At 36.5% G+C, this 1,153,433-nt stretch overlaps 5 protein-coding genes, 1 long non-coding RNA gene and 3 pseudogenes across 32 annotated transcripts; 6 read left to right on the top strand and 3 right to left on the bottom strand.

Moving 5' to 3' along the window:
- Positions 1-179,195: 179,195 nt before the first annotated feature.
- Positions 179,196-749,475, top strand: LRRC7 (leucine rich repeat containing 7). Of its 11 annotated transcripts, none has more exons than XM_007978322.3 (27): positions 179,196-180,724; positions 293,476-293,573; positions 378,504-378,706; positions 411,437-411,554; positions 453,702-453,780; positions 463,492-463,581; positions 466,923-466,979; positions 542,629-542,692; positions 597,566-597,640; positions 603,443-603,587; positions 611,625-611,697; positions 626,247-626,376; positions 627,433-627,548; positions 631,218-631,287; positions 633,492-633,591; positions 635,799-635,923; positions 637,930-638,178; positions 642,984-643,184; positions 651,230-651,341; positions 651,553-651,733; positions 652,855-654,535; positions 658,702-658,842; positions 667,799-667,918; positions 693,865-694,086; positions 707,707-707,799; positions 723,706-723,780; positions 738,712-749,475. In XM_007978322.3, coding segments are annotated over exons 1-27 (4,728 nt in total). In that variant the 5' UTR covers positions 179,196-180,722; the 3' UTR covers positions 738,820-749,475. The 11 variants fall into 11 exon arrangements, with proteins under 11 accessions (XP_007976513.1, XP_037857485.1, XP_037857482.1 ...); XM_007978324.3 differs by lacking the exon at positions 179,196-180,724 and adding an exon at positions 181,381-181,602 and having other exon boundaries at positions 651,613-651,733; XM_007978321.3 differs by lacking the exon at positions 179,196-180,724 and adding an exon at positions 181,381-181,602.
- Positions 536,544-537,240, top strand: LOC103224632 (peptidyl-prolyl cis-trans isomerase NIMA-interacting 1 pseudogene; annotated as a pseudogene).
- LOC140709228 (uncharacterized) lies at positions 723,787-738,066 on the bottom strand. The gene is made up of 3 exons (XR_012089630.1): positions 737,671-738,066; positions 730,419-730,516; positions 723,787-725,787 (listed from the first exon to the last, which is right to left on the bottom strand). It is a non-coding gene; the product is annotated as an uncharacterized lncRNA (long non-coding RNA).
- Positions 749,476-761,080: 11,605 nt separating the features above from the next.
- On the bottom strand, positions 761,081-824,449 carry LRRC40 (leucine rich repeat containing 40). Of its 2 annotated transcripts, XM_007978313.3 has the most exons (15): positions 824,253-824,449; positions 806,148-806,329; positions 804,332-804,405; positions 801,854-801,983; positions 798,090-798,213; positions 795,856-795,998; positions 792,812-792,984; positions 790,739-790,826; positions 790,582-790,627; positions 776,073-776,181; positions 772,125-772,232; positions 768,718-768,828; positions 767,428-767,505; positions 764,767-764,952; positions 761,081-762,174 (listed from the first exon to the last, which is right to left on the bottom strand). In XM_007978313.3, the coding sequence occupies exons 1-15, from the start codon at positions 824,401-824,403 to the stop codon at positions 762,069-762,071; spliced, it is 1,809 nt and encodes a 602-aa protein (XP_007976504.1). In that variant the 5' UTR covers positions 824,404-824,449; the 3' UTR covers positions 761,081-762,068. The 2 variants fall into 2 exon arrangements, with proteins under 2 accessions (XP_007976504.1, XP_007976505.1); XM_007978314.3 differs by lacking the exons at positions 767,428-767,505; positions 768,718-768,828.
- Positions 824,450-824,540: 91 nt separating this feature from the next.
- SRSF11 (serine and arginine rich splicing factor 11) lies at positions 824,541-870,930 on the top strand. Of its 13 annotated transcripts, XM_073007211.1 has the most exons (14): positions 824,622-824,643; positions 835,158-835,219; positions 840,490-840,711; positions 847,345-847,478; positions 851,177-851,286; positions 853,618-853,710; positions 854,459-854,508; positions 856,385-856,512; positions 858,356-858,437; positions 863,561-863,692; positions 865,670-865,759; positions 868,840-868,956; positions 869,283-869,421; positions 869,526-870,930. In XM_073007211.1, exons 3-14 carry the CDS (start codon positions 840,512-840,514, stop codon positions 869,721-869,723), a joined length of 1,473 nt encoding a protein of 490 aa, XP_072863312.1. In that variant the 5' UTR covers positions 824,622-824,643; positions 835,158-835,219; positions 840,490-840,511; the 3' UTR covers positions 869,724-870,930. The 13 variants fall into 13 exon arrangements, with proteins under 13 accessions (XP_007976511.1, XP_007976509.1, XP_037857536.1 ...); XM_007978320.3 differs by lacking the exon at positions 835,158-835,219 and having other exon boundaries at positions 824,541-824,643; positions 868,861-868,956; positions 869,529-870,930; XM_007978318.3 differs by lacking the exon at positions 835,158-835,219 and having other exon boundaries at positions 824,541-824,643; positions 868,861-868,956.
- A 7,280-nt stretch (positions 870,931-878,210) lies between these two features.
- Positions 878,211-966,578, bottom strand: ANKRD13C (ankyrin repeat domain 13C). 2 transcript variants are annotated; one of them, XM_007978310.3, is made up of 13 exons: positions 965,807-966,578; positions 946,326-946,367; positions 934,710-934,814; positions 925,164-925,249; positions 923,324-923,369; positions 918,534-918,600; positions 913,840-913,984; positions 909,576-909,707; positions 905,881-906,042; positions 892,274-892,353; positions 890,235-890,333; positions 886,361-886,461; positions 878,211-880,461 (listed from the first exon to the last, which is right to left on the bottom strand). In XM_007978310.3, the coding sequence occupies exons 1-13, from the start codon at positions 966,234-966,236 to the stop codon at positions 880,331-880,333; spliced, it is 1,626 nt and encodes a 541-aa protein (XP_007976501.2). In that variant the 5' UTR covers positions 966,237-966,578; the 3' UTR covers positions 878,211-880,330. The 2 variants fall into 2 exon arrangements, with proteins under 2 accessions (XP_007976501.2, XP_007976502.2); XM_007978311.3 differs by lacking the exon at positions 886,361-886,461.
- An 18-nt stretch (positions 966,579-966,596) lies between these two features.
- Positions 966,597-967,485, top strand: LOC140709226 (putative uncharacterized protein ANKRD13C-DT; annotated as a pseudogene).
- Positions 967,486-996,186: 28,701 nt separating this feature from the next.
- Positions 996,187-1,001,663, top strand: LOC103224625 (sister chromatid cohesion protein PDS5 homolog A-like; annotated as a pseudogene).
- Positions 1,001,664-1,039,125: 37,462 nt separating this feature from the next.
- Positions 1,039,126-1,066,499, top strand: CTH (cystathionine gamma-lyase). 3 transcript variants are annotated; one of them, XM_007978305.3, is made up of 12 exons: positions 1,039,126-1,039,480; positions 1,043,856-1,043,937; positions 1,045,849-1,045,944; positions 1,048,668-1,048,777; positions 1,051,361-1,051,492; positions 1,056,609-1,056,666; positions 1,057,136-1,057,213; positions 1,058,889-1,059,041; positions 1,060,666-1,060,787; positions 1,061,962-1,062,014; positions 1,065,509-1,065,647; positions 1,065,923-1,066,499. In XM_007978305.3, the coding sequence occupies exons 1-12, from the start codon at positions 1,039,313-1,039,315 to the stop codon at positions 1,065,947-1,065,949; spliced, it is 1,218 nt and encodes a 405-aa protein (XP_007976496.1). In that variant the 5' UTR covers positions 1,039,126-1,039,312; the 3' UTR covers positions 1,065,950-1,066,499. The 3 variants fall into 3 exon arrangements, with proteins under 3 accessions (XP_007976496.1, XP_007976500.1, XP_007976498.1); XM_007978307.3 differs by having other exon boundaries at positions 1,039,465-1,039,553; XM_007978309.3 differs by lacking the exon at positions 1,043,856-1,043,937 and having other exon boundaries at positions 1,039,286-1,039,480.
- Positions 1,066,500-1,153,433: the final 86,934 nt, after the last annotated feature.

Raw genomic sequence — 1,153,433 nt, 5'->3', positions numbered from 1 at the left:
TATCAGAGTTGGCTGAATCCACACATGTGGAACTCATGGATACAAAAGGCCAGTAGAGACCAACTATATATACAATTGCTAATAGTGATTTCCAGGAACCCCAAAAAGAATGAACTAAAATTGCACAAGTAAGCATTTTCACAGATGAGCAGATAAGAGTGAAAGTCACAGTATTGGCCTTTGCTTTTTAACATAAATAAATGAGGCTTGTGTATTCATTCTTCCATGGATAATATATAACAGAAGCTGATTAATATCTCATGTCATCTTCAATGTAGGATGAAATAATAAAGATCATTAGACCTCTAGACTTTCTTTAAATGTCATTAAAGCATTCATATAAATAATGATGTGGAGAGTGCATTTTCTTTATTTTACCACAGAGTTTTATTGAGTGCGTAAGGAGTACCAGGCATTTGTTATACAAAATCAGTACAACAAAGATCATATCCTAGAATGCATTACAATGCTATAGAGGACATCAACCAAAAAAGAAATTATAAGACAGAATGATAAAGTGCTATAAAAGGGTATGAATAAAGCACAGCAGAGGTAGCCTTAAAATTCACCAAACAAAATTCTCAAATATCTTAGTAAAGAGATTGAAGGATATGATCTATTCTGAAAGTGAGAGTTTTAACAACTATTCGCATCTCTTTAGCTAACTGTAGCAAGTTTTATTGGTCGTCTCTTTCCCCCTTCCTCATATTTCATTGAGTGTCATATTTACTAAAGTGTTCTAGGGAGAAAGGGCAATTCACTAAATAGAATAGAATCAAATGGGAGAATGATTTGGGTCCTATTATTTATTACCATCATAAATATTTATGTTGCATATTCTTGTGCTTGATCATCTACAAGGTGCTAATTCTTATGAGCTTAAAAACCAAGGATAAATTAATGAATTACCTTCATACATATATGAGACATGTTTAATAATGATGCGTAGGTAGGAGTGACCTTATGAAAGATGAGGATGGGCAGCTCTTTATTTGATTTGAGAAATACAGGCTCTTACCTGCAAAAGGGGTTAAACATATTAAATTTTGATTTGGTAGTGAATTTGTTACTTGTGACTGAAAACATTCCTAAAAGTTTTTAACACCAAAGTGTATTTATTTGTTTTTTTTTTTTCAAATTTGCATTTTATCTTTTTCCTTTTAATTAAAAAAAAAGGGTTTTTTTTAAAAAAGGACAAGGTCTTCCTCTGTCACCAAGGCTACACTGCAGTGTATTTAACCCATGAATGGGTTAAGAATATTACCTTCCCACTGGGCTGGCTTTGAATACATTTCTTTTGATGAAACCCATATTTTTTGTTTAAGTTATTTCCTTTAGAAAGTCACTTATATTGTGCATACAAATTTACTGGAAAAGGAAGTCGCATTGGAATGCTGGCAATGACTAATGTGCTAATGTGTCAATTAGTGTCCTGTCCTAAGAATGATCTGAGGAGATAGGATACAAAATTGTTCAGTCTTGCAGGAACACAGGGAAACTAAAAACATCTTGAGGATGAGAAGACTTTTTAAAAAGACAGATCCAGAAAACAACAACAACAACTACTACTACTACTACAGTTGGACAAAAAAAGGAAATCAAGCTCAGAAAATACAGAGAAGCACAAACCATTCCAACATGGAGAAATCCCATCTCTACTAAAAATACAAAATTAGCTGGGCATGGTGGCGCATACTTGTAATCCCAGCTACTCAGGAGGCTGAGGCAGGAGAATCACTTGAACCTGGGAGGCGGAGGTTGCAGTGAGCCGAGATCACGCCATTGCACTCCAGTCTGGACAAAAAAAAGCAAAACTCTGTCTCAAAACAACAACAACAACAACAAAATATGCTGCTTCGCACTTTATATTGTATGTTATCCTTGTAACCAATTATGTATCTTTAGTACAATGTGTGTTTGTGTGTGCGTGTGTGTGTCCTATTTTAAGTAACCTACATGTTTATGTAAGGGATTGCTATTGAACACCTACATGTGCCAGAATATTGTGGGAATTGGAGATATGATAGTAAGTAAGAACCCAGATTTCTACATCTTAAAGAGCTTACAGTATACTGGAAGACATGGGCACATTTAGTGAAATATGCTCTATGATAGGAGATATACCAGAAACATCAGTGCATTGAGAGGAACTTATGTCTGATGTGAAAGGTTAAGGATGGCTTACAAAATTAGGGATTTCTGAGATGAGATATGCAGTATGGGCACAAACATGTCAGGAAAGCCAGGAGAGGTAAGAAGTGAGAAGGTAGAGAGGGCAGCATGTGCAAATATCCAGCAAGAGGAAACAGAATACCCAATTCAGCGATCTAGGAAACATTTATTCCTCTAAAGTTCAGAGGATAAAGAAGGAATGTTGAAAGATACAGCAGTTAAGTGTATTAGAATTCTTTTGGAGCAAGACATGAAAACAGATAATTCCCAGCTTAAGTAAAGGAAGAATATATTACAAGGCTAATGTGATAGATATCTTGTAAATCCAACTGTCAGGAATCTCTTTGGCTTCAATAAAGAAAGGAATTGAGCACTTAAATGGTATCGAGATTGCCTCAGCATCATTCCTCTCTGCTCCACTGTCTGGGTTGGCCCCATTCTCCATGCTCACTGCTGAAAGACTCTCTCTACTCAGTATAGAGAAACTTTCATCCTCCTTATTTCTTATGGTGGGTACCCAGGAAATTATTTGTTTAGTGCCTTGTCTTATACTGAAAGACCTCCTTATACAGCCATCCTTGTGGATTCCAGTGGCAATTTTGTACCTAATTGATTGATACAGAAATGGGCATTAGGCCCAAGAAGATGTAATAAGAATATTTCCCCTGGCTAGTCCCTTTAATGGAGACCCTTTAAGCTTGGTTTATACGGGACCAACATATCACCATGAGGCTCATATGAGGAGCTATTTAGAATTAGACAAGGGGCTAAACAAACACCTCTGCAGGTATTCACTACAATATAATAAATGGGGTTGAGAAATTTGGACTAGAATGTATTAAAAATGGGTTCATCAAACTGCTGAAATTTTTTGCTTTTTGAGACGGAGTCTTGCTCTCTCACCCAGGCTGTAGTGCAGTGGGGTGATCTTGGCTCACTGCAACCTCTGCCTCCCAGGTTCAAGCAATTCTTCCACCTCAGCCTCTCGAGTAGCTGGGATTACAGGTGCATGTCACCATACCTGGCTAATTTTTGTATTTTCTTTTTTTTTTTTTTAACTAGAGACAGGGTTTCACCATGTTGGCCAGGCTGGTCTCAAACTCCTGACCTTGCAATCCGCCTGCCTTGGCCTCCCAAAGTGCTGGGATTACAGGTGTGAGCCACTGCACCTGGCCTTTTTTGCTTTATTAAAATAAAAATTATTTGAACTAGTGTGCTTTTCTTCTACATTTAACATTTGCTAAATTTTCATTTGCTTGCAACTTATTAGGAGCAAATTCAGTGCTAAAACAAAGTGAATTTTTGTGTGGTTGAGTCCCATTGGTGCATATGAATTTCTGACATCAGGTCTGCAGATGTGAACCTTTCTCACCAAATACCACACTGGCCTCCACACAGCTCGTTATGATTATTTGATCCTTCAGACTCCATGTGAGCTAGAAGTGGTGGGTGGGAGCAGATGCTATCCAAGCATTTCCATCACTTTTGGCATTTTGGTTTCTGATCTGATAACATTTTCCTACATTTATTTTGGATGTAGTCCTGCAATTTTCTCCTGGGCACTATTATCTGCACTTGACAGACTGTGTTCAGCAGAAGTGCTGATCCTTGGTCATGGGGCAGATAATATGACATATGAATGGTGCAGTGTGCTACACACCAATAATCAAATCCCTTGAAAAAGCATGGAATAGAACAAACAGGCTGAGTGGACCTTTCTTATTCCTACTGACACCGTTTTGAAAAATAGTTTTAAAAAGCCCTGGATCCTGTCATACTGAGAAGAAAAGAACATTTTTGTTTCTTATGCTGTCACAAGTAAGAAGAATAACAATAATCTTTTATTAGGTACATGTCATATTCCAGGTACTTTGAGTAATAATAGTACACTCATATGGGAATCTTTCTTACTCGGCTTTGGTAGAGATTTAAAGCTGGGATGACAGGGGGCACAACAGGTACCTCTTCTGGTTATTACTGAGTGACAGATGAAACCAACATTTAGAAGCTGAAGACAGCCCTTTGATTGTGCTGACAAATTCTGTGGGTCGGGAATTTGAATACAGTATCTGAGGCCTCGGCCGATTCCAAGGAAGGGGATTATTCAAAACCTAGGGACCAAAATCAGCTGAAGGCTCATTCGTGCACACTCCTGGCACTTGGGCTGGAGGATTCAAGGACTGGAATTGACAGCTGGAGTTCCTGCCTGTGCCTTCTCCAGGTGTCTTGGCTTCCTCATAGTATGGCCACGTCAGGGTTCCTGGCCACTTACATGAAGCTCAGGGAATCCAGTGCAAGTGTTTCAGCAAACAAGGTAGAAGCCTCATCACTTTTCATGACCCAGCATCAAAAGTCACACAGTGTTACTTTTAATATATTGTATTGATCAAACCCCACCCATATTCAAAATAACATAGATCTTCCTATTAATGGACACCAAAATTTTGGTGCCATGTTTTCAAAAAGCCAAAGTATCAGACCACAAAGGCAAAGTGGCATTGTCAGTTTAGGCTGCTATAAGAGAATACCATAGACTGGGTAACTTAAACAACGAACATTTATTTCTCACAGTTCAAGAGCCTGAGAAGTTCGAGATCAAGATGCCCATAGATTCAGAGTCTAGTGAGGACACTTCCAAGTTATAGAATGCCAAGTTCTTGTTGTACTTTACATGGTAGAAAGCAGAAAGAGCTGTATGGGGTTTCTTTTATATGGACACTATTCCCACTATGAGATTGGTATTACCTCCCAATCGAATTACCTCCCAATCTAATTACTTCCCAAAGGCCTTGTCTCCTAATACCATCATATTGGAGGTAAGGATTTCACCATATCACTTTGGTGGGGAAAGGGTACAAAAATGTAGATCATAACACTTATAATGGTTTAAAAATTATAAAAAATGGTATTGCAGCCAGGAGCAGTGGCTCACACCTATAATCTCAACTACTTGGGAGGCTGAGGTGGAAGGATCACTGTAGTGAACTATGACTATGCCACTCTACTCCAGCCCAGGCAACAAAGAAAGACCCTGTCTAGAAAAAATATTGTAAAAATGGTACTGAAATTCTTAACTTGCCATCTACCTCAAAGATTAAAAAAAGATGTGAAGGATTAGAGAAAGCAGACATGAGAACCACTTTGGAGAAAGTGTCAGTATTTCCTGTATCCCACTGCTCCATGTCAACCGCTATGAAAAACATAATGAGAGGAGATAACTTTGCTCCGGCCTGAGAGGAAGAGACACTTTCAGAGTTTGGAGAGTCTGATTTGATATGCATCTCCTGAAATTTGAGGGATGTGGTGACTGGTATCTGACTCATGCCTAAAATGTCTAACATTAGCAGTTTTGACTAGCTGAAATAGTCTACAGCAGCAGAATAAAATAGTCTTCATTGAAGCAAGCCACCTTTTCAGAGTCTGTCTGGCTAAGGACACCTGTGTGATTTCCACGTGTCAGAAAAGAGATGACTGTGAATTGTCTTGAAAATGACTCAGCTGGGCACAGTGCCTCATGCCTGTAATCCCAGCACTTTGGGAAGCTGAGGTGAGTGAACTGCTTAAGCTTAGGCATTTGAGATCAGCCTGGGCAACAGGATGACACCCCGTCTCTCCAAAAATATGAAAATTAGCTGGGTATAGTGGTGCATGTTTGTAGTCCCAGATAGTCAGGAGGCTGAGGTGGAAGGATAGCTTGAGCCTAGGATATCAAAGCTGCAAGTAAACCATGATCAGGCCACTGCACTCCAGTCTAGGTGACAGAATGAGACCCTGTCTCAAAAAAAAAAAAAAAAAAAAAAAATAGAGAGAGAGAAGATAGATTACTCTACGCCAATCTCTTTACTTCAAAGATTAAGAAGACCTTGGCATAAAGAAGCTAGGATTGGAAGGAAGAGCTAAAGGGGGTTAGATGTTACCAGCTTGAAATTATCACCTGCACCAAGGAACTAATGTCAAAGATTCATAGAATTGATACAGGGAATATGTAAATTGTTTCAGAGATCCACCACACCTAGAAAGCATCACTGCAAGATTACAAGTAAGATCTCCTTTGTCTCATAACTTTCCTATCTCCCATTGTGTTAAAAAGCAACTATCTGGTAATGGAGGTATCATATGAAATCATAGTAGAATCCCATTCACACTAGAGGATAAGGGAATATAAAAGTCTTTGATTGAATGAGAAACCTGTGTTTCAATGTCTATAGACTGATCTGCTGTCATTAAAACCTGGGAAAAGAAAGTATTCTTGGAGTACCTGAGAATGACTAAATGTTCTCTGATACCTGCCAGAGATTTTATGCAGGATTAGAGATAAATGAGCCCTAAAAAGATGACAATTGGCAGGATCAGTTGGTAGGAGGGAATAAAAATTTCTTGCTTCCTAACTTTTTCAAGTATTTCAATAAAGTTGACTTATATACAGTCATGCACTGCATAATGAGATTTTGGTCAACAACAGATCATATATATGACAGTGGTCCCATAAGATTATAATACTGTATCTTTGCTGTGCTTTCTGAATGTTTAGATATGTTTAGGTACACAAATAGCTAAAATTGTGTTACATGCCTATAGTACAATAATATATTGTACAGGTTTGTAGCCTAGGAGCAATAATATATCTTACAGCTTAGGTTTTTAGTAAGCGATACCATTTAGGTTTGTATAAGTACACTATGTTGTTTATACAACAATAAAATTACCAGTTGTTCTATTTCTGAGAACATATCCCAGTCATTAAGCAATGCATGACTGTATATTGAATTTATTTAATTCTCATAACTCTAATGAGGTAGGAAATAATATTCTCTGAGGCAAATAAAGGATGACTATAAACTCTTTGCATTCTTCCCATCAAGAGCTGGAGTCTGTGTTCTCATCTTGAATATAGGTCATCTCTGTGATTGCTATCATAAAAAGAACATAGCAGAAGTGATACTGTACCAGGTTCCAGGCTGACACCTAAAAAGGCTGACAGCCTCCATTTCCTTTCTCTTGGAAAACTCTCTCCAGGGGTCTGGAAGACAATGAAGTCCAATTACTCTGACAGCACCCTGCTAGGGAGGCCATGTATAAAGCTGACTAGTGCCAGTAGAGCCCAAACATTCTCACCACACGGGTGCCAGTTGAGGGAGGGAGTGAAGTCATCTAGGATGCTCTAGACTAAACTATCTCCCAGATGAATACTGTTGAATGATTCTTAGTCAATACCTCATGAGAAAAGAAATTGTCCAGCTAAGCCCTGCCCAATGTAATGACTCATGAAATCATGAGCTATAATAAAATAGTTAATGATTATTGTTTTAAGATACTGAGTTTTACAGTAATTTGTTACACTGCAATAAATAGCCAAAATATCTCCATTTATAAGTAAGGAAGCAGACTAAGAAAGGTCAATATTTTCTCAAGAAAATCTGTTTAACAAATGGACAAGAATAATACCCTCATAAAGCTGACCTACTAAATAAGGGGAATAGAGATAATAAACAAGATAAACGATAAAGGGAAAAAAAAATAAAGCAAGGAGTGGATAGAGGTTGAAATATAAGAAGTGGTGGCCAAGAAAGGCTGAACTGAGAAGTTGACTATTGAGTAATGAGCTCAAGGAATTGTAAGAACAAAACATATGGATTCCAGGAGAGAATATTCTAGGCAGAGGGAAAAGAATATGCCAGAGGCACAGACAAAACCAATATTTTCAAGTAAACTTTGTATTATTTTGTTCACATGTATGAAAGATTATCATGTACATTATTAGCTATATCCAGTCAAGAATTAAAATGAAGGTGACTCAGACCAAGGTAGTAATAGAGCAGATGTTGTTGAGTAGTACAAATATTTTGAAGGGAGAGCCCATGGAATTTGCTGACATATTGGATATGGTATGTGAGAGGAGTCAACATTAATTTCAGTGTTTTGACCTATGTAACTAGAAAACTGGAGTAGCCATTAACAGAGATGGTGATGGCTTTGGTAGATCAGGTCTACTCTGTGGGAAGAATATAGCAACGACAACATGAGCGGATGAGTGGATAGCAAGTTAGCTATAGATGGAAGACAAATGAAAACACACAAATGTCACCAATGCTATACCTAAACCCAGCTATTCATATATATTTTAAATAACTAGTATTTATTGAGTTCCTATAAGGAATTAGTTGTTATACCATGCTTTACTTACTCCCTTAATCAGAGTCCTGTTGGGAAAACAAGTATGTCAAGTATTTAAACAGAGTCTATTTTATGTAGAGAATCAGTTACACAATTGTAATCACATTTATTGTCAGCTTTCCCCTAGATCTGTAAAGAAATGTTATAGAAATGTAAGATTAGGTAGATATCATGAGCCAGAGTCAGGAAGCCAGGCTAGAACTTGTAGGAAACAACACAGTGTTTTCAGGAAAAAAACAGTGGTGAGACATCAGGTGGATAAGACCTAAGACATTTCAAATTTGCTATGGTAAAGCAAATATTGAAAAGTGCTGTGCTGCTCTTTGGATGTGTCAACTTGGCTAGACCATAGTTACCTTATTCAATGGAACATCAATTTAGGTGTTGCTTTGAGGGTGTTTTGTAGATGTGATTAAAGTTCATAATCACATTATCAGTTGATCTGAAGTAAGGGAGATTATCCCAGATAATCTGGGTACCTGTGATTCAATCAATTATAAAGTCTTGCAAATAGAGCCGAAGTTTCCCTGAAGAAATTCCATCCATGGACGTCACCTCTACTTCATATCCCAGAGCTCTAGTCTGCCCTTCCTGATGGCCTGCCTTAGTGATTTTGGATTTGCTGAGCCAGCCCCCACAAACAACATGAGTCTTGCAATAAATCTTTTACCTTCAGGTGAGGAACTATGGGAATGGAGTGTACACAGCAGTAAGAAGGTGGAATTATAGTGAATGAAATAACTTTTGCCTCAGCCATGGGACTTTGGGTTATCTTTTCTGTTTGGATAGTAGTCAGTCCTTAGCATGGGAGCCAATCACAATCCCAAATGCCATAATCCTGAACACCATAATTTTGAATGTTGAAATCCAAAAAGGTCAAAATTCTGAAATATAATTCTGGAAAAATAATAAAATTATTTAAAAGATATTTACTTACATGTTTAAAAGAGGATTTATTTGAGAAACATAAAAATACAACAGAAAACTTCACAGACTACTTTACATAGTAGGCAATAATAACATAAATATTTTTGAAAGCATAAGCACTCAGGTATACTAACAAGAGTCACACGGGTATTTTAGTTATGAGCAGGCAAACTGGATTCATGAATAAATAGCTCATATAACTATGGTCATTTGAAATACCATGGTTGACAACCTATGTGTTTTGACAAGATCAATAAAAAACCATAATAGGTCTCCAGTACATGTACAGTCATCCAAAAAGCCAAGATCTGAGTAAATTTTATCTTTCACAAATGCAGATGTACAAAAAAGACATCTCTACATTTATTGAGGAAGTTTCAGTGTTTTTATGTACAAACACAATGCTTAAATACAAATTCAATATTGTGATAATGCATCTTTGTGGAGTCAAGTTTGCAAAAAATACATAAAACAAATTACAACTTCATAAACGTCTATGCAATTTATACCTCTGGCATTGTAAATAATGCAAAGATGAAATACACAGCATAGCAAATTTACCAAAATAATGCTGACAACTCAAAATAGTGAGAGCGAAATCCAAAAAACAACAAAGAAAACCTAAAAAGGAAATTTGGTGTATGAGAAAGCATCTTACAGGGGTAGATTAGGGGCAATTGCACAGACGTAGTCCATAAGGGCTGGCCAACTTACCATTAACTATATTTCAAAATCTTGCATTGCAGTGAATAGCTGCTTTTTCCTTGGAGAATTTCTTGCGTGGCTTTCCTTGAAGAACACACTCATATTAATTTTTTTTAATAAGAGGCAAGATCTCACTCTGTTGCTTAGGCTGATCTCAAAATCCTGGGCTCAAGCAGTCCTCACACTTCAGCCTCCCAAAGTGCTGAAATTACAGACATAAGCAATGGCGCCTGGCCTCGCATTCGTTTTCTAAGTGTTGTTGCTCTTTTTGAAATTCTTTTGTGATTCAATGTACATGGACATGAGCATGCACTATTAAATTTTTCCATCTTCTGTTCCATGCTTCTATGTAGTTTTCAGCACGCATTTCAGTCAATTTCACATACACTCATATACGGACCACAAATTTGGTGGAGTGGTGAGTGAACTGCAACACCATTGCAAATCATCTTATCCTACAGTGCATGTAATTATTTTCAAAGCAGTCAGTAATTTCATGGGCTTTTTTTTTTTTTTTTTAAATCTATTTTAGGTTCAAGGGTACATGTGCAGGTTTGTTATATAAGTAAACTGTGTGTCATTGAGTTTTGGTGTACAGATCATTTCATCACCCAGGTAATAAGCATAGTGCTCAATAGGTAGTTTTTTTGTTCTCTCCCTCTCCCCACACTTCACCCTCAAGTCAGTTCCCATACCTGCTGTTACCTTCTTTGTGTTCATGTGTTCTCATTGTTTAGCTCACACTTGTAAGTGATAACATACAGTGTTTGGTTTTCTGTTTCTGCATTAGTTTTCTTAGTATTATGGCCTCCAATTCCACCCATATTCCTGCAAAGGACATGATCTCTTTCTTTCTTATGGCTGCATAGTATTCCATGGTGTATATGAACCACATTTTCTTTATCCAGTCCTACTATTGATATGCATTTAGGTAGATTTAATGTCTTTGCTATTATGAATAGTGCTGCAATAAAGATATGTGCACATGTGTCTTTATGGTACACAATTTATATTCCTTTGGGTATATACCTAACAATGGGATTGCTGGGTCAAATGGTAATTCTGTTTTAAATTCTTTAAGGAATCACCACACTGCTGTCCACAATGACTGAACTAATTTACATTCCCACTAGCAGTGTGTAAGCATTCTCTTTTCTCCACAACTTCACCAGCATCTGTTATTTTTTGAGTTTTTAATAATAACCATTCTTACTGATGTAAGATAGTATCTCGTGGTTTTGACTGCATTTATCTAGTGACTAGGGATGACGGACATCTTTAAAATGTTTGTTGGCTATGTGTATGTCTTTTTTTGAAAAGTGTCTGTTCATGTTCTTTGCCCACTTTTTAACAGAATTGTTTGCTTTTGTTTTTTCGCATGTAAATTTGTTTAAGTTACTTACAGTTTCTGGACATTAGAACTTTGTTGGATGCATAGCTTGCTAATATCTTCTCCCATTCTGCAGATTGTTTACTGTGTTGATTGTTTCTTTTGCTGTGCACCAGCTCTTTAGTTTAATTAAGTCCCATTTGTCAATTTTTGTTTTTGCTGTGATTGTTTTTGGCATCTTTGTCATGAAATCTTTGCCAGGTTCTATGTCCAGAATGATATTTCATAGGTTATCTTGCTTTTTATAGTTTTTATAGTTTTAGGTTTTACATTAATGTCTTTAATCCATCCTGAGTTGACTTTTGTATATAGTGTAAGGAAAAAGTTCAGTTTCAGTCTTCCACATATGGCTAGCCAGTTATCCCAGCAATGTTTATTGTATAGGAAATCCATTCCCCATTACTTGTTTTTGTTGACTTTGTTGAATGTCAAATGGTTGTAAGTGTGAGGTGTTATTTCTGGGCTCTCTATTGTGTTCCATTGGTTTATATGTCTGTGTTTGTACCAGTACTATGCTGTTTTGGTTACTGCAGTTGTGTGGTATAATTTGAAGTCAGGTAACATGATGCCCCCAACTTTGTTCTTCTTGCTTAGGATTATTTGGCTATTCAGGCTCTTTTGTAGTTCCATATGAATTTTGAAATAGTTTTTTCTAGTTCTGTGAAGAACGTCATTGGTAGTTTGACAGGAATAGCAATGAATTTGTAAGTTGTTTTGGGCACTATGGCCATTTTAGCAATATTGATTCTTCCTATCCATGGGCATGAAATGTTTTTCAATTGTTTGTGTCATATCTGATTTATTTGGTCAGTGTTTCATGAGTCTTGTAGAGATCTTTCTCTTCCCTGGTTAGCTATATGCCTACGTGTTTTATTTTTGTCCGTGTGGCAATTGTGAATGAGATTCCATTCTTGATTTGGCTTTCAGCTTGGATGTTGTTGATGTATAAGAATGTTACTGATTTTTGGCTGGATGTGGTGGCTCACGCCTGTAATCCCAGCACTTTGGGAGGCCAAGGCAGGCAGATCATGAAATCAGCAGTTTGAGACCAGCCTGACCAGCGTGGTTAAACCCCATCTCCACAAAAAATACAAAAATTAGCCAGGCATAGTGACACAAGCCTGTAATCCCAGCTACTCAGGAGGCTGAGGCAGGAGAGTCGCTTGAACCTGGGAGGCGGAGGTTGCAGTGAGCCAAGATCACGCCACTGCACTCCAGCCTGTGTGACAGAGAGACTCCATCTCAAAAAATAAAATAAGAATGTTACTGATTTTTGTACATTAATTTTGTATCCTAAAACTTTTCTGAAGTTGTGTATCAGGTCAAGCAGCTTTTGGGCAGAGACTATGGGGTTTTCTAGGCATAGAATTATATCATCTACAAACAGAGATAGTTTGTCTTCCTGTCTGTCTATTTGGATGCTTTTTCTTTCTTTCTCTTCTCTGATTACTCTGGCCAGGATTTTCAGTACTATGTTGAATAGGAGTGGTGACAGAGGGCCTCCTTGTCTTGTTACAGTTTTGAAAGTGAATGCTTCAAGCTTTTTCTTATTCTGTATAATGTTGCCTGTGGGTTTGTCATAGATGGCTCTTTTTGTTTTGAAATACGTTCCTTCAATGCCTATTTTACTGAAGCCTTTTAATATGAAGTGATGTTGAATTTTATCAAAAGCCTTTTCTGCATCTATAAAGGAAATCATGTGGTTTTTGTTTTTAGTTCTGTTTATGTCATGAATCATGTATGTTGATTTGTGTACAATGAACCAGCCTTGCATCCCACATATAAAGCCTGCTTGATTAGCTCTTTGATTTGCTGCTGGATTCAGTTTGCTAGTATTTTCCTGAGGATTGTTGTCTCAATGTTCATTGAGGATATTGGCCTGAAGTCTTTTTGTGTGTGTTTTTCTCTACCAGGTTTTGGTATTAAAATGATGCTGGCCTCATAGAATGAGTAGGCAAGGAGTCCTTTCTCCTCAATTATTTTGGAATAATTTTAGTAGCAATGGTATAAGCTCTCCTTTATACTTCTGGTAGAATTCAGCTGTAAATCTGTCTGGTCCTGGGTTTTTTTTTTTTGATTGGTAGGCTCTTTATTACTGAATCAATTTTGGAAATCATTATTGGTTTGTTCAGGGATTCCATTTTTTCCAGTTCAGTCTTGGGAGTTTGTACATGTCTAGGAATTTATTCATTTCCTCTAGGTATTCTATTTTATGTACATGGAAGTGTTTGTAGCAGTCTTGGAGGGTTTTTTTGTGAGGTTAGTGGTAATGTCTGCTTTGTTATTTCTAATTGTGTTTATTTAGAGCTTCTGTCTTTTTTCTTTACTCATCTAGCTAGTAGTTTATCTATTACTTTTTAAAAAGAACTGTCTCCTGGATTTGTTGACCTTCTGTATAGTTTTTTTTGCATCTCAATTTCCTTTACTTCAGCTCTGATTTTGGTCATTCCTTGACTTCTGCTAGCTTTGGGTTTGGTTTGCTCTTGTTTCTCTAGTTCCTCTAGTTATGATGTTAGGTTGTTAATTTGAGATCTTTCTAACTTTTTAATTTTATTTTATTTTATTTCATTTTTTTGAGATGGAGTCTGGCTCTTGTCACCCAGGCTGGAGTGCAGTGGCATGATCTTGGCTCACTGCAACCTTTGCCTCCTGGGTTCAAGCAATTCTCCTGCCTCAGCCTCCCATGTAGCTGAGATTACAGACACCTGCCACCACACCTGGCTAATTTTTGTATTTTTTAGTAGAGACGGGATTTTGCCATATTGGTCAGGCTTATCTTGAAGTGTTGATCTTGTGATCCACCCACCTCAGTCTCCCGAAGTGCTGGGATTTCAGGCATGAGCCACCATGCTTGTTCCTTTCTAACTTTTTGATGTGAGCATTTAGTGCTATAAACTTCCCTCAACACTGCCTTTGGTGTGTCCCAGAGATTCTGGTACATTGTGTCTTTATTCTCATTCATTTCAAATAATTTCTTGATTTCTGACTTAATTTCATTATTTGCCCTAAAGTAATTCAGGAGCAGGTTGTTTAGGTTCCATGTAATTATGTGGTTTTAAGCAATCTTCTTACTATCGATTTCTATTTTTATTGCATTATGATCTGAGAGTATGGTTAATACTATTTCAGTTTTTTTGAATTTACTAAGAATTCTTTTATGTCTGATTGTGTGGTCAATTTTAGAGTATGTGTCATGATGTGATGGAAGGAAAGTATATCCTGTTGTTTTGGGGTGGAGAGTTCTGTAGATGTCTATCAGGTCCATTTTGTCAAGGGTTAAGTTCTGGTCCTGAATATCTTTGTTAAATTTCCGCTTCAATTATTAGTCTAACATTGTCAGTGAGGTGTTGAAGCCACTCACTATTATTGTGTGAAAAATCTAAGTCTCTTTATAGGACCCTATGAACTTGTTTATGAATCTGGGTGCTCCTGTGTTGGATGTACATACATTTAAGAAAGTTAGATCTTCTCATGAAACTTAACCCTTTACCATTATGTAATGCCATTCTTTGCCTTTAAAAAAAAAACTTTATTGGTTTAAAGTCTGTTTTGTCTGAAATTAGGATAGTAACCTCTGCTTTTTTCTGTTTTCCATTTGCTTGGTAGATAATTTTTTTCCCTCCTCTTATTTTGAGCCTATGTGTGTCATTGCATGTGAGATGGTCTCTTAAAGACAGCATACCATTGGGTGTTGCTCCTTTATCCAGCTTGCCACTCTGTGCCTTTTAATTGGGGCATTTAGCCTGTGTACATTCAAGGTTAGCATTGATATGTGTGGATTTGATCCTGTCATCATGTTATTAGGTGATTATTATGTAAACGTATTTTTGTGGTTGCTTAATGGTATCAATGGTCTGTTTACTTAAGTGTGTTTTTGTAGTAGCTGGTAGTGGTCTTTCCTTTCCATATTTAGTACTCCTTTCAGAACCTCTGGTAAGGTAGACCTGGTAGTACTGAATTCCCTTAGCATTTGCTTTTCTGAAAAAGGTCTTATTTCTCCTTCAGTTATGAAACTTAGTTTGGCTGGATTTAAAATTCCTGATTGAAAATTCTTTTCTTTAAAAATGCTGAATATAGGCCCCCAATCTCTTCTGGCTTGTAGGGTTTCTACTGAAAAGTATGCTGTTAGTGCGACAGGCTTCCCTTTTTAGGTGACTTGCCCCTTCTCTCCAGTTACCTTTAACATATATTCTTTCATTTTGACCTTGGAGAACCTAATGATTACGTATCTTGGGGATGGTCTTCTTGTGTAGTACCTGACAGGGGTTATCTACATTTCCTGAATTTTAATGTTAGTCTCTCTAGTGAGGATGGGAAGTTTTCATGGACAATATCCTGAAATGTGTTTTATATGTTGCGTGCTTTCTCTCTCTGTCTTTCAGTTATGTCAATGAGTCATAGACTTGGTCCCCTTACATTGTCCCATATTTCTCAGAGGTTTTGTTTGTTCTTATTCATTTTTATTTATTTTTGTCTGACTGAGTTAGTCTGGGGAACAGGTCTTCAGGCTCTGAGATTCTTTCCTTCTATTCTGCTGTTAATACTTGTAATTGCATAATGAAATTCTTGTAGTGTATATTTAGCTCTATCAGTCTGGTTCTTTCTTATAATGGTCATTTTGTCTATCAACTGCTGTATCATTTTATAGTAATACTTAGATGCCTTTGATTGGGTTTTGAGTCTCTGCTGAATTTTGCTGATCTCCATTCCTATTCCTATTTTGAATTCTCTTTCTGTCATTTCAGCCATTTTATTCTGGTTAAGAACCCTTGCTGGGGAACTAGTGTGATCCTTTGGAGGAAAAAAGATAGGCCCCTAATCTTAGAAAGTTTTTTAAGTTGCCAGAGTTCTTATACTGGTTCTTCCTTATCTGTGTGAACTGATATTCCTTTAACTGCAGTGTTATTCGAGTACAGTCAGTAGATTTTTTTTTTCTGGATGTTTTCAGAGGATCAGGGGTTTGTGCATGATCTTTATTTATAGCTGAATTATTGTCCTTGGTTTCACAGAGGGATATAGCAGCAAGTATTTTTGGTGTTGAAGTTTGGGCTATGATCCAGTAGACGGCGCTTAAGAGTAATGGCCAGTAGGTAGACTCTTGCTCAGCCATGTGGCTCCACTGTGTTTCTTCACTATTGCAGCTGTCCTCCCACTCAGTGTTCTGAAAGCAGGACCTTCCCATCCACTTAATTGTTTGCTGTAGATCTTGAATTGGCACTCCCGGGCTGTACGCCACAGCTCTGGGGTGAGCTCAGGCTTTATGTTCTCACCAGCTTGAAGACAGATGGGAAAGGGACCTTGGCAGTGGCTACAGCAAAGGGCCTTCAGCTGTCTCTTGGGGCTTCACCCCAGGGAGATGTAGAGCTGCTATCAATCAATGTGATCAATCCAGGGTTGGTGGCTGCACTGTGGACCAAAGCCAGGGAGTTCTGCCTGGTGACAACCAGGGGTTTGGGGTAGTCTCAGAGAGACGGGCTGGCTTCTTCTCCTTAGGGCAACTGCATCTTGCTGGAGGTGTGGAAAAACACGCAGGGTCTTTGCTCCTCCTCAGTCTGAGGGCAGCAAGAGCCATACCACCACAGCGGCAGTGGCACAGGGACTTGCAGTTGCCTTTGGGAGCTCCACCCCAGCAAAATGCAGAGCCACTGCTACTGGGAATGTTCAGCCAGGAGATGGGGTGGCTATACTGCTGGCCCAAGCTGAGGGCTCTGCTTGGTAAAGAACAGGGGCTTGAGGGCTCACAAGGAAGAGAGACTGGGCTCCTTTCTTTATGGTGATTGTGGCATGCTGGGAAGTGTGAGCGAAACCCTTAGGCATTTTGTTTCTTCTCCAGACTAAGGGCAGCAGAGGCAGAACCACTACCATGGCAGTGGCAGAGGGGCTGTTGGTTGCCTCTGGGAGCCCCTCCCCAGGGAAACACAGAGCCACCACTGATGGCAGCAGTGTCCTGTCCAGAGTGGCTGCTGCAAAGACACCAGCTACAGTGGGGGAGGCATGGCTAAGGCTGTGTGCCCCATTGAAATGGTGGGAACTAGGAATGGGGGAGAGCACTGCCCTTTTCCGAGTTGGCGGGGCAGGAGCTCTGCACTCCAGGTCGCAGCTTCAGCTGCCCTGACATGGCTGTGGACCTGGGCATCCCTGTGCTCTCATGGGCCTGGGAAGCCCCCCTGCCCCCTCAGGCTCAGAAGAGCCTGCTCCTGCTGCCTAGCCTCTCACTGCTCCCAGCTCCCACTTCAATTTCAGAGCAAAGTTGCAGCCAAGCCTGCGCACTGTCATGACCCAGCTGGGTGTGTGAGTGCTCAGGGCAGTACTGATATGTCAGCCACCTGCCACCCCAGCCCCCTCTGGATCTTGCGCACTGACAGCCACAAAAGGGAGGCCAAGAAGGGGCTGAGGGTGGCTCAGCATAGGCCTGCAGGTACCTCTCAGCATGAACAGCCTGCGTGCCATGAACAGTGGTAGGAGGCAACAGCCTGGGTGCCATGAACAGTGGCAGGAGCCTGGGCAGAAAGGGGAAGGTCTCCTGTGAAACTCCACCTTCAAGCCAGGGATGGCCCGAAGCCTGGGCCTGGGCTGCAAGTTCTGTGGACTGGAGTGAGCACCTATGGTGCTGTCTCTGGCCCTGCCCATGGCCGCTCTTGGACCAATCAGCACACATTCCCTCCCCTCTGAAGCCCATAAAAACCCTGAACTCAGCCAGACTCAGGAAGATAGTAAAATGACCTGCCTGTGGAAAGGAGCTACCCATTTTGGGTCTCTTGAGAGCTGCTCCCTCGCTCAGTGAATCTCCTCTCTTCCTTGCTCACTATCCAGTTGTCTGCATTCCTCATTGTTCCCAGACACAGGACAAGAACTCGAGAGCTGCTGAATGGTGGGACTGAAAGAGCTGTAACACAAACAGGGCTGAAACATGCCCCCACTTGCCATGTTTCAGGCAATAAGAAGCAGAGAACTGTGGCCCTTTGGGGATCCCAAACCTAGGGGCTCCCTGAACCAGGTCTGTGACACCCTCTTTGGGGTTCTATGGTTCCTGGTATCTCCAAGCTTCTAGGTACCAAAACATTCCCCAGTGCCTGCAGTGGAAGTCACTTGCAGTACACCTGATCCAGCCACAGCCTTGCATGGAGCCAGCACCTGTGCTGGAGTGTGCAGCTGCTCACCCCTCTGCAGCCAGCACACCTGACTGTGTGCAGTGTCTGGACCCCATGCTCACCCACCCCTCACTGCTCTGCACCTGGCCCACCCTTGGCAGCCATGGGATCCAGGCCTGCAGTGTGAGGTCTCTCCTGGCTCCATGCCATGCCTGGGTGGGTGGTCATCCTGTCTCACTCCTCTCCATTCTCCATGGTTTGAGTTGTTTCCTTGATGAATCCCAATGTGTCCACCTGGATGTTGCAGCTGAAGAGCTAGTATTTACTTGACACTTTTTCTTTTGTGAAAGCAACACACACTAGCTGCTTCTAGTCAACCATCTTAGGGCCCTCCCTATCACTGGCTTCTTAAGGCAAATGCAACTTTAATTTATTAAAACCTCCTTGAATGTTATCAGCTGGAAGGAATTCCACTGCAGGCAAATAAAGCATTTTTACCTTTATTTTTACTGATATATAATATGTCTGCATATTTATGGAGTACATGTGATATTTTGTTACATGCATAGAAAGTGTAATGATACAGTCAGTGTATTTAGGGTATCCACCACCTCCAGTATATATCATCCAGGAAATGGGAACATGTCCTATCTTACAACTATTTTGAAACATACAATACGTTGCATAAATAAAGGTTTTCATCTTTTGCAATTTCAACATTCAGGATTGTCAGTGGAGATGGTGTGTTTGGGGATCATGATCCAAATCTGTAAAGTAAGATAGTTGCGATAAGCTATAGGCTGAGTTTGTGGAATATAGAGAGCATTCAATATCAGTAGCTGTTACTAGTGGCCATGGTTGTTATTTTCATGTGTTTGCTGGAGGGAATACTTGAAATTCTTCCCAGCTAAGTAAATTAGAAGACCAGTCTTTATCAGTAACTTATTTGCTGGCCCACACAATGCTAAAGATCTCAGATAGGAAAAAATGTCACTTTTTCTCATTTGTTATAGAAGGTAATTCTGGATTGGATTTAATGAGTTTTACATCTGTGGACTTGAGGCTGAGTCATTCATCAAAGTCTGCTATAAGTCTTCTCTGCCTGCTCTAACAGTGGCAGTGTCTCTGCTCCTGGTGACCCTCATATTGTGCCATCACTCACAGGTGTTAAACCTGCTTTATCCATGGCATGGCTTTTATATACAGAACCTCCAAGCAAGCTCCAAAGGGCTTTATCAAAATCTGGCACTCTGAAAATGAAAAGCCCAGTGTGTGTGCTGAAAGTTGTCATAATACACGATCTCAATAATTGGTTCCACAGAGCAAAGGATAGGCATTTGGGCTATGCTGCTTAGAAAGCTATATGTGGACAAAATCTCTTTTCTAAGATAGAGATTCTTTGCAGAGAGTAAGGGTGATGTAATGAGATAAGCATTGAACCTGGCATCAGGAGAACTAGCATCCCAGATCAGTTTACATATGAATTTGTTCCAATGGTTTCCATCTCTGTGTCTCAGTTTCCTCACTGGGAAATTGGAGATAATTATACCTACTCCAGAAGGCTCTGTGAGGTAATATATGTGAGAGAACTTTCCACTGTGCATATTAAATAATGTGTATATGAATCATGTTTGCACAGGAAACATTTAAATGTCAATTCCTGGGCCCTCCACCAGAGATTCGGACTTAGATCTGGGGGAGACCGACAAATTTAAATATTGATCATGCATTCTGTAGATGATCATGCAGGTTATCTGCTGACCATACTTTCAGAAACTTTGGAATTTTTGTATATTGTGTACATAGGAGTTATTTAGTACTACTAATGGCTATAAAAGAAGCAAATGTACTAAGTTATTTTCTCTAATGTTTGAAAATATCAAATAGAAAACTCCCCAAGAGAAATATGTAGATTCAGAATATTCCTTTCTTCCCCACTGTTTTCAGCATAAGTATTCTTATCAAGAGTGAAGCAAGTGATGAAAACATTAGCATGCCAATAAGTAAAGACAGATTCTAATACCCTATTGTATCATGTGTCTAAACAAACTTAAGGCTTGAATATAAATAGAAAGACTGTGATAGAGAACAGAGAGTGACATAAACTAAACGTGTCTTTGTTTTGGCTTGAGTAAGATAGGCAATACCACTAACCTGTGTCTTCTCCTTAGCCACATAGCTATGGCCTCAAAATTAACTGGCAGTGTCTTTTTAATCAATACCAAAGTCCTGGGACAAAGTAATAAATGGGGAAAAATCAATACCTAAAGGAATATCACAGTATTTCTATCCTATCAAAACCAGGCTCTGAGCCACTATTGTCTTTGTGCAATTTATACTCTAGAAACAGGTGTTATGATTAGTTTCCAGACACCACTATCACAAGCACAGATGACCTCTACCACCCCTATTACCAGGAAAGCTATTTACAGAGACAGAGTCACAGTTTCCCTTTGGGTCATTATTTGAAAGGTGCATAATGGACTCCCTTCTCTGGCCAAAAATGTATTTCTTCCACTGACCTGTCACCAGCTGATTTCATATATCCTCCCTTAAAAGAGCTTTTAGGAATCAACCAAGTACTTTTGATGAGTTAAATTAAATAGATGTTTTATTATATGGTAGGAAGAGTCAGAAACACAGGAATATCCTGGATTCCTATCTCTTTTAAGAAGTTAAGTAGTCATTAGAGGTCTTAAATTACATTCTGTAAGTTTTGTTTCAGACAATGTAAACTAGTTTATTTTTAAAGAACTCTCCTGCTTAGAACAACTGGAAAATTGCAGACAAAATAATAAAGTAAGGTCTGTGTGTAAGCATTGTTTGCAAGCTATCAAGGAAATAAGGTTTATCAGCCCAAGATCCAAAAAATGAAAGAAACACAGAAATATGAACCTGATACTTGGGACAGCTCATTCCCTTAAAGCATTTGCTGATTTGAAAGTGGAAGTTGATAGGCTAAGAAAGGGAAACAAGAACTTTTGGCAGCTTCAGAGCCTAGGGGAATAAAATTGGAGATCAAAGACCATCAAGAGTGAGGGGTCCCAAATTGGGGCATCAAAAGTTTACGCCCTAGGAATAAAAGTCAACCTGAAATATACCAGTCCTTTCGAGATTAACATTTTCTCAATCCCTGTTTTTATGAAGGTAGCATGCTCTTCCCCTAGGTATCTGACAGGAGCAAATTCATGACCCCACTACTGTAACGTATCATTATCTAAAACTTCAAATTATCTCTGGAAATGTTTATCTAATCTTTTCAACCAGTGCTACTGGTTTAATTGGATTATCTTTACAGAAAAACAACGGCTTCATTTTTACTTTGTACTCTACACACAGAAAATTCCGGTTATTTAATAAAACTAAAAGTGAAAGGCAAAACAGCAAAGCTTATAGACCATGACACAGGGGTAATAACTATCCAGAAGAACATTTTTAGCTACATTAAAATTAAAGCTTCTTTTAAACAAAAGAAACTTTTAAACATGAGCAAAACAAAACATGAGCAAAACAACCTACAGACTAACACATGACATTTGCAAAATATGATGTATCCAGTAGGACGCGAGGCCAGGTTACATAAAGAATTTCCATAAATCAATAGGAAATTTTCAGACCCCAGTGGAAAAATGAGCAAAAGGCTTGAACAGGCACTTGAGTAGAGAGGACACCCAAATTGTCATCAATAGGGAAATGGAATGAAATGAAAAATAAAACTGCAATGAGCCATCATTACATAGCCACCATAATAGCTAAAAAAATGTAGAAGATTGACCATAATGTTGATAAACACATAGAACAATAAGAGCTATCACATACTGCTTATACAAGTAAAACTTAGTATAATCACCCTCAGAAAGCTATATGAAAGTAACTATTAAAATGAACATATACATGCTTTATGACTCAGCATCACCATTCTAGAAATGTGTACACACGTGCACCAAAAGACAGTTACAATTCAGGAACATTTACAGCAGCATCGTTTATAATTGCTCCAAACTGGGAAATAACCCAAATGTGCATCAACAGATAAATAATTGTAATGTATTTAAACAGTTGAGAAAATATAGAGAATAACAAGAAGCAAACCTTTGCTATATACAACAGCATGAATTAATCTGGCAAATACAATATTGAGTGAAATAATTTAGATTTTTAAAACTCTATTACTTCATCAGTATGAAATTCAAAATAGGTAAAACGATCTTTAGTGCTAACATTCAAGGAAATGGTTGCCCTTGAAAAGGCAGTGTTTAATGCTTTGAAAGGGTTATGGTTGGGGCGGGGTGTGGGGGGGCTCTGATTTTTGTTATTATTCTCTTTCTTGACATAAGTGTGTATTACATGGGTATGCTCCTTTCTGATTATACATCACTTGTGACTTTGTACTTTACCTATATTAAACCTCAATTTTTTAAAAAATATACTTTAAGTTCTGGGATACATGTGCAGAACATGCAGGTTTGTTACATAGGTATACACATGCCATGGTGGTTTGCTGCACCCATCAACCCATCGTCTACATTATGGATTTCTCCTAATGCTATTCCTTCCCTAGTCCCCACCCCCTGACAGACCCCAGCATGTGATGTTCCCCTTCCTGTGTCCATGTGTTCTCATTGTTCAGCTCCCACTTAAGTGAGAACATGCGGTGCTTGGTTTTCTGTTCCTCTTTCCTGTTTTAGTTTGCTAAGAATAATAGTTTCCAGCTTCATCCATATCCCTGCAAAGAACATGAACTCATCCTTTTTTATGGCTGCATAGTATTCCATGGTGTATATGTGCTACATTTTCTTAATCCAGTCTATCATTGATGGGCATTTGGATTGGTTCCAAGTCTTTGCTATTGTGAATAGTGTTGCAATAAACATACATATGCATGTGTCTTTATGGTAGAATGATTTATAATCCTTTGGGTATATACCCAATAATAGGATTGCTGGGTCATATGGTATTTCTGGTTCTAGATCCTTGAGGAATCACCACACTGTCTTCCAAATGGTTGAACTAATTTACACTCCCACCAACAGTGTAAAATCATTCCTATTTCTCCACATGTTCTCCAGCATCTGTTGCTTCCTGACTTTTTAATGATCACCATTCTAACTGGCATGAGATAGTATCTCATTCTGGTTTTGATTTGCATTTCTCTAATGACCGGTGATGAGCTTTTGTTCATATATTTGTTGGCCACATTAGAGTCTTCTTTTGAGAAGTGTCTGTTCATATCCTTCACCCCCTTTCTGACCCTTTCTGATGGGGTTGTTTGTTTTTTCTTGTAGATTTGTTTAAGTTGTAGATTCTGGATATTAGCCCTTTGTCAGATAGATATATTGCAAAAATTTTCTCCCATTCTGTTGGTTGCCTGTTTACTCTGATGACAGTTTCTTTTGCTGTGCAGAAGCTCTTTAGTTTAATTTTATCCCATTTGTCAATTATGGCTTTTGTTGCCATTGCATTTGGTGTTTTAGTCATGAAGCCTTTGCCCATGCCTATGTCCTGAACAGTATTGGCTAGGTTTTCTTTTAGAGTTTTTATGGTTTTAGGTCTTACATTTAAATCTTTAATCCATCTTGAGTAAATTTTTGTATAAGGCGTAAGATTTCTACATATGGCTAGCCAGTTTTCCCAGCACCATTTATTAAATAGGGAATCCTTTCCCCATTGCTGTTTTTGTCAGGTTTGTCAAAGATTAGATGGTTGTAGATGTGTGTGTTATTTCTGAGGCCTCTGTTCTGCTCCATTGGTCTATATGTCTGTTTTGGTACCAGTACCTTGCTGTTTTGGTTTCTGTAGCCTTGTAATACAGTTTGAAGTCAGGTAGCGTGATACCTCCAGGTTTGTTCTTTTTGCTTAGGATTATATTGGCTGTACAGGCTCTTTTTTGGTTCCGTATGAAATGTAAAGTAGTTTTTTCTTATTCTGTGAAGAAAGTCAATGGTAGCTTGATGAGGATAGCATTGAATCTATAAATTACTTTGGGCAGTGTGGCCATTTTCACGATATTAATTCTTTCTATCCATGAGCATGGAATGTTTTTTCATTTGTTTGTGCCCTCTCTTATTTCCTTGAGCAGTGGTATGTAGTTCTCTTTGAAAAGGTCCTTCACATCCCTTGTAAGTTGTATTCCTAGGTATTTTATTCTCTTTGTAGCAATTGTGAATGGGAGTTCACTCATGATTTGGCTATCTCTTTTGTCTATTATTGGTGTGTAGGAATGTTTGTGATTTTTGCACGTTGATTATGTATCCTGAGATTCTGCTGAAGTTGCTTATCAGCTTAAGGAGATTTGGGGTTGAGACGATGGGATTTTCTAAACATACAATCATGTCATCTGCAAATAGAGACAATTTGACTTCCTCTCTTCCTATTTGAATGCCCTTTATTTCTTTCTCTTGCCTGATTGCCCTGGCCAGAACTTCCAATACTACGTTGAATAGGAGTGGTGAGAAAGAGCATCCTTGTCTTGTGCCAGTTTTCAAAGGTAATGCTTCCAGCTCTGCCCATTCAGTATGATATTGACTGTAGGTTTGTCATGAATAGCTCTTATTATTTTAACATTCATTTCATCAGTACCTAGTTTGTTAAGAGTTTTTAGCATGAAGGGGTGTTGAATTTTATTGAATTGTAAAGACCATCGACATTATGAAGAAACTGCATCAACTAACAGGCAAAATAAACAGCTAGCATCATAATGACAGGATCAAATTCATACATAATAATATTAACCTTAAATGTAAATGGGCTAAATGCCCCAATTAAAAGCCACATGCTAGCAAATTTGATAGAGTCAAGACCTAACGGTGCCCTGTATTTAGAAGACCCATCTCATGTGCAAAACACACAAAAAATAAAGGGATGGAAGAATATTTACCAAGCAAATGGAAAGCAAAAAGGCAGGTGTTGCAATCCTAGTCTCTGATAAAACAGACTTTAAACCACCGAAGATGAAAAAAGACAAAGAAGGGCCTTACATAATGGTAAAGTGATCAATGCAACAAGAAGAGCTAACTATCCTAAATATATATACACCCAATACAGGAGCACCCAGATTCATAAAGCAAGTTGTTAGAGACCTAGAAAGAGACTTAGACTCCCACACGATAATAGTGGGATACTTTAACACCCCACTGCCAATATTAGACAGATCAATGAGACAGAGAATTAACAAGGATATTCAGGACTTGAATTCAGCTTTGGACCAAGCAGACCTAATATACATCTACAGGACTCTCCACCCTAAAGCAACAGAATATACATTCTTCTCAGCACCACATCACACTTATTCTAAAACTGACCACATAATAGGAAGTAAAACACTCATTAGCAAATGCAAAAAAAAAAAAAAAAAAAGAAGGAAATCATAACAGTCTCTCAGACCACAGTGCAATCAAATTAGAACTCAGGATTAAGAAACTCACTCAAATCACACAACTATGTGGAAACTGAACAACCTGATCCTGAGTGACCACTGGATAAATAATGAAATTAAGGTAGAAATAAATAAGTTCTTTGAAACCAATGAGAACAAAGACACAATATACCAGAATCTCTGGGACACAGCTAAAGCAGTGTTTAGAGGGAAACTTATAGCACTAAATGCTCACAGGAGAAAGTGGGAAGATCTAAAATCAACACTCTAACATCACAATTAAAAGAACTAGAGATGCAAGAGCAAACAAATTCAAAAGCTAGCAGAAGACAAGAAATAACTAAGATCAGACCAGAACTGAAAGAGATAGAGACATGAAAACCCCTTCAAAATATCAATGAATCCAGGAGCTGGTTTTTTTGGAAAGATTAACAAAAGAGATAGACCACTAGCCAGACTAATAAAGAAGAAAAGAGAGAAGAATCAAATAGACACAATAAAAAATGATAAAGTGAATATCACTACTGATCCCACAGAAATACAAACTACCGTCAGAGAATACTATAAACACCTTTATGCAAATAAACTAGAACTAGAAGAAATGGACAAATTCTTGGACACATACACCCTCACAAGACTAAACAAGGAAGAAGTTGAATCCTTGAATAGACCAATAAAAAGTTCTGAAATTGAGGCAGTAATCAATACCCTACCAACAAGAGAAAACCCAGCACCAGACAGATTCACAGCTGACTTCTACCAGAGGTGCAAACAGGAGCTGATACCATTCCTTTTGAAATGATTCCAAGCAATGGAAAAAGAGGGACTCCTCCCTAACTCATTTTATGAGGCCAGCATCATCCTGATACCAAAACCTGGCAGAGACACAACAAAAAAAGAAAATTTCAGGCCAATATCCCTGATGAACATCTATGTGAAAATCCTCTTTAAAATACTGACAAACCAAATCCAGTAGCACATCAAAAAGCTTACCCACCATGATCAAGTTGGCTTCATCCCCGGGATGCAAAGCTGGTTCGACATATACAAATCAATAAACATAATCCATCACATAAACAGAACCAATGACAAAAACCACATGATTATCTCAATAGATGCAGAAAAATCTCAATTTTTAAAGTTAACATTAAATCCTTGGTGCAAGGATACTTGGTGCAAGCTGATTTTTCAAGTATCTTTTTGCTTACTTTAGATTGTGAGCTTCCCAAGGACCTTGGCTAGTGCCATTTCCAAGATTATGGTCATGACCTGCAATTGAATTAGAATCTTTCAGAATGGGACCCAGGAATTTACTTGTTTGTGTTGTGTTTTATTGTATTTTTTTTATATATGCCTAAGTGCTTTTTGGCAGCCAAGATTAAGGACAACTGCACTAAGGCCTCCAAGTGTTCCTCAGTTGCACTTACATATTTTCCCCCTTTGGTACCCAACATTTATTAGTATGCAAATGTGTATAAAGTACAAATGTGTATAAATTACATTTATTAGTATGCAAATGTGTATAAAGTAAAACAAACATTTTATTATCTTTCCATAATTATTTCTCTAAGCCCAATTTTTGCAGTAAAAGATATTTGATCTTTGGGTGAAACTGAATTACTTGTATTTAAAAGACTTTTTCTTCATGAATGATTTATATAAAACATAGGTTTCTGTTATATTTAGTGTATTGAGTTTTATCTCAATATAGATTTCACTGAGATTCATCAAGCATTACTTAAAATAGTAAAGCTCAGAATACAAAAATTATGGGAACTTTGCAACTATTATTGCCTCCTTGTTATTATATCTGAATGCAAAAAAAAAGAATTAAACCTGATTTATATAGGCCTTTAGAGGCAGACATTGAGCTAGGTGATATCATTCAAGAAAATTTAACATATTATTATAATGGTAGGTAGAATCCTAAGATATCTCCCCAAGATATTCCATGCCTCTGATGAACATGCCCTGTATAATCCTAGGGATCATGAAGATAACAGATTTTACTCCTGTGATTAGGTTGTGTTACAGTTGACTTTAAGAAAGGGAGATCATCCAGGTGGGCTTGACATGATCACATGAACACTTTAAAGTAGAGTTCTCTCCAACTGGTAGCAGAAGAAGTTGTAAGAAAGATGCATTCTGACTGGCAGTAAGAAAGCAAGCACTATCTTGTAAACCGCCAATAGAGAGGGGTGACCATGAGGAGTTGGGGCCCCCAGCTGATAGCCACCAAGGAGAGAAGGACCTCAGACCTACTATCACTAGAAACTGACTTCTTCCAACATACGGTGAGCTTGGAAGGGTACTGCAAACCTCACATGAGAACTGCAGCCCCAGAAGACATCTTGATGTCAGCTTTATGCTACTTTGAGCAAAGAACCCAGTGGTACCATGTCCATACTTATGACCTAAATAACTGTGAGTTAACAAATGGGTGTTGTCTTAAGCTGTTAAATTATGCCAATTTATTACATTGCAATAGAAAACTAATACAGATTTTGGTACCCAAAAGCCGGGTCCTACTATAACAAATATCTGAAAATGTGGAAGGGCTTTGGAACTAAGCAGTGAGAAGAAGCTGGACGTTTGAGAATACTGTTGAGAAGCATGCCAGAGAAAGCCTCAATTGCCCCGAACACACTGCTAGAAATATGAATGTTGAAAATGCTACTGATGAGGGTTCAGGAGGAGAAAAATATATTATTGAACATGGGAGCAAGGGGGCTGGATCCTTGTTCTATAGGGTGGAAACTGTGTCCTACAGTTATGTAGAAAGCTGAATTTATATGTGATGAACCTGGATATAGAGCTAAGAAGATCTACAAGCAAGTAATTGAAGATTCGGCCTGATTTCTTCTTGTGGCTTGTAGTAAAATGAGAGAGGAAAGGGCAGAGATTGAGGGAAGAACTATTAAACTATGAAATTCACCCTCTGGAAGTATATTCTAGAGAAAAGGCTGACCCTTTTGCTGAAACTTCAAAAAGCCTTTTGCTGAAATTTCTAAAGATCAAAAGGTCAGAGTATTCATTCACAAGACATTAAGAACTAGCCCTACAGAGCATCTCAAACAAACCAGAAGGCCTCAAGGAAGCTCGAGAGTATTATCCTAAACCACCTCAACAGAAAGCCAGAACAGAAAAGTCATTATTTCAAAAATCTGTGGATGTTGCCTTTATCTAATAGAATAAATGCCCTATGAAACAACACAAGGTCCACAACATTCTTGAGAATATTATGTCAGCAGAAACATTTCCCGCTTAGAGGACAAGAAACAGAAAGAGTGTGAAATAAAAAGAGGCTCTTGAACGCTCAGAATTTTATAGGAAGGTTGATAAAAATACTCAGCCCCACTGTGGATAAACAAAGATGACTCAGAGAACAGAAACAAGAACCCAAAGGCATAACCAAGTTCCAGGAGGCAAAATCAAGAGCCATGGAGGATTGTTCCCAGGTCTAGAAACCTAATCAAGGAAGTTTGGCTGGATTATCCAGCAGGATTTCAAAATTACTTGAAGACTTCTTACTTTATTTTACTTTAATTTTAATATTTGTATTTATTTTTGGTTTTGCTTTGAGCAGGAATGCCTGTAATTGTTATCCTATACATGCCCCATGATGATTGTTTGTTGGGAGTGTTTGGGGCACATAATATGTTTCTTCAGTTTCAAAAGTTCAAAGATGTAGAGGAATTGTGCCCACACCCTTCACTTAATGGGTTACTCACTTCCACTTGATTTGAATGATTTAGATGAGGAAATTTGGAACTATGAACTGAGGCTGTAATGAGGTGAGATCCTTGGTCACCTTGGGAAGTGGAAGGGGAAGATACAGAGTGGACTAAAAGTGTGCAGCATCTTAAGGATAGAATAAGTGGTATATTCCTTAGGTAATAGGAAATCAGAAATAACTCCTTAATTTTAAAAAGTGATAAAGTTCAAGACATGCCTAAAGTAAAAGCCTCTGCCTCTGTAATGTAAGATTTTTTTAAAAAATTAGTGTGTGAAATGAGTCATTCTTCAGAAAATGAAAAAAAAAAATTACTGTAGAATAAACTTGATCTCAAAGAGATTTAGCTTCTTGTCAGGGTTGACCCTACAGATATAAAGGTTCTATAAAGTAGGATGTAAAGATTTTTCATCATTAATCATTTTAGAATTTGCATTTTGGTTGGAAATATTCATTGAGCTCTTTGATGTTTCAGAAATTATAAGCTTTCTTCCCTGTATGTCATGAATGGTTGTGTAAATACTCTGATGTTTGTATTTATTTATTCCTGACAGATTTAAGGCAAGTGCCTCATCAGTATTGCATATGTGATAGTATTTTAAAGTACAAATTATAAAAACCTTAATTTCCCCCAGTTACCTTTATTTTAACTGTAAAGAATGCCATTTCTCCCAGAGTATTATTGTAGCATGCATTCAACTATAATGAGGCCACTTTTTCTTTTAACAAATTCTAGAGTTGTATGCTTTACACTCCCAAAAACCTCGTCACAGTTTCTTTAGCAGATTATGGCCTCCTGTGCTGTAACTGATGACAGTATATCCTGGATTTACAATGTGAATAAATCTTCTAGACTCTCCGTTGACTATGGAGTTTTCTGAATTTTAGCAGAAGCATTGAACCACAGTCCCACCAATTAATGAGAAATCAGTTGCAATAATAGAGCATTTTCTCAGAAATTTTGGCATAGGCCTGAGTAATCTAGAAATCGTGTCATATGAGGAATGACTGGAGAAATTAGGGGCATTTAATCAGGTGGCAATGAGGCATACTCAGTGTTCACTAAAGGGGCTTGTAGCAGTGGGAGAACATTAAATACAAATCACTATGTGGGAGTCATACCTAAAACCTTGAATTTTTTTTTTTTTTTCAGCAAAATAGTTTCTCCTAAGTGATCTGTTAACCTTTTTCTAGGACAGCTAATTGATAGCCTATCAAGTATTCATTGGGCATCACAGACTTTACTGTTTGTGTAGCAGCGTCAGGTGTAATGGACTAAAATTCCTTTCAGCACTCTCTAGGATTCTCTCTTGCAGGATTTCTGATGTAAAGAAGGCCAGCTCAGCTGGTACAAAAAGAAAAAAGGAAAAAAAAAATACATGACTAAAGGTGACCTATATTATTTTTGAAATAGAAACTTTGCCTAACAGAATTATAAGCAAAAGTAAAAGCATACTATTCCAAAAAGATCTGACAGCAACTTTGGAATTCATCTGGTTCAAACTCTAATTTTTCTAATGAGGAAACTGAGACCCAGGGAGTTGAGGTGACCTGCCTAAGATCACACTAAGGTCACACTCCTAAAAGGTAAATAAGTCAACTCCAGATTCCTGGTACTTAGGCTGTAGCTCTTAGCACTGGCCTGGGCTGTGTTACAACTGCAGCTCTCTTGGTTATTTATTCCTTACTGAATACCTTAAATAATAGTGTGTCCTTCCTCAATTACCCTCTATCATCTCACACAGTTCATTGACAATGTTGATTTCTTCTTCTCTTCCCTATCCTTCCACATCCTCTCCAACCTCACACTACACACTCAAAGACCTAGCTACTTCAGTGAAATAACAATGGGCAGACAGCTGCCTGATCTCAAGTAATGTGGACTTGAGGTCTTAGGGACAAGGTAACAATACTAAAGGGGGAAAAACTATTACTGGCTATGGTCAGAGCAGATCAGAAACCCTGATCAGAAGCCAAAAGTCATGACAATGAAAATAAAAGGGAAGAGGAAATATAAAGAGGTGATTCTGTAGGAAACCTAGGACTAAAAGATTTCTAGACACAGACAAAGCACGAACATTTGGTGACAAACTCCCTTTCCCTTCCTTGGCCTTCTGAAGCTCTGATCCTACTCATTACGTAAGAGGCCCATATGCTTGCCCTAGAATATAGACACTGTCAACAAACTCTGACACCAAACTTACATAGAAAAACACATCTCCTACACGTTTCCAGACCTTTTTGGAATTGTTTATTTACACTAGGGACATCAACACAAATATTAAGATGCTGTTCTCTTTTATTTAGTGGGTTTCAAAGGTTTTTAAAGATTTTTCTGATGATAGCTTAAACATTTAATGTAAAACTAGTTCAAATTGCTTATCTCAGAATTTGATCTTAGGATTCAGAATGAAAAGAAAACTTGTTTTTAGCTGACAATGCATACTTCAGCTAACCCCACCAAGCACCCCCAGACCTATGTCAATGTATTTTTTGGTTTAAATATGTGTATCAAGTATTATGTAGGATGTTAGTCTGTTTATTCTCAGATCCTTTTATCTGAAGCATTTAAATGTGTAGGGTAGTTCAGTCTATTTTTCTAAGTCTGTTTTCACCTTGCAATTTTGTTTCCTTTCTACTATTATGCATTTTATATTCTAAATAGGAAAGTGCATTAAGTAACCATTGATTTTTTTTCTCCCACTCTCCTCTGCACACTGAATACTTTTAAGAAAACATTAGGCTTCCACATGGGAATCTAGGTTAAGTATCAAAATATATTTTTTACACAGTGAGGCTAGAGTAGGATTGACAGGGAGATGAAATATTAATGTCATTTTGTGATGATCAATTAACTCTGCTTGTTTTCAAAAAGGCACTTGATAAAAATTTAGGGGAAATTATATCCATCCATATACAATTGGAAGGTTGGGGTATTATAACATCTCTGTCAAACAAGTCCAAGGACTCCAGCGTGGATATACAGTAGTCAGTAAACCCAGAAAATAAAAAAGCCTTAATAAAATACATTTGGTAAGGTATATTGCTAACTTATTTTATCCATCCAGGGCTCTCCTGACATAAAAGTCAGAAGGAAGCTACTTTGGTGAAATACCTATCTGTAACAAGGCCTGAAGGTGTTCTTAATCTCAGGACATATGAAGACAAAATACCTTGTTAAAAATGACCAAACTCATGATGAGAAAATAGATGTCAACCTGTGTTACTGTATGTGATTGTATACTACTTATTCTAAATTGTATTTAGGTTGCAATAAAATATTCGAAATGTATCATTTTTAAAGACTGACAGAAATGAGATTCTGTGTCTTTAAGTCTAGGTCTCTTTTCTGATCCTCTTCTGTTCCTCATTCTTCTGCCTACCTGGCCTATGGTCTGAATCATGGGATGCTCTTGTTTATACTCACTTACAGTGAATGTTGATATTTTGTATTTGGGAAGACCACAGTGTTACTTGAGATCAGGCAGCTGTCTGCCCATGGGAGAGCAGTGCAGCCATGGCATACGGATTAGTGCCATAAATTTGGAATAAACAGCAGCCTGGGTGAATCTATGACCATAGGTCAGATGGGAACACGTATGTGTCAATAGGTGTTAGAATAGACAAATAATAACATAGACTTTGTTGTGTTATCTCACTCCTAACATGGGAAGACCACAGTGTTACATAAACCCACTCTTCCTCTGGAATTTGTACAGTCAATTTCTGAAAGCATATTTAAAATAAATTAAGGCCACTAAAATAAAATATAACACTTCGGGTTTTACACACTCCAATTTGTGACTTTCCCAATACCTGCAGCATACCATTGATAAGGACCTAGTGCTCAACCTGAACTTTGAAGAAAGATAACATATGTCCCATTTATGGCACTAATCCCTATGCCATGCTGCACTGCTCTGCATGCATGAAGGATATGTTTTATGAATTTGAAACCCATCAGACTCTAGGTACCTTTCACACCAGTACTTTGGAAGGCACCACCTTAGTTTTACTTTAGCTCTATGAGCATTCTTAATGTGTGGTCACACCAAGTGTATGCTGAATAATTTCCTATCTGCTTCCTCAAGAAATCTTCATGTGGTATGGCAGGGGCAGGGTGCAAATCTACTTCTTGAGGAAATGCCACATACTAAGCTGTTGACATTCTCTCTCATCCTTCTCTCATTTTCTCCCAGAGAAACTCCATCTAATCTGGGGAGGGAGATAAGGTGGGTAGTCTGTTTTCTCATCCTTTCTTTCAAAGTTATCACTTGTGCCATGTGATATCTGAGTTCTTAAGAGTTTAGGCTTTTGAATAACTGAGGACTGGATTTTGGTAATCCTATAGATTTTTATTTTTAAAAATGCTTGTGTGCTGTATTGTTTCTCCAAAGAGGGAAGTACAAAGGGTACAAGAAAATCTGAGGAAAACTCTTTGGTAAATATTTCAAATACCAGCCTTGGTATTTGCTTTCCTCTAAAATGGTTTGCACACATCCTGCTGTGCCTTCAGGCACTATGTGAATTTCTCCTCCAGTTGCCTCTGTCTTCTACACAAACTGCAACAACAGGAGGGAACGTTACTTTCCCTACAAAAGAGCTGATTTTTAATTTTCTGTTTATGACATTAGTGGCTCCCCTATTGAGAAGAAATATGGATGCCATGACACACACTGAGCTATGTCATTAAACATTTTCCATTCTGCCACACCTCCATCCTGCTGGCTTTGGTAGCCCAGCAGTATAATCATGTAATAAAACTATACTCAATATTTTATGAGCTTCAGAAGCATATAATAAACTCTTAAGTGCTATTGATATATGTAATGCCAAGCAATCAGCACAGATCAAAGAATCAGCTAGTTTAGCAGGATGAGATTCAATTTGAGCTGCTGTCATTGAGGAAGGGTCATGTTTAGTGGTTCAATATCAAGAGTATTACAGTAATTGCCTCTTCTATTGAGTACAGTGCAGATGTTAACACTACATTGCTGTAGAGTAACATATTTAATAAGTAAATGACACAACCTCAATCTTGGCTTAAAGGACAGTAGCTGAATGTGCTGCAAGGCCGACATATAACACGAACACTATGGACTCTATGAACACTATAGACTCTATGTCCATAATACATAAACCTTATGGCTGCTAGTAATTAATTAAACTGAAGAATTATTGTCTTCTAAAACAGATCCTTCCTGAACCTTAACTGAAATATGTTGTCTGATTAGAAAAAAAAGTTAAAATAAAATAACAAGTATATAATTAAATTTTAAAAAGCCGGACAAGCATCATATGAGAAATAATCTTTTAACATGTTATGAAAGGTAAGCTGAATGTTCACATTCAGCTGGAGAGATCCAAAAGTGTTCATGGAGAAGTTGTCACCTAAGACAATCTTAGAATATGACTAAGACTTTAAATAGCAGACATCATGCAAAAAAGTAAGAAAATATGAACGTGAGTAAGATGGAGAATAACATGACTAAATAAGAAAAATATGGGGGATATCCAATGAGTAGGTTTGACCTACGTGACTGGAGCATAGTATTATTCAGAGCAGAAGGCAAACTAAAAGTGGGTCTGGAATTGGTAGGTGCAGCAAACACCATGGCACATGTATACCTATGTAACAAACCTGCATGTTCTGCACAGGTATCCCAGAACTTAAAGTAAAATTTTAAAAAAGAACTAACCACCACCCCCCCAAAAAAAATTGGGTCTGAAGCCAGATACTGAAAGACCCGACATATCAAGTTAAGAGGATGTACCAAAGTTGTTAGGCAATCACAAGCTGCTGAGGGAATCAGACTATGTTGAGTGTGTTTTCTGCAATTTTTCTGGATTAAGAATAAGTTGTCACGTATAAAAACTAACTCTTACTCTTTTTTCTTGATCCCTTTTTCTATGTCTATTTTTAAATCTAGGTTCCCAATATTAATCCTTGTATTTCACTCACCTCTACCACATAAACACACAGACACACACATGAATGAATGATCATGTGTCCACAACCCTGGCAAGCTGCTTTCCAAGCTGACTTACTGTTTGTTGTCTTATTATTGCCTATGCGTATGTTTTTTCTACCATGAAAATATACCCGATAGCTTTAGATTAAAATTATGATGATTTCTGGTCAATTTTTTGAGAAGCCCAGCTTCCATTCCGTATATTTTTTTTCTTTTGCTGTTTATACCACAGAGGCTAAAAAAAAATAAAAAATAAAAAAATAAATACTCACTCTGTCCGATTTTCTTGCAATGGAGAGCTGTCATGTGATAGATATCTTGGTGCACAAACACAAATCTTTTTTGGTGGCTTCTGGGAAAGCTCTTGCCGAGGCAAAGGGGTTGAATTAGTATCATTAGCACCACTTCCTTCCTCTGTCTTCTTCCTGAAATATGAACATGATGCTTGTAACTGAGGACAGTGAGGAGACCGAGGGGATTTCAGAAATGTTGGTTTTGATATCTTTGAGCTATTGAACTAATACTAACAGACTATCTACATATATCTGATTATATGAGAAAAGTAAACCTCAAGTTGCTTAATCCACTGTTAGTATACTTGCTGCCAAAACAATGTTCCTATTATATGACATTTATACTTTACATAAATCTTGACTTTACATAAATCTATAGAGTGTGTTTAAGTCAATAACTTGTTTGCTGAAGTCCCCATATGCTGAGTCTCACTTTTTTCATTTATAGAATGAGGAAAATATCACCTGCTAAGAAGAATTATCAGAACTAAGCGCAATAAAACATCCAATACAGGATTTAAAAAGACATCTACCACAAGGCCTGGCCCAGAGCAGTCAATAAATAAATACATTAAAATAAATAAATAGATGAATGAATAAGACATTTATACCTCTGAGAAGCTCATTTGAATGGTATTAAATTTGTATTGGGTTGATTGCTTAGACGTATCTTTGAACAATCTTTTTGGTGATCTTTTCTTCCTATTAGAAGAAAGTGGAATATCAAAGAATATTTGCAACCAATCCAAATATAGATTTTCAGGTCAGTGTTATGTCTATAGTTAAGGTAAATAATTGAGACAGCATTTTGGGTTTTGTGTCTCTACCTTGAAGCAGAACTTGATACTAAATCAATCTTAGTGATCAATACGTGACAAATATCGTATTCAAATTTAATGCTGATGTGATTTCATAATGTTTGGAAGCTTGCTAATGAAACCTTTTGACTTCTGTGACCCAAGATTATATTCCTTCTTTATTTGTGAATGGCTTAAACCCTTACTATACAGATAGTTGGATATACTAAAAGCTCACAACATTGTATAGGAGCTACAGAATACTGTTTGTCAAGGACTCCTGCTATATTATGATTCCACTCAATACCATTGAGCTTTAGCGTGATGCTGACTGATACTAAAAAATATTTATTATTTTAGTGCTTAAACAGCAAAGAAGCAGCCATTGTATGAAGAGGAGTACTGACATTTAGTCACTGTCAAATCAATATCACCCTCAAGAATTTGATACATGAGCAGAAGATGATATCCAACTCCTAGACGAAGAGGGGGTGTAGCAAACAAAGTCAGATCAAAAGTGGTTGAAGAGTATGTAGGTTGAAGCTGGCAGCTTGGGGTCTGATCATATCAGTCTTCAGCATCTTCTTGTAAGATTAATCTATGACAATTGAATTTGTGTACAGATTCTTACAAAACTCTATTTAGAATTTTTGAAACTGATTTTGTTTTGAATCACAAAAGTTGGCTACAAGGTCTTGTATTTAATTACATCAAAATATGTTTTCCCTTTATAAATGATTCCTACCCAGAACTCCTGCAGAACATGTAGAAAGCCAGAAGAAATTTTACAGAGGGTTTTTTATTGTGGCTCACTCCCAGAATCTAGGTTGAACCTTTAAAACAATAAACATGACCTCATTGGCCACAATGTCACAAGTGAAAGAATCATGGACTTCAAAAAGCTCCAGTAAGAATTTTTGCTTTCGAAGTTGAATAAAGGAAAAGTAGAAATATGCTCAGAATTTAAACAGTTTCACATTCAAAGAAAAATTTTCCATTCAGAGCATTTTTCAGGGTCTTCCTATCAATGATGTGAATGTATTGTTTACTTCCTTTATTATTTCAGTGGATTGTAATGTGGACACTTTCTTCATATATCAACATAGGACACAGCAAGGGTGGGAACTTTTAAACAGAGAAATAATGGATGTGGTTTTAGATTTAAAAAATTTTCCTCCAGTTAAAGTAAAATTTTTCCTAAATTTCCCAAAAATAGTTTTTATTAAATGATAAACAAGTATTCCAAACCATACTGAAGATAATGGCTTTTCATGTCAAATTTTGCCAGATAAGATAGAGCTGGGCACAGTGGCTCACTCCTGTAATCCCAACAGTTTGGGAGGCCGAGATGGGTGGATCACTAGAGGTCAGGAGTTTGAGACCAGTCTGACTAATGTGGTGAAACTCCGTCTCTAGTACAAATACAAAAATCAGCCAGGAGTGGTGGTGCATGCCTGTAATCCTAGCCACTCGGGAGGCTAATGCATGAGAATCATTTGAACCCAGGAAGCAGAGGTTGTGGTGAGCTGAGATTGTGCCATTAAACTCCAGCCTGGGCAACAAGAGCAAAACTCCATCTCAAAAAGAAAATAAAAATAAATAAAAAACAAAAACAAAAATAAAACATAAGTTAAGATAGAATAAGCTAATCACAATGGCAATACCTTTGGTGTACGTCTTCACAGTGAAGGAGCACTTCACTGACACTAAGAAGAGAATGAAAAAAAAGGAAAAAAGCACATTTGTGTTTAGGGAAATTTAACATAAAGGTAATTAAGGTAAGGATTAAGATTATATCATCCTGAATAATATCATCCTGAATCCTCCTAAATTCAATGAGAGAAGCCATAGAAATGACAGAAAAAGTTACACAGAGACAAAAAATGGAGGTGATGTGAAGACAGTTTCAGAGACTGAAATTATGCCAGCCACAAGCCAACAAATGCCAGGAGCCACTGGAAGCAGAAAGAGGCATAAAACCACTTACTAGAATTTTTGGAAAGAGTGTCACCCTGCTAACATCTTGATTTTGGACTTCTGACCTTCAGAACTATAAAAGAATAAATTTCTGTTGTTTTAAGTCATCAAGTTTGTGGTCGATTGTTGCAGCAGCTCTAGGAAGTAAATATAAGTAGGTTCCATCCTCTGAGACTTCTTGTGCTTTGAAAGCTACAAATTTCAGATACTCATTTTTCCAACATTCCTCACAGATAGGGCTCAGGCCCAAGGTCTAAGTTCGTCACAGATTTAGTGATCTGCTGCTAAATACCAGTAGCCACACTCTTGGTGGCTTAAAAACCACACACTTTTAATTTCGTAATTTCTGAGGGTCAGCAGTCTGAGCAGCACTTAACCAGGTGGATGCTCTGTCTTGGGGTCTCATAACACCTCAAATTGTCATCCAGTGTTGCAATCTCATCTGAGCCTCAACTGAGGTTTCCATGTTTATGTGGTTACTGTCAGCATTCAATTCCCTAAGGATTCTGGACTGGGGGCTTCAGTTTTTGCTGGCTGTCATCTGGTGCTACCCTCAGTTTCTTGCCAGGTGGTCCTTTTCAGCATGGCTGCCTGTTTGCTCAAAGCCAGTAAGGAAAAGTGTCTCTTTGGAAAAGGTGTATTACAATCTTATGTAACATAATCACATACCTTCCAATCACTATTTTCTATTACTTACAAGCAAGTCTCAGGCTCTGCTCACACCCAAGGAGAGGGGATTACATAAAGGCCCTAGGAGGTAGGTATTGCAGGAGCCACCTTAGAGTCTGTCCACACAGTAAGTTGGACCCATCTGTACTTTAAAAGGAGAAATGGTGACATAGAGAATTAGGAAGAGTGAGGAATCCATTCTGGAGTCACTAGCAATGGTGGCAGCAGTATTCTGCTCCCAAGACAGCAGTCTCCAGGGTCCAATACCTGCATTTTACTGGCAAAATACCAGTACCAGCAGGGGGTGCTACTGAGACTTGAGTTCATGGGGAGGGGCTGTTGTCATCAAACTAGTTCAAAAGCATGATTCTGACTATGGTTTTGGCTACAAAACCTCTCTTGCTTCTACTCATTTTATTCATCTGTTTTTTAACCTTCCCGATGATTTTGTGACCTACTTGAAAACTTTCCAATAAATTCATTTTATGCTTTAATCAACTACACTTGATTTCTATTGTGTGTAATCAAGAACCCTCACTGATACACTTAGTAAACTAAAGATGGCTTTCTAGGATTCCAGTCTGCCTACACCTCTCCTGCCTTTCCTTACTATAAACAATAGAGTCTACGATCATTAAACTTGGATATAAACATAATCTTATTTCTCTCTAGAAGAGCCTCCCTGACTCCTCAATTAGGTTAAGTATTCCAGTTATATGTTTCTATAGCATTTCCCCTTTGTAACAGTTATTACGCTTGACTGTCACTATTTTTCAAATAAAGTCTTCCCAAGTAAACTCAAAGTTTCCTTTCTCCACAGCCTTCATTAACATCTAAATCAGTGCTGTTAGATAAATAGAATTTAAGTGCTAAAATAATAAAGGTATGAATGAAATTTTATTACTATGTTCTCTACAGACCCAGTCCCACCTAGTAATTAATTCTGTCTAACATTGGATAGCTCTATTTGTCAAAAGGGTAAAGTTAACCTTTGCTGTCATTATTTTGAATTTTTATTCTGAAAATACTGGTTGCAAAATGCGTTCATGCTAAGAATTCACATTTCCTCAATTCAGTGTCAGAAAGCAGAAGTATTATTTCATCTTTTGGTCTACCTAGATTCCTTATACCATGTTCCAAAATTTTATGATATTTATACAATAGCAGATGAAATTCTTAGTGGATGTTTGCAACCAAGTTTATCTGTTTTATTGCCATATGTTCACTACACTTTCAATATTCTTTTTTTCTTCCCTTCACATATTCTTTGTTGATCTCCTAGATCACCATGTTCTATCAGCATAGCTTTGTTTGTATGTTTCCTTTCCTTCCAATGCTCACTTCTTCCTTCTACAAATATTGACATGCTACTCATCCAACAAAAATATAATGCTTTCTGCTACCATTTCCCTGCCAAGCCCAAAGTGACATTTTCCTACTACAAACTCTCACACTTATTATTTTATAACTTCTGTAATAATTATGTATGTCTTATCTCTTTTAGCACAATATAAGTTCCTTGAGTATAATGTATGACTGATTCATCTTTTTATTGTCTGATGACTTTATATATACCAGGCATGCTGTAAATACCTGACTGATCTTACAGTGAGGAGAATACAGAATGGAATGGATATAAGAGCAATCTCATTAAAGACTACCTGTGGATATTAATCATCTTCCAAACAAAAGATGCTGAGTTCTCTAAATTGCTTCACGTGAGATGTAACACAAAACCACATGTGAGTATAACCTAAAAGAATTGTGTAATCCAAATAATACCATGCATAAAAAATCTTGTAGAATTAATCACCTCCCTCAGTTTCTGTAGTATTCCTTAATGGTACTGTGTGCCAAATATTTCTGGCTTTATTCCATCTATCTTCTAGGCACACACACAATTTGGGATTGTGTGGAGTTATGTGACTTGTTTGATGAGTGTAAGTGAGAGTGACATCTGCCAATTCAAAGCCATAGAATTTAATGGCCTAATGAGATTTTAAGAGACCTTCTTGTACTTGGGCGTGGTAACTTACTGCATTTGAGATGATGCCACCCCACATTCTGGGTCCCTGGCACACTATGATGAAGAGAGTTTTTGCTAACCTAAAATGGACATTTAGCATGAACAAGAAATAAAACCATGGATTGTAAGTCACTGAGAATCAAAGTTATTTGTTAAAATAGTGTAAGCCTACTTATTCTAACTGATAATACATTTATTTTCTTTACCATCCAGGAATCCTGGAGATGTTTAATAACACAGTATGCTTATGATTTTTAATTTCTCACTGTTCTTTGCTTCACATTTCCCATCACCAACTGCTTAGAACATCAGCCATAATTTATACATGTGCAAAAGGAAGTTAGAATTATTGATGGGAAAAATTAGCTGTTATGAATTGCATATGAAGAAAGATGTATTCAATAAAAATATAGGAGTATAATAGAATAAATTCCTTTAGAAAATAAGTAAAGGAATAAAATTTAAGTGTAGAATGTTATTAATATTATACTACGCTCAAATTCCTGTGAACTTTTGTTGTTTATTTTGAGAATTATCTATAAAAGAAACACAAGATGATGAATGCAACTGATAAAAAGTGTGGGTTTTAGGCTATGATTATAAAGGTAACTTTTTCTATGGTAAAAATCTGAATATTTATTAGATGAGCATGTTCATAGAGAAAATTTATATTAATATACAAATACATTATTATGCTTTTTAGAATGTTACATTTGTCATATGTTATCCAAAATTTTAATGAATTATTTTTCTTTTATAGAAGATCAAAATTTTAGAGATAAGTTACTTGCCGTAGGACACAATTGCAAGCAGTAAAAGTTTAAAAAATAGTATGGTCTGCCCACTTAGTCTTGGAGTAACTAATTTAACCATGTGATGGCCAAGAAGCAATTTTAGCATAACAAGCATTTTCTATAGAAGATTAGAGTAGGAATTCTATCCTAGAGGATTCTTAATTATGATGAATTAAAAATTCTTAAAGATGACATTATTTTAGCTCACTATGATGTTTGAGGTGTTAGGAAACTTCTTTATGTATCTAAGAAGGAGCATATATGACAATGGTAAAGCATGGAGAGGACAGTAAACAAGGGAGCCATCACAGTCTTATGGGAGCCAAGAGGAAGGATAGAGTGAGGTCTTATCTTGGAACATGCAAGGGCAAGAGTGGTTGAGGCAAAAGAGTGAAAGTTTTCATAACTATGGTTATTTTCTAGACATACAGGGCTCAAGATAAAGTTTATCATCATCAATCCCAAATCCAAGTTTCAGTTAGGACACAGAAATCACTCTAAGTATTTTTTAACAAAGAGAGATTTCACATAGGGGATTAATTGCTTACAAAATCTTTGAAAGAACTAAAGATGCAAAAGTCAGGGGTAACTTCTGCTAGCTTTCAGGTTCACCACTACAGGAATAGTGTGGAAAACCAGGTGATAACCAGGGCCTGCCTACCAGCACAAGGAACTCCAGAAAACTATTCTTGATGATCACAGCAAAACCTCTACAGAAATTTCACATCTGCTGAAGCACATGGCATTTGCCTAGCACTGCCAAAGGAAAAAATAATGTATTCGTGTCTCTCTTCCACCTTCAAAATCATGCTCCAGTGCACCTTGTTGTTAGAACATAAATTGTATTCTATTCCACAGAGTCAAGAGAATCTAGAGAATGTGATTTCTAAATTCCCAGCTCCTTCAAAACAGAAGAAACCTTAGAAGGGTTTTGCTGCTTGCAAAATGAAATTAAACCTGCACACCTATTTCTGTTCTCTTAATAAAGACTTTGAAGAGATTAATTCATTATACCTGCAATGTTTCTCACATTTTCTTGGACCATCTCAAATCATTCATACCTGTGTTTCTCCCTTGCTTTTCAGTTGCCCTGCTCCCAAATACCTTCACTCTCATCCGCTGTTTTTTTTTTTTTTTTTTTTTTTTTTTTTGAGGCGGAGTCTCGCTCTGTCGTCCAGGCTGGAGTGCAGTGGCCAGATCTCGGCTCACTGCAAGCTCCGCCTCCCGGGTTTACGCCATTCTCCTGCCTCAGCCTCCCGAGTAGCTGGGACTACAGGCGCCCGCCACCGCGCCCAGCTAGTTTTTTTGTATTTTTTAGTAGAGACGGGGTTTCACTGTGTTAGCCAGGATGGTCTCGATCTCCTGACCTCGTGATCCGCCCGTCTCGGCCTCCCAAAGTGCTGGGATTACAGGCTTGAGCCACCGCGCCCGGCCCGCTGTTTTTTTTTTTTTTTTTCCTCTTTGTACTACTCCCTTCCCTCCATTCCTTTATGTTACTCAACTTAAAAATGAAAAGCAAACAAATAAACAACAACAACAAAAAAGACGTTGAGCAAGCTTTGGATTTCCCACTGGATGTAAGATTCAGGCTTTTAAGCAATTGTATGTAAATTTCCTAAGCCCACTCAATGTGTTTGTCTTTTAAGTTCTTAGGTGTTTATGAGATCCTAGTCACTATGTATAGAGTAATATGTTCTCTAATCAAAATTGACCTTTTGTATAGGACCTAGTTCCTTTCTTTTGTTTACTCACAACAGCACTCTTGAAAGTCACTATCAGCGCAAAATGTTTGGCCTGACTGAGTAAGGGATACGTAACAGCATCATATGGCAAAGGTAGATTAGATATTCAACACTTCTTTTTATTTGGCCACCCATACCACTGAGCACTTCTTTCTCTTGTCCTTCTCTTCCCCTGTTTTTGCCTTCCTTTTTTTCCAACTCCTAATCACTCTTTGTTTCTTATGCAGAATGTAAGTTTCATGATCTCCTTTTATACAGTAGGTGCAGGGAGATAAGGAGCCTCTCACTTTCCCTTCCCAAGGAGACCTATGGAGTATTTTATTAAATGAAAAATCATCTACTTTAAAGAGCGGTTATGTCATTCCCATAGGGACAGAAGTAGTGGCCAATATTGTTCTTCTAAACAGAGCAATTTATTTCATACTATGCTATTCAAAGAAATACCAGTGCTTTCATTCTCAGTTCTTAACCTCATAAAAGGGTGAACTGTATAATTAGTACAGAAGCAAACTGAAAACCAGAATGCACAGAGAAACAGACTATTGTTATTACTAGTTTGATAATCTGACATAGAACCCAGAACAACACAGGCTTCCTCAGTGAAGGCTTCAGTGATGTTTGAATGAGTAGAGGAATTGCAATCCTCCCTTCCTGAGCCATGTTTGAATTATTTCTATGGAGAAATGGTGGGTGTAGTGGATAAGGGTGCGGAGCCTGGACTCAGCCTGCCTGAATTTGAATCTTGTCACTGTACTTAATTATGACGCAATCTAGAAAATCTGGATCTAGGACAACTTCGCTAACATTTCTAAGACTCTGTCTCATGGATAAGAGATGAAATACAGACAAAAACTTCCCTCATAGCCGTTGAAAGGATTAAATAAGGTGATATGTGTAAAGCATTCAACAACACACACACAGTTGTGTGCATTAATGCACACATACTCTTATAAAACCCAAGTTACCAAAACAAAAACCTCATTGTCATTCCAGGCTCCTTTCTCCACTCAGCCTCCATATCCAATTGTTCACAGCATTTAGCCAATTACACCTTTTAAATATCTTCCAAATCTTTTTCCTTCCTACTTTAGTTTAAACCCTCAAAAACATCTCCTGCCTATACTGTGGCAATCACATCTTAACTCATTGTTATTATTATGGTTGTGTCATAACCCTACCCACCCCACATTACCATTGATTACTCACACCACAGCCAGTGTTCTTACTGTACAGAAAATGTGACATCTAACTCCAATTTAAATGCCTTCATTGTTTCTGAAATTCCTACAGAGTAAACTTTAATCTTTATATTTTAGTAAATATGAACCTTATCATCCAAATTTGCCAACATCTACAACAGTGAGTATCAAACTCCAGAGTGTATCAGACTTTCCAGGAATATTGCAAAAAATGCTAATTTTAGATCCTTACTCCATGAACAGCCTCATACAGTAGGTCTCAGTTAAGACCGTCAGTCTGAATTTTATCAGTTAATCCAGGAAACTCTGAAGCAAGATTCCTGTGGTCATCCCATGAGACCTGTGGCTTCACTATGTAGTCACATAGCCACCCATTTCTTCACTACACCCACTCTCTGTCCACCCTACACAACCAGTGGATCTTAAATGCCTTCATGCCTCTACTACTTGGAAAGTACATACATACTTGGGAAGCACAACCCCATACTTCTACTTCTTGGAAAGTCCCCCCACCCTTTCTGTCTAGCTAATTCTCATTCATCTTTCAGCATTTCACTCAAGGTCACTTCTATGTGAGTATATCCCTAGTCCTCTCATGGAGCTGTTATATCTTCTCCTGCATTTCAGTAAGCTCTTGTACTAACCTCTGCTTGTACTTGTTGCATTGGGTTACAAGTGAATTTTAAATGTTATTCCTCCCTAGACTAGGAAATTATGGCATGCAGGGAAAACTTCCTACTTATTTTTGTGTTGCCATTATTCAGTACCTGGTACATACTAGATGCTCAACAAACAAATATTTGTTAGCTGAATGAATAAACTAATAAATATTAGGAAGTCACTTACTTGGGATTATTTAAAAATTGAGGTCACCTCCATATGACAAGATATTTCTTCCACAAGCTTTCTGTTCTTATTCGAACAGCCATCATTGGATACCACCTCAAATCTTTACAAGACTAAGAGCTAAATGTTATTAACTTTATACTTAAAATATTTGACAAAATTGAAGGCTGTTTTCTATTTATCTGATTAGTTGGTTTAACTGAATGAGAAATTACAAGACTTGATGAGATGGAAAGTGGAAAGGAGTATTACTTTTCCTTTATTTCCTTTTAAATGCGACGTCTGGAATAACCCAGGTGTCACCTGAAATGTTGATGACGTTGCCTGACAGTGGAATTCTCTAACCGTCTGCAGCTGGTGCAATTGACTGTGGGAGTGGATGAGCTATAGGTTCACCTGACACTTGTAGCCAAGCTCTGTCTGCACAACAGAGTGACCATTTAAACAAAGGCTAGCATTCTTTCCAACTTTTTACTATGTCACTGAAAGTAGATATTAAAGACTAACAGTGCTGAACTTTACCTGAGTTTTGTGCTCCTAGAAAACAGCAGTGATTAAGAAATCCTTCTACCCTTTTGTATTTTAGGAAATTGCTCATTACAAAGAACCATCCTTTCTCATGTGATTTAAGTAAGACTCCCAGATGACCTCCTTGTTTTTCTATGACAAAGCTAGATGCACATCCTCCAAATGTTCATTATTTGTCTTCTAAATGATTAGCTAAAATGTTTACCCCCACTCACCAATCTGGAAAAAAATGCCTACTAATTTGACTTGACATAATTGTCTACAGGCTTCTCTGCTTCCTTAGGCTCCTGAATTGGGCCCACCCTGGAGCTTAATAAGCAAGCACTGAGAGCTTATTTATGCATTAGAACATGGAAAAACTCCATTTAAAACCCCTTCTCAAGATTCAGCTGGTTCTTAGAATGACATGTCTGCTCAGCTATCCACTCATGCCCACCTGCTTATCCAGCTTCTCATACTCATGCACCAAGGCATCAGGGTAGATAAAGAGGTAAGTCATGATTTGCTTCTTGTCAAAAGGCACTGGTCTGCAATCATTTCTACTTTAGAATCATCATAGAATAGACTTTATGGCAATTTATTAAGTGCAGAGGGATGAGAAGAGTAAAAAAGCGCCGATCATACCCTGAGTAGGGTTGCTCCTAGGGGCTAAAGAATGTGCTAGGATTTTACTTCTCAATGAAATTGGAGGAAACCAGAATTAAAAGGTAACTAATAATGTATTACTTAAATAAGGTAACCATGGGTCAAGTTTGAGATTTAGTTATGAGAACCAGTAAACACACAAAAGTAGATTACCAATTATCAGACTTTTCTTAATTTTAATAGGTAGAAGCACAGGCATTAGGCACTTCAATTTCTGGGCATATTACCCTAGGAATTGCAGAAAGAAAAATGTAGAAAATTATAGAGGATAATTGTCTAATACAAATGTCACACTGGCTTTTAAAAAATTGATTTACTTACCTTCAGCTGGGCCCTGGCATACAGCTGGAGGCACTGAAAGATTTTTGTGTGCAGGGTAAAATCTCAGGCAGCTCTACTTAGCATGATTGATTGTTTTTTTTTTTCTCAATTGCATGATTCTCAATTAGAGTTCTTCATCCAGGGTATTTGTTAATTGAGATATCACTGTACAAGGCAGCATGGCATGCAATATATTTATTTTAAAAATGGCATTGTTCTTTGGCTGGAAATTCTACTGCATAATCCCAGAATGTTTAGGTTTTGTAAGTTTACAAATTGAATGTTTCATTATGTCCCAATTCTAAGCATGTTATAGAAATCATTATCTTTTGCCTGCATAGTCTAATCACATTGCTAAGAAATATAGATGTGATTAGAAACACTTTGATATTCAATGTAACATAATGACTTTGAAAAGTGATATTTATGGCTGATAATATGTATGCTTCATTATTCTCTATCTGAGCTATCATTGCCTTAAAGAATGGAGATAGCTATAGTTATAGTAATAGATAGAATATTCAATAAAAATTAACAATAAAATGAGAAAATAACATTTTCCAAATTCTACCATTACAACAGTGGATGACTTATAAAAATAAGAATATCAAGAGAAGGAAATAGAAAACTGTTAGCAATTAAAATTTAACTATAAAAACACTAGTAGTACTAGGGGTAGGGGTAGAAATACTGGAAAGCCATCATTTGGCATATATGATTTCTCATGCAGCATTTTACCAAGCGCTCATCACTTAACCAAAACAGGACAGTTACTTTTACACAACTATTAATATTAGAATAGCTCCAAATTCATATTAAGAGGGATTCACAACAGCTGGGTAGAATAGTACTCCTGTTCTGCATTATGCTAATTTTATTTGGAAAGTGTTTAGTCTTAATTACGTTGGCTATCCACCTATTTAAAAACTAGGAAGATTATTTTTGTTTTAAAGACAAGAGTTTCTGTGAAATTTTCTGAACTTAATGCACTGAAATCAAATTTGACTATTTCCAGTATAGACTACTCCTCCTCACAGAATCTTAGTCAACTTCAGTTCTTCTACCCACTTCCTCAACTCTCTTTTTAAAATTCTATTTATAAAATATGGCCATGGAAGAAACAACACCACGTTTCAAAACATATTCCTGATCTTATAGAACAACACCCCAACTTCACAAGGTGTTGCCTCCAACATGACACTATAGTCAATTAGTTAATGGGCCATTTCTACATCTGATAAGGCCAGCTGCAACATGGTAATTGAGAATCAATGAATCCTATAGTTTTAAGCCATTGCTATGCTTCTCTTTCTGTAAAATTCGTTATTTGGTCAGGAAAATTTTTTTAGCATATTATACTGTAAATCAGACATTTTATGAATCCACATATGGAAGCATTGCAAGTATGGAAGCCATATTCATATCAAGAAAAAGTGTCTAACCAGTTAGGATTAACCACTACTCATTTCATGAGAGAGGGGTTCTGATGTAATTATTCTGCTACCAGTGCCTTGGTGGTTGAGTACATACATAATCTTCAACCCCTGATGCCATATCCACTTGGCCGTTGAGCAAGTACCATGTGTTAGGTTGCCTAGGGCTGCCATAACAAATTATCCCAAACTGAATAGCTTAAATCAACATAAAATTTTCCTTTTATAGTTATGGAGGCCAGAAGTCTGAAATCATGGTGTTGGTATGGTTGGTTCCTACTGGAGGGCCTTAAGGAAAAATCTATTCCACCTCTCATCCCTGGATTTTGGAGACTGCCAAAAACCCTTGGCACTCCTTGGCATAACTTCAATCTCTACCTCCATCTTAAATGACCTTCTTCCCTGTGTGAATTCGTATCACAAATCTCCCTCTTCTCTCTCTTTAAAGGATACAAATTGTTGAAATTAGAGACCACCACTAAATGTAGGATGATATTATCTAGAGCTGCTTAAATTAATTGCATCTACAAAGACTCTATTTCTAATTAAAATTATATTTACAGGTGCCAGGTCCTAGGATTCAGTAATAACTTTTTGTAAGACATAATTCCATTCTACACAACAGTTGAAGAAAAGTGATTGACTAAACTTGACTGACTGTAACTAAAAGTTTTTTCTTTTCTCTGTGAATATTGAGATATTTTTCTGCTCTGAACACCCTTTGTTATTCACATGAGGCACAAATATCATTATAATCTGCCTGTATTAAGCTAACCACCCATATACCTCATCTGTATATCTTTTTGTTAACAATTCACCAACTTTTTCTCTCTAAGTTCTGACCATTTGGCCAAACCGTTAGCCATGCTCCATGAATCAATGTAAATACATTCAGCGTAGATCCATTCATTGTAGATTCATCATCTCTCAATTAAAGTGTCAGTAAGATGTACTGCTTTAATTTCTGATGTATTTTCTTTAATCCCTTTGAGAGAATTCCTTATTCTTTATCTTTCAGGAATTTCCTTAAGTAGAACTTTAATGTTGCAAAAGTTCTCTTCTGGCTAGTGCTAGCATATTGTGGAGAATGATTAGTAAGCCCAGACCCAATATTTTTCTCTTTCAGTCAATGAGATGTAAGAAACTTTCTGTGATAGGGGTTGGTACACTATGGCCCATGGACCAAATCTAGCCCTCTGCATGTTTTTATAAATAAAGTTTTAGGAAAACACAGTTATATTCATTTGTTTACATATTGTCTGTGACTGCTTACACACTATAATGGCAAAATTGAATAGGTATGATCAAAGCCATAAGTCCACAAGTCTAAAATATTTATTTATCTAGCCCTTTACAGAAAAAGTTTGCAAACTCGTTCTATGAGGTCTTAGAAGTTGGTTGAAAGAAAGTAAACGATACAGTTTTCATGGAGTCCAAGATCACAACATTTCATTATGCCGTCAAAACCTATTCATGGCCAATCTTGTATATCCACTTCCACTTACTGATGATGTACTGGTATACTCACTGAGCGGGTGGGTCAGATAAGTCCAATCGTGTCACTTGGTGTCTCATGGTCTGGAATCCAGACATTATTATGGACAATAGCAAACTACATATATTATTGTTCTAAAAGACAATTGTTATTTTTTAGAAAGAACATGCATTTTTTCCCAAAACTCTGTGATTCACCACATCTGGATTGTATCAATAGCATTCCTGTCTGTTACATATACTTTCAGCTTCAGCTAATCTCTTGGATCATTTGGACCAAGTGGAGAGAACCTTGCATTGCATAACAGATTGTTATGAAAAAGAATGAAATTATTTTTCCAATTTGTTCACGTCTCAGATTACTATATTAAAACAAACTTTACTAAATTCCCAGAATTGTCACAAATATGTCTTCCACACTGGGATTTTTGTGTTTTGCCAAGTCATTTAAGACATTCCTTGCAATGATGTCTAATTCGCAGAATGTTGTCAATGCAGGGGACCAGTGGGTGTTTTTGTAAAGGCAAAATGGTCAACATGCTTGTGATATAGATCATGACAAAGAGTCAAAGAGCTAACATATGTCTGAGACAACACTCTAAGGCATACAGTTGTCACTGTCAGATGAAATCAAACTCTTTCTTCTAGTCATCACTAAACAGTGTTAGAAGAGCATTTTTCAGCCCAATAACTCTGTACCAAATGCCAGTGGCTGTGTTGATTTGCTCCAATTAAGAGCTCAATCTGGAACAGGAACTGCAATTGTAGTAATCACCTGGTTAGGTTTATGATAATGCACAGTCATTCTCTAGGACCCATAGGACTTTTTAATAAGTCAAAAAGTAAATTAACTGAAGATGTTACAGGACTACCTTGCATCTTTCAAATCTCTGATAGTGGCACTACTTCCTGAAATGACCCCAGAGATGCAGTATTACATTTGATTTTCTACTTTGGTAGGTATTGACATTTCAGTAGCTTCTACTTGGTCTTTCATAATAATAAACCTCACTGAAGAGGTCAGGAAGCCAACGTGGGGATTTTACAAGTTGCCAAAAACGTCTATTTCAACTATACTTTCAGGAACTGATTATGTCTGCATAATCACTGGGGCTGTCTTTGAGAAGGTCTTAGGTCCAAATTCAATTTAACACCTGACCTCCATAAGCCTCTGTTTGGACTATTGAACCACTGTGTTATTTTAGGTCTCTGGGGATTAATGTCACATCAGAACCATTGTTTAGTAATCCTCCAAAGGTCTAGATGTTTCCCTCCATTTCTTCCATTTCTTTAGCAAAGATGAAGATTTACAGTATTACTTGTGACAGTATTGCAAAGCAATTTGATTTTCCCTTCAATAAAGTGGCTCTGGATCTGTGTTATTTTAGGTATTGAGACTAGATAAAAACCACTGTGACAACTCAAGTCAGAGTTCTGAGCACCAGATCTAGAGTTTTATTTTGATGTTATTTAGATCAAGTAATATTTCAGTTGGCTCTTGAGCCCTTTCCTTCCTAAGAACACCATGCTTACTTAGCCACTGCCAAAACTCCTTGCAGGTGAAACATTGTAATTGTTCTGTGGTTTTGCTGCCATTTTGTTAACTATACCCTGCTTTGTATATGTGTTTTAAGTACTATCAACAGTCCTCCTCTATTCCAGGATTCTATTATCCGAATATGGATACATTCTAAGGATCTGGGGTTGGGGCTTCAAGAAGTAAATTTGGGCAGAAAGGACAGAATTCAGACCATAAGTGTTAGGTAAGTGCAGCCATATCAATAAATTCATCTCAGTGTAAGATGATTTCATCCTTCTTGTTCTAGCACAATCCCATATAAATGTCTTAGTCTCTGCTGATACAAACTGTCAAAATCTTGCAAAACTTTCAGTGACTAGATTATCTCCTCGATGCTGAGACTTTATATTTGTTGTGCTGGGACTATCTGAGGTATCTGATGCTAGTTAAATGGAAATGAAGGCTAATGGGATGACAATTGAGGAAAATGGGCATCATTAGATAAGGTCACTGATGCTCTTCAAGCAAGAGATGTCTAATTTCCTCAAATAGAGAAGAAAGGGTTGCTCTTACAGTCAAGGGAGGCTCTGATTCTATGGGAGTTCAAAGTTCTCTAATCCATCAAATCCAGCTGAATATAATTCTCATTCTCACAGTCTCACACCTTTACAGTCATTGATTTAATATCAGAGACATGGAAAAGCTGAATTTAACGTACGTTGTAATTCTGTAACCTACATAAAAGTCTTTGTATCCCCAGTGTAGTAACTATTCAGCATCTCAGGAAGTCTTTCCTCATGGACCCTGCTGAAGAGAGTGGAATAAAAAACACCAACAGCCGGGCTACTCAAAGTCTAGATACCTTGGTCCCAGAGAGAGTATCAAATTACACAGAACCCACTCAAGGTTTTTAAAGGAGGCAGAAATTTAATCCAGGTTTTATTTTTAGGTTGTTTCTTTTTCTGTTTCTGAAATGAGAGAACTCCAGAATTTTAGATTAAAAAAAAAAAAAAAAAAGGGGGGGCTAAAGGAACAAGAGTTTTTGCTATTATCTTTGGATTTAAGAAACATGAGAAGTTATAATCATCACTCCATAGGAGTCCAAAGGTTTCCACAGAGCTGATATTCCTCAAACTCCCAACTCTATTCTTTCGCAGAAGCTGAGTGGCTCTCACTCAGCATTGTCACTTCTGGAGCCATTAGCTGCAACTGGCCTTGCTGGAGCTATTGCTGCTGTTACTTCCTAGGTGGAGTGGCTTCTACCTTCCCTCTGCCTGGTAACCTCAATTGAGTGACTCTCACAGTCTCTAGAAATACTCCTCACAGCATCTATTTTTGTTGATTTGTTTTCCCAACAAGGTTTTTCTAACCTAGAGATACACTTAAGGAGGTAAAAATGAAGAGAAGTTTCTAATACATCTGAACACAGACATCTGTGGTCTGTGATTTCATGGATCCTGCCTTTACTGGGATTCTGCCAACTTCAACAACCAATGAAGGCCTTTCCTCACTGCTTCTCTAGATTTACCTGACCACCCCTCTTCCGTCCATAATTTTTTTGGTAGATAGGTCAATGTTACGGATTAAACTACAGTCAAATCACTGATCCTAACAACCTAGTAGACCTTCTACATTCAAATATGAGTTATCTAGCTTTTTTATCTAACAAATAGTGCCTTAAAAATACTAACGCATTAATCTTAATATGAACTTTATGAAACAAATATAGTCATGCTCCACATAATAACATTTTAATGAATGATGGGCTGCATATATGGATAGTGGTCCCATATGATTGTAATGGAGCTATATGATGGAATAAACTATACCACCTAGTTTGTGTATGTACGATTCTATGATAGTCATATGACAAAATCACCTAATGATGCATTTCTCAAAATATATGTCATGAAGTGAGCATGCATGCAGTATCATTACCTCCACCTTACAGCTGAGATTGAGGTAAATAAAGGTTGAATAACTTGTTTAAGGGTATATAATTAATAAATGGTAGAGCTGGGATTATCAGCCAGGCAGTCTGACTCCAGAGGCCATGCTGTTAACCAAGATGCTATGCTGCTTATGAAGTTAAAATTTTGTGGCTGGGTGCGGTGGCTCATGCCTGTAATCCCAGCACTTTGGGAGGCTGAGGTGGGCGGATCACAAGGTCAGGAGATCGAGACCACGGTGAAACCCCGTCTCTACTAAAAATACAAAAAATTAGCGGGCGCGGTGGCGGGCTCCTGTAGTCCCAGCTACTCAGGAGGCTGAGGCAGGAGAATGGCGTGAACCTGGGAGCCGGAGCTTGCAGTGCAGCGAGATCGCGCTACTGCACTCCAGCCTGGGCAACAGAGTGAGACTCTGTCCCCCCCAAAAAAAAAAAAAAAAAATTTGTAATTTTATAATCCATTTTATGTTTCATGATTTGGTTTCATAGTATGAATTTTCTCTTGTTGTCTCTATCTCACCTTTGCTAAACCTCCCCAATGCACATGTGAGTACACATCACACCTGTGTACATATGTCCATGCACACATACACACATATACATCCATTCATACTTCGGGCTTCAGAAATATTGAACTGCTGGTTGTTCTCACAGCACAACCTGTTGCTTCCTACTTAAATTATTTTGCATTTGCCTCCTTCTCCCTAGTATGCCCTCCCTTACCTTATTAGCCTAAAGAGCACTTCTTTCATGTGTGAAATCTCCTCCCTGACCATGCACATACTCCAAATAGAGTTTGTAGCTTATTTTTAATCAGTGAAGTTTGTACAAACTTCTACTATTGCAGTTGTTATTTATATGTCTGCCTCTGTTATTACACTACATGCCCCAATGAAAAAAAAAAAATCAGGTCTCATTTATCTTTATAGCCCCAGCACCTAGCATAGTACCTGGTACATAGTATATATTCTGCAAATACTTTGTCATGTTTAACTGAAAGTCATTTTTCCATTCCTTTGCTTAAACAATCTTCAAAAAGTCTCTATTGACTATATTTTTTAAAAACCTAAAATCTCTTAGCACAATGGTAAACCCTCCTTAGTTTGCCCACAATTTACTTTTCCAACTTAAACTCTCACATAAACACAGGTAAAAACACATACCACTTTGGGCTCCAGCAAAACAAAACTGGGATCATGTGAAGGTTTCAGAACACAGTTTTTAGGGGGAGCAAAAATTCACCATTGTACAAACGTATCTTGTGCTTTTTCTCACATTGTCTTCTCCATTGAGAATGCATTCTCCAGTTTCCACTATTCTCTGAATTCTGCTGCGCTTTCAATGCTCCGCTTAATGGCATTCCCCATTAAACTGTCTTTTATTCTCTAAATCAGATAAAATTTACCTTTTATCTTCTGTTCGACCACTCATTATACTTCACTCTCCCTCTAATTTATAAACAGCCATGCTTTATTTCATGCAATGCACTGTTAGCTCCGTGGAGGCAGGTACCGGCACCTGTTTAACTTTCCATTTTCCTTACCGTCTCCTCAAAGCACTTTGCATTGAATCTTGCCCCCATACAATTTCCCGGTATTTGTTATTGCACTGACATAGTAGAGTGGCACTCCTGTCCACATTCTTACTCGCTGCTAAGTATAAACACATGTATTTTATGGCAGAGTAATAATTAAGATATGATAATAGCAGAATAAATATGGTTCACCAGTCACATTTCATTAAGAAGCATGTAGATTCATAAAACTTGAAAAAATAAAGTCAGAAAGTAATACAAGTGGCTACCATTTACTAAGTGCTTACAGTATGTCAGCACTATGTTACCCGTTGATCTAATAGTGTAAGTTTTAGCATCCGTATTTTTGAGATAAGAAAACCAAGGCTCAGAAAGTTTAAGAAACATGCCTAAGATCACACAGGTAGTAAGCTGGAGAGCTTTGAGTTAAATCCTGGTCAGTCTCCTGCACCTGTACTCTTAACACAACCCTAACTATATTTCCCACTTTTCATACACAAATACATTACCCTGAGCATTTTACATGTACCATCATATTTGATCCTTACAATAACCTCATAAGGTAGGTATTGTATTCTTCATTTTACAAATGAGAAAGCTGAGATTCTGGAAAATTAATTTATTTCCTCGAATTCATACAGTCAGTAAGTGGTAGAGTTGAAATTTGAACCAGGACCCACTCATGTCAATCTTAATCCTAAATTCTAAACTGTTTTCTGCATGGATTTTTCTGCTCTAGCATTTTTTTCCTTTTTGGCTGTGGACTATTTGGAGTGTGGAGAGGAAGCCATACTAGACTCACCAGGTTTTAAGATGTTTTCTTCTGGTAGATAAAGGACTTTGAATACCCCTAATTTACAAGCCATTATCCACTTTATATTGCTAAACAATTTCTTGTCTTCCCTAGCCTTGGAGTAGAAGGAAGACCCTAAATCTACATCTAATTGATTCATTGGGCACCTAGTTCTTATTCCATGAATCATTTTTGGAAGGATTGTTGATTCAAGTCTGAGCTGATTTTTAATTAGTTTATCTCTTTATTGCAATAAAATTTATAGTTAAATTGATCAGCGGGCAGGTAAATAACTCATGGCAAGTATACATGCACTTAAATTCTCAATCAGTGTCTGACATTTTGGCTTTGATAGAAACCCTATGTTCAGTGATTTGTTGAGACACACTAAGGTTTCCAAAGGGGAGAAGCCCATACTCTCAGGCAACAACTGATAAGGTAAACATGGGGGCTGGTGCTAATCCTCAGGAAGGGAAGAAGAACTGAATCCCAGACTGGCGTGGCCCTGAAGCAAGCAGCCAGGCCTCACCCCACTGTATCTACTCATTAGAGCAGATGCCCCAGAGAACAGGCAGCTGCATATTGGCATCCTAGCTAATTTCTTTATCAACCTAGTAGGCTTATGATAAAAATAATAGGAACAGTGATGCCTTTCACAGTTAATAGTTTTAAAGGCTTTTCCTTGTAACTGTGCTTCTCACGTTCCATAGGCATATACCTTGGAGACATGTAGGTACTCCAGAGGTTGCCACAGCTTCTTAGAATATCAATTCTATTCTGTTTTAAGTAATGTAAAACATTATTTCATATTAAGTCAAACATAGGTGTTTTATGAAGTAGACTGAAAAATAAGCATAAAATTTTAAGATAAAACTACAACTTCAAAGAAATGTGTCTAAGTTTTACCTATAAGTTGTTTCAGTTAACTTGAATTCTTAATTCAGAACCTTGGGGGGTTGCTTTCACTGTCTTTTACCTTTGGAGGTACTTATGAAGAAAGTTTGGAATGCACTGATACATTCTTTTATAATTTTACTAAGTGGATCAGAATGATTTTTATGGTTGTAGTCTAGGCATTCTAAGATTTGCAAGATATATCTATAATTCTTGCCTTTCCCACCATCCACTTTAAAACCACTCAAAGCTCTGGGTATTTCCTGGAGCATATGGGAAATAAGTGGGTGCTCTTAGAACATGAAAGATCCCACCATACTCTACATTTGTGCTTTCCGTGAATGTTCCATTAGCACCCGTTGACCATTTATTGTCTTTTTTATTAACCTCTTGGATTAGCTGTTTGTTGTGACTCAGTAAACTCTTTTGGATGGCATAAGTGATCCGTTGATATTTTAGATACTCAATGGCTCACTTTTTCAAACTTCAGTTCATAAGAATCTATAACTAGCGGTAATTCTGCCAACATTCCCTAGTTTCTCTCATAACTTCATCTCATAATTATATCTTATGTGGTACTTCGTCATTCTAGCCTAAATGTTTTATCGTATTTCTCATTTGCAACTTCTCTCCTAACACAGATCTTCAACTGACAGCTCTTTCTTTCAATGGGTGCAATAGTACCTAGCATTTGGGAATGGTATTATGGAATGATTTAATGCATGCCCTCTGATGCCTGTAGACCTGGGTTTTATTCCCAGCTCTACCACTGACAAGCAAATTGTTTAACTTTTCTAGGATCAAATTCTTAGTAGTCAAAATGAATACAATATCCTCATGAAACTGATGTGAGAATTAAATAAAACAATCACTTAAAAAGTATTCTGTTCTTAACTTAGAACATAAAAAAATGATAATCATATTTATTATTGTTGATATTATTGTTTTTAATGTTTAAGTGTAATACTAAAACTTCAAAAACCTTATTTTTACAACTCAATAAAGTTTTACAAAGTTGTTCCACTGTGGGCAGACCTGTGAAAACCTACTTTCAAAAGTCCAAGGAAGCCAGACTTTTTGTCTGAAGAGGACAAATAACGTGGCTGACATATACAGTTCCTCAGAAAGAAACATATAAACATATAATGGGCATTTACAATCAGAAGCCATATCTGTATCTTAGGGAGGAGCAAGACAAGATGGTGTGCCTGCATGCCATTGTGGCCCAGACCCAAGGAAAGAATATATGTGCTCCAGAAGGGGTGTATACAACAGTTGCTTAAAGGTAAGATTAATTTTAAGTATGATAACATCAAAGTTGTCTTTACCTAAGGGCAGGATTCACAGTAAGGACATGCTGTTACACAAGGAAGAGTAGATATAACAGAAATCTTAGAGGCCTTCCCCAAACCAGGGTTAATCAGAAGTCAACATAATGGATTAGTATCCAAGATGGAGTGGCTTTAGACTTCACAAAATTATCTACTTAGGTCAAGATATCAGCATACTTAAAACCTTGCTCATGCCTCCATTCAGTCATTAACCATCTTAAGGAAATGATATTTTTACTTCTATCATCATGCTATGGCTTGAATGTCCCCTCCAAAATTCATGCTGAAATTTAATTGCCATTGTAACAGTATTGAGAGATGGGACCTTTAAGAGATGATTAGATGATAAAGGCTCTGCCCTCATGAATGGATTAATGCTGTTATTGCAGGGGTAGATCAGTTTTCTTGAGAGTAATTTCATGATAAAAGGAAGAAGTTTGGCCTTCATCCTCTCTGACTCATGTACTTGCTTGTCCTTCTGCTTTCCACCATGGAATGATGCAGCATGAAGGCCTTTGCCAGAATTAGGTGCCATGCTCTTGAACTCCTCAGCCTCCATGACTGTGAGCCAAACAAACTTCTGTTGTTTATACATTAGCCAATCTGTGATATTCTGTAACAGCAGCTGAAAATGGACTGAAAACAGAAAATCAATACTGAGAATAAGATTGTTGCCATTGAGAAAACAAAACAAAAAGTAAACCTGAGAATGTGGAAGTGGCTTTGGAACTGGAAAGTGGATAGAGACTGGGAGAATTTGGAGAAGCAAGCTAGAAATAGCCTAGATTTCCGGTGAATGGAGCATTAAGGGCAATTCTAGTGAGGGCTTAGAAGAAAAGAACTGTAGGAAGAGTCTGAAACTTCTTAGAGGTTGCTTAAGTGGTCATGACCAGAATGTTGGTAGAAATATGGACAAAGAAACCATTCTGATGTGGTCTCAGATGGGAACAAGGAAGAAGGTACTGGAAATTGGAGTAAAGGTATTCTTGTCATACAGTTGCAAAGAACTTGGCAGAATTGTGTCCATGTCTTCAGACTCTGTGAAATGCAGAACTTAAGAGTAATGAACTAGGATATCTGGTGGAAGAAATATCTAAGGAGCAAAGCATTCTGGCTACTGTGTGGCTACTTGTGAACACATACAATGAAATGTGACAGAAAAGAAATGACTTAGTGATAATTTATAAATGAAAGAGAAGCAGAATAAAAAGATTTGGAAAATCTGCATTCTGGACATGTGAAAAGTAAAAAGGCATGTTTGAGAGAAAATACTAAGAGTATGGTCAAGTAATTGTTTGCTAAAGAGAATCATATGGCTAGAAGGGAGCTAGGTGCTGTTCATTAGCACCATGGAAGAAAGACTCCAAAGGCATTTAGATCTTGGAGGCCATCCCTCCCTTCACAGGTCCAGAGCTCTAGGAGGGCAGAATGTTTTGGGAAAATGGGCTTGGGGCAACCTCTGTGTACTCACTACCCAAAGCTGCCTCAGGACTCTTCTTCCTGCATTCCAGCACCATGCCCCTTAGGCATGGCTCAAGCAGGCCCAGGTATACTTCAACCCATCACTCTGGAGGTTACAAGCTATAAATGTTGATGGTGTCCATGTGGTGCTAATTCTGCAGGAATGCAGAATGCAAGACCTGTGCAGGCATGGCTACTTTCACCCTAGATTTCAAAGGATGTTCTGGACAGCTTAGGGGCCCAGGGAGTCTTCTTGCAGAGATGGAGCCACTGCAGAGACCTCCTACTCTACTAGGGCAATGCCAAGTGGAAATGTGAGGTAGGAGAGTTTCCACTAAGGCAATGCTTAATAGAGCTGTGAGAGTGGGGCCATTACTAAGACCTCAGAACTGTAGAGCAACGAGTGTGCAATGCCAACCTGAGAAAGCTGCAGGCATTAGACTCCAATGGAGAGAGCTGAAACATGGACTGAGCCCAGAAAAGCCATAGGGACATGGCTGCCTGAGGCCTTGAAGTCCCAACAGCAGTCACAGTGTGCCCAGGATGTAGGACATGAAGTCAAAGGAAATTATTCTGGAGTATTAAGATAGTGGTGTTCCCTGTGGAATTTTGGACTTTCTTGGGATCAATTACCCTTTCTTCTTGCCTATTTCTCCCTTTTGGAAGGGGGTTGTCTATCCTGCATTTGTTTCACCACTGGATTTAGAAGCACTTAAACTGTTACTTTTACAGTCTCACAACTGGAGAGCAGTTTGCCTCAGGATTAATTGATCCTTGAGTCTCACTCATGTCTGATTCAGATGAGACTCTGGATTTTGAACTTTTGAGTTGACGCTGGAACTAGTTGACACTAGGGCTACTGGTATAGAATAAGAGTATTTTGTATGTGAGAAGGTCATGGATTTTGGGGGGCCATGGAAGGAATGCTATCATTTGAATATCACTTCAAAAACTAATGTTGAAATTTAAGTGCCACTGAAACAGTAAAACAGATGTCAGACTTTTAAGAGGTGATTAGGTCATAAGCTCTGCACTCATGAATGGGTTAATGCTGTTATTGTGGGAATGGGTTAGTTATCATGAGACTAAATTCTTGATAAAAAGAATGATGTTTGAACTTCATCCTCTTCCTGTCTCATGCTCACTTCCCCTGCTGCCTTCCTCGATGGGATAACATAGCACAAAATACATTGCCAGATGTAGGCAGCATGCTCTTGGAATTCTTGGAATTCCCAGTCTCCAAAACCACGAGTCACATAAACTTCTATTGTTTATAAATTACCTAGTCTGTGGTATTCTGTTGTAGCAGCAGCAAACAGACTAAGACATATGATAAATTAATTTTTGTCTGTGTTTGTAATTTACATGCATACAGTGAGATTACATGTACTCTTCTGTGTCTGACTTCCTTCTCTCAATATTTTATGATTCCTTCATGTTGTTGCCTGCAGCAGCAATTTTTTCATTGTTATTTCTGGACTGCATCAATATAAAATATTTTCATTCTTTCTTTTGTTGATATTTACTCTACCATTAAATGTTGATAACATTTATTTCTAGTTTGGAACTAATGTGCTAATGCTGCTATGAGCATTCTTATACATCTTTTGTTCTCATTTTTGTTAGGTTCAAACTTTGTTTAGAATTGCAGGACTATGAAATGCATATCTTTGGCTTTGGTAGATACTACAAAACACTTTTCTAAAGTAGTTGATCTAATTTGCACTTGTACAAGTAATGGAAGAGACAGTTGCAGTTGCTCCACGTCTTCATCAACAGTTGGTACTGTCAATTTTTAAAAATTTTGCAGGTGAGTATGAAATGGCATCTGATTGAAGATATAATTTGTATTTTACTTATGATTAGTGAGGTTGAACACCTTTCAATATGCTTATAGTCGATAGGATATATTCGTTTTGTTGAAATCTTTCACTAATATTTCTATAGTATCTGCTTTCTGTTTTATGACAATACAAATTTTGTACATACCATGGGTTTTAGTTCTTTATAACCTGTCTGTATTTCAAATATTCCTATTTATTATGTGGCTGGATTGTTCATTCTGTCAATGGAGATTTTGATGAACAGATTTTTTAAAATATTAATGAAGTCCAATTTTCTACCTTTTCCTTTGCGATGAATTTTTTTTCATGTTTTTAAAATATTTGCTTATCTCAAGGTCACAACAATTTTTTTAGCAGTACCTTCTAGAAGATTTATTGTGTTAAATTTCACATTTGGTTGTACAAATCATATATTTATATATGTGAATTAGAGGTTAAATTTCTTTTTTCTCCTTTAATTTTACCAATCAATCTAGCATCAGGTATTTAAAACACCATCATATTTTCTTCACTGCATTGCAGTGTCAACTTATTGTGAAGTGACCGTATGTAAGTGGGTTTGTTTCTGAGCTTTCTGTTTCATCAGTCTTTTATCACTCCTTGCACAGTACTATACTGTTTTAAATGTACTAACTGTACTAAGATTGTGTACCTGATAGTATAAATCCTAGCTCAACTTTGTTCTTTTAAAATATTGTCTTTACTATTCTTGGCCTTTTAGGTTTCCATAAACATTTTGAAATTGGCTTGTCAGTTTTTAACACCCCACCTCAAAAAGTGTCTTGGGCTTTTGATTGGGATTGTATTGAATCTAAATTTTTGTAGCCTTGAAACATTTGATATTGGCAAATATTTTACAAATATAATTTTTTATAAATAAGCCTATTTCTTTTGGGGAAGAAATAACATCTTTACAATATTGAATTTACTAATCTATGGATATTCAATATTCCATCATTTATTTAGGTCTTTGATTCAAAGCGAGATTGTTCATTCTCTCTTTTGAATTGGTCAGTTTTGCTAAGAGTCAGCATTTTATTTATTTTTACAATCAACTTTTTGGGCCTCCTTTGTTGTACGTATGTTTTTATTTCATTGAAGTCTACTATATTGCATTATTTGCTTTATGCCACATTTTGTGATATTTTCTGTTCTTTTTGCTGCTTTGAGACAGGTGATTATGATCATTAATTTTCGGCTTTCTTATTTTCTACTTTATGGGTTTATATCTAAATGTATATCTCTAGCTGTTCTTCATGTTTTGATATGTCACATTCAAATAATTTATTCTGAATATATTCAAATTTGTATTTTTAAGTAACCTATAGGTTACTTACAAGTGTGTGGCTTAACTTCAAATCATTTGGGGATTTTCTAGCTATCTTTTTTGGTATTCCATACTAGGTTAAGTTCTTTGTAGTCAGCAAATTCTCAGAATTATCATGAGATTTGCTTTATGGCATAATAATCTATCACTTTTGGTAAATGTTCCATGAGTGATATGGTTTGGCTCTGTGTCCCCAACCAAATCTCATCTAGCATTGTAATCCATAGAGTTGAGAGAGGACCTGGTGGGGAGTGATTAGGGAGGCAGTTTTCCTCAGGCTGTTCTCCTGATGGTGAGTGAGCTTTCACGAGATTTGTTTGATAAGTACTTGGCATTTCCTCTGTGCTCTTTCTCCTGTCACCTGTGAAGAAGGTGCTTGCTTCCTTTCACCTTCCACCATGTTTGTAAGTTTCCTGAGGCCTCTCCAGACATGCAGAAATGTGAGTCAATTAAAATCTCTTTTGTTTATAAACTACCCAGTCTCAGGTTTTATCTTTATAGTAGTCTGATAATGGACTAATACAGTGCATATTTGAATACAATGCATTGTCTTCATTCATTGATGCTGTGTTTTAAACATGTAAATTAAAACATTTTATTAATTATGGTGTCTACCTCTTACTAAATTTTTGTCTGTTTTTTTCCTCTCAGTTACTGACAGAGGTATGATAAAATCTCTGGCTGTAATTATAGGTTTTCCTATTTCTCCTATAATTCTGCCAGTTTTTGCTATGGATATTTTGGATCCATGTAATTAATTGCATACAGATTGTGAATAGTATGTTTCTATTGAATTAATACTTTTATTATTGTGAAAAGTATCTTTTGTCCCTGGTAATATCTTCTTACATTGAAGTCTAAGTTGTTTTCTATTAGTATAGCTCTCTGGATTTCTCTTAATCATGGATTTTATAGTGTATCTTTTTTCATCACTTTACTTTCAATCTTAGTCTGTCTTTATGTTCTTGACTCTAGTGTTAAAATCTTTCTTTTTAACTGGATGTTTAGTTTATATGCATAATAAAAACTAGTTTGATTTTAATTTGTCATATTATTTTTTGTTCTTTGTTCCATCTCTTGTTTTTTTTTTTTTTTTTTTCCTATTAATGTCTTATCTTCTATTTGTTGGATCAAGCATGTTTCAGTGTTTGTTTCCCTATTAAGCTTGTTAGTTATATTCTTTTATACTGTCCTAATTTATACTATACCTAGAGGTAGCAATAAATATTGTATTAGTACAATAAATGTACTAATTTAAGGTAGACTGTACCTTAATTTTCCATTTTGTAAAGTGTTTAGAACAGAACTCTTTTTACTTCACACCCAACTTCTAATACCCTATTTTTACCATGCATTGCAGTCACACATACTATGAAACTACTCAAGATAGATAGTTAGTAAACCAATTATCAACTGATTGTTTCTCAGCCCCAAACCCAACCCTGTTTGCCTGCTTTTCTCAATTCAAGTGGCACCCTCTGAATGTTCCCCTTGCCATCTAGAGTAATGCTAGACTTTGTCAATAGAGGACACTGTGATGACAATAGAGGACAATAACAGCAAGGAGACACTCTTTCTGGCTGGGGTATTCTATGTTTTTATTTAGCATGAATACCCTGCAAACCTCACAGACCAGTTTCAACCAAACCTTCAAGACTTGCTCTCCTCACCCAATGGCCATTTCCAAGTGCACCATTTGCTCTGTTTTGGCAGCCATGGCTGAACCCATTTCTCCCCACCTCATGGCAGGTTCTGAGAAGGTCCAATTCACTGCTTGCCTGGCAGCTCTGGCCACACCCTCAGGCAACCACCTCCCTGCTTAGAGGGTTTTTTCCATTTGTCAACTCTAGTCTGCCCACAAGTCCCAGCACTGACAGGACATTTCTAAAGATCATTCCTGACCTGTTACCTCTGGCATCTTGCTTCACAGCTGTTAGGCAGCATTTGCTGTGGTAGCCATGCTCTCCTTAAAGAAGTCTGCATCTCAGCTTCGGGGTGGGGAAGCTGTCTCTTGAGTTCTCAGTTTGTCTATTTTCTATATTCTCTCAGTCTGGAAATACCAGCTGTTTTATGTTTGTTTTGTATGCACATACTACTTATGGACCCCTTTAAGTCTTCGTTTATCCTTTTAGGTAGTTAGTTATCTTTGAAATGTACAATTCTTCACATCACATTTTCTTTGTTCTAATAACTGGTTTGGTTTCTGTCTCCTGACTAATATACTCAAACTTTGTGTTTCTGTAATTTAGCATTTCTGATGCTTTTTTCCTTTCTGCATTTGTGTGATTCCATCTGAGAGCATTTTCTTTTTGTCTAAAGAGTACTCTTTAGTGTTTTTTATAGTGCACGTCTGCTGACAATAAATTATTTAAATCTTTGTCTAAAATGACTTAATTTTACATTACTTAATAATTAATAATTTTGCCTTGTGTAGAATCTGAGGTTGGCAGTTATTTCTCTTTAGCACTTTAATGATGCCATTTCTTGTTTTTGGTTTTACTGTTTCTGTTGATGAACTGTCGTTCCCATTGATGTTCCTTTGAAAATAATACATCTTTTCTGTTTGTTCTTACAGAAAAAGTTGTAGATTTCCTTTGTGTTTTTAAGCAGATTTTACCATTTCTAGGCAGAAATGGTTTTCTTCACACGTTTTCTTAGAATTCACAGAAATTATTGAATCACACTGACTTGACATGGATCATTAGTTTTGGCAAATTCTCAACCAATATTTTTTCAACTATTACTTTTTCCCCAGTTCCTTTTCATCTTCCTTCTGTGACTCTAACTATATTTAAATTAAACCTTTTCATGTCCTTTTCACTCATGTGATTTCATCTTTAAATTTTTGTCTGTGCATCAACTTGCAGACTTTTTATTGACCTGTCTTCTAATTTACTATTATTCTCTCCTGCAAGGTCTAATTAGTTGCTCAAATAAATATACAAAGTTTTTATTTTCCATTATTAATTGCTCACATACAGTATTTTCATATTTTTTTTTTAACATAGGCCGGTTGTCTCCACATTTTCCTCTGTTTCTATGAACACAGTAACATGCTGTAATGTCCTGTTTTACAACTTCAATATCTGGATCACACATAGATTTATTTCTATTGCAAACTTTCTTTATTATTTACTCTTTCTTCCTGTCAATTCTTGATTAAACAACAGAAGTTTTATAAAAATTACAAATATACATTTATAGTGCATGCCCTGTTTCAATTTTTTTTGTTTTTTTTTTTTTATAAATTTTGAAGTATTTTCAAAATAAAATATAGATTCTAGGCCAGGCGCAGTGGCTCACGCCTGCAATCCCAGCGTTTTGGGAGGCTGAGGCCGGTGAATCACAATGTCAAGAGTTTGAGACCAGCCTGGCCAACATGGTGAAACCCCGTCTCTACTAAAAATACAAAAAATTAGCTGAGTGTAGTGGCGGGTACCTGTAATCCCAGCTACTCGGGAGGCTGAGGCAGGAGAATGACTTGAACCTGGGAGGCGGAGGTTGCAGTGAGATGAGATTGGGCCACTGCACTCCAGCCCTGGTGACATTGTGAGACTCCATCTCAAATATATACATATATATATATTCTGTATCTGAAGAAAAGTGGTTTACTCTGACAGGAGTTTTTCTGCATTTCTATCTTTTTATAGGGCCTAATTCTAGAATTACAGTTTATAATTAAATTCATTATAAACCACTACATATTTCTTACTGGCCTTTTCACTTCATTCTGATATCTTCTAATATCTTTCTATGGAAAAGTATATGTAATACATTTTTGGAAAGATAATACAGAACTAGTGTGAAATAAATATCATCTTTATTAAGGGAGTAGGTCACATTAGGAAGAGATTTACTTTTGTCCTTAGGCATTCACAATATAAACCTACAACAAATAATTGTTTTTGAAATGTAACAATTGCTATTAAAACAAAGAAGATATCAAGCATTTAAAATTTTTGTAGACCTTGTAAAGTCACCCATAGTTCACAGCTAAACATTTAATTTCTGGGTATATGTCATCATTGCTTCATGTTTTAAAGCCAGAGAATTTCATATTGAAAAATATTTGTGGAAAAAAAAATCTTTAAGCAGTGGTGTGGGTACATGACTATTGGCAAAGACAGGGAAGAAAATTACGTATGATACAGAGGAGAAAATTACATATAACAAAAGGTAATATTTCCAAGGAATTTTATATTCCACCATTGTGGAAAAATTGTATTTGCATAAGTCATATCTAAATATAACATAACAAGTCAGTATGGTGAGAAAGGGTATTAAAATAGAATTGCTTGGGCCTGGGTGTTAACAGGCAACAGAGGCAGACTCCAAATTTCAGTCTGGAGGAAGGTATTTTCTTCCTGTATTTTACTCCTGTATCTGCACCTCCTGAGGGTATAAATAAGCAGCATTTTTCCTAAGCAACACTGTCTGCCTGGGTTAATTCACCCTGGGACCACTGCTACATAAAAATTTTTATACCCACTCTCTCCTGTGGCCCAATACTTTAACAGTCATATTTACATAATAACTTTTAGAGATGGAGCTACTCCAAATATCTCAGTTTTCAAATATTGGACGTTGATCCATATGGCTGCAGGGATAATGAACTCGGATCTCAAAGGATCTCCATATTTGTAGTAACAATACTGTTAATTATGCAATGAGATAAATATAAATAAAATCAATCTTCTTGTTTTTCTGTGTTCCACTAAAGACCGTTATGTGTATGATGGCCTGCATTAACCAGATTGGGTGTCAGAATATTGACTGTTAACTTTAAGACCTATGAAATGTTGAACTTTGAAAGGAAGGGTGGATAAGTACTCAGTAGGAACTCAATATGACTTGTTAAACAAATCTTTGATGTTGTTTGTCAAAATTCAATACAAAGCATTGAACACCATAGACTGAAGTTCCTGGATTGCAAGAGACATTTCAGTTGAAAAAGTTATCACAATACAATAGAGAATTGTTTGATTTTATTAAAAATCCCATTTAATAGAAATTATTTTGTATGTTTAGGAAAACACAGGAAAATGACAAACCCAAAACACTTCATTTTATATTTTAATTTTTATTTTAAATTCTGGGGTACATGTGAAGGTTTGTTACATAGGTAAACATGTGCCATGGTGGGTTTGTTGATAGGCTGCACCTATCAACCCATCACTTAGGTATTCAGTCCAGCATGCATTATCTATTTTTCCTAATGCTCTCTCTCCCGCAACCCTACCCACCAACAGGTCCCAGTGTGTGTTGTTCCCCTCCCTGTGTCCATGTGTTCTTACTGTTCAGTTCCCACTTATAAGTGAGAACATGCAGTGTTTGGTTTTCTGTTCCTGTGTTAGTTTGCTGAGGATAACAGCTTCTAGCTTCATCCAAGTCCCTGCAAAGGACATGATCTTGTTCCTTTTTATGGCTACATAGTATTCCATGGTAAATATGTACCACATTTTCTTTATCCAGTCATCATTGATGTACATTTGGGTTGATTCTATGTCTTTGCTACTGTGAATAGTGCTGCAATGAACATACAATGCTTTATATTCCTTTGAGTATATACCCAGTAATGGGATTACTGGGTCAAATGATAGTTCTGGTTCTAGATCTTTGAGGAATCACGACACCGTCTTCCACATGGTTGGAATTTACATTTGCATTCCCAATAGTGTACAATTGCATTCCCAGGAGTGTAAAAGCATTCCTATTTCTCCACAGCCTCACCAGCATCTCTTGTTTCTTGACTTTTTAATAATTGCCATTCTGACTGGCATAAGATGGTATCTCATTGTTGCTTTGATTTGCATTTCTCTAGTAATCAGTGATGTTGAGCTTTTTAAAATATTTGTTAGCCACATAAATGTCTTCTTTTAACAAGCATCTGTTCATGTCCTTTGCCCACTTTTTAATGGGGTTGTTTGTTTGTTTCTGGTAAATTTGTTTAAGTTCCTTATAGATTTTGTGTATTAAATCTTCATCAGATGAATAGATTGCAAAAAGTTTCTCCCATTCTGTAGGTTGCCTGTTTGCTCAGATGATAGTTTCTTTTGGCGTGCAGAAGTTTAATTATATCCCATTTGTCAGTTTTGGCTTTTGTTGCAATTGCTTTTGACGATTTAGTCATGAAGTCTTTGCCCATGCCTATGTCCTGAATGGTATTGCCGAGATTTTATTCTAGGGGTTTTATAGTTTTGGGTTTTCCATTAAGTCTTTAATTCATCTTGATTTAATTTTTTTATAAAATATAAGGAAGGTGGCCAGTTTCAATGTTCTGCATATGGCTAGCCAGTTCTCTCATCACCATTTATTAAATAGAGAATCCTTTCCCCATTGCTTGTGTTTGTCAGGTTTGTCGAAGATCAAATGGTTGTAGATGTGTGGTCTTATTTCTGAGTTTTCTATATTCTGTTCCATTGGCCTATGTGTCTGTCTTTGTACCAGTACTATACTGTTTTGGTTATTGTAGCCTTGTAGTATAGCTTGAAGTCTGATAGCATGATGCCTCCAGCTTTTTTCTTTTTGCATAGGATGATTTTGGCTATATAAGCTCTTTTTAGGTTCCATATGAATTTTAAAATAATTTTTTCTAATTCTGTGAAGAATGTCAATGGTGGTTTAATGGCTATAGCATTGAATCTATAAATGACTTTGGGCAGTATGGTCATTTGCATATTGTCTCTTCCTATCCATTAGCATGGAATATTTTTCCATTTGTTTGTGTCCTCTGTGATTTCTTTGAGCAGTGGTTTATAGTTTTTCTTGAAGAGGTCCTTCACTTCCCTTGTTAGCTGTATTCCTGGGTATTTTATTCTCTTTGTAGCAATTGTGAATGGGAGTTGATTCATGATTTGACTCTCTGCTTGCCTGTTGTTGGTGTACAGGAATGCTTGTGACTTGTCCACAGTGATTTTGGATCCCGATACTTTGCTGAAGTTGCTTATCAGTTTAAACAGTGTTTGGGATCAGAAGATGGGGTATTCTAAATATAGGATCATGTCATCTACAAAAAAAGACAATTTGACTTCCTCTCTTCCTATTTGGATGCCCTTTATTTCTTTCTCTTGCCTTATTTCCCAGGCCAGAAGTTTCAAAACTATGTTGATTAGGAATGGTGAGAGAAGTCATCCTTGTCTTGTGCTGGCAAAACATTTTATTTATTTATTTATTTATTTATTGAGATGGAGTTTCACTCTCTCACCCAGGCTGGAGTGCAGTCATGCGATCTTGGTTCACTGCAACCTCTGCCTCCCGGGGTCAAGCAATTCTCCTGCTTCCGCCTCCTGAGTAGCTGGGATTGCAGGCATGCACCACCACACCCAGCTAATTTTTGTATTTTTAGTAGAGACAGAGTTTCACCATGTTGGTCAGGCTGGTCTCGAACTCCTGACCTCAGGTGATCCACCTGCCTCGGCATCGCAAAGTGCTGGGATTACAGGCATGAGCCACCGCGCCCGGCCAAAACACTTTATTTTAAATACTTCTGTTTAGATCTTCAGAAGTCATTTTCTGCTTACCAATGAATTTTTTTTTTTTTCTGTATTTGGTCAACAATCAAGCTTTCATTAGTTTTAAGAAATGTATAGCGTATATTACAAAAGCATTGCAATGTTTCTGGAAAAAATATTGATGACACTCTCAGTGAACATTTCCACTTGAAAATTCTCTGAAAAAGCTTGCAATGTTAGTTTCATTTCATCCAGACCTATTCTATTCAAGGAACTCTGCTAGCCACAGGGAGTAAAAAGATAAGTAATAGAGATTTCCTGCCTTTAAGAGATAAGACACCAATTTGCAGGAAGATGTGCTATGCTAGTTTAAATATGGATTTCAGCACGGTTTTCTAACTGATCTTTCAGCTTCCTAATGGAAAAAAATTAGATATTTGATCATAGTATGGGTCAAAATACAGCAATGAATTAAAATGATTGTCAATACAAGCTATTTTATTTTTTGTCATAATTACAAAATTTTTATATAGGTGAAATCATATGAAATAACCTCTTCTTTATAAAATTAAAAAAATATGGCCCTGAGATAAAGTAAGTCACAAAGCATTTCCAAAATCTTTTTTTTTGTCAAAGTATTGGTTGTGTAAATTTTTTAATAAGAAGAATTATTATAAAAACAATTTTGTGGGGCTGGGAGCAGTGGCTCATGCCCGTCAGCCCAGCACTTTGGGAAGCCAAGGCAGGAGGATCAGTTGAGGTCAAGAGTTTGAGACCAGCCTGGGAAATATAGTGAGACCCTGTCTCTCAAAAATAATAATAAAAAAAAACTTTGAAAATTTTTGGGGGCTTGGTAGTGCATGGCTGTAGTCTCAGCTACTCAGGAAGCTAATGTAAGAGAGTTGCTTGAGTCCAGAAGTTTGAGGCTACAATGAGTTATGATTATACCACTGCACTCCACCCTAGGTGACACAGTGAGACCCTGTCTCAAAAATAATTATAATAATTTTGTGAAATAATGTTTGTTATATCCATCTGTGAAGAATCCCTATATATAGTACCTATATATAGTATTAAAATGTTTGCAAAATCATCTGATTTAAAAATTCTATTTCAGTTTGTTTAACCTAGCTTTTCCCAAATTTATTTAACCACAGAGCTTCCTTTGTGAAATACGCACAAAAAATAATGAATTGTGGACAATGCAAAAAGAACAATATCAAAATTTTTATTCTCAAGCCTAGATGCTTTTCTCTAAGTACACTTGCCTGGCCAAGTGATGATAAGAGAGAAAAGTTAATGTCCTCACATGGAGATTGTGTCTATGGCATGAGTCTTGTAAGGCAACTGACTAAAAAATGAAACATTGACCAGAATGCAGAAAGGAGCTATGTAGGAGAAAATATCAAAAGTTTCTGGAAAAAGCCTACGTCATGCTTAACAGCAAGGGCTCTGGATTCAGACTGCTTGTAATCAAATCAACTTCAGGCGTATTAGCAGTGGGACACTGAAATTTTCATTCAGTCCTTGCATGCCTTAATTTTCCTGTATGTAAAATGGAAACAGTAGAGATTAGCACCATCATGTATTATGATCACTAAATTATTTAATATGATTAAGGCACAATGTATGGCACCTAATAAACAGCATTTAAGTTTATAAATAAATAATCCTTGAAGTTCTTTTTCTTTTCAAGTCTCCTACTTGGTGAATTGTTTTCTTCTAATTGGGAAATTCCATTTTTCTTACAAAGTCAAATTAACTGGACTAACACCCATCAAAACCACCATATTTGGGAAATGTTTAAAAATGTATTTCTGGAGTGAATAAAGTGAATGGAAAAAAAGGAAATACTTCTTTATATTTGCTAGCCAAATCTTTAGTGCATGTTCATACCCAATACCTTGGGGCATATTCACTGGAGAAAACCAACTAACCTCATGTAATAAGAACAACAAATTATTTCCTGTATTGGTCCCTGCTGCCTCCAAATGCTTGCTTGTAGACCTTGGTTACACAATGTTAATAATAATAGTATGTTTACTCAGTGCTTACCATGAGCTGTGTGCTCTTCTTAGGGGTTCATATGTCATTTTTCAATAAATCTCTACAACAATCCTATGTATGGGATATTGTTATCCCCATTTTATAGATGAGAAAATAAGAGATGTCTTCTTAATATTAAATTTAAAGTTTCATAATTTTAAAAAATATTCCAAATGTTTTCAGTTTTTAACATAGAAAATAGCTATTAAATAAGAACCTTTTTAAAATATAGAATTGTTGGGCACAATAATCATAACTTTACAGGTGGATATTCACAATTTGTTCATTATGCACCAAGAAGAGCATAGACACTCACCCAAACTTATGAGGTTGCTATTATTACTCCATGTTACTGTAAAACAAACTGAAGTTCAGTGAAGCTAATTGACTTTGTCTATGTTTACAATAAAAATGATTTATCTCCTTTAAAATAGGCTAAAATTTTTGAACATAAACTACAGATGCTTTTAGCACCAAGGCTAGAGAAAGAACTGTTAGCAGCGGAGTAGTTATTTAAGAGATTATTAAACAAAGGAAGGTGTTCCAGTGCTGAGCTAGGAAAGTAAGACATAACTCAGATCAAGCTTTAGTGAGATTTTTTATTACTACTCATTTTTACTGCAAAGGCTGATTATGGACTCATATATCTTATCAAGAACAAAAGCATAAAGAAGTTACTTTAGTATGTGTTAAATAGGACACACAGAAGATGAACATTTAAATATTTCAGTATTTCCAATACAGGTACATGTCCACCTCTGAACTGAACATAGGTATTTGAACCACTGTTGCAATTATAAGAAGGGTCAAGAGAAAAACTCACAAAGATTTCTTATTATCTCCGATCTTAGCCTGTCTTGTGTTATTATAATAGAACACACGAGACACAGTAATTTATAAAGAAAAGAGGTTTATTTCACGCACAATGTTGCAGCCTGGGATGTTCAAGGGCATGGGCCTGACTTCTGGAAAGAGTTTTTGTGCTGCATCATCACATGGTGGAGAAGCTCAAAGGGGAAGCAGGTAGGTGTAAAGACATCACATGGCAAGACAGGATGCAAGAGAGTGAAACCGAAGAAGCCAGACACTTTTTAATAACCTACTTTCTCAAGAACTAATCCATTCCCATTAGTGAGCAAGAACTCCCTCACTCCAGCAGGAAGGTGTTTATGTACTTACTCATGAGGGATCCCCCCTACGACCTAAAAAACTCCCACTAGGTTCCACCTCCCAATACAACCACATTTGGGATGAAATTTCAACACGAGTTTCAGGGGAAACAAAGAAATCATATCCAAACCATAGCAGTATCCATTTATATCTGGTTTCCCTAATAAAATGACATGGAGCACCCTCCAAACAGCATAAATATGCATACCCTAGTTATGTGCATATTTTCAATTCACTGAAAAACCTTCAGTTTCAACAAAGAATGCATTGTTTATTTTTCTCTGTACAAAAAGCTTGCTGTGAGTCTGTCTCCCCCAGAAGAAAAATAAATAAATTTCATGACATTGTAATTGTCATCTTAAAAAATTTCTTGCCTTCATTTAGTTATTTAAGAAAAACATATCAAGTACTGTTTATGTCATTGTAAAGGCTGGAAAAACGTCAACTAATTGTCAGGGAAAAATTCAATTTATATTCAAAGTTTCCAACATTAAATATTGTGAAAATGCAAAGAAGCCCTTCTACTTTCACTTCTCACTTGTAGAATTTAGATCTACTGTCTAAAATATGATAAAATATTGGGTGACAAATTTCCTTTGAATACAAGGTGTGGAAACTAAAATAAAATGTGATTCAGTTCTCTTTTGTAACCTAGATATAAATAATTCCTGGATTAAAATTCTTATCACATTCTGAGAACTTCAAGTAGTTCATGGTGGCCGTAATGTGTAGGTTAGAATTCTGGGCTCCAACAGTAGGCTACCTTGTTTTTGAATCCCACCCAGCTATACCACTAACTGGTTTCAAGACTATAAGCCAGCAACTTTACTTTTCTTAATCTCAATGTTTTCTCATGTAAAATTGCAATAACAATAAATTAATTATAAAATATATATTAAAATTATTTATTATATAGATATTTATTAATTTCCAATTAAAAGAATGCTATGTAAAGCTTTGATGAGATAATGAATGTAGTCTACACATCGTGCATTGTAAATGGTAGCCACTGTTACTTCTTTGACTAGATGAAAAATTGTATTTGAACTGGGGGGGTCATACCCACAGCTTGAAAATCTGTTATTCCATGTAAGGATTTCAGATTTCATATTGTGGTAGACAATGGACAATCACTAAAGAATTTTGTCAGAAGAGTACTATGTTGCATTTTGTATTTTAAATGATCATTCTGCTTGCTATGTGGGGGATGAATTGGAGGGCACAATAAGGAAAACAGTTACAAGACTATTTAAATGGTCCATGAGAGAAATGATAATTGCTTGAACCAAGTCAACCACAGAAACAACAGAGAGCAAAATGTGTGAGATTATGAGAAGCCAGAAGTAATGGAACAAAGATACTAATATATGCTGCAATATAGAAAAGGAGGGAATGAAGAATGATACCCAACTTCCCAAGGGATGATTTTTATCAAATACAATAGTATTTTTACAAATACAATAGTAGACCCTGGTAGGGGAATGTTGGGAGTGTGGAGAGGATGTAAGAAAGGCTAAGTGAATGGGATAAGGTTAATTTTGAAGAAGTAGAGTTTGAGTTATCTCTGGAACATAAAATCACAGGTATTTATTATGCAATTTCTTACATTGGTTTTAAGTTGGAGTTCAGAACATTCATGAGTCATCTACATATAATAGGCAGATTAAGTTATGAGACTGTATGTGATTGCCTATATAGACTAGATAGATTAATGAGAAGAGATCTAGAATTGAACATAAAGAAATATCAAAATATAAAATATAGGTAGAAGAAATAGTACTTAAAATGGAGACTGGGAAGGCATAACTAGGTAGTACAAGGGAATTAAGGAGATACTAATGCCAATGAAACCAAAGTGGAAATGTATCAAGAAAAGCAAGTGGTAAACCATGGCAAATGTTGCAGGTATAAGTAAAATAACCCTAGGGCAAAATAAAGATCATATGATTTGGCAATTGAGTCACTTGTGATGTTTATAGACCAGTTTCATTGAAGTGGAAAGACTGTAAGCAGATTGCCAAAGGTTGAAGGAAAATGTAAAGTTCTGGTAGATTGTCTTTTTCCAAAAGTGAACACAGCAATATTGCTGATCCCAAATTTTTCAGAACCTTGCTACACACCATCATAGGTGGAGGCTGTTTCCTATTTCCTTGAACCTAGGCAGGGTTTTGTGACTGCCTTAATGAACAGAATGCAGCAGACACGACGCTGTATGACTTCCAAGTCTAGATCATAAAAGGAAATAAATGTTGTGTGCATCTCCCCCCATATTCCCTGACATCCCTCTCTCGTTCTTGAAACTCACCATCCACATTTTGAGAAAGTTCAGACCACATGGAGAGTACATGTATAGATATCCTGGCCAACAGACTTAGCTATCATTTCAGTTGTAATGCCAACACCAACTGCTTAAGTGAGCAAGCCTTTGAATGGTTTTCATCCATAACCTCTCAGCTCCTCTAGCTGATAACATTGAAAATAGACATAAGCTGTCCCTGTGGAGCCCTTCTCAAGTTGCAGATTAAATATTCTAGATGTTATAGGCCACTAAGTTTGGAATCATATTTTACATAGCCATGCTAGTACAGAAGCAAAGGAGAAGAAACTGTAAACATAAATTATCCTTGTAAAGGTCTTAGAACTGAAGAATTGCAGGATGAAAAGAAACTAATAACCAGATGAGCATAGAGTCAAGAATGTTTAGGAATTTTTAAATTTTGTTATTAAAATAAGGTCAATGTGAACAATAGAAGATGTAACATGAAAATGCATGTTAGAAAGAGGAAAGAATCATTGGTGTAAATTCTATACCCTGGTGGATACAAGGGATATCACATAGAGAGCATACGGAATGTGATAGTTTTGAATAAGGAAACTGACATTTGTACATAAATAGGTGCTTATAGATGGGACACAGGAAGTTAAAAAGGATCATTCCCAATATTCTAAGTTGTCTCTATGAAATCAGAGGCAAAATTATCTGCATTGAAAAAGAAGAGGTGATGTAGATGGTAGGCGGAAGGGGTATGGTGTGCAGAATAGTAGGTTTTTTAAATAAGGAAGCATGTAGAAGAAAAACAAAAGAAGGAGATAATCATAATTTAGAAAAATTGTCAGGCTCAATTGAAGCTGGAAACCATAGTTTTTAGTGGCAAAATCCTATCAGCTGTATCATTTCATTTTTAATAATGCTTAATACCTCAGGTGCCTGATGATATAAACATTACATAAATTTAGCAGCTCACTGATTTGTCCTTTTTTAAACTTTCTGCAGAGAGGCACTACACTTAGCTAAGAGTTCTTGGATATGGAGCTGAGTCCAGCCATGTCAAGGAACAACTCACAAGCTGTAGGGTTCAGAGCTACAGGACATAACTGAGGTGTCTCTCTAATACAACAGTCAGTTACTCTCTCCCTTTCCTGACAAATACCTCCTCAACAGCATCCCCCAATACAGGCAGCTTTTTACCTCCAGGAAATTTATTCTACTACCTACTCCTTATTCTAGGTACTTACTACTTAATTCTTTCAGAGCTGATTAGTGCAAAGTGAATACTTGACTCTACTGCACCAATCATATTGTCTCTGAGGGAATTTGGCATTGGGATAAAAACAGAGTCAGTTCATTTCTTCCTTCCCAAAACTTTAATGATTAAATTCAGAGGCTTTAAAATATCTAAATGTTACATAGTTAAAGCTATATATATATATATATAGTGATAAATAAAAGTAAATTACAGAGAGGAACAAAATCAAGAAATTGGTACAGAGTATTGTCTAGTTTTCTAAATATTTTTCTATTTCCATATCTTGATTTTTAACTGAGTTTTTGCCTACAGGATATAGATAGACTGATAATATAGATATGGAGATAAGTGTGAATACAGGCATAGATATAGAGATAGATGTAATCTAGTTTTTGTTATTTTTGAAACTAGCAATCAATCAGAGAGTCTAAACTTGGAACAAAGTTGATGTAAGAGATTGTCTTCCAAGTATGTAGCCAGAATCAAGAATATAAAAGAAATTATAGATAAGACTCCAAACTCAAATTCTTAGGCAGTGAGACAGAAATCAGAAAGATCCAAAAGAAGAGTAACTGGTGAAAAACAAAAAAAAGTGGGAGATTCCTCTTAGAATCCTTAGAATTCCACATATAGAAGTTTCATAGTATGCCCTCACTGCCCTGGAGAGAATTCTCAAGGGGTTGAAGCCAGATAGACAAACAATACAAAACTGTATTGTCAAAAAATAAAGGAAAACCTTTAGTTCACTAAATATACTCATGATTATTTTTGAGAACCAGAGTAAAGAAAAGCATTCGATACCTGTTAACCTATAAACTGTCCATATTGTAGAAAACACACATCTTTTTATTCCATATATTTAATTAGCAGGCCAGGCACGGTGGTTCACACCTGTAATCCCATCATTTTGGGAAGCTGAGGCAGGCAAATCACTTGAGGCCAGGAACTGGAGACCAGCCTGGCCAACATGGCGAAACCCCGTCTCTACTAAAAATACAAAAATTAGCCAGGCGTGATGGAGCACACCTGTAATCCCAGCTACTCGGGAGGCTGAGACAGGAGAATTGCTCAAATGGGGGAGGCAGAAGTTGTAGTGAACCAAGATCGCACTACTGCACTCCAGCCTGAGCAACAGAGCAAGACTCTTGTCTCACCACCGCCCCACCCCCCCAAAAAATTCAATTAATGAACACCATCAAATTCCCCTATGCCCAATCCTTGACTCTGAGGTTAACCATTATATAGTGACCTCTATCACTATTAACTAGTTTTGTCTATTTTTAAAATGTATGTAAATGAAATCACAGAGTAGATACCCTTGTGTCTGGCCTGTTTTGCTCAACATTATGCAAATTAGATTCAAACATGTTTTGCATGTAGGAGCAGTTTGTTTATTAACATTACCAAATAATATTACATGATATTAGCAAAAAAGTCATTTTCTCATTTAAATATCTGGACATTTGGATTATTTCAAGCTTGAGGCTATTAAAAGTAATGCTTTTATTGGATATTCTTGTGCATGGCTTAGCTGCAAATATGAATACATTTCTAAGTAGTTAGGAAGATACTTAGGGAAGGAATTTCTGGGTTAAGATACGCATATTTTCAGCTATAGTTCATTTTATGAAACAGTTTCACAAATGGTTATACCCATTGACATTTCCACCAGCAGTGTATGTGAGTTCCAGGCCTTCCACATCTTCACCAACACTTGGTCTCATGGATCATGTTAATTTTAGCTGTTTGGGTACATGTGTAATCCTTTTCATTTTTCTATTTGATTTATTGTCTTTTTTCTTAAATATTTGTAGAAGTATTTTTAATTTTTGATTTTGTTCTTATTTTTAATTTTGGGTTCAAATCTTTTTTCATTTTTTTACATCACAAACATTTTTTTCCTTCTGTGTGGTTTGCTTCCTCACTCTCTTAAGAGTGTCTTCTGAAGAAATAAAGGCCTTACTTTTAAGGTCGTCTACTTTATCAGTCTTTTGCTTTGTTGTTAGTGTTAAGTAAATTAAAATGGAGAGCAAGAGGTGGAGCAAGATTCAAATAAAACCCTCGAGCAACCATCTTCCTGCAGGAACACAAAACTGAACAGCTATCTACACAAGAAAACACCCTCATAAGAGCTAAAAATCAAGTGAGCAATTACAATACTGGGCTTTCACATCATATCAAGGAAAGAGGCACTGAAGAGGATAGGAAAGACAGTCTTGAATTGCCTACATCCACTCTTACCCCCAAACCCTTGGCAGAGAGAGAACAAAGTAATGGCAGACCTTTGCATTGGAATCCAGTGCTGCCCTGTCACAGTGGAAAGCGACTCAGGGCAGAATTCAGTCATGGACAGAACATTTAGACCTGCCCCAGACAGAGAAGAATTGTTCATTCCAGTAGTTGGAACTTGAGTTCCAGCTATCCCCACCATCACAGACTAAAGTGCTCTGGGGTACTAAATAAATTTGAAAGGCAGTCCAGTCCACAAGGACTACAATTCCGGGGCAAGTCCTGGTGCTGTGGACTTGCTGTGCATGTGACCCAGTGATACACTAGCTGGGGCAGCCAAGGGAATGCTTATGTCACTCCTTCCCCAAATCCAGGCAATGCAGCTCATAGCTCTTGCAGAGACTCCTTTTGCTTGGGCAAAGGAAAGGGAAGAGTAAAGAAGACTTTGTCTTGCAACTTGGATACCAACTCAGCCACAGTAAAGTAAAGCACCAAATGAACTCCTAAAGCACCCATTCTAGGCCCTAGCTCCAAGAGGTCATTTGGAGATCCACCCTGGGCCAGAGGGAGACTCCTACCCTGAAGGGAAGGACCCTGTTCTGGCAGGATTCATCATCTGCTGACTGAAGAACCACTGGACCTTGAATAAACATCAGCAGTAGCTAGAAAGTAGTTCAGATAGGCCTTGGGTAAGACTCAGTACTGTGTTGGTTTCAGGTGTGACCTAGCACATTCCTAGCTGTAGTAGCCATGGGTAAAGATTCTTGCTTGAGGAAAAGAGAAGAAAGAGTCAAAAGGACTTTGTTTTACGACTTGGGTACCAACTAAGCCAAAGTAAAATAAAGCATCAAGCAGACTCCTAAAGTCTCCAATTCTCGGCCATAGCTCCCACAGCACATTTCTAGATCCACCCTGAGCCAGAAAGGAACCTGCTGCCCTGAAGGGAAAGACACAGACCCTGCAGGATTCACCCCCTGTTGGCTAAAGAGCCCTTGGACCTTAAATGAACATCAACAATAGCCAGGCAGTAATTGCCACAGGCCTTTGGTGAGACCCAGTATCGTGCTGGCTTCGGATGTGACCCAGCACGATCCCAGCAGTGGTGGCAATGGGAGTGATTGCATCACCCTTCTGTCAACTCCAAGCAGCTCAGCATGCAGAAAAAGACTCCAGTTGTTTGGGGGAATGTAAGGAGAGAACAAGAAACACCGCCTGGTAATCCAGGAAATTCTGCTGGCTCTTACCTAAGACTACCAAGGAAGAACTTCTGTGACTCTTTGAAAGAGTCACAACTTCAGTAGGCTTAGGATGCCTGCTAATGCAGATATAGTTGCTGTGACCCAAGAGTTAGGTCACAACATTCAATTCCCTTCAAATATTTGGAAGGCTTTCTAAAGGACAGGTGAAACAAGCCCAGACTGCAAATATTAGAATAAGTACCTAATTCTTAATTGCCTCAACATTGACAAACATCCACAAGCACCAGGGCCATTCAGGAAAACATGACCTAACCAAACAAACTAAATAAGATACCAGAAACCAATTCCACAGTAAGAGATATGTAACCTTTCAGATGGATAATTCAAAATAACTGTTTTGAGGAAGCTCAAGAAAATCCAAGGTAACACAGAGAAGGAATTCATAATTCTATCAGGTAAATTTGACAAAGAAAAAGAAATAATTTAAAGGAACCAAGCAGAAATTCTGTAGTCAAAAAATTCAATTGACAAACTGAAGAAAGAATCAGTCTCTCAACAACAGAATGGATCAAGAAGAAATAATGAGTGAATCTGAAGAGAGGATATTAGAAAATACACAAGCAGAAGAGACAAAAGAAAAAAGAATAAAAAGAAAGAAGCGTGTCTACAAGATACAGGAAATAGCATCGAAGGGGCAAATCTAAGAGTTATTGGCCTTAAAGAGGAGATAGAGAGATCAGGGTAGAAAGTTTTTTCAGAGAGATAATATCAGAGAGCTTCCAAAACCTAGAGATAGATATCAACACTCATGTACAAGAAGGTGATAGAACAAGCAGGTTTAACCCAAATAAGACTACTTCAACACATTTAATTATCAAATCCCCAAAGGTCAAAGGTAAAGAAAGACTCCTAAACACAGTAAGGGACAAGAAGCAAATAACATATAAAGGAACTCCAATATGTTTTTACATTCTTTTTGCATTCTGTTTAAAAAGTCTTTGCTTATCTCAGAGTCATAAAGATATTTTCCCATGCTATCACCCAGAAACTTCAAGTTTATTCTTTGCATTTATATAAATAGTACATTGTGAGTTAATTTTTGTGTATGATTTGAGGTAGAATTCAAGCTGTGCTATTTGTTATGCAGATGACCCAGGACCTTTTCATTTAAAAAAACATTATTTCTCCATTGTACTAGTGTCATCTTATGAACATATGTGTCAGTCAGTTTTTTTGGACTCTATTTCATTTGTCTGTTAGTCCTTCCACCAACACGGCACTCTATTTATGACTGCAGCTCTTACATTAAATACATTAAACTTTGATTAGTGACAATGTTAGGCATAGAGGTTTGTCATCCTGAAGATAGTCTTGGCTGTTGTTTGCTCTTTGCATTTCCATGTATATATACTTCAGAATTGTCATTTTCATAAAAAATAAAATCTTACTGTAATTTTGATTGGGATTACAGTAAATATATAGAATAATTTGGAAACAATGGACGTTTTTATAATGTTGAAATTTTCAATCCATGGACATGATATATTATCAATAGATTCAACCATATTGTAGGAGAAGCAAAATTTTACCTCTACCCTCTCTGGGTTTTTCAGCCGAGCCTAATAAAAAGAAACTGACATAGGATAGATTAACAGGAAAAAGTATACAAATTTACTTAAGTTTTATGTGTCACCAGATCTTCATAAGGAAATGAAGACCCAAAGATGCAATTTGTATGTGTATATATACATATATAGATACATGACTTTTAGTTCATCCTCTTGTATTGACGTTTTTATCATTGTAAAATGTCCCTTTTTTCTCTCTTGTAACACTGCTTATTTTGAAGTCTATTTTATCTCATATTAATATAATGATTCTAGACTTCTTTTGCTTGCTGTTTGCATTGTGTATTTGTTCCATCTCTATTCAGCCGCCCTCTGTCTATATTTAAAATGCATCTCTTGTGACAACAAATAGTTGGATCTTGCTTTTTTTTAATCCATTCTAACAATCTCTGAATTTTAGAGTGTTTACTACATTAAAGTTTAAACAATTAATTACATGATCAAATTTACACATGATGATTGTTTGTTTACTGATTAACATTAACCTCACTCTGTGCTTTTGGTCTCTGTTTCTCCTGACCTGCCTTTTGCATTGCTTAAATATGTTTTCTAGAACTCTAGTTTAATTTTTCTATTGGTACTTTAGTTATGCCTTTTAGTATTGTTATTTTGGTGGTTTTTCAAGGTATTTCAAGAAACATTAATAATGTTTTACAGTCTAGTTAGGGCTAATATTATAGTATTTCATTTAAAAATGTGGAAATTCTGTAATCATGTAGATCACCCTTCCTTGTTTATGCTGTAATTATCTAATATGTCACATATATTATAAACTACAAAAGAAAACGTCATAATTTTGCTTCAAATAATGCATGTATTTTAAAGGAAATTGAAGAATACATTTACAATCACCCAGATACTTAACAAATTTTGAAGCTGTTTGCCATTTCCTCCTAAAGAGTCAAATTTCCATCTAATCATTTCCTGTCAATCTGAGGTACTTCTTTAGCATTTCTTGTAGTGTACATCTGCCAGCAATAAATTATCTTATTTTTTAACAATATCTTCATTTGCCTACTGTATTAAATAATATTTTCATTGCATGTAGAATTCTAGGTTGAATTATTTTTCTTTTAACACTCTGAAAATGTCATTTGGTTATCATCTTGGTTCTATAGTTTCTAATAAGAAATCAGTAATATTTATTTTTCATCAATGAGCATGGTTATAATAGCTACTAAAAGTCCTTGAAGGCTAATTTCAACATGTGGGTCTTCTTGGTATCCTCCATTTTGTTTTTTCTCTTGAAAATTGATTGCATTTTTCTGCTTTGAGTTTTTGTTTCCATTGTTGTTGTTTACACTGTGGACATTGTGAACATTGTTTGCAAGTCTGAATCCTATTATAATCCTCTGAAGAGTCTGGATTTGTTTTTACCATATATCATTTCTCTTGATCCTAATTCTTGATATGTCAAAATATATTTTTCAAAGGCTCGGGATAAAGTTATCCCTCTCTAGAGTGGATTTAACGTCTAGTCTGATGAGTAACAAAGAACAGATCACCTAGATCTAATCATGCCTGAATTGACTTGAAGCTGGCTTACAGTCTGGCTGAAACTCTTTTCTGCCATCTTCCTAGAGGAAAGCTCTCCAGAATTATCAATTGACAGCCTGGGTTGTATTTTAGAGCTCTCCTTCTTGGTGGCTCCTAAACTCCATTTCTTTTCTCAGCATCAGAAAACTGCCAAAAACTTGTCTCTATTTTATAGTCACTTTCGACATAATTCTTAGCTACTTGCCATTTACAACTGCAGTGGTAAATGTTTTGGTGGTTAAACATGTGTTCAGTGTCAAGGTGACTGATTTGCACCTTTCTACTCTCCAAGATCTTATTTTTTCAACCCCGGGTTGCTTTGGTAACTGCAAACCAAATTTTTATCTTTCCATACTGAAGAGGTTGTCTTGAAACTCAAGTGGCTTCTCTGTTAGCATCTACTCTGGCCATTTCCTTGGCGTCTTGGCCTCTTGGCCTCTTGACCTCTTGACCCTTACTGAAAATGGGCAAATGCATTAAGAGGAAAAAACAAGGCAGAAAGTTGGAAACACTTCAATGAATTTTCCTTCTTTGTTTGATTTGGCCCCTCATATCCTGGTAGCTTCGAAATTCTCTAACATCTTACAGATTTTCATGGGGTTTTTTTCTTGACTTTCATAAATCATAGTAAAAGTGTTAGTCTGCTACAAACTGTTCCACCATTGCCAGAAGAGGTCACTATAATAAATATCTCCAGAAATTTGTCAGATTATTTTTGTAAAAAAATATTTATGATTATGTTATATTCCACTGAACTGGTGTTCTATAACTTTCTTAATGTCTTCCTATTTATTGCATTTACAATAATCTTATTTTAAAATTTTTTTTGCATTGGGCATCATAATTTATGTGTTTTTTTCCCTGAGGAATTTATTTTTTTCCAAATCAATTCTTAGGAGCAAGAAATCCTTTACTGTTTAAAAAAATATGAACAATGTATTGTTCATTAAAGGCTTTTTTTGGATAACCTTTCAGAAGGATTGTACCAATCTGTAACACCACATAAAATGTATAATTGCTGCATTTTTATTACAAGCTCTCCAGCAGGGAACAATTTTATATTTAATTTTGGATGATTTAATAATTATAAATAATATATGTCATTTCAATTTAAATTCTCTTTGATCACTTACAAAGTAAAGAAGTGTGTTATATGGGCAGGCCAGGAGTAATTTCAAAGACTGCATATCAGTAGAGCTACGGGGGAGTTTTCATAATTTTAACAGCACGTGAGCTCATTTCCCAGTTGTTTCTGGTGTATTCTTCCTTGTATTCTCAGAATTTTGCATAGGCTATGTTCAATAAACATGTGTTAATTACTATCATTCTTCTTTCATTTTTCTTTTTTCAATGACTTTAGACAGAGTCTTTGAAAAATATTTCTGAGGCTTTAGTTGCACATGATACAAAATTGTGTCTTATCTGTTTAAATCACTTACCATATGTCCAATATCCTCCTTTCCTGGATGCCTCTTTCTGATCTATTTTACCATCATGAGAAATAATAGATTCATAAGTTATGTACCTGTTATCTAGACTTAGATTGGTAGCTTTTCCTTTTTATCTGTAGCAAACTGGCAAAGAGAACACAATTGTATTTCTGGATTTGAGCAGGCACGTAATAACAAAGTTTTGAAAAATGAGGACGTTATTCAAGGCTGCAAGATAAAGCATGACAGACAGAGTTTTTGATTGGGCAAACAGTCAGTTCTGCTTAACCATCATTCTGCAAATGCCCATCTTTCTGTAAGCAAAAATAATGCAGCTAATTTGTTATCAATAGTGTGGTTTTGAGTTGCTTTTCCAGGAGCAGTAATCAATTTGCAATGATTCTATCTTGTATTGTAAAATTTCCTGACAAATTAAAATTATGGCAAAGCAGAAAATATTAATTTTTTAGATAATAAATTGTCACTTTAATATACATAATATCCTTTATAAATTTTTATAGACTTTTCACTTAGAAACAAAATACATCCATCTTTATTTTCTCACAAACTATTATATTTACTGTGTTAAATTCAGATGTATAGTTTATTCAAGCAATAGCTGCAAATGTCCTAATTTAATTTGTTTGCAGTTCTTTTTTTAAATATGAAGTCATAAACTACTTCACATTAAAAATAGCATCTCTTGAGTTACACAGGCTAAAATTTGTAAAAAGGAGAAAATGCATTTGCTAAATAAAAATAAATATAAATACATACTTTAGATCTACTCTCTCCTAGAAAGATAAACAGGTAGAAAAAAATTTTCTTTTAAACAGAGACACTAAAGAGAAAAATTTTAAAGCTTAGAATAAAATTTTATTTATTTGGTTTTATTTCCAGGTTGGAAACAAACTTTAAATTTGTCCATTCCTTACTATTCAATGAATCAGTACCTTTTCAGTTAACTCTCATAGATATTTTTCTACATTTTAGTATTTCATGGCTGAAGAAAGACATGCATTTCAGGCAATGTCCAGAGAAACAAATGTTGTTTCGATAACTCATCCATTTTGGTAAGTTAATGACAATAGAAACAGCAACCAATAAAACCTAAAATCTACAAACATTATTTTACAATAAAAAGGGGATTTGAATAGCTAAATAGAGGCAAAAATTAGTCTCAGGGTAAAGACAGACTTTTCATCAAATCTATTAACCTTTTAGAAAAGTTTTATTGGTTTTACAGTTTCTTTTTCTCACTTTTACATCTTCATGCGCAATACTTATTTCTAGAACTACATGTCAATTACACGGATATGTTCACTTTGCTTCAGTAGAACAAAAATTGTTTAAAAATTGGAAAAATATAGAAAGCTTTCCCCACAGCCTGGAGCCAATACTCAGACAAATATACATCTAATCTAAACACTACCAACCACAGAAAATTTACTACTTTATAAAATTGGAAAGCTTTAAGTTTTAAAAATATTTTTATTATTTTAAAACAAAAGTTACTTCCCTGTAATTTCCTTTCACATACTCTAGGTCAGTCTTTTGGAACTATTTGGAACAAGTCCATTCCCCTTTTCTGTAAGTATTAAGACAATTAGTGAAGTAAAAGTGTTGGGATCGTATTAGTAGTTTCCAAATGTCTTCATGCCACATTTCATCATTTTCAGGGACTTCTGAAACCCAAAGCTTTGAGCATATTCAATACAACTTTCTACAATTTAATCGGCTAGTTTATTTCTTGATTTGGTCTGAGTTCAATCCGGATATGTGAGCTTCAGATAATGGTGGACATCTTTGAAGTAAGCGAGAAGCAATAATCAGAGACCTTACCCACAGAGTGCCAGAAGGCTTTTCTTCTTTGGCAGCTCCTGGGACTGTATTCCTGGATCAAACACTGGAAGGTGCATTCTGTTTTCCAACTGTCGAAAATGCCTTTCCACCACAAGTCTTCATGTGCAGCATGGTTTTCTATCGCATGAGTGCCATTATAGCACTGCCCTTATCTAGCGAGAAGTGTCCCTGGAGGCAGACATGAATCTCACTTGCTTTTGAGAGATGTATTATTTGTCCATGGTTACGGAGATAGTGATGATCTGTTCCTGTGTAATTTAACATCCTCCTCTTGCAACATTCATAGGAATCATCTAAGGGAATAAAAGCTGAGTAACAGTATTACAGCATTTAACCAAAGGGATATAATTCTAATATTATTCTTATCCTATTTGCCACGCTGCTACAACACTTTTCTGTAAATATGTTCATTGCTTTTATACTGGTATCATGTTATTTTCAAAACTTAGGGTCTTCTATGTGGCTTAGAAAATCTTTCTGACCTGAACCTGCCTGCTCTATCTGCATCATCTTTTGCTATTACTACCCTGACTCAAAACTCTGACATAGAACCACAAGTTCCTTGAAACCCCACACTCATTCTTGCCTCAGTGGCTTTGAGCTGGTTACTTCCTGTTCCTAAAATGCCTTGTGCCACCAATATTCTTCTGGATTATATAGCAACAGTTCTCATCTCATCAAATAAGCATCCCCTAACTCCTGCATGTCTCTATATTACTACAACATGCCACATGCAACTCCATTCTGCACAAGTCACACTTACATTAGAGCTTTTATTTCTATAGATTGTGAGCATCTTAAAAATAAAGAGCCTAACATATCTAACTCTATATCCTCAGCAGTTTGCACAGTGCCTGGCATAAGCTAATCTCCTTGGATAATTTATTTTTCCTGTTCTCCATTTTGATAATTGATAAATGCTCTTTCATATTATCTTTTTTACAGCCAGCTATAGACATATATAGGAAAGCTGGCTATAAGATAGAATGAAAATGGAAAGAAACACCCCTCCATGCCCCAATGCATATCAAAAGAGCATGTTTAACCTCATTGCCAAAGTTGTCCAACAGCATGGTGAATACATCATGAACCTTTTGATATATTTTGTCTTACCAGGTATAATTGTCATTTCCCTTTTTGGTAGTGCCATGATACTTGGTGGTTTTGTAACAATACATAGATTGTACTGTTAGTGACAATCAGAATGCCTGTGTGACCACTGTATGTAGGATGGCTGACAACTGTGAAGTTGGGATTACAATGAATTCGTCATGCATTCTTATAGTGACAAGCAGAAAACACTGCTTTTTATTTTCAGCTTCCCGGTTAAATATATTTTGTATCTTCTTTCAAATATTTCCCAGTCATCATGCCTGATGGATTGACAACCTCAAAATCATTTTCTTACAGGAAAAATTTAGCAAAGCATCACAACTTTGTTCAAGATAGAATAAAGTTCGGAAAATAAAAGAACATGGATTAAAGAAAATATTGGGTGTATCAGGACACACACTACTTAGATTAAAAAGAAAAGTCAGAAGACATTTCTCTGCATAAGATCATTCCACCTTTATACACACACCTGCACACACATGCATTTTTTGTGTGCGCAGTAAAATAATAAATGCTGCCAATCGAAACTTCTAAAAACAAAGCACTTTTTTTCTTAGTATTAGTCTATCAGTAATCATCAAGTAACCAGCCATTTTAATTAAAAGAAAATTAACCAATTTCTCTTTGGAACCTCAGCAAGTTTGTGGCTATGGATTTGATCAGTAGAATTGGCATATCTGTGTGGTGGGCTCCGCCATTCTCAGCATATTCAATCACTTGTTGTATTGCAAGTGTGGCATAGACAGAGATGGGATGTAATGCGTGAGAACTATTTACTCAGCGCCAACTCTTCACCCGATATTGAGTCAGTTTCATTACATCATTATTTAATTATTATGTGAACTCTATGGGTAGTTGTATCTCCTTTTTATGAAGGAGGAAGCTGGCTCAATTATACAGGCAACCCAGAATTCAAATCGATGTAAACATGACTTCATAGCCCCTACTCATGCTATTCAAACACTGCTACTGCTACTCCCAAAATTAGAGAGACAGACAGGCAGATACAGAGAATCACACTTCACTGGAGCAAAACCCACTGGCAGGAACCTCCACATGAACCACTGTAAAAGTAGGAAACCTAAACTATAATTGACAGCTCGCTGGAGGCTTGATATGGACAAGTATGAGAGTTAAAGAAATCAGGTAGACTTAATCATAGGACGGCTTGCATACTTTAGGGAGTTTTCCCTCCAGGAGACCTACCGGGTCCTCACAATGAATGTCAGGGAAAAAAAATCCCCTCTTGCTTCTGTCAGGGAGAGGAGAAAAGGAGTCATTTTAAAATACACCAGAACAGTCCATTCTTCACAAGGCCTGCTCTCAGGAGAAGCTATTTTACCGGAACCTAATCTGCTGGGGTTTTATCAGAGCCTGACCTACCTAGGGAAAAGAAAATGCCCAACTCCAGTTCCTACTAGCCTTCCAGGTGGGAGAAGAAAATAGCCAACTCTAGGCCCTCTAGCCTTCCTGTCCCACCTAAGACGGGAGAAACACTGAGAAGCACTTCGGAAGTTCATGGTTCATGAGCACAGGCTCACCAAAAGACTGAAACCTAATCATAGGACCACAGTATGCATCCCTTTCCCCTTCACACCTTAACACTATTATCAAAGGCTCATTCATCACAATTCCTTTTACCAGAACATCATGCACCTCTTCCAACAAAAAATTACAGGCATACTAAAAAGGGAAGAGACCGAACATGCATCAGAACCAGAGTCAGATACAGCAAAATGTTAGAATTATCAGATCAGAAATTTTAAAAAATCTGTGATGAATATGTTAAGGAATGTAATGGGAAAAGTAGACAACATGCAAGAACAAACTGGCAGTATAAACAGAGGTGAAAATTATAAGAAAAAATCTAAAAAAATGCTAGAGATCAAAAGCACTAACAGAAATGAAAAATGCCTTTGCTGGACTTATTAGTAAACTGGACACATCAGAGGAAAGAATCTTTGTGCTTGAGTGTATTACGATAGAAACTCCTGAAACTGAAAAGTGAAGAGAAAGAAAAAACTAGAAAAAAGAACAGAATATTCAAGAACTGTGGGACAACTACAAAAGGTAATACTAATGTGTAATGGGAATGCCAAAGGAGAAGAAAGACAGAAAGGAACAGAAGCACTATTTGAAGCAAGAATGATTGAGACTTTCTCCCCAGTTAATGTCAAACACCAAATCACAAATTCAGGAAGCTCAGAGAAGACCAAGCAGACGATAGGTTAAAAAAAAAAAAAAAACTGCACCAAAAAATACATATTATATTTAAACTTCAGAGAATCAAAGACAAAGACAAACTCTTGAAAACAGCCAGAGGAAAACCAAACCTTACCTATAGAGGAGCAAATACAAGAATTAAATACAAGCAAGAAAATAATAAAGTGAAATATTTGAAGTGTCGAGAGAATACAAAACAAAAAGTGTAGAATGCTGTTACTCTGCAAAATTATCTTTCAAAATGAAGGAGAAATAAAACTTTCTCAGACAAACAAAAGCCAAGGGTATTGTTACCTTCATTGCAAGAAATATTAAAAAAATTTCTTCAGAAAGAAGGAAAATGATAGAGGTCAGAAAATCAGATTTACATTTAAAAAGGAGCAACAAAGAAGGAATACATGAAAGTAAAATATTTTCTATTTTTTATTCTTAATTGACCTAACACATGACAGTGTTTAAAATAATAATAGTAGCAACGTATTTGATTATATATTTTATGTATATATAATGTATACATATGTATATGTTCATATATATCTTACATATATACATATACATATATACACTTATGTATGCACTTATATATAAGTGAAATGAATGACAGCAATAATATGAGAGATGGAAGAAGGAATTAGTAATATTTTGTGTTGATAAGGTACTTGCACTACCCATGAAGTGATACAGTGTTGTTTGAGAGTGGAGTTGGATTAGTTGTAAATGTATATTGTAAACTCTAGAGCAACCACTAAAAATATTAAAAAGAAACATGTAATTGATATGCTAAGAAAAGAAAGAAAATTGAATCAATGAAAACCCCAGAGGCAGAAAAAGAGTGGAAGACAAAATAGGAACCAAAAATAAGGGCAACAAGTAGAAAACAGTAACAAATATGGTAGATATCAATTCAACTATATTAACAACCACTTTAAGGGTCAAAGGTCTAAATACACCAATTAAAAGACAGAGATGGTCAAAGTAGATCAAGACAAGATCCAACTACATATTGTTTACAAGAAACTTACTTTATGTAATATATAAAAACGTATGAATTAAATTGATGGAGAAAGATATACCATGTTAACACTAATCAAAGAAAAGGCAAGAGTGGCAATTTCAATCAAAATCTGAGCAAATTATTTTGAGGATATCAGCAAACTGATTCTAAAATTTTATTTGGAGAGGTCAAATACCCAAAATAATCAAATAATACCGAAAGAGAAAAAGTCAGAGGATTGACACTACCTAACTTCAAGACTTTACTATAAAACAATACTAACCAAGACTGTATGGTATTGGTGAAAGAATAGACAAATAGATCTATGGAACAGAATAGAAAGCCCAGGAGTAGACTCACATAAATGTAGTCAACTGATCTTTGGCAAAGGAGCAAAGACAATGGCAATACCACAGAGCAAAGATACTTACTCAACAAAGAAACCCATTTCAACACATGGTATTAGAACAAAGAGACATCCACATGCACACACACAAAAAGTGTCTCAACACAGATCTTACATCCTTTGTAAACATTAACTTAACAATGTGTCATAGACCTAAAAGTAAAATGTAAAACTATAAAACTCTTAGAAGGATAACACAGAAATAAATCTAGATGACCTTAGGTATGGTGATATTTTAGGTATAACATAAAAGGCATTTTCAATGAAAGAAGCAATTGATAAGTTGGATTTTCTTTTTTTAAAAAAAAATTTTGTTATACTTTAAGTTCTAGGGTACATGTGTACAACGTGCAGGTTTGTTACATATGTATACATGTGCCATGTTGGTGTGCTGCACCCATTAACTCGTCATTTACATTAGGTATATCTCCTAATGCTATCCCTCCCCCATCCCCCCACCCCACAACAGGTCCTGGTGTATGATGTTCCCTTTCCTGTGTCCAAGTGTTGTCATTGTTCAATTCCCACCCATGAATGAGACTATGTGGTGTTTGGTTTTCTATTCTTGCAATAGTTTGCTAAGAATGATGGTTTCCAGCTTCATCCATGTCCCTACAAAGGACATGAACTCATCCCTTTTTTATGTCTGCATAGTATTCTATGGTGTATAAGTACCACATTTTCTTAATCCAGTCTGTCATTGATGGACATTCTTAAAGTTAAAACTTCTACACAGTAAAAGACAAGTTCAAAAGATTAGAAGACAAACCACAGAATGGGAGAAAATATTTCCAAAGACATATCTGATAAAAGACTGTTATCCAAAATACAGAAAAAGTGCTTAAGAACTCAACAGGCAAACCAACAACTTGTTTTAAAAAAATGAGCAAAAGACTTGAACAGACACTACATGAAAGTAGACATACAGATGGAAAGTATGCATATGAAAAAATGTTCAACATCATATATCATTTACAAAGTGCAAATTAAAATAAAATGAGATACCATTACTTCCCTATTAAAATGACCTAAATTTGGGAGGTGGATGCAGGTGGATCACGAAATCAAGAGATCGAGACCATCCTGGCCAACATGGTGAAACCCCATCTCTACTAAAAATACAAAAATTAGCTGGGTGTGGTGGCACATGCCTGTAGTCCCAGCTACTTGGGAGGCTGAGGCAAGAAAATCTCCTGAACCTGGGAGGTGGAGGTTTCAGTGAACTGAGATCATGCTACTGCACTCTAGCCTGGTGACACAGCGAGACTCCATCTCAAAAAATAAAAAATAAATAAAAAATAAAATAAAATGAACTAAATACAAAACACAGGGAATATCAAATGCTGGCAAGGAATTTGGCAAGGAACAACAGGAACTCTCATTTATTTCTTGTGGTAATGCAAAATGGTACAACCACTTTGGAAGAGAGTTTGACCATGTCTTAAAAAACTAAGAATGCTTTTGTCACACGGTCCAGCAATCATGCTCCCTGATACTTACCTAAATGAATTGAAAGTTTATGTCCATACAAACACCTGTACATGGATGCTTATAGCAGCTTTATTTATAATTGCCAAAATTTGGAAGCAAGCAAAATTTCATCCAGTGGGTTAATGGATAAACTATGTTATATCCAGATGATGCAATATTATTTAGCACTAAAAAGAAATGAACTACCAAACCATGAAAAGAAAGAGAGGAAACTTAATTGTATTGCTAAGTTAAAGAAGCCAATCTAAAGAAAATTACATACTTTATCTTTCAACTGTATGACATTCTGGAAAAGGCCAAACTATGGAGACAGTAAAAAAAAAAAAAAAGAAAAAGAGTGATTTCAAGAGGGTTAGGAGGGGGAGAGAGATAAATAAGTAGAGCACAGAAGATTTTTAGGGCAATGAAACTATTCTGTGAATGGCAGATACACATCACTATACATTTGTTAACATCTATTGAATGTACAACTCCAAAAGTGAAACTTAATGTAAACAATGGACCTTAGGTGATAATGATGTGTCAATATAGGTATATTGATTGTAGCTAATATACCACTGTAGTGTGGGTTGTCAGTGGTGGGAGAGATTATATCAGTGGCCAGGGAGTACATGGAAACTCTCTGTACTTTCTGCTAAATTTTGCTGAGAACCCAAAACTTCTTTAAAATTAAAGTTTATTAATTTAAAAAGAATCACAAACTATGTAATACTATGTCAAAGTCCCAAAGGTATTCTTTAGGACTGAAAATATGTGCAGTAAGTAAATACCCATGATTTTTTTAAAAATTGGGGGCATATTGATCTAGTGATACTGAATTTGTTTAGATCTCTGTCTTTACCTGGAGAAAATGAACCATTTGTTAATGGATTAGGAATCAACTCATTCCATGGTGTACTTATTTCACTTAAGGATAAGTACCTATTATAATTTGACTTCCAAAAAGGGACAAGCAACCAGAATGTGCTTTTATATATATATATACTTTAAGTTCTAGGGTACATGTGCACAACATGCAGGTTTGTTATATATGTATGTGTGTGCCATGTTGGTGTGCTGCACCCATTAACTCATTTACATTAGGTATATTTCCTAATGCTATCCCTCCCCGCTCCCTACTCCCCACAATAGGACCCAGTGTGTGATGTTCCCCTTCCTGTGTCCAAGTGATCTCATTGTTCAATTCCCACCTATGAGTGAGAACATGTGGTGTTTGGTTTTCTATTCTTGTGATAGTTTGCTGAGAGTGATGGTTTCCAGCTGCATCCATGTCCCTACAAAGGACACGAACTCATCCTTTTTATGGCTACATAGTATTCCATGGTGTATATGTGCCACATTTTCTTAATCCAGTCTATTACTGATGGACATTTGGGTTGATTCCAAGTCTTTGCTATTGTGAATAGTGCCGCAGTAAACATAGGTGTGCATGTGTCTTTACAGCAGCATGATTTATAATCTTTTGGGTATACACCCAGTAATGGGATGGCTGGGTCAAATGGTATTTCTAGTTCTAGATCTTGAGGAATCGCCACACTGTTTCCACAATGGTTGAACTCGTTTACAGTCCCACCAACAGTGTAAAAGTGTTCCTATTTCTCCATATCCTCTCCAGCACCTGTTGTTTCCTGACTTTTTAGCGATTGCCACAGAACGTGCTTTTTTAAACCATTAAACACTTTAAACCATTAAATGCACATTTAAACCAGAATGTGCATTTTTAAACCATAAACACTCTGTATTTTCTCATTAAAATAGCAGGCTACATTCTTAGTGAATGACCTACCACGTTCACCAAAATTGACAATTTTGAAGAATATTCTTTAGATTCCTTGGTTATAAATAATCACTTTATTGTCTGATTAGACATAATCTGTCAGTAGGCTCTAAATATCTTAACATTATCCATAGAAGTGAAGGAGCATATTGATGTTTCTGTGTGTGTACATACACACATAATGATATAAACCATGAAATTACTATACTCAGCCATAATGCTTTTTGCCATTGTGTGAACTCTCAACTCCTACCTTTCTGCTCCACATGTACACAGGACCTATGGGACCATGCATATAGCCAGCATGATAAAGGGCGGGGGGCGGGAGAACAATCTCCCATCTACTCCATGTGCTCAATATTGTTCATGGGCTAGTTACTAGCTTCTTTGTGCCTCAATTTACTGCTTGTTAAACATTACTTATGACAGCCAACCATATCAAAAGAGAAGAAAATATGAACTAACATGCAAGTATAGAGATGCTGCTATATAAGCAAAATCTTACCAAACCTTAACATTAATGTGGAGTGATAGGAAGCAAGGAATCGAGAGTTAACAAAATTTCCCTTAATGGAGAGAATGTTTTGAGAGTTTGAGAGGTCCTGTGAGACCTTGGTGGTTTGAACTTAACAAAGATCTTATACAACCCACACCTGTAGCTGGGTTAAGCGAGTGTAGGATACAGCTGCTTAAAAGGAATTTTTCATCTCTATAGGAATCTAGCAGTCCAAAGGGACATTGCAAATAGTAAAGATGTAGACTACAGTACAGCAGGCTTAAAACTCCCTATCAAAGCAGGAAATAAAAGGCCATTCTCAAAGTGGGTAAGTAGACATCTATCCAAAGGTCAGAGGAATTGAGCACTTGTGAGCACATCTTGAGAGTGTGTTGGCTTGGTGGCAAAGGACATTTATTGTTGGGACGCTGAGCAGTGTCACACAAATGTACTTTGTTTCAGCTTCATTGGACTTTCCCCCAGGTATCTAGGGTAAGTAACGCTAGAGGTATCTGGGGACCTAAAATCAGAGAGTCTGGTGGAAGATATGATGATGTACTTCAAAATATCAAAGTAGCAAAATCATCTTTCCAGGAGAGTAAACATAAAGGAACCACACCCGAGTTAGAATCTGGAGAAGAACCAGATTCACAGGAGACCTTGATTACCTCAGGTCATCATTCAAAGCTTGGGAAATAGCAGTGATACTTCCAGCTCATGTGGATGGAGTGAACAACAGTATGAGTGATAACTGGCAGAAACAGCGAATAGTGAAAATATTTACTAGAGACACCGCAAAATGATGAAAGGACTTCAGTGTCATTCCTCTCACTCAGTTGAACTGAGAGCTAAATGTGCTTTTTCAAACCATTCTATTAACCAAACACTCCATAAATGGTATGGCCCAAGGATACAAGAATGACACAAATAAATAAATCTAAAAATTAATGATGGATATGGGGGAAAGTATTTCTTAAAGAAATTAACAACAACCTAAAAGCAAAGAAAAAATGAAAATGTATAGATCTCTGCAGAGGAGTCATCAATCTATAAATATAATCTCATTTTACTTAATTCTCACAGCAAAAGATAAAGATCAGCCATATTGAGGTTCAAGTACTAGATCCAACATGTTGATCTGACTCTACCCCATATAAGTTCAGTTTCACAGGAATTTTGCCAAGACTGTCTCCTTTGAAAAGGGTACACAAAAGCATTTCAGAATTTTCTCTTAGGATAAATATGAGTCATCATTTGCTTTATACAAGTTTTTGTGTGATATTCAAAGGGCAAAACAAAATACCTGCTTTTAGAGATGGTGTTAGAAGCAAATTTCTTAGACAAACTGAAAACAATGTCTCAGAAATGAAGAAATAAAATTTCTTAGACAAACTGAAATCAATGTCTCAGAAACAATGCTTGGAAATGTGTGTTTCAAACTTAAAATGCCTGTGAATGAGGTAAAACTATTTGTAGGAAATGTGTTTGTATCTCTATGAGTCAAGATTCCCCAGAGAAACATAACCAATAGGATATGTATATATATATCCAGCGATATTTATTTTAAAGAATTGACTCACACAATTATAGAGGCCAGCAAGTCCAAAATCTGCAAAGCGGGCCGGCAGACTGGAAGACTTGCAGGGCAGAGGCAGGTTGGAAGATTGGTACCCAGGAAGCACTGCTATTCACTTTAGGTCCAAAAGTTGTCAGGCTAAGAAACCAGGAGCCAGTATTGCACCTCAAGTCTGAAGGGTGTCTAGCATGATTCTCTGTTTTCTTGACAGAAGTCAATCTTTTGTTCCCTTCAGGTCTTCCACTGCTCGGTCGAGGCCCCCCATTCACATCTGTGGAGGGCAATCTGCTTTATTCAAATGTCACCAACTTAAATGTTACTTTCATCCAAAAATACCCTCACAGAAACATCCAGAACAATGTTTGATCACATATCTTGGCTTCATGGCCCAACCATGTTGACACATAAAATTAACCAACACAATATCTATATAAGCCACTTTATTTTTTAAAAAATTTAGTCTTTTGTCCAAAAATCATAAACACGTTTTCAGAGAAGACCCCCTAAATGTAGAATATTACATTAATTGCCTATAATTATGAAATAAATGAACTCCTCATAGTTCCTGTTAATACTAGTACTTCAGGTACCTCAGTGGTTTGATAAATAACTCAAAATTTGCCAGAGAATTATGTCTCTGCTTAACAATTGCAGAAAGAGAGTACGAGAGACCACTATTCTCAGAAGAGCATCCTTTCCCTCTAGATAACTTTACATTCAAAGCACCTAGATCATTTACCAATATTTGACACACCTGTAAGACCAGTTTGCTGAAAAAACTGCTGACTGAGACTCAGCCCAACTTCAAGGCCAATGGCGTTTGACACATACTAGACATTCAATAAATATGTATGGAATATATGAATAGAAGTAGTCTATGAATAACCTGAATTTGTCCTTGCTTCTTGAGATAGTATTAACCACAACTATTGAAACTTTGATATGACTTATCATAAAAATTCCTTCCATAAACAATTTCATGAAAATCTTTCCATCTGGAATTTGTGTCTTTGATATCACTAAGTGGTGCTCAAGCTAATTTTTGAAAATGTTTGGAATTCATTTTTATATATGCCTGCATGCAGCTCTCAGCACAAATATATGCTTCTTTTATTACGTATTCCTTTCTTCTTTCTAACTCATTCATTTATTTTCTCTTCTTATTTTTCTCTTTTAATATGTTTTGTTTCTCTTTTCTTCTTTGCAATGGTTTAGGCTTAAAAGAGCCCTCTCCAGCCCCCTGTGATATTATTTAGTTCTTTTACAGGCACTTGAAACTATAGTCTTTCAGCTTTTCAGTGGTCTTAAATTCAATCATTTGTTATTTGCATTAATTTGCTTCAGTGTTTATCTCATAAAGTTCTTTCTACAAAGTGTAAAGTTAATGACAGATATTATAAGGATGAATCATGATTGATGAAGATGATGGTGACAATGATGCTGTTGTTGGCAAATGACTTGCAAAGTGGACTACTGACATTTTTTACCACCTGTCTTATCTCTCATTTTGATAGAATAACTGCCCTTTGACAAACATGCCTTTTAAACTTTGCTTTTTAATTTTTTTCTAAGTGAGACAAACAAACAAAATTGTACCTGGCAAATGCTGATTAAGTCAAGGGCAAATGTCTGACTCTAAAGAAAACTCGTATAGGTTGACTAGTGATTTGTGGAACTGTTAGAAAAGAGAAGCTGGTTTATTATTATTCCAACTCCAGGACTCTGATATATAAAAGACTCTGTTAAAACGTGCTACATCTGGGAGGTCACAATAAAAGTTTACATTGGTGGTCATTGCCCAAATATATGTATAAATCAATCAAGCCAGAGGGTGGGTGCAGTTAATAGTGGAGATAAATACAGCCAATTCAGGAGAATAAAAGTACAGAGAGACTATATAGCACCTGAGAGATGCAGAAGAGTCAAATTTTCCACTTGAAATTTCTAGTTCTACTTGTTTCTAAGATTCATGAGATCCCCAGGTGTTTTCTGTTTCTTGATAGCAGAAGAGTCATAAAAGATTTTCAGGAGTCTCTGTCTCAGAAGAAAGAACAATTATAATTTTTTATATCCTTTAACATATATTCTACTAGCTATATTTGTTCAGCATCTACTGCATACAAAATCCTCCCCAGAAATCACAGAAATAGTGTAGGATAAAGCAAATAAATAGGATATAGTAATCCTGTATTTTATCTTCACAGAATTGGATGAGTTTTAGTATGTCACATATTCCAGCAAAAGTGTGTTTCTCTTCGTTTCCCATGCAGCTAGGTGAGGTCACGTGAGTAGCTTCTAGCTGTGAATTGGAAGTGCTCTGTGCAATTTCTAGGTGAAGTCTTTAAAGATAGGGAGCATGCTTTCCACCCTGCCTTATTCCTTTCCTATTGAGTAGGATACAGTCATTATAGTGGCAATCATCTTAGACTACAATATGGTAGCCAGACCATGGCGACGGCAGTCTCTGATATTACAGACCTTTTATTTAAGATCTGGATTCTTTACCCTTGCATTCTTGCATGAAATCTCCATGTTATTTAACTCAATGTTAGTTTGTCTTTGCTACAGCTGCCAAAGAGATATACTAACAAACAACATTGATGAGAAGGAGATTCTGTTAATAGGAGGAAGGAAATGCATCAAAGGTAATTAAATGAAGTAAGATGATTTAGTTTTGGAATTTAGAAGGAAGTGCATACTTCACCAAGATGTTAAAAGAAACAGGCAAAAAAAAAAAAAAAAGAGGAAAACTGCATAAAGTTAATGTGTTCTCAACCACAAAAATAAAGTGAGTAAAGAACACAGCAGATGTTTCCCCAAATATAGTTGAGGTAGTGGTTAAGGATGAACTTCATATGCACCCTTCTGATTGCCCTAAAAAAAAAGTACACTTCTCTATGTTTAATGTAATCTATATGCAGATATAGAAAAAAAGATATAACCTGCTACATATTATCTAATTAGCACCTCATCCAGGATAGATCCAAGTATTTCTGCCATCAACAATAACTAAGGTCATGGTTAGAAAACTTTAATTATATAGAAAACGATGAATTTGAACTTGTGCTTGAAAATTCGTCTGTGAATGGCATGCTTGTTTTTTCCCTAGGACTTTGTTAAAAGTAATGTAGATAATAAGTATGTAGTCCATATCTACAGTCTCATCAGTTCCGGTTATTGGTCTTACTCTCTTGAAGAACTCTTTATCTGAGAAGTGGTTTAAGTTCTTTTTCTTGGTGACCTGTGTGAGCTGCTTTGGGATGAGAGTAATTGTAGAAGTTTGCTGTTAGATTGTTTTCCTTGCACTTACCATTGTTAACCAGGGAGAATGGAATGGCCCAGCGAGGGCTGTGGGAGAAAGGGAGGGAGACAAGAATCTGTAGAAACCTTAAGAGTTTAATAAGGGTTCCAAAAAGAAATATGCTGAATCTAGATCTGTAATCAACATGAAATGTTTTTGTTTTGGTGATAGGGAGATGGACTGTCCTCTCCACAGCTATAATGATGGTTAATCTAAGATAGAATGCAAATCTTAATTAGATATATTAAATGCATTTATTCCTATTAAATATTGGCTTTATTTTTTGTATGACAACAATAATGATTAATGTTACAGAATTGCATTCGTGTAAACATAGTTTTTAGTGCTTAACAATAATTATAAAAAGCTATGATTTCCAAGGACAGAGAGAAATAAAGAAGTAAATAATAGTAATTTATATGGACATGTTATATTCTAAATATCAGAATAATAGTTTCTTCCCTTGAAAGACTTAGATAGTTTTTGCTCGGGGAAGCCTTTCCTCAGAATTCCTACCTGTGTGTCTAGGTTAGGTGTTTCTTTTCTGTGCTTCAATAACACAACTTATCACTCCATTATGATACTTTCATAAATTTATTTTTCTGCCTCTATACAGTAAAGTCTCTGATAGTAGGAATATATATTACTTGATCACCATATTTTCCAGTTATCAATTTCTGGATAACAAATAACTCCAACACTTTGTGGCTTAAAGGAATAATCATTCTGTTCATAATTTTGTAAACACATGTAACAAATTATGTACAAATTCTGTTGTAAACAAATTCTGTAAAATTCTGTAACCAAAATAGTGTGTAGTGTCCTGCCATTTGGACAGGACTCAGTGAGAAAGTCTTGTCTTTGTTCCACACAGTGGCAGAGGAATGGATGAACTGGGGCTGGGAAATCCGCTTCCAAGATGGCTTCTTTGAATGGTTGGTGTATTCATTATCTACTACTGCATGACAATTTACCTCAAATGTAGCAGCTTAAAAATATTATCAGCATGTGGGTTTTGTTTTGTTTTGTTTTGTTTTTTTAAACACTTTCTGTGGATTGAGTACGTGAGGAAGAATTAGCTGGGTGGTTCTGCTCAAAACCTGTTCTCAGAAGAGTTTTATGGTTGAGAATAGCTGCGTGGTTCTGCTCAAAACCCGTCATGATACTGTAGCCTAGGGTTGCAGTCACCTGAAAGTATGACTGAAGCTAGAGAATCTTATTTATAAATGGCTCACTCGCACAGATAGGGAGCTGGTACTGGCTATTTGTAGAAGACCTGACTTCCTTACCACATGGACCGATCATCGGACTGCATGACACAGCAGTTGGCTTTCCTCAGAGTGGTCTAAGAGACAGCAAAACAAAAACTGCAATGGCTTTTAATACTTACCCTATGAGGTCACATGCTGTTATTTTTGTAACATCCTGTTGGTCGCACAGGTCAGTCCTATTCAATGTGGGAGGACCCTATGCAAGGCCATGAATACAAGAAGGTAGGAATTATTATAGCCACTGTAAAATCTGGCTACCTATCACAGCTATTATATCGGCATTAACTATCACCTATGCTTTCCCATAAGGCTCCTTGGACTTCCTCAGAGCATGGTGACTGGGTCACAAGGGAAAGAAGAAGCAAGGAAATTAAGAGGCAAGAAGTAACACAGTGACTAGACCAGTTTTTAAAGCCTATACCCAAAGATAGATACATCATCTCCACTTTATTCTACCAACGAAAGCAGTTATTTCCACACAGCGTAATCTATAGAAGGAACGACAAAATAATTTGTAATTTTTTTTTTTTTTTTTTTTTTTGAGATGGAGTCTCGCTCTGTCACCCAGGCTGGAGTGTAGTGGCACTATCTTGGGTTCCGGTGATTCTCCTGCCTCAGTCTCCCAAGTAGCTGGGACTGCAGGATCACACCACCATGCCCAGCTAATTTTTGTATTTTTAGTAGAGACAGGGTTTCACTATGTTGGCCAGGATGGTCTCCCTCTCTTAACCTCATGATCTGCCTGCCTCGGCCTCCCAAAGTGCTGGGGTTACAGATGTGAGCTACTGCACCCAGCCATTTGTGATCATCTTTACAATCATGTGTATGACATCTAAACTAAGCACAATGTTCTGAATTGCATAGGCAATCATTAAATATGGGTTCAAAACATGAGTATACTTTGAGTTTAATTTGTAAAGTATTGACTGGTATAGGAATATGCAATTTTTACACACACTAATAAATTAACAAATAGAAGAAATGAAAGATGTTTTTATGTTCCAGTTAAAATGCATATTATATTATTTAGTATTAACCATTATCATTTCTTCCATGGAAGCTGCTTTCTCAAAACATTTTTTTTCCTGTAAAAATGAGTTTTGAGTGGAACCTGAGACTATTAAAGGCTACGAAGACATAATACTGTTATTATTAGGTCGGGCACATGGCTCATGTCCATAATCCCAGCACTTTGGGAGGCTGAGGTGGGTGGATCACTTGAGGTCAGGAGTTCGAGACCAGCCTGGCCAATGTGGTGAAACCCCATCTCTAACAAAAATACAAAAATTAGCCAGTCATGCTAGTGGGCACCTGTAATCCCAGCTGCTCAGGAGGCTGAGGCAGGAGAATGGCTTGAACCCAGAAGGTGGAGGTTGCAGTGAGCTGAGATTGTGCCACTGCACTCTAGCCTGGGTGACAGAGCGAGACTCCAACTCAAAAATAAATAAATAAATAAATAAATAAATAAATACTGTTACTATTTAAGGTTGAGATAGTAGACAATATATAGTACAGCCATTAAAGAAAGTTCATAGAATTTATTTGAAGGGATGAAGACCTTTATAAGGTAGAAAAATCAGAAGTCAGCTAAGATAAAGTTTCACAAAATGTCTTATAATATATGGCTTACTCATAATGAACTATACTAAGAAGGTATAATTCCAAATATTTATTTTTTTTTTCACTGTTATAAAAAGATATACCCAAATTGGTTCAGGCAATACTCATCTAGTTTTAAAATAGCACTTAAAGCATAAATGTCTTTGTTGTTTCTACTTTTTAACAAAGAGCTAACTGTAATTTTTGAAAGGTAGTAAAATAAAATTGCAGTTCTGTTGGATCCAGTTTCATCTTTAGACAGTTCTTTTCAACCAAATTATAAAGGTTTTATAAAAGCAAGGCAGGCATTTAATTACTATCACAAGAGCAGTACCATTCCAATATAAGTCAGTAACAACACATACTATCAATCAAATTGAATTTTCAAGACTGCTTTGTGCAGAATACACACTCGATTATGTACTTTGTGTCACGGATAGTTTTCTAAGGACCTTAATCCATATTGGCTTTAACCCTGTCCCCTAAGGTTCTTTGCAGCATTCAATCTGGAGTGAGAATTTGTAATGAATAGATAAACAGTATGGTATCTAGTAGTTGTATGCAACCAAAGCATGGACTGGATTTTATTGCTATTTCACAGCTAAGCACGAGCTGCAGCAACTTGACCATGACCTGAACAATCAGAAAAAAAATGTGCATTAATTTTCACCTTGAATAGCTATACTGAAGTTTTATTTATATAATTTGTATATAATAAATATAATATTTATTTGTAAACGAAATTTATTATATAAATTGTCCATAAAGTTTTCTCTTTATTAACATTTATCCTAGTAAATTATTTTGAAAACAAGACAAAGTCTATAATACCTTTATATATTAAATACTATACACCATGAAGGTAACTTGGACAGACTGATATGCATTCACAGGAAAAAAAAGATTAATAAATAGAAAAAGTCAATAAATAGAAAAAATCCCTTCAGAGGTAATATTTAAACTAAAATCTGAAATATGAGAACACAGCAGATTTCAAGGATCCCCAGGAACATGATTTTAGTTGCAATGAAAGAGAAATGCAGAGCAGAGAAAAGAGACAAACTTAGCATATACAAGGGAATTTCAGAAGCAAGTGGCTGAAGGGTAGAGATGAAGCAAAGAGGAGGATGATACAGTATGAGTTTGGACACGTAGGCAAGCAACAGCTTAGGCAGACAGTGAGTGCCATGATAAAGAATTTAGACTTCTTCCCAAGGACAATGAAAGTAATGGAAGGGTTGTAAATAAGAAAGTGTTATGATGAGATAAAAATTTAGCAAATACATTGTAAAGGTGCAAAGGGAAATATGGAGACAAATTAGTACCTGATTCCAACAAGGCTGCAGATGGTGGTTACTGACACTGGAGTGGAAGCAGTGATGATGAAGTGGGACAGGCATATTTGAAATGCATTATATAGAACCAATGGAACTAGGAGTGGATCAGATGTGGGATCTATAAGAGATGAAAACATCAGGAACAATTACCACGTTCCTGAATTTAGCAACTGAATCTATTTTGGTGCCATTTAGTGAGATGAGGGTAGACTGGAGGGAAATATTTAGAAGGAAACTTATATATTATAATTTGGGGATATGTTAACTCTGAGATGCTTATGAACTATGTAAGTGGGTAACAGTTCTTGCTTTGGTAATAAGAAGTCAATATCAGGGGAAATGTCCATACTGTACATATAAATATGGGAGTTCACAGCATAAAGATGATTTTCAAAATCATAAGAATTGATGAGTTCACCCAGCAAGAAAATATAAAGACAAAGACCAATGACTGTGCTCAACAGAGAATTATAATAGTTTAGCATAGACAGAGAAGCTAAATTCTTTGGAAGAAAACCAGTGGAGCATAGTATTATTAAAATTGAGAAAGGATTTGTTCAAAAAGACAGTGGCCAACTAAGTTGAAAGATACTTCGAGGTCCAATAAGATAAGCATAGAAAATTCCCCATCAAGATTTAACAATATGGATGTGTTTTGTAAATTAGAGAACATCAATTGCAGTGGCCTAGTGGGGACAGAAAACTGATTAGAACGGTTAACAGAATGAATGGGATGTGAAGAAATGAAGACAGTTGATGACTCTTTCAAAATATTTTACTATAGGAGAAAAGCAAAGAAATGTATAGAAACCAAGGGGCATATGTGGGATGGAGGGCAGATATTTTTAAAATGGGAAATACTCTAGCACATTTATATACTTCTAGAAATCATGCGTAGTAGAAAAGGAGAAAATGATGATGCAGAAAAGAAAGGTTGTTGTCAGAGTGTCCTCTTGCCTGGCTGATGCAAAGGTTTAAAAAAAAAAAAAAAAGAGGAAGCATAGCGAGACTCTGTCTCTACAAAAAATAAAAATGAGCCAGGTGGCTGTAGTCCCTAGCTACTCAGGAGCCTAAGATGGGAAGATCACTTAAGCCCAGAAAGTCAAGGCTGCAGTGAGTAATGATTCTGCCACTGCACTTCAGCCTGAGCAAAAGAGGATTGAGGTTTTAAAAGAAAGAGTCATATTCTCAAGAAGACTAGAAGAGTGAAATGTAGAAAAAGAAAGAAAAGATGAGGGGTACTTTTTCTTCTACAACAGGAGAAATCAGGGACAGATGGGGCAAGGTGTGAAATAATTATTTCACAGAGTGAGAAATAAATGGTATAGGAAAACACAGCAGAACTAATGTGTAGAATCAGGGACCTGTTTGAGGTTTGTACTCATGAATTTAAAGTGAAACCAGTGCTGTGTGATTATCTCTGGCAATATTCATTTCCCTGGGTACAAACATAGAGAGGTAAATAATGTGTTTACTATATGATTGGGGATATATCAGGTGATAACAGAGGGAGAGAGGGGCAAGTGAACTAGAGATATTTCCTAAGGTATGAGTATAATTATAGACAAGGGAATTTAACCAGGACAAGGAATGCAGTAAAGGGGGAGGGAAAGAAGCAAAGAGATAGTGATGGTAGAGAGCCTGTTTTAGGACTCAGGGAAGTTGAATAATTAAAAGAAGGTGTGGTTCCAGAGCAAACATCTTAGAAGTATAGAAAGTTATGGTTAGATATTGGGATATTTGAAATCCACATCTAAGAGAAACCTCAGTTTCTGATGATGGCCATATCCAATGTGTATCCAGAGGAGCAAATGACTAGGGTGGAAGGAATTGTCATTGGAGGTGGAGAGGGAAAGAACTCAGATTCAAGTTCCCACAGAGATCATTGACCTGTAACCTACTACAGATGTGTGGGGAGAAAGACTGTGAGCCGAGAACAGAAGTCTTCAATGTGCATTAAACCAGATTCTGATTGCTACCCCTACGAGGAACGGAGCATATTTATTTTATTGAATTGGTCTTTTTAATGCAATCAGATTTATTGCTTTTCAGTTTATATAAACTCATGAAAAATGGAACATTTTCCAATTCAAGTTTTTCAGTTATATATTCTGAAAATTTATGCATTACAAACCAGATAACTTTGCCACTGCAGTTCTGGGAAATGTCAAATCTAGAAATGACTAGGGACAGCTGTTGAGGTTGCAAGACAAAACCAGGGAAGTCACAGAGGAGCAAAACACCTAGGAGCAGAAGAGAGAAAGATCCAGGAGCAAACTACATGGGAATGGAAAGGGAAAATTAATTTAAGAAAAAAAAATCATATAATATTAAAAAATGGGCTATCTATTCAAATCTTTTCTCCAGTATATATGAGCTGAAAGCCTTAATTGTTACATAGCCTAATGTCTTGAGCAGAAGAACAAAATGGAGATAACACCCAAGATATCTGGTGGTTTTAAAACTTAAATGAGGAAATACATCTGAAGTTCCTTTATTAGTTGGGGTACAGGCTGAGATACTGGTTTTTATGGGGTTTTTTCATTTTTCGTTTTTTTGACACTAACAGACCAGGGTAGGTAGGTGAACCCTGCTTTGCAAGGCCAGCCCAGGACTTCAGTTCTTTCCACCCTGTCATATCCGATGATGTGGTTTTCCTTCCTTACAGCTGAAACTAGCTGAACTCCATGTCTGCATGTCTGTCAGGGAGGAGGCAAGAAAGAGTGGAAGTCCAGGGCAGACAGCTTGTCTTCAAGAAGTTGACACATGCTGTACCTGTTATTTCAACTTGCATTCCACTGGCCCAAACTTAGTCACGTGACTAGTGTGGTCTCTAGCAGGCTAGTCTCATTCTCAGCCTTAATTTAGGGGTTTGGGAAACTATTACCAAAATTAGTAAGAGGAAAATGAATTCTGAGGGAGAATTTCAGTCCCTATCGTGGTACCTATTACAAAAATTAACCCGTATTTTTTCTAATTAATAGCTCCATTAACTACAGTTTCCATAAATTTCTTTATTCAGCCTTTATAGATTTTACAGACATTTAAGTGTAAGCACAATGGATTTTTATTTATAAATATAGATAAAACTGAATTTGTTAATGATTATAGACATAACCTATCAACAGTTCAAAAACACTTTACAAGTACAAGCATTTAACCTGGTCGTTGGCTGAGTCTATTCACATAATAAAATGGTAGCACAGTGCATAGTTTAGGTAGACAGAGAACTTTAAAATGGAGCATACACTCAGACACTTGTTATGTATGGAGATGGATGCATATGACTCTATTATTTAACTAAGTGCAACAGGTTTTCAGCCCAAAGAAAACTACTCATAAGTAGCAAGTTAATGCAACATCATAAATCACATCTTATTCACTTAATTCAGTAAATGGCTTCACCGTAATACATTATCTCTGCTAAAAACAAAACAAAACAAAAACTGTAACTATTTAGTTATCTCTATTTTACTTATTAAACAACTTTTTGCTTTTGAATACCTCTGATTGTTCATCATATGTCCAGTGAAGCAAGAGAACATTTGCCTCTAATTCCACCAAAGCATTTCCAATAATGGGCCTGTGCTAAATAAAGCAACTGTAGAGGCACCAGGGACATGTAAATCAGGATGTTAATGAAGAACTAAATGCTATCAGATTTAAAGAGTTTCCAGGAACATGATCCACAGAAATAAAACAGGTCATTACTATTCAAAGTCAATTTTATTGAGGAAATAAGGTATTTAACTTCCATTGACAAGTGAAGAACTTTGTAAGAAGGTGTCTGTAAAATAAATGAAAAAAATTATACAAGTGATTTTTATTTAAAACAGTAACTTTTTAATACATGTACCTATGTAAAGTGCCTCCTCACTTCTCTCCTTTGAAGTGATATGCATCATCTCCTTTAAGGTAATTTTATAGTTCTACTTCTCCAGAAGGTTTTTCTTGATTATTATACTTCTGTGTTCTCTTTTTAATTCTTTAAAAATATTTGAAACTTTTTTATACTTGTTGATATCTGGGTCTGGAACAGAAACAATATTATGATTTTATTGTTTAGCTACTAACATTATGAGTACAAACAGGGAGGGAGAGAAAGAAACCAGCATATACTTAGCACAGGATATGCATGTTTCATTCACATAAATATTTTTATTTATTTCAATACAGTATTGTATAGTGGTTGAAGCTCATGTTCCAGAAATAGACAGTACTAGGTTCTATTGCCAGCTTGCCAGTTTTTGCTTAAGTAACCTCAGGCAAAAATCAGCCTAAATTTCTTCATTTTGATAATTATAGAACCTACCCAATAATGTTGCTGAATGATGAAATGAAGTAATATGTATAAAGCTCTTAGCTTATCCTAATATGGAATAAACTGTAAATAAGTATTAGTTAGCTTTGTTGTTATTACCAATTCCTTCTGAAGCTATAGTTGTGATATCTATAGTATAGGTGACAAAACCAAATTCAAAGATTAGATTACAGGTAACTTGAAAATATATGTAGAATGGAAGATTTAGAATTCAAAACCTTGTCTAAATTCTAATGTGTTGTGCTTTCTTATCACTTATTTGTTTGTTTGTTTTTTGTATCTTCCTCTCCACTAACACCTAAGCAAATACTGTTGTTTTCAGAATGATTACTAGGAACAGCAGCCCATTTGGAGGAAGAGTCCTGATTGGTTATTCTGTATCTGGGGTGGCTTGAAATAGAAAGATAGTAATTGCTTTTTCATACACTTTGTCTCCTTTGCTTTTCACAAGATGTTGTTAGATAGGCAAATATTTTTACTTTGGCTCTGCAAATCCATCTTCCTTCTTTCTCTGTCTTCTCTTTAAGGGAAGGGAGAGGAGAGAGAAGGAACCAAAATGGATCAGACCAAAAGCAAAATGTATAAACAGTGAGTGGACAGTGAAGGAGCTCTGCATTGGGTCTGAAAAGTCTGGATTACTGGATTAAAGACTCCAGGGCTAACATTTTTACTATGTTACATGATGCTACTTACTTTGAGAGAAATAACATTTATTATCTTCTGAGAAGCAGTGTAAGGGCTTCTAAGCTGTAAGTTTTGTGCCAAGCAGAGTTTAAGATAAATCCAAGTTCAGATATCAAAGAGAGAACATAAGAATATCAAGTTTAAGTGTCAACATTCTGAGTCACCAAGCTACACTATATTGTCCATCCTGTTTTGGGGAGCAATTTGCAATCCAGCCATAGTCATAATATTCATATATATGTATATGTATATATGTGTATATAACCTATCAACAGTTCAAAAACACTTTACAAGTACAAGCATTTAACCTGATTTTATATATATATATATATATAAACTTAAATTGAGTACTCCTAAGGTTTAGTGCTGATTTTAATTAATAGGAAATTTCTTTCTTTTATCTCAATATATGTTGGTGTATTGGCAAGCATGTTCCACTTCTACATGTATCATTTTGTGAAGACAGGTGGTAAAATACTCTGCATGCTACTGGTGTATGGACCTACATTTTACCATTATTTTACTGTTATTAATTTTTAATACCAGTGTATGGACCCACTTTTAGGAGCAATGTTATGAAAGGATGGGGCAGGATGGGTGGCAGGGAAATAGTTTATAATTGCATTGTTGTGTGTGAGAGGTGATGAGAAACTGAATTAAGTGGAGATGTGGTGACAGAGAAAAGATGTGTTAAAATACCTGCAAGCATCAGGCTAGATTAATACTTGGAATTTAAGAGGACAAAAGAAGGAGACTTGGGATGAAGCTTGGATCTGGGTTTTGAAGACAGGTTAAAAGGTTTGTAAAAGAAAGGTAAAAGTAGGAACAAGTTGAGTTTTAAGGATTATAAAATCACAAAGGTCATTCAGATGAAATTCAACTACATACAGTAACATTTTTAAAATTTTTATCTAAAACCTTATTTAATCATTTAAAAATCTACATCAACCACTATGTGCTTCATAATAGCTCCTTTTAAGCATCATTTAGTGATATTATTCTTATTTTAAGACATAACCCAAAGCAAAATGTATTATTTTGAAGGCATTCATTAAAAATGTTTTATTTAGTATTTTGAATCTGTCTGAAACTTCCTCTTTGTTCAAGATTTGTTTTGGCTTAATGTAAGATTCTCTGACCCAATATAAATGTAGTTGACTCTGGTTATTGCTGGAACACTTACAGAAGAAAGTTTTACATATTATATAGTGGGTTATATTTGTTTTAGTTAAAATGATGTCCTGAAAAAAATTAAAAAAAAAACAAAAAAGCAAAAAAACAAAACCTTAGCTCATTGCTTTGGTATCATCATAACCAGGCAACATTCATTCCATCCAGAGGCCATGTCAGACATCCAGATTAACCTAAAATTTGATTTAATTTGAATGAGCCAAGGACATTGCAAGTACTACCACAAATCAAAAATTCCATTTTAGCATATTTTTTTATTAAAGAAAGTGAATTTTATCCAGATTTCTCATACATTGGAACATGAACAGTTCAGTTACTCTAGTTCATCCAGCTGTCTACCAAAATTCAGAATGGATATTTTAATTATGAATACAATAAAATGTGTATTTTACTTTTATTAGTGATTCTATTGACATAGCCTTAGACAAGGCAGTACAACATTAATCAACACTTCATTTCTTTATATCTGTCACAAGGACATTTTCAGTTTTAATTCTACTTGATTGGAAATAGAAAACAGTTTTGCAGCAGTGATTATAGCTTTCTATAATGGTAATTTTCTACAATTACCATTGTTCCCACTTTCCATATAGAAAACCTTAACTACAGTGTCTAAATAGCATTCTAATGACATAAATTTTCTAATAGATGTGACTCTTTTTATTTGTTTCTTCTTATTGAAAAACTTTATGTATTTATTTATGTATTTAATTTTTTTGAGACAGAGTCCTCCTCCATCACCCAGGCTGAAGTGCAGTGGCACAATCTCAGCTCACTGCAACCTCCACCACCAGGGCTCAAACAATTCTCCTGTCTCAGCCTCCTGAGTAGCTGGGATTACAGGTGTGCACCATCATGTCTGGCTACTTTTTAAAGTTAACAAATGTATTTATTTTTATTTTACTTTAAGTTCTGTGATACATACATAGAATATGCAGATTTATCATATAGGTATACATGTGCCATGGTGGTTTGCTGCACCTATCAACCCTAATTTTTATACTTTTAGTAGAGGTGGGTTTTCTCCATGTTGGCCAGGATGGTCTCAATTGCTGACCTCAAGTGATCCACCTGATCCCAAAGTGCTGAGATTACAGGTGGCAGCCACTGTGCCAGGCCCCCTTGTCTATAAAATTAGAGAGACAACCCAATTCTCAGAGTTAGTGCAGGAGTAAGATAATAATTGAGATATCAAGTGAGAGAGTAAGATAGCAAGCTATTGAGATAGTAAATACAAGGCATTTTGTAAAGCTGCTAAATGTAAATAGAAAACCCTATTAATTGCAAAAGGTAACTTGTGCATTCAACAAACATTAAACATTATAAAAACATTAGCTGGACATAAACTGTGCCAGCTATTAGGGATGTGAAGATAAACAAGGCAAAAGCCCTTTTTGTAAGAAAATCCCAGTCTAGGTGGAGATATGGTAGCATAAACAAACACAATCTGTTTGATACGATATGACAGTAAACACAATAAGGTGTGCACAGGACTTTGAGAATGCGTAGAGAAGTACATATCTACATTTGCCAAGAGGTTCACTTATGAGAATTCCTGACAGGTGAGTAGGAGTTGTTCATTAGGTTAACAAGGTGAGCAAGGCAGTCTTACCTTAGGGATAGGATGTCCAAAAGTAGAGAAGCTTAAAAGGAAATGTTGAGGCCAGGCAGGGTGACTCATGCCAGGTAATCCCAGCAGTTTGGGAGGCTGAGACAGGAGGATCGCTTGAGACCAGGAATTCAAGACCAGTCTGGTCAACATAGCAAGACCCTGTCTCTATATTTAAAAAAATGAAAAATAAATGTAAAAAAAGGGAATGTTGAGACTTCAGATTCCATGAAGATGGAGTCGCTCGATTCCTTCCAGGTTCTGTTCCTTACAATTAAAAAAGCTTGAACCTAACTAAGTAAGCATAGGGAATCTAAAAGGTGGGAAAATGTGGAAAACCTAGGGAACTCAGGATTTGAGGAATGACTCAGTGATGAGTTACCTGGTTTTTCTTATTGCCTCTCACACATCTCAAAAATGGTGCTACAGACACTTCCAATCCATACCACCAATAAGCACAGAAAAAAAAAATTGGGTTTTTAAATAGCCCTTGCTCCTGATAAAGGCCCAGAAAAGGGGTGACTAAACAACAGAGAACGTTTATGGCAACGCTGGTCCTACTTCAGCCAAATATCACTTGGGAAATCCACACCTTCCCCTATCCCAGCCCTCACTCCCTGTGGTTTGAGTGAGCTCTCTGCCCCTAAAATAAAGTGATGCTCTCATTCCCCTAACCAGTAGTGTCTCCAAGACAGAGTGAGAAGCAGAACCACATGGTGCTACAATTCCCTGACCAGGATGGTGACAGCAGGTTCCAGTGGCCAGCGGAACCATACTACCACCTAACAAGATTCCAGTGGTGTGAGGGAGAGCTAGACCAGTAGGTTGACAGCTCAGCTCTGTGGGGAGCAGTAAAGTGACCTGAATCAGCCCCCTACTTCCTTCCTCTCCAGCAGGGAATTGTTCTTACTATCTCATTTGGATATAATCAGGCAGTGCCCACTTTCACAGAGAAATATCATCAGGGTCAAGGGAGAAGCTGAACTTCCACCATACTAATCTGCAATAAGGCAGTGTGAGTCTCAAAGTCATAAAATAAATAATGTAAATTATTACTTCAGGTAATTAGAAAAAGAGGAGCAAAATAAAACCAAGGCAAATAGTAAAGATAAGAACAGAAATCAGTGAAATTGAAGACAAGTAAACAATATAAAAAATCAACGAAACAAGAACTGGTTCTTTCAAAATGTCAGTAATATCAATAAACCTATAGCAAGGTTAACAAAAATAAAAAGAGAGAAGAGACAAAGCACAATGAAACTGGAGATATCCCTACATATAGGGCAAGCATTAAAAGAATAATGAAATACTATAAACAACTACCTGCTCATAAACTTGACAACAGAAGAAATGGACGAATTCCTTAAAAACCACAAATCAGAAAAACTCAATCAAGTTAAAATAGATGACCTGGATAGTCCTACAACCATTAAATACATTAAATTTTATTTTAAAAACTCCTGAAGGAGATATATCCAGGCCTAGATGGCTTTGCTGGAAAATGCTATCAGGGTTTTGAGAAAGAATCAACACCAATATTATAAAATCTCTTCCAGCAAGTAGAAGAGGAGGGAAAATGTTCCAACTCATTTTATGAAATTGATATCATCCTGATACCCAAACCAGACAAAGACAATGCAACTAAGAAAACTACAGGCAAATATCTCTCTTGCAAATAGATGCAAAATTTCTCACAATGTTAGCAAAAGGAATCCAACACTGTGTAAAAAAAAAAAAAAAAAAAATCTACCATGACCAAGTGGCTTTATTCTGGGTAGACAAAGTTTGTTTAATATTTGAAAATCCATCAGCCAATGTATCTGACCACCTCAGTAAACTAAAAGAGAAACACCACATTGTGGCATCAATTGATACAGAAAAAGCACTTGACAAAATTTTACACTCATGCATAATCGAAAACACTCTCAACAAATTAAGAATAGAGGGAAACTTCCTCACTTGACAAAATCCGCAAAAATCCTATAGCAAACACTATACTTAATGATGAAAAACTCAATCCTTTCCCTTCATGATCAGGAACAAGGTAAGGATGTTCACTCTCATCATTTTTATTCAATATGGAGCTGAAAGTTCTAGCCCTTACAATAAGGCAAGGAAAAGAAGTAAAAATTGTACAGATTGGAAAGGAAAAAATAAAACTATACCTATATCACCATGACGCGATATTTTATGTAGGAAATTCCAAAGTATATACAAAAACAAAAACAACTTCTTAGAACTAATAAGTGAGTTTGGCAAGGCCAAAAGTTAATACAATATTAACACTCACAAATCAATAACATTTCTGTATACTGACAATGAATGTCTGCAATCCAAAATTAGAATACAATGCCATTTACTACAACTCCAAAGAAAGTGAAACACGAAGTATTTAGTTATAAACTTAACTAATCATGCACAAAATCTGTATTCTGAAAATTACAAAAGACAGATGAAAAAATCAAGGAATAGCCTACCTGCATATTTGAAGATTAATACTGTGTTCATGGGTTCGAATGGAAGGCTCAACTTAGTAACAATATCAACTCTCCACAGTTTATCTATAAATTTAAATTTAATAAAATTCCTTTCAAACTACCAGCAAGTCTTTTGTAGACATAGACAAGCTTATTCTAAAATATATATGGAAAGCCACACTCTCTAGAATACCTAAAATAATCATAACAAATAATAAAGTAGAAGAAAAAGAATCATTCTGTCTGATACTAAGACCTATTATATAGCTACATTGATCAAGAAAGCATGACATCAGTGAATAAGCAGACAACAAATACAACAGAAAATTCGGAAATAGGCCAATACTAGTTTATGCAGCAAAATGATTCTTGAAAAGCTTCAAAAGCAATTCAATGGAGGATGGAGGGGGAGTTTGAACTGCATCCAGTGATATCCATTTTTTCTTTATTATATATTTCTTTCCTTTTCTTTTTTTTTTCTTTTGGTTGTTTGTTTTCTGATTTTTTTTTTTCTTTTCTTTTCTTTTTTTTGACAGAGTCTTGCTCTGTCACCCTGGCTGGAGTGCAGTGGCACAATCTCAGCTCACTGCAACTTGTGCCTTCTAGGTTCAAGCTATTCTCCTGCTTCAACCTCCCGAGTAGTTGGGACTACAAGTGTGTGCCACCATGCCCGCTGACTTTTTTTGTAATTTTAGTAGACAGGGAGTTTTACCACATTGGCCAGGCTGGTCTCAAACTTCCGACCACCCACCTTGACCTCCTAAATGCTGTGATTACAGACATGAGCCACCACACCCAGCCTTCTTTATTATGTATGCTATTAACAAAAATATTTGAGTCCCAAGATATGGAGAACATATACAAACTACAAAAATTTTAAGTATAAAACTATAACTAGGGGTTCTAATAGTTTATTTATTTAATCCAATAGATCATCTTGTATACTTATGGGATATAATCACCTCTATTTGGTGATGGCCATTATAAACAAAGAAAACTTGGTGATGTTTTTTTGGTTGTTGTTTTAGTATCACATTTTATTCTATTTATTTTCCTGAAACCACTGCCCTGACATATTACAAAAGACTAAATAATATAGGTGTTATTCTCACAGTATTAGTCAGAGCATGCCACCATTCTCTATAAAATATTTTGTGTATTATTCACAGTGGGAAATTAACCATTTTCTGAAGGCATGAGAAATGTGAAGTAGCTTGAGTTTGCTCATTATATTTAAAATATGAGTGATAAGTTCGTAGTGCTAAGGGTGCAGAAAATAAAAATGTACTTTCGAAATTTTTCTTCTAACCAGTCTTCTCTTATACTTTACGCTTCCATGCAAAATATATGTTAATTGAAAACTATAGCTTTTCCAGTGTGCACACATGTGTGTATACTTTCATATTCCATTCTGCTAAAAACTGATGAGGACTTACTGTACTAAATATGTTACCATAAAATGTTTATGTTCTCTGTTTTTAAAAATTTTTTTTCCTGGAGCTTATGGAAACAGCTTATAACAAGTAATCTCTGAGGTTTTTATACACAGGACAAGCTTTTTGTGTTACATTTCTTCTTATGTGACCTATAGGTATACTTGGGTGAGTAGACGTTAGAAAGAATACTCTGTATATGAAGTACAAAATAATCAATAACAAATATTCCAAATGCATTATGGAAAACACTAAGGAGGACTTCCAACAAATATTGTGAAAATGTTGAAATAAACATATTTCCACATCACCATCTTTTAAAACCAAGATTTTAATAATAACAAAAAAAGCCCAAATAGAGAAAAAAGTATTGTTTACGCTGATTCCAGAACAGAGCTCAACCTTTTACCACAAATTCTAGTGAAAACTCATCTGATACAAAACAGTCTGGACCAACTTAAGGAAGGATGCTAATAACCAATATACAGCTCCATTGTAAATTTAATAAATATGTGTTCATTGATTGCACAGATAAACATAAGAGAGAGTCAAGGAGACTTCACCTGTAGCATTTCGTGACAAATGAACTTAAATAGAATTGATTCTACTTAAACATAAGTAAATAGAAAAATAAAAATAGGACCTTAACAAAAATGTGACCAAAAATGTATTTTGCAATCAAGGACAGCAAAGAAATCGTGGGTTTTAGGAAACAGAAGTTATGGTAATCAATTAAATGAAAGAGACTAAAACAGAACAAGGCAATAAACTATAGAGAACAGCAATGATAGTGCAGAACTTATGTATAAACATAATAAAAGAAAGAAGGCAGTCAATTTTTCAGAAGACCAAAACAATGACATTCGGTGGAGACTTCAGAAAATCACAAATAATACACTGAAAAACAATCAATGAAAAGGTAATAGATGAGGAAGACAACAGATATCCAACAAAAAGATTATTGATATGCCTGGAGAAGAGAACTGAGTTAGTAAACACCAAAAAAATCAAATTCAAAATATAAATGAAAAAAAATTTTCCTGATTTTTATGATTCTTTATTTTTATTGTTGACATTGTATTTATAAACATTTAAAATATTTAAAATGTTTACTTTTAAATATTTTTTAAACTAGGATATTTTAAAAAATATTTTAAAAGTAAACATTTTAAATATTTACTTTATCCAAGAAACATTTAGCTAGAAGTACTAGGTTTCCTATAAAGGAATAAAAAGTAGGCTGACCTCAGATTTCTCTGGCAACTATAGATGTGAGCAATGGAGCAGTGTCCAAAGCTGAACAATAAGGGTACAAATCAAGAACCTAACCCCATCAAGATTGTCATTTACTTGTATTGGTAATAGAGACATTTTCAAATACACCAGGACTCTGAAAGCATCACCTCTGTATCCTCCTTCAAAAATAAAAAAATGTTTAAAGTATTTTGGGAGAAATGAATAAAAATAAAGAATGTATAAATAGTAAAGCCATTGTCCCAATCTCGGAACTTACAGTCTCTATTTTGAAACTCAAAGCTGAGTAGTGACTTCTTTGTTCAGTTAGTATCTGTCTTCTCTCTGATACAGTGAATGGTTTGATGGGTAAATGGCCACAGAACAATAAGAAAAGAGACAGTAAGAAGAAAAGAAAATGTGATTCATAACCTCAAAATACCTCACCTCAACTGCATATAGGAGGAACTATTTTAGCTCAAAGTTTCTGGTTATAGTTCTTTAGTTTATCTCATTCTTCTACTAACCTATCTATTGATTTTTTTTCCCAGATAGTCAATATTTTTATTTCGAGTATTTCTAGTTTTTAAATTACACACAACATCCTCAGAAATAGTCTGTTATATCTTTATAAACACCATTTTTTTTTCTTTCTTTTTCTTTTTTTTTTTTTTTTTTAGACAGAGTCTCATTCTGTCACCCAGGCTGGAGTGCAGTGGTACAGTCTTGGCTCACTGCATCCGCTTCCTGGGTTCAAGGGATTCTCCTGCCTCAGCCTCCTGAGTAGCTGGGCTTACAGACACACACCACTACACCTGGCTAATTTTTGTATTTATAGTAGAGATAGGGTTTCACCATGTTGTCCAGGCTGGCCTCAAACTCCTGACCTCAGATAATCTGACCGCCTCAGACTTCCAAAGTGCTGAGATTACAGATGTGAACCACTGCACCCTGCCCTGTTTATTTTATCAATATTGATGTTTAGTTAGGTGTCTCTCTTTCATGGTATCTTTTTTAAAATTGTCAAAGATTATTGGCTATCTTCCCATATTTGTACTGAGATTCTCTCTTTGCCCTCATGCCTCTGGTTCTTGTGAAGGATTATGAGGAGAAGTGGGCTAGTAAGTTGTCTTTGGAGCTTGGGTGCCACCTACCCCTGCTAGAGTTATTAGCTAATGTGAGCACTATCTGATTTTCCAGGTTTCAATGTAGACTTTTACTCATGTAAAGCTGCAAGCAAATATACCAACTACTCACTATTCAGCAAACTGCTCCAAAAGCAGATCACCAAGCGACCACCCTATCATATTCTCTCCCTTCACTTCTATCCATGTGCTCTGAACTCAATTTCCACAAATCACTCCCATCACCTCAGGAAACTTGCTGATATTCTCTACTTTTTATCTCAGCAATTCCTTGACATTTCTGATGTAGTGTCCTTACTGACTTCATTTAAGCAGAGTAAAGAGTTAAAGTAGGGCCGGGCGCGGTGGCTTATGCCACTAATCCCAGCACTTTGGGAGGCCAAGGGAGGCCGATCATGAGGTCAGGAGATCGAGATCGAGACCATCCTGGCTAACACGGTGAAACCCTGTCTCTACTAAAAAATACAAAAAATTAGACGGGCATGGTGGCGGCGCCTGTAGTCCCAGCTACTCAGGAGGCTGAGGCAGGAGAATGGTGTGAACCCAGTAGGGGGAGCTTGCAGTGAGTCGAGATGGCAGGACTGCCCTCTGGCCTGGGTGACAGAGTGAGACTCTGTCTCAAAAAAAAAAAAAAAGAGAGAGAGAGATAAAATAAAGTAAGAGAAGACCTTTAGGGAGGTGGTGTTTGAACAGAGACCTGAATGATGTGAGCCATAATATCTTTAATATAAAATAATTTACTATTACATTATCATTATATATCTAGAAGACTAGTATTCCACATAGTGAGCACAGCAAATATAAAATCTGAGTAAAGAATATGCTTGGCTCATTCAAGAAATCCAGTAGGACTGGAATGCAGTGTGATAGTTGCTTCTTGGTAGAAATGAGGAGGGTAAAACCATGACTGTGTCACAATATAATGAGGGTGACAGAAACATACACATATAAAACAACCCAAAAGGCAATAAGATCAAAATATGAGAATAATTATACGCCAAGCGAGCATAGGAATGGGAGAGACTAATTCAGGCAAGGTAGACCGAGCAAGATTTTCTGAAAGACTTGGGAAATGATCTGATCTTTAAAAAAGGGGGATTAATTTTGTGTTTATGTAAAAGCATGAGTTTATTTGTTGACCTTGCAATGTGATTTAATCAAAGGTTTCATAATTTGTAAAGAGTTGCTTTTGTCTGAGTAATCTAAGATGTCTCATCACTGCGCAGGCATTGCAAATAGAAGACAGAGGCCAGAGAAAGTTGTGATCATTACCCCTTCCTAATAAGGGCAGACTTGAAAATCACACTCGTCACTTCTACTTACATTCCATTGGTCAAAAGTTTAATCACATGGCCAACTTTTCTGCAAATGTAGGGTTAGAAGTGTAACCTTTATAACAGGTTGCACACTACCTAGCTAATCGCTATTACACTGGAAGAGGAATGAGGAAATATGAGGGAAAATTGAATGTCTGTATCAAACTTTCTTTTAAAAAACCTTTATAATTCCAATAACCAAAATCTGTCAATTATAAACTGCTTAAAGCTCTACTGATACGTAAACTTCAGTTTTATTAACTATTTATGATGGTTAATATTGAGTATCAACTTGACTGGATTGAAATATACAAAGTATTGATCCTGGGTGTGTCTGTGTGGGTGTTGCCAAAAGAAATTAACATTTGAGTCAGTGGGCTGGGGAAGGCAGACCCACGCTTAATCTGGTGGGCACCATCTAATCAGCTGCTAGTGAATATAAAGCAGGCAGAAAAACGTGAAAAGGAGAGACTGGCCTAGCCACCCCGCCTACATCTTTCTGCCATGATGGATGCTTCCTGCCTTTGAACATCAGACTCCAAATTCTTCAGTTTTGGGACTCAGACTGGCTCTCCTTGCTCCTCAGCTTGCAGACAGCCTATTGTGGGACCTTGTGATCATGTAAGTTAATAATAAACTCCCCTTGATATATGTGTATGTATATATGTGTGTGTGTGTCTGTATGTATAGATATATATATATAGATCTGTTAGTTCTGTACCTCTAGGAGAACCCTGACTAATACACTATTTAAAGAATCACATTTTCCTTAGGGTGGAGATAAGTCCACCTTTCCTCATATTTAGCTATAGATATTATATGGAATATTATTTGACTTGTTGAAATACTGGGCTAGCAGATTATAGCATAAATTATTTGAATTAAGTAGACATTCTCCATCAAAATGACAAATACTTCATAGGTTACCTGTCAGATTCCAAATTGTATTGAATGGGATTTTTATTACTTTATTCCCATCACTTTCATGGATTTTGATATTACCATTTGTAAGGGTCTTTTCTACTTCAAATGCGATGGCTATGCATATAATATGAAGCAATCTATATTTATGTTCCCTGGAAAGGCTGGAAGTTGAGTAAACACATCTCGAAACTGCTCCTGTAAAAATGCAGTTGCACACATCATGAATACGTTATTGCTGCTGCAGCATCTGCAGTGCATTTGCCACAAACTGCTGCAGGCTTTCATTAGACTGCAGCAAAAGGCAAATACATGCTGCTCTTTGCTCCAAGAAGAAAATTCTGCATATTTTTTGTGAAAGTACAATCCCTAAATTTGCATCAACTGCAACAAAACACAAAAACCCTATATAATTTCAACAGCTGTGATTTTCTATAAATGTAAGTTTAAGTAATTCAACACATATGCTAATCTGCAAAAGAAATTTATTATTCTATGTTATCAATGACTTCAAAATTATGACTCTGAATGAACATTAATTTTCAATCTTGATTTGTTACACTAGTATTTTTGTGACCAGAATTCACCTACAAACACTATAAATAGAAATAGAAGAAATGATTTCTAATGTATTAAATGATGTAAAAATAACTATTCTCTGTTACTTTCATTGCCTATATAATAACAAATAGCCCATAGTTTAATAAAAAAGAATGAAGAAAGTAGACATTTTAATAACCAAGTATATTTTATTTTTTGGAGGAAAGAATCTCTAAAATTAAAGTGTAGTAAAGAAAATACAACAGTGGAAATCAACCCTAATTTGCAGAGCCCCATGACCAGTTTATTTTGGGAAAAAAAAAAATTAAAATCATCAGAATGATAAGAAATTGAGTTGATAAAATATAGTGTCATAAAAATGGAACGATCAGAGAAGAATGAGATTTTGAAAATTTTAAAGTGACAACCAAAATAAAAATATTCAGAAAAACAGTTGAAAATGTTGGAAAATAGCATCACTTTGAAGGAGAAGAAAAAGATATCAAAAATAGAAAGGAAGGCTAAAAACTTAAATGGCCAATATAAGGGATGATATATCTGAATAATAAAAATTTTTGAAAGATCAGAGAAAAAGAAGGGCGATATTATAAAAGAAGTACTGAAGGAATATTTTCTAAAACCAAAGACATGAGTCCCTGCATTGATAAGACCCAGCAAGTCTCCACCACATTAAATAAAAAGGATTCATACCAAGGCAGCATTGTAAATTTTCAGAATATTAAGAAGTCCAAAATGTGGATGCTGAGAAAATTCTAAAAACTCAGACAGGAAAAAAGTTAAGATTCAAAGGAATAAGAAGATGAAATGTCACTAGACTTCTCAAGAGCAGCTCTGGATGCTAAAAATCAATTAACAATGCCTTCAATATGTTGAGAAAAAAAGGAGTTTCAACTTAAAATGTCATATCTGGCCAAACTCTTAACCAATTGTGAAGGTCAAATTTTTATCATATAAAGAGTAAAAAAATACTGCCTGTCATGCACGTTACTACGTGACCAATGAATGATACGCTTCAGCAAGATAGGGGAATAAAGAAAGAAAGATCTCAGCAACAAAAAAGACAGGCAAAGGGCGTTTCCAAAATGGAGGCAAAAGAAGTCTCTAGGCGGCAGCTATTTACCAGGGTGAGAAAGAAATCTGTCCAAATTAGAGCAAAAAGCACAAAGAGTTTTATGAAGGAAGACTGGGGTGTGGAAAAAATAAAAGCATGGCAATGACAGATCATCTAATGTTTGGCAGTCTTTGAAAATATCACTGCAAGGTATTTGGCAGACTTGTTAGTACTTAGAAAAAAAAATGGCAACTGCTATATGTAACACTAAACAAATGGATAAAATGAGACAAGAATTAGCTCCAGGTAAAACTGACTGTTCTTTTAAAAAGGAAGTAGAGTCCTGAACAACACAGAGGTTAGAGGTACCATTCCTCACTCTGGCACAGTCAAAAATCTGTGTATAGATTTCAAATCCCCAAAAGCATAACTGCTAATAGCCAACTGTTTACTGGAATCCTTATGGATAACATAAATAGTTGATTGACACATTCTGTATGTTATATGTATTATATATACTACATTCTTAAATGAACATAAGGTAGAGAAAATAAAATGTTACTAAGAAAATCATAAGGAAGAGAAAATATATTTACTATTTATTAATTGGAAGTAGACCATCATAAAAGTCAGTCTTCATCATTTTCACATTAAGGATGCTGAGGAGGAGGGAGAAGAGAAGGGATTGGTCTTGCTGTCTCAGAGGTGGAATAAAGGGAAGAAAATCCACGTATAAGTGAGCCTACGCAGTTCAAAACCATGTTGTTTGAGTCACCTATATAGTCATGTTATACCACTTGGCTCTGTAATTTGCATAGTCCTAGCAATGTAAACTGACTATTGATTTCACCAAAAAATATAATGATATGGAAAGGAGAGGAGGGATGTTAGCTCATCCAAACTCTTAACTATTATAACATAAAATTAAATAGATTCTGTCAAAATTAATCAACCAAAACCAGGCATAGTGGCCTGTGCCTATAATCCCAGCTACTCAGAAGCCTGAGGAGCCTTGAACCCACGAGCTTAAGACCAGACTGGGCAACATAGCAATTACTTATCTCAAAAAAATAAATAAATAAAGAGCGGAATATCTGTCATATTTAGATTTATGGATGCAAACATCAGAAAACACCAGAAGCAGCAGCTAAAAATTGGAAAATGGCTGCCTCTAGAAACCATGACTAAAAGAGAGTAAGTGCTGGACACAGCTTCTTTTTTAATATAAGGGTGATATTTATATGGACAAAATTTAATAATATACAAGTAGAAAACAAATCGATGCTTCCTCTGCTGTTTCAAATATTAGCTGCGGTCTTTTTGTTATTGTTGTTCTTTTTTTTTTTTGCGTAAAATTTCTAATAGGTGCAATAACAATTTTAGGTTATCCTCAGACAATAAAGTACCCTCTCCTCATTTTTAGACCCAGCATAGTAACTACATTGTCCACACTCAGGTCATAATAGTCGAAATCTATATTCGTTCCCAATTTAAAGCTTTTCCTGGATCCTGCCTCAGTATTGTTGTAGGCGGGGTGTGCTGATGGGAGATAATGAAAACCTTCTTCTCTCTTTAGTGCGTTTCCTTTTCCCTAACCTCCTGATTCTTTTCTGTGATGAGGGCACTTTTGTGAGATTCTCCAGGATGCTTTGTCTTTCTTTCTTTCTTTCCTTTTCCTTTTTTTTTTTTTTTTTTTTGACGGAGTCTTGCTGTTGTCTGCCCGGCCTGGGCTGGAGTGCAATGGCAGGACCTCCACTGGCTCACTGCAAACTCCGCCTCCGGAGTTGCAGCAATTCTTCTGCCTCAGCCACCTGAGTAGCTGAGATTACAGGCGCCCACCACGACGCCTGACTAATTTTTGTTTTTTCTTTTCTTTTATTTCTCTCTTTTTTTTTTTTTTTTTTTTTTTTTTTTTTGAAACGGAGTTTCACTCTGGTTGCTCAAGCTGGAGCGCAGTGGCGCGATCTCGGCTCACCGCAACCTCCGCCTCCCAGGTTCAAGCGATTCTCCTGCCTCAGCCTCCGAGTAGCTGGGACTACAGGCATGAACTACCATGCTCGGCTAATTTTGTAGTTTTAGTAGAGACGGAGTTTCTCCATGTTGACCAGGCTGGTCTCGAACTGGCAACCTCAGGTGATCCGCCACCTCTGGGCCTCTCCAAGTGCTGGAATTACAGGCGTGAGCCACTGCGCCTGGTCCAGGATACTTTTTCTAAGGTTCCCATCACCGAAGCTTGTTTGCTGTGGAGGACAATAATGGCTCGCCATTGGTTACCTGTCCTCCTAGGATGGTAACCTCAGGCTCTGAATTCAATGATAACACTTTCAGCCTATAGAATACACTGTTTTAAGTTGTCTCCAGACCATGAACATCTTCTGGGTCAATGGGGCTCATGGGAGAAAGTCTCATATCCCTGCCAGGCAAGGTAGAAATGCAGCTTCCGTACAAGGCAGCCTCCCACTTTTGCTCTGCTCCATGCAGGCAACTCCACCCACTAATTTTCACCTTTAGCCTTTCCAGATGTGAGTTGCTTATTAGTTCTGATGTTCCTTTAAAATCTAAGAGATGTGTACAAGTTATCATAGTGATTCTCTAAGACCCCTCTCATGTATCTTGAGATGTGAGGGAGTCATTCCTTTCCCTCCACTTTAGAGAAGTGAAAACCACATAGCGCATAAAAATACTTTCCAGGAATCTTCTCTCCTACTGCCTCCCATCTTATTGCTGGATGTGGGTGATTATCAAGGCTGAAAAAATGTTTGACAATTGCTGAGTCTGTATAACGTAGGTCTATAAGACACCAGCTTCAGAATACGGATATTTGGCAGCTAATTTTTGCTCCTGGCCTTTAGGCATCAGCTAAAACTAAAAAAGAAATCTCTATTTATTATCCTATTGCATTAGATTGTTAGTAGTTTTTGAACCACATACTTTTTTATTTGGATAAAAAATAAGTTGTTTTTGTTTTGTTTTTTTGTTTTTTGTTTTTTTAAGTGAAAACATAATGAGACACCACAATGTAAACTAAATAATTTTAACTCTGACTTTTTTTTTGTTGGGTTTCTTGGTAAAGGAAAATTTGGAAATCTGTGTCATAATAAAGCAGCAGGCTTCAGGTAAGAATCATAGGTCTGATATGCAAAAGTTGCAAACCCAAATGCCCACAACAACCAGACATATAATGTACATGCATGACGTAGCGTAACTGTGCTATAATAAGACATGTATTTGGCCTTTGACCCCAGTTCTTAGCACAGATCTACTAAAAACCCTTAGAATTTCTTAAGTGATAGGAGTGTCTTTTGTTATTCATAACAAGGTACTGAGTTCAGATCACACCTGATTTTATGCCAAGAAAGTGACTTAAGGTAGGGCCCCAAAATAACTTCAGGCTGGGGCTGGTCACCAGAAAAACCAGGTGATTAGAGGGTTGAAACTTACAGTACCACATGAGCCCTGGGGAAGTGAGAGGGTCTAGAGATTGAGGCTTATAAAACCTCTTAAGGAGATTTGGACAGCTTCTAGGCTGGGGAACACATGGACACCGTGAGGATGGTGAGCTCAGAAAGGTCATGGAAACCCTACACACCATGCCCCATTCCTTGAACTATGCATTTATATTATCTGGCTATTCTTGAGTTGGATCCTTTATAATAAATTGGTAATGTTAGCCCCAGGGAATGTATCTGAGTCACGTAGCACTAAAGTATGTTAGTGGTAGTGAATCTGTATGGGTCTGCAGCAACCTCAGTGTTTGACTCCTCAGAAGAAAGAATTTGACTGAGGAGCAGAGTGAGAGACCACAGCAAGCTTTAGAGCAGGAATTAAAGTTTATTAAAATTCTTTGGAGCAGGAACAAAAAGAAGTAAAATACACTTGGAAGAGGTCCTAGCAGGTGACTTGAGGGATCAAATGGGTGGTTTGACCTTTGACTTGGGATTGGCATGCTTCTAAGGTTGAATTACTTCTCCCCTGATTCTTCCCTTGGGGTGGGCTGTCTGGATGCACAGTTGCCTGCCAGCACTTGGGAGGTGAACATGCGCGATGTGTTTACCAAAATCGGGTGAGCATGCGCAATGTGTTTACCAAAATCGTGCATATGATTGCTTGAGGTGTTCTTTCCTTACCGGTAGAATGTTCTTAGGGCAAGGTCATATACCAGTTAAAATCTGCTATTTTTGAGGGGTGCATGCTTGAAGCCACTTACCCAACCCTTGAGATTTTATCAGGAAGCTGCTGATCACCAATTTTAGGTGTTTCTATCTATTGGGAGACCCTATTTCCATTGTACCAGCTCCAACCAATTATTATTTTAGAGAGGCAGTTTAACAACTACCTGCCTGTTATCTGATGGTTTCCTGGCATTCCTGAGGGCTAGGGGCTCTCCTGCCCTGTTTATGTCTCACTAAATACCTACTGTAACAATAAATGGAAATAAAGTGTTTCCCTGAGTTCCATGAGCCATTCTAGCAAATTGTCAAATCTGAGGAGAGGGTCATGGAAACCTTCAATTTATAGCCAGTGGTTGAGAACTGTAGCTGGCCTGGGACTTGTGACTGGCATCTGAAATGAGGGCAGCCTTGTGGAACTGAACCTTCAAATCTATGGAATCTAATGCTAATTCCAGGTGGTTGGTGTCAAAATTGAATTGAATGCTTGGACACCTAGCTGGAGTAAGATAATTGGTGTCAGAAAACACCCCAGAGTAACCTTAACAAAAACTGCCGTGCAATTATACTGAGGGGAAGCAACCAGTGTCAGAAAGATGGGAGTGAGGAGTGGGGATTTTAAGAGTCCACATAATCTAAAGCAGGCAGCTACTACTCAGTTTCAGCTAACTATGCAATGATTTTAAATACTCCAGTTTCAAAGAGGAACTCTTAAAAATAAAAATGATAGCTGCTTGAAAAAAATCAAAAACATTTTTAAAATAAACTTGTCTGTCAGCCAGATCTAGCATGTGGGCAACCTCTGGACTGTGGATTTCCTTGCACAGTGTCTGTGGTGTATCAATGCTGTTAAATAGGTAAATTATTTTCCCCAATACTGTGCAACTTTCTCTGAGACTATTAGTTCTAGATTACAGAACCAACAAAACCAAGGTCAATAACTCAGTCCATTCAATCATTTAACAAATACTTATTGAGCACTTATTATGCATAAAGTACTATACAATACAAAGAAATAAGACAATGCAAAGATCTACGTCTAAAAAACCTTCTTTTGTGTAAACATTAGGGTCAGAATCTTCAATCAAGTAGTTAATGTGTCATAGATGAAGTGTATCAAAACTAAAGACTTTCAAGAAATGAAAAATCCTATAAGGAGAAATAACTGATGAAAATTAAAGTATAAGCTTAACCTAAGTATAGTATAGAAAGATAGTAGATTCTCACACAGAAAAGATTAACCATGCTGTTGGTGACAATATCTTTTATTACAATTATTTAATGTTATTGGAACTGGGTACACAGTGACAACTTCTCCTTTAATAAGCAGTGGCATCAAGAATTTCTTGGCTGGGCGCGGTGGCTCAAGCCTGTAATTCTAGCACTTTGGGAGGCCGAGACGGGTGGATCATGAGGTCAAGAGATCGAGACCATCCTGGCTAACACGGTGAAACCCCGTCTCTACTAAAAAAAATACAAAAAACTAGCCGGGCGAGGTGGTAGGCGCCTGTAGTCCCAGCTACTCGGGAGACTGAGGCAGGAGAATGGCGTAAACCTGGGAGGCGGAACTTGCAGTGAGCTGAGATCCCGCCACTGCGCTCCAGCCTGGGCAACAGAGCGAGACTCCGTCTCAAAAAAAAAAAAAAAAAAAAAAAAAAAAAAAAAAAAAAAAAAAAAAAAAAAATTTCTTGTGTATCTTTTAGAAACCTATCCGTCTCAGACTCTCAATTGCAAGAGGCAAGACAGTATCTTGAAATGAAACTGCCTCTGTAGCTGGGAACCAACAATATGTTTACTCGATCAAATCAGAGTACCAACTTTAAGTCCTTTGCTTTTCCTGTGTTTCTAGGGCTATGAAGAAAAATTAAATATGAACCCCTTCAATTCACATACACACACACACATTTAAAAGACAGTTGTATCTTTCATATTTTTTATTGTTGTGTCTTTCAATATTTTACTTTTTCATTTGTAACCATTTTTAAAAATATAACTAGTATAGGCTGGGCGCGGTGGCTCACACCTGTAATCCCAGCACTTTGGAAGGCTGACACGGGCAGATCACGAGGTCAGGAGATCGAGACTATCCTGGCTAACATGGTGAAACCCCATATCTACTAAAAAAAAAAAAAAAAATTAGCCGGTCGTGGTGGCGGGCACCTGTAGTCCCAGCTACTCAAGAGGCTGAGGTAAGAGAATGGCGTGAACCCGGGACGCAGATCTCACACCACTGCCTTCCAGCCCAGGCAACAGAGCAAGACTCTATCCAAAAATAAAAACAAAAATAAAAATTATACACACACACACACACACACACACACACACAAGTAGTATATAAGTAGTATAAATATTAGGAAGTTATTTGTAGATATTCAGCACACATCTTCAATTTATAATGGAGTCTTTTTTGAGTTTATTTTCTCAATAATGTGAATAAATATAACCATCAGAACCCCAGTAAACAGCAAAGTCATAGCTTATATATCTAGTTTACATTCTCCTTTTCTCCAGCTATTCAATTTCCCTAATTAGTGCCTAACCCATTGTGTCAGATGCTCTTAGTGCTCTACCCAAATATTCAGACACCTTTACTTATTTTCCATGTATCACCTGCTGGTGTGCTATTCCTCCCAAGAGCTGGAAGTTATCACCCATGTATCTTTGCTCTTGCTGCTGGCTACTTTATCTGCACACAACAAAGGCCAGAAGTACCCCCCTGTTCCCCACTCCCCAATCTCAGTAGGCAGCTCTTAACCAATGACAGATGTGTACAGGAGTTCAGAAGCTCCTGCACCCTTGCCCCTGTCAACCTTAATAACAGAGACTTGCTCTCTGATAGAAAATGATGCTTATTTAAGAATAGGGCACTGCAGTGGAAATATACATGCCATAATAAGCTATGTGCATATTCAGATAAGGTAGGGAAGACAAAGGTTTTCAAAGGAAAAGTTAGGAGGATTACTTGTTTTGAAATAATGATCCTTGGCTACAAGAATCAATAGCAAGGATGGCATCAGTTCAGTGTTGGACTGAAGTATTTTTTGTGTGTGTAAATGATATGATTTGGCTCTGTGTCCCCACCCAAATCTCATCTCGAATCATAATCCCACATGTTAAGGGAAGGACCTGTAATCTCCATATGTTAAAGGAAGGAGGTAATTGGATCATGGGGGCGGTTTCCCCCATGATGTTTTTGTGATAGTGAGTGAGTTCTCATGAAATCTAATGGTTTTATAAGCATTTGGCGTTTCCCCTGCTGGCACTTCTCTGTCCTGCTGCCATGTGAAGAAGGTCCTTGCTTCCTCTTTGCCTTCTGCTGTGATTGTAAGATTCCTGAGGATGAATGGTGAGTTAGTTAAACCTCTTTCCTTTATAAATTACCCAGTCTCAGGTAGTATCTTTATAGCAGTGTGAAAATTGATTAATACAGTAAGGTTATGATAGCCTTTGTGTGAGATTGTGGGTTTTGCAGATTCTTCTATGATAGTTCTTGTTATCAAGCAAATGTGCAGGAGAACCCTCCCCTGCTCTGGCTCTATTTGTCAGTGTTTTGTTATTGTTGTTATTTGTTTTAAATACAAGTGATTTCATTTTGATTTTGACAAGTTTCAAATTCCTCCTTTTTGATCAAGATCTTTTTCCAAAAGCATCGCTGATCAATCATCCTTTAGTTAGGTTTTGATGTCCCTCAATTCCAGGATGGACCTGTCCTGGGTTGCTGATCTGTTTCTATGTTGGAGGGAGTGACTGGTGATTAGGAATCGTAGCAAAACACTTTTAGCCACATTTGAGCAACAAGGGAGGGTTGAAGGGAGTGGCTCTCAGGCTAAGTCTACCTGAAGTCCATTGTTAAGTTCAATTGTGTCTGTTCCATAGGCTTTTGCTATCATCTCAAAGTGCAGGACCAGCATTATTCTGTTAGGAGTTGTATTTGTGCAGAACTTTAACAAGTAATAGATGCAAATTTGAAAAAGGGAAAATGCAAAGCAAAATTAATATTAATATGGTAACCCCAGTTTGTGTAATGGTTTTTAGTTATGAATCTAAACTTAATATCAACCAAGTGAATAAATAAAATGACCATGGGAAATTAGGTGAGACCTGTTGTAACCATGTGAGTTGTTTTGTTATTTTGTGTATATAAGTGTCTCAACTTCCTCAGAGGAATTTATTTAGGCACAGCAGGTAGTACTGGTGATAGCACAGACATTTCCTTATTTAACCATTAGATATTGAAGGATCTCTTCAGTCAGGTTGTGTCAAGTTATTAGCAGAAGCTACTGATTCACAAGCTTTAATTATACTGCTATTCTGCCAAGTGAAAAAGATAGCATTAAGAGGAGTAAGAGTCACATGTTATGGAGGTTTGTTCCAATACCTTGGGAAATGCTACCTACAGAGTAAAACTGTCAACTTCCTGTCCTGGTTTGTAGTTTGAATGTATCTTATTTGGGCACTGGGCAGCTTGGTGAACTTTCCTTGTGACTCATACCTCAGGCAGGGGGACTGGTTCCTTAAATTTCATCTAGTTTTAGCTTATAGGGCTTCAGGAAGAGAACAACTCCCATTTTTACTAGTTCTATAGAAGAAAGTTGGATTGGAGGGATCTAGAAAAATCCAAGATCTGGTCTAGTCTGTAGATAGATAATAGGAACGTGAAACAATGCAAAAAGCTGCAATCTAATAGCAGGTGTATCATAGCTATTCTTTAGAAACATACCTTTTTCTCTCTACATTGATCACATAGAAATCTTAGATTTAAAAGTCTCTTACAGCTAGAAAGTCAAACCAAGGCAGTCTTAAGTTTCCTGGGACTGCCAGGAAGTGACAGTTTCTATTCATTCACTGTAAGTCTGGGAACGCTTGAAGTCAGTTATCCTTTACACATTCTCGAATATGACATTCCAGCCAAACCTAGGTAATATAACCGATGTTTCTAATTGTATCCTGTTATAAAGAGAGAGAAGATTTTCATTGAACTTATGTAAACAATTATATTGTCATAAAAAATACTCAAGAATGGTGTTGTAAATACTACTCAAGAATAGTGTTCAAATTTTGGAGGGACCAAGCAGGGTAAAAAGGCAATACTTCCACCTTTGTTTGCAAAAATATACTTTACCAAATTGCTGTAAACTGTAGATAGCATAAGAGGGAATATTTTCTTAATTCTGAAAACATGTCTGTAAAGAACAAATAGTGTTTAAAATAAAAGTTATAGAAACATGATCTCTATAAGTTACTTAAGCTCATGTGATTGATTTTTACTTTGTCTTATCTTTATTAAGTTTTATATACTGATCAGTTATAGTGAGGATTTTTTTTAATCCTTGAAAATTTTCATTTTATGTATTGGCCTTAAAGTTATTAGAAACCTGCATTTAAAGTATTTGTTACAGTCTTTTCCATGAATCTGATTACAAACGCTTTTAGAGGAAAATCAACACAGTAATGATAGATGACAGAGGCTTTGAATAACCATGGTTAAAAGTATGAAGAAAGTTTATCATAATCAGAAATTGTAGTTACTTTAGTGGCATACAACATAATAATCAGAATTATGACTGATGACATATTACATTTCTAAGAGTTTACACAATTTTAGAACATTCATATCAATCACATACCCCTAAATGTAACTGATAGATCTTGTATCACTCATCATTTGGCAATGCCTCCCATACAATTTACCAAAAATGTATAATCATTTAATGTCTCTACAAGATGAAAACCACATTCTTTGAGACTCTCCAGAGGTCCAATTGGAAGATCCCAAAATTAATTTTAGACCAAAATCGTAATTTAGGATTTTGATCCTAAGGAAATCTGCCAAAGATGTAAAAACCTTCACATTCAAAATACTTGATCAAAACAAAATCACAAGTCATTGTTAAATAACAGTTTTTCGTTTAACCAGAGTGATATTCAAAGAAGTCAAAAGCAATAGAGAAAGTTACATGGGTATGAAAACCTTAACCATCTTAAAGCAGAGTATTCTCAAGTAACCTAAAACCTGATAAAGACAATGCTGAAATTATCTTGACAAAACATAAACTCTGATTTTTCAGGCCACTTACCAAAAAGATAAAAACTTCATGCAGCCTGTTTGCTTCTCCTTATTGGAAGCATACTTAGGTATCCTGGAAGTTGAACTTCATGAATTTAATCAGACACAGGAAGAGTGTTTACAAGGTTCTGAGTGTACACCATATCCTAGAAGAGGGCAAGCAAGAAAACCAGTACATTGATCAGGGGAATACGTGGCTGTTAGAGAAAGTAAAAGTGTGTGAAATACCTGATTACATAGAACAATTCAGGCATATCAAGAAAAGTCAAGAGTACAGAATCCAATTATACTGGAAGAAAATTCTGCTTTTCCTGGCCTTTAATATAACATCAGAGTTAGAATCAGAGAAAACAGTTACAAGAACTGATGCAAATTTTGAAGGACAGCATTATCATCCGAGACAAGCAAAAAGATACGCATCAAAACGAGATAGATGAGAGAGAGCTGAAGGCAATCATGCCAACAACAAAAACAGCAATACCTGACTCATTCACTATTAACTATGCATCCAACACTCTTGGAAGCTCTTTATATATTCAACTTATTTTATTCTCACAATAATAATATGGTTCCCATTTTACAGATGGAACTGAGGCACAGAAAGATTAAGTAACTGGACCAGAACTGAAGCCACACAGTCTCATGCCAGAGCACATAATTCTAACTGCTATGCCAGTGGAAAACTTTATTTATTTATTTATTTATTTATTGTTTTCTGTTAATTTCAGGAGAATCACTGTTAGAAGTTAATATTTGTCCTGTCTCTGATTCCAAATCTTGTGTAAAAGATCTAAGCAAGACTACTAAATCTAACAATTTTTAATATTTTAATGTGAGCTTTGTATCATTGACTCAATTGATTTCACCAGGTAAAGCATCCACGTTACAAAAACGGAATTTTCAAACAAATCAATATTGTCCGAATAGATACAAGTTGATCTACTCAAATACAGCATATTTAAATCTCAGTGGTAATGGATATTTTAAACACTTCAATTTTAAATAAACATTTTATTTTTCTAAATTTCATGATTTTAGCTTTTATATTTCCATGTGCTGAAAAGAATCATAGCATATTTGAAAAGGTGCTAAAACTGGCATTTTAGTTTTGGTTTTATGCTTTGAATTTTTTTCTTCATCTTTCAAACAAGGAAGAAGAACTAGATTGTTTCTAATTTTGCTTCTAGCTCTTACATTCATAAATAGAAAACTGATAAAATTTCTCAAAAACATATTTCCTACAGTTTAAATCTATATGTACTTAAACATAGTTACATTAAAAAGCCCCAAAACATCTGAATTTATACACTAAAATATTTTCATATATATATTTCATATATATTTCATGTATACACACACCTAAACACATACACACATACACCCACAAACACATACACACATACTATTTTAGAACATGTATTAAAATACTGCTTGAGCAAATAGCCTTCTCTCTCTCAGACAAATGACTACAGGCTAAATTTTCACAGGCAAATTTAGAGTACATCTGTTAAGTACATTGAGTTTCATTGGCATTCTAAAAACTAATATAAGACATTGGTATGGTTTTAAGTGTCAATTATAGTTTCTCTCTTTGAGTCAAATCAGTGTGAAATAGAAAGTAAGTTTAACTACTTGACATAGACCACAAAAACACCGACATTAATTTTTCTTTTTCTCTTATATAGTTCTAGTAAAAGCAGTTACTTATCATGTATTCACTTTGACCCAAGGGCCTTGGCCACGCGTCGGCTCTCAGCACACAAAACAGCTCTCAGCACAGCTAAAACAGACACAGCAGACAAAATACTGTCAGAAGTTCTAGCTTTTCTCTGATACGGATTTGATATTTTATAATACACATTGAGGGTAACGAGTCAAACTTTCAGTACATAGAATAACACTCAGGTTGTCTAGGAAGTCACACTAAAACTTGGAAGCCGCTTTATGAAATATAGAACCATATATTTGGAATTAATGTCTTGGTTGTATCTGTGACTTGTGGGTATTTTATCTAATATTTGGCTTCTTTATCTATAAAGAGAGGCTGAAGATGATGCTTACCAAACAGGGTTGTTACTATAAATTCTCTACTAAGCTAAAAATATATGGTTTTCTTAGTAAATGAGTACAGTAAATGAAATCAAATTTCTCTCCTAAGCACTAAATCTGTACGTCAGCTGTCCAACAATGAAACCAAAAAGACTGCTAATTGAGCACTTATGATGTGTCAAGATTTTAAATAATGAAGACTATCTACATTATTGGTAGACTAAGTTGTCATGGAAAAGTCTCCTGCTTAAATATATAGACTACTTGATGAAATATGGAAATGTAAAGATGCATAACTTAAAATAGAAAAGATGAAAAGCCCCAGATAACAGAAGTAATGAAATGTCATTTCAATAAGGGCATGGGTTGATTGCATGAGAATTTAGGGAAGCATTACACCACATATAATCCCTAAATGTTAGGGTTTGTGATTCTAACAAACAGCAGGAAGCAAGAGATGAGGCCTTGGCTCACAATAAGGTAAGGATCTAAAACTTAGATATTTATGCTAAGGTGACACCATGGAAGAGTTCATCCCAGCACTAAAATGAAAAAAATAAAAGTTCCTATCTCACCCTGGGTTTGACATGGTTTGGGAGTTTATACTGACACTATGTGGAATGGAAATTTCAAACTTTGAAGTATAAAAGTTGGCCCAAGACCAGTAAAATTCTGTTATTCTAACTATGGAATTCCAAGAAAAGGCAAAACTTTGCATTAAGGAAAGTTTTACAATCCAGGACACATGGGATGCCCCCAGATATGGAAAATACAAACAAACAAACAGAGCAAACAAATAAAAACCTCCTTAGAAAATGACCATAGGGGGAAAAAAAACCTGATAAGCCACTACCAAGTAAAGAAATAATTCAAGAGAGAAAGTTAAAGAAAACAGAAACAAAAGAATTAGCAACTCAAGAAATTGACATTAAGTCTGCAATCAACAAAACATTCCTGTTTAAAGTAACAACAAAACAACAGTAGCTAACATTAATTTTGTGCTTACTAGGAGTCATGCACTGTTCTACCTGCTTTATATGCATTGTTATTTTATTTTTACAATTGCATGTACAACATGAAGACAACTTAAAAGACAGGTCATCTATAAAGACAATATTTAAATGAATAGCAACAATAGTAAAAGTCTTACAGCCTGAAAAATATTGGAATACCTTCTTTAAAATGCTACAGAAAAATAACTTATCAATCTAAAATTCTATAACCAAATAAATAATAAACTAAGAGTGAAGAAACAAGGGTATTTTAGACAAAACCTAAAAGAGTTTTCCATATATAAACCCTGTTTCCAGTAGCCACTAAGGTCTATATTTTAATAAGGAGAAATTCAAATCCAGAAGAAAAGAATGTTATGTAAGGAATAATGATAAACCCAGTAATTGGTATTGGCAAATCTAATACGTGTTGAATATATAAAATCATAATGATGATGACTAATTTGAGGATATAAAGTCAAGTTGGGACTAAAATACTGAACATCAGCATGTAAGATGAGAGGGGAATGTAAAGTTCTAAAATCTTTATAGTTTTCTGGAAGAAGTTTTATGGATTAAGAATAAATTTTATTAGGTCAAGTATCTAACAAAGGAGTAAACATGAAAATGCATAAATCTCCAATCAGTAGAGGAGAGGAAAAGAAAATGCTTATGAACACATTAGAAAGTAAGAAGGGAGTAAAAAAAACTAAAAGTATTGTGAAAAGAAAACACGACTAAGATGTTAAATATAAGTCAAAATAATCAGGAATAGCAATAAAAATAAACATAATTTAGTCATTGCAAAACAGACCACTACAGAATCTATGCATGTAACAAAATTGTACTTGTAGCACATAAATTTATATACATAATTTTTAAGAAAGTTTCAGATTGTATTTAACTATTTAAATCCAGCTACTTAATAAGACATTCACCACTATTTCAGACACACATTGAACATATAAAGATAGACAAATTTTTTAAAAAGGGATAGAATATTGTATGCCAGCCAAAGACTAACTAAAAGATGCTGTGGTTCCATTAAAATCAGCTCAAACTGACCAAATAGCAAAAATATTATTTGGGATGACAAAAGTAAAAGTACAACAAATTTAGTTATAGATCTAATTGGTTTTTATTTGTGATTCATGAGTCGGGGGTAGCCTCCATTCTATAAAATAGAATAAGTGCTCCACTAAACAATGTCAGAACAATGAGTTTTGTAAAGTGGCAGCGAGGAAACAGAACAATAGGTAAAAAAACGGACTGGTTAATGTCAGGGTGCTTCAGGTTACTTTTCTGTAGGAGTTAAAGCCAGGGAGAATTTCTTATTATCCTGACTCAAATAGACTAGAATCTCCTATTTTCAGGAAAAAAAAACAAAACAAAAAAAAACAAAAAACTGGTCTGTTTGGTAATCTGTCTGCTTCCTTAAAACTTCAGTTGATTCTGTGGCATTAACATGAGTGACTCCATTGTTTGGTCTGGCCTGTTAGGGCTCGGCCAGGGCCTGTGTCCAAAGCAAGAACCTCCTTTAATATCACACAATAGGGCAAACAAGTATAACACTCACCGTGAAGATACTATAATTCTAAATACACACACACTGAGTAACAAATCCCTCAAATACATAAAGCAAAATTGACAAGATTACAAAAATAATCACAATTAACCACGATTATAGTAAATTTTAATATATTTATCTCAATAATTGATGGATTGTGCAAACAAACATTAGTGAGAAAATGGAATGTTTAAACTACATAATTATTAAATAAAACATTGAACTTATCAATTAGATAATCCATTTTTTTCTCAAGCACATGGCACGTATAAAACATGCTCAAAATGTGATCACTGTCGTAGTTCATTTTGCTTAGCTATAAAGGAATATATGAAACTCTGGATAACATAAAAAGAGGTTTGTTTGGCTCAAAGTTCTGCAGGCTGTACACAAGAAGCATGGCACCAGCATCTGCTTCTGATTCAGCTCATGGCAAAAGGCAAAGGGGAGCTGGCTTGTGCAGAGACCACATGGCGAGAGAGTAAGCAAGAGAGCATAAGGTGCCACATTCTTTTTAACAACCAGCTCTCTTAGAGTATAGAACCAGAACTCAACCCTCTCAAACCCCTCATCCCAATCCCCAACCCCCAGCCCCCCAGGCCATTAATCTATTCATGAGGGATCCACCTCCATGACCCAAATACCTCCAATTAGGCCCCACCTGCAGTGTTAAGGATCAAATTTCAATAGGTGATTTGAAGGAAATAAACATCCACACTGTAGCAATTACCTACTAAACTACAAAGAAAATCTCAACAAAGTAAAATACAAATTACAAATTCAATAATCTCTGTCCATGAAACATTCTTACACTCAATAACAAAACACTCCCTAATTACTATACGATTTAAAACAAAAACTATAATTCCAAATATATTGGAATATCTCGAAGAAATATGAATGCAAACGGCACAATGTTAAGAATATGACAATAAAGACACTAAAAACAAAAACTTTTGAGATGTCACAGAGAAATCAATGGCATTAAAATGTAAAAAGATTAAAAATTAATAAGCTAAAAGTTTTAAAATTATCTAAGAACAAAGTAAATCGAAAAATAGAAATAGTGAGAGAGACTGGGCACTGTAGATCACTCCTGTAATCCTAGAACTTTCAGAGGCTGAGGCAGGTGGATCGCTTGAGCCCAGGAGTTGGAGACCAGCCTGGGCAACATGGTGAAGCCCCATCTCTGAAAAAAACAAATACAAAAATTAGCCAGACGTGCTGGTGGCCACCTGTATTCCTAGCTTCTCAAAAGACTGAGGTAGGAAAATCACCTAAGCCCAGGAGATTGAGGCTGAGGTGAGCCATGATTGTACCACTGCACTCCAGCCTGGGTGATAGAGTGAAACCCTGTCTCGAAAAATAAATTAACAAATAATAAAATAAAGAAATAGTGAGAAGAAGGTAATAATGAAGATATACATTAAAAGTATTGAAATATAACACAAAATGATAGAATCAATAAAAGTAAAAGCTAAATCTAGAAATACCAATGAAATGTGGAAGTTTATTTAAAAGCTAGGTTTGGGGAAAGAGGGAAAAGTGAGAGACAATTATTAATATTTAAAATGAAATGAATCCAGAAACACAAATCTGATACACAGTATAAAATATTAATACTGTAAAAACAAATAACAGCAAAAAGCCTCCTTTCTAGAAAGTTCCTTCCCCAAATACCTACATTGCTTTTTCTTTGCCTCCCAACTGATTGGTATAGGTAGTTTGATGGAAAAAACAATAACATATTATTACTGAATGATATGACTGCATATAAAACCAGTCAAATCTACAAACCCTTAGAATTAATAACTAATTGAACTAATAGCTAATTACTAATCAGCAAGTTTCTGGATATAAGTTCAATATCTACAAATCAATAATAATAATTCCCATCTAATATCACTATCAGTTAGAAAATACAAGTTTTAAGGAAATGGTTATATTTACAATATGAAAATAATTTGTAACTAAATATAAATCTTGATTATCAGAAAGATCATGAGGAGCATGAAAGAATATTTTATTATATCTAGCAATCTAACATATTCATCAGTTGTAAACCCATGCTTGCTAGAAGATAAATTTTCCCCAGATTGAATCTGTACATTCCATGCTATTCCCATCAAAATTTCATCAGGGTTTTTCAGTAATTTTTGAAAAGCAAATCAAAGTCAAAAATTTGTGTTTAGGTTAATGCATGAACCAGAATAGCCAGGAATATTTTGAAGTATAATGAAGGGGAACTTGTCCCATTAGATACTAGAACTTACTGTATTTATTTTATTGTAGACTCATTTGACATAGTGTCACTTGTAGGAGTGAAACAGAAATGGTTCCACAAGTACAGGGGAAATTGATTTATAACAAATTTTGGAGATTAGTAGACAAAAGATCAAGATGAACTAGTTAATGTATGGCATTGGGAAAATCAGCTATCATATGACATAACAATGAATTATTGCTATTTTCTTCTCATTTCCAGGAAAACTCACCCAAACAAACTTCAATGTTTTTATCATCCAGTATTCCTTTAACTTGAAGTTTTTTTGTTTTTGTTTTTTGTTTGTTTTTTTGTTTTTGTTTTTGTTTTAATTTTTTGCCTGCCAATATACTTCTTTCTGTATTCAACCAGGCTCTTGATCTTTCCATTTTATTTGTTTCTTTCTGATCTCAAGTCCTTCCTTAGATTTCTTGGTTGATTACACGAACCCCTCTCTCATCAACACCCTCAGATTCTTCAAATTCATGTTTTTTGTTTGTTTGCTTTTTGTTTTTGTTTTTTTGTCTTCCATATGGAAAAATCCCAACCTTGGATCATTTTCACAGCTGGCTTTTTCTGATCAGAACACTGACTGCATGGTAAAAATTACACAGTCACGCACATTGGTGCCATTTAGATTCAAATTTATGGATTTTAGTCTCAGCACTCGATCACTTTTTACACTCAATCAGAACTTTGGTTATCTCCTCTATAGGACTTTTTGGACCTTAACTATTTTTTTTCAGTTTTCTTCAGATCTCCTGTTCTAATTACTCTCAGCAAATATCTTTCCTTCCTACTTTTTTTTGGGGGGGGGTGGGGGGGACAGAATCTCGCTCCATTGCCCAGGCTGGAGTGCAGTGGTGTGAGCTCGGCTCACTGCAAGCTCCGCCTCCTGGGTTCACGCCATTCTCCTGCCTCAGCCTCCCAAGTAGCTGGGACTACAAGCGCCCGCCACCACGCCCGGGCTAATTTTTTTGTATTTTTAGTAGAGACAGGGTTTCACTGTGTTAGCCAGGATGGTCTCAATCTCCTGACCTGGTGATCTGCCCGTCTCCGCCTCCCAAAGCGCTGGGATTGCAGGCGTGAGCCACCACGCCCAGCCTTTCCTTCCTACTTTAACAAACATTTAAGGCTGTTTGGCCTGAAATACCTCATCTCCTCTGCTGTCCACTAAGAAATATTTGACATTTATGCTCATGCACACTTCTTTCTTCCTACCTGCCTCAGGAGTAGAGGTGGCTCTCATCCTATTCTTGATGTAGCCCTCCTTTTGTACTCTTGATGTGACCCAACTTCATGGCCTTTGGGACTTTGCTCTATTCTCCTTTCTCTATATCTTCAATAGCTTACTCTGAGTAACTCGTTTCCCTCCATGTAAACATTTTCATGTCTCACCCATCAAAAGCAAATATTTCCCATTGATGGTCTCCCCTCTAGCCACTGCCCTATTTTACTCCTTCCTCAACCAAGCTCCTTGGAAACAAAATAGTGATACTCACTGCTTCCATTTTCTTACCTCCCACTCTTCAGTCTCCTAAAACAAGCAAACAACAAACAAAAATGTCTTAACATCCCCAAGAAGTTCATTGATCATTCAGCAGTGCATCCCAAGTCCTCATCTTGCTAAACTTTTCACTTGTATTTTACTTGTGGTTTATTTGTTCCTTTTTAAAACTCTACAGTCATTCTTAGCATTTCAAGAAAATTTGTATCTTGAAATATTCTTTTTGTTAAAAGGTCTCTGTGATCAAGTTTAAGAGAAAAAAAATAGATCACTTCCTTGTGGATCTTTATATACATTATTATATTTAAATGTAAACGCATACCTTTTTACTCCTCTGTCACAAAAATCATGCTTACTGCAATATTTCCATTAGTCTAACTTCAGGGAATGGAAAATGGAGTCAATATTTTATCTGGAAGGAGTATACTCTGAATGAAAGGAAATCTGGTCAAATCCTGGGGAAGTGGAAATTTTGCCTCTTTCGTTTCAGATAGATAGTTGGAAGGAGAAGAGATCCTGAAGAGGAGGAATTAAGCAATGGGATATGTGTGGCCTGTTCTTTCATTTCCAGCCTAAAGTAGGGCTGTTTGCTGTGTAGGTGAGGGGAAATTCAGGAGCAGAAAGGCCATTCTCTCATTGGTCTTAGTAGGGAGAACCTCCTGCAAAATTATTCTGCATAACCAGTGGCAACTACATTAATAGATTTAAACAAAGTCAAGTCAGTGGCATCATGTCTTTGGACAGAGGCTAACAAGAGTTATCCGTCCAGTGTCAATTCCACCTTGCCCTTTGGGTTTAGCAGGTGTCCATAAGTTCCAAGTAGCCTTCGAGAGGCACGCGAAGCTGCTGGCTAGCAAGCTTACCCTACAAGTTGCTGTCTCTGCAGTTGTAGATTAGGGTTCAATTAAGGTACATCCAGACCTCAAGTGATGGTAAGGACTAAGAAAGGGCCGAGTTATCAGCAGGGACAAGAGGCCCTGGCCAAGCTCAGAAAAAACATCGTATGCTCACCAGCTGCCAACTTGGGTAGTAAATTTTAGCTGAAAGAGCAGTGACCAAGTAGACAAAAGAGTAATTGCTGCAGAGTCCAAAAAGAACACCCATAGATACAGGGCTCTCTTTCTAGCACAAGAACACAGTAATCTCCTATAGAACTCCCAATGCCATTTGCAGGAAAAGCAGAAGTTTGCAGAACTATGAAAAACTGAGCATGTACCTATAAGAAACTAATTTAAACTAAAAATTATTACCACTAGGTAGTTTGTAAATTTAAAATGATTTTTAAAAATAAAAAGCAACTTCCTAACTAACCAGAAAAGTGAGGGTGAATTAGAAATATTAGATTTGAAAATATTTTAAAAGTTCATATTTTACACTTTACATGGGTTGTGCTATGAATGCATTTAAAATGGCACCAATAAATTCCCCAGATATAATTACAGCAAAACTCTTTCTTTCTTTTTTTGTTTTTAGCCCCCATTAGCATGCAATAGAAGAGATATTCTGAGGAACTTATTTGATTACTCTCGCCTCTACAAATTTATTTTCATGATAATTTGCTTTCACAGTTTCTGAATTACTCAGGTTTCTCCAGAGAAATAGAACCAATAGGACTGAGAGAGCCAAGGGATGTGTAGAGAATAGAGATATGCCTGGCAAGTTCACATCTGATCCGCAATGTGGGCCAGTAGGCTTGAGACTCAGGAAACCTGATGGCGCAGGTGAAATCTGAAAGCAGTTTGCTCAAGAACTTTCTCTTCCCTGGGTAGGCTGGTCTTTTTGTCCTATTGAGGCTTTCAGTTGATTGGATGAGACCCACCCACCTTACAGAGAGCAATCTGGTTACCCTAAATTCACTGATTTAAGTGTTAATATTCATCCAATAACAGTTTTGCACTCATCTTTCTCCCTTTTCATTTGCAATGTCGTCCATAGTTTCCTTTTCCCCTGCTAACTCTCATTTCCTGAGACATCCACTCATCCACTTTTGGTCCCCTGCTCTTTTCTCTGCACAGTCTTTTCACTATTTCATCTAGTCTCAAAATTTTTATTTTAATTGCCATTTAGACACTAACAGTGTAAATCCATCCCACCCATGATGTCACCTTTAAGCTTCAAGTGCATATATTTATATTCTAGCAGCACCAATTCACTTGGCATGTTATAGACACAGATTCAACAGCTTCCAAGTTAAACTCTCCAAATTTGCCTTTTCCCACTCCACTCCTTATTGCTACCTGCTAACATTCCTTCTATGCCTAAATCATCCCCTAGTCTTGCTGACATAATCTCAGCATTTTAAAGTTGTAACAACTTAGCTGGGCACACAAAGCTCTGAGTGGCCTAAAAGCCATTTTTTTCAAACTTCATTTTTTGAAGTATCGAAGTATATATAGATGTTGTGTCTCCATACCTTAATTCAGGGTTACTCTTTGGCCTAGAGCACTATCCTGTCTCCTGTTTATTCACCTGGGAAATCTCTTTTCAACTCTGGATGTCGTTTCCTGAATCTGCAGACGGAACTAGGTGTCCCCCTGTCTTCCTGTGTTCTACTCATTTCCCTCTGCTTGTCTATCAGAGCACTTACATTGTAAGGGTCAAAATTCTACTCTCAGGCCTAGAATGATTCTAGCATGTTCCTGCTCCTTGAGAGCAAAAGCATTCTACATCTTTCTAGCCTTAGCACCTATCACAATGCCAAGGAGAGAAGGTGGTTACAAATATTTTTTTTAAACCTTTGAATTGAATGTACAAGTTAAATTGGCTGACTTTACAAGGTTTCTGAAGAGCAGTAGTTCTCAGACTTTAGACTCTTGAATGTCCTTAAGGTCTTTATAAGTAATGTGAAAAGTCAAAACTATTTTCGTAATAATATCAAGACATTCTTTGCTTTACGCATTACATTGAAATTTTCACTAATAGTGCAAGAGCAATGATCAGAAAAATTGCTGGCTTTTAGGCAAGAATCAAGGTGGTAGCCCTGAGCTATACTGTTAATTTCTAATACGAGCTATACTGTTAGCCATTGCATTTTACCACACACTTTCATTTTAAAAATAAAATTACATAATAGTCATACTAATAAGAGAATGTCAATTTCACTTAAGAATGGTTTTGATGAAAAAAATGAAAATTATTAATTTTATTAAATGTCAACCTTAGAATATATTTCTTTTCAATGCATCCTGTGGAAGAAAAATGAGAAATATGCCAAAACACTTCACTACATAACCAAACATATTTATATCAAGAAAAGCACTTGTGTGATTGTGTAAATTGCAAGTTGAAATAATCACTTTTCATAGAACATAATTTTCATTTGAAAGAATGACAAATAGGCACACTATAGCTATTCATACTTGGATATTTGGCACACATTTTCTCAAAAAATGAACAAAGTGAGCCTGACATCTCAAGGACAACTGACAGTATTGTTGCCAGTAATAAAATTTGAACTTTCAAGTGGAAGAGTTGGAAAACTTACTTCTGCTTCTGTAAGCCTGACAGCTTCCCAATACTTACAGACTTTCCTGATAAGATCAGTGGCAATATTAATAAATATGATGTTTATTGCATAATGAAATATGTCAACTTTGGAAGATCTGTATAAATCAGTAAGCTAATATTTTTAAATGAACATGCATGACAGTACAAAAGTATACGTGAATAAAAGAGTCATTCAAAATTCAAGAGAAGCCAATGGATTTTGTTGTAACAGAATACAGAAAATTCAGTGATATGGTTTGACTGCATATTGCAACTACCTTTTATAAAGTATCACATGTCAAATTTTAGAGTGGTATCAAGGAAGAACATACAAAATTATCTTAAAATACTCATTATTTGCCCAGCATGGTGGCTCATGCTTGTATTCCCAGTACTTTGGGAGGCCGAGGTAGGCAGATCACTTGCGGTCAGGAGATTGATACCAGCCTGAGCAACATGGTAAAACCCCTTTTCTACTAAATATACAAAAATTAGTGGGGTGTGGTGGCACGTGCCTGTATGTCCAGCTACTCAGGAGGCTGAGGCAGGAGAATTGCTTAAACCCAGGAGGCAGAGGTTGCAGTGAGCCAAGATCACGCCATTGCACTCCAGCCTGGGCGACAAGAGCGAAACTCCATCTTAAAAGAAGAAAAAAAAAAGCTCATTCTTTTTCTGTTCACTTATTTATGTAATGACCTTGTTTATACACTTCAACCAAAAAATATATAGCATGGATATAACAGATAAAATAACCTAGCTGTCTTCTATTAAGTTAGACATTAAAGAGATTTACAATAATGTAAACCAATGCCCCTCTTTTTAATGAATTTTAAAATTTGAAATATATCATTATTTTTAACAAAAATATACTATGTATGTTAACATGTAATGGGCTTATTAATGTTATTTGAAATGAACTAATAATTTAAATTTGTTTCCATTTTTAATTTCTAATATGGTAAATAAAGATAGGTATAACACATATTTTTAAATCTCTTTATGATCCTGAATGGTTTTTAAGAGTGTAAAGGGACCTTGAGGCTGGGTGCAGTGACTCACTCCTATAATCCCAGCACTTAGGGAGGCCAAGAAGAAAGGACTGCTTGAGCCCAGAAATTCAAGATGAGCCTCGGCAACATATAGAGACACTACAGCTACAAAAAAAATAAAAGAGAAAAATTAGCTGAGCATAGTGACTCATGCCTGTAGTGCCAGCTACTCAGGAGGCTGAGGCGGGAGGATCACTTAAGCCCAGGAGATTGAGGCTGCCATGAGCTGTGATCATGCCACTGCACTCCAGTCTGGGTGACAGGGTGAGACCCTGTCTCAAAAAATAAAAATAAATAAATAAAGGTAATCCTGAGATCAAAATGTTTACAACCACTGCTATAATAGTATTTACCTTAAGCTGTGAACAACTGACCTAGATGTATTTTTAACAATACCACTGATTCCTAAATTGGCTACCTAACTTAAATATTTATTTAAAAATATATTTAAAGTAATTTATTCTGTATATTTTCATATTCAATTAGACCACCAGTTAGAGAGGTGCATGGAGTTATGCAGACCAATCTTCAAATCCTGGCTCTATGACTTAGATGCATTAGGAGCAAGGAAGGAGAGAAAAAATGGATGTCTGTTAGAGGTGATTGATAGAGTGTATCACTGTTCCAAATTATTGTGAGAAGATTTGATTTTGCTGATGGGATAAATTGACTTTCCTGCAGTCATGACATCATGAAATTAGCTTTACCCAATGAAATGTGAGTTGAAGTGATATATGCCAAGTCATCACAAGGTTCTGACGTTGTCTTTTTCTCTCTCCCACAGATGCCCCCAAGTCTCATACCAGGCTACTCCTTCAACCCGGGTCCCAGAAGGAAGAAGACATGGAGCAAAACTATATGGACAATGCAATATGAACAAGAAATAAAGCATCATTTTTGTAAGACAGCATAACCTGGCAAAATTTGATAAATGTGCTAGGTCACTAACAGTATCTATCACCATAGTCACTGTTTATATAGATAATATGATAATTACATATTTTATGAGTAGTAATCCTATTATAATATCTTAATATAGTAGGCTCTTGGTGAATAAAAAATGCAATTGACTTTTTTTTTAAACGTATCCTCACCCATTCACTTCTTTCTTCCCATGAGAACCTCATTTTACTTTCATATAGTAGCCTTTTCTATGCAGGAAAAGGCTCATGATTCAGGACAAATGTCCCCATTTCTTAGCTCTGAGATAGCCCTCATTATTCTAACAGTCCTATTCCTCCTTGTCAGAAATTGGTCAAAGAATATGCAAATGTGTTAGTCAGTTCAGGCTGCTATTGAATATAAAATGTATAGCAGACTGAGTAGCTTATAAACAACAGAAATTTATTTCCCACACTTCTGGAGGCTAGATGTCCAGGATCAGGGTGCTAGTATGGTCAAATTCTGATGAGATCCCTTGCTAAGGTTTAAATGTCACCTCCAAAACTCATGTTGAAATTTAATTGCCATTGTAGCAGTGTTGTAAGGTGAAAGCTTCAAAAGATGTTTAAGTCATAGAGTGCTCTGCCTTTCCTGCATGAATTAATGCTGTTATGATGGGAATAAGTTAGTTATCAAGGGAGGGGACTCCTGATAAAAGAATGAGTTTGAACTCCATTTTCTCTCTGTTTTACATGCTTATTTACCCTTCTACTTTTCTCCAAGGGATGACCCTAGCCAGGTGCCAGCTGCATGTTTTTGGACTTTCCAACCTCCAGAACTATGAACCAAATAAATCTCTTTTCTTTATGCATTACCCCAGCTGTGGTATTAGGTTACAGTAGCAGAAAACAGACTAAGATAACTATCTTCCAGGTTGTATACTGCAGTTTCCTAATTATATCTTTACATGATAAAAAGAGGGTGAGATAATTCTCTAGAGTTTATTTTATAATGGCACACTAATCCCATTCATGAGGGTTCTACACTCATGACCTAATTATCTCCCAAAGGCCCTCCTAATATTGTCACATTGGGAGTTAAAATTTTAACTTATGAATAATTTTTTTTGATGGTGGGTGGGTGAGACAAAAACATTCAGTCCATTGCAGCAAGTGACCCAATTCCAGATCCCTGAAACAAAACCCAGAAAAATATTTGGTGGAAGATTCTAGAAATTTTTTCTTTCTTTTCACTCCATATATTTGTATATGAATAAGACAGAATATGGATTCAATTACTACTAGCTATAATCTAATCATCTAGGTGTCTATAAGTAGGGATATAGAAAGAACCTGGAGTTTTAACAATACTGTTGAGATATTAGATCAACCAACCCTGAGACCTTTTCTCCATTTGGACTTCATATTATTTCAGCCATCAAATTTTGTTACTGTTAAACTAATTTGAGTCATATTTTGTGATCTCTGTAGCCAAAAGCATCCTAAGTGCTATAAGACATCTATTTTTTATTATCAAATTTCTCATAAAGTAGAATTTTATAGATTTTTGATCCTCATATGTTGCTTTTTGCCATAGGTAATAATTTGCAGGGAAACTGACGTTAATGTTATTCCACTAGTCTAAAACACCCTCCCCACTCATTTGGCTGATTTATTCAGGCCCCAGGTAAGGTCTTTTAAACTTTGGGTTTATATTTTTCATAGCAATGAGAATTTATGATACTGCACTAACAGATTTGCTGCTTACCTAGAATTGCTAGTGGTTTCATAAATGCATCCTTCTCACACTTTTGAGAACCGTATTGGAGAATTAAATTACACTAAATCAAGTAATGCATTGATGACTCTCCAAGGATGCTGTAATTTTACTCCAAAATGCACTGCTGATGTTTTGTATATCATATTTGGTGTGTGAGCGGATAAGATATCAATAGATTAAAATATAAACTAAACACATAGTTCGTGTCTTTTAAACTAGGCCCATGAAAACTACCCCATGAATCTGTAAAATGTAAGAAAGTGTGTAATTAAATGTGACTTAAAATTGTTGTTTTTGTTTTTGTTTTTTCAGTAATAAAAAAATGTCTGGCAGAAGATAGCCCAGGATTGATTCAACAGGTGAAAAATGTCAGCATGCTGAGTCAGGTTATCAGTGATTCTCTGGGCTTTTCTTCATAGTCTGAACATGACTGCCACAGTTCCACATTACTTTCTCAACTTATACAATTTGAACTCAGAAGCAACAGAAAGCACAAGTCTTTTTTGTATTACTCTTTCTTTTCTTTTCTTTTCTTTTCTTTCTTTTTTTTTTTTTTTTTTTTTTTTTTTTTTTTTTTTTTTTTTTGACTGTGGCTTCCCTCTGGACCTCTTTCTTTTTTATCAGGAAGGAACTTATTCCCCTAGAATATCAGGGAATACTACCCCTCCCATCTTATGGCAAATGCAAACCAAGCACTGACAAAGTGTTATGGGATTATTATGACTGGCTAGCCCTCTTTTCCTTATCATATTGATACTCAATAGCTGAACAAAAGTGGGACTTCTTTATTAAGTAAGAAGAGGATATAGCCTGAACATAGGCAACCAAAAATATCTGCCCCTTACCATCTCTAGATGAGATGTAATTTCATCCTGTTTCTCCTAAACAACTCTACTCCCTCCAAAATTGAATTGACCACTTATCACTTTGGAAAATTAAAGTTGTTTTCACCGACTTCAGAAAAAAGTAGGTTGACAGTGCAAACCAAGAAGGATGGGAAGGACCGGTCTGCAAATCAGTGTCATTCACCTATGCATAATAGAAAAGGTGACCCAGTCTGGTGTATTCAACACCTGGTGACTTAACAAATAGCACGTTTCCTAAAAGAATGACATTTCAGCATGAAAAATCGTGAATGACATAATCTCAAAATAAAAGGTAGTTCTCATGAAGAGAACAGCTGTAAACCTATGCTGATAATGCATAGACAGACATAGATAGGTAGATCAATTTTTTTTGTTACGTTTGAATTTCCCTCTGGACCAAGACTGGTCCTCAGATTAACAGTGTAAGTGAGCTAAGTACACATTAGAAGTAGTATCTAAACAAATTGAGGCATTGTATAGCAATATTTAGAAAAAATACAAATCCCTTTGTACAAGTCAATTGTCCATCATTTTTCCTCTAACTTTCATCATCAGACCCAAATTTAAATAATCCAACTTTGCTAGTCCCATCTTTCTAAGTAGCTTTAATTTATTCATTTATTTAGTCTATTAGCACAAATTGAGCATGTATTGCATGCAACCACAGTGATAGATGCTTTAGGAACATAGTGAAGTAACGCAGGGGTCCCCAAACTCTGGGCCAAGGACTGTTGGCAGAACCAGGTTGCACAGTAGGAGATGATCAGCAGGCAAGTGAGTGAAACTTCATCTGTATTTACAGCTGCTCCTCATCACTCTCATTACCACCTGAGCGCCCCCTCCTGTGAGATCAGAGGCAGCATTAGATTCTCATAGGAACACAAACCCTATTGTGAACTTCATATGTGAGGGATCTAGGTTACATACTCCTTATGAGAATTTAATGTGTGTGATCTGTCACTGTCTCCCTTTACCCCTACATGGGACCATCTAGTTGCAGGAAAATAAGCTCAGGGCTCCCACTGATTCTACATTATGGTGAGTTGTATAATTATTTCATCATATAATGCAAGATAATAATAACAATAGAAATAAAGTACATGATAAATATAATGTGCTTGACTCATCCTGACACCATCTCTCCCCACTGCCCTCTACCAGTTGTTGGAAAAATTGTCTTCCATGAAACTGGTCTCTGGTGTCAAAAAGGTTGGGGACCACTGATGTATAGAACCGGGTCCATTCTGTCAATTACTCTCCCCATTCCCCAGTTCTGTCCATCAGGTTCCCAAGGTATTAAAATGTCTTGCTTAAAACTTATCAAAGAAAATGAGAATATTTTCATCTTATTTTTCCTTTTTAAGTTCTTTGTGTTACTTACTCTATGCATTTCTCTCTGTTCTAACAATGACTATCTTCTTTGCCACATTTAGAAGAGGTTGCCTTTAATGTTTTTTTAACTTATAAGATTAGCTTTACATTCAGGCATATCGTCTTGTTATTTGCTTTCATAGTGCTTTCTCCTTCATATAATTTACCATGAGAATAGGCAAATTATGGCTTGATGTCTATTTTTCCTGCTAGCCTACAGTCTGTATTAAGGCATAGTCAGAACCAGCCAGTGCACCATCATATCCCCAGTACAAAGAGCAGTTTCTTAAACATTGTCAGAACCCAGTCGGGTTTTTTGAGGGAATAAATGAATGAATTCCTAACCCAATTCAGCATTATCGTCATTTTTCACTGGCAGTAGTCAGTGTATACCAAAGCAACGAATATCCATTGAGCAAAGGTTGAATGAGCACATGCTACGTGTCAGGTATAAAGGTTGAATGAGCATATGCTATGTGTCAGGTAATGCAGAGTTAAAGCTTAGGATCTCAAGGAGCTTACAGTACAGTGAAACTTACTTTACTACATTTGAAAAGTTGAATCTGATTTATAAAACCAGTAAAAATGGTACCTACCCATTCATCCATATCATTCTCCAGGCATTATTTTTCTTTCAGTATTTTAAACAAACTTGAACATAAGGAAATTGCTTTAAATACAAGCTATATAATACATTCCTGTTAAGAACTCAGACAGAAAATAGAGAAGCTAGAGGGGAATGTTTGAAAGCGAACAGAGGCGGCCGGGCGCGGTGGCTCAAGCCTGTAATCCCAGCACTTTGGGAGGCCGAGACGGGCGGATCACGAGGTCAGGAGATCGAGACCATCCTGGCTAACACGGTGAAACCCCGTCTCTACTAAAAATACAAAAAACTAGCCGGGCGAGGTGGCGGGCGCCTGTAGTCCCAGCTACTCCGGAGGCTGAGGCAGGAGAATGGCGTAAACCCGGGAGGCGGAGCTTGCAGTGAGCTGAGATCCGGCCACTGCAGTCCAGCCCGGGCTACGGAGCAAGACTCCGTCTCAAAAAAAAAAAAAAAAAAAGAAAGCGAACAGAGTCATGCAAAGGGTGATCAGGTACATTTACGATGTCCGGTGCTCATGGAGTGAAAGCCAGGGGATTGAAAGCACACATGCATGAAAAAACGTGTCTGAACTATATAAATAATGATCACAGTTACATGGGTTTCTTTCCACTCAAATAGTGGGATTCATAAGAATTGTTAAATAATATTTTTATTTTGGAAATGTGGTATTTTTTCATATTATTCTCCAGTTGTCTGACCCATGCTTCAAGTGCCATCTCTTCTAAGAAGTCTTCAGTGATTCCTCTAGCTAAATGTAATCCTACCTACTGCACAGAATTGTTAGGAAGAGTAAAGAACAAATTTAGGTAAGCACACTTTCTGAACTATGAATATTAAACAACCTTTGGTTTATTCATTCTTTATTTCAACAAATTTTGATTATCCACAATGTATCAGCATTCATTTTTCCAGACACTGGACAAATACTAATCAAGAAAAAGACAAAAAAAAAAAAAAAACCTCTCATGAAGTTTACACTATAGCGAAAGAAATCAACAATTAAAAACAAAAGTAAAATGTATTATGTGTAGAGCTAAATGCTTAGGAGAATAAACAGAAAAGAGTGATATAAAATAGGTGTATGTGGTTAAAATTTATATAGGATGACTGGGAAAGGTCTCATTGAGAAAGTGATTTTTGACTAACAATCAGTAAGTAAGAAGGTGAGCTCTATGGAGATCTGGCAAAGAAGAACTCCAGGCAAAGGAAAAAGAAAATATAAAATTCTCTAAAGAGGACTTGTGTTTGGAATATTGGAGGAACAGTGAGTAGGTGTGTGGCTAGAGTAAATGAGTGAGGGATAACAAGTAGAGAACGAGGTCAAGAGATCAGATATGGAGATTATATAAGGACTCAGTTATCAAATATGCCAATCGGTTATTAGCAGTTTTTATAATTAACAATAAATATTTCCCTACTTGAGCACTCAAAGTGCACTTTAATGGTACCTCCTTAATGGTCCTTGTCATTCTCTTTCTTGCATTCATGGTTATTCTTCTCTATCAGATCATAAGATTAAATCTTACTTTTCATTTTGTACCTTTCAACATTACACTGAACAAATTGCTGCCCATAAAGTTATGAGACTAAAACCTGAATCACTTAATTGACCTTTACTAGTTTTTTTATCATAGAAAAATGGCCATAAACATGGCTCACCCTCACATCAGCCAAAGAAGGATTCACTGAAATTTTACAAGTTTTATTTAGTCACAGTCCAAACGCCTGATGGTTGACCCTATGTAGATATGTACTTTTCCAAATTTTGTTTGAAACTATTAATGTTCTCTACTAGTTGCCTAGATGATACCTATTCATTCAGTAAGACAGCAAATGCAATTCAATGACTACCACATGCCAAGCATTATGAGGATACAGTAGTCAATATGATAGACATTATCTCTGTTCTCTAAAACTTATACTCCAGTAGGGAAAACATTCATTTTTTGTGGTTGTAATGCTTCTGATATGAAAGTGAATGTTTTTGCTTCTAGACTAAATTAACATTTAACTATGAAGGTTAATGGTAAATAACAACTACCATTTATAGAGCTTTTATGTGTGCCAAGTGTGTGTGAAACACTTTATAGGCATTACTCTATCTAATATTCATACAGTCTAGAGAAGTAGATATCATTCCTATTTTCTAAATGAAAACACTGAGGCACTGATAGTTTTAAAATTTTGCTTCCAAAATACAGACAGTGTTTTGCAGAACTGAGATATCAACCTAAATCTGCCTAACTTCAATGTCTTATTCTTAACCTCATAGACAGTGTGCTTCTGCTTTAGTGTGTTATATGAAGTAATATCTTTAGCGTATTATGTGAAGTTTTGTATATATTAATTACTTTTGTATGGCAAAATGGCAGGGAGAAGTATGGGTTAATTTTGGGCTTCCTGTAACATTTTTCTCATAATGTCTGAGCACTGTAAATGTCCTTACAATATCCAAATTATCAGATGTTACTTCATGTGATATTGAAAATTAGTGTGTGAGTGACCATAAGGAGAGCAGTAAGAGTATCAGTAGGATTCAGGACTACTCAAAGATAGCCCAAGCATATTAATTCTTAGTGAAGGTAATACCTAATTATTATAATTAGTTGTTATTTCAAGGATTTTTTGTATATTTCTTCACAAACACTTCATGGTTGCTTGAGCTAATTTTAAGAATGCAATTTAAGATACCATGTCATAATGAAGCAGCACTGTTGTCTGGGGTAAATACCCAAGGTTTATTGTCTTGCATCAAGAAGATTAAGGACACAAACACACATGAGGAGTGAATTTAGGAGCAGAGGTTTCATAGACAAATGAAAGAGAAAGGAGAGCAGCTCGCTCTCTCTCTTGTGAGAGAGGGGAATCCAAAAGGGAAAAAGCTGGCCTGCAGTGGACTGTAGCAGATTTTTTTTTTTTTTTTTTTTTTTTTTTTTTGAGATGGAGTCTTGCTCTGTCACCCAGGCTGGAGTGCAGTGGTGCATCTAGGCTCACTGCAAGCTCCGCCTCCCATGTTCGTGACATTCTCCTGCCTCAGCCTCCCAAGTAGCTGGGACTACAGGCGCCTTCCACCACGCCCGGCTAATTTTTTATATTTTTAGTAGAGATAGGGTTTCACCATGTTAGCCAGGATGGTCTCGATCTCCTGACCTCGTGATCCTCCCGCCTCGGCCTCCCAAAGTGCTGGGATTACAGGCGTGAGCCACAGCGCCCTGCCGACTGTAGCAGATTTTATAGGCAGGCTTAAGGAGGTGGTGTCTGATTTACATAGGGCCCACAGATTGGTTTGACAGATGTGACATTTACCTAGCATATGGGGAAGACTGGTTGCCCCACCCTAATCTTATTATGCAAATAGGCTTTCCACTTGGCCAGCGCCATCTTGTCTGATCCTTACTGTACATGGGGCTGGTCAAGAGAAGAGAAGATGGAGCGGCCATTTTGATCATGACTAGTCCCAGGTAACCTTTTCCTATTGGCGCAACTGTCAACGTTCACCTGTGCAAGCTTCCAACTTGCTCGTCTATTTCTGCAGCTCGATTTTACAGGCTGCTTTCTGTTAGAAAAGAAAATGATTTGGGGGCTGCTTTTTATTAAAAGGAAAGCCTTACTGAGGATTCCTTACCCTCACTATCTGCCTAGATAATTTCTTTTTAACTCCTATATCAATAATTTGACAACATACCTTTTTTGAGAACTCCAAAAGATGCAGTAAGCTCCTCTGTCCCATAAAGTAGGCAGAGAACTGACAAAAGCTTTAAAGGAATTGATTTTATGTCAGAGTTTTGTGAGAGAGTTAATAACAATTTCTCTGATGAATAATTTGTCCCATGTACTGTAAAACAATCATAATCTAGACTTTACTGCCCAGGCTAAGAACAGGACTAGAACCTATTGTCTTAATCTCTGAAACATATAGTCAGTTTCTGGTATGAGCATTATCCGCAGGTGCACGTGTGCATGCTCTTCTTAGGAGCTTTAAGATTCCCTGAACTTTGTGAGTTATATAGAAAACTGTTGCTTGGATTATTAGACAGGGGTGATTTTCAACACAAACTAGCAAGGACTTAGACATCTCCTCTCCTTTATGAAAAAATTCCTGATTATCCCACTGTTGAACTCATAAAATATTTCCAGTTGATGTGTTCATTCAGAACCAGTCATGCTCTGCCATAAATTCTTACTACATTTTTATATGTATAACCCACATATAAATTGATCATTCTCATAGGCAGATTTTTCTCACCCATTCAGAAGCTTGTAGGTAGTCTTTGTAGGCCTCGTTGTTGCAATAAGATTCTAAACACAATTAGCGTTTTCTTACTTTAGCCTTTTTTGCAAAGATTTGGTAAGTCACAAGGCAGAATCACATTTTGGCATTTGATTCATTCCTTGTGATTTCTTCTATAGTTCTGCACCAAATAGTGTCCAGTATCCTAGCCTGTACCCTTTTCTTTGATTTTTCTCTTCATGGCAATTGTCAGCACTACCACTGCCCACTTGATTTTGCAGAATAATATATCCAGTATCACATTCTACCCTCAATTATCGCACTCATGCCCATTTTAGTCCTCAGAAAATATGACAATAATAATAAGCGATTTCAGCTACAATGAATGATCACATCCTAGGAAACAGTGAGAGTTACAAACAATTCTAAAAGATTTTTGTATATTTTACCCCCCTTACTGGTTTGAACATCCTTCAAGGGATTGCTTTGTAATTGTCTGTGTCGTTTAAAGTTCTTTGCACTAGGCACTCTAACATATGTTGTTTGGTTTATTTCCCCAGAATATATCAGCTGTGAAAATAAATGAGTAAAAGAAAGATTTCCTTATCTCCAACATTTCTGGGAAAGGGTGTGTCAGTGGATTTTATGTTACTGGAAAGAGACAATCCAGTAGTCCACTTTGTTAGGAGTGTTTCAAACAACATCTGTGAACTCACTGGACTTCAAGCTCCTACAGGCTAGAGATTTGATCTCTTTCATCTGCATTGTGAAAGGTCATGGAGATCGAGAATCTGGAATTACTAGACTATAACGGATGAGATTTATAAAAAATAAGATGAAGGTAAGCAGCTGTGCACAACTGCTCTGCTATATTGTGAGGAATCTAGAACAAAGATAGGGAAACAAGAGTTGCAAGGGTATATGTACATGTTCTGCCTATGTTTAAGAGCTTATCTATGTTGCACTTTGAGTTATCTTGCCTGAAGATAAGTTTGCAAGTTTGAGGCAAAAAAATCTTTGGAATCTTGTGGTAAGATCATCAGGGAACAGCTCTCTGGAGGTGGTGCAGTGCATCAGAGAGAAACTGGCTAGTGGTGGAAATAATAGACTCCTTGGAAAAAGAAAAAGAAAATTTAAAATGGAGTCTATCTTCTGGATGCAAAGAAATTCTCAGCATCACATGGGAGCAAGGTACCATATATTTGCTTCAACTGTATGGATTATTGAATAAGTTGTATTATGTGGCTAGGATATTTTTACCTTCTTTCTATTCTCTAAGACACCCAAATATCTAAGCCAGTCACTGCCAAGTTAGGTAGTCTTGCTATTATAATTTATATTTTTCATTGCACTTAAAGTGTTTTGCCTATAGTATGTGCTCATTAAATGGGTCAAACGACATTTTATACAATTAATCATGTATTCAGTAGAAGTAAAACGTGAAAACAGAACTTTAAAAGGCTTAACTTTTATTATAATTTTATATAAATAGTTAATGGCCTGTAATTTAAAGAAAATAGGCATATTATTGAACACAGAAACTACATAATAGTAAAAGCATAAATAAAAAGGAATTTTTACTGAAATCATTTTGATGTAGATTACAGTTACAAAGATATTTGAACATGCATTGTGGGCAGTATAAGCAGGCAGTTCCATCGTAAATTAAGAAATTTTTAATGTAATAGCTCTTCTACCTTTATAAAGTTTCCATTTATTTCCAGGAAAGTAACCTAATCCATTTAAATTTAATGTTGGCATAGCTTGAAGATCTTAAATTAAACAGGTGTGTACTTCAGAGAAACAGGAATACATCTAGACATATTTAGATATACACAGTCCCTAAAGGTTACATACCATGGTAAGACCTTCCTGGTTCTCTTAGATATGCATTTAACATCATAAAATAACCTGTTAGATTTTAGAAGATAGTGTTAGCATTCTGATCCAGTATCTACTTATGTAATAAAAGTAAATCACTTCTACAGGTTTAATACTGCAAATAAATTGCATTCACAATGATTTGCATATTATTTATTCATTCTCAAAACTTTCTAGATTCTTACTTATTTTTAAGTGCTTTGTATTATACAGAGAAACTACTGTAGAGAAAGAGACACTTCATTTTTATTTGAAATCAAATATCAAGTTTAAAACAAAATGACTGACTGAAATATATTTAATTTTACTTTCTTATGCAGGAAAAAATACACTAAATAAATCAAGCTCAGATATAGTGGTCTATGGCATTTTCAAGCCATGAAACTGAAAAAAAAAAACTAAAACAATGTTATTGAGTTGAAAATTACACAGCGTGAACGATCAGTGTGTGATGACAAGAATAATGTTATCAAAAACCTTTTGGCTATACCTATGCAATGCCAAATTCCTGTATGAATCTTAAAACATTTCTTTAACTCAACTGGGGTAAGGTTAGTTTATTGATATGGTTTAAATCCTAGAGGATATCAGAGATTCTTAGCTCTGTGACCTTTTCTTGAAAGAAATGAGAAGGAGCTGGATGATGGGATAGTGGGGCTATATAATGAGTTGACAAAACTTCAACACGTTTTCCTTTTACTACTAGAAACTTACATGAAACTTAACTAAAACTGATTTTCTGTGGGAAAAAAATTATATCTATATTGATACCTAATTTTTACATATTTTTTGCCACAGATAGAAAATATGGTGACAACAAAATCTCATCCATTTATAAATAATAAGGTAAGTCCTCTGCATTTCAAGCTTATATAATTCTGTATTTCAAATTTTCATTGTTGTAGGTATAGAAATTAAATAAAAGAAATGTGTTTGTCTATCAGACAGGAAATATTTAAATGATGTTTGGTATGCAGTTAGGTAGTGTGAAAACAGGAATTCTGATACACAGTTATTAAGAACATGAACTAGTTTAACATTTTGGGAAGGGAAGGTACTATCAAATTTGTGTAAATGTATAGTTTTTATATTATCAATAATATTTCTAAAAATATATGCTATAAAAGTGTTACACCAGAATGCAAAAACATATGTACAAAAATGTTCATTGTAAAAATTGTTACAATAGTGAAAAATTTAGGATCCATCTAATCATTAATAGGAAAGAGGTAGTATGCATGATAGTACGTCATGCAATAAGATTCTATGAAGCCTATAAAAAGAAGGGATGTGGGGGGGCGGAGCAAGATGGCCGAATAGGAACAGCTCCAGTCTCCAACTCCCAGCGCAAGCGACACAGAAGACCGGCGATATCTGCATTTTCAACTGAGGTACTGGGTTCATCTCACTGGGGAGTGCCAGACGATCGGTGCGGTGCTGGTCAGCTGCTGCAGCCCGACCAGCGAGAGCTGAAGCAGGGCGAGGCATTGCCTCACCTGGAAAGCGCAAGGGGGAAGGGAATCCCTTTTCCTAGCCAGGGGAACTGAGACACACAACACCTGGAAAATCGGGTAACTCCCACCCCAATACTGCACTTTAAGCAGACAGGCACACCAGGAGATCATATCCCACACCTGGCCGGGAGTGTCCCACACCCACGGAGCCTCCCTCATTGCTAGCACAGCAGTCTGTGATCTACCGGCAAGGCAGCAGCGAGGCTGGGGGAGGGGCGCCCGCCATTGCTGAGGCTTAAGTAGGTAAACAAAGCTGCTGGGAAGCTCGAACTGGGTGGAGCTCACAGCAGCTCAAGGAAACCTGCCTGTCTCTGTAGACTCCACCTCTGGGGACAGGGCACAGTAAATAATAACAAACGCAGCAGCTCTGCAGACGCAAACGACTCTGTCTGACAGCTTTGAAGAGAGCAGTGGATCTCCCAACACGGAGGTTGAGATCTGAGAAGGGACAGACTCCCTGCTCAAGTGGGTCCCTGACCCCTGAGTAGCCTAACTGGGAGACATCCCCCACTAGGGGCAGTCTGACACACCACACCTCACAGGGTGGAGTACACCCCTGAGAGGAAGATTCCAAAGCAAGAATCAGACAGGTACACTCGCTGTTCAGAAATATTCTATCTTCTGCAGCCTCTGCTGCTGATACCCAGGCAAACAGGGTCTGGAGTGGACCTCAAGCAATCTCCTACAGCTACAACCTACAGCTGAGGATCCTGACTGTTAGAAGGAAAGCTATCAAACAGGAAGGACACCTACACCAAAACCCCATCAGTACATCACCATCATCAAAGACCAGAGGCAGATAAAACCACAAAGATGGGGAAAAAGCAGGGCAGAAAAGCTGGAAATTCAAAAAATAAGAGCGCATCTCCCCCGGCAAAGGAGCGCAGCTCATCGCCAGCAACGGATCAAAGCTGGACGGAGAATGACTTCGACGAGATGAGAGAAGAAGGCTTCAGTCCATCAAATTTCTCAGAGCTAAAGGAGGAATTACGTACCCAGCGCAAAGAAACTAAAAATCTTGAAAAAAAAGTGGAAGAATTGATGGCTAGAGTAATTAATGCAGAGAAGCTCACAAACGAAATGAAAGAGACGAAAACCATGGCACGAGAAATACGTGACAAATGCACAAGCTTCAGTAACCGTCTCGATCAACTGGAAGAAAGAATGTCAGCGATGGAGGATCAAATGAATGAAATGAAGCGAGAAGAGAAACCAAAAGAAAAAAGAAGAAAAAGAAATGAACAAAGCCTGCAAGAAGTATGGGATTATGTAAAAAGACCAAATCTACGTCTGATTGGGGTGCCTGAAAGTGAGGGGGAAAATGGAACCAAGTTGGAAAACACTCTTCAGGATATCATCCAGGAGAACTTCCCCAACCTAGTAGGGCAGGCCAACATTCAAATCCAGGAAATACAGAGAACGCCACAAAGATACTCCTCGAGAAGAGCAACTCCAAGACACATAATTGCCAGATTCACCAAAGTTGAAATGAAGGAAAAAATCTTAAGGGCAGCCAGAGAGAAAGGTCGGGTTACCCACAAAGGGAAGCCCATCAGACTAACAGCAGATCTCTTGGCAGAAACTCTTCAAGCCAGAAGAGAGTGGGGGCCAATATTCAACATTCTTAAAGAAAAGAATTTTAAACCCAGAATTTTATATCCAGCCAAACTAAGTTTCATAAGTGAAGGAGAAATAAAATCCTTTACAGATAAGCAAATACTTAGAGATTTTGTCACCACTAGGCCTGCCTTACAAGAGACCCTGAAGGAAGCACTAAACATGGAAAGGAAAAACCGGTACCAGCCATTGCAAAAACATGCCAAAATGTAAAGACCATCAAGGCTAGGAAGAAACTGCATCAACTAACGAGCAAAATAACCAGTTAATATCATCATGGCAGGATCAAGTTCACACATAACAATCTTAACCTTAAATGTAAATGGACTAAATGCCCCAATTAAAAGACACAGACTGGCAAACTGGATAAAGAGTCAAGATCCATCAGTCTGCTGTATTCAGGAGACCCATCTCACACGCAGAGACATACATAGGCTCAAAATAAAGGGATGGAGGAAGATTTACCAAGCAAATGGAGAACACAAAAAAGCGGGGGTTGCAATACTAGTCTCTGATAAAACAGACTTTAAACCATCAAAGATCAAAAGAGACAAAGAAGGCCATTACATAATGGTAAAGGGATCAATTCAACAGGAAGAGCTAACTATCCTAAATATATATGCACCCAATACAGGAGCACCCAGATTCATAAAGCAAGTCCTTAGAGACTTACAAAGAGACTTAGACTCCCATACAATAATAATGGGAGACTTCAACACTCCACTGTCAACATTAGACAGATCAACGAGACAGAAAGTTAACAAGGATATCCAGGAATTGAACTCATCTCTGCAGCAAGCAGACCTAATAGACATCTATAGAACTCTCCACCCCAAATCAACAGAATATACATTCTTCTCAGCACCACATCGTACTTACTCCAAAATTGACCACGTAATTGGAAGTAAAGCACTCCTCAGCAAATGTACAAGAACAGAAATTATAACAAACTGCCTCTCAGACCACAGTGCAATCAAATTAGAACTCAGGACTAAGAAACTCAATCAAAACCGCTCAACTACATGGAAACTGAACAACCTGCTCCTGAATGACTACTGGGTACATAACAAAATGAAGGCAGAAATAAAGATGTTCTTTGAAACCAATGAGAACAAAGATACAACATACCAGAATCTCTGGGACACATTTAAAGCAGTGTGTAGAGGGAAATTTATAGCACTAAATGCCTACAAGAGAAAGCAGGAAAGATCTAAAATTGACACTCTAACATCGCAATTAAAAGAACTAGAGAAGCAAGAGCAAACACATTCGAAAGCTAGCAGAAGGCAAGAAATAACTAAGATCAGAGCAGAACTGAAGGAGATAGAGACACAAAAAACCCTCCAAAAAATCAATGAATCCAGGAGTTGGTTTTTTTGGAAAGATCAACAAAATTGACAGACCACTAGCAAGACTAATAAAGAAGAAAAGAGAGAAGAATCAAATCGACGCAATTAAAAATGATAAAGGGGATATCACCACCGACCCCACAGAAATACAAACTACCATCAGAGAATACTATAAACACCTCTACGCAAATAAACTGGAAAATCTAGAAGAAATGGATAATTTCCTGGACACTTACACTCTTCCAAGACTAAACCAGGAAGAAGTTGAATCCCTGAATAGACCAATAGTAGGCTCTGAAATTGAGGCAATAATTAATAGCCTACCAACCAAAAAAAGTCCAGGACCAGATGGATTCACAGCTGAATTCTACCAGAGGTACAAGGAGGAGCTGGTACCATTCCTTCTGAAACTATTCCAATCAATAGAAAAAGAGGGAATCCTCCCTAACTCATTTTATGAGGCCAACATCATCCTGATACCAAAGCCTGGCAGAGACACAACAAAAAAAGAGAATTTTAGACCAATATCCCTGATGAACATCGATGCAAAAATCCTCAATAAAATACTGGCAAACCGGATTCAGCAGCACATCAAAAAGCTTATCCACCATGATCAAGTGGGCTTCATCCCTGGGATGCAAGGCTGGTTCAACATTCGCAAATCAATAAACATAATCCAGCATATAAACAGAACCAAAGACAAGAACCACATCATTATCTCAATAGATGCAGAAAAGGCTTTTGACAAAATTCAACAGCCCTTCATGCTAAAAACGCTCAATAAATTCGGTATTGATGGAACGTACCTCAAAATCATAAGAGCTATTTATGACAAACCCACAGCCAATATCATACTGAATGGGCAAAAACTGGAAAAATTCCCTTTGAAAACTGGCACAAGACAGGGATGCCCTCTCTCACCACTCCTATTCAACATAGTGTTGGAAGTTCTGGCTAGGGCAATCAGGCAAGAGAAAGAAATCAAGGGGATTCAGTTAGGAAAAGAAGAAGTCAAATTGTCCCTGTTTGCAGACGACATGATTGTATATTTAGAAAACCCCATTGTCTCAGCCCAAAATCTCCTTAAGCTGATCAGCAACTTCAGCAAAGTCTCAGGATACAAAATTAATGTGCAAAAATCACAAGCATTCTTATACACCAGTGACAGTCAAACAGAGAGCCAAATCAGGAATGAACTTCCATTCACAATTGCTTCAAAGAGAATAAAATACCTAGGAATCCAACTTACAAGGGATGTAAAGGACCTCTTCAAGGAGAACTACAAACCACTGCTCAGTGAAATCAAAGAGGACACAAACAAATGGAAGAACATACCATGCTCATGGATAGGAAGAATCAATATCGTGAAAATGGCCATACTGCCCAAGGTAATTTATAGATTCAATGCCATCCCCATCAAGCTACCAATGAGCTTCTTCACAGAATTGGAAAAAACTGCTTTAAAGTTCATATGGAACCAAAAAAGAGCCCGCATCTCCAAGACAATCCTAAGTCAAAAGAACAAAGCTGGAGGCATCACGCTACCTGACTTCAAACTATACTACAAGGCTACAGTAACCAAAACAGCATGGTACTGGTACCAAAACAGAGATATAGACCAATGGAACAGAACAGAGTCCTCAGAAATAATACCACACATCTACAGCCATCTGATCTTTGACAAACCTGAGAGAAACAAGAAATGGGGAAAGGATTCCCTATTTAATAAATGGTGCTGGGAAAACTGGCTAGCCATAAGTAGAAAGCTGAAACTGGATCCTTTCCTTACTCCTTATACGAAAATTAATTCAAGATGGATCAGAGACTTAAATGTTAGACCTAATACCATAAAAATCCTAGAGGAAAACCTAGGTAGTACCATTCAGGACATAGGCATGGGCAAAGACTTCATGTCTAAAACACCAAAAGCAACGGCAACAAAAGCCAAAATTGACAAATGGGATCTCATCAAACTAAAGAGCTTCTGCACAGCAAAAGAAACTACCATCAGAGTGAGCAGGCAACCTACAGAATGGGAGAAAATTTTTGCAATCTACTCATCTGACAAAGGGCTAATATCCAGAACCTACAAAGAACTCAAACAAATTTACAAGAAAAAAACAAACAACCCCATCAAAAAGTGGGCAAAGGATATGAACAGACATTTCTCAAAAGAAGCCATTCATACAGCCAACAGACACATGAAAAAATGCTCATCATCACTGGCCATCAGAGAAATGCAAATCAAAACCACAATGAGATACCATCTCACACCAGTTAGAATGGCGATCATTCAAAAGTCAGGAAACAACAGGTGCTGGAGAGGATGTGGAGAAATAGGAACACTTTTACACTGTTGGTGGGATTGTAAACTAGTTCAACCATTATGGAAAACAGTATGGCGATTCCTCAAGGATCTAGAACTAGATGTACCATATGACCCAGCCATCCCATTACTGGGTATATACCCAAAGGATTATAAATTATGCTGCTATAAGGACACATGCACACGTATGTTTATTGCAGCACTATTCACAATAGCAAAGACTTGGAATCAACCCAAATGTCCATCAGTGACAGATTGGATTAAGAAAATGTGGCACATATACACCATGGAATACTATGCAGCCATAAAAAAGGATGAGTTTGTGTCCTTTGTAGGGACATGGATGCAGCTGGAAACCATCATTCTTAGCAAACTATCACAAGAACAGAAAACCAAACACCGCATGTTCTCACTCGTAGGTGGGAACTGAACAATGAGATCACTTGGACTCGGGAAGGGGAACATCACACACCGGGGCCTATCATGGGGAGGGGGGAGGGGGGAGGGACTGCATTGGGAGTTATACCTGATGTAAATGACGAGTTGATGGGTGCAGCACACCAACATGGCACAAGTATACATATGTAGCAAACCTGCACATTGTGCACATGTACCCTACAACTTGAAGTTTAATAATAATAAATAAATTTAAAAAAAAAAAAAAAAAAAAAGAAGGGATGTAGTACATTGGTACTAAAATAGAAGGATATTTCACAATATATTCAATAAAAAGCAAGTTATAAGACAGTATATATAATAAGAATACATTTCTGGGAGATAAAACCAATAATATAACTATGTTTCTATACACTGAAAAAATTTAGAGAAGTATACCGTATTAATAACTGCAGTTATTTCAGGGATATGAATTATACAGAGCTTTTATATTTCACAACATAAAATGTCTATGTTGCTTTGGATCTTAAGAATATATTACTTCTATGTTCAGAAAATATAAAAATATAAAAACTGTCAGAGAAATAGGTAATTTTTGTTTTTTTCTTGAACGATGCTATAATGCTACTAGTTTTTTTATTACATAATTTCTAGTTTATTGAGTTATCTTGTATGTGTTTATCAGAAAGTTTAAAAGAGCTAAATTTGCTTGGCTTTCTGTTTTTTAGGTCTCAGTGTTAATTGCTAACTGAACATTCAGAACACCTTTCATGATTCAACTTGTTTATGCATTTTGCGTTTACAACATGAAGAGATTTCAGTCAAGTAATTACCATTAATGCTAACCATGAGTGTGCCCTACAATAAAAAAATAACGAATTTTGCATTCATCATCTAGCTGATGGAAATAACTACTATTTAAAAGAGATTTTTGCTTACACTGACCCTGAAAACATATTAGGGTCATTAAGAAAACAACCAAAAATATGTTTTTGTTTGTTTCACTTAGAAGCTATTGGTAAGTAAAGTTAACATTATGTCCTGTGTAATAGCATCATGGTAGCAAGGCTTATTTCCACTGCCATCTCTTAAAATACCATGCTTGACAGAAAGGCAATATACAAAATGCTACTTAACCTAGCTAACTTCAGCATTTCTACACCAAAAAAAACCAAAAACAAAAACAAACAAACAAACAAAAAAAACCTGAAAAATTGTTAGTAAACAGATGTTAGTCTACTTCCAAAATATGGCAAGCTAAATGCCATGAAAATACCTCTAGGACAAAACACCTAGAAATGCAGGGGAAAAAATAACAAACTACGTTTTTTATTGTTTTGTGAACAGTGAACTTCCCAAACAGAAGGGAAATGTTTGGAGACCAAAATTAAGACAAAACAAGAAACCACAATGGCAAGAAACATTAAGTTTACAACTACCCTAAAGGAATTTGTCCATTTTCGTAATCTAGAACTTGTCTACAAAGTGGTAGCTGAACAAGATCCTAGACCTCTAACCTAAGAAAGGTGGGAGGTAACTGAGATCTCTACTTAAATGTGAGATCCTTGAAGGATTACATCTTCACTAAATGGTTTGTTTAGAAAATATCTACCCTCTTGAAAATACAGATTATAAGACACTTGTCTGCTTCAATCTTGATTCTAGGTGGGGAAGGAAGTGGTGCTAAGGATTGATAATCACAGATGTGTCCTTTTTAGCACTCGGGGTTTATCTGTGTCATCTGGGAAATCCATAGCTTAAGTTGAAACAGTTTAGATAGTTAGCTCCCTGAGGCACCTAGAAGAAACAAATAAAAATCCTCATTGGAAAGAAACAACCAAGGGTTTATGTGATTTCCCCAGATAAAATCTAACCCAAAATCCAAGAAAACATACCAGCATGAGCAAAACTGAGGAGAAAATAAATCAGTACCTCAAATTAGATCCCATGGAATTCAGATAATAAAATTACCATATACAGCATGAAATATGCTATATAAAGCATAGGTAATTCACTCCTATATCTGAAGGAGTGAATCAAAAATATGGGGAAGAAACATGATGCTTTCAGAAAAGATTAGAAAAAATTGAATTGTAACTTCTTGAAATTATAAATGTAATTAATTGCATTAAAATTCAATGGTGGGTTAAATGTCACATTGGATAGTTTAGAGAGAATTAATTAGTCAACTGGAATATAAAGGTCAGAAATTTACACAAAACGTAGCGCAAAGAAGCAAAGCGAGAAAAGTATGAAAGAGAGGTTGAGAGATGAAAGATGAAATGTGGAGACAATACAGAAAACGAGGGGAAGACAACATGCAGAGAGTAAAAGGCTAACTTCTTATCTGAAATCAATTTTGAATCCCTAGTGGCATAAAATAAAATAATAGAAAATAAAAAGGAAGGAAATTCCATGCCTAAACATGCAGTATTCAAAGACAAAAAAAGAGAAAATATCTCAACAATAACCAGAATGAAGGAATGATTATTAGTTACACCAAAATGGTAATTAGACTGAGAGCAGATATATCAATAGCAACAATGAAGACCAAAACTCTTTGGGTAACATTTTTTAAATGCTGTCAACTCCTGACTTTGAATCCTATACTAGTTAACTTATTATTTGAGAATAGGTTATGAAAAGACATTTCCATCTAACTGAAAATTTTATAATTTGGGGTTTTTATACTTATAGATGACAGGATATCAGGTGAATACTGTTCAGGAGAAAACTTCATGAAATAAAATGTTTTCCTGAATCCTTGTGAATCCCTACTTGTTTCATATTAACAGAATGCTGCTTTTCCTGATGATAAAACTGAATGGTCTTAAAGAAACAAAATTGAATTATACCCAGTAGTATAACTTTATATCAGTTATTCTTATTAATCAATAGTATCAAGACTCCATCTTGAACTGTGATTAAATTTGATGATAAACATCACCATTTTAGAGCATATCAAAATATTCTGCTGGAATTTAGGTACTAAAAGGCATTTCTTCAGCTTTGAAGAGCAAAATAGTGTGACCTAACTAAAATGTCCTGGGCTCTTGACAACATATAATGTCCAAACTCCCCTGCTTTTACTAAAAATAAGTAATTTAATAAACTTATCAAATTGTTAAACTTGCTGCATTTAATACCACTATCTGACTATTTTCTGTCAGGCAAATAGATCAATAAGATTGTACAGACTGGAAAAGTTGGAAAAAACTTGTACAGCAAAATTGTCGAAGTTATCCCAGCTTAGTATATTATCCCATAGTCAAATTAGGATATAATTCTACTTCTATTATACTCTATCATTTTTATTTAGGTTTAAATGTGGTCTTACATAACAAAAATGTGGTTATAATATTGTTTTTGCTATGTTTATTCCCCCATGATTAAGTGGAAATACATTCTTTCCTAGGAATTTGCTTTCTGAACAAAAGAAAATTCCTGACATTGCAATTGAAGTACCAAGAATTGAGTTGTGAAAGAAGACAATTTTAGATGGACCAATGTGACACCATGATATTTTCCATTACAAAGCATCACTCCACCAGTGATTTGAAAAAGTAGAACCACTAGAAATATTTAATTATTGCTAATTTTCCAGTTATGCATCTGGAGGTAAGACAAACACAAAGCAGAAAAAAAAATAAGTATTATTTTTCCCCAACCTCTAAGAAAATATATCTGGTGTGTCTCTACTAACTGAGTTAGCACAAAAAACAATTTAATATTAACAGTATTCAGATTCTTGAATTAAAAGATTACCTAAGGGAAAGGGAGTATTGTGTATGCTCTGGATTATTGGCACATGTAATCTTCTGAACTCTGGTCATCAGTATAATTTGTATTCACATATATGCAGACCACTGGAAGTTCTTCAGTAATTTATAGCTGTCATTAAGAAAGATTTTGTGAGAAAAATACATCAATTCCCCACCAGATTTTTTTTAATGATTTCTAACTTCTCAAATTAACAATAATGTACTATATTAAATTTTGAGAGGGGCTGGAGGGGCCAAGATGGCTGAGTAGAAGCAGCTGTGATCTGCAGCTCTCACTGAGAAGAGCAAAATGGCGCATGAATTCACTACCTTCAACTGAGGTATCCAAGTTCTCTCTTTGGTACTGATAGGTGGTTGGCATGACCCACAGAGAGTGAGGAAAAGCAGGGTGGGGTGACAGCCCACCTGGGTGTGGCATGGGGCAAGGGCGGCTCCCCCCACAAAACCAAAGGAGGTGCTTCCACTAGTGATACCTCCAGGTGTACGACAGACCTAGGTGAATAGGGTCTGCAGTGGATCCCCAGCAAACCACAGCAGCCCTACAGAAGAAGGACCTGATTGTTAAAGGAAAAATAAACAGAACATAATAACAGCAACAACATCAACAAAAAAGCCCCACATAAAACCTCCAAGCAAAGATTAGCAGCCTCAAAGATTGAAGGTAAATAAGCCCCCAAAGAGGAGAAAAAAATCAATGCAAAAACACTGAAAATTCAAAAAGTCACAGTGCCTCTTCTCCAGATGATCACATCTCTCCAGCAACAGAACTCACCTGGGGCTGAGTTGGATAAATTGACAGAAATGGCTTAAGAAGGTGGGTAATAATGAACTTCACTAAGCTAAAGGAGCATGTTCTAACCCAATGCAGAGAAGCTAAGAACAATGATAGAACATTACAGGAGCTGGTAATCAGAATAACCAGCTTAGAGAGGAACATAAGTGTCCTGATGGAGCTGAAAAACATGAGAACTTCACAATGCATGCACAAGTCTCAATAGCTGAATAGACCAAGTGGAGAAATGAGTCTCAGAGCTTGAAGATAAACTTGCTGAAATAAGACAGGCAGACAAGATTAGAGAAAAATGAATAAAAAGGAACGAACAAAACCTCCAAGAAATGTGGGATTATGTAAAAGGAATGAACCTATAATTGATTGGGGTACCTGAGACAGAGAGAACAGAACCAAGTTGGAAAACATACTCCAGGATATCATCCAGGAGAAATTCCCCAACCTAGCAAGACAGGTCAACATTCAGATTCAGAAAATACAGGGAACCCTAGTAAGATACTCCATGACAAGATCAACCCCAAGATACACCATCATCAAATTCTCCAAGTTTGAAATGAAGGAAAGAAATGTTAAGGGCAGCCAAAGAGAAAGGCCAGGTTACCTACAAAAGAAGCCCATCAGACTAACAGCAGACCTCTAAGCACAAACCCTACAAGCCATAAGAGAGTGGAAGCCAATATTCAAAATTCTTAAAGAAAAGAATTTTCCACCCAGAATTTCATATCCAGCCAAACTAAGCTTCATAAGTGATGGAGTAATAAAATCCTTTTCAGACAAACAAATGCTGAGTGAATTCATTACTACCATGCCTGCCTTGCAAGGGCAGCTGAAGGAAACACATATATGGAAATGAAAAACCATTACCGGTCTCTACAAAAACACACTGAAGTTCACAGACCAGTGACACTATGAAGTAACTACATAAACAAGTCTGCAAAATAACCAGCTAGCATTCTGATGACGGGATCAAATTCACACATAACAATATTAACCTTAAATATTAATGGGCTAAATGCCCCAATTAAAAGATACAGAATGGCAGATTGGATAAAAAGTCAAGACCCATCAGTGTGTGGTATTTAAGAGACCCATCTCATGTGCCAAGGCACAGATAGGCTCAAAATAAAGGAATGGAGGAATATTTACCAACCAAATGTAAAACAGAAAAAACAGGGGTTCCAATCCTAGTATATGGCAATATAAACTTTAAACCAACAAAGATCAAAAAAGACAAAGAAGGGCATTACATAATGGTAAAGGGTCAATTCAACAAGTACCGCTAACTACCCTAAATATACATGTAGCCAATACAGGAGCACCCAGATTTATAAAACAAGTTCTTAGAGACCTACAAAGAGACTTAGACTCCCACACAATAATAGTGAAAGGCTTTAACATCCCACTGTCGATATTAGACAGATCATTGAGACAGAAAATTAACAAAGATATTCAGGACCTAAACTCAGCTCTGGATCACGTGGACCTGGTGGATATCTACAGAACTCTGTACCCAAAAAAAAAAGAGAATATACATTCTTTTCAGCGCCACATGGCACACTTACTCTAAAATTGATCACATACTTGGAAGTGAAACACTCTTCAGCAAATGCAAAAAAACTAAAATAATAACAAACAGTCTCTCAGACCACAGCACAATCAAATTAAAACTCAAGATTAAGACACAAACACCACAGAACTACACTGTAATGGAACAACCTGCTCCTGAATGACTCCTGGGTAAGTAATGAAATTAACGTAGAAATCAAGAAGTTCTTTGACACTAATGAAAACAAAGAGAACACCTACTTGAATCTCTGGGACACAGCTAAAGCAATGTTAAGAGGGAAATTTATAGCACTAAATGCCCGTATCAAAAAGCTAGAAGGCCTCAAATCGATATCCTAACATCACAACTAAAAGAACTAGAAAATCAAGAGAAAACAAACCCCAAGCTACCAGGATACAAGAAATAACGCAGATCAGAGCAAAACTGAAGGAGATAGAGACACACACACACACACAACCCTCAAGATATCAATGAATCAAGTAGATGTTTAAAAAAAAAAATAGTAAAATAGACCACTAGCTAGACTAATGAAGAAGAAAGGAGAGAAAAATCAAGTAGACACAATCAGAAATGATAAAAGGGATATTACCACTGACTCCACAAACAACCATAAAATAATACTATAAACACTTTGATGCAAATAAACTAGAAAATCTATAAGTAATTGATAAATTTCTGTACACCCTCCAAAAATCTGAACCAGGAAGAAGTTGAATCCATAAATAGACCCATAAGGAGTTCTAACATTAAGGCAATAATAAATAGCCTACCAGCCAAAAAAAAGCCCAGGACCAGACAGATTTACACTGAATTCTACCAGAGGTATGAAGAGGAGGTGGTACCATTTCTTCTGAAACTATTCCAAACAATTGAAAAGGAGGTACTCCTCCCTAACTCATTTTATGAGGCCAGCATCATCCTTATACCAAAACCTGGCAAAGATACAACAAAAAAAAGAGAAGTTCAGGTCAATATCCCTGATGAACAGTAATGCAAAAATCCTCATAAAATTTTTTGATTTTTGATGTGCTGCAAATAAAATCCAGCAGCACATCAAAAAGCTTGTTTACCACAGTCAAGTTGGCTTCATCCCCAGGATACAAGCTTGGTTCAGCATACACAAATCAATAAATATAATTTGTTACATAAACAGAACTAAAGACAAAAACCACATGCCTGTTTCAATAGATGCAGAAAAGACCTTCGATAAAATTCAACATCCTTTCTTATTAAGACAATAAGCTAGTTATTGAAAGAACGCACCTCAAAATAATAATAGCCATCTATGACAAAACCAAAACCAGTATTATACTGAATGGGCAAAAGCTGAAAGTATTCCTATTGAAAACCAACACAAGACAAGGATGCCCTCTCTCACCACTCTTTTCAACATAGTAGAAGTTCTGGCCAGCACAATCAAGCAAAAGAAAGAAATTAAAAATTTATTTAAATAGGAAGATACAAAGTCAAATTGTCTTTGTTTGCAGATGATATTATTCTATATTTAGAAAACCTCATCATCTCAGTCCGAAAGCTTCTTAAGTTGATAAGCAACTTAAAGTCTCAGGATGCAAAATCAGTGTGCAAAAATCACAAGCACTACTGTACACAAAAAACAGGAAAGCAAAGAATCAAATTACAAATGAACTCCTGTTCACAATTCCTAAAAAGAAAATGAAATACCTAGAAATACAGCTAACAAGGGAAGTGAAGGACCTCTTGAAGGAGAACTACAAACCACTGCTCTAAGAAATCAGAGTGGACACAAATGGAAAGACATATCATGCTCATGGATAGGAAAAAACAATATTGTAAAAATGGCCATGCTGCCCAGAGCAATTTATATATTCAATACTATTCTGATTAAACTACCATTGACATTCTTCATATAATTTAAAATAAAACTATTTTAAAATTCACATGAAACCAAACAAGAGCCCAAATAGCCAAGACAATCGTAAGTAAAAAGAACACAGCTGGAGACATCATGCTACCTGACTTCAAACTATACTACAAGGCTACAGTGACCAAAAGGGCATGGAACTGTTATGAAAACAGACACATAGATCAATGCAACAGAAGAGAGAAATCAGAAGCAAGACTACACGTATACAACCATCTGATCTTTGACCAACCTGACAAAAACAAGCAATGGGCAAAGAATTCCCTATTTAATAAATGGTGCTGGGAGAACTGGCTGGCCATATGCAGAAAATTGAAACTGGACCCCTTCCTTACACCTTGTAAAATATTAACTCAAGATGTATTAAAAACTTAAATGTAAAACCCACAACTATAAAAATCCTAGAGAAAAATCTTGGCAATGCCATTCAGGATATAAGCATAGGCAAAGATTTCATGATGAAAACACCAAAAGAAATAGCAATAAAAGCAAAATTTGATAAACGGGATCTAATTAAACAAAAGAGCTTCTGTACAGCCCAAGAAACTATTATCAGAGTGCATAGACAACCTGCAGAATGAGAGTTTTTTTTTTTTTGCAATCTATCTGACAAAGGGCCAATATCCAGAATCTACAAGGAACTTAAACAAATTACATGAAAAAAGCATACAAACCCATTAAAAAGTAGGCAAAGAACATGAACAGATACATCTCAAAAGAAGACATTCATGCAGCCAACAAACATGAAAAAAAGTTCAACATCACTTATCATTAGAGAAATGCAAATCAAAACCACGGTAAGATAACATCACAGTCAGAATGGCGATTACCAAAGTCAAGAAACAACAGATGCTATTGAGGTTGTAGAGAAATAGAAATGTTTTTACACTGTTGGTGAGAATGTAAATTCGTTCAACCATTATGGAAGACAGTGTAGTGAGTCCTCAAAGACTGAGAACCAGAAATACCATTTGACACAGTCATCCCATTACTGGGTGTATACCCAAGGGAATATAAATCATTCTATTATAAAGATACATGCAGGCCAGGCATGATGGCTCATGCGTGTTATCCTAGCACTTTGGGCAGCCAAGGCGGGTGGATCATGAGGTCAGGAGTTCAAGGCCACCCTGACCAATGTGATGAAACCCCGTCTCTACTGAAAATACAAAAATCAGCTGTGTGTGGTGGTGCATGCCTGTAGTCCCAGCTACTCTGGAGGCTGAGGCAGGAAAATAACTTGAACCCGGGAGGCAGAGGTTGCAGTGAGCCAAGATTGCACCACTGTACTCCAGCCTGGGCAACAGAGTGAGATTCCATTTCAAAAAAAAAAAAAAAAAACATGCACGCTTATGTTCATTACAGTACTATTCATAATAGTGAAGGCATGAAATCAGCCCAAATGCCCATCAATGATAGACTAGATAAAGAAAATGTGGTACATATACACATGGAAAACTATGCAGCCATAGAAAGGAACGTGGTCATGTCCTTTGCAGTGATATGGATGGAGCTGGAAGTCATTATTCAGCAAACTAACACAGGAACAGAAAATCAAACACCACATGTTCTCACTTTTAAGTGGGAGCTAAACAATGAGAACACATGGACACAAGAAGGTGAACAACACACACAGGGGGCCTGTGAGGGGCATCGGGGAGAGTATCAGGAAAAATGGCTGGTGCAAGCTGGGCTTAATACTTGGGTGCTGGGTTGACAGGTGCAGCAAACCACTGTGGCACACATTTACCTCTGTAACAAACCTGTATATCTTGAACATGTATCCTGGAAGTTAAAATTAAAAAAAAAAAAAAAAGAGCATGCATTTTTTAAAATATAATAACACAATTTTAGAATTAGGAAAACTTTTGCTTGCTTTAACTACATAATATCCATTTTAGAATGAAGAAAAGCATTTAAAATTTTTGTATACCTATAAAACCACCTAGAGATGGCAGATACTTTTTCAGGATATTTGTATACAGTAATGTGGTGGTGAAGTTATCTACATTGCTTTTAAAGATATATTTCATTCTTGACAAGTCTTTTTACTCAGTTTTTATCTAAGATAAACTTTCTGTTGCAGTACTGGCATGATAAATTTAGTCTGAATTTCTTGTGAGACAGAATTGCTAATTTGTTATAACACTACACAGAACAAGGTCTTGTGAAATAACAATCTGTTTTTAAAAGACCTGTGGTGTAAGAAAAATTTTAAATGCTATTATGAATTTGCACCATGTTTAAAAATTAATAGTACAAAAAGAAAGGATGAAGAATAGTCAAACATTTTGAAGAACAAGATGAGGCTTCTTGTTCTCCCTAGATATCAGTGCTGATTATAAAGCTTGAGTAAACAGGACAGTTTTTTCAGTTTTCAACTTGCATAGAATAGAAAGAACAAATTGCACATCCCCAAAAATAAACCAATGAACTGATATATGATATGCTATGCAGTAGTGCAAGCACTCATTTCATGAGGAAGAAAACAGAAAAATAAAATTAATCCCAACCTCACACCATAGAAAGAATCAACTTCAGATGATTTAAAGTCTGAAAGGTAAAACATTAAAATTATAAAGCTTTTAGAATACGACATAGAAAAATATATTCATAACTGGCGGAGGGTAATAAAGGTTTTCTTAAGCTAGATATAAAGCACATTCCATAAAGGAAAGTATAGATAACGTTATCAATTAAAGCTTCTTTTTACAAAAATACACCACTATATGAAGATTGAAAGCCAAAGAAGTGATACAACTGGCAGAGGGTTAAAATCTAGGCTACACACACAGACATAGATATACAAATCAAGAAAACCCAATGAAAATTAGTGAAATATATAAATAAGCAAATCATATTGAAAATCGGAGTGGTAAATAAACCTATTAAAAGGTGCTCAACCTCATAAGTAAGCAAGGAAATGTGAATGTAAACCTTAATAAAGGACCTTTTTACACCCCTTAGACTAGACAACATGAAAATATCTGATAATACCAAGTATTGCCAGGGTGTGGACAAAGAAAAACTCTTACAAATACTAATAAAACTGTAAACCATGTGAAAAACAATTTAATATTGACTGTAAATCTGTTCCTAGGTGATACATAAACTAGAAATAATTTTAAGGCACATTCATAAAGAGATATAAACAAACATGTTCCAAACAGTATTACTTACAATAGTAAAAACTGTCATCAGAATGTGAATATGATGAGTTTATACAATTAACTATTATGCAGCATTACAAATCAGTCAACCAGAGTGACACATAGGAAGATGAATCTTTCTCATTTACATAATGTTGATTTTTTTTAAATCAAAAGCAATTTGCAAAATAATACATACTGTATTATATCATTTATATGAGGGTTACTTATGCTAAGCAATACAAAAAAATACTGTTAGTAGTAAAAGTGCACAAAATGTGTGAATGTATAAATGTACAAATAAATACAAAATTTAGAAATGAGGTTACCTTTTGTGTGTGGGGGAATGGGGTGGACAGAGAGAGGAATGGGAGAAGAGACTTCAGTCATATCCATAATGCTTTCTTAATGGGCATCAATATCAGTGGTCATTGTATTTTTTCATCTTAAATAGGCAAATTAATGCTTACAAAATAATTATTCAAATGAATTAAAATCCAAAATAAAGAAGTATTTTCTTGAGCTAGAACAGATTGCTAATTTGAGGGCCAATTTCATAGTAAAAGCCCTCTAACAAATTCATTTGAAGAAAAATCTTAATGACCTACCCCCATTTTCTATTCAGAACCTCCGCCTGGTTTTTCAAAAACTAACCACAACAAAGCATCACTCTCTACCCTTATGGTATCCCACTCATACTGATCCTGTCTTACTAAGGTCTACTGTCTTTGAGGTTTTCAGACCTTCATCTTCACACATCAAAATTTAGTAACGTTTTCTATTTCCCCAATTACCAGTATCTAATTAAGCCAATCCTGTTAAGATATTAACAACTCAAAAACTAAAAGTGTTATCCTCTCTATATGTAGTTTTATATTAATGAGTAATTGCCAAAGGGGATATCTTTTAAGACAAGGGTAACATTTCAGGCATCCAAAGAGAAATATTAGAAGATATTTGGCATCTTATTGTTTAATATCACCACGAGTTTTATTTTCAAATAAGGTTAGTCTTGTTTATCCTAAGAAGCATTATCATTCCAAAGATTTTAGTAGTGTGAGTCAAATAAGTTGATTAACAACTTGCAAAATTTTATAGCCTTAATGTCTAATCATTTGTAGATGTAATATGAACATCAAATCTGTTAAAACTGCCTTGATCTAATTTTTAAAATGGTGATAGTTTTTAGTGTTGGGCCTCTGCTTGAGCAACATCCAAATGATATTTAGCATTCATCTTTCTCCAATTTTTAGACAGTCATCTGTATTTCCAGAGGGTTGATGACAGGGCAGCTTGAAGTTTAAAGACAGCACCTGCATTTGCATTTCAATGGTTCCATAATTCTATGAAACGGTTCCATAATTCTATGAAACCATTGAAATCTCTTCAGTGTCTCAATGTTTAAATAGTAAAGGTGGCCAGATTTTGTTCCAGATTCATAAATCTTCCAAAAATATGGAGCCATTGTATTCAAAGCTTATTCTAAAGAAAACACCTTCTCCTACTTTTTAATACCATAATCATGTTTGTTAAAACCCATAGCCATTAGGTGGACATCTGAACATATTTAAAATATTTTATCCATTGGATCTCTATGATCCAAAATCAAGATTCTAGGACAGGATAAATGGCAAAGGAGGACATGTAGTTTGAAATACGTTGTATCAGCACCATCCATTTTTAATTTGAGGTTCCAAAATTACCTTTTTCTCCATTGGAAAGGAATACGTTTGTTTTCACTTAGGAAACTACTTCCACTTAACACACAGAAGGTAACTTCATTGGTAGGTATGCTGCCTTTATGCAAGGATCTGCAGTTACTCATAACTGGCCATGAGTTTAAACAGAATAATTTTTGTCAAATATTTTGATACAAAGGAATGAAACTTGAAGTTAAAATAAATTCTGGGCTCAAGTCCAGGGCAACTGGATACCCCTTATGAGATGAGCCTTTGTGCGCTTCCTATAAGTGTGGATTAGATTATCCACCACCTAGATTTAGGAAAAGATTAAATGAAAGAATATGTGTGAAAGTACTGTGTTGATTGTATTCAAAAGAACTGGAAACCCACAAAGGACTGCTATAATTGTGTAATTGTTGTGCCAGGTTATTTTGTCAACACATTTTTAATCAGCACCTAAAATATTTAATGTCACTCCATCCAACTGAGACATTGAGATGTGGCAAGATGTTTAAAAGGACAATACTACAGGTGAAAAAAAAAAACAGAGCACAACAGTAGTCAATTCGAAAAATTTCTTCTAACAATTTTATTCCATTTCCTTGCCATTTTCAGAACCCTTTCTTTTGGTGTTTTGTAACAATATAAAAAATGATCTGGCTTTTCAAAATAGACTCCTTTTCCTTTCTATATGCAAATGATATGAAACACTGGCAAGTTGTCCTTAAAAGTCAGCCCACTTTCATGGCCCAGATAAAGTGGGCAATAATTCCTCTCTAGGTCCTCTGAACATTAGGTGCCAGTCTCTCGAGTCTCTTCTTACACAATTTCTAGCAGCCAGGAAGCATAATTGTTGACCTTGAAGACTTTAGCATTCCAAATTTAAGAATACAATCAGGTGTGTTTTCTTTTGGCAAACTGTGAGCTTACACACACTCCAGAGTGGCATTTGAATACTGTGCACAGTCTTGACTGTGTTTGAGGTTAGAGAACTAAAGCAAGATTCTTTCTCTCTTGTAATGAAGAAAAAAAAAAACCACATGGCCTATATTCCACAAAAGAATACCAGCATAATATATCCATTTTTAAAGATGTATTTCATTAGATGTGTGTAGAGATAAAAGTGTAAATATAGGCCGGGAACGGTGGCTCACGCCTGTAATCCCAGCACTTTGGGAGCCCAAGACAGGTGGATCACCCAAAGTCAGGAGTTCGAGAGCAGTCTGGGCAACACCGTGAAACCCCGTCTCTACTAAAAATACAAAAAAATTAGCCGGGCGTGGTGGCGCGTGCCTGTAATTCCAGCTAATTGGGAGGCTGAGGCAGGAGAATCGCTTGAATCTGGGAGGCAGAGGTTGCAGTGAGCCGAGATCGCGTCATTGCACTCCAGCCTGGGCAACAAGAGCGAAACTCCGTCTCAAAAAAAAAAAAAAAAAAAAAAAAAAAAAAAAAAAAAAAAAAGTGTAAATATAGTACTAGCTTCACCAATATGTCTTGCTGCTTATGAGACTTTAGAGAAGCGTATGAGAGGAAAAGATGAAAGTGTGTGTGCCTTTACGTAAGGGAGCATATGAGAGAGAGAGAGAGACTGTGTGTGTGTGTGTGAGAGAGAGAGAGAGAGAGAGAGAGAGACTGTGTGTGTGTGTGTGTGTGTGTGAGAGAGAGAGAGAGAGAGAGAGAGAGACTGTGTGTGTGTGTGTGTGTGTGTGTGAGAGAGAGAGAGAGAGAGAGAGAGAGAGAGAGAGAGAGAGAGAGAGAGAGAGAATGTTCATGGCAGGAGGTGGGGCGGTGAATATATGAAGGGAAGTTGGGAAACCCCTTCCCTTTTTGTGCACTCCCAGGGCAGCAGCCGCAACCCCAGAATGAGGAGAGGACTTGAGAGCGGGCACAAGGTTCGCTGCCATGACTGATGTGAAGCGACCTGACGCACAAGCAGAGACTTTTCTCCTTGGCAGCCAACAACCTGCAGCAGGCAAGGCGGGCGGGGGAGGAAACCCCGAGGAGGCGCTCCCGGCCGCCTCTTTGCTGAGATAGCAGGAGCAGCAGCCTGAGGAGCCACGAGCTCAGCGTCACTGGGCTGGTGCGGGTGCAGGGGTGCGCAGGCGGGCGCACAGGCCGGGAGCCGCTTCTGCCGCTCAGGCGGCGGCGCTGCAGGACGCCGCGCCGCGCTGCCCGAGCGCCCGGGGCTGGCCCGCGAGCGGGAGGAGCCGGCCGCCGCGCTCCACCCGGCGCTGAGATTCGTGCCACCTGCCTCGAACACCACGGAGACGAGAGGAACCCAGAGAGCTCGGCCTCTCGTCCCGTTCTCCAAAAGCAGCCTATGGTGACGGAGCCGGGAGAAGGCTAGCGTTTCAATTCTGTGCGGGACTGGGATTTTTCTTCTCAAAATTTGGGGTAGCCCGAGTAGAGGTCAGAGGGACAGGCGAGGATCTCAAAAAGGGACCGAGGGTTGTGAACATGGTTACCCCCTCCTATCATTGGAAAATCTCCTTGACATTTTTCACACTTTGAAGCAGCTGCAGCTGGTGTAGTCGGAAAAGGGGGTGGGAAAAAAGAGAGGGGGCGGGGAGAGCGGAGACACAGCCAAGAGCCATGAGCGGCGCCTCCTCGCCTGCCAATCCTGGCACCTGTGCGCCGAGCCACTGCACCGAGGAGGACCCTACTCCAGGTGAACACCGGGCTTGAAGCCACGGACACCCAGCCCCTGTGCAGCGGGTTCTCGCCGGCGGGACCTGCAGCCGCCCACTCGGGCCACCGCCACCGCCTCCTGCAGCCGCGGAGCGCTCAGCCCTTCCGAGACGCCCGCTGCGCCCTGGCCCCTGGGGATCCTCGTCCTGCACAGGCGCGGCAACGGGCAGGGGTTGTTACAGAGTTGGGTGCAGGATTCGCCTTTCCTGCTCGTCTCTTCTCCGCCCAGGATTTATTGTCTGTGGAGCCTTCTGGGGGCGGGGAAGGAGCTGCGACTCCACCACCACCGCCGCCGCTGCTGCTGCGGTTGCTAGCGCGGCGCGCTGGGCAGGCTGAGGCTGGGGAGTGGACGCGCTCCTGCCTCCCCCGCCGGCGCTTCGGGCTTCCCCTCGGCCCCTTCCCGCGGGAAGCTCTCCAGCCGTCTACCTGAAGGGCACCGGCATCATGGTCTAACGTGGCACCTTCCTGGATTCCCCTCTATCTCCTGTTCTTCCTACCTTCTACTCCTTCCCTCCTCTTCTCCTCCGAGGACCCTGGCGCCCACTCCACTGCGGACCCCTGAACACTTAAGGAATAACCCTTGGCAGCTGCACGACTACGCTCTCCGAAACCTCATGGGCAGTTTCTCCCGCCGGCGATGTGAGTAAGGCACGCTCGCTCCGTGGCGGAGGGTGCTGCGGGGGCCCAGCCGCCTGCGGCCGCGGCTACCGTAGGCGCGCTAGGTGTGGGACCCCAGAGGCCGGCCGGGGGCGGGGGTGGCAGGGCGGGAGGCTTTGGCGCTCGCGGGAAGCTGCTCGTGCGGTGGCCGGCGGAGGCGGCGCTGATGTGGTAGGTTGCAGAGCGTTTGGAAATGGGGTGCTAACTGGGCGGGTGCATGGGAGCACCGAGTAGCTTGAGCTGGCAAGAGACCTTAAAGGGTTACATACTGCGAAAAGGAAAGGTAAATTTTGGGCGCTGGTGCTGGGACCATTGGTTCCGCTGAAATTAGGTTTAGCTCCTCGTTATTATCTTGGGTATCTTCAGTCAGCTTTTTTCCCAGAGGTGTATGAGGGATGAAACGCGTGTTTGATCGTGACACACACACACTCACACTCACACTCACACACACTTGTGGCAGGACGCACTTGTCTCTATCTTGGAAGGTGTTGTATCAGTGTCTCAATGTCTGTTTGAAAAAAATACAGTTAGAAGATTTTTATGCCATTGGGATTGAAGGGAAAGGGTGGGGTTTGGGGGGATGGAGGGGACGAAGGAGCATGAAAGACTGGAGGACGGAAAGAAGTGGGGGAGCCCGTTCCCTAGGAGTCAGGGAGAACCTTGCCTCCCTCCCTGTCAGCTAGACAACTCCTACCCACACATCTCCTTTGTGTGGCACGAGAAGCTGGTGAACCTGCCTATTCCCGATCCAGCGCTGGGTCCCCTTGAGGATCTTGCGTCCTCCTCTCCGAGTTATTAAGGATGCAGGACGTGTTTCGGATTCGACGTGGAAAGAGGGAGGGAAGCACATTAGCATTAAGGTAATCATGGCACCCTGGCTCGTGGACTATTAGATTGGCTACCAGTAGTCTCTAATCTGACTGTTTGCAGAGTCAAGAATGGGGGCGGGGGTTTGGGGGACTGTACAGATTGCCTTTTAAAATAGTGTGACTTCATAATAACGGAGATGGCTGCAAGATTGCTTCCTTACACTACTTCTCGGCCATCAGGGCTGAATAAAGGACCCGCCTCCGCCCTCTACTCCCGCTCTTCCCTGGCTGTCTCTTCCCCATCAAGTCACAAAGCGAGCGGGTTGGGCGAGAGGGCACAGCTCCAGGCAGAGAAGAGATGGGGTCACTTTCACAACTCCCAGGAATTGGCTTCAGAAAGGAACCATCTACGACTCCCACGTTCCTTTCGAAGTTCTCCTTCAAAAGGAATTACAAAAAAAAAAAAAAAAAGCGATGCGGGTGGGTATCGGTAAGACGCAGGGGCCCTCCACCTGCTCTTCTTGATTACTTTTCTGATACTCTTTAAACACATCGAATTTACCTGCATGGTAACTGGGTCAGCAGGTAAATAGATTTGTATCTGTGTATGTAGAAATGTGGCTCTCCTGATGGATGAAAAGCAATTTTATGTGAGCATATTCTAACCTAGGCGAAATTTCTAAGCACAATAGAGATTTTTATAGCGTGGGCGAGAAGAGTGCATTCCAGCGAAAGCAGGACACGTGATCCCTCCAACGGGAGAGATACAGTATTAGGAACTCGATTTTCTTTGTTCCAGCCTGAGCCTATGAGATGCTCAGCATCCCGGTTGCTTAAGTCCTCCTATAGAAGGAAAATGATAATAATAATAATAACAACAATAAAGTTGATCGGAGGCGAAATAGAGGGAAAATAAGCACAGATAGATATGCGTGAACGGTTTGAAAGCTTCGCCTCTGCCTTTTTTCTTTTCTTTTCTTTTTTTTTTTTTAATCGCCCACCCTTCACCCCCACCCCTTGCTCCAGCCAGCCCCCTATTTTAAAATGAGACATTTCCTCTGGGAGACGGTGGAAAAGTTCTCCAGCCCCTGCACACGTGGGTTCTCCAGCACTTCAGAACCTGCTGTGATTCGCAACAGATTACACCACCTCCCCATTCCAAGTGTCACACCTCCGTCCAGGCTTCCTTGAGTTGGCTTCCAGGACTCTAAGGGAACTACCACGAGGTGTTTTTTATTTGTTTGTTTGTTTGTTTTTACAAAAGACAGTAAAGCAATGAAGTCTACTTTTTAGAAATCATTGATTGCACAGGGGGGGAAATGAGAAAGTAGGGATGTAGGAATTATTTTATTTTTCCTTAAGAGTCATAGGGCTAAAGTATATTGGGGGTGTGTTTAGCGATTGCGTTTGGACTTCTGAGGTGTCTCAGGCCTGTGAAAAATGTCCTGAGGACAGAATATTTATTAATTTAGTGGAGATATAACTTGTTTACGATCCAATATTTAGAGTTACCTGACTTGGAGATTTCTTGTTTCATTTTCACTTAATGCTTTATAATTCATCTTAGTAGGCTAAAGTTTTTAAAAGATGGTTTATTTCTGTATTATGCTGCATTGCATCATACTAATAAGTAATGATAAGAAAAACAGTGAATTTTCATGACTTATTATAAGGTGAGAGTTCCTTATACATTTTTAAGAAAAAATTGACTATCCAAGAAAAAATGTATACTTACCATGGCAACACTTACATTCTACATCACTTGTGTCTGCACATATGCAGCTTCAGAATTAGAAACAACTTCATAAAGAAACCTGGTCCAATTGCAGTAGCCATATTTTATTCAGAATTTTAGTGCAGCTTTAGGCTGGCATTAACATTTTCTCAATTAAATTCTTATTCCACTTTCTTGTATAAGCTTTTAATTTTTCTAATTCCTTTATAAAATACAGAACACAAGCTTACAGTGTTTTTGTGTGTCTGCATTTTTGTTTGCTTTGGATTTCAAAAAATCATTAAAATATAAATTAATATTATGAATGTTATTGCTTATGCAAGTGATAAACTGTATTATCTATATGATGTTCATTCCAAAGGTACTCGTAGATCTCTCTTATTTCAGTACATAGTACATGATTAAATATTTGATACAAAAACTTGATCTTGTTAATCACAACTTTAAAACATTCACTTCTTAGAACAGGTAAAATATTGATGTTAGGTTTTAATTGATGTATCAAAATTACATTTATAGATACTAAAATTTTATTTTCAGATTTATATATTTAATTTATAACTTCATTTCTTATCCAGATTAACAGACTACACGAAGAGTAACCAATTATTGATAAATTATCGTTTGAATTATTTATGGATTCTTCTTACATTTTCTTCACATAAATTATTTCATAGTTTTTTGAAAAAAATATTTCAAACATATATACTGTTGAACACAATAGTTATAATAGCCACACTATCATTGAAAGACATTATTTGGTGTATTTTATTGTCTCTAATAAAAATGACTGCTTTGCAGAGTATCATCCACATTCTTTTTTGAAGCCATGTAAATTTGCAAGATGACTTTAGGGGAATGTTAATTCAAATCTGTGACATATAACAGACTCTTAGTTTATGACAAGCTGACTTACTATTAACTAATTTTTATTGCCATGGAAAGATATCATTGGAGATGACTCTAGGCTCTTTGAAGAACCTTGAAGTTTTCACTCTGAATTTCATTAATTTAGTAGTCAATATCAGTCTTCAATAGAGAGTTCTCAACATTCCAATATTAAGAAATAAAATTTTAATATAAAATAGCAATTTAAACCTATAATGAAACAAATTGTATTCTATTCTGACAGAATAAAAAAAGCAAATTATATAAGCTGTTGTATTAAATCAAATACCTAAATCAAAAAAAAGGAGATTCATAGACAGGCTTCACATATGTTTTAAAAAATTGATTTGTGAATTGTCAATAAAAACTCAAAATGAAAAGTGACACTATAAATTAACAATGTTTGAATGATGGTTGCCACAAATCAACAGTATTTTTTTCTTGATGTGGCTTTTAACCATGTTATTTATGTGACTCAGGTTTGAATCATTATAAATAATTATATTTTTATAGAAACAACTGTAGAGTATTACCCTGAGATAGTGAAAGAGGAGTAAGAAAAACTTAGGTACGTCTAAAAGTAATATGCAGTCTTAGGTAATACGTCTCTTTTAACAAGATAAAATACAGGTGGCAATAATTACCATTTTATAACTGTAGGACGTACCAAATAAGACAAAGGGGTACAATGAAATGTGGTTTGGAAATTTTAGAAGAGTGAAGTATAAACATTGGTGTACTGATTAGTTTTTTTATAGTCATGTGTGTGTGGGGTATGTGTGTGTGTGTGGTTGTGTTTAGTGATAGCATAGTATAATTATGTGTATTATATAATGGTGTAATTAAAAGCATGCCATTTAAATAACCAAATGTGTCTATTTCCTATCTCAAAAAAGTGAATATGCTCAGAAATCCATGAGTATCACTTGTCACATTGCCTCCCCTACCGTAGTACCCGAACTGTAACCATAATTATAATAAGTTACCACTTGCTAAACTCCTACCATGAGTCATGTACTTTACTTCAAAATAATCCTATAGGAAGCATGATTCTCACTGTTGTGAAGATTAGAAAACTGAAACTCAAAGACAGCAAGTGGCAATTCCATGCCACATGGAAACTGATGGGCCAAGATTTAAGCCCAGATTTGTTCCTTGTTCATTTTTCCCCATTCTGTGCTCTCCCCTTCATGGCATAAATTGCAGTTCGGTAAAAACTGAAATCTGTAGATTACAGAAGTTTTTCCTGGTGTACAAAGAAAAATTAAGATTTTGAGTCAGTTTTTCAAAGCTGCATATTTGACAATAATACACCCTATCATTTTTTGACTATTATTTAGTATAGGTATAGAAAATACTATTGCTTGTTATCTTGGAATAATTCATTCATGACAGAAATTTGATAACCTAGTAGAATCTGTCATATAAAAGTACATTATGGAAATTTTCTATAAAGCAAATTTTGAGTCAATAGCTGTCATATCTATTTTGAAACTATGATGATGCACTTGATAATTAAGGCCCTGGGGAGGCATCATACATGCTAATTAAATTATTAATCATAATAGAATCATTATCATTTGTCATTCAAAGACATATGGGAAAAATATTAAATACATTAATAACCCAAAGGATTTCCTGTGTACACTCATTCTCATTTTATTGTTCACTGCCTAGTAAACTACTTAAAATCTCTATACAAAATATTATTTTACTTCAATACATGTGAAAGGAATAGTAGTTGTCAGGGATGAAGCATTGAAATGTCTATTAACATTGACATGATCTGTTTAAATATTTTAACAATGGAGCAGTTGTTTACATTGTTTAAAGAATTCATTTATAGACTTCTTAAAGATGCAGTTTCTTCAGTTGTACCAGGATATTTTGCTGTACATGAAGTTCAGTAAGGTTGAAAGCATACTTAACACCAGGGGATAGGTATACCCAAGGTAGCATCATAACAAATGGCTTAAGTTAAAAACAATGGAACTGTAGGATATATTTGTGTGTGTGGCGGGGTGAGTCAGATGAGGGAGATACTTAAATGTTGTGGTACTCAAGAGGTAAAGTAGTATGAGAACAAGTGAGAAACTATTGATTTCAATTGTAGGAAAGAGGTAGCTGACCTTAAAAACAAAATGATAGCATAAGTACTATCATTATCATCATGAAATTTTCATAGGTAAAAAGAAATGGTACTGTGAAAAGCAGAAAAACAGAGCTAACAGAGGAAAATGTGGGACAAACAATTGGAAAAGAGCTGGTAGACAAGTCACTGAGAAACTACAGGATTTTAAGTTATTACATTGAAAAAGATAAGAATACTCTGGTGTAGTGGCAAAATACTTTATAGATACTTGGCTGTATTGTCAATTTATTCAACAATGGAAGAAAAGGTAAGAAATGAACTTTATTAAGATAGTGCCTAAGTATTATGAAGACATTTGTTGGACTAAAAAGGTAAGTAATGGACACAAAGCTAAAATATGACAGCTGAAATTAAAGAATTAATGTGTCATAGATGGTGTAACTAAAACAATCAAAACTTGCAAGTAATAGACTTCTAAATACTAACGACTTAAGTGTTCTGCATCAAAAGTATTCATCACTGTAGTTTTTTTTTTTTGTTTTTTTTTTTTGTTGTTGTTGTTGTTGTTTTGTTTGTTTGTTTTGAGACGGAGTCTCGCTCTGTCGCCCAGCAGGAGTGCAGTGGCCGGATCTCTGCTCACTGCAAGCTCCGCCTCCCGGGTTCACGCCATTCTCCTGCCTCAGCCTCCCGAGTAGCTGGGACTACAGGCACCCGCCACCTCGCCCGGCTAGTTTCTTGTATTTTTTAGTAGAGACGGGGTAACACCTCGTGATCCGCCGGTCTCGGCCTCCCAAAGTGCTGGGATTACAGGCTTGAGCCACCGCGCCCGGCCTTCATCACTGTAGTTTTTACCATCAGTAGGTACCTTACAGAGCCATGTTGGATGGAGATATACCTTGGACGACGTATTTTGAGCACTCATAATATTAAATAGTTACTATCCAGTGCTATTCTGATCAGTGTAATTCAAGACATGAAAAAAATTTCTTCCCTATATCAAGTGTGATTAATTTTTTAAGACAATTATAAAAGCTATTGTAATTAAATAAAATACCTAGTTAAACTTAGAGTGAGTGTTAAATATTAGCGAAGTCCTTAGGGTAATATCGTATTGTTGAACACTGGGCACACCACACACATACACACACAGCTGTAATTGTTCTATTTCTCAACACACATGCACACACAGATATAGCTGTAATCTTACTATTTCAGGAGTTTATAACACTTCAGAGCTGGAAAGGAATGCAGAGTGTCTCATTTTATAAAAAGAGGAAACTGAGACCCCACTAAGTATACTTTCTTGCTGAGGATCACCAGCTGTTAATGAGAGACATAGCAATAAAACCAGGTCTTGTGGCTCCCACTGTCTGCCAGTAAAACCACACCCTTAGAACTATTGGGGTCTCTTATACCCTAGCAAAGTAGAAGAGAGAAAGGAACCTTAATTCAATAGATCTAATTAATATATCTAGCCAATTTGATGACACCATCCAAAAAACATTTCTTTTTCATTTAATTTTTGGCCTGAATTTCAATCTGAGTTTAATTTTTGGCCTTAATTATGCCCTGAGTTTTTATTTGGCTTAAACATTTTGGACAATTGCCTTATCCTCCACTTTGACTTGACTGTCTAGGCAAACTCCCATGCTATAAATTTAACATCTATTAAGTATTCTGTTTTTAAAAAGATATCTTTGTTTAAGAAATGTGGAATTAATTTTCACTAATATTGAAGCATTCTAAGTTTGGATACTATATCCTTTCTTAAAATATTAAAATTAAAATGTTCATTTTAAATCATTGATCTTTCTAGGATAATACCAGCTAAATGAATGTTGGATAATGAAGAAATGTTCAATTCATTTTAAGTATATGAATTCTCTTTTAAATTTGCTAATTTTATTAGGGATCAACCAATGAGTTTTCTCACCAAAAAACAAGAAGGATTTTAAGTGCTGTTAGGGCTTTCTATAAACTATTACTTTGAATATTAATTAGGAAACTATTCTAATCAGGAATATAAAATACAATACAGTTGGAATTTGTAAAACAGACTCATTTCTGAGTTTTTTGCATTATTCAGTTACATTTTGGGTTGGGTGACTGTAATCCAGCACTTTGGGAAGTTGAGATGGGAAGATTGCTTGAGTCCAGGAGTATGAGACCAACCTGAGCAATATAGTGAGAAGTCGTATCTACATTTTTTTTTTTTAATTAGCCAAGAGTGGTGGTGCTCACCTGTAGTCCCAGCTACTCAGGAGGCTTAGGTGGGAAGACTGCTTTAGCTTAGGAGGCAGAAGTTGCAGTGAATTGAGTTCATACTACTGTACTCCAGGCTGGGTGATAGAGTGAGACTCTGTTTGGAAAAAAAAAAAAAAAAAAGTTACTTTGGAAAGTCCTTTAAAATAGTAAGATCCTTCCTTTTTCTAAATATCTGGTTATATATCTGTTATGACATAGTTCTTCTGTTACAAGACAAATTTGAAATAAACGTTTCATTTTTATTTTTTCTAATGCTAAAATTCTTAGTCCACCATATCTAGAAGCATTGACTATAGGTAAACTTAAGGCAAGATGTTTTATAACCCACCAGCAAACCATATTAGCAATGATTGTAAAGCATTTTTGAAATTATGGTATAATTCTCTTAAAATATGTATTTGGGTTGTAAACAATGAAATGTAGAAATATTTACAAAGAAAAGTTTTGATTAAACAAGATACCTACACAGTCCCATCTAATAATCCTTTTTAAAAAATATAACTCCTTATTAAGGAAATAATGTTTTAAATTGAAGAAACGCCATGATGACTAAATTAATGCATCACATATCAGCACATTAGCTATGCTTTTCCTTTGTAGAATGGTTCTTATTCATGCCAGCTTTCAGTGTACTGTTCAGAGGCTCGTGGGTGTGATAGAACGGAACATATTTTTGCATCTATGAGTGTAATCCCACACACCATTTTACATGACAAAATCTCAATGTCCTAAGTCTAGGTGTTAACAGTAATACAAGATGTCAACCTCTCCCAGTCCAGGGTTTGAATTACTCCATAATAATACCTGTTTTATCTTTTGCACTATCTAATTTTATTTAATGAGCGGTTATTTACACATGTAATATAAGGAAGATGGACGTTTTTTGTTTGTTTACCTGCTTTTTCTGCCTCATTATAGCTAAGGTTTACTTCCTACAGACAAAAAGCAAGCCACTGAAACTCGAACACAGTAGACATCAATGTGGGATGTGAACACAGGGGGCTGGATGCAAAGATGATGTACTTTTGTACTTTGGTACAAGAAGAAACTACTAGAACTGTTATGCATGTTTAAGTTCCATATAAAAAGGGTAAACTTATCCATAATTTCTATAAAGGAATATTAATCTCCTTCCCCTCTTCCCTAGTAGAATTTCTTTGTATAATCATGTGCAAAAAATAGATAGAAATGTATGAAAAAAAGTTGTATTTTAGTTCTGGTAATATAGATGAATACTTCCTTGTTTTAAATGCCACTTAATGGTTTAATATTATTGCTTAACAATGGTAAAATAGCATATTTTAGTGTAGAAAATAGAAACTTTATTGGGTGTCAAGAGTTATAATTTAATGAATCAACATAATAAAATGTAATATGATAGCTTCTAGTATTTACATTAAAAAGGAAGGTAACAACAACAACAAAAAAACCTAAAGTGTTACTTGGGTTTTGTATTCTCTTTTTCTGGATGTGAGTTGACTGAGAAATTTACCCTCACATTGAGTAAAGATCACCGTTAAGTTGAATATGAACATAGTTTAATGAAACTTCAGAATCCCTTGGTTACATTCTCCACCTATCTTTTTTTAAAAAATAAAAAAGGTTAAACCTTTAAACTGTGTGATTTGTGTGATCACACAAAGGTCACTTTATATTGGTATTTTTAGGATACTTCAATATATGGACCATTCATTCATTCCCAGTATCATTGTTTAAATAATTATTAAAATGACTGTTTCCCAAACCAGCATATATGTAGAGACTCACTGGATATTTTCTCCCAAGCAAACTAGCTCACAGCCTGGTGCAGAAGAAGATGCATGTTGTGTGAATGAATGTTTCAATGAATGAATCGTTCCACTTACTCTTCTGAATGCCTCTAAATGACCTTGTAGCCATTATCCCTCAATTCCTTCTTCTCCTCCTTTCTGAGGATTCTGCTTTCCAGCCATAGCCATATGACTTGCTTTGGTTGAGGCAATCAGAACAAAAGGTAAGGAGTGTCTCTTTTGAATAGAAGCTTTTTTTTTTTTTTTTTTTTTTTTTTGGTAGAGCTAGCATCTTGCCATGTTGCCCATGCTAATATATCAAACTCCTGGGCTAAAGCAATCCTCCTGCCTTGGCCTCCCAAAGTGTGGGGCTTACAGGCATGAGCCACTGCACTTGGCCTGAATAGAAGTATTTATGACCCAGTGCACTGTTTGCTCTTTCCCTAATATAGTAATTGTGGAAGTACATGTCATGATAGAGCCTCCATCATCCTGGTCCATGAACAACTACACTAAATGCAGTCCTCTTGGCACATGTGTATTTGACATGTGGTGTGAGAAAGAAATAAAGCATTGATATGTTGGGATTTGGGGAGTTGTTTGTTTATAGAGAATAACCTACACTTCCCTCTTTCTCAAATTTATTGAGTTTGAGAGACAAAGTGTAAGTGGAATCCTATTCTATTAAAAGTAGAATCCTGATTTCCAGTTTACGGTGTCACAACTACAGAAATAAGTATGCCACTAATTTGAATTGTAATATTAAAATATATTACATTTTATGACCGATTAAAGATATAATTTTTAACAAAGCTATTAATACATAAAGATATTATTTAAAAGATAAAAAATCAATCTATTTGAGAAAATTTTATAAGTCTTAAGCAGTTTGACTTTCTCAGTTGGAAATTTTGTGCACAAGCATATTTTAATACACCAGAAGTCTAAGAACTAAGCTACTGTTCTTGTACAACTCAAGAACAGCTCCTCAGATTTGGAAACAAATCAAAGAAACTAGGGTGCAATATATTTTATCATTCTGTATATTGTTGGGAGAACTTTTATAATAAAAATCTACCATATCTACTGGAATCTGCAACTTTTTCTGTTTAATAAATTTTACTAAGTTCTTGCCTGCCTGCATTCATTCATTCTAAATATTTACTGTGTGCCAAGCCTCATGCTAGGCACGGCTGAGTACATACCTGGTCTCTGATTTCATGGAGTTTACAGTCTAATGGTATAGACAGACTTTAAATAAATAATAATTCTAGGGATATATAATTACAAATTAATTATGATAAAAGCTAAGAAGAAAAAGACCAAGGTACTCAGAGTGAATATTTTGAAGTTCTGAGAAGTAGCATCTTTGATGAACTTCTATTGAAATAAAACCTCTAAGATGATAGAAGTTAGCCAGACAAAGAAAGAGGACAGGAGAATTCTAGTTAGGGCAAATGGCAAATGCAAAACTTTAAATCAGAAGAGGATAGTACATTGGAAGGCAATGTGATTGGCAGGAGGCCAGTGTGACTGGATATGGGGAGCAGAGGGAAACTGGCATAATATGAGGCAGACATGAGCCAGACATCCAAGGACTTACCAGGTTTAGAAATTGAAGTTGTTTATCCTACATTCTGTGCAAAGTCATTAAGCATTTATAAACACAAAAGTGGTGTGAACTGATTGAGATTTTTAAATGATTACTCGGGCTACTATGTTTACATAGCTTCTATTTAGACGAAGGTCAGAGTGGAAATAGAGATTCATGAATTAGGAGAAGTTACAGTGAGTTGGACAGTAAATTATGTTGGGCTAGAATTTTGGTAGTGGAAATGGGAAGAGGTAGATGGAAGTGAAATAAGCTTTGTAGAAGGTATTGGATTCATTGCTGAATTGCTAGTAGTGAGGGCTAACGAAAGAAAATGTGGTATCAAGGATTGTTCCAAGATTTCTGACATGAGAAACTGGATACATATAAGTACAATTTGTTGACTGGAGAATCTGGAGAGGGAATTAATTTATTCATGTGTAACTAGAACATTGACAGAATGAAGGAAACTGAATAACGCTGACATATTGAAGAAGCATCAACTTACAAATGTAAACACTTATTACTAAATAAAATTACTGGAAATGAATACTTCTATAGGGAAAAATAACTAAAGCCTCATTTTAAGAAAAAAGTTTTTAAATACATGAAATTTGGGTATGCATTAGAGTGACTCACCTTATGTTGCTATCTTGGCTTTGTTTTAATTATTTTTTTGGCATGAAAAGAAAATACTAATTTCTTCCATCTTTACTCAGTATGTTTTATGGTTTGGAAGGGCAGTTTACTCCTGGTCCTTTTATACTTGGATTCCTAAGATGAGTAGAAGACTGTAAACCATTGATAGAGTTTGTTTTAAGCCACTTATCTCAAGCACTTCCTTAGCCTCTTGCAGCACTACCAAGGGATCCATGCTGTGGGATTCTCTGGGCAAGGTTACACCCATTTGCAATTTGTCCCATATGTGGTACCTTATCCTAGAGCTCTTCATCTTCAAAATTTTTCACAGCTGAGTTCTGTCATTTAAGACATGCTGTAAATTATTGCCCAGAGGGTGCACAAATAAGTAGAATGAAAGTCCTTTGCTCATGGATACATCATCTAGGAATGTATTTAGCTGGAAATAAAAGAAGTATTAATGATTAGTAGCTTAACTGAGATACTTATTTTACCCTTTCTTCCAGTTAGCTTTTGCAGTGGTAATTTTAATCTCAAAATATCTCAGTGGCTTACACCACAAACATTCATTTCTCCCCTACAGACCTGTGGGATAGCAACAACTCCACTCAGCTCTCTTTACCCAATCTTCTCACTCCAGGATCCAAGCTGAAGGAGCAGCCTTCATCTCAGATGTGCTGTTTTCCTGGTAGAGGACAGAAGCAAGAGGCCAAACTGGCCGACTGAAGTTCAATGAAAGCTTCTGCTCACACATAGCATATTTTAGGTCCATTTGCATTCCGTTGGCCAAAACAAGTCATATAACCATGCCTGGTATGGCAAGGGAACAAATGGTTAAGCTACCATCTGGTATAAGTGGCTCAGTGATGCCATCAGGAATTCCAGCTCATTCCAAATCTTTATCTATTTCTTTGGTAGTAGTTTAGCACATATACTTTGAAAGACAGCTTTTTCCTGCTTAACATAACTGCCTCTGAGTGGACTGGCACCAAAGGAATGGCAGTAATGGATGCCAATTGTTGAGTTCCCTGGGTCTCTTCCTTGGCTCTTGTATCCTGGCCAGCATGCAAATCTGTTTAATGCAGTTGTACTTATGAGTATGTTTTGATATTTTTTCTTCTTTGATTAGCTTGAAATGCATTTTACAAATTTCTCAAGTAAATTATTTTTGCCCTATTTTCCTAAGTTATAAGACATTTGGGGAAAAATACCATTCATATTAAAATTTAAATATTAATCTAAATATCTAATATCTAAACAAATTAATTTTAGCTTGGTTAAACAGTTTCAAGCATTGAAGTTTAGTTATAAAATAAAATTTTATTTTTTTATAATATCTGGAGGATTTATGGAGCATTTTATAATTTAGGAATGGACATACTTAAGCATTTTTGAGATAACTATCAATTCATAAAGCCTGAAATTCCCTTTCATATTCAAAACATTATATATTTTATTTTTGTTCAGATCTGTATCTAAAACTTTGGATTATAACTATTATTTATTAAATTAACTATACTTTTACAAATAAATTTTTTTGTTTTGTTAAATGGAATCACAAAAATATGAAATATATCTAATTAATTAAATTCTTCAGAAGTAAATAGATTAGATTATTTATGTTGCTACTTCCTTAGGTGTTTTGGGGAAACTAGTTGTACTCCTACTTTCAAAGGTAACACAGTCACTACTAGGCAGTGGTTTTGAAACATTTTTATAACTGTGGACTGCTTTTATCCAGTAAGATATTACAAAGAACTCCAGTATATAAAACAGAGACAAGTAAGACTGCTGTGTTTAAAATGACTATGTTTTATGTTCAAGAATTATTATGCCAATGCATAATTATTTTATAATTTCTCACTTCCTCTTTTAACAGAAAAACAACTTGCCCCCAGTTGGGGAAATGATATAAAAATATAGGCATTATTTGTTATTTTCAGCTACAGATTTGTCAACAAACTTGGGGTTTAGCAAAGTCATTTGAATTGTTTTATGGGTACAAATAGGGCTGCATTGCACTATCTCTCAATTTTTTTTCTTTGATTGACAAAGAGTGATATTATCCACACAAAGACTTTCTGAGGGGTTCATTTCATCACACCAATTATCAGTATGTATGCAAGGCCTCTCCAAGACAGAAAGGTATTTGGGACTGCCAGTTCTGCCTCTTAATGAATATCTTCTGTGCCCAGCTAAATAAGCAAAATGGCAGAGAAAAAAACACAACTCTAGGGTAATCTGCAGCAGATGAAAAGACTTACTCATTTTGATGAATATGGCTCATTAGGATGGCTGGTTTTGTACTTGTCAATGCTTGGAATCGCTTACTTCTCTCATCCTAAATATCCAGTTGACATCGGCTATAGTTTTGTGAAAGTGAACCCCAGGCTGATCAGCAAAATTGTTTCAGAGGCAAAGGTGGAAAGAATTATTATTTCCTTAAATTTTATTTCTCTGTTATCCCATTAGATAAAAACATTTGAGGTTATTTGGGGGGTCTTCTATTTTAGAAGACTTAGAAGTTTTACTACTCTTTGTTGCTTAACTTCTGTTACTCCCTTGCCATCTGCTACCCTGGCCTTCAAAATTTTATTTTATCAAATATCTCTCAAAATTGTGTTTTGCCAACAGCTGTGGTTTAGTGGCATGCATAGTTGAATTTCAGTAATACCAAAGATATGGATTTAAATTTGTTTTCTGTTACTTTTTAGCTAGGTGACCTCAGAAAAGTTATTTTAACTCTCTACATCATAACTTATCCCTAAAGTGAACATAATACCCATCTCACATAAATATTGTGAAGATTAAGTAATTTTAATTAAGAAAAGCAATCTAACACACTATTACCTTAATAATACTTTACAAATAATACTTTAGATATACAAATTGAACCATCTTACCCCTTCCCCAATTAAAACAATTTATTGCCTTGCAATTTCTTTTGAGATAAAGACCTGTGCCTCATAGGAAAACATATGGATTCCTGTAAGTCTAGCTATTATCTACACTCCAGCTTCACTTCCTCAGTGTCCACAAATGTGAGTGTTCTTTCAGCCTAGGAAAGGCCTTGTTTCCTGCCACCTCAGGCCCTTTGCATGTATTGTTCTCATTCACTTCTCTTTTTACCTGGTTAACTACTATTTTATCTTCAAATTTCAACTCAGTGATTACTTCCTAGAGGAAGCCACTACTATCATCTTCTCTTTTGGCACTGTACATATAGCAAAATATTAAAGAAAATGTTCCATCCGTGTTCATTGATTGTAAACTGCTAGACTGATACACAGTTATATGTTCCTGATATTTTTAAATGCTTTATCTCAAACCTTTACAAAACTACTTCAAAATGAATTTGTATTCTAATGGAATAAAAGGAGAAGAAAGGAGTTAATATTTATTGGGGACCTACTATTATTTGAGGAACTCATCTAGGCATAATATATGTTTTTTTCTTTATGTAATCCTCACCATATTTACTCTGTGAGCAAATATGATTTTTAACAAAAGAATGAAAATATATAATCATTAAATATCTTTGTGCCAATTCAAGGAGCAAAAGGGAAGCATATACAATTTATAGACTAAAAAAGTACCTTTTTCTTTTGTTGAAGAGTGAGAGGAATCCAGGAAAGTTTTATTACACCAGGAAAATTCTGTGTTGTAGAATATTCTAATCTTTCCAAAGATGCCTTTACCATTTGCGTAGATCAGGCTAGATGAAATTCAAAGCTTCTAAAAAGTTGATAAATGGTATATATCTTGCACATAGTGTAATATATTTGCATATTGTGTCATTATGAAAATAATTTCCATCATATGTGTAAGTGTGTATGATACCAATACTAATTTGCACCATAAACACAAAAATAGATACTTTGAAAGAGTCTGCCGATGTCAAGAATAAGTTGTGAGCTATCACAGTAAACATTTCTTGGAAGTACAACATGTGATAAAACACTTGCAGCCTGTTAAATGAGGGCCACGGACCCTGTCAGAATGACACAGCCAGCCACCGATGAGTTCAGAAAGAACTACATAAACTATTACCCAGAAATATATTCTTGTAAGACGTTTAATTAGCAAACTGTTCCGTTGTTTATCTTAAACATTGTACAAGATACTGCTTTTGCTTCTTTTATGTCACAGATGAAATCAGCTGCTAAAAATCTGGCTTACAAAAGTGATTATTAAAATGGAGAGACTACAAATTTTTGTAACTCTGTAAAGAATTGAGGTTTACTGTAGACTTAAATCTACTGTTGTTAAATGGTGAAATTACCAAGAGCTAGTCTGATAGTCAGCCAGCTTTACTACATCCGGATGTTAGAGGATAAGTCAAAATACTGAAATTAAATTAATTTAAATTTTTGACAATTTAAAATATTGACCTACTTAAAGGACTTTTCTTTCCTTGTCCTTCCTTCCCTATGTGTAAGAACTTAAATATTATTGTAATTGTTTTCTCTGACTTTAGTCTCTGTCACCGTTTGTCAAACTAATCTTTGTAAATGCCTTCTTTGTAGAATTAATTTTCCTTTTAGAAGATTCCCAATAATTTCCTCTCGACTTAAAAAAATGCTCATTTGGGGGCGGGGTGGAGACAGATGACTTTATTGATGGTACATGGCAAAATGGGGCTCCCTAAGCCTCTTTCAGTCTTCAGGGTGTCTGGCATGAAAACTGTGAGTTGGGGAGATTTTCAATGTGGTAGGGGACTGAGTGCAGTAGGGACTGGCCAGCAGCTGAGGGCCTCTCTCTTTTTCTGGGATCCTAAATAATCTATTAGATTATTTAGGGGGAGAATTCAGTGAGGTACTACATACCATCTACTTAAAATTATTCCAGTAACTCTTGATAACTGTTATTTATTATTATCATAACTGAAAAATGAAATAAATCTTTCAGCTGAATAGATATCAGTGTCAATTTTAAAAATTGAACTATTGATGTAAAAAAGGCATTTTACCAAAGTTTATTATAGGCATTTTGAGTATTATTTAAATTTGTGCCTTAATTCTTTAAAATACTACCCTTTGTTGATTATTTAGCAACAAAAGCTGAGATTCTAAGAAATTCCATTTATTGTTAAACTTTGGATTTTCTATTTTCCAAATTCTGAGGAACAATATAGAATTCAAGTGACTCTAGTAACTCCCAAAATGTTCTTGCTGTTTCACATCTACATCTAAATAATGACATTTGTAGAGGTATTTTCTTGCATTCAGTATACTTAACTGAAGAAATATATTGTACATGTTTGCATATCTAGGTATCTGTTGTGCCCCTGGGATATTTGTAAGTATGCAAGTAGCAAAATGTGGTACAATACAACAGAGTGTTTTCCTTATTGATAGGAAATGGCTTCCTTCTTCAATCCCTTCTCTTTGTCTTTATATTACTTACTCATCCAAACTTAAAATATTCTACTTCTTTCTTCCCTTATGAGCATACGCTTTTTCTTCTAATTTTATGGTCTCCAATTCCTAAATAGTTTTCATTTTCCTTTTCTGTCATTGTTCCCACAACAGTTCCCCAGTTCAGGACTCTTTAATGTCTCTTGTTGCCTGATTCCACTGGGCTCTGAATGGACCTCACTGATCCCTCACTTCCTCTGGACTTTTCTTCCTTCACTCTCACCTCTATGGGGTCCTCCCACCTTGAGATTTTGTGAAACACAAGTCTACGTAGGACAGTTCTCCTGATTAAACCATCACTGACTCCTTGTCCCCCAGCTCTTTGATATGGATAACGTATTCACACAGTGGTTCTGCTTCACCCTCTGATACAGTTTGGCTCTGTGTTTCCAACCACATCTCATCTCAAATTGTTATCTCCATGTGTTGAGGGAGGGATCTGGTGGAAGGTATTTGGATCATGGGGTTAGTTTCCCCCATGCTGTTCTTGTGATAGTGAGAGAGAGCCATGATAGTTCTTGTGATAGTTCTTGGAAGAGCTGATGGTTTTAAAAGTGTTTGGAAGTTTCTCTTTTATTATCTCTCTCTCCTGCTGTCATGTAAGACATGCCTTGCTTCTCCTTCACCTACCTCCATGATTGTAAGTTTCCTGAGGCCTCCCAGCTGTGTGGAACTGTGAGTCAATTAAACCCCTTTCTTTATAAATTACCCAGTCTCAGGTATCTTTATAGCAGTGTTAGAATGGACTAATAAACCCTTCTATGTGCATTCAATATTCTGGCCACACTGAGCTATTAGGAGCTCTAAAAATATACCCTGTCTTGCCCAAGCCTTATTATTGGCCAGAAATACTGAAAAATTCCTTCTACTCATTCCTTAGATTGTAGTTCCAAATATCATTTTCTCCATGAAGGCTTTCTATACCTTCTGCCTCCTTCTATCCCAGGGAAAGTTAGTGGTTTTCTTCCTCTGTGTTTTGAAAGTGATTTACATACATTTCTACTGTAAGACTGATCATGTTATATTTTAGTTGTTGATGTGTCTCTTTTTCAGTAAGATGACCATGATTTTATCAGTAATGGCATCTTATTTTTTTGCATACCTAGCTCTTAACATACATTATCTATTCATTAAATATTTATTTGAAGGGTAAATGAATAGCCAACAAAATGAATAAACCAGATGTGAAATTAATGACTAACCTATAGACACATTGTACTTTATCAGGCATAATGTGATCAGGCCTATATTCTAAATTATATGAAATAATAAGCATTTAGTTTTATAAATTGAATAGATAAATATAAAATAAAACAAATGCAAAATAGTGGATAAAGTTTGAGTTTTGACATTGTAAAACCTAAATATGGATTCTACCCATGCCAAGTAATAGTGAGGAAATTTGAAACAGGCCGTATAATTTTTGTAAGCCTTGTTTCTTTCATCTGTATGAAGAAAAATTACTAATGTCTATCTTACCATTTGCTCATAAGAATCAAATGAGATAAATAAATGGAAATATTTTATAAACTATTAAAGTCTGGAGGTTTTTAATTTATAGTTTAGTAGATTTAAATTTATGGTCATTGTCACAAACTCTGATGTGACAAAATATAACTTTAAAAAACCTATCACTGATATTAAGGTATTTCACAAGGCCTAATTTCTGTACTTGTTAAATGTATGTTTCCTTGACAAACTTATCAAGTTGCTTTGTGTCTGAGCCAGTGTGTTCTTCTTTCCTTCTTCCCTATGCAATTGGTGCTGCTGCTTCTGCTGGGTTCTGTGTGTGTGCATGTGTGTGTGTGTGTGCACGTGGGATGTAATATACATTTTTAGTTCAATTTGTTCATGTCAATATCTAAGGTTTCTGAGAGTTTTGTTGTGTTGCCACTTCAGAAAAAGGGTGGGCATGTGTATGTGCGTAGGTCTATATGTGTGAGAGAGAGACATGCTGTGGGAGTGGTACTTATTCCCTGTGCCATCCTCTGCCTCTGCTGTCTCTGGCCTCCACTGAGGTGTCCAACTACTGGATCAACTGCAGTCACTGAAACTGTCTTTAAAATTTCTGTACATCCCCCAGGACTACTAATCACTCAAGTACTTTATGTTCTTATCTGAATTTTCCGTCCTTTCAAATCCTTCCACCCTTTCAGCACTTCATGCTCACGTCAGAAACACTTAGCTCAGACGCGTTCATGTCTCACTAGGGTATGAAGAATCCACTGGGGAGTGGGTCCTCTGGCCCATGTCTGTAGAGATCTCCCTTAGTCTCTAAATTGACACTTTGTTGCCCAGACCAATTGTAGATCTGAGATGTTCTTAGAGGCTTGTAGACTTCCAGAGTTATATTTTGGGAAGAGCACAAACTTGAATAAGAGATGCTATTAAAGTTATTAATATTTGGATGTTTCTGCCATACCCACCCTGAACTTTTAATCCTAGTGATGGGCCCATTATTAGGCACCCACTAGGATTCTTACTATAGTTTGGCTTACTTTAAATCACTCTCTCTTTCTAGATGGTGAAACTCTTGTTTCCCTTGGGGTGGGAAATCAGATACTACATCAACCACTCTTTTGTATTCTGTGGCTAATAATCACAATCTATGCCTATTTCTCCTAGCTTGATACATAATGTACAGCTTTTGAAATTTCAAGAAAAATCTCTCAGCAAGTGTTTGGCTTTCTGACTATTGTGTCAGAGAATGACATTAAACACTCTATTTTGAAATTCAAGCCTGAGCAATAACTTCTTTGTCCTCAGCTATATTTACCCTCTCCTTCTGAAATGAAAGCCACTGCCTACATAGTTGTAAAGAAGAAAATGTAGGAAAAATATTATCCATGAAATATCTACAAATATTTTCTGTTCATAATATTATTAGTATAATCATCTGCAATTTGAAGATTCCATTGTTTCTTTAAGCTACTGATAAAATCCTAAATTTTCCCCAAAATATAGATAATAAATTTCATTGTTCTGTGTGGTGTATCTCCAACTAGACTATAAGCTAAAGTCAGGAGGCATGCTTAAGTTTCTTGATCTATAAACTGGGGCTAATAATGTCTACATCATCAAGTTATTCAGTATTAAATATGATATAGCACGTGGTAGGTGCTCAAAAAAGTTAACATCTTAATCTTACTTTCATGGTGTTATGTTGTATTCCTCCATAGTACTTGAAAGAATTAGTTGGCAACCAGGATCAGCAAAACCTAATAATATTAACAATAAATGCAACAACTCACAATTATATCCTGTGCTAAGTAAGCCCTACTGTACTCCAAAAATTGTCAGCAACAATGGGGATTGGAAAGCCTCTTCCACAAATCACTACCGTGACAAGTGAAACCCATATAAAAGAGACTGTAGTATCACATAAAAATAACTTTTCACGTCTTTGGGGCATTTAGAAAGTCGTAGGAACCATGTTCTAGGTTTCTAACTGGTGTGTCCAACTAATCACAATGCCAGCCATAGGCTAATTGCATCTGCCTATTTTGTATTGTTAGGCTCTTTTAGATAGTCTCTGGTTCCAGCCAGTTCTTTAGTCCAGGCTTGATATCAAATATGAGCTTTAGACATAACAAATACATACAGGAAGCAATCTTTGTAGACATTTAGCCTCTCTGAGTTCTTTAATCTCACAGGAAAGGACTGAGAAATAATTAATGTTGAAAAAAGTTTTAGAAATATAAAACATGCTATAAAATGTCAGAGACAAATATTATTATTACTATTCTTTTAAGAAGCAATTGTTGGGAACTATAACTGTTTTTTTTTAATATAGAATACCTTAGCTACCCATAAAGTTTAATTTTCGATAAAGGTGATGATGATGAATTGAAATTGGAAAAATTAATTCTAAAAAATCCTATTAAAACATTGATCATTGATTTTGGACTACATACCAGAGGAATACCCTGTGCCAAGTCAATTATAGGAGTTTGATTGCTGTATCTCTTGAAACTTTTCAAATATTTCCTGACAATAAACAGGCAGAAACAAAAACGTGACAATCAATGCCAAACAAACATGAGATGTTCAGTTACTATGGAAGAGCTTCCACGGAATATACATTTTTGTTCAATTTGTTCATATCAGTATCTAATGGTTCTGAGAATTTTTTTGTGATGTCACTTCATAAAAAGGGTGGGAATAAGAAGCCATTTGTCAGAACAGTGATTTCCTCATAGATGTCAAGAGGAAAAATCTCTCTGCCCTGCAAACATAAATCACACATACTTTGAAGGAGTATGATCCTCAAATAATCTCCCTATAGAAAATTGTAGTAAAAACGATAACTTCCATGATGGATTTACTCTAAGGGCATTTATGAATCTGGTCCTTAGTGTTTTCACAACTCTCTGGTTCCACAGTTTTACATAATCCAATATCACCAAGATAAATATTTTTATTTTTCTATATTATCTGGAAATTCACCAGAAATCTAATATGTGATTCAGGATTGATGATCAGGTGAGTACTTACCTATCCATTTCTTCATCCAATTAGGATAAACAAGAATCCAATGAAGCAAGGAGTGACCATTTTTTATTCTTATTCATAAGTCATTAGCAAGCTTATCACATCCATCTGTAGACATTCTCTTTAAGGCTGGTCTACTGTTTTACTCAGTAATACAAAAAGTCCCTCCCCCATTCTCATTTCTTCTTTTATTTCCTATTTAAAAATTTTTTTTGCCTTGTATATATGTATTCAAAAATACATTAATCTAATATGTTCCCTATGTGCAAGGCACTATGTTCAGTGTTGAGGAAGGAACTGATCTCTAGTCTCATTCACCTTATAGTCTACAGGAGAATAAAGGCAATTACATTACTTTGTGCCACTTGCTATAGGGTACTATAAGGAAACAGAACTCTGCCATAAATTTAGTCCTCCCTCTCTCATTTTATCTTTCCTCTCTCCCCTCCCTCACACACATATACACATACCACCCACAACACATGTACTGTATCTCTTTAGTGTGTAAAAATGTGCAGGCATTCCATTTAAATAACAATTTTAAATGAAATTAAATTATTACATAAAGTCTGCTGATTCAAAAGAACATAAGAACATTGCCTAAAATGGATCTCCCTCTCAAATTCAGGCAGATCGTATTGTAATTCAGACAAAATAATTTGGAAAAAAAAAAAAAGAGTGAGTACATGTATTTTTTTACTCAAAAAAAGCTGACTTTTTAGAAACACTTGAATATTTTCATAACTTTTAAGCTTTAAGTTGTTACATTAAAAGTACCAAATGCCAGCCAAACACCATTGTAAATGTTCCATCTAGCTGGCGAAGATCGCCTGATTTGAGTGCAGGATTAAATTTATGGCTGTTTTCTTTCCGTTAAGATTTTGGCTGAAGCATAGCTGAGCATTTAGGGGAAATTGTGGAAATTTAAGAACGTATCATAGGAGTAGAAATGTTAAGTCTTTTACTTTTAGATTTAGCGATAACAGCTAATATTTTCATTTACCAGATATAATTCAGTATATACCTAACACATACAAGTACTTAAGCTTCACAACATATCTGGGAAAAAGCAAAATTTATATTCCCAATTTTACAAATAAGGAATGTGTGAATGAGTGCTTGGGGAAGATGAGTAATTTTTTGCCAGGTCTTAAAAGGCAAAGCTAGGATCCAAACCTGGGAATCCTGACACTTGAAACATACCTTCTAATGTCTTGGAATTTTTAGCATTTTTTCTTTTTACGTAAATATTTTAAACACACCCACACAATGCAAGTTTAATTCTCATGTATTGTAAAAGTTCAAATATAGCTGATCCTGGCCATGTGTCTCACTTCTAAACAAGTGTTTCTAATGAATATTTGTTTAATTCTGTATATAGGTTTTTCAGAGAATCAGCTTCAGAGAATTAAATTTGTTTGAATTTGTAGTGTATAGCATGGAAGACAGGCTGAGTAATGAAACATAAAGAAGAGCATTTTTTAAATTTGAATTATTAAGAAATCTCATTATTAGAATTTAATTAAGAAATAAAAAGTCATATTCTATTATAAGCAAATTCATGAAAAATAAAGTAAGGTCATGAAAAACCTACAGTAGAATCCAAATGGATTTAGTAATAACAAAACAATATTAGGACATCTAACACATGCTTTGTATTTTTTTTAAATTGTTTTTATAGTTTTGCTTTTAGAACCAATTCACAAGTGGATGAAGGGATATTTCAGATTTATTCCTAAGCAAATAGGAGATATTCGATAACTATTCTGATTGAACTGTCAGCAAAAGATTTGAGTGTGTGAGATATACTATAAAATATGTAAGTATTCTCATACGATTTTCATTTTTTTCTTAATCTTAATATCCTCTTGTTTTTAAATGCTCTGTTTTTGTAACACCAAATTGCAACAATAAGGAAATGTTTAAAACTTGCAAAACATAGCAGTTTTCATTTCTCGTGTGTTCTTTTATCTGTCTTTTAAAGGTGTACATATTTACATTTGAAATTAGAGACTGGGCATGATTTTCAACTTTTGTCATTTAAACAATAATTTGTGAGCCGGCTGTTCAGAACACAGGTTTTGTAGTCAAGTAAACCCGATCTGAGTCTGAATCTATATTCTGTTATTTCCCATCTGTGGAAGCAGAGGCTGGGAACTTCGTACAACCATGAATACACACAATTGACCCTAACTCCCTTAATACAATCTATCCCTAGGCAGTATCTCCTGAGTCTTTGCCACTCATAAGCTGGGAGAGCTTGGGAAATTTTCTTAATTTTCTGCAGCTATTTTCTTTCCTTTTAAAATGGAGATGACAATTTGTGCTGTGGTGTATTGAGATGGATGGATAAAATAAAGTGTCTAATATATTGAACTCAATAATTGGTAGGAGTTATTAAAATATTAATTTTTACTGTCCATATCACATTCAATGAAGTTGACATACTACATACCCATCTAGTCTAAACGGATATCCAAACTACACAGACATTTTCCCTATTATTAGTAATTACCAAATTGCATCTTTGTGTACGCCGCTCTTTATACCCTCATTGTAAACTCATTGAGATAATGTATTAGAAGAAAAACTCTGATAAGTTAGATTATGGACAATTTTATGACTTTTTATATGTACCATTAATTTATTTTCCAAAAGGATTATAGTAAGTTTTAGTGTTTATTGAGACCAGTTTTATTTGGCAAGCATTCCAGATATGAACGATCACATGAGTATTCTCATGTTTTCTTCTTCAAAGTAGCCCCGAGGACGGCTCTGCTTTGATGCTAATTCTGTTACAGATCCTAATCATTCTGAAATGGCTTTGGAATTACTTTTATTGCCTGCCTCTTGGGGCTTGATATTGAATTTCCCTCTCCTTCCATTCCTATATTCTATACTAAGTCCTGTCCATACTGCATCCATACAGACTTTCACACTCATGCTATTATCTTATTATTAGTATACTAGTAATTTCTCATAACCAGATCCTCATAATCTCTAGGCTGAAATATTCCAGTTGCATCTTTACTGGTATTTTTCCCTTCCAAGTCATAGTCTCTGGTGCTAACGGGTATCTTTCTAAAACCTAGATGTGGTCAAATCATCATCTTGCATTGAATATCCACTCACGCTATTTCTCTCCTTGGTGACTTTGTTACCTGTTTGTTTGACTGACTCTTACTCAACCTGGAAGACATGCTACCTAAACTATATGAAAAAATGAAGTTTTTTCATCAGTCCCTTTATTATTAACATATATAGAATATGACATTACTATACCTACAGAGCATTTTGTAAAAATGATCATTGTTACCTTTTTTTTTTTTTTAGTGCTTACTGTATATCAGGCAACTTCTTTAAACATTGAATATAGACCAACTCATTTAAACCTCACAGCTGCGTTATGAGACAGGCACTATCAATGTGTCCACTTTTCAAATGAAGAAACTAGGAATCAAGAATGTTAAGCAATCCCAGCACTTTGAGAGGCTGAGGCAGGTAGACTCCGGGGTCAAGAGATTGAGATCATCCTGGTCAGCATGGTAAAACCCCATCTCTAGTAAAAATACAAAAATTAGCAGGGCATGGTAGTGGGCACCTGTAATCTCAGCTACTCAGGAGGCTGAGGCATGAGAATTGCTTGAACCCAGGAGGTGGAGTTTGCAGTGAGCCGAGATCGCGCCATTGCACTCCAGCCTGGCCACAGAGAGAGAATCCTTCTCAATAAACAAACGAACAAACAAATAATGTTAAGCAACTTGCTGAAGATCTACAGTTGATAACTGATGGGGCTGGGTTTTAAACCCTGGGAAGTCTGGCCTTCAGCCACTACTGAAACAACAGCTTCCTAGTAACTCATATTTTTTTCAATAGTGGTTACTCTGCTGCAAGTACTAACTTTACAACCTTATTTTCCCTGCCTTTGCTTTCCTAACTGTGCTAATGGACACTACCACATTTAGTAAAGTTTAACTTGTACTGACTTCACAGCATGTCAGATGTGGTGAAATGATGCGTGGCATTCCTCATTTCAGCAACAATTCAGTCTGCCAGATGGTACTTCAATAATATATTATGGTGTATTATGAAGACCGTACAGATATCCCAGCATTTACCTCTTGAAAGTACTTACCTACAATTATACCACATAAGTCTCCAGTCACTTTTCCTTAACTTCCTCAGCTTTTACAATAAAGCACATATTTTTATCTTAAAAAAATTTAATAACATACCCAGTGAGTGATTGCCTACTCGTAGACTGTTAAACTGTTGCATATAAAGTAGCTTGTGTGATTTGATGTGAGAATTTAATTACTTTTTACATGAATCTTTTATATAATTATCCTTAATTATTCACAGGATGATGATACCTGTGAGTCTACATCTGCAGAAGAAGGACTGCCCAGGTGCTTTAAAGCATAAGACTTCTTGTTTTCTGTTCACAGGCAAGTCCATTATAAGAAGAGCACCAGCATTATTCCAACTAGTTTAAGAAAATTATCTCCTTTGCTCTTTGCAGCAATACTAATGTCACTAACTTTTTTGGATAAAAAAGTTAAAAATCCAGAGAGGTTAGATAACTTGATCAAGGTCACACAGCATACTAAGGGATTAAACTGGAACGAAACCCTGGAAATTTGGCTCCAGAGCCTTTATTGTTAATTATTGTGCAACAGCTGTCTCACCATAATGGAATGTCCCTGTGCCTAGATTCCTATATATAAATGTGATAATACTTACTTCTTCCCAGAGGTCAATTGAGGCATAAGCAAACTGGTACATAACAACGTGCTCTAAATTCTGATGATAAACTACCTGATGTAAACAATAGTACCCACAGAAGTATCTCAGAGAGAGAACCTGTTTTATAACTAAATTGTGGTTACAAATACATGTTAAGCTTTAAGTGGGACAAACTATTTCTTTCATCTTAAGTGAACTGGAAGTCAATCATTGGAACATTGGAAAATCTGTCACAAGATTTAGCTAAAAGCTAGACGACTTATCTTCTCCTTTAGAATTAAAACTTACTTTAAAACATTTCCTTGTACCTATTTTGAGAGCAAAATGGATGGCAGATGATATCAAATGAATTCCCACAAGTTCACCCATGAATGGACTTCAGATTTATTGTGCAGTGTGTGGTTATAATGTGAGTCGTGTTCCTCTTTCCCCTCTTTCACTGGCATCAGTTGGTTGCATTTGATATAAGCAGAGCTAATTTCAGTGTATTGAGTGAGAACAATCTGGTGTCAGTCACTTACTGTGTTGGTGAGGCAGGCAGAGAATGATTAACTTCAGATATTAATTCAAATTTTCACTGATTATATAACTGAAAAATCAAAGTTAATAAATATTTACTTTCCAAGTTTCCATTTTCCAACATTTTCCCCTCTTATTGGAGCAGTAATCAAATGAATGATCAAATAAAAATAAGTCTATATGTGATAGTAAGTGTCTTATGACATTTACTTTTAGGTTTATCTTTCAATTTTAAACATAGTTTCAGTGTCTATATTAACAGAGGGGAGGACTAGGAGAAGGAGTAAAAGACAGGAGTCAGATAGGCCTGGGAATTAATCTTATTCCACCACATTCTAGTTAACCTTGGATGGGTTATTCAATTTTGCTGAGTCTCAGGTTCTTTATCTGTAGAACAAGGATATCTGTCTGAAGAATCATTACGTAAGTTAGAGATAATATATGTAAAGACCTTAATATGTTGCCTAAAACAAAATAAACACCAATAAATAGTATCTACTATTACTCACGGTTTTCCCACTCTTCTAGGTTTCTACCACATGCTATAAATAAAAAGTTTCCATTAAATGAGACTGATCTCACTAGCTATGATTTGAACAATACATCTTCCAGATTGAATTTGAATCCTGGCATCAAGCGTAATGTCTCTAGCACCTAAGAAAATGCCTAATCCATAATAAATCTCAATAAATTGCTGTGGACTCAAAAAATTTATTGATTTGAAACCCCAAAGTGGCAGGTTTCAGAATGGATGTGAAGATACAAAGTAGAGCTATCCGAGGGACATTCTTCTAGACTGACATCCATTTCACAGGATGGCCATTTACCTGTAACTTCAAAATAGAGTACTAGGGTATTAATTCAAAGAATTAGCATCATGCAATAACATGCAGCAATATGATCATTTTATTTGCAGCTTGCATCTTTACAAGTATTTGTAATCTCATTTAAATCATCGTAATAGAAGATAGGGAGAGTGGAAACAAGAAAGACTCAACTTACCTCTCAAAATAATCACTAGAGAATATTCTATGAGAGACTCCTTTCATCTACCAAACAGAATTTTTAAAGTGACATAAAATGATTTGTTGAGCAAAATCCTGCTAATATATACTTGAATAGATTTAAAGCTGAATGTGTTGTCCTGTCTGCTAATGCATATCTGGAAAGATGGGTTTAGTCACAGGTAACTAAATTCCAGCTTTCTAATGAGGTGTGGGCTTTTCCTACTTTGCTGCTATAGAGTGTCAGCTAATGAAGCTTCATTTACCTATGATCCCGAGACTAAACTTTCAGGAATATAGTCTATGGTAAAGTATCAGAAAGTATGTTTTGATCTGGTTTAAACAAACTAAAATAAGTAGTGATGGCAGAATCTTGGGCAAAATCAACAGGACAATTATGGCCTGAAATATGAATACATATATTTAGATATATCTATCGAGAGAGAGAGAGAGATTTATTTTAAGAAATTGGCTCACATGATTGTGGAGGTTTTGCTCACAGGATGGAGTGGGTTGTGGAGACTCAGGGAAGAGTGTGTGGGTCCAAAGGTAGTCTACTGGCAGAATTCTTTCTTGCTAGGAGAAGTCAATCATTTTCTATGAAGTCCTTCACCTAATCAGATGAGGCCCACCCACATTATGAAGTGTAATCTGCTTTATTCAAAGTCCATTGATTTAAATGTTCATTTCATCCAAAAAACAACTTCACAGAATGTTTGACCAAATATGTAGGCACCATGATCTAGCCAGTTGACCCATAAATTTAACCATCACACATTCCAGCATGTTTCCAGACAAAAATGTTTCTCAGTACAAAGGGATATTGGATGCAATCAGTTAAATCGAGGATCCCATCAGCAAAGTCAACAATCCAACATTCTGTAAATTTCATGTTCCAAATATTTCTACTGAACATTATTCACTTTGGTCCCATTTGAGGCTTCTCCTTTTTTTTAAAATATCCATATGTTTCAGACTATTTCAGGTCATCAAGGAATTCATCTATTTTGTTCGCACATTTCCTACCTTACCTAGCATGACAAATGAGGCATAATAATTGGCTCAAATGTAACTGAAGCTCTAGGAAGAATCCCTATAAAGTAGAAAAAAGAAAAACAGCATGTATGTGTACCACTAGCTGATGTATGCCACACAGGAATGAGGTAGACATTATCTCAGTTTTATAATTAAAATAAAGGGTCAGACAGGATAAGTAATAGGTCTAGGATCACACAAGTAGGATGGAATATAGTTGAGGTTTACACCCATTTCTTTGCGGTACATGTTCTTTTCCTTTTGTTCCATGTGCCAAAAATAATTGTGTATACCTGAATATGCAGACTGGCAACTTTCTTGCCACTTATCTTGATGCAATTTTCCTTTAGTCCGTGAGCATATGTGCAAGCTAAAATTTCACTGGAAACTTTACTGCATTCCTTGAGACCTTCTGTTCTCATGAGATAATTTGTAACAGGGGACTAGATAGAGCATAGAATGAACTCTAGTCTTTATGTCCTAAGCCATTTTGTAAGCTATTTGCCAGTATTTTTAAAACTCATTATAAATAAAATCTAAAATAAGATTTCTGATTATATAAGCTTTAGAAAATAATATGCATCAGGGAGTCACATGTGACAAATTAGAAGCAACGTACTGTAAGTGAAAACTGATAGAAGTTGAAGCTTGGGTTATATAGCCTTGGCTTCCATTTGCTTGGTTCTGGGATGGCAGCAGACATAGCTGGTTATCTGCGTGCCATCCAGTCCCTTTTTCTTCCTTGCTGGCAGAGCTCCGATTTTATTTGGATATCTTTCCTTCCCCACAAGTCCTGGGGAAGGATAAATCTATTTTGACCTCCAAGATAAATCATGGTTGTTCTGGCTCAAACGTTGCCATTCCAGTTTCTTTGCCAAAGATTGGTTTAAACCCAGTTCTGAGACTTGAAAGGAGGTCTGCAAAAACTGTTTACTCACTCCTGAGAAGACACAGAGAAAATAAACTGCCACTTTGGGCAGAATGGGCAGATGGAAGCTACCTAGTTCCTTGTGATAAAAATTTTGAGACATAGATTAGACTAAGTCTAGAGCCACTTCACCTCTAGGCTTTATCTTATATGTCAGGCAAAGCAATTCTTAGAAAAATTTATTAAACTTTTTATTTTAAAATACATTTCGATTTATAGAAAAATTGCAAAGATATTACAGGGTGTTCCCTTATAACCCTAAACCCAATTTCCCCTTTATTATCGTGTATTAGTATGATACATTTATCACAGTTAATGAACTATTATTGAGATATTATTAACTAAATTCCATATTTTGTTCAGACTTCCTTAGTTTTTACCGAGCGTCCTTTCTTCTGTACCAGGGAATCATCCAGGACACCACATTGCCCTTAGTCATCTTGTTGCCATAGGCTCCTCTTGGCTCTGACAGGTTTTCAATGTTGCATATTTGTAATGACTTTGACAGTTGTGATGTGTACTGTGCAGGTATTTTTTTAGAATAGTCCTTAACTGGGATTGTGTTATTTTTGTTCTCATAATTAGACTAGGGTTTTGAGAGGAAGACAAGAGAGATAAAGTACCATTTATATCAGTAGGGACTCATTGATGTTGACTTTATATTTTGAGTTATAATCTAATACTACTTTGTTTATTGTATAGCACACCTTGTTCCAGCTTTCACTATTCACTGCTCTTCCTTTGACTGCTATGCCCCTTTGACTTTCCCCATGCCTTTTTCTTATAATAACTTTCTTACTTCATGGGCAGTACAAGATACTCCAGGCTTATCTTGTATTTATTTACTACTCCAGTCTTAGAATTAGCCATTTCTCCAAGGATCTCTGGTTCTTTTTTTTTTTTTTTTTTTTTTTTGAGACGGGGTTTCACTCTTGTCACCCAGGCTGGAGTGCAATGGTGCACTCTCGGCTCACTCCAACCTCTGCCTCCTGGGTTCAAGCTATTCTCCTGCCTCAACCTCCTGAGTAGCTGGAATTACAGGCACCTGCCACCATGCCCAGCTAATTTTTATACTTTTAGTACAGAGGGGGTTTCACATGTTGGCCAGGCTGGTCGTGAACTTCTGACCTCAGGTGATCTGCCTGCCTTGGCCTCCCAAAGTGCTGGGATTACAGGCGTGAGCCACCGCGCCCGGCCTCTGGTTCTTTTTATTAAAGAATAGTATTAAAAACCAAGATCAGGACACTAGGTGTACTATTGCTATAAGAGTGTCATTGCTTCCAGGACCTCTCCACTGACAAAGCAAGGAAATATGTGTGTGTATAATAAAATGTATAGATACACATATTCAGAAATATTTCTGTTTGTCACCATCTGTGTCTGTATCAGCCAAACATGAGTTCATACTGTTTCCAACTCTAATCCGTTACTGAGTGGATCATTCTAGCCTCCCCCTTTTGCTTCTCTGTAACCTCCCTGTCCAACAGTAAGAAAACTGGTTTCCAACATCCACCATCCATCTTTTAATATTTAAATCTGAATATACATGTATAATGGTTTCAGAACTTTTCAGTCATATCTTTGTGGGAGCCTATTTTCTCAATTAGAGGATAATGCTTCTGTGTGGTTACTTATACATTTAGTATTATAGGCGCTTTTCATTTACAAAGTTACTTAGATCAGTATTTTCCCCAGTTAATAATGCCATTTTTAATTTAACAATTTAATATTTGATTTATTAATGATAAATACGTTTAAAACAAATATTAATATATAAAACTTTTTCCAGGTCAACATGGGAAAATAAAAATATTGGGTTAGGCTACTGAGCTCTTTTATAGTATCCTCTTTTTTGCTTATTAACAAGGATAAAGTGAATACACATGCTCTTTTGAGGTCTAGAGCATTTTCAAATTTAAAATGTGTTAGTCTAAAGTATTATTTTTGCACCCTGCTGCTTTAGGACAGCTGAATTCAGTTTTGTAAGGGTACATCCACTGGCTCACACATGTATTTTCTTTGTAGTTTTTTGATAAAAATGTTATTTAAATAAGAAAACTTTGAAGTATGTAACTCCAACAATGTATAAAACATTCTTATATGCCTGTCATTTGGTTCAAAGAGAATCTTAAGACGTTGGAGGGGCAAATTCTATCAGTTTTACTTTACAAGTAAATAAATTGAGACTCAGTTACTTTTATGTTCACATGACTTTAAAATGTCAGAACAAGAACAGAACCCAGATGCTCTGTCTTCTGTCATTCAATTTTAAATTTTCCAGAATCTTTCTGTTTTCTCCAAATGGATTCAATCTAATACATACATTTCATTTCTTTTACACTTTCATAATCAACCGATGGTATTGATGACAAAAATAACATTCCTAAACAACAGTGCAAGGTTGACTGTAGCTTTGCATTAAAATATTGTATACAAAGTAACTATAAGACAGTAAATGTCCTTTGGAATGAACTAATGAATCTTTCAAGTGGTAGACAGCTAATGCTATGATACATATTTTATTATTTTACAAAATCTTACAATGGAACATTTTAAATAAAATAAAATTTTGTAAAAATAAAGCTGATTTTAAAATTATTGGTGTTTATTACTAGGGTCAAAACTTTGCTCTGTGCTATCATAGTATTTAGTTTTCTAGGGCTATCATAGCAAGTTATCACAAACTGGGTGGCTAAAACCAACAAAAATGTATTCTTTCATAGTTCTGGTGACCAGAAGTTTGAAATTATGGTGTTAACAGGTTTAAGCTCCAAGAGAGAATCAGTCTGTTCCATGCCTCTCTCCTAGCTGTTGGTGGCTTGAGAATCATTGGGTTACACGGTCATGCACCATATAATGATGTTCAGGTTAGCAATTTGTGGCATACACAGCAGTGATCCCATAAGATTATAATACCTTATTCTTACTTTATCTTTTTATGTTAAGATAAATTTAGATACACAAATACCATTATGTTACAATTGCCTACAATATTCAGTCTAGTAACCTGCTGTACAGGTTTATAGCCTAGGTGTGTAGTAGCCTATGAGATCTAGGTTTGTGTGAGTACGCTTTATTCTGTGAGGTTCGCACAATAACAAAATTGCCTAAAACACATTTCTTCAAATGTATTCCCGGTGTTAAGTGAAGCATGACTATACATGCATTATTCCAATTGCTAACTCTGTCTTCACATGGCTTTTCCCCTTTATGTCTTTTCTCTTTTTCTCTCTTACATGGATACTTATGATTGGATTCAGCACTCACCATAAATCCAGCATGATCTCATCCCAAGATTTAAAAACCCTATTCCCAAATAAAGTTATATGCACAGATACCAGAAGTTAGGACTTGGTCATATTTTTTGAGGCAATTTTATCCAATCCACTGCAGATATATAGCTTAGAGAGAATTCATGAATACTTTTTGTTAATTACATTATCCTGGTGACATTTGGTAATGCTGATGATGGTTGTGATAAACAGAAGTACTCCCTTGCATCTTAGGAAAAGAGTTTAAGGATGAAGTGTTTTGCAAATAATTTAGTATGTTATAGTTGTTACATTTTATAAAGCTTTTGTTACACAAAGTGATAATTTCTACATATACTGTAATTCATATTAACTTTTATTACTGAAGTAGCATTCTGCTAGATCTTTTTTACAGATATTATACAAATAGATATCCTATTTGTCTAATATCTTAACCCAGAAAACTAATAGAAATGTAAGGTTATTAGAAAAAAATAAGTAGAAATTCTTACTTTAATTATTGCTTTTTAGATTCTAGAGGCTAGATGTTTTGTATGCTGTAGTTGAAAAATAATTGTATTCTTTTGTAATAACTCTTTGATAACCTTCCAATTTCTTATTTTCTTTTAAATTTATTTTATATTATTTGAAATACCAGAATGTAGATGACAAGTTAGGAAGCATAATAACCACTCCCATTGGCAGTTGCTTTGTTCGTGCCTTTTTCTTCCTTTATCCTTAGGAGTTTGACACATTTTTGATATTAAAATGTAGTTCTATTTTTCATTCCTAAAAATTTAATAAAAAATAAGTGAATAATTCTTCAAATATATGAATAGTGTAAAAAATTCAAATATCAGATTTATAAATTGCTTTTTTTTTACTTTATCAAACTCTTGAATATTTTAAGATTTTGTTTCCTTTTCTTCAGACCTGGGGAAATGAATTGTATGCTTGGGACTTTTTAAAAAGACAAGCTACGGCTTCTATGTTGTTTTCTCTGGGAATTTACATAGATGAATTTTTCAAATTCAAAATCTAAAACTCCAAACCTCTCAAAAATTGTATAGTCTGCTAATTTTACATTATTTGGCCAAGTCATTCCATATTCTATCCTAGCCCACAAAGTTAAATACTACCATTTTATTTTTGGTCTTCAAAACAAAATGATTCTTCATTTTAAATGTGTCAATAAAAAATAATATGAAGTTATGTATTGGCCCTTTAAAAGAATTTACAGCTTGTAAAATCCCCTAAAGAGTTCTCTTGATTGGTGAGAGGCAGATAAATTATAGAAGTCTGCTGTTAATATTCAAAACATGAAACTAGAAAAACATTAATTCATTAATGCCTTAACTTGATTTAGTGATTTGGTTTATTGGATTAGCTCTGGCAGAGAACAGAACCCCAAGAGAGTAACACACATGATAGATTGAGTTTTGGTGAAGGAATGTGATGTTTTTGGCATCACCTTTTATTGTTTTATGAGTTTTGCTGCAATTATTTTTAAGTAGTTCTAAATCTACCAATATTTTTTTCACATCCCCCTGGGTTTGCTTACATTAGATTTAAGCTGGTAGCACATATTAGGGTGGCTCTAAGGAATTTCTTGCCACTTTAAGATTTGTAAGATAAGAAAATAAAAATTAAAAAGTGTCCACTCTGTAAAAGAAAGTTAAGCTATTTACTACTAATGACATTACACAAATAAACTAGAAAAGATACTTCATGCACATATAACAAAATATTAAAAGTAGTCTTTCAGCAAACGTGTGAGAACTATCTGGTTTTAAGATGTGATACCCCATTGAATGTCAGAGTGATTTGCTAGGCTGGCTGGCTAGGCAGTTATCTTCTCACCTTAGTAAGGATGTGATATGGTGTGGCTGTGTCGCCACCCAAATCTCATCTTGAATTGTAGCTCCCATAATTCCCACATGTTGTGGGAGAAACCTCGTGGGAGGTAATTGAATCATGAGGTCTTTTCCATGCTGTTCTCGTGATAGTGAATAAGTCTCATGAGATCTGATGGTTTTATAAAGGGGAGTCCCCGTATACAAGCTCTCTTGACTGCTGCTATGTAAGATGTGCCTTTGTTCCTCCTTTGCCTTCCACCATGATTGTGAGGCCTCTTCAGCCATGTAAAACTGTGGGTCCATAAAACCTCTTTTTCTTTATAAATTACCTATTCTGGGGTATGTCTTTATTAGCAGCGTGAGAACAGACTAATACAGGATGATTGTCCTCATTGACCTGGATAATTCTATTAAATACATAAAATGCACTCAACAAAGCTATTGAGAACTTGCTTTGTGCAGGGCACTTACTGCATGTCATAGAGAATGCAAAAATTAACAAGGCATAATCTCATCTTTAAAAAGTAGTTAGTTCCGTTAAGGGACATGCAATGTATATATGGATAATGATGATTGATGCTACTGGGTAAGTGCTATGTGATGATAGTTTTGATTAGATGGAGAAAATACACAACTGGCTGAGGTACTGGCACAGTTCCTAGAAAAGGGGACATTTCATTTGGATCTTAAATATAGAAAGTATTTTAATAGACCAAGAAGAAATAAACATATGCTACAGAAAACACATATACATACACTGAAGTAAGAGGACTTGAGTTTTTATTTATTTATTTAGAATGAAAATCTACTTTGACTAGATTGTAGGGTTATTTTAGGACTCAATGAGAGTTACGACTGAAAAATAAAGTGTGCCAGAGGTAAGGAATGATTCTAATGCTAGGCCAGAAAGTTAGAGTAATATTATCTAAAAAACTTAAGTCAAACTAAAAGTCACTTTTTAATCTTTCAAATAATTGTATTGTTCTTTTTAAATGGATAAAATACAGTTTCTTTAAATGCATATGTATTTATACATGTCTCAAACTTTCTGTACTGAACTAATTCCCTTTCATGCAAGTACAAAATGCCCTTAGCATTCACACAATCAGCATTTGAGATTTTTTACTAAATAAGGAGCTCTTCAGAAATTCCATAGCACAATAATCTGGTTTTGCTGAGGCATCACACTGAACGGTGTATCTTTAGAGCTGGTTCAAAGCTAATCAGACCACCCCGAGCCTAAAAAAACATCAGTTCTCTAATTATGATGTCATACATTTTGTTTGAGAAATATAACAATGGTATAAAGGATTCACAAGCAACTTAGGATGAACCCTCCTCTAAATGTCAAGGATTTACTTTGCTCGAATATCATAATAAAGAGTTTTTTAAAAATCTTCTATCTTCAAAAATCATTCACTCTCCTTTATCCTACCAAAGGAAAAAAATAAGGTACCAAAAGCTGATAATTAAAATATCTTATTAATTTCCAATGATGTCACTATAATATGCATTTTTACTAAAACAAAGAGTTTTAAATTAGTATATGAAATCTCTATTATAGTACACAAGTCCAGCTATTTATATTTCAAAGGAAAAATAAGCCTAGATTTATTAAAGGCTTAAGGTAAAGTATAATTTTGACGAAGTGTTCATGAGCTATAGAGTCCATGGCAGTTTGACCTACTTGTGTAGTATCATAGATTCTTTCCTTGAGCAATATAGGGGAGGGGGTAGGTGTAGAATGATTTGCAACAACATCCAACAAAGGCATCATTGCATTTGGTTAATACTTTCCTTTTTGGAGTTTTCTTTTTATTATTGGGAAATAGAAGATTTCAAGAAACACAAATTTTAAAAGATACCATCTTGTCAGTGTCAAAGCGAGTTTGGGTTCCTTATAGTTCATGCTGGCTGTGCACCTACTTAGGTTGTCAATGCTGGGCTTCATTATGTTTTGAGAAAAGATTTGGGTTTATGATTTGGCTATAGGAGATAAATAGACAATGGTGATACTCTTCAGAATGAAATGAGGTGACTGAAGAGTTTCAGGTGGTCCAGGGATACGAATTTTTGTTGGTTTGGAGTATTCAGTCTAGTTTTCTATATTTTAAAACCCAAATTAAGTATGTTTTAGTGCTCTTCTGGATGGAAGCATAGTAATTAGGCTCCTGTCTGATTATTTGGCAAGATTTTGGATGTACTTGTGTATGTTTTTGTAGGTAAGTAAAAGTCATCGTAATAATCTCCTGGACTTGAACACTGGAGCTCATCTCAGACTCATTGCTACTTTCTTCTCTTTTGGAATAATTTCTCATTTTATTTTATTACAAAGGAGTGATATGATACAAAGTTAAAATTGTAAGCATTGCTAAAAATGACAGGCCCCTCCCAATATTTTTAGAAAGGTTTTTAATTTTCATTTTTGTTCCATTTATACCTTGATATACAGTTTGATTTGTTCCAGCTGCTATTTTTTCTGCCTTATGCATCTCTAAGCTTAGTTTTTGCTTGCTCATATTTAGTATCAAAAATGACTTCTTTTGATTTATAAGTCTTCCTAGGTGAATCAGCCTTGATGATGGGTTAATTTTGTCCTTATTTCATTGTAAAACATTTTGTTCTACATTTTCTAGTGTGCGTGTGTTTACTAGCAGCCCAGTAAATCTAATTTTTTCCCATTGAAAATATTTTCCTGCCAAATGACTAGATTAGATACAGGTCTATCAAAGACATTGTCAGTAGATTATGTTCAACTAGAATAGTCAATATCAATTTTTAGTTTGTCCTGAGTAATAGCAAGTATTGACTCTTTTATTTGGAATGATATTCCTTATCCTAGAAGGTCAGTTTCCTGAAGAGGAACTTGTGTTAACCCTTCCCAAATGAACCTTGGAGTTGTCATTACTGTTGGAGCCCATTTCAAAGGGACACATTTCCTGGTTTTGAGCATGATTTTCTATTTCTTCTGAAATATGTTTATCTTTTAAAGCAAACAGCTGATGTGGGGAGTAGTAACATTCTTTCCTCGTGTTGGATTATATCTTGGACTTACCTCACTTTGGGTTTTCCATTTCCCAAATCTCAAACTAACATTCTATTGTTGTCCAACTAATTTTCAATAATATACAAGTGTTGTGATTATTTAGCATAGCATATCTACAAAAAATTTGTCATTTACCAATTTCTGCCAAGTTTTTATTCATTTCTTTTAGTCTTCAAGGCTAATCTGAAAGGGCTTTTTTAAGGCAGCTTTTCTTGGTCATTTTCTCTTTTGGTCACCACTTCTGCCACAGCCCTCTTCCCCTTTAAATTCCAAGGCTCTGCAAGCCTGTTAGCATAGCCCTGGGCACCAAGACTATGGCATCATCTCCAGTCACCTAGGACTTCTGCAAGGGTATTTAGAATTGTCTGCAGCAGTTGCCCACTGGCTGGCTGAGAGGTAGTCACATGAGAAGATCATGCTGCCAGCCAGTGCAGGCGGAGCCTAACTCAGCCAGTAAGTGTCCCATAACACCTTAAAATCACTTAATAAAAAAGTACCACAGACCAGTCACCTTGCCATATTCAGTTCCTAACATAATTTCTTTACAGCTTCTTTAACAAATTCAGTTGTATTTGTTAAGTGCTTAAACAGGCTGGACATTTTGCTGAATGATTGACATACAGAAGTGGACAAGAGATGTAAGAACTCTGACATTAAAAATCCTTTATTTTACCAAATATTTTACCTAAGTAACTTTAAAGTAAGAACTAGCATCTCCTATAAGTTGCTATATGTATACATATATATACATATAGCATATATATACACACATATATACATATGTACACATATATGCACACACATATATATAAAATTATATATCTATAATTTTATACAGAAAAACATACATTTAACAGAAAATATGTTCCTATTACCTAATATGATATGATTTTATAAAATTGACATTTCTCCATGGAAAAAAAATGTCCAGATAATGGGATATTTGAAAGATGAGCAGAAGCAGCTTGAAAGCACCCAGCTTTGTAGTTTGGATGGGAGAAAAACTAGTCTGTAAAAGCAAAGAGAAAGAATGGAGGGAGACTATGGACTTCACAATTTGACCTTGGGCAAATCTGTTTATTAGAGTTCTTAGAATATTGCTTTTGATCTTTACATTCAGAAACTATGATATACTCCAGTTATTTAAATCTGACTCACGTCTATGTATTCATGAAGGTGATTAATTAGACACAACAATGGTAGAAAATGATTTAATATGTTAATCTATATATTATTCTAATCTCAGCTAATGAAAAGTTTCATTGTATGAAATTGAGATGAAATAAATTTATTAGCTTATCTTAATTTTTTTCATATATATATACACAGATAGAGGAAATAAAGTAAAACTGCAAGAAAGAAAGAAAAAAATAAAAATGACCCCACCACTGTTTATCAGAAATGAATACTGATGACACTGAACTCTAAATATATCTTGTTAATATGTGTACTATTATAATTACCATCTTATGGATTAAAAAGTTGATGCTTAAATGAGTTAAATAACATATGTGATGGGGTTCAACTGGTACATGGAACAGATGCTATTTGAACCTGTCTACTTAGTTTTAAAGCCCTATTTTAGTCAATGAGAGAGCTGCTCTTCTAAGTTACAATTTTTAATTAGTAATATATATCTATTTTATCTATATCTTCTGATATTTAGATTGTTTCTTTTAAATATACAATGCAACAATAAAACATTGAACATTCTTACCCATTGTTTACATAGAATAATGCCTAGAAATGAGATGACTCATACAACTGACATTTTATAAGCTGTATTCCAGAGTGTTTTTCACAGTTTTTACATTTATAACCAAAAAGTAGAAAGAATGTTAAAATGGACCCACTATGTCCAATCAGCTATCTTCAATAGTGATCACCATTTTATTACTCTTGTTTCACCTATGTTGGTATTTATTTTGCTTACTATAATATTTTAAAGAAAATCCTGATATAATACTTTATCATTTCACCAACAAGTGTTTCAGTGTGTATCTCTGACAGATAAGAACTGGACTCTATAATGGGCTCTTGTCTCTTTCTTTCTTGCAATTTATTTGTTGAAGAAAGAGGATCATTTTTTTTCTAAAGCATGTTCATTACCCTAGATTTGACTAATCCTTCATGGTAGTGTTCAACCTGTTCTTTTTTCCCTCCTTTTCTCCTGTGAACTGATGGTTAGATCTAAAAGCTCAATGAGATTCAAAATCAGTTTTTCTTTGGCAAGAATATTTTATCTATGGTGTTGTATACCGTGTTAGGAAGTAGCATAATTGCATAACCATTTTCAGTGAGACAAGATTGGTCATTGGGTTCAGGCACATGTCCTTTAGTCTGTGTCTCCCACTTCCTTTTTCTCCTCTTAGCCTGAAATTGATGACTTCTTGTTGTTTTCTATGTTTATGATTACTAGTAATTTTGATTTTTTTAAACATGCTTATTGGCCATTAAAGTGCCTTTGTAAATCGCTTCTTTGCCTTTTGTTCATCATAATATTTGCTGTTGTGGAGGAATAAATATTTTGTTGTATTTTAATGTAATTAAATTAGTGATATATTGAATTTTTTACACAGGACATTTTTAAGAGACAACACTTTTAAAAATGTGCTTAATGTAACAAGAAAACACATTTTTTATATGCTAGGCTAATTGATTATAACATGTAGTGGTCAACTGTTACAAGATTGGTAAGTATATTCATCTCCAGGGCAAAAATATTTCACAAACCTAAGAAAAAAACCATACTTTTCTATACCAAATATTTTAACAAATATAGTTTTCAATAATAAATATCTGCAGACTGAGAATTACATACCAACAGTCCTTGATTTTTTAATTAAATCTATCATAGGAAAGACCTTTGCTTTTCTTATTAAACACACTTAGGCAAAATGCAACTTTATGATGACAAGATATAGACTAGATATAAATTTAATTAAAGTATTTGTGTAAATGTACATGGATATTTGCTAAATTGAATTCAACAAAAGGCAAGTAAAAACATGGTGTTTTCATTCTCAAAACGCTTATGTCAACAGCTTTTTTAAACTTTAAGTTTCCCACTAATACTTTTGAAACTTTTGACCAATGATTTTGACTATGATTTATCAAAAGTTAAGTTAAAGTCACTCAGTTTTAATATACTTTATTTTCCCACCTTTTTTTTTTTTTTTTTGGTCATATATTGTCAGTATTAAACCTTTGCTTTCTTAAGTATTGTAAATATTTTTCTAGGTTGTCATTTACCTTTTACCTTATTTACCTTCTTTTGGATTTATATTAATTTTTTAAATAATGTGAGATAATATAGGTCAGTACAATTAATTCTAATCATTTTCTATCAAGTTGTGTTTCATAAAGTGGTAGTTATATTCTGAAATGTTGCTGTAGGAAATACTGAATGAGTGAGTTCTGAATCATTGCTCTTAGAGGAAATACAGGTTTAGTTTCCTGCAAGCCTTTAGCCACTATATGTTCATTAACTGATCAAAACCCAATCTTGTTTTATGTGTTCCTGTTTAAAGACACTTCATTTCATATATTTTGCTGATTAATTAATGTTGAACTCATGACCAACAATGCTACAACTCATGCCTGAATCAAGCTTACCTAACACACACATTGTCTCCTTAAGGTACATGGCACCCTTTTTGCTCTTAGCAACACTAGACAGTACTTCAGCACCATGTTTGATAGCTGTTTTCAACGGTGGAGTCTCCAACAAAAAAAGCACAGGAAGCAACAATGTGGCACTAAAAATCTCGAAAAGGATATTTGTTTATAACATGATGACACAAGAAAACAAAGCATCATCTTAGCCAACCTCAGCTGGAAATGTGCACATTGAATGATTCAAATATTCTACTGTTTTTTGCATGCACATGTCCACAAATGACCATGAAAGTGTCACAAGCATTGATTTTGAGGTACAAATTACTTCTTGCCAGTAGGAAGCTACATAAATTTGTAAGCTATGCATATTGAGGATCGACTGTATTTTCCTTTGTGATTTTCCCTTTGCTTTTCTATGTCACCCACATTTAATGATGTCTTAGAATAATTCCTATGCTACCCTAATATCATTGATTTATATTGCATTAAAAGTGAATAAATGTATTTCAGCAAAGCTGAAATTAAAATAATATACCAAACCAGTGTTTTCTGCAAAATAGTATACTATATATTTTTCAGACTTTAAGAATTAATGCTACTATATCAAAACTTGATCTGATATGAAATTTAAAAATCATCACTTATACTTTCTTGCAATCAGTAATAATTATATTTTATATAACTTTCTATTTTATTTTGCTAGACTCAGTATCCCAATAACTTGAAAATACTTGAATATTCATGAATTAAAGACAGTCAGGTTATTGGACATTCTGCTGTGTGCTTTAATATACTGAGTTTCATTAATAGAAAGTGGCTACAGCCTAGCATGAATATAAGGACAATATAATGTTCTTATATTCAATATAAGGAAGGTGGAATATTAGGTTTATTCTAAAACTCTTGTTGCTGTCATAGAAGCTTTCTTTTGACTTAAGGGAATGCCCATAATAGTGAAGGAACATGTAAGGAATTTCTGGATATTGGTGCAAAGAAGTGTCTTTTTTGAATTAATTTGTGTATTTTATACCATATACTGTAACTTACCTAAATAAGTTCTAATGTTTTGACTTTAATTTTGTAACCATAACTGAAACCTATGTATATACATATAAAGTCATTTTTACAATTCTGTATTCAATATATTATTATCTCTCCTATACAAATGAAGAGACTGAGGCTTCGGGGTTCAAATAACTTAACACGGTCAAGTAGCTTGCCCAAGATCACATAGCAAATAGTGCTAAAACCAAGGCTTATCCTTCTACTCCCCCTATTACAAGCTCTAGCCACACTAAACAAATTCAGGTTCTCTATGTGACGTATTTTTTCTCACTCCTTGACTTTTTTTTTACATGGTACTTCATCTCCTGAAATAATCTTACCTACCCCACCCATCTTCACTTAATGAACCTTCCATCACTGTCTTAGCCAGTTTGGCCTGCTATGACAAGTATGGCATACACTAGATGCTGTAGACAGCAAACATTTCTCACAGTTCCAGGACACTGGGAAGTCCAAAGTCAAGGTGCCAGCAGATCCTGTGTCTAGTGAGGGCTCTCCTTCCTGGCTTGCAGATGGCCATCTTCTCATTTTATCTTATTTAATCTGGCAGAGAAAGAACCGACAAGCTCTCTCAGGTCTCTTATAAGGACATAATTCCATTCATGAGGGCTTCATCCTATGACCTAATTACCTACTTCCCAAAGGCCTCACCTCTAGATATCAGTATCATTACATTGGAGGTGAGGATTTCAGCATATGAATTTATGGGGGCACATTAAGTCCATAGCACTTATCCTATGGTTTTCACCTCAAGTATCACCTTCCAGTCTGTATGAGGTGCCTCTCAGATGATACCGCTGAATGCTCACGCATCTCTGTTGTTATTTAGCACAGTGTGTTCAATGAAGTGGCCTTCTTTAACTGCATTCCCAGTTGTTGAGGTCAGAGAGAGAATGTGTCGTTCACTGTTATATTCTCAGCCCATAGCACAATGACTGGCATATAGTGGAAACATTTGATTTGAAATACTTGTTCATTAAGTGGATGTATATTTCAAATGTTAGGCAAAGCAACATGTTTCTAGATTTGGCAAACAGAAGCATTTTGATAACTACTGATGGATTGCCTCAAACCATTATAACTGGCTTATGGGAGGAAGTTAGAAAAGAATTATTCTGGAAATATGTCTTTGTGCCATTAGGTTACACTTGCAGAATAAATGGCAGAAAAAGTACATATCAAATAACAGAGAACAATGAAAGACAATTATGGATTTTATTAAAAGCCTGGAAAACAATAGGGAGTAATAAGACAATATAATAATATTTATCTAACCTACAATTGTGATAACATAATTATCATTCATAAAATTTCAGAAATTGAAAATATTCATCTAATCATACATCTAATAGCTATGTTCTTGACAAATCTGCACACTTTTTATTTCATGTTCATTAAATACACATGGGTACATTATATACAAACATAAACTCTTCATTGAAAAATTTTATTGGTTTATTTACATTGCCAGGAATATTTGGTAATCACCTTTGTGCTTGAAGTGGCACGTGTGGTAACAATGGAAAATGAATGGCACAGACACAGGTCCTCTCCTCAGATTTTATTGTAAAGACAAACACCAGGAACATAATAATAAACTTTTCATTAAGACAAACAATTTCCAAATGCAGTCCCATTTTCAATTTATTTCAAGCAATATCAAATACAATTAAAGTACACCCCTGGAGTACATGATAACTGTGTATCGCTATTTTCTTTGCCACTGAAACTGAATGCAAATCAGCTGGGGAATGTGTTCATTTTTACTTATTAGTACTGTAGACAGATAAAACTCTTATTTGCCCTGGCCTCTGAGGCACGTTGGTATCATTGACCAAACACCAATTTGGACTGTGCTCTTTTGTGCAAGAACAGGAGCAATTTAAAATCACCCTTAGGCAACTTTCATTGTCTTCATTCATGTTTCCTTTCTTGGCACTGATTTACTTATCTTGGCTCTCCTGTTAACTTCTGTGTGACTTAAGGGATACAGAAACTTAACAACATTTGTGATCTCTCTTATTTGTAAAATGCAACGTATCTACTTACTATGGCAATGTGTGAAATTCCTAACGACACCAGGCAACTCTAATTTCTTGACTGACTAGAAATAATTTGCCTCAAATTTACAAACTAGGCATGGGTTCTAGAAAAAGTCTCTCGGTGTGACATATAGATAATTTCACAACCTATCCCACCTAACAGGATAAAACTAGCTGAAGTATATTTTTATTCATGGTTTTGCAAGAGCCTGGGATAATTTTCTTCTACTTTTTCCATCTTTGAGCCAAATATTTGGCATTAAACAATCAGACTAAATATAAATATGCTGAACTACAAATCCATGTAATTATCTCTGCTTTAAAATTATTGTTAAATTTTATCACCAACAATCCCTTTTATGAAGAATTTATAAACACTTTTATAGCAAACACTCTTAGTCTCCCTATCCCTCACCACTTCCATTTAGGGAATGAAAATTAATTTCTTTTTAAGAATTTTTTATCTTATTTCCATCTCCCTTTCCTCATACAAAAATTAATTCCTCATTTCCTCAGCTTCCCTTGGAGCCAGGGTCAGGTTTGCAGCAACAGTTCTGATCAATGAAACTCCAGCAGAAGACTACTAGGAGTTTCTTAGAATGTTTTTGCCTTCCTTGTAATAGAAGTAGGGACTGTTGATAAGGTTCCTTCTCCCTTCTCATGTTGAAAGAAAGTTGCATTAGCCATCTTGAGGGAAAAAAAAACAGCATAATAACAGACAACATGGAGTTGACATTGTTGAGCTACTCAATCAATGCCAACAGCTTTCTACTTTCAGAATTCTAATCATGTGAGAAAAATAAGCCTTTTTAAAATTTAAGCCACTATAAGTGGATTTGTTTTAAGCTAAATACAGTCTTGAAATGAGATGAAAGAGTCTACATATACATGCAATTTTGTATACATGTATATACATATAATTGTCAATAAAGCAAGAAATTTGAGAAGAAAGGGTTCAAAAGATTCAATTGTACAAAATCCAGATTTGGGTTACTGTGAGGTTAATGAAAATCACTATTTTAGCATAATTAGTATAATTAAAGATTAAAAAATTTGTACAGTTCATAATGAACCACATACTGAATTGGAAAATCTCAAATGATCAGGAAGCAATCCCTTCCTACAGCTAAACTTCCCACTTACGCTCCACCATAAGGAAGACATGAATTTTCGCTCCTTCAGAGCTGGTCAGGGGATGGAGCTTAATCACCAATTATGTATTACCCAGATTTCTATTAATTTGCTGTAGTGAAAAAGACAGGGCAAATTTTAAATGTGTTTATCAAAGGAATTCAACAACTGTATCTCTACTACCATTTATAAAACCAACATTATGTTAATATTGTGAAGTATACAAGAAAGCACAATTCTTAATACCTGTCCTTAATAAGCTTACAGTAAATATCATATTTACTTAAAACAGTCTTCAATGTTGTAATCATAATGCAATAAATAAAAATTAATGTCAATTTTAGATGTCTGGGAAATTAATTTTTCATTGGTAAAACCTAGGTCTTTTAGGTTACTTTAAATAAATATGCCTAGCTTTTGCACTTACATTTGAAAATGATTAATAGCTCAATTATTCTCTATTAAAATTAAAATTGCTAGTACTATACTGTACATAAACCTATAATAGTACCTTCATAATAAAATTTTTAGTAAAAGTATTCTATAAGATAGCATAGTGAAGCCTTCAAGCTTTTTGTGAGTTTGCCTCCTCAATTAAGCAATCAAAGTTTCAGCAACCTTTCATTTAAAGTTATCATTATTATATTATAGAAAACTTAATGTAAAATGTTTCTTTCCAATGGCTTGATGACTTGAAACATTTATGGACCTTATGATGAGGAAAGATGATAACGTAAAGCTGAGACAGACTACTATTAGAAAATAAGTTTCACTTAAAATATTCCACATTGCTCATGAGTGACCAGCTTAGTTTAGGCTCTGCCTTAAAGATATGCTGTCAAAAATGTCAACCTTGCTAGGCCTCTAGAGAAATGAGTGGTATATTTCATAGGAGAAGGGCATTTTCAAAATGGCAAGGAATAGGCTACAGTAAGGGCAATGTGAGTAACTTAGGAATTGTCCTACAATGAATCATTTATTTACAACCAATCAAACTTCGATGTTTTGAATATACTGCTGGAAAGTGAGAGGAACATATGTTCATGAAGAAATTCTGTCAGAACTTGTGCCTAACTTTATATCACTAGATAAAATTCAAATGTTAGAAGTCAAGGTAATTCATTGTCCTTTGAGAAGAATTTAATTTCCATAACGTATTTGCATTTGTAATCCTGCATCTATATATCCCAAGCTGCATGTCAAAGAAATTCAATTTCTAATCTGTAACATGTCTGAGAATTGTAGTGGTCAGTTTCATTGTTAATGCCTCTCTTTTTCAAATATTTGACTCACAGCTGTGATAATTGAATGGATGTGCAAATTATATTGGAATATGAGTCGCAGCAGTTAGAATTTGGGGTTCAGTATTAAGCAGGACTAGTATGGCATATAATGCAAATCGAGTCAAATGCAAATATGTCAGCCAAAGCAATAATATTATTTATATGAGAGGAGGGACCACATCGGATTTGCTTACCATTGTATCACCAGCACTTGCTACAATGCCTGGCACTAGTAGTTTCTCGATCAACAGTTTTTGAACCTCCAATTTTAAAAAAGTTTAGAATCTTTTTGGAAGTCATTTGTAAGAAGAATGTATTAGTAAAAAGGATAGAGTGTGGTGCAAAAATCTTTGTGAGTTGAAGGTTGTTATACACTTAGAATAAAACAAAAATCAGAACTACTCAGACTTTATGGGAGCTGGAGTCTACAAGTGGAGGAAATGATTTTGTCTGCAGGACTCAGCATCTGGGCCTTTACGGTAGTCATTTAGTATAAGCACTAGCAGTACCTGTTGCAGTCTGCTCTTCCTGACTTCATGTATCTGTTTTACTCTTCTTCCCACTCATAGGGTGTACTCAAACTCCTCCTCAAGGAAGTTAATCCAAGATTGCATTTAGCCACTGGATCCAGGTCAACATATAGCTACTTGGATAACAGACAGTTCTCCTTATGGAGAACTGGCAGAATGTGGGCCTGCAGCCCACAAACTAAAAAGAGAATTAATCCACAGCCCCATGCATGATGACAATAAACAGTGTTGGGTCATAATCAGAGGGACATCATAGGAACTCTCTCTAAGATAGAGAAATAATGGAAGACACTGGCCCATAACAATTATGAAATCTGATTAGACAAAATGGGAAGATCCCTACTACGGTGGTGGTGATTTAAAGGAGTGGTGTCCCTTAATTAGAGTTCAATTCTGCTATGTAAGAACACACTTATCTCATTTTTTCCCCCACAGGAACTCTGGCTCCAAGCTCTGGGAAGTTCTTTTTCCATTACTCTCCATTACCAGATCTGATCGAAGCACTGGGACTGTTCCTTTCTTGAGGGCTGCCCAATATTTGCAGCCTGCATCTGGCTCATGCTGGTATTGAGGCCAGAGAGTTATCTGACTACCAAAGTTTCAGGTTCCTAGTTTCTTTGGCCACATAATTTCCTTGAGAACTTAGTAAGCTTTTGATCTATTTTATCTCAGTCAATTCTGTTTCAGCAACTATACCCAAAGTTCTTTTGTCTACATTCCAGTGTCTCTCTACTTAATCACTGCTACATGAGGCCGTCAGACATAGTTGGAGAGGCTATATCCTTTGTTCCATCTTTGCTATGAAAGCTGTCTTAGTCGACTTAGACTCAGCGACAATTGTTTTTGGTCTTATTTTTTATTGCAAGAAGCCTATAAGCAGTTGGTTTCAAAATTCCCTCAAGGCTTCAGATTTATGAACTTCTTCTTCCCTATTATTTCTGCTAATGAAACCTGCCAATTCTTGTTTTGAGCTCAACTCTTTCTAGTAATTTTCTACTTAAAACAGCAATACCATTCAACACACATGATCATGTTGATATTTTCTCATCCCTTTGCCTAAAGCTATATGATCTTGTAAGCTGGTGCCTGCTTTCCAAGTTATCACTAGTAATAGTTTTACCAAATATTGGAAAAGGTAGACTAAGGCTTTCTAGCCTCATAGTTTCTGTCTCCTTGCCACCTGTTTTCCAAACACTTAGTATTAGCTTAATGCCCAATATTTTAATCTTGTGTCATAGTTGCATCCAACTTCAAACTATCAAATTTAGAAGGGCTTACTGCTGCAATAAACAACCTTGACAGTGAGTGGCTTAGACAATAAATGCTTATTTCTGAATCATGTCTCAGTCCAGTGTAGATCTGTGTTTGGTGGAGGGGTCAGCATGTGTGTGAGCTTCGCTCCAATCCATCAAAATATATGTCCCATTCATCTGTGATTCCACTTTCTCCTGATCAGCAGTTCTCAAACTCTGGTCCGTGGACCTGAAATGGAGTGCTCTGCAAGATCAAAACTATTTTCTTAATAATATTTGAACATTATGTGTCTTTTTCAGTATGTTGACATTGGCACTGATAATAAAAAATCAATGGTGAATAAAACTACCATTATCTTAACACAAATAAAAGCAGTGGCATCAAACTGTAATACTAGTTCTTCTATTCTTCACTGCAGCTTACTTACAGTCAAAACACCACCGGTTTCTACTAAGAATGTCCTTGATAAGGAGGAATAATTACTAATTTTAATAGTTCTTAATTTTTGAGTTCAAATCTTTTTCATATTCTGCATAAAGAAATGGTATCTACATACAAAGAACTGCCGCACACAAAAGCACAATGGTTGTCTCATGGAAAAGCTCTTGAAAAGTTTGAATTTCAAGCTGAATTTGTCTTTTTTCCCTTCAGAAATACTATTTTTGCTTGAAAGAAAAGACAGCTCGGACTTGGGTATTTGGCATTAATTTCCCCAAAATATTAACAGAGTGAGCTAATTGTTTAAAGGACAACAAAGAGAAGGTATTTGTGGCAAATAAGTTCAAGTGAAAATTGGAATTTTGGAAAACTTTTGTCTGCCATCAGAAACTTGAAAACTTCTCAATATTTAAAAGCTTCTCTGGTAAGATTGGTGGTGAGATTGATATTGTATAATGAAATGTGTCAACATTTAGAGAATATGTATAACTCAGTGAACCAGTAGTTTCCAAACGACCAATGCATGAAATTGCAAACCTATGTATTGGTAAACAGTCTGTTAAAAATGAAAGATAGAGTCATGGATTTTAATATAACAGAATGTAAAAAGTTCACTACTTTGACTGCAGATTGTATCTTGCAAAGAGACTTCAAGAAGCAATGAAATTTTGTGTCATATCAAAGAAGAATATCCAAAATATTCTGAAGATACTCCTTCCTTTCCCAATGATTTATCTGTGTGAACCTGGATTCTTCATATGCAGAAGTAGATATGATAAACCAGCTATCTTATATGAAGCCAACATTAAAGAAATTGGCAACATTTTTTTTCACTATTTTTTTTTTCTTTTAGAAACCATAACCACTTTGATTAAACTATGTTTTTTTAAATTAACATGCAATGACTTTAAATGGATTAATAAATAACTATTTACATGTTTTTTATTTTTACACTCTAATACAGTAAATATATTAGATATAATCCACATTGTTTAAAACAAAAAAAGCTCCTTGGGCTCCTTGGATGATCAATAATTAATTTTTAAATGTATATAAAAATTCAAAGACCAAAAAGTTTGAAAACCGCTGTTCTAGAATCATGCCCTTTCAACTGGTAATGGGGAAGAAGAGTAAGTATTACAAGTGCAGGTTTTAATAGTTTGGCCCCAGATTGACACATATCACTCTCATTTATTTGCATTAACTAAACTTCAGTTAGACAGATACATCGTGCTGCAAGGGAGCTGGACAATGTCTAGCTGTGTGTCCAGAAATAAGAGAAGAATACTAGTGGGCACTGACCATCTCTGACATGGCACTGAAAGCTTATAATGACTATAGTTTTCATATGACTGTAATTGGAAAGTTCTTAACAATATTCCTCCTTTCATAGGATATTGTTCTCATCTTCTACTATTCATTTCTACTGGATATTTGCCTGTCTTGTAAAATGTGTCCTCCTTTTATGTAAATGCACTTTGTTGAACCCTAAACATGAGTTGGCCTGGACAAGATGCTTTATTTGTATTATTTAAAGTCATACTCACAAATCTCTTATGAGGTAGTTTTGTTATCCCTGTTTCACAGAAATCTAGGTAAAAGACTGAGGTAGCTTACCCCAAATCCCCTGGAATTAGAATTCAAGTCTAAGTTTATCTCATTGCCTTTTCTCCTCTGTTCTTTCTACTTTCTTATATTTCTTTTTTTCTTTTTAATTAATTAATTTTTTTTTTGAGATGGATTTTCATTCTTGTTGCCCAGGCTGGAGTGCAATGGTACAATCTCGTCTCACCACAACCTCCGCCCCCCGGGTTCAAGTGATTCTCTGTCTCAGGCTCCCAAGTAGCTGGGATTACAATCATGTGCCACCATGCCCAGTTAACTTTTTGTGTTTTTGGTAGAGACAGGGTTTCTTCATGTTGGTCGGGCTGGTCTCGAACTCCTGACCTCGGGTGATCCGCCCACCTTGACCTCTCAAAGTGCTGGGTAACAGGCATGAGCCATTGTGCCCGGCCTCTTATATTTCTTTATAGAAAAATTGACTGTTCCACATCAGAGTCTGACCATTTGATCTTCTGTCAGATTCTATTAGTTCTTATATATTCTCTAATTCAGATTGGATCTTAAAACATTAGCTAATCTTTAGAACTGAATTTACATCATGTTCTTGACTCAGATGCATACAGGAGATTTTCTCTCCCTAGAAAATTTCCTGGTTGAAATATCATAGTTGTTTAGTAATCACATGCAATCTCTTTACTAGAATAAGGTCTTTATTTTTCTACTCTCAGAGTGTTAGCTTGCAAATTGCCTTGTCAGGTTCTATTATGTTTATTTGTGAAAGTATGCCCATACCAGGCTTTCTAGCTAGTCTAGTAGCAACTGGAATTATATTCAAAAACTTCTTCCTATGCCTTGGCCTTTCTTTCCTTCTTGCCATGTACTTTCCCTAATCCCTTACTGGACTGGACCACTCCTTTTCTGACTTGTATTGCATTCTCTCAGCCCTTTCCTTTCATCAGTAATGTCTTCTTCATTCTATTCGTGCTTTTGATTCTTCAATGTCCCTCTGAACCATGACCTTTCCCAAAGCTTTACCAGATTATTATCTATAATATTTTCCTTCTCTGAACTTCAAGTGTTCTATTTGTATCTTTTTTAGAGACTCTTATATGTTATGTTTTATCTTATCTCTATTTGCATATTTGGCTTATCCTGAAATTAGACTGGTAACTTCCTTAAACAAAGAAATGCTAGCTACTAATCTTCTGTCTTAACAATGCTTTATACATAACAGCTGTTAATTCTGTGTGACTGTAGGTGAATATAATTTCTCCCCTTCTCAGTTTATAACCACTAATAGGTGAAAAATTCTGAGTTTTAATAAATAAAGTAAATGGATTTCCAAATTATAATTCTCTTGACACTAGTTTTGGAACAGAAATGTTCTTGTTCATGTGTGACTTACACTTTCATTCTAATTATTCTACAAATGACTTTGTCTACATATGGCTTTTAAATTATTAGTTCAGACCATTTCCTACGTGCTAATCTATTCAGAAAGTTCATGAATAGATGAAAATTGTCTCTTTTCTAAGAGCCTGAAGATAACTTATTATTTTGGCCCTACCATCTCTGATATGGACTTCAGGACAATCCAAGATTATTCTAAAACCGGAAGAAGACATCATAGACTTTATATATTGACATACAAAGATGTGGAACTCTTAGGAAGTACTGGCTCTTGCGAAAACACAAGACCTGAGGTAATGCTGAGTATTAAGAGATTCTGGAGAACTGTATAGAAACTCACTTTGAGGATGGTGGTGGTGGTTAGAAGAACAATAAGGAATTTTTACGAGGCTCAAGGTCTCAGGAGAAATAGCAGTGCTCTAATCATATGTGTTGCTTTTCCAGGGATAGGAGAGATCTTCTGAATAATTCTCTATAATGTATCAGAAACCATGCTATTATTCAATTTGGCAAGTGAAAACTCAAGTTGCTTGGCAAGTGAAAACTCCAGTTACTAAATATAGGCAAGGATAAGAAGCTTACCCATCTATTTGAGGTGGCTGCTCCTAAGAGATGATGGGCTCCCGTCCTTCTTAAGACTGTGTCTGAGTAGCTCCTACTTCATTGTCTGTTTCCTCTGGGACAAGAACCAAGTTGTCTACTGCTGGGAATGTTCAGAGTATCCCTGTAAATCAGAGTTCAGGTTTTCTGCCACTTGGATCTTTGAGAAGAGAGAGAAAAAGCTTTTTACCCATATCCTAAGTTCTGATCCTAGCTGAAAATAAAATTATTCCCTGTATAACTGACAGTGAAAATTGACATTCCTTCAGGGAAACTCCAACTTCAACCACAGCAACATGATCTTAGGAAACCTTGTGAAGAATAATTAAATTAAAATTGAATTGACTTAAATCAATACCTTTGGGGTTATAGAGTTTTAAATGGTACTTTAAGACACAAGATAACTTCTGTAGTCCTCCATGACTTGGAAATGGAGTGATTATCTATTAACTCAGAGAAATCTCAGTCAACTGAGAGAAAAATTACATTTTAATCTGAATTCCAAAGATACATAGCTCTGCTACAAGGGGAAAAAAAAAAAAAGAAAGAAAACAGGTCCCATAAACTTAAGGAAATTACCAACTTAACTTCTAAGAACATAGTTGATTTTGCCTACTTTTAGGCAACTTGGAGAAAGACATAGTTTTTTGTTTTTTGTTTTTTTGTTTTTCTTGAGACAGAGTTTAGCTCTTTTGCCCAGGATAGAGTGCAATGGCATGATCTCGGCTCACCACAACCTCTGGTTCCTGGGTTCAAGCGATTCTCCTGCCTCAGCCTCCTGAGTAGCTGGGATTATAGGCATGCATCAGCACACCCGGCTAATTTTGTATTTTTAGTAGAGACAGGGTTTCTCCACATTGGTCAGGCTAGTCTTAAACTCCCGACCTCAGGTGATCCACTCGCTTTGGCCTGCCAAAGTGCTGGGATTACAGGCGAGGCATGAGCCACCGCACCTTGCCAAGACATACTTTTCTATGTCTTCCTTCTTTCAGTCAATATTATATGTATGAAATTCAGTTTATCCATGTTCATTTATGTATAGTTTCCATTGTTTGGTGATATTCACCTCATTTGCTTGTTTCTCTGTTTTTGTAATGATTGATAAACATTGCATATTTCTCATTTGGGGCTACTATGAATAATGGTTCAGTGAACCTTTATTTCGTGTACATGTGCACACATTTCTCTTGGCTATATATACCTAGGGGTAGAATGGCTGAGTAATGAGAAATATATACTCAACTCCAGTAGATGATGCCAAATTGTTTCCCAAATTTATTGTACTGTTTCCAGTCCCTCCAGAAGCGTTTCTGCTATTATATATCAGCTCTAATGCGTAGTATGATTAGTCATCTTTAATTGTAGACATTCTGGTGGACATGTAGTAGAATCTCATTGTTGTTTCAAATTAACATCTTCCTGATAACTAATGATATTGAGCACCTTTTTATATGTTTATTATCCATTTGTATATGTGTACTTATGAAGTTCCTGTTAAATATGTAAATATATATATCACAATTCATTTTGTTCTTTTTTATTAATAGAAATCCTTTATTCCATAGAAGTATTCTATATTGATTATTTGTAAATATCTTCTCCCACTCTATAGTTTGATTTTTCCACTTATCATTCAACAAGCAGTAGGGTTAAATTTTTTAAATATCAAATTTATTAATATTTTGTGGGTGGGGTATGCTTTTTGTATCCTGCTTAAGAAATATTTAGATGCCCAAAGTCATGAAAATATTTTCCTGCATAAAATTCTAAAAGTTCTTTGATTTTTACATTTTAAACTACACTCATCTAGATTTTACTTTTGAATGTGGTGTGATATGGATGTCAAGTTTTATTTCATTTTGTCCAATATGACTACCCAATTCACCTAGCTGTGTTTACTGAAAAGCTCATTCTTTTCTGAATGTTTAGCAGTGTCATCTTTGTTACTCATCAAAGGTCCACATATGCTTAGTCACCTCCTGGACTCTTCTTTTTCATCTATCTGTTTCTCAATCCTTAAGCCATTGCCACATATGTTTATTACTGTAGCCTTATATTAATTTATACTATTTGTGAGAATATTCCCTTTCCTTGTTCTTCAATACTGTCATAAAACTGGGCTATACCATCCCCATTTTCATATACATTTTAGAAACAATTTGTCAAGGCCCTCAAAAAATTGTGATTTTTATTGAGAAAATTTGTGTAAGGCTGGAATTATTTTTTCTTTAAATGATTAGCAAAATTCATTTCTAAAGCCATCTGAGCAAGGAGTTTTCTTTGTGGGGAAATTTTAATTACAAATTAAATATCTTTAATAGTTAAGAGGAGTATCATCTTATGTCAATTTTATTAAGCTGTATTTTACTTGGAATTTGTCTTTTAACTTAATTTCAAATATGTGAGCATAAACTTGGTTATAATATTCTTTAACAATTTTTTATATTGTGGAACCTATAGTGATGGCCTCATTTTAATTCCTGATTTTTATACCTCCACTATTTTTTTTTTTTCTGAATCAGTCTAAGGAGCTTTATCAATTTTGTCAGTCTTTCCAAAGAACCATTTTTGGGCATTATTAATTATCTGCACTCTATGTTTTCTTGATTTTTATTAATTTATTCTATTAACTATACTATTTCCCACCTTCCCATATTTTTGGATGTTTAATTTACTATAATTCTTAACTCAAGAATTGTAAATAAATGCTTGATTACTTATATCCAGACTTTATTTTTAATTAATATATTCATTTATAGCTATAAACACCTCACAAGTTTGGCTATAGACAGATTTTAGCTATAAACAAATATAGCTACAAACTTCTCACAAATGTGGCATGTAGCATTTCCATTATTGTTGTTTCAAAAATATTTTTTAACTTGTATTTTGAGTTATTCTTTGATCCAAGGGCATTTAGAATACTTTTTTCTGAATTTCTAAACATCTGGAATTTTCTAGTTACCTTTATGCCAGTTATTTCTTGCTAAATTCCAAAGATTTGAAATTTGAAGAAACTCATGTGTTCCATGCGTATTTGAATACAATGTGCATTCTGCCATTGGTCTGGTGTTCTGTAGATGTAAATAAGATAATTTTTTAAAATAATATTGTTCAAATGTCCTGTATTCTTACTAATTTTATTATTGCTTGTTCAATGAAAATTTCTCACTATAATTGTAAATGATCTATTTTTGCTTTTAATTCTGTCAGCTTTTACTTAACTTATATGAGGCTCCATTATTAGTTATGTAACATCTGAGATTGTTCTGAGATGGATTTCAGTCCATCTTGGGACCCATTAATACCTGATTCATTCTTATTTCTAAGGTGTAACCCTCAGGAACATCTTGTTTGAGGACCTTGATCTTATTTTGGCCCCCAAAGACTGTCAGATTCTGTGGTATATTTTGAGAATTGGCGGATGCCCCTGAGGAAAAGGCTAGACTTATATTTTTGGGTATTTATTGTCTTGGATATTGACCCTGTATTTCTTTACTGCCTTGTTCTGTGATGCGTTTACTTAGAATCTAAAAAAAAAAAAAAAGTCCAGATTTTTAAATCTATTTTCAGTTGGAAGTGTTGGTCTGAATTACTTTCATTACCATTAATGAAAGCATATTTTTAAATATTACTTATGATTTTTTTCCTCTAGAAGTTACACTTTAGTGTAGACATTTCTTACAGTATTTTATTTTAAAATTTTATCATTAGAAAAGTCTTCCCACTCGGAGAATAGCTATTTGTGAGTATATTATTCTCTTAATTTTTGTTGTATATGTTTTGATTTCAATTTGTTTTTTATTTAAGTCTTCAATTGAATTGGAATATAATTTGGTATATAATGTAAGATAAAGATCTAACTCCTTTTGCTCTAAAAGCTTAACCAATTATTCCAACATAATTAGTTTATTTTTTTCTTTTCCTTCGTGATTTTAAATTTTGATTTTATATGTGCTTACTTATTTTCACGTTGTATTATGTTTCCAGCTTTATATTTTGGCCCATTTTCTATTTTTTTTTACAAATACCGCAGTTTACTTTTGTTAGCTTTACATTATAGTTAACATATTTGGTATATATCTCCCTTCACTAGGCATTGTCTTCCCAAAATTGTTTCCTTAATACTATACTTAATGGGGAGGAACTGAAGCTTTCCCAAAATGAGGCAAAAATGTCTCTCTCAATACTCATTTTCAGCATTGTACTGGAAGTCCTAGCTAATGCTATGAGAGAAAAGAAGGAAATAAAAGGTATATGTATTGGAAAGAAAGAAAGAAAATTGTCTGTTTGCAGATAACACACTCATTTCTATGAAAAATCAGAATGAGTAAAAAAATACTTTTGGAATAAGTGATTACACCAAAGTCGTAGGATAGAAAGTCAACACACAAAAGTCAGTTGCTTTTTTATATACAGCAATGAACAAGTGAAATACGAAATTAAAACACAATACCATCTACATTTGCATTCCCCCAATGGAATACTTAGGTATAAGTCTAGCAAAATATGTGCAAGATCAATATTAGGAAAACTACAAAACTGTGATAAAAGAAATCTAATAACTAAGTAAACTCAGAGCTATTTAACATTTATAGATAGGAAGATTCAATATTGTCAAGATCTCAGTTTTTCCCAACCTGATCTATAGATTCTGTGTAACCCCAATCAAACTACCATCACGTTGTTTTGTGGATATCAACAAAGTGATTTTTGAAGTTTATGTGAACAGGCAAACACACCGAATAGCTAATACAATATTGAAGGAAAAGGACAAAGTCCAGATGATCAAAGTACTGAACTCCAACTACTATAAAGCTATAGTAATCAAGACAATGTGGTATTGGCAAAGAATAGAGAGCTCAGAAATTAACTCAGAATATAGTCAATTGATATTTGACAATGAATCACGAACAGTACAATGGAGAAAAGACAGTCTCTTCAACAAATGGTGCTAGAACAACTAGATATCTATGGGCAAGAAAATGAATCTAGATACAGCTCTTACACCCTTCACAAAAAAAAAAAAAAAAAAAAAAAAAAAAAGCTCAAAATGGATTATAGACCTAAAGATAAAACTTAAAACCATAAGACTTCTAAAAGTTACATAGGAGAAAATCTAGATGACCTTGGGTTTGGAAATGCATTTTTTAGCTATAACACCAAAGGCATGATCAATGAGAGAAATAATTGATAAGCAAGATTTCATTAAAATTTGAAATTTCTGTTCTGTGAGAGAAACTGTCGAGAGAATTAGGCAACAAACTGGGAGAAAATATTGACAAAAAACATAACTGATAAAAGGCTCTTATCCAAAATATACAACTCCTAAAATTCAACAATAAGAAAATGAATTATCTGATTAAAAAATAAGGAAAAGATTTGAACAGATAGCACTTTGGCAACTTTTTTAGTTGAATAGAGATTTTGTTTGAAACTACAAATAAGAATACATAAATTAAGAAGTATTAAACTCTTTATAGTATTTAGACAGTATTTCCATCAAGGAGTATGTTGTGCCTACCTTGAACCATGTTATCAGCTGGAAATACCAAGTCTTTGTAACCTTACGCTTAAGCATCCCACTCTGCAACCTGCACGTCTCCAAGCTCAGTCACTTGGTCTATAACCTATTATTCAAACACACAGAGATTCTAGTACCAGGATGACTCTACACTTTCTCTCTCTAGATTCACCTTATTTCATCTCTATTTTGACATAGTTTGGCTCTTTAGTATGTCACTTTATCCAATGTATCTCCAATATATTCTCAATTACTTTCTCTTTGTTATTCTTAATTACTGTCATGTTCTTTCTGTCTCTCTCTGCCTATGTTAACTGTAGAGGAAAGTAAATAATGCATTGATTGATGCTATTAAATTTAATATTTCTATATTTTACTATTAATCTCTTGTTCCCATTTTATTCAGTAACTATTTCTTATCTTTGTCATTTCCCCCAAATCTAACTTCACTACAACTCTTTCAACTCTCAACAGCTGAACTAGTTTTCTTCTTAAATCACAGAGAATGTGGACATCATCACATGTGAAATTTATCAATTTCTTGTCACCAAATATGTAATCATCTTGGCATGTGTACCTATCCTCTTTTTTTCCCTCCAGTATCCTGCTTCCTATAATGGTGACTTCTCTGCCTATGCCTTAGATTACATTGTATTCTGCCTCCATCCATACATTTATCTGTATTTTCTGTATCTTCAGCATCTCTCTATTTACTTGTTCCTTCCTTCCTCATTTTAACTTCTACAAGAATTTTCTATTAATAGCAAACAACTTTGGATGTCTTCCGTATATATAATCTATTCCTGTCCTATCCACTGCAAACATTCTTAAAAGAGTTGCCCACTTCCCTACTGATGGACAGTTTTCAATATTGTGCTATTTCAAACAATAGTAAAATTAGCACATATTTCTATAGGGTAGATTTACAGAATTGCTATTAATAGGTTGAGAGTTAAGTGTTTAAAGGCATGATACTGCCAAATTGCCTTATAAAATGTCTGTAATGATTGCCAACCCATCTACAGTTCAATTTACCTGTACTTGCTACCTTTATTTTGTTATTAGTAACAAATATTATTTAATCTAAAGTCTAAATATTTTAATCTAAAATCTGAAATTTTCTGTCAATCATTTTTAATTTCACATACTTTTGATTAATAATTTTACTTCATAGTCTTAATTTTTTATTGATTAATAATATTGGGCACTTTTCCAAATATTCATTGGCTATTTCTTTTTCTATTAGTTGCCTATTTTCTGTCTTTTACCCTTTTATTTTTATATTTCTTGGGGCCATTTATGAGTAAATATTATGATTTTTTTCTTTTTTTAATTGCTTGATATACCAAATAAATTTGAAATTTCTGCTGTGTGAAAGAAACTATCAAGAATTAGACAAACAACAAACTGGGAGAAAATATTGGCAAAATGCATGATATATAAGCAATTTTGTAAAAATTTTGTAAAAATTGCTTATATAGCCAGATCTGTAACTTTTTCTTTCTGGTTTTTGGGTTACATGTTTTAAAAATCTCTCCTTTTGAGGAAATTGTATACATTGACTGCCTGCACTTCTTTTTTTCATTTTTTTTTATTGAATCCTAATAGAGGTACATATTTTCAGAGTACCTGTGATAATTTTATACATCTGTATAATGTGTACAGATCAAATTAGGGTAACTGGAATATCTATCACCTTAAATATCTTTTCTTCATGTCTGCACTTTTTGAAACTCTATTATACCTTCATTCATTGCAATATGGATTTCTGTCTTCATTGCTTGACTTAACTTGCCCTTACCAAGGCTGCAAGTGACCACAGTAAGCACATTTTCTATGAAATTATTTTTCTGCTGTTTACACGATACCATATCCTATTCATTTTGGTTCTTGCTTTCTGACTACTCCTCAGTCTTTACACACCTTGAACTCAAATCATCTCATTGTTGATATTCTTTAGAGTTTTGCCGTAGGACCGCATCACTCCTCATTTTTCAAAACTCTGACTTGTAGCTACAAGGTTTATCTCAAGATTTGATGTAATCTTGATGATTGTGGATGAGGGCGATGTTCCAGTTCTGTTTGATATCATTATGGCCAGGGCTCCAGGGAGGCCAAGGTCCTCCCCTGACAGTCTTTTCTTTCCCCTCTCCATAAAGCCCCGTGAGAGCTTTTCTGGCAAGAGTTGCCAAAAAATAAAGAGAAAATGCCATTTTGTTATCAAAGGTGCGCTAGTGTGAGATAACCCTCCACGCAGAGCTCTGTTCAATTAAATAATAGGGAAATGTTTAGGCTTCTTCCACCTCTTCCCCTAAAAGTCCAATCTCTACCTTAGGATCTTACTACACTCTAGCTGGCGTGATAAACTCAAACTCATAATCATCCTGCTCTGTGTGTTCACAGTCTGTTTTCAACTCTCTTGCCAGAGTATACATCGTAATCTCAAATCTGGTCATGTCTGTTTCCTATTCATATCACTCCAAAGCCTCCCTTGTTGACTTAAGGTTTAAATACAAAACCTTTATCATGTCTTACAAGACTTTCTGATTGAAAGTCTTTCCTCCTTTTCCAATACAGCCTCTTTTTAAATTTTTAAATATTGTTCTTCTCTCTGCATCAGCCAGTCTGAACCTTTAGGTTATCTAATAAAATGTATTCTCTGTAACCTTAGAGACTTTGTGCCAGCTGTTCCCTCTGGCTAGGACCCCATGCATTTCTTCCTGTGGCAAGTGGCCACTCGGGTGTGCCCATAGCACCCGTTGTTTCCCTCCGTCCCTCCAGCAATGATCACGTTATATCGTACTTCCCCAGATACTTTGTCTTGTAGCTTCCACACTAGGCTCTGAGCTATGTGAGGATAGGACACAGTTTTGTCCTCAGCACCTAGCACAATACCCACACTATGATATATGGTTTATAAATATTTATTAAATTTACAGTTAGCTGAGTGTCAAGTATTCCCTTATAGCATTTAAAATGGTCTCTATCATTCCTTCTAAATTGTATGTAATTTTGATTAATCATTTTATGTAATTGGAGAGATAAAGCCCACTTTACTGATTTTATTTTTCATGAAGCCATTTTACATTAATTTTTCCCTTTAACGTCTTTTAGTACTCCAAACCACTGTTCTGTTATCATCATATTTTGTTCTCTTCTCATAGTGTTTGCCCCACTGTGGTTATTTGATGACTTGGGTTTATTGAGTGAGTGAGAGGTTGAGTTAATGAGTAAATACCTCTCACTTTTCCCCAAGCAGACACTAAGTGCCATCCAAGCAAGTACAGAATTCATCTTGTTCGTTATTGGAGTTTCAGTGACTAGAATAATGACTATATATGGGATTAATGAATAAATATGTAATTTTATGACTACCATTTTGCTAAATCATTTCTAATTTTATAATTAAAATTAATTAAAAATTAAATAGTTTTAATTTTCTCTTTGGACCAAGAGTTAAGTAGAGCATTTCTATAATTTCCAAATAATCGAAAGTTTTTCCTTTCCTTTTTGCTTTGTATTAATACTTTGTAATTTTAATGCAATGAGATCACAGAAATAGATTATTTACAATTGTACTATTGAGAACTTGTTAAGTCTTTTTTTGTGGGATAATATCTGATTAATATTTTTAAATCTTCCATGATTACTTTATAAAGTTTCCATAAGGTAACAAGTTTGACCTGGAACTATTAAATCAACAATCATATAGTATCCAGATGCCATTCCTTATTTATTTTTTGTTTACAGTTCTGTAAAATGCTTTCTTAAAAAATGAGTTAAATCTACAATTACTGTCCTTTTTTTTTTAATTTGCTTGATTCCAACACTTATGCAGATTATATGTTAGTGTCCTGTTATTGTTAAAGATTAATGATTATGGAATAACTTTATCTTTTTATCAAAATTATATTACCATATCTGTCCAATTTAAGGTGATTTGCTTTAAAATGTGCTTTTTAAAATTATTTATTTATTTATTTATTTATTTAATTTTTGAGACAAAATCTCCCTCTGTCGCCCAGGCTGGAGTGCAGTGGTATGATCTCAACTCTCTGCAACCTCTGCTTCCCAGGTTCAATCAATTCTCCAGCCTCAGCCTCCCAAGTTGGTGGTATAACAGGCATGTGCCACCATATCCAGCTAATTTTTCTATTTTTAATAGAGATAGTATTTCACCATGTTGGCCAGGCTGATCATGAATTCCTGACCTCAAGTGATTTGCCTGCCTCCGCCTCCCAAAGTGCTTGGATTACAGGCGTGAGCCACCATGCCCGGCCAAACATACTTTTAAAATGTTATACTTTATAAAAACTCTTTTTACTGTTGTACTTATTTATTTTTTAAGCTAGGGCCCATCATGGGGCTGGGGACCCCTCACCCTGGCAAGGGGAGATAATTTTTAATAATATTACCTTAATGTTTGATTTCTTTTTTTGTTCTTGTTTGATGATATATTTTTGTCTAAACTTTACGTTTAATCTTTCCTGTCATTTTGTTTTGAGTGTGACCCTTATAAATAGCTTATAGTTGTACTTTGCTTTTTGATCCAGTCTGAGTCTTTCCAGTGTGTTAGGAGAATTTAACTCACTTATACTTAGTGACATTAAAGCTAATATTTAATAAAAATTAACATTTTGGAAGTACTTACAATCTGTCATGTACTACTCTAATTTTTATCTACTAATACATTTAATTTTTATAATAGTCCAACTAGATAGAGAGTATAAATATACTCATTTTACAGATATGGAAACTGAGACACAAAAAGATTATAAGTGATGTGTTAAGGTCACAAGCATAAAGAGTGAAAGAGCCAGGGCCGGGCGTGGTGGCTCACACCTGTAATCCCAGCACTTTGGGAGGCTGAGGCGAGTGGCTCACGAGGTCAGGAGATCAAGACCATCCTGGCTAACATGGTGAAACCCTGTCTCCACTAAAAATACAAAAAATTAGCCGGGCGTGTTGGCAGGTGCCTGTAGTCCCAGCTACTCGGGAGGCTGAGGCAGGAGGATTGCTTGAACCTGGGAGGCGGAGGTTGCAGTGAGACGAGATCACATCACTGCACTCCAGTCTGGGTGACAGAGCAAGACTCTGTCTCAAAAAAAAAAAAGAGTGAAAGAGCCATGAAGTGTTCCTAAGTAGTCTGGCTCTAGAGCTTGCTATAGCTACAAGCTATATTGTCATCTAATTTTATGTTAATTTTGAAAACTTTAGATAATACATTATATGTTCATGTGGTCTGCAAGATCTTTGAGATAATCATTTGAAAATGTTGCAAATAGATTTCTTAAAAAATCTGTTTTCCCATGTGGCCCAGCTGTTCTATGACAGTTTTCATCTATGCTTTGAGTCCTAAAAATACCTCTTGGTTCTGGAAGAATAATGCTGTTCATACCTGATTTATGGTTCTATTGAAACTTTGTATCTTTTATGTTTTCTGGATAAGCAGATGCTCACTCTATCAACCTAACTATGAATTCCATTAGATTCCTGTTCCTTTATGTCTATGAAATCCAAATTACCCTTGCTTTCTTAGCTTTGAGCTCTGGTTGTATGTGCACGATTCCTGTGACCACCTTTCTTACGGTACTTTGGACATGGTACAATGCAGCCACTGGCATCTCACTTCTGGGATGGTTTTTAAACTTAAAGATGATTACGGAAAGCCGGTGGTCCTGATGATAGAGTCAGACTGGGCCACAGACTGAAGCACACATAAAAGAAAATTTGAAGAGGAAAATTGAGAAGTGAGAAGCGAAAAATGTCTGATATACAAGTGTTTAAAATTGCTTGTTTAAACTTTATATTTTAAGTTCAAGGGTACATGTGTAGGTTTGTTACATAGACAAACTTGTGTTATGGGGGTTTGTAGTACAGATTATTTCATCAGTCTAATACCCATAACTTGTTTTCCTGATCTCTTCCCTCCTCCGCCCTCCAAAAGGCACCAGCGTGTGTTCCCCTCTATGTGTCCTTCTGCTCTCTTCATTTAGCTCCCATTTATAAATGAGAACATGCAGTGTTTGGTTTTCTGTTCCTGTATTCGTTTGCTAAGGATAATGTCCTCCAGCTCCATCCACGTCCCTGTAAAGGACATGATCTCATTCTTATTTATAGCTGCATAGTATTCCATAGTGTATTTCGTGTTTACTTTAAGCTTAGTCAATGTGATTAATCCATAACTACCAAAAGATTAAAAAGAGTTCTATTAAAGCTGCTTATGGCAGTAATAATTTTGGTGCATTGAATTTAAAAGGATAATGTAGTTATTTTGAGAATCTAAAATAGATAATAAATAAGGTCAAAAAGCAAAAATTAGAGGTAATAAATGGTATAGATAATCAAACAATGCAAACTTTATATTTTTGACAAAAAAATGATTTTTTCATTGTTTATCCATCTAAAACACTTTTGTAATCAAAATAATTGGAATTTTTCCTGTTGAAATTCATTTTACAGACTACATTTTCAATATAGTCTTTTTACAATGTCTGGATTTTAAAAATAATAACAATTTAGAACAAAGGATAATGTTTGCTCACAGAAAACAACCAAAAGTTGATGGTGTGCTTGAACAACCTAGCAATATACTCCAGTACCTATGAAACGAATGCAATTAAAGATATATCAAAATAAGTTACACATCACATTACTGATGTTTTTTTTAAAAAAAGTATGTCAATAGTAATGACATGAATCATATAAAATCATCTAATAGCAGGTATTAAATTAGTGAAAATGAGCAAAACACATATCAATTTTTACCTAAATCATGCAGATACTAGTAAATGAATTAAGTAAGTTCCCTTAATAAATGAGATGTGGTCATCTTTTTAAGTTGGTAGGTAAAATATTAAATTGAATAAGTTTGTTCAGGACATAGTCATTGAATGATTGAATAAATGAATGAATACCAAACCTACTTCCTGGTTTCAAAGAATCTACTATGCATCAATTCAATACTACCTAGGATAAGTGTAGAGTTATATATTTATTCAAAAAAGAATGGCCAGATTCGTGTTTTCAGGTCATGCAACCACATATGTGATTCTATTCAGTTCTGTTCAATTCTAAATCTATTGAGAACTTTTTATGTTACTTGTATATGACAGTTTCATCTGTTAGGCATTTTTCTTAGGCAAAATGAGAATTCAAAGTCCAGTTACATTTTAGAATATATTCTCCTCACCAATAAATTCAAAAAATGAGCTCTACTATCACTACAAATCCAGAGGATTTTACATCCAGACACAGACACAGACACACACACACACACACACACACACAGAGAGAGAGAGAGAGAGATAAATTTTGTGGTTAGGAAGTAGGAGGATTAAAGTCTATGGTTATCTAAACACCTTCTGTAATCTTGTAATCATTTTTTTTTATTATGGCTGTTCAGAAGTTCCAGCAAAATGTTAAATACAAATGTTGATAATGGATTTATTTATTTTGTTTTTGGCTATAAAGGGAATGTTTCTCATGTTCACCATTACATTAACCATATTTGCTTCTTTAACCTTTCTCAGGTTAAAGAAATTTTGATATTCCTCATTTACTGACAAATAAAGACCTCAGAGTTGAAATTCATCTAAAATATTTCTGCACATATTGAAGTGGTTGTATTATTTTTATCCTTTAATATATCCATTGGAGGAATTACAATGGACAATCTACTGGTAAACCAACCATGCAGTCTGGAATACTTGGAAACTTATATTGATCATAAAAGATATAAATATTTATATCTGACTGGATTTAGTTTGCTAATATTTTATTCATGATATTTCAACTTTGTTTATGAATGAAATTAGACTCTAATTTTATTCTCTCATATTGTCCTTGTCGTGTTCTTTGTATAAAAGTTACACTGACTTCTTATTAGTTGGAGAATAAATGAATGAATTTATTTATCCCTTCCTTCGCCTTCGTCCTTCTCTCTCTCTGTCTCTCTCACACACACACACACACACACACACACACACACACACACAGAGTTTATATAAGGTGGATTAGCTAACCATCTAGATTTAATGGGGGGATTTAGGGTAGCGTTTGTTTCATTTTGAGGAGGTATATCTTAAACTACTGAATAAATGAGTTTAATAGCTCTAAATAAATGTAGGTGGTTTTGTAATTCTTCTTTGAGTTTGTTTCACATCAATGTTTCACACTGTTTTTATATTTTCCATAAAAAGTATTATTGTCTTTACATGTTCATATTAAAAATAATTTTGTTCTAAGTCTTGGGGTTAATTCCAAGTAAATATTTGAGCATTGCAGAGTTGGACAGAAGAGTAGCAATACAAGACTGCTAGTTAGAAGACCTGATCTCTTATCACATCCCACATCCCACTTATCACAACTAAACATGGAGGCTTAGGCAAGATATTTAATCTTACCAGTTCTACTTCTACCTAAAATTTTGGAAAATTGAGAGGGTTTTTTGAGAATTAAATGTGATAATATATTTAAAAATCAAATAGTATTTCTTGGGGTTACCAAATACACATTAATTCTCTTTCCCTTTCTTACCTTTCATGACTATTTGTAAATATCTATTCTATTAAATAGCTTTACCTTATGTAATCCATCTCCCTGTAACTAACATATTTTACTTAATTACACAGAATCATTTTAATATGTCAACTGTTGATTTTCTAAAAGACAAAGAATGTTTTTTAAAGATAAGCAGAGACTTGAAGAAGCAAAGCTGAATTTCTTAAGCCTAGTACAGTAAAAGAAAATACCACCTTGAGATAATCTTAGTGTTAGTCCAGAATAGAAAGAGGACAAATTTTTAGGGTTTAAGAGACTCGCCTGAGATTTTAAGGCTGATTTTGCAAGGAGAGAGAAAGGTTGGGATTGGAGGGCACAATGAAGTGCGTCTTGATAAGCAATATATCAGTGTCAAGAAAAGAAATTTGGGGTTAGTTCACAGAATTATCTTTCAGAAGCAAATATTTCCTAGAGAATAGCCAAGTTTATTTCGTTTGTTTTAAATTTTAATATAAAGATGGGAAAATATGCACTGTCTCAATGTTGCTTAATTAAATACAGGAAAGTAATCCAGTTCTCAGTAGTGTTTAACACTATGTCAAAAATTGTATTCATTTTAGTTCTTAATATTAATCATTCATTTGATCATTTCCAATCCTATGCCTGAATACAGACTATTGTTGTCTGGGAATGACTAATTCAGATCTGTACCTCTGTTTGATACATCATGATTAAGTGTAGAATTTCTGATGGTAGTCATTCCAGTTTCTGAAAATGGCATATATTCTTGTTCTTTTCATTGGAAAATCATTTGTTGCATCATTTAATGAGACAGAACAGTGACTATGGAGCAGCACTTAACACTGGAGATCAAAATTTGATTTCTCTAATAGATGCAATACGGGATTATTCTCCTTAGAGTTTGTAATCTGCTTCCAGGTTAAGAACCAAGAATATAACAATTAAACCAAGAGCACTCAAACCTAATCTGAAGAATCTGTGGAACCAGATATGGGGACATTAAATAAATTATCTAATTTTACTATTTCTTTGTTTTATGAAATTATTTTTGTTTTTGGAACCATAGAGATCTGTTCAAATGAAGGTACAATGTCCTTCACCTAAGACAACACATATTCCACTTCAAAATTATTATTATATTTAAAGCAACTCTGTTTTGAATCACCACTTGTCCAATCTTATGAACCTCTTGGGTGTGTTCTATGGCATATTGTCTTGTTATCCTCCTACTCTTTGCACCGTACTGTGTTATATAGCAGGTAGTCATCTACCCAATTTTCACACCTCCAGTGTAAAGAGTGAAACAAAGTGTGAACAAAGAGGTTTGGGCTGAAAAAATTAATCTAATCTAAAACTCCTTTTAGTATCTAAGTTTTTAAACTCAAACTGAGGTGCAGTTTTCTCCTTCTACAATTAGTTTTTCTATTTTTTGTCAAAGGAGGAAAACTGATGGTCCAAACAGGATCCTGGATAATATCAAAGATTAACTTAATGACAAGCATTAGCTTATTGAGTAACAGGTCCTGTCTAAATTAAAGGTAGTAACCAATGGACTTTTGTGTCCCAAATTTGGTAAGAGTTATTAAAGCTTACCTAATTATCTGTTTCAGCCACAATAGCCAAATGGTGTTTTTGAATAGTATTTTAATGTCCTACCATGACTCATCAAGAATTATCATACATTAGATAATGAAACTTTTTGTACAAAGATCATCAGATACCCCTAAAGCAAAAAATGAAAGATGAGCCTAGGTGGTATGGTCTCCTAATCGCTTCTATAAAAGTGAAACATCAGCCTCACAATTATATACCAGTACTTCTTTAGCTTTTCTGAAAACTCTACTTTTGTGAAAATTTTACTACCCAAACAAGGTCCTTGAAAGGACTCTGATTCTGTGACGATAGGAGCCTTCCTGTATAGGTACACCTTTTTTTTTTTTTTTTTTTTTTTTTTTTAGTGTTTCTTTAAAATAATTTATTTTATTATTATTATTATTATTATACTTTAAGTTCTAGGGTACATGTGCATAACATGCAGGTTTGTTACATATGTATACTTGTGCCATGTTGGTGTGCTGCACCCATCAACTCATCAGCACTCATCAACTCGTCATTTATGTCTGGTATAACTCCCAATGCAATCCCTCCCCCGTCCCCCTCCCCATAATAAGCCCTGGTGTGTGATGCTCCACCTCCCAAGTCCAAGTGATCTCATTGCTCAGTTCTCACCTATGAATGAGAACATGTGGTGTTTGGTTTTCTGTTCTTGTGATAGTTTGCTGAGAATGATGGTTTCCAACTGCATCCATGTCCCTACAAAGGACACAGACTCATCCTTTGTTATGGCTGCATAGTATTCTATGGCATATATGTGCCACATTTTCTTAATCCAATCTGTCACTGATGGACATTTGGGTTAATTGCAAGTCTTTGTTATTGTGAATAGTGCCACAATGAACATACGTGTGCATGTGTCTTTATAGCAGCATGATTTATAATCCTTTGGGTATATACCCAATAATGGGATGGCTGGGTCATATGGCCATACTGCCCAAGGTAATTTATAGATTCAATGCCATCCCCATCAAGCTACCAATAACTTTCTTCACAGAATTGGAAAAAACTGCTTTAAAGTTCATATGGAACCAAAAAAGGGCCTGCATTGCCAAGACAATCCTAAGTCAAAAGAACATAGCTGGAGGCATCATGCTACCTGGCTTCAAACTATACTACAAGGCTACAGTAACCGAAACAGCATGGTACTGGTACCAAAACAGAGATATAGACCAATGGAACAGAATAGAGTCCTCAGAAATAATACCACACATCTACAACCATCTGATCTTTGACAAACCTGAGAAAAACAAGAAATGGGGAAAGGATTCCCTATTTAATAAATAGTACTGGGAAAATTGGCTAGCCATAAGTAGAAAGCTGAAACTAGATCCTTTCCTTACTCCTTATACGAAAATTAATTCAAGATGGATTAAAGACTTAAATGTTAGACCTAATACCATAAAAACCCTAGAAGAAAACCTAGGTAGTACCATTCAGGACATAGGCATAGGCAAGGACTTCATGTATAAAACACCAAAAGCAACGGCAGCAAAAGCCAAAATTGACAAATGGGATCTAATTAAACTAAAGAGCTTCTGCACAGCAGAAGAAACTACCATCAGAATGAACAGGCAACCTACAGAATGGGAGAAAAATTTTGCAATCTGCTCATCTGACAAAGGGCTAATATCCAGAACCTACAAAGAACTCAAACAAATTTACAAGAAAAAACAAACAACCCCATCAAAAAGTGGGCAAAGGATATGAACAGACATTTCTCAAAAGAAGACATGCATACAGCCAACAGACACATGAAAAAATGCTCGTCATCACTGGCCATCAGAGAAATGCAAATCAAAACCACAATGAGATACCATCTCACACCAGTTAGAATGGCAATCATTAAAAAGTCAGGAAACAACAGGTGTTGGAGAGGATGTGGAGAAATAGGAACACTTTTACACTGTTGGTGGGATTGTAAACTAGTTCAACCATTATGGAAAACAGTATGGCGATTCCTCTAGGTACATCTTTAAAAGGGTTTTAGATTTCTGGCTTTCTGGCCCATTGTGCTGTTTGCCCTCAATTAATGCTTTAGTAGTTAGTTCAAATATCCAGGAAACCAAGTCATCTATTTTTATAAACTAGTGTCAAAAGAAGCTGAATAGAACTGAAATATTTTAAAAATGAGTACCAACTCAATGGTTAGATTGCTTATATGTTTTAGCTAAATCATAAGAAATTAAATTGCTGCCAGTATTTGAATTATATCAAGGCCTACAAATGCCAAAACCAATATTAAGGATAGAAACTTTCAAGAATCATCATTACCAGCTAAAAAATATCTGTTAATAATCCAAAACTTTAAAACAAGAAAGAGGTCAGAAAATGGCTAGGAAAATAAACAAAAACGCCCAGTTTGAAGCATGACCATCTGTGACTCTAGATATCTCGTTCTTGTTCTGTTGGCATTAGGTGCAAGATATTTACTTCTTGCAATTGTCTACTTGATCTGAGGACCTTTGGCAAACAATTTATCATACTTTCAAAGTTTGTCCACTTCTGAGGATTCCTAAATGTCTTCATCTTGAAGTCTCCAGAAGGATACAGATCTGAGGAAAAAGACTCTAGCAAATTTTACTGTTGCTAGTTTTTAACAGTACCAGATAACATCCCTTTCACTGTCTTAAGGGAGATTTTTTTTCTGATGTCTTTTCCACAAGATGAAAAATCCCAGAACATTACAATGGTAGAAATTGAAATCCTCTATTTACATATAACACACAATAATTCTTCAGGATGTAATCCATGACTGTCCTGGGAGGAAGAACATGTTATAAACAGTGTAAACTTTTTGATTTGTATAATAGTGAGCACTGTGATTGTTCCTGATTAGTAAGAATAATGAATTAATAACTCAGAAACAACGTCACTTTTTAGACTCGTTATGCATTGTTCTTTGTAGAGAACACAAGGGTGTTTCTGAGAAATACACAATCATTAAACATAGATATTTTAATTTATGTTAACATAAATAAATATTTATTTTGTTATTTTTATTTAATTAATAGAAGGACTGAATTTCTCTTCTGTCATTCTTTAAAAATTCTATGTTTGGTAAATAAAGTACCTATAATTTTGTGTTAATTAAAATTTGAGGAATGAATCACAAATAGTTCCATTGTCTTTTCACTTGTAATATGGAGGAGCAAAGATAATTTAGGTTTAAACTAAATATTAAAAGTTTTATTATTTTGAGTTGCTACTTGAATTAGGAAAAGAAAAATTCAATAAAGGTTGTCAATTCAGTAAAATACTAACATAAGTCATAATATCTATGAAGTCGTTATTGGCAATATTTCATAAACACATAATTAAAATGTTTATTAGGAAATTACCTTTCTTTCAAAAATAATGAAATTTTGTGTCAAAATGATTCAGTAAACAAAAAAGTTCAGAGGGTCATATAAAATATTTTTGGTGATATAAGGAAATTATTTTGCCTGGATAGAAAACTTGGACATTTTATGACAAGACACCCCAGATTCTGAATTTATTCCTTTATTTTTTCCATGTAATAAGTTATAGTAATATTTTATAAGCTTTTTACATTAGGAATAAATTGGCTCACTCTGGGACAACAGTACTCAAAACAATTTTGAGCTTTATTTATTCCACTCATATATTTCTCATACAGTTCATATATTTATTCATTCTCTCCATCAGCACTAGAAACCTAGACAAGCCGAAATTACCTATCTCAGACCTTTTACATCGGCAATATTTTAACTTTGTCTTCTATATTCTTTTTATTATAAATCTTTCAATTAATCCTTAATATTCTTATGTTTATTTATTTAGACATATACAAATATATGTGAGTAGAGGGAAATAAAGGGTAAAATGAAAACTCTCAACATTAGCCTTAAGAAATAAATTCTTGTAAATTTGTTTGAGTTCTTTGTAAGTTCTGGATATTAGCCCTTTGTCAGATGAGTAGATTGCAAAAATTTTCTCCCATTCTGTAGGTTGCCTGTTCACTCTGATGGTAGTTTCTTTTGCTGTGCAGAAACAACCCCATCGAAAAGTGGGCAAAGGATATGAACAGACAGTTCTCAAAAGAAGACATTCATACAGCCAATAGACACATGAAAAAATGCTCATCATCACTGGCCATCAGAGAAATGCAAATCAAAACCACAATGAGATACCATCTCACACCAGTTAGAATGGCAATCATTAAAAAGTCAGGAAACAACAGGTGCTGGAGAGGATGTGGAGAAATAGGAACACTTTTACACTGTTGGTGGGATTGTAAACTAGTTCAACCATTATGGAAAACAGTATGGCGATTCCTCAAGGACCTAGAATTAGAAGTACCATATGACCCAGCCATCCCATTACTGGGTATATACCCAAAGGATTATAAATCATGCTGCTATAAAGACACATGCACATGTATGTTTATTGCAGCACTATTCACAATAGCAAAGACTTGGAATCAACCCAAATGTCCATCAGTGACAGACTGGATTAAGAAAATGGGGCACATGTACACCATGGAATACTATGCAGCCATAAAAAAGGATGAGTTTGTGTCCTTTGTAGGGACATGGATGCAGCTGGAAACTATCATTCTCAGCAAACTATCACAAGAACAGAAAACCAAACACCACATGTTCTCACTCATAGGTGGGAACTGAACAATGAGATCACTTGGACTCGGGAAGGGGAACATCACACACCAGAGCCTATGGGGAGGGGGGAGGGATTGCATTGGGAGTTATACCTGATGTAAATGACGAGTTGATGGGTGCTGACGAGTTGATGGGTGCAGCACACCAACATGGCACAAGTATACATATGTAACAAACCTGCACGTTATGCACATGTACCCTAGAACTTAAAGTATAATAAAAAAAAAGAAATAAATTAATCAGCACATTGGTGTATGTATTACTAAATTTATCATATTAATAAACTTTACAACTTATTAGAATTACAAACTATTTATAATTTGTATGCATATTTTTATTCCTATGGAAGCATTATAGCTAGCATTATCTCAATTTGTTATAGTAATTATCACCTTTAACTAAAATAATTAACTGACTTTTTGGGCAAAAGAGAACTAGAAGATGAAAAATTAATAATTTTGTAGCTATATTTTCTATAAGTACACATTTTTTTAGAACCTTAACAAATTTTAAGAAATATAATCATCAAGACATTTGTACATAGCGTTGCTTGATAGCCATTCTACATATAAAAGTTTTAAAAGTTAATTTAAAACTGTATGGTGACATATGCCTGTATCTTTTTCTTAAAATTATTCAAGTAGTCAAATATCATTTATTAGTTAACTCCTTTTAATAATAGTAAAAAAAATTTAAGTTGAGTAAAGATCTGGAAGTTATAATTTAAGTTAGTCATTAGAGTTTCATAGTTGATAGCATGGTGGCATTAAAATAATTCATCACACTAAACCGTTTAACTGATGCTTAATATTATTTCATGTGGTTGAGTGCAATTTTTTATTTTTGTAATCTGAAAGCCTTTGAGGAAGCAATAATAGCTTACAAGGCCTATTGCTATTATGATAATTGTATAAAGTTTAAATCATGAAATATTAAAACTGAATTTTCTTTTAATAAAAATATGCTAGTGTTATTTTTACATGGGTACCATATCAGAGAGAAAAATGTAGTCATTTTACATTTTAAATTAAATCACTCTAACTTATTCAAAATATAACAAATCTTGCTTGAAATTGTTCTAACACAAATAAACCACAAATAAACCATTGTATTCAAATATCAAAAAGCTGTGATCAATTAATGTGTAATATTTCCCAAGAAAAAAGGAAAAGATAAGGATAGGAAGGTTAAAAAGGAAATATGAGAAGGAATTACCTTCCAGCAAAATTTAGGAGATCTACTATAGTAAATATAATAACTTACTTTTTAGGCAGATGAGACAGAATCTGTTCATGAGGAGTTTCTCTTTCTTTCTCGTCTTTTCTTTTTCTTGTTGTTTGCTGTAAAGTGCCTCTCAAACACACTCAATAACGTCAAAGTTTTCTCAAAATAGCCAGTGCAACTTCAGATTTTCCCTGATAAAATTATGCCAGTTAAAAAGATATGCATATGGCTGACAACGTGAAAACATCATGTGTTTAAGTAGAGATTTTAAATAGACTGAAAACTTTATGAACATTGCAAAAGTCAGCTGGCATTCTGTAGAGAAACAGAACTAATGACAGATGATAGATAGATAGATAGATAGATAGATAGATAGATAGATAGATAGATAATAGATAGATAGATAGATAGATAGATAGATAGATAGATAGATATGATTGATTGGAGGGAATTTTATTGTGGAAAATGGCTTATGTGATTATGGAGGCTGAGAAGTCCCATGATATGACATCTTCAGGCTGGAGAGCCAGGAAAGCCAGAGGTGTAATCCATTCTGAGTGAGAACCAGGGGAGCTGAGGGTGTAACTCTCAGTTCAAGGCTTGAAGGTATGGGAATACTGGGGCAGCCAGTGGTTAACTCCTGACATCTGAAGCCCCAAGAAGCAGGGACTTCTGTATCCAAGGGCAGGAGACAATGGGCCTCAGCTCAAGAAGATGGAGGAAGAATTCAATCTTCATCTGTCTTTTGTTCTTGGTCCTAAATGGATGGGATGATGCCTGCTCACACTGTTGAACTTGGATCTTCTTTGCTTAGTCTACTGATTCAAATGCTAATCTTTTCAGGAAATACCCACACAGACACACAGAGAAATAATGTTTTACCAGCTATCTGGGCATCCCTTAGCCCAGTTAAGTTAACATATAAAATTAACTCTCAGAGTCAGTAAAAAAAAGAGTGCTTGTACAAATGTGTATCTGCAGAACCTGGCCAACCGCCAGCCAATATCACATGAGGGCCCAATAAAACAACTCTATTCTCCGAAAACAGAAATTCCTCTGCAGCACATTCTCCTCCAGCCTCCTTTAGCTGTTTTCCTAATGATGCATCCCACATTCTTTTGCAGTTCAAGTCCTCTTTCCCAATGATGAGCAATATGTCTTATTAACCATAGGAAAGTTTTGCTCCTTGCTAAGTCAGGTGATGGATGCACCTAAACTACCCTAATCCCTCTCTCTATTTAAAATTACTCTCAACTTCTTTGCTCTCTTTACTCATCAGGCTGAGGGATTAATGTCAGATTACTATAAGAAGTTGACAGAAATTCCAAAATTATGTGATTGTTTTGAGGTATCCTCCGCTCCCTTATTTGATTTGAAAAGAAGAACAAGTAACCCCTCTGCTGGCCTGTGAAGTGTATTCTCTGATAACAGCATAATTAGAAATTAAAAAAAAAAAAATAGAAGATCCCTAAATGTTCTAAATTAAACAACGTATTTTAAAATAACCCATGCATTGAAGAAGGAATCGCAAACAAATTAAAAATATTTCAAACTGAATAAAAATAAAAATGTAGCAAAATTTGTGGGATGCAGCTAATGCAATGTTTGGGAAAAATGTTTAGTTTTGAAGGATTTTATTGTTTCAATGTTCTATATATGGTCTATCTTGGAATATATTCTGTACATGTGAAAAGATTGTTCTGCATTTGTCGGATATAACGTTCTGTAAATATCAACAAGAACAAGGTGATTGAGAGTGATATTCAGATCTTCTGTATTCTTACTAATTTCCTCTAACCTTTTTCAATTTCCAAGAGAGATGTATTGTAAAATATGGCTGCGTATTTTTCTATTTCTCTCTTTTTTTCTGTGAGTTTTTGCTTCGTACATTTAGAATCTGTTACTTGGTGCATACACATTTAGGGTTGCTACATCTTCCTGATGAATTATCCTGCTTACCGTTATCAGAAATCTCTGTCTCTCTTTTTAAAGTCTTTGTCTTATATTTTACATTTTTCTGATAATACTGTAGCCTCACTAGCTTTCATATGCTTCCAGTTTGCATGATAGATTATTTTCCATCCTCTTATTTTCAGTGTACCTCTTGTGAACAGATAAAATTGGCTCTTGCTTTTTTAACCATATGGTTTCACTGGTAACTTCTATCAAGTATTAAAGGAAGAAATATTACCAATATTAAGCATACGCATTCAAAAAATACTGGAAGAGGTAACACTTCCCAACTAACCTTGATACCAAAACCTGGTATCAAGTTTTTTGCTAAGGAACAGACACAAAAATCTTTAACAAAATGTTAGCAAATTTAATCTACCAATATACTAAAAAACATGCATATTAACAAGTTAGGCTTATCTGAGGGTTAACACTGAAAAATCAAACAGTTTTATTCACCATATTAACAGGATGAAGGAGAAAAATCATATGACCATCACAATAAATGCAGACAAAAGAATTTGACAAAATTAAATAAACTTTAGTCATAAAAACCCTTACCAAGTCTAGAATAGAAAAAAAAATTCCTCCATTTAATAAGAGTACCTACAAAAATCTACAGCTAATGTTAGACTTAATTAATCAAATGCATTCTTCAAGGTAGGGAGCAGAGCAAGAATATTCATTGCTGTAACTTGTACTCAACATTGTATCAGAAGGTTCAGCCATGGTAGTACAGTAAGAAAAGCCACAAAATTTGGAAAAGAAGTAAAATCTTTTTTATTCACAGATGACATAATTGATTTTATACAAAACCCCAAGGAATCTATAAAACAACTACCTGAACTAATTAAGACAGACAAATTCTAAATATGCAAGTTCAATATAAAATAATCAGTTGTATTTCTGAAAAATTTAAAACTGCATTAACTATAGCATCAGTAACTATAAAATACTTATATGGTGGCTCCACCACACAGAGGCTCAGGCCTTCAGTTCTGGAAAACTACCTTGTCTTTCTGTAATGTTTCCTTCATTTTGTGTGTTCTTTATGGAATTGCAATTAGTTAAGATACTTGACCTCCTACATTAATAACATGAATTTTCTTTTCCCTTTTTGTTTGACTCTCAATATTTTCTTTATATTTTTCATCATTCTTCACTTTTAGAATGAGGCACAGAGAGCCTGGGTTAATTCTTCAGGATCACTCAGTTAACCTTTGTTTGAACTGATCTCTGGAAACAGAGCACATGACTTTAGCCACAACACAATACTGCTTCTTTTAGAAAATGCTTTTGTAATGAATAACCTGATGTTTAATTACTAAGTGTATCCTATAGGGCAGAGAAGCCACAAAAAGATATTACAATGCATTCATAATACTATGAGAAAATACAAAGGTGAGGTTTTATAAAAATGATACCATAAAAGGTTCCAACTGTTTTGGTTTGGAGCTATGATAAATCTTGGTATCGAATTGATTTTTCTAGTAAACATTTAAAATAAAATAGAACTGGAATTTTTTCTTGTTCCAGGTTGCAAATTCCTCAAGGTCAAAGGCCATGTTGTATTAAGTCTTACACCTCAGAATGGACTAATAACTTGTTATAGAATTTTGGAAGTCAAGTTATTTACATGAATGATTAAAAAGATGTACACAATGGCTAATTGGACAGCATACTTATAATTAGGCTCAGAGCTTACTCTCTTTTTGAAACTGAAACTATGGCTAATACATGCCATATGTTTTTAAACTCATTTTTGTAACTATAACTTAAAATTGCTATTAAAGTGCTAGAGCCTCATGTGTTTATTTTACTTTATTATTTTTTCTCATCTGCTAAGGGATATTTTAAATAGATATGAGAGTCTGATGCATAGAAATCTTTGCATAGATTTCTACTTAAGCCATTGTTTACATTTTTCTTCATCTTTTTGGAATAAGGCAATAAAACAGTGTAAATAAGTAAATTCGTATTTCAGTTATAATAGTATGTGGTACATATATAACATTTAGAATAGCACTAATATAAAAAGGGATATTAGGGACTTACCAATATTTGGCTTTGTAGTTTCATGTATAATCAAAGTTAAATGTTGACTTCTAATTTGAAAGTCAACACTTCCTAATCTAGCTGGAGTGCTTGATGCAAACTGCTTGGCTGCATGTGCTATGCTGTCACAAAGAGGGAAGCTGCTATCATTAAAGACAGGAATGTTGGTCTTCGAGCATTCCTACGCAATCTTCCCACAGATTCAGTACACATTCCCTGCTCCCTACGATATCTAGTCCTTGGTTCTGAAAAATCTGTATCAATTTAAAACCAGTGCAGCCGAACCTCTATAGTAGTGCTTATCAATTCTGGCTGCACTAATACATCTGTTAAAGATTTGACAACAACACAGTATTTTTTAACGTCTGAAATAGGGTTTAAGGATCTCTGTTCTTAAGAGGTTTCACTGGCTATTCAGATTGAGAACCCTGCATGATGGGAGTTGCTTTTAGAGGCAGCCAAAAGTTGGGTCCAACAACCACATATCAGAGCTGGCCTACATCATTCTAAAGATTACAACATCTAGAGGAAAATCTTGGGAAAAAAAAAAAAGTGTCATAGTAGGAAACAGAATCCTAGAATATATATCCCCACTAGAAATGTATTATAGGCACAAACCAAAAGATTCCTGCTATCAATGCCAAAAAATATGTAACACATTTTCAGGTCTTTTTGTCTTCAGTGGGAAATGAGTTTGTACTTAAATGGGCAGAAAGTTAGCCAAAAGTCATCCACACACTTTGCTAGCCAACACGAGATGTGTATAAGGCCCAGCGGGTGGGCATTTGAATTCTACTTTCCTACCAGATTTAACTTTCTTTTTATAATGCACCCTTTATAGATTCTGTGAAACAAAAGAATGTCTAATTTTCAAATTAAAGTGTCTTTATTTTGCTTTCAATCTTGAGTGCTAGAACTCAAGTGAATGTAAAATGCTAATTTTTGGCTCACTTTCCTCAACACAGAAGATATTTCAGTTCTGGCAGCCATCTTTGTGGATAAGCTGGCCATGATTCTGATTTTGATGCTCTGTAGGCTCCCTGGTAACTTTCAAGAATTTATCTTCGTATCTAATGTTTTGCATTCCTTCTACAATTTATTTAGTGTAGATTTATTTTTACTTATTTTTTTTTCTAAAGCCTATAGGTCCCTTCAATTTGAAGCTTATATTTTCATTTACTTCTGGGAAAATACCTGTCAGTTCTTCAAATACTACTTCTAACTCATTCTCTCCTTTTCAAAATCCCATTATATATATATTAAGTATGCACAAGCAATCATACATGTTTCTTAATATTTCTCTCGTATTTTCTATCTACTTTAGACTACATACTACATATGGGATGATTTTTTTCAATTGATACATTATTTTATTGAGTGTATACTTGCTATTTGCTTCTTTTCCAAATTTACCTGAGATAGCTAGCTAGCTAGATATATTCCAGATCGACACACATAAAATTCAGTGATTCTTTGAATAGATTTATCTAAATACAAAAGAAAATGCCTTTAGCTAGTATAAAATGTTTTCAAAAGTTTACCCAGTAATCCTTTTTTCAGATTTATTTCTAGGAATTTTAATGATTCAATAAGAAAGTATGGGTTTCCAGAATCCTAGGTTAATAATACAGAACAAGGTAAATAGACATGCACCCTGTCTTCATGGAACTTAAACTTTAAGAAAAAATACAGACTTGATTTTATGATTGTTGGGAGGTTTAAATGAGAATATGTATAACATTTAGTGTCTGTCTCTTGGTAATTGTTCATAAATTAACTATTATTAATTTGCAAGAAAATAATACCCGAGGTGTTATATCAAGTGAATTACATGGTTCTGTGGGAGTCTATAAGAGGAACAGGGAGATCTCCAGATGAAGGCCTAAGAACAACATATTCACTAGGTGACCAAGGATGGAGCCTATTAACCCTGAAAACCAATCCTTGCCCTTCTTCTGCCTTGCTCCAGGTCTAGGGAGAAGACCTATTAGCTGGTTTCTGGCTGTAACTAACCAATGGGAGACAGTGGTTGGAGAAGAAAGAGGAATGGGAAAAGCCAGAGTATTTCTCTCCCATCACAGGGGCCTTCACTAGCAGCAGCTACATCTCCTCCATCATGGTTTTGGCTCCTGCCCAATAAGCCTACTATGGTTTCAACCTCTGCTATATGAATCAAGGCCCTAGGCTTCAGAAACATGCCTGTTCCTGTTTACATACACAGTGGCTTCCAGCTCTTGCTACTCTCTGCTTTCTTTTGGGCCTCTCAGCTCCTCCACCTCCTGTGTAACCAATTTCCTTGCACTCAGTTCTCTCTGTGACAAATATTTGAAGCGCACTCAGTTCTCTGTGACAAATATTTGACTTTTAGTAACACTGTGAGACACTAGGTAAAAACATGTGATGAGATGTATTGTAGACAGCACAAAAGATATATTTACAGGTCTCACTATGAGAAAAGGCAAATGGGGTTGTATTTTTATGGATTCTGGAAAGCCACCAGAAAATACTGAGAAAATATTCTTCTTTTGAGAAAGTAATCGTGTGTTGACACAGAATTAAAGATTTTTTAAAGATTTATTAAACATTATATTGCAGTTTTTCAAGATTTCCCATTCTCTAAAATGTTATTACTGTTGGAATGTGAACATAGAGATATTATTAGATTCTGATTCACTCACTATACACTTCAGTACTTGGCTTCACCACTTACTGGTTACATGACGTACAAGTTACTTTACTTTTTGTTGCCTCAGTTTATTCATCTCTAAAGTGAAAATTATAATAGTAACTTATTTACTTCATAAAGTACCTACAATGGTACCTAGTTACAGTGAGTATTCTCAAATTGTTAGTTCTTGTTTTATTTATTTTTTCTCAATTTTGAAGGGAGAGAAAGCTATGGGAAGTGAGGATGATATATGTGCTTTGCCTAACCAAGATTTTAAGCAGACCTATAGTACTATGGAAGAAAGGAAGTGAAGTCTGGAAATGTTACTAGGCTTCAGATTTTGAAGATTTGTGTATGACATATAAAAGATAATTAAATATCTAGAGTATTCAAAAATATTCTGGGACTGCTTTAGATAATGAAATTGGAAGGAAGTAATGATAGACATTAGAAGTAATTTGCAAAGTTCTGGTAATCCTCCAGAAAAGATGTCAACAAAGACACCACTAGCCCTTATGGCACCTTTGCTAATTGAAAAATGACTCCCCTTCCTCCATGCAGATGCAATTCCATGCAAAAGTATATGGTTTGGTAGACAGGCTCCTAAGCCTGGTTCTCTTATGCAGTTCACAAACTGCCTCCAGTTTATTGTGCAAACAGCTTTAGACATTTCAAAAGGGCTTAAGAGTGGTAAAGATGGCTTAAAGAATCAAAGTGATTGAAAAAATAGCAACAACAGCACCCTCACAGGATAATTCTTGGCCTTCAATGACAGTCACATGAGGATTAGGCTCACTCCTCAAGGAGATTTAATAGATATGAATACTTTATGGATGATGACAGGCAAGCGTGCAATAAGAGATGGTAAGATGCAGTTAGAGAATCCATCAATGTTTTCCAAAACAAATATTAATTTCAAGTCAGTGTGACGCTTTCTGCTAATGAAACTCAAGACATAGCACAACAGTAATAATCTTACTTCATTATTAATTTTGTGGGTGTTTTTCTTCAAGGAAAATTCTTTCCCTGGCACATATTAATTTTATTTATTCCTTATAAAAGAGGAGCAAATTTGCTTTTTAATATTCTTTGGAATATTATTGAAAAACATTCTCATAAAAAGCCAAGCATCTTTGTCATTTTCTATACAAGAATACATTACTTCATACATGTAGCAAATATTCATTAAGCATGTATCGTAGGCTATCTGTGAAGTCTTTGTGTTTGATACACTCATATCTTTAAGCTTTGTATACAACTAGTGCTTTTAGCTGTAGCTTCCTAAACAAAATATATGTTGTGCAATTTGTTATAATCAGAAAATTTTAATCATTTCTTTTAAAATATACTCTGAGTGCTTCAAGTTTTCAGGTACTCCTTGGCAGAATTTGGGAACATATTGCGAGCATCATTGGTTTGGCACTGTCGATAACTTACCTAATTTACTGGGTATATTTCAGCACATTTTTCATTTGATTATAGCTGCCACTGATAGAAATGTTATCCTCACATGAAAGTTACAGCAGTAGTGACAAGTATAGATGTCAATTTCAAAATTATGGACTGAAGCTTCGAGCTAAATTATTCCCTGAGACAGTTTGGCATGTCTAGATTCATGAAAATAAGTGATGAATGTCAACTCTTTCTAATTAGATGACATACTGGAGGTACCATATGAATACAGCTAAGTTTTGGCATGAACTTAGAGACATAAAGATGTTAACTTTTCCATATTTTATTCATATACTGTATAAATAACTTCAAGTCTGCATATTTATTTAAAGAAAAATATTTTTAAAACCTTGTTTTCTGAGGCAAGTTTAACCTGGTTTACAAATCATTCTACAGTACTGATTAGAAAAAAAGAGTGGACTACATTTGAAGCAAGAGCAACTATAACTTTCTCTATAGTTGAGAGCAAAATTATGCATCCTTTGGGACATAATGGAACTTCGAAAATCCAATTATGTCTGCCAATTCAAAGAGTTTTCATTTTGTCTTGCTGTATCAACCAAAGTTATTTTTAAAAGCACTGGCAGATAAAATTAACATAATTTATTTAAAAGTTAAGAGAAAAGCACTGTGGGAGTACTGACGTCAGCAAAAATGACATAATAAGAAGTCCCAGCCCCTCCACAGAAATATTGATTAAGCAATAATAGATGGAGCAAAATACCTTTCTGAGAATTCCAGAATTCAATTAAAAAGTTGCAGTATCCCAGGTGAGCACAAAGCTGGGAACACTTGCATTAAAACAGATAAGAAGAGCAATTTCACTTTACCTGCATCAGCCGATTCTCAACACTAAGAGAGAATGTCCTGGCTCCCTACTTCTCTGTCAAGGGAAAAGAGAAGAGTGGAACATGCATGTAAAGTTCTAGCTCTTTGGAGGGCTGTCTGGTGGACTGGTTTCTGTGAGTGCCTCATTCAGAGCACTGACAGAACAGGCAGAGTTTGGATTCCTGGAGGGCCACTGAGAAAACAAAAAAAGAGGGGATGGCTTGGTCCAATCAGCATGACTTGGTGTGAGTAGAAAAGGTACACAACTTGAAGCTTCTCCTTCAGGAGGAAAGGAGAGGAGTGGAGAGTGTATCCTGCATTTCAGCTCCTGGGATGGCTACCCAAGCAACTGGTAATTGTCTTGCCTGACTTAGGGCCCTGATTAGAAGCCAGAATACTTTGGATTTGGAGTTCAACTCTCCTTACATATCAAGGAACTGGCCAGAACAATTAGGCAAGAAAAAGAAATAAAGGGCATACAAATAAGAAAGAGGTACAATTTCCTCTGTTCACAGATGACATGACGTTATACATAGAAAACCCTAAAGATTCCACAAACTGTTAGAACTAATATATCAGTTCAGCAAAGTTGCAGGATACAAATCAACACACAAAAAAATTGGTTACATTTCTGTACATTAACAATGAATAATTCAAAAAGGAAGTTAGGAAACTAATCTCATCTACAATAACACCAACAAAAATAATTAATTAGGGAAGCAAAAGACCTGTAAACTAAAAATTATTACATATTGATAAAATGAATTAAAGAGGGCCTAAATAAATGAAGAAGCTCTTGTGTATATGGATTTGAAGACTTAATATTGCTAAAATGCCCATGCTATGTATAGCAATCTACAAATTCATGCAATCTCTACCAAAATCCCAGTGGTATTTTTATAGTGAATTATATCATTGTTTTTTCAATTCTATAATTTGGAAAAACTCCCCTACCTCCCATGGAACCTCAAAGGACTCTGAATAGCCATAACAGTCTTTAAAAAAAAAATAACCAAAATAGAGGCTTCACATTCCTTGATTTCAAAACTACAATATGAAAACACTGTATTACTGTCATAAAGACATACAGACCAATGTAACAGAAGAGAGCCCAGAAATAAACTCACTCATATACGTTCAAATGATCTTTGACAATGGCATCAAGACTATACAATGGGGAAAGAAGAGTTTCTTCAAGAAATAGTGTGGGGAAAACCGAATACCCATACAAAAAAAATCAACTCAAAATGGATTTAAAAACTTAAACATAAGATTGGAAACCATAAAATTCCTAAAAGAAAACACAGAAAAAGCTTCTTACCAATTGGTCTTGACAATGATTTATTGGATTTGACACCAGAAACATGGTCAACAAAAATAAGAATAGACATGTGGGATAACATCAAACAAAATTTCTGCATAACAAGACAATCAATAGAATTAAAAGGCAACTACAGAATGGAAGAAAATATTTACACATGATATATCTGATAAGGGGTTAATATTCAAAATATACAAGAAAGTCTTACAATTCAAAAACAAAATAAATAGCCCAATTTAAAAGTGGGCAAATAATTTAAAAAAATTTTCCAAAGAAGAAAAACAAATGACCAACAGATCTGTGAAAAGATGCTCAGCATCACTAATAATCAGGGAAATGTAACTCCAAACCACAATGAGGCATCACCTCTCATCTGTCAAGATGGTCATAATTAATTTGTTTAAGTGTTAGCAAGTATGTGTGCTAATAAAAAAAAAAAGAAAACTGTTAGCAAGGATGTGGAGAAATTAGAACTTTTTTGCATTGTTGGTGAGAATGTAAAATGTGCAGGCACTTTAGAAGACAGTATGGAGGTTCCTCAAAAATTTATAAAAAGAACTAGCATATGATCCAGCAATCCCACTTCTAGGTATTTATCCAACACAATTGAAATCAGGATCTCAAAAATATATTTATACCCTTATGATTATTTCAGCATTTTTCACAATGGCCAGGAGGTGACAACACCTCGAGTGTCCACAGTGCAATAGTACTTGGCCATAAAAAAGTAAAGCCTGTCACATGCAAAAACATGGATGGACTTTGAGGGTGTTATGCTAAGTGACATAAGCTAATCACAGAAGGACAAATATTAAATGTTTATACTTATGTGAGGTATCTAAACAGTCAAACACATAGAAACAGAAAGTAGAATGGTGGTTTCCAGGGGTTGAGAGGAGGAGAAAATGGGGAATTGCTGTTCAATAACTATAGAGTTTCAGTCATGCAAGATGAAAAATTTCTAAAGATTTGTTGTACAACAATGTGTATATAGTTAATAATCCTGTACTGTACATGTGAAAATTTGTTAAGAAGTGAGATCTCATGTTATTTTTTTTTAACCACACAAACAAAAGCACTATAGGACTAGAGTAGACATGATACTGAGCACCTTACATTTATGTTAGAAACAAAATGAAAATATCAAAGTGTGAAAGCACAAGAAACTTTAGATAAAAATATCAAAAATGTGAACACTTAAAACTTATGTCATTCGTTTAATTATGTTGTTATACTTTCATCTTACCAATGGAAACTATATGTATAAAATGCAAATGAAATTTTGGGTGAATTATAATAATATAAACTGCGAATAGTTTACCTTTTATTTCAACAAATTCAGGTGAGCGAAAATAGATCATAATAGCTTTTTCTCCATTTTAATTCCTAATAGATCCTCACTTCTAAAATTAGAGTTGTGATAACAAGTCATGATAACCCTTACTGAAGTTGCCAGTCTTATCACACAGATCATGTGCCAAATAGACTTTAAGATGCCTCTGTATCAGTGCACTTATGTAGTTCTGCTAGGTGAAGAAGCAGTGTTATTACTCTAAATATAGGAAATCCAGTTTCTTAATTTTAAAAACCCATTTTTCAATCTTTTTTCTATAAGTTCATTTTTACAAAGATGATAACTGCTATTAGGCTTCCAAAGAAGTTATGCATATTATCTTTCTGCAAACAAGTGAGAGGAAAGTTGGGACAAGTTAATAGTGAATGTGGCAACTTGCCTGCTACTTATTCACCATTAATAAATGATAAATTGTTTTAATAACAAACTGGCTGTGCTTCTCAGAAATAAAATTAATGTTTAAAATATACATTTTGGGCCGGGTGCGGTGGCTCAAGCCTGTAATCCCAGCACTTTGGGAGGCCGAGATGGGCGGATCACGAGGTCAGGAGATCGAGACCATCCTGGCTAACACGGTGAAACCCCATCTCTACTAAAAATACAAAAAAATTGCCGGGCGAGGTGGCGGGCGCCTGTAGTCCCAGCTACTCGGGAGGCTGAGGCAGGAGAATGGCATAAATCTGGGAGGTGGAGCTTGCAGTGAGCTGAGATCCGGCCACTGCACTCCAGCCTGGGCGACAGAGCGAGACTCCGTCTCAAAAAAAAAAAAAAAAAAAATATATATATATATATATATATATATATACATACACACACACACACACACACACACACACATATTTTGATAAATTATCAAAATTACCCATTCCAAATATGCTGGCCAGTATTTCAAATAGTTTGGCTTCAACTTGGATGCCCTGTTGTCATTCATCATAATTGAGGTTTTCCCCTTAGCTGGTGCAATATTCTATATATCAAAGCTAACTGGTCTTATCCAACCAGTAGGCAAATTAATCCCTGAAGCAAGTTAGGCACTTTGAGAAAGCTATGAACTTGGTCAGGTTCTGTAATGAATTACTACTCCATAAATATTTAATGGAGTTAAATAAAAAACTCAGAAACCGTACACATATGGTTCAATATATTTACTGCTAAGACAGTTGATAAGTTATGGGTTACATTCAAGTGCTAATAATATAAACCACCGAAAACTGTCCCAAACCAACCTGTGTTTTTTTTTTTCTATAATTATCTCTACTACCACATAGGAGGCTGATGAGGTCGCTCAGCGACACCCCTGGAGAGTACAGCTTCTTGTTGTTTTCTGCCTAGCCATTTGGCTCTTGTCTTCCTGCTGTTGTGTGCATGTTGTATTTGCCACCGATATACCATCATATCCATATTACAAGCAGAAAGATGGGAAAAGCAAAGGGAGGAAGACATTGAGAAGCTGACAGAGCCTGTCTTCTTTTTCCTTTTAAAGGGCTTTTCCTAAGTCTCCTAGTAACTTTGGCTTATATCATTTTAGCTTGTATTGGATCACATTGCCACTCTCACAGTCTTTGAAAGTTGGGAAATGCAAGATTTTAACATTTATGTACAAAATTGGGGCTCTATTGGTAAAGAAGAGGAAAAAGGATAAAAGACAGCTAGCAATATCTTCCAAAACATGCCTGAATAAAAATCTTTGACTTTTACTTGTACATTAATTGATAAATGCAGGAAATTTTATGGTTTGTTTCTGGAGCTACAGATACTGGAATTGTATCACATTATATGTAAATGATTTAAAACATAGTTTGTACCTAATGTTAATGCTTCCTGAAAGTCAAACCATCAAATCTTCAGTGTGGTACAATACTGTAAATAAGAATGTCCCGACTTAATATTAGCTATTTGAAAAGCCTGTATATTAATTTGAATATTAGACTACATATTGAAATTAATGTTTTGTATTTACATTGTTTTCCAGATAAGGAGTCTTTTGAACTGCCTACATTCTCACTTTTAGTTATGGGTATTTCATACGTTGATAAGAATACCTTTTGCCAAAGAAACAATAAGTGGTTATTTAATTTAGACTTGATATACACAGAAATGGGATACAAAAGAGCCAGTTAGTATATTTTTTTCAAGTAGAAAAAAATAGTAACAATTTGAAGCATTCCCAGTACCATAATCACCAAGATGGAAACATACTTACTTTTTTTGTAAACTTTTAAAATTTCACCCACAAACATTACTCTAAGGAAATTGCTGAAAATTTGAGTTCTTAAATTTATGAGATGGTATATTGTCAGTTTGACATACTGGCTTCTGTAATAATAAGCTAAGTAATAACATGAACAAAACTACAACTGTATAATAATTGTTAGCAAGGCCTGATAAGTGATCTTGCAAATAGACTATATTATATCACATTTGTCATATGAGTTTATAGCACTAAGGTAGAAGACTGCTGTTTTGAAACAATGTAGTACTTGGTTCAATTCCCATATGTGGAATGGTAACTGTTTCTTTTTACTAACTCACATATTTCTAGGAACTTTCTCTGAAATACACATAAACTTAAGACTTCATAGTTAAAACTGCAGATCTTATATTATCAAAGTCTGTGGCAGCATATGTTTGTTTAACTTTTGTCAAATGGAGTACTGATTTGTTCAAACCACTTTAATTGACATTGAGACTATAGTGGTGAACATGACTTGATTTCTTCCCTCAAGGAGTTAATAGTCTGATTCAATGAATGCCGGTGGTAACTCACACTTGAAAGATGCTTCCTCCATGTTACTGTAATGAGAGGGGTCTGGGTTAACCACTTGGGTATAAGAGTAAGGATAGTAGGGATAAACAATTTTAGCAACAATGTAATGGGAAGTATCAAGAAATAACTACCATAATCCTTTATTACATTATAATTATTTAAAAGGAAAAGAAAGGGAATAGGAAAAAAAAAAAAAGGAAAGGAAAGGAAAAGGAAAATTAAGGAAAGGACAAGACATAAATATTTAATGAGAAGCAAAACATTATAATGTTTTATTTTATTGTAAACCTCCACAGTCTATTATAAACCCCAAATTAGATACTTATATTGTGTGTCTATGTATATGTGTGTGTGTGTTACTGGTTACTGACCTAAATTCACACTGACCTAATTTCTCACCAGCATTTCTATGTTACTAAAGTGATAAACATTCCTAACATATCATTATTCTATGATTAATCTGAAAGACTAAAAGAATATTTTAAAAGTATAGTGACTAGCTAGGAGCATTACAATTATTTAAGACAACAATTTATTGGAATTTTATAGCACTATCTTTTGCATAGATGATTTCATGCAAAGGATTAGCAGTGCTTCAAGATATTTCTTATAGGTAGAATTATTTCAGAATGACATATAAAATCATATATGGAGGATTCCCTCTTTTTCTATTGATTTGAAAGGTTTCAGAAGGAATGGTACCAGCTCCTCTTTGTACCTCTGGTAGAATTCAACTGTGAATTCTTCTGGTCCTGGACTTTTTTTGGTTGCTAGGCTATTAATTATTGCCTCAATTTCAGAGCCCGTTATTGGTCTATTCAGGGATTCAACTTCTTCCTGGTTTAGTCTTAGGAGAGCGTATATGTCCAGAAATGTATCCATTTCTTCTAGGTTTTCTAGTTTATTTACACAGAGGTGTTTATAGTATTCTCTGATGGTAGATTGTATTTCTGTGGGGTTGGTGATGATATCCCCTTTATCATTTTTTATTGTGTTTATTTGATTCTTCTCTCTTTTCTTCTTTATTAGTCTTGCTAGCGGTCTATCAATTTTGATGATCTTTCAAAAAACCAGCTCCTGGATTCATTGATTTTTTGAAGGGTTTTTTGTGTCTCTATCTCCTTCAGTTCTGCTCCGATCTTAGTTATTTCTTGCCTTCTGCTAGCTTTTGATTGTGTTTGCTCTTGCTTCTCTAGTTCTTTTAATTGTGATGTTAGGGTGTCAATTTCAGATCTTTCTTGCTTTCTCTTGTGGGCATTTAGTGCTATAAATTTCCCTCTACACACTGCTTTAAATGTGTCCCAGAGATTCTGGTATGTTGTATCTTTGTTCTCATTGGTTTCAAAGAACATCTTTATTTCTGCCTTCATTTCGTTATGTACCCAGTAGTCATTCAGGAGCAGGTTGTTCAGTTTCCATGTAGTTGAGCAGTTTTGAGTGAATTTCTTAATCCTAAGTTCTAGTTTGATTGCACTGTGGTCTGAGAAACTGTTTGTTATAATTTCTGTTCTACATTTGCTGAGGAGTGCTTTACTTCCAATTATGTGGTCAATTTTGGAATAAGTGTGATGTGGTGCTGAGTAGAATGTATATTCTGTTGATTTGGGGTGGAGAGTTCTGTAGATGTCTATTAGGTCTGCTTGCTGCAGAGATGAGTTCAATTCCTGGATATCCTTGTTAACTTTCTGTCTCGTTGATCTGTCTAATGTTGACAGTGGGGTGTTAAAGTCTCCCATTATTATTGTATGAGAGTCTAAGTCTCTTTGTAAGTCTCTAAGGACTTGCTTTATGAATCTGGGTGCTCCCGTATTGGATGCATAAATATTTAGGATAGTTCGCTCTTCTTGTTGAATTGATCCCTTTACCATTATGTAAAGGCCTTCTTTGTCTCTTTTGATATTTGTGGTTTAAAGTCTGTTTTATCAGAGACTAGGATTGCAACCCTTGCCTATTTTTGTTTTCCATTTGCTTGGTAAATCTTTCTCCATTACTTTATTTTGAGCCTATGTGTGTCTGTGCACGTGAGATGGGTCTCCTGAATACAGCACACTGATGGGTCTTGACTCTTTATCCAATTTGCCATTCTGTGTCTTTTAATTGGAGCATTTAGCCCATTTACATTTAAGGTTAATATTGTTATGTGTGAATTGATGCTGTCATTATGATATTAGCTGGTTATTTTGCTCGTTAGTAAATGCAGTTTCTTCCTAGCATTGATGGTCTTTGTATTTTGGCATGTTTTTGCAGTGGCTGGTACCAGTTATTCCTTTCCATGTTTAGTGCTTCCTTCAGGAGCTCTTGCAGGGCAGGCCTGGTGGTGACAAAATCTGTCAGCATTTGCTTGTCTGTAAAGGGTTTTATTTCTCCTTCACTTATGAAGCTTAGTTCGGCTGGATATGAAATTCTGGGTTGAAAATTCTTTTCTTTAAGAATGTTGAATATTGGCTCCCACTCTCTTCCCACTTGTAGAGTACAAAGAGAACTCAAACAAATTTAAAAGAAAAAAACAACCCCATCAAAAAGTGGGCAAAGGTTATGAACAGACACTTCTCAAAAGAAGGCATTTATACAACCAGCAGAAACATGAAAAAGTGTTCATCATCACTGGCTATCAGAGAAATGCAAATCAAAACCACAATGAGATACCATCTCATACCAGTTAGAATGGCAATCATTAAAAAGTCAGGAAACAACAGGTGCTGGAGAGGATGTGGTGAAATAGGAACACTTTTACACTGTTGGTGGGACTGTAAACTAGTTCAACCATTGTGGAAGACAGTGTGGTGATTCCTCAAGGATCTAGAACTAGAAATACTATTTGACCCAGCCACCCCCTTACTGGGTATATACCCAAAGGATTATGAATCATGCTGCTATAAAGACACATGCACATATATGTTTATTGCGGCACTATTCACAATTGCAAAGACTTGGAACCAACCCAAATGCCCATCAATGACAGGCTGCATTAAGAAAATGTGGCACATATACACCATGGAATACTGTGCAGCCATAAAAAAGAATGAGTTCATGTCCTTTGTAGGGACATAGATGCAGCTGGAAACCATCATTCTCAGCAAACTATCACAAGAACAGAAAACCAAACACTGCATGTTCTCACTCATAAGATGGGAATTGAACAATGAGAACACTTGGGCACAGGAAAGGGAACATCATATACCGGGGCCTGTCATGCGGTGGGGGGAGGGGGGAGGGGGAGGGATAGCATTAGGAGATATACCTAATGTAAATGATGAGTTAGTGGGTGCAGCACACCAACATGGCACATATATACATATATAACAAACCTGCAGGTTGTGCATATGTACCCTAGAACTTAAGGTATAATTTAAAAAAATCATTTATGGAAGTAGATTATAAGTTTATCCATATCATCCGATTTGAAAAGTATAAGATTCCCCAGGATCCTCTTCATTCAGGTGCTATGTATCTGAACTGCCACAGATAAAATTTATACTTGGTATTTTTCCACATGTGTCTTCTGTATGTAAAGTATTATAAGTTATAATATTGAATTAATTTACCCTATGATGTTATTGACTTACCTAGGTCTGCAGAGAATGTAGAAAGGATAAAGGCAGAGAAAGCATGGGAAGAAAGGAAAATTAACCAAAGGAGACTTGAGGGCTCATGCAGATGAATTTTCTTCCTATTTTAAAATTTTGTCTAGGAATAGTCCTGCTAAAATAACCAGTTTTTGTCATGTTATGTTTCAGGCTGTTCATTATTTCAGGTTCTTCACCACAGTCACAGACTTATTTATCCTCTGCGCTTTTTCATAGAACAGTTATGACCAGTGAAATAAATTCCTTTGATTTAATACTATTGAAAATGATGGAAGTCTTTTGGTTAAAATTCATATACTATTTTGTTGATTCTTTCCAGTGTATCTCATAGCAGCTGTTTTTCAGTTCATCATTTTTATACCCATAGAATCAGCATTTAATGGCACTAACTTGAGCCTAAAGTAATAATATGGGTTCTTAGTAATATTATTCTGATGTAATACAAAAAGACTAGGATTAACAGAAGTGTTAGAGAGAGATTTCGGAATGAATGAAATGTGAATCCTATCTTTGCTACTTCCTGTCTGTGTCATTTCTGGCAGCTTAGAGACAGCATTTGTAAGGCTCCATTACATCATGTTTTTAGTATAACATATTTTAAATAATTCATATTTGCTTGTTTTATCTCTTCTAAAATATATCATCATAACAACTGAATTTATTTTTTAAAATGGGATCTCCATTATCGTCAGCATGAAGCACTAAACACCCTGAAGTACCCTTCCATAAAAACAACTACAAAATCTAGATAAAATGCAAGTGATATATTTTTAAGTGATTTGCCACACTGGCTAAAAAGTTAGGACGTAGATAAAAGCAATCAAGGAGAATCTCCTAGAAGGTAGGTAAGAATTGAAGGAAGATTTAACTATAGACCTTGAGCTCCTGTTTTAGTGGCTGGAAATGGTCTTGGAGTCGGGAAATAAAGCTTAGATATTCTTTGGAGTAAAATACACTAATGAGGACCTAAAACAAATCCTTAAAGACAAATGTCCAGAAAAATAAGTTCATTATATAAAACATACAAAGAAACAAGAAACCATAAAAGGAACCACATCCTGTATCAAAGTCAGCAGGAACAAGAATCAGAAGAATCACATGGCAAGAACCTTCTAAAGTTTATGTGTTTCAAGAAATACACAATGGAAATGTGAGAAAAGAACAAGTCTATAACAATAACTAGGTGGATTTCTGAAAATAAGATAGGTATAATTAAATAAACCAACAAGGTATGATGACAAATCCTGAGGTTAACAACAGCAAAAAGTCGTTTTCACCTCTGTGTCTAAAGGAGCATAGAGAAGCAGAGGTTACAAGAAATTGGAGGGAGCTGTATTTGGAGCTATAGAATAGGGTTGTCCAAGAGGAACTGCAAACTTTGGTAGAATGCAGCTTCTACTCACCCACAGCCTACTAAGGAGGCAGGTTGGGAAGTAAATACTCCTGTCTCTCCCCCACACTCAAATGTCCTGCTGGTACTTTTCATTGGCCAAGCACACCTGGACACCAGAGACAAAACTTAGATGATGCATAATAGAGAGGTTACTGAGCCAGAAAATAGAGCAGAATGGAGAAGAGAGAATCTAGAGGGGTAAAAAGAGAATCCCCAATGCAGGAGAACAATGAGGATAGAGTGAAAAGGCTGAAGCTACAAACAGTGTTATAAAAGGAAAAAAAAAAAAACAAATATTCAAAGATAAAATAGATGACCGTATTTTAGAATTGCTGAGAGACAATATATTTCTGTCCCAAAATATAAAACCAATAAAAAAAGTATAAATAGACAATGTCATAGTAAAACTGAAGAACACCAAAAACAAAGAAGACCTTCAACAATCAGCCAAAAAAAAAAAAAAAAAAAAAAAAGATTACCTTTCAAGGAAGGACAGTTGAATTAATAATATCTCAACAGCTGCAATGGCGCCATAGAATACAACTGTATACATTTAATTCCTCATCTAGCAAAGACATTTTTCAACCACAGGGACAAATATGGATATTTTCAGATGAACAACAGCGAGGGCTTAAAAAATGTCCTGACACACTTTAAAGAAAATTCTAAAGGATAAAGTTCAGAAAGAAGGAAAATAATCAAAGGTGAAAGGCACCAGATGCAATAAAGAATAGTAAACAAATATTATAAATGTAGATATAGCTAAACATAGAAAAATCATGATTTCCAAAGTAGAAAACATAAAAAATAAAATGAAACAAGAAAAAAGGGTCCCAATTCAAAAGAAGAGAAGAAAAGCAAAATGGAAAATCTGTATAAATAAAAAGCACAAAATAAGATAGTAGACTTAAATGCAAGTTATCAGCAAATCAGATAAATGCAAATATAATCTGATTTAAAACTGAATTAAAAAATATTTTAAAATTCACAACCATATTTTCTTTCAACAAGCATATCTTAAGAACCCCAAAACAACTTATTGCCAAAGTATGGGAAATGATATTCCAGGCAGTTAATATTTATGAAGGGTTCTGCAACTATATTATCTGACAAGCAGACTTTAAGGCAAATACTATTTTTAGCTCCTACAATCACTACGTAATGATAAAAGGTTCAATCCATCAGAATATTATAACTTCTGTATACTCAATAATATAGTCTCAAATTACATAAAGCCAAAAAAAAAATGACAGAACTGTAGGAGAAATAGACAAATTAACTATCATACTGGGGACAGTGTTTATGCTTTTCTCACTAGTTAATAGACAAACAGAAACAAAATCAGCAACTTTCAAATTAACACACATTCTTTCCAAAGCACACCTCGACAAAGAATTCGGCAAAAAAAGTAGATAAAAGCCGATGTTAGGTGTTGATATGCAGTGAGGTAAAAGAAAAAATATAGCCTGGTAAGGAGGATCAAGAATGTTGATGTCGGCGTGGTATGCCGAGTGTAGGATTAACTGTGGTTCTCAGGAAAGGCACCTGAAAAAGTAACATTTGGATAAGGACTGAATAGAGGTGAAGGGATTCCAAAGAGAAGACACTGCTAGTGGAAAGGCCCAAGGCAGGAGAATATTGTATATGCTCAACTCCATTAGAAGGGGAAATAAAAGATTTGAGGGAAGGTTACAGCAGGCAAGCATAAAGCGACCTTTGTAAAGATGTCTTTTGCTCTGTGTGAAATAGGAAGTCCTTGGAGTGTTGCAGGCGGTGCAGTGACACAATTTGACTCATGCTTTAAAAGAACCCTCTGGCTGTTGAATTGAGAACAGATAATGAGGGAGATGGGTTGTAGCATAGAGGCTGTACATGTATGCTCTAACATTCCTTTAATGTGTTATGTATTTAATATATTTACATTAATATAAATAACTTATTTAGACACCCACAAAAGAAGCCAGTAAAGATAGCCAAAAAGAAAAAAGAAGGGAAAAGTCCTTGGCCACACTGGGGTAAGGAACTGAAAATGAAATGCCAGGTGCAGAGTTTAAAGGGAAAGTGTTATATCCCAGTGATGTAATACTTCCTCGTGACTCCACAAAGTTTTAGGAAAAAAAAAAAAAAGAGTTTTTAATGCTCCTGGAACTAACACAGAACTGTGATGTCTACTGACCACTTCAAGCTGCTAGTATATTCACTCAATCGCAAATAAAAATTTAATTTTTCCCAAGAACCTATCTTCCTAAATAAATGAGTCATCTTGCTGCTTCTTTCCCTAGTAAAAGATACCGCACATTCCATTTTCTCATCTCAGTAGAAAATACTAAGAGATTAAAAGTATTTTATGCCTTACCACATCCCAGAAATTACAACCATGAGTGTGATCATAATGTTTTATTTTTCTCATCAATGAGTCATAGCCATCAAACAGTACTCACTTGATTAATCATAACAGTTCATTTATTTTAAAAAATGCTGAATATCTTTTACTCTGAGTGGTCAGCACCATCTGCGACAATCCTAGAGAATTTACCAGGAGAACATTGTGTCAACACTCAAAAAGCCCCTGATCTAGTGACTAAAAACCACTGCCTTAAGATCATAACTACAGCTCAAAGATAATCACCATGGGTAGGACCCAGAAGAAGAGCAGGCTGAAGGCAGAAGTCCAGGGTAGCACTAGGTCTTTACTTCCCTGGTTTATAAAATGAATGTCATTTATATTCTGTGTATGGTATATATTTAGACATTTATGAAAATTTTGAAAAGAATGACATTTTTTTCCTATTTGCCAACTCTCCCCATTTCACTTTGAGGAAGGAATGCATGCTTTTCTTACCAAATCATTACATTCCCTCCACATACATTTTTATTCTGCATCTAACAGCTACCACATATGGTAGTAGTTCCTTCCCTGAGACATAAGAAGGCTCCAGGGGAAGGTGCAATAATCTGAACCTGAGCAGAACAGTTTTTTCATTTAGGCACTGTGCTCAGGTAGGAAGATTATAGGAATCAGAAAATCTGAGCTTGAATCTGGCTTTGCAGTGACCTTGGACAAGTGGGTCTTAATTTCTTCATCTCTAAAAGGCTAAACCCACAGGTCTTATCCTCACCTTTATGAGGATAAATAATATATGTAAAGATGTTCTGTAACCATAAACTCATCAGTACTGTGTAGGGCATAAATTTATTGCTAAAACCATTCATTCAATCATTTAAAAATAAATATTTAATGTTTGCTGTGTTCAGTGTTGTTTACAAAAGGTAAAATCTAGATTTTTCAAGACATTCGTAATGATACCAATCTATTCTGAATTCTATTTCTTTGAAAATAAAGTGAGAAAATGTACTATTGTGTTTGATACTTCCCTAAATGTGTGACATGGCGATGTACAAACAAGTTTCTCATTTCTCTTTTGGTAAATCATTGCTGCCCTTACAAATGAGGAATTTTGTTTAGTTTCCAACATACAGAACTTCACATCTTTTTGTTTTGTTAAGCATCACCCTTTTTAAGCAGTTTAGGTGTGGTTAATATATGGTTTCTTTTCACACTAATCTTGTCGTTAAACTTTATTTAGATTGTCCTTGTTAGCTATCAACTCAACATAGTTGGCTGAGATAATTGGGTATTGATTATTTTCGCACTGTCATTTGCAGTTCAAATTGGATCTTTATAAGCACTGGAGACTATTTATCAATGGCTATTGAAAGCTTGATATGCATATGCTTTCAGCATAGTCCTGGTCTGGGATTTGGTTCACTGTGCTTCAAACTCTACTTTCCTTGGAAAGAAACTTAGCACCTCACTGATAAGGTAAGGCATGTGTCACTGCTTCTTCAACAATTTTCTCATTTCTCTTGAATTCAGAGCCAAATAAGGAAATCTAGAACTCTGAAGAGGTTTCTTGGTTTTAGGGTTTCATGAAGTTAGATGGTCAAAGCGCTGCCCTGTTCTTCTCTTTCCCTGGGTAGGACAGAGAAGACTATTTATTATTATTTCTAACAATGAGATAGAAATCTTATTTCTTCTTTCTCCATAAGAATGGTTAGTCCTACTTTCAGTTTTAATTCCTAATCTTTTCATTTATTTTTGCTTCCCATGAATTATTTCTGTTGAGTTTTTAGACCTACAGAAGTGTGAGTCATATGTATGTTCAACAGTCCTGCTAAGTAGAGGCTTTTAGATGTGCTGTAGTATGTAATACAGCTGTCACGTGGTTATTTAGATTCCGTAAGTTAAAATTCAATACATTGTTTCATTTTAATTTTTAATTTTTAAGGACACATAGTAGGTGTATATATTTATGGGTTGCATGAGAGATTTTGATACCGGCATACAATGCGTACAATCATATTAGGATAAATAGGGTATTCGTGACCTCAAGCATTTACCCTTTGTGTTATGAGCAATCCAATCGTGCTCTTTTAGTTATTTTTAAATACACAATGAAATTATCTTGACTATAGTCACTCTATTTTACTAGTAAATATGTAATACTAGGTCTTATTTATTCTTTCTAATTTTTGATACCCATTAGCCCTCCCTATCTCCTCCCCTACATCCTCACTACCCATCCCAGTCTCTTGTAACCATCATCCTACTCTCTGTCTCCATTTGTTCAATTGTTTTAATTTTTAGCTCAAACAAATAAGAGCATGTAACGTTTGTCTTTCTGTAGCTGGCTTATTTCACTTAACGTAATGACTACCAGTTCCCTCCATGTTGTTGCAAATGACAGAATCTCATCCTTTTTCATGGCTGACTAGTACTTCATCATGTATCTGTACCACATTTACTTTATGCATTTATCTGATGAACACTTAGGTTATTTCCAAATCTTGGCTGTTGTGAATATGTCTGCAATAAACATGGACTGTAGATATCTTTTTGATATACTGATTTCCTTTCTTTTGGATATATACCCAATGCTGTTAAAGCTGGATAACAAAGTAGCTGTATTTTTAGTTTTTTGAGAACTTCCAAACTGTTCTCCATAGTGGTTGTACTGCTTTACATTCCTATCAGCAGTGTACGAGGGTTCCCATTTCTCCACATCTTGCCAGCATCTGTTATTGCCTGACTTTTGGATAAAAGCCATTTTAGCTGGGATCAGATGATATCTCATTGCAATTGTGATTTACATTTCTCTGATTTTCAATGATGTTGACCACATTTCATATACCTAGTTGCGATCTGTATCTCTTCTTTTGAAAAATGTCTATTCAGATATTTTGCCCATTTTTAATCAGATTATTAGATTTTATTCCTATCATGTTGCTTGAGTTCTATATTCTGGTTATTAATCCCTTGTCAGATGGTTAGTTTGCACATATCTTCTCCAATTCTGTGGGTTGTTGCTTCACTTTGTTGATTGTATCCTTTGCTGTGCAGAAGCTTTTTAACTTGATGTGATCCCGTTTGTCTATTTGGTCTTGGTTGCCTGTGTTTGTGGGGTCCTCTTCAAAAAATCTTTGCCCTGATCAATGTCCTGGAGAGTTTCTCTAATGTTTACTTTTAGCAGTTTCATAGTTTGAGGTCTTAGATTTAAGTCTTTAATCCATTTTGATTTGGTTTTTTTATATGGTGAGAGATAGGTGTCTAGTTTTTTTGCCAGTGGATATATAGTTTTTCTACCACCATTTTTTGAAGAAACTGTCCATTCCCCAATGTGTGTTCATGGCACCTTCATCAAAAATGAGTTAACTGTAGATATATGGATTTATCTCTGGGTTCTCCATTCTGTTACACTGATCTGTATGTCTGTTTTTATGCCAGTGCAATACCATTTTGTTTACTACAGCTCTGTAGTGTAATTTAAAGTCAGGAAATGTGATTCCTTCAGTTTCATTCTTTTGCTCAGGATAGCTTTCGCTATTCTGAGTCTCTTGTGGTTTCATATAAATTTTAAAATTGTTTTTTCTATTTCTGTGAATAATGTCATTAGTATTTTGATAAGGATTGCCTTAAATCTGTAGATTGCTTTGGGTGGTATGGACATTTTTACATTGATTGATTCTTTGTTCATTGTTCATTGTTGATTCTTCCAATCCATGAACATGGAATATACTTCATTTTTGTGTGTCCTATTCAAATCTTTCATGAATGTTTTATAGTTTTCATTGTAGAGATATTTCACTTCTTGAGTTAGGTTAATTTCTAGGTATTTTATTTTATTTGTAGCCGTTGTGAATGGGATTACTTTCCTTAATTCTTTCTCAGATTGTTCTCTATTGACATATAGAGGATACTACTGATGTATGTTGATTTTGTATCCTACAACTTTGTGAATTTGTTTATAAGTTCTAATAGTTTTCTTGGTGGAGACGTTACATTTTTCCAAATATAAGATCATGTCATCTGGAAACAAGGATAATTTGACTTCTTCCTTTCTAATTTGTGTGCCTTTCTTTCTTTCTCTTGGCTGATTGCCCTATCTAGAAATTCCAGGACTATGTTGAAAAGTGGGGAAAGTGGACATCCTTGTTGTGTTCCTGATCTTAGAAAAAGACTTTCAGGTTTCACCATTAAGTATGATACTAGCTGTGGATCTGTCACAGGTGGTTTTTGTTATGTTGAGGTATGTTTCCTCTATCCTCAGGTTTTTGAGGGTTTTTGATCATGAAGGGATGTTGAATGTTATCAAATGTTTCTTCAGCATCAATTGAAATGATCATATGGTTTTTGTCTTTTATTCTGTTGATATAATGTATTACACTAATTGATTTGCATATGTTGAACCATCCGTACATCCCTGGGATAAATCCCACTTGTTCGTGATGACTGATCTTTTTAATGTATTGTTGAATTTGGTTTGCTAGTATTTTGTTGTAAATTTTTGCATTAATATTCATCAGTGATAGTGGCTGATAGTTTTCTCTTTTGATGTATCTTTGGGTTTGGTATCAGGATAAAACTGGTCTTATGAACGAGTCTGAAAGCATTCCTTCCTCCTCTATTTTTCAGAATAGTTTGAGTATAATTGGTATTATTTCTTTACGTGTTTGGTAGAATTCAGCAGTGATACCATTGGGTCCCAGGCTTTTCTTTGCTGGGAGACTTATTACTATGGTTTCAATCTCATTACTAGTTATTGGTCTGTTTAGAGTTTGGATTTCTTCATGGTTCGATCTTGGTAGGTTGTACGTGTGTAGGAATTTATCAATTTCTTCTAGATTTTTCAATTTATCGTCATATACTTCCTCATAGTAGCCACTAAAGATCTTTTGAATTTCTGTAGTATCAATTGTAATGTCTCCTTTTTTATCTCTGATTATATTCATTTGAGTCTTCTCCCCCTTTTTAGTCTGGCTAAAGGTTTGTCAATTTTGTTTACTTTTTCAAAAAGACAATGCTTTGTTTCATTGATATTTTGTATTGTTTTCTTTCAAATTCTTTTATATTTGCTCCGATTTTTATTATTTCTTTCCTTCTACTAATTTTGAGTTTGGTTTGCTCTTGCTTTTCTAGTTCTTCAAGATGCATCATTAGGTTGTTTATTTGAAATTTTTCTTTTATGATGCAGGCACTAATAGCTATAAACTTCCTTCTTGATACTGCTTTTGCTTTATCCCATAGATTTTGGTATGTATTTCCATTATAATTTGTTTCAAGATATTTTTTTCATTTTCCTCCTTAACTACTTCATTGTCCCACTGGTTATTCAGGAGCATATCATTTAATTTTCATGTGTTTGTGTATTTTCCAAAATTCCCCTTTTTATTGATTTCTAGTTTTATTCCCTTGTGGTCAGAGAAGATGCTTAATATTATTTCACATTTTTTGAATGTTTTAAGACTTGTTTTGTGATTTAACATATGGTCTATCCTTGAGAATGATCCATGTGCTGAGGAAAATAATATGTATTTTTGTAGCTCTTGGATGAAATGTTCTGTAAATATCTATTAGGTCAATTTGGTCTGCACTGCAGATTAAGTCTGATGTTTCTTTGCTGATTTTCTGTCTGGAAGATCTGTCTAATGCTGACAGTGGGCTGTTGAATTCTCCAGCTTTTATCATGTTGAGGTCTATCTCTCTCTTTAGCACTAATAGTATGTGTTTTATATACCTATGTACTCCTGTATTGGATGCATATTTATTTAAAATTGTTATATTCTCTTGCTGAATTCACCCCTTTACCATTATATAGCGACTTTTGTCTATTCTTATAGTATTCATCCTGAAATATATTTTGTCTGATATAAGTATAGGTACTCCTGCTCTTTTTTGATTTCCATTGGCATGAAATATCTTTTTTCTGTCCTTTTATTTTCAGTTATGTGTGCCTTTATAGGCAAAGTGTGTTTCTTGAAAGCAACAGATCACTGGGTCTTGGTTTTTAATCTGTTCAGTCAGTCTACATCTTGTGATTGAAGCGTTTAGTCCATTTATATTCAATGTTATTATTGATGAGTAAGGACTTACTTTCGCCTTTTTATCATTTGTTTTCTGGTTGTTTTGTCATCTTCTCCTCATTCTTTTTTTCCTTCTTGTCTCCCTTTTAGTGAAGGTAATTTTCTCTGGTGATATCATTTAATTTATTGCTTTTTATTTTTTGTGTACCCATTGTATGTTTTTTGATTTGAGGTCACCATGAGGCTTGCAAATACTATCGTATAACACATTATTTTAAGCTGATAACAACAACACTCTTTGCAAAAACAAATGAGCACAAAGAAAATGAATAAAAACTCAGCACCTTAACTTTGCCTTCCCACTTTTTAACATTTTGTGTTTCTTTTCTTCTTATTATTATACTTTAATTTCTTGGATACATGTGCAAAACATGTAGGTTTATTACACAGGTATACACGTGCCATGGTGGTTTGCTGCACCCATCAACCCATCATCTATATTAGGTATTTCTCCTAATGCTACCCCTCCCCTAGCCCCCATCCCCTGACAGGCCCCGGTGCGTGATGTTCCCTTCCCTGTGTCCCCGTGTCTATGTGTTCTCGTTGTTTAACTCCCACTTACGAGTGAAAACATGTGGTGTTTGCTTTTCTGTCCCTGTGTTAGTTTGCTGAGAATGATGGTTTCCAGCTTCATCCATGTCCCTGCAAAGGACATGAACTCATCCCTTTTTATGGATGCATAGTATTCCATGGTGTATATGCGCCACATTTTCTTTATCAATCTATCACTGATGGGCATTTGGGTTGTTTCCAAGTCTTTGCTATTGTGAATAGTGCTGCAATAAACATATGTGTGCATATGTCTTTATAGTATAATGATGTATTATCCTTTGAGTATATACCCAGTAACGGGGTTGCTGGATCAAATGGTATTTCTGGTTCTAGATCCTTGAGGAATCACCACACTGTCTTCCACAATGTTTCAACTAATTTACATGCCCACCAACAGTGTAATAGCATTCCTATTTCTGCACATCCTCTCCAGCACCTGTTGTTTCCTGACTTTTTAATGATCACCATTCTAACTGGCATGAGATGGTATCTCATTGTGGTTTTGATTTGCGTTTCTCCAGTGACCAGTGATGATGAGCTTTTTTTTTGTATGTTTTTTGCCTGCATAAATGTCTTCTTTTGGGAAGTGTCTGTTCATATCCTTTGCCCACTTTTTGATAGGGTTGTTTGTTGTAGTTTTTATTTATATCTTATCATACTGTCTATGTCTTGAAAGGTTCTTATAGTATTATTTTGATTAGTCCATCCTTTAGTCTTTCTACTTAAGGTAAGAATAGTCTATATACCACAGTTACAGTGTTATAACACTCTGTGTTTTTCTGTGTCCTTACTGTTACCAGTGAGTTTTGTACTTTTAGATGGTGTCTTATTGCTCATTAATGTATTTTTCTTTCTGATTGAAGTACTTTCTTTAGCATTTTTGTCAGAACAGATCTGGTGTTAATGAAATCCCTCAGCCTTTGTCTGTCTGGGAAGGTCTTTATCTGCATGTTCAAAGGCTGTTTTCACTGGAGAAAGTATTCTAGGGTAAAATATTTTTCCTTCTGCACTTTAGATATGTCATGCCATTCTCTCATGGCCTATAAACTCTCTACTGAAAAGTCTGCTGCAACACATATTGGAACTCCATTGTGTGTTACTTGTTTTTTTGCTCATGATGCTTTTAGGACCTTTTCTTTTTCCTTGACCTTTGGGAGTTTGATTATTAAATGACTTGAGGTAGTCTTATTTGGATTGAATCTGCTTTATGTTTTCTAACCTTCTTGTACTTGGATATTGATATCTTTCTTAAGTGGGGAGTTATCTGTTATTATTCTTTAAAATAAACTTTCTACCCCTACCCCTACCCCTACCACATCTTTAAGGCCAATAAGTTTTAGATTTGCCCATTTGAGGCTATTTTCTAGATCTTGTAGTCATGCTTTATTTTTTTATTCTTCCTTCTTTTGTCTCCTCTGACTGCATATTTTCAAAAGCCTGTTTTCATGCTAATTGTTTCTTCTGCTTGATCAACTCTGCCATGAAAAGACTCTGATGCTTTTTTCAGTGTGCCAATTGGATTTTTCAACACCAGAATTTCTGCTTGATTCTTTTTAATTATTTCCATCTCTTAAAGTTATCTGATAAAATTCTGAATTCCTTTACTGTGTTATCTTGAATTTCTTTGAATTTCCTCAAAACAACTATTCTGAATTATCCTCTAAAGGTCACATATCTCTGTGTCTCCAGAATTGGTCTCTAGTGCCTTTTTTAGTTCATTTCACGAGGTCATGTTTTCCAGGATGGTCTTGATGCTTATAGATATTCATCTGTGTCTGGCCATTAAAGAGTTAGGTATTTATCATTGCTGTCAAAGTCTGGGCTTGATTGTGCCCATCCTTCCTGGGAAGGCTTTCAAGGTATTCAAAAGGACATGTATGTTTTAATCTAAGCTGTATCTGCATTAGGGAGAACCCCAAGTTCATTAATGCTGTGGTTCTTGCAAACTCATAGAGGTACCACCTTAGTTGTCTTGCATAAGATCCAGATATTTTCCCTTACTTTCTCCAAAACATTCTCTTTCTCTTTTCTGAGCTACTTGGAGCTGCGGGTGGAATGACACAAGCACCTCTGTGGCCACCTCCACTGGGACTGCACCGGATCAGACCTAAAGCCAGCACAGCACTGGGCCTCACTATAACCACTCTCTGGCTATCATCTATGTTCAGTCAAGGCCCTGAAGTTCTATAATCAGTAGGTGGTGAAGCCAATCAGGCCTGTGTCTCTCCCTTCATGGTGGCAAGTTCCCCCAGGCCCCAGGGAGGTCCAGAGGTCCTATCTGGGAGCCAGGGAGTAGAATCAAAAACTTTAGGAGTATACCTAGTATTCTAATTTACTGTGGCTGAGCTGGCAGTCAAACCATGAGACACAGTCCTTCCCACTCTTCCCTTGTCTTTCCATAGGGAGAAGAGTCTTAGACCATGGCCACCATCCCCACAGACCCATGGGGATTAGTGCTAGGCTACCACCAATATTCCCTTAAGGCTCTAGGATTCTTTATTCAGTTTGTGGTGAATATTTTCTGGCATTGGACACATCATTCAGGGCAGCAGGCTTCCCTTTGGCCCAGGACAGGTCCCGAAATATCATGTAGGAGTCAAGGTCTGGAACTGGGGACCCCAGGAGCCTGCTTTGTGCTCTTTCCCTCTTGGCAAAACTGGTACCTAAGGTGCAAGACAGTGTCCTCTTTACTTTTCCCTTCACTTTTCTCAAGCAGGAGGAGTCTCTTCCCATAGCCACCACAACTGGGAATATGTGAGTTTCACCTGAAGCCAGCAAGTCTGAGTCTCACCTGAGGCCCACAGCATAGTAACTGGGTATCACTGTTGGTTATTCAGGACCTGAGGGCACTTTAGTCAGCAGGTGATGGTCCTTCCCCTCAAGGTAGCATGTTCCCTTCTTGCCTAGGATGTGTCTAGTAATATCATCTAGGAGGTAGGGCCTGGAAAGGGTGCCTCATGACTTTGACTGGTGCCCTATCCTACTGTGGCTAAGCTGGTATCAATGATCCAAAACAAAGTCTTCTTACTCTTTTCTTTCCTCTCCTCAATCAGGAGGAAGGAGTGAGTCTCTTTTGGAACCATGAACTGTGCAGCCTGGGGTTAGAGGAGAGGTGGCAGATGAATTCCTTAGCCACCCAGTTGGTATCTCAGTAGGTCACATATGCTCCCAAATCCACTGGCGCTGAGTCCAGTTCAGTCTTAGGACTTACCTTAGAGTTGCAGTTCTAGTGGCCTAGACTACCTTTCAAGTTTACTTATGACCTCAGAGCATTTTAGCCGTGGTGGTGAGGCTTGCTGGAGCTCAATATCCTACTGCCGGGATGGGCAATACTCCTGTGGCTAGGGCTCATTTTAAAACTCCCTCTGTGGTTGGGCATCAGCTGAGTTCAGCCTAGTTATGCTTTCTGCTATGACAGGGGCAGCGTTGAGTTCAATGCAATGTCATAAAACTGCTGCATTCATCCTGTCTCAAGTGCTGAGACTCTCCATGCCATGTGGCCACTGCTGGGAGATAGGGGTGGAGTGATGTTTGCAATTCAGGACTTCCTGTCTTCTTCAATGCCTCTTTCAGTGATATGAAGTTAAAACGAAGCACTATGAGTGCTCACCTGATTTTTGGTTCTGATGAAGGCACTTTTTGTTGTGTGTGTAGATAGTTGTTAAATTGGTGTCCTTGCAGGGTGGGAGTGGTGACGATCGGTGGAGCCTATTTGGCCATCTTCCTCTGCCCTTCTACTTAATACCTTTTTTTAAAAAAGTTGTATTAAGTAAAGTTCAATTCCTCAGTCACACTAGCCACATTTGAAGTGCTCAATAGCTGTACGTGGCTAGCAGGTACTTTACTGGACAGCACAGATACTGAACATTTCCATCATTGCAGAAAGTTCTATTGCACAGCCCACTTCGTAGTTAATAGATCTGAGGTCAAACAGATCTGGATTTAAATCTTGATTTTTGTACTTATTCTGTGTATGATCCTAAGCAAGTCACGTATATTTCTTAGACTCAGGTGATCCATGGATAAAATACAGATGATGTAGATAATGTACCTATAAAGAACCTAACAAAGCACCTGGCATATAATAGGCATTTGAGAATATTTATACGTGAAACCCTTATTCTCTTATCCCAACTCCCTTTTCCTCCAGTGAGCCAATCATTTTCCTTCTTCCTCCTCCATCAAGTGTAAATCTATTTCAACTAGATTTTCACCCAGACTTCACATCCTTCATTCACCAGAAACACTGCCATCCCAGTCCATGATTCTAGATTAGTCCAAACATATTCCCTGATCCAGCTGAGTCAGCCAAACCTTATTAGGGGATATTATCTCACTATTGAGATTATTGACAGTGAGTTGATAATATAAATGAGCACCCTGTAGGTTCCTGTGAGTGACCTCCAGGCAACTTGGCAAGCCTTTGATTGTGCTTTTTTGGCTACTCTTCATTTTCGATAATGTCTGTTCTAACTGCAGTCTCTTCCTCAGGCCCTACACCTCTGTGTTAGTAGACAACTTTATCACCTGAATGAATTCAATGGACTTGTCTTCCCTACAATTCCAAGTATATATTTTTTATTTACAGAGGTTCCCAAAGGCCAGTATCTAAACAAGTGTACAGCTGGCTGGCTACTTTCGAAGCACCTGATTAATCTAAAAAACAAAACAAAACAAAAAAACCATCAACTAGGACTTGACCTCAACCTACTGCATGATAGTCTTTAGTACTGGGAAAATCACTCCTTGGGTGATTTTGATACCTAGCCAAATTTGGGAGACACCATCAAGAATGTCGTGGACACTTTTTGTTTATAATGGCTGATTGCTATTTCACACTGTTTGATATTAACCTGGCTGCCCTCATTTCTTCCTAGCAGTCGAAAATGTAGGCTGCACTTTTTCAGAGCTCTTCAATGAGTTGTTAGAGCATCTGTCTCACCTGTGGTCATTACATTTCATCTCTCCTTGCTAGAATTGTTAACACACTCCTACTGGTGGCTTGCCAAGCTTGAGAGTAGCTAGAACAGCTCCTTTGCCGTGACCTGGCTGTGCTCCAAGATTTCATTTTTGGTCATTTTGTCTGACTATTTAATGCAAACTGTAGATCATAGATAATGGTGGTGAAAGAGTTCAAGTAACCAGAAGTGTAATCTTAAGAAGATGCAAGTTTCAGTTATATAATAATTTAGATGTAAACATTGCTCTGTAAAAATTTTAACTTCATTTTAAGTATGTTTCCAGTGGGCACGACATATCGCATTCCAACGAACAAAATGACTTTTAGTATCTTCATCGATTAGTATATCATTCATGTAATTTGTAGTGAATTGTTTTGGCCCCAGTTATCTTTTTGGCAGTTCTCAAAAACTTAAAATGTCACTGATGGAAGCAAACATTTCAGTGACAATAGCAAAATGATAAGAAATCAACATGTAATCAACAGATTAACACTAAAAACATATTTGAAAATAAATATCATATATATATATTTTACATCTATAACATATAAATATGGAGGCAGATTTCACTCTGTTGCCCAGACTGGAGTACAGTGCATGATCATGGCTCACTGCAGCCTCCACCTTCCCGTGCTCAAGTGATTCTCCCACCTCAGCCTCCTGAGTATAGATATTAATATAAATATTAATATTATGTTAATGATAATTTTACCAGAATTAAAAACATGTTATATATTTGAATCTCAGGTATTCAGTCCCCTAGTGGAATTATAATCATGAACTCATGGAAATAAGGGACTAAGAAGCAACTAGAAAAGTCCAGAAAAGATTGGTTAAAGCTTAGTTGAGCCTTCTTCTACTTCTGATGTGGCCTTGAGCAAGTCACTGAGCATATCTGAGCTTAATTTCTTCATCTTTAAAATATTCTTTCATAAGGTTGTTCAAAGGATTAATGAAGTAAATGGTAAATGGTAAAGTAAATGAAGTAATTTAATTCATGAAGGGATAAAGTAAATGGTAAATATATTACAAAATATTTTAATTGTTTCTAAGGTCCAAGTTAGCTATAAAATTTTGAAATATTTTCTAAATTATCTACAAAACCTGTAATTTTGTAGAACTTTAGTTAATTCATGGTGACGACAACCCACTTTTATCCCTGTTAGTGTCCTTGGAAGATTGTCATTAGTAATCCCTTAAATCTTATTGATAAAAAATGAAGCATATTTAGTTAAGTTCTTCATCTATGAAAATTGGCCATTTATATACCTGGATATTTTGTGTTTCCCTAATAATCAGAAAATTTGTAAGCCAATTTTTTTTTTCCTCAACAGTACTATCTGTTTTCATTTTCTTTACTAAAGACCAGTTGTAATATTTTTCCAAATATATGGAACATTTAAAATATTAGTATATGATCACATTTCTATTTGTGATAATCATTATTATTAATAGCTTCATTTACTGAGCTCTCCATTGTGACAGGCACAATGCAAAGCATTTTACATGTGTTACCATATTTAATCCTCACAACAATCCTGTTGTTGTGTATGTAAGCATGTAAGTAAGGCACAAAGTATGTGAGTAACTTTACCTAAAATCATCCTTTAAGAAAGAAAAAGAGAGGTTAAACCCAGGCATTCTGAATCCAGAGTTGAGGAACATTACATTTAAGCCATATTACATTGCCAGCATTGTATAATCTCTTGCATATCTGCTCATGAGTATTCCCAAGATACAACCTCTGAACACCATGATTCCTGGGAGGCTAACCTGAGGGTCTTGGATACCAATAGTAACCATCTAAGTCCTCCTAAAGCCTTTGAAAGTACTTTCTAATATGTTTTTGAGTTTTTCTGACATACCCTCAACCATAATTACATGGAAATCCAGTAGACCACTTTTGTTTTCACATATTCGATAGTCAGAGATAAAAAGGAAAAGTAATAGCCTATTCAAGAGAGTAGTTTTCATGTATTCCCCAACCAACATAACTTGTCATTCCCCATCAGAGTGTAATCACAATGAGTAAAAGTGTTTTTAAAAATTACACTACAATTTTATGTAGACATTTGCATGTGCAGGTTCTGTTTGCTATAATTTACTATCTTAAGCTTGTAAATACTAGTGAATAATTATAAGCTCACTTAAATTGTTATCAGATCATCATGGAGATTTCTGCATTTGCCGAAACACATAATCAAAATTGTTCGTTGAATTAATTCAAGAGTCAGAAACTAGAAAATTTGATATAATTTAGTTCGCATAGCTAATCTTCATGGTGAAATTGCAGGGACAGACCTAGAAGCTTACTCTTCACCCCGCCCCCCACGCACACATATAATGTTGAAGCAGTTTATGTCTTCAATTCTACAAGTTTCCACTTGGTTTCCTGTCATTGTATTATCATTATCTTGAGAGAAATAACTTTTTCTCACTTGAAATGAATTTTGAATGAAACTAAGATTCAAGTTATCACTGCACATTAAAAAACAATTTCTTATACTTTACACACATAGGCATAGGCATATGAGTGCATGCACACACACACACACACACACATAAGCACATAAAGCAGCCTCTACATATGAATGGACTGATTTCAGTATATTTGGAAGACTATTTTTAAGCCCCAATGATAAGTTCCCATAGGAGTTGTATTATGTTACTATTCCACCCCAAAAGCCTTTTTATCTCATATTTTCCACCACTTAACACACTGCTTTTATGGAATCATCCTTTCTCAATTTCCCCTCCAGATACAAGGAACATAATCCTCTCTATATACTACTAATCCTAGAAAACCCTCTGCCAGTATACCCATAATAATCACACTGTTTTCAATGGTATGCGTTCTATCAACCAGGACAGCTATCAAAACCAGTGATATCCCTGGTTGAGGATAATCATATAGATGTTAAGAAATAACGTTTATATTTTCAAAATGATAAATACTATGGTTTACTTTTTCAAATCCTGAGCATTCAATTTTTTTAGTGTTATAGAAGTTAGTAGAGTGTACACTGATGTGCAAAACTGTGAACTTTACTGAAAACAGAAAATACCACAAAGTATATGCTGCTACAGATGCTCACCCAAGTTGTGTTTGATTAATTTATTATTTTCTGGTTGTCAGCATCGCCATGTAACTGGTAACAGAAAGGTACAATTTATATTAACCACTCTTTTCAAAAAATCACAATTATTAGAATTTAAATACGGTCTGATTCAGTCATTAGTATTGAATGAAATCAGCAGTTCCATTCCTGAAAACTGGTACTTTTTGAACATGTTTCTTATTTCAATAGTTTTAGGGGTACAAGTGAGTTTTTATTACACAGATGAATTGTATATTGGTGAAGTCTAGGAATCAGTGCACATGTCACCCGGATAGTGAACATTGTAATCGATAGGTCGTTTTTCATTGATCACCCTTCTCCCACCCTTTCCCTTCTGAGTCTCTAGTGTCCATTATACCACTCTGTGTGCTTTTGCATACTCATACCTTAGTTCTTACACTTATAAGTAAGACATATGGTATTTGCTTTTTGTTCCTGAGTTACTTCACTTAGAGTAATGGTCTCCACTTCCATCCAAGTTACTGAACATTATTTCATTCTTTTTGTGGCTGAGTAGTATATTCCAGTAGTATATATATCCTACACACATATATACATTTTGTGTGTAGATATATATGTGTGTGTATATATTGCACATATATAATCCCACATTTTTATATATAGTATATTTCATACATATCATATATATGTTATATATTATATATCAATATATCATATATATCCCACATTTTCTTTATCCACTTATAGGGTGATGGGCAGTTAGGTTGATTTCATATCGTTGCAATTGTGAATTGTGGTGTAATAAACATATGAGTGCAGGTGTTTTTATGAAATAGCGTCTTCTTTTCCTTTGGGTTAATCAGTAGTGGGATTACTGAATCAAATGGTAGATTTACTTTTAGTTCTTCGAGAAATCTCCATACCGTTTTTCGTGGAGACTGTACTAGTTTACATTCCCAGCAGCAGTGTATGTGTTCCTTTTTCACATCCATGCCAACATCTATTGTTTTTTGACTTTTTAATAATGACCTTTCTGGCTGGGGTAAGGTGGTATCTCATTGTGAAAAACTGATACTTGAAATGTTGGTAAAAGATATGATTTTTCTTTCCGAATGATGTCCTATTTTTAAATTTATTTACTTTACAAGTAATTACTCTTAGTCGATAGGTCTTTATTTTATTCAGCTTGGGCTGCTATAACAAAATACCGTAGACTCAGTGCCTTAAACAACAGACTATTGCTCTCAGTTCTAGAGGCTAGGAAGTTCGAGGTCAAGGTGCTGATAAATTTGGTTCCTTGTAGAGGCCTTCACCGTGGTTTGAAGACAGCTTCCTCCCTGTGTCCCCACATGGTGGAGAGAGAGAGAAGTCTACTCTTTTTCCCTTTTTCTCTCTCTCTCTTCCTGTAAAGACACTAATCCCATCATGGATGTTCCACTCATAACCTCCTCTAAACCTAATTACCTCCCACAAGCCCTACCTTCAAATCACGCTGGGGGCTGGTGCTTCAATATTTGAATTTTATGGGGACATATTCAGTCCACGGCAGTCTCTAATTAAAGAATGTGCATAAGTTTCATACACATGGTGTTTTAAATTTTTTAAATTGGAATGCTGGAAAAGTCAAGCACTCTCCAATTTACTGTGGTCCCCAGTGCTCCTTGCCAGCTCGCTCCTTGCCAGGTCATCTTCATGGTGTTGTTTCGCAAAGTTCTGTGGGTATTTGAATTTTAGACCATTTAACTTGTAAACATTTATCAAACTTTTGGTATTAAAATACTCTTTTGATTCTCTCTTATAGGATGGAGAACCTAATAAGGGGAAGGAACCCCCCACAGTACCAGAGAAGTCCTTGTAAAGAGGTTCGTGCAGCACTTCGGAAAAGGCCTGAAGAGGAGTGTAAGTATGTTTAATAGGATTAACTGTGTTCTAGATAGATTTTGGTGAGTAGCATAGTAAAATGAAATGAGTGACCTTTAAATGGTTAGTCAAGTAATAGAATATTTGCTGAGTTGAGTTGGTCTTTTAAAAATAACTTACCATATGTTACCTGAATGTAAGTGCTTACTTAGAACATTGCTTTCTTAAGGATATTTCTCTGGTACTTCAAGATGTTCTACTGATAATCAAGTTCCCTGTTCAAATAAGATGGGAAAAGGCTGTACGGTCTGACAAATCTTCCTTAGATATTTATACCATGCATGGTAATGGTTCTGAGACGTCCTAAAGTAAAGAAACTTTTGAAATATATCTAAAATCAACACTTTCCAGTTTCTCTTTAGCCACAGGGCTCTTTTAACATTTTTTTTTTTAACTGAGAACTTTTTAAAACCACTCCTTTAGACAAAATACTAGATATCTGCCGGTAAATGTAAACCTGTTTGCCAAATGGAAACATTTGATTTAATTGAATTTAGTAAAATGTTCTGAAAGATAGATACCATGAATCCCAGTATAAAGTCATGTTAGTTCATCCTCAAATTATCAAATATTAGAATATGCCATTGGCTGTAGGGATTTTATTTATTTATTTTCTATAGCATGTAGTAGATTGTTGGAGACTCTTGACATAATATTCACATCTTGAGTTTATAAAATGATTCATAATACTATGTTTCCTCATGGTATTTGCATATAATTATTTTCAGGGAACTAAATCACATTTCATTATGATAAAAATTTATCAGAATTTTGCCCTTTTACAGGAACTTACATTTTACAAGGATAAAGCTAATGTAGTGGGTTCACTGAAGTATATAGTTAAGTAGAATTTTAAGATTATAGTGGCATTTTCAAATTAGTTTGAAGTATACTGCTGTGGGTAAAGACCAACTACATTAAAGCAGGGCACACTCATGGCAAATTAAGTGTTCTTGTTTTGTTTATTATAAAGTTAATAGATAACCTTACTGAGCTGACATATATGTCATTCAGTAGTGTTTTGGCCCTCTTTAACCTGGTAGATTTATGGCTTATAACACCACGAACAATATTTCACTAAAACTAAAACTTGAAAATAAAGATAGAGTTCGTGGGCATTTATAACTATGCAGACTCTTGCATAAAAGTATTACATATTTCTGTTGGGTTTATAGAAAAACTTTGGGGTTTCTTCTCTATGCTTCAAGGAGACCATCAGTTTACTCTCTGGTACAGTTCTGTAGATACTTAAATAAAACTTAAAAGGGATATTTGGAGATATGTTTGCAAACGATTATCACAGAGTTGCCATTTAACATAAACAAAGTGATATTTCAGGGCTCTTGTACTGAGTTGGTCTAAGCCAGGGGTTGGCCAATATAGTTTGTCGATGAAACTCAGCCTGACACCTTTTTTGTAAGTACAATTTTATTGAAACACAGCCGTCATTTATTCATTGTGTATTATGCACAACTGATTTTGCACTACAAAGGAATAGTTGAGTAGTTGTGACAAGAGACCGTATGGCCCCCAAAACCAAAAAAAATATTCACCTGGGTCTTTATGGAAAATCTTTTTGAACCCTGGTCTGGGCCAGTGGTTCTCAAATTGTGATCTCCAGGCTATGAGCAGCAGCAGAAGCATCTGGGAACTTGTTAAAAATGTAAATTCTAGTGCTGCAAGTCACACCTACCGAATCAGAAACACTTAGAGCAGGGCCTGGTGACCTGTATTTTAAGAAGCTCTGCAGGAGATTCTGATGCAAGCTCAAGCTTGAAAACTACTAGCCTAGGTAAAATGATTGGCATCAGATGATACTAAATCGTTATCTATACAAAAGAGGAATAATCATTGGTATAGTTCATAATCAAGTTTTATTGTTCTCTCATGTAAAGTACATACGTTAAGCTACCTAATCTGTGCTTAGCAAGGTACATGATATAACCGACACTTGTGTTATAAGTTCTTACCAATTGGATCGTGACAGTCAGGGAAGTCTTTGAAGTGTCACCAAGGAAATTCAGCTGGAGTATGTTATTGAACATGGAAAGATGTACTGAAAAATGCAAAATCTATGCAATTGTTTTCTTTTCCATAGAGGTCTTTATTTTCCCTTGTTAGTGCAGTGAGCAGTTCTTCTTGCTATGTGACGGACTAGTGTGAATTCCATGAGAAAAATAAAAGCCATAATTTTTTTTGTAATGGAAGCAACATATGGTAGTGAAAACTATTAATGTTAGAGATACACAAAAGGATTTTTTCTCTAATATGACACTTAATTTGACCAGATGCAGGACCATGAGTAGATAGTTATTTTGAATATAAAATTCAGTTTATTTATCTAGAGAAAATGAGGATATGCTAAAGCCTACTTAATGTAATTATTTTAAGAATGAAGGGAGATATTTATATTAAGTAGTTGGTACAGAACCTGGGATGTAGTGAGTTTTCTTTCTTCTCTTCTCTTTTTCTGTCTCTTTCTTTAATTGTTATTATTGTTCTCTTATTTCAAACTAAACATTTGTTTGAGGATAATAAGGCAGTTTTTTGAGATCAGGAATGCAAATGCACAGATATTACCACCACTGTTTTTAGAAACAATCATGCATGAAGAAGAAAAGGTTCTAAGTAAATATCATAAAGCTGAAATTCTTACAGCAATGTTCGATGGTAATTCATGTTTGATATTAGTTTAACACAATGGCCTAGTTGTTTTTCTGTGATTCTACAGATTCAGTATAGATCTACACCAAGATTTGTTGGTCAAATCCCACACAAAGGTTCCACCTTTGAGAACTATCGTAGAAAGTCAAATCAAAGCTTTTCTGCACTAAGAATTGAAAGGAATAAGGAAACGTGGTTCAGACCATAGGATCCTCCAGAGTAAGGAAATCACTCTTTTGTTTGGAGATATCGTATACAGGAAGGTTTTGCTAAATAGCATACTTCGTATTGTTTTCTTTTATAATTCTCTATCCCACTTTACAATATTTGCAATGTTAAAATCAACATAAGGTCACCAGATATAGATCTTAGTTATTTAATGTGAATTATATCTACCTATGCTGCATCTGGCATAGTCAAGTAAACTTTCAGTAAAAATAGATTATTGTGGAAGACAGATTTTTAAACATGTTTAAGGTATTCCCCATTAAAACACAAAATAAAAACTTTGTCCTCAAAGCCACAGCCCCTTTCAGCTACAGCCCTACACTCTTGTTCTCTGTTCAGGAAAATCTCTTGATTTATCTAAGAGTTATCTATACTCGCTCCATTTACTTGCCTCCTACTCACTCCTCCAACCCAGTCCAGTCTGGTTCCAGTCCAGTCACTCTACTGAAACAGCTTTTGTTCACAGAGCATCAATAAATTTTTTATGTTGCTCTAATAGTTTTCTATTGCTATGTAACAAATTAGCACAGACCTGTGTCTTAAAACAACATCATTTATCATTTCACATTTTCTGAAGGTCAGGAGTCCAGAGTTCGCTGCTTCAGGTATCACCAGGTTGAAGTCTTAATCAAAAGCTCAGTTGGGGAAATAATTCACTTCTGAACTCATTTAGGCTGTTGGCAGAATTTGTTTCCTTGTGGTGGTATGACAGTCCCAGTTTTTTGTTGGCTGCCAGCTGAAGTCATTTTTAGGTTCTAGAGGCCTCCAGAAACTCTTTGCTGCATGGACATTCTAAATTAGCCCATTAACTCCCTATTCTTAGGGAGAATTACCTGTCTCTCTTTTAAGTACTTTCACCTGATTAAGTCAGGCACACCCAAGATAATTTCAATTTTGATTAATTCAGAATGTGGGATCATAATTACACCATTGCCTTTGCCATATTTTATTGTCCAGAAGAAAGTGATAGGTCCAGCTTATATCCAAGGAGAGGGGATTATACAGGGTTCAAGCATCAAGAAGTATGTTGATGATCATGGGGCCATCTTAGAAGTTAAGCTATCATTTGCTAATCCATCAAGCATTGTTTTCAATGCTCATCTTACTTGACTTTTTAGCAGGGATCAATACTGTTGACCATTTTGTCCTTTTGAAAAATGCAATGCTCTGAATATTACTATCCCTCCAAACAGTATATGTTAAAACCCAATTGATGTTATATCATGAGATAGACTTTTTGGAGGTAATCTGTGACAAGGCACCATCTATAAATCAGAAAGTGGGACTTACCAAGTACCAAATCTGCCAACATCTTGATCTTGGATTTCCCAGCTTCCAGAACTGTGAGAAATAAATTTTTGTTGTTAATAAGCTACCTAGTTCATGGAATTTCATTATGGCAGCATGAATAGGCTGAGACAGAGATCATCTAATGCTTTGGCTACCATAATAGAATACTTTCCTGATTTTTCTATAGTCCCTCTGGTTACTCTTTTGCATGCTAACTTTCTCTTTACAGCCATTATATATTAGAATTTTGGAAGATAGTTTGAAGTCTTCCTTTTTGTCCCAAATATACTTCCTCCACAAACAATGTCATTACATACAGTATTAGTTATTCCTATGATCAGATGACTCACAAATTGATGTATCCAGACCAAACCTCTCTCTGTTCATCCCAGTGTGCACTTGACACATTCTTGAATGTTTCAACAACGCAAAAAACCCAACAAATCCAAAACCAAATCTATGATCTTTCAAAGCCCGAGCTTCTCCCAGTGTTTTCTGTCTGAATGTGTGATGCTGTTAACCATCTAGGTTCAAAGTTAATAAACCTAGGAGTCGTCTTCCATACATTTCTTCCCCTTTTCTCTCCTATGTTCACTCTAATTTCAAGGCCTCTCAACTTGACCTCCTACGTATGTTTTGAATCTGTTCACAAATCACCTTTGCAAATATTCTATGTAAGATTCTACCAAATGCTCCCCTAAGTGACTTTCCTACATACTGTTAGAAAACCCTCTTCATCTTAAAATAACCCTATGGTTTTCCATTGCTCATTCAAGAAAGACAATAGCCATACTGTGGATTTGAAGATTTTGCAGAGTCTAGCCCCCACCCACCCAATCAGCCTCATCTCATACTCTATTCCTGTGCTCTCTGTGCTTCAACCAAACTGACTGTCTTATAATTATTGATCGTACTCAGTGATAAGAGAAAAAAATATGTATTTTGAAATAATATAGAACTAGAGGGAAGAAGTTAGCCTGTAAAGGAAGAGTTTGCCTTCAAAAAATAATAAATGAAGAAATTAAAAGAAAAATTAAAGAGATTAAATTTTCAATAGTCACAAGAAATACTCTAAGAAATACCTGCAAAATAAACAATGTGGGAAAAACTTTTTTTAGAGAAAAGGAAAAATGAACATTATTGAGCAGGGAATTAAAAAAAAAAAACTAAACATGAAGATCACAATTAAAATCTTTACTGGAGTCAATAGAAGAATTTACATGCAAAAATATCAGAAATTGGAACAATTGGAACTGGAAGCACTCCATGAATACAAAGGAAAGATGATGAAATAATAAATAATGATGGGAAACAATTACATGTAGAAAAATGAAGAACGAACATCCAACCTAAGAAGTGTAAATTGTCTTAAAGGAATCAGAACAATTCAAACAAAAATGATAAAAGATTTTATGTAATGTACTTTCTGAAGCTATTAAAATATCTGATTGCATATTAAAATGTTTTCTGATGTACTGTATAAAAATCAGTTATATAAGATCCATACCCAGATACATACAGATATTTTAGAATTATACTATCAACTTTCTGAGCAGCAAGAACTCCCTCTTATTCACTATATTAGTAACACATGACATATTGTCTGGCAGTTAGTAGGTGTTCAACAGATATTATAGAACGAATGAGAATGAGTGAAGGAATTAATTAATTAACTTCAAAAATGAAAATTCACAAGAATCTGCCAGAAATAAAGAAAGAGATGGGTAGGAGAGATAAAAAGAAAAGAAGGAGTAAAAGGAAGGAAAGAAAGGCATAAAGAAAGAAAAAGAGAAAGGTAGAAAAAGACAGTTGGAAGGAAGATGAAAGAAAGGGAGGGAAGGCCAAGCTTTTGATTCTGTAACAGATGGCATAGATTCACCTTTCCTGATCCTCAATTCTAAATGAAACTAAACACTCTGGAAAAATTCTTCAACAGACCATTTTAAAAGGACTCTGAAAGCTTCAAAGAAGAAGGCAAACTGACTGGGATATCAGGACTTAAAGAAAGACATCATGGTATGCTTCTTGCATTTTCTTTTTATCTCCTATATATCCCTGGACTGCATTCCAGAGAGGCTTGCAATCTGGTACTGTCAACAGGCATGAAGAAAAGAAGGAAAAAAACAAAAGCAAATCCTACTCTCTCAGTCCAGAGGACCAAGAGAGAGAAAAACAACAGAGGTTTGGAAGAGAGCCACCAATATCTTATTCTATAGTCCTGATCCACAGGCAGTTCAATTCACCTGCAGAAACAGAGCAGTAAGGCCGCAGGGCAACCCTGCTCTGCTCTCCCTGGTGGGCAGATCTATCTGGTAGTAATGGTGGCAGTAGTAAAGCCCTGTGTCTTCCTATCTTTCACCCAGTGTCATAAAGAGACCCAGGCCCAGTGGCTTCTGTGCCAGAGGCTTCTTCCCAGAGATTTACCTAGGAATATTAGAGAACCCAGAGCAGCACTTTTAACTCTAGCAGATGACACCAGCAGAGTTTTAGCAGAAGCCCCAACAGTGCCAGAAGAATGAAGCAGACCAGATCAGCATCAGCATTATGAAAAATCAGAACACTAACTGCCATTGGAACTAAGCCCACAAAATTAGTCCAAACCCTATAAGCTAAACCTAAACAGGATACATACCTGCTCAAATAAAGGATTTCAATAGGATTAAAAGTCTCCTAACATAATAGTCAAAATATTCAAAATGCAATTGAATGTAACTCATCATACCATGAACCAGAAAAACCACATTCTGAGAAAAGACATTCCACTGACCCCAATACTAAGACAAATTAGATAATGGAATTTCTGAGAAGGAAATTGAAGCATCCATCATAAGAATGCTTCAGGAGACAATTACATAATCTCTTGAAACAAGTCAAGAAAAACAGAAAATCTCAAGGAAAAAAAAAGGACTTATAAAAAAGAACCAAATGGAAATTATGTAACTGAAAATCAAAATTACCAAAATAAAAATATCACTTAATGGACTCAATAGTAGAGTGAAAATTACAGAAAATAGATTAAACGAATATGTAGATTAGTGGAATTCACTCACTCTGAACAACAAAGAGAATATATACTAAACAAAAATGGACAGAACCTCAGGGATTTGTGGAAAAATAACAAAATATATAATATTTGTATCATCAGAATCCCAGGAGAGGAAAGGAGTATTGGACAGATAAAAGTATTTAAGAAGTAATTGTTGCAAACTTCTACAAGTTGACAAAAGACATAAATCTAGATATTCAAGAAGCTGGGTCAACACCAAAGAAGATAAACCAAAAAAAAAAAAAAAAAAATTCCACAACAGGACATTTCATAATTAAATTTGTGAGAACCAAAGATAAAGAAAATCTTAAAAACAACCAGAGTGCAATAATACATTACATATAAAGGAGCAGAAATAACACATTACATACAAAGTAACATCAATTAAAATGACGGTATATTTTCATCTGAAACCACAGAGGCCAGAAGGAAATGACACACAAGATTTTCAAGTATTATAAGAATTGTCAACTCTGAATCCTATATCCAACTAAACCATCCTTCAGCAATCAAGGAAAAATAAAACCATTCTCAGAAGAAGGAAAACTGAGAGAATTTGTTGCTAACAAACCTTCCCCAAAACAATGGCTACACAGAACTCTCCAAACACAAAGAGAAAGTTTAACAAAAGAAGACTTATACCTTCAGGAAGTAAAGAACAGTAGAATGAATAAAAATAGAAGTATGAATAGTAGAATTTTCTTTCCCTTGTGTTTCATGGTTGAAGCAAAAACTATAATACCATCTGATGTGGTGCACATGTATGTAGATGAAATAATTAAGTCAATTAATATTTAAAAAGTGGAAAGGGTAAAGGGACCTAAATTGATATAAGGTTTCTCTACTTCACTTGAAATTATATAACACTGATACCAGTAGACTGTGATAAGTTACATATGTATATTGTAATACCTAGGGCAACCACTAAGAAGACCACAAAATAACAGACTCAAAAACATTTTAGGTAAATCAAAAGTGAACTAAATATATTCATGTAACCTAGAGGATGTGAAGGAAAAAGAAACATAGAAACAAGAAACCAAGAGAACAGAACAGAAAACAAATAATAAAATTAGATGTATTACACTTAAGTCCTAATATATCAATAATTACATTAAGTGTAAATGGTGTAAATACCGTGGTTAAAAGACAAAGCTTGTCTGATTGGATAAAAAAGAAAGACCAACTATATGTTGCTTATAAAAATGTTCTTTAGTTGCAAAAATACAAAAAGGTTAAATATAAAGGGATGGAAAAAGAAATACCATCCTAAATTATTTAAATGAAAGCTAGAGTGACTATATTAATATCTGGATAAAAGTAACTTCAGAGCAAAACATTACAAGGGATAAAGAAGGTCAGTTCATCAAGAGGACTTAACAATCATGAAATTGTATGTATTCAAATTAATTTTACAAAATTTGTATTTTCTTAAACTTTGTTTTATTAGCTTTGCTGCATCTTTTTATTTATTTATCTTTTACTTAGTCCCACTTAGTTGTCAATAGCAAATAAATTCTTGTTAGTAAGTTGTGGTTGCGGTCTGCTTAAAAAAAGAAACTTATTTTAGGCCAGGCCTGTTGGCTCCCACCTGTAATCCCAGCACTTTGGCAGGCTGAGGAGAGTGAATCATCAGAGGTCAGGAAATCGATACCAGTCTGGCCAAGATGGTGAAACCCAATATCTACAAAAATACAAAAAACTTAGCTGGGCATGGTGGCACACACCTGTAGTCTCAGCTACTCAGGAGGCTGAGGCAGGAGAATAGCTTGAGCCTGGAAGGCGGAGATTGCAGTGAGCTGAGATCACACCACTGCACTCCAACCTGGTCTACAAAGCAAGACTCCGTCTCAAAAAAAAAAAAAAAAAAGAAAAGAAAGAAAAGAAAAAAAGAGAAATTATTATTTTTATAGAGAAATATTTATGACAGTGTAATTTTTTTTCTGAAATCAACCTGAGTCAATATTATGTACACTAAAATACATGATGCCTGTCTATTGAGTTTTTAAATAATAACAGACATTCATTGAAGGGTTTTGGTCCTTTATTTTACCCTTCTAACAGGATTTCTTTAATATTAGCAAGAGATAACACTTCAAATCATTTTGCGTTTATATAACTGAATGTTACCCTTTCAAATGTGAAAATATTCTAATATTAACCAGCTTGGTAAAAATCATTATGATTCGTGACATTCCTACCTTCGCAGTAGAAGCCACTGAATATGATTTAGGCTTTTCCTAGTATCTCAAAGATGGTTTTATAATCTGCCATTATTATAAAGTGTAATAATGGAATTCTGTCTTTTTGCTTCCCTACATATCAAGTTGTCAGCTGTCACTTTTGCTGTAACTGTTCTTGCTTTTTAACTACCTCTTCTTTTGACATTCTGTTTTCCATTTTAGTTTCCTCCTTCAAGAACTGAGAAGTCTGACAAACCATTCTTGTTAAGAATTGTATATTAAACGTGTGTCAATGAATCAGGGATTGAGAATTAATCAAGCTTCAGATGCTTTATGGTAAATCAGGTAAAAGAAGTAAGGAACATTAGTGCAATGTAAGTAGAGTTTATTTGTTGAGTAGATCCTGGAGCCACCCCTTTTCCAGTTGACTTCACCTCAAGTCTGTGCTGGATCCCCAGATACTGGGGTTCTTTATCAGTTCCTTTTTTGTAAGCCATATCCCAGGGACCCAACTATGACGTTAATAACCTGGTGCTACTATGGTCAGGAGCTTATGCGACAGGGGGTAGGGGAAAATCTCATATCTACTAAAGAAATTTGATGGTTTGCATAACTGGAAGTTTAGAAATAAGACAGGCTTCAGAACATCACCGTTCTCTGGATGTCAGCTTTATTCTTGGGCTGGCAGCGATGTTCTACAGTTATAAACCTCATGCATGTGCATGAAAATTTGCAGAGGAAGAAATGCTGTCTCTTTCCTGGACTCTTTTTATGTTAAAAAAAAAAAAAAAAAAAAAAAAAAAAAAAACCTTGTAGAAGTCTTCGGAAAATACTCCCTATTTTATCATTTTATTGGCCTAAATGGGGTTACATCCCCATTCATGACCATTACTGTACACCAGGAGAATGCTATGTACTCATTGGCCTCACCCTATTGTACTAAACCAATCACTTTCAAGAGCTGGTTTAATATTAGAAGCAATCTCAGATTTTATATTGGCTATTTGGCTTAGCATAAGCAATGGAGCAGGTAAGATTACTCAACACTATATCCCTTATTTTGCATATACTACATATTTGTCTATACATACTCAACTATCCCAAAATATTTTATGGTTGCAAATGGGAACAAAGGATAGAGGAGGTGGTACTTGGTATATCAGGAATCAGGGCACTAATGTCACAGTGACTTCCAGGCACCTATATATCTTTCAGTTCCCTCTTTTTCTCTTTGAGCCCTTTAGTTTGTGAGCAGTTTACATTGTCATCATCTTCAGTTTCTCCTTTAAATTCCTTAATCCAATATCTTTCTGTTTTAAAATCAGACTCACTTCCCCTGTGTCTCTCACACTCTATGGCCAGCTCTTCTTCCTTTCAACTTTAAGCAAATGTTAGTCAGATTTTACAGAAAGGGCTGCAGGAGCTCAGAAAGGTTCAGTAATTTATGCAATGTCACATAGCTAGTAAGTGCTGAAGCTGAGATATAAACCTAAGTTTTACTCTAAAAACTGTCTTAGTCATACTGTTTTATGCTATCTGCCTATACCATGCTATATCCTCATTTTCCCTCTCTGGAATTCATCTTCTGCTTAACCCTTAAATTTTTAAAATGTAAAATATCATACCTACAAAGAAATGCATATAACATGTATGTATAGTTTCACAAATTATAAATTAATATTCATGCTGCAATATCAGAGACACCAAACTAAACATTCCTACCCAGCTCTGTTTATCTCTAGTCAGGTGCATGCATTCCAGTCTTCCCCACTCCTGATTGCTTAGGTTCATCATTAAGGCGACTATTACTAAGTTTTACAACAAAGCTGAAAGAATACCATATATGATTTTAGTACAAGGGGGCTTAAGAGAAACAAGTGGTTAGTGATTTCTCATTATCTCTAAGAGTAAGCTAGAAAATCCTATTACATATTATGCTTCTATTACTATCTTGGGTTGCAGTTAAACAGTGTCATAACAATAATTTTAAAAAGTGAAGTTGTACTCAGTTGAATTTTATCTGCACATCCAAAATTAATACAGTTGACTATTTATTTTAGCATAATATAAAAATAAGATTAAAGGATTATATCAAATTAGATTCACAGCCTGAATATTCTTAGACCTTCAGAAAACTGAAATCAAGTAAATGCAAATTTGATACCAAGTTGAAGTATTTTAGGTGTATTTAGATGGTTTTTTCATTCAAACTTCAGGCAAATAACTTACCAAAAGTGCATCATAAGCTCTTCTATGGAAGGTCCATAGCTTGGCTCCAGCCTCCATAGTTATTTTTGCAGCCAAACCCTTCCTGAGATGCTACATAGGATATAATTTTTTAAAAGATCCATTGCCACTTATTTTCCTAGCACCTATGGCTTAGCAAATCAGTCATTTGTGTTAGGACTTGAGCTCCCACTGGGCTTTTTAAAAAATGCAAATGTCTGTGAGGAGTAACTGTAGTCAAGTCATAAAACTCTTCAACGTGAAAGTGTTTTCAGATCAATGGCCTCAATAACTAGAAGGAATCAGACAGCAAGAGATCTTTGGATATTTGGAAAGAAGTAGGAAAAAGTCTGAAAAATATTTAAGTGAGGGATTTGAAAAGCAAATTTCAACTACTACATATTTTTGACAAAGGTTAGTTTTGTTATCTGATGAAGGATTTTTTTGAAAAAAATGTCAGCCCTTTTTACACCCTTCCTCTCATATTAGTAGTAACTGTCCTGTTATTCATTCCTTCCTTATGAAAGCTTCCCTGATGCCTCTCCTCCTCTTCTTGGCAGAGGTCAGGACTGTTAAAGGACCAACAGGTTCATATGCCTCCCATGCAATAACACACCGGTTACACTAAGGCAGCTGGATTTGCCCCAGAGAAAGAGTTAAACAAACGCAGAGCGGAGGACCAAGTGCGGAGATAAAGGAGACCCTCAAATCCATTTCCCTATCCTGAAGTTCTGGGCTGGGCTTTTTAAGGGAATCACAGAGGATAAGGGGCTGGAAAATTGGGGTTGTTGGTTGGTTGGGGTAAAGAGAATGAAATCATCAATACATGGAAGCCCATTCTTTGGTGAGTCAGCTTGTTGTGGGGTCTTTCAGACCAGCTTGTGTTAGCGGGGTCCTTCAGAGCAGCTGATACCAGCAGTTTTACTAGTATGCAGGACCTGAAAGAATATCTCAAAGGGAAAACCATGTTTCATAATGTTCAGGAAGTTATCTATAGAGCAGCTAAGGGAAAATAATCTTGTAACAGGGTCTGTGTGATTCTGAGGTAATAGGCCCCAAACAACCACCAGGAAGCAGGTCAAAGGGCAAGCTGGCCTCGTGTTTAACATTGAATGGGTTGAAAGTTTGGTTTATTTTTGTTTCTTGTTTCTGCCCTCCCTTCTTACCTGAATAATTTTATGAAGTTTGTAGAGATGGTTTCAGGACCTCCCTTCTATCTGTTCCTGAAGCATTACAAAAAGATTATTATTGTAGCACTCATCTAATTGTATTTTATCTCATTGTCTGCATGTCTATTTCTTCCCCAGTGAGTTGTAAATTGCTTAAGGGCAAATAGACACATCCTATCTATCACTAACATTAAGCACAGCATTTGGTATGCAGTCATCACTCTAATAAAGTTTGAAAACATAAAAAGGAATGAATTATAAAAGATACAACTTGGCCAGGCACAGTGGCTGACCCCTGTAATCCCAATGCTTTGGGAGGCTGAGCCAGGTGGACTGCTTAAGCTCAAGAGCTTGAGATCAGCCTGAGCAACATAGCGAAACTCTGTCTCTACAAAAAGAACAAAAATTAGCCAGGAGTGGTGGCACATACCTGTAGTCCCAACTACTCAGGAGGCTGAGGTGGGAGGATTGCTTGAGCCTGGGAGGTTGAGGCTGCAGTGAGCTGTGATTACCCTGCTGCATTCCAGCCTGGGCAACAGAGGGAGACTCTGCCTCAAAAAAAAAAAGAAAAAAAAAGAAAAGAAACAACTTGATTTAAGCCACCGTAGTTGTAGTTGAAAGTACAGTTGGAGTTTAAAGGCATCCCATAGATAATTTTCATACTGCAAAACAATTTTGAAACCAATTAAAATATTAACAAGATATCATGTATTATTTTTAAATGATAAACATCCTGATGATGGTTGATCTTTATTATTTATAAAAGCTAGATTGAAGAACATAGTTGGGATTTTTGGCAACCATGGGGATTTTTCATAATATACTCTAGAAATGGGCATATCTATCCACCTAAACACAGCAGTACAAAAAACTCCTCCTACAAAACTTACAGCAGTGAGGAGCAGATTCATGCAGTGTATCTTACCTGAAGCAGCTCCATCTCAAAGAAAGATGGAACAAGGCACTGGGCTACTTATGCCCAGTTCTCCTCCAAAATTTATTAACTGGGTAAATCACCTCACTTCCTAAAGACGTTAGAAATGATATAAGAAGTCAAGAGTATTGGGGAAATCCCTCCATACAGAAAATAGATGAGTGCATGATAAGCATCTCACTTCTAATGTTCCCTAAAATCTTTATCTCTTAAGCCATTAGGCTTAAATATTAAGCCTTTAGACAGCTAGAGGGGCATTTGTTAGGGCAGCCTTTACCCAAATATCAATCCATACTTTTTCATGGGTCCTTCTGAGATTACTGGGAGCAGAGAGGAGCAGCAATGTGGATTTAATTCCAAGACCATTCTAAACCAAGGCCTTGACACTTTATATTCTACTGTCATCTCAAATTGTGTCTTACATCGTTCTCAAAGCTTCCAAAATATGATGATCAAATTACACTAATTTATTCAACAAATATTGATTTAATGTCAGCTGTATGGTTCTCCCTCTTGTGTGCTTGTAATACACAGCATGTTGGATAATTTTATATGTAAACTTGACTTGGACACAGTATGCACAGATCTGGATAAACATTATTTCCAGGTGTGTCTATGAGAATGTTCTCAGAAAAAAAACATAGTATATAAGTTAGTGGCCCTCCCTAATGTGGGCTCTCCCTAAAGCAGGCAGCCCTCCCTAATGTTGGTGGGGACCATCCAATCCATGAGGACGTGAATAGAACAAAAATGTGGCTCTGCTCACTGCTGGAACTGGGACATCAATCTTCTCCTGCCTTTGGTGCTCCTGGTTTTCAGGCTCGTAGACGTGGACAGGAGTCTACACTGTTGGGTCTGTGTCTCACATGCCTTCAAACTACATCACTGGCTTTCCTGGGTCTCCAGCTTATGAACAGCAGATTATGGAACTACTCAACCTCCATAATTGCATGAACCAATTCCTTACAATAAATCTCATTGACCCCTCTCTATATAAATCAATAGATTAGATATAGATATAGATGATATAGATATAGACATCTGTATATCCTGTACAATATTTAGGCTCATTTCTACTAAAAAAATTCATTGCCTATCTGAAACTCAAATTTGACCGAGTGTCTGTGTTAGTCAGTCTTCTCAGGAGAAACAGAACAAATAGAATGTTTGTGTGTATGTATACAGAGAGATTTATTTTAAGAAATTGGCTCCTATGATTTTGGAGACAGGCAAGTCCAAAATCTGCAGGATAGGCTGATAGGCTGGAGACCTAGGGAAGAGTTGACATTGCCATTCAAGTCTAAAAGCTGTGTGCTAGCAGAAATACTTTCTATAGAAAGGTTGATCTTTTTCTGTTAATGCCTTCAACTGAGTGGATGAGGCCCAGTGACATTATGCACGACAATCTATTTTACTCTAAATCCACCAATTTAAATGTTAATCTCATCCAAAAGCACCCTCACAGAAACATCCAAAATAAGGTTTGACCAATTATATGGGCACCATAGCCCAGCCAAGCTGACACAAAAAATTAGCATCACAAGTGTCTTTTATTTTTATTTCCTAAATCTGACAACTCTATTTCAGGGGTCTGAACTGAGTTGCTGAGAGTTTAAATTGCTCCCATAGTCAATCTCTTTCTTTCTTTAACAATGTAAAACTGGCACTATTTACCAGTACTTTGTGTTTTAGTTGTCTATTGCTTTCAGAAGCAAACATATTTTTTTTGAAATTATTTTCTTAAATGTCTCATGAGGTTTCACATATGAGAGATACAAAATCAATAAGTTCTGAGTCTTCCAGAAGCCTCCACTGTTCAAGCAGATCATATCCATTCTCTCCTTTCTGGGTTCGATAATCCCATCCAGGAAAAAATTTCCCATGAAGTCACTATCAAACCCAAGCCTGGACTTTATCTCTTATTGCTTTGCCTGCCTTTTCCAAGGCCTCTTGTAACTTGACGCATCCTGCTGCATTCCCCCTAATTCCTGAGATTTCTAGAGTGTTCTCTTAGGGCAAGGCAATTACATGTACCCTCACCTATAATAATTTTACCACTTTGAAACTTATCTCATAATGCTTTAAATTTTTTTTTAATCTTTTGCCTTCTTATATCTGCTCAAATTTCCTGGACATTTGGTATAGTGTCATCATTCTTCAAGCTATAATTCTCTAATTGCTCTCACTCTGGACTTGTTATCCATAGCTTTAAAAGGCTGATTTTCCCTGATTTCTTTCTCCTCTTGGAGATTCATTCCAGACATTCCACACTGCTCTCTGAATTTCTGTCTCTCAGCTCCAGTTAGATATCTTTAGACTTCAGTCACAATTTTTTGACCTGGTGATATTGTTTGGATATTTTCTCCCCTCCAAATTTCATGTGGAAATCTGACCTCCAAAGTTACAAGTGGGCCTAGTGGGTGGTGTTAGATTCATGAGGGTAGCTCCCTCATGAATGGCTTGGTGGTGTCCTCATGATATCAAGTGAGTTCTTGCTCTGAGTTCACATGAGATCTGGTTGTTTAAAAGAGTCTGGTACCCCCACCCCCCACTTCCTCTTCCTCCTTCTCATCATGTGATACACCAGTTCACCCTTTGACTTCCACCATGATCATAAGCTTCTTCAGGCCCTCACTAGAAGCAGATGCTGGTGCCATGCTTCTTGTACAGTCTACAGAACCATAAGCCAAAATAAACTTTTTTTCTTTATAAATTACTCAGCCTCAGGTATTCCTTTATAGCAACGCAAATGGACTAAAACAGAAAGCTGGTACTGAGGAGTGGGGAATTGCTATAAATATACATTTGGAACTGGATAATAGGCAGAGGTTGGAAGATTTTGGATACCTTGAAAGAAGACAGTAAGATAAGGGAAAAATTGAAACTTTTAAGTGGCTTGTTAAGTATTTGTGACCAAAATGCTGATAGAAATATGGATAGTAACATCCAAGCTGATGAGGTCTCAGATGGACGTGAGGAAATTATTGGGAACTGGTGTAAAGGTCACCTATGTTATGTCATAGCAAAGCACTTGACTGCATTGTGTCCATGCCCTAGAAATCTGTGGAGGTTTGAACTTATGAGTGATGACCCAGAGTATCTGGCAGAAGAAATCTATAAGCAGAAAAACATTCAAAATGTGGCATGGCTTCTTCTAACAGCCTGTCATCAGATACAGGAGCAAAGAAATAACTTAAATTTGGAAATTATAATTAAAAGTGAAGCACAGCATTAAAGTTTAGAAAATTCACAGCCTGGCCATGTGATAGAGAAGGAAAGGCTATTTTTAGGAGACGAATTGAAATAAGATTCAAAGCCACCACCTGCTGGAGAGCTTTGCATGACTAAAATGGAGCCAAGCACTAATAGCCAAGAAAATGGGAAAAGGTCTGAAAGCCCTGTCAGAAATCTTTGAGGCAAACCCTCCCATCATAGGCCCAGAGGTTTAGTGGAAAAGAGTGGCTTCAGGGAAGAGGCCCAGGCCCTTGATGCCCTGTGCCATCTCAGGACACAGCCCCCCACATGCCAGTTGCTCTGGCTCCAGCCTTAGATTAAAGGGTCTCCAGTACAGCTTAGACTGTCACTTCAGAAGGCACCAACCATAAGCTTTGGTGGCTTCCATGTGGTGTAAAGTCTGCAGCTGCACAGAATCCAAGAATAAAGGAAGCTTGGCAGCTTCCGCCTAGATTTCAGAGGATGCGTGGGATATGCAGGGTGCCCAAGCAGAAACGTGCTGCAGAGGCAGAGGCCCTGCAGAGAGTCCCTACTAGGGCAGTCCCAAGGAAAACTATGGAGTCAGAGTCAGCACTGGAGCACTGCCTAGTGGAGCTGTGGGAATTGGGCCACTGTCCTCCAGAGCCCTGAATGTTAGAACAACTGGCAGCTTGTATCCTTGACCTGGACAAGCTACAGGCACTCAACTCCACAGGAGCTGCATCATACAAAGCCACAGAGGTGCAGTTGCCCAAGGAGTTGCCTTGAGAGCCTGCCCGGCACAACCTGGAGTGTTCCGGAGTCAATCATGGAGTCAAAGATTGTTTTGGAGCTTTAAAGTTTTAAGTCTGCCCTGCGGGATTTCAGACTTGTGTGGAACGTACTGCTTCTTTCTTTTGGCTGATTTCTCCCTTTTGGAATGGAAACGTTTACCCTATGCCTATACCACCATTGTATCTTGGAAGTAAATAACTTGGTTCTTTTTTAATTGACAGGCTCATAGGAGTCTCAGATGGGACTTCGAACTTTGGACTTGGGAATTTTGAATGATGCTGGAATTCGTTAAGACTTTTAAGGATGATCAGGAAGTGGTGACTGTATTTTGCAAAGTGAGAAGAATAAGAGATGTGGAGGGACAGGAGTGGAATGATGTGGCTTAGATGTTTTCTCCCCCTCCAAATCTCATGTTGAAATGTGACCTCCAGTGTTTAACATGAGCCTAGTGAGAGGTGTTTAGGTCATGGGGCAGATTCCTCACGAGGCTTGGTGCTGTCCTTGTGATAATGCGTGAGTTCCTGCTCTGAGTTCATGTGAGTCATGATTGTTTAAAATCACTTTCTCTTGCTTCCACTCATCATGTGATATGCTAGCTCCCCTGTTGCCTTCTGCCATGATCATAAGCTTCCTTAAGACCTCACCAGAAGCAGATGCTGGCACCACACTTCTTGTACAGCCCACAGAACCATGAGCCAAAATAAACATCTTTTCTTTATAAATTACCAACCTTCAAGTATTCTTTTATAAGAATGCAAATGGACTAACGCATCTGATAATAGCTGAAACATCTGTTTTTCTACCTTCCTTTTTAGATCAATCAGATCTGGATCTATCCTTCTGCTTTTGATATCTGTTTCTTTCAAGCATCAAGATACCATTCTCTACTTCATGGCTGTATAATTTGTCTCATAAAATCTCCATATTTCTTCTAAGGAAATCTCTCTTTTCCTCCGAAGTAATCAACCAGTTTTTCTATTTTTTTAATTTTCTTCTCCACTGCTTCTGTTCTAATAAAAAACCTAAAACATGTCTCTTTCACACAACTGCAATTCCTCCTGGAGATATTACACAAACTCAATTCTTAAAATCCAGGTGCTCCAAACACAGCCTTTATTCTTTCCTTCATAGCCTTTAAGTGTGCAATAATTTTAATAACTTATTTGTTAACTTTTTCAGTTCCACTGAAGAGAGAGTAGATTCTCTGTATAGTAAGCACTTGAATCTACTTTTCATGTTTATTAATCAGATTCACTACCCCACTGTGGGCAAAATCATAATAAGCTTTCTCTGAGTGATAAGGCCGTGGACAGTGCTTGTGTGATAATACAGTTCAAAGATCAAGATCAAACTGCAGTAGCTCAGCCAGCATCTACTCAGGCCACCAAGGCCAGTACATTAATGATAAAACTGTCCCATTTGCCCAAAAACCACTATTCGCTTAGGAATAAAACTGTTATGCCCTACAATAAACCCCAAAGTCAAAATCTTGCATAGCTAAAGCTGACAGCCCATAGCCCCATGCCCTAGTTTCATCAAAAATGTCTCCAGGTGTTATTTGAGTCACCAAAATCTACTTTGTGTCTATTTATGTTCATTAGTGATAAAACTGATACTGGAGGAGGTGGTTTAAGTGCATGGCTACAAGGATCTTCCTAAGACTTAGCACATGTAGCCTCATCCCACGGGGCTTACTGCTGTACAACTGAGGCCTTGGAGGCAAAACCAAATATCCTCAGGTAGACTCCACGAGAAAGACAGGGGAAGTGTCTGAGCTTTGCATCTGTGCTCACATCTTCTTCAGAACTTGCCAATCAGACAATTCCTTTAACATCTGTGAGAAAGAAAAAATGGGGCAAGTGTTCAGGAAGTTTAGGGAAAATGCCTCCTCTTGAAACTTGAGAAGTGAGCAACAAGTCTGTCCTCTCCAACAACACTCCAGTGGCATTTATAACTACCCACAAGCTCCGACAGAAGTTTCTGTGGACTCAGTCTGCCATGATGTGACTACACATCAATATCTAGGACACCCGCTCTGGATTAAAGTCCCATCGAGAGAGCCTCTCTTGATAAAACTTGCATATATTCAAGGCACTTAAGTTCATGAAGATTGCCCTATTTTAGCTTAATTTAGTTTTCAACCCCCAGCACTTTCTTTTACTGATGTCAGTCTATCTGATATTTGACAAAAATGATGGTTTGCCAAAGCATGTAATCCAGAATATCTTCCAAATCATGCCCCAGAAAGCAATGGTTCTTGCCAAAGCTACAATTAACTAAATGAACAAGAAACTTCCCATAATCTTATAGAGAAACCCATCTAGATCTCCTTTTATTATTTCTGCTTCCTAGGAATATCCAGAAAACTGAACAAAATTTCTAGTACCCTTCCTCACCCCTGCAACCAGGATCATGACATTCTCCTTCTATTCTAGACGTCCCAGTATGTATAATTGAGAGTTTGAACAACCACATTTCATGACACAATGAAGATGTAACTGTATTTTCATTACCTTCTGTGCATTGAAAGGGGATTCATCTTACCCTGCCTTGATATCATTAACCCATCGTTGGGTAATAAACAGCCTTGTGATTGCTTTAATTCACAAAACATGGTCTCAATGTTGTTATTAGACTATCTCAGTCCAAATTGTTGGTCCATGCTTTAGTCTTCATTCAAATTTTAGACTTTTCCTACCTCACTCACCATCCCATCTGTAACTCTCTGCTTGTCTGACTTTAGGCTAGAAGATATGGTCAAAGTTATTCCTATCCCTTTCGCCTTCTTTCTGACTTCTTTGCTACCGTTTCAGAGCCCCTTGAGATTTGAAAAAGGAGCTGGAGACACTTTGTGGAGAAATGGAAGCACTTACCTGGCTAAAGGACTTGCCCATCTCTGAGAGAGAGTTCAAAGTACTGTGAACTATGTTCATGGCTTTTCTTAAGAGAATCCCAGCCCAGAGTGGTGGCTCACCCCTGTAATCCCAGCACTTTGGGAGTCCAAGGCGGGTGGATTACGAGGTCAATAGATCAAGACCATCCTGGCCAACATGATGAAACCCCATCTCTACTAAAAGTACAAAAATTAGCTGGGCATGGTGGCACGCGCCTGTAATCCCAGCTTCTCAGGAGGCTGAGGCAGGAGAATCGCTTGAAACCGGGAGGCAGAGTTTGCAGTGAGCCAAGATCATGCCACTGCACTCCAGCCTGGTGACAGAGTAAGACCATCTCAAAAAAAAAAAAAAAAAAAAAGGGTCCCTTCAGTGACAAAACTTCTTTCCTGACCTCTGCAGATACAACTCTGTTTTGAATGTCTTTGCAACTCCTCCAGTAGCATCTAGAAATTCAATACATGTCTCCAAGTTTTTGCCTGTGGGGTTCATCTGTCTCTCCAAGCAGCTTTATCGAACAGGGCCAAAGATGGCCCCACATGAGTTGTGTCCTCTGTGTGGCCTACTTCTGATGGACAGGAAAACTGGCACATTTTTTGCTTTCAGCATGGAGATAAATCCTGATGCAGCCAGGTAGCCTCCCATAACCCGCTGACATCTGAATTACTTCTCTAAGTGTAAGCCAAGTACCAGTCTTCTATGTTTTCAACTGCAGGGAATTTATTTCCAGCTCACTGAGGGGTTCTATGGAAGTCTTTCTCACTAAACTGCAGTAGTAGAGGGTAGCGTCATTGACTTCACCCCTGGGTGGAAAAGGTACTCATGTTATGGTAATAGCTTTTGGGGAGATATTCCTTCACAAATTCACCTTCTTTTTCAACATTCTGATCCCTTTTAAATCACTGATCTAGGGATCCAAAAGGTGCACATCTAGGGATGCAAAAGGTGCGGAACCTGAACTTAGCTAGCACAAAACAGTCAGGAGTGGTTTAGGATGTAGATCCTGGAGCCAAACTGTCTTTGTATGATAGTTTTAGTACTTACTAGCTGTGTAACTCAGGCAAGTCACTTAATCTTCCTGCGCCTCAGTTTCCTCTTTGAAAACAACAGTAAGGATTGAGTTAATGTGTGTAAAGCATTTGGAACAATTCCTGGCGTATAGTAAGCACTATGTAACTATGTGCTATTATTACTCCTTTGTAAATTCTTCATATATTGATCAGGCTTTCTTGCTCCCTTTACTGAAATCTGTATTTTAACACTCTGTAATACTTTTGAGTATCCTGTTCTTCTACTGGCCTAGCAGAAACCCACGTTAACCTTCATGTCTCCTTCCTCACAGCATAGGACAGGAATGTGAAAGATTTCCATCCAAAGAAAATGACGTAGGAGCTTAGAAACACACCTAGCAAGCTCACTCAAGCCAAGGGGGAAGAGAGGACCAAGAGAGGAAGAAAGGAACAGGGATTTAGAAAATTACAGGGAACTTGGTTGTAGGAATTTGTGTTTATTCTCTCTCAGTTGCCACCGTTAATATGACTCAGTTCCAAAGTTTGAAATTACTATGTCCCCATTTTAAGTTTATTTCTCAGCAGAGAAATAATTTGATCAGCCCAAGACCAGGGTCATATTGTGCTGTATATCAAGGCCATTCCAGAAAGAAGAAATCCTTGCATGTCAGACAACCCTTCAGGAGTCCACTGTAGCTCTGAGCCCATGACTGTCCTGCCCTTCCTTGTGACTCCCTCGCTGTTGTTAAGCTTACACATCCTTAATTTCAAGCCTGCACCAGCCCTAGCTATAAAACCGCAAGTGATTGCATTAGATTCAATATATTTTTAAATTCTACTAAATGAAACTGTACTTGTGGCCTTAAAATTATGGATGAAAGGTACAGACCAAACCTCAATAAACTCCTCTCTAAATTGTCAAATCAGTTGTTGCATATAAGGTACCAAAAACTACCCTAGAAGAACGTATCAGTTAGAATACCAACACATTTCAGATGTTTCAGGCTCAATGAAGTAAATGAGTATAAACATTCCCACCCCACCCCAAGCAGAAATACTATTAATAGAATGTTGTGCTGTTCATTTTTCTTCACCAGACTCTTAGGTCAGTGGAAACGTACTGTGATCTGTTGCACCCATTTGTATCACACACACTGAGCCCAGTGTCTGGCACATGGAGATGCTTGAGACATACTTGTTCATTGCATGACTGAATTAATGAATAGGGCAGAAGACATCTGCATTTAAAAAAAACATCCACTTCCATTTTTGTTCTCATCCCCCATATTAAATGAAAATGAAAGTCATTATTATGATAGCATTTTAAAGTCAGATATATTTATGAATTCATGTTCCTTGACATTTACTGATGAACCCATTAATGACTAAAACTCTGTTTCACATGAGGCTGTTTTTATATGTGGAATATGTAAGTGTTCCTACAAAATAAAAGTCCTGATAACAAGGAATGCATTCCAGCCTCTTTGGAAGATTCTCTGGTTTCATTAAAGAAAACTTAATTATTTAATCAGAGCATGCTATTTTAGAAACAGTTGACTTAATTTACTTTCGAATTAGCGCACAGAGGATATTCATACTTAACAATTTAAAAATCGTATCACTAGTGTTATCCAAGCTAAAGGAAAGATTCCATTTTATGCATTTAAAATGCTTGAGTTGATGATGTGTCCATGCAGTATAAAGTTCAGAAAGTCTTTGCGTTAATAATTTTTAAATTCTGTTTTTATTTATAATTTTATAACAATATCCAAAAACAAGGCATTGTGTTTTATTTTCTGCAAGTTTGAACACCTTCTAGCCAAAAGCAAAATCAAATACTTCCTTTTTAATTTTAAAAGCAAAAATATATGTGACATTTGTGCCACTTGGCTGCATGCCCAGAGGATGAATGATGTGACCTATCTGCTCGTGGGCCATCACGCACCGTATTTAATCAAGAACATACTTTCATCTGTAGTATTTGACATGTCACATGTCTATCAGTTTACTGTCAAGTAAGATAGAACACATCATCAAGTGCATCAGTTCTTACTGCTCTCTTCTGGAGCGCAGCACTGCAGATGACAGTAAACATGACAGCTTTTGTGATCAGCAACATTTTTGCTGGCATCTTGTTATTAATAACACTTTGGCTAGACAGTATTTCCAGGGATAATCCATGGTGGGACAATCGGCCCTGCATCATTGACCACAAAATGATGTTTAAGCCTTTTCTAGGCTTTTTCTTTTCAGATTTTTTTTCTCTCTTTGCCCAAACTCTTAACTAACTTTGTTATAAAATTAATTGGGAAGGGGAAAAAAATGGGAAAGAGACGGTTAAGGACTAACTTTCTAATTCTTGACATGGAGGCTATTCATCAACTTTTAAGAGCCACAGTGTATGTGGAAGTATCCAATCAAGAATAAGTGTGGTAGAGAGGTGGACCTAAAAGACATAATAAATGATGGAAAAAATGATTTTTGATTGAATATACAATTCTAGCACTTGGGGAGTTTATTATTAAGATGAATATTTTTGTTGAGATGTGAAATATAGATAGTATCCTAGGCACAAAATAATATTACTTAGTAGTCGTAAGTACTTTTATGTGTTTTTTCTTTAATCAATAGCAGTCAGGAAAGGGTGAGCAGTTTTATGACAAACCATTATTCAGATGTGTTTTCCTCTCCTAGGATCAATTGCACTGTTTATTACATGGATGTAATTTCTGTTTCTGGTGTTATGTATTATCAACACCATTATTAAGCAAAGTTCAGAAGGTGACTTGTTCTCTGGCTCACTGATCTGTCTGCAGAGTCCAACCTTTAATTACTTAATGTTTTTAGTTCTTATGAGACCCTAGAACAGTCTGAAAAGAAAACAGTAAAATTTTATATGAATTTTACCTCAAATACATTTTACTTTTACATCAAAAAATGAAAACACATTTCACGTTTACTTTGTCCTGACTTATTTTATCTTGAAAAATCTCACAGGACTGAGTCTCTCCTGGGATCATTTTTCTTAAATTATAAATAGTAAAATTAAGCGATTATTTACTTTCTACAATTGTGCAGTATTTCAAGATAAAAATAAATAAATCTAGTTTTACTTCATTTCATAAAAGTAATACTATAGTTTTACATTTCAATGACAGATCTAAGTATTTTAAACAAATTTTTATATTTCCTAGAACTCATTTACTCTAAGACTTAGCAAAATTTTATTTCATTTCATATTTTTATTCAGAGTAATGGAACCATGAGAATTGAGAAAGAAAATTATGTTGCACTTGTACTGTACTTGCTGGCTAGTTTATCAAAGGACAGTATTACTTTAGAGCTATTTATAATTTGTATTAGTTACATATCAATATATCTATTCTAAGAACAAATTTTAATTTCTTATCTACAGATCAGAAATTAGGAAATCTTCAACAAATTACATAATTGTTGCTTCAAACTCATAAGTTATTGAACTATATTTGCCAGTATGTGTACTTATAGCATGTATATGATGTTTTTATTAATATATATTCACTTCATTTTGAGGTTTGCCTTTTAATTAACAATCCTTCCTAGTTAAAGAGTATCAATAAAAAAGCATGCAAAGATAGATAGTGCAGATAATAATGTAGTCAACTTTATCACTGTTCTTTATTTTATCTAAAGGTTTACCATTTCTTTTAGAAACCTGATAAAGGATTTGGTCAGAGTTTTTATTTATAGGTGTTCTAGGTTCCAAGATACATATATCAACAGACTAAATACCTTTCCGAATTTTATAACAAAATTAATATGCTTCTTTGTAACAGATAAAGAAAATGTATAACCTGTATTTTTCCTTCATTGCCTCTCTTCCAGGAACCACAAATACACACTGGGTGCTAAGTCACAATAGATGTATAAGTTTTATGATAAGGTATCTTTTTCTTTTCTTTTTTAACTTAAAACTAGTTTATAAAAGACATTTTTCTAACTTAAAACTAGTTTTTGGGTATCTTTTATTATGTCTCTTCAATTTTTTTGAAGGAGATAAAGAAAGAGAAATACAATTTTAACAAAATAAAATCTCTGTTTGTGTGTACACTTTATTCATTAGTTCAGGAGGCAGTTACTGACCCCATGATATTTGCACAGTTTTTAATAGGTGCTTTAGGTAGACTAAATCTCTTCCAATCTTTAGGAATAATCCATCCAACTTCCATTTCCTCATCAATAAAATGGGAAACATGTTACTACTTCCTAGTGACTTCTGTTGTAAGTTTTTAATGTTCTAGAATGGTTTTTGTGCATAGACTATTTATAGCTATTCACAATTTTTAATTTTTACTTCATGAAAGTTAACATTTTTTACTGAAATCTAGTATTTTAGTGTGTTTACAGGAAACATATTAAATTATTATTCTTTTTATAAATATGATCAGTTTTAATAATCACTTTATAACTTTATTTTTTCCAGACTTTGTTAAATTATTTTATTTTCTTCATAAATCTGATACATTGTATCTATTTATTAATCACTTCAAGCCCAGATACAACAAGCAAAATATCCCCAAGGACTAAAACCACTCTTGTAAATCTAATCAATTATGTGTATAAATGTAGTAAATTTCAAATTGTCTTAAGCATTACAATACTATTGTTAGCCAATGAAATAAAATTCTCCTACATGTTACGACTACAAATCAAAATTCAATAATTTATTTCTCATTTCATTTGTAATCATGTGTCCTTATACCCTAAGACCAAATTCCTTTAAATATTATGAACACTTTAAAACACCATTTATAGATTTTTTTCTACATTAAACCCAAAATTATTTCTGTAAAGTGTTTTCTTTATTATCTCACTTTCTAATTTGTAAACTTTCCCAAAATTAGAAAGACGCTGTTACCCACTTCTTCTTACAGAACCTTTACCATTGTAATAATAAGTAACCCCCAAACCTTAGTGTTTACAACAAAAAGGTTTATTTTTCACTACAATTACTTGGCTCCATATTGGCTAGGGCTCTGCTCTACCTTCTCTTTGTTTCACAACTAGAAAGAAAATGAAGCCCATAGCTGTGATTGGCCACAGAGGGAAGAGAACACTGGTAGAAGCACAGGAGCCCTCCTAAAGCTTCTCCTTGGCTTGTATTACGTTAGTCAAAGTGAGTTGCATTGCCTAGCTGACATCATTGGGACAGGAAGTGTAATCCTTCTGTTGAAGTCAAAATAAAACATAGAGATAGGCCTCTAAATTAAACATTTTCTTTGGGAGTTACAGACTTGCAATCCAGGGCATACACCCAGACTAGGGTTATCTTCAGTATGTCTGAAGAACAAAGAAAAGGTTTAGAGTTTTATTAGAAAGCGAAGTGTTTTGGAAGAAATTTTGACATTAGAGAAGACTGGTAAGTGAGGGTGGTAGGTAAAACTAGCTCTAGAGTCATGGCAGGTTGTTTCAGCAGCTACTACATAAAACTGGTATTTGGGTTACAGCAGGCCATTTCAGCAGCTGGGCTTGAGAAAAATTCAGTTCTTGAAGATGGTGCTATATGCCCCAAGTGTTTTATCCCCCAGGCCCCTAGACTCTGATTTTGGACATGACCAGAATGACCTAATTTGTATGGTTAATTTTTAACACTCCCAGAGGAAGGAACATCCATACAGATGAGCCTGATAGTACAAAGAAACGTTTCAAGTATTTTTGATCAATTAATGCATTCTACTACATCTTCCCTCCAAAAAAAAAAAAGTCATATCATTACCTGATTATCTCTTATATGAGTTTGTAACCTAGCACGCAGGGTGGAACTCTCTTCTTTTGGTAATTTGTTTGCCGCTTGACTGAATGCTGAATTATTTTCATGTATTTGTCTGGCTCTACATTCAACTAATCACCTTGTCTTGAGGCTTACATTAAATAATGTAAATGAAAGCATCTACACACCCTTAGCAAATATAAGTAGGTATGTACTATTTCTTGTTCGTCTGTTTCCAGCTTCAACCTTACTGATTCCATTTTGCTTGCATATTTCTGTGGTTCTTGTTCAGGTCCAACTATCTTGAGCAACATCACTCACCTGTGCATGGATAAAAGGAATTTTGCTGTCCTGTCCTCAGTTACTCTTGAGTGTTCCAGTCATTTCGACCTCAGAAACAGAGTCTAGCATTCACCATCACTTACACCCAACCTTCGACAGCTCTAGAAATTATATTCCCATTCATGCAACATTTTCACATTGGACTTTTTAAAGACTAGATCACACTGTTTTCTCATAGTACACTAATTGCTGACAATAAGCGACCTGCAAGTCATTTTCACACATGGCCTTAAGAAATATTTCATTCATCCTATAAGGTATTTGTATGCTGTTTTTATTAAAGCTACAAGACTAATCTAACTATCCTGATTGTAGAAGGATTTGAAAGTCAGGCAGAAAAGTTAAGATTTAATGATGTAGGAAATAGAAAATGATTGAGTTTCTGAGGCAGGAAGCAGGAACACAGTATGGTGTCATTATCACGATGTGGTAGGGTATGGAATTTATGTCAGACTTTCCTGTATTGGAATCCTGTCACCACCAATATGGCCATAGCTTCCCACCCATTAACGAAGAACACACTACCTATGTCATAGAGATGTTTTTATTCATTGGTTCAACAAATCTCAAGTGGTTCCTACTTTGTATTCGATGTTGATGAACAAAATAAACTCAATTCTGGGCCTTATTATGCTCACAGTCTAACAACAAATATAGAAAATACAATTGTGATAAGGGATCAGATAATATAGAAAATACAATTGTGATAAGAAACAAGTAATAGAGTGTGGTAGGGTGTGTCTTTAAGTTGAGCAATAAGGGAATTAAGGGTGTAAAATGATGATAATTAGTGAGGAATAAATAAGCAAAAGTTTCTGTAGCTGTTGAGGATCCTCCCATGTCCATTTGATCCTTGTTATTCCAGTCATGCCATGGCATCTAAGTGCAGGCACTGTCATATCTGCCTGAGAACAGTCTTTCAGCTTGTGTTCAATGCAGCCTATAAGTACAGAGGAGAGAATGCCCCCAGATGCAGCCTTCCATCATTGACAGATGGGAGTAGAAGAATAAATAGCCAACCCTCTTCATCCCTCTACTGAGTCACCCTGAGGCATATTCCACGCAGAATACAGCCTCAGTTACCCAGATTGGTAATCTGCTTTATTACGTGCCCATTTCTGGCTTCCTTTCCTTCCCTGTTTTATTTCTTTACTCTTTTATTGGTGTTTCCTGGTGTTCCCTCCCAAATTATTTATTATCAACTCTGTCTCAGGCAGAGTCTGAGGCAGGGGAAACCAACCTGAGAAAAATATAATCTCCAATCCCCTAGAATAATATCTAGAATAAAATATGCATTCAGTAAATGTTAATTTCCTTTTCCTCATTCTTGTTCCCTTGCCCCCAAGTCAAACATGCATAATGCAAATGTTTTAGAAAGTCATCCCTAGACTGGATTATGGTCTTGGCGGTAGGTAAAGTTAGAGTCATGGAGACTCGTGAGGAAGCAGACTCTTGCTTTAGAACTAATGAAGTGCAATAAAGACCCAGACAGACCAAGGTGAGATGCAGGTCTCATTTAGCTATAATGGCCATATTATGACTCCTCTGTATCCTTCACTGCACATTATATACTCTGCTGGACCACATGGTTCTAAGGGGTGGTATACTCGTTTTGCAAAGAAACCCTTGGGTATCCTTTATACACACTATTAGGCTAACAAAAGTAGACTGAGAGATCAGTCTCAGTAAAATTGGTCAGAGCTTCCTTAGTCCTCCTGCTCTTATCTGGCATTCTTAGAAGTACCAAGTGGAAATGTAGAAGGGCCTCTGATGTCCATCAGCACCCTTAAAGCTACAATATATACATATGATGCATAAAACCTAAGTGAAAACAATGTGTTTGCTATATATATAAGTGGATTTTCAAGTCAAGTATTTCTGTCTTCTCTTCCAATTTATTTCCCACCCTTAAGCTATCCTTCAACAGTCCCTATTGGCTGTTGTAAAATTTAAAAATTAATTTCCTTCCAGAGTCTACAAGGTCTGATCTCCCCTATCTATTACTGAACTCCCCTCCTTCATGCTCATTAGGCTTGGGCATACTGACCATCATTAAGTTTCTCAAAATATGCCACATACTTTAGTGCCTTCTTGAATGTTGTTTCTTCTCTCAGAATTTTCTCCCTTTCGGTGTTCACTGAAATATTACCACCTCATTGAGGTCTTTATCTGAGAAGATATGTTAGTTAGTTTTTACTGTAATAATGTGTATATCAATAACAAAATTTCTGTGGTATGCAATACTGAACATCTCTTTAAGCCAAATGTGTGAGCATTGGTTGGGGGCCTGATGGTCAGGATGGACTTCACTCAGTGGTTGTGCTGATCTCATATGGGCATGTTCATGTCTGGAGGTCAGCTGATCTAAGGAGTCTCTGTTGGTACAACTCTGCTCCATATGTCACTCATATTCCTCCTAGAACCAGTGGGCTAACCTGCACAGGTTTCTTTTATAGCTTTTATGTGTGGCAGAAATGGAACAATGTGAGCAGAAACACACAAGACCCTTTAGGGGATAGATTGAGAACTGGTCCACCATTACTTCCACCTATTTTATTGACTAAAGCAAGTCACAAAACCAAACCCAGCCAACATCACTGGTATATTCCTTCTATAGAAATAAGGGGGGGTGATTAAATATTTCTGAAATATTATCCGATCTACTACAGTAAGTCTCCCCTGTTACTTCAGTTCAGAGCCCTCAGATTGTTGCCTTCAAAGCAATTGTATTTTCTGTAACTATTTGGTTAGTGTCTGTCTTGCCCATGAAACTTTGCATTATATTAGACAGGAAAGAATAGACTATGCAGTGGTAACAAATTAAACTCCAAAATTAAACTCCAAAATAACATAGTAAAGTTTATTTCTCCTTCATGTCACAGTTCAATGCAGATTGAGAGGCTCTCATTTGTAGCTATGCCAACTGGGTATTTGCAGCTTACCAGGGAAAGAGAGGATAGAAAGATCACAAAATTATATTTTTCCAGGGCTAGGCCTAGAAATATTTTTTATTATGTTCACCCATCATTGACCAAACTTTCAGTCACATGGCCCCAGTCTAGCTATAGTGGGAGGTGCCGGCAGAAAAACCCAATCTTCTTATTTACTAGGGGAGAAAAATTGGTATGGTGAACACAGCTTTGTTTTTGTCAGGACTATGGGGGTTTTGATGACAAGAGTCTTCTCTAGCCCCACAGTGCCTAGCAAATGAAGCTCTTAATTTGTTCAATGAATGAATGAATGCTATCTGACTCCAAGGTCAGGTTTTACATCTGTGAAAAGAGAATAAAGATCCATGCCTAACAAACAGAATCCTTAACTAGATTAAAGAAATACTCTGTATGACAAGGAGTTGTGTTATAGGAAAGACGGACTCTCTGGGGCGTCTTTTAGTTTATGACTTCACTTCTGTTTCAAAAATGCATAAGAAATATTGAGTATGAGTTATAGTTTGTAATAATAATGAAAAATTATTGATTTATGCAACTATATGTGTGGATATATGAAGCAAGACTTTTAAAGTTTCATTGCTTATGATAATGGTAGGGGAGGAAAAGTTATTGATTTATGCAACTATGTGTATGGATATATGAAGCAAGACTTTTTAAGTTTCATTTCTTATGATAATGGATGATCTAGAAAAAAAGTCAGCCAGGCATGGTGTCTTATGCCTGTAATCCTAGCACTTTGGGAGGCGGAGACAGGTGGATCATGAGGTCAGGAGATCAAGACCATCCTGGCTCGCACGATGAAACCCCGTCTTTACTAAAAATACAAAAAAATTAGCTAGGTGTGGTGGTGGGAGCCTGTAGTCCCAGCTATTTGGGGGGCTGAGGCAGGAGAATCACTTGAAACCGGGAGGAGGAGGTTGCAGTGAGCCAAGATTGTGCCACTGCTCTCCAGCCTGGGTGACAGAGCGAGACTCTATCTCAAAAAGAAGGAAGGAAGGAAGGAAGGAAGGAAGGAAGGAAGGAAGGAAGGAAGGAAGGAAGGAAGGAAGGCAGGAAGGGACGGAGGGAGGGAGGGAGGGAGGGAGGGAGGGGAAAAGAAGGAGAAAAGGAAAGGAAAGGAAAGGAAAGGAAAGAAAAGAAAAGAAAAGAAAAGAAAAGAAAATATAAGATAAGATAAGATAAGATAAGATAAGATAAGATAAGATAAGATAAGATAAGATGTCAAGACAGGAGACCCAGAGCAGAGGAAGGCAGAGACAGTGGCCCAGTTTAGCTCAGAGTCTTCACTACAGCTTCAGGGCTTCCTTCTCTTGCCAGCAGCAACCAGCAAAGCAGTTTTGTACTGTCTATTCTTCCCTGTAGGGTTTATAGATTTGGAGATGGGTGCATGTTTAAAGGTAACAATGAAAGCTTTATAGATATCTACAGTCTCTGTTGTTTTTATTTTCTGTCTTTTTCTTACTGAACTAAAGGAAAAACCATGTGCATGAAAGAAACTTGAAGAATCTCGGTTTTATTTCCTGAAATTTAATTAAAATGTAGTAGAGTATATAAAATGCTTGGAATATCTAAGGCAGTGCCCCATCAGAAGCCCCTTATGAATCCCTAGATTGTACTGAGTGCCCCTCTTCCAGATTCCTATGATATAATGTATACACATCCAAAATAGCACTTCTCAGGTTATATCTAAATCTGTTTTAGATCCCTGCCCCTCAAAGATAAGCTCTTCTGCCGGGCTTATTCATATTGCATCCCAGAGCCCACACTGACTAGATAACCAGAACTTGGTCTCAATTTGGAATTCTTTTTTTCCCTTTTAGTTTCTGAAGATATTTATACATAGACTTTAAAGACCTGCTTTTAAATTCAAGTGACTCATAGCGCTTGCCTCAAAAATGTTCTTTGCTCCACCCAGATCTCACAAGTCCAGTATTGAGTGTAGGACCTCATGCTTTCCGAAAAGCCCTCCAACTCTAATTCTTACAGGTTGAGCACCTGTAAGATGTAGCAACAAATCATAATGAATCTTCGGAAGATATTGGTGACCTTCAAAATATAATAAATTCTCCCTTACTGAGGATGGCTGTGGTGCAATTTTTCCTAAAATGATAAACTGACTGTGGCTGTTTAAAATTTCTGTCAAACCTGTAATTCAATCTAACTATGTTCTCTATCATAATTCTTGCCTGAAGTAATGCTTATCACTTTTCTTTGCTATGCAGTGTCTGTACTTCAACAGCTCCTAGCACATTGTTGGCACTAAATAATCAATGACTATTAGTAATCATGTCACAAAACACTAGAGAACATTGACCATGAGACTGAGTTAAAGTTCTCAGCCAATTCAGTATCTGTTTCAAAGCATCCTTGACATTTCAAATCCCCTGAAATTTTCATTTATTCAGTAATTGAAAACCTAAATCTAAAACTGTGGTATTATCCCGAGTGCCCACTGCACCCGTTCGATTCAAAAGGTTAATTTTAATGAACTTTTAAACACTTGCATTAGGCAATTTCCTTTAAATATAATTGAAATGTGAAGCTGGGTAGTTGTAGTGCTTGACATTCAAATCTAGCCTATTTACCGTGTTGTCACGGCTCAAGTGCTACAGCAACACTTGATAAATATTACAGTGTCCAGAGTCATAAACACTGATTATAAGCATAACTGAACAAGGTCTTTGCCCCTGGGAAACCATGTTTTAAGTAGGAGCTTATACCCTAAGGACTTTTAGCACGTACTTTCCACTTTTGAGTAGCATGTTGAAGGCAAGTCAAACTGGAGTCAAATGCAGTTTGGATCACAGAAAGATGTAGAAAGTTCAGGAAGTATATGCTGGTGAGAATTAGCATGTACCTAATATGCACAATGAGTGGGGATCTTGTGTCATCATTTACATGTAATCAAAGCACTGCATGGGGAGATTGTATTTCCAAAATTTTGACTAAAAATCTAGAAATGAGAAATGCCACTAAAAAGAGTTATGGCCCAAAGCAAGGAGCCTTTCAAAAGGCTTTCAAACAATACTTTCATATATAAGTTATCTCATAAAGTCATTTAAAATAGACTTTAACCTGGAGGCTCAGTCACTTAGCCAAGTGTATCCCCAACCAATGAGGACAGTGGTAGCACTGAGAAAAAGAACACACACACACACACACACACACACGCATACACTTTAAAATTTAATTTTTTAAGTATTTTATTTAGAAAAAAAAGAACAGACCAGGTGTAGTGGCTCACGCCTGTAATCCCAACACTTTGGGAGGCTAAGTCAGGCAGATCACCAGAGGTCAGGAGTTTGAGACTAGCCTGGCCAACATGGTGAGACCCCGTCTCTACTAAAAATATAAAAATTAGTCAGGCTTGGTGGCGGGTGCCTGTAATCCAAGCTATTCAGGAGGCTGAGGCAGGGAGAATTGCTTGGGAGGCAGAGGTTGCAGTGAGCCAAGATTGCACCACTGCACTCCAGCCTGGGCGACAGAGCAAGACTCCATCTCACCAAACAAACAAACAAAAGACCCATTAGGGCTGGTATTCTGGTCTCTATTATAACCAAAAGTTCTTTTTATTTTTTCTTTCAGCATTAAAAATGTAATATCACTAGTGACTAAGTGCATTTGGTCTCTTATAAAAGAATAATAAAATACAGCGTTTAAAAGTATATGTGCCTTGCTGGCTTTATTTCTCTTGTATGAATGAGTGGAGTGATGATGTTCATATTGCACTAGCCATGGAAAGGCCCAATTTCAGCTATCTGCAAGAGAAAAAAGCAAGTCTATGCATACTTAAAATAATAACTGCTGCCTATGTAACACAAAGAACTGTTGTTCTAAATTCAGACACATATTCCCTTCAAGGTATTGAATGGTGAATCTCTCTGAACATGAAGGGGCACTTTTTGTTTTCAGCAAAATGACAAGATTACAGACAACAAGAATATAATAGTTTATTTTTAAGATGTCACCTTCATGGATACTGTAATAATATATTTTAGGCACATATAATTTTACCTATTATAATAAAAAATAATAACAAATACTCGTCTTCTAAGGAGAGTTTTTGCTCTTAAGAAGAACTTATTTTAGGCTGGGCATGGTGGTTCATGCCTGTAATCCCAGCACTTTGGGAGGCCAAAGCAGGAGGCTCACTTGAGCCTAAGAGTTCCAGATCAGTCTGGGAAACATAGTAAGACTTGGTCTCTCAAAAAAAAAAAAAAATATATATATATATATATATATATATATGTGTTTATATATATGTATATATATATATACACACACACACACACAAAATTAAACAGGTGTGGTGGACTTCACCTGTAACCTCATCTACTCTGGAGGCTGAGGTTGGAGGATCACTTGAGCCTGGGAGGTCCAGGCCACCAGTGAGCTGTGATTGTGCCACTACACCCCAGCCTGGATGACAAAGTGAGACCCTGTCTCAGAAACAAACAAAAAGAGCTTATTTTACTTAAAAAAAAAACAAAACAAAAACAAACAAACAAAAAAAAACTATGAGATGTTAAGTTTGATGATTACTGTCATTTTACAGAAAAAGAAATTAAATTATCTGATTCCTGTTTTCTAAGTTGTAGGCCTATGCTATATCAAATGGTATTTAATCAGACTGTTGAATGGCTGTTTCCTTAATTTCCAGCTACATTTATGATCATTTCGGCTAAACCTTAGTTACCTGAATTACACAGAGTTGGAATCTGCATGGCATCTGGTATGAAACTGATCAAAGGGTTTGAATTCTGGGGAATAGAGAGAATTGTTTAACATTAATACAGCCTTTTGCCCAAATAAGAATTTCCAGTCACAAAATGTTAATCACAATAGCTGAATGCTTGTTGTGTATCAGACACCTAAGAGCTTTGCTTAGAAAATCTACCCAGTAATCTTGCTAATTCCCGGGACTCTCTTCTCTCTCTTCTTATACTGTCTCTTATTAATCCCAATGCTAAACTCATCCAGCACCCTCATAACAAATATTTTGTACAACTTGCAAAAAGAATCATGTGCAGAGAGGTATGTTATATGAAGTGGCCACAGCCTTACACCAATTCACCCTGCTCTCCAGGCCTTCCCTCTTCCTAGAATGAGATCCTCCTTCTGCCACTCCCAGACACACTTGACTCCCCTGTGTTTCTTCTTCTACGCCAAGAGGACATACTAAGGAATTTTTCCAACAATATCTAGTCTCCCTCTAGGAGGAAATTTCTTACCAACAAAAATTTGTCCAGTTTAATACATAAGCAAGATTTATCAATTTTTTTTAAAAGTAGGAAGTGCTTATACTCTACAGTGTACCGTCCTGAAATTTGTTGAAATGCAAAGATCAATCATGGAGGAAAGCAGCTTATGAAAAAGTTACAGTTTAGTCATTTGATGTGATGAAACATAAATAATTAGAATCTATTGAAAAGTGTTATGAGAGGAAATGAGAAATGGCAATTTAGAGGACGATGAAAGATTACATACAACTGAAAGGAATCAGGAAAGGCTTCCTGGAAGAGGAACTCGTTATCTGGACTTTGATGGGAGTGGTGAAACCACAGGCAGAAATCAGCAGAAGGGCAGTGCTAGCGGGAGGAGCAACATGAACAAAGGTGTAGTGGGGGCCAGGGTGGGGAAGATTCCACCAGGTGTTTCAGTCTTCCTGGTCCATAAAGTATGTGTTGAAAAACTGTTGTGGGTAAAGTCAAGGACAGAGAATCACTTTTTAACTTGAATACCAAGATTAGGAATCTGATTTTTTTTTTTATTCTGTGAACAGTGGCAAGACCAGAAGGAGCATTTTTATCACGTTAAACCGTAATTTCTATCTCACTTTAACAATGGATTTATTATCAGGAAATTACTTCTGCCTAAACACACCATTTGCTAAGCTTTATTGATTCTAAGAATATGCATTTTGTGGAAATAAAGAATTGTATCAATTAAACATAATCATCAGCATTTTATCTGCTATTTATATATTGTCACTGTAGTTTTTATTTTCCAAAATACCCTTTAAAGTTCCAAATCCAAGAAAAGATTTTAGTATCTAAGTCATATTGTGTAAAATTGGCTTGTTTAAGTAGATCTTGAAGTTTTTGGCCTTTTGATTTCATTTTTTAAATTTTTAATAGAACCATTGCACTAAGTAATAATGATAATGAATCCTCCCTTTATGACCCTTAAGACATACCAGACCCTGCCTGACTCTGGATATGAACTAGATACTTCTCTGTCCCACTGATAAATGGAAATTCCCTATAGTCCTGACTTATACATTTAATGATTATATAGAGAGTCTTGGGTTTTATAGACATAGATATAAAGGCTTTATATTGAGTATTCATATTAATAAATTTAAAGTACATTTTCTTTTTTATTTCCCATATCAACCATGGGATAATAAATGTATAGAGTGCAAATTGCAACAGCAAGTTAATGTGTATATCTCCGTCAGTCTCAGGCAAGTCACTTTTCTAAAATACGCTTCATTACAAATGCATTTGGGGATTTTGGGCTCAGTTATTTTAGTTATAATATACTGAATACATTAAGCTATGACTATATGCACATATAATAACTAACAATGTCAAAGCATTTAGTTTTGTTTTAATGATCACTGTGAATCACCAAATCAGTGTTTAAGGTATAATAGCAAGAATATAAAATTTTATTGATTCAGAATAATTAGAGGAGAAGGCAACTCTAACCTTTATGAATCTAAATTATAATTTTTTTAAATTTTTTATAAATTCAAGATAAGAAAAAATACATTTTACATTTATTATTTGGTTATTAGAAATAAAATGGGCAAGAAGGAAAAGCACTATACAAAGCAATTTTGCTTATAAATATCGAAGTGTTGCTGCTGTAAGGAAGAATATTGGACAACAGTATCATCCTTTTATTCCACTGTGGATTTATATACCCACAGCTCTAATGTTTAGTGGTAGTGTTTGTGGAATTATTCTTATAGGATATGTAACCTGACAATTAGGGACACATCTAATTAAGCTCTTCACATTCCATTCTTGCTTATTATGTTCATTTAGATGCATTTGTCAATTTATAATTGCAGTTAATTGAAATTTTTTAAATTTTCTTTTTTTTTTAAAGGAGCCCGCTACATGAAAAAAAATGCAAGTCAAAGTGGTCACAACCTAGAAGTCTGCAGAGACAGGAATAACTAGCAAGTAGATACTATGTTATTTTACTATGCTTAAGTATATAGAATTCAGTAGTGTTATGGGAATTTTACTCTATAATTACCAAATAGTCTTGTAATTTTAAATTTATACTTAGCAGTTTTCATGTTAACATATATCACATCACAAAAATAATTAGGAAGAAACATGGATCTCAGGAAACTCATTTTATGTCAGTAATAATGAAATTACTTTCATAAGAAACATGAATTTAAATATTGTATCCTCTCTCAGGTCTTATTTTTAGAGCCCTTAATTCAATACTTATTCCTTCATAAAAAAAGTAAATGAATCTCCCTATGTCTTGTGACATATTTATCCACTATGTAAATGCATTGGTTCCTCTCATAAGCCGTTAATAAATATTATTTTATAATAATGCCGCTAAGAAATAAAGTGACATTATATTCCTTTCCGAAGGTTACATTTCAAAAATTCAAGGTGATTTCAAATGAAATCCAGGCACAAAGCGGGAGCTTTGCATTTATCAGTATTTCCTGACATTTTCAAGAAATGAAATTGGAGGTTCGATGATAAAAGCATGAAATGTTTAGATAAATGGATAAAAAATGAATTTAAGAATGTGGGAAGAGTAAATAAGATTATTTGAATAGCAAGAAGAATCTTTGAAAATCTCATTGCTCCATGTTAAAGTGGTCGGACTTGATTCTTTATCCACAAATGTATCTTGAAGATTGTAATAGGATCAGAAAATATTAAATCTAAGAGGATTTTAGAAAGTATTTGCATAAATATTTCATTGGTATGGAGAAGGGAACTAAGTTTGCAATTAAAAATGTATTTTACATGTATATCTACATATATACATATATACATATATTTTTTCAAGATAGAACTTAATACAGCTAGTTCTTAATTTAATAGGACTTATTCGATAGTAATGATAATTAAAATATACATGCAAAGAAAAATGTATACGAAATGATGGCAGTATCCATAATCAAAATTTTGTGCATAAATGTTTTATATTTAAAATTTTATAGTAGTAGATATTTCTATAAACACAGAAAATGTGTAAAATTGTGTTTCAATTACTTAGCAGTACAGATTCAAAAAAAATTATATAAACCAACAGAAGTTTCTTCCTTTTCAATTTTCTTTGACGCCTTTGTGAATGACAGGTCATGAATGATAAATACTTCACAGATAAACTCTATCTATATATATACTATTGGAACCACACCTTTTGATAAGAAGAATACTAAGCAATAACTCAATAGAGATGAAAAACATTTTTATAATGAAAATTATTAGTCCTTAGTGTATTTGATTTATAAAATTAGACTCTTCATCTTAGATTGCCATAAAGTGGCACACGCTTATCCTATGAGGGAGTGGAAAGGAAAGCACCTTCAAAATTCAAAGTTCAGTTGGGCCAACTTCATATTGAAGGAGGGAAAATTGTAAAACTGTATTTATAGATACCTTGGTAATAGTCAATATCAGTTTTAGCTCAGAAGGAACTCTAGAAGGCCATAATTTAAAAGATATTGGAGAATTGAAAGAAAGAAAGAGAGAGAGAAAGAAGAAAGAAAGAGAGGAGGGAGGGAAGGAAGGAGAAAAAGAAAGAGTAAGAGGGAAGGATGGAAGGATGGAAGGATGGATGGAAGGAAGGAAGGAAGGAAGGAAGGAGGAAAGAGAAGAAAAGAAAAGAAACAAGGAGGAAAGGAGGGAGAGAAAGAGAAAAAGAGAGAAACAGAGAAAGTAGAAAGAAAGAGAAAGAAGAAAGAGAAAGAGGAAAGAAAGGAGAAAGAGAAATGAAGAAAGAAGAAGAGAAAAGAAAGAGAAGAAAAAGAAAGAAAAAGGAAGGAAGGGAGGAAGGAAGGAAAGAAGGAAGGAAGGAAGGAAGGAAGGGAGGGAGGGAGGGAGGGAGGGAGGAAGGAAGGAAGGAAGGAAGGAAGGAAGGAAGGAAGGAAGGAAGGAAGGAAAACATTTGGTAGCAATATGAGACTAGACTGCAGGGAGTTTGATGCTGGGAAACAAGGAAATCAATGGCTTGTTGGAAGCCAGGCTCAGGAATGTGGTTGCAGTAGAGATAGAGAAGAAGAACTTGATTTGAAAGAAATATCTTCTTTACCAGGGTCCACAGGAACTTGGTTTATAATCTCGTTATTTGAGACCTGGAACACTAAAAGATTAACAGTTAACTTCAATAGAGGATATTAAAACTGTAATTTTAGCATGGAACGTGACATTCGTATGCCTCCTGCAGAGCAAAATGGGGGATGATCACAGGGATAGTGAAAACACAGAACTGGAGCTCTGGGATTGGGTAAAGCGTGGGTTGATCTATTAGAATAGAGATGCTGATAGAAGCTGCCAGAATTTTATCAGGCGAAAAACATGTACTGAGTGAAAGGGAAACATTGCCACAGGTAGAACTTTTAGGATCATCAATGTTCAGTCATCCAAATTCTGTTCGAAGAAAGAGGAATTAACCACAGAAACTGATAGTTAGAAATAAGAGAAAAACTGACTTCTACTGTCTTTGTTTTGTTAACAGAAACCAAAGAAGCCAAGAGATTCAAAGAGGGCAACAGTGTTAAATGCTCTTGAAAATTCTAGAATGATTGAGGGAGAAAAAGCTTTTGGATATTGCAATTAGTAATTGGGAACCCCAACAGAGCTAATCCAACTTTGGACGCCAGATGGTTTTTGAATCCTCTTCAACTGCATCTTTATTCTTTATCTCCTTCCTATATCAATCCCAATGATTCATTAATGTTTTTCAGATTTATCTATGGGTAGTTTCATTTTTGTAAGTCAGATTTACTTATTCTCAGAATATCATTGTTATAAACAAGTTAAGTCTTCCCATAATTTGAATAGCAAATTCAATTCAATGTATGTTAGTTAAGGAATTGTTATTCTTCGGTAATCCCATCAAATATGCATGACTTATTCCATCTAATAATCTCAAAAGTAATTTCCCACATTAGACTGACAAATATTCTGTTTGCCTCAGAAATAACAATTTCAGTCAGTACTTGGCACAGAGTAGGTACCCATAAGTAATTATTGAATGAATACATGAATGAATGAGTGAATGAATGGATCAGTTCTTTCCTCTCTTTGTATCATTCCCACATTCTTTTTGTTTTTTAGCACTCCTGTATCATCTACTTGCAGAAAATACACTCAGAATTATCTAACTATCTTCTACTCCTTATATAAACAAGTAGAATTAAGAAGAAAATGAGATTACATAACACTTTTTTGTGCAATTTTCCACCTGATTCTCATTAGTTCTCTTTTCATTTTTCTTGACCTGGCATTATAGACTTAATTTTCATAATTGTAATCAGAGCATAATAACCACTAAATCTTTTTAAACTTTTTTTATTTATAAAGATTACTCTTAAATCTTTGTATTGCATTATTTCTTTTTCTGTCTACAGTAAAAAATGGCTTCATTGTTTTATTTCAGGTGATATAAATAATTCATGCTTATTGTAAAAACCTCAAACAATACAAAAAAGTATGATGAAGAATGTGAAAATCACTTTAAAAACCACTCAAAAGATAACCACAATTAACATTTACATTATTCATAGGTTGATCACTTTATCATTACAAAATGTTACTTTTTATCTCTAATAATGCCTTTTGCTTTAAAATCTGCTCTTTCTGTTTTTAGCACAAACACTACCAACTTACATTTGGTTAATATTTGCATTGCTTTTCTTTGTGCACCCTTCATTTAGCCTTCTGGTTCTTATATTTATGATCCCTTGTAAGCATCTTATAGTAGCCTTTATTTAAAAATCCTAATCTGATTGTATTGATATTTATTGAGTTATGTAGTCCATTTGCATTTATATTTATTAAAACAAACTTGGGTTTCTATCTATCATGTTACTATTTATTTTCTCTTTAACTCACCTACTTATTTTTTTCTCTATTAACTTCTTTTGGATACTGGAAATAAACAGATACTTCCCGTTATTCCATTTTTAATTCATTAATTTATTAGATATATATGCTTATATTGTTCTTATAGTGGTTACTCTAGAGATTTCACATTCATCCTCAACTTTTATAGTCTAACACAAATAATTACTACTAGCAATTCCCTGATGCTGTTAGAATTTTAGAAAATTTTAACTCCATCTTGTGCCATTATTAAGACATTTTTCACAGTTTATTTAAGGTTTACTTAGAACATTTCTATTCTTGTTTATACAGTCAATATCCATTTATATTTACCTTCACATTTATTTTTCCATTGTCATTCATTTCTTTTGCATATCTGTGTTTCCATCTGAAAATATTCTCCTTGTGTCTGAAGGAATCATTTTAGAATTTCTTTTAGTGCTGGTATCCTGGAAATACATTTTCTGTTTTCATTTCTCTGGAAATTCTTTATTGTATCTATGTTTCTAAACCTTATTTTTACTGGTTATAGAATTTCTTTCAGCACCAAAGATTTCATTCCCTTGTCTTCTAGCTTTCATCCTTTCTGTTAGGAACCATCATTAATCTTATTGTTGCTCTTTTGATACTTATTGGTTTTATTGCTTAAATAATGTTTAAATATTTTTTAATTTTTTTACTTATGATAAAATATCCATAGTATAAAAGTTACCATCTAACCACTTTTAAGTGTACAGTTCAGCGACATTAACTACATTCAGATTGTTTTGCAACCATCACCACCGTCCATCTCCAGAACTCTTCAAAATAATCACGGAAACATTTACATGTCAACTAGTACAGACTAATGTATCCTTTCTTTCCTTTTACTGAGAATTCTTTTTATTTGAAAAAACATAGACAGTATTTTTACAGCAGTGTTAGATTAATTGCAAAACTTGAGCGGAAAGTGCAGAGAATTCCCATTCGCCATCTATCCGCACACATTTACAGGCTCCCACACTATCGACATCTCACACAAGAGTATTATATTTGTTATAATCGATTAACCTGCATTACCATATAGTTATTGCTCAAAGTCTGTAGTTTACATTAGGTTTTACTCCTGGTGTATATTCTATGGGTTTGGACAAGTGTATAATGACTTATATCCACATTTATAGTATAATACGGAATAGTTTCACTGTCCTAAAACTCCTCTGTGCTCCATCCTCCCTAATCTCTGCCAACCACTGATTTTTTTACTGTCTCCATAATTTTGTCATCTCCAGAATGTCATATAATTGGAATCAGACAGTGTATAGTTTTTTCAGATTGATCTTTTTCACTTAGTAATATGCATTTAGGTTTTCTTCACATCCTTTCATCGACTGATAGCTCATTTCTCTTTATCACTGAATTATACGCCATTATATAATATATCACAATTTATTTATTCATTCATAAAGTATTCTCTTTAATGGCTGCTTTCGATTTTATATCTGGATAATTTTTATTTAAAAATCCCTTAATTAGAGATAATTTATTATTTTTTTTTTGCCATGTAAAATAATGGCCTATGAGCCAAATTGAATCTATCCTTACATACTTACATTTCTCAAAGGATATATACATCCTTAGGTACAGACTTGTTGAGAAACAGGCACTTTAAGAAAATTATTATTTTTAGAAGTATTTTATTGTGTGAACATATACATAAAATTCAATTTACCATTTAACCTTTTTAAGTGTGTATTTCAGTGACATTAAGCACATTCACACTGTCATGCAAAAAAATCATCTTTCATATCAATGGGCAACAGCTCATGTGATTCAAAAATCAAAAGCTTCTAAATGATAAACTGGAAATAGTCTCTCCCAACTCTATCCCTAGCCAATTTCCCTCTCTAGAGAGAATTAACTGGCATTATCAGCTTCTTATATAAATTTCTAGAAATATTTTTCATATATGTAAGTCTACTTACACATACATATATCTGTTTTCTCCTTTTCCATTGAAATTGTAGCATATTGAGACACTATTCAATGCCTTTTTTACCTAATAGAAAATATTAGAGATAATTTCATATGTGCTCACAAAAAAACTTTCTAATTTTATTTTCTGACAGCTCCTTAGTGACGTACATTGCATTGATTTATTTTGTAACCAGTCTTTTGCTATCATGAACATAGCTGCTCTAAATGAGCATGTACAAGACTGTTTTGCATTTATGTAAGCATATCTCGAAGAAATAAAATTGCTATATACAATGGTATGCCCTTTTGTGATTTTGATAGATTTTATAATATTGCCTTGCATAGAGCTTCTCCCAAGTTTTTGCCATTATCCATAATGTAGTGAATAAGACTTTCTAAATTTAATAGATGGATAATGCACTCAAAAGCTGTGATGGTTTACATTTCCACAGCATTATATATTCAATATCCTTTGCCCATATTGCTATCCAGAAGTTGGATGTGATCACTTTTCTCATTTTTCTCATTCTGCCAGGCATAAAGTAATGTCTGAATTACTTCAAGTTGCATTTTTTCTGTTAGAGAGATTCAGCATTGTTTCACATGTGTATTAGTCATATTCTTTTCTATAAATCGTATATTGATATTCTTTGACTAATTTTTAGGGTTGACTTTTTCTTATCACTTTGTGACTACCCTTTGTATGCACTCTATACCATATATAGTATACACCATACTGTTTGTATGTGATATATACACATACATATATTCTTTGTATGTAATTTTCTTTCAAATGCATTGCAAATATTTTCTCCAGCTTAAAATTTAATTTTTATGTTAGTTTTTTGCCATTTTTATGTTAGTTTTTACCATTATTTTTAAAGGTATATGAGGTAAAAGACATCTTTTGTTTTTGTAATGGAATTAACTATTTAATTCTATTATATGTGATTCTTCTATATATAATTTATGTTGGTATTTAATTCTCTTGAAGCAGTTAGGTAATTATTATAGCTGTTAATGACAGGGACTGTCTGTCTTCCTAAAATATTTAATTATTTTTATTTTGACTCACCTGTGATTGTGAAAAAGTTCACTTTTACATTTAGGGAACATTTAACATCTGCTGGGAAATGCATAAATGAATTCATACGTTTTTTATACAGCTATCCTGAAAAAGTCATTTCCTAGATAAGAGATGTGAATAAACGGAAAGCAGTACAACTTCATTTGAGACTTAACGTATTAAGAGAAAAAAATTATCTCAAAATACCAAAAATGGGAAAGGCATACAGCTGATTTTTTTTTATCATTCTGACAGTAAATAAGTTGCCAGAAGTCCTTCTGAGTTCTTTCTTGTTTTCCTTTGTGTTTTACTGGACAGTTGTCACAAATTATTAGTAAGAGAATTTGGAAATTAAAACTTCCATTTTCATGACTATTCGTTTCGTATGATATTTAGAGACCCTTCTATTCTTTACAAGTTATAGTGGTAGAAAAACTATGTTAGTCCTTTTGGATTGTTATAAAAAAAAATGCCGTAGATTTATGGCAGTGACTTATAAAGAATCAGTGTTTATTTCTTACAGTTCTGGAGGCTGAGAAGTTCAAGATCAAAGTGCCAGCAGATTCAGTGTCTAATGAGGTCCCCTTCTTCATTGGCAGTTGTGCTCTCACTGTAACCTCACATGGTAGAAGGAGCAGTCTCAGGGATCGTTTTTATAAGGACATTAATCCCATTTATGAGAGTTCTTCTCTCACAAATTCAATACCTCCCAAAGGCCCCTTCTCCTAATACTTTACTTTGGAGGTTAAAATTTCAACATATAAATTTTGGGGATGAAAAGACTCCATTCATTGCAAGTAGAACTCAAGGCTAGCAAAGACATAGAAGTCAAGGAAGCAGTACTTAAAACCATATGTTCTAGAGTTGAATTGTCTAGTTTAAAATCTAGCACTACCTTCTATGACTGTTTAAAATTGAGCACATTCCTTCATTTTTCATTACTTCTTTTTCCTCATCTGTAAAAAAAAAAAAAAAAACAGGGACATGATTGTACTCATCTCTTAATATTGTCTAACTGTTGGGAATAAAGCAGCAAACAAAACTGGTAAAACTTGTGCCATTCAGGAGAATCGCTTGAACCCAGCAGGCGGAGGTTGCAGTGAGCCAACATCACACCACTGCACTCCAGCCTGGGCAACAGAGCGAGACTCCATCTCAAAAAACACATGAATACCTGTGCCTTCATGAATACGTGATTTGGGGCTATTCATGTGAAATATGAATGTGAGAGCAGTTCGAGAGATGAATTAGTAGAGCAAGCAACAGGACACATAGCACATAACATGCAATAACCATTGTTTATGATAATTATTTGAGAATCAAGAAATATAAATCAAATTAGACAAATCTATTTTTGAAAAGCAGCTCTTGCTCACAATTTGTAAAGAAGAATAAAATATGATAAAATTTTACAAAAATCTGACAAATTTATGCTTTTTTAACACTAGGATTTATTTATGCAACTAGTGTTTATTGGGCATCTGTTACCTGCTGAGTACTATTCTAGGTGCCAGAAATCTAGCAGTAAATGAGATGAGAAGTCACAGAGACTTATACTTTTGGGTAGTAGAGAAACTCCAGAAAATTATACAATTGTGTGGTTATTGAACTTTTATAATAAAATCATTTCACTGTACCACAGGAACTTGCTATTTTAGAATAAATCTTTTTCAACTATTACTATAAATAATTAGACATTTATTTGATTCATATATTTAGTTTTCTTAAAGTGTGATAAGCTTATACTATTACAAATACAGTTACCCTTGAACAATGTAAGGGTTTGGGACACCAATCCTCCCAAGCAATGACAAAACCAAATATAACTTTTGACTCCCCAAAAGCTTGACTACTAATATCCTCTGTTTACTGGACACCTTAGCTATAACATAATCAATTAATATGTATGTTTTTTATATATATGTATATTTGAGAGTATATGAGGCACTGCATTCTTACAATATGGCCAGAAAAAAAGACAATGTTATTTAAAAAATCATAAAGAAGAGAAAATATATATACTGCTTATTAAGTCAAAGTGGATCATCATAAAGGTCTTCATCCTTGTCTTCACATTGAGTAGGAGGAGGAGGAGGAAGAGAAGAGATTGGTCTTTCCATCTCGGGGGTGGCAAAGGTGGAAGAAAATCCACGTTTAAGTGGGCCCATACAATTCAAACCTGTGTTGTTCAAGGATCAACTGTACTAACTCCAAACGACTTCCAAGTGCATATCCTACTGAAAGTATATCAGTCATTCTGTGAGGAAGCCAAAGAGAAATTTTAAGTAATATAATATAATACTGTCCATGAAGAATAACCAAAAATTGAAAACCAACTGTTACAGGTTAGAGGTGGCATTTATATGGGCAGAAATTGAAAATCTAAAGAATGAAATTGACGACAAGATTCTTCAGATTCTGTATAGGTACGAAATGCCAGCATACACTCAAGGTGCCTAAACGTTTTTAATATAATTAGGGGAAGTTATTGGAACTCTGGGGTGAGCCAGAAATAGTCAACAAAGGAAAGAGAGATTGGAGGCAAGAGGGCAACTTGTCAAACTGTGCTTGTCTCTCAAGACCATGATGGCCAGAGAGAGACTATAACCAGCTTCACACCCCAGGCTCCTGTCCAGACCTGTGCTGCTCTGGGGAGCCCTGCATGACCCAGCAGCTTGGTTTCTGTGCCCTGAGTGTTCCAATACCAGGAAAACAAGTTTTGATGCTGCCATGTCTGTTTGGCTATATTTCTAAATTATCTGTGCTGAATAACGGGCCTGGACCCTACCTGTAGCCTAGAGAGCACTCTCTAGCTGGATTTGACTAACTGAGTTTAGTTGTTTAAACTAAAGCTGTGACCACTAACCTAGAGAAAGATGGAACAGCAAAAGAGAGTAAAATTCACATTTATCGAGTCATTTCTATGTAGTCAAAATACATTCATACACATTTTCTCACTTACCTTCATATTATCTCTATAAGAAATATGAGAAACTGAGATGCAGAGAAGTTACGTAAGTGACTTTTTGACAGTTACCCTGGTTACTAAAGGGAAACCCTTTTTCTATAGGACTTGAAGGCACATTCTATATCTACTGTATTGCCAGGAGGAAAGAGTTTCCTTGAGAGAAATTGGATGAAGAAGCTATCGTAAAATTTTATCACCATAATAAACCTCTATAGAGGTATAGGCTTATTAGATAGAAATGTAAAGATTCCTTAAAACAATAACAATGGAACAATGACAATAATTGTATTGTTGTCATTAAATATGGTGCCTCTGGTCATACTGTAAAGGGAGATTATGGCAGAAGGTAGAGAGAATGCCTACCAGGAACAGTCATAGGCTATCCAGGTAGCAATACTAAGTGGGTAAGTGGGTTTCTGAAATGAAGGACAGAGATCTGGGCTAAAGACGTGGATTCAGGAGATTTTACCATTACGATCAGAACTAAAATCAAGGATATAAATGAGGTTGACCAAAACAAGCAAAAAGCAAGCTAAGAGGAGAATAAAGAGCATAACTTGCCTTTATATTTCTTTAAAATTTGAAGATGTAAGAGGACCAGAGTCAACTGTGTCCACAGAAGAAGAAAAAAAAAGAATACCAAGGAAAACATAACAGAATTAAATAAAAAACTGCAAAGAAAACAAAGTCTGAGTTCATAGAATCTGGTGGTTAAGATATTTGGGGACCTGCAGGAGAACTTTATAACCATGTAGGTTAAGCTATTGAATGTGTCTTAGGTTGGATTCTTTGGAAACAGACTCCAAGGTAAAAATTTGTGTGCAGGAGAATTATTGGGTGGTTCTGGGTAGAGAGAGAATTTAAACTGCAGTGACGTTGCAACACAGGCCTCAATGGAGCCTAAGGGTAGCACTGGAGCTGGGAAAGCCCTTCAGTATTGTGCCAAAGTGAGGCAAGGCAGCTGGGCTTTCAAACCCCCCTCAGTCATAGGAGGGACGTATCCTGGATGAGGTAATTCCCTTCAGTCAAGGGCAGGGCCCAGAGAGAGATGCACTGGTGAGCCATTAGTGGCCAACCTTCTGGCAACTGGGAGAATGAATGATTCCATCCTGCAAGGGATCTGGGATGGTCAGCACCTCACAGCTTCCCAGGAGAGAGTGCAGAAAATGAATGTGAAGAATGCTTTGCTGTAAGGGTTTTTATAATTGTAGCCACTAATTCTCTCTTCCAAATTTTCCCCGCCATCATCTTTTTGCCAATCTGATTCCTTTACTGACAGATTTTCTTCTTAGATAGCTACTTCTTTTACTTATATGTCCTGCAATTAAGTAGCTGTCTTTTCTGTCACTGTTTCACTGAGTTGTTACTAGTCCCACAAGGGACAATGCAGTGGATTCCTATAACCACTCCCATTAACACTTTTGTGCAAAATTGCCATACTTTACAGAATTGCTTTTTTCTAGATCAATTTTCATTAGAAATGAGGCTTTCTGTGTGAGCTCCAAGTTAAGGAATTTAGAAACTATAAACCAAGATTTGATGTATTATTTGAAGGCTCTGACTGTATTGAAGAGTCTGGTTTTACATATTTTCTGGGGGACTTTACACTTCCTTAGAAGAAGACACTAAATAAATAGGCTACAATTATAACTATGAAATCTTACCATAATCTTATGTTCATAAATATAGAAAAAGATTAAATAAAAGCTGTTAATCATTTTGGCAATTATTAATGTGTGGAAGCTCTGAGTGTAAGGATGGTGTAAAAATAGTTCCCAGGAGGGATTTGAGTCAACATGAACTTATATCATCATGTCAACCATTTTTATCACCATGTATCTTTCCATTCACTTCAGGTGCTTAATACAATATCCAGCTGTCTCTGGCAGTCACCTGAGATGTGTATTTACTGGCAGTTTTATTACTTTTTTCAGAATATATAGTACCATATATTTATTTCTCTTTTTAATGTATTGATAGAATAGTTTACTATTTAAGATGTATTAGTGACAGATTTTTTGGAAAGTATAAACTTCTAATCTATTAAATTTGATTTAACCAAAAACAACCCCCACTCACACCCTCCCCATTTAAAAAAATGGAAATCATGTAACATCTTTACTTAGATCTAACTAGAAACTGTTTGAAATGGGCATATTTGTTCTTGCTTTGAAAATATCATATAAACACCAAAAAAAAGTCAGTCCCATCTGTCAAATTGCCTGGAGAATGCATTTAACAAGGATTGAAGCTACAATAAAGGCCATAAAATATGCAGCAAGGGAAGGAAGGATAAAGCTATCCTGCAGTTCATTGGCTTCACCTACTGTGCGGTGTACTCCTTGTGAACAAGACAGATTAGATAATTATTGCTACATCAAAATATCTGCCATTGTGGAGAGTAAGAGAATTGGAAAAAGAAAAGTGGACTCCAAATCCCAGCTCTTTCCATGATCATGGTCCAAGGAAATGTGAAAATTAATTATATTTTCTTTCATTTTATGAAATTGGATCAACTTTCCCTAATAGAGAATAGAACTTATTTGCAGTAAGGGAAGCTTCAACTTCATTCATACTATTACCCATTTGGCAATTGAAAGAAGTGAACTTAAAGGTTTAGAGCTGAGCCTAAAGGAAAGGGAATAAATTGCTGAAGAGTGTGCACATAAGCTGGATAATACAAGAGCAGTACAATGGGGTAACCGCCCCTATGATTCCACTACCTCCTACTAGATCCCTTCCAAAACATGTGGGGATTATGGGAACTAAAATTCAAGATGAGATTTGGGTGGGGACACAGCCAAACCATATCATTCCACCCCTGGACTCTTCCAAATCTCATGTCCTCACAATTCAAAACATAATCATGCCTTTCCAACAGTCCCCCTAGCTCTTCACTCATTCCAGCATTAACTCAGAAGTCCAAGTCTAAAGTCTAATCTGAGACAAGGCAAGTCCCTTACATCTGTGAGTCTGTAAAATCAAAAGCAAGTTAGTTACCTCTTAGATACAATGGGGGTACAAGTATTGTGTAAATATACCCATTACAAATGGGAGAAGTAGGCCAAGACAAAGGAGCCACAGGCCCCATGCAAGTACAAAATCAAGCAGGGATGTCAAATCTTAAAGCTCCAAATTTATCTCCTTTGACTCTATATCTCACATCTAGGTCAGGTTGATGATGCAAGAGATAGGCTCCCATAGTCTTTGGCAGCTCTGCCCCTGTGGCTTTGTAGGTACGGCCCCCCTCCAGGCTGCTTTTATGGGCTGGCATTCAGTGTCTGTGGCTTTTCCAGGCACATGGTGCAAGCTATCAGTGGATCTACCATTCTGGGGTCTGAAAGACAGTGGCCCACTTCTCACAGGTCCTCTAAGCAATGCCCCAGCAGGGACTCTGTGTAGGGACTCCAACGCCTCATTTCCCTTCTGTACTGCCCTAGCAGAGGTTCTCCATGAGGGCTCTGCCCCTGCAGCACAATTCTTCCTCGACATCCAGGCCTTTTCAGACATCCTCTGAAATCTATGCGGAGGTTCCCACATCTCAATTCTTGAATTCTAGGCACCTGCAGGCCCAATACCAGATGAAAGCTACCAAGGCTTGGAGCTTGCACCCTCTGAAGCAACTGCCCAAGCTGTACCTTGGCCCCTTTTAGCCAAGGCTAGAGCAGCTGGGGTGCAGGGCACCAAGTCCTGAGGCTGCACGCAACTGGGGGCCCTTGACCTGGCCCAAGAAACCATTTTTCCCTCCTAGGCCTCCAGGCCTGTGATGGGAGGGGTTGCCAGGAGGGTCTCTGACATCCCCTGGAGATATTTTCCCCATTGTCTTGGTGATTAGTTTTTGGTATCTGGTTACTTATGTAAATTTCTGCAGTGGGCTTGAATGTCTTTCCAGAAAATAGGTTTTTCTTTTTTACTGCATTGTCAGGCTGCAAATTTTTTAAATTTTTATTCCTTGCTTCCTCTTGAATGCTTTGCTGCATAGAAATTTCTTCCACCAGATACCCTAAATCATCCCTCTCAAGTTCAAAGTTCCACAGATATCAATGGCAGGGGCAAAATGCCACCAGTCTCTTTGCTTAGCAAGAGTGACTTTTACTCCAGTTCCCACGTTCCTCATCTCCATCTAAGACCACCTCAGCCTGGACTTTATTGTCCATATCACTGTCAACATTTTGGTCAAAGCCATTCAAGTTTCTAGGAAGCGCCAAACTTTCCTACATCTTCCTGTCTTCTGACCCCTCCAAGTCTCTAGGAAGTTCCAAACTTTTCCACATTTTCCTGTCTTCTTCTGAACCCTTCAAACTGTTCTAACCTCTGCCTGTTACCAGTTCCAAAGTAGCTTCCACATTTTCAGCTATCTTTAGAGCAGACCGCACTACCTGATGCCAATTTAATGTATTAGTCTGTTCTCATACTACTAATAAAGACATACCTGAGACTGGGTAATTTATAAAGGAAAGAACTTTAATTGACTCACAATTCGGAGCTTAGGAGGCCTCAGAAAACTTACAACCATGTCAGAAGGGGAATCTATCTATCTTCACATGGCGGCAGCAAGAAGTGTTGAGCAAAAGGAGAAAAAGCTCCTTATAAAACCATGAGATTTTGGCCAGGCGCAGTGGCTCATGCCTGTAATCCAGCACTTTGGGAGGCCAAGACGGGCAGGTCACGAGGTCAGGAGATCGAGACCATCCTGGCTAACATGGGGAAACCCTGTCTCTACTAAAAATACAAAAAATTAGCCGGGCATAGTGGTGGGCGCCTGTAGTACCAGCTACATGGGAGGCTGAGGCAGGAGAATGGCGTCAACCCGGGAGGCGGAGCTTGCAGTGAGCCGAGATCCGGCCACTGCACTCCAGCAAGACTCCGTCCCCCACCCCCCAAAAAAACCATGAGATCTCATGAGAACTCACTATTACAAGAACAGCAGCATGTGGGTAACTGCCCCCATGATTCAATTACCTCCCACCAGGTTCCTCCCACAACATGTGGGGATTATAGGAACTACAATTCAAGATAAGATTTGGGTGGAGATACAGCCACACCATGTCAAGTATAAACTTACTATTGTTTTACCAAAATGTGGAAGAAACACAAGAAAATGTGCTTATTTGGAGAATGCTAACAGGAAACAAACTGTTCCTAACTTAGCCCTCTGAAAAAGCTGAAAAAGAGAATGATACATGTATTTAGACATCCTTTTCAAAGGTAGCTTTTTGTTTGCATTGTACATTTGAAAGGTGTTCACTTTGCTATTGCAGGACCAATTTGAGAAACATTGCCTTGGACAAAATGTTCAATGTCCAATGTCTTAATAGGGGTCTCCATCTATGAATGTTAGCAAATCTATACAAGGATTCTCTATTGATGAATTTTGACAGCAGGAGAATATCATTAGACGTTCTGGGCAGTTTATAAGCACTTATGAAATAGGAGCTACACTATTACAAGACCTTGCTTATTATTAGTGAGAAGTTATTTGGGTATTTCCAAGTAAAATGTGAAAATGTCTTTTCTACTGTCCCTAAATTTTCTCCTTATAGAACAAAAATAACATGTTTATTGCTAACTAGTTAATATATTAAAAACACTAGACAAAGCATTTTGCTTGATTTCTTTTATACCAATGGAATGATTATTTGAGCCATTTAGTGCCTTGAAAATGAAATAAAAAAGGAAAACAGTCTCTCAATTTAAAGAAGTATTACATATTACAGAAGTAATTCTAATTTAGTAGTAATAATAATTGGCTAGTGTTTAAAATACTGCCTTTTTAAAAAACTGTCTGGAAGTTAACTTGAAGAAAAAGCTAAGTATTTTTTTAAATAAAGGAAACATTTAGTACTAGGACAAAAAAAGGTTTTTTAAAGGTTGTTTAGAATTTTTTTGAGTTGGATAGATTTATACAATCTAATGAAAAATAGGAAAAAAAATACATACAGCTAATTGCTCAAAGAAAGATGAATACTGTTATGACTAAAATACGCAGTCAGTGAGAAATTCCAAAAGCTCTGGTCAGGTTAAAAAAGTCCCTGAAAACGTAGAAATAAAGGATCCAATTTTTCCCCAAATTCACAGAACTTTAAAAGAGCAGTTGTTTAAAGGCCAGTATGTTAACATTCTGTCGCAAGGGAATTTTTTTTTTAAGTTTCATGTTGACAAACAGGGACAAAAATCTAGAAAGATTAGATTTAAGTAAATATAATAATAAAGTCCCATATTGAAGAAAACAGAATTCTTCAATCCTCAATTGGGCTTAATATATACTTGCAATGTTTTGATTCTGAATTTTGACAAAATGAAGAGCTCATCTGTCTCCTTTTTATATACAAAAATATTTTAGTTTCCTTGAACTAAAAATTAAATGTGAATGAAGACGGGGCTGCAACTGACACATGTTTTGAAGATACTTCAATAGAGTAAACCACTTTAAAACCTTAGGTATACAGCATATTTATGGTTAATAGGGATTCCATACACTCCTGAGAACATGGGAATTAATCAATGGCTCAGGAATTGATCCGGAGGCTCTGTGCCAGGCGAATGTGATAGGGATATCTAATTTCTAGAAGAGATTCAGTGTAAGAAGAAATCTAGATGTGTTTCTGCAGAAGAGACAATTTAAGAAAAAATACATAGAACATGTATTTTCTTATCTATTTAAGACATTCAGAGTTAGAGAATCACAAAAATGAGGATCAATGTACTCTATTTATAAATGAGGACATGTGAAAAAAGATGCTTTGACTCAGATGGTGTGGCTACTTAATGGCAGAATTGAGACTAGAATTCACTTCTCTTGACTCTTAATTCAAAGCTCTTTAGTGGAATTCTGGCAAGATTCCTGATGATACTTGATGTTCCCTGTTAGACATGCAATTAAGCTTATAATTGGTCCTTGTTCCACTTCTCTGTGAACATGACTTTCTTCAGATTATATGAAATGGCACATTATTCACCCAGGGACAGAGAAGAGAGTATAAAATTAAGTCAGTGAAGTAATTTTATTTTAGTCCTCCAGGAAAGGAGGAAAAATGACATGATTTGATTATTAGTTATTTTCAACTCATGTTTCCTTATTTGCATTAACTGAGTATCTGATTCATCTTTGTTAGCTACAAGTGACTCTCCATTTATTTTTCATTTTAGTTCTGAAGAATGCTAAAATAAAATGGTTGTAAATTAGGGCCTCTCCTGTTGCAACTTCAGATTTCCCCTGAATTTTGGTGCTATATGTCATGCCCGACATTGCTCTTCTTTAAACTATCAAACCATTCTTTGCTAACACTGAAAACCTCTTCCACTTATTTCTCAATACTGCACCTGTTTTGTGCAGAAAAACAGTGCCTTTGCTAAAAATGTCATCTTGTTCAAAGGCATTTGGCTCTCTGTATCAGGTTATGCATCTATAATAGCAGAAGTTTTCCATCTCAGTAATCATGCCATCATACTTTCTTTTTATTGTTAACTGTACTGATTACCCACCAACCAACTCAGCTAGGGTTAGTGTCTCCTGAATAACCCTGTTGTCGTTTTTAGGTTATTATAAACAGGAGTTTGAGTTGATGCGGTGGTTCTTTTGTTTGTAATAAGAAACATCAAAAGTTGGAGCTGCACTTGAAATGACATAAATAGCAAAAAATTAAGTTTGGGAGTGTCACATATATTTATCAGCAGTCCAAGCTCCCGTATAATTGTTTTTGTTTTATATGAGTTTTTTATCTTACTACTAAAGCAAAACACAGACATTATAGAAAAATTTAAAAATACACAAAATCAAAATAAAGAAAATTTAAAGCTTCCATGTGCCATCATAGATTACCCCTATTAAACCTCAGTTACCTCTACCTGAACACCCTTTCAAACACATATACACATACTACTGACCCATGAGAAGTAATAATTTATAATATGCAGTTTGTTGAGCTTCTCTTACTCTTAGAAATATATAGCAAAGATTTTTAAAATAAATATAATCATTTTAATTTAAAAATTATAATACAGCATGTGAGTTTTGCATGACCATTATTTCTGAGTGAATAAGATGCATATGAACCAGCAAACTAATATAAACAATATGAACATTTTATCATCATTATCTACAATATCATTTTAATGGCTATATAGTATTTCATTCTAAGTGCATTCTATATTTGTTTACCCAGTTCTCTATGGCTGCATTTTAAGTACTTCTAAATTTTCTTTGCTTTTGTAAATGATTATACATGACTTTATACATATTTAATTCTGGATAGATTTTTAAGGGTAGAATTATTCTTCAAGTAACATTTCTGAATAATAGTTTTGAGTTCCTTCCTATTTCTTTATGTCCTATTTCTATAGGAAGTAGGAAGCAATTAGCAATAGAAATTTAATTTGGCTTTATGCTTCGGATATTTTTTACTCCAATTTTAGTGGACTATAGACAAAATGATTGATAAATACTTTTTTAAAGTTATATATAGATAAATAGCATGTTTATTCAATGGCAACATACAATAAACATCACGAGAACAATAAAATGTTTCTAGATTTTTCAGAAACCACTATATCTATAAGAAACTGTTAACAATAGGAAAAAAAACACCTATATAATCTTTACCTAGATTCACTAATTTCCAACATTGAGCCATATTAGCTTTATGTAAGTTGCAGATATCATGATACTTCCTCTTTAAATATTTCATGTTACCTCTCCTAAATTAAGGACAGTCTTTTCTATAACCACCATTATCAGGTGGTTTTCTATAACAACATTATCAGGCTTAAGAAAATTTGCAATAATTCCATAATAATATCTAATATATAGTTCATATTTAAATTTCCCCAGTGGTCCCACAAATGTGTTATATGACGGTTTATTTTTAATCCAATCAGTGTTCGTGCTACAGTAGTTTCTCTGCATTTCTTTAATATGTTTGTTTTTCATGACATTGACTTTTTAAAAAGTCTTCTCCAGTCATCTTTTAAAAGGTCCCATACACTGGATTTGTTAATTATTTCTTCATTATTGTATTTAGATTATCCATTTAGGCAAGACTACTGGATTGTTGGTGCTGTACGCTTCTTATTCTATCACATCAGAAGGCATATTATATCAATTTGTCCCACAACTGATGATACTAAATTTGACCACTTAGTCGAGGTGATGCTAAATTCTTCCATAGTACATTTCCCCCTTTGTAATTAATAAATAACGTGTGGGTTTTGAAAGTGTGTGAATACCCTGACTCTAACAACTTTTTTACCCAATAGTTATAACTTCCATTGATGGTTCTTGACTGAATTATCATTTGGGACTACAAGATAGACATATCCTACCATTTTTCTACATGGTATTAGCATTCTTTCAAGAAGCTTCCTTTTTATTCCCCGCCTCTCTCTCTTTCCCTCTTCCACTCCCTTCCCTTCCCAATCTGTCTCACTCCCTTCCTTGCAAAGCTTCCTTTTCCATCTCTCTCTCTACCTCTCTCTGTCTCTCTACCCCCACCACCACACCATACCTCATCACTATGGACTCATGAATTTATTTTTAATTACATGATTTTTAAAATTCAATCAAACAATAGAAATTTAATGGTAAGTCTAGCTCACTTTGGCTGGTTAAATGCTCAAAATTATGGTACTGAGAAAAATGGATACATTTAATAACATTAGCATTGTTCTGTTTCTTAATAATAATTTTGATGCTTTCCTACAAGTCAAACGATGACATGTTGAAATCAATTACTTCACAATTTCTCTTTCCAAAAATAACATTTGAAATTTAGGAGATTAAACACTACAAAAAAGTATTATATAATATACTTTTTGATCCTCATAAGATTTGACTACTTTCTCTGACCAATTCACTAACAATAGAAAATTATTGATTTATTCAGTCAACCAAGTAGGTTTAAAATTTTAACATTTGCTAAATCATTTGGCTGTACTTCATCTCTTAGAAAACAAGGAATATTATTTATAATTACTGCTTTTCTATTTTTAACATTTTATACAAATAAAATTACTTAATGTTTTCTTCAGACTTTAACAGAATCCAGTAGTATTTGAATGACAATGAGACATTTTTATCATCAAAAGCAGGTTTTTCAAAAATAAATTTATCAGTGTTTGGGAATAAGTTAGGTAATGATTCTCTTTCCAAGGAATAAAATATCTTGTGAGAGATAAAAAATTTTACTGGGAAAGTTACAGAAAATTTGGGTTAATTTTAATATAAATGTGTGTGTGTGGTGAATAAATACAGTTTCATAGTAAAGCCATCACCTATTTGAATAGGAATTCACTCAGTCATGGCTTTGAGACTTTGTTGCCTTATCTGTAGAAAGGGGTCCAGGCTGCAGGTTCTTTCTCCCTGTTGAGGCTCACAGGAGGCCCTTGTCTATTTACTGTAGCCATTGTAATTATTGTCATCACCATCATTATCATTATACTGCCTTTGATATTATCAGCCTTTGGATTAATTTGAGATAATAAGTTGTAAACCAAGGTTCTGAAAGTATGAGTCTTTTTTATAGAAAGGAGATAAAGATGACCTTTGTGTATTGGTCTTTATATTGTTTGCTTCTTCATAGCTAGCTCCAAGCCTGCCAGTGCAAAACTCAAATTCTTATACCTCTGATTGGTTTACATATAGCCCAAATTATTATATTTTAAGCTCTTTGAGCCTGCCTGCTTTGCATTCTTTACAAAACTTCACTTAACATCCGCTAGCCAGAAACTAGACAAACTCTGTGATATGGTTCAGCTGTGTCCCCACCCAAATCTCATCTTCAATTGTAGCTCCCATAAACCCCACGTGTTGTAAGAGGAACCTGGTGGGTGGTAATTGAATCATGCAGAAGGGTTTTTCCCATGCTGTTCTAGTGATAGTGAGTAAGTCTTACGAGATCTGATGGTTTTTTAAAGGGCAGTTCCCCTGCACAGGCTCTCTTGCCTGCCACCATGTAAGACGTGCCTTTGCTCTAAAGATCCCTCACCTTCTGCCATGGTTGTGAGGCCTCCTAGCCATGTAGAATGGGAGTCCATTAAATCTCTTTGTCTTTATAAGTTATCCAGTCTCAGGTATTTCTTCATAGCCCTATGAAAACTGGACTAATACACCCTGTAACTATTTGATGCTACCCTTTGTAGCTTTGACCCAGAGACTCCCCCACATGGCTGCGGAGTGATATCAGCTAGACATATAAGCCCCCCGTCCAATTCCCTGCTTTCCCAGAATTTCCTTGGCCTAGTTTACTTCTAAGTAGTGGTCCCATGCTACTGTATCTGGTAGGTCTTCCAGTGTTAGACACTTCCCAGAACTCTTGCAAACCTGTCCAAGTGCCACATAATAAAGACGGTTGTGCAATACTGCCATCTTGTGGTTGTGTCTTTTCCTTACTTAGCCCCAAAATCCTTGAACTCACCACAGTCTCATACCAGCGTTTTGGATCAAAGACTAAGAAGCTGAGAGTCTTTTAATAAGTATTAGGGCTGGACTCTACTCTCTTGCTTTGTACGACAGGAGGCAAAGGGAAGGATGGGCTTTGGTCTACATTTATTTCACAGCCTCATCCCAGGGAATCTGTGGGCTCTATTGCACTTGTCAAATAGGGAATCTGACTATTTGGCAGAAATGGCTTAATCTTATTCCAGAGGATGACACATCTTGTCTGGGCTTGCTGAGATCGGTTTTAAGTGTCAAATGAAGGCTGAATCACTTAAGGAGGACCATATATGTCTCACTGAGACCACCAAAAAGGGCCATGTACCGAGTTCTAATAAGTAATATTGTGTTGATTACTTCACTCAGTTTTATTTAGAGGGAACATTTCTCTTTTATTAGGAAGGTAACTAGAATGATAGAGCTGGTAATTGGAAGAGCTGGGATTTGCACCCTGACCCTGTCATCTCATAAGTTGTGGTCTGTCCCTCTTATCATCCTGCTTACCTGCACCAGAGCTGGTACTGATCTACAACTAAGTATTTCACAGGACCTTTGAAAATGATACAAACCTATTTTTTAAATATTTTTCTTCATCTTTTTACTCCTTGCCCTGTTTTTCTATTGTCAATTCATCAAGTATCTTATAAAACTGAAAGTTGAAACTCTTTAAAATAAAAATCCTACTTTTAGAAAAATTGCCTTTGTGTGTTTTTCTTATCACAGAAAGTGTTAGTTTATCAGTAGGCTGCTGTATGAGCCCGTTGCTTAGGGAAACTGAATAGTACCCCTTTGAGAGAGAGAAAAAGAAAGACTATTTTTATTCAAAAACAACATACTGGGGGTTCAGTTCCTTATAAAGGCAAGGCCCCCCAGGGAGAGTTTATGTGAGAGAAAGAAGACACAGAAAGAGCTAAACTGCTTTATTTAATAAGCTATCAGGAATTACAAATTTGAGTCTTGGCAGATGGAGAAGAAAGAAACTTAAGTGGACCCTGGAGACAGAAAAAAGTAGATAGGCAGGAGCAAGTTATTGAAGACTTTACAGCTTGGAAACAAACAGGACCTAGAAAAAGATGGCCAAGTAAGAAAGCCCTTAAAGGGGAAAATCAGACTATCATTATGCCAAAAATATCAGCTTTTAGGTTACTGGGTATAATACAAAATTCCTGTATTGAACAATAAAAATGGTTTGAGAGGCTTGAGTAAAAGCAAGATAGCAGTAGCTGGTCACTATGGTAACCAGAGGTAAAACGATGCTGATGGGAAAGAACACTGTTAAGATTAGGTTGAGCTTATGTGTAAAGGACATAGAGAAAGAAAATCAAGTTGCTTTTTTCCATATATTCTTCTCTGACTTAGAAAAAGAGAGATAGAGGGGGGATAGGTACTAGATAGTAAATATAATATAAACCACATAGTTTTTCCTGGCCTTGCTGGGGGCTAGCAGAAGGCAGGCCAAGCTAAGGGTAAGCAAATAATTAAATATATTAGTCACAGGGGGGCAGCCATAGGACTTTCAGCTGGTCCCCTGTAAGCCCAGGAATGTAGAAGAAATGCTTCCTACCCGCCAAATATCAGAACAGCTTGAGGTCATCTTTCTACTACTGCCAAGCCTGCTTAGCAGCTGTAGGATGATTTAAACTGTGCAGCCTAAGAATGAATACAACATCAAAGAGCAAAAGATCGTAATAAGATTGGGAGCACACTTTGACAAAGTTAATTGATTTGACTGTAGGCCTTTGTGTTCATTTTTTCAATTGCTCCGAATAGGATTTACATTTTTATTATCAAAGTAAAAGTGAGGTGTTTACTGGTTAACTGGACAATCTACTGGTTAATTGTGCTAGGTAATTTACATCTCATTTAATTTAATGAGGAGCTAGTTACTGAAGATACAAAGTCATATTTTGCCAAAAACAAGCTTAATTCGTGTATAATGGTAGCTACAAATCTGAATTTTCAAGATGTCAATCACCAGAGAAGAAACTGGCTGCTGATCTATGCTATTAAATAAAGAATTATCATTAAGCAAACTGAATGCACTCAACAAGTTTACAGTAAAAAAAGGTCTTCTGTTACTTAGAACCTGGTTTTACAGATATGAGCAGCATCACAACAGAATGCTACTAAAGAGAGCAACCAAATGGAGGAAATAGGCAATGAGAGGTTAAACGTTCTGCTTTATGATTGGTCAGTTTTCTAAACAGAAGGAAAGAAGTACAATGATTTACGATGGCTCTGCAGACCATGGATGTCTGGGTAAGTCTTCCAGGGCTGCCATAACAAAACACAAATCGGGTGGCTTAAACAACAGAAATTAATTTCCTCATAGTTGTAGAGGCTGAAAATCCAAGAACAATGTGCTAGAAGGATTAATTTATCCTGAAGCCTCTCTCCATGGTTTGCAGATGGCTCCTTTCTTGCTGTGTCCTCATGGGGACTTTTCTCTGTGTGTGCACATCCCTAGTGTTCCTTCTTCCTCTACTTATAAGGGCACCCACACTTTCATATTGGGACCCCAATTTTGTGACCTCTCTAAAGGCTCTGTTAAAGTAAAAACTTCAGCCGAATTAAATGTAAAGGAGTTTAATTGAGCAATGAACGATTAGCAAATCGGGCAGCTCCCAGAATCACAGCAGATTCAGGAGATTCCAGTACAGCCACATAGTAGATTTATGGACAGCAAAAGGAAAGTGAGTTACAGAAAACAGAGGTGAGGTACAGAAACAACTGGGTTGATTACAGTTCTGAATCTGCCTTATTCGAACAGGGTTCCAGCAGTTGGCTACGTGTGATTGGCCAAAACTCAGCAATTGGCACAGGTGTGGACTACGTTCAGTTTACCTCTCCACTTGTTACAGTTCACGGTGTACAGAAAACCTTTAGGCCGGACTTAAATATGTAAGGAGGCAGCCTTAGACTAAACTGATTTAACAACCCTGTCTCCAAATACAGTCACGGTGGGAGTTAGGCTTCAACATATGAATTTGGGGAAAACATAACTCAGTCCATAACAACAGCCAATGCCCTTAACAGAGCAGACTAGTGGAAGTGTTCATTCATAAATATATACAATATTTATTGGATAAATAATGAATATTTATTAAGTATCTATTATATGTACTAGGTACTAGAGGAACTGCAGTGACCAAAGGCAAACTTGCATGTCGTTCTACAGGCTGGTGGGTAAGGGAGTCATGTCAGCAATTTTACTACATGATGTGGAAAGTGCTGAGCTCACTGAGCTATGCAAGAGCATTTAGCAGGGGCTCCTAATCTAGTACTGGCAGATAAAATATACGATGCCAAGTTATGCTTAAATTTTTTAAAAAAACAGTTTTTTGTTAATATAGATATGTTCAAAATATGGCATGGAGCATTCCTATACTATCCATTGTTTATCTGAAATGTACATATAACTGGGTACCCTGGGGTTTTTATTGTTTGTTTGATTGTTTTTGTTTCTTCGCTAAATCTGGCAACTCTATAATCCAGGAGGTGACATGTAATCTAAGACGTGAAAGAGTAAGAGCAGGAAAAGAAGAAGAAAAGAAAAGAAAAGAAAAGAAAAGAAAAGAAAAGAAAAGAAAAGAAAAGAAAAGAAAAGAATCACGGACAAAAGAGAGATACTAGAGACTAGAAGTGGAGGTACAGGCCAGACCACCAAATGCAGTGTAGATGACAACCAGTGATGAGAAGCAGAAATTTGACAGTGATTAGTGTAGAAAGAGAGAGCAGAGACAAGCGTGAGGAAGAGAGGGAAGAATTAATAACCAAATCCTACTAGCCTCCAAAAGTATTCACAACAGGGACAAGCTAAAAAAGACTTACCAGACATGACTAGCCAGTCACTGAGTCTTGCTGATTACGACTCTAATTTAGTCATTTATTCACTGGATTTTTTTACTGTGTTCACTCCTTTCTTCTGTACCTCCTTTCTGGCCACAGCTTCTTCAGGAGCCTCCTGATTAGTTTCCCAACCTTCTTCAAACTATTCTCCACAGAGCAGCAAGATACAAATGCAAATCTGACCAGACCTTTCTCCCACTTAGAAGCCTCACCACATTTCAAAGTGAACTTCCATCGTGTGTGTAAGCCCACATAAACTATTCAGAAAGTGGCACTGAGATTTACACAGTGAATGGAGACTGCAACATAATTTTAAAAGAGCAAGAACAGAAATCTAAAACTATACGTGTGTAGGTATGTTTTTATGTGAGTTATGTGACATAAAAACTCAGAAGAAAAACAGCCTAAAATCCTTAAGGTTATAAATTAAATAAAGTACAGTGAGTACATGAAATAATTGGAATTGTAAGTATTATTTTTGGAGAAGATATGAGCAATCCCAGTCAAAAATTATTATTTTACATTGAAAAACTAAATATCAAATAGTTTAGGACACTTATTGGTTTGCATCAGAATTAGGGTTAGAATGAGGGTTTCTTGACATCTTAATATAGTTAAAATCATCCTGCTTTATACAAGTTATATATAACTAAGTAACATAGAATATTCAGTGAAAAGATTTCCAAACCAATAATTTCAGTGGCACACATTTTTAGGAGTAAAATAATTTTATGTAATCATATATTTTATGTTGGGTGTATTTAGCATCTTTAGATTAGATGTTCATTAGAAGATATTTATATGTGTGTATGTGTGTGTCTGGTTGTGTGTGCGTGCACATAGTCATGTGTCTAAATACTGTGAGATATCTCAGCAACCAGCTTTGAATACTTTAGGATGTGAGATATTTGTTTAATAATATTTACTAAATTTTGCAGTAGCATGATCAACCATTCTGAGATTAAAGCAGAAAAATAAGGTAACTATTATTTCACAGAGATAACCATACACCTTAGTTATTTTAAATCTTTGTGACTGAAAATATAATTATATTAGTGTCTTTAGCTCTATTAAACCTGACCTTATTGTTTATAGAGCATAGCTGTAATGTATAAATGACAAATAATTTTTTAATGTTATATATTCCTTTTGTACACAGAACAGAAAAGCATTTCTGAGCCATAGATTTACTAAGAATAACAAGATATTATATTGTTAAAGGAAGCGGAATTGGTGTCTGGTCATGTTTATTATAACCTACCACTTTATTATTTAGAACATTAGTGTCACCACAGCAGATATTTTATTAGAAAGATGATTTGTCATTTAGAAGACACCCATATGTAATGTCTAGTAAAGTATGAATATGCTTGGACTTTTCTTTCTGATAAAACTTTAAAAATAAATTAGAATTATCAGTTGGCTAGGAATGGCTATTTTCAAAGTGAAGAATTCTAGAATTGCCTTAGTCAGGAATGAGCAGGTTAGGGTCAAGATAAATCCTCAGATACAGCTTGACAGCTTACCACAATAAATGTTAGAAAGTGCTCCAAGAGCAAAAGAAGAGAGTAGCTTACACCCTGAGGAAGTTGGGAAAGAAATGCAGAAGGAGTGACATTTGAACTGTCTTAAAGATGATGATTGATTTCTCTAAGAGTGAAGATTATTCTAGCAGAGGAAAAGAATGCAAAGGCATCATGGATGTGTGTTGGGCAGGAAGAAGTTGACCATATATATAGGGTAGGCCATTAGGAAACCAAGTAGAAAGCTATTTAACATGTCAAAGCAAGAGAAGACGACAACGTCCAACATTCCAGCATTGTTAAAAAAGGAGGAGCCACATTTAAAAATCAGACTTATATGTAACACTGAAAGTGTGAAATGATAGAAAATATAGAGTGGATGATGCTTCCAAAGGTTTAGTGTGGGAGATGGAAAACTGATTCATTAGCTGGAAGGTAGAAGTACCTTAAGGTCAGTTTTGGGGAAAAAAATAATGACAACATATGTTAAACATTGTTATGAGTTTAAAGGACAGTGAAAACAACAGTTGCTAAGAGTCTTACAGAGGAAAACAGTTTTATGAGACTTACTTGAAATATAAATTTGTAACAAGAAAAAAAAACCTTTTGTCTGATACTCTGATAATGAGATTGTATGATTGTACGTATTCATTATACTTCTTTTTAAAAGTGGAAAATTTCTTTAAAATGCTAAGATTCCCTATAACTACTTACTGTCCTCTACCCAATTCTGTCTATTGTAATTTTTACCAAACAACCCATCAATACTCGTGATAACTCAGAGACAAGCAGCAAAAAATATTTATTATACTAAATATGTTTCCTTTACTATGATTGGGGAAAATACGTTTTTAAAATATAAATAAAATGCTTAACCTAAGAAGGTTAAATAATTACTATACATTATATAATATATTTACTTATTTCCAAGTGCCCATCTTTTCCCCTGCTTCAATACCGTATGCTCTCAACTGCAATACACACGTATATACACACACAAGTACAATATATATAAACTCATATATATAAACAATATATATAAACTCATTTAATGATTGCTTTTCTACTATCCTTAAAGACTGAGTAGGTGGTGCAGGTAAATGATGAAATTATGTCACTTTTCTGCTTCAGGTTAGATTTGGCTCTTGGTTCAGAGACAGTCTAGGAAAATAGTTGTCACTATTTAATGAGAAAGCAGGCGCATTTTGTCTCCATCAATGTTCATTTCTGTACCTTGTTTTGTTCTCCATATATCTGGAAAATGTGAAATAAAAAAAAGGATTTGTTCTGAATGCATTCATATGTTAATCTCACTATAATTGCCAGAGGTGGATTGATTTCTAAATGGGTTCAAGAAAGAATGTGAAACATTGAATTTAAATTGCTAAGGAATTATTTGCTCTGTGGCATTCTATGTCAGTAAAAATATAAATATTCTTGATCTAAGACTTAGTGCAAAATTTCAAGCCCACTCAACAAAAGTGCTACCATTACCAAGAGATATTTCCATTTGAAGAGATTTTGTTTTCCATTGTCACTAATGGAAAAGAAAAATAAATATTTTTTCCCATTTATCATACTATTATAAATACACTTCCCTAAAAACACACAAATAAAAGATAATATAGTAAAATGCTGTAAATGCCATTAGTCTTCAACATGTAAAGATGTACCCTTTATTTAATCATGTATATGGTTCTCTTATAATGGATCCACCTGCTCAAAAACCATGGACAGCAGTAAACTTCCAAAAATATCTGGATAATTTATACACTGTGCTGGAACTGTACCTGAGAATTAGCCTAATTATCAAAATGAGACAGTTCCTATAACTAAATTGCAAAGCTATGGCATTGGCAGATGATCCTGTTCAAGAGATGAGAAGGGAATTCTCAGAAATGGTGTTTAAAGGCAGTGAATGGTGAAAAAATAGTTTCCTGTTTGTAGTCCATTGAGTTAAATCCACAAACTAACTAATATAAGCATAAATCAAAGGCATAACAAGTAAAGATATAGACTTAAAACACTTTAAATTACACTTTCCTTCACTAAACTAACAAAGATTGAAAATAAACCTAACATCTGTTGGCACTGGTGCAAGAAAATTGACATTCATATATAATACTCTGGGGAGTATCCACTGATAAAAATAATTGAGCAATTTTGCAATGCTTAATCAGGAAAAGTGTTCAAATCCTTACAACCTAGTAAATGTACACAAGTTTATATTTTAGGTTGTTTGTTAAGGTATTAATTATAATTTGGAAAAATAATAATACGATTTCCTAGTACAGGAAAAAGATTGGTCAAATAAATTAATAGACATATCACAACAGAACATTTCAGTCTTCAAAAAATATGTTTCAAGGAATATTTAATGATATTGAAAAATATTCACAGTATAATGCTAAATTAAAAAGCATGACACAAAACAATGTATTAATTCTTAATAACATATTTATGTGTTGGTATGTGTGTGTGTTTGTGTATGTATTTATTAGTAGTGCAACCTTAAATGAAGGACAGGAAATACTCTACTACATTAATAGTACTTTATTTCCAAATTATTGTAATATTGTGAATTTTATTTTCTTATAATTTTCTATAATTTTAAAATTCTTAATAATAAACATATATAATTATTATATTCTGAAGAAAATAAATAGTAATTTAAATAACAGAATTTTGTTTTGTTTTGTTTTGTTTTAAATTTATTTATTATTATTAAACTTTAAGTTGTAGGGTACATGTGCACAACGTGCAGGTTTGCTACATATGTATACTTGTGCCATGTTGGTGTGCTGCACCCATCAACTCGTCATTTACATCAGGTATAACTCCCAATGCAATCCCTCCCCCCTCCCCCCTCCCCATGATAGGCCCCGGTGTGTGATGTTCCCCTTCCCGAGTCCAAGTGATCTCATTGTTCAGTTCCCACCTATGAGTGAGAACATGCGATGTTTGGTTTTCTGTTCTTGTGATAGTTTGCTAAGAATGATGGTTTCCAGCTGCATCCATGTCCCTACAAAGGGCACAAACTCATCCTTTTTTATGGCTGCATAGTATTCCATGGTGTATATGTGCCACATTTTCTTAATCCAATCTGTCACTGATGGACATTTGGGTTGATTCCAAGTCTTTGCTATTGTGAATAGTGCTGCAATAAACATACGTGTGCATGTGTCCTTATAGCAGCATAATTTATAATCCTTTGGGTATATACCCAGTAATGGGATGGCTGGGTCATATGGTACATCTAGTTCTAGATCCTTGAGGAATCGCCATACTGTTTTCCATAATGGTTGAACTAGTTTACACTCCCACCAACAGTGTAAAAGTGTTCCTATTTCTCCACATCCTCTCCAGCACCTGTTGTTTCCTGACTTTTTAATGATCGCCATTCTAACTGGTGTGAGATGGTATCTCATTGTGGTTTTGATTTGCATTTCTCTGATGGCCAGTGATGATGAGCATTTTTTCATGTGTCTGTTGGCTGTATGCATGTCTTCTTTTCAGAAATGTCTGTTCATATCCTTTGCCCACTTTTGGATGGGGTTGTTTGTTTTTTTCTTGTAAATTTGTTTGAGTTCTTTGTAGGTTCTGGATATTAGCCCTTTGTCAGATGAGTAGATTGGAAAAATTTTCTCCCATTCTGTAGGTTGCCTGCTCACTCTGATGGTAGTTTCTTTTGCTGTGCAGAAGCTCTTTAGTTTGATGAGATCCCATTTGTCAATTTTGGCTTTTGCTGCCGTTGCTTTTGGTGTTTTAGACATGAAGTCTTTGCCCATGCCTATGTCCTGAATGGTACTACCTAGGTTTTCCTCTAGGATTTTTATGGTATTAGGTCTAACATTTAAGTCTCTAATCCATCTTGAATTAATTTTCGTATAAGGAGTAAGGAAAGGATCCAGTTTCAGCTTTCTACTTATGGCTAGCCAGTTTTCCCAGCACCATTTATTAAATAGGGAATCCTTTCCCCATTTCTTGTTTCTCTCAGGTTTGTCAAAGATCAGATGGCTGTAGATGTGTGGTATTATTTCTGAGGACTCTGTTCTGTTCCATTGGTCTATATCTCTGTTTTGGTACCAGTACCATGCTGTTTTGGTTACTGTAGCCTTGTAGTATAGTTTGAAGTCAGGTAGCGTGATGCCTCCAGCTTTGTTCTTTTGACTTAGGATTGTCTTGGAGATGCGGGCTCTTTTTTGGTTCCATATGAACTTTAAAGCAGTTTTTTCCAATTCTGTGAAGAAGCTCATTGGTAGCTTGATGGGGATGGCATTGAATCTATAAATTACCTTGGGCAGTATGGCCATTTTCACGATATTGATTCTTCCTATCCATGAGCATGGTATGTTCTTCCATTTGTTTGTGTCCTCTTTTATTTCACTGAGCAGTGGTTTGTAGTTCTCCTTGAAGAGGTCCTTTACATCCCTTGTAAGTTGGATTCCTAGGTATTTTATTCTCTTTGAAGCAATTGTGAATGGAAGTTCATTCCTGATTTGGCTCTCTGTTTGACTGTCACTGGTGTATAAGAATGCTTGTGATTTTTGCACATTAATTTTGTATCAGAATATACATTCTTCTCAGCACCACATCGTACTTACTCCAAAATTGACCACGTAATCGGAAGTAAAGCACTCCTCAGCAAATGTACAAGAACAGAAATTATAACAAACTGTCTCTCAGACCACAGTGCAATCAAATTAGAACTCAGGGCTAAGAAACTCAATCAAAACCGCTCAACTACATGGAAACTGAACAACCTGCTCCTGAATGACTACTGGGTACATAACGAAATGAAGGCAGAAATAAAGATGTTCTTTGAAACCAATGAGAACAAAGATACAACATACCAGAATCTCTGGGACACATTTAAAGCAGTGTGTAGAGGGAAATTTATAGCACTAAATGCCCACAAGAGAAAGCAGGAAAGATCTAAAATTGACACTCTAACATCGCAATTAAAAGAACTAGAGAAGCAAGAGCAAACACATTCGAAAGCTAGCAGAAGGCAAGAAATAACTAAGATCAGAGCAGAACTGAAGGAGGTAGAGACACAAAAAACCCTCCAAAAAATCAATGAATCCAGGAGTTGGTTTTTTGAAAAGATCAACAAAATTGACAGACCACTAGCAAGACTAATAAAGAAGAAAAGAGAGAAGAATCAAATCGACGCAATTAAAAATGATAAAGGGGATATCACCACCGACCCCACAGAAATACAAACTACCATCAGAGAATACTATAAACACCTCTACGCAAATAAACTGGAAAATCTAGAAGAAATGGATAATTTCCTGGACACTTACACTCTTCCAAGACTAAACCAGGAAGAAGTTGAATCCCTGAATAGACCAATAGTAGGCTCTGAAATTGAGGCAATAATTAATAGCCTACCAACCAAAAAAAGTCCAGGACCAGATGGATTCACAGCTGAATTCTACCAGAGGTACAAGGAGGAGCTGGTACCATTCCTTCTGAAACTATTCCAATCAATAGAAAAAGAGGGAATCCTCCCTAACTCATTTTATGAGGCCAACATCATCCTGATACCAAAGCCTGGCAGAGACACAACAAAAAAAGAGAATTTTAGACCAATATCCCTGATGAACATCGATGCAAAAATCCTCAATAAAATACTGGCAAACCGGATTCAGCAACACATCAAAAAGCTTATCCACCATGATCAAGTGGGCTTCATCCCTGGGATGCAAGGCTGGTTCAACATTCGCAAATCAATAAACATAATCCAGCATATAAACAGAACCAAAGACAAGAACCACATCATTATCTCAATAGATGCAGAAAAGGCCTTTGACAAAATTCAACAGCCCTTCATGCTAAAAACGCTCAATAAATTCGGTATTGACGGAACGTACCTCAAAATAATAAGAGCTATTTATGACAAACCCACAGCCAATATCATACTGAATGGGCAAAAACTGGAAAAATTCCCTTTGAAAACTGGCACAAGACAGGGATGCCCTCTCTCACCACTCCTATTCAACATAGTGTTGGAAGTTCTGGCTAGGGCAATCAGGCAAGAGAAAGAAATCAAGGGGATTCAGTTAGGAAAAGAAGAAGTCAAATTGTCCCTGTTTGCAGACGACATGATTGTATATTTAGAAAACCCCATTGTCTCAGCCCAAAATCTCCTTAAGCTGATCAGCAACTTCAGCAAAGTCTCAGGATACAAAATTAATGTGCAAAAATCACAAGCATTCTTATACACCAGAATTTTGATTGAGTAGAATTATGTGTCCAAAATATCTAAATAGTTTTCTCATACTCTTGTTTTTGTCTCTGTGCCAGTGTGCTAATACTCATTAGTAAAGTATCACCCAAATTTATTTCACATGGTCTAGTGGCTAATAGCATATTTTCTAGGGTAATATAACTTCTATTTTTATCCTCTCTCAAAAGCTCTTCAATTTACATCCATGATGAATTTAGGAAATCCATATTAACATAAAATGCTCTCTCTTTTCCACTATATCTCATTCTGCTTCCTCTGAATGAGATATACCCATTCATTTTCATAGGATGTCCATCATATCAATTTTTCAAGACATTTTTGAAATCTTTACTTGATCCTTTGGATCAAGTTTTTAGGCTCCAGTAGTTTATTATAATGACTGTGTGCATGGCTCAGAAACACTGGGAGTTATTTCTTCTTCTGGATGTTTATTTCTGAAAATGAGTGGGCACCTTATTGGTTTTGTTCTCTCTGTGGAATCATACATGTTTTTTAGAGTATCTAATTTTGTAATCTTGTTGAACATTTTTTTACCTGTATCTGAAAATATAGTTTTAAATCCTCTCCAACAGATTGATGAATCTAATTCCAAACAAAATTTATACATTTGCTTTATTTATTTATTCATTTATCTGTATAAAACAGAATTTTATCGAGAATGTATTGTATGTCTGCCATGCAATGTCTGCCATCTATTAGGAGTACAAATAAAAGACAGTCTGTGGTCTAATAAACAGCTCATGCTACCTCTAGAGATTGACAAGAAAACAATGGCAATAAGTCTATGCCACAGTTGGGCCCCAGGTTCTATAGATGTCAGAGAAGAAGCTGAAGACGGGTGTCACATTAATTTTCTAGAGCTGCCATAACAAATATCACAAACTGGATAGCTTAAACAACAGAAATTCATTATCTCACAGTTCTGGAGCCTAGAAGCCCCAAATCAGGGTGAATCACTGTTGGCTCCTTTTGAGGGCTGTGAGAAAAGTATGGTTCTGGGACTCTTTCCTTGGCTTGTAGATAGCCATCTTCTCCTTGTGCCTATTCCCATCACCTTCCTTCTGTGGACCTCTGTCTTTTCACAAGGCCTTCTTTTTAGAAGGATATCAATCACATTGGAGCATACTCCAGTACGACTTCATCTTAACTAATTACACCTGCAACAACCCCTTTCCAAATAAGGTCACACTCTGAGGTACTGAGGGTTAGGACTCAACAAATGAATGTTGGAAGGAACACCACTCAACCTATAACAGGGATTGGAGGGAAATTTTTCTATGAAGTTAATCCTTGAGTTTAGTTCAAAATGATAAGGAAAGTAATTCAGGAAAGCTGAGCAGGCAGACAGTTCAGGAGAAGAAATAGGAAAATACGAATGTGCAAAGGCATGGAACATAAGGTGCCTGTATGGGTGTGGTCCCAGAGGAGACCAATGTCATGCCAGAGGCTTGGAAGTCCAGCTCAGCAGTATGTGATTGAGAGTGAAGGTAGCAGAGAGCCAGTGAAGAATTGTATACATATTCAGAGTGGAATTTTAGAAACAATTACGCTGGTAGTACTGTGGTTTCTTTTGATTAAATTCTGTCCACCGACAGGACTCCATTATCTGAGCATGCTTTTTTCATTCTATTCTCTTAATTCATTCAACTCTTGTTGCCTTTCATCATCTTCTAAATACTTTAATTCAGTAACAATTACACTTGATTTCAGGAAGAAATGAATAAATTTCATTTATGGCACTTATTACAACATGAATCAGGATAAGTATTTAAAGATTCAGGATATTGTAAACTGTTTTTTGAAATTATACTTTGATCCCATATCATAGACTAACAGTAAAAAAAATTCAAAATGGTAACAAAATCATTCCGTTTTTAAATGAGCTTCTGATTCTTCCATTTCAAGCATTCACGGACCTTTCATTTAACAATTGTTAAATCTGTGAATGCATTCACACATGCCTTTAACTTCCTTGCAGAAGGATTCTTAAATTAATTCTTTTATTTTAACTCTTCTTTCAGCCTGAGGGTGACATTAAGCAGGCTTGTATATTTCATGAATCTCTTAAAAATCTTTCTAATTTTAAAGTAACTGCCTAAATTTATACCCAAAGCAACTTAGTTTATTAAAAGATTATCACAACAAAACCCTGGTTATTTAGTTGAGTCTCAAAATTGTAGCATTTGTTCTAAGTATCCTGAAGGCACAAGTACAGCCATCATCAGCATTAATTAAAATACTAATAAACTTAGAAGACATCAGAAGTTATCTATAATTATGATTGAAGAATGAGTATAAAACAACATGAAATATCATTTTAAAATGCTTTCTCTACATTGTTTATATCAGACAGAAAAGATGGGTCTCTTATCAGGTGTTGTGAAGGGCACCAAATTAACATTGTGTCTTATCACAAAAGGCAAGGAGTCTCAGGGATGAGACAACTACATAGAAAATGATTTCCTACCAGTGCTTACTAAAGCTCCTACTCAAATCTCTAGAAGAGGGTATGGAGTAAAATGCTTCACATAAAGTGGAAATTTTAACAAAATAAATTTTGACCATCAGTATACCCAAAGTTTTATTAAATAAAGTATTTGATTAAAACACATTGAAAAGTATTATACACACCTCTGGCTGCTTAGTAGACCATGCCGAATCATTGATTTTTGTCTTGATAACTGATTCATGGTTAAGAACATAAATCTTGTACTACAGTATGAAAATTTCTCAGGAGATCTTAAGGTGTAAGAACATCATCTGAGTAATATATTCAAGAATCAGGTAAGTGATTAGACTGAGGGTCCTTCCAAACTTGAGAGTCTGTGAAAAAAATAGCCTCTATCTGACTACTACTGCTCCACTCTTTTATTCTGTGTCTTTTTATTCTTTCATTCTGGGTCAGGCCTTCAGGTATTATTCCAGAAACTAATCACTTTAGGTTATGACCTTATGAAAGTGAGATCTTTGAGAGTATCCTAATGTTTAGAAATGTGTTTCTTCATGTGGCTCTTGGGTCAGGTTTACAACTTGCCTGGAAGCCAAACTCTTCAAGAAACATAGGCGGAATAGTGTATGCCTGACTTAGAACTTGTCTCTGAACTATGGCTAATTTTAACCTGATGTGGTAATTTTCTTTCAACTGTCCTTACATGTGTATTTGCATATTTGAATAAGTTAGTAAACAAAAATTTCAAGAGAGAATGTGTAGAAAGAGAAAAACAAAAGTACTATGGTGTAGTTTTTCATCCAGGTGATATGATGAGGACAGATTTTGAGTGAGTTTGTACATGCCACTACTTAGTACAAACCTTCTCTCAAGGAATTGCTTCTAGCTTGATCCTATAATCCACAAGTTGATGTTCTTTAGTGTTACAATGACTATAATAATGGTGAAAGAGTAGAAGACAGACCAGGAAAGCAGTGTTATGTATAAGTGTGGAACAGAAGATTTTAAAAAGAAGACAAATTTAAGCTTCAATAAGTGCTCCAAACTCAAATTCTGTGGATTTTGTTTAACAATGCACACTATGACTAGAAGACAATGAGCTAAATAAATTAAAGAGTGAAACAGAATATTCTCTCAACCAAAAAGTTCCAATTCACAGGTTTCTGTAACATCATCTACTGTGATGTTTTAAGATTTACAAATTATAATTACAAACAAAAATCATTCAACATTATTTTTTTAAATATCAGTTTTACCACAGATTGGTAGGGTTGACATAGATGAAGAAAACAGATGAAAGATATTCAGTTTTGGGAGTAGTGTAAGCTAGAGCATAGAATAGGGAAAGTGTCTTCATGGAAGTAGAAGGTAGAAAAACTGAAAAGTTCATGCCTGTAATCCCAGCACTGTGGGAGGCCGAGGCGGGCGGATCACGAGGTCAGGAGATCGAGACCATCTTGGCCAACATAGTGAAACCCCTTCTCTACTAAAATACAAAAATTAGACAGGCGTGGTGGCATGTGCCTGTAGTCCCACCTACTCGGGAGGTTGAGGCAGGGGAGTCGCTTGAACCTGGGAGGTGGAGGTTGAGCTTGAACCCGGGAGGTGAGCTGAGATCACGCCACTGCACTCCAGCCTGGTGACAGAGAAAGACTCTGTCTCAAAAAATAATGATAATAATAAATAATAAATAATAACTGAAAAGTTAAGTTAAAGAGAACTTGAATGTCAAGCTAAAGAATCTTGTAGAGCAGCCTTTCATAAAATGGGTAATTCAGAATACTAATGAGGAAAGGTTGGTTAATGGATAAAAAATTACAGTTAGAGCGAAGGAGCAAGTTCTAGTGTTCAGTAGCACAGCAGGGAAACTCTTATTTAGCAAGAATGTATTGTATATTTCAAAATATTTAGAAGATTCAGAATGTTACTCACACAAAGAATTGATAAATGTTTGAGGTTTTACATATCCCAATTACTCTGATTTGATTGTTACACATTGTACACTTGTGTTACAATATTGCATGTACCCCATAAATATGTACAACCATATACATCATTAAATTTTTAATTAAAAAGGTGTCTAGAAAACACTGGTTTGAACAAAGAAAAATGCAGTTTTTAAATTTATCACAAGACCTCTGCCTTAGTTCATTTGTGCTGCTATAACACAATACTGAGTAATTTATAAGCAGTGGAAATGTATTTCTCACAGTTCTGGAGGTTAGGAGTCCAAGATCAAGGTGCCAGCAAGTTCATAGTCTGCTGAGGGCCCAGTCTCCGCTTCCAAGATGAGGTCTTATTGCTGCATCCACTGGATGGAACTGTTGCTGTGTCTTCACATGGCAAAGGAACAGAAGTGCAACAGAGCCTAAAATGATTTCCTTTAGCCCTTTTGTAAGGCATTAATCCATTCACGAGGGCAGGGTCTTCATGACTTAGTCCCTTCTCAGAAGGCCCCACCTCTTGATATCACCACATGGGGATTAAGTTTTAGCATTAATTTTGAAGGAGACACAGTCAAACCATAGCAATTTCCATGAGTCCTTAATATGCTAATGCATATGGGATTATGATCTCCTCTCAGCTTACGTCTAAGAGTAAGGTGTAACCCAGGAGCATGGTCTGGGAAACACTACTGTTGAAAATGTAGACTCAGTGAAGCTTTTAAACTGGGGAATGGATGTGCATTTTAAGAGATTAATTAATTTCTTAAATGTGTCAATACGTAAAAAGGATAAAACTCTAATATTTGCTTTTATAGCAATTATAATGTGCAATTATGGATTTATTTAAATAACTTTTTATTTGATGTTCATCTCTCTTACTATCCAATAAATTAAATAGAGCAGGCACCATAGCTTTTTAACTCACTGGTATTATTCAACATATAAACCAGTACCTAACATATAGTAGACAATTAATAAGTATTTATTAAATGTCTAGAAATAGTGTACTTTTGTACAGTATTTTCATTGGCATTGCTACTAGAAGATGGCAAGGGTCTGAATTAGATTGACAGAATGGTAAAGAAAGGAAAAGAAAGACAAAATATTTAATATAGAAGGAAAAAAGAAAGAAGGAAAAGCAAAAGAGGACTGCAAAGTACAGAATAAGATAATTAAAGTATAACTAATCAAAACAAGAAATTATGAAGGAAAGCACAATGTATAGTAAGGAGGAGTAGGAGCTTAGTAAATATGTCCAAGTTCTGCTTTTGACAAGTGGAGTTTTATTTAAATTTGGCATCTCATTAAGCAGTTAGAGGCAAAATCAGGGATGATGGTCTATAGTAAGAATCATTCATAGAAAGAAGCTCTTTGAAGTCAGGCGATGAAAATTCCTGGGAAGACCATGTAGAGAAAGAACAGAAGCATGGATCTTCTTAAAGGAACTAATTTGCCTTAAGTAGAATGTAGAAATATGTAATAAGCTCCTTCTTGATAACAGGCACTATGCTTTTCTTCTTGATTTCATGTTTTAATTGCTGATATGCTACATCAGCATTAAAGACCATAAAGAGATTTGTCCCAAGAACAGTCCATTGATCTTGGTGAAGAAAAACTGGTTTCCCTGTATTGATAGCAAATCAAACCATGTACAAGGATTATAGACTTTCAGATACTGTGATAAGATGAAAACAAACCCATGAAATCTGAGTAGTTTCCAAATGTGATCATTTCAAGAGTCAAAATATCAAATAAGCCTCAGATGCCCCATTTTGGAGTACCAGAATCACCATGTATATTCTCTCGATAAAGGGGTTTCAGAGATGTACTTGAGGGTAGGTAATGATTTTAAAGATGTTCTTGAAGTAGGACATGGAGCGAGGCTGGCAGATTTCCATATCCCTGTGGCACACTTAATGAGGAAAAAGGTTTCTCGGTGAATAAATCAGATGCATTTGTCATTTGAAAAATGCAAGACTGTGCCAACTAATGAGGACAACCAGGATATTTGTCACAAGAAATCTTGGAAAGATTGAACTTTCCTTTGTCTCTTTCTCTTTCCAGGTACGGAATATTAGGCAAGGATAACATAAATGAGCATTGATCTAAAATTCTAGAGAATGCATAAGTATTGAAAGTTGAATGTTCTTAATACATATATTGTTGTTATTTCTATCTGCTACAGGCATACTTCTCAAGTGGTTGAAATTATCTTTGGTTTAAATTGTCAATAGGGAAGGATTTGAAGAAGGTAGCAAGATGAGTCTCACTGTTATTCACCTAGGTTAGGCCATGCTAGCAAGCACTGCTGTTCAAATGCATTTGAAACTGTGGGAGAGTATTGAAAAGGAAGCTATTGACTGCACACTGCAGTTGTAGAAAAAGAAAAATCCCCATTAGATATTCAATTTAAATTGAAAACAATATCATTCAAGAGAGAAGGGAATCCATGCAGCATTGTGGATAAACCAGAAAAGGATGTCCTTATCTTTGATTTTAAGAAATTTACTAGAAGGGCCTTAACAGAAAGAGATGAATACCTGTTTTCTTCTTGCCTTTTTTAATGCCTCTGAAAAACTGAGAATCTAAGAATTCCTCTTTTGGCTGTGTGCAGACATGTGGTAACAGAGGAAATCGGATTGTTACTGACTCAAGTCCAAATACTGGGTATAAAGCAATGTGTCTCTAATGTATACTGGACAGTGGCCATGTTTCAGGAAAATGCAGATATGTAATTCCACATATTATAGATGTAACATATTTGTGAGTTCTTGTGTATTATGCTCAACTCAGTTTCTGAAACACTTTCTGCATTCTACCATATGGTATGCTCATCCTTTTGACATTAAAAGATCTGGAGAAGCAAATTGTTTCCTTTCCTGCTACTTCCTCATTCTGTTTTGTACCTATAAAGTATTCTTTACATGAATCATTGTCGTATGTGTGTGTGTGTGTGTGTGTTAGCACTACTTCTGGTAAATTTATGTCTGTAAATTCTTATATGCTGATCTATAAATATTACTATCAAGGTAATGCAGAGTCTGCTAACAGGAAAATCAATGGCTTTAGGGCAAAGATAGTGAGATCCAAGCCTAGGTCTGCTAATTATTCTATGTGTGATCCTATGCACATCACAGACTCACTAAACTTAAATTAGTTTATCGTGGAAAATAATATATGATCTATTTCTCATGAAAACAACAAGGTGATAGATTGCAAATTGATTTGAATTTTTGCAAGTATTGCACAAATAAAAGTAATTAGTCATCTTTTACACCCATATTCATTTGCTTATACAGGTAATATTTTAATATATCTACTTTAAATCATAGACTTGGCAAGTTACCAGAAATACATATTTTTGAACAATCTAGGCATGCTCTCTATCCTCATAAAACTTTCAATCTAGTAAAGATTGATATTGAGTGAGTAATTAAAATATGATCAAAGTGAATTACAGCATATGGTAATATAGTCCCAAGAATCATAACCTACCTTGATGAACAGAAAGAAGCCATTCTCCCTTTTTAATTTAAATTTTTTAAAGCAAGGCAAATGTACCTTTGTGCCTTATGCAGAGGCAGCCATAGATCTGAAGGCTCTAGTATAGGACAGGTCATATAGTCTTAAAAATACAAAGGAAGCCATAAGTGTAAAGAGCACAGAAAGCAATGAGAAGAGTGGTACCTGGCCAGGTTGTGCAGCGGGGCTGGGTGTGAATCTGGAAGGCAAGAGTCAGACAATGAGACCATATCGTACTCGGTAGGTCACAGGAAAAATTTTGGACTTTGTCTTGAGGACAGAGAGGAGTCATTGAAGTATTTGCAGCAAAAGAGTGACATACTCATATTTGTGTTTTCAAAAGGTCATCTAGCTACACTGTGGAGTGAGAACAATAGAAAGAGAAACACAGGAATAGATGCAAGAGATGATAATGGTTTCAACTAGGTCAATAGGCAGTTGACATGAAGAAAAACAGGCTGGTTCAGGAAACGTTTAGGGTATTTAATGTTTAGGATATGGTGACTGTTAAATGTGGAAAGTGAGAGAATTGGAGGAATCAAAACTGATGCCAAGGTTTCTGTCTTGAGAAACAAGGTCAGTGGTACTGCTGTTTGCTGAGATTGGTAATACTGGAGGAGGAGGTTTAGGTAGAACAGTAATTGCTAACACTAAGTAAATGCTTACAACTTGAAGATATAGTTTTCAGTGTTTTGTATGTATTCTAGTATTTTACAGATGAGGAAACTGATAGAGGTAAAATAACGTGCCCCGGGTCACAGAGCCAGGCAGTTTGCTCCAGAGTCCAAGCTCCTGACAATGGTAATGTGCTACAGACCTCTCAAGAGCACCATGCCAATTATGTGTGTGTGACATACAACTTCTGAGAAATGTGCATCTTTGTAAATTGTTAGATGCCCATGAAACATAAAGTAGAAATGACGAGGAAAGTAAATCTGTGTTAAACATTTAAAAAAATGTGCAGTCATCCACTTACCATTTAACTTATGATAAATGAAGTGAGAGTTGGGAAAGCTGAATGATATTATAAAGAAAAAGAGGGTACAATTAGAAGGGTAACAGGCTAGAGGACAACTTCTAACATGGTATCTCTCAGTGTCTGGGTAGAGAAAGTGACACCTGGAAAGATTGAAAGGGAAGAACCAAAGTGGAAGGATAAGTGTCAGAAGAGTTGATGTCAGGGGAGCCAAAGGAAGAGGGTTTTTAAAAGGAAGATTTAGTTCTGTGCCCAGAACTACTTGCTAATACGTCAACTAAGGAAGGATTAAAAGGATAAAAGGAACTAAGATCAAAACTTCCTTTAAACATTAAAATTAACCTCTTGCTTTCCTAATATATCTATTCTTATAACAAAGACTCCACTAACTTTGAAATTAATCTCTCACTTTCCTAATGTATCTATTCTTATAATGAAGACTCCACTAAACTAAAAGGAATATGTATATATACACACACACACATATATATTCTCTATCCTTGCAAATATATATATATTATATATATGCGAAAGAGTGTGTGTGTGTGTGTGTGTGTGTATATATATATAGCAAGGATAGAGAAAATATAAAAGGAGACATCAGCAGGTAAGAAACTTCAGAAATTTTTAGAATACAAGAAAGAGGATGTCATATATATTTATATAAATGCAATGTATATCTACATTGCATGTGTGTGTGTGTATGTGTGTGTATATGTGTATATATAGTACAAATTACAAAGCACGTTATTGGCAACATTATAATAAAGTACCCACAAATTGATATAAAAATTGATTATATACCACAGACCTTCTTAGAATCTTGGAAATACTGGGTACCAGGCAAGAAATTGAAGAGACTTAGTATTGAAAATAGGAAAACTGACTGAAAGTCTCTGTATACGTAGTAACATGGCTACACCCCGGGCAGAAGACTAGAATATTCTTCTCCAGAATAGTTTTCTGGAATATCTTTTGGCTTACTGCCAGATTACCCTGCAGTAAAACCTATCAAGCCTGCAAAACTTCCAATTCGTTTTTTAGGGTTTCACGCTTCAGTATAAGAGGACAGTCAGGAATCAACAGATATTTGTGGACAACCTTTACCATGAAAGATGAAGATCAAAAGAAACAAGCAGAAAGTAGAACTCAAATAACACAGGGAGCAAGGGAAAAAAGAAAGTCTGTAGTTAATATCTTCTAGGAAAACAAAAATGATATGGCACCTTGAGGCACAAATAGGATACTATGAAAAAAGATCATTCAGGAAACAACATACAACTCTCGTAAGTAAAAATATGCTGTTAGATAAAGGGTAAGTCAGGACCTGGATTTAGGAGATAAAGTTGTGAAAATCTCACAGAAAATAGATGAAAAAGAAAAAAACATGGAAATTTCAAAAGAAAAAAATACTTGAATTATAGGATAAGTCCAAGAGATAGATCCTCCATCCAGTTAATGGAAATCACAGAAAAATGATTTTTTTTAAAAAAATGAAGAACTTATCAATTAAATAATAACACAAATGTAACAGAATGCAGGATAACTGCTTATAGAGTGAAAGGACTCATCAAGTACCTTGTATGATAGATAGATTTTAAAAACACACAAAGCACTTTGTCATGAATTTTCAAGAGTGAGGGAAAACAGAATTCTAAAATTTTCTGGTGGAGAAGAATGTGGGTGTGAAATAGGATTTTGAATAAGAATGGAAACTAGAAAATATGATAAATAAAAACTTTTTTATTTGTAAAGAAAAGGTACTTCTGATATGCAGGTCCTCAAAAAAATATACCTACCATAAATCCTTTTTCAGCAAGTGAACAGACATTATGTTCCACAAAACCGAAGGAATAAATCAGGAAAGAAAATGACATGGGATCAAGAAAATAGGAAATATAACACAGGAAAGAAATGAAAAATTCACAGGATGATAGTGAAGAGAAATTCTAGGATGACAGCGGGAAAAGCAACCACTCCAGACTATATCAAAAAGATATTTTATTCCTAAAAGGTTACTCCAGAGTGGGGGTTAAGGGGAGTCAAGGAGTAGCACTACAATCAGATTGTTTAGAAATTCAGGGGGAAGAAACCTCTACAAAGTTGAAAGTTATTACGTGTAGGGAGCATAAATCAGGAATAGAAGGAATTGTGATTGAAAGTCAATAAACTAGATACCAGAGTCATCAATGAAAGAATGGGAATGTACAAGAGATTGGTAAATGAAAGATGTGAGGACAAGTAGAAAGATGTTAATACTTTCTACTTATTACTGTCTAATTAGTAGAGCATGAGACCATCAAATGAACAGAGATTTTACAAGATGAGAGAAGAGTCATAGTTTTTAGAGTGCAAGGGGTACAGTAATCCCATCTTCCAACCCAGAAATTGGCTAATCAGCATGTGATGTGAGAAAATCAGCTTGCTCTATTTTTAAAGGCTATAAGGTAATTAATGACCTTAGGGGAGAACCAAGTTTTAGTTGGGCCTATGAGGATGGGAGTGAAGAGCATTCAATGAAGAGAGACTGAGCCTCAGTAAAGATGTTTATCACGGTATAGACACAATTGAAGAATTCACATGGAGCAGAGGGAAGAGGAGAAGCTGGGCCAGGGAAGTAGTTCAGCCTGTAGACAGTGGACATTTGCCAAATGGTTTAGGTTCAGGCTTGGATATTCTGTTTTTCCTCTTGGTTGATAATTTAAGAAGTGCAATGACAGCAACACAAACATCAAGAAATAGCCACGGTAAGTGAGAGATGTTGGGCAACAAGAAGCTTGAACAATGGATTTATTACTCCTCTGTGGATACAGAGCAAATGGGTGTGTGCCTTGGGTCAGCTCTACTGCGTCACTGGGGGTGGGTTAAAGTGACTACTAGTTACCCAGATAAAAATCCTGGAAATCTTTCAAGACCCTCCCCTCTCTCACAGCCTCTCTCCCACCTCTCATTTAATCTATCATCAACTTTTAGATTCAGCTTCTTAAATATCTTCCCAATCCGTCACTTGTCTTTATCCTCACTACCACTACCATAGTCTATGCTATCACCACTTCCCTTTACAACCACAATAATCACAACAAACATTTACTAAGTACCTATTATATATAATATGTTAGATACCTATGAGAGTGCATTTACTGGATGCCTACTATGTGCTAGATGCCAGGTAATGACATGAAAGGCATCAATCCTGCAATCAAGAATTTCAAGTAAGGTTATGCAAAGCAATAGTTACAAAATCTTGCAATTCTGGTTCCCAGAAATGAAAAGAACAGGAATTTGAAAGATAGAAAGTAATGGAGAAGAAAGGTCGTCTTTTTAAATGTTTTTATTCAGCCTTCTACAGATTACCATGTGCAAACAATCACATATAAGTATTTATTCATGAACCTGTCCCTAGAATATCCTCTTATTAATTTCAGAAGTTGAAGAATGAAAAAGGATCATTTTAGGCTGAACATCTAACACCTCTTAAAGCATATTCTACTTGATTGCCTCCAAATATTTTTTTCTTCTACCTTTTGTTTAGGTTCATGGGGCACATGTGCAACTTTGGTTACATGGGTAAATTGTATATTGCAGACTTTTGATATACAGATTATTTCATCACCCAGATAATGAGCATAGTACCCAACAGGTAGTTTTTTGAATCCTCACCCTCCTTCCACCCTCCACCCTCAAGTAGACCCCAGTGTCTATTGTTCCCTTCTTAGTGGCCATGTTTGCAGTGTTTAGCTTCCACTTATAAGTGAGAACATGCAGTATTTGGTTTTCTCTTCCTGCATTAATTTGCTAGATAATGATTGTTTCCAAATTTGACTTAACATGAGCAATTTTAAAAACAAAATGCTACATTGTTTTTATAAATGTTACTAATTTCTGTGTAAGCAATAAATTTGTGTTACTAAGTAAAAATACATTAGCAAGTTAAATGCGAGTTTCAAATTCATGTTTATTAAGTTTTAATTCTGTAGCTGGCAAACTGTACTGTGTACTGTAAATTTAAGGATAAGTGAAACAAGATCTCCTCAGAGAACTTGCCTGATACATGGGGAAACAGCACAAACAATTAGGAAAACATTATGATTAGTGGTCTGGGAAATCAGAGGAAGATACTACTCATATTTCCTGGGAAGACATTCACCGAGATAGTGACCTTTTCGTTAAAATAAGTTTTTCAAGCAATTATCAGTAGCTGATGGTGGTTAGGAGGAGAGTCCCAAATATATTCATTTATTCATTCATGCTTTCATTTGTTTATTCTATAATTATTGTTGAATACATACTATATATCAAGTACCAAGATAAATACAAGAATGAACAAAATAATCACTGCCCTAAAGAGGCCTTACTGTCTAGGAGAAAAATCACATGAAAAACAGTAGATTGAATAAAATGTTGAAGGTGCCATGATACAAGTCTTTGCAAGATTTCATGGCATCTGGTCAGTTTAACCTAGAGGAATAGGAGAAAGATGTGTCATCAGTGTCACAGTAATTTCTACCATAATTACAAGTTGTTTTATTCCATATTACAAGGTTCATAAAAATAGATCCCCATTTGGAAGTGAATAACCAATCCAATTACAATCTGTGGTTTCAACAGAATAAAAACGCCATGAAAACAGGGTCTCTTTTCAATGCATCACTGTTTCCACTAGAGCAGTGCCTAAAACACCTGTTATTCAGTAAATATCCATTCACTGATGACATTTGCAGGCTAAAAAGAGTACCTCAAAAACTTTGGCACTGAAACATGAATATTTTTACAGAAATGGGAGAAATGTTTTTTTCCAACAAATTCTGGAAGTTTCTGTTCTACCCTGTAATTTGTGTAAAAATAGAAAATATATATAGTTCCATGTTTCAAGTGAGGAGGTAAGCATGATAGTAGCATTGAACTGAGACAGGATGGTATTCTAATTAGATTCTGCCTTTCCAAAACTGTGTGATGATGGGAAATCTCTTATACTTTTTGAGCCATTTTCGAATTTGCTAGATGGGAATAAAACCTGTTTCATACCTCGCAGGGTTGTTTAAGGATTTAATGATAAAATGCACATGTGTGTCCTACTTTAAAGTATTCTAGACCATATACCAAAATTAAATTTCTAAGCTTTAAATATTACAAGAATACCTTCCAAGGGCAGTGGATAAGCTGTTTTGTTTTGTTTTGTTTGTGCGTTTCTCTAGTGCAGTGCCTGGAGATGACCACCAAACGGAAAATCATCGGCCGTCTGGTGCCGTGCCGATGTTTCCGAGGTGAAGAAGAAATCATCTCAGTTTTAGATTACTCCCACTGCAGTCTTCAGCAGGTGCCAAAGGAGGTCTTTAACTTCGAACGAACATTAGAGGAGCTTTACCTAGATGCCAATCAAATTGAAGAACTACCCAAGGTAACTTTTGACAACCTAAAATATACAATGTAAATGAGTATTTCATAACTTTCAGAGACTTTATTATGATGATAATGTTAACTATGGGCTCCTATCTAGGTAACTGACAAGCCATTGAAATTGATATAACTTCGCCCAATATTCTCATCACCTTTTAATATTACTCCATTTATGATTTCATAGACCTCTGTTAATAACAAATTGAACTCTATGGAAATCACCATTTGATGGATTATGCCTCGTTATCTTCATTTAAAATGACCTCTATAAAAATATAGAGTAGAGGGTTGAGATCAATAGTTTATGTTTAGAAACAAATGAATAATGTGACACTGCTCCAGAACTGAAAATTTGTATGTTGTATATTAAGGTGACATTATATTACAACCTTGAATTGTATGCTCTAAGTCTAAGAAATGCTTTTACACACATTAATACTATTATGAAAAACATGTTTTTGTACCTGTATCTAAAATATTTTATTATTACAAGTAGCACTGTGGCATACAACTACTAAAAAGTTTACTAGGAATTTGAAACTATCAAACTTTGTGCACATACACACACACACACGTGCACACCTGCACACACACACTGCCATTATGGCATTGTGCCATGCAAAGAAAACCAGGTCTCCTGTGACCTTATTCCTTATCGCAAAAAAGACTGGATGATAAGAGATTAGCTAAATCAGACCAAGGCCACACAGCAGAGAGGTTCAAAATCTAAACCCAGGGTTCCTAACAGTCACCTAAGTAAGTAACCCAGATTAAGTAGTGAGCATGGTATTTGCCTATGGAAGGGTTTATATGGCTGAGAAGGGAAACAAACGTCATGCACTCAATTTCTGTTGCTTATGCTAAAAAGTAAAAATGTATATTAAATATCCAGTAATCAAGAAAAGAACCTTCCACAATAAAAACTTGAAATTAATTATCAGAATCTGATATTTCAATATGCTGATCAAAATAAATTATGAATAATTATTTTTACTTAGAATTATAAATTATCACTTGGCCTTTTGGCTAAGATCAAGTGTAAAATTAAAATTTATGCTGTTTACATAATACTTCAAAGTTAAGAGCTATTTGACATGTACTTCAAAACCAATATACTTCATTTTTGACAACCTATGTACGGTGTCGTCTGTCTGGGATATTTCCTTAGATGACACTATAAACAGGTATAGTGTATTTTTTAGGGGTAGGTCAGGCCTATAAAAATATTACTGACTACATGTATTCACACTAGGATTGCACATGAAGTAAAGCCTGTACTGAAATGGACTGTCTGTTCTACCAGATGAGGAACTACTTGAGGGCAAAGATGGCACCATATTCATCTCTGTTTCCCGGTACATGGGCAGTCATGATGAATTTCACATACTAGATACTGAGTCTATGTTGTCTCTGATTGATAGAACAATGCAGAGAACTTCATATGCCATAGGACTTGATTAGCAAAAGTATATAAGATTGAATAAGTCAGAAATGTGGTAACCCATTCTAATTTAGGAAAATAGGCATGGGGGTGGGGGGTTTCTAGGTCAGGCTAATCTAGGATTGCCAGAAAAAAATAGAGGACACCCAGTTATATTTTACTTTTAAATTCAGAAACAGACAACATTTTTGTATAATTATGTCCCAAATTTTTCATGGGATACATTTACACACACACATACACACATATATATATATACACATGATATTCAAATTTAGCTTGTCATCCTGTACTTTTATTTGCTAAATCTAGCAACTCTAGGCCAATCTGGTCATTTAAATCTTTTTCCATTTCTATGCAACAAATTGTGTAAGATTAATTTATCAAGCAAGTATTTATTTAATATCTGTTCTACTACACAGTACTTGAAGCTTTAGGGGGGTTACAAGAGAAATAAATCTCAATCTTTGCCCTTCCGGATCTGACAACCTAATTACAGAGAAAAACTGAAGCATTAGAGGCAAGTGCTCAGTGATGTACAATCAGAGCCAAAGAGCCAAGTACCATTGTAGAGCTTATGTATAGAGACGAGCCCCATTTTTGGAGAAGTAAGGGAAGAACTTGACCAAAAAGCACATATCTAAAATTTAAGATGCAAGAGTTAAAGGGAGCAGAGTTGTGAAGAGTCTGGAGTTGCAGGTGCATGGATGTGGATGCGGGCAATATGTAGGGAGAGTTGGGGAGGACTCTGGTTATGAAAGTTCTTGAAAGTCACATAGTATTGTTTGAATTAACACATTGATAAGATAATTCCATTGAAAAGTCTTATACATCAAGGAACTCACTAGGATCCTAAGTAGGCTTGGAAGAGAAGTTTTAAGATATTTTGTCTGTTTGGTTAGTTAAAATAATTGACTAACAATAATTAAAAATAAGTACACCAAAGACTTAATATATTTTACCAGTATATTATAGTTAAGGAGAATTTATTATCCTTCTCATTGACCTGCCTTATATATTTCAAAGAAGTTTTACATAATCTTTTAAGGTTTCTGTGAGTGTCAAGGTTGAATTTTTTTTTACTTTCATAAAACAGCCTTGTAAGCTGCTATATTGAAATATGATCTAAATGATCTGATATTGAGGTATGATCCAAACAGCACATAGATGTATTTGTGCATCATTGGAAAAAAATAAGAAATACAAAAATGAAAGGAATAATGTATCAGAGTTCATTATATGTATTTCAAGTAACAGAAAACCCAATGCAAACTGACTTTACAAAGAAATAGGTTTGATTGGCTCTCGTAAGTGGAAGGCCCATCTCAGGACAGTAATCAGAACTGGTGTGTTCCTATTCACCTTGGCAGGAATACATTTATTCTGAGGCTGACTTTTCTCTTGGTAGCAGAATGGCTGCAGGGGTTCTAGAGTTCAACTCCACAGCATCCAAAAATGGAAATATCTGACTCCTTTAAAACTCTTTCTGAGAAGGACAAAAATTGTCTCCCCTAAAATTCTTCAACTAATTTGTCTGCAGATCTCATTGGCATTAATTGTGTCACATGTTTCCTGCTGATGTAATTCCTTTGCTATTTGAGCACAGAATAAGCTACTGTAAGAAAACTGGGATTACTGTGATTGGGCTAAATAATAATGGGTCACCTCTGTAGAGCTGTGGCTTCTGGTAGCAGTACAAGGGGAAGGGGTGGAAAGGGTAAAACAGCTGTTACAGAGATAACCTTAATGTGCACTATAAAGAAACTGCTATAAAATAATTATTTCAGGAGGAGAAATGGCTCAAAATAAAAAAATAAATAAATAAAGTTCTTAATGACCTATAGGCAGAGCATTGAGCTCTTTAAGGATTTAAATCTTTAAAGTTAGATTAAATAAATTATTTTTGTCTGCCATTTTATTTTATGGCTTTCTTTGAGTTGTTATTCAGATTTGTTGGGTAACAAGATAGCCATTTTTATTCTTGATATTACATCATAGTAAGAATTGTCTTTTATATATGTATTTATTCTTTGCTTTCTGATATTGTACACAGACAATATTATAATTCGTCATGAATCTCTACTATAAGATGTTATATAACACAATTGATAGAGAACAAAAAGTCAAGGTAAAGGGCATTAGGGAAGATATATCAAGAATGTGTCAGAAAAGACCCAAGAATAGACATGAAAGAACAGGAAGTATTTTGATTAGGAATAGTTCAATCTGTGTGTCTTAATTTTCTGTAGTGAAAGGTAAAAATACAAAATGACATGCCTTTCACACAGTGATAGAAACCCACGCAGCTTATAATTTAGTACTGTTTTGCTTGTTATTTTGAATTAGGAACTTAAAATTATAGACAGAATAATAGACCATAACAGGTGCATATTATATATGAAGTAGAGTGGGATGGCAAATTTGAAAAAAGCAATAAAGAGAAAAACTGCCAAAAAAACTTCTTGAAACTGAAGAACTTTTAAAAAGAGATTATAATTAATTTTGGAAAAGCCAATATATGACTAAACTGAAAGACCTGGAGGGTGAATTTGGTAGACAAAATTAATTTAACCACATGTAAAAGAAATGGGATGACATTTTAAGCACCATACTTTCAACATTTTCTTGGCTTAAAAGTTTACAACCCACTCCAAAAATATTTTAGAGATCAAGAACCAGAGCTCTTGACCCAGACAAATCTGGAATTATATCCTAGCATTGGTATTTGGTTAGAAAAGTATTTTTCCTGGAAACCTGTTTCTTCATTAGTAAAACTAGGGATGTAACAACACTGTCTCCTGTGGGTGGGTAGGTGGATAGATAGGTAGGTAGGTAGGTAGGTACGTAGGTAGGTAGGTAGGTAGATAGATAGATAGATAGATAGATAGATAGATAGATAGATAGGCAAGATGATGTCATTGGCATACCTGGAATAGAAAAATATTCAATAATTGATATTTATTATTCTATCACAGCTGAAATAAGATTTCTATGTTAAGTTACCCTGAATCAAACAAAAGTAAGATTATGTAACATCTCAGGATAGTTCTAGGTGTTGACTAGTCGACAAAAAATATTCTGGCATGACTTTCTCTTTATCTGAAATCTTCAAAGACATCTTCTGGGAAAACATTCCCTCGTCCGTAAAACGTGATAGGGTTCTGACCGTACACAATTACATCAACACATTTGTGATAATACCACTACTTCCCGAGATAATTTTCTTAACTCACACAATAACAATATTACATTATTTTTATTAGAAGCAACCCTGGAGATTATTTAATTTAGTTCTCAATTTTTACTAATAAGTAAATCCAAAGGGAAAAGTTAATTGACTTTCCTTAGGCCACATGGCATGTTTGAGTCCTATCCAAAATTATTACCAAAGACTATGTATTAGGAAAGGAGAGGTTATGCTGCAGTAAAAACAGATCAGAATCTCAGTGGATAACTGAACAGAAATTTTGCTTTCTGTCCATTAGTGCCGGCAGGGACCACTGCTCTTCACGAGCCCATCCTAACAAGTAGTTCAACTTTCCACCCAATGCAGAATCATATGCTTATTATTTCTCTTGCAATGGCCACCCAAGCTCTTCATGAACATTTTTAGTAATGGAAAAAAATCAATAATTTAAAGGATAGACCATTATATTACTGGAAAGTTCTAATTTTTAGAAAACTCTGTAATATGCTAATGATGTTTCCCTATTTCCATCCATCTATCTATTCAACACTTGGCTAGGAGCTCAGGGTGATACAAAGATTGTTAAGGTATGCCTTCACTCAACAAGAAACTATGCATCCATCATCACTGCCTTGATCCTTCAAATATTTTTAAAAATTCATGTACTTTGCTTAATGGTTCTCTTTTCTAAGACAAGTTTCCAACTTCTCTTGACTATTTTTCAAAGACATGCTATCTAGACTCCTAACCATCATAGTTACTTTCTTCTGCACAGATTGCAGTTGTTAGCTTGGTTTTACATATTGTTTTATCGAATAAAAATATTTATCCAAGTGAAAGAACCCCAAAAAGCAATATACAAAATGCAATCAAACTCAGGAGTGGAGTCATAGTGGGAGAAAGATATTTAAGAGTCATCCTTCCAAGAAATGAGTTAAAATCAACAGACAAAAAAAAAAAAAAAAAAAAAAAATCCTTAGAAAGGAAAAAGACAATTGCAGAGAAAAAAATATTAAACCTTAAAAAGTGAAACGATAGTATAAACTCGCTGCTGGAACTTGCCTAGAAGTTATTTGTGTTTCCCCCAGCAGTCATGACAACTTTGCATACAGAGGCAAAATTGGGAAATTTTATTATGCTTATGAAGCCAAAATATCTCTCCATGGGTGAGAGGAATGTTAACATCGCAACTGATTTTGATCTAGGTTTCTATAACTTATAAAACCTATTTGCTCTAATGCACAGGAGACAAAGAGAGCAATTTACTGTGTAGCACTTTCAAAGCTAATTCTAGATATTTTCAATCCTCTAAGACATGTGAGATTTGAGGTCTTGCTCATTTCACTTATAGAGATCACACATTAACTGTTTTGTGTCTGAAGGGTGAAGTTCTTGCTTCCTATCAGAGTGCCATAAAACACTCAGAGTGGATAAAACATTAGTGAGATATAGAAAAGTTATACAGATATTTTAAATGAATTAGCAGGAAAACCAAGCTATGTATTCTTAAAACTTATTCATTTCCTGGAGGCACATTGATGGTGTCTTCATTTGATGCTGCTTTTACCTCAGCATGACGCAGATCAGTTGATCCCAGGCTTCTGGACTGAAAATCCAGCAAACTGTGGGAACTGACATTCTCTTTCTTTTGCTAAGTAAACATTTTTAAAACACTCATATGTGACTTTTATTATTTAATTGTAAATGCTTTCACACCCAAATGTATATAATAATCATAAGCACAAAACAAATGGCATCCTTCTACAAGAAAAAATAGGCAGTAAACTTACACTGTCTTTTTTTCTTAAAAGTTTTGTCGAGATGTAATTTACATTCCATCAAATTCATTTTTACAAATTCAGTTGTTATTTTCACAGAATTGCACAGCCGTCATCACTGTCTAATTCTAGAACATTTTCATCACCCTTTGAGAAACCACCCATATCTATTAGCAGTCACTCCATGTCCCCTGCTTCTCCTCACCCCTGGCAACTTATTTCTCCATCAATTTGCCTATTTCAGAAATTTCATATAAATGGAATTACATAGCAGGGTCCTTTTGTGACTGTCTTTTCACTGAGGATAATGTTTTCAGGGTTCATCCATGCCGTAGCCTACGTCAGTACTTCATTCCTTTTTATTGACAAATAATGTTCCTTTGTATGAATATACCGTATGTCATTTAAAAAAATAGAATATAACACTTTTATAAATGCAGAAAATTTGTTATGTTATTTTTCTATAACACATATGTGTAACTATTTTCTTAATACAAATCCATCAGTTTGGAGCTTTATAGTCTTTAGTATACACAAAGTTGAACTCCAATATCCAACTTCCTCCAGTATTTAGGGTTTTGTTTTTTATTTTTATTTGTTTATTTTTTAAGAGACAAGAGTGTCACTCTGTCACACAGTCTGGCATGCAGTGACACAGTCATAGCTTACTGCACCCTTGAACTCCTGGGCTCAAGTGATCCTACCTCCTCAGCCTCCTGAGTATCTGGGACTACAGGTGTGTGCCACCATGCCCAGATAATTTTTTATAGAGAAGTGGTATTATGTTCTTTGTTACGTATATTGCCCAAGCTGGTCTCAAACTCCTAGCCTCAAGTGATCCTTCTGCGTCAGCCTCACAAAGTGCTGGATTTATAGACATCAGCCACTGCTCCTGGCCAATCCAGTATTTTGTTTTAATTAGGCGCTGGTTGAAATTCAATTTCATAAAAGTATGTAGTGAAAATGAAGGCAAATTTTTTGTTTTTGTTTTTTTTTTTTAATTTATTTATTATTATTATACTTTAAGTTGTAGGGTACATGTGCACAACGTGCAGGTTTGTTACATATGTATACTTGTGCCATGTTGGTGTGCTGCACCCATCAACTCGTCATTTACATCAGGTATAACTCCCAATGCAATCCCTCCCCCCTCCCCCTCCCCATGATAGGCCCCAGTGTGTGATGTTCCCCTTCCCGAGTCCAAGTGATCTCATTGTTCAGTTCCCACCTATGAGTGAGAACATGCGGTGTTTGGTTTTCTGTTCTTGTGATAGTTTGCTAAGAATGATGGTTTCCAGCTGCATCCGTGTCCCTACAAAGGACACAAACTCATCCTTTTTTATGGCTGCATAGTATTCCATGGTGTATATGTGCCACATTTTCTTAATCCAATCTGTCACTGATGGACATTTGGGTTGATTCCAAGTCTTTGCTGTTGTGAATAGTGCTACAATAAACATACGTGTGCATGTGTCTTTATAGCTGCATAATTTATAATCCTTTGGGTATATACCCAGACATTCATACAGCCAACAGACACATGAAAAAATGCTCATCATCACTGGCCATCAGAGAAATGCAAATCAAAACCACAATGAGATACCATCTCACACCAGTTAGAATGGCGATCATTCAAAAGTCAGGAAACAACAGGTGCTGGAGAGGATGTGGAGAAATAGGAACACTTTTACACTGTTGGTGGGATTGTAAACTAGTTCAACCATTATGGAAAACAGTATGGCGATTCCTCAAGGATCTAGAACTAGATGTACCATATGACCCAGGCAAATTTTTTAACAATATTACACTCAATATAGAATATCAGTAAGCTGAGAGATGCCAGAAAAAAGGAGCCTCCATATACATACAGTTGCTTGCCCTAGGTGAGGGGAAAAAAAAAACCGACATTAAGAAGCCAGATCCAGGTGAGGGAAGACAGCTGCATGGTGCTCACTACTCCATGCCGGCCACTCATGCTGGGCTGTGTAGCTGAAACACCGATCATTCAAAATAATGAAGTCAGGGATTTATCACAAAGGTATGTTTTAGGCTGGTGAAAATTTTGTCATGGGCTGGCTTCAGTCACTGGCCCGTGAAATAGCAGAAATCCTCCCCAACTCTTTAGAAAATAAATGAACAGCAAAAATGCATCTGAGACACACCAAGCTAGAGCTCCATGTTCAAGAATAGCAAATGGGCTCTGACAATTACGCTCAAGCAGTTTGGGCACATAAATGCCAAGCAAGCTTTCTCCTGGGAGACTTTACCCCTGGTCTTTCCACTGCCAGGCTTGCTCTGAACCATGGCTCGCTCCTTTGTTTCCTTCAGATATCTGCTCAAACATCACTGGAGAAGCGTATCCCCATTATCTTATACAAAATAACAACACCCACTATCACCACCACTTATTTAGCCTGGACAAAATTTTAAGCCTCATTGTGTCTCTAAGAGATGTCTCATACAACTTGATTGTGTTAACCAGTATTAAGACACTGCCTAACTACTTTATCATTGCTGTAAAACATCTCTGTAAATATCTCCCTCTGATATGCTGTCTATTATTTTACAAGGAATAAGAGCTTTGACAGTGGCCATAGGTGAGGAAGGAAGGGGAAAGTTGGAGTATATCTGCATATGTGTAAAACACAGAAAATAAAACTCTCATGTAGCAGTTTTTACATTTTTGATGCTGATCCTAGGAGTTGGGGTGACATGGGATAGTTTATGTGATTCCTCCATAAGGCAGGACCTAATACAACACACTCTTTGCATTTTTCCTTCCTCTCAAACTCTGAGTACTTGTATCCATATAAATTAGAGCTGTCACATAATCTTTGCTCAAATAAAGGAATGTGCTGTTTGAGTCTAAGAGCTGTCAAAGGTCGGATGTCATGGAACATACTTTTATGTTTGGGGATGTGGGGTGGAATAGGTTTTGTAAAATTCTTTCCAAACAATATTTTGTGATTCACTAGTATAAGCTTCTTTTTAAATAGAAAAAAATAACCAACAATAGAAGGAAGCATTCTGACAAACAACATAGTAACTATAGTTACCAGTTATTATCACAGATGTACTATAGTACAATGTAAACAATTCTGGTAAGAGAGGACCTCAGTTTAACACAAGTTCTGCCACTAGATAGTCATGTGACTTCAGACATTGTTTAACTCCTTTGAGCCTTAGCATCTTCATTTGCAGTAGTTGCTCATCTAGGTTTGTTCTTCCTCATCTCCTACAATTGTGGTGATGATCAAATAATATAAAGTATGTGAAAGTAATTTAAAAACAGCAAAGTAATCTACAGATTGAGCATCCCTAATCTGAAAATCCGAAATCTGAAATGCTCCAAAATCTGAAACTTTTTGAGCACATACATAATATTACAGTTAGAACATTTCACACCTGATCTCATATGACAGGTCACCATCAAAACATAGTCAAAACTTAGTTTCATGCACAAAAGTTATTTTAAAATATTGTATAAAATTACATTCAGGTTATGTGTATAAAGTGTATATGAAACATAAATTAATTTTGTGTTTAGACTCTGGTCCCATCCCCAAGATATCTCATTATGTACACGCAAGTAATCCAAAATCTGAAAAAAAAAAATTGAAATCCAAAACACTCTGGTTCCAAGTATAAGGGATGTTTAACATGTATAACTGTTGAGTTAAGAGAAATGGCTTATTTTAATAAGAAATAAGAGTCGTTTAATGAAGTTGCTTTGCATATTTAAAATAAAGATGAATCTAACACTAAAATAACAGAAAGCTCTTTTAGTTGCTTAACCAGTGGCTATAGATTACTATTTAACATGGATTTACAGCTGCATCAGTTACTTTTTTATTGTAGGCCAGAAAAACCAACTGGCCATTTTAGGTAAAGATGAACATTTACTGGAAATATATCCAGGCTCTTAGAATTAATAGGAGCCTAAAGAACTTTACATAGAAAAGGGACAGGAACCAAGAGAGTTCTAGACTGCTGCTCAGAATTTACACAGCAGTGATGGTCTGGGCCACACAATGCTGATCTTCTGAGGATGGCAATTTACAAAGACCCCCATGTAACCATGACAGTTGCTCAAGATTCAAATTCCTGCTGCCTCCACAATGTACAATGAGGGATGTCATTAAAAGGAAGATGAAGGTTCTAATGGAATAAGGGGAATGGATGTCTGATAAGCAAAATAAGCAAAAATAAAGCATTCTCTAATATTCTGCATATCATATGCCTTCAATTTTATTGATGCTTCTTTTCATTCACTGATATTTGCAACCTAAGATGTATTCGTTCAAGGCCATGTTTTTCTTAAAACTTTAAGTAAAATTATTTGAAAATAACGACACTTATTTATTTTGTGAGAGGTCTAATGAGATCAAAGGAGCCATGGAAGAAAGATCTTAGTGTGACAAATTTTGAAATGCTATTTCATAGTTGTAATTGTAGTTTATCAAAACTTGCATGATCATTGATTATGTTATTTTTTCCTCCTACTAAAAAGGAATCTTTTGAAATGAAAAAAATACTTGTATCACTATAACTGCTGCTTAAACAATGGTCATGATTGAGAATATGAAATGCATTGCTCAAGATTTAACACAGCCTAAGCTTGCAAATGTAGAACAAAAAATTGCCACTTGTTTAATAAAGTTGCCCCATTTTAAAATTTCATGTTAACACTAATTCCCTGAAGGGTTTGTCTTTCATAAACAAGGAGTTTTCTGTACCCTTGGCATATGTAGCCTCACATATATCTATGGAGGGCTCTCCTTAGATCCTGGATTTGAAAAAAAGTTTTAAAAAACGACCTTTTAAAATGCCTCACTTTCTCACTAATGATTTTGTGCATGATTCTATCCTCCAGTAGAAAACTTAGATTCACCTGACCTAAGTCTTGTATCCACTCTTTGATTAATGTTTCCAGAAATATGAGAACCTATAACTAACAAGGTTGCATGATTTTGTCCCCCAACACCAAATGTATACAATTTTTCTGAATATATAAAACTACATTTAGGACAAAACTATCTCATATATATGCATATGTGATACATAAATGATCAAAATTTGACTCCATTTAATCTCTTTCCTAAAGCATCTTTTTTCATGTGTGTCCTTTAATTGCAATTATTTTTCAATTTGAATAAATAAATAATGTAGGTTAACTCTCTAAAGCCCTAAGGAAGAGTGAGATGAAGGACAGATTAGCAAAAATGTAGTTTGAATGTGGAAAATAGTAAATAATTTTTGCTTACTGAGATTTTTGTTTTTGCTTAAAATGTTTTATTATTTTAAAATGTGTAGTATCAGCAACCCTTAATTATGTGAGTCAATGAGAAACTGACAATCTTCTACAAGTTTACAATGAGTAAGATGGCTTACACATGCCATCATTTATTTCTAACCTTTACCCAAATATCAAATCTCATTAAAATCTGATTCGACAACAAATTTGCTGATTTTTCCTGCCAACTTTTGAGAAATTATATAAAAAACCCTCAAGATTTTAGGTAAAATTTATCAATTGATTTGTTCATTCACTCAGCAAATATTTCTTGGTTACCAATTATGTGCAAGCATTGTTCTAGGTGCCAGAGATATATTATTGAGGAGGATCAACAAGTTTCTATTCTCACAAAATCTACCTTGCTGCAAAAGAAGCATATAAATCAACAAACAATTTAAAATGAAAATGTTAGGTGATGGCAAACGCCATTATGAAAATAAAGCAGGGGGCTGGGCGCGGTGGCTCACGCCTGCAATCCCGGCACTTTGGGAGGCCAAGGATGGCAGATCACCTAAGGTCAGGAGTTCAAGACCAGCCTGGCCAAACATGATGAAACCCCATCTCTACTAAAAATAAAAAAAAATTAGCCAGGCTTGATGGCGATGCCTGTAATGCCAGCTACGCTACTCAGGAGGCTGAGGCAGGAGAATCACTTGAACCCAGGAGGTGGAGGTTGCAGTGAGCTGAAATCGCGCCACTGCATTCCAGCCTGGGCAACAAGAGAGAAACTCCATCTCTAAATAAATAAATAAATAAATAAATAAATAAATAAATAAATAAGGAAAAAAGAAGGAAAACTAAAATAAAATAAAGGAGGGGAATTGTTGAGAGGGCATTTGAGGTGGAAAGTGCAGTAAATGCCTAAAAAATGATCTTTTGTGTTGAGTTCTGAATAACAGGGAGGGGTCAACCAGGCAAGGTCATGCAAGATCAGAGAAAGAATATTCTAGGCAAAAGGGACACTCTAAAGTAAGGAGTATGGCATACTTACAGGACAGGAAAAAGTAGGATGTGTAAAGAATGAGGGGAAGAGTGCTACAAGGCACCACAGGAGAGTAGGTGGGAGAGGTTACAGGAGAAAGAGTGGGGCTAAATCATACAAGTTCAGATAAGCTAGGAATGGTCTTAAGATTTTATTCTAAGTGACGTGAAGGGACACTGAAGAATTCTAAGAGAAACAGTGACATGAATTTACTTATATTTTAAAAATACCACTCTGGTTGCAGTGAAAATACATTGTAGCAAGTCAAGAGCAGAGAAAAAGAGATTAGAGGCTACAGCAGTTGTACAGGTGAGAGGTTGGTGGCTTCAACTAGACTGATGATAGTGAAGAGAAGGAGAAGAATTTCAGACTATGTTTTGTAGGCAAAGTTAACAAAATTTGATAATGAAATGGATTTGAGAGATAGATTAGGACCAGAAAGGAAATTTAGAAAGAGTTGCTATTGATAGAGGAGGAAAACAAGGAAAGAAGGGTTTTTGAGGATATAGGAAGAAAACTTATGTTGTCATGAAAGCCAGGAAAAGAACAGAAAGTGTTTTAAAAAGAGGGAGTATAAACTGAGAGATTAGCTAAGAGGATAGAGGAGAGACCATTGTATTTGCTAGTATGGAAGTCGTTGGTGACCTTAATAAGAGTAGTACAGTGAAAACCTGATTGAAGTAGATTAAAAAGACAATAGTGAATATAAACATTTCTATTTAAAATGTTTTGTTGTTAGGGAAAGCAGAACAATGGGACCAGCTAGAGAAGTGTATGAGGTCAAAATACATTTTGTTTTGTTTTAAGATCAGTGACATGAAGGCACATTTGTTCATGACTAGAATTAAATAAGAAGAAAGGGGGAGAAACTAGCTGCAGAAAATTGATGGAATAATTATAGGAGCAAAGTCCTGAAGGCAAAAGTATAGGAGATCCTCAGAATGTGTGAAGGGGAGGAATAGACATACTTCATTCATTGTAATGAAAGAGAAAGAAGAAAATATGAGGGCAGATGATGATGGTTGGCAGGACTTGAGGGACATAATGACACTGAAGTTTGGTTCAAACCATAGGTTCCAATGTGTGAAAGAAATGCTGTGAGCTGAAAGGATGGGAAGTGGCAATCTTACAATGTGCCAAGAAGCTGAGAGAGTGGGGTACATGAAAGTTGGGATTAAAGAGGAATATTACTTATAAAATGAATTGAGGGCCTTAAATGTATAAATTAACTGTATTTTGTAAAGTTTCCTCTTAAAGTGGTGGTTAGTTGAGAAACAGATATCAAAGGCAAGTTCTCCTAAAGTCTTATATATTGTCTTATATGCCTGGACCAGAAAAAACTGAGAAGACAGATGAACAGCTAAGAAGGCAGGAAATGCAACAAAAGTTTATTGATCATCTGCTCTGTGCTAAGCACTTCATATGCAATAGCTTTTCTGTCCTCAGAACAACCCTGCCCAATAGATTTTGTTATCTTCACTAAATTTAAGGATCTTAAAGCACAGTGAGGTTAAAGAATGTACTAAAGGTTATACAGCTAGAAAATAGAGCTGGGCATGGTAGCTTACACTTGTTATCCCTGCTGCTGGGGAGGCTGAGGTAGGAGGATTGCTTAAGCCCAAGAGTTCAAGACTGCAGTAAGCTATGTCCACACCTCTACAGCCTGAGAGACAGAGTGACACCTGATCCCTTAAAAAAATGGCCTGGCCCAGGATGGTGATCCTGAGGATGGATTTGAAGGACAGATTTTGGAGAGGTTTTTAGAAGGCAAACTTTACTGGATTGGCCATCTTGATATTGGAGGAAGGAGTCACAGGTGACTCCTAGGTTTCTGCTACAGGATATCTGGGTAAGCAAAAAGATGGAAGGCATAGAATCCAGGGACCAGAGCCCAGTTCAGAAGAGCAGTAAAGGAATATCTTACAAAACCAGCTGTACATTACCTTGAGAGAACAATCTTCCCATGCTGCAGCCAGCTATTCAGGGCACAGGAGTTAACTGCTCTAGAATAAAATGTAGACCTAGCAATTTATCTGATGTGCTTTACGTTTAGAAATATAATTGCTTGGCATTTGACAGAGCTTTTTGAGCATTTGGAGAAAATTAAGGATAAATGTATGGAAAAAAACAAGCTAAAAAATGAAGCAACTTCTGGAACAAAAAAAAATTTTATGAGTAGCATATACATAGGATGAACAAATCTATAAATCTAATGTACAGCATGAAGACTATAGGTAGTAAAATTGTACTGTATGTGAAATTCATGCTTAATGAGTAGATTTTAGCTACTGTTGCCACAGAAACAAGGAAAAGTGAGGTGATTTATATGTTAATTTGCTTCACCACAGTAGCCTTTTTGCTATCTATGTGTATTCTGTAACATCATGTTACATACTTTAAGTATACATATTACATTTATGGTTTTAAAAACTTTTATGAGTAAAGTAAACACAGGGTACAAATCCACTTATTAATGTCAGTATTTACCGCTGATTTAACCAAAGATTCGGATGTAAGTATGCTGGGAAGATTGGCAAAAAGACTGGTGGTGGCTTTGGTGGTGAGAGATGATATGATTTTTCAAATGCCATAATATGAAATAAATACACAATCTCTACAATTGATCGAAAAAGACAAAGAAATACATGCACATCTTTAGAAATGTAGAAGAAAATACAAGAAGTAATAGCTAAAAGAGTTGAAAGCAACTAACTCTACAAGAGAGACTGTGGGATGTGAAGAAGGGGAAAAAGAACTGGGATATTTTTATTTTAAAAAATTTTAAGAGGTAAAGAGAATTGAGCTAGAAGAGAAAAACACAGGGATTAGTCGTTCGGTAGAGCTGACCAAATCTGACAATATGATAGCACTTCCTTCTGAAAATGATTTATCAATGTGTCTTATAAAAGCCACACTAATAAAAATGTATGTCCAGAACTCCAGTGTATTATAAAACATGATTTGTGCAAATTAAATGAGGTAAAAAGTAAAAATGTAATTTCAGGTGTGTCAATTTCTGCTATCTATTGTTTTCACTACTTCTTTTCATAGTTGTTACTTGGTTATTGCATGTTTTAATATTATTCATTTCCAGCTTAATTCTTAGTATGTGACTTAACGGTTTGTTATACTCTAGAGAATTAATCCCCTATCAACTCCAAAAGGCAGATTTCATTCTAGAAGTGAGTCCAAACTGCCACATTAATAGAATGCCCTCTCTGATTTAGAACCACTTTGAGATCCAGTTCTTGACCAGGCACTCTTAGAAAGCCAGGTCACTCTTAACTTGTTACAGAAATGTAGGATTACTTCACAGAGATTATGAAGCTGAGTTTGCATAGAACTGACTTCTAGTCAAATGTAAAATTCATATATGGACATTTGCTTTCAAAAATTAGGAGAGCTATATAAGGCCAGGAATCAGGATCTACTATAGCAAATATATACTGCATCTTTCTATAATGACAATTAATTAAATGATTTCTAAGAGAAAACCATAAATATGTTACAGAATCAAATGCAAAATTCATCTGAATTGTGAAGAGAAATCATATTTACTGTACTCTGTTATTAGAGATACTGTGGCAGAAAAGTTTAAGAGACCTTGGACTAGACTTCAGAGATAATGAGCAGTTCCCCAGATTGTGAGAAATGATGGGAAAGAAAAGAAGCAAAGGATATGAATAATGTAAGCTCACCCTTATTGCCTCCTAGCTAGTATTATTTAATTTGAAAGGTCAGCTCCAAAATCCCAATAGAGCCTCTCATTACAGAGACAAAGAGCAGCCCAAAGTGAAATGTCTGGGATAGGGAAAAACCACTAAAGTCTTAGAGTTGGGCAGACTTAAGTCTGAATCCCAGCTTGGGGAAGGTTCTTAGCCTCAGTTTCTCTCCTATGTAAACTGAAGAAAATAGCATCTACCTTGAAAGACTGTCTTACTCATATCTTATTTTTATCATCTACTGACCTTGTGGTAATTCTTCTTCACTGTTATATATTATATAACATAATATATGTGAAATGTGAGTATGGTGTCTGCAAAACATAATCTTTCAACAAATGGCAGTAATTGCTATGAGCTGCAATACAGTAAAGAATACAAAAAAGCTGGCCTCTCCCTATAAAATGAGAAATGATAGTTGCACTTTCCAGAAAGGAAGTTATCTTCTATTCCAAATTAACAGTGATATGAAATGAAACAAATCTTTTGCAGATACTTTTTCTTCCAAAATGTATGTGGAAATACATTTTTAATAAAATCCTAGGCATATGTATCCCTTCTATGCATAGAGGCAATTTGTTGTTTCCATAACGAACCTGAAACAGCACTGAGTTAAGTCTCAACCAGTTAGAGATCAAAGGAAACATCAACATTCTACCTCTTTCTTTAGAACCATTTTACTGCTTCTCCGTTTCCGGGTAATAATGCAACCTCACTGCCTTACTATTGATTTTTCATTTTGGGGTGTGTGGGGGTGTGTGTGGGTGTGTGTGAGCGGGGGCTGTGTGTGCCTGCACGTGATAGTCACTGCTTCTTACTTTCCTGGTAACAATGCAACCTCACTACCTTGCTATTGATTTTTCATTTTGGTGTGGGTCTGTGTGGGTGTGTGGGTTTGATATTTATTGCTCAGACAGTTAAGTTTTCTGTTTTCTTTAAATTTTAAGTAGGTGAATTAAAGGTTTGTTTCCTATTTTTCGAGACTCTTTATGGTGAATTTCCCATGGCCCTCAATGGAGTCTGTCCTGTGTGTGAGTGACCTTAAATAGGATTGAATTTTACTTTCTACCAAGAGCCTTAAATAATTAAGAGCTAACTGATAAAAGCTTGTAGTATATGTTTATTCATTAACATTAATGACATTTGCTTCTGTCATCACCAGTGGAACACTGCCACCAGCCTACAGAGGAACCCTAACACTTGAGAGGAATGGGGCAGAGCCAGGGCCCACAGAGGCCGGGTATGCGGGATACCCACAGCAGGAGGAGCTCTTTTTAGAAGAATGAAGTCAGGGATATCAGAGTGGAGTGTTCTCAGAAGGGAGGGATGACATCGTTAAACAGAATAGGGAGGCCAAGAAAGGCAAGAACTGTATAATCCATTAGACCAGGCAATAAAGTGTCATTTGTATCTGTTACAATGCCAACTTCAGGGGAGCAGAGGCGAAAGCTCCTTGATCTTGCTGTTCTCTCTGGGTTATCACCTTCATCTATTCTCATATTCTCAGTGCCACGGTGAAGACTCACAAATCTACGATGCCAGCTCATCCCAGTCTCTCAATCTTCAAACTGGTACATGCTTGCTGGACTTACTTGGATATTCACACTCAACAAGTATAATTCCCCACCTTGAAACCTGTCTTCTGTCCTGTATTCCCTGTTTCAGTTGGTGACTGTCCATTCAGTTTGGTTACCAAGACAGTCATCATTTACTCTTTCTATTTGTTCAGCTTCCACATCAAATCAACAGCTAAGATTTTGTTACCTAAATATCTCTTAAATCTATCTCACCTCTCCAGCCTGTGACTGGAGCCTTTGTCAGACCTACATCTCACACCTGACTAATGGAATCATCTCCTTAGTGTTATCTTAAACCAGCCTTTTCCCCCATTCTATTTCTCACACAGCCAACAGTGACCCATTCCAAATATAAATATGACCCGACTGTAGCCTAAGTTAAGGAAGTTACCTGTCTCTTCTCTAACTTCAGGGGAAAAAAACCACGCAGCTTAGCATGGAATGCTGACATGAGGCCTCTATAGTCTGGCTACAACCTATTTCTTCAATCTCTTCCTTCTTCTGCTCTCTTAGGAAGTGTTCCTGAAACACAAAGCTTTTTCTTGCCTGTAGGTTCATGCTGTTTCCTCTGCCTGGCACGCTACTTTGATTCATCTCAACTGTCACTTCCTCCCACAGCCTTCATTATTCACTCCCTGGCACATTTGTTCCACTCTCCTCTGTGCCTCCATATTACCATGTTCCATAGTTGTACTTGCCAAACCTATGGCAATTATTCATTCTATATATATATATATATATATATATTGAATGCTTACTCTGTTCCAGGGAAACAAGGGTGAAGAAGAAAGACACTAACGTGTGTCCGCCTCCCCTACCAGAATACTGAACTATGTCTATTTAATCTTTGTTTCCATGGGAACTAGTGCAGTGTTTTGTCCAAAGCTAGCGTCTCACTAAGTATTTATTGCATAAATACTTATAATTTTGTAACAGTGGGTTATAGAAATATATATGCAAAAGTACATGAAAACACAGTAGAAAGACAACCAATCCTGCTTTGTTTGGGGGTCAGGGAGGTCCACCTGGCAGAAGTGCATTGCTGAAGACAAGACTAGAGCACAATCTAATTGGGTTTTCAGATTAGAAATGGAACCTTAGAGAACATGGAACTAGCTCAATAATGTGGCTAAGTATGAATGGAGTCAGAATTCAAATCCTGGTCTATCTGATTCCAAAGTTTATAATCTACTTATTATCACTACCAGTGGAGAAAAAACTCCAGTTATACCATGAGCCATCTTCTCTCTGGCTCACTGACCTCAGTAGAGCTAGTCAGCAAAGTTAGCCTTTTGTCACTCACAACTGATCAGGGCATAGAAGGGCAAAACAATACATACATATATATACATATATATGTGTGTGTATGTATGTGTATATATGTATCTGTACATATATATACATATATGTGTGTCTGTGTGTGTATATATATATATGTACAGATACATACACAAACCAGCTAACACTAGTGTGGAACTCTAGATTGATGCCATTCAGCCTAATTGTTCACATACCACATTGATTACCCTCTATAGACAAAGCAGTATTTTTTTACATGTCAACTAACAAAACTTTTACCAACTAATAATTACTAAAAAAGCAACAAAAGGAACCCCTCTTCAAAGGCACACCTATGAACAAGCATACTCATACACACATATCCTTTGTCTTTAGCTTAATAGAGATATCAGGAATTTACCCCAAATACACAGAAACAATGAAACTGGGTTGAAATTAAGAACACTTAAAGCTATGCTTTTAAGTTCAGCTTTCACATTTTTCTGTTTCATTCTGGGTATTATTAGCTTGCTACCATCACATAAAGAAATCAAGGATATGCAAGTTAAAGAACACTTTCATTTAAATATTTTAATGCAAATTTTTATTGAATAGAGTAGGTATAGCAATGTGCTATGTCTTGTACATTCAAAGCAACAGCCGTTATTCCAATAAAACAGATATATTTCCTTCCTTCTAAGATAATAACAAATGTTAAAATAACCTTGGTCTTCCAAAGGGAAAAATGATTCAACATCTTTGTACAAATTGTTGTTTAAAACATCTGTATTTTAAGAACAACAGCAGTGATATTTATTGTTTTCTAGGAAAAAATGCCTGGGTATCTACTGTAGTCACCATCTTTCTGCAGGAAATAAAAAGAGCTCTTCTCTGCAGTACATTCAACATTGCTAAAATGTACAAGAAAGGACTATACTTGTTCCCTTTTCGTATAGCTTCAATCTTACTTGATACTGCCAGCACTTCAGCGCTATACCTGCCCCACCAGTCCTACATCATCACTACTGCTAGAGACCCTAAAGCCTTGTTTGACTACAAAATCTCTTCTTTGCCCATGCACTGCTGGCACCAGCTCTTAACGATTTCTCCTCTTAGCTGTGTCACTCTGCTCACTTCTACTAACAGTGCTTTAGTGAAGACTCATTATTTTTCATCTGGATGTTTTCTAATCTCCCACTTGCCTGTCTGTTCATAGGTACCAGTTGTTTCTCAAAAACAAAAATCTGAGTAAGTCACTTCCGTGATATTCACTGTGTATGAATATTTAAGGAGTGGATGTTAGTGTGGGAGAGTAGCATAGAAGAGTTTTTAAAAGCACACAATTCCACGTATTTAAATTCTCTACATTAAGAAAAAAGTCTAGGGATATTTCTTGGGGAATAAAATGTTCTTTGCAAAGCCCTCTCTCTGTTATAGTAGTTATTACCTTTAATTTTATTTATAACCATTAGTTAGCTGTATGCATGAGGAAGGGGATTCTTTGTTATTAATCTTTGAATCCTGGCACTGTTCCTGTCACTGAGTAGATGTTCAAGAGGTGCTCACTGAACACAAGCAGTCTAGGGGGAAGGGAAAGGATAGAAGGGAGGAAGAAAGGGAAAAGGAGAGATACAGGGAAGGAGAAAAGAAGGAGAGAAAGGAAGGGTAAATGATGTCACAATTGGAAGTTTACAATTTCACCAAGTATGTATATAAAACCATTTTTGCTCTCTTGTTACTTAGAGTTGGCTCTTTTCTAACAAAACAAATTATTAACACTTGTTTTAAGTGAAAGAATTTTAAAACATTTTATTATAATATGCATGATGTAATTATTTCTTTGAAACAACTTTCAAATGAACTGAACATCTTTAAAGGGATTCAAAGGAAGAACTTCTAAGAAACCAGCCATTGAGTGAGGCCAACTCATTAGACAATCATTTCTTCTCCCTGGTGAAGTCTACATGTGCCTACATATGGCATCAATAAACCTCTCACTGAATATTTATGATTTAATATAAAGCTTTTCAGGAAAAGGATTTATCTTTTGAAAATTTGCATACAACTAATACTTTTGTATTTGTGTTGAAAACTATACAGCTTATTTTATTTTTTCTAAGAAACTAAACTATGTTTGGATATAGTCATCTACATTTAGGCCATTTTTATAATGTTCTTAATTTTCCAAGCATGAGTATAAAAATATTAATAAAATGCTAATCCAAATTATGATGTTTTCATTTATATGGCACTTTGCTAACCCCAAATTGCTATAACATATACTCATATTTATGCTATGCTCCTCTCTGTCAGTAGATAGTTGTTGAGTCTGAGTCTTCTGTAATTCTCCTGGGGCCTGCGGCCTTTGTGAGGGCTCACTGGTTCCTTGTCTTATCCACTCTTCCCTCCCAGGAAGCCTGGGAGAGACTGTTGTCAATTCTCACCATTATCTTTCCAAAGCTCAGATCTGATCATTCAGAGGCAAAAGTGTACTAGTATAGAAATGGCTTTGTGGCCCGGCACGGTGGCTCACGCCTGTAATCCCAGCACTGTGGGAGGTGAAGGCAGGTGGATCACTTGAGGTCAGGAGTTCGAGACCAGCCTGGCCAACATAGTGAAATCCTGTCTCTACCAAAAATGTAAAAAAAATAGCCAGGTGTGGTGGTGCACAACTGTAATCCCAGCTACTCAGCAGGCTGAAGCAGGAGAATCGCTTGAACCTGGGAGGTGGAGGTTGCAGTGAGCTGAGATCATGCCACTGCACTCCAGCTTGGGAAACAGAGTGAGACTCTGTCTCAAAAAAAAAAAAAAAAAAAAAAAGAAAGAAAGAAAAGAAAAGAAAAGAAAAGAAAGAAAGAAATGGCTTTGTACCCACACAGAACTGATTTTGAATCTTAGCTCTGGCACTTGCTAGCAATATGACCTTGTAAAAGTTACCTCCTGAGTTTTCTCATCTACAAAATAAGGATAACAATACCTTCTTTACAACATTGTTGTAAGTAGAGACAATATACATCAAAGTGTAGTTTAGTCGCTTGCACCTATGTAATAGGCACACACAAAAATGGTGACTATCTTGCTATTATGCCACTCTCCTACATAAAATATTCATGAAAGAATAACCATTTACTGAGAAGGTACAATGTGCCAAGCATTGTGTTCCACACTTTCCATACTACAGGAACTGGAGAAACTACACTTTAATCTTGTAATCACAAAACTCAGACATCCATGTTTCAATAGGTATAAACGTACAGAACGTTAAAAAGTTTGCAGGTGGAGCATGCAAACAGGTCTTAATCTGTGACCTGGAACTTGAACAAGAGAGTAGAAGGGAGGTGGGATAGGGTAGAGTGGAAAAGAGCTCCAGGTGGAGACTGGCATTTGTAAAGTCAAGGCAGAGTACAGCAGGTGCAGAAACACAGCTGCTGAGTGTGGCTGGAGATGTGGTAATGCAGGACAGCAGAGGAGAGCTATGGATGGAGAAGGGACAGAGAAAAAGGGAAATGGCAAGATGAGAAATTGGAGAGGCGAAGAGCCTTGGAAGCCACATTAAGGAATTTGGACTGTCTTGAAGAGAGCAGACAACTACTAAAAAATTATGAGGAGGAGATGGACCTAATCACATTTGCTTTTTTAGAGGGAACATTCCACCACTTCCTTTCTCAGTGGCCATTCACCTAGCCCACAGATCCATGCCTGGGCTTCAGGTGGTTTGCAAGTTCCCTGAAATTGGTTGCAAATGTGTGTATTTGTGTGAGTGGATGCGTGCACATGCGCATATGCGTGTTCTCATAAACATTTTTCTGGAGATAGCAACTAAAAGGTTAACTCAAAATTGTGAACAATGACCATCCAAACACTTCCTACAGGATAAAGCTCAGACCCTTACAGCCTTTTACATTCTGACTAAAACCCTCATTTTTCTTTCCTCTCCAGACAGCTTAGAATACAGCCACTTGCTTTTTGTTATTGTTGCCATTCTGAATATGCCTCTGAGCCTTTCTTTCATGTACAGCCTCTTGGGCTTCTCTGCACTTTCCAATCTTCCCTACCTCCCCACCCCCACCTTCCACTCAGAAAACAACCCCTCTCTCTAAACATGGTTGAAATGTTTCTTCCTTCTCCAGGCGTTCTCTCATATTTCTTTCCCATTTTTTAAGAAAAGCACACATCGAAGCCATAGTATTCTGGTGACCCAGCTAGAGTGAGAGAGGGATAGACAAATAGACCAGTAGGCTAGAAATAGAAAGTCCAGAAACTAACCGACGCTTAAGTGGAAATCAGATATTCAAAAATGTTGTCTTGCAAACCAGTGGAGAAATAATGAAGTTTTTAAAAAATGATACTGGAGGACGGGCGCAGTGGCTCACAACTGTAATCCCAGCACTTTGGGAGGCCGAGGCAGGCGGATCACCTGAGGTCAATAGTTCAAGAACAGCAACATGGCGAAACCCTGTCTCTACTAAAAATACAAAAAATTAGCCAGCTGCGGTGGCGAGCACCAGTAATCCCAGCTACCCGGGAGGCTGAGGCTGGAGAATTGCTAGAATCCAGGAGGAGGAGGTTGCAGTGAGTCAAGATCATGTCACTGCACTCCAGCCTAGGCGACGGAGCTAGACTCCCACCTCAAAAAAGAAAAAAAAAAAAAAAAAAAAAAAAAAAGGATGCTGGAATAACTGGTCATCTATAAGGGGGAAAAGAATAAATCCTTACATCACATCATTCTCAAAAATAAATTTCAGATAGTTCAAATCAAAGCATTAAAACATTTAGAAGAAAAATAAATAATTTTATTATCCAGCTTTTGTGTATGTGCGCTAGCAGATGTATATTAGAATATTTTTAGCAGCATTGCTCATGTTAGAAAAAATTAGAAAGAACCCAAAAGCCATGAACAATAGAACTTATAAGAAAGTTGTGTTATATGAAACATAAAGCAGTGAAAGTGAATGAATACATTTTCTACATCAACATTGAATATTATTAATGACATAATATCAAATGAAAAAGGAAAGTTGCAGGTGGAAACATACAGTATTACTCTATCCATATAAAGATAAACACACAAATCCAAACAATATATAATTTTAGAATTATTAAACCTGTTGTAAAAATTTAGGATTATTAAACCTGTTGTAAAACCTGCTGTAAAAAAAATTGACAGAAGCGAGGGAATTAGTAAAATAAAATTCAAAAAATTGGTTGCCTCTCAGTGGTGGTGGGTAGAAGACAAAGGGATATGATAGAGAGGAGCATAGGTGAACTTTCTTCAACTGGATTGAGAAATATGGGTCGTAGTTTTATTATAATTAAAAAAAACACCTATTACATATGTTCTTGGGTATGTGTATTTCACAATAAGACATTTTAAAAGACACAAACAATAACAAAATAAATACAATGACTCACAAAAGACATGGTTCCTCTCCTTGAGATGCTCGCAGTTTGCTGCTTGCTTCAGTTCCTGTGTCCTCCTTGTTCCATATATTGTTGTGAAGGGCTCCTTTCTCAACTACTGTCTCCCTTCTACATCCTTTGGATTTATTCTGTTGCCCTTTGTTGTAAATTTTCCTAAGTTGCATGCTTAACTCACTCATTTTCAGCCTTTTGTCTTCTCTAATGTAAGCATTTAAGGCTACACATTTACCACCTATTATTCTAGCTATATCGTGGCATTTCTGTTATGTAACATTTTATTATTTAATTGTTTTGTAATCTCCATTATCATTTATTTTTTAGTGCATGAATTATTAAATTTTATCTTGTAAATATAGAACGCAATATAAATGTTTTTAAAGTTGTTTTTTAGTTACAAATTTTTAACTTAATTGCATTATTGACCAAGAATATGGTCTTTTTGTTATGAATTCTTTGGTGTTTGTTGAGACTTCTTTTATGTCTAGCACACGACTAATTGTAAATTTTTATATGCATTTAAAAAAAAAAACTGTGTAGTAGTTGAGCTCAGTGTTCTATGTGTGTCCTGTAGAACAAGCTCATTAAGTGTAGCCATTAGTTCTTCTATAGCTTTTTGTATTTTTTGTCTGTTTTTGAGTCAATTATGGAAAAATGTGTTACACTATCCTGCATTGATAACAGTTTTATAGTATCTCCTTGAAGATCCGTCACATTTTCCTTTAAATATATTAATGCTACTATACTAGATAAATTTGTAATTGTTATACATTACTGGTGAACTGATTATCACTTTGTGGTTGCTCTCTCTCTAGTAATGTATTTTGCTTTAAATCGGTATTGCTGTGTAAACTTTTTTTAGTTTATTTTGACGGTTTTACAACTTTACATCAAGTTTTGGGTGCACCACTGTTAAACAACATAGAAATTTCTTGTTTTTAATTTTAATTCACTCTGACAGTCTGTTTCTTAATTGGAGAAATTAATCCATATTTACTGAAGGCAATTATGGATGCATTTCTATTAATATATTTCACTCTATTCTTTATTTTTATCTGTGTTGCTACTTCTGAGTCTTTTTTTCATTATATTTATTAAAGTCTTTTCTGCTTCTTTATCTCATTCCATTTATTTTGTCTCTATCAACTAGAAATCATACACTTTAATTCTATTTTTTAATTTGTTATTCTAGAAATGTAAACATACCATTTTAATTTAACACGAGTATTTAACTTTGATCTAAAGTTAATCAGTATCTTTGCCTTCCTCCCAAACAATGAAAAAATCTGAAAATGTTTGTAATCCAAGTATTTTTCTCTTGCTATACATGCTTTTGTTGTTCAGAACTTTAGTTCTACATTTATTTTTTAATCCAACAATTATCCATTTTGTTACCGTTTTATGTAGTTAATGTTTAGATGTAACCATGTATTTTTTTGTTCTTGTTTTTAATTAATATTCTTTCTTGTTGCTCTGACCTCTCTTCTTAGTCATATTTTTTTTCCTTACTAAAAAATATTCTTTCACAGCGGCTTCAGTAGTCTCTCGATAGTAAAGTCTATTTTTGTCTGAAAAACTTATTTTTCCTTTATTAAAAAAGATAACTGTAAATATAAGATTATTTACTCTCAATACTTCAGAGATGACATCTAATGAATTGCTGCTTTACTTGTTGGGAAGACAGCCCTAATTTTTGAGCTTTTGAAAATAATCTTTCCTTGACAAACTTTAAGATCTATTACCTTTGATACTGTGCAACTTCATGTAAGTCTAGATATAGATTCCTTTTTTATTTATCTTGCTTAGAATTTGTTGGGCTTGCTCAATCTGAATATGAGTGCCTTCCAACAATTCTGAAATTCCTCCACTAACTCACTCATTTTATTTTCTATGGTTTCCCAAAATTCCAAAAAGACCTTCTTACCCTGTCCTCCACGTCATTTAGGCAGTCTTTTAAATTCTACTTTTATTTCTTTAAACATATTAAATTCATTTATTTTACATTTTATGTTTCATAATTCTATTATATCCACCATTTGCAGGCTTGATTCTTTGTTTTTCTGTAACATCTCACGCAAGTCAATTATTTTGTTATATATTTAGTGATTTTTTTCAATGATGTTATGCTTTTTGCAATGTTATCTGTTAGACAAAGGCCTAAATTTAAAGTTGAGTTCCTTAGGGGAGACTTGTGTATGCTTCTACCTGGCACTTAGGGCAATACAAACACAGGACCACTTGTAACTCTCAAGTGGGTTTAAAGAAGCCCTATAGATACTGTGAATTCCAGTCTCTAACACAAGAGAGGTCAGGCTTGTGGTTGGCAATTCCTAGAAGACTTTTTTCTCTCTCTCTTTCTTTTTATTATTTTTTTCTTCCTTCTTCCTTTCCTTCCCTCTCTCTCTTCATTCCTTTGCTATTCCTATCTGTCCATTCTTGCCCTTCCTTTCCTTTTTTTCTTCTTTTTCATCCCTCTTATTTTTTCTTCTTTCCCTTCCTACCTGTATTAGTCTATTTTCATGCTGCTGATAAAGACATACACAAGACTGGACAATTTACAAAAGAAAAAGTTTATTGGACTATGGTTCCACATGGCTGAGGAGTCCTCACAATTATGGTGGAAGGTAAAAGGCACATCTCCCATGCTGGCAGACAAGAGAAGAGCTTGTGCAGGGAAACTCCCCTTTTTAAAACCATCAGATCTTTTGAGATTTATTCAATCACAAAAACACAGGAAAGACTATGATTTAATTACCTCCCACTGGGTCCCTCTAACAACACATGGGAATTATGGGAGCTACAAGATGAGATTTGGGTGGGGACACAGCCAAACCATATCACTCTTTCCCTGTACTCTCCCAGATCTTATGTACTCACATTTCAAAACCAATCATGCTTCCCCAACAGTCCCTCAAAGTCTTAACTAATTTCAGCATTAACTCAAAAGTCCACAGTACAAAGTCTCATCTGAGGCAAGACAAGTCCCTTCCACCTATGGGCCTGTAAAATCAAAAGCAAGTTAGTTACTTCCTAGATACAATGGGAGTACAGGCATTGGGTAAAGACAGCCATTCCAAATAGAGTAAATTGGCCAAAACAAAGGGGCCACAAGCCCCATGCAAGTCCAAAATCTTAAAGCTCCAAAATTATCTCCTTTGACTCCATGTCTCACATCCAGGTCACACTGATTCAAGAGGTGGGCTCCCACAGCCTTGGGCAGCTCTGTACTTGTGGCCTCGCAGGGTACAGCTCCCCTCCCGGCTGCTTTCATGGCTGTCATTGAGTGTCTGTAGCTTTTCCAGGTACAATGTGCAAGCTGTCAGTGGATCTGCCATTCTGGGTTCTAGGGGAAGGTGGCGCTCTTCTTACAGCTCCACTAGGGGGTACCCAAGGAGGGACTCTGTGTGGGAGCTCCAACCTCACATTTCCCTTCTGCACTGCCCTCACAGAGATTCTCCATGAGGGCCCCGCCCCTGCAGCAAACTTCTGCCTGGGTACCCAGGTACTTCCATACATCTTCTGAAATCTACTCAGAGGTTCACAAACCCCAATTTTGGACTTCTGTGTACTTGCAGGCTCAACGCCAAGTGGAAGCTGCCAAGGCTTGGGGCTTGCACCCTCTGAAGCCATGGCCCTACTTCTATGTTGGCCCCTTTCTGCACACAGCACAGGGCCCTGGGTCTGTGATGGGAGAGGCTGCCACAAAGGTCTCCAACCTGCCCTGAAGACGTTTTAACCATTGCCTTGGTGATTAACTTTCAGCTCCTCATTATTTATGCAAATTTCTGCAGCCAGCTTGAAAGACTTGCCCCTGTGATTCAGTTACCTCCCACCAGGTCCCTCTCACAACATATGAGAATTATGGGAGCTACAGGATGAGATTTGGGTGAGGACACAGCCAAACTATGTCACTTCCTTTCTTCATTCTTTTTCTTTTCTTTACTCCTTCTTTCCCCTCCCTCCATCCCTCCTGCCTTCCTTCCTTCCTTTTTTCCTCCTTCCTGCCTCTCTTCCTTCTTTTCTTCCTTTTTCACACTTCACTCAAAGCCGAGGCTGAGAAATACATGTATCCCCTGCTAAATCCCTTTGCAGACCCAGTTTTTTCCTAGTTCACTCACTGGGGGTGGTCTCTAAGCCAATCTCTCACTCTGTTCAGACTCCAAGAAGTCTTCTATCCTTCCACTTGCAATATCTTTAACTCAGGCTTAACCCATCAGGGACCAACAGACACCACCAGAGAAAAAGCTAAATCCAGACTCATGTAAGTCTATGTGTTATTTATCCTGTTATTCTGGAATTCAAATAATTGCCTCAAATTACCGTCAGAGCTCATTTTATACAATAAAGCAGTGGGTGAGTGTGAGGGTGTTTAGTTTTGCTGTACCAAAAGATTACTCTTTAAATATTTAGTTTACCATACTTCTGAAACAGAAGTTGATATCTTTTCATACCTTTATCTTTAGTGTTGAAGACAAATCATAGATATAATAGATATTCAATAAATATATTTTAGATGCATATAGATGTTGTAGGCTCATACCATTCACTCCAAGATTCAAATCTTCTTATGTTATCAAGCAAATATCTGAAACTAGTTTGAGCTACATATTCTTTGAGTTGGGATTATCTTTAGATGCTTCAACAAAAGTGTGATATTATTGCCTCTTTAGCCTTCATCTGGCTAACTTCTGATGGCTCTCTCATGGTCCACTTTTTCACACCTTTCCTAAAGATACTTTCATAAACCAACTCCAGCACCATCAACAATAAAATATGGTACAGATATCCTACCTGTGCATTTTCATTACAACTGATATTTGCCCCCAACATAAATTTCAATTAAATTAATTTAAACTTAAATAAACATCTGAATATTAAAGTACATTAGTGCCCAAATATGAAAATATATTAATGTCTGAATATTAAAATATGAAGAATCTGGGCTCAAGTATAGTTGTTTCCCCTGCACTTAGCATAGTGTCTACCTTGTGGCAAGTATCAATAAATGGTTTTTCATGAATGAACAAATGAGTGAATGAATGAAATATCTTGGAATATACATTTTTAGCTCCAAATGTATTTTTATTTTCAACTTTTGAGGCTTTTTTCTTTTTGTTAACTCTCAGAGAAGACATCTAGCTGCTGTGTTTCAGTTCTAAATGTTTACTCTGGTGTCAGTAATTTATATTGTATACTCTTCTCGAACCAATTTCTTCAGAGTTAAATTGCTTCCTTTAGCCCAAGAAAAAAAGAACACTTTAGTACACAAATATTTTAAGACTCGAAACAATTTTATTGTTTTTGAAATGTAAAATACCATTAGCAAATGAAGACAGGATAGCCATGCCTTCAGTTCAAGTCTTTGAAAATCATTGAGAAGTTTATCATGACCACTAACAGTTTTACTCTAATTATAATAGCTATCAATTATATTTGCCATATTCTACTGTACTGAAGAATTACAGGTATTTTGTAATCATTCCTCATTTTAATTCAAAGCTTTTGAATCTTGAAAGAGGTGTTAAAATGCCTTTTTAATTTATTTGCCAATTTGTATTCTTCATAGTTATATTAAGAAGTTCACTGTTTTATATTTGAAACCTGGATTCCACTGAGACTGTTTACCTATCTGAAGTTCCCAATCCAGTGAACTACCACTCTCATCTGGAATTTAGCATTCTCTTTATTTCCCTTTTGATTATCTATGCAGAATTTCAAAAATATTTCCTCAGTATATACTATGTACAGGACACTGTACCAGCCACTTTGGTGTATAAAAGGAAGAAACGGGTTGTAACCAAGATAGATCAGGCATGACTCCTGCCTCCATCATCTAGAAAAGTAAAAAATAGATTATTATATAGGTGTTCCTCTGTATCTGGTACATAAATATTAATAATAGTTTACAGTTGTCAAACTTTACTCTGTGACAAACACAGTCTTACATTTTCACAAGTACCTTATTTCATCAAATTCAAGGCCATTGACTATAAGACACATCAATATTATAATACCATTAAGAAAGAAAAAATACTCCTTAAAAATCATAACTTACTCCTGACTGCAGGGTGCATTCCAAATATCAAAGTTGTTAATATGTGAAAATATTAGTGACTTAGAACTGATGAATCTATTAACTCATACAATTCTCTCAGCAACTCTTCAAGTTAGGTAATGTATTGTTCTCTTTTTAGAGGCAAGGAAACTGATGAGTTCAAAGATATTATGTAACTTGCCCAAGATTGCACAGCTAGTAAATAGATGGGTGGAGATTGAACACACGTCAGTCTGATTCCACATACCATATTCTCAGCTTCTACACCAAGGAGATCTTGGATTCTTTTTGTTACAGGCTGTTCAGAAGTTTCTGTGTCTTTTCTTTCTGATGTGACTTCATTTAAAGTTGAAAAAGAATACTGGGACTATTAATAGTGGGACTATTAATTCTTGAGCTCATTTCAGAATTTAGTTGGGATGATGAGACAAATTTATAAAACAAACAAATTGTGTTTTGAAAATTATTATCCTGAACATGGCTTGAAATGGTTGTATAATAGTGATCGGACTAGAGAGTTGTTAGTAAATCTTACCAAAATCAGTCATAAGACAATTGATTTCTTTAAATCTACGAATCTATAACTGACCACACTGCATGCAGATATAGATGTCATAGTCGTAACAGAATTATAGAGACTGGAATAAGTATAAATTAACTTTTACCGAGAGTGTAGGCATCTGTTTTCCTATTTATTTAGAAGGAAAATTAATAGTGGAAACTATCCATCAAAGTATGCATCCAAGTTCTCTTTTTGGGGTTTCATAAAAAGAAATAGCAACATTTATGTCTGAGATATTGACAATTAATTCTACACTACATGAAGTGTTACAAATAATCTTTGTAAGGCACCAAACATGACCCAAAGTAAGAAACTGCATTATTTCATATTAAGTAACAACCAGCCCAATTTATTTTTTAAAGGCTAATGAGTTAAGACATAACGACCATATGCTACATTGTTTTAGCCTATAAATAACAAATTACATGTAAGAACAAATGGTAGTTAAATGTACTGTAGGCCAATTTCATAGTCATGGATACCAGACTTCATCTGTGGAAATTCAGCAAAACAGAATTAGAAATGTCAAACAGAAAAGATCTCATTAAGATAATTCTTCCAGAAATGAATCAAAAATTCTGTCCCAGATGTTCATATCTGGCAGGAGTCAAGATGAATTGGACAGAGCTAAACCATCTAATTTATTGTTTCTCAAAATATGATACTGCAAACACCTATGTCAAAGCTTCCAGATCACTGATGTGCTTGTTAAAAATGCAGATTGTTGACCCCCTTCCAGGACCTATTTGGGTAAAGCTCAAGAATTCACATTTTAAGGAAGCATCTGCCTCAACCAGTGAATATAAGCATGCTGGATTTCACAGCTATTACTTTAACACTTGGCTCTTTCCCACCTAATCCTTTGGACTGATGGCAGAAATGAAGCAATTACGAGTGATTTTTTTCACCAAATATCAGAGGTTAAATGTCTCATGCACCAAATATTTATGAAACAGTTGGGGGAGGGAGCACAAAAGAAATATGAGCTCAGGTATTCCAGTGTATTGCAGTTTTTGCATATTAGATAAACAACTGTTTAATGTGATTCAATTAAAATAATACCTCATGAAATCTAATGTGGTCACAGAAAAACAGAACTGAGGTAATCCTGGTAGCTGTCAGAATAGAAAAGAAGGGACAACTCCAGAAGTTACTTAAAAGCAAACGCAGTCAGTGGGGATTCAGTGTCAAATTGAATGTGAGTGGTAAAAGTAGGGGCAAGAGTCTGGGTAGCAGAAAATAGAAGCGCTAATATGAGAATAGAATGTGAAGCCATTCAGAAACAATTGAGAAGATGAGTATGGAGGAAAGTGAGGCTTTTTTAACTGATTCTTCTACTACTACATATATAAACATCGTGATTTTAATTTTGTTACTGAGTTTATGAATGAATTTAATCAAATTGAGATCTAATTAATGATTTTTTCTATTACAGCAATTGTTCAACTGTCAAGCTCTACGAAAACTAAGTATTCCTGATAATGACCTTTCAAATCTGCCAACCACTATTGCTAGTTTAGTTAATCTTAAAGAACTCGACATCAGTAAAAATGGTAAGACTTTTCTCTCATCATAAAATACCTGGAATTTTTTACTGAAAATGTGTTTTAATGTCTTGTCTTAGCAAACAATCTAAAATATTTTTTTCTTTGATTTTGTTGCAACTGTAGTTTAATGCTCTTGTAAAGTTAAATCCTAAATTTTAAGTCCAAGACAGACGTCCTCTCTCTCCTCCTCTTACTAATGTGCTTGACTCATTCAAGCCTTGTTTCCCTCTGCATTCAGATATGTGATATAATCTTTTCTATAATAATTTACTGCCCTCACAAAGTTGACTTCTGTCATTCTCAGAGTAAAATTGTTTCTCAACATGTGTCAAATATCACCTGCAAAACAAGGCCTCCCCGTTCACCCTATTTGAAAATACACTCTTAATTTCCCTTACTGGGTTTCTGTTTTTTCCCCTAGCACTAACCATCCTCACAATATTGTATAATTTACTTATTTCCTATGGTTATGGTATATTTTCTTCTAACTGAGAATGTAAACTCCATTTCATAACAGGAAGAATTTTTCTTTGTTTTGGTCACTAATGTGTCCGAAACATCTAGAGCAATGCCTAATAAATAATAGGAATTTAGTAGTTTTTGTTATATTCCTGGACAGACTTGTATATCTGGTGCTTTTGTTGATGAGAATGCTGATGTTGATATTCCAGTTGATTATATTTTCTCTTGAGTATTTATGGGAGTGACTTAGAGCTTCAGAAAGTCTCTTGCACCTTGTTCATTCATTAAATCTTCATTTCCTTCCAAATGAACTCAGCTCTCCCTTTTGTTAGCAAGGATCAGTCAAAAAGGGTTATGTCTAGTACAATAAGGATACAAAATATGACCCCTTCATCATTAAGGAAGTCCGTTAAACTTCCTGTGTGTGCACCATATCTGCACAAGTAGTACTTTGGTAATTTATTTGGTTATATTTAGTGCCAAGGAGACAGGAATGCAGGCATGAACGAAACAGATCCTGCCCTCATGAAGTTTACATTCAAGTGGGTTGCCCATTAAACAAGGAATTGTAGATGTTTAAATAAGCACTTTTGTGTGAAGGTGCATTCAACATGAAGGGCATGCCTAGAGAAGGATGCAATGCAATCTTTGTAGTTAGGGAAGGTTTTCCTAAGAAGTGATAACCGGATAGGACCAAAAGAAGCTAGGTAAGATTGGCTTGACATCCTAGGAAATAAGGATCTGTTTTGTGAAAGGCCACCAGACAAATACCTTGATCACACGTAAATATAACTTTCCTAAGAAATTTGGTGCCTTTAGAGCTCCATGACAATATCTCAGTAGCCTTGTCTCTGTTCGCTTGACCAGAACTCTCCTCCACAAATATCTGCAATGCTCATTTGCTTATCACCTTCAGGCCTTTTCTTAAATGTACTGTCAACAAAGCCCTCCCAGACCACCCTATTTAAAAATAAGATACTACTGTTATTATTCAATAGAATCACATTCTACTCTTTCTTTCTTTTTCTCATATGAAAAACTAACCCAGTGTGTATTTAAATTATTTATCTATTGTCTGAAATCTCCTTACTAGAATTAAAATTCAGTGATGGCCTAAATTTTTTGTTGTTGTTTTGTTTACTGCTATATCTCCATTGCCTGAAACAGTGTATGTCACATTTTAGGAGCCCAATAAATATTTATTCAATGAATTCATGAATGAATGATTGTTCTGAAACATGGAAAACTTGTTGAAATTTACCAGTGTGAAGTGCTAGTGATTTTCTTCAATTCAAGTCTTTGAGAGTAATTGAGAAGTTAATAAAATCACTGTGGATAAGACTGACACTCTCAAATAATCAGTGGAATTTATAAAATACTATACAACGAAGTACTTAATCATAAAGCACATGTTACAATTATAAATTCTTAGACAATGGAAGATTAATTAAGACTGCTGTATTATTAGGGAAGAGTTCAAGTAAAAGATGTGGCCTGAAGATTTTCATGAAACACTGTAGCATCTGAATAAAGACAGTATTTCAGCTGAAGGAGACAATCAGAACATAAATAGGGGACATAGACCTCTTTCTACACCAACTCGACTTGCCACTTAGAAGGTTTTCAGGAAGAGTTCAAGTAGTTGCCTGAAGATTTCCATGAAACACAGTAGCATCAGAATAAAGAGAGTATTTCATCTGAAAGAGACAATTAGAACATAGGCCGGGCGCGGTGGCTCAAGCCTGTAATCCCAGCACTTTGGGAGGCCGAGACGGGCGGATCACGAGGTCAGGAGATCGAGACCATCCTGGCTAACACGGTGAAACCCTGTTTCTACTAAAAATACAAAAAAAAAAAAACTAGCCGGGCTAGGTGGCGGGCGCCTGTAGTCCCAGCTACTCGGGAGGCTGAGGCAGGAGAATGGCGTGAACCCGGGAGGCGGAGCTTGCAGTGAGCTGAGATCCGGCCACTGCACTCCAGCCTGGGTGACAGAGCAAGACTCCGTCTCAAAAAAAAAAAAAAAAAAAAAAAAAAAAAAAAAAAAAAGAACATAAACAGGGGATACAGATCTCTTTCTACACCAACTTGACTTGCTACTTAGAGGGTTTTCAGGAAGACAATTCTAAAAGTAACATATGCAGATGTGTAAGGAGAAGAACAACTAAGTTTTGACCCATGGGAAGATGACCTTAGGGATACCATACTTTGAGAACAGATTTACCTATTTGTATAGATTTGTATTTTGGTACAATAAAACAATCACTACTACCTTCTTATTTATATACATTCACACTCAAATTTTATTTTTGTTATGATTTCTGAGAAATAGTATATGGACAATTATCACATTCCTTGATTTTCAGGCAGGATTACCTGGATAGTCCAAGTAAAGAAAAATCTACCTTATTTTTGAAGAAGATTTGAAAATAGTTTATCATCCAAGATAACCATGAAATTCCTAAGTGATTTGACATTTTTGTGAGCGTGTAATAGTTTCTGGTGGCCCTCTTACATCAAGAAATGTTTGCTCTTAGAAAGTGAACCACAGGTTATATTTTTTCAACTCAGAAGTATCTGTAAGCATCCTTAGAAGTTTTTGCAACTATTAGGGGCTTTTAGTTATGCTTATGATTCTGTATAGTCTAGAACTATTTATGCAAAAAGTCATGCAAACGATGGTGAAGCACTCTGCAATACTAGTACAGTACTATAGGCTTGATGAGTGTAGTGATAGCAACCACTGCTAGAACTTACACAAACAGTAAAAGATTTTATCACATCAGCCATTTCAGAAAGCCATACCTAAGAAAGCTGTCGCTGCCTGGCTCGGTGGCTCATGCCTGTAATCCCAGCACTTTGGGAGGCCCAGGCATGGGGATCACGAGTTCAGGAGTTTGAGACCAGCCTGGCTAACTTGGTGAAATCCCGTCTTGACTAAAAATATAAAAATTAGCCAGATGTGGTGGCACACGCCTGTAATCCCAGCTACTCAGGAGGCTGAGTCAGGAGAATTGCTTGAACCTGGGAGGCGGAGGTTGCAGTGAGCTGAGATCACGCCACTGCACTCCAGCCTGGACGACAGAGCAAGACACTGTCTCAGAAAAAAAAAGAAAGAAAGAAAGAAAGAAAGCTGTCACTGATTCTGTGACAGAAAACTAGACAGTTACTTAAGGAACATAATACATTCTTTGGGAATCTGTCAAGTGAAGAAAGAGTAGATAGCAAAAAAAATAAGTGTAGTGTCAGAACCACAGTTGACAATTTGGAATAGCCCTACTCAGAAAGAGGCAAGACCTGAGAGAATACAAGCAGTATGAGTATTTAGGGACAGGACATACTAGAGTATTTTGAGACAGAGACTCATTCACATATTAGTCAATCTAGGTTAAAATTACCTAAAATGTGCTTAAATTAGATGAGTGAGCCCTTAATGAAATTAATTCACTCTAAGGTCAAAGTTCAATCTGATATTGATTGTTGATGTGGCCTCCTGCTTTTACTTTTCATGTCCAGTTCTTCTGTCTGTAATCCTGATCCACCATTTTTCCTCTCCATAATTCAAAAATACTATTTTATATTAAAACCTTTAGATAAGTGAACTATTGTGTACAGAAATATATCTGCACAATTTGAGTAAACAGATGTTATCTCCCTCTCTAACCACAACTCCAACTGGTCATCGTTCTTCCATTTCACGCTCACGTAGTACCAGATCGTAATTTCCAAATGCATCAAGCTGGTTGCTTGTGACACAAGGAATCGTATTATCTTCTCTACCCAAAATACCCCTTCCTCCCTACTGTCGTACCCCATCAACCAGACAGAGTCCTCTTCACCTTTCAAAAGACATTTCAGCCTAGTGTGGTGGCTCATGCCTGTAATCCCAGCACTTTGGGAGACCGAGGCAGGCAGATCACCTGAGGTCAGGAGTTCGAGACCAGCCTGACCAACATGGAGAAGCACTGTCTCTACTAAAAATACAAAAAGAAGAAAAATTAGCCGGGCATGGCGGGGCACGCCTATAATCCCAGCTACTCAGGAGGCTGAACCCAGGAGGTGGAGGTTGCAGTGAGCCAAGATCGTGTCATTGTACTCCAGCCCGGGCAACAAGAGTGAAACTCCCTCTCAAAAAAAAAAAAAGAAAGAAACAGATATTTCAGATGTCATTTAGTCTAGGAAACTTCCCTGACACTGTATAATAAGGAGAATGAATTCCTTCTCCCTCCGTGATACCTTTTTACATTGCATGTGTATTTGTTTTGAACTTGTTTCACTTTTTAATTTCATTTCTATATATTTGACTAGATAGTGAGACCCTTGAGATTAGGGGCTATTTTATTTATTTCTCTGTTTGGAACTACTAGCGTGATACCCAGTATGCATGGTAAGCATTCATCAAATGTTTGGCAGGTAAATAAGAATTATATAGAGACATTCTTTTAAAAATATATAATGTTGGGTGCAGCACACCAATATGGCACAAGTATACATATGTAACAAACCTGCACGTTACGCACATGTACCCTAGAACTTAAAGTATAATAAAAATAAATAAATAAATAAATAAATAAATATAAAAAATATGTATTTAATGACATTAGGGACCCAACATAGGATAAGGTCCCCATCCAAATGTTTTAAGTGAGGGCTGGAAAAGATAGAAATGATGCTGCGATAAGTAATGAGTAGCCACTAAAGTCAGCTCTAACCTGCCATATAATAATAAATTCAATGTTTTTGTTCCTTAGAATAATGACTACCTCATGTCAAGCTTTGGCCTTTCCCCTGAGCTTCAGACTAGAATAACCGACTTAATGTTGGGCATCACTACAATTTATTCCACAAACACTCCCAATATAAAGTATTGAAAACCAAATTCATCATTCTCTCCAACCTGCTTTTCCTCCATTGTCCAGTTCTCTGTTAATGTTACTGTGATCTACTCAGGTTTTCAAGGCAAAAATTCATTCTCTTCTTCAACTTCCATATCCATTCAGTCTTCAACTCCTGCCAAATTTACCTCCTAAATATATGGCAGGTCTTTTTCCTTCTTACTGTTCCCATTGTTACATTCATAAACTAGTCCCATATCTCTTTCCTAGATTACTTGATAGCCTCCTAATTGGTCTCATCTCCATTATTGCCACCACAATTACCAAACCCATTCTCTACAAAATAGCTTCAGCACTCTTTCATAATTTCTAATATGACTGCATTACTCTCCAACATAAGATACATCATTTGAACTGAGGTAGAATGTAGAGTTCCTAACACAAATTAAAAGTACCCGTAATTGACCTTTATTAACTCCTACATTCCATCTGCCAATCCCACCACGCATGATTTGCACTTTCTTTTTTTTGTTGTTGTTGAGATGGAGTCTCACTCTGTCACCCAGGCTGGAGCGTAATGGCATGATCTCGGCTCACTTGCAGCCTCTGCCTCCCAGGTTCAAGCAATTCTCCTGCCTCAGCCTCCTGAGTAGCTGGGATTACAGGCGCCTGCCAACACGCTCGGCTAATTTTTGTATTTTTAGTAGAGATGGGGTTTCACCATGTTGGTCAGGCTGGTCTCGAACCCTGACCTTGTGATCTGCCCACATCAGCCTCCCAAAGTGCTGGGATTACAGGCGTGAGCCACTGCGCCTGGCTGATTTGCATTTTTTAACTTTATGGCCTAGATACTGAAGAGATTCCTCAAATAGTGAATCTTTGTGATTCTATTTACATTATTTCCTCTTCCCTCTGACTAAATCATTTTTTATACCTCTTTTTACCTGGTTCAATCATACTTACTATTCAAAACTCAATTCAGTTGTTATTGTTTCCACGTGGCCTCTGACCTGACTAAATTAAGTCAAGGGTCTCCCTTCTGTACTAATACACCCTGTGTATTGTCTGTCCTAACACTTAATATTGTATTAAAAATGCTTGATAGTTACATTAAAATATTTGTGCACCTTTAATTTTTAAACTATTTTAACATTTTAAGCATGAAGAAAATAACATGAGACACCAATGTACCCATCATGGAAATTAAAGTGTTAATGTTTATTATAGATTTCATACTTTAGGGGTTTTATTAGTAAATAAAAGGTTAGAGAAACTTGTAAATGCTCATCTCAATCCCTTCCCACTTCCTCCCTCTCAGACTTAATGTCTTTAAAATTTCAGTGAAGTGCTACCACACTGTATATATTATTCTTCAAGTTTTTCATTCTATATTTTCTAAGATTTGTCCTTGGTATTACTCATACCAGAAAATTGCCAATGTCCCCAGTGTGCCATATCTTTGCCACACATAGGGTTATTAAATATATTAATTGTTGGCCAATCAGATGGCTATATAAGAGTAGCTTGATACTTTATATTTCCCTAATCACTAGTGAAGTTGACATTTTGTTTTGTTTTGTTTTTATTGGCCAGTTTAGAGTCTCTTTCTTTACATTGTCTCTTTGGGTTCATTTTAGTTTTGAATGTTTGTCTTTTAGCTTTTTGATCACTTGAAAGATTTATATACTCTGAATGCTAGTTTGTTGTTGTTGTTGTTGTGGTTTTGGTTTTGGTTTTGGTTTTGGTTATGTGGGCTACAAATATTGTCTCCCAATTTGTGACTTGTCTTCACTTTGGGATGCCATTTGTCATAAAGAAGTTGTCAATTTATTTTTAAATTTTATTTGTATATCTTTAAGGGATATAGCAGTTTAGTAAGAGGCACACATTGCATAGTGGTAAAATCTGGGCTTTTAGTATAACCATCATCCAAATAGTGTACATTGTACTCATTAAGTAATTTCTCATCCTTCTCACCACATCCCACCTTACCACCTTTCTGAGTCTTCTATGTCTATTAATCCACACTTTATGTCCATGTGTACACACTATTTAGCTTCTGTTTATAAGCGAAAGTATGCAATATTTGACTTTCTGTCTCTGAGTTGTTTTACTTAAGATAATGGCCTTCACTTACATCCATGTTGCAGCAAAAGACATGATTACGTTCTTTTTTGAATTGCAGGCTAATATTCCATTGTATTTATGTGCTACATTTTCTTTATCCATTCATTTATTGCTAGACACCTAGGTTGATTTCAAATCTTTGCTATAGTTTGCAAATAATTTCTCACATTCTGCCGACTTTCTGTTCATTCTGTTGATTATTTATTTGTGCACAGGCTTTTTAGTTTAATTGTTTCAATGTCTCTTTTTGGTTTTGTTAATTGTGCTTTAGAGCACAAAAGCTCAGAAGGTCTGAAGTCATTAATTATTTGCCTAGTTCAATGTCCAGACGTGTTTTCTCTAGATTTTCTTCCAGTACTTTTATAGTTTCATGTTTACATTTAAGTCTTTAATACATTTTGAGTTGATTTCCATATATGGTGGGAGATAGGATGAGTTTCACTCGTCTGGACATGGCAATCCAGTTTTCCCAGCAGCATTTATTGAAGAGGGTGTCCTTTCCCCATATTATGCTTTTGTCAACTTTGTCAAAGATCCGTTGGCAAAGATATGTCACATTATCTCTGACTTTTCGACTCTATTCCATTGATATCTGTATTGATTTTTATACAAGTACCATGTTGTTTTTGTAACTATAGCCTTGTAGTATAATTTGGGAGTCAGGTAATTTGATATTTCCAGCTTTGTTCTTTTTGCTCAGAAATGTTTTGACTATTTAGGCTCTCTTTTAGTTCCACATGAATTTTAGGATTGGTTTTCCCAATTCTGTGAAAAATGGCATGCATATTTTCATATGGATTGCATTGAGTCCGTAGATTGCTTTGGGCAGTATGGTCATTTCAACAATATTAATTCTTCCAATTCATGAGAGTGGAATGTTTTCCCATTTCTTTGGGTCATCTACAATTTGTTTCACCAGCGTATTGTAGTTTTCTTTGTACAGATGTACCAACTCCATGGTTAAATAGATTCCTAGGCATTTTATTCATTTGCAGCTATTGTAAATGGGATTGCATTCTTGATTTGTTTCTCAGCTTGTTATTGGTGTATAGAAATGCTATTGATTTTTGCACATTAATTTTGTATCCTGAAATTTTGCTGAATTCCTTTTTCAAATCTAAGCATTTTTATTTTTATTTTGTTGTCATTTATTTATTTATTTATTTTTATTATACTTTAAGTTCTAGGGTACATGTGCACAACGTGCAGGTTTGTTACATATGTATACTTGTGCCATGTTGGTGTGCTGCATCCATCAACTCGTCAGCACCCATCAACTCGTCATTTACATCAGGTATAACTCCCAGTGCCATCCCTTCCCCCTACCCCCTCCTCATAATAGGCCCTGGTGTGTGATGTTCCCCTTCCCGAGTCCAAGTGATCTCATTGTTCAGTTCCCACCTATGAGTGAGAAAATGCAGTGTTTGGTTTTCTGTTCTTGCAATAGTTTGCTGAGAATGATGGTTTCTAGTTGCATCCATGTCCCTACAAAGGACACGAACTCATCCTTTTTTACGGCTGCATAGTATTCCATGGTGTATATGTGCCACATTTTCTTAATCCAGTCTGTCACTGATGGACATTTGGGTTGATTCCAAGTCTTTTCTATTGTGAATAGTGCCGCAATGAACATACGTGTGCGTGTGTCTTTATAGCAGCATGATTTATAATCCTTTGGGTATATACCCAGTAATGGGATGGCTGGGTCATATGGTATTTCTAGTTCTAGATCCTTGAGGAATTGCCATACTGTTTTCCATAATGATTGAACTAGTTTACCATCCCACCAACAGTGTAAAAGTGTTCCTATTTCTCCACATCCTCTCCAGCACCTGTTGTTTCCTGACTTTTTTAATGATTGCCATTCTAACTGGTGTGAGATGGTATCTCATTGTGGTTTTGATTTGCATTTTTCTGATGGCCAGTGATGACGAGCGTTTTTTCATGTGCCTGTTGGCTGTATGAATGTCTTCTTTTGAGAACTGTCTGTTCATATCCTTTGCCCACTTTTTGATGGGATTGTTTGTTTTTTTCTTGTAAATTTGTTTGAGTTCTTTGTAGGTTCTGGATACTAGCCCTTTGTCAGATGAGTAGCTTGCAAAAATTTTCTCCCATTCTGTAGGTTGCCTGTTCACTCTGATGGCTGTGCAGAAGCTCTTTAGTTTAATTAGATCCCATTTGTCAATTTTGCCATTGTTGCCATTGCTTTTGGTGTTTTAGACATGAAGTCCTTGCCCATGCCTATGTCCTGAATGGTATTACCTAGGTTTTCTTCTAGGGTTTTTATTGTATTAGGTCTCACATTTAAGTCTGTAATCCATCTTGAATTAATTTTCATATAAGGAGTAAGGAAAGGATCCAGTTTCAGCTTTCTACTTATGGCTAGCCAATTTTCCCAGCACCATTTATTAAATAGGGAATCCTTTCCCCATTTCTTGTTTTCCTCAGGTTTGTCAAAGATCAGATGGCTGTAGATGTGTGATATTATTTCTGAGGACTCTGTTCTGTTCCATTGGTCTACATCTCTGTTTTGGTACCAGTACCATGCTGTTTTGGTTACGGTAGCCTTGTAGTGTAGTTTGAAGTCAGGTAGTGTGATGCCTCAGCTTTGTTCTTTTGACTTAGGATTGTCTTGGCGATGCGGGCTCTTTTTGGTTCCATATGAACTTTAAAGCAGTTTTTTCCAATTCTGTGAAGAAACTCATTGGTAGCTTGATGGGGATGGCATTGAATCTATAAATGACCTTGGGCAGTATGGCCATTTTCACGATATTGATTCTTCCTATCCATGAGCATGGTATGTTCTTCCATTTGTTTGTGTCCTCTTTTATTTCACTGAGCAGTGGTTTGTATTTCTCCTTGAAGAGGTCCTTTACATCCCTTGTAAGTTGGATTCCTAAAGGAGCCTTTAGGGTTTTCTAGGTATAAGATCATATCAATAGTAAACAGAGATCATTTCACTTTCTCTTTTCCAGATTGAATGCCTTTTATTTCTTTCTCTTGGTTCAGTACTCTGGCTAGGACTTCTAATACTATATTGAACAGAGTAGTGAAAGTGGGCATTCTTGTCTTTCAGTTTTTACAGGGATTGCTTCCAGCTACTCCCAATTCATTGTGATGTTGGCTGTGCCTTTGTCATATATGATTTTTATTTTTTTCAGGTATTCTCTTTCTATGCCTAGTTTGTTGAAGGTTTCTATCACGAAGGGATGCTGAATTTTGTCAAATGCTTTCTCTCTGTCTATTGAGATGATCATATGGTTTTTGTTTTTATTTTCACTTATGTAATAATTTGCTTTTATTGATTTGCCTATTTTGAACCATCTTCACACACTTTGAATAAAACCAACTTGATCTTTTTGATGTGCTGTTGGATTTGGTTTACTAGTATTTTGTTGAGAATTTTTGCATCTATGTTCACAGGGATATTGGTCCATAGTTTTCTTTTATTGTTGTGTCATTGTCTGGCTTCGGTATCAGGATAATATTTGCTTTCTAGAATGAATTATGGAGAATTCTCTCCTTCTCAATTTTTTGGAACCGTTTCATGAGGATTGGTACCAGTTCTTCTTTATAGGTTTGGAAGAATTTGACTCTGAATCCATCTGATCCTGGAATTTTATTTTTGAGGAAATGTTTTATTACTGAATCTATCTCAGTGCTCATCATTGATCTGTTCAGGATTTCTGTGAATTCCTGGTTCAATATTGGGAGGTTGTATGTTTCTAGGAATTGATTCATTTCCTCTGGAATTTTTAGCCTGTGAGCATAGAGTTATTCATGGTAGTCTCTGATTATCTTTTCTATTTCCATGGCATCAGTTATCATGTCTCCTTTTTTTATTTCTGATTATGTTTATTTGGATCTTCTCTCTCCTTTTCTTGATTAGTCTAGCTTGTGGTCTATTATTTTGTTTATCTTTTAAAGTATCAACTTTTAATTTCATTGATTGTTTGTATTGTTTTTGTTGTTGTTCTCAGTATCATTTAGTTCTGCTCTGATTTTTGTTATTTCTTTTCTTATGCTGCGTATTTGGTTTGCCCTTGTTTTCCAGTTCCTTGGGATGAGCCTGGAAGCTAGTTTGTGACCTTTCTATTTTTTTAATGCAAGCATTTAATACTATAAACTTCCCTCTTAATACTACTTTTACTGTATTCCATAAGTTTTGGTAGGTTGTGTCTCCATTTTCATTCATTTCAAAAGTTTTTTTTCTAATTTTGTCTTAATTTCATTATTGACCAAATATTGTTCAGGGGTATATTGTTTAATTTCCACTTATGTGTAGTTTTGAGAGTTTTCCTTGGTCTTCATTTCTAGTTTTATTCCACTGTTGTCTGAGAATATACTTAATATGATTTCACTTTTTAAAAATTTATTGAGACTTGTTTTATGGCCTGTCATATAGTCTATCTTGGAGAATGCTCCAAGTGCTGATAAGAGGAATATATATTCTGCAGTTGTTAAATAGAATGTTCTGTATGTCTATTAGGCCCATTTGCTCTAAAGCTGAATTTAAGTCCACTGTTTCTTTGTTGATTTTCTATTTTCAATAATCTAAGTGTTGTAAGTGAGGTGTTGAAGTCCCCCACTATTATTGTATTGCATCTATATCTTTTTTAGGTCTAGTAATGTTTGTTTAATAAATCTGGGAGCTCCAGTGGTGAGTGCATATATTTTTAGAATTATTACATCTTCTTCTATAATTGATTCCTTTATTATATAATGACATCTTTCTCTTTTGTTTTCACAGTTTTTGATTAAAGTCTTTTATCTGACATAAGTATAGCTACTCCTACTCTCTTTTAGTTTCCATTTGTGTAGAATATCTTTTATCATCCCTTTACCTTCAGTTTGTAAGTGTCTTTGCTTACCAGTAAGGTGAATTTCTTATAAGAAGCATATAGTTAATTCATGTTGCTTAATCCATTCTACTAATCTATATCTTTTAAAGGAACATTTTATTCATTTACATCCAAAATTAATAATGATTTGTGAGGCTTTTTTTCCTGTTGTAATGTTGTTATCTAGTTGTTTTGTGGGTTCTTTGTTTCTCTCAATGTAGCAAAATGTATTACTCTTTAATATGTAATTTTACAAATTATTTAAGAAAGTCTTCCCTACTCTAATATCACAAAGATATTTTTCTATATTTTCTTCTAAAACTGCTTGTTTTTCTTTTCACATTTGGATATCTAATTCATTTGCAGTTTATTTCAATGCTCTATATGATCAAAATGTATCTTTTTCCATGTGAATAGATGATTCATTGTTCCAACAGCATTGTGTGGTCCCTTGTTTCCCCCACTGATTTGTAATTCTACCTCTTTTGCATACAAAAAGCTTTTTCCCAAACTATTCATCCTGCTCCATTGCCTTATTTGCCTATTCCTGTGCTGTTACAACATTGTTCTAATCACTATAATCTAATATTCAGTCTTAACATCTGAAAATACAAGTCCACTTTTTTTTTTTTTGGTTTTCATTTTCAAAAGTGTTTTGCCATTCTTGATACTGAATTCTTCCACAGGAATATTAGGTTCAACTCGTTGAGGTACATAATCTATTGGAATTTTAAAAATTGGCTTTAATTGAAAGGTTAATTTGGGAAGAGTTGACATCTTTGGCATAGTAAGAGTTGTAAATCATGAGCATGGTATTTCCCTTTATTTAGGTCTTACTATGTGTTGTTCAATACAACTTTGTGATTTCCATCAAGAATATGTACACATTTTGTTATAGTTACGTTTAAGTACTTTAAGTTGTTAGTTTTGCAAATTGTATCACTTTTTAAGAAATACGTTTTCTAATTTTGGTTGATTCTATGTAAAAACATTACTAATTTTGATGTTTTGATTGTACATTGAGCTACAGAGCTGGATATAAATTCTAATATATAACCAGCAGATTCTTTTGAATCTTTATTATAAAATCATTTAATATACCCATGACAATATCATTTCTTTCTAATTTGATACCTTTATTCTTCTTGAGTCACTTTTTCATAAATTACAATCTAATTAGAAAATAATCTATTTCATCATACTGGTTTTTTAATTTGTTTTCACATATTATCCACAATCTTCTCTTTCATAAATCTCTACTCTATCTGTGACTGTTTTCTCCTTTACATTCCTAACATTGTTTCACCCCATTTATCTTTTAGTCTTTTTAGCAACCTTTCCAGAGGTTTTCCTACTTTATTAATCTTTCAAATAATACTGTTTTCGTTTGTTGGTCTTTTCTATTATTTGATTTGTTTGGTTTTTTTCCAACTCATTAATTTCTACTTTCTACTGCAGTTATCATTATTATATCCCTTCTTTTACTTTCTTATTGTTTACTAAATTGTTTTCTAGTGCTCTAATACATTTAGGACCTTTTTACTCATTGTTGTTTTTATTGAAATACTTTGCAGACTACACAGTTTTGATGATACTGAGGTCTTACTAGTTATTGCCTTTCACATTGTGGCCAAGTATATTGTTAATTTCTTAAATGTTTCTTCTTGCTTGTAATAAAAATACATATTCTTTTATTATTAGGTATAGGCTAGAGATCTATTAATAGTACACTTTATTCTCCATTATATTATAAACTTCTGTAAGACGAATACCACATTTTATGAGTTTTACATACTTGGAACATTGAGAGGACCCAATACTTGAAATATTTACCTACTTAGAACATTAAAAACACCTAATGAGCTGGAAATAAATGAACTGAAAAATGAAGTTTTAATCTCTTATGTTCAGTAAAACATAATCTTTCTTTGAAAAAATAAGTGTATTAACATTGACCTTTCTAAAGAAATTTTGGTTAATTTTAGTAAAACCTGGTTAGCTAGCCAGGTATCTAGAGGAAATACATAAATATCTGCATTGCATGTAAATTATTCTTCCTCTCTAAATTCTTTGTGTTCCCTAATTATATGCAGCAATCCATGAGTAAATGCATCAGCTTTCTATGCCAATGAATTTTTATCCATGATTCCTCTCATCTTAATTCAACAGTGAAATAAAACTACTATGTGCATCAGAAATGAATACATTTCATGATATTATGATTTCTAAATAAATAGTCCATGCATGTTTGTGGAGACGATACCTGGTCATAATGAAGTAAATTGTTTTGTTTTGTATGATAAAGCAAGATAATGAATTATAAGATTTAATTAGGCAGTGATTCTATTTCAAGTCTGATTGCTGATTTTTCATTGCTTTATAGAGACTATGACACTATAAGGACTTTAATGAAAATGAATTAATTTGAAAGCGCTTCCTAATTCTGCAGCAATTAAGTGATTTTTCTCTCATCCACTAAAACTTATTTCTATACAAGAATGGATTTGCACAGCACCATAGTGGGAAAAAAATCATTATTGTTAGTTATAATGAAAGGCAATCAGAATTGAAGGCATTATTATGTGTTTTACCAATTTGCCAACTATTCCACCCCTTCCCTCAAATACATGCAAAACACTGAAGACAAATCATATCCTCTACTTGAAGGATAGGAGGGCGACTTTTTTTTCTCTCAAATACGCTAGAAAAAGCATATATGGGTAATCAGTTAAACGATAGAAATCTTTAAACATTTGAGCACATTACTCTTGAGGCTCTGGTAGTGTATATATTATAAATTCATAAAGGAGTCTACTCTGTAACACCTTGTGTCGGGGAGAAAATGGAACCATGCAATTGTTATCAATAAGCAAATAAGTGTGTTCTCTGGTGTTTGGCAAATCATTACACCATTTATTTAGAGTAAAGTTCATTATTTTATTCTATTAAATACCTCACTTTCAACACTGTTAATGAGTTATTTATCTGAAGTGTAATCAGCACTTCTCTCACTTTAAGACTACTTTCCCTTTCTACAGAATCGACTTCTCCCCTTGGTTATGGTGTTAAAATAAACTGAGGATTGACTCCTTCTTTTTCCATTAAAGAACATCATGGTAACAAAACCCAGGGTTTTTTTTAATTGTTATTTCCTCCTGCCACCTTTTTGGCTTGATGCTGGAACTTTTAACTCTTTCTAATATTTTCATTAGGAAATAAAGTAAATAATGCCTTATGTGTGTCACTAGCACTTACTCCATGGGAGATAAAACTTACAATCTGGTTATGTACTAAATATAAGGAAAAACACTTCCTAACACTTTTTAAGTCTGTATTGGGTTCTGTTACATAAACTGATCAATTTTCCTAGAGTTGCAGCAGAGCTAAGTGATGAACTTGTCTTCCATGTCTCAGTAGATCCTTAAAAAAAAAAAAATTAAAAGAACAAGCTTAAATGGGCAATGAAGAATTGCGAGTCCTTCCTCCACAATGCCATGCTCTCTTGCAGCTTCAGTATAAACTCCTTGAAAACAAGAATGAACCTTACATTGTTTCTAGATCCACAATAGCCCCTATCGATGTCTAGGCATAGTGAGTGCTCAGTAAAGTGGTAGATTGATAAGGAAGGAAAAAATCATTTCTGAAGTATGAAGCAAGGTTATTAAACAGTTCATTTCACATAAAATGACTCAATGTGTTTGTTGTTGAAGCTGAGAGAGAGAACAAGAGGAATTGAAATGTCACTTAAATTAACTCATTTAGACTAAGTCAAATTCATTCCTATGTGAACTCATTGTTGGCCACGGTCATAAACACTCCTCAAAATTTTCCCCAAATATGTTTGTAAGGCAGAATCAGTTGTATGACTGTCTCTATTGATTACCAGCATGTGGCTTTTCACTTTACGATGCTACTAAAATAGGCAGAGTCTTGCAGGAGATCTTTTAACTCTTCTTGCTGAGATTCCTAGTGAGTTCCTGGCTCCCTTTACTGGAGTGGTTAGAAGTAAAGCAAACCATTCTAGTCTGTTTGCTCTTTTGCTATTTTTTTCTCTCTCTCTCTCTCTGTCCATGAGATCTAACTGGCCTATACAATTTCTCCCAAATTTACTAACCTGACAGCTGTGTGCATTTTTCTTCAATTATACAATGTGTTGCCCTCCTGAAAGCTCCCTATAATCTGCATTTCCTACTCAATAGAGTATTGCCCCATTTACCAAATATCCTTAAGTTGTACAGTTATACCCACAAACTATTTTCAAAATAAAATTAAAGTTTATCCTTTTATATATCAAATTTTTAATATTGTTTTAATCACTGTGGTAATACATTATCATAACAATGTTTCTTATTGCATTACCATAGTTAAATGAGTGTAATCAATGAAATTTAACTTATCTATGTTGACTTGAGTTCATCATGGGTTTGGTATTGAACCTTCTTTTTAGCATTTGTGGTTGTTTGCCTCTACAAAAAATAAGAATGGTAGACATGAAGATTTCTGGTGTCAGTTTTGTCATTTTTTCTATCATCTTCTCTATAAATGATACCATCAGCTATAATTTCTTCAGGCTGACACCCTGACAATTAAGGAGGCATCTCTTCTTACTATCTCTAATAGCTATTGGTTGAATTGTATATAAAGAGTTACACCTTCATTGGGTACATATATATTTAGGATAGTTAGCTCTTCTTGTTGCATTGATCCCTTTTCCATTATGTAATGCCCTTCTTTGTCTCTTTTGATCTCTGTTGGTTTAAAGTCTGTTTTATCAGAGACTAGGATTGCAACCCCTGCTGTTTTTGCTTTCCATTTGCTTGGTAAATATTCTTCCATCTCTTTATTTTGAGCCTATGTGTATATTTGCATGTGAGATGGGTCTCCTGAATCCAGCACACCAATGGGTCTTGACTCTTTATCCAATTTGCCAGTCTGTGCCTTGTAATTAGGACATTTAGCCAATTTACATTCAAGGTTAATATTGTTATATGTGAATTTGATCCTGTCATTATAATGCTAGCTAGTTATTTGCCTGTTAGTTGATGCTGTTTCCTCATAGTGTTGATGGTCTTTACAATTTGGTATGTTTTTGCAGTTGCTGGCACCAGTTGTTCCTTTCCATGTTTAGTGCTTCCTTCAGGAACTCTTGTAAGGCAGGCCTGGTGGTGACAAAAATCCCTCAGCATTTGCTTGTTTGTAAAGGATTTTATTTCTCCTTTGCTTATGAAGCTTAGTTTAGCTGGATATGAAATTCTGGGTTGAAAATTCTTCTCTTTAAGAATGTTGAATATTGCCCCCCAACTCTCTTCTGGCTTGTATGGTTTCTGCCAAGGGATCCACTGTTAGTCTGATGGACTTCCCTTCATGGGTAACCTAACTGTTCTCTCTGGCTGCCCTTAACATGTTTTCCTTCATTTCAATCTTGGTGAATCTGACAATTATGTGTCTTCGGGTTGCTCTTCTCGAGGAGTATCTTTGTGGTGTTCTCTGTATTTCCTGAATTTGAATTTTGGCCTGTCTTGCTAAGCTGGGGAAGTTCTCCTCGATAATATCCTGAAGCATCATTTCCAACTTGGTTGCTTTCTCCCTGTAACTTTCATGTACACCATTCAAATGAAGGTTTGTTCTTTTCACATAGTCCCATATTTCTTGGAGACTTTGTTCATTCCTTTTCATTCTTTTTCCTCTTAACTTGTCTTCATGCTTTACTTCACTAAGTTGATCTTCAATCTCTGATATCCTTTCTTCTGCTTGATCAGTTCAGCTATTGATACTTGTGCATGCTTCACGAAGTTCTCGTGCTGTGTTTTTCAGCTCCATCAGGTCATTTATGTTCTTCTCTAAACTGGTTATTCTAGTTAGAAATTCATCTAATCTTTTTTCAAAGTTCTTAGCTTCCTTGCATTGGGTTAAAACCCAGATTCAAAAAACAAGTTATTAGAGACCTACACAGAGACATAGACACCCACACAACAATAGTGGGAGACTTTAATAACCCACTATCGATATTAGACAGATCAACAAGATAAAAAATTAACAAGGATATTCAGGACTTGAACTCTGCTCTGGACCAAGTGGACCTAACAGATATCTACAGAACTCTCCACCCCAAATGAACAGAATATACATTCTTCTCAGCACCACATTGCACTTATTCTAAAATTGGCCACATAATTGGAAGTAAAACACTTCTCAGCAAATGCAAAAGAATGGAAATCATAACAAACAGTCTCTCAGACTACAGTGCAATCAAATTAGAACTTAGAATTAAGAAACTCACTCAAAATTGCACAACTACATGGAAACTGAACAACTTGCTCCTGAATAACTACTGGGTAAATAATGAAATTAAGGCAGAAATAAATAAGTTATTTGAAACCAGTAAGAACGAAGACACAGTGTACCAGAATCTCTGGCACACAGCTAAGGCAGTGTTTAGAGGGAAACTTATAGCACTAAGTGCCCACAGGAGAAAGCGGGAAAGATCTCAAATCGACATCCTAACATCACAATTAAGAGAATTAGAGAAGCAAGAGCAAACAAATTCAAAAGCTAGCAGAAGACAAGAAATAACTAAGATAAGAGCAGACCTGAAGTAGATAGAAACATGAAAAACCCTTCAAAAAATCAATGAATCCACGAGGTGGTTTTTTGAAAAGATTGGCAAAACAGACTGCTAGCTAGACTAATAAAGAAGAAAGAAAGAAGAATCAAATAGACACAATAAAAATGATAAAGGGGGTATCACCACTGATCCGACGAAAATACAAACTGCCATCAGAGAATACTATAAACACCTCTATGCAAATTAGCTAGAAAATCTAGAAGAAATGGATAAATTCCTGAACACATACACCCTCCCAAGTCTAAAGTAGAAAGAAGTTGAATCCCTGAATAGACAAATAACAAGTTCTGAAATTGAGGCAATAATTAATAGCCTATCAACTGAAAAAAGTCCAGGACTTGCGGATTCACAGCCAAATTCTACCAGAGGTACAAAGAGTGGCTGGTACTATTCCTTCTGAAACTATTCCAAACAATAGAAAAAGAGAGACTTCTCCCTAACTCATTTTATGAAGCCAGCATCATCCTGATACCAAAACCTGGCAGAGACATAACAACAACAAAAAGGAAAATTTCAGGCCAATATCCCTGGTGAACATCAATGCGAAAATCCTCAATAAAATGCTGGCAAACCGAATCTAGCAGCACATTAAAAAGCTTATCCACATGACAAGTTGGCTTCATCCCTGAGATGCAAGGCTGGTTCAACATATGCAAATCAATAAATGTAATCAATCACATAAACAGAACCAATGACAAAAACCACATGATTATCTCAATAGATACAAAAAAGGCCTTCGACAAAATTCAACAGCTCTTCATGCTAACAACTCTCAATAAGCTAGCTATTGATTGAATGTATCTCAATATAATAAGAGCTATTTATGACAAACCCACAGCCAATATTATACTGAATGGGCAAAAACTGGAAGCATTCCCTTTGTAAACTGGCACAAGATAAGAATGCCCTCTCTTGCCACTCCTATTCAACATAGTATTGGAAGTTCTGGCCAGGGCAATCAGGCAAGGGAAAAAATAAACGGTATTCAAATAGGAAAAGAGGAAGTAAAATTATCTCTTTTTGTAGGTGACATGATTGTATATTTTAAAAGCTCAATCGTCTCAGCCCAAAATCTCCTTAAGCTGATAAGCAACTTCAGCAAAGTCTCAGGGTACAAAATCAATGTGGAAAAATCACAAGCATTCCTATACACCAATAACAGAAAAACAGAGAGCCAAATTATAAGTGAACTCCCATTCACAATTGCTACAAAGAGAATAAAATACCTAGGAATACAACTTACAAGGAATGTGAAGGACCTCTTCAAGGAGAACTACAAACCACTGCTCAAGGCAATAAGAGAGGACAAAAACAAATGGAAAAACATTCCATGCTCATGGATAGGAAGAATCAGTATTGTGAAAATGGCCATACTGTCCAAAGTAATTTATAGATTCAATTCTATGCCCATCAAGTTACCATTGACTATCTTCACAGAATTAGAAAAAAATGCTTTAAATTTCATATGGAAACAAAAGAGTCTGCATAGCCAAGACAATCCTAAGCAAAAAGAACAAAGCTGGAGGCATCATGCTACTTGACTTTATACTAAAACCCTACAGTAACCAAAACAGCATGGTACTGGTACCAAAACAGATATATAGGCCAATGGAACAGAATACCGGCGTCAGAAATAACACCACACATCTACAACCATCTGATCTTTGACAAACCTGACAAAAAACAAGCAATGGGAAAAGAATTCCCTATTTAATAAACAGTGTTGGAAAAACTGGCTAGCCATATGCAGAAAACTGAAATTGGATTCCTTTCTCGCACCTTACACAAAAATTAACTCAAGATGGATTAAAAACTTAAATGTAAAACCTAAAACCATAAAAACTCTTGAAGAAAACCTAGGCAATACCATTCAGGACACAGCCATGTGCAAAGACTTCATGACTAAAACACCAAAAGCAAGGGCAACAAAAGCCAAAATTGACAACTGGGATCTAATTAAACCAAAGAGCTTCTGCACAGCAAAAGAAACTATCATCAGAGTGAAGAGGTAAATACAGAATGGGAGAACATTTTTGCAATCTATCCACTTGACAAAGGGCTAATATTCAGAATCTACAAGGAACTTAAACAAGTTTACAAGAGAAAAAACAACCCCATCAAAACGTGGGTGAAGGATATGAACAGCCACTTCTCAAAAGAGGACATTTATGTAGCCAACAAACATATGAAAAAAAGTTCATCATCACTGCTCATTAGAGAAATGCAAATCAAAACCACAATGAATACCATCTCACACCAGTTAGAATGGCGATCATTAAAAAGTCAAGAAATAACAGATGCTAGAAAGAATGTGGAGGAACAGAAATGCTCTTACACTGTTGGTGGGAGTACAGATTAGTGCAACCATTGTGGAAGACAGTGTGGCGATTCCTTGAGGATCTAGAACCAGAAATACCATTTGACATAGCAATCCTGTTACTGGGTATATACCCAAAGGATTATAAATCATTCTACGATAAAGACACATGGACATGTATGTTTATTGCGGCACTGTTCACAATAGCAAAGAAAAAAAAGCCCAAATGCCCATCAATGATAGGCTGGATAAAGAAAATGTGGCCCATATACACCATAGAATATTATGCAGCCATAAAAAAGGATGAGTTCATGTCCTTTGCAGGGACATGGATGAAGCTGGAAACCATCATTCTCAGCAAACTAACACTGGAACAGAAAATCAATCACCACATATTGTCGCTCATAAGTGGGAGTTGAACAATGAGAACACATGGACACAGGGAGGGGAACATCACACATGGGGGCCTGTCAGGGGTTGGGAGGCTAGGGAAGGGATAGCATTAGGAGAAATACCTGATGCAGATGACAGGTTGATGGGTGCAGCAAACCACCATGGCACATGTATACCTATGTAACAAACCTGCACATTCTGCGCATGTATCCCAGAACTTAAAGTATAATTAAAAAAAAAAAAAAATTTAAGAGTACAAAGACTATGAACTAAGCTTCCAGGGCCTCGCATTAGTAAGTGATTCAGAAATAAAGGACTTTATTACCTGAGCATAACACTCAAAAAAGCCAGAAAGTTTATACTATCTGAAATTTGGCCTAAGAAAATTATAGAACAAATTGAGCTTACAATGATGCTTTAAAGATGCTATGTAGTCAACCTTGGTTGTGCTTTAAACTCAGAGTTTCAGAAAGTTCAGGTTGTTTGTATTTGACCTGAAGAGTAAGTATGGAACAAATGTTATAAATGCTGCATCGCCAGTCTTGTGTAGCTAAAACTTATATCCCAACATAGTTGAAATCCTTGATTTGATGGAAGTAGTTTAACACAGGTTAATATGATAGCATTTGAAATAAGCTTGGCCTAGTTTCAAATTCTGGGTAGCCTCTGAACCTCAGTTTCTTCATTAGTTAAATGGGAATAATAAATCACTTTATAAAATTATTGTGCAGATGGAATAAAGTGCTTATTACATTTTCTTAATACCTTCTGTTCTGTCTATTCTTTAAGATTAATCCAATTTGTTAGATATACTAATATCTGACTTGCCTTCTCAAAATTGAAAAATAAAATTACAAAAATTTTATTGCAATTAAAATATCAGATGTAGATATTGAAATCTTCTAAACATGTTTTCTGTCTTTATTTCATATGAGATATATCATTAGAATTTTTGTCTTTATTAGCATATAACATTTATATCACAGAGTAAACCATTTGGGTTGATGATATGTGTAAAATTCAGAAAACATAAGCATTCAATAGGCAGTATTCCTATTATATGTGTATTGATTTATACAAAAATGTATAAGAAACAACTTTTACGCACTTGAGAGAACACTAAATCGTTCAAAATTTGGTACTTGTAAAGAAATATATTATGTCTGGTGATGGTTACTTTTTTCATTTTCAAACGGGGAATTAGAATCCATAGTCTCTGTACTAAAATCCATTGTTTCATCTCATGTTTGTAAAGTGTTTTAGATCATCACCTCAAGTTATTGATGTGAAACTATAACTAGATGCAATTTAACAAGCAATGGCTGAGTTTCCATTGTTTTCCTGGCGTTAACTTAGGTACTGTCAGGAATATCAGGAAATTTAGTGTCAACTGATAAATCCCTGACCCCAAATATCTGACCCCATTCTTCCATTTCCAGAACCCCCACCATCTTCAACCATCTTTGACCCCATCAGAACCACCAATCCATTATATTAGCATTTCTCATGCACTTCTCCACAACATCGATGTTTTCTCTGCCCTCTTTACGTGATTCAAATTCTATAGTCAATATCAAATTACTCCCTTGTGGATCCCCTTGACACCCCTTCTTCTCTCTCATGTGATTGTGCTTACTCAGCAAAATTACAACCCTGGCTGAATTCAACTCTCTATGTAGTGCTGAAAGGAACTGGAAGAAAGACTCAACCATACCAACTGATTGAATTCATGGTTGCAAATCTGAAATTCAGTCTTGAGGCTTAACAGTGATCATTTCATACTTCCCTAGTCCATTGACTCTCCCTCTATCCTGGTGACAATTTCATATGTTTTCCTCTGGCTTTAAACCATGCATACCTCCTCTCCCATCTTCATGGCTACTAATCCTACTCCTCCAAAAAACTAAAGCTTGCTTCAGAGAAGAAACACGTCTCATTTGCTATTTGTGAATAGGGCAATTTTCCATTTTGTAAATTAAATATACCATTTTGCCTATAAAACATAATGCTTCCCATATAATTACTTTAGAGTACAGTTCTTACTGTAATTGGTTGTTCAGCCTAGGTTTGAATATAACCTAAATATAATAAGCTTGGGTCTCCAGGGAAATCAAAAGAAGTGAACTTGTGGGTTCTCTTAGAAGAGAGTTCATTGTGGGCCTGTGACAGAAATTTGTAGGATATCTCAGCTGAAAAATAGAGACCAGAGCTTGGATTATGTGGTCTACAAATTATTGACCTGTTTAATCACAAGTCAGAATGTTTGATATAAGATATATTGCTAAAGTAAGCCTATGTATTCCATGTCTGAATGAATAAATGTAAAAAATCAAAACAAAGTTATATCTTCAAAAATATGTATATGTATATATGTAACAAATATATATAACATATATAATTAAATATATGTATATAAAAATTTCTTTATAAATTGAAAAAAGTTGTTTCTGGGTACCAGACAGATTACAAAGGCTGATTAATAAAAGTATGGGCTCTATTTGTCTAATGACAAATCTAACAGTTTTAACAGGTGGTGGCATAATGGATTTTAAAAAGATATGGTGTTTTAAAAATGTTATTAAATCCCATATATATCTATTCTCATCTATAAACACCCATTAGATATTTAAATAAACCTTCTACTCTTTGTAAATGTGTGGTTCTTCATTTGAAAAATGAAAATCATATTGCCTCATACAGCTTCAGAGTTATTGAAAGAATTAAATAATTTTTTCACAGTGACAAAATGAAGTGTAAGTTACCTTATACTTATTAATTAAAATTCTTATTCGTACAATAATTTTACCTAGAATTTATCAAGTACTTGTTAAGGGCCAGACATGATACTCAATGTTTTACATTCATACCATCAGATGCTCGGAACAACCTTTTGAATTAAACAAGAAATGACAAATTCATTCAAATATTATAATGCTTGTCTAAGATTAAATGCTCAGTTAAGTGACAAAACTGGTACTTGCTTGCCTTTCCAATCTGTGCTTTTAACCACTATACTTTTAACTACTACTATTTCTCTGTGTTTGGGTTGAACTCCTAGGTGATGATATGCTCAAAGAACTTTCCCTAAACTCTAGAACTCATATATTAATATACATGGTGAAGAGCCACTGGTAACCTACTTTTCTAAATGTGTTCCAAGAAATTAAGCAAATTAAGATAACCATGAAAACCTCAGCAAAAATGTTGCTGAGCATAAACTCCATTGACTCAATAGCTGAAACAACAGCATACTCTTACTTTCTTGCCACATTTTGTTTTTCCTGAATTTAATGCTTGTTTTGTTGATTTTATTGCTTAACTTTTTGTGTGTTTTTCATCAGTCCAACCCAGAACTCTCCCTAAGCTGTGTAAATTTCCTGTCAATATGTTTAAACACATTAATTGTTCTATCACTTACAACTTATTGGCCAGAAATTCTCTAGGAGCTTTTTGACCTGATGCAATCTAGACTGCTTGCTCTCCAGGCCTGCTGTGAGGCTTTGCCTTGTGAAACCTTCACCATCATTCTGGGGATTCCCTTTGCCTCTCTTGTGTTGGAACATCTGGTTCCTGGTTACCACATTTCTCCTTTAATACATCATTTTGGTGGCAAACATCCTACACATCTCTGGAAAATGGTGTGTGCAAAATAAAAATTGGGGCAACTTGAACATCTGAAAGTATCTTTTAAAAAAACCTAGGAGGTTATTACTTCCAATCAGACAGCTTATTTTCAGCTCAGTTAAGTTTAAAAATTTGTTAGCTTTTCTCTTTAGTATCCTCAGAAGGTTGGCTGTGTCTTTTTTTTTGAAATACCCTTTCACCTGTTTAGTAAGGACAAGACAACTTTAAAAAATTCCGTGTTCTTAGGGAATGTCATTTATCTGGCAGGGATCCCAATGTGCAGCACAGCTTGATACCCCTTCACAGTCCCCAAAACAGCTAGGCTTGACACCAGGAAGCTCTTTCAATGACAGCCACTCATTTATCAAAATTATTCTCAACTTAGAGAATATGGTGTGTATATATATATACACACACACACACACACACATACACACACACTCCAAGAAGCTCTTTCTCAGTCTATTCAGGGTGCTATAACAAAATACTGCAAACTGGGTGACTTATAAACAACAAACATTTATTTCTCACAGTTCTGGAGACTGGAAAATGCAAGATCAAGGCACTGGCAAATCTCTCTCATGAGGACCTGCTCCTTATAGACAGCACCTCAATTGGCACAAGTTCCATAGTGTCCTTATTAAAAAGGCCACTGGGAGCAGTCTTGCCCCTTCTCACTATGTCTTCACCTGGTGGAAGGAGCAAGACAGCTCTCTATAACCTTTTTTTTTTTTTTTTTTTTTTTTTTTTTTTTTGAGACCTAGTCTTGCTCTGTCACCCAGGCTAGGGTGCAGTGGCACGATCTCGGCTCACTGCAACCCCTGCCTCCTGGGTTCAAGCAATTCTCCTGCCTCAGCCTCCCGAGTAGCTGGGATTACAGGCGCCCACCCCCACACCCAGCTAATTTTTGTATTTTTAGTACAGATGGGGTTTCACCATGTTGGCCAGGCTAGTCTTGAACTCCTGACCTCAAGCGATCTGCTTGCCTCAGCCTCCTAAAGTTCTGGGATTATAGGCATGAGCCACTGCGCCCAGCCTTGGGGACCTTTTTAATAAGGGCACTAATCCTATTCATGAAGGTTCATGAAGGCTGTGTTATCATGACCTAATTATGTCCAAAATGCCTCATCTCTTAAAAACGTATCACCTTGGGTGTTAGGATTTCTTTTTTTTTGTATTTTTCTTTTTATTTTTCATTATACTTTAAGTTCTAGGGTACATGTGCACAACGTGCAGGTTTGTTACATATGTATACTTGTGCCATGTTGGTGTGCTGTACCCATCAACTCTTCAGCACCCATCAACTCGTCATTTACATCAGGTATAACTCCCAATGCCATCCCTCCCCACTACCCCCTCCCCATAATAGGCCCCGGTGTGTGATGTTCCCATTCCAGAGTCCAAGTGATCTCATTGTTCAATTCCCACCTATGAGTGAGAATATGCGGTGTTTGGTTTTCTGTTCTTGCAATAGTTTGCTAAGAATGATGGTTTCCAGCTGCATCCATGTCCCTACAAAGGACACGAACTCATCCTTTTTATGGCTGCATAGTATTCCATGGTGTATATGTGCCACATTTTCTTAATCCAGTCTGTCACTGATGGACATTTGGGTTGATTCCAAGTCTTTGCTGTTGTGAATAGTGCCGCAATGAACATACATGTGCGTGTGTCTTTATAGCAGTATAATTTATAATCCTTTGGGTATATACCCAGTAATGCAATGGCTGGGTCATATGGTATTTCTAGTTCTAGATCCTTGAGGAATCGCCATACTGTTTTCCACAATGGTTGAACCAGTTTACAGTCCCACCAACAGTGTAAAAGTGTTCCTATTTCTCCACATCCTCTCCAGCCCTTGTTGTTTCCTGACTTTTTAATGATTGCCATTCTAACTAGTGTGAGATGTTATCTCATTGTGGTTTTGATTTGCATTTCTCTGATGGCCAGTGATGACGAGCATTTTTTCATGTGTCTGTTGGCTGTATGCATGTCTTCTTTTGAGAAATGTCTGTTCATATCCTTTGCCCACTTTTTGATGGGGTTGTTTGTTTTTTTCTTGTAAATTTGTTTGAGTTCTTTGTAGGTTCTGGATATTAGCCCTTTGTCAGATGAGTAGATTGCAAAAATTTTCTCCCATTCTGTAGGATTTCAACACATGAGCTTGGGAGGATACAGATATTCAAACCATAGCAGGCATGTTCTGCCAAATCTACAGCCAATATTTCTTCTCCAAAAGTTGTTTTAGCAATAGCATGGTTTTATGGGCACTTTTTATCTTTATATTTTAGTGGAAGGCCTGAAGTGTTCCATTGAAAAAGGTGTTAAAACATTTTTGATAGTGTCCTTGTTTCACAGTTGGCATTTGACTATGTTTAACTGAAAGGTAGAACATAAATATTTAACTTCCATTTTCTATATAATTTAAAAAACTATTTTTTTCAAGTATACATCATGTATAATGACTAACTCTAGCCCCCATAGTGTACATTAGATCTCCAGAACTTGTTCATCTTATAACTGAAAGCTCATACCCTTTGGCCAACATCTCTTCATTTCCCCCACTTCCCAGCACCTGGTAACAACTATTCTACTCTGTTTCTAATAATTATACCTTTTTAGGTTCCCGTATAAGTGATATGATGCCATGTTTGTCTTTCTATGTCTAGCTTATTTCACTTAGCATGTCTTCTAGGCCCATCCATGATGTTCCAAATAAGAGGATTTGCTTATGTTTTAAGGCCAAATAATATTTCATTGTGCACATATATACTATGTGCATATATTACACGTATAGATAAGATATACATATATTATATGTATCTAGATTTTGCTGTGCAAAAACTTTTTTATTTTATATAGTCCTACTTCTTACATTTCCTTTTGTTGTTTGTGCTTTTGGTGTCACATTCAAAAAAATCGTTGCCAAGTCCAATGTCAAGGAGATTTGCCCTTACTTTTTATTCCAGAAGTTTTAAAGTTTCAGGTCATATATATATATATATATATATATATATATATATATATATACTTTTTTTTCTCTTTCTTGCCTAACCCTCTGGTTAGGACTTTCAGTACTTTGTTAAATAGAAGTGACAAGAGTGATCATCTTTGTCATGTTCCTGATCTTAGATGAAAAGCTTTCAACTTTTCACTGTTGAGTATGATGTTAGCTGTAGGTTTGTCATATGTGTCTTTTGTTGTGTTAAAATACATTTCTTCTACCTAATTTGTTGAAAGTTTCATTATGAAAGGATGTTGCATTTTGTTAAATTTTTGTTTCTGCATCTACTAAAATGATCATATGTTTTTTATCCTTCATTCTCTTGATGTGATATATCACATTTATTGATTTGCGGATGATAAACCATCTTTGCATCCCAGGGGGAAATCCCATTTTACTATAGTATATGATCCGTTTAGTGTGCTGTTGTATTGGGGTTTCTAGTACTTTGTTGAGGATTTTTGCATGTATGTTAATCAGGGATATTGGCCTGTAATTTTATTTTTTTGTAGTTTCTTGTCTCAGTTTGTTGTCAAGGTAATGCTGGTCTTGGAAATTGGGTTTGAAAGTGTTCCCTTCTCTTCTATTGTTTGAGAAGGACTGATATTAATTCTCCTTTCAATATTTGGTAGAATTCACTGTGAAGTCATAGGATACTGGGCTTTTCATTGTTGGGAGATTTCTGTTTACTCATTCAATCTCCTTATCAATTATGTCTGTTCAAATGTTTTATTCAGGATTCAGACTAAGCAGGTTCTATATCAATAATAATTTATTTCTTCTAGATTATTTGGTTGTTTGTTGGCATATAATTTCTTGTGGTATCCTATCATGATTTGTATATCTGTAGTATCAGTTGTAATGTCTTCTCATTCATTTCTGATTCTATTTATTTAAGTTGGTTCCCTTTTATTCTTAGTCTAGCTAAAGCCTTGTCAATTTTATCTTTTCAAAAAAACAAATTCTAGTTTCATTATCTTTTCCGATTTTTTTCTTGTCACTGCTTCATTTACTCTGTTCTGATATTTGTTGGGTTTGTTCTTATTTTTCTAATTACTTGAAATGTAAAGTTACCTTGTTTATTTGAGATCTTTCTTTGTTCTTAATTTGGCATTTATTGCTATAAACTTCTCTCTTAAAACTACTCTTGCTGCATCCCATAAGTTTTGGTGTGTTGTATTTATATTTTTTTTTTGTATCAAGATTTTCTTTTAATTTTCCTTTTGATTTCTTATTTGACCGAGTGGTTGCTCAAGATGGTACTATTTGGTATCCACATATTTGTGGATTTTCCAGTTTTCCTCTTGTTATTCATTTCTAGTTTTATATATATCATTGCTGTTGGAAAAGATACTTGATATTCAGTGTGTGTAAATTTTTTAAGATTTATTTTGTGGCCTTGCATATAATCTTCCTGCAGAATATTTCATGTGTGCTGGAGGTTTATGTGTATTCTGCTGCTGTTGAATGGAATGCTCTCTGTGTGTGTGCGTGTGTCTGTGTGTGTGTGTGTGTATGTGTGTGTGTATATTAAGTCAGTCAAGTCCAATGTTTCTTTGTTGATTTTTTTTGTTTGCATAATCTATCTATTGTTGCAAGCAGGGTATCAAAGTCCCTACTGTTTTTTTTTATTTTTATTTATTTTTATTTTTTGTTATTATACTTTAAGTTCTAGGGTACATGTGCACAACGTGCAGGTTTGTTACATATGTATACTTGTGCCATGTTGGTGTGCTGCACCCATCAACTCGTCATTTACATCAGTTATAATTCCCAATGCCATCCCTCCCCCGGCTCCTCCCCATAATAGGCCCCGGTGTGTGATGTTCCCATTCCAGAGTCCAAGTGATCGCATTGTTCAATTCCCACCTATGAATGAGAACATGCAGTGTTTGGTTTTCTGTTCTTGCAATAGTTTGCTGAGAATGATGGTTTCTAGCTGCATCCATATCCCTACAAAGGACACGAACTCATCCTTTTTTATGGCTGCATAGTATTCCATAGTGTATATGTGCCACATTTTCTTAATCCAGTCTGTCACTGATAGACATTTGGGTTAATTCCAAGTCTTTTCTATTGTGAATAGTGCCTCAATAAACACACATGTGTGTGTGTCTTTATAGCAGTATGATTTATAATCCTTTGGGTATATACCCAGTAATGCAATGACTGGGTCATATGGTATTTCTAGTTCTAGATCCTTGAGAAATCGCCATACTGTTTTCCACAATGGTTGAACTAGTTTACCATCCCACCAACAGTGTAAAAGTGTTCCTATTTCTCCACATCCTCTCCAGCACCTGTTGTTTCCTGACTTTTTAATGATTGCCATTCTAACTGGTGTGAGATGGTATCTCATTGTGGTTTTGATTTGCATTTCTCTGATGGCCAGTGATGACGAGCATTTTTTCATGTGTCTGTTGGCTGTATGCATGTCTTCTTTTCAGAAATGTCTGTTCATATCCTTTGCCCACTTTTTGATGGGGTTGTTTATTTTTTTCTTGTAAATTTGTTTGAGTTATTTGTAGGTTCTGGATACTAGCCCTTTGTCAGATGAGTAGATTGCAAAAATTTTCTCTCATTCTGTAAGTTGCCTGTTCACTCTGATGGTAGTTTCTTTTGCTGTGCAGAAGCTCTTTAGTTTAATTAGATCCCATTTGTCAATTTTGGCCTTTGTTGCCGTTGCTTTTGGTGTTTTAGACATGAAGTCCTTACCCATGCCTGTGTCCTGAATGGTATTACCTAGGTTTTCCTCTAGGGTTTTTATGGTATTAGGTCTGACATTTAAGTCTCTAATCCATCTTGAATTAATTTTCGTATAAGGAGTAAGGAAAGGATCTAGTTTCAGCTTTCTACTTATGGCTAGCCAATTTTCCCAGCACCATTTATTGAATAGGGAATCCTTCCCCCCTTTCTTGTTTTTCTCAGGTTTATCAAAGATCAGATGGCTGTAGATGTGTGATATTATTTCTGAGGACTCTGTTCTGTTCCATTGGTCTATATCTCTGTTTTGGTACCAGTACCATGCTGTTTTGGTTACTGTAGCCTTGCAGTATAGTTTGAAGTCAGGTAGCATGATGCCTCCAGCTTTGTTCTTTTGACTTAGAATTGTCTTGGCAATGCGGGCTCTTTTTTTGGTTCCATATGAACTTTAAAGCAGTTTTTTCCAATTCTGTGAAGAAAGTCATTGGTAACTTGATGGGGATGGCATTGAATCTATAAATTACCTGTGGTAGTATGGCCATTTTCACGATATTGATTCTTCCTATCCATGAGCATGTGTATGTTCTTCCATTTGTTTGTGTCCTCTTTTATTTCACTGAGCAGTGGTTTGTAGTTCTCCTTGAAGAGGTCCTTTACATCCCTTGTAAGTTGGATTCCTAGGTATTTTATTCTCTTTGAAGCAATATTGAATGGAAGTTCATTCATGATTTGGCTCTCTGTTTGTCTGTTACTGGTGTATAAGAATGCTTGAGTTTTGCACATTAATTTTGTATCCTGAGACTTTGCTAAAGTTGCTTATCATCTTAAGGAGATTTTGGGCTGAGATGATGGGATTTTCTAAGTATACAATCATGTCATCTGCAAACAGGGACAATTTGACTTCTTCTTTTCCTAACTGAATCCCCTTGATTTCTTTCTCTTGCCTGATTGCCCTAGCCAGAACTTCCAACACTATGTTGAATAAGAGTGGTGAGAGAGGGCATCCCTGTCTTGTGCCAGTTGTCAAAGGGAATTTTTCCAGTTTTTGCCCATTCAGTGTGATATTGGCTGTGGGTTTGTCATAAATAACTCTTATTATTTTGAGATACGTTCCATCAATACCGAATTTATTGAGAGTTTTTAGCATGAAGAGCTGTTGACTTTTGTCAAAGGCCTTTTCTACATCTATTGAGATAATCATGTGGTTTTGTCTTTGGTTCTGTTTATGTGCTGGATTACGTTTATTGATTTGCATATGTTGAACCAGCCTTGCATCCCAGGGATGAAGCCCACTTGATGATGGTGGATAAGCTTTTTGATGTGCTGCTGGATTCGGTTTGCCAGTATTTTATTGAGGATTTTTCATCGATGTTCATCAGGGATATTGGTCTAAAATTCTCTTTTTTGTTGTATCTGTGCCAGGCTTTGGTATCAGGATGATGTTGGCCTCATAAAATGAGTTAGGGAGGATTCCCTCTTTTTTCTATTGATTGGAATAGTTTCACAAGGAACGTACCAGCTCCTCCTTGTACCTCTGGTAGAATTCGGCTGTGAATCCATCTGGTCCTGGACTTTTTTTGGTTGGTAGTCTAATAATTATTGTCTCAATTTCAGAGCCTGCTATTGGTCTATTCTGGGATTCAACTTCTTCCTGGTTTAGTCTTGGGAGAGTGTAAGTGTCCAGGAAATTATCCATTTCTTCTAGGTTTTCTAGTTTATTTGCATAGAGGTGTTTATAGTATTCTCTGATGGTAGTTTGTATTTCTGTGGGGTCGGTGGTGATATCCCCTTTATCATTTTTTATTGTGTCTATTTCATTCTTCTCTCTTTTCTTCTTTATTAGTCTTGCTAGTGATCTATCAATTTTGTTCATCTTTTCAAAACACCAGCTCCTGGATTCATTGATTTTTTTTGGAGGGTTTTTGTGTCTCTATCTCCTTCAGTTCTGCTCTGATCTTGGTTATTTCTTGCTTTCTGCTAGCTTTTCAATGTGTTTCCTCTTGCTTCTCTAGTTCTTTTAATTGTGATGTTAGGGTGTCAATTTTTTATCTTTCCAGCTTTCTCTTGTGGGCATTGAGTGCTATAAATTTCCCTCTACACACTACTTTAAATGTATCCCAGAGATTCTGGTATGTTGTATCTTTGTTCTCATTGGTTTCAAAGAACATCTTTATTTCTGCCTTCATTTCGTTATGTACCCAGTAGTCATTCAGGAGCAGGTTGTTCAGTTTCCATGTAGTTGAGTGGTTTTGATAGAGTTTCTTAGTCCTGGGTTCTAGGTTGATTTCACTGTGGTCTGAGAGATAGTTTGTTATAATTTCTGTTCTTTTAAATTTGCTGAAGAGTTCTTTACTTCCAATTATGTGGTCAATTTTTGAATAAGTGCCATGTGGTGCTGAGAAGAATGTATATTCTGTTGATTTGGGGTGGAGAGTTCTGTAGATGTCTATTAGGTCCGCTTGGTGCAGAGTTGAGTTCAATTTCTGGATATCATTGTTAACTTTCTGTCTCATTGATCTGTCTAATGTTGACAGTGGGGTGTTCAAGTCTCCCATTATTATTATGTGGGAGTATAAGTCTCTTTGTAAGTCTCTAAGGACTTGCTTTATGAATCTGGGTGCTCCTGTATTGGGTGCATACATATGTAGGATAGTTAGCTCTTCTTGTTGAATTGATCCCTTTACCATTATGTAATGGCCTTCTTTGTCTCTTTTGATCTTTGATGCTTTAAAGTCTGTTTATCAGAGACTAGGATTGCAATCCCTGCTTTTTGTTGTTGTTGTTGTTGTTCTCCATTTGCTTGGTAGATCTTCCTCCATCCCTTTATTTTGAGCCTATGTGTGTCTCCGCATGTGTGACTGGTCTCCTGAATGCAGCAAACTGATGGGTCTTGTCTCTTTATCCAATTTGCCAGTCTGTGGCTTTAATTGGACCATTTAGTCCATTGACATTTAAGGTTAATATTGTTATGTGTGAACTTGATCCTGTCATTGTGATATTAACTGGTTATTTTGCTCATTAGTTGATGCAGTTTTTTCCTAGCATCAATGGTCTTTACATTTTGGCATGCTTTTGCAATGGCTGGCACTCGTTGTTCCTTTCCATGTTTAGTGCTTCCTTCAGGGTCTCTTGTAGGGCAGGCCTGATGGTGACAAAATATCTAAGCATTTGCTTGTCTGTAAAGGATTTTATTTCTCCTTCACTTACGAAACTTAGTTTGGCTGGATATGAAATTCTGTGTTGAAAATTCTTTTCTTTAAGAATGTTGAATGTTGGCCTGCACTCTCTTCTGGCTTGTAGAGTATCTGCCAAAAGAGCTGCTGTTAGTCTGATGGGCTTCCCTTTGTGGGTAACCCGACCTTTCTCTCTGGCTGCCCTTAACATTTTTTCCTTCATTTCAACTTTGGTGAATCTGACAATTAATGTCTTGGAGTTGCTCTTCTCGAGGAGTATCTTTGTGGCGTTCTCCGTATTTCCTGAATTTGAATGTTGTCCTGCCTTACTAGGTTGGGGAAGTTCTCCTGGATGATATCCTGAAGAGTGTTTTCCAACTTGGTTCCATTTTCCCCCTCACTTTCAGGCACACCAATCAGATGTAGATTTGGTCTTTTCACATAATCCCATATTTCTTGCAGGCTTTGTTCACTTCTTTTTCCTCTTTTTTCTCTATACTTCTCTTCTCACTTCGTTTCATTCATTTGATCTTCAATCATTGATACTCTTTCTTCCAGTTGATCGAGTTGGTTACTGAAGCATGTGCATTTGTCATGTATTTTTCGTGTCTTGGTTTTTATCTCTCTCAGTTCGTTTATGGCCTTCTCTGCATTGATTATTCTAGTTATCCATTCTTTCATTCTTTTTTCAAGATTTTTAGTTTCTTTGCACTGGGTACATAGTTCCTCCTTTAGCTCTGAGAAGTTTGATCGACCTAAGCCTTCTTCTCTCAACTTGTCAAAATCATTGTCCATCCGGCTTTGATCCATTGCTGGCGATGAGCTGCGTTTCTTTGGAGGGGGAGATGTGCTCTGATTTTCTGAATTTCCAGCTTTTCTGCACTGCTTTTTTCCCATCTTTGTGGTTTTATCTGCCTTTGGTCTTTGATGATGGTGATGAACTGATGGGGTTTTGGCGTGGGTGTCCTTCTTGTTTGTTAATTTTCTTTCTAACAGTCAGGGCCCTCAGCTGTAGGTCTGTTGGAGATTGGTTGAGGTCTACTCCAGACCCTGTTTGCCTGGGTATCAGCAGTGGAGGCTGCAGAAGATAGAATATTGCTGAACAGCGAGTGTTGCTGTCTGATTCTTGCTCTGGAAGCTTCATCTCAGGGGTGTACCCTGCTGTGTGAGGTGTGAGATGTCAGTCTGCACCTAGTGGGGGATGTCTCCCAGTTAGGCTACTCAGGGGTCAGGGACCCACTTGAGCAGGCAGTCTATCCATTCTCAGATCTCAACCTCTGTGCTGGGAGATCCACTGCTCTCTTCAAAGCTGTCAGACAGGGTCATTTACATCTGCAGAGGTTTCTGCTGCTTTTTGTTTAGCTATGCCCTGTCCCCAGAGGTGGAGTCTACAGAGACAGGCAGGCCCCCTTGAGCTGCAGTGGGCTCCACCCAGTTCGAGCTTCCTGGTGGCTTTGTTTACCTACTTAAGCCTCAGCAATGGCAGGCGCCCCTCCCCCAGCCTCACTCCTGCCTTGCAGTCAGATCTCAGACTGCTGTGCTAGCAATGAGGGAGGCTTTGTGGGCGTGGGACCCTCCCATCCAGGTGTGGGATATAATCTCCTGGTGTGCCGTTTGCTAAGACCCTTGGTAAAGCACAGAATTAGGGTGGAAGTTACCCGATTTTCCAGGTGTTCTGTGTCTCAGTTTCCCTTGGCTAGGTAAAGTGATTCCCTTCCCCCTTCCGCTTCCCAGGTGAGGCAATGGCTCACCCTGCTTCAGCTCTCGCTGGTCGGGCTGTAGCAGCTGACCAGCACCAATTGTCTGGCACTCCCCAATGAGATGAACCCGGTACCTCAGTTGAAAATGCAGAAATCGCCCGTCCTATGTGTCACTCACACTGGGAGCTGGAGGCTGGAGCTGCTCCTATTCAGCCATCTTGCTCTGGGACCATCGATTTAGTTTTTGTCCCTACTGTTATTATATTTTATTCTTTTTCTCCTTTCGGTCTGTCAATGCTTGCTGAATATATTTAGGTTATCTGATATTGGGTGCATATATATTTTTATTATATCCTCTTGCTGAATTGACACTTTTATCATTATATAATTACTCTCTTTGTCACTTGTGACAGATTTTTGACTTAAAGCCTATTTTGTCTGAAATAAGTACAGCTACTCTTGCTCTTTTTTGGTTTATATTTGCATGAAATATTATTTCTATCCTTTTATTTCAGCCCACATAAGTCCCTAAAGTTTGTTTCAAGCACGTGTAGTTGGGTCATTTTTTTTTTATCTATTCAGCAACTCTATGTCTTTTCATTGGATAACTTAGCCTATTTACATTTAAAATAATTATTGATAAGTAAGGACTTATTATTGCCATTTTGTTGATTTTTTCTGATTGTTTTATAGTTTCTTTGTTCCTTCTTTTTGCTCTCTTCCTTTGTGATTTAATTTTATACAGTGTATGTTTTAAATTATTTCTTTTTATCTTCTGTGTATCTACTATAGGTCTTTGTGGTTTCCATGCGGCTGTATTATAACATAGGCTGTTACAACATCTTATAGTTATAACACTATTTTAAGCTGATAGTAACTTAACTTTGATCACTTACAAAAAAATCCACACACTTACCCCCACGCACTCACACACATTTTAATTATTTGATGTTATAGTTATTTATTATTATTATTACACTTTAATTTCTGGGGTATACGTGCAGAACATGCAGGTTTTTACATAGGTATACAGGTGCCATGGTGGTTTGCTGCACCCATCAGCCCGTCATTTACATTAGGTGTTTCTCCTAATGCTATCCCTTCCCTATCCCCCCAGCAGGCTCCAGTGTGTGATGTTCCCCTCCATGTGTCCATGTGTTCTCACTGTTCAACTCCTACTTATGAGTGAGAACATGCAGTGTTTGGTTTTCTGTTCTTGTGTTAGTTTGCTGAGACTGATGGTTTCCAGCTTCATCCATGTCCCTGCAAAGAACATAAACTCATCCTTTTTTATGAATGCATAGTATTCCGTGGTGTATATGTGCCACATTTTCTTTATTCAGTCTATCATTGATGGAAATTTGGGTTGGTTCCAAGACTTTGCTATTGTGAACAGTGCTGCAATAAACATACATGTGCATGTGTCTTTATATTAGAATGATTTATAATCCTTTGGGTATATACCCAGTAATGGGATTGCTGGGTCAAATGGTATTTATAGTTCTAGATCCTTAAGGAATTGCCACACTGTCTTCCACAATGGTTGAACTAATTTACACTCCCACCAACAGTGTAAAAGCATTCCTATTTCTCCTCCCCAGCATTTGTTGTTTCCTGACTTTTTAGTGATCACCATTCTAACTGGCATGAGACAGTATCTCATTGTGGTTTTGATTTGCATTTCTCTAGTGACCAGTGATGATGAGCATTTGTTTGTAAATTTGTTGGCTGCATAAATGTATTGCTTTAAATAAGTTTTATGTACTTTCTCTTCTTATTCTGGGTTTTCTGTAATCCATATTTTATTTCTTTTGATGGTGTCCCATAAATCCCATAAGCTTTCTTCATTCCTTTTCATTCTGTCTTCATTTTTCTACTCTAACTGAATAATCTTAAATGAGCTGTCTCCGATCTATATTCGTTTTTCCTGCTTGATCAAATCTGCTGTGGAATTCTATATTGCATTTTCCATTTCATTTATTATATTCTTCAGCTCCAGAATTTCTGGGATTTTTTAGTGATTTCTGTCTCTTCATTTAACTTCTTGTTTTGTTCATTATTTTCTTCATTTTATTGATTTGTCCATCTGTGCCCTCTAGTTGCTTACTCAGCTTCCTTAAAATATTAATTTTGATGTTTTTGTCAGGCAATTAATGGAGCTTCATTTCTTTCAGTTTGGTTACTAGAAAATTGTGTTCCCATGGTGGCTCATGCCTGTAATCTCAACACTTTGGGAGGTTGAGACGATTGAATCACTTGAGGTCAGGAGTTCAAGATCAGCCTGGCCAACATGGTGAAACCCCATCCTTACTAAAAATACAAAAAAATAGCCGGGTGTGGTGGCAGGCATCTGTAATCCCGGCTACTCAGGAGGTTGAGGCAGGAGAATACTCGAACCTAGGAGGTGGAGGCTGCAGTGAGCTGAGATTGTTCCAGTGCACTACAGCCTGGGTAAGAGAGTGAGACTCTGTCAAAAAAAAAAAAAATGTGTTATTTTAGTGGTGTCATATTCCCTTGTTTTGTTTTGTTTGTATTCCTGGAAGTCTTGTATTGTTGTCTTTGCATTTGAAGAAGCTGTCACCTCCTTCAGTCTTTACTGACTTGCTTTAGGAGAGAAACACCTTCACCAGTCAGCCAGATCAGGGATTCTGAGTCTCTCTCAGACTTTTGCTATGGATGTGCCTGCTCCACCTATTTGGTTTCCTCTTGGGCAGAATTTCTTAAGATTGTTTGCCCTTTCTCAGTCCCACAAAGCCAGGCTGTGTGCTGGGAGTCTCTCACTTGTTTTTTTAGGCAATGCTCTGAAATGCTCAAGTTTATGTTCCTTCTCCCACTCCCACAAAGTCAAGGTGGCTGGATGTGTATCCTGGCCAGACAACTGCAAGTGCTCACACTGACTATCTGTCAGGCACATGAAAGGAGCTAGCTACAGTTATAGAGGGAAGGCTGAAAAACACAATCTGTTGGGAGGACCTATGGGTCAGTTATGGTGGTCCACAGGTGAGGCATACCGAACAGGTCATGGGCAGACTTTCTGGTGGAGAATAATAGAATATACAGCTGTTTGTTTAGTTTTGAACCTTGGTTGCTGAGAGTCCCTACCTCTCCTCCCAGCTCCTAACCTCTCCTAGCCACTCAGCCTTGTTGATGCCCTCAGTATTCTAAGTGGGGCAAGAAAGAAGTAGGCCTCTAGGACAATGTCCCGCACAGTTGAGGAATCCTCACTCATTACATTTTTACTTTCCCCTGTGGGGACAATTGTGAGTTGAAGGAGTTTCTCCTGGCATTGAGCTGTGCCACCTTGAGGGAGGGGCAAAATGGGTAAAATGAAACTATTCTCCTTACTCTCTTCAATGAGTCTAATCTCATAAGCTTTGCTCCAATGATATGGTGGAATTTCTCCGCTGGACTTCCAAACTCCCACAAAAATATTCTTATCTGCAGGTGGTTGCCAAAATCAGTAAACTGTGCGATGTTAGAAAACTCCTATTCTGCCATCTTGCTTATATCACTTTGAAAATATCTTTATTCCACACTCAGTTTCATAGTTTTGGAATATTAGTTTGGTGGTGTATAGGATTTTAGTTGAAAATCATTTTCCTTCAGAAGTTGGATATATTTCTGTATAATTTTGTCATTCCAAATATTTTTGAGAAGTCAAATGTCATCTAGATCTTGATCCTTTGTGTGAAACCTGATTTTTCTCTCCCCTCTTAATCCTCAATACTCCTTGAATGAGTGAGCTTTTCCAATCTGAAATAAACTCGTTCATTGTTTGAAATTACTGAAATATTCTTGAATTGTTCCTTTAGTGTTTTCTGTCCTTTGTGTTCTCAGTTTACTCTTCCTAGAACTTCATTACTCGGATACTAAAATGTCTCAACTATTAAAAATTCATCTTTACTGTCTTTTTGCCTAATATTACCACATTTTCTAGAAGACTTCTTCACATTTATCTTTTGATTCTTCTATAGATTTTCTTTCAATCATTCTTCTGAGTTAGAACATCAATTTAAGAAAAATGTCATGAAGTCTTTTTCATCCCACTTTTTATGTCTGTAACCTTGGCACCATGTCTGACACTTTTAAGTCCTCAAAGAACAGCAGTTTTAAAAGTGTGTGTGTGTGAAAAAAAAAGTGTGTGTGTGTGTACACACACATCCACACACATTAATAATGTATATATTCACAGTATATATATTATATTATATTCTTTCAGCACACTAATTCTTTTTCCTGTGTTCTCTAAGGTAGATAAATTTTACACATTTATACCTGAAGCCAGATCATTTTGGTATGTTTTTGGTTCTTTTTTTGACTTACATTCTCCAATTCTTTTTTATTTGTAATAATTATAGATAACATTATTACAGCACTTTGTGCCAATTGCTTTTCTGTATAATCTCTTTTAATCTTCACTACAACTCTATGATAAAACCATTCATATAATCACTATTTTTCAGAGTAGGAAACTAAGGCATTGGGAGTTTAAAGGACTTGCCTAGGGCTACCCAGCCAGAAAGTATATAGCTAGGATTCCATCTTAAGCCAATAGACTCTGCTCTGAATTATTTTAAATTTAAACTGTAAACAATATAATACAAATTTTTAAACAAATAATATAGCACCATTTTCACCACAGTAGGCAATTCCATTTTCAGTAGAAGATAAAGAGACATCATCTTTTTCTTAAAATCATATTTTAATTTACTTCTGCTTCCATGTCCTGGTTTACACATAATTTAAGGATATACCATTTTAAGGCAGGGACCTGTGGAGATAAGGCATCATGCATACCAGCATGCAATGAGCCCAGATTGGAGAGTGAACAGAAAAAGCTAAACAGAGAAAAGGAGAAATTTATACTCCTGTTTGTTGAAGACATTTAAAGTAAAGACTTTTAAGGGAAAATGCTAAGAATGATTCACAACTTATATTATTGACCTAGCTGCCCTTTTTTTAGTGACTATTTCATGCAAGAAGTTCTAGGTGTTATGGACTTCCAAAAACAAGAGAAACAGGCTTTTTCATTAAATTCATACATAATGGAGCTCCCAAACTTTTGGAGGCTCTTATTAAGAAGTCAGAATAGTTCAGTAATAATTTTAGGACCACATGATTTCATGAAATTTTAAATGGAGAGAAATGGGGTGAGAAACATCACAAATCCCCTACTTTGTACCCCTTTGTACCCCTATTTGGCAGTGGATAAGTGACCTGTTCTGGATTTGACTACCCTCCTGCTGCTTCAAGGGCTTTCAAGTCCTGCAGATATGGTAGTCTAGATGAATGGAATCTAGAAAGGTGGAATCTTTTGTTTCTTGAGCATCCATCGTCAAAAAGTTCAATTATATCCTGCCAGAAACTGTTCCTTATCCTTCCATCAGATATGAAGTACTGGGAAAGGTCAGATCTTTTTGAAAATTTTTACATCCTTAATAATAGTTTCAAACATTGAGAGAAAGTAGTACTGCAGGCATATCATATCATAACAGCTTCATATAGCTTCTTCCCTGGTAACTTTTGCAGGGCCTACTACATTGATCCATTTCTGTCAATTGATTGCAATGTCCCCCACATCTTTTATTCCTCTAACCCTCACATTTATGGATTAGGTTTGCGGCTTTTACATTTTCAGTTTCATAGAAAAATCTGTGTTTTTCTGTCACACAGCCAGTAGCACAGCTGTGACAGCAGATGAGCAAATCTCCAAGGGCAATCAGCCAGGCTGGCTACCTCAGAGACTCCAGGGAGGACCCAAGGAAAGCTACTTGTCTCTTCACACTTTCAGGCAGATGCAGAGCTACACTCTGTATGCACCAAAAAAAGAATTGTATAAAATTTAGTAGAGTCCAATATTAGTTGGGAATGTCTATCAGTTTTGGGTGTGTTCTTAAGTATTTTTCACATGTATATGTTCAAACTTCCTAGCCTTATAAAATAATTATTGGAAGTGAAGATTTTATCTTCTGTTTTCTTTACATCTACTTGTTCTCCCTTCTCTCAGTAGTGGCACTATAACTTAATAACTTAAGCTATTTTTATTTCTTTAGGTTACTAAAGATCAAAGTTTTATTTTAGGCCAAATACACAATTGTCCTCAATCTTATAACCAATTTTAAACTTTTATTATAAAATATTATTTAACATTCAACTTTTATTAAAAATAATGTATATATGATTAATGGTATTGATATGTTATTAAGTTTTTATTTCTACTTAAATGGTTATTCTAAACGGTGTTTATACCATATACTGACTCATAGTTTAATAATTATCTAAATATTAGAATGATAGTTTAAAGAATATTTGTTGGAACATTTTCATGTACTTTGTTTTTTTCACATTTTAGGTGTACAAGAATTTCCAGAAAACATAAAGTGCTGTAAGTGTTTAACAATTATTGAAGCCAGTGTCAATCCCATTTCTAAGTGAGTATGAGTGATTAAATTTTATTTATTTTTATGTTTCCACTGTATAATAATGTACCAAGATAGATGAAATGCACATCATAATTTAAACTGAAATGTAACATTGACGTAGCATTTAATAGAATAATGGGAAAAATTAATCAGAATAGTTTGACAAAAGATGATTAAAAACATTGCTGAGTAGCAAGGAAGACCCAACTGGCAAAAGATGGTATTACTTACTTGGAAGCAAACTTTATCACCATTTTCCACAGCTCTCAGGTAACACTCCATAGATAAGAGTTGAAACTAATAAAACGGTTATTAGTAATGGTCACGGTGGAAAACTAGCATAAAGGGCCTGGCAGAAGTTCAAGATAGTGCAAGAGTTTAAGGTAAGGATAAGTGCATAAAAATAACCTATCATGTAGTTCAAGGTAATTAAGTATGACCAGAAATAGAAAGTACTTGTATACCAGAGATTGCAGCAAGAGCAAAGAGATAACCCTAGGAGGACAGGAAAATGGAAGGCCTGGATGATAGAGATGCTGTGATCAGAAAATGGGTATTTGTAGTCCAAGATCTGTTAATTAAGAAATGCCGTAGAAAAATGATAACCAGAAAGTGACCATGTTGGTGAATTGAGCATATGGTGTAGTGACAGAAGTCTGTGGAATCAAGTAGGTCAGGAAGCAATAAAATAAATTGATTGGAGGAGTCATGAACCTGAATGTTAAAGTCACTTAATAATGGAAGTAGAAATAAAATCTAGAGAGGTTACTGACAGTTGTAATATTTAGAAGAGGTTGAAACAAGTCAGTGGTATTGGGCTGCGAAAAATGAGCTTCAGAGTAAGACTGGCATTTTAATTATACAAAGCTGACAGTAGGATTTGAAAAAAAATCCTCAATATTTTGTCTGATGAAGTGTAGGAGACTGGGGGAAACTGAAGCCCATTGGAAAAATATTTAATGGATGGAGTGTTTTTAGAAGAAGACATAAATAAATTTGTCAAAGGGAAGTTGATGGGAAATTGTATACCAGTAGAGTTGAGGAGAGGGAATAGTGAAAGTGGTTCTCTATGGATGATGAAAAGAGGCTCTAGACAAGGTGAGGAGTGGAATAGAATGTAAAAGAATGAGATCAAAGTTTAGATGGAGATCTTTATAGTGAATGGCTTGTGAAATAATCTGAGGCCTTTATGTTAAAAATTACAGTTTTTCTTCCCGAAAAGTAGATAGGGAGGGAAAAAAAGAGAAAACAAAACCCTAAAAAGCTTTTCCCAAAACTCTTAGACCAAAAAAGCAATTTTTTCAACATCTCAATCAAATAGATGTTACTAATTTCTCCTACCAGGACTACAACCATGTCCCTGAATTGAGTCAAAACAATTCAGTATTGACAATAAATTGCTTTTTTCTTCCCTAATTATTTAATTCTAATAGCTCATCTTATTTAGGAATCATGGTAGGTCTTTGGGAGTGGAAGCCAGATAATAAATTACATCTCTGAGAAATTTCAAATCCATAGGTTTATTGGATATGTCTAATTCCCTTCATATGTTTAACTTTTTAAAAGATAAATAAATATGACCTATTTCAGCAAAATGCATAACACTATAAACATTAAACAGTTTTGGAATTCACAAAAATTATGAAAAGTCATTATAAATTGTTTATCAAATTTTAAAGTCAGGTTTTTAAATATGTTTTTTCTATACAATAAAATTCACTCTGGCCAGGCATGGTTGCTCACACCTGTGACCCCAACACTTTGGGAGGTCAAGGCAGGAGGATCACATAAGTTCAAAACTGGCCCTGGCAACATGGTGAAATCCTATCTCTACAAAATATACAAAAAGTTAGCCTGGTGTAGTGGTGGATGCCTGTAGTCCCAGCTACTTGAGAGACTAAGGTGGGAAAATCACTTTAGCCTGGGAGGACAAGACTGCAGCGAACCATGATCATGCCCCTGCACTCCAACCTGGGCATGAGAGTATGACCCTCTCACAAAAAAATAAAATTAATTATATTCAGGTGTATGGTTCAATGAATTTCAACAAATGTATATGGTCATGTGACCATCTCCATAGTCAAGATATAGACTATTGCATCATCTCAAAGAGTTCCCTTAGCCCAGTCATCCACTGATGATTACTATCCCCATTGCTTTGTCTTTTTCGAAATGAAAAATAAATGATATCATACTTTTGTGTCTAACTTCTTTTACTTAACATAATGATTTTGAAATTTATTTGTAATTTTTCAATAATCAGTACTTTATTCCTCTTTATTGCCAGGTAGCATTCCATTGTGTGGATATAACATTATTTATGTATCTATATTTCAGTTGATAGGCATTTGGGTTGGTTCCAGTTTTTGGCTATTATGAATAAAGCTGGTACAAACTATGCACAAGTGTTTATGTGAGCATATATTTTCATTTCTATTGGGTGAAGCCCTAGGAGTAGTTTTCTGAGTAGTATGGTATGTGTATGTTTAACCTGATAAGAAGCTTCCAAACTGCTTTCCCAAAGCTATTCAATTGTGCATTACATCATTTCAGTTGTTCAGAGTTCAGTTGTTCCTCATCTTTGCCAGAATCTGGTTCTATCAGTTTTTTATTTTTTTCCATTTTAACAAGTGTAGTAGAAATGGTATTTCATTATGGTTTTAATATATATTTCTAATGTCTAATTATCACCTTTGCATATATTTATTTATAATCTATATTGCTTCTTTGCTAAAGATTCAAATTTCTTGTTCATTTTTATTGGCTTGCCTTTTTATTGTTGAATTATAAGAATTATGTATATATTCTGGACCTTTAGAAGATATTTGGAAGTGAAGATTTGCTCTTATTCTATGGCTGCTCTCTTTATTTTCTAAGTAGTACCTTTCAAAGAGAGGGTTTTAAATTTGATGAATTTCTATTTAATAATTTTTTATGGTTTTGCTGTTCTTTTTTATCTAGGAGATCTTTGCTAAATTTATAGCCATAGTGATTTTCCCCTGTGCCTTCTTCTGAACCTCTTATAGTTTAGGCTTTACAGTTAGGTCTATGATCCATTTAAAGTTGATTTTGTATACACTGTTGTAAAACAATTAATCACATATATTTGAGTTTATTTCTGGATTTTCAATTTTTGTTAATCTATATGTTTGTCCTTATACCAATTCCCTACTGTCTTAATTACTGTAGCTTTATATAATAGTAAGTCATGAAATCAGAAAATATGAGTCCTTCAACTTTGTTCTTCATCAGAATCATTTGGGCTAGTATGCTCTTTGCTATTCTATGTGAATTTTATAATTAGCTTGCTAATTTATACAAAAATGTACAAGCATATTGGAATTTTGATAGGGATTGCATTAAATCTGTAGATCAATTTGGGTAGAACTTAACATCTCAGAAATGTTGAATATTCTCATCCCTGAGTATAGTTTAGCTCCATACTTATTTCAGTATTTAAAATTTTATCAATATTTTATAGATTTCAGCATACAAATTTTGTTCATTTTATTCCATGTGTTTTATGGTTTTTGTGCTATTGCGAATGATTTTTTATTATTCCAATTGTTTACTGCCAGCATGTACAAATACAATTGATTTTTAATATTTATCAGATCTTCTTCAATCTTACTAAACTCACTAATTCCATTAAATTGCATGTATAGATTTTTGTGAAATTTTCTATGTAGAATATCATGTTACCTGTGAATAAGACGGTCTCATTTTATCATTTTTTATCTACATGCCATTTATTTGTTTGTTTTTCTTACCTTTTGGTCTTGGCTAACACCTCCTTTACATGTTGAACATCAGAGGTGAAAGCAGGCATCATTATCTTGTTCCCAATCTTAGAGAGAAATCATTTAGAGTTTCACCATTATGTGTGACTGTTACTTGTTTTTTAAATATATGCCATTTATCAGATTGAGAAAATTTCCAGTAACCTGACATTCACTTCCTTTTGAGCCCTCACTAGCAGGGCCATCAAAGTTTAGATTTCTTCTAAACGTCTTTTTAAGAAAACGTATGCTCTCTCATGTTTTTTTAACGTTCTCCAGTCTGTGACCACTGAGTGCTTTCAAAGCCACTGCACATTTTTAGAAATCAGTTATAGCAGAACCCCAGTTCCAATCATCAAAAATCTTTATTAATTTTCTAATGCTCTGAAACAAATCGCCACAAATGTATCAGCTTAAAACAACACATATTATTTATTTCTCCATGTCTGTGGGTCAGGAATTTGAGAATGGCTTATCTGGGTCCCCTGCTTCAGAGTTTCACCAGGCTGCACTTTTTGCTGGCTATCAGCTGGCAACCACTCATGGGACCTGGAGACTGTGTGCAGTTCCCTGCCATATAATTCTCCCCCAAGGCAGTTTTGAGTATCTTAGCCAGATGGAGTTATATAATGTAATTTAGTTGTGGGAGAGACATTCCATCGTATTTGCCACATTCTATTGATCAGTAGCAAGTCACAGCTCCTACCAACACTCAAAGGAAGGAGATTATACAAGGGCATAAACATCAGGAGGCGAGGATCATGGCGGGGCATTTAGAATGTGTCTTCCACATAGCTGATATTATGTGCCCAACTGCTGAACTATATAGGTGTCTGGGTCTATTGTTATTCTATCTTTGTTATAGTTTTTTAATTGATATATATAGATGTACATTTTGGATGGGCACATGTGATCATTTGATACATTCATATAATCAAATCAGGGTAATTGGGATATCCATCATTTTAAATATTTATCTTTTCTTTACACTAGGAACATTCTAATTCTTTTCTGGCTATTTTGAAATGTAAAATTAATTAATGTTAACTAGAGTAACCCTACTGATCCATCAAACACCATATCTCATTTGTTCTATGTAACTGTGTATTTGTACATACCACTTTTAATTTAAGCAATTAATAAAAGGAAAACATTTACTTAGTAGAATGAATTATTTGCCAATTTATAAAACATATATATTCTTTGAATTTTTAAATAAATCTGTCACATGTGAAAAGCCACCAAGTTACTTTAGGATAGTAAAATCATTTCATTATTGAGAGCTCCTTACTTAATGTCAGATATTGGATTTCATTGAATACTTTAGAGGAAAGTAAAGGCAACTTAAGATTGTCATCTTCATCAAGTGTGTCCCGCTTGCTATGGAATACTTTCTTCCTTACAGTTCCTCATACATTTTTCTGGAAGTGATTATATTGACAAGTCAGGCCCTTGTCTCTATTAGAAGCTACAAAATGTACCATAAAATTAATGATAAAGTTGAATATCATTTTTGGCAGACTTACTGACTGTATATATATGATTTTTCAAATAACATCAAATCCATTTTTCATTGTATGTTATTTTCAAAGTACAATAATGGACAGTTTAAGAGATTTTAAAAATTCCTTATCCCCAAATAATTTATAATTTTTCCCAGGAACAGAAAATTTCAAATACTAGTGCAAAGTATAATTGTATAAACATTCAACTAAATCTGTAAACAGAATCATATGAGAAAAGTAAAGAAGACATTAATTTTGAATCTAAGTGCAGAGTAACGATTCAATAAATTTATGTTGAAGTGAATTGAAATAAAACATAGATGTCATTAAATAAGACATACTATGTAATCATATTCTTAACTCTACATTTTTAGGAAGAAAAGTTCAATAGAAAAATGTCAATACATCTTTTTTTTTATAACCAGGCTGATAAAAACTAGCTTACTTTGAATGCTGGTTTTTCATATAACCTATTTTTGGTGGTCCAATTTTGTCATTGGAATCTGCAAAATGTGGTCAATTCTTAACTCTCAATAAAATGTTCTATGTAATAAGCCAGATTCTTCTAGGGCATAAGCATTACCAAAAAAGAAGCAAAAAAGCAGTATATTTTTGATCAAAGAAGTAGTACAATATCGTTTATTACATACATATGGAGAATAGTAGACTGAGAGAACCTGGATAGTTTTGATACATAGGAAAAATATTTGTCCCTACAAATAGAAAATTTGTATTTTAAAAGCCATTTTTTACTGAGTAGTGACACTGTTAAAGTAAATTATTAGATTAATAGTTTTAACAGTCGTCTAATTTTACATGTATCTTACTGATCATCTTTTTGAAAAGTCATATGTAACTAGTTGTTTTGAATTACAAGACATCAAAGATAATACTTAAATTCCAATGGAAATGTATTTAACGTCTGTGTAAACAAATGTATTTAGCATCATAACAACTGTCATACTATCAGGACATGAGCTCTAATGCATTACAACAAAGTAAAACACAGAGAAAAGTAATGACCTACCATAGCCTTTCATTTCTATAAGATTAAGTTCAAACCTTTGAGTTGAGCATCCAAGGACTGTAAACCCTGCCCTCTCCTGATATTCTTAAATATTAACTCCCGATACTCTCATACATAAAGTATTTGCTCCAGAACTCATCTTCTCTTCATTATACATCTCAAGTGTCTTCTTACCTCTACATCATAAAAACCCTCATTTTTCACTTGCCTCCCTTCTTTTTCTTTTCTACTTTCATAAATCCTATGTCTCTTAAAAGCATATTTATGGCAAAATCCTCTATGAAATCATATCCACACAATTCAGCTCCAAAATACAAACTAGAAAAATGTATTTACAGCAAAAATAACCAATATCAGATTAATATAGAGTAAGTCTTCACTTAATGTCATTGATAGGTTGTTGGAAACTCCAACTTTAAGTTATAGGACATACCAGCAAGTCTTCAAATAACATTTTTTCCTTCAACATCATTTCATTATAATGCTGTAGAGAAGATAAAAAAATTGTTTTGTTATACATAGTTGCACTTAAACTTGCAGTTTCCAAGAACCTATCAATGACATTGAGGACTTATTACTAACAATGTGTAAAGAATTGTCATAAATCGGTATAAAAATATAAATGTGTTTGTTTTAGATTCCCTAGAAGCAGATGTTTAGAAAAGAATATAAGCAGTATATTCAGGAGATAAGCCCAGGAAATACTTGTTGAGGGTGTTTTTTCAAGCTGTTTACAGTATTTGGCCATTGGACTTTAACTTTCTGGGGAGCTCTGGGTAACAGTGTAAAACACATACCAGAGCTGTCAAACACAATGGGAGAGAGAGCAGAAGTATTTATATTCCTACTTGTCATTAGGTGAGTACTGTCTCTGAGAGGGACATTAATTCCATGGAACTTGGGCTACCAGGTGCATGAACAGACCAGGCTTTAGCAGCTGAAGAAAACCTTCAAACAGGAAGGAAAGGGGCAGGCAATCATGATTTGTTCCAGTGTACAACAAAATGATAAAGGCAGGGAGTTCTGGTTGGGGCACCAATAGAAAAATAGGTAAAATAAGTAAACATGTATTTCACAAAAAAAGGAAACAAATATTGCTAATAAACTTTTATTCCTAACTAATCAGCGAAGTGATTATTAATGCTATTTTATATTTACCAAATTGGCAAAAACGAAAAAAGCTAACAAAACCAAGGGTTAGGAAGGACGTGGAAAAATGTGGAACCATTTTGAATGAAATTTGGTTACATCTAGTAAATATAGACTTGCATTCGCTATGACCAATGATGTCACTTCTAAGGATATAACTTAAGTAATCTTTTGTAAATGTATACTATATGTTCAAAAATATTCACAGAAGCCAATATTTGTAATAGCAAAATGAAAAACTAGAAACAACTGTAGGCCAGGCACGGTGGCTCATGCCTGTAATCCCAGCACTTTGGGAGGCCGAGGCAGGTGGATCCCCTGAGGTCAGGAGTTCGAGACAAGTCTGGCCAACATGGCGAAACCCCATCTCAACTAAAAATACAAAAATAAGCTGTGCGTGGTGCAGGTGCCTGTAATCCCAGCTACTCGGGAGGCTGAGGCAGGAGAATCACTTGAACCTGGGAGGCGGAGGTGGCAGTGAGCCGAGTTTGCACCATCGCACTCTAGCCTGGGAGACAAGTGTGAAACTCTATTTCAAAAAAAAAAGAAGGAGAAGAAACAACTGTAATGTTCATTAGAAGGAAAACAGCAAATTGTATATTCATACAATGGAATACTATGCTATGATGGCCAATCAGTCACATCAAAATGGATGGATTTTTTAAATCTAATACTAATTTTTAAAGCCTTTGGAAAATGTTCACAGTATGATTTGATTTACATAATATTCAAAACCATGCAAAACTATGCAACATGTTTTGTTTTAGGGAATTAAATATTTGTGGTAAAGCTGTTTCAAAACAGAATAGTAAACATGATTCGGGAATTTGTGTGGTAAATAGGAAGATATAGACAGGGAGGGACACCCAGAGGGTTTCAAAAATACTGATTCTATTTCTTGATTCTATTGTGGGTACACATATATTCTTTTATACATATATGTATGTACACACATACATACCCAAATACAAACATTATATATTTATATATATATATCTATATATGTGTGTGTGTGTGTGTGCATATATATATATGTAAGTGTTTTATATATACATATAACAAAGTATTGGACATAGGAAGAGAAACCATGAATAAAACTCATATAATGTCCCAGGAGAAGGAGAAGCAGCAGGAAAACTGTTGTAGAAGCAAAGAAGGGGAGAACAAGCAGTAATGGCAACTGTTGCTAGGCAGTGTAGGATCCAAAATAAAATGAAGCTAATGGGATTGGAACTTAGGATGTCAGTGGAGGCCTTGGTGAGTGCATTTTCAGTAACAGAGTTGAGGTAGATGCCAGAAAACAATGGCTTGAGTAGTAATAAGAAGCAATGAGTGTAGGCAGGTTTTTAAATAATTTTAGCAGTAAATGCAAGGAGGAAGACAGGCTGTAATTTGAGGAGAAGGCAAATTTGAAGGCTATTTAAGAGTATTTTATAAAATAACAAAATCTGGACTAGACTATACATAAAAGTATTACAAATGTTTAAATAGAAATTTACTAATAAAAAAGTCAATATTCCTCTAAAAACAAGTCTCCTGAGAAATCCTTGAACTAAATCTTTTTACATTTAAAATAATAATTTAATCTAATTTCTAAAACTCATAAAGGTTATTTTCTTAATTTTTTGATGCAGTTTATAGCCTTTATGATTGTCTAATTACCTTTTCAATGTTCTTTGTCATTTTTAATAGATATTAATTAGACCAATTTGAATCATGATTTACATACATATTGAGCAGGCATTAAAGAAATCATTAGTCAAGGGGACAACATGCTCCTTCACTTTTCATACTGGGCAACTTTAGTCATCACTGTAACAAATTGTAGACAAATTTTGATGATTAAGTGAAATAGTAACTGGATACTCTTGCCTGACTATATATGTGCATATTCTGTTGCAAAAGGAACATTAGTTTTAAAATTACAAACAAGCCAAACAATTTGAGATTTCCATAGAAAATGTCCTGGCTGGTGTGCATAAGGTTAGGCCAGCAATAAGAGATGATGTTGCTAATTTTAGCAATGACATAAATCTTAATGTAGGAGAGTAGCATGGAAGTGGATAAATGCTATTTACTTTAATAACAGGCAAAATTTTCAAACTGTAACAACATGCTCAATAAATTCTTCATTACTGTAATACCAAAGGAGAGTTGAAAAATGTATTACATTTATATTTTTTCTCCTCAGAGATATATATTTTTGTTCTGTTTCTATAGCAACATCAATGCAATGACTAAAACTTTAACTCCTTTTTAGACTCCCTGATGGCTTCACACAGCTCCTAAACCTGACCCAGCTCTACCTGAATGACGCCTTTCTTGAATTTCTTCCAGCCAATTTTGGAAGGTAAGAATGAGAAATTTAAATTATGCAATTATATTTCACCTTAGGTAAGTGCTTTACTAGTGTCAGTTGATGAGACTTCAAAAGTGCCAGCTGTGATTAAAGATAGGCCTCATTATTATTCAATAAATGAAACTCTGTTAATTAATGAAACTTTTGCAAAAAATAAAGTAAAATTAGGCCTTTACATGACATTAATAGTCAAATAAATTCTAGATGAATTAAGGAGTTGAATATAAAAAAATAAAGCCAGAAATGATCTGAGGGGAAAAAAGGAGATGAATATTTATGGCTCTTTTGTGGAGAAATACCTTTACAGGCATAGACGCAAAGAAGAATACCATAAATGGATAGATATGGTGACCTAAATACTTTTAACATAAAGTATCAGAAAATCAAAGATTTAAGGTAAAACAATAAACTGAAAAAATAGTTTCATTATATATGAAAAAAATTATTTATATATTTAACATAGAATTCTTACATATAAACATGCAAACAAAGATTTTAGGGAAAAATGGTCGAATTACAAGAAAAAAGCAATTTATAATAACACATATGAATGGCTGGGGAACACATAAAACATGTCTGTCTTCACAAATAATAAATATAATACAAATTAAAACAATAAAAGACCTTTATGTTCCAACGTATTGCAAAAACTTTTTTTTAGTGTATAAGAACAGAGATGATCTCATGCTCTCTGATAGGACTGTAGAATGTTATGACTTTCAAGCAGGGCAGTATGCTTTTAAAACCTTTGAAAATATTTACAAACTGTTGCCTCTGTGAATCATTTCTAGAAATGTCTATTACCATTGTCAGTATCCCACTGGGATTTATGGGCAAGTTTATTGTTATTTACAAAGTGAAAAAAGTGAAATCACATATCTGTCTAGGATATTGGTTAAATATATTATGGTTCATCTATATGATAATACTATATAATAATAATATTATCTTAGGAAAGTATTTTTTTTAATTCTTAAGATGTTTCCAATATTAATATGAATCTGTATGAAATGAAAGACTGGTATCTCAAAAGTAAAATTATGAATAATTTTTATTGTCATCTTGACATGTTTTTCAATATTTTTCAGGTGTTCTACAATCAGCTTTTTTGTGCAAAAGATATATCTCAACAGCTAGGATATATTTAAGTTTATTGTCAGCTGCATTTATGTAAATGAATATCTTTGAAATTGTTCAAATAATAGACTAAGTGTAGCTTGACACCAATCTGTTGAGCGAAGCTGGCACAGGACATTAAGAACTCAGTTGAATAATGAAGTCACTTAACATGTGACAGCCTCCATTTACATACTGAGAGCACATCAATATTTCCCAGATTCCCTTACTTTTGCACATCATACCATCACAACACTTATGAATAGCATATACTTGGGCAGTTTTAAACTTCACAGAACGTCCAAAGAGCATTGCCTGGCTTCTAAATGAATTGGCATTTCATCATTCATCCATAGAAACTAGCCTTGCCTTTCTGGCACTGACCACAGCATTACAATATACTTTGGATTTTTCAAATCAGAAAATATTTAATTATTATCTTAAGATACATTTTTTTCTTGAACTTTTGTCAGTTCTCTTTAGTTGTAATGTGAGGAAAAGATTTGGGCAAGTGAAAAACATAATACCAACACCAAAACCACTTGAAAATAGAATATAATTTTGCATAAATTGCCTACAAAAAAATATGCTGTATTTTATTATTATCGTCTAAAAAGGTCTCTAACCTTCAACTGGATAGTTTAACAAGAGGACACTTAAAATTCCTTTTAACACCTGAGATTCTGTGCTCCTAAAAACCAAAATCAGTACAAAATATCATACTAGTACAATTGTTGACAATTGAGACATGCAAATGCTGAAGAAATCTCCTTTACTAGAATATACCCATGCTGTGAAGAACTGAATCACTTTATTTCATATACAGATTAATCATTATAAGATTAAAATTAAATAAAAAGCTTGATAGGAGGCAAAAAAAAAGAAAGGGAGAGAGACCCACATGAAAACCTAAAAGTACAGTAAATATGGGAGATGGTAGATGAAAAACTTCAAATAGTAAAATATTTCCCAAAACATTAAGAATTCAGATAATCCAGTTAATATCTGTTCTAAAGTAGCTTCATCTGGGTACATTTTAACATTCAGTATGGACATGAATAACAATAGTGTGTCCTAGACTACAAAACTTAACAAGTAATTAAGTGTGAAATGCATTCCTAATCACAAATGTTACTCAAGCAACAGAAACTATGAATACCTCTCATTCTTCTCACGTGATTTCCCCAACCCCAGCATTGTCACGGGACATATGATGCAACAGATTTTTAAATGTATAAACTTTTCATAAATGTTAAAATATACACCTTAGAGTCAATGAAATATGGTATATTGCAACACTTCTCCCATTGTGTAAATAATGAAAATAATAATAGCCAATTCTTATTAAAACTTGTGATATACAAGAAATTATGCTTTACATGTATTACATTATTTAATGTTCCAAACCATACAAATTTGATACTGCTGTCACACACTTATGGATGAGGAAATTGAATTAAGAGAGGTTAATTAATTTGGCCGGTGTCAGAGAGGCAGAATATGAAAGAGTTTGGATTTCACCCAGGTTTGTCTTCCTATAAAATCCCATTTTTTTAAGTCTATGCTATAGTATTTGCTTTTTAGTTTATTTATAGTCTCTTGAGATAAATTATTGCCATATTCCAGTGAACACAGCACCTGATATTTAGTATACATTCAAATATCAATGAAAAAATTGAACAACAAATATATTTTTATAAAACGTATGAAATTTAGAAGGCTGGAATCCAAAGATATCTTTTAAATATCTCAGTTAATTTTAGGAAAATGATATTTGTCATTGCCCAATACTGATGTAACCCTACTCATAATCAATATGTAAATTTCTTTAAAATCTATAACCATAGTTAAAAAAATATTTGAACATGGCTGTTTGAATAGTGATAATGATAGTTTACCATAGTAAAATTTATCTTTATTTTAATTTTTAATTATTATGGGTACATATAGTTGTATATATTTATGAGGTATGTGTGATATTTTAGTACAGACATACAATGTGTAATGATCAAATCAGGGTAATTGGGGTATCCATCACTTCAAGCTTTTATCATTTCTTTGTGTTAGAAATATTCCAATTCTAGTTTTTTAGTTATTTTTAAATATACATTATTGTTAACTATAGTAACCCTATAGTACTACCAAATACTAGACTTTACTCAATAATTTTTTAGACAGAAATACTAAGAGGAAATTTTAAAAATTCATTTCTGTAGACTTGTCAAATTGCGGATCTTGGAGTTAAGAGAAAATCACTTGAAAACTCTACCAAAGTAAGTGACTGTGTATTTTCTGAATTTTGAACTGTGATATTTTTTCACTAGTAAGAAAACTAACTACTTTTATTTTGTTTGTGTTTTGGTACTTTAATTGAGTTAATTTATCTACACATTTTTCCTAATGGCCAAAAAGTATGATATACTGTAAAAGATTCATATTACATGAGAATGTATTCTGTTTTATAAAACTGTAATTACAGGTAAAGGTGGAAAGAGTTCACTTAAGTTTCTTCGCATGGCTGAAGATACATACCAGAAAATTATTGCACTAAAACATATGAAATTGTCATTCTTATAGCTAAAAACAATAGTGTCACAAGATTCAACCTAATAGGATGCTTAATTCTTCAAGTTAATTTATGGATTGTAGTATACCTTTCAGTTTTTAAATCAAAAATATGCCACAAAGTTTTAGGAAAAAAGATTAAAATGTTTCAAGAGATCACAAAGTGGTTTAGCTAAAAGTTATATATTCTTTCAAATTGTTCATTTTTACTAGTCTATTTAAAATTTGGCGTATATAAAAATATAGGGTATTTTAAAGTAAAAACTAATCCTTAAAATTTTATGCAATGTTTACCATAATAAAATGCTTTGTTTCACCCAGCTTTGCCTTATTCATGTGTAACAATAGAATTTTGTGTTTTACAGAGTTATTTTTGAAAATCAAAATGGGTTTTTTACTTAATTAAATCATTACACTTGTATATATTAAGATGAAAATATTTAAAGTACTATGTTGCTATTATCACCCTTCCGCAGTATTATAGAAAACTATTGAGTACAGTGACTAATTTTTTAAACATTTCAGTAGAACTTAGATACATCTGCTGAACCAAAATGTAACCTTATTTTTTACTTATTAAATCCTTTTCCAAAGCAAACTGGTATGACTAATATTTCAACAACATACCTTCAAGTACATTTTATGTATGATATTGTGTATTAAAATTGTCATTGTAATATAATAACACAATTATGAAAATAACTTTCAATAATGATATGGATTTAATTTGAATATATACATAAAGATAAAATACCTACTTAATCCTCCATAAGAGAAGACAAGGAGAGAGCATAGTAATGAGGAAATGTCTGCATATTTCACCATCCAGCACTTCTGAGTTATGCCTTTCTCTAAGCTAAAGCACTGGGTATGGGCCTAACCCAGGGGACCCCTCCCAGGTTGGGGGCATAAACAGGTGGAAATATGGTTGAAGGTGTTAATTGTTCAAGTGGAAATTTCCTGCAAATGCAGCTAGTGCCACGGAGTCCATCCCTCATGCTTTTGTCTGCCACATTTAAAGTAAGTGCGAAACATGGCTAACTGGAAGCTAAACCAAGATAGAAAAGCAGGTGTCCCCTTCACCTAAATATATACATTTAGGTCAAGGAGAAAATATTGAGTATGCAGAAGAGAATCCTTTTCCCTCTGTTCTCAAATAATGGCTTTCCTTTGAAGTAGAAAATAAACCTGACATAGGTTGTTAGGTTTTTAAATATATATCTTTAAATACGAATCTTAAATATAGATTAAAACCTGATATAGATTGATAATATGGACTTTATATGAGGTAGCTGTGTGAATAAATCAGAGTAATGAGGAACAATAATAACAACATAATTGGTGCTGGGGTATTGTGCAGGCTTTCAGATTTTGGTTCAGTATTAAACAGAATTAAAATAAGTAGAATAATATGCATAAATGAATTTGGACATAGAAAAATGTTGTAAAGATATATTAGAACTGGTGTTGGGTCTCTTTGATAGACTCATATACATATAACTTACATAGCTGTTACAGCTGTTACATTTTAAGAAACATTTTCAAAGTTACTTGCAATGTAGTGTGTTCATTTTATAACCCACAGACCAAAATCTAAAGAACAAAATTCAGGCATAAAATATAGATAACTTTAGTTTTGGGTCTATAGAATGAGAATCTCAGAAAGAAATTATTTGAATAAAAATAAACTTTGTTTTCACTATGTATTATACCTTTTGATCACCAGTCTATACCTGTAACTTAAAGCCACGTGAGAGCAGTATAGTATCCTTTATTTTGCACTCCCAATAAAAATAAAGGTAAAAACATAGTTTTAGGAAAAACAATTTTAGTTTAACAATAACTATTCTGAGAAGAGATAAGTCATTATTTACTTAGGGAAACAAACAAGATGTTGGATTTTTAGTTATTTTCTTCTTTTCATCTTTTAAGTCTATATGCTTAGCGATCTGTGCAAAATGTGAATGTGTGTAAGAATTATAATATAACATGCATTAAGATGTACATCCTTTAAGCAAACTGATAGATACACTTAGATGTATGCAAATTCTAGGATAATTTTTTTCTGTTAAAAAAAATAGTATTATAAATTTCCTTATAATGTTTATGATCATTACTCTACATACATCAAGGAGGAGTAATAAAATTAAGTCCTTTGGAAATGCATTTGCTCATTGAAACAGTCAAGTCTTGATTATTTGTAATATTAGAAGATAGTAAACATCTGAAAATAACTAGCATGCCAAAAGGAAAAATTTTTAGATTCTATGATACAGTTTTTCCTTATAGAAGAATTATCTTCTTCATTGTGTTTTTTGAGGGATAGTCAGAAAATGTGGAGATGGTAGAGAGAATTTAAAAGAATGTTAGATGTCAAGGGAAAACCAAGCCTTTGTTTCCTTATTTGTTTGCTTATTTATTCCTTCCTTCATTTTTTTGTGTAAGAGCATCTCAGGGTCAGGAATCAAAGAGAGGCTGGATTCTCAGTGATGCTGTCTCAGGGTGTCTCATGAGGCTTGAATGGGCCAGGGTTTGCCTCAAATCTCACTAAAGTGGTGGTTGGCAAATGGGTTTCTCACTGATGATAGGCTGGAAGCTTTCCATTCTTTTCCTATAGAAGCTCATGTGTGTTTCTCTATAGGGCTACTCCGAGTGTGGCTGCTTGCTTCCTCCTGAGCAAGTGATTTGAGAGAAAGAGTGTACATCTAAGACAGAAGCCTTGGTCTTTATCTAATCTCAGAAGTGATATACTATGATGTCTACCATATGCTATTGATCACAGAGACCAAATCTGGACCATTTCTTCCAAAGTATGGAAGAAAACAATGTTAAGACTATAAATACCAGGACACAGGGATTAATGGAGTCCATTGTAGAGGTTCCTACAACAGGTCTGGTTCTCAGCATTGCTAGTCTAGAAATTCAATGCCAACATACACTAGATGCATCAGACACAGGAGGCCGACACACAAATCATCAAATGCACGGGGGATTTTATCCTAGTACAGGACACTCTGTTTTCTAGAACTCCAGCTATACCGGTGTTCCTCTTGAACAAAACAAGTGTGTTCCCATTTTGAAGGTTTTACACCGTTGAGAATTTTCTTTCTACACCTTTGCATCGTTAGGTCTTATGATTTATGTCTCTCTTCAGATAACTGCCTCCTCGGGGGCCTTCCCCAATTATGTCATATAAAATTGTCTCCCTTCTTCTTTATACCATTTCATTATTGTATTGGATTTTCATCATAGCACTTACTGCTTTCTGTATGATTTTGACTCTGCGTACTTGGAGATATCTCCTCAAGACAGTATAAGTTCCATTAATGAGAGGTTATTTCCACTTGGTCACTGTGGACTCTCCAATGCTTTAAACATGGTAGACATTCCAAACAAGAATGCTGAGCTACGGATTCGCAATACAAGTGTCTGTCATGTGACCTTGACATTTTGCGTCACTTGATTATTTTTCTCCACAGAAAATTATATGGGAAGCCAAACATTATAATCAGATTAATCTTGAAGAGCAGCATGAAGTCAGACAAGGACAAATGATTGGGATTTCTCAATAGCTGATAGCCCAGACTTGGATTTTATAAACCTGCACACATTTTCTCTCTCTCTAAATGGTTTCAAGTTAGGCACAATAGTTAAGACATGACAGGGAGAAAAATAACTTCATATTAACTAAATTAATATTTGTAACAACTAAATAAAATACAAAAATGGTATAATATTTGCTTTTTATTAAAATGTGTCACATTTCATCAAGAAACAAAATATATGTCAAGATAAAAATGAAGGGATAAAAACAATTTTTTAAAATGAAATTTAGAATTTTTTTCCACAGAAGTAACATAACATCATATAAATGACTGGTAATAATCGTGGGTTTTAACTTAAACTGTCCCATATGTGTGAGAGGAATTTTTCTAATACCCTAAAGTTAAAATAAGGCCTCATTCATTAATAATTTATCGAGGCCATGACTAATTTTGTTTCAACTAGAGTTTAAATATATTATGTAAATGCATGTGTTAATTATGAAACTATGAAGTAATATGAAGAAAAGGAAACATAAATTAAGGTAACATGAATATTCATGTCTCCTGATGCACAAGGCATGAAGCATGATACCTCACTTTGCTGTCATAAACACTGACTAAGAGAGGAATGTTCAAATATATTCCAACAGAATTAATGGGGTAATATCGGTAAATACAGTAAAACCTGATGAACATATTCAAAATTGGGAAAGTGGATAGATTTGGTAGATGAAGAATGCTAAGAGTTGTTGGAAGAAGTTCTAAGTGGAAACGTAAATCTGAAGTAGTGACAATATCTTTTGGGTCATTGACCCTTCAGAGAATCTGAAAAAAGCTATGGAATATAGAAAAGTATTAATTCTAAAGTTCAAGTTGTATCTATTTTCAGTATATGAATAGTCTATTGTGAATATACATGTTCTTATTTTCACCTAGAAGTAGAATATTTTGCCTTTTATGTAAAATAAGCCACATCAAAATACCTAGTATTGGCTAGGAGCAGTCGCTCACATCTGTAATCTCAGCACTTTGGGAGACCAAGGCAGGTGGATCACTTGAGGTCAGGAGTTTGAGACCAGCCTGGCCAACATGGTGAAATCCTGTCTCTACTGAAAATACAAAAAGTAGCCAGGCATAGTGGTGTGCACCTGTAACCCCAGCTACTTGGGAGGCTGAGGCAACTGAATCACTTGAACCTGGGAGGTTGCAGAGATCATGCCACTGAACCCCAGCCTGGGCAACAGAGTGAAACTCCATCTCAAAAAAAAAAAAAAAAAAAAAAAAACCAGAAAACAAAAAAAAAAAACCCTAGTATAGAGCACCAAAAAGAGGGCCCTCCCGATTTTAGGGTTCAAATTTGTCAAATGGATAATTTTAGTCATATAACCGTTTCTAGTATGTTGATTGAAGAAGATGTTTTTAAGAAGAGAATATTGTATTGAGTAAATTCGATTTTGGGTTGTTAATAGGATTAGATTTCATTATCATCTGTGAAGGTTTTTAATTTCCCATAGTAGAAATTATTAAGGAATTATTTAAGAGAAAAATTTTCCCAAGTACAAGCATAAATGATACTTTTAAACTACTAAGCTCTGTATGCTAGATATCTCATAAATGGTGTATCTATTATTTATATGATTTTATCCCTCAAGCATCATTGCTTTTATTAAGTGATTTTGCCCCTGAAAACAAAGGTTCAGGAACTCTGTAGTACCACCTTTGTGAATACCTAAGGACATGTACACAACACAAATATACTCACAGAAGATGCCAATACATTATACCTTAACTAGACATACTCTTCCAAAAAGATTCACTTTAAATTATGTATGTAAATTAAAACCAGAGCTACACTGACAGCTGCACACTGTTAAGGAAAGATATTAGATCATGAAAGTCGAGAAAGACTAAGGGACTATTACAGATTCAAGAAGACTAAAGAGACTGAAAGAAATGTCCTTCTGAACTGGTTCTTTAGCTATAGAGGACATTTTTGAGACACTGACAAAATTTGGGTTTGAAGAGTAGACGCTATTAATTTCCTGATTTGGATGGTTGTATTTTGGTTGCGTAGAATGTTTGTGTGTAGGAAATACTGAAGTATTTGGGAGTAATGGGACACCAGATTGGCGGTTTATTCTCAAGTAATTCAGAAAAACATGATTTTTAGTTTTTAAACATTTTTGTAATTTTATGACTGTTTCAATAAAAAAGTCACTTTATTTTTTATTGTGTTATTCAATTTCCTTTTTAGTTTTTTCATTGTGGTAAGACTACTTAACATGGGATCTACCCTCCTAACAAACTTTTAAGCATACAATACAGTATTGTTAGCCATACACACAATGTTGGACAGCAGATGTCTGCAACTTGTTCATCTTGTATAACTGAAACTTTATACCAATTGAACAGCTCCCCATTCCCTCCTGCCCTGAGCCCCTGGCAGCCATCATTTGATGCTGTTTCTGTGAGTCTGACCATTTTAGATACCTTGTGTATGTGGAACGTGCAGTATTTGTCCTTCTTTGACTAGCCTATGTCACTTAGCAGATTCACCCATGTTTTAAGGTGGAATAATATTCCGCTATATACATACATACCACATTTTCTTTATTCGTTCATCTGTTGTTGGACATTTAGGTTGATTCCATATCTTGGCTACTGTGAATAATGATGCAATGAACACGGGAGTGCAGACATCTCTTCAAGATCCCAGTGTCAGTTCTTTTGGATATACATTTAGAAGTGAGATTGTTGGATCATATGGTAGTTCTATTTTAAATTTTTTTAGGAAACTATTCACTATATTTTACCATACTGTTTTCCATAGGAGCTGTACCATTTTCCAATATAATAAAGGGAACATAAAAATGTGTTTTAGAAATATATTTTCAAAGATAAATAAAGATAAAACACTTTCAACACAGATAAAATTATTAACTGTATGAAATATTTGTCAATATACAGGTTAAGGGAAGAATTTATACTTCCATACTAAAATGCTAAGGCCATCAGGCCTATAATTCCAGCATTTTGGGAGGCCAAGGTGGGAGAATCACTTGAGCCCAGGAGTTTGAGACCAGCCTAGGCAACATAGCGAGGCCCTGTCTCTACAAAAATTTCTAAAACTTAGCTGGGATTGGTGGTGTGTGCCTGTATTCCCAGCTACAAGGGAGGTTGAAGTGGGAGGATCACTTGAGGAAAGGAGGTTGAGATTGCAGTGAGCTCTGATCATGCCACTGCACTCCAGCCTGGGCAACAAAATGAGACCCTCTCTCAAATAAATAAATAAAATGCTTAAATATTTATAAAAATCAGCATTTTAGAAGTAAAGGTTCTATGTATATGAGTAATATATGCACTGTGTATTTTTTTCCTAACCTGAATAGCAATAAGTGCTACATATTTATAATTATCACTCAAATTTCTAAACTATTCATTTCCAAGTACTGTGTTTTTATTTCTCATATAAGTTCATTTATTCTTTTTTAATAAGATTACTCCATAGGCAGGCTTATCTAAATATAAATTTGCTATGTTTTCTTCTTTTAAAATCCTTCCTTTGTTATCTAGTTTACTACCAGTTATTATCAAAATAATGAAGAAAGCTCATAGATTAATATGCATTCTAAACTGGACAGGTGTGACTAAGTCATGTTTCCATTCTCATTTCAGGGTCCTATTAATGAATTTACCTCATTTGGCATTATGCTACCCTACTAGCTATTTTAATGAAATACATCAATAGGTTCCTTAGTGCCATTGTAATGAAAATTTCATTGTCAGGCACAGCTTACAGAATGGCTTTTTGATGTTTCTATTAACTCTGTATTTATAATTCTGTTTTGTAACTGTAATACATAATTGGATACTGTGTGATTGTGTAATCATATTACCTTATGCTTTTACTAATTTATATCAATTTACAAGGTACAGTGTTTTTGCTGAACCCATGGTACCATCCTCTTTAGGATTGTCTTTATCAAAATCCCCAGTTTGACAAGCTAACTAACCAAGGGAAACCACATCAGTGCCCTCTGCTTTTAGAGAATTGTACATAGAAACATATATTTTCTTATCACTTGGTGCTGTATTTTCAATTCAAATGAAATAAGCAGACAATCATGACATTCTATATTTAAAAGTATTCTATAAATTATAATGTGTTATAACAGAGTGATTATTAGAGTCACTTCTAAAATATCAAATATGTGCTTTCCATAGACTCACAAAGGAAAGACTAAGTTCTGCCTTGTGAGCTAATTGTATTTCTTTTTAAACTGATACTCCCCACACAAAATTAAGAATGATAATATTATGGTTAGCTAAGGATGTGTCGGGAATGGGAGGAGCTTGGAAGAGGTCACAAAAGCCAAGTAACACCACGGTATTCAAATTACTCTTTTCAGACTACTTCAAACAATAGCTACTCTGATCCCTGATGATTAGTTTACCAAAAGATAAAAACTGCCTGCAGTAACAGTGATGCTGAAAACGCTGGGCTTCAGTTTTATAAGATCTCAGAGGCTTAGTCTCTAGTGGAACAATTAGCCCACACTCTTACTTCTGTTTCGCTGAGAAGAGCTGTAAAGTACTTGAGTGGGAATGTACTTTGCAGGCAAAAGGCCCTTGTTGCTTGTTTATGAGTTATTTACTTTCTCTGAATCTCAATGTCCTTATTTGTAAAGAGTGCTAGATATCATTACCTCTTTTAAGCTGGGAAATATATTTTGGGTAAGAGTTGATGAAAATAAGGCTTATTATCATTTAGACCCAGGAAAAATTTTAAATAAATTTAGTATACACTGACACTTAGAAAATCTGGGTGTGTGCAAGAAAAGATTGGCATGAGTTCCAGATATTTTTCATTTTATCTCATAAAAAATCTTTATCATAAATGAAATAATGTTATTTTTAGTTTCTTATAATAAATTCTTAAAAATAATGCATGGTGCTAACGTGCCTTTCTTACTTCACCAGCAGTACTCTAATGAAAACTTACACGACTCATTTTCAGTCATTCTCAATAAAAAAATATAGAAAATGTTTAAATGGTCTAGTTATTAATTCTTAATGACTTTTTGCTTTTAAAATTGGCAACTTCTTTAGTCAAATATTGAACTTAGCAACTAAAACACATGATAGAAATGAACACTCAACAAGGATTAGGAAAGGCATACATCCATGGTTTGTATCTTCATGTATTTTATAAATTCATTATTGTAGATTTTTGTTATATCCTTTATGGTCTCGAAATAAATATAGTATCTTTCCTAAATGAACATTCTGAAACATTATACTAATATTGACTTTTGTCTCAGCGTCTCAGGCCAGAAAATACACAAACAACCTAGTAACAGATATATTCCTGCGGTCTCAGGTATTACCTCTGTGCTGATGAGCTGCAAACATTTATTTCCAACCTGAACTTTTTATCTGAATTCCAAGTCCATATTCCCATAGCCAACCTCATATGGAATATTCAACACAGGTAAAAATGGAAATCATCCTTATTGCTCTTTTCCACCCAACACCCCATAACAAAACCAAACTCGGTTAAACCAAATCAAACAGAAATCCTGTTTCTTATTATACACTGCCTAATGACAGCACTACTATGCACAGAATCACCGAAAGTAGAAGTAGCCATCTCGTTTTCCTCTCCTACTAGCCCCAAATCACTAGCCATCAACTTATGTCACATCTGAGCGCTCTTGCCTTCCCATGTTGTTGCCCTACTTGAGTTTCTTAATAACGCTTGCCTGTGCCATGAACAATTCCTCCTCCTTCTCATCTCTACCATTGGAATACACCTTCCTTATTGTTGTCAGAGTTTTCTTATTAAAATATACCGAGGCACATGTCAATCTGAAAGCGCAGATTGACTGCTCACAGCTTTCAGAAGACAAAATGTCAAGAACTGTCATAGCTTGGAGCCAACATTTCTGGCTTCATTGCCTCCCAACACTTTCATGATCTCACGAGGCTTCTGCTACATCCAATATACAATGCACCTTTACATCTCTAAGCATCTTCCTTGAGATATTCCCTTTTTCTGTCTGAAAAACTTCAAACTATCCCTTAACTTTCCCACCACTTTAACCATGAAATTAGCCATAGATTTTGCATTCAGAGTGGTAGCTTAGAAATTCTTCTTGAGTTTTTGCAAGGCAAAGTTTCCATGGGAATTCAGATCTAATTATAGTTTTACTCAGAAAGATAATAAGCTTAATTCTGTGAGAGTTTTTTTGTTATGTTGAATATATTATCTGAAGCTTTAACTCCATAGTTCAACTGTCAACTAAGCAACTGCTGAGCAGTGTGCTTTCCTACCCAACTGCAGATTTTGGAACGGCACAGTCTCCGCAACAGTGGACACATAACAGGTATTGAGGGATTGATTTTTGCCAGGCTCTCTTCAATGATATTTTGGTAGGTGCAAAAAGAAAAATTAAAAACAACCCTGAATTTCATCAGATATATTTTATTATAGCATCTTAAATGATTTCCCTGCCACCTGTGCTTTGATTTTTACTTTTAAAAAGGACTCTTCATGAGTAAACAACAAACTACCCCATTATTGATAGTTGGTTCAATAAGACACACTAAAACCGCTGAAATGTATCTAACTCTCCATAGATTTTCTGCTTTCTTCAGGTCTCCTCTCTCCTCTCTACTCAAGTCAGGGTTATTTCAGGTCTTTCAATATGCAAAATACATCTTTAAAAAGCTCGCTTTTCTGTCGAACAGATGCAAGGGGGAATATTTCTAAATTGCTATAGTTTGCCACAGTTTCTGTGACATTTAAGATAAGTGGCTGAGCAATATTAAAAATAAAAATTCACATAAGAAATTAACTTCATGATATTAATTTCTTTAGATGCATATTGTATCTTTTCTTCTGGTAATATAAGGTTATAGCTTGTCCTTTCATTGATGTAAAAATATATATCATTTTCTTACCAAACTAATTTTTCCATTGTGTTTAATTTTATATTGTTTATATTGCATATACCCCAAATCTTTACCTAACTACTTTGCATTTCTATTCTTTTTACTTTAAATTTAACCTTTTCCCATAACTTTAATAGGACTCCCGTTCACATTTACTACTTAACAGCAATCTTTTCTAGTTATAAACTAAATGCACTACAATTTTATGAGCAAGATTAGAAATAAAATTAATTAGATTACAAAACTATGACTCTTATCAAATATTAGCTTTTTACATTTATGTGCATTCTAAAATGATGGGATAGAATAACTTACGCCATATGATTTGGTTAAAAAGTAAGAACATTAGGAAATATTCAGTGGCACTGTAGATAAATGAATTATTTTGTATTTTAATTACAGTAAAATGTTATTAAGGCTATCTATTGGCTCTGGATTATACTGAAATACATCTAAATTAAATGTATTTCTAAAAGCAAAAGCTTCATTTTGCTTAAATGTTTCATGGAATTTTCAAAAGAAAATGGAACAGCATTTCTTGTACTAAATGTAATCTTAAAGAGCATCTTTTAAGTTATTACTTCCATCTAAATGGGTATACATTGTAAAATATAAAACACATTTTAAAATATATACTTTAGTTTTATATAAGGAAGACCTAATACCTAAAAGGTTTACTTAAGAGAGAATATAAAATGAAAAATCTTTGGCTTCCTATTGTTCATACAATAATATCTAAACCCCAAAACATGGCAATCCAGGCTCTTCACAATCTGACTCCTACCTTTCCTCCTACCACTCACTACTTAATTCCCTAAATATGACTCGCAAGTTTGTGCCTCTGAAGATATACTGCTAAGTTCTCACATTATATAATGAATAAGTCAGTTAAAAACAACTTTAATTGATCATGTGCCTAATATGTGTCAGACACTATTCTCGGTGCCAGGGGATCTAACAATTTTCCACTGTTCAATGACTTTCAAGTGTGATGGAGGGAGACAGATAATAAAATATAAACAAATAAATGAGTAAGATTGGTAACTGCTATAAAGAACACAGGATGATGTTATAGAGATAGTTGGGTTTTTGAGGGTTCATGGAGAAGTTGGATGATTTGGGGTGGGGGTTGGATTTTTTTGTTGTTGTTGTTCTTTCTAGGTTGGTCCAGGAAGACCTTTATGAACAGGTCCAGTTTGCATCTAGATTTGAATGGTAGGAATGATGAAGTTGTAAAGAAAGAGAAAGAGCAAAAATAACAACAAAAGAAAAAAAGAAGAAAACCAGGTGTACAAAACTTGTGATGGCAGCAAGCTTGAGATGTCTAAGAAGCACAAGGCCAGAGCAGTTGAACATGCCCAGTGCAAGGTGAAGGAATATAAAAGGCCAGTGGGGTAAAATTATGAAGTGCCTTGTGAGCCATGTTGAGAAATTAGGATCGTATTCTGATCATAATGGGAAGCCACAGAGACTTTGAGCAAAGGAAACGTGATTTGATCTAAGTTTCACAAAGAACAGTGTGACTTCTCTAGAGAGTGGGGATTTTAGGGAGACAACATTGAAAAAGGGACACCAATCAGGAGATGATTGCAATAGTGAAGATGAGTAATGTTGGTGACTTTGTCTAAGATTGTAGTTATGGAGACAATGAGTGGGAAGATTTGTGATCCATTTTGGAGGTAGGTCCTTGCTGACAGACAGAATACATGATGAAATGAAAAAGTAGGAATCAAGGCACATTTCCAAAGTCTGGGTTTAACTAATTGGATATGGTGACACAATTTCCTGATATAAAGAAACTTCAAAGACTAGTAGATGAGGGGAATTGGGAATTTGATATTGGCAATGGAAAGTTTGAGATGTCTATTAAACAATCAGTTGTTGGTAGTTAGATATATAAATCATCTTCTCAGGGAGATAGAGAGGTGAATTTAAGAGTCATCACTGTATAGACTATATTTAAAATTATGAAACTCTTTGAAGTTATGAAAGGAGAGAACACAAATAGAGAAGAGAAGAGGAGCCAGAACTGAGCTTGGAACATTTACAGTTTGAGTATGGAAAAGGAGCCTATAAAAGATTGTGAGAGTGAGTAGCCAGAGAGTTAAGAAGAAAACCAACTGCAGGTAGTGCCACTGAAGTCTGGAAGAATGTGGGAGGGAGGGGTCAATTGTACCAAATGTTACTGAGAAGTCAATTAAGAAGGAAAAAGAAAACTAAGCATTGGCATTAGCAAGATATAATTCATTGAGAGGAGTTTGATAAGAGCTATTTTAGTAGTGCATTATGTGCAGCCTTATTAGAGTAGTTGAGGAGCAAATAAGGATTAGCAAAAAGAGACAACAAGCACAATTTCTTCCATTTTTAACTGCAAGATGCAGCAGTGCAAAGATATCAGTAACTGGACAGGGACATCGTGTCATGAAAAGGACTTTTTAAAGACAGATTTTAGTGGAGCATACTTGCAAGCTGATGAAAATGACCCAATAAAAAGAAAGGAATTGATGATGCCGAAGAGAAGGGAAATAATTACCAGAAGAAATGCTTGAAGAGGTGAGGGAATGGGATGTAGAGCACAGATGAGAAGGTGTCCGTAGAACCAGGGACTCTTCTAACATGGAAACACTGGTGGCCTGGGAGTGGAAAGATAAAAAATGTTCTCAACTAATTTCTTTGATGTTCTCTATAAAGCATGAACAGTCATCACCTGAGCAAAAGGAGAAAATATTAGAGATGTGAGGAGACAAGGGAAAGCATGAAGCACTCTGAGACAGAGTGAGAAAGTTAATGGACAAGGGTGGTGTCCTAGAATTTTCTGGCAGTGTTGACCACCGATTTGTGATTTAAGGTTACACATCTGAAGAAAATCCAGTCAGAAAAGTTAGGTAGTCTTCTTCAGAAAGTCAGATACTTTGTAGGCATAGAAGGAGACAGCCAGATAGCTGGAGTTTGCCAAGTTAGCCAGATGGAGGAAGAGGGGACAAGGAAACATAGGTTGTTTATGGGACAGTGACTGGGATCTAGAACTACAAAATTTAAGATGGGAGACAGATGTGAAGATATGAAAAGGTCAGGAAGAAATGTTTTATTTGTCTTTCTCTCCTTTTTGATGTACCGTAAGTCTTTAAAGTGCATTCCAAATGCTACTCTCGCTACAAAGTGTCTCATGACACCTCAGGCAAACAATTATTCTTTTCTCTTCGTTACATTACCATTTATCACATTATGTTGAATTTGTTGTCTACGAGTATATCCCCAAGAAGACTCTAACTTGTAAAGGGAAGAACTACATATATCTTATTCATTCGTCTGTATTTTAGCAACAATGCGGGGCATAAAGAAGGCTTGCAAAGAACATTTACAATGTAGTATGGAAGGAAGTGCTTTAGTGCCTAGACTCATGCCAAGCACTTGATGGAATCCTGTGAGTACTTGATTGATTGGAAGGAACAGAAATGAATAGGAAGTTAAGCTCTGTGATATTTTCTTATACAACAGCTGGCTCTTGATTATTGGAAACTTAATAACTCAAGTATAACGTTCATTGTTTATCTTTCTTCTCATTTCACTTGCATACCTATAGCCATTACATCCATCACTAGCCTTGGCGAGAGTTCACTACAGATGTCAACTTGTTTTAGTATCTTTTGCTTTTTAAAAAATGTTGGCAATATAATAACATGGCTTAAACTGACACTTTTCGGTTACACGTGGACTTTATTTGCTTTCTTAAGTTAGTTAATTGAACATATAATTGATTTTAATTGAAAAAATAAATATCAACTTTGGGCATATTCTTAGGTAATGTTTCCTTACAGGATAATTTGTTACAGTACATTTTAGATGGAATGAATTTCCATAACATTATGTAAAATGAAAATGTGTTCTAAAGAAAGAAATGACGAGGAAGTTACAGTGTATTGCAAGGCAATATGGCCTTTTCTACATTGCCAAATGTTGTTGCCTGGTGAGCAAACTGTGTAAAACACTTTGTATCAGAATGTCCATAATGCAATTATAATTGCTATAGGTAGCTTTTACCAAAGCTTCTGCAGCTTACTAAATGCATCCTGCCTCAAAATTTTACAAAATCTTTAAGTCATTCCTGATGCCCAAATGCAGCTACTGTAGAGCCTCCTCATGAGGCTGATACTGTGAGAGAAAAAAAAAAAAAAAAAAAAAAGCTAATGAATGACAAATGCTATGTTCAAATGATTATTTGATTTATTATCTATCTAAAATTATAAAATAAGCCATATTTTACTGGAATTCTGTTCTATTTGGCTTCATAATAAGAAATTAGCACCTTCCATTTGTTTCTCTTTTTTCTCTTTCTTTTTTTTTTTTTTTTTTTTTTTTTTTGGAGACAGAGTCTCACTTTGTCACCCAGGCTGGAGTGCAGTGGCGTGGTCTCAGCTCACTGCAACCTCTGCCTCCAGGGTTCAAGTGATTCTCCTGCCTCAGCCTCCCAAATAGGTGGGACTACAGGCATGTGCCACCACACCCGGCTAATTTGTATATTTTTAGTAGAGATGGGGTTTCACCATGTTGACCAGGCTGGTCTCAAACTCCTGACCTTGTGATCCACCCATCTCTGTCTCCCAAAGTGCTGGGATTAGGGTGTGAGCCACCGTGCCCCGCCCATTTGTTCCTCTTAAATAATTTTAAATAATTTCTGATAGAAAATTTTGCATTTGAAATAAGTTTCAGATGGTTACAGAAAGAAACATGTGAAAGAGTCTAATCCAAGATGAAGGCAGAGCTAAACTCAGCAAATTGTAGGAGAAAATGGATGAGAAATATGAACTCAGCTGATTTAGGGAATCAGATAGCTTTTTCCTTTTATAATAACAATGAGAAATCTGAAATCCTTGCTTCTGTTGTAATTCAGTCACTTATATAAATATTTTGTAGTGTTTATATTAAGTATAATGATTAGCATTCAATATTGGTTCATAAGTAAACTGTACTACCTTGTAGAGCCTGGCAGATATTTCACTGATAAAGTTTTGAATAGTTGATACAGAGTCTCATTAAATTATGACTGTGTTTGTTAGTCCCAGTTTATCCACAGAATAAGCATTAAATAAGTAAATCAGCATAGTTCTAACTATGGCCTGTTTTTTAGTTGAGATCTTTGGATATATTTGAAACAAGGATAATTAACTTCTCTAAAATTTCTTGTATTGTTTTCCATCATATTTTCCATCTGTAGTTTTAAACAGAAATGCACACTGATTCTTCACCCTTGTATTACTGAACAAATAAGATAAAACAGGAACATGGAACCAGGCACAGTGGCTGGTCTGTAATCCCAGCACTTTGGGAGACTGAGGTGGGAAGATCACTTGAGGTCAGGAGTTTGAGACTAGCCTGGACAACATAGTAAGATCCCATCTATACAAAAAAATAAATTTAAAAATTAGCCAAGTCTTGTGATGTGTGCCTATGGTCCTAACTACTTGGGAGGTGGAGGCAGGAGGATTTCATCAGCCCAAGAGATCAAGGCTGCAATAAGCCAAGATGGTACCATTGCACTCCAGCCTGGGCAACAGAGCAAGACCCTGTCTCTAAATTTAAAGAGAAAGAGAGAGAGAAGCAGGAATATGAATTTTTTGGTAATCATAAACTATCTATTTTTAAACCAACTTACTTAGGGTAACTTGATCCAATGGGAATCCAGATATCCAGATATCTTTACAATCTCATATAGAATGAAGTTATTACTTGAAAATTATATAGTAAAAATGAGTATTCCTTTGCAAGAAAAACAGCTGTTAAAAGAGCTGTTCCAGCAGTTTAATAGCAAAATTAAAAATATTAAAATCGAATACAAATTTTAAAAATATGCCTGCATTTTTATAAATCAACAGTTCTTTTGGTGATTCTTTTAAGTTTACAAAATAAAATCTGGATTCATTTTCCTCAACTTACTCTTTGGTTCCCTGCCTTTGGCAGAAACATCATGGCCAAGTGGAAGGGACCTGGGCTTTAGAGTATGGCAAATCTTTTTCGACTCTTAGTACCTTCATAGCTTATAGCAGGGCGTTTAGCCTTTCTGATATGCCTTTCTATTTAGGCATTATATGTAATACGATGTATGTATTATACCCAATAGTGTCTTTACATGGTTGATGCATGATAAATGAAAGTGGTTGTTAAGTTTGCAGAGGGAAGGAGCATAAATGAAGCCAAGAGAAGCTTCCTAGAGGTTCTCAGTAGTGTAGTAGCCCTTGCTTAAGATAAAAATAAATCCAGAGAGAAGAGGGCCATCCAGGCTACACCGATATTAGCACACTAGAAGGTCTCTTTTTCTTTTTCCTTTCATCCTTTGAGTTGGGAGTTATGGCAGGACCTCTGGATTCAAGGTTTACTATTTCTGAACTTGCTTTGCCTGATTTACTTCACAGTGGCAGTTACAAAGCAGGATCCAGATGGCAACTGCTCAGGAAGTCAAAATATTTATATCAGAATCAACTCTTCCTATCTACTAAATTATGAGTCATAAGATAATTGCTCTAAAATGCCCATGGTGCTAGTGCTCATTTTGCATTTCCTGAGTTATCTGACCTCTAGTTCTCAAGGAATGGTCTTTTGAGTCCTTTTATTTATCTTGGTAACCTCCTCAATGCCTAGAATCTTGTCTGTAGAGACAAAGAAGATTATTACATAATATAAAAGGGTCAATTCAACAGGAAGATGTAACAATTGCAAATATATATGAACTCAACAGCAGAGCATCTAAGTGCATAAAGCAAATATTGACAGATCTGAAAGGAGCAACTGACAACAATACAATAAGTTTCACTCTTAACCCCAGGTAACTGATCTGGAAATGAATGTCGCTATTCAAAAACAGAAATAAATTCACCTGCTCCTCTGCCTAAAAAATTTTGCATGGATCCTGAACCCGAATCTACTGCTTCATATACAACTTATAATGTTGCATGTTTTTGCTGAGTGTGACAAGCTGTGTATCATCTGTGTATATGAGAATTATATGAAGAAATGCATTAGAATTGAGTCTTGATATTTTTCAGCAAGTAGAATGAAGACTAATTTTAATACACCTCAGTTTGCAGACAGTAAGTACCTGCATCATGATTCCTGAAGTTTATTCAACAACTTTTCTAACCCATTATTTTGGCATCACACACCTATATAGTAGTAGGCTTAATATATAGGTGGTATCGAAACTTTACTGCATTCATTTATGATCCCAAAATCCAATACGCCATTGACAGATAGCTAATTTGAATATTCTGTCTTCCTTTGTCAGGTAGTGAAGGTTTTTATTATTAGTTGATCCAAGAGATTTTATTCCCTTTCATTTTGCTCTGATGGCAATTAGCGTTAATGGATTCTGATATATATTTAAGTCCATTTCTTTTGACAAGTGTAAATTAATCACTTTTGGGGAATGTTTTCTTAGCTAAATTGTATAAATTTAAATGTTAACTTTTCTGTAAAAGTAATGCTTTTGTCAAGAGCTAACAAAGTTGAGAAAGAAATAAGGAATTCAAAACAGGGAAAAAAGTTTCTTTAAATGACAGTATGATATGTTAATTTTGATCCATTTTAAAATCAACAAGAAAATTTTCCTAGAGAACCTACTCAAATTAATTAATTTAGGTTTTAGTAATATGTATCAATATTTGGAGAAATTATATTAATCTTTTAGTATCAGTAAGTTAAATTGAACTAAGTGATGTGATTTACACTGAATATCTCTATTTCTACTACAGCCAACTTATGAGCTCAATTCTCTTTTTTTTTCCAGTGGTTTCCAAAATTCACAAAATTTGATTCACCTTCTATTCCTATTGTATATTTCCTTGTTTATGCACACATCAATACTCTCATCAGGGTTTTTGTTTTTATTTGTTGTTTTTTAAACTTTAAAAAGTTTACTACTACCTGAAATACATTCTTTGTTGAATTCTATTTTCCTAAAGAGTCAGCTGGCATTGTATTTTTTATCTGGACCATTTTTTTCCATGTTGCTTGGAGAATCTCTTCACCTCATCATTTCTCAGTGCTTTATACCTGCCAGATACTAAAGTACTTTATATGTATTAATACTTTAAATTCACATAGTATCATTATAATGTAGGTACCATTATCAGTTCCCATTTTATAGATGAGGAAGAAAAGACTTAAGGAGACTGAGCAATGTGACCAATATTGCACAACCCTGAAAGGTAGATTAGGGATTCAAAGACAGATCTGTCTTACTTATAAATCTGAGTAGAAATAACGATGAGTGACAGTTATATTCTTTGCTAACCATATGGCCATACTATGTACACTTAGCAAATCTGAGGCTTAATATATACTGAAATGAATATTTTATCAGATGATTGGAAATAAAATGAGTAGATTATTATCAATAGGTTTTTTTCATTCTAGGAACAAAAGCATTGATGAAAGAAACTGAAATAAATATTCCATTCACTAGAGCAACAAAACCTATGTAGCATTTAGGAATAAGTTTTAAAAGAAAGGCATATGTTTCAGAAATAAAATCATAAATTCTTATTGAAGGGCATAAAAGAAGATTTGAATAAATGAAAAGGCATGTATCACTTCTTATATGGAAATATTTAATATCATAAAAGTGTTATCTCCTCCCAAATTATTCATTAATGAAGTTAAATATTTGTCTAACCAACTTTCCTTAGAATTCCAGAGACTTTTAATTAAATGAAATAATCTTAGAATTTATATGAGAAAAAATAAATTATAGGTTATATGTTTGGGTACTTGAGGCTGCGGTCAAGGAGAGAAGTAAGTAAGAGTGTGAGAAAGAGGAGGAAAACACTCTCATAAGTACAATTGTAAAAATTAAAACTACAATGAAAAAGCATATATGAAATAATTAGTTATAAATTTATGAAAGTTATGTTTTAATTTTATTTATACACAAAGCATTTTTAAATAGAAAAGTTGAAAAGGACTGCCATTTAATTACTTCCATTGTGTTTGGCAATTTACAAATTTTTGCATTCTTATCTGCCACATCTTTAATAAAGTTCATATTTTTCTAGAAAATGTTCACAGATAATGTTCTTTAGATAAATTCAGCAAATGGTATTCTTAAACAATTCAGCAGACACAACTTAATATGACCTTGTATCAACATATTGATTTAGAAAAATGAAAATGTTAGTGAAAAATCTTGCGGTGGTGACTAAAGAATCTCAAATACTTTTTAATGGATTTTGACTCCTAAAGAGTAACAGATTCAATCTACATTTTGAGTCCTGCTGGACATGACAAGCAATTTAACAAGTCCAGCCTACAGAGACATGAGAGGAGAAATCAGACCAAAAAGGAGTAACCTCACAAACGGATCTGATAAAAGTTGAGTTCATCCAAGGAGATAGAAAATCAAGTTCAAGGATATCTGCTAGGGAATAAAATGTTAAGCTGGGCCATAGAAGTGAAACAGAAGGCAGGATCCCGCTGTCCATAGAGGTATCCCAACTAGAATAGCCATAACAGAAAAGGCTAATGGAGAATCTTAATTCTAAACCAGAGGCTCTTTGCTTTATGCCTTATACCCCGCAGTGTCTGTGTGTGGTGGAGCTGGAAATCACAGGTGTTCTTACAGTTCAGAGACAAGTGCCTGTCAGGCCCTACCCACACTTCATAAAATCAGTTGCTACAGTGTAGCTTTCTGGTACTTTTTAAAAGTTATCTGAAAAACAGGGTAAGTTTATGAGGTCAAATTACTTACAGTTGTGCCTTCTCTGTTGAGATAATTCTTCAGATCCACGGTAGCTGTGTGTCAGGGTAGCAGGGCAGTCTCTGGCGTGTCTGTACACAAAGAGCACTGTCTAGCTTGGATGGTCATTAGCATACCACCTTTCAAAATTAACCACAAAAGTATCCTTGGTGAAGAAGTCTAATCATCACCCTTCTCATTTATAACATAAAGGAAACCATCTATGGCCCAAGATAATGTTGAAAAATATTTGCAGTAAACTACACAACTCTCAACCAGACCCTCAAGTCTAGGTTGAACATGGAAAACTGGTAGTGTGTTCTTATAGATGGCATATAGATTATTATAATGGGCAAAAATAGCAAGTGGGATCTTAAAAAATCAGGCTCCTTTCAACGGAAATGAAACTTTTTGTAATAAAATCAAAAATTAAAACTGAGTATTTTCACTGATCATTATAGGGAGGAGTACAGTAAAAGACCCCAGATATTCAGATTTCTGCCTGGAAATAATTAGTCCTGGACAAAGCCTACCAAGAACTAATAGTCATGTTACCTTTGAATGTCCACTTTAACAGAAAATTCTGAATCATCAGAACAGAGTCTATTTGCCCTGAATAGCTGCAAGTATTTGGAAAATTTTCAGCAAATGTAGTTAACTAAAGATATTGCCAGTTAAGGAGTTTCACCTAGAGAACATAATTGTAATAATTTTTTAGAGTCATGGTTCATATCTTTTTTATTGTATTTTAAGTTCTGGGATACATTTGCAGAATGTGCAGTTTTGTTACATAGTTATACGCATGCCATAGTGGTTTGTTGCACCCATCAACCCGTCACCTACTATGCATCCCTTAGCCCCCCACCCCCAAACAGGCCCCTGTGTATCGTGTTCCCCTCCCTGTGTCCATGTGTTCTCATTGTTCAACTCCCACTTATGCGTGAGAATGAAAGAAAGTATATTTTAGAGGTGAATTATCATCCATGTATTTCAATGCATCACAGGTACCTTAAAGTCAAAAGTTTCAGTATTGAATTCATCATTTACATCACTATCTGTACTTTTTTCCAGTATCTCCAAGCTCAGTTAATAGAAATAACACTTTTTAGATCCTATGAATCATCTTAGGTCTATTTCTTACTCCCACATCTGATCAGTCAACAAGTTCTGTCAAATCTATTTCGCTTATTCATTTCCTTCTGTCTGGAACTCTGTGCCCCCAGAGGCTGACTCCTTTTTTATCATTTAAATCTCAAATCAAATGTCACTTGCTACAAAAGGTCCTTGATGACCCTCCAATCTAAAGCAGTCATTCCGACCCCAGACACCTTCCAAAAACTATTTTAATTTCTGCATAACACTGGTTAATATTACAAATTCTCTTATTTTTTTACTTGTCTCTCCCCTTTTAAAAACTTGTCCTTGAGAACAGGAATCTTGCCTAGCTTGTTTATCTCTGTATCTTCATTGCCTAGTATTCTGCCCAGTGCATGATATGCATTAATAGGTTGCACTTTTTAAATTCATTCATTAGAGCATTCATTCAACAAATACACTTATTAGGCACTTCTATGTCCCGCGTTGTGTTAGGCATACGAAATATGGTAATGGACAAAAGTAAACCCTATCTTGTCCTCATGTAGCTTACATTTAATCAGAGAAACAGACATTAACAGAATAACTACATAAATAAGTTGTAACTACAACTATGAGTAATTACTCTTTTCTCTTAATCTCTATTACCATTGCATTAGTTCAGGTTATCATTATCTCCTGCCTCAACTATTAAAATCAACTATTTCTCTGCCTCCACTGTGCCATACTCCTCTCTATTTTTCCAAAGCTAAAATGCAAATTCAATGTCACTTTCCACCTTAAAAACCATAATAACTTCAATGACAGTCAAGAAAATGTTTCTACACTCCTTAAGATAATGGGCCTTCATGACCTGCCTATCATCTGTCTCTCCTTTCTCTCCTCATGCTGCATGCTTCAGTCACCCTAAATTACACTCTTATCTTGGGGCCTTTGTATATATCATTCCCTCTGCCTGATACATGTTTTTCTACTCTTTAATTCACTTACTTATCCTTTATGGCTCAATGAAGAAAAGCTCTTTCAGAAAGCCTTTTCTGGACCCACTCAAACTGGTTCTGCCATCCCTTCTATGTGCTCTCTTAGCAAAAAAATAAAAAATAAAAAAATAATAATTTAATTGTGCTAGAATTGTTTATTTATTTGCTTGTTTCCCTTGCAGGTCTATGAGTTCCCTTATGGGGACTCACAGATAGAAATATGAATGTCTTTTATATTTCTATCTCCATTGCCTAGAGCAGCAGCAAGTATGTGGAATGAAATAGTCGGAAGAATAGTTGGATGAATAGATAGATGGAGGAATTTGCTTGATAAAACTAAAAACAAAAGTCTATAATGATATTCAACAACACAGCTTCAAACATGTACTATTAAAATGTGTGTGAAAAAGCATATTGGCCAGAACAGAAGGCTAGTGAAGCACATTTGGATGTTTCAAATACTGTGACAGTCAGCACTCAGTAATTTGGTCACTAAATTTATTTCATGTTTTTTAATGTTAAGAAGAGAACATCAACTATCCATAGCCCTGTGTTTGAAGTGTCAGAAGATAGGGCAACCTGGCAATTACATTAGCAGACTAAAAGACAATTTGCCATATTTCTACTAGTGATGGCACACTGATTAAAACAGAGTATCCACATTCTCTAGTCTTCCATGAGGAACTTTGTAACTGAAGAAGAAAATGCATGGCTACAATGTATTTGTCACTGGTTATAAGGAATTTCTAACAAATAGAGGCAATACCCTGTCATGTGTTAAGGAACGCTGAATATTTAGGCCAATAAATAAAGTATAATGCTGGGTGAGACTTACTGTGGCAACTGGGAATATATGACAACCATTGCTGTCCTAGGGAAACAATGACAATTGTTTCTAGGGAAGAGGAGCATGAGGGCACAAAGATTGCTGGTCCTTGAAAAAGTCTCAGCATCTGTTTGCCATCAGAAAGTTGTTTGTTGCCATTAGTCATTAGGGACAGAATGAGTATATAACAAAAGCATAAAACAAGGTGACTCTGGTTATTTCACCTGAGAACATCCCAGTGGAGGGGAACTACTTCCACCCTACCCCCAATGAATCTAGAGAAAACAACTTTCCTTGTTTTAAAGGGGTAACTTAAGCACCAGGGAAGGTGCTTATATATCAGCGATGGTTCCAATAGAGGCTTCAGTTGACCAGATGGTCAATACAACATCTGCACAACATGCAGTCAGTATTTGTTTAAAATGTACTTTGTTTCAAGCACTTGGTTGCATGATGCCTAACTATCAGAAAAAAAGAGCTAAGGGTAACCAATAAGAATACAACTATGGTGAACATTTGAAGTGCCAGCACTAATAGGCACCAGATTCCTACAGCTAAGGAATTAAGCACCTTGAGAGCATCAGAGTAAGCAAGCCACTGAAGACAGTTCCTTTTACATAAGTAATAAAGAGAAATAGTGCTATAGAACAAATGCCAGTCACCTCAGGAGTGACCTGGCAACCAGCCTGTGGCCAGGATTACCTCAGATTCACCAGCAGTAATGTGTGAAAACAAAGCTCCCTAGGTGCCTCTGCCAAATGGAAAATAACATTTTGTGGCAGATAGAAAGTTTGGAAAGAAATAGTTAACTATATCTGAAGGTACCCGTAACTTTCAGTAGTGGATCAGTTACCATTTGGCAAGATGACACATTCTCAAATGGCAAAAGAATGAAGCCCAAGATAAATTCAACACAATGCTCTTGCTTTCGTATATTATTATTTCTAACACTCAAATGTTGGAAAGGAAGAGCCCAGGAGGGTGAGTCTTCTAATGACAAGGGTTTGTTGTGTTTGTCTATTTTAAAATCACTACACCTGAAAAGAAAACAATAATAGATGGTGAAAGTGAGAGAAAGTGGAATCTTCTACTTACTTTATCTCCACTAAGGCTAAGAGCTTTTTATGGGAGCTTGGGTTTTGAAAGGAGACAGAGTTGTTGTGTCAGAGGTGGAAGAGGCGTAGGGTCTGCAAATGCAGCAGCAAACTGTAGGGAAAGTGGAGAACCAGCAAAGTGTTAACTAAGCAGCAGGCTTGGTAATGAAAGGGTATATACTTTTACCCTCCCAAAGTGAACTTAATTACTTTTTGGAAGTTAGACTCTGATGGCATTCAGAGTTTGCAAGCATGGACCTCCTGATTCCAAGGGTTATTTATCATTTTCTATTCCTAAATCTTCTTTCTGTAATTGTGCCCTAAATAAAAGCATCTTTACATCTTATAAAATGAAAGCATCAGAACATTCTTAAGCATTGTAATAGCAAAAATCATAGCAATAAGCATGCCTCATAGTGATGTCATTCAAAGCAAAGTTTCCTCTCAATTAGACTCAAAATTAATTCATTAGCACTGAATGTCAATTCTGCATTAGTGCTCCTTTGGTAATGATTACTCACTGCCAAGGCTCCATTAAATTTCCAGTTAGAAATGATAAATGCGTACCTCTATTTATCACTGATTGTGATTTTATGAGTTATTTTTAGAATAATAATATTTTTAGCAAGGTATCTATTGTTTTTCCAACATTTCTTAATCCACTAAGCCTTGAAAAGTTTATATATATTAAGCTCACAGTAGGAGTAAAATGTCATTTATTTTTCAGACTCTTTGAGACACTGGAATAAATAAACTAGCAAAGTCTCTATTACACAGAGAAATTTATAAAATTATCATACACCTCAATGTCAAAGGAATTCAGAAATGTGAAAAAATAGTTTTTATTTTCATTCTGATTATGATTTTATTACAAGTTCTTTATTCTTTACTTTCCACTCTCTTTTAATATTCTTCCCACCTTGAACCTATAGTGAAGATATTGCCAACATAGATATTTAGAGATGTTATATATTTTTAGTTTTTATAGGTTCTTCTTTCAAATTTCCTATCTTGGGATGGAATCAGGTGCACAGACTCATAATTAATAATCACAATCTCAGTTTTCTGAGAAGTACTGATGTAAAATAGAAAACTCGGGCTGATTCCCTCAGATGTTTGTGAGAAAGACTGAATAACATTATATATAAGGTACCTAGTACAGAACCATACCAAAGGCTTAGAACTTGGTTTTGAAGGATCCAATGATCCACTGAAGAACATTAAGCTAGGAGTGATGTGATCAGGTTTGTGTTTTTCAAGGGTAACAAACAGTTATGAAGCAAATCTGAGGAAGGTGGAATTGAGTAGTTTAAAGACAAAAGGATGGGTTTAGAGACCATTTCAATAGCCTGGAAATTATGAGAACCAATTTAAATCAATGGCAGTGGAATGTGGAATAGAAGGGAAAGATACAAGTTATGCTTAGGAGATGGAGCCGAAACACTTTAGTAAATGACTGAGTTTGAATCGGGAAAGGTGGCAGGAAAAGAGAAGTCAAGGATAACTCACTAGTTATTAACTTGAAAGACTTGGTGCTTGGTGCTTGGGTGAATTATTATGCTATAAAACACAAAATCTTATTATGCTATAAGATACAAAAAGTTTGAAGAAAATTGGAGGATGGGACAGGTACTAGATTAAAATAATGAGTTTCATATTGAATATATGAAGTTTTAGTGAAATTCCCTGGTGAAGAGGTCCAAGAGATACACAGATCCAGAGACCAGAGAGAGGTCTAGAGTTAGAGGTATGAAAAACATACCATACCATTTATCATTTTACCCCAGAACAATCAAAAACATCTTCTGAATTTCTGGTTATAGAAGAATAATTAGATTTATTGAAGTCAGCCAACATGGTGGAATATATTATGAAGCCATTAAAATTATTTTTTAATGATGGGACAATGCTCAAAAGAAAATATCAAATCAAATAAAAAAAACAGAATGCAAAATTTTGTACAATAAAATCTCTACTGTTTAAATAAAATAGGCCTTAAAAAGCTGGAACGAAAATCATTAAACAGTTATAATGCTCACATTAGGGCTAAGAGTTTATGGTAATTTTTCTCTTTTTTTTTTTTCTATGTATCAATAGATACATAGAAAACAAGTTTTCTATGTGCATTTCTTAAAAGTCATTTGAGGGTAAGGATAGGCTCCTGGAAAGATAATGATTAAACTGAGTCTAAAGAACTGATAGAATTGAGCCAGATGAAGAGGGTGGTGTTAGCAGAGGTACAAAGGTGAGGAACATAGTGTGTACTTGAAACTGTAAGCAGTTAAGAGTTGGTGAAGTATAGCATGATGGCAAAGAGTCATCAAAGAGGAAGCTGAATAGGGAGATACGGTCACACTTTGGGGGTTTGTTATATTAAAATTGTATCCTATGTGCTCTGGGAAACTCTTGAAGAAATATACATAGAGGCATGTATTCATTTTCTAGGACTGCCATAACAAAGTGCCACAGACTTGTTGGCCTAAACAATAGAAATTTATCTTCTTATAGTTCTGGAGGCCAGAAGTCCAATATCAAGGTGTCAGCAAGGTTGGGTTCTTCTGAACGTGCTCTCCTTGGCTTGTGAATGGCCATCTTCTCCCTATATCTTTACATGGTTTTCTCTCTCTCTCTCTGTGTGTGTGTGTGTGTGTGTGTGTGTGTGTGAGTGTGTGTGTGGGTAGGTGTGTGTTTGTATATCTTAATCTCCTGTTTTTATAAAGATATCACTCATTGGATTATGGTCCACCCTAGTGACCTCATTTTAACTTAAACACTGCTTTAAATACTTATCTTCAATATAGTCTTACTCTGAGGGACCGGGAATTGAAATTTAAACATATGAATTTTGAGGGAACACAACTCAGTCCATAAAAGGGAATGATGTGGTTAAATTTCATTTCATAATCATGTGGAGTTTTGAGGAAGAAGAGATAAATTAACAGGTTATTGTAATAATCAAGGCAAAACTCAGATTATTCTATAGAACTTTGTTAACAGAGATGGAGAGAAAGGGACAAATTACTGAAATATTTAGGAAACAAAATTGGCACAGGATTAAGGTTACTTGGATGTTAGAAATGAGAGGGAGAAGACTAATCTAGGTCTCTGGATTTCTGATTTGAATGAACCAGTAGATGGTGACATCATCAATGAAGGTTTAAAAAAATCCAAAGTAAGAAGCTTGTTCAGAGAGGAAATGATGAATTCAGTTTGAGGAATCCAATTAGAGTTACCTGAAATACAGTTAAATAGAAGACTGAAGCACAAAGACAGATAATTGGGCTGGAAGTCTATATTTTGTCTTTATTATTCTCATATGTTATATGAAACTATGGGAGCACATCCTCACATACTGAATGATAAGAACAATACACTTTAAAAAAAAAGAAAACCAACATTTATGGGACAGGCAAAGAACAAGCCCTGAAAGAGACAGTAAAGTGCGATGTGAAGCAGGAAAGGCACTTGTCATAGACTCCAAGAGAGTAGAGAGCTTTGATATAGGGAATAATCAATAGTGAAAGACAGCAAAGAGATCCCAAAGGTAAAAATTGATAAATGTTAGCTGGATTTGAAATCGGAAGGACTTTTGGACATTTATGCCTAATAACAATTCCTTAGGCTTTCATGTGCTAGACAGTAGATAAAGCATGGCATGTGTATGATATTTCATTTTGAGATTCATTATAATAGATTGAGGAAAGTGTCATTATGTCCATTATACAGATTGCAAAGATTATAGCTCAAGACAGTCAAATACCTTGCCTAAGTTCAGTCTGAGAACAGCAGATGTGGGAGTCAGTTCTAGCTTCCATCTTGCGTTACCAAAGCAGGTGTGATAAGTGGAGGGGCTCAAAATTCAGAGAGCAGTGGGGCAATGAATGAATGGTTGGTGAGGAAGTAAGATAGACTGCCATTTTCTGCCTGGGAGAAGGTTTAGTACATTGCCTTCACACAGTAGATGCTCAATAAATTTTAGTTCAGTGAAGAAGAAATAAATGTCAACTTGTGCTAGTTATCAGGTTTACATGTTAGGTGTGGAACAGGAGGTAGCAGAGGCGTCGAGTACACACAGCCCAAGATTAGGGAGCCAGTAAAGAGAATAACGCCAAAGAAGAAAGGGGAAAATTTAGCAAGCCAGGTCCTTTGTAGAAGAGGTCGATTGATCCTGGTATCAAGTATACAAGTAAGAATTTTATCTGAGTAGATGAACTCTTTCTTTGAGATTGAATACAAAAGAGTGAGGTATAGAAATAGGTTTAAAGGGACAAAAGGCAAATTGTTTCATCTCCCAACAATCCCATCCATATTAAACTCCCTTATGAAAAAAATCTCACCATCTCTAATAAGTTATTTGCTTTAAAGTTTTAATAAATGTATACATGCAATTCCCAATGCCTAGAACTACTTCTCTCTTTTTTTTTGTATAGTAAATGCTTATGGAGAAATAAAGACCCAAATTATAAGTTAGCTCTCAAAATTATTTCTTGAATTCTCCAAACAGATTTTATCACTCCCTCCGTTTTCCACCTCTTACAGCACTCACTCACTCCTCTGTAGAGTATTGGAATCCATAGATAATTATGCTTTCATTTTTTGTTAAGTTTTTGAAACACTTTAACATATCAACAAAATATTTGAAAATGTTATAAGGTATATCTTAGAGCAAGCATGACCTAACTTGAACACAATTGCATGTATTTAGCTCAAACTTTTATATGCCAAAAATTATATGATGTAAATTTTCTTAATGGTTAGCTAAACAGTACTCTAGCAGATGACTGCATTTTGTAATAAAAATATACTCTTAATTCATTGACTTTTAATAATGTTATACCACAAATGATGCATAAATTGGGAAAATTTATACAATGTATTTAAAGAATAAAATGTTGCTTGCCATTATAAAGATTTATGTATTGATCATCTTGATGTTTAAAGAAAATGATGTATACTTATGCCCTATCTTCAAAACCAAATTGCACGCTGTAATACCTTAAGCTTTCAGCTGGTGTTAAATTTTGGCTGGTTCGATAGTGGGCTGAGAATATTGATTGCTATATTACTGTTCTGTTGACAATTTTATTTTTGAACAATCTGTATGCCCTATGAGAAGATCAAATGATACGGCAGAGAGATCTGAGACAAAATACTAATATTTAATTGTTTTAAGTTCAGCAGGATCAAGTTTCACATTTCAGAATCATTCAAAAATGCACAGAATGCATAATTATATTCAATTTGAGTTTGACTTTGAGATATGTAGCATGATCCATGTGTAATTTATAAAATATAGTCGAGTATTTAAAATATAAAAATATAATATTCTTTGTAACATTTTACACATGCTGTTATTTTCCTTATATCAGCAAAATAAGAATGTGAACTTTATAAACATACATTGAGAGAGTTAAGATAATCATGTGAAATGGCTATATCAATCTGTAAACACCTCTTTTAAATGACTATTTAATATTCCATCCAAAAATAAATATAAAACCCAACGTATAGCAAAATCCATGAGACAAAATATTCTCACAAAGAATCTGTTTATGTATTGCCTGTCAATTAAACATGAAGATAAGTAATTTTTGTTCAAATAATCTATGTATATTCCCAGTGTACCTATTATATACATGAAATTGTTCAACCTTTAGAGTATTTGCCAAAGTTTTCTAATGTAAGTAAAAATTATATGGATTTGAGAACTATACTTCTTACGTTCTATTGTGAAAATATTTTAAGATTCATGTGCACTAATTTCAGTTGTTTGCAAACATACTGTAATGAAACATTATATTTTCATTTTTTAATGTAAAATATAAAAGTCTCTTTAGATGGAGCAAAAAGAAATTTCTAATGCAGCTAATGTATTCAATCATCGTTTAATATTCTGTGTAGTCATAATTGCATTTGTCTGAGCATATCCAACGTTTAAATTAGTACAAGTTGGTAAAATTCTAGCATTTAATTAGTTTGAATAAAATGTAGTACACAAAAAATTGTAAACAAAATATGTGTGAGTCATTAATTGAAATGTGATTGGTGGATTTTCTGGAAGAAATGGGGAGAAAATTAAAGTAGAGTAATAGCATGATTAATTGATTCAGGATGGTTCCTACTGAAAAATTATGTTCAATAAGAATCTGTCATGACTTTTGATCATTTGTTACTCTACAGTATATCAAATATAATGGAGTCAGGTGCACAAGCTGTAAAAGCGACTGTTATAAAAATGCCAATTTCTTAAATTAAAAAGGTGGTTACTTAAATGATTTAATTCCAAATAGCCATACTTTATTAATTTGAGCTATTGCTGTATCTAGAGATGTTAAATATTTTTATAAACGATTTTGTTCTCATATATACATTTATCATTCTGCATTCAAGTCAATGGTTTTTAAAATTTCCTCTCAAGGTCCAAATTACACATATTTTTATCAAAACATGGAGATGCCTGGCAAAAGTTGCTATTTAAATATTTAACAGAAAAATATATTGGAAGAATAATTATTTGTTTACAACCCAAAACATTATTTCAATCAAAATTCTTTTAATATAATAAAATGTGTTCTTCTACAGTATGTTCATTTACATATACCTCTCTCATTGGTGTCTTTCAGTGATGTTTTCTCATATGAGATCTTTTTCAAACACTATGAAGATTAAACTGAATTATCTTAATATGATTTGAACCACTATACTGGAGAAGAAAATTTCATAGAAGGGAAATTCATAAATTTTGTCATTTTCAGAGAGTGTATGGGATATTAAAATTCATAGTAAAATATCAATGTATCCATTTCTCTTATGCCTTAAACAGTATGCCTTAATCATGCTTGTTGCTGCAAAGAGTTATTGGAAATGAGTAGAAGCTTGGAAGTGATAGTGTGAGCAAGTTATTTTCATGACAATGGCTTATCACCTGATGATCATCATATGAAAGTTTTGCTTGCTCCTTTCAGGGGGTATGCATGTTTTTTGTCATCTGGTCCAATTCCACTCTGAGTTTAATTTTCTGTTTTTATTTTATCTAACATTTTTCCTAATCCTAGAACTATGCCTCTTTACAAAAATATTACTTAAAACCTATTTCTATGGAATTACATTAAAACAAGTAAACTTTCTACCACCCTGTACTGTAAACCAATTGGTAATTATTTTAGTCACCTTCTGCATTAGGAGTTCCATCTTTTGGGCATTGAAATTGATTTTTTTCATCTTAGCATCTGAAGATCCAGAGTGTGCCCCTTGCCCAATCGCCTGAGACTATACAGTGACACCTACAACAGAGGATGTGGAGGGAGCAGCTTTTCGGGCACCAGAAATGGCAGCATCAGGAGCATCAGCACGAATAGACTTTGTAGAGGTAGTTCTCCCAAACTATATTACGAAACCAAACATTTTTGGTGCGCTACCTGCTGATGGGGGCTGCCTTCTTACTGCCTAGTATCTACAAAATGTTTGGTCTTTGTTAAAGTTTAACAATGACATTTCTGACTAATATAGAGAGACCTGATTTTTTTCCAAGTGTGTTCAGTTGCCATAACTTTCAATGAATATGAAATTTTATCAGTCTCAAAAAAACATTAATACCCATATTTTTATCTAATTGATTTCACTATTTGTTATGTTAAGGTGCTGTTGTGTATAATTTGTATATTTTTTATATGGATCAAACTAAGCCATCTTTTAAGTCATCCTAATGTAGTAAATAAGATAATTTCTCTAGTTTGTTAAATTCTTCAGAGACTGAATATAATTGCCTCGTTTTTCTGTCATACTCCCTGATGATGTTCCATTGTGGACTTATTGTGCAAAGTTCCCAGATGGCACAAGTCAAAATATGAAATGCTGGTGATTGATTGATTTTATGTATCCTTTCATCTTAAGTAATTTAATGTGAAACAGTTATTTTCTAGCTCTAAAATACATTTGTTAATTAACCATATTGGCTTTTCGTGCAGTTCAATGACTTATAGCATTTCAATTTGCATACAAAATGAGTCTCTGTAATGGTACTTTTGCTAAATAAGTAACAATCGACATAATGGGTTCATTTGCTTTTAACATTTTATACATATAATTTAGCAGTAGGATATATTTCATATTGAAATTTTGAAAAGCTTGAAATTCAACATACAAGGGTCACCATCTTCTTACTGATGCCTAATGCAGTACAGCAAATTCACTCTTCATCCCATATTAACTCCTTTTTGGAACAAGGCAAAATACAAATAATTTACAATGACTGTGTTGGAGCTAGTGCTTGATTAAATACAATTCAAAGGTTCTTTTTATAAAACAGGTATGAGCAGGACACACTGAGCTTACGGGCTTTTCCTATTGTTTAGTTTCTATTTCATTTTACTGCCTAGGAAAGAAACACATTTTTTTTGCAAAACCTATGCTATTGGAGCTGAAATGTACTTTCTTGAATATTTCTATTCTGTTTTATGAATTTCAATTATGTGAAATATATAAATATAAAATTGTCTTAGAATGCTCTTACAATAACTCTTTGTATAAAACATATATCTGAAAGTAGATGTTGATTTTTTGTTAAACTTGTGTAAATGCTGATTTTTCCATGAGTACTTATGAAGATCTATATGTAAAAATTTTAAGTCTACTGTGTTTGTACCATCTGTTTTTAGCTGTGTATACTATATGCTAATTGACTTCTGTCATTGTCACATATATTGAATATATCACTGAAAAAGTAAAAGGTATATTGCTATTCTAAAAACAAGATTGTAAATTCCTGACATTGCTTTAGAATAAGTTGCACTATCTTAGCGTAGTTTTATGATGTGTTCTTATGAATTCTCAGTGCCCTCCAAATGTCATCAATTTATTTAGTTTTCCGAAATTTATTTTAGAGATTACTTAAAAAGAGATTACTTAAAACATTTTGTGTGAAAGCAGCTTTAAAGATTAAAGAAACATTGCTGTTTTGACTTTATGATGGTCTAAGTAAGAAACTGGACCTTTCATTATTAAAGCTTAAAAATTTTATGCAGCGGCAATGAAAGTCCGCATCAGTGGGCAGACTGTTGAATAATTAACTTTACTGCAGTAAACCATGTTGTCTTTCTGGTCTTGACAATATATAACAATTGAAAACTTGCATGTGTAGCATAAAGGAAATTTTTCTTAATGAAAAGAAATTAACAAGTAAATTGAATAACTATTATCAAAGCTAAAGTTCTTTAAAACTTAATCAGCAGAAGTGATTATAAAAGTAAAAGGTTAAAATAAATACAATTGAATATAATACATGATTTATTTTGCCCACTGTCCATGTTATATGTCCTGGTTAGTGCTCCAACAATCATAAGTGATTGTAAATTCATTCACAATATTTGTGTGACTCTAATCTTTTATTCCAAGAGGAATCGTGCATACCAGTTTAACAAAATACTGACTGTATTTATCTGTGAAGTTTCATATAATTTCAGTCTCAATATATACTTTTGAAAAAAACTGGTAAAAATGGTAATAAGATGAGATGTTTTTATATGCATTTATTCTTACTGAAATAATTGTATTGAACCCTTTTATAAATATATGCTATTGATTTTACATTCAGGAGTAGTAGGATATGCATATTATGCCAGAATTTGGCTAAACATATTCAATAAAGAAAAACAACCACGAAAACGACCCCTTAAGAAAAAGGCAGTACAGTATGTGGTTACCCATTCTCCAAGATACAAATACCATACAGCCCTTTCCCTCTTCATAATATTAGACTACTCTCAGGAACATGGGGCATGATGTGAACAACAACTATGAAGGGGCTCTTATGCCATAGTTGGGCTTTATTTTCTGGGCAATAGAGAGGTTTTGATGAAATGGTTTTAAGCAGCAGAATGACAAGTTAGATTTGTGAGTGATGAGATAAAACTGGCTAAGTAAGAATTCACACTCTCCTTGCTAAGCAAGCAAAGAACAAAAGCCACTCTGGGCCAAGTGTAGCGGTGTACACTGTATTGCCTTTCATCATTCTATTGGCATCTCATGAAGAGAAGCCAGTTATTATGCCTTTTAGGAGTGCCTCAGAGAAGAGAATACGTATTCCAATATGTTTCTCAGAAGTTACAGGTTTCTGGAACTTCAAGAATTTCATAAATGTACTCTACCAGTCATATTTTTTGTCTATATCAAACTTTGCCAGTTAAGGTTCCTCCTATTTTGTCTTATCTTTTTAATCAAATCAACTCTTCTTGAGCCAAAACTGGCAGATCTAAATTTTGTCACCAAAAATTATGATTATTTTGTCAATTTTTAAAAGGAAGGCATGTTAGGCATAGTCAGTTTTATTTTGTGTCACTTCTTTCTGCCACTAGCAATCAATATAAGTTGAATAAAGACTGATAGTCTATATTTATTCATTGGCATAAAAAACACTATTACCAGGGCAAAAATATAGCATCTGGAGGTCTAGTAGAGTAAAAATAATAATTTCAGAACAGATGGGTTTAGAACAGCATGAGAATGTGGAAACTACATCTTGCTCAAATCTCAATGAGGTAGAAATCTTGTATCAAACCAGTAATTCTTCCAACCCTCACACAGGTGCAACTTGCTTTGATTTCGGCTGTATTTAACATATAGATAGAACATCGGAAATCCAAACTCTTCATCGCCTCTGGTGCTTGGGCAAATTTTAGAGAAATACAAACCTTTAATTCAATCCAATTCAATAAACATTTGTTGAGGACTGACTGTGTGTCAAGCACAAGGATTAACACTAGAGACACCATGTACAAAGAGCCCCTGCTGTTCAGAAGCTTAAGGTCTGATAAGGAATAGAGACAAGTGAAGCATTATATGCAGTACAGCATAGTACATAGGATTATGGAGATGTGATGAAGGCCCAGAAATAGTAAAGAGAAGTTCTATTCCTTAGTCCTATCTGTAAAGTCCAGGTGAAGCCTGAGGAGTCTTTCAAACCATAAATTGGAATTTAAAAATGGGCAAAAGGAGAATGAGTGTTGCTCATAGAGAAAACTCCATGTCACAAGGGGTTGAATATGTAAAAGAGAAAGCATGAGGAAGGAGTAACCATGAGGTAGACAGAGGAGAAACTGTGAAGGGGCTCTTATACCATAGTTGGTCTTTATTTTCTGGGCAATAGAGAGGTTTTGATGAAATGTTTTTAAGCAGCGGAATGACAAGTTAGATTTGTGAGTGATGAGATAAAACTGGCTAAGTAAGAATTCACACTCTCCTTGCTGAGCAAGCAAAGAACAAAAGCCACTCTGGGTCAAGTGTAGTGGTATACACCTATAATCCCAGTGCTTTGAGAGGTCAAGGCAGGAGGATCACTTGAGGCTAAGAGTTTGAGGCTACAATGAGCTTTGATCACACCACTACACTCCAGCCTGGGCAACAGAACAAGACCCTGTCTCTAAAGCTACTTAGGCAATTCTTTTTTTAAAATCAGTTTTATTGAGGTGTGTGAAATACATAGTATAAAACTAACTCATTTTAAGTGTACAATTCAATATTTTTGGTAAATTTATAGAGAAGTGCAATTATCACCACAATTTAATTGGGGCCATTTCTGTTACCCAATGCCCAAGTCCCTCCTGCTTATTCACAATTAATCCCCATTCTAATCTCCTTTCCTACCCTAGTCCCAGGTAACTACTAAACTGCTTTCTGTCTTTATAAATTTTCCTTTTTTGAACATTTCATATAAGTAGAATTATTCAAGTAGACATCTTTTGTGTCTGGTTCCTTTCACTTAGCATAATGCTTTTGAGGTTTCTGCCAGATTATTATTAGACAAACAGAATAAACATATTTTACTCCTAAAGAGACTATGAACACTGGGAAAACAAGACGTGTGATAAGGATGTGGTGTGAGACTCTCAAAGGTGTAGAGGAGACAAGAGATTGAGGGACCAAGATAGTGAGGGCAGGATGGCAGGAAAAAAGAATCAGTTGGAGTAGAAGAATCAGAAGTGCACAGTTATGTGAAAGTAGAAGAAAACATGTCAAGATATTTTAATATAATTTGCTGAAGACTAAAGATTTGAACTGTATTGCCTCCCTACCTTAAAGATTTAAAATAGGTGTTTGTAAAGATTGGACTTCCTGATTGTCATTACTACTAGATTCTAGATACTAGAGGTATCACAAGCTTCGTTAGTTTCTTGGAGAAGTAAAGTCATGTCTCCAAATAATGCTTACCTTAGGAAAAAAACAAGAATGCATTTAAATAGTGACAGACTGACATCTGCAGTTAAAACATAAAGGTGCAAAAGTGCATCTAGAACAAGCTGTGTTATCTTTGAAAAACCACTGTGGAGCCAACGGGACATTTTGATAGTCACACTGAGATTGGAGTTACAGTGGTTTTAGAGAATGCACAATTGATTCAAGAATGCTTGTTCAGGGGGGAGGGGGGAGGGACTGCATTGGGAGTTATACCTGATGTAAATGACGAGTTGATGGGTGCTGATGAGTTGATGGGTGCAGCACACCAACATGGCACAAGTATACATATGTAACAAACCTGCACGTTATGCACATGTACCCTAGAACTTAAAGTATAATAAAATACATATATATCAAAAAAAAATAATGCTTGTTCAGATGAAGAAACAGACTTAGGTGGCATCATGAGGCCACTCAAGTCATAAAAATTAAAAAATTCTTTCTGCAGGAGAAGACAAGGCTACTGGCAGATTTTCTGAGTCTCTATTCAAGATCCACCCCACTAACTGAGAATGGCTGCCTTGCTGATTTGACTGTTACTATAGGCCTGAAGATAAAGCAAATTTTGGAGTTTTTTATGTGATCTACCATTAACTAGAAAAATCACAGGTTTATAGCACAGCTAATGAGATAAACAGACTTTGATTTTAGGGCAGTGAAGACACTCTGCATGATGAATAATGATACTACATATATAAATAAATGTGTATATATAAAAGAACAAGCTATGTATGATATATATTTACTCTGCTATGTATAATATTTACATATAAATATATATTATAAAATGTATATATACATATATTTATATATTTGGTGTACATTTGATGGGTTTGGACCAATGTATAATGACATGTATTATCCAGGATGGATACATTTGTCCAAACCCATCAAATGTACACCAAGAGTGAACCCTAATGTAAACTCTGGACTTTGAGTGACTATGATGTGTAGATGTAGTTTATCAGTTGAAACAATGTACCACTCAGGCTGGGGATGTGAATATTAGGGAAAGCTATGCATGTGTTGGGGTGGGGAGTGTATGAGAAATCTCTGTGTTTTCCTATCAATTTTGCTGTAAACCTAAAACTGCTGGGGGAAAAAAAAAAAAAAAAAAAAAAAAAGACTGCACACTGGCCAGAATATGCCTGCCACTTAGTTTGTTACCAGGAAGGGACAAACTCAAAAACAAAGAACCCAGTAAGTAGGAAATCTGACAAAAATCTCCCAGCCTAATGTTACGACTGGCCTCAGGCCAAGAACTCTGATGAATGAAATTGGAGCCTCAGAAGACAGCACCAAAGATGGTTTCTGAGAGGCTACTGAAAGGACCATCTCTCCAGAAACCACATCTCCAAACCTCTAGGAGTGGGAAGTGGTCCTGCCAAGCACGGTTCCTAGAGGCGCTAAGTGGTCTGCTGTGGCCTCAGTAGGAATGAGAGATTTCTCAGCGCTGATTAGAAACACTGCAGCACCGCAGGCGGGGTGGCACATGCCTGTAGTCCCAGCTACTCAGGAGACTGAGGTAGGAGGATTTCTTGAGCCCAGGAGTTCTAGGATGTAGTGTGTTATGCTGATCGGGTGGTAACAGTAAGTTGGGCATCAATATGGTGACCTTCCTGGAGCAGGGGCCCACTAGGTTTTCTAAGGAGGGGTGAACCAACTCAGATCAAAAACGGAGCAGGTCAAAATTCCCATGCTGAGCACAAATTCTCAGCAACAATCCCAAGTTAAGGACTGCAGATTCATTTCCTAAGCCACGGAGTCAGGGTCCCCTGCCTTGTTCAGGGTGAACAGGACAAACCCGGAATCCTGAAGGTTGGTCTTGTTTGCTGCTGTTAAAGTAACAAGGAGCCATTTTACCACCCGTAAAACTAAGACTCTATTCTTTAAAAGAAAGGAAGTTTACTACTAATAGGAATGTGTTTTAATTACAAGAGGTTGATATTTCTCCAGGAAATGCTCCGAGACACTGGAGAAATGTTTGCATACTCTGGGTAGGGCAGGAAAAAAAAGGCAAATTAAAATGGGATGGGACAGAATGGAGATTTTTGTATTTTCCCTTCCGCCTTGCCCACTTAGCTTTGTTCTCTGTCTCCACTTCCTGAAAGAAGAAAAGACAACAGTCACTGCAAGATGCTCTCAAATAAAAGCCAAAGGAGGAGAATTATTCTCCCTCATGGACTGTGTGTGGGAGCTGGAGATGAGGGGACATCAGGAGCTCACTCTGTAGGACTTTAGCACTGAGCAAGGGGATGATCAGGGCAAAAGATGGGGTAAACGTGACGTCAGGAAAGAGAGTTCTTTGCGTAGGAGGGTAAGGTTTTCCTAGGAGTTTTGGTGTGCTATGCAGTAGGATAGAAAATATCAGTAAGAAGTGCTGTGAGTCAAGTTCTTAGATCCCCTTAAATGTTGACAGTAACCTCAGGACAGAAATTGCCATTTGGGGTCTATGTTTCTCTAAGTAGCCTTTATGAAAGTATCATAGGAGTGAATATGAAGGACAGGGAGACCAGTTGCTGTAATCATGACAAAAGAAGGAGAGTATAATAATAGGGAAGAAAAAGTAAACAGAATTGGGAGACATTTTTGGAAGTGAAATTCAAAGGACTCTCATCAGAGTGTAGCTTATTCTTGTCATATATAAGGAAAAAAGGAAAAAGTTTGACAAAAACTGCTTCTAGATTGTTCCTTAAATCAGGACTTTACTCTGTGGCTTTATGATTTAATTTGAAAAGGATTTTCCAGAAAAAAAAAGACACAGTAATGTTCAAAGCAACTAACAACAAATTGCAAAGCCAGAATAATGCATCTTGCATTTATAACTGTTTTATATTGACTTATAAATCTGCTTGCCTTTGCTGGTTTGACTAAGATCCAGTCCAAATGTTAATGCCTCTTTGAAGATTTCCCTGGATCCCCAAATATGTGCACATGGGACTTTGGATGTAAAATTTCTAAAATGTTATCACATCATATTTTAATTAGTTGTTCGAAGGTCTGCTTGCTTGAGCTCTTTGAAAGCGGGTCTATGTCTTATTCATCATTATATCTCCACTGGATAGAAAAGTGCTTTGTCCAAAGTTAGATTTGTTAAATGAATAGAGGAGATATGGCAATCAGAGGAAATGCAATCTTCTGCTGAGTGTCAGAAGTACTATTATATGCAATAACAACAAAATTAAAATGTCTAAAATCAGTCCCTGTATCTATCATCATAAAAATATGAAACTATTTCCAATATCATTCCTATTAAAATTTCCAATGAAATCAGTACTTGTATGTGTTATTAGTTCTAATCGTGCTACTAGAACATTGTTGAGTTTGAAATTATTAGCATCATTCAACTAATACGTGTATAGCTGTCACTTCCATTTGAATTATTATGACACCAAAAGCTCAGGCAAAAAAAGAAAAACAAATGAGACTAACTCAAACTGAAAGGTTTTTACACAGCAAAGGAAACAGTCAACAAAATAAAAAGGCAGGCTGGGCATGGTGGCTCACACCTATAATCTCAGAACTTTAGGAGACCAAGGCAGGAGGATCACTTGAGGCCAGAGTTCAAGACTAGTCTGGGCAACATAGTAAGACCCCCATCTCTACAAAAATAAAATAAAGTTAACCAGGAGTGGTAGTGCATGCTTGTGGTCCCAACTACTTGGGAGGCTGAGGTGAGAGGATCACTGAAACCAAGGAGGTCAAGACTGCAGTGAGCCATGATCACACCACTGCACTCCAGCCTGGGTGACAAAGTGAGACCCTGTCTCCAGATAAAACAAACAAACAAAAAGAACAAATACAAGGCACCCTATAGATGGTGAGAAAATGTTTGCAAACTATATATCTAATAAGAAGTTAATATCCAAAATATATTTTAAAAGCTCATACAACTGAATAGCAAATAAAAGCAAACAATAACCCAGTTTACAAAATGCAATTGACAAAGTATGTAAATAAACATTTTTCCAAAGAAGAATTATGAATGACAACAAGTATATGAAAAGGTGTTCAACATCACTAATCATCAGGAAAATGCAAATCGAAGCCATGAATTATCACTGTGTATCAGTTAGGATGGGTATTATCAAGAAGACTAGAGATAACAAGTATTGGAAAGGGAGTAGAGAAAAGGTAAATTGCTGAGAATGTAAATTGGTACAGCCATTATGGAAAACAGTACGAAGTTTCCTTAAAAAGTTAAAACTACCATATGACCCAGCAATTCCTCTTCTGTATATATTATACCCAAAGGAAATAAAACATGTACCTCAAAGGGAGATTTGCAGTCCCATGTTCATTGCAGGATTATTCACAGTAGCCAAAATATGGAAATAATTTAAATGCCCATTGACTGATGAATGGATAAAGAAATTGCATCATATATGTACATACCTACACACACACAAATATAAACACTATATAAATATCATTTAACCTTAAAAACAGAGATCCTGTCATTTGTAACAACATGGATGAAACTAGAGGACACTTTTATTTATTTATTTATTTATTTATTTTTATTATACTTTAAGCTCTAGGGTACATGTACATAACGTGCAGGTATGTTACATGTGTATACTTGTGCCATGTTGGTGTGCTGCACCCATCAACTCGTCAGCACCCATCAACTCATCATTTACATCAGGTATAACTCCCAATGCAATCCCTCCCCCATCCCTGCTCCCCATAATAGGCCCCGGTGTGTGATGTTCCCATTCCCAGTCCAAGTGATCTCATTGTTCAGTTCCCACCTATGAGTGAGAACATGCGGTGTTTGGTTTTCTGTTCTTGTGAGAGTTTGCTGAGAATAATGGTTTCCAGCTGCATCCATGTCCCTACAAAGGACACAAACTCATCCTTTTTTATGGCTGCATAGTATTCCATGGTGTATATGTGCCACATTTTCTTAATCCAGTCTGTCACTGATGGACATTTGGGTTGATTCCAAGTCTTTGCTATTGTGAATAGTGCCGCAGTGAACATATGTGTGCATGTGTCTTTATAGCAGCATGATTTATAATCCTTTGGGTATATACCCAGTAATGGGATGGCTGGGTCATATGTTACTTCTAGTTCTAGATCCTTGAGGAATCGCCATACTGTTTTCCATAATGGTTGAACTAGTTTACAATCCCACCAAGAGTGTAAAAGTGTTCCTATTTCTCCACATCCTCTCCAGCACCTGTTGTTTCCTGACTATTTAATGATTGCCATTCTAACTGGTGTGAGATGTTATCTCATTGTGGTTTTGATTTGCATTTCTCTGATGGCCAGTGATGATGAGCATTTTCTCATGTGTCTGTTGGTTGTATGCATGTCTTCTTTTGAGAAATGTCTCTTCATATCCTTTGCCTACTTTTTGATGGGGTTGTTTGTTTTTTTCTTGTAAATTTGTTTGAGTTCTTTATAGGTTCTGGATATTAGCCCTTTGTCAGATGAGTAGCTTGCAAAAATTTTCTCCCATTCCATAAGTTGCCTGTTCACTCTGATGGTAGTTTCTTTTGCTATGCAGAAGCTCTTTAGTTTAATTAGATCCCATTTGTCAATATTGTTGCCGTTGCTTTTGGTGTTTTAGACATGAAGTCCTTGCCCATGCCTATGTCCTGAATGGTATTACCTAGGTTTTCTTCTAGGGTTTTTATGGTTTTAGGTCTAACATTTAAGTCTCTAATCCATCTTCAATTTAATTTTTGTATAAGGAGTAAGGAAAGGATCCAGTTTCAGCTTTCTACTTATGGCTAGCCAATTTTCTCAGCACCATTTATTAAATAGGGAATTCTTTCCCCATTTCTTGTTTTTCTCAGGTTTGTCAAAGATCAGATGGCTGTAGATGTGTAGTATTATTTCTGAGTACTCTGTTCTGTTCCATTGGTCTATATCTCTGTTTTGGTACCAGTACCATGCTGTTTTGGTTACTGTAGCCTTGCAGTATAGTTTGAAGTCAGGTAGCGTGATGCCTCCATCTTTGTTCTTTTGACTTAAGATTGTCTTGGCAATGCAGGCTCTTTTTTGGTTCCATATGAACTTTAAAGCAGTTTTTTCCAATTCTGTGAAGAAAGTCATTGGTAGCTTGATGGGGATGGCATTGAATCTATAAATGACCTTGGGCAGTATGGCCATTTTCATGATATTGATTCTTCCTATCCACGAGCATGGTATGTTCTTTCATTTGTTTGTGTCTAGAGGACACTTTTCTAAGTGAAATAAGCCAAACACAGAAAGAAAAATACTATATGATCTCATTTACAGGTGGAATCTAAAAAAACACAGACAGAAGCTGAGAGTAGAACAGCAGTTACCAGCCGTCTGGGGGTAGGGAAGATGGGGAGATGTAGCCCAAAGTGTACAAACTTGCAGTTGTAAAATGGATACGTGTTGGAGACCTAATATACAGCATAAGAATATATTGAGTACTTGAAATATGCCAAGAGAGTGGATCTTAAGTACAATCATACCTCAGAGATATTGCAGGCCCAGTTTCACACCACCACAATAAAGCAAATATTACGATAAAACTATTGTTTTCCACTGAATATAAGCATTATGTTTACAATATACTGTAGTCTATTAAGTGAGCAGTAGCATTATGTCTTTAAAAACAACATACATATCCTAATGAAAAAATACTTTGTTGCTAAAAATTCTAACAATCTTCTGATGCTTCAGCAAGTAGTAATCTTTATGTTGGTAGAGGGTCTTTCCTTGATGTTAATGACTGCTGACTGATCAGGGTGGTGGTTGATTAAGGTTATGGTGGCTCTGGCAATTTCTTAAAATAAGACAACAATGAAGTTTGCTGAATCAATTGACTCTTCCTTTCATGAAAGACTTCTCTAGAACATCTTTCTCTTTAAATGCTGATTTCTCTGTAGCACGTGATGCTATTTGATAGCATTTTACCTACAGTAGAACTTCTTTCAAAATTTGAGTCAATCCTCTCAAACATTTGTGGTTACTTTATTAATAAGTTTATGTAATATTCTGAATTCTTTCTTGTCATTTCAACAATGTTCACGGCATCTTTATCATCTCAAGAAACCACTTTTGCCAGGTGCAGTGACTCACTCCTGTAATCCCAGCACTTTGGGAGGCTAAAGCAGGTGGATTACTTCAGCCCAGAAGTTCGCTATCAACCTAGGCAACACGCCAAAGTTTTGTCTCTACAAAAATATACAAAATTAGCTGGGTGTGGTGGCATGCACCTGTAGTCCCAGCTACTCAGGAGGCTGAGGTGTGAGGATCACTTGAGCATGGGTGGTTGAGGCTTCAGTGAGCCAAGACTGTGCCACTCACTCCAGCCTGGATGACAGAATGAGACCCTGTCCAAAAGAAGAGTAAGGATATGGAGAAGAAGAAGGGGAGGAGGAGGAGGAGGAGGAAGAAGAAGAGGAGGAGGAGGAGAAGGAGAAAAAGAAGGAGAAGGAGGAGGAAGGAAATCAGTTTCTTAGATCATCCATAAGAAGCAATTTCTTGTCTGTTAAAGTTGTATGAGATTGCAACAATTCAGTCACATCTTCAGGCTCCACTTCTAATTTTAGATCTCTTTCTACCACACTGAAATTACTTTCTACACTGAAGTGTTAAACCCCTCAAAGTAATCCATTAGGGCTGGAATCAATTTCTTCCAAACTTCTGTTAATGTTGATAGTATGATCTCCTCTCATAAATTATGATTGCTGTTAATGGCATCTAGAATGGTAAATCCTCTCCAGAATGTTTTCAATTTACTTTGCCCAGGTCCATGTGAGGAATCACTATCTGGCTATATACAAAATGTATTTCTTAAATAATAAGGCTTGGAAGTCAAAATTACTCCTTGACCCATTAACAGCAGAATGGATGTTGTATTCACAGGCATAAAAACAACACTAATCTTGTACATCTCCATGGGAGCTTTTGAGTGACTAGGTGCATTGTCAATGAACAGTAATATTTTGAAAGGAATCTTTGTTTCTGAGCAGTAGGTCTCAACAGTAGTCTTAAAATATTCAGTAAATCATGTCATTAAACAGAGGTGTTGTCATCCAGACTTTGTTGTTCCATTTCTAAAGCACAGGCAGAATAGATTTAGCATAATTCTTAAGGCTCCTAAGATTTTCAGAATGGTAAATGAGCATTGGCTTTAACTTTAATTTACCAACTGCATTAGCCCCTAATAAGAGAGTCAGGCTGTCCTTTGAGGCTTTGATGCCAGGCATTGACTTTTCCTCTTTAGCTTTGAATGTCCCAGATGGCATTTTCTTCCAATAGAAGGCTATGTCATCTACATTGAAAATCTGTGTTTTTTGTTTTTTTGAGATGGAGTCTCACTCTGTCGCCCAGGCAGGAGTGCAGTGGCATGATCTCAGCTCACTGCAAGCTCCACCTCCCGGGTTCATGCCATTCTCCTGCCTCAGCTTTCCGAGTAACTGGGACTACAGGCGCCCACCACCATGCCCGGCTAATTTGCGTGTGTGTGTGTGTGTGTGTGTTTAGTAGAGACAGGGTTTCACCGTGTTAGCCAGGGATGGTCTTGATCTCCTGACCTCGTGATCCTCCCGCCTCGGCCTCCCAAAGTGCTGGAATTACAGGCGTGAGCCACGGGGCCCGGCCAAGAACCTGTTTTTTAATGTAGCCACCTTCATTAATTATCTTAGCTAGATCTTCTGGATAACTCACTGCAGCTTCTACATCAGCACTTGTCACTTCACCTTGCACTTTTATGTCATAGAGATGACTTATTTCCTTAAACTTCATAAACCAACCTCTGCTAGCTTCAAACTTTTCTTCTGCAGCCTCCTTACTTTTCTCAGTCTTCATAGGATTGAAGAGAGTTAGCATCTTGCTCTGGATTAGTCTCTGGCTTAAGAGAATGTTGTGACTGGTTTGATCTTCTGTCCAGACCACTACCACTTTCTCCATATCAGCAGTAAGGCTGTTTCACTTTCTTATCATTCATGTATTCACTGAAGTGGCATTTTTGATTTCCTTCAAGAAATGTTCCTTTGACTTTACAACTTGGCTAACTGTTTGGCATAAGAGGCATAGCTTTTGGTGGCTCCAGCTTCTGACATGCCTTCCTCACTAAGCTTAACCATTTCTAGCTTTCGATTTAAAGTGGAAGACCCACAAATCTTTCTTTCACTTGAACACTTAGAGACCATTGTAGGCTTATTAACTGGCATAATTTCAATATTGTTGTGCCTCAGGGAATAGAGATCCCAAGGAGAGGAAGAGAGGGGAATGGTCTTTTGGAGGAACAGGCAGAATATACACAATATTTATCAAATTAACTTTTCCATCTTATATGGGCATAGTTCATGGCTCCCCAAAACAATTACAATAGTAGTAACATCAAATATCATTGATCATTGGCTGAGCATGGTGGCTCACACCTGTAATCCAAGCACTTTGGGAGGCCAAGAGTTCAAGACCAGCCTGGCCAAAATGGTGAAACCCCACCTCTATTAAATACAAAACTGAGCCAGATGTGCTGGTGTACATCTGTAGTCCCAGCTACTCAGGAGACAGGCAGAAGAATCACTTGAATCCAGGAGGTGGAGGTTGCAGTGAGCCGAGATCGTGCCACTGCACTATAGCCTGGGCAACAGAGTAAGACTCTGTCTCAAAAAAGAAAAAAAAAAACCACTGATTAAATAAACATAATAGTTACAACAATAAAGGAAAAGTCTGAAATATTACCAAAAGTGACACAAAGACATGAGTGAGCATATGCTGTTGGAAAAATGGTGCCAATAGACTTGCTCAACACAGGGTTACCACAAACCTTTAATGTGTAAAACATGCAGTATCTGTGAAGCACAATAAAGTAAAGTGAAGTGCAATAAAATGAAAGGTGCCTATATTCTAATCACAAAAAAGAAAAAAATAAACATGTGAAGTGATAGGTATCATAATTCACTTGATTGTGGTAATAATTTCACAATGTATACATATATTGAAACATCACTCTGTATACTGAATATATACTATTTTATATGTCAATTATAACTCAATAAAACTGAATAAATTTAAAACTCCAAAATATTGTAAAAGGGGAGGAGTTATATTTCAACTATTGGAAGGATGGCAGTGGCATATCAGGCAGAGAAAATAGTGGATATAGGAAAGTCTAATATATATTTATGGAATGAGGACTGACTTGGGTTTCTGATCAGTGAAGTAAGTTAAAACAGTGGTAGAAAATAAAAGTGGAAAGGTAGGGTGAGGAGTTTCGACCTCACTAAGTGGTAACTCTTAAAGATTATCTATGTGAGTAGCAAGGACACAGTTGGTACTCAAGGCATGAGTTAAAACCTCAAATGAGAAAAGAAATGTTGGAGCAACATCACGCAGAAAAAGCCAATGATGTATTTAATTATGATACAATACAATACACATTTTTAAAATTCCTTCTGGTACTGTAATTGACCTGAAGATATATGAAGTTGTATGAATTATGACTCAAACTGTCATCCCTCTAACAAAACAGTAAGCTAGACAAAACTGATTTAGCCCCTAAGTGATCCCTTATTCCAGAATAATGAGGGGTAAATAATATTTATTTACTGGACGTGCCAAGCTCTTTACCTACATGCATTATTTCACTGACCCTTGTAACAACTGAGTGAGGTATGTGTTGTCACTGTGTTACACATGAGAAAATTGAGTCTCAGAGAAATTAAACAATTTACTCAAGATCGCTTTGATAGGAAGTGGCAGAAACTGGATTCAAACCCACTTCTCTCTAGTACTCAATCTTGTATTAACTTGATTGTTTTGCCTACAGATTATAGTTTTGCTTAAATTCTGTTTAAGAAACCAAATTATTTATGTCGGTGTCACTTATTTGATTTACCTCCAAGCACTTGATTAAGAATCAAATTATGTTAATGCTTCTTGTGGATGATAGATATTCATTACACATTAAAAGAATTGATTATTCTCTTGAGGTGTTTTTCATTTTTAAAAATACATCCAGGTACATTTTGGGTTCTTGAATCGCAGATTAACCGTTCAGTCCTCATAACGCGAGATTGAAGAGATAATCAATGGGTTTCATACAGTTAAAAGAGTGTCAGTTTCTTTGCAATAATGTAATACTGTCCTTAATTTACGACTCAATGTCTTTAGCTATCAATTTTATTTTTCCAACCTTTTAAAATCAAGGTGGTTTCTTTTGCATTTCCTAAGATTCAAGATTAAAAATGTAACAAAATCTCAGACAGCTAATATGTATTAAACTTTTGAAAGCACATGAAACAATACTTTCAAGAATGTGTTTTTTGATCTACACATTAACCTGGTAAGAGGAGCATAAAAAGTATTTCCAATTCCGCTAATAAGAACTTTAATGTTATTTGGTAAGGATAATACACTACTTTTTTGTTTCAGCTTATGCTATGTATTGAAATACATTCTATTTTTTTTCTTGAAAAAATGTTTGGAATTGTAATTTTTATTATAAGTAGAAGCTTTGTAGAAGGATCTTATACAAACTGGTAAAACTTTGAAATGTAAATTATTTCCTACGGTAATTACCATAAATATGGGTAAATAGCTCAGAATGTTTCTATATGTAACTACTGAGTACTTTCAGTATTTCTTGATATAAGTAGATATGGGAACCATGTAGCTTCTAATAATGTCAAGGCATTTGCTCTTTTAAGAGATTTTTAAATTTAATTTTTAATATAAAATTTCTCATACTTGAAAACCAAACTTTTTTTTTAGTCCTCTCAATGAGCTCTTGGTTTTGTGGAAGAGATATTCTAGGCCAAGGAAAGTCATGTGCAAAAGCAGGGAGATGAATGAGAAACTGATGAACTGTGCAAAATACTAGGAGATTCATTGGTGTGGGAGGCATTGGCTACTGAATGTCAAGACATGAGGTTTGAGCAATAGAAGAGAGCCTATTCAAGAGTGGTTTTATATCCCAGTATAACGGTTAGATCAACAAAGAGAAATAAGCCTCATTGCATTGATTTTTTCAATAAATATTGATCATTTTATTTTACCTAATCTAGGGACCAGAATCTAATAGGTGATATAGTTCCTAATATTTATTGAGTTCTAAATTCTTTACATGTATGAATTCACATAGTACCTTGAAGTAGGTATTATTATTATCCCCATTTTACAAATAAGGAAACTAAAACACAAAGAAGTAACTTTCCCAAGGTCAGGAAGCTGGTAAGGTGTGGGGGAAGGATTTGAACCCTGGCAGCATGACTCTGGCCTTGTTCTTCATTACTGTGGCACAGCTGAATAGAGATCACCCAAACCAAATTGAAGATATGAGGATATGTGATGAGTTTGTTAGAGGTTTGAATACATATTGAATTCGTTTCCTCACATTTGTTAGTAAAATATACTAGCCTCCTTTTTGGTTTTGAAAAGTTTTATTGAAGTACAGTCACCATCTAATAAACTGACATACTTAACATGTACAAATTCACAATATTCAAGAAAGAAAAGCAACATAAATGTCTATGGACAGATGAATAAAAAACGTGTGGCCTTTGTACACATTACACACAATGAAATATTAATCAGCCTTTAAAAAGATAAAAATGCTACCATTTTAAAACACATGGATGGACCTGGAAGACATTTTGTTAACTAAAATCAGTCGGTTGTAGGACAAATGCTGCATGATATCTCTCATATGAGGCACTTAAAATAATCAATGGTATAGAAGTAAATAGTAGAATGATGGTTACCAGAAGATGTCAGGGGTATAAAGTTACAGTTACACAATATGAGTAAGTTCCAGAGATCTGCTGCACAACAAACAGTGGTCATAATCAACAATAAGGTATTGTGTACATAAAAATTTAGGCCGGGTGTGGTGGCTCACGCCTGTAATCCCAGCACTTTGGGAGGCGGAGGCTGGCGGATCACCTGAGGTCAGGAGCTCAAGACCAGACTGACCAACATCTCTGCTAAAATACAACGTCTCTACTAAAAATACAAAATTAGCTGGGCATGGTGGTGCATGCCTGTAATCCCAGCTACTTGGGAGGCTGAGGCAGGAGAATCGGTTGAACCCGGGTGGCAGAGGTTGCAGTGAGCCAAGATCGTGCCATTGCACTCCAGCCTGGGCAACAAGAGCAAAACTCCATCTTAAAAAAAAAAAAAAAAAAAAAAAAAAAAAAAGTGTTAAGAAGGTAGATCTCATGATAAGTGTTCTTACTACAAAAACAAATGAACAGCCGAGAGTGGCGGCTCACACCTGTAATCCCAGCACTTTGGGAGGCCGAGGTGGGCAGATCACAAGGTCAGGAGATCGAGATCATCCCGGATAGTACGGTGAAATCCCGTCTCTACTAAAAATACAAAAAATTAGCCGGGCGTGGTGGCGGGCTCCTAAAGTCCCAGCTATGGGGAGGCTGAGGCAGGAGAATGGCATGAACCCTGGAGGCAGAGCTTGCAGTGAGCCAAGATCGCACCACTGCACTCTAGCCTGGGTGACAGAGCAGACTCTGTCTCAAAAAATTAAAAAAAATAAAAACAAAAAATGAACACACACAAAAACCCCAGAAAACAAAAAAGCAAAGGTACACAAGGAAACTTTTGGAGGTGATGTAAACCTCCTATCTGGATGGTGGCGACAGTAACTTGAATTTATAATATACACAAACTCACCAAACTGTGTGTATTAATAAGAAATTTTCGTATACTAATAAACTCTAAATAAAACAGAAAAAATGTGTAGAATTTTACAAGTTTTGAAATACATACACACCAGTGAAAGCATCACTGTAATTGAGATAATGAACAAAATTCGTCAGCCCCAACGGTGTCCCCAGGGCACTGTTCACCCCACTCCCCACCCAGACAAACATTGTTCTGCTTTCTATCACTATAGATGAGACTGACTTTTCTGGAGTTTTATGTAAGTGTAATTATACAGTGTATTCTCTTTTTCTGTCTGGATTCTTTCACTGAGCATAATTATTTTGGGGTTGATCCATGCTGTAATGTTTATCAGTTTTTATTGATGAATAATATTCCATTGTAGAAATATTCCATGGTTGTTTATTCTTTCACCTAGTGATGAATATTTGTGTTGCTTCCTTTCAGATTTGGATTATTGCAAATAGGCTGCTATGAATATTTATGATATTTATGTACAAGTCTTTGTATGAATGTTGAGGAAAAGAAGCCACAACGAAAATATATGTCTTCATTTATATAGAATACAAAATGAGGCAAAATTATTCTATGGTATTAGAAATCACAATAGTAGTTATCCTCTGGGAAGTATGATAGTGACTAAAAGGGTGCCTGAAGTGGGTTGCTTTTGGACTCTGGTAATAGTGTGCTTCTTTTTTAAAAATTTTATTTTATATCGATGCGTAATAGATGTACATATTTTCAGGGTACATGTGATAATTTCATGTATTCATATAATTTGTAAAGATCAGATCAGTATAATTGGGATATTTATAACCTTAAATATTTTTCTTTTATCTACACTGGAAACATTCAAATTATTCTTTTGTAGTTATTTGAAATATGCAGTAGATGATTATAAATTATAGTCACCCTCCTGATCTATCAAACACTATATCTTATTTCTTCCATCAAACTATATATTTGTACCCATTAATCAACCTGTTTCTTCATCTTGATGTTGATTACATAATCAGTCAGTATATGAAAATTCAGTGAGCATATTTTAGATATTTGTTATTTTATAGGTATCTTATACATGGATTAAAAGTGAGGCTGCTGAAATGGTTGTGGTTAGATCTAGATGGTTCTGTATACATTGCCTGACTGGTATGTCTGTTTCTTATTTCATAGCCTATTACTATTCCACTCATAAACTCCCAGTATCCTCTCTGTTCTTCCTATACCACTGCCTTTATAGCCTGTACTGTAATTATTTATTTTAGTTTAGGTCTTTCTTGTTACACTATAAATTTTCTGCAACAAAAAAAAAGATAATGTCTAACTTTTCACCTTTGTTTTTATTCTGCAGTATGGTGCTTGGTACCGAGCAGATATTCAGTGGACCCTTAGATGAATACTATAAAGCCTTCTTTGTTGTTTGCTTATGCGTATGCTCAAAGGTTAGCCCCTGAGTCTTCATTATTTGACTTCTTCTAGAGCCTTCAGTTTTCCTACTGTCTACAATTTATTGACCAGGTTGTGTGATATTGAGAGATTTTCTTCCAAATGAAATGCTTTGTTTTAGCATCATTTTTTCAATGATAATAATTTGTGTTATTGAGTACTTACAACGTACGTACTCTGTTTAAGCACTTTACATCTGCTAACTCTTTGAAGATGCACAACCCAACAATATTCCCATTTTATAAACAGGGAAACTGAGGTACAAAGAGGTAGAATGTCATATCACATTGTTAGTAAGTGACAGAACTCAAATTTGATTCCAGACAATCTGGCTTCAGAACTCATGCTTTTATTCAGTTTAGTCTTTTATGTGTATATATGCTATATTATATCATTATGTTTCCTCACTTCCTTCAGAACTTCAATAAAATGTTAGCTTTTCAGAGTGGCTTTCTTTGGGCACTTTACATGAGATAGCATCCCTTACAATACTGTCTATAATTCTTACCCTGCTTTATTTTTTTCACAGCACTACCACCACTCTATATGTTGTATATTTATTTCTATTTTCTTCTTGTACATTTCTCCCCACAAGAACGGTATTTCCATGAGAGCAGAGACTTAATCTGTTTTGCTTTTGACTTTATTCCTATCTCATAGAATGAGGCCTGGGACATAATAAGTGTTTAGTAAATATTTGTTGAATGAATGCATGAACGTTTCATAGAATCAATCTATGCTATGGCATCGTGGTGCTAAGTACAAAGGGACAGCAAAGGTTTGTAAAAAAAAAATCTAGCAGAATCATTTTCTGCTTATAAACCAAAATGGATCTTTATTAGACAGAAACATGGATACCAATACAAATTCATGCCCTGTCAATCTTAACGCAACGCCATTTTTAAAGATTCTTTGAAGATACACGGTCAAGTGAGTTTTATTCTGGGGAAACTTTCTTCTGGCAAAGGGGAATTGAAAGAGAGTTTTTATATTACTTGCATTTTGTCACTTGCATTTTGGAAAGATTTCTATGGCTGCTCCGTGCAGAGTGGATTATATATATATATATATTATATAGTGGGCACAATGGAAGACATGGTAAGCAGTTAACGAAGTCGTAGAGTTCATCCGTGAGAGAATTAACTGAAGCCTTGAACTAGAACTATAAAATAGCTATGTAGATGAGAAAGGGTGGATTTCAGAGAGAGTAGAATTCATAGGGCTTGGTGAATAATTCATCATGGGGTAAGGAATACCTCCCAGGTTTCTGTTTTAGCAAATATCAACTACATAGACAGAAAATAAGGAAGGTCTGGGAAGATGATGAATTTTGTTTTCAACATAATAAATTGGAAATGCATGTAGTATATTCAAGTGGATCCAGTCAGTAGACAATCAGAAATTTAGACCTGGAACTTAGCACCTGTGGCTGGAGAGCTATATTTCAAAGTCATCAAATGCCCCAAGTTGCGTAGGGAGATTATGATGAATATTATTCCATTGGATTCATATGTATCACACAATAACCAACTCTGTGATTGTAACCGAAAAAGACGTTACTGGGAGGACCTTGAATAAATGAAATAATTGATGGCAAGACAGGTCAAACTTAGAAACTAAGCAAAAGCAAGTTTAAAAGAACACTCCAGTGTAATTCCATTGCACCAGCACTGAACACTGAATGCCACAGTTTGCACTGGTACTCTGCCAGCGCTGAGCACTGGCCACTGCTACTGCATTATCAGCTTGCAGTTTCTGTTGCTATCATCACTGCTGCTGCTGCTCAAATGATAATCAATTCTAAGTGGTCAGGAACTTCTGTAGATAGTATCCATGGAGGGTAAGGAGCATGTGTCTGACTTGTATAGCCTGAGTGCCCAATTCACTGATACCAGAAAGGCTTAAAATCCAAATCTCTGGTTTCTAGGAGGGTTAAAAGTTGAGACCCACCAAGAAGATACCACCAAATATACTTAGTTAACAACATTAGATTTATTCATTGCTGCTGCAACAGAGATCATATATGATGGAGAACCATGCAGCATCTCAGTAAGAGGGAGTTAGAAGGGACCTATAGATTATTTTGAAAGGGTTCAAAAAATGGGGACCATTACTTTGGGATTTGGAATAGAAGTCACTATAATAGAGGTTCCATTTAGTTTTGGTCCTTATCAGAAAACTCAGAATCTACATCTATTTTAATAGCTTTCAGATTAAGAAATAGTGATAAACTATCTAACACTTTATTTTTCTTCATTGTATTCGAGGATAAACTTCTTCCCATACGTCTTTAAAAAGTATTATTTATTGGTCAGCTTCAGAGGAGAGCTCTCAGTTGGCTGCATACAAATCAAGAGTGTTGATATTGTTTTCTTGTTTTTGATCTATAAAAATTATGAGTTTTATATTGTAGCATACAATATTCTTCTAAGGTGCCAAATCATAATAAATATTCTCCCCAACCATTCTACCTTAAAAAGCAATTACTGGTTGAGCATCACTAATATGAAAATTCAAAATCCAAATTCTGAAATGCTCCAATGAGCACTTCCTTTGAACATCATGTTGGCACTCAAAATATTTCAGATTTTAAAGCATTGTGGGTTTTGGATTTTCATACTAGGGATATTCAACCCGTATTCTCAATTGTGTGTTTTTCATCTGAGGAGTCCTCTGAGATGTATTTAAAATGGCTAGCTTTAGTTTCATGACCTCTAAAACTAAATCTACCAGAGAATGACTCCCATGAGAGAGCCGAATTCATTTAGCCACTATAAATAGTTCAGTATGCCTGTAAATTACAACATATACAGTGGTTTTGCAGGCAATAAAACCAGAAAGGTGTAAGCTGGTGTCAAATTATAAGGTTCCTTGAATGCAATATTAAGGAATTTAGACCTTTTCTTTAAATAATTGTATTTCTGAGCCCAGAAATGATATGATCAAATTATTTTGGGGTTTACTCTGGTGATGATGTATGGACTGGAAGCAGTTGAAAGTGGAGGCAGGAAGACTAGTGAAGAGGCTGGTACAAATGCCTGGGTTGCCATCATCTAAGAAGTAAGAAGGGTAAAACTAAGTGGCAGAGGGGATGAAAAGAGAGTATACATTCAAGAGAAAATAATGGAGATAGAATACATAGGTGTTTGTAACTAATTGGAGAATGATAGAGAAAAAAGTTTAGAACAGCTTCCATGTTTCTATTATTTAAGGCTACTGGGAGCATAGTAGTAATACTCATTAAAATAGCAAATAGACAAGAGGCAAGTTTTTTCTCCTTGTTTCATTTGAACTCATTCCTTTTCTTATGGGGGAAGTGGGCTTCCTCATCTAGTTTTGGTGCTAATGGTTGTTCTCCATTCCTAAGAATGAAGCCCTGCTCACGGTGTAAAGTGTCAGTACAGTTTTACCCTGGCAACATGACCTACTGTAGCCTGACAGGGAAATAATTTTCTGAACCAGCCTTCTCCAAGAGTGAATTGCTCTTGAGAAATAACTGTCTATCTCTTCCTTGGCCATTAATGTTAAGAAAACAAAATCATGTTTGATCTCCTTCATGTTGCAGAGAACTTTATTGAAAAAAATACATTACTACTTCTAGAACATGCAAAATGCTTTTACACCTAACTGAATGCTGATGGTAGTGTCATTTACTTTGCTTGGGATTCCCATTCTACCTTCTCCATCTGGTGAACTCATTATCTCTTAAGTCCTAATTCCAGTGTTATCTTATATAAAGCCATCTGTAGGTCAAGCTCTGATTACAAGCTCTCATAGTACTCTGACTTCTGGGCATCATGAATCCCAGCTATAATAAATTAATATATTAATTTCATAATAATTTAACATCTAAATTGTATGATAGAATGTATGCTCCATCAGGGCAGGAACTGTGTCTGCTTTGTTAACCCTTGAATTGCTATGACACACATAATAAGACTTCATAGTAGCCATTATTATTACTAATTGGAAGTTTTTATAACTACTCCATTAGGTTGCAAGGACCTGAAGGCGACAGCCATGTGTTAATCCTCATCCTTAGCCCAGTGCCTAGAATCTAATACATACTCAAAAGATGTTTGTTAAATTGATTTTAAAAATTAGTTATCTAGTTGATGAAATTAAAAAGCTTTAATTGGGACCAGCTGTGATGGCTCACACCTGTAATCTCAGCACTTTGGGAGGCTGAGGTGGGCCGATCACTTGATTCCAGGAGTTTGAGACCAGCGTGGGCAACATGGTGAAACCTTGTCTCTGCAACAAAAACACAAAAATTAGCCAGGTACGGTGGCATGTATCTGTAGTCCCAGCTACTCGAGAGACTGAGGCACAGGAATTGCTTGAACCCAGGAGGCGGAGACTGCAGTGAGCTGAGATCGCCATTGCACTCCAGCCTGGGTGAGAGAACCAGTTTCAAAACAAAACAAACGAAAAAAAGCTTTAATTTTCAGAGACGTTATAAAGTAAAGTATCAGTATAGTACAAAAGTAAAGAGACTACATAATCAACCTGTTTTGTCCACATGATAAAAATAATTTGAAGAATCAGGCTTTTCTTGCTCTTTGAGCAATCAGCCAAGTGTTATCACATTGACAAAAAAAAAAGTAATCTTTCTTCAATAAAACTCAAGTTCAGAAACATAACGTTTTATGACAGTATGTTGAAAAGCAATGGTTGATGCAAGATTTGCTTTATGTAACTATAATTACCGATAAGAAATAATGCAATTAGACTTCATGTCTTTTACAGTTCTTTGATTGAAGTGAGTTTTCATTATGAGACACATTTCACAATGGTCTCGTTTAGAGTAGATTTCTTACCCATTGTTATTTTTATTGTACAGTCCATTATGTCTGATAGCTGTCCTATTATATTTTATTTCACAACTTCCAAGTGCTGATTGATAATAGTCATTTTTTTGGCATTATAATCTTTATGATAAATTATATCCATGGGAAAAAATTATTCCTGGTCAGGGCCAAGCAGAAAGTTATCCTAAGTGAAATTTGTTCTTAAGTTGCTATTGCACCAGAGAGCTGGGCGAGGTGGTTGAATAGGAACAGCTCCAGTCTGCAGCTGCCAGCGAGACTAACACAGAAGATGGGTGATTTCTGCATTTCCAACTGAGGTACCCGGTTCATCTCACTGGGACTGGTTAGACAGTTGTTGCAGCCCACAGAGGGTGAGCGGAAGCAGGGTGGGGCACTGCCTCACCTGGGAAGTGCAAGGGGTCAGGGGACTCCCTCCCCTAGCCAAGGGAAGCCATGAGGGACTGTGCCATGAGGAATGGTGTACTATGGCCCAGATACTGCACTTTTCCCATGGTCTTCACAACCCACAGACCAGTAGATTCCATCAGGTGCCTATACCACATGGGCCCTGGGTTTCAAGCACAAACTGGACAGCCGTTTGGGCAGACACTGAGCTAGTTGCAGGAGTTTTTTTCATACCCCAGTGGCACCTGGAACACCAGCGAGACACAACCATTCACTCCTCTGGAAAGGGGGCTGAAGCCAGGGAGCCAAGTGGTCTAGCTCAGCAGATCCCAGCCCCACAGAGCCCAGGAAGCTAAGATCCACTGGCTTGAAATTCTCACTGTCAGTGCAGCAGTCTGAAGTCGACCTAGGACACTTGAGCTTGGTGTGCGGAGGGGTGTCTGCCATTACTGAGGCTTGAGTAGGCAGTTTTCCTCTCACAGTGTAAACAAAGCCACCTGGAAGTTCAGACTTTGTGGAGCCCACCTCAGTGCTGGAAAGCCACTGTAGCCAGACTGCCCCTCTAGATTCCTCCCCTCTGGGCAAGACATCTCTGAAAGAAAGGCAGCAGCCTTGTCAGGGGCTTATAGATAAAACTCTCATCTCCCTAGGACAGAGCACCTGGGGGAAGGGGTGGCTGTGGGTGCAACTTCAGCAATCTTAAACATTCCTGCCTGCCAGCTCTGAAGAGAGCAGCAGATCTCCCAGCACAGAACACAAGCTCTGCTAAGGGACAGACTGCCTCCTCAAGTGGGTCCCTGACCCCTGTGCCTCCTGACTGAGAGACACCTCCCAGAAGGGGTCGACAGACACCCCATACAGGAGAGCTCTGGCTGGCTTCTGGCATATGCCCCTCTGGGATGAAAATTCCAGAGGAAGGAGCAGGCAGCAATCTTGACTCTTCTACAGCCTCCGCTGGTGATACCCAGGCAAATAGGGTCTGGAGTGGACCCCAAGCAAACTCCAGTAGACCTGCAGAAGAGGGGCCTGACTGTTATCAAACAGGAAAATTAATAAACAGAAAGCAATAGCATCACAATCGACAAAAAGGATGACCATGCAAAAACTCCATAAACTCCATCTGAAGGCCACCAACAGTAAAGACCAAAGGTAGATAAATCCACGAAGATGAGAAAAAACCAGCACAAAAAGGCTAAAAATTCCACAAACCAGAATGTGTCTTCTCTCCAAAGCATCCCAACCCCTTGTCAGCAAAGGAACAAAACTACATGGAGAATGAGTTTGATGAACTGACAGAAGTAGGCTTCAGAAGGTGGGTAATAATAAACTCCTCTGGGCTAAAGGAGCATGTTCTAACCCAATGCAAGGAAGCTAAGAACCTTGATAAAAGGTTTATGGAATTGCTAAATAGAATAACCCAGGTTAGAGAAGAACATAAATGACCTGCTGGAGCTGAAAAACACAGTACAAGAACTTCGTGAAGCATGCACAGTCTTCAATAGCCGATTTAATCAAGAGAAAGAAAGGATATCAGAGATTGAAGATCAACTTAATAAAATAAATCATGAAGACAAGATTAGAGAAAAAAGAATGAAAAGAAATGAACAAAGCCTCCAAGAAATATGGGACTATGTGAAAAGACCAAACCTACATTTGATTGGTACACCTGAAAGTTACAGGGAGATTGGAACCAAGTTGGAAAACACGCTTCAGGATATTATCCAGGAGAACTTCCCCAACCTAGCAAGACAGGCCAACATTCAAATTCAGGAAATACAGAGAACACCACAAAGGTACTCCTTGAGAAGAGCAACCCAAGACACATAATCGTCAGATTCACCAAAGTTCAAAAGAAGGAAAAAATGTTAAGGGCAGCCAGAGAGAAAGGTCGGGTTACCCACAAAGGGAAGCCCATCAGACATACAGCAGATCTCTCTGCAGATACTGTACAAGCCAGAAGAGACTGGGGCCAATATTCGACGTTCTTAAATAAAAGAATTTTCAGCCCGGAATTTCATATCCAGCCAAACTAAGCTTCCTAAGTGAAGGAGAAAATTCTTTACAGACAAGCAAATGCTGAGGAATTTTGTCACCACCAGGCCTGTCTTACAAGAGCTCCTAAAGGAAGCACTAAATATGGAAAGGAAAAACCAGTACCAGCCACTGCAAAAACAAACCAAAATGTAAAGATCATTGATACTATGAGGAAACTGCATCAACTAATGGGCAAAATAGCCAGCTAGCATCATAATGACAGGATCAAATTCACACATAACAATATTAACCTTGAACAAAAATGGGCTAAATGCCTCAATTAAAAGGCACAGACTGGCAAACTGGATAAACAGTTAAAACACATCAATGTGCTGTATTCAGGAGACCCATCTCACATGCAAAGACACATAGGCTCAAAATAAAGGAAAGGAGGAAGATTTACCAAGCAAATGGAAAGCAGAATAAAACGGGGGTTGCAATCCTAGTCTGTGATAAAAACAGACTTTAAACCAACAAAGATCAAAAGAGACAAGGAAAGGCATTATGTAATGGTAAAGGGATAGATGCAACAAGAAGAGCTAACTATCCTAAATATATATGCACCCAATATAGGAGCGCCCAGATTCATAAAGCAAGTTCTTAGAGGCCTACAAAGAGACTTAGACTCCCACACAAATAATAGTGGGAGACTTTAACACCCCACTGTCAATATTAGATCAACAATACAGAGAATTAACAAGGATAATCAGGACTTGAACTCAGCTCTGGACCAAGCAGACCTAATAGACATCTACAGAACTCTCCACCCCAAATCAAAAGAATATATATTCTTCTCGGCACCACATAGCACTTATTCTAAAATCAACCATATAATTGGAAGCAAAACACTCAGCAAATGAAACAGAATGGAAATCATAACAAACACTCTCTCAGATCACAGTGCAATCAAATTAGAACTGAGGATTAAGAAGCTCACTCAAGCTGAGATCACGCCACTGCACTCCAGCCTGGGCGAAAGAGGGAGACTCCGTCTCAAAACAACAACAACAACAACAACAACAACAACAACAACAAAAAAGAAGCTCACTCAAAACTGCACAACTACGTGGAAACTGAACAGCCTGCTCCTGAATGACTACTGGGTAAATAATGAAATTAAAGCAGAAATAAATGAGTTATTTGAAACCAGTGAAAACAAAGACATAACATACCAGAATCTCTGAAACACAGCTAAGGCAGTGTTTAGAGGAAAATTTATAGCACTAAATGGCCACAAGACAAAGCGGAAAAGATCTAAAATTGACACCCTAACATCACAATTAAAAGAACTAGAGAAGCAAGAGCAAACAAATTTAAAAGCTAGCAGAAGACAAGAAATAATTAAGAGCAGAACTGAAGGAGATAGAGACACAGAAAACCCTTCAAAAAATCAGTGAATCCAGGAGCTGGTTTTTTGAAAAGATTAACAAAATAGATCTCTAGCCAGACTAATAAAGAAGAAAAGAGAGAAGAATCAAATGAAACAATAAAAAGTGATGAAGGGGAGATCACCACTGATCTCACAGAAATACAAACTACCATCAGAGAATACTATAAACACCTCTACACCAACAAACTAGAAAATCTAGAAGAAATGGATAAATTCCTGGATACATACATCCTCCCAAGACTAAACCAGGAAGAAGTCGAATCCCTGAATAAACCACTAACAAGCTCTGAAATTGAGGCAGCAATTAATAGCCTATCAACCAAAAAAAGTTCAGGACTAGACAGATTCACAGCCAAATTCTACCAGAGGTATAAAGAGGAATTGGTACCATTCCTTCCGTATTTATATACACTATTCACAAATAGACCAGCAATATAGGTTTTAGCATTCAAGTGGTAAGAGAAGAATCTCTAGGAATATCTTACATAGAAGGAATAACTGTGTTGAGTCAGAAACAAGTTGAGTCTGATGCTATATTATTTTAAGAAGAAACAACTTACAGAAAAAGAATTTTTGAGTAATTTCTGGAAGATATAATAAATATTAAAAAAGAGGAATACTAATTTGAAAAATGTTAACATATTTAATTCTGAAGTAATTAAAAGTAAAAGAAACAATGCATATAGAATCATAGACATGGTTTCTGAAAAAGCAGAAATTATAAACATTGGAAATCACTCTGATATCCACAGAATAACTGATGAAAAACCATGAAAATGGAAACCTAGAATATTGGAAAGTTAAATGTGGGAAGGAAAAAACATAAAGGATACTCTGAATCTTAAATGATTTATGAAAATTTCTTTTGTTAGTTTTTTGAGTAACATAAAAATTATGCAAATATATTGCTATATTTTTTCTATTTCTTTTAAACTTAAATGCACTTTTTCCTGAACTTTTTTTTTTTTTTACATCTTTAAAATTTTATTTTAGGTTCAGGGGTACATATGCAGGTTTGTTACATAGGTATATTGCATGTCACAGGGGTTTGAGGTGCAGATTATTTTGTCACCCAGGTAATGAGCATCATACTCAATAAGCGGTTTTTCTATCCTCACCCTCCCCCCACCCACAACCCTTGAGTAGGCCCTGGTGTCTGTTTCCTTTTTTTCTTCCATATATGCTCAATATTTAGCTCTCACTTATAAGTGAGAATATGTGGTATTTGGTTTTCTGTGCCTGCATTAATTCACTTAAGATAATGCCCTCCATTATGTATGATTATATATGTAATATTCTACATTTAGATCATAGAACACTACACAGTCATAAAAAAGAACTCAGTTATGTCCTCAATGGCAGACTTTATTCTGTCTACCATTGATGTGCATTTAGGTTGATTCCATGTCTGATTCCAAGTCTTTGCTTTTGTGAATAGTGCTGTGATGAAAATACACATGCATATGCCTTTATGATAGAATGATTGATATTCCTTTGGGTATATATCCAATAATGGGATTGCTGGATCAAATAGTCATTCTGTTGTAAGTTCTTTGAGAAATTGCCAAACTGCTTTCCACAATGACTAAACTAAGTTTACCTCCCCATCAACAGTGTTTAAGTGTTCCCTTTTCTCCACAACCTTATCAACATCTGTGATTTTTTGACTTGTCATAATAGCCATTCTGACTGGTGTGAGATGGTATCTTATTATTGTTTTGATTTGCATGCTTCCCTCCCTCTTAAATCATGGAGGAAAATGTTTCTTAGAATCTCCTCCAGCAGAGTCCTCTTCCTATTCCAGTGGCCAGAACTGGGTCATAAGTTCATGTCCTAGTTGCAAAAGAAATTTGGAGAGCGACTATATGACATTTCTCATCTGATGCAGGGCAGGTTCTGCTGACAAGTAAAAAAGGTAGTTGCATGGGAAATAGCCATGGCTACTTTGGCAGTTTACTTGTAAAGGTCCTTAGCCTCTAAAGTTCAAATTCTCCAACAGCTTCGTCACGGAGTTATGCCTGTATAATACACCCATCAGGATATCGACAATCTAAGACCAAACTATGTAAAAGCACAGTTAGACCTCTGCAGATGGAAAATATTTGAAAAATAATAATAATTACAATAATTTAAAAAATACAAATAAGAAAACAATACAGTATAACAACTCTTTACAAAGCGTTTACATTGTATTATGTGTTTACATTGTATTAGGTTTTTAAAGCATACAGGAGGATGTGTGTAGGTTAGGTGCAACTACTATGCCATTTTGCAGAAATTAGAGTATCAGTAGATTTTTTTATGTCCATGAAGGTCATGGAACCAATTCCCCCAAGGATACTGAGCAATGATTATATACAAATATTAATACTCAGAAAGCCCAATATAACAAGTAATAACTTTTTCAATGAAATATAGACAGAAAACAATGAGCCTGACACATTGTCTATGTGTCCTTGTGTATGCACACATGCATATGTATGTGTTAAAAGGGTCTTTTAGAAAAGAAACTTTGTGATGGTGGTGGTGGTCCTTGCCCAGTTATCTATAAGAGTTTTAAAACAGCTTAACTTGGCTTAACTATTTTTTCAGTGGCATTCAACATCTCTTCATGAGCATATAATGTAGGTTGCAATATGTTCTAATGAAAATGGGCATATTAGTAACTGATTATGTTTCTCATCACCTTTTGATCGAACTGCTACTACATGCATTCTAGGACCTTCAGCTCTGACGGAGTAGCCCCCGCCCCCAGATATAATGTCATTGTTATTGCTTATAGGGCACCTTTTCCCCCACAAGGAGCTCAAAAGGTCTATCCAGTATGATCATATCTTTGCTATGTAATCATCAGTTAGGATTGCACAATAATTTTCAGTCAGTGGAAAATTCATGTACAGCATGAATGAATAATTGGTTCTGGTTATAAATTCAAGAAGACTATATAGAAAGTAATGAAATTCAGACTTCTCCTCAGTCTAATTAAACCCTTCATTAAAAGCAGTAGTGCAGTATTTGTCGTATAGCCAGTTGCTGTTATTAAGGTACAATTTTACAATTTAATCTTTCTGTTTTATTAACAAATATTCCTTACTGTATAAACAAGATGTATTCTTAAAAGGTTACTAATGAAGTTATTTCTTTGTACAGAGTCTTTTTTTTTTTTTGTATTGTGCATTAAACTAGAGACAATTATAGGAAAGAAAATTTTTTCAATAAGACATCACAATATTAACGTAAACTGTTCACTGTTGAATATCTAAAAGGAAAAAATATTTCCTAAAGAAATCCTCAAAATACATGACAGCTTAATGCAAATTATATATTTTCAATGTTTATCCTAATAATTTAAATACTGCAAGGAGGAATACCTTAAATGATAAATATTAACAAAGTGGTTTAAAAAATTAGGTCTTCCCAATATTCTTTTACAAAATAATAGATGTTTAATTTGGTCACATATCCTTTTGGAAGATGCCAGAAGCCAGTCTGGCTTTTTGTTGTTCTTGAGGGAAGTTGAGCTGAAATGCTGAAAAGCACATAGCAATCACAGCTGTGACGTTGGTTTAAGATATAGTATTAACTAAAGGAAACATTTGATCATAGAAATCATGTTTTATCTGCCATCAGACACTAGGTATTTAATGTTTCCTGGTTTATAACAACAATAAATTACATTTTCTCATAATGAGGTGTTCCACAAGTTTCCTTTATTTATTGATTTATTGATTTATTTGTGTGTGTGTGAGAGACGGCAGTTTCACTCTTGTTGCCTAAGCTGGAGTGCAATGGTGCGATCTCAGCTTACTGCAACCTCCACCTACCAGGTTCAAGCAATTCTTCTGCCTTAGTCTGCCAAGTAGCTGGGATTACAGGCACCCACCACCATGCCCGGCTAATATTTTGTATTTTTAGTAGAAATGAGGCTTTACCATTTTGGCCAGGCTGGTCTCGAACTCTTAACCTCAGGTGATCCACTCACCTTGGCCTCCCAAAGTGCTGGGATTACCAGTGTGAGCCACTGTGCCCGTCCTGAGTTTGCATTTTTGAAGAATATAAAATCCTGGGCCTTGCAGTCTTCAGTAACTGTGCTGTAAAGAGCAATTTATTTCTAAAATTTTATAATGTGCAGTATATTCAAAGAGATTAATTAATAACAAGAGAAGAACATGATAATGTGATAAAATTGACAGGTCTAAATCATAAAATCCAAATGTCCATTAAACATAGGACACAGACTAAGCAAAGTGAAAAAATTCTTTTTTTAAGTTTCATTAAGAGAGAGACATCAGACAGCAATAACTGGGAGAAGTTTTCCTGTCCTTGGGCCATGAATAGCCAGTAACTGGAAAGAGTGAGCACATTTGAAAAACAAGTTAAAAACTGGAATGCATAAGTCCATGCCAAAAATTTGCAGAATCCTGAGTCAGCAAATCCAAGTTACTGCTCTGGAAATTTATGGGAAAACAACATTCCAGCCAAATTTATGTGGCTTCAGAGGTAATCATACATTTAAATGGATAAAATCTCTGAATCTGATAGAAAGAAAATCATAGATTGTACAATTTTATCAAAGTGACAGATGTACCAAAATATTGCATAAATTCCATCACTGCTTCAACTGGAGTATTTTCCAACTTTGCAATTGGATAAATGCTGTAAAGTGATAGCATAATAGGAAGGACTTAATTTTAATAAATGCAACCAAAACGACAATATTGAGAGCAAATGTCCCTGGATTCCAGCAGTATTCCTCATTATTTGAAATAATACATACATATAAATAGTTAAGGATTTCAAATAATACACACATATAAATAGTTATCTAGTGGCAATTTTATAATAATAAATATTCTCAATCCTTAATTTATCTGTTATATCTTTATTCAAGGTCTGGAAACTTAAATATTAGACTTTAAGAACAGGCATAAAATAGGGTTGATAGACTATGTCTTGTCCAAATCTGGCAAGTCAGCTTTTGTAAATAAAGATTTGTTGGAACAAAACCATGTCTATATGTTAACATATCATGTAACATAACAATGGTAGAATTGAGTAGAGCCAGAGACCATATGGACTGCAGAGCCTGAAACATTTGCAATGTGGCCCTTTACAGAGAATGTTTGCTGACTCCTGGCATAGAATATAGTGAACTGTAGAGCATATATTTTTCATAAAAACATTCATATTTAAACAATGGTCAAGCCAGACAAAACAGGCCAGATTCAGATGACTGGCCAGTGCTGGAAAAAGAGATGAAGATCCTGTGTCAGCACTGTCACTAATTTTCTGTGTGATATGGAGCAAGTCACCAATTCTCATCTAGTGAGAAGGGAGTGTCTCCCTTTGCTGAGGTTACAGTGCATAAGGCCAAATGGCAAAACCACATCATCTTTAAGGGGAATGTGACACTAAGCCAGAGAACTATGTCCAAAATAATCATAAATGCAAGGAGAGCCTGAAGTGAATATTGGGAGCGGAGGTGCAGAGCCTAACAGGTCAGAGTTTCAAGCAGACAAATGAGGATGATCCAATCTAATTTAAATACTCATAATAACCTACTTAAATATACCCAGGACTGTGTTTTCATAAATTAAGTATGTATATGCAATCATAGACTGAGATACACAAGAACTGTTTCATCTTCTGTGAAATGAAGTTTTGGTGGAAAACTTCTGGCAAAGTGTGCTTCTAGTCTAAGAAATGTCCTGCAGGAAAGAAAAAAAGAAAAAATTCCTTGGTTACATAAACAGGAAATAGTGTAAACTATTTCCATCTGTTAGAAATTCACAACGAACATTTGCATATTTTGTCTGAGAAGTCCTGCCAATAAGAAGCTTAACATTTTTTTCAACAAGCTTTGCCAAAATGTACTGGCCATCTGAAATTGTTTTAAAATCATGCAACACCTATAAATCCTTGGAAAAACTTTAGACAACTTTCTTAGACAATCTCTAAAGCTTTTTCAAACTCTGAAAGCTTACACTAAGTATTTTAATGTCTAACACAGAGAGTATTTATCATGTGTCAAGCACTATTTACATGGTTTACTTATATTAACTATTTTAATCATAACAATAACCCTATAACATAGGGATTCTTATTATCATTCTTATAGATGACAAAACTGAGGTTCAAAGATGTTATTTAGCTTGTTCAAAGTCAAACAGCTAGTGAGTGGTGGAACCAGGATTCAGACCCAGGTAGTTTGAGTCCAGGGTCCGTTGTCTTAGCTACTATATATATATAGTTTTGTTGTTGCACTTCAGATATTCAGAGAAGTAAAAACTACCTAAACATCTCACCTAGTATTTCTTTTATTATTTGAATTTTTTAAGAACCTATTATTGGAAATGTCAGGAAGTTAACACAAGATTTGAACATACAGAGATTGGGCACTTTGGCTTTATCTGCCTTTAGCTCCATGCATATTCCATAATAAGTGAACTAATGTATCCTCATTATACTATTCATTAAAATAGGCCTATCAGGATTTCTCACTGACCACTGTTAATTAATTGTAGCTGCCCCCTTGGCAACTATCAATTAATTATAGATGCTTGATAGAAATTGAGTGGTTTCTCTTTGTAAATATTCTAGAATTCCAGCTTCTTACTGGTAAAGAATCATTCATTCATGCCTGTGTAAATGTCTTCATTTAACCGTCATTGGTTGAGAAGCTATTTATGTTGTGAATAACATTGGCAAGTTACTGCTCTAATGGACTTTAAATCTAGCAGAGGGGGAAAAACAACAAGTAAACAAATAAAAACTAAGATATTTTCAGTGGTCGTTAATAAGAAAATAAAATAGGGTAATATATAAAATGAAGGCAGGAAGGATAGTTTATTCTGGTTGGTGGAAAATGGACTAACATATGAGCTGAGATGAGGAAAAGGGACTGGCTATGAGAAGATTTACAGGCAGAACATACAGGTAGGAGCAACAGCAATAATAAAAGTAACGATTTAGAAATTTTACACATTTCAACCATTTTACACGTATAATGTGACTATAGATTGGTAAATATTTAATACAACCATTTTCATTAGAACTTTTCTCCTTAAGATAACTGAGTTAATATGCAAATGAGTCTAAATAATCAGGAAGATATTTGGTTCAGAGGGATGAAGTTCAAATAGTTAGCATTACTGATGGAGAATGTGTGCCAAACTTGTGATCAGGTCCTAATATTTGCTCCCTGACCTCCAGTAGTGATCATATCTTCAAGTTCAGCTATTTGTATAGGGAAATCACACCCATGGACTTCCATGTGGGGAAAGGGAGATAGGCCCCAGACCCACCCATGCTTACTTTCACGAAGAAGGAGTAGAGCCAATGAGGGCATTCCTCAAGTAAGCTAGTTTGAATAGCTAAGGGAAAGCCACATGGGAACCCACCTAGTAGCATAAGGAGGTAACAAATGGAGGTAAGATGCTTACTTTTCTGACAATCAGTAAAGAAAGGAGACATTTGACAATGTCTGGAGACATTCTGATGGTAACAACTGTAAAGAGTGCTGCTTATATCTAGTGGGTACTTTGTATGCTGCTAAACATCTTAGCGTGCACAAGATAATCCCCCACAACAAACAATTATCCCATACAAAATATCAGTCGTGCCAAGGTTGAGAAACACTACATCCCACAAATTTCCTTTTCCATTCATGAGAGTAGGATAATAGACTTTCTGCAACACACTCTAATGGGAATTTTTAGAGCTTCTTCACTTTGGACCAAAATCTTTTACATCCTTTGAGGATGTATTACACATATAAGATTATGTGCCTAACGCTATCTCGAGCTACAATCTCAAAAAAATCTGTTGATTATATCCCAACTTTAGAATTACTCTTTCAGTATTTTCATTATTTCTCTTTACATTTGCAAGTACATGTGATTTTTATAACAAGTTTCTCTAAAAACCAGCTCAAATGTCACTTCTTAAAAGTATCCCTAATTACTGAACTGTTCGTTATTCCTTCTTCTGTGTTCCTCTAGCAACCTATACATACTTTTATCGTGGCACTTATCATTCTATGAAGTAATTATTCATTTAAAGGTCATTCCCATTTAGAAAATAAGCCCTTCAGAGTAGAGGCTGTGTAGGATATGCAAAATATCCTACAATGCACACGATAGTCCCCTATGTCAAAGAATTAACCTGTCCAAAATGTCAGTAGTGCTGAGGTGGAGAAACCCTGCGTCTCCGGAATCTTTGTAACTCCAATACCCACAGGGCGCTTGCCACAAAGAAGCACATTACAGGAATGAATGAATGAATAATTGCTCACAAAGAACACTACTAACAAAATCACCATGAGTTCTATTTTATTTTTTTGAGAAAATCTTACTTGTTTGTATGCTCATTAAATTAAAACCCTATTACATATGTTCATCTAAAGGAACATCTTTTTGGACAATTCGACAGAATGATTATAGTTTAGCAACTGGCACATGAACAAGAAAAGTAATAGACTGTGTTATGGACTGTCTAAAATCTTGTGAGTAAGTGAAGACAGTCAAACTTAGAAGAGTGAAATATAGCAAATAATACTGAATGCCATCTCTAAAAACGGAAATAAGAATATAATATTTTTAAAGGTATAAAATGTAGGGAACCAGTGGAAAGACAACTTCAAAAGTAGAAAATGTAATGACAGAATGAAACTATAGTGATAATAATTAAAAACGTATGGAAACTAGGGTCATATAAATAAAATGAGATAAAATTAAAATGGAAGAAATGATATTTTTTAAAAAATAAATAAGCTTCAGGAAATGGGTCATAAAACCCTATGGGACAGCTTTTCTTTCCCCGAGAACAAGCAAAAGAAAAGAATTGTTGCCCATTCAAAAGAATGTCAAAGGAATAGTAGAAAGCTACATTATAAATTTTAAAATATAGTTTCCTGGGCATGAAGTTATGAACCAAAGGTTTCAAAAGCAATAGAAAAAGACTTAGAAGTGGAATAGGAATTGATCAAATTTAAACTACACTAACATAAAAGTAAGAAATAATTTTTTTTTTAATACATTGTCTTAAGTGCCACCAGGCCCTCAGAGATAGGAAATGTTTCAGGCTCTGCAGTCCATAGGGTGTCAGTCTCAACTATTAAGTTCTGTGGTGCTAGTACACAAGCAGCCAAATGTATCTGCTAGATATATTAGCAAATAAATATGACTGTGTTCCAATAAAACTTTATTTACAAAAACAAGAGCGTGAGGAGGGAAGATGGCAGACGAGAAGCTGCCGCCTGGCTGGGAGAATCGCATGAACCGCCCCCTTGGCCGAATGTACTACTTCAACCATATCACTAAGGCCAGCCAGTGGGAGCCGCCCAGCGGGAACAGCAGCAGTGGCGGCAAAATCTGGCAGTGGGAGCCCGCCAGCGTCCGTTCCTCGCACCTGCTGGCAAAGCCAGTCAAGGCGGCCCTCGACCTGGCGGCAGGAGATCACCCAGACTAAGGAGGCAGCCCTGGAGCTGATCAGCAGCTACATCCAGAAGATCAAGGCAGGAGAGGAGGACTTTGAGTCTTCTAGACTCTAGACTCACAATTCAGCGACTGCAGCTCGTCCAAAGTCGGGGGAGACCTGGGTGCCTTCAGCAAAGGTCAGATGCAGAAGCCATTTGAAGACGCCTGGTTTGCGCGGTGGACTGGGGAGATGAGCGGGAGTGTTCACGGATTCTGGCATCCATGTGATTGTCCACACGGAGTGAGGGTTGGGGCCCCAGGCCTAGCCTCGGAGGGGGGCAGGGCGGCTGGGCCCGCCGGCTCCCCCGCTGCCTGCTGGCCCGTGGCCGAACCCTCCACTCCCTGCCACCATCACACAGTATTTATTGTTCCCAAAATGGCTGGGAGGGGGACCTTCCAGATTGGGGTCCTTGGGGTTCCCCACTCCCTGTCCATCCCCAGCTGGGGCTGCGACCACCAGACTCTCCCTTAAGGAGCTGACTTCAGCATGGGTAGGAGGCTCGCAGACCTAGGGCAGTGTGGTGGGAGGGGTGTTCCAAGGAGAAGATGTGGTCAGCAGAGCCACCCCATGTCCCACCAGGTCCTGGAGGCAGATGCAAGGGCCCAGAGTTGTTTCTAGTTAAGCCACGCTTCTCTGTTCAGTAGCAAAAGCAAACACTTGTGGGTCCAGCTGTGGGCCCTCTGAGCCACTGTGCAGTACCCTTTCACCCCCAATTAAATCTGGAACCACTAAAAAAAACACCAAGAGTGCCACATAGATTTGGGCCTGCTCTGTTTTGGAAAGTAAACATTGGCAAATTTTAGTAGATCTAAATTGAATAATCAGTGTGTTTAGGAGTCTGGAAACACTATTATACAAGGGATTTAAGAGATCATTAATATTTAACCTATAAAAAGATAAGTCCTATTACTAATAAAATATTCCTTAAGACACTGAAGCATAAGATATCACTCATTTCTTCTTTTAATAAAATTAGTTTTGTCTTGGGCCTCAACCACTGGACTGGCAAAAAATCTACTCTCAGCTTTATATCATACCTCCTTGGACATCAGTGAGAACTACAGAATTCAGAGAATCCCGGAAATGGCCAAAGGACCTCTGGTCTTTAGCTTTTTATGCTTCTCACTAGAATACATGTTGCCTAGAACTATACAGTCAAGTCAAAAGCAGGTGACCTACTCTTCCTATGAGCATTTCTTATTCACTTGCCACACTTGGCTGCTTGGTCCTTCCCCTGGGCCCGCAATACTTTGGTGCTTATTGTTTGTTTGCCACTCCATATTCCCACGCTCAGAAGATGATCTAATTCTCTCCTCCTGGGCCCCAACTATTACCCAACCCCCTTTCCCTAGAAGCACCTATTCAGTGGTATAGATTTAGTGAGAGGTGTAGCAGATGTTCTTATAACATTGGCCAAGGTTTCACAACCATCTTTGGACTGCTGGTGGTCCCACACAGGATGTTCTGGGCATCTTGAAACATATTTTAAGATCGGGGGGGAGAAAGGAGACTGATAGATTTGAAAAAAACTAACAATTCAAGAAAGTGTGTGATAAACTCCAAGTAAATGATGCAAAAGGAAGAAAATGGAATGTGGATTAAAAAGGAGGGTTCGTTTTCAGGTAGAGTAGATAAGATTTTATTCCTCGAGTCTTTATTTCCAGTGAAGACTTTTTGCCTGAGCTCCAGACACACACATACACACACACACTTTTTCCTGATATAAGTGTCTTGCATTCACCTCAAAGCCAATATAGTATTTAAAATACAATCCATTACATTCAACCTATCTCCACCCTAGATTTATTCCATTCTAATATTCTCTCACTCCGATTCAACTGAGAGCCTATCTTTAATTTTTTCCTCTCCTTTACATCTGACATCCAATCAGTCATCATCATTAATCAAGTCATGTCTTTTTCCAAAGCATCTCTCCTATCTGCCACCACATTATTCATATTGCCATTGCCTTATTTCTGACCCCAATTATATCCCACATGAATTTCAAGACAGTCTGTTATCTGGCCTTACGGCTAGCATATCCTCTCCACATTCCCCACGTCATTCCAAGCTGCTGATGTGAGCTTTCTAAAATAAAAACCTGGTATATTTTTCCTACCTGAACCTTAAAGCCTTCCATTGCCTTCAAGCTAAAACTCAAATTCCTTGGCTTGACACAGGAGATAACTTCATGATCTAGTGCTTACCTACATATTATTTCTTACTTCCTATCATTTTTCTTATTTCTTATCAATTTTTACATTCTTTTCTTTTTTTTTTTTTTTTTTTTTTTTTTTTTTTTTTTTTTTGAGACAAAGTCTTGCTCTTGTCCCCCAGGCTGGAGTGTGATGGTGCTATCACGACTCACTGCAACCTTTGCCTCCCAGGTTCAAGCAATTCTCCTGCCTCAGACTCCTGAGTAACTGGGATTACAGGCACCTGCCACCAGGCCTGGCTAATTTTTGTATTTTTAGTAGAGACAGGGTTTCATCATGTTGGCCAGGCTGCTCTCGAACTGCTGACCTCAGGTGATCCACCTGCCTCAGCTTTCCAGAGTGCTAGGATTACAGGTGTGAGCCAACACACCCGGCACATTATTTCTTACTATTCCTACTAACCTGCAATTCCTTGAATGGATCATGATCTCTTCCATCCCACCTCTTTGACGTTTTCTCCTGAAATGACTGACCATCTCCCCTGACTGTGTAACCTCATCAGCTCCTCCAAAGTAAAGCTTCGGTAAAGTCTTCTATTTTCTATTCCTACCTCCCTACTGAAAAAGTACCTCTCCTTTTTACTCTTTAGCAACCTACATGTATAATTTTTATGGCAAATACCATATTAGGTAGAAATTATTCATTCCATTTATAATTTATCTTGATTACGAATTACTTAATATTGGGGACAACACCTTTCATCTTTAAAACCCTGAAACTTGAAAGAAAATAGAAAATCAATATATTTTTGTTACTGAATAAATGATTTTGAGTGCTAAATGGGTAAAAGCATATTGAATAGAAGAGCATCAGCAAAAGATTAAAACTTCTAAAACTAATCATCTCAAAATTACCACTAATCTCCATGTTGTCAAATTAAGTGGTCAGTTCTCAGATCTATCAGCAGCTTTTGTCACAATTGGTCATAGCATCCACCTTGAAATACTATTCTTACTTGGCTTCCAGGACTCTACACTCTTTTTATTTTTTCTCCTATGTCCCTAGTCACTTTTCAGTTTTATTTATTTATCCTTCATATCCATTTAGACCTATTCTCTTTTCATCTACATTTATGCCCTTGATGATCTCATATTCTCAAGACCTCACAATAGTATTTTTTCTTCAACTATTATAGGTAAATGCGCAAACTGGCCCAGTTGGAAAGACTTGACCTAGGCAGTAATGAATTCAGTGAGCTGGTAAGCTGGTATGCTACCATGCTCAAATTATGTCTTTCCTAGACTTTTTTCTTGATGTCTAGGCTTGTTTATGCAACTGCATGATTAACATCTCTAGTTGACTCTAGAGTAGAAATTTCCAACTGAACACCTAAAACTGAACTTCCAGTCTACCCAAAACCCTGCTCCACCTGGTCTTCCTCATCAGTCACTTGCAACTCCATCCTTCTAGTTGTTCAAACCAAAACACACCTTTAGTCACATTCAAGTCTCATTCCCCACAGCTGACTCATCAAGACATTTAGTCCTCATCTTAACTATATCCAGAACCCAACCACATCTCAACACTTTCGCCATTGCTTTATTTATGGCCACCACTGTGGCCATAAATTTCTTATAATAAGAAATAAGAAAAGAAATGGATTTGGTCCAAGCCACCATCACCTCTTATTTGACTTATTACATTAGCCTCCTATGTGATCTTCCTGCTTCTACTGTTGTTCCCCTCAGTCTGTTTATAAGCCTGCAATCACAGATATTCATTTCAGAAGCATCTTTCATAAAAACCTTTTGGTGACCCCCCATCCTACTCAGAATCAAAGCCAAAGTCTCTACATTGTGCTGTAAGATCCCATATTATGCAACTCCCCATTATATCATCTCTTTACTCCTCCCTCTCACTCTCTTCTTTAGCCATACTGGTCTCCTAGGATGTCTTCAAGCAAGTAAGATGTCCCTGCTTTAGAATCTCCATATTGACATGCTTTTTCTTTTTCTTTCAGCCTTGGCTCCAATTTCATATTCTCATTGAGGCCTTACCTGATCACCCTACTAAAAATTAAATCCTTATATGTATTATCCCTATCTACCTCCTCTGCTTAATTTTTCTCCGTAGCACTTGTAACCTTTTAATACATTATTTTATTTTATTTTATTGTTTACTCTCATTCTTCCCTGCTGGATGTAAAGTCCTTTGAGGGAGGAATTTTTAGCTGTTTTGTTCTCTGCCATACCCCAGATCAGCACATGATACTCTCTCAATAATAGTTGCTGAGTGAAGAAAGAGTACACACTTTTTATTTTATTTTATTTTATTTTGCATTTCTGAGTATCTCTGATAGTGTCTGGATTACAGTAATATTTCCTTTAAGGTTCATAAAAGCCCTGTAAAGTAATTTCTACATCCATTTTAAATGTGATAAAACTAAAATTTATAAGATTTCAGTCAGTGGTGTCTCAAGAATTCCTGTGTAGGCAGGACTTAAGGACAGAATTCTGGTTAGTGGGGACATTAAAAAAAAACTTTCAGAAATTTTATATTTTCTCATAGTGTACGTTTACTTGACAGTGCTTTGAGAAATGCTGACTGCATGTGGAGTGCACTTGGGTTCCCTGAACCTTTGACACCAACTCTTGCCCAAGGTTTCTGTATTAGTCTGTTTTCACACTGTTATAAAGAACTGCTCCAGACTGGATACTTTATAAAGAAAAGAGGTTTAATTGACTTACAGTTCCACATGGCTGGGCAGGCTTCAGGAAACTTAAAATCATGGTGGAAGGGGAAGCAGATACATCTTACATGGCGGCAGGCGAGAGAGAGCATGTGAAGGAGGAACTGTCAAACACTTATAAAAACTTCGGATCTCATGAGAACTCACTCACTTTCAAGAGAACAACATGGGAGAAACCACCCCCATGATCCAATCACCTCCCACCAGGTCCCTTCCTCAATATAGGGATTATGAAGATTATAATTCAAGATGAGACTTGGGTCAGGACACAGACCAAAACCGTGTCAGTTTAACAACTATTAATAGCTATAGCAGCTTTCAAGTCAATATGTTTGGGAGACAATTACTACAATTTGTCTATAACAGAAGTTTGTTTAAGGGAGTAGAAAATAATAAGACTGATGATGAAATGGTGCCATATTATGAGGTTTTAGAGTGGTTTGCTGAGAATTGGTTTCAACCATTGATTCCCAGACCTGTAGTGACTCTTAAAAATATTGAAGTGGGGCCCCACCCTACACCTCCCACTGGTGTAGATATTTAATAAGCTTCTTGGATTTTTGTTAAGCAGCTAGCCCTGCATGCCAACCATATTGGCATTTGTGAACAGGTGCTGTAGATTATGTAAACTACTAAAGCTTTTCAGATGGCAGTTTGCATAGGTTTTGTGTATTTGAGATTTACTTCTTGCTGAAGAGTACCCCCAGTTTTGTGCACTGCACAATCAGGTAAATCTGACAGGAAGGTGGTTGGAATGTCTTTTAGAGCAATGTATCATGCACTGCCTCACAATAGTATTTTCCTCCATCTGTTGTAGGTCAATGCACAAACTGGCCCAGTTGGAAAGACTTGACCTAGGCAATAATGAATTCGGTGAGCTGGTAAGCAAATGCATTTTCTAAACTTGATAAATACACTCCAGGAGATTATTTCTTTTGCTCTGTCTTTGTAAACCAAGGTATTAACTCTATTGCACATTTGTATTTGCTAAATGTAAAAATAAAAAACTGGAAGTTATTATTAGCTTTCACTTTTTGGAAAAGAAAATGGAATCGAGCCAGAAACAAATTGATAGTTTTGAGCACCAACTATGTGGCAGGTACCATGCTTAGTATGTTACATATGTTATCTCTTCTAATCCTGATTAGACATGTTGCCATTTTAACCTTATGGAAATAAGGTTAAAATGGTCACCGTCATACATAGCTATTATGTGGCTGAACAGGGATTAAACCCAGACTTGATTAACTGCAAAGACCATACCTTGAAAACCTGCTTTGGAGGCTTCTTGGTACCATTGCATGAGAGAAGTAAGTCACCAGTGGCGTTCTGATTCTTACTGTACTTAAAGCGTCTTTCTAGTGAACTACCTTACTGCTGGCAAGACTGGCAGAATTCTGCCTCCTCCTTTTAAGCATCCATTTTATTTAAAATTTGCCTGAAGACCAGAATCTCAAATGCAGATCAGAAAGCATATACTTCTTTACAAGACGACTCAGCTTTCTCTATCCAGAAGTCTTCCACTTGAATATCTTCAAATTTCAAAAAATTCAATTGATCTAAAGTGTATTTTAACTAATTTAAACTTAAAACATTTAAGTAAGAAATCCATTCCCTGTCCCAGGTCTGTTACTAGCTGTGTGACTTTGTGCAAGTTGCGTAACCTCTTTTAGCCTTATTTTCCTCATGTATAAAATGGGGATTATAATGTTCTCCCTCACACAGGGCTTGTGTGAGAATTAAATGAGATAATGTAGGTACAGGACCTGGCAAAAGTTATTCTAATAAATGCCCGTGTGCAAGGGTGAAAGGGTTTAACTCACACTGTGTTTTGAATGCACAGAGAAAATCAATTTGTTTTACCTCAACCATAGCTAATATGATCATTACCCCAGCCTCTATCAGTTGTTTATTAACGATAAAAACTGAGTTTTATTCTTCTGTGATTACGTTTAATCTGATTTAAGAAGTTAGATAGTCCTTTTAGGTTGTTTTCATGTTTCTTGCATAAAAGTTCCTAGTCTGTCATGTTCCTCTCTCCATCCCCTGCTTTCCTCCCTAAGATGGAATTTGGGTATGTGCAGAGGAGGCTAAATTTCTTCATGACCTGGGCAGTAAGGACTCTCTGGCCTCAAGCTAGTTTTCAGAAGTAGGCTGGAAGCACATGCTGGTCTCTGGGCTGCTGTCTGCAGCTGATGCTGCCTCCTGTGTTAAATCTTCTGTTCCGAATCTGCAGTCAGGTCTTCGGGCTCAGACAAAACTCTCTAGGAGCATTGGCTATCTTCCTCTTTGGGCATTGCTATACTCAGCTCTCACTGGCTATAAATGAATGAGACTGTGCCCTGTCCTCCCTCCACCACAGGATGAGCAGTCCATCCCCAGTTTGTGTTGTGAAGGGCCCTCACCAGCCATGACCCCAGTAGTGGCCCCATGGCCTGTCTGCTGGCTCTGAGAGTCCACATAACATACAAACTGAGAGACGCCAAGTAAAGCCGAACTCCAGAGACTTCTTTGCCTGTCAGATTACACTGTCAAGTTTACTCTGCTTTGTATGCACCCAGTGTTGTTATAAAGCAGTTTGCAGGGTGGCCTCAACACAGATATTAAGGCAAAAGTACCTCGTAAATATATAGCCTAATGTACCTCAGAAATTTTTAAAGGAGATATTTATTAATGTAGGTAGAGAGATTGGTGAGGGTGGTAAATAACAGATAGTGGCAAAACTAGTAGTTTTATATAAGTTGTTAAGGACCTAAGATCTGCTCACACTTTTATTAAGACATGTAGGTCAGTCTAATAATTGAAAAACATGGACAGTGGATTCAGACAAACTGAGGTTTGATTCAACTTCATCACTAGCTAACTGGGTACTTTTGGGTCTATAGCTCACTATCCAACTTCTTTATCAATATAGTGAGGGCACCAATCTCCTCTATCTTAAAGGCTTTGTGAGAGAATTTCATACAAGATAATCTACAACAAACATTCAGTATGTTAAATGAATTTCAATTCTGTCAGGTATATTATTCTGCAAGTGTTTCGTATGAATATGTGTGAATCAGTATTTTACTGTAAAGATTTGGGTCAACAATGATGAAAAAGGTGGGTTTATTTTTCAAAACTAGATGTACTAAAAGTAAATTTTAAATTATTTAAGTAATGTGTGATTTATGGTATCTAAGAAATCCTATGAGCAGAAAACTTTTTATTTTGTGATATGCCAGTATTTCATGCTAGGCACAAAGTAAGTCTCTTTTTCTATTCTTTTTTTCTATTTTTTTCTTACTTTTGCCTTTGTTCTAGGAGGTTTTATTTGATAGTGCTTAGGTATTTGAAGAGTATAACTGTGAAACTTTATGTTTCTGATGTTACTCACTTTTAATCATAGTTTTCTCTTACTAGTCATATGCATGGAACTGGCTGCTGTTGTAACAGTAATAACTTTTAATGAGAAAATAACGGACTTTGCTCTGATAAGTGACCTCTAGAAACAATGCCATGTGAAGGAGAGGAGATCAAATCCTATTCTGTAGCTAGATATTGACACCATACGAGATTATCATTAGATGATTTATTTTTGCATGACATGGTAAAGAGACAATGTGGAGAGTAGATGATTATAATTTTAAAAATAAAATGTGAAGGCCTAATGAGAACAGAAGTTGGCTTGCTTGAGAAGCAGTGTAAATGTCCCAAATAAGATTCAGAGTAGAAATATCTACTTACGGAAGCATTCATAATAATGAAAAATTCTAAACAAAAGGAATTATTTTATATTTTTAACAGCAATTATCCCCAGAAGATATTAGGCAAAGTTCTGAGAACATAATAGATATTTTTGGGGAGTTTTTTGTTGTTTCTTTCATGAATTGTTTTGCTCAACATAAAATGAATAAATGTTCGATTTTTAAAAAATAGAAAGTTAAAAAGTGAAAAAATGAGAGTAAGGATAATTCATGATCTCATCCTATATATAACCATTATTAATATTTTTTGGTATATTCTTCCCTTTACTCTCATTTTCTTTAACGAAGTCAAACAAGTATTATTTGGGGTCAGGTCAGAGATGGAACACTATTAGGCCGATGTATGGAACCAGATAACATCAACCCTTAGGATCATCCTCTTTGCTGACCATGGCCAACCCTCCCCCAATCTAGACCCACCTTACAGCTGCAAGCCTCCTTCACTGCCTCTCTCCTCCCCTCCCTGTGCTGGAAAGAAGAGGGCTGTTCTGTAAAGGAGAGTGTCACTCAAGGCCCCAACAACTCTGCCATGGGAGCCTTCATCAGAAGAGTCAGTGGTAAGAAGCAAAATGTGCTTTTTTGTAAGCCAGAAAGAAAGAAGATCCCAGACCAGAGGAGACTAACAAACTAAGTGAGAAGTAGTCTATATGTGGTTTAGAGTTTGGGAATTCAAAGAAAGCAGCATGGGCCCGGACCCACTGACCACAGAGTGGCAATGGGTAGCAGGGAAGGAAGGCAGGGAGTACAATGGTTATTGGAGCAGCATCTCCCCTTTGCCCCCACCAAAGCCCCACAAAGGACTCCTAAAAAGAATAACTGGGGAGGACTATTTCAAGAAGGACCCAATTTCCTTATCCTGAGCTATTCAAGCAGGGAGTGCTTGAATAGATTTAAAATTTTACTATCAGTGTGGCATAATACATACTGGTTATACGTGTCTGCACAGATATTTCTACCTACCAAATTGGAATTATAGTGTGCATTCTATTTTATTTTAAATCATGGTTATCAAATTCAAAATCTAGATTCATTACAGGCATAATATATAACCTTTCTTTGTAGCTAAACTAGAAAGATTGCCAAATAATGGATACAAAATAAACACTAAACTAACTTGTCTATCCCTGATTTCTAATGAGATTGATGATTTTTTCATGTATTTGTGGCAATTTGCATTTCCTCTTTTGTAAAATGCCAGTTTATGTATTTTTGCCCATTTTTCTATTGGTAGTCATGTTCTTGTTGATTTATGGAGATCTTTGATATATTTCACATACTAATCCTTTGTTGGCTGTAGGTACTACAGTTATTTCTTTACAGTCTCTGGAGAGTCTTTTTATTTTCGACCTGGTACATTTTGATGGATAGAAGGTCTTAATTGTAAAATAAGAAAATGTATACTTTTTGGTGTATAGCACATTTTGTTTTGCTTAGGAAGTCCTTCCTTCCTCAAAGCCAAAACATTTTTTCATGCGTTTTCTTCTAAACATTTGAAGGTTTAATTTTTTCATAACCTAATTGGTTTCTGTGGGGGGCTTCATTATTTATACTGTGTACTGTGTATTTTTGTTCCAGAGACTCAGCTTTCCAAGAACTATTTATTAAGTAGCACTTCCTTTCCACGTGGATATGAGTATCACCTCTTAACGAAATATGATTTCTATACATTCATGAGTTACTTTCCTCATTTTCTAGGTACAAAAACTACATGATTGTAATTAGCACAAGCAATAAGTTTTGACAGTGGATAGGGAAAGTGTCTCAAACTTAGGCATCTGGACATTTACTTTTTGTACAAATTTAGAATTAGTTTGTCAAGTTTCTCAAAAAGAAAAAATGTTAGGACTTGATTACAATGGCATTGACCCTATAACTCAATTGTTTATTGGAATGATAATAAAGAGTTGACGTTTTTATCATATCAAATTTTTTTAGGCATCAACATGACATAATCTTCATTTATTTTCTATTTTAATATCTAAGTTTTATAATTTTCTTCAGAAAAAGATTTCACACATTTTTAATTAATTTATTCCTAAGTACATTATTTTAAAATTGTACTTATAAATGTGCTTCTTCAAAAATTACAGTTTCCAGTTGCTTGTTGCAGTTTTTTATTTTTTCTTCCAAATTTATTTTAGGTTCAGGTGGTACACGTGCAGGTTTGTTACATGGATCAATTGCATGTCACTGGGGTTTAGTGTACAAATGATTTCATCACCCAGGTAGTGAGTGTAGTACCTGACAGGTAGTTTTTCAATATTCACCCTCCTCCTACCCTCCATCTTCAGGTAGGGCCCCAGTATTTACCTCTTTGTGTCCATGTGTGCTCAATGTTTAGCTCCCACTTATAAGTGAGAACATGTGGTATTTTGGTTTTGTGTTCCTGCATTAATTTGCTTAAGTTAATGACCTCCAGCTGCATCTATGTTGTTGCAAAGGAAATGATTTCTTTCTTTTTTAACACTGCATAGTATTCCATGGTGAATATGTACCATGTTTTCTTTATCCAGGCCACCACTGATAAGCATCGAGGTTGATTCTATGTCTTGGCTATCATGAAAAGTTATTGCAGGTTTTTTTCACTTATATCTGGCTATCTGCTAAACCCTCTTAATAAAATGAATAATTTGTTTATAAGTTAGTTAGGGATTTCTATGTAACTAATCAAATAGTCTGTAAATAATCACAGTTTGTTTTCTTGAACCTCAATTTTTAAACACGATTTTTTTTTTTTGCTTTATGTGTGACTAGTACTATGTTGAAGTGAAGCAACTATCATTGTCTGATTCCTGATTTTAATGGGAACACCTATAATGTTTTGTCATTAATAATCTCTTTACTATTAGCTTTGTATAGATATTCTATATCAGGTTCATAACATCCCTTCTTGCTTCTAGATTACTAAGAGAATTTAGCATGAACAAGTACTAAACTCTGTGGAATGCTTTGTCTGTATTTATTGATATTACATATTTTCTCTCTTATTCTGTTAATACAAAATTTCTAGTGTAAAACTACTTTTGCATTTCTGAAATACATACATGATCATGATCTAATCATGATCATGACTTTCTATATAAACTATTTGGTTCATTTCTGCTTAGAATTTGTAAAAATTTGTACTCATTATGAGATTTGTATACATTATTCTTGCCTACTTTATCTGTAGGTTCATATTACTCATCAATTTTGGAAAATTATCAGCCCTGTCCCTTTAAAAGTTTCCTTTTACTTACTTGCTCTGTCTCTGCTGCTGGAATTTGGATTAAATATGAATATAAAACCATAAGTGCTTAGGAATCACTAGCTAATTATATTAATTATTTTATATTTTTTTTTCCTGAAAAAGGAATCAATCAGAGAAGGGGAAATTTTAAAATATTTCTTTCATATCCTTAAAGAGAGGCTTTTTTATCTTTTTACATAAAATTATACAGTGTAATCCCCCCAGAATTTGGAGACTTGATGATGAGGTTATTTTCAGAGTGTTTTTAATGTTTTTTAACTACTTAATATACTCGTTACTCACAAAGATATTTCTAAACTATAGGCTACTCAATTTCTGGATTAAAGAAGAAAATACGATTTTAAAAACACAACATCTAAATGATAGCAGCAAAAACATTTGAAGAGCAAGATAAGTTATTCTATGTGAAAAAGAAAACAATATTTATTTATTTATTTATTTATTTATTGAGATGGAGTCTTGCTCTTTCGCCCAGGCTGGAGTGCAGTGGCGCAATCTCGGCTCACTACAAGCTCTGCCTCCCAGGTTCATGCCATTCTGCTGCCTCAGCCTCCTGAGTAGCCGGGACTACAGGCGCCCGCCACCACGCCCGGCTAATTTTTTGCATTTTTTTTAGTAGAGACGGGGTTTCACCATGTTAGCCAGGATGGTCTCGATCTCCTGACCTCGTGATCCGCCCGCCTCAGCCTCCCAAAGTGCTGGGATTACAGGCATGAGCCACCGCGCGTGGCCCAATATTTAATTTTTTAAACACAATGTAAAGTTGGACTGAATGTAAAAGTTCAAAAATTCAGCAGGAAATAAGTAGTATCAATTTAACTAACATTCGAAACAGTAAATCAGGCAGTCTTTATAAAAACATTTCATAAATTCAGTCATCCACGGACTATATTAGAAGACTTGTATTCTGTAAAATTTCTTTATAGAAAACTTTTAAAAAAATATTCTGCACTCTACAAATCACCATTTTAAATGCTTAATAAGGCTACAGATTGTAATAAGTGAGAATTGTTCATCTCAATGTTTAAATGGAATTTGTTTCTGTTGGCTTTACTCACTTTATTTCAAAGAGTCAAATAAAAATTTCAAAGAAATGAATTAAATAAAAATTCCTAGAATAAAGATGTTCTGAATGATACAGTTGACAAGAAATAGATGCTTTGGGCTAAATAAATGATATGAATGTGTTGTTGAGTACTTATGCTAATATTTTCGTTATAACTAAAATTGACTGGAATTAAATTAAATTCATTATACTAAAAGCATGGCAGCCAATAGTCTCACCTCCCTAGTTCACCCAAGCTGTGCTCATTTTTAATTACCTAAAATGCATATATACCTGAGGCAAGCACTGTATTTACATAGGCAGTAATTTTCTTATAAGCAATTACAGCATACGTTTGCCACACCTACTAATCAAATTGCGTGATTTATACTTCAAGTTGTACTCTTTTAAAAAAGAGCAAAATAATAAAATTCAATTCGTCATCATATAACTGGTCACCCAATTTTAAGGAAAACACTTGAAACATGCTAATTTACTCCTCCATTTTTCTGCATTTGTAAAGCCACTAAGGCCATAGATTGTATAGATATATCACAGACATTGCCAGAAGTTATTAATACATCAAAAGAAACTTGAAAAATGAAACTTATTTTTGAAGTTATTGGGGGCATGTCAATTTCTGTATCAATGAGAGTCCAGTCAGCAGGTGAAAACTATACTGATTATTTGACAAAGAAAGTTTAACATAAGATGGTTTATCATGTATGAGAGAACTGAAGGAGCAAAGTGGGGACACTGAAAAAGGAATTATGAGAAGGTGAAGCTGGGTCTTCGATACGAGGGGCACCCACAGGCTAGTGCTGGTGTCTCTGACATGAAGAGGCTGATTCTAGTTACGTGGAAAACTACATGCACACTGGAAACACTTGCTGTTACTGAATTCTGGTGTCACCACAGTGAAGTCTTGCTGAGGAAGTGCAAAGAGAAACTGAACGTAAATAAAAAGAGCAAGTCCCTCTTCCTCCTGCAGCCTCTCCCCAGGACACTCAATTGTTAGAGCCTAACATGGAGCCACCTTGTCAAAACGGCAGTGTGGCTAACCCCAGAATTACGAAGTAGAAATTAGAAGAGTTAGCTCACAGCTGAAAAGCCACTGTTTAATAACCAGCAAGTCACTACTGTGTCCTGAAAACAATAGACAAGAGAAGTGTTGATTTTTGTGATTCAATTTTGACATCATTTTCTCCAGAAAGTTTTCCTTGCACCTAGCCGAGTACCCAGTTCCAAACTGGTACTTGACGTTTATAGACAAATCATTTGATTTTAAAAGCAAACAGATCAGTCAATTCTCATCATCAGAATCATGCCTATGTAAATACAGATTTTTAACTCTAAACAATAGTAGAGGTAGAGAAAATGCTTTCATTTATCTGAAAAGCAGTCATTCCATAATTAGCTGTCTTTTGAAGTATCAATCCCAATTTACTTTGAGACATAATTCCAAATGAGTTTCTTGATGAAACTTTAAAGTACAAAATTTGAAATTGTGACCAATAAATACATACACACATGCAAATATGCATATGTGTACATAAATAAATAAATCTGCAGTCCCACTAACTATGAAATTTGAAAGGAATTCTTGAAGAATCATTCAATTAAAATGAACTTTCTGACTGAAACTAATTATAGAAATACTTCTTTCAGAGGAGGATCAAATTGGGGTCTCCAGTTTTATCAATGCAACATCTCTTGACCTATGGCTTTAATAAGCAGACTCCACTGTCATACATAGAAGTAAAGAAACTCCTTTTCTTGCTCTTGAATTTTCCCTTTGCTAGCAGTAAAATAAATCATCTTTGCTTCTGTTTTCCAAGGAAGCAGCTTTTCCCTCATTGCCATTTCGCATTACCAAAATATCATGACTGGGCACTATGAATGAAATTAATTAGCTCGGTTTGTGTTTCCATAAATAGATTTTTCTGAGAACGGCATGTATCTCCATGTAGTCAGATACCCTGGTGATTCTGTCAACAGTGTCTACCAGAGAAATTGAAGGGGGAATAATATGTAAATTAATTAAAAGCTCCCTGATGGAACCAGAGTAAAAGCATATTAAATAGGAGTTCAAATGTATAATCAAGACTTTACAAAGACTCGCTCCCTGCAAAAAAAAAAAAAAAAAAAAAAAAAAAAAAAAAAAAAAAAAAAAAAAAAAAAAAGTCAGACTTTACAAAGAAAATAAAAGTATTCTGCAACCAAGGAATAAACCGTATATATGACTCCTATTCACAACTCAAAAACATACTTGAGTTGTGAATAGGAGTTGTAAATCATCCCCCAAAAAACTAAGAAAACTTATATTTAAAGTAATTCAAACTAAAATCTTCATTTATATGCTGAAATTGAAATATCTGGATGTATTGCCTAAAATTGAGTTAATAGAACACAAACGTTATTTGATTTCAGGTTTCACAACAAACCAAAACTAAAAGTAAAAACACTGAGAGAAATATAAAGAAAGGAAAAGATGACATGGGGTGGGGAGATGTCATTGGTTAGTCTGGCTGGGTAAGCTTCATTCTCAGAAGGTAGCATTTTAGTAAAAACTGAAAGGAGGTCAGGGAGTGAGCCCATGCAAATATCTGGCCGGAAGATAGTTCTATGCAGAGGGAACAACAAGTACCAACACCTGGTATGAGACCAAGACTTCTTGCTGTGGACAGCAAGAAGCCCAGAAGGATGCAGTAGACCAAGTGAGAAAAGTAGTGAGAGATAAATTAATTTGTGGAGTGGGAGAGAACCCTGTAAGACATTTTAAGGATTTAGGATTTTATTCTGAATAAAATGGGAAGCTCTGTGGAAGGGTTTGAGCAAGTAGAATCTCGATCTGACTCACATCAAATTATGTTACTTTATATTACATTAGGTCATATTAATTAATTACATTATCAGGACAACTTTACTATGCTGAGAATAGATGGGGCAGGCAGTGTCAAGGTAGAGTCAGGGAAACCAGTTAGGAAGTTATTGCAGTAATCTAGGCAGGAAATATTAGCATGCTGGATTAGGGTAGTAGCAATGGAGGTGGTAAGAAACTGATTTCTGGGTACATTTTAAAAGTATAGCTAGAAGAAGATATGGTAAGATCTGAATTTTGTGAATTAGGAACACCTTCTATCAAAAATTAATATAAAATTAGAAATACATAATTACATACAAAAGGGAATGTTATTCAGAATTTAAAAAAAGAAACTATACATTTTAAATTACAAATAAAAATCATAAAATATAATTTTGAAAGCTGACAAAATACCACAGACATTATAAAATCCAGGAAAATAACATTAATAGCACACATCTATAATGCTTCCCTCCCCCTTACATTTTGGTTTCATGCTCTTTGACAGCCTTTCCACATGACAAACATCGTGTAGTATTTTCTTTGGAGATAATAGAAAAACAATCCAGTCTTTCCCCTAACATGATTTTTAATATTGATAGTTTGGAAATGCTTATAATTTTCATTGATATGCCTTGCAAAATTTTAGGATTGTTGTCAAATTTGGGAAAACATTTGCCTCCATATATTTCAAACCTTCTTTTTCCTCCACCACCTACGTACTTATGGTGCCAGGAACCAAAGAACAGGTTTATGTCTCAATACATCCCCTGGCCCTGCGCCTTCATGTCTTGATGGTCAGGTGAGTGGGCACAATGGGCAGTAGGAGGATTTCCAGAAGCCATTTCTAAATAAAATGGCTGGCTTGCTAGCACAAGTTAAGTACGCATAGAAATTATTGCAAATCATATAAACATATTCCACAAAACCTGTATTAAGGGTAACCCTATACAACTTTCTTTTAGCAAGCTTTTCAAAATGCCTGGGGCCATTCAGTCACCACAGTACATGAGAGAAATTGCAACAGAGGGGAAGCAAAATAGAAATTCTAGTTAAAATATCTTACTTTTATCCAGAATTCCAGGCCTACATATATTCCTGTGTTACTTTTCTATTTCTGAATGGTAACAAATTACCACAAATTCAGTGTATAAAGGCAATACAAAATTATTATCTTACAGTTCTGGAGGTCAGAAGTCCTACAGTCGAGGTCTCATCAGGGCTGCACTCCTTCTAAAAGTGCTAGAGGAGAATCCATTTCTTCTCTTTTCCCAGCTTCTAGAGGCCACTTGCATTCCTTATGTGGCCCCTTCCTCACATCGCCTTGGTCTCTGCCTCTATCATCACATTTTCTCTACCCTCTCTGACCCCCTTGCCTCTCTCTTATAAGGACATTTGTAATTACATTGGGGCCCTTCAGATAATCCAGGATAACCTCTCCATCTCAAGATCCTTAAATTAATCACATCTGCAATTTCTTTTACTATGTAAGGTAACATATTTATAGGCTCTTGGAATTAGGATGTGAACATCTTTGGGGTGTCATTATTCCGTCTGCTACAAGCTTGTCCAACCCTTGGCCTGTGAACCACATGTGGCCCAGGACAGCTTTGAATGCAGACCAACACAAAGCTGTAAACTATCTTAAAGCATTTTGAGATTTTTGTGTGATTTTTGTTAGCTTATCAGCTATCATTAGTGTTACTATATTTTATATGTGGCCCAAGACAATTGTTTTTCTTCCAGTGTGGCCCAGGGAAGCCGGAAGATTGGACAGCCGTAGTGTAGTACAATACCCAAGAAAATTGAAAACGCTGTGTTCACACAAAACTCACACATGAATATGCAAACCAACATTATTGATAATAGGCAAGAAGTTGAAACAATAGAAATGTCCATCACCTGTTGAATGGATGAGCATAATGTGGTATATCCATACAATGGAATAGTATTCAGCAACAAAAAAAAAATGATTAAAGGTTCAGTATGTGCTACAACTTGGTTAAACCTTGAAAACATTATGCCAACTAAAGGAAGCCAGAAACAAAAGGCATGTATTATATGATTTTACTTATATGAAATGTCCAGAATAGACAAATCCACAATGACAAACAGTAGATTGGTGCTTTCCAGGGTCCAGAGGGAGAGGAGAATGGGGAGAATGAGTATGGGTTTTTTGGGAAATGATGAAAAATACTGGAATTAGATAGTGGTGATGTTTCCCCACTCTGTGAATATGCTAAAAACCACTTAATTTTATGCTTTAAAAGGGTGAATTTTATGATATATGAGTTATATTTCAATGTTTTAAATTTTAAAAAATAAAACAATCTTACTTTTGCAAATATTCCAAAAACATATGGCCAAGTGAACACTTTTCTAGGCTGCCTCCCAGGATCTAGAAAGGAATTCATGCAAATAAGGGCTTTAAAGCTTAAGTTTTATTAACTTCAAGGTAAACCTGCCTCTAGGTAGAAGCAACAGGATTTGTTGACAGATCACATATCAGGAATAAGAGGGAGAGTAGTTAAGTGTAACTTCAAGATTTGAGACCTAAGCAGCTTAAAAAAATGAAATTTCTAATTCCAAGTAGCAAACAATAAAAAATGAAGGGTTTTTTTTTTCAGTTCTTTTTTTTTTTTATCATAGTAAACACACACACACACACACACACACACACACAATGTGAGATTTACCCTCTTCTCAAATTTTTCAATAGCCATTACATTATTGTGAACTAATAAGCACAACGTTGTGCAGCAGATCTCTAGAACTTTTCTATCTTGCATAAATGAGACTTTTGCCCATTGACCTGCAACTCCCCGTTTTCCTCTCCCCAGCCCCTGGAACCACCATTCTGCTTTCTGCTTCTGTGGGTTTAACTTTTTCAGATACGTCTTTTCAGCAGAATCATGCAGTATTTACCTTTCTGTGACTGGCTTATTTCACTTTCCAAAATATTTCCAAGGTTCATCCATGTTTCTACATGATAGGAATTTCTTCTTTCTTGAGGCTAAATGATATTTCATTGCATATATATGTTACTCATCAGTTGATCCACTCATTCATCAGTGGACATGTAGGACATTTATTTATTCATCCATCAATAGACATTTGGGTCACTTACACATCCCAGCTCTTTTAATAATGCTGCAATGAATACATAAGGACAAACTTTTTTGAAGTCCCTATTTCAGTTCTTTCGGATAAGAATCCAAAAGCATGATTGCTGGATCATATAGTAGTTTTATTTTTAATTTTTTGAAGAAACTTCATATTGTTTTCCATAATGGCAAAACCATTTTACATTCCCACCAACAGTACATAAGAGTTCCAATTTCCCCACATCCTTGCTAAACTTATTATTTTTTTCTCGATAATGTTCGTTCTAACAGGTGTGAGGTGATTTCTCATTGTGTCTTTTATTTGCATTTTCCTGATTATTACTGATGTTGTGCATTTTTTCATATACCTGTTGGTTATTTGTATGTCTTTTTTTATGAAATGACTCTTTAGGTTCTTTCCTGTTTTTTAACCAGGTTGTTTTACTATTATTGAGTCTTTTTAATTCTTCATATATTTTAGATATTGATCCATTATCAGATAGGTAGTTTGCAAATACTTTATCCCATTCCATATGTTGCCTCTTCACTCTGTTGACTGTTTCCTTTGACTTGCAGAAGATTTAGTTTGCTGTAATCCCACTTGTCTATTTTTACTTCTTTTGTCTCTGCTTTTGGGTTATATCCAAAGAGTCTTTGCCAAGAACAATGCCAAAAAACTTTTCTCTGTATTTTCTTCTAGAAGTTTTACAGTTTCAGTACATACATTACTTAAGTCTTTAACCCATTTTGAGTTGATATTTGTATATGGGGTGGAATAAGGGTCCAATTTCATACTTTAGCATATCGAACTTTCCCAACATTATATATCAGAGACTATCCTTTCCCCATTGTGGTGTTGTTGACACCTTTATTGAAGATCAGTTCATTAGTATAAATGCGGTTTTATTTCTGGGCTTTCTGTGTTGTTTCATTGGTCTATCTGTCTGTTCTCTGTGCCTGTACCATGCTGTTTCAATTACCATAACTTTTTAGTAGATTTTAAGATTGGATAGTATGATGCCTCTAGCTTTGTTCTTTTTGCTCAAGATTGCTTTGTCTATTTGTGAACTTTTGTGATTTCATGCTTGCTTTAGAATTGTTTTTTCTAATTCTGTGGAAAACGTCAGAATTTGTATGGGGATTGCATTAAATATGTGGATCACTTTGGGTAGTATGGGCATTATAACAATATTAATTCTTCCAATCCATGAATACAGGATATCTTTTCACTTATTTCTATCTTCTTCAATTTATTTCATCAACATTTTATAGTTTCAATGTACACATTTTTCACCTCTTTGGTTAAATTTATTTCTAATTATTTTTTATGCTATCATAAATGGTATTTTCCTGATTTATTTTTGGACAGTTCATTTTTCTATATAAAAACTCTATGAATTTTATGTTGATTTTGTATCCTGCAACTTTACTGAATTTGTTTATTAGTTCTAATTTTGGTGGAACCTTTGGGGCTTTCCATATATAAAAGCATGTCATCCATAGGCAGAGATATTTTACATCTCTTTTCTATTTGCATGCCTTACTATTTCTTTTTCTTGCCTAATTTCTCTGGCTAAGATTTCCAGTACTCTGTTGAACAAAATTGGTAATAGTGTGCATTCTTGCCTTGTTCCTGATGTTATAAGAAAAGGTTATCGTCTTTCAGTGTCAAGCATGATGTTAGCTGTGGGCTTGTCATATATGACCTTTAGCATGTTGAGGTACATTTTTTCTATACATAATTTGTTAAGAGTTTTTAATCATGAAAAGATGTTGAATTTTGTCAAATACTTTTTCTGCATCTAATAAGATGATCATATTATTTTTATCCTTCATTCTGTTAATGTGGTGCATTTCAAACATTGATTTGTACATGTTGAACCATCCCTTTATTCCAGAGATAAATCCCACTTACAAATGTTCTGTGTGCCCTTGAGAAAAATGTTTATTATGCTGTTTTTGGGTGGAATATTCTGTACATGTCTGTTAAGTCCATTGGTATACAGGGTTTTTCAAGTCCTGTTTTTGGGTTTTTTTTAATTGATCTGGAATGTTCTAGCCATTGTCAAAAGTAGAATATTGATGTCCCTTACTCATATTGTGGTGCTTTCTATTTCCCCCATCAATTCTGTCAATATTTGCATCATATATTTAGATGTTCTGATATCAGGTTTGCATATATTTATAATTGTTATAGCTTCTTGGTGAATGGACCCCTTTATCATTATATAATGTTCTTTATCTATTTTGACAGTTTTTAAAGTCTAATTTGTCTGATATAAGTATTAGCAGTCTTGCTGTCTTCTCATTACCATTTGCATGGAATATCTTTTTTCACCCATTCACTTTTATCCTATATTTGTCTTTAAATCTAAAGTGAATAGGCCAGGCAACAGTAAATAAGTATTTATATACTGTTACCTTTTCATTTCTGTACCAGATTTAACAATGGTTTATGCACTACTACAATATTCCCCCTTTTATCTGCAGATGATATGCTTCAAAACCCACAACGGATGCCTGAAACTATGGATAGTACCAAACCTATATATACTATTTTTTATATATACATACCTATGATAAAGTTTAATTTATAAATTAGGCACAGTAAAAGACTAACAGCAATAACCATTAATAGAACAATTATAACAATACACTGTAAAAAAAAGTTATGCAAATGTGATCTCTCTCTCTCTCTCCCCCCACCCTTTCCCTATTTCTCTCTCTCAAAATATCTTATTGTGGCATACTAACTGTTCTTGTGATCTGTCAACCTGATAACTGAGAAGGTTACTAGGTGACTAATCAGGTGGGTAGTGTGTACAGCATGAATACGTTGGACGAAGGGATGACTCGCATCCCAGGAGAGACAGAGCAGGACAGTGTGAGATTTCATCATGCTACTCAGAACAGTGCACAATTTAAAACTTATAAGTAGTTTGTTTCTTGAATTTTCCTTTTAATATTTTCAGATTGTGGTTGAGCACTGGTAACTAAAACTATGGAAAATGAAACTGTGGATAAGCAGGAGATTATTACAGAATTATATACTATGTATTTGTTGGTATGTTTAACAGTAGGCTTTGTACTTTCATATGCTTTTGTGTCACTGTTTAGTGTCCTTTTGTTTCAACTTGAAGGACTCTCTATAGCATTTCTTATAAGGCAAGTCTAGTGGTAAACTCCCTTAGCTGAACCACTCCAACTGTAAAGTAATTATATTTTACACAGTTCTATTTCCGGTGGATTTTCCCCTACCCCACTTTTCCTAGGTACTCAAGCAGAGTGCTAGATACTGTCTATGGTGAGTGAGCAAGCAGATTTACAAACAAGCACATATCATTTGGGTCCTTCAAGAAATGTGGATGGCAGTAGAAAGCCCTTCTTTATGTGACCATTTCCCAATTCATAGCCTCCTCTGCACGACTAAGTAATCAATGTTGTGATTGATGTGCCAGCTACTTTTACGAGGCACTCTAGCTGAGTTCCAAATGAAGAGAACTCCCCAACCCACCATCTCCTCCAGCCATTGATATAGGATTCTTAAGGCCTAAAGCTTTACTTGACAGCAAGACATGGATGAAGAATTACTGATGGGGACGTGCACATTTTAGACTTTCAGTGTTGTTTTGATTGTGCTGACCTGAAGTTAGGTAGAACACTGCCTCCTTCTATATCTGACTCTATTACTCATATTAGAAGTCAGTGGGAGCAGACATTTAATAAGAATTCTCAGCTAGTGAGATAACTCTAAGTACTAAGCCATAGCGGTCTAGAAATCTTTCAGTCTCTCCTTATGGACTAACTATGGCCTGTTTTGCTCTCAGCCCCTGCTGTTTCAATCTGGAGATTTTGTTTAAATTGTTAAGCTGATTATATTGCTCTTTAGTTACAAAAGTAGTTCTAATACAGAAAAAAAAAAAAAAAAAAAAAGGAAAAAGAATGGTCCCTTCACCAATCTCCCAGTCCCACTCCCCAGAGGTAGGCATAGTTTAATGTCTACCATGCCACTTCTTTCTCTATGCATTTACATTTACATGTATGTGCATCTTTTTCACTTAAAAAATATATTAGGCTGGGCACAGTGGCTCACACAGGTCATCCCAACACTTTGGGAGGCCTAGATAGGCAGATCACTCGAGCTCAGGAGTTTGAGACCAGCCTGACCAACGTGGCGAAATCCTGTCTCGACTAAAAATACAAAACGTTAGCCAGCTGTGGTCCCAGCTACTCCAGGGGCTGAGGTGGGAGGATCACTTGACCCTGGGAGGCAGAGGTTGCAGTGAGCGGTGATTGTGTGGCTGCACTCCAGTCTGGGTGATAGAGCAAGACCCAGTCCCAAAGAAAAATAAAAGACAGAGAGAGAATTTAAATATTGTACATCTTTTATTAGTTGTATTCTTTTATTTAATCTATAACCTATTGATGGGCATCTTTGTTGTTTCCGATATTTTGGTATTTTAAAAATGCCATAAACAACTTTTTATATATATACGCATATACTTTCAAAGAATGGATTCTTACAGGTAGAACTACTGGATCATTGGGTGTGCATATTTTACTTTAATAGATAGTAAATTTTACCTTCCAAAAGCATTACTAATTTATATAAACTTTTGGAACTCATTTAAAAAGCCAAGCAGTTCTGACATCCCAGAGGGACTCGTTTTGGTTTGTGTTATCACAGGCAATTGACCCTGATTTTTTTTTAATCTAATTGAATCTACTTAGTTTATTCTACAAAATTTTATGTGTTTATGGCCTCTTTATTTTTTTTCTTTTCTGTCCACTAGCAGCAGCATTTTTTTTTCTTTCACTTGTTTTCAGTGGAAGAAAATCTGAATCAACTTGCTGTTTGTCCATTCACTACATGTTTATGTAGCTATTCTCAAGAATTGAGAATACAAAACTTAATAAAATACAAATTTTGCCATTCAGAAATCCAAGCCTACTAATAGTAATGAAAATGACGTACCACAATTAATAGACAGAGAGACACATGGATGGATGGATGGATGGATGGATGGATGGATGGATGGATGGATGGAAATATAGGAGAACTGAAGAGTGACTTTTGCGGGGAAAGGCAGAGAGGTCCAGGGTAAAGAAATAAATGAAAGATAAATAGGGAAGAGAGAACAACTCATAGATATTAGGAGTGATAACAGAAGACCAGGCTTGGAAAGTTTGACAAAATTAGATAGGCTGGTGTTACAGATCATTTTGTAGAATAAAGGGAGGCAAGATTAGAAAATTAAACTGAAGTAAGACTACCAGAGTCTTTGAATGCCATGCTAAGAATTTGGTATTTATCCTATGAATGACAAATAGTCTCAAAAATTATAAGCAGGTAAATAATATATTAGGGTCTACATTTTAAAATTTGCTCTGACATGAAAGATGAGTTAATCAATCAGAATTTTTATTGTAAACTAAGTGTCAGAAATTGTGGTAAGTGCTAAAATTTTAATAGAAACTGACTGAAAACAATGATAATTGAAAATTATTATAATAGTTTTGGAAATATGATACAGCCAGAACTGAGGTGGAAACAGAGGAGGAAAATGATAGAATCAAAAAATAAAGAACTGAAAGAACACAGGGGAGATGGATAAAAGAGAGAAATAATCTGCTATGTTGCTTTTAGTTGTAATCTGGATGCTTTGGGCATAATGTTAGAATTGAAATATAGGAGGACAAAGAAATTGAGTAGAAAAAGATGAAACAGTTTTGAACACACTGAGTTTGAATTGCCTTTGGAACACACAGGTGGAAATGTCTAAAAGATAGAGAGTAAACAAACAACATAGAGAATGGGAGAAAATATTTTCAAACTATGCATCTGACAAAGGTCTAATATCCAGCATCTATAAGGAACTTAAACAAATTTACAAAAAAAAATAAAAAGAGTACAAAGGACATGAACACACTTTTCAAAAGAAGACATACATGCGGCCAACAAACATATGAAAAAAACCCACAATATCACTGATCACTAGAGAAATGCAAATCAAAACCACAATGAGATACCATCTCACATCAATCAGAATGGCTATTATTAAAAAGTCAAAAAATAACAAGATACTGGCAAAGTTGTAGAAAAGAAGAACACTTATACACTATTGGTGAAAGTGTAAATTAGTTCAACCACTGTAGAAAGCAGTATCACAAGTCCTCAAAGAGCTAAAAGCAGAACTACCATTCAATCCAGCAATCCCACTACTGGGTATATACCCAGAGAAATATGAATCATTCTGCCATGAAGTCACATGCATGAAAATGTTCATTGCAGCACTATTCACAATAGCAAAGGCATGGAATCAACCTAAATGCCCATCCATGATAGACTGGATAAATGAAATGTAGTATATATAGACCATGGAAAACTATGCATCCATAAAAAAGAATAAGATCATGTCTTTTGCAGGAACATGGGTGGAGCTGGAGGCTATTATCCTTAGAAAACTAATGCAGGAACAGAAAACCAAATACTGCATTTTCTCACTTAAAAGTGGGAGCTAAATGATGAGAACTTATGAACACAAAGAAGGAAACAACAAACACTGGAGTCTACTTGAGGACAGAGGGTGGGAGGAGGGAGAATAGAAAAGATAACTATTGGGTACTAGGCTTAATACCTGGGTGATGAAATAATCCGTACAACAAACCCCCATGACATGAATTTACCTTCAAGTGTACCCCCAACCTAAAATAAAAGTTTAAAACATAAATTAATAATAATAAAAGATAATTAGAAATATCAATTTGAAACTTAGTAAATGTGTCTGAGCTAGATAAATATTTGAGAATCACTGATGAAACTGACCCTATGAAAATGGATCAAAACAGAAAATAAAATGTACAGAATCAGAAGAAAAAGGGGTTGTGGAAAATAACATAACAAATACATAAAAATTTACAAAGTTTAAGATGTTATATACTATAACTAATTATTATTGCTGTTTCTGAACAATTGAACCAAACTACTAGATCTAATTTAAGTTCCACAAAATCAATCAGTTTGTCTCCCTGGTTCACCAGTATATTCCAGAACTAATAGAATATTGTCAAACATGTGATATTTTTAGTAAATATTTATTCCTTGTCCAAATGCATTTATTTAATGCCTTAGACATATGTATTTATTATACGGGTGGATTAGGAGTCATGACATTCCCCATGAGAGCTCTAACAATTCTATTCCACAGCCACACTGTTGAATTTGTAAAGCCAGATCATTAAATCTGAAAAAAAGGCTTCCTTAAATTTATAGCCCAATTACAACTACAGAAATCAGTCGTTACTTCTTAAATTTTCAAACAGTTGACTTTGCAGGGTAATTATTATTTTTTCCATTCCAAGTACACATTTTTGTCTTATGTTAATAAGACAGAAGTACAAATTTAAGAAAATATTTACAGTTAATGTGGAGAAAATGAAAAAGAAGCATACATCTATAGTAAGGTTCCCAGTGAACTAGAACTGCATTCTTCATGCTCAGACACCTCCAGTGTCTTCACAGAATGACTAGAAGACTGTTAACAGTGACAATCTTCTAGTCTAGTGCCAACAAAGTAGAGAAAACCCTAGTGGTGCGTGGTCCTCCTACATGCTGTGGGAGCCCTCCTTTTGAGAACAAAACAACCTCCATTAATCAGTCAACAGAAATTTTTTGAACTCCTACTGTTTGCCAGGCATTGCACTACATTCCGAAGGGCTTATAAAGAAATGTGAAGCCTGCCCATGCCTTCAGGAAAAGTATGTTTGTAAGAGACACAAGGCAAAAAAAAAAAAAAAAAAAAAAAAAAAAAAAGTATTGTCAAATGAGTTGTCCAAGGAATAAATGCTGTTCTGTGATGTAGTATTCAAGGTCTCCTAAGATCTGCCCCAGTTTACCTTTCTGGAGTGTTTCCTTAAATCCACCACTACAAGGACAATTGTTCTTCTCATAGTCTTTACTAACCTAAATTGAACTGCTTGCTCTCTTTCATATGTGCAGCATGCTTCCTACCTCTGTGTTCTTGCTTCTACTAATTCTTCCTTCTGGAATACCCTTGATTTTCTCATCAGCAACTCTATACTATAGTTTGTAAATCTTATCTTTTCCTCAAGGAACAGCTCAAATACAGCACCTTCTCCAAAATTCCCTGACTTTACTAGCTATAAATAATCTTCCCCTCCTTGAATCTCTTCTACAAAGAGATCTGTACTGCACCCGTTATTTTTGCCTTATGTCTTAATTGCCTTATGTCTTAATATGTCTTAATTTATGGAGGTGCATAATCATGGCACACGTCTTTCCCTTCTCCCTCCTCTACTGTTTGGTGAATAGTGCCCATTACAGGATTCTAACCTTTGGGAACCCACTGTGTTTGCAGTGCATCAAGTGCTATTGGCTCTTTCCTGTTGTTCCTGAAACCATCTCACAAGCCTTTTCATTTTTTTACATGTAATAATTGTGTAATATTTGATCTGTATTGGGATTAACCAACTGCACTAACTAGGATGAGAGCTCCTTAAGGAGCTCCTTGAAGAGCATTCATCTTAGTGACCCCTGTGTCCAAGTAGTGTATGTTAAAGAATCATCCGCAGATTACCATCAACGCTTGTTACAGATTTTTATTTCTAGGCCACACTTGTAGAAATTCTGTTTCAGTGAGTTTTGTGCAGAGTTCAGGAACCTGCATTTTATCAAATTTTCTAGATGACTCTTATCTGATAAATTTAAAAATGGTCACCAGTTAATAAGTATAGAATTTGTTGAATACATGCTTACTTTTCTCTCTCTGTCTCTTAAACTATAAGCATCTTAAAGGAAGGACATGTGTTTCCACTAAATACCTGGCCCAGCCATTTGAACATAGTAGTTTCTCAAACACTGTGGAATTGGTCTATGTTAATGGGGTGAGTTATGACTGGGGTAATTAAGAAAAGCTTTCCCTAAGGCACAGAATTTTCTGAGCCTTGAAAAATGAGTTGGATTTGGATAGGTGGGGAGGGGAGAGAGCATCCTGGTCAGGAGATTGACATAATCAAAGGAAAGGAGTTGAGGAAACACAAGCATTCTGTGGGTTGATGATTAAATTAGTTTAATAAGAGCAAGAGATTATTGTGGCAGAGGAATGAAATATGAGGCTGCCTCCCCACTGTATAAAATAAACATTTGTTAGCAGAGCTCTCATTTTTGTTTTAATTTAATAAAAGCAAAAATAAGTGGTTTTGATGTGATTAATGACCGATAAGGGGTCCACGGTGCTGATTTGGCAAGCATCCACCTTCATGGCACATGTGGAAACACAAGATTTAGTATAGAATTAACTTGCCCAAGCATCTGTTCACAAATCCATATGAAAAAGAAAAAATAGATCAAAGCATATGTTATAAGCTAAAGTCTCAACAACTTCTTTTTCATATCATGTTGATAGGAATTGACATTTTTAGCAAAATCTCTTACTGACTGGGTAATGTGAATTCAAATATAAGATAACCACAATAATTATAAAGAAAAACTTTTTTTAAGAAAAGCATTCTGTTCACACATGAAAAAAATATTAACTTGTTACAAAAAAGACAGTAAATTTGTAGTTAAAATATATTCCTTCTGTCTTATGACATTGCCAGCACCAACCTATACATTTATAATTAATTCACTTGGACATTTACTCATTCACTGATCTGGTAAATAGTTATTGGCAATCTACTGCTTGCAAAGCTGTACACAAGATGTTCATGGCAAAGCACTATGTGCATGATACAAATTGAAGATCATTCTTACATGGAAGAGAGAAGAAAGATTGATTAGAATAATTAAGATCAAATTATTATTCATTTCTTCATTCATTCAACAACTCCTAGATGAATGAATACAGCCCATGACTTTGCTTTGTTCTCTGTTATATGCCAGACACTGAGCGTAGCACTTGATATGTAATAAATACTCAATAAACATTTGTTGGATGAATACTTGCATTGATCACTTTTTCAGGTTCTCAATTTACAAGAGTAAAGTAAAACCAGAGATGTCCCTGCCCTTAGTGAGTTCATAGTCTAGTGAGGAAGACAAATATTAATTATGTGTACTAAGGAATGTAAAATTTCAGCTATGCCAAGTGTTGAGGAGCCTCTATCAGATTTGGCCTAACATACAAAGACTTCCTGAATAAATGATATTGCAATGAAATCTAAAAAACAAGTGGAAATTAACCAGGCTAAGAGAAGGATGAGGAGTGCTTTAGGCAGAAGAGGAAGCAGGAAAGAGCATGATGAGTCCACTGTGGCTGCCATGCAGATTGAGAGGGAGTCACAAAAATGGGAATGGAAAGGCAGGTGGCTAGGGTGAAAGTGTGTAAAGACAACTCTTCAGGACTTCCAAGTTTATAAATATTAGGCAAGATTATATAGATAAGGAAATATATTGCTTAAAGTTGATGAAATCCAAATCAGTTTGATGAAATTGGTATGTTTACAAAAGACATTTGGTTAAAATTAAAACCTTAAAACGCATTACTCATCTGTAATATAAATGAAAATTTTGTCTGATAAAACTAAGCAATTTTTTTTTCAGTGACAAGCAAAACAATTGAGCATCTAATTCCAAATTACATAACCTTGGACCCTGTACATTGAGCCAATAAATATTATAATTTTACTAAATTACACAGCAGCAATTAGCTCTCAAATGAGGGTTAATAACAAAATCAACACAGTATCATAAAAATAATTTGGGTGTACTGATGTAGAACTATATTGACAAATTAATATACCCTGACAAACAGTTCATTCAACTTTTGTGTAAGACTAATAAAAAATACCTAATTTACATGATATACCTAATTTCACATGATAGAATTTATGCAGAGAAAAGTAAAGCTGAGACTCTTAAAGAGCAGTTGTGGAATGTGGAAACAATGACATTAAAATATGACCAAAGAAGTAGCTGACTTTACTCTCTCACTAGTTATTATAAAGTATTTGGTCAGGTAGGCTAATATTATTTTATATAATTTCTTTAGTTTTTCCTTTTGCCTGTTTCCTAGTATAACTTTTACCACAGTATTTAACTCTGGATTACGTATCTCTGTCCATTAATCTATATCAACATTTTGTCTGAGATAATATTATAGTAATATTGAGTGTCCCTCTTCTCCATGCCCACACTCATATATCCCATAACACAGAGCTGGATATGGGATTGGTGCTTGGTAAGCACTTGTTAAATTTTCAGGAGTGGACAATTAGAATACTTATGGATAAATATTACGTTTTAACAGTAATAATGAGAAGTATTTTAAGTTCTGACTAAGTTTAGTTTATTAATGTTATTAATATTTGAGTAGTCAGGTTTGGGAATCGATGTTGAAGAATGTTATAAATTGTCTCTTACCAGTTTATATTATTTATGTAGGATATGGAAAATAAATATAAGAAATATCCAGCAATAGTTACATCATTTCTATTCTAACCTGATACCTAATTGAAAATAAGTATAAAACTGAAGAACAAAAATTAGAATGTATTGTAAAAATAGGATATAACACATTCAGGGTAATAAAACTATAATATATTTAGGAATAATAAAATAAAACAAATATGAAAAATGAATAACTCACTTTCCACTTAAAATAATCCATCTAACTCTAATAGTGTTTAAAAAATTTGCATTTTTTCAAAATTCAGTTTAAAAGCCCATGATATATAACACACAAGATTTTATTGCTCTACATAACATTACTGTGCAGTGAAGTCAAGTAGGATAAGTATAAGCATTCCTACTCTAATGGGTAATTAAAGCACAGCAAAATTAAAGGTTTCTGCTGATGACACTATCTTCTTTTCTCATTTAACATAAATTTATGAAGCATTCACTGGGTATCCACTAGGTAGAACCTAGGTGATGACTCAGTTTAGCATTTTCTATCTACCACAAATTGAAAGCAGGATAACTTTGGAACTGATATATGAATGGGTTTTTGTTATGACTCGGTTCTTGCCTGCCTCTAATAAGGTATTTTTTTACCAAGCACACAACCAAATGGTCTTTACCTGGAAAGACTTACAATTTTTTTCATATAGATTCTCACTTCCATTGAACAAACGTAAGGTACTGACAAAAAAAGCAGACTATCTACCTTATCATTTGCTGACTTCCAGGCAGAAAAGATAATGCATGCACACTTGACAGCTTAACTTCTCATTTGATAAAATGCTCACTGTTTAACAGATTGGTGATATAATTTTTTTCTTATTTTCTGTTCAGGTAATTGGGTATTATGTAGTTTAGTAGAGAATGAATGATCCTATACTGGATATTGATTACCAACTTTCAAATAATTCAAATTTCGAATTACATTGAAATCATGCTGAACAGAAGTAGTCTTTTCTGCTTCAGAAGGTGTTTCAGTTTTGCAGTACATCTTTATGACCCTCAAATGTTATTTCCAACATTTTTTGCAACAGGCACACTGCTGAGTACCAGAGATTCAGAGATGCAAGTTCTACTTTAAAAGCTCACAATAGTTCTAGAATTATCAGTAAAAAGAAATTTCAGGTTACTGGTTTGCCAGTAAAAAATAATGACCTTATTTGTTTTCCATTCTGTGAACTATCTAAATTGGAAAAAATATTTATCTCCTCCAGAAGAAATGAAACATTTTTGGATATTTTCAGAGGTTAGCTCATAGGAATGCATAATGGGGCCGGGCGCGGTGGCTCAAGCCTGTAATCCCAGCACTTTGGGAGGCCGAGACGGGCGGATCACGAGGTCAGGAGATCGAGACCATCCTGGCTAACACGGTGAAACCCCATCTCTACTAAAAATACAAAAAAAAATTAGCCGGGCGCAGTGGCGGGCGCCTGTAGTCCCAGCTACTCGGGAGGCTGAGGCAGGAGAATGGCGTGAACCCAGGAGGCGGAGCTTGCAGTGAGCCGAGATAGAGCCACTGCACTCCAGCCTGGGCGACAGAGCAAGACTCCGCCTCAAAAAAAAAAAAAAAAAAAAAAAAAAAGGAATGCATAATGGTAGAATGTGATGCATGTAAAAAAATATATATATATGTATTCCAAATATTCCAATATTCCAAATATTAATGAGAGAGAAAATAGATATACTGTAGAAACTATATAATTTACTATAATTATAATTTATGTTAGTGAACACCTATATGTCATCTAATGATTCTAAAATGAAATATTGCATTGGCAACTTCAAATTTTCTCTATATCTTAAAAACATTTACAGCCATAAAATTTCCTTTAATCAACTGGACTTTAATGTAAGTTTTGCATTTAGACATTTAAAATTGTTTTTTCTTCTCTAATTTGCTATATGCCCTTTATTGGCTGACTTCACTAGCTAAGTATTTAGTCTGACTTATGTAGCTGTATTTTATAGATCCTAGCTCCAAAATGGAGATTGTAAAGACTTCCACAAGAGCAGTTTTCAGTGCCCTATCAGAGTGGGTTGAAGTGTGAATGGGAGATAAGGAAGCAAAAGCAAAGAGTTGGGCACATTATTTCTACTGTGATCCTGTGAAAAACAGCAAACAAAGGGAAGTAGATGGAAGGAGCTGTAGCATCTATAAAAACAGTATTTTTTTAATCATGGAAGTAACTAAAGCATGTTTTCTGTGCTGCTGAAGGTGACCTGGTAGAGGCAGAGGTTGAAAGTGTGTAGGAAATAAGTCCAGATCTAGAGTTCCTGTAAAGACAAGAAGAGATTTAGATCTCAGATGGACAGGAAGGAAACACAAATTTGGGAGAGCCAGAGGTAGTTAGTGAGAGAAAACTACTGAAGTGACTGCAAAACACATAAATGTATTGCACTAAATTCAGACTAATTGTATCCCCAATTCAACTTCAACTAAGCCAGATCCTAAATATGCCACATTATGCCAGAGGAAGTATGATGAAGCGAAAGTGAATGTAGCAGAATACGGCAGTCTTAACCAATTGTCTTAAAATATATTCCTTTGCAAATTCTCTAACTATGCATGTGAAGCTCAAGCTTTATTACCTTTGGAGTAAATCTACCTATTATTGTTTGTGTTTGTTTCAGTAAATAATAGGGTAAGTGATGAGCTGTGGTAAAAAGAGGATACTTTTGACAAGACTGAAGAATTATGAAATAGTCTCAGATAGTTGAAAAGCAACTTGGGAAAAAGTAGCAAAGTTGCAAGCATTATTCAATCCCCATTTCAGGTGTTTGTTGGGAATTTAAAGTTAAAGCAGTCAACCAAACCGTGATTTTCTCCAACAAATCTTCATGCATTTGCAGAAAAGGCAGAATGTTGGATTCAACCAATGTTAAGTTCAACTAGGGAAATGTAACAAAAGAAACAGTTTGCTAAGTGATGTTTGCAAGAAATTGTTCATAACAATGGACTGTTAAAGAATCTCAGCTTAGGAAGGAAGGAAAGATAGGTAACTAGAGAGAAGGTAAATTTAGCATATCAATGATATATCAATAACTGTGGCAGAGGAATTCTAGGATACTGTAATAAGTGAACTGAAAGCATAGGAGGTGATGATCAGCCAGTGGTATATTTGCAATTGAGATTTCAAAGGTAATATAGATCATTGTGATGGCAAATCTAAGTGTTATCTTCGGAATAGGTTACTGAGGTGGAGAAGAAGAATAGATTGGTCATGAACATAGATTGTTTATTTTGTTCAATTTAGATGGAATCCTTGGAGCAGTAGCATGCACGAGTTATCTTGGAAGGAATTGGAGACACAGAGATGAACAAGATTCAGTCTCCCGTTTCAAGGAGCTCAGTATATATATGCACAGTGCTACAGTAGGGATATTAACACAGAAGGAAGGATATCTAACCCAATCAGAGATCAAGTGAATGGGCTTAGAAAACAACATTTGTGTATGTTGAACCAACCTTGCATCCTGAGAATGAAGGCTACTTGATTGTAGTGGACAAGCTTTTTGATGTGCTGCTGGATTCAGTTTGTCAGTATTTTGCTGAGGATTTTTGCATTGATATTCATCAAGGATATTGGCCTGAAGCTTTTGTTGTTGTTGTTCACTGCCAGGTTTTGGTATCAGGATAATGCTGGCCTCATAGAATGAGTTAAGGAGGAGTCTCTCCTTTTTGATTGTTTGGAATAGTTTTAGTAGAAATGATGCCAGCTCTTCTTTGTACATCTGGTAGAATTCAGCTGTGAATCCGTCTGATCCTGGGTTTTGGGGGTTGGAGGCTATTTATTATTGTCTTAATTTCAGAACTCATTATTGGTCTATTCAGGAATTCAATTTCTTCCTGGTTCAGTCTTAGGGGAGAGTGTGTGAGTCCAAGAAGTTATCCATTTCTTCTAGATTTTTAGGTTATGTGCTTAGAGGTATTTATAATTTATGATGGTTGTTTGTATTTCTCTGGGGCCAGTGGTAATACCCCCCATATCATTTTTTATTGTGTCTATTTGATTCTTCTCTCTTTTCTTCTTTATTAGTGTAGCGAGAGAGCTATCTGTTTTATTAAGTTTTTCAAAAAGCCAGCTCCTGGATTTGTTGATCTTTCAAATGGTTTGTCCTTTCTCTATTTCCTTCAGTTTGACTCTGATTTTCGTTATTTCTTCTGCTAGCTTTGGGGTTTGTTTGCTCTTGGTTATCTAGTTCTTTTAGTTCTGATGTTGGGTTGTTAAATTGAAATCTTTCTGTTTTTGTTTTTTTTTTTTTTTTTATGTGAGCATTCAGTGCTATAAATTACCCTTTTAACACTGCTTTAGCTGTGTCCCAGAGTTTCTGGTATGCAAATCAATAAATGTGATTCATCACATAAACAGAACTAAAGACAAAAACCATATGGTTATCTCAATCAATGCAGAAAAGGCCTTCAATAAAATTCAACATCTCTTTATGTTAAAAAAAACTCTTAATAAACTAGGTATTCAAGGAACATACCTTAAAATAATAAGAGCCATATATGACAAAACCACAGCCAATATCATACTGAATGGGCAAAAGCTGGAAGCATTCCCCTTGAAAACTGGCACAAGACAAGAATATTCTCTCTTACCACTACTATTCAACATAGTGTTGGAAGTTCTGGCCAGGTCAATCAGGCAAGAGAAAGGAAAATTCAAATAGGAAGGGAGGAAGTCAAACTATCCCTGTTTTCAGATGACATGATCCTATATCTGGAAAATTCCATTGTCTCAGCCCAAAAACTTCTTAAGCTGATAAGCAACTTCAGCAAAGTCTCAGGATATAAAATCAATGTGCAAAAATCACTAACTCTTCTATACACCAGCAATAGTCAAGTTGAGAGTCAAATTACTAATGAGCTCCCATTCACAACTGACATAAAAAAGAATAAAACACCTAGGAGTACAGCTAACAAGAGAAGTGAATGATCTCTACAAGGAGAACTACAAACCACTGCTCAAAGAAATCAGACATGAAACAAACAAATGGAAAAGCATTCCATGCTCATGGATAAGAAGAATCAATATCACTAAAATGGCCACACTGCCCAAAGCAATTTTATAGATTCAATGCTCTTCGCATTAAACTACCATTGACATTCTTTGCAGAACTAGAAAAAACTATTTTAAATTCATATGGAACTAAAAAAGAGCCCAAATAGCCAAGGCCGCCCTAGGCAGAAAGAACAAAGCTGGAGGCATCATGCTACATGACCATAAACTATACTACAGGGCTGCTACAGTAACCAAAATAGCATGGTACTAGTACAAGAGCAGACACATAGACCAATGGAACAGAATAGAAAACTCAGAAATAAGACTACACACCTACAATTATCCAATCTTCAACAAACCTGACAAAAACAAGCAATGGGATTAACAAGGATTAACAAGGATCCTTAAACAAGGATTCCCTGTTTAATAAATGGTGCTGGGATAACTGGCTAGCCATATGCAGAAAGTTGAAACTGGAGCCCTTCCTTATACTGTATACAAAAATCAACTCAAGATGGATTAAAGACTTAAATGTAAAACCCAAAACCATTAAAACCCTAGAAGAAAATGTAGGCTACAGTACCATTCAGGACATAGGCATGAGCAAGATACAAAACCAATTGCAAATAAATGAATTGCATGACTAAGATACAAAAACCAATTGCAAATAAAAGCTATCTAATTAAACTAAAGAGCTTCTGCGCAGCAAAAGAAACTATCAACAGAGTAAACAGACAACCTACAGAATGGGAGAAAAATTTTGCAAATTATGCATCTGACAAAAGTCTAATACCCAGCATCTATAAGGAACTAAAATTTACAAAAACAAAAAAACAAACAAAAAAAAACCACTAAAAGATGGGCAAAGGACACGAACAGACACTTCTCAAAAGAAGACATACATGCATCCAACAATTACATGAATAAACAACTCAACATCACTGATCATTAAAGAAATGCAAATCAAAACCATAATGCAAGACCACTTCACACCAGTCAGAATAGTTATTATTTAAAAGTCAAAAAACAACAGATTCTGGTGAGATTGTGGAGAAAAAGGATCACTTATACACTGTGGGTGGAAATGTAAATTAGTTCAACCATTGTGGAAGATAGTGTGACAATTCCTCAAAGACCTAAAGAAAGAACTACAATTTGACCCAGCAATCCCATTACTAGGTATATACCCAAAGGAATATAAATTGTTCTGTTATAAAGATGGATACACATGTATGTTCATTGCAGCACTGTTCACAATATCAAAGACATGGTATCAACCTATATGCCCATCAATGACAGATTAGATAAAGAAAATGTAGTACATATACACCAAAGAATACTATGCAGCCATAAAAAAGAACAAGATCATCTCTTTGCAGGAACATGGATGGAGCTGGAGGCCATTATCATTAGCAAACTAACACAGGAACAGAAAACCAAATACCACATATTCTCCCTTATAAGTGGGAGCTAAATGATGAGAACACATGGACAGATAGAGGGAAACAACACACACTGAGGTCTACTGGAGGACAGAGGGTGGGAGGTGGGAGAGGATCAGGAAAAATGACTAATGGATACTAGGCTTAATACCTGGGGGATGAAATAATCTGTACAACAAATGCTCATGACACATATTTACCTATGAACAATCCTGCACATCCTGCACACGTATCCCTGAACTTAAAAGTTAAAAAAGAAGAAGAAGAAGAAGAAGGGCCGGGCGCAGTGGCTCATGCCCGTAATCCCAGCACTTTGGGAGGCTGAGGCAGCTGGATCAGCAGGTCAGGAGTTTGAGACCAGCCTGGCCAGCCTGCTGAAAGCCCATCTCTACTAAAAATACAAAAAATTAGCCAGGCATGGTGGTACATGCCTGTAATCCCAGCTACTTGGGAGGCTGAGTCAGGAGAATCGCCTGAACCCAGGAGGCAGAGGTTGCAGTGAGCTGAGATCTGGCCACTGTACTCCAGCCTGGGTGACAGAGTGAGAGTCCATCTCAAAAAAAAAAAAAAAAGAAAAGCAAAGAAAGAAAGAAAGAAAGAAAAGAAAGAAAAAGAATACATTTGCAAAGACCAGATTGCAAGATCAAGCATGATGCCTTTATGAACTGCGGACAGTTGAGTTTTCCTTAAGACTGGAAGGTATAGTGAAAGGAGAGCCCAAGAAATAAACAAGGGTCAAATAAGAGACTTTTTCTATGATATGGCAAAGGCCTAGTGGGGGCTTTGTATTCTTTGGATAATGGGAAGACTGTTTCAAGCAGGAGTAACTATACTGAAATGACCCACAGGCTGCAGTGTAGATACAAGATGGAGGAAGGTAGTAGCCACAGTGTTTGCTTTTTTTTTTTTTTTTTTTGGAGAAAAAAATAAGACAAGTTTGAATTATAAGATGAGAGTACATGTGTTACACGGTCTTTACTCTTAAATTTAGATTCAGATGAAGTCACCAAAGTTTCTGGTATAGGTGGAGGGTAATGCATTAAAGTGCAGATCATGAAACCTGAATTGCTTCTTTTATCCAGTTGTGAACATTTTGTAGAACCCAGCCCAGGAAACATAAAATACCGGAATGTAACATCCATGAGGGTTTGTCTATTTTGTTCGCTGTTTCTCCACTACTCGGTACATGATAGGCCCTTAATAAAGATTAACTGAATATAATCATTGAAGGAATTTAAGTCTGTCTTTAGTATCTGATCTCCTATGCTACCTTCATTCTAAGGCCCCCTGCCTAAGTAACATCATGCTAGGTGTGAACGACTCCTTTACTTTTGAACCTTACTCATCATATTTTACAAAACCAAGACCAGGCTCTTGCCCTCCCCATGTATTAGCTGTATGAGTTTGGGCACATTCATTTGGTTTTTTATGCCTAAATCTCTGTAAAATAGAGATAGTAGCTAATGCCCATTGAGCACTAACACTTAGAACCAGTCACTGTCCTAAGAACTTTAAATGCCTTAACACAGTTAATCCTCAGTATCCTCCTATGTGGGCTATACTACTGTCATTCACCTATTACCAAGATAAGTCACACAGCAAGTAAGTGACAAAGCCTGGACCTGAACTCAGTCCAGCTTGAGACCATGCTCTTAACCATTATGTGTACTGCCTGTCCAGGGATGCTATCCCCCTCATTGGACAGTCATGAAGATTCAGTGAGAACAATCTACATAAAAACACTTAGAAAAGTGCCTTACTATAGTAAGTACCCAATAGAAGTTAGATTTTTTTGTTGTTATTGTTTTATTCTATTTATAGCTTCTAGCATCTTACATGTTCATTGATAGATGAGTCACTATTTCTCAAAGGAAATTAGATTATTTCATTTTAGACAGATCTAATTGGGAAAAAGTCATTGTTTGTTTGATGCTCACTTACACTTAACTTCCTGTGACTTTCCTCATTGTTTCTAGTTCTGAACTGGGGATAAAGAGAGGCAAGCCTAGCCCCACTTTCTTACAACAGCCCTCAGATATTCAAAGAAGAATGTTTTTGACACCTACATAGTCCATTCTTCAGTTTAAGCAGTTTGAATCACTTGCTATTTCTCTTATGGCATGGTTTCCAGATACTCTGGTTTGATGCAGACACTCTTATACCTGGGCATCTAGATGAGAACAAAATATTATAGCTCATGCATGGAGTAATTGCTGCATATAAAACAGGACATTAAGAGAAAAGATTTGAGGATAATCCTGTCAGTCTGAATTATATTCTCAGAGACAGTTATGGTGCCTTCCTTGCATGGAGTAGGTAGTAATTCTTGACTGAATGAATTCACTTATAAACAAATGTGTTAATGAACCCTGAGCTTGCTCTTGACTTAAATCTCCATTCTTGTTCACATGTACTTCTGCTTCTGGTGCTATACTTCTGTGATTGGTTTGGGAAACATATGGTAGGACATCATATTAGTCCCTATTAAACTTCATTTTGTTTGAGCTATCCAGCCTTCCAACATTTCAGATCATCTTGGATACTAATTTTGTCATTTCATGTATTGTCATTCCCTCCAAACATCATGTCATCTGTAGATTTCTCCTCTGGGCCATTAATACAATCCTCTGAGTATTTAAATGGAATATATTATGCTCATATTCTATTAAAATATTCATAAGGGCTTATGGCTTAAAGTGTTTTAATTATAAATCAATTACATCTTCTTAGCAGTACATTTTATCATGAATTGTCATTAAGAATATCTACTTATTTATTCATTCAATAGTTATTAAAATTTAAACATTTTTTCCAAAATATCACCAAAATTTGAGTAATTAATTTTTTTTAATTACAAAAATTTATGAACATTTTAGTGTGATGGGATTCTGAAATAAATTTGAAAAACATGAATTTAATGTAAACTGAAAATAGGGTCGACCTTATGGTGCTAACCTTGTCATCACCAAAGAAATTAACTGAAGAAGCTAAACAGTCTCAAGGCATGTAATACATTACTATTGGGAGAATGTACAAGTAGGGTTGTCATCAAAAGGTGAACAATTTTAGTCATCTAATTTTGCGTATCAGAAAGAATTTCAACCAGGTACTATGAAATTCGTGAATAAAAGATTTCCCACTTGTGAGAACTAAAGGGCTAGTAATAAACCTAGTGTATTGTTAAATAAAAGATTTAAATAAAAATGGAAGAAAGTTTCCTAAAATGAAGTCATGCTTCCTTGGTGGATTTCAAAGTCTAAATGTTATTAAACAAAGATAATAAAATTAAAAAGAAATAAAAAGTTATACTCTGAAATATTGATGATCTCAAAATTTAGAAAAAAATGTAATAACTGGAATATCTCAATGAAATATCATAATTATGTCACTTTGGTTAGAGAATATAGCTTTAAAAATTTTATTGGCCAATTTGCATTTATTAATTTGAGTAAACACTTTCACCTTCATTAATTCAGATTAAAATTTTAATTTTAAAACGGGTTTCATTCTGTTGCCTTCCAGTTGAATATTGCTTCTGGGAATAACCAGTTTTTTAAATTACAGTATCTACCATGTAATCTCATACAATTTTAAAATTTAAAGTTCTGTTGTATTTTACTAGTTTTACTTTGACAAAATTAGATAAATGGCAGATTATGTTTTTCATTAGTAACATTTCTCTTAATCTCATTTCATCTTAACCCCATAGGTATAAAAATAAATGCAATCAAACTCTATCATCCAAATTAGTAGAATAATAGTAATTCATATAGTCAAATAAATGGGCAGGAATACATTAGGAAAACGAGGAGAATCCACAGACTCTTTGAAGGAAGTGAATTACTCCTGCAGGACCTGGGAGACACCCCAAATACTGCAAGTGCCCAAACCGTGAAATGGGAAAGGGAGATCATCCACCCCTGAGCACATAAACCCACCAGGGAACCTGAAGGTCTAGATTACAGAAGAAGATTCTGACCTTACCTGGAGCTGAGTCAATTTAGAGAGCTGAGCAAAATACAGAGGTAGAGGAAACAGCGGGAAAATCTCTAAGTCATTTCTGCCTGGCCTCACAGGAGTCCTTGAGCAGGGCTGCCAGAGGCACTGGGCAAAGGCCACAGGGAGAAGGAAACCTCCAGTTGAACTTTGTAACAATTTGAACTGATCCCAGAAGTCTCCTGGCCAGAACTCAGGGGAGGGTATGAATCTGGCATACGGACTCCACAGTTGGGAAAGAATGAAAGCCCTACTTTCACGGCTGGGAGGCAGGTAGCCTGGGGCAAGTTCTCAGCCCTGCTTGCCCACTGCCTGGAAACAGACTCTGTGCTGTTGGAAGGGACACAGTGGGAGTGAGACCAGCCCTTTGAATTGTGTGGGAGTTGGGTGAGGCCTCTGACTGCCACTTTCCCCTACTTCCCTGACAACCTGCATGACACAGCAGAGACAGCAGTAATCCTCCTGGGAACATAACTCCATGGGACCTGGGACCCTCACCCACATCCCCTACAGCAGCCACAGCAAGACCTGCCCAAGTAAGGTCTGAGCTCAGACATGCCTAGCCCTGCTCCCACCTAATGCTCCTTCCCTACACACTCTGGTAACTGAAGGCAAAGGGCAATATACTCTTGGGAGTTCTAGGGCCCCACCCACCACCTGTTTCTCCCCATACTGCCACAGCTGATACTTTCTTGAAAGCGCCACCTCTCAGCAGGATGCCAGATAGCACAAAAATAGTGCACTAATCAACCACCAAAGCTAAGGACCCTCACAGAGTCCATTTCACCCCCCCACCACCTGCACTGGAGCAGGTGCCAGTATCTACAGCTGAGAGACTCACAGATGGTTCACATTATAGGACTCTGTACAGATAACACCCAGTCCCAGCCCAGAGCCTGGTAGACTTGCTGGGTGGCTAAATCCAGAAGAGAGGTAACAATCCTACAGCTCAGCTCTCAGGAAGCCACGTCCCTAGAGAAAGGAGGAGAGTACTGCATAAAGGAAACACCCATGGGTCAAAAGGAACTGAACAACAGCCTTGAGCCTTAGGCTTTTCCCTTCAACAGAGCCTACCCAAATGAAAAGGAACCAGGAAACCAACTCTGGTAATATGACAAAACAAGATTTTTTAACACTCCAAAAAATCTCAGTAGCTCACCAACAATGGATCCAAACCAAGATGAAATCCCTGATTTACCTGAAAAATAATTCAGAAGGTTAGTTATTAAGCTAATCAGGGAGTCACCAGAGAAAGGTGAAGCCCAATGTAAGGAAATCAAAAATATGATACAAGAAGTGAGGGGAGAAATATTCAATGAAATAGATAGCATAAATAAAAAATAATCAAAACTTCAGGGAACAATGGATGCACTTATAGAAATGCAAAATGCTCTGGGAAGTCTCAGCAATAGAATTGAACAAGCAGAAGAAAGAACTTCAGAGTTCAAAGACAAGGTTTTTAAGCTAACCCAATCCAACAAAGACAAAGGAAAAAGAACAAGAAAATATGAACAAAGACTCCAAGAAGTCTGGGATTATGTTAAACGACCAAACCTAAGAATAATCAGTGTTCCTGAGGAAGAAGAGAAATATAAGTTTGGAAAATATATTTTGGGGAATAATTGAGGAAAACTTCCCCAGCCTTGCTAGAGAACTAGACATCTGAATACTAGAAGCTCAAAGAACATCGGGGAAATTCGTCGCAAAAAGATCATCAACCAGGCACATTGTCATCAGATTATCTAAAATTAAGACAAAGGAAAGAATCTTAAGAGCTGTGAGGCAAAAATACCAGATAACCTATAAAGGAAAACTCATCAGATTAACAGCAGGTTTCTCAGCAGAAACCCTACAAGCTAGAAGGGATTGGGGCCCTATCTTCAGCCTCCTCAAACAACACAATTATCAGCCAAGAGTTTTGTAGCCAGCAAAACTAAGCTTCTTAAATGAAGCAAAGATACAGTCTTTTCCAGACAAGTAAATGCTGAGAGAATTTGCCACTATCAAGCCAGCAATAAAACAGCTGCTAAAAGGAGCTCTAAATCTTGAAACAAATCCTAAAAACACATCAAAACAGAACCTCTTTAAAGCATAAATCACACACGACCTATGAAACAAAAATACAATTTAAAACAAAAAACCAAGGTATACAGGCAATAAATAGCATGATTAATGGAATGGTACCTCACATCTCAATACTAACATTAAATGCAAATGGTCTCAATGTTCCACTTAAAAGATACATAATTGTAGAATAGATAAGAATTCACCAACTGTGTGCTGCCTTCAAGAGATATACCTAATACATAAAGACTCACATAAACTTAAGGCAAAGGGATGGCAAAAGACACTCCATGCAAATGGACACCAAATGTGAGCAGCAGTAGCTATTCTTACATCAGACAAAACAAACTTTAAGGCAACAGTGTTAAAAAAGACAAAGAGGGTCGTTATATAATGGTAAAAGGTCTTGTCCAACACAAAAATATCACAATCCTAAACATAAATGCACCTAACATTGGAGCTCCCAAACTTATAAAACAACTACTACTAGACCTAAGAAATGAGATAGACAGCAACACAATAATAGTGGGGGACTTTGATATTCCACTCACAGCAACAGACAGGTCATCAAGACAGAAAGTCAACAAAGAAACAATGGATTTAAACTATACCCCAGAACAAATAGACTTAACAGATACTTACATGATATTCTACCCAACAGCCACAGAATATACATTCTGTTCAACAGCACATGGAACTTTCTCCAGGATAGACCACATGATAGGCCACAAAATGAGCCTCAATAAATTCAAGAAAATTTAAATTATATCAAGCACTCGCTCAGACCACAGTGGAATTAAACTGGAAATCAACTGCAAAAGGAACCTTCAAAACCATGCAAATACATGGAAATTAAATAATTTGCTCCTGAATGATCATTGGGTCAAAAACAAAATCAAGATGGAAATTTAAAAATTCTTCAAACTGAACAACAGTAGTGACACAACCTATCAAAACCCCTGGTATACAGCAAAGGCGGTGCTAAGAGGAAAGTTCATAGCCCTAAACACCTTCATCAAATAGTCTGAAAGAGCACAGACAATCTAAGGTAACATCTCAAGGAACTAGAGAAACAAGAACAAACCAAACCCAAACCCAGCAGAAGAAGGGAAATAACCCAAGATCAGAGCAGAACTAAATAAAATTGAAACCAAAAAAATACAAAACACAAATATAACAAAAAGCTGGTTCTTTGAAAAGATAAATAAAATTGAAAGACCATTGTCAAGATTAACCAAGAAAAGGAGAGAGAAAATCCAAATAAGCTCAATTAGATATGAAACGAGAGATATTACAACTGACATCACAAAAATGCAAAAGATCATTCAAAGCTATTATGAACACCTTTATGTACATAAACTAGAACACCTAGAGGAGAAGGATAAAATCCTGGGAAGATACAACCTTCCTAGCTTAAATCAGGAAGAATTACATACTCTGAACAGGCCAATAACAAGCAGTAAGATTGAAATGGTAATAAAAGAATTATCCACCAAAAAAAAGTCCAGGACCAGACAGACTCACAGCAGAATTCTACCAGACATTCAAAGAAGAATTGGTATCAGTCCTTTTGACACTATTCCACCAGATAGAGAAAGAGGGAACCCTCCCTAAATCATTGTATGAAGCCAGTATCACCCTAATATCAAAACCAGGAAAGGACATAACCAAAAAAGAAAACTACAAATCAATATCCCTGATGAACATAGATGCTAAAATCCTTAATATAATACTAGCTAATTGAATCCAACAACATATCAAAAAGATAATCCACCATCATCAAGTGGGTTTTATACCAGGGATGCAGGAGTGGTTTAACATACGCAAGTCAACAAATGTGATACAACACATAAACAGAATAAAAAACAAAAATCACATATCATCTTAACAGATGTAGAAAAAGCATTCAACAAAATCCAGCATCCCTTTATGATTAAAACTCTCAGCGAAATCGGCATACGAGGACATACCTCAATGTAATTAAAACCATCTATGACAAACCCATAGCCAGCATAACACTAAATGGAGAAAAGTTGAAAGCATTCCCTCTGACAACTGAAACAAGACAAGGATGCCGACTCTCACCATTCCTCTTCAACATAGTATTGGAAGACTTAGCCAGAGCAATCAAACAAGTGAAAGAAATAAACGGCATCGAAATTGGTAAAGAGGAAGTCGAACCGTTGCTGCTTGCTGATGATACGATTGTTTACCTAGAAAACCCTAAGACTCCTCCAGAAAGCTCCTAGAACTGATAAAAGAATTCAGCAAAGTTTCCAGATACAAAATTAATGTACACAAATCAGTAGCTCTTCTATACACCCACAGTGACCACGTGGAGAATCAGATCAAGAACTTAACCCCTTTTACAATAGCTGCAAACAAATAAAATACTTAGGAATATACCTAACCAAGGAGGTGAAAGACCTTAAAAGGAAAACTACAAAACACTGCTGAAAGAAATCATAGATGACACAAACTAATGGAAACATATCCCATGCTCATGGATGGGTAGAATGAATATTGTGAAAATGACCATACTGCCAAAAGCAATCTACAAATTCAATGTAATTCTCATCAAAATATCACCATCATTCTTCACAGAATTAGAAAAAAAAAAATCCTAAATTCATATGGAAACAAGAAAGAGTCCACATAGCCAAAGCAAGACTAAGCAAAAAGAATAAATCTGGAGCCATCACATTACCTGATTTCAAACTATAGCATAAGGCCATAGTCACCAAAACAGAATGGTACTGGCATAAAAATAGGCACATAGACGGATGGAACAGTTAGAGAACTCAGAAATAAACCCTGATACTTACAGCCAACTGATCTTTGAAAAGCAAACAGAAGGATAAAGTGGAGAAAGGACACTTTATTCAGCAAATAGTGCTGGGATAATTGGCAAGCCACATGTAGAATGAAACTGGATCTTCATCTCTCACCTTATACAAAAATCAACTCAAGAGGGACCAAGGACTTAAATCTAAGACCTGAAACTATAGAAATTCTAGAAGACAATATTGGAAAAACCCTTCTAGATATTGGCTTAGGCAATGATTTCATAACCAAGAACCCAAAAGCAAATGCAATGAAAACAAAGATAAATAGCTGGGACTAAATTAAACTAAAGAGCTTTTGCACAGCAAAAGAAACAGCAGAGTAAACAGACAACCCACGGAGTGGGAGAAAATCTTCACAGTCTATACATCTGAAAAAGGACTAATATGCTGAATCTACAATGAACTCAAACTAATTAGCAAGAAAACAAACAATCACATCAAAAAAAGTGGGCTAAGGACATGAATAGACAATTCTTTTTTTTTTTTTTTAATATTTTAAGTTCTAGGGTACATGTGCACAACGTGCAGGTTTGTTACATATGCATACATGTGCCATATTGATGTGCTGCACCCATTAACTCGTCATTTACATTAGGTATATCTCCTAATGCTATCCCACCCCCTCCCTTCCCACAACAGGACCCAGTGTGTGATGATCCCCTTCCTGTGTCCAAGTGATCTCATTGTTCAATTCCCACCTATGAGTGAGAACATGCAGTATTTGGTTTTCTGTTCTTGCGATAGTTTGCTAAGAATGATGGTTTCCAGCTGCATCCATGCCCCTACAAAAGACACGAACTCATCCTTTTTTTTTTTTTTTTTAATTATACTTTAAGTTCTAGGGTACACGTGCACAACGTGCAGGTTTGTTACATATATATACTTGTGCCGTTTTGGTGTGCCACACCCATCAACTCGTCGGCACTCATCAACTCGCCATTTACATCAGGTATAACTCCCAATGCCATCCCTTCCCCCTACCCCCTCCCCATAATAGGCCCTGGTGTGTGATGTTCCCCTTCCAGAGTCCAAGTGATCTCATTGTTCAATTCCCACCTATGAGTGAGAACATGCGGTGTTTGGTTTTCTGTTCTTGTGAGAGTTTACTGAGAATGATGGTTTCCAGCTGCATCCATGTTCCTACAAAGGACATGAACGCATCCTTTTTTATGGCTGCATAGTATTCCATGGTGTATATGTGCCACATTTTCTTAATCCAGTCTGTCACTGATGGACATTTGGGTTGATTCCAAGTCTTTGCTATTGTGAATAGTGCTGCAGTGAACATATGTGTGCATGTGTCTTTAGAGCAGCATGATTTATAATCCTTTGGGTGTATACCCAGTAATGGGATGGCTGGGTCATATGGTACTTCTAGTTCTAGATCCTTGAGGAATCGCCATACTGTTTTCCATAATGGTTGAACTAGTTTACAATCCCACCAACAGTGTAAAAGTGTTCCTATTTCTCCACATCCTCTCCAGCACCTGTTGTTTCCTGACTTTTTAATGATTGCCATCCTAACTGGTGTGAGATGGTATCTCATGGTGGTTTTGATTTGCATTTCTCTGATGGCCAGTGATGGCGAGCATTTTTTCATGTGTCTATTGGCTGTATGCATGTCTTCTTTTGAGAAATGTCTGTTCATATCCTTTGCCCACTTTTTGATGGTGTTGTTTGTTTTTTTCTTGTAAATTTGTTTGAGTTCTTTATAGGTTCTGGATATTAGCCCTTTGTCAGATGAGTAGATTGCAAAAATTTTCTTCCATTTTGTAGGTTGCCTGTTCACTCTGATGGTAGTTTCTTTTGCTGTGCAGAAGCTCTTTAGTTTAATTAGATCTTATTAGTCAGTTTTGGCTTTTGTTGCCGTTGCTTTTGGTGTTTTAGACATGAAGTCCTTGCCCATGCCTATGTCCTGAATGGTATTACCTTGGTTTCCTTCTAGGGTTTTTATGGTTTTTAGGTCTCACATTTAAGTCTCTAATCCATCTTGAATTAATTTTCATATAAGGAGTAAGGAAAGGATCTAGTTTCAGCTTTCTACTTATGGCTAGCCAATTTTCCCAGCACCATTTATTAAATAGGGAATCCTTTCCCCATTTCTTGTTTTTGTCAAGTTTATCAAAGATCAGATGGCTGTAGATGTGTGGTATTATTTCTGAGGACTCTGTTCTGTTCCATTGGTCTATATCTCTGTTTTGGTACCAGTACCGTGCTGTTTTGGTTACTGTAGCCTTGAATTATAGTTTGAAGTCAGGTAGCGTGATGCCTCCAGCTTTGTTCTTTTGGTTAGGATTGTCTTGGCAATGCGGGCTCTTTTTTGGTTCCATATGAATTTTAAAGCAGTTTTTTCCAATTCTGTGAAGAAAGTCATTGGTAGCTTAATGGGGATGGCATTGAATCTATAAATTACCTTGGGCAGTATGGCCACTTTCACAATATTGATTCTTCCTATCCATGAGCATGGTATGTTCTTCCATTTTTTTGTGTCTTCTTTTATTTCACTGAGCAGTGGTTTGTAGTTCTCCTTGAAGAAGTCCTTTACATCCCTTGTAAGTTGGATTCCTAGGTATTTTATTCTCTTTGAAGCTATTGTGAATGGGAGTTCATGATTTGGCTCTCTGTTTGTCTGTTACTGGTGTATAAGAATGCTTGTGGTTTTTGCACATTGATTTTGTATCCTGAGACTTTGCTGAAGTTGCTTATCATCTTAAGGAGATTTTGGGCTGAGACAATGGGGTTTTCTAAATATATAATCATGTCATATGCAAAGACGGACAATTTGACTTCTTCTTTTCCTAACTGAATACCCTTTATTTCTTTCTCTTGCCTGATTGCCCTAGCCAGAACTTCGAACACTATGTTGAATAGGAGTGGTGAGAGAGGGCATCCCTGTCTTGTGCCAGTTTTCAAAGGGAATGCTTCCAGTTTTTGTCCATTCAGTATGATATTGGCTGTGGGTTTGTCATAAATAGCTCTTATTATTTTGAGATACGTTCCATCAATACCGAATTTATTGAGAGTTTTTAGCATGAGGGGCTGTTGAATTTTGTCAAAGGCCTTTTCTGCATCTATTGAGATAATCATGTGGTTTTTGTCTTTGGTTCTGTTTATATACTGGATTACGTTTATTGATTTGCGTATGTTGAACCAGCTTTGCATCCCAGGGATGAAGCCCACTTGATCATGGTGGATAAGCTTTTTGATGTGCTGCTGGATTCAGTTTGCCAGTATTTTATTGAGGATTGTTGCATCGATGTTCATCAAGGATATTGGTCTAAAATTCTCTTTTTTTGTTGTATCTCTACCAGGCTTTGGAATCAGGTTGATGTTGGCCTCGTAAAATGAGTTAGGGAGGGTTCCCTCTTTTTCTATTGATTGGAATAGTTTCAGAAGGAATGGTACCAACTCCTCATTGTACCTCTGGCAGAATTCGGCTGTGAATCCGTCTAGTCCTGGACTTTTTTTGGTTGGCAGGCTATTAATCATTGCCTCAATTTCAGAGCCTACTATTGGTCTATTCAGGGATTCAACTTCTTCCTGGTTTAGTCTTGGGAGAGTGTAAGTGTCCAGGAAATTATCCATTTCTTCTAGGTTTTCTAATTTATTTGCGTAGAGGTGTTTATAGTATTCTCTGATGGTAGTTTATATTTCTGTGGGGTCAGTGGTGATATCCCCTTTATCATTTTTTATTGCATCTATTTTATTCTTCTCTCTTTTCTTCTTTATTAGTCTTGCTAGTGGACTATCAATTTTGTTGATCTTTTCAAAAAACCAACTCCTGGATTCATTGATTTTTTGGAGGGTTTTTTGTGTCTCTATCTCCTTCAGTTCTGCTCTGATCTTAGTTATTTCTTGCCTTTTGCTAGCTTTTGAATGTGTTTGCTCTTACTTCTCTAGTTCTTTTAATTGTGATGTTAGGGTGTCAATTTTTGATCTTTCCAGCTTTCTCTTGTGGGCATTGAGTGCTATAAATTTCCCTCTACACACTGCTTTAAATGTGTCCCAGAGATTCTGGTATGTTGTATCTTTGTTCTCATTGGTTTCAAAGAACATCTTTATTTCTGCCTTCATTTCGTTATGTACCCAGTAGTCATTCAGGAGCAGGTTGTTCAGTTTCCATGTAGTTGAGCTGTTTTGTTAGAGTTTCTTAGTCCTGAGTTCTAGGTTGATTGCACTGTGGTCCGAGAGACAGTTTGTTATAATTTCTGTTCTTTTACATTTGCTGAAGAGTGCTTTGCTTCCAACTATGTGGTTGATTGTGGAATAAGTGCCATGTGGTACTGAGAAGAATGTATATTCTGTTGATTTGGGGTGGAGAGTTCTGTAGATGTCTATTAGGTCCGCTTGGTGCTGAGTTGAGTTCAATTCCTGGATATCGTTGTTAACTTTCTGTCTTGTTGATCTGTCTAATGTTGACAGTGGGGTGTTAAAGTCTCCCATTATTATTGTATGGGAGTCTAAGTCTCTTTGTAAGTCTTTAAGGACTTGCTTTATGAATCTGGGTGCTCCTGTATTGGGTGCATATATATTTAGTATAGTTAACTCTTCCTGATGAATTTATCCCTTTATGATTATGCAACCCCTGCTTTTTTTTTGTTTTCCATTTGCTTGGTAGATCTTCCTCCATCCCTTTATTTTGAGCCTATATGTGTCTCTGCATGTGAGATGGGTCTCCTGAATACAGGAAACTGATGGGTCTTGACTCTTTATCCAATTTGCCAGTCTGTGTCTTTTAATTGGACCATTTAGTCCATTGACATTTAAGGTTAATATTGTTATGTGTGAACTTGATCCTGTCATTATGATATTAGCTGGTTATTTTGCTCACTAGTTGACGCAGTTTCTTCCTAGCACCGATGGACTTTACATTTTGACATGTTTTTGCAATGATTGGTATACCTGTTGTTCCTTTCCATGTTTAGTGCTTCCTTCAGGATCTCTTGTAGGGCAGGCCTGGTGGTGACAAAATCTCTAAGCATTTGCTTGTCTGTAAAAGATTTTATTTCTCCTTCACTTATGAAACTTAGTTTAGCTGGATATGAAATTCTGGGTTGAAAATTCTTTTTTTTTAAGAATGTTGAATATTTGTCCCCACTCTCTTCTGGCTCGGAGAGTTTCTGCCGAGAGATCTGCTGTTAGTCTGATGGGCTTCCCTTTGTGTATAACCCGACCTTTTTCTCTGGCTGCCCTTAACATTTTTCCTTCATTTCAACTTTGGTGAATCTACAATTATGTGTCTTGGAGTTGCTCGTCTCGAGGAGTATCTTTGTGGCGTTCTCTGTATTTCCTGAATTTAAATGTTGGCCTGCCTTACTAGGTTGGGGAAGTTCTCCTAGATGGTATCCTGCAGAGTGTTTTCCAATTTAGTTCCATATTCCTTGTCACTTTCAGGCACACCATTCAGGCATAGATTTGGTCTTTTCACATAACCCCATACTTCTTGGAGGCTTTGTTTATTTCTTTTTACTTTTTTTTCTCTACACTTCTCTTCTCGCTTCATTTCATTCATTTGATCTTCAATCGCTGATACTCTTTCTTCCAGTTGATCGTGTCGGTTACTGAAGCTTGTGCATTTGTCACGTAGTTCTCGTGTTACGGTTTTCATCTCTGTCAGTTCTTTTAAGGTCTTCTCTGCATTGATTATTCTAGTTATCCATTCTTCCATTCTTTTTTCGAGGTTTTTAGTTCCTTTGCACTGGTTACGTAGTTCCTCCTTTAGCTCTGAGAAATTTGACTGAAGCCTTCTTCTCTCAAGTTGTCAAAGTCATTCTCCGTCCAGCTTTGTTCCGTTGCTGGCGATGAGTTGCGTTTCTTTGGAGGGGGAGATGCACTCTGATTTTTTGAATTTCCAGGTTTTTTGCACTGCTTTTTCCCCATCTTTGTGGTTTTATCTGCCTTTGGTCTTTGTTGATGGTGAAGTACTGATGGGGTTTTGTTGTGGGTGTCCTTCCTGTTTGTTAATTTTCCTTCTAACAGTCAGGACCCTCAGCTGTAGGTCTGTTGCAGTTTGCTTGAGGTCCACTCCAGACCCTGTTTGCCTGGGTATCAGCAGTGGAGGCTGCAGAAGATAGAATATTACTGAACAGCGAGTGTTGCCGTCTGATTCTTGTTCTGGAAGCTTTGCCTCAGGGGTGTACCCCGCTGTGTGAGGTGTGAGGTGTCGGTCTGCACCTAGTGGGGGATGTCTCCCAGTTAGGCTACTCAAGGGTCAGGGACCCACTTGAGCAGGCAGTCTGTCCGTTCTCAGATCTCAACCTCTGTGCTGGGAGATCCGCTGCTCTCTTCAAAGCTGTCAGACAGGGCATTTACCTCTGCTGAGGTTTCTGCTGGTTTTTGTTTAGCTATGCCCTGTCCCCAGAGGAAGAGTCTATAGAGGCAGGCCGGCCTCCTTGAGCTGTGGTGGGCTCCACCCAATTCGAGCTTCCTGGCGGCTTTGTTTACCTACTTAAGCCTCAGCAATGGCAGGCGCCTCTCTCCCAGCCTCGCTGCCACCTTGCAGTTAGATCTCAGACTGCTGTGCTAGCAATGAGGGAGGCTCGGTGGGTGTGGGACCCTCTGGGCCAGTTGTGGGATATAATCTCCTGGTGTGCCGTTTGCTAAGACCCTTGGTAAAGTGCAGTATTAGGGTGGGAGTTACCCAATTTTCCAGGTGTTGTGTATCTCAATTTCCTTTGGCTGGGAAAAGGAATTCCCTTCACCCTTGCACTTCCTAGGTGAGGGGATGCCTTGCCCTGCTTCAGCTCTTACTGGTCGAGTTGCACCCGTGGACCAGCGCCAGCTGTCCGACATGCCCCAGTGAGATGAATCTGGTACCTCAGTTGAAAATGCAGAAATCACCCATCTTCTGTGTCGCTCACGCTCGGAGCTGGAGTCTAGAGCTATTCCTATTTGGCCATCTTGGGCACCCCGGCACCATTTATTAAATAAGGAATCCTTTCCCCATTTCTTGCTTTTGTCAGGTTTGTCAAAGATCAGATGGCTGTAGATGTGTGGTATTATTTCTGAGGGCTCTGTTCTGTTCCATTGGTCTATATCTCTGTTTTGGTACCAGTACCATGCTGTTTTGGTTACTGTAGCCTTGTATTATAGTTTAAAGTCAGGTAGCGTGATGCCTTCAGCTTTGTTCTTTTGGCTTAGGATTGTCTTCGCAATGAGGGGTCTTTTTTGGTTCCATATGAACTTTAAGGCAGTTTTTTCCAAATGAATAGACAATTCTAAAAGAAGATATACAAATGGCCAACAAACATATGAAAAAAAATGCTCAACATCATTAATGATCAGGGAAATGCAAATAAAAACCAGAATGTGATACCACCTTACTCCTGCAAGAATGGCCATAATCAAAAAATCAAAAACTATTAGATGTTGGCCTGGATACAGTGAAAGGGAAATGCTTTTACACTGCTGGTAGGAATGTAAACTAGTACAACCACTATGGAAAACAGTGTGGTGATTCCTTAGAGCTAAAAGTAGAACTGCCATTTGATCCAGCAGTCCCACTACTGGGTATCTACCCAGAAGAAGAGAAGTCATATGAAAAAGATACTTGCACATACATATTTATAGCAATACAATTTGCAATTGCAAAAACGTGTAACCAACCTGAATGCCCATCAATGAGTGGATAGGGAAACTATGAATACTACTCAGCCATAAAAAGGAATGAATTAATGGCATTCACAGCAACCTGGATGAGACTGGATACTATTATTCTAAGTGAAGTAACTCAGGAATGGAAAAACCAAACATCATATGTTGTCACTCATATGTGGGAGCTAAGCTATGACAATGCAAAGGCATAAGAATAACACAATGGACTTTGGGGACTTGGGGAAAGGGTAGGAAAGGGCTGAGAGATAAAAGACCACAAATTAGGTGCAGTGTATACTGCTTGGGTGATGGGTGCACCAAAATCTCACAGATCACCACTAAAGAACTTACTCATGTAACACTCCCTGTTCCCCAATAACCTATAGAAATAAAAAATTTTAATAAAAAATAAAAATAAAAAACAAAGTAATGGAACAGCCTAAAATTGCATATACATGGCAGGAGTTATTGGAATTTGTTGCAGTCATACAAAATATTTATTTTCTTTGTGTTAATATTGGTGTAACCATTTTCGTAGCTCATTTTGATCAATCATGGTAAAATCACCTTGAAAAGGATGTACTCTGTCGCCCAGGCTGGAGTACGGTGGCACAATCTTGGTTCACTGCCTCATGGGTTCAAGCGATCCTCCTGCCTCAGCCTCCCCGGTAGCTGAGATTACAAGCATGTAACACCACACTTGGCTAATTTTTGTATTTTTAGTAGAGATAGGGTTTCACCATGTTGGCCAGGCTGCTCTCAAACTCCTGACCTCAGGTGATCCACCTGCCTCGGCCTCCCAAAGTGTTTGGATTACAGGCATGAACCTCCGTGCCCAGCCATTTTGTGTTTGATTTTGTTCTCTGTTTTAAAGAGAAAAAACACTGCAGCTGTAAAGCAGACATCTTCTATGTTCCCCCTCCGAGTCCTATTCCAAGCCCTCCTTCACCAAGGAAATTACTTCTTTGAATTTGGCATACATCTATTCCATATTTCTATTTTAAAATGCGTGTATGTGTATTCTTCAGTATATAGCAGTTTTTTTGACTTGTGTAAATTGATTTGTGCTGTATAAATTTTCTGTACTTGCTTACTCACACAATGTTGTTTGCAAGATCTATTCATATTTCATACATAAAAATATAGGTAATTCATTTTCATTGCTGTTCATTTTACCAACATATTACTTCTTCATAATTTACTTTATACTGTTGTTTATTTAGGTTGTGACCAAATTTTTAATATTAATTATTTTGTAATATTTTTATTTTGATTTTTCTATATTTTAGATTAGGTAGGATAGTTGCTTACAAGTAGATATGAAAGTTTTTGAGGTGTGAGATTCATATTTGAAAATTTTTCCAAAAAAATTACAGTTTATAATCTCAAAACCCATTTATGAGAGTGCTCATCTTATAGCACTTTCACCAGCATTGAATATTCCAAGTTATTCTGGAGTTAATTCACTCATTTTTAATGGAAACAATTGACTTTGTGATTAAATTAAGTAGCATTGAAAAATGTGATCAATGTGTTGGTTGGATGTAAGCCATTTAGTTAAGTTCCAAGATCCACTTTAAAATCGTCTATCGATTATGAAATGCTATTGTATCTTTTTATGTTGTGATTTTTTCTTCTTTCCAGAAAGGCTATATATGTATCTACTATGCTTTATCTGTGCTATTAGGAGGTTATTGAAGTTTCCTCTGTAGTACATTTTATTATAACATCCAGTAATAAAAATATCTTTTTTTAGAAATCCAGGATATGCTTTACTTTCTTTATTGGGTATTTGTGATCACCAACTCTCTTCATTATTTTGGAATTTCAATTTTAAGCTCTAAGATGATGTCATCTTTGCAGCCAGAAGACCTGAGCAACAATATCATCTGCAGTTATGCAACCTTCATCAAATTATTCTCATTTTCCCCAGGAAATTATCAGATTCTATATCCATAAAGTGGGATTATTATCACCTTATTATGTTCTTAAATAGATTAAATGAGATCCTTTAAAATAAAGTAGAAATATAGAATAGAATCAGTGATCTCTTTCCAAGTAGCCATAGATGACTAAATTCCCCAGTAGAACTCAGAATTAGAGAAATTTCAGAGGTATGATTGATCATCTTTCTCTGCCACCTTGCCTGACACAGCCAAGAGAGCAATTTATGCAGTGCATCACAGGTTGCCCAAATCCTTGGAAATCATGAAAGGCCTTATGTTCCCGCAGTGTCCTCCCCAACCTATGCACCAAGATTTTATACTTTGTACCTTAGCCAACTCTCCCCAGAGTTAAAGTTTGAATTTTGCCATTTTCCAAAACGACTTTAGAAATCTCGAATCCCTAAATTCTACCATAAATTCTAATTTTTCCTTCTTCCACTTCGGTCTCTCCCCCTCACTCCTGCTACGCTCCTCTCTGACCTATGGAAACCTGAAGTCTTTTGTTTCTTCTATTTTCTCCTAGACTGTCAATTCCCTTCCTGGCCAAGAAAAAAAGTTATAATTGTTATCATTGATTTGATACAATCTTTTGATTGCTCTCAGTGATTCCTCTCAAACTTCTTCAGTATGGACCATTCTCCCCAACTGCTGATGTATACAAAATTCTTGTTCCTTTATGTTAACAGATTACCTCATTTCCTACTTCATCAAGAAAATTTAAGATCTTCAGAAATGCCTCCCTCAACTACCAGCCCTCCTTCCACCATGCCAACTTACACCCATACCATCCCTGCAGTCTTCCCTCCGGTCTGAATGAATGAGGTGCCTCACTTTCATTCAGTGTCAGCCCCTCCCCTTGTACTGTCAATCTCTCTTCATTGTCCCCTCTTGGAAATTTACTCCAATTTTTTTTTTTTTTTTTTTTTTTTGGTACCATCTTATCTATCTTTAACCTGCTCCTCTTTGCCAGTGTCTTCATGTCAGCTTTCCTTTCCCTTGACCCCTCAGTTTTTTCATAGCCCCTTAACTTTTCTCCTCTCCTTTCATTCAGGCTTTATAAAGAATATTCTACCTATATTGTATCTATTTTCTTCTTATTTATCTTCAACCCACTGTAAGATAGTTATCACCTGAAATGTCTATATTAGTCAAAGTTCTCTAGAGGGACAGAATTAGTAGGATAGATAGATATATAAAGGGGAGTTTATTAAGTAGTATTAACTCACACAATCACAAGGCCCCAAAATAGGCCCTCTGCAAGCTGAGGCACAAGGAAGCCAGTTCAAGTCTCAAAGCTGAAGAACTTGGAGTCCGATGTTCAAGGGCAGGAAGCATCCAGCGTGGGAAAAAGATGTAGGCTGGGATACTAAGCCAGTCTACCCTCTTCATGTTTTTCTGCCTGCTTTATATTCGCTGGCAGCTGATTAGATGGTGCCCACCCAGATTAAGGGTAGGTCTGCCCTCTCCAGCCCACTGACCCAAATATTAATCTCCTTTGGCAACACCCTCACAGACACCTCCAACATTAACACTTTGCATCTTTTAATCCAGTCAAGTTCACACTCACTATTAACCATCACAATGTCTATCACCAAGGTTACTAGTGACCTACTGTTTTTAAAATGGAGTGGATATCCTCGATCTCTTATTTCACTGGACACATTTCCTGAGTAGGATGCTCTTGTTCACTTCCTTTTTCCTAACACAACTCTATTCATTGGACTCTAGTCACCCTCACACTTCTGAACACCATTCTTTCTTGTTGCTCTTCCTGTTTTCAGCCCTCAAGTATTAGTGTCCCTTAAGGTACTGTCCTCAGTCAACTGCACTCTAGTTCCTCTCACATTCCCCATGGAGAGCTCATTCATGCGAGTTTCTACTTCCGTGATACGGCTAAGTTGTATCTCCAGCTGAAACCTATTCTCTAAGCTTCAGCTTTTGATAGCCAGCTGATTCCTGGTAATCTCCACCTATGTCCTCCAGGAACCTGAAGTTAATTATGATCAAAACTGGTTTCAGTCTCTCCCATTTATCTGCTTCCACCCCAATACTCTGCATCTCCATTGGTGACATCACCACATGCTGGGAAACTGGAAGACATGTTTGTGCATGACTCACTCCCTCGCCCCCATATCCTGTCACCAAGTCCTACCATTTTTATCTTTTAAATGTTTCCTGAAGCAGCTGCTTTTTATTCCTCATTACTTCTTTCATTACCAGCCCTGTTAAGTTTCCTGTTTTTGTTTTTCTTTTTTCAAAAAGGATAGAGTATATATACAGAACACCAATCTGCCAAAATCACTTTCCATTAAAAATATTTTAATTATGCTCCTTCACTTATGCAACAAAGTCTATCTCCTTTAAAAAATACAAGCTTTATCACTTCTCGGCCTTTTGGCTAAGATCAAGTGTAAAAAATACAAGCTTTGAGTTTCTTGAGGACAGAGACCATACCATGTACTGTGACTAGTGTAATGCCTAGCACTTAGAAAATGTTTAATTAGATCTTACTTAATGAAGGGATGAGTAAATTATAGAAGTACTGTGTATCCTTTCTTCTTACTCTTTTTTTCATACAGTGTCACTGTGTGGCAGAGACAATACTATTTGCCAAATAATCCACATCCTCCCTCTATGTTTCCCAGCCTTCCTTGCACTTAGGGTGAGGCCACATAAGTAGTTCTAGACAATGAGCTATAAGCATAAATGTTGCATGTCACTTGCAGCCCAATATCTTTAAGAGCAGTGGTGAATTTTCCACACTCTCTCTTCCCTTGCTTTGGCTCTCCTGACAATCTTGAGATGGTGTCACAACATCATGGGGCAGAAATGCATGCTGAACATACAGTAGCAGGGATAGTGGAAAGTAAGCCTTTTGTGTTAAATCACTGAGATTTCAGTGTTAATTTGTTAAAACAGCATAATCTAATCCACCCTGAATAATAATAATGTTTACTGTTACAAGTTTATACATCAGTCTCTGTCTTACTGTGTACATATGAGATTTTATTGAACCTCGCCCAGTGGGCAGCTCTTTTGCTTCTCCTTACATGTGCATAATGCATAGGTAAAAAAGAAAAAAGAAAAAGAAAAAAAAATTGGGAGGCTGAGGCAGGTGGATCACCTGAAGTCAAGAGTTTGAGAACAGCCTGGCCAACATGGTAAAACCCCGTCTCTACTAAAAATACAAAAATTAGCCTGTGCCTGTAGTCCCAACTACTAGGGAGGCTGAGGCAGGAGAATCACTTGAACCCGGGAGGTGGAGGTTGCAGTGAGCTGAGATCACACCATTGCAGTCCAGCCTGGGTGACAGAGTGAGACTCCATCAGAGAGGAGATGAGGGGAAGGAAGGGGAGGGGAGGGAAAAAAAGGGGAAGAGAGGGGAGGGGAGGAGAGCCACACATAACTGATGTTTTCCAACTCACCTGCCTGTTGCTAGCCAGCCCTCTGCCTCAAAACCTCTGAATATCAGAGTGTGCTCCCTACACATGATTTATATTTTCCATCCTTGCCCAGCCTGACATATAGGCAGAGCAGTTCATTGCCTATTGCCTGTGATCTAAGTGAGAGTAGAAGTATTTTTCTACATGCTCACACACACACACATCCTCCGTACTACCTCATGGATGCCTTTGATTTCGCAGCAGAATGCCATGTCTCTAAATTTCAAACCTTGTTATTAAGGAAACTTCTCCCAAGAATCGTACCATGTTCTGTTGCAAGCACAGGCTAAAGGAATCAGAGACTATCTCCAAAGTAGATCTGGAAGTCTTAAGCCCTGCTAATTTGTTAGGGATGTGTAGATAACCTCCACTGACCTACAATTACTAATATTCTCATGGTAACGTTGATATAATTCCATTCTTTTCTACAAGTATTCTACAAAATGCACTGCTTTTGTATTTGGAACCTAATTAGGGTCCAAATTTCACTGAACAGATTTATATTTTGTTGTTTCAGTAATAATTCTTTCAGTTAGAAAAAAACAAAAAACAAAAAACAGAAAATTTGCCTTCCAGGCTTATATAATCTTACCAGGATCTATCCTTTGGCTCTACTTTCTGTAGAAATGCTCCATCCTCAGACAGGCTCTCTTTTTATCATGTGTGAAGTTCACAGGGCCACACCCTTTCAGTTTCATATCCAGCAGAGAAAAGCAAGTGTTTTCCCCAGAAGTCACAAAGATTCATTGCTTTGTATGTGTTCTGAATGGGCCATGTTCCCATCCCTGGACCAATCTTTGTGGCCAGGTGGATACAATGCACTAGTTAGCTGAGGCCTTAATCATCTCCCGAAGTGGTGAAAAAAACAAACAAAAAAGGAATGGGCTTCAAAGGAAGCACAGGCCTAAGAATAGGGAAGGGAATAATTTCTGGAGAGAAATTAGGCTACCACAAGGAAGGTTATGATGTTGGCAGCAATAGCAACCTCTATTCTCTCTATACAGTCTGCTGCCTGGAGTTAGAATTTAGAGACAGCATCTAGTTAGAGAAAAAAAGTGTTTCTTTATATACTACATGTTACGCTTTGATCATATTATCTCTGTCCCTTCTCTGAACTTTTTAAAAAACATATTCTAAAGTATTTTCCTATATGCTGCCTTGTGTTTTAGTTATTTATAAATATTTCTCTCCCCTAGATCTAGATCTAAATCATCAGCTATTCCAAGGCAAGTACTGGGGTTTATATGACCGTGCGTTCTGCATCGTGCATTACATGTAGTAGGCATCCCCGACTATTCAACAAATAATTATTCATTGACAAAATGAAAGGATTAAAAGTCCATGGGTCTTCAGGTGGTAGCTTGGGGACTGATTTTTTAAAAGTCACTGGGTCTTACTCATCTTACTCATAGTGTTAGGTTGGTGCAAACATAATTGCAGTTTTTTTGTCATTGAAAGTAATGGCAAAACCACAATTACATTTGCACCAGCCCAATATTATCTCATCACAGTTCTGTAACTCCTGTGTGTGCATGGATGTTTGTATGTGAGGTACTAATAGACACACAGTAAGAAGCTACTATGTGCCCATGGTAAGCAACAGGGATGTGAGGATATAGTGATTACAAAACAAACATTCCCCAGGTCTTCAAAAGTTTATACTCTAGTGACAAAGACAGATGCTTATCAAATAGAGTATAATCAGTGCTCCAAAGAATAATTATAAGGTATTTAGGCAGAATGTATGTGAGTAATAGATCTTCAATTTTATTATTATTGTTCTAACTGATTCCAGATCAATTCCAAATTGGCTATGTCAGGGAATACCAGTTTTGCTAGAGGTCGATTAAAGGTGGAATTTCTTAGATGATTAACACTAGATTCCCAAGTAAAAGCTCAAGATCCAAGAAATTACATTTTATATTTGTGATAAGTAAAAACTAATTTAATTTTCTTTTCCTCTCTCCTTCCTGCTACCTCTCTCCCAGCCTGAAGTTCTGGATCAAATACAAAATTTGAGGGAGTTATGGATGGATAATAATGCATTACAAGTGTTACCTGGGGTATGTAAGTTTTTATTCTACCATGTTGTCTAATATTTATGTTATACATTTGTTGTATTTGATCATAATCTCAACTCTTAAATGTCAGTGTTTGTATTTCAAACTAAAATAACACTCATTAGGAGTGTTCAGTCACCAAGTATTTTCACCATTTTTTTTTTTTTAGTATTTTATGTATCTTTTTGTGAGTGTTATGGGTGTACAAAATATAAAAAACATTTTTCTTATTCCCTTTGGAGTATATTTGTCATCTCTTCCCACATTTACTGTTCTTTAAAAGCCAAAATAATTTATAGTTATATTTTTAAAAAGCAAAATACTATATATAATACCAAGTTTTATTTTTACAAAATCAACCTTATTCTTACAGGTAACTAGACAATGGTTTTTATTCATTTTATTAGAGCTCTTTTACAAAACAAAAATCTCTCTCAGTTCAGGTGATTTTCAATAGAACCCATGTGAATTTTTGAAAATGGCAAGGATCATACAGTATTAAAAACAGAAAGGTAAACCAAAGACAAATTTTTTCCTCGACTAAAGGCCAGCCCAGTAGTATCTCTTGAGTATAGGTTTACCAGTCAACTCGTTGAGTGTGATTATTCCTGCTTTTTCCATCTAACAAAAGAATGTTCTCATAAAACACTGCCCTTGCCACTTGCATACACACACACACTGAGAGAGAGAGAGAGAGAGAGAGAGAGAGAGAGAGAGAGAGAGAGAGAGAAGCGCAAACCCAAGTCTCCCTATTGTTTTGTACAACTCCAAACTCCTGGCATTGGTCTAAGTAGGCACAGCAGGTGAATATGTAATAAATCTTCAGCCAACACATAGGTTTAGATGTGTATTCTCAAAACCAGTTTTATTTATTTTTTGAATTGATATTAAAAATTACTTAAAATGACAGCAAAACCAACAAGAACAAGACATTTATTCTGTCTTTGAACAAGCATAAGACCACATAAAGGAGAAAATCTGAAACAAAGATTATGGAAAAATAATTAATGCTCTTATCAAAAGATACATTTATACCATCACAGACACAAAACAGAAAAATATGCACATCTATTATTCACTGATTTATTTTAAAATCATGTACCAATAAAACTCTATGAAACAGAAACTATGCTAATGTCAGGGTTACAAAGATAATATATTCAATGACCTTGAATATATTTGTTTGAGAAGCTCACGCATGGCAGGATAAACTGATCTGGATTTCACTACTCATAGCAGAGCCTGATTTGTGCTATAGTCAAGGTATGTACAAATCCTGAGGCAACACAGGTAAGACACTTACCAATCCCTGCGCAAAGATTGAATAATCAGAATGTATGCCTAGCTGAAAGTTTATACCTCTTCTTCAATATATTTATTTGTTAAAAATTACATAGCATTTACCACGGGCTAGGCATTCTCTCTCTGTTTTACAAATATTGATTCATTGAATCCCTACAACAACCCTATGAAGTAAGTTCTACTACCATCCCCATTTTATAGATGAGAAACTAAAACACAAAAAAAGTAACTGGCCCAAGATAACACAGCCAGTAAATGGTGGAGCTGTAATTCAAACCAGCGCCAGAGGCTGCTGTTGACTGTAAAGCTCCCAAAGGCTCTCTATGGAACCAATAGAAGGTACAAATGAGAATTTTACTTTTCACAATGTTTACATTCCCAAAATCCACTGTGCAAATCAACTCACATGCCAAATTTCTCAATAAGTTTGTTATTTAAGTGGAAAGGCAGGGATGAAATCTTCCATAAAGCATATAATGCTGCCTAATTTGTCTGTCTCGAGAGTAGATTTTTCATATGTACTGCTAGCTTTATATAGATTCCCTACTTTATTTTGTGTACTTGCACTTGGTATTTTGTTATACGCTGTGTGGGAATACTCTACACCTCCCTGCCTGAAATAACCATGGCTTTCTGGATGTTGGTGCTGGCAAAGAATTGCTTTTCAGTTACCCCAAAATACTTGACTTTGAATGGTTCATCTTGAGTGCGGTCTCCAGCCTATGTCAGTTTCACAGAATAATTAAAACATTTAATATCATTAGCCATGGGGAAAAGAAACACATTCACTTTTTTCTTAGTTCATGTATCATAATAAAGTTAATATACTTTGTGAATACTTTTGAATAGTCTGGGCTATTATTTTCCACTGTGTTTTTCACAAATCAGAGAAGCAAATAGATAATGATCAAATATTTAGTCTTTTACATAGTTCTATCTTGTGACCATCAATCTAAGGTTAATCAACCAAAATATGACTAAACCATGTATTGAATTCACATTTATTTTAAACAAACTCCAGTATCTTCTTTTACTTGTGGTTTCTACTCTTTTCATCTGCTGTCCACTGCTCACCTATAGACCCTTCTATGCCCAAAGGATGTGAGATCAACATTCAGTATCCTCAAGGACTGTAAGAATTTATGCCTTTACAGTCCTCAGGCTATGATTGCTTTGATACAGTGTTTTCAACATCAAAGTGTTATTCCAAAAAGAATGTTTAGGAACTGCACATCAAAATATTAAATTATGCTGAAGATAGCCATGAAGGAAGCTTCAAGGAGAAAATAAATTTTCTCATGATATGTCATGATCAAGGAACAAAAAAGAAACACACACACATCATTCTTTCATTGCTCAATGGAAAAGAAGAGTGAACTTAGGTAACATGATAGTTCCTTGGGATGGAAAGCTATGAGTAAAGTGACAGTATTTTTCCAAGTGACACATTTCCAAGCATGAGGAGAAACTCTGTCTCATCCAAAGTACTCTGATTCTAGCTAGCAAATATTCAGTCACTCCGAGCCTGTGCTCACACTCTGCACCCACATGGGAAGCTGAGGGAGCAGGGCTAGAGATTTGCACGGGGTTAATTAAGGATATGTGCCCTCCAAATGGGCTTTGTAGCCTGTAGTCTGATAAAATTGAGTTTGAAATCAGCTCCACCCCATATTAATGGGATAACTTTGGAGTGTTACTTGTAGTAGATGCTCTCATGCATCCTTCTTCAGGACTGAAGAATTTACTCTATTCCTTCAGCTTCTGGAAATGCTGCTTGCAGCTCTCCAGCCTTCTTCAGAAATTGCCTCACCTAAAGAGAACATCTTCACTCATGGTCATAACCCCATTCCCAGAGACCTCCATCCAATGATCAATCAAAGCAGGTATATAAAGGCTCAGCCCTTCATCCTCTACTCAGAACAACTTCAGGGCAATCCCAAATTCAGTGATCTTGGAAGTACCAGCCAAGGACTTTCTTAAGACTTCATCATAGCCCAACTTCTTTGTCTACCCAATCCTGCTCCCTTTCTTTCCTGTCTTTTCCTTTCTACTGGCGTTGATCCTAAACACTCTCAAAAACTTCTCTCTTTGCCTCTGCTTCCCAAGCAATCCAACATGTGACATGACTTAATCTCCAATCTTTAATATGTGTTAAAATGCAGATTCTGATTCAGCAGGTCTGGGGTGAGTCTGACATTATACTTTTTTTTTTTTTTTTTTTTTTTTGGCAGAGTCTCACTCTGTTGCCCAGGCTGGAGTTCAGTGGTGTGATCTCAGCTCACTGCAACCTCTGCCTCCTGGGTTCAATGGTTTCTCTTGCCTCAGCCTCCTGAGTAACTGGGATTACAGGCGCCCGCCACCATAGTCAGCCAATTTTTGTATTTTTAGTAGAGACGGGGTTTCACCTTGTTGGTCAGGCTGGTCTCAAACTCCTGATCTCATGATCTGCCCACCTCGGCCTCCCAAAGTGCTGGGATTACAGGTGTGAGCCACCATGCCTGGCAGAGATTATACATTTCTAGCAAGCCCCCAGATGGTGTCAATGTGCTGGTCTGCCGAACACATTTTGGGTAGCAAAAATATAAAATATTGAATCAAATAATATATATAAAGCATAGTGCCAAGTGCAAGCTTGTGTGTATGTAATAAATGTATGTGCTTATTGTGTATTTGTTTATTTATACTCTGTCAAGTAATTAGAGATGGCAAAGTATGCACAGGTAGACCAGATAAACAGAAGAACCATTCATTGAATAACTGAAATGTGTGGAACATTTATTTACAAAACATGCCCTAAAGGAAAAGGAAAATGAAGACCTTTGCCCTGCCCTAACTCCTCTAGTCCGTGTCCCACCCACATGTTCACTCCTTGTCCAAGATATAGGTTTCTCCTCAGAAATCAGTTACTAATCCAGTCATCCCACTTCTAACTTACTCTGGAGTCCATCCCTCTTCATCCTCACTTCTGCTGCCTTAATAGCTAAAATACTTCTATATCCTTCTAACAGATCTCCTTGACTCCAGCTTTTGAAAGTTCCCTGAAATTATTTCTTCTAAGCATAAGTCTGTTCATGTTATTCCCCATTGTACAATCCTTTTGCTTTCCTTGCCTATAAAATAGAGTTCGCATTTCTTCACGTGACATAGAAACCCTTTCAGCAGCTGGCTTCTCCCTGTAATCTCAGCTTCATCACTATACTCAGCCACTTAGAATTTCCCAGTCTTCCTCAAACATAGCATGCTTTGTCACACTTTATAAATGTACATGCTGTTCTCCCTTCCAGGTACAGGTTCTCTTCTTTTGACAAGCAGCATCTTCCAGGCCATTTGCAGTCCTTCCCTGTTCTATGGCATTCACTACATGCTTTTTTATTGCACTTGTCACAGGGTATTATAATTGTTTCTTACTTGAAAGTTTCCTTCATTACTCAGAACCCCTTATTGATTAAAAAAACTTTGTCTTCATCATGGCAAGTCTGTCCCCATACTTAACTGTCTTATTCTTGATTGTTCTTCAATACATAATACAGATACTGGTACATAGTAGATCCTTCAAAAAGGGCCATTGAATGAGCAAAACATTGACCCTTATTAATAGGTTCATCTCCAAAATTATAATTTAAAACCTTTCTTATGCATTTGAAGTTTTAAGGATCAACATGCCAATGTCATTGTTTCAATGGCAGCTTATTTAGTTGGGAGTTGTTTATTTTATTCAGTGCCAACTTCAAGGTTATTGTGTGTTTTCTAACTGCTGCACTGAGATATAATTCACATACCATATGCAGTTCCTTGGTTTTTGGACTACTCACATAGTTGTACAACCATCATCACAATCTAATTTTAGAACATTTTCATGACCCCTAAAAGAAACCCTGAACCTATTAGCCGTAACTCCCATACTCCCCATCCACCCAGCTCCCAGCAACCCTACTCAACTTTCTATCTCTATGGATTGGCATATTCTGCACATATCATATAAATGGAATCATACAATATGTGTCTTTTGTGACTGGCATCTGTTACTTTGCATGTATTTTCAAGGTTCATACATTGTGTAACATGTATCCATACTTTATTCCTTTTTATTGCCAAGTAATTCTTCATTATATGTATATGCCACATTTGATTTATGTGTTCATCAACTGATGGACATTTGGGTTGTCACCAATTTTTGGCATTGTGAATAATGCATCTGTGACCATTTGTGTAAGTTTTTTTATGTACATATGTTTTTATTATCAGTGGTGTGTACTTATACTGGTATAAGCCTATTTATTGTTGAGTCATTTTGAGAAACTGCCAAACAGTTTTGCAAAGTGGCTATACCATTTTACATTCCTACTAGCAATGTTTGAAGTTTACAATTCCTCCATTCTTGCCAACACTTGTTATTGTTGTGGTTGCTTTTAAAATAAACTTTACGGTGTAGTGGTTCTTACAACTTTAAAATGTCTTGTGAAAGTTTCTCAACTAACCCTGAGTTTATGCAATGTCATCAAGTCTATAGGGAAGTTAAAGATGTTGGTATACCTGGATATGTCAAAAAACAGAATAGAAACAGTTGACATGGACATTTCGGGATGTGAAGCCCTTGAGGACCTCTTATTGTCATCCAATATGTTGCAACAATTGCCTGACTCTATAGGTGAGGATACAATATTTTGTCACAAATATTTATGTCAAATATACCATTTTCTTTTTTGGAAGTATAGTTTGTCTGTAGATATAGGTAATATACTGTTAGCCTGATGTTAATAAATTTTAAAATGTGCTATGGAAATCATAAAATAGTATCTAACAAATATCTTAAGTGAAATGTTAACTCTAGTCTCCAAATTCAAGAAGGCTCTCCTGTTAAAATGATCCTACCAAATTGATATTGTTTAAAAATTGTTATGTCTCCTAAGTTGCAAAATGTTATTATAAGGAATATGTGTGTTTTCTTTAGAGTAATTTAATAATCATGTATGTATCCTTATATTATGATAGAATTACAATAGCTTCCATCCAAAAGATGTTGCTATATTCTATTTGTAATATTGTTGTAACATTGGTATAATATGAGTAACATATAAAAAGTATAAACATAAAATGTCTTCTTAGTTATATTATTTTTAAAAAGTCACATGTCCTTAACATGTTAAGATTCATTAGATCAGATAATTTGCCTGTTAGTATATAAAAAGCACTCATACATTTTCGTTTAAGAATGTTTATATGGCTCGGGCACAGTGGCTCACGCCTGTCATCCCAGCACTATGGGAGGCCGAGGCTGGTGGGTCACAAGGTCAGGAGTTTCAGACCAGCCTGGCCAATATGGTGAAACCCTGTCTCCACTAAAAATACAAAAAGTAGCCTAGCATGGTGGTGCATGCCTGTAGTCCCAGCTACTCAGGAGGGAGGCTGAGGCAGGAGAATCACTTTAACCCAGGAGACGGTGGTTGCAGCGAGCCAAGATTACGCCACTGCACTCCAGCCTGGGCAATAGAGGGAGACTCCGTCTCGAAAACAAACAAACAAACAAAAAAATTTATATGAGTAAAATAGTGAAAAACTAATTTAAATAAGGAGTAAGCTTTTTTTATAGGTATCTTGCTGTTAGTATTTATAAGAGAACTCTACGAAAAGAGTAATCATTAAATCACTTAACTTTGTAACATAGATTTTAGCCTCTTTGAAACAGATGTGTTATATGTTCTGGAACTTAATCATTATTAAGACTGACTGAAGTTCAGAATCAGTCTTATATTAGCAATGTGGTGCTCTTATCCTTTGTGGATGCTGCAGATCCAGTCCAAGCCAGCTTGTGACTTGCCATAGTTTTCCACAGTGAATTTTCTGTTCCCCTTTTCCCTAGCTCCACATACTAGTTGCAAATTTTTAATCATTATTAAGTTCCAGAACGTGTAACTTTTTAAAAATTAAGCCATATCCTAGATAATCCAGTTGAAGATGAGGCAATTTCCCAAATTTTTCTTCAATGCATTATTACTTCTATTTAGCCATTCTTTGAGGCTGATAAAGAACATTAGTTTTAGCAAAATTGTGGTCTATCTTTTCTTTCTTTCTAGAATTGTTGACTTTTTGTTTACAAAATCACATATTTTAGAATGATATTTCTCTAACTTGCTCAATCATGGGTCTTAACTGAGAGTTTTATTAAACACTTCCACATTTCTAGGCTTTGTCTCTTAAGATTCTGATTCAGTAAATGAGACAAGCTCCCTGATCTGTATTTTTATTAAACATCATAGATGAGACTTGTGATCAGACAAATTAAGGAAATATTGGTTTATGTTGTAACAGGTAAAGAAGTATGATTATAGAGAACATCCACTGGTCAAGATGACAGAGCAACTTAATACATAACCTTACACCCCTACTCAACCACCATCCCATACCATTTTAAATATATCATGAAAATATAAAAACTATATATATTCAAAGAACATATTTTTCTTTATTACTGACTCCTCAGTGCCAAGAACTGTGCCTGGCATATTCTATGTGCTGTTTGAACACTTAGTAAATAAAATAGTTTAGCCACACTCACCCAGGCATGGTGGCATGTGCCAACAGTCCCAGTTACTCAAAAGGTTGAGACAAGAGGATTGCTTGAGCCCAGGAGTTCAAGTCCACCCTAGGCAACATAGCAAGACTCCATCTCCGGAAAAAAAAATTCTGATTTTTAAAAAAGAAAAATTATCTTTGCTTAAGAAGAATGAACATCAACCTGAACCTGTGATAGAATGGAAAGCCAGCAATATCCCCAAGCCTGATGGACTATAAACCACAAACAGCAGCTGTGAGTTCGGTTCTTACAGTGAAATAAGAAATAGAAGGACCTTAAACACAACAGAGGAATCAGAACTTACAGAAGATTAAGGTGGGACCTCTTTTCTGTGAAAAGGGACTGAAAAAATTTACAGCTCGTATGTGGAGCTAGAGAAAAGGGAAACAACAGAAAATTCACTGCGGAAAACTATGGCAAGTCACAAACTGGCTTGGACTGAATCTGCAGCATCCACAAAGGATAAGACCACCAACATTGATAATATAAGACTGGTTCTGAACTCCAGAAACCTGGGGGTCAGGTGGAGGTAACCAGAAAACTGCCAAACAGGGAGAGGTGAGCATAGTGAAAGGGGAAACATTCACCCTCACAGATGAGCTTGCAAACAAAAATGTTGAAGGAAACTGATGTTGCTTTGACAACCAAAAATTCAGCCGAATAGCAGAATTTACCCTGAGGGAAATGAACCAATATAACCAATATAAAAATATAAAAATTTATCAACCAATATAAAAATTATTTTAAGTATGTATAGAACCTCAAATAGATAAAAGAATAACAATTAGTTTTTATATCCAAATAATTAGTGCCAGTGAAAGAGGATTCTTTTATATTTAAAATGCTGAAATACAATAATATGACTTATCAAACAAAAATATGAGCTATGACTAAAAATAGATGGTTACGAAAAAGAATCAATTAAAAATCCTGAAAATGAAAAGGAAGATATTGGTCAAAGGGTACCAAGTTGCAGTTAGACAGGAGGAATAAATGATTAAATGTACAGATATGTTAATTAGCTTGATTCAATCATTCTAAAGTGATACCACTGCATCACTATGTACCTGATAATTATTTACAATTTTAATTTGCCAAAAAGTTTTCAAAAATAAATTTTGAAAAATAAATCTTGGAAATTAAAATACCACCTTAGGTATGAAATACCACGTAGGGAAATTTTAAAATACAATTCAGCTATAATGAAGAAAGTATGTATAGTCAGGTAAAAAATTTGTAAGTTGGAAGACAGTGCTGAGGAACAGAACAGGCATATAGAAATTTGTTAATAAGAAATATTAAAGATGACTTAAGAGACACAGGGAATAGAATAGAAATTGCATTCTAAAAATGAAAAAAAGCAAAAAAAAATTACATTCTCTGGGAATAAATACAGAATTCCAGAAATACAGAACAGAATAAATGGAAAAGAGGAACTATTCAAAGAGAAAACAGTTGATACTATTTTTCAGCATTAAATACACAACTAATATATCATACTAAATGCATAGTGCTAAAAGAGATAAATATAATAAATTTGCACTGGCCCATTGTTCTGAAACTGCAAGGACAAAGAAAAATATTGTTTAAAGCTGCCATAGAACAAAAAGAGATTATCTACAAAATAATAATTAGAGAAGTCATAATTGTCATCAGTGACAATATCTTCTGGACAGCGGTATAATATCTCCAGAATACTGAAGGTTAATCACAGGCAGACTGGATTTCTATACCCAACTAAACATTCATTCAAGAGTGAGCGCGCAACAGATATATTTGAACATATACCAAGAATAAGAGAATCTGCTCTTAAAAGATGTACTTTACTCAGAAAACAAAAAAACTCAGAAGGAAGGAAGTGAATGCATAAAGCAATGGCAAGCTTTACCAATTTTACCAACTTAATTTGGTAAATTGAGTAACTAAATTTACCAACTTAAGTTGGTAAATTAAATTAATTAAATTACTCAATTTGGTAAATGATGTTGTTATATCTAAATAATTAGTGCCTGTAAAAGATGAATCTTTTATATTTAAAATGTTGAAATAAAGAACAGGGTAGAGCAATGTTAGACAGGATTAAGGAATGTGAAGGACCTTATCTTATTCAAGCACAGGCTAGCAATACTGCATAACTTTGCATGAAATATTCAGTTAAATAGACATGTTAAAAATGTAAATGTATCTACTTAATAGAAATGAAACTGATACTTCCAAACCAGGAAAGGAGGGGAAAAGTTCTGAAAGAAAATATTCATATGGTGGAAGAAAGAAAAATAAAATGTGAAAAAATGATAAAATAGAAGTTATAAAATAAGATGGTAAAAATAGATTCAAATTGTCATAAATCACAACAAATGTAATAGATTTAATGGATTAAACTTATTCTGTTAAAAGATCCAGAATTTCAAGTTCAGCTATATTGTGGTTATGAGACATATCTAAAACAAAACACAGAAAGTTTGATGTTACAAAGGCAATAGAGTTCGTTACCAGACTGGGCAACATAGCAAGTCCCCAATTCTACAAAAAAATTTAAAAATTAACCAGGCACAGTGGCACACACTTGCAGTCCTAACTACTAGGGAAGCTGACGCAGTAGGATTGCTTGAGCCCAGAAGTTCAGAGGTTGCAGAGAGCTATAATAGCACCATTGCACTCCAACCTGGGTGACAGAATGGGACCTTGTCTCAAAAAAAAAAAAAAACTGGCAGAAAATGAAGCATTATTATTAACATGATATAATTGTTTGTATAAAATAGTTTCCTTTAAGAAAGCAAACTAGGAAATTAGCCTTCTGGTCTGAAGAAGTCAGCATGTAATGGGTAACAGAGAATATCAAGCTAAACACTGGATTGGCATATGACACACTAGGATAGGTAGGTGGTATTATATATTTTACACCTTCATTTATGACCTGAATGCTTCTCAAAGTAACTGTTGTAGTAGCTTATTCCTTAAACTATCTTTGGACCTTATTGACCTGTCAGGGAAATTTGTGTTTTTACATCTGCAGAGTTGCCACAGTCCCTGATTATAGATGTAGAGTAACTGACTCTCCTCAGAGAATTCCCTTTCTTGATCCAAAATAAATGTCTGGAATAGGAAACTGAGACCTCTGTTCTGAGGCCCTAGAATGGTTCATTGGTGATAATTGCATGGCGAATTGCATTGTGTCCTCCTTATTTGGAGCATGGATTATCTATTGGACTACCAACATTTAAAAGAATAAAAGATAAGAGTCTTCATAGTATTAACAGAGATCCCTCTGGCAACTAAAATAAAATCTTTACTTTCTTCATGCCTTTTTTAGTTCCTCTGCAGCCATAGGGTATTTGAATGGAGTGATATACTCAACAACAAGCCCTGTATACTGAGTCACTTTTCCTGTGCTGGTTCCAGGGCAAATGAAAGGGACTCTTTTCCTCTTCTAGATGGAGAGTTTTAATAATCTTTGGATAGCTGAGAAACTCAATAAAGAAAAATAAAAATAAAGAAAAAAATTTTGCTTAATAATTTATCTTACTCCCTTACAGGTTAAGGGCACGGGCTTTATAGTTAGGTTACTTAGAGATCTGATTCTGGCTTTTCTACCTTACTTGCTGTGTGACCTTAGACAAGTAATCTTGCCTCAGCTTCATCATCTATTAAGTGATAGTAGTAACAGTACCTGACATATAGTAAACAACTATTGTAATAATATAATATTTATTATAATCTTAGATTCGATGAGTGCACAACTATTTGCTTTCAAAGTTCTATTGTATATTTGTAAATGTAAATATTAGTAAATTAATGTTTAATATATTGATGCTGATCATATATATGTGTATATAGTTAAAATTATAGGAAAAGGCCTTCTTTTTCTATCTCTTCAGTATTTCTTAGTTGGGAGTATAGGATGAAGAGATGGAGACTTGGAGAAGGGCACAAGTAGAGAGAAGGAATAGGATAAAATACCTTTGATTACTCTAGAGAAAAGAGTCCAAGCACATATGATATAGAAATGCAATAAATATATTATCTGCCAGAGGAAGACATGAGCAACAAGGGTGAGACTTGCAGCCTAATTTCATCTCAGGAGCAGTCATGATTCTACAGAAGCTCCAGACTCTGTCCAAAGAGTATCCTCTTGGATGGAATATGAGTGTTGGCAAAATAGCCACATCAGAGATGAGTGAAATTCCTTTAAACCCACAGACTTGGAGCTGAGCAGGAACTAAATTTCTTCAACCTTTAAAAATATTGAAAAAGATGCACTTAACAGAAGCTTCTTGTGAGAGCCACTACTCTAATCTTCAGGAAAATCTGTCACATCAGCATTTAGCCTTAGGCCCTAACCTGCCTCAAGGTTTTCTCCACATTACTTTAGACCTGGAGACCATGATCCTCTGAAAGTACTTTGCACCCTGACTTTGTGATGTTTGCTCAGCCATCTGTCACCCACTCCCAAGCTTCTTGTGACCCAATTGAGTGATGTTGAGACCATCAACCCACCTCCAACTCCACTGGCAGGCAGGGCGCTCGTCTGATCCAGGCTACCAAATCACAAAAAACTTAACTATAATTCATACTTTCCTGTTTTCTTTCCATAACTGAAAAACAAGCTCAGGTGTTCTTTTATACTTCCAAGGCTGATATTTTAATATACGCTCTAGAGAAGCTAAAATGATTCAATCACCTTTTGAACATAGATGGATATGGCAGTGGATGTTCAGACTTCAATGATAAATTGCCACAGTGTGAATTGTCCCTTTCCCAGGTGATGCTGTTTTCAAGCTGATGTATTCAGCTCCCAGGTATTTACTTGTAACAGTCTGATAGTGATAACATTTCTCTCTGCTGCAGTAGAGATTCTGAGTGCTTCTGAGGAATACGTAATAGAACATACTGAAATGTGAAGTGCAGCCACAGCTTTATTTCAGACTTTTTGTGATTTACTCTATGCCTTTGAGGAACCCTCAAAACACTTGAGAAATATGAGCATGATTTATAGCCAGTTTCTCAAAACATGTTCCCAAAAACTAGCTCGACAACATATTGTGCACCCCACACACACACACACACACACACACACACACACACACGAATTCCATAATAACTCTGGAGAGTCACATTAGAATATTAAAAGCTCCTAGAAAAACTAGGATTAAATTAAACAAAATTAAATTTTGTAGGTTTCTTTTGTTTATTTTAATTTGGTGTCTCTCAAAACATATTTGACCGTGAAACTTACTATGTCAATTAGAATAATTTTTTTTTTTTCAGAATGGAGCATTCTATAGTGTATGTATGTAGTTCCAATGTAAAACGAAATTTAAGTGTTAATCCTTTGCCCTTGGATTTGGACTATTTAAGCCATATCAATATTGTAGGTTATTTTATGGTTGGATAAGGAAGTTGATTATGCCAAATGCAACTGTTCTTCAATTACTGTGTGGCTATTGCTCATTAAAACCCTGGGAAGAGAGCAAGCCGTTAAGGGTATGGAGGCCGTAAATCAGATAGTGAAAGATAAATAGGTGTAACTTAAATTCCTGGCCAGTTCTAAGTTTTTGTGCTTATTGCTGATCCAAGGCAGGATTTATGGTGCCAAAAAGAATATGAGGTCATACATTGTAAATTTCCAAGAACATAATTATAACCACTGCATTGCAATACTTCAGTATTCATTTTTGTTGATCACTGGGCTCAATTCAGATTTGTTTCCAATTTGTATCACAACAGGGATGTTAGTTATTACTGCTTAGGAGTTAATTAAATATTAAATCACAGCTGGCTTGAAAAATTTCAACTGGTCCATTTGCTGTAGAATACAAAAGGGAAATGTAGTAGTATTAGTGTCAACTGGGGTGTATGTGGAGCTGTATGTTTTGTTTATTTCTCTGCATTTTTATTCTTGAACTGTCATTGATGTACGCATTTTTTTTGCAACTAGAAGGTCAAAATTATACTACACACAAATGTCAGTTTTATGAGTGTGTATTAGCAGAGTGTGGCCAATTAGCATGCCAAGCATTCAACACAAGTGATTCATTTGATTTCTTTTATATAACATTTTCTGTCATAAATCTGCTTTTATGTATTAATCAACCTTCTTCTCTGTTTTAGGACTTTTGAAAAAACTAACTACTCTAAAAGTAGATGACAATCAACTTACAATACTACCCAATACAATCGGAAAGTAAGTGCCAACTTTTCATACCAGTCAGCCTCTCTAAAGCCAGAAACTAAAGGATATATTGAGTTTTCTACTTCAAAACATTTTCTACTAAAGATACCAATAATCCTGTTCATCTGTCAGCTTATTTTAAACTATATTTTATTTATATATATTTGTATGTATCTTAATTTAATTTTATATCTAAACATTGCATTTGCCATCCAACTTTATAATATCATGAGAAATGTTTACCCATGAAAGTTTCACAAGCCAAATGATTACCCAGACCTTCAATTATACTCTTGCTGGTATTTTTCAGATATTATTAGTTTGATGTTTTTGACTGTATAGCAGCTCTGAATTCACTTGACTATTTCTTGCAAAATTAAACCAATTTTTATAAGGCTCTGCAATATGTATATGTTACCATTACAGTATTAGTAACATTTGATATTCATAGAATCTTAATGTATTTTTAGAAACTAAAGAGAAAAGCATCTGCTTAACTAGCATTTTTTAAAACTTCAAGATGAAAGTCTCACATTGCCTTTTAAAGATAAAATATACTCCATTTATTTGATAATAATTTCTTTCTAATTTTATATTGTCATTAACATTTCATTTACAATTCTTTAAGAACTATATATATTATCAATGTTCCACTGAAGTACTATTGTTTACAATCTGTGTAAAATGAGAAATCAATAGAGGCTGTCTTCATTCTGAAATTATGTAAGGGCATTTTATTGAGATCTTGCCCTACATCTTAATGTGAAGAATCATATAAATTCTTAATTTAACAAATTTGGTGTTCTCAAGAAGGGAAAGCCTTATTTTTTAAATAGCTTTTTATTAAGCATAATTGACATACAAAAAACTGCACATTTAAAGTCTACAATTTGATAAACTTTGACATTGCTAAGAAGCCTGGAAACTATCACCACTGCAATGAAGACAGCAAAAATGTCTGTCACCTCTCCCCCAATCCTCCTCCCCATCACTCCCTCATCACCTGCCAAGTCAGCATATAGCCCCTGATCTAGAAAGTTTAACTTTTATAGAGTGGAGCAACTTGCTAAAATTCAAACTCAGATGTTCAGACTTTGAAGAGTAGTAAAATTCTCAACCATTTTTTTTTTTTTTATTTTAATGCCCTCACTCTACAGTGTGTTTCTCTCTACAGTTACTTGCATTTTCTCCAGTATAGAGCAGAGAGAACTTAACTTTAAGGGTACACAAAACTAATTATCTTTATCAGCCCGGTGTTTTTTAAAAGCAGGCACTAAGATAGGCACTAGTCTTTCTTCTTTGGGTCAATACTCAGTGGAAACTGAATTCAACTTCTTTTATCCCTGCTTACATCATGATTGGTATTTGCCACTTACGTTCATATTTCGTATGAAAGTACCCTGGCTCTTTGAAGACAAATTAAAAAATGTCCATAGCCTAAAAATAGACAAAGAAATGTAGCTTTTTCAGTAGGAAGTAGAACCCTGATTTTGGTCATCTTGAGAACTAGATTTGTTGGTAATTTTTAGCCAGAATTTTGGCCTCTTGACCTCCCAGGTGAGGACCTCCCAGCTTTTTCTGGAGGCCGGTTTCAGCCCATGACCAACACTGGATACATGTGTGCCTTGAGCTCCCATCACACCCCAAAGCAAGTTCCTGCCTCTGACCTTCACCAACAGAACCTCATGCCAGACTTTGCCTCAGGAACAGGCAACCTGAAGCTCTAACTCTGTCTCCTCCCCAGCAGCCAAGCGGGGCTTGCAGCCTGGCTCTGTACACACAGCCTAAACTACAGTCAGTCTTAGTTTTTATGCTACCACCAGAATTTAGTCATGTCCTTTGAAATCTTCCTGGTAGTTGAATTATAAATGTGGAGAAAACTGAACTGTTTAAATAGTAACTTGATATAAGCTTTTATACTACTATATTCAAAAGGAACAGATATGGAAACATCAGTTGGCTGTCAGCAGCTTTCACGTGCTTGGACAAAAGGCTTATTCCAGAAAAGCAGGGTGAGTGACTGAGAATTAGAGCATCTATGAACACTGAGAAGGCAGAATAGTGAAGCTTCTTATTGAAAGCTTCTCATTGTTATTAAATTTTCAGATACCACAAAGCCAGAAAAAATACTTACATTCGATGACAGAAGCAATATTTCGAAAGAGCTGAACAGAGTGGGTGCTTTGTTGAAAGACCCAATAGAACTTAATAGAGATTCTTGGAGAAGTAGGGAGAAATCAGTGCTTTGATTGGCCATAATCAGTATAGCCAATATAATAATGGAACTGTCCAGAAAACCACTGAAGCATTAGCTGGGTAGACGGAAGTATCTACTCAAAAATAATAGGTACTAATAGTTCAGGTGTTCTCTGACACTTCTGATTCTGTCAGTTCTGGACTTCATCTATATCATTTGACAAGAGGGCAACCAGCATGAGAGATGTGGAACTGTGATTTATAGGAAAAAAGCAGAAAAAATTTGGGATGTACATCTTCCAGAAATTTTTTTTTTTAAATCATCTGAAGTAAGGATGTAACTACTTGAGAAATAGAGTATCCAAAACTGTGGGACCATAGGCCCAGCTCTTCTTCTGTACAGCTCCCATTCCACTTCCAGACTTATTGGCACACTGTGCTCTTCCTCACTGAGGCACCAGGAGCCCAGAAAGCTGCTGCTGCCACCCACTCTAGTTCTGGACACTTTCCTCAATGATGGCTTCAGAGTAGAGGAGTACTTTCAATTCCCACCCTACTTGCCTTCGAGGACACACATGTCTAGGGGTCTTTGCTATAGGGCTTTCCTACTAATTACTGGGTAAACATTGCCAGACTATAACAAAAAATTCATGCTACAAAGTTAAGAAATTTTATTATAAAATGTATAAACAGCCTATACAGACGGGCCTGATGATAGTGATAGTACGGTCATGCCAATAGTGGACCACATATACGACTGTGCTCCCATAAGATTATAATACGGTATTTTTACTGTACCTTTTATATGTTTAGATACACAAATAGATACCATTGTGTTACAATTGCTTACTGTATTCAGTACAATCACATGTTGTATAGTTTTGTAGACTAGAAACAATAGGTTATATCATATAATGTAGGTGTGTAATAGATTACACCATCTAGGTTTGTGTACCTGCATCTATAATGGTCACACAGTGATGAAATCACCTAATGATATATTTATCAGAATTCATCCCAGTCATTAAGTGGCACATGACTGCAGTCACATCTACGATTCAATAATCGTACCACTCTTCTTGTTCACTAGGCTTCAGCCATACTGGCCCTTCTCCTGTGCCTCCAGTAAGCTGGACTTTTCCCCGTTTCAGGGCTTTCTGATTTGTTACCTCTGCCTGAAATATTCTTTCCCCACTCTTCATGAGGCTAACTACTTCACATCTTCTAGGTCCGTACTCTTAAACTTCAGTGAGCATTCAAATTATGTGGAAATTTTGTTTAAAAGGCAGGTCCTGATCCAGTAGGTCTGGGACCTGAAGGGCCTGGGTTCTGCCCTTGTCACAAGCTCCCAGGTGATGTAAAAAACTGCTGCAGATTCATGGGAAACATTGTGAATAACAAGACTATAGATCTAGATTTAAATATCTCTTCCACAGTGAAGCCGTCCCTAAATGACCTTCCACCAATATAATCACCAGCAAATTTCCTGTCCCTGTTCCTGCTGTTTCTTTCATGCTACTTTTCACAACTTGTAATTTTATGTCATCTCATTATTTTATTCTGTCTCATAATGTATATACCTCACCTCAATGAAGATCGTTTTTGTTTCCCAGCTCCAGAATTCTATAGTTTCTGAAAATTATTAACACTAGATCCTAACCTACTTTTGTTTTTGATTCCATTATAGTTGTTGTATAGTAATCAGAACAACTATATAGAAATCGAAATCAGTGTTCTTTAGTAAGAGAATGAAAATATCAAACATTAATGATGTTTGTAATGAGTATGGCTTCATATTTAGAACTGTCATGCACCTACTTTCCTACTGAATGCCTTGATTCAGAGTTAAAATGCAAAATAAGAAATAGAGAAATTATGTAAGTGAATATGGATGCTAGGTTATTCACATACTTCATTTTATTTTCATTTTAGTTTTTACTGGATAATTATCTTAAAAATATTAAAAAGTTTTATCAAAAATAAAAGTTTCATAAATTTCCAAATGATTTATGTTTTTAATGAAACATTCTACCTGTAACTTGGGGCAATGAAAGCCTAGAAATGTGAAGACCAGATACAGTGACCAAAAATATTCTTATTCTGCACACAGAATATTTCAATATTTCAGACTTACCTTAAAAACTCCTGGAAGAATTCATTTTTCACAGTTAAAATAGATTCCATGACTTTTGTGCCAGGCTTGTAAAATTAGTTATTTTGTTGTTGCTGAACTTTACTATGTGCCTAGGAGTTTCAGCAGCTCTAAGAGTTTAATATCAAATAAAAATGATAACGTATGCCTTTTTTTGTACTCACGGTGTTCCAGACCTCATGTTTGGTGCTTTCTTTGCAGGTATTATCTGATTTACTTAAAGGCCTCATTAGCACTATATGATATGTATTATGTCACTATCAACAGATACAGAAACAGAGGCAGAGAGAAGTCACCAGACTTCAATGCCAAGCTGTTAACTGAACTATATGTGATGCCTCTTTATATATATGGTAGTTGAGTCACCCATTTTGTAAATAACTTCATATTTGGTCATTCAATGGGTCCCATAAGTCTACCTGCAAAAAAGGTGCACTGCAAAGGAGGTACTACTGCACTCTGAGCCTTATCTTCTTAGCTTTGTGTCTTGGGTAAAAGCAATGAAAACTTAGAAATCTGAACGGGTATTTTTAAAAGCTGTTCCTTCATAGAGTATGGTCAAACAGAAAGATTGCTGGACTAGGAATCAAGAAATCTAAGTGTCTATGCAAAGCTAAATAAATCCCTTCTTCTCTATGGGCTTCAGAGGCCTGAAGGGTAACATGTGGCTTTGAGATGTGAGGTGACTTGCCAAGGGTCATTAATAGCTATGACATAAAAGCAAGCTTCATGGACAAATAATTTTGGAGGACTCTGTATACAAGTTAAAGAAACACTACTAACTTATCCTTTCTTTTTCCAGATATAATATCAGTCTCATGTTTATCTTTTGTATCATCATTTAACTTTTTGCTTATTTTTCCAAGTTTTCTCAACTGGAATATAGGCTCCTTGGGGGCTGGATCATGTCTTGAATGTTGCTCATCTCCTTCATTGTGCCAAGACAGTATGGCACAGAGGATTGTTTACAAGCCTTGGAACTAGACTTCAGTTTTGATCCTGGCTCCTCCACCCATTCACTAACTGACCATGAGCAAGTCATTTCATGTCTCTGAGCCACAGTTTTCTCATCTGTAAAATGGAAATAATAATTGTCAGAAATTGTTGTGGCACTTAGAACTAGATAGCTTTCAATAAATTATTACAGTCATTATTTTATTAATAGTAAAATCCAAAAAGATATTTATTTATTGATCATTGCTTATGTTCATCTATATGAAGTTTAGTTATATTACATGAATGAAATATCTGGTTCTAAAAAAGAAAAATATTTTGTAAGTATTTGCAAATGTAGTAATAGTACAATGTCTTAGTCTGCTCGGGCTAACGTAACAAAATATCATGGATGGGGTGGCTTAAACAATAGATGTTTACTTCTCACAGTTGTGGAAGCTGGGGAGTCCAAGTCCAAGGCACCAGCAAGGTAGGTTCTATTCTGAGCCCTCTTCTCTTGGCTCGTAGGTGGCCACCATGTCGCTGTGAGTTTACATGACCTCCTCTTTTCATGGGTTGGTTGTCGGAGAACAGGCCCCAGTTTCTCTTCTTGCAAAGGCATTAATCCCATCATGAGGGCCCCACCCTTATAACTTTATCCAACTCTAAATTATCTCCCTAAGGCCGATCTCCAAATACCATCACATTGGGGGTTAACACTTCAACATATGAATTTTGGAGGGACGCGTTCAGTCCATAACATATATCTTTTAAACTTACAACATCTATTCTTAGGAGATGAGGTGTTTGAAATTGTTTCCATGCTTTGTGACAGAGTCCTGAAGAATAAACTGTTTTGAATCATAGTAGTTGGTTTTCAAGTCAAAGAACTTAGAGCAGTTTAAAAAAGAAAAGAAAGAAAGTCATGCATTTGCCAGAGTAATAAAGGCATCTTTACATCTACACACACAAAGTTATTGAGAAAAGTACAAAGAAATGATCAAATGGAATTTCACTGATGATCATATAAGATTTCAGTTAAAGCACAAAACCACTAATGATATCAATTTAAGAGCCATCCTCCTTCACTGCCTACTTCCTCCTCTACTTCCTTCCCTAGCATTTCAGAATTGTGACTGTTTATGTGCTGTGAACAAATATTAATTGCAGTACTTACTCCTGCATGCATGAAATGTTTCCATATTTTTCATTAGTTAAGAAATCTTTCTGTCTCCCAATGTGGAACATATAGTATCTTTTTTAAAAAATAGTATTTGCTAATGAATGAAGCTATTCTCTACTCATGGGTTGCAGATCTGTTGAATAAAAAATACTTTAAACAATATTTCACATTTGGGTGATATTTTTCTCTAATAATCTAATGTAATTTTTTTGCAAATTTTATTTTCAAGTGTCTAATCAACTTTCTAAATAGTGAAAAAGAAAGCAAAGGTTTCTAGTTGTTTTAGATAGCTGGGAAATTTTGGTTCAAATGAAAAGTTTATTATCTGTATGATAATGATAGCTGCTTAAAATCACTCAACATTTCAGAGGTAAAATCTAGATATTTACATTTCTAATAAATGCTGTTTTTGTCATACTTCCACTGGATTCAGCATAGGCTGTGAGATTCAGTACTAAAACGGGGTGTGTTTTATTTGGAAAACAGTATAGAAAAGAATTAGTCTGACTAAAGTTTGCAAATTTCCTACTATTATTTAGAAGCAGCCCAAGCAACTTATCTAATGTTAAAAAGAAAATTAAGAATGGAACCTAAAACTTGATTCCTAGCCTAAATTAAATGAAATTGATTGTAGAATCTCTGAAAATGAGTATAAAAGCAAAAGTTACTTAACATTTACTATGTGCCCATTCTAAATGTTTTACATGTATTAATTCTTTTATGTGTATGTAGGCATTATGACACATGATTAAGTACTGCTGTCACCCGCTTTTGCTCAGTAATGAAACTGAAGTACACAGTGATTAAGTAACTAGTAATTATTAGGTTCTAGACTCCAATCCCAGCTGCCTGGCTGCAGTTGGGTGTCTACTTTGGGCTATACTGGCATTTTAGGCAGTGAATATTTAAGCAGCTCATCTTTGCCAAACAAGTCAGTCTCTCTCTCTCTCTCTCTCTGTCTCTCTCTCTCCCTCTTCCTCCTCCTTCCTTTCCTCCCTGCCTCTACCACCCTCCCTCTTTCTCCTATATTCCTCTCTACTTCTCTACTAAATCTTTGTTAATACAATAACAGTTCTTCAGAGTCACCTGAAATTTACCTCCCCCACATCTTACTAAACAATTTTACATTCTGTTGAATAGAAGGCAGTTTTATTTTATGAAACAACTGATCTTAACAAGGGAATATCGCAGGACAACTTTTACATGTTTCAGAAATAGATTGTTCAAGATGTGTTTTTGTTTTTCGGGGCACTCTACCTCGTAACAAGTCACTTTAATGGAATATGATATCTATTCCATTTAGCATTCAGGGGTTTAGCATATATTTAATCTTCATTGAAACTCTGTATGTTAGATGTTATCAACCAATTTTATAGGTGAGAAAACAGGGGTTAATAGTAGATAAAGGTCACTGAACTATTAAGTATCTACACTAGAATTGGAACTCACGCTTGTCTAAATATTTTCCACTGAATTACATTATTTCTATTAAGAATTAAAAGTGAATTAAGAAGGTGAAGTCCAAAGCCAATTATTTTTATATTTATTATCATCTACATTCATCATAGATTAATTATATCTAATGGTCACCACTGATGTTAAAGTGAAATTATAAATTATCTATGTAGTATATTCACAATCTTTCTTCCGTATTAGCTAGGTAATTGAGGGTTAATGATACAGTAATATTTTTCCCATCCAAGAGCAACTCATGAGCATGAAACTAAAGTAGAGAAAACTGTACAGAATATTTTTAGAAACTGAAGTCAATACTGTTGATTTCAAACATTATTATTCCCAGTAGCATCATTCATTCTGAAGCATATGTGACCTAAACAACTATTATAATATTTGTATGTCATTTAGTATTTATTGACATGTCTATTTTATGTGTTCAAATGATACTCTTGATAGATTTAGAAAGGTTTTATTTAAATCCTTGCAACTTATTGTGTGGCCCCTGCACTGGCAGCATCTCATTATCTAGGAGCTGGTTATGAATGCAGGACCTGGGCCTCACCTCAAACCACTGAAACATAATCTGCATTTTATTAAGTTCTCCTTGTGACTGGCATGCACACTGAAGTTGAGGAAACACTGCTTTAAAGTACTTCACACATTCTTTGCAACTTATTTTTAATTTCCACAATTATAAAAATAAAACATTTAAAAAAATAATGGTAACCTTTGGTCTATTTTTTTACTTCATTATGAAAGGTCAGTGGTAATCTGATTAAATGTGATAACTGTTTTAATACAGGATTTTGTATTAAAACATTTTAAATGATTTTTAACAAAATAGTCACCAATAAAGTCAGGTTTCGGAATTGTAGGTTATGAGTTTGAATCTTTGAAATTTCAGACATCATTGAGGAATATGTGTTTTGCACCTGAAAGCTCTTCGTTGCAACCCAAAGATGTAAAATACTTTCAGGCTCTAAATTATTCTTTCCTTATTCCCCATGGTGCAGTCAAAATGTCTTTCTAATATAGGAATTCCTTGCTCTGCAGAGTAGTGTGGGACTGTATGCAAATCACCAAATAATGGTGGGTGCCTGTAATCCCAGCTACTTGGAAGGCTGAGGAAGGAGAATCGCTTGAACCCAGGAGGCGGAGGTTGCAGTGAGCCGAGATCATGACACTGCACTCCAACCTGGGCACAGAGCAAGACTTAGTCAAAAAAAAGAAGAAGAAAGAAAGAGACAGAGAAAGACGAAGGGAGGGAGGGAGGGAGGGAGGAAGGAAGGGAAGAAGGGAGGAAGGGAGGGAGGGAGGCAAGGAAGGAAGGAAAGGAAGGAATCACCAATCTGTATTTTTCCTACTGAATTATCAACACTCAACACAGACTAGTTTTGATCACTGATGTGTATGGCATTTCCCACACCAAGCAATTCTCCAGTTCTCTGTGGACACCAGCTGGGTGCCCTACAATTTAACTCAATTTTGACACATCTACCTGAAGTTAGAATCAGATCCCACAGGTTCAGGGCTCAGTCCTACAAAACTATCCCCCCTCTTCAGATGCCAACCACAAGTCCAGGCCTCCTGTACTTCTGACTGACCACGTACAAATTGAGGCTTCCTATCACTCCCTCTTGAGGCTCAATCACTTGCTAGAATAGCTCACAGAAATCAGGAAAACACATTAACCAGTTTATTATAAAGGATATTACAAAGGAAACAAATGAGCAGCCACATGAACAGGTACAAAAGGAAAGGTGTGTGAGAAGGGATGCTTCCATGTCCTTGCTGGGTGTGCCACCTGCCCAGCACTTCCGTGTGTTTGGCAACATGAAAATTTTCCAAGCCTTGATCTTTTGGGTTTTTATGGAGTCTTCATTATATTGGGCTGATGGATCACATCATTGTCCACTGCTGATCAACTCAACCTTCAGCCTCTCTCCCCTCCCCAGAGGTCAGGGGGTGAGACTGAAAGTTCCAACTCTAATCACAAAGTGGTTCCCTTGGCAACCAGCCCCCATTCTGAGGCTATCCGAGAGCCCTTAGCCATAAGTCATTTCATTAACATACAGAAAGACGCTTATCACTTTGGCAATTCCAAGGGTTTTAGGAGTTCTGTGCCAAGAACTGGATGAAGGTCAAATATGTATTTCTTATTATAAATCACAATATTTCACAGGGATAGTAAAAATTACCATGCAATCTGAAACTGTGCAAAACAGTCTTAATAATCAATGGGAAACATTATGATTGTTCTTACAAAAGGTCTTTTAAACCTTTTGTCCAAGCATTAAATACTGTTAATGTAGTTTACAAATATATAGGAAAATGAAAAAACTGGTAAAACTAATAGTTATTTTTGTACATGGTAATATTAAATATTAGAAACATTGAGAATTAAGGCTTATTTTAATTTAAAAAAAAACATATCAAGGTTAGGTTGAACAATGCTTGCCTTCTTTTCATGATATGTTGTTAAACAGTGTGAACATCTTTTCTGTGCATTAGTGAATTGTCATTTTCCTTTTAAGTTTAGATCCACTTCCAAATGTTATCTTTTGTGCTTTCAGTGTCATGAGATATCTCTGACAGTTCCTTTAATGTGAGATTTATTGCCAGCAACTTCCTCTGGGACATCTTCGTTCTTTTCATCACACTTTCCTCATTAATGTATATAATTTTGCCTTCACTAAGTCCTCTGGAAGCTTCTCTAGAGTCTTTTTAGTAGTAGCAGTGTCAGCATTTCCGTGGGCAGCAATTTTTTCTATTATTCCATTTACATTCGATTCAAATTTATTTTGTACAATATGCTTGTATTAGTCAGGGTTCTCATAGGGGAACAGAACTAATAGGAGATATATATGTGTGTGTGTGTGTGTGTGTGTGTGTATACACATATATATAAGCTTATTAAGTATTAACACGATCACAAGGTCCCACAATAGGCTGTCAGCAAGCTGAGGAGCAAGGAAGCCAGTCCTAGTCCCCAAACTGAAGAACTTGGAGTTTGGTGTTTGAGGGCAGGAAGCATCCAGCACTGGAGAAAAATGTAGGCTGGGAGGCTAGGCCCATCTCTCCTTTTCACATTTTTCTGCCTGCTTTACATTCGCTGGAAGCTGATTAGATTGTTCCCACCAGATTAAGGGTGAGTCTGCCTTTCCCAGCCCACTGACTCAAATGTTAATTTCTTTTGGCAACGCCCACACAGACACACCCAGGATTTATACTTTGTATCCCTCAGTCCAATCAAGTTCACATTCAGTATTAACCATCACAGTACTAAAAGTTTATTCTATGCTGTATGCATATTACCTATTGTTACTTTCTGCCATGATGCTTGAATGTTTTAAACTGTATATTTCATGTCATATTTCATCTAGAACACAGGTAAAGAAACTGCATGATCACCAGTTGTAGCATGAATAGCCTATTCAAAAGTCTGTGTAAGATAATACACTTTAAAAGTTTAAATAACCCCTTGGTCTATAGGCTGGATTAATGACGTTGTCCTTGGTGATATAAAACAAATTTTCACATTTTAATTTCAATCTCCAAGAGAATTAGGGTGACCAAGAGCATAATCCAATAGTTGTAGTGCTTTAATGGTTAAATTCTTTGGTGTATAGTATCTGTCTACTGCTGAGAGACAGGAAGGCAACACATATTTTGCTGTCTGTGTTGCCAAATAACAGATGGGCAATGACCAATCCTTGACAGACTTTGAAGGAAGTGATGTGACCAGTCACTGATCGCAATGTGCATCTATTATTCACATTGTGATATGTGGACTGAAGAAACTGAGATGCGGTTACTCAGTTAAGGTAACTGAAATTTGAGCCAGGTTGTCGGGAGACTAATGTTGTTTAATAAAACATGACAACTGAAATGTGCACACATTAGACTTGTGCAAGGTGACAACTACCTTACTATGACCAAGACTCACTTCAATACATGTTTTTACTTAAAAAAAAAAAAAAAAGAGAGAGAGAGAAACCTTAATTATATAATTTTCATTAAATACCTTCTCTAACTTCTGCCTCTGAACATCAATCTGTAATTTTTATTTTAAAAACTTCCCAGTATTTATGACTCCCTGCTGAGTATACAACCCCAAACTATCGATAGAGACTTTTATGCAATTCTAAAAAATTTATTGACTGCGTTATATATGTAAGATCCAATACTAGACTTCTTTTTTTTTTTTTTTTTTTTTGAGAAACAAACTCTGTTACTAGATCTCTCACATATATGGATTCCTGCCCCCACAAACACACATCCACAGAGTAACACAGTTGTGTACACTTGGCATCCCAGCAACATAACCATCCCTGCATACGAGGGGCCTCAAAGGATGTTGAAACAAATTTAACCAGTTTACTGATAATAAGAGGAAAAATGTACTGAACGTGTATTTTATGACAGGTGCTGTGCTACGTTCTTAACATTTCATTTTAGAGCAACTGCTCAAGGCGGGCATTATTAGTATCCTTACTGTACATATAAAGAATCACTGGCTTAGAGAGAATTTCTATGATTTGTCAATATAAAAGGAAAAATTTTTACTTAAGCAACACTTTCCTAAGAGCTGTTACTCAAAATTGAATGCTGTGTTTCACCACAACTGGTTCTAACCAGCTGAATCTGCTAAGGTGATGAAGTTTGAATAACCCTGGTCAGAATCAGACTGGTCCTACTTGCATTAGATTTTTTCCTGACCCATGGGCAACAGTACTTGATTTGCATAGCTGCACACAGACTTGTGCACTCATCCCACCTTCTCCATAATGCAAAATTTCAACCCTTAGTGAGTATAATCATCATAACCTACTATCACCAGCCCACCTTTTGTCACTTATTTTTTTCCCCTCAGCATGCTACTCAGTGAATTTCTTCCCTCATGTATTCCCTTGCCTGTCAGATAAATAAAATCTGCTTTGTTTTTTGAGCTGTGGTGGTCTGTGTTTAATTTATTGATACCCAAGATAATACAGTTAGTAAGTTACAAAGCTGGAACACGAATCCATTCTAACTGACTTCAACCCATATGCTTAATTTCTGTGTTCAATTGTTAAATAAATAATAGAAGGAAACTGCATTCAAGCTAACTAGTTTTAACATAAAAAAGGATGCTGACCAGGTACAGTGGCTCACGCCTGTAATGCCAGCACTTTGGGAGGCTAAGGATTACTTGAGGTCAGGAGTTTGAGACCAGCCTGGCTAACATGGTGAAACCCCATCTCTACTAAAAATACATAAATTAGCCTGGTGTGGTGGTGGGAGGCTGTAATCCCAGTTACTCAGGAGGCTGAGACAGGAGCATCACTTGAACCCAGGAAGTGGAGGTTGCAGTGAGCTGAGATTGTGCCACTGCATTCTAGCCTGGACGACAGAACAAGATTCTGTCTCAACAACAACAACAACAAAAAAAGGATGTTAATTCTACAAACTTACTCCACCTAACTCAAATTCATTTTTCCCTTTACATTGGTAGAATCTTCACCCCTGGGGGTTCCTTCCTATTATAATAATATAATAGGAATAGTAAGAACAGTGTAATAATAATTTCAACAACACCAACACCAGCTGTAATGTATCTGGTGCTTACTCTGTGCCAGGCCCTTTTTTCCCAGCTATCTCAAACTGGGCATTGAAGTGTCTTGTTGCCTTGTGATAACTTCAATGTACATCCATATGATTCCTTTCTATAGATCTGGAGTAAAGCCAGCTAAGTATGGACTGGTCGGGATTGTGACAAACTGCAGGCAAACTGAAGAACTGTGCCCATTTGAAGGCAACAACTATTAATCCACTTCCATTACTCGTCATGGAAGAATACAGACCCAGTATTGACAGATCTTTCTCTTTTTCAAGAGGCATCAAAAATCTGGGTCATTATGTAAAATTTTAAATACCTAAATAATTTAACACTTTCTAAAATACCACTGTATAAATCAAACAAAACACATCTGCAGGCTGAAATGAGCCCTGTCCATAGCACCTGCTAAGAGGCAGGATAATACAGTGAATCTCTACTGTCTGCATTTAATTCCCAGGGTTGTTATTTTGTGTGACCTTGAAGAAGTTAGCCCCTTTAAGATTCAACTTTCTTATGTGTAGAATGGGCTTTAAAATATTACACATCTTAAAGAGTTTTTATGAGGAAGAGAATTTTTTTTTCTTTACTCTCTAAAATGTTTAATAAAATACCTAACATTTTATCAATGTTTTTCTTTTTATTGTTTCTCCCAACTCAATCATCCCCTGGTCCTGCCTTCTCCACCCTTCTCCTTACCCCATGACAGTTATATTCACTTGTTCCAAGGATACACACTCTGAACATCTGGCTACAAAGAACACCTAAGTTGTAAACAAATGAAAAATTATTTTGTTGTTTTCAATGGCTATTAAATAACAGATAAATTAAGAAAGGGGAAAAAAAAACTATATTTATTTTACCAAGTTAAACCACTTATTTGATGGCATTAAATCATTTGAACTGGTAAATTAATTTATATAATATTATGTTGTCACCACATGAATAATTTTTATTTTGGTGAATTTGGGATATGTGGCTTTTTCAGAATGTTTTGCCATCTAAACTTTTAAAATGTCTAACTAATGTATTTAACTTTTCAGTTTATCTTTATTAGAAGAATTTGACTGTAGCTGTAATGAACTGGAGTCGCTACCTTCTACTATTGGCTACCTTCATAGTCTTCGGACATTAGCAGTTGATGAGAATTTCCTTCCAGAATTACCCAGAGAAGTGAGAAATATATTTGTTTTCTATTTATTAATTTTTAATTAATCTGTTTTGGAATAAAATCTTAATGGGTAGAATAGCAATGTAGATTCATGAGTTGAGCTGTGAATAATATTGGAATTATCTACATATATATTTGCTAATTATTCTATTTTAAATGACAAGTTCTTATATTTGACCCAGAAAATGCATTTGACTTAAATCTCACATGCAAATAAAAGTAAGAAAATATAAGTCAATTCATGCTAAGAAATATCATTTAAAGTCACTTAATTTATATCTTTTGGTTTTCAGAATAGTTATAAATAATATTTTGGAGTAATTATATTTTTATTTCTGTAGCAAACTTTTTAAATGTACATATGCTTTTTAAGGTATCATGTTGCATTATAATATTAGTTTAACTTCCGAATCCACCAAGAGATTCTGTTAATTTTTACATCTAAGTGGTATTTTACTTACTCATATCAAAAAACTATGAAGTTTATTTTTTAATTTACTTTGTGCTCAAGTTTGCTGTATGTGAAGTACATTTTCAACTGAGCATTTTCTACTAAACACTCTTATAATGATACAACAATAAACAATACATAATTATTTTAGAGCCAAAATATATTATTCAAAATGACAGAAAACACTGTAATGTGAAGCAAAACTAAGTTTGCTTAGGAAATGTCAACAATATTGTATTTTTGGAGTGTGTATGATCTTCTGTTATAAACAAAGATGTATTAGTACTCACTTCGACAGACAAAATTATATGATATATGAAAACACTAATGTTAGCAAGTATTTTAAGCATAAAATTATAAAGAAAATTCTTCATTTTTAATATGTAAAAGAAAATCTAGTATAAATTGCCTTAATATCTAAAAGAATATATATAATATACATATATTTTAAAGAGATACATTATAAAAATAAAACAATGCACGTATTAAAAGAAAGTTAAAAATGAGAAAATCTATTACTTAAATTGTTTTAAAAATTAGAAATTTTAATATTAAAAATAGTATTGTGCTCTGATTTTTTTAACCTGTTTTCTTTTGTTACCTACAGATTGGAAGTTGTAAGAATGTAACAGTCATGTCTTTACGCTCCAACAAATTAGAATTTCTTCCTGAAGAGATTGGACAGATGCAGAAACTAAGAGTCTTAAATTTGAGTGACAACAGGTATTTTTACAACATTTCACAATCATATATTAGTTATTTGCTGAAAGCAAATTATAGTTTTTTTGCCTATAGTTTTGATAACGTTTTCTGCCTTTCATAGTATACGGAATGCAAATACTGATACTTTCTTTAAAATAGCAGAAGGTAAATTATTTTTTAAACCAGGTATTTCTAAATTATGTTATTTGATTATATCAAAAGCATATGTAATGTATTAAAATTATATAAATATGAATCACACAAATTTATACACAAAAGGCTTCCCATATGCAGAAAGCATAATAATATGAAGACATGGAAAATAAGTATAATAAAAATATATAAAATATATTAATAAAAATGTGCATATGTATGTATGTATGTATGCACACATATGTGTTTTCATGTCTTTATTTTGGTCTCCAACAAATTAACTGGGCTATGTGTATATTTTGAATTCCATCAAAGTGCTAGTAAGAATACTGACAATGAAATGGCTATTTAGTCATGTTTAGAGCAGGATGAACAAGGAAAGGATAGATCCTTTACTTCTAATAATGGCATTATATTGATAGATGAGTAAAAAGAAAAAGTGCAAGGCCGGGCGCGGTGGCTCAAGCCTGTAATCCCAGCGCTTTGGGAGGCCGAGACGGGCGGATCACGAGGTCAGGAGATCAAGACCATCCTGGCTAACCCGGTGAAACCCCGTCTCTAGTAAAAAATACAAAAAAAAAAAAATAGCCGGGCGAGGTGGCGAGCGTCTGTAGTCCCAGCTACTCGGGAGGCTGAGGCAGGAGAATGGCGTAAACCCGGGAGGCGGAGCTTGCAGTGAGCTGAGATCCGGCCACTGCACTCCAGCCTGGGCGACAGAGCGAGACTCCGTCTCAAAAAAAAAAAAAAAAAAAAAGTGCAAACGTCAATTCGTCTTTGTTTCCACCTACTCTATAAAAGATAATTATCCTCAAATAGGAAAGGATAAAAGCAAATATTGACTAGAGATAACTGCTAAGAAAATAAAATGATCACTATGTTTTCAATAAGTTTCAACCAGACAATTGATAATAAAAGGGACTGAGAGAACTTGCAATGAAATGATCAAAGATTAGCTTTTATGGAATCACAAGAATAATCAGATTTTGGAAGTTTCAGGACAAGCATTGGAATTCTCATCTTTTTCTTAGTTTAAGGAAAAATGTGAATTTCAAAGCTTCACTTACTGGTTAATAATATTCCCACATAAAGGAATACAACATTTTATTAAAAGGTTTGGAATTTTATTTATAATATCGGGGGCAAGGAAGCACCAAAGCTTTATGCATCAGAGCAAGTCACGTCAAACCAACCTTGCTTCCTCTTCCAACTGTGTTACTATCCTGGAAAAATGAGGAAAATGCATTGAAAGTTGTTTCTGACTTTTGACAAGACATTTTTTAAAATCTCTAATTATATTCTTATAAATAAGATTAGGAAATTCTTTGTATTATGAATGAAAATAATTCATTCATAATATGCAAAATATTATCTTAGCAAATATTATCAATGATCAATAATTAGAAGTTCTATTAATACTTTGAAGATACTTATTCAACAACTGTAGCAGACTTGAGTTCACCTACAATGAGCCAGACACACTGCTAGGTGCTGGGGCAAAATTATGAATAATACATAGAGGAGCTCACAATATCAGAAGTTTAAAATAACTTCATCAGGACAGAAATATAAGCTTAAGTTATGTCCTAGTACAGTTGCTGGAACATACTCTGGAGCCAAATTAGTATTTTTAAATTAATAAATCAATCAGTAAATCAAGCAGAGGTGAAAATCAATATTCAGCTAAAGTTAAGGCCAAAGTTAAATATTACCACCAGAGAAGGAACTGTTTGGAGAAAAGATTAAATAAGAAATGTCATCCAAAAGTAATGATTATTATAATTTCATATTTAAAATGTAATAGATTTTTAAAGTTTGACATTGTAGTTAGGAACAATGATTCTTCTGCCTTGTCAGCTGCAAGATTGCTCCTGTTGTCAATGTACTGCACATTTATGTTACCAAATAAGAGCTCACTTGAAACAGAGATCACTGGAAAAGGAAAGAAAAACAAGGGTACCTTGTCCTTTTCTAGCAGTTCCTTCATATTCTACATTTATGACTGGATTGATGATGATATTATGGATGTTGTTTACATGATTCTGGATAGTTTTGAACTCACGTAATTTCAATGCAGCAGAATTGACGTTCTGCTTTTAATGTAGCCCATACAATGTAAGAAACTCTCCCAATAAGATCTTACTTCACAATTTCTGGCTTGAGTGAATTGAAATAACTTTTAGTTAGGAATAACTTTTATGGGTAATTTGGCTTAAAGTTATAAATGTTACTGTAACAATTATATAAAAAAGACTTGCGATATAATTTAATATCAGTTATTCTTCATATTCATGTTTATATTTTATAAATATTAGCTCAGAAAGGTTATTATATTTTTTCTAAAGTTATATAATGCACAGTTTTAATATTTTTATTGCCTTTCAATCTCTTTTCATATTTATTAGATTTTTAAGAAGTGTTTAACTGCTTTTGCACATAAAATTAACTATAAAATTAATTTTTAATTACTGTAAGATTGCCCACTTCCATTATCAAAATAAATTTATTTATCTATTGGCTGACAGAATTCTAATACATTAAAGACAAGAAAATTTTCCTTCTATATTATAACTAAAATGTTTATCTGTATTCAAAAGTGAATGTCCAGAAGTTAGTAATAAGTCTCATTGGCATGCCTTGTTTGTACTACTTGCTTTGCTAGCTAGCTTTGATGGTAACCCATGTGATCACAATGTGTTGATCATGCACAATTTGAAGGATATCAGATAGTGTCAATTATTTTGGCCCTCCAAAGGCTGAAGCCAAAGCTAAATATGTAATTTTGATTGAATATCAAGGCTAATATCAAGCTCTACGTCTTAGAAGTGCTAATTTTTTAAAGATTACCCCCTTTGAATATCTACTACACATTGCATGAAGGTCAAAAGAAGATTCTTGCTGAAGGTCAGCATACTATTGGGAGCTGTACGTTCCTTTATAAGCAAAACAAGCATGGCCCTTTGCCCTCATGGAGCCTACAGTTTTTGAGGGATAGCAAAGAGTAAGCAAATTATCACAAAAATAAATGTGTAATTAAAAACTGCAATGTGTTCCATGAAGGAAAATACAAGGTGCTTTGAAACCAGATTGAGGGAAGTAATTTAAATGAGGAGTCAAGAAAAGCCTCTTTGAGAAGACGGTATTTAAGCTAAGAATGAATGGATATGTGGGGTTCAGTAAAGTGAAGTATGGGAGAGAGTATTCCAGAGAAAAAAGCAGGCTGATAGAGCCAGTTGTCCTGATGGGACTGAGTCAGGAAAAGAGTTGCAGATAAATTTCTGGAGGGGTTTTTAGGGGCCAGACCTTTTAAGCTCTAACCATACATGTTAACCATTTTTTATTTTTATTCAGATATAATGGAAGTATTTGAAGGGTTGTAAATAGGATATTTTCATTTTTTAAAATATTGTTCAGGCTGCTCAGTGGAAAACGGATTCGAGAAAAGAATGAAACCAACAAGTTAGAGTATGTTAAATAATTCTTAGAAATGAACTTTTATCCATCTTTACCCATGCTATTAGACTTTTTGTGTTTTTGCAGATTGAAGAATTTACCATTCTCATTTACCAAACTTAAAGAGCTTGCAGCTTTGTGGCTTTCTGACAATCAGGTAAAAGGTTTTATTGCCTGATTTGTTTATTAAGATGAACTATAATTGAAAGTTTGAATTACTAATTTATTCCCAATAGATACCTTTGACAGCCACTGCAAAATGTAGGTTGTTTTTGTCCCCTGAAAGAGAGATTTTTGTAAAGATAGCAATTCAAACATTGCTGAAGTCAAAACAGTACTGTAAGCCCCACCCTCCTTAAATACTTCTATTTAACATCTACTTCATTCTCTGAGATCTAATACACAAAATGATCATTTTTATAGCTTTTTAACCTCTAGGTGGTACACGTATGTCCTTAGAGGATGTACTTTAATTATATCTCTGAAGGTAAAGTATAAGAAATTGTTACCACAATCCCCACAACAGGGAATTATTATCCTCTGTGTTCCTTTTTCTTCTTATCCTTTTAATTATAATCAACTTAATTCAAAAACTTCATTCAAGAAATTTGAAATATCAGGCTGGGCGCAGTGGCTCATGCTGTAATCTCAACACTTTGGGAGGCTGAGGCACACAGATCACTTGAGGTCAGGAGTTCAAGACCAGCCTGACCAACGTGGTGAAACCCTGTCTCTACTAAAAATACAAAATTAGCCAGACACAGTGGTGCATGCCTGTAATCTCAGCTACTTGGGAGGCTGAGGCAGGAGAATCGCTCGAACCCGGGGGGGCACAGGATGTAGTGAGCCTAAATCACACCACTGCACTCCAGCCTGGGCGACAGAGTGAGACTCTGTCTCAGAAAAAAAAAAAAAAAGGAATTTGCAATATCTTTTTGGCAACTATTAGTATTTTCTGTAAAATTGTTTTGATATTATTTTTTATCCTCTTGAAAACATATATTTTAATTGAATCAGTAATATTGCATTAGTAAATAATTTTATTAACTGAAAAATAACAAGAAACCATTGAAGGTTTCTGATTTACCTACAGAAGAACTAATGATAGACAATTTTTATACAGTTTATTGGTCCTCTTTTCTCTTGTGATCCTTAAATTTTGATACACCTATCCTCAACTATGAATGGCTAAATTAAAACAATTTGTCTTGGATTTAGTTCGTCATTTTCTGAGCATAAAAGTAGCATTACTGGTACGTGAATTATTCATACTTACAGTCATTGGACACTTTTGTGGAAAATTTAAAATAACCTTTACAAATTATAAAATATAAATATAAGAATATTGTTTGTGTTCCTACAGTAATTACAGCATTTGCTTCCATCTACTGAGTTAAAAATTAGTAATTCAAATTCAAATCTTATCAATAAACTATAGATTTTTCAAGGTATCAATATATCATCATAAATAATTTCTGGAATCAATGTGAACTATGCTAATGTAATAGTATATTCCACAATATTGCACTGTGGAAAAAAAATATGATTTATTATTCTTATAGGAGAATGAACAGAGCAGTGACTGCATCATTTAACTTTTATTTAGAACATTAATGTAATGTGGTTATGATTCAGTTTCATAAGACAAACTGATATCAAAAATCCCCTTTGTGTTTCACTCCTATTAATATCATTAAATAAGCAGATTTTTAGTATATTAGATAATATCATTTCCAATATATTTCTGACATGGAATGTAAGAGTTTTAAAATACCCCTTCAAAATGAATATTTCTGAAATCAAATTAATAACAGAATGAAATATGCACAGAGGTCAATATATTATGATATATATTAGGTACAAGTATAGTTGCTTATCTATAAAGTGGACTCTGTCTTTGGCTATAAAAATATCTCTTATAAATAAGTGAATGCTGTTTTAACCTAATTAAATTCATAGATGATCTTGCATAGCATAAATTTGATAGCAAATTCCATTTGTCTTTCTAGGGCAACAATCCATGAAAATGAATAGGCATATAGAACCATAGCAAAACCTTACTTAGTTGAAACAATTTAACACATTTTGAACTCTTCAGGATTAAATCTGACATTGCTCAGTTGAATAGGTTTTGGTAAGTTTTGTAAAAGGGTATACTAAAGAAGAAGAAAACTTTATTATGAAAATCTTAGGATATGAAAATATTCCTTAGTAATAGTGTTATTTCATGTTGTAATTTCTTATTTTATTTCCTTTATTTTTCACTTTTTTTTCCCCAGTGTTTATCTGGGTGAGACCAGACTATTGACTGTTATATATTTGCAATTGTATTCATCTAAGTTGTATGTTCTTTGCTTCTAGTCCAAAGCCCTTATCCCTTTACAAACAGAAGCCCATCCAGAAACAAAGCAAAGAGTATTGACTAACTACATGTTTCCCCAGCAACCTCGTGGTGATGAAGGTAAATTGTCAGTAGAAATTTCTTCTCTACTTATAATGATTATGGATAGAAATGACTAATTTTATTCGGATCTCTGGCCAGGAGTACTGGCACATGGACAAGCCTATAAAGATAATTACATGACACACAAATATCATTTGGGGATATACTTTAAGCGTAAGTCTTGTTTTCTACTCTATTTTAGGTAAGCTTCCAAAACAAAACTCTTCATCTTTATATCTTACATAAAAATATTGTTGATTAGGAGCAACTATTTCTCTTTATGGATTGCAAGACACATGACTAGTAAAGCAAATCTGGTACCCAGCTAATTGAAATGAGCGAAGAACAGTTAGATCCTAAGGAAGTTTCAATGAACTGGTTTAGTTGCTGTGTTCACTTATTGCATGAACACAATTTAAACATCTAGTCCAATGATCTCTGGACTCAAATTATTTCATGGTCTAAGTTAACCATAAATGGATGCTTGTAAATAAGACCATTCTTTCTTTTGCAAGTTGAGTTTCCCTAACCAAAACCCCAGATCAAACCCCAAATCCTTTTTCAATAATTAAATCTTCTCTTCTATGATCATATTATTCATTTAAAAAGGTTGAAAGAGCTTTGTCCTTTGCTATTTGAAACTTAGCGTAGGCTCCTTAGCCCAAGCCAACACAAGCTGATATGCACATTTTCTACAGTTATAGAGTAAAAGTAATTCTTGGAAGAGTAAACTCATTTTAATCCAGCCATGGATTAAATCTACCCAATTCATGTGAATGAGGCCAACTTGTAAAAGAAACCATTTGTTTATGTATTTTTTATTTCCAGGGATAATTATAATAAATTACTTTGGTCTTTGACCTCCAAATGTAAGTGAATCATTTTGGAATTTTTAGGATATTTTTCTTTAAATTTTGTCTATATAAGTAGGAAAAGAAAAGATTGTTTTAATATGCATTTTTATAAGTCAATAAAATTAATCTTTTGAATTGATAAAAGAAAAGCCCCCACGTTTATATATTTTATGAGACATGTTAAGTAAGGATTATGTTATATTCATGCAGCTTTACTTATGTTTTCATTTTAATAGCTCTATATTATCAAAATATTTAACTTCAAAAGAATATAGGGGAAACAATGAAAAGTATCTCATATTCACTGGTCATTTCTGAGATGTGATCTCACAGATTGAATCCCTAATTTGTCCCAACGTAGATTCAGTTAGGTAAGGTGGAGTGTTAAAGAATTAACCTAGCTGAGTTTGCTTTTGTTTCTGTTTTTTTCTTTGAGAAAAGAAAGGTTGATAATTGAAAAGTTTCCTTGAATTTAAAGCAAGTCATCCTTTGGTTTTCCAGGCAGGAGTGTAATAAATGAGTTTTCAGAATCCCTTGTAACAAAGAAAGACATGTATGATAAAGGACCTCCTTTGGAAAAGAATGTAGCCTTAACTAAGTACTTTCATTGCATTTTCATGTGATCTTTACCATAATGTTGCAAAGAAAATATTATCATTAACCAACATTTTATGTAAATTAAAGATTTATAAGCCATTTCCTTGTTAATTTGACATATTTAAGCTAATTGAAACAGACTATATTTTCCACATTCTCTACCATAAAAACAAGCTCCCCTCATTGACCCCACAATAAAAGGAAAAGGTTGCAATCTTAGATACCTTATTGCAAAGTAAATGTTATAATGTTATGTGGTAACTTTTATAAAAGAAATTTTTATAGAGTTTAGCAGTTACAAATAAGGATTCTATTTAGACAGGAACAGAATCCTGCACTAGCCACTGAGAAGTCTCCTAACACTTTGAGCAGGTCTCTTAAAACTCATTAGTAAAATAAGGATGAGATTAGTAGTACCATTCTGTTGTTGTAAGGATTGAAAAAGATAACGCTTTAAAATGCTCACTCCAACTCTCTATTTTATTATATTGTCCTACGGGGAGCCCATTTCCTACACTAGAAAATTTCCCAATCCTGAGTATTTTAGGCGTACTGAATTTGAGTTAAGATTACAAAAGATCATGTAATAAATATCAAGGGAATTTTATTCTTTTGTTTCTCTTTCCTTCTTTGTCTTTCTTTTTTTCTTTATTTCTTTCTTCTTTATTTTTGTATTTGTTTGTAGTATCTATCACCATTTTTGCATACTGTATTAAATACTTTGTATAAAATTGTTTTTTAAAAAAGCAATAATACTTTGGAATCTAACTGTAGATTTCCAGTCAGACAGTGACAGCTTTAACCCTACACTGTGGGAAGAGCAGAGACAACAACGCATGACTGTTGCCTTTGAATTTGAAGACAAAAAAGAAGATGATGAAAATGCCGGGAAAGTTAAGGTGAACCTTTTAGCTTTTGTTTCCTCTTTCTTCTCCTTATCTTTTTGTTTGCCCATTGTTCTTATTCAGATAGATTTTGGGACAAAGTCAGACACCTCTTCAAGTCTCATGGCGGTACCTTCCATTACAGCATGCTGGTAGTTCTGGAAGCATTGGTGTGCTTCAGAATGAGACTAATGTCCCAAATCTGAGTGAGCAAATTTGAAATGCCACCTCATCCAACAGAATAACTGCATGAGAGAGATTCAAGCTGAGAGAAAGTAGAAAACAAAATCTGTATGATCGACTTCATCTAAGAACCTTATTTCATTGTTGACACACTACACACTACAATGATTTTTTTTTTTTAATCACTGAGCAAAGCATCATGCAGACTGAATGAGGCCAAAATAAACATTTCTGGAAGGGCCAACAGATTAATATATTGCATTGGCATTAAAATCTCTGAAAGGTTCTGTGTCCTTGGGCTATTCAAGAAGAATTTATGAGTTTCCTTAAATGTGAGGACAAATTTTAAGGAAGATTAGTGCCTAATGGCAGGTGATGTTCCTTAGGGAACATAACTTCAATTTTTTTTCACCTCAAAGTATATTTTAAAAGGTCTTTTATAGGGACTACTAAGTCAAGTAACAAGATTGAATTTTAAATCTGTATTTCTCCATTACTTAAAATTTTAATTATCATCAGAATTGATTTAGATTTTATCAGCATCACATTTTCACATTGTCATGGCAGCATCTTGAATCTCTCATTTACTTTTTATAACATTGTATGTGTACTTTTTCTATCATGGCTACTAACATCTCTCACTCTTAGTGACTAATTACCTTTATAATTGCATATATGTTCTATTAATAAAGCTAGATTGTGCGTTATGTTTGTCTCCGTCCTCTCCTTTCCACATTTTCTAAACTTTATTTCTTAAATCAGCACATGAGCACTTACTGGCAAGGCCTACTAATATTGTTACGGAGAACCCAAAATGGATTCCCAAATCCAAAATAACAATTTTGTTAAAGATTTGGGTTTAAAAAAAAGTCTCTGGATAGTTGATTAGTGCTGTCTAACAGCCAAAGAGACATCTTTTTGAACTTGTGAATTCCTGGAAAAAAATAATGCTAAACTGAAAACAAACCTTCAGAACATTTCAGTTCTTTTACGGATTTCTTATGTTAAATCCAGAACCAATGGATGATGCATTCTATACCAGACTTCTGATTCATCTTTATATTTCATTGAATTACCAAAAATTACATCTTCTTCCTGAAATTCTACATTCAAAGAATGCAAGAAGAAAGTGCATTTAATATACACTGGTATATGTGTCAATGAAAACTTAAAATATAGTAAATGCTTATGGTTATTTAGAAGCCCTGTTTGTGTGTTATGTGTTCAAGTTTGTTTATAATCAGAGTAGGTTCATTATACTTTAGAGTGTTTTTACTCTGTGTCTATTTACATTTGGTTTATTTATGTATTAATGAAGCAGTGTGTGTTTCAAAATCTCAAACTATTCAGTTTTGACTAATTTGAATATTTCCAATGCCATTGGCTATTGGACAAATTAGAGCACAAACAAACTTCTAAATAAATCATCATGGAAGTATGATGAATAGAATATATTGTAATCTTACACTGAATTAATCACACTTTTCTGGTTCATTACATGTACATTAAATTCAGCACCATTTTACCTTTAATTTACATGAAATTTAAAAAGGAATCATTGACCTATGCTTTCCACTTTCAAATGGACTAGAGTATAATGCCCTACTTATAGTCTGTATAGTGTAGTATGAATGCTGCATTGTGTGAAGAAATTGTGACCCTTTAGCATCATATAAAATTAGTACTGTTTTATATGTGGATTTAAAACTAATTTCATGATCATTGTTTTAAATGCATAACTCAGAGTGAAAGAAAAAGAGACTAGAAAAATGATAAAGTGAAAGTATTGCTACAGTGCTCCTCTTTCTCCCAGAAAATGGAGATTCCTTCTCCCACAGGATCTCTCCTGCCAAGCCCCCTGGGAAAGGGGCCAGCGTGGGATTACTCTCCAACCTGCCAGACTGTCTGGCGATTGCTGCACACCATGGGCCAGGTGTGATCAGCAGATCCAAGATATGCCCGTCCCCCAGAATGACCCACAGCTGGCATGGGGTTGTATAACTGGCCTCCAGCAGGACAGGAGCATGTGTACTCCATTGCCAGTTGCAGCACAATCCACCACTCTTCCCTCTCTAAGTGGCAGACAGGTAGGCCTAGGTGTCTGGGGTAGGAGAATCTCCCATGTAGAGGCAACCTTGGAACAGTGGTTTATGGGGTATGTTCTGCATGATTTGGGGTAAGAAATGTTGATCACATAGAAACCTTCAAATTGCCAGTGTTTTATCTCAATTTAACATTTTGTTTATTGACATTGGCAATGGGGTGGGGAGGACTGAGCCAGAGGGGAGGGAAAATCAATGTGAGGTGCCTATTGGTGGGATATCTGGCATGGTTTTTGAGTTGAGTACTTTTTTTTTCTTTAATTTAAAGTGTGGGAATACCAATAGTTGGGCAGAATGTTGATGACACTATTGATGCATTCTAAATTGTCCCCTCCACATATATGCATATTTTTTATAATGTGAATTCTGGGGGAGATTAAATAGCTAAAACTTAATTCTTAAAATAGCATCAGATTAAATTGAGATTTGCTGAGAGTGGCCTTTAAGCACAAAGATAGACAATCTGTTGAAAAGCATCAATTTCCTTTAATTTGAAGACACAGATCATATGAATTCCTGTAAGAGAAGATTGAATTGGGAGTTGTGGCAAGTAGGGCTTCCTTATCTTTGTGGTTGGGTGTTTTAAGAGGTTAATGTTGGGGGAAAACATGTTTTACTGGAATATGAAAGAACACCGCATGTCTTGTAAACTTTACTATCCACATGTAATGGACTAGATACTTATCCATTGTCTTATATTTTTGCTATAATATAAGGCAAGCTGAGAATGCATTTTCCTAACTAAAACTGCTATAAGTTTCTTTTCTTTGTATATCATTCCAACTAATTCTCAAAGTAATATAATATTTAACTATCAATGATCAAAGTATTAACTAATATTTCTCTTACTGGAATTTGCAATCAAATCAAATTAGAATTTGATCATGATGTGAAATATAATATATTATATTACGTAATATAATATAATATATAAAAAAAAGTTCTGTGTGAATTCAAGAAATCATTTCTAAATGCCCTAAATGCCCTAGCTATTAACCTTAAGTGATTCTTTATTGCTAAATTTTTGGGGGTCTCCAACATCTTGCAGCTGCTATTTGCATTTACTGCACTTTATTTACATCTAAGATACAAAGAATGCTGTGAAACATTTCTGTTTTTCAAAATTAAAGTAATATTTTAGTAAAAATCTTGCATTTTAATCAAATGTATATGTGAACTGAGCAAATACTTTATAGTGAGTGATCAACACAACACACTTTTGCAAGAATATAATTGATTTTCCTACCTTTGTGTATAATAAATGAATTTATATATTTTATCTCATATTGGAATAAGAAAACATTTATAGTCTATATATTTAGATATATAGAAAAATTGCTCTTGTATTTGGGTATTACTTAACTATTAGTATAACTGGGTTTATGATCATATTCACTTCTGATGCACTGCATATATCCATTGAAAAATAAAGCAAAGCAATCTATAAATGGGCATAAAATCTGCTTGCGTAGAGCTTCCAAACATAATACAATGATAAAATATAGTTTTATCTTTAAAAATTATAAAATATTGTGTTACTTAGCTTTATTTAAAAAATAGAAATTATTTTGCCATTTAACTCAGAGAAATTCACATTTTAAACTTACAGTATTTCTTCCACAATATTGTACAAATATGTGCTGCACCCATACTCTGAGCTAGCATAAGCATTGGAGTCAAAAGACCTAAGTTTGCATATTGCATCTACTAGCTATGTAATCTTAGGCAAGTTACTTACATGGTCTGAGCTACACTTTTTTTCTGTAAAGTGGCAACAGCTGCTGCAATGGGTTGTGAAACTTAAGTGAGATTTTATATCATGATTAATTATATAATTTTTAATAATTAATCATTTATTATTTAGTGTATAAATATTAATTTATATTTAAACCTGTAGAATTTATAATAATGTTTATATAAATAATTAATAATAAATTAAATATCCCTATAAAACATTTATCATGGTGACTGGAACATGGGAGATACTGAATTAAATAACTGTTGCTACATATAATTGAAAAAAAGATCCAGACAGTTACAGATATTATATTTAGACATATACAGAGTAGAGTCAAAATCACCAAAAGGAATCCAGATTTTTAAAATATATTAAGTAAAATGTGACCTTAGAAATAGTATCTCATCTCTTCATAGAACTTACAGATTTTCCAAGAACTTTCACATTTTTCACATTTTAGCTCCAGATTAACTCAAATGTGTAGGAAATACATTATCATTTCCATTTTACATGAGTAGAAACAACAGAAAGATTAGTGGATGATAGCTAGTTGGGAATAAATCTATGACTTAAATTTAAATCTTCTGACTCCAAGGCCAGTTAATTCTGCTAGTAGGCTAGTAAGTGAGAAGCAAGGAGCTTACTTTTTAGGTGAAACAAATCCAAGCTTTATAAGACCTGGAACTTCCTCAATTTAAGGGGGATCCTCTTTCAGGGAAAGAATATAAAATGACTCTGTAAATAATAAGACCCCTCACAAGACTTTGGAAGAGGTGTGTAGCTTAAGCTGTATTAATGCATAGTAAATCTATTTCTAGATTTAATTGTTGTCACAAGAATAAAATATTCAAACATCTTCTGGTGATGTGACCAAAATATCACATGTACTTGCTTATAAAATAACCAGAAAATATTAGTACCATGTCAAATAGTGATCTAATTGTGTCAGATGAGACATAGCATCCAACAAAAAATACATTACATTATTCAATGAAGTATTTAATTCAATTAAGGAAGAACACTTCACATTTCTTTTGCCTTCCATTCAATTTATAAGTGTAGTTTTAGTGTTAGGGGTTTTTTAAGTTGCATAGAATTTTAATTTAATGCCCTACTTTAGCTTATTTTTTATTCACATACAGCTGGTTATTAAAAAATAAAATGTTCTTAATTGGCATGATAGTCATAGCATTCTACAACTTACATTTTTAATGTAATTTTTTTTTTTTACTTCTAACACTTTGATGTCAAGTACTTTTAAACAAGTTCAATGATATAATTTTTAAATTATACTTAATTTGTGATTAACATTTCTAATACCAATTTAAACCACAGATCTAAGAATGCATGTATCCCAATGGACTTTGTCTAGTAGTCATATCATTCCTTTCATGTTTATTTAAGAATACGTTACAAATTAAGTACCCTGAGATTTATTTATATTACAATCTAACAACTTACATTTTTTTTTCTGTCAATTCTAACTTTGTTTTGGGTTATATTTTTGTAGCTATATTTCTATATATTATCAATGTCATCCTTATTTATTTGAGAGTTTAAAGAGATTAAACTACATTTAAATAGCACTTACGTTAACAAAATTATCTGGTTTTTCATTTGTTTTCCAAATATTTACTGGAATAATAATTTTATATCTTTAATATTAAAAGGAATGTTAGAAGTCATCTAGTGAAGTCCAATTCCAGTATTTGATGAGAAAAATGAGCCACAAGGAAGACAAAATACTGAGAAGAATAACACAGTTGGTGGATTTGCTAAAACTGCAGATGGGCAAAAGTGTTTGAATTCATATTCATAATTTTCAGATCTATATCACCATCATAGTTACTTACATCCCATGAATTACATGGGTGTGTGGGGGTGGGTGCATATGTGCCCCTCACTCTTTTTTTCTCTCCCTTTTCCACTCTTCCTCTTCCTTTCACTACTTCTCTTTCGCCTTCTCTTCTCTTACCCTCTCACCCCCACACACACTTTCCACAGATACATACCTACCACAATCACATAAATCATTTCATTTTGTAAAGTTGATTCTACTCAGATGCAAAACATGATTGTTGGAACAAGCCAGGCCAAGTAAATCCTTTTTTTCCCAGTCCCTTTTAATTAGCAAATTAGCATGCACAACTTGTACTTATTCTATTTTAAATATGTTATAACAAGTACCCTGATGATGAAATATTCTGTATGGAATGTCTCATATTTTCTACCTCTAAATTTAATGCTAAGAATAGTCATTAACATGTGTTCCCAAAAGTTAGATTGATACCCTAAAATGAATTCAAGAATGGAAATAAGTAGCTGGATCGATAAAAGCCAAAATTTACACATGTCCCTAAAATATGTTAAAAAGTGGTCCCAATTTTTAATTTCTCTTCATTATAAGATATTACTCAAGAAGCATGTCACTTTCTTAGGGTAAAAAGTAAATATAAAAACTACCCTGAAGCATTTTTTTCCCTTAGGGATTAATGAGAATTAGCTAGTCTACCTTTTGATATAACATGCCAACTGTTTAACAAAGGCTAATGCATATTTGGGCAGCAGATATTGTCAACTCCCCATTTTTTAATGTGCAACTCTACTTGTAAAGCTTGTTGGGTCTCCTCCCATCACCTGCATTGATACTCAAAAGATACTCTTAATATCAACATAATTACTTATAAATATTAAAATAAGGAAGAGAACAGTGTCTAAAGTAAGAAAGCAGCTGGTATAACGTGATTAAATTTTTCAAATTACCAATCACTTAAGTGTTTTGACCTACTGCTATTTCAGCCATCTATAGGGTAGGTCTAAAGACAGAATATGATTCAAAATTAGTTTATAATCTAGAAGAATGGGAAGGGGTGGGAAGTCCCACGAGGCTAAATATGAAAACACTATGCGTCCTACTCTATAACAGTTTCTCAGCCAGCTCAACACTCACTGTATTGCATTTGATTATACTACTGAATATAAAATGGGGTAGTTTTGTGAACATGCTTGCTAAAGTTATTTTTATGTTAAATTTCTTTTTGTAAACTTCTAGGTTGAAATAAACCTAAAACGATATCCAACTCCTTACCCAGAGGATTTAAAGAATATGGTAAAATCTGTTCAAAATTTGGTGGGTAAGCCAAGCCATGGAGTGCGTGTTGAGAATTCAAATCCAACTGCTAACACGGAGCAAACTGTGAAAGAAAAATATGAACACAAGTGGCCGGTAGCCCCAAAGGAGATTACAGTGGAGGTACTTGAAGGTTATTGGTAATTGCCAGTGTGGTTTGGATTTTTTGGAATTTTAAATATGTTTTTTAACTGAATAGATCTTCCTTGATAAGTGCATTTTTCCCCTAAAATATAAATGATCTCTCTACTTTTCAAACTATGAGGGTTGCATTTAATCAATCATAGAAAAGTGATACCCTCATGGCCAAAAATCATTAACATAGCTCCAAAAGTTCCAATACACACAGAATGAATAAGTTCATCACCCAGCAAGGCCTGGCCAGTGAGTGCATTATATCGTATTAGTGACATTATTTTGGCTACCCCAAACTTTTATTGTATTAATCATTAAGAAAGACTAATCCAAGATTTTCTATTGTGCAAATCTCATAAAATTCCTAATTAGATCTAGAGCACAATTTTTAAAATGTTTTTATCTTTGGCTTACAACTTTTCTAGGAAACACTGATTAACAATAAAAGAAGGATATAACTTTGAAATTTAGATTTATGGAATCTAGTCATGTGAAGCTTAATTCCTATATTTTAGAATGAGTTAGAAATCCATCCTTATTGATTTTGTGGTCTGAAAAGAATTCAACTACACTAACGCCACCTCTACTATTTCATCACCTCTTCAGCTAATTTAGTTATCATATTTTTATCTTCATTAGAAACATAATTGATCTAAGTACATCTGTAAGTTCGCATAACTACTTCTCCAAAATCTAGACTGGCAAAACTCTTTTACAAATCTGCATTTCAGAGCATCATTTTGTTGCATTTATTAAACACCAACTGCGTATGTAACACTGTGCCAAACACTGTGAGAGAGAAAAAAGGAATATAAAATGTGTCTGTAATCCCCCAATAATTTAAAGCCGACTCAGATACACTTAAGACACATGAAACAATTAAAGAGCATATTATTTAAAATATGATCCCATGGTTAGTTGAGTGATGGCGAATATAATGCTCTAAGTTTAGTTTAGACTGTGTATTAAAGGTAGGGTGATTCTGTTAGAGAGGAAAAGGGAGGAGGGCATTCCAAGCAAAGGGAAGAGCTTGAGCAAAAATAAGCATGGTGTGCATATCTGCCAGCAGAGGTACCAGCCTACCCTAGAGGAGGGGAATACACCTAGATTTCTTTTTTTTTTTTTTTTTTTTTTTTTTTTGAGACGGAGTCTCGCTCTGTCGCCCAGGCTGGAGTGCAGTGGCCAGATCTCAGCTCACTGCAAGCTCCGCCTCCCGGGTTCACGCCATTCTCCTGCCTCAGCCTCCCAAGTAGCTGGGACTACAGGCGCCCGCCACCTCGCCCGGCTAGTTTTTTGTATTTTTTAGTAGAGACGAGGTTTCACCGGGTTAGCCAGGATGGTCTCGATCTCCTGACCTTGTGATCCGCCCGTCTCGGCCTCCCAAAGTGCTGGGATTACAGGCTTGAGCCACTGCGCCCGGCTACACCTAGATTTCTAAGGGAAAAAAATATTAACATTCATTTTCATTGTTTTTGCTTATAAAATCAGTATCACTATACTTTTTCCTTTCTAAAATATTATGCACGTATTATAGTAAAGCAACAGACTGTTCTTTTATCTCAAAGATATTGCTGCAATATAAAGGGGAAGGAAACCAACATTTAGCAGATACACATTAAATACATACATATACATTTTATATTTAAATATCCTGTAATCACAGTTTGACATCAAAATAACTGGTGGTCATGAAAATCTATAAACTGGATAATTTTACTATAAAATAAGAGTCTAAAATGTCTTCATGCAGGGATGGGATAGATGAGGCTTTGGTCATGAATTTAATAATAAATCTTAAAACTGTCCCAGAATCAGGTCAAGCATAACCAATCTAAAATTAGATTTAATGTTTCCTTTGTAAACTTGCTTTTGCTTTCGTGTTCCTGATCTTCATCTCACTGGCACCATTATCTTCCATTTCACTCAAGCTAGAAATTTGAGAGATGTCCTTATTTCTTCATCCTTCTTTCTCTCCACTTCCTGTGTCTTCCAAATAATTACCAAAGCCTGTGCATTCTCACCTAAGTGTATCATTTCTACCTCTTCAGGCCCTCAATTCTGTCCTGCATTACTATAAAAAATATCTGTTTTTTTGGCTTCCCTTGTCCCTAGCCTCCTCATTGCCTTGTCAATGGTCTTCCTAAAACAGAATTCTAATCATTTCTTTGCCCTCCTTAAAAACACTACAGTGACTCCTTATTGCTCAGGCTAAGATTAAAGCTCAACTTTCGGCTTTAAATTTGTCTGTGTGATTTGCACTACCCCTTTCTTAGCTTTCTTCTGCTAGTCTTTTCCTCTTGAACAGAAATTTCACGGCAATTTCAATACTTTATCTAAAATTGAGATTCTAGATCTTCTCTCTCTAACTTTTAACCATCCTAGAGCAAGGAGGAACTGTTGCTTTCTGTATTATCCTCCTGTCTCAAAATAACTGCAGCCAAAGTAAAGGTTCACACTCTATTTTTCAATGTCCAGATTTAATAAATGCAGATAATCAAGCATTTAGCTGATCAGTGCATACTAAATGTTTATGTTTTGCACTTGTATGCCATTTTTGGGGTCATTGTTATTAGTTCACACTGCCAAGGATATGGAAGAGGGTATTATACACTGCATGATATATTTATTCATGTGATTAAATATAGAAAACCCCCCAGAAAAGAATAAAGGTAGGCAGGACCAGAAGTGGAAAACAGAAAAATTAAATAAGGTAGAAAGATTACAAATGCAACTAAGGGGAAAAAGGAAAGGTAAATATTTATTGCTCACTGTCATTTTGCCAACTATATGCCAATAGTTTTAACATACATTATGCCAGACAAAGAACAGGGCTGGCAGAGCCGTAAGAAGAAGGAGGACAGGGAGATTTTCCTTTATAATGCCTTATACAGTTTGCATTTGCCTTTTCCCCAGATCTCTTTATATGGCTAGCACTTCCTCATCCTTCAAGTTTCAGCTTAAAGGTCACCTCAGCAGGAAGGCCTTCCCTGGTCACCCTGATCAGTTAGACCCTCTGATATTCTCTGTCACGTCACATTATCACATTAAATATGACGAACAGTTATGATTACTTTGTTTATTGACTTCAGACTGTGAGTTTCATGAAGGCAGGGATGCTTTCTTTCTTGCCCGTCCTTTTATTGCCTGAGTCTAGCAAAGTGCCTAGGATAGAGTAGGAGCAAATAAATATTTGTTGAATAAATGAATGATTGATATAGTCTAGTATAATGACTCTGGTAACATGTCTGTCTCTCCATTCAATTAGATATTCATTGAAATCAAGGAGAAGTTCTGAGTTTTTTTTGAATTAATAGTTTAATTAATTGATACCTATCCACACTTCATCACCTGTGTGTTCAATACACTCTTGGTATATAAATGCCCACAGTGTCTCACTGATGTTATGGTGATCCTAGACAAAAATAAATACCTAGGAGTTTCATTTAAGTTGTTATTCCCAAACAGCTTAGTAAATATTTATGCCCTACTTTGTGGTCATTTGAAAAAATCAATGCAATTAAATTGAAAGAGAAAATTTTAACCTTATTCTTACTAAATCAAAGCCAAAATATTAATGGCATACATGCACCTGTTAAACACCACCTATCTTCTCACAGCTAGGAATCATAGTAGGCACCACAATCTTAATTTCTGTTTCTCATTGATTTTCAAATGCCACTTGGTTTTTGATCACAGCAACCACCAAAAACCCAGCCTCACAAGGATTTTGGTTTTTTGTTTTTTATTTTTTTGAGATGGAGTCTCGCTCTGTTGCCAGGCTGGAGTGCAGTGGTGCCATCTCAGCTCACTGCAACCTCCAGCTTCCTGGTTCTAACGATTCTCCTGCCTCAGCCTCCTGAGTAGCTGGGATTACAGGCACGTGCCAGCACAGCCAGCTAATTTTTGTATTTTTAGTAGAGACAGGGTTTCACCATGTTGGCCAGGATGATCTCGATCTCCTGACATCATAATCCACCCACCTTGGCCTCCCAAAGTGCAAGTGCTGGGATTAGAGGCATAAGCCAGCATGCCTGACCAAGGATTTTCATCAAAAAGAATGTACAATCTAATGTTGTAACTGAGAGGTATCTCAAGCTAGCCATTTGCACAGTGTCTGTCTAATGTCAAGTATTGCTTTGTTTCCCTCAAACATTTAATATAACTCACAGTGTCCCTGTTAATTGTAGCAACACCCATGGGTGCCTCAGAGTACGGTTTAAGAATCAAGGGGCAGGGCTTTTAAATCTAGCACACATGAATTGAAATCTTGGCTCCACCTTGTGATCTTAACAAGTCCCTAAAACCTTTTCGATCCTTGGTTTCTTTATCTTAAAAAAAACACAAAACAGAAAATATAACAGCTATTTGTATACAGCTCCAAAGCACAGTTATTGACACAGAAGAAGCCTTCAGTAAATCATTCTCTCTTCTTTCTCAAGAGAATTATATGCCAATTCCTTCCTCATCCTCCTTTAATCCTTCTGCAAGTAACTACCAAGATACCTGTTCACCATCCAAAAATGTTCTCCATTTTTCTCTTTGTTAGGAGACTCAGCCCAATTTTTTTTCTATAGAGGAACATCTTTCTTCCAGTAACAGGGAATTGTCAATTACCCTCAAAATTTTCCTTAAATTACTTTTATTCATGCTAGGCCTAGACTCTCAAAAGCTCAGAAGTAAGCTTGCTTTCTTTCCTTTGACTTCTTCCTGAGGCTTCTTTTCTTTATGGCAGTAGCAGCCAAGATGTAGTTTGAACAGTGGAAGGGCAATTGTGTGAAAAAGGACATTTTACCTTTTCTTTCTCTCCCACTTCTGTCTCCTCACCAGAAAGAAAATATGGTTCAATCTACTTGCAATGGAATCCCCACTAAATTCTATTTTCTACCCAAAACTTCCTCTGTCATTGCCCATGGAAGCAGTCCCCAAAACTTTGCCCACTTTTCCAAAAGGAACTCTATTCCTCTAACCTCTATAAAAGAATTTATAGAAACAAAATTAGTGATTTGTTTCGTTTGTTGGATAGTTAACTTTACTTTGTGAAACCCATGTGAGAAATGAGCTGTTCTTAGGATAGACAATACTGCATACACAGTATCACATAGATCTTTGAGTAGCACAGATCCCAGTTCAAATCCTGGCTCTACCACTTATTAGGTTTGTGACTTAGAATTACGATTTTACTTCACTGAGCCTTCGTTTCCTTATCTGCAGAACAAAAAAAAAAAAAGATGATAATAAATAATTTGAATGCCACATAATGATAAAAAAATAAGGTTGTCTTTTAAATAATTAACAAGGATAATAGAGAGTGTTTAGCATAGTAGCACCACAGCAGATGTAATTAGTGCCATGTAATTTATGGCCATTATCATCATTGTCATCATCATCATCATCACTTTGTTCATAAGGGTAAGAGAATCTACTTGGATCACTGCAAATTCATCATTCTTGTTTCAATAATGTCCTTCTAAGAAGAAACACAAGTTCATAATTAGCTGATAATCATCCTCTCTTCCTGGTAATTAAGGCTGTTTTTGATTCCCAATAGAAATTCTTGAACAGGATCAGAAGCTTGAACCTGAGTCAAGCCAGAGCTACCATGCAGAGCTCCAGTCATAATTTTGGTATACAAGTTTGAAAGTCTAATCAATACAAACAAGATGACCTGAGTACTGAATGTGTAGAACATAAGGGGAAAAAAAGCAAAACCCATAGTTATTTTAACATTCTGTACTTGGACAACTATTTGGTTTGCTTTTTTGTGTTTCTATTCTATTTTTGTTTTTCTTTTGAATAAAATGAAATTCCCATTCTTGTAATTAGGTATCATAGGAATATTTTTAGATTATCATTTCAACGAATAACTTACCTTTAGATTCATAGATTGTTAGTACTAGACAGGAATTGGCACTAATTCCTGTTACTGATTACCTTTATTTTAATGATGATAATGCCCAGAGAAGTACACTGACTTGCCCAATGTGACTAACAAAATACAAAAATAGAAATAGGATGAAAATATGACACCTTGTAACAAATTTTTTGGCAAGTCAGCATATTTTATGCCTTTCATGGTACTCTTTCTCAAACTCATATCTTCTTATAAATTTCTCCAAAGGTATATAAAGACTTTTATCCTCCATTCTGTCACCTTGAAACTTTGTCATACATTTCTTATGCTAAATCTTTGAACTAACTTTCAAAATCAATCAAAATGAAGAATATGTACCCTCTGAAATAATTTTTAAAATCAATCAAAATAAAGAAAATATGGCCTCTATAAAAGAATTTATAAAAAACAAAGTCAGTGATCAATTTCTTTTGTTGGATAGTTATCTTTGTTCTGTGAAGCCCATGTGAAAAATGAACTTTTCTTAGGATAGGCAATATGGCATACACAGTATCACATAAAACACTTTTGAGTAGCAAATATAGCCTCTTCAACTACTGAATTTTCCATTCTACTCCTTTTCCTGTTCCTCTTTGCAATTTGATACCTCATTTTAAGTTCCTTGTGTGCTCACAGCTGAGCTCACCAGGAGGCAGCACAAGGTAAGGAAAGATCACTGGAATGGAGCCCAAGAGAATCCTGCTGGAGTGCTGGATCTGTGTGCCCTAGGCCTAAGCCGAGCCTCAGAACCCGCCTCAAGAAAACAAAAGTGTTGGACTAAATGATCTTGCCATTTTCTTTTATTGAAATATTCTATTTAAAAAATTAAAAAGTATCAGATATAACCAGGTTTTTCAGGCAAATATTTCCATACAAACCTAACCCAAAAGAATCCCAAAAGATAGAACTTAAACCAAAAGTTAAAGAAATGGACGTGCTTCTCTGCAATAACCAAAGACCTGAGCATGTCTCACTATGGGGGCCCTTGGCAATATATAAAATTTATAGTAAGAGTTTCTGCCTGTTCATTATACCAACCAATTAGTTTTAAGACAGGACTTTTTAAATTTACAATATTTTTGTCCTCATATTTTTTTCTCTGATTTAACAAAATATTTCTAAGTATTTTACATTAGTGCTCCAAACTCACAAGATACTAATGAATTAAAAAGCTGAAAAATTCTTATTTGAATTAAAATTAATCTTAAGGGAAAAGAAGACATAACAATAGCTGCTATGCATAAATATATCTCACTACTTATGGGCATAGATAAGGCGTTTTTATATCTAGAAGAAAGTGAGAATTTGGTATTTTACCTTCCCCTAATGCTCTCCACACTCCCTGGTTAGCTGAGAACAGTAATTTGAATTGTGGAAGTTTAAAATTCTTGGGTTTTCTACATGTTTATTTGTCATTATGAAGTTATAGTCGTGTATCGATATTGCTCGTTACACTCAAAGAAGGGGTATAGAATGAAGATTTAGCATGCTAGATTAGGTGTGAGAAAACCAGGAACCTTTGGAAGAAGACATGATAGAACTTGAGAAATTGAGGAGATGATCACTTGGGATACAGTAGAAAGTGAGGAGGAAAGTGGTGGGAAGAGCAGGATTTGTAGGACCCGACAGTGAATTAATGTGGCTAGGGATGCACACACACACAAAATCTTAATTAGTCAGTGACATACTTTCCTCTTAAAACTCTTAGAGAGTTCACCACTTAGAACAATTACATGCATATATGTCATATTTGTGTGAATCATACTGCTCATTAATGGCTTATCATAATTCAGTCTGGTGTTCTAGTGAGTTATATCTCATCTCTCCAACTAGATTATAAACTCCCAGAGGGTACCAGCGACATTTTGTCTTTCTTTGGAACCTCCACAGTTCATTGCACAGTGCCAGGCATATAAACAACATGCAAAAAAAAAAGGATGAATAAATGGACTCACTTACGTTAGAAAAAAAAAAATTTAATGCTTAACTCAGAGATACATATGGTTTATTTCTCCCAGTGCCCCACAGTGAACTGAATTCTAGAGTCACATTTTTGAATCTGAGCCAAATAAACATACTGCCACTTCGGTTAACCATTGTTTAAATGTTTACTTTCCTTGTCCTGTATTATTATATCTCTCAGGATTCTTTTGTTCATCCAGCTAATGAAATGAGGATTGGGGAACTTCACCCTTCATTAGCTGAGACCCCTCTGTACCCACCCAAACTTGTTCTGCTAGGGAAGGACAAAAAAGGTAACATTGTGAACCCAATGTGGAAAATATGCTACAAATGCATGTGCATGATGAATCACCAGTTGTAAATTATGATACACCATAGTCTATACAAATGTTTTACAAATATGCATTTCTAACCTTAATCGGTATGGTTTCCATTTTTCATACTTGCTTTTCCGTGTAATTGTCAGTGTCATAGCATTATAACATTTTCCCCTTTAAATTTCAGAATCAACTGATGAGTCTGAAGTTGACAAAACTCACTGTCTGAATAACAGTGTTTCCTCAGGCACTTACTCAGACTACTCGCCTTCCCAGGCTTCCTCAGGATCCTCTAATACCCGGGTTAAAGTGGGGTCCTTGCAGACAACAGCTAAAGATGCAGTACATAATTCTTTGTGGGGTAACAGGTGTGTTTAGAATTCCCTCCTTTTGTTCCCAAACGTTTATTTTCAGCAACTTTTTAAAAAATGGAATCTTCTTAATTTTGGAATTGTATTCAGCACACAAGTGGCACAGAAGACAGAAGGGGCAGGTAAGCAAATGTTGTTCGCCTGGGACTGCCAAGAACAGATGAATCCATCTTACAGGGAGAGGCCATTGGTTAAGGAAGACATGGTAGGAGTTAACAGGATGAGATGGTAGAACAAAAAATTTTAAAAATAAAAAAAAAATGTTAGCCCACTGATACTTATTGATGAGACATGGATGTTTTACCATACAAAATGGCATAATGAATTAAAATAAAATGCCAGTAAAACACTTATGTGTTTGGTCGAGAGTAAGTGTTCAATAAATTTTCATTGTTATCATCATCATCATAATTTTATCACCACCTGGAAAAGTTAGGATGTATTTTAAAGTACTTAATCTTTCCAAAATGCCTCCTCCTCTATATTACTCTAACTTTACAGATGAAAAAACAAAAACCACACACAGAGCACAATAAAGTGACTCAATAAGGCAGTGTTTTCCAGTTCTAATTCCATTTTGTAACTTGTTGCTATGTTTTATACTACAAATAGCAAATTAAAATTGTTATATGATATAGGTAGTCAATAACTTTTACTCATATTTTACTGATAATATTGCCACTATTGGCAATGTCTTCTTTAGTAATTCATGAGTAACTTTTCCTATTCATTGATGCTCATAATAAAAATCTTAACTCTTTCAGTCTGTAAATTCATTATCTGCATTATTTCAGTATCTGCTAGAAATAACAGGGTCAATGATATAAACATGTCAGGGATCTAAAGTCATAATATAATTTACATTCTACAAAAACATACCTGAACATGCTCTCTATATAGTAGCATTTAGTGTCTTCAAAACCTGACCTTCAAATAAAAGTTATCCGAAGACAATTTAGATTCATTACATACACCAAGCATTTGTAAGAAAGGTACTCTCAGCCAATAGTTTGAACTGTACTAAATCAGAATCTCCAGGAATGGATATCAGGAATCATGATTCTAATTAGACCCAACTCTTCACCCTTTTCAATTTCTTCTTCCCATTGTGTTCACAGGATTGCACCGTCTTTCCCACAGCCTCTTGATGCAAAGCCATTACTCAGCCAGCGGGAGGCTGTTCCCCAAGGCAGTATACCACAGCGTCCTGACCGGCTGCCCATGAGTGATACTTTCACTGACAACTGGACTGATGGCTCACATTATGACAACACAGGGTTTGTTGCTGAGGAAACTGCAGCTGAGAATGCCAACAGTAATCCTCTCTTAAGTTCGAAATCTAGAAGCACATCTTCGCATGGACGCAGGCCTTTGATCAGGCAAGACAGGATTGTTGGTGTTCCCCTGGAACTTGAGCAGTCTACACACAGACACACACCAGAAACAGAAGTGCCTCCTTCCAATCCTTGGCAGAATTGGACCAGAACCCCTAGTCCATTTGAAGACAGGACCGCTTTTCCTTCCAAATTAGAGACAACCCCTACTACCAGCCCATTGCCTGAAAGGAAAGAACATATAAAGGAATCTACTGAAATACCTAGTCCTTTTTCTCCAGGCGTACCGTGGGAGTATCATGATTCCAATCCCAACAGGAGCCTTAGTAATGTCTTTTCTCAAATCCACTGCCGCCCAGAATCTTCTAAAGGTGTTATTTCAATTAGCAAAAGCACAGAGAGGCTTTCCCCTCTAATGAAAGATATCAAGTCTAATAAATTCAAAAAGTCACAGAGTATCGATGAGATTGACATTGGTACATATAAGGTATATAATATACCATTAGAAAACTATGCTTCTGGGAGTGATCACTTAGGAAGCCACGAACGACCAGATAAGATGCTGGGACCAGAGCATGGTATGTCCAGTATGTCTCGAAGCCAGTCAGTCCCGATGCTGGATGACGAGATGCTCACCTACGGAAGTAGTAAAGGGCCACAACAACAAAAAGCTTCTATGACAAAAAAAGTCTATCAGTTTGACCAAAGCTTCAATCCTCAAGGATCAGTGGAAGTGAAAGCCGAAAAGAGGATACCACCCCCTTTTCAACACAATCCCGAGTACATGCAACAGGCCAGCAAAAACATCGCCAAGGATTTGATTAGTCCTAGAGCTTACAGAGGATACCCACCAATGGAGCAAATGTTTTCATTTTCTCAGCCATCTGTGAATGAGGATGCTGTGGTGAATGCCCAGTTCGCAAGTCAAGGGGCCAGGGCAGGCTTCCTGAGAAGGGCCGACTCCCTGGTGAGCGCCACAGAAATGGCCATGTTTAGAAGGGTCAATGAGCCTCATGAGCTGCCCCCAACTGATAGGTATGGCAGACCTCCATATAGGGGAGGGCTGGATCGCCAAAGCAGCGTTACAGTGACTGAGTCCCAGTTCCTGAAAAGGAATGGCAGGTATGAAGATGAACACCCTTCATATCAAGAAGTGAAAGCTCAGGCGGGAAGTTTTCCGGTTAAAAACCTTACCCAAAGGAGGCCATTGTCTGCGAGAAGCTACAGTACAGAGAGTTATGGTGCCTCCCAAACCAGGCCAGTTTCAGCTAGGCCTACTATGGCAGCTCTTTTGGAAAAAATACCATCTGACTATAACTTGGGTAACTATGGTGACAAGCCATCAGATAACAGTGATTTAAAGACGAGGCCTACTCCTGTGAAGGGAGAGGAGAGCTGTGGTAAAATGCCTGCAGACTGGAGACAACAGCTGCTTAGACATATAGAAGCTAGACGGTTAGACAGGGTATGTCTGGCATTTCTCTGTAAGAATATCCCTCCTGCCTTTAGTGTTACTTTTTTGGCATTTCTAAGCACATGTAGTGAAGCATGAACTACGTGAATGAATTAGATGATCAGTATTTTATTTATCTTTATATTGTGGGGGAAATGGATCATAATAGTTTTTCATGGTTGTGGCTAAATGCTCTCTGAGAGTTCATAACCTGCAGGTGAATTATTCATCAAATCTAACCCAAATGTTGTTAGTAAGAAAGAATTTGACTCCATTAGAGGGGATGGTGCTTCAACTGCGTTCTAGTCATTAAGGCAAAATGCCTCTCCTAGGACACAGAACTGTTCTCTAGTGACCTAAAGAGTATGATTTTTATTGAACCTATAAAAAGTGAATATTTCCCCCATTTCTGAATGGACTCACTTATATTAAAGTCAGGTGTAATTTGTTTGTGAAATTTGCACATAGTTAGTGCTATGGGACTACTAGTTATTATTTCTAATGAGCAATAATTTTCCCAGCAAGAAACAGAAAAATAAGCAGGGATTAAATACCCTCCTACACATTATTTTATTTAATAAAAATCCTGCCATTTAGAATGTTGGTTTTTATATAGAAAGAAATGTTTAAACTCAAATTTTACTACAGACAACAAAAATAGATGATGTCTTTATGAAGACAACAAACGTACAAATTAGTATGTATATTGCAGCAAAAAAGAAAATTCTAGTTCAGTTAAAAATTGGGTCACAATAGGTGAGGCATGGTGGTTCACGCCTGTAATCCCAGTACTTTGGGAGGCCGAGGCAGGCGGATCACGAGGTCAGGAGTTCAAGACCAGCCTGACCAAACATGGTGAAACCCCATCTCTACTTAAAATACAAAAAAAGAAAAACTGGCCAGGCGTGGTGGTGCACGCCTGTAATCCCAGCTACTTGGGAGGCTGAGACAGGAGAATTGCTTGAACCCAGGAGGTGGAGGTCGCAGTGAGCCAAGATCACGCCACTGCCCTCCAGCCTGAGCGACAGTGTGAGACTCTATCTTGGAAAAAAAAAAAAAAAAAAATGAGTCCACATATATAGGGATCAGGGACAGTAGAAAGAAAAAAAAATCATATGATGCCTAGAATTACATTTTGTTGCCTGTTCAAATCTCTCTAAGAGAAACCTGGTACTCATTTTCTAGAACTATATTCAATTGACCATCATCATTCAGTGTACTTTGTGGCTGTTAGTGTAGAGGGCTTGACGTGCTCTGCATTGACATTAGAATCTTAAAGATCCTTTTTGTGAAAATGGGGCTTTTTGTTCTCATTTTCTAGGGTTGAATGCTCAGTGCAAATTGGGGATCTGGGTAATAATATACTATTGCATTGTCTCACTCAATAGTTTTATTATTTTATTTGGTGTCCTGCTAAAAGCACAGGTCACTGCATTTATTATGTATTTCTTTAATACTGAATTTTATGCTTACAGGTTTACTCTTTTCAAATAATTATATTGCTTGTAGGTCGTGTCTACATGACAAGAAAACAATTTTTTTTAGGGAAAGAGTGAACTAATAAATGTGGGTGTGGGTGTTAGTTTCTCAATGTGGAAATTGGTTCTGCCTTGCAAAATATTTCATCAGAATGTCTGTTTCAAATAGGTTTGCTCAGTCCCATTGAAGGGAGCCTCATCAAAGCCTCATGACTGGCTGTCAGTGGGAGACACCTGGTCGGTTGTCACCATGCCTTACCTCAAGTATACCCTCCATGTAGACAGATAACTTGGAGGGCGAAAATATTTGGGGCCAAAAAATACAGTACAGTTTGGGAACTCTGGCCTCGTGTAGACACGACCATACGTAACAGGGTAAGATGAACTAGTCAAGAAAGGTTGTAAGAAGCTTTTTGGAGCATATGTACAATGACTAGTAATTTGAGGCAACAGAGGAATGAGTGGAAACAACTAATGAAAAGGAAAAGATAAAATTCTAAGCATTTGGTTCCATCACTTAGTTACTGGTGTCCCAGATCAATGGTTCCTCTCCTTTGACCCCAGCTACTGAAAAGTAGGTGACTCCTCTAGATGAAGCAAGAATTTTAAGCAGGAATATAGGGTTAGGGGAGAGAGATTTGAATCAGCAAATGTTTGAAGGTCCCTTCCTATCCCAGATAACAAAAAGCAAACTCATGTATTTTTCATTGCTATGACACTTCCCTTCTTAATTGATCTTCATATAACCTCTGTTTGTGTACAGTTCCCTAGGTGTCTTTCATTTTTCAAAGCAATTTCAATGTACATTCAATAGCTTCTCATTTAATTCCAAGAAATTAAATTACCTTAGAGTATTGCTTGGGGTCATCAGATCCTAGAAGCTCTTTCTTTTGTTTTCTCCAAGTCGCATTTCTTTCTTTCAGCTGAGTTACTGAGCTATTCAGGCTATATCTTTCATAAAACTTCCCAGCTACTCAACAAGGTGAATTCGGGGTACTGAAGCACAGACTTATTATGTGAAACCAGTTTCGACATAGCTGTGCTACTTAACATTCTGTCCAAAGGCAGACTGCACCAGAGAAATAATGTGCTTCTTTCCCTGTGAAATTTAATTGAGTCATTTGAACCCTGAAAATCAAATAGTTACACAAGAAATTATGAGATTTCTGTCCATTCCACATAAAAGACAATTGCCTAGAGACTTGGACGTTGGATAAGCTTAACAGTTCAACATAATGTTGGTGAAAGATCTAAGTGTTGACCTTGAAGAGGCAGCTCCAAGAACTACCCTAGATAAAAGATGCTTGTTTCCTCTTTTAGTTTAACCACAAGGCCCGTGCTTTCACTGCAGAGCCACACTATGACAGGGAATTTAAAACACGAACCCATATGTCTGAGACTGCTTCTGTCCTACAGAAGCTGAGAGAGCACTAGACTAGAAGAATTTTAAACCTTAGGGAATTTTCCAAGTGCTAGATTGAGATGTTTAGTGTCTTTTTCAGTTTTGGCATGGTGACAATGGAAAATCTCTATATGAAATAATAATGGATCCATAACAAATATGATTGGTAGACAAGCACACCATCAGGAGCATAATAATCTTTCAGCTTCAGTCAATGAAACTTTGATGCTAAAACTCATTACTTTGTTAATATTGCCCTCAGAATAGAATAGCTGCCTGCTGTTAATGTTCAGTAATATTTGGCTTAGAAAAAGTGTACTAAGTTAACTTTTTTTTCCAAAATGAGAAATTTTTTTTCCAAAATGAGAAAATTACTTAAAGGGGCCAAATGCTGTCAATGATTACATTTCCATTGTAGACTGAAGAAGGAGATTGTACAGGTGGAAACAATTTGATGAGAGGGTATCTAAAATTTTACATTTAAATTTTAAATAAAGTTTTACAGGAAAAAAATTATCTATCAGTCACTTAAATGCAAATGCCACCAGAGTGTTCTGTAGGTATTTGGATATATTAGATAATTTGCATTAATAAATCAATAAATTATAATTGCTTTAATATTACTATGAAATTTCTTTAGTTTAAAATATAATTTTTAAGAAACAAAAAATAGAATATTTGGATCCACATAAAATGTATTTGATTGATTTAACTGAATTAATAAGTAAGTTCAATCAAGCCTATGGTCAGCTCAAATGACATTTTACCAGCTGTTTTTTCTGAGTTGCTGTAATTATGCCTACAGACTGAGCAATAAAGGAGACTGATTTTGGCTTTAACATTGCAATGCATTAGCTTAAGACAGAATTAGAAACTAATATTTGTCTTTCACAAGTGATGATCTCACAATGTGAAAGAGAACAAAGATCTGCAGCTGGTAAAATTTAAGATCTCACTGTTTAAATGGCTAGATTACCACAGATGAATAATACTTGTCCAAAGTCACTACTATCACGATGTATAAGAGACAGAATTTATGACGTTGAGTTAGCAGCAGATGTAAAACAGAATGTATCTTCTTTGCTTTTTGTCTTTTCTGTAGTTTTGGATGGTACTCATTATGTGCATAACTAACACTGTTTACTGTATGCTTCTGTCTGATCAAGTGCATGTTTTTTTAAAAAGTTACCGTTTGCCTGCCTAAAGTTAAATGTTATAAATTTAAACCTGTTCATGTAATTTATCAGTTTGTTGAGCATGTGTTCACACCCTGTCACATGATTATTTCCTCTACTCAGAATGCTGCTTACAAACACAATACAGTTAACCTTGGCATGCTGCCCTATGGAGGTATTTCAGCAATGCATGCAGGCAGAAGCATGACTTTAAACTTGCAGACTAAGTCTAAATTTGATCATCAAGAACTACCTCTTCAGAAAGTAAGTATGGACTGCCCTACATGTGTCAGCATACCAAAGCCAATTAATGTTGTTTGTTCACTTAATGTGTTTAGGCTGTACATACAACCCTGCTTACTATAGGCTCCTATGAGTCCAAAAAGCACAAGGGCAAATAATGTAGAGCCTGAACTCTTAGCTGCTAAATGAATATTTGTAGCTGGACTGATTATCAGGTTCCTGCTTTTTGGATTGAGCTTTGCTTTTTGGATTGAGCAGGTACATGGCTTTTTGTGTTGCTTCAAGGTTCATTTTTCTTATTATTCATTTCCTTTTTTCCTCCTTTGTTTTTCTTTATTTTGTGTTTATATATATATATATGTTTTTTACTTTTTTGGAGATAGTCCTATCGTCTCCTGGTGATGCATTCTGAGAACAGAGCTCAAAATTATTATTGGATTTCAATTGATTCTTTTGGAAAAGACATAGAATCCTAAATTAGGAGGAGAATTAAGTAGCTGGTACTTGTAAGTGCTTCTTCAGCCCATTTTTTTGCAGGAAATATAACCCAAAAGAAAAATATGAGAAACAAGTTTGTGGCTTAGGAAACTAGGTTAGTGGAAAAGTAGCAAGTTTGCATGGTATTAGATGAAAATGTAGGAACACTGAAAGGGAATATACTGAAAGAGGAAACATTTCCATGTTAAAGGAACATTTCTGTTTGTTTAATTCAGCCAAAACTGAGAATGCACATTTTACTTGTAGATCAATTAATGCCTTCTGTCTTAGTTACATTTTAGTGGAAACCAATGAGTCATTTTCACAGTATGTCATTATGCCTATATATTTATATAGTCATTAGCTTAGTAAGTTTTTATGAAAAAAAAATACAAAGTAGGGATAACAGAGTGACAGTAACTTCTAAACACTTCTCTCTTAATAAAATGAGTGAACATTATGACTCACCCCATCAAAATGAGGGTCATAAGACCTCAAATTCCTGTTTTATTGTTAATCTAGTTTTTTAATAACATTCCCAAACTGTGGATAGTTTGGTTCATACTGTGAGTAGAATAACAAAATCAAGAAGACATTTATAGCCACAGCTTTTTTATCACTCACCATAACTTTAAAAAAAAAAAAAAAAAAAAAAAAAAAAGCCACTAAATTGAAAACTTTTGAATGCTGTTTTTGCTGTGCCTGGTCTATACTGCAGGACCAGTGGAGTGCTGGTAACAAATCAAAGACAAGGCCTTGATTTGTGGTATCTGCCAATGTCAGCAATATAAATACTCTCCCTATGGCTAATTTCAAGGTACCAACTTAACGTCACTGAACTTAGAATTGGGAAGATTCACGTGCAGTTGGCTCTCATGAGCCAGTACAAATTGGCTCCAACACACCATCAGCATGACTATTTTTACTTCATTTCCTACTTCAATGGAACCTATTTTCCATGTCCTCTCAGAGGCCCGAGACTCTCATCCTCTTCCCTAACAAAACCAGTTTTCAAAAAGACCTTGAAACTTAACGGCATTAAGGAATAGATATCACAATTTTAAATAGGGACCTTTCTTACAGGGCTTGCCAATTAAATAGAAATCAAACCTTGTATTAGTCTGCTGTCACACTGCTAATAAAGACATACCCAAGACTGGGTAATTTACAAAGGAAAGAGGTTTAATTGACTTACAGTTTCACATGGCTAGGGACACCTCACTATCATGGTGGAAAGCGAAGGAGGAGCAAAGTCACATCTTACATGGCAGCAGGCAAGAGAGCTTGTACAGGGGAACTCCCATTTATAAAACCATCAGATCTCATGAGACTTCTTCACTACCACCAGAACAGTATGGAGGAAACTGCCCCCATGATTCAGTTGTCTCCACCTGGCCCCACCCTTGACACATATGAATTATTACAATTCAAGGTGATAGTTGGGTGGGAATACAGCCAAACCATATCAAACCTTTAAACTAAAATAATGGAATTTCAAAATTCAGTGAACAAACTAAATAGATCTTGGTATGATGGAAGCTATTGCCTGAACCCCCCTGAAGTTATATCATATGAAGATGCCCCTATTTTGCTTAATTTTTGACCATATTTACTTATCAATCTGTATGACAATATAGATATATACAGTGTCTGAAAAATGCCAATACACTTGAAACAGTGTTTCCTAACATCTAAATTACTCTCCAGATATAAATTAGGTATCACTGTATTAGCATATTAATTTTCTGATGTCATTTGGGGTACCCTAGAGAATGGACTCATGTGAGCTCTAAGAAGAAATAATGCAGAGTTGTATTTGGGGACTTTCAATAATCCTCAGTTGAGCACATAGGTGACCAAAACAAATTTTCTTTGGAAGCCACATTAATTGCAAATCAAGAATCATTAAAGTATTAAAAGACTCCACCTCAAAATAAATTATCATCAATATTTTATTATCTGCACCAAAAAAAGAAGAAAAATAGAGAAGGCAAGGGAGGAAAAAGATACATAGGCAGGGCAAGTAATGCATTAGTCCAAAAGATTTTATGATCCAAAACTTACCACCTTAAGTCCTATAAACTTCAAGAATTTAGGCATCTGGGACAACTTTCCCACCCTGTCACCAATGCAGGAACCTTATCAGGCACTGGATAGTTAATGGGCTGCAATAATAGCTCTGGGCTCTGCTTCCTCCCATGAATTCCAGTCTAAGCCTCTGTCCCTTCGCTTTTGTACCCTCATACGTCTCTTGTACAGAGCTTTCATTTGAAAATTTGTTAGGTTTTTCTGCCACACTCTGTAGAATCAGCCTCTCTTTAAAATGCAGTCTCTCCAATTATTCCTCCTGGGCTCCACTGACCACTGCTAACAGGTCCCATGATTGAGGTTCAATCTCCCTGAACCCTTCTCCCCAGGAGAGGAGATAGGCAAAAATTACTTAACTTTGATTTAGAAATGCATAAAAATCTGTTATAACATGTTTGTCTTTCTACTTAAGATAATAAAAATTACCGTCTCAGATCCTTAAGACTTCTTTGCAGCTCCTAAATACTCATTAACCATAAGAATTTCACTAAAATGTAGGGTAAGACCAATTTATAAACAAACATTTTCATTAAATAAAATTGACATAACTATTTCTTCTCCTGTGGAAATTCTGGAGCTCCTCTTTTATTCATAAAATTCTTGAGCGATAATACTGGCTATCTCTAGTTAGATGCTGTGGCAAATGACTTTGGGGTGTCCTAGAAAGAATGAAGGAAGTTTCCTAAGGAATCTAAATTAATGTTTTCACCTGTTGGAAGTTAAGCACTGGAAATGGAGTTGTAGTATCCATTGTGCAGGTGCTGCTCTCCGAAGGAAACATGTATCCCCACCCTATTTGCCAAGGCTTGCCTCTTGCAACTAGGAGAAAGAATAAACTTTTTTATTTTTCCTGTCCTGCACTAAGGCAATCTTTAAACGAATTTGTAATAAACTAATCAAAGGATATAATTATTTATGAATGAAGCTTGAAGAACTCTGCACTTGATAAACTATTTACATTGTGAATATTTATATGAACAAAAAGGGAACCCTCTTCAAGATTTTGCAATGTATTTTAAATATTTTCCATTTTTTCATATTTATTACATGTCAGATCAAGTATGGTACATTTTTCATGGATTACAGGCTACATATAGGCTCTCTGTACTATAAAGAGTAAATTACGTCTTCTATAATTTTATAGAACTCTTTAAGATATTAAGAAAATGCCAACAAATATAACAAAATTTGTTTAATAAATTTAATTTCCTTAATATATTCATTTATTTAGATGCTTATGCTAATTTCCCAGAAAATTTAGTAATACTTAGGAACCAGAACATTTAGAACATATAAATCTTTTATTAAATTACAGAATTATTAGTATTCTATTTATTTTTATTCATTCATTCAGTCATTCATTTATTCGTTTATCATTTATTTACTGCCTTTCCAAAAAGCATATAAGGCAACTTTCTATGATGTTATTAATGGTTCCATGTGCTTCTTTGGATGTGTTTTATTTGTAATTAAGGTTAGCTATTGCCTTGAAATTTTATGTTATCGTAGAGAAATACAAATTGTAAAATGTCAGTTCAAACTACCATTTTTAATATTAAAATTAATGGTAGAATGGATACATAGTTCCACTGGGAGAAAAATAAAGACAAGGATTTATTGAGAATCTACCATGTACCTGGTGCTATGAGGTACTTTAACTATATTTTGTCTTGCAACCCATAAAACCCTTAAAGGGCATGTTTATCTCGATTGTGTAGATGAGGAAACTGAGACTCATGTGTCACACAAAATAACTCACCTGTACTGTCACTGTTTCACTGTTGTAACTCCTGCACTTAGCATAGTAGTAGGTAGAATTTAAATCTGCTTCTGCCTGGTGCCTACATACATACTCTTTCTACTCTATGATGATGCCTTCTCAAATGTTTGTAAAACCTAACATTTTCATAGAACATGACTCATAGATTAAAAACCTCTTACATATGCATTATTACCTCACATAACCTTCAAAACAATCTAGAGAAGTAGATATAGGATGGAGAAAAGAATACACAAGTAGAATATATTGACTAATCCAAAACATATCATGACCCCAATCATGCCCTGTGTGCTACAGGTTAGTGCTCTCTTAGTTAACTGAGCTTAATGAATGCTAGTAATCACCTTGTGCTCTTTCAGATCCACTTACATTTCCTGAGCACTCAGTATCACCAAGAATTATTTTTGGTAGCAATGAAAAGCTAAAGGTTATGGACCCAAGAAAATAACTTATTAATCATCCAGGCTACTGTAGCCCTAGACACAAGCAGGGCTGGGGAGGAAATCCTTGGCCTTTCCTACTTCCGTGTCCACAAGTGGCCAGCTGCTAATATAAATAGTGTGTTCTCTTCTATAATGGAGACATTGATAATTTTCTCTTGTTCATTTTTTAATTTCTACCACCATAACAGTATACCATAGCACCCACTGTTTACTGGCTTATTGAATTAGGCATTAATATAAATCAATTATAATTTCAGGTGAGGGAAGGCTAAAATAATAGAAACATATGTAATACATTATCTTATCATAGAATTTTGCCTGGAAGAAATTAGCCTCACTATCTGTTTTACTAAAGTTGATTGAAATTACTTAGTTGATACTCGTCTCACTAGATTTTGAGTTAGAGAAATTTAGATAGCAATATTTGCACCTAAACTATTTTTAAATGTCTACTGTCCTTTCTGTATATATGCAAATGACTCAGTATCAGATAGTACCAACATTTGGTATGCATTTATTCACCCTAGTGCCAAGGCTTATTGGCTTATTTAATGCCATTTTTTCTGCAGAAAGCAAAGCAAGATTTATGCTGCACCTCAGAGCAGCTCATGCCTATAATTTCTATTGATTCTGCTGCATTTATTATTGGCTACCTGTCCCTCAAGAAAGATTCACTTACCTTTCTAATTATGAAAAAAGCTTTCAGCCTATAAATCCAAATAAATTCTTATAGACAGTGACTAAATTTACCAAAATAATAATTTAGTACTCATGTGGAATTTCGTTATAATGGAATTCTGGTTTAAAAATTACTTGGGCATTATATTACCACCTTCAGATTGAAGCCCATGATATCACTATCATTTAGATCCAAGCTTGGCATATTTTTACCTTTGCAATACCTATTTCTTCCAAAAGATATTATGAAAGTGAATAATATAACAATAATTTCACTGGAAAAACTTTGGGGATGATTGTTTTTAACAATTTTTACTGCAAATGTTTTGAGTCTGTGGTAGTGTCCTTTATGAACTATGTGCCAATTACTTAGCAAAAGAAATCCTTGTATTCTTAAGGGATATGTCCTGAGACCTTTGAAAATTGCCAAATTCTAATACGACTCTCATATAATTGTAATAATAAGTATAATTTCACAAGCATACTGTACACCCATCAGTTACCAAAGCTGCTGTACCACCTAAGCTTATTTAACTCAGTTATGTGACTATTGCACACACATATATATGTTTATACACATATGTATACATAAGAACACACATGCACATGCTCATACAAATGTGCAGACATATATAGATATAGAGAAAGAGGCACACATATGCATGCACATTTATGTCTCAGAAAAATTAGAAATCACTTGATCAAGTAGACACTTGGTGATCATTCATAGCAGTCAAAATTATAAATGTTAAATCCACAAATACCCACACTCATCTCTGGGCATAGCATCTGTTCAGCAAGACTTCTACTCAGAATTATTGCATGTCTTATCAAATACAATTTCTGGTTTTTCACAAAATCACACCAGCTATTTTCTGTATTATTTTGAAATATTTAAAGATATGCAGAATTTAGAAGCTAAGGAAATAGTGCATTGTGATGATTTTCCATGTTATTATCTTTAGTTATATATGATAAGGAAAATAAAACTCATTCTTACTCCTTAAAATATCCAAAGAAAATACAAAGAATGTGGTACAAAAAAATAATTGAATTAATAGCTGAACCTCAGTTCAATTATTTTCTCTGGAATAATAAATTTCAACAGTGATAGCTTCATTTTTTTAACATTTTTTCAGTAGCTTTTTTAACCTTTAATAGAATTTTAACTGCTAAGCTACTGAATTTATATACAATAGCTATACTCCTTTGGGAAAGAATGTGCACATACTGCATAATTCTCTTTTTGGTCTACACCACCACCACCACCACCACCACCACCAAATGTCAATAAATTGTTTTTAATGATCTTTCTATTTCTGCAGACTTAAGTCATCCCTAAGATGTCTCATGTAAGAAAAACAAAAAGGCCAGAGCATTCTTAAAAGGAAGTTGCTTTCAGGAAGTTCCTTTAATTTGTTACCTAGTGAAAGTTCTTTTTAATGTGTCTGCATGTTTGTGTTCCTTTTGGCCCCTGTAATAAAGACTTGGTGTGATTTTTTATTCTAATTTTAAAAAGAAATAGATTAATTTATAAACTAGTGAAGCACCTACACCATTATGTTAGAATTTTGACTAAAAGGATTTCACATTTTTTAACACCAAAAAGAATTTTGTAATTCTGTTTCTCTGTAACAGTGACTAGGAGCCATGTCTGGGCAGTCAAAGCAAGTGTGGTGGAGGAAACACAGATAGAGATGGAGAGGATATGGAGAAAAAGGAAACCTATGTTAAATTCTGGCCACTTCTTAAAAATCTACATTGCACAGACCTGGCCAAATGAACATATTAATTATCCCACTTCACTAGCAAACAAACTAAGTCAGAAAAGACAAATACTAAAAATTCAAAAAGAAAACACTGGCCAGTAATGCTTAACCTGAATAATTATGTTTTAAATCTTAATTTTAATTTTTATTTACCATATTTTCATATATAGAAAAAAATATGTATGGGCACATGCAAACGTATTAATCTGGAAAAGGTAAAACTAGAAAAGCAATGCTGGAAAACAGATAGTCATTGAATAGCTACCTGCTTATTTTGAAGTAACACATACTTTAAACGTGTTGTCTAGATTGAATTTTTCAAATAAACACACATCAATTCATTCCTAACTCAGGAGCTCAAATTCAGTCCCTTTTTTCTCTTTTTTTTCATACTTTTTGATAGGATTATGAAAAAAAGAATTTACATAACCAAAGAACAAGAAGAAAACTGAGTTAATTTTCATTAAATCCATTAGATACTAGGAAGACTTCATCTAATGTCATAATAAATCCTATTTTAGAATTTTTCCAAGCAATGCTTTTAAAAAAATACGTGTGGTCAGAATGCAGGTAAGGAGTTTCTGTCATTGTTTTTCAGAGGAGAACAAACTAAGACCACTAAATGTAACCCGATGAAGCTTAGCAAACAGCCCATTTTTAACGTGTTATGATGAGAATAGCCCAGTTCTCCCTTTCTAGGGTAGGAGGACAATTCCTTACACAAAGTATAGTTGCACACTCTCTAGCTGAGCTTTATCAGTAGGGATCCTTTAGAACATGTGCAGAAAATGGCATAGGAAACACTGGAGTATCATAGGTCAACCACAGAAGATTCTCTCAGGAAACCAAGCAGTACTTCTGTATCCTACACACTAGGGAAAGAAGGAACCTTTATGAAAATATATGTAAATATACCATTATACTCCCTCCACTGGAGGCTTTCTGATGGTATATGATTGCTTGCTATTACTCAGATTAGAATATGAAATCACCCAACATAAAGACGGGCAGGTATTAGTATTTGTTAAAAATAATAAGCAAGAAATCAGCCAAAATGAAATATGTATGAAGAGTTTAAACTTTAATATATATCATTTATGTAAATAAACAAATTTGGTAATCAAAACAGTCATGATTTACTTACACTACGATTCTAACAGCACATTTTTAATAGCATATTTTTGATGCCTCCCCAAAGCTATTTGTTGATAATGCCATAGTACCATAAATCTTGCACTATGCCAGTGTTAGCACTATTTGGGTTTAGTGCAAGGCATATTCTCCCAGAATTAATACAACCTTATAAAATTTATTTTAGGTTATGACTTGGAATATTAGAACTTACATTCTATGTATTATATGGTTTCAATTTCTATTCTAGATGGTGAGATTATACTAAAATTAAGTAAGTTTTAAGTGCTGTGGTTTTTTAACAATTGTAACAATTGGTTAATTTTATTCTGATTATTTTTATTCAGGTATTGTAAATAATCTAAATTTTTCCTTAAAGTTCAGTGAACAACTCTAAGATGGTTATTTAATTGCATTTTTAATTGCTTCCAAAAAGCTTTCAATTTACAGTTCTTACCCAGTAAATAGTATATAATATTTCCAGTTCAGGATGTATGTTTTTCTGCAATTAAACAAAATTAATTTTACCATAATCATTAGGGACTCTTTTCAGAAAACTATGGTAAACTTCTAATACATCACTAAAGAATGCCATACCATTTTTGCAATAGACCCCGTCCCAGCAAAGCAACATTTTAGACAATGGACAAGAAGATGTATCTCCTAGTGGCCAATGGAATCCTTATCCACTTGGGAGGCGGGATGTACCTCCGGACACCATTACTAAAAAGGTAACCAATTTTTAATTAATGATACAAACCATGAAGCTTGCACAATCTACTACAATATATAATCAATATTTTGTGTCTTATCATCATTTCTAAGTTTGTGATAACTTTAAGGTAAATAATATCCTACTACAGGAGTTTGGTTGACTGTAAGTACACTGAAAAGAATGGAAAATGAACGCTGCCAGCTGTTCAAAGTTGGTAATAAATGTTTATAAACAACATCCTGCAACCTTTCTACAGATACTCTTACCTCTTACCACTCACCTTTGAAGTGCACATATAGAATGATATGTGATATATTTCTGACTCTCTTGGCTTTAACAGTGTGTTGTAACCAGTTTGCATAAAAGAAAATTTGATTCACTATTTCTAAAGTTATGACAATTGGTTCAGCAAATATTTAGTGAACAACTATATGTACAACTATGGGTGGAGTACTTGCTAGATATTGAGGAAACAAAAATGAAAAAGATACAGTTTCTTACCTCAAGAGCCTTTTTATCTAGTAAGGTGTGCTGGGTGATAAGGAGGTAATTATAATATTACATAACAGATTACCACAGCAGGAGTAAAAAGAAAGCCACAACTTGGGATAAGATACTTGCTACATATATGAGAGAAGAGAGAATTTGTATTCTAAAATATATTTTTTAAAGCTCTTACAAATCAGTAATGAAGACATACAACACAGTTTTTTTAAACTGGCAAAATACAAGGGGAATCAGGTGGGTAAATAAATACTAAAACAAAACTGAACCTTTTTATCAATCAGGGAAATGCAAAAGAGATGCCATTTATGTCTACTAGACTGGCAAAAATTAAGAAATCTGAAAAATACAAATTGTTTGTAGGTATAAGAGCAGTGGAAACTCTTTTAGACTTCTTATGGGAATATGAAACACCATCACCTTGGTTACAAATTTTCCTGCAAAGCTGAATATGCACATACCCTACATTCTATCAATTCTCCTCTTAAGGTATTAAAGTAGAAAAATTATCATACATGTCATTCAGGGTACATGAAATGTTTCCAATACCAGAAAACTGGAAAAAAACAAATGTTTACCACCAGGAGAGTATGTAAATAAATTATGTTAATCACACAAAGGAATATTTCAAAGCAATGAAAATTAGTAAACTATAATTACAATAACGTGTATTAACTTTAGAAACATAATTTGAATGGAAAAATGTTTCAGGAGATGGCATAAATATGTAATACCATATTTACAAATCCCAAAACAAGCAAAACTCAAAATATATTATTTAGGCATAAGTACATAAGAAACCTATTATTATAAGTAAATGGTAAATGTAGTATTTAGAACTGTGGTTATCTCTAAAGGTAAGGTAGAGGATGGAATCAGGAAGAAAGTGGATATTATCGTTGGAACTATTCTAATTCTAAAATTGAACTATGGTTCTTTATACTCTACTTTTTAAGCTCATGAGTGTTCATTTTATAATTTTGCTTTGTAACCCACATATGTATTACATACTTACATTCTTTATAACCTAAGTGATTTTTCCCTTGATGACTACTTCAGTGCTTTCAAAAAATGCATTAAATATCACATTTTATTTTATCCAAAATATTTGGTAATGCCATTGATTTACAGGCATTTATTTTATGCATGTTATTAATTTGACTATTGGGTAATATTCAGCATCATAGGTAAATATAATATGATGTGGTTAATGCTAAGAAGATGTGATACAGGGCTATGACACCACCTCGAAAGGGTACCTGTTTAGTGAGGAAACTAAGAGCAGTGGTGTCAAATAAGGCTAGAGGGATATGCAGGAGCCAGATGATGCTGGGATTTATCCTGTGGGAAATGAGAATGGGAATATAAAGTGTTTTAAACAAAGAAAGAACATGATCAAATTTTTATTTAAAGAGCCCTCTGACAGCTTTTCAGAGAATGAATTAGCGAGCAGAAAGACTGGAGCCAATAGAATTAGTTAAGATTCTATAGTAATTCAGGTGAAAGTAAATGGAAACAGTGGGTGATGGAAAGAAATGCTGTTTTAGTCCATTCTCACATTGCTATAAAGAACTACCTGAGACTGGGTAATTTATACAGAAAAGAGATTTAATTGACTCACAGTTCCTCAGGCTGTATAGGAGGCATAGCTAGGAAGGCCTCAGGAAACTTACAATCATAGTGGAAGGCAAAGGGGAAGCAAGCATGTCTTCACATGATTGTAGGACAGAAAGTGAAAAGGGGGAAGTGCTATATACCTTTAAACAAACAGATCTCATAAGAACTCCATCACAAGAAGAGCAAGAGGAAAGTCCACTCCCATGATATAAACACCACTCACCAGGTCCCTCCTTCAACACATAGGGATTACAATTCGACATGACATTTGGGTGGGGACACAGAGCCAAACCATAACAAATTCATAGATCCAATATCATGATAAATGTTAGAGCCAAAACAATCTTGTGATTGGACATAGGGCATAGAGATAGATAAAAGTTCCAAGGTTGATACCCAAGTTTCTAATTTGGTCAGGGGAGTGATGATGTTCCATTCACTAAGATGGGAAATACAGAAAGAGTAATAGGTGGAAGAGGAGGAAGAGAGAAGAGTTTAGGTTTTTACATGTTGATTTGAGGTAGTTTTAAGGCATCCAAGTGGAAATGTTCAGTAGATGTTTGGATATATTTATCCTAAGTTCAGTAGAGAAATCTTAGCTGGAGATACAAATTTAGGAATCATCAGAATATGTGTTATTGAGCCATGAATGAGGCAGAAGGATGACACAGAACTCCATGGAACACCAACATTTAAGAGATGTACAGTACATAGGAAAAATAGGCAGAAAAGAAATAATCAAAGATTGGATCAATACAGTGGTTTTACTGCAAGCTGTAGAAAATTCAAGGGAGACATTGTTGAACTTCAAGGAAACACTTCACTAAATATGAGAAGTAGTTGAGGTTTACACTATGACTCAACTTTAGTACTTTGTTCTCCCTTATTAAATACTTAGGGATTTATTTTCCCATTCCGCTCTGCCACCACACTGTTGGCTCTATCCTAAAATTGGTTTCTCTCGTAATTATAAGATTACTACCAATGACGATTGGTAATATGAGCTTCCTCTTTCAAATCCAGCAAGAGAGAGAAGCAAGCTTCCAGTAGCTGTCTCTTATGTGCAAAACCTTTCTTCCCTGAGTCTTTCAACAAGCCTCATCTTACATCTCACTGACCCAAAATAGCTAAGGACTTCCCATCCTAGAAAAAGAAATGGAGTTTTATGATTGGCTTTGGCTGATCAGTTGGAGTAGAGTAGATGGGGCTCTCAATTTCAATGACCGCTAAGAAACATGTAAAAGGAAAAACAAGGGAAAGTGGCACCTTGGAAACAGTGAGGGAAAAAATGTTTTAAGGAGGGAATGATCAACTGTCAAATGATGCACAAAAACGTCAAGCAAGATAAGTATGACTAAAGGCTCCTTGGATTTAGCAACAAGGAGGTTATTGGTGATATCAGCAAAAGCAGTTTGCTTAAATGATGGGATGGAATCCATAGGAATCTACATTAAAGGGTAAGTAAAGAAACCTATAAAACTCAAGAAAGAAGTAATGTACTAAATGTACTGTGTCTTCTTCCTACTATTATGATAAGCAGGTTTTGATTATCCCATATTATAGCAATTTTGCCTAAAATCTGAGATTCCTGAACCTATAAATAGATATGTCCACCTATCACCTCTCAGAGTAGAGAGAATAAGGACCACTTTAAATATTCAAATTTAGTTTATATTACATATTATATATTAGTTGAATAGTCAAGTTAATATTCAGTGAGAATCAACCTAAGGAAAGAAAAATGGTCATGGGAGTATTAGCCTGGGCTGCAAAATTTGCTGAAATAGATGTGATAATTGTACTATTAGTTATTGGGTTTCTATGTGACTCTACAATGACATTTTTAAAAGTTAATATTATTTTTGCAGTTGTTATGGAGTGAGTACTTAGGCTAGACATAATGGGAATGGAAAGATAGAAAGTGAACTATAAATTGAATGGGGAATCAAAGGAGAATAAGTGGTGAAGAATTCTTAGCCAGTGTCTGATTTGAGTCTATTTCTCCAAGCCTCTGTAGATTTTTTTTTTTTTAATCTTGTTTCTCCAACTAAGCCATCAGAAAACACAGTAATACTGTAGGGATTTGGGGGGAAATTATGGAAAGTCTTTGACTAAACTTGTGGCTCTCTGTTGTGGCTATCATAGATTTTTGGTTACTCATGGCCATGCCAGCCAGCACTTCAAGCGCTACAGAGAACAAATATGGGTATCTTCCAAGCTGTGGATCCAAAACTTAGACACATAAAGTAATTGGACAAGAAGTGTTTATTTCTCAGAATTTTGCTTCTGTCCTATGCACCTGAGAGTGACAAAGTGATGGAAAAATGCCAAGAGTGTTAAATGCTGTCTTTTTTTTTTTTTTAATGGAGTAAAATTAGGTGGTAGATGTTATTCCTTTCTTGCTATGCAGTCCCAGAGTTAATTTTTTTTTTTTTTTTTTTTTTTTTTTGCATAGTCTTGTTCTGTCACCCACCCTGGAGTGCAGTGGCACGATCTCAGCTCACTGCAGCCTCCCCGTCCGGGGTTCAAGTGATTATCGTGCCTCACCCTCCCAAGTAGCTGGGATTGCAGGCATTCACCACCATGCCCGGCTAATTTTTGTATTTTTAGTAGAGACAGAATTTTGCCATATTGGCCAGCCTAGTCTCAAACTCCTGACCTCAAGTGATCTGCCTGCCTTAGCTTCCCAAAGTGCTGGGATTACAGGCGAAAGCCACCGTGTCCGGCCCAAAATCTCAAATTTTGATGTCTGTTAGTATTAAAAGTTTAGGATTCACTGCTAGAAGAACATTTTATAGCTATGTAAATCCCCCACCCAAAATTCCAGGCAGTATTATATGAATACTTTAAGAACTGCTGTTTAAAAATTTTGCAATTGCTGAAAATAACCATGGTTTCAGAAGGAGAGTTTGTATTTTAGAGTCCTATTACATCACTTCTGTTACTCCTACAGTCTATCAGATTATGCCACAGTCACTATAGTCACAATATTTGGTTCCATGTATTAAATTTTTACATAAGGCCGTGTGTTAAATGCTTTAACGTATTTCTTTATCTAACTTTCACAGCAACTATATGAAGTAAGCACTACTATTTTGTTAAAGAAGAAACTCATACTCAGAGATTAGGTTACTTGCCAAGCTCACATGGGTAACTTATTTTATATTTCCCTCCAATATGTAACAGAAAATAATATGAAAGTGATATTATAAAAGATAAATGCAAAAACGTGTTATTTTAAATTCAGATATTGCACTCTGATTTGGTCAAATCCTCTATAGGGATGACAAGGCTGTTTTGCCCTAATTCTAAAATGATACTCTTTTAAAAGGATTAGGAGTCTTAAACACGTTGATTATCTGTAAAATGTAAAATTAAAGGATAATATCTGCAAGGGTATGTTAGAATGATGGAGCAGAAAAACATTGCAGCTAAAAGGCTACAGTGACATATTAAAACCATTGAAACCAAACACTTCCCTTCTAGAATGGATAACCAAGAAACTATAAAATCCTAGCATTTTAAAATCTGAAAATTCTTTAGTAACAAAAGACTAGGCATTCAAAGGTCTCCTTTAGCATCAGTGACTCTTTCCACCCTGAGTGTCTGTTCCCTCCCTGAGTGTTCTAGGTTAAGTGCATAATGACTTGGCAGTTGGAGTAATAAAGGTGGCTAACAAGGGTCAATATCAGGATGGACTCAGAGGAAGAGGAAGGCTTTAAAAATTTGCTGATTAGTCTTGGCTCACAAACTTACCTCTTATGCTGAACTTGCCTGTGATTTTCTCACATCTACAATATCAATTCAGATATTAAGCACTTCTGGATTGCCAGGATTGTCATCTCTGAGACATATCTAGGAATTTATCAGAAGAAGAAGAAACTAGAAGAAAGTGTGTGTGTGTGTGTGTGTGTGTGTGTGTGTGTGTGTGTGTATGTGTGTGTGTGGTCATTTTCATGTTCTTATTATTCTTCCTTTACCCCACCCCACCCCCAAATTGTAATTTTTGCTTTTTCTAAAATACTTTTTTTAAGATTTTTTAATTAAGCTTATCAGGAGGAATATTCATTTCTTATTTTAATTGTGTCATTTGTCATGTTTTTTAATGTAATACATTTCAATGTTTCTTTCTGTAAAAATTTAGAAAGGTAAGATCTAAAATATCTTTTGAAAATCATAATTCATTTTTCTGTCAACCATGTGGCCAAATCATCATTTGTACTTTAAAATAACTGGATCAAATTTCTTTTTTTTTTTTAAATTTAAGTTCTAGGGTACATGTGCACAACATGCAGGTTTGTTACATATGTATACATGTGCCATGTTGGTGTGCTGCACCCATTAACTCGACATTTACATTAGGTATATCTCCTCATGCTATTCCTCCCCCCTCTCCTCTCCCAACAATAGGCCCCGGTGTGTGATGTTCCCCTTCCCATGTCCAAGTGATCTCATTGTTCAATTCCCACCTATGAGTGAGAACATGCGGTGTTTGGTTTTTTGTCCTTGCGATAGTTTGCTGAGAATGATGGTTTCCAGCTGCATCCATGTCCCTACAAAGGACATGAACTCATCCTTTTTTATGGCTGCATAGTATTCCATGGTGTATATGTGCCACATTTTCTTAATCCAGTCTGTCACTGATGGACATTTGGGTTGATTCCAAGTCTTTGCTGTTGTGAATAGTGCCGCAATAAACATACATGTGCATGTGTCTTTATAGCAGCATGATTTATAATCCTTTGGGTATATACCCAGTAATGGGATGGCTGGGTCAAATGGTATTTCTAGTTCTATATCCTTGAGGAATCGCCACACTGTTTTCTATAATGGTTGAACTAGTTTACAATCCCACCAACAGTGTAAAAGTGTTCCTATTTCTGCACATCCTCTCCAGCACCTGTTGTTTCCTGACTTTTTAATGACTGCCATTCCAACTGGTGTGAGATGGTATCTCATTGTAGTTTTGATTTGCATTTCTCTGATGGCGAGTGATGATGAGCATTTTTTCATGTGTCTGTTGGCTGTATGAATGTGTTTCTTTTGAGAAGTATCTGTTCATATCCTTTGCCCACTTTTTGATGGGGTTGTTTGTTTTTTTTCTTGTAAATTTGTTTGAATTCTTTGTAGGTTCTGGATATTAGCCCTTTGTCAGATAAGTAGATTGCAAAAATTTTCTCCCATTCTGTAGGTTGCCTGTTCACTCTGATGGTAGTTTCTTTTGCTGTACAGAAGCTCTTTAGTTTAATTAGATCCCATTTGTCAATTTTGGCTTCTGTTACCTTTGCTTTTGGTGTTTTAGACATGAAGTCCTTGCCCATGCCTATGTCCTGAATGGTATTACCTTGGTTTCCTTCTAGGGTTTTTATGGTCTTAGGTCTCACATTTAAGTTTCTAATCCATCTTGAATTAATTTTCCTATAAGGAGTAAGGAAAGGATCTGGTTTCAGCTTTCTACTTATGGCTAGCCAATTTTCCCAGCACCACTTATTAAATAGGGAATCCTTTCCCCATTTCTTGTTTTTGTCAGATTTGTCAAAGATTAGATGTCTGTAGATATGTGGTATTATTTCTGAGGGCTCTGTTCTGTTCCATTGGTCTATATCTCTGTTTTGGTACCAGTACCATGCTGTTTTGGTTACTGTGGCCTTGTAGTATAGTTTGAAGTCAGGTAGTGTGATGCCTCCAGCTTTGTTCTTTTGGCTTAGGATTGTCTTGGCAATGTGGGGTCTTTTTGGTTCCATATGAACTTTAAAGCAGTTTTTTCCAATTCTGTGAAGAAAGTCATTGGTAGCTTAATGGGGATGGCATTGAATGTATAAATTACTTTGGGCAGTATGGCGGTTTTCACAATATTGATTCTTCCCAAACTGGATCAAATTTCTACTGGGATTTTACTTGGTAATATAAGTCAGTCTATTATAAAAACTTTTCAGAAGACCAGAATAAACCAATGTAATTTAAAATAAGTACAACTTATTTAAAAGATATTTAAAAGTACAACTTAAGAAAAATCACCTTAACCTATATATCTAGAAATTTAAATAAATGCATTTTATTATTTTATAAATATCTAAAATAGATAATCATGACCAGTTGTGGTGGCTCACACCTGTATTCCCAGCACTTAGCACTTTGGGAGGCCGAGGCAGGCGGGTCACTTGAGGCTAGGAGTTTGAGACCAGCCTGGCCAACATTGCAAAACTCCATCTCTACTTTAAAAATGTCAAAAAATTAGCCAGGTATGGTGGTGTGCATCTGTAGTCTCAGCTACTGGGGAGGATGAGGCATGAGAATCACTTGAACCCAGGAAGGGGAGGTTGCAGTGAGCTGAGATCATACCACTGCACTCCAGCCTGGGTGACAAGAGCAAAACTCCATTCCCCCCTCCCCCCAAAAAAAGATAATCGTTAAATTACAGTCACTGAAAAGTAAATTTATTGAAATTGTTTTCCACTGAAAAGAAATATTGTTATCAGTACTCTGTGTATGTAGAACTGGAATAAAAGTAACTATAATTTTTGGCTTTTGTAATTTAACTGAGACTAGGCATTGTGCTGTTGAGGACCCTTATGTCAAAAGTTGGGGAGAATGTAGCTTATTTACATAGAAATAGAAAAAAGTCTGAAATAGATGAGAGAGAGAGATGAGGATTTAAATATTGGGGAAAAAAAACAGATGGCAGAAAGTAGAGTAGATCATGAGGCTGTAAGCAAGCAAGTCAAGATGTGGAAGAAGCAGATACAAAAATCACCCAGGTAAACATTACATATAAGAGATGCGGAAATAGAATTGCTTCTTATTTCCGTTAACCTCAAAGTCAAGAATATCTGTTCTGGTTTAGAGTAAAATTGAAACTGAAAAATGATTCTAAAACCTGAGTGATTGTCAATGCTGTAACTAAATTTTCCTTTTGTACAGAAGCAAATATGTCAAATAGAATTGTTTTTTGCCTTAGGCTTTGTATTTTTTCCCTCCCAAAGAAATGCATGTTGTTAACAGTGAAGAACCCCCAGGAGTAATGTCTTTACTTCATTGGTCCATAAGCAAATGAGAACAATCTTCTCCATCACTGGGAGTAATACCAGTCTCAGTCATGAGACTTCTCTTTCCTGGTTCTCTTTCCCAAGCCTCATTTTTCTCCTCCGACAGTAACAAATTTTTCACTGATCAGAGTAAATGTTGTTTCTGGTAGACTAGGCAGTCACTAAAACTCAGAAACAAATTGGAGTTCCTTACAGAGAGTCATTCTCAATTCCAAACAGCTTTCTAAATGCTAGGAAAAGGGATATTTTGAGTCAGTAGGTAGGTGGAGATTCTCTGTTTCCCTCATCTTCTTCCCCTACCCTCCTTTTGGTGGTGTCACTTAGAACTTTGTGTCAAGCAATGTAAAGACTGCATTGGTACCTGTGGTAACAACATATTCTGCTGAGGCTGCTGAGGAAAAGTAGCTTCAAGAGACAGCGGCCAAATGCATTCACTGTCGGTAAGCTCTGCCCAGAAACAAGAAATGAGTTCAGTGAAAGGCCAAATTGATTAAATCATGTAATTATAATTTTTAATTTAAAAAATGTTTAGCACAATCTGCAGCCCCTGGAGAGACATTTCTTAAAGAGAAATTATGCAGTTTTTCTCCTGACCAAAAGCCATTTTTTTCAGGACATAAAAAAGTGGCAAAGTGGGAAGATACCAAATGTGTCCGAATAAAAAGAGCCTTCATCTCCAGTGAGACTTTGAAAATGACTCTTTAGATCTACAGAAATGCAACCCTACTTTCCTTGGAGTTTTGGTATCTAGAAATAACCTAGAACTGAATTATTTGTGTGGCTAATAAGTACCTACTCTTTAATTTCACCTCTGGTTGAAAAGGAACTTTTAAGTAGTAGTTACAATCATACCGGTCACCTGAGAGGCAATCAACCACTGTCACACAAACATCCTCCAAGTTAGGACAGGTTAGGAGAAGAAGAGGTAGGTGGATGAAAATTATACCTTATAGAACTTTTGATTAGTGGTCAGTTATTGACAACATTGTTAGGCACCCACCAAACACCAATAGGAGGCTTTTGAGATTTCTGATGCTTATATTAATGATATATTAGTAATATATTAAGACACCCCTTTACTTCCCCTGCCTATCAAATGTATGCCTGCATCCCTACTAAACTTGTTTCAGTATGGTCTTTATGGCGGTAGCATTAGTTATTGCTCTGGAACAAAATAAAAATGCACTGTTGAGGTTGTAAAAATTACATTGTGCAGAACAATCCAAAGAACAATTATATGAATATCTGCAGGCTCAAATCAAGTCACTCCTTTTACATAACTTTGCCAGTAATCTCATTCAGATGAATTCCAGGTACTCTTTTAAAACGTATCTTAATTTATATATTACCATGTTATTTTTTTTGCAGAAAATCAGTAGAGCCATGCCTTTTGCTATACTTGGGAAAATAAGACTAAACACGTCCAATTAGAGTCACTGTCCCCGCAACTGCAAATTATTGATATAAGATAGAGATGGTATATACATATGTAGACTTGCTTGTTAATAATTATTAGCCAATGCCAAATAAACCAAAGTACATGACCTGGAGGAAATCAAAAATTCCATGAAAATGAGACCTTTCAGAGGCAGCTCCATGACTTAATAATAGCAGTTGAATCAGGAAAAAGGATTTGAAGAAATCAGTGAAACAATTTATTTAACAATCCATTTCAAATATTTATTTTGTTAATCTGAAGAGCTAGGATAATATATTTCTAATTGATTGATTTTAGTATTATTTAATTCATGGGTGTTTTTAAAGCTCATTCTATTTCTATTGTTATTAGACTTGTTCTCAGAAATAGCGGGGATAGGAGGTTGTGAAAATGTGAATGGAAAAAAATCTCTAACTGAAAGCAAAAATGACAGCTGAATAAAATATTGTTTAATTTACAGTCACTTTTGTATTGGATTTTTCTCAAGACAACATTATTCTTTAACTCACAAAGTATACCTTTATTTCCTAATACCAGTGCAACAATACAGCTGTCTGCAGTATTGAAGGACATCACCGTCACAAAATAGGGGATTGTTCTCACCCAGTCTTACTCTAAATTATTTCCTTAATAAAAGTGTAAACCCCAAAAATGTCTGTCAAAAAGCTATTAAGTCAGAGGTAGAAAATAAACTTGCCACAGATTAAAGCAATAGAAAAACTGGCAGATTAAAGTACTTACTCCATCAATATTTGACATAGATGTTCCTTAAAAACAAATGACTGTTCTCCAGAAAATTGAAATAACTCAATAGCATTTATGCTGTCTTTGGGGAGAAATCTAAAAGCAAAAATGTGGAATTAATCCAATGCCATAAAAATGTTCCTGATTGAGATGAACTGGCAGAGATCAAGGATAGTTGCCAGATAGAGATGTCAAAATTATAAGATTCTATTTCTTGCCACTTGGTCTTTATCTGACTTACTCTACTAGCTGTAGGTTCTTAGAAATCTTAAGGGTGAAATAAATTGTTGTCAAACTTTTATCGTTATTGTTAACATCTTCCATTTTGGGAATATATGTCAGCATCATCACAAAACAAACCATAGGTTGAAAAGTGTAGACTCATCCTCAGTTTCATCATTCAGCTACTAAGGATGCTCCATTGTTTTTTTAATTTTGGTTAATAATTTCCTAAATCCGTAGCTATGTTTTGTTGGTTGACATTTAATCATAGGAGAATGTACTTATAGAGATTCAATATGCCAAAGATGACTGCCTTTGTATATCAGCCAGCTGCTATGCTAAGACACTTACACTGAAGTGAAAGGTCCTACCACCTCATTTTTTATCTGTCATTGGAGACACTTATATTACCAGTATCTGACTCCCAAAAAATTCAAGATCAGCAAATATTTTGAATGCCCTCTAAAAATACTGCAGTATGCCACCAGGATGAAATGTCACCAAAACCCCAGGACAGAAGGAACATCTTCCCGCCCCCTTTATTTTAAGCTGCAGAGCTTTCTTCCATATATTTGTGCAAGTTTGTCTTCTGGCACTGACATGGAAGAACATAGATTTTGGCATCGAGCTGGCCTAAATACAAGTAAAACAGGACGAAAAGATTCAGCTTAATAGGTTGTTATAATCAGAAAAAGAATATCTACAGTACATACAGTAGGCACTGTACTAAGATGCTTAACATGCAAAACACTCTCATATCATCTTCACAACTCTATGGTGCGTGGAGTTAGGTGTATGAAACTGAGAGATAAGGATTGGAATCCAGTGTTGTCTGGGTATACAGCCTACTCTACCCACTAATTATTCCCCTCATATATTTTATCCCACACACCCCACCCAACAAAAAAAAATCAGAAAACATAATAGCATAGCCCATTGAAATATTAAATAACCTCAACACCAGGAATATATTTGATATGTATGTAACTAGTACTTTTTGGCACGGCTTGGTATTTTTTTGTTGTTATATTTCCAAAAGAGAGAAACTCAAGCACTAGTCACATTTTTTAAAATAATTTTTGAGTCATCTTCAATTTGTTTTTATTGGTCTACGCAAATCAGAATTTTTAGAGATTTTGAAATGCATCTGTTTTCCAAACCTTCATGTTCTTTAATCTGAAACATTTACAAGTTCTTTATTGACCTTTGTGAATCTCAGAACAAAAAGAATCAGGAGGACTAAGCACAATATAAACTTTAAAAGGTCTCTTAAGCACTAGAGGCCTCTTCTTCATATTGAATTTACTTCATTTTGTTAATTTCATTTCTCAATAACATAGTACATCAGACTTCTTGAGTATATTCTCTGTGATTTCTGTCAATGCTTCTTGGTTGATGCTGTCACCGTTTTCCACAAAATAACCTGAGTCCTGTCACCAAAACTACCTGTGAAAGTGATACAACTGCACTGAATATTGACACGTCCAGCAAAATGATAATTACACTAATACAGGGTACCTTGCATAGGTGATACACTAAACTATGTAGTAAACTGTAATTTAAAAAAAAAAAACTCAGCTTTTTTTCTTAGTTCTTACTAAGATCTTGTCTTCTGTTTTCTTTTAAGCAAAAGTTCAGGAGAAATGTTCACCTTAACTTTATCTTTATTGGACCTTGAGCATATTAAACTTTGCTTCTCGGTTTTCCCATCTAAGAAGAAAAGACAATGATGCTTATCTTATAGAGTGGCTTTGAAAATTAACCATGATTATGATGTAAAATACTTACCACAGTGCCTGTTATATAAGTGTTTAATTAATGGTAGCTATTATAATATTTATTATTTTGGATATAAATCTATGTGAATTATGGATAAGCTAACTTTCATTTAGCTTTGTTCCTAACAATACATTGTTAATGAGACCAAAGTCATGAGTTATCATCTCTTTGAATTAGTTATCCATGAATACCGACTCCTCTCTTTACCTAGATGATTGTATTAAAAACATCTACAATGATGGGGATGGAGATATCTAGGGGTGAAAAAACAAAGATGAATCACAGCAACCTAAAATATTAGTCATGTTAATAGTGTAGAGTAAGTAGTATCATCTTGACTTATGGCAGAATGTATTTAGTTAGTTATTATATATTCTGTCCCCATCCATAAAAGAGGCCACGTCTCAACATCTGAAACAGAATGCATAATTTACTGCTTGCATACAAATAACTTGCAAGGTACAACCTCTCTGAGCTAAATAGGATTTCAGGAAGCAAGGAGCTCAGTGATTGGTGGATTTTCAGAAGTTAGACTATTTAAGAATAGTTGGCAAAACTTTCACTGGGAGAAGCGTGGTTACTTGAGTCAGACTCTTGCTGACTGGTTGACTTTCAAGTGCAGTTTCTAAAGCAAGTTGTTATTGATTAATTACAACAGGTTTAAAATCAGTTTTTTCCAGTGGTTATTTATTGCTGTAGCCAGACAGTTAGACCTTCACTCTTTGCACTGCAGATAAGAACTTTTTGTTCTCATTGCCATTAGAGTGCTATATCCCAAGCAATACACTCAGTGTATTACGTTATCTTCTTTAATCTTCACAATATTCTCTTAAGCACTAATTATTATATCTGCATTTTCATCTGATAAGCAGAAATCTTAGGTACCTTGCATAAGATTGCATAACTAAAAAGTGATAAAGCAAGGAATAAAACTCAGGTTCGTTTGACTCCAAAGACTATATTATCTGTACTGTGTGTATAATTATGTTTTAATTAACTCCTGGCATTTCTGTAATCCCCTTCATTTCTTTAATTTTGCCATTTCCAGAATGCTATATAAATGGGGTCTGTATGTATGTAACCTTTTGGGATTGGCTTTTCCAGCATACTTCTCTGGAGATTTATTCAGGTTGTTGTATGTGTCAATAGTTCTTTCCTTTTTATTGCCAAGTAGTATTCCATGGTATGGATATATCACAATTTGTCTATCATTTACCCATGGAAGGATATCTGGGTTATTTTCTATCTTTGGCTACTATGAAGAAAGTTGCTATAAACATCTGTGCGCACCTTTTTGTGTGAACCTGTCTTCATAAGTCTCTGGGATGAATGCCCAGGAATACAACTGCTGGATCATATGGTACTTGCATGTTCAGTTTGTAAAGAAACTACCAAACATTTTTCCAGAGTGGCTCTACCATTTGACATTGCCAGCAGCAATATGTGAGTAATTTAGTTTTTCCTCATCATCTCCTGCATTTGGTGTTGGCACTGTGTTTTGTCTTAGTCATTCTGTTAGGTATGTAGTGATATATACACTTAATGAAAATTAACTCAGATTATGAGGTGAATTATGCAAATATTGTGGTTTTAATTTGAATTTCCGTAATGACAAATAATGTTGAACATCTTTTTATGTACTTATTTGCCTTTATCTGAATATCCTGTTTGGTAAAATGTCTCTTCGTATCTTTTGTCCGTGTTCTAAATGGATTGTTTAGCTTTTTACCGTTGAGCTTGAGAGTTCTTCATATATTCTAGGTACTATCCTTTATCAGATACATGATTTACAAGTATTTTCTCCAACTCTGTAGCTTGACTTTTTTTCATTCTCTTAGCATTTAACATTTAAGTCTGTGATCTATTTTGGGTTAATTTTGATATAAGATATGAGACATAAGTCAAAGTTCAATTATTGTGCTTGTGGCTGTCAAACTGGGCCAGCATCATCTGTTGCAAAGATTCTTTCCTACATTAAATTGCTTTTGCATCTTTGTCTCAAATCATTTGGACATATTTTTGTCGATCTATTTATCAGTTCTCTGCTCTGTTTCATTAGTCTATGTGTCTATTCCTCTGCAAATATAGTAACACATGATCTTTCTTGATTACAACTCTAATAAACTTCAAAATAGATAGACTGATTCTTCTCACTCTCTACTTCTTTTTCAAAGTTGTTTTAGCTATTGTAGATTCATTGTCTTTCTGAATTTTAGAATAATCATATGTATTTAGATATAAATCTTGCTAGAATTTTGATAAGAATTAAACTGGTATATCAATTTGGAGAGAATCTTTAGTTTTTAAGTCTTTCATTCCATAAGTATATTCTGTCTCTCCACTTATTTAAATCTCCTTGGATATCTTCATCAGCATATAAGTGCAGTTTTAAGCTTATAAGTTTTATACAAACTTTGCTTAATTTATACCTAAGTATTGCATTTTTGAATGATTATGTATGGTATTGCATTTTAAATTTTGGTGTCCATGTGTTCATTGCTAGCATACATAAATACACTTGATTTGTGTATGTTTATCTTGTATCCCATGACCTCGCTAAACTCACTCATTCGTTTTAGATTTTTTTGGTTGCTGATTCTTTTGAGTTTTCTATGTAGACAATGTCATCTGTAAATAAGAGCAGCTTCTTTCTTTCTTTTCAATCTTCATGTGTTTTACTTCCTTTTCTTCCATTAGTTCACCGACTACAACTTTCAGCACTATGCTGAATAAGAGTAGTGACAGTGTACATTTATGTCTGCTCCCGATCTTAGTGGTAAAGCATTCGGTTTTTTGCCATTAAGTATATTAGCTATACATTTTTGTAGATGCTCTTTATTGAGTAGAGGAAGTTCCCCCTCTATTCCTATTTCTCTGAACACTTTAATCATGAATGGATGTTGAATTCTGTCAAATACTTTTTCTGCTTCCATTGATATGATCACGATTTTTCTTCTGTAGCCCATTAATATGGTGCATTACACTGGTTGATTTTCAAATATTGAACAAGTTTTGTATCACTAGAATAAACATCTCTTGGTCATGGTATATAATTCTTTTTATATATTGCTAAATTTTCATTGCCAATGTTTTATTAAGGATTTGTGCATCTATATTCAAGATGGATATTGGTTTATAGTGGTTTTTTCTTCCCTACTTCCTTCCTTTGTTTATTCCTTTATTTCTTTGTTTTGGTTTTTTGTTTTGTTTTGTTTTTTGATATCAGGGTAATGTTTGTTTCATAAAATAAAGAAGTGTTCTCTCTTTTGTTTTCTGAAATAGATTACGTAGAATTGGTATGAATTTTTCTTTTTTCTTTTTTGAAACGGTCTCATTCTGTTGCCTAGGCTGGATTGCAGTGGTACAATCATAGCTCACTGTGATCCTCCTACTTCCACCTCTTGAGTAGCTAAGATGGCAGGTCTGCACCACCACACTGGCTAATATTTTATTAAAAAATTTTAGAGATGGAGTCTTACTATTTTGCCCAAGCTGGAGAATTCTTAATTAAATATTTGGTAGAAATGTCCAGTGAAACCATCTGGGTCTGGATATTTTTTTCCTAGGAGTTTTAAATTACTGATTTTATTTCTTGATAGTTGCAGGGCTGTTCAAATTATCTGTATTTTATATTGGGTGAGCTGTGGTAGTTTGTGTTTTTCAAGGAAGTAGTCCATTTTATTAGAGTTGTCAAATGTATGTATGTAGAGTTGTTTGTAGTATTACCTTTTTATTATTATGTCTAAAGGGTCTTAGTGATATCCTCTCTTCATTCCTAATTTTGGTTCATTTGTGTCTTCCTTCTTTTATTCTTTTCAGTCTTGCTAGAAGTGTGTTGATTTTATTGATTTTTTCAAAGAAATCACTCTTTGTTTCATTAATTTGTCAGTTGTTATTCATTTTCAATTTCATTGATTTTTGCTCTTCTGTTTATTAATTTCCTTCCTTTCGTTTACTTTGGGTTTATTTTGCTTTTCTTTTTTCTAGGCTCTTGACATGGGAGCTTAGTGATTAACTTGATACATCTTTTTTTCTAATACATGCAATTTACTGCTATTAATTTTCTTCAGCACTGCTCTAGCTGTTCCATGAATTTTGATATATTGTACTTTCACCTACTTAGAGTTTAAAATATTAATTTATTTCCCTTGAGATGTCCTCTTTGAACTGTGGATTATTTAGAAGTGTGTGCTTAGTTTTCAACTGTTTGAAGATTTTTGTTTTTTCTGTTACTAATTTTTAGTTTGATTCCATTAAGGTTAAAGAACACATTCTATATTATTTCAATTATTTTAAATTTGTTGAATTTTGTTGTCTGTTTCGGGATATGATCTATCTTCATAAATATTCTATAGGAACTTGAAGAGAATCTGTATTCTATAAGTGATAATTGGATATGATTAGTTAATGGTATTGTTGAATTCTACATTTTTTATAATTTTCAGCCTAGTTTTTCCATCAGCTATTGAGAGAAGGGTGTTAAATTTGACTAACATTTAGATTTTTCTATTTCTCTTTCAGTTCTATCAATTTTGCTTAAAATATTTACAGCTCTGTTGTTTAATGTGTACACATTTAGGATTGCTACGTTTTTTTGGTGAATTGAATCGTTTTTCATTATATAAAATCCCTCTCTGTCTCTCATAAAGGTTTGTTTGCACTGAAGTCTACTTTGGTATTAATATAGCCATTTTCCTTTTCTTTCATTAATATTTGCATGATGTATCTTTTTAGATTATTTTACTTTCTACCTGCCCATATCATTATATTTGAAGTGATTTCTTATAATCTGCATATAGTTAAGTAATGTTCTTTAATCTGCTGTGCCAAAATCTATCAATTGAATTCGTGTATTTAGATTTCTTACGTTTAAAGTAAGAATTGATACATTAAGATTTAAGTCTCAGCTTAATCTTTTGTTTTCTGTTTATGCTTGGTTTTTTTTAGCTTTTCTGTTTTCTTTTTCTTCCTTCCTGCAGGGCAGCTGAACATTTTTCAGAATTCCATTTTTATTTATACTGTTTTTAGTGTTATATATTTAGTTTTGAGTATTTTATATTTATGGCATTTTTAGTATGTCTCTATAGCTTTTTTTAGTGGGTGCTCCTGGTATTACATTATATATACATATTTTACAAGAGTCTACTGGTGTCATTGTTTACCAGTTCAAGTGAAGTACAGAAACCCATTATGTTCATCCTCCTCTGTGAATAATTGTCTTAAATATTTCCTCTACATGCATTTAAAGTCATATCAGATGGTGACATAATGTTTACTTCAATCATGAAACATAATTTCAAAAATTCAGGAGGGAAAAAAAGCTCATTGCATTTACCTGTATATTTTCTTACCATGTTCTTTCTTTCTTCCTAATGTTACAAGGTTTTTCTTTTACCGTTTCCTTTCTATTTAGGAAACATCCTTTAGACATTATTCTAAGATAGGTCTGGTAGCAACAAATTATCTTTGTTTTCTTTCACTTGAGAGTGTCTTTTGATTTCCCTTTCATAGCTAAAGAATATATTCACAAGTATAGAATTTCAGGCTGACAGTTCTTTTCTTTCTGCCTTTGAAAAATATTAGGCCACTACTTCTGTCATCCATGGTTCTCAATAAGATACCCACTGTTATGCAGTCTTCTTCCTCTATATGTGAGGTGTCGATTTTTCCTCTGGCTGCTTCTAAGATTTTTTCTTGTCTTTAGTTTTCAGAAGTTTAATTATAGTGTGTCTATATTAGTGCATTCTCACACTGCTGTGAAGTAATACCCAACACTGGGTAATTTATAAAGGAAGGAGATTTACTTGACTCAGTTCCACATTGCTAGGGAGGCCCCAGGAAACTTACAATCATGGTGGAAGGCAAAAGAGAAGCAGGCACTTTCTTCAAAGGGCGGCAGGACAGACTGACTGCAAGCAGGGGAAATGCCAGATGCTTATAAACCCATCACATCTCATAAAACCCACTCACTATCAGAACAGCATAGGAGAAACTGCCCCCATGATCCAGTTACCTCCACCTGGTCCCGCCCTTGACATGTGGGGATTATAGGGATTGTGAGGATTACAATTCAAGATGAGATTTTGGTGGTGACACAGCCAAACTATATCAGAGTCTATTCATAGATTTCCTTGGGTTTGTTCTATGTGGAACTCTTACTTCTTGAATCTGCTTCTTGCTTGCTTATTGAATTCTTGCTTGCTTATTGAATTCTTGCTTCTTGAATCTGTAAGTTTATTTCTCTTACCAAATTTCAGAATTTTAAGCCATTATTTTATCATGTAATTTTTCAGCCCCAACTCCTTTCTCCTCTCCTCATGATAACGTGATTATCAGAACTTTTGTATAGTCCCACAGGTCCCTAAGACTCTGCTTATATTTTTGTCAACGTGTTTTCTCTCTGTTATTCAGATTGAATAATTTATATTGTCCTGTCTACCAGTTCACTGTTTCTCTCCTCTGTTTTCTACAGTCTGCTGTTAAACCTATTCACTGACTGTTTGATTTGTTATTTATTTTCAGCTCTAAAATCTCCATTTGTTTCTTCTTTATATCTTCTGTTTCTTTCCTGAGACTCTTTTTAATTTTTATGTATTTTTTACTGACATGGTCTTACTCTGTCTCCCAGGCTAGAGCGCAGTGATGTGATCAGAGCTCATTGCAGCCTGGACCTCCTGAGCTCAAGTGATCCTCCCACCTCAGCCTCCCGAGTAGCTGGCACACATCACCACACCTGGCTAATTTTTTGTATTTCTTAAAAGACAGGGTTTCACCATGTTGTCCAGTCTGATCTTGAACTCCTGACCTCAACTGATACACCTGCCTCGGCTTCCCAAAGTGCTGGGGTTATAGAGTTGAGCTACAATGCCCGAGATCTTTGCTGAGACTTTATATTTCTTTGCTGAAGGTTTCCAGTTTTCCTTTGGTTTCAAGTGTGTGTGTGTAATTGATCACGGAAGCATTTTTAAGTGGCTGTCTTAAAAGTAAGATAATTCTAACATCTTTGTCCTCTCAGTATGAGCATCTATCGATTGTCTTTTTATTTGGTTTGAGATCTTCCTGATTCTTGGTATGATGAGTGATTTTTTAATTAAAACCTGGGCACTTTTATATTATGTTATAAAACTCTGTATCTTACTTAAAGCTTCTGTTTTAGCTGCCTTTCTCTGATACCACTCCAGTTGGGGAAGGATGTGGTGCTGCCTTGTTATGGCCAGGTGAAGGTAGAAGTCCAATTTTCCAATTCAGCTTCCAGTGACAGTTGAGTCAAAGGCTCTTCATCATTGCTAAGTAAGGATGGAAGTTTCATCTCCCCACATGGTCTCCATTTAGTGGGGGTAGCATCATTACCACTGGATGATGGGGAAAGTCTTGACTCTCTACTAGGCCTTCTCTGACACCACCTCATTAGTAAGGTAAAGGGTGCTTCATTACTGCTGGGTAGGAGTGGAAGTCCAAACTCCTTGTGTGGTCACCACTGACACCACTGAAGAAGAGGGGCTTATTACTAGTTGATGGGAATGAATGCTGTGCACCTACTTGCCTTTTCTAACACTACTCTAGCAAAAGTGTTTGTGTGCCTTGTGACATCCTCACAAGGGTAGAAGTCTAGGTTCAGCACTTGACTTTTGCTGGCATTGTTCAGGGTGGGGCTACAGTTTTTTTCTATGGTGTTCAGTGGAGGAGTTATTGTCTAAAAGCATTCTGTCTTGTTAGACTGCATCTTTCCTATTCATTGGTTAGAGAGAGTAGACTTTTGTTGGAGCATTGTTTATACTTATTGGCATTTTCAGATTGTCTGCTTCTTCAGCTCCAAGTCTGTGATATGTGACACAAAAATAAGCCCAGAGAACTTACCACCATGCTGTGACTTGTTCCCCAGGTCCCTAGCTAGTCTGCCTTCTCTTTATTATTCGTAGTCTTCTTCCATTTATGTGTAATGCCCAAGGTTTTTTAGTTGTACTTAATGGAAGAAATAGGGCAAAGTACATCTACCCCGTCTACCTAGAAGCTGATGTCCTGTTGGCCTAATTTTTAACAACTAACCTGCATTTTCAAAAAAGTGGGGGTGCCACGGAAAACATGATGTGAATAGAAAGTAATAGGCCTGGGTTTTGTTGTTATTGTTGTTTTATAAAATTACTGATACTGACTTATTTATACGAGTGCTAATTCCTCGAAATCAGTAAGTAAAATATGTTTTGGAGATGATTCTGCTTCTACACATTTTAAGAACTCTTTTGGATTTAATTTTAGAGAATGAATTATGTTCTTTTGAACATTCTCAGTGGCGTAAATTGTAATCTTTTAAGGCAGTGTTTGATTTTTGGAAGCAAGCCCAGGTGGTTCAAGAGCCAAGATGGGTAATAAAACAGATGACCAAATTGGGTAACATAATACACTTCTCAGTCTAACACTCTTTTTTAAAAGAACGGCGTAAACCAAATCATTTTTACAGTGATAAAGCTATGTCTTTTATATTATACAAAACCTCCCAAATACTTCCAACTTTCACATAATAAGCCTGATTCACTGTGGGATGAATTTTGCATGAACAGTGCCATTTGCTATCAAATCAACAGTTCTTTTCTGTGGTTAAGTATTTTCTTGGGTCCTATAGATATTGGAGTTTTCCCTGTAAATTTTGACAGTTTTTAGGGGGTCAACTTCAAAACAACATATTCCTTCACTAGTCTCCTCAAATACATGTTATTTTTTACAACAACCTCCCCTTGAAAGTTCTAAACAAATGTCAAATCTTCTCTGTTTCTTTTTACTATTCAAAATGTGTAGCACAAGCTTTACAGAAACCTTCATGTTCAAATTTCCCTTCAGTATGAGTCAGTGTTCTCACAGCTAACCCTCTGCATGAATAAGTTTAATCTCTTACATTTTCTGCATTTTCATCAGTTCTTTGAACTTCATCATGAACATCCTTAATACTTTTCTCAAGCCTTTGTGCCAGTAAAAAACAACTTCCTCTTTATAGTCCTTCCGAACCATTATTGTCCCTCTAGATGTCTTGTCATTTACGTTTGTTTAACTTTACAAAAAACTGTGTTAATTCTTTGCTTTCTACAGCTGTCATTCCCCAACGTCATTCATCACAGCCTATAGCCCAAGAGAGACAAAAAACTGCTACTGCTGCTGCTACTGCTGCTGCTGCTGCAAACAGAATGACTTTACAGCATGTTCCTTTCATGCCTATTGTTTGTTTTGCCAAGCCATCTAAGAGCATAAGCTTAATTACTTCATAGTAATAGATTACTAAATACAAAAGCGTCATCCTATTTGCTTAACTATAACGCTCAAAGTCACATGTGCAACATCTAAAACAGATGATAGACCTAATCCACTAAGTAGGAAATTGCCTTTTGGCAAATTAAAGAGCTGCTAAAGAAATTGAATAATATATGCTCTCGCTCAACAACTTGATCCTTTTGTTCCTTTTCATGGTTCCTTTTCACTTCATGGTTCAACTAATCGGGGTGGGTGTCAATTTGCGGGGAAAGGGTTGCAGTATAATGTAGTGTTTAAAAGGACGACCTTTGATAGACAGACTTGGTTCAAATGATGGTGCTGTCAGGTTACCAGTTGTATTACTTGGGAAATTTACTTAACCTCTTCCACCCTTAGTTTTGTCCTCAGTAAAATTGGATAATAAAAATTACCTCTTAACACTATTGTAAAGTTTAAAGAGGTAATATGTATATGGTGTTTTAGCACATTTGCACTGAGTGTTTGGGTGGTAGCTATTATTTATTAAATGCCAGTTACTGTGTCAGTCATTAAAAACTGTAAGTAAAATATGATGCTTGCTCTCAAAGAGTTCAAAATCAGCATAATCTTGAGCTCACATCCTGTCCTATTAGAAGAAAAAATACACCCGAAAAGTAAGTCTGAAGGCTATTACACCGGGAGTTCAAGGCTGCAGTGAGCTATGATCACACCACTGTACTCCAGCCCAGGCGACAGAGTAAGCCTCTGTGTCTACAAATAAAAATTAAAACTAAATTCAAATAACAAAGGCTATTATAGTTCTCCAATATATAGCATTTGCTTTTCACCCTTGAATAGACTAGTACTATAATACTCTAATCAACAAAGTAATCCATAAGCAGTTATTCATTTTCTCATGTAGATTATATTTCATGGAACCAAGCTATGTTCTGGATCCTTCTAAGTTTGTCTGGGTGGAAAAATGCTTTGCTTATCTATGTGATCCCTTTCAATTAAACTGCCAGTTGTCACTTGCACTGGTTCAAGCACTGACTGAAGACCCATGAATATTCTGCCAGTGGAAGCAGATATAAACTTAAAAATCAGTTGATTTCTCAGTAGCCAGGCCAGTCACCCTCAGTCAGATAGTTCCACCACCAGCTCCTCTGACTCCTGAAATCATTTTCTCTAGCTATGTAACTGGGCATGCCAGTGAGTTCATTCAAAATACAGCAGCGCAGGCCAAGCACTGTGGCTCAAGCCTTTAATCCCAGCACTTTGGGAGGCTGAGGCTGGTGGATCACTTAAGGTCAGGAGTTCGAGACCAGCCTGGCCAACATGGTGAAACCCTGTCTCTACTAAAAATACAATTAGCTGGACATGGTGATGCAGGCCTGTAATCCCAGCTACTTGGGAGGCTGAGGCAGAAGAATCACTTGGACCTGGGAGATGGAGGATGCAGTGCGCCAAGATCGTGCCACTGCACTCCAGCCTGGGCAACAGAAAAAAGACTCTGTTGCCAAGAAAAAAAAAAAAATACAGCAGATCAGAATGTGATACTGAGCTTATCATGGCTGTCCTCTCCTCCAAACAAAAACACAATGCAACTTACACCCCCTGGGAAAAAAAGAAAAGATATTCCATGGCAGCAAGCAAGAATTGATTTTGCAATAAGGAAAAACCTGACCACAAGGGTGTTCAATGTTCTAGAATGGCTGAAAAGGCTGAAATATCTTCTTTCATTAAGATTTCTGAGAAGGGAATAGATATAATGGAGAAATACAGATTTTCCCTTTATGAGGTTATCTTAGTTGTATTGATGAGGTTATCTTAGTTGTATTTATGAGATTATAGATCTGTAATCACTGGATATGTGTTGGACAGAGTTGGATTGATAATTGATTTCACATTGTGCTGGTATAGTCTGAAGCCCTTTTTTGCATCTTTTCCTCCAGTTTCTCATGTCTGAGATATCTTTACTGTTTTTGAATGTAAACAATTGTAAATGATACCAAGACAGTCAATTGGACATCTAAAATATAACCAAATGGTTGTTTATTTTGCCTTACATATTGCCAAATTATAATTTGAATATTTTCTTTTGAAATTGTCTCTTGTTTGGAATCCAGTAGTATATTTTTCCTCTGCAAATGATTTTTCATTATCACTGTAGTATTTTTAATGTTGCTCTTCTTTAAAAACTTTAAAATAATTAAATTTAATCTCTTCCGTGAATACTTATTTAATAATTATCTTTTTATGACTCCAACCTAACTTTTTATCAAAAATCTTGATTAGTCAGGAAATTTCACAAGCTTTCCTAGCTAATGAATTCAAAGATGAAATTCACTTTTGAATTCATGTCACCTATCCTTAAAAGATCAATAGGAAAGAAAATGAATTCAGGAAATAAATCCCCACATCTTTCAATAGTAATGGGTGAAGTACTAAGCACAGCATTAAAATATATGTTTAAAATTATTCATGATCAGCATTCATTTTCCATGTTAGACTTCCATGTTAAGCCATTCTCAGTTTAGAAAGGCATATTCTGGCTTACCAGCTCACACACAAAACTGCTTGCTTGGTTGGTAGAAAAGACATCAGACAGAATGACGCAAGGAGCTGGTGCTAAAATGAAGGTGAGAAAACAGGAGTCAACAAAGAAGTAGGGGTATGATCATATCATTTAAAGATGAGAGACCGCAGCAAGCATACCCTGTCTCCTCCACCTTTAAGAATTTAGAAATTATCATTATCCGTTTAAATAAGGGGTACTGATTAATCCATCTGGAAACTCATGACCAGATGATCTTCTGCAAAGAGAGCTCATTTTGAAGACATCTAGTGCCCCCACAGGAATTTATCACATGATTAATTTTTAATGTAACTTAGAGATTTCAAAGGCTGTATTTGAATAATGGTGATAATTGATAAATATTGGTTATACTAATCTGAACAAACTTAGTTGCTTCCGAATCAGAAAACTGTTTCCAGCATTTCCCCCCTGGTGTTACATATATTAACATCTCTCTGTCTCTCTCTGGTATATTTCAAGATGAAATACCAGATACAGCTTTCCTTTAAGTTGTGACTTAATTTTCTTCCTGAGATTTTTCAAACTGAATTTTGTTCCTTTAAAGTGAGGTTAAAATTATCTCTGGCAAGCCAGCAGATGACTATGAATGTATTTAATGTGACCTTGCTCCAATATTAACATTTTCACAAACCACAGTAGGCAGACCCTTACTGTTTCTTCATTATCCCTTCCGGCCATGACTGAGAGCCCAAATGGTGCCGCTTTACCAGAGAAGTATTCTGTACATGCTTTCTACTTTAATCACATCCTTTCAGCACCATGAATCTTTGCCTGACAGATTATCTTCTCCACAGGCAGGCAGCCATATCCAGACGTTGATGGGGTCCCAAAGCCTTCAGCATCGCAGCCGGGAGCAGCAGCCATATGAAGGAAATATAAACAAAGTGACCATCCAGCAATTTCAGTCACCATTGCCTATTCAGATCCCCTCTTCACAGGCCACCCGGGGACCTCAACCTGGACGGTGCTTAATTCAAACGAAAGGACAAAGGAGTATGGATGGATATCCAGAGCAGGTGAGAAGTGTTTCTTTATTACTGATGAATTTTCAGGAAAGAAAAGTCCAAACAGTCCATGGTTTGCCTTCCCTCGTTAATGTGGTCCAGGACACAATGCCATCACCACGTTGAATGGGGTAGAGTCCTCTTCGTGGGGATTTTTATCCTTCTTTCCAGTGGTTAAGTACTATAACATATAGGGATTTATGGTTGGTAAAATACCCGTTTTACAAAAGGAAAAATTGATAGGGTGGAATAATTTTTCCAGTACTATCCTACACCCTGTCCTACCCACTCCTGACTCCAATTTAGCTCTACAGTACAGATTTTGAAGTTATAAAGGACTTCAATGGATTAGGTATATTTACCAAGTCCTCTGGTGAAACCTACAGTGTGAAAGTAAACTGTTTTATTTCCCCCATCTGTGGGAAGATATCTTTTAAAAGTCCTATCTTCGGATTGTTGAATGGTGCAGAGGTAAAGCTTTGCTGTGAAGATGTGAAGATAACTATAAAGAACAGTTAGAAGGGAAATGTTTCTGACATGCTTCAAGTTACTGATAAATGCCATGTAGTGAAAACAATTGCATTCTTCAAACCCATCTAAAATTAAGGTTTGCTTTTCCATTGTAGAATCTGTTTTAGTTCCTTAGGACTGGAAAACTGAATGGGATTGCATCTATTGAACTATATTAATCTTAGAAAGTAAAACATTTAGATCCACACTCTTAAAATTAATTTCTCTTATTTCATTATTCAGATAGATAGGCTACATTCCCATTGACTTTTCTAACTTTTAATATGGTCTATAAAAGCTTCATTTTATTATTACTTATCAAAGTTTTACGTACCTCCTCACCTGACTTTCTAAACATATCAAAATTAACTTCATTCTCCAGATTTTACCTTTATATTGCTAAGAGTCATTTATCATTTGGATTCCAGGGGCTTTAAACATCTCCTCTATTTCTTAATATCCTTCCTGAAGCCTAGATTATGTACTAATCATTCTCAGAATCATAGGTACTTTTTAAAGATAATTTTCTCCCTCTCCTGCCTTAATCTAGGTCAAGTGTTGAATTTAAGGTATTATAAACCAGACAGGTGCCTTTAATCAGATAATGATATGGGGTTTTTAATTCTCCAGATACTCTTAAAAGTTAATACAATTTTAAATTATGCTTTACCAAAGGCATTGTAGGAGGTTAAAAAATTGTTCATAGATATTACTTGCCCACAAGTATCATAACTCAAGCAAGTTCTCTGATTTAGTTATTCTTATTAAAAGCTACATGGTTTTTTCCTCCCAGAATCAATGCATTTGAAAATCCACTGAGATTAATGCTCTCTGTTCTCACCTACATTGAAAAGTAGGTTTAGTGTTAGCTTGCAGTTATTCTGAACACCCCAAATTTAAAGGCTATTTTAATACTATTTCTCAAAAATATGTAAATTATATAAAGTTTGACTAGTAAGAGAATTACTAAGTTTTAAAGTTTACACATGTATTGAGTTTAGAACATTATGATTATTTCAGAAAAATGTATTTATAGTAGCTCTCAAATGTTTTCATTCCCAGCTTGATAACATCAAGTGCCTTTCAAACTGAGAGATAAAATTGCAACATTCAATTGAATGCTTAAACCTGTCTGAACTGTAACTCAGAATTGTAGAACTGCCTATATGTTAAGGAAGGGACTTAAATATAACACCTTTTGGTGTCCCAGTTTTTTCTGCCTTAGTTTCAGGCTGAAATGGTTTTGAATGTATTGTACATTTCAAAATAGCTAGAAGTGAGGACTTGGAATGTTCTCAACATAGAGAAATGATAAGTCCTCGTGGTGATGGATATTCTAAACACCTTGACTTGATTACACATTCTGTGCATGTGACAAAATATCACATGCACCCCATGAATATATATACAAATATCATTATGTTTCAATAAAAAAGACTTTGGAGTGAAAGAAAGCCTAAAGGCATTTAAACAACCAGTTCTGGTCCCCAAACTATGCTACCTCTCATCCCGTTATAAATCTTGAGTCAGTTTCTTAAAGCTGTTTTTGCAATTGGCCAGCTCATATTGGCACATTGCCATGTGCTCCTCTTCCCAATCACACCTTCAGTGACATCATATTAATAGGTTGAAGTTGTGGGAAAAATTATACCAGGAACATCAGCAAACACTGCGAATTAAGGCACTCCCCCAACCCCAACCAGTTGTTTATTAAATATTTTCCAGCACACTACTACTACCCTGATTTCTTTCATCTCTTTTTCTTTCTCTAACCTGTCCCCTTCTTCATTTAGCTTTGTGTTCAAGAAAGAGATACTAGGACTAGGTCTCAGAATTTGGAGTTCTAGTTTCATGTTTACGTTTATGAGCCACTTGTCCACTTGTCCTTGGCCAAGTTATTAACTCTTCCTGAGAGTCAGTTTCTCTCCTGATAAAATGAGAGCATTGCTACCCACCAACGACATTCAAAAAGAATTTGTGAGAGTCAAATAATAAACTTCTACACACACACACACACACTCTGTAAGCTTGGCACTGAGGGTATAGAAACAGAAAACAGAAGAAATAGAATATTTTAAGAATTCAAATATTTGAAGAAACTTAATGATTATGAGTCCCAACCTCCTTCATCTAAAGATAGAAAAACAAACCAAAAAACCTTAAAAGAGGCTGAAAGATTATATATTTCACTCTCATAATGAAACTATTTCATATATTTTTTACTTTCCTAAGTTATATTTCTTTTGAAAATTCAGACCTTTTTAGTAAGTATATGTGGCTGTGTGTTTTAAAAGAAGACTTGTATTCCAAATTTAACAAGGAAAAAAATGGAGAAAAACATTTAAAACATGTAAAGACTTTATGGAGCTTCACATGAAAATTATAGAGTAGTGATTTAAGTGTAAAGAGCAGTGATGTAACATAAAATTTCTAATGTACATTTGGGGCATATAAATCAAAACATTCTATTTTAATAAGACATTTCTAGTGGTGCTATAAAAGAGCCATAAAGAGAAAAGCAAAGTTCAATTTAAATTATCTAACAACAATGGTAAATTTGGTCAGGTACAATATGGAAAACCCTAAATTATTCAACATTTTTAAGAGCAAGGAGACACAATAAATGTGGTGCAAAGAAAGTCTACTCAGTATAATAATACACAATAATTTCTGTTAAAGTAAACCTTGGAAACTTTAGTTAAACAGTAGTCACTTATTGAAATACTACAGGTAAAACAAAATCTGATTACAGTGAATACACATTTTTTGATTCAGGGAAAGGAAATCTGAATGAAAATAGCAAAGAAAGGGACAGCAGTTACCATACATTAAGCACCTGCTATGTGTTTTACACTCTTATTTCTCACACACAGGTATGGCAGCAGAGGCATGTGACCTGTAGAGTTGCATAAGGTCCTGCACTTAAAAGGGCCCCGCATTTGGATTAATGCCCTGCTGTCACCATCTTGTAATTCTTAATAATTTTTTACCAAGGAGCCCACGTTTTCATTTTGCATCAGGTCCAACTAATTATATAACTGGGCCTGCTTACATATACTATTTTATTTAATTCTCCTAATAATCTTATTTTATTTTTACAAGTGAAGAAACCAAGGCAGAGAGAAAATAATTTATGGAAAGTGTAATTGGCCAAGCTGGAATTTTAAGTCAGGTTTTTTCTGACCCCAATCTGAGTCCTGTGTCCTAATCTTACTGTAAAATTCACCACATGATCTCAATGCCCTCTCTGTCAAATGATATTAATTAAAGCTGCCTGAACTATAACTCAGAATTAGAGAACTGCCTTATGGAGTGTTCAAGTGAACTCATGAATACTTCCAATTGCTTAGAAAAGAAAAAGCTACTGAACAAATGGAAATTCTATTATTAATGAAAACATACTTCTATATCCCTTAATGTCACCCAAAGAACTAGTGTCTTTTTAACCTGACTAAAATAAGTTCCATGTGGAAATGAACATATATAATCAATGCCAAAACTGACGACATTGAAAGAATTAGAATGAGTGTCATTTGTTATGTAAGCGGAGTAATGAACTTTGTTTAGCCATAAAGAAGCATTTAGTAAACTTTGAGGCTCCCCTTCAGTGATAAAACCATCTAAACTTTCAAACCAGCCATCACAATAAAAAGGATAAAATATTCAAGAACTCTAGAAACCTAAACTTCTAGTTTAATGAACTTATTTTCATGTTTATTTTTCAGAAATAACAAGTATCAAGTCTGTTTTCAACTCCAGGTTTAAATTAAATATATGGAAGTTATGTTTCAACTATAAAATGTTACCCAGATTCAATGTATTAATTTCTGTAAACTATAAATCTGACTTCAAATAATATCTGCAGCAAAAACCATATACATGTCACCTGAAGTTCATTATCAAAGGATTTTACTTGAAAAGGAGATTTTAATTCATAAACCATTTAGATTACTTACAAACATAATAGAGGGTAAGAGTCAGAGTTGTATTAAGTAGTGAACTGAATAGAACAGCCAGAAAGTGAAGGTTTGACTTCCATTCCACATGGAAAACTCTTCAGAATAGTCATCCTATTAGATATTTCCTTTGTGTCCCAGCGGAACTGAAGAAGCTTAAAGATCCCATCCACCTTATCCTCCCCTTCACAATATGGTAATGCTTTATATAAGTTGTTCTTAACCACAGCTGCAGAATCTGTTGAGGGGCTTTAAAAAATCCTGATGTCTTGCTCTCATCCCCAGATACACTGATTTTAGTAGTCTGCATGTGACCTGGCCAGTGAGACTTTTGAAAATTCTCCAAGGTGCTTCTATTGTGTAGCCAAGGTTGAGGAGCACTGCTTTAGATATTCTGTAGCTCAACAATTTATCAGCTGAATAATATATTACAATATCACTATTTAAAAGCATACATAAGTTGCCCATAAGCTGTTGGATATTTTTAAAAGAAACTAACGTCATCTTTGTTTTTCCCTTTTACAAACGTGTAATACAAGACAGAGTATATTTAAATAAGTAGATAATATAGATGCCAAAGTGGAAATAAGAAGGACAAACATCAGCATGATGCTTCAAACCTTTCAAAACCCTTTTATGTATTCACTGATTTAATTGATAATGCTGTGATATAGGTAGAGCAGTTTCCATTTTATAGACTACAAAACTAAGACTAAGAGAAGTTAATGTCTTGCCTGTGGTCACACAATTTAGAAGCTGGGCTGGGATTAGAACCGAGTCCCATGAGTCTACCACATTACATGCTGCAGCCTGCTGCACTATAGCCAAGCACACAAGTCAAGAGTAAATTCACATTGGAAGAGTGAAACGATGGAAGAATACACCCTTCATTCCATGTCTGCCCTGGACAAGAGGACCTCCCTAACATATCAAAATGGCAGGAGCCCAGCCAACCTAACACGTCAGGATAGCAGGAGCTCCATGGCTGTCTCCTGCCAGTGCCTGCAAGTATACATGTGAACTAAAGTTTGTGCCTGAAAGAGAACTTGTAAGCTCACATTAGAATCAGCCTCAGAAAGTTATAAAAAATGATATGCATCCATCATATTTAAGGGAAAAAAGTTCCAAAACGTACTCACAAGGAGATGCTGTAGTCTATCCTGGAAGAAATCATTTTAATACTTAATATTATGTGGAATACATAAAACAGTTAGCTGAGAGACAGGATTTCAGACATTTCTTTAGATTAGATGCTGTGGTCAGCTGCCCAAAGAGCACTCAAGAGTTCCAGGTGAGGACTTCATTTATTGTGTGCAGGTGAAGAAAACTACATTCTGCTGAGTGATGTAAGAAGAAACATTTGGAGAGATTTGTTTTATTTAAATTATAAATTTTTTAATTAAAAGGGAATAGTTCAATAAAGGTAGTTGTAAAATAGGTATTAATGTGGTTTTAATCTATGTTATTTACTCAAATTATTTCAGGGACATCCTATACCTTATCATGTCCCAGTTAAAGAATTGCTATTTGTGACTATTTCCCACATAGAATTTTATTCTCCAGTCATCAAAATAATGCTTCAGCTCTGAATTCATAATTCATAGTTTGAAACAGAGAATGTGTAACTCAACATCAGAAAGTCTGTCAATCGACTTTATAAGTTGTGTGCATTCACATGGTAGAATGCAGTAAACATTGCAGTGGGAATAAAAAGATTTATTTCAATGTTGCACTAAATACATATTATCTTATTGGTTTCCTTAAGTCCAAAATGAAGGAAATGAAATGACTAATCTTTAAAATTTATTTCCAGACTAAAAATGCATTTGAGTTTCTGTTTCCTAGATACATACAGAATCAGCTAATTTTTTCTGAAAGACCTAGAAAATGCTACATCAGGGGATTTTATTAGTCAATCTTGATACCAGTACATCTTCCTTTTTTTTTTTTTTTTTTTTTTGAGACAGAGCCTCTGTCACCCAGGCTAGTGTGCAGTGAGGCAATCTCACCACAGCCTCCACCTCCTGGATTCAAGCAATTCTCCTGCCTCAGCCTCCTGAGTAGCTGGGATTACAGCATGCTCCACCACACCCAGCTAATTTTGGTATTTTTAGTAGAGATGGAGTTTTGCCATGTTGGCCAGGCTGGTCTCGAACTCCTAGGCTCAAGTGATCCACCCATGCCAGCCTCCCAAAGTGCTGGGTTTATAGGCGTGAGCCATCGCACCCAGCTGACCAGTACATCTTTTTGAAAGATTTAACTAGGAATTTCAGCTGGATTTGAATCTTTCATTCACAGCAGAAAAAGATTTGAAAATAGAAGAATCTGTATTTCAAAAAATATTAATTATCTTTGAATATTAACATATATACATTTTTATAATCACTGTTTCCTTTTTGAGCCTATTTCATGGGCTTATTAGAAATTTTGGAAAATGCAGAGAAGTTTTATGTGTATTTTGTGTGGCTAAGTAATGCACATAATGTAAGTCAAAATGAAAAGTTATAATGGCTTATTACTGCATAGCACTCTTTATCATAAAACTGCTGTTATATAATAACCCATAAAACGAGGAGCTAAAAGTAGCAGTAACTTTAATTTCAAGCTTAATTTACATACCATGAAGCATTCTTTCGGCTTCTGTCAAGTCTTACAGTCAAATCTCCATCCTCATTTCATTTGACCTCTCAGCCATGTGGTTTGACCTTTTTCTTGAAACATTTTCTTCACTTGGCTGCCATAATTCTATTGATTTTCCTCTTACTACACCAGCCATTATTTCCTGGTTTCTTTGTCGATTCCTCTTGTGTCCTTGACCTCTAAATGTTGGAGTGATCCAGTGCTTGGGACTTCACTCTTGTCTATCCATACTCTTCCCTGAATTCAGTTCTAGGCTGAGTGACTCCAAAATTTGTATCCCCAGCCTTGTTCTCTCTCCTTTACTCCAGATGTTTCTATGCAATTAGCTACTTGTTGACATCTCATCCTGGATGTCTGATGAGTTTCTTAAACTTAGCATGGTTTTAAAAAACCAATTCCTGCTGCTAACTCTACCAAACCTACTTCCCTCCTAGACTTCCCCATTTTAGTTAATGGCCTATCACCCTTTTGATATGACCAAACATCCTTGATTCCCCTTCCTCACAGCCTACACTCAATCCACAGCAATTTTATCAAGATATGCCTTGAACCCACCGCTTCTCACCACCCGCACAGCTACCATCTTAGTTGGTCGTAACCTCACTCCTGACTACTTCAAATGCCTCGATATTGCTTTCTCTTCTTCCAGTTTACCTCCCTTTTATCTATTATCCACTACTAAAGTGATCCTTTTTAAAACACATAAATTATATTACACCATTCTTCCTCTTAAAACACTCTAGTGGCTTTCAAAATTTCTGAATAAATTGTAAATACTTACTATGGCATAGTGTCCCCGCAGATCTGGCCCCACCTTCCTCTCCTTCTATTCTTTCCTTAGCTCTGTCATGATGACCTTGTTTTTTAACGGCTTTATTGATATAATTTATATACAATAAAGTTCACCTGCTTAAAGTGTATAATTTATTGTTACATTACATTTGTACAGTTGTGTAACTATCACTATAATCTAACTTTACAACATTTTCATCATTCAAAAAGAAACTTTGCATCCATGAGCAGTCACTTTCCATACTCCCTCCAGCCCTAGACAACCACTCATGTACTTTCTGTCTCTATATATTTGCCTATTCTGTACAATTAATATGAATGGGATCATACAATACATGTATTTTTGTGATTTGCTCCTTTCACTTAGCATAAGGAACTGAATGTAGCATGTATCAGTATTTCGTTCTTTGTCATTGCTAAATGATACTCCGTTGTATGGATATACCACATTTTGCTTATGCATTTATCAGTTGATGGTTGATGAACATTTGGGTTGTTTCTACTTTTTGGCTATTAAGAATAATGCTGCTCTGAACATTAATGTACAAATTTGTGTGGGGATATATGTTTTTGTTTTTCTTGCGTAGATACATAAAGGTGAAATTGCTGAGTCATATGGTAATTATATTTAGCATTTTGAGGAACTGCCAAATTCTTTTCTAAAAGTAGTTACAACATATTAATTCTGAACAGCAATGAATGTGGGTTCCACTTTTTCCACATCCTTACCAATACTTATTATTGTTTGTCTTTTGTATTATAGCCATCCTGTTCATTAGTATCTCATTGTCATTTTAATTTACATTTCTCTAATCACTAATGATATTTGGTATATTTTCATATACTTTTTGAATGTTTATATATCTTCTTTGAAGAAATGTCTTTAAAAAATATTTTGCCTATTTTTACATTTGGATGTCTTTTTATTATTGGATTGTAAAAGTTATCTATATATTCTGGATATACAACCTAATCAGATATATCATTTGCAAATATTTTCTCTCATTTTGTGGGTTTTCTTGTCACTTTTTGATTGTCTTCTTTGAAGCACAGAAGTTTTTATTTTTTATGAAGTCCAACATATCAGTCTCTTATATCGTCTTTGGTTTCATATTTAAGAATCATTGCCTAATCTAAGGTGATGAACTTTACTCCTTTTGTATTTTCATCAAAGAGTTTTATAATCTAGGTCTTATGTTTCAGCCTCTGGTCTACTTTACGTAACTTTTGTGTATGGTGTGAGATATGAGTACAGATTTATTCTTCTGCACATGGGTATCTTGTCCCAGCACCATTTGTTGAAAGACTCTTCTTTCTCCCAGTGAATTACCTTGAACCCTTTGTCAAAATCATCTGACTATAAATGTTAGGACTTATTTCTGGACTCTCTATTCTATTAAATTGATCTATATGTTCATCCTTATGTCATCTTGTTGTTTCTTGACTTTGTAAAGACCAATTCATCTTCAGGGCATTTACAATTGCTATCCCCTTTGCTTGGGATAGTGTTTCATTTTTCTTATTGTTCATTGTTTGATCTTTGACATCATTCACATTTCTGCTCAAATGTGACATACTCAGAGAGGGCTTTTTTACCTACTCTATCGAAAATAACTCTTTCCTGAGGCAAGAATAAGCTTAAAATAAATAAATAAGTAGAACAACTCCTGACTCCATTTCACTTACTCTCTACTACCTTTCCTGCTGTTTTCCACAGCTCATCCCACTATCTGATATTACTTATTTGTTGTTTATGTTTGCTACCTATCTTCCTCATTAGAATGTAAGTTCTTTGAGGTCAAGGATGTTTTTATCTGCCTGGTACTTAGTAGGGAATCAATAAATATTTGTGGAATATTTATAAATATTATGTGGAATAAATATTATGTGGAAGTCATAAATCATTATTTCTGCAACAGTTTTTATTGTCAAAGCTATGACAGTTTTTCAGAGTAGTTTATTTCAAAGTCATTGACAATTGAGTCACTCTTTGAATAACTCACATTCTTTCTTTCTAAAACTCATCATGTATTTTAACAAGGAGTCATCATATCCTTTTTATTGAGAAAGGCAGGGAGAATTTTAGCCTTTATTCTTTCTTTATTTACTTATTTATTTATTTATTTATTTATTTTAGTGAGAGGGCTCACCCAGGCTGGAATGCAGTGGCACAATCATAGCTCACTGCAGCATCAAACTCCTGGTCTCAAGCGATCCTCCTGCCTCAGCCTCCTGAGTATCTAGGACTACAGGTGTGCACCACCATGCCAAGCTAATTTTTGTAACAATCCATTTTATCAAAAAAGCCCTTCCAAAATAAGACCCAGTATCATAATTAGAGTAAGATTAACACAGACTGGAAGTATCAAGTAAAGTAGAATTACGGAAGCAGACTCTGAAAGACCATTGATGGTGCTACTACTGAATGTGTTTTCAGCCAAAACATTCATTCTTTAAAACCAGTCTCTTAAAAGAAAACTGAGGCTGGCATGGTGGCTCACGACTATAATCCAAGCGCTTTGGAAGGCTGAGGTGGGAGAATTACTTGAGCACAGGAGTTCAAGACCTCATCTCTACAAAGAAAATTTTAAAATTAGCCGGTGACACGTGACTGTAGTCCCAGCTGCTCCAAAGACTGAGATGTGAGGATCACTTGAACGTGGGAGGCAGAGGCTGCAGTGAGCCAAAATTATGCCACTGCACTCCAACCTGAGAAACAGCAAGACCCTATCTCAAAAAAATAAAAAATAAATAAAAAGAAAATTAAAATACTGGTTCTCATTAAATAAACTATTTATTAGCTTCCTAGACCTAATCTTTTACTAGAACACTGCATTTCCTCTTTGCTGATCCTCTTTAGTTTCAGACTGTTTCTTGGATGTAAGGTATTCTGTCCTCTTACATTTTATGGCTTCTTTGGGCCTTAGCAGGCAGGTGCAACTACTTATATGTGAGAGGAATACTCTCTCTGACATGCTTTATGAGACCCGCTAGTCACAATACAGCGTATTAGCCACATCTTAGCATGCCCAAGAGCAGTCTAGCTTCAGATCAGAATTTATGTTTGTCACATTTATAAAACTCCACTGTCATCTTTATTATTTCTATTATTAAAAAATATATTAAGGCAGTTCTTCATATACTTGGCACATGTGAAATTTGTCTCTCTTAGATTTTTAGTGCCTTCAAGATTTACAATAATATAAAATAGATATAGCCACTACCTTGAAAGAGAACAACTGGAAACTACTCTCAGCAATTTACTTTGTAAACTGAACTTGTTATATTTGTTTCCTTTGAGTTTTATAGTGGCCTGGAGAAAGCCAGAAGTGCATATACCTTCTACATATTATGTTGTGGCAATATGAAATATTCACACTAGAAAGATACAACCTCCATTTTAAATAATGTAATTGGAAATGCATAAAAATGTGGAAAAACACAAAAGAAAAATGATTTCATCATATTGGTTGCTTTCTTCTCATTTTCTAATTAATAAATAATAACAAAGAGATCAACTAGCATACTGAATAAAGCTAAAATATTTCTTTCAGCTACATCAGGCTATTGTAAGTTTATATTCATAAACTATTCATAAACTATGATCAATATAAAAATACAAAGTATTATAAACTGTAAATTCTAGTACCTATGATAACTAGTTTTAACAAATCTAGCTGAATTGAAGGAAAAGTTATAATTAAACATCTTTAAAATAAGGGACAGTACTTATAGTTTTACTCATAATTTAGAAACTATTCATTATGACTACATAAAGATCACATTAGTGCATAGGTTTTCATCCAGGTTTTTCATCTTGTATTGCAAGTGAACTATCTAATAGTTAAACATTAAATTTACTATTATGAAATATGACAGTGAATTAAGTATAGGATTATTAAACAGACAAACCTAATTGATCCAGGTTCCAGTGACAGTATGTGCTAATTAAGTCAGAAATAGGACTCAGTTTGCCTTGAACTAAGAGGTAGGGATTGAAGATAGCTTCACAATCAAAATGTAAAGAGTATTTTGGGCATTTACATTTGCCATAAGCAAATTAATAGGCTAAGCAAGAATGCTGGGGGTAAAAATGTGCTACGTAAGAAGCAAATGTTTGCAATCACGTTTAAGAACTTTTCCAGTATGTAGTTACGTAAATACAAAATATATGCCAAAGTATGTCATCTTATTTTTTTTCTTAACTCTTTATTAATCTTTTGCCTGCTAACCTTTGGTAACACTTGGTTCACCTAATACTTACTCTGTACTTAAAAGTTGTAAAAGAGCTAAGCACAGTGGCTCACACCTGTGATCCCAGTGCTTTGGGAGGCCAAGGTGGGAGAATCACTTGAGGACAGGAGTTCAAGACTAGCCTGGGCAACACAGCAAGACTCTATTTCTAGGAAAAGAAACAAACTAAAATTATTCAGGCATGGTGGCATACACCTGTAAGTCTCAGCTAGCTGGGAGGCTGAGGCAGGAGGATCCTTTGAGCCCAGGAGTTCAAGGCTGCAGTGAACTGATTGCAACACTGCACTACAGTCTGGGTGACAGAGTAAGACCTTGTCACTAAAATAAATAAATAAATAATACATAATAAAGTTACAAAGTGTTTTTTCTTTATGTAACCAATGTATACTGCCTCTTGGTCCAAAATCTGGGATCACTCTGTCCCACTTTACCTGGAGAACTAACATTTTTACCATAGCCCACACACACATCTCCTGCTCAGGGTCTCCAGGAATTCTTAGGTTTGTTAGAGTTTCTCTAGGTCATCCCTGGCACTGATGTCATTTCTGCTGAGTTCTTAATCTACACTCTTTTTATTAACTTCTATTATTGCTATCATTTTTACTACAGCCTTATCCCAAGGCAGACCCTACTCCTAATGCCGTCATTCCCCCATACTACTATAAAGCAAAAGACTTTCATGTTTAATAGACTTTTATTGATGATTTGTGATGTTGGGGAGGGAATATAACACAGAACATTAGAACATTTACCCTTGTGTTGCATATTGGCCATTCTCTTTCCCTAGCAATGTCTCCATATTGTTGACCTCTTTCTTTAACTAGACCTCATCACACTGTTCTCCTCTTTCTTCTAAGGTTCCTAACTCCTACTCCAGGAGCTGCTGCTAGACTTGAAGCTCTCCACTGAGCATTTCATTTTTCCTTTTTTTCACCCTCACACAAGCTGTAGCTACTTTCTCAAACTAAAAGATCTAATATTCCTAAACAAAGAATTATCTAACAAGGAGAAGAATTATTCTACTCCACTACAAAGCAGGCACAATTTATTTAAATAGCCGTATTTTCTCTCACTCTACATTTTAAAATTTTGTTTCACTTATTCAGACAGTCTTTCTAATCAACCTGAATACATGTGCATTTATGGTCTATAGCTAAGATAATGCATAGTATTTTAAGTGTTTATAAGACTTTTAATTTTTAAAAATGGCTAATCAAAAGTTAGTCCTGTACATGGTAACAAATAAGTACTTGCTAATATATTCTTGCCCAGGTAATTTCAAGCTAGTTTCCATCATAACTGATGCATATAGAAGCATTAAACCTTTTGTCAAAGTTTATATTGTCTTTTGTGTATCAAGTCAACATAGGCTAACCCTAAGAAATCAAGTGAAATGTGAATATTTTCTACTGAAATAGTTATTTGAAAATATTTAGTTTTGATAGCTATTTACTTACCTTTTTATATCTTTTTTACACAGTTTTGTGTGAGAATAGAAAAGAATCCTGGCCTTGGATTTAGTATCAGTGGTGGAATTAGTGGACAAGGAAATCCATTCAAACCTTCTGACAAGGTAAGAAATGAATATCTTGTTGACAATTTTAATTAGAAAAATACTATCTACTACAGTAACAAAGGTTAGAAAAAAGTTCAAGGGTTTTTGCTGTGTTTTCATGAGCTAGCTAACTCTGAAGCCAATTAGAAATTTTTTCAGAACAGGGATAAAAGAATTTACTGCAGCCCTTGACACATACTAAGAATAAAGGGAAAAGTCTCTAAACATTCTATTTAAAAGGCAGAGTTTTTTTGCATTTTTGTAGGAAGGCTTTGTGTTTTGTTTTTATTTTTGGCTTCACAGTTGTCTATATTTGTAATGAAAAGTATATAGGCAGTTTCTTACCAGTTGTTTCCAAAGGTTAACTTGTAAGTCACTTATTTAGGAAACTGTTTTCTCACAATAGCGGAATGATTACATAGTAATTCAATGCAAAGGCAAGCTGACTGCCATCTCTTCAATTCATCAAGCATATAAAGAATTTTGCTAATAGAACTGTAGAATTGAGAAACCACAGAAAACAAATTTTCTATGAGAAAATCAGTTAACATTAGCAGAAGAATTAGGTCCTCCTCTCATACTTACCGCTGCTTGTCAAACTGTGGAATTAAGGCACGCCAACTCTAACCTCAGCCATTTCCTGGACATTCAAGATGTTGCCCTTGCTCACATGTGACCTGCCTGACGCTGATGTGAACCATCTGATTTTTTATTTTTTAAATGTTTACCTGGAGCTATAGAACCTGCCCTGCTACCATCAGTGTTTAATACTCTCAGCTTTGAATCAATTAGTAATTACTCAATGATAATTGAAGCTATCTACTTCTGACCTCATCAAATTGCATTAAGTGACCCCATAAAACTTTAGGATGATGAAGAAAGACAAAAATCAAATATGAATAAAACCTCCACATGCTCTGTACTTACCCTTGAGTCACAAGCTAGTCCACACCCTCTCAACTCATCACAATTATAAAAACCCACAGATTAATTTCTGATTATGAGACCTACTTCTGAAAAACCAAGATGCTGTTACTCTGGAGCTTTCTGTAGCCTGAAACAGAGCCTTTAACACTACATTTTCCTCCTCTTGTTCCCAGTGATCTTGTTTCTTACACTCTTCCTACCCTTCTTCCTTTCCTTTTTGGAGAAGGTCAGGGGAAGAGGATGGTCCAAAAGGAAGAATTGTCCACACGATTATATACATTAGGAAGGAAGAGACCAGAGGAAAATCTCCAGTGACCATGGATGAGAGCTCCTTTGGTCAATAGGCTGGAGCAGCTACTCATATAAAAGGAATGTATATGAGGCAATCTTATAATTAGGGGAATGCCAGTTGGAAACATCTGTTCCTAAGCAACTACTATATTTCCATTTTGAAATAATGTTGAGGATACCATTGATTTATTACAATTAAAATATTCATGGCTTAGACCAACTGCTTAATTTTAATAAATTTTAATATATCTTAAGCATAAAAGTTCAAAATTACCAGAAACATGATAGCATTTTTTAAAACCTCAAATCATTATGTCTTATTTATCTTGACTCCTATTTTTGTCTTTCATTTTACATCTCTTTCATAAATTCTTTCAATGAAAAGTTAATAACCTTATGATACTTAAGATAGTTGAAATTCAAGACATATTTTTCTGTTCTTTCTCACCAGCATATAAATCTTTTCACTATACTTTTGGAAGGTACAGGGTAAAAAATATTTTTAAATTAAGGATGAATAGATTGTTAAATAGTCAAAATGTCAGAATACTGTTGCACTTCTGCTCTTTGCAACTGAAAGAGACTAGATCTGAGGCTTTCAAATCATTGCCTGCAATTCTTCCACTCTGATGAATATGAACACTTTATAGCTATTCATTTAATTTCTCATTTGTAAGATTCTGATGACTCTAGTGAGACTGAACTATGTCTATGATCTTATAATTTGCTCTTTTGGTTAAATGCAACAGATAAAGCACTTGAATTGTATAATGTTTCCATTGAAAGATTTCCCCTCAAAAGCACTTTTCTTTGGCTGATTACACTCTAAAATCATTCATAATCTGAAAAGTAAATCTCTACTATTATAAAATAGGTGGGAACAACTAGGAGTTCCAAATCTACAGAAGAATCTCAATACTGCCTTTCATTTATTGACCAGTTTTGGTGGCATGCCAAACATATGGGTACACTTTGGTTAACTGTTCAGATCTAAAGACACTGACTGACAATTTACGTAAGAATTTAGTCCACTCACAAGGAAAGGGATTAATCTGTTGGAAATTCAGCTGTGTGTGTGTGGTTTTTTTTAGCCCTAGTGCCCTATTCTGAAAGTGTTGCATAAAATTTAGAGTAAAACCTAGTGCCTGAACCTAACCAAAAATATTAAACAGTAAGAAAATGAAAATGTAGAGAAACAAATTGGTTTTTCATGAAATGGCTGATTTACAGCTGGAAGTAAGAGGAGCCAAGTTAAACAGATGTTTAAATTCAACAAATACTGCCTGAGTCTGAGGTAGACTTGTAAGGAGTCTACTCATGCAAAAGTTTAAACTTTAATATGATACATACTCTCTTCAAATAAATAAGTCATTGATTAGGAATATTCTCAGAAATACACTATATTATTTTTCTTACTGCTCATGGATGTTTGAATGTTTTGCTGCTTAAAAAAGTATCCAAGAACGTCTGAATGTCTTAGAGGTACTGAGGACTTTCTGTACTGAAGTTAATTAATACATTTGTTCCGTTCTCTTTATTATTGTTGATGGAAATTAGTTTCAGGGAAATGTCAAGGACCAATGTGAGACAGCATCCAAAATGATTACAGCCAGACAGGGAAAGACTGAAACAGTCATCTCAAAAAGCTGAGAGCCACAGCTGAGGCAAAAGGGAACTGTATTGTTCGGTCTGGTAGACGTTCTGATCTAAGTTCTGGGGTAGTGTGAGATTATTGCAGAAAAACACTTAAAGCAGCCCAAAAGTTAACTGGGGCTTTATGGAGGAATCAGGATTAAGCCAAATATGACGGAATATTGTTACCAGACTTTGGGCATTTAGAACAGCATCTCATCTAGCAAACTTAACTGCCCTTCAAGATCCAAGGTAGTCTTGATCAAATATTTTCTCCTCCAGTTAAAGGGGTAGAGCACAATTAGCCCTGCAGTTGATATTGTCAAAACAATGTTTAGTAGTTAAAAACACCAGTCCAGTCACTGTAGAACTCATTATGTCAGTGTTCACTGTCAAGCAGAAACTGCTTTTACATACTTGGAAAGAGAAAGCAGTAGAACACTGGATGGAAATTAGTTGCCTCTGTCCTCTCAAAGAAGTGTATGATAGCCATTATCTGTTTCATTACAATAAAGAAACAACACTGTCAAATTGTCAAGATGTGCAGAAAGATGAAAGATTTTGAGCCAATAAATCTGATAGTAAAGCAATAAAAATAATAGCCTTTTATTGAGTATATACAACATACTGGGCACTGTATTAGGCTCTTTATATATATGAATTGGTGAATTTATGTGATCTCCATAACAGTTTCTGTTAATTGAGTAGTATTATTATTCCCCATTTTACTGAGGCCCAGAGGGGTTAATTAACTTGCCCAAGGTCATTTAGCTGATCTGTGGCAGACAAGATTTGAAACAAAATTGAGCTGACTCCAAATGCTTTCCTTAATAAGCATTATAATACATGCCTCTATCTGCAAATGTCACTTAGCAGAAGAACCACGTGACAAATTTATACCCTGTAGAGTTGAGTCTAATATGATATTCTAATATTGAGAGTATTACAGAGCCCTCTAATTAGTCATAGTCTAGATATTTGCTTCAACAAGTCCTTGGGAGTCAGCATGTATTCTCTATTGAACCTAGATAATTAGGAGCATATTGTACAGAGAAGATTGCTAAGCAATTATATAACTTGTGGACTAAGGTATCATTACAGTGGTGATTCTGCCAATGGAGCAAGCCACGATACTCTTTGCTTGCTTGTAAGCACTCATAAAATAATAATTTCTCATTGCAAAATCTAAGGAATTTATCGGTATAATTTCCACAGGATGTTGTTAGAAAGAGGAAACTGCATTAATAGATAACTGATGCCATGCTGTTGTACTATTTTATAAGGCAACCCAGGACTCTGCAAATGAGATAATTTTTAATGATGCATTCACAAAACTCATCATTCAGGGATTCATATTCTTCCTTGCTCCATCTACGGGAAGAAGAACTAAGCTCCTGGATCTTAAAGACATTAAAAAAGACTCATAGCCCCTTTCCCTATATGGTGTAAAGGTGTTGCACTGAACAGTCGCATGAATGATTATCTACTCATAGTATCAAAATGAAAGCTATTTTATGGATTCAGCCCAGCCTCAAAGGACCTGACAGCAGCAAATATACATACTGGGGCATTGGGGCCAGAGAATCAGTTATCCTCCACGGTCCACCGTTTATGTGGAGAATAGTCATAAGTGCCTAAGCTCAACAGATGCCAGAGAGCTCATCCATATTTCCACTAAGTTGGGCCGTCTAAATGTAGCCATAGAAATGATAGAAAAAAACAAATTCATGTTTTTTCTTAAATGCCTTAATTTGCTTATGGTACAGGTCAAATTCCAAGACATCGAAAGAATATTAGGAGCATAGGAAATGTAAACTATTATCACCAATAAACTCTTAAGTAAATGTCCTAGAATTTCAGATTAAATTACTGTAAATTATTTACGTTACATTTAAATTATTGCCTCCAGATGCCCAAACAGCCTGCAACAGGACTTAAGCCCCTCCTCTTTTCACTCCATCTTTTTTGTGTAGATATGGATATTACATCAAATAAAAGTTTTTACATGATTAATATTAAGAAAAGAAGGACCCTCAGACATGCAGAACTGAAGCTTTTATTTAATACTTTTACCCAAGGATAACAATATTCAGAGGCATGTGGGGCAATGGCAAGTTCGAAAATGCGCAAGAACAATGTTCCAGTTTTGCTCAACTTCATGACATTGGGTGATCCATAAACAAAAGCTTGCTAAAGATATGTTTTTCACTCATAGAAAAGGTACATACCATATGCCTATTTCCTGTCAGATTTTCTCCATGGATATAAAAAACGAGAATAGCAAACATATTTGTTTAAAACTCCATATAGCACAAGATGTGTATTTACTACATAAATATTAAACTACTTTTAGCACATTTAACTTTGTGCAGCTACTAGACAAATACAATTTATTGTATATGTTTCTAAATTCATTTTGTAGGTAATATAATTTATATATGTGTCACATCCTTAATTCTACTTCAAGTGATTATGTAAGGCAAAGTAATTTCAAAAAATTCATGCATTATATGAAAATAAAATTCAGGAGCAAGGGACAGAGATCAAATTGATTTAGTACTTCAGACTAAATTTAGGAAGGGGCTGAAACAGATTTTATTTTATATATAAAATGATTTTTAAAAATAAATTTCAAGCATAAATTATTTTGTAAACATAACTGATTACTTCAGCTGCATCTTAGTCACATTGCAATTTGAGGTTCAGAATGCCACTAGGTTGTTTGAGGACATTAAAAGTGAGATGAATTCTTTCTTTAATATAAAATGAATTTTCACCTTTCGGTTCATTGTCTTAATGTTGGAGTAAAAAGTCCAAGATCTATTCAGAAACATTGGTAGAAATGAAATGTAGTCTTCACAGTCTCCTACAAATAGTATTCTTACAGGTGTGACGACTTATATCAAGCTTTTTTTAAAAGGCATGGTAGCGTGCTTTAGCCAATTGAAAAAATGTCGGTATCTAGACATTATAATAGGAAGGAGACATGAATTTCAGCTTATGAAAGCAAATAAATATCATTAATTCTTCAGGAAACGTTCACTGGGGCATAAATGTGAAAAAGTAAGGTCATTTAAAAGTATCAATGTAAAGCTAATGAACAATTAAATAAATGCATGTATATGTACTTTGGAAACCTAAACATTTTTAATCAAAATATGAAAGCACTTAAAATTAGCTTATCAATAAGATCTTACATAATTACTAAAAAGAATAACCAATAAATCCAGAGTTAAAGAGTAAGTAATAGTAGTTTAGGATTACTGAATAGGTACCAAAGTACACATATATACATATATACATATATGCCTTTTTTTTTTTTTTTTTTTTTTCCCTGAGATGGAGTCTCGCTCTTGTCACCCAGGCTGGAATGCAGTGACGTGATCTCGGCTCACTGCAACCTCTGCCTCCAGGGTTCAAGCGATTCTCCCGCCTCAGCCTCCCGAGTAGCTGGGACTACAGATGCCCGCCACCACCCCCAGCTAATTTTTGTATTTTAGTAGAGACAGCGTTTCACCATGTTGGGCAGGCTGGTCTCGAACTCCTGACCTCAGGCAATCCTCCCGCCTTGGCCTCCCAAAGTGCTGGGATTACAGACATGAGCCACCGCGCTTGGCCTATGCATTTATTTAATTATTCATTAGCTTTACAATATAAATAGTATAGTTATACATAGTCTAAGTACCTGATTCTAAGTACAATGGAAAAGAAAACTGCTTCCTATATTTAAAAATCGTGTTGAATAAAGCCATCGCCATACACAAACCACATTTCCATTAAAAGGGACTATCACTTAACCCCTGAGGACATTCATTAATAGAAAACAAGCAACCTCTCTAGGGTAGAATTAAACATTAAAATGATTAAAGAAAAGTCATATGTATTTATTTGTCATTTTTTGTTTATTGAGGTACACTGAGTTCTCTGTTGAAAGAAAAAAAAAAATCAGATGTTCCCTTTGTCCTCTCTGTCAACGAATGTTTCTACCTTGACTCAGAATCACTAACTTAATGGAGTACCTAGACTTGGGAACCTTTGCTTATTTCTACACTGAAGAAAAAGACCCATGATATGTTCAAGTTTTGTATGACTTGCACTAGCTGGAGTAGCTTCAGCTGAGGTGGTGGCATTAGCTGAGGTGGCTTCAGTTCCCTGAAGGTGTTCATCTCTGGGCCATAAAATGAGAGTGGTCAGACAGACAAAGAGAGAATCAAGAATGACTTTTACTTCTAAATCTTTGCTGGTTCTGCTGAGTGTGAACTGCTACCGCTTCATCCATCAGCCACAGGCAGTATCAGTGCTTTTACTCTGTGTGGCATAATTATCCTCCTTTAAATGCACTCTTAGTCTCAGGTGTACAACTACAATATCCTTTTCCTTTAACCTGCACCTTTTTAAAAACACATAGGTAATGAATGAAAATATTAGCACTGTAAAATTTTAAATAATTATATAAATATCAAGACTAAATATGATTCCCCCACCCCTTTCATTCTACTCTACACCACCTATGCACAGCCTTAGCCTAACAGCCAGTTTATTAGTCATCATATCAAGAATTCACAACTGTAGTGTCTTCTGGCACTTGCCCCCAGCCTTTTTGACTTTGTGAACCATCTCTAAGAAATGTTCTAGCATGTTCTGATCATAAAATGATGCATTAGCCATTGAATAAAACCATATTAAACCTATAAGAATCAGTTTGACTGAATACAGCTTACAACAAAACAATTTTTCACTTCAAAAACCTTATTTTAGCAGAATTAGTAAGAAAGTTTCACTGAATTCTTTAATTTTCAATTCATGATTTTAAAATAGTGCAGATGGTGTCAAAAAATTATACAACCAAAGGGGCTTTGAGGGAGCCTTCAGGAATTATAATCAGAAACCTGATTGTCAATACTATTTTAAGAATAGCTAAAAAGAAGAATCCACAGCCTCTTACATTTCCCACTCCTGTTTTTAATCATTTTTACTATTTTATGTTATTTGTGAAGCTGAGAGGAAAAGTCATTAGGGGCTCTGACTGGATCAGCAAACTGTACAAATCTTAGCAATTCACATGTTCACCACAAGTTGGGGTCCCGTATTAAATACAGGCTTTAAAGGATTTATAAAATAAAATAAATGGTAAATAGTTCTTTTATGTTTTCCTAAGAGTCTAGAAATCCAGAAGAGTTGTAAGTGAATGAATATAATTATTGACTTTTAAAAGAACATATGACAAGCAAGTCAAAGAAAATTCAACAATTTCACTAAGAAATAAACAGGATGCAAATGCACTTTCAGTCACAATAGACAGACATTCCCGACGTGTTTAATTGTTAAACAATAGTAGAAATACTAAGCAATTAATACAAGTTAAAACATAATTGTGAAGTAACCAAAACCAAACACAATTTTAGCACTTACGTTCAAATTCTCTAAAAAAGAACAGCCCACAATTATCAGTATCAAACTATAAAAAATATTCTAGTACTAATATATCATTTCTAAAAGCAATATCAGAGAAACAGGAATAAATTGCTTATTTTTGGTTGCTTTTAACAGGTCTGAAGAGTGTCATCTTGACGCTCATATATATACTACTAAACAAACTTTTAGAATGACCTAAAAGAATGATGCAAGTCCAAAGACCAAACAACGTGTATTTATTTTGCTAGAATATTACATTTCATTATCTTGCCACTAAGAGATTTGTGATCCCATAGTCCATTTCTTTGGGTTGCACTAGTCTCTTTGTTGCTCCAATGCATTATTAATAATTTTTTTTACAAATACAACCAAGTGATTTCCATTGTAATATTTACTTTTTTACAAATTAATGAAACTGAAATTCCTTTCCATGCATAAAATTTTTGTTAAATTTTTAGAAGACTTTAGTCAGTTGCAGAATTTTTACTTGTATCTCTACCTCAAATTTTCCGTTTCTAAAGCAGTTCTCCTTTCTGTTCATCTTTTATGGATTTTACACTTAACTGTTTTGTGAGCTAAGTGCAGCTATTCATGGAAGCATCATATTCAGCTGTCAGTCTCCTTTTCTTTCTCTCTCCCTCTTTCTCTCTTCTTCCCTCACTTCTCCTCTCTCTTAGCTTCTAACGGCCATAGAATAAATCTCTTGATGCATATGAATTTATCAGTTGCTAAGGTAGCAAATTATTCAAAGACTAAAACTTGATGCGTAGCAATTAACCTTAAAATACTTTGTCATCACACTTCTGATTCATGGAGAGGAGCACTATTGATAATACCTTTATCCTTGATATGTCAAGTGTTCTAATAATCATAGGGACTAAGTAAATATAGGCTCTGATGTATATCTAATGTTGCTTCTACAAGCCACAATATAGCTTCAATATTAACACTGCCCACATTATGAAAGAAAATTAATATTTGCTACTTTTTTAGGGAAAAAAAAGTTTCCCCCTAAAAATTGAATCTATGGCTCTGTTTGCTGTTTTCATGAGTCAGTTTTGCCTCTAGAAACACTCTTTGAACTTTCATAGTTATATGAAAGCATGAAAGTATGAAGCATACTATATGCTATTTTTAACTAATATGTTCTGAATTGTAGTTGTATATAATTTTTACTTGAGATATGGTCTTCTAGAAACCAATTTCTCAGCATCAGCTAGAGCCAAGACTTTTCAGAATTTTAAGGAAAAGCATATTTCATATGTTGAAGTCTTAGGTCCCTTAAGACAAGTTCTATTTTGGTGTCTACGTTTACAATAGCTGGACTGTCAAAATCGTTCACCTTCATCATTAAAAAGCCATATAAAGTTCCTTTCTCCTCTAAACTTAGAATGTTAAATGTTGGCCTTGTAAACTAGCTTTCTAAGTCCTTTAAGGTTTATGTTCAGAGATGTAGAGGCTAGGTAACCAGTAAGGCAAGGTCAGATCTTAACAATGCAAGAAGCCTCCCAAACTTATCCTTTCCCAAAATTACTTGTGAAAAGCAAAATATTTTATAAGCACATTATGAGTACTTCTGGAATAGTCATTATGACTTGTATAAAGACTATTGATAGTTTTAAAATGAGGTGGAAATAGGAAATGGCAACAGATCATGCCTATGTGGCACATCCAGCTAGCCCTCTCTAGATTAACTTTGGTTCAAACCTAGAGGAGTCCCTCTGTGATGCATGAATCCACAGGATCTGTGCCTGTCTCAAACACGTCCGAATGCTGGTGTCTGAGAAGAGCAAAGATTTCCATTCTTTGGAAAGGAGTTTGCAGTACCTACCATATTGCTCTGTTGTGAGATACCCTCTAGTGGTGGTCCTGAGGGAAAGCCATTGTGCTTTCAAGTCACTAAAGAACCTGAGATGAGAGACATAAGAAAAACCCACTTAAAGATGCCACAAGCCACTAACTACAGTGGATTCTATTAGCCATTACTATAAAGGGTTGAGACTCCTGACTTGGTGCTACTAAAGGAAGTGGTCCCTGAAAGTTGATAAAAAATCGTTCAGAAAGCCCTCCAGATAGGACCCACGTCCACTACTAGGAGTGAACAGTAATTGGAGCCATTATCACTGTGAGTCACAACCAGGAAACCACAGATGAGGCAGGAGGAACTTTTCAGCCCCTTCCCATCCCCTTCCCTAAATAAGAGATGCCAATGTCCCCTTATTTGTTAGGAATTCAAAGGAAAGATGGCAAATATTGGCCTTTCAATATACTCTAAACAGAGAGGAAAATAATTTTTTCTGCCAATCAATCTGGTATAGTTGGAGACTCAGAAACTCTCAATGTGGGCTATGCTGGATTAAAGACCTTGAGTTGTAGATTGAGTTTCAGACTTTTTTTAAAAAGTAAAAATAGAGACGGGGTCGCACCATTTTGCCCAGGGTGGTCTCAGGTACCTGGGCTCAAGCAATATGCCTACCATAGCTTCCAAAGTGCTGGGTCTAAGGGAGTGAGCCACCATGGCTGGCAGAGTTTCAGACTTTTGATAATTAAAGTAACATTTATTGATGCTAGACTGAGTGTCATCCATTGTTCTATTTTATCTGTACTCAGTCACTTCATCTAACAATTCTGTAAAGTATGTACCATTTATTAACCCATTGTACTGATGAGGAAAAGTTAAGTCCGTAGATATTAACTTGCCCAAGGTCACCAATTGTAAATGGTGAACACAGACAGGTAAACTCAAGAGCTATACTCTTGACCACTACTTGCAGTGTGGTAGATAGAAAAAATGACTTCTCAAAAACATCCTAGGCTGGACACAATGGCTCATGCCTGTAATTCCAGGACTTTGGGAGGCCAAGATGGGTGAACCACTTGAGTTTAGGAGTTCAAGACCAGCCTGGGTAACATGGCAAAACCCTGTCTCTACTAAAAATATAAAAATTAGCCAGGTGTGGTGGCACATGCCTGTAGTCGCAACTACTCAGGAGGCTGAGGTGGGAGGATCACCTGAACCCAGGAGGCAAAGGCTGCATTGAGCCACGATCATGGCACTGCACTCCAGCCTGGGCGACAGAGTGAAACCCTGTCTCAAAAAAAAAAAAAAAAAAAATCCTAATTCTCTAATTATCAGAGCTGTGAATATGTTACATTACGTGGCAGACAGGACTTTGCAGATGTGATGAAGTTAAGGACCTTAAAATGAGAAGATTACCCTAGATTATTCAGATGGGCCCAGTGTAATCACATGGGCCTTAAAAATGGAGAATCTTTCCTAGCTGCAGTCAGAGGAAGATGTAACAGCAGAAAAATGGTCAGAGAGATTCACCATTGCTGGCTTTGAAGATGGAAGAATGAGATCGTGAGCCAAGGAATGTGGACATTTCCTAGAAGCTACATAAGGCAGAGAAATGGATTCTCCCCCTGAAGTTTCCAGAAAAGAATGCAGCCATACCAAAACTTTTATTTTAGCCCAGTGAGACCTATGTTAAACTTCTAACCTACAGAACAGTAAAATTATAAATTGGTGAAGTTTTAAGTCACCAGGTTTATGGTACTTTGTTACAGCAACAGTAGAAAACTAATACATATTGCCTCTTGGAAAAAGAGAGTTATTGATTCCCTTCCTCTGGGACTTGACAGAAGCAGAGAGAATGCTTCATGGTATGTAAATTAAACTTGAAATTAAAGTTGCTGCTACTTTTAGCTCCTAGTTTTATGGGTTATTATATAACAGCAGTTTTATGATAACGTTTTATTATAAAGCTATGCAATAATAAACTATTATAATTTTTCATTTTGACTTATATTAGTACATTACATAGCTAGTTTTAAATGTATTACATCATAATTTGTCCTTCATTTAGCATTCTGCCAAATGTTATAAGAAACTGAACACATTTAAGATCTTGCTAGCAGAGTTGAAAGATTTATAAGATGCCATTATTTGATATTTGATACACACAAGTTGGCTTCTTATTGTTTGGAAGTTAGGAGATAGCTTTTCACCAAACAGTAGGAAGTTATTGTTTCTAATTTTTAGAATACAAACAGACTGATTATTTCCCACCAAACTCTGTCAACAGTGCCAAAGTATTCTTTAAAATCTCAGGATAAAATGAGTTGTTAAAAGGGTGACACATTGCTACAATGAGCTTTTTCAAAGCAGGGTCAGCATTTTCACATTTCTCATCAATATTCATCATAAAAGAGACCACAAAATGGGTTTAGATTTATCTAGTCTCTTTCATATAGCAACGTTTATATGCCTAAATGCAGTTAAAAATTACGGCACTGACCTTTGCAGGCAGTCTTGGGAAACATTCCACCTCCACAAATAGTGAATGCCAAAAACCGTGATCAAATGGAGCAGTCATTGCTTTCTGTTTGGATTAACGTGGCAGTATGCTGGCTGATAGGATATATATGGAAAAAAGGAAACTATACCAATGGGCAGGACCAATTTCTTAGTTGATAAAGTTTATTGATTGAAAAGACATAATAAAGTGAAGTAATAAAGCTTTCGGAAAAAAGCAATATGTGCTTTGGAAGACTCAGGCCACCATAAGAGTAAGCAAAGCAAGTCTTCAGAACAGAGGTTGAATCCTCCAGAACTATGTGATCAGTGAAATTAAACCTGCCACAGACACCACATTTGTATTGTTTCAGCAGTTCAGGTGCGGACTGTTGGTAGTTCCTCCAAGCATTGCAGATATGATGGCCATAATTCAACTTCTATGAACTGGATTCATACAAACATTACTAAAACTGTTCCTGTACAATGAGCTAAAGAAAGGCAATCAAAATTAACTGGGTATCAGACATTTTGACTGCTGAGATAAAATAATAATCAAAACAACTTCACTTCCAGCAATCAGAGATGTAGTGGCTTATTTTGGGCAACCGAGTCATTCTGCCTTTTGTACAGAGACCCCAGTAGTAAAGGAGGGGCTACCAGGGGAACTGATTGTATATATAGTCTCTTCAAATGATGGAACATGAGAGCTATTTGCCCAATGTGGAAAGAACCATGGGTGTTATATTTGTTGTCACAACTAGTGCCATTCACTGGCCTGGTGGACGAATCATTGAGCCTTATTTAACTCTTTTTTTCAAACAACTAGTTTTCTTTTTTCTTTTGAATTGACCATTTGTACAACTGAATTGGCCAATGCTGTTAAAGCATCACTCCTAAGAGTGCCACCATTAACCCAAATTTTTTAAGTTAGTTTTATTTTCTTAATCTTATAAGTAGTGCGTAATCTTTGTAGAAAAATAAGAAAACACAAATAAGAAAACAGAAAAAAAAATCTGATGTCCCATTACCCTTTATTACCACTGTTAATGTTTAGAAGATATCCTTGCAGGTATTTGTCCACACAAATATATATATAAACACATTTCAGCAAAAATAGCATCCCACCACACACAATGTTTTATAACTTGCTTGTTTCATTAAACATTTGTGTACTTCTACCTCATCCATTTAGGACTTCACTTTTAGTGACCACATATCATTCTACTATATGGATTTACTATAATTTCTTTAATCAATATCCTGTTATTAGACTGTTAAGTATGGTTTGTAATTTTTGTTATTACAAATAATACTATTATGGACATATTAGCACATGCATATTGCATATTTGTCCAGTTATGTCCTTTTAAGTCCTAGAAGGCTAATTACTTGGTTAAAAGTTATACAGTGTTCTAGAAATTTTGATGCCTATCTGTAGTTTCATCTCTAAATAAGAAGGAAAACAGATTAACATATGAAAGATAAAAATCATTTGAAAGTCTTACATTAATAGGTTTCACAAACTTCTGAAAAACCAAGTGAAAACACAAGTAGAAATATTTTAGTTTGGGTCTGTCTGTTAAACCATTTACATATACACACACATATACACACACACAAAGTTATGAGTTTAAGTGAGTCATGTTTACAGATCAGCAAATAACATGCTTTTCTAAATAACAGGCAAGAATAACAAAATATTGTCTTCTATTTTATTAATAATGCTTAGGAATAGAAAACTATTAACAGCTATATTGAAATATAATTGATATACTACAAAATTCACCCTTTTAAAGTGTACAATTAAGTGATTTTTATGTGTTCAGAGTTGTGCAACCATCATGATTATCTAATTTCAGAACATTTTTATTATGTACTAAAAGAAACTCTGTACATGTTAACAGTTACTCCCCAGCTACTGGCAAATGCTAATCTGCTCTCTGTTTCTATGCATTTGCCTATTCTTGACATTTCACATAAATGGAATTATATGATAGTTAGCCTTTTGTGACTTGTTTCTTTCACTGAGCATAATGTTTTCATAATGTTTTCTTCTATGTTGTAGCATGTTTCCATACTTTATTCCATTTTATTGCCAAATAATATTTCATTATATAGATATATACCACATTTTGTTTATCCATTCATCAGTTCATTCTTTGGATATCAATTGAAATCTTATCACCATCATGTTTAAAATGTTTCAGTAGCACCTGAAATTGGTAAGAAGGTTTATGAGAGGCCATCTTAATCTTGCCCTAACCTACTTTTTGGCCTGATCCTCTGCTGCACTCCCAGCCCCATCCAGCCCCATCCACTACCACCCTTCCATCAGCACTCCAGCCATAGCAGAACCACTTGCAATTTCCCAGATATAACAGGCACACTCACTTATGTGCTGTCCCTTCTCTCTGCAATGTCCTTCTTCCCCTTACCTGTGTGGATGACTTTTGCATATTCTTTGTTATTCAGCTATCAGGTATCTTCTCCTCTTGGAAGACCTAACACACAAATATAAGCTAGGTGCAACATATTTTTACAGTCCATTATATCTCTATGATAACACTTGTCACAAAGTTTATAATTATTGGTTTTCTTGACTTCTCCTCCACTAGACTGTGAGCTCATTAAAGTCAGAAACTATATTCTGTCTATCTCTATATCATGAACCATCCAGGCCTAACATATGGTAGACATTCAATATATGTTTTCTTTCTATACATGGTCAACAAAATTAATTTGACTCTCTTATAAACTGCATTAATCAATTTAGGGATTTTATAACCATATAGTCATAAACTTTATTTAAAATGCATGTTCCAGTTTGCTTATATTTAATTTGCTCATATGCATTTTATATTAAAATTCTCAGTAACATATGAAACAATATGCATTAAAATAAACCCAAATGTATATATAATTCTAGTAAAACTTTTAAAGTATACAATGAACTATAAAATAGAAGATACTTTTTCAAATACCTTCAACTGCCTTTAATGGAGACATATTTAAGAAGAATAACTTAAGACAAATTCAGAATTTATACAAAAAATGGTTCAGCATCACATTTCAAATGATTTAAGAAAAAAGTCATTAAGAATATGCCATGATTCAATTTATAAATCATAATTGCACTTTCAAAACAAGATAAGCTTCTTTTTGCAAGCAAAAATGTTGCTTCTCTTAAACCTGACTTGGAGAGTGCTGCCTTGCTTAAAATACTATAATAATCTTTGAAGCCTACACGCATAAACTGTTTCTGAATCTGTTTTCACTGTTTTCTATGTGCATGAAGATTTGTTTAAGTAGGCCTGGTTCTTGGTAATAGAATCCTAACCTCTGTTACTTCTGACTTATAGGGTATCTTTGTTACTAGGGTTCAGCCTGATGGGCCAGCATCAAACCTACTGCAGCCTGGTGATAAGATCCTTCAGGTAAGGCAGATAAAAGAAATGCATGCAAATGCCAATACTGAAACAGATATGTAACCATGTTACCACGTTAAATGATTTGAATTACATGACTGAAAATAAGTCCTTCTCACATTGCTTATTTGCCTTTATTGTTTTGCGGCTGAAAGTCAAGTCAAAAACAATTCAGTCTGACAAATCCTATATCCCTAGCACCTTACACAGTACTTGGCACATGACAGATGTTTTGCATATTTTTGTTGAACTGAATGGAATTACTTGACAATATAAGAAATATATATATATATAATATATGTATATATGTGAATCTATGCATAGTTATCAAGTAAGAGTAAATGCCCAAACACAGTATGTGTGTGACTTTCATGAGGGAGAAGGAACTGGTCCATATTTAACTTCTCAGCCACAGGCTTATTACTGTTTGAATGCTATGGAATATATAATACATCATTCTACTCCCCCTGCTTAGATAAACAAAAGTTTAGCTGTATATAAGGTGACTTTTTAAAATGCATTGTGTGATGGAAAATGACTTTCACTAACTTAAAGCTCTGCATATCTGAAAAGGTTCACCCCAATAAACAGTTAAGCAAATACTTTACATAACCTCATTTATTTGGCTTTTTTTGTCCTTGTCTCTGAATTCATTGTCTTTAATTTTTTTGCTTTGTTTCTTATCAGTGATTTGCAGCTCATTAATTCACTTCCTATATAAGAGGTACATAATCATTTTCTACATTCCAAGGAAAAGCTCTTAAGCATTATTGACATATTTAAGATTCAGTATTTTGACTCAGAACCCCAGAAATTTCCCATTATATAAATAGGTGGAACTACTTGATACTGCTGATATTTGACCATGTGCGACAATTATGAAATGGCTCAACATAATATACTGAAGATTTAGATTCACTGAGAAGACAGGACATCTGAACCTTAGATCAGTTATACAAACACAGTTGACATGTGAAAAAGGAACCTCACATCAACATATTGGAAGAAAACCCCACCCCCGATATTTAACGTGGGTTCTTTTCTATTTCCCTAAGTATCGCGGCTGGTTTGAAAAATAAAGGAAAAGAGTATAAGACAGAGAAACTTTAAAGCTGGGTGTCCGGGGAGACATCATATGTCAGCAGGTTCTGTGATGCTCTCCGAGCCGTAAAACCAGCAAGTTTTTATTAGCGATTTTCAAAAGGGGAGGGAGTGAACGAATAGGGTATGGGTCACAGAGATCATAGGACAGGGTGAAATTAAAATTGATAATGAAGTTTCGGGCATGCATTGTCATTGATAACATCTTATCAGGAGACAGGGTTTGAGAGCAGACAACCTGTCTGACCAAAATTTATTAGGTGGGAATTTCCTCGTCCTAATAAGCCTAGGAGTGCTACAGGAGACTAGGGCTTATTTCATCCCTTTGGCTTCGACCATAAAAGACACTGCCCCCATGGGGGCTGTTCATAGGCCTACCCTCAGGGACACATTCTCTTTCTCGGGGATGTTCCTTGCTAAGAAAAAGAATTCAGCGATATTTCTCCTATTTGCCTTTGAAAGAAGAGAAATATGGCTCTGTTCCGTCTGGCTCACCGGCAGTCAGACGCCAAGTCTTATCTCCCTTGTTCCCTGAAGATTGCGGTTATCCTGTTCTTTTTTCAAGGTGCCCAGATTTCATATTGTTCAAACACACATGCTCTACAAATAATTTGTGCAGTTAATGCAATCATCACAGGGTCCTGAGGCGACATACATCCTCCTCAGCTTACGAAGATAACAGAATTAAGAGAGTAAAGTAAAGACAGGTATAGGAAATCACAAGGATATTGATTGGGGAAGTGATAAGTGTCCACGAACTCTTCACAATTTATGTTCAGAGATTGCAGTAAAGACAAGTGTAAGAAATTATAAAAGTATTAATTTGGGGAACTAATAAATGTCCATGAAATCTTCACAATTTATGTTCTTCTGCCATGACTTCAGCCAGTCCCTCCATTCAGGGTCCCTGACTTCCTGCAACAGACATGTAAAAAAGAAACCTTAGATCAACTATACAAACACAGTTAAACAACGCAAGGATCCCCTCAAGTCAGCTCCAAGGAGATCTTCTATCTCCAATGTACTGCATTCTCTCAGAAAATCCTAGAAAAGTAGAAATCCTAAGATTGCTTTAACATTTTATTCTCAGAAATTTTTGTTGTTGTTGTTTGTTGTTGTTGTTTTTTGTTTTGTTTTGTTGTTGTTGTTTGTTTTTTGAGATGACATTTCACTCTTATTGCCCAGGCTGGAGTGCAATGGCACGATCTTGGCTCACAACAACCTCCGCCTCCCAGTTTCAAGCGATTCTCCTGCCTCAGCCTCCCAAGTAGCTGGGATTACAGGAATGTGCCACCACACTCAGCTAATTTTTGTATTTTTAGTAGAGACAGGGTTTCTCCATGTTGGTCAGGCTGGTCTCGAACTCGCAACCTCAGGTGATCTGCCCACCTTGGCCTCCCAAAGTGCTGGGATTATAGGCACGAACCACTGCGCCTGGCCTCTCGGAAATGTTTTAAACTAATTAACAAGATCACGATCAGCTACTCAAGTTTTCAAAAATGATAGTTCTCTGAAAAGAGTTTAAGCTACTTCAGCCTGTGCCAATGTCACAATAGAAATACCACCCAGCAGGCCTGAGTCCATTCTATGCAGGCAGAAGATGCAAACAGCAGTTGGTCTTTTGAGCTAGAGCTGAGAAACAATAACAACCACACATAGAATAATCTAAAATTTTCCTTTACCACTTTATTATGGAAGTTCTATATTTTTGGATAGCCTAACTAGTTCTTTGATCTTAGATATTTTACATCATGTCTATGGGCCTCAGATTCATTATGTGTAAAATGAACTGCTGTTTATATGTCTGAAGTCCCTCCCAGCTCACAAATTCAACTCTTTGAAAACTGTATGAATTGCAGTGAAAAACAGCTGAGAATAAACTTAAACTAACAACGTAACTCTCTTAACATTTGGTAAATGCTGCTCATTAGCAAAGGAAACGGCTAATTTTTTTCTCCACTGAATTTCAAATAAATTATTTTAAATCTTAGAGTCTGGAAAAAAATATAGCCAATTAATCTCAGATCTCTTACCTACTAGAATGTGAGGCTGGGTAGGGAAGTATGCTATAGCTTGAGCCAATGTTACAGAGTTCCTTCCTCCATGACAGAAGCAAAATAAAGATTTTTCCCTTCTGCTAGAATTCAGAAATGTATACGTAAATGTATACGTAAGTATTATAACAAAATTATACACAGTATATCTTGCAGATGGAAACATAAGTTAGTGTCAGACCAGACATGATGGCTCACGCCTGAAACCCCACCACTTTGAGAGGCAGAGGCAGTAGGATGGCTTGAAGCCAGAAGTTTAAGACCAGGCTTGGCAGCACAGTGAGACTTCGTCTCTAGAGAAAATTAAAAATTAACCAGGTGCAGTGGCAAGCACCTGTAATACCAGCTACTCGGGAGGCTGAGGTGGGAGAAGTACTTGAGCCCAGGAGTTGGAGGCTGCAGTGAGCTGTGATTATGCCACTGCACTCCAGGCTTAGTGACAGAGTGAGAATTTGTCTCAAAAAAATAAGAAATAAAAATAAAAACATTAGTGTCTACTTGCAAGGTATTAGAATGCTCTTTTCTGGCTATGAAATTCTAGAATTATATGTGGGGACATGAGGATTATGAGGGTTCAGTATTTCTAATCCCGGAGAGGTAAAAATAACAGCAAAATGCAAGGAAATGGATTCCTCATTCAAGAAGTAGCAAGAAATTTTCAGCCAAGAATACTGCAGAAAAGCTGCACCCAAGATGTCTCTTCTCTCCGCAAATGACTATCAAGGATGTGACATTTTATTTTTGTCATAGAACTCACTTGTACCTAGTCCAATAAGATCAAAGCCCATTTTCAATAAAGAAAAAAGTACATGGACTTTAATCAAATGATATATTTACAGTTTCATTCATACTAGTTAAAAAGTACACATGGCCAATTATACTTTCTGAAAGAAAGAAACGAGAATGACTAATTCTAAAGTGAAATTGTTTGCAACATCAGACGCTAAGAAGGCAAGCTGTATATTTATCTATTTATAATACTATTGTCTCTTAGCTTAAAGAATGCTGGGGAAAAATTGTTTCATAACATTGGGTTATCTATCACTTAAAAAGTCAGAATCGTGTGTTTTCAATGGAGCGAATTTATTTACAAAGCTCAGTGGCAATGTTCGACCTAAAGAATCGAAGTAAAAGAAAGGAAAAAAGAAAGGAATAGCCCTCCCTAAGTGTCAGTACTTTTGGGGTTTAATCTAACCCAATAGCAAATAGCAAAAGATATATGAGAGAGCACAAGAGATGCACCTTTCCTAATCCCTCTTCCCAAACCCAGAACTTATTAGATCTCTTTCTTTCTCTACAACTCTTTATACCGTCCACTCTTTTCTTATTCTGCTGTGATATTATGAGGATGTTATTTGAATTACATGAAGATGTGTGCAATAAGGGATGATGTTAATTAAAACATATTCGCATCATTTTTCTGTTGTATTATTCGTTTTCCCAGAATAGACACATTGTAATTACCCTAAGACAGTGTGGCATATGGAAAGAGCAACTGACCCTTCATAGACTCACCTTCTGCTAAGTTCAATTATGTAACAGTAAGAGAAAAAACTGAAAGCATATGGAATATAAAAATATGTCAGAATGAGCCTTTTGAATTTGCCAATATTTGAAATGACAGTTTTGTCAATTTATCATCATAGTTTCTTTTTTCTAATGTTCTTTTCAGCTAAAAAATTCAGTCTAATTCCTCATAAATTTTATAATTCAAAATATATATGAATACAGAAAATCTAGTAATTATAGTTACTCTGTTGAAAAGATGAATAGACTGGAAAATATATATATACTGTACCTGATAGTTAACAACATGATTCACAGTTGTAACCTAGAACTCACTTGCAAGTATGTCCTGTTCTATCAGGGAAGCCAAACCCTCTCCTCTTCATTTACCCACCCCCATCTCTATACATAAGCCTAATTTTGGCAAGAGAAGAGAAATAATTTGTAGAGAATTAGTTAACGACATCCAGATTTTGCCAATAACCAAAACAGATTTTTCTAATATGAAGTATATAAATAAGGTACTTAATTGAAGATAATTTTATAGTCTCTTTTACCTTGTCATCATTTTAAGGGTTTTGGAGTTTGCAATCAAAACATACTCTTTGTCTACGGCTCTATTTCAAGATGCTAAAAGAGAATAATCAATGAGATAATAATTCAAACAAGCCAGATATTTTTCTTTTTTTCTTGTCTTAGAAGGAACCTTGGCCCTACAATTCATATAGACAGTTCAAGAAACTACTGTCAACAATGTCTATCAACAAATACTTGGACTATTAGCAGAGTAATTATTGCACTTTTTTTACTTTTTTAAAGTTAGTTTTTGGTAAGTCATTTGGCTCAGAGCATCTTATCTTGGCCAAAACCGTGGGGTTTGATGCCCGTTAGACCTATTATCATTGCTCTGTTCTATACCCACTGACGACTCCACTCCACATCCTGATTAGTGTCTTATAAGGAAATATCATTAGAAGCCCTTTAATAGGTAGAAGGGAAGTCATGTGTCCTAAGGGAGCTAATAGCTATGGAGACAAAGTGAATGTATGCGCTCATTAGGAAACTAATAAAGTACTTGATTTTGTGATGTATCTAATAAATATTGTAGCTGTGTTAACGGAATGGAGTAATTAATATAAAAATGTGTATCCTGGGATGCAGAGAGGATGGCCACTCACAGACAAAAATACAATATGTAAGACCCTCCTCTTCTTAGCTGCTCCAGTGAATCAGTGAGGGAGTGGGAGAGGAGACCTTTGTGGCAGGGTGCACTGGGGATCATGGAGATCTCTGGTTGTAGGGGGAGTCGAAAGAAGGGAGTTTATTCCTGGTGGAGCAGAAGTTCCTCCAGGATTAACAGAGAGAAAAGAAGGAGGAGGACAAATACCTGTGGGCTAGACTGACATGAGTTTTCAGGGGCAGGGGTAAGAGGTTTATGCTAGAAAGGGTGAGTATGGAGTATAAAGGAGAGAATATTGGGGAAGAAGACCCCAGACTCATCTTAGAGTCATGAAGAAAGGAAACCCTGGGATTTTAATAAGTTTTTCATGGACTGGGAGAATTTCAAGCATGGTGATGAGTTGGAGTGAGGCTCAGGATGGCAGTAGGGAGAGATAGCAAGCAGGATATGGCATTCAAGGCTCAGAATGGGAGAGGTAAGTTCAGACTCCCCAAAGAGAAGTCTAAATGAAATGTCTGTGTATGGGTGGATCTGTTGTACACAGATATATATACAAACACTGAATCAACGCTTCCGTGTCTGAATGGAAATCTGATGGCTCTGTTAATGACCAGTAGGTATGATCAGCTTGCTGAGAGAATTTTCTTACTTAGGTAAAGCTCACTTATTCAACAGCCAGAGCTATAAGAAACAAAAACATAAGCTAGAAAACAAACAAAGTGCTTCTGAGGAGCCATAATTAATGTCACAAAGTCCATGCACTACATTTCATTCCTTTTACTCATAAGAGAGGATTTATATCATACCTGGGAGTCTTTTTTCTAGTTGTGCAGACCACCAAGGGGAAAGCCTTTGGCTCCAGGCTCATTGCCAGAAGCAAGAAGTCATAACCAACAGCTTCACTCTGCAATAAGAGAGAAACTTCTTTTAAAAGCCAGAAATAGAAGAGAACAACTTCTTTTAAAAGCCAGAAACAAGATTTTTAAAGTACAGCAGATTGTACTTCTAAAAGCTTGTTTCTGGCTTTTAAAAGAACGTTTTGTACTTTCAGTATGGAACAGTTTTTCTCAATGACATTTTTTGACATATCTTTGAAAAAAAAAAGTTCATGGTGAACTAAGTTTCGTAATCACTTCATACTCTATCCCTTGTTTCAGGACTTTACACTGTACTAAAGAGGCTAAGAACTCTAAGAAATCTTACAGATACATGTTTCAACATGTTTAACTATACAGTCCTCTTTACCAAAGCGTCAATTAACCACTTCCACACAACACACTTTGGGAAATGTTTGTTATAGAAACAAACTAATGGGGCCTTAGCTGTGTCCAAGAGAGTGTTGATGTTCACAATTATTACCATAAATCATTAAGAAAGGGTTAATGTTCAGTTTCTGAGTTTTTAAAAATTTCTCAAAAAAAAAACCTCCAAAAATGAAACCCCTAAAGAATGAGAAATTGTTTATGGTTAAAATGAAGTGTTGAACCCTTAAAGAAATAAAGTATTTGAAAATTGTACTAAAGCATTTCCCAACAAGGCCAAGTAAGTTCCACATTTCTATAGTTTATCTTATTTGTGGTTGGAAACGAAAAGCACCAGAGACACTGGGGATGGGGGACTATGGAGGAATAATCACATAACTTTTAATGTTTAGGTAAATAATTGCTTATAATGATATAATACATTGAAGAGTAAGATTTCATTTAATATAATTGGATTAGAAAGGAACCAGGAATAGGTTTGAAAACTATGTGTTGGTTAGGCACAGTGGCTCACACCTGTAATCCCAATGCTTTGGGAGGCAGAGGCAGGAGGATTGCTTGAGGCCAGGAGTTCAAGACCAGCCTTGGCAACATAGCAGATCCCATCTCTACAAAAATAAATTAAAATTAGCCAGGCGTGATGGCACGCACGTGTAGTTCCAGCTACTAAAGAGGCTGAGGTAGGAGGATCCTTCCAGCCCAGGAGGTTGAGGCTGCAGTGAGCTGTGATAGAGTCACTGCACTCCAGCCTAGATTACAGAATGAGAACCCACCGTTAAACTGTCTTTTAAAGTATGCTTTTATATGCCAGATTTTGATTGCATATTATTATACATTTAATTTTGTTCATAATATACAACGTTCTTGCACAGAAAACCAATAAAAATATTGAGGAAATACTTTTTGAAAATCAAAACATATTTTGAGTATTTAGTAAAACATGAAAACCAATAAAACAAATTAGGCTTTTAGGGTGACTCTATCCTTCATAGTTTAGCTAGTAGAAAAGTAACATCCATTAAGTGTCTCTATTGTGTCATTTAAATCATGCAACAACCCTGCAAGACATCTATTGTTGACAGATGTTCGATAACTTATTTGAGTTCTTCCATTGTCAACAAAATAACAAACAGAGAGACTCTTTAAAAGAAAATGATGTTTATTTGGGAATAGAGCATTGAAATGGGAATATATATGCCATAGTAAACTATGCATGTATTCAGGAAGTTAAAGAAAGACAGCGGTTTTTAAAGGAAAAAATAAGAATTATGTAACTACTTTTAAATAATTATCCGTGGCTACAAAGATCAATAGCAAGGATGATGCCAGTCCAAGATTGGACAACCAATTGCTGGGCAATGTCCCTGCAGAAGTATTTGTTGTGTAAGGTTGCAATGGCTTTTGTGTAAGGTCGTGTTTTTGCAGTCTTTTGTGATAGCTTTTGTTATCAGGTATACAAGTATGAGAACCCTCTCTTCATGGCCTTCCCCGCTCTATTTGCCAGGTTTTTTGTTTTGTTTTGTTTTGTTTTGTTTTGTTTTGTTTAACACTAGTCACTCCATTTGATTCTGACAACTTTCACACCATTACACAATACTGATTCTATGGAGCAAATTTTGCTGATGGTATCATATTTATTACATTTTCTAATTTATTTATTTATTTAGAAAATGTGCATCAAATGCCCACTGTGTACAAAGTATTATGCCAAGAAATGTAAACAATGTTATATGAATGTAATCAAGTTCCTGCCTTCCACAACCTAGTCCTGGAAATAGACATACCCAAATTATACAGAGCAGGAAACAAAGCAGGAAGAGAGACAAAAAGAGCTGAGTATCAAACATTTGATAAAATGAACACCAGCCTGTCATTTAAGAGCAAGCTCTTCATCAAAGTGGAGAGCAGCCTGGCTACAAAGAGCCCCCCGAAAATTAGGGGTTGATTTTGCAGTTATTCTTTTTGTGGAAAGTAAAAGGATCGTGACTTGTTGGGAAATTGGCTTGCAAATCAAGGTAGGAAATTCATTTGTTGGAGATGATCATTTGATATGTTTGATAAAAAGAAAACAAGCATTTAAAAATCAGAGCAGATAAAGAAATAAATTTATTCAGATTTACTATGTTTTATCAGTTCCACACCTGAGTTTCTATTCAAATAATTCAGTCTTCAGCTGAGTATATTCTACGTTGCCATATCTTTTATGAGCCTTATCATGAGAAATTCAAGCTGCAGTACATGTGTGTACTTAACACAGAAGAGAAATTCTTGTCGGGTGCGGTGGCTCACGCCTGTAATCCCAGCACTTTGGGAGGCCGAGGTGGGCGGATCATGAGGTCAGGAGATCGAGACCATCCTGGTTAACACAGTGAAACCCCCTCTCTACTAAAAATACAAAAAATTAGCCTGTCGTGATGGCAGGCGCCTGTAGTCCCAGCTACTCAGGAGGCTGAGACAGGAGAATGGCGTGAACCTAGGAGGTGGAGCTTGCAGTGAGCCGAGATAGCGCCACTGCACTCCAGCCTGCGCGACAGAGCTAGACTCCATCTCAAAAAAAAAAAAAAGAGAGAGAAATTCTTATTTATGTTTTGTTCTGCAAAGGTTTTTTTAAATACTAGAATAAAACTCATTAAAACTTGAAACTTTCTCACATTTATAAAAGCAATGTAAATTTTTCATATGAATTCTCTAAGAACTGAAAGTCTATATTTCAGGTTTTCGATAGAAAGGAACGTTTTTTAAATAGCTTGACATAGAGTCAATGTAGTATTGATTATGGAGTATACTCAGCCCTAAATATATCCAAATACTTAACGAGAATACTCTTATCAGATTAAAATTTGAAATGAGAATTAATTCTAGTTAGTTAATGTGAAGCACAGTGAGGATTATCTGAGATTCCTACTCTTTCTCATAATACCTGGCAATCAGAATTGAACACCATGAAGCCTTGCTCTTATGGCACTAATTTCGTTGCTGCATTATTTCGTTTTCCCTCATTCTAAGAGCTGTAGGCATTCAAAGTGCAATATATCAATGTATTAATATTTCTCTAACATACAAAATTTATGCATACTGGCCCTTTAAAAAGGCTTATCCCTTGGAGGGTGAATTTAAATCAACCAGAAATCACATGCACATATCTCTAAACTGATTTCTTTTTTTGGAGTTTAAAAAGATCTGTGCTGTCCTGCCTTTTGGATAATCCCACCAACCCTGTGGTCTGGCCTTCTCTGAGGCTAGTTGTTAAGCTTAGAGCCTTGAATAATAAGAATGCAACAGAATTTCTAGGAGAATTACAACATCATCTGGACTGTTTCTGCAATATAAACATCTATAATTTATCCATTTAACAAAACATTTACCAGAAGGTAATCAAACATGAATCCAGGAGAGAATAAGAGAGGAAATTCAGAAACCAAGTGTGTTTTATGATAGATTGATGAGCTCTATTTGCAAAGCTCTACTTTTTGTTGGAATTGCAAATACTATTTTCATTAACCTTCAGTCTTTTCATGTCTAAATCATGAAAAGGGACAATTAAAAAGCATTTTGTGGCACAGAAGATATCAAATAAAATTAAAATAACAAGAGATGTCTTCTGGAAATTGTGTAACAATTATAGTAAAATGTTCCTTCATACTTTCAAATCAGCTAAAGCTAGAAACCCATTAATTACATATTTTTTAAGGATTAAATTTTCAGAATATCTTTTCCCTTTTTAGATTGTTTTCTTGGTAACTTCATTTCAACTTAATAAGCGATTTCTCATTTTTCATTAGGTTACAATTTCCTCAAAATTGTACATATTTTTTTCAAATCTATGATAGTGTATCCATATAAAACATATAGGTAGCCAAATGTGGCAATATAGTTTAAATTTTTTATTAATTTAGCATTTGTTCTTCATATCATCTTTTTCATTGTATGCATATATTTATTAATATAATAAATTATATTAAAACATGTAATATAATATACATGTAAATCATATGCATTTATTTTTTCAAAGCATCATTGGGTTTATACCCTGCAATGAACGTTGCATAGTAGCAGTCTTTATTTCCTCAGCCTCTTCTTCTGTGCGCACACACACACACACACACACACACACAAATGTAAAACTCCATTAGTTGGAATATTGTGATTCTTCTGGTCTTTATTTTAACTGGAAAAGCCCTACACAAATATAGTAACATAGTTGTTTGATTCCCTGTCTAAACTATCCAAGATGGAAGCCTGATAACCACATTCATGTTAACAAATACAATGTCAATTCATTTTGCTCTTCTGTCCTAAGAATGAAAGAAGTTTCTCTGAAACTGAGATTTATTATTATCTTCTTTCACTCAAAAAAAAAAAATTGGAGATTCAGCATTTCTGTAGATATTTAATTTAGGACTAAATGTTACTTCTACCAGTATTTTTAGAATAAGTTAAATTAAACCTGATAGAAATCTGAATGGGAATCACAGCTTGGCAACCACTGTAAAGAACAGAATTATCTTTGGAGGTGATATAGCAATAATTTTTTAAGGGAAAAATGTTCATTATTTTATCATGGCCAGTGAAATGTCAGCTCAAATTACTTGACATGATTGTGGTCTTATTATTTCAGTGAAGTAATGAAAGAAACAGGAAGAAAGAATATTACAGTATCAGGTGATTCAGCCTTAGCCCTTTCCCTCGTTGTTTGACCTCAGACAATTTGTTTTGTCTCCTTAAATGAAGGCCTTTCATTTATAAAATGACAGGATTAGTCTAAACTAACAGTTTTCACACTGGGCTTTCATGAGCACTGTAGCGGTGGGAAGGTATTGGCAAGTAAGCTGGTTCGCTGGGTCCAATCTGTCTTCCACCTCTCTCCCTTTCTCTCTCTCTCTCTAAAAAGATCTGTTTAAATGTTTTACATATTGGGCTATCTCTCTTCCTTTTGAAGAAGAGGTTTTTTGAACTAATGCCTTGTTTAAAAAAAAAAAAATAGCCCCTCTACATAAGTTTATTTTTATGGTTGCTTCCCATGCTACAGCCTATGGTCTAAATTCACAGGTTTTAGATTTGGTGCTTTTTTTGTTTTTTATTTCTTAGAAAAATGATTCCACACATGAACCATTTTAGAACGCTTTATTCTGCACATACTGTTACAGAATTTACCTGAAAAAAAAACAACTGTGAACATACTGAGGGCTCGAGGAGACTCTAGGAGTGAGACAAGACAAGGACTGTAGTCCTTTGGGAATCACACTCATTCTATGCCTCAGAGAAACAGCAAAGAGAAGATGTCCCTCTCTTCTTTGCCCTCCTCTGAGCTACTCTAGCACTTTATTTCCGTCTTCAGATATTAATTCAATTCAGCATATATGTACTGAGGGCTCATTCTACATGCGGCATTTTATGTTATTTTTAGTTACGTGCATGACTTATTTCCCCTCCTGAATGGCTGCTGCTTCGATTGGAGCCTTCCTGTTTCATCTCTTTCTTACTTCCCATCCCAGTGCCTAGCAAAATGCCTAGGGAAGTGAGTACAAAACAGACATTCTTCGATTGAAAAAAATGCTAAAGTAATCACATTGAGAGCAGACTAACCTTCTTTGAAGATCTTTCATAATAAAAGTACCGCTCTAAATTAACAGCTATGATTAATTTGCTAAGTTTTATACCACTTTTGCCCTTAACACTGATATTTTTAACATTGATACTATGTCAAGTATGATGATGAACAACGTACCATTCATGGCCTCCAAATCCTAGAAAATTTTTTATTTCTGTAACTGTGAGATATTTAAATTTTGAACAATTCCCTGAAAACTCTCAGTGGATTTTTAATTCATTGCAATTCTAGGTTTGAGTCTGCAGATAGAGAAATCTGAGCACTCAGAAAGTCATTATTATGGTTTGACGTTCAAGAACTCCATTATTAAAGTTCAATTTTAATTTCACAATTAAGTTATAACTTTTGGTCAAATGAAGGCATTAAAGTATTTTGGTCAAATTGAAGGCATTAAGGTAGTCAGTACATCCCTCAAAGCTACAATGGAATAAATATTTATTTCATGCAAGTTCGCTATGTTCCTGATGTCTGAAACAGGTTAAGAGTAGAAAAAAGAATGGACCGTATGCTGTATTCTTTACTCTCCATCAAAACTGATCAGAAATGACACCAAATGTAACCTCATTGTCTGATTTTTAGTATAACGCAGAGCAAGAAATTTGAGCTGTGTAACACGCCCAAACTTCTACTCAACTACTGTTTCCTGACACTGAAACAGCCAATGCCAACTTCTTTTTTTTTTTTTTTTTTTTTTTGAGGCCAATGCCAAATTCTATGAGCATTTTCATTTATTAAATATCGTTAAGGAATGCCTTTAAGGTTTCTTTAATTAAAAGCAAATTTTTACTTCTAATTACATGAATTTCCAAGAATTTATATTCTGTCACCTAGTATTTTTTTACTGGCAGATGTACTATGGTTTACAAATGTAATATTTTGGAATCTTCTTTACCACATCATTAGTCAATCAATTTTAATGAACTAGTGATGAGATATAATGTATCATATAACTTTCATCTAAGTTTTAAAGGTTGTATATTTCTAGAGATATAATGCTGCTTTAAATTTGAAAAAGCTAAAGTCAATGAAAGAGTCTAATTATTAAGTGATTGGTTATTTGAAATATTAATCATATTTTAAGAAAGCATAAAAACAGTAAGTAAAATTAAAAAGGCAATGTGTAACCAAAATAAGTATCAGTCCATTGAAAATTGAAAAAGTCAACCAGTGAACTGGCTCTATTACCTCTACTCAGCCAAGCTGTCAACTTGATCGACTCTTTTCTGAATCAACTGAGTCTCAAACTGCAAAGAAAACAATTACATAACTGTCAGTCATTCAGTTGCCAAGGTTAATTTCTATCAAGTTTCAATACGGTTGTATTTAATTTTACCTTTATGGCAGTGAAGGCTTATGGGATACACTTCTTTCTGTATTAATAATTAAAATCATTCCAATCAAGACCATCTGCAACTTAATGTGGAGAAAATCAAAGACCCATGGCACTCAATACAGAAAACAATGTACATTTTGTGACATAAAATTCATATAATAGATGGAGGGAACTCTGAAACTGTAACCTTAGGCTATGTTTAAACTGATTATCAATTGCTTATATCAATGATTCTTAAACAGAAGACAGCAGACATGTCCTCTGTTACTAATGTCAGTGTGTTTTATCCCCAAGGGACACATTCCTTAAGTATAGTGGATTGATTGAGAACCACTACTATAGATAATAAGTATACTTGCATTTAGCAATAAGGGAAATAAAAAATATTTCTCTAATATAAAAGTGTATAAACCAAGAACTTTCCAGTGAGTCAAAATAAGATTTAAATGTACTATAAGCATCCAGTCATGTTTGGCATGATTGAAATATTTGGTCTTGTTGATGAGTTTGTATTAGCATTTATATAACACTAAGGTAATGGCCATATGCCCATTTCCAGAACACCCCAATCAGCCCCTGCAAAAACAAATCAGGACAACAACAATGGAACTGAACTACTATGACACCAGTACATCTATCTGTTATTTACCAGGGCATCTTGATGATTAGCACAGTGGCAAAGACATACTGGGTACTTAATAAATATTTGTTGAATTGATAAATTTGGTTGAATCTGGATAAAATTAGTTACTTCCATAATTGCGATTCCATTGTGAATTATAAAAACTGATAACTTTTTGTTGCTCAGTGCTCCCATGAATTTTATGAATAGAAACAATGATACAGTGATAATAGTTTGCATTGATTGCCCTGTTTTATTTGTGTATTTACAGGCAAATGGACACAGTTTTGTACATATGGAACATGAAAAAGCTGTATTACTACTGAAGAGTTTCCAGAACACAGTAGACCTAGTTATTCAACGTGAGCTTACTGTCTAAATATTTTTTATAAATAGTGAAGATACGTCTAGCCAGACCTAATGTTGAAAAATAAATTTATACATAGAAACAAATTTTGCCAATTGCTGGACCAATGGCAAACATTAGTGCCAAATGTATAATACTATATGTTAGCACTGACCATCCTTAAAAATGTTAACTCTATAAATATGATGTTCATGTGGTTATGTATTAGTTTTAATTGTCAGCCTCTGGCTGTGCATTGGTGCAGTTTTGTTTCTGTTTTTGTTTTTGTTTTTAATCAAATAAGTTTCTTCTCAAAGTGGATTTCATATAATTTCGGAGCACGGAAGCACACACAAGCTCTTTATGAATTCTGCTCTCCATCAGAAACACTGCCTCAAAGTTGTATATGCCTTTATATAGAAACTACAAATATAAAGAATTGTAATTCCCATAAAATATTTCTAGCACAAGGTATATGTTGGCATATATACAAAAAGAATATAGAGAAAAACAATATTTTCATAAACTAAACGTCTCGGATAGAGAAAAAATATATCTTAAAATAAGACTTTACTATATTGAATCTTTTTCAATAAAAATTACATGATAATGCCTTATGAAAGTAACTGTACATATGGTATAAAGTGTTTATATTTGGTTCCATATTCATTTGCTAAATTCTCATGACACAGAGTGAAATATTTCATAAATTAGCCATTTATCTCTGGGACCCGAATAAAAATAGGATGAACTAATTTGTTCAATGCCTTTAGCTAATTACAATACATGCAGAGTTTAGAAACAGACTAACGGTCATTGTAGTTAAGTCTTTTTCACCACAAATTTAAGCAGTGGATGATGGGTGGCAGGAAAGGTATTGCTTTATTTCTTTCAAGTTCCTGTTGATTATAAACTGTAGCCCCTGTGATTTCTTTACTTGTAAATGTGGAATTTATTTGTGTGTTGCTTAATCTAATTTGCTACTTTTTAAATTATTTAAAATGAGTTTTGGAAATTGATAAAATTTATCATTACGAAAGACTGCTGTTAGAAAGTTATGGTGGGTGATTTTAAAACCTTGGTATTTAAATATGAAACTTCAAATATAATTTCTCAGAGCTGTGGTCTACCTGTATCATTAATTTCAATGGCTGATTTTCTAGGCAGAAATAGATAAAATACTTTTTTTTCCAAAAACAGTTTCAAGGTATGTACAATCCTGAATGCTTTCTCACTGGAGAGAAAGACTAGCATGGTTAATGTAGAATTACTTACTTTTCCATTGAAACCATTTTCCTGTATAAATGATCAAAATTTATTTTATAATCCTTCGAAATATTTGTCTTTCATATTAGTCATTAATTTAATTACAATATTAATTTGAAATTCTAGGATAATTTCCCAGGGTTGGTTGCATGCATTCTCTTTCATAATTTTACATAGTTCTTTTGTTATATAATGAATTTACATGCTAGTGTTTCAAGTATTGTATGAGGATTTTCACAGTAGTATCACTGATTGATGTCACCAAAGCTCTGAGAATAATATTTGTAAGTTAACTGTTTTATGGGGACATTGAAAATATTGTATTTTTGTAGGGTCTATTAAAATGAGTGTCACTTATTAGAAGTACAGTGGTATTTTTTGGCAATAGAATTTGTCACTTGGAAGCAAATAATACTTCACTTTATAAATGATGCACTAATTTTGATGTTTGCTTTATGTCAGGGTGACATTATACCATGATTTTATAGGGTTTAACAATTAGCTAATGATTAAATGATTGGCCTATTTAGTATGTTTCCCAGAAGTAACTTTTAAATGTATTTTAATATATTGAGAGTTTCAGATGAAAAATGTCTTTCAGAGACTAATTTTCTTTGTTGAAGAACATGTCAAGCCACCATGTCCAGATATTGTAGGATGATCATCATTAATCAAGATAGAGGCCTTTACTGGCATCATAAGATCACTTAAAGAAAAAAAAACTCAAGGCTGTAGTTTGGTGGCAATGAAACATCTGAAATCATCCCATCAGTTTTTCTTAATCTTTTATAAGAGAAGTGGGAGAAGAGTCAGATATAGAACTGCCCCAAGTCTTTTTCTTATGGTTTCTATATCAAACCCAGGGCTTCAGGAGATCCTTCTGAGACACGCAGCTGAAAGGATCATAATCCTAATAAACACCTCTGCCACTCCTGATGTGACAACATTGTCCTGAGCCACTGCTTTAGTACTTCCTGTTCTGCAGTTCAGAAATGATGAAAAGAGAAAAGGGATCCTTGACCAAATGGAAAAGTGATCTGATATGCCAAAGCACCTCATTGTCAATAGTACTGCCATGTTGCATACTGAGAACAGGCAGGTAATAATGAAAACAGACGGGCCAGGCATGGTGACTCACACTAGTGATCCCCACACTTTGGGAGGCCAAAGTGGGCGGATCACTTGAGGTCAGTTCAAGACCAGCCTGGCCAACATGGTGAAACACCATCTCTACTAAAAATACAAAAATTAGCTGAGCATGGTGGTGGACACCTATAATCCCAGCTATTTGGGAGGCTGAGGCATGAGAATCAATTGCTTGACCCAGGAGGCAGAGGTTGCAATGAGCTGAGATTGTGCCACTGCACTCCAGCCTGGGCGACATACCAAAACTCTGTCTCAAAAAAAATAAATAAATAATATTTTTAAGTAGAAAAGAGGCAATTTTTTTAGGTTGACTGAATAGAATCACTAAACACTTGAGGGGTGTAAACCTAACTAATTCTATAGGTGATGAAAACCAATTATACATTGATTTTTGATTATTGACTTTTTGCAGTAATTGATTTTGCTGCCTGAAATTAGAATCTGGTTATTTTAACAATAAAAAAAGTCAAGGGTGTGCCTTTAAAAAAAAAAGATAAATCGATAACAACATAAAGGACTGGAATTCATGATGGCTCCAATAGACTCTACCTCTTGGTCTTTAATTTTTATTGGACTCTTTCTGAGGAAGCTGTTTGTATGTGATGAGTCAGTAAGATCTAATGGAGGACACTGAGAAACATTAGAGATAGAAAGAGCAAGTGATGAAAACTACTAGTAAAATTGCAAATTTTGCAAGACAAATAGATATTAGTGGATAATTTTTAAAACTATTTACAAGGCTCATAATATTTTATCATAAAAGCTCTGCTATGATAACTCCAGCCTTCTGACAAAACAATAATGTAAACACACATAATAACTTAAAAGTATAAGTGCACTTTTGACAAGGAATATGCAAAGTCAGTATGAAATACAAATATTTACATTATGCTAATGCATTGCCCATTGAAACCTATAAAAGATATGTATTTCCATTACTTAGAATTGTAATTATTAAGTTGCTGAAAAAGTAATTGCGGTGTTTACCATTAAAAGTAAGGGCACAAACCCCAATTACTTTTGTTCCAACCTAATACATAGATGTAAAACAATCTCAATTATTTCTGGACCTTACCTTAGATCATGACCTTTGAGATGGAAAACAGCTTTAAAGAGAGACTGACAAGCCAATGTTAATTTGCTCTTAATCTTAAAGATGATTGCACACTTATCGCTAATGTAATTGTTTATTTAAATATAGGACTGACATATCTTTCAACTGGTAAGCTAAAGAGAGGAAGATTCAGAGGGGAGAAAACATGGAAGAAATTTGATTTATATATTCAAATATTACGTGAAAAGTATCTGAATTTGCCAAAATGATTAGATTAAAGAAACCAAAAAAAAACACTTTATTTTTAATCATAAAATTATTTAATATATATTTAATATCTCTTAATATTTAAGCTTTCCAATGTAAAGCTTTGGAAAATATAGTGTGCTTGCCACCTTGTCTTTCCGTTGTCTCTTGACGCTGTCCTTAACTAATTTCTACCCCTCGTTGGCACACCGATCAAATATGTCTGATGAATACATTCTTATCAAGAGGCAAGAATGCCACATAACCAGGTCAAAAGCCATACTGATGTAGGACTGACACTCAAAGTCTTTGATAAATTCGATCAGACAACACATTTGACTTAATTCCTGATATGCCGACCAAACAACGAGTTTATTGGCACACTGGGTCAGTAAAATGTTATGCAAATAATGAAATCCAATAGGTTAAGAAGATGGGTCCTTTATCTAGTATAAAGAAGCAGGGTTGAAGTTCCACTGTAGTTCCTTTCACAGAAATGCTAAATCTTACTGAGCTTAATTAAATGTTCAAACTCTGGGTTGGTAATGTGTCCTCTCTTCACACTTGTAGCTACCTGATTATCTGGGACTTGGCAGGACTCTCCAGATTGGTGATCACTTGCATGAACATTTTTCCTTAGCAATACAACCACCTTCTGTTAAGAAAAGCATCTTGCCTTGGCTCAGAATATTTCCTATCACCCACCATGACCATATCCAAAGAATACATTATAGCAAGAAAACAGAATGTGGGCTGTGGACAAATCCATGTGCACTATGTATGGAAAGCATGTGGGTCACTATTACAGGAGATCCTGAGTGTCAGCTCCATTTTGATCTAAACTATTCAGGAAATGATCCTGAGTGTCAGCTCCATTTTGATCTAAACTATTCAGGAAATGTATTTTCCAAGACACACCACTTGTACAAACTAAGGTAGATGCAATCAAGTTTTCTAGTCATATCCTGAACCTTCTGGGGGCATTTCTGTTTCTAGCATGTAAAACTGACCTGTCTTCATTGCTGCAGTTGCTACTGTAGATCCATCCCTCCACCTCCCCATGCTTTTCCAAAGGCAGTGGATGTCTGCTTCTATCCTGCTGAAAAAAAGATAAGAGGCCCCTTTAGAGTGATAGCTGTTCGGCGAGCCTTGAGTATCAACAGATGGTTACAGCTCCCAATTTGGGAGGAACTTTCTTGGGTGATCCTGGAACCTGGAGTAGTAGCATTAACCAAGACCCAAAGATGGAGTGCTTATAATGTTACTGACAACAACAAACAAAGCTGTGTGCAATGGTGGGGGTGGCAATGCCTTTATAAAACTGTTTCCATTTCTGTTTTTAAAATGCTGGATTTTGCTGGATTGAGGGACTTTCTCTAAGTTTGTCAGCTTCTTTTTACTGGGACAGGTTCCAATCTTCCTTACTTTCAACACTGCCTGCAAGAGAATGGTTTGGAAACACTCCCTGGTAAGGATATGAATTGCACAGCTTCTACTTTGGAGAATTCAGAGATTTTTGAAAAACTGAGGGGGAAAGTCTACTCTTAAGTTTTTATTTAGAAAACATACAGTTAAAGTATAGGAATATTAAATCCCTTGGGATTTTAGCCATGTGGTTATGTCAACCTTCCCTAAGAACAGTTCTATGGGAAGTAAGGAGAAAAGACCTGAGAGAGGAGAAAATTTACTGGTTAACTTCAGAGGCATTTCTTCAGCTGGTAGAGTCTTCCCAGTTGGGTTCTGAGCTCATGCTCTTTGTAACAACACACTGAGCCCTAAGCAATGTAAGAAATGGGCCTGGATTAAGGCATGCAGAAATGAGAAGGCTACCTCTGCAGCTCTGTCAATACTTCCACAAATTGTCTGCAAAACACCCCTTTTGTGCCTAACTTTGTTATGGCAGCACTTCAAAAAGTGGAAGGTTGTGAAATTCAGGCAGCATTTATATAAAAATTCCATGACTCTTGTTAGTCTACAGTTGGAATCACTATATAGTCCTACCGAAAGACAAGATCTGGGTCAAATTTCCACAGGTGAGATTTTCAAACCTAGCATAATTTTCTCTTCTCCTATTTTTTTTTAAAAAAACAAAAAACAAAAGATTTTTATGTGGCTTTTTCTTTTCTTTTTTTTTTTTTTTTTTTTTTTTTGATACAGAATCTTGCTCTGTCACCCAGGCTGGAGTATAGTGGTGCTATCTTGGCTCACTGTAACCTCCACCTCCCGAGTTCAGGCAATTCTCATGCCTCAGCCTCCTGAGTAGCTGGGATTACAAGTGCGAGCCACCACACTGGGCTAATTTTTGTATTTTTAGTAGAGACGGGGTTTCACCATGTTGGCCAGGCTGGTCTCGAACACCTGGCCTCAAATGATCCACCTGCCTCGACCTCCCGAAGTGCTGGAATTACAGGCATGAGCCACTGTGCCCAGCATTTTTTTCATTCTTTAAGCTAGCATAAATTTCACTGGGTGTAGAAATTGGTGTCAAAAGAAAGTTAAACGAATCACCCAATCTTTCTCTAGTTTTGAAAGTGTATTTTTTTATATCACTGTTGCACAAGTGTGTTGTTTGTGCTTATTTTTTTCTTCTTTAAAATAACAGGTTAAATAAGCAGCCTAACAAATAGCCAAGTATCTTTACATCCAGAGTGAAATATCTTAGTACAGGGACTTTTATTTTCATAGCAAACTCTTGTATTTCCTCCACAGGAAAACATTTACTGTAGCTGAATCTTTGAGGCCTAAAGTATATTATTCATAAACTCAAAACATTTGGAGACATTTCATTGAAGAATATAACAAAAACATTAAATATTATGATTATAAATATTAAAATAAATGTGTGTTGGGCGTCAACTACATATCAGGTACTACAAGGGATATAATGTGGTCCCCTCAGGACAGAATCTCACAGTCAAGAGGAAAGATGAGAGATGTTCCAGATCAAAGACAGTACAAGGCAATGTGGTGAGTCCCTTTGTTCCTGCCCTCAACCATCCTATTGCAAAAGGAAATAGAGTCTTTATCTAGTCAAATCTGTTTCGGTCTGAGCATGGTTTGTCCCATTTGGAGCTACAGATAGGTCTTCTGCTGGTTCCTGTGACCTTCATACAGCTAACATAAAGAGTGTCATGAGGCCAGGTGCGGTGACTTATGCCTGTAATCCCAGCACTTAGGGAGGCCGAGGCAGGTGGATCACTTGAGGTCAGGAATTGGAGACCAGCCTGACCAACATGGTGAAACCCCATCTCTACTAAAAATATAAAAAATTAGCCGGGCATGGTGGCACGCACCTATAATTCTAGTTACTGTGGAGGTTGAGGCAGGAGAATTGCTTGAACCCAGGAGGCGGAGGTTGCAGTGAACTGAGATCACGTCATAGCTCTCCAACCTGGGTGACAGAGTGAGACTCCATCTCAAAAAGAAAAAGTGTCACGAAAAGTGTGAGCTGGATGAGTATTTCCCAGGATTTAGGGCAACATTTAGTAGTCTAAACGTGGCAAGTGTGAATGCCTTACTAGACAAGATAAATAGCAACCAAAATCTCTTGAATCTCTGGGAGAGGAGTGAGAATTTTGCCAATTTGTTTGTTCTAAAGAGGAAAGGAAATGAAGAATGGTGTCCCTCAACTTGGTCCAGCACCATGTCTGTATGCCCCTGACATTATAGGAGAAGGAGATGGAATTCGACACTTTAAAAAGCATGGGGGGTTTGCTTGAAAAGTCTTCTAGATTCTGTGGCCCCAAAAACTCCCACCTATGACCACTATCAGGGAGCGTGGGAGTCCTTGCTGTCCAATATTAGAGTGACCCACTCAGAAATGCAAGGAGTTGAACAATCAGCTGGCTACATTTCATGTTTATTTACTCCACTTTTTGGGTGGAGAACATTTTCACTGCACACTGCTCAAGTGATCCCCTGAAAATACTGTTTGCATGAGACTGGATCACACATATCCATATATCATCAACATCTGCTCTTCTAAGGAATTCTGATCCTCTGAATCTGGAAATTGTTTTCTTTTCTTCACCCTATGCTCAGTGTTTTAGACACATACAAATCCTTACATTTCTGCGTATTCACTGTGTTTTGTATTTCAGCTTTTGCGCACACTATCCCGCTACTGGAATGCCTTCCTCTCCCTATTCCCTTTCTAAATTATTAAAATCATATGCAGCCTTCAGAGCCCGGCTCAAACAGCACTAGAACCATGAAACCCTCCCTAATCTTCATGGAAAAACCTTTCTGTACTGAGCACTGCCATATTAATTTTTTCTTATATTTTTTAGTGTCTTTCCCATTCTGCCTGAGATCATAGCTATTTGGGGGTTGTTTTTCCTATGAACTTTAAGCTTTTTGAGAGAGAGGATCAGACAATACTTAACAAAGGCCTTCTAGACAGAACAGCCTCAGGAGAGGTAAAATGACCAGATGTTTTGTTTACCATATATCCTTAATGCCTGTCATAGTATCATAAGCACAGTATAGGTTCTCAATAAATATTTGTGTAATTATAAAGTGGATGACAGGCCTGGCGCATAGAGCACTTTATAAATATTGAACTAAACAGCAAGTTGATGTTCAATTTGTGTAACCTTAAACTACCAACCTTTCATCTTCTCAGTTGACTCACAATTCCCAGTTAAAAAAAATTTTTCTATTTTAAATCAGTTTTCCTCTTCAGCATTTTTCTAAGACATTTTTGGTCTTTTCTGCAGTGTTTCAGCAGTTACATTTAATTTTCCTTTTATGTGTTCTAAGGACCTTAACACTACCCAAAAAGTAACACCATTCAAAAAGTTTAAGTGGCTTTTATTTAATTAGAGCACATTATATCTATCCTTTTGATTTGTTTGGGATTTCTTTCTCTTTGAGAAGAAGTCAAGCACATTGTGACTTGGTAGATTACATTACCTAAGCAATTTTTACAATTTGGAGGTGGAAGGAAGAATAAAAGATGTCATGAGAGAGACGGGGCTATGGAAGTGTAGTTGGGAGAAAGGGGTTTCCACCCCCCAATTTAGCTCCAAATTTTAATTAAACTGCTGCCAAATGCTGCCCGTCCTGTAAGTAGATAATCTGAATCATCTGTCCACAGGCCTTTGGCCACAGTTGAGCATGACAATGTTTACACACTGCATTTTGGCATCATTTCATGAATAGATCCTACCCCCTATATCCCTAAAGTGAAGATGTCATATAGTTCAGCCACAATTCTCAAGCCACTGTCAAAGCTATATAACTGATATGATTAACTATTTAGATAGAGCACAGAAAAAAATCAGGGTTACCTTGACAAAACCATATTCCCGCTCCCAAACTTTTATAGAGATAGAATCTGGCCTGTTGATCTCAAAGTAGAAAGAGAGCATACTATTTATACTGCCATGAGCATTGGCTTCATTAGATCCTTCCCCTGAAGAGACAAAAAACGGAATCCAGCCCCTTGAAAGAAAAATGATATCTAAGTGGGAATCCAATGATATCTAAGAGCCCCAGGTTGGTAAGCTCCTAACCACAATCCCTTTATTACCTCATGGGACCTTCATTTCCTTTCAAGTAAAACATTTCTGTCCTAGCTTTCTCACAAAAATATTTCCCATGTCTTTCTATTTGGGTTTCGCAGCAAAGTGACTCCAGAATTGAGTGAAATATTCCCAAACATCAAATGTTTTGTCATTGACTATTTTACTTATACTATTAATATAAATTACCCCTATTCTACCTCTGCTTTTTAATTTCTTTGTATAAAGAGAACTTGATAACTATCAAGTTAATTATGTCTTCTTTTCATAAAATTTTTGATTTGGAAAGATTTAGACAAAGACATGAGTATACCTTGAAGGCAACGGCCACCATTGCTGTCTTTGATCGCATGCTGCCCCAAACTCTCCAGGGGGCTACTCTTTGGTATCTTATAGCCCAGTGTCTATACATTTATATGGGTAAAAAGTGCCAATGTCTCTTTGAACAAAAATCAGTGAGAAATGAACTGGAAAAGTGAAATATTAATTAAGAGAGTGACATGATCTTAGGATAGTAAGAATATTTTAGAATAGTAAGAGCACTGTAATGAAATATTTTTAAGAGCATTTTGGAATAATGAGTGAGTAGGAACAAGAACAGACTAGGGCTAGGAAAGAGGGAAATTAATAAGTTATTAAGGAAGAAAGAATGAAAAAGACAAGAGAAGGGTGATAGAGGACTGATACCGAGAATGAGAGAGGGACTGGATAAAAGAAATCAGATTCAGGCAGATCGTCCGGTCTCTTGGTGCTGGTGACCATACCAGCCCCGGATTCCCCTCCTCTCTCTGCTGTCTTAGCCAGAAGGGTAATCGTTCCGCCCTTCTTGGTTTCTAACTTCCCTCCTGCTCTTCCAGGTGTCAAAAGAAGAATTTACAATGAAAAATAAGGTGCATATTAGAAATATATTTAGTTTAATTGCTATTCATTTCTAGAAACTATTTTTTCTAATGTCATAGGTAATGCTTTATTCATACAACTTCTCAGAACAAGGAAAAAAAGTTATCTCATTTAAAAAAATTACCAGAGTACTTAAATAAAGGCTAATGTCAGACAGTGTGGCTGTAGGTAAAAGCTCTGTGGAGAAAGGAGCAAAGGTAGTGTCCTATCAAAAGACAGAAAGGGACCTTGAAAGGATCTGGTTCATCTGTCTATCTTCAGGGAAGGATTCATGCTATTCTTAAATTCCTCCAGAAAAGGGGTGAACACTTCCCTCTGTAACCTACCCTTATAAAGTAATAAATTGTGTTTCATCTCAATAAAATCCTGCAGTTTAAATTACTGCGTTCAAGTCTGACAAACACTGTCCTCATATTTAGTTGTACACATCCACATACTTTATTTTAAATAAACATGTGTCTGCAGTTCAGAAGAGCTACCACTAGATGGAGACCTCATATCTACATTTTAAATCGCAGCCGTGGCAATGCTCTAGCTTGGGTGAGCACAGGCTCTACACAGTCCGATTTATGTTGTTGTCGTGGGCATTTTTTGTTTGTTTGTATTCAGGCAGTGTCTCTCTGTCGCCCAGGCTGGAGCGCAGTGGCGCGATCTCGGCTTACTGCAACCTCCACCTCCTGGGTTCAAACGATTCTCCTGCCTCAGCCTCCCGAGTAGCTGGCACTACAGGCGTGCACCACCATGCCCGGTAATTTTTGTATTTTTAGTAAAGACAGGTTTTCTCCATGTTGCCTAGGCTGGTCTTGAACTCCTGGGCTCTATCGATGCAATGCCTCGGCCCCTCAAAGTGCTGGGATGGCCTTACACAGTCCGTTTTTATGCCCCTTGTGCTGATACAATTGCTAACAACACCACTTCCCTTTCTCTTCTGAGAAAATTTGAAACAGTGCTCTAAATTTACACAATTTAAGGAAAAAAAAAACAGAGCTTTGAGCTTATTTTAAGCAGTTTATGAGTTTTTTTTACTAAACCTCTCAGGTTGTATCAATCACCCAAAACCTAATGAGACGGAAACTACTCTCATCATTAAGTCTTGAGTGTTTAAAGTTTTGATGTTCTTTAATTGTTCAGTTTAATTATTATGCCCACCAGTTCAATAGTTCTTCTCTAACTTGTGTTTTTCCAAATATTTTGCTCCCATCTCCCATTATTTTAGCCACACTTCCTTCAGGTATGCCCATTGCAAGTATGTGGGTATAGATTTGCCTCGAGTTATCAACATTTATTTTTAAAGTTGACTTTCCAAAACTTAAACATCAAGAACTGCGGTTAATTTTCCTAGCCTTCTTTATGTAATTCTAAAACCAGTCCAATCTGAATATGTGTGTATCTGGGTATAGCTTTATTTCCATCTGGCAATAACTAGGCATCTAGAATAAACTCCTAATTTTTCATTTTATTTGTGTGTATGAGTAATCAGCATAATACGACAGATTTTATTTTATTATGAAGTGAATAAGAAATGTGTTTCAAAATGTCTCTAACAAAGTGATCATCGGATTCCCAAGGTAGTTTGCGATGTCCCCAGCCTCTCTCCTTTCAGTGGGAATATCTGGGTGTTGAAAGCAGAGAACCCTGGCAGCCTTGGTGACATGTGTCTTCAAACTATTTTGGTTCTTCTTAGTCATTTGAAATTCCAGGGCCTCTGATGGCTGGACCATTGCTAAAAAGGCCAAATGTTTTTGTTCACTTCCTCTAAGCTAATTATATCCTCATCCTCACAACTTAGCCAGCCTCCTGGTCTGGGCTTCTCCTTTGCTAATTCCATCGAAGCCCTACTTATTTATGGGTTTCAGGTGCTCCCCTGCTGAGCGTTTAATCTTTTTTCTTCCAACCCCGGAGCAAAGGTAGACGGAAGACAAGGTGTTCTTTCCCAAAGTTTATGTGAAGCCATTTATAACTTCTGGTGTTTTCCTCCAAAAAAACAATTTCCTTCTAGCCACATGATCACCAGATACTAGTACAGAGTACTTTTTCTTAGCAAATTCCATTTAACCTTCTTTGGGGGTTCATATTTTGTAAGTTCTTTCTGACCTCAAGCCTGCCAATTTTAATGCACCATTTCAGGTTTGTTTACCAAGTGTTCTTCCTCTCTTTTCAGAGAAGTTAAATATCTCCTTAACAAATTTAAATTGTACACAACAGTGTCACCCATTTTAAAGCAAATCTCAGCAGGTGTCCACCATTGTTTTGGATACAGTTTTTGAGTTTTTGATTTGCCTGATTTTCTATTTCATCTTTTTTATTCCTTCTATTTTCCATAACCTTTTAATGATAAGTTTAGTTGTAAAATCCAGAACTATTTAAATACTAGAATAAAAATTAGAATTTTACTGAAGAGTATAAGAGAAAATGTCTTGAAAGTTTCTATGTATTCCAACTGTGCTTTTTCTTTTTTCCTTTCTTTTGCACTACCTCAGATTTGATATCAACTATTATCAAAATATTTTTTTCTTTGTCTTCTACAGATAATCTTACTTTTTTATTCCTAGGAGCAACCTCTTGCTCAGTGCTTGCTATCCAGCCGCTAGCATAGTTCCCCAGGAGCAGGCTATGATTATCTCCTCAAAGCACAGGGGCTTGTGGCTTCTTCTTTTCACTTTTTTACTCATCACCATGCCATGCTGTAGAACAAACATCATTTTTTAGTTCTGTCACGATGTAAAGAGGTTGAGAAGCTCTGCTTTTAGGTACAACAAATGGAAATATCATCTAGGCTGGGTTGGGGTGCAGGACCCCTGCAGCTGCGTGAAGAGAAGAAAGCAGGAGAAGCTGTCACTTAAAATGCACTGAGATCCTTTTGAAATATTTCATGCACACCTCCCCTCCCCCAACCCAAGGGTGCTGGTTGTCCAATTCTGTCACCACCCTGACAAATAAGTGAATAACTGACATATTCAAGACTCCGCTTTTATTGATGATCATTAAGCTAGAATCTGTAAAAGAGAAAAAGAGAAAGTTGTTAAAAATCTGTAAAAGAGAAAGTTGTTAGATTGTTAAAACAATCAAGACAGTATAGACAAATACTACAAGGCAAGAACAGTTTGGATGATGATATCCTGGAGAAAAAAATCACTTTTAGGGAATGGGACTTGTTCACTGTCTGTCTTGATTGTTTTAAACCAGCCATCTTTGATAGCCAGTTTGGGGACATAAATCTTCAGCCGTACTTGTAGAATCGTTCAACTAAGCAACAGGTGTCTTGCACTTGATAGGCTCTCACAGTCTCATTATGATCAAGACGGATATTCCAGCAGAACATCACTGCTCTATTCTTTATAAAACGATGAATGTTGCTAGCAAACAGTTCAGGCATTTGTGGCTGTTTCCCAGAGAAATTCAAACTTGGGAATTAATATCTGTGTGTGTGTGTGTGTGTGTGTGTGTCTATATATCTCATCAGGCACTTTTTTTTTTTTTTTGCATTTCCACATATTTCCCAAAAAATGATAGTTACTATCCGTGTCACCTAGGGCCCTAGGTCATCATAAACTACTCAAAGTGAAGGGACTATATTTTCTTCTTTTGCTTGGTCTTGCCATAAATATGCCCAGCAGGTTCACCCATACCCCAAAATATATACTCATATTTCGAATATTCATCCAGACCTGTAGGTTTGAATACAGGGATGTTTAAGTAATTCTCTTGTAAGTCTGCCTCTGGACCATTCTAAGGTTTGTTCTCTAGCCAATCTACATGTTTATCCTTTTTTAAAAAAATTATTAAACTGTTAAAACAATTTGTCTTTTTCTCACTGTGCATTCAATTAATCAACAAATGTTAATGAACAAAAGGTTATGTTCAAAATTCTATTATAAGAACAATGGAAGATACAGATATAAATAAGCCATGTTCCTTCCCCTCAAGAAACAGTCTAGCGGGGAGACACACACAGAGTCTAATAAGTGCTATCGTGTAGGTACAAAATATGGGGAGAGAACACTGTATTCTTGCTTTCTCTTACAGTTTAGTAAAATGGTAAATGCTTCCTTTCTGCTTTATTGCTTTTTAATGCCCTTTTTTTTTTTTTTTTTTTTTTTCCTGAGACAGGGTCTTGCTCTGTCACCCAGGTTGGAGTGCAGTGGCATGATCATGGCCCACTGCAGCATTGACCACCTGGGCTCAAGTGATCCTCCAGCCTCAGCCTCCTGAGTAGCTGGGACTACAGGCATGCACCACCACTCCTGGCTAGTTTTTTATTTTTTGCAGAGACAGAGTCTTGCTATGTTGCCCAGGCTGGTCTCGGACTCCTGAGCTCAAGTGATCCTCCCACCTCAGCCTCCCAAAGTGCTGGGATGATAGGCATGAGCCACCATCCTTGGCTCTATTGCTTTTACAATATGACCTAAGGAACGTTTTTCTGTTATCTCAGGAAGGAAAGTTCTTGTCCCTTGTGTGTGTGTATATATATATATCTTGTCAAAAAGGACAAGGCTCAGGTGACAGTGGGGACATAAATAACTGCAATATCATCCTGAATAAATCATATCATGGAGAGATAGTAACAGACTAGCTAAGCTCGAGCTTTCCACTTTTCTTGACTCTGTCTTTCCGAGGAGTAGCCTTTTTGGGTCAAAGTCAGAGGGGGCTTGCAGGAATCAAGGGCACCTCCTTCTTTCTGGAGGAAGGAACTTCATCTTAAGACTTGATAACAAAGGCTCACTGTTCCACCTAAAGGGATCAATCTGAGGAAAGAAGAGAAGTTAACCATTAGTGTCCCTTGAAAGCTTTAAAATAATGCGTTTGTGTTTTAAACACCTAAGAAAAATGTACATACATCTAGTGGACTTGCATATCTTTAACACTTACCATGTACCTACACACAAGGAAAACATTACACTCTTTACTGTTAGCAAACACTCCACTACTGGGGGTTGCTTTGTGTGTAAGTACCTGATAGGACCCACTAGAGTTCAGTAAGAAATGCAACTTGAACAACCCATAAGATAAAGTTTTCTAGGAAGTAAAAAAACTAAAGAAGGCCTGGAATTATGCAGACACAGATCAAGTCTCATGCGTGTCATTTAGACAGGCAGCCGAAATGCTGACATGGCCTATGCAGCCAGAGCCTTCGCTTAAGAGTTCTCCAGTGTTGACAATTACAGCTGCCCTAGCAGCCTCTCTAAGCACTAAGTAGTGTAGCCTCTAAATCCTTACAACTTATTCTAAGGGAAGAATCTCTTTAGAGATTACATTACACCAGCAAGAGAATATTAATAGCCCATATGACTTTATTTCCAACAAAATCCCAGAGTTTTTGCTTGCTCTTAGAGGTTAAAATCAAAGATTTTTCACTCAGGATTAGCCTAGATGTAGAACTGCGACTGTATAATAAAGTTAAGTTCAAAAAGTGTATGAGTTCAGTTATGGTCTGGAAAATTAGCTGCCATTTTGTGATGAAGTGTTTGGTTTTTCCTTGTAGAAACTTAGTGTCATGGCGCATCAACTTAGAAAATGCGAATTTATTAAAAATATGCGATGGATTGTGCAGCATGCTTACATTTGAAAATGGAGATTGTGCCTTTAAATACTTAATCAAAGGACTCCTGACCTTCAAGTACCAGTTTGGGCATATTACTGGAGATCCAGGTTGAAAGGTATTGAAAAAAAAGCTCTGTATCTTTGTATATTCAGTTGTCAACATGGAGAAGCCACCCTTTAAAAAGTATCAGTTCTGTAAAGCACAATGCCTACTACACAGACATCATTATTCTACTTAAAAGTCTTTTTTTTAAATTCCAAATACTTGTGGTAGTAGAGAGCAATAAATATTCTAAAATGAGGGATATTGGTCCTTTTTGACTGAGCTATATGATAAACTAAGGGAAACTACGTAAGTTATGTCTATAACTCTTTAAAGTACATGATATAGCAAATAATCACTTATACAACCTCATAGAAAGTTGAGAGGATTAATCAAATTGTTTAAAAATTTTCAAGGATCCAAATTTAAATTCTCAATACCCTATGAGATTTTTTGTAACTATTTTAGATTTTTATCTGAAGAATGCATAGATGTAGTAAAACCATTAAATAAGTAGTATCTGGTGGCCTTTCTGTGTGGAGGAGCTCGTTTGTCCAAGGTATGATCTACCAGTGAGAGGATCAGTGCCAAGGCACAACAAAAGCTAATCATTCTTAGTTTAATCCTGAGCAGCTAGTCTTCCTCCAGACATCAGCTACCTGATTTTAAAGAGATCATGTTAGAAATGAAAAACAGCAGTCTCTATCATGTTAAATTCAAAGGCCTAGCTGCTTGTGAAGACCCTATTATGCTTTATTTGCCTATCTAAGAAAGAGATCTGCCTACCTGTCTTTAGGAAAAAGCAATGCTTTATGTAGCTTCAATTAGTCCTACATCAGGTTATTCTAATGCTTCCTGCTGCAAAAACCAAGCACGTAAGTCTCCAATCCTGAAAGTCACTAGAATATCGATATAAGGAATTCTGTAAGTGTCAGCAATATCACAGTATTCAAACCTCTGTTTAGGGTCCTGCATGTATTATCAAATTGGCCTCCAAACAGCAAGTGATAGAAAATTCAGGTGGTTTATTGGATTTCAGAATTCAAATTTAGAATTAAGTCCTCTTGGGATAAAGGAAATTAATGAGCTTTTGACATTTCAATAACCCCTTGAGATTGTCAAAGGCTTCAATAAGGAACTCTGACAAATAGATCAGGAAGTCCTAAGTGAGAAAGAAAACAAGCATGTCTAGTGAAATCTGTCCAGTGTACATAACACTGCACATTCAGATGTACCCCAAAGACTACTATGCTATAATGGCTTGTCTCCTACTTCCTGGCCTCTAGCCCTCCCCATTGCCTAGGTGGACGTTATGTTTTTAGTTTTTCCTTTGTGGGTGAGGGAAGAAGAGGACATCAGGTGAACCGTGCCATTACTATTTGAAAACTAGCTCTGCAGGAAGGGTTAAATCAAATCCTTTACAGGGTGACCTTCCTATATCACCTTAGAGCAACTGCATTTCAAAATAGGCCAAAGCTGAAGTCATAGAATGAGACATTAATTGTAGGTTTTCAGGAAAGCTTCGGGGACACAGCAGGTACATTCTCCTAGAGCCTTTGAAAATGCAACATGTAAGTCCTTCTCAGATTAGGCTGAAACTCCAAATCCTTGTTAAAGGTTTTCCTGGAATCGTACCAGATCAGTTTATTATTAAGTACTGACTGAATGACAGAAAAAGGTACACAAGGAGGACTTGTATCATGTGAAGTAAAATCATTATTTCCTTAATGAGAAACTTAATTCTAGGTTACTTACAATAGCTGCCTTATTGGGGGAAGGGAGGCATAGATTTGCAAATGGTGGGTTTTTTTGTTTTTGAGTATTTGAAAAGATGCATCAAGCAATAATAAACTAGATATGCAATAATCTTGTCGAGTAGTATGTGCTGGTTTTGGAAAGGTGAAAAGAGAATTGTTACATCAGGCCGCTTTTATCAAGCTAAGTATGGGCATGCCTTTCCAAAGGGTATATTTGATCCTACGGTTAATTTTAACATTTGGACTGGAAGCTTAACCTCATCAGGAGTGGAGTTAGATTTTACAGAGTCCCCCTTATCCAAACTACAGCATGCTTACTACTTTCTCCCTGCATTTTTCACACCTCAGCCTCCTAGGGCCAGCTACTGGCAAGTCATTTTGTCCATTTTCATTGATCTGGCCACATAAGGAATATCCTGTTTCTTTAAATCCTCAATGCTTAAATTGCCATGTAGAAATCAACTCCCTATCAATTTTCTACATTTAATCCTTGGCTTCTTGTCATATTTTCATTTTTCTGCACTGGTTCCCATGGCAACAAGTCTGTTGGCAGAGAAAGTATGACTCTGCTTTTAGTCTTCTGCACAGGACAAAATCCTTCTGGTGATCCTCAAGCAATTATCATATAAAAAGTCAGGAATTGACTACAGTTCCCTTGGCTAATGCCTCTAATCCTTTACTCTCTCGCATGCATTTTCCACCTTATTCCCAAACTGGGCTTGAGAAAAAAAGCATTCAAGGGCCCTGCCCAGTATCTCTTTAACTACTGATCCAAGTATTCAAAGGCCCTCCTGTCCAATCACAGCTGCAAAGACTGAATATTTTGGTTCAGACGGCTTTCCCTTCTCCCTAAGTATCAGCGACTTAACTGACATAAATGCATAATTAATGACACGGACCACTGGGAGCAGCATCGAGAAGCAACTTTCAGTCATTTTTCTATAAACTTTCCTCAGTTAGCATCTAAGGTGTAGCCCAGGGAATAAGTATGTCCTGAATTGAGCCTTAAATCAGTGTCTAATAAGGCAATGGAACATGCAAGCAGATTTTCCCCTAATGAGTAGTTAAGTGGCAGAGGAGGTGAGGCCAAGGAGTCATCCCAGAGTTCTAAGCTCATAAAGAGGAAGAGATAACAAAGATGTAGGTTAGAAAAGAGGACATTGTAACTGGTAGCTGCATATGAGCAAGGGAGCTTCATTCAGTTGGGACCATTCAGGGTTCAAGTATGAAAAAGGTATGAAGGCTACCGAAAAATAAAGAAATGGAGCATGGAGAAAGAAAGGGTTTTTAAGAGTTAACAGTCAGTAGAAAGGGAGCCTGTGAATGAGAGAAGAATAGCTTCATGCAGACTTTGGCCCAACTCTGTCTATAAATATTTTTGCAAATAATGTTTCTCTTAATAAAATGACATATTTTGTTTTGAACTTTGGAATTCCATTGCGACTTGGCACTAAATTATAGGCCTAGCAATCCTAAATCTCCTATGTCCTCAATATCTAGAAACAAGCAGGAACTGTTTGTCAGAAATTAAACAGGACTTAAGTGAATGTGCTTTAAAAAAAAAAAAAATCAATGAATTCAGGGGAATGAAAATACACGTTAGAAATAAAAATGTGGTTATCTCAGCTATACTTAAGAAAATTATCAAATGTAAGTGATCCTTTTTTGCTAGATCTTATAAAATATGTGATACTTAAGTACATGGAAGTTTTAAAGTTAGCTGCTTATAGTATACAAAGATATTTTTGGGTCTTTAAAGGTTATTTTCCTATATTAAGAAAAGCTTTCTTATATTAAAAACTTTTATTGTGACTCAGGTTTTGTGTCTATGTACAGGCACACATACATAGGAGGTGTTTTTCTTTGCACATTTGTTTTGCACAGCTAAAATAATGAGGTTAAATAATGCCCAGGTATGCAGGTCAATTGACCTTTTTAATAGCTTAAGGAAAGCATTTGACAAATGGACAAAAGAAATCACATTGTATTTCTTTATATCTCTCCATTCCTCTTACCCTTCCCCAACCCTCTACTAAAGAATGTGTCTTATTTAGTCAGGAAATCTTATGTAATTTTTTTGGAAAGTCCATAGGAAAAGCAAGATGAAACTCTCAGGCAGACAACATAAAGAAGCTCCCATATCTGCTAGAAAGGTCATTGATTTTCAGAATATATTGTTGAAATAATTTTTATTTTCAATACTTACAGTCTTTCCACTCAGAGGACTCTATTTGTCTTGAATGTGGAAAAGGTATCTGGTTCAGGTCAGTACGGACTGTTGTATGTTAAGTTTTACTCTAGAAAATTTGGTTTTAGCTTTGATGACACCTAGCGTCAGTGGAATGCAATGAATGCTTAATACTTCGGCTTTATAATGTTTGGGCATTTCTCTTGAACATCCTCAAGTACACTTTCATCCTTGAAAATGCAAGCCTATTTTCTGTTTGAAATGAAGAGAAAGGTAATTGATAGTCAGATAAACCAGGCAGTTTTTGTCTGAAGAGCCAATCAAGTTTCTCTTTGTACTCAGTAGGGACTAAAGGAAGCTTAAAGATAATAACATTGTCTTCATATGAAGAAGAAATTTTTTACTAGTGCAAAATTAGAAGTAAATCTACCAAATTCTGTTTGTAAATTTTAAAGACCACCACAAAAGACCTTGACAAAAGTGAGATGACTGCAAGATTACTGTCGGTTATCGAAAGTACTACAGTTTTATTTTTTCCACTTTGTAACGGCCCAAGGGCTCCCCCAACCAGGTATATATAAGAAAACCATAACATGAACTAGGCTCTTTCTACTCACAAAACAAATATTAAACTAGCATAAGCAATTCTGAAGGAAGACAGTGGTAGGTTTTCAGATGGTTTCTTAAAAATTATATGTAAAAGGATACTAGATATTATGTTTTGGATGTTTTTTAAGTATCTATGAAAATTATTTTTTCCTAAACTATTTGATAATTGATTACTTTTGACCTCAGTTATTTTGGAGCACAATCCTTTTACTGCTCTATAAAGAAGTTCTAATTCTACCTATATGAATTAGTATTTTCCCATATGCCAAACACACACACATAAATTTTCCTTTTCTCATTTCAGGTCATATAATTCAGTTAGTGAAATATTTCACTCTTCTGTAAGTTTAAGAAAAATTCCTAAGCAGTGATCCAACTTTGGGTCACTAGTTTAGTAAAATGAAGATAGTCTCTAGACTTTTTTTTTTTTTAAATGATATCTGACTTCACTACCATATGTGCAGCACAACAGTGACATCTTAAGGCCAAGTAACCAGAGCTCCTTTACCCAGAGAAAGAACTTGAATTGGGATCTAATTTCAAAGAAATCCCATTATATTATCAAGTCGTTTTCAAATTTACAATATTCGACTGGTAGAGAAAGTGCTTCTTTATGACTTCTTTTGCAGTCTTTGTGAATCTTTTATGTGCAATAGTAAACATTGACATTTTACATAGACATATTGTATATTAATGCATGCATTTCACTGCATAGTTTATTGACACTCCCCTTGTAAAGCTTTTATGGAAGAACCAACAAGCCACAGCAGTATAGCAAAAGAGGCTTAATCTTTATAAATTGGGGCCTTTTCTGTCTCTTTGCTAGCCTAGGTGGCTGTATACAAATTCGGGTGGGAGGGGGCAGGAAACACCTCTTAACATTTAAGGTTTTCTACTTGGGTGTACTCTAGCCAATTCAAAACAAATTGCTTACTTTAATAATACAATTTTACCATTTTATAAAAAAAAATTAAATCACAACATGTTTAACTGAAATGGCTGTATTGTAATTAATATTTTGAGATAATTGTGATTTTGAGCTTAAATTATATATAAAAAATTGTCATTTTTGTATGTGTTAAAAAGACTACTATATCACAATTAAAAGTACTTTTTAGTTGAACTACATATTGATGTAAATAAAACTGAATGAAGACATATTTACTACTTTATTAACATAGATCGTGAATGTACTTACTGGTTTTTTTGCAGTATGAGACCATAACAACCTTGAAAGCTGCTTCATTTTATGTGCAAGGAAGTCCTATGAAACTATATTTTAAATTTACTGAACCAGTGAAATTAATTACTTTGTCAGTTAATTTGCAAATGCAAGCTGTATTCTCCAGTTTTATTTTATGTATTGACACTAATTGGTAAAGGTGTACAATGTGATTAGAATGCATTTTGAAGATGCTTTCTGTACAGATACAAAATACAGGGACTAAAATAATGCTGTGCAGTGTATAGCAGAGCCATTTTTCGGCTTTGGTGTACTCAACTTTTTCAGTATTTAAAAAAGTGTTTTGAATAACATAAAAGTCTCCTTATTGTATAAATAATAAAATGTCACCTTATTGTAAAGTGTCTTTTGTTTACTATCAAAGCAGACCTCGTAGTCAGCAACAGAGCTGTAATAAGAAAAAGGCATGTTTTTGTTTTTATATTTTTTTGAGATGGAGTTTCACTGCCACCCAAGGCTGGAATACAGTGGCGTGATCTCGGCACTCTGTCACCCTCCACCTCCTGGGTTCAAGTGATTCTCCTGCCTCAGCCTCCCAAGATGCTGGGATTATAGGCACATGCACCATGCCCGGGTAGTTTTGTTTTGTTTTGTTTTGTTTTTTGTATTTTTAGTAGAGATGGGGGTTTCACTATGTTAGCCAGGCTGGTCTTGAACTCCTGACCTCAAGTGATCTGTCCGCCTCAGCCTCCCGAAGTGTTGGGATTACAGGCGTGAGCCACCAAGCCCAGCTGAAAAGGCATGTTTTTTAAAACAAAAACATAAACATTGTAATCAATATTTGAAAAATGTAACTTTTATTCTGAACATGTAGTATTTATCTTTATTAGCAATTTTTTTCATAATATAAGCATGCCTCAATCATCCAAAAGCTATCTATCTATCTATATAAATTGATATACATGCTACTGAATTGACTTGTTAATAGAATCATATGGTGTTATAATGACTAATCAACCTATTTCTGATAATTTTGGTGTAAACAAAAATGATATTTAATTTTTATTAAATCAAGTTTATCTATATCAAATTCCCTTTTAGAAAAATAGTGCAAGTTTAGTCTTACCAAGATTGCAAGTAAATTTTAAAATTACAGTGCTGTAAATAAAAAGGTTTTAAGTTGAAATGTGTACTGAGATTAGTCACATCACAAAAGTCCTATCATGGGTAATGAAAAGTCTTACTTTTAATATATTTTTGTTTCCTTTTTCTTTTGACATGTGGCCCAAGATGAGGTCTTATTTTTTAAATGCCGAAGAACAGCATTCAACAAAATTCGATTTAATTTTATATCTAACAAAAACATAGAAACTGGCTAGTCACATTCAAGTCAATTGGTCACATTGTATGGAATACAAAAAGAAATGAGAAAAAAAACCAGTTCTACAAAAATGCTTTGTTATTATAATACTAAACCACATTAAACAAAAATTCACTTTTGAAGAAATTGCTTGCTATAAGAAAATGAAAGTTAGTAGGATAAATCCTATGCAAAACATTTAGAACAAATGTATGAACACTTTGTGGTTATCACCATTACAAATGTATACAACACCTTACAAAAATCTTAAATAAAAATGTAAAAATATTTACTGGCAGTGAATATGGCCCAGGCTAATTATACCAATGGGCAGGTGATACTGGGAAACTACAAGATCAATTATAGCAATCATTTTTTAAGATGATACTAAAACAAATGTTATATCCTCCTTAGAATTAACCAGGGTTAATAATACATGACAAGGGTTATAAAGCAACTCCATGTTAAGTAGGAATTCGGTCTCTCAAATATTCAAGTATAGCAGCTGTTCCTTTGGTTAATATGGCTGCTCGAGGAACTCGGAATGGATTTCCATCCAGAAGTAATGTTCTAAACAAAAGAGAGAAACTGAGAATGTAAACATTTTCCATTAACAAGGTTTTTCATCTAATTTCATTTGCAATTTTATAAATAAAATTTGTGTATTTTTTTTTCTATTTGCCCCTTTTTATTTTTATTTCTTTTTTTTGAGACAGAGTCTCGCTCTGTTGCCCAGGCTGAAGTGCAGAGGTGCAATCTCAGCTCACCGCAACCTCCACTTCCCAGGTTCAAGCAATTCTCATGCCTCAGCCTCCCGGGTAGCTGGGATTACAGGTGTGTGCCACCACACCCAGCTGATTTTTGTAATTTTAGTAGTGAGGGGATTTCACCATGTTGGCCAGGCTGGTCTCAAACTCCTGGCCTCAAGTAATCCGCTCGCCTCAGCCTCCCAAAGTGCTGAGATTACAGGCATGAACCACCATGCTTGGGCTATTTGCTCCTTTTCAAATCTGAGCATGTAAACATTAGAATTATAACTAATTAATAACCCAAAACATATTAATTGAATACTTACTCTGTGAAAGGTACTGAGCCAAGTAATTTATATTCACTAACTCTTAACAATCCTACTCTCTCAACAATCCGATGATGTAAGTGCCATTAATAGTTCTATTTTAATAGATGAAGAAATACAAATTTAGGGAAGTAAGAAATATTGTCTAAGATCAAACAGCTACTAAATGGTGGAGTTGTGATTTGAACCACCCTTTTATCCAGCCCTCTCAATCTTATTAAATGACTATATACTAAATGATCAAGTAAGATTTAAACAAATATCAGCAAGAGTCATCCAAGCCAAGGACTGTAATGTAACCAATGTATCACCACCACTGCTCTACCCCTTGCCTCCCCAAAACATTAACACATTCTGCTCTCTCCCTCCTTTGAGCAGATATACATATATAAATCTATTTACATGATCTGAGAGTTCAACTTAAGATTTAAAAGCTTGTTTTGTTTCATTATATAATAAAATATCTTCAGTTAAGAGAGGCTTTTATATTACTTTTTAAGTTAAGTGTTTCTATAAATAAAAATCAAAGGACTCACACCATATTGTTGATCTAAATTATACCTTCAAATATTTCTGTTTCTTGGGAATTCAAGACTTATTTTCTTAATTTCTAGAAAAAAGTTGATTACAGTTGATCCTTATTATTTGTGGGTACTATATTTGCAAACTTGCCTACTCACTAAAGTTTGTAACCCCCAAATCAGTATGTGTGGCACTTCCGAGATCATTCATAAACATGCAGGGAGGAACAAAAAATTGGAGTCAACCCACGAGCATGTTCCCAGGTGAGGTTGAACAAGGTGATGCTTTGTCTTCTTGTTTCAGCTCTTATATTGTAAACGGGTCCTTTTTGGTGGTTCATTTACTGCCACACTTCAAATTTTCATACCTTTGTTGGTGTTTTCACTGTGTTAAATGGTCACCAAGTGTAATGCTAAAGTACTGTCTAGTCTTCCTAAGGACAAATGGGATTATGAAAAAAATACATGTGTCAGGTAAGCTTTGTTCAGGCATGAATTATAGTGCTGTTGGCCATGATTTCAATGTTAATGACATGACAATGAATATTAAATGACAATAATATTAAATGAATTTAATAATATTAAATTATGTGTTGCTACCGAAACACATATATAACAAAGTTATATATTGATTGGTTGCTGAAAATGTTGTGACTAGACTCTTGCAAGAACCTAATCCCTGTATTTCCCAGCAATAGGTCAGTATTCACTAACAGCGTGTTCAGAGTGTCTACAGAACATAACTGCCACAAAGAATAAGAATCAACTGTATTTGTCTCCTATAACTTACTAATATGAGGTACTACAGCAGATACCAGTGTTGCCCCAGTGAAGGAAAATATACCGAATCATTAATATGTAGTTTTCAGCAATTAAATTACTCCTGACCATTCTGCTTAACCACTTGGTTTTCTGTTGATATCTCAAACCTCCTTTATATTCACTTAATAAGCACTTACTGCGTGTTTACTATGTTTTAGGCACTGGGACAACTCTTTTCCAAAGAAAGACCCAAAAATCGTATAAATAAGTCCAAATGAAGCATGACGGGAAATCAGGTTAGGGACTAATTCTGCTTGGAGGACAGGGAAGGCTTTCAAAGGTGACATTCAATAGGCCAATTATTGATGAAAACAGGGTAAAAGTACCTGATGCTGAGGGAACAGTAGATGTAAAGAGTGAGAAAGACTATGCTGGGCTCGAAATAGAATGGTGGTAATCTGCAATCAATTTCAAAAAAACCCTGCATTCAAAGCTAAAGAGTTAATATTTCCCTGACATTTTTATGCAGTAGAGATTCAGGTTATAAACATACACAGTGATAAGCAAAGTGCCATTAGAAACAATTAGTTATTATATTTACATATATACCATATAAGCAAAACTAAAAATATACATTTGGTAAAATTTGAAAAACAGAATTGGTACTCTGGGTTTTGTTACTTGTTATTTTTAACAGGATATTAAATCTGTTACTTTAACTTCTTGCAAATTTATCTCAAAAAGAAAAATCACTTCAATAAATCAATAAAATAAATGAAATAAGCAGTAGAATGGTGTAGTTACCTTAAGTTCACACAATTACCGAGCTCTGGTGGAATTTGTAAAAGGTCATTATTTTGAAGGTCCAACGTGGTCAGATTTTCCATCATCTTCATTTTCTGCGGGTCCACAGATCCAACCTGATTATTACTAATCAGAATTGTTTCAAGTGTGAAGATACGATATAGAACTTCAGGTAGCATTTTAAACCTATTAATACATGAACAGAACACCTAAATATACTGGAATCAGACATTAAAACTTTCCTTAAAACAGATTATCTTAAATTTGACATGATAGTTTTTTCTTTAGTTTATGTTATTCTGTAATTGGCATTAGGTCCTTTATTTGAATTTTACAAAAAATAAAGAGAAAGGGCTAATTTTGAAAATCTTGAAATACATGTTAAGCAGACAAACTTGTAACACTTACTATTTATTGTATAAAATCAGCAAAAGTTCAGAGTAAATTTTCCCATGTTTCTCTGTTCACATTCAAGAGAAGAGGAAATCTTCTCTAAATGTATCCATGTAGGTATTCTTCCTTTCACTTTTACTTCTTATGAAACATAATCACTCCCAATATATTAAGTAAAATTCGAGATTTATATTTTGCTTTGACTGAAGCTTCCAAAATGAGTACACTTCGGGTTCTTAAAAAGATAGCAAATTAGCATAGACTGCTGGCTTTCTTGTCCAAGCAACCCCGAAGATGCCACAAGATATGGGAAGGCTAACAGCTCTCAAATCTATACTTTCAATTAACACAAAAATGGCTCAGGACCCCGCAGGGGAGAAAGGCTAGCACAGTTTTAGCATAAGGTAAACTGCAGCCTTGACTAGAAAATACAAGAATGGGTCGGAAAGGAGAGCTTTGGCCTTTTCACTTCCGCATACTGTCCCCTTCCTTTGCTGCCTTGATGAAAAAAAGCAACAGTGAAGTGTAAACTCAAAGCAGTGCTGAAGTTCCAGTGAGACTAGAGAAGCAATAGCCAAGAGTACAGATGGACCAAATGACCCCTTAGTAGGCTCTTCTCTTCCCTCCCTGCAACCCATGAACAAGATAATTATCTGATAACACAGAAATTTAGGCTAGCTTTTGGCACTTCCCCAAAGATATCACTTGCAAGGCAACTGTTAGCTCAATTGACAACACAATATAAAACTGATAGCTCAATTCACAAGTAAAACTTAGGAGAGATCTGAGAAGTGCACATATTTTAAAACAATGACAATAATGGTGCAATCTATATACTAGGAAGCACAAGTAATGGAGCAGACAGAAGAAAAATTTAAATAAGCAATATTTTAACATCACTATGCATTAGCTTCCTCATCTATAAATGAGGAATAATAATAGTACTAAGCATATACACTTGTTATAAGGATTAAATGAATATATTTGAAGACCTTAGGACATTATATGGGTTACATTAAATATTAGCTGTTAATATTTTATTTTTTTAATTTTATTTATTTATTTTTTGAGACAGTCTTGCTCTGTCGCCCAGGCTGGAGTGCAGTGATGCAATCTCAGATCACTGCAACCTCCACCTCCTGGGGTTCAAGCGGTTCTCCTGCCTCAGCCTCCAGAGTAGCTGGGTTTACAGGCCACCACCACGCCTGGCTACTTTTTGTATTTTTAGTAGAGATGGAGTTTCACCATGTCGGCCAGGCCGGTCTCAAACTCCTGACCTCAGGTGATCCGCCCACCTTGGCCTTCCAAAGTGCTGGGATTACAGGTGTCAGTCATTGCACCTGGCCAGTTATTCATATTTTAATTAAATTGTCTTTAGAATCCATTTTCATCATAAGAAACAATGTGACATAGTTGTTAAGAGCCCAACTTCTGGAGCCAAACCACCTGGACTCAAATCTCAGCTGTATAATTAACTATTTATGCATACCTTAGATGAGTTACTTAGCTTCTAATCCTTGATTTTTAAATGAACACAGTAACAGAACCCACTATGTAGGGTTCTTGTAAGCATGAGCTATTACATGTAAAGTACTTAGTACAGCACCAGCAGAATAAGCTCTTCTCAATAAATATGTTACTCTTAATTATCTGCAGTATCTTGATAGTGTTTGCAGAATAAAATCTAAGTTTCATTGAGCATAAAAAGCTCAAGGTCTGGCTACTGCTTACTTGCCAACCTTTATCTGTTCCTTCTATTCCTCTACCTGCTTGTTTGATTGTCCAAAGCACACTGAACTTCTTGAAGTTTCCCAAACATCCCATATGTTCTCACATCTTTGTGCCTTGGCATAAGCTATTTGCTCTAACTAGAATGCTCTCTACCTGAATGGCTGGCAAATGTCTATTTTTCAAACCTCGGTTTCAATGCTATCTCCTCTACCTTGAAGTAATCTCAGAAGACATTTTCCCCTGCACTATGCTTCCATTAGAGCAACTGTAATTATTTATTTGAATATTTGTCTTTCTAGGCTACAGGTTTCTCAAAACGGTAAAAAGAAACAAAAAATATGTTAGACATCAACTATGAGAATTCTAAGAAAATAATATTTTTAACTCCAAGAAGAACTAAGTGAAAATAAAATCTGGATATTGAAATAAAGTAGAAGGGGCCTTTTTGTTTATTTGTCTTTTAGTTGTTTTCTCCAATAAGAAAGATCTACATATTTCCACAGAATAACAATTAGAATTGTCTGTTCTGTCTCTTACCTATTAAAGGAAAGATTGATCGTTTGTAGTCTTACCAGTGATTCCATTTCTTCGGGCAAAGAATTTAAAAAATTGTTCCTAAATTGGAAATCAAAACAGATGATTCACAAAGTTTGAAAAATTTTACAAATTTAATTTATAATTAAAATGTTGAGCAGGAAAAAAAATATGTAGATCAGTTTGTCAGTCCTTGATCTGACTTTATTAAGGCTGAGTTCTGAGAATTCTGAATCAGTCACCTACCGCAGTTATTCGATTAGTATGCCAAATCCTAATAATATCAATATGCAACCAATTGATAATGCAATGAATTCTTTATAGGTTTAATAGTGATTACGTGGTAAACATTGTAAACTAACTCCTTCAAAGTGGGGTCTTTAATATTTCCCTCACGTCTATAATACCACATAAAATAAATATTTCATTGGTGTTAATACATATGATACATGAAATTCTACTCTAAGAGGAATTTAAAAATTATTTTAAAAATGAACCAGGAAGTTAAAGAGTTCTATTAAGAGATTTGGAGTTTTCTTCTCCATAGGTATAAGGCAAATCTATTCCTAAGTTTAGAATTTAAAGCTACACAATGACTATTTTTTTTTTTAGCTCTTACAATGAAACATGGCAATAAAGAAAATCTTATTAACTGTTGGAATGATCTCGGAGCAATGTTAGAAGAAAAGTTAACAAAAAGATAAAAGGATTTTAAAGCCAATATAACTACTAATAATGAAAATACCTGTGAGAAAATTATTCCCAACTAGATGACTACCTATTACAAATAAATACTTTTCTCTAACCTATTTGTGTTCAGAAGTCAAGCATAATATGTAAAAGTCATACTTTCTACAGTACAATCTATATTCTTTTTCTATATCTATATTCTCTGTACTTTTCTCCAGTTATTGTCTGCATTAAGTTGTGTTAAATAACCCACTCAGCTGGTTTTATGCTATTTACTTTCAGAAAAGAAACAACGTGAAGAAAATACTTTCCATGTGTTATTTGTAATTTTGCTTAGAATGGGTTAATATTTTCAGTAATTTTGTCTTATCACATAACTTGTAAATTGCTTACAAATGATAAATGTCTGATTACAGTATTCTTCCTAAATTCTTTCTTGGGTTTCCTAAACACTATTTTAGGATTATCCTAAACTATTGTTAATAAATAAAGGCCAGTTTCCATACATACCTAGGAAAATATGAGGCAAAAGGAATAAGTTAGGCAAAACTCAAAGACAAGTTACAACTTTTTAAAAAGTCAAGCAATAGTATCAATAAATACCTGAGATCTAAAAAAGTCAATTTTTGAAGCATACATAACTCCAAGGATATAAAGGAAAGTTTATTAAAACTGAGATTGACATCAGAAACCATTTCCTTCAGTTCTACCATCCTGAAACAAAAACAATTTTTAAATGTTAGCACTTGAATTCACTGTCAGAACTTCAAAACTGTAAGCAGATCAAAGGAGGAAATTCCTATATTTAACTTCTGCTAATTATGACTTTTTGTACCTTTTACTTTTTCACAGGAACATTAATGAGTTTGGATATGTAACTAATAAAAATAATTTTTTAAAAAAGGCTCACTCTTATCTGTCCAAAAGTTTCTATTTGGCTTTAGATGTACATTAAAGTTTCACTTAAAAAAACTATTTATTTTGCATTTAAACCAACTATGGCACGAAGGAGAAAAATCAAATCTAGAAAATTTTTATACTTTATTCTGTTAATAACTTGAATCAATAAGACAAACTGTTAGACAGACATCTGTAACATAGTAGTTTTCTACTACAAAAGTGCTGTATCACCACTAAGGAGCTTTAGTTTAAAACTTAAAGAGGAAGAATTAAACATTTGTAAGTAAGCCTAATCAAGGTTTACAGTTTTAATCCTGTTATTAATATGATTTACTAACAAATGAAAGTTGGCTGGGTGCAGTGGCTCACACCTGTACTCTCATCACTTTAGGAGGCTGAGGCAGGTGGATTACTTGAGGTCACGAGTTCAAGACCAGCCTGGCCAACATGGTGAAACTCCACCTCTACTAAAAACACAAAAAAATTAGCCAGGCATGGTGGCGGGCACCTGTAATCCCAGCTACTCGGAAGGTTGAGACAAGAGAATTGTTTGAGCCTGGGAGGCGGAGGTTATAGTGAGCTGAGATCACGCTACTATACTCCAGCCTGGGCAACAAGAGAAAAACTCTGTCTCAAAAACAAAAGAAAAGAAAACCAAATGAAAGTTGTACAACTTAGTCTATATCACATTAGCAAAGAAAAAAAAAAGAAAGGATATAAAATGCTGTGCTGAAAAAGATGTAATGAAAGACAGTGAGTTTCAATGTGTAACTGATAAAACTTTTTCTGATATATCAAGAGTCAAACTCTGACTTAATAATTTTTCTGGAAATCTGGCCTAGAAAAACAATATGTTTCCTTTATTTTCATAATCAACCTTATAGTATATAGTTAAATTACATTTTTAAAGTATTGTTTATAAACAGAAAAATACTTATGACAAATAAATCAGTCAAGATACAAATTATGGCCAAGCACGGTGGCTCACACCTGTAATCCCAGCACTTTGGGAGGCCAAGGCAAGTGGATCAGTTGAGCTCATGAGTTTGAGACTAGCCTGGGCAACATGGCAAAACCTGGTCTCTACAAAAATTAGCGGGCTGCAGTGGCATATGCCTGTAGTCCCAGCCACTAGGGAGGCTGAAGTGGGAGGATCACTTTAGCCTGAGAGGTTAAGACTGCACTGAGCCGTGATTGTGCCAGTGAACTCCAGTCAGGGTAGTGAGATCCTGTCTCAAAAAAAAAAAAAGATATAAATTGCATGTATAACTCCAAATGGAGAATAGCTTGAAATAAAATATGCAGTATGCCACAAAGTTAACAGAGTAAATCAGTGATGAAACTACAACTGATATATTTCTTTATCCCAAAATTTTATGAATATATATTATTTTTATAATCTTTGGTGAAAAGTATGAATTGTTAATTAAAATTTTTTTACAAAGGGTAAGTGGTTTGGGAACTTTCTAGAGAAAAGCATGGCTTTTTTAAAGCAACATGTCCCCGTAATAAGGCATGTCTTGATTATTTTCTTGACATTCTAAGTGGCTCAAAATGTGATACAATAGCTGTGTCAAAAGAATGACATTGTTTTGCAAAAGAAGAGTCAGATAGATAAAATGAGGCAGTAAATAATAACTAATGTCTCTTAAGTCTATCTTTATTCCCAATTAACTTATTTATTCCAGGACCCCCCCAAAAGCAAACCTGTCCTATCTGAGAGCAAATCTAAATGCTCGATTCTATCAAATATCCTCTCAGTCCTTTAAAACAAGAGAGAACCAGAAGACAGACTAGAGTTCCCTTCTGCCATGGACTATCTTAAATTTGTCATCTTTTAAGATCTACATTCCCAAAAGCAAACCTGTCCTATCTGAGAGCAAATCTAAATGCTCGATTCTATCAAATATCCTCTCAGTCCTTTAAAACAAGAGAGAACCAGAAGACAGACTAGAGTTCCCTTCTGCCATGGACTATCTTAAATTTGTCATCTTTTAAGATCTACATTCCCTAAACTATGCTCTGTGAAATAGAAAGCAAATTATAGTTTGTCTCATTTTTTAAAAGTTTTAGACATCTAAAAAAATTATGATAGTCAGATGAAAGTCATTCAACTTCCTCAATTCATCACATCACTCTCCTCCACGACATCACCTTTTTTTTTTCCTTTTAAGTATTTACGTGCATAAAAGCATTAGGCTCTAGCTGAATGCTTTGTGTGGATTATGTCATTTAGTTTAATTCTTATAAATAGGCACCATTATTATCCCTATTTCACAGGTGAGAAAACTAAGAACAGCTAGTTAACCTGTCCAAAAACTACACAGCAGGTCTGGCATATGGTATAAGCAATTGACTCTATTGCTCAAGTTCCTTATCAGTACCCTATCCTGTCTCACACTGGGTTGTTTTAACTGCTAGATTATCTGTCAGCTTTCTTTGGGTATATAGTTTACTGCTAGATAACAAATGTTTTTTAAAGTTCAACAATATACTAAATTAATTGTTTCTTATAATCTAAAGATTTTGCTATAATTAACAACAAAAAAATTTATTAAACAGTACAAAGTATAAAGTAAATGACTGCATGTGAAGAATCCTTTTCTAGGAGAAAAATATTAACAGGCTTCAGTTAATTTTGCTTTTCTTATCAGTGGAAAAATTCTAGGCTTTATTAACATAAAGCCCCAAATGGAAATTCCTATTAATCCATATGGACCTGATGTTAGACAGTCTCTTAATACTTTTCCCTAATACTTCATTTCATTGTATGGCTATATATATATATATATATATATATATATTCCCTATATTTCATTATATGGGAAAAATAACAATGTTTTTAATAATTCTTATACCCATTTTCCAAGTTTAAATATAAAAGAAAAAGAAACAAAACTTTGTAAAACCTCTATACCTCTCAGAACAAATGATAAAATTGTGTCAGTAAATATTTAATGACATTTTGCTAAATCCCTCTAATATTAATAATGTAAAAATTTTTACATATAAATTTAAAAACCAATAAAAATAATTTTGATTGCAATCAAGATGGAAAAACAACAGAATGAGTCACAACCTATAGACATGACATCATAAATAGTTCTTACCTTTTTGGAATTTCACATAGTTGATTCTTACTGAAGTTAATAGAAGTGATGATGTTGCTTTTTACTGCATTAAACACCTCATCAGGAATCAAAGTTGCTTGTTTATCACTAAATGAAAAATGGTTTTAAAAAACGAACCATTCTTAGCAGTCCAAAAAGATAGGATTATTACTCTTCATTTTTAAAAGTATTTAAAGATTTTATGAAATTTTTCAAAGCCATTGATTATAAAATTTTGTAATAAATGCCACATAATCTACCAAGCCATAAAAGGTTCACTGTTAAGAATTCAGACAACATATTGTGTTAGAACATATTGTGCCACATTTTCTGGGCATTCATATACTCAATGTGAATAAAAATAGATATTTATCTTCGGAGTCTAAGATATCTACAAGTCATAAAGTAAATGGAGCCCATTCCTTTACCTCTAAGTAGAATTAAATCTATAATTTTAAAACCTAGTTGTTGTCCCATCTTAAAAATCTATAAAAGGAGTTTTCTGTCAAATTTGTTTGGGTATATAATTTCTGCAAGATAATAATTATTTTTAAAAGTTCAACATTATACTAAAATAAAATTAGTCTAATAAGTTTAAAATTAGTTTTAGTTTAGTAACCTAAACCAATTTCTCTCTCCTTTAGTATGTGACAAGGTAGACAGAGCAGAGGACTGAGATTAAACTATTCTTATTTCTACCATTAATGAGCTTTGTAACTTACCTCCCCTGTATCTCAGTTCTGTGACATTAGAATCTGAAGGACTATTTATTGTTATTTATGCCACATGTTTTCAAATGTAAATATAAATAAATTTCCTTATTATTAAAATTTTCAGTAACGTTTTCAATAAAATACAAATTTAATCTTAAATGAAAATAGAGTAGTTCCCCTTTATCCAGACCCCCCGGGGATGCCAGAATCTTCTGAGAGGACCAAATCTTATATAGTATATACCATATTTTTTTCAATCTGATAACAAGATGACTACTAAGTGACTAAGGATGGGTAGCATATACAGCATGAATACGCTGACAAAGGGATGATTCATGTCCTGGGCAAGTCGGAGAGGGATGGCATAAAATTCCATGACGCTACTCAGAATGTGCGCAATTTAAAACTTATAAATTGTTTACATCTGGAATTTTCCATTTAATATTTTCGGACTGCAGCTGATCACAAGTAACCCAAATTGCAGAAAGTGAAACTGTTTAAGATAAGCAGGACTACTATATAGAACTCTAACATTTGCAGATTTAACTGTTTTTTTTTTTTTTTAATGTTATAATTAGCCATTATCCTTACATTCTTCTTTTAAAATTATTAGTGCTTGGCCGGGCATGGTGGCTCACGCCTGTAGTCCCAGCACTTTGGGAGGCCGAGGCAGGCAGATCACAAGGTCAGGAGATAAAGACCACAGTGAAACCCCGTCTCTACTAAAAATACAAAAAATTAGCTGGGCGCTGTGGCGGGTGCCTGTAGTCCCAGCTACTTAGGAGGCTGAGGCAGGAGAATGGCATGAACCCGGGAGGCGGAACTTGCAGTGAGCCAAGATTGCGCCACTGCACTCCAGCCTGGGCGATAGGACGAGACCCCATCTCAAAAAAAAAAAAAAAAAAATTATTAGTGCTTAACACAATGTCATCCACCTACAAGAAACTTCAATGGAATGCCAAATGAATGAACAGAAAAAACATCACATATAATATATAATATGGAAGAATTGTATAAGAAACACGTTGTAATACAAATATGTGAAAAGACAGCCTACAATTCACAGTTATTATGCCTTCTACTTCTGCTTCAGAATCCCATTTTCTTCTGTGTAGATGCAGCATTTTCATCTCTTCAATCACAAATGCTCAAGTTCATGGGGAACTGATTCATGCTAGTCAGACTTAAAAGATTCATGCTATTTAAAAATTTTAATTGAAAGCATTTATGCCTTGAGATTGAGAATTTGTATTTTAAATAGGATACTCCTTTCCTGTTAAAGTCTTTAAGAAAAACAAATTCCAATACATTTAGAATCAAAGCAACCTAAGATTATGCTTTTGTGATACCTGTGCCTTTAAGAAGTAGAAATGGTTATCCCAAATAAAATTGGACCAATACTGCTTTATAGATTGTCTGCATGATTAAAAGCAACAGCATATGTACCTAGTACAACGCCCTAGGTCCCCTTAGAATAGAGACTCAATAAATGATATCTCTATAGGAGAGAATGGAAGGCAGAAGCCAGGCATAAAAGAAATTCTAAGCTAAAAAAGCCTAAGGCAGGAATGAAGTCTGTCTCATCAATCAGTTTATTTATGATACCTAGCACAGAATTTGATACTTAGTAGACTTCAAAAATACCTACTGAATAAATGGGTATATTATTTGGAAGATAAGATATGCTAAATTGGCCAGGCATGGTGGCTCATGCCTGTAATCCCAGCACTTTGAGAAGCTAAGGCAGGAGGATCACTTGAGCTCAGGAGTTCAAGAACAGCCTGGGTAACATAGAGAGGCCCCATCTCTACAAAAAATTAAAAAATTAGCTGGGCATGATAGCGTGCAGCAATTGCAGCTACTTGGGAGGCTGAGGTGGGGGGATCGCTTGAGCCAGGAGGTGGAGGTTACAGTGAGCCGAGATAATGCCAGCCAGGAGGTGGAGGTTACAGTGAGCTGAGATAATGCCACTGTACTCCAGCCTGGGCAACAGAGCAAGACTCTGCCTCAAAAAAAAAAAAAAAAAAAAAAAGGCTAGGTTGCCATGTTCTGTAAGAAGCAGTCAAATGTAAGTACAGAAGAGTGCTACCTGTGTTAGTGTGGCAAAAGAAATTTAGCTTAGAGTAGTGATTTCTAAGAGTCGCAGGCAAGAGGTGAGAACAATATAAATGAAACACAACAAATGTGAAATGGAGACTGTATCCTGACTGCTAAGAAGATAGTTCCTACTGATACATTAAGGATAAAAGACCATACACTGATGTTGGCTGTGTAGATTCTTGAATAAATCTAGTCACTTATCTGACTTTAGCCTATATTCTTTTGTATTTTCACTACAATACCCATAAATGAACCAATTGCTACAAAAATTTTGACAGTATTGCTTATGTTTTTGTTGTTGTTGCCTTAGACAGTACTGAAAGGATACCTGACAACTACCTTCAATTTCTACATAGGTATCTTCTTTTCCCAATTTAATATACTTCCATAAAAAATATTTAAAAGTTTTTGGCTTCGTCTCAATTTATATACTAACTTGTAATTTTTTCAGTTTTGGAATATTTGCTACCATAGCACATTATTACTATGATACATTATTTGACTTATGTTCAGATAAATTAGCAGGGAACAACCACTCAAGCTTTGCCTGCTAGTCAAGGTTTTCATTAACCAAATGATACTAGTTTCTTACTTACTAACATAGACACCCACCAATATGAAATTCTCTCTGGATGCTGGTTACTGAGTCAGAGAACTTTATTATCAATATGGTCATTCTTTTTTTTTATAATAATGTTCCCATTATAAAAATATCACTATTAACAAAACCATCTCTCTCTCAAGCATAGTAAAACACAAACTGCAGAAGGAATGGACACTGAAGGTCATTTATACTTTTAATATCCTTCTATTTTTACTATACTTTTAATATCCTTCTATTTCATCATGGTTTTTTGCAATTACTATTATTCTAAGTCAAGTACTCTGATGAATTTTTCCTCATCAATTGTCCTTTTTTCTGAAGGATTTCTTTCTGAAAACTTTCCCATGTGTTTGGTAGTGTTTAAAAAAAAAATAAATTAGGCCAAGCATGGTAGCTCAAGCCTATAATCCTAGCACTTTGGGAGGCTAAAACAGGAGGATGGCTTGAGCCCAAGAAGCTCAAGTCCAGCCTGGGCAACACAGTGAGACCCTATCTCTACAATAATAATAATACTAATAATAAATTACATACCTATAGTCCAATATTTTTAATGTAATGATGGCATGTATATTGACTCTGGATTCACTTGGTAGTGTCATGGCAGTCTCAGCAGCAGATTCACTTTGGCTAGGTCCATCATCTAGCAAAAGAAAAGTTATATGAAGCCAATGTTAATACTATAGAGTCATTGTTAAAATTCTTGATAATATATTAAAACAGTGTATGTGATTTCTAGATATTATTGATGAGAATGCCATTAGTCATATGCTTTATTTCCAATGGCTCAAATCTCAATCTGGAATTTAATATTTAATTAATAGAAAATAAAGTTACTGTAGCATGGCTTCAAAACTGTTTAACGAATCCTACCGAAAGGAAATTTAGCAGTAAGAAAGAACCTTCATAGAATAACTATGGTTCTATAGAAGAAACAAATAACAAGCAATCCTTCCTCTTAAGGAAAATAATATGGTCCACTAGAAGAAATTTGTTAATGAAGGAAAACCATTATTTCCCCCAAATGTCTACCAAATAAGCACAGGCTTTTCAGTTTAGGAGACAACAAAATTGATTATCCTCAATCACTTAAAATTTGACAATCTGCATAATTGGCTAAGTCTCCGGTACATTTTATATGTTAAGATTTTTTTCTTCGCAAATGCATACTTTATTTTTTATAGATATTTTCCTAACATGCTGCATACTCACACATTCACACAACATCAACCACCTTACTAATCTTCAGAGATTGTTTATGGTATTATATTTTTTAAAATACACATTTTAAAAGAAATGGCTTTGTGTTATTTTTGCAAAAAAGACTTGAACAATAGAGAAGTAAAATAAGACTATCACTTTTCAACAATGTGAAAACAATGAAACAGTCCCAGCATTAACACATAAGAGCAGAAGGCATGCCAAAAGAAAACAAAAAATTAGTAGTATAACTGATCTTGCTTCAGCCCAGCAGGCATTCAATAAACATCTGTTGAATATTACTAAGTATATTCCTCTTGCATTGAGCTCATCAGTTATTCATTAGCCAATAATCATAAAGCTATTATTGTTTCTCATGCAAGTATCGTATGAATACTTTATTCACAGAAGTAGCACAGAATAAATGACAGAATATCAAACAGAAATGAAAGGACATCAAGGAAAGTATTAACATCAAGTTAATGCTCTAGTAGCAGTACTACTCCCCTAGCAGTTTGGTTAAGTTACTTTAAATAATATGCAATACAGTGCCAAAATTAAATAAGCAGAGAGACAGTATTAAACCAGCAACAAAATCCAGCATTGTTTTAAAAATATCTATGTATACTACCATGATCATATAATGAGATAGGGTATTCTCAACAACTTCCAAAGAGCTCCTTTTAATAATTAGCATCAAGGAGAATATAAGGAGAGAGTCTATTGTCTCTGAGGAGAGGACTGTTGTAAGAGAGATTTCCTTTCATTATATATCTTTGCATATTGGTTGACTGTTTTTTTTTACCATGTGCATTTACTGTCTTTTTCATTAAAAAAAAAAAAAAAAACTACATAATTTTTAAAAACATCAACATTTCAAATTGAAAGGGCCACATAAGTGCCAAACACCATACATAAGAACTACACCAAAGTTAATTACCAGAAAATTTCAAACAATGGCAATGAACAGAAGATCCTGTAAGTTTCCAGAGAGAGAGAAAAAAAAAAGTTGTAATTGTACAAGTGACTGACAAGAACATAGCCAAATAAGAGGTCAATCACATAAGCAAAAACGGAGATTTCTTTTTTCTTTTTCTTTTTTTTTTTTTTTTTGAGACGGAGTCTCACTCTGTTGCCCAGGCTGGAGTGCAGTGGCGCGATCTCAGCTCACTGCAAGCTCCGCCTCCCAGGTTCACGCCATTCTCCTGCCTCAGCCTCCTGAGTAGCTGGGACTACCAGGCCCGCCACAGGCGTGAGCCACCGCGCCCCACCACGGAGATATCGTTTTAAGAAATTTTTGGCCGGGCGTGGTGGCTCATGCCTGTAATCCCAGCACTTTGGGAGGCCGAGGCGGGCAGATCACGAGGTCAGGAGATCGAGACCATCCTGGCTAAACACAGTGAAACCCCGTCTCTACTAAAAATACAAAAACTTAGCTGGGCGTGGTGGCGGGCGCCTGTAGTCCCAGCTACTCGGGAGGCTGAGGCAGGAGAATGGCGTGAACCTGGGAGGCGGAGCTTGCAGTGAGCTGAGATTGCACCACTGCACTCCAGCCTGGGGGACAGAGCAAGACTCCCTCTCAAAAAAAAAAAAAAAAAAAAAAAAGAAATTTTCAAATGTATTCATTTGGTGAGTTTGGAGGGCATGATGGGTGATTTAGCTGAACGAGTGTCACCTAGAACGAAGTCTTCAGAACTTCAATTTATCCCTTTGAAGCAAATAGGCACTGATCACTCTGCTTGTCCAGGTTTAAAAGGGGTTGGAAAAGTTGATGAGCCTGTCTCTTAGAAATAAAAGTACAAAACTAGAGTTCATTTGGTTATTCATGTGTTCCTTCATTCTACATTATCCATCACACATAAACTGGTAGGTACTACTGTAAGTAAGAGACAAAGATAGAAGATGAACTCGATCTAGTGGACAAGATAAACAAAAATTACAAAATAGTATGGTAAGTACAGTAATATATGTACGTTGAAAGTATTTTTATGGGAGCAGTATGTGTTGAGGGTAATTCTCAAGAGAGTAACCACCTCAGAATGGAGTGAGAAATTACAAGTTCTTATCAATAATAGAAGAATGGAAAAGAATTTGTCATCTTTTAAACTTCTCCATTTCATTTTTTAGATTTTTTTAATGTTTGATTTTATTATCCTGTGTTACTCTTACAATGAGAGGAACTAAGTGAACCATCATTTTCTGAGGCAACAAGGCTGGGGATTGAAAGAACGAAGCTTAGGAAAACTACTAAATAGTTAGTTAGCCAGGCCTGTAGAGTATAACCCCCAAGGATGCACTGGGTGGCTACAAAAAGAAAAGCAGATAGTTCTTGGAGAACATGCAGAGCTAGTTTGTCCCCTAAATCTGAGAGGGACAGAGGCGTAAAATGCCCCAAAGTGTGGTCCCCAGAATAGCAACATCACCCTAACCCAGGAACTTTTTAGAAATGCAAATTTCCAGGCTCAACCCAAACCTATGAATCATAAATTCTGAGAGTGAAGCCCAGCAATCTGGTTCACCAAGCCCTCCAGGTGAGGCCAATGGACATTAAATATCCAAACCTATTTCTTTAGTCAAGCACTCCACTTTTATCACATGAAAGATGATGAACATAAATTGGTAATACATAACCAGTAGCAATCCCTGGGTCTAGATCTAATCACTACAAATGTATTCATTTACCCGCCAAACTGTTACTATGCTTCTACTCTGTGGCAGTCATCGTACTAAGTGATGGGGATATAAAAATGAGTAAGACACTGTGTGTAATAAACTATGGCCAGGCCTTTTGTGCAGAGTCCATCCTAAGCCTGATAACAGACACAATAATTGCCCAAAGACTGTTCCTTAGTACAAGATTGCAAAGAAACTAAAAATATGATTCCAATTCATTAATATATAATTTACCAGCATAAATTATTTTACGCCCAATTTATGAGCAGTTTTCAGTTTTCTATGGTTGCTTTAACAAATTACCACAAACTTAGTAGCTTAAAAAACACAAACTTATATTACAGTTTTGTAGTTCAGAAGTCTGCAATGGGTCTCATTGGGCTAAAATCAGGGGTTTGGCAGGTCTGCATTCCTTTTTCCTTTTCTTTTTCTTTTTTTTTTTTTTTTTTGAGACGGAGTCTAGCTCTGTTGTCAGGCTAGAGTGCAGTGGCACCATCTTGGCTCACTGCAACCTCAACCCCAACAAGGCTGGGGATTGGAAGAACGAAGCTTAGGAAAACTACTAAATATGTTAGCCAGGCCTGGTTCAATTGATTCTCCTGCCTCAGTCCCCTGAGTAGCTGGGATTATAGGCACACACCACCACGGAACTTTACCATGACCAGCTAATTGTTGTATTTTTAGTAGATACGGGGTTTCACCATCTTGGCCAGTATAGTCTCGATCTCCTGACCTTCTGATCCACCCACCTCAGCCTCCCAAAGTGCTGGGATTACAGTCGTGAGCCACCGCCCCCAGCCTGTATTTCTTCTTCTAAAAAAGAATCTGTTTCCTTGCCCTTTCCAACTTCTAGTAGCCACCTCATATTCCTTGCTTTAAGGCCTTCTTCCTCCATCTTAAGCCAGCAACAGTGGTTCTTCTCATATTCTATTACGCTGACCTCCTCTTCTGCTTCTCTCTTCTACTTTTAAGAATCCTTGTGATTATATTGGGCCAACACAATTCATAATAATACGCTTATTTTAAAGTCAATCAATTAGCAATCTTAATTGCCCTTTGCCATGTAAGGTAACCCATTCACAGGTATCAGGGATTAGGGTGTGGCCATCATTGAAGGGTCATTATTATGTCTATCAAAGGTAGCATAGCAAGATGATTCTGGTGACACAGCAAGAAATTAAACTCAGAACACAGATATCAGAATCAGGTGATAGAGCTTGAATAAAGGCAATGTTTGCAATCAAATAAAGTAATTAAGCTTAATGCCATGATGGTGTAATTGGGGTTGGCACCTGTCTTAGTCTGTTTGTGCTACTATAACAAAATACCACAAACTGGGTAATTTATAAATAATAGACATTTATTTCTCACAATTGTGAAGGCTGAGAAGTCTAAGATCAAGGCCCAGCATTTGGTGTCTGCTGGGGGCTTTCTTGCTGTGTCTTCATATGGCATAAGGAAGAAGTGCAAGAGAACGCTGCCTTCAACCTCAAACCCTTTTTTTTTTATAAGAGTGCCAATCTGGTCAGGCGCGGTGGCTCACGCATGTAATCCCAGCACTTTGGAAGGACGAGGCAGGCAGATCACCTGAGGTCGGGAGTTTGAAACCAGCCTGACCAACATGGAGAAACCCCATCTCTACTAAAAGTACAAAATTAGTCGGGCACGGTGGCACATGCCTATAATCCCAGCTACTCAGGAGGCTGAGGTAAGAGAATCACTTGAACCCAGGAGGCAGAGGTTGCAGTGAGCCAAGATCGCACCATTGCACTCTAGCCTGGGCAACAGGAGTGAAACTCCGTATCAAAAGGAAAAAAAAAAAAAAGAGTGCCAATCCTAATCATGAGAGGAGAGCCCTTAAGACTCAATCTCCTCCCAAAGACCACAATTCTCAGTACTGTTGCACTGGAGATTAAGTCTCAACAAAACTGTAGACGGGGAACCATCACTGAAACCACAGCAGCACCCACTGGGGAACTTTACCAATCTGGCAGGACCTCACCCTTGTTAGGCATAGTATCATCACCACTGGAACATATCTCTCGCCAATAAACTGGGGAGGCTTTAGAATCTGCACTCACTTAACACCTCCAACTTGAGATGCTCTTCTTACAAGGGTTTTTTAAAATCTAAAATTGATCCTTTGAGCTTATCACAAACTGTAATGAGTGTAAGATTTGCTTGTCAGATTGCTACTTTGCAAACCCCAAACCTAGACCTTAAGAAGATATTTTATAAACCATAAAAACAAAATTTAAATTATAGTCCATTGATATTTACTTAGCCTAGAACAAGTAAATAGCTATCAGGATTATTTGAAAGTCTGTGATAACCAAATAAGAAGGTTTAATACTATTTAGATGAATCAAGGACATTGTAGGGTAATTTCACACAATGCTACCTCATGATATTGTGATCCTCAAAACATACCTTTCAAAAAGGTATTATCTGCATTTTACAGATAGAGATGTGTAGGCTCAACATAACAACATACCAATTAAAATGTAAAAATCAGAATAATGATCATCTGGAGAATGGTTTTAGTACTCTAAAAAAGATTAATTTTTCAAAAATAACAATTTCAGAGTTATATTTGTAAGCTATCTGGGATTTGTATATTTACTCTTCCTAGCAAAAGATAAATAAGAGTACATTGCAGAAAGTTTTTCTAAATCCTGCATGAATTACTGCACTTCTGTTAGACACTGGGAAGAATATAAATTAATCACAACCAAAACTTAATAAGCTGTAAAAGAGAAGATTTTTCTTTGACACAGTGGAGTCTGAGGAATCTGTGGACTACGTTTCTACATTTGAAGCATCACAGATAAGTGCCTTTTAATGAAATTTTAAGTTTATTTTAAACTGGTACCTAACTTCATGCTTCTGGATTGTTCAGTTTCTTTAAAGTTAGTAGTTTCTACTCACTTCAGCACAAAGTTTTTATCTCATTTTACCAGCATCCTTTGAATCAAATGATCGGCACTGTTCTCAATTTTTACCAATCAATTTCTACCTCTAAAACTGAGAAAAGAGTAGTTAAAAAGCAGAGAAGAAAAGCTGAAGGAAAAAAAATATATATGAAGCAATGAAGTGTCCCAACTTTTTCCTCAAAGAGCTCCAGAAAATTTAGAGATAATTAAATGCAATTCCACTCTAACTATTGTTTAAATACTTAGGTCCCATTACCTCAAAATTCAGATTTAGTTGGGCTAAAGTCTGGGCCTGGGCATATATTTTTTTAAAAGCTCCACAGGTGATTCTTACATGCCTCTAGATACGTATGTAGATTGCTCTTTCACCGAGCATCTTTTCACGGAGAAAATACTTATTACTTATAAATAATAAAGTTATGCTTTGATAAGGAAAAAGTCTTGGGCCCTTGTATGTATGTGGAAAGTTAAGTATTAATTCAAAATAAATGTTTCAATTCTATTTGAAATTCCTCTTAGATTATGCACACACATAATTGTTCTCCATACGATTATCACAATTTTAAGAGTCTTGCCAATATATGCTTTGAATAATTCAACCTATTTTGAAGTCCAAAGGAATTTTCTAAGTATGTATTTTCTAAGTATGTATACCTGTACAAATACCAAGAAAAATGGAAGAGATAAGTAAACCCCAGAAACTACAAATGTCTGGAAATACCAAGGGATTATTTAAATGTGATTGAACAACCAGGGAGAGAAGGAAGAATGGTAAGATGTTAATAACATGACCAATTATTGGCAAGAAGCAGAGCAACAAATAAATAATAAATAAATATGGCCTGGGCATGGTGGCTCACGCCTGTAAATCCCAACATTTTGGGAGGTTAGACAGAAGGATCACTTGAGTCTCGGAGTTTAATACCAGAATGAGCAAATAGCAAGACTCTGTCTCTACAAAAAAGTAAAAATAGCCCGCTATAGTGGTGCATACCTGTAGTACTAGCTACTTGGAAGGCTGAGGCACAAGGATTGCTTGAGCCCAGAAGTTCGAGGCTGCAGAGAACTAGTATCGTGCGACTGTACTTCAGCCCAAGAAACAGAGCAAGATCTCACTTCTAAATTTAAAAAAAAATTAAGAATTAAAAAAATGCTTTTTAAGTAAATTACTCTCTCAGGCTTTGAATATTTATATTGGGATATTCCTCTTTGTATTATTTTTTTAAGTAGCTGAGCTGGATATTTTCTACTTCTGAACTTCTTAAACAATAGGGCCATTGCTTACATGTATTTGTTTTTGGCTTGATTTTCCCTTGGTTTACAATCCTGTTCTAAAAAAATTTCCCCATCCCCAAAAGAAAGGAGAAAAAAGGGGGAAAAAAAAAAGAGAAAGAAACAGGGAAAGAGACAACATAAAGGGTTGAAAGACAAAAGAGCTATGAAAAACTGAGAAGAAGGCAAAGATATATATATGGAGAAGTTCCCAGTAAAAGATTCTACCGACATATGGCCAATGGGCTTTCAATTATTGCTTATTATGGCAGACTGCTAGTTTTACCCAGTTTTTGTTCTCCTTTTGCATAGACTTCACACAGAAAATATACTTCCCAAAGATCAACTTCCATCACGACAGCAAGAGGAGCTCTGTTAATTTGCTCTGCAGAAAAGCTGGTTAAAAACTGTAAAAAAATAATTTTTTAAAAAAAAGTTGGCGGAAGGGGATGCTGAGCATGGTGGCTCACACCTATGATCCCAGCACTTTGGGAAGCTGAGGCAGGCAAATCATCTGAGGTCAGGAGTTCAAGATCAGCCTGGCCAACATGGCAAAAACCCATCTCTACTAAAAATACAAAAAAATTAGCCGGGCGTGGTGGCAAGTGCCTGTAGTCCCAGCTACTCAGGAGGCTGAGGCAGAAGAATTATTTGAACCTGGGAGGTGGAGGATGCAGTGAGGCGAGATTGCACCACTGCACTCCAGCCTGGGCGACAGAATGAGACTCTGTCTGAAAACAAAAACAAAAACAAAAAATAAGCATAATTTAAAGCCTCTGGAAATGAATCTATTTTTATTTATTTATTTTGAGACAGAGTATTGCTCTGAGTTGCACAGGCTGGAGTGCAGTGGTACAGTCTCAGCTTACTATAGCCTCCACCTCACAGGTTCAAGTGATTCTCCTGTCTCAGCCTCCTGAGTAGCTGGGACTACAGGTGTGTGCCACCACTCCTGGCTAATTTTTGTATTTTTAGTAGAGATGGGGTTTCACTATGTAGGCCAGGCTGGTCTCGAACTCCTGACCTCAAGTGATCCACCTGCCTTGGCCTCCCAAAGTGCTGGGACTACAGGCGTGAGCCACCATGTCTAGCCTTGGAAATGATTCGATTAGCAAACAGCAAATGAAGAAATAGCTGTTCAAGAAAATCTGCGAAAATTTGTTAAGAGGTGAGTCTGTGGTATTTGAACCTAGACTGCTTCCTCTCTCCCCTTCTCTAGGTCAGAGAGGCAGAAACTCCACTCCAGAAGGCTATAACTAAGAACACAGGGTTCCCTCTCCCCCAACCCTCCAGTCCCAAACCCTATCTCCCAGCCAGAGGGCTTTCTTCCTGAGAGGAATGTCAGCATTTCTCATCCTGCCACCAGCTGCCTGTTGCTAATGCTAAATCCCTGATGAGTAGGGTGAGGACTCCCTTCTTCTACTCCAGTCCCATGCACAGAAAGGAGGCTCTACCTTGAGCTTGGCATGATGAGAATACTGGGGCTCTGACTGCTCTTCCCCTGGCTCATAAGTTGGTGGTTGAAAGAAAGGAGAGGCAAACCAAGAGAACCTGTCTATTGCTGACTCCTTCTACTGAGTGTTCAGCTCCTAGAGGAGAGAGATATTCTTAGAGAAACTTGCCATCTTCCATATTCCCAGCTTCACAGCCCAGGCTCAAAGATTTTGCCTGGGGAAGAAACAGGTCATAAAAACGGCTCCTAATCTCTTCCCAAGGGAACTGATTTCACTCACAACAAAGCATGAAAGCTCTCAAAAACAATGAAGGTTGTGGTAAAAGGCAGTTGGGATGAAATTTCTGGATCTACTGAAGATACAGCCTAGATTGTACACAAGCAGGCTGTACACAAACTAGCTCACAGGAGGAAACCAAGGAATAAGACAACTACAGAAAAGCTGAGTGTCTATGATAATATCAGACAAAACAGACTTAAAACATTTTTTTATGTCAGGGACACATTATAATGGAAATTTAACAACATATCCTTAAACAACCAATGGGGTCAAAGAAGATATCAAAAGAGACATCATAAAATACTTCGAGGTAAATGAAAATGACACGACATACCAAGCTACATATGAGCTGTAGATAAAGCCATGCTTAGAGGGAAATTTATAGCTGTAAATGCCTATGTCAAGAAACAAGATCCCAAAATCAAAAACCTAACTTTCCAGCTTAAGATACTAGAAAAAAAGAACAAACTAAACTCTGGAGTCCTGATAAGATAAGTAAGCAACAATTAAAAGGGGTGGAGTGGGGGGAGAACAATTTTTCCAAGAGACAGCTAATCATAGACAACTCTAATCACAACTTGCTGGCACAACATCCTGTTCCCAAATACCTCCCTCTGTACACAGCCCCAGCAGCATGACCTCGTTCTGCATAGCCCTCTCCAAGCATGAACCTATAAAACTCCCCTCCAGCACCTGCCTCTTGGCACATAGCCCCTTTGCTAATGGGCTACTTGTTGCACCCTTGCAACGTATCTTCGTACTTTCTCTAATAAATCTGCCTTTCTTTACCACAACTGTCTTGGTAAATTCTTTAACCACCCACAACGCTGGCGCCAGTCAGTCGCACCTGCAATAGAAATCTAAACCAATTAGAAGGAAACAAATAATTACAGTGTTAATTAATGAAACAGAGAACAGGAAAACAATAGAGAAGATCAATGAAACTAAAAGCTCATTCTTTGGAAGGTCAACAAAATTGACTAATCTTCAGCTAGTGTGGCCTAGAAAAAAAGAGAGAAGACTCACATTACTAGAATCAGAAATGAAAGAGAGGACATTATTACTAACCTTACAAAAATGGAAAGGATAAACTATGGCAACTATATGCCAACAATTAAATAACTCAGATAAAATGGACACATTCCTAGAAAGATGCAAACTACCGAAACTGACTCAAGAAGAAACAGACAATCTGAGTATATCTATAACATGTGAAGAGTAATAAAAAAACCTAACCACAAAGAAAAGCCCATACCTAAATGGCTTCACTGCTGAATTCTACCAAACATTCAAAAAATTAATATCAACTCTTCATAAATTCACCCAAAAAACAAAAGAGGAGGGAACATTTCCCAACTCATTTTATGACGCCATTATTAGGCTATCACCCAAACCAGAAAAAAAAAAAAAAAAAAAAAAAATCACAAGAAAACAAACAGATCAAAAACTCTCAAATTCTCAATGAAACACTAAAAAACAAGTCTAGCAACATTTACAAAGTATTACACACCATTACAAAGTGGGATTTAACCATGGATGTGAGTTGATTTACCATCTGAAAATCAATTAATGTAACACAGCATATTAACAGAATTTTTTAAATCACACAACGATCTCAACAGATGCAGAAAAAAAATTTGACAAAAAACAACTCGTTTAGGATAAACACACTCAAAAACTAGAAACAGAAGGGAACTTCCTTAACATAATAAAGGGAATCTACAAAAAACCCACAGCTAACCTAATGTTACTTAATGATGAAAAACTAGAAGCTTTCCCCAAAGATGTCCAGTCTCAGTCCTTCTATTCAGTACTGTCCTGGAGGTAGGTCTAGCCAAGGGAATTAGGCAAGAAAAGGAATAAAAGGCATCCGGAATGGAAAGGAAGACGAAATACTATCTCTATTTGCAAATAACATGCCTTGTATATAGAACATCCAAAGGAATACACCAAAAAATTATTGGAACTAATAGTTTCATCAAGGTTGCAGGGTACAAGATCAGCATTCAAAAATCATTGTATTCCTATACAGTTGCAAATAACAGCACAAAAATGGAATTAAGAAAACAATTATACGCCTAATAGCATCAAAAGGAATAAAATGCTTAGAAATAAACTTAAGAGAAGTATAAAACTTATATTCTGCAAACTATAAAACATTCTGTAAAGAAATTAAAGATCTAAAATGGAAAAACATTCCATGCTCATGAATGGAAGACTTAATATTGTTATAATAATATTCCCCAAACTGATCTACAGAAATGCATAATCTATATCTTTGTAGAAATTAACAAGTTAATTCTAAAATTCATATGGAATTGCAAGAAATCCATAATCGCCAAAGCAATCCTGAGAAAGAAGAGGAGCCCTCCTAAAGTAGGAACGCTCAATCTTCCTAATTTGATTTCAAAACTTACTACAAAGCAATGGTAATCAAGACAGTTTGGAACTGGCACAGGTCAGACATATAGATCAATAGAATAAAACTGATGGTGGAGAAATAAACCAATACATTTATAGTCAGCTGATTTTTTACAAGAATGCCAAGACCATTCAAAGTAGAAAGAATACTCTTTCCTTTTTTTTTTTTTTTGAGACAGAGTCTCACTCTGTCGCCCAGGCTGGAGTTCAGTGGCACAATCTCGGCTCACTGCAAGCTCCGCCTCCTGGGTTCATGCCATTCTCCTGCCTCAGCCTCCCAAGCAGCTGGGACTACAGGCGGCCACCACCACGCCCGGCTAATTTTTTTTTTTTTTTTTGTATTTTTAGTAGAGACAGGGTTTCACCGTGTTAGCCAGGATGGTCTTGATCTCCTGATCTCGTGATCCGCCCGTCTTGGCCTCCCAAAGTGCTGGGATTACAGGTGTGAGCCACTGCGCCCAGCCAGAATATTCTTTTCAACAAATGGTGCTGAGAAACTAAATAGCCACATACAAAACAATGAAATTGGACTCTTACCTCACACTGCATATAAAGGTTATTCAAAATTGATCAAAGACCTAAATTGTAAAACAATGGCAGTATAAAATGTTTAGAAGTATAGGCCAAATCTTTATAACCTAGGATTTTGTAAAGTTTTCTTAGATATAAAAAAAAAAAGAACAAAAAAAGGAAAAAACGAAAAATTGGACTTGCTCAAAATTAAAACTTTTATACTTCAAAGAACAACATCAAGAAAATGAAAAGATAACCCACAGAGAACTATAAAATATTTGCAAATCATTTATTTAACAAGGGATTTGTATCTAAAATATGTAAAGAACTCTTACAGCTCAATGATTTAAAAAAAAAAAATTAAAAAACAGAAAGAATCTGAATAGCCGTTTCTCTAAAGATGCACAAATGGCTAATAAAGCACAGGAAAAGATGCTCTACATTATTACTCATCAGAAAAAATGCAAATCAAAGCCACAATGAGATGCCATTTCAGACCCAACAAGATGGCTAGAATCAGAATTAGATAACAAATGTTGATGAGGATGTGGTGGAATCAGAACCCTCAAATACTACTGGTAAGAATGTCAATTGGTGCAGTTGCTTTGGAAAACAGTTTAGCAGTTCCTCAAATGATTAAACATAGAGTTATCATATGACCGACAAATATGTTACTCCTAGGTATATATACCCAAGAGGAATGAAAACATACATTCACACTGAAACCTGTACATAAATGTTTATTACAGCATTATCTGTAATAGCCAAAAGGTCTTTCTGATCTACTAACTCAGTCACCATCTGTTCTGTTATGCTATGGCTTAAATGTATGTGTTACCCCAAAATTCCTATGTTGAAATCTAACCACCAAGGTAACAGTATTAAGAAGTAGGGCCTTTGTAAAGTAACTAGATATTGAGGGCAGAGCCCTCATGAATGGGAATAGTGTCCTTATAAAAGAAGTCTTACAGAGCTTTTTAGCCTCCTTTTGCAATGTGAAAGCATGAAGAAGATGCCATCTATGAGAAACAGGTCCTTACCAGACACCAAATCTGCTGGTGCTTTGATCACAGTTCTCTAGAACCATGAGCAATAAATTTGTTATTTATAAATTACAGTATAAGATATTTTATTATAGTAGCCCAAACCAACTAAACAACTCACTTTCCAATGTCCACATGTTTATTATTTTATTTTTCCCCCATTCTCCCTATCTTTATGGAAGTATACCTTTAAAATATTTCTGTTACCAATTTTCTTTTTGTAGGGTTTCTGGAAAGAATAAAGTTATATGAATGGATTCACTGTCCCATCTTTGGATAGAAACTGTCTAACAGAAATGTTTGTACATAACTGTAACTTACACTAAGTTCATCTTGGCTTTCTGTTCATGTAATTTTGATCAGTCTGACATGACATGACCTCTAACTGATTCATGACAGAATAATCAATTTGTTCTGGACGAGAAAGCATATTTGGAGAAGGAAACACTTTCCTTGATAGAAAATAAGAGTCTTAGAAAATTATTTTAATAATTTACTTGAAGGATAAAGCAGAAAAAATAGCTAAACTATGCAATTATCTTACTCATTTAATATATGTTGACTGGCAACATAGTGCTAAGCTAAGCTATGCATAACCAACAAAGTTGTGAACTAAATTAACAGCTACCACATTTAGCCATTATGGTTTGGAGTGGTTTGTTACTTAGCAAAGCACTCGTACAACTATTTTTTTTTCCAAAATGTTTTAGTTTATTCTATAATGATAGACGTAAATAAAAACTGGGTATATAATATGTTTAGTAAATTACTAAAAATTAAGTTTATTGTATTATTTTCACTTTTGGTACATATTCTTGCTAAATTAACATATCCTGAAAAGTGTGTTTTGTCTTAATTTTTGTCAGAGTTTAGCAAAGCTGGGCAAGAAAAACAGATAATGAAATACTTGTCAATATACTTTCTAGTCAATAGAACTCATATATCCTGAAAGTCAAGTTTTACTCCTTTTTCAAAGCTGAAGTACTAAGTGCTTACTGAATCTTTCTTGTTAAATTTTCTAATTGGCACACTTAACACAATTCAAAGAGATTATAGAAAGAACATTATTATTGTAAGTTTAAAGATATTTTTATAACCTCAGCATACTTACAGACTATATGGATTTAGAATTAGCCACACCTGCCAGGATCTACTACTTCCAAATATGTATACCCAAAAGACATTTAAATTTATGTACTATTAATTCTTTACTTTTTATGAACCCTTCAAAATATAAGAGAACATTTTAAAGTACCTTTGATCTTGCTTCGTAGATATTTTAGGACTTCTTGTGTTCCTTTCTAAAAGGGTGGAGACAAAGACATTCACCAAGACATGCCTTGCAGTTTTATAGATCAACATATATGTCTGAATTTCAATTTAACAAAGAGTTGAATTCCAAATATACTTACATTTATAATTTCTCTTCGAATTGTTCTCAAAGGATTTCCTTCTAATGCCAAAAATTTCAAATGAAGGTTCCCCAATGAATAGGGAAGACTATAAAAGATTAAATTGATTTCAGGGAAAGCATCAAATATAAGTATACTCCAACTATAGTTAACTATAAAACAACATACGGCAAACAACGTATCACAGAATAGTCTCAAAGAAAGGCCAAGTAATGCAGACCTAAAACATTTCCCTTCAAGATAAATGCTAAACATATAAAAGAAAAATCAGATTTGTTTTCAAAATTGTCATATTGGGATTAATTTAAAAAGAATGTGAGCTATAAAACATTTGTTAAATTATAACACTTGCTAAAAAAGTAAATGTTAAACATAAATTTGAATGAATTAGTGATTCAAGATAGACATCCTCACTGATACTAAATGTTCTGATTTTGGACTTAGAGCAAGGAAACAAAATTCTAACTGAAAAAAGATGACAAATAGAAAGAAAAAGACATTTTTTTGAATGTCCAATTCATGTTTCCATTCAATAAGGAAAGTCATCTTCATCTCTGGCACATTTAAAAAACCATTTATACACAAAAATTCACTATCAATAAAATCTATTAAGCATCTACAAAATATAGGGCACAGGTATAGTGATAGCAAGATTCTTGTTCTCAAGTCCTCAGTTGAACACAGGAAAAGAACACATACAGGTAACTAAAATATAATAAGTATTATCTTACAATGCTAGTGGGAATATAAAATAGTACAGTCACTTTCAAAAGTGGAGTCTTTAAACATATGGTCACCATACAACTAAGCAAACACACTGCTACACGTTTACTCAAGAGAAATGAAAATAATGTCCACCAGAAACTTGCACACAGATGTTTACAATAGCAAAAAATCAAAAATAACTCAAATGTCCATCAACTAACTACTGAAAAGACACATGAACTGTGGTATATCTATCTCTGTACAACAGAGTAACATTCACCAATAAAAATAAAACTACTGACACATACAACCACATGAATGAATCACAAAAAACTTTATGTTACATGAAAGAAGTCAGACACAAAAACTACATTCTATGTAATTCCATTTATGTGACATTCTAAAAAGGACAAAACTATAGTAACATAGCACATCAGTGGTTGCCAGGGGTTGGGGTATGGAAAAGGAATTGACTGCAAAAGGTATGAGGAAACTTTTTAGGGAGATAGAAATGTTCTACATGGCTGTGATTATGGTTATACAGATATATACCTTTGCCAAAAATCATCAAGTTGTATGCTTGATTGGTAAATTTTATTGTATGTAAGTTACATATTAACAAATGAGAATGATATAAAACGATAAATGCTAAACAAGTCAAGTTGCCATGAGAGTAGAGATATAGACACTGGTGAGGCTTTAAGGGGGAGAAGGGAGTAGCAAAAATCAGATTTGGACTTAAAATGAAAAATGAAATACTATTAGGCAAAAAAAAAAAAAAAAAAAAAGCATTCTAGGGTAAAGGAATAAAACAAAGAAAGGGTTGTTATACATGGTTCCCAGTTCATTGCTGGTTGGAAGACCAGAAGCATCAAATTCTAGGAACTGTTTTAAAGAAAACAAAGAACAAAAATTCTAGGGTCCCATCATCAGAGATTCTGATTCATTAGTGTCCCAGAAACTGTATTTTTTTTTTCTCAATGTTTCTCAAATGATTCTAATACATATCCATATTTGGGAAACAGTGCTATGGCAATGCTTTTAAAGTAAATATATTCCAGCGTTCTTAGAATTTAGATCTAGGGGGTAACTAGAACTAAATTATACTCTAGTAAGAGTAATAATACTAACACTAATGATAATCTAGTTAGAGTAAGTCATAAATATGTCTGCTTCTATTATCATATCTAGCTTGCTGTTAAAGACAAAACCTAATTAATCTTTATCTGTTCATAATTACTGCTCCATCAATATTTAGTGAATTCAATTTAGAAAAAAGGAACCTCACGGTTTTTAAACAAATGTTTCAAATTATGAATTATAACCAAATACAAACACAATTTCTATTCATTTCATATTTAAACTTACCTACTAATATCATTGTTGCTTAGGTCAAGCCTTTCCAAGGACTGTAGTAGTGTAATTTCATCTGGAACAGATTTTAACTTGTTATCCCTCAGGTCTAGCACAAGAATTGAATTCAGATGTTTAAGATGTTCTGCCTCTAACATTTCAATCTGGTTTTCACCTACGTGCAATTCCTACAAAATCAAAGATGAGTTATGTGTATCTCTGTATGCAATTTTATAGTAGATAATGAAAATAAAATTGTAGGTACTCTTAATTTCAAGCGATTGAAAAACACACAGAAAAAATGCAACTTTATAAATATCAAGATGTTTACATTTTCAATTACATTTAGGCTATCTTTCAGCTAAAGAAGAATGGCAAATGAAAAATTTTTTTGGCATTTTAAAAATAATCAAAGGTTGAATCTGGCAGAAACATCAAGTTTATAAAACCAAAGTAGGCTGGGCACAGTAGCTCATGCCTGTAATCCCAGCACTTTGGGAGGCTGAGGCAGGCGGATCACAAGTTCAGGAGTTTGAGACCAGCCTGGCCAACGTGGTGAAACCCCATCTTTACTAAAAATACAAAAAATTAGCCAGGTGTGGTGGCGCATGCCTGTAGTTTCAGCTACTCAGGAGGCTAAGGCAGGAGAATTGCTTGAACCCAGGTGGCAGAGGTTGCAGGGAGCAGAGATCACGCCATTGCACTCTAGCCTGGATGACAGAGCAAGAATCCATCTCACAAAAAAAAAAAAAAACCCAAAGTAGAGAAATAATTTAGTAGTTACATTTAAATAATAAAAATATAAATCCAAAAACTACTTGCAAAACAAAGTTATATCAGCTTTTTAAAAAGTTATTTATATTATGCAGCTGGTCCTTGAACAAGGGTTTAAACGGTGAGGGTCCACTTTTATATAAATTTTTTTCAGAAAATATATTGAAATTTTATTTTGGAGATTTGTGACAATTTGAAAAAACTTGCAAACCAACTGTGTAGCCTAAAAACACTTTTAAAAATAAAAAAAAAAGTTACTATGTCATCAATGCATTTAATATATGTAGATACTAGTTTATCATTGATTATCATAAAACATATACAAATCTATGATAAAAAGTTAAAATGTATCAAAACTTACATACAACTTACAGAGAAATGTAAACAAATGTGAAGATGCAGTCATAACTACATAAAACTAGGCCAGGCACGGTGGGCTCACGCCTGTAATCCCAGCACTCCGGGAGGCCGAGGCAGGCTGATAACCTGAGGTCAGGAGTTTGAGACCAGCCTGGTCAACATGGTGAAACCCTGTCTCTACTAAAAATACAGAAATTAGCCGGGCGTGGTGGTGGGCACCTGTAATCCCAGCTACTTGGGAGGCTGAGGCAGGAGAATCACTTGAACTCGTCAGGCGGAGATTGCTGTGAGCTGAGATTGCACCACTGTACACCAGCCTGGATGACAGAGCAAGACTCTGCCTCAAAAAAAAAAAAAAAAAAAAAAACCATAATAAATCAGAGACTCTGCCTCAAAAAAAGAAAAACCATAACTACATAAAATTAACTGTAGTACATACTGTACTATTATAATAATTTTGTTGCCACTTCTTGTTGGTACGGTGGTGAGCCTATGTTGTGAGCATCCACTTAAAACCTGTATGAAGCTAATCATTTCCAGGCGAGCAGCTCACCTCTCCAGTAAATTGCGTGTCACAGTAAAAAATGATCTCTTGCAGTTCTCTTGTGTTTCTCATAGTGTTTACTGCAAAACCATAAATTTCAAATAACATCATGGGACTAATATGAAGTGCTACTAGTGATGCTGAAAGTTCTCCCAAGAAGGAGTGAAAAGTCATGACATTACAAGAAAAGTCGAATTGCTTGACATATACCATAGATTGAAGTTGCTCACCATTTCAGACACAGGATTCATCTTGTAAGCAGATGATGTAAATTGTGGTATCAATACAGCATGGTACTATAAATACAGTTGATTCTTGAACGACAATAGGTTTGAACTGTACAGGTCCACTTATATATGGATTTCCCTCCACCTCTGCCATCTCTGAGACAGCAAGACTAACCCCTTCTCTTCCTCCTCCTCAGCCTACTCAACATAAGGACAATGAAAATGAAGACCTTTATGATGACTGACTTCCATTTAATTAATAGTAAACACATTTTCTCTTCCTTATGAGTTTCTTAATAAGATTATTTTCTCTAGCTTACTTTATTGTAAGAACATAGTACATAATACATATGGCATACAAATTATATGTTAATCAATTGTTTATGTTATTGGTAAGGCTTCTGGTCAACAGGAGACTACCACTAGTTTTTGGGGAGTCAAAAGCTACACACAGATTTTCAAGTCCATGGGGGTCAATGCCCATAACCTTTGCATTGTTCAAGGATCAACTGTAATCAGTTGGTTACTTAACATTTTCATTAGTGATTATTTTATATACTGATTTGCCATTAACAGAAACTATAATTATCAGATGATGAAAAATTATTCTTAATTAAAGGAAAACTTTTTCAGTTCATTTTATATGTCATCGTTCTGTTTAAAATAAACTCTTTTAACACTAGAGCTTAAAGGTATATATAAAGAAAGGCAAACCATGGCAAATTTAGAAGACAGTATTAACTCTACATACTTAAAGCCAAAAGAATATAATTCATTTCAAACATACTTGATTATGATTAGGTAAAGGTAAGAGGTGGCACTTTATAGAATTAGGTGCATAATCCTGGTTGGTATTCCAGGTCTCCTACTTACAATTTTAGCCTCTTTATCTACTACTTCTCCAGTTATGAACTACTGGTCAGATGAAATGGACAAATCTCTATTTTTAAAATTGTTTTTAAAAATGTATTACTAAAAATACCACTAATGTAAGTAATCATATTCAAATTCTGAAAAGTATTAACATAAGAAAAACACAGTACTTATAACTAATACATAGTCCCAATGTAAAACAACATTAGCTCCTTTAAAAAATGCATTTTAATAATTAACTTTTGGAAAAAATAGTTATTTAATAATCAACTAAATAGTACCTTCAACAGACTACAAGAAGGAAATTCTGGTAGAAAACGTAATTTATTCCTCCGCAAATACAGCAATTCTAGTGATTCCATGCCAGCCAATTCAGGAGGTATAGTTTCCAAGAGATTTGAATTACAATCCAAATGCTTCAACCCTGTAATATATATTCAGTGAAAAACAAAAATACTAGAGAAAAAAATTAGTTTCTGATCGCATACAACTTTAAAGAATGTGTAAGAAATTGCTATGAGGACTTATGAACCTGTGCCATATAATCAAGAATATTCAAACACCATTGAATTAAATAAATGTAAATTTTTCTACATTTAATTATAATTAAAGAGAAATAGTAATATTAAAATTATTATTTAGGCCAGTTGTGCTGTAATGCCAGCACTTTGGGAGGGCCAAGGTGGGCGGATCACTTGAGTTCTGGAGTTCAAGACCAGCCTGGGCAACAGAGTGAAACTTCGTCCCTACTAAAAATAAAAAGAAAAATTAGCTGGGCATGGTGGTGCATGCCTGTAGTCCCAGCTACTTGGGAGGTTGAGGCAGGAAGAATGCTTGAGCCTGGGAGATAGAGGTTTGCACTGAGCTATGATCACATCATTGCACCCCAGCCTGGGCAATTTAATAATAATCCAGGTCATTTTCATAATACATTTAAAAATAAAGTTCTGGTACTCTGTTAAAGTACAACTAAATGTACTCTGTGTAACAGCTTAAAAGTATCATTGTCATGGCTGAGAAACAGAAAGCATCTGGTCATAACATTGGATATTAGAAAAATTACTATAAACTCAAATGTATTTTTCAGTTGATTATCTGTATGTTCCTACCTCTCAAGATATTTCCACTCAATTTATGAAAAGTCCATGCTGCTTATATCTTCATTCTAGATATATTTTACATTTAACTGCTCCTTATAATATCCTTATTGAAAAAAATGACAAATACAGGAAAATCTTAACTATTGGTATCCCAAGTAAAGACTCCCCTAAAAAGTCAATTTGATTTAGGGCAGATTTAACTCATTTTAAAACTCCAATTTTAAACAACAAATAACTATTAATCTAAAGCAAAACAACACAGTTTTAGAAATTTACCTCAAACTTATCTGCAACTGAATGCAGGCAATCATTTCTGTGACTTGCTCCACAAAAGGGAGGTTTTTAAAATTGAAGAAGGCTTACAAACATCAGGAAAAAAAAAAAAAAAAAAGACTAACCATCAACCAAGAAATAATAACAAAATAACAGTTTTTTTAATTAATCTATTTTATTTTACTTTTTTAGAGAGAGAGAAGAGGTCTCACCATGTTGCCCAGGCTTGAGTGTAGTGGATACTCAAAGGGGCAATCCCACTATTGATCAGATGGGAGTTTTGACCTGCTCTGTTTCTGACCTGGGTTGGTTCACCCCTCCTTAGGCAACCTGGTGGTTCCCCACTACGGGAGGTCACCATAATGATGCTGAACTTACGTGTGGACACCCAATCGGCATAACCGCACTATGGCTCAGAACTCCCTGGGCTCAAGCAATCCTCCTGCCTCAGCCACCTGGGTAACTGGGACTACAGGCACATGCCATGGTGCCTGGTAATAACAGTTTCTTTAAACAAACAAACAAAAAAATCACTAATGATTTTAGACTCTTAAGAATTTTATAATTAAGTATACTAATTTAAAAGGTACTAAAATGTACCTTGACTTTTTTAATCCCTTAATATTAGTTCTACAATACTTCAAATACTGTGGTTTGATGGCAAACTTTAATAGAAACAATAAATTTTGACTTTTTTTTTTTTTTAAAAAAAGATTGACAACCTGGGACCTCAGACAAAACAAGACTTATTTCTCGGAATTATTACTTATGGACCATGACGAGGCTACAGCTTTAATACAACTACATATCATAGGTAGATTCACCAGTAAGAGGGGACTAACCTCTCTATGAATGTAGAATGAATGAATGAAAGACAGTATAGCTTAGGTATATAATCCTACTACAACTAATAATCATATTTTCTTCTTTTTCATATGCCTAAGTATCTTTATGACAGTATTTCTTTAGGCAGTTGATACATAATAACGGTCTGGAGAAAATCTGACCCGTTGCTATTGTTCACATTTATCACTATAAAAATCTACTACTTTAGTTCTCTGTAACTATATTAAAAATTACTTTCTAAATGTAAGTTGCATCAACTTCAAATTTATGTATTATATAAAACAGAAAATATTTACTTTTCATTCTATTTATTTCTGCTGGCAAACTCTTCAGTTGATTACTAGAAAGATTGAGTCTCACCAGACTGGACAGAGAAGAAAAACTAGCAGGAACAGTTGTAAGACGATTGTTTGAAAGATCCTTTAAAAAGAGAAAGACAAAATAAATGAATAAACAAGTAAAAAAATAAATAAATAATGCCCTAAAAAGGATTTCAAATTTTTGAAGGAATTACAACATAAAAGAGACTACTTAAGATGTGATAAGTTTTGTAACCCTCATTCACTGAAAATTTCACAGATCATCATTCATTTCAAGATTCTTTTTCAATATCTGCAGGCCCACTACATGTTCATCAATGGTACTAGACAGGATATAAATGAATTCTAACTTCAAAACTATTTTACATAACGGATTCTGTTAAAACTAGGTCATGTCATATTATGCATCATATTTTCAATGCAAAAATTCATGTATTCATCCAATATTTATGGAGTGCCCAAGAAGAATTAGACGTATTATTAATAAACTGTCATGTGAAATGAAAAACATCTTTGCAAGAAAGAAAAATTCCTGAGAAAAGGAAAAATAAGGCTGAAAAAATGGTCATTCAAATTTTTGAGGAAAAAAAAATATTTTCTGTTGGTTCTTCTGCTGACCTCAGCAAGTCAGCTCTGACTGGTACTAGAAGTCTACCCTCTACTCTTCATTCACTCAAGATTGCTTAAATAATCGCTATACCTCATTGTTTCTTTAAATGATTATGTTTGTTTTTTCTATAAATAGTTATAAGAGAACTTTTTTTTGAAACTCCCTTTAAAAGCCGTTGTTACGAATCAGGTAATTTTTATCACACTCAAATTAGGTGTAAAGTGCTCCACTACATAACAGCAAAGTGTTAAGTAGTATCAATGGCAACAATGAATAAGAAAAAATGGTTTTCCTTTAAATAATGGAAAACCATTCTCTGAAGATTTTCATGTAATATAACATTAAATAATCTAACACTAAACAATTCATTTAATCTAACAGTAACATTTTGTAACTCTGAAGAAACCAAGAAGATAAAAAAAGGTAAAAATACTGGATCAAATCTTTTTTTAAAAACATACTGCTATAATTATTTTATAATAACAATATATTACCATCATCTACAACAGACAACATATTCTACAACTCTAATACTAAAAACTCTAAGAATCAAAAGATTGCTAATATTTTATAATATGAAAAGTTAGTAACAGTAAATGCAATGTGGTATCCTGCATTGGACTCTGAAACAAAAACAAGGACATTAGTGGAAAAACTGGGAAAATCTAAATAAAGTCTGTAGTTTAATCAGTATTGTACCAATGTGAACATTTGAGTGTTCCTGTGATTATATCAAATATTAACATTACAGAAAGTTGGATGTAGGGTATATGAGAACTCTTTTACTATATTTGCTTTTCTATAAACCTAAAATTATTCCAAAATAAAAAGCCTAAGATAATATTAACAAAAAACTTAATTCAGAAATTTTCAAAGCATTTTTTAAAACCCAAATAATTCTAATAAACTCCCTTGTAAATTCTAAATAAAATTACTAATAAAGTTAAATAATTAGTGCAGTTAGTAATTGCTTGATATAAAACATAAATACACTGTATATAAATTAATCCACATTTATGCCAAGTCATTCCTTTAGCAAATAATTAGTTGCATTGTGCTAAGCAGTTTTTATGTAAGTTATTACTTATATTACTAGTATATATTAGTAATATTACTAGTTTAAATTATAGGTGTTTAATCTGTTTTAATATATTGTTGCTCACATTTATGGTTTGACACTGAGTCTGTAGAACACAATTCTGAAATGAAACATCCTTTCATTATGCAAATGAGCCTTTTGGAACATGTAAGGTGGATAGTAGAAATTTTATTTATTTTAAATTTTCCTTTCAGTTCTCAACTCCAAATGGACTCTTTTAAAACAACTGCTACCTTTTACCACCAATTTTTATAAGAAAATCTGATGGCTTCTTCCTTTGCCATTCATTTTATCTACCTACGCCTTTTACTTTCCAAACCTTATTTCCGATCTGATCATATGGAAAGACAAGAAGACACTGAAGGAATGGTTGAGAAGAGTATATGTTTTGACTTTTAAACACTAGAGAAAATGATGGGAAATATCAAGGAGGATGCACACACAACAAAAATAGAAAAGGAGTAATTTCTTCCTTTAATGAAAAGCAAGCTAAAATGACAGGAGCTTTCCAAAACATGTAAAAGGGAAAAGAATAACAATGCAATATGAATTAACTATGTGGAGTAGATATTATATATTAGTATCTTTGATTTAATACAGCTAAAGTCTTTCAGATGGTATAGCCTAGAGTGGAATCTTATTCCTTTGGTGGTAAAATGGAAAAAAAAGAGATGGATACACTTTGGAGTCAAATTGACTTATACGCAAATTCTAATTTTGTTACTTATCAGTTGCATTACTTTTGACAAATTTCCTTTTCTCTGTCTCTTTCTTTCTTCCTTTCTCTCTTTTTCTTTCCTCTCTCTCTTTTTTTGAGATAGGGCCTCCTGTCACCCATGCTGGAGTGCAGTGGCTCAATCATGGCTCACTAAAGCCTCAACCTCCCTGACTCAGGCAACTTCCCTGCCTCAGCCTCCTGAGTAGCTGAGACTTATAGGCATGTGCCACCACACCTGGATAATTTTTGTATTTTTTGTAGAGACAGGGTTTTGTCATGTTTTCCAGGCTGGTCTCGAACTCCTGGGCTCAGAAAATCCACTTTGGCTTCCCAAAGTGATGGAATTACAGGCACGAACCTCCATGCCCAGCTTCAAATTTCCTTTTTATCAGCTTTACTTTCTTATTGTATTAGGGGATAAAACTGCTTACCTTGCCATATGTAATGCTCAAAGATAAATGTCTATTGTTTTTATTATTCTTAATAATACAACTAGGCCAGCAGTGGTGGCTCAAGCCTGATTAATGCTGGAACTTTGGGAGGCTGAGGTGGGTGGATCATTCGAGGTCAGGAGTTTGAGATCAGCCTGGCCAACATGGTGAAACCCCATCTCTACTAAAAATACAAAAATTAGCCAAGCAGTAGTGGTACATGCCTGTAATCTCAGCTACTCGGGAGACTGAGGCAGGAGAATCACTTGAACCTGGGAGGTGGAGGTTGCAGTGAGCAAGATCGCGCCACTGCACTCCAGTCTGGGTGATAAAGTGAGACCCTGTTCCCCAAAAATAAAATAATAATAATATATGACTAAAATAATATTTGTATTGCTTTATGGTTATCTCTGTTTAAGATAAGTGAAACAATAGAATTAAAATTTTGCCAGGAAGTGTGGCCATTTTGAAAAGTAAAGGAGATGGACCTTCAGTGAATTACCTGGGCATGTGGAATGCAGAAGGGCCACAGGTAATATAAAGAAGGAAATGGAAATGGGCCTAGAAAAGAGAATTGGTATATGCCAAAGACAACTTTCCTCTATTCTGCTACGCTGTAAAGTCTCTGGATAACAAAGTAATCTTCACTGCACCCTTCCCAAAGTCTTCCTAAATTAAAACTTAAAGGTGATTTCATAATACAGGAAAACCAAATTTACAATGACGAATTTAGCTATCTAATTGAAATGCACATTTCTGATAATCTAATCACAAAATCAGTTTTCCATGTTCCCACAGTTTCAATTATATATCTAATTTCTCAGCCTGATGAAAAATCCCACCAGCCCAGAATTATATAAAAATTGGAAAATCACAACTTACTAAATCTTCTAAATTGGAAAGTTGTCCAAATCCCTCTGATATACAGGTTAGTTCATTATGCTGGAGATACAGGCACTTCAGGTTTCTTAGGTTTGTAATTTCTTCAGGGAGTATTTTCAGTTTGTTATGGCTATTGGTTGATAAAATAAATGATGAATAATTTAGTGGCAATACAATAAATATTTATCAAAGACATTTCTTGCTAACCAATGACTCACAAAAATCAAATACAGTTACTAATTTTAAGTACTTATCAAAATTCCTATCCAAAAATATGTACTCATTACAATAATAGTAATCTAAAGTAACCACATTGGGGTTTCAAAGAAAAATAACATAAGAAATAAAGGCTTTTAACCAAACATAAATAATTTGTGATGTTTTGATTGCATGCCTATAATCAACTCTTGATGTGACATGCAATATGATAGGACATACTAGACTCTTAATTTGTTATACTGTGATATGCTTTGATTGTGTTCCCACACAAATTTCATCTTGAATTGTACTCCCATAATTCCCACGTGTTGTGAGAGGGAGCCGGTGGGAGATAATATGAATCATGTGGGCGGTTTCCCCCATACTGTTCTCGTGGTAGTGAATAAGTCTCACAAGATCTGATGGTTTTATCAGGGGTTTCCAATTTTGCATCTTCCTCATTTTTCTCCTGCCGCTGCCATGTAAGAAGTGCCTTTTGCCTCCCACCATGATTCTGAGGCATTCCCAGCCATGTGGAACTGTAAGTCCAGTTAAATCTCTTTTTCTTCCCAGTCTCGGGTATGTCTTTATCAGCAGCATGAAAACGGACTAATACATACTATAACTGACTTTCAGAATTTTGACAAAACTATATGCACACATATACCACAATGGAGTTACATCTTATATGGAGATTCAGCTTTAAGGCAAAAATAGCTATTTCTGTTTGAGGACCTAAGATGTCAAGTTGAACGTAATACGCAATTCCACTCTTCTTCATACTTGGTCTTTTCAGTTAAGCCCTTCTGTAGAGATATTCAGCGTAATGGTTTAGAAGTCCCAAATCATGGAGGATGATACACTCCGTGATAATTAAGAGATGACTGAACTAGTTCCCAGGTTTATCACAACTTAAATATTCACTTATGAATTCCATGCTATTTTCATGCCATATACAGTTACTTTACAAATAACAGGTGGAAAATGGGAAATATAAGGTGCTTACAATAACCCTAAATTACAGTAAAATAAAACCTGTTGGGACAAAAAAAGTTGAAAGATGTCTTCTGAAACAAGAACCAATAATATTGTTAAGTCAGTTACTGTTATTGGTTACTTAGCTGAAATCTTTGCATACTTGATAGGGATCTAATTGGGAAGAGATGTAATTTTAGCTATATATTTCCTCCATCTCCTTTTCTTAGCTAATTATTCCATCCTAAGATTCATACTTTTTTTAAAACTTTTCCACTGAGAACATACCTGCATACTCTTAAGTATACAATCTAAAACTTAAGCCATGTCACTCAACACTTACTGCTTCTTCTCTTCCTCTCAACAATCTCCACTCTTGTCTTTACAGGCCACGTCTATGCCTTTGACTTGTAAGTGGAAGATACTCTGATAGAGTTCTAAATAATTAGTACCTCTTTATGTATATATATTTTCACTGGCCAATGGTAATTTTGTGTTTTCCATCAAATGAGGAGTGTTACTGGGAGGGACTATTTTCCCTCAAACCAGTTAGCTTATCTCCAGAAAACAAACTTGACTATATTATGTTACATAGCTCTGTAACCGTACCTATTTTATAAGCCACAGTTTTTCAAACTATGCTTTCAGTTCTTAATCCATTTATTTCTACTCCAAAATAAGACCTCTTTAAATCTCCTTTCCCATAGCCTGTCTATATAACAAACATAAGGCAAAGTTATTATTTCTTAAAAGTCTGGGTATGTATCAGAAAGCAAATAGAGTTAGCTAGACCCTTTGCCACTGAACATCCCATGTACCAGTATGTCCATGACAGTTACAAAAATATATCTGTAGAACCCCAGGAGTCCTTGGAGAAGTTTAAAAACGACTACTAATAAAAACTAGGAGATATTTCATTTATGAAAGAATTGTTTTACATTTCTTCATTATTGTTTAGATATTTTTTAGAATATCAAGGTAACTTAAAAGTTGAGACGTCAACAAAGAGGTTTACTACAATAACAAACCACTAAGAATTGTTTTATTAAAAAAAAAAATTTAAGCATTTAAAAAAAATCAACTAGCCTTGCATTTGTAAAATCAGAAATCAAGGGGGTAATGCTAAAACAAAGAAAAAAACAAACAAACTAAGAATTAAAGCTTTAAAAAACTTAAAATTCTTATTCTGCTTTAAGTACTTTCTGAGATAATTCAAAGATATTTTTTAATGTTGACAAAATTTAAAGAATATTAAATTTAAACCATTATAACGGCAATAAAGAAATAAATAAGCTTAATTTTTACCTGACATTAAGTTTCTGAAGATTTTCTAGCTCTCTTATAGCAGAAGGAAGGGATGTCAGCTGATTATCATGTATCTAAAAGTTTTTAAAAGACAAAGACAATATTTTTAGTCTTATCACTAACAATATATAAGCTTTGCCTGTGTACAAAACAATTAGTCAATAATCTCCTGTTCCTCAAATTCAATGGCAACAAGTTGAACTACTGAACTACTGTTCAACATATTTGTTCTGTATGTAGAACAGCTTGAAGATGACCAAATGGCTGTTCAGAAATCATGAAGTAAGGCCAGGTGCAGTGGCTGATACCTGTAATCCTAGCACTTTGGGAGGCCAAAGAAGGCAAATTGCTTGTACCCAGGAGTTTAAGACTAGCCTGTGCAAATTAGTGAGATCTTGTCTCTCAAAAAAAAAAAATTTCTAATTAGTCAGGCATGGAGGTGCACACATGTAGCCCCATCTACTCAGGAGGCTGAGGTGGGAAGATCGCTTGACCCTAGGAGGTCAAGGCTACAGTGAGCCCAGATTATGCCACTGCACTCCAGCCTGGGCTACAGAGTGAGACCCTGTCTCAAAAAATGGAAGAGAGGAGAAGAGACAAGGGGAGCGGAGGGGACAGAAATCATGAAGTGTTAAGTCATCCACTTTAAATATTATACTAAGAAAAATTTCAACTCATTGAGTAGAGTTTCAATTTCAAAGAAGAGATGAGGGGGTTAGAAACTAAAAACAGCTCTCTGATGACATGATTTATGTCAATATATACAAAAATTGTATGAGAAAAGAGAAAGGGACTTTTCTCATGTTCTCACAGAATCATAGTTTTTAAGGTAGAAAGAACCTTAGAGTAAGCCAATCCATTTATTTTACAAATTAAGAAAATAAAAAGGTCCCTAAAAATTGATCTGTTTAGATTCTACTTTTCTACACATGAACTGGAGGATTTTTTATGTTGATAAGTAAAGTATACCAGATTGTGAAGCCTGCAGGTTCTGACATATACTACTCATGCTTCCCTTTACCACAGGACATGGCAACAAAGGACTAAAAAGAATCCCTGAATAAAAACACAAAAAATTTAAGTTCAATAATTGAACTCAATGAGGTTGAAGGCAAGTAGTATATATACATATAGACCTGCTTTAATATCTAGAATAATGATGATAAAAATAGTAACAATATGCCAGGTGCAGTAGCTCATGCCTGTAATCCCAGCACTTGGGAGGCTGAGGCAGGAGAGTTTGAGGACAGGAGTTCAAGACCAGTCTGGGAAACATAGTGAGACTCTCGTCTCTACACACACAAAAAAATAGCCAGATGTGGTGGCATGCACCTATAGTCCCAGTTACTTGGGAGACTGAGGCAGGAGAATTGCTGGAGCCCATAAGTTCAAGGCTGCAGTGAGCCATGATGATGCCATTATTTTGCCTGTGCAAAACTGTAATAATAAGAAAAAAAGATGAGCAGAAATAACCACTTGTTGAATATTGATTTTGTTTGTATTCATTAACTTATTTAATTCTACAAACAAAATTTTTAAATAGGTAGTAGTATCAGTCTTGGTTTATAGATGTGGAGACTAAGGCACAGAGAGGTAACTCTTCCCAGGTCACACAGCCATTTAGTAGCAGAAGTCAGAATTAGAAACTTAGTGCTCCAATCCTGCACTTTTAACCATTATGCTATGCCTAGCATAATAATTTACTATCTGTCCTTGCATTACCAACTCAACATGAAAGGTTTTCTGCTATCAAAGCCTAAATTTAGCTTTAGAGTCTCTTCAATTAATAATCCATATTTATAGTCAGTCAACTTACATCAAGAACAGTCAGTGCAGGCAGGAGTCGTAGGTCATCTGTAAGTGATTGAAGTTTATTGTTTGATATTATGAGTTTGGTCAAATCTGTCTGCTCCCACCATCTTTCAGTAGCACCAAATGAAAGATTCTGATTAGCTTCCTCAGGGATATCCACATTTATTCTCCAGACACACTGCGGCACTAGTTCCATCAGCACCACACCAGAAAAAACAAAAACAAAAAACAAAAAACAAAAAAACAGATGAAAACAAGAACTAGATACTAAGTAACATACTTTTATAATAGCCATTCCATTTATCTATTGAAAAAAAATTTTCTGAAACAAAAAATAAGTCAAATAGCAATAATTGTAACTAGAGTGAAAGTTGATTTTATTTTAAAAGGCTATATACCAATAATATGTCTTCTACATATTAGCTCTCACTCTAACCTTCATTCAACTATATTTACTAGGTTTACATACACTGAAAAGCACATACACTGCACAGCACATTGTGGTAAATATGTAAGACAAAGAATGCATTTTACCATCAGGCTAACAGATTAACAAAGAAGGCATGGAAATCAACATGTATATGTAATAACTTTTATAACAAATGTATATACTAAGGCTCAGAAAGAACTAGTAATAATAGCTAACACTTACAAATATTTCTAACATAATAATTCATCTAAACCTTGGAACAATTCTGCAAAGTAGGTGTTATTATTCCCATCGGATGGATGAGAAAAATAGAGCACAAAGAGAATGTATAATTTGGCCAGGGTTACAAAGCTAGACAAGTACCACAGATGTGATTCAATGCCTAGCAGTGCTATATTGTCTTGCTTTTTATTAACATTTGGGAGAAATATCTGACTTTGGTAGCTACTCTCTATTTTATCTGACATATAATTTTATTTCTTACGGCACCATACAACACTGTGTTATGCTACTGCAGTAAGTGACAACACCTGTATAGAAAACAAGACTGTACAAATTAAGCAGGGATAACTTGAAGCTCCAGAAGGTAGAATGCTGTAGTGTTGTAGCAAAACTATTTTAAATACAGTCCTTCACTCCTTGTTAAAAGTAGGACTACATTTAGGGATGATGTAGAACTTCAAGCTGGTATTAATCAAGGCAAAAATTGGTTATACCTTGCTGCCACAGGCTATAATTTCAAAACCATCAGAGATTATGTGAAAAGGTATAGTCAAAGTTTCAGATTCAGGACACTTAAGTGCAGTTTTGGATGATTAATCAGATAAAATGGTGTTACAGAAGCAAAGCCAAGCCCCTGAAAGGCATGAAACTTATACTCATTCAAAAAATGAGCCAGCCAGGTAAGGCGGCCCAGAGCTATAATCCCTGCACTTTGGGAGGCTAAGGTGGGAGGATCACTTGAGGCCATGAGTTTTGAGACCAGCCTAGGCATCAAAGCAAAACCTTATCTCTTAAAAAAAAAAAAAAAAATCAGCTGGTGTGATGGCACACACCTGTAGTCCTACTACTTGGGAGCCTGAGGCAGGAGGATTGCCTGAGCCCAGCACTTTGAAGTTCAGTAAGTAACTGTCATCACACCATGGCACTCCAGCCTGGGAAACAGAGTGAGAAAAAAACTTAAAAAAAGAAAAAGAAAAAAACTGAGCTATCTACATTCATATTAAAATAAATTACAAGGTCCCTCTCTTACTCCTTATGTCTGATTAGGTATTCTCTGCTTCTCTACTCTTCAACCACTGAATCTCCTTTAAGTATTAGCAAAATAAAACATGAATCCACCTGTGTTTCTGTTTGTGGATGGAAGTTTACTTTTAAAGCGAAGCAAAATAAAATAACTTTACCATTCTTGACTGATTTGAGAGCGAAAGCACCGCACAACTTATCATCATCATTGTTATTTTGGTATGCAGGTATGGATAATTAGTTAAGTATGAAAGAGAAAAGGAGATCACCCAAGCAATTGGCATGTGAATTTACTGACAAAAAAGCAGCCAACAGAAATGTGGTCACACATATATTTTTCTAAAAATAAATGGGACTCTGGAAAAAAAAAAAAAACTACTAATGTGCCATATAGTATGAGTCACAAACAGAAAGCTCCAGATTAAAAAAGACAAGATAAAACAATACAAAACACTAAAGGAGTATATAGAAAAAGCTATGTGAGATGCACAATTCTACTCCTAAAGATGAAACATAGAATATTTGTGCATGCATTTTCTTCTAACATCTATACATGGGTATATTAATGCCGTTATACCTAAAAAGCAATGTAATAACAAATGTCTTTTCTGGATGGAGAAAGGTGGGGATAATAAGAAATTTATACATAACATAACAAAAATACCTGTTACCCATCAACTATACTGAGTATTAATGTCTTATTATTATTATTCAGATATTTTTATTAACAAACTTGGTCTTTGTGGGAACTATCAAGCGGCAGATACATGTTGATATTGTACTATTATTGAACATATATCCATCAGCTTTTCCATAAACAATTACTTACTACTCATTCTTTTCCCCACTAATCGTTTTTGAGGTATCCCAATTTCTTCCAGAGCTTACAGCATCAAGATTCATGTCACTGTTGCAACTGTCCCATAAGAACCACTAAAAAACATATACAGTCTTAATTGTTAAGAAATTCTGTGGAGCTATCCTACAAGTAGTTTACCAATATCTAAAATAGAAACTACCCATGTAAAAATGAATGTCAACAGCATATAAATATGAAAATAATTACTATGGAGTTGGATATTATAAAAAATTTCAAACATATACATACATTTAAAGAGCAGCATAATGAAATCAGGTAGTGTAATGCCTCCAGCTTTGTTCTTTTTGCTTAGAATTGCCTGGGCTCTTTGGACTCTTTTTTGGTTCCACATGAATTTTAAAATAGTTTTTTTCTAGTTCTGTGAAGAACGTCATTGGTAGTTTGGTGGGAATAGCACTGAATCTGTACATTGCTTTGGGCAGTATGACCATTTTAACAATATTGATTCTTCCTATCCATGAGCATGGGATGTTTTTCCATTTGTTTGTGTCATCTCTGATTTCTTTGAGCAGTGTTTTGTAATTCTCATTGTACAGATCTTTCACCTCCCTGGTTAGCTGTATTCTAGGTATTTTATTCTTTTTGCAGCATCTGTGAATGAGATTGCCTTCCTGATTTGGCTCTCTGCTTAGCTGTTGTTGGTGTATAGGAATACTAGTGATTTTTGTACTTTGATTTTGTATCCTGAAACTTTGCTGAAAAGGGAACCCTTACACACTGTTTGCAGGAGTGTAAATCAGTTCAACCATTTTAGAAAGCAGGATGGCGATTCCTCAAAGAGGTAAAAACACAACTACCATTTGACCCAGCAATCTTATTACTGGGTACATACCCAGAAGAATATAAGTTATTCTGCCAAAAGGACACATGCATGCAAATATTCATTGTAGCACTATTCACAATCGTAAAAACATGGAATCAACCTAAATGCCCATCATTGACAGACTGGATAAAGAAAATGTGGTACATATACATCATGGAATACTATCCAGCCATGAAAAAGAACAAGATTATGCCTTTTTCAGGAACATGGATGGAGCTGGAGGCTATTATCCTTAGCAAACTAACACAGGAGAAGAAAACCAAATACTCTACGTTCTCACTTATAAGTGGGAGCTAAATGATGAGAACTCATGAACACAAAGAAAGGAACAATAGACACTGGGGTCCTCTTGAGGGTGGAAGGTGGGAAGAGGGAGAGGATCAGAAAAAAATAACTAATGGGTATGAGGCTTAGTACCTGGGTGATAAAAGTAATCTGTATAACAAACCCCTGTGACACAAGTTTATCTATGTAACAAACCTGCACACGTACCCTTGAACCTAAAATAAACATTTTAAAAAAAAACAGTATAATGGAATAAAACTCCATGTATCCATTGTCCAGTTCTAACAATTATCAGCACATGTCTCCTGTTGCTTCATCTATAACCCCATCCCACGATGATCTAAGCTACAATCTTAGGAATCTAGAAAAAAGAATTAATTAAATCCAAAGAAAGCAGAAGCAAGGAAATAAAAAGTGGCAATCAATGAGATAGAAACAAACAGAGAAAAAGCAATAAAAAATACTTATATAAAAAGACTAATAAATTGATAAACTCTTAGCTAGACAGATGAAGAAAAAAAAAAAAGAAACAAATTATCAAAATCAGGAATCAAAGTGAGAATGTCATAGATCCTACAGATGTTAAAAAGATAAGGGTATATTACGAACAACTTTATGCCAACAAATCCAATAACTTGGACGAAATGGATAAAGCCCTAGAACAGAAAAAAAAAAAAGCACAACCACAATAGAAAGTAGCCTTGCATCTATTAAAGAAATTGAATTAGCTACTTAAAACTCCCCACAAAGAAAATTCCAGGCAGGCATTTTCACCGGTGAATTCTACCAGACATTTAGAGCAAAAATAATACTAATTCTACACAAGCTCTTTCAAAATATAGAGAAAAGAACAGTTCCCAATTCATCTTATAAGGCCAGTCTTACTCTGATGCCAAAAGCAGATAAATACATTAAAAGAGAAAATAAAACAAAAACCACAGGCCAACGTATCTAATGATTATAGACCCAAATTCCTAAACAAATTTTGCAACTCTATATAAAAAGGGTAATATATCATGATCAAGTGTGAGTTATTTTAGGACTGCAAGGCTGGTTTACCCTTTGAAAATTAATCAATACAATCTACCATATTAACAGAAAAATTTAAAATACTATGTGATTGTTGAGATACAAAAAAAGCATCTGACAAAATTCAACAATAAAAACTCAGAAAACTGGGAATCAAAGGGAACTCCTTCAGTCTTATAAAAGGCATCTGTGAAAAACCTAAAACTAACATCATACTTAATGGTGGAAGACACAGTGCTTTCTCTCTAATAGAGTATACAAGGCAAGGATGCTCATTCTCACTACTTTAATATTTTACTAGAGGTCTTGACCAATGTAGTAAGATGAAAAGAAAAAAAAAGAAATAAATAAAAGAAACAAAAGGCATTCAGATTGGACAAGAAGTAAAACTGTCCTGATGAACAGACAACATGATCATCTATATACAAAGTGCTAAAGAATCTACAGAAAAATTATATGCAATCAATGAGTTTAGAACGGTCACAAAATTCAAGCTCAATATGGAAAAATCAACCACGTTTCTATGTATTAGCAATCAAATAAAAAGTTTTTTAAATGTTAAAAGATTTACAATACAAGACAAAACCATGAAAGAGTATTAAATTTACAAAGTATGTACAAGATCTGTACGTGAAAATACAAAACATTGCTATGAAAACTTAAAGACGGTCTAGATAAGTAAAGAAATGTAACATAAGACAGCTTGGAAGACTCCACATTATAAAGATGTCGCTTTTCCCCAAAGTGACTTATAGATTCAGCACAATCCTAACAAAAATCCCAGAAAGCTTTTCTGTAGAAATTAACAAGCCAATTCTAAAATGTGTATTGAAATGCAAAAGAACTAAATTAGGTCAAACAATTTTGAAATAAAAGAACAAAACAGGAGGCTTTACAGTATTTGATTCCAAGTCTGACCATAAAGCTACATTTGTCAAGATAGTGTAGTATTAGCATAAGGATTAGCATAAGCATAAGGATAGTGTAGTATTAGCATATAGGTCAATGGAAAAAGAGTTCAGAAAACATTCCACGCAATAAAATACTGAAAATTGATTTTCAACAAAGGTGCCAATAGAATTTACCAAAAATGAATCATGTTTTCAACAAATGGTACTGGAATAACTATACAATAAACTATAAAAATGAACCTCAACCTTTACCTTGTGACACACTCAAAAATTAACTCCAAATGGACCACAGACTTATATGTAAATGATGAAACTACAAAAATTCTAAAAGAAACAGGAAAAAATTTTCACAGCCTTCAGATAGGCAAAAAATGTCTTGGGACAGAAAAAGCTCATCATAAAAGAAAAACAATTGATAAATTAGATTCCATAAAAATTTATAACTTACATGTTTCTAAAGCTACCATTAAGAAAATAAGCTACACTGGTAGAAAATATTAGACAGATACTCATATAGATATCTGAGAGGGAGTTGTATCTCAAATATATACAAAGTCTTGTTACCCAAGAATAAAACCCTATTTTAAAAAAAAAAGACAAAAATTGGAACAAACACTTAACAGAAGATACACAAATGGCTAAGAGGTGGTAGAAAAGATGCTAAACATCATTAGTTTTAAAGGACATACAAATTAAAACCACAAAAAAAATGCCAACACAGCCACAAGAATGGTTAATATTTAAAAGATGACAACACAAAGTGCTGGTAATGATGTGGAGCAACTGAATCTCCCGTATGTTGCTAGTGGGAAAGAGTTTGATGAATTCTTACGTTAAATAAACACTTTCTGGGATTTTTTGAGACAGGGTCTCACTTTCTCACCCAAGTTGGAGTGCAGTGGCACGATCCTGGCTCACTGCAACCTCTGCCTCCTGGGTTCAAGCAGTTCTCTGCCTCAGCCTCCCAAGCAGCAGCTGGACTTTCAGGCATGCGCCACCACACCCAGCTAATTTTTGTATTTTTAGCAGAGGCGGGGTTTCGCCATGTTGGCCACACTGGTCTCAGGTGATCCACCCGCTTTGACCTCCCAAATTGCTGGGATTACAGGTGTGAGCCACCATGCCAGGACCTATACTTACTACTAACTACTACGCAATATAGCAATTCCATTGTCAGGTATGGATTCAACAGAAATGGTATGTCTACACAAAGACTTATACATGAGGCACAGAGATCCACCACCTTATCTCACCACTGCCCAAGACACAGTCATGCCTTCTCTTTATAAGACCTATGAAATGTTTCTAAGAAAAAAAAAAAAACAGACTATACAAGAAAGCTGATAGCAATTTTATTCATAACAGCCAAAAACTGGAAACCACTCAAATGTCCATCAACAGGTTAATGGATAAATAAATTGAATTGTATACACAAATGGACTATTATGCAGCAATTTTTTTTTTTATTATTATACTTTAAGTTCTAGGGTACATGTGCACAACGTGCAGGTTTGTTACATATGTATACTTGTACCATGTTGGTGTGCTGCACCCATCAACTCGTCAGCACCCATCAACTCGTCATTCACATTAGTGCAGCAATTTAAAAAACTGCTGGGCATGGTGGCTCATGCCCATAATTGCAGCACTTTGGGAGACCATAGCAGGAGGATCATTTGAGCCCAGAAGTTTGAGACCAACCTGGGAAAAAGAGCAAGACTTTGTCTCTATTAAAAACAAAAAAATTAGCCAGGCATGGTGGCATACACCATGAGTCCCAGATACTTGGAAGACTGAAGCAGAAGGATCACTTGAGACCAGAATTTTAAAGTTGCAGTGAGCTACGATTGTGCCACTTGCACTCTAGCCTGGGCAACAGAAGGAGACCCCGTCTCAAGAAAGAATAAAAAAAGAACAACTGATATAAACAACACGGATGAACCTCAAAAATATGATTCTAAACAAAAGAAGCCTTAAGCAAAAAAAGAAAAAATAGCAAATGTAATATTTCATTTACATGCAATTTTAAAAGAAGTAAAATTAATCTACATTGACAAAAAGCAGATCCGTAGTTATGTGGAGCCAACAGTAGGACTGACAGCAAAGGGGCACAAGTAAACTTTTCAAGATGTTGAAAATGTTCTATATCTTGATTGTAGTACTGGTTACATGATGGTATATATTTGTCAAAACTAATTGAACTGTACACTTAAAATGGATGCAACATACTCTTTGTAAATGATACTTCAATAACGTTAACCCCAAAAGAGAATAATTTTAAAATATAGGTGATATAACACATCAAGGCAATTCTATGGGAAAAATATACATATATAATATATATCACAGGGTAGATACAATATCCTTAAGCAGCACGGCTCAACAGAACTTTCTACAATGACGTAAATGCCCTACATTGGCACTATTCAATAAGATAGCTACTACTAGCCACATATGGCACTTGCAATGTAGTTAAAGTAACTGATGAACTTGATTTTTAATCCTATTCAATTTTGATTATTTAAAATTTAAAAAGCCAACATGAGTACAGGCTTCCACAATGGACAACATGGCCCTTAAAAATAGTGCGGGAAAAAAAGATTTTTTTTTTTTTTTTTTGAGAGCCTGTCACCCAGGCTGGAGTGCAGTGGTGTGATCATAGCTCACTGCAGCCTCGAACTCATGGCTTCAGGATATCCTCCTGCCTTCATTTTCCAAGTAGCTGGAACTATGAGGACTACAGGCACGTGCCATCACATCCAGCTTATTTTTAAATTTTTTGTAGAGACGGGGTCTAATTATGTTGCCCGGATTGGTCTCGAACTCCTGGTCTCAAGTGATCCTCCCACCTTGGCCTCCCAAAGTGCTGGGATTATAATCATGAGCCAATCACACCTAGCCCCCCAACCCCCGGCCTTTTTTTTTTTTTTTTTTTTTTTTTAGCAAACTGTCTTACTCTTTTTTTCCACTGGTAACAGCTAACTATAGAAATGAGGACTCACAAATGGGTTGATCACAGAGAACTACCTAGTTTGGGGAGAATATTTATGATACGGGTGGATAAAGAGACAGAGAAGAAATAAAAAACATGCTTAAAATGGCGTTTGCACAGAAGGATGAAATAATGTAACTGGGCACAGTGGCTCATGCCTATAATCCCAGCACTTTGGGAAGCCAAGGCAGGTGGATCACCAAAGGTCAGGAGTTCGAGACCAACCTGACCAACATGGTGAAACTCCATCTCTACTAAAAATACAAAAAAAAAAAAAAAAAAATTAGCTGGGTGTAGTGGCAGGTGCCTGTAATCCCAGCTACTTGGGAGGCTGAAGGAGAATCTCTTGAACTCAGGAGGTAGGGGTTGCAGTGAACCAAGATCACACCATTGCACTCTAGCCTGGGCAACAGAGTGAGACTCATCTCCAAAAAAAACAAAAAACAAAAAATGTAGCCAGTAAACTATAGGAGCAACAAACCATGAGATTTAAAAATCTTTTTTGACTGTTTTGGACAACTTCATAGATATCACGATCACCCACGGTAATGACAGTAATAATTTCCTTAAGGCAGAAAATCATGTCCAATTCCCATTAAGGTCCATATCCTAGCCTATGTCAATTCCTATCTTCCAAAAAACAGTAAACATGTTAAACTATGATACACGGTATGGTATCTCAGACAGACCACTGATCTAAGAGTCAGGGACCTAAGGCTGTGGTTTAAACCCTGCAACTAATTATATTGATCAGCAACCTAATATGGCATTCTCTCGTCCCCAGTTGCCTTGTTGATTAAATGAGAGGTCCCCATTGACACTTAAATGCTAGGACCTAACAACAGTAGTATAAAAAGGGTTATGCTAGGTTTAGGATAGTATTCTGAAAATAACAGCTTATCCTACAAATGTTATTAACTGAACTGTCTACCCAATTATGAGCACTTTAAAAGAATAAACCAAGAAATCAAATCACTATGTAAAAAATCAGGGAAAGCTCATCGATAAATATTCCAGTTTTCTCCACAGTAGTTTATTCACGGCCACCAATGGACTCATACATTAAAGAACCCCATATTGTCAAAGCACAATACTGCACTATCACTTTCAGATAATCTTTAAATTTTAATGAGAAAAAATACACACAAATACACACCCCAAAGATAAAGAGTTATATGAAAAGCATCAACTTAGTTGCAGCTTGAGTTTGACTCAAAGGGATATAGCTTTGTGATTTAGACCATCTGAGCCATTATTAAGTCAGAAAGCATAATGGGAACTGTTCTATCCTGAAGTCCATCAAGGACACTGTAAGAAAAATGAAACAATGTTTAACATATGAAAAGGAAAGTATATTTACCAATCTCTGTGAGAGAAAAACATACCCAAATTTATTACTTTGAGAGTACCTTCACCTTTATGATGAAGATAAGCCTTAATAAAACTGTAATTCCATTTTTCCCAGTCTGTGTTTTCCTATGACAGTATCTATGACAGAGGACATTCACTTGTTATCTAACTCCTCCTTTTCCTCTCCTACTCAAGAAAACATATTAAAATGCAGATGAGTGAGTTGACATTAATACAGGAATAATTTAAATTTGCACTAATTTATAAAAAAAAGCTGACATTGGTAATAATAACTTGACATATATATCTCAAGAAATTGAGATGTTAAGTTCAGAACAATTATTTTAATGAACCAAGAAACAGGAATACGACTTTCAATTAACTATCTAGTTCCTTGTCTTGTAATCCAAACACAAAGCCTTCCTTAGATTTTAATAGACTAAAGATTAAATGTTCACCTTAAGATTCTGGCATATATATATATACACATGGGTATGTGTGTATGTATACTTGTGTGTATGTGTACATATACATATATACATATATATGGGCTTTCCTCTTGCTTTAATTTCTAACAATTGTTTAAGAATTAGCTTGTTTTAACAATCGCCTCACCTGGAAGCACAGTTTTTTCTGGAATTATTTGTTATTAAAATATTCTGGATACTTTGGTTAATTCTCATTAGCTATTTAGAAATATCACAATAAGTTCCATTAACACTACTAGTCAAAATACAGAATCAAGCTAAATAGTAAAGCAGAACATGGATTATACAGATTTAAGATGGCTATTTAAAACCTTGAAAATACATAGTTCATGTTAAACTTTTTTTTTGTTAGTTTTTTCTTTTTGGAGACAGGATCTCACTCTGTCACCTAGACTGGAATGCAGTGGCCAGATCACAGCTCACTGCAGCCTCGACCTCCCCGACACAGGTGATCCTCTTGCCTCAGCTTTCCAAGTAGTTGGGACTACAGGGGTGTGCCACCATGCCCGGCTAATTTTTTTATTTTTAGTAGAGACGAGGTTTTGCCTTGTTGCCCAGACTGGTCTTGAACTCCCAGGCTCAAGTGATCCACCTGCTCTGGCCTCCCAAAATGTTGGTATTAAAGGTGTGAGCCACAGTACACCTAACCCTGTGTCACACTTTTTATTCTGTTCCAACAAACTATATGTATTGAATAAGGCAAATTCTCATTACCCTAGAACAGTAGGTTTTCTTGATGATTAGGTGCCCTAGACCTAATTACTTAATTACACAAATAAAAGGTAACCAAACTGCTCTCTTCAAGGTAAGGCAGGATAGCCTTACACCCATATTTTCCTTTCAAATAATTAGTTTCCAAGCTAATTTAACTGGCTTGTTTAATGAATTATCCTCTTACCAATTTGCCTTTCAGATCAACAGTGCAGTTTCCATTAGAATTTACAGTATTCTTTTGTTTCAAACTCTGGCACCTTTTACTTTTCCTCAGTTTTAGATAATCATCCAATAACATTCTTGCACTACTGTTCTGCCATGGTCCTGCAGCTGGAAAGCAACAATCAACACCTCCTTTACAACTCCATCTTCATTTTATCTAGTCCAATGAAAAAGAGCTGCAACACTGAACCAAACTGACAATATATTCTCATGTTGCTGCTCATAAAAAGAGCTGTCACTTACATGTACAATATTTTCCTTTGAAGATGGTCATTAACAATTATTTCTATTTGAGAATATCTTTCTAAGTAAGCTATAGAACTAACAGAATTATTACTTAAAATTGCCAACAAAATTTGATTGCTTAAATATTAATACATATTAATTATAGTAGTCATAAGATGGATTATACAGCCACTAAAAATAAGATTTTTCAAGTGACCATGAAAATGTACAAATAGAAGTCAGAAAAACAGGAGTCAGTACAATTCTAAATTTGTTAAAAATAAAAAATAGGGCCAGGCACAACAGTTCATGCCTGTAATCCCAGCATTTTGTCAGGCTGAGGTGGACAGGTCGCTTGAGCTCATGAGTTCAAGACCAGCCTGGGCAACATAGCAAGATCTCATCTCTACAAAGAATATAAAAATTGGCCCGGCATGGTGACACATCCTTGTAGTCTCAGATACTCGGGAGGCCGAGGTGGAAAATCACTTTTGAGCTCAGGAGGTCAAGGCTGCAGTGAGCCATGATCTTACCACTGCATTCCACCCTGGGCAACAGAGTGAGATCCTGTCTCAATCAATAAACTAAATTAAATAAAAAATAAAAAATAGTCAAATTATACATAGTCTCACACACACACACACACACACACACACACACACACACACAGAGTATTAGAAGAAAAATCTCTACAACATTTAACAGTGATTAACCCTGGCTGGCTTCTTCACTTTTCATGGTTTTCTCTACAGATTCTAATCTTTCCATAGCAGACCTGCTTTTATAAACAAGAAAATAATAAATATTATTTATTTATGGTAAATGGTATTTTTCAAAAAAGAACTAGAGCCTACAAAAAGAAAGTACAATTTATCCTTGCACAATATGTGATTGAATTGCACAGGTTCACTTACATATGGATTTTCTGCTGCCTCTGCCACCCATGAGAAAGCAAGACCATCCCTGCTTTTCCTCCTCCTCCTCAGCCTGCTCAACGTGAAGATGACGAGAATGAAGACTTTTATGATGATCCACTCCACTTGATGAATAGTAAATATATTTTCTCTTCCTTATGATTTGCTTAATAACATTTTCTTTTCTCTAGCTTACTATTCTAAGAATATAGTATATAAAACCTATAATATACCAATATATGTTAATTGACTATGTTATCAGTAAGGCTTCTAGTCAACAGGAAGCTATTAGTAGTTAAGTTTCGAGCGAGTCAAAAGTTATACATGGATTTCTGACTGCACAAGGGAGTCAGCCCCACACCCCCTGAACTATTTAAGTGTCAATTGTATACCTAAACACCCCAAAGAGTAACCAGGTTTCACTTATGGGTAAAAGTTAATACCCTCAAGACTTACTCTACCTAAACAGGTTTAGGAAGAATAAACCTCTTTATCACTGGACTGGACTGGGTTAGCAGTCTAGTAAACAATACTATCAGGGTAATAAAATCTCTCACTGCCCTTGTACGGCTTCCATTAAGAAAATTTCTATTTAAGGAGGCTACCATCTAAGAGCAAGAATCAACAGAATTTTAACTGTTTTTCATTATATATGTAAAAATTAAAGACTACATTTTGTTTTCCCAATGTAGAAACATCAGGAATGGGGTCAGATACAGTGGCTCACACCCACAATCCCAGTACTTCAGGAGGCCAAGGCAGGAGGATTGCTGACAGCAGGAGTTTGAGACCAAGCTGGGCAATACAGCAAGACCCCATCTCTGTGAAAAAATTAAACATTAGTAGGGCATAGTGGTGCATGCCTATGGTCCTAGCTATTTAGGAGGCTGAGGCAGGAGATCACTTGAGCCCAGGGGTTCAAGGTCTAATAAGCTATTATGCCACTGTACTCTAGACCAGTCAACAGAATGAGACACTACCTCTAAAAAAAAGAAGGAACAGAAATGACTCTACTTTACAAATATGACTATGTAAATGTGAAGAGAGAGACAAGGAATTAAAGTATAACATGAAAATTTAAATTATTATTTAACAAGTACAATTCTTAATAATAAATAAAGCTTATGTTAAAACACTTATGAGACTATGAATTATTTGAAGGTGTCATTAATCTTTATTTCCTCTAGAACTATATCTGGAAGAAACATAGATAGTAGATAAACAATAAATGCCATTTGAATAAGTATCTGTGTAACTCCCTATAGCATACAAAATAGTTTCATATTTATCTCATACATTTCACATAAAATATCTTATATATACATATGTATAGAGGGAGAGAAAAAGAGAGAGAGAGAGCATGCAAGAGAGAGAGCAAGGGAGAGAGCAAAATCTGAAAGAAGCCATGTTTTAAAATATCTTTTGGGCTGGGCATGGTGGTTCATGCCTATAATCCAAGCACTTTGGGAGGCTGAGGTGGGAGGATCACTTGAGGCCAGGGGTTCGAGACCAGCCTGGACAATATAGCGAGATCCAGTCTCTACAAAAAATAAAAGAAGTAGCTGGGTTTGGTGGCACACACAAGTAGTTCTAGCTACTTGAGAGGCTAAGGAGAGAAGATGGCCTGAGCTCAGGAGTTTGAGGCTGCATTGAGCCACAACTGAATCACTGCACTCCAGCTTGGGTGACACAGCAAGACCCTGTCTCTAAAAAAAAACAAAACAAACAAACAAACAAACAAAAAAACCTAAATATATCTTGAATGTAATTCATAATTTGAGGTACTAATATTTTGGGGTAAAAACAAAGATAATAAGACTTTTTTTAGATTAACATATATTAAAAATACAACATGCAAGGAATCAATACAAGGGACAAGTTAGTAAGTTTATCAGAAAATAAAAGAAAAATCACTTTCTGCAATTACTTTTGACTGGGTCAAAAAACACCTCTGCCGCATTTATCTAGGCTTTATATGATACAAAATTTAAGAATCATAACCAACGAGCCACCAGTCTATTTATATATGTCACTTATTCATTGAACAATCAGTTGCTGAGCAGAAACAAGTGGCATAAAAAGACAACTATGATCAACAATAAGGAAGTGAGCCCAATTAAAAAACGGGCAAAAATTAATAGACACCTCACCAAAGAGATATACAGATGGCAAATGAGCATATTAAAAAATACTCAACATCATATGTCACTAGGAAATATTAAATTTAAACAATAAGATAACACAATACACCCACTAAAATGGTTAAAATCCAAAAACCTGATCATACCAAATGCTGGTGAGAATGTGGAAGACAGAAGTTTCATTTATTGCTTGTGGAAATGTGAAATGGTACGTATTAGTAATCTGACAGTTTCTTACAGGGCTCATCATAGTCTTATATGATCCAGGGATCATGCTCCTAGGCTCTTATCCAAATGAGTTGAACATATGTCCAGACAAAAACCTGAACATAAATATTTATAGCTGCTTTATTCATAACTGCCAAAAACTGGACGTATCCAAGATATCCTTCAAAAGGTGAATGAACAAAATGGTACATCCATACAATGGAATATTACTCAGCAATAAAAAGAAATAAATGATTAAGTCATCAAAATACATGGATGAACCTTAAATGTACACTGATTAGTTAAAAAATCAGTTTGAAAAGGTTACGTACTGGTATGATTCAAATTAAGAGACATTCTGGAAAAGGTAAAACTACAGAAACAGGAAAAAGATCACTGGTTGCCCACAGTTCAGGGAAAGATGGGTAAGGAATGAATGGGTAGAGCACAGGGGATTTCTAGGGCAGTAAAATTATTCTGTATGCTACTCTAATGGTGGATACATGACATGCATTTGTCAATTTTACGGACCTGTACAACAGTAAGAATGAACCCTAACAAACCTATGAACTTCAGTTAATAATAATGTATCAATATTGGTTCATCAATTATAATAAACATACTATATTAATGCAAGATGTTAATAACAGAGGAAACTGTAAGCTGGAGACAGAGGGTATATGAGAATATAATGTACCATCTGCTCAACTTTCATTAAAATAGTCCTTTAAAATTTTTTTAAGTATGGTTTTTTGGGGGGAAGGTAATTTTTGTTAGTGTCATTATTATTACTATTTTAGAGACAGGATCTCACTCTCTTCCCCAAGCTGGAGTGCAATGGAACAACTCAGGCTCAAACAATCCTCCCACCTCAGCCTTCCAAGTAGCTAGGACTACAGGCGCATGCCACCATGCTCATCTAATTCTTTTATTTTTTGTAGAGATGAGGTCTCACTATGTTGCCCCAGGCTGATCTTGAATTCCTTGACCCTCCTGCCTCTCAATTTCCCAGAGTGCTGGGATTACAGGCATGAGCTACTATCATTATTAAAGCATAAGATGCTGAAAAGAGGCCACAGAGTAAATAGTTAAGGGAAAGGTTTAGAAAGGCTTTTGTATGCTGTGCTAAAAACTTTACCTATACTGTATCTTCTGAGCTATGGGAAGTCATTAAACGTTTTGAGTGATGTAAGATCTCCTTGGGAAAAAAATGACTCTTGGTAATGACACTAGGATTTAGAGTGTGAGGGTAGTTGTTGTTGTTGTTTATGGACAGGGTCTCACAATATTGTCCAGGCTAGAGTGCAGTGGCTATTCACAAGTGCGATCATAGGGTACTACAGCCTTAAACTCCTGGACTCAAGTGATCCTCCTGCCTCAGCCTCTGGAGTAGCAAGAGTGAGATGTAAAGTAAAAACTCCGGGAAACCAATTAGAAGGTTACTGCCATGATAACAGCAATGGTGAATTTTTACTGTGTACTTTTTATGTACCAGGCACTTTATTTCATTTTATCTCATTTAAACCTTAATAGGTCCTGTTATTACTCCTGCATAATAAATGAGAAATTAGGGCACAGAGCGATTAATCATCTCAATGTTATGTGAGCAAAGACAGGAAGATAAGAAGCATGACCCTGTAACGAACTGCCAATAGTTCAGAATTACAGTGGTTTGCCTATCAAAGTTTCAGTGACAAGTGATGAAACTGAAGGCTACATACAGCCACACAGGGAAAGACCTTCTATATTATAGTAACAGGGATTCCTTTTTTATATATAAGCTACAAATACCATGAGTTTCTCCCATTTATATTTTTCCCTGCTATGAAATACTGTTTATTTACTCATTTAAAATCATTTTACGTACCAGGTAAGTGTTAGGTTCTGGTTATACAACAATAGCCTAAGCAGTTCTAATCCATATCATCACAGACCTAAGAGTCAGAATCCATGTGCTCTCTTAAAGTTTAACAGACTAAACCACCTGAGTCTAGTCAATAAGTACATTCCAGCACACCACTTACGATTTGAGAATACTCATTCACTTACTTATTGCTTCCACAATATTTAATAAGACTCTACTACGTACCAAGCACTATTTTCAGTGATAGAAATACAACAAAGCACAAAACAAAGCTCACTAACTTCATGGTATTAACCTTTTGGTTGGAGGGCAGAGAAGACAAAAAACATAAATGATATAAATTCTGATAGTGATAAATACTGTTAAAAAATTAAACAGGTAAGAGAACAGAGTGTTAGCATGATAGGTATGCAAGTTTAGAGAAAAATGTTTCAGGCTTCGGGGAAACCAAATATATACATATATATATATATATATATATATATGCACAACTGTAGTTTGAAAATGCATATGCTCCCATCGATCAAAAACTCTTTTAGGTGGAGTAGGGATTCTCTGTCATATGTCCTTCCATTCATTCAGCAAGCATTTGCTTGCCTAATCTACTTTATACATGTCACAATAAGAAAGCAATCATTAGAAGGAAAATGGAAAGTTTTAATCAGTCTTAAAACCTAAATATAAACGAAGAAAAACATTACAGGAAGAATGCTGTATTTCTCCATCTCTCCACTCCCCTCCCTCTCCCTCTTACATACACACGACAATCAGAAGAGCATCTGACCATTCATTCATGATATCCAGATTTGTGCTTGTTGGTCTTTAACAAGTTTCTCAAGATGTCCCCACATTCAAACACTCTGTATGGCATCTATCCTGATCTTCAACTCAGAAAATATACGTATTATTCCTTGTCATTAGGACTCTGCACAGTTGCATACAGAAGAGCGTCTCGGCAGGGAACAGTGCAGTTTCACAAAGGGCCGATAAAATACATAATTTTGGCTTTGGTAATTGTCCTTGAAGATTAAAATAAGGGGAGGAAAATAAGAGCCAAAGAAACAAAAGATTTGCCCGTGATGTGATAGCTAGTTTCGTCACATATTATGTTGCTCATCCCACAGACTGTGGGAATCCCAGAAAGCGCCCCGTTTAAATTTTGACCATATTTTTAGCAGGGTCCCTTTAACAGAGATTGCGGGAACCTGGGAAGGAACTGAACTGGGCTGACCAAACCGGTCGAAATGAGCACAGGGATTAGATCAGAGCACAGAAATTCTGGCTAGCAATCTGCGAAAGCGGCCAAAGCCAGCCCAGAGAAAAGGGAGGTTTCCTGGGCCAAAGGCTTTCTGACAGGAGACACAATAGGATGGTACCTCTGGGTCTTACCTTCACTGAGGTTTCTACCCGACAGGTTTAACTGGCCGCTCTTCCTCGCTGCCTTTAATAGCCCTTGGGGTACCGAGGTACCGCAGTCTCTTCCAGCGGCTTTGAAACCAGCGCGGGGATCCTGCCCCGTTATCCGCTTCAGGCGCGACATGTTCAAAGTCCCAAGTCCAGAAGCTGCAGCCCCGCCCGTGACGCTTAAAGGTGGCGCCGCTGGGATGCCACGCCCCTTTCGTGAGCGCGCGTTCTGTGCGCCTAGCTCGCGGACTCGCGCTGGGCCTTCACTCTCTGCGGCGCAGTCCAGATGTCGTCAGCACCAGCCCCTGGGCCGGAGGACAGAGAAGCCCTTTCCGTTGCCAGTGCCGGCCTAGCGTCCTGGAATTACTTCGCTCAAGTAAGTGCGTTTCACGGGCTTAAGAGGGGTTTTTGGGTTTATTGTTTAAACTGTTACTGCGACTCCACCCTTCTCCTCCGTGCTTCCACCGTGGCGAGGGTGTCGGGAAAGATAACCCTCTCTTCTCCCCTCTCCTAGTGTGAACGTGGGCCTGAACTAAAACTTGAGATCTGGGCGCGGTCGGCAGCCTTTCTGGACCCCAGCCTGTGTTTGTCGCTTGTGGTGGTGGCGCCAGACCTCCGGCGTACAGAGTAAAACAAATTTTCTGTTCTTAGGGCCTGTACTCTGACACCATTCTCGTTGTATTGAGGGTGCATAGCCCACCCAGCAAAGGAGGTGATGTGAAGTGGTAGAACTGGCAACATAGAAGACAAAAACAAAAATCCTTAAAATATAATAAATGTTCTCTGTATCAGACAGTTTAGGGAAACAGGTAGTGGTACAAGCTTTAGTGAAGCTCAGACAACTTGGATTTTTGAGCCCCAAAAAACAAGTTCAAATCTCAGCTGCTTCACTTTAGAAACTGTGTTAACTTTAGGCAGTTTACTCAACCGCTTTTAAAGCTCATTCCTCTTTTTCATTACTTTGGGGATAATTCCTACCGCATAAGGTTTTTGAAATAAGTGAAGATAAAAATTTGAATCTTGAGCTCTTGGTAAGTCCGGAATAATAGCAAATGAAAATTTTGTTCAATAAGTCGGTGTTTCCTAGGAAATTAAAGTTTTCATCTGAAATGTACAACTTATTGATTCATTCAACAAGTAATTATTAAGATTCATCCTGCCTAGTATGTACTATCCTGGGTGCTAGACTTTTCTTTTGCCTGAAATGATTTTGTTTTAAAAGCATATGCCAGGGAATACCATTCTAACCCCCAACAAGTCTACCGAGGATTGGTAGAATAGTTGAAAGGTAGGATGAAATCCCTTTGACAAATTCTTCATCACGCACTTTTACCTGAGTCCATGTTATTGCTACCTGTAAAATTCGGTTTTTAACTCTACCCTTTTTGTTCTTAGTTCTGTAGAGTCCTTTACAGTAATATCGAACAAGAGAAAGTTACCAATAGTTGTTACCCTGCAAAAAAAAAGCAAAGAGTGGATTTTTGTCTTGAATTTTTTTTTTTTTTTTTTTTTTTTTTTTGGAGACAAAGTCTCGTTCTGTCGCCTAAGCTGAACTGCAGTGGCGTGATCCCGGCTCACCACAACCTCCGCCTCCCAGATTCAAGTGATTCTCCTGTCGCATTCTCTCCAGCAGCAGGGATTATAACCGCGCACCAACACGCATGGCTAATTTTTGTATTTTTTAGTAGAGGCGGAGTTTCGCCGTGTTGGTCAGGCTGGTCTCGAACTCCCGGCCTCAAGCGATGCGCCCACTTCGGCCTCCCAAAGTGCTGGGATTACAGGTGTCAGCCACCGTACCCAGCCTGAGTTTTAAAGGAAAACGACCATAGCAGCTTTTGCAAGGTTATTAATGAGGTCCCTGGTCAGCTTGCCTTCACAGTAATGGTAATAGCTGCCTTATTGGGCCCATACCAAGCTCAGTGCTAATAATACCTCTCTTTGCTATTTCTTATTTAACACAGTGACTAATTTTGCAGATGAGGAAATTGAGGCTAAAAGGGGTAAAGAAACTTACCCAACCTCACAAGTTTATCTGAATAGCACAACCAGGAATTTTAACCTAGATCTGTTTCCAAAACCTTTCATTTTAATCACCATGATTGCCTAGTGGCTTTTCATAATTCCCAACTTGCTTTTTTTTTTTAATCCTGCAATCATTGTTAGAGACACTTAAGTTGTTTTTAAGAAGATTTATTTATTAAAGAACCACCTTTTTCTCTTTTGTAGGAAATAACAACCTACCTTTGGGGAAGTAACAACCCACCTTTGGAGAATTGAATTGCTCGAGTACAAAATTTTACAGTCACCACGCCTCCCCCTACAATAGATTCTTCTTTGGTTCTTTTTTTTTTTTTTTAGGAGACCAGGTCTCACTCTGTCACCCATGATGAAGTACCATGGTGTGATCACAGCTCACTGCAACCTCGAAATCCTGGGCTCAAGCGGTCCTCCCACCTCAGCTTCCTGAGTAGCCATCACACCACCATGCCCAGCTAATTGTTTTTATTTTTTGTAGAAACGAGTGTGTGTTGCCAAGGTTGGTCTTGAACTCCTGGCTTCAAGCTATCCTTCCATCTAGGGCCTTCCAGAGCACTGGGATTACAGGCATGAGCTGCCTCAAGCAATCCTTCCATCTAGGGCCTTCCAAAGCACTGGGATTATAGGCATGAGCCACCACACCCTGCCTAGTTCAATTTATTAAAAAATAACAGCAAGGTATAATTTTTTAATTTGTTGTTCTTGAAGTTAAATATTTCATTATTGACATTTAATGATACTGTATTAAAACATTGTTTCATCTTGTATAAGGAAAGTATATTCTGTTAAATGGCAAAGAGTAATTCTGAAAAAAAAAATCCCGGTGGCCATATGCTTGTGGTAAACTCCAATAGATATAAACTGACATATGTAAGAATGTACTAGTTACTGTAATACAATGTGTAGTGTGTGCGTGTGTGTGTGTGTGTGTGTGTGTGTGTGTGTGTGAGAGAGAGAGAGAGAGAGAGATGGAGTCTCACTCTGTCACCCAGACTGGAGTGCAATGGCTCAGTCTTGGTCACTGCAACCTCCACCTCCCAGCTTCAAGTGATTTCTCATGTCTCACCCTCCCAAGAAGCTGGTATTACAGGTATGCGCCACCACACCCAGCTAATATTTTTGTATTTTTTTAGTAGAGGCAGGGTTTCACCATGTTGGCCAGACTGGTCGCAAACTCCTGGCCTCATGTGATCCACCTGCCTCGGCCTCCCAAATTGCTGGGATTACAGGTGTGAGCCACCGCACCCAGCCTGCTGTATTGTATTTATGTAGTAAGTGCAGATTGAGCAAGTTACAGTGAAAATTATTACCTCATGCAATAGAGAAAATAACATGTTTTGTCTCAAATTGATGGAAACTGAAAACTAATTAACTTCAATTGAGCTTCTTTATGAAAAAGTAGTTATAAATACTTAGTAAGAATTAGCTCCATTTCAATTGTTTTAAGGAGAATACATTGAAAGCAAAAATTCTAACTCTTTTCCAACACTGGCATTTAAGTCAAAGTATTTGCTTTTTTAGAAAAATTGACTTTATATACATTACTAAAATAATATGAAATGAATGTCCCCTGTGTCAAGGCTGCAGACTACTGCACAGCTACCTTTTGTAATGGAAGTGTCTAGCTAGTATTTATTATATTCATTTTATTTATGTGATGAAAGCCTTCCCTCTTCAAGCTTCTTTGCTAAATGCAAAGAGAAAGTGAAGAAACCAAATTTATGTTAAGCCTAAAAATCACATTGGCCAAAGGGTACTGTTTTGTTTCATAACAGAAAGTAAGACTGTTATCAAAGTATAGCGCAGCTTGTCTCCACCATTAAAATTTATAAAGACATAGATAAAAGGTACAATTGATGGGATGGATTATTGAAGTCTGAAATTATAGTAAGAGTAAATTGAGTTAATTTGTGCAGATTTGCAAGCACATTTGTTTATAAAATGGAGTCAAGTAAGAGCAAAGTGTATTTGTTTTGCAGACATTCCAGGAAGTTTCTTTTTGTGTAAAGTAACAAATTTAGCCTATTTTGAATTGTATTATGTTATCTTTCAGAATATTGCTTTATCTATGGGGGCTGCTATCTTATGGTAAAAGTTATTTATTGAGAGAACATTTTAGCTTTCTTTAAATATTTAGACTTGCAGTTTCACATTTGTTTTCCCTTCAGGCCTATCATTGCCAACTTTAAAAGTAGCAAGGAGAGGACATTCTTTTTTTGTTTTTCCTTTTGTTCTGAGACAGAGTCTCACTCTGTTGCCCAGGCTTACTGCAGCTTTGACCTCCCTGACTCAAGGGATCCTCTCACCTCAGCCTCACAAGTAGGTGGGACTACAGGCACCTCACTTTTTTTTTTTTTTTTTTTTTTTTGGTAGAGATGAAGTTTTGCCATATTGCCCAGGCTGTTCTCAAACTCCTGGGTTCAAGCAGCCCACCTGCCTTGACCTCCCAAAGTGTTGGAATTACAGGCATGAGCCATGATGCCTGGCCAAGAAGACATTCTTTTCTTTTCAGTGAAGGCAGTATATATTTTGCATTTTATTGATAGTTTCAAATGTGGCTTTGAAATTTGTATTATGTTGTTATTGGAGTCATATATGGTCATTTTTTCTAATGGAGAAAGTGCATTGTATTTGGAATAATGCATTTGTATATTCTTTGTTTTCTCTGCTTCTCTTACATACTTTTGAATCGTGAAACAGCTTGCTCTAGGAGATTTAATATTTGATTCTAGTATTTTCTGTCTTCCCCGCCCTTTTTTTTATTTCCCAAGACAGAGTTTCACTTTGTCACCCAGGCTGGAGTGCAGAGCTTACTGCAGCCTCAAACTCATGGGTTCAGGTGATCCTCCTGCCTCAACCTCCACCCCATGCCCCCCAGTAGCTGCGGCTGTAGGCTCATGCCACCACATCCAGCTAATTTTTTAATGTTTTATAGAGACAGGATTTCCCCATATTGCCCAGACTGGTCTCAACTCCCAGGCTCAAGCAATCCTCCCACCTCAACCTTCCAAAGTGCTGGGATTGGCCGGGTATGGTAGCTCATGCCTGTAATTCCAGCACTTTGGGAGGCAAAAGCAGGCAGATCCCATGAGTTCAGGAGTTCAAGACCAGCCTAGGCAACATCTTGAAACTCTGTCTCTACAAAAAATACAAAAATTAATTGGGCGTGGTGTGGCATGACCTGTGATCCCAGCTACTCGGGAGGCTGAGGTAGGAGGAGGGCTTGACCCCAAAAGGTAGAGGTTGCAGTGAGCTAAAATTGCTCCACTATACTCCAGCCTGGGCCACAGAGCGAGACCCTGTGGGGCTGAAATTACAGGTATGAGCCACCACACCCAGCTCTATTTTCAACACAAAAAAATTTTAATCCCCAGATTTAGGAAAAATTTTTTTTCCTCTTATATGAGGGCTTTTTTTAAATGTTAGTTTTATTTACTTGAACGTGGAAGAATAGTAAAAAAAAAAAAAAAATTATCAAAAATGCTTTTAATGTGGGGGTTTTCCAGTTTATTTCATTATATTATAAAAAGAAACTGAAACAAGGGTGGTGGTAAACTAATCCTGCTTATGTCATTTTCAAAAAAGCACTATAATACTGAGATTTGTTTATTGGTTGTTCTAAAATCAGCTGGAAGTGTTTCCTATTATTCACAGTGATTATTACTCCTAACCTTTAAAAGCTAGTGCAGTATTCTTGCTCTGTTTTCCAAGATTAATGTGTTCTCTGACTTAAAGTCTCAGATTGTGTATTAATTGTATGGATTTTATGTTTGGTGTTTTTTTTTGTTTTTTTTTTTTTTTGTTGTTTTTTTTGGCTTTAAACTAGTAAAGTAATACAGAAGTAAAGTTAGGGCACCAAACACTATCTTTATGTTAACACATACACTACTGAGTAAGTCTGTTTTAAAAACAATTTCAATGAAAATCCACTATTTTAAAATTTACTTTTTATCCACCCCCTCCCCACCCACAATTTTGTTCAATTGGTTTCTGCTTGCAATTTCATTTACTTTAAAAAGGGAGATACAGTAAATGTTTATAATTGGCAAATACTGTTTATATAGCAAAGCTTGCCTACAGTTTTAATAAGACACAATATGGTCCCTGAGACTTTATCCTTAAACATCAACTTAAGGAGAAAAATCTGAATAATTTGGTAGTTTGTTAACAATCACAATCAATAGATTGTTAATTTAAAATTTGATACTTAGATTTCTAGACCACATATTTATACTCACAATTTGGTAAGTGCTAGTTTAGCTTTCAGAATACCTTCAAGACTGCTCACAATTTTTTTTTTCTACTTGAGGTTGGTTTTTTTCCATCGTTTGCAATATCACAGTTACATATGCTTAAATATTTTAAAGGTATGCATCATTGGAGTGTTGAAATACTAGTGGACATTTAAAGACTTGGTACCTATGATGAAAATCTGTGAACCCAGCCATCATCATTCTAGAGGTACATGTTTTTCACTCAACACTAAATTTATCAGCCATCAGTACAACTTTATGGCCATCTCAGAGGTGCTGACATTTTTGCTTTTCTTTTCAACTCATTTCCTAGAAATATTTCATCTCTACGATCTCATCCCTCCCCTAAAATAATTACTTAATCAATATCTCCAAGTGCTTTAGACTTTAGCCTGAGCTAATTGTGGCTTGAAACTAACAACAGTTTATTGTTTCAAGTGCCTGGGGTGGCAATTGGGGGAAAGAAACATGGCCCTTAAAAACTACTTACTGTACTTTATTTTTAGGAACTAAAATTGTTTAATTTTAGTAAAATTGTGAGTAGTATTTTACTTTTTAAAAATTTATGCTTTGGTTATTTGATAGTTTTTTTGTTCTGACCCATGTCACGGTACTTTTAATTAATATTTATTTATTTATTTATTTATTTATTTTTGAGATGCGCTCTCACTCTGTCACCAAGGCTGGAGTGCAGTGATGAAATCTTGACTCACTGCAACCTCCACCTCCTGGGTTCAAGCTATTCTCTTCCCTCAGCCTCCCAAGTAGCTGGGATTATAGGCACACACCACCACACCCGGCTAATTTTTGTATTTTTAGTAGAGTAATTTTGTATTTTTGGGGTTTTGCCATGTTGGCCAGGCTGGTCTCGAATTCCTGACCTCAGGTGATCCACCCACCTTGGCCTCCCAAAGTGTTGGGGTTACAGGTGTGAGCCATTATGCCTGATTTTAATTTAATATTAATCAAAGATAGGTGCAATTGTTTTGTGTCTTTTTATATTGGTGTCATGTTTGCATTGCAGTAGCCTATTTAAAGAGAAGGGGCATCTAATAATGGCATAATTCTTATCTTTACTATAACTTAACTGTTTATAGGGTATGTTCTTATCAATTTAATTTTGACAATATTGCTGTAAAGTAAGACAAGTATTACTGTTGTTAGTCATCAATTGAAAAGATGAGAAACGCAAAGTGTGGTGGCTCATGCCTGTAATCCCCCAGCACTTTGGGATGCCCCGGTGGGAGTTCAAGACCATCCTGGGCAACATAGGGAGACCCTGTCTGAACAAAAGTTTAAAATATTAGCTGGGTGTGGTGGTGTGAGCCTATAGTCCCAGCTACTGGAGGGGTGGGGGTAAGGGGCTGAGGCAGGATAATCACTTGAACCCATGAGTTTGAGGCTGCTGTGAGCTCTGCACTTCAGCCTAGGTGACAGAACAAGACCCTGTCTCAAAAAAAAAAAAATTAAAAAGAAAAGATGAGGAAATTGGAGAGTTGGAAACTGACTTTCCTATAATGACATGTAACATTTGTTCGGTGCCTATGTGTTGGGCACTCTGCTGAGTGCTTTGTATTCATATTTTTAATCTTAGAACTTCAAATGGCATCATTATCCCCATTTTTCACATAAAGGACACATTAGCTCATGTGGCTAATTAGAGGAAGTATTTATTACAGTAGATGAGAACACACATAGGGGAGAAGAATTAGGGAGTAGAATAGAAGCCGCTTATGTTTTTTACAGTCATATAGTTTGAGTATTTAGCATTAAACTTATTGCTTTATAATTTTTAACATGCCACAAAAAAACTTATGTTAAAATATGAAATCTAAACAAGAAACTGTTCTCACTATGTAAACTAACTCTCCTGAGTTATATCTTTCATGTGAGTTTAAATTTTTCTGGATTTATTATGAGAAGACATAGTGGGAGACAGTACAACATAGTGGAAATACAGGCTTTGGCGTGAGATGTAGTACCTGGTTTGGTTTTTTAAATCCCTGCTCTACTATTACCTGCTTTATATGTTAGACAAGTTGCTTAACTTTTCTAAGCCTTAGTTTCTTTATTTATAGAATAGTCATCATAATAGTAATTTATTCTAAGCATTTGTATTAGTATTCTCACTTATTATCCTCATAACAACCCCAATGAGGTGGGCATTATTATTACCGTCTTAGTTTAAATAAGGAAATTGAAGCACCAAGTAATGAGCTGAAGTTCACACAATTATCTTAATTGGTAGAGCCCCTTCAGGTTGACTCTAGGGCCTGCATTATTAATCACTCCAGCACCTTTTAAGTGTTATGAGGATTGAAGGTCGTTTTAAAAGCATTCAGTTAATGTAATTCAGCCTTATTAATGAAATGTACTGATTTGAGTACACTTTCATTTTTTTTCCAGTTTTAAGTAAGTCTTTTAAAATAATTTTCCTTCATGAAGAGAAAGTTAATTTTACTGCATGGGGGAAAAAACATAAAAGGTCAAATGGTACATGTGTTTAATTCCTTGATTACGAAAAACTAATATTAAAATGCATGAAACTATTAGAGGTAAAGATACATATAACTCTACTGGATATTTTCTTGCATTGAAATTTTTTTTATTTTTTAAGATTGTGAAGCATTCCTTCCAGTGGCTTTTTGTCAGTTAAGACTCCAAAAGAATCTTTTATAACATAGAAGATAGTATTGAGTAATCAGTGTCTGGAGCTTCCCAGCCAAATGTTTCTTTTGAGCCGATTAAATTAAAAAGCCAAGCAAATCTGTACAAATAAACTGATTCTGATTTTCCAAGCAATACATGTGCACTATAGCTGAGAATACTATGCATACGATGCAAGCAACAGTATCTTAATTCTCTGACTACTACTTTTTCCCTCTATGTTAATCATAAAACAAAGCTATGAAAAATGGTCACAGATAGATTTTTACCTATAATTTTAGGGTGTTCACAGACCCTGCTCTGTCAATTTAAAAACATACATACAAAATCCTCGCTATTGGAAGACAATATATATTAAACGATATGAAAGAAGTATTTGAAAATAAACATAGGTAGACTTTTTTTCTGTCCCGGTATGTGTGTCCATGTGTTCTTTTGTCTGTCAGTCAGTCCCCTAGTGCTAACTCATCCTTATCCTCTCCCCTTCATTTAGATGAAGAAGAAATGGGAGCATGGGATTTACAATTTGATTTTTAAATACATCTGCAGATAAATTTTTTTTTTTTTTCTTTTTTTTTGAGGCAGAGTCTTGCCCTGTTTCCTAGGCTGGAATGCAATGGCACAATCTCAGCTTACTGCAGCCTCCGCCTCCTGGGTTCAAGCGATTCTCCTGCCTCAGCCTCCGAATAGCTGAGACTACAGTTGCACACCACCATGCCCAGCTAATTTTTGTATTTTTAGTAGAGGCGGGGTTTTGTCATTTTGGCCACGCTAGTCCTGGCCTGAAGTGATCCGCTCACCTTGGGCTCCCAAAGTGCTGGGATTATAGGCATGAGCCACCGTTCCTGGCCTGCAGATAAGTTTTTTAAAACTTACGGATTTGTAATCAGCAATTTATTTCCTAGGTTTTTCTTATTGCTCTCTATAGCCAAAGGGAAAAAAAAATTACAGCCAAATACTTTGAGAGTTTGCTCAATCAAATTTCCCTCTAAATGAAACAAATACATTACCATCTTCATTCACAAAGCCTTTACTGCATGCATTCCCTTAATATACTTTAGTGATAAGCCATCTGCCTTACAAGAGTTGAGCAGATTGTATGAGGCATTTGTAAAGTTTCTAGCACATAGGTGATGGTAGATTTTTGTTTAATGCTGGACTTGTTCCAGTATAATATTGTTAGGTGTCAGAAACCCAAAGACTGATAAATTGACTTTTCTAGCCTCAAAAAATGTATTTGCTTGGGGTGGAGGGAAGAGCTGTTTAACAACTAATTTCATAAAAGTCCTGTTGCTTGTGTCGATTTGCAAAATTGTGTTAATTGGAAGGACTCCACCGTCTTTTCCATTAGTGTGAACAAAAGTGGTAACAAAAAGTGATTTGATTCATCCAACTGGAAACAGGGTGTCCATGGGTAGGGGGATTATGCATACCTGTGTCTGCTCTTTTTTTTTTTTTCTTTTGAGACGGAATTTCGCTCTTGTTGCCCCAGGCTGGAGTGCAGTGGCACAATCTTGGGTCACCACAACCTCCACCTCCCAGGTTCAAGCAGTTCTCCCTCCTTAGCCTCCCAAGTAGCTGGGATTACAGGCATGCGCCACCACGCCTGGCTGATTTTGTATTTTTAGTAGAGACGGGGTTTCTCCATGTTCGTCAGTCTTGTCTCAGACTCAACCTCGGCCTCCCAAAGTGATGAGATTACAGGCGTGAGCCACCACGCGTGGCCTGTCTGCTCTCTTTTATCTAAAAGACCTTCCATCTGAATACAAAGATCTTTTTAGAAGCTTGAGATGGGAAAGAACTAAAGCTTGTTCATTAGGACTAAGAGGATTAGTATTGTTTTAAGGATGTGTACAAAGACTCATTGTCTAATATTGTTTGATATGCTTTCCTGCCAATATCAAGCACCAGTTAATTTTTTTTTTTTTTCCAGTGTGGCAGTAGTGGTTCCCTACCTGTCCTACCTGTGAATCTTCAAAATATTTTGGGGAACCTGTAAGTTATTTCCTGTGTTTCAAAAGCCTATCAGAAATCATGCACTTTTCCATAATGTAACTTTATAGGCCAAATGATAGGTTATTTAACTTTTTTTTTCTTTTGAGATAGGGTCTCACTCTGTCACCCAGACTGGAGTACAGTGTCACGATCTCAGCTTACTGCATCTTTGACCTCCCAGGCTCAGGTGATCCTCCACTTCAGCCTCCCAAGTAATTGGGACCACAGGTGCACACCACTACACCCAGCTAACTTTTTTGTATTTTTTGTAGAGATGGGGTTTCTCTGCATTCCCAGGCTGGTCTCAAACAACTGGGCTCAAGCAATCCACCCACCTCTGCCTCCCAAAGTGCTGGGATTACAGGCATGAGCCACCATACCTAGCTGCATTAACTCATAATAAAATTGATGATAATGATCGTTTATATGTAACTAGAAGCTTTCCCTTACTTACGTTCAAAGATGAGCTAATTGAACTTTCTCTGTGCATACTTCCTTCACTTCGCTTTCCACATGACAAGATTTCTAAGTCTGTCTCTGAAATATAAACTGGAAAGCATTCACTTCACAAAGAGTGGTCTTCTTTTCTTGAAAGCTTCAAACTTGTTCGTATCCTTAGGGTCTTTCTAATTTGTTATTTCCTCTGTCTGGAATACTCTTCCTCCAGAAATTCAAATGGCTTGTTTCTTCCTTTTAGTAAGGTCTCAGCAGATAACATTTTTTCCGCCATTCCCTGTCCTATTTCATGTCATCACAACACATCACTCCTTTCATCTTTGTGGGATTTTTTTTGTGTGTTTTTTGTTTGTTTGTTTCTGGTTTTTTTTTTTTTTTTTTTGGAGATGGAGTTTTGCTCTTGTTGCCCAGGCTGGAGTGCACTGGCACGATCTCAGCTCACTGCAACCTCTGCCTCCCAGGTTCAAGCGATTCTCCTGCCTCAGCCTCCCAAGTAGCTGGGATTACAGGCATGCGCCACCATGGCCCACTAATTTTGTATTTTTAGTAGAGACAGGGTTTCTACATGTTGATCAAGTTGGTCTCGAACTCCCGACCTCAGGTGATCCTCCTGCCTCGGCCTGCCAAAGTGCTTGGATTACAGGCATGAGCCACCGCACCTGGCTGTATTTTTATATTGAAAGTTTGCCATGCTAGACCTGAAGTTTTATGATATCAGGGACATTCACTTCCTTTTCCCTACTCTATTTCCAGCAGCTAGGAAAATCCTTGGAATAGAGTTAGGTACATAATATTTGAAGAAATTTGTGAGTTTTTTGACTGCCTCTTAATGATGTTGTAGATACAGTGAATAAAACAGGCATGAATCCTGTCTCCAGATTCTATATTTTCTATAGTCCTGTTTAATTGTGAGCCTAAATAAATCTGAAGTGATTTAAAACTCATAAATTGGTTATATTTATTTGCTTTAATGTATTTGTCATTTGTCTTTAGGTATATGTCTTATTCCTATATAAAACAGACATTAATGTAATTATTTAATCTATTAGACCTACAAGAATCTTCAAAATTATGATTCAGCTCTTCATTTGACTGACAAACTGACATAGATTTTTAGAAATTAAGTGAAATTTCCTCAAATCACATGCTTAAAGACAGGGCTGGTTGTTTTTTGTTTGCTTGCTTGTTGTTTTGTGTCGAGGGGGTGGGGAGGTTTTTTTTTTTGAGACAGAGTCTCGTTCTGTCGCCCAGGCTGGAGTGCAGTGGTGCAATCTCAGCTCTCTGCAAGCTCTGCCTCCTAGGTTCACGCCATTCTCCTGCCTCAGCCTCCCAGGTAGCTGGGACTACAGGCACCTGCCACCACACCCAACTAATTTTGGTTTTGTATTTTTAGTAGAGATGGGGTTTCACCATGTTAGCCAGGATGGTCTCAATCTCCTGACGTCGTGATCTGCCCACCTCAGCCTCCCAAAGTGCTGGGCATGAGCCACCGCGCCTGGCCAGCAGGGCTGGTATTTTAAGCCAGCCTTCTAACTTTAAATTCAGTAATTTTTTTTTTTTTTTGGTAGCTGCTAAATGATTTGAAAATAAAATATTTTAAAATCCTCTTCATTTGAATAAACTTTTTGCCACCTAGTTTCTCTGTAGCAAAGTGTCATCTATTTGTTCAGTAAGTTATTGTACATAAATTGCCTTCTGGTGGTTTAAAGGATTTTATTACAACTACCTTTTTCTTTGGTTTGAATTTGTAATTTTAATTATGAAATGTGTCCAACATACAGAAAAATGTAGAGTCATATAAAAGAGTTATGTGTACCCATCACAGAGAATAAATAAGTGTTAACATTTAAGGAAAAAAAGAAAAAGGCATGAACTCTGACCTTCTGTTATTTGTCCTTTTATCATCAAATATGTTAGCAAGCGTGGCATATAGTAGGCACCCACGATAAATGTTAAACTATTTAAGAATCTGTAACTGGCAGTTACATATGTCTGATTCAGAATGAGAAAATGAATTACCATTCTTTGTATTCACAGATATTTATGAGTGACATGCAGTTAGTTGTACAATCAATCTCCATACCATGTGTTCCACATACTTGGGTTTAGCCAACCCCTATCAAAAATATTCAAAAAATAAAAAATAATGACATTAAAAATAAAAGTTTTTAGAAATGCAGTATAACAGCTATTTACATAACATTTACATTGTATTCAGTATTAAAGGTTGAGTATCCCTAATCCAAAAAACCAAAATCCAAAATGCTCAAAAATCTGAAATTTTATGAGCACTGACGTGACACAAAGTAAATGCTTATTGGAACATTTCAGATTTTAAATGTTAGGATTAGGGATGCTAAATCAGTAAATATAATGCAGATATTCCAAAATGTTTTTTAAAAATCCAAAACACTTATGGTCCCAAGCATTTTAGATAAAAGTTACTCAAGAGTATGAGAGTATGTGCTTACATTATATGCAAATACAGTCGTACCAGTCCTGAGGTGAGTATTCATGGGGAATTGATAACAGGACCCAGAGGATACCAAAATACACAGATGCTCAAATTCTTTATGTAAAATAGTATAGTGTTTGTATATAATCTGTGCACATCCTCCCAAATATTTTAAATCATCTCTATACTAATAATTACACAATGTAAGAGCTGTGTAAATAGTTGTTAGACAAGAAATAAAAAGTCTGTACATGTTTAGACCATCAATTTTTTCCCAAATATTTTCAGTCCCAGGTTGGTTGAATCCACATACATGGAGCCCATGGATACAGACCAAATGCACTGTTACACAATACCATTTTATATAGGGGATTTGAGCACCCTCTGGTTCTGGTATTTGTGGGAGGGTCCTGGAACCAATCCTGCACAGATACTGAGGGACAACTATATGCTTTTCTTTAAAATTCTGAAAAGCCTTGGCTCTAGCTAATGCTAGTTGGTTTCTATGAAGGCCATAATTTGTAATTTTGCTGAGGCTCACATTCAATCCATCCGTCCATTTTCTGTATAAGCACTAGTGAAAGTCACTTAGCCAGTTGGCTCTACATCCAAATCTCAATAACCTTGTGCTCTAATCTCTCACATATTGCATCTTGACTGCACTGTGCCAAGAAGTATTCACTAATGTAAGGCTTCAAGTTGGTTGGTGGTTTTTACCTCTAAAACCTCTAAAAGTTTTACCTCTAAAAACATTCAAGGTCAAGTAAATTATTTAGTGAACTGTCTTAAATGACATTGTCATTAAGGTATGTTTGTGCATGTGTCCAGCACATGTATTGGGACTGACTGTGTGACAGACATTGTGCCAGGTCCTGCACTGACCCAGGAAGCTCACAACTTTGAGTGATACATGTCAATAATAAATGTATGTATCTTCTGTTACTTAGCAGAAAAGAGGAAGCCTTAACAGCTTGCAGAAGTCATAGCAGTGAGGGAAGGAATGCTCTACAGAAGATGACAGATGAATGATGTTATTAATACCTGGTATATAGGCACAGAGATATTATGGTTTTTGTCATGTTTGGGGCACTACAAATCACTGGACTACACGCTGGATGCAGTTGAGAGAATAGTTCAGATGAGGTTGAAAACTAAGGCAAGGATTTTTTTAATAGTCAAAGCTTCAAAATTATTTTAAGCAAAAATATGTATGTGAAACAAGTTTTTTTTGAGAAATTGCAGTATTTTCTTTAGAAATATACAGTTGAATATATTTAAGTACTGTAAACTGTGTTTCCAAAAAGTCAGCTATTGTGAAATTGACTGGGCACAGTGGCTCACGCGCCTGTAATCCCAGCACTTTGGGAGGCCAAGGCGGGTGGATCTGCAGAGTTCAGGAGTTGGAGACCAGCCTGGCCAACATGGTGAAACCCCATGTCTACTAAAAATACAAAACTTAGCCGGGCGTCATGGCAGGCGCCTGTAATCCCAGCTACTCACCAGGCCGAGGTAGGAGAATGGCTTCAACACAGGAAGCAGAGGTCGCAGTGAGCCAAGATGGTGCCACTGCACTCCAGCCTCGGCGACAGGGCGACCAGAAAAAGAAAAGTCACTCAAAAAAAGTGATTCATTGTGAATAAATGTACAAAACGCTTATTAGTAAGTGTAATGTTAAAATGTATCCTTTCTGAAAGTTTTAGTGACAAAACAAATTGGTTACAGATTTAATGTTACCAAAATTCATGATACATTTAAGATTCCGGGACATTTTATAGTGGTGGTGGTGGGGTGGCATCTTAGCTTGGGTTTAAATATCATTAGTAATTGGATAGATCTGTAGATGATTATCAGTATATGAAGACACATCGTGCGCAGCATTTAGTAAGAATACTTGAAGTGAGTTTTTGCAGGGGGATGAATTTTTTTTAAAAACAAAAGTTTATACGTGCCTCTTCTCTCTTCCAAAGAAAAAGAAAACAACGAGAGACGAAGGTGGATAACGCCTTTCTCTAGACCGCGGTGCCTCGCATTTCTCGGGCTGCGGGCGAGGGTTGCTGGGCCTGCGCGGGTTAGAGGCGACGCTGACGCGCCCTGCGCCGCAAGGCATTGTGGGAGCTCGGGCCCGCTAGTGCTGTAGTTGGAGGCAAGGGGGGGTGGCCGTTTGTTTTCTCGTGGTCTCGAGCTCGCGCGCTCTCTTCCCCTCCCCCGCGGCGTGCAGCGGGGCGGAGAAACGGCGGTGGCGGCGGCAACGGCAGCAGAAGCAGAGGCTGTAGCATCGGACACCCTCCTCTCTCCCGCGAACCGGTTCCTCTTCCCCCTCCTTCTCACTGTTTGTTGTGTGTTTGATGTGTTAAAGCAGGAGCGAGAACCCGAGCAGCGCCATGAGCAACACTACCGTCGTCCCCAGCACTGCAGGTCCGGGCCCCAGCGGCGGGCCCGGTGGCGGAGGTGGTGGCGGCGGAGGCGGCGGCACCGAGGTAATCCAGGTGACTAATGTCTCCCCGAGCGCTAGCTCTGAGCAGATGCGGACTCTCTTCGGTTTCCTAGGCAAGATCGACGAACTGCGCCTCTTCCCGCCGGAGTGAGTATCGTCCACCATCACTGTTCCTGCTAACGCCGCCTCAGCCTAGGCCTAACACACACATAATTTCCTTAGGCCTCTGTCGCTGCTTCGCCGGGCCAGGCTGCTTGAGCGGCTGGTGGCTGTTGCATTTACTTAAGACGGTTGTGTTCCAGGCCTACAAAAAAATGTAGAGAGGCAGGGCCAGGGCATTTTGGGATTAGGAAACTCTGACTCTTATTCCCGGGAATTTTTTTTTTTTCTGCCTTAAATTGTGCCAACGTGGTCGTTTGGCTTTGCGGGCTTAACACAAGACTAACTGCACTCTGTACGCGTATATAGGTTAAATCCCCTTTTAAAAAAACTGAGTGTTTTTTCTTTGCGTTCTTGGAAGAAAGAAAACAAAATTATTCATGCCTGTGTTAATTTAGTGTTGAACTTTGTAGGTTGTTGGTCACTTACTGCTCTTCCTGTTACGTGGTTCTGGCCCAGCAATATAATTCAAAGATCTTACTCTTTTTGACAGACGCTTACTTTAGTGACCTGATTACTTAATTTTTATAATGTCAAAAAACGGGTTATATCTGAAACCAGAGATTTTCCTTTGTTTGAATAATACACAGATTTGTGATATTTCAGTTGTTCTTGAGAAGAATTTTTATAAATGTTGAAATGTGAATTAGAGTGTATGACTTTTTATCCTTTCGTTTCACTTTTATTTTGAAAATTATTTCTATCGCAAGAATATTAAATGGATTAATTGTAAAGAAAAAATAGTTAAGCTATGAAGTAAGATAAGGTGTACTTTTAAAACAGACAATTGGAATAAAAATAATAGTCTTGTGCTTTTTGGAAGACTTATTGGCGGAGAAGTGACAATTCAAGTGTCATTGTCAGTAAACACCATATATTGAGAATTTTATGATGTCACTTAAATACTAAACAGGAAATTGGAATTCTCTAAGAATCTACTGTTATGGTACAGGTAATCTTTAACTTTCTGCTCAATAAAATAATTGACAAAAGTTTATCATAATGAGATATTTGTTAAGTATTAAGATATTTCATCACTTTACACTTAAAATACTTTCAAAGATTATTGGTGTTTTCAAATTGGTATGTTGCTAATTTTTAGGGAAATATACATGTGGAGAGAGGATTTACTTAGTATAGCATGCCGTGGAGTTCTGGGAACAAACACATATGTTTTTATTCCTGTTGTTTTGATAGATACTTGATTTGGTAATGAAGGACAAATAGCTTTCATAATATGAACATACAAAAATAGATGCTGTTGTTCAGTTTTCTCAAGACTTACTGTTTTAAGCTTGTAAAATTAATAAACAGTAAAATAGCAGAAAATACTGATACATTGGATGATTTTAATCGTTTTATTAGTGGGATATTTGAAGTATTCGATTTATGACAATTCTTTCCAATCCTACAAGAATTTTATTATAGTTGCTGACTTTTAAATGCTGTTTATTCTCTGAAGCCAGTTTTATGATGCATTTAGAAAAAAGATGAGAGAGATGTAGGCATTATACTGGTTCATCTTTTACCTAATGCATGACCAGTATCTTAGAGGAAGTTGTGATGGACCAGAGTCTTTCTGTTTTGTAATCAAACGAGTAGTTCCTTCATAACCAGGACAGCTAGTGTGTGCTTGAGAATTTCTCCCTCAACTATATGATCTGGATACTCTGCATTAAAATGACTCCTTTCCCCGTATTGAGAGAAAGAGAGATAAATTGACACATTTTTACTCTGACTCCTTCATTTATCTTTCCACATACAAGATCATTTTGTCTTTTAAAATGTAGGAGGTTACAATAAGTTAAATGTTACTAGTGGCATTCTACATTTGATCAGTAATGTAGATGGCTACTTTTATTTACTTGATGTTGCATTTTGGTTTTTTTTAACTATAAGTTTCAATAAACTAATCTGACTTGCACAAGCTGCATATACTTTGTTGGTAGTTTCTATCAACTTAGTAGAGCTTTCAACAGTAAACTTGCCAGGGATAATGTGCTGTGGATTCCCAGTGGTCCACAGGGTTCATCATTCCAAAAATATTTACTCGTAACATTGAATGGCTCAGATTACATAAAATTCTGTCTGTTGTGAACAGGTCACCTGATTGTAACTAGTATCGATACACAGTTGGCCTTCTTCATCTCTGGGTTCCACATCCATGGATTCAGCCCACTGTGAATTGAAAATAGGAGAGAGCGTCTGTACTGAACATGTACAGACTTTTTTCTTGTCGTCACTCCCTGAACAGTACAACTATTTACATTGTATTAGGTACTATAAGTAATCAAGAGATTTGAAGTATACAAGAGGATGTGTACAGGTAATACGCCATGATTTTATTTTTCCTCCACATCTTCCCCCTCCCTACATCATTTTATATAAGAGACTTGAGCATCTGGAATTTGTTATCTGCAGGGAGTCCTGAAACCATGGATACTGAGGGAAAACTGTGATTTCCCCCAAGAAGGCGGTGACATGCACCTGTAACTCTTTTTCCCCTAGACATATCTGTGACATGCTTAACTACTTTTGTTTTTCCAATGTCACTTTAATCAGAGAAACCTTCCCAGACCACCCTGTGTAAAATAAAGCACCTCTGCTGCTGCTTTATTCTACTTAACACTACTTTTTTTCTGTAACACCTGTCACCAGTTGACAGGTTAAGTTTAACAACTTCTCTCCTGTAGAATATGAGGTGCTTTAAAATACATATATGACTAAACCTCACCCACACGTACTGAAACTCTTCATTTTGGTTCTGAATGCCTATTTTGGGGAAACATTTCCAGGATTATGACAGACATTTCAGTGACAACCTGCTCAAGGTGGTTTCCTGCATTGTCATTGTTAAATCCATCTATTCCTTCTTTTAAACCAGAATTTCTGGCCTATAATTTCACTGAGAAATAAAGATACTATCTTTACAATAGGGGATATTCTAACCCTCTCTACAGCATGATGGCTCTGCAGCTATTTGAAAGCATCTGTCAGTGTACCTCACATATACTCTTGTTAAACTGTTTTGCTTCTGGTTGTTTCTGAAATGTGTATTGGAAATGCAGCATTGTTTGAATGTCTATTGTGAGTTAGTTGCTTTCTAAATTTATCTTAATCCTTACAAACCCAGAGGAAAAAATGTTTTTGACCCTGTTTTACAAGTTCGTGAACTGAAATTTACATAGGTATTTTTTGTGTGCCCAGGCCATACTGCCAGTGTCAGAACTAGACCTCGAACCCAAGTTGTGACTCTCCTTTACCACTTGATCAGGAGTTTGTTGATTTAGCCAAGTAACTTGTAAGATCTTCACATGCTTTCTTTTAGTGGGATTGCCCAGCAAAGTGCTTATCAGGTATCAGGTAATGATCCCAGTGAAGTATGTCACAGCTATGCAGTAACTTAAGGCTGCTGTAATACCAAGATAAATTGAAGTTCATTAGTAACTTTTCAGTGACCCAAAATGGATACTTTAATGGTCATATAAGTATAAATTAGTATATTAGGTAAGGGAAAGAGTTTAGTGCATCTTTAAAGAAAAAATGGTTTTAATAAATGCACCATTTTACTGTATATTTCTTTATGTAGTGAGGAGGGGGCACATGAGGTCAACAGTCAAGTTTTCAGGTTAATGTCCTCTTTGTCACACACCTCCTTTTGTGGGTTTTGGAGATACTTTCATTTATGAGCTCAAAATTCTCCACTTAGCACACTATTAAGGTGAAAGTTGAAAGGCTGATATCAGTGGCCTAAACCTGAAATTCTGGTACGTTAGTAGGCATGAATACCATGTTAAGAATCTGGGCCTTCATATAAGAAAGATTCTCTACAGACCTTAGGTGAACAACAGAAATCTCGGTTTTTTGTGTGTAGCCTAGAAGATTCTGAAATAGCCCTCAGAGGACACGTAAGAACCGTTAAAAACTGTACAGCCAGTCTTGGAGGACGGAAGTGGCATGCAGGACTCACTTTACCGATCTTGTTCCTCATTTCTCCCTACTTTATGTTAATTTTTAAGAGATACAGAGTAAAATACATGTCATATTTGGAAGCAGTACTTCCACAGAATTTTAGAGCACAAAAATTAATTTCAGGCATCAGTCCTCTATCTTATATTATCTTATTAAGATAAATTTTATTAGGAGGCTGAAGCAGGTGGATCACATGAGGTCAGGAGTTCAAGACTAGCCTGACTAAATGATGAAACCACGTCTCTGCTAAAAATAACAAAAATTAGCCGGACGTGGTGGCGCATGCGTGTCATCCCAGCTACTTGGGAGGCTGAGGCAGGAGAATTGCTCGAACCTGGGAGGCAGAGGTTGCGGTGAGCCGAGATTGTGCCATTGCACTCCAGCTTGGGCTACAAGAGTGAAACTCCATCTCAAAAAAAAAAAAAAAAAGACAAATTTTAATCAAAAAAAAAAATGTAAGAATGTAATTCTGGGCCCAGATACTAACAAAAACTTGTTTTAAACCCATCTAAAGGAGGCCATTTGAAGTGGAGAGAGATGAAATTATATTTTCCTTTCTGAATTACTATCTTATTCACAGTATTCAAATTCATATTTAGTCTGTACCGTACCATCTCTTAACAGGTTTTGATATAGCCAAAATAATTGGAGCATTCCTATGATATTAATGGGTAGGAAAAAAAAATATGAGTCCTTTTAAGGTTGCCAAGTATAAAGAATACAATTTGAGCACGGGGGCAGTATTTTTTTTCCTAAGGAACTGTTCATTAAAAATACTGTATTTGGAGTCATTTCTTTTCATAAGATAACAAAAAGTGTTGAAGAATTGGTAGAGGCTAGTTTTTAAGAAGTGTTAAGTGCCCGCTATTTCCCAACACTATTGTGTTGGGTGTTAAGATTGGAGATGATAGCATTAAAAGAGCTTTGTAATTTAGTGATGGAAACATGGATGTCAACAAAGAAATGTGAAGTGCCATAGCTTACTAAACCTGCTAAAGTACTTGACAGTGAGGCACACCTGCAGCCCCATCTATTTTGGAAGCTGGAGTGGGAGGCTGGTCAACATAGTAAGACCCCTCCTATTTCTTTAAGGAGAAATTGCTAAAACATTCTTTTTGCTACTGCATTGTTAAATTTTATACCAGCAGTGTTTCACATCTAAAAACCACTGTATTCTTTAAGAAACATTCAACAGTGAGCCTATATAACAAGGTAGCTTAACTTGCTTGTGGATACCCTGTTAATTTTGCTTTGATCTTGGGTTAGGGTCTGTGCTTAGCCTGGGAGATCCTTGTAGGGAAACTTGTATCAGAAGTTGTAATGGGTTTGAGTTCTCAGGCCATGTATAGCATCATGTTGTTAGTGTTTGAGTTGTGATAAAAATTGTGGGGTTTTTTGTTAGGCCTAAATAAATTATTTTTCTTTTCAACAATGAATCTGAAATTCTTAGTATAACCAAATCTGATGCAATTACAATTTTATGTACACGTGAGTGTGTTTCATTTGTTAGAAACTGAAGCCTCATTCAGATAGTGTTAAAATAGGATTTTCCTTTTCATTAATGAGTCCTATGATGTGTTATATTAACGTTACAATGAAGTAGTTTTGCATCCCAGGTGCATAAAATTGTCAGAGAGAATTAAAGGAGAAAGAGCTCAAACTTCATCAGAGATCGTGATTTAATTGATGTGGATGGAAGAGTGTGAATTACCCCCAACTCCCCCCCCATAACTCTAATACACATTAGAGTGTATTAACTAGGGATGGTGTGTTTATTTCTGCCTTAGGGCACTAGCTTTCCAAATAACTTTTGGTATGGGCTTGAGCCATACCTGCATTCTTGCACAGAGTTTCAAGGCAGAAATTTGAACTACCCTGTAACTTAACAGTTGAAAAAAACCCTGCTTCCTTTGTTACCTATCTTACCTACACTGCCATAGCTTGCAGTTTAGCACTTGTCTTTCTTTACCTAAGGAAGTAATTTGCTGAGGGAACTGGCCCTTTTGCTTATTGAAACTTTACAAGGTAGCACTAGTGGAACATAGTACTACTTCCATGTGTACCTAAATTTTTTCTTTTATCTGAAAGTGCTCCAAGCCAGAAATCCTTGATTATTTATAGTGCGTAAGAGTTCTTATATGCTGTGGGTAAAAGAGCGCAGGGCATGGGACCTGTTTATTATGCAGTTCAAGAAAACTCATTGATTGTTGAGTACATGTTCTTTCTCCTGATATTCTTTTGTCCGTGACGTAAAAATTGTTCATCTTTCTTACTCTGAGAAAGCCATAAGGAAGTTTCTAAACCCAAACTACTGTTACCTGTATCTAAAAATAGCTGGTATTAGTATTATGAAAGAAACTGCTGACAATTTTGTGGTCCCCTCAGTCTCTGAGACTTTAGTACCAAACTGTTTTTAACCTGATACCCTGTAAATATAAGTTGTGATTGTAAGTTTTTATCTGAACTGCAATTCACTACATTATGTCAATGAAGAGTATATTATTGAAAGTGTTTTCTTTTGAATTTAACTACGTTAGTATACAGTTAGGTTTTTTTTTTATCTGTTTTACTTTTGAAATGTGTTGGTTTGTGAATTAGCATTTGTTTTAACTGATACTCTGTTTCTCTTTTATGTTGTTTATTTTTTAGTGATTCACCTTTGCCAGTCTCATCTCGTGTCTGCTTTGTTAAGTTCCATGATCCAGACTCAGCAGTTGTGGCACAGCATCTGACAAATACTGTATTCGTTGACAGAGCTTTGATAGTCGTACCATATGCAGAAGGTTTGTGCTTTGTTTAACTACCTATGTGGGCATCCTAAGATGACCATCTACCTCAGTAAATATAGAGTGAGCATTAGTAGCATGTTAAATCTAAGCTATTAACATTTTTAAACCCTTGTTATACTGCAGTCCGTAATTTTTGCTTGCAGATTTTTTTAATTCTAAAAATGAGAAATTAAGTCTGTTATTATAAGATATTTACCTTTTGTTTTCTTTTAAAACATTTTTAAGTTGTTTAAAACCATGTCCCTTATTGTAACTCCCTGAGATACATCTACTTAGTTAATTTAATGTTGAGTTTTATGAAAAAGCCCTGAAAGTAAATGATTCACTCCATGTATGCTTACAGAGCCTTCAAATAAATGCATGATGTTATTTCTGTTTTAAATAAATGAGTAGGTTGATTTTATTTTCTTAAAGTTTCCTCACATTGATAATCAGGAAAAAAAAAAAAAACACATTGAATTTCAGTATACCAAGGGTTACAATGATTTTGGTTTTTGTGAAAGTTCAAGATTTCCTGTAGCTTAGGTGCCAAATGGGCACTGGGTGTTTTATTTATGCCAGATTTTCTTGTTCATTCTTGCTATATTTCTAGAATATCTCTAAATAATAAATTCTTCTCTCTGTTATTTGTGTGTGTGATTTTTGTAGTGGAGAAGGCAAATGCAAAACCCTTCCAGATGCCTGAAAAACAGTGGGTCCTCTGCAGCTACAGGGGATTCTAGACATTAACTAAAGGCCAGCAAGCACTCAAGTGCCCCAAGTGTTTTCCTGGTGTAACCATTTGTTAACTACATTTTCTCTCTTTTTACATTTTAGGCTGTTAAAGTAATTTGACAGAAAAAAAATGAGCAGGTTTTTTGGATCTAAAAAGCCACTGTGACAAGAAATTTTAATACCATTTTGTAAAATTTTCTAAGGCGTATTTCATAATTAGTTTGTTCCCAATGTACTGCTGCTTGATTTGCTTTTTGGTAACTATAAATTTTACTCGAATCATTGAAATATGATGAAACTGCTGGATTTTAAGTTAATAATTTAATATGCTGACCAGGATTTAAATGCTTTCCCCTTTCCTTAATAAACTGGTCAGTGGAAGGTGGAATCTTAATAATGCTATCTGAAATCTTTGAATACAAATGTGAACATTTACACCATACTTTGTAAAAGTTGTGAAATGTCTAGTCCTTAACACTTAGAGAAATTGCCTCTGGTTTTTTAAAGAAATTATATTTGTAAATGGGTTAAGGCATGTTATGTAATACTACCTCTGTCTCCATGATATTAAAGTGTATCAGCCAAGTTTTAAGGTTTTATAATATATAGATAGATAAATTTTTGAGTTAGTGTGTTTTGGTTAAGCAATTTCTTTTATGTCAGTGTGCCTGTTGTAGGATAAGACCATCAACAGAAAATTTACAGAATTCAAATTCAGGATGAATAAAATAGAGTATAGGTCTTGGAACAAGGGTCAAATCATGTGAGTAATATGTAAAACATTTTGGTTAGCCTGTAAATTTAAATTTTTTATTGGCTAAGTATTATAGTTCCCAATCCCTGAACATAATACAGTATATCATATAAATGACTTTCATAAATATTTTCAGGCCGTAGTAATTTTTCTGGACCTATTTTTGGAAGTGAAATATTTAGGAATATACAGTATATAGAATTAGGGGAATATTTCATTCAGAATTCTATTGTTGGTGAATTTAATTCTGGTATGATATGCTGTATTAATGTTACCTCCAGTAAATACCATTCCCTCCAGATTTAGCTATTACACTTTGGTGTTAGCTCTTGGTCAGTGTTTTAGAACAGTAGACATAGTCTGTGGTAAGGAATAGTCTTAATTGGTAAAAACTAAGATAGCTTAATTTGGAAGGAACTCTTAATAGTAATGGATTTGGGGATTTTTTAGGTTCCTTGGTTAATGTTTGTTTCTTTTGTCTGTTTCTTTTTCTTTCATTTCTACACATTCATGCAGTATTTCATGGTTCTATCAAAGCAGCAGTAAAAAAAATACTCTTGACGCATGAAAATTAACTGGTGAGGGGCCTCATTGCTATTTTTAAATTGTAGTTTTATTTTTAAATAGTCTTTTTTTAATCAGAGGATCAGATGCATGACTTTTTTTTTTTTAATGGATGCAGATCTTCTATCAGGTGTCTCACAATAAATTCAAGAGGATTTTAGTTTGCCAGAAATGTTGCAAATGCACTAATTTGAGTAAGATGTTGTTACTGAATATATCCTCTTGAGACATAATTTTGCATGCAAAATTATCCCATAATCTTTGTAGGTTTGTTAATATTGATGCATTACTGCCCTATATCTAAATGATCTTCTCCCCCTTCCCCTCCATAACTCTTGGTATCTAAATTGATGACAGCTCTGACACAAGCAAGATAACAGTGCTGTGTAGTATACATTTGTTTATATTATCGGCACTTCTCAGTATAGGTGGAAGGAACCATTACCTTTATTTAACAGTGGTTTTTCTTTTTTGTTGTTGTGTTTTACAGTTCTTTTCCCTGGTTCAGCCTGAACTATATACCAGGCCCTGCTGAAAATACCACCCAACAGTTTTCTTCTGCAGCTTATCCAGTTTCTCTTAAGTGCCCTGTACATATTGTATGTTTTATGATGAGATGCAGTTTCTTAATATGTATTACAGAAATACTACTGGTATTTGCAAATATGTAGTTTAATTGTATTATTGAACTCTCATTTTGGGGGCTTGGGCACATTAACAGATTAATCCATCTGTATAGGGCTTTTGCTGTTGGATAGAATTTAAATTGTCTACATAAATATTTGTTTTAGGACCCTTAGATTTTATCTGAATACACAGATTAGGCTTTAAAAACAGATATATATGTCATTTTTGGATTAAGGAGTTTGGCTAAGTTAGCTTTTCAACTGGCACTATATAGCAGCATTTTTTGGTATGGTTAGCGTGGCACATGGCGAAACATAAAGCATTTTACTGTACAGGTAAGGAATGTGCCATGTTGTTTTACCTATCTCTCTCTCTCTCTCACTCCCATGCACACATCCTGTGTGTATTCAGAGACCTTCAGAAACATTCATATTCATTTTCATGAGTCAGCAAAAGCCCTACGCTTGATTCCAACAGAATATTTCCTTTACATACTTTCTTCTCTTAATTTTTACAAAATTTGTATGGTAGGTGTAAAAGAAAATCATAGTAACTGTACCATATTATTAACCCCTAAATCAAACTTTTTTTGTCTTGTGTATCTTGATTTTTCTGTGTGCTTTATAGTGAAGCAGCCGACACGAGTCGTTGTTCATAAAACAGCTTTTGAAAGTTGAGAGCACACCCCTGGAGAACCGACTGTGCTTGCTTACGTTTGGTTCATGACTTAAAAATCGAGTACAGGTGATGAAATCTTGGCAGTGTTAACAAAAAAGTAGTGTGTATTGTGCTATTTTTTTTTTACTCTAGAAACTTAACCATTTGTAGAGAAAAAGGAAAAAATTTTCACACATTGAAGTTCATTCTGACATAAAATTAATGATAAATAATAGAAATCAAGCTTTGTATTTTAGCGAACATAAGTACTTTCAACAAACTCAGGTGGTGTATCAGGGAGACATTTTCTGGGTGTTTTTGTGTGTTTTCTGTCTTAGAAAAGAATGTGTTCTAATGCAAGGATGTTTCTCTGCAGGAGTTATTCCTGATGAAGCTAAGGCTTTGTCTCTGTTGGCACCAGCTAATGCAGTGGCAGGTCTTCTGCCTGGTGGTGGACTCCTGCCTACTCCTAACCCACTTACCCAGGTACTCGTTCTATTGAATTCTTAAAAGATGGGAAAAAATACAGAATTGTGGATAAAGCTAAACATATTTGAGCTTTGTAGGTACTCATGAGATTCTAGTTGAGATAGCATTATCACGTGTACAGTATTGTAAAAGGCTATATCGAAATCACAAATAGTATAGAGGATCTCTTACACTTTTGTATTTTAAGAACATTCTGAAAATCGTAAAATATCTGTTATATCACTTTTACCATTGGCTTTCAAAATAACGCTAAGTAGTTTTGGAACCGTCTCACGAGGCACGAACACTTCTCTGAACACACTGTTAAAAATGTGTTCATTTGGACCAGGAAAGAAAACTGAGGTTCAAATTTCACAAGTGAGCCCTTCGTGTTTTTTTTTTCCTTCCTCTTTATCTTTTCCTGTTACTTGAGGGGTTTTGAATTACGTATTTGGCTTGAAAACAAAGGCAATTCTTGATGGAGACGTTTGATATGGGAACATGAAAGAAAACTGGTTGCAATAATGTTTCTAACACTGACAATGCTGTAGGAAGCTTATCATTATAGAACTAAAAGACAGTTTAAATACGGTGTATTCTAATTAATGAGATTGTAACTGGTCAGTAGTTTCAAAGATTGTAGTGAATGATGAGCCTCAACTGGAAATTTATAAAAGCATTCTTTCTAGTATATCATTTTGCCTGTGTAAATAATTGACTAATTGACTCTTAACTGAAGTGAACTATAAAATGAAAGATTAGGAGTTCCTAAGCTTTTTGGGTGTGACTTTTATCACTTAACTCTGAGGGGTTTTTTTAACCTGTAAAATGAGGATCTGGGTAATTTTCTTTGTTTTTTTTTTTTGGTTTTTGTGTTTTTGTTGGGTTTTTTGTTTGTTTGTTTTTGTTTTTTTGAGATGGACAGAGTCTCACCCTATCACCTAGGCTGGAGTGCAATGGCACAATGTTGGCTCACTGCAGTCTCCACCTCCCTGGTTCAAGCGATTCTGCCCCAGCCTCCCAAATAGCTGTGACTACAGGCGCGCCACCATGCCCAGCTAATTTTTGTATTTTTAGCAGGGGTGGGGTTTCACCATGTTGGCCAGGCTGGTCTTGAACTCTTGACCTCAAGTGATCTGCCCGCCTTGGCCTCCCAAAGTGCTGGGATTGCAGGCGTGAGCCACCGCGCCCAGTCCAAATCTGGGTAATTTTCTAAATTCCTTTAATGTATAAAGCTATGCAATAGCTATGTTGGACAGTAAGTTAAAGTAGTATTAACACAGCATTTTGCCTGTACTGAATAAACAGTTAAATTATAGAAAGTTTGATAGTTTGTATTTACTAAATAAATTGAAACAAGGAGAACTTGTAGCACAGTGTGAAGAAAGTGAGGCTGTTTCAAAAGCTACAGATGGTTTTAAAGCAGCCTCACTTTCCTGGTTTGTGTCTATTACATTATGCATTAATCAGAATTGTGTCAAGCAGGTTGCAGAACCCTGCAGTAATTTGAACAGGGAACATTTAAGGAATTACTAACTAGTGATAAGCGATTACTCGGGGAACTCTAATGAATACAGGAATCACAAGTATAAGAAACAACCACTACCTCTGAGGCTGAAGCAGAAGGAACACAAACCCATTTAGTTTAGGGGACTCCTCTTTCCCCATCTATGCTGAAATTTAGATTTGTTTTTGGAAGAATGACTAATAAAGAAGTTCTCTTGGGTACCCTGGGGAGCTGCATAAGGAGTTGATACTGAAACTCACTGAGAGGTGAAGGCTGCTGGGGTTTGACATGGTGGTACAGGAATGATCACGGGACACAGGAACCAGGAAGAGCCCCTTCCTTAGTGTCCTTCCAGCACTCTTTCCAAATGAAGTGTTATATCATGGCAGCTGTCAAAGGAGAAATGCTTTATAAAGGTCCTGCCTCCAGTATCACAAAACAGCAGGGCAAAGAATAGTAGATTTTGATCCTGAGAAGCAGTAAATAATTAAAATCAGCACAAGAATATGTTGAAATATTTTGTCATTTTGTCTTAATCTAGGATTTAGGGGGGAAATGTGTTGTAATGGATGGAGCATGGGTGTCATATAGAGCAAGACCTCTGTTTCTATTAATATTGTTATTGGACCGCAGCCTTTTGTGTAGTTATTGTCTCTGGCTGCTTTCAAGCTACAATAGCAGTAACCATATGGATTTGTGTACAACTGAGTAGTTGTACAGAGACCAGAGACCATGTAGCCTGAAAACTGAAGTTATCTGACGTTTTACATTAAAAAAGTATTAACCCCTGGTATAAGGAACTGAAATGAAGCTTTACATAAATAAAATTTGACATTTCACAGATTGGCGCTGTTCCACTGGCTGCTTTGGGGGCTCCTACTCTTGATCCTGCCCTTGCTGCACTTGGGCTTCCTGGAGCAAACTTGAACTCTCAGGTATAACTTAGTAACTTCAAGTTTTTCACCCCTTTTTACAGAAAATCTGTTTAACTGTTGGTTTGCATTTCAAGAGCAGGAGCTAATGGCTATATTGTAGTAATTTTTTTTCTTATTTAAACTTGTTAGAGCTTTAAACAGTCACTGAATGACTAACTCCTTATCCGTTCATGGATTTTTTTTTTATATAGTTCAAAATAGAAAATAGGTTCACAAGAAGCCAATACGTTATCAGTGTGTCATACAGTCAGAGTAAATAGTCATGAAAAGATAGGAATGTGGTTTATAATTTTTCTATAATGGAAGTTTTTCTTTTATTGTAATTTAGCTAACCTTTGTTTCTGAAGTTCTTACTTTGTAGAGATCTTTTGTATTATATTGGCTAACCTGTTTTGAGTTTTACCTATTTCTTTATGTCAAAAAGTCTTAAAGGAGACAATTGTATAATATCAAGACTGTTCAGCCTCATAATCTTTATATAACTTGCTAAAGCTGCTCTATCCAATACTGTAGCTACTGATGTCACTGGTTTCTTTTTTTTTATTTTTTATTTTTTATTTTTCAATGTGGCTACTAAAAAAATGTATGTTTCACGGCATTTAGTTTGCATGGATTTCTGTTGTTCAGTTTTCTGCCTACAGCATACTTGTAGGTTTGGCAGTTTGTCCCAGGGCATTTCAACATAACTCAGAAAATATTAGTTATTGTTTTATGTATTCTCATTGTTCTTATGTTTTATTTTTTGTAGTCTCTTGCTGCAGATCAGTTGCTGAAGCTTATGAGTACTGTTGATCCCAAGTAAGGGTTTTTTCTTTGTTTTCATTGGTGATGTGATATCTGAATGTCTACAGAACTAGAGTTTTTTTTTGATAGCTAATAAGAAAGTTATCAAGTTTTCTTTCTCAAGACAAGCAATATATATTGTTACCTAGAAACAAGGAGAGAAATACAGAAGTAAGTAAGCCCCTCTAAAATACTTTTAGTGTCATTTGAGTCTTGAATAGTAATTGTAAATGACTTATACCTGGATGATAGCAAAAGAACTATTAAGGGGACAACTGAGTTTGAAGATCAGAGGCTGAGTCCTGAAGATAGTAGGAGTTAGAGGTAAAGCTGAGGGAATCAGTATCCCAGAGCAAAGTAGTATTACATATTATATAATTAAGAGCCAACATTTTCTTTTAGTGCTTTTAATAAGTGCTCTTCATGCTGTCACAGAAATTGTTTCCGACTTGATAATGTGACAAATTCATCAGTTTTTTTCACTGGTTATTTCTTGGCATAGTAAATTTGAACTTTATACCTTTTCCCCTTAACTTGGTGAAAGCCCCTATCAGTAAGTGAGGGAGCATGGAAAGAAGGACAGAATCGTTCGACTTCAGTAGTCACTGGCCTTTTTTGTTAGAAATTATCTAAAAATAAAACCAAGCATGTACCCATCACCCAGCTTATAAAATAAAATAATACCAATACAGTTGAAGCTTCCTATGTACCCATTATTTAGTACATTTCCCATTCTGCCCACAAATAACTACTAAATTTGGTGTCTGTAATCTTTTGTTTTCTTTCTTTCTTTTTTTTTTTTTTGAGATAAGTCTCGCTCTGTTACCGAAGCTGGAGTGCAGTGGTGCAATCTCGGCTCACTGCAACCTCTGCCTCCTAGATTCAAGCAATTCTTCTGCCTCAGCCTCCCGAGTAGCTGGGACTACAGGCGCATGCCACCACGTCCGGCTAATTTTTTGTACTTTTAGTAGAGACGAGGTTGCACCGTGTTAGCCAGGATGATCTCGATCTCCTGACCTCATGATCCACCCGCCATGGCCTCCCAAAGTGCTGGGCTCACAGGCGTGAGCCACCGTGCCCGGCCTATAATATTTTTTTACATATGTTAACCTGTAAGGGGCATCTTTAACCTTTCCACTCAAGATCTCATATGTAATTTTGGTGGGCCATTGGTCTCTGCCTTAGTTCCTCCCCACCTACAGAGTAAAAGGTAATGTTCTTCCTCCGCAAAATTACTATGTCATAAATTTTATTTATTTATTTATTTTATTTTTGTTTTTGTAGACGGAATCTTGCTCTGTCCCCCAGGCTGGGGTGCAGTGGCGCAATCTCAGCTCACTGCAAGCTGCCTCCTGGGTTCAAGCGATTCTGCTGTCTCAGCCTCCCGAGTAGCTGGTACTACAGGCACCCGCCACCACGCCTGGCTAGTTTTTTGTATTTTGAGTAGAGATAGGGTGTCATCATGTTAGCCAGGATGATCTCGATCTTCTGACCTCATGATCCGCCCACCTGGGCCTCCCAAAGTGCTGGGATTACAGCCGTGAGCCACCACACCTGGCCAAAAATTTTTAATTTATATGAAAAAAAGTTCTTAGCGTCAGCATATTTTCTTGTACTGGCATTTCTAAAAATGTGTTTGTTTGTGGAAAGTTAATGGATGTTCAGCAAAGGTATTTTTCTAATTCCAGATGACTCTTAGTCATTAAAACAAATACTTGTAAATATTCAAAACAATGCTATACTATATGTAGTTTACCAAAGTTATCATGGAGTCCTCCCCTCTGTTTTTTTGAAGGAATATTTTGCTAAAATGGTATTGTATACTTATGTATTTGAAATGCTAGTATGCATTTTAAAATATTTCAGATACCATTTCTTGATTCTGTTTCAGGTTGAATCATGTAGCTGCTGGTCTCGTTTCACCAAGTCTAAAATCGGATACCTCTAGTAAAGAAATAGAGGAAGCAATGAAAAGAGTACGAGAAGCACAGTCCCTAATTTCTGCTGCTATAGAACCAGGTAAACAATGTTTATGCAATTTTGTTGTGTGATTCTTGGCAAAAATGACTTTCACATGTGGAATTGTGTGGAATGACACCCTAGTCGTTTAAAATGTTCTAAATTCTGATAAAAAGATTGAATAGTTGAGTGCCACTCAGACGTATTTGGAGACAGTTATGGTGATCACAGGAGTGCCAACTGTATCTAGAGGGTGAAGGGCCAACATGTTGCTAGATATGCTGCAACAAACAGGACAGCCTTCCACAGCAATGGTTAATCTAGTCCAAAAAATCAGTAGGATTATCTAATACTTGATATAATTATTTATGTTTATCTAAGTTGAGATAGCCTAATTTTAAATTTTTTCATTGATCAAGAGAACCTAGTGAAAATGCTTCTCTTTAAAGTGTTATTTCTTTAAAGAAAATTAGTTGTCTTCTTTGCAGATTGTCTTTTTGAGATTAAATGAATAGATACCATTATTATCTGCCCATATATATTTAGATCTGTGGCCCTGGATTTTCTTTCTGATAAATATCTTATTCATTTAATAAATGGGAATGTTTTTTAATATGCCTAGTATTAGGAAAATAATTTTAAAGTATAATAGTGGATAAACTGATACCAAATGCTTTATATGTGTTATGTTATTTAACCAATAAAATGTCAAATAATTAGCCACAGTCACATGGCAAGCAGTAGGAGCTTTTAGATAGCACGGCCGGGTCTATGTAAAGTTTACTACACACCGTGTTCTAACTGCTGTTTTTATTGAAAACATATGACTAAAATGACTAAATGTAGTTTATGAACTGATGTTTTTACCAATATTTTTATGAATTTATTATTGATAATGACATTCATAATGTATTGAACCCTATTAATGACATGACTTAAATGTGAAAGAAACTCAATCTCACTTTGATGATAGTCAATGAATGTAGAATACAATGGCTTTATTTCTCTTGTTATGTCTCCAGTTAAGAAATTCCTTATGTGTAGTTGTAGGTCCCCTTTCTGTACTTACACAATTAAAGATTGGTAGGTAAGAGGAGTGATGAACAGATAATAGGAAGCGAGCTAGCTTACTAAAATCTGATTCTGTCACAGAAGCGTACTAAAATCAGTGAGTGAGTCATGACTTTCTGCATTTGAGGGCCAAATACTGAATCTGTGAAGAAGCAAGGAATGGAAAGGGGACCCCCTCATTTAGAACCTTGTCAAGAGTAAATTAGAGCCAAAGAATGAGAAATTTAGCCTTTTTATAGACTGCTTTACAGAAAACATTTCACAGCCTTTTAAGTCTGGCAAGTAAAATAGTCAAAGGAACCTTTAGCTAGCTGAGAACTAGAAGTCTAATTTGGATCTACCAAAAGCCTGGATGATTTATAATTTATAGTATTTCAGTAAGCGTCAAAATCATAGTTGTAAAATGGTTGCTTGTAACATTCAAGGGTTGTATGTAAAAACTGAAAACTAAGGTGAAAAATTATTAGAATAACTTCTGAAAGGGATTAATCTTCCTATTTGATATGATTTTTAGAGTCTCTGTTGCCGAGGCTGGAGTGCAGTGGTGCAATCACAGCTTACTGCACCCTCCATCTCCAGGCTCGAGCAATCCTCCCAGCTCAGCCTCCCCAGGTAGCTGGGATTACAGGCACACACCACCATGCCCAGCTAATTTTTGTATTTTTTGTAGAGATGAGGCCTCACTATATCGCCCAGGTTGGTCTTGAACTCCTGAACTGAAGTGCTGCTCCCACTTCAGCCTCTCAAAGTGCTGTGATTACAGGGATGAGCCACTGCGTCTGGCCCCTATTTAATGACTTCTAAATGCGAGTTCCTTTTCTTTTAAATATAGATAAGAAAGAAGAAAAAAGAAGGCATTCAAGATCAAGATCACGTTCTAGGAGGAGGAGGACTCCCTCATCTTCTAGACACAGGTTAGGTTGCTTTTTAGTCAGTTATACCTTAGACAAAGATAGCTTACATATGTCACATCTTTTTCAATTTGCTAACAATCTGTTAGCCTCTGGTTAAAGTGTTTTAGTAACCTCTGCTGTTAGAGTGTGTGAATGTCTGTTCACACATGTATAAAGTAAGAAAAGGTACAGACGAAATAGATGATGTATACTTTAAAACCCCAAAAAATTCAGAGGTGGTAGGAAAGCATTGGAACTTGAGCAACAAAATGAAAAATAATTGATTCATTGAATTATACAAGTTTCCAAATTACTGACTTGTATTTGTTACCTAGTATCAAAAAATGACATCTGATAATATCACCTTAGATCTCATCAGTAAAATGCAAGTACTAGGAATCTGGCATGCTCATAACAATGGAGTCATTTTCCAAAATTTAATTTTCTCAGATTTTTATTATTTGTAACAAACTCATCTGTTTTCCTTATATAATAGACTTCATTTATTTTTCAAAAAATTGTCTGCCAAATACACAAGTCTGAGTAATCAGTTTGTAGATTCTCAAAGGTAATAATGAAAAAGCAGTTAGTTCAGCTCATAACTCACACAGGTGTCTTCTTTAACATAGCCATTATACTTCGTAAGTATCAGAAGTGATTTATGCATACTTTCCATTTCATCACACAGAATATTTACTCAAGAGACTAGATTTAATTTTGCTACTATGTTAATAGTACTCAAAGGAGATTTAATAAAATTAACTTCTACTGCTTCATCAAAGACATCTTTATAAAAGTGACGTTATTTTTTTGTTTTACTACAAGTGCATACAGAAGTGCCAGTGAAGAAGATAGTGACTCCTAGGGCAGTTCAGTAGCCCCTACCTGGATTTGTGTTGAAGAGTTCAGTATTTCTACCCACTATGGCGTTTGTGACATTGTTGCAAACGTCAACACAGTGGAAAAGGCAATAATTTATTATTATTTTGAAAATAGTTTTGACTTTATGCACCCCATAAAAGGGTCTTAGAGCATCCACACTTGCGCAAACGACAACATGAAAGCCATTGCTCTAGGTTATTCACCAACTATTTCGGCCATTCTTTGATTTTCTTAGTTTCCAAACTCAATCCTAATTGGCCTAATTGCATTCTGGTTCTAGTCAGAACCTTTTAGGGTTGACATTCAGAACTAGAACATTCCAGTTGTGGTCAGTTACTTCAGCTAGTTTCAGCTTCACTTTACATACCCCTCCACCACTTGACTTTTTTTTTTTTTTGGAGACGGAGTCTCACTCTTGTTGCCCAGCCTGGAGTGCAATGGCACAATCTTGGCTCACCACAACCTCCGCCTATGGGTTCAAGCGATTCTCCTGCCTCAACCTCCCAAGTAGCTGGGATTACAGGTGTGTGCCACCACGCCCAGCTAATTTTGTATTTTTAGTAGAGACGGGGTTTTTCCATGTTGGTCAGGCTCATCTCAAACCCCCTACCTCAAGTGATCCGCCCGCCTTGGCCTCCCGAAGTGCTGGGATTACAGGCATGAGCCACCATGCCCAGCCAGTCACCACTTGACTCTTAAACCTTCACTCCTGGGTTCGTCTGTTCTGGAACCTAGTTCTGTCAGTTGTCTGCCTTTTCTTAGTTTCTGTTACCCCTTAGTTTTTACCAAGGATTAGATAAAATCATTTCTCCTAGTTACTGTCAGGATTTTTTAAAGAGCAGTGTGACTTGAATCCTAGACTTTGTCACATCTCTATTAAAAGCACTTACATCATAAAATATCTTAAAAGTCATATTTGTTCTGTCTCAGAGATGGCCTTTTCACTCTGTTTTTATTATCTTCTAATATCATTTTCTTATTTTAAGTCATTTCTTGGATTATTACAGGAATTATCTATCCTGTATGCTATGTTTATTCCCTGTCACCCACCTTATCCTAGTCTGTCTCATTCTCAGAGATATCTTTCAGAAACCCAAATATAGATCATGTCACAGATACTGAGAAGCTCCTTATTTCCTTGATAAGGTAATAGATAAAACCTTAGAATGGCTTTCAGGGTTCTTTAGTGTTCTGTCTGGTTTACTTTTTACACGTGTCATTTGCCACTCCAAAAGTTACAGGACTAATTGCCTCAACATACCATTTTCTTTATGTCTTCATGTTTTTGCTCATGATCCTTTCTGCCTAATGTTTTCCCACATCTTCCATTTCCGCCTTGAGGAGCTCCTTTTTCTTTCTTCAAGTTACAATCTTTGCAGTCTTAATCTTCCATGACAGTGCTCTCATAGTTTAGTTTAACCTCTGCAACAGGATGTACTTCATGATATGATTACTACGATTGATATGTGTTTCCTTTCCCTTTACCGAACTCTTATTAAAAAGGAGAGCCTGGGCCGGGTGCAGTGGCTCACGCCTGTAATCTCAGCACTTGGGGAGGCTGAGGTGGGTGGATCATGAGGTCAGGAGATTGAGACCAGCCTGGCCAACATAGCGAAACCCCATCTCTACTAAAAATTCAAAAATTAACTGGGAGTGGTGGCGTGCATGCCTGTAATCCCAGCTGCTTGGGAGGCTGAGGCAGGAGAATCGTTTGAACCCGGAAGGTGGGGATTGCAGTGAGCCAAGATTGCGCCACTGCACTCCAGCGTGGTGACAGCGAGACTCCGTCTTTAAAAAAAAGAAAGAACCTATGTCTTTTTCTTTATATTAAATCTTACTGGGACTCTCATTTTAATATTAATTACTTTACTATGACCAGTGAAAAGTAGAAGTGAAATGTATCCCTGAATCCAGATACTCGTGATACATCGTAACAGAGATCATTGTTGTGAGTTGTGGGAACCCCCACCACACACGCACGCACGTGCGCGCACACACACACACACACACACCCCAGCTCAAACCATCCTCCCACCTCAGTGTCCTGAGTAGCTGGGACTACAAGCATGCACCACCACACCTGGCTAATTTTTGCGCCTTTTTTGTTGTTGTTGTTAAGAGACAGGGTTTTGCCGTGTTGCCCAGGCTGGTCTCAAACTCCTGAGCTCGAGCTGTTCGCCCACCTCGGCCTCCCAAAGTGCTGGGGTGACAGATAGAAGCCACTGAGTCCAGCCCAGTTGTAATATCTTAACCATCATATCTTAGTGTGTTAAATGATCGTGACTTTCACAAGCTTTTTGACTTTATTAAATATATTTTACACTAATCTCTTTGGCTGGCCGTTAAAAGCTCATATGAACTAGTAAGTGTAGAAAAGTGACTCTGTAGTACGTTCCCCTTGAAAAACAACTATTTAATCTCTTAAGGTTATGATTCTGATATTTTATATGCCTCTGTTTCATTCAAAGTATATTATTGATGCCTTTTATTTAAATCAGGCAGTGTGGTAGTTGCTCAAGAATACAGTCATGAAAAGACTTACTTCCCATGTCTTTGTGGAGCCTATGGAAGGGTAGTTAAGTACATAAAAACATCTTAGGATGTGGAGATGTTGTTGCAAGGAATTGTTTAGTAAATAGTTCCAAATGTGGCTGAAAATGAAATATTAAAGTTGAGTTCAATAACTCAAATAGTTTATTGAGGCATTACTATGGGTTTTGAGGCAGTTGTTTTACGGAATTATGGCAACAGAAGCTATATTAGCACATCAGTAAGAGGAAGGAAGGACATCAATATTTAATGTACAGTCCCTCCGTATATGCAGGGGATTGGTTACAAATCCACCTATACCAGAATGCATGCATACTCAAGTCCTCTGGAGTCCACTTATAGGAAAAGTCAGTCCTTACTGTACATGGGTTCCTCATCCTTAGAATACTGTTTTTAACCCACATTTGGTTGTGGCAAAAAAAAAAAAGTGTGTAAGTGGACCCATGCCGTTAAAGCTCATGTTATTCAAGGGTCACTGGTGTGTCCCTACACTAAGGCACCGAGCTAGACTCTATCTTTGCCACCATTTGGTGATGGAGATGTTGACTGCTATTTGGTGATGGAGATGTTGACTGCTGAAGTAACCAGGTCAGAGAGGTTAGATAATACTCTTAAGTTACCTGGCTTATAAATGAGAGTTTAACACAAGTCTTTAAGATGTCCATACTCTCATACCTTGAAAAGTAGGCAGAAAATTTAGACTGTATTTGAAATGTTGCACAGAAAGAAGTTGAATGGTCAGTAAAAGTGATCAAGACTAAGCAAAGGACTGCAACTTATTTTTAATTTTTAAAATAGAAGAGAATAGGCTGGGTGTGGCGGTTAATGCCTATAATCCCAACTCTGGGAGGCCAAGGTGGGCTAGTGGCTTGAGCCCAGGAGTTCGAGACCATCCTGGGCAACATGGCAAAATCCCATTGCTTAAAAAAAAAAGGGAGAATGAGTATTTTAATGCAGTAGGGGGGATGACAGTATCTGAAGGTTAAACGTGCTTCTTACGTCCTGAAAGAGCCAGGTCAGGACACAGTGGATGGGGGCTCGGTGTGGGGAGTAGAGAAACAGATATGTCAGGGAAAAAAGAGAGTAAAAGAGGCAGTTTATACAAATTGTATATATTTATAAAATGTCTGCATTGCCTGGAGTTTCTTAAATTGTGGATTAAAGGAGTGGAATTTGTTTAAGAGAAAAATTTGAAATAGGAGATGGCAACACAGTAAGTGGTTTCTCTTTATAAAATAGGAATAATAGTGGCATTTATGGACTAATGAGACCAATTTATAGTTTATATATAGTATAAGTATTTGATTTATGATAAGGTTTAAGCTGCAGTAGTGAGGAATCAAATAAGAAATACATGCTAAAATGCTATATAATTGTATAAGATGATGCAAATAAGTCATATTTTTATTCTCCTTCATGATCTAGTAGTAGTTTCAACCTTGGAGTTGTAAGTACAGTGGGCATAGAAGGACCTATCTGACAAGTTGAGCAAATCATTAAAAGGTGAGGAATTCCAAGTGTTAAAAGGTATTGCTAATTTCTAAGGTGTTGAAGGTGTTTGTTCTATGGGCTAAATAATAGCAACTGGAAGGGAATTATCCCCCATTTAATTGTTTAGTCCATATGTCTGAATCTTTTGTCTGATACTAAGCACAAAATTTATAGTCTTTTTACATTTATACGCATGTATTGGCTTCCTTTTACATTATTAGGCGGTCAAGAAGCAGATCGAGACGGCGGTCACATTCTAAGTCTAGGAGTCGGCGACGATCCAAAAGCCCAAGACGGAGAAGATCTCATTCCAGAGAGAGAGGTAGAAGGTCAAGGAGCACATCAAAAACAAGGTATAGCATTGGGTGAGAAAGCAAATTTTAGGGTTCCCAATATCGCCACTACTGTGCTACTTAGTAACAAAAGAGGTGGTTGGGGTGGGGGGCAAGGAAATAGGGCTAGACAGGGGAAGAAGCTGTCAATATTTGAGTTTAGGAGGCTGACATTTGTTTTTCTGGTGCTTCATTATAAACTGAAACTTCAGCTTATAGCTGAGGGCCTAAGTAAAATTTCTTAATAGTAGGAATTGTTAGCTGTCCTGCTACCTTCTTTCACAAGAAACACCTTAACGTTTTATTTCCATCTAAAAATACATTCAAAAACCAGTCTTTTTGTGTAGAGCCAAGCACTTTTAAATTAGTATGCCCCCAATCATTTATAGTTGTGAGGCATACAGTTTCACAGCACTTAGGTTTTTAGCAACTGCTTTTTATCTCTTGCTAAAATATCTTAATTTTCTAGAAGCAACTATATTTGGCATTATTTTGTTCATTTATATATTTAGTTAAATCATGTCATTAAGTATATAGCTGGGGACACAACATAACTTACTCTTGGGAAGCATAAAACTCAACTGATGAGAACAAGAGTGGGGGTAGCTTTACTATCTTTGTTAAACCCTTATGTGCTACAGAGTGAATCAAACAAGGTCAATAGAACAGTTATACAATGGAATTAAGCATTTCTTGCAGGACTTTCTGATTGCTAGGAGAGGAGTGATGGATTTAGTTATAGGGGAGGAACTGTTAAATGATGATTGCTGCTTGCTGATGTTGGAAGAAGTTTGAGAATGACTCGAGTATTAAATTCTGAAAGATTTGACTAGACTTCAACGTGGGGCATGCTTTCAGGTCGAGAATGGTGTTTCTTGAAATAACAGTATTTTGGTGTAGTAGGACTAGAAAATGACGTCAGGAAAATATAATGAGACAGATCATGGAAGGCTTTGTTGTTCACACTATGCAGTTCATCCAGGAGGCAACTGGAATGGGTTGAAAATGGTGAACAGGGAATTAATACTTTCAGGTTTGTACTTTAAAAGATTCATGACAGAGTACAGAATCAGTTTATGGGAGGCATGACTGGAACCTACTAGGGGACTGTTCGAGTAATCCAGGAGTTAGATGATAAAGATTTGAATGAAGAGGGAACCAATGATAAAGACTGAATGAAGAGGGAACCGAGGATGACCAAAGAAGGGAAAAAAAATGAAATAGAGAATATAGAGTGGAAACATTAGCTTAGAACAGTAAGAGAGGGATACTTTGATTCCTAAAATTAGAGAATAAAGAGGGGGGTTATGAGACTTCTCATTCAACAAATATATATTATTTATCTACTCTTTGCTCAGCGTCTTGGGGAGAATGATGATCTTGGGGAAAAAATATTGTGAGGAGTAAAAATTTATAGGAATCTGTAAAAAAAAAAAATTGAGTTATGGCTATAGTCACAATCTGTTAATGATATTTTTCTAATAAGCCCTGAATAGTTCATAATACATAGCAGCAGAAAAAGATAAAAGCTTGTTTGATCCATGATAGAGGTTGACAGGGGATATGTGTCTTGGAAGAATATTCATGATGTTGATGAATGATTTTGGTAGTGCTCTATGGGTTTTGGCCTGATAGGAGAGGTGGGTTGGGGAAGTGGTAATAAGCTGAGAGAAAAAGGAGTCTTGAGGAGACTAGAGACAGTTAACTTATTGGTGTTTACCAGACATATTTCAAGCCAACATCCTAGTTATTTTCTCACCCATCGTCTACTTCAGTCTACTCAGGAGAAAACCTAGGAAAATAGGATTTTAAAAGAAGTTACTGTACTTCAGATATGCCACGTGAAGTATTATTTTTAAAACAGTTTCTGTCAGAATAACATTTATGCTTTTAAGAATGGGATTAGATCTGATTATATTCTTCTTGTGTATGTAGTGCTATATAAATTGGCATCAGCTGAGTCTTCTAATGCATTGATCAATTGTGTTCGTTTGTTAGAGACAAAAAGAAAGAAGACAAGGAAAAGAAACGTTCTAAAACACCACCAAAAAGTTACAGCACAGCCAGACGTTCTAGAAGTGCAAGCAGGTAAGGTGGCATTGTGAATTCTTGGCAATTATTTTTTAACTTTGCTTCTAACAGTATCAGTATGCTGTGAATATGAAGTCTTTTCCAGAACATAAGTATTTCAGTGTTGAAAAAAGTTACATTTTGCCGTTATTGAAGTTTTTAAAAGGCAATTTGTGAAGAATAATGTAGTTTATTTTTCTTTTTACTTAATATTTGTGGTCTAGAGTATATTTGAAGTAACATGGAATTCAACAGAGGTGAGTTTTTCTCTTTATAGTTTTAAGTTTTAATGGCTAAACCATACTAAATTGTTCCATTAAGAAAGTTTATTATAGTTAGCTATATTTATCATCTGCATGTTCGTACTTGATAATTTTTCTATCCCTTTTAATGATTGTTGAATTAATGGGAAGGTAATGCAGATTCTGGTTTGTGTCATTCTTAGACTAATTCTATCTTTAAGCTGTCAGTGAAAAATCAAATGTTGCAGACTTTCAATTGCACAAACTGCACGAAAAGCACATTTTCATCCTTAATTTGGGATTTGTATGATATTAATAAGGGCTAGACTTCATTCCATTTTTCAGATCTCATTCACATGTTTTGCTACAGTGCTTGTTTTATTCATCAACATTACTTAAATTCACTAGGAGGTTCATGCCATATAAAAAATTTAACTGAAATGTATAAAAGACCTAAATGTAAGAGCCAAAACTGTAAAACCTTCAGAAGAAAACAAAAGTGAATCTTTGAGACCATGAGCTTGGTGGTTTCCTAGATATGACTTCAAAAGCATAAGAAACAGAAGAAAAGACAAATTTTTGGAATTCACCAAAATTTAAAACATTTGTATTCCAAAGGATACTCTCAAGAAAGTAAAAACCTAAAGTGCTAGATAGAAAATACTTGCAAATTATATATCTGATAAGGAACTTAATATAGAATATATAAAGAACTCTTACCAACTCAGCAATAGAAAGGCAACCCAATTTAAAAATGGCAAAGAATCTGTAGCCATTTCTCCAAGGGAGATATGCAAATATCTAGTAAGTACATAAAATCTGTTCAACATTATTAGTCACCAAGGAAATGCAAACCAGACCACAGTGAGATACGTCACAGTCACCAGGATGGTTTTAAATCAGAAAGACAGATGATAGCCGAGCCTGACAGATGACAGTAAGTGTTGATTAGGATGTGGGGAAATTGGAACCCTGTGCATTGCTAGTATGAATATAGACTGATACAGGTGTTTTAGAAAGCAGTCTGGCATTTCCTAAAAATGTTAAACATAAGAGGTTTTTGATCCTCCAGTTGTACTCTTGGGGAAGAACGAAAACATGTTCACACAGAAACTTTTACGTGAATGTTTGTGACATTATTCGTAATAGCCAAAAAGTTAACTCAAATATCATTAACAAATGGATAAACAAAATGGTATATCTATATAGCTGAATATTTTTCAGCAATAAATAAGATTGATACATGCTACAGTATGGATGAAACTTGGAAACATCCATAAAAAGCCATGTATTGCGTGATTCCTTTTATATGAAATGCCCAGAATAGGCAAATCCATAAAGATACCAAGTAGATTACTGATTGCTGGGGAGATAGGGAGGATTGGAGTGATAGCTAAAGGTTAAGAAGTTTTTGGGGTGATGAAAATTGTCTTAAAAACTAAATTTTTAAGGATGAAAACGAAACCAAATATAAATACAGAAGGAAATGCTACATCAGGCCTGAGGGATAGGTGACAGATAGAAAAGATGGAAAGTACTACATGTATTTTCTTACCTTAAAAACTGTTGAGGCGTTTTTTTTTTTTTTTTTTTTTTAAACCTGTTGCTTTATATAATGTAAGTGCCTTCTCATGCTGTATTATTGGGTCGCTCTAAATTAAAGCATCTTCTGTGAGTTATTAAATACCCACTGTGTTTGTAGTCGTGCTACAGTCTATTGAGGGACATGGAAATGTAATATAAAATATTTCTTCCATCTAGAGAATTTGGAGTTTCAGTTACATAAGACAGTAGCAAAAAGTATAAGGTACACACTCGTGACAATGCTTGATAAGTGAATACTCAGTTATGTGGATTGTTTCCAGGACAAGGATCACAGAGGGCTATATAAGTAGAAAAAAAGCTTCATTTGGAAACTAGACAACTAAGTACAGGGTTTTTTTAAGTCTGATAACTTTTGAGAATCAAGAACAGAATTTTTTTTTAAGTCACAGTAAAAAGGAGGGGAAGGCTGTGTATCTTTAAAGTAATTGGTGAAAGCAGGGTTGTTGGGATACGGGGCGGGGGGCAATTTTGCTAGAGTATAGGGTTTCTACCTTTGCTCTAACTAGTTCTCTGAATTTCATCTAATGATTTAAAGGTGAATATGGGAATATTTTATTAGTAACTACCTTCTGTATCACATTATTGAATTATTCTGTACTTACTTTGAACACTGAATGTTTGAACCAAAAACTAACTTCTTCAGTAATAGTTTACTTCACACTTCACCCCTCTCGCATTAGTTTTGTTAAATCAGTTTTTTCTTAAGCTTACTATTTCTAACATTTTGTCAGCAGTTAAAAGAATTGCTAGAAATTAGGAGTTTTCTTGAGGGTAGTAAAGGGAAAGGTACATGGTTTGCAGATGTTTGTATTACTCATTTAATTGTTTAGCTCATACCAGTATTGTGAAACAATCATTTATCTGGTTTTTTTGTTTGTTTGTTTTTTGTTTTTTGAGACAGGGTCTCTCTCTCTCTTGCCCAGGCTGGAGTGCAGTGGCCCTATCACAAGTCACTCCAGCTTCAACCTCCCCAGGCTCAAGTGGTCTTGCTACCTCTGCCTCCTGAGTAGCTGGGACTTCAGGGATGCACCACCACACCTGGCTAATTTTTTTGTATTTTTTTATAGAGACAGTTTCACCATGTTGCCCAGGCTAGTCTGGAACTCCGGGGCTCAAGCAGTCCCCTCACCTCAGCCTGCCAAAGTGCTGGGATTACAGGCGTGAGCCACTACACCTGGCTGCATCTTTCATTGTTAGAACCATCTATGATGTGTCTGCATTTTTAAGATCACACTGTATTTTAAAACCTAGTTTACACATTTGTGGTTCTAGAGAGAGACGACGACGAAGGAGCAGGAGTGGAACAAGATCTCCTAAAAAGCCTCGGTCTCCTAAAAGAAAATTGTCTCGCTCACCATCCCCTAGGAGGTAAGAGTGTTAATCATTTAAAAATATTTTTGTATTTTTCAGAGGTTTTTCCTTTTAAAACTGTCCTGTAGTTTTTCTTTTCAGCAGTTACAGTTCCTAAGAATATTTTAATGTATTCTCTTTCTGACTTGTGACTTAAACACCATGAAGGATTGAACACTTTAGTCCTGTAACCAAGTTAGTTTTGTAGCCTGTGTTACTTGTGTACTTTGATGGTCCAAGATTTTGAAGTTGGATCTTTGCTGTACTACTTACATCCTATGAAGTTGGGTCAGGCTTATCTAAACAAGTTAAACCTGTTGCTGCACGTTTTACTGTCATTCTAGACATAAAAAGGAGAAGAAGAAAGATAAAGACAAAGAAAGAAGTAGGGATGAAAGAGAACGATCAACAAGCAAGAAGAAGAAGAGTAAAGATAAGGAGAAGGACCGGGAAAGAAAATCAGAGAGTGATAAAGATGTAAAAGTATGTTTACAAATTGATTTATTTTTATATTTGGGTTGATGTTGGTACTTTCAGAAGTTATTTTTCTTTGGAGAAATTTACTTGTATTATTCTCCTTGGCAAAGCAGGTTACACGGGATTATGATGAAGAAGAACAGGGGTATGACAGTGAGAAAGAGAAAAAGGAAGAGAAGAAACCAATAGAAACAGGTTCCCCTAAAACAAAGGAATGTTCTGTGGAAAAGGGAACTGGTGATTCACTAAGAGAATCCAAAGTGAATGGGGATGATCATCATGAAGAAGACATGGATATGAGTGACTGAATATTGCCTCTGTGGGAATCCAACTGTATACCTGCATCAGTGTCATTCCTTTGTGTGATTTCTTAATGCTGTATTTGTTCATCTCAAACCTAGATGTATACAGCTCTGAGTTATAAATGGTTATAAAGCTCCTGTTACTGATATTAGTTATTTACATCAAAAAGCTTTTAGAAAATGGTACGAGGTAACCAATTCTTGTCATGGTGAAATCTGATTGAGTAACCAAGCAGTTTTACTATTCTGGTGCTGCTTCATAACAAAAATGAAAAGCTGCATGCATCTACATACAGCAGGCATGGATTGTTTATGTCGTATGATCTCCTTTATTAAGTAAGTTCACTTATAGTATTTCTATAATTTGATTCATTACCGTAATAGGGCCATGTAGGAAATGCACTGATTGCATGTTATTGTGGCAAGAATATGCTAAATGTCATTAAAATCCTCCAACATGATGGATCTGCTTATGGTCTTGTTTGTTGACATGAGAAATTAACATTCTTATAGTTACATCTGGAAATGAGCATTTGAAATAGATAATCCTTTAAGCCTTGTGGCAAAATTTTTGTGGCTTTTATTTAACTTTGAAAGGTTATTATGCACTAACCTTTTTTGGTGGCTAATTAGGGTTTAAATACAGAAACAAGATTTCAAATAAAACTGTCTTTGGCAGTGAGTAAATAGCATATTTTGAAGTAGAGTTGTATACTTTTTCATACAATGTTTGGGAATTTTTTTTCCTGAAGTAATAATTTATTCCACATATACATCAGTGAAAGCTATCTACCTATCCTGAGTCCATCTTAAAGGGAAAAAAAAAAAAAACAACTTATCTCTTGCCTTTATTTTTAATTTTCCACTCTTTGATTAATTTGTTTTAAGCTCTGTGTTGGAAAAAAGGGGTAGTGCATTTTAAGTTGACCTTCATATGCTTTTAAAATAAGACAAATCTACTTGATAATGTACCTTTATTTGATCTCAAGTTGTATAAAACCAATAAATTTGTGTTACTGCAGTAGTAATCTTATGCACACGGTGATTTCATGTTATATATGCAAAGTAGTTAGGCAACTGTTTTCTTAGTTACAGAAGTGTCAGGCTTCACTTTTGTGCGGTAGAAACAAAAGTAGGCTACAGTCTGTGCCATGTTGATGTACAGTTTCTGAAATTGTTTTACAAGACTTTGATAATAAAACCCTTAAACTTACGTTCATGTTCCTGTAAAACCGTATTTGTATTTATTTACACTATTGAATGTATGACATTTACCTCATTCATTTTACAAATTATTTCCCTTTCTGTCCACATGTTTCCGTATAGTAAAAAGAGGAAGTCTATCACTGTAGTGATAATTGACATCAAAATTGTCAAAAATGATTTAATTTCTATCCAAAAGGGTCGTTTTCTTAGTATCATTTTACTGCTTATTTTTTGTGTGAGAATGGGGTTGGATAAAGCAATGAACTTTAGTATAAACAAATCCCACCTATATCTAGCAAATTTATATTTTCAGTGAATATAGATATTTGCCTTTTCTGGAGTACTATAGAAGCTGTCAATGATATGTATTTACTGTACAGTACTAAATAGTGTATTCATTTATGAAATGAGTAGTGTTTGGGTGGATGGGGTTAAGGGAAAATGAGACTTGGAATTGTAGCTTTTATCCAAGTTTTGAGTATAAATAGAATTTTTTTTTTCAACCTAAAAACTGAAATGCCATATAGAAAAGCAGCATTGTTTTTATGGTTTGTAGTAACTTTTTAAAGATTTTATCAAAAGGAATTTTGTCTATAGTGAGTAAAAGTTCTAATAATGGTCCTAATCACTGCATTTTTAAAAAACAAAGTTGAACACAAATGACATTTGTTTTAAACTTCAGTAGATAAAAGGTGAACCATGTGACATGGCCATTTTTGTAAGACAAAAACAAATTTCACGTATGGTAAACCTAATACCATTTACAGTCTGCTCCCTCACTTGTAATCTCTGAATACAAATACACTAGCTTTTCTAAAGGGAATCATTTTTTTAAAAGTAGTGCCACTGACAAGATGCTGCAGTGAAGATTATCCATTCTTAGGATATTTATTTTCAGTGAACGTTTTCTGCACAAAGGTAGTGTTGCACTGGGACATAAGCCTTTTAACAGATAACCAGTTGAAATCAAACACTGCCTCCACACCGAGTTCTGTTCTGTATTTGATAGTAAATTGATTTAAAAATAAAAGTGGTTTTTGTTAGAAAAATGTTTTGTCCTTATTTATTTGCTTAAATTCTTTAGGAGTAAATGAGAGGTGGTAGCTATACAATGAGCTTTTTTAAATGGAAAGAGAGAGTCCAGTCATGCATTTGGTCTTTATTTCATAGAGCTGGGGCAGCTGTTCCTTACCTTCAGTTTCCTAGGGGTAAAATGGAAGTGATTGCTACCTTGTAAAGTACAGACATACCTTGGAGGTATTGTGGGTTTTGTTCCAGACTACTGCAATAAAGCAGGTCATGAATTTTTTTGGCTTCCCAGTGCATATAAAAGTTGTTGGCTGGGCACTATGACTCATGCCTGTAATCCCAACACTTTGGGAGGCCAAGGCAGGAGCGCTTGAGCCCAGGACCAGCCTAGGCAACATAGCAAGACCCTGTCTACAAAAAAAAAAAAAAAAAAAATAGCCAGGTGTGGTGATGCACACCTGTAGTTCTAGCCACTGTGGAGGTTGAGGCAGGAGGATCACTTTGAACCCAAGGAGTTGGGGCTGCAGTGAACTATGATCATGCCACTGCACTCCTGCTTGGGTAACAGCAAGACCCCATCTGTATCTGTAAAACAGTAGTTTTTAAGATGTAGCCTTTGGTGCCTGGGACATTAAATAATAGCTGCTATTTGATTATGGGGCCCTTAAAAGTTGTGTAATTAATTTGTGCAGGGGATAATGTTAAAAGCACAAAATAAATTGCATACCTTTTATTGAAAAGGCTGTGTTGCCCTTAATGTTTTCATGAAGATGAATCTTAGGTAAGTTTCCTAGTGGTAATTCTATACATGGAAGATAGAAAAATGTAAATAGGCACTTGGGAAAAGAAATTAAAGGAGGTAGAGGATAAAAATTACTGTTAACCTTGGAGCTACATCTTAAAACAGGTTCTGGAGTGTGCATTGTGCAGCTTATGTCATAAAGATTACAGTATTATCAATACATCAAATTTATCTCTAGCAAAATTTATGACTTTCAGTTGGGCACTAGATGAAGGGTTGGATCCATGCATGCTGTTTGTAGATTGGTACACATCTTTTCAAATGGAATTGAGATTTCTTTTCCCTCAGTCTGCCTCAAAACCAACAAATGCATTTCATTCCTGTGCTGCTTGAACTATTTTTTCTAATCAAGTACATGTAGTTGTGGTTTAATTAAATATGGGTGTAATGGAATTGTTACTCGTACTTTTAAAAGCATTCAGAATGTCAAAGTTTTATTAGCAGAAATAGTAATTATACCTTTCTAAATTTCTCAATGAGACAATTTTGGAGTGGTAGATATTTCAAATTTCCACCTGTTTTACTCAGTTTTGTTTCTATTCTCATTTTCGTTTTATGTCAAAGTATATGTGAAATTTATTTAGACATTGTTAGCAAACAGGTGAGTACCATGACAATTGTTTTATCAGTGGGAATATTCCTTAGAATATACTTAAGGTTTATAGAAGATGGTTAGCAGTCGTGTGTGTGTGTGTGAGTGATGGAGTTTGATTCTGTCATGGTCGTCGCCAGGCTGGAGCGCAGTGGTGCAATCTTGGCTCACTGAAACCTCCGCCTCCCTGGTTCAAGCAACTCCCCTGCCTCAGCCTCCTGAGTAGCTGGGATTACAGGCATGCGCCACCATGCTCAGCTAATTTTTGTAATTTTACTAGACAGGATTTCACCATGTTGACTGGGATGGTCTCCGTCTCCTGACCTTGTGATCTGCCCACCTCGGCCTCCCAAAGTGCTGGGATTACAGGCATGAGCCACCGTGCCTGGCCAGTGTTTATCAGTCTTAAGACAATTTAGAGTCTGATACGACTAATATTTTTAGGTGACCAATAAAATGTTCTTACATAAATAATAGAAGTGACACATTCACATCATTCTCAGATTTCTCTATTTATTAAAGGTTATTTTTGCAATGCACTGTCACTAAAATTAGTACCATGATGTCTTTTTTAAGAAAAAGCTAGTTAGGGCTGGGTGCGGTGGCTCAGGCCTGCAATCCCAGCACTTTGGGAGGCTGAGGTGAGTGGATCCCTTGAAGTACGGAGTTCGAGACCATCCTGGCCAACATGGTGGTGAAACCATCTTAATAAAAATACGAAACCATCTCTACTAAAAATGCAAAATTAGCTGGGTGTGGTGGTGCATACCTGTAATCCCAGCTACTTGGGAGGCTGAGGCAGGAGAATCGCTTGAACTCAGGAGGCAGGCACTCCAGCCTGGGCAACAGAGCGAGACTCTATCTCAAAAAAAAAAAAAAAAAGGTTCATTTAAATGCCAAACTTTGGAAGACAAGCATCAAGTAGATTAAGAACATACTTATCTTTCCACAAAATTAATATATCAGTCAGGATTCAGAGAAGCAGAACCACTAGAAGATACACTTTTTAACAGAGATGTTACATCAACAATGGTGAGACCTGGTTAAGCAGTTTGTAAGGCTTCATCTTTGCATCTGATGCTGGAGGTTGAAGTTCATTTTAGGCAGTTGGAAAGCAAAGGTGAATGATTGTGGGAGGGATGGTGGCACTAGGAATAAGCTGGAACCAGCCACAAGCACAAGCTGGAACCACAAACATGGACTGAAACTCTGGTCAGATCTCACTGCTTCTGACCTTGGTGGCATGGATGTCCTTCCAAAGCCAGGACACTTCATCATGGAGCAAAATATAGCTGGCCGAGGAGTCTGAGAAGCTGAAGGAGGATCTGGGGACAGTGGAACAACTGCAGGCCCAACTGCTGCCTCATCCCAAAGGAGCAGCAGATAAGCAATGTGTGTAAGCTACAAAATTTGTTTCACTTCAGCCCTCCAAAACTCCTACGTTATCCATATTCATTAGTCATGCACTGCATAATGTTGCCTCGTTTTGGTCAACAATGGACTGCATATAGGATCGCGGTCTCATAAGATTATAATGGAGCTGAAAAATTCCTATCACCTAGTGACATCGTAGCCATTGTAACATCCTAACCCAGTGAATTACGTGTTTCTGGTGATGCTGGTGTACACAAACATACTCTGCTGCCAGTTGTATAAAAGTATAGTACTTACAATTATGTACCATACATAATACTTGGTAATAAATTATTACTGGTTTATGTATTTACTATTTATTTTTGCAGTATGTGTGTTCTACTTATTACAAAAAAAAAAAAAAAGTTATCTGAAAAACAACCCCAGGCAGGTCCTGCAGAAGGTATTTCAGGAGGTATTGTCATCACAGCAGATGACGGCTGTATGCATGTTATTGCCCCTTAAGACCTTCTGGTGGGACAAGATGTGGAGGCGGAAGACAGTGATATTGATGATCCTGACCCTGTGTAAGCCTAGCATAATGTGTGTTTTAGTTTTTTTTTAAAAAAAAGGCTAAAAAGGCCAGGTGCGGTGGCTCATATCTGTAATCCAAGCACTGGGAGGCAGAGGTGAGTGGATCACAAGATCAAGAGATCAAGACCATCCTGGCCAACATGGTGAAACCCCGTCTCTACTAAAAATACAAAAATTAGCTGGGCATGGTGGCATGTGCCTGTAGTCCCAGCTAGTCGGGAAGCTGAGGCAGAAGAATCACTTGAACCAGGGAGGCGGAGGTTGCGGTGAGCCGAGATCGTGCCACTGCACTCCAGTGACAGAGATTCCATCTCAAAAAAAAAAAGTGAAAAAGTAAAAATTTTATTAAATAGAAAAAAGCTCACAGAATAAGGATATGAAGAAAGAATATTTGTGGATAGCTGTACCATGTGTTTTAAGTGAAGTGTTATTGCAAGAGTCAGTTAAAAAATTTAAAGCGCTTTGGGAGGCCAAGGCGGGTGGATCACCTGAGGTCAGGAGTTCCAGACCAGCCTGACCAACAAGGTGAAAACCCGTCTGTACTAAAAATACAAAAATTAGCCGGGCTTGGTGACAGGCGCCTGTAGTCCCAGCTACTCGGGAGGCTAAGACAGGAGAATTGCTTGAACCCAGGAGGTGGAGGTTGCAGTGAGCAGAGATTGCGCCACTGCACTCCAGCCTGGGTGACAGAGAAAGAGTCCATCTCAAAAATATATATATATAATAAATAAATAAACTTAAAAACTTATAAATTAACAAGTTATAGTAAGCTAATTTATTATTAAAAGAAATGTTAAAAATATATTTAGCATAGCTTAACTGTGTTTATGAAGTCCACAGGAGTGTAGAGTTATGTCCTAGGCCTTCACATTCACTCACTACTCTCTCACTGGCTCACCTAGAGCAATTTCCAGTCCTGCAAGTTCCATTTATGCTAAATGCCCTATGCAAGTATACCATTTTTTATCTTTCTATATCATATTCTGACTGTAGTTTTTCTGTCTAGATACACAAATATATTATTATGTAAGTATAATTTGTGTAATACACAAATTGTGTTAGAATTGCCCACGGTGCTCAGTACAATAATATGCTGAACGGGCTTGTGGCCTCAGAGCAATAGGCTTTATCGTATAGTCTAGGTGAGTGGTAGGCTATACCACCTAGGTTTGTGTAAGTACACTCAATATGGTTCTCACAGTGACAAAATCACCTGATGCATTCCACAGAACATATGCCCATCATTAAGTGACACACAACTGTATTTAGAACATCCCAATCACTGTCATCCTTCTTTAGTCACCAAGAACTCTATATATGGGAGGTACAGGTAAGTAAAGTGGTGGGTTTTATCTTTTTGGTTTTATGTCAGATAATGTTTCTTCTCTAAGCTAGTTAAAGTCATTTTCACCTACAAAACATGATGAAAACCAAGAATGATTAACAAGTACCTTTCTTACAAGTTCTTAGGAGATTTTGCTTCAATATTTTTCAGTGTGTGGAAAAAGCAAAATTGTAATTCCATGTACCATAGGTATCATTATGACTAAAGAAAAGTACTACTCTTCTAAAATGAACTATAACAATTAAAAAGCTCATCACAAGGTAAGCTCACTCTGTAAGGATGGTTTGCATGATGTAAAAAATGTGGTACTTAACATGTTATGAAATTTTTAGGTGGCAACCAGAGTTACTATTGCCCCAGATTTCTGACATAAACTGCTTTGCAAGAGTAGTTTTGGCTAATTTATAGTATACAAACAAATCATGGGCTTTTACTAAGCTTAGTTCTGCTATCTTTTTACAAGTGATTTAATACCTCCTGTCCACTTCTCTAATGGGGGCAAGTTTTACACCAGCTGTTTTTGAAAGTTTCCAAAGTTTGCAAATATAGTAACTTTGGCAAGAATGCATTTTGTTCATTTTAGAAAACAAGATTAAAATACCTTTTGCTGGAGTTAACAGCAGAGGCATATTATGTCCCATACTAAGCTGAGATTAATAATTTTTTACTCCATTTTAAAAGCTAGCATAGTACAAGCAGGACTTCTAATTCACCTAAAGCTGTCTACTCCAAGTTTTTCTCTAGCATGTTTGTAAATATGGGTAATATCAATGAGGAGAAGGAAGCACCTTTAATTCAGCAGTTGAACAACACAGGTTTGGACTGCACAGGTCTACTTATATGCAGATTTTCAACTGAACCCCTAACCTCCATGTTGTTCAAGGGTCAACTCTGTTTATTTACAATATTTACTTCAGCCCTTTCCATGGCCTGGAAACAGGATCTTTGTCTTCTGTAGACTTAGGGAAAACTAGGAAGAGGGCTCATTAAATAATCATTATTCATTACCCTCCCCCAGGGTGTGAATAATAAACTGTATGTAAATAATACTGTAAAAACCCATTTTTATTAGCATGAGTGGGGCTTAATTCCAGTTCTGAGCAGAAGGAAACTAGTTTTTCATCTACTAACAGTTATCAGCAGACAGATGTGACAGTTTCCAAACCATCATATGTACTTATACTCACAAAAATCAGGGCATCTACTTCATACTCCCCTTTTATGAAGTGTGGCAATTCTCTGTATGTGAATGTCTACAGAGGGCAAATTGTCTTATCAGAGAATTGTTTTCTCAAAGACGGAAACCTATCTTCTCTGGATACCATACCAGTGGGGAAGAATATTAAGCATTTCTAAATGGCCATTGAAGATGACTATACGATGGTCTCCCTACCCAATTTAAACAGTTTCAAAATCACAAATGGAGAAGAACATATAAAATTTTACGTACCTATATTGCAAAATCTTGATTTTTCATGTGGTACTATGAAAACATAAGGTGTTTTGACTTATTCATTTGAAACACTGCATATAACTTCATTAACTGGATTAAAAGGCACATTTCAAAAAATCTTCATTAAAAGTAATACTGTGAAAAGTTTATTTGCATCGATTAATTCCTTTTTTTCACCATCATAAGAGATATTGACATTTGTTTGCTCTTTGTGATCACAGAAAAGACACTTTGGAATGGATAATCTGTTTTTACCATTCTTGAAAGAAAACAGCTTTAAAAACAAAATTCAAGTGCAAAAATTTCCAGTAGTCTTCCTACCTCCAGTGTACCCCAGCAAAATATTCATAGCTGTGCTGTTAGGGAATTAATAAACCACAAGCTTCAATTACCCATGTTTTTTTCCTCCCTAAGTTGTCTGTACTTATGAAAACATATATAGAATATTCCTGAAAGTATACCATATTCCTACAAAGTAAAAGGGAGCCTAGAAGCAACAGTGATCACTGCCTTTCAGTGTCTCCAACCCCACATAACCACTGATAGGATAATTCAGTCTCTAAGTCATTTGATCTACCCATTTCCTAAATAACAGGGATCAACTTCTATTCAACAAAGCTAGTCTGGGTTTACTAACACGTTCCCCAAAATTCAATAGGCTCATGTAAGGTAGTAATTAGGTCTTTCAATTTTTAACTATAATTATTTTTCTTCATTATAAAATGTACTTAATGTCAACATATGCAATGCATGTATCAGTATGGAAGATGCAGCTTTAAAGATGTTTATTTAAAATTTTTCTTATGGTTTATGCTTTGGATTTTTAAATCATATTTTCAATAAGGGTCTCTAAACTCCTTTCAAATTACCTAAAATCCTGGAAAAAGTTTAAGCTACTGGTCAGTCTAAAAAACTTGACAGATGCATTCTTGAGATATTCATCAGGATACATTTTAAAAACATCGATGTAAGTAAGCTCTTTAATACAACATGATACTTTATAACTGTTATACATTATTCCCCCTAATTTATTTTCATACTTGGACCTTCAAACCATCTTGGAATAAATAAGAAAAATTTTAAGTGCAAAAATGAGTAATACATGATTTTATCACTTTGGAGACAATAAAATCAATATTTTCCTGTGATTTAAAAAAAAATAAGCAATAGGAGTAATCAATCTTGCGTATACTTCTGGACTTGTAACAAATATATTGTTAGCATATAAAATGTTTTTATCTTATTTTGAAAGGATTAAATATGTAGGGTTGTCCAAAATATGTGTATTGTTTTTTAAAACTGACACCAATGCATCCATATTCTACTAAAAACAAACAAAATAATCAGACTGATGTGCACTTATTAGGAAGCAAGTTTAAAAATTTGGAATTCTTTTTAAAGTGCTGAGATTTGGAAGAGGAATATTTTAAACATGCTAACCATTGCCTTATGATGAACATAACAAGGACTCAAACTCAAGTTTAGAAAAAAAAAAATAGAGGTTCTATGAAAGGAAGATTAGTAACAAACATTCAGGTAAAAACAAATAGCACCACAATGAATTGCACTAAGGTGCTAAAGGAGGTACCTTATTCCCTGCAGAGTGAACGCTCCTTCTGAAATGTATTGCAACATATAAATGCAATTGTTTAATGGTTACCATTTGGTTCATTCATCTACAGAAAATTGCATTCCTTCTAGTTCATTATATTGAACAAACATTCAAATTACTGAACTATACATAATGTTACATAGTTTACATTTTATGAAAACAAAGCTCGAATGAATATTTATAAATGTCACCTTGCATAAAGATGACAAGTTTAAAAGGGCTCCATACCTCTTAAGACATTTAATTTACGTTAATGGTCCAGGAGTGTTTTAGATATAGATATAGATATATTTATATGCATATATATTTCAACAAGAAGTGTAAAAATTTTTAAAAACAAATCACAGCACTCATAGCTGCTTTACATACGAAGGTCTTAGGGTCATTAATGTGTCAAACTATTACATTTATAATATGTATATTTTTAAAAAGACCAAAAATGGCACATCAGAAAACTCGCTGAAATCGTTATTAGAGGCCCATTTCACTGTATCGTATTACTGATGCGTCAATTCAACATGTAATTCCCTTTTCTTCACTGAAAGCATTTGTCCCTTCTATTTGGATCCACTTCTAGGGTCTCTGCATTTTCTTTCCTTGGTTAGACAGCATCCTTTTCCACGTCAGTTAAAGATCAGGAAAACGGCTTGGGTCTTCCTTGTAGTCATCAGGTATAGTAAAGATGGAGCCATCAAATTCATCGTATCGAAACTCCTGAAAAGTCACAGTGGCTGTGATTGTGGGAAACACAGGTATATCTACAGAGAGAACATCAATGATAACATTGTAAAATCAAATGTTAATATTCACAGACTACAAAGTACTAAGGAGATGTCCATACTCTTTAAAATGTTAAAAAAAAAAAAAAAAAACTCAAGAATCAGAAGAATATGTAGTACTGAGTGTGTGTTTCAGAGAGAGTTCTGGGTATTAATTAGTGAGGAGAAAAAGACATTCAGGCATCCAGTGTTATATTGAAAACTCAAGATCCCATGCCTTCCTAGTCTTAAGAATATAACGCCAGATTCTACGGTCCTTTTTTCTTTTTCTTGGGGCAGAGGGACAGCTACTTTTGTACTCTTTGCATTCTGACTTTTTTTTCTTCAGATTATAGTATATATACTACTCCAACTCTTTCAGCTGATTTCTTTTCACTCTTACTAGCCCAAGTAAAATACTCTAATCCTTTTTTGTTTTAAAACATTAAAAACAACCTATCCCTTAAGTATATGGGATAAAAACAGTCTCATCAGAAATGGAAAAATATCATGCCACCACAGCCTAATCTTCCAAATGAAATATATTTCTGGCTGAAATTGTAAGTAAAATCAAGCAATTAAAATGAGCAAGTTAATGATTATACGGGAACCAGAAACAGTAAAATAAATAAAATGAACAAATATATTAAATTAAATGTTTAGTTTTATTCCTCATATGAGTTACTGACATGAGTACAAATCATAAAGCCTGGGTTCAGATTCCTATAAAAAATTTTACTCATGAGCCTCAGGGATTTCATATGTAAAATAAATAAACTCCGAAATTCCCTTAAAACTCTGAAATGAGGTTGGGCGTGGTGGCTCACACCTATAATCCCAATACTTTGGGAGGCCAAGGCAGGAAGATCACTTGAGTCCAGGAATTCAAAACCAGCCTGGGCAACATAGGGAGACCCTATCTCTATTTAAAATAATAATAATAAATAATATTTTTTAAACTCTGAAATGAGTGTATGAAAGCTAATTCAAGTGTCTAGGGTAAGGACATACAGTAAATTAAGTCTAACTGATATAAGCTAGTATTTTATTGCAGAAAGTTATGTTCTTATGTAAAAAGCAAAACAAAATACCTTAGTTAGATTTAAACACAATAATCAACATACCAGTTATAGAGTTTCCAATTATTTCTGGAGGAAAAAGTCATTCCTTTGTACCTACTATGTGCAGATGCTATCCTTATCCAGGGGTCTGTACAGTAAGTCCTATGGCCATGCCTATTTTGGTAAGGCCCATAAGCTAAGAAAATATTTTACATTTTTAAATGTTTAGGGGAGAAAAAAGAATAGTATTTCACGAATAGTGAAATAGGCTGGGTGTGGTAGCTCACACCTGTAATCCCAGCACTTTGAGAGGCTGAGGTGGGTGGATCACTTGAGGTCAGGAGTTCAAGACCAGCCTGGCCAACGTGGCAAAACCCCGTCTCTACTAAAAATACAAAAATTAGCTGGGTGTGGTGGCGGGTGCCTGTAATCCCAGCTATTCAGAAGGCTGAGGCAGGAGAATTGCTTGAACCCAGGAGGCAGAGGTTGCAGTGAGCCGAGATTGTGCCACTACACTAGTGCCTGGGGAACAGAGCGAGACTCCATCTCAAAAAACAAAACAAACATTACATGAAAGTCAAACTTCAGTGTCTGTAAATAGCTTTTTTGGAACACAACATGCCCACTCACTTACCTATTGTCTATGGCTGCTCTCATTCTCCAAATAAAAGAGTAGTTGTGACAGAAACCATAGAGCCCACAAAGCCTAAAATGTTTATTATCTTTCAGACAAAGTTTGCTGACCCCATTCTAGGTTTTGGATATACATCACTAAATAAGAAACAAAATTCATGCACTTATAGAGATTACACTGGTTAGGATGGGCAGACAACAAGTAAATGATGATGAGTATCTAGAAAAAAATAAAGCATTAACAGCAGAATAGGGAGTCTCAGGGTTGGGGGTAAGAGTTGTTGAATAGGGTGGCCAAAGGAAAACCTCAATGAAGGGACTTTTCAGTAAAGACCTGAGATAAGAACAAACCATGCAGTTGCCTGGAGGAAGAAAATTCCAAATAGAAGAACACGAAGTACAAAAGCCCTAAAAAGAAAGTATCTGGTTTATTCTCGGAACAGCCAGGAGGCCAATGTGGCTGCAGCCAAATGAATGAGGGGAAGATTAGCAGCCGATGAGGTCAGAGGGCAAATAGGCTGCCAGATCCGGTGGGGTTTAGGCCAAGAAAAAAGACTTCAGTTTTCACTCTGGATGAGGTGGAAAGCCAATGGAAGGGTGTGACCAAGGTAGTTGAGTTTTGGCAGATGTAGTGAGAATATAATACAAGGTGACAAGAGTGAAGAGGGAGATGTACTCCAGAAGGAGCAGCCAGAGAGGGAGGAAGAAAACCAGGAGAGAGTCTATAAAAGAAGTCAGAGGAAAATGGAATGACTTGTCTTAGTTATTCATTGAGCCAAGGACTTCAAAATAAGAAAAGTCAAATCTTAAAGAGATTAAGATAAAAACAGAAAAGTTTCTACTAGATTTAACAATAAGGATCAATAAAAAAAAAAAAAGAGGAAGAGAGAATCTGTAATGAACTAAGGGAGTACGCTTTTTATTCTGAGATAATTATAGATTCACAAGTAATTTTAAGAAACAATAGAGGCCAGGAACAGTGGCTCACACCTGTAATCCCAGCACTTTGGGAGGCCACAGTGGGCAAATCACTTGAGCTCAGGAGTTTGAGACCACCCTGGGCAACAAAGTGAGACCCCATCTGTACGACAAATACAAAAATTAACTGGGTGTGGTGGCTCATGTCTGTGGTCCCAGCTACTCAGAAGGCTGAGGTGGGAAGATGGCTTGAGACTGGGAAGCAGAAGTTGCAGTGAGCCGAGATCATGCCACTGCATTGTAGCCTGGGCAACAGCGTCAGACCCTCTCTTGAACAAGGAAACAAGGACCCTCTCTGGAAACAAGGACGGGAAGGGACGGGAAGGGACGGGAAGGGAAGAAGGGATGGGAAGGGAAGGGGAAGGGAAGGGGAAGGGAAGGGGAAGGGAAGGGGAAGGCAAGGGGAAGGGAAGGGGAAGGGAAGGGGAAGGGAAGGGGAAGGGAAGGGAAGGAAAGGAAAGGAAAAAGAGAAAGGAAAGGAAAGGAAAAAGAGAAAGAGAGGAAGGAAGGAAGGAAGGAGGCTTTCAGATAGCTTGGCTGTGAAAAGCAAAGATTAAAGCAAGTGCTAGTGAAGTTACGGGGACTGTGGTTTTCTTTGTTGTTGTTTTTGTTTGTTTGTTTATTTTTAATTTTTTGTTTGATTTTAAAAGGGGAGAGACCTGAGCAAGCCTAACAACTGAGAGGAAAAATGCAGTAGAGAGAGGTAGAAGGAAAACGAGAAACATGAAGTGACTGATACAGTTAGCTTATTTCTTTTTTTCTTTTTTTTTTTTCTTTTCTCCTTGAGACAGAGTCTCTTGCTGTTGTTGCCCAGGCTGGAGTACAATGGTATGATCTTGGCTCACTGTAACCTCTGCCTCCCGGGTTCAAGCGATTCTCCTGCCTCAGCCTCATGAGTAGCTGGGATTACAGGCGCCCACCATGATGCCTGGCTAATTTTTAGTATTTTTAGTAGAGATGGAGTTTCACCATGTTGGCCAGGCTGGTCTCGAACTCCTGACCTCAAGTGATCCACCCACCTTGGCCTCCCAAAGTGCTAGTATTACAGGCCTGAGCCACCATGCCCAGTGATACAGCTAGTTTTTCAAAAGAGCTGGGAAAACAGATTCATAATACAAAGGAAGAGATTACTCAAGCTAAGAAGAAGGGCACTTCCAGTGAGACAGGAAGATGAAAGAAAAGGTTGGGCTTGGGGCAGAAAAGTCTGTATGGGGTGTTGGAAGTAGTGAGGGAGGTCCCATTTCTGATATTATCTTTTTGTATCAAAGGAAGTAAAAATCATCTGTGCTTAGGTTGTAGGAGGAAATGGTGGGGGAAGATGAAGATTTGATGATGAAAGAGGATCATATTTAGTCTGAGCAAAATGAGAGAAGAAGCCAATCAGAGAAAAGACCATTCATAATCAGCACTTAAAGTTCTGGCTGATTCTGAAACATGTAATTGTGTTAACAATAATTTCCAAATTTTTATAATTTATCCCAATTGTGTTTTTTATCCTAAATGTAGAAAAAGAAATGGTGAAAGATTAAACATACACAGGAGGAAGTTTTACAGGGTTGGTTTAAAAGAAGGACAGTGAAACAAAAGAGAAATAGTTAAACAAATATCCCATAACTTTAAGTATACAAGCAAAAGATTATTCCTTGTTAAAAATGTGGTTCTACATCAAAGAAATGCCTGCAAAAAAAGGATTACAGTTTTCCTTCTCATATAATGAAAATATTTCCTTTGCATAAAAATAAATGTATTGTGGGTTTGATTTGGGTTTAGAACTTAAAAATAGATGTGAATACAGAGATAGTTTGAAATTCTCATCTGTTTAACTCCTGTTCTCTATTCTGGTTTGTCATGGGTCTCTTAACAGTACCTAGAAGGGAGTCTAAAACTTGAAATATTTCCCTCACCATAAAAAATGGCAGTGGAGTTTTAAACTTCTGCAGAAATGCTAACGTGAAGAACCCTTATGGCTATGACACACAGCTCTGAATTGCATTCGTTTTCTAACCATTTCTGCCTAAGATCTTATCACTGATTTATCCAAGTAGACACTGGGTTCCTAGTGCTTTTGAATTGCAAAGGGCAACTAGAGGGACATTTTGAAAATCATTTATTTAAAAGTCATTTTTAATCTAGAAAATGTTTATTTCCAAGTGTGCAAAATGGTGAAGATCAGGTTTAATTTTTAGTAATGAAAACATTTTGGCCTAAGTATTCTGAGATGTGGTTTTAAAAATATTGAATAAAACAAGATATATCTGAAGAATTATAGTACTCATTAAACATTGAGTGGCTGAATTGATGGATAGTGTTAAAGGATCTCCTGAAGCTTGAATTATTGCTAAATCTAAATCTAAACACTCAAAACACCTTTTAATAGTCTCTTCTTCCTCGGTTTCTGATATGTTAGAAAGAAAAATATATGCAAAAATGACTGTGCTATTTCTAAAGATTATTGTTTAAGACTAAATTAAACATTTAGGGCTGAAAAATAAAATGTATGAGTATTACTTTATCCATCAACAGTGACTGCTGACTCCAGAAACATTCTAACTACACAGAAACTCAAAACATAGCTGAAAATCTGGGCTAATCTCTAGTCTCCCTATTTCACATGAAAAACATTATTACAATACATCATTTAGTTCACCCACACTTTTCTTGTGTGAAATAGATCCCTTACATTTAATTTAAATCAAGTAGAATAAGAATTCTCATCAGGCACTTTAAATATTAGACAAAACATAAATAAATGCATATAATTACTGAAAACCTTTACAAAAATGTAAGCAACTAGGACATCTATTTTCCTTTAAAACAGCAGCCCCCAACCTTTTTGGCACGAGAGATCTGTTTCATGAAAGATAATTATTCCACAGACTGGTGGGGGTCAGGGGAGGCTTTGGAATGAAACTGTTCCATCTCAGATCAGGCATTAGATTTCACAAGGAGCATGCAACCTAGATCCCTCACATGTGCAGTTCACAATAGGGTTCATGTTCCTACAAGAATCTGATGCCACCACTGATCTGACAGGAGGCAGAGCTCAGGCAGCAATGCTCACTAGCCTGCTGCTCAGCTCATCTCCTACTGTGCATTCCATTCCTAAAAGGTCATGAACCAGCAGAGGTGTTGGGACCCCTGCTTTAAAACAAATTGCTTATTAAATGTTAATAAACAGCTCCATATTCCTAATGGACACTAAAATTACATCTAAATTTTTCTCTTACCTAATTTTACAGGAAAGCCTGGAGGAAGCTTCATCTGAACAAATTCTCTAAGCTTGTTAAAGTGCTTGAAGGGAGCTATTACTTCTAAAACATTCAATAATCTGAAAAATGGAAGAAGAAAAAAATGTTTTCATTGTTCAAATTGCTATGTGTCCTTACGCTTTTTAACTACATGCTTCAAACTTGGACAGTAGTATTGACTTCCAGATATTAAGGATGAGTAAATTACACACTTTATTCCTCCTTTTTACTCTATAATGGTTTGTAACTTTTGATTGTTCAGCCATAATTTTCACAGTTGTTTGATTTTAGGTCCATGATGGCCTCAAAGCTAATAACTAGATTCACTGTTTGGGTGGCTGATTTCCACTGTCAATTTATTGTGTGTGTAAAAGGCTCTTAAGTGCTTAATATTCCTTGATTTCCTGCATATTTGATAAATGATTGCTTATCTTTATTATGTTTAAAGGGAAATTTGACTCATATAAAATTTCAGGTTATACTATCTTTCCCTCTGAACTATAATTTCATAATATATGTTAGCATTCTATATCATATTAATCATTATGCTAATAATTTCTTTCATGTTTTGGTTGGATGCATTTCTTTTTTAAGTAGTAGTATTTTTCTTTCAAAAAAGTCCTATGACTGCTACGTTTCTTGAATTCTTTCGTGCTTGAGAATATCTTCAGTTGCCTCCATACATAAATGAAAGTTAGAAATACTGACAGATCACACTTCTGTTACTTCAGAAAAGCAAAGATATATGAAAATATGTAAGGCCAGGCTGATTTTACCCCTTTTCTGCCAGGGTGCCTTTGGATTTCTTTATCAACAACTGAAGCCTAATAGTTAGATCAGGATAATTTTTGTTACTAATCATTCTGTATCAATTTTTCATGGAACCTAATGTCATCCTATAGATTTAGTTCTTCATTACTGAGAAAATTTCTTCTATCATATTTTGAATATTATTTTGATTATACTTGGAGGCCTTTTAAGTAAAACATGAATGACTCATATTGAACCACTTTTGTCCTCCATACAAATTGCTTGTGTAATTTATTTAATCTCTTCTTCTACTGAATTCACCAAGAGCTGTCAAAATTTAATTTTCAGTTACATCTATTCTATTCATTACTGTTTCTACTGTATTTGTTTTGTAACAGTGTCATTTAGTGCTCAATTTATTTCCTTAGCTTTACAATTTCCTTTTCATTTCATTTTACTGTCTTACATTTTCATCTCAGAAAGATCTACTTTATACTGATTTCATGTTCTTTCTTGTTTTCTATGGCATATATAGGTAATTTTCTTTTTTTTTTTTTTTTGACCTTTTAGAGCAAATTCTTTGGCATTTGTACACTGCGTTCCATATTTCTTTTTCTTTTCTTTCTTCCTTTTTTTTTTTTTTTTGAGATGAAGTTTCACACTTGTTGCCCTGGCTGGAGTGCAATGGCGTGATGTCGGCTCAATGCGAACTCTGCCTCCTGGGTTCAAGCAATTGTCTCAGCCTCCCGAGTAGCTGGGATTACAGGCATGTACCACCACTCCTGGCTAATTTTGTATTTTTAATAGAGACGGGGTTTCTCCATGTTGGTCAGGCTGGTCTCAAACTCCCAACCTCAGGTGATCCACCCGCCTCAGCCTCTGAAAGTGCCGGGACTACAGGCGTGCGCCACTGTGCCCGACTCCTCATTTCATTTTCTTTTTCAGGAGTAGTGGTTATAACTGCCACATTTTATAAATTCTAAGATACTCTTTTTTTTCATATAACATATCTGAAATTAGGATAACTCCTAAAATTGATGACATCTTAATATTCGCTGTAATTTTCATCTTTATTAGTAAGTAGAATATAAAATTGGTGAATCTTTGGCCAGGTGTGGTGGCTCACACCTGTAATCCCAGCACTTTGAGAGGCCCAGGTGGACAGATCACCGGAGGTCAAGAGTTTGAGACCAGCCTGGCCAACATGGTGAACCCCATCTCTACTAAAACTACAAAAATTATCCAGGCGTGGTAGCGCACACATGCCTGTAGTCCCAGCTAATTGGGAGGCTGAGGCAGGAGGATCACTTGAACCTGGGAGACAGAGGTTGCAGTGAGCTGAGATTGCACCACTGCACTCCAGCCTCAGCAACAGAGTGAGACTCTGTCTCAAAATAAATAAATAAATAATAAAATAAAATTGGTGCATCATTGAGTCAATTGGGTCCTAGATATGACAAATTATGGCAGATCTGTATGTGTAGCTAACTTTCCACATTTTCTGATACTTATGTCTCTCTGACATAACTTGAGGGCTGTACAGAACATTCTATCTACTTTTCTAAAGCCTAGGTATGGGGAAAGCTCAGGTATGTACATACTTTTTTAAAAAAATATGCACCTGCTCTCTTCTCCAATCATTTTTTAAAAATGTATTAGGCCGTTAAAAAATTAATGCATTAGGCCAGATTTGAAAGGGAAGGAACTAGTAAGAGAAAATAGCCCAGTGCTTCATCTCCTCCCTCCCACTTTAGTGAGGAGCCTAAAACTATCATTGTTATCAGTCAGTTCTTGCTACCCATCTCTCATTCCAGTAATTTTTCCAAACTGAATATTTTTAAAAAGGAGCATCTAATGAGTACATGTTTGAGAGGATATATTCAATATGTTTACCAGAATATTATTGAAAATGGTGACAAACTACAAATAACCAAAATGTTTATCAGTAAATGAATGATAAACAGTATATCAACACTACAAAATATCAAGGAAAAACAATAGACGAAAATATAATCACTGTAAAACTTCAAGACACACTCATTTTTTCTTTTCTTTCTTTGAGATGGGGTCTCCTTTGTCGCCCAGGCTAGAGTGCAGTGGTGCGATCCTGGCTCACTGCAACTTCTGCCTCCTTGGTTCAAGCAATTCTCCTGCCTCAGCCTCCCTAGTTGCTGCTTTTACAGGCATGCGCCATATGCCTAGCTAATTTTTATATTTTTAGTAGAGATAGGGTTTTACCACGTTGGCCAGGCAGATCTCAAACTCGTGACCTCAGGTGATCCGCCCGCCTTAGCCTCCCAAAGTACTGGGATTACAGGCATGAGCCACCACGCCCAGCCAAGATACACTCACTTTTAAATGAAAACAAGAAACACACAGAACAAAACATGAATGATTCCCCCATTTTTATTTTAAAAAACGAAAAATATGGATAACTCTAGTCAAAAATACACCAAATAGTCATTAACTTCTGATGTGTTAAAACATCACATTTTATTCTGTAAATTTCCATACTTTTTGATTTTTTTTAAAAACAAGCATGTATTCATGTATTACTTTTATAATTTAAATAACCTACTCGGTTGGGCATGGTGGCTCGTGCCTGTAATCCCAGCACTTTGGGAAGGTGAGGTGGGTGGATCACCTGAGGTCAGGAGTTCGAGGCCAGCCTGGCCAACATGGTTAAACCTCATCTCTACTAAAAATACAAAAATTAGCCGGGCGTAGTGGTGGGCACCTGTAATCCCAGCTACTCAAGAGGCTGAGGCAGGAGAATCGCTTGAACCCAGAAGGCGGAGGTTGCGGTGAGTCGAGATTGTGCCACTGCACTCCAGCCTGGGCGACAGAGCAAGACTCCATCTTTAAAAAAAAAAAAAAAAAAAAAAAAAAAAAATCTACTCAAAAATGTATCTGGTGAAAGTAGTAAAACTCAATACTGTTGCAAACCAGAAAATTTCCAGAATGGTGCACACACTATCAAGGCAATGGCTATCTGCTTTTCATTTCAAAGGTCTCAAATGCACCACTGGGGTGCAAATATTATTACAGCCTTTAGGGTTTAATAGTTTCTTTCATAAACATTTGTAGTTAGTAACAAACTTACAACTCTATCCCTAAGGGAAATTCCTGGCTCATGGCTATCGTAGCTTTAAACGTTTTCTTACTCTCTTTGCACACCAATTCTCTACCCAGATGAGGAGCTCTAAAATGGGAGGAAAAAAAAAAGTTAGGAAACTTTTTCCATAGTCTATCACCTTCCTAAGAAGCATCTGTCATCTTTCAACGACATTCATTAATAGTTCAATTTTTCTTACTGTCTGTAGAAATAAAATTATGCTAAAAGGGAATAAGATATGCATAAGAAATTAAGACAAGGGCAATAAAAAAGAATAACAAAGAGTAAAAGTTCAGAAATTATCAGATCTAAACTAATTTCACATTGAATATAATTTTAATAATCACTATTTTTAGGAATAAAGAAAATCATTAGTAAAAAACTTTTTAAGGTATCATTGTATATCTTTAAAGCCACTTATTCAATTCAACTTCTTTACTGTATATTGCAGTCTCTTCACTGATTAATAAGAAATATTGTGAAGAATAAGGAATTCTATATTAACTATTATCAAAAGAAAATTATCAATTTAGCATAAAGATCTAATTGGCTTTTGTTTGCAGTTCTAGCACAGGACAGTACCTAATTCTGTGAAGTAGAATGAGCATCCCAATAAGCTGAACAGAGGAGGTTATCTTTACAGACTGAAAAGGGCTGAAGTGGAAACAGTGGGGAAAAAAGGTGATCTGGTTATTTCAAAGTTGCTTTCCTTATACAGTTAAAAAAACAGAAGACTTCATTACTATGCCGACTCAGGTTGCCTGGAATGTCCTTTTTTTCTTTTCAAACTGGCCCATTTCAAAGTTCAGTTTAACTATGTAGTACTTAGCAGAAGTAACTACATTCTGGTTTGGTATGGTCTGCTGGTGCCTAGTGCATGCAGGAGGCTAATCTAATACAACAATCCACTCATAAATTTTGTTTAACACTATAAAATATTAAGGTGAGGCACAGTGGCTCATAGCTGTAATCCCAGCATTTGAGAGGCCGAGGCAGGTGGATCACTCGAGCCCATGAGTTTGAGACCAGCCTGACCAACACGGTGAAACCCTGTCTCTACTAAAAATACAAAAATGAGCTGGGCATGGTGGAGTGCACCTGTAATCCTAGCCACTCAGGAGGCTGAGGTGAGAGAATGGCTTGAACCTGAGATGCGGAGGTTGCAGTGAGCCGAGATCACACCCACTGCACTCCAGCCTAGGCAACAGAGTGAGACTCCATCTCAAAAAAAAAAAAAAAACTATAAAAATATTAAGATGGAAACATCTTGGAGAAATTAGAAAAATACAACAAAACTTTCAATAAGAAAAAAAAATGATGACAACTCCTTCCTAAACAAGAGCGGGAAAGTAATATTTTATATTTTATTCTCCACCAAAAGGAAATAATGGTTGACCAGGATACACTTTTTACTTATCCATTTATCAAAAATAAACCCTTTCTTTATTCATTCATCATTCTTTCAGTCAATAAATATAAAATGAGTATGAGCTATGTGGTAGGCACTCTACTGTTAGTAATATTACATCAGCAAAGGTCCTATGGAGGGATGGTGAGTAGTCTAGCACAGGTTGAAACTAAAGGATAATGACAGGTGAGGAGCTTGGAAAGGCAAAAAAGAAGATAAATAATGAATGGCCTTGCACACTATGCTAAAAAATCAGGATAATCACAAAATAGAAAAGCTCATCATACAATGGGAAATCTCAAATAAGCAACTGTCCTGTGCAATTTCCTACATCCTATTTCCTTAGAACAGTGTTCTTTAGTTTTTTAGTTGTGTATAAATTGACAGGAGGGATACAGAAAGAAAGATCTACAACCATTTGCAAGAGTTTACATAATTTGGGACATTTTGTCCTTATTATACTTAATCCATATTTTTAAAAGGTAGAAGAACTGCTTCAGTCAAAAATATATCAATAATTCTCTCCAAAATAATTTTACACCTAAATATTCACATATTCAGTTTTTACAAATTATTCTTTCTAAAAGTCAAATAATACATAAGCAACAAAAAAACTTACTTTCCATTTTCAGCAGATATATATTCTTCCCATGTAATAGTGTTCTGAGGAGGAGGTGTAAGCGACTGTCTTCGAATCGGCTGCCAAAAACAAAAATAAAGAAAGAAAGTGGGGGTGGGGGAAAAAGAAAAATGTTATTTTTTAAATATAAGATGAAAATATATAGTAAACGATTAAAACTAACAATCTACTTAATCTCTTCAATATAATACTTGAAAAGGTTACTTCTAAGATCATTCCATGGTGGTTTAAGTTCTATTTGTAATATTTATTATCAATTTTTTTCTAAATCCCAAAAAGACAAATATCAAAGTAATAACACCCATTCATTGAATGTGTCAATCATCTAAAATATTCCTAGCATCATACTAGCTGCTAAACATAGAAACTACAAAGAAGTGTAAAAACTAACTCTGGGCCAGGCATGGTGGCTCATGCTTGTAATCCCAGCACTTTAGGAGGCCAACGTGGGTGGATCACAAGGTCAGGAGTTCAAGACCAGCTTGGCCAAGATGGAGAAACCCCGTCTTTACCAAAAATACAAAAGAATTAGCTGGGCTTGGTGGTGAGTGCCCGTAATCCCAGCTACTCAGGAGGCTGAGGCAGAGAATTGCTTGAACCCAGGAAGTGGAGGTTGTAGTGCGCCGAGATCGTGTCACTGCACTCCAGCCTGGGCGACAGAGCAAGACTTCGCTTCAAACAAAAAACAAAAAACTCTGACTTCAAGGAATTTACAATTCAGTTAGAAAGAAAAGAAAAAATATATAGACATTAACAGTTAACCAGAAATACAAAAGAGCATATTAAAGACCAAATGAGATTACAGAAAATGGAAAATATGTCAGAAATGATAGGAATCTTCTGTGGGTAATAATCAACACTATGCAATTGGACTTCAGATTTAAATGAAGATGAAACAGTGTTTTTAAAACAGAGAAAATTAAAGGTAAAAAACACAAGGAGACTGATTTAAACTCAGATGGGAAGTTTAAAACGGAGATCAACTTAGATGATAAAAATTGCAAAGGTCAGATTTTAAAACTTTCACCTTATCTTTGCTAAATATGAATTTCAATCACTGTAAGATGGACTGGCAATAAGGAACTAAACTCTGGAGCACAAGTGGAAATTGGAAATTCCTGGGCCAGGTGGAATGGCTCATGCCTGTAATCCCAACACTTTGGGAGACAAAGATGGGAGAATCACTTGAGCCCATGAGTTTAAGACCAGCCTAGGCAATAAAATGAGGCTCTGTTTCTTAAAAACAACAACAACAACAACAACAACAACATTAGCTGAGGGTGGTGGTGCATGCCTGTGGTCCCAGTTACTTGAAAAGCTGAGGCAGGAGGATCACTTGAGCCCAGGAGGTTGATGCTGCAGTGAGCCAAGATTACACCACTGCACTCCAGCCTGGGTAACAGAGTAACACCCTGCCTCATAGGAAGAAAAAAAAGAACTGGACAGGCATGGTGGCTCATGTCTATAATCCTAGCACTTTGGGAGGTCAAGGCTGGTGGATCACTTGATGTCAGGGGTTCAAGACCAGACTGTCCAATATGTTGAAACCCTATTTCTACTAAAAATACAAAAATTAGCCAGGCGTAGTGGCTCACACCCGTAATCCTAGCTACTCAGGAAGCTGAGGTAGGAGAATCACTTGAACCCAGGAGGCAGAGATTGCAGTGACCTGAGATCACGTCACTGCATTCCATGACCCAAGATGACACCACTGCACTCCGGACTGGGCAACAGAGCGACTCTCTGTCTCAAGAAAACAAAACAAAACAAAAAATACCTCATACATTTTTTAAAAAAATTTTTTTTCAATTGCTAATGAAAATCTAACAGGACTATGGAGCAAAAAGATAGTAAGTGAAAGACTAATATAAATAATAAGATGATAACAACATTAAGAGAGGGTCTCATTCAAGAAATGTGGTTTTACATATAATCAGTGTAAGATGTTAATGAGCCGTATATTAGAGTTGTTAAAATCAAGGACTGTTAAGACACAAAATTGAGTTAGAATCCCAGCTCCAATACCTGGTAGTTGTGTGAATTTGGGCAAGTTACTTTTTATTATGTCAACTTAACTCACCTGCAAAATGGGAATTGGGCCACTAACTCATAGTTAAAAATTAATGGAGATAACATATGTAAAAAGCTTAGTGCAGGCCAGGTGTGATGGCTCATGCCTATAATCCCGGCACTTTGGGAGGCCAAGGCAAGTCGATCCCTTGAGCTCAGGAGTTCGAGACTAGCCTGGGCAGCATAGCAAAACCCCATCTCTACAAAAAATACAGAAAAAAAAAAGTAACCAGGAGTGGTGGCACACACCTGTGGTCCCAGCTACTTGAAGGGCTGAAGTGGGAGGACGGCTTGAGCCCAGGACATGGAGGCTGCAGTGAGCCGAGATCATGCCACTGCACTCCAGCCTGTAGGACAGAACAAGACTGTCTCAAAAAAAAAAAAAAAAAAAAAAGAGAGAGAGAGAGAAGCAGTAAATGGAGGAAAAGTTTTTTCTCTGTCCTCCCTGTTTTCTGCCTAACTACAGAACATAAATTTTGCTTCACTGGAGATAACCTATACTCTTACTGGCTCAGCGACAGCACCAGAGGAATCTGCAAACAAACCTTACTCCTTTCCTGTCCTTGGAAACCTAAAATCACTTTCGTTTGTCCTGTCATTTCTCTACAAATTTATTGTTCTTTGTTGAAGATGCTATATAAGTTGAGTTCTAAGCCACTATTTTGAGTTACTTTTTTTTTTTTTTTTTTGAGACATAGTCTCACTCTGTTACCCAGGCTGGAGTACAGTGGCACAATCTCGGTTCACTGCAACCTCTGCCTCCCAGGTTCAAGTAATACTTCTGCCTCAGCCTCCTGAGTTGAGATTACAGGTGTGCATCACCAAGCTCAGCTAATTTTTGTATTTTTAATAGAGATGGGGTTTCGCCATGTTCGCTGGGCTGGTCTCAAACTCCTGGCCTCAAGTGATCTGCCCAACTCAGCCTCCCAAAGTGCTGGGATTACAGGTGTGAGCCACTGTGCCCAGTCCTTGAGTTACTTTTCATTGGGGTTTCTCGTGTGGTGTGCGGCACGCATTAATAAACTTGTGTGCTTTTCTCTTGTAAACCTGTCTTTTGGTACGAGAGTCCATATCAACTAAGAACTAAGTTTGGAAGAAGTAAAGTTTAGTTTCCTTTACAGTATAATGGAGGCCAAAAGAAAAGACTGTTTCAATATCAAACTACAGAGACTTTGAGGAGAAAGAAGCCTGAAAAAGGCCATAAATTTTGTTGGTTAGAAGTCACTGGTAATCTCTGATCATGGCCACCAGGTCCAGCTAATGTTTTATATTTTTTAGTAGAGACGGGGTTTCACCATGTTAGCCAGGCTGGTCTCGATCTCCTGACCTCATGATCTGCCCACCTCAGCCCCCCAAGTGCTGGGATTACAGGCGTGAGCCACCGCACCCGGCAGTATGAATCATCTTATACCATGTGAATGGAAGGCCACAACCTAGGAATGGCAGAGGAGACAAAAGAAAAAAAGCTGTCTGAGATTAACTCACAGAGCAGAGAAAAACCACACAAACTCAGATATTTATATGAGAGAAAAACAATCTTTTATCTTGTTTAAGTCACTGTTCTTTTGAGATTTCTTATAAGCAGCCAAACTTACATCATAACCAATACCAAATTCCAAATTTACACTGGGATATTATACATAATACTATGGCATGTAGCAATGGCTTATCAGTAGAATGACGAAGAGGCTTAAAAGCTAGTTAATGACCCTCACAAATGCTGTGGCAAAACATTAGGTAAAATAGTATCTAGTGATATGCTAGAAAGCAGAGAAACATGCATTAATAGAACCTTTAATTTTAGGGGAAACTGTTGGAAACGTTTAAGATTGCTCTGCAACCTAGAACCACAGCAAAGACTAATCCCATATCCACCAAAATCTCTATCTATTAATATTTTTAATATTATATATACAACATTTTCATGGTAAAGACACATTTGTCACATGATTACATAACGTGGCACGTCACATCATTATATTTTTTTCAGGTAATAACTTTTCCAAATAAGTTTCTACCATTTCTAAATAAACTCTTTCTAAACAGTACATTATACATTCCCCATCTTAGTAAAGAGTGTAATCAATGTAATTTAACCTTTTATTGAGCACTTTATCTCACTGTTATAAATATCAATTATCATATTCTAAAAATGTCTTTCTAGTTTAAGTTTATCCTAATTAGTCCTTTATTTTTTTTCAACAAATCCCAAATAGATCCAGAGTCCTTTATTATATACTGACACTTCTAGCTGAATCCTTCAGTGCCCCCTCTATACTGATGCCATGGCTATCTAATGGAACAGGAAGACACAGAGGTTGGTGCAATACCAGATAACTCTTTAATGTTATTTTGCCAAATCAATCAGCTCTGTAACTGAAATACCTTCAAGCCTTTCCCTCATAATTAAATGTAAAACTTCTGACGACTATTTTCCTTGAAGCATATAGGAAATACTTTATTTCTAGGTTTGTTATCATTCTAATATTTTATATGGCAAAGCTTTCTGAAAGTTTAAGATATTCATGTATTTTATTATGTATTCCTATTTAGATTTGTAAATAAAGAAAAAAATCCAGGCCAGTACAGTGGCTCACGCCTGTAATTCCAGCACTCTGGGAGGCCGAGGCAGGTGGATCATGAGATCAAGAGTTCGAGACCAGCCTGACCCATATGATGAAACCCCATCTCTACTAAAAATACAAAAATTAGCCGGGTATGGTGGTGCACACCTGTAATTCCAGCTACTCAGAAGGCTGAGCCAGGAGAACTGCTTGGAGCCGGGAGATGGAGGTTACAGTGAGCTGAGATCATGCCATTGCACTCCAGCCTGGGCAACAGAGCAAGAGCAAGACTCCATCTCAAAAAAGAAAAAAAAAAAAAAAATCCATAATCATGAATAGGGCTTAACTCAATATTCTGAACATACAGTTGGCACAGTATAAGTGCTTTTATCACTGACTCTGACTAAGGTATAAACGGAGCATTGTTCCCTACTCCAATGATAACTGGTTATAAGAAGGAGCTAAAAATACAAGACCAAGTATCCATGATTTAAGAATTTCTGAGCACTTAAATTTTGCTATCAAAATTTTTGTCAAAAATATATATTAAATACTAGAACCACATCTGGGAAAGAAGAGGAAAAAAGGCAGAAGAAGTACAGTAAAAGTAGTCAAATGGCAAATAATTCCTTCTAAATATTACCTATAAGCCATTTCTTGCAGAAATTGAAATAAATGTTTGGCTGGGGGTAGGGGACAAGAAGAAACCCAAAAGCTATTTATTTAAAATAAAGTATATAAATTCATTCCAAAAAGGAGTAGACATTTATTTTTAAGAACTGAAATTCTATTAAAACATGGCTTTAAAATATAGAATTTTCATGTCTTTTGAAAAAAATAAGAAATCATATATATTTTCTAGATTTTTGAAACTTTTAATAATTCTCCAAAATCAAAAATATACTTTTTACTATTATGTGCTCTACTAGTTTTTACGACATTTACCAATAACATATTCCCAGGATTATTTCTTAAGGTTTCCCCACGCTTTCCCAACTTCAATTTCCCAGTATGTTGAAAGAATTGCTAAGACATGTTAATACCTGGATATACAGAAAGAAGAAACTATAACAAAGACAGACTAAGAAGCAAAGTACTTAGAGAAAGAACAGGCTTGCAGTCAGGTTCATAAAATAAAAGCCCATCTCTGCTTTCTCTATCTTTGTAACTCAGACAAATTAACTTACTTAAATCTCAATTTCTTTTTTATAAAATGGGCAATGGCTCTCACCTCTTTAGGTCATTACAATAACTAAATCAGATAATATATGGAAAATACTTAGTACAAGGCCCATGCTAACAACTCCAGTGCTTTAAGTCAATATCAATAAGAAACAAAACTTTGTTGAGGTGTATATGAATTCAGTTTTTGTTGTTTTCTTTTTTCAGCCAGCTATGAAAGACATCCAATAAATTTAGTTTTTAACCTGCAGAAGCTGAAATTGAGTTTATGGCACGCAACTCAGATTAGGCAGGCCACTGGAGAATCCTTCATTACTCTCTGATAAAATATAATGCTTTCCACACAACTGTTATTAATTAAATACATCTGAGTTACTAATCTGCAATTCACCATGACTTGAAAATTAATATAGCATATAGCATGTCTATTTCTACACTTGATTTGTTCTTACATTGTCAGCTGTGATCTTGAAAGCATCAATTTTCAATATTGATTTATAATGTCTTTTTTTTTTTTTGAGATGGAGTCTCACTCTGTTGCCCAGGCTAGAGTGCAGTGGCATGATGTCGGCTAACTGCAACCTCTGCCCCCTGGGTTCAAGCAATTCTCCTGCCTCAGCCTCCTGAGTAGCTAGGATTACAGGCGTGCACCACCATACCCGCTAATTTTATTTGTATATTTAGTTGACATGGGGTTTCACCATGTTGGCCGGGCTGGTCTTGAATTCCTGACCTCAAATGATCCGGTCACCTCAGCCTCACGAAGTGCTGGGATTACAGGTGTAAGCCATCGCACCCAGCTATACTGTCTTTTAAAACTTTAAATTTTTAAATCTAGTTCACCATTAAAATGGGAATGTCTCTTGAATTTATTTGACAGGTCTCTCCTCTTTGACCTCCTATTGTTTAACCTCACATGAAATAATAGACTTAAACACTTTTTTTCTTTTTTTTTTGAGACAGTCTCGCTCTGTTGCCCAGGCTGGAGTAGAGTGGCGTGATCTCGGCTCACTGCAACTTCCACCTCCCAGGCTCAAGCAATTCTGCCTCAGCCTGAAGAGTAGCTGGTATTACAGTGTACCACCACGCCCAGCTAATTTTTGTATTTTCCATACAGACGGGGTTTCACCATGTTGGCTAGGCTGGTCTCGAACTCCTGACCTCAAGTGATCTGCCTGCCACCGACCGTGCCAGCCAAGTTAAACTTATATATACCGTTCTTAAAAAGCTTATTATGTAGGCTTAAAAGAACTGTACTCCTAAAATTATAAACAAAATGCATACAAATATTTCTTTTCCTCTTTCAAGTCCACTATTACATATATATAAACTGCTAACAGTTCCATGCTGCTTTCCAGGTGTTCAATTCTATGCCTGTGTCTAAGAGAAAAAACAACATACAGCTACCGGTATCCTTCTATAATTAGACCTGTCAATTCTATTTTGTTGTTCTTGCATCCTATACCTTACCTAATTAAACCAAATCAAATTATACATATTGATGAATATCTAATAGAATTACTATTAATATTTTCTTTAAATTTCTTCTAAAAAGATTTATAATTGAACTCTGAAAATATTCTCAAATGCAATTCTTCGATTCCCCCTTATCTAAAGTCCAAACAACATATAACAAGGCACATTTTCTTTATTCTAAAAAAATTTAAAATATAATATTAAAAGGATTACTATGCTGACAAACAAAAAGAAAATCTTGGTTCCTAGTAATCATTAAATGACTTAAGTCAGGTTGAAAAATAATAGAGTAATTTAAAAAAAAATTAATGTTAGTATAAAAAAGTCCCTTCTAAGATCAAGAAAAAGCCATGTGCACCTGCTCATAACATTTTTATTCACTATTATACTGGTGCTACTTCCCAGTGCAGTGACGTAAGAAAAACAAATAAAAGAAGTAAGAACAGGCAAGAGAAAAGTAAAACTATCATTATTATTTGATGACATGAGCATTTGTAGAAACTCCTAAGTAATATACAAAAGAGTATAGAATATGCCAGGCACAGTGGCTCACGCCTGTAATCCCAGCGCCTTGGGTTGTCGAGGCAGGCGGATCACCTGAGGTCAGGAGTTCTAGACCAGCCTGGTCAACATGGCGAAACCCCGTCTCTACTAAAAATACAAAAACTAGCCCGGTATGGTGGTGGGTGCCTATAATCTCAGCTACTCCGGAAGCTGAGGCAAGAGAATTCCTTGAACATGGCAGGCAGAGTTGCAGTGAGCTGAGATTGTACCACTGCACTCTAGCCTGGGAGACAGAACGAGACTCTGTCTCCAAGAAAACAAAAAATAAAAATAAAATAAAATAAAATAAAATAAAAAGACTATAGAATATATAAATGTAGAAGTATAAAAATCACATTTATTTTTATATACAAAAAACAAACTGGGAAATGAAATTTAAAGACAATCTTTTATGATAGCCTCAAAAATATTAAAAATTTACAAGATAAATTTAATAAAATATGGTAATATTTATACACTGAACACTTCTGAGAGAAATTATAGAGAACCTAAATAAGTGAAGAGACACACCATGTTCATCAAACAGAATATTCAATATTGTTAAGATATCAAGTCTCCCCAAATTGATCTATAGATTCAACACCATCCCTATACGAACCTCAGCAGGCAATACAATGGAGGAGGAATAGACTTCTCAAAAAATGATGCTGGAGCAACTGGGCATCCAAGGCAAAAAAAATAAATAAAACTTTGACCTAAACCTCATACTTTCCACAAAATTAACTCAAACTGGTAATTTCCTTAAATGTAAAATATAAAGATATAAAACTTTTAGAAAAAAACACAGGAGAAAATCTTAGACACCTGGAGCTAGGCAAAAACTTCTCAGATTTGGCATGTGACACAAGATAAAAACTGATGAATTGGATGTCATCAAAATGATAAACTTTTTTTTCAATGAAAGCCCACTTTGAGAAGATGAAAAGACAAGCTACAGAGTGAGAGGAAATATTTGCAAAACATCTATCTGATGAACAATTAACATGTGGAAAATATAAAGAAAATATAAAGAAAATATAAAAAAATATGAGCATAACGGCTCATACCTATAATCCCAGCACTTTGGGAAGCTGAGAGTCGCCCAGGAGTTTGAGACCAGTCTGGGCAACATGGTAAGACCTTGTCTCTACAAAAATATAATAATAATAATAATAATAAGTTAACTGGGCATGGTGATGCATGCCTGTAATCTCAGCTACTTAGGAGACTGAGTTGGGAGGATTGTTTGAGTTGAGGTGGTCAAGGCTGCAGTGAACCAAGATTGTGCCACTGCACCCCAGTCTGACCAAAACAGTGAGATCCTGTCTCAAAAGCAACAACAACTTTGAAAACTCAACAATAATGAAAAAAAGAAAATCCAGTTAGGAAAAGAGTAAAAGGCATGAAGAGACATGCTACAGAAGAGGATATACAGATAACAAATAAGCACATGAAGAGATGACCATTCAATATCATTAGCCAGGAGGACAATACAATTAAATCAAAATGAGATCACATTAAACGCTATCAGAATGAGTAACATAGAAAATAATGACAATACCAAAAGCTTGCAAGGATGTAGAAAAACTGGACCATTCATACACTGCTGATGGGAATGTAAGAAATGAAAAACACTTTGGTAGTCTCTTATAAAACTAAACATTCAGCTAACTACCATATGACATAGCAGCTGCACTCTTGGGCATTTATCCCAGAAAAATGAAGACTTATATTAGATTCATACAAAAACCTATGTGTGAATGTTTTTTGCAGCTTAATTCATTATGGCCCAAAACAACCCAGATGTTCTTCAACATGTGAATGGTTAAACAAACTGTGGTACACTAATACCATGAAATACTGCTCAACAAAAAAAAGAACAAACTATTAACACATACAACTTAGATAAATCACCAGTGAATTATGCTAAGTGAAAAAAAAAAAGCCAATTTCAAAAGGCTAAGGCTAACTATAAAGCCAATTTCAAAAGGCTAACTATATGATTCCATTTACAGAACATCCTTGAAACAGCAACACTAAAGAAATGGAAGAACAGATTAGTGGTTGCCAGGCATAAGGGACAGAGAGAGGCTAAGGGGGCAGCAAATGTGCCTAAAAAAGAGGAACATGAGGGATCCTATGGTGGTAGACATCTTCTGTGTCTTGACTACAAATGCCAATATCCTCGCCGTGATATTGTTCTACACTTTGGTAAGATGTTACCATTGGGGGAAACTGGGTGAGGCATACATGGAATCCCTGTATTATTTCATACAACTGTATGTGAATTTATAATTATTTCAAAATAAAAAGCTTAATTAAAAAAAATCCAAACAGGCTTTTATGTCAAAACTGATTTACCTACAGATTCAACATTATTATCCCAATCAAAATCCCACCAGATTTTGTATCTTTTGTAGAAACTGACAAATTGAATTTAAATATTCATCAACTATAAAGTTCAAAATCCTATGGTTCATATGGGAAGTGTTCCCTTTAATTTCTGATTAGAAGTTGAAAGCTTAATTATTTAATGTAATTAATATTAATTTGTTCCACTATGTAGTTATCTGGCATTAAACTCTGTTTTAATTTTACCTTGCAAAACTACAGCTGCTTAAAATGCTACTTAAAGACCTCTTTAACTATTCAAGTACATCCGGTTACAATCTCTGCCCTTAAGAAAATCAAGTTGTCTATCGTAAATTTAAATGTACATAAATCAGACCAAAAGAGGCAACTGGCAAATAGTCCATGAAACGGCATTCTATAAAGTCTTATTTCCATATACTTATCCCAAATTAGTTTGTTGCCCAAATTTTATTTATTTATTTATTTATTTATTTATTTATTTATTTATTTTGAGGCAGAGTCTTGCTCTGTCACCCAGGCTGGAGTGTAGTGGCACAATCTTGGCTCACTGCAAGCTCTGCCTCCCAGGTTCACGCCATTCTCCTGCTTCAGCCTCCTGAGTAGCTAGGATTACTGGCACCTGCCACCACTTCCGGCTAATTTTTTTTTTTTGTATTTTTAGTAGAGACGGGTTTTCACCGTGTTAGCCAGAATGGTCTCGATCTCCTGACCTCATGATCCGCCCACCTTCGCCTCCCTTGGCCTCCCAAAGTGCTGGGATTACAGGCATGAGCCACCGCACCTGGCCTGTGTTGCCCAAATTTTTAAAAAAGTAGCAATAATCACCAACACAACAAAATCACCTCTTTTCAAAAGAACTCTAATAAAATTTAAATCACAATATAAGTCCAAAGAGATGGGCTTTTGTCTGGTCAACAATGGGAGAAGATAGCAGCCCTGTCAAAGACTGAGTTCAGCATTCCCGCTATTAATTCATCTCCATTTCTATTTCCTGAATGCATTTTGGCCTGTATTTCCTACTGACTGAGAGATCAGTAAACACTAGCAGGCTCCTGGAAAATGAAGTCTGGTGAAGCTTTCTCCCAAAGTCAGAAGAAAAATGAGGAGCACAGATGAGATGTGGCAGGAAGGGGACAGGATCACACTAAAGTGGTATGATCACAATTTTAAACATTTTACATAATGTACTCAACTAAACTATGGTTGATTCACTCGATACATGATCTAAGTATTAACATGTTTTACTGACAAACATAGTACTACCATGAATTAGTTGAAACCTGGCATACTATTCTGGAAAGTTGGACCATCACTAAAACATAGAATCCAGGACAATACTATAGGGAAAGCACTAAACATTCCAGGAATTCAAGCCTCCTTGTAGCAGCCTTTTAACCTTTTCATAACTGTGACTCACAATTTAAAATCTGGCACTCACACATATGCATGTTTATACAACACACACACACTCTTGAAACTATTGCTTCATGAAGTAGTAATGACTCTCATTATGTATAATGTGCTCTGATTTTTCTCTTTTTTTTTTTTTGGTGACAGGATCTCACTGTGTCACCCAGGCTGGAATGCAGTGGCAGTCGCACGATTATAGCTCACTGCAGCCTCAGTCTCCTGGGTTCAAGTGATTGTCCTGCCTCAGCCTCTCAAGTAGTTGGAACTACAGGCTCATGCCACTGCACACAGCTGATTTTTATTTTTTTTATTTTTTATTTTTTTTTGGTAGAGGCAGGGTCTTGCTCTGTTGCCCAGGCTGGTTTCTACCTCCTGGACTCAAGCAATCCTCCCACCTTGGCCTCCCAAAGTGCTGGGATTCCAGGTGTGAGCCACTGTGCCTGGCCTACCATTTTCATTTAGATACTAATTTTTTTCAGTATTGCCAACAACTAAGGGGGAAAAAGGAAAAAAGTAGTCATGGCCCACTAAATTAATTTCTTATAATCTACTAAAGGATCCCTATATCGCAGTTTGAAAAACAGTGCTATACAAATGGCAGTAAAATGTTAACATCTTTTTTTTTTTTTTGAGACGGAGTCTCGCTCTTGTTGCCCAGGATGGAGCGCAATGGCATAATCTTGGCTCCACAACCTCCACCTCCCAGGTTCAAGCGATTCTCCTGCCTCAGCTTCCCGAGTAGCTGGGATTATAGGCATGCACCACCATGCCCAACTAATTTTTTAGAGGCGGGGTTTCACCACGTTGGCCAGGCTGGTCTTGAACTCCTGGCCTCAGGTGATCTGCCCACCTTGGCCTCCCAAAGTGCTGGGATTACAGGTGTGAGCCACCATGCCCGGGCCCATCTGGGAAATCTTGATGAAGGTGTCCAAGAATTCTTTGTATGAGTCTAGTATTTTTATTGGAAATCTAAAATTATACAAATAAAAAATAAATTTAAGAATGCATCTAATTCACTTCACAGAGGAATAAGATTTAAGGAGCAGTTACCATGTCTCACACATCTTTTATTTTCTAATTTCCCCTCCCCTTTCCTTACTGTCACACAATTCTTTGCATATAGCAGGCTTTCAGTAAACATATGCTAAACAAAAAATATATGGGAAGGTACAAGTCAGTAACGACACCATAAAGTAGGTAGATCTTTAGCTGGGCCTTCAAAGCAGTGGATTTTGATTAGCAAAGCAGAAAGAATTAAGCGCCTGTAATCCCAGCTACTCGGAAAGCTGAGGCAGGAGAATCGCTTGAACCCAGGAGGCAGAGGCTGCAGTGAGTCAAGATCTCGCCACTGCACTCCAGCCTGGGCAACAGAGGGAGACTCCGTCTCTAAATAAATAAAGAACGAACACTGGGCATAGTGGTTCGCAATCTGTAATGCTAGCACTTTGGGAGGCTGAGGCAGGCAGATCACTTGAGGTCAGGAGTTTGAGACCAGCCTGGCCAACATGGTAAAACCCCATTTCTACTAAAAATACAAAAATTAGCCAGGACTGGTGGCAGGGCCTGTAATCCCAGCTACCTGGGGGGATGAGGCAGGAGAATCACTTGAACCCAGGAGGCAGAGGTTGCAGTGAGCCGAGATTGAGTCACTGCACTCCAGCCTGGGCAACACAGCAAGAATCTGTCTCAAAATAATAATAATAACATTAGGTTTTAAACTTTTAATCTACTTAGTAATGAAGACTCAAAGATAAAGTACGAATTCACAAAAAAATCCCAAAGGCCATTTTTTTCTTTTTTATCTTCTTCATAATAATGACATCAACGAAATGAAGATTCACAGAAAAAGGTAACACATAGTAAATAAAAGCTGTGAGTATATTTATATACTTACTGAATGCCACCAAGAATGAAATCTATCCCCTCTCTTCTTAGAAAACTACAAATTAGGAGAATTAAAAATTATACCTCAAAATTCTGTTCCATTATGTTTCCACCTTTACTCAAACTCTCCATGATGGCCTTATTTCGAAGAATATCCTCTTCACTGAGATGTTCTCTTCTTTTCCTTGATTCTAAAACAAGTCCATTCACCAGATAAAAGTCTGCCAAAAAGTTTCCTACTCTTTCCTAAAACAAAACCAAATATTTAAAAGTAAAATTTTTAGGTTAAAAAAAGTGTCAAGGTAATATATTTTTCCATAAACATGTAACATGTAGACAAAAATAAATATTCCTTTGGTACTTGAAATTATCAAATTATTTTGCATTTTCTAGGTTTATACAATATATACATCTAAGTTATTCAATAAGTTTAAACATATACAAAGCATACATTTCAAATCAGTAAAGAGAAATTTGAAACACACAAAAATGTATGGTAGTTAATTTGCAAATGATTTTAAATAAAATTGCCACATAGCATTTCTTTAGATCCTACTCCCAAGTAGCACAAAGCTATCTCAAAACTATTAAGTTGGCAGTCAAATATCACAAGTAACAAGGAGGGGTCAGGGATAACACTGTTCCCATTTTATAGATAGAAAAAGAGTGGAATAAAAAGAAATAGTACACATCACATAAGAATCTCTAGTACAACCAGAATTAATGACCTGTTCAAATTCTCTATTCTCTAACAGGCACCAAACTTCAAATTATAGCTGCTTGTTTTCAACAAAGAAAAGAGTGCCCTTGCTCACCAATACAATTAAAGTGTTTTAGGGAAACTCAACTGGTGTAAAGGACATCAAGAAAAGTCATTACTTCCTTTCAACAAAGTCCTCTTAAACCTTCAACATTAACTTTTACCTTTTTCAGACCCACAGGTATTCAGAGTTTGAAATACCTTACTTAAAAAAAAAAAAGATAAATAACTTACTGAAAACAAGCTTCCCATTTCTATCTGCATGCAAATCACATGTCTCCACCCTGCTGCTGTTAACTGACATTCCAAAACTACATGTTCAGAGTTGTGTTCCGGTCCACTTGCAAAAAAAGCAAAGCATTCTGCACCTGTTTCTACCTACAAAATGGGAACCTTAGGCATTACTGACTCCCTCCTTACCTGTCAAAGATTTAAGAAGATCACCTAGATGCTTCAAGAGCTTTGAGCTGCTTAGCAGTAGTACTAGATGATTAGCAGTTTCAATTTCTATCTTCTCTTGAAGTGATCCATCTAATGCTGCCCAGAAGAACAAAGTACAAACAAATAAGACTTTAAAGCCAACAAATGGACTGCAATGTAGGACCTCACAACTGAGAATGCTATAATGCCATTAGGCTTACAGAGGAAAATCAGTGAGCTTAGATTTCCTAACAGAATTTATCTGTGGCTGGGAAATAACCAGGTGGTAATTATCAGTTTTTGAAACCTTATAATGAAAAACCACTTAGTAAATGTAAATTATCTTATCAACAAAATGTTAAGAGTGTATTCCCCATTATCCAGCCACTTAATTTCTTGCTACTTATAATTGGCAAAAGCATGTAAAAGGATGATAAACATGTCATTTATAATGGCAGAAAACTGAACACAAATATGTTTCTATTCATTTAAATGTCCAAAAACAAGACTGAATAAGTTAAGTTAGAGTATACACATCATATAGAATACTACACAATTGCTAAAAAGAGTGAACTAGCACTACATGTACTGGTAAGAGAAGACTTCTAAGCCATACTAAAGAATGAGGGAAAAAAGCTAGCTGCAAAACAGTAGATACGATACGACACTTTATGAAAAAGTAAGCATCAGCAACAAAAGGCTATCTACTATTATGAGTTCATATTTATGTATTGAGAGCATAAAAAACGTCTGGAGGATATAAAGACTGGTGACGTTCTACAAGGGGATGTGGGACTGTGGACAGTGGCCAAGGAGGGCTTTTTAGCTTTATGTATAAAGTTGTATGATAATTTTATGTGTCAGCGCGGCTAGGCTATGATGCCAGGTGTTTGGTCAAACACCAGTCTAGATGTTGCCGTGAAGGTATTTTTTAGATGTGATTAACAACCAATGGACTTTAAGTAGAGCTAATTACCCTGCATAATGTGGGTGGGCCTAATCTAATCAGTTTGAAGGTCTTAAGAGCAAAAACTTAGGTTTCCAGGGGAAAAAAAAAGCAATTCTACCTCAAAACTGCAACACAGAAACCCTGCTTGAGTTTCCAGCCTGCAGATTTCTTTTTCTCTTTTTTTTTGGACAGGGGTTCACTCTGTCACCCAGGATAGAGTGCAGTGGTGTGATCACTCACTGTGGACTCAACCTTCTGGGCTCAAGTAATCCTCTTACCTCATCCTTCCAAGCAGCTGCGACTACAGGCTTGTGCCACCTCAGCTATCTCATTTTTACATTTTTTGTGGAGTCAGGTCTTGCTCTGTTGCCCAGGAGGCCAAGCCTGAACATTTCTAACTCAAGAGCACAATATCCACACATTACTAAATTTCCAGCCTGCTAGATTGCTCTACATTTCAGATTTGCCAACTCCTACGATTTCATGAACCACTCCTCAAAATAAATCAATTTCTCCCTCCTCCTTCTCCTCTCCCCCTTACTCTTTTTTCTTCCTCTCTCCTCTCCCCACTCCCCTTCTCTCTATTGGTTTTGTTTCTCAGAGAACCCTAATAAGGCTATTTTTTTCATTTCTCCAGTGAGAATATATTCATTTCACTGTGTATAATAAAAATAATTTTTAATAGAAGTCAATCTTGACGCTGACTTGATGTAGTTATCTATTGCTAAATTTAAAAGTTTATAAAAATGCTTCTTCATACAGCTCCTTCAATTTTTATTTATTTATTTATTTATGTTTTGAGACTGAGTCTCACTCTGTCTCAGGCTGCAGTGCAGTGGCACCATCTTGGCTCACTGCAATCTCCACCTCCCAAGTTCAAGCGATTCTCCTGCTTCAGTCTTCTGAGTATTACAGGTATGCACCACCACACCTGGGTAATTTTTGTATTTTTAGTAGACACAGGTTTTCACCATGCTGGCCAGGCTGGTCTCGAATTCCTGACCTAGTGATCCGCCGGCCTCAGCCTCCCAAAACGCTGGGATTACATGCATGAGCCACCGCGCCTAGCCTCAAAATTTTTCGAATATATATTTGAATGGTCTTATATAACCTCTTGCTGACAGATACAATGGGGAATTATGGAAATAATTTATACTAATGGGGAAACTTCCACTGAGATTTGATTTAACATTTCTACAGTGTTGCAGAAATGTAAGGTTATTTAATCTTAGTCATATGTATAGAATACAAGAAACAAATATTAAGTAAATGAGAAGTCTAAAGTAGGGAGAAAAACAGGTTCAGAGAAATAGTCAAGTTTATCCCTTTTTGTAGTCTTCTTATGGAATAAAGCACTAGAAGTGTGGAATCATGTGAAAACATTGTTCCCTGTAAAATAACAAGGCAGCTAGCAGTAAGAGTCCTTCCTGACACAGAATTCAAATGAGCTCAGCTTTCTTGCCTGAATTCTCTAAGGACACATTCTGACTCTAGCCATCCATTATAATTCCTTATCTGGATTCAAGGAACAGAGAAAAAAAACTACTTGGAGACAATGTTGTAAGCTACTTCTTGCATTTCATCACATTATTTTGGAAATATTAAATACCGAACAATGCTTAAAGTTTAAAAATCTAGATTTGCACATACTGTTTTATCTTCCCGAAAAAGCCATCCTGTCTGGGCACGCGTGAAAGAAATTGATTTTGTTGATAAAGTTGCAGAGTAAATATCACTGCTCATTAAAATATCAACCTCTTCTTCTGTTTCCATCTCTGATTCCTGGGATCGGAACAAAAGTTAAATATAAAAATCTAGGTTTTTCAAAAGTTCTTAGTGCTACATATGAAAATATCAACAATTATAATGTTACAAATTTTTAAAGACAAAAAGGACAGTTTCTAAATAATGTGAAGTGTTACTTACCCTAAAAAGAATTAGATGCTTAAATTGTACATATTAATATCTTCTGTAAGTTAGCATTATGACTAATTATGAATCTACAAAAGCAGGACACATGAAATACAGTACTCTTACCCTGTTATAGATATGCAATGGAAGCAGTACTAGATTACCCATTATAAAACTATATAGTCCATAAAGCAATGTTTAAAAACTACTTTAAGAATTAAGTTGACAGATCTGGAAAAAAGCCCAGATAAAGAATATTTTTCTTTCAACACAGATGAATCTTACTTTAGTTCTTTTTAATGCAAAGATCCACCACTGTCATTTCAGCCTTTCTTTCCCAGTAAATTCTAAGTGGAAGAAAGAAAGGAAGGAGAGAACAGAAGGGAAGGATAGAAGAAGGGAAGCAGCAAAGAGGGAAGGAAGGAAAATAAGTAAGAAGGGATCTTTTCTATATTCCTTATAAAATGGAAAGGAATCCATAAATATCAACCGTGATTTCTAAACTTAATGAGTAGCCATGATTCAGGTTTTATCCTGTACATATTCCCTAGTGCTGGTATATAATAATCGAGCAATAATTATTTTTTATATGAGAAAAAAGGAAAGTTTTGTGCTTGCTTCAGGGACAGAAGACTAAATGATCAAGTATAGAAAAGTAAGTGAGCAGGTATAAGATGAGATTCTATTCCATAATAGGCCAAGAGAGATATCCTAACTAATATTTAAGACGTTATAAGGAAGAAAAAAGGCAAAACCTAGGGAGTCGTCTAAAGAATAGGGTTTACAATAGTTAGAGATGCCATTCTCCATACCTCCTTATTCCTAGGTTCCCAAGAGGCCCATTTCCTATTCTTCACCATCTAACTTTAACCTACATATAGTCCCTTTCTGAATTTCTAAAAACAATACCCATGGCAGCCAGGTGCAGTGGCTCACGCCTATAATCCCAGCACTTTGGGAGGCAGAGGCAGGCGGATCACGGTCAGAAGATAGAGACCATCCTGGCTAACATGGTGAAACCCCATCTCTACTAAAAATACAAAAAATTAGCCGGTCATGGTGGCATGCGCCTGTAGTCCCAGCTACTCGGGAGGCTGAGGCAGGAGAATGCCGTGAACCCAGGAGGCGGAGGTTGCAGTAAGCCGAGATTAATTACGCCACTGCACTACAGCCTGGAGACAGAGAGAGACTCCGTCTCAAAACAACAACAAAAAACAATAGCAATAGCTTGGGCCTGGGACAGTACCATTTCCTCTACCCCTACAAGTAAAGAATGCAAAATCTTGGTATTACTGCTAAAGCCGTAATAAGTGAAAATGTATTCCTGAACCCAAATTAATTCTGAACACAATTTTCTTTAAAAAAAAGTTTGGTTGCAGTAGTTAAACAGAACTCTTAAACACTATACTTCAAATACATTATGAATCAACTAGAATTTTACATATTAGCTTGGAAACTGAACACTATATAACCCATTGTCTATGAGCAAATTTGTCTTACATTTCAAACATCCTATTTTCAATAAACTTTTGGAACAGAATTCTTATATAAATCAGAGACTATCTCTTAACCACATCACTGAAAAAAATCTGCTGTTTTAATTAATTACATTGCTTCAACATTTAATGAAGTTATTACTTATACATACATATTAGGATAAAAAACAAGTATTCTCTGCTCAAAGGAATAATGCTCAAAATCTATCTTTCCTGTATTGTAGGCATTATAAAATACATAATACATATATGTATGTATACATACATACCTTAATACCTTAAAACTGGTAGCCTTAATACTAGTTCTTTGGTAATACTATGACATTCGCAAATACTTATGCACTATTAGCCTTAACTTCTAGCTTCTCTTTCAAGACCATATTTCCAATTCACTTATTGCGTAGTTGGCTATCCTGTTGTAATTTCATAAGTAAGAGGTCAAACTATTTAATAAATATCTGAGAGTCTAATATAGGAGTAAGCAAACTATAATCAGTTGCCTGTTTTTATGAATTAAAGCATAATGTAATAAACTCATTTATTTACATATTGTCTGTGGCTGCTTTTAACAACAGCAGAGTTGAGTAGTTGTGACAGAGGCCATATGGCCCATGAACATATTTTAATATCTAAAAACATTTATTATCTCTTCCTTCACAGAAAGAGTTTACCAACCTATAGCGTAGAATGTACTGATGCTGTATTAGATACCAGGGAATACAACAAAAAGAACCCCATGCCCTTGAGGAGCTTAGACTAACAGAATGGTAAAAAGCCATGTCAGTAAATGTAACATTAGAAGTTTTATGGTTCCAAATTTAATAGGAGCATAAGGACAACAAAAGTCATTTGGCGGCAGAGAAAGTAACACCAAGTGCATGCCCGACAGGTGTGAGGGTGCAAAAAGAAAAGCATTCCAGGAAGTGGAAAGAATATGAAAAAAGGAATAAAGGCCCAAATAGCCTGGCACATCTGACAAACTGCCAAGAGCGCAGTATGATGGTATCTGAAATAGCAAGGTAAGAAAAAGGCTAGAAAGGTGAGCAAAACTAAGGTGACAAAAGGAAACATGCCATGCTAAGGAGATTAGATTTCACTCTAGGTAATGGGGAACTTTTTAAGTATCTTTAAGTAAGTAAGGTTTCACAAATGTGTTTCTAAAGTTCAGTGTATCTCCAACATGTGGGATAATTTAGAAGCAGACGAGAAGGGAGCCAGGAAGATCATTTATAAGACTTTCCAATGGTCCAGTTGAGAAATAATGAATATAAATTACAGTAGTGACAGTGTGAATAAAAGAGGAATAATTATGAGACATTAAGGAGAAATAAATGACCAGATATGTACTCTGATGAGAAAACATACAGTACAAGAAAAGATACCAGAAATAACTCCTGGGTTTCTGACTGAATAGAGAATGACATCATTCATCAAAAGAGGAAAAACAGGAAAAAGAGCAGGTTTTGAGGAAAAGTAGTAAGGTTAGTTTTAAATAAGGTGAATTTTGAGGTACCTGGGAAACACACATGATATCCACTAGTCATTTAAACACATAAGCCTCTACTCAGAACTGTCTGGGACACAAACATGTATTTGTAAATCATCAACCCATAGGACTGTGGGAATGGAAGGGATTATTCTGGCAGTTTGTAAAAATGAGAACCATATCAGGGGCCTATCAATGGTTTTTCAACACAAAGATATGGCATGAGAGAAGGAAAATCATATTGTACTCGAAGAGGGAAAGGACACAGAAAGGAAAGGCAGCCAAAGAGTTAGGAAAAGTAAGACTGCAGACAGAGCCAAAAGAAGTATTTGTATTAAGGAAATAAAATAAAGATTTGTCAACAACATTAAAAAAAGGTAAGATAAAAAGATAATACATGGTAAAGGTCCAGCACAGGTTCAACAAATGAAAACTATAAATGAGAATGAAGAGAAGTTGGAGTTCATTGATCTAGGAGATAATCAGTTGAATTCTGAGCAGACTCAATGGACTGGTCAAGATGGAGACCAGAGGATAGAAATAAAAAAATGAAAATAGGCCAGGAGCAGTGGCTCACACCTGTAATCCCAGTTCTTTGGGAGGCCAAGGTGGGTGGATCATTTGAGGTCAGGAGTTTGAGACCAACCTAGCCAACAAGGTGAAACAAAGCCTCTACTAAAAATACAAAAATTAGCTGGGCTTGGTGGCGGGTGCCTATAGTCTCAGTTACCCTGGAGGCTGAGGCAGGAGAATTGCTTGAACCCGGGAGGCAGAGGTTGCAGTGAGCCTAGATCATGCCACTGCATTCCAGCCTGGGTGACAGAGCGAGACTCCAGTCTCAAAAAAAAAAGAAAGAAAAAAGAAAAGAAAGCTAGTGGTCAGGAAACTATAGCTTTAGGAGCAAACCATCTCAATTATACCTTAAGCTTTTAAGCAAATTATACTGAGGTTTGGCTAAAAACCTAGATTTTTTTTTTTTTTTTAACAATTTAAAGGAATATTGATAAGACAACATGCTTACCTCATGATGTATTCGCTGATAAACTTTTTGTTCATTGTCTAATACTACAAAAGATTCAGAGGGTGCCGCATCCCCATTGAAAATGAAGCTTAGATCCCCTCGTTGGCACTTCATGTCAGTAAAGTCTATGAGAGTTGTGTCAAGCCTGTGAAACATGGGTAGATGAGAAACTCTGACAAATATAATTTTGATAAAACTTCACTAATACTTAAATAAGCTTTATTCCTTCTAAACTCAAACCGAGATGCTAATACCATATTGTAAAGTCAAATTTATACATAAAAACTAAATTTAAAATATTCTATTAAAAACCAAAAGACTAATGCCTAACCATCTGATACCAAACCTTGCTTTATCCTTCAACTTGATAAACCATTTAAATTCTTGGCCATTCTATTTGACTTCTCAGATTTGGACTAGTATTCTCTTTCCCAGAAAACATCTCCACACCCCGGAAACCTTACAGATCATTCTGTATCTAATACTCATGGATTCACACATCTGTGTGTTTACTGTGCTCTTTGGTAACCTGGACCTGTCGTGGTCTAGCCTAATGTGCTGGTCTCAAACAACATTCTACAAAGCACTACTTGTTGAAATTAGGAAAAATACTGAAAATAGAAAGCTTACAAATACATTGAAGTGCTTCAATCTTCCACATGGCTTTATAAATCACCAGATCAGGATCACCCTAGCTAATGGCTGCTAAACCCAAGAAACTGGTTGGCCCCGCTGTCAAGAGATGCTGGTCACATCCCCAGGAAGCTCCTTTAAGCCTCCGTGCAAGATCCACCCTGGCTACTGAATTTCTAATGCAATTGTAATAATTCATTACTCTATATGTTTTTCAGTTCTCATCATAGACAAGGCAAAATTAGTCGGTATTCTTGGTTTCCCTAGACAGGAAAAACAGAAATAAAACATGCCTCACATGCTGCATGAAAATAATAACTAGGGTTACATAGAATTTATCATCAAAATTAGTAACAACTAAGAATGAAAGTGACACTATTGATAATTCTGCCAGGAAAACAGGGGTGAGCCAGAGCAAAGAGGGAAGTATGGTTGCCTTATGTATCAAGAAGCTCTAAAAAAGTAACGCATCAACTCACGGGGGGCTGGGGTGGGGGGACCCTGTCTGTTGCTTTATAGCTGAAATCTAGTCTTTAGTCCACTCCCAGTAGCTAGAATTCAGCTATATTAAATAGCACCTATCACTGCTTGAGCATGTGTCCTAAAAGAAAATAGTATTAAAAAGGACTCTTCCCCTATCTCTGTAAGATGTGGGCTCCTGATAATACCAAAAAGGAACAGATCATTCTATATGTAAGTGCACTATTTGGGCTCCAAGCTTCAGCTATCAGGGAATGTTATGCTCTACATAAAAGAAGCAATGGGCTAAAACAGTCTTCTGCCTCCATTCCCTGCTTGCCCATCATAGGTGAAAGTGGTAGTGGGTTGCCAGGAGTGGTGATGAAAAGGTGAGTAAAGAGATGCACAGAAAGACAGATAAAGAAAGACAAAGACAGACTGACATGGCGACCTTTGAGATTTTAGATCTAACGATATGTAAAATTAGTCATAGAAACTTCCCAGTTATATAAATTAATACAGCCTATTTTTATTTCATCCATGTTTCTACAATTTGCAATAAAAAGGGTAATACATTTTCTGTATATCCCTGACATATTAGATGACCTGGTAAGCTGTATCACATATGCCTCAATAAATAATGTTAATTATCACGATGGCATTTTAAAGTACTCACTAGTCCTTGGCTTTAAGCCTATGAACCTAAATATTTTTAATTTTTCCCATGTAATTAGCCATGAAGAAGAATTTCTTTATACAAATGCAAATATTTGAATAGAAAGTATTAATTTTCAGAAGAAAGCCTGAAAAAATGCCAAATAACACTGAAAAAAGGAACTAAAGCCTTCACTTCAGACAAGAAAATCCTGAAAAGTGTGCAAATATATTTTCAATCAGTGATTACAGATTACCTCTTAATTATTTACATTTATGGTCAAAAACTTTGTTAGTACTCTCAAGAATAATGTTGCTCACACTTTCCTATTTCTACTGAAGTATTAGTTTCTCTTTGATACCAGAGAAGACATTTCAAATGATTACATGGCTGCCATGAGATAAAAGTAAACTTAAAGATTTCTCTTTGAATATATTTTAAAATTTAGCTTTATTAAAATGGTGTTAAAAATTGTCTTATGACATTTAAAATAGCAAGTTTTTAATTTAATGTTAACAGATTTTTTCCTTTAGATTCTTACCACCTAGGCAAAAAACCTTTTGTCATGCATCCTAAAAGCTATCCTCTCCATTAATCTGGTAAGCCTTGTTTGATGAGAGCTTTAGAACCTATCACATTTGTCCTTCATCCTCAGTTACTAGTAAGCCCCATGTCTGAGTTGCTAAGTTATAGTAATTTTCCCTTAACCTACAACCTCTCTCACAATTTTTCTCCCCCAGGCTTTTACCCTCATGTTCCTGTTTTAACTTTTGTGTGTGTGTGACAGGGTCTCACTCTATCACCCAGGTTGGAATACAGTAGCACAATCTCGGCTCGCTATAGCCTCAACCTCCTGGGCTCAGGTGATCCTCCCACCTCAGCCTCCTGAGTAGCTGGGACTACAAGTGCGTGCCACCATGCCCAGCTAATTTTTTGTATTTTTTGTACAGACAAGATTTCATAATATTGCCCAGGTTGTGTTTTAACCTTTTTTGTTTTATTACCTATACTTACTATATCATGTGTACCAAAACATTTACTTTAAAAAGTCATATATAAATGTGAAGCAATTTTTTTCAAAGAGAATCCTTTTTGCCTAAACCTAGGACTCAAACAGAATAAAAACTTTATTTTTTTTGAGACAAGGTCTTACTCTGTTGCCCAGGCTAAAGTACAGTGTCATGATTATGGCTCACTGCAGCCTCAATTTGCTGGGGTCAGGTGGTTCTCCCACCTCAGTCTCCCAGGTAGCTGGGACTATAGGCACGTGTCACCTTGCCCAGCTAATTTTTAATATTTTTTTGTAAAGATGGGGTTTTGCCATGTTACCCAGGCTGGTCTTGAACTCCAGGACTCAAGTGATCTACCTGTCTCAACCTCCCAAAGTGCTGGTATTACAGGCATAAGCTACCACACCTGGCCTAAAACTAACTTTTTAAAGTATCACATAGAAGATAATAGTATCCTCCAAAATTACCTACCATCTTTGGCAAGCACCTATATTAAAAATGTCTAAATTAATGAAACCATAATAATTGCTAACAAAAGGCTGCTGAATTAAATCCACATCAAAAATCCTTTTCTAGTTAATTTTTATTCTATTTTTCTGTATTTTCCAAGTTTTCTGTAATGACAATGCATTTAAGGTACATGAGCACTTTTATAATTAGAAACACCTGAAGAGGTTTTTTAAAAAACAGGCTGGGTGTGATGGCTCACACTGTAATCCCAGCACTTTGGAAGGCCAAGGTGGAAGAATCACTTGAGCCTGTATGTTCAAGACCAGCCTGGGCAATATAGTGAGACCCCATCTTTATTAGTTAAAAAAAAGAAAAAAAAAGAAAAAAAAAATATCTACCTTAACCAAATTCTATTGCTTAAGGATAATATCCTAGAATTTACTTCCAACTAAAAGTTACTGCTTCACTAATTCAAAATACTAAACAATAAATTTCTCAGAAATAGCTGATTTTTAAAAACTTCTGCTTTGTGTTATGGTGACAAGAACAACGAATAAGAAGTCAGAAGTCCTGGTTCAGCCATTAATTTGTAAAATGCTCTTGTAAAAAAATCACTTAACTTCTCTGAGCTTTCTCATCTCTAAATGAGGACTTAATATGAGATAATCCTTCAAGTTATTTCTAGTTCTAGAACCTTAAACATTCAAATTAATATTCTGGAGATATATAGACACACACATACACAAAATTTTATATATACATGTATACTATTTATAAATATACCAATATATGCACACATATATATAGAAGTTGGCATATTCACTAGCATTATAGTTTACAAATAGATAATTTATAAATATGGCTATATTATTATAAAGCAAAACAAAGAATGATAAAAGTAAAATTCTCATATAAGTTAAATAGATGTATTTTCCATCAGATCCAAACATTAATCTTAGTTATAAAAGGAATAGAATAGAAGGAAATTAAAATTAGCCTCAAAGTATTCACTGGAATGGCTAGATGAATGAATGAATGGAAGAGCAGATGCACGGATGAGTAAACAGGGGAAGGAAATACATGAAACAGATGGAGAAAAAGTCAATAATTGGGTCTTCCTTATGTGTCCCTTATTCCTTAATAAATCCAGAATCAGGAAGGTAACCACTGTAAATCTTAATATTACATCAAGATTCTCACTGTTTGCCTTCTAGATAGTCTGTAGTTACATAAGAATAGTATCTTTGCTTTAGTCAAGATTTTATGTCTTTTCCACTTTGAGTTTGTTCACTAAGTAATAAAAAATAAAAAAATAAAGTTTCTATGTCTTTGATTTTTTATCTATATGTCTCAAATGAGATAAAATATTGTGAATCTGTTACAGCATTTTAACATCATAAAACACATGTAAGTTATGATTACAGGGAAAAAAACCTTCCTCTAAATCTCAACTTTCTTTTACTGAGAAAAAAATCAAATCACCTTACCTGATATTGATACCTTGTTTGTATATTTTACATGCATCGGAAGGCAGAATTCGGGAAAGTAAAGGCACTGTATTTTTAAAAACAAAAGATAAAAAATAACTATCTAAATTTTGAGATATTTACAAACTTTTAAATTAAAAGAGTAATGTGACATTTTATTATCAAATTATAATAATTTCCTTTCAAATAGTATTTTTCCATTTAAAAATAAATAAAATATAAAAAACAATTTTGAGCAACTTCAAATATCTACTAGTTACTTGTAATTTCTGTATAGTTTACTATCCTCCTATCCCACCCACAAACAAGGGTAGCAGAGTCAATATAATGCCACTCAGGTACAGACTGCATATTATAGATGAGTAAACAATACCCTATGGTAACTAAACCCTCCTGAATCGGTAACCAGATAGACCTGAACCTTATCTAATTTTTTAAATAAAATTTGGAAAAATTGCAGGAAAGTAATGTGTATAATAGAAAGAGGCATCTTTGAAGTGAGAAAGTTAAATTTGAGTTTGAATCCCAAATATATGCCTTAGTTATTTAGATTCAATGTATCTGAGTTTCAAAATCCGTATTTATCTATAGACTTCTACCTTCCTATGTTGCTATATATAGCTCATATACAAGCCACAAGCCATATTCTGATAGTTTTTTGTTATTTATTATCTGCTGTTTTGGGGAGATAGGAGTTATTCTACAGATTAAAAAAGCTGTATAACAGGCTATAATAAACTACCATGTATAAAGAAATGAAAAAAATGTGAAGCTCAAATTCTTGAAATTAAGACCATATCACAGGCACATGTGTACATAAGTGTGTGTGTAATATACAATTAACGGTCGCAAATACAGGATGGATTGATTCTGTAGATAACAAATAAAAATAGAAAATTAGTCTTTTAGTTAAAACATGCTATCTGCATAATGCAAAATTTAAAGTAGTGATCATATTATAAATCATTTGACACTTTATAGTATATAAAGGGCTTTATAGTATACTTTCTGGTATACAAAGTATTACAGTATACAAAAGGCTTTCTTCAAAAAAATGATTTTATTTCATATATATCAAAAGAAAGTTTGCAACAGGTGGGGTAGTTAGTATTATCCTCATTTTAAAAATGAAGAATCAAGCTCAGAAAACATATAAAATATGTTATTTGCCATGTCAAATACTTAGGGGCCAGTACTTCTGATTCCAATTCAAAGCTTTTATATACCTAAAAACCCAGGCTGTAATATTTCAGTTACCTTCAAACTTGTTACTAAGTCTGTGGCTATTTTCTCCGAAGTCTGAATGTAAGTAACAGCATAAAAAAAAGTGTGCTCTACTATCTCAAAAGTAAACTCACCCTGATTTCCGTATTTCTTGGCTTCCCCTTTTTTTTCGCTTGCTGTTTTAAAAATCATTATGTGTTTTGACAAGGGAAAGAAATATGCCAAAACTCTTAAAGCTTGATCATAAAATCTAATAAAAGATCTAGGCTATTTAGAAGCCAATGGGTTTCGTTTTAGAATTATATATGACATCTAATCATCATGTACTAATAGTTGTGACTTTAAATCAGTAAAATCCTTTATTAGGAATGAAACAGATGTGCTGACTTTTTGCATCAAAGTCAAGTTCTCAGAGAAGAAATACTTTGGACAACTGTCTCATGGTTACTTCAGGAACTCAATTATGCAACATTTATAATGTGTTGTTTATAACTGTAGATAAATACACAATTTTAGAAGTGATTGCATGTATTTATATCTTTTAGTATAATTAAAATATCACTTTTAAACTATTTTATAACATTTTGTTCAGCAATATACATTGACTATTTTAGAATTCAAACCACTAATGATTACTAAGGGAATCAGTTAAAGAGCCAAAATACTCAAGGAACAACCCAGTTTAGGATCACAAAGCAGGACTACGGTCTCTATAGATGGGAAAAAAATGGGGTAAAAAAGATAGTATTGAGGTTTTAGACCAATCTAACTTGGAGCTCCTTTACTACACAAGGCTACTATAAACCTGTTTTTCTATGTGTTCTAGGACACCAGGACCCCCGAATAAGGCATAAAAGTAGCAGAGTAACAAGACTGCATAATCTTTAACAGAGTCAAACTAGCCTGATGAGCTAGAGTTATAAAAATGTGAGAAAAAACTGATTAAATTTAGAATTAAAATTCTTTATACAAGGATTAAACACACTAGAAAAATCTTAATCATCCATGCCACAAAGTATTATGCAGCTGTTAAAATTAGTGAAGTATTACCACATGAAATATGGTAAGATGCCTATAATTGGTTAAATAAAAATGACAGCTGGGTGTAATAGCTCACGCCTGTAATTCCAGCACTTTGGGAGGCTGAGGAAGGCGGATCATCAGAGGTCAGGAGTTCCAGCCTGGCCAACACGGTGAAACCCTGTCTCTACTAAAAATATAAGGCGCACGCATGTAGTCCCAGCTACTCAGGAAGCTGAAGTGGTAGGATCACTTGAACCCGGGAGGTGGAGTTTGCAGTGAGCTGAGATCACATGACTGCACTCCAGCCTCGGTGATAAAGTGAGACTCCCTCTCAATAAATAAATAAATAAATATGTCAACTTGCATGACAATATAATAGTATGATGCCATGGGAGAAAAAAAACCTAATTCTGAGGGGTTGTGTGTGCGTAAATATATACACAAACACTTTAGTAAGCACTGAAAAGCATTTGAAAGTAGTCATACGAAATGTTAACAATGGTCACCTCTGGGAAGTGGTAACAGGGAAACTTAAAAATACCTGATTAATTTTCTATAATGTTCAATACTTTAACAGTGAATAGTCTACTAAAAATAGATTAAAATATTTGTAAATTCTGAGGATAATTTTAGTATTAAATTATAATTTGTATTAGTCAAAACTAACTAAAAAGCATAATACAATTTTTAGAAATGTATACATGTTATAAAATCAATGTTTAAAATTTACATAAGCTGTAGTCTGATTTGTATCTAAAAGTTCCAAATAGAGAAGGCAGTTTATCAAAAATATAATTTGTAGAAAATTATACTTGTTGAAAAGAGGCCAGATTCTTTCTCAAGACAGTAGAAAACTACTATTTTTTCATACAGTAGAGAGAAATAAGTGTTAATGGACTTCAGATTTATAGCTGCATTTATTTTTTCAGAAGAAATCAGAAGATATAAGGGAATTAGAAGAAATAACAAGTATAATTGTTAATTAAGGCTTAAATCTGGTAACTTCCTAGGCATTTTACTGCTATATAGTATATTGTATAACCTATTTTCTTACTGATGAGTTGAAGCTGAATTTGCAAACCCAAGTGTATTGTGAGAATATCATAACTTCCTCTAGGTTAACAAATGCCAGAATGTAATGTTTTAAATTAAGTTGCATTTATTCACCTAACATAGACCAGGCCTAAAACTGTGAAATTTCTATTAGTTTTCTTTTTTTTTTTTTTGTGACAGAGCCTTGCTCTGGAAATCCCACTACAAATTGCCTGGGAAGGGCAGTAGCAGCACTGGATGGGGCTAAGTACTGTAAGTAATTTCCATTTCACAGTCTAGAATTTGTTTTTAAATGCATAGAGAAAATCATAGAGGCACAGACTGTAGAACTGAAAAGAAACAGATTTGCTAGTTCAAAATTCCTATTCTACTGACTTTGAATTATTAGCCCAAAGTTCCTCATTTGGTATAATATGCATATGTGCCTGGGCAACAGAGTGAGTGAGACTCTGTCTCCAAAAATTAATTTAGATGCTTTAACAAAAATGCACATAAGCTCATTATGTCCAAACCTTTTTACAGATTACATTTTTTTAAATCTTTAAAAACAACAAAACTTAGTTGTGTAGTTAGTAAAATAAAGGTCACTAGAATCAAACTTCATATTTGGATATGAAAGTTTTATGAGGAGGAGAAAAATCTTGTTAAGGTAAGTCAATAAATGACTGCAAAAAAATCTGGGGCAAAATTAGGGTCTTTCATAAGTCATTGGAATCACTGTTCAACCAAATGGTATGTAAAGAAAGTGGCTATAAAGTATGCAAGAGGCAAAATAACTGAAAGACAACAAAATGTACATAAACAAAAGATGTTAACTAAATTCTCCACATTCAGAGATCTAAGTACTAGATTTCAAACATCCTTAAATTCAGTAGTCCTATAATCCCATAATTTTTTTTTTTCTGAAAACTCCTTGCATTCTATTATTAAATTTTAAATGCTGTTTGTAAAACAAAATTTTTAAAACTAAAAGTACCATTTTCAACCTTAAAAATATAAACTATTGGCCAGATGTGGTGGCTCACTTCTGTAATCCAAGCACTTTGAGAGGCCGAGGTAGGAGGATTGCTTGAGCCCAGGTGTTCTAGACCAGCCTGGGAAACAAAGTGAGATTCCATCTCTACAAAAAACAGAAATAATTAGCCAGGTGTGATGGCATGTGCCTGCGGTCCTAGCTACTCAGGAGGCTGAGCGGGGAGGATTGCTTGAGCCCAAGCTATGATTGTACTACTGCACTCCAGCCAGTGCAACAGTAAGAACTTGTCTCAAAAAGAAAAAAAAAAAAAAAAAGATTTATTAAAGTTACTAATCAATTTGGAATAATTAAATATTATAGGGCTTTATAACGATCACAGTCAATGTCACGAAAAATACTTTTCCTCACAGCAAGTATTAAATTTATTATCTTAACATTTCTATATGATACGTATTTTTGTACTTGCATTTCTGCATGAGTACATATTTTATAGTAAAACATAGCATACTCTTACCCCAGCTTTGAAAATCCCAGTGAAGTTCTAGATAAAAGTCACCTAGCTGAAAAATGAAATATGAATAATTACTAAATGCACCTTAGTTAACAGCTCTTATGTTTTAAAAAATCTTTTATCATCAAAGGTCTCTAGTCAGAAATAGAAGATGATAAAATATTAACTTTAATGTTTGGAATTTGATAGAAAAAATATGGCTATTCCTTAAAACATTATAATACATGCATTACTATACTTAATTACAAAGGAAAACATGCACCTATATACTTTATAAGAATATTTTAATTACATAGTAACATATCTGAAACTGGTAAGCATTTAAATTTCTATCAACACATATTACACTTCCCAGTATAAACAAAATAACAATAACAATAAATATTATTTTTTAAATAGTTAACTTTAGAAGTGTTATTAAATATTACTACCAAAATGATTATTTGTATAGCCTCATGATGGCATTTAAAAAATGGCCCATTGTAATAGAAAATATTTTTCTGTAAAGGGATAATACAAGTTTATAAATTCTGAAACATGTCATCATATAATATCTATGAAAAAATTTTTTTATTTTTTTTGAGACACAGTCTAACTCCATTGCCCAGGTTGGAGTACAGTGGCATGATCTTGGCTCACTGCAACCTCTGCCTCCTGGGTTCAAGCAATTCTCCTGTCCCAGTCTCCCAAGTAGCTGGGACTACAGGCGCCTGCCACCACGCCTGGCTAATTTTTTTTTTTAATTTTTAGTAGAGACAGGGTTTCACCTTTTTGGTCATGCTAGGCTCGAACTCCTGACCTCAGGTGATCCACCCACCTCGGCCTCCCAAAGTGCTGGGTTTACAGCATGAGTCACCATGCCCAGCCGAAAAAAAATTTTTATTTTGCAAATCAGAAGTTAAACACCAAAGATTGTAACTGTGAAGAGTATATATTCTAAATAGAAGTAGAGTATTAGAAATATAGCAACATCAACAAGTTAGTCTTTCTTTTTCAAAAAGTGATAAAAGTGAATGTTAATAGTAGAAATCATTGCAACACAAGTAAAACATTTTTCTGGCTTTTTCTTTATTTCTTCAGATCTTTAAAAAGAAAAAAAAGAAAAAAAGCACGACTAACAGAGACAAGCTATCACCATAACATCATGACAGGTCTAATCTTTCTCCCACAGTTCTTTGAGGCAGCAGAAATACAGAGGAAGACAGTAACAACAGAAAACAAACCACTCTCTTTTTTGTGCCAGCATATGCAGCTCTTACCACAAGGACGTAGGACAGATAAAAAGAGTTTTTGTTATATAAAGAATATACAGGCTGGCTCACACGGTGGCTCACGCCTATAATCCCAGCACTCTAGGAGGCTGAGGCAGGTGGATTGCTTGCGCTCAGGAGTTTGAGACCAGCCTAGGCAACATGGCAAAACCCCATCTCTACTAAAAATACAAAAAATTAGCTGGCGACAGAGTGAGGTGCTGTCTCAAAATAAATAAATAAATAAAAATAAAATAGCCTGCCACTTCTAGTAGCAATGGCTTTAGCTCTAGAGAATCTTCTAATTCAAAGGCAAAGGAAAATTATTGCCATTAACTATGACTTATCTCCTTTTTTCTCTTTAGACCTCTTATCTAATTTATTGAAAGTAATAAATCTTTATCTTCCTAGTTCATAGTGAGGTGTAGAAGATCACATTTATACACTATAATTATTACGTAATTTAGGTATAATTTTTTGCCATATTTTGGCCCTTAATAAGTGAGAATTTCAATTGTTTTAAGAAAAAAATGCTTAAAACTACACTTATAATTACTCCCAAGGTGCAAAATAAACAAAGAAATATAGCTTACCTCTTTCAGGGCTTTTAATAATCGAGGTCGTTTTTCTTCAACACTTTCCCTGGATTGCTGCTTAAGCTTCCTCAAAAGAGCTGTAACTAAAGTTTAAATTTTAAAAATAACTAATTTAAATTTTCATCATGCAATAAAAACACCACTGGCTTATTACACATATAGATAATACATGTACACATATGCGCACATGCATGTGTGTGTATATGTGTGTGTGTGTATCTACAACCACAATACATTTTGAAAGGCCAAAAATCAAAGAGCAATGTTTAAATTACTGAAGGTCTCTTGGAATAGTAAAAGAAGCTGAGACACAGAAGCCAGAGAACATGGGACCTATATAGATAGAATAAGTTAGTAAGTAAGTTTAATAAAACTGGTATGATCCCCAAAGAATAATGAGAAGAGATATTTCAACATCAACCTACACCATATTCACACTAGCTTTTACTAGTTTTTAATTATCAGTAAGGATTTACCTAACTGTGCCAAGATAACCAAACTCATTCAAATGATGCAATATCCTAATAGAACACTGACCTCAAGGAAGATCTCAAAAACAACAGATCTCAAAAATCCCACTGGAAGCCACTTTTCTAAAAACATATAATTACCTATAATTGTTACCAGGTGTATCTGTTCTTTTTTCACTGGAGGATGTACCTTCACATACTACCAGCACAGTATAAAAAACACAAAAACGAATCTTATTGTATCTGGAAAAAGAACTTCTGAATCTAAGAAAGCCTAAAGTCCTCCACAGTATATTTTCAATTACTAAGAGACTGAGATTTAAGCACATTGCTAAAATTCAAAACCCAGCTTTACCATTTAGTGGTTGTGTGTAAACTTGGACAAGTTACTACCTAATTTCTCTAAACTTCCTTTTTTTTCCCTCTCCTTTGTCAAGTAAGAATAGAAGTAAGGACACAGTGGCCTGCCCCTGTAGTCCCAGCTACTCAGGAGGTTAAGGTGAGAGGATCACTTGAGCCCAGGGGTTCGAGACCAGCCTGGGAAACATAGTGAGACCCCATCTCTATTTTAAAAAAAAAAAAAAAAAAAAAATTTAGCCAGGGCTTGATGGTGTGTACCTGTGGTCCTAGCTACTTGGGAGGCTAAAGCAGGAGGACTGGTTGTGCCCAAGAGTTTGAGGCTGTAGTAAGCTATGACCACTGCACTCCAACCTGGGTGACCGAGCAAGACACTGTGCCTGCAATTAACTAAACACAATTTTTATCTGTTAGAATGAAGGTCTAAAATTCACTGGCAAAAATCAATCAATTAATCCTTAACATTTATCAAAATAAGAAAAAATATTAGACTGGAATGAAATAAACATAGAAAAAATAAGAACATGGAAAAATGTGCATTGGGGGAAATATATACATCAATACATGCTAATTTCCTCCTGATTCTAACATATTTTTCATATACATATGCGTTCTGAGGGCTTTTTAAAAATCAGTAAATTATTTTTACTCTTTCACAGTATGCATTCTTATAAACCACTTCAAGTCCCACGTGGAACGCAGAAGCAGAAGGCGAATAAAAAAAGAAAGTAGTGAAAGCTTGGACCAGATTTTTTTTCGTCCACATAGGCCCAAAATTAGGAAAAATCTAGGGAAGGATATAAAAATAGTAGGAGCTCTTCTTATTTTTAACTACAGGTCTAACTAAATTCCAATATATTTTAAAAAGCCAAAAATCAAAGAACAATGTTTAAATTACTGAAGGTGTCTCAAAATAATAAAAACTGAGACACAGAAATCAGGAAACATAGGACCCAGTTTCAGTTCTACCATTTATTAGCTCAGTGACCTAAATCAGTAGTTCCCAAATACGAACCTACATTTCTGTGCCCAATTGTTTGAGTTTCCAATGATACGCAGAAAATGAGAAAAAATGTGTACTAGAATGAGTTTTTTCTTAATAAATTTTTAAAAGACTATTCTTCCTACTTTTGGTTTCAAATATCTTTTTTAAAAATAAAATGTGGATCAAAAAAGACAGTAGTTATCTTTTTAATAAAGTTCTGATAGTCTAAAATGAAAAAGTTAGATTCCCTATATCAATCACCAGTAAAAAAATTTTTTCTGGTCTGTGAAATCCAAAAAGTCTGACAATCAATGACTTAGATAATCATTTACAGATTCAAGTTCGTATGAATCTGACAAACCTTCCTGTTCATTATATTTAACTTTAATGTCAAAGTTACATTACCCAAATGTAGTAAAATTCTTTTTAATGGTCATTGTTTTCCACTATAAGCTCAAGTACCTTAATAAATCTTATTCAATCTACCTTCAGATTGAAATGGACCTTAGTTGAATGTAGAGAATGAAAAGAATTCAATTCCTAGATAGAAAGGGTCTTTCAATAAAAAGCAGAGGCTATATATTTTTTTATCAGCCTGATTTTGTTAACTAAATATAATTGTAACTGACTGAAGGCATTCAATAAATAACGACTAAACATTATTAAAAAGGTTATGGCAACCACTGTATATAAGCACAGTATAATAACATATGCAAAGAGATTCCCTTTTCTATATAAGACTTCATATTGAAAAATACCAGAAACTCAAACTTCTTATGGATGCACAAACATTCAGAAAGCAATTACACAAAATTACCAGTACCCTTTTTAGGCAGCAGTATTGCAGTATTTGCATTCCCATATTGTAAGAATTTTACTAATACTGATTAATAATGAAGATAAAATTAGCTTTAGAGGATTTAGGTGATAAGAGAATTCATACAAAGACTCAAATGCAAAAGTCCATAAACCGCAAATAATTTTACTTTCTCATTCCTCCTTCTCCAACTGAAGTTTACAGTTTGACGTAAAAGTTTTGGACTATGCCCTACTGCTCCAAGTATTACTTAAATCTGCATCTTTTGCACTCATCTTCCTTCTAAGCTCCAATCTATTTCCTGCTTCCCACTTGGACAATTCTACCTGATGTGCTACAGCTGATTCAAACCCAACAAATCTAACACAAATTAAAGACCATACTGCTCTTGCTCCTATAGTCTACATATGAATTAATTAGTGAAATCACCATCAATCCATAATAGAGACCTTAGAGTTACTCTGAATCATTCTATCATTACCTATATCCAAGAGATAATCCATTCTGTTAATTTTTTTTTTTTTTTTTTTTTTTTTTTTTTGAGACGGAGTCCTGCTCTGTCACCAGGCTGGAATGCAGTGGCACGATCTCAGCTCACTGCAACCTCTGCCTCTCGGGTTCAAGCTATTCTCCTGCCTCAGCCTCCAGAGTAGCTGGGACTACAGGTGCGCACCACCACGCCCAGCTAATTTTTGTATTTTTAGTAGAGAGGGGGTTTCACCATGTTGGCCAGGATGGTCTAGATCTCTTGACCTCGTGATCCGCCCACCTCAGCCTCCCAAAGTGCTGGGATTACAGGCATGAGCCACCACACCCAGCTAAATCTTTCTTTTAATTACTTTCTAATCTATACCTTTCTTCTCTAAAAACACTATGTCTTTAAGTCAAGCTTAACTCATTTGTTCCAAAAATGTTTTCTTCTAAATATCTCTTGCCTCCCTGACTCCACTGTATTAATTAGAAAGTCTTTTCATGCCGGGCGCGGTGGCTCACGCCTGTAATCCCAGCACTTCGGGAGGCCGAGACGGGCAGATCACGAGGTCAGGAGATCGAGACCATCCTGGCTAACACGGTGAAACCCCGTCTCTACTAAAAAATACAAAAAAAAAAACTAGCCGGGCGAGGTGGCGGGCGCCTATAGTCCCAGCTACTCGGGAGGCTGAGGCAGGAGAATGGCGTGAACCCGGGAGGCGAAGCTTGCAGTGAGCTGAGATCCGGCCACTGCACTCCAGCCTGGGCGACAGGCTCAAAAAAAAAAAAAAAAAAACGTCTTTTCACTTATCTAATAATATCAGTCCCTGCTTTGAAGTCTTCCAGGCTTTTGCAGAGACCAGAAATTGAGATTGAAATCTTGAATAGTACATAAAGCTGATACCAATGTGGTCCCTTTATCACTACAACTTCATTTCCCAACACTGGTCTTTGCCCCTTCATCCATCTTTGCCATGTATCATTAAGAAGCCAAATACAGGGGCACAGTGGCTCACGCCTATAATCTCAGTACTTTGGAAGGCCGAGTCAGGTGGACTGCCTGAGGTCAGGAGTTCGAGACCAGCCTGGCCAACATAGTGAAACTCCGTCTCTACTAAAAATTAAAAAAAAAATAGCTGGGCATGGTGGCAAGTACCTGTAATCCCAGGTACTCAGGAGGCTGGGGCAGGAGAATTGCTGAACCTGAGAGGCAGAGGCTGCAGAGAGCCAAGATCGCACCATTGCACTCCACCCTGAGCAACAAGAGGGAAACTCCATCTCAAAAAAAAAAAAAAAACAAAGAAGCCAAATACATATTGTTCCCTAGCATATGCCTTGTTTTTTTACATTTCCATGCTTTATACACATTCCACTCTCGCAGAGTAGAATGTCTTCACCCACCTTTTTAGCTCCTAAAATCCTTCGAGACAGTTTTAAGAACCAAACACCTTGCTAAAAACCTGAATAACTTTTCCACTCATCTGTTTCCCCCAGGACTTTGTAAATACTTCAGAATGCCACAGAATATTCACTGGTCTCTCTCCCTAAAGTAGGATGATTTCCTCAACATCATAGTTAATGGCACATCCTGACTATGTTTCTGACACATCCAGTAGGTATTTAGAACACAAATAGACAACTCCTGGCCTCATACACTCTGCCTAAAGGGAATGGGCAGAGTTCTGACACAGTATATGAGCAGAGAAAATTTCCTTGTACTTGAGCTGAGATCTGAAGAATCTTAAAGAGCTGTGACAAAAAGAGGGGGATATATAAGTATGAGGACTATGAGAAACCAAAACGCCAGCCCAGCTGACACATAGAAAGCCAGACGGAAAGAACAAGATGAGGAAGGAGACAAAGAAGTGATACTATCATACTGGACCTCATAAACAAAATTAGCAATTTTAGTCTTTGTCCTCAGAACAGGAAGTTTTAAAGAATTTTATGTAGAGAATAATATGACCAGAAGATGAAACTAATATATAACAAAATATTAACCGTGGTTGTCTTTTTTTTTTTTTTTTTTCTTGAGACAGGGTCTCGCTTTGTCCCGGGCTCCAGGCTGGAGTACAGTGGCACAATGTCGACTCACCACAGCCTCAGCCTCCCAGGCTCAAGTGGATCCTCCCATCTCAGCTCCCAAGAAGCTGGGACCACACGTGCACACCAACATGCCTGGCTAATTTTTGTGTTTTTTTGTAGAGACAGGTTTTTGCCATGTTGCTTAGGCTAGTCTTGAACTCCTGGCTCAAGCGACCCACCTGTCTCAGCCTCCCAAAGTGTTGGTATTATAGGCATGCCCCACTGCACCTGACCCAACAGTGGTTATCTGTGAGTGATATTATTTTCTTTTTTTCCCCCTATAATTCCTAATTTTCTACAATGAATGTCATCATTTTCTTATAAGAAAAAACATTATAAAGTTTTGAAAACTCAGGAGAGCTGTGATAAGTAAAAGTCCTACTACTATAATTCTTTACTTTTTTCTTTTTTTTTTTTAGACAGAGTCTCACTCTGGTCCAGGTTGGAGTGCAGTGGCGTGATCTCAGCTCACTGCTACCTCCGCCTCCCAGGTTCAAGCAATTCTCCTACCTCAGGCTCCCACGTAGCTGGGACTATAAGCACACATTACCACACCAGCTAATTTTTGTACTTTTTGCAGTGTTGGGGTCCCCCTGTGTTTCCCAGGCTCAAGCAATCTGCCTGCTTTGGCCTCCCAAAGTGCTAGGATTACTGGCATCTAATATAATACTTTCAAGAAAAATTTTGATTCTTGATACATAGTCTCAAATTTTCTTTGCAGTTTTTATTCATCTCTTCATTAATTCATTAAACAAATATTGTACCAGAGATAAAGGGGTGAATAAGACAACATATGCATGACTTGAAGTCTCACGAAGCTTATATTATCAAGATATACAGAGTAGGGAACACATACTGAAAAATTAATAAGAAGTATGCAACATATTGCAAAGGAAAAGACTAAACCACTTTGAAAATGTAAAACAAGAAGAACTTAAGCTACTCTAAAAGTTGAGGAAAGCCCAAGGCTAAATGAAGACCTCTAGTTCAATGTAAGACTGTAAACCAGTATGAATTGCTGTCTCTCACACCACATTAACCTTTGATGTGCCACAAAAAAAAGACAAAGGCCGATAGAATCCCCAAAGCTACCATAACATAAGTATACCATGACATAAATCTGCACACAAACTGTGAGCAACTTCTGGAGAGACAAAACACAACTAGATACCAGAGTGCATAAAGAAACCAGAGCTGTCTAGATCAGAGAAAGCTAGGGACCATGGGTGAGGGATAAATTGTGGGGAAAAAAAGGCTTTTTACTTGTATCCATATCTCTGTCTCACACTGGTCTGGGCTGATCACTGTTTACCAGGTAATAAGGCACAAAAGCAATATAATCTTGAAATTTTATTATTTATTAGTGAAATGATTCTAGTTTCTGACAAGTAGTTTGCATTGTCTGTTTTGTGGTACAAGAATGTTAGCAAAATTATCAGAAATCAGAAAAAATGGACAAATAGGTGACAAAGTTTTGCCAATAATTAATAATATTAGATTATCTCTGATTTCTCAAAAAACATAATTTTCTGAGCCCAGAAAATGTTAATGTAACACAAGCTAAAAAATCAAAAACTTAATCACAGTGCTTAAGATAATTTCAAAGTACAGACATAGCCAGGTGTGGTGGCTAACGCCTGTAATCCCAGCACTTTGGGAGGCCAAGGCAAGTGGATTACCTGAGGTCAGGAGTTCGAGACCAGCCTGGCCAACATGGTAAAACCCCATCTCTACTAACAATTCAAAAATTAGCCAGGTGCGGTGGCAGGCACCTGTAGTCCTGGCTACTCGGGAGGCTAAGGCATGAGAATCACAGGAACTCGGCCTCAAAAATAAATAAATAAATAAAAATAAGTACAGAACATGTTTAACACCATTATACATTTATATTAATATTTCTAAATATGCACTGTAAGAGTTATTCAATTAATTATCCTTTAAGTTAGCAGTTAAGTATTTGTTTCATGTGATGGAAAGTAATGAAAATATCAACACTGAGCAATTATGGCTATATAATTACATAATAATAGTCAATGGGGTATTATTTAGAATGGCTAAGATATCACTCTACCTAAGAAAATCACTTTAAGAACAGATCTCAACTATCTGAGCCTCAATCTTTTACCTTTAAATTGATTGTTAAATATCCTTTAACTAATTTTCCATGATAATTTTGTTTATTGGCCTTCCCAATAATTATGAATTCTTAAACAGAAGAGACGAGGTATTTTATTCTCCACATCTTAATATGCACACATGTTTTATAGTAAGGACTCAGTAAATACTGATTCTGAATAAAAGAATCCTTGAGGCCGAGTGCAGTGGCTCACACCTGTAATCCCAGCATTTTGGGAGGCCGAGGCTGGTGGATCACCTGAGGTCAGGAGTTTGAGACCAGCCTGACCAACATGGAGAAACCCCATCTCTACTAAAAATACAAAATTAGCCAGGTGTGGTGATACATGCCTATAATCCCAGCTACTGGGGCAGGAGAATCGCCTGAACCTGGGAGGCAGAGTTTGCTGGTGAGCCTAGATCCCGCCATTGCACTCCAGCCTGGGCAACAAGAGCGGAACTCCATCTCAAAAAAAAAAAAAAAAAAAAAAAAAAGATTAATTGAAAGTCACAAAAGTCATACTAGACAGAAACCCAGAAGCCAATCTGCTTTCCTCTCCACTCTGTTAATTAGTTAGAAAAATCAAAGGAAGTTTTTTCAGACCAGTTGTTGCAACTCTTATTATCACCTTCTTTGGGATTTGTACATTTTTTATCTTTTCCTTGAAATAGTTCTAGGATTAGTATTGTTTCTTGCTCTCATGAGAGTCTCCTGATATATGCCCAGAAAGGACAACTGTCAATGTATAACAAATAATAAAAAAAAAAAATACACTCATTTTAGTTGTTAAAATATTACAATTTTATCTCAGTAAATCTTAGACCCAAATATAACTTCACCATTAAAAGTTGTTTATAGGCTGAGCACAGTGGCTCATGCCTGTAATCCTGGCACTTTGGGAGGCCGAGGCGGGCAGATCACGAGGTCAGGAGTTTGAGACCAGCCTGACTAACATGGTGAAACCCCGTCTCTGCCAAAAATACAAAAATTAGCCGAGCGTGGTGGCAAGCGCCTGTGATCCCAGCTACTTCGGAGGCTGAGGCAGGAAAACCCCTTGAACGTGGGAGGTGGAGGTTGCAGTGAGCCAAGATTGTGCCATTGTAGAATATACAGCTAAATAATTTTTTTTTTTTTTTTTTTGGGACGGAGTCTTGCTCTTGTCACCTGGGCTGGAGTGCAATGGCGCGATCTCCGCTCACTGCAACCTCCACCTCCTGGGCTCAAGCGATTCTCTTGCCTCAGCCTCCTGAGTAGCTGAGATTACAGGCGCCCACCACCATGCCCAGCTATTTTTTTGTATTTTTAGTGGAGACGGGGTTTCACCACGTTGGCCAGGCTGGTGGTGAACTCCTGACCTCAGGTGATCCTCCCGCCTTGGCCTCCCAAAAGTGCTGGGATTACAGGCCTGAGCCACTGCGCCCAGCCTGCCAAATCTTAAGTGCCCAGAAGAGCCCAAAACATAGCATCAAAATAAGACTGAATCTATGTAACATCCTAGAAGAGTTCCACATTACGCATTTCTTTAATAAAGCTGCCAACGTTTTTTATTTCTTTCCACAAAGTTAGATTTAATCATTTACAGCCTAAAACTATAAAGATAATATTATCAGCAAGATAATATTCCCATTCGTCCAGATTAAGTTTTGTAGAATTTTCCACTACTGAGATATACTTGACAAAAATAAGATCTGTATGTGAAGTTGAAAAAAATTACGGGTAGGAGGAAGGAGACTGGAATAACTGAACATTCAGCATATTATCAAAAAGAATACAACATGTTTTGGAAATACTCTTTTAATGACTAAAACAAAATAGAGACAGTCTTCTTCCTTGCTTCCAGCAAAATCTATACCTACCAACTAAAGCAGGTAACTATTGTAACACTATGGTTATTTTTAGTTCCAATAATGGCCTAAATAATTAAGCAGTTGCCAAAAAGGACAGTCAGGTTATTCATTTTTTTAAATCCTGTATTATGGATGAATAAAAAAAAAAATCAGAGAACATCAGTAAGGTAGAATGCTGCAAAAGAAAAAAATTCATAATTTTAAACGTGATTCCTCAATTCTTTCTGTGTACCACCCAATGTTCAAGTTCCTAAGTCATAAATAATTCATATGTAAGTTTATATATAATTGCAAATGGTCATATCATGGAAAGTTAAATTGAATGAAGAATATTTCAAATACATGACTTCATATTTTTAGAAGATACATCAACAACAGTAATTCATATTGCTTACTCATCTGTCTATCTCCATAGCTGATGGCTTCCGCCAGAGGGCTCCATCCCTGAGCATTTTTCACCTTGACTGGAGCATTGTGAGCCAAAAGTAAATGGGCACATTCTGCAAAATAAAGTAGTAATAATATCAAACATCATGCAATTTTTAGAATCTCTAAATATAAATATATAAAAGTTTAAAATACCAAATTAACATAAATAGATGAAATAAACACTGTACCATGTAGAATTATGTAATTTGAAAAATTCCTGTGTATCTAACTAAACCAGGTAATTTCAGATCCCTAGATTTAAAAAGTACCCATTCTACTACCTAAAAGTAAATTGGATCTCTCTGCAAAGAAGGTATCATGTTCCCTAATAATTGTTCCCAAGAGTATTTTTTTCATGTTTTCATACTCTAAAAGATAACCCAAAAACTTCAAGAGTGATTTACATGCAAATATCTATCAGCTAGTAAAACCCAAAAGAGGATTTTTATGTCCATAATGTCAAATAGAAAGTTCATTTTTTATTTCAAAAACAAAAGTGCTTTCAAAAAGAGTCAGTAATGTTTCCTATAAACACTTATTTTTCAAATTTTATAATTTTTATTGTTTGGAAAAATGTTCAAAAAAGGGGCAAAACTCGGCTTATGATACAACGACAAATCTAGATAGTTTTTCAAATAATCAAAAGAAGTCTAAGGTATAGACCTTTCTATAGGTTGAGAAAACTTTTTCTTTAATTAAAAATAAAAAGTTGGCCGGGCGCAGCAGCTCATGCCTGTAATGCCAGCACTTTGGCAGGCCGACTCAGGCAGATCACGAAGTCAGGATATCAAGACCATCCTGGCTAACACGGTGAAACCCCGTCTCTACTAAAAATACAAAAAATTAGCCAGGCATGGTGGTATGCGCCTGTAGTCCCGGCAAATTGGGAGGCTGAGGCAGGAGAATCGCTTGAACCCGGGAGACAGAGGTTACAGTGAGCCGAGATTGCGTCACTATATTCCACCCTGCGTAACACAGCCAAGACTCCATCTTAAAATAAAATAAAGTTTATTTAACAGGAAAAAAGTTAAAACTGAGGCCCACGCCGGGCGCGGTGGCTCACGCCTGTAATCCCAACACTTTGGAAGGCCGAAGTGGGCCGATCACCTGAGGTTGGGAGTTCCAGATCAGCCTGACCAACATGGAGAAATACTATCTCTACTAAAAATACAAAATTATCTGAGCATGGTGGCGCATGCCTGTAATCCCAGTTACTCAGGAAGCTGAGGCAGGAGAATCGCTTGAACCTGGGAGGCAGAGGTTGCAGTGAGCCGAGATTGCACCATTGCACTCCAGCCTGGGCAACAAGAGCCAAACTCTTTCTCAAAAAAAAAAAAAAAAAAAGACAGCCATCCATCCATTCATTCAATCAATAATTCAGCAAATATTTACCAAATGTCCATTATATGCAATTTCTAAATACCAGGTACTAGATAAGGTATTGCTATCGAAGAGCACAATTCCTATGTTGGAATATAACATGTAAATTAATAACTAGAAAAGAAAAATAATGCAAGATAATGATAAGTGCTTTAAAAGAAGAGTGTCAAGACAGTGTAATGTGGGTTGGCTAAGGTGGAGAACAAATTAGCACTATTCCTAGTGATAGAGGAAATAAATATACTTACAGGGAACTTTATTACAATAATGTAAAATAAATACAGAAATTTCATAGCAGTGTTTCAATCTAGTAACAGTATATAAAAATATAGGTATTCTTATATACCTATACATATAAATAGGTATATAAGAAAATAAACGAATGTTTATTTTAGTGTTGTTTGTATGGCAATTATACTGGAAACAAAGTGAATGTCCACAGTAGGGCAATAATAGGCATGTTGCATCTACATTACAGTAATAATATACAGTCATTTTTTAAGACTAGAGTCATATCAAAAGTACAGAGAAGCTAGCTTGAATGGTGAGCCAAATTTGGGAAATTTAGCATCAAAAAGAATAATGGCTAACTAGTTGTAACACATTGAAAAAAAAAAACTGATAAGCCCATAACAACATCAAGAAATAAAAGGGAGGGCAGTAAGTTCTTACTTACAGAATAATGCAATGCTACCTAATAAATGTAGAATAAATGATAAAATTAGAAAACTTAACATAATACCCATGTAATTTAACATAAAACCCCATGTAACCGGTTTAGGCAAAGGTCTTTATTGAACGCTAAAGCCAGTAGGTAAAAGGCTTTATGCTGGGAATAGGATATTCACATGCAACCGAAGTATTGTCCCAAGAATATTTACTAATAACAAACAGAAAAATGTTCCTTTACAATGGATATGTTTGAAGATCATCACTTAAACTATCTAACTTAGTGGCAATTAACAATGAAATAATCTAGTATTGTGTGTTTCCAATGTGATATATGTAAAGTTCCTAATTTCACCTATGAAGTATTCTATCCAGAAATGTTTAACCTGAATCTAATAAAGCCTCTATAGCTAATTTTCAATTCACAGAAAAAACAAAGGATAAAGAACAGGTTAAGAAACATGGAGAGAAAATGATCAGGCAAATCTGAGAGAAAGGACGTTCTACAAGTTAACTGGTCAAGACTTTTCAAAAAAGTTGGAAACAAAGTTGGGGAAAAGGTGAGCAAACTGCTCTAGATTAGGAGACATAACAACCAAATGCAATGAGTGACCCTCAACTGGGTCATGTTTCAATATAAAAAAACCTATAAATGACATTCTGGGAACAATTGGAGAAATCTCAATATGCACTGGGTATGACACGATATTTTAACGATATCATTAATTTTCCTTGGTGTGATAATGATAATGCGGTTATGAAGGAGAACGTCTGTATTCTTAGAGGTGCATGCTGAAGTATTTGGGAGTAAAATGTCATAATATCTACATTTAGGTTTCAAATGGTAAAACAAAAACAATATATACAGGCCAGGAGCAGTGGCTCACGCCTGTAATCCCAACACTTTGGGAGGCTGAGGGGGGCAGATCATCTGAGGTCAGGAGTTCGAGACCAACCTGGCCAACATGGTGAAACCTGTCTCTACTAAAATACAAAAAAATTAGCTAGGCATGTTGGCATTGGCCTGTAATCCCAGCTACTACGGAGGCTGAGGCAGGAGAACTGCTTGAACCCAGAAGGCAGAGGTTGCAGTGAGCCAAGACCGTGCCACTGAGTGAGACTCCAGCTCAAAAACAAAAACAAACAAAACAAACAAATAACAACAAAAATTTATATATATAAAACATACAAAGATAAATTAAAATATGAAACAATGTTAATTATTGAGTCTATGTGGAAAGTATTTGTGTTTGTTGTGATAATCTTTCAATTTTGGGGGTATATTTAAAATTTTTTATAATAAAATATTGAGAAGGATAAAGGAATTAAATAAATCAAAAAAAGGAATCAATTAGAGCCATCCCAACAGGCTTAAAGGAATTTTCACGGTGTACTGCTAAGTGATACAATTCATCTGCTCAACACAAAAGTATATAATGATTGCATTGTTTAAAAAGCAATGAGTAAGCCTAGGTGCGGTGGCTCACACCGATAATCCCAGCACTTTGGGAGGCCAAGGTGGGCAGATCACCTGAGGTCGGGAGTTCAAGACCAGCCTGGCCAACATGGTGAAACCCCATCTCTACTAAAAATACACAAAGTAACCAGGTGTGGTGGCACACGCCTGTAATCACAGCTACTCAGAGGCTGAGGCAGGAGAATCGCTTGAAGCCTGGAGGCAGAGGTCTCAGTGAGCCGAGATAGCGCCATTGTGCTCCAGCCTCGGCAACAGAGCGAGACTCTGACTCAATAAATAAATAACTAAATAAATAAATTAAAGGAATGAGTAAAAAACTACATACATGAATGTATATATGTTCAGACACATGCACAAATATTTCTATATAATAAGCATAGAGAAATGTATATAAGAATATCTACCAGGTTTTAACATGCGTTACCATGTTTATTGGAAGGGGGATTAATAAGAAGAGGGGATGACAGCCAAGATAAAAAGAAAATTTTTTTAAAAAAAGAATACAAACAAACGGACCCATCTCCCAAAAAACCACTGGGTTTTGTAAATATGTTTGTATGTATACATGTATACGGGAATGTAAACATGTAAGATATCTACAAATTTCTATAGCTATTTCATGGTAGACTTTTGAAAGAAAAGAAAAATATGGCAAAGTACTATCTGTAGGGATTCTACTTCCATGAAGACAAAGTCTGTGTTGTAAGTAAAGCATACAATATGAAAGGATATCCATGAGGCTGTAAATGTTAACTACATCAGGAAAAAAAGTAGAGAGATGATGTTTTTATATATCTATGTATTGTATGATTTCAACTGTTTCAACATACATGTGTTAGTAACCAAAAAAAGTCATTAAAGAAAAAAATGGGCCAGGAGCAGTGGCTCACACCTGTACTCCCAGCACTCTGGGAGGCTGAGGCGGGTGGATCACAAGTTCGAGACCAGCCTGGCCAACATAGTGAAACCCCGTCTCTACTAAAAATACAAAAATTAGCTGGGCGTGGTGGCGCACGCCTGTAGTCCCAGCTACTCAGGAGGCTGAGGCAGGAGAACCGCTTGAACTCAGGAGGCGGAGGTTGTGGTAAGCCAAGATTGCATCACTGCACACCAGTCTGGGCAACAAAGCAAGACTCTGTCTCAAAAAAAAAAAAAAGAAAGAAAGAAAAAAAGATAATATAAAAATATTAAAAAGCAAGTTGTACAACAATATCTAAAGCAATACCTTAGAATTCATATAAGATTTACATATTATCCTAGAAATGTCAACAATGTTTCTGATATGCCACAGACCCAGCAGAACAGATGCCCTTCACTCACTAGTCACAACTCAGCTGAAGTAGAGATTAGCAACTAACAAAAAATCAGATACTTATAGATATGCTAATAACCTATGACATAGTCTTATAATTTAAAAAAAAAAAGAACTGGTGGCCAGGTGCAGTAGCTCACACCTGTAATCCCAGGACTTTAGGAGGCTGAGGTGGGTGGATCAGGAGGTCAGGAGTTTGAGACCAGCCTGACCAACATGGTGAAACCCCAGCTGTACTAAACATACAAAAATTAGCCAGGGGTGGTGGCACACACCTGCAATCCCAGCTACTCAGGAGGCAGAGGCAGGAGAATCGTTTGAAACCAGGGGGCAGAGGTTCCAGTGAGCCGATATCGCACCACTGCACTCCAGCCTCGGTGACAGGACAAGATTCCGTCTCAAAAAAAAAAAAAATTAGATCAATCAAATGTCTTCTCTCGGTAATGTTAACAATGAATAATAAGAAAAGAAGGTAGTTAACAATTAGGCACTAAGGCTTAAAGAATGCATAAATGTGCCAGGAAGAAGTCAAGATGAGGATTGTGGAAAACGCAAATTATGAGGAATAGAAATCACACATTTAGACCAGGAACAGTGGTGCATGCCTATAATCCCAGCACTTTGGGAGGTCAAGGTGGGCGGATCATGAGGTATGGGGTTTGATACCTGTCTGGCCAACATGGCAAAACCCTGTCTGCACTAAAAATAAAAAACTTAGCCGTACGTTATGGCATGCGCCTGTAATCCTGGCCACTCAGGAGGCTGATGTAGGAGAATTGCTTGAACCCGAGAGGCGGAGATTACAGTAAGCAGAGATCATGCCACTGCACTCCAGGCTGGGTGAGACTCCACCTCAAAAAACAAACAAACCAAAAAAACAAAGAAAAACAGAAAGAAATCACAGATTAATAAGTAAGAACTACAAAGGTGATCAAATATACAGAGAATCAATGAGAAAAATAGGACAGTTAGCTGGGCGCGATGGCTCACGCCTGTAATCCCAGCACTTTGGGAGGCCGAGGCGGGTGGATCACGAGGTCAGGAGATCAAGACCATCCTGGCCAACACGGTGAAACCCCATCTCTACTAAAAAAAAAATACAAAGAATTAGCCAGGCGTGGTGGCGGGCACCTATAGAGCCAGCTACTCGGGAGGCTGAGGCAGGAGAATGGCATGAACCCAGGAGGCAGAGCTTGCAGTGAGCCGAGATCGTGCCACTGCACTCCAGTCTGGGCAACAGAGCAAGACTCTGTCTCCAAAAAAAAAAAAAAAGAGAAAAATAGGACAGTTGGAAATAACAGAATATCTAGAGTTATTAAAGTGAGAAACCTTATTAATTCTAAAGTTACTTTAGGAAAAAAATTAAAAATTGCAGATCCAGAAAAGACTGAAAATGAATTAAAAGTTGCAGCAACTGGTTTGAAAAACCTTTCTCTGATGTTTTCAACCAAAAGGTTAAGAATTAAAGATTACTTTTTCTATATCATCTCGTAAAACTTCCTGAAATCTTCCTTAATTAAGTATAATATTCTTCTTCATTTCCATCCAAATCCACAGTTCAATAACCTCCCATGTGACATCACTAATATTAGTCAATGGACTCAGAAATTCAGAAAAAAATCAGTTTCTGTGGTGAAAAATTAACGTTATTCAGTAGGTTAAGATGCGTGAGAGAAAGCAAGCATGTAGAAGTATAAAAGATTCTCTTTACCTCAATCAAAATATTATCTGAAGGCCCTGGGAAATTCTGTTGTGTTTATAGACAAGTACACAAACAGAACACGCACTTCAACAATGAAATCACTAAAGGTACAGTGTATCTTAAAAGAAGATAAAAGAGAATAGACTATCTAGGCTGAACAATGATATAATGTAAAAGCAATGTATAGAACACTAAGTAGGCCAGGCATGGCGACTCCCACCTATAATCTCAGTACTTTCGGAGGCCAAGGTGGGTAAATCACCTGAGGTCAGAAGTTCGAGACCAGCCTGGCCAACATGGAGAAACCCTGTCTTCACTAACAATACAAAAATCAGCCGGGCATAGTAACACACGCCTGTAATCCCAGCTACTACTAAATGAAATCACTAAAGGTAGAGTGTATCTTAAAAAAAGATAAAAGGGAATAGACTTTCTAGGCTGAACAATGATATAATGTAAAGGCAATATATAGAACACTAAGTAGGCCAGGCGGGGTGGTTCTGTAATCTCAGCATTTTGGGAGGCCGAGGTGGGTAAATCACCTAAGGTCAGGAGTTCGAGACCAGCCTGGCCAACGTGGTGAAACCCCATCTCTACTAACAATACAAAAATAGCCTGGCATGGTAATACACGCCTATAATCCCAGCTACTACTAGAGAGGCTGAGGTGGGAGAATGGCTTGAACTCAGGAGGCAGAGGTTGCAGTGAGCCAAGATCATCCCACTGCACTCCAGCCTAGGCAACAGAGTTAGACTCCAACCCAAAAAAAAAAAAAAAAAAAAAAAAGAAACACTAAGTATAAAGTAGATGTTTTATTTTCCGCTACATATTCCAATCTCACTCTTTTGCAACCAAATATAAAAAATATAAACAGACTTTCAAGTTTGTTTGAGTTATTTTAAAAGAGAATTATACAAACACATACATAAAGATCATAAGAAAAAAAGCAAAAAAAAAAGGGTACACAACTGGAAAAATGCTAATGGATCAGTATGTAATCGGTTATGTCTACTCTATTTGAAAAGGATTCAGAAACAACAAATACCAACATTATTTGCAGATCCTGAGTCATCTAACCAAGTGTTTCCCAGAATACATCCCACAGAACTCTAGTCTGTCAAGATACTTGCGAAAAAGAGCAAACATCAAATAACTGTGGGGAACTCTGACCACTATGGCCAACACATGCCCCAACTTGAAACATTACAATGCATATTAGCATATCAGATTTCTAACAAGTTCCACAACAAAGAAAACTTTTTAACTTTTATTTACCTAATATTTTTCAAATTGATTTGCTCTGGAAACTCTATTTTCTTCTAAATACCTTTCAATATCCCATGAAACTAATGTGGTTTTTCTCCTGTACTTCAATGGATGCAAAGAAACTAATGTTTTATGAAACATATTTTAATTTGTTGTTGTTGTTGAAATGAAGTCTCGCTCTGTCGTCCAGGCTGCAATGCTGTGGTATGATCTCGGCTCACTGCAACCTCCACCTCCCGGGTTCAAGTGATTCTCCTTTCTCAGCCTCCCAAGTAATTGGGATTACAGGCATGTGCCACCATGCCCGGCTAACTTTTGTATTTTTAGTAGAGACGGGGTTTTGCCATGGTGCCCAGGCTGTCTCAAACTCCTGACCTCAAGTGATCTGCCCGCCTCGGCCTCCCAAAGTGCTAGGATTACAGATGTGAGCCACCACGCCTGGCTGAAATACATTTTAAAACAGGCTGATACAAACATATGATGAAGCATAATAGTACATCTATCTAAAATTAGAATACCCTCTGTCAGAATATATTTGAGTGGAAAAATAAAATTAGAACCCTAAACCAGAGATGGCAGATAGGCTTCATTTCACATTCAAATCCTGGTAAATCCATATTAACTACTAAAGTGCTAAATTAGGAAGGATTCCAGAATAGCAATCAGATTTGGCAAGCTGCATCTTGGCCAACTTTAGACCTTTCTGAATGGTTCTTAGTGAAAAAGAGGGCAAAGCAATACACAGTTAAAACAGATTTTAGAGCCGGGCACTCCCAAGTTGAAACTGAAACTTGGCTACTTTAGGCAAGTTTTGGGGCTGTTTTTCTTCCATAAAATAGAGATAATAATAGTACTTCACTCACGTGGTTGTTGTAAGAGTTAAATTAGTAAATACATGTAAAGTACTAGGAAAAGCATCTGGTATACCGTAAATAATAAATTATAGTTATTTTCTAAAGTTCCAATCCAATGTTCTTTGGGAAAAAAAAAAAAAAAAAGCGTAAGTTTTTATTGATCAGATTCAGCTGACTATATCTGACATATTTTCACCAAGGTTGCTAGAGATGTCAATCATGGCCTGCCCTATGTACATTTCTGCTAAAGTAAACATACTTCCTCTGTATTCCTGATTCCCTCTCCTACCCCCAAATCTCACCCAAGTCAGTCTAGCTAACACTAATTTCGCAGAAGCAAATACCTATCTTAAAGACAGATAATTAATAAGTCCGCCATCACCCAACACTTGTGGCTTGGCTTGAGATAAACTGGACCAATCAAACTTTTTGCTCAGAAATTTGGGAACCTAAGAAACCCGTCTAGTTAGTAGTGAACACTGAAACCAGAAAGTCACTAAAACTTAGGATCCTAAAAGAATTATTTTAGGTCTGTTCAATTTCAGTAAACAGAAAAAGTCAATCATGAAAAAGGAGAATACTGCAGATATACAGAACAGCAGACACACCTTAAGAGATTGAAAGATGATAAGGAAATAGATAGGAGAATGACTGATTCCTCCAACCATCTTGGTTCCCACTCTTCCTGAGACCTGGCTGGCCCCTACTTCTTGAGTTTCTCTAATATGTAGCCTTTTAATGAATATCTCTTTACTTAGAAGTTACTCTAGTTAATCTTCCTTGTTAAGAAGAAGAAGAAGAAAAAAAGCCATAACTATAACATTGAAGATACAGATTTGAATCACCAATTTTATAGAATTAAAATAAAAATTAATGTCAGGCACAGTGACTCACATCTGTAATCCCAGTGCTCTGGGAGGCCCAGGAGGGAGGATTGCTTGAGGCCAGGAGTTTGAGAATGGCCTGGGCAACATAGCAAGACCTCATTTCTAAAAATAAATTTAAAAGTTAGTTAGGTATGGTGGCATGTGCCTCTCTAGTCCTTGCTACTTGGGAGGTTGGAGACGAGAGGATCACTTGAGCCCAGGAGTTTGAAGTCGCAGTGAGCTAGGATCGCACTGCTATACCCAAGTCTGGGCAACAGAGCAAGACCCTGTCTGTAAAATAAAAATTATACTATCCTGCAGATCATATGCTTCATTTAAACATTTGGACTTAAAAATCAAACTAGCAAAATAACTTTGTTTTTCAACAATACAAGTTCAAGCCAGGGCAACACAGGGAGAACCTGTCTCTACATAAAATTAAAAAATTAGCCGGGCACGGTGGCATGTGCCTATAGTCCCAGCCACCCTGAAGGCTGAGGCAGGAGGATCACTTGAGCTAGGGAGTTCAAGACTGCAGTGACCCATGATCGCATCATTGCACTCCAGCCTGGGGAACAGAGCGAGACCATGTTTCAAAAATAAAATAAAGGCCAGGCGCGGTGGCTCATGCCTGTAATCCCAGCACTTTGGGAGGCCAAGGAGGGCGGATCACCTGAGGTCGGGAGTTCAAGACCAGTCTGACCAACATGGAAAAATCCCATCTCTACTAAAAATACAAAATTAGCCGGGCGTTGTGGCACATGCCTATAATCCCAGCTACTTTGGAGGCTGAAGTAGGAGAATCACTTGAACCCGGGAGGCAGAGATTGTGGTGAGCCGAGATTGCACCATTGCACTCCAGCCTCGGCAATAAGAGTGAAATTCTGTCTTAAAATAAATAAGTAAATAAAATAAAATAAAATAAAAACAAGTTCTAACAATATCCCTAGGTCAGTAGACATTCAGATCAAATGTTTACATTGACAGATACATTATACCATATAACAACAACAGATGTTCATAATGATACTTCTAGATCTTTGAAAAAAAAATCTTAACAGAAGTTCATTAGCCTGTTTAAAAATATACAATAATATTTCTTTAAAAAATTTTATTGACTGGGTGCGGTGGCTCACACCTGTAATCCCAGCACTCTGGGAGGCTGAGGCAGGCAGATCATGAGGTCAGGAGATCAAGACCAGCCTGGCCAACATGCCGAAACCCCGTCTCTACTAAAAACACAAAAAATTAACCAGGCGTGGTGGCACGTGCCTGTAGTCCCAGTTACTCAGGAGGCAGAGGCAGAAGAATTGCTTAAACCCGGGAGGCAGAGCTTGCAGTGAGCCAAGACTGCACCACTGCCCTCTAGAACAGGCAACAGAGCAAGACTCTGTCTCAAAAAAAAAAAAAAAAAAAATTCTATCAAACACATTTAAAATATAAAAATCTAGTACTCAAAGGATTGCTATTCAGCTATCTAAAATCCTCACTTTCCAGAATAACTGGGGATCCAAATAACTGAAGTTTTACTGCACTTAGGAATAACCTACAAAAGTAGGTATCTTTTAAATCACCTGCCTATAAGGTTTTTTTAATTAAAGAATGAATACTTTAACAAATACTTAATAAACAAGTATTAAGTTTTTGCAATTATCTACCATACAAAAGGCTCAACTTATGACTTTAGAGATATAAAATATTATGTATTAAAAATCATATAAAACTCTAATATGAAAAGTATAATAATTAATGAATCTTAATATTTGGAAATAAATCTTCTAAAATTATAAATTCCTGCTTGATAAAACCACCAAGTAAGGGGAAAAAATATAGTCTCAAAAGACATAAAAATTAGTACAGGATTTCCACCAACACTTTAAAAAGGGCTATGGAAAACAAGAAAATATTTACTAATTTCAATATACTGAATTCCAAGTTCAATTAACAAATAAAATAAGTGAGTTTTTAAAAACTCAAAAGACAAAATTGATCTTAAAAAGTTTAAACAGACTATACCTAAATGAAGTTAACCATAAAAAAGAAAAGATCTACTAACCTTTATTTCCTAACATCACAGCAAGGTGTAAAGGAGTATTTCCTAAAAAAAAATAAAATAAATAAATTAGAAGGTGTCAAAACATAAGAACATTTACTTAAAAGTGGTTTCAGTTCCTCCAGAAATTTCACTAGCAGATTTTAAGCAAAAATACTGTGACTGCAAAATAATATTGCTTATATAGTAAATTTGAAGTCAGAAGATACCATGATTTCTGAGTACAATGTACTCCCCAACCCCTCCAAAAAAAAGGATATTCATTTTGAGATTTATTTTTCAAACAGATTTCACAGATTCCTTTTGCTGCTAATTTCTCTTTCACATTATTCTTTGTTCATTTAGCAAACAATTTAAATATCTAGTCATCCTTGGGGACAAAAATCAGTAAGACCGAATCCCACTCTTCAAGTTGTTCAGAAAGTCTTCTGTTAGACAAATATGAAAATAAATAATAATTATTATTTATTAAATAGAAGGGAGGATAGCCTGACTGTGGAACATAGTGCAGGGCTCATAACTTTGCAGAGAATTAAATATTGAAGAATGGACCACAATGAAATGAGCCTTAAATAATTTGTTAGAAATCTGTAGGTGAACAAAAGCAACACTGGCTAGCATTCCAGATTTTTTTTTTTTAAGTTATCCAAATCACACTCAAGTGCAGGAGCAATTTATATTTGGGAAACAAACAAAAAGTTATTAGTGGGAGTGAAGAAGTTATAGAAAACAGTAAAGAATGAAATTGGAATGATGAGCAAAAGAAAAAGACTTGAAAGCTGTGCTATGAAGTTTGCACTACATCCTATAGTTGTTGTTATAGAATGACTAAGTTAATTTCAAAATGATACCCTAAGCCACACTTATGATCTAAATATTAAATCAACAGTAATATTTGAAATTAAAAAGTTAGTAAATAAATTTGCTAAATTTCACATATTAGCAATTTTACAGAAGTCATCACATTAATTACGACCAAAATAATAAGCTAAACATTATCAAGGGATCATATGCAGGATGAAATAAGAGATGTGCATGTGATAAATTCCAGTTTCCTCTTAGCTTGACAAGAGATCGGCCATGATTAAAACACACACACACACACACGCACACACTTTTGCTCAATAAAGGCAGAATGGAATGGGAATTGTTGGCAAAGTCAGCAAAATACTATTTTGAGCAAAATTTAGAAAACAGCACAAAGAAATTCACTACACTAAAGTCATCTCCATGGCCAGGCACGGTGGCTCACGCCTGTAATCCCAGCACTTTGGGAAAGTGGCAGGCAGATCACTTGAGGTCAGGAGTTCAAGACCAGCCTGGCCAACATGGTGAAACCCCATCTCTACTAAAAATACAAAAGTTAGCCAGGCATGGTGGCACCCGCCTGTAATCTCAGCTACTTGGGAGGCTGAGGCAGGAGAATTGCTTGAACATGGGAGACAGAGGTTGCAGTGAGCCAAGATTACCCCATTGCACTCCGGCCTGGGCGACAAGAGTGAAACTCTGTCTCAAAATAAATAAATAAAATAAACTCATATCTGTAAGCAATTTTACCAAAAACAAAACAAAACCCTGGATTACAGAAAATCTCTTTATCTTAACTAGGGACAAAAAAACAAGGCAGATTTGGAGATACAAGTCACATTATGCTTTTCAGAAATAAGAACTGGAGGTACAAATTTCCATTGGTACTTAGTACTTTAATATGAAATACGCAATGACGGAAAGCATCTTTCTGCCAGGTGCAGTGGCTCACGCCTGTAATCCCAGCACTTTGGGAGATCAAAGTGGGCGCATCACCCGAGGTCGGGAGTTCAAGACCAGCCTGACCAACATGGAGAAGCTCCATCTCTACTAAAAATACAAAATTAGCCAGGGGTGATGATGCATGCCTGTGATCCTAGCTACTGAGGAGGCTGAGGCAGGAGAATCGCTTGAACCTGGGAGGCGGAGGTTGCGGTGAGCCGCGATGGTGCCACTGCACTCCAGTCTGGGCAACAAGAGCAAAACTCCGTCTCACACAAAAAAAAGAAAAGCATCTTTCATTATAGGCAGTTTTATATACGAATTTAGTAAAACTGGTTTCTGTCTCCTCCCATGTAGAAATTGCATACCTATCTCATGAAGATATTAAAGAAACCACCCCTCCCCTCGCAAACAACTCTATGTCCGCAATTTTTCACTTTCTGCAAAGGACGTATAGAGACACTCAAGCGAATTTTCCACATTAGGAACTCTCAGTAAAGCACAGTTTTCCTACTACTACTAACTAATATGTTCAGTTCAAATAAAATGAAAATGCTTAAGAACGTTTTTTGTTGTTGTTGTTGTTTTGTTTTGTTTTGTTTTGAGACAGTCTCATTCTGTTGCCCAGGCTGGAGTGTAGAGGTCAATCTGGGCTCACTGCAACCTCCGCTTCCGGGGTTCAGGTGGTTCTCCTGCTTCAGCCTCCTGAGTAGCTGGGATTACAGGCGAGTGCCGCTACGCCCAGCTACTTTTTATATTTTTAGTAGAGATGGGGTTTCATCATGTTGGCCAGGCTGATCTCAAACTCCTGACCTCAGGTGATCCGCCCGCCTCGGCCTCCCAAAGTTCTGGGATTACAGGCATGATTGAGCCACCACGCTCGGCCCTTAAAAACAATTTTAAGCACAGTTATACACTGATACATTAGGAGCCATCTGTGGGTCAGATTCATAAACTATTCAGTGCCTTCAGTCTTCAGCATAATACAAGGTTAAAAAAAACCCAACATGAGCAAGTAATAATTTCCAATTTGATTGGTCTAGAATGAAGTCCTCTTCCTTTTTTTCAAAATATTGAACTAAATTTCCTAAGTTTGCATTCACATTCGATGATAATTTACCAAGACCTAAAAGTAGTCCCAAAAAGCAAACAAATTTGGCTGGACGCAGTGGCTCTCGCTTACAGTCACCGTACTTTGGAAAGCTGAGGTGAACAGATCGCTTGAGGTCAGGAGTTCAGACCAGCCTGGCCAACAAGGAAAAACCCCGTCTCTACTAAAAATACCGGGTGTAGTAGCGCACACCTGTAATCCAGCTACTCGGAAGGCTGAAGTAGAAGAATCGCTTGAGTCCGGGTGGCGGAGGTTGCAGTGAGTCGAGATGGCGGCATTGCACTCCACCCTAGGCAATAAAGTGAGACCCTGTCTCAAAAAAAAAAAAAAGCAAACAAACTTGTTGACAATTTGGTGCTAAAAACAAAAGGTCAACACCAGCTATGCCAAAACCAAAGCTTTACTTTGAGCTATTATTTATTTATTTATTTATTTATTTATTTATTTATTTTGAGACGGAGTCTCCCTCTTGTCACCCAGGCTGGAGTGGATCTCGGCTCACTGGAACCTCCACCTCCCGGGTTCAAGCAATTCTCCTGCCTCAGCCTCCCGGGTAGCTGGGATTACGGGTGCCCACTACCATACCCGGCTAATTTTTGGATTTTTATTAGAGACAGGGTTTCACTATGTTGCCCAGGCTGGTCTCGAATTCCTGGCCTCAAGTGATCCGCCCACCTTGGCCTCTCAAAATACTAGGATTACAGGCGTGAGCCACTGCGCTTGGCCCTCTAATTCCTTTATATGTGCATTCTGACAAACTAAATATTTCTAGCATTGTTTATCTATTTTCATTTATTGGCATAAAATTTGTTCGAAATATCCATTAATGATATACTATGACCTTTGAATTTATACTGATGTACCACTTCTCATTCCTAATATCTGTTATTTGTGCCTTCTTTTTCTCTTGATCAGTCTGTTTATTATTATTATTATTATTTTTGAAACAGGGTCTTGCTCTGTCACCCAGGCTGGAGTACAGTGGCAAAATCATGGCTCACTGCAGCCTCAACCTTCCAGGCTCAGGTGATCCTCCCATCTCAGCCTCCCAAGTAGCTGGGATTACAGGCACACATCACCACACCCAACTAATATTTTTTTTAAATTTTCAGTAGAGATGTCTCACTATGTTGCCCAAGCTGGTCTCAAAATCCTGGACTCAAGCAATCCTCCCACCTCGGCCTTCCGAAATACTGGGATTACAGGCATGAGTCACTGTGCCTGGCCTATTCATTTTATTCATCTTTTCAAAGAACAAAGTGTTGGCTTTGTTGTTCTATTTTTCTAATTTAATCATTCCTGCTCTTTTATTACTTCTATTTTATTTGGGTAAAATAAACTCAAAATGGGAAATTAAGCAACTTAAAATTGTTCTTCTAATTTATTAAAACAGATTTGATGATTGATATTTCAGCCGTTTTCCTAATATATCTACCTTTTTAAAAATGTCTAGCTTATCTGCATTGCAATCAGAGAACGGGCAGTGTAATTTCAGTCGTCTGAAATGTGTTGAGATTTGCTTTATGGTTGAGTCTGACCAATTTTTGTAAATGCTGTCTATATCCTTGAAAAAAAAAAACAACTTTTTATTCTGCAGTTGTTGGGTTCAGCATTTCATATAAATCTACTAGATCCATTTTAATGGTGTTGTTCATGATTTTTATATCCTTATTGATTTGTCGGCGTTGTTGTTGGTTTGTTTGGTTACAAAGAGAGGAATGTTAAAAATCTCCCACTATAATTGGGGTTTCTATGTCTTCTTATAATTCTAGCAAGTTTTGCTTGATATATTTTGAAGCCATGTTATCAAGTGCAATCAAACTTAAAATCTTCATAGATTCTTTGTTAATTGAACCACTTTTCGTTGTGAGACATGCACCTTTTTTTCAGATAATGTTTTCTGTTTTAAAACCTATTAGGGGGCGGGCACGGTGGTTCATGCCTGTAATCCCAGCACTTTCGGAGGCCGAGGCAGGCAGATCACGAGGTCAGGAGCTCGAGACCGGCCTAGCCAATATGGTGAAACCCCGTCTCTATCAAAAATACAAAAATTAACCAGTTGTGGTGGTGTGCACCTGTAGTCCCAGCTACTCCGGAGGCTGAGGCAGGAAAATCACTTGAACCCAGGAGGTGGAGGTTGCAGTCAGCCAAGATCACACCACTGCACTCCAGCCTGGGCGACACAGTGAGACTCCATCTCAAAAAAAAAAAAAAACCTATTAGGATATTAACACCATTACCACTATACCAACTTTTTTGAATTGGTATTCACATGGAATATATTTTTCAATCCTCTTACTTTCAACTTTTTAACATCCTGATGTTTTAGATACATCTCCAACTGCATGCAGTTGGGTGTTTTTAATCCTACAGTAAGACAGTATTTGTCTTTTAACTGAAGCATTTAATCCAGTTTCATATATACTTACTGATATATCAGGGTCTAAATCTGCATCCTTTTTGTGTTGTTTTTTTTTTTTTTTTTTTTTTTGAGATGGAGTTTCACTCTGTCACCCAGGCTAGAATGGAGTGGTGCGATCTTGGCTCACTGCACCCTCCGCCTCCCAGGTTCAAGAGATCCTCCTGCCTCAGCCTCCCGAGTAGCTGGGATTACAGGCATGCGCCACCACACCAGCTAATTTTTGTATTTTAGTAGAGACAGGGTTTCACCATGTTGGCCAGGCTGGTCTTGAACTCCTGACCTCAAGCAATCTGCCTGCCTCAGCCTCCCAAAGTGCTGGGATTACAGGTGTGCACCACCGCCAGCCCAGCCCCTTTTTGTGTTTTCTATTTGTCCTGCCTGTTCTATATTCCTTTTGCTCATCCTTCTTACCTTCCTCCAGATTGACAATTATTATTATTCCATTTTGTTTTTTCATCTATCTGAAAGGTATACATATTTTACTTTACTATAGCAGGAAAGTGGCATGATACAAATTACATTTTAAAATCATTCTTGTTCTCATGTAGAGAATGGATTGGAAGGGGACACAGGGAGACCAGTTACAAGTCTGATACAACATTCCCAGGAAAAAATATAATTAAAATTGGTCAGTCTCAATGTGGGGGCAGAAGAGACAGAAGTAGACTGGTTCAAAATAACTTGCTAATTATATGTGTATAGGGAGTAAGAAGTGGTGAAACAAAGAATGATCTCAGTGACTGGCTTGAGCAACTAGATAGTTGACGATGTAATTTAAAAGAATGGGTGGCCAGGTGAAAGGGGAGGAGGCAGAAAATGGTAATTCCAATTTGGACAAGTTAATTTTAAAACAACTCTGAGATTCCAAGTGAAGACGAATACAAAATCTAGAATTCAAAAGAGAAGTATAGGCTGGAGATACACATTTGGCAGTAAAAAAGAAGAGATGAGCCTGAAGCAGTGGCTCATGCATGTAATCCCAGCACTTTGGGAGGCAGAAGCGGGCAGATCACGTCATGAGTTCGAGACAAGCCTGACCAACATGTTGAAACCCCATCTCTACTAAAAATACAAAAATTAGCCAGGCATGGTGGCACATGCCTGTAATCCCAGCTACTAAGGAGGCTGTGGCAGGAGAATGACTTGAACCTGGGAGGCAGAGGTTGCAGTGAGCCAAGATCGCCCATTGCACTCCAGCCTGGGCGACAGAGCGAGACTCCAACTCGGTGGAGGGGGAAATAAAAAAAAGAAAAGACGTTTACAATCAAATGTATAAATTCCTGAATATCTCTTTTTGTCTCAATAGTGGAAGAGGTGGCAACAGTTCCCTTTCTTCACTTCTCTATGTTTCAGGAAGAAAAAGAAGTACCATGCTCCAAATGGTAAAAAAACAACAACAACAACAACAAAAAAAACACAAAGAAACACACACACACATAAGGAACTGATAACACTAGTTGCTGCCCAGGAGGGGAACTAGATAGGTAGAGATTGGTGAAAGGCAAACTTAAAATGTATCCTTTTATTTTTAAGAATTCTAAAGCATGTGAGTATAATATCTATTCAAAAAATTTTTGAATTTAAGTCAAGGAGTGTCCACCAGAGTCTAGACAGATAACCTAGGTGAAGAAGTCAAGGTGTCCATGTTCCTGGATAATTATCCTTTGTTTTCTTAACCCCTCAAGAACACAGAGAAAAGAGGGGGTAAAAGCATCAGTACCTACTGAAGTTACAAATGAAACCTTCCATTACAAGTCCAAATTTTAATCATATTATCACAAGATTTATGAACTAGAAGTCAGTTCAACAATTCAATCCCTCTTTTTACAGATAAGAATATAAACAGAAATACCTTCTACTATGATGCTAAATATGATGCTGTGCTAATTCAGTATTTTAAATGGCAAAATCATCATCATCACCACCTGGCTAATAGTGAATTTACTGTATCCACCAAGTATATCATAAAACTAAGTGCTCCAATATCCTAGTTACCTCCATCTAATATCTCCTCAGTTTTCTGTGTCCTCAACCTGCTGCTTAAGCTAATTTATTACACAAAGGATTATAAAAACATGAAATAAACTTTGCTATCAACTTTTCATACATACTTTTTAAATCTGAAATTGAACGCCTTCATTCTAACTTGATAAACTAAATCAAACTGTTTTGTTGAACAAGTGAAAAACATCCAGTAATATTAAGACCACTTTAGCTTTTAGGTAGGTTGGTTTGTTTGTGGCAAAGTCTCTCTGTTGCCCAGCCTGGAGTGCAGTGATGCCATCTCGGCTCACTGCAGCCTCTACCTCCTGTGCCTCAGCGTCCCATGCCTCAGCCTCCTGACTAGCTGGGATTACAGGCGTGCACCACCATGCCTGGCTAATTTTTGTATTTTTAGTAGGGAAAGAGTTTAGCAAAACTGTGTTGGCCAGGCCAATCTCAAATTCCTAGCCTCAAGTGATTCGCCCACCTCAGCCTCCCAAAGTGCTGGGATTATAGGCATGAGATACCACACCAGGCTGACTTTAATTTTAAAATATGTAAAAAACACTGGCCGGTACAGTGGCTCAAGCCTGTTTCCCAACAGTTTGGAACACTGAGGTGGGAGGATTGCTTGAGCCCAGGAATTCAACACCAGTCCATGCAACATAGGGAGATCTTGTCTCTGCAAACAATAATTTTTAAAAATTAGCTGGGGGCTGGGCACGGTGGCTCACGCCTGTAATCCCAGCAATTTCAGAGGCCGAGGCGGGTAGATCACCTGAGGTCAGGAGTTCAAGACCAGCTGAGCAACAAGGTGAAACCTTGTCTCTACTAAAAATACAAAAATTAGCCAGGTGTGGTGGCAGGCGCCTGCAGTCCCAGCTACTCGGGAGGCTGAGACGGGGAATTGCTTGAACCCAGGAGGCGAAGGTTGCAGTGAGCCAAGATCATGCCACTGCACTCCAGCCTGGGCAACAGAGCGAGATTCCATCTCAAAAAAAAAATATATATATATATATATAAGCTGGGCATGGTAGTGTGGTATGCCTGTGGTCTCATCTACTCAGGAGGGTGAGGTGGGAGGATTGCCTGACAGTGGGAGGTCAAGCCTGCATAGAGTCATGGTCACACTATTGCACTCCAGCCAGGATGACAGAGTGAGACCCTATCTCAAAAAAAAAAAGAATAAATAAATACAAATAATCAATAGAATCGCTGGCATTTCATGGGTATCTATTAAATGTGTTGGGCACTATGCTGTATACTTGTGATACCTTATTCATTTAATTTGCTCAATAATCCTATGAAACAAATATTACTTCTATTTCTCAAGAAGAAAAATAGACCTAATAGTAGTTATTTTCCAAAATTACATATCTAGAAACCAGGACAGTTAATGACACAAAAATTTATATTCTTTTTACTGTATTTACAGTTTTCAAGCTTTTGAATCTCAGGATTCCTTTATACTTCTAAAAATTATTAAGGATCCCAAAACCATTTGTATAGATATATCTACTGATATTTACCATATTAGAAATTAAGATTTAAAAATTTTTATATTTATTAATTTTAGAACTATAATACTCATTACCTGTTAATATAAAATTTCTTATGAAAAAATTAACTACATTTTCCAAAACAAATAAGTGACAAGAGCAGTACTATTTTAAATTATTTAATTAAAAATAAAAATAAATTACATTTCTTTAATGTCTGGCTTAACAGAAGATGGCAGCTGCATTTTTATATATGCTTCACACAAATTCACAGTTGATGAGAGTAGGAGTATTTTAATACCCTTTTCTGATAATTGGGGGATATTTTTCTTTGCTACTACACCAAAATTCACTTCTTAAAAGTTGGTTGCACAGCCGGGCGCAGTGGCTCACACCTGTAATCCCAATACTTTGGGAGGCCAAGGCAGGTGGATCACCTGAGGTAGGAAGTTTGGGACCAGCCTGACCAATATGGAGAAACCCCGTCTCTACTAAAAATATGAAATTAGCCGGATGTGGTGGTGCATGTCTGTAATCCCAGCTACTCGGGAGGCTGAGGCAGGAGAATCACTTGAACCCAGGAGTCGCAGGTTGCAGTGAGCCAAGATCGCGCCACTGCACTCCAGCCTGAGCAAGAAGAGCGATACTCCATCTCAAAAAAAAAAAAAAAAGATTGCAATATGAAATCTAAAATCATATCAATAAGTTTTTTGTACTGTGTTACACTGAAATATACTGATCTGCCTTGTGCTTTGAATGGATCTTGTACTATACATGATTCTGTAACACCATGCATTGATCAGTTGAAAAACACCAGTTGACCAGGTTATGGAAATCTTCAAATGCTGACATATTTCACTGTACAACAGCAAAAAATCATATTTGGCAATATCACCTCCAATCTGACTAGAACAGTCTTTTATGTACTGGGAACCCATCAAGCTTACCATAGCAGAGGTAAGTTCTTCAAATTTCTACTTTTCATTTGAAAGCTTCAATTTTTTCATTCACAACAAATACTATCACTTGTTTTCCTTGAAGTCATAGGTTTACTTCATTATTTTCCAAAAAAAATTGCCAAATATTCAAATTGTGATAACTATAGTTTGTCTGTAAACTGTTCTTTGAGGTAAAAATGGTGTTCCATGAAAAAGGTGGCTAGCTCAGCTTACACTCAAATACCCCTCAAACTTTTTCCTAATACTTTTTTTTCTATTTTTCTTTTCTTTCTTTTTAATAGAGATAGGGTCTCACTATGTTGACCAGGCTGGTCTCGAACTCCTGACCTCAAGTGATCCTCCCATCTCGTCCTCCCAAAGTGCTGGGATTACAGGCGTGAGCCACTGTGCCTGGCTTCACCACTCAAACAGTTTAACAATGTTTTCCCTTATTTATCCCTGCAGTATGCAGCAGAAGAGCAAAAGGCACAATCCCAATTATGTCACAAATACCAAAAAAGCATGTACTCAAGATTAGGGTGTAATAAAATTCATAATTTTTACAGTTTCATCAAAAACATTAAGTAAAATTGGCTTGTTTTAATTTTTAAAATTAAAAATTAATTTGCATGGCAGTGAACAATACAATGACTACCAGCCCAGTTTGGTACTCTGACTTGCACTAAGATGTCAACAATTTTACTCACCATTGCTTTTGAACCACCAATGAAAATGTCTGCAGTGAAAAAGGCAAGCAATGACTAGATATTATTATAAAAATAGTTTTGACTTTGTGCACCCCCTAACTATAGAACAAAGCCGGAAATTAAAAGTACTAGTACAAAGCTCCAGGTTCTACAGACTCCTTCAAGTCCCATCCAAGCAAGCAGTAAAAGGAGATAATTTCTGCATTTTCTCTCAAAAATGCTAATATATTACTAAAATATACACATATGTATCATCTGACATCAAATCCATCATCAACTTCTACCAGCTCTATCTTCTTATCACCCCCCCATTTCCCCCCAACTATAATAGTTTTTTATACTGACCCCTGCCTCACACAACAGCCCGAGCAAGCCTTTTAAAATCAAATCGTGTTACTCTTCTGCTCAAAACCCTTAAACAGCTTCCCACATTGCTCTGAGTAAAACCCCAAATCCTTAACAAGGGTCTAAAAAAGTTGTGCCTCTCAAATCTCATATCTCCTACCACTCTCCCCCTTACTTTGTTCCAGCCACGTCAACCTTTCTTTCCTTGAATGTAGTACCTTTGCTTTTGCTATTTTCTGCTTGAAACTCTGTTCTGCCAGATATCTGCTCCCTAGTTTTCTTTAGGTAACTGCTTACATTTCTTATTCATTGGTATCTTTCCTGACTCTGACCTCAAGGAAATAATTATTACTTTTCCTTCCCCATACTCTCAGCACTCTTTATCCTCTGCTTAATTTTACTCTATAATACTTATCATTATCAGTCATCTCATATATTTATTAGTTTGTTTGTTGTCTGTCTCTCCCATTGGAATGTAAGCTCCATTAGAACAGACACTTTTTCAGTTTTGTTCACTGCTATAACCTCAGTACATAAAACACTGTCCATCACATATTATTAGAAGCTTAGTATCTGTTGAATGAATGAAATCAGAGAAAAAAGAAACTATAAAGAACCAGAAGAGCATTGTCAAAATCTGATTTTACTCTCCAAAAAGCATTTCATACTAGGACAATGCAGGTCTCCACCTAATTCTGTATGAAAACCAAACAAAAGCTATATATGCATAAGAGGATATGTAACATAGCATAAGTTTTTACAGAACTCACTACAGTGCTAAGAAAGGGCATGCATTAACTGCCTGATAAGATATTTGCAGCCAAGAATCCAACTTCATAGCGGGGCACGGTGGCTCATACCTGTAATCCCAGCACTTTGGGAGGCCAAGGTGGACGGATCACCTGAGGTCAGGAGTTCGAGACCTGCCTGACCAACATGGAGAAATCCAGTCTCTACTAAAAATACAAAATTAGCTGGGCGTGGTGGCACATGCCTGTAATCCCAGCTACTCAGGAGGCTGAGGCAGGAGAATTGCTTGAACCTGGGAGGAGGAGGTTGCGGTGAGCCGAAATCGTGCCATTGCATTCCAGCCTGGGCAACAAGAGCAAAAACTCCGTCTCAAAAAAAAAAAAAAAAAGAAATCAACTGAGCTACACCAATAGTAAACTAAACGTAACTTATAGGAGAGTCAAATAAACCTAATTAACCCTTTAGGAGACTCACACACAGTATGAATTCAAGCATCAGATAAAACCTCAATTGAGGCCGGGCACAGTGGCTCACGCCTGTAATCCCAGGACTTTGGGAGGCCGAGAGGGGCGGATCACCTGAGATCGGGAGTTCAAGACCAGCCTGACTAACATGGAGAAACTTCATCTCTACTAAAAGCACAAAATTAGCCGAGCTTGGTGGTGCATGCCTGTAATTCCAGCTACTCAGGAGGCTGAGGCAGCAGAATTGCTTGAACCCAGGAGGCAGAGGTTGTGGTGAGCCAAGATTGAACCATTGCACTCCAGCCTGGGCAACAAGAACGAAATTCTGTCTCAAAAGAAACAACAAAACAAAAACAAAAACAAAAACAAAAACAAAAACAAAAAAACCCCTCAATTGAAGTCCTGTCTAAACCTCAGAAAGAAAGAGTAGCTTCTGAAGGATGGTACTTAATACCAAAGGTGAGAGCAACATACTGATGTTAATTGGTATTGTGCGAACCTTCAGAGTTAAAATATTTCAGTCCTTTTTCCCATTTGAGACTATAAAGCTCCAAGAGGCAGATATTATTGTATCTTCTTATTTCAGAGGTTAAATAATATCATTAAAACCAGTTCATAGAGAAGCATGGTCTCAAACTCAGATATGACCCTGATATGATCAATACAGAAAAGGCAAAAGAACTTTTCCCTTTTTCCTACCCCTATTTTACATACTTCAGTCTTGCCCTAAAACTGATCTCCCAGCTCTCCCTCAAAAAAATAAATGGTATAGGAACAGAACCATACTGTTTGTCTGCCTGGCCCCCATCCAATTCTCTAGGAACTGCACTCATTTTCTGGAACCCAAGCATTCTGATAATTACATTGTACTCTGAATTAAAGTAGATTTTTATGACTTAAGAATGGCATCAACTGGGGGCAGCTATCCTACCGAAAACTCAATTCTCCAATGAGTCCTCTAGAATTCTCCTACCTCACTGAGGATGCCTAGGACCCAACATCACCAATAATCACCCATTTCTGCTACCTTTTTTGCCAAAGCTAGATGGCCAGAATTTCTATTCCTATTGCAGCCCAGTGCAGAAAAGGGGAGAAGAGGATCCTCCCTCCCTTTTAAGACACAGTTCTGAAGATGTGTTCTTATCACAACATTTGTAAGCAGTGGGTGAAGTTCTATAGTACTAATGGTGACACCATCAAGAAACACAGCCACTTAACCCAAGGCCAGTCCTACTCTGTTGGAGATGCACATGGTGAAGAAAGACAAGAAAGAAGGAAGATGACATTCATCTAATAATGAAGATCAACTATATCAACCCTGATCAATGGAGTAACACTTCACCACCAAATCACGCCCACACCCAGGTAAGGTGTATAACACACTTTAATGTGTTATAAACTTGAGCCTCTAGACACCACTTTCTTCCTAAGGAAACTGAGGTCTGTCCTACAAAAACAAAGTTTAAAAAAACCTATAAAACAGAAAGCAAATAAACAAACATAAAACTACTAAAGTTCTTTTAAACACAAGCCATCGTTTTAACCCTCTCCTGGTTAAAATTATTCACCAGGAGCTTAAAGTTTTTGTTGTTTTTTTTTCATGCAGAGATTAGGTTTATAGTCACCTCTTCTAAAAGAGATCTATTACGTATTACTCTTTTGTATCACCCATCATGAAAGTTTTAGTGACTAAAACAGAGAAAAAAAATACATCAAAAGGAAGATACGAGATTTATACAGAATAAACCAAAATAAACATACCCTATGGCCACCAAATAGATTATCCTATCTTTTCAATCCTCAAAAGCACTTTTTTTTTTTTTTTTCTTTTTTTGAGATGGAGTTTAGCTCTTGTTGCCCAAGCTGGAGTGCAATGGTATAATCTCGGCTCACCCCAACCTCCACCTCCTGGGTTCAAGCGATTCTCCTGCCTCAGCCTCCCGAGTAGCTAGGATTACAGGTGCCTGGCACCATGCCCAGCTAATGTTTTGTATTTTTAGTAGAAACAGGGTTTCACCATGTTAGGCTGGTCTCGAACCCCTGACCTCAGGTGATCAGCCCGCCTTGGCCTCCCAAAGTGCTGGGATTACAGGCGTAAGCCACCGTGCCAGGCCTGCACCTTTTTAATCTTTCTGAAATTGAGATTTTTGTCAATCACTGGCTAAAGAAATCTGCCAGCCATGAAGCAGACATTTTACACGTTAATCATTTCATTGTCACTTCCCTGTGGCAACTGCATTGGCAGGAATATTCTTAATTGAATTTTAACTTATAATTCGAAATCTCTAACATTGTGTGAAATAGCTTCAAGAACATATTACCATGAAAATATTATAAGTAAATATGAAAATTAACAAGGGAAAATTAAAATTAAGCATATATAGAGAAGATGGCTTGTCACCTGCCAGGCAACGTAATTAAAGGCAGGAGAAACTGCCAAATTTCTCAGAATAAATCAGAAATTTTTCACATCTAGGAAAGGCTGGCTTGAGCAATTCATATGTTCAGGACTTTCATCACTTTGGCACCTAAAAGCTTCTGACTAGCATCCAAGAGAAGCTGCTTAGCTTCTTAAGGACATTTAACTCAAGGGAAAAAACAAAATTACAAGTCTAACCAATAGGAAGTACAGTCAAACCAAGAAAACCTATACGTTTCATATTCTCCAATTCTCAATAAGTAAAATTATTATCAATTATTAAAAATGTCATGTCATCATGATCCTTTGCCAAACTATCAATGACAAAAATTGATTCAGAAAAATCCTTACACTGACAGTGGAAAAAGGCTTAGATTCAATCTTTTAATTTTACACTAAAGAAAAAAGTGGTATATAACCAAAGACACAGAGTTCCATAATTTTGTGTACGTTTAATATTTCTTCCCCATCCAAAAAACAGCTGTTATTAAGTGATAAGTCACAATCATCTGGCATATTTGAATACAATGTATACATGATTTTATAGCTGTTACTGTACTTAACATACCTCAAGAAATATGTTTGGACCCAGAATACAATACTTCACAAAATAACTGATGACTCAAAAAAAAAAAATTCCTATTCAACCAATATTTTACCACAAAAGTAAAAGCTCTATGCTTTCTCCTATTCAATTTAAGTCAATAACTTGCAAATGCATACACATACCAAAAAATTTTACCAAATGAGAGAGAGTTTAAACTCAAATAGCTTATGAACGGAACTAAATAGTGATCAAATCAGGATTCAACAAGCTCTCCAGATACAATAAAGGACCAAAACTAACAAAATGGCCGGGCGCGGTGGCTCAAGCCTGTAATCCCAGCACTTTGGGAGGCTGAGACGGGCGGATCACAAGGTCTGGAGATCGAGATCATCCTGGCTAACACGGTGAAACCCCGTCTCTACTAAATACGAAAAACGAATTTCGTATTTATACGAAATTCCAGCCAGGCGAGGTGGCGGGCGCCTGTAGTCCCAGCTACTCCAGAGGCTGAGGCAGGAGAATGGCGTAAACCTGGGAGGCGGAGCTTGCAGTGAGCCGAGATCGCGCCACTGCACTCCAGCCTGGGTGACAGAGCGAGACTCCGTCTCAAAAAATAAAAATAAAAAAAATAACAAAATAAAATGTAATAATGCTAAAGTCCTTTGTTGAGGTTAAAAAAATAAATAAATAGAAGGGATAGAATGGAAAGACAGCAGATCACTTGAGAACAAAACATAATTTAAAAATTAACATACTCTTGGCCAGGCATGGTGGCTCATGCCTGTAATCCTAGCACTTTGGTAGGCTGAGGTGCGCAGATCACTTAAGGTCAGGAGTTCCAGACCAGCCTGGCCAACATGGTGAAACCCTATCTCCACTAAAAATACAAAAATATAAAAATTGGCCAGTGTGGTGGTGCATGCCTGTAGTCCTAGTTACTCAGGAGGCTGAGACAGGAGAATTGCTTGAACCCAGGAGATGGAGGCTGCAGAGAGCCAAGATTGCACCACTGCACTTCAGCTTGGGTAACAGAGTGAGATTCCATCACAAAAAATAAATTAATTAATTAACATACTCTTGCACTGCATAACTGTGTGCTGCTTTACAGCAATATAGTCTCCCTGTTGTCTTTGCTCACGAGGCTAATATATCTCCAGCAATAAGGTTAGTTCTGGGCACCATCTTCTAAGGGAAGAATTAACAAACAAGTTCTACTAAACAATGACAAAGATTTTCATTTACTTATTTAACACACATATAGTATTTACTATGTTTCAGGGACTATTCTAAATACTTTACAAACAATGTGATGAGGAATAGATATAAAAGTTAGGAATATTTAACCTGAAGGTAATCTTGCCAAATATCTAAAGGGCTATCATGTGGACAAAGTAGCCCATTTATTTGGGCCATTATATAAAAAAAAGTAACAAACAGGGCTGAGATCTGGGCTCCACAGAAAAACCTGAGCTGTCCAATGGTAGAATCTCTTTACAAGACTCTTGTAAGGAATGAGAAAAAAATATATTAAAGAACTTTGCTATCAAACCCCAAATGCACATTATGAGAATTGACTTCCTTGCAATATAGTGGGTCCCAATCAATAGAAATACTTACGAAGAGGTTCATGATATACTTTGGAGTCCTTGCTATGATCCATAGCTTTGAGATTTATACTATGTAACTTTAGTGACGTTTCCTTGCCTCTCTAGGCTTTACTTTTCTTATTTTTAAAATGAGTATAAAACTATCTGCTTTGGGCTGGGCGCGGTGGCTCATGCCTGTAATCCCAGCACTTTGGAAGGCCGAGGTGGGTGGATTACCTGAGGCCAGGAGTTTTAGATCGGCCTGGCCAACACGGTGAAACCCAGTCTCTACTAAAAATACAAAAATTAGCCGGGCATGGTGGCACACGCCTGTGGTCCCAGCTGCTCAGGAGGCTGAGGCAGAAGAATCGCTTGAAACTGGGAGGCAGAGACTACAGCAAGACCAGATGATTCCACTGCACTCCTTTGCAGGGCTGCTGTGAGGATTTAATGTTACAATGTATGTAAACACTTAGTACCCTGCTGACCTACTGGATAAATTGTATCTATAATAAGGACAATAATCATCACTGTCCCCATGTTGGGAAAGGAATCCTTATGATGAACATAAAACTATGTAATGCATGGTATAATTGTCTGGCTCTGCTATGTACCCGTATGAGTGTATTATTCTGCTATGCACTTATGTCAAAGCAATCCAAAGAGAATATACAGCTTTTATTTATTTATTTTATTTTTATTTTTATTTTTATTTTTGAGACCGAGTCTCTGTTACCCAGGCTGGAGTGCAATGGTACGATCTCGGCTAACTGCAACCTCCGTCTCCCAGGTTCAAGTGATCCTCCTGCCTCAGCTTGCCAAGTAGCTGGGATTACAGGCATGCACCACCATGCCAGGCTAATTTTCGTATTTTCAGTAGAGACGGGGTTTCACTATGTTGGTCAGGCTGGTCTTGAACTCCTGACCTCAGGTAATCCATCCACCTCGGCCTCCCAAACTGCTGGGATTACAGGTGTGAGCCACTGCACCTATCCCAGTTGCTTTTGTTTAAGTGATTTTGTAAGTATTTATCTTCTATAATTTTAAAGGAAAAACATCCTAAAAATCTAAAAGCATCCAGGTTAGTAAAACATCAAGACTAAAAGTAATAACGTATCAGAAAAATTTATGAGGGTATGGGAGAAAAAAAGACTAAATAAGAAGCACATTAAATTGAAGCCACTGTTCCTAGGACGCCTCACTGTAGGAGATGAGCATGTACACATTGCAGGGGGGAAAACAATTATATTTACCCCAGGTATGTGAACCACTGGTTACATTAATCAGAAACATCAACGATATAAGGTCAGCTAAACACAATAAAAAAACCTTACTTTAAAAAAGTGAATTTCAGTGGGCTAAGAACAAGAGTTTAAGAGTATATAGGATTCTAATTACTTTGAACAGAATTTGAACTTAAACAAATGTACTCCTAAATGTTGGGTTGAAGACAGGGAAGCCCAATAATCCTGTAATTCAATACCTTCAGTGATACTCATCCATCTCTTATTTCAAAGGGAGTTAACTCTCAAATCTTTTATCTGTTTCAGGGATATTTCAAGGTAATGTAACTATGGCTACTATGTAGACCAAATCTGAAAAACTTCCTAATAATTGACTACTAAACTGAAGCTACAACCCATCTTCCACTAACAACTGTTTTCCAGAGGGTTAGAATATAATTACCATCATCAATCAACAAACAACATTATGCTTCTACTATAATAATAAAATGATTAAGTAATTTAAATGTAGGAATGAAAAACTGGCTGCAACTTTAAGATACTTTTTTGGGGATTTACGATAAATGATAGGTAGTGATTTTATTACATTACAACATTGTAAATTCGGAAAACAAATGCAGTTGTTAGAGAATTATACAGCCAAGAAAAACCTTACTCTTTTTTTATCTGAATTTTTGTCCTAAAAAGCCTACAGTCCGATGGAATTAAGGGAACTTATTTCACAGGCAAATATTTCATTGATACGTATATCATTCTGAGCACAAAGTTGGTTGAGCGTGTTCTAACTGAATGTATACACTTTTCATATTAAAAGCAGAGGGATCAACAATATGTGCCAACTACCCAGTTTAAAATGGCCTATTAAATGTTAAAATGTCAGTGTTCACATTAGTTTTCATTAATAAATTTACTGTTGCTTAAAAGTTAACTCAGTCACACGATTTTTTAGAATTAAACAAAAAATTCAGCTTACAAGGCAAAAAGAAATGGTTAATATAGACTAAGATAAAATTACTATGAAAATCATAATTCTATTTTTAGTCACAGTCATCAAGATGAGACATTACTATTAGCAATTATCTACTTAAAACAAGCAAAAAATCAAATCTCTACTCCAACAAAAATCGGCTGTTGAGAAGTCTAACTGTTCTAGGTATCAAATACCAACAAATTTCTACCGTGTGGCTTTCAGAAATCAAACATTCTAAGTTTACTACAAGCAGACAAAAAAGAAACAACCTGGTGGCAGGCAGAATCACAACCAGTTGCCGTCAAGATGGGATCTGTTGTGAGTAATGAAGGGAGGAGGGCAATTTATGTGTTCAAAATTTAAAATGCCAAGGTGGGGGGAAGGGGAGAGAAATAAAAAATACATAGCTCCATAAACCAAGGGAGAAAACTAAGTTGGGTGAGACGCAACCTAAAATTTCTGGCAGTCCAGAATCAGCAAATCGAAGGCCTGTCTCAAACAAAACAGCTACTCACGAGAAACTTTGAAGTGGGCAAGGAGGATACATTCCTTTGCACCCACAAGAACCAACCCCCTGACCACTGGCACGCTATTACTGAGTCGCTCATGATTTACCGAATGGCCCGGATGATGGGCAAAGGAGAGGAAAGAAGAGTCTGCTGGAGGGGGGGCCTAGGATTCCAGAAGCCTGGGGAGGCACACCCTCGGCTCGGGGAAGGAGAGAGGTGGAGAGGGGCTAGCACTCCTCACCGTGATTATCTTTCTGCCCGATATTGTGCGTGCGGATGAGAGAGGAAAGTCTCCTCACATCCCCCTTGAAGACGCACTCGTGCACCGGGTAGTGTGCAGGGCAACTGCCTGCATCCGCGACGACAGCAACGGGGTTGGTGCCGGCCAGAAGGGCCGGGGACTGGGAGGTGGCAGTCACGGAGGAATTGTGCAGCGGCAGAGCCGGGGCGCCGGGGGGATTGGAGGAGGACGGAGCTGCCTTCAGCTGCAGCCGGTGGTGATGGTTACTGAAGATCTTATGACAAGATTTGCCGCCCTTGCCAATCCTGCTTCTGGTAAAGGTGCCGCCAAGGGCAGCCGCCGCTTCCTCATCCCCGGGCTCCAGCAGGTCCCCTTCTTCTTTGCTGGGCTTGTGGTCCCTCCGCAGTGAGCGGATCTTCTCCCCGGTCATCGCCGCCGCCAGGGGCAAGGCGGGGAATCGGGAGGCTCACCGCTGGCGACTGAGCTGGCGCTGCGGCGGCCCAAGGCGATTAGAGCGGTGGCCAGGAGCCTCCAGCGCAGCATGAACTCCCACTGCGCCCCCGAGCCTGGGACAAACGCATCTCCCGGGGAAGAGCCGGCTCTTGCCTAGGCACGAAGGGACGCGCGCTCGCTGGGGGGAGCTAGAGCTCAGGTGCCCACGACATCAAGATCTCCGCCTCGCCGTCGCAGCTGCCGTCGCCGCCTCACACCGAAAAACAGGGCACGGCCATCTTCCTCTTGCTCCTCTCGCGAGAGCTCCCCCCGCGAGAGCTCCCCCCGGGAGCGATGAGAGAGGAAACACCGCGATAAGAGAGCCGCCTGCTCCCTCCCTCGCACCTTGTATTCCCAGAATCACTAGGCGCCGGCGCCTCCCAGGCAGCGTGTTTCCGTCCCGAGCTGGAGTTTCCCAGCTGCCAGCCGACCTCGAGACCGCACTCCCTCCAACCGCGCTTTTTGTGGGCGGTCTGAAGCCACAGCCTGCGTTGGATATGTTCGGTGCATGTTATAAACAACCACTTAAACCGTCCGGATCTGCGCCTACCGCAGAGGAATGCAGAATGACGCCACGGCACGCAGGATGTGATGTCACCGAGATGCACAGAATACTCGTTCAATCAACATTTACTGAGCATCTACTTCGTGCCATACACCGAGCTAGCAAATATATAGAGCACCAGTCCTGATTGCAAGGAGCACTATACAAGAGGAATGACAGCCAAACAATTAAAAGAGGAGGCGGGGTTGCACGCAAAAGGGAGGGGCGAATTTTTGTGTTGAGTTGTCAGGAAACTCATAGAAGAGTTTAGGGGCTGACTTTGGAAAATGATGGGCTGTCCAGCAAACGGAAAGAGGGGAGGCCACTCAAATATGTATTAGATGAATGAATTTCGGGCAGATGTCAGAGTTAACATGAGGGTGGAGACACTCAAGGAGCGCAAATAATCGTGTAACTGAAATATAATTGTATTAGTTCATGGCCCACCTCAACCTAGTGTCAAACTCTGAAGAACCGTGAATCTGCCAACCCTAAAACTTCAACAAAGTAACTAAAGCTGGCCACTGAGGAGGTAAGGATGGGGGTTAGCAAAACATCCTAAAGATCTTAACCCATTTAGCTCTCCAAAGTTCCCCTATATTCTGACAGCAAATACTTCAGGTCTCTCTCTTTTTTTTTTTTTTTTTTTTTTTTTTTTTTTTTTTTTTTTTGACAGCATCTCTGTAGTCCAGGCTAGAGTACAGTGGTGTGATCTCGGCTCACTGCGACCTCCATCTCCCAGGTCCAAGTGATTCTCCTGCCTCAGCCTCCAGAGTAGCTGGGATTATAGGCCCGCGCCACCCCACCAAGCTAATTTTTGTACTTTTAGTAGAGACGGGGTTTCGCCATGTTGGCCAGTCTGGTCTTGAACCCTGACCTTAGTGATCCGCCAGCCTCAGCCTCCCAAAGTGCTGGGATTACAGGCATGAGCCACTGCGCTCAGCCAGATCTCTTCTTTCTGAAGTTTATACTACCACTAACTCATCTCCACAAACAAACAACTCTGTGCGCCTCTCCTAATCCTCCCCGATCACTCAACTTTTCACCTCCAATTTTCTTCCCAGTCTATTCAAATAAACCTCTTTCTTCCTTTTCTTTCTTTTTCAGTGGAGTGGAGAGTTCCGTTTATGTTAAAACATTACCCAATCAGCAGTTCAAAGCATCCTCTTGTGACAGCAGTAGAGATTGAGCAAATACATGCAGTAATATTTTCTTCTTCCACAATAGCCAATATTTATTGTTAAGGGTAAGCCAGGCAGTATGCTTGGCACTTTATATGCTGTTATCTCCCCCTGATTAGCATTAATATCCTCACTTGAAGTTTTTTAACTTCAAGTTTAAAAAACTTGCCCAATACTTCAATGCTAGCATGTGGTATAATCAAATCTGACTGTAAGGCTAGAGAGAGAGGAAGGGCCAGGTCATGCAGGGCTTTGTATGTCATCTTAAAAGTTTACACTTGGCCAGGCGCGGTGGCTCACGCCTGTAATCCCAGCTCTTTGGGAGGCCGAGGCAAGCGGATCATGAGGTCAGGAGTTTGAGACCAGCCTGGCCAATATGGTGAAACCCCCCTCTCTACTAAAAACACAAACATTAGCTGGATGTGGTGGCATTCGCCTGTACTCCCAGCTACTCCGGAGGCTGAGGCAGAAGAATCGCTTGAACCCAGGAGGCAGGGCTGCAGTGGGCCAAGATCATGCCACTGCACTCCAGCCTCAGTGACACAGTGAGACTCTGTCCAAAAAAAAAAAAGAGAGAGAGAGAATAGTCTTTTTAGAGAACTTAAAGCAGGGAATAGCATAATGCAATTCACCTTTTTAGAAAATTCAGTCACTCAGGCCAGGCGCAGTGGCTCATGCCTGTAATCCCACCACTTTGGAAGACCGAGGTGGGTGGATCACCTGAGGTCTGGAGTTCAAAACCAGCCTGGTCAACATGGTGAAACCCTGTCTCTACTAAAAATACAAAAATTAGCTGGGCATGGTGGGCACCTATAATCCCAGCTACTCAGGAGGCTGAGGCAGGAGAATCGCTTGAACCTGGGAGGTGGAGGTTGCAGTGAGCCAAGATCGTGCCATGGCACTGCAGCCTGGGTGAGAAGAACAAAACTCCGTCTCTAAATAAATAAATAAATAAATGAAAATTCAGTCACTCATACTTTAGATAAGCATCAAGAACAGAATTTTAAAGAAGTGTGCAGTAATTCAGATGATGAGAGCATGAACCAAGTTAGTGAGAGTGAGGCAGGAAAAGGTTTAAGAGATTTTTTAAAAAATGAGTTCAATCTTAGCATATTGAGTTGAAAGTTGCTTATCTGTAGGGAGTTAGATGGTCTACATTTTAGATATTTGCAAGTGATCCTTAGGTGACAGAGAACCAGGTATAGGCTGGATTCAGAAGTTATTATTACACAGAAGTTGATGCTCAAGAAGTAGGTGAGTTCCCCAAAGAAGAGTTTATAGAGTGAGAAATTAAGAAGGTCCAGTATAGAACAAAATCTTGAAAACACCAATATTCAAAGCGTGTGTATAGGGAAAGTGGCCAGCATACTATTATTACTAAAAACCTACACCAAATAATATCTCATTATACTTGTGAAGTATTCTATCACTAGATCCTAGATTTGAAATTTCTTTATTAGTGGCTGTCACCCATGAATGACATGGATGTCACCCATGGAATGTGGAAACTCCTAAGTATCCCTCCAGTAAAATCAAACACCATACATACCAAAAATAATAGGCCAAGTGTGGTAGCTCACACCTATAATCCCAACACTTTGAAAGACCAAAGCGGGAGGATCATTTGAGGTCAGGAGTTTGAAACCAGCCTAGGCAACATAGTGGAATCCCATCTCTATCAAAAAATATAAAAAATTAGCCACCTGTGGTGCTGAGCACCTGTAGTCCCAGCTACTCAGGAGGCTGGGGTGGGAGACCGACTTGAGCCCGGGAGTCCAAGGCTGCAGTGAACTGGGATTGCACCACTGCACACCAGCCTGAGTGACAGGTAACCTGTTTTAAAAGTAAATCATCATTCTCAGCAAACTATCGCAAGAACAGAAAACCAAACACCACATGTGCTCACTCATAGGTGGGAACTGAACAATGAAAACACTTGGAAACAAGAGGGGGAACATCACACACTGGGGCCTGTTGTGGGGTTGGGGGAGAGGGGAGGGATAGCATTAGGAGATATACCTAATGTAAATGACGAATTAATGGGTGCAGCACACCAACATGGCACATGTATACATATGTAACAAACCTGCACGTTGTGCATATGTACCCTAGAACTTAAAGTATAATAAAAAAGATAAATAAATAAATAAATAAAATTCATCTTTATTTATTATTTATGTTATTTAATTTTGAGACGGAGTTTTGCTCTTGTTGCCCATGCTGGACTGCAATGGTGTGGTCTCGGCTCACTGCAACCTCTGCCTTCTGGGTTCAAACGATTCTCCTGCCTCAGCCTCCCAAGTAGTTGAGATTACAGGTCTCCATCAGCATGCCCAGCTATTTTTTGTATTTTTAATAGAGATAGGGTTTCACCATGTTGGACAGGCTGGTCTCGAACCTCTGACCTCAGGTGATCTGCCCACCTCAGCCTCCCAAAGTGCTGGGATTACAGGCATGAACCACCACACCAGGACTTATTTTTTGTTGTTTTTTTGAGATGGGGTCTCATTTTGTCAGCTAGGCTGAAGTGCAGTGGTGTGATTTCAGCTCACTGCAACCTCCACCTCCCAGGCTCAAGTGGATCCTCCTACTTCAGCCTCCCAAGTACTGGGACTATAGGGCCTGGCTAATTTTTGTATTTTTTTGTAGAAACTGGGTTTGACCATGTCACCCAGGCTAATCTCAAACTCCTGGACTGAAACCATTAACTCACCTCGGCTTCCTGAAGTGTTGGGGTTACAGGTGTGAGCTACTGCCCCCGGCCCATTCATTATTATTATTTTTTTTTATAGAGACTGTCTCACTGTGTTGGCCAGGCTAGCCTTGAACTCCTGGGCCCAAGCGATCCTTCTACCTCGGCCTCCCAAAGTGCTGAGACTACAGGTGTGAGCCACTGCACTTGGCCCCATCTATTATTTTTAAGGGCTTGTAAAAATGGCAGAAATATAAGATTACAATATATTATTAAAAAAAAGATAGAAATATGACTGTAATACATTATGAAAAATACAAGGATCGAAATTATATAAGCTCCCAATATAATATAAAAGAGGAAGTCATTAATTCTATTTGGGGAAAATAGAAATTGGATGATTGGAAAATCTTTCTGGGGCTGGGCGTGGTGGCTTAGGCCTGTAATCCCAGCACTTTGGAAGGCCGAGGTGGGCAAGTCACTTGAGGTCAGGAGTTCAGCCTGACCGATGGTGAAACCCCATTTCTACTGAAAAATACAAAAGAATCGGCCAGACATTGTGACGTCTGCTGGTAGTCCTAGCTGCTCAGGAGGCTGAGGCAGGAGCCTCAGTTTGACTCCTGAACCCAGGAGGCAAAGGTTGCAGTGAGATTGCGCCACTGCACACCAGCCTGGGCGATATAGAGTGAGACTCTCTCTCTAAAAAAAAAAAAAAAAAGAATTATATCAAATTTTATCTCTTCTTAGCACAAGTATTTTTTTTTTTAACTTGGCATAGAATTCAGAGCCAGGAAATTGTGTTGAACTAACTCTCTAAATAAAATTTAGCATGTCATTCTATTATGAACGTATGCCACAAACCACAATAGTATTAGCATTACTAGTACCTGTGACTTCACAACCAAAAAAACCACAGGTATTTTCATTTCACATAACAGTTGCTGCAGACAACTCAAAATTTCATTTGTAGCCATTAGTACCTCTAAAATTAGCTTAATACGTATGCTCATTGCTATGTCTTGTTCTTTAATGAGTTAATGAAGAAGCATATATACTACTGTATTACGAATTTGCTTTTAAAATATTTTGTTGGCTATTTCAATACTCAAAATTTCCTTGTAATCTAAAATATTTTACACATTTAAAAACACTGTTCTGAAAATGGGTCCCTAGGTTTCTCCACACTGCCAAAGAGTCAATGGCACAAAAACAGAAATTAGGAACTTCTTCATAGGAATATTTAATGATACCTGCACATTCGTCTCCTTTTCTCTCCTATCCAGCAACCCATCATTCTGAATTAGGTGTCCCTCCTTTGTCTTCTTTCTGATTTCCCATTGTAACTTCTGCTTGCCTCCTTGATATTCTTATCTGGTCTCAACTAATCCTTGGAGCTCTCTGAGTACTGGAACCATGCTGACCATTGCTGTATGCAGAGTGCCCTACAGGGAGTGAATGCTTAACATTAATAATAAGCAGTTGTTGAATTAATCAATTCATTAGAACACAAAACCCCAAGTATCTTCAAGGTACTAAGACAACTGCAGACTCAGTAATGAGATGCTTTAAATAATCCCAATATAACTACACTGAAATTAGCTACTACGCTCTTGGATTCTTACATGAAACCAAAGGGTAGATACATCATTTAGGACTTTTTGTTTTTCATATGCAAGTAACAATAAATTCAGTTGAAACAGGGTTGAATTAAAGGAATGTATTGACTTACATACCAGAAAGGTGCAAAGTCTTCAAGAGTGGCCCCTCAGGATCCCGTGTCAGTTTTTCAGTGAATCTCTCAGTGTTTCTCTCTGTATGAGGAGTCCTCCTCAGGCCAGCTTCCTTAAGAACACAAGATAGCTGCCAGCAGCTAACAGCGGCCACATGCCTCCTCCTTAAGGTCCAAAGGAGTTCCTGCTCCCAGATAAATCTGGAGTATGACACTTACAAAATAACCGAGAGTCCAATCTGTGTCCCAGAGAACGGTGATTGGCTCAGGCCTGAGTTATCTGACAAACCCCTGTGAAGAAGGGGATTACTCAGATTAGTTTCACCCAATCAGAATTGATCTCGGAGCCAGAGGTGGGGCCAAGCTCTCCAAACCATGAACTGTTTCATAATGGGAATGAGGTGGGGAATAATGTTGGAGATACAAACGCGAGAGTGGTCAGCAAAGGTACTACACCCAAAGACTTAAAACAGGATTTTGCTTCAAAAAAATCTGTTATCACAGTGTCTTAAATTCAATATGATAAAATATGTAGTGATTATCAATTATGTCAATATGTAATGAGTAAATAACTTCACTGGTAAACACTGTATTTACTTTTTATTCAAATTTTACCAAGATAGAATGCAATCCAACAATTCAAGTGTAGAACTAAACTACTGGCCATGTGCTGTGGCTCATGCCTGTAATCCCAGCCCTTTGGGAGGCCGAGGCTGGTAGATCACCTGAGGCCAGGAGTTCGAGACCAGCCTGGCCAACATGGCAAAACCCCATCTCTACTAAAAATACAAAAATTAGCCGGACATGGTGGTGCACCCCTATAATCCAAGCTACCCAGGAGGCTGGGGCAGGAGTATACCTTGAAACTGGGAGGCGGAGGTTGCAGTGAGCCAAGATTGTGCCATTGCACTCCTGCCTGTGTGACAGAGGTAGAGTCCATGCCAAAAGGAAAAAAAAAAAAAAAAAAAAAAACCACTGAAAACTAAACTACTGAATTTGCTAGATAATACTCTGTAGTTCTACAAATTAGCAAATTAATTTCTCTCATGGTGTAGTTACCCCAAATAATGCTCAATTTGCCTTGAATAACAGAAAGCTTCTGAAAAATGAATGTTTTTCAACTTTTTCTAATGAGAGTTTTGTTAAATAGTTTATGTGCTCACCAACACAAAACACTGACTAGACAGTTAAATCTGGCTCTAAGAAAGAACATTCTGAATTTTGCCAGAAATTTATGTATCCATATTAGCCCTATACAAAGCACCTAATCCCTATCGTGGTATCTTCATTTAACAAAAGCATTAGTATGGTAACATGAAATACAGAACAGCAGTACTGTACAAAATAAAATCTCACTCGTTATATTTTTTAAATGTATCATCAGACATCTGTAGTTACTAACCTTACTCAATTCTCATTGCATTGCATACTAATGATGTTTCTAGTGTAAACATTAGTGCAAGTTTAGTCTACATCTTTTTTCTTTCATCTTCTCTGAATATTTGTGTTTCATATTCTCACAATAATCTGGAATATGATTTCCTACACTCCACATTGGTTGAACAAGATCTAGGAGTATTTTGTTTGATAGATGATACAGCTGTCTGACTGATGAGGTAATCGTCTCTGAAATCTGACAACACAACAGTACACTGACAGATGAAAATAACAAACCATGTAAATCAATACTTTCTTCACACATTTTACTTCCATCTCCCTGGGTCTCAGTATTTTTCTGTTTCCTCTAAATCTGCCCCCTTCCTTTCTCAGAGGCAATGCAGAGCACTTTCCCTTTCTTCTACAGTTTCTGATCAGTGGTTATCAGTGATTTTGTAAAATTTCTCTTAAGTAATCAGAAAAAAATCTGAGAAGCAGGGGTTGCCAAGGAAACCAGAGCCAATAACAGCCGGAAGTTCCTGAAGGAAGAAACTCGTTTGAGACAGATAAAACCCACAGACTGATTTGGAGGAAGAGGGAGAAAAAAATGCCAGGATCACAGTGAAAGGCTAAGTCAATGACATGAAAAGGAAAAGATAAAGTACAACATTCATAATTAAAATTATTTTTAGATCGACAAAGGCTAGAAACAAGAGAATTAGAACAGACACAGGAATGGGTTTTTTAGTGAAAGAAGAGGTTAAGACACAAAGGGTAGGCCCAACACTTTGGAAGGCTGAGGCAGGTGGATCACTTGAGGCCAGGAGTTCAAGACCAGACTGGCCAACATGACGAAAACCCATCTCTACTAAAAATACAAAAATTAGCCAGGCGTGGTGGTGCATGCCTATAATCCCAGTTACTACAGAGGCTGAGCAGGAAAAATGCTTGAACCCAGGAGGTGGAGGTTGCAGTGAGCCGAGATCCAGCCTGGGTAACAGGGCACGACTGTCTCAAAAAAAAAAAAAAAAAAGGGTAGTGTGTAAGAGATTCAGTACTTGTGTGTCCATAGCTTCCTGGATATGTTTTATTTTAAATTAATTTATTGCTCAGAATATATGTAACTATATTCTGTATCTACAGTCTAAATACTCTGGGCTGGTGCAGTGGCTCACGCCTATAATCCTAGCACTTGGGGATGCCGAGGCGGGTGCATCACCTGAGGTCAGGAGTTCAAGACCAGCCTGGCCGACATGGCCAAACCCCGTGTCTACTAAAAATACAAAAATTAGCTGCGCGTGGTGGCAGGTGCCTGTAATCCCAGCTACTCGGGAGGCTGAGGCAGGTGAATCACTTTTACCCGGGGGCAGAGGTTGCAGTGAGCCGAGATCGTGCCACTGCACTCCAGCCTGGGTGACAGAGTGAGACTCTGTCTCAAAAATAAAAATTAAAAAAAAATTAAATTAAATTAAATTTAAATTTAAATTAAATAAATAAAAATTCCTCAAGAACAACTAACTCAAAACTTCCAAAATGAAACTCATCTCCATCAGCAATCTCACTGGCCAAATCCATATTTCACTTTTCATTACCTTTGACTCCTCCCTTGCCATGAGGCAGGAAAATAGTGTCTGGAGACAGGAAACATAAGGCCAATTCACACTTGAGCTATGACAGGAAATATCCTCTCCATAGGGTGTATGCTGTAAATAACTTCGTAATTTTACTTCATCCTCTCCATTTACATAGGATGTAACCCAAGTAACTAATGGAATCCTCTAGGGGGTATTTAAACTCCCAAAAAAATCTGTAACAGGTCCTTTGAGCCACTATGCTCGGGCCGGCTCCCACGCTGTGGAGTGTACTTTCATTTTCAGTAAAACCCTTCGTTCCTTCCTCGCTTTGTGCATTTTGTCCAATTTTTTGTTCAAGATGCCAAGAACCTGGACCCCCTCCACCGTTAACAGTCATAAACTCCACATTCAACCAGTCACAAAATCTTGACCTTTCTACCTACTGCAGAGCTCTAAAATGGTACTATTTCTCTTGATTTTTCCACTGCCGATGAAAAGAGTCAAACTCTGTAAAATATTTGAAGAGATTCATTCTGAATCAAATATGAGTGACCATGGCCTGTGACACAGCCCTCAGGAGGTCCTGAGAACATGTGCCCCAGGTAGTCGGGGTACAGCTTAGTTTTATACATTTTAGGGAGGCACGAGACATTAACCAAACACATTTAAGAAATACATTGGTTTGGTCCAGAAAGGCAGGACAGCTTGAGGTGGTGAGGGAGACTTCAGGCTATCAGTAAATTTATTTGTTTTTGTTTTGTTTGAAATGGAGTCTCCCTGGGACACCCAGGCTGGAGTACAATGGTATGATCTCAGCTCACTGCAACCTCAGCTTCTTGGTTTCAAGCAATTCTCCTGCCTCAGCCTCTTGAGTAGCTGGGACTACAGACATGTGCCACCACGCCTGGCTAATTTTTGTATTTTCAGTATACATGGGGTTTCACCATATTGGCCAGGCTATTCTTGAACTCCTGACCTCAAGTGATCCACCTGCCTCGGCCTCCCAAAGTGCTGGGATTACAGGCCTGAGTCACTGCACCCGGTTTATAGGTATATTTAAAAATTTTCTAGTTGACAATTGGTTGAGTTTGTCTAAAGACCTGGAATTAACAGAAAGGATTGTCTGGGTTAAGATAAAGGATTATGGAGACCCAAGTTCTTATTTGCAGAAGAAGCCTTCAAGCACTAGGCTTCAGAGAGAAGAGACTGTAAAATGTTTCTCATCAGACTTAAAGTCTGTGCTGATGTTAATGCCAGAGAGGTGTAATGAGGCATGTTCGACCACCACTTCCCATCAGGACCTGAAACAGTCTCTGCAGCTAAATTTTAAAAGAGCCCTGAATGAGGAGGAAGTCCATTCAGATAGATGGTTGGAAGGGGGGTCTGAGAATTTTATTTTTGGTTCATACTACTAGCCATATTTGGATTCAGGCTACTATCACTTGAAACTGTCTCCAAACTGATCTGTCACTCCTATTTCCCACCTATGCTTGCACACACAAAACCCCACATCACTCACCCCTTGGATTGCCAGATGTATCAAATAAAATTATAGGACACCCAGTTAAATTTAAAGTTCAAATATCCAACAACTTTTTAGTATATGTGTATCCCAAATAGGACAGGGATATTTGTAATACTTGAGATATTGTCCCATGCAGTATTTGGGATGTATTTATACTAAAAAAATATAAAAAAATAAAAAAATGTTGGCCGGGTGCAGTGGATCATGCCTGTAATTCCAGCACTTTGGGAGGCTGAGGCGGGTGGATCACGAGGTCGGGAGATTGAGACCATCCTGGTTAACACGGTGAAACCCCGTCTCTACTAAAAAATACAAAAAATTAGCCAGGTGCGGTGGTGGGCGCCTGTAGTCCCAGCTACTGGGGAGTCAGATGCAGGAGAATGGCGTGAACCCGGGAGGCGGAGCTTGCAGTGAGCCGCCATCGCGCCACCGCACTCCAGCCTGGGCGACAGAGCGAGAGACTTCGTCTCCAGGAAAAAAAAAAAAAGTGGTTTATCTGAAATTCACATTTACCTGGACTTCCCTAAAGCAAAAATAAAATTGTAAGGCCCCCCAATCATCTGAATAGACTTCCTTCACGGCCAGGGTACTCTTAAAATTTAACCTGAGAGGCTGGGCGCAGTGGCTCACGTCTATAATCCCAGCATTTTGGGAGGCCGAGTCGGGCAGATCATCTGAGGTCAGGAGTTCGAGACCAACCTGGACAACATGGTGAAAACCCGTCTCCACTAAAAATACAAAAATTAGCTGAGCATGGTGGCAGGCACCTGTAACCCCAGCCACTTAGGAGGCTGAGGCAGGAGAATGGCTTGAAGCCAGGAGGTGGAGGTTGCAGTGAGTCGAGATTGTATCATTGCACTCTAGCCTGGGTAACAAGAGTTAAATTCCGTCTCAAAAAAATAAAACAAAACAAACAAACAAAAATTAACCTGAGAGCCTGGTTCAGGCCATAATGAGAAGTGGGGATCAGACCTGCTTCATGATACCTCTCCGGCATTAACATCAACACAGATCTTAAATCTTAAATGGACCTTTACAGTCTATTCTCTCTGAAGCCTGCTACCTGGAGACTTCATCTGCATGATAAAACTTTGGTCTCTGCAAGCCAGACATTTCCTTTCTATTGATCCCAGGTATTTAGATAAACTCAACCAATTGTCAACCAGAAAATGTTTAAATCATATTGGAAGCCCTCCCCACCCACCACTTTGAGTTGTCCTGCTTTTCCGAACCCAACCAATATATTTCTTCTTTTTTTTTTTTTTTTCTTTTTTTTTTGAGACAGAGTCTCGCTCTGTTGCACAGGTTGGAGTACAGAGGTGTGATCTCAGCTCTCTGCAAGCTCTGCCTCCTGGGTTCACGCCATTCTCCCGCCTCAGCCTCCCAAGTAGCTGGGACTACAGGCACCCACCATCACGCCCGGCTAATTTTTTGTATTTTTAGTAGAGACGGGGTTTCACTGTGTGAGCTGGGATGGTCTCGATCTCCTGACCTCGTGATCTGCCCACCTCAGCCTCCCAAAGTGCTGGGATTACAGGCGTGAGCCACCGCGCCCGGCCCAAACCAATATATTTCTTAAGTGTATTTGATTAATGTCTAATGTCTCCCTAAAATGAGTAAAACAAGCTGCACCCCAACCACGTGGGACACATGTTCTCAGGGCCTCCTGAGGCCTGTATCACAGACCATGATCACTCATATGTGGCTGAGAATAAATCTCTTCAAATATTTTACAACTTGACTCTTTTTGCCGATACCTTGTACTTCGTCTGGCAACCTTACTCACCCCTCAACCATTTGTTTGAGTTGTTTAGAGTTATGGATGTAGTTAAAGTACAAAGACAAATGTGTGTGTGGGAATAATAACGCCAAATTCAAGGTAGTGGTTTCAATGGAGCATGAAGGAGAAAAACACCAGCGGGGTATGTAAGAAAATTCTACCGTGTGTGTTTGTATTATGTATGTATTTTTAATTTTTGCTTTTTAGGTTTTTCCTTTTTTTAAAGAGTACTTATGTGATTTTTTTTTTCGGTGATAGGTCTTGTCACTGGAAATGGGTCCCTATCCAGACCCCAAGAGAGGGTTCTTGGATCTCTTGCAAGAAAGAGTTCAAGGCGAATCCATAGAGTAAGATAAAAGCAAGTTTATTAAGAAAGTAAAGGAATAAAGAATGGCTACTCCGTAGACAGAGCAGCAGCACAGGCTGCTCAACTAAGAATACTTAGTTATTTCTGTATACACTAAACAGGGAGTGGATTATTCATGAGTTTTCCAGGAAAGGGGTAGGCAATTCCTGAAACTGAGGGTTCCTCTCCTTTTTAGACCATATAGGGTAACTTCCTGACATTGCCATGGCATTTGTAAACTGTCATGGAGCTGGTGGGAGTGTCTCTTAGCATGCTGATGTGTTATAATAAGCATATAATGAGCAGTGAGGATGACCAAGAGGTCACTTTCGTTGCCATTGTTATATGTAAAGTTTTGGTGCTGCAAAAGAAGTAGCACTCAAATATAAAATTTTCTTTTTAATTCTCAGCAAGGCAAGTTACTTCTATATAGAAGGGTGCAAATTGGACAAGGGAGGGGAAGGGGTCCTTTTTTTTTTTTTTTTTTTTTCCTCGAGGCAGAGTGTTGCTCTGTCGCCCAGGCTGGAGTGCAGTGGTGTAATGTCAGCTCACTGCAAGCTTTGCCTCCCAGGTTCACGGCATTCTGCTGCCTCAGCTTCCTGAGTAGCTGGGTCTACAGGCACATGCCACCACGCCCAGCTAATTTTTGTATTTTTAGTAGAGACTGGGTTTCACCGTGTTAGCCAGGATGGTCTCGATCTCCTGACCTCATGATCTGCCCACCTCGGCCTCCCAAAGTGCTGGGATTACAGGTGTGAGCCACCACGCCTGGTGGGAAGGGATTCTTATCCCTCAAGCACATGGTTCCTGCTGCTGTGTCCCTCCCCTATTGGCTAGGGTTAGACTACACAGGCTAAATTAATTCCAATTGGCTAATTTAAAGAGAATGACAGGGTGAGTGCTTTGGCAGGAGTCAGGGTAGAGCAGGTAGCAGGTAATTGGAATGAGTTAGGGTGGAGCTAGTGATTGGAATGTAGGGTGGAACAGGTGATCAGAATGAGTCAGGGTGGAGTAGGTAATCGAAAAAGGTTGCTTACGAGGAAGTTAAGTTTAAAAGCAGAAGGCAAATAATTGAACATATTAATAGTGACATATTAATTCTTTGAAAAGAAATTTAGGACTCATATCTAACACCATCTTGCTTTTGGTGGATTTTGGCTGGCTTCTTTACCGCATGCTGTTTTATCAGCAAGGTCTTTGTTACTTGTATTGTGCCGACTTCCTTAACCTCCTGGAATTCAGCCTAGTAGATCTCAGCCTTAGTTTACCCAGCCCCTATTCAAGATGGAGTCACCCTGTTTCAAATGCCTCTGACAGTTTTGCTTTGTCACCCAGGCTGGAGTGTTGTTGGTTCACCGGAACATGAGTTCTTATGTTTTTGTCAGGCCTCTGAGCCCAAGCCAAGCCATCATATCCCCTGTGACCTGCATGTATACATCCAGATGGCCTGAAGCAAGTGAAGAATCACAAAAGAAGTGAAAATGGCCGGTTCCTGCCTTAACTGCGGACATCCCACCATTGTGATTTGTTCCTGCCCCACCTTAACTGAGCGATTAGCCATGTGAAATTCCCTCTCCTGGCTCAGAAGCTCCCCTACTGAGCACCTTGTGACTCCCACCCCTGCCCGCCAGAGAACAACCCCCTTTGACTGTAATTTTCCTCTACCTACCCAAATCCTATAAAACGGCCCCACCCCCATCTCCCTTCGCTGACTCTCTTTTGGTACTCAGCCTGCCTGCACCTAGGTGATTAAAAAGCTTTATTGCTCACACAAAGCCTGTTTGATGGTCTCATTACAGGGGGTCCTTGCTCCCAGAGCTCCCAAGATGGTGGCGGGCCACTTCCAAAATGGCGGCAGGCCACTTCCAAGATGGTGGCAAGCCTCATGTTCTCTGACCTGGAGTTCTTGGCCTCACGGATTCCAAGGAATGGAATCTTGGGCCATGCGGTGAGTATTATAACTCTATTAGAAGCTGTGGGTCACGGAAGAGAACCGTGGAACCCAGTGACTAGTGTTCAGCTCAATTAGGAGGAACCCAGTCACTTCGCCATACAGGAAAAATGGCAAGCCTTTAGCCCGATCGGGAGTGGCAATGGGCGCCTCACTGGATCAAGAGCAGGGCAGACACCCTGCTGGATCTGGAGGGATGGAAGTCAGTGGCGGGTCTGTGACAGCAGCAAATAGCAGTGGTGGATGCTGAGGGAAAGCTCAGCTGGAGCCGTAACAAAACACCGACCAGAAGAGTGCAGTTGCAAGATTTAATAGAGTGAAATAAAGTGGAAGACAGAGCTCCCATATAAGGGGAGGAGACCCAAAGGGGGTTGCCCTAGCCGGCTCAAATGCCTGGATTTATATCCTGATCCTTGTCCCTCCCGCTGTGCTCTCAGGCAATAGGTGATTGGCCTGTTTTGCCTAATTAGCATTTTAGTGAGCTCTCTGATTGGTCAAGTGTGGGCTAAGTTGCAAGCCTGGGGTTTAAAGGTGGATGTGGTCTCCTTTCCAGCTAGGCTTAGGGATTCTTAGTTGGCCTAGGAAATTCCAGCTAGTCCTATCTCTCAGATGCACGTGACATTTGGTACGTGACTCAGATCGGGGGACCTGCCTTGGGAGATCAATCCCCTGTCCTCCTGCTCTTTGCTCCATGAGAAAGATCCACCTACGACCTCTGGTCCTCAGACCAACCAGACCAAAGAACATCTCACCAATTTTAAATCAGGTAAGTGGTCTCTTTTTACTCTCTTCTCCAACCTCTCTCACTATCCCTCAACCTCTCTCCTTTCAATCTTGGCGCCATCCTTCAATCTCTCCCTTCTTTTAATTTCAGTTCCTTTCCTTTTCTGGTAGAGACGGAGGAGACGCATTTTATCCGTGAACCCAGAACTCTGGCAGCGGTCACGGACTTGGGAAGACAGCCTTCCCTTGGTGTTTAATCACTGCGGGGACCCCTGCTTGATTATTCACCCACATTTCAGAGGTGTCTGATCATCACAGGGATGCCTGCCTTAATCCTTCACCCTTAGCAGCAAGCACCACTTTCCTGGGGGGCAAGCACCCCCCATCCCATCTCTCCATGTCTCTACCCTCTCTTTTCTCTCAGCTTGCCTCCTTCACTATGGGCAACCTTCCACCCTCCATTCTTCCTTCTTCTCCCTTAGCCTGTGTTCTCAAGAACTTAAAACCTCTTCAACTCACACTGATCTAAAACCTAAATGTCTTATTTTCTTCTGCAATACCACTTGACCCCAATACACACTCGACAATGGTTCCAAATAGCCAGAAAACAGCACTTTCGATTTTTCCATCCTACAAGATCTAGATAATTCTCGTCGTAAAATGGGCAAATGGATCTGAGGTGCCTGATATCCAGGCATTCTTTTATATATCGGCCCCTCCCTAGTCTCTGTTCCAATGCAACTCATCCCAAATCCTCCTTCTTTCCCTCCCGCCTGTCCCCTCAGTCCCAACCCCAAGTGTCACTGAGTCTTTTCAATCTTCCTTTTCTACCAACCCATCTGACCTCTCCCCTCCTCCCCAGACTGCTCCTCTTCAGGTCACTCCCCACCAGGCTGAATCAGGCTCCAATTCTTCCTCAGCTTCCGCTCCCCCACCCTATAATCCTTCTATCACCTCACCTCCTCACACCAGGTCTGGCTTACAGTTTCGTTCCGTAACTAGCCCTTCCCAACCTGCCCAACAATTTCTTCTTAAAGAGGTGGCTGGAGCTAAAGGCATAGTCAAGGTTAATGCTCCTTTTTCTTTATCCGACCTCTCCCAAATCAGTTAGCATTTAGGCTCTTTTTCATCAAATATAAAAACCCAGGCCAGTTCATGGCTTGTTTGGCAGCAACTGTGAGACGCTTTACAGTCCAAGACCCTGAAAGGTCGGAACATTAAATAAAGCTCCAAAAATTAGATTCTGGCCCTCAAACCCCACAACAGGACTTAATTAACCTCACCTTCAAGGTGTACAATAATAGAGTAGAGGGAGCCAAGTAACAACATATTTCTGAGTTAGATTCTGGCCCTCAAACCCCACAACAGGACTTAATTAACCTCACCTTCGAAGTGTACAATAATAGAGTAGAGGCAGCCAAGTAACAACATATTTCTGAGTTACGATTCCTTGCCTCCATTGTGAGAGAAACCCCAGCCACACCTCCAGCACACAAGAACTTCAAAATGCCTAAGCTGCCACAGTCAAGCATTCCTACAGGATCTCCTCCATCAGAATCTTGCTTCAAGTGCCAGTAAAGTGGCCACTGGGCCAAGGAATGTCCACTGCCTGGGTTTCCTCCTAAGCCATGTCCCATCTGTGTGGAACCCCACTGGAAATTGGACTGTCCAACTCCCCCGCAGCCACTCCCAGAGCCCCTGGAACTCTGGCCCAAGGGTCTCTGACTGACTCCTTCCCAGATCTTCTCAGCTTAGTGGCTGAAACTGATGTGACCCGATCACCTCGGAAGCCTCCTGGACCATCATAGATGCTTTGGGTAACTCTTACAATGGAGGGTAAGTACATCCCCTCCTTAATCGATACGGAGGCTACCCACTCCACATTACCTTCTCTTCAAGGGCCTGTTTCCCTTGCCTCCATAACTGTTGTGGGTATTGATGGCCAGGCTTCTAAACCTCTTAAAACTCCCCAACTCTGATGCCAACTTGGACAATATTCTTTTTGCACTCCTTTTTAGTTATCCACACCTGCCCAGCTCCCTTATTAGGTCGAGACATTTTAATTAAATGATCTGCTTCCCTGACTATTCCTGGGCTACAACCACACCTCATTGCCGCCCTTTTCCCCAGTTCAAAGCCTCCTTCGCATCCTCCCCTTGTATCTTCCCACCTTTATCCACATGTGTGGGAAACCTCTACTCCCTCCATGGTGACCCATCATGCACCCCTTACCATCCCATTAAAACCTAATCACCCTTACCCCACTCAATGCCAATATCCCATCCCACAGCACACTTTAAAAGGATTAAAGCCCATTATCACTTGCCTGTTACAGCATGGTCTTTTAACGCCTATAAACTCTCCTTACAATTCCCACATTTTACCTGTCCAAAAACCAGACAAGTCTTACAAGTTAGTTCAGGATCTGCGCCATATCAACCAAATTGTTTTGCTTATCCACCCTGTGGTGCCAAACCCATATACTCTCCTATCCTCAATACCTTCCTCCGCAACCCATTATTCTGTTCTGGATCTCAAACATGCTTTCTTTACTATTCCTTTGCACCCTTCATCCCAGCCGCTCTTCGCTTTCACTTGGACTGACCCTGACACCCATCAACCTCAGCAACTTACCTGGGCTGTGCTGCCATGAGGCTTCACAGACAGCCCCCATCACTTCAGTCAAGCCCAAATTTCTTCCTCATCCATTACCTATCTTGGCATAATTCTTCATGAAAACATACATGCTCTCCCTGCCGATCATGTCTGTCTGATCTCTTAAACCCCAACCCCTTCTACAAAACAACAACTCCTTTCCTTCCTGAGCATGATTGGATACTTTCACCTTTGGATACCTGGTTTTGCCATCCTAATAAAACCATTATATAAACTAACACAAAAAAAACCTAGCTGACCCCATAAATCCTAAATCCTTTCCCCACTCTCCTTTCTATTCCTTAAAAAACAACCCTAAAAGCTGCTCTCACACTAGCTCTCCCTAACTCATCCCAACCCTTTTTTCATTACACATAGCCGAAGCGCAGGGCTGTGCGGTCAGAATTCTTACACAAGAGCCAAGACCGCACCCTGTAGCCTTTCTTTCCAGCAACTTGACCTTACTGCTTTTGGCTGGCCCCCACATTATTCCAGATACCACACCTGACCCCCATGACTGTATCTCTCTAATCCACCTGACATTCACTCTATTTTCCCATATTTCCTTCTTTCCTGTTCCTCACCCTGATCACACTTGGTTTATCGATGGCAGTTCCAGCAGGCCTGATAGCCACTCACCAGCAAAGGCATGCTATGCTATAGTATCTTCCACATCTATAATTGAGGCTACCACTCTGCCCCCCTCCACTACCTCTCAGCAAGCCTTAACTCGGGCCCTCACTCTTGCAAAGATACTATGTGTTAGTATTTATACTGACTCTAAATATGCCTTCCATATCCTGTACCACCTTGCTGTTATATGGGCAAAAAGAGGTTTCCTCACTACATAAGGTCCTCCATCATTAATGTCTCTTTAATAAAAACTCTTCTCAAGGCTGCTTTACTTCTGAAGGAAGCTAGAGTCATTCACAGCAAGGGCCACCAAAGGCATCAGATCCCATCGCTCAGGGCAACGCTTATACTGATAAGGTAACTAAAGAAGTGGCTAGCATTCCAACTTCTGTCCCTCGTGGCCAGTTTTTCTCCTTCTCATCGGTCACTCCCACCTACTCTCCCACTGAAACTTCCACCTATCAATCTCTTCCCACACAAGGCAAATGGTTCATGGACCAAGGAAAATATCTCCTTCCAGTCTCACAGGCCCATTCTGTTCTGTCGTCATTTCATAACCTCTTCCATGTAGGTTACAAGCCACTAGCCCATCTCTTAAAACCTCTCATTTCCTTTCCATCATAAAATCTATCCTCAACAAATCACTTCTCAGTGTTCCATCTACTATTCTACCACTCCTCAGGGATTTCTCAGGCCCCCTCCCTTCCCTACACAGCAAGCTCTAGGATTTGCCCCTGCCCAGGACTACCAAATTGACTTTACTCACATGCCCCGAGTCAGGAAACTAAAATACCTCTTGGTCTGGGTAGACACTTTCACTGAATGGGTAGAGGCCTTTCCCACGGGATCTGACAAGGCCACCACAGTCATAATTCCTCGGTTTGGCCTTCTGTCAGACATAATTCCTCAATTTGGCCTTCCCACCACTATATAGTCTGATAATGGACCGGCCTTTACTAGTCAAATCACCCAAGCAGTTTCTCAGGCTCTTGGCATTCAGTGGAACCTTCATACCCCTTACCATCCTCAATTTTCAGGAAAAGTAAAACAGACTAATGGTCTTTTAAAAACACACTTCACCAAGTTCAGCCACCAGCTTAAAAAGGACTGGACAGTACTTTTAGCACTTGTCCTTCTCAGAATTCAGGCCTGTCCTCGGGATGCTACAGGGTACAGCCCATTTGAGCTTCTGTATGGACACTCCTTTTTATTAGGTCCCAGTCTCATTCCAAACACCAGCCCAACTTGGACTGTGCCCCAAAAACTTACCATCCCTACTATCTTCTGTATATTCATACTCCTATTCACCATTCTCAACTACTCGTAAATACCCCACCCTTGTTTACACTGCCAGTTTACATTTTTCCTTCAAACCATCATAACTGATATCTCCTGGTTTTAACTCAAACCGCCACCCTTAAGTCGCTCTTAAAGTGAATAGATAATCTTTGCTGACAGTGTACACTCCAATACTTTCATCCTGATGAAGTCCTACTCTTCACTTTTACACTCACTTTTATTCTCATTCCAGTTCTTATGCCACCCTCTACCTCTCCCCAGTTATCTCCACCACACTAACTATCTCACTCACTCTCTCCTAGCCGTTTCTAATCCTCCTTTAACAAACAATTTCTGACTTTGCATTTCTCTTTCCTCCAAAATTGCTGAGGCCTCGACTTTCTCACTGCTAACAAAAAGGGGACTCTGTATATTTTTAAATCAAAAGTGTTGTTTTTACCTAAATCAATCTGGCCTGGTATATGACAACATAAAAAACTCAAGAATAGGGCCAAAAAACTTGCCAACCAAGCAAGTAATTATGCTGAACCCCCTTGGGCACGCTCTAATTGGACTTCCTGGGTCCTCCCAATTCTTAGTCCTTTTATACCTGTTTTTCTCCTTCTCTTATTCGGACCTTGTGTCTTCCGTTTAGTTTCTCAACTCATCCAAAACCGTATCCAGACCATCACCAATCATTCTATACGACAAATGCTCCTTCTAACAACCCCACAATATCACCCCTTACCCCAAAATCTTCCTTCAGCTTAATCTCTCCCACTCTAGGTTCCCACCCCACCCCAATTCCTCTCGAAGCAGCCCTGAGAAACATCGCCCATTATCTCTCCATATCACCCCACCCAAAATTTTTGCTGCCCCAACACTTCAATATTATTTTATGTTATTTTTCTTATTAATATAAGAAGACAGGAATGTCAGGCCTCTAAGCCCAAGCTAAGCAATCATATTCCCTGTGACTTGCACGTATACATCCAGGTGGCCTGAAGCAAGTGAAGAATCACAAAAGAAGTGAAAATGGCCGGTTCCTGCCTTAACTGCTGACATCCCACCATTGTGATTTGTTCCTGCCCCAACTTAACTGAGCAATTCTTGTGAAATTCCTTCTCCTGGCTCAGAAGCTCCCCTACTGTGCACCTTATGACTCCCGCCCCTGCCCGCCAGAGAACAACCCCCTTTGATTCTAATTTTCCTCTACCTACCCAAATCCTATAAAACGGCCCCACCCCTATCTCCCTTCGCTGACTATCTTTTCAGACTCAGCCCACCTGCACCCAGGTGAAATAAACAGCTTTATTGCTCACACAAAGCCTGTTTGGTGGTCTCTTCACACGGATGTGCATGACAGTGTATATGCAGATTTTTAATATTACTATGCATTTTGTGTCTGTGAAATATTTATAATAAATTTTTAAAATCTTCAATAGAGCTCTAGACAAACTCTAAAGAATCTAACATGGATTACAAATGCCTTCACAGTTTTGCTGACCTTATTTACATCTCTAATCTTACCACTTCCAGTTTGTACACTATAGTTTGGTCATTCACGTTTATTCCTCAGATCTCCAAGCCTGTGCCTGTACTCTGCTCTGTTTCTCTTCCTCTTCTCATTGAGTCACCTTAATTGTCAATATCTTCTCTGGCACCTTGTTTGTGTCTAGATTAAGTACTTCTATGTATTTCCAGCATATTCATTGCTTTCTTTTTCTTCTCTTTTTTTTTTTTTTTTTTTTTTTTGAGATGGAGTCTTGCTGTTGTTGCCCAGGCTGGAGTGCAATGGCGCGACCTCAGCTCACTGCAACCTCTGCCTCCCAGGTTCAAGCGATTCTCTTGCCTCAGTCTCCTGAGTAGCTGGGATTACAGGTGCCTGGCTCCACGCCTGGCTAACTTTTTGTATTTTTAGTAGAGACGGGGTTTCACCATGTTGGCCAGGCTGGTCTCAAAATCTTGACCTCAGATGATCCATTCGCCTCAGCCTCCCAAAGTGGTGGGATTACAGGTGTTAGCCACTGCTCCCGGCCCAGAATATTCATTACTTTCACTGTCATTTATCACTTACTCATATATTATAATTGCTGACCTTCTCTGTATCTCCCATTACAATATAAGTGTCAAAAACATGCAGACTGTGTCTTATTCACCCTAACATCCCTGGCCCCTGCTTAGTGTCTTGGACTAATAGATCCTCAATAAATATTTGCTAGGAATTAATTAATTAATAATGGGATGGTTTATTTCATATTCTTGAGGCAGCTATAATTTTACTTTTAATGTGAAGCCATTTTATAATCAGTATTTAGATGAAATCATAAAGTCCTACCATCCTATAATGTGTAGATTAGAAATCACTACTTGGAATAAAGTTCTCTCCTGTCATTCATATTGCAAAGTTTGGTTTCGACATCATCTATAACCTAAACTACATCTTGATTTAGTTATTAGGATTAGCGCATCATTTAAGTGTTCATCACACTCTACTTTTGCAGCTTCCAAAGTGGTATTATCTGGGTCATTTTGAGGCATGATCAAGAGCAGAAAACTAAGTCAAGCGATCATACAGTTAATGAGGGCATCCTGTTGCTAAAATCAAAACCTAATGTGGATCCTTGACTTGTTATGAACATTTGGCTCGGGGAATGCAAAACGCTATTGTTTGGAGAATAGTGATTGACAGTCAAGAGCCTTATATGGTGGCCCTTACTACAATGGACTTACCATTTTCCACAAGCCAGTCCTTAGTGTAACAAGTAAAGAAATCTAATTTTGTCAGCACATTAACAATGGGTCCATTTTCCAGGGATGGGCTCGAGACAGGCAAGAATAAAAGACTAATACATCAGAATTCCAATCTAAAATTAATGGTTGAGTGGACTAGAATCACTCATCAGCACATCCCTGTAGATGAACTGCATGCAAAGCCAAATAAGCAGAAGGCTGCTTGGTGAACATGGGACACAGAATAAGGGCAGTCAGTTGTTTCATTATAATGTTTAATGGCATTGCATTTTGAAAGCCTGATGTGCCCTGTTCCATGGGAATGAAATTTCTGTGACTCAGATGAAGATTCACAAAACCTGAGGAGCACCATCCCCCTCTTCACCAATCATACCTTGCCAGATGGCCAATCACAACTTGGGTCTCTGTGACCCCTTTTTCTTTGCATTCCTGGATGAATAACATCCCATTCCCCGATCTCATATGCATCTGCTTGTCAGCTTTTTCTTTTTGCTATATTAGAACATTCATTGTGGTTATTGCCAAGTTGGTCCCAGCAAGCCATTATGTCTCTTTTTTTTTTTTTTGAGACGGAGTCTCGTTCTGTTGCCCAGGCTGGAGTGCAGTGGCCCGATCTCAGCTCAATGCAAGCTCCGCCTCCCAGGTTTACGCCATTCTCCTGCCTCAGCCTCCCAGTAGCTGGGACTACAGGCGCCCGCCACCTCGCCCGGCTAGTTTTTTGTATTTTTTTTTTTTTTAGTAGAGATGGGGTTTCACCGGGTTAGCCAGGATAGTCTGGATCTCCTGACCTCGTGATCCGCCCATCTCGGCCTCCCAAAGTGCTGGGATTACAGGCTTGAGCCACCACGCCCGCCCGCCATTATGTGTCTTTAGATTATTTTGCAGATCTCTATTCCAATTCACTATGTGTTCATTTCAAATTTCAACTTTCGAATCACTTATTTCTCTGATTCTTATATTTTGAGGAAGCATTTCACTTTAGAGTCTGTACACTGAAAACAGAAAATTAAAAGCAGAATATTTTTAATGTTTCATCTTACGGAATAGGAATTAGGAATATTACTAATGATGGGATCTATCCGTTAGAATATTTATTAGACATTTTAAACTATTCTTCTGCATGTGCATTCATATACACACACATATATATGCACACAATATAGGGCAATTATTCTTAGTTCTTAAAGTTTTTCAAATTATCTCTTAACCACAGATAATACAAGAGGAAGGGGAAGGAGAACAGAAAGAAAAGGGGAAGGAAAAGAAGAAGAAACTTAATCATCCAGATTTATATTAAACAAAATATATTGCAACGTGTGTATAGCTTCAGTTTGACGAATCAGTCTCTAATATTTAAGCCACACCTAGCTGTTCTTTTGTTTGTCTGTTTTTGAGACGGAGTCTCACTGTGTCACCCAGGCTAGAGTGCAGTTGCCCAATCTCTGTTCACTGCAAACCCTGCCTCCCAGGTTCAAGGGATTCTCCTGTCTCAGCCTCCCAAGTACCTGGATTACAGGTGTGTGCCATCACACCGGGCTAATTTTTGTATTTTTAGTAGAGACGGGGTTTCACCATGTTGGCCAGGCTGGTCTCAAAATCCTGACCTTAAGTGATCTGCCTGCCTCAGCCTCCCAAAGTGCTGGGATTACAGGCATAAGCCACTGCACCCAGCCCCCATCTAATTTTTTAACACCATCTTTTCCAAGTATGCTTTCATTGTAACAAGTATTTTCTTCTTCATCTTTTTTTCTTTCTTCTTTTTTTGAGACAGAGTCTCCCTCTGTCGCCCAGGCTGGAGTGCAATGGTGCAATCTTGGCTCACTGCAACCTCCACCTCCCGGGTTCAAGGGATTCTCCTGCCTCAGCCTCCCAAGTAGCTGGGACTATAGGCATGTGCCACCATGCCCGGCTAATTTTAGCAGAGACGGGGTTTCATCATGTTGGCCAGTTTAGTCTTAAACTCATGACCTCAGATGTTCCACCTGCCTCGGCTTCCCAAAGTGCTGGGATTACAGGCGTGAACCACTGCACCGGCCTTTTTTTTTTTTTTTTTTTTTTCCCAGACGGGTCTGGCTACGTCTCCCAGGCTGGAGTGCAGTGGCATGATATCGGCTCACTGTAGCCTCGGCCTCCCATGTTCGGGCAATTCTTGTGCTTGAGCCTCCCGAGTAATTGGGACTACAGGTGCCCACCACCACGCCTGGCTAATTTTTGTATTTTTAGTAGAGATGGGGTTTCACCATGTTGGCCAGGCTGGTCTCAAACTTCTGATCTCAGATGCTGGTCTCAAACTGACCTCAGATGATCCAGCTGCCTTGGCCTTCCAAAGTGCTGGGATTACAAGCTTGAGCCACCAGGCCCAGCCTAACAAGCATTTTCTATTATTCTTTATTTCTGAATTTTCAATAAGTCCTAGATATGTGCTGTTGTTTCTTTTGATGCTCTATTGTATGCTGTACAAGGATTATTTCATTTTGAACATAATTTCAGTTTGATGCTATGGTTATTTATCATATGTGTTGTTTTGCTGTACCTTTTTTTTTTTTGAGAGAGAGAGTTTCACTCTTGTCACCCAGGCTGGAGTGCAACAGCTTGATCTTGGTTCACTGCAACCTCTGCCTCCCGGGTTCAAGGAATTCTCTAGCCTCAGTCTCAGGAGTGGCTGGGATTACAGGTGCTCGCCACCATGCCTAGCTAAATTTTTTTTGTATTTTTAGTAGAGACGGGGTTTCGTCATGTTGGATAGGCTGGTCTCGAACTTCTGATCTCAGGTGATCCGCCCACCTTGGCCTCCCGAAGTGCTGGAATTACAGGTGTAAGCTGCCTGTACCTATTTTTTTTTTTTTTTTTTTTAACATCCAGCTTATGTTACTTCAGCATCTCTTTACTGTTATCTTCACTGAAGCCTTTTTTTTTTTGTCTAGGAAAATGAAAAACTTAAATGTTATACAAAATTGTACTAGATTGACTTGCTTTTTTTTTTTTTTTTTTTTTTTTTTGAGACAGAGTCTTGCACTGTCGCCTAGGCTGGAGTGCAGGGGCACAATCTCAGCTACCTACAACCTCCACCTCCCGGGTTCAAGTGATTCTCTTGCCTCAGCCTCCCAAGTAGCTGGGACTACAGGTGTGTGCCACCACACCCAGCTAATTTTTGTATTGTTAGTAGAGATGGGGTTTCACTATATGTTGTCCAGGTTGGTCTTGAACTCCTTGACCTCAGGTGATCCACCCACCTCGGCCTCCCAAAGTGCTGGGATTACAGGCGTGAGCCACTGCACCCAGGTCCCAAAATTGAATTAGATTGAAAATACAGGCCGGGCGCGGTGGCTCAAGCCTGTAATCCCAGCACTTTGGGAGGCTGAGACGGGCGGATCACGAAGTCAGGAGATCGAGACCATCCTGGCTAACCCGGTGAAACCCCGTCTCTACTAAAAAATACAAAAAAACTAGCCGGGCGAGGTGGCGGGCGCCTGTAGTCCCATCTACTCCGGAGGCTGAGGCAGGAGAATGGCGTAAATCCGGGAGGCGGAGCTTGCAGTGAGCCGAGATCCGGCCACTGGACTCCAGCCTGGGGGACAGAACGAGACTCCGTCTCAAAAAAAAAAAAAAGAAAAAAAAGAAAATACATAAAATTCCTCTGTTAAATTTCTATGAAAGTTTCTCAGTACTTATTCTTAACTTCTGATCAGTAACAAATAGTTCTTTGATGGGTATTGATGGCCAAACTACATTTTGAGTAAAACTATCCTGTAAAATAGGGATTATTATTTCTATTTTTTGTTAAAAACAACAACAACAACAACAGACGCTTGGATAGTTAAAGTAGCTTACTTGCTTTTTTTTTTTTTTTTTTGAGATGATGTTTAGCTCTTGTTGTGCAGATTGGAGGGCAATTGCATGATCTTGGCTCACTGCAACATCTGCCTCCTGGGTTCAAGTGATTATCCTGCCTCAGCCTCCCAAGTAGCTGGGATTACAGGTACACGCCACCATGCCCAGCTAATTTTTGTATTTTTAGTAGAGACAGGGTTTCACTATATATTGGCCAAGTTGGTTTCGAACTCCTGACCTGGTGATCCACCCACCTCAGCCTCCCAAAGTGCTGGGATTACAGGCGTGAGCCACCACACCTGGCCCAGCTTATTTGCATTTATTCAGATAATTAATGGCAAAGACCAAATTTGTACCCAGGATTGATTCCAGGTTCTGAAGTTTTAAATAAGCATGATATAATAATTCTGTTCTATAATGGTTCGAGAATAATTCTAAACTTGTACTGCCCACTAACTGCTAGCCACACATGGCTTTTTAAATTTAAATTGATTTAACTCATTTAAAACTAATTTTATTTCTTCAGTTGCACTAGTGACATTTCAAGTACTGAAAAGCATGGATGTCTGGTAGCTACCATATTGGATAGTACAGACAGAGGGCGTTTGCATCCTCACAGAACGTTCTATAGGACTGTCCTGCTGTAGAATATCAATAATTTATCTTAGAGATCATTTGTTTAACTTACAAGTTTGTATTAGATACTTTTGGGTTGCCTGGTTGGCACACAACAACACTCCCTCCCTCTTCAAGAAATTTCCCTTTCATCCCTAAACAATAAAATAAGGCGGTTTATTTATTTATTTATTTATTTATTTATTTATTTATTTTTTGAGATGGAGTCTTGCTCTGTCACCCAGGCTGGAGTGCAGTGGCGTGATCTCAGCTCACTGCAAGCTCTGCCTCCTGTGTTCACGCCATTCTCCTGCCTCAGCCTCCCGACTAGCTGGGACTACAGGTGCCCACCACCACACCTGGCTAATTTTTTGTATTTTTTAGTAAAGACGGAGTTTCACAGTGTTAGCCAGGATGGTCTCGATCTCCTGACCTCGTGATCCGCCCGCCTCAGCCTCGCAAAGTGCTGGGATTACAGGCGTGAGCCACTGCGCCAGGCCAAAATAAAGCAGTTTTTAATCTTCCATGACTCTCTGACCCATCTCATCAGTCATAGCTGATTGAACCAGCTAAAGCCAAGTCAGATAAATGTGTCTTTTATCTCTAGAAGAAAATGTATAGAGATTTTAAAGCAATTTACTTTTGTGAAAAAGTAATAATAATTTACTAATTTGCTAATTAGCTAATCCCAATTATGTCAGGGTTTTTGTTTTGTTTGTTTGTTTGTTTTGAGACATGGTCTCGCCCTGTCACCCAGGGCTGGAGTGCAGTGGCAGATCTTGGCTCACTGCAACCTCCGCCTCCTGGATTCAAGCAATTCTCATGCCTCAGCCTCCCCAGTAGCTGAGATTGCAGGTGCACATCATCAGGCCTGGCTAATTTTTTGTATTTTTGGTAGAGGTGGAGTTTTGCTCTGTTGGCCAGGCTGGTCTCAAACTGCAGATCTCAAGTGATCTACCCACCTCAGCCTCCTGAAGTGCTGGGATTACAGGTGTGAGCCACCATGCCTGGCCCCAATTATGTCTTAAGAGGAAAAAAAATAATAAAGGCCTACAAAGGGAAATTGGACCTAGGGTCTCAAAGAATACTTAGTCCCAGGTGAAACAACTGTAGTCAAGAGATGAGGCTGCAATGCAATAACATGGGGGCATGTAGCACTCTGTGGATGAGATGAAGGAGGGGTAGTTACCAAGGAAGAGTAACTAGTCATGAACTTTGTACATATACTTACAGGCAACAATGAGTATGTACTTACTACCTACTAACTTTTTTTTTTTTTAGACACAGCCTAACTCTGTCACCCAGACTGGAGTGCAGTGGCACGATCTCAGCTCACTGTAACCTCAACCTCCCGGGTTCAAGTGATTTTCATGCCTCAACCTCCTGAGTACCTGGGAGTACAGGCATGAGGCACTACACCCGGCTAATTTCTGTAGTTTTTAGTAGAGACGGGGTTTCACCATGTTGGTCAGGCTGGTCTCCAACTCCTGGTCTCAAGCGATTCACTGCTCTTGGCCTCCCAAAGTGCTGGGATTATGGATGTGAGCCACTGCACCTGGCCTACCTACTAAACATTTTAAAATGTTACATCCATTATTTCATCCAAAGATCCAAACAATCCCAAGTTTACAAATGAAGGAATTGAAGCAACGGAGACTTACAGAATGTTAGGGCATGGCTAAAAGCCTTGGTGGTTGCTGAAACTTCATGCTACTGTTGTGGGAAATTGAGGACCTGAGAGACTGATATGGAGAACAGGAGGATTGTTTATTTAAGGTATGCACCCGCTTGGTGGATTCACATCTAAAAAGATGAGCATTGAACAAAGACCGAGTGGGGTTTTTATTAGCAGGCTTACAAAAGCAAAACAGGCAGTTAATTATATGATAGGTCACATAATCTATAGCATAGCATAACTTGTGACCTTGCATAGCTGGTGGCCTTGTAGCTGCATTGCAAGAAAAACAAGAACTGGCTAAATACAGGCATTTGTAAAACATAGTCATGCTTAAGAAGCCAGGGACAGGAGTAACAGTAAAGAAATTTGTCTTTCTCTCTTTTTTTTTTTTTTTCTTTTAACCTTTCTCTGGAGAGGAGGGGTGTCTGGAGCCCATTGCTTCTCAAACAGCGTTATCTTGTAACTGTCCTTGAAGTGAGCTTGTTAGGCAGAGGAAAACTTGTTCTTTTCTTTTTAACCCTTGCCTCGCCTGTTACTTTTCTTGGAGTGAATGAATGCATACTTATTTTTAAATTTCTGCCTCATTTTCTCTCCTTTGATGCCTTTTCTAAAAGAAGTTTAAAAGAAGGTATCACTATTACTTAATTCTGCATGAAGAGACAAGTTTTCTTCTTTAGACAAAGGTTGATATTTATGCAGAGCTATTAGCTGAGTGGCAGTTTGCCTAGCTACTATTGCCTTTATGGTTGATTGAATGCTTCTAACAAAGAGACGTAAGAGACAATGGAGTGTTAGGCAACTTCTTAGTATGGCCAGAACTTCTCTTGAAGCTTCTGAAAAATGAAAACCAGTGCTCGGGTGGGCAGGCGGCAGCGGCGGGACCCGCGGAGCGGCTTTGTATGCATCCCGACGATAGGCAGCGGTGCAACCACCTGACAGAGGCCGGGGCACTAGATGCACCTTCTGCCCGCATGAGGAGGAGAGGCCGGTAGAGGACTGTGGACCAAAAGTTGTGCCCCGGGATGGACTTCACCGCACAGCCCAAGCCTGCCACAGCCTTCTGTGGCATCGTGAATGCAGCCGGGGAGATCACTTACCCTCTGGGGGTAAAAGAGATCACCAACAAGATCACCACCGACGAGATGATCAAACACCTGAAGATGGTAGTGAAAACCTTTATGGATACGGCTCAGGACTCAGAAGATGAAAAACAGCAGTGTCTCCCCACTAGCCTTGTATCTTGCATCTGAATTCTCCCTCAGGAACCCCAATAAAGATGTGTGTCTCCTTGTAGCATGTTGTTAGGCTGGTATCTTTTGTATCTATGCCCCAGAAGGTTCATATACTTCCCATGATAAACTTAAGGTCATATTTTTGTTTATTACCAGACAATTAAAAGGTTTGGAGGATACAAAGAGTCCGCAGTTTAATAGATACTTTTATTTATTAGAGAATTTAGCTTGGGTTAAATCATGTAACATCTGCTTTGAATTAGAAGATTGCAATGAAATTTTTATTCAGCTTTTAGGACTCTCTTCTCAGTGATCCACAATAGCCACAATAAGAAGGTACAAATGCATGTGCTAGATTTGATGAGTTATATCATCATGGAAGGAGACAGAGTTACTCAAGAGTTATTGGACTCCATTCTTATTAACCTCATTCCTGCACGTAAGTACTTAAATAGTCCTTTGACCTTGCAAAAGTGCTATTGGAAAGAACAGTCCAGACTATTGAGGCATGCATTGCCAATTTTTTCAATCAAGTCCTGGTGCTGGGAAGATCATCAGTAAGTGATTTGTCAGAACATGTATTTGATCTGATTCAGGACCTTTTTGCTATAGATCCTCATTTATTATTTCCATCATGCCATAGCTTGAATTCAAACTAAAGAGCAATGATGGAGAAGAGTGATTAGCTGTTGTTCGACTTCTAGCTAAATTGTTTGGCTCCAAAGATTCTGATTTGGCAACACAAAATTGTTCTCTTTGGCAATGTTTTCTTGGACGGTTTAATGACATTCATTTTCCTGTGAGATTAGAAAGTGTGAAATTTGCCAGTCATTGTTTAATGAATCACCCAGATTTAGCGAAGGATCTCACAGAATATTTAAAGGTTAGATCACATGATCCAGAAGAAGCTATTCATCATGATGTCATTGTTACTTTAATAACAACTGCCAAGAGAGACCTGGCCTTAGTCAACGATCAGCTGCTTGGCTTTGTAAGGGAAAGAACACTGGATAAATGGTGGCAAGTAAGAAAAGAAGCTAGACGAGTCTGGCTCAGCTTTTTAAGAAATACTGTCTTCATGGTGAAGCAGGAAAGGAAGCTGCAGAGAAAGTCAATTGGATAAAGGACAAATCTTTGCATATTTATTATCAGAACAGCATTGATGACAAACTGTTGGTAGAGAAAATCTTTGCTCAGTATCTTGTCCCCCACAGCCTGGAAACAGAAAAGAGAATGAAATGCTTATATTACTTATATGCTAGTTTGGATCCAAATGCTGTAAAAGCTTTCAATGAGATGTGGAAGTGTCAGAACATGCTTCGGAGTCATGTACGCGAACTGTTGGATTTGCACAAGCAGCTTACATCAGAGGCTAACTCTTCTGCCATGTTTGGAAAACTGATGACCATAGCAAAGAATTTGCCTGACCCCGGGAAAGCATAATATTTTGTGAAGAAATTTAACCAGGTTCTCGGCGATGATGAGAAACTTCGGTCTCAATTGGAGTTATTAATCAGCCCAGCCTGTTCTTGCAAATGAGCAGATATTTGTGTGAGAGAAATAGCCTGGAAACTTGCAAATCCTAAGCAACTAACAAATCCTTTTCTAGAGAAGGTCAAATTTTCTGTTGGAGAGAATTGCACCTGTGCACATTGATTCAGAAGCCATGAGTGCACTAATGAAATTGATGAATAAGTGAATAGAGGGGACAGCAGATGATGAAGAGGAGGGTGTAAGTCCAGATACAGCTATCCGTTCAGGACTTGAACTTCTTAAGGTTCTATCTTTCACATATCCTACCTCGTTCCACTCTGCAGAGACATATGAGTCCTTGTTACAGTGCCTAAGAATGGAGGATGACAAGGTAGCAGAAGCTGCTGTACAAATTTTAGAAATACAGGTCACAAAGTAGAAACAGACCTTCCCTAGATACGGTCAACCTCAGTTCCCATTTTACATCAAAAAGCGAAGAGTGGGGCTGGCGCAGTGGCTCACGCCTGTAATCCCGGCACTTTGGAAGGCTGAAGTGGGTGGATCGCGAGGTCAGGAGATCGAGACCATCCTGGCTAACACGGTGAAACCCTGTCTCTACTGAAAAATACAAAAAATTAGCCGGGCATGGTTGGCGGGCGCCTGTAGTCCCAGCTACTCAGGAGGCTGAGGCAGAAGAATGGCGTGAACCCGGGAGCTAGAGCTTTCGGTGAGCCGAGATCGCGCCACTGCACTCCAGCCTAGGTGACAGAGAGAGACTCTGTCTCAAAAAAAAAAAAAACAAAAAAACAAAAAAAAACAAAAAACACCAAAGAAGGGTACTCCACACCAAGCAAAACAGACTGTGCACTGTATACATGCCATATCCAGAAATAAAGAAGTCCAGCTTGCACATATTTTTGAGCCACTCAGTGGAGTCTGAATGCTGATGTGCCAGAACAACTTATAATCCCATTAGTTTCATTGGACCACATTTCTATGTTAGCACCAGATCAGTTTGCTTCCCCAATGAAATCTGTAGTAGCAAATTTTATTGTGAAAGATCAGCTAATGAATGACAGGTCACTAGGTGAAAATAATGGAAAACTGTGGTCTCCAGATGTCAAGAGGTTTCCCCTGAAGTACTAGCAAAGGTATAGGCAATTAAACTTCTGGTAAGGTGGCTGTTGGGTATGAAAAACAACCAGTCTAAATCTGCCAATTCAACCCTTCGGTTATCAGCGATGTTGGTTAGTGAGGGTGACCTGACAGAGCAAAAGAGGATAGGTAAATCAGATATGTCTCGGCCGGGCGCGGTGGCTCAAGCCTGTAATCCCAGCACTTTGGCAGGCTGAGACGGGCGGGTCACTAGGTCAGGATATCGAGACCATCCTGGCTAACACAGTGAAACCCCGTCTCTACTAAAAATACAAAAACTAGCCGGGCGAGGTGGCAGGCGCCTGTAGTCCCAGCTACTCGGGAGGCTGAGGCAGGAGAATGGCGTGAACCCGGGAGGCGGAGCTTGCAGTGAGCTGAGATCCGGCCACTGCACTCCAACCTGGGCGACAGAGCCAGAATCCCTCTCAAAAAAAAAAAAAAAAATCAGATAGGTCTCACTTGCAATTAGCTGCTGGTAGTGCCATAATGAAGCTTGCTAAGGAACCTCGTTACCATGAAATTATTACCCCAGAACAGTTTCAGCTCTGTGCATTTGTTATTAATGATGAGTGTTACTAAGTAAGGCAGATATTTGCTCAGAAACTGCATAAAGCACTTGTGAAGTTACTGCTTCCATTGGAGCATATATCCCATATATGGCGATATTTGCCTTGTGTGCCAAAGATCCTGTGAAGGAGAGAAGTGCACACGCACGACAGTGTTTACCGAAAAATATCAGTATACGCAGGGAATACATTAAGCAGAACCCTATGGCCACTGAGAAATTATTATCACTGTTGCCTGAATATGTAGTTCCATACATGATTCACCTGCTGGCCCATGATCCAGATTTTACAAGATCACAAGATGCTGATCAGCTTCATGATATCAAAGAGTGCCTATGGTTCATGCTTGAAGTTTTAATGACAAAGAATGGAAACAATAGCCATGCCTTTATGAAGAAGATGGCAGAGAACATCAAGTTACCCAGAGATGCCCAGTCTCCAGATGAATCCCAGACAAAGGAAAACCTGTATACAGTATGTGATGTGGTTCTCTGTGTTATAAATAGTAAAAGTGCTTTGTGCAGTGCAGATTCACCAAAGGACCCAGTCCTCCCAATGAAATTTTTTACACAACCTGAAAAGGACTTCTGTAATGATAAGAGTTCTATTTCAGAAGAGACAAGAGTACTTCTGTTAACAGGAAAGCCAAAGCCTACTGAAGTGCTAGGTGCAGTAAACAAGCCTTTATCAGCAACGAGAAGGAAACCCTGTGTTAGAAGCACTGGTACTGAGACTGGAAGCAACGTTAATGGAAATTCAGAGCTGAACCCTTCAACCGGAAATCGATCACGGGAACAGAGTTCAGAGGCAGCAGAAACTGGAGTTAGTGAAAATGAAGAGAACCCTGTGAAGATTACTTCAGTCACACCTGTAACGAATATTGACCCAGTAAAGAATAAGGAAATTAGTTCTGATCAGGCTACCCAGGCTACCCACTGCTACATCAGCAGTGACCAAGGAAAGAAAAGAACAGTAACAGCAGCTTGTGCAGAGAATATCCAACAAAAAACAGATGAGAAAGTAGATGAATTTGGACCGCCTGCCCCTTCCACACCCAGGAGAGGATGTCGACCCAACTCTGAATCTCAGGGCAATGCAACCCAAAATAATGATCTAAATAAACCTATTAACTAATAAGGGAAGGAAGAGAGCTGCAGTGGGTCAGGAGAGCCCTGGGGGTTTGGAAGCAGGTAATGCCAAAGCACCCAAACTGCAAGATGTAGCCAAAAAGGCAGCACCAGCAGAAAGACAAATTGACTTACAAAGGTAAAAACGCATTTGCAAAGGGAGAAAATGAAGACCAAACAGAAGCAGGCTCCAGTTTCTGCAAAAACTTGAAATCACAAATGTCCCTGAACAGAAAATGAAGCTCACTTCAGAACACACACTCTCTGCCTTGAAAACTACAGAAACTGTTAATTCTTTTTTCACAGACCACGGGTCCTCTGATGGAAATGTACAGCGGAAACTCTTGAGAGAGAGGCTAAAAGCAACTCTGTTCTCCCCCTTCCCCTAGACTTTTCTTACGAAAAGTCAGTAATTAAGCAAATTGCTTAACACTTGGTTCCAGTTCCTGCCTATCTGGAGTTTAAATGCATAATACACCATAATTTCCATGCTGTAGTTTTTATTTCGAAGAAAGTAACAAGATATCTTTACACTGACACTGAAAATTCATCCATTTTAGAGCCAGGAATTTACATGTTACAAAGGAAAAAATAGAAGTCTACTGAATTAATTTTTTTAAAGAAAAGAGATCAGATTAAATATTTCTTTGTTTTTCCTTTCGGAAACTTTTATATATAATTCTTTCTGCCTGCCTGCCTACTTTTCTGCAAAAATGAGATGTACAGATTTCGGTTCCCTGCTATGAAAAGTGATGTGGTGGCAATTTTATAAATGTTGCTTTCTGATTTTTATCAGAGTGAGAAAATAATTAAAATTATTATTGATTTGCAAGTAGTAAACAGTTCATATTTTGATTTCCCCTCATTTTAGTTTAATATAATTTGCAATAAATGTACATACTGTTGTTTGTTTCATAAAGCATATCACCTTAAAATGGTTTTCACTCCTGTGATTATGTTGGAATATTTGGAATGTTAAAGGAGTGAAGACTATCCAGCATTTGGCTTTATAATATTTGTCACCAGATTTTTATTAATGTTAAAAAAAAGTCAAATTTGTAAAAATAGTTGGAATTTGGCAGCTTTGTAAGGAAAGTTGGAGGTGTTTTAGGATTGCTATCAATTTTCAGCATTGTGCTATTGGGAAATAAGTGTTTTGCTTTTGTCTGATGGTCTGGGCTCATTTTTACATTTATTTTAGAAAACTGTTGCATCAATGTATTATGTTTCTTGGCATTGTTCAGCATAGGTAATGTGTGCACTTTTTGTGTACACATAATCATATTTAAGTTTTTTGATTAAAATAAATGCTTCTAGATGTCATGGCAGTCTTTTTATCATATGCTTTCTGGTGAATTTTTTCATGTTAAAGAGCTAAAGTCATAACATGATTACAGTCAACTCTCCTGTATCTGTATAAAATAGTGACTATACCTCAGTTTTTAAATTTTGTGATAGTCATAAACTTAGAACAAAATAATGAAGGCATGTAAGACCTGATTCAGGAGGAACTTGAAATTTGTCTTTTCTCATGTCCAGAGTTCTGTCCTGCCCCAATGCCCACTATAGGGTTATCTGCAAAGCTCTAGCAGAGTGTGCTCACTCCATTGCTAGCATGGGTTAGAGGAAACAAATAACACTTGTGTTGTAACTTGGTCTTGATAGCCTGTAGTGTATGTGGGATGTAAAACAAACAATAAAGTGTGTCAAAGGTGGATGATTCTGTTAGAGTGAAGTTTGAGAGCAAATGTCATTTATATTTCTCATAGATAATCAAGAGTTGGCTGTGTATGGATTGACTGAAAGGTGGGTAATTATTTTAAATATGAATATACACACACATTTAGGTATCAGAAGATGCTTAGGGAACAATGGATACCGATGATAGAAAACGATATCTTTACAGGGGCAGAAAAAGCCCTACTCTTCCTTATTGCCTCTTCAGAACCCTTTAGAAAGTATAAAATACTGCCTCCAACTTGTTGAAAAAGAGTATCTGTGCATAAACATCAGAGAAGTCCCTCAAGCAGTCAATAGGTGTGTTCTATTTAGAAAGTTTAAAGTTCTTGGCTGGGCGCGGTGGCTCAAGCCTGTAATCCCAGCACTTTGGGAGGCCGAGACGGGTGGATCACAAGGTCAGGAGACCGAGACCATCCTGGCTAACACGGTGAAACCCCATCTCTACTAAAAAATACAAAAAAAAACTAGCCGGGCGAGGTGACGGGCGCCTGTAGTCCCAGCTACTCGGGAGGCTGAGGCAGGAGAATGGAGTGAACCCGGGAGGCGGAGCTTGCAGTGAGCTGAGATCCGGCCACGGCACTCCAGCCTGGGCGACAGTGCAAGACTCCGTCTCAAAAAAAAAAAAAAAAAAAAAAAAGAAAGTTTAAAGTTCTCTTAGCATCAGACAACTTGATTCCTAAGGTTTCCAATGTGTCACCAACAAAAAGTGCATTGATAGGGACCTTTGTCTCTTCCTCCCTTTGATTAACTGCCCAGCATCATGGTTTACTAGATTACCAAGTGTTACATCATATTAAACAAAATGTAGCAGAACCATCTGCATCAATATATTCCTGTTTAGATTTTTGCAGGAGAGTAGTTACTTAAAAGGATCTGGTCCTTGTATGATATAAATGGCCCACCCCAATTTTGTAACATGATGCAAGTGTCTGGCACTAAGGGAAGCAAGAGTAGGATTGTAGAAAGATCAAGCTGATGGGGAGGGACTTGTTTACAGGAAATGTTTTAGTTTTCCTTTTTGAAGGAAAACATAAAAATCCCTTAGGAATTTGGTATTCATATCTCAGAGAACTACAACACAAAAGTGCAGACTTATATTTGAGAATTAATGTCAACCCTTTGTGTCTAGTTTGAAGCTTCTTGTATTTGTCTAAAACTACAAGCCGGAATTTTCTCCTTTGATAAAAAGTGTGTATAATGTAAAGCAGTTTTGCATATTTTTGTGCTGCACATGGGCTGAATTAAAAAAAAAAAAACTTGAAGCAGAACCCTGTAATTTGTGTAAATGACAATTTGTGTAAAATCCTACCATAAAATGCTAAAAATATGCACTGTTTCAAATAAAATCAAGAAATGCAGCATTAAAAAAAATAAATAAAAGAAAAAACAAAAATGAAAACCACCTTCTAAAGAGAGAATCTGGAGACCACCCTTTCCAAGTTTGAATGGGAACATGGGCTAATTGTCTCATTCTTGCAGTTATTTTTATAATTGCCTTCCTATTGTTATTGATTTCCAGGCAGCAATTAGTTAGATTGAACTTTCTACATATTCTTCTTTCCTGGGCTAGGAGGTAGTCTAAAGCTAATCTATTCTGATAGATAGCATTCCTCATTTTTCTGGCTTGCTGGGCCAGTAAATCTAATGCAATTGCTGTTTCATTAGTGATGATTTTAAGTACTACCTGCAACTTTAGGATGGGGTTAAGCATGCAAATAGGAGTGCAGTATCTCCATGACTTATCTTGCGCCCAGGTAGCTGGCTTATAGTATTGAATTATTCTTTCAGGGGGCTAATTTGTGTATTTTCAATCTCTTATTTTTGTATCTTTCTTTACATCTAAATCTTTTTTGTTTCTTTTTCTAACTTCATCATAGACGGGATATCCTGAAGTTTCTCCTTGTTGCAGTGGGAGTAGGAAGAAAGACTGTCTAATTGTTCTAAGGACATAGGCCTCTGTCTATTTGGTGGGCAATTGTCGGTAGGCCTGTGGTCCGCAGATCCAATAGAGACCAGAGGATGCTTGCCAGGCATTTGGAGCTTTAAGCTGATACCAGGTGAGGTTTACAGAAGAGAAATGGGAAAACGGATTTGGATGGGGTGATTTGGAGTCATCTCTGCCTTGCCACAAAGTTTTGTTTTTAGTGTTTCATTTTAACATTGCTGTCTCAAGCAAGTTAGTTCTCTTACTAGGTCTGTAAAGACTTTTCCCTAGTAAGCAACATAGTATCTCTTGATAACAGATGTTTTTAGGAGCCAGACCCTTGAATTTAGGTAGCTTCTGGGAAAGAGTCAGTCAGCATAAAATTACATTGTGGCATTAACTCTTTTGCTTCCTAAGGCTGTCTGTCTCTTATGTTAGCTCCTCTACAAACATAACATAAGGAAACTGCCTAGGCTGCTGGCAACGTTTTCAGCCAGCTGAGCAAACAGGTTTTCAGCTAAAGGAGGAGGCTCTGGTAACTTCTGGTCTACATGCTTATAGAATGACTTAAAGACTTGGAATTGTTGCTGGGCTGGACTGGTCCAGGTTCCTTTTCTGATAACATACAGGTAGGTTGCTGGGTTGGTGTGTATGTAGACATGTATGGAGTAACCTGCAGTCTACATGAGTAAGTCTGGCTTTAGAATGGTGAAATTTACAGGATTACAGGTTTTTGTTTTATAATTTGGTTTTACCATTATTTTGGTAAGAATAATTGACTTAGGGTGCCACGATATGCAATACTGACAGTCTTTCTCTGGGGTCTCAGGGGAACAAGGTGGAGTTACTCTTGGCATGAATACATATTTGTAGTCATTTGTATAGTATCTTTTCAAAGGTAGGTGACTACAGACGGGTGAGTCTTGGTGTGCTGCCTGACAAGCATCAAAATATAGAGAAATAGGCCTTCAGTAAAAAGGAGGGACCTTGGTTTGGTTTAAGAGGGGACCTTCTTTTGACCTTGCACAAATTTCAAACCATTTACCAGGTAAAACCTTGGGGTCATAACAGACATAAGGCTGGTTATTTGCTGGGTCACAAATTGAGTAGGTGCTCTGATTATAAGTACAAGTTCTTAAGCGCGTCCTTGTGCACTCATACTACATGTGGTGGTACAATAAAGTTCTAGTTATGCTGTTCCTTGACTAAGTAGTATGTGTACAGTGGGGACACCCTTCTATAGGTGCTTTTTCTAGCATGGTTAAGGGTGGATAACAACAACAAAACAATGTACAGCATATTCATACCCAGCAAGGACAGAAAAGGTCCTTGCCTGGGGGTGGAGGTTGAGCACAACAACAGAACAATAATAAAACAGTTAGTATTGCAAGGAAAACTACTAGTGTTAAGATTTTTAACCACATTAGCTTGCTTGATGAGACTTTAAGCTTTGGCCATGCATAGACTAGTCAGCTTCCGGAGTGTGACTAGAGCAGGGCTTGTTGTCTCTTCAAGCTTCAGCTTGGCCAAGCATAGACTGGTCGGCTTCCAGAGTGACCAGAGCAGGGTTGTCATCCTCAGCAGCAACTGGGTCTTGTCGCAGGATCAGCCAGGTCAAATGGCCTGGATCTTGCTGGCTGGTTCACTTGGCTAGAGCTGCCAGTCTCCGCTGACTGTGGTGAATCCAAGGCACAACACCTGCAACTTTAACAACAGTGGGAGTAGACAAGGTTACATTATGGGGCCCATCCCACATGGGTCCCAGAGAAGTTGGGTTCTACTTTTTAACTTAACCAGAGTCTCTAGGTTTAAATGGGTGTCAGGCTTTCACATACTTAACTATGAAGAATTTGCATGGCTATTTCTAAAGCCTGAATTTGCTTTCTTAAGGTTAATTCCTCTAGTTACTGGAGATCACCTTTAATTTGACTTATGACTTGGGGGTGGTCGACCAAACAAAATCTTGTAGGGTGAATACCCAATTTGTTTGGTGGTGGTGCACTGGACTCAGAGGAGGACGGTAGGCAAGACTTGATCTCATCTCAGATGAGTTTCTTGGCAATATTTCTTCAGTAGCTGCTTGAGTGTTGGGTCCATGCATTCCACTTTTCTTGAACTTTGTGGTCAATAGACTGTGTGTAACTTCTATTTTTAACAGTCTTGTTAAATCTTGCACTGTATTAGCTACACATGCCAGCCTATCGTCTGACTTTAAAGTTAGAGGCAGTCCAAACCTGGGGATAATGTCGCTTCTTCTGTCCTGGTGGGGAAAGTCTCAATCCATCCTGAAAAGTTGCAAATAAACGCTAGCATATACTGATAGCCTCTGGCACAGGGCATTTCAGTAAAGTCTATAAGCAAGCTTTCACAAGGCATGGCTCCTTCTCCTGTTCAGTTTCCCAGAGGAGGGGTTCTTTTTCTCCTTCTTTGTAACTTCGTATAATGGCTTAGCCATCAGGGAGAAATTTGGAATCCAGATATGGCAGAATCTTGCTGCCTTCAACTTTTAATGTGACTATGGTCTCCTGGAGGCTTAATGAGAAGGAGCCTGGTCTGTGTTAGTCTTTATATCTTTCAGCCTTTGCTAGCTTGATTAGATCAGTATCCGGTTCTTCTAGGGTATGGCAGCTTTTAGCTGGTGACTTCTTTATACCACGGCTTTTACCACTCTCTTTATTACCTTCTGGACATTCATCTTTTTAGTGTTTTTTTTTTTTTTTTTTCTTTTTGCATTGTGCACATGGATCTGTTTTTAGCTTTGTCTGGCTCTCAAATCTTTGCTTAACTTGACTTCTTTTATGTCTGCATCTATATCTTCTTACATTGCTAGTCTCTCTTTATGAGGGCTGCCGCTAACAGATTGGCTTTTTTTTTTTTTTTTTTTAAGCTTTCAATCTGCTTCTTTTATATTTCTTGAGTTCTCTTGCTCTTACAGTCGGCAGGGCCGGGCAATGGCACGGGCCTCACCCTCGTGCTTGCACTGCAGTCTGTCTCTCCTGTTTCTTTCTGATTTCTTTTTTTAACTTTTTTCTTTATTTTCTCACACTCTTTTGGGCTGGGTAGGATCTGCACAGCTGTAGTTCACTCCTAGGTTGTCACTGGTCCAGAAGCTTGGCAGATGCCTCCCGCAAGTTGTAAGAATTATGCCTTTCTATCTCCTTTACTCTTCCTGGCACTGGTCCCTGTCCCTTTCTTTTTCCAGATAGAGCCAGGCTGGGGAGAGGGACTTAACCTTTGGCGTGTCTAGCTGCCTGGTTCTGCACTTGTTGCTTTTGCTTTTTCTTGTTTTGTTTCCTGGTCACAGTTCACATACACTTTGGTGGCCACTTTTATAAGCTGGGTGGCATTCATGCCTGCGGCTTCTGCTTGATGTCACCCTGGGCTTACCGTATAAATACTGTGTTCATCATGCACTGATTTTCAGCAGCCTCAGGGTCAAATGGGGTGTAAAGCCAGAATGCTTTACAGAGTCTGAAAAAGTAGATACTATGTCAGAATCAAAATAGACTGATCAGACCCATTGGTGATATATGATAACCAAGCAGAAAGTAGATTTAGCAAGTAGTTAGTACTAGTGGTCTTTTAAACTGCGTTGAAGGGGATTCATATAATATTACAAAATACTATATAACCAACTGTCCCAAATATAAGAATTAACTGAAAGGGTGATCTTCTGGTAGATAAAAACCCTCAGAAGACCTTTAGATGACCCTATTTACTGAATTATAAGTGCGGTTCTGATATGGCCTCTAAAGCTTCCAATATTTGTTTCAGACCAGATCCAGTATATTACAATGTCATCTTACAGAGCAGAGTGGGTCAGTGGTTATATGAACAGGGAATTGTCGTTCACAACCAGTTGGGTTGTGCTCAAACTAACTTCTTTAGGCAAGTTATTTGACTTTTCTGTATCTCAGTTTCCTTATCTGTAAAATAAACATAGTAGTTTCCATTTCATATGGTTATTGTGAGGATTAAATGAGTGAATACATATGAAGCACTTACAATAATGCTTTGCACATAGTATGTGTTAACTATTGTGATTTCTGGGAAAGACCCAGACATTTTACTGAAAACACTGAAATCCTGAAATCTGTATAACTGTGTATATTTACAGCTTCATTGAGAAGACTCATGAAACTTTATTTTAAAAAGTGCACCATATGAATTACTCATAACTCAAAAAAAACTAAGGAAATGGCCGGGTGCAGTGGCTCACACCTGTAATCTCAACACTTCGGGAGGCTGAGGTGGGTGGATCATGAGGTCAGGAGTTCCAGACCAGCCTGACCAACATGGTGAAACCCTGTCTCTACTAAAAATACAAAATTAGCCAGGTGTGGTGGCAGGCACCTGTAATCCCAGCTACACAGGAGGCTGAGGCATGAGAATCACTTGAACCCAGGAGGTGGAGGTTGCAGTGAGCTGAGATCGCACCACCACACTTCAGCCTGGGCTACAGAGCAAGACTTTGTCTCAAAAAAAAAAAAAAAAAAAAAAGCTTCTGTCTAATGACCATGCCTTGGATATGAGTTCCCTTGGACTATATAAGGCTCTATCCTGACCAAGAACCAGAATCAGTGGACCTCAACTGACACGAGATTGCTGAAGGATGAAGCTTTTGGGAGTGCAGGGAGGTCAGAAGAATATGGTAAGTTTATTGCAACCTTAGAGAGTGTGAAAATACTATTTGGCAAACAAATGCCACACCTTATTGAACTGGTGTCAGGACTCACTCAGTGAATAGCAAACCACCTCTCCTAGCTCCAGTACTAGTGGCCAACTGAGAAGATACGTGTAATTTTTTTCAGCTGTTGGCATGCCCTTCCTAGATTTCTCCTTCAGGGATCTTTCCCCACCTCGGATAACTTTCTGAGGAATTAGCTCCCCCACCCTCCAACCCTCTGCTTATCTTCCATCTTCTCTGCTTCCCAAAGAAGGCACTCTCAGGAACTTCAGAGTACTTAGGTAATGGGTTGAGTTGATCTTTTACAGTAATTCTTTATCTGGGCAAAATGTGCTTGGTTGCTCTTACCTGAAATCTTACAATACATAATTTCAGGAACTTAAAGGAAACAAAATGACAATGACACCCAAAGACACAAAGTAAAAAGATTGGACAATAGCAACCCTTAGCACACATCACAGGACCCTAAAAGTAGATAACTTTTCCTTAACTTGGGAATCTTCATTGTTCTTTGTAGGAATAAAAGTATTACTCTCATTCAGTTATTGACCAATCTTTACATATTGGATCTGGACTGTGGATTCTGTACTAAAAATACATTTAAGTTTTAACTAAGTCAATCTCCTGTAATTGTTCCCAGCCTGCCAATGAACCCTGCCTTCCACTTACAGTTGCTTCTGGGAATGCATCCATGATCTGTTTCCTTAAATACTTTCTCCTTCTTCTAGGTTTTTTTGTGGTGAATCTTTAACTTTAGATCAAATTCTCACTTCCTCCTTGTTTTTTGCAGCCTGCTGTCATCCAGGACCTTGCAACTAAGGGCTGCTTTAGACTAGTTCCTGTGTCTTTCACTGGTCTTGTTAATTACTTCAAGTTTATGGCAACATTTATTGAGGTATTCCTACATAGGTTTTGCCTATATTAACTCATTTATTCCTTATAACAACCCTATGAGTTAGATACCATGATTACCCTCCTTTAAAGTTAAGTAAATTAGACTTCAATATTAAAAAAAAAAGGTATACATGGTAGAACCAGGTTTGGGTTGGGCAGGCTGGGTTCAGAGCAATGTGCTTATTATTGTCTTCACACTAGCAAGATACAGTCTATTCTGCTATAGCATATGTATGTAACAACAATTAGCTAATACACAGTTGGCATATAGGACATCCTGTCAGTATAATTTGAAAGTTGAATAAATTCAGAGCATTTTTTTTGTAGGCAAAGGGAGCTGTATAACAATAATAGAATGAGAACCTAATGCAGGAGCGATAAAATACCCTCAGCATGGATGCTGCACAGGTAGGAATCCTTTCAGCTCTATTTTAAGAAATAGAAAAATGAGTAGGTGGTTTCATAGCTCCTCCCCAGAGAGGTGCACTTCTAGCCTTGCTGAGCTATCAGCTTGTAGAGGTTGTATTTTCTCCTCTGCATACCTTTACAGTTGCCCCTCCATAGCTCAGTGTTCTTCCATCTACACTGTCTTCACACCTGCATGCCAGCATGCCAGCATTTGTACTCTATTGCTTTTTTGCATTTTTAGTATCCCCTGAAGCAGTTCGCAGATACACTGAGCTGCCTACTTGACCTTCTAAAGTTTCTAAGGGGAGTGGGGTGGGGGTGACCAATTGTTCTTTCTTTCTTTCTTTCTTTTTAATTGTAGTTTGGCTGTAGATTTGCATAGATTTTGAGTGATCTTCCCCAATCTCGTTTTGTTATTTTTATAGAACAGCAGATTGTGAGGCTTGTCAGTGGTATATATATCATACACAGGTTATAGCATCAACTCAAACATCCCGAACTAATCATCATTCCAAACTTGTAATTATCATCCCAAGCTTAATTTAGCATTTTCATCATAATAAATACATTTTTGTGGGGTCAAGGCACTAAACTTATTGTTCATTTTATTACTAACAATATTATGAGGGGATTTTATCACTCCTGTAATAGGTTATAATTCTATTATTGTTATACATTTCCCTTTGCCTACAAAAGTGATACAAAATTTATTTAAAAGATAGTTTCTGCCAGTAAGATGCTTAAAATCTACTAAGAGAAAATATGTATATTAAAAAAGACAAATAGTAAGGTTGTTAGTGATAGACAAACATGACAGCTAAGCAAAATGTATGATACCTTTATGATATTGTAGGAGGAACACTAAACTTATAATCAGATAACTTGGATTTGAATCTAGACCCTATCACTTGCTTTGTGACCCTGGAAAAACACGTAAACTTTATAGGCACTAGTTTTCTTAGCTTTAAAACAGGAATAAGGCTAGGCACGGTGGCTCATGCCTGTAATCCCAGGATTTTGGGAGGCTGAGGAAGGCAGACTACTTGAGGCCAGGAGTTCAAGACCAGTTTGACCAACATGGTGAAACCCCATCTCTACAAAAAATACAAAATAAAATTAGCCAGGTGTGGTGATGTAGGCCTTTGGTCCCAGCTACTTGGGAGGCTGAGGCATGGGAATTTCTTGAACCCGGGAGCTAGAGTTGGCCGTAGACCCAGATCATGCCACTGCACTCCAGCCTGGGTGTCAGAGCAAGACTGTTTCAAGACAATAACAATAATAATAAAATAAAAATAAATAAAACAGGGATAATTATATGAAAAAGAATTAAAAATTAAAAACAGGAATAATAATACCTGTTTTGCAGAATTTTGCAAGAATTAAATGAAAAATATATGTCAAAGTGCCTGACACTTTCGATGCAGGCACTGAATAAATGTTAATTTTCTTTCTTTCTCTCAAACAGTGCACAAACATCATCCAGGTGTCTCAGCATATGTTTCTAAGGGCTGTGCATAAATATAGCTGGGTCATTATTTTGTAGTAATTAAGAGTATGTTATAGATCTGTGCCTTCAGTGCTCAACAATGAAGTCACTGCAAAGTCAAGCAGGGTTTTTGATCACTGGGAAGTCAAAGTTGTGTCCTCCTGACTGTGTCCCATTCTTCTTGGTTTTTGTTCTTTGTTTTTAATTACAGAAATAATTTACATACCATATAATTCACTCGTTTAAAGTATACATTCAATGTTTTTGCGTATATTCAAATAATTGAGAATCATCACCACAATCAACTTTAGAACTTTTTTTTTTTTTTTTTTTTTTTTAGATGGAGTTTTGCTATTGTCACCCAGGCTGGAGTGCAGTGGTGTGATCTTGACTCACTGAAACCTCCACCCCTTGAGTTCAGGTGATTCTCTTGTTTCAGGCACCTGAGTAGCTGGGATTGCAGGCACCTGCCACCATACCCGGCTAGTTTTTGTATTTTTAGTAGAGATGGGGTTTCACCATGTTGGCCAGGCTGGTCTCGAACTCCTGACTTTAGATGATCTGCCTGCCTCAGCCTCCCAAAGTGCTGGGATTACAGGCGTGAGCCACTGTGCCTGGTCCCAGGACATTTTCATCACGACAAAAAGAAATACTGTATGCATTAGCAACCACTCACCATTTGCCCCCTGTATTAGTCCAATTTCACACATCTATAAAAAACTTCCTGAAACTGGGTATTTATAAGCAAAAGAGGTTTAATTGACTCACAGTTCTGCATGACTGGAGAGGACTCAGGGAAGGTGAGGGGGAAGCAAGGCACTTCTTACATGGTGGCAGGAGAAGAGAGAGACCACAGAGAAAATTGCCACTTTTAAACCATCAGACCTCATGAGAAAAAGCCATTATTATCACAAGGACAGGTTGGGGGAAACCACTCCCCTAAGCCAATCACCTCTTACCAACCTCTTCCTAGACACATGAGGATTACAATTGGAGATGAAATTTGGGTGAGGACACAGAGCCGAGCCATATCACCCCCAAACCCTTTATGACTAATTCTGTATAACCTAGAAAAAACCCTGAGTGTCTCACCATTTCCTCAGCTTAGTCTAAGGACCTGCCACATTTTGAAATGTGCTCTCTTCTTTCTAGCATGGTTTGGATAGATATGTATAGAATGTATGGAAACAAGGCAAAGATCTTATACCAGCCACTGGTCAATGGCTAAAGTGCTGAAGGTGATGAGAAGAGCAAATAGGGAGCATGGTCTGGTAGCTCTGTTTTCAGCCTAAGGCCAATTCCTAAGGACTCAACATGCAACTAGAAAGGAATCTGGTGAACAGCTATCCTGATGATCAATAAAATTGACTCACATGTGATATTCAATATGTATGTCTTACTCTTTACTGACTCTTAAACAAATATCTACTTCCCACCTGTGCATCTAACCTGAAATACAGATGGGGAGTAGACATTTCTATCTACTTGTTTTTCTCACTCAATTCTTTACTTTTTCTGTAATTTTTATAGATAGATCAAGTATTATGGATAAACATTAACATTTGGAATCACAAGACCTGGGTTTGAGTTTGGACACCTTCATTTACTTATTGGTTGTATAAATTCAAGCAAGCTACTTAACTACTTTGAGCCTCAGCTCTCCGTCTGTATCATGAGATCATGATAACACTAATCTCAAAGGATTGGTGTAAATATTATATAACATAATGTGCATGAGAATTGTTTGAAAATTAAAAGTACCATACAAATGGCTAGGTTTTAAAAATTATTATTGCTGTCATCTGCACTTAAAAAAACCTATGTATATCAATCTAGAACATCAGCACCGGTTTTTCCATGTTGATGACACAATTTTGTTTCAACTAAATTAACACCTCCTCTCTACTGTTTCATTTGACAAGAATAATTGAGTTCCACAATGAACCAAATTATTCCTCCTTTGTAAAATATGAAATGAACTACTGTATTTTCTTTTTAAAAAATAATTTTTTAAAGTCTACATCCTTGGTATCTGATGCAGTACTGTATTCTCAGTTGGTAAGCATGAGAAAAAAGTAAGTTTATCTTTTTTGTCATTGACCCACACTAGTCTTTTGAGGTGAATGGGCCTGAGGCAGAACAAGTGAATGGTTTTAAATGAACTTGCCTTCTAACTGCAGCTCACTCTATGGTGACTTTTTCTTTAGACTAGAAAATTGATGAACATTTGAATTTTTTTTTTTTTTTTTTTTTTTAGACAGTCTCACTCTATTGCCCAGGCTGGAGTGCAGTGGCACAGTCTAGGCTCATTACAACCTCTTCCTCCTGGGTTCAAGTGATTCTCCTGACTCAGCCTCCCGAGTAGCTGGGATTACAGGCATGCACCACCATGCCCGGCTAATTTTTTGTATTTTTAGTAGAGATCAGCTTTCACCAGGCTGGCCAGGCTGGTCTCGAGCTCCTGACCTGGTGATCTGCCCTCCTTGGCCTCCCAAAGTGCTGGGATTACAGGCGTGAGCCACCACGCCTGGCCAAACATTTAAAATTTTATATGAACCAGGAAACAGGTCCTTAGCAGACACAGAATCTGCAGGCACCTTGATCTTGGCTCTCCCAGCTTCCGGCATTGTGAGAAATAAATTTCTGAGGTTCATAAGCTACTCAGTCCACGGTATCTTGTTACAGTAGCCTGAGCAGACATGGAGCGCAAGCAGACATGGAGCCCAAGCAGACTAAAATATAGGGTCATTGCTGAATGCCCCAGATGTTTGAAGTCTTTACACCCTGGTATGAACTCAAATGTCTCCCAGGATTATGAACTCTGGGAACTGCTCAGCTTTCAGCTGCCTAGCAATTGTTCTTTACCTAGCCTTATGGAGTATCAGCAATGCATGTACAGCTTAGTTTTCAACCAAAGACACAAGGAATCTGCCTTCTACAGATTTCTAGAGCTCTTCCTCTGAATAATTTCTTCCCCTCTGGTACTCTGCCAGGCCTGTGGATTCTGATCTCTGCCTCCTCAACTAAAGGAGACCATCATGCTCTGCTCGGGATCCCTTTCCCGCACTGTGGTCTGGAAAGTTTCTCCGGGCAGAAAGCTAGGATGACAGTAGGGTTCATCCTGTTTGTTTCCCTTTTCTAAGCTATCATAGTTCTACATGATCTGGTGTCCGAAAATAGATTTTAAAAGCCATATTTTGTACAGTTTTCTAGTTGTTTACAGCAGGACAGGAAGTTAGATACCAGTTACTCTGTCATTGTTTGAAGCAAAAGCCCAATTCTCTTCTTTGGAAATGCATTTTCATTTGAATGCCATAAACTATTTTCAAGTCCTTTTTGAAAGTTTGTGGGAGCATGCTGTTAGAAAAAATGAGGTCAGTCCTTAGGGGATCTTCTGGGTCTCCACTGTGTGTTTCCTCAATAAGAGCAGAGTCAGTCTTTCTCTAGACCAGGGCTGTTCAATGGAACTTTCTGTGATGATGGGAATGTTCTCTCTCTGGGTCGTTCACTACAGTAACCACTACTCACATGTGGCTGTTGAGCTTTGGAATGTAGGTAATGCAATGAAGGAACTGAATTTTGACTTTTTTTCATGTTAATTAATTTAAATTTGAATAACTGCACATAGCTAGCGGCTAGTGATTGCACATAGCTAGTGGACAGCACAGATCTAGAAAATTATTTCTGTGTTTTAGAACCCAGTTGTCACCCTAAGGCCTTTTTGTTACCAGCTGCAGCTGAATACACCTTCTAATTTTCTAGTTCTGAACTTTCCCCCAATCTCTTTAGTTAGAATACTGTCCCTACTCCTCCATATGTATTAAAATTCTACCTATCCCTGAGATTAGGATTTGTGAATTCCTTCTTTCCTTTGTTTTCTCTTCTCCCTTTCCTTCCTTCCTTCCTTCCTTCCTTCCTTCCTTCCTTCCTTCCTTCCTTCTTTCCTTCCTTCCTTCCTTCCTTCCCTCCTTCCTTCTTTCCTTCCTTCCCTCCTTCCTTCCTTCTTTCCTTCCTTCCTTCCCTCCTTCCTTCCTTCTTTCCTTCCTTCCTTTCTTCCTTCCTTCCTTCTTTCCTTCCTTCGTTCTTTCCTCTCTGCTTTACTTCCTCTCTCCTTCCCTCTCTTTCTGCCTTCCTTTCTTGTTTCCATCTTTCCATTAACAAGCAGTTGTTGAGAACTTACTTTGTGCCAGGCCCTGCCAGACTGTGAAGATGAACAGATAAATAATATATAATCTATGACCTCCAGGATATATGAGTCCAATAAGAAAGGCAAATATACAGACAAGTAAATTATAATACAGTTTAGTAAGTGCAACAACAGAAATAAATAAAATATTAACAAATAACATCTGTGTGTGTTTGTTGTAGTGGGTGCTTGCAAGGAGGATGGAATAGGGCATGGAGAGAGAAGGCTTGCAGGAGGATAACTTGATGTTGACTCTGCAGTTTGAAACAAAAATTGGAGGTTGCCAGGTGGAAAAATGAGGTAGAGTATTCCAGGTCGAAGGTGTGAACTCTGAAACATCTCTATCGGTTAAGGAGACTATTAGCAGTTTAATATTATTAGAGAGTAAAGTAAGTTTGAATATGAAGAGGATGGAGAGGAGTTTTTGATAAGTGCTAGATTATGAAATTTAAGAAATAAGCAGTATTGACTACTTCTTTGATATTATCAAGGATCCCTGACTATATTGTGTCAGTGAAAGAGAATATTGAAGACTTTTAATCACAGGAGTGAGAGGGAAGCTAGAAGAAGGCTGTTGCAATAGCTTTGATAACAAATAGTAAGGGTTCTAATCCACATAGTGGCAGTATGAATGAAAAAGAGAAGACTCCTGGGAGAGATACAAATGGGAGAGAAGACTAATGAGAGGATGTCAAATTGGTAGGGTTTAGCTGGCTAATTGGGTGTGGGATGAAGAAGTGGGAAAAGCCCTGAGTGACTTAGATTTATGACTTTGGTGATTAGACTGGTAGTGATAATTCCAACCAAGATTAGAAAGAATTGCAGTTTTGAGGAAAGGATAATGAACTTTATTTTGGACATACTCAGTAATCACTTGGCTATATAGCCCCAGACTTTAAAAGACATGTCTGGACTGAAGGCAGATAAGATTATATCTCTACTTCATTATATACAAAGTGAAGCATAATGCCATGTATATATTAGATACATTATATACGAAGTCAAGCATAGTCCCCTGTATATAGTATGTACTAAGTAAATATTTTTTACTTGATTTTTAAAATCAGAATGAGCAAACAATTGACACTTCTTGATAGCGTTTTGAATGGGCTTGTGCGCAATATTCTACCTCTTTGAGAGTGTGTTTTTGGGGAAACAAATTTGCATTATTAAAATAGGTAACATTTATTTTGCATTTACTATGTGCCAAGCACGGTTCTAAAAACTTTACTGTGTTAATTCATTTAATACAACAACCAAATGTAGAATCAGAGGATTAAATGTGACATATCTCAATTGTTCATCAATTGTTTATCAAATGTGACACATCTCTAATGTATTCAAATGAATACATTTTGAAATTTATTTAAGGTTTTCATTTTATTCTACACTTACCATTCAATGTTAACAAAAGGAATTCCAAGGCTAGGAGCCGTGGCTCATGCCTGTAATCCTAGCACTTTGGGAGGCCGAGGCCGGCAGGTCACCTGAGGTCAGGAGTTCAAGACCAGCCTGGTCAACATGGTGAAACCCTGTCTCTACAAAAATACAAAAATTAGCAGAATGTGGTGGCATGTGCCTGTAGTCCCAGCTACTTGGGAGGCTGAGACAGGAGAATCACTTGAACACAGGAGACAGAGGTTGTAGTGAGTCAAGATCCCACCAGTGCACTCCAGCCTGGGTGACAGAGCGAGACTCTGTCTCAAAAAAAAAAAAAAAAAAAAAAAGGGAATTCCTGTACTTGGCTTTTAAGATTGTAAGGCATCCTGGTGAACAACCATAAGTGAAAGGAATTTATAGAGATAAAGAAGAGATAATTTTTATTTTGAGGCTGCAGAGGGCAGAGTTCTGAAAGATAAAACTAGTTTAAGTTATCGATTCTAACAAGGCAGTAAGTTGAGAGCATTTTAAAAAATACCAGTTTTCTCTTTTCTAGTATAGAGACATGAATGAAAATTTATACCTTCAACTCTACTGTTCACTTTTCTGTTACTTTAAAAATATCCTTTTAGTATTGATAGAAAAATAAGTTATTAAAGATGCTTGAGCTTCAAAGTTTATGGCTTTATTAGGCAAATGTGTCCTTTATTCTCTAAAGCATTTTTCTTGTTGAATTCCTGTTCCACTTGTTAATTGGTTGTCTTAAGTAATAATAATTAAATGAACATCTCTGATTTCTTTAGAAATAAATACTGGCCAGGTTGCTTTGTTTGTTTGTTTGTTGAGATGGAATCTCTCTGTCAGCCAGGCTGGAGTGCAGTGGTGCCATCTCACCTCACTGCAACCACCAGCTCCCAGGCTCAAGTGATTCTCCTGTTTCAGCCTCCCGAGTAGCTGGGACTACAGATGTGCACCACCACGCCTGGCTAATTTTTCTATTTTTAGTAGAGATGGGGTCTCACCACGTTGGCCAGGCTGGCCTTGAACTCCTGACCTTAAACGACCTACCTGCCTCGGCCTCCCGAAGAGATGGGATTACAGGTGTGAGCCACTGCACCCAGCAGGTTGCTTTTTTAGACAGAAAAACCTTAGAATGTATCCTTTTCTTTTTATATATAAAAGCAAATTTATGGGGCCGGGTGCGGTGGCTCAAGCCTGTAATCCCAGCACTTTGGGGGGCCGAGGTGGGTGGATCACGAGGTCAGGAGATCGAGACCATCCTGGCTGACATAGTGAAACCCCGTCTCTACTAAAAATATTTTTAAAAAATTAGCCGGGCGTGGTGGAGGGCGCCTGTAGTCCCAGCTACTTGGGAGGCTGAGGCAGGAGAATGGCGTGAACCTGGGAGGCGGAGCTTGCAGTGAGCCGAGATCATGCCACTGCACTCCAGCCTGGGTGACAGAGCAAGACTCCGTCTCAAAAAAAAAAAAAGGCCGGGCGCGGTGGCTCACGCCTGTAATCCCAGCACTTTGGGAGGCAGAGATGGGCGGATCACGAGGTCAGGAGATCGAGACCATCCTGACTAACACGGTGAAACCCCGTCTCTACTAAAAATACAAAAATTAGCCGGGCGCGGTGGCGGGCGTCTGTAGTCCCAGCCACACGGGAGGCTGAGGCAGGAGAATGGCGTGAACCCGGGAGGCGGAGCTTGCAGTGAGTGGAGATTGCGCCACCGCACTCCAGCCTGGCGACAGAGCGAGACTCCGTCTCAAAAAAAAAAAAAAAAAAAAAAGTAATAGATTCCTTGTTTCATTTTATTTTATTTACCTATTAAAAATTCTTTTTCTGATACAGAGTCCCTCTCTGTCACCCAGGCTGGAGGGCAATGACACAATCATAGCTCACTGCAACGTCAAACTCCTAGGTTCAAGCTATCCTCCTGCCTCAGCCTCCCAAGTAAATGAGGTAGAGCTACAAGTATGAGCCACCACGCCTTGCTAATTTTTTAATTTTTTGTGTAGATAGGGTCTCACTGTGTTGTCCAGGCTGATCTTAAACTGCTGGGCTCAAGCAATTCTCCTGTCTTGGCCTCCCAAAGTGTTGGGATTACAGGCATGAGCCACCCTCCCCAGCCAGATTCATTATTTTAAATTGATGTGTGACAGTCTGTTGTAACACCTGTGGCGTACAGATCAGTAATAATTGTTCTTGTGTTTTGTAATTGGAAAGGATCAGTATCTTGCCCAACATCACAGAACTAGTACGGAGTAAAACTAAAATTTGAATCCAGGTGTGTTAATTCCAGACATCAGTAGCTCAATCACTATATATATATATATTTTTTTTTTTTTGAGATAGAGTTTCACTCTTTTTTTTTTTTTTTTTTGAGACGGAGTCTCGCTCTGTCCCCCAGGCTGGAGTGCAGTGGCACGATCTCTGCTCACTGCAAGCTCCGCCTCCCGGGTTCACGCCATTCTCCTGCCTCAGCCTCCCCAGTAGCTGGGACTACAGGCGCCCGCCACCTTGCCCGGCTAATTTTTTTTTGTATTTTAGTAGAGATGGGGTTTCACCATGTTAGCCAGGATAGTCTCGGTCTCCTGACCTCGTGATCCACCCGTCTCGGCCTCCCAAAGTGCTGGGATTACAGGCATGAGCCACCGCGCCCGGCCGAGATGGAGTTTCACTCTTGTTGCCCAGGCCACAGTGCAGTGGTGTGATCTCAGCTCACTGCAACCTCTGCCTCCGGGTTCAAGCAATTCTCCTGCCTCAGACTCTGGAGTAGCTGGGATTACAGGCACACACCACCACACCTGGCTAATTTTTTATATTTTTAGTAGAGATGGGGTTTCATCATGTTGGCCAGGTTGGTCTTGAACTCCTGACCTCAGATGATCCACCCACCTTGGCCTCCCATAGTGCTGGGATTACAGGTGCTCAATCACTATTCTATTCAGCCTCCCTAGAGCAAGACACATACCACCTCACCACAAACAGCCACACAGTGAATATAATTATTACGAGCTAGAAAACTGTCTGCATTTTATGAGCATCTCCAAAGCTTAGCTACTCTGACTTTGTGCTGCTATGGTATCTTGTACATTCCTCTATTATGATAGTTAATCCAACAAAATGGAATTATGTGTTTATGTGTCTCCCCCACTTCTATATGAGTACCTCCAGGACAAGGACATAGTTCTATTCATCTTCTACTTACAGTGTCTGAATCATAGCTTATGTTCAATGAATTTGGCTGAGTCAATAAATGAATAAACACTAGCCTTCCTTTTGTCCAAGCAGGAGGTAGAGTTTTTAAAAAATATTTATTTACGGCCGGGCGCGGTGACTCAAGCCTGTAATCCCAGCACTTTGGGAGGCCGAGACGGGTGGATCACGAGGTCAGGAGATCGAGACCATCCTGGCTGACACAGTGAATCCCCGTCTCTACTAAAAAATACAAAAAACTAGCCGGGCGAGGTGGCGGGTGCCTGTAGTCCCAGCTACTCGGGAGGCTGAGGCAGGAGAATCGCGTGAACCCGGGAGGCGGAGCTTGCAGTGAGCTGAGATCTGGCCACTGCACTTCAGCCTGAGCGGCAGAGCGAAACTCCGTCTCAAAAAAAAAAAAAAAAAAAAAAAAAATTTATTTACTAAGGAATATTTATTACACACCTACTATGTACCAGACATTGTTCTAGGTGCTGATATATATGAGGAAACAAAACAAAAAAAGATATTGTCCCTATAGACATTAATTCTACTGAGGAGACAGATAATACCTAATAAACACAATAAATAAGTAGTTTATAAATCTATAGCCTTCTAGGAAGTAATAAGCGCTATGAGGAAATTAGAGCAAAATAAGGGACATCAAGATTTGGGGAGGAGGCTGGATGTGGCAACTCATGCCTATAATCCCAGCACATTGGGAGGCCAAGATGGGAGGATTGCTGGAGGCCAGGAGTTTAAGATAATCATGGGCAACATAGTGAGACATCTCTATAAACATTAAAAAAAAAAACAACAAAAGCTACATGGTGGCACATACCTGTAGTCCCATCTACTCAGGTGGCTAAGGTGGAGGATCGCTTGACCCGGGGAGGTTGAGGCTGCAGTGAGCCGAGATCACACTAGTGCACTCTAGCCTGGGTAACAGAGTGAGACCCTGTTTCAAGAAAAGAAATTTACAAGAAAATGGGTTGAAATTTGAAATAGTATAGTCAGGGTAGTCTCACTGAGAAGGGGGTGACATTTGAGCTAAGATCTGGAGGTGGTGGGGGAATCAGCTGTGGGCTATTTGGGGGAAAGGTGTTCCCAAAGTAGCAGGAATGAGGGAGTAGTTTGTGCAAAGGCCCTGTGCAGGAGCATACCTGACTTGTTCAGGAAATGGCAAGGAGTCCACTTTGAATGGACGACAGAAAAGTGGGAGAAAACAGCAGAGAGGATATTGTAGGGCAATTTTAAAACTTTGGCTTTTACTCTGAGTGAGATGTAAAGACATTAGACTTTTAAGGAGGAGTGACATGACTGGACACGTATTAAAAGGATCACTGGGGTTGGGTTGAGGGTGGACTGTGAGAAGGAAGAAAGGAGATCAATTCGGCTGCTATGGTAGTAATCTAGGAAAGAGACAGTCAAGGCAGTGGAGGTGCTTGTATCTCCCAGGGTTTAAATTAAGGAATCAAACATAGTGTCAGTTGGGTAATGTCATAATGATACTTTAAACAAATGACTCTATAGGCCGGGTGCGTTGGCTCACACCTGTAATCCCAGCACTTTGGGATGCCAAGGTGGGTAGATCACGAGGTCAGGAACTCAAAACCAGCCTGGACAACATGGTGAAACCCCATCTCTACTAAAAATACAAAAATTAGCTGGGCGTGGTGGCGCATGCTTGTAGTCCCAGCTACTGGGGAGACTGAGTCAGGAGAATCGCTAGAACCCAGGAGGCGAAGGTTGCAGTGAGCTGAGATCGTGGCATTGCACTCCAGCCTGGGCGACATAGTGAGACTTCGTCCCCCGCAGAAAAAAGACTCTTTGTGTTATAGTTGTTTGGTCTAACTCTCTCACTCTCCCGTAAACTCTTCAACACTAGGGACTAAGTTTGTCTTTGTGTGTGTGTGATATGGTCTCACTCTGTCACTCAGGCTGGAGTGCAGTGGCTCAAACTCAGTTTACGCAGCTTCCACCTTCCCGGCTCAAGCGATCCGGGTAGGGGATGGGGGTATGTTGCAGTGAATACAATAAATAAAATAAAATTTTTGAGTGAATGACTGGATGGTGATATTATCCACCCTAATGCTTGTGACCCAAAACTTTGGATTAAAGGACTGTTTTAATAAGTGAACATTTAGCAAGAAACAGGGAAATGAACTTAGAATTTCTGCTTATGGAAAAAAATGCCTCAAGGGCTGTATCTAGTCACAAACAAATGTCCTGTAAAGATTAAAGACATTTTTAATAAATAAATATGAAGTTATAAATGGGAGAGCATGACTTCAGAAGTATTTATAATAAAAACTATTCTACTAGAAACTCAACATATCCAATATAATTGGATAAAATTATCCAGTAGCCTTTGTCAAATAATTTAAAAATTTTTCTTTATAGAGACAGGGTCTGTCTCTGCCAGCCAGGCTTGAGTGCAGTGTTTCAATCATAGCTTACTGCATCCTCAAACTCCTGGGCTCAAGAAATCTTCGTGCGTCAGCCTCCCAATTGACTACAGACAATGCCACCACGCCCAGCTAATTTTTAAAAAAGGTTTTTCAGAGATGTTGCCTCAGCATGTTGCTCAGGCTGGCCTCAAATTACTGGCCTCAAGCCATCCTCCTGCCTCAGTCTCCCAAGTAGCTGAGATTACAGGTGTGAGCCACTGAGTCCAAAGCTGAATGCTTTGTTTTGTTGCTATTTAAATAAGGTGGTTATGTAGTAGGCAAACTCTTTTTGGTTTATGAGTGTTAATCTGAAGATATAAGACTTAGAAGCAGTAGCAGATATGCTTATTTTTTCTCCATTTTTTTCTTGAACTGCAACTAGAGGAGGACAAAATAAGTCTAGCTTACTTTTCCTCTTTTTTTTTTTTTTGAGATGGGGTCTCTCTCTGTCACCCAGGCTGGAGTGCAGTAGCACAATTTCAGCCTCACTGCAACCTCCGCCTCCAAGGTTCAAGCAATTCTCCCACCTCAGCCTCCTGAGTAGCTGGGATTAAAGGTGCCTGCCACCATGCCCAGCTAATTTTTGTATTTTTAATAGAGAAGGATTTCACCATGTTGACCAGGCTGGTCTCGAACTCCTGACCTCAAGTGATCCGCCCACCTCGGTCTCCCAAAGCGCTGGGATTACAATCATGAGCCACAGCGCCCGGCCTAGCTTACTTTTTCTACTCTCCCATTTTCCCTGGCATCTTAACGACTATTCTTACATTTTCATATTCTTTTTTTTTCTTTGGACAGATTTATACTTCAGAAAAACCACTCCAGTGGGCTTTAAGCAGCAGCAGCCTATCTATTTGTAGATTTCCTACATACTCTGGTTTTTAATTCATTTTGGAACAAAGTTCCTTTATTGAAAAGTCGGCTTCATTTAAAGCAAATAACACAGTAAATAACTTGGTGATACTGATGTGTTCTGACTATTTATTTTTTAGACTGCTTAAGGGCAAAGATTAAGTCTTGGTATCCCCTTGATTGCCTAGCATTTATTCAGTCATTTAACAAATATTTGTGGGGCATTTTCTATATGACAGACACAGAACTAGGTGCTGGTGACACTAAGATAAAATATTGCTCCATTCCTTTCAGAAATGCCTAACCTAGCAAAAGACATTTAAACAGGCAATTACAATAAAACACAATAAGAATTATTATTGAACCCACGTCTGTGGTAGGGAAACTAATGCTGGGTATAGTAGCTTCAGATACATTTTAACTAGAAAAGGAAAAGTTTAAGCTGAGATGTAGAGAATCAGATGAGTGTTAGTTAGTTCATCTGGAAAGGGGAAGGAAAATTCCAGGATAACAATATGTATAAAGACTCATAATCATGAAAGGATATTGGCATATTCAAGGAACTGAATGTAGTGTGGTGTGACTGGAGAAGGGTAGGAAAGGCAAGATCATGATGGGGTTTGGGTGGTAGGTGAAGAAATGCAAACTTTGTATTATGCAAATCACTGAACAGCTTTAAACCAGGGCATACTATGATCAGTTTTGCATTTTCATTTTCAAAGTTCTTCCTGATAGAATGGAAGCAATATAGATAGTCTAGGACACATAATAAAAGATTTCAGCCAAGACAAACTATTATGCTTGCACATAATTGACACTGAATAACTGCTGAATGAATACAGGAATGAAGAATGAATAGAGTTCAATATTTGTATTCTTGACACATCACACACATATATACAGCTATAGAGACACAGTACAAATAGAAGTCCTTTCTTGAGAGGAGGGACTTGAGAGTATTGACATAATCAAAGCTGCACTTTAAACAAATTATTCAGGCTGTAATGTGCAAGGTGAACTAGCAAGGAAGGGTGCAGACTGGAGCACACAAGTAGCACCTGATCAAGGATGCTGCAATGAAGGCTGGGTGTGATGGCTCACGCCTGTAATCCCGGCACTCTGGGAGGCTGAGGCAGGCAGATCGCTTGAGCCCTGGAGTTTAAGACTAGCCTAGGGAACATCTCTTATAACCTGAGATACCATCTCTTAAAAACAAAAATACAAAAATTATCAGAGTGTGGTGGTATGTGCCTGTAGTCTGAGCTACTTGGGAGGCTGAGGCATGCATGATCGCTTAAGCCTGGGAGGTTGAGGCTGCAGTGAGCCATGATCTTGCCACTGTACTCCAGCCTGGGTGACACAGTGAGACCCTGTCACCCCCGCCCTCACCGCCAAAAAAAAAAAAAAAAAAAAAAAAAAGAAGAAGAAGAAGAAGAATGCTGCAAGGGGGATGAGGAAGAGAGAATACACTTAAAAGATACTGTGATTGGGCAGGCACGGTGGCTTATGCTTGTAATCCCAACACTTTAGGAGGCCGAGGCCGGCGGATCACTTGGGGTCAGGAGTTTGAGACTAGCCTGGCCAACATGGAGAAACCCCATCTCTACTAAAAATACTAACCCCATCTCTACTAAAATTAGTCGGGCGTGGTGGCACGTGCCTGTAATCCCAGCTACTCTAGAGACTGAGGCTGGAGAATCTCTTGAACCCAGGAGGTGGAGGTTGCAGTGAGCCGAGATCACGCCACTGTACTCCAGCCTGGGTGATAAGAGTGAAAACTCCATCTCAAAAAAAAAAAAAAAAAAAAAAAAGTACCATGAAGAGATTAAGAGAGAATTGGAGCATTTACTGGAGAGGGATGAAATATTAAGAAGATTTTGTTTTTTAAAGGAGTGGCTTGAGCATGATTATATACTGTGGGGAAGGAGTTGGAGAAGAAGTCGTGATAAAAATGTTGGAGAAAGTATGGGAGAGGATGAAATCTGGAGTTTAGATTCTCCATTCACTGGCTGTGTGGCTGGAGCGAGTAACATCAATTCTTTGAACTTCAATGTGTTCACTTGTAAAACTGAGATAATTTATGTCTTCTGGAATGATGTAGAACCCTAGAATAAATAGGCATTCAACAAAAAGTGGCTGCTTATCTAATACTATTAAGGTAAGGGCATAACTTTCAGGTAGGTGAGAAGACACTAAGTGCGTGGAGGAAGTTTAGCGGGGCAGAAAGGAAAATTAACAGAGTTCACACATATTTTCTATAAATATGTCAAGAAGGGAATACAGAAGAGAGTACTAGAGAAGGGATTTAAAAGGGAGTGATGGGCCAGGCATGGTGGCTAAGGCCTGTAATCCCAACATTTTGGGGAGCTGAGGCAGGAAGATCACTTGAGTCCAGGAGTTTAAGACCAGCCTGGGCAACCTAGGGAGACCCTGTCTCTATTTTTTTTTTTTTTTTTTTTCAAAGACAGATTTTGGGGAAAGCATATAGTAGCTGTACTAATCATTCAGAGAATAAACTGACCAACTGTGGACATTTAAAGAAATTTTTAATCGGTTTTAAAAGATCAGAGGAGAGAATCAAAGTACTGCCCATTTCCTTCTCATAAAAAAATAGCCAGTGGAGGAGTTTGGAATTACTATCTTTTCCTATACCAGGATTGTTTTATGCTTTTTTTTTTTTTTTTTTTTTTTTGAGACAGAGTCTTGGTCTGTCGCACAGGCTAGAGTGCAGTGGCACAATCATGCCTCACTGCAACCTGTGCCTCCCGGGATCAAGTGACTCTTGCACCTCAGCTTCCAGAGTAACTGGGATTACAGGTGGTGTATTTTAAAACCTGTCCAGAGAAGCTCTTTTAAAATTGCTGTTGGCCAGATTTGGGAGCTCACACCTGTAATCCCAACACCTTGGAAGGCCCAGGTGGGAGGATCGCTTGAGGCTAGGAGTTTGAGAATAGCCTGGGCAACACAGAGAGACCCTGTTTCTATAAAAGAATAACAATTAACTGGATGTGGTGGTCCACACCTGTAGTCCCAGCTACTCAGGAGTCTGAGACAGGAGGATAGCTTTAGCCCCAGAGTGGGAAGCTGCAATGAGCTATGACTTTGCCACTACACCCTAACCTGGGTGACAGAGTGACACCCTGTCTCAAAAAAATAAAAATAATAAATAAATAGATAAATTGTTGTTACGAGAAGTGTATTACAATAGAAATGGGAGACAGGTGATAGGACAGGAGGAAGTTAATAGGTGTATGAAGAAAAGAGTCTTCTCTTTTGAATTATTTCATACATAGGGGACAAAGGAGAACTTCCTCTTCACCCTCTGAAAGTTCACTGAAAATCACTGACAAGAGGCAGATTAATGGGAGAAAAGGCATACAAATTTATTTGACCATAGTTTTACGTGACACGGGAGCCTTCAGAATGAAGATCCAAAGATGCAGGGGAAACAGTTCAGTTGCATGTTTAGGTTCAAGAAAGTATGGACAGATGTTTTAAAACATGATTGGACAAAAAGATTGTGATCTAATTTTTTTTTTATGAGACAGAGTCTTGCTCTGTCCCGGCTGGAGTGCAGGGTGTGGTGGTGCAATTTTGGCTTACTGCAAACTCCGCCTCCCAAGTTCAAGTGATTCTTGTGCTTCAGCTTCCTGAATAGCTGGGATTACAGGCGTGCACCACCATGCCTGGCTAATTTTTGTATTTTTAGTAGAGATGGGATTTCGCCATGTTGGCCAGGATAGTCTCAAACCTCTGACTTCAAGTGATCCACCCACCTCGGCCTCCCAGAGTACTGGGATTATAGGCATTAGCCACTGTGCCTAGTCCATGATCAAATGTTAAGGGGCTGAGTTGTAAAACCCAGCAAGATCTGTCTATCTAGATTCTTCCTGACCTCTTGGAGCATGCATTTCTTCCTTCTGAGTATGGGGCAGGACCCCCTCTGGAATGGGGATCTTATGACCTATAGTAAAAAAAAAGTTAGATAATTTTGTTATGGCCAGTTTTTACACAGAAAGGCAGGAAGGAAGTTACAGTAATATTTTCAGGGTTTATGGCTGGCTTTGGGAAAAAGGGGACCTGGTTTCTATGACTGGCATTAAGGAAGAGGGATTCTAGTTTCTATGACTATCCTCAGGGGAGAATGGAAGGCCAGAGACAGAAGGGCAGAAGGTCAGAGAAAGCTACTTCTGAGGACTTCATTTTCGGGTATCATTTTTGAGACCCTGTACATAGTTGGTTTCTTATTCTAAGGCTTCTGTGACCTTTTATCATCCTAAAGATAGGCATTATGAATCTAAAGATGGCTGATTAGATATATACCTTTACATAGAAAAATTGAGTCAAAAGACATGATATGGTGGGGAAAACAATAGTATTTATTGTACAATGTAGGCTGTGCTAGATACATTGATTTCTTTTCCCAGAGTCTCCTGTTTTCACAACAAACGTTCTCTCATCCCCGTGGTTACTATGGGAGCAGCCATTATTACAGCTGCCTCATATTATTACATCTTATGAAGCCGATTGTTAGTATCTCTTTCAACTCCACATTCAGTGATATCACATTGGTAGCTTGAAACTAACCATAGTGAGAATATTTACACTTCATGTTGGCAAGGGGCAAGAGGCAAATTGACACCTCCTCCCTCCCCACTCCAACAGCCAACTGTTACACATTGTCAGCACATCACTGCATTTAGTATTCAATAACTGTCCCTTTGGCTATAGACACTTACACAGAGATGGGCACCAGCTGAACCAACCAGACATTTTCCTGCAATTCATGAAACTAGAACTGAGAATAAAAGCCAAAATATCTTTTTAAAAATGTCTCCAGTGGCAGACACAGTAATCGGTAAATAGGAGATGTTGGAGAGAAAAGGGGGAATGTATACGTCAATTAGGTCAGAGAGTTAACAACAACAGGCCTACAAAGAGAGAAATAAAAATACAATAGAAGTACAAAGGTATGCTGGGAGCAGTGGCTCACGCCTGTAATCCCAGAACTTTGGGCACCTAAATTATCTCACCATCTCTCATCTCTGCTTACTTTGGGAGGCTGAGGTGGGTGGATCACCTGAGGTCAGGAGTTCAAGACCAGCCTGACCAACATGGTGAAACCTGTCTCCACTAAAAATACAAAGAGTAGCTGGGTGTGGCGGCAGGTGCCTGTAATCCCAGGTACCTGGCAAGGTGAAGCAGGAGAATCGCTTGAACCCAGGAGGTAGAGGTTGTAGTGAGCCAAAACGGCACCACTGTACTCCAGCCTGGGCCACAAAGCAAGACTCCATATTAAAAAAAAAAAAAAAAAAAGTAAGCAGAGATGAGAGATGGTGAGATAATTTAGGAATATTTAAGCTCCTCTTCTATTCCTGAAAAGCACCTGCATTTCTATCCATGGGTTCCACTAGACACTTCATTTTCATTATAACAAATTCTTCTTTGTGCTAATTTAATTCAAATAAGATTTCTGAACTTTATAAGCTAAAAGAGTCTTAATTCATATATGGGTCCTCAAATATCTGTTGTTTTAATCTGAAAGTCTCTCAAAGTCCCTCGTGTAGTGATGCTGAAAATGGTTCCTCTTTGCTGTGGCAGGACTGGTGGCTATCAACTGAGAATTTGATTTCTGTGCTGTTTCTTCTTATAAATCAGATGGAACGAATCCTACCTGTTTGCAATTTGGTCTCTTATCGTTTCTTTTACAAAATAACAAATTAATGTTCTCTAACTTTAAAAGTTTTCTGTAAATTTTAATTTTAAAATAAGCTTCTTCCTATACTTGAAGTTTTAATTTTCTGTATCATAAATATACCATCTGGATTATGAAAAGAGGGATAATACTTATAACATTTTTGCTCATCTCAAAACTGCTGTTTACATAAAGCCATACTTACCCCAAGTTGAGACTGCAGGGTACAGTTGTGCAGGTTGTGTCCTGTACAAAGAGAAGACTTTGTGTCCTGTGCAGGACTACCCTGCAGTCTTAGTACAGTTGTTCAGGCTGTGAGTGAGTGGAGGCTCATCATGGGGTTAAGGGCTCAAGCTCTCCAACTTTGGCATGCTTTGGCATGGGCCTACCAATCTAGCTGACACTACCCAATAGTGAACTTGCTCTCCTATAAATCCTTATAAATTAGCTACCATCCTTTATAGCACATTCATTTGCTAACTACATTGCCCCTTTATTATATGGTGAAATATCTTGAGGATGGAAAATTACATTTTATTATTCCTCCAGGTGCCTAGAACTGAGACATTTGATTTGGCCAATGAATACCTGATAAATGAAATAATGTGTTTATAAGTGAGCCGTTGTACATCAAAGTAGCACAAACCTTTAGGTGTGTTATATTTTGTTTATTATGTAAACATCACTTTCACTACTATGGAAGAGCTCTATATTATAGCAGTATCTATGGGCCAAAACTCTGAGCTAAATAGGCCATGAAAAATGGTATAAGAAAATATCCAGCTTACAAAAGAGTAAGGCAGGCACAACTTAATCTCAAACTGAGACCAAAATATAACTAGTTATTTATTGAAACATAAAGCACTTTGTCTCATTGAATTTATACATGCCAGGTAAGGGAAATAAGCATTCTAATCAAATTGCAATGCAGGATTGGACCAAGTCAAAGGGAAGACCAATCATCTGCAAATAGAGGAAATTAATTCCATTAAGTATGCCACAAAAATTCTGGCGTTGAAAAATTCAAAAAATTTAGCTCTGTGAACTTGAAAGATATTTAGAACCATTGCTCTAAATAGACATATTTTACTCAGTTCCCTATGTGGGCTCTACTGATAGGCCATTCTCCCTGAGTTCTTATGCTAAGATTCTGATCAGTAAGTATCAAGAAGCAGGAACAACTCCAATCTGTGGTTACATTCAAAGCAGAATGTGCTGATTTAACTCCAAAGGTTGGACTACTGGGAGCTGTATAATCAATAACCTCCAGTGATCATATTTCAGTATCTCTGCCAACTTAATTAATGTCCTTGGGCACGGCTTCTGTGTACAATATGTGCATACTGGAGCATCAATCACTCTAGATAGACCTGAATGCTTGATCTTGATTTTAGATTCCTAGAATATAATATCAGGATATCAAGGGCAATAGAGAGTCACTAAGATAAAAATTATTTAGATAGAAGCTTCTTCTCCTGCTCTCCCTTGGCCACAATTTTCATGTTGACTAACTGCAATCTATTGATGGTTAGAATCTTACCTGAGTGTCAGTGAACTTTATTTCTGCTGGGAAGATTGCCTAGAAAATGGGCTCCAGATTTTCAGATAATTTTATTTTAATTCCACAGTTTAGGCCCAAGAATTAGCTTGAACCCAGGTGCACAGAGCTAAATTACCTAGTTCGTATCGCTGAAGTAATTCATTGAGAATCAAAGTCTCTGAAGGTGAACAATATCAATTTCATTATACGTAAAAGCAAATAAGCACATCAAATAAACTATTTTCTAAGCAAAAATGTCAAATTTCCTGCAGGAACCACAGCTGGGCCCTGGACTCAATTCCTTGGTACATGTCAGTCTGCCACAAGGAGTAATCAATGGCCCATGGAGTCCTGTCCTACCTATGAAAGAAACAGGTGAAATTTCTCTATTATTCCTTCCTTCTGACTATCATCTTCTCTCACTGCCCACTCCTCTTTAGAGATCTCCATTTCCCAATTGCCTGCATTTTGATACTTGATACTGTGAAGAACATAGAGTAAATCAACAGTGAGGACTGTTTGAAGGGAGGGGTATTTTCTTCTCTTTGTTTATCTGTCTTTCCTAAATTTTTGTGGAGTTGATTTGAATTACTAATTCAATTTGAATATCTAATAACAAAAATAAATATGTGATTTTTAAAGAAAAAAGACATTAATAACTAAAACATATTATCTCCATCTCACATCCCTAATTCCTTTTTTTTTTTTGAGAGGGAGTCTTGCTCAGTTGCCCAAGTTGGAGTACAATGGTGAGATCTCAGCTCACTGCAACTCCGCCTCCTGGGTTCAAGCAATTCTCCTGCCTCAGCTTCCCAAGAAGCTGGGATTACAGGCACACGCCACCACACCCGGCTAATTTTTGTATTTTTAGTATGGACAGGATTTCACCACGTTGGCCAGGCTGATCTTGAACTCCTGACCTCAAGTGACCTCCCACCTCGGCCTCCCAAAGGGTTGGGATTACAGGTGTGAGCCACTGTGCCTGGCAACAGAGATGATAATTTAACCCCTCCCCCATGCCACATCCTTCCCAGGATTTCTGTTTCCCAAGATTTACCCTCTTATGGGCACTTTACTCTCCAATCTTTAGTACCAAGCAAATCTCAAATCACCCCCTACAGTTCTTCCTCTCAACTCCACAGGAACCCAAGTGTGGAATGAATTCAGTCACTTTTCCTTGTTTTTTGTTAAAAAACATTTCTATATTGCAGACTTTCGTGGAGGTTCTGGGGAATGCATAAGGTTTATGTCAATGCTTCATGAATAATCTAAAATTGCTACTAGGCTTACTTGTTTTTAAAAATGTACCCTCAGCGTGTCTGCTGACTTGGGTGCAGTCTCTAGCCGTGCTGCTCATCTGGTGTGCTTTTCCTTCTGTCATTCCTGCCTGACTGTCATCGGCAGTTCCTCCCTCTCATGGCCTCCAAGGCTCTCCCTGTAGCCTCTACCCTGCCTGAGACCTCGCTTTTCACAACCCAAGGCTCATCATTCCATATGCTCTGCTTCCCCATGGGCATGATCTCTCCTCCACCCACCTCTGCAAGGAAAAGGGACCAATGTGGAGATTATTTCTCTGCTGATATGAAGTTCGTTGCCCCTCTCCTGTGAGGTATGCTGCCCCTCTCCTGGAGTTAGTTTCAGTTTCATGTCACATTTTTTTTTCTCCTTTGTAACGTTGGTCATTGTTAAGACTTAGTACAGGTTTGGCTCCCCCAAACTAGTTTTCCTGACCCACTACCCCTAACTTCCTGTCTCCACCCTATTCTCATCAAGGTAAAGTGTCTCTCTTTTTGCAAGATACCAAGAATACACGTTTTAGAAACCTCTTCTCTCCTAGAAGACTACATAATCCTCAAATAAAGAAACCAAATCTTATTTGTTTATTTAATGCCTCATTTCCTGACAACATCCCTTTGATAATTATGTGCATAATAAATGTGTTTTAAATTTTCATACCTTAGAAAAATTTGCATGTCCAGAGGGCGATCTTTAATGTCTTTTTAACCCTTGGAACTCCTAATTATTCATTGAGATTTAGCTTAATTTTCTGTCTTTCATGAAACTTTCTCTGAGTCCCTATAATACTTTATTTCCACCTTTATTATAACAATACAATCTTTTCTTTTTTTGGGGCACAGGGGGACACAGTTTTGCTTTTGTTTCCCAGGCTGGAGTACAATGGTGTAATTTTGGCTCGCTGCATCCTCTGACTCCTTGGTTCAAGCGATTCTCCTGCCTCAGCCTCTGGAGTAGCTGCGATTATAGGTGCCCGCCATCATACCCAGCTAATTTTCGTATTTTTAGTAGAGACAGGGTTTTACTATTCTGGCCAGACTGGTCTCAAACTCCTGACTTCAAGTGATTGACCAGCCTCGGCCTCCCAAAGTGTTGGGATTACAGGCATGAGCCACTGTACGGCCAAAATTATTTTTCTTTAATGACCAGGTTGCCAAATGAATGAATTTAGAAATTTTATTGACCTTCACAATTTTGGTATAAGAGCCTGTTCAAACACAGCTGCACTAAGCTAAATTACACAATCTAAATCATTAAAGTAGTTGGATAAGTGTCAAAATTTCTGGAGGGATTCCATATTGACATCATTTTACTCAAAGCACATTTCAAACAGAACAGGAATTGGTTACAAATATCTCTACTAGAACTGAATAGCAATACCGCCAAGGTATGCCTGCGTGTAGTGTTTCACTAATATTTCTGGCCACAGTTTGTTCATTACAAACTTTTCTAGGGACACACTTTGGGGTGGTTTGGTCTATTAAATATGTCTCATATGGCCGGTTTTTTTCCCCTAGATACTACAATCTTCAGTGTAAGTTCATTTTCTTCCGGATTTCTCTATATGTCATCATTGTCAATCCATTCTTTTTGTTGGTAAGCTTAAATTCAGAGCAACCCCATTAGTTCCTTTATCATTGTTCTCAACTGGAGTTGTTGTTTTGTGATCAGAAATATGTGGGATTGTGCAACTAGCCACCAGGGAAGTTAAAAGCCCTGCAATTAGCCAGACAATCCTGCAACATGGAGAATTGCTCCCCCTAAAATGTTTTGTCTCTGATATAAAGTTATAAGCAAGAAAAGTCAAGAGCTTTTCAATTGCTGCATTACTAGTTGAACAAGACATCTGCATGTCTGGATAGTGCAAATTACCTAGCTTTTTTTTTTTTTTTTTTTTTTAAATCCCTGTGCCAGTTATGAACATTGCAAAAGATATTGCTTACTTTCTGTATTGGACCATAAGACCTCTGCATGGTATTCCTCTTCAAAGGTACTGCAGATATCAGTTTTGATAGACAAATATCAAAAGTAGCTCTCTGACCTCAGTGCTTCCCATTTATTCTACTTGCCTTATACCCTTTTCCTGGCCTGCCAGAAGCTTTTAATAATCTAGTTTTAAGAACTGCCAAGTATTATTTTACCCATTTTATGAAAGAAAGTGAGACTTACAGAGATTAAGTCAATTGCTCCCTCAAGGTCACAGAGACAGCACGTTCTAGAGGTGAGCTTCAAACCCAAGCATTCTGACTCCAAACTTCGGGTACTTAACTGCTTATGTCTGAGTTGTTTTTCAGTCATATTTGACTCCTTTTACATCATTGTGGAATGCATCCCAATGATTTTGGGATTACTTCTTCATCTTAAATGTCTGAAACTGTACTCAATTCTCAGCCGAGGTACTTGCTATATTAGTATGAGTATGTTGCTTATCTTCTTTGTATCTATCACTAAAAGAAAGCAATTGTGCTGGAAATTTGCTCTCCAGTGTCTCTTGATATTAACATTAATAATTCCATCAACAATATCCAGACCATTTTGTTTTCAAGACATATAATTTTCAATTATGCCATATGAAAACATAATTGATATGATTGCATAATATCTTTTTGTTACTATTTTAAAAAATCGTTTACACCAGTAAGTGAAGGTAGGTGTCATAAGTGCTGTCTGGCTTGGTGCAGCGGCTCATGCCTGTAATCCTAGCACTTTGGGAGGCCAAGGCAGGTAGATCTCTTGAGCTCAGGAGTTCGAGACCAGCCTGGGCAACATGGCAAAACTTCATCTCTACAAAAAAAAAAAAAAAAGCCACAAAAATTAGCCTGGCATGATGGCGCATGCCTGTAGTCTCAGCTACTTGGGGGACTGAGGTGGGAGGATCACTTGAACCCGGGAGGCAAAGGTTTCAGTGAGAACCGAAATGGCGCCACTGTACTCCAGCCTGGGAGAGACTGAAACCTTGTCTCAGGAAAAAAAAAAAAAAAAAAGGTGCTATCTGACAGTGTTTGGCCCATTGTAGTAATCTACAAGTCTACCAAATTTAGATCTTATATTGTAATATCTTTTGTCCCCTGATCCCCAAATTCCCTTCATAATTCTCATTATTTCATTGACAAAAGTCCAAGGATGAACACATTGTTTTCCTCTGAGGTAAAACAAAATAGATCTAATAATTGCACATGTTTATGCTTGATAATAATAATGATAATATATTATATGAACATTCCTCCCAAGTCCCGATTGTACTGTTTTGATATTCAGTCATGGTATCTTTACTCATAGCCTGTCTTTAATGACAATAGTAGAGGTCTTTGTGCATATACACAAGAAGTACATTGCTATTTTCATAGTGTTTAAGAAGTACTTATTATAAAATAATGCACTCTGTGGTTTATAAAAGGATCAAACAGTGAAGAAATATAAAAAATGAGAAATCTCCCATTTCCTCTAAAATATCTGCTTTTGCTGAATCTCCTTCCCAAGAAGAATTAATAATTCTTCAGTTTTATGATAATGTTATTTTGTTGTGTGCAACCTAATCTATATGAAAAATTAGCACACACCCCAAACTATATACCATTTATTGGATTTAAAGTGGCTATCATTTAATCATTTAAAAAGCTTATTTTCTAAATAAACTTGTCTTTCTAAAATGCTTACATTAGGGTTTTTGATAGTATTATTATTGTTGAAAAGGTAATACATACCCATAATGTAAAACTTGAACACAAAAGAGAACAAAATGTAAAGAAAATCACCTTTCCACTGCGGATCCATAGTCTCTATGACCAGAAGGATTGTTTTACATATTAATCATAAATATCTGTCTAAAAATAATACAACATAGCATATGTTCTTTTGAAAAAGTGGAAGCATAATATATACATTACTTTGCTTTGCTGTCTTAGAAATTAGAGATCAATAGGCCAGGCATGGTGGCTCATGCCTGTAATACCAGCACTTTGGGAGGCCGAGGCTGGTGGCTCAATTGAGGAGAGGAGTTCGAGACCAGCCTGGGCAAAATGGTGAAACCCCATCTTTACTAAAAATACAAAAATTAGCCGGGCATGGTGGCCGCATCTGTACAGGTCCCAGCTACTCGGAAGGGTGAGGCAGAAGAATGTCTTGAAACCCGGAGGTGGAGGTTGCAGTGATCTGAGATGGCACCACTGCACTCCAGCCTGGGTGACAGAGCGAGACTCTGATATACCAGCACATCTTAATCTCGTCCTACTTCTTGGCCCTACTGTAGCCATTACAGAGTAGTATCATAACTAGTTAAACAGTCTTTTAAGAATGAATAATTAAGCTAGTTTTCACTCTTTGGCTATTAAAAATAATAAGGTAGGGTTAAAAAGCATCCTTGCTCATCTCTGTACACATGCTAAGAGTATATCTAAAGGAGGCCGGGCGCGGCGGCTCACGCCTGTAATCCCAGCACTTTGGGAGGCCAAGACAGGCGGATGACGAGGTCAGGAGATCGAGACCATCCTGGCTAACACGGTGAAACCCCGTCTCTACTAAAAAAATACAAAAATTAGCCGGGCGTGGTGGCGGGCGCCTGTAGTCCCAGCTATATGGGAGGCTGAGGCAGGAGAATGGCTTGAACCTGGGAGGCGAAGCTTGCAGTGAGTGGAGATCGCGCCACTGCACTCCAGCCTGGGCGACAGAGCGAGACTCCGTCTCAAAAAAAAACCCAAAAAAACCCAAAAAAACAAAAACGAAAACAAAAAATAAAGAATATATCTAAAAGATAAATTCCTGCAAGTAAAATTTTCTACAAAAGAAATTGTCGAGTCATAGAGAAGGGATAATTTAAATCCTTGATACATACTAAGCTGCCATCCAATAAAGTTTTCTCAGTTTATGAGAGTAAAACAGGCCTGATTTATAGTATTTGTATTGGGTGCTTTTTTTTTTGAGATGGAGTCTTGTTCTGTGGCCCAGGCTGGAGTGCAGTGGTGTGATCTCGGCTGACTGCAACCTCTCTCTCCCAGGTTCAAGCGATTCTCCTGTCTCAGGTTCCCCAGGAGCTGGGATTACAGGTGTGCACCACCATGCCCAGCTAATTTTTATATTTTTAGTAGAGACAGCATTTCACCATGTTGGCCAGGCTGGTCTTGAACTCTTGACCTCGGGTGATCCGCCCACCTCGGCCTCCCAAAGTGCTGGGATTACAGGCGTTAGCGAACGCTCCCGGCCTGGTGCTATCTTCTGAATAATTCTTCATTACAGTACACTAAATAAAATGTCTGCATTTATGCAACTTAGGGTTTGTCAGCAAATATTAGGAGGTAAAAGTAGTTGGAACTGTTTTAGACCTTTTGGCCCCTAAATGTCATACCATATCACACAAAAATACCCATCTATAGTTGTATATAAATATTGAGGTGAGTTGCAGTTGATGTTATATTTTTAAAAGAAAAATATTAATTAAATATGTATTAATATACATTAGTGTTTTGAAGTCTATCATTTTTTTCCCCCAGCCATACAAAGTTTGGTAGGCTTCAAAAGCTTGTAGGCCCTCAAGCACCACTCCTCTAGTGCTGAATGGGTTAAGTGTCCCTGAAGCTAATTTGAAAAGCAAATTGCCTCATTCTTTCTCTTCACATCTTTCTTTCAAACTGTACATTTTAAGAGCTGTTTATTCCTTATTCTCCTTGTTCTTAATTTGTTTAATAAAGTTTTAGATCTTTAGCGAATATTTTGCAAGAACAGAAATATCCCCAAATTTCCTGGTGCTAGAAAACAGCCACGATAGTAAGTAGGTCAAGTCTGTATTGTTTAGGGAACAAGGAGATTTTTGTTTGTTTTAAAGGAGTGATTCTTTTGAGAGTAGGACTCTGGGTGCAGGTGAGTGGTAAACATTCCTTTTTCCTGCAGGGATGTTGCTGTCAGTTGTGTAAAAGCAAAAGTATTTTGTGTAAGGATGTTAGACTCCAGTAACTTTTTCAAAGCCACATTATCTTTCTCATTAGGGGGAGTTTCTCCTTGTACTTTAAAAGAAGATAATGATGCTTGAAGAAGCTCAAGATTGACTAAATTTTAGGAAGCTGCCAGAGTTCTGCATAGACGTCCTCATTACAGTAGCTTCGTTATGTCTTAAGAACAATTTAACCTTCACTTTTAGTCATCGTTTCAGTCATCGTAAGCACTGGGTCATTACAGACTTCAGTGTACCTAAAACACAAGCTGACTGTGACTGATGAGGATCCAAACTGCAAACTGGGCGGCTTGGGCAATTGTTTTCTTAACCAATCTCCACGTTGTGGCTTACGTCTTTTAGCACCGCCCTCAGGGCAAAGGGTGGTGGTCAGAGGCAAGTGCCGCAATAAGAAGGGGCTATTTATGTGGTCTATTTACAGTTACCAGGTTTCAGCACTAAGCCAGCTTTCTGCCAGGTCTCGGGCGAACCTCCGGCCTGAGGTCACACAGACGCCCGGGTGGCTCTCAGGAGCCAGCATGGCAGCCTCCTCAGGACTGGTACTCAGGAATTTCGCCCGCAGGGACCAGCACCACTTGGACCCAAGGACTCCAGCTTCCCTCCACTTTCTGCACTGGGAGGGGCGGTCGCGGTGACGTTTCAGGCAACGCCTCTGCTGTCAGCCAATAAGGAGCGGGAGACGCGTCGGGCCTTTGCCTAATGGGCCGCGCGGGTCCCGCCCCGCTGTGATCGTGAGATTTTATCTGCCGGCCAGCTAATAAAATCCACCCCACAATCGCCGTGTCCCGCTTTAGTGCTTCGCTGTCGGCTCTTCCTGCGTGCTTTAGCTCCTTCTTGGCTGATCCTTCTGTCTCTTCCTACCCCGGACACCCGGCTTCCCGGTTCTTTTCCTCTCTCCTTTCGCGGTTCAGCATGCAGGAAAAAGACGCCTCCTCACAAGGTTTCCTGCCTCACTTCCAGCATTTCGCCACGCAGGCCATCCATGTGGGCCAGGAACCAGAGCAATGGACCTCCAGGGCTGTGGTGCCCCTCATCTCACTGTCCACTACGTTCAAGCAAGCGGCGCCTGGCCAGCACTCGGTGAGCTGAGTCTGTCTGGGGCTGTCCACAGTTGGGCGGGAAAAGAAAGATGGCTTATGAATTTGAAAGGCATGTAAGTAATTTATAATATTACTTATAAATTAGGAAGGCAACCGAAAGATGTTTCTATGCTATAATTCTTGCAGTATAGCTTTGTGTCGGATGGTCCAGTGACCGTGTTTCTTTTGATAAGCAGGAATGGAAGAAGCCGTTTGTCCAACTTGCCATATAGATTTGGCCTGAAATTCACGTGATTTTGACAAATTTGCAATTAAAAACCGAAGGTCCTAACTTTTTTGAGTTGCCTTTAGCAGCATAAATTTTAAAGATGTAGTACGGAGTCAGCCTAAAAAATATTAAGGGTCTGATAACTTGACGAGAATTAAGATTGTTCCCAGTAGCTGTATTAATAGTTATTGAGTATCTACTATGTGCCAAATACATACTTGTATATAGCATGTGTACTACACGTATTGTCTCATCTAATACTGACAACAACCCTAGTCTGAACCGAATCCTCATTTTTTCTCAATAAAACAGCTGAGATTTAGGGAGTTAAGTAACTAGCCTTAGACCAGTAAGTATTGGAGCTGGGATTCAAACTTTAGAAACTTGAGGTTGCTTTAGGAACCAACTCTTAGGCACTCAGCTACACTATGCTATCTCTAATAATGCTAGTAACAATTTAGCCTATTGCATCATTTAAGCATTGTGGCTTAGTGATTAAGAACACAAGTCATGACTGGGTGCAGTGGCTTACGCCTGTAATCCCAGCACTTTAGGAGGCTGAGGTGGGTGGATCACCTGAGGTTAGGAGTTTGAGACCAGCCTGATCAACATGGTGAAACCTCGTCTCTACCAAAAATAAATAAATTAGTTGGGCATGGTGGCGGGTAGCTGTAATCTCAGCTACTCGGGAAGCTGAGGCAGGAGGATCGCTTGAACCCAGGAGGCAGAGCTTGCAGTGATCCAAGATCTCATCATTATACTCCAGCCTGGGCGACAAGAGCGAAACTCCAACTCAAACAACAAAAAGAGAACATAAGTCTTGTAGTCAAAAGCTAGTTTTGTATTCTGACATCACTTCTGAGCCGGGGTATCTTGGGCAAGTTATTTAACCTATCAAAGCCTCTGACTGATCCTGTATAAATTTGGATAATAATAGTACCTACCGCATAAGTTGTTGAGATGTATTTAAGGCTATATGGTACATAATAATTACTCGATGGTAATTTGTTTTTTCATGATGTTCATATTTACACTATTTCCATTGGATCCTCACAACAACCAGGTCAGAGGGCAGGACAGGTATTATGTACTTTTTATAGAAAAGGAACTGACCCAGAGTCATACATGAATGATCTGTAAAGCCTATGAAAGAGCCCTCTTTGCTAATCACATAGCTTTTTTTCCCCTTTTGGTGGCATATTTGATGGATCTTGGGAATTTAAAAGTTACGAGATTTGTAAGAATTAGTTAAAGTCTGTAAGTCCAAAGCCTTGATTATGCTTTGGAAACCACTTCAGTGTGTTATATAAGTTGAGGAAAATCTTTATAGACAGTCCTTTGTTTTGTGAGATAGAGTTCTAAGGCCATTTCTACAACTGGTTTAGAATACTCTTTACTGTATTTTAGAATCAAAATATGTACACAACCTCTCTTTCTTTCATCCTCTTTTTTTTTTTTTTTTTTTTTCAGACAGAGTCTCACTCTGTCGCCCAGGCTGGAGTGCAATGGTGCGATCGTGGCTCACTGCAACCTCTGCCTCCCGGGTTCAAGTGATTCTCTGGCCTCAGCCTCCCAAGTAGCTGGAATTATAGGCACCTGCCACTGCGCCTGACTCATTTTTGTATTTTTTTTTTTTTTTTTAGTAGAGACGGGTTTTCACCATGTTGGCCAGGCTGGTCTTGAACTCCGGATCTCGTAACCCACCCGCCTTGGCCTCCCAACGTGCTGGGATTACAGGTGTGAGCCACTGTGTCCAGCTCACAGCCTCTCTTTCAAACATGCAGTTCGTTTCTCATGTAGGGTTTAATGAATGTGTAGCTGCCCAAGCTTTGGAACTCAGTGCAAAAGTTAACCATTCGGGTGTAAAATTAATAATTAAATGTTTCCAGGAAGCCAGCAAGGATGGTTAAATCCACAAAAACTCTGCTTAGTATCTTTTTTGTTTTGTTTTGTTTTGTTTTTTGAGACAGAGTCTTGCTCTGTTGCCCAGGCTGGAGTGCAGTGGTGCCATCTTGGCTCACTGCATCCTCCGCCTCCTGGGTTCAAGCAATTCTCCTACCTCAGCTTCCCGAGTAACTGAGATTACAGCTACCCGCCACCATGCCCAGCTAATTTATTTATTTTTAGTAGAGACAAGGTTTCACCATCAGACTGGTCTCGAACTCCTGACCTTAGGTGATCCACCTCTGAAAGTGCTGGGATTACAGGCATGAGCCACTGCGCCCGGCCCTTTTTAAAAATTAGCTAAGACCACTAAAGGGAATTTGAAGAGTTGAATGAGAAATGTAAGGCACTTTTCTGTGGCAGACGCCACATGAATCCAAGCATTATTATTATTTTTTTAATCTGCTGGGTGCAGCTGCAGGTCATGGTAAGAAGGTGATGGTGGGGAGTGGTAAGGATATCCTAGAACCCTGTAAAATGTATCTGCTCAGGCTGGGCGCGGTGGCTTACGCCTGTAATCCTAGCACTTTGGGAGGCTGAGGCAGGCGGATCATGAGGTCAGGAGAACGAGACCATCCTCCCTAATGTGGTGAAACCCTATCTCTACTAAAAAAATACAAAAATTAGCTGGGTGTGGTGGCATGCCTGTAGTCCCTACTCAGGAGGCTGAGGCAGGAGAATCGCTTGAACCCAGGAGGTGGAGTTTGCACCACTGCACTCCAGCCTGGAAACAGAACAAGACTCCCACTCAAAAAAAAAAAAAAGTCTGCTCAACTTGTCATAAACAAGGGCACATAGCAACAAAACTTTTAAAAGTTATTATTATTAATACTGGGAGCTTCTGAATCAGAAACAAAGGTGAAAGAGTGTTGTGTTTTGTTATGTGTGATGTGAAGCTGAGGGAGAAAATTATAGGACTTCTAATTAATGTTGAAATCCTTGGTTTGCAATCTGGTTTTGACACTCTCTAGGTACTACTACATTTGGCTTCACTTTCTCAGTCATAAGGATTAATAGAATTACTGGATGAATATAGCTAGCAGGGTGCTGTATATGTAAGAGCAGAATAATGCAATTTTTTTTTTTTTTTTGAGACAGATTCTGTCGGCCAGGCTGAAGTGCAGTGGCACGATCTCGGCTCAATGCAACCTCCACCTCCCGGGCTCAAGCAATTCTCCTGCCTCAGCCTCCCGAGTAGCTGGGATTACAGGAATGCACATTTTAAAATAGTATTGTGTGGAGTTGTTTTGCCAGGAATTGCTCCCTATGTTTTGAGCCGCTTTTGTAGAGCCAAGATGTGAATGAATGCTGAGTATTTGTAGGATCTGATCATAACTTCCTGTTGTATGCTAAATAGAACTTGAATCAGCCTGACAGGTGGCTCACACCTATCATCTCAGCACTTTGGGAGGCCAATGTGGGAGGATTGCTTGAGGTCAGAAGTTCAAGACCAGCCTGGGCAACATAGCTAGACTGCCTCTACAAAAAATAAAATTAAAATATTAGTTAGGCATGGCGATGTGCGCCTGTAGTCCTAGCTACTCAGGAGGCTGAGATGGGAGGATTGTTTAGCCCAGGAGTTTGAGGCGGCAGTGAGCTGTGATTGCCCCACTGTACTCTAGCCTGGGCAATAGAGGGAGGTCCTATCCTTAAAACAAAAGAAACTTGTATCACTTAATCACTTATTTCTTAGGAAATGAAACACAGGTTAGAATTAGGTTTATTCTGTTGGTTTATGCAAGTCCCTTTTCCTAATGTTTCCAGATTAATGAAAAAAGGTGAGTCTAATATAATAAAAATACTAATAATAAAAACTGCCATTTATTTAGTGATTAGCATGTGCCAGGAAACATGTAGTGAATTTGTGCATTATCTCATTTTATTTTCACAACGATTTTATGAATTAGACATCTGTATTTCATTCCTATTTTACAGATACTGAGATTGACTTTTAGAAATGTGAAGTAACTTACCTAGTGTCGTGCACCTCATAAGTGGCAGATACAGAATTCACATAGAGTTTGTTTGACTTCAGAGCCTCTTGACTATAGCCACAGCACTCTTCTGCTTCTGTATTAAAGCAAGACATATCATGACTAAAGAATAGAAACTCATATGGTAGGGTGAAACTGTAGTTGTCTATGTTAGGACTCTGATAATAAACTTAAATCTCTTAGGATGAACTCAAACTTGTTTTCTTCAGGGTTTTGAATATAGCCGTTCTGGAAATCCCACTAGGAATTGCCTTGAAAAAGCAGTGGCAGCACTGGATGGGGCTAAGTACTGTAAGTAATTTCCATTTCACAGTCTAGAATCTATTATTAAATGTATAGAGAAAGCCATAGAGGCACAGAATGTGGAACTGAAAACAAACAGATTCGGTAGTTCAAAATTCCTGGTCTACTGACTTTGAATTCTTTGCCCAAGGTCCCTCAGTTGGTATAATATGCATATGTGTAATCATCAGGTAAAAATACATATGAATAGAGGACAAATGAATAAAGGAAAAAATTCACATGAATACTACATTTATTAATATTACATTTATTATGTACTATTTGTGTGAAAACAATCTTTATCTGAAACTGTCAGTATAAATAAATATATGGAAATTAAATTTAATAACACCACCAATTAGAACATAAAATCTTTTTTTGAGACAGGGTTTCTTACTTTGTTGCCCAGGCTGGAGTGCAGTGGCATGATCTCTGCTCACTGCAACCTCATTCAAGCGATTCTCCTGCCTCAGCCTCCTGAGTGGCTGGGATTACAGGTGTGCACCACCACACCCGGCTAATATTTTTGTTTTTGTTTTTTGTTTTTTTTTGAGACAGAGCCTTGCTCTTGTTACCCAGGCTGGAGTGCAATGGTAGGATCTCGGCTCACTGCAACCTCCTCCTCCTGGATTCAAGCGATTCTCCTCGTTCAGTCTCCCAGGTAGCTGGGATTACAGGTGCCTGCCACCACGCCCAGTTAAGTTTTTGTACCTTTAGTAGAGATGGGGTTTCGCCATGTTGACCAGGTTGGTCTCGATCTTCTGACCTCATGATCCTCCCGCCTTGGACTCCCAAAATGCTGGGATTACAGGAGTAGGCCACCACGCCCAGCCTTTTTTTTTGTATCTTTAGTAGAGATCGAGTTTTGCTATTTTGGCCAGGCTGGTCTCGAACTCCTGGGCTCAAGTGGTCTGCCCACCTCGGCCTCCCAAAGTGCTAGGATTACAGATGTGAACCACCGCACTTGGCCTAAACTTTCTTATCCTCTGGCTTATTCATCTAATAATTTGTGCTTAAGAATAGCACTAAAGTTTATTTTCAGTGGTCAATAACTCCTGATAAAGTGCTGTCAGAGATTAGAGATTAACTCCCTAAACTTTTTCTTTTTTTCATGAAGAGAGTCTTGTGTATTCATTGTGATTACATTTATCAGACAAATCTCAGGTCTGATGCGAGTTTTGTTAAAATATTTACTGAATTGCATATTCATATAATGAATGTCTGAATCATATCTTTGCTGTATTCTTTATGTTTGAAATTTCTTTTTTCTTTTTTTTTTCTTTTGATACGGAGTCTCCCTCTGTCGCCCAAGCTGGAGTGCAGTGGTGCAATCTCCGCTCACTGCAACCTCCACTTCCTGGGTTCAAGCGATTCTCCTGCTTCAGTCTCCCTTGCAGCTGGGATTACAGCCATGTGCCGCCATGCCTGGCTAATTTTTGTATTTTTAGTAGACACAGAGTTTCACCCTGTTGACCAGGCTAGTCACAAAATCCTGACCTCAAATGATCTACCTGCCTTGGCCTCCCAAAGTGCTGGGATTATAGGCATGAGCCACCATGCCCGCCCTGAAATTCCTTTAGTTTGCTATTTTCAAACTGTAATTTAACTGGCAATAGGCCTTTTATCTCAGATATTTGTAAAGAATTATTTTCTTGAAGTGTTTCAGAGAAATGTTATTACCAAGGCAAAATTGACTTAACACAAAATTATCTGTCCACATTATGTATTTTTTTATTTTAAAGATATCTTATTCTTGAAATAGAAAAGGAGATTTTGTAATGGTATTAATCAGGGGCCTCTAGCAACTCAGCGGTGATGGCTGCCCTATCTGCATTGAAGTAAGTCAGATAAATACTTGGAGGTGTGTTTTAACCTACAGGCCTGACTTTTCAGCTTACTCTAACTTGATTTTTATTTTAGGTTTGGCCTTTGCTTCAGGTTTAGCAGCCACTGTAACTATTACCCACCTTTTAAAAGCAGGAGACCAAATTATTTGCGTGGATGATGTGTATGGAGGTAGGTGACCCCTCTCGTTTATGTTGTGTAAACTTGTATTTTACAGATAAGAAAGTGAGCCCTGAATTAATATTAACAATGTTGCCAGTATTTTTGGTTATTTATTATATTTTACAGGTGCGACGGGCACCTCTATGCTCTCTCAGACTTGGCAAAAGAGGAGCATAAACACTTAGGGTCCGTGTTCTGGAACTGCTTATAAGAAAGATTATTTATTTATTTTTTGGTTTATTTTAAGACAGGATCTTGCTCTGTCACCCATGCTGGAGTGGAGTGGTGCAATCTCGGCTCACTGCAATCTCCACCTCCTGGGTTCAAATGGTTCTCGTGCCCCAGTCTCCTGAACAGCTGGGACCACAGGCATGTGCCATCACACCTGTCTAATTTTTGTATTTTTTGTAGAGACGGGGTTTCGTCATGTTGGTCAGGCTGGTCTGGAACTCCTGAGCTCAAGTGATCCTCCCTCTCCAGCCTCCCAAAGTTTTGGAATTACAGGCATGAGCCACCTCACCTGGCCAGAGATTATTTAATAAGAATAGTATTTAAGGCACTAGAATGAATACGTAGCACTTGATCAACTTGCAGACATGTTCTGCTCTAGAGAAGATAAGGTTTAGAAAGACAGTGCTCTCCTGTAACTTAATTTTTACCTGTAATAAAGGTGAACTACAACTCAGGTTACTCTCAAGAGCTCAACCCCACATATCCCCTTTTGCTTTTTATTTTTTGTTTGGTACCAGGAAACTTTCGAAAATTTGTTGAGAGATATGGGCCTCTTTTCCCAAAAAACGTTCTTAAGACTACACTCAGTGATTAGCATTTTAATTTTAGGGGATCTCACGGATTGAACCCCTGAAGCCCATCTATGGCTCTATATTTAAGAACTTACATTCCAAAGAAATTAAATATTAACTATTTAAATTGGTGAATGTGGAGAAGACAGGCTTGCCCTTGCCTTTAAGCCCACTGATTTTTGTGTTTAAAACAAAAGCAAGGAATTTTGTGAATATACATATACATATATTCCAGATACTTCTAAATAATTAAAATGTGATTTCTAGAATATTATCATTTTATGTATTTCCTATCGGAACAAAAAGTTAAATCACTAAGTCCTTTAAAACAGCAGTCCCCAACCTTTTTGGCACCAGGGACCGGTTTTTTTTTGAGGTGGAGTCTTGCCATGTTGCCAGGCTAGAGTACAGTGGCACAATCTTGGCTCACTGCAACCTCTGCCTCCTGGGTTCAAGCGATTCTCTTTTCTCAGCCTCCTGAGTAGCTGGGATTACAGGCATGTGCCACCGTGCCTGGTTAACTTTGTATTTTTAGTAGAGCCAGGATTTCGCCATGTTGGTCAGGCTGGTCTCGAACTCCCGACCTTAGGTGATCCACCCGCCTCTGCCTCCCAAAGTGCTGGGATTACAGGTGTGAGTCACCCGTGCCCAGCCTCAGGGACCGGTTTTGTAGAATACAGTTTTTCCATTGACAGGAGGATGGTTTCAGGATGAAACTGTTCCACCTCAGATCATCAGGTGCTATTTAGATTCTCATAAGGAGCATGCAATCTAGATCCCTTGAAAGTTAGATTCTCGTAAGGAGTACACAACCTAAATCCTTCGCATGAGCAGTTCTCAGTAGGTTTCCTCCTGTGAGAATCTGATGCTGCCGCTGATCTGACAGGAGACTGAGCTCAGGAAGTTATAATGCTCACCCGTTGCTCACCTCCTGCTGTGCAGCTGGATTCCCAACAGGCCACAAACCTGTACCTGTCTGTGGCCTGTGGGTTGGGGACCCCTGCTTTAAAAAGGAAGGGACTTACTCTTAGTAATCATTTTATCCCTCAGAAATTTGCACAATGTTTTGTATTTTATCTTAGTTTCTTATATTAACTTGTTGAATTGAAATTATAGAAATCTCAAACCTTTAGATACTTTTATAATGCATTATAAAAGTCTCATGGCAAACAAAGGTGTAAAATCCTGAAAATTGTTGATTTTAAAGAACTTTTTACGTTATTTTCCAATTTTATATTACTTAGGGTCAGTCTACATACCATCACAAGTCTAGTTTCTTGTTAATGACAGAATATTCTTTTGTTGTTGTTGTTGTTATTGAGTATCAATATCAATTTTTTCTTTAAGTTTTTATGTGTAAAAATCAAATCCAGATGTATTTATAAAAGAAATTATTTTAAGTCAAATGATTTATCTTCTTTCACTGTAAAAATCCGGTAGTTTGATTTATATTGTCTCATTTTATCGATTAAAACTTTCAGAACTATATAACAAAAAGATGGAAAAAGTACGAGGAATAGAAACCAATTCTTTTCTATTACAAAGTATTTTGAAATTTATTTCAAACATTTCATTGACATTGGTTCATTTAGTTTATAGTTGAGAACTAGGTAGCAATTGTTTAAAAAGATAGGATGTTTCAGGAAGCATGTCACTTAGTGGAGACTGGATGTTTTGAGAAACATTATTTGCTTCAGGCTACTTTTGGATCTCAAGTGTGTTTTATTTGACTCTTGAGCCTTTAAAGAACAAATATTATTATTCTTTACTATTTCAGATAGACAAACTATTTGACCAAACTAGAAGTGCTTTTAGTTGCATTTTTCTTGGTGACTGAGAGTTCCATATATTTTGTGTTTATACGTAGAAGGAATGAATGTTTCTTAATGCAATGTTCTTTCCATTTTTTCTGATTCTCTTCTGTCTCAGGTACAAACAGGTACTTCAGGCAGGTGGCATCTGAATTTGGATTAAAGATTTCTTTTGTTGATTGTTCCAAAATCAAATTACTAGAGGCAGCGATTACGCCAGAAACCAAGGTAACTCAGCTCGTTTTCAGTTTTGCCTGTTTTTCCTTTGATGTTTTGTTTTCATCGTTTCTGTTTACTAGAGGATATAATTTAATCTGAATAACAAATTTTATTATATGCCATTGGAAACATCAACAAAATTAAGATAGACTGTCATCTCCAGGGTATTATAGCATGATGGTGGTACATGGTTTTCCGGAGTGGAGTTCAAATTTTAATTCTGTATCTTAGTTGGTGTATTATCTTGGGCAAATTATTTAACCAAAGTCTCAGTTTCTTCATTTGCAAAATGGAGATAATTATACTGGTTTTATAGAAAGGAGAGTGTGAGAATCAAATGAGATAATGCATATGAAATGCTTAGTATAGTTCCTGGATACATGGTAATTGTTAAAAAAAATTGCTGTGCAGGAGCACCTAATTCTTAACTGCATAGTCAAAACAGTATTGGTAACAGAAGTCATCACAGAGATTGGATTATAGAAAAAGAAGCCTGCCAAACCCCCGAACCCTAAGTACAGTGGCTTTGCTGGCTGTAAGGGATGCTGCCCAGATACTAGTAGATTTAGAGAATGGGCCACAAACAATCTTTAGCTTCCATCCGGGGAAGTTTGTATGCCACCGGAAGGTGTTTTGTGTCTGAGTGAATGGCATATGTGATATTCTTTCTTGCGAACTCATTTAAATTCTGTGTGGATAAAAGAAAGACCAGTGTCTTTTATAAGTCAGCTGTTTACAACTTTTTGCTAATGATTTAAAGGTTAGAATTGTACCAAAGATTATGTTGCAATGAATGCTAAAAAATGAATGTCTTTTCATGTACAAATAATTACTTTGCACATTAACATGGTTGAGCTTTTGGTAATTAGGGTTTGTTTTCAGAGGAACTTGTTTTTTATCTTGCTTGGGAGAAAAGACACATTAAAATAGCTGGTCTGAGTCTTTCTTTTTTTTTTTTTTGAGATGGAGTCTCGCCCTGTCACCCAGGCTGGAGTGCGATGGCGCGATCCCGGCTCACTGCAAGCTCCGCCTCCTGGGTTCAAACGCTTCTCCTACCTCAGCCTACCGAGTAGCTGGTATTATAGGCACCCACCACCATGCTCAGCTAATTTTTGTATTTTTAGTAGAGACGGGGGTTTCACCATGTTGGCCAGGCTGGTCTCGAACTCCTGACCTTGTGATCCACCTGCCTCAGCCTCCCAAAGTGCTGCGATTATAGACATGAGCCACCACGCCCGGCCCTGGTCTGAATCTTTCTAAGGGAGGAAAGCAAATTGTGAATATAGTAAGTCTTGCCAACAGAACTTTATATAGTGACTCTACGAACTTGGATTAATACATTTTCCTTCCTGAAATATCAGGTTTTTCACTTGAAGTAGAATGTCTAAGTCCATGTAAAACCTACTTTTTATTTATTTATTTTTTATTATTAGTAGGAATAATAAATTCTTATCAGGAATAATTTTTATAGATTCTTTAAATAATTCAAAATTTTTGTATAATATGTATTATTTTAGCCATCTTATCTTTTCCAGAGTAAAACTCTAAAGTCAGAAGTGTATTAAACCAGATCCCTTGCCTATTTAAATAATAGGTAATAAAAAAAGAATCAGCTAGGCACAGTGGCTCTTGCCTGTAATACCAGCACTTTGGGAGGCTGAGGTAGGAGAATCGCTTGAGCCAGGAGTTTGAGACATGTAGCGAGACCCTTTCTCTGCAAAAAAAAAAAAATTGGCCAGACATGGCCACATGCTTGTAGTTCCAACTACTGGGGAGGCTGAGGTAGGAGGATCACTTGAGCTTGAGAGGTTGAAGCTGCAGTTAGCTGTGATCATGCCACTGTACTCTAGCCTGGGCAACAATGTGAGACCCTGCCTCTTAAAAAAAAAAAAAAAAAAGTAATTCAATACAATGGCATTTTGTTCAACAAATAGAATTATTTTCTTCGGTCTTTTTGAGAACTATCAAGCATCTACTATGTGTCTGAATTGTGGTAGGTTTTGAGATAAAAAGGTCATTGTTACTTTTTAAGTAGGCGGTAACCAGTTTTTCTGTTGTGGGTGTCACTTTTCTTCTTTAGTCTAACTAAAGCCCATGCTCTTCAAGTCTTAGGTGCTTATTCTGTAGTTTCCAGGGTTTCTGGCATTAAGTTAATATTAAATATATTTTTGGCATCATAGGGATAATTCTCTTTCATTAAAATTCTAGGATGTATTCTTACACCATCTATGTTATTTATCTTTGAGAACAAAATTTCCAGACACCGAGCTATGTCTTTGGAATACACTCTCTTTTCTAAGAAAAATACAATAATTAACTTCAGTACTTTTCTGTTTACATGTACATTATCTCACTTGATCTTTACAAAAATTCTGTAAGATAGGTATTACCAACCCAATTATACAGATCAATAGGATACATTACATACCTATGGCCTCAGAAATTTGTAGGTAAGGCAAGGATTCAGATTTGAACCTCCCAACATCATCATCCACGTGTTTCCATTATATGTAACGTAGCTTCCCAGATTGTTACAATATATGAGATGTATGTTTGTAAAGTATATTTTTACAAACTATTGAATTATTTTAGCTTGTTTGGATCGAAACCCCCACGAACCCCATCCTGAAGATGATTGACATTGAAGCCTGCGCACATATTGTCCATAAGCGTGGAGACATTATTTTGGTTGTGGATAACACCTTTATGTCGCCGTATTTCCAGGTAAACGAAAATAATTTTTTTTGGCACAATTAGTAGATCACATATATCCGTAATTAGGAAAGAAAGGACTTGCTTAAATTAAAATCATGATCAAATTCATGAAATCTAATCATCATTAATTATTTATTGGACAGAGAATTAAATTTGGACCTCTTCTACCGTTAGTTAATATCTTTTCAAACATATGTTAATATCCTCTATGGTACTTTGTGTTTTTTATTTATTAAAGCTTACCAGTTCTCTTAAGATGTGTAAACTCTGAAGAAATGGCCTTATTATGTGATTGTATCTGCTAATTCCTTATACATAGTAAGGACTTGAATGTTTATGCATTGGTTATGAATCAGTCATATTTTTTAGTCATCTTCAATATTTTTATATATATTATAAAAGAAAAGTGATACTCAATGATTTCAGTGTATGTTATACATATTATTTCTCTTCTAGTTTTTATTCCTTCAGCACTCCATATACTATGCCTAGATCTCTTTAACTTATTATTATTTTGAACTTTTACTTTATTTATTTTACATTATAGCTGTAAGTATTTATAGTGCTCTTGTGTTAGTCTCTTTGGGCTGCCATAACGAATTACCATAAACTGGGTGGCTTATAAACGGCAATTTATTTCTCACAGTTCTGAAGGCTGGGAAGTCCTCAATCAGAGTGCCAGCAGATTCAGTGACTGGTGAGGGCCCGCTTTCTGGTCCATAGACAGAGCCTTCTCACTGTGTCCTCACATGGTAGAAGAGACACGGCAGTTCTCTGGGGCCTCTTTTATCAGGGCATTGTATTAGTCCCTTCTCACACTGCTATAAAGAAATAACCTGAGACTGGATAATTTATAAAGAAAAGAAGCTTAATTGGCTCACGGTTCTGCAGACTATACAGAATGCATGATGCTGGCATCTGCTTGGCTTCTGGGGAGGCCTCAGAAAACTTACAATAATGGTGGAAGGCAAAGGGGGAGCAGGCATATCACATGACCAGAGTAGGAGCAAGAGAGAGAATGAGGGGGAAGGTGCTACACACTTTTAAACAACCAAATCTCACAAGAACTCACAATTGTGAGGACAGTCCCAAGAGGAGATGGTGCTAAACCATTCATGATATATCCACCCTCATATATCCCTCCAGGCTGCACTCCAACATTTGGGGATTACAATTCAACATGAGATTTGGTGGGGACACAGATCCAAATCATATCAGGCACAGATCACCCTAATCACCTCCCAAAGGCCCACCTCCTAATCACACTAGTGATTAGATTTCAACCTATGAATTTTGGAGTACACAGTGTTCAAACCATAGCAGCTCTCTTTAACGATTTCTTTCCCTACCTAGCCCTCTGCATTTGTTTCCTCCCCAGACCACCCCTCCCATACATCCTCTATCCTTTCCTTTTTTCTCTGTCTTGTGTCTAGTTTCATCCTCTTTTCTGTTTTGCTTTCTTTTGTAGATCACTTTGGGATCTCTTTATAATTAACTTGTTTCCTGCCTTTTCCCCACAGGTTCTCCCTCTCTTTCCTCTGAGTAACCCAACTCTTTCCTTTCTTTGTTAGGAGTTACCTTCTTCCTGCTCTTTTCTTCCTGCCCGTACCTTGTCGTACTTAGTACACTTCCTGTAGTTCATCTTTATTCTGCAGAGTTCCTGAAACGCAGCTCATTTTCTCTGGCTCTTCAATTGGGCAGATGTTTACAGGTTTTATTGTTTACATTTACCCCCTCTTCTGTTCTGGGTCCCTGAAGTTGATCCAGGTTGCTGCTTCCATGTGACTGGCCGACTCCCTGGGCAGTTTCTATAAACCTGCTCTTCACCTTCCTCCATTTTATTTGAAGGCATTGTCATGGTTTATTTTCCTTTCCTGAAGCACATTTCCTGCCTACATTGCATTCAGACAGCTTCATGGGCCATCTGCCTTTGGCTCATAATGTATCCTTGATTACTGATTTTATCAGGTAAAGCCATCTGTTTCCAAGTGAAAAATCTGGCATTGTCTATTTGGCATCGTCTATTTGTCCCAGGTGATTTTCAGTGTAATATTCCTTATCACAACTCCTTAGCCCATATGCCACTTACATTAGGCCAGTTAATACAGCATAGTATAGCTTTAGCTGAGTCACAGTGAGTCCTGTATATTCCCCCAAAATTGCGTACGTTTTGTAGCCTGGCCCTGCCCAGGTTATTCATCAAACCTGGCCCTCCTTGCCCTATTACCGTCACTAACATAGGTCTAGTTTTTCTGCCTTTTTGAAGCCCACATCACATTCCTCATGCCAATGATTGGAATTTGCTTCGTTTCAATTTGGATTTATTCCAGTTGAATTACTCAGAATCACATCATCCCTAAGTAGCCACATGTGTTGTTTCCATAAAGCAAATCTTCCTGAAAAAAATCCTCTCATTGTCTTACCTTCATGAAAACGGAATATATTCACTTTCTTCCCAGTCTTTTGTCCTCTGGATCTTCTGTAAGTCTCACGAAAGGCAAAATAGACCTACCAGCATGAAGTTTCAGATTAGTACCTCTGGAGTCAGGCAGTCTGGGTGTGAGTCCTGGCTCTACCAGCTTTTTAATCTGAGGGATCTATCTCATTTTTCTTAGTACCCTTTCCTCACCTGTATGATGAGAGCCATAAAGGTACTGATTTTATTGAGTTAGGTAAAGTATTTTGTACAGTGCTTCCCTGGGTTATATAAAGTATGTAGCATGATTCTCAGAAGATAATGAGATCAGCAGGTGTTAGTGATTTGGTTTTTATTTTTCCTTCTCTTTTGGCTGTAGAGTTCACAAATATTAGCACTAGAAAAGACCTTAGGCCTCATCTACTTTGACTCCATCCCTTTAGAGATGTGCAAACACATATGCAGAGAGTGCTTTGGGCAATACTTTACCTAAAGCATCCTATTTTTGAAATACCCTAAGTGAAAAGTCCCCATAGCCACCTATACTAATATCTTCCAAAGACTAAACAGCTCTAGTGAGGATGGAATAAACACATATGGTTCTATGTTTAGGAAAATGTAAAGGGAAAGATGTTGATAATGTATTTTTGTTTGTTTGTTTGTTTGTTTGTTTTGAAATGGAGTCTTGCTGTGTCGCCCAGGCTGGAGTGCAGTGGTGCGATCTCAGCTCACTGCAACCTCTGCCTCCCCGGTTCAAGCAATTCTCCTGTCTCAGCCTCCCAAGTAACTGGGATTACAGGTGTCCACCACCATCCCCGGCTAATTTTTGAATTTTTAGTAGAGACAGGGTTTCACCATGTTGGCCAGGCTGGTCTCGAACTCCTGACCTCAAGTGATCCACCCACCTAGGCCTCCCAAAGTGCTGGGATTACAGACATGAACCACCACGCCTGGCCTGACAATGTATTGTTAAGTGGAAAGTCTACACCTTTCACTCTCATTGTAAACAAATACATTTTAAGACTACAGGATTAACCTAGAGGACATTATGTTAAGTGAAATAAGCCAGGCACGGACAGACATATATGGCATGATCTCATTCATGCGTGGAATGTAAAAAATGTTGATCTCATAGAAGTAGTGAATAGAACAGTGGTGACCAGAGTCTAGGGAGGGGAGGGTGGAGGTGGGCAGGACAGAGGATGGTCAATGGGTACAAAGTTACAATTAGAAGGAGGAATAAGTGTTGGTGTTCTACTGTACAAAAGGATGACCAGAGTTAGCAATAAGATACTGTATATATCAAAATAGGAGAGAGAATTTTAAATGTTTCTACTATAAAGAAATGATAAATATTTGAGATGATGGACATGCTAATTACCCTGCTTTTGATCATTACACAATTACACATGTATTGAACATCACATTATACTCCATGACTTAAAGGATTGATTTACAGGAAAATTAGGTGAAAGAAAACACTTTAAAAAATTCCTTCTCTTTTTTGTTTTTCTTAATTCTCCCAATTTCAGACAAATTTATTTATTTATTTGAGACAGAATCTTGTTCTGTTGCAGAGCAGGCTGAAGTTCAGTGGTGTCATCTCAGCTCACTGCAACCTCTGCCTCCTGGTCTTGCCTCAGCCTCCTGAGTAGCTGGGATTACATGCATGTACCACCATGCTCAGCTAATTTTTATTTTTATTTTTAGTAGAGACAGTGTTTCACCATGTTGGCCAGGCTGGGCTTGAACTCATGGCCTCAAGCGATCCACCCACCTCAGCCTCCCAAAGTTCTGGGATTACAGATGTGAGCCCCCGCCCCAGCAAATTTCTTTCTTTGTTGTTGTTTTTAAGAGAAAGTCTTGCTCTGTCACTCAGGCTGAAGTGCAGTGGCTTGATCATGGTCCACTGCAGCCTGAAAATCCTGGTCTCAAGTGATCCTTCTGCCTCAGCCCCCTAAATTGCTGGGATTACAGGTGTGAGCCATTCCCCAACTGCCGGCCATCTAGATTTCTTATAATACTTAATACAATGTACCTGCTTTATTAGTAGTTGTTAACTCTACATTGTTTAGGAACTAATGACAAGAGAAAAGTCTGTACATGTTTAATGCAGACACAACCATTCTTTTTTTTAACCATTCATTTTTTTTTCCATTTTTTTAAATCCACACAGTTGGTTGACTCCATTAAGAATCAAGGTCATGACAAACCCCAAATGTGAATAATCACAACATACGTCATGAGGCTTTAATGAATAAAAATCTCAGCAGATGAGTTTATACTTACTCTAATAAAAATTGCTGAATGTTCATGTCAACTATTTTACATGTTTAATGAGTCATAAAATACCAGTGTCTCTACTGTAGGTAGAGTCCTGTCAGCAACTGCTATAAAAAACCGGTTCAAGAGACCAGTTGACCTGGGCTTATTTTCTATTTCCAAGAAACTATTTCCAAGAAACTTTTGCCTATTTCCAAGAAACTGTTGCCTTCAGATTAAAGACTGGATTCAATACTTTACATTTTTCTTTGGTGGGAGGGAGGCAAAGGAGAAATAATATCAGAGATCCTGGAAAATTTTAAGATGCACATATTTTTGCAAAGTCAGTATTGATTATAATAAGAATGAAATTTACAATTGCAGATAGGCAGGTAATGAAGCATATTTTCAAATGGTTTCTCTAAGTAAAAAACTTGTTTCTTTCAGCGCCCTTTGGCTCTGGGAGCTGATATTTGTATGTGTTCTGCAACAAAATACATGAATGGTAAGATGTGTACAGTGTACACTTTGAATGTTCTTTTCCATGGATAGGTGAAAATAGCATAGGGCTTGACTTTTGATCCCTTTTCTTTGATTATTTTGTAGATTTTTTTTCTGTGACTCATGTAGAAAGTAAAAAGAAAAATCCTTTGATTAAATGTAGGATTTCGTTTATAGTACACAAAACTATGCTCATGATTTATGAGAAGAGGATTAAAGTTGACCGTAAAAAGTTATGCTTTTATCTTGCTGACACCTTAAAGAAACATTTTGTTCTTATATAATTTTATTTTATTGTTTTAGACTTAACTTTTGCTGCTGTCCAATTGAATAACATTTATTTAAACTTATTTTATAGAGCTTCTTCCCTGAGAGTTTTTTCAAGTGAAAATCACATTTTGGAAATTGTAAAATAAAGAGTAAATATAAATTGTTTCTAACTGAAACTTTTTTTGTTTGTATTTTGTTTTTAGGCCACAGTGACGTTGTAATGGGCCTGGTGTCTGTTAATTGTGAAAGACTTCATAATAGACTTCGTTTCTTGCAAAATTGTAAGTATTAAAAAGTCCAGATTCTCTATGATTCTCTCAGTGACTACATTTGATATTTATATTTCCACTAAGTGTTGTGAAGTAATGGCACTCTAATAATTTATGAAGAAATGAAAAATAGAGGAGAAAAATTCTGACTTTATTATTTATTTGTTTATTTTTTTGAGATGGAGTTTCACTCTGTCACCCAGCCTGGAGCGCAGTGGCGTGATCTCGGCTCATGACCACTCTGCCTCCAGGATTCAAGCAATTCTCCTGCCTCAGCCTCCTGAGTAGCTGGGATTACAGGTGCCCACCACCATGCCCAGCTAATTTTTTATATTTTTAGTAGAGACGGGGTTTCACCGTGTTGGCCAGGCTGGTCTCAAACTCCTGACCTCAGGTGATCCACCTGTCTTGGCCTCCCAAAGTCCTGGGATTACAGGCGTGAGCCACTGCGCCCAGCCAAAAAATTTTTTTCTGATTTTAGAGGAAAGTGTTATAAAAATAGTTATAGTAGGCTGGGCACGGTGGCTCATGCCTGTAACCCCAGCACACTGGGAGGCTGAGGCAGGTGGATCACTTGAGCTCAGGAGTTTGAGACCAGTCTGAGCAGCATGGCGAAACCCTGTCTTACCAAAAATACAAAAAAATTAGCCAGGTGCAGTGGCACACGCCTGTGGTCCCAGATACTTGGTGACTGAGACAGGAGAATTGCCTGAGCCTGGGAGGTGAAGGTTGTAGTGAGCTGACATCGTGCCACTGCAATCCAGCCTAGGCAACAGAGTGAGATACTGTTAAAAAAAAAAAAAAATGGTTATAGCATAGCAAGGCTTTATGACATAAGAAATGAGTTTTTTTTATTTTCATGTCCATCTTAATTATAATCATAATTTGATAAAGCCCTAGTGAATTTTTAGTTTTAAGACTTAATGGTTTTTTTTTCTTTTTTAAAATTACATTTGAAATGAGGGCTTTCATATACTATACCTTTTATATCACGAATGATGGTTAATTTTAAATAGCACTTATAGTATCAACTTAAATTTTTCAGCAGATGTCTAAACACCATTTCCTATTTACATTGCTTAGTTTATCTCCAGTACAGTTAAGGATTAAACCATTGTGATTTGACAGGTAAGATATAAACATAATTAGGAATAAAAATGTCCTCCAGGAGGGAAACTGAAACTTATTGCTTGGTAAGTATCCTTTGGTTTATTAAAAGTAGAAATGAAGTATATATCCCGGGGGTATGTGAAAACATTGGCTGCTTTGCACAAAGGCTAAATAGAATATTAGTAGAATATTCAGTAATAATAGGACTTGAACTGCTATTTTTCTCTGTATGTTAAAATAATTTTTCAAAGAAATACAAGGTTAGGCTATGCACAATTTATGATTTTATTAAAATCATAGAAAGGACTATTTATTTTCATATTTGAGAAGTTTATATCATTGTGCTTTTACTTAGTTTTCAGCATATTTGCTTCTCCTCATTTTAAAGTAAATTTCTCTAAGCATATTCTATGCTTTGTTCTCGTGCTTCTGATTTGATATATTATTTTCCTCCCAGAACTCAAACACTGAGCTTTACACCTAGCTTCTGAGAGTCACTATAATGAAAAAGAGAAGCCAGATAATTTCTTGGCCATACCCTGCCTTCAAACTAATCCAGGATGTTTTCTTTTTGCAGCTCTTGGAGCAGTTCCATCTCCTCTTGATTGTTACCTCTGCAATCGAGGTCTGAAGACTCTACATGTCCGAATGGAAAAGCATTTCAAAAATGGAATGGCAGTTGCCCAGTTCTTGGAATCTAATCCTGGGGTAGAAAAGGTTATTTATCCTGGTATGTTATTTATCCTGGTATGTTAGTTTGATTTCTAAGCAGATACGCTTATAGTAGGATTTCAGCAGTTATCCTGAGCATCGTGTTTATGTAACATTTATTTCTAAGTTAAGTGCTTTCACATATTGTTTATGTTCATTTATTATTGATCACTGCCATGTGTCAGGCTCTGTGGTGGGTCTGGTGGAAAGAAGATAGACATGGTCTCTACCTTTGTATTGCCTCTAGTCTAGTGGATGCTTGGATATTAGAAAATTATTTTTATGCATTTGATGTTCCTGTGGTGGTGTCTAGTGGATGCTTGGATATTAGAAAATTAGTTTTATGCATTAGATGTTCCTGTGGTGGTCTGTGATTTGAAGGCTTGTGTGTATCTATTCAAAGATGTTAACATTGGACTTTTTGGTTGATTTGCTTATAATCTTGTCAGTCTGCCATTCAGCATTAACTCTCACTTTAATCTGATAGAGGTTTGTTCCAGTTGAGACTTGATATTAGGTGCCAAAATTCCCCTGAAGTTCTCTTTTTTTTTTTTTTTTTTGGAGATGGAGTTTCACTCTTGCCCAGGCTGCAGGCTGGAGTGCAATGGTGTAATTTTGGCTCACTGCAACTTCTGCCTCCCGGGTTCAAGTGATTCTCTTGCCTCAGCCTCCCAAGTATCTGGGATTACAGGTGCCCACCACCATGCCTGGCTATTTTTTGTTTTTTTAGTAGAGACGAGGTTTCACCATGTTGGCCAGGCTGGTCTCGAACTCCTGACCTCAGGTGATCTGCCCGCCTTGGCCTCCCAAAGTGCTGGGATTATAGGTGTGAGCCACTGTGCCCAGCCCCCTAAGGTTCTCTTCTGTATTTGTATTCCTTCACCTCTTCCAGCATCCAGAAATGCTTCTGTGGAGTTAGCTGAATTTATTTTTACCAGTCTTTTAAGCTGTGGTAGTCCTAAAGTAGTTCTTTTATTTTTAGATCCTTTTGAAGGATTTAGCGTCTAGAATATATAGAAAAATTAAGACTGGTCCCTCTACACAAGGAATTTAGAGAAACCAAAGCAAAATACATGTGAAACTAAATGCCCTAAATGTACTTTAGGTAAAGAGCTGTTGATTGATATATATTCTGTGCCATGAAGAGTGGACAGCATTTGTTAAAAAGGCATAGACAAGGTATTGGAGATTTATTCAAGAAATGTTTATTAATTGCCAGCTATGAGCCAGGCTTTGCGCTAGGAACTGGGATCCAATTAGTAACAAAAGAAACGGATTTGCCTTCATGGAGCAATTCTGGTGGCTAAGACAGGTACTAAACGAGAAATTACAGGATATAATTAACAAGGGAAGTCCAGGTTGAAGGAACAGCATGGGCAAAGGTCCTGAGATGAAAGGGAGTGCAGTGATACTGGTGTAAAGAAAGCTGAAGAGGGTAGAAAAGACGAGGCAACATAAAGCTGGAGAGATAGGGGCCCGGGCAAGTAGCCAGATGTGAGCATGGCATAATCCTCATCTTAGGCTTATTTGCAGTTTACTTAAGTAGACAGTGAAAAATTCTCCCCCCACCAAAAACAACAACAACAACAAAAATTACATGTTTGACTCTAAAATAAGACTTTTCTGATACCCTATGATTACAGGGCTGCCCTCTCATCCACAGCATGAGTTGGCGAAGCGTCAGTGTACAGGTTGTACAGGGATGATCACCTTTTATATTAAGGGCACTCTTCAGCATGCTGAAATTTTCCTCAAGAACCTAAAGGTAAACTTACAAAATAGGTTTAAAATTGTAAGAGGTAAGGCCTCCTTACAGCAGTTCACTATCTCTCACTTCCACTCAAGTCAGATAATGTTTTTGTATCTGCAGGTTACACTCATAAACCTCTTTATCATGAAATGCATTGGGTTGAAAATGACTTAAACAACAGTGTCACAGTAGCAGACATCTAAATATGTTCATCTACTTAACTCTCTACATACTACAATCAATTTGAGAGACACAATGCTTTTATTTAAAAGTGAACCCCTTTTTTCAGATGAAATAGGTAAAACCTTGAAGTAGTGTGCAGTTAGTGCACTGCACAAGGCTTATTCTAAAAATCCATCCTATGAATGGCTTTCCAAACCCTTTGCCTCCTAGGCTGCATCTGACTAGGGGAGGCCTTTGTCTAATTTTCAAAAACCCAGGAGGCTCTCAGGGGCCATGAGCAAGAGACCTGTCCAACTCCATACACTGGGCTTAACCTTGAGCTCTTGCAGTTTGAATACTACAGAATAGATTAATAGAAAGCTGCCAGATCAGTCAAAGTGTTCCTGGTGTCACCTTAATTTCATACAGTTACCAAAGTAACTTTTAAAACATTTGTAAAGTTTTGTGACACTATCACACTCAAAATAAAAAGTGGTTTTTTTTTTGTTTTTGTTTTTTCCTGTTCCAGTAGGGAGTTAAAGGATGTATTTCATAAGTGATATGTATTAACAAGGAAGTATGTATAACTTGGGAGGCATTTAGAGATTTTTTTATTTATGTGGTAACCACAGAGCAAAGTCTCAAATGCAACAATTTTTTCTTGTTTTTTTGAGGCAGAGTTTCACTCTGTTCCCCAGGCTGGAGTTCAGTGGCATGACCTCAGCTCACTGCAACCTCCACCTCCTGGGTTCAAGTGATACTCCTGCCTCAGCCTCCCAAGTAGCTGGGATTACAGGTGCACACCACCATGCCCAGCTAATTTTTGTATTTTTAGTAGAGAGGGGGTTTCACTATGTTGGCCAGGCTGGTCTTGAACTCCTGACCTCAGGTGATCCGCCTGCCTTGGCCTCCCAAAGTGCTGGGATTACAGGCATGAACCACTGTGCCTGGCCTAAAAACATTTATTTTTAGATTTTAGTATTTTTAGTTTACTAGAAAGTCTAAATTCATGTTTTCTTTGCTACAGCTATTTACTCTGGCTGAGAGTTTGGGAGGATTCGAAAGTCTTGTTGAGCTTCCGTAAGTATAGTTCTGTTTTTCTCAGTACTTTAAATTTGATGTCAGCTTTAATGATTGGGAAAGGAATGTGACAAAGTCAGGGATAATTCAAGATATTTAACAATAAGAATACCATGACATTAATCAGAATGGACTCTTACCCTGTCAAGATGGAGACCCTGATAAATCTCATGGCGGGCTACTTGTTAGTGAGTCGTGTCCTCCTAAATGTTGCTTCCTTCCCTGCTCTGTCAAAAAGAGATTCCAGCAGTAATTGTATTCTAGGATCTCTGACCTCTGACCTCTAACCTAGGGCCACATGTTCTACCCTACTCAGCCTTAGAGGGGACTGGAGACTTTGTACTAGAAAAGCTTCTTTCAAGGCTCTTTGGGAAACAGAGAATTTGTCTCTGATGAAACTCCTCCATTCCCTTGATTATTGGAGAAGAGCCCTACTAGATACTGTCATATCTTTTGCTTTCTGTTCTCTGTGGGATAAACCTTTAATATCTTTATGTTGTGTACAAGATAAATCCAAACCCTAACTTGGTACCAGGCCCTTCAGTATCTAACCCAATCAATTCATCTAATTTTATCAAAGCATCAAAGGATATTGGTACAAGAAGCAGCCTAAGATCATACAGTCCAACAGCTTATTTTACAGGCAAGGAAACAAAGATCCAGAAGGTTGAGCTGATTGATTCAAGTGTCACATAGGAACATGTTAGCAACTTCATTCTTGGATTTGCATCAGAAACAGTGAGGGGAGGTAAAAGGTGCCTGGATCTGGATTTGAGATCTGCTTCCACCAATTAGTTAACCTTTAAACTTCCATTTTTTAACCCATAAAATGAGATTAATAATTAATGATTTTTGGCCTGGTGCAATGTATTATGCCTGCAATTACAATACTTTGGGAGGCTGAGGTGGGTGGATCACTTGAGGTCAGGAGTTCAAGACCAGCCTGGCCAACATGGTGAAATCTTATCTCTACTGAAAAAAATGAAAGGAAAAAAGTATCTGGGCGTGGTGGTGCACGCCTATAATCCCAGTTACTTGGGTGGCTGAGGTATGAGAATTGCTTGAACCCAAGTGATGGAGGTTGTGGCAAGCCGAGGTTGCAGCAAACCGAGATCACACCACTGCACGCCAGCCTGGGTGACGCAGCGAGACTCTGTCTCAAAAAAACCAAAACAACAACAAAAAATTAATGATTATTCATTTATTGATTACCTGTACCACCAAGCATTCCTGATATATATATTACCTTTATTATATGCTACTATGTCCATATGTTGTAACTATTGCAGGGTTAAGTCAACATCATAACCTATTTTTAACTATACTAAATATATACGGTGTATTTCTGTGTCTTCATTTTCATAAACATTTGTGGGATAACTTGTTATGCAAGCATTGTGTGGAGAAATGTCAGGGCCCACCCAAGTTTAGGCCTCTTTTCTGTCTTTGTTTAGGAGTTTACAGTTAGACAGAAAGTCAGGCAGTCTCACAAAGTTAAAAAAAAAAAAAAGATGTCCAAATAATGACTTGAAATAATTCATGTAACGCAGCTTTTTGTTAGTCTTTCCAGAAGATGCCTGCTAGTAAGTTTGGATGCACAAGAGGGCACACTCAGCATGTGAAATGGGTTTATTTTTCATAGTAATGAAATGTGTATTACCTTGAGACTCTCTTGTCTTAAATCTCTCCTGATTTACATAGGGATTTTTGTTTAAAGTTGCTTGGCCCCCAGACACCCTGGTTTAGGCTATAACCGCGATGCCAGAGGATGGGTGGATTTAGGTCAGGGCTTGTCTGTTCTATGACCCTTCATTCTGTGTCTCCCAACTCTGCTGCTACTAGTAGAGCATTGCAATACGGGAGGGAGGAAGTGAAGATAATGTGTATTAGCTTAGTCTCCCAGCCTCACAACACATATAACTCTGTGACCTTAGAAAAGTTACTCATCCTCCCTAAATCTCAATTTCCTTGATTTTAAAATGTGGGCAACACTCTACATAGCTTTTAGGTTCTTTGTGAGAACATGGGGAAAAAACTCCCTAAGCTAATGCCTTGGTTCATACTAAGTGCCAGGTAAATGTTAGCACCTACTATGAACTATTATCTTTTATTAGGCATCTCTACTACATTCCAAGTGCTTCGAAGTGCTTTATCCATGTTCCTTCAAATTAATGCCTGTGACAAACTTTGAAGACAGGTGTTATATCCAATTTTTATTCATTAAAAAAATGAATTAATGCACGCAAACCAGCTAGTAGAGTATCTGCCTCATAGTAAGCATACAGTAGGTGCATCTGTTATTATTTCAGATAAGGAAATAGGCACTGAGGATGAGTAACTTTTATAAGGCCACATAGCCAGTATGTGGAGGGGCTAAGATTCATATCCAAGTTTGTTGGTCTCTGAGACCTGAGTTCTTATTTCTACATGTACACATTCTTTTAAGGAATTATGAGTCTCCCAGGGCAGAACATTTTAAGATGGATATTTGTGTCTAAACACTTTAGTAGCGTGATAAAGGAAGATATCCATCACTCAGACCACAACTGAGATTTTTTTTTTCCCCATGGCTCTCATGTAAGAAAGGAGAAAGCAGCTTAGGTATTGATTTTGCTGGTGGCGTGCAGGGAAACGAAGAGTGTTGGTTGTAGTATACATATTGGGGCTAAGTGAGATGCTAAGCCTCTCCATTATTCTTCGCAGAAATTTCTCCTTCCTTGAAACTTTGGCAGTCTTTTTGTCTATACTTGTTTGGCATTGTTTATACAGACTATTTTGTTTTGTGAATTGTCATAGGTTTTAGCTCCTGCTTTGTTATTTAGGGTAAAGAAAACATCTCATTCTTCTTGGTTTCCCAATTTTTACTGCAGTGCTTGACATATGGGTGCTTTTCCTTTACATCTGTTGATGATGGTAATGAGCTGCTAGATAGTTTGAAAAATCCTTCCAGGCCTCTATGCCAGGAGTTATATTGTAGAATTTTCTGAATGCGTAGTGGTTGCTACTAGTGATTCTTGGTGGTCTTTCTCCGATGTGCCTCAGAAGGTCCAGCTCTGGATTGATCCAGAGGAAACTGATTATGACAGGCTGTTGGTCCAAGAGATCTCTTGTAAGTAACAGTCCAGTAGGTTGGTCACGGAGTACATGATTTCTGGCCAAAGCCTCATGTAGGCAGGTATTGAAATCTACACCCTGGGGAGGCTATGCCTTACCCTACTGCATGGGGGTACTTGACACACACTTTTGGTATTTGGATTGAGCATATCTTACCCAAGGTATAAAAAAGATTTAAAAAATCTTGCTTTTCACTTAAAATCATAGCTAGAAGAGATAAGTTTCATAATTTTCTCTTTTTTTGCCTGTGAATTATAGGGGTATGCAAAATTTGATATTTGGAGCAGAAAAATTTTGAGGGTAATTGCAGTTTATGAGACAGAAACATGCCTCCACTGACACCATATAGTGATAAAAAGTTTACTCATGTCTTCTTTCAGGGCAATCATGACTCATGCATCAGTTCCTAAGAATGACAGAGATGTCCTTGGAATTAGTGACACACTGATTCGACTCTCTGTGGGCTTAGAGGATGAGAAAGACCTACTGGAAGATCTAGATCAAGCTTTGAAGGCAGCAGTAAGTCTTATTATTGTGTGTGTGTGTGTGTGTATGTGTATGTGTGTCTGCTTTATCTTGGGCATGGGGGTCACTATATTTACAAAGAGTGGTCTCATGTGAACTCTAAAGCTTTTCTGTTCCTATAATAGACCAGGTGTATAAATAAAGGTACAGGGAGCTCAGTCAAAGTGCATATTTAAAGGATGGTAGTATTCAGTAAAAGGACTTCTTGAAGAGTTGAAGCTATGGCCTATATGTTTAATAACATATTTTCTTGTGCACTGTTATTATAGCACCCTCCAAGTGGAAGTCACAACTAGTATTCCAGAGCTGCTATTAGAAGCTGCTTCCTGTGAAGATCAAATCTTCCTGAGTAATTAAACGGACCAACAATGAGCCTTTGCAAATTTTTCAAGTGGAAATTTTAAGGCACCTCATTATCTTTCATAACTGTAATCTTCTTAGGGATCATCTCTGTTAAAAAGTTTTCTGTATGTCATATTATAATTACAGGTCAATTCTGTTAATATCTTTTTGTTAATTTTGCTCTATGTTTGCCTCTGAAGGAGGTGAGATTTTTGCTGCTTTGGGGGATCATGTTCTTTTTTCATGTCTAAGATTTATTTTGATCATGTTTACAATATAATGGCCATTCATTTTTTATGTTTTGTGAAGAATTTAAATTTAAGCGAATGTTCTTAAATCAAGTGTGATTTTTTTTTGCATATCATTGAAAAGAACATTAAAAGCAATGGTTTACACTTAGTTACCATAAGCCAAAAATCAAATACTTGAAAAGTTTACTGTGAAATTCTACTGATTTAAGATTGTACTTAATATTAAAAAAAATAAATCTAATTATCAAATGCATCCCATTGTGGTATTCCTACATTATGTGACATTAACCTATATTCCTGGGTCCTTTTAATTCCCAACGACTACTCTTAGAGGTCTTAGCCTTTTGTGTTAATTTTTATAAATGTAACTAAATAACTATTATTCCCAAATCTTAGTGTTTGCAGATTAGTTATAAATCCTATATATGGCAGGTTAAAGGCCACCTTTTTACAGAGAAATAATACTTTTTGTATTTTTATCTGAAATAGTACATTTGTTGAGAATAAAGGAAGATATGTTTAAAAATAGAATCTTTTGGGCCTGGTGGTACATGCTTGTAGTCCTAGCTACTTGGGCAGCTGAGGTAGAGGATCTCCTTGAGCCTAGGAGTTCCAGACTGCAGTGAGCTATGAATGTGCCACTGCACTCCAGCCTGGGCGACAGAAGGAGACCCTGTCTCTAAAAAAAATAATGAAATAGACAATTTTATAGTTGAGTGTATAGTTAGCAAGTTGTCAGTGAGCCATAAGTCAAAAATTAAATCTTAAAAATTGTTTTTATACTAAAGGTTTCTCATCTTATAATAAATATTGATATTGCCATTTGTTTTGGTTAAAATAATATCATACAGCCTGATGAATAACAGTGATGTTTAGGAGGAGAATACATAAAAATATGCATTCTTCTGTATTGTCCACACTCTTGAATTATGCCTATTGAGTCTGGAAATTCTGTCTCTAGAGGCAGTAGCATTTTGAGGCAGGTCCTGTCACTATGGTTTCTGCCAGAACTGATTTCTTGCCTCTCAAGGCCTTCGGGCTGTGGAAATTAATGAAGATCAACCAAACGAGGAAAGGAAAGGCTATTCTTAGCTTACTATAGCAAGGGAGTTAGCCACCATCACCAGGGTTTTGGCAGAAAGTCAAAGGCAGGCAGATGGGTGGAAAAGTTTTATAGTGGAAGAAAGGGAAGCCTTCAGGTATGTCCTAGGTGAAGACTGTTGGCATGGGAAAACTGGAAGCAGGTTGACTGGAGTCAAGTGTTTCACAGTGGGCAGGTCTGTGTAACCCTATACCAAAGTCTAAGGAAGTTGAGAGGCCAAAGAGGCATCCGGTTTCTTAGAAAGAAACATTTAATAGGGACTTAGGAACAGAAGCCATGACTGTACTTTGGGCAGTGATGGGGCAAGTTGGTGAATCCCAGCATAATTACCCACCAGACCCAGGACTTACACGCCATGGGGAGAGGAGTGGTTGAGAAGGAATTTGTAAGACAACTGAAGTATGCTAACATCAAGGCTGTTTGACCTAAGGACAGGATTTACTGTATGTATGAGTTTATCAAGGGTGACTTACGCTAAGGACAGGATTTACAATAAGTACCTGCTCTTAAACAAGGTACAATAGATAAACTGGAATGAGGATTAATCAGAAGCCAACAGGGCAGATTAGCATCCAAGATGGAGTTGCTTTGGCCTCTAGATGGGGCATCCTGTGTGATTTGCTAAGGGTGCATATTTGGCTTTCTCTGAAATTCCTAAGTTGGAAGCAGGGGCAAAATTAGAGAAACTGTCAGTCATTCATTTCCCGGCCATTCTGGGCCAATTGTTACACAAGTTATTGTTTAGCTTCCTGGATTGTCACTAAAGAAAGCAATCTGGCTTCCTGCAACTCTGACTTACAGCAGGCTGATCTCGTGGGTTGTTTATTGTTGATGAGAGTGTTGGTTTCTTGGGCAGCTTGCTGCAGGTCGTGGGTCGAATTTCTAATTTTACATATGGCATGGCCATTGTCCATTCCTATATTCAGTCTCTTAGGGCTTCTGGTGAGCAGTAAGTAACTACCATCATGTTAGTCAAGGTTCTCCAGACTAACAGAGCCAGTAGGGCCTCTGTGTGTGTGTGTGTGTGTGTGTGTGTGTATAGAGAAAGATAGAGAGATAGACAGAGATTTATTTTAAGAAATGGCTTATGTGATTGTGAGGCTGGCAAGTCTACAGTCTATTGTAGTCTTGAGTTTGAAATTTGCAGGCAGACCATTCAGCTGAAAATACAGGCAGAGATTCTATGAGGCAGTTATGAGGCAGAATTGCTTTCTTTAGGGAAACCTTTGTCTTTGCTCTTAAGGCCTTCAACTGATTGCATGAAACTCACTCACATTATGGAGATTAATCTCCTTTGCTCAAAGTCTATTTAAATATTAATCACATCTAAAACATACCATTACAGCAACATCTAGATTGGTGTTTGACCAAACAACTGGGCATCATAGTTGACACATAAAATTAACCATCACAACCATGTTCTAGGCACTGTTCCTCACTGCCTGAGAAGACACCACTACGTTTATTAGGGTTTTTGAGGTTTATCCACAGCTTTTGGTTATCTGCAACCATGTGTCCCGCCATTAACATAGTTTACACTAAGATGATGATTCTGTGTTTAACGCTTGGCCCCACCTTCTTCACAGTCCATCCGGTTTTGCAGAGGGAATGTAACTGGACATTATGGTCAGGTGAGGTGAGGTCAGGCTTTCAGGATGCTATTTTCACTGAGTTGCTTTATAAGGCATATTATGCAAAATTCCATCAGCTCTTCTGTTTACTATATTCACTGTTGAAATTCTAAGAGTGAGATTGCCATCTCACACCAAAGCCAGTGGGTATGATCTTCAGTAGGCACACAGCATCGTGTTTGTATTTGATCCAGCTAGATGACATTTAAGAGAAAACTTTATTGTGGACTCTGTAACTCAGTTTACTCATGCACTTGTACCTGGGAGCTCATGACATAGCTAACTTCCAGCTGCTTTCAATTTACATGATAAAAGAAATGGGTCATATTCTTCTCAGTGTCCCTGTAGTGCATTTTCCTTTAGTTTTTCACTGAATTCTGTTGTAAGTAAAATGGATAAGATCGTTCACTATTTTGGATTATTTTGCTGAAGATGACCAGCTCTGAGATGTGAGGAGTAAATGAGAAAGTAACAGTAAAATCTGGACTATCTTTTAAAAATTAAGACATCATTTTTAACAACAGAGTAGCCTTAAATCACCTGATTCCACAGAGGAGCCAGGAAACAGTATGAAACTACAAATCTATTTTGTAGAAATATGGAAATCTTAATACTAGTAAGATACAAATCTTAACAGTATTTTTATAAAGTGAAAACAATATGATCACTTAATTAGGTGGATCTGAAGAAAATTTCAGAGAAGAAAAATGAAGCTTGGAATGCACTTTAGAAAAACAAAAAAGGGAACACAAATGCTTCATAACAAATCTCTTAGGAGGCCAATATTGAAAGAAATACAAAAGATGGTAAACATGATTAACCAAAATGTCATCAAGGAGTAACAAAAGTATTACTCAAAATAAAACTTCTCTTAGGAATTATCCAAAGACAAGTAATTATTTAAAAAGGAATTTCCTCTTCTATACAACAAAAGAAACCCTGATTTCATTTACTTCACAATACCACACAAATTTACTTATAAAAAAAATGAGTGCAATAGAAAATGAAATTGCTTTTAAATTGAAGATTGAAGAAAAGGTTGCTATACGTCTTCTTTTAAACAAACACGTTGGATTCAATTTTGACTTATTGCTCACAAAATAACTTTCTATTTGTTCCAGCGAGAACTGTCAGATATTGCAAACTTCTTTGTCTGTTGAATAGTGTGCCTTTAATAGAACGCATATAGCATAGCTCTAGGGATTAGAGACTTCTGACTTGGTAGTATTTTTACAGTAATTTATATCTTGGTTTCTTCAACTAGAAAAAAAAATTGGGCCTAATTTTTTTTCTTTCATTTATTAGCTCTGCTGTTCTCACACCTACATGCTGAATTAGAAGGGACAAGTATAATCCATCTTCTTACAGTGAAGGAAAGGAAGGTTCAGAGTCAACATCATTTGACTAGCAAAAATAAGTGGCAGAGGCGGGGCTAGAATGTTGGACTTCAGACTTCTTACTTCTTTGTGCTAGTGCACCATTCTTAGTCCAGCACAGACAGTTCTCAAACAGATTAGCAAACCACCCTCTTGAAATTGCAAGAGTTGTTACCATGTGATCAAGGCATCATAATTAATGCAAACCCTAGTTTCTAGTTGGGACAGAGATTAAGGTGGAGACTTTGTAATAAAAGATAGGCATATATTTTACTCACATAGTTTATTTTATTTTGAATGAAAGCGCCAAGCAAAGGCTAGCCTTAGCCTGTTCGTGAAGGAGTGATTGCTGAAATAAAGGTGCTTTAGAGTTGAGGACCCAGGGGCTGGCCTTTTATAGTCCTGTATTAGTCAACCATTAATTATGAACTGGAGATGGGTAGGGACAGGGAAGTTGAAGAGGGAGGCTTGGGAAACCTTACTGGTGAAGTGGCTCCAGTAAGCTGAGGGCAGTTCTCTGGTGGAGGGTAGACCGGTGCTGTGGCCTGGTAAGGGGAACCTTATTGGTGTATTATAGCATCCACTACAGGTAGTAACTTATGTCTCACCCATTTTATCTAACAATCTTCATAAGATAGCCTAAACAAAGTAACCGTGGCTATAATGTTGTGGTTACTGGTCTATAATGAAATTGCTCACTCATTCTTTCCTTCTTTCCCTCCTTCTGTAACATTGTTTTTCTATTTTGCAGAAGTAATTTTTTTTTTTTTTTTTTTGGTGATAGGGTCTTGCTTTGTCACCCAGGCTGGAGCACAGTGGTGCAATTGTGGTTTGCTGCAGCCTCAACCTCCCGGGCTCCAGTGATCCTCCTGCCTCAGCCTCCTGAGTAGCTGACTATAGGCATGTGCCACCACACCTGGCTAATTTTTTGTAGAGATGAAGTCCTACAATGTTGGCCAAACTAAAAGTAATTTTTTTTTTCTAGAGAGTTTAGAGATTTAAAAAGAAAAGGTGGTCTTTAATAGGTTTTCTTTTTTTAGGGGGGAGGGGCAGAGTCTTCCTCTGTCACCCAGGTTGGAGTGCAGTGGCGCGATCTCCAGGCACTGCAACTTCTGCCTCCCAGGTTCAAGCTATTCTCCTGCCTCAACCTCGCAAGTAGCTAGGATTACAGGTGCCTGCCATCATGCCCGGATAATTTTTATATTTTTAGTAAAAATGCGGTTTTGCCATGTGGGACAGGCTGGTCTCGAACTCCTGACTTCAGGTGATCCATATGCCTCAGCCTCCCAAAGTGCTGGGATTACAGATGTGAGCCACGGCGCCTGGCCTTTAATAGGCTTTCTTAACAGAAAAGTAGGCATCAGACTTTCTAAGTTCAAAACCCGGCTCGGGTGTTTACCTGCAAGCTGACCTTATTTTCAGCAACTTAAACTATCTAAACTTGAATGTTCTTCCTCACAGGAAAAATGGGGCTAATAATGTTTGCTGACAATGAATGTAAGGCATGGATGCATTAGGTGCTCAATAATTGTTATCTATCCCTTGGCTTAGTAAAAACCATTGTCAAAGGTTTTGTGTATATGACTTTAAGTTTTCTCTAAATTATATGGACAGTGTTTTGAATATTGGAATCATGGCAAACAAAACTGTCCATCCAACTCTTGTTGTGGTTTAGATTTAGAACATTCTGTTATTGTTACTAAGTAACAGACTGGTTATCCTGGGTTGGAGGGTGGTTCTCATTTTAGCCTAGCTGCAAGCTGTTTTAACCAACTGGTGTGATAATTTTTTGGCTTTTTGTAAAAAATTGAATATTGGAGAAAGAAATGCCAGGGGACCTGACTGGCATTTCTAGATGCCCATGACCTAGAGAAACTGATAAATAAAATTACATATACATATATTTGTGTAGCTAATACAAATGATAGTAGATCACTTCGAAAATATAAAGCAAACTTAAAGCTTAATCATCACCAAATAGCAACAATGATAATTGTAATATTATGGAAAGGTTTGAAATTGTTCCTGTCATAAAATGGCTAAGAAAGGAAATTTCCTGTTATACGTTTTTCATGTTGCATGAGTTTTTAGCATGGAACATTTAAAAAATATTTAATGCCAGGTATCCTCTTGTGCTTTTGGTTTGCAAAAATCAAATACTCTTTGTAGAAGGCAAAATAACACAAATTGCAAAGAGTGATTTTGTTAAGCAATTAGAGTGGTTATCTCTAGTTCTTGTCTGACTAGCATCCGTTTAATCTTCTTCAGGCAACATATACCCAGTGGAAAGCTACTCGGTCCTCATTTTCAATCACTAGTTTGGTGGGGAGTCCCGGCATTGAGCACAGATTAACCTCGACCAATCCACATATCTAGTCTGGTCACAGTGATGCTTCTGAATGAACCCTTGTTCTAGGTCAGTCCATTAAGAATGAGTCTCTCAGGCCTGTAATCCCAGCACTTTGGGAGGCCGAGGCAGGCGGATCTCAAGATCAGGAGATCGAGATCATCCTGGCTAACACGGTGAAACTCCGTCTCTACTAAAAATACAAAAAATTAGCCGGGTGAGGTGACGGGCGCCTGTAGTCGCAGCTATTCGGGAGGCTGAGGCAGGAGAATGGCGCGAACCCGGGAGGTGGAGCTTGCAGTGAGCCGTGACCGCGCCACTGCACTCCAGCCTGGGCGACAGAGCCAGACTCCGTCTCAAAAAAAAAAAAAAAAAAAAAGAAAAGAAAAGAAAAAAAAAGAGTGAGTCTCATAACTTTTATGGGAATTATCAGAAAAGATGCATTCTCATTCACTGTGACTTGAGCCCGAAAATGTGTGATGTGGAGCTGCTACATCAATCTCACCATCACAAGAAGAACTTCTATCTGAGAATGAAACCCCATGGAGAGGGCATCTCTGAGAGGTGGACAGAAACTGGACCCTGGTGATATTTTTTGAGATGTGCATCTAATTATCCAGGAAGCTAGATATATGCCGGCACATGTCAGCCACATGAGTCAATGCATTTCTTCTCCTTCTCTCTTCTTCCTCCTCCTCTTCTTCTTTCTCCTTTTTTAGTTCTTATATTGAGGCCGTTTTTCTTTTGTTATTTTTGTTGTTGCTGCTCTTAATAACTGAAGGATACTCATCTGATATTGAAATTAAAGGAACATTTACTTATAATGGATAAAAGGAATCTACATATTTTCCAATTTTCATTTTTACAAGTTGTACCTAATAATATCATATTTACAGGTATTATGTATTAGTCAGGATTCTTCAGAGAAACAGAATCACTGGGATGTATGTGTGTGCACACATGTGTGTACAGAATTGGCTCATGCAATTATGGAAGCTGGCAAGTCCAAAATCTGCAAGCAGGCTAGAGACACAGATAACTGCTAATGTTATAGTTCAAGTAGAAGGCCATTTGCTGGAGAATTCCTTCTTGCTCAGAGAAGCTGATTTTTCTTCTATTTAGACCTTCAACTGATTGGATGAGGCCCACTAGATTATGGAGGGCAAACTACTTCACTCAAAGCCCACCAAATGTTAAACTCACCCCAAAACACCCTCACAGAAACATCTAGAATAATTGCTTGACCAAATATCTGCTCATCATGACTTAGAGAAATTTATACATAAAACTAGCCATTGCAGGTATCTAGTAATAATAATGGCTAATTTTTCTGTTTTAGCTCTTACTATTTGGTAAATACCTGGATAAACATTTTATTTCTTTATTTTTTATTTTTATTTTTATTTTTTCCTGAGATGGAGTCTTGCTCTGTTGTCCAGGCTGGAGTGCAGTGGCATGATCTCAGCCCACTGCAATCTCTGCTTCCTGGATTCAAATGATTCTCCTGCCTCAGCCTCCTGAGTAACTGGGATTACAGGTGCCCACCACCATGCCCAGCTGATTTTTGTATTTTTAGTAGAGATGGGGTTTCACCACCTTGGCCAGGCTGGTCTTGAACTCCTGACCTCAGGTGATCCACCCACCTCGGTCTCCCAAAGTGCTGGGATTACAGGCGTGAGCCACCGCTCCTGGCCTCATATAAACATTTTATAAGCATCATTTCAGTGAATTCTCATGCAATCCTTTGCAGCAGCTGCTATTATTACAACTGAGGAACTAACACTAGAAAGAAACTTGTTTAAGGCCATATAATTAATAATTGGTAGAGGCATGGCATGAATCTGGTTTGTATGATTCCAAAATCCATGTCCTTAGCAAACAAGCTATACTGCCACTCCAGGGCTGAAAATCTGTTTGCCATGCTGTGGTCACTTTTAGGAGAATACTCTAACAGCATAGGGGAAATGTACTCAGGAGACAGAGTGTTTTTATTTTTTTAGTTATAGGAAGTTATAGCTCAAAAAATATATTATTTTATTGAGTTATAGCTCAACAAACATTCAATGTTTGTTGAATTGAATGAATGAATGTTTGTTGAGCTCTAACCACTAATTATTTTTTCATTCAGTGTTTCTTGAGCTATAACTACTGGGATGTGTTAAGGTAAAAAAATACCATGTCGAGTAAGACAAAGTCCTTGCCCTCAAAATCCAGTAGGGAATTCAGAGAAATAGGCAGTGTGCTAAAGCATGCAAGAAATGCTTTGAGACCACATAGTACGAACACCTAGTCCTGGAGAGTCAGGAAGAACTTACAGGAGGAAAAGACATCCAAGTTGAATTACGAGCGCAGAATAGATGTTAGCCAAATGAATAGGGTTAGAAAAACTTTTTACAGCATAACTAGGACCCAATTTTCTCACTGGTAAATGAGTATTAGAACTGAAAAAATGTCTTGAAAATCTCTTCTGTATTTGTTTTCTGTTGTACCATAACAAATTACCACAAACTTATCTTGAATAACATAAGTTTATTATCTTGTAGTTCTGTAGATTGAAAGTCTTACACAGGTCCCACTGCACTAAAATCAGCAAAACTGTGTTTCTCTCTGGAGTCTCTAAGGGAGAGTCTATTTCTTTGCTTATTTATTTATTTATTTTCATTTTTTTGAGACGAAGTCTCACTCTTGTACCCCAGGCTGGAGTGTGGTGGCACAATCTCGGCTCACTGCAACCTCCACCTCCCAGGTTCAAGCAATTCTCCAGTCTCAGCCTCTTGAGTAACTGAGATTAAAGGCACCTGCCACCATGCCTGGCTAATTTTTGTATTTTTAGTAGGGACGGGGTTTCACCATGTTGGCCAGGCTGGTCTCAAACTCCTGACCTCAGGTGATCTGCCTGCCTCGGCCCTCCAAAGTGCTGGGATTACAGGCGTAAGCCGGCTGCCTTGCTTATTTAGATTGATAGGAGAATTGAGTTCCTTGTGATTGTAGGACTGCGATCTCCATGACCTTGCTGGCTGTTATCAGAGAGCTGTTCCCAGCTTCTAAAGGCCATCACGTTCCTTATCTTCTGGCTCTTTCCTCCATCTTCAAAGCCACCAACGAGTCAACTTCCTCTTATGCTTTGAATCTTTCCTCCTTTAGCCTTCTCTCTGATCCAGCTGGAAAGATTCTTCACTTTTAAGAACTCAAGTGGTTAGATTGAGCCTGCTTAGATAATCCAAGATGATCTTCATCTCAAGATCCTTAACCATGATCACATCTGCAATATTCCTTTTGTCACGTAAGATCACATAGCAATGGGCTCTGAGGGTTAGGGTGTGAACATCTTTGCAGGGGGTGGGGGGAGTCATTGTTTTGCTTCGACACACATTCCAATTTTAATGTTTTCTTATTTTATGGGAACTAATTTGAATAAAAGTAAGGCAGTAGTAATTTGGAGAGACAGCACCTTGCTTACAAATGCTTAGAAACAACTAAAGTAGTCTACACCTATAAGTAAAAGTTGTTTCCCTAGCAGAAGGTCATAATCTGGAGGAGCCCTCAATGCTTCTACACACTTGAAGGTCTTTCTTTTTCTAGGAGTATTCTAGAAGTCTATAAATAGCTGGGAGAAGGCAGGGATGGGGTTCTGGCTAATGAGAGGTGGGCTCACTGTTAAATCTTTAGGTTCTTCTGGAAAGGTTTACAAAGTGCCATGTATTCTCTAGTCTGGCCTCTGGTTTCTAAGTTACAGAATCAAGCTGATAATGTTTTCGATTGGTTATCCCTCACCAAAGTTGGGGTAATGACCTGCAATACTATCTCCTTCCTATGCCCAGGTCATCTCCAAGGTCAACTGAGTCTAAAGATATGCCTGAGAACTTGGTGGATTCTTCTTACACATCAGATCTGTAACAGCCGGGGCCTACCCTCTATATTGAAGGAAGGCACCTGGGGATAGGGAGGAGCTATGCTGTTCAGACTATAACCCCCATTTTGGTGGGAGATAACCAGCCTGAAACAATCAGCTTAATTCTCTAACCTGGGTGCCAAAGGCCAGATTTCCTAAATTCAAGGAGAAAATGGTACAACTGTGGTGGGAATATTAGAATTTTCAGATCTGGAAATCCTTTCCTTGCTTCCGTCACTGAGTTGCTGAAAAATGTATTGTATAGAAGGGAAAAATGGATCCAAATACCATTTTAATATAATTGTTATAAAGTATACTGATTTTAACTTGTAAAACTACATATTTTGTAATACTGTGAAGTATACCTCATAGCATACTATGTTTATCTCTAAAATACACATTTAAACAAATACAAATTAAGCTTACGAATATGGATTCTGGAGCCATGCTGCCTGAATTTGAATCCTGGTTTTACCTTTTTTTTTTTTTTTTTTTGGGACAGAGTTTTGCCCATCAGGCTGGAGTGCAGTGGCGCGATCTCGGCTCACCACAACCTCCACGTTCCGGTTCGAGCGATTCTCCTGCCTCAGCCTCCCCAGTAACTGGGATTACAGGCACCTGCCACCACGCCTAATTTTGCATTTTTAGTAGAGATGGAGTTTCTCCATGTTGGTCAGGCTGGTTTCGAACTCCCGACCTCAGGTGATCCACCTGGCTCGGCCTCCCAAAGTGCTGGGATTACAGGCATGAGCCACCGTGCCCGGCCTGAATCTTGGTTTTACTTGTTATATAACTTTAGATTATGTAATCTCCTCTTTTCCCTCAACTCTAAAGTAGGGATAATAATGGCACCTACTTCTCTGGATTATTTTGAACAATAACTGATATAATATTTGTAAAGTGTGTAGCACCATGTCTGACATATGAGTTTCTCTACATTCACTTCATCAATGGAGAAAAATAATGAAAAAATGACCCCTAAGTATGCATTCTCTATAAACTTCAAAGAAGTTTATTAATTAATGCAAATTAATTCTGCATTACATAAAAAGATATTACTTAGATATTGAAGCAAACAAAAATATAGACTATTTGAATCTTCATCACTTTCACTGTCAGATGGTGCTCTGGTTGCTTTTAGATAGAATTCTCAGCTCTCATTTTTTATTTGTTCATATGTAGGAAAACCTTCATGTAACATATTTCAGAGCTTTTTTATTGTGACTCTGCTGGCCCTCTCTCACTTCCAGTTCCTTTGACCTTTCTTGCTTAATGTTTTTCAACCCATCCCCTTCTAACGTCTAGAGAAGTACAGATTTGCTAATCTCTCTGACTGATAAACTTTGATTTGTTCACCAACGTTATCTAAAATGCTATGATTAATTCTGATGCCACATTCCCAGAGAAAAAGCTGAGGGGGTGAATTTTGTGTGAAATACAGTGGGTAAAACAGAAAAGAGTTACAAGATGTGAAATAGTGATTTTTATGAGCTGGTGAATCAGCATATATGCTGATTTTTCTTCTTTTCTTTCTTTTTTTGTTTTTTTTTGAGACAGTGTCTTGCTCTGTTGCCGAGGCTGAGGCTGGAGTGCAGTGGTGCAATCATGGCTTACTGTAGCCTTGACCTCCCTGGCTCAGGCAATCCTCCCACCTCAGCCTCCTGAGTAGCTGGAACCACAGGTGTGTGCCACCACGTCTGAATAATTTCTTTTTTATTTTTTGTAAAGATGGGGTCTCACTATGATGCCCAGGCTTATGTTAACTTTTATTTAATATTTTTGTTGTTGAAGATGAACTTGCTTCCTTCAGAGCACAATTTCTTCTCTCGTGGTCAGACTTTAGTGAAGAGACCAGCTGGTGTTTGGGACATCAGAGTCTACTAACATTCCCAGAAAAGTCATGCTGTGCTTTAATATTACTTACTTTTACTGAAGAATAAAACTTGATATGGGAGAAAATCTGTAAAACAGTTTGTATGTAGAGAAAAACTCTCCCACACAATGTGTGTTACTTCATTCTCACGATGCATTGAAGAAATACCGGAGACTGGGTAATTTACAAAGAAAAGAGGTTTAATTGACTCACAGTTATGCATGAATAGGGAGGCCTCAGGAAACTTAGAGTCATGGCAGAAGGGGAAGAAAGGCTCCTTCTTCACAGTGAGGCAGGAAGAGAAGTGTCAAGCAAAGGGGGAAAAGCCCCTTATAAAATGATCAGATCTCCTGAGAACTCACTCACTATCACAAGAGCAGCATGAAAGTAACCATCCCCACGATTCAGTTACCTCCCATTGGGTTCCTCCATGACACATGGGGATTATGGAAACTACAATTCAAGATGAGATTTGGGTGCGGACACAGCCAAACCCTGCTTTCCCTCTGCTCTCACAGCACCACAGCAATCATCAACACAGAAGACTTCCATGACCAAAGCAGTCGAGTGTTTTTTTTTTTGAGTCTCACTCTGTCACCCAGGTTGGAGTGTGGTGGTGCGATCTTGGCTCACTGCAACCTCTGCCTTCCAGGCTTGAGCAATTCTCCTGCCTCAGCCTCCCGACTAGCTGGGATTACAGGCATGCGTCACCATACGTGGCTTATTTTTGTATTTTTAGTAGAGATGGGGTTTCCCCATATTGACCAGGCTGGTCTCGAACTCCTGATCTTGGGTGATCCTCCTGCCTCGGCCTCCAAAAGTAGGAGTGGGATTTTTTCCCCACACCTAAGCAGCAGACACCAGTTGGATGTCCTCCAATTTCATTCTGACACCATTTCCCTGGAGATAGCATCAGAGCCTACAGGTTGAGGGCTTAGTCCCACAGGACCACCTCCTCCTTACACCCAGTCACAACTCCAGGCCTCTGGAACTTCTGACTGACTGGCTTCAAGTTGGGGTTCTCTGAGCTCTTTGGAACTTCAAGGTGGGGCTCCCACCTCTTTGGAATTAATCAATTTCTTTGAGTTTGATTAATTTGCTAGAGTGGCTCACAGAACTCAGGGAAAACACTTATGTTTGCTGGTTTATTGTAAAGGACATTACAAATGATACAGATGAAGACATGTATACCTTCATAAGGTAAGGTATGTGGGAAGGGGCACGCAGCTTCCATGCCCTCTGGGGGCACGCCAGCCCTCAGGAACCTCCATGTGTTCAGCTATGTGGAAACTTTCTGAACCCAGTCCCCACGGGTTTTCATGGACACTTCAAGACAAGCATTCCTTCCCTCAGTGTATAGGGTGGGACCCTCTCTGCAGACAGTCTTAAGATGGGGGTGCAGATAAGAGTTCTGCCTTGGGGCAGGTGAAAAGAGGAAAGAAGGTCAGAGAAATTCTGTTTTCTGAGGCCTGACATACCCAAAGTTATAACAAAAGACTGTAAGAAGGGCTATGGGAGTTGTAAGCCAGAAACCATGGACAAAAACCAATATATATAATAATACCACAGTTTGCTAAGAAGATAAATAAATTATTATCACAACTGGCAAGGTGAGTGATACATGATATATGAGGGGCATAGATAAATGCTTTTAAGGAGTTAAAAAAAATCACATTTTTTGTGCATCCTTTATATTAAAAGAACTTTGTTAAACATTTTTTAACCATGTAGAAAAAAAAAAAAAACCCACATAACCTGTCTTGTTTATTTCTGTAATCAAGATCACATTTATTTCCTCTGAATGTGCCTTATGACATTGTCTCTCTTTGCTTTTGTATCTCAGGATTTATTTGGGGTGAGTGATGATGGGGAGTCAAAAAGACCATTTGTCCTGGGAGTTTCATTCAAAAAGCGTTTTAAATCTAGTCTTCATTATTTTCAAATGGAATAGAGACATAAACAATGCTATTCTGTAAACTAGTATTTTTGCATTTCTTTACTTTTAAAAAATGCATTAAGAGCCTCAAAATTGAAATATCTCTTGACTGGTGAGAAGCACTGCTTTTCTTTGAATCAGAATTTTCCTTCCTTGCTTTTATTACCATCTCTCAAAATCAGATCCATCCTTTATAAGCCATAAAGAAGACTTTAAAAAAAGATACACACACATACAGATATCTATACAGATACATATATATCTATATAGATACATATATGTATGTGTATATACATACATCTATATATAGATACATATATACATATATAGATATAGATACACATATACATACATCTGTATAGATACATATATTTATATATCTTTATATATCTATATGTACATATGTATCTCTATATAGATACCTATATGTATCTATATAGATGTATGTATATATCTATCTATATCTACATATATGTATCTATCTATATAGATGTATGTATATATGTATCTATCTATATCTGTGTGTAGATGGATTTGATTTTGAGACATGGTAATAAAAGATATGCGTCTCTGTGTGTGTGTGTGTGTGTGTGTGTGTGTGTGTGTGTATTCTTTTTTTTTTGAGACAGAGGCTCACTCTGTTACCCAGGCTGAAGTGCAGTGGTGCAATCTCAGCTCACTGCAGCCTCCACCTCCTGGACTCAAGTGATCCTCCTCTCTCTGCCTCCAGAATAGCTGGGACCACAGGTGCATGCCACCACACCCAGCTAATTTTTGTATTTTTTGTAGAGATAGGGTTTTGCCATGTTGGCCAGGCTGGTCTTGAACTCCTGAGCTCAAGTGATCTGCCCACCTTAGCCTCCCAAAGTGCTGGCATTACAGGTATGAACCACCACACCCGGCCTGATCAGGCTGGGTCTAGTCTTTATACTAGTCTGTAGGCTTCGTGTGCACAAGGGCCTTGTCTTATTCCCTCATGTGTTAGATGTCACTTAGAAACTTAAAAAAAATTCTTTTTGAATGGAGGACTATGATAACTCCATTTCTGGAGAGGGATGTTTAAATTAGATTTTATTATTTTCTCTGTTTCTCTGTTTGTTTCTCTGTCTCTATCTCTATTGTTTTTTTCTCTGTCTCTGTCTTTATTATTTTCTGTCTCTCTTGTATGCATAAAACAGTTTTTCCAGGATTGGATTAGGTATTCTATACATTTGCAAAGATTTTAATTCTTGTAACCCCTTTAATATAAGCCTAATTTAATGTGAAAGCTCAAAAAAACTCTCTGCTTAACTAGAAAATCCTTCCTCTGGACATACTCAGGGCCACTTGCAATGTGATTAGTGACATCCTTCTTTAGTGACAGAAAAAAAAAAAACATTCCCTGGAACTCTCAAAGGTCATTAAACAAATGTCCAATTATTGTCTAGATGATGTTTGGCAATATCACTACCAAATGGCTTTATTCTGGTTATCTTCCAAATTTTATATCTCTACTCCTATTTATCTTTATGGGGTTCTTTCCGTAGTTAACAGCAATTATGTTTCTAGGAAATCTACATCACAGAACATATTGGTCTTGAGCGGTTTCCTCAAGACTGTCGTTCTCTCTCTACATATATGTAAATGAGACAGGGTCTTACTTCATTGCCCAGTCTGGTGACAAGCTCCTGGGCTCACATAATCCTCCCACCTCAGTCTCCCAAAATGCTGGGATTACAGGTGTGAGCCACTGCACCTGGCCATGCAAGGCATTTTATAGAAGTGTTGGACTGTGTGGGAAATAAAGTAAATGAAAAAAAAATTTGTACAAGAAAGTAAATGCAGTCATGATACTCCACTTGATTCAACCGTGATGAATACTTACATAATTATAAGAATGAAACCTCTGTGTTTGAGTTTAAATGAGACAGAAAGAGAAGAAGAGAGTGAATTATATTGGGAGGAAAAGAAGAAGGGGAAGATGGTGTGTGAAATCATTTACCATATTGGAAAGTTAGTAAATAACTAAAATGTGATGAACTTAGAGATAGTGATACATACATATTATTTAGAGTTTTAAAAGTAATATTATAGAAATGTTAAAACTGCAAGTAGGACAAGAAAGTTGGCAGGCAAGGAGAACTTGGAGCTATTATTTTGTTATGGTTGTAAGCCTTTTAGTTCCTCATGAACCTAAAACAATTTTGTAAACATAATACTCTGATTAAAAATTAGTATTAATTCAAAAATTAGCCAGGCGTGGTGGTGCATGCCTATAGTCCCAGCTACTCAGGAGGCTGAAGCAGAAGAATCTCTTGAATCTGGGAGGCGGAGGTTGCAGTGAACCAAGATTGTGCCAGCAGTGAGCCACTGCACTCCAGCCTGGGTGACACAGTGAGACTCCATCTCAAACAAACAAACAAACAAAAATTAGTACTAATGAAAACAATCTATTGAGGAAAAGTTCTGTGTATAATTTTTTGTTTTGCTTAGTTTCAAGTCAGTTCTACCTAAAAAAGATGGTGGTAGAAATTTAACAATTGTCCTTAGAATTTAGATATAAAGATACATTGAATAATTAAAAGTAAAAACTAAAATTCCTAGGAAAGTCAATTCACAGTGGCTAAGAGCCACCATATACTTTTCATACTATTTAACAGGTGTATTAGCCTGTTCTTATACTGCTTATAAAGACATACCCAAGACTGGGTAATTTATGAAGGAAAGAGGTTTAATGGACTCACAGTTCCATATGACTGGGGAGGCTTTACAATCATGGCAGAAGGCAAAGGAGAAGCAAAGTCACATCTTACATGGTGGCAGGCAAGAGAGCTTGTGTAGGGGAACTCCCCTTTATAAAACCATCAGATCTCATGAGACTTACTCACTATCACGAGAAGGGAAAGACCTGCCCCCGTGATTCATTTCTCTCCCACCAGGCCCTTCCCATGACCTATGGGAATTATGGGAGCTACAGTGCAAGATGAGATTTGGGTGGGGACAGAACCAAACCATATCAATAAGATACACTAAAATGATCAAAATTCCTATATGACAGATAGCATATTATAACTAGAGAGGATCCTAGAAGTCCTTATATATTTTACCATTTTTTAAAGACATTTTCCAGCTTGGCATGGTGGCTCATACCTTTTCCCAGCACTTTGGGAGGATGAGGTGGGAGGATCACTTGAGCCCAGGAGTTCGAGACAAGCCTGAGTAACACAGTGAGACATCATCTTGTAAAAAAAAAAAAAGACATTTTATATTGAAGAAACATCCTATTACCTTGAAAAAAATGTGAATCATATTTTGTTTTATAGACAGAAATTGATTACATGAAGAATCAAGTGGTTTGTTAAAAATACTGCTGTTTAAAAAAATAACAAGTTATAGAAAGTTACTATTTCATCAGTTAGTTTTGTCAAAGTCAAATAAAAACGTAGAGACAAATCTATAAACAAAAGGTTTAATTTGAGAAAATAGAATGGCCATTTGTGATATACACACAGACTGGTGTGGTTTTTAGTATATCTGAAGACCAAAGAGAAGGTTGAGTGTTTTATTAGAAAAAGAAATGCTACATGTTGTTTTGTAAGAAAGCTCACTGGCAGTAGTGAAGTTTCTGGGAGCTGACGAGCTCTGATTGGTGAATGATGGCAGTAGGAAAAACTAATCTTAGAGTCATGGCAGGTCATTTAGGTAGCTGCTAGGTAAAAATGGTCTTACATTGCAGCAGGCCATTTCAGCAGCTGAGCTTGCAGGATAATTCTTGAAGCAGGTGCTGAGTGCTTTTTCCCCTCGTTCCTTGATTCCAATCCATTTGGGTATGACAAAAATAACTCAATTCATACCATCAGTTTTCAGTTTATTCTATATTATAAAACATTAGGTTTAATTTGTTAATATATGAGCTGCTCTTATAAAAGGATCCTATTTTAGTGATCTGGTAATTAGGGCTTTCTTTTCAAGCTGTACTTACTTGGGCTCTTGGATCACAGTGAGTAGCATGCCAACACCAAGGACATAGCTCTTTGGAAAGCCTTTCATTTAAAATATTTTCCTTCCTTTTTTGTAGGCTGAATCAGGAAGCTGTTTCTCGTCTACAAATGAAGTGTTGTCATGTTCACATCCAGCCAGCTGGGGGTCTGAAGGAGAGTGTACAATCTGTGAGAAGACTGTGTGTGCTACTCTGCAAATTGCAGATAATTACTCTTAACAGAGAAGTGCTTTGAAGTTGCTGCATGAAGTCAGTGTAAAGTGTTATGAAGCACCCACATGAAAGGAGTCCTTTGTTCATTACTTCTGCGCTCACAGAGGGGTTGACTGCATTGGGTTATTCATCTTCTTTCCCTATGGAAACTGACTGTGGAGTTCTGTGCCAGGCCCAGCATGCATCTTCTTCCCGGGCTGCCACATTTCACAGAATGTTAAATAAAATCTGCTTTTATTTGCCTATAACTGCTTTTCTGTGGGTTTACTCAGAAATAAGACCTGTTAAAAATGAATTACTTTTTAGAAAACTAGCACAGTTTAAAACCCTTAGAGCACTTGGGGCAAACTGAACCTAGTATGCTGTTGTGCAGCAGGTGATGGCTGAAAAATGCTGAAAAATAAAGGAGAGAGCAAGGGCCAGAAGCTCCTCTTAACGTGGAAGGTTTTGAGAGCGAAGCAGTCCTACAGTTCAGTTTTGCACACACCCAAACTCGCCCTTCTCTGGAAGTTAAAAGGTTCTTGGAGAAATAAATAAATAAAATTCCAAATTTGTTACATCGATGGTCTGAAAGAGATGGGAAAAAAGTCTTGGGGTATATTTTATATGAAGGCAATATCTGATCTTCTAAGAAATACCTTCTGAAGAAACTGGTTAAAAATTAAGACCCCATTGAGGATGTAGTCTTAGTTACCTTGCTGCCAGAGCGGCAGGCTAAAGGTCACTAGCCTGTAGTCAGTCATGTTTATATGCACCCATTTTCCACTCAATGACAAAGGGATTCAAGCTTAGGTTCTGGGTATCAATTTGCAAATGCATCCATCTGCTTTTCCTAATTTCTCTACTTCATTCCTCCCTTACCCCTTTCCGTTTTTGTTTTTGTTTTGTTTTTTTTCCCCTGCAGTTTATTTGCTCTACCTAACACTGACTTTAAACTAGAAAAAACATTTTATTGCTTTCGGATTCTTTCAGACATATTCTTCTTGCCTCTGTAATGAAATGGAACACTTTTCTGATGGCAAGACACACGCCTTTTTTTTTTGGCCCAGTACCCCAATATTAAATCATTAATTTTTATATTCATTTTCTGTTACTGCTTAGTACACCTGGCACATGGTAGGGTGTCCACACATAATTCATTATCCAAAGTGAGACACTTTTGGGAGCAAAAGGGTATGCAGTTAGTAGTTACACTAAGACACCAGGTGCAAATTGAAATGTAAGTTCAGTTTATTGATAAACATTTGTGAAATATAATTTATTTCTTTGGTGATATCCCACCCATTATAATTAACTTGTACCTTTCTAAGCTCAGGAATCTTCTTATGGGTGCTTGAATAACTTCTTTCCTTCTTAGAGCCTTTTTGTTTTTTCCTGAGATTTTTACTCTTTGTCGAGACAGGCTCTCACTCTATAACCAGGTTGGTGTACAGTGGTGTAGTCATAGCTTACTGCAGCCTTGATCTCCCAGGTTCAAGGGATCCTCCCACCTCAGACTTCTGAGTAGCTGGGACTATAAGTGTGTGCCATCATGCTCGGCTATTTTTTTTTTTTAGTAGGTATGAGGATTTGTTATGTTGCCCAGGCTGGTCTTGAACTTGTAAGCTCAAGTGATCTTTTTGCCTTGGTCTCCCAAAGTGTTGGGATTAGAGGAATGAACCACCTTGCCTGACCAAGATTGTACTTTCTAAAACCACATTACATGACTCATGACTTATCACAGGCCTGGAGGCCTAGGAGAGAAGAATGGCTTCATGAACCAGGCTCCAGGCCCTGCTCCTCTATGCAGCCTTGGGACACAGTTCCCTACATCCTGGCCTCTCCAGCTTCAGCCATGGCTCCAAGAAGCCCAGATATAGCTTGGCTGCTGCTTAAGAGAATGCAAGTGATTAGCCTTGGTGGCTTCCTCATGGTATTAAGCTGGCTGATGCACAGAGTACAAGAGTTGAGGCTTGGGAACCTCTGCCTAGATTTCAGAGGATGTATCTGAAATGTATGGAAGAGCCTGGATATTTAGGCAGAAGACCGCTGCAGGGGTGGAGCCCTCATGGAGAACCTCTACTAGGGAAGTGCAGAGGGAAAATGTGAGGTTGGTGGCCTCACAGAGTTCCCACTGGGGCACTGCCTATTGGAGCAGTGAGAAGAGGGCCACACTCCTCCAGACCCCAGAATGGTAAATCCACTGGCAGCTTGCACCATGTGCCTGGAAAAGCTGCAGGCACTCAAAGCTAGACCTTGAGAGCAGCTGCTGGGGCTGAACCCTGCAAAGCCACAGGGCTGGAGCTGCCAAGGCCTTGGGAGCCCACACATTGCATAACTGTGTCCTGGATTAGAGTCAGAGGAGATTATTTTGAAGCTTTAATTTTTAATGACTGTGGGGCAATCATTACATTTTTTTAATATAATTTTTTTACATAAAAGTCCAGCTCCCCCTTTACCTTCCACCATGATTATATGTTTCCTGAGGCCTCCCCACCCATTTGAACTGTGAGTCAATTAAACCTCCCCCTTTCTTTATAAATTACCCAGTCTCAGGTAGTATCTTTACAGCAGTGTGAAAACAGACTAATACAGAAAATTGTTACCAGGAGTGGAGTGCTTCTATACAGATAACCTGGAAATGTGGACGTGACTTTGGAACTGGGTGTTGAGCAGAGGTTGGAAGAGTTTGGAGGGCTTAGAAGAAGATAGAAAGATGTGGGAAAGTTTGGAACTTCCTAGAGACTTGTTGAATGATTTTGACCAAAATGCTGATAGTAATATGGACAATGAAGTTTAGGCTGAGGTGGTCTCAGATACATGTGAGGAACTTATTGGGAACTGGAGCAAAGGTCACTCTTGCTATGCTTTAGCAAAGAGAGTGGCAGCATTTTGTCCCTGTCCTGGAGATCTGTGGAACTTTGAACTTGAGAGAGATGATTTAGGGTATCTGGTAGAAGAAATTTTCTTCTCTTTTCTTTCTTTCTTTCTTTTTTTTTTTTTTTTGTGGAGACAGAGTCTTGTTCTGTCACCTAGGCTGGAGTGCAGTGGTGTGATCTTGGCTCACTGCAACCTCCACCTCCCGGGTTCAAGCAATTCCTGTGCCTCAGCCTCTCCAGTAGTTGGGACTACAGGTGTGTGCCACCATGTCTGGCTAATTTTTTGTATTTTTAGTAGAGATGGAGTTTCACCATGTTGCCCAGGCTGGTCTCGAACTACTGAGCACAGGAAATCCACCCACCTTGGCTTCCCAAAGTACTAGGATTACAGGTGCGAGCCATTGTGCTCAGCCTGGCAGAAGAAATTTCTAAGCAGCAAAACATTCAAGAAGTGACCTGGCTTATTCTGAAAGCATTCAATTATATACATTCACAAAGAGATGGTATGAAATTGGAACTTATGTTTAAAAGAGAAGCAGAGCATAAAGACTTGGAATATTTGCAGCCTGATCATGTGGTAGAAAAGGAAAAACCATTTTCTGGGGAAGAATTTAAGCTGGCTGCCGAAATTTGCATAAGTAACCGAGGAGCTGAATGTTAATAGCCAAGACAATAAGGAAAATGCCTTCAGGGCATGTCAAAGATCTTCAAGGCAGCCCCTCCCATCACAAGCCTGGATACGAGGAAAAAAAAATAGCTTTGTGGGCTGGGCCCACACTGCTCTGTGCAACTTTGGGACTTGGTGCCCTGAATCCCAGCTGCTCCAGCTGTAGCTGTGACTAAAAGGGACCAAGGTACAGCTCAGGCTGTTGCTTCAGAGGGTGCAAGCCTCAACCCTTGGCAACTTTAATGTTGTGTTTGGCTTGCAGTATGCAGAAGACAAGATTTGAGCTTTGGAAGCCTCCTAGATTTCAGAAGATGTGTGAAAATGCCTAGATGGTCCTCATGAAGAACCTCTGTGGAAGAGAAATGTGTGGTTGGAGTCCTCACAGAGAGTCCCCTCTGGGGCACTGCTGGAGCTGTGAGAAGAGGGCCATCATCCTCTAGACCCCAGCACTGTAGATCCACTGATAGCTTCCACCATGCCCCTGGAAAAGCTGCAGGCACTCAACGCCAGTTTATGAAAGCAGCCGCAGGGCCTGTACCCTGCTGAGGCACAGGGGTGGAGCTGCCAAAGGCCATGGGAGCCCTACCCTTGCATCAGTGTGCCCTAGATGTGAGACATGGAGTTAAAGTGAATTTTGGAGCTTTAAGATTTAATGACTTCCCAGCCAGGTTTTGAACTTGTATGAGGCCTGTGGCCCCTTAGTTTTGACCAATTTCTCCCATTTGGGAACATTTACCCAATGCCTGTACTCCCATTGTATCTTGCAAGTAATTAACTTGCTTTTGATTTTACAGGCCTCTGTAAAGATACTACCTGAGACTAGGTAATTTATAAAGAAAAGAGGTTTAGGCCGGGCGCGGTGGCTCAAGCCTGTAATCCCACCACTTTGGGAGGCCGAGACGGGCGGATCACGAGGTCAGGAGATCAAGACCCTCCTGACTAACACGGTGAAACCCCATCTCTACTAAAAAAAATACAGAAAACTAGCCGGGCGAGGTGGCGGGTGCCTGTAGTCCCAGCTACTCAGGAGGCTGAGGCAGGAGAATGGCGTAAACCCGGGAGGCGGAGCTTGCAGTGAGCTGGGATCCAGCCACTGCACTCCAGCCTGGGCGACAGAGCGAGACTCTGTCTCCAAAAAAAAAAAGAAAAGAGGTTTAATTGACTTACAGTTCCACATGGCTGAGGAGGTTTCAGGAAATTTACAATCATGGCAGAAGGTGAAGGAGAAACAAGAAGCATCTTACATGGCAGTAGGAGAGAGAGAGAGTGAGGAAGTGCCACCCTTTTTGTTTTTTTTTTTTGAGACAGAGTCTTGCTCTGTCACCTAGGATGGAGTGCAGTGGCATGATCTTGGCTTACTGCAACCTCTGCCTCTTGGGTTCAAGCAATTCTCCTGCCTCAGCCTCCCAAGTAGCTGTGACTACAGGTGTGTACCACCACGCCTGGCTAATGTAATTTTAGTAGAGACAGGGTTTCACCATGTTGGCCAGCCTGGTCTTGAACTCCTGACCTGTGATCCACCTGCCTCGGCCTTCCAAAGTGTTGGGATTATAGGCGTGAGCCACCAGAAGTGCCACACTTTAAAACTGTCAGCTCTCATAAGAACTTACTCACCATCATGAGAACAGCATGGGGGAAACCACCTCCATGATCCAATGACTTCCTACTAGGTCCCTCCATTGACAAGTGGGGATTACAATTTAAGATGAGATTTGGGTGGGGACACAGAGTCAAACCACATCATTCCACCCCTGACCCCTCCACAATCTCATGTCATTTTCACATTTCAAAACCAACAGTTCCCCAGAGTTTTAAATTATTCCAACATTAATTCAAAAGTCTAAGTCCAGGCCAGGCGTGGTGGCTCACACATGTAATCCCAGCACTTTGGAAGGCCAAGGTGGGTGGATCACCTGAGGTCAGGAATTCGAGGCCAGCCTGGCCAACATGGTGAAACCCCGTCTCTACTAAAAATACAAAAATTAGCCAGGCATGGTCGTGGGCGCCTGTAATACCAGTTACTCGTGGGGCTGAGTCAGGAGAATAGCTTGAAGCCAGGAGGTGGATGTTGCAGTGAGCCTAGATTGTGCCATTGCACTCCAGTCTGGGTGACAGAGTGAGACTCTGTAAAACAAAAAAAGAAAAGGAAAGGAAGAAAGAAGAAGGAAAAGAAAGGAAGAAAGAATGAAGAAAGAAAGAAAGAAAGAAAGAAAGAAAGAAAGAAAGAAAGAAAGAAAGAAAGAAAGAAAGAAAGAAAATAGACTCCTCCAAGAAGTCATCCTAGCAAGATATTTCAAATTATACTCCTGATCCTAGATATTTATTATTAAACCATCAGTCTCCATCTTCAATAGGTTTATAATTTGGGGGGGTGGAGAAAATAGTTCCCATTTATTGAGGTCTTACTCCAGGCATCTTACTCCATATATACTTATCACAATGTAGTACACTCTTTTCAAAGCTTGTTTTTTGAAATATGCATATTAGGTCTTTGGGTGTGTTATATAATATTATGTGAAAAAACCTTTCCTTGGGCAATTACATCTGAGAAATGCTATGCTATAGTTAAAGAGGTTTCTTTTCTGCAGCAATTCTCCATCTTTAATAAGCAACTGTGCATTATCAATTTCTATGAGAGGGCTATAAAAAGCATTTACTGGACCATGGATCTAACTTCCCATCTTCTCCCTAGACCCTGTCTCCTTTATCCTGAAACCAATGGCACATTTTCTTTTTCCTTTTTTTATTTTTATTTTACTTTAAGTTCTAGGGTACATGTGCACAATGTGCAGGTTTGTTACATACGTATACCTGTGCCAGGTTGGTGTGCTGCACCCATTAACTTGTCATTTACATTAGGTATATCTCCTAATGCTATACCTCCTCTCTCCCCCCTTCCCACGATAGGCCCCAGTGTGTGATGTTTCCCTTCCTGTGTCCAAGTGTTCTCATTGTTCAATTCCCATCTATGAGTGAGAACATGTGGTGTTTGGTTTTTAGTTCTTGTGATAGTTTGCTGAGAATGATGGTTTCCAGCTTCACCCATGTCCCTACAAAAGACATGAACTCATCCTTTTTTATGACTGCATAGTATTCCACGGTGTATATGTGCCACATTTTCTTAATCCAGTCTATCATTTATGGACATTTGGGTTGGTTCCAAGTCTTTGCTACTGTGAATAGTGCCACAATAAACATATGTGTGCATGTGTCTTTATAGCAGCATGATTTATAATCCTTTGGGTGTATACCCAGTAATGGGATGACTGGGTCAAATGGTATTTCTAGTTCTAGATCCTTGAGGAATCGTCCCACTGTCTTCCACAATGGTTGAACTAGTTTACAGTCCCACCGACAGTGTAAAAGTGTTCCTATTTCTCTATATCCTCTCCAGCACCTGTTGTTTCCTGACTTTTTAATGATCACCATTCAAACTGGTGTGAGATGGTATCTCATTGTGGTTTTGATTTGCATTTCTCTGATGGCCAGTGATGATGAGCATTTTTTCATGTGTGTGTTGGCTGTATGAATGTGTCTTCTTTTGAGAAGTGTCTGTTCATATCCTTTGCCCACTTTTTGATGGGGTTGTTTGTTTTTTTTTCTTGTAAATTTGTTTGAGTTCTTTGTAGATTCTGGATATTAGCCCTTTGTCAGATGAGTAGATTGCAAAAATTTTCTCCCATTCTGTAGGTTGCCTTTTCACTCTGATGGTAGTTTCTTTTGCTGTGCAGAAGCTCTTTAGTTTAATTAGATCCCATTTGTCAATTTTGACTTTGTTGCCATTGCTTTTGGTATTTTAGACATGAAGTCCTTGCCCATGTTTATGTCCTGAATGGTATTGCCTAGGTTTTCTTCTAGGATTTTTATGGTTTTAGGTCTAACATTTAAGTCTTTAATCCATCTTGAATTAATTTTTGTATAAGGTGTAAGGAAGGGATCCAGTTTCAGCTTTCTACCTATGGCTAGCCAGTTTTCCCAGCACCACTTATTAAATAGGGAATCCTTTCCCCATTTCTTGTTTTGTCAGGTTTGTCAAAGATCAGATGGTTGTAGATGTGTGGTATTATTTCTGAGGACTCTGTTCTGTTCCATTGGTCTATATCTCTGTTTTGGTACCAGTACCATGCTGTTTTGGTTACTATAGCCTTGTAGTATAGTTTGAAGTCAGGTGGGGTGATGCCTTCAGTTTTGTTCTTTTGGCTTAGGATTGCCTTGGCAATGCAGGCTTTTGTTTGTTTCCATATGAACTTTAAAGTAGTTTTTTCCAATTCTGTGAAGAAAGTCATTGGTAGCTTGATGGGGATGGCATTGAATCTATAAATTACCTTGGACAGTATGGCCATTTTCACAATAATTGATTCTTCCTATCCATGAGCATGGAATGTTCTTCCATTTGTTTGTGTCCTCTTTTATTTCATTGAGCAGTGGCTTGTAATTCTCCTTGAAGAGGTCCTTGACTTCCCTTGTAAGTTGGATTCCTAGGTATTTCATTCTCTTTGAAGCAATTGTGAATGGGAGTTCTCTGATAATTTGGCTCTCTGTTTGTCTGTTATTGGTGTATAGGAATGCTTATGATCTCTGCACATTGATATTGTATCCTGAGATTTTGCTGAAGTTGCTTATCAGTTTAAGGAGATTTGGGGCTGAGACAATGGGGTTTTCTAAATATACAATCATGTCATCTGCAAACAGTGACAATTTGACTTCCTCTTTTCCTAATTGAATACCCTTTATTCCTTTCTCCTGCCTGATTGCCCTGGCCAGAACTTCCAACACTATGTTGAATAGGAGTGGTGAGAGAGGGCATCCCTCTCTCATGCCAGTTTTCAAAGGGAATTCTTCCAGTTTTTGCCCATTCAGTACAATATTGGCTGTGGGTTTGCCAAATGACACGTTTCCTAAAGAATACACTATTAAAAAAATGCAAATTAGTTTTACATTTTTCATTTCAAGATGGAAATAAGCCATATTACAAGACAATTCTGCAAAATAGGCTGTTTCCTGATTGGAACCACATAACAAGATGTCTTTCATTATTTTGCTAACTCCAAGATAATAAAATGATTTGTTGCAAATAAATAAACCCAGATTAAGTAACGAAAAATGCTTATCTAATGTACTTACATATACAATAGTCCTCCCTTATATGTGGTTTTGCTTTCCAGTTTCAGTTACTAGTGGCCAGCGACAGTCCAAAAATATTAAATAAAAAATTTTAGAAATAAATAATTTGTAAATTTTAAATTGCACATCATATTGAATAGTGTGATGAAATCTCACAGTATCCCACTTTGCCCAACTCTGTCCTGCTTAGAATGTGCATTATTCCTTGTCCACCATCTTCACGCTGTCTATAATCCTCCCCTTAGTTGCTTAGTAGCCCACTCTGTTATCCCTCTTAGTTTTTAGATCGACTGTCAATGTATGACAGTGCTTATGTTCAAGTAAGCCTTATATTACTTAATATCCCCAAAGCACAAGAGTAGTGATGCTGGCACATTGTTAAAACTGCTCTATTTTATTACTAGTTATTGTCGTAAATCTCTTACTGTGCCTGATTTATAAATTAAACTTTATCATAGGTATGCATGCATAGAAAGAAACATATTATTTTTAGGGTGTGGTGCTATCTGTGGTTTCAGGCATCAATGGAGGGTTTTGTAATGTACCCCTCATGGATAATGAACGATTACTCTAACAGATTTTAAAGGATTTTCAGTGATTTTAAAATTAATCCTTAATTCTTCTTGCTGAGAACCCACTACCTATTGTAGCAGAGAAACAATTTCCACTCTAGTCCTATCTTTATTCTGTTCTGTACTGTATGTCCCATGTGAGTCTCATCCCACATAATATGATCTGTCAGTTTCCTCCTCTAGGGCTTTTATTACAAAGCCAGTCTTTGATTACTCATTTACTAAAAGTGCAGTCTTTAAGTATCAGCCTTTTATTAACAGTCTGTTTTTCAAATCCGACACAGCTTAAAGGAAAAAAAGTCTTTTATTTTATTTATTTATCTTTAAATGCAAGTATTCCCATATTTGTTTCAGACCTTGATAATGAATACATTGAGCTCACAAATCTTATTTTAAGATAGAATACTTTTCTATGAAGGACATCAGCTCAATTATTTATTTTATTTATATTTTTTCATTTTTTAAAATCAGTATCTGTTTTTAAGTTTTCATGATCCAGATAAAAAGCTCTTCATTCCACACATCTCATCATGCAATTGACCTACATGTACACAGAATCAGAAGATTAATGTTGAACTTATTTCCATAATAGCATAAGGTCCAACTACAAACCACACAAAATAAATGTTAGTTGAGTAACATTATAAAAGTGGTAGTGATAGTTTTAAAATGCCTGTCCAAAGGAAACTTGTCCACAGCTAAAGAAAAAAAAAACCAATAAATAAAACAAACAAATGAAAAACAAACAAACAAACAAACAAAAAAAGGAAACCACTTGAAATGAAACAGTCTTACAAACTTCTTATGTAAACGCCCTTATTTTCTGTAGTTTGTACCCAGAGTCTAGTTCCTGGTGGAATCTTGAAGTAAATTGTAAATACTAATTAACAAATCCATGCTACAGTCCCTGGGTGGTTCAAAAGAAAAGTGTGTAGGGATCCAGACAATTCATGGAATTTAAAGATGAGTACTTGGACTGTAGGATCAGTCATAACAATGATTTGTTGTAAAGAAAAGTATCAAAAAAAGTATTTTGTAAAAAGATATGCTTTATTCTAATATATTCAGCACACCACTGGCTGCCTTTTTATTTGCATTAACATATAGAAATGACTTCTTGATGTTACCGTTCTGTTCTACAGGTTGTGTTAGTGAGGGACTTATTTTAAATCTGCTTTGGAAAATTCTGCTTGGACTCTGAATTGAAAATAGATGATCCTGCCTCTATGTAAAAATCACAGATGTCATGAGATTAAAAATCCTTTGCTAGCTGTAGTTCCTTAGTATTACGATTAAATCCCTTCAGTCTCTAGATTAATATAACAGACTTGTAATACAATTTTCAGATGTGCTGTGCCTGTGCTAGGAGTAGAAGAAGCAAAGACAAATAAAGACATTTTGGGCCCAATACTGTGTAGTTATGGGTATATATTGTCTCTGTTTTTCAGATAGGGTTATTAGATCATTTAGGGAACAAAAATAGCAGTTCTTCAGAGGGAAGTCACCAAGAGTGGATGGAGGGAAAACATGGAAGCTGAATTGAAGGGGAAGGAAACCGGGAATCTTGCATGAGGCTACCACACACCAGGACTTGCTCCTGGCCTCCAGCAACTCTAGGGCAACAGATGAGTTGAACTGGCAAGGAGTAACCTGCTGTTCCCTCGAGCCTCTGGAATCCTGGCAGGAGGTGACCCCTTGCCCACCATGGACACTTGAGTTGGCAGGGAGAGCTGCTTAGAGAAGTGATGGGGCAGCAGGCCAGCTAATATGAAGCACAGAAGGTTTGGTGTGGGAGCATCAGTAGTGGAGCACGGCCAGGGATGCCCATCCCCCTAGGCCTGACGTGCTCCCATAGGATACTTTAGCCCTAGGAGAACTGTTGGACCTGAACTCTGCAGAGCAGTCTTGCCCAACAGATGGGGTTGGTCGGACCTGAGCAACCCTTGATCTGCTGGCCTCTTCTGCAGCTCCAGCCTGGTCACACCTGCCTGTAGGTGATCCAGAGCACCCTGGGGGCCTGCATCATAGCTTTTGTGCTGGTGGACTGTGCCTGACTGGCAGAGAGCTCCAGCGGGGTGGCCCCCACAGCCACATGCCAGCCTACCTGCTCTCTCCCCACATCGCAGCTTCTGCCTAGCCCATGGCAATGCCCCACATCTTTGCTGGCAGTATGTGCATAGACGGGTTTTGCTTTCCTTGCCCTACCAATGCAACTGTGTGCACGCACCCTGCCCTGCCACTGCTGCAGCAGAAATGCAGTCCTCTCCCCAACCGCCTGTTGACTACCATTGCAGTCAGAGCCTTGGTGGGCACTAAGAGGCCACCCCAACCCCACCAACACCCTGCCCATGCATCAACACTGTCAGCCCCAGCCTCACTAGCACCCCATCCATGCAGCAACACTGCCAAGGGAGCAAAACTAGGCATGGAGAACAGCGGACCCTCTCCAACATGGAACAACCACCCCTGCATGTGATGCAAAAAAAAGCACACAGAAGTGTGCCTGCCAACACCCCACTCCTCTGCTAACACCACCACCAGTGTGACTGCACACACAGTTGCCAGAAGGGCCTTCCTGCCCCAATGAGCAGTGTGAATGAAGAGGGATCCCACTGTCATTATACTACAAATGCTTTGGCTGACACTACCCATCAGAGTGTAGTGACCAGAGATCCAGGAGCATCTAGGGTCCCCCCACAATGCAGTGGACTTCTAACCTGGAGGAGCCAGAGAACAAAGTCTGGTCCAATACAAGTCAACAAGGTAGAGCAGGAGTTGGGAGCTGAGCATTGGTCCCCTAAAATCTTCCAGATATGAAGGCAATTGTCTGAATCCACCTTATACCACAATCAAACTCTAAAGGTCATCAAATGGAAGCTTGATGGTCAGCAGCCTCAAAGGTTAAAGGTAGATAAGCCCATAAAGATGAGAAACAATCAGCTCAAGGACTCTGACAACACAAAAAGCCAGAATGTCTTCTTTCCTCCAAATGACCCACCATCTCTCCAGCAAGGGTTCTGAACTGGGCTAAGATGGCTAAAATGACAGAAATAAAATTCAGAATACGGATAGGAACAAAGATCATTGAGACGCAGGGGTATGTTGAAAACCAATACAAGGAAGCCAGGAATCACAATAAAACGATGCAGGAGGTGACAGACAAAATAGCCAGTATATAAAAGAATATAACCAAACTGATGGAGTTGAAAAAACACACTACAAGAATTTCATAGTGCAATCACAAGTATTAATGGCAGAACAGACCAAGCAGAGGAAAGAATCTCAAATCTTGAACTGACTTTCTGAAATAAGACAGTCAGACAAAAATAGAGAATAAAGAATGTAAAGGAACAAACAAAACCTCTGAGAAATATGAGATTATGTAAACTGACTAAATCTATGACTCATTGGTATCCCTGAAAGAGATGAAGAGAGTATAAGCAACTTGGAAAACACATATCAGGATATCATCCACAAGAACTTCCCCAATCTAGCTAGGGAGGCCAACATTCAAATTAAGGAAATGCAGAGAACCTCAGTACAATACTCCCCAAGATCATCCCCAAGACACAAAATACTCAGATTCTCCAAGGTCAAAATGAAACAAAAAATGTTAAACGCAGCTAGGGAGAAAGGTCAGGTAAAAAGGGAAGACCATGAGACTAACAGTGGACCTTTCAGCACAAATCCTACAAGTCAGAAGAGATTGAGGGCCAGTATTTAACATTCTTAAAGAAAGAAATTTCAGGCTGGGCATGGTGGCTCATGCCTGTAATCCTAGCACTTTGGGAGGCCAAGGTGTGCAGATTGCCTGAGCTCAGGAGTTCAAGAACAGCCTGGGCAACATGGTGAAACCTCATCTCTACTAAAAGACAAAAATTAGCCGGGTGTTGTGGTATGTGCCTGTAGTCCCAGCTACTCGGGAGGCTGAGGCAGGAGAATTGCTTGAACCTGGGAGGTGGAAGTTGCAGTGAGCCAAGATTACACCACTGCACTCCAGCCTGGGTGACAGAGCAAGACTCTGTCAACAAGAAGAAAAAAAAAAAGGAAAGAAATTTCAACCCAGAATTGTGTATCCAGTCAAACTAAGCCTCATAAGCGAAGAAGAAATAAGACCCTTTTCAGGCATGCAAATACTGAGGGAATTTGTTACCTCTGACCTGCCTTACAAGAGTTCCTCAGGTAAGCGCTAAATATGGAAAGGAAAGACTGTTAACAGTCACCTCAGAATCACACTGAAGTACACACACCAGTAACACTACAGAACAACCACACTAACAAGTCTGTGTAACAACATCATGATGACAGAATCAAATCCATACATATCAGTACTAACCTTAAATGTAAATTGGCTAAATGCCCCACTTAAAAGGCACAGAATGGCAAGCTGAATAAACAACCCGGACCCAGTGGTATTCTGTCTTCAACAGACCCATCTCACATGCAACGATACCCATAGTCTCAAAATAAAGGGATGGAGAAAAATCTACCAAACAAATGGAAAAACAGAGAAAAGCAAAGGTTACAGTTCCAATTTCAGATAAAAGAGACTTCAAACCCACAATGATTAAAGAAAAGACAAAGAAGATCAAGACATAATAGTAAAGGTTTTGGCCGGGTGTGGTGGCTCATGCCTGTAATCCCAGTACTTTGAGAGGCCAAGGCAGGTGGATCACCTGAGGTCAGGAGTTCGAGACCAGCCTGGCCAACATGGTGAAACCCCATCTCTACTAGAAAATACAAAAATTAACCGATGTGGTGGCTCGTACCTGTAATCCTAGATACTTGGGAGGCTGAGGCAGGAGAATTGCTTGAACCCAGGAGGCGTAGGTTGCAGTGAGCTGAGATCATGCCACTGTACTCCATCCTGGGTGATAAGAGTGAAACTCTGTCTTGGGAAAAAAAAATGTAAAGGGTTCAATTAAACAAGAAGACCTAACTATCGTAAATATATATGCACCCTATACAAGAGCACCCACATTCATAAAGCAAGTTTTCAGAGACCTTCAAAGAGACTTAGACTCCCTTGCAATAATAGTGGGAGACTTTAACATCCCCTCTGACAGTATTAGATCATTGAGGCCGAAAATTTACAAAGATATTCAGGACCTGAACTCAGCGCTGGATCAAATAGACGTGATAGACACACGATACAATTTGGGTCTGTGTCCCCATCCAAATCTCATGTCGAATTATAATCCCCAATGTTGGAGGTTGGGCCTGGTGGGAGGTGACTGAATCATGGGGGCAGATTTCCCCGCTGACGTTTTTATGATAGCAGGTGAGTTCTCACAAAAATCTGTTTTTTTAAATGTGTGTGGCACCTCCACCCACCCTCTCTTCTTTATGCTTCTGCCATGTAAGACGTGCCTGCTTCTCCTTTTCCTTCTGTGACGATTGTAAGTTTCCTGAGGTTTTCCAAGTCCTGCTTTCTGTACAGCCTGCAGAACTGGGAGCCCATTAAAATTTTTAAAAATAAATTACCCAGTTTCATGTATTTCTTTATAGCAGTGTGAAAATGACTAATACAACATCTGTAAACTCTCCACTCCAAAACAACAGAATACACGTTCTTCTCATTGCCACATAGCACATACTCTGTAATTGATCACATAATTGGACATAAATCACTCCTCCGCAAATGCAAAATAACTGAAATGATAACAACCAATCTCTTGGATCATAGTACAATCAAATTAGAAATCTAGACTAAGAAATTTACTCAAAACTATACAATTACATGGAAATTGAATAACCCACTCTGAATAACTTTTGGATAAATAATGAAATTAAGGCAGAAATCAAGAAGTTCTTTGAAACTAACGAGAACAAAGATACAACATATCAGAATCTCCGGGACATAGCTCAGACAGTGTTACGAGGGAAGTTTATAGCACTAAATGTCCACATCAAAAAGTCAGATAGATCTCAACTTAACAACCTAACATCACAACTAAAAGAACTAGAGAACCAAGAGAAAACCAACCTGAAAGCTAGCAGAAGACAAGAAATAACCATAATCAGAGCTGAACTGAAGGAGACTGAGACCCCTCCAAAATATTAAAAAGATCAGTAAATCCAGTAGCTGTTTTTTTGAAAAAATTAATAAAATAGATAGAAAGTTGACTAGACTAATAAAGAAAAAAAAGAGAGAAGATCCAAACAAATACAATTAGAAAAGATAAAGAGGATATTACCGCTGACCTCACAGAATACTATAAACGTCTCTATGCACATAAACTAGAGAATCTAGAAGAAATGAATAAATTCCTGGACACATACACCCTCCCAAGACTGAAGCAGGAAGAAGCTGAATCCCCGAACAGACCAATATTGAACTCTGAAATCAAGACAGTAATAAATAGCCTATCAACTAAAAAAAAAATCCCAGGACCAGATGGGTTCACAGCTAAATTCTACCAGAGGTACAAAAAGGAGCCAGTACCATTCCCACTGAAAGTATTCCAAAATATTGAAAAGGAGGGATGCCTCCCTAACTCATTCTATGAGGCCAGCATTATCCTGATACTGTAACTTGGCAGAGACAGAACAGAAAAAGAAAACTTCAGGCCAATATACTTGGTGAACATTAATGCAAAAGTCCTTACCAAAATATTGGCAAACTGAACCATGCAGCACATCAAAAAACTGATCCACCATGAACGAGCTGGCTTTATCCCTAGGATGCAAGGTTGGTTCACCATACGCAAATCAATAAATGTGTTTCATCACATAGACAGAACTAAAGACAAAAACCACATGATTATCTCAATAGGTGCATAAAAGTCTTTCAATAAAATTCAAAATCTTTTCAGTTTAAAAATTCTCAATAAACTAGGTATTGCAGTAACATACCTCAAAATAGTAAGAGCCATCCGTGACAAACCCACAGCCAACAATGTACTAAGTGGGCACAAGTTGGAAACATTCCCCTTGAAAACCGGCACAATTGGAAGTCTTGGCCAGAGCAGTCAAGCAAGAGAAAGAAGTAAAGGACATCCAAAGGGGAAGAAAGGAATTCAAACTATCTGTTTGCAGATGACATGTTCGTGTATCTAGAATATCCTGTATCAGTCTCTGCCCAAGAGCTCTTCAATCTGATAAACAGCTTCAGCAAATTGTCAGGATACAAAATCAATGTGCAAAAATCACTAGCATTCCTATACACCACGAACAATCAAGTCAAGAGCCAAATCAGAAATGCAATCCCATTTACAATTGCCATGAAGATAATAAAATACCTAGTGACACAGCTAATCAGGGAGGTGAAAGATCTCTACACGGAGAAATACGAAACACTGCTCAAAAAAAACCAAAAGTGACACAAACAAATGGAAAAACATTTCATGCCCATGGGTAGGAAGAATCAATATCATCAAAATTGCCATACTGCTTAAGCAATTTATAGATTCAATGCTATTCCTATTAAACTACCAAAGACATTCTCCACGGAACAAGAAAAAAACTGTTTTAAAATTCATATGCAACCAAAAAAGAGCCTAAATAGCCAAGGCAATCATATGCAAAAAGAACAAAGCTGGAGGCATCATGCTATCTGCCTTTAAACTATACTAGAGGACTACAGTAATCAAAATAGCATTGCTGTTGGTAGAAAAACAGACATATAGACCAATGGAACATAGTAGAGAGCCCAAAAAGAAAGCCACACACCTACAACTATGTGATCATCAACATAGCTGACAAAAATAAGCAATGGGGAAAGGATTCCCTATTCAATAAATGGTGCTTGGATAACTGGCTAGCCATATGCAGAAGATTGAAACTGGACTCCTTCCTTACACCATATACAGAAATTAACTCAGCATAGATTAAAGACTTAAATGTAAAACTCAAAGGTATAAAAATCCCTGGAAGACAACCTAGGCAATACCATTCTGGACATAGGAATGGGCAATGATTCCATGATGAAGACATCAAAAGCAATTGCAACAAAAGTGAACATCGACAAATGGATCTAATTAAACCGAAGTACTTCTGCACAGCAAAAGAAACTATCAATAGAGTAAACAGACAAACCACAGAATGGGAGAAAATATTTGCAAACTGTGTGTCTGACAAGTCTAATATCCAGCATCTGTAAGAAACCTAAACAAATTTACAAGAAAAAAAACCCATTAAAATGTGGGCAAAGGACATAGACAATTTTCAAAAGAAGACATACACGTGGCCAAAAAACACATGAAAAAGAGCTCAACATTACTGATCATTAGAGAAATGCCAACCAAAACCACAGTGAGATACCATCTCATACCTGTCAGAATGGCTACTATTAAAAAGTCAAAAGATAACAGATTCTGGTGAGGTTGTGGAGGAAAAAGAATGCTCATACACCGTTGGTGAGAAGGTAAATTAGTTCAACCATTGTGGAAGACACTGTGGTGATTCCTCAAAGACCAAAAGACAGAAATACTATTTGACCCATCAATTCCACTGGTATATACTCAGTAATGGGATTGATGAGTTGAATAGTATTTCTGTTTTTAGGTTTTTGAATATAAGAAATAAAAATCATTCTATCATAAAGACACATGCACACTTATGTTCATTGCAGCACTATTCACAATACAAAGACATAAATTCAACCTAAATGCCCATCAATGGTAGACTGAATAAAGAAAATGTGATACATATACACCATGGAATACTAAGTAGTCGTAAAAATAGAATGAGAGCATGTCCTTTGCAGGGACATGAATGGAGCTGGTTGGAGGCCATTATCCTTGGCAAACTAATGCAGGAACATAAAACCAAATACCGCATGTTCTCACTTATAAGTGGGAGCTAAATGATGAGAACACACGGACACACAGGGGAAACAACGCACACTGGAGTTTATCAGAAGGTGGAAGATTGGGAGGAGAGAGATAATCAGGAAAAATAACTAGTGAGTACTGGATGAAATACCTGGGTGGTAAAATAATCTGTAAAACAAATCTCCATGACACAAGTTTACCAATAAAACAACCCTGCACATGTACCCTTGAACATAAAATAAAAGTTAAAAAATTGTTTTAAATGGACACATTTGATGAATGAATTTATAACCAAGTGTGAATTTATAAACCATGTGAGAAACGAAATGGCAGAAGTTTGAATCTCAAAAATCCATATCTTAGTTTAAATTTTATATTAGATAGATTCTCACACTTGTCTCTCACAAGTGTGAGAATATTTGTAGCATCAATTTCTAGCAGTAGAATTACAAGGCCAAGGACATGTGCTTTTAATTTTAAGAGCTAGTGCTCAATTGTCTTTCATGAATGTTATTGTCAGTCTACATTCCTTGCAGCAGGGAATAAAAGTGCCTCTTTCCCTAACCCTTGCCAACACAGTGAGTTACCAAAATTTTTGATCTTTGCCAATCTGATGGATGAAAAACAAATTTCATTATAGTCTTAATTTTCATTTTGTGATGATCTTCTCTATATTTGAGAGTCATTCAGGGCCTAGTGTAGTGGCTCATGCATATAATCCTAGCACTTTGGGAGGCCGAGGCGGGAGGATCACATGAGGTCAGGAGTTGGAGACCAGCCTGGGCAACAGGGCAAAACCCCATATCTACTAAAAATACAAAAATTAGCCAGGTATGGTGGTACATGTCTGTTATCCCAGCTACTTGGGAGGCTGAGGTACAATAATAATTGCTTGAACCCAGGAGGTAGAAGTTGCAGTGAGCTGAGATCACACCACTGCACTCCAGGCTGGGTGACAGAGTGAGGCTCTGTCTCAAAAAAAAAAAAAGTCATTTAGGTTGGGCATGGTGCCTAACACCTGTAATCCTAGCACTTTGGGAGGCTGAGGCGGGAGGATCACATAAGGTCAGGAGTTTGAGATCAGTCTGGCCAACATGGTGAAACCACATCTCTACTAAAAATACAAAAATCAGCTGGGCATGTTGGTGTATGTCTGTTATCTCAGCTACTTGGGAGGCTGAGGCAGGAGAATCACTTGAACCCAGGAGGTGGAGGTTGCAGTGAGCGGAGAGTGCGTCACTGCACTCCAGCCTGGGTGACAGAGTGAGACTGTCTCAAAAAAAAAAAAAAAAAAAAAAAAGAGTCATTTATATTTCTTTTCCTACAAACCTTCTGTCTTCTTCATTTTCCTAGTGGGTGAGAAAGTGCCTTGGCAGACATTTTTCTATTCAAGTGAAGATATTATTATTATTCTATATTCATATCCAACAGTAACACTAAATATAGATTTATTAGGTTAGGTAATTTTTAAAGGTGAAATTGGCAAAGAGAGAATTTCATCATTTGAATGATTTAAATTACAAAATTTTCAACCCAGGTTAAATGAACATGTATCTCACAGTTATTTTTGTGCCATAAAATGACAGAATTGTTTAGTATTGTAACTATGGTCAAATGTTTTAGTGAAGTTTAAATAGCTTGTGATTTTACTTTCTTTCTTTCTTTCTTTTTTCTGTCATCAGGTTGGCGTCCAGTGGCACACACAATCTAGTTTAATTAGACAAAATAGTTAGGTAAAAGAAAAATAGACTATAGAGATTTCACTCAAATAATGACAGTGGTATTTATGATATTAAACACTTTAAAAACATGTATTATGCACTGAAAGTATTCCCATGACTCAGGCTTCAGCATAAACATCACACAAGTGGGTAAACTGAGATAAGTTTACTTGTTCAAAGTCAATGGACATGACCATGGTACTATAAGGCTTCTCCACATGACTCGAACACCATCTTCTTCCCTGAGTTACCAGCTACTACTATGTACTATGCTTACTGTATACTATCCAGCACTCAGGGGTACAAAGACAATTCATATTTGGTCCCTATCCCTGAAGAGATATTTTAACGACTCTATTGAGGTATAATTGACTTACAACAAATTGCATATATTTAAAGTGTACAATCTGCTAAGTGTTGACATATATACATATCCATGAAGTCATTGACGAAATCAACATAATGAACACAGCCATCACTCCCAAAAGTGTCCTTGTGCTTGTTTGTAATCTGCCTCTTTTTCCTTCTCTCTTTCCGTTCTTCAGACAACTACTGGTATGCTTTCTGTCACTGTAATTTATTTTGTATTTTTTAGACCTTAACATAGACATCCATAATGTACTTTTTGTCTGACTTCTTTCATTTGGCATCATTATTTTGAGATTCACTCATGTTTTTGTGTGTATCAATAGTTGTTACTTTTTTTCTTTTGCTGAGAATAATCCAGTACTATAGAAAAACCTTAACTTATTAATCAATTTATTTTATTTTATTTTATTTTGAGATGGAGTTTCACTTTGTTGCCCAGGCTGGAGTGCAACAGTGTGATCTTGGCTTGCTGCAACCTTTGTCTTTGCACGCAATTCTCCTGCCTCAGCCTCCTGAGTAGCTGGGAGGAGAGGGGCGCACCACCATGCCTGGCTAATTTTCGTAGTTTTAGTAGAGATGGGGTTTCATCATGTTGACCAGCCTGGTCTCAAACTCCTGACCTTATGTGATCCTCCTACCTTGGCCTCCCAATGTGATTATAGGCATGAGCCACCACACCCGGCAAATCCATTTATTTCTTGATGAATATTTGGGCGGTTTCCCATTTTGGGCTATTACAAATAAATCAGCTATGATCATTCATTTACATCTTTGATTGGACATATACTTTCATTTCCCTTGGGTAAATTCCTACGTGCAGAATAGCATAATCATATAATAAGCATATGAATTAACTTTTTAAAGAAGCTTCCAAGCTGTTTTCCAAATAAATTTTATCTTTCTGTCACCAATATCTGAGAGTTCCACTCCCTTGTCAACATCTGGCACGGTCAGTCTTTTAATTTTAGACAATCTAACAGATACATCATGGCATCTCATTATGGTATTAATTTGCATTTCCTAATGACTAATGATGATGAACATCTTTCATCATCGTGGAGAATGTATTAGTCAGTTCGTGTTGCCATTAAGAGAAAAACGTAATAACGTAGGCAGGGTGGTTTACACTGCAAACATTCATTTCTTACAGTTTGGGAGGCTAGAAGTCTGAGACAAGGGTACCAACAGGGTTGGGTTCTTGATGAGGGCCCTCTTTCTAATTTGCAGATGGCTGCCTTCTTGCTGTATCCTCATGTGGCAAAGAGAACTCTAGTCTCTTCTTACAAGGGGACTGATTCCATCAGGAGGGCTCAACACCCATGACCTTATCCAAACCTAATCACCTCCCAAAGGTTTCACTTTCAAATACCACTACATTGGCAATTAGGACTTCAACATACAGATTTTGGGGGGCAGAAATATTCAATTTATAGTGAAGACCTCAGAGATATTAATACTGAACTGAGAAATAAAGAATGAATTGAATTGGAAGTTGCCTGGTAAAACAAACAGCATGTGTGTGTATGTGGATGTGTCTGCATGGAATAAAGTAGGCTGTCATTAAAATTTTGGTGTGAATGTATTTATCAGATTGTTTTACTCAGACAGAACAGAATCTAAGCCACATCAAAACTTGAAGCACTCTGGGAAAGAAGTGCTACTGAAGAAGGATGGGCTGTTTGGGAAGAGCCAAACACACACACACACACACACACAAAAACAAAACAAAACAAAAGTGGGGGTATCTGACAGAAATCTCACATACTTCATTCTTATCTTTTTCTTCCTCACTACTCTGTATTTTTCTTGTTTCAGATTGGAAGTTCTGAATATTTGTCACCTAGTAGATTAGGTGATTTGCCTCTGAGTACCTGTTTGAGAAAATGACTACCAGGTCAGAATGGGATCAATGTAATTCATTAGAGGCTTCTGACTACATTATCCAAAGCTCATTGACAACCAAAGTACACAAATAACATCTCCAGGTCAGAGTAAATCAGACTGAGCTATTGAGCCAAGGATAAGCAGAGTGTAGTCTTCATCTCAGTAAACTGAATAATCCTGATTTATCCACCTGCTATATGCTCTCCTAGCCAGGTCTGGGTAACCGGTCCAGTTACCTTGAAATAAGGAACAAGAATTCTGTTGGCTGAGTCACCATTTGCATAAAGACCAGTATTCCCAGAAATACTCTGTGCTTTTGGATCTGGCAATCAAAGGCATTAATTACATGGATGGCACTGAAATAAAGCTCCTGTAGGTCACTGGTTATTAGGCAGTTCTTTAAGGCAGTAAATAGCATACATTTATTCTGAGAGAAATACATCCTGGTTTGGACACAAATGATGGCTGCTTATATAATGTTTATCTATATAAAAGTTTGTGAAAGCAGGTAATCATAAATGAATGATAATATAGTAAGCATTTTAACTTATGAACATTCAAGTCATCAATCTTTTGTATGAGGCCAAGGCCTGCTTTTCCCGTCCTTCCTCCCTTCCTCCCTTCTTTCCTTCCACAAATATGTATTACACTTTTACTATGTGCCCAGTAATGTTTCAAGTGCTGAGATAACACAATAAGTAAAACAGAGAAAATTTCCAGTTCATATAAACATAACCTAGAAGTGGAATAGGGGAATGTGGGAACCATGAGAATGTTCCCACAGACTTCCTACTACAGAGATCATAATTGATTGCTAGCTTCTTGTCTGTGTTCTCCCTCCCTTCCTCCTTCTTTTCTTCAAATTCATATACATGATCTATCTTACCAGCAGGGTCTCTGGGAATTGAGATTACTGTAATAAACATTGATTACAATGTTTATTAAGGCATGCCTAAATTTGGGGACACAGACAATAAAATGAATAATTATAATACCAAATATTTAGATACATGCTAGAGATATGAATGATGTATCATGAAGGCCCTCGAGAAGAAGTGACTAACTGTATTTGGAGAATTAAGGAAGTCTTCCTAGAACAAGGTAATACTGAACTGAGGTTTGAACAGATTGGAGAACTTGTCAGAGAAGAAGAGAGACTGTTACCTCCTCAACATGAAAACTTCTGAAAGTCCAGGAGTTTGGGACACAGTGATTAGGCACTCCCATGAGCTGGTGGATGTATAAGAGAGTGGAGACTTAAAAAATAAATCATGATTGAATAAAGACATTGTTTTTAATATTTTTTTTTGTGATAGTGGTATTATGGTTATGTTTTCTTAAGTGAGCCTTTATCGTTTAGAGATCTATACTACCTTTAATTTTTTAAAGATAAAATTATAGAACACTTGAGGTGTTCTTTAAAATTATGCGTTGGTATTTGCATTTTGAACCTGCTACCATAGTACGTTTAGAATGATTGCCTTTGATTTTTAAAAAAAATTATGTGTGTGTGTGTGTGTGTGTGTGTGCGCGCGTGTAAAATGCCAATTAAAAACACTGGTTTCATTCCATGTAAGCATTAAACAGTGTATTCAGGTTGCAAAGAGATTGTGATGATTGTTCTTACATTTTAACTACCGTCACTTAATATGCTTAATTAAGCGTCTAGACTAAAAGCTGAAATGTAATTATTGCTGCCTTTGGAAAACCCAAAATGTAGTTCTCTATTAACCTGAAATGTACACCAGCCCAGAAGTACCTACTGAGCTATAGCATAGCTGCTTAGTTGTTTTTGAGATTTTTTAGTCAATGCATAATGGAAACTTCTTTATTCTAAGTTACCAGTGCCACTTTGAGAGAAGCGAATCGCTATATATTTAATGTAAAAATTATTACACTAAACAGGATAAACTTTTGACTTCTCTTTTGTTCATTTGTGGATTAAGTGGTATGATAGTAAAAATTATTACACTAAACAGGATTAAAAAATAATAAAATTATGCATCGGAGGGAACATGGGGGTGGGGTATAGATGGCTAGACTGGCCATATATTGATAATTGGTAAAGCTGGGTGATGACTACTAGGGGCTCATTAGAATATTTTCTTTACTTCCTTTTTGTAAAAAAGAGGTTTCACTTATGAATAGAATATTTTCCATAAATAACATAAAACAAAACAATAAGACTTGCTTCCGAACTTTGAAGAGCTCATAGTCTCTTGAGAAGAGAGGTCTCTTAAGAGATAGTTTTAATAAAATTAAACACAATATGAAAGGATACATAATGTTGCAGAATAAAATAATAGTTCTTTAAAATAAAGAACTAACTTAACTGCTTCCACTAAGTAGGCAGCGTACATAATTCATATCAGTGAGTAAAAAATATCTAGACAGTTTCCTTCTTTTTAAAGACTTGAGGGGAGAAAAATTAGATTCAGACAAGGTGAACTGTGCTTATCAGAGCATAAAGATGAGTCTTTGGATATTTAAAGGAAAGCCCAGAGGCATATTTTTGAACTGCTGGTATTTGTAAAGAGGATGGAGCGGGGGAGAGGGTGTGAGAATGAGCTGAGTGATATTATGCAATGCTTCTGTCAAATTGGTGGACATAATGTGGAGCTGTTCGTGCTGTTGTTATATAACCTCATCCATTGCCCCTAGACCTTCACAAAAGGCTGTCACACACGTAACTTGTAATTTTTTTTTCATTTTCTCTTTTCCCTTTGCAGAAAACAAGAAAATAAACCTGAGTTCCACATGATGGAACATGTTGGTCATGCGAGGTGATGTTGAGAGACTCTTGGGAGTAAGAACTCAGGTGCATGAGTGCCATGAGAATGTTAACTTTAAGACTGCACAAAAGTTCTAGAAGGAAGGATCCAGGTTGGGGATGCTGACATGTAGGCTAAATTGGAATTATCTGTGTCAACAAGGAAGATGAAGCTAACATATTTAAGTCACCAGTATTTTGCTGGAAGTGGGTTATCAGCTGCTGTATTCTGTAAAGCAAGGAGTCAGGGTCCTGGGCAACATCAAAGTCTGAGATGCCATGAGGAAGAGAAGCCCCAAAAAGGTGCTTCTGAGGAGAGGATAGAAAATGTTTGAAGGTGGGCTGGAAGCAGTGGCTCACACTTGTAATCCCAGCACTTCGGGAGGCCGGGGCGGGTGGGTCACAAGGTCAGGAGTTGGAGTCCAGCCTGACCAACATGGCGAAACCCCGTCTCTACTAAAAACACAAAATTAGCCAGGCGTGGTGGTGCATGCCTGTAATCCCAGCTACTCAGGAGGTTGAGGCAGGAGAATTGCTTGAACCTGGGAGACAGAGGTTGCAGTGAGCTGAGATTGTGCCACTGCACTCCAGCCTGGGCAACAGAGTGAGACTCAGTCTCAAAAAAAAAAAAAGCTTCAAGGTGGGTGATTAAAAAAAGAGACCTTCTTTCAAATGTTATATTCCCTGGGCCCTTGGCCTTCATTTTATCCCATACCATACTAAAGGAAGACAAACAATGGACTCTGAGGGCTTTAGCAATGACTTCTGTGGAAAATTTCAATTGCCATTCCGTAGAGATATTTACTTTTAATGCCTGTTTGCTTTGAAATGTGCTTTAAGTAAAATAAAATTAATATGGCATCTTTCCAGATACTTTGATCCTGATCTAATTACTTTAATGATTTAAACTGTGTAATTTATCTTGGTGCATCTGTGTTTGAACTAGCTCTTAGGCCAGAATTGCGGAAGTCAATTAAATATCTGAATCCTTTCATGTGGCAATGCTTTCATTAAATAAAAATAGTTTTACTGCCCCATATTTGGTAGGCAAATTATGGTTTGAATTAAATTAGTATATTGTAGTAAATAAGTCTGAGCTATTGACTAAAGTGAAAATACAGTTTTATCCAAATTTTTTTATAGGCTTTTGTGTGCCCTGTAGCTACCACATAATCCCCATCATATCCGGGAATTAAATCCTATTACTCTGAAAAGTCAGTTAAGAATCCAGATTCCAGAAAAATTAGTGCACATAATCTCAAACACATTTCCTTAGTGTCAACTAAGGCTATTTCAACTGGGCACTTATATTAAAATAAAATACTTTGCAGATAATTACTGAGCTTCAAAAAGGATATTCTTTTGATGACAACAATGTATTTTTGTTTTGCATTTAGATGGAGGATTAGAGCCTGCTCTTACTTGGTGACATTTACTGTTCTGGTTTCTAGCAGCAAGCCCTTAGAAAGATGGTGACATTAGTTGGGTGCAGTGGCTCACACCTGTAATCCAGTACTTTGGGAGGTCGAGGCAGGTGGATCACGAGGTCAGGAGTTCGAGACCAGTCTGGTCAACATGGTGAAACCCCGTCTCTACTAAAAATACAAAAATTAGCTGGGCGTGGTGGCAGACCCCTGTAATCCCAGCTACTTGGGAAACGGAGGCAGGAGTATCACTTGAACCCAGGAGGCGGAGTTTGCAGTGAGCCGAGACTGCGCCACTGCCCTCCAGCCTGGGTGAGAGAGAGAGACTGTTCGTCCCCATCCCCCCCCCAAAAAAAGAAAGAAAGAAGATTACATTAACAGAGGCCATATGTGGGGTGAAGTGGTTCTGAACTGCATTCACAGCATACTTTTAAATATAGGAAGTTTTAAGGCACATGATGTGATTAAATTGCATTTAACCCACGTTGGACTATGTACTTTTATGCTTTCCAATATTTTGTTGTTTGAATGAAACAACAATTGGCACACTCTAGGCCTGGCCTGCTGTCTACCAAAAATGCAACTATGTTTTTAAAAGTGAGTCTTTTAGAAAGCTATGCAAAATTTAGATAAAATGATATGATATCTGGGATTTTATCAGAATATATCCTACTCAGTTGTGTATGTATTGTCCATAGCAACTTTTGTGCTATCATGGCAGGGCTGAGGCGTTTTGTCAGATTCCATATAACATGTACCTGGAAAGCCTAAAATATTTAATATCTTGCTCTTTACAGGAAAAGTTTGCTCACACGTAATATGGTCCTGAGAGGATCTGCTTACATGTTTAAGGTGCATGTTTCACATATGTTCCAGAAAATATGAGATCTTTCTTTATGCCATCTTAAAATCACATTTTCAGTCTAGTTTTACATACAGCAATTTATACACTGCCTTTGATGGAGACATGGATACTGCTCTCCATCATCTACTCAACTTAATGGTCTGTTCAACAGATAGCATCAGAGTGGAATATATCTTCAGGTAGAGTATAAAAGTATTTAGGCTGGATGCGGTGGCTCACTCCTGTAATCCTAGCACTTCGGGAGGCTGAGGCAAGAGGATCACCTGAGGTTAGGAGACCAACCTGGCCTATGTGGTGAAATCCCATCTCTACTAAAAATACAAAATTTAGCTAGGTGTGGTGGCGGGCACCTGTAATCCTAGCTACTTGGGAGGCTGAGACAGGAGAATTGCCTGAACCCAGGAGGTGGAGGCTGCAGTGAACCAAAATCGTGCCATTGCACTCCAGCCTGGGCAACAGAGCAAAATTCTGTCATACACACACAAAAAAGTATTTACACAACAATACAAATTTGTTAGATAGCTGTGAAGAATTTACAGTATGCCAGTGTATTGTTACAACTGCTAACTATTTGGCTAGACTTTGTGTTTGATACATGTTAGGTATAGAAGATATTATAGCAGTGATCTTGTTTGTCGGTTTGTTTTTTTCCTTCTGATCATTCATCCTCCTCTATCTGGTAATAGTGCCTTGATTTACTTGGGAAAACATTTTTGTAAATGCATATTGGCACACATAAGATGGTAGGATTCTGATGTATTTTGAAAATAGAACCATTAGAATTTGCTGATGAATTAGTTATGGGGTGTGAAGAAAAAAGAGGAGTCAAGCAAAACTAAATATTATGGTCTCATCAACTGAAGAAGTATCTATAACCATTTAACATAATTCATATTTGTTTGCTTATTCTTTGCCTTCTTTCACTCAAGGGCTTTCTCTTTTTTCCTAGCAACTGGAAAACTACCTGGAGTGTAACATATTTGTAGTATGTTAAATGAATAAATGTCTAAGTATTTCTGTGGCATACACTTCACAGATGTGAGGTTACATGGGGTTAAAATGAATGTATACATTTAATTTCAGTATGTTTAGAACTACTATCCAATTTCCCAATTATAAATCCACTAACTGCGTGTCAGAATGTTATGGCTGCAAACGAATGGGCAGTATGGTAGGCAGAATAGTGGACCCCCAAAAATGTCCATATCCTAATGCCTGGAAATTGTGAGTATGTTATCTCACATGGTGAAAGGGACTTTGAATTTGTGGTTAAAGTTAAGAACCTTGAGATGGGGAGAGGCTGTGGTCAGAGAGTGACGTGACAGCAGAAGACAGAAGTAGGGTCACAGAGATATGACATTGCTGGCTTAGAAGAGAATAAAAGTGGACATAAGCCGAGGAATGCAGGAGGCTCTAGACACCAGAAGAGGCAAGAAAGTGGATTCTCCTCCAAAGCTTCGGAAAGGAGTGTAGCACCTTGATTTTAGCCCAGTGAGACCATGTAAGACTGTGAACTTCAAGAACCTTATGATAATATATCTGTGGTTTTGAAGCTGCTAAACTTGCAGTAATTTGTTTCAGCAGTAACAAAAGACTAATGTGAACATTTAAACCAGCAGGTGTTTGTGGGGATGGTGGATGTCTGATGAAAAGATAAGAATGAGCAAAAATGGGCTGGGTGTGGTGACTGATACCTGTAATCCCAGCACTTTGGGAGGCCAAGATGAATGGATCACTTGAGTCTAGGAATTTGAGACCAGCCTGGGTGACATGGTGAAGCCCCGTTTCTGCAAAAAACATAAAAATTAGCCAGGCGTGGTGACACATGCCTGTAGTTCCAGCTCCTTGGGAGACTGAGGAGGGAAGGTTGCTTGAGCCCAGGTGGCAGAGGTTGCAGCAAGCTGAGATCACTCCCCTGAACTCCAGCCTGGGCAACAGAATGAGACCATGTGTCAACAAACAAACAAAAAAAAACAATGAGCAAAAATGGGGAGACAGATTATATCACCAAGATAGTGGAATAGAAGGTAACCCTCTCATATCTTCCCAACAACAAGAAATCTACATCAAGACACAGTTAAAAGTCACTCTACAAGAGCCTCAGGATTCAGGTAGACACTTGTGAAACCCCGATGGAGCCCAAGACCTAGAAGGATCATTTTGAAAGTCCAGACTGACAGTGCTCTCAAGTGGTTGATCCACTAAGCTTGCACCTGGGTTCAAGTCCAGAAGTGGTCTACTCCTCCAAGGGGCTTGGCTCTAGCTCCATTTGGCTTTAAGCCTGCAACCAAAACCATCTGTCAAGGGGTCCAGAAGGAATTGAGCACACTGGTTCTTTGGCAGAAAGATTAGTCTGCCTCCTGATATCAGTCTGGGCATGGAACCTGAAAGTTGCTGTATGGCTCTGGTCCAGCCCTCTTCAGCTGTGGTCCCAGCTCAGAGCTGCTTATAAAAGTGCCCAAAGGGATACCCACCCATCTCTTGCAGCCTGGGAGTCTAAGCCTCCCTGATGGGCTTGCCAACCTTGATGCTGCAGCAGATCCTGAGCCAGTCCCAGCTCACAGCCCTCCTTCTGCAATCAGGGAACTATCCCATCTGTGCAGGGAATTCCTGGGAAACACACACACCTGCCTCTGAGTCACTGAGACTGGGCTCTCCAGCTTCTGCACCACAGTAGATCCTGAGGGAGTCCAGTTTTAGTCCTAGTCTCTCCTGTTGGAGTTTGGAAGCTGTCCTGCCTGTGCTGAGACCTACTGGGAGACAAGCACGTTTCTGGCCCACTAAGATGGGCTCTCCAGCCTTGGTCCAACAGGAGCTCCTGCCAAAACACAGTCTCAGCTCTGACCCCTCCTGCTGCAATCAGGGAACTATTCCATCTGTTCAGGGTTTTTCTGAGACACATACACATTCTGAGCCAATGAGTGTGGGCTTTCCAGCCTCTATCCCACATCAGAATCTGAGGAGGCCAAGTTTCAGCTCTGGCCCCTTCAGCTGCAGTCAGGGAAATACTGCATCTGCAAAGTAACTTGCTGGGCAACACCCACTCCTCCGAGTTGAGATGGAGCTCTCTAGCCTCTGTCCCATAGCAGATTCCAAGGGGTTCTGGTCTCAGCTCTAGCCCCTCCTGCTGCAGCCAGCCAGGAACTATCTTGTTTGTGCAGGGACATGCTGAGAGATGCATGCCTGTCTGAGTCAATGTGGAAGGCGTGCTATCCCACAGCAGATCCCGAGAGGGCCCAGTCTCATCTCCAGCCACTGCTGTTTGAGAAATGACCCCAGTCGCGTAGGGACCTTCTGGGTAATGCATCCACGTTAGAGTCAATGAATTGGGCCTGCCAGCAGATCCCAAAGAAGCCCAGTCCCTTATGCTGCAGTCAGGGACCCATACTGACTGTGCAGAGGCATGCTGGGAGGCATAACTGTCTGGGCCACCAGGGCAGTCTTCTGGACTCAAGTGCTTGGCCAGAATTCCCATACAGCCCCAGTACCCTCCTTGGGTCTTCCCTGGGTCTATCTGGGCCAGAAAGCCATGCCAGCCTCTCCTGAGACTCATAGCAAACCTGGGCTTAGAGCATCCTCTAGTGTTGTGATGGCTGCAATGGCCGCAGTCTCAAAAAACACAACAGTGAGTGATAAGGTTTTGCTGTGCCCCCACACAAAAATCTCATCTTGAATTGTAATCTCCACAATCCCCATTATCCCTATAATCCCCATGCGTCAAGGGCGGGACCATGTGGAGGTAATTAGTTCATGGAGGCAGTTTCCTCCATGCTCTTCTCATGATAGTTAGTGAGTCTCATGAGATCTGATGGTTTTATAAGTGCCTGGCATTTTCCCTGCTTGCTCTTCTCCTTCCTGCTGCCCTGTAAAGAGGTGCCTTCTGCCATGATTGTAGGTTTCCTGAGGCCTCTCCAGCCATGTGGAACTGTGAGTCAATGAAACTTCTTTCCTTTATAAGTTACCCAGTCTTGGGCAGTTCTTCATAGCAGTATGAGAATGAAATAATACAGTCAGTATACTTAGAATGCCTGGAAGGCCTTCTGAAGGAGGACAGGCACAAACAAAGCCAGACTACAATGACTAAAATAAATATCCAATCCCTGAATGCACAGACATTGTCACAGATCCACAAGTATTAGGAACATTCAGGAAAATATGACCTCCCCAGACAATAAGGTACCAGAGACTGACTCTAGAGTGATAGAGGTGTGTGATCTCTCAGACAAATAATTTAAAAAAAGCTATTTTTAGGAAGCTCAACAAATTTCAAGAAAATAGAGATAATCAATTCAGACATTTATCAGAGATATTTAATAGGGAGATCGAAATAATAATAACTTAAAGCTTTCAAATCTGGAGAAAGATATAAATATCCAGGTACAACAAGGTCAAAAGTCACCAATCAGATTAAACTCAAATAAGACTACCCTAAGACATATTATAATCAAACTCTCAAGGGTCAAAGACAAAAAGATGATTTTGAAAGCAGTAAGAGAAAAGAAGCAAATAACATATAAGGAAGATCCAATACAATTGGTGACAGGCTTCACAGCAGAAATCTTATAGGCTGGGATAAAGTGAAATATATTTAGAGTGCTAAAAGAAAAAAAAAAAACCTGTCAACCAAGAACACTGTACCCAGCAAAACTATCCTTCAGAAATGAAGAAGAACAAATGAAACAAAACCTGAGGGAATTTATTGCTATCAGAACTGTCCTAAAAGAACTGCTAAAGGGAGTTCTTCAATCTGAGCAGAAAGGATGCTAATGTGATTGTTGTACTAATGTTGAAATCATAGTGTTTCAATATGGATGTCTTTAGTAAAAAGACTAAAATAATAAAAAAAGATTAAAAATAATAATGGCCAGGTGCGGTGGCCCACACCTATAATCCCAGCACTCTGGGAGGCCGAGGTGGCCAAATCACTTGAAATCAGGAGTTTGAGACCAACCTGGCCAACATGGTGAAACCCATTTCTACTACAAATACAAAAATTAGCCAGGCGTGGTGGTGTGTGCCTGTACTCCCAGCTATTTGGGAAGCTGAGCCGTGAGAATTGCTTGAAACCAGGAGGTAAAGTTTGCAGTAAACTGAGATCATGCCACTGCACTCCATCCTGAGTGACAGAGTGAGACCCCATCTCAAAAAATAAGCACGAAAACAAAAAAAACTAAAACAATCAGTTAAGAGATATGCAATATAAAAATGTAAATTGTAACATCAAAAATTTAAAATGTTGTGGGAGAAGGGAGTTAATGTGTACAGGTTTTTCTTGGGGGAGGATTGTTTGTCTTTATTATTATTATTATTTGCAATGGAAATTAAGTTGATATCAGTTTTAAATAACTTGTTATAATGATAAGTTTTTTTTTTTTTTTTTTTTTTTTTTTTTTTTGAGACAGGGTCTGACTCCTGTCACCCAGGCAGGAGTACAGTGCTATCATGGCTCATTGCAGCCTCGACCTCTGGGCTCAAGCAGTCCTCCTTCCTCATTTTTTGATTTTTTGTAGAGATGAGGTCTCACTATGTTACCCAGGCTTGTCTTGAACTCTTGGGCTTAAGTGATCCTCTTGCCTCAGCTTTCCAAAGTGCTGGAATTACAGGTGTAAGCCATTGTGCCTGGCCTATAGGATTGTTGTAACTATTTTTTGCAAGTCTCATGGTAATAACAAAGCAAGAACCTATAATAGATACACTAAAAATAAAAAGCAACAAATTGAAGTGTACTACTAGAGAAAGTCAATTAACCATAAAGGAAGACAGTAAGAAAAGGAAGACAGACAGGAGTTACAAAACAACTAGAAAACAAGTAAAAAAATGGCAGTAGTAAATCCTTATCTATCAATATAACATTAAATGTAAATGAACTAAATTCTCCAGTTAAAGACATAGAATGGCTGAATGTATTAAAAAGCAAGATCCAACTATATGCTTCCTACAAGAAACTCCTTTCACCTCTAAAAACACACAGACTGAAAGAGAAGAGATGATAAAAGATACTCCATGCAAATAGAAATCATAAAAGGGCAGGAGTAGCTTTACTTATATTACATAAAATAGACTTTAAATGAAAATCTGTAAGAGACAAAGAAGGTTATTACATAGTGATAAAGGGGGCAATTCAGCAAAATGATAAAAAAATAGTTAACGTGTATGCATTCAACATCAGAGCACTCAAATATATAAAACAAATATTAAAAAATTTAAAGGGAGATATAGGATGCAATACAATAATAGTAGGAAACTTCAGCACCCCTCTTTTGGCAATAAACAGATTACCAATCATCAAAGAAACATTGGAGTTAAACTATACTTTAGACCAAAAGGGTCTAGCAGATATTTACAGAACATTTCATACAACTGCTGTAGAATACAGATTTTTTTCATCAGCATATGGAACATTCTTGAAGGTATGCTAGGTCATGAAACAAGACTCAATAAATTTAAAAATGTCAAAATTATATCAAGTAACTTTTCTGAACATAATGGAATGGGACTAGAACTCAATAACAAGAGGAATGTTGGAAACTGGACAAATATGTGGAAACTAAACATGTTCCTGTAGAATAATGAGTTAATGAAGAAATTAAGAAGAAAATTTAATTTTTTTTTTTTTTTTTTGAGACAGAGTCTTGCTCTGTCGCCCAGGCTGGAGTGCAGTGGCACGATCTCGGCTCACTGCAACCTCCACCTCCTGGGTTCACGCCATTCTCCTGCCTCAGTCTCACGAGTAACTGGGACTACAGGCGCCTGCCACCATGCCTGGCTAATTTTTTTGTATTTTTAGTAGAGACAGAGTTTCACTGCATTAGCCAGGATGGTCTTGATCTCCTGACCTCGTGATCTGCCTGCCTTGGTCTCCCAAAGTGCTGGAATTACAGGTGTGAGCTGCTATGCCTGGCCTAAAAATTTATTGAGACAAGTAAAAATGCAAACACAATATACAGAAAGCTATGGGATATAGAAAAAGTGGTACAAAGAGGGAAGTTTATAGCAATAAACTTCTATGTCAGAAAAGTAGTAAGGTTTCAAATAAACACCCTAACACACACCTCAAGGAACTAGGAAAGCAAGAACAAACCTAATCCCAAATAAGTAGAAGAAAACAAATAATAACAATTAGAGCAGAAATAAATGAAATTGAGACTAAAAAATACATAAAATCACAAAAACAAAAAGTTGCCTTTGGAAAAGATAAACAAAATTGACAAACCTTTAGATTAACTAAGATAAAAGAAAGAAGACCAAAATTAATTAAATCACAGATGAAAAGGAAAACATTGCAATTGATAGCATAAAAATACAAAGGATCACTGGAGAGTATTACGAATATTTATACACCAAGAAATTGTAACACTTAGAAGAAATTCATAAATTTCTGCACACATACAACCTATCCAGATTGAACCATGAAGAAACAGAAAACTTGAAAAGATCGAAATGAATAATGAGATGGAAGCAGTAACAAAAGCTCTCCCGTCTAAGCAAAGCCAAGGACCTGATAAATTCACTGTAGAATTCTACGAAACATTTTTTTTTTTTTTTTTTTTTTTTTTTTTTTTTTTTTTTTTTTTTGAGACGGAGTCTTGCTCTGTCGCCCGGGCTGGAGTGCAGTGGCCGGATCTCAGCTCACTGCAAGCTCCGCCTCCCGGGTTTACGCCATTCTCCTGCCTCAGCCTCCCAAGTAGCGAGGACTACAGGCGCCCGCCACCTCGCCCGGCTAGTTTTTTGTGTTTTTAGTAGAGACGGGGTTTCACCGTGTTAGCCAGGATGGTCTCGATCTCCTGACCTCGTGATCCACCCGTCTCGGCCTCCCAAAGTGCTGGGATTACAGTACGAAACATTTTAAAGAGAACTAATACCAATACTTTTCAAACCATTTCAAAAAATTGAAGAAGAAGGAATACTTCTAAACTCATTCTACAGGGCCAATATTAATACCCAAACCAGACAAAAACACAACAAAAAGGGAAACTATAGGCTAATACCACTGAAGAAAATAGATGCAAAAATCATCAACAAAATACTAGCAAACCAAATTCAACAATATATTAAAAATCTCATTCACCATGATCAAGTGAGATTCATCTAAGTGGTGCAAGGAGGGCTCAACATATGCAAATCAATAAACGTGATACATTCTATTAACAGAGTAAGTACAAAAGCTATATGAGCATTCAATAGATACTGAAAAAGCATTGAGTAAAATGTAACATCCCTTCATGATAAAAACTCTCAACAAATTGGGTATAGAAGGAACATACCTCAACAAGATAAAGGCCATCTATTAAAAACCCACATGTAATATACTGAATGGGGAAAAATTTAAAGCCTTTTCACTAAGATCTGGAATAAGACAAGGATGCCCACTTTCACCCCTTTTTTTCAACATAGTACTGAAAGTCCTAGCCAGAGCAATCAGGCAAGAGAAAGAAATAAAGGGCATCCAAATTGGAAAGAAAGAAGTCAAATTATCCTTACTTCCAGATGACATAAACTTACATTTAGAAAAAACAAGATACTCTACCAAAAACTCTTAGAATTGACAAACGAATTAAGTAAAGTTGCAGAATACAAATAAATGTACAAAAATCAGTAGCATTTTCATAGGCTAACAGGAATCAATATTAAAAAAATCAAGAAATCAATCCCATTTACAATAGCTATAAAAATCCCTATGAACCAATCAACCAAAGAAGCGAAGGATCTCCATAAAAGAGAAAGCATACAACAGTAATGAAAAACACTGAGGATACCAAAAAATGGAAAGATATTCCATGTTCATGGATTGGAAGAATTAATATTGTTAGAATGTCTTTACTATCCAAAGCGATCTACAGATTCAGGACAATCCCTATCAAAGTACCAATGACATTCTCACAAAAATAGAAAAAAAAAATCCTAAAATTTCTGTGGAACCACAAAAAACTCCAACTAGCCAAAGCAATCCTGAACAAAAAGAACAAAGCTGGTTGCATCAAAATACCTGATTTCAAATTATACTACAAGGCTATAGTAAGCAAGACAGCATGGTACTGGTGTAAAAATAGACTTATAGATCAATGGAACAGAATAGAGAAGCCAGAAATATATCAATGCATGTACAGTCCACTCATTTTTGACAAATGTTCCAGGAACATATAGCAGGAAATGGGCAGTTGCTTTAATAAATGGTGCTGGGGAAACCAGATGTCCTATATAGAAGAACTAAGCTAGATTCCCTTCTTTCATCACACACAAAAACCAATTCAAAATAGATTAAAGACTTAAATGTAAGACCTGAGACTATGAAACTGCTAGAAGAAAACACTGGGAAACAATTCAGGACGTTAGTCTTGGCAAAGAGTTATTATTATTATTATTTTTGGATAGACCTCAAAAGCACAGGCAACAAAACCAAAATAGACAACTGAGAGTGTATCAAGCTAAAAATTTTCTGCACAGCAAAGGAAACAACACAATGAAGAGATAGCTTACTGAATGGGAAAAAGTATTTGCAAATTATCTATCTGACCAGAGGATAAAAGTCAGAAAATATAAAGAATACAACAACTCAATAGGAAAACAACAAATAATCTGATTAGAAAATGGACAAAGGACCCAAATAGGTATTTCTCAAAAAAAGTAATAAAAATGGCCAATAGATAGATGAAAAAATACTCAACATTTCTAATCATTAGGAAAATGCAAATCAAAACCACAGTGAAATATCATCTCACCCTAGTTGTAATTGCCGTTATCAAAAAGATAAAAGTAACAAATGCTGGAGAGGATGCAGAGAAAGGGGATCACGCATACACTGTTGGTGGGATGCCAAGTAGTACAGCCCTTGTTTTGTCCCTGTGTGTTTATTTGCCTTCCGATGCTCTCCAGTGCCATCCTGCATTGGGCACCACCCTGATGTGATGTTTCTATTGTAGTTCAGAGGCTTTTTTTTTTTTTTTTCCATTTTGACATTAGCACTAAATGCATTTGAGGATGGTTGGAACAAATTAGTAAAAAACATTTACCTGATCAATTTAAGGGGAAATGGGCTAGTTTATTAGAAAAATAAGAATTAGTAGCTTATAAAGGCAACAAGTTCTCATATGGCACCCCTAGGACCTGTGCAGACAGTAGTCTTTTCAATCATCACATCAAGGAGCTGCCCCGTCAGGGTGAGTGTAATTAGGAAAGACACCAGCACAAAGCCTCCCCAATCTCCTCCAATTGCTTTTGAAATGGATGAAGTCAAGTTTTTATTTCTAGAAAACATTTTTTAAAAATTTGTCACTATGAGACCAGGCGTGGTGGTGCATGCCTGTAATCCTAACACTTTGGCAGGCTGAGGTGGGCAGATCACTTGAGGTCAAGAGTTCGAAATCAGCCCTAGCCAACATGGTGAAACCCTGTCTCTACTAAAAATACAAAAATTACCTGGGTGTGGTGACAGGTGCCTGTAATCCCAGCTACTTGGGAGGCTGAGACAGGAGAATTGCTTGAACCTGGGAGGTGGAGGTTGCAGTGAGCTGAGATTGTGCCACTGCACTCCAGTCTGGGTAACAGAGTGAGACTCTGTTTCAAAAAAAAGAGAAAAAAAATTGTCACTATATTTGTGCGATTTACCTCACAAGAGAACCATAACCTTCTCAAAAAGTGCTGGTACTGCATCAGTGAAATGAGTATGTTTTTTGTTTGGAATTGTAAGACTGTTAAGATCCTAGTAAGTCAGTGGTCATTTTCTGTGATACGAGCATTGTAGACTCCCCTGTTGTCACTAACCACACAAATAACAATTTTGAGAAGTAGGCTACAAAACAAAAATAAAGGTTAATGTTGGTTATTTTTAAGTTAACCAAAAAACCAGAAAAGATGTGAATTTTTCCCCAGTTACGTGGGAAAGGTAACTTTTCCCCTAGCAGCTTTGTCTTCAGGATAACTCAGTACGTATGTGAAAGAGAATGATGTATTAACAGAAATACCTTATGGAATATATTATACCACGACTGGTAAAATGTAAAACAAAACAAACAAAACAAAAACAAAGTTGGCCAGGAGCAGTTGCTCATGTCGGTCATCCCAGCACTTTGGAAGGCCAAGGCAGGTGGATCACATGAGGTCAGGAGTTCGAGAACAGCCTGACCAACATGGTGAAACCTCGTCTCTACTAAAAATACAAAAAAAAAAAAAAAAAAAATGAAAAAAGAAAAAAAGAAAAAAATTAGCCGGGCATGGTGGCACACACTTGTAATCCCAGCTACTTCGGAGGCTGAGGCAGGAGAATTGTTTGAATCCAGGAGGCGGAGGTCTCAGTGAACCAAGATTGTGCCATTGCACACCAGCCTGGGCGACAAGAGCGAAACTCCATCTCAAAAACAAAAACAAAAACAAACAAAAAAAAGTAGTAGACCCCTTATGGAAAACAGTATGAAAGTTTCTCAAAAAACTAAAATAGAACCACCATATGATCCAGCAATCCCAATGCTGGGTATATATCCAAAAGATAGGGATCAGTATACCAAAGAGATATCTGAGCTTCTGTGTGTGTTACAGCACTATCCACAATGACCAAGAGTTAGAATCAACCTAGTGCTCATCAATGGATAAATGGATAAAGAAAATGTGGTATATACACACAATGGAATACAATTTAGCCAACAAAAACCCCCGAAATTCTATCATTTGTGGCAACTTGGATGAAACGGAAGACAAATTTCATATGTCCTCACTCATATGTGGTAGGTCAAAAAGTGGATTTCATGGAGGTAGATAGTAGAATGATGGTTAGCGGAGACTGAGAAGAGAAGGGAGAAAGGAGGAATGAAGAGAAGTTGGTTAATGGGTACAAAATATAGTTAGATAGAAGGAATAAGTTCTAGTTTTTGATAATAGAAAAATATTAGTTAAAATAATTTATTGTATACTTTAAAGTAGCTAGAAAAAAATTGTAATGTTCCCCACACAAAGAAAAGATCAATGTTTGAGGTGGTTGATATCCCAATTACTCTGATTTTATCATTACACATTGTATCAAAATATCAGCTCCCTGAAAAATATATACAAGTACTATACATCAATAAAACACGACAAAAAATGGAGACAGATAGACACTAAGGGCAAAGAGGGAAGGCCCATGTCTAGTATGCAGAGTATAAGTAGCCATCCTGGAAGGGCAGTTTCAGGCCACATAGTGAAGACTTTAAATGTTAAGCTGAAGGGTTGCAGTTTATTCAATGAATCATTTAGACTTATTCAAGATTTTAGAGTTGGAGAGTGATAAGTCTAAAGGACAAATTTAAGAATATTAAGTTGGAAATGGAATTTAAGATAATTTGAGTAGTGTTGGTGGGTGAGGCCAGCCCTAAGGAGCCTAATCAAGAGATTGTTATAAGAATCATGATAATAATGAAATAATAATACCATTATTATAATAGCTAGCATTTGCTGATTACCTACACTCTGTGCTGAGAACTTTTCATGGATTGTCTTACTGACTTCTCTTTGCTGTTTTATGAAATAAATATTATTTTTATTTTTATTTTTGAGATGGAGTCCCACTCTGTCGCCCAGGCTGGAGTGCAGGGGCATGATCTCAACTCACTGCAACCTCTGACTCCCTGGTTCAAGCGATTCTCCTGCCTCAGTCTCCGAATAGCTGGGATTACAGGCATGAGCCACCATGCCCGGTTAATTTTTGTATTTTAAGTAGAGACGGAGTTTCGCCAAGTTGGCCAGGATGGTCTCGATCTCCTGACCTCGTGATCTATCGGCCCGCGGGATCGTCGAAGCAGGCCCTGGAGGAGGGAGTGGGAATTTGGGGAACAAGAGACACGAGAAATGGAGACAAGACAGTGCTCTGATCAAGTCTCGTTTAATGGCAGTAATGCAGTGCCTTATATACACTTGGAAAGGAAGGGGTTGGGCCAAGGCGGAAATGATCTCATTTCAGAGGGCGCGGCCAGGCAGGTTTCGGTTTCAACGGTGGGTCGTCATGTTGCGCCTGCGCTAGGAAGTAACAATTTTGCTACGAAGTAACAATTTTCGCACGCGCGGGAAAGATGGGTGAAGAAGAAGCAGGAAGAGCGCCATCTTGTGCGAGGTATTTAATACAGGGAAAAGACAAATCTGGGAAGGAGGTGAGAGGTGGAAATGAATAGAGCTCAGGCATCTAAGTCAATAATTACTCGCTATGGCCGGGGTGATCTGCCCGCCTTTGCCTCCCAAAGTGCTGGAATTACAGGTGTGAGCCACTGTGCCTGGCCTGTTATCTTTATAGATGAAGACATAGAAGCTTAGGAAGGTTAGGCAATTTGTCCCGATTGGTGTATACGGTTGGGAAGTGGTAGTGCTGGGACCAGAAGGTAATGTCTCTCAGAGCCCTGGCTCTTACCCTTTATCTTCAGGACCCAAATAAGAGAGGTGACCCTTGGACAAAATGTGCATTTTTCTTTTATTTACTGAGTTTCTTTAATCAAGATACATCTTTGGTGAGTTAGTACAATATTTATGCAAATTTATGCAAAATGACAAAACCAGGTAGCCAAATTTCTATTTCTTTTTTCTTTTATTCCTTGTTTTCTAAATGAAGAGATTGGTTCATGTGACACCACTTAACAAATAGTAGCATAAATTGTAAATTTAAAATTTGAGATGTGAGAACTGCAAAAAGGGAGAAAATTATTTTCTATCCTATAAATGAAATAGAAATGCTACATTTTATCATGGCATGTCACTAGCACAATTTTCCGTTAATACTACAGATAAGCTTTATCAAAGAGTTTCTCATATTAAATCAACAAATTTTTTTTGGTACCTTGATGTAAGGCAGGCACACCAACTTAATTTTGCCAAACGTTTAATCCATTTGCCTTCTTCCACTCAAGTTGTGTTTGTGTGTTGTTAAGAAGTGATCTCGTTTTAGTTAAGTGGGTAGAGATTTTATTTCAAATTGCTTATTGTGAAAATTCTGCTTTTGAAATACATATATTTTTCTATTAAGTTAAATGAGCAATTAACTTCCAGACTGAAGTTATTTTTATACGTAATAAGCAGTTAGCAATATGACTTGATTTCTAAAGCCTTGAAAAAGCTGCCTTTTCCTAAACACCTCCCACGTCAAATGCTATCTGAAAGAACCAACGTTACAACCTCTTAATTCCTTTCTCCTTCACTTCCTCATCCCTTCCTTTCTCCCTTCCCCTTTCTTTTTCCTCCCTCCGTCTCTCCCTCTTTCCCTGTATTCATTTTTTCTTTTATAAATATTTATTGAATGCCTTTTATGATCCAGCAATGTAAGAGTTGGAGAGCTCTTTGTATTGTAATAAAGCACACACAGTTCCCTTTCCTAAGAAGCCCAGTGCCTAGTCAGGCAAAAAGATGTCTAAAAACTTGTAAGAAAGATTGCATTGCTATAATGAAGGTGTGAATAAAGTATTGTAGGGAGCCAGAGAAAGTTTCATAGAAACTGTTTGAACTAAATCTTGATTAATAATTAAGCATTAAGGGTTAAAGAGACTTTAAATATTGCCCTCTCAATATGCAAATACTTCTGAGATTTCAAAATTTCAGAAAACATTATTATTATTACTGTTACTATTTTTTAGTAGAGACAGAGTCTTGCTGTGTTGACCAGGCTGGTCCCAAACTCCTGGGCTCAAGTGGTCCTCCTGCCTTGGCCTCTCCCAATGCTGAGATTATAGGCATCAGCCACTGTGCCCAGCTAGAAAACATTTATTATCCTCATAATTATCACAGGTACTATGTCAGAAAATGGGGTACTAAGAAAAATAAAATTTCGTTCTTTTCCTTGAGGATCATAGTTTCCTAGGAGGAAAGCGGTTTCTAAAATACATATTCTTAGGCTGCGTACAGTGGCTCATGCCTGTAATCCCAGTACTTTGGGAGGCTGAGATGGGTGGATCATGAGGTCAGGAGATCAAGACCATCCTGCCCAACATGGTGAAACCCTGTCTCTACTAAAAAATACAAAAATTAGCCAGGTGTGGCAGCATGCACCTGTAGTCCCAGCTACTCAGGAGGCTGAGGCAGGAGAATTGCTTGAACCTGGGAGACGCATGCTGCAGTGAGCCGAAATCGCGCCACTGCACTCCAGCCTGGGCGACAGAGTGAGACTCCATCTCAAAAAAAAAAAAAAAAAAAGCATTCTTAATATATTGTAAGGAGAGATACTTTGCCTTTATGGGAGTAGGGGTAGGGGCAGGAAGGTTAGGGGTAGGGTTTCAAAAAAAATTAGTTCACAGGAATTGAGCCTTTAAGATGACAAAGGTTACAGAGAGAAAAACTACAGAGGGTTATTCATGCTGAGATGGGTGCTTCTAGGTCCTGGGAATCTCCTCTCACTCAGTTTGCCTCTAACTCTGTACTTGACAGTTCTCACACTGCTGAGACTCCACTGGAGCAGAGCAGAACGAGCCACTTATGGATGAGTCAGATGTAAGATACCTCCAGAGACTCCAGACTACATACAGGTGCCTTCAGAGGGCTGGGAGCTCCTTCTGTAGTAGCCAAGCTGAAGCAAGACTAGCAACTTTGGTAAAAAGAGCTAGTCATTACCCTCTTAATGTGAATTCATTGATGTATTGATTTGCTCCATGTCCTGGGCATCAAAATCCAGGCATTTGGAAAAAGAAGGATCTCTAAAAAGGGGTGAGCAGTGAGAGAAGACTGTAGAAAGAAGGAAGGAATAATAGAGAAACTTCATTCACTTCTTTGATAAGTAGGACAGGACTCCACGGGCTATTGATTACTTCTTGTGTCAGACTGGCACATATCAAGGAATTGAGTTTAGGGTCCGGCTGTGACCCTTGCAGGAAAATTTTCATTTGTACTTAGAAAATTATTTGTTTTATATGTTTATTTGTTTTTAAGTACAGTTGTCCCTTGATATATGCAGGGGATTGGTTCCAGGCCCCTATCTATACCAAAATCCTTGCATACTCAAGTCCCACATTGGGTCCTGTGGAACCTGAGTATATACAAAAAGTTGGCCCTCCATATAGGTAGGTAGCTTTTGCATTTCTTTAATACTAAACTTTCAATCTAAGTTTGGTTAAAAAATCTTGGTATAAGTGGACAGGCACAGTCCAAATCTGTGTTGTTCAAGAGTCAACTGTATAACGAAATTGATATGGTATAACTTTAGGGACTTTGATTCTCAACTACTCTAATGATACAAACTAGGTAATTTAACTCCGTGCACCTGCATTCAAGCTAATTCTTGGCTCTAAATTGCGCAATGTAAGAGCACATGTTCTCAAATCTCCCGAGGGCTGTGTCACAGAAAAAATAATATATATATGTATTATTTTATATATATGTGTATATATATATATTTTTTCAAGGAAGCTGGCACCTAAGCACATTAATTAAATTGGCAGAGATATTGAAATATAATCCCTGGAGGTTATTGATTATGTGGTTCCCAGTAGTCTAATCTTTGGAGTTAAATCAAAGAGTTAAAAACATCCTGGTTTTAATGTAGGCCATGAATTGGAGCCTGCTTCTGCGTCATGATACTTAGAACAACGATTCTAAATGTCTTTCAAGTTCACAAAGCTAGAATTTTTGAATTTTTTAATGCTAGATTTCTGTGGTGTACTTAGTGGGATTAATTTATCCCCATTCACAAATGATTGCTTTTTCTTTTTCTTTGCTCTAATCTTGCATTGTTGTTTGATTCGAATGCTCGTTTCCCTTACCTGGCTCACTTATGTGTCAAGAGGCAAAGTACTTTATGTTTCAATAAATAACTAACTATATTTTGGTCTCAGTTTGGGGTTAACTTGTGCCTGCGTTACTCTTTTGTAGGTTGGATATTTCCTTATACCATTTTTCATGGCCTATTTAGCTCAGAGTTTTGGCTGATAGATATTGCTGTAATACAGAGATCTTCAGTTGTAGTGAGAGTGAAGTTACACATTAAATAAAATAAGAAACACTTTAAGATTTGTGCAACTTTGCCGTGTAATGGCTGACTTATTAACACATGATCTCATTTACCAGGTGTTCACTGGCCAAATCAAATGTTTTCGTTCTGGGCACTTGGAAAGATAGTATAATTCAGTTTCCCACCCTCAAAAGATTTTACTATGTAATAAAGGAGATAAGAAAGTTAACAAAATGAATGTGCTATAAAGGATGGTAAATGAGTCACAAGAATTCATAGCAGAGCAATTTCACTCTGGGTAGTATCAGGCAGGTGGCTAGGCCCATGCCACAGTTGGAGAGCTTGAGCACCTTTCCCCATGGCAGGCCTTTACTCACCGTGGGCTAGATGCCTTTGTACAGGGCACAGCCTGCACACCTGTACCCTACAGTCTTGGCTTGGGGTAAGTATGACTTTATGTAAACAGCAGTTTTGAGCTGAGCAAAAGGGTTTTAAAATTATTCTTTCTTTTAGCAATCCAGATGGTGTGTTTATGATATGAAAGAGTAACACTTCAAGCATAGAAAAAAGATTATTCACATTTCAGAAAATTAAAAATACTTTCAACAAAAGAACATTTCTAAGTAAGAGAAAATTAATTTGTTATTTTGTAAGAAGAATGATAAGAGACTAAATTGCAAAGAGGTAGGATTAATTCCATCTGATTCACAGAAACAACCCTGCAATCAAATTCCCATTCGATAGCCACCATTGCTGCCAAAGCAAAGATAAACTTTTTTCAGCTGCCACTATATGAAAGGCTTTGAGAGACGTTCAGATTAAAGTAGTATATATTTGAGGGCTCAAATATTAGTTAGGACTCTTTCAGATAACAATTCTGAAATTGTAACTAAATTTGATTAGCACAGAAGGATTTGTCTTAATGAAAATGAAGTGGAGCCCATGGGTAGAAATGCAAGTGCTACTCTGGAATAAATAGAAGAAGGGACTTAAATATCCCAAAGTTATCTCATCATCTCTCATCTCTGCTTACCTCTGTATACTTATTTTGTTCTCTTTTTGTTTTGAGTTCTCTGATCTAAAGAAAAAAAAATCCCCCTTTTCCTCTCCAACATCTCCTAAAATTTACTTATTACTGTATCTGCCACTGGAGAGAAATTGGCTTTTATTCTCAGCTCCAGTTTCACAAATTACATGAAAAGGTCTGATTGGTTCAGCTGGAGTCCGGTGTCTATCTCTGTGTAAGTAATTATAACCTAAGGGACAGTCACAGCATGTTAACGCAGTGATGTGGTGACAATGTGTAACAGTTGGCTCTTGGGGTGAGGAGAGGGGAGGTGCGCCAATTTGTTAATTTGAAGTGTAAATATTCTCACCATGGCTGATTTCAAGAGACCAGTATGATATCACCGAATGTGGAGTTGGAAGAGGTGCTAACAATCAACTTTTGTAAGATAATATGAGGCAGCTCTGATAATGGCTGCTTCCGTAGTAACCATGTGGATGACAGATCATTTTTTATGAAAGCAGGATACTTTGGACAAAGAAATCAATGTGTCTAGCACAGGCTATATGGTATAATAAATACTGTAATTTCCCCTTCATATCATGTGTTTTTACTCATTTTTAAAACTTAAGGTTGTAGCATAATATATGACACAATATTGCTTTAGCTTACTGAATAGACATGTTAACTTTAAAGTTACTTAGAGATTTAATGCCACATGTGAAAATTGTGATTTCGCTATTTCCCATTGAATTAAACTGATAAATTAACTCGTGAGACCTGAATTACATGTGAAATAAGATGGAGAAAAATGTGTTTTTTTTGTTTTTAATTCTAGGAGTGATTGGAGTGGCACATAACATGGCAGAGCTGTTTCCCAAAAGAAGAACAATCAGAATGAGTTCAAGAGAGATGACATTTCTCAGGCTGTTTGTTACAACCTACAGGAAAGGACGTGTGTGGGAAACACGGCTTTGGAAAGGCAAGTGAAGTATGAGGAGGGCAGAACTAGTGAGTTGGCTAAAGACTATATGGCATATAAAATTATCCATCTAACAACTCAATTTTTAATAAAATTACCAACTTTCAAACAGTACAAAAATTACACAGTTTACAAGTGTGATTGGACTACTTGTGGGGGAAAAAAATCTAAATCCACTGACTTGTACTGGGAAATGGGCCACAGTCAGGGATGCATGGTGCCCGGGTACAAGTTGGGATATGAGCAAGTAAGGACGGCAGGGCATGCTGACTTGAGAAGGGGCATGTGCCTGTGTGTGTGTGTGTGTGTGTGTGTGTGTGTGTGATTAGTAAAACTCCTGTGTACCATGCAATGTTTCCCATATGAATATTTTCGTAACATTTGTATTATTCACCGATGCCTCATGAAATTGAATTTTCAAAAATACATGAGAAAGTCAATGAAATGCCATATCCTACTTGTAGGTCAGAACACGGTGAAATCAGAGAGTTTATAGAAAGACAGCCACATTTGTGTAACATGTGAAAAAAAATCCTTATTTTCTCTGGAATTAAATTAAAAGCAAATGTTAACAAACTAAAGATAAAAATGAAAATTTCTGTTGATATAAATATTATTTTAACTATTATTTAAACACTCATTTTGTATTTGGAAATCATCATAGACTCACGAGAAGTTGCAAAATAGTCATCTTCTGTACGCTTCACTCAGCTGCTGTAGTGCTGTAGTGCTTTAGTGTTTTTGTCTTCTCCAAAATTCATGTTGAAACTTAATACCTAATGCGATAGTATCAAGAAGTATGTCCTTTAGGAGGTGACAGAGTCATGAGGCTGGAACCCTCATGATTGGGATTAGGTGCCTTTATTAAAAGGCTTGAGGTTGAAGAGAGTGGTCTCTTGTTCTGCCTTTCACCATGTGAGGACACAGGACGTGGCAATAGATGCCATTTTGGAAGCAAAGAGAGCAGCCCTAGCCAGATACCAAACGTGCTGGTGCCTTGATCCTGGATCTCTCAGCCTATGGAACTGTGAAAAATAAATCTCTATAATTTATTAATTACCCAGTTTGTGGCATTTTTTTATAGCAGCACAGACAGAGGAAGATATATGGTGACATCTTGTATTGCTGCAATAAAATAGCAAAACCAGGAAACTGGCATTGATACATTACTGCTAACTAGACCATGACCTTATTTATCTATCACCAATGTTTAACTTGCATTTATGCTCATGTGCTGTATAACAATGTTTTGGTCAACAACAGACTACATATATCATGTTGGTCCCATACGATTACAATGGAGTAGAAAGATTCCTATTGCCTAGTATTTACTTTAATCTACTTTTACATTATTTTAGAGTATACTCCTCATACTTATGAAAACAAAGTTAACTGTAAGACAGACACAGGCAGATCTTCAGGAAGTATTCCAGAACAAGGCATTTTTATCATAGGAAATGATAGCTTCATGCATATTTTTGCCCCTGAAGACTTTCCAGCAAGATAAAATGTGGAGCAGGAAGAAAGCGATATTAATGATTCTGATCCTTGTAGGCCTAGGCTAATGTGTGTATTTGTGTCTTCGTTTTTAATAAAAAAGTTTAAAAAGTAAAAAATAAAAAATTTTAAAAATAAAAAAGAGTATAGAATAAGGATTTAATTTTTACTCTATTATACTGTACTAAGTTATTACAGAAGAGTCAAAAACTTAAAAAATTAAAAAAGTTTGTAAAGTTAAAAAGTTGCAGTAAGCTAAGGTTAATTTATTATTGAAGAAAGAAAAAATGTAAATAAATGCAGTGTAGCCTAAGTGTACAAGGTTTATAAAGTTTGCAGTAGTGTACGGCAATGTCCTAAGCTTTCACATTCACTCACTACTCACTCACTGAGTCACCCAGGGTAACTTCCAGTCCTGCCAGTTCCATTCATGGTAAGTGCCCTCTACAGGAATACCATTTAAATTTTATATACCATATTTTTACTGTACCTTTCTGTTTAGATAGGTTTAGATACACATTTACCATTGTGTTATAATTGCCTATAGGACTCAGTACAGTAAGATGCTATAGAGATTTGTAGCCTAGGAGCAATAGGCTATCCCATATATCCTAGGTGTGTAGTAGACTATACCATCTAGGTTTGTATAAGTACACTCTATGATGTTCACATCCCTGTTGTTAAGTGACATATGACTGTGCTTGTCTGTGTGTGTGCCTGTGCTTGTGAGTGTGTGTGTGTGTGTCTAGTTTGGTGCAACTTAAAATCCCATGTATAGATTCATGTAATTACCACCACAATCAAATACAGAACTGTCCCATCAGCCTAAGAACTCCATCGTGCTATTTTTTATATTTACACTCTCTGATCCCTGGCAACCACTAATTTGTTCTCCATTGTCATTTTGAGAATGTTTATAAATGGAGTTGTCCAGAATGTAACCTTTTGAAACTGACTTTTTTTTTCCACTCAGCATACTACCCTCTAAAACCTTCTAGGCGGTTACATGTAACAACAGTTTATTCTTTTTTATTGTTGGGTAATATTCCATTGTTCAATTATTCACCCATTGAAAGACATTTGGATTTCCAGTATTTCTTCTTACAAATAAAGCTGTTATGAACATTCATGTAAAGGTTTCTATGTGCACATAAAGTTTCCACTCAAATCTTATTTTTAAGCTCCAAAAGATTAAACATTATTTTCCTTAAAAATTTTCTGACCAAGCTAGCTGTTTTCACTTAAAACACTTACTACACCAAATATGTGTAAGTTTTTTTCCCTCGCACTAACCATTCTCCAACTCTCCAGACACCAACTGGGTGTCGAACAATTCAATTCCGTTCTGACACCATCTGAAATTAGCCTCAGACTCTGCAAGTTTAAGGGCTCAGTCTCACAAGACTGCCCTTACTTCAGATGCCAATCACAAGTTCCGGGCCACTGTACATCTGACTGACCAGCTATTAATTGGGGCTTCCCACAGCCCTCTCTTTAGGTTTGATAATCTGCCAGAATGGCTCACAGAATTCAAGAGGGCTTACCATTACTGGTTTATTAGAAAGGATATAACTCAGGGCCAGGTGCTGGTGCTCATACCTATAATCTTAGCACTTTGGGAGGCTGTAGTCCTCAGTCCTACAGCCTTCCAAAGTGCTAGGCGGATTGCTAGAGCTCAGGAGTCTGAGGCAGATAGCTCACTTGAGCTCAGGAGATTGAGACCAGCCTGGGCAACATGGCAAAGCATCATCTCTACCCAAAATACAGAAATTAGCCAGGTGTGGTGGCTTGCAGTCCCAGCTACTCAGGAGGCTGAGGTGGGAGGATTGCTTGAGCCCAAAAGGTGGAAGATGTAGTGAGCTGAGATAGCACCACCACACTCCAGCCTGGGCAACATAGCAAGACTCTGTCAAAAAAGAAAGAAAGAAAGAAAGAGAGAGAGAGAGAGAAAGAAAGAAAGAAAGAGAGAGAGAAAGAAAGAGAGAGAGAGAGAGAGAAAGAAAGAAAGAAAGAAAGAAAGAAAGAAAGAAAGAAAGAAAGAAAGAAAGAAAGAAAGAAAGAAAGAAAGAAAGAAAGAAAGAAAGAAAGGCTATAACTCAGGAATAGCCAAATGGAAGACATGCATAGGACAAGGTATGTGGGGAAGAGGGGCTGGGGAAATTAGGGGCGTAGAGCTTAGCTTCCATATTCTTTCCAGATGTGCCAGTCTCCCAGAACCTTGATGTTTTCACCAATCTGGAAGTTCTCTGAACCCCATTTAGTGGTTTTTATGGAGGTTTTGTTATGTAGGAGTGATTGATCAAATCATTGGCTTCTGGTAATTAACTAAATCTCTTCCATTTACAACCCTGAAGGCTGGGAGGTGGGACTGAAATTTCCAAGCTTCTAAACAAGGCTTGGTTTTCCTGGTAATCAGCCACCATTTTGAAGCCATCTAGGGACTCACCAAGAGTTGCCTCATTAGCACAAAAGATGCTCCTATTACCCTTATTACTTATGAAGCTCCAAGCGTTTTAGAGACTCTGTGCTAGGAACCAGAGACAGAGACCAAATAACTTTCTATGATACCACTCCATTGTAGTAAGTTCTATATTCTGAAGCCTTGTCAGGATTGCAGTTGGTAACTTGAACCATTTCATCAATACAGCCTATTAAAGAATATATTTTTACTGAATATGTGATGTACTGTTCTGTGTGACTCAGGCTGTTTTTTAATCAACAGTGTTCACTTTATGCCTCACCTTTCATCAATAATGAAAATAAGTGATAAAAAAGAGGCTCCTGGTGACAATTCTATTTCCTTCAAGTCTATCAGGAATAAATTGAATTATGTCTGCAGAAAGTCTTCTACAAAGGGATGACTATCGTTTTATTTTTAAATTGCTCTTTGCATGGAGGTACAAACCTGGAAGGTTTGAAATTGATGGGGGTTATTACTGATATATTTCAGATAGACAGTGTTGCATCCTCAGGTCACACCAAGGAGAGAAACTGCCCAAGTCTCAGAGGTCCTTTGCCCTACTCTGAATCCAGTCCTTAAGTGGACTGGGTTCCTGTCCACCTGTAGGACAGAATCCTGTCACTTGTAGGTGACACTAGGATTAGAATCACTTCTACTGATTGCAAGAGATTAAGTAAACCGAATAGACAGGAGGCAGTTTTCAGAGTTTAACCCTTTAATTCTCAGATTTTCAAATCAATAAAATGCATTATTTGAATGGATGGTATTGGTTGCATGAAAGCTGACTGTTGAAGTGTCATCTGATCATTTACATCAGAATATGAGATGGTTTTGAGAGGGAAAATGAATGTGCTCATCTCTCTGCTTCGTTGGCTCAGTTCCAAAACAGAGGGGGCACAGCTGGGATGGTTTTTGCTATCATCAAAATGAGAGTACATAAGAAATTCTATATACATATATTTCCAAAATAAAATATCATTACAGTTAGCAAATAACAATGTGACAAATAACAAAATGGCTTTCAACACTCTTACAAAACAATTATTAGCACATTGCTATTTGAAGGTACAAGTTTTGCAAAGAGACAGACCTAGCACAAATCTTAGCCTTCCCACTTAAGAGCTGTGAGATTTGAGGCAAGTAACATCTAACATTTAAATATCTGTGCTTCAGATCTTTAAAATCTGTAATATGGGATTATCATAGCATTTGCCATGTAGGGCTGTAAAAATTAAAATGTGATAATTTATATGAAGAGATTAGCAACAGCTGATATTTAAGAGCTCCCAAATGGAACTTACTATTCAGACAAAAAAATGTCCTCTCTTGTGACTGATTCTGATTTCCAGCTCAACTTGGCCCTGAAATAGTACAGATGACCCAGAAATAGAGAGAATGTATGTTGGGCTGGTAGGGGATGCTTGGTTTAGTTTGATATTTACTCCAGGTTATTTTACCTTGGACAACAAGAATGATTAAGAAGGTTCCAAGTTTTTCCTGTTTGCTTACTTTGTTGGAAATGGGAGGAATAAGTTAAGAAGTGAAATAGAAGATGCTAGTTCATCCAAGTTCACATAGGTATAAACCACTCAAGTAAAGGATCTCAGAAACCAGCATCTTCTGCTGTCCATCTCTTCAGGTAAACATTCATACACTATAGGATACCAGCACTCTTAAGTAAGGTCTCAGTTTTCTTTTGGAAATCTTAGTCATCTCTGGATGGTTAAAGCCTCTAGAGAGCTGTATGTTCTAGTTTTGACACAAAGGACTAATTTCTCTGAGTGGTTGATGTGAGTAGAGGGTGGGGTTTAAGATTTTTGAATAAATTTATAGATCAGGTTTCAGCAAGGCACATCCAGTGGCATACATTCTGAATAGAAAGTCCCAATCTGTAGTTTATCCTATTCTTCCCTATTAAAACACTGACTTTCTATGACTTTTGTTTCCAGGTTATGCCTACGCCTGTTTTGGGTACATTAGTTATGTGGATAACCAAATCCCATCAAGCTTTTTTCTTCTTTCATCTTTTTTCCTGTTCTACAAAAAAGAAAAGTTGTTGTCAAAGGAAACTCTTGACTAAATCAATTAGAGCAGCCTATAATGCCAAATCTCAAAGAATAATTACCCCCCCTCACCTTTTTTTGAGACAAAGTCTCACTCTGTCCCCCAGGCTGGAGTGCAATGGCGCGATCTCAGTTCACTGCAACCTCCAACTCCCGAGTTTAAGTAATTCTCCTGCCTCAGCCTCCCAAGTAGCTGGGATTACAGGCACGTGCCACTACACCTGGCTAATTTTTGTATTTTTAGTAGGAGATGGGGTTTCACCATGTTGGCCAGGCTGGTCTTGAACTCCTAACCTCAGATGATCTGCCCACCTCGGCCTCCCAAAGTGCTGGGATTACAGGCATGAGCCACCGTGCCCTACCTTTTTATTTTATTTTGAGAGACGAGATCTTGCCATGTTGCCCAGGCTGGCCTTGAACTCCTGGCCTCAAGCAGTTCTCTCTATTGGCCTCTCAAAGTCCTGGGGCTACAGGCATGAGCTACCTTGACCACCTGATTCTTTAGAGATTTATTTAGACTATAAATTTTGGCTGTTTTTAGTATTATTTTTTCTGACACCTACAGTAGTTCTGTGAAGTAGTTATTCTCATCATCCCCATTTTAGAGATATCTAAACTTACAGAATGACTTGCTCAAATCTTAAGTCATGTCAACACCAGGACTGGAACCCATGATGTGTGGGCTGTGTGACTCATAAAAAGACTCACTAAAAGAGATGGCTTTTGCTGTCACTCAGGAGATCAAAGTCCATTGCAGAATGGGGATTATACAAATCCTTGGCTCCCCTCCAAATGGCACAATTCAGGGAAATGAAATTAAATGATATTTAAATCTGCCTATTTAAGCCTCTCAGAGAAGATGTGATTGATACCAAATAAGGAGTTTATTTATTTTTACTTAGTTTTACTCCGTGTAGGTTCATACTAGATATATTGTTGAGAAGAATTTGAGAAAGGGACATTCTATATAAACAGAAGTAAAGTTCTGATCACTCACATTCTTCATTCTTTCTTCTCCCCAGCTCAGTTCTGGTTCTCATCGAGTGTTGCTGTCAGGCTGCCTGGAAGCAGGCATAAGAGGTGGAAAGCTGGGCGACATTCCAGTGCAAGGGTCTTTTCTGGGTCACTTTCACACATTTTTGTAAACTGAAATCAGGGATTTTTCTGGCCAAAAAAGAAGACTGGTTACTGTCTTGTCTTCCTTTAGTATCTCTTCAGACAGGCTCAGCATTTTTCATTGGACAAGACATAGATGGAGTAGTCAATAATATTTTCTCTTCTTACTTAGTCATTTGGTCAGGTTTTTTGTTTGTTTGTTTGTTTTAACAGTAAATCCTCTGAGATGTTAAAACATAATTCACTGTGAAAATTTTCTTTTATATTGAGACCAGGTCTCATTATCTCTGCTTTGAATGTCTCTATACATTTCCCTAAAAATAGCTAGGATCCTCCAATCCAATAACAGATAGCTAGCTGAAGTTCACAAGAAGTGCATTTACATTTTACTTTATGAAGCAGTCAGTGGGTGGTAATTTATATATCTGACCATTCAATGCCATTGAATTTTTAGAAAACTGTGGCAATTTTATGAGTGTATTACAATACTTCATGTTATGTCATTTAAGTAAGTTACAAATGAGTGACATAAAGTGAGGATTTTAAGAACAATAACCAAAGAGACTGGGACTTACATCTGTCTTATAAAGAGTCTCTCATCACATTTTAGAGATATAAAGTAACCAGATAACCTGTCACTTATGCAAGATCTGAGTCTGTTTCTGGCCATCTCTAGCATTCCAGTAAGCTTGTTTGTTCTTGCCCACTTCCACCCTCTATTAACTAGTATTGCGTTGTAATATACTTTTAAAATTAACTATGCTGTTGCCTTTTCAAGAAAAAGAATGGGCTGGATGTGGTGACTCATGCCTGATCCCAGCATTTTGGGAAGCCAAGGTGGGTGGATTGCTTGAGCCCAGGAATTCAAGATCAGCCTGGGCAACATGGTAAAATTCTGTCTCTAAAAAAAAATGCAAAAAATTAGCTGGGCATGGTGGCATGTGCCTGTAGTCCTAGCTACTTGGGAGCTGAGGTTGGAGGATGATTGTTTGAACCTGGGAGGTTGAGGCTGCAGTGAGCTGTGATCATGCTGCTATACTCCAGCCTGGGTGACAGAGCAAGACCCTGTCTCAGCCGGGCGTGGTGGCTCATGCCTGTAATCCCAGCACTTTGGGAGGCTGAGGCGGGCGGATCACTTGAGGTCAGGAGTTTGAGACCAGCCTGACCAATATGGAGAAACCCTGTCTCTACTAAAAATACAAAATTAGCCAAGCGTGGTGGCACATGTCTGTAATACCAGCTACTTGGGAGACTAAGGCAGGAGAATCACTTGAACCCGGGAGGCGGAGGTTGCTGTGAGCTGAGATCGTGCCATTGCATTCCAGCCTGGGCAACAAGAGCAGAACTCCGTCTCAAAAAAAAAAAAAAAAAAAAAAAAAAAAAAGGATCATTAAGACATGAAGGAATTCTGATGAAATTATTAAAGACCTGTACTGCTTTTCAAATTAAATCTAATTAGCTTTAGATTTCTAAAAACCCAGAGTACAGACTACAGACTAGAGACTGAGCTAATTTATATTACCCTTTCTTGGGTCAGGCATAAAAATTCAAACTTAGAGAAAAGCCAGTAAGCCATACTCTAGCTGGAATCTCGGTAAGGATTGGACTCAGGATGAGTATGATTGGAGAAGTAGAACACAGGGTTGGCAGGCTAGAGAATCGTCTCTGTGCAGAAGTTAGAGCCAGAGCAACAGACAAGGCAAACCTGGGGAATCTGTGAGGCAAGGTTATAGAAAGAGGTTACTTTGGTGAAGATATAGTCAGATAACAAATGGCAGCAGCAGGTGCAAGTTCGGATGGAAATGTACTGTAAGTACAGTCTAGGAAATGATCAAAGCAGTTATGGTAGATAAGGTAGGAAATAAATGGATGCAGTTTGACAGGGCCCTTTGTGTTTTAGATGGCTTCCTTTTTAACTCACGCGCATATCCAATTCATCAGCAAAAACCTTCAGATCTGCTCACATCTCTCTATCGTTACTACTTCTACATGAATCCTTTCTTCACATAACAGTCAGTAGGGTTAAAAAAAATCAGATATTTCACTCCAGAGCTCTGCAGTTTTCACATGGTGCTTAAGCATAAAATCCAAACTTCTCACTTTGGCCTACATGGCCCTAATGATTTGTCCCTTGACGATTTTTCCAACTCCATCTATCCCACTCCATACTCACTTAATGTACTCTAGCCAAGCTGGAATTGTTTTCTTCATCATACATGCCAATCTTATTTCTGCCTTGGGGAGTTTGTCTTTTCTTCTCCCTTCCCAGAACCTCTTCACCCAGGTATTCTCATGGTTAGTTCCTTCCTGGCATTTCAGACCGAGGCTACTCTCCAGCATTCTGACACTTTCTTTGTTGACTGCCACTGAGGAGCTGAGGATATACAAGCAAGAGATACTATCTCTTTTCCTGAACTATTTTATGAACTAGTGGCCTTGGTCATATGCCGAGAATCATTTTTTGGGAGCATTCAATACAATGGATTTATCAACGCAAAGGTTTTCTGGCTTTAATTGTTCTGTTCATGTCCACTGTCCCAATCTCTCACAGGGCAGCCTTCTATCCCTACCTCCATATCTGCCCCAATAGCTAATGCAAGAAATATAATTTGATGTGGAAATGGTACTGAACTCCCAGAAATGCCAATCACAATGACTGACTCTATGGGAATTATAACAATCATAGCTAACATTTATTGAAAATTTTCTACTATGTAAGCACTATGCTAAGCACTTTGTATCAATTGTTTTAATTGATCCTCACAGCAACCTTGTAGAAATAAAGCCACTATTATGATCCATATTTCACAAAACAGAAAATTGCTCAAGGTCAAAGACCAGAAATTCAAATTCTAGAGCAGCGCTGTCCAAAAGGAACCATCTGTGATGATAGAATAGTAACAGAAACTCATCTTACATTATGATTATACCACACTATGTTAGGGCTTCAACAATTCAAACTCAGAAAAACTTTGTCTCGGTGAGGAAGGGTATTTGAATTTGTGATGTTAGTATTTCCACCTATGGCTCTTTAAATGTATATGGTCTATCCAAGTCACAGTTTCACACTGCCCCTTGGATCCAAATACTCATGATTGTCAGTAGGAGACCCTTTTCGTCGATAACCTGATTTGAGGAATTCTCATGACAGGCCAGTCCACCCCACCATCCCTATCAAGCTACGGGAATCAAGTGCATATCTTTATTTATAAGATAGATGACTATTTATATTGGTATATAAAAAATGATGATCAAATGAATAACGAGTGAGTAGTCAGTTCTTCTAGCCAAATTGGCTTAGTGTATGTACTCATCTTTATATACCAACCAAGATTAGTATAATGCCAGGTTCAAATTAGGTAAACAGTGAGTGACTGGGTTCGGTGGCTCACGCCTGTAATCCTAGTACCTTAAGAAGCCAAGGCAGGTGGATTGCTTGAGTCTAGGAGTTTGGGACCAGCCTGGGCAACAGGATGAAACCTTGTCTCTACCAACAAAACAAAACAGAACACCAGTTGGGCATGATTGCTTGTATCTATAGTCCCAGCTACTTGTGAGGCTGAAATGGGAGAAACGGTTGACCCCAGGAGGCCGAGGCTGCAGTGAGCTGAGACTGCACCACTGCACTCCAGCCTGTGTGACAGAGCAAGATCCTGTCTCAAACAAACAAACAAAACAAAACAAACAAAAATCAAAACAAAACTCCTAGAGTTGGTGGTATCCTAACATATCTTTGTTGAGAGATGTTGGACCCTAATCTGCTAGCCAGGATTGCTCTTCTATAGTAGCTTGAAAAGAACAAGTACATTCTTTCCCTCAATCCATCAAGAGGAATTGCAGTTTCTTGGGATAGCTTTAGTTGAGCAATTTGAAATCGTGGCATCCAGAATTTGGAATAAAGAAAGTTCCTTCAATTTTTTTATGCCTTGGTTTCTCCTTGCTTAAAATGGTAATGAAAAACTTCACTCTTTCATTCAGCAAATATTTTTTGCACACCTATTCTGTGCTACACTTTCCACTGTGCACTATAAAAATGTCCACTGTAGAAATAAGGTATAGAAATAATTATGACAGAGCCGCTCTCTCTAAAGAAGGCATAACATTACTCACTGAAAGATAATGCTGAAACAGTGTGTGATAAATGCCATGAGAGAGGTATGCAGACCACTGAGAAGGGGTCCCCAATTCCGTTTATGTATTTATTTATTTTAGGATATTGAGTATTCTCAAATGCTTCTATGCATCTTTTGAGATGATCCTGTGCATTTTGTCCTTTATTGTATCAATATAATGTATCAATATAATTACATGTTATTGATTCTTTTGTATGTTCAACCAACATTGTATTCATGGAATAAATCTCACTTGATCATGATGTATAACTCTTTTTTACATATGGTTGGATTTGTTTTCTAGTATTTTGTCAGAATTTGTGAGAACTTTTGCCTTCATATTTTGTTCTAAACTGTTTGATTTTTGTATTAATTTAAAAATGGCCTCATAAAATGAGTGAGAAATGTTCTCTTCTATTTTTTGGAAGAATTTGTGAAGGAGTAGGGTTGGTTTCTCTTTAAATATTTGGGAAAATTCAACAGTGAAGCCATCTGGTTCTGAGGCTTTCTTTGTGAATACTTTTCTGTTCCTAGTTCAGTTTAAGATGGAGGTTGGATAAAGATTGGCCAGATGGGCTAGAATGTAGTGGTGCAATCACAGCTCATTGCAGCCTTTACCTCCTGGGCTCAAGTGATTCTTCCTCCTCAGCCACCTGAGTATCTGGGACTACAGGAGTGCACTATCAAGCCTGGCTACATTTTGTTTATCTTTTTCTTTCTTCTTCTTTTTTTTTTTTTTTTAACTTTTTTGTACAGACAGAATCTCACCATGTTGCCCAGGCTAGTTTCAAACTCTTGGCCTCAAATGATCCTCCTGCCTCAGCCTCCCTAAGTGCTGGGATTATATATAGGTTTAAGCCAGTGAGACTGGACAATAAACTGATTTTAGGGGCAGTAAAATTTAGACAGAGGAGAATTTTGAAGACAAATTTTAAGGAAATCCTCTCAAATAAGAAAAAAATTTCTCCGTTGGTCTTTGAAATATTTATTTGCATATTATTTAAACTTTCAAGAACTAATTTTCTATAAATTGTTACTACTCTGTAGGGGACTTCTAGTATTCATTGCAGGAACCATCTTTAATTTGGACTTCATTTTATTGAACCCTATGGCAAGGGAGAAATTATCCTTAGAGCCATAGGGTTACTTTACTTTTTACTGAAACCCTAGACTAAGACAACTGTGCTGTGTTCTTTGAATTTGGAATTTAGTGTTCAGATTTCCTACTGGGCAAAGTAAAAACAGATGCAATTGATGACAGAGTGGTGAACAATTACAAGACATTATGCAATTCTCTATTAATACAGCAAAACTATGTGACTGAGTCACCAAAATACAATCATTCTCTAGCAAGACCTTGAGAAAGTTCTGCAAGAAGCCAAAGGAACTTCATTAATGGTTTGTTCCAAAGGAAGAGTCAATAGTGATTATAAGCAAAGCAGAAAGTGCCATCTAGTGGTCATTGAGGGAAATATATAAAATGTACTTCCTAAGCAGAGTTGAAATTATTTTGTTATTTTCTAACCTTTTATGCCACATTTGCTTAGTTTTTTGTTTGTTTGTTTAAGATGGAGTCTTGCTCTGTCACCCAGGCTGGAGTGCAATGGCGTGATCTTGGCTCACTGCAGCCTCCACCTCTCAGGTTCAAGCGATTCTCCTGCCTCAGTCTCCTGAGTAGCTGGGATTACAGGCTTGTGGCACCACGCCCGGCTAATTTTTGTATTTTTTAGTAGAGACGGGGTTTCACTATGTTGGACACGCTGGTCTGAACTCCTGAGCTCCACTGATCCACCCACTTCGGCCTCCCAAAGTGCTGGGATTACAAGCGTGAGCCACCGCGCAAGGCCATTTCCTTGGTTTTCTTGAGTTGCAAGTAATTCACATCATGCATATCATGATAAAGTGTTTGTAATTTCAAACTGTATTTGTCAGGTTCTTGCAGGTGGCAAGAACAGAGACGCACTCACTTGACCTCAGGTGATGAGAGTTTACGGAAAGGATGCCTAAGAAAGGAAACGCGGGAAATTGAATTAGTGGCCATATAACAAGGCCTTTTAGAGAATTGAAACAAGGGCTTCCTGTTCAAAACTTTAGCAGTTGTAATGATCTAAAAGTCACTTTATTTGTCTTGTCTTCCTATCAGAGATGTGGGTCATTGTGTCCCACTCTCAATGTTCCAGCAAAACACTAGCAGTAAAATACCTACCCTCTGGGCAAGAGACCCAAGATTTCTTCTCTGGAGAAATCAAACAGTCCCATAGAAAAGATCTCTCTGTGTGAATGTTCACTCCTCTCCAGGTAACTCCAACGTAAAGCCTGCAAGTCATGGCTCAGTCTGTGGGGTTCTCAAACTTTCATGTGCATTAGGATCACCTGAAGGGTTTGTTACACCAGGTTTCTCCATTCTATCCTCAGAATTTCTGATTCACTAAGCCTGGTGAACCAGATAATTTGCATTTCTAACAAATTACCAGATGATGCTGGCGCTTCTGGTGGGGGTAAGCATATTTTGAGGACCACAAAATTTTAAAACCTTCTTTCATAAACCAAAAAGGCCCAAAGAATAACCATATATTTGGTGGGGCAGGATCAGGAGGGGACTTCAACAATAAAAGAGAAAAAATAAAATAAAATAAAAGTAAAAGCTAGAGATATGGAAGGAAACCAAAGGGAATTAAAAAGAGGTTTGAAAACATATCAAATCCATTCATACATTAAACAAATACTTATTGAGTGCAAATATGTATAAGGAATTGTTCTAGGAGATGCAAGGAAGATAGTAGCAATAGTTTTCAAAGTTTGAGGGAAAATGACTTTCAACTAAGCATTCTATACTCAATCAAACTGTAATTTAAGTGGAGTGGTAGATCAAGTGCATTTTTAGGTATGTAAGACTGTATCTGCCCTGAATGACTTATTTTTTTCAATGAAGTTTCATGAAAATATACTCCAGAAAAATGAAGAGGTAAACAAACAGGGAAAAAGGATGGGATTCAGAAAGGCAGTCTGAGAAAATCCTTAGGATGATAATCATGCAAGAAGCCTGACAAGAAGCCTGGCTTGCAACAGGAAGACAGATGCCTCCACAAGGAAGGTCTCTGAAAAAATGAAGATTTTATAGACAATCAGATCCCATAAACTTTAGAAAAAGGAGGATTATTATTATTCAGTGTATTATGAAAAGTACATTGTATAAAGAAAAGAACAACAAGGAGAAACTCCAGGAAATCTTTACAGGAAAGGAAATATAATTATAAACTTCTTAGCTTCACAAATTCCTAAAGCTGTAAACGGAAGTTAACAACTGTAACAAAAATTTTATTATAACTGTGTTGAGAGGAAGATGGAGAGTAGATGGAAGATAGTAGAAGAGATCTAAATTCTTCATATATCATAGTAAAAATAAATGGCAAGATTAAGAAAAGCAGCCTAAAGTATTTTGAGAATTGATGTAAACAACCAAAATAAATAGTTAAAGGAATTAACAAGTGTTTCTCTTTAGAGAATGAGTTAGATGAGTGAGGAGAGATTTCATAGAAGAGTTTTGCTTTTCTTTATGAGCCTTTGATCTCATTTTTAAACTATATTCATGTATTACTTTGACGAAAATAAAATAAAAAGGCATGGGCGTGGTGGCTCAAGTCTGTAATCCCAGCACTGTGGGAGGCCAAGACAGGTGGATTACTTGAGGTCAGGAGTTCGAGACCAGCCTGGCCAACATGGCGAAACCTCGTCTCTACTAAAAATACAAAAATTAGCCGGCCATGGTAGTGCATGCTTGTAATCCCAGCTACTCGGGAGGCTGAGGCAGGAGAATCACTTGAAACCAGGAGGCGGAGGCTGCAGTGAGCTGAGACTATGGCACTGCACTCCAGCCTGGGTGACAGAGCCAGATTCTGTCTCAAAATAACTAAATAAATAAATAAAATAAAGTAAAATAAAAAAAAATAGCAGCGGTAGGTTGAATTAATACATTTTACTTTAGGAATTTTCTTGTATTAGGAAAATCTGTCTTATTCTTTTCTTTATGAACTGAAATTAGAAAGCACTTTTGTTCAGAAAGAAGATTTGACATTTATAAATTTATTGTAATTATTGTCTCTTCAATCAGATTGGACTTAGAAAAGTAAGCTTAGAAAAACACACCTGAGGACTAATGGAATCTTGCTATAAAATGCCTTGCCATAGTCTGGAATTTGATACTATGTGGGCTCATCTAAGGTTTTGTCTAAGTCTATTCAACAAATATGTATTGTGACTGTGTTGAATACCTGGCATTGTAAAGCTAATGAAATGTATTATTATTATTAAAATATTATTCTACCTATGTCAGAGTGTTTTCAGTGAGGAAATTAGAAACCAAGAAGTGGCATCCTCTGGATGAGGGACATTTCAGGGTCTTCAAGTAAGAGAAAGTGGTTTTTTTTAGATGGAAAGCTTTTCTTAATCTTGCCATTTATTTTTACTATGATATATGAAGAATTTAGATCTCTTCTACTATCTTCCATCTACTCTCCATCTTCCTTGCCATCAAAAGCCTTCTTCCTCCCAACACAGTTATAATAAAATTTTTGTTACAGTTGTTAACCTCCATTTACAGCTTTAGGAATTTGTGAAGCTAAGATGGCAAGGGAGGCACAGTGGGCTTGGTAATTTAAGATTGTCCGATTCATTTACATTTACTAAAATTTTGCATTCCAATTCTGAGAGGCAGCGGCTTCAACTTCCACTGTGATCCTGCAACTCAAAGGGCAAATGAATGCGGGACTGAACACCGAAGATCAGTATCTGTTGGTAACAGGATCATTTGAAAAGGTTCTCAAGGAAAGCATCATACCAAACCTTGTATTGCAAAAATTTTTGAAATAGTTTGGCAGAATTTGCTATTCCCTATAGAACTGCTCTTTGAGAAATAGTTGGCAGTCAGTTTTCTGTCCCCTGTAACTGTAACGACCACCTGTCCCTTCTTTGCTTAGACATGGCCCAAATTAAGCACCTTCTGAGAGGTAATTCTTTATTATTCCTTCCTTGTTGTCCCCATTTCATCTAGTACCTGCTTTTATTATTGCAGATAATAACTGCAAATGCAAATTCAAATAAGCAAGTAAAATGAGGATATCTATTTTATATTTGATATATAGGGGATGGCCATAACATTATGAGTAAGCGTGTGAACTCTAAACAGATTGCTTGATTTTATTAACTGTCTCTTCCACTTGCTAGCTATGTGAACAGTGGGCAGCTAATATCTCTCTGGGTCTAAGTTTCTTTCTCTGTAAACAGTGAAAATAAGAGTAACTACCTCTAATGCTTGTTGCATGGATTAAATGTGTTAATCGATGTAGCACTTAATAAATGGTAGCCATTATAATTTACATAAGTTTACAATAAAAAAACTATACTTGAAAGGTCATTTAATCTAATTGTGAGACATTTCAGAGGAAACAATTTTAAGGACGGTTTGCATGTGTAATACCTCTGTTGCAAACAGCAATGTTTCATTTGCTGAATATCTAGTAAAAGAATTTACAAGACATTTTTAAAGTTTTAAACATCTGGATAATATCTTTTTATTATAAATATTAAACCAGTTATAAGATAAATAGTAAAATACCTTTTCTGGTATCAAAGTTAGCAACTATTTGTTTTTCCTCTACTTACCAACAGTTACTGAGTTGAGAATTTTGATTTAATTATTGAGTCAATTCATTTAAATGATTTTGCTTTGCCTTGCTCCATTTCACTAGTTGTTTGAACTGACTGCATTATTTGTCTATTTCTTGTTAGTGCTTTGTGTCTTAAATTTTTTGTAGGCAAAGCATTATTTTGCAGGGCTGGGTTCATTATGCATCTTGTCAGTTTCTAGAGACACTAAGATGAACAAGTCCCTACTATCACAATGCTCTTAGTAATTATACTCATTTAAGAAACATTTTATATTTGAGCATGAACAATGGCTTAGGCCTTCTAGTTGGGGTTGGGGGGAAGTTAAATACATTTAAAGGCACTGAAGCTGCCTAAGCCTTTGTTTTTCCCTTTATAAAATAAGAGTAATAATAGTATCTACTGCATAGGATTGCTTCAAGGCAGTGCTTACCAAACTTGACTGAATTATAAGAACCACATGAGGCACTTAAACCAAAAAAAAAAAAAAATACAGGCTGGGTGCGGTGGCTGATGCCTGTAATCCCAGCACTTTGGGAGGCTGAGGCAGGCGGCTCACAAGGTCAGGAGATAGAGACCAGCCTGGCTAACATGGTGAAACCCCGTCTCTACTAAAAATACAAAAAATTAGTTGGGTGTGGTGGCACGCGCCTGTAGTCCCAGCTACTTGGGAGGCTGAGGCAGGAGGATCACTTGAACCCAGAAGGTGGAGCTTGCAGTGAGCCAAGATCGTGCCACTGCACTCCAGTCTGAGTGACAGAGTGAGACTCTGTCTCAACAACAACAACAACAACAACAACAACAACAACAACAACAACAAATCCTAAGAACCTCCCTTGAACAGCAGATCAGAAGTGGGGCCTGGGATTCTATATTTTTAGTAATCACTATAGTGGTTTTTATAATCATCCAATGTTTTGGAAACATTGTTCTAAAGCAGTGGTCCTCAGAGTGATTTTTGGGCCCCATTCTAACCAACTAAATAAAAACCTCTGGGTCTGCCAATCAATAACTTAAAAAAACCCTCCAAGTGATTTTGATAATGCACTAAAGTTTAAGAACCACTGCTAAAATCTTAAGTTTGGATTAATTTAAGTTTGAATTAAATTAGATAAGATTAGTTAGTACTTATCTGAAGTAATTGTAATGATTATTAATAACATAAAAAATCAGGTCAGCATTATTAGCTTCTAAAACTATGAGTGAATTCGTATTCTAGTTTTCAGGCATTTGTGCAATTTTTGTTAGTGTTGCTTTATATGTGCACCTGGAAAAAATGGTGAAAATTGCCTGACAACTTAGGTTCTAGATTTCCATAAAATATTTTTTTGTAGACAGGCTTATGACAAATCACACGGCAGATTTATGTGATTAATCGTGCATCTGTTTACTGTGCACCAAAGTGTACATGAAAACATTTGAGACAGTTTCTGCCATTAAGAAATGTATAAACAAGTTGATGAAGTGAGAAACATACATATAATGTTTGACCTTGAGTGACTTATTTAAACTGTTCTCATTTTCCTTATCCCACAACATATTAAAATAACCATCAAATTCTACTGATTCTACCTCCAAAGTATTTTCCTTCCATTTCTCTCCACCTGTACAATTACTTTCCTACATCAAGCCTTTTTATCTCAGCCTCTTTAGGGCTTCCTGCTCTAAGGTTTTTCCTTCCTTTCCTAAGTGGTTTGATGTTTATAATAAAAAGATATTATCCAGATGTCTTCACACTGCACTCAGGGCAGTCTTCCAAACGACAAACCTGATCCTGTCCCTTCCCTTTTTATAACTCTCAGGGGCTTCTCATTATGATAAAGTATAAACTTTGTTACTTGTCCTCAAGGACCTGTATAATCTCAATTCTCCATCACAGCCTCTTGTCAGGCTATGGGCCTGGACTCATATGAACTTGTGAACAAGTGAAATGTGTAGTGCCCAAAAGTCATGAGGATGACATTACAAGTTATCTGATTAAGGGAGAACCAATTGGGAGGATGGGGTATGACAAAAGGAATTTAGAAACCAAGAAAAGCTTAAATAGGCTTTGCTAGGATATATATTTAATCTTAGGTGATCAGTACATTTTTAACATAATCCTTACTTGCAGCTGGGGGTCTGATGGGGGCAGGAAGCAGAAATAACTCCATCCTTTTTTCGGGGAGAAGACTGGCAGGAGATAGTGGACAGATCCAAGCTAAGGAAGAGGCTGGGTTCAAGGCAGGATAGCAGACTTTGGATATCTGGGTGTGTATGTGAGGAAACTGAGGCTTGATACACAAAATTGCACAATGGATAAGCAAGTTGGATGGGTCTCACCCATGTATACAAAGTAAGGAATGTGAGACTTATTCAAGACCACAGAGACTACTGGATTGCAGTATATTCTTCTCCTGATTTGGTCAGAATTAGGGCAGGACATTAGACCCTGTAGGAACAAAGTCCTGTCCTGGAAGACTGAGAAAGCTAGAGTGTGACTTATAAGACAAGATGTAATTAAATTTTTAAGCAACACAGATAATGGGTCTTATTTTCCATTTATTTATTTATTTTTTTTTCTGAGATGGAGTCTCGCTCTGTTACCCAGGCTGGAGTGCAGTGGCATGATCTCGGTTCACTGCAACCTCCGCCTCCCGGGTTCAAGTGATTCTTCTGCCTCAGCCTCCCAAGTAGCTGGGATTACAGATGAGCGCCACCATGCCCGGCTAATTTTTGTATTTTTAGTAGAGACAGGGTTTCAACATGTTGGTCAGGCTGGTCTCAAACTCCGGACCTCGTGATCCGCCTGCCTCGGCCTCCCAGTGCTGGGATTACAGGCAGGAGCCACCGCGCCCAGCCAAAGTGTCTTATTATATAAGAAGGAATCAGCAAGAATAGATTGCTGAGACTACACTATGGGTATGATGGCGTTATTGAGAATCCAGATGAGAATGTAGGAGTCTTGAAAGTGGATAGGATTGAGAAAGAAAAGTGGCTCAGAGCAGTCTAGGGAATGTGAGGTGTGCAAAATTTATCAGGCCCAGAGAAACCTGAGCGTGAGACTTCAGTCACCACCCCCTCCTCAGGCCTTGCTTTGTCCTGAGACACAACTATATTTGTCTTAGAGTAATTAATAACACTACACTGGCCTCTAAGTGTTCAAGTGAAAGGAAGAGTCACAGGTGGCTCACTTTAAAAGCCAGAAATGATTAATCTTAGTGAGGAAGGTATGTAAAAAACCAAGATAGGCTGAAAGCTAGACCTTTTGTGCCAGTTAGCCAAGTTGTGACTGCAAAGGAAAAGTTCTTGAAGGAAATGAAAAGTGCTATTCTGGTGAACACGTGAATAGTAAGAAAGTGAAGCAGACTTATGGCTGACACGGAGAAAGGTTTAGTGGTCTGGATAGGTGGTCAAAGCAGTGACAACAGTCCCTTAAACCAAAGCCTAATCCAGAGCAAGGTCCCAACTCTTTTTAATTCTATGAAGACTGAGAGAAAGAAAAGTCTGAAGCTAGCAGAGATTGGTTCATGAAGTTTAAATAAACAGGCCATCACTGTAACATAAAAGTGCAAGGTGAGGCAGCAAGTGCTGATGTAGAAGTTACACCAAGTTATCCAGAAGATCTACCTAAGATCATTGATGAAGGTGGGTACACTAAACAACAGAGTTTTAATGCAGACAAAACAGCCTTCTATTGGAAGAAGATGCTATCTAGGACTTTCAAAGGTAGAGAGAAGTCAGTGCCTGGCTTCAAACCTTCAAAGGACAGGCTGACTCTCTTGTTAAGGGCTAATGCAGCTAGTGACTTAAAGTTAAAGGCAGGCTGGACGCGGTGGCTCACGCCTGTAATCCCAGCACTTTGGAAGGCCGAGGTGGGCGGATCACGAGGTCAGGAGATCGAGACCATCCTAGCTAACACGGTGAAACCCCGTCTCTACTAAAAATACAAAAAATTAGCCGGGCGTGGTGGCGGGCGCCTGTAGTCCCAGCTACCTGGAAGGCCGAGGCAGGAGAATGGCGTGAACCCGGGAGGCGGAGCTTGCAGTGAGCCGAGATTGCGCCAGGCTCTCCAGCCTGAGTGACAGAGCGAGACTCTGTCTCAAAAAAAAAAAAAAAGTTAAAGGCAATGCTCATTTACTATTCCTAAAATCCTAGAGTCTTTAAGAATTATGTTGAATCTACTCTGCCTGTGCTTTAGAAATGGAACCCCAAAACCTGGATGACAGCACATCTGTTTACAACATGGTTTACTGAGTATTTTAAGTCCACTGTTAAGAACTACTGCTCAGCAAAAAAGACTCATCTCAAAATATTACTGCTCATTGACAATGTGCCTAGTCATTCAAGAGCTCTGCTGGAGATGTATAAGGAGATTAATGTTGTTTTCATGCCTGCGAACACAACATCCACTCTACAGCCTATGGATCAGGAAGTAATTTTGACTTTCAAGTCTTATTCTTTAAGAAATACATTTTGTAAGGCTATAGATGCCATAGATAGTGATTCCTCTGATAGATCTTGTTAAAAGGTCCACACTACCCAATGTGATCTACAGATTTAATGCAATCCCTGTCAAGATACCAATGACATTTTTCACAGAAAGAGAAAAAATAATCCTAAAATTTGTGCAGAACCACAAAAGACCCTGAATAGCCATAGCAATTTTAAGCAAAAAGAAAAAAGCTGGTTGCATCAAACTATGTGACTTCAAAGATATACTATGAAGTTATAGTAACCAAAACAGCATGGTACTGACATGAAAATAGACACATAGACCAATGAAGCAGAATACAGAGCCTAGAAATAAATCTATGCACTTATAGCTGACTGGTTTTCAACAAAGGCACCAAGAGCACACATTGAAGAAAGTACAATATCTTTAATAAAAGGTGCTAGGAAAGCTGGGTATCTATGAAGAAGAATGAAGCTTGACCCGTATCTTTACCATACACAAAAATCAACTCAAAATAGATTACAGACTAAATATAAGACCTAAATTATAATACTGCTAAACGAAAACATAGGAGATACGCTTCATGACATTGGTCTGAGCAAGGATATTTGGATAAGACCTCAAAAACACAGACAACAAAAGCAAAAATAGACAAATGGGATTATGTCAAACTAAAAACCTTCTGTACAGCAAAGGAAACAACAGAGTGAAGAGACAACATACAGAATAGGAGAAAATATTTGCAAACTACGCGTCTGGCAAGGGATTAAAATCCACAATTAAAAGGAACTCAAACTACTCAAAAACAACAAAACCCCCCACAAATAATCCAATTAAAAAATGGGCATAGGCCGGGTGTGGTGGCTCACGCTTGTAATCCCTGTAATCCCTGCACTTTGGGATGCCAAGGCGGGGGGATCATGAGGTCAGGAGATCCAGACCATCCTGGATAACACAGTGAAACCCCGTCTCTACTAAAAATACAAAAAATTAGCTGGGTGCAGTGGCGGGCACCTGTAGTCCCAGCTACTCGGGAGGCTGAGGCAGGAGAATGGCATGAACCCGGGAGGCGGAGCTTACAGTGAGCAGAAATCACGCCACTGCATTCCAGCCTGGGCGACAGAGACAGACTCCGTCTCAAAAACAAAAACAAAAACAAAACAAATGGGCAAAATGCCTAAATAGATGTTTCTCAAAAGAAAATATACAGCCAGCAGATAAATGAAAAAATGCTCAATATTATTAATTATCAGAGTAATGCAAATAAAAATTTTCTTAAAAAATTAATATAATTATTTAATGACGCAGGAAAATGATGTGTTATAAAACAAGCTGGTTACAAGCAGTGGGTAGAGGAGGACTTACTTCTTTTTTTTTTTTTTTTTGAGATAGAGTCTTGCTCTGTCGCCCAGGCTGGAGAGCAGTGGCGGGATCTCAGCTCACTGCAAGCTCCGCCTCCTGGGTTCACTCCATTCTCCTGCCTCAACCTCCCAGTAGCTGGGACTACAGGCGCCCGCCACCACGCCCGGCTAATTTTTTTTGTATTTTTAGTAGAGACGGGGTTTCACCGTGTTAGCCAGGATGGTCTC

The sequence above is a fragment of the Chlorocebus sabaeus genome, chromosome 20, assembly GCF_047675955.1.
Source record: "Chlorocebus sabaeus isolate Y175 chromosome 20, mChlSab1.0.hap1, whole genome shotgun sequence".
NCBI classification, from domain to species: Eukaryota; Metazoa; Chordata; class Mammalia; order Primates; family Cercopithecidae; genus Chlorocebus; species Chlorocebus sabaeus.
Note: the sequence above shows the minus strand (reverse complement) of the source record. Positions and strands in the feature narration are given on the sequence as shown.

Bases quoted from the DNA above. Each gene is read 5' to 3' on its own strand.
- LRRC7 (XM_007978321.3), top strand. From the start codon at position 181,544: ATGCAGGACGTGTTTCGGATTCGACGTGGAAAGAGGGAGGGAAGCACA. The intron at 378,707-411,436 runs GTAACTTTTGAC...TTTCTATTACAG, and splicing joins AAATTGAAGAACTACCCAAG to CAATTGTTCAACTGTCAAGC. The intron at 654,536-658,701 runs GTATGTCTGGCA...TCCTCTACTCAG, and splicing joins AAGCTAGACGGTTAGACAGG to AATGCTGCTTACAAACACAA.
- LRRC40 (XM_007978313.3), bottom strand. From the start codon at position 824,403: ATGTCGCGCCTGAAGCGGATAACGGGGCAGGATCCCCGCGCTGGTTTC. The intron at 801,984-804,331 runs GTAAAAATTAAG...ATCAACCAATAG, and splicing joins CTTCAGAAACTTAATGTCAG to CCATAACAAACTGAAAATAC. The intron at 795,999-798,089 runs GTAAATATTTTC...TATATATTACAG, and splicing joins AGAAATAAATAGAATGAAAA to GGTTGAAGCATTTGGATTGT.
- SRSF11 (XM_038001585.2), top strand. From the start codon at position 840,512: ATGAGCAACACTACCGTCGTCCCCAGCACTGCAGGTCCGGGCCCCAGC. The intron at 856,513-858,355 runs GTAAACAATGTT...TTTTAAATATAG, and splicing joins TTCTGCTGCTATAGAACCAG to ATAAGAAAGAAGAAAAAAGA. The intron at 863,693-865,669 runs GTATAGCATTGG...TTCGTTTGTTAG, and splicing joins AGGAGCACATCAAAAACAAG to AGACAAAAAGAAAGAAGACA.
- ANKRD13C (XM_007978310.3), bottom strand. From the start codon at position 966,236: ATGACCGGGGAGAAGATCCGCTCACTGCGGAGGGACCACAAGCCCAGC. The intron at 923,370-925,163 runs GTAAGCTATATT...TTCATTTTTCAG, and splicing joins TATTAAAAGCCCTGAAAGAG to CTAGGTGACTTTTATCTAGA. The intron at 892,354-905,880 runs GTATAATTTTTA...TGTTTTTGGCAG, and splicing joins TAATGGAACAGAATTTTGAG to CCGATTCGAAGACAGTCGCT.
- CTH (XM_007978305.3), top strand. From the start codon at position 1,039,313: ATGCAGGAAAAAGACGCCTCCTCACAAGGTTTCCTGCCTCACTTCCAG. The intron at 1,045,945-1,048,667 runs GTAGGTGACCCC...CTTCTGTCTCAG, and splicing joins CGTGGATGATGTGTATGGAG to GTACAAACAGGTACTTCAGG. The intron at 1,060,788-1,061,961 runs GTAAACTTACAA...TCTTTGCTACAG, and splicing joins TTTTCCTCAAGAACCTAAAG to CTATTTACTCTGGCTGAGAG.